We start from the raw sequence: 1153433 nt of genomic DNA, 5'->3' as shown, positions 1-1153433 counted from the left end.
CCCACAACATATCCCAATAAGTGGGTAAGATTGCACATGAGCTCAGAGGCGAGATCACACAGTTGGGGGAACGTACTGACGTTTTAGAAATGAAATTTGATGATCTTCTACAATATGTGCATGTGCCGGAGGAAGATAATGCAGCCCCAAAAACACACAGTTTCCCAGCTCCATACACAGCAGGAAGATTTGGAGAATAGGGAACGCAGACAAAATTTATGGATCAGAGGGGTGCCAGAATTGGCTGGGGATCAGGACATTCGTCCATATCTTCTGAGCCTGTTCAACGCCTTAGCTCCCCTCATTCCTGACATAGATTGGCGCTTGGATAGAGCACACAGATCTCTGGCATCAAAGCCCCCCCGCAGGAGCCAACCCCAGAGACATTATCGTTCGCTTCCATTACTACGACAGCAAGGAAGCTCCCACAGTGGCTACTCAAAACCGATCCAGGTTCGACTTCAAGGGGGCCAAGTGTCAGGGCTGGGTTCAGCCCTTCCTTCTCTGAGCTGGCCGCTCAGCTGTCGGCTAATTGCCAGCTCCCATCTGTCTCCACAGTTACTCAGCTGTTGATATCCTGCTCATCAGTCCTGCCTACTTAAGCTGTCCAGTTCAGAGGATCTCTGCCTTTGCCTTGGTCAACATCACAGAGACGATTTCCTGCGTTCCTGTTTAAAGACTTGCTTTACTGACATCCCTTCTGGCTCCAGATCCTGCTTGCTGTTTCGCTACATTGATCCCCGACTTCTGGCTTGGCTGACTATCCATTCCGGTTACTGAAATTTGGCTATGTTTTGACTACCTTTGTTCTTTTTACATTATTAAACAAGTGTGATTTAACTGTACTTCTGTCTCGGTCTAATTTCATGGTTTCTGAGAGTAGGCGAAGGCCATGAATTCAGAAGATGCAGTCAATCCACTTGGTAATATTTTTTCCAGATTGGATGAACTGGATCACCGCATGGATCAGTTCGCACCTGAGTCGCACGGCTCACCTAGAATCTCCCACTGTGGCCGCCCCGGTACAACCTGTGTTGCAGGCCGACCCTGCTGCTGCTGTTCTAAACTCTGTGCAGGCACCCACCTCGAGTATTACCTCTATAAGAGGTATGTCTGGTTCCACTCCGCTTCCCCAGCGATTTGGGGGCGATCCAGTCCAATGCAGAGGGTTTCTCAACCAGGTTGAGCTATACTTTGAGATGCTGCCCCAGGCGTTTCCCATGGACAGAATCAAAGTAGGTTTCGTGATATCTTTGCTTTCTGAGAGAGCCTTGGCTTGGGCAAACCCTCTATGGGAGACGCAAAAACCTGTTGTCTTGAGTTACCCTGAGTTTGTGGCCTCCTTTAAAAGGGTATTTGACATTCCCGCACGCTCTGCTTCTGCTGCCAAGTGCCTCATGTTCATCAGAGTATGAGTAATGTTGCCGACTACGCCATTGAATTCCGTACTCTGGCAGCAGAGGTTGCGTGGAACAATGAGGCCCTCGTGGCTGTTTTTTCTCATGGTCTCTCGGATACCATCAAGGATGAGATAGCAGCCCGAGATATACTCACTGAACTGGAGAAGCTGATCACGTTTGCCATCCTCATTGATTCCAGACTCAGAGAAAGACTCTCTCTTTTAAGGAGCACCTGCGGAAGCCTCCTGTACGTTTGTCGCCGAGCTTTGCAGTCTTACCCGTGCCTCTCTCACCTCCCATGCCTCCTGGTACCGAGTCGGTCAGCGAAGGTGAACCCATGCACTTGGGTTTCATGCGCCTCTCTACGGATGAGAGAACCTTTAGGAGGAGGGAGAGATTGTGCCTTTATTGTGGCCAGGCAGGTCACTTTTTGAAGTCTTGTCCTACCCATCCAGGGAACAACCAAACCTTGAGGTCCTGTCACGGACAGACCTTAGGTGGCGTTGTTTCATCCCCAGTTATCCAGAAGGATAAGCCCCTGGTTTCGGTCACCCTTTCTTGGGCTGAGTCGCCTGTTGAGATACAGGCTCTAATCAAGTCTGGGGCTGCAGGCCTGTTCATTGATGCTGCCTTTGTATTGAAGCACTCAATTCCACTGCAGCTGCACGACACTCCACTTGCCATTGAGGCTCTTGACGGGAGACCCCTACAGCCTGTCCATGTGACTCATGAGACGGTTCCATTGTCCATGGCCGTAGGGGCTCTTCACCATGAGATAATCCAATTCCAAGTTATTTCCTCACCTAAGTTTCCGCTGGTTATTGGTTATCCTTGGTTACAGAGGCACATCCCCTCTTTTGATTGGCTCCGTGCTGAGGTTCTCTCCTGGTCACCACAATGCAGTGAGACATGCTTCCAGAAGGTAGCCAAGGTTCTGTGCACCTCTTCACTCTCCTCCCTGCCGGAGGAGTACCACGATTTTAGCGATGTCTTTGACAAAGGTCAAGCTGGTAGTTTGCCTCCACACCAGCCGTATGATTGTGCAATTGACCTTCAACCTGGTGCCATACCCCCTCGTGGCTGGGTTTACCCTTTGTCGGTCTTGGAGGATAAGGCCATGGAGGAGTATGTTGCAGACACACTTTCTCGAGGTTTCACCCACAAATCCTCATCCCCTGCTGGTGCTGGTTTCTTCTTCGTGAAAGAGAAGAGTGGTGAACTGAGACCTTGTATTGATTATGGGGCTCTCAATCATTTCACGATTAAGAATGCCTGATTCTATTGATTACGGAGTTATTTGACCGCCTCAAGGTAGCAACGGTTTTCACAAAGCTTGATTTGAGAGGGGCATACAATCTTGTGAGGATTAAGGAGGGCGACGAGTGGAAAACTGCGTTTAATACCAGAACAGGCCATTATGAGTACCTCGTAATGCCTTTTGGCAGTTTTCCAGGAGTTCATTAACGATTTCCTCCAATATTTGTTGCAGTTATGTGTAGTGGTTTATCTCAATGACATCCTCATATTTTCCAAGTCCCTGGAGAGCCACCACACAGATGTCTGTCGTGTGCTTCAGAAACTAAGAGAGAACAATCTCTATTGTAAACTGGAGAAGTGCGAGTTCCATTGTGAACAGGTTAAATTCCTGGGTTATGTCGTTTCCACTGCTGGACCCAGAGAATCTTTCAGCAGTACTACAGTGGCCCCGACCTGTGGGTTTACGTCCTCTGCAGCGTTTACTGGGCTTTGCCAACTATTATCGGAAGTTTATTTGTAACTTCCCGTTTCTGGTCAAGCCCCTGACTGATATGACCAGAAAGGACGGTAAACCACAGAGTTGGTCTCCGGAGTCCATTAAGTCCTTTGAGAGTCTCAAGGCTGCCTTTGTTTCTGCTCCTGTGTTGGCAAATCCTGATCCTACGTTATCTTTTATCCTTGGATTTGACAGATTGAGTTGGCCCTTTATGTTTGCTACCCTCAACAGATACGGTTTCACAGGTCCTTTTATAGAAGCACTTTGCATTCTCAGCTTTCCTCTCGAGTGCAAATGTCATCCTTTCTGTCGCCATCATTCCCTGTGAGCAATGGTACGAGACAGAGTTGCCCCTTGTCTCCCTTGCTTTTTATATTGTGTTTGGAACCCCTTTCTGATAGAAAGAATACAAGCTTTTATATATATATATATATATATATATATATATATATATATATATATATATATATATAGCAACCAAGTGCCGCTTTTATTGAAATACAAAAAAAAAAAACTTTCTCTTTTTGCTGACAACATCCTTTTGACACTAACTAGCCCACATACATCTCTACCTAATCTTCACCACTAAGGCTCTGTTTCCACTAGTGCGACTTTTCATGCGACTTGGGACTGAAAAGTCGCATGACAAATTGTTTCCCATGATTTCCAATGAGTACCGTTCATATCTGTGCGACTTCAAAGTAGTCCTTGCACTACTTTGGTCCCACTTTGATGCGACTTGAGGTCTATAGATACAGGCATTGCTTCAAATCGCGGTAAAAAGTCGTGGTAAAATCGCGGTAAAAAATCGCGGCAAAATCGCGCGACTTTGGGGACGCACTAGTGGAAACCTAGCCTTACTGGTGTCTTTTGGCCTACTTTCAGGTTACAAAGTCAATACGACCAAAATGGAACCCTTACCATTAATACATATCCCACCTGCTATTCTTGCCACCCTGCAACAAAATTTTCCATATCATTGGTGCTCCACGTTCCTCAAATATCTAGGGGTTCGAGTGACCTTCTCATACCCCGCTCTCTATCAAGCTAACTATCCCCTTCTTTTTAAAGGATATTAATCGTCTCCTACACCAATGGGATAATTATCCTCTCTTGCTTCTAGGACGAATTTATGTTCTTAAGATGTCTATCTTGCCGATAGATCTGTCCATTTGAAACACTGCCCGTTGCTATCTCGATGAAACAACTGAAAGCTGTGCAGAGATCCTTAATTTAATTTGGCACAACAAATCTCACTGTATAACCAGGTCTGTGGTATTTGCTCCCCACTCTCGGAGAGGTCTAGGTGCCCCAGACGTCATTAAGTATTAGGACAGCAGTTCCATGGTCTTCTAGAATGGCATCTAGTAGGTGGTCAGAGATTGAAATGAGTGTCACCTGCCCAGTGCATCCCTGTGCTATGTTATGGTCATCCTTAGACACGTCTATAACCCAACTGCGAGGCATATGTCTGAATCCGATGTTGTTCACTCTCTCCATATGGAAACGATATTTATGGCTTTTTGCCCTCTCGTCTACATGCCCACCTCTGTTAAACATACTTTTTAATCCAGATATTCCTGATAGCCTCTCCTACAGCAGAATGTACCCCTGGTCGCAAGCTGGGATCTTTCATCTCTGACACATAGTTCATCCATAGTTCATCCATTAACACGCCGACTTTACACATTTGCAGAACTCCCACACAAACATCAACCCCCTAGACAACTTCTATATTCCTATCTGCAATTCAAACACTACTTTTCCTCACAATCCCCAGCCCTAACTTTACAGTAGCCCACTGCATTTGAACTCTTATGTGCTCAACGCCCTTACCAACTCCACCTCATATCATGCATCTACCAAATTCTACACGAGGCTAAACCGCTCGATAGCTCAAATCATCTCTATATGCAAAAATGGTCGACCCATCCCTCTCACACAATGGCAGAAAATTTTGGAGGGAGACAGCCTATAAAGTGATGGTTTTTTGATACAGAACTCCAGAGGTCCTTCACAAATATAATCCAGAGGTCTCTCGGTTGTGTTGGTGGTGCCACTAGGAGGTAGGTTCCCATTACCATATTTTCTTCAAGTGCCCCTTGATTCAACCTTTCTGGATCTCTGTTCGGTCCCTTCTACAGAGTCTTCTGGGGACTAGTGTCCCATTGGACCCGGTTCATTATCTTTTGGGTGCCTCCAAACACGCTAGGAGACTGGCTACATTTGTATTATCAGCTGCTAAATGGTTTATACCCTTAGGCTGGCTGTCCTCCTCTCCTCCTACCTTTTCTCAATCGGTACAAGATGTAGCCTATATATGCAGAATGGAGCATCTTACAGCGGTTGTACATGACTCCAAACCTCAGTTCTCAAATATTTGGGATTTGAGAGATGGCTCGGGATTCAACCCTGAAAGGTCTCACCCACCTTCAGATTGATACCACTATATTCTTAAGTTGCAGATATCATACCTTTTTTTATCCTAACCCCCCCCCCCCCTTTTGTTACTTTATCGAGCAGTTCTCTAGGAGATAACTCAAAGCTATATTAGGTTCTTTGTATTATTGAGTTTGTTGTTTCTACGCTCGCTCTACTGGCAGAAGTCTACTCACTATAAACAGTTATGTTCTACTCTCATGTTCTAATGCAATACTGTTTTGTACTACTGCATGTTATGATATACTTGAACCTTTCATATATACTTAAATGCTCCTAAATACTTTTCTGCATTGTTTTTGCTGAAAAATAATAAAAATACAATTATTAAAAAAAAAAGAAAGAAAAGATAAATCATTTCAGAACATTTCATTTATAAACTGTACAACTCTGTTGAACAACAAACTGAAATCTTTTAGGTGGAGGAACGTAAAAATAAAAAATAAAATAATATGGTTGCATAAGTGTGCACACCATTAAATACTTTGTTCTGTCCAAACAGATTGACACCCTGCTCCGAGAAATCTATAGGTTAGAGTGGATTCATAAAATCTCGCTTGCACAACCGGTGGAAGATAAACTCTCGGACTTGAGGGACAAGTTAAATTCAGTGCTTATGGATAAAGCTAAGGCACAGTTGGTACGCAGCAGGCGGGTGTTTTATGAGTATGGTGATAAACCCAGTAGGATCTTGGCAAATGCACGAAGGTCGACTAGGGCGCGCACCTATATATCGCAACTCAAAGCCAAAGATGACAAAATGGTTAGCACCTTGACCAATATCGCTAAGACATTTCAGTAATACTATACAGCTTTGTATAAAATGACACCACAAACATCACCTACAACGAGTAGAAATACCTGCGAGCGGATCCGATATTACTTAGCATCCTCGGGTATATCATCCCTTTCCGATGATATAGCAACAGACCTAGATCTACCCATTTTGACCGAAGAATTCCTTGCGGCACTAAAGTCAAGAGGAGGGCAAAGATCCGGCACATTGTGCAAGTTGTAGGCCAATTTTGCTTTCAAATGTAGACCTAAAAATATTTACCAAAATTATAGCGAATAGGTTGCTTCCTCATATTCCTTCCTTAGTGCACATGGATCAGTCAGAGTTTGTCCCAGGTAGGGAAGGGCAAAATAACACTCAAAGGGTTCTGAACGCAATTCATTACGCATAGTTTTCTCATTCACCATTAGTGCTCTTCTTAACGGACGCGGAGAAGGCATTTGATAGGGTGGATTGGAAATTTCTGAATGCCATGCTAGAACATATTGGACTTGGGTTGAGTATGCAAAATTGGGTAAATGCGTTGTATTCTACAACCTCTGCTAAGGTGAAAATTAACTAGGTCCTCTCAGATACCTTCCAAATATGCAATGGGACGTGTCAGGGCAGCCCTCTCTCCCCTTTAACCCCTTCCCGCACGCAGATGTGCATACTCGGCTTTCCGGGGTTATACCAGGATGATGCCCGCAGCTGCAGGCATCATCCCGGTACTGTTTTTTAGAGCGGGCGATCGGCTTTCCTGGTATAACAACCAATGACGTCCCCCCCTCCCACCGCTTCCCGCCGCTCTTACCAGGCCTCCCGTTCCATCGGGAGGCCCGGTGACCAATCGGCTGCCTCCGGCGGCTGGGGACGGGCTGGAACGAAGCCGTGGGTGGCTTCGTTCCAGCCTCCTAATCGTAAACACGAAAGCGACGTCATGACGTCACTTCTCGTTTACTCGGCTGCCAATGGCGCCAACTTTAAAAAAATACACAGTATTTAGAATCGCCATTTTTGGCGCTCTGAATACTTTGAAGTGCAAAGGATGGATCGGGGGTCTTTTAGACCCCCGATCCCTCCACAAAGAGTACCTGTCACCACCTATTACGGTCACAAGGGATGTTTACATTACTTGTGACAGCAATAAAAGTCATAAAATTTTTTTTTTTTTTTAAACACAATTTATAAATATAAAAATAAATAAGATTTTTTTTTTTTTAAAGCGCCCCCGTCCCCGCAAGCTCGCGCAGCAAAGAAAACGCATACGGAAGTCGCGCCCGCATATGTAAACGGTGTTCAAATCACACGTGTGAGGTATCGCCGCGATCGTTAGCGCGAGAGCAATAATTCTAGCACTAGACCTCCTCTGTAACTCTAAATTTAAATCGTCGCCTATGGAAATTCTTAGGTACCGCAGTTTGTCGCCATTCCACGAGTGCGTGCAATTATAAAGCGTGACATGTTTGGTATCTATTTACTCAGCGTAACATCATCTTTCACATTATACAAAAATTGGGGTAACTTTACTGTTTGTTTTTTTTTAAATTCATGAAAGTGTCCCTCTTCCCAAAAATTTGCGTTTAAAACACCGCTGCACAAATACCATGTACCATAAAATATTGCAACAATCACCATTTTATTCTCTAGATTCTCTGCTAAATATATATATATTATATATATATATATTTTTTATAAGTAATTTTCTAGCAAAAAATACGGATTTTAACTTGTAAACACCAAATTTCAAAAATAGGCTTAGTCATGAAAGGGTTAATATTCATACTCACTCTGGAACCATTATTGAGAACTGTTAGGGCTCATCCAGACATCAAGGGTATCAAGACTAGAGGCCATGAACATAAACTGGCAGCTTACGCAGATGATTTAATCTTCTTCGTTACATCTCCATCTGTGTCTCTTCCATCGCTCATGGCAGAGCTTGGTAAATACAGTCAGCTCACCAACTATAAAATCAATTACGCTAAGTCAGAAGCCATGGGGATTGAGCTGCCGGCCAACGCTCAACAGCAATTAAGTCAAGCGTTCAATTTTAAATGGACGGATTCCCATATTCCATATCTGGGAACAAATATTCCCCGCAAACTTAATAGAATTTTCAAACTCAACTTTGCACTTTTGCTCCATAAGCTTAAAATGGACCTTCAGCACTGGGATCCGGACACTTATCTAGTTTGGATGCTCGAATATTTTAAAAATGAATGTGATGCCAAGACTCCTGTACCTCTTTCAAACGCTGCCAGTTAAGTTCCCTCTGAACTTTTTGGCAGAATTACAGACAAGGTTCACCCAATTCGTTTGGGCAGGCAGACCTCCGAGGCTTCGGAGAGCTATACTATCCCTTCCAAAAGTGCAGGGGGGATGGAATTTCCAGATCCTGTAAGATACTATGAGGATTCCCACCTTACCAGAATAATAGAGTGGTGTGTAACGACCGACCCTAAACTGTGGGTAGACCTAGAACAAGCGACAGTGGATTCTGTATTAGCGGGCTTACCCTGGTCCCCTAGGCAAACTTGCCCTACAGCGATTACTACGCACCCTACAATTGGGGCGACTTTATGGGTAGCTAATCGTCTGTTTCAAACGCTGCCTTCTCTATGTCCATCCCTGAATCCCCTGTGAGCCCTGGTGTTGGGATCCCATGCATTCCTGCCAGGCCTGAAATTTACAATGCTACCTCGGCAGAATGTTTTGATACGTCTACATTTCGCGGTTGCTAATAAGCTTATGTCCAAGCGAGAACTGGAGGCCCACTTTCAAATAGATTTGGACTTCTTCAGGAGGGCACAATTGAGTGCGTACCTAGGTTCATTACTCGAGGGACATCGAAACCTACGTCAACTTACACCACTTGAACAGATCTGTTTAGATGGGTCCCAGCTTCCTCACTCTTTCCCACTTCTACACTCTCCTGACAAACCAAGGTGACATTGCCGACTTAACTTTTTTGCAACAATGGTAAAGGCGTACAGAATAGCAGATATTCAGATGATGGAAAATCTTACCATGACCTTAAAAGGAAAGGTACTGGAAGATCTGGACTCCCTATTTCTACTATAGGGATTAGACACCTTTAGCCTGACAGCCTAGTGGAGCACTGGAGGGGGATTAGGGGCGGTGGGCTGATCTCACTGCCCCTCCCCCTTTTTTTTTTTGCTTTCTCCTTTTCCTTCGTCTGACCTTTTCATTCTTCATCTATGTTTAAATTTTTTTGGTGTGGTCATGAAAACCGCAATCCTACTCCTTACTATCTTCCTATTGTGAAAATATAAAGATGTTTTGGAAATGTGCGGGGCGATTCAGAGTAACATCCTACACCAAGCTTTGATGCAAGCGGTCACCGATGTTCCATGAGACAGCTGACCTAGCAACCATTGCTGTACTAGCTTCGCTATGATGTACTGTTATACTTTTTGACAAGGTTTATTTCTGTTGTGAAATATATACACTGCCTTATGTTCATTTCCCAGACTACAAAATAAAGAATAAAAAAAAAAAAAAAAAAAAAAACACAAATACTTTGTTGAAGCACATTTTGAATTTATTACAGTCTTTTTGGGTATGAGTCTATTGGCATGGCACATCTATACTTGGCAATATTTGCCCACTCTTCTATGCAAAAACACTCCAAATCTGTCAGATTGCGAGGGCATCTCCTGTGCACAGCGCTCTTCAGATCACCCCACAGATTTTTATGTTCAATAAGTTTTTATTGTTTTAACACATATTTATACAGAAATCGAAAGAAGCAAGAACAGGGCCAGTTGCCTGACATCAGGCTTCCTGGTCTACAAATTTGAATTATACATATAACAAATATAGTGCATGCTATTGCTTGTACTTAGGTAACTTGAAATAAATCTTTGAGGTGATTTGTAGTGTGACCAAGAGTGGCCAAAAGGGACGGGTTAGGGAAAGTTGGAAGCGAGAGAAAGGAAAGGGGCTAAGGAGGGGAAAGACTGTGGGGTTATAAGATGGGGGGGAGTAGAAACAGCGAACCTCTACCTACAGCATGTTATACAAGCCAGGCGTAAGAACATAAGAAGGTATTTTCCCAAGATTCTATGCTTTAGTTTATCCGAAGTAGAGTAATGCCTCCAGATACTCCATATGAAGGAAAACGTTGCCCGTTTGTCTAACACTTTGGCTTGCATCTCTTCCATAAGCATTATATTATTTATTTCACTCACCCATTCTATGAGGGAGGAGGTGGTGGTAGTTTTCCAGTGTCTAGGGATTAATTGTCGCCCTGCACTGAGGAAAAATTTTAGGAGGTTATTTTTTTGTGATTTGACAGTACCAGGCAATATGGAGAGGAGGGCAATAGAAGGTGAGGGCGTGAGTGGTTTATCATATATCTCTGTATAAATCTGGAAGATTTGTGTCCAAAATGTGAGAAGCACATCGCACTCCCACCAGATGTGAATGTACGTACCCTTCATTGAGTTGCATCTCCAACAGGTGTCGGTGGTCGATGGAAACATGATCCTGAGGGTGGTGATAACACCTCGATATTAGTTTGTAATTTTTTTTCTGCGTGTAGCTCGAGATGGATGATTTGTGAATGAAGAGGAAGGCCCTACTCCACTCTGCCTCAGTTACTTCTCTCCCAAGTTCCGCTGACCAGGTTTTAGTTTATTTAGGTAGGGACCCATGAGTGTGATCTAGGATTAATTTATAGATCAATGATAAGGTGTGGCGGGGAGTTTCTGAAAGTGTGCATAATTGTTCAAACCCAGTCAGGGGCCTATGGATCTGTTTGGAATCGTGGAGTCTCTTACAGTAGGAAGTCAGGTGTATACGCGTAAGCCACGTTATCTTGGAAATGGTATCAGTTTGGTTAGTCACAAAGGTACCCAGTGTGCTGTGAACAAATTGTTGTGCTGTGGGCCAGGAGGCTCTGTTGTAGTCATATATAATATAGGTTGCATTGCCCTCCAGGAAGGCTGGCTTGTCGAATAGGGGGGTGAGGGGGCTCGGTTCGGAGGTTAGCAAATAGCTTTCATTTCTATGGTACCAGATTGCCAGAGCATCTCTAGTGAGGGGAGACAGCATTGAAAGTGATTTGTGAATCCGATCGTAGCCCCATAAAAGTGCTCGGAGATCGATTGAGGACAAGTCTTGTTCCACCAGGGTGGAGGCTTTGATCAGAGGGTGGGGGAACTACTCCAGGATACAGGAGACCACTGCTGATGTATGATAAAGCTCAAAATCAGGAAGGCCTATCCCGCCTTTATTGATAGGAGAGCATAAGAGTTTATGTTTCAGCCTTGGATGGTTCCCACTCCATACAAATCGAATGGCCATAGATCGGAGGGTGCGGAAGAAAGCCGAGGGAGAACAATCAGGAGGGCCTGAAATAGGTACAGTAGCTTGGGGAGTATGTCCATTTTTAATGCGTTCATGCGTCCAACCCAGGACACTGGTAGGTCCATTCGGTCTTCAGTAAGGCGTCTGAGTCTTGTGAGTAGTGGGCTAAAATTCAGGGCATATACAGTGGGGTTGGAAAGTATTCAGACCCCCTTAAATTTTTCACTCTGTTATATTGTAGCCATTTGATAAAATCATTTAAGTTCATTTTTTTCCTCATTAATGTACACACAGTACCCCATATTGACAGAAAAACACAGAATTGTTGACATTTTTGCAGATTTATTAAAAAAGAAAAAACTGAAATATCGCATGGTCCCAAGTATTCAGACCCTTTGCTCAGTGTTTAGTAGAAGCACCCTTTTGATCTTATACAGCCATGAGTGTTTTTGGGAAAGATGCAACAACGTTTTCACACCTGGATTTGGGGATCCTCTGCCATTCCACCTTGCAGATCCTCTCCAGTTCCGTCAGGTTGGATGGTAAACGTTGGTGGACAGCCATTTTTAGGTCTCGCCAGAGATGCTCAATTGGGTTTAAGTCAGGGCTCTGGCTGGGCCATTCAAGAACAGTCACGGAGTTGTTGTGAAGCCACTCCTTCGTTATTTTAGCTGTGTGCTTAGGGTCATTGTCTTGTTGGAAGGTAAACCTTCGGCCCAGTCTGAGGTCCTGAGCACTCTGGAAAGGTTTTCATCCAGGATATCCCTGTACTTGGCTGCATTCATCTTTCGCTCGATTGCAACCAGTCGTCCTGTCCCTGAAGCTGAAAAACACCCCCACAGCATGATGCTGCCACCACCATGCTTCACTGTTGGGACTGTATTGGACAGGTGATGAGCAGTGCCTGGATTTCTCCACACATACCACTTAGAATTAATGCCAAAAAGTTCTATCTTGGTCTCATCAGACCAGAGAATTTTATTTCTCACCATCTTGGAGTCCTTCAGGTGTTTTTTTTAGCAAACTCCATGCAGGCTTTCATGTGTTTTGCACTGAGGAGAGGCTTCCATCGGGCCACTCTGCCATAAAGCCCTGACTTGTGGAGGTCTGCAGTGATGGTTGACTTTCTACCATCTCTCGACTGCATCTCTGGAGTTCGGCCACAGTGATTTTTGGGTTCTTCTTTACCTCTCTCACCAAGGCTCTTCTCCCCCGATAGCTCAGTTTGGCCGGACAGCCAGCTCTAGGAAGGGTTCTGGTCCTCCCAAACCTCTTCCATTTAAGGATTATGGAGGCCACTGTGCTCTTAAGAACCTTAAGTGCAGCAGAAATTTTTTTGTAACCTTGGCCAGATCCGTGCCTTGCCACAATTCTGTCTGAGCTCTTCAGGTAGTTCCTTTGACCTCATGATTCTCATTTGCTCTGACATGCACTGTGAGCTGTAAGGTCTTATATAGATAGGTGTGTAGCTTTCCTAATCAAGTCCAATCAGTATAATCAAACACAGCTGGACTCAAATGAAGGTGTAGAACCATCTCAAGGATGATCAGAAGAAATGGACAGCACCTGAGTTAAATATATGAGGGTCACAGCAAAGGGTCTGAATACTTAGGACCATGTGATATTTCAGTTTTTCTTTTTGAATAAATCTGCAAAAATGTCAACAATTCTGTGTTTTTCTGTCAATATGGGGTGCTGTGTGTACATTGAGGAAAAAAAATGAACTTAAATGATTTTAGCAAATGGCTGCAATATAACAAAGAGTGAAAAATTTAAGGGAGTCTGAATACTTTCCGTCCCCACTGTATGTCTGAAGTTTGTTTTGGTATTTCTGTTCCCAGGTATGAAATAGAGTTAGTTTGTCATTGAAATGAAAAGTTGAAATATTATCTGATCTTATGTATCAAATACCCCCAGAAACCTTCTCCTAGATACACAAGAGCAAATAAGAGGCGCTCATATGTTCAATGGTGAAATAACTGTATATGTGTTAACATACCACCAAATAATAACTAAATAAACGTGCATAAATACCTAAATAAGCTGAATATTAAATCAATACACAAATTAATCCTAAGTGACAGTGAATTAAATTGTGCCAACCGAATAATTAATATACAAATCCAGTGAAAAAAATCATCACCAATTAATGTGACATACCAAAATAAGAAAATAAAAATGTGAAATAAATATGAAACATCAGTCCTTAAATCTTTTGTGACAAAAAATGCGTGATTTAATCTGTGACAAAAAAATCCACGTAGATCTTCTATAGTGCAGTGATCTTGTTAGTGTTGAACTCCAAACGTCTTTCACCTCACCAGCGTGAAACGTGAATACACCCCCAATAGAATCTCACTCACCAAATATTTTTGCCAGCACTTTCATGCACGGCAAAAAACGCTTATGAATCACACTCCAGAGTGATCAAATATGTAGTTATTCCACAGTGTTTAAGATTCATCCACATGTAAAGGAATATGAAGAACTCACATAGCGTAAATCAGCACGGCAAGTTTATTTTAAAACCACTACAATCTTCCATAAAAGCACTCACATTTTAAAAGATATATAACAGCAATAAAAACCAGTGAAGTTCACAGCAGCTTCAAATCCAGTGGATGCAATCAAAACAGTAACTGGTCACGGCGGACCCGAGGTGTGCTAATATCAGAACTCACGGTCTTTTTTCACCCCCCTTCGTGGTGCGCCGTATACCCAGATCTCTCTTTCCTCAAGTGCGGCTCTCAGCGTTGCTCGTCACACTTTACAGCCACGCCCCCGACATGTTTCGTCATAGATTAGACTTATTCATGGGATTGGCTGAATAGGCTGCCCATCATCCCTTAAATCTCCTCCTCACTAGCTTCCTATAGGCCAGTGAGTCCGCATGCGCACAACTCGTGTCCCCGATCCCATAATAGAACAGAGATCACGGCGCGCCACTGTATAGGGATGCAGCTTGCCTCTACTTAGTTAAGGACTAATTACAACATAAAAATCATACGGACCATTCAACTCAAATACAATCTCCCTAATACTCCAAGTGACCACAATCTAGCGGCTGCGATCACACCAGCAGTATATCCTTATTTCAGGTCGATGCCTCATATCAGACATACCGGCCTGAAATTCCCTAAGCTTAAAGTTTGCACTCCCATTACTGGAATAGCAAACTCCTGAATATTTATTATAACTAATGAGATTATGTACCAGAAGAATAAATGTCTGTCCTAAAACACATATTGAATAAGTTTTATGTTGAATGCACTGTAAATATACTGTAATATTAAAAAATGAATATAAAAACATCAATATAAAAATCCATCGCATGTCCTCTCATTCCCAGTTTACCTAGGACTTGATAGCACGGTGAGAATCTGTTTCATTAAATAACCCCCCACTAAAAACCCAAGCCTCTTCATGCACTGGTTACAAGACCATATCATCTCTGCATCTGAGCATGTATAATACAATATAGATATTCTTATCATGTTTACTCAGGGGGACCGGGAGTAAATAGGAGTAACATGAATGTCATTCCTTCATTACAGATGCTGTTTACTGAAATTAATTAAAACTAAGCCATCTCTCTCCCCCCACTATTTGGGACTAGTTCCCAGTCTGTAATCACCAAAAATTGAATCTAAATCCCAAAAACTCCAAATTCCTAAAGTATATACCAAAATGTGACAAATACATTGTCTCATATACTCTGGATTCCCTAAAATATCTATCAAATAATCGCAATGCACTAGCATATCTTTGAACCTCCTAATAAAATATGGAAACCAGCTAAACAATGGTAAATCACATTAACCCCTCTTACATACAAATTAAAAGTTATTTATAAAGCAATTTAGGTCCAACTCAATGTTTAACCCCCTAGGAGTTAAACTTTTCATTAAAAAGATCCAGCGAGTTTCCCTCTGCGATAGATCTCTAACCCGGTTGGAACCTCTCCAAGAAGAATGGACCACATCAATCCCACAAAACTGTAAGAGTGATGGATCCTTTTGGTGCTTTTCTTTGAAGTGCAGGGAGACACTATGGTACTTATAACCATTCTTAATGTTGGTTAAGTGTTCCGAGATTCTGACCCTTAGCTTTCTTTTTGTTCTGCCTACATAAAGTAGGCCACAAGGGCACCACATCAAGTATACAACATGAGTAGAGTTACAAGTGCTGAACTCCTTAATCTCGAAGGACTCACCTTCTCTATTCATTACACTTGTAACCCCCCTGTGATTCACTTTTACAGTCCTGCAGCATATACACCTTCTGCAACTGAAAAAGCCTTTCAAGTCAAGTTTCAAATCATTGTGTCCAGGTGGATCAAGAATTTTTCTTACTACATGATCCCCAAAGCTTGGAGCTCTTCTGTAAATGAATCTCGGTTGATTCGGTAAGATTTGCCCTAAGTGTCTATCCCTGCATAAAATATGCCAATGTTTTCTGAATATCCCCTCTATATCTTTATATTGGCAATGATATCCTGATACGAACCCAATCTGATGCTGGCCCTCAGCCATTTGGGGGACATTCTTTTTTTCAAAACATTCCTCCCTCGGAGTTTGTGCCACTTCCTGAATGACCTTATTTAATACATTGGTATCATAACCTTTTTGTGTGAACTTCTTTTTTAGGATTCCTGCCTGTTCATAGAAATCCTCCAACTGCGTACAGTTACGCCGAACCCGTAAAATCTGTCCCTTTGGAATATTTTTTATCCACGCGGGATGGTGGCCGCTTCTTATGGACAGATAACTGTTACGATCAGTCGGTTTAAAAAACACTTTTGTTCTTAATGTGTCCATATATCTTTCAATTGTCACATCTAGGAAGTTCACCGTATCCTTGCTGATCTGGTATTCCAATCTAATGTTATTAGTATTATTGTTGAGTTCCCGTAAGAACTCAACTACCGAATCCTCCGTACCTTCCCAGATAAACAGGAGGTCATCAATAAATCTTCGGTAAAATAGAAGTTGGGGCCTTCTCACACTAAATACTTTCCTGTCTTCCCACTCCGCCATAAACAGGTTGGCAAGGCTGGGAGCAAATTTAGCTCCCATTGCCACGCCAACCTGTTGAGAGTAAAAATCCCCATTGCACCAAAAATAATTGTGGGACATGCAAAAGTCTAATACATGCCCCAGAAAACGCTTTTGTATCCCTGGGATGTCATCCCTTTTACTTAATGCCCAGTTAAGGGCCAGGGATGCGTCTTCATGTTGTATAATAGTATACAGGGAGGCCACATCCGCAGTTACCAAGTATACTGAAGATGTGGCCTCCAACCTTACATTTTTGAGCGATGTCAGCAAATCGCCCGTATCTTTTAAGTATGCCCTTGTGGCCTTTACGCTCGACTGGAGGAATTTATCCAAATACTCCCCCAGTCTGGCTGTAACAGAGCCAATACCATTGACGATAGGGCGAGGCGGTGGGCATTGTGTACTCTTGTGTATTTTTGGCAGGGTGTAGATCACAGGGATTCTACACGCACTCGGGATTAAATATCTTTTCTCTTTATGATTTAATGCTTCCATTCTATACCCCCATTCCACCAAAATCGTCAACTGAGTCTTATATGCTTCCGTAGGATCAGAAGACAATTTTTTATAGGTGGATCTATCCCCGACAAGGTCTAAGAGTTGGTTAAGGTAAAAAGATTTATCTAACAGCACCACTCCTCCCCCCTTATCCGCGGGTCGCACTATCAAATCCTTCCTTTCTTCCAACGAACGTATCCCTTCCCTAATATAGTATGGGTTAACCCCTTTACGTGGGACAAGTTCCTCAATATCATTGAGCACCAAACTCTTGAACACTTCTATAAAGTGATTGCTCGGGTTCTGGGGGTTAAAAATGGATTTATTCCTAAGCCCCGTATCCATTTTATTGTCCGGCACTTTTGATTTAATAGTGGATTCCACTGGATGGCTCAAAAAATATTTTTTAATGTTCATTGACCTAATAAATTTATGAGTGTCTATGTAGACATCAAATTTATTCATTTCTTTCTTTGGGGCACATTTCAAACCTAAGTTCAAAATGTTGAGCTCTTTATGATTGAGCTCAACACTGCTCAGGTTAAATATTCCAGTATTCATACATCCCTCAGTCGCTTTCTTGGGTTGTTTTGATCGCCCTGCCCTACATCCCCTTCTTCTCTTCGGGGGGCCACATGATCGTAATTGTATCCCTGGGTCGGGGTGGATCTTCCTCCCCCTCTTTGGTATGACCCTCTGGGGTTCCTCCTCGGAGTTCCCCTCCCTCTCCCCCGCTGGCCTAAAAAAGGCACATTAGAAGGGGCATATCTTAATTGGTCTTCATATTCCAATGGAGCGAATCTGTTATGCAAAGGGACCTCAGAGGTACCCCTCATATCTTGATGGTATGGGGGATATTGTTGCCATTGCCTATACTCTGGCGGGGTATCATACCCATATGGGGCTTCCCTCCCATAGCCCCTTGGGGAAGAGTAATCATTCTGATACCTTATCAGGTGCCCACCTCTTCCTCGTGATATAGATCTCGGGGACTGGTAATAACCTCGTCCGTGGTGTGCATCCATCGTGCCTCTTCTGATCTCTGTTCTATTATGGGATCGGGGACACGAGTTGTGCGCATGCGGACTCACTGGCCTATAGGAAGCTAGTGAGGAGGAGATTTAAGGGATGATGGGCAGCCTATTCAGCCAATCCCATGAATAAGTCTAATCTATGACGAAACATGTCGGGGGCGTGGCTGTAAAGTGTGACGAGCAACGCTGAGAGCCGCACTTGAGGAAAGAGAGATCTGGGTATACGGCGCACCACGAAGGGGGGTGAAAAAAGACCGTGAGTCCTGATATTAGCACACCTCGGGTCCGCCGTGACCAGTTACTGTTTTGATTGCATCCACTGGATTTGAAGCTGCTGTGAACTTCACTGGTTTTTATTGCTGTTATATATCTTTTAAAATGTGAGTGCTTTTATGGAAGATTGTAGTGGTTTTAAAATAAACTTGCCGTGCTGATTTACGCTATGTGAGTTCTTCATATTCCTTTACATGTGGATGAATCTTAAACACTGTGGAATAACTACATATTTGATCACTCTGGAGTGTGATTCATAAGCGTTTTTTGCCGTGCATGAAAGTGCTGGCAAAAATATTTGGTGAGTGAGATTCTATTGGGGGTGTATTCACGTTTCACGCTGGTGAGGTGAAAGACGTTTGGAGTTCAACACTAACAAGATCACTGCACTATAGAAGATCTACGTGGATTTTTTTGTCACAGATTAAATCACGCATTTTTTGTCACAAAAGATTTAAGGACTGATGTTTCATATTTATTTCACATTTTTATTTTCTTATTTTGGTATGTCACATTAATTGGTGATGATTTTTTTCACTGGATTTGTATATTAATTATTCGGTTGGCACAATTTAATTCACTGTCACTTAGGATTAATTTGTGTATTGATTTAATATTCAGCTTATTTAGGTATTTATGCACGTTTATTTAGTTATTATTTGGTGGTATGGTAACACATATACAGTTATTTCACCATTGAACATATGAGCGCCTCTTATTTGCTCTTGTGTATCTAGGAGAAGGTTTCTGGGGGTATTTGATACATAAGATCAGATAATATTTTAATTTTGGAGTCATTTAAAGGGGCAGCTCGTCTTTTATATATATATATCTTTATATATATTTTTTATATATATATTTTTTCATATTTTTTCATTTCTTTTCATTAAGATTTGATTTCTTGTTGCACATTGAGCGAGCCATTCACTGGATCTCACTCTCTATTACTTTGCACTCCATCCATTAGCGCAGTGGGGGTGGTTTTGAATCAAGGGCGGTTCACTGATTCAGATTACCCACTTATAGAAATGAAAAGTTGGCCTGAAGGGAAGAGAGGGTTGACTGCGTTAAGGAAAGGTTCAGTGCTTCTGTTTTAGAAATGTTTAATTTGCAATTACTGAAACAACCAAACCGGTCGATCTCTGCAAGTATAGAAGGTATATTAATGTGGGGCTGAGTTACATAAAGGAGCAGGTCATCTGCATATAGGGAGAGTTTACATTGGGATGAGTGGGTTTGTATACCGTGTATGTTTGGGTTTGCTTGAATAGCTTGGGTCAGGTGTTCAATTACCAGGCAAACAAAAGTGGGGAGAGGGGACAGCCCTGCCTGCTGCCATTAGTGATGGTAATTTTTTCTGATTGGGTACTGTTCACTAAAATCGTGGCAGAGGGTTTGGAGTATAGGGACATGTTGCAAGCATTTTCTGGCCTAGTCCTAACTGGGAAAGGGTGGCATGGAGAAAGGGCCAACTGAACTTGTCAAAGGCCTTTTCTGCATCACAAGAGAGAAGGTGATTGCGTTGAGCATATGCTAAAAGGTGTATGGTTTTGGTGGTGTTGTCACTGGCTTCACGTCCAGAGACAAAGCCTACCTTGTCTTTATGTATTGTCTTAGGCAGTAAAGGGGCAGGGCGATTTGCGAGGATCTTTGTATATAGATTTTAAATATTTAGAAGGGATATCGGTCTGTAGTTAGGGCATAGGAAGGGGTCCTTACCCGGTTTCAGAATGACTTCTATTTGAGCTTGGAGTAAAGTTGGAGAAAGGAGTAAGGGTTTCATCAATGGCATTTAACACTTTTGCTAGCAAGGGTGAATATGGATTGTGAACGTTTTGTAAAAGCGTGAGGAAAACCCATCTGGGCCAGGCCTCTTACCATTTTTAAGATTTTTTGTATGGTAGTTTGAAATTGCGCTTCGGACAAAGAAGAATCTAGGTCTTCCATGTCGGATGCTGGAAATGGTGGGAGTGCCGTCTCCCGGATATATGAGGACAAGTCCTGCGGGTGAAGCGTGGGCGATAGAGCCTGTGGGGAAAGGTTATATAGAGTAGAGTAATATTGGCAGACACCCCACAGATTTTTAAATCAGATTCAGGTCTGGGCTTTGGCTGGGCCGTACCAAAACTCTAATCTTCTTCTGGTGAAGCAATTCCTTTGTTGATTTGTATGTATTAATTATGTTTTGAGTCATTGTCATGCTGAAAGATGAAGTTCCTCTTCATGTTCAGCTTTTTAGCAGAAGCCGGAAGGTTTTGTGCCAATATTGACTGTTCATAATTCCCTCTACCTTGACTAAGGCCCCTGTTCCAGCTAAAGAAAAACAGACTCAAAGCATGATGCTGCCACCACAATGCTTCACTGTGGGTATGGTGTTCTTTTGGTAAGGTGCAGTGTTTTTGCGCCCAACATATATTTTGGAATTATGGCCAAAAAGTTCAACCTTGGTCTTTATCAGACCAGAACACATTTTGCCCACATGCTTTTGGGAGACTTCAGATGTGTTTTTGCAAAATTTAGCTGGGCTTGGATGTTTTTCTTGGTAAGTTAAGGCTTCCATCTTGACACTCTACCCCATACGGGAGATTGTTGTCACATGTACCATACAGCCAGTACTTGCCAGATATTCCTGTGGCTCCTTTAATGTTGCTGTAGGCCTCTTGGCAGCCTCCCTGACCAGTTTTCTTCTCATCAATTTTAGAATAACCCCTCCCATACAGGAAGTGCATCAGTTTTGTAGCAACAACTGAATCCTCAAAAAAGAGGGGAGGGATATCTGTGTCCCATGATGTACTCAAAGAAAAGGATTTTACAGTTAAGTATGACAAAAAAAAAATCCTATTTTCTTTTTCATACATCATGGGGCGCAGTGTTGGGCTAATATTCATTACCTACTGGGATGTCCCAGAGCAATAGCCTTAAGGGGAGGGGAAACCCTGCCAAACAATAGCCATCAGACCTTATACGGCAGCCCGCAGTACACTGCGGCCAAAAGCCGAATCCTCGGCTGCTCGAACATCCACTTGATAAAATTTTGTGAACGTATGCACTGAACACCAAGTAGCAGCCTTACAAATCTGAGCCACAGATATCTGATGGCGAAAAGCCCAGGAGGTTCCTACACCCCTGGTAGAATGACCTCTCACCCTAAAAGGGAGGAGCTTTATGTGTCAGACCATAGGCCTGAATAACCAATTGATGGACCCAATTGGCAATGGAAACTTTGGAAGCTGCCTGCCCCTTCTGGGTTCATTTGGTAAAACAAAAGAATTTTTGTAAAAAGTGGGTACTCACAAAATGCAACTGACAAAAGACCATAAACACAGTGCATGGACATGCACAGAACATGGGGTACAACTAACGCGTTTCGGGGGCGTACCCCCTTCGTCAGAGCTAGGCTAGGCTCGTACACCATGGGCAAGTGCTTTTATAGGGAATGCTGGAATTGAAAATTGTGTGTCAAAAAGAGCCATGCCCTCAAAAGGGGCAGGAAAGAAAAAAGTTCATAAGAAATTAATTAAAAAAATGAATATATATAATGTTGCACTAATGTAAAAACGACAAAATCCATATCAAAAACCTATATTCAAAGCAAAAAAACTCCATCATAAATACATAAATAATAATTCATGCAAATCCATGATATATTGCACATTCATTTATATTTAGTCAGATGAATACAGGTGTAGGAACACATAAGAAAAAAAGGATGCAGGATCGATAAATGGGTCAATCCATGTCTCACCTCTAAATGCCTGAAGTAGCTGCGGGGGGGGGGTTGGGCATTCAGAGGTGTCCAAAAATCATACACTAGGATGACCTGACTGGAAGCTTCAGAATCGCCAGGAACGGGGGAAAAACCCCAACAGATGCCAGCAAGATCATCCCTGCTGTAGTGCGCTGATTAGTGAACACTCAATGTCACACAGGCACCTTACCAGAACCCAGCTCAGTGCCAGGGGAAATCCACTTCCTGAAAACTCAGGAAGACGCCTGACAAGTGACATTACTTCCGGGGTGGGAGCAGTACAACGGTGTCCCCATGGACATGAATGGGCAAAGATAGATGGAAAAAACAAGAAAAAACTTTTTTAAAAGAAACTTTTTTCAAAAATTTTATTAAAAAATTCCAAAAATCTGACAAAACTGGACCACTAGGAAATAGTAAATTAATAAAAAGTAAAAAAAAAAAAAAATGATGAATATTGCACAATGATAATAATGATTCCCCACTGTGTAACAATTAATGAAAAACGCTGAGCCCGGAGTATGAGAAAGCGAACCCTACAAAAAAATCTATAAAAGTTGGTTGCTATAGTAATCAATAGCGGCTAGTCAAGAACAATGGTAGATTCAAGTAGAAATTGTATTAACAACATAAATATGAATATGAAAACAAAGTAAAATTAAAATAAAGATAAAAATGTACACAAATACTTGGATGAAAACAGAATTAAAACAGAAGGGGGAAGAGGACTGGGGGTCTGAATATCCAACCCCACATTCAGGCCCCTAGGCAATAAGGCTCCTAAGCGATGTATCCAAAAGGTTTCTCTTCTTCAAAGTCTCCGAAAGCGCCTGCCAGCATCGGCATCCTCACCCGTAACTTCCAAGCCACGTAGCCTAAGACCAGATCGATTATGATCATGTTGATGCAAAAAATGTAATGGTAGTGAATGGTTGTCGACACTTTTAAGTATATTCCTTTTTATGCTCCCCAAACTGTGTGCGTAAAGCTCGGATGGTGTGGCCCATGTAAAAGAAGGCCACAGGGGCGATACCTCACGTGTGGTTGACCACAGTTTTCATATGTGGGCGCTACTCACGTATACGTTCGCTTCTGCGCGCAAGCTCGTTCGGACAGGGTGTTTTAAAAAAATTTTTTTTAATTTTTCTTATTTTACATGATTTTATTTATTTTTACACGGTTTAAAAAAAAAATAAAAATTGTGTCACTTTTATTCCTATTACAAGGAATGTAAACATCCCTTGTAACAGAAAAAAGCATGACAGGTCCTCTTAAACATGAGATCTGGGGTCAAAAAGACCTCAGATCTCATATTTACACTAAAATGCAATAAAAAAAAAAACAAAAAAAAAGTCATTGAAAAAATGTGCCTTTAAGACGTATTGGCGGAAGTGGTGTTTTGACGTCGCTTCCACCCTGCAGTGTCATGGAGAAAAGTGGGCGCCATCTTCCCCTCACTCGTCTCCATGCACAGCTATGCAACAGACACGATCGCCTCCGCGGCTGCCGACGGCTCCGGTAAGCAGTGGAGGGCACCGGATCGCGGCGGGAGGGGGGCCCCTCTCCCGCCAGTGATAAAAGTGATCTCGCTGTGAATCCGCCGCAGAGACCACTTTTATCTTGTAGCCGACCGCCGGCCGAAAATGGGGATATCTGGGTTATGCCAGCTAGCTGCTGCCATAACAACGATATCCATCCCCAAAAAAGGGACATACATCGGTGTGCGGCGGTCGGCAAGTGGTTAAAGGTACCCTTCTGGTCAAATAAACTGCTCCAACATTGGTTGGCCGCAGTTTTGGGTTTACGGACTCTGCTTGGAGCAATATGTCCCCTTAAGTTCTTGGGTCTACATAAAATTACATTCGGGCGTTCTGGAATAACACTGGTCAAACAAGGATCTCGGTGGAGAATACCCCAATATTTTTCTATGATCCGCTTAATAGGGAAGGCCTTGTTTGTGTACCAAGTGTTAAAAGTCACATCAGAATGGCTGCAAGTACCAGTACTTTCCTTGACTGAGCCATTCCCATCATATCTGGTACGCCTTACTTCATGCTGGGAATTCACCTTCCCAGCGAACTTAGGGTATTTCAGCCTATATTTGGTGTGTGCATCTTCAGTGGTGGCCAGATCATAGCCCTTTTCCAAAAATGTTTTACTCAGTACACTGCTCTGTTCATCATAATCTTTTAGACGAGAACAGGTCCTTTGGAGCCGGCAAAACTGACCAAGAGGTACGTTTTTGATCCATCGGGGGGTGGTGATTGCTGCGGGTATGAAGGTATGAATTACCTGCTGATGGTTTGAAATGGGTACGAGAAAAAATACATGATTCATTATCCACCATCAGTTCAAGGTCCAAAAATACCAACTTCTGGCTATCCAGCACATGGGTGAATTCAGTTCCAAAGGGATTATTCTGACAATGGGTCAAAAATGCTTCCAACTGGCTATCATCACCATCCAAGATGATCAGGATATCATCAATAGAGAGAGCATAAAGGACCAGGTTCGCCCCAAAGGGATTATTGGACCAGATGTGAAACTGCTCCCAATACCCCATAAAGAGATTGGCATAACTTGTGTGAACCTGGCCTCCATGGCTGTGCCCTTGGTTTGTCTGTAATACACATCCTGAAACACAAAGTAATTGTGTGAGGGTGTATTCGATGGAACGCACGATGAAGTCCAAATTGGTGCTGTATAGACGCGTACAAGGAGGCCACGTCCAGTGACAGCCAACCTGTTTGCCAAGGATAATGGGCCAAAATAGCCAACATATGCCCTGAATCACAAACACGATGGAAGCTGGACCACCAAATCTTGGAGAAAATGATCAATATAGCTTCCCACAGGGCTAGTGAGGCTGTCTATGCCCGAAATGATGGGCCGACCAGGGGGGTTGGTATTGTCCTTATGGATTTTCGGGATGTGATACAGAAATGGTGTAAGTGGGTATGGACGAAATAAGAAATGCCATTCAGACTTTGAAATGACCCCATCATTGTATGCTTCATCCACTAATAATTTCAGGGCTTCTTTATATGGACCAACTGGATCACCATCCAACTTCTCGTAGGTACTGGTGTCACCAAGGAGTCTGGATGCTTCATCCAAGTAGTCAAGTCTATCTTGTATGATAAGGCTACCCCCTTTTCTGCCTGTCTAATGATCACTTCATCATTGTTCTTTAAAGAGTACAAAACTCTTATCAGACAAAGACATGGAGGAAGAATAATCCTTTTTTGGCCCCATGACAAAGTTGTACCACTTCAAAGTAAACCACGTCATAAAAGGTAGGAATGTACTTGCCTTTGGCCCAGTGGGGATGGAAAACAGATCTTGGCCTGAAATGAGTATGAGCCATGGGAGCCAAACTGGCATAACTGCATGGAATTGTAACTGCCGACAAGTCAGTACACTGAGCCCCTTCCGACCACAACTCTAGCATTTGCAATTAAATATTTTTTTTTTTTTTTTTTTTACTTTTTATTAATTTACTATTTTCTAGTGGTCCAGTTGTGTCTGAGATTTTTTGTAATTTTGTATGTAACTTTTGAAAAAAAATTCTTTTAAAAAAAAAAAAGTTTTTTTTTTCCCCATCTATAGTGCCTTGCAAAAGTATTCACCCCCCTTGGCATTTTTCATGTTTTGTTCCCTCACAACCTGGAATTAACATGAATTGTTTGAGGATTTGCATCATTTAATTTACAGAACATGCTCACAACTTTGAAGATGTTTTTTTTATTGTGAAGCAAACTAATAGGACAAAATAACAGAAAAAGTAAATGTGCATAACTATTCACCCCTTAAAGTCAATACTTTGTAGAGCCACCTTTTGTGGCTATCACAGCTCCAAGTCGCTTTGGATAAGTATCTTTAAGTCTGACCACAGATGTTCTATTGGACTGAGGTCTGGGCTTTGACTAGACCATTCCAACACATTTACATGTTTCCACTTAAACAACTCAAATTTTGCTTTAGCAGTGTGTTTGGGGTCATTGTCCTGCTGGAAGGTGAACCTCCGTCCTAGCCTCAAATCACACACAGAGTGGTACAGGTTTTGCTCAAGAATATCCCTGTATTTAGCACCATCCATCTTTCCCTCAACCCTGACCAGTTTCCCAGTCCCGACTGCTGAAAAACATGTGTTCTTTGGGTAATGTGATGTGTTGGGTTGGCGTCAGACATAGCGTTTTCTTTGATGGCCAAAAAGTTCAATTTTAGTCTCATCAGACCAGAGCACCTTCTTCCATACATTGTGGGAGTCTCCCACATGCCTTTTCGCAAACTCAAAACGTGGCTTTTTTTTTTTTGTTTGCTGAAAGTAATGGCTTTCTTCTGACCACTCTGCCATAAAGCCCAACTCTATGGAGCGCACGGCTTGTCGTCCTATGTACAGATACTCCAGCCTCTGCTGTGGAACTCTGCAGCTCCTCCAGGGTTACCTTAGGTCTCTGTGCTGCCTCTCTGATTAATGCCCTCCTTGCCCGGTCTGTGAGTTTTTGTGTGCGGCCGTCACTTGGCAGGTTTGCTGTTGTGCCATGTTCTTTCCATTTGGTTATGATAGATTTGATGGTGCTCCTAGGGATCATCAAATATTTGTTTTTTTTTTATAACCTAGCCCTGACTTGTACTTCTCAACAACATTGCCCCTTACTTGTTTAGAGAGTTCCAGCTACTTCAGGCATGTAGAGGCGAGACATGGATTGACGATTTATCAATGGTTTTTACATAAGTGTATATATATATATATATATATATATATATATATATATATATATATATATATATATAGATAGATAGAGAGAGAGAGATTTGAGGGTTGTTTAGCTCAAGTGTAGCACCTGCTAGCGAGAACAGTCCACACAGATGATTCCTTTTCAGGGCTTTTTTGGCCCACTTTTATTAAAGAAAATCAAAAGTAGTTTCCCTCGCAGGGGGTTTTCATCATCAGCTTTAAATAAAAGAATATTTAGCCCCCTGGCTTATACATGCAGCATTGCAAACAAAAATACAGAGCCACCTGGCTCTCTTCAGCAGCAGACACACCACTGCTCAGGCTCCCACATGGAGCTCTCCTGACTACTGTCGGTGACCTCAGACTCATGTCTCTGGCTTATACCTTACAGCCTGCACTCTCTGGATACTTCAGTGCACCCCTGCACTCTCTGGGTTCTCCCTTGCAAGCCTGGACTCCTGGAGACCTCCTGTCTCTCTGGGTGGAGCCCAGAATCATGGTCCTGACTCTGCTATCAGGCCCACACACCTGAAAAGTTAGTGCGCCGATGAGTCCCAAAACCTGGACCCAGGACTGGGGATTTCATCCCACCCGGATCTCTAAGACATCCCCAGGCTCCAGGTCCCAAAATGGACCTTACTAAATAATGAGGAAACTGAAAAGCCAGTTTCCTCTCAAACAAGCAAATACCCTGGAGCCCCTCAACCTGCCTGGTTGAGAATCCTGGACCAATACACTGGTGGGGTACCACACTATCACAAAGATATTATATATATATATATATATATATATATATATATATATATATATATATATATATATATAAAATTATTTTTTATTAATTTCTTATGAACTATTTTTTTTTTCCTTTCCTGCCTCTTTGAGGGCGTGGCTCTTTTTGACACAATTTTCAATTCCACCATTCCATATAAATGAGCTTGCCCATGGTGTACGAGACTAGCCCAGCTCTGGTGCGCCTTAGGGGAAACGCTTTAGCTGTACCCTGTGTTCTGTGCATGTCAATGCACTGTGTTTGCATTTTGTGAGTACCTACTTTTATACAAAAATTTATCATTATTAAATTATCTCTAGTAATGCACCAGGTGTGCCGCCTTCCATTTCTGTTTTTCTTGTAGTTCCTTTCGGATTACCCCATCTGAGGAAGGCAGCATCCACCTAGTTTTGGGATACCATATATACCTTTCACACCACCATTTTATCTGACATCTGTTACTCCACACCTTGGAAGACCTATTAGCGCTAGAAGTGACTGTTTTTTGTAAAACAAAAAAAGGAGTCTGATCCTCGGATCTCTGCAGATCTAGACAAATAAACCTTGACTGCCCGGACAACGTCCAAGGAATGCAGTTGTCTCTCTTCCGCCGAACAAGGCTGAGAGAAAAAAGAAGGCAAAATAATGTCCTGATTCAAATGAAAGGCTTACACCACTTTGGCAAAAAGGATGGAACAGGTCGTAACAGGACCCTGTCATGAAAAAAAGAGAGAGGGGCAAGTGGGACTTTAAATGAAGCATGTCAATTGAAAGTATAATAATGAATACATGTGAGTAGGTAAAATGATTGGATTTAATTAATAGTCAAGTCCATGATTTTGATGCATACAGTACCAATAAAGTAGTATAAATACAGACATAATCGCATGAATTGATATAAACGCATATTTAGCAGTAACAATCGAGGAAACTCAGTAGTGTAAACAAATCAATGGACATACATATATGCAATTCATAACAGAAGTACATGAATTAAAATCGCCAATCAAAATCACAAAATCGCATGAAATGAGAAAACTCAATAAAAAATTGATAAATGTCAGGGATATGATTTAGGCTTGATAGGGCATCCTTAGTTTGCGAACCCGACGCGTTTCTTGGCTTCTTGCCAGTCATCAGGGGTGGGATGCATAATTTAACTGAGGAAAACACCTGTCATGGTGAAGGATCAAGTACGGTTCCCTGCATGAAAGGGCCGCCAACTACGACACCCTTCTAGCCGAGGTGATGGCCATCAGGAAGGCTAGCTTGCGTGACAGCAAGTCTAATGGAATTTCCTTGATAGGCTCAAATGGTTGTTTCTGTAGCACAGACAGCACCAAGTTCAAGTCCCAAGGACACATAGGTGACCTAATGGGGGGAAGCAAACGAGTTCCCCCTGCATAAAGGTTCGGACCAACGAATGGGAGGCTAAAGGCCTTTGGAAGAATACTAACAGAGCCGAAATCTGACCTCTGATTTTACTCAAAGCCAATCTGATTTCCACAGCTGACTGTAGAAAAGAGAGAATTCTCCCAATCACGTATTTCCGAGGATGCCTTTTTTTTGGCTTCACACCAAGCAATACAAGTCTTCCAGACCTTATGATAGCTCTTCCTAGTGACAGCTTTTCTAGCATTCACTAGGGTAGATACCACTGGTCCCGAGATGCCACGGTCCTTCAACCCCCTGGATTCAAAAACCATGCCGTCAAATTTAGAGAGCGTAAATTGGGGTGGAATATAGGACCTTGACAGTAGATCGAGGTAGCGTGGAAGCGTCCAAGGCCCGTCTATTGCCAATTTCACAATCTCTGGGAACCAGGGCCTCCTTGGCCAGGCCGGAATGACTGGAACCAGAATGACTGGAACCCCCTCTCTCCGAATCCTGCGCAACAAATGTGGAAGGAGAGGGATCGGGGAAAGCATAAACCAGGTACTGGCTCTGTGGAACTACCAGAGCATCTGCTCCGATTGCCAGAGGATCCCTTGTTCAGGACACAAACTGCTGTAGCTTGTTATTGAACCTGGATGCCAATAGGTCGACCTCTGGCCATCCCCAAAGCTGGCAAACTTCCTGGAACACCCCTGGGTATAGGGACCATTCCCCCGGACAGATCTGATGGCGGCTGAGATAATCTGCCTTCCAGTTCTCTACTCCCGGGATATGGCCTGCTGATAGAATCGGCACATGTCCCTCTGCCCAGGCTAGTATGTGGTTCACCTCTTTCAGAGCTGAACGACTCCTGGTATCGCCTTGGTGGTTTATTTAGGCCACTGTAGTGGCATTGTCGGACTGAACCCTCCACCATCCAGGACCGTCCAGGTACTGCCCGTAACTCCAGGACGTTGATGGGCAGGATCTGTTCTGTCCTTGACCATTGTGCCTGAGCTGTGCCTCCCTCTACGGTTGCTTCCCAGCCTGAGAGATTGCCATCTGTGGTCAGTACACTCCAAGTTACTAGGAGGAAGGATCTTTCCTTTCGCAGGTTCTGATCCTGCAACCACCAGTTTTGGCTTAAACGTGCCTGAGGAGATAAGAACATTGGATAATCCAGGGCTTGTCCTCTCCTGTTCCAAGCCAACAAGATATCTTGTTGTATAGGCCTGGAAGGAACTAGGCATAGGGCACTGCATAGAAGACTCATACAGAGCCGAATGGAGGGTTGTCTGGTGCCCCTTTGTCAGAAACCATGAAATCAGACCAGGACAGAAGTACAGTTAAATCACACTTGTTTAATAATAAAAGTAAAAAGAACAAATGTAGTCAAAACATAGCCAAAGTTCAGTAACCGGAACGGATAGTCAGCCAAGCAGAAGTCAGGGATCAAAGTAGTGGAACAGCAAGCAGGATCTGGAGCCAGAAGGGATGTCAGCAAAGCCAGTCTTTAAACAGGAACGCAGGAGAGTTTCTTGTGATGTGACCAAGGCAAAGGCAGAGCTCCTCGGCTTAAGTAGGCAGGACTGACGGGCAGGATCAACAGCTGGGTAACTGTGGAGAGAGATGGGAGCTGGCAATTAGCCGACAGCTGAGTGGCCAGCTCAGAGAAAGAAGGGCTGAGTCCAGCCCTGACACCCTTACTGACACACCTGATCCTTCAGGGCACAGATCCTTACGGGTGGCAAAAATATCCTTGCTTGGACCGTATCTAGGATCAGACCTAAATACTTCAGATTTTGAGCTGGTCTCAAGGCTGACTTTTTGGTATTTATGACCATGCTTAAACTTTCCAAATACCGCACTGTGCAGGTTATGCTCTGTTCTAGAGCCTGTAATGAGTGATCTCTGAGCAGGAGGTCGTCCAGATACCCGAGGACCAAGATCCCTTGGGCCCTTAAAAGACCTAGTACTGGTGCTAGGACCTTTGTGAACACCTGGGGAGCTGTGGCAAGCCCGAATGGTAGAGCTGAAAATGACGTTCCTCTGCTGCAATTGACAGGAACCTCTGATGAGGCTGAAAGATAGGTATGTGTAAATATGTGTCCTTTATATCGATGGAGGCTAGAAAGTCTCTCATCTGGAGCGAGGCTACAACTAAGCAGACAGACTCCCTCTGAAAGGACTGGATTAGTAGATACTGGTTCAGGGATCTTAGATCCAAAATGGACCTTGTGTCCCAGTTTGGTTTTCGAACCAAAATCATGTTAGAATAAAACCCTGCACCCCTTTCGGATACAGGAACCTGTACAATCACTCCTTGATGCAATAATGATGTTGTGCCTGAAACAGTAAGTTTCTTTTTGGAGGATCCGAGGGAACGCTGGATCTTAGAAACCTCTGAGGGGGAACCCCCTGTAACTCCAGCTTGTAACTGCGGGATATAGTTGAGGTGACCCACTTGTTCTGAACCACTGTTCTCCAAATGTCTGCAAAGTGTAACAGCCTTCCCCCACCCGATAGAGTGGTGGCTTCCCCTCAAAAGGAGGGCATGGTGCCGGGTTTAGAAGAGCTTTGGACCCAGGGCTTTTTCTGGCCCTGGCCTTGCCTCTGGCTCAACAGGGTCTTTCAAGCCCTGTGCATTATCCACCGGACAAATTAAGTTCTTGTTTAAGGAAGAGACTGCTACATCTACGGCTGGCATGCTCCACTTCTTGATGAACCTTTCATCCATGGGATATAAAAGGGAAAACCTCTTATGAGGAACAAAAATCCTGTCAGGAGGTTCCCAATCAGCATACACTGCCTGTTCCAACAGTGGGTGTAAGGGGAAAGCCTGTGCGGCCTGAAGAGGCCTCAGGAACCCCAATGAGGACCAGGGGGGCTCAGTAACCTCTGCAAGAGGTAACCTAAAGGCAGAACGAACCATCTCGGTAAGAGCCTGGATAAAAAGTCTCTGCAACTGAGAGGCAGACACCAACTGGATATCTTCTTGTCCAGAATGCTCAGAAGCAGACTCATCCGCCAGACCCTTCACAGAATCCTGAGCTTTTAGCTCTTCCTCAACCTATTTCTGCTCCAAACTAGAAGGCTCAGGGGAGGGGGATCAGTCGTGCTTCTTGGCACCCTGCGGGATGGAGGCAATCATGCCAGCAATCCTGTGCTCTAACCCGGCTAGGGCTGAGGACAGTTCATCCTTGGTGATAACCGGTGAAGCAGCAGCGTTGACTGTAGGCACCATACCAGATAGGCGCAGCGGCTCAGATTGCCCGGAAGCCTCTGGTCTTTCAGGGGACACAACACTAGGGATATGACTAGGTTCATCAGGAGCTACTGACGACATAGGTGTGCCCTTCCCTGTAGTGTTAGTCCTGCTCCTCTTTTTTGAAGACATTTACAAGCCAAAAAAGGGAGTACCTTGGTGTAGTATTAACACACCTCAGAAAGGAGACCCTTTAATAGGGCTCACCAAGCCCCTATGCAACAATCCTGCTAAGCACCTTAGCCTGCCAAGCAACACCTGGTGACTCACGTGAACTGGGTAAGGAGAAATGAACCGCTGCAAATGCCTGGTTCAGAGCCTGCTCTGTGTCCAACAGCTGCCTTCTGGAAGCACCGCATGCTTGGCATACACAGCTTAAATAAGCTGGCTGTGTGCCGGGACGTTCTGCACGCCCGGCACACAGCCAGCACACCGGCACACACGGCAAACGGGTGTGAGTGTATTCGCATATGACACAAATTTTGGCTCCGAGTGCGCCTAACGCCTATGGCGAAGCTGCGTGCGACATGGCCACCAAACAAACTGCTGAGCATAGCAGGATTGCCTTTTGCGAATGCACTGCGCCATGGTGAACTAAGAGGCAACATGGCGCACCATCGTGCGCCATCATTCAGGTTAAAAGACAGCCAGACACAAGCAAAAAAGGTACACAAAAAATACCCACAGCTAGCCCAAAACTCCCCCATGTAGTCACCGCACACAGGTGTCCAGACTCTAGCTAGCTTGACTGATTGTTACAATCACTGGGACACCCCACAATAAGTAAATAAGGGGGTTTCACTTACCTGTCCAGGCGCAGGTCAGTTTAGAAACTAAGAGCCTAATCTTCATCCATCACGGCAGGTTCCCGTCACTTGAGAAACTTCAAGGACTGGGTACCCTTTTCATGTTTAGGGTCCACTCCCTTGGACTTGTACTGCACCCTGCATGAATGCCTTAGCGCTGTGGTGTCCAGGATTCCACTTTGCAGGGTCCAGCTCCTGGAGGACGCATTACAGGCAAAACCTTGCAGGATCATGTGTCTTCTTTGTGAGGCTCGCGTACCATTTATCTAAGCATATAGAGCCTGTGTCAAATGGATCCGATCGGTCAATCCCTTGATTCATTTAAGAACTGTTTGTGGGACTAGAGTCCTGGAGCTCAGAGAGCTCAAACAAATGTGCCCATCCACCTTGCAGACACCGATAAAAAACTGATGTACTTCCTGTATGGGATGGGTTATAAAAGGGATCACTTCCTGTTTAAGACTGTCTACCAGTGTCCATTCACCTAGAGTTGGCTTATAACCCAGTAGGTAATGAATATTAGCCTAATATATCAGCCTAACTCTGGGTCCCATGATGTATTGGATTTTTTTTCTTTAATAACAAAGTAGAAAATTGTTTTTTTTTTTTTCAAAATGTGTTTTTTTTGGTTACATCGCAAAAAATAAAAAACCCAGTGGTGATCAAATACCACCAAAAGAAAGCTCTATTTCTGTGAAAGAATGGGAAAAAAATTGTACTCACCGTAAAACCCATTTCTCTTGAGTTCGACGGACACAGTGCCTCCTTAATCTTGACCACTGGGTTATATCGCCTCTGCAGGAGTAGGACTAGGCAGAACAAAAAAACATTTGGCTATGCTCATGGGCTGTCCTCAGTCAGTATACAACCCCATCCCTGCTCTAGTTATTCAGTTTAGTAGCAAGCAGTAATAGAAGTATCAAAAATTCCATAGAGGGGTAGGTGCTGTGTCCGTCAATGAACTCAGAGAAATGGATTTTACGGCGAATACAAAAATCTCATTTTCTCTTTCGTTTATCGACGGACACAGCGCCTCCTTAATCTTGACCACTGGGACGTCCAAAAGCAGTGCCAAATAAAAATGAGGTGTGGGCAAAATAACCCAAGGCTAACCACAAGAGCCCTAACCAGGACACAGGAGCCTTAACCGGGTCACAGGAGCCCCATCTGAAACAAAAAATGTTTAAAGAAAAAACACCCCTTATGAGGGAACTCCCCTCTTCAACAGCAGCCTGAAAAACCTTGCGGCCAAAAGAAGCATCCGCAGATGCCAAAATATCTACTTTATAGAATTCAGTGAAGGTATGCACTGAAGACCAAGTGGCCGCCTTGTAAACATGTGATACTGACACTTGATGACGGAAGGCCCAAGAAGTACTAAGCGCCCGAGTAGAATGCGCCGTGACAGGGAAAGGAGGAACCTGACCCTTAACTGCTTGCCGACCCCGCTATAGGCGAATGACGGCTATAGCGCGGCTCGATAACTCTGGGAGGGCGTACATTGACGTCCTCCCAGAATCACGCTCTCGCGTGCCTCCGGGATTATCCGTGACCGCCAGGTCCAGAGGACCCGGCGCATCATGGTAAATGGCCGCTGATAGCGGGCGTTTACCATGTGATCACTCCGTCAAATGATGGAGCGATCACTTGTAAACAAACCGGCGTCACGTCCGGTTCCTCTCTCCCCTCTCTGTACAGATCGGTACAGTGCGAGGGAAGAGGGGAGAGATCAGTGGCAGCAGCGCTGTGGGCTGGATGTGTAGTGCCCACATCGCTGATATGTGCCCATTCCAGCCATCCAGCCATACTCAGCATACCAATCCATGCTCAGCATACCCATCCATCCATCCTCAACAATCCATACTCATCCATCCATCCTCACCCATCCATACTCAGCATACTCATCCATTCATGCTCACCCATCCATACTCCTCTATACTCATCCATCCATGCTCAGCCATCCATACTCAGCATACTGATCCATCCATCCATGCTCAGCCGTCCCATCCACCCCCATCCATAATTAGCCGTACTCAGCCGTACCCAGCCTTACTCAGCCTTACTCAGCCGCACTCTGCCTTACCTAGCCGCACTCAGTCGTACCCAGCCATCCCATCTATATCCAGCCATACCCAGAAGTACCCATCTGTACTCAGCCGTACCCGGCCATACTCATTCATCCCATCCATATTCAGCCATCCCCATTCATGCTCATCCATACCACATCAGTTCTTATCCATGCCAGTGTAATAGGTAGTCAAATTAGATTTGAAACTTATGCCCCTAGAACACTTGACGGTGCTCCCTGCATGTTGGGCCTCTCTATGTGGCCACGGTGTGGAAAAGTCTCACACGTGGTATTGCCATACTCAGGAGGAGTAGGAGAATCTATTTTGGGGTGTAATTTTTGGTATGTACATGCTATGTGTTAGAAACATTGTGTAAAAAAAATGCGTTTTCATTTTCTTTACACATTTTCCAAAAACTTGTAGAAAAAAATGACGTTCAAAAGACTCATTATGCCTCAGATTATTCATTAGGGCGTTTTCTTTCCAAAATGGGGTCATTTTTGGGGCGTTTCCATTGTCCTGGTTCTCCAGGGCCTTCAAAAGTGCAAGAGGTAGTCAAGAAATTATATTTGTAATTTATGCTCCAAGAATGCCTGATGGCGCTCCCTGCATGTTGGGCCTCTATATGTGGCCATGCTGTGTAAAAGTCTCACACATGTAGTATCACCACACTCAGGAGGAATAGTAGAATGTGTTTTGGGGTGTAATTTGTGCTATGCATATGCTGTGTGTAAGAAATAACCTGCTAATATAACAATTTTGTGAAAAAAAAGAAAAAAAAATCTTGATTTTGCACAGAAATGTGGAAAAAACTTACAACTTCAAAAAACTCACCATGCCTCTAACTAAATACCTTGGAATGTCTACTTTCCAAAAAGGGGTCATTTGTGGGGCATTTGTACTTTCCTGGCTTGTTAGGGTCTCAAGAAATGAGATAGGCTGTCAGTGCATCAGGTGTGATCAATTTTCAGAGATTGGCACCATATCTTGTGGACTCTATAACTTTCACAAAGACCAAATAATATACACCGATTTGGGTTATTTTTCCAAAGATATGTAGCAGTATAAATTTTGGCCAAAATATATGAAGAAAAAATAAAAATTGGCAAAATTTTATAACAGAAACGAAGAAAAATGCATTTTTTTTTTTTTACAGAATTTTCGGTCTTTTTTCTTTTATAGCGCAAAAAATAAAAAAAAAAGCAGTGATCAAATACCACCAAAAGAAAGCTCTATTTGTGTGAAAAAAAGAACAAAAATTTCACATAGGTACAGTGTTGCATGACTGAGTAATTGTCATTCAAAATGTGAGCGCACCGAAAGCTGAAAATTGGTCTGGTTAGGAAGGGGGTTTAAGTGCCCAGTGGGTAAGAGGTTAATAGAATAGGCCTGAGTCACAGTCTGTCTGATCCATCTGGAGATTGTAGCCGAGGCTAGCCCTTTCCTTGGTCCTTGTGTAACCCAAAAAAGTGAGTCTGACCTCCGGAAGGACTCAGTGGATTCCAGATACACCCGAATCGCACGAACCACATCCAAGGTACGCAAAGCAAATTCCTTGGGATGAGCCAGGCTTGGGACACAATGTCCTCATTCAAATGGAAGTCAGAGACAACCTTGGGCAAAATTGACGGACAGGGACGAAGAACCACTTTATCCCTATGGAGTACTAAATAGGGACTACGGCAGGATAATGCCAACTCCGAAACCCTGCGGGCCGAGGTAATAGCCACCAGGAATGTCACCTTCTGGGACAACGCAGTTAACAGTTTAGGGAGTCTCCCGAATATTCTCGAATGGAGGTTTCTGGAGAACCGATAGCACCAAGTTTAAATCCCATGGCGGCAAAAGAGACCGTACAGGCGGAGCCACATGACGGACTCCTTGAATGAAGGTACGAACTAAAGAGTGAGTGGCTAGGGGTCGCTGAAAGAAGACTGCTAAGGCAGACACCTCCCCTTGATGGTGCTCAAAGCCAACTTCTGCTCAACGCCCTGTTGAAGAAAAGCTAAGATCAGAACCACAAAAAAGGATCGAGGATGAACGCCAATCGACTCACACCAAGAAATGTACGCTTTCCACGTACAATGGTATAGCTTACTAGAAGTCGACTTCCTCGCCTTCACCATAGTAGGGATCACTGATCCCGACAGACCTCTATCTCTCAGCACCTGGCTTTCAATGGCTAGGCCATTAAAACCAGTTACTGTAAAAGCAGGATGGAAGCTCAGCCCTCGGTACAACTGGTCCTCTTTTAGAGGTAGCTTCCAAGGGACGTTTACGGCCACCGGAAGACTTTTGCCCTCGGCCCTTCGCAGGAACCGCAGAAGAGGAAGGCGTTGGCCCTGCAGTGACACTAAGACGACCGCGGCGTCTACCAGAGGAACTCGTGAGATTGCCACGAGCTTCAATTACTTCCCGTTGAACTGAACCTGCTGAAGGGGCCAACATTTGAGAAGAAAAACTACTGACCTGGCCAGCATTCACCCCAGAGTCAGACCCAGGTAGCCCAACTTCCAGGACAGGGCTAGAGGGGATCTTGGGTAGTTCGGATGTCACCCGAAACTTTACAGGAATTATACCCACACAAGGAGACACAAGGCCCCCCGAAGTGGACAAATTCTGTCCCCCTTCTTTGGTACCCCCAAAAGGTTCAATTCCTGGACCCTCTTGACGATTACGAAGGAGGTCCATGAATCTGGAAACCAGCGAAGATGTCCCCCCACCCCAACAATGGGTGAGGGCAGACCTTCATGCTGAAGGAGTCTTGTCATTGATTCCGGAGAAGCCTGCTCTAGTCTTACCAGACCAAGATTGCTTGGAACTTCCCGGGGAAGACTTGAGAGATCCGTTTCCTTTATCTGCCATCCTGGGAGTCCGGAAGAATTTCTTATGGGCTAAGAAGGAAGGCCCCCATCTGCGACGAGGCTCCTTGTCTTTCCTAGATTGAGGCAGGAAGGTAATCTTTCCTCCTGTGACACCCTTAATGTCGTCATCTAGGGTAGCCCCAAACAGACGGTCGCCCTGAAAGGGCAGATCAATGAGAGCTTTTTTTAGAGGCTTGGTCTACCGACCAATCCTTAAGCCACAGCACACGTCTAATCACCACTGCTGAAACAGAAAGCTTGGACAGCACAGGAGCTGCATCCAAGGCTGCATCACAAATATACTGTAGCCCATGAACCATCTGGTCCGCTAAATCAACATAAGCAGCGGGAACCTGCTCACTACCCAGACCCAGGCGCAAAAGCTTGGCCCATTCAGTTAGGGTCTGCGACACCAGAGTCGAGGCCAAGACTGGACGCAATGCTGACCCAGCCATAGTAAACATGTTGCGTGCCACAGCCTCCGCTTTCCTGTCAGCCGGGTCCTTAAAGGACGGGGATTCCTCTACTGGGATCATGGTGGCTCTATTCAACCTGGAAACAGGAGGGTCCACCACTGGTGGGGTAGTCCACTTTTTTAAAAGTGATTCTTCAAAGGGGTAGCATATTATGAACGTTTTGGGGACCACAAAGGGTGATTTTGGTTGTTCCCATTCCATATAGGTAAACCTATCAAAATAAGGCAGATAAGGAAACACATGTGTGCGAGGTGACTTATGCGTGCCAAAGGACACAGCTACGTCTGTGGTCCTGTCAGCCACATCCCCCATCTTTAGAGTCTCCCGCACCGCAATAACAAGTGTGTCCACCAGCGCTTTTTCACTCGCTGCTTAGACCGCAGAGGACTCATCCTCACTATCGGACGGGTAAAAGGAACTTTGGCACCACTAAGGGACACCCCAATGGCCATGGTACCTATCAGCAGAGAGGGAGATACACAAGGACCCCCAAAGACTGACCCTACCAGAGGAGAGCTGCAATTCGGACCCAGCAACACCATTGTTGGCGTCCAGTTCATATATCCCAGGACAGGAAGAGGAGGAGCTCTGGCATCTCCACGATTTCCTGGCCGTCTCTATCGTCTAGACTAATAAAAAATGGCCGCCGTGACATCATCGGCTACACAAACATGGCCGCGAGCCGGAGACCAGCCAGACCAAGCCGTGATGTCAACAGACCACCCAAAGATGGCCGCCGGCCGTTGGACATGCTGAAGCTTGCTACCAGGATCCTCTCTGTGCTTTCAACATTGTTGCACCCTCTGCAGGGGGACCTCCTTCCAAAAAGGCACTGTACTCCACCAGGCAGGGTGAACATTTAAGGGGACATCGCACTCTGCACTGGGACCCCCAAACTGCACACTACTGCATACTGCACACACAGCAGGGCATGCACCTAAGGGTCTCCGCTGCACCCTCTACACTGGAACCCCCCCATACCGCCAGGACAGGACACACACCACCCAGAAGGGAAATGGCAGGCTCCGTCTGTTGAGGCTATGTCGTGGCCGGCCTAGCGTGTAGCTGCGGTCTGCACATGCTCGCTGGCTGGACTGGGGAGACCACTGGATTTTAAGGTTGAACTGGATGGACTCGTGTCTTTTTTCAACCTAACTATGTAACTGGATCTAGATTATCCAGCCCGTCGCCCAGCCCAGCAGTTGATTGCAGATCTCCCAGGAGTAAATGCATGGAAAAAAAAGACAAAAAGTAAAATTTGCTAGGACCAAAAGATCCCAGCAAGGAACTAGGTCCTTACTCCTGACTAGACAGAAAAAACTGAATACCTAGAGCAGGGAGAGGGTTATATACTGACTGAGGACAGCCCATGGGCATAGCCAGGTGTTTTTTTGTTCTGCCTAGTCCTACTCCTGCAGAGGCGATATAACCCAGTGGTCAAGATTAAGGAGGTGCTGTGTCCATTGAACGAAAGAGAAAAAGGGATATCAATTTAATTTGGGTACAGCGTTGCATGACCGCGCAATTACCAGTTAAAGTAGCTCAGTGCCGAATAGCAGAACTTGCCCTGGTCAGGAAGGGGGTAAAGCCTTCCAGAGGTCAAGTGGTTATGCTGCTCTTCAGCTTAAAGTCTTAGGCCCCTTTCACACTTGTACGACTTGTCCTACGACTTGGGACTGCAGTCGCATGACAAGTCCTTCCCCATGATTTCCAATGACAACCATTCATATTAGTGCAACTTCAAAGTAGCCCCTGCACTACTTTGATCCTACTTCAGCCCATCGAATATCACTGAAGTTGGATCAAAGTCGGATCACCGTCTTAACTGACATGACTTTGGCATGCGACTTGTGCTCTGATGATCTTGAAGGGGAATTCCATGCTCCCCCGGCCCAAAGCACCTTGTCCCCATGTTGAGACAAGGGCCTCTTCCCGACAACCCTGGCCGTAGGTTGTCGGGGTCTGCGGGCGGGAAGCTTATTGCAATCTGGAAGCGCCCTTTAACAAGGGGGCCCCCAAATCTCGACCCCCCACCCTATGTGAATGAGTATTGGGTACATAGTACCCCTACCAATTCATCTAAAAAAAAAGTGTAAAATAAAACACAGTACACAGGTTTTTAAAGTAATTTATTCAGCTCCGGCGTCACTTACAATTTCTTCTCCCCTCTCTGGGCCTTCTCCGCTGATGTCTTCTAGCCCTCCCCGGTTCTTCTCCCTCTGTCCGCTGTCTTCTGCCTCTGCTGGGTCTTCTCCGCTGTCTTCTCGCTCTTTTGCCGGGTGTTCTCCGCTGTCTTCTCCCTCTATTCTTCTTCTGATGTCGACTCAATGCTCTCTCCCGCTCGAATGCTGGGTGCGCGGTGTGCCATTACTTATATTAGCATGGTGCGGGGTCACCGGGTGACATCATATGGAGGCCCGCACTTATGACGTCACCGCCTGGGGCATGATGGGCAGTGACATAAGGAGCGGGCCTCCGGTGACCCCGCCCCACGCAAATATAAGTAGTGGCATATCGCGCACCCAGCATTAGAGCGGGAGAGAGCGTTGAGTCAACATCGGAAGAAGAACAGAGGGAGAAGACAGTGGACAAGACCCGGACCCGGCAGAGGCAGAAGATAGTGGACAGAGGGAGAAGAACCGGAGAGGGCTAAAAGACATCAGCGGAGGAGGCAGAAGAGCCGGAGAGAGGAGAAGTCGGAAGAGATGCTGGAGCAGCTTAATAAATGATTTAAAAAGCCTGTGTACTGCATTTTATTTTTGACACTTTATTTAGGTGAATGGGTAGGGGTACAATGTACCCCATACTCATTCACATAGGGTGGGGGTCGGGATCTGGGGGCCCCCTTGTCAAAGGGGGCTTCCAGATTCCGATAAGCTCCCCGCCCGCAGACCCCGACAACCAACGGCCAGGGTTGTCAGGAAGAGGCCCTTGTCCTCATCAACATGGGATAAGGTGCTTTGGGGTGGGGGGCGCAGGTCCCCCCCTGCCCCAAAGCACCCACCCCCCCATGTCAAGGGCATGCGCTCGCTTGTCCCCACCCCCTTTCCTGACCTGCCGGGCTGTGTGCTCAGGTAAGGGTCTGGTATGGATTTTGGGGGGACCCCCCTACGCTGTTTTTTCAGTGTGGGGGTTCCCCTTAAAATCCACACTAGACCGAATTGGCCTGGTATGCTCTTGGAGAGGGAACCTATGCTGTTTTTTTTTACCTTGTGTGTGGAGTTCCCCCTAAAGATTCATACCAGACAGTGCCTGGTATTGTCGGGAAACAGAGTCAGATCCCTGTTCATTAAAGTCGGACACATATCGGACTTCAAGTCGCAGGGCAAAGTCAGATCCACAGTCGTACGACTGTCGTGTCATACCAGTGTGAAAGGGGCCTTAGGGTTAAAACCACTTTAACAGAAATATGCTAAATCAATTATTTGATATTTACTAATATCTGAGTTTATTTTTGTATTAAGCAGACTTTGCCATAAAGCAAAACACACGTGTGTACAGTATGTTCTATTTAACCACCTCAACGCCAAAAGTTTTTACCCCCATCATGACTAGGCCATTTTTCTATTTTACGCTGCTCTACTTTAACTGGTAATTGCATGGTCATGCAACGCTGTACCCAAACAGAATTTGTCTGATTTTTTTCACAAATAGAGCTTTCTTTTGGTGGCATTTGATCACCACTGGGTTTTATATTTTTTGTTATATAAATGAAAAAAGACCAGAACATTTTGAAACTTTTTTTTCTTTTTTGCTATAAAACATCCCATAAAAAAATTTAAAACTATTTTCTTCATAAATTTTGGCTAAAATGTATTCTGCTAGATGTCTTTGGTAAAAAAAAATGCAATACGTGTATAATAATCGGTTTGCATGAAAGTTAGAGTCTAAAAAGTATGGTATATACACTGGAATATTGTTTTTATGCTACTAATGATGGTGATCAGCGACTTATAATAGGACTGTGATAGTGCTGCGGGCAATCTAACACTGACTGGGAACTGCCACTGACCTCACCAGTGACACTAATACAGCGATCAGTAATAGTACACACTATCACTGTACTAATGACATTGTCGGGGAAGGGGTTAACATCTCAGGTAATCAAGGGGTTAAATGTGTGTCATGCGTGCTGCTTTTTACTAAAGTTTTTTTTTTCTTATCGCTGCTTTGCCAAACAAGGTCACTGCTACCCAGAAGAGGGTGGGGAGACGATGCTGCCGAGGGACCTTGGAGACAGTGGAGCGTTGAAAATAAGTATTTTTGCCTTTAGTTCTGCTTTATTTGCTAATAATTTGTTGCAGGCAATTTTAGTGACATGATCACACTAACAAATTGCCTGTGTGTGTATGCCCACCCTAAGACTATGGAATCGATTTATAACAAATTTGCTTTGTGCACTCGCTTAGCAATTTTTTAAAATAGACCCCGAAAGCTGGGAATACACTAGTAGATTTTCAAATAAAAATGTTAATTTTAAGAACAGAAAGGTGCTACTAACAATATATTTTCACCACATGTTGGTAACAACCCATGCAATCCATGCATACAAAGAAACCAAAACAAATATTTTCAGAAATTAAGTGTGTTTTATGTGTAATAAAATGGAATGACACAGGGAAAATTTATTGAACACATGAAATAATGGAAGTGCAAAAAGGCATGGAAAGCCAAGACACCAGCTGAAATCTCAGTAATTAGAAAGCAATCTTGCCCCTAGTCAGTGCAAATTAATATCAGCTGATTCAGTCTCAACCAATGGCCTATAAAAAGGTGTCTCATTACCAAGGTGTCACACAAGAAACATCTCATGATGGGTATAAGCAAAGCGCTCTCTCAAGAACTTTGCAATCTTATTGTTGCGAAACATACTGATGGCATTGGTTACAGAAGGATTTCTAAACTTCTGAATGTTCCAGCGAGCACTGTTGGGGCCATATTTTGGAAGTGGAAAGATCATTTCACCATACACTGGCCATGACTAAGTGCTCCTCGCAAGATTTCTGACAGAGTGGTGAAAAGAATTATCAGAAGAGTTGTCCAAAAGCCAAGGACCACTTGTGGAGAGCTTCAAAAAGACCTGAAATTAGCAGGTACAATTGTTTGCACTCAACCGCCATGGCCTGTATGCATGCTCACCATGCAAGACTCCATTGCTGAAGAAAACGCATGTTGAAGCTCATTTAAAGTTTGCTGCACAACATTTAGACAAGCCTGCTGTGAAATACTGGTAGAGTATAGCCGAGTCATATGAGACCAAAATTGAACTCTTTGGATGGCATAATACACACCATTTTTGGAGGTCAAATGACACTGCACATCACCCCAAAAACACCATACAAACAGTGAAGTTAGGAGAATGGAACATCATGGGGTGGGGCTGTTTTTCAGCATACGGTACTGGCAAACGTCATGTGATGGAAGGATGGATAGAAAAATGTACCAAGACATTCTTGAGAATCTGCTGCCATCTACCAGGATGATGAAGCTGAAACGAGGGTGGACATTTCAGCAAGAGAATGATCCCAACCACAAAGCCAAGGAAACTCTCAACTGGTTTCAAAGAAAGAAAATAAAGCTGCTATAATGGCCCAACCAATCACCTGACTTGAATCCAAAAGAAAATCTATGGAAAGAACTAAAGATCAGAGTTCATAGAAGAGGCCCACTGAATCTTCAGGATTTGAAGACTGTGTGAAAGAATGGGCCAAAATCACAACTGAGCAATGAATGCTACTAGTTTCTTCATACAGGAGGCACCTTGAAGCTGTCATTACCAACAAAGGATTTTGTACGAAGTATTAAATACATTTCAGTTCAATACTTTTTCCCTGTGTCATTCCATTTTATTACACATCTAAACTTCCTGAAGGGGCTTCTGGATAACCAATATGATTTTGATTGGCTCTCAACATGGTGGACTTTTGTGGCACAGCATGGGCTGGTCTTATGACTCAAGCCAAGATATGTACCAAACTAATAAATTACCAGATATATAACAAGTCAGTGGGTAGAATTTGTACATTGCTGGTTAAAAAGGTCCGCACTTTCTGGCATATACAATATTTCGATAGATATATTCAGGAAAACATCCGTAAATGATGAAATTCATGATTGAGCATCACCGTAAAGCATGGGTGTTCAACCTGTGGCCCTCCAGCTGTTGCAGAACTACAAGTCCCATGAGGCATTGCAAGCCTCTCACAGTTACAAGCATGACTCTCAAAGGCAGAGGCATGATGGAATTGTAGTTCCGCAACAGCTGGAGGGCCACAGGTTGAGCACCTATGCCGTAAAGAATTAGAAGAAATTGACAGACAAATCATAGAAATTCTGGACCAACCAAGCAATGGACTCACTGAGCAATTTTGTATTGTATAAGAAAAAAACTTATGGAATATGTAAAAAGTGACAGCAAAAACGATAAATGCGAAAGAAAGGAAATTTGTTAGGGATTCAGTTGCCTTTAGTGAGGGTTCAGCTTATAAAAATGGAAAAATGAAATAACCACAGGAGGAGGGGTACCTAGGTTAAGAGATTACACTGATACCGAAATTGAAGCAGATTGTTCTTTGTCTTCTGTATCTTTAGCACGAATAGGATCCACAGTACGAAGTTCACCAAATCATTCGGACACTCAACATCACGCACATATCACAATACTGGTGATGGGTATAGCACGGGTAAGAGAGGTGGTGGAGCACAGAAACGACCATTCTCCCCAAAGTTGTCTTCCAATGGAGAAACACAAACAAAATTCTAACAAGGCTAACGCTACCCAAAGCTCACTAATAAAGTATGGCACACTGTCACAAACCACTGTAAGCACTAAAAATAAAGCAGAGTCCATATCTGGTTCAGAAGTATCCTTACCAGTGATCTCTGGAACCGTACCCAAACCTCAGGGAACCATTTAAATGTGGATATTTTAACCCAGAATCTAGGGAGAACCCCAATGATGGGAGGAGGACTATTAGATCAATTTATGGTCCATCAGAGTCTGGACTAGAATAACTGTGTCCTGAACTTGTCCTCCTATACCCTCACCAAGGAGGAGGAATAGATTCTAGACTTGGGTCTAAACTTCTGTCCGAATTAAATCATGGACAAATTCACTATAGTAAAAGATTTGTACCTGTCCACCAGAAAGTTAACATTCATGTATCTATATGATAAAGATCAGATCCAAAAAACTGAGAATAAAACAGAAGTAGATCAATATAAAGGCTATACTATGGCCGTTTTTAGAGCCCTACGGGATCTTGTAAAACTGTTAAATGAAAACCAGGAGGAAGGCATACAACTTCCCTGTCCCCTGATAAATTTGAAACTGATAAGGAAAAGTTTAGACCTAAATCTCAGAAATTTCCACCTCTAAAATCTTCCCCGTGCATCTGGGCCTTTTTAAGGTTACTAAGACGGTAGAACAATTGAAACTTTCTCCCATACACGGAGGAAACTTAAATCAGAAACAACTTCAGGCATTAAACAAATTGAGCAACAATCCATCGATAGTAATTAAATCAGCTGATAAGGGTGGAAAGGTGGTGGTGATGAGTGGAGACCGATAACTTGGAATGTGTAAAAAAAATTCTGAATGATAAAAGTTAGTATAAAACATTATTTGGGGATAGTTTTAATACCATCTAGTCCAAATTCACTAAATCAAATTGTACAAGCTTATAATTCTGAAGTCACTAACAAAGACTCACAAATTTTTTACAGTCAAACATCCCAGGATACCGGTCCTCTACCAATTATTAAAAATCCATAAACATGCCATTGATCCCCCAAAACAAGATGGACCTTCAGGGTTAAACAATGCGGTTCGTTTTGCAACCTTTTTTGTAAAGTGTATCCGGTTCTGTAATTACATTCTACATTCTTGTGTATATATAAAATGTGTTGCTTCATCATTTCATTACCATGTTGAGCCCTATACTGTGGTTCAATGTGGGGTACCCTGTTTTTTTTGGGGGGTGACATCGTTAGCAATTAAAATGCCGTATTGTCTATTGATTATTGCATTAGTTGTGCACTGCATGGTGGATCTCCCTTTGGGGTTGGGGCTGCCATCTGGTGGGTTCCAGGTGTGGCCAATGCCTTCCAGCATGATGCCTTATCGCATTGAGGACACAGGGCTTGGACAATCGGTTAGATTGTGCAGTCCTAGGTGCCCCCTTGCGCGCGCCAGCATGTTAGGGGTTAATTTTTCCATTGTGAGGGTTGGAGGAAGGGGGATCCCCTTCCTCCAACTCCCTTGTTCACCCTTGATTGCCTTGCAGCTACAATGTATTCTGGCTCCCTGAGCTTTAGCTGGAACCCATTTGGGGAAATCAGAGGTGCATATATTGCCCAGGTTGTCTCAGAGTCCCTCTCGTCCTCCTTCACAGTCCATGAACAGGTTGTTTGATCAGTCGGCAAGATAACGTTAATACAGGTACAAAAATATCTTTATAAGAGGTCTTTACCTTTTAAATATACCTTTAAAGAAAGATTTAATCATGGATGGCAAATACACCTTTTGATTCATTTTGCAGACTCTAATGCCCCGTACACACGGTCGGATTTTCCGATGGACAATGTCCGATCGGAGCATGTTGTCGGAAATTCCAACCGTGTGTGGGCGCCATCGGACATTTTCCATCGGATTTTCCGACACACAAAGTTGGACAGCAGGAGATAAAATTTTCCGACAACAAAATCCGATCGCGTCAATTCCGACCGTGTGTGGCCTGTTCCGACGCACAAAGTGCCACGCATGCTCAGAAGAAATTCCGACACGGGACAGCTCGTTCTGGTAAACTTAGCGTTCGCAATGGATACAGCACTTTCGTCACGCTGCAATGTAAAAAATGGTTTAATACAGCGCACTCTCTTCTTCTTTATAATGTGACAAGAATTAAGTAGTTTTGCTGCTCATATTCACACACACACTTCTCACAAAGTTTTATTTGTGTTTTTTTAGTGGGATTCCCTGACTATATTGTTATTAGTTGTCACATCTGACAGTTTTATATTTTTTATGTTTTTTTTTTTATTTTAAGCCTTTTTTTTTCTTTAATGTTTGGATTTTTTCCAAGGCTGATCTTTGTTCAATGTTATTTTTATTTTTACTCCAGAATATTTTTGTGTGTGTTTTGTGTGTCAAGTTACCCCAACACCATTGATATCTTTTATTATTTAATCTCAAGGAGATTGTTTGTTGTTGGTGACCCTTGTTCATTTCACATTGTATATTAGAAATGTACCTGAATCCTCACAAACCAACTGTCATTTTTAAAGTAAAACACATAGGAGAGTATAATTCAAAACAAAAATCCTTTATTAAGGGATCAGAACCAAACAAAGAGGAAGGCAACACTGGATCAACAGCAGAAATTAGTGAAGCCTGGGACCCCCACGGCAGACATCAATTCTTAAACATCAAAATTGGTGGCCTGAGGAGTCCATATGTAAGGGAGGGCAGTCTGGTCCGGGATTCACAGAGACTCGGATAGCAGCAGATGACATCTGTGTCCGCAGGCTGTGGTACCACAAGAGGCTGCATCTTTTGGCCGACCAGACTGGATCCAGGGCAATCACTCTCTGGTCTTCCTTTCACACTTCCTTCCGGGCTGTGGCTGTGCAGTTGGAGATGTGGCAGGAGGAGGAGTAAGACCTGGAGGAGGAGGAGGACGACGACTGGGAGGACCTGGAGGAGGACTGGGAGGACCTGGAGGAGAGGGAGGAGGAGGAGGAGGACCTGCAGGAGGAGGAGGAGGACCATCCCAAAGCTGTGTGTGAGGTGTAATTTGGCCCCTCACACCTTTCTCCAGAGCCTCTGATATGAGGGCCTGACACATGGCTTTTTGGCCCTCCTCCATCCTCTGCATTTTATAGGCAATGAATGCAGCAATGTTCTCCTGCCTGATGTGGGGTGCTCCCAGGACCTCTGTAGCCCTCCAAAAGAATCTGATAGCCGCCTCCTCTAGGGCACTCGTCCTACTGCCACTTTCTGTTTTCAGGGGGGGTGGAGGGACCTTGATATCAGCCAGCCGGCTCGGCCCGGCCACCTCCTGGCTGAGACTTCCCTGTGTATGAAAAAGGGACATGGTTTTAGTTTTTGCATCATCAATCACAATCCTAAATTAGTACTCCCAACTAACATCTAGGTAACATCATTGATTGGACAAGCAGAAATATTTAGAGGAATGCTATACCTGGCTCAATCTGGGCTCCTCCACATATGGCCTGGAAGGCCCAGGTTGGGCGTCAGAAGCCTCAGCCGGGGGGGAAGGAAGCGTGGAAGGAAGACTGGAGAGGGATGGCCTGGGTTCATTCTGGCCTGCCAGAAAGTGCAGCCTGTCGTAGTACAACATCCTGGGGACATAGATGTCATCTGCTGCTCCGGATCTCTGTGAATCCAGGACTTTCTTGCGCTCCCTTAGATATGTGCTCCTCAGGCCACCAATGAAAATCTTTAAATAAGTGATGTCTGCCATGGGGATCACCTGCTTCACAATTTCACACAATTGCTCCAGTGCTGCCTTCCTCTTTGCTTGGTTCTTGAAATGGGGGTGGTTAATCTCCCACAGACAGGGCAGCTCCCTTAGCATATCAATGAATAGTGACATGAAGTCAGTATCTCTCATTAAGATATCCATGTTCACTGCAAGACACAACACAAGACAAAGCCTAATGTCAGACCAAACTCTCCTAATCTTGTTACAATATAGGCCTCAATCTAGAAGCAGTATAGGCCCAAGTTTGTCTCTTACCTTCGTTCTTACGATCGGCGCGTCCAATGCTCCTTCCTCCGCTCACAGATCGTACGTAATACGCACGCGTGTTACGCTTTATACACACTGCGCATGCGTGTAACTCCGCCCGCCCCTGATGTTCTTTCTAGTCTATTCCCCGCCCCTTTTCGTTCGGCGCAGTGGGGGAAGAGCATGATGGCGGAGTTACAACAGGTGCGTGATAATTCTAACAACGAGGAGGAGGAGGAGGAAAGCCCGGATCCAGGCACGTCCCGATCCAGAAGGAGACGTTTTAAGGGCACAAATATGTAGTTTGGGGAGATGTTGGAGATGGTAGACATCATGAAGAAGTCCGACTATGACGGAAAATATGGGCCTTACCCCAACCCCAACATCAGAAAGGCCAAAATCATTGGTAAAGTGGTCCGGAGTCTGGAGAGGAATTTCGGGGTACGAAGATCTAAAGATCAGCTCAGGAAGCGGTGGTCGGACCTGAAGTTGAGAGAGCCAGAGCAGTACCGAAAGATCCGGAGAGTGCTGCAAAAAAGTAAGTAGTTGTGCTGTGTTCATATTCTTTCTGTCTTTATTCCGTTCGTTCTGCTCCATATGCTTTTAGTAATTGTAACGTTTAAAAAGGTCAACTTTAATGTTCATGGGCCCATTATTCGTTCGTATCAAACATTTTTCTTTCGGCCTCTAGAACACCATTGTTTAGGCCATATGCATTTTCCCACATTTTTTTTGGGCCTACTTGGATGCCAAATATTTGTTTGTGTAGATGGGTTTGTTACTAGAATGAAATGCCAACTAGATTGTGTGTAAGGAGAGGACACTGAGCAGCTGTTTTCACATCTGGACGCTGGAGCACTAGTGTGGGACACAAGAACACCATTTTTATTAGGAGGGGCACACAGGTGCTCCAGTGTATACTATAGGGGGGGCTACATCTGTGAAGCTTGTACCAAACAGGTAAAGTATTGCAGCTTGACAAAGGGCAATAAAAAATATACATCTTGGAACTCGGCTAAAATAGACAATTGTACCGCACTTCCAAGCAATGTTTCCTATTTCTAGTTCTGTCATCAAATATCTGTGTGCTAACTATACCATTTTTGTTTTACATAGGGGAGAAAAGACTCGGAGGACACCCCTCATCCCAGGAGACCAGAGCCCCCCCCCCCCTCTGGAAGAAGGGGAAATACCAACCCAAGAAGCTGAGCAGGAGGAAGAAGATGATGTAGTGGAGATTGGCACCACAACAGGTGAGTGTCTGCAACCACAGGCTCAGGTAAAAGAGATGGATGTTGGCAGATTTTTGAGACCTGTTTTTTTTGTTCTTTATCTCTTTTTAGGTGATCGGGATCCAGAACGCTTTACATCTGAAAGTGCCCAGATACTGATCGGGGAGATCATGGGGTGTAATCTCCAATTGCAAAACAAATCAGTGATGTTATTAAAAAAAATAATAACATCATTGATGTTTTGGGGCGAATTTAAACCCCACAAAATCACCTGTTTTATCTTACTAAAATTTTTACAATGTTTAGAAAAGGCAAATTTGGAGGATGCACACAGTGTGCCAACATGTGCTATCTGCCATCACGGGAGATCAATGGACGCGTTTTGGGGGTGCAACCCCTTACTCAATTATAAAGTAGCGTTGAGGAAGGGCTTGCTCCTCCAAAACACGTCCCTTGATCCCCCCTGATGGCAGATAGCACATGTTGACATTCGTAAATTGGTGTGCATCTTCCAAATTTGGCTTTTCCAGGGGTGATTTCCCCCCATCTGAACGCTATATCAAACCCAGTTCCTAAATACTCATGTCTGATATAGCCTTCAGGTTTGACCTAATGTGAACTTTGTAAGTTCAAGTTTTTTGGCTTTCTTGTTGGTTTTACACGGGCCTGTTTTATCTGAAATGGATATTTCGATTTTTGATAATGCCCCCCCCAAAAATTGTTATACAACAAACATGTTGTTTTGTTTTAAAAACCTTTGGGAAATGCACATGTGATTGTGCAGGTATAAAAAAGTGCCTTACTCAAGAATGTGTGGATTATTGTCTCAACACTACAACACTTTTGGGGTGATGTAATAGCTGTTTTATGCAAAAATGGGGGTTATTTCCTAAGGGCAAATACACTTTGCACTACAAGTGCAGGTTCAGTGCAGTTGCAAGTGCACTTGTAGTGAAATGTGTTTTTGCATTTAGGAAGTACCAGCCAACACTATTCTTTATAAGGTTACCCAATCACGACATTTTCTGCACTCAACACATTTCTGTCAGGGTCAGCTCAAACAAACACAAGCAGTAAATGTCCACCAAGAATTGCTTTTGGTTGTTTTTTATTTGAAAAAGGTGTCACAGATTGTCTGGCATATTGATAGCCCCCCTACCCGCAAAGAACTTCAGGTATCGTAACCGGACATCACGGGCACTCAGGGAGGGCAAGCCAGGACGGCCGCTTTCAAGCGCCGTCATTGTTGATGTATTTGGTATTCCGGCCTCAGGCCCAACTGAGCCAGCATAGTTGGCTGAATGTTTTCTTAAAAAATTATGGAGAACACAGCACGCCAGTATAATATGGTTCAGTTTATACTCCGCCATATGGATGGGTGTCAGAAATAGTCGGAACCGGCTGGCCAGGATTCCAAATGTGTTCTCCACCACTCTTCGGGCTCTGGCCAGCCGGTAATTAAAAACCCTCTGTTCCGGGGTGAGGGACCTTATCGGGAATGGCCGCATCAGGTGGTCCCCCAGCGCAAACGCTTCATCAGCAACGAACACAAATGGGAGACCTTCAACATTGTCCTCTGGAGGTGGCAAGTCCAAGCTGCCATTCTGGAGACGCCTGTTGAACTCCGTCTGGGCGATCACTCCACCATCGGACATCCGGCCATTCTTCCCCACGTCCACATACAAGAACTCGTAATTAGCCGACACCACCGCCAACATCACTATACTATTAAACCCCTTGTAATTATAATAGTACGACCCCGAGTTGGGTGGTGGGACGATGTGGACGTGTTTCCCATCAATTGCCCCTCCGCAGTTAGGAAAGTCCCACCGCTGGGCAAAGTGGGAGGCCACAGTCTGCCATTCCTGTGGCGTAGAAGGAAACTGTTGAGGAAAAAACAATAAACATTACTATTTTTTCACAGAAACATGGCAAGCAGATTAGACACAAACATTATGGGTCAACCTCCAGATAGCATTTATTAAGGGGAATTTTACAACAACAAAGTATAAGGTACAACTATCATATCCCCCCCCCCTCTCATGGGCCATTTCTAACATTATAGGGGGGGGGAACTCTTGGACAGGTAACCCTCTTCACTTCATTGAGAGATGAATGCCTAAATACAGGGTATTACTTGGAACAGCCCCTCCTTAGTTACACTATTGGCAGCCCACTGGACAGGTAAGAAGTGTCATAATACAAAGATATAAATACACACTGTACACATTTGAGCACATTTGGACATTCTGCTATTACCTATCAAGATCATAATAGGATACAAAAACTTTAAACAGTACCATTGGAAAGTATACAGGCAGGCCCTTGCACTACATGCTTTGGGGAATTCATCCATAAATCTGAGCACTAAAGAGGTGGGTATAGTGTGTATGGGTTTGGCAAAGTCAGCAGATAGATGATTGAGGATAGAGAATTGGGATCAGCTGACTTAGCAGTTGGGGGAGGGAGGGTTACAAAAAATTTGGGGACACCACAAAAAAAAGCCTCTGGCCCTCTGCCTGAATTTAAATCAAAAATATCATTTCCAAACATTTTAGGGGGTGTTTGGGGTAAAGCACTACTATGGAGCAGATAAAATACATTGTTAAGTGACTACATGAGGTGAATATAGGCCAGGAGACACCATGCTGGGGAGGTTATTGAAGGGCAAATATGTATGAAGGACCTAAAATAATAATTATATAAAAATCCAGCATGCATGAGGACAAAGGGGACATTCACAGCATATTACAATCATGGTAATTAGGGAATGAGGAAAGAAATACAATATATTATCAAACATTCAATACAATAAAATGTGATATAAAAGAATAAAAATCTTACCTTCATATACTCCTTCTGCAGGACCTGGATGATGGCAGAACAGGTCTCTGGGATAATGATCCCCAGAGCCTGGGGGGAGATGCCTGTCGAGAACTTCAAGTCCTGCAGACTTCTCCCTGTGGCCAAATACCGCAAGGTAGTGACCAACCTCTGCTCCGGAGTGATGGCTTGCCTCATGCAGGTATCCTGCCTGCTAATATAGGGGGTCAGCGAAGCCAACAAACGGTGAAACACGGGGTCCGTCATCCTGAGAAAGTTCCTGAAATCATCAGGATTATTCTCACGGATCTCACGGAGCAAAGGCATATGACAGAACTGGTCACGCTGAAGCAACCAATTCTTGGTCCATGAACTCCTCCCCACCCTGTTCATGGACTAGACTTGTGTCAAGGTCAGGACCCCAACACCAAGCCCCCGCACAGCACGAACTCTACGAGGAGTACGCATACGAAACATGGCTAGAAAACGGTCGGCTGCTCAGAACGAAGTAACAGAACGCACTGAAGAACAGCAAGGCCTGTGAAGAGCGACCTGAAAAACAGCAATGAGCAGGCAAGATCACACAGAAAACTCCGATACGAACTGACTGCACGCACTGAAGAGCAGATACAAACCCACAAGCACAAACTGAACGTCAGAAAACGATCTGAAAGCCACGAGTCTGAAAAAGCGCGAATCGTCTCTCACCAAACTTTTACTAACATGAGATTAGCAAAAGGAGCCCAAAGGGTGCCGCGCTTGGTTCTGAACCGGCCTTTTCTAGTTTCGTCGTACGTGGTGTACGTCACCGTGTTCTTGGCGATCGGAAATTCCGACAACTTTGTGCGACCGTGTGTAGGCAAAACAAGTTTGAGCCAACATCCGTCGGAAAAAATCCTAGGATTTTGTTGTCGGAATGTCCGAACAAAGTCCGACCGTGTGTACGGGGCATAATAGTTTTGCTTAAAAACAAAGCTATCCATTGCCACACTTGCTGATTTTTTTCCTCTATGTGGTATGTTTTAATTGGATTACAACAAATCCATTAACATTTCAAAATGGATTACACACAGGGAATTCCTTTGTTTTATTTAGTTCATCTATTACCCAGTATTTTTTGTAGACTCCTTCCTATTGGGGGAATTGAACCAGTTTTGTGAGGGAGCTTTTTCCGTTTATTATTTTTGGATCAATTATACCACAATAACAGCTATGATGTGAACTCGCCTTTTCAGATCGTATACTAGATTAAAGAAGGTAATCACTTGTCCTTATGTCTAACAACATTATCTGCCCTATATAATTAACTTTGCCTCTATAGTGTTTTATTGGGGGTTTCCTCACTAGAAATCAATATGTATTTTTCATATACAGGTGATACTCAAAAAATTTGAATATCGTGCAAAAGTTCATTTATTTCACTAATGCAACTTAAAAGGTGAAACTAATACATGAGATAGACTCATTACATGCAAAGCAAGATAGTTCAAGCCGTGATTTGTCATAATTGTGATGATTATGGCTTACAGCTCATGAAAACCCCAAATCCACAATCTCAGAAAATTTGAATATTACATGCAATCAATAAAACAAGGAGTGTACATAGAACAATATCGGACCTCTGAAAAGTATAAGCATGCATATGTACTCAGTACTTGGTTTGGGCCCCTTTTGCAGCAATTACTGCCTTAATGCGGCGTGGCATGGAAGCTATCAGCCTGTGGCACTGCTGAGGTGTTATGGAAGACCAGGATGCTTCAATAGAGGCCTTCAGCTCTTCTGCATTGTTCGGTCTTATGTCTCTCATCTTTCTCTTGGCATTGCCCCATAGATTCTCTAAGGGGTTCAAGTCAGGCGAGTTTGCTGGCCAATCAAGCACAGTAATCCCACGGTCATTGAACCAGGTTTTGGTGCTTTTGGCAGTGTGGGTAGGTGCCCAGTCCTGCTGGAAAATGAAGTCAGCATCCCTATAGAGCTGGTCTGTGGAAGGAAGCATGAAGTGCTCCAAAATCTCCTGGTTGACGGCTGCATTGACCCTGAACTTAATGAAGCACATTGGACCAACACCAGCAGATGACATGGCTCCCCAAATCAACACAGACTGTGGAAACTTCACACTGGACTTCAAGCATCTTGCAGTGTGTGCCTCTCCAATCTTCCTCCATACTCTGGGTCTTTGGTTTCCAAATGAGATGCAAAATTTGCTATCATCAGAAAAGAGGACTTTGGACCACTGAGTAACAGACCAGGTCTGTTTTTCTTTAGCCCAGGTAAGACGCTTCTGACATTGTTTGTTGTTCAGGAGTGGCTTGACAAGAGGAATGCGATACGTGATGTGGCCTAGAAAGACTGATTAGTCTAGTTTTCCACTTAGTGCTGGTTATTCAATTGTGTTACACTCTCTGGTGTATGTGTTGTTAGGTTAGAAAATTAATGTAATGATGCCCCAGCAGACATCCTATGACGAAACGCGTAGTGCGGGACTTATCCACGTCTTGCGTCACCTCCAGAGAGACGAGTACAAATTGATCACCGCGGACTGTGTTTTTCATATGCTTACCAGTATCTTTAAAAATGCGAGTACAATCTTAATATATGGCACAATAAAAGTTTTTAAACGGGTTCACGCTATGGACATTCCCTCTTTTCTATGGTGAACATATCCTAAGCCGGCATAGCAACACTCACAGTATGGACCAGAGACATCCAGGGCTGCTACACTGTGACTGCTTATACCCCTGCAGGGGTGTCTCTATTCGGTGAGTGCAAGCACAATAAGACCTCGGTTAAGGAGCACCATCACAAGACCAGCACTTGAATAAGGAATGGTTTCTAAACACCATCTTATAATGAGAATTTAACCCTCTCCAAACCATAATTCAAACAAAAACTTTCTGAACCACTCAAAAGACTTTTTCATCATATTTACGTACCTTTACAGCAAGTACTGGGCTTATGAAGCACAAATCACTCGGTTTACAGTATAAGCACCAGTCACTTTATGATCTAGTATAAATAGCACTTTTTTTGCATGTTTTTTTCACTTAAATTAAATGATATGTGACATAAGTATTCACATATGTGTAACTACCAAGTAGTTTTTATTTTTAATTCTAATTTTGGTTCATGCGACACCCATTTGTGTTTTTTTGTATTTTTATTTTCTGCATATTTTTGTATATTTCCGTATATTTCTATACATTTAATTATTCTTACCCACATTTTCACCCATTTTTAACCACAAATAATATTTAGAGGAGTGATTTACATTAATTTTATAACCTAACAACACATACACCAGAGGGTGTAACACAATTGAATAACCAGCACTAAGTGGAAAACAAGCACTAATCGGCCTTTCTAGGCCACATCACGTATCACTTAAAAAAATGTTGATTTTCAACAGTGTTATATGCTTCCTGTAAAGAAGTCATTTTATTTATGAAGTTTTCATTTTTGTATATTGCAACATATATAGCCAATCATTTTTAATTAAATCATCACGCAAGGTAACCACAAAAAAATCTCATCACAGCAGAGCAGCGCCACACCTACATCTCTATTTTTTCACATTGTAGTATTTTTCCACCTAGGTGGATTTATACCTGTAGGGGCAGAAGCTCCCCACCCAGAGAATACCTTTATCCTTAGCACGGATTTATTCCACATATTCTAAGAGGAATACGACATTTGAAGCCCATGTCCAGGATCCGTCTGTGTGTGGTGGCTCTTGATGCACTGACTACAGCCTCAGTCCACTCCTTGTCAAAGTCCCCAACACTTTTGAATGGCCTTTTCCTGACAATCCTCTCGAGGCAGCGTCATCCCTGCTGCTTGTGCACCTTTTTCTTCCACACCTTTCCCTGCCACATAACTTTCTATTAATGTGCTTTGATACAACACTTTGGGAACATCCAGCTTCTTTTGCAATTACCTTTTGAGGCTTTCCCTCCTTATGGTGGGTGTCAATGATGGTTTTTTGCACAACTGTCAGGTCAGTCTTTCCCATGATTGTGATTCCTACTGAACCAGACTGAAAGACCATTTAAAGGCTCAGGAACCCTTTGCAGGTGTTATGGCTTGATTAGCTGATTAGAGTGTGACACTTTGAGCCTAGAATATTGCACCTTTTCACAACATTATAATTTTCTGAGATTGTGGATGTGGGGTTTTCATGAGCTGTAAGCCATTATCATCACAATTATGACAAATCACGGCTTGAACTATCTTGCTTTGCATGTAATGAGTCTATCTCATATATTAGTTTCACCTTTTAAGTTGCATTAGTGAAATAAATTAACTTTTGCACGATATTCTAATTTTGAGAGTATCACCTGTAAATAATACGGGTCACTGAAACTGCCAGACTACAACTTAATCAACTTAGACAAAAGATATAGAACGATAATGGCACGCTAATCCCTTCACTTTGGGGGAAAAAAAAGGTAAATTGTCCTCCTATCTTCATTCATTTTTTAACCACTACAGCCCCGGAAGGTTTTACCCCCTTCCTGACCAGAGCACTTTTTACAATTTGGCACTGCGTCGCTTTAACTGCTAATTGCGCGGTCATGCAATGCTGTACCCAAACGAAATCTACGACCTTTTTTCCCACAAATAGAGCTTTCTTTTGATGGTATTTGATCACCTGTGCGTTTTTTATTTTTTGCGCTATAAACGGAAAAAGACCGAAAATTTTGAAAACAAAATTATATTTTCTACTTCTTGTTATAAAAAAAAAAATCCAATAAACTCAATTTTTTGGTAGAAAAAAAGTCAATAAGCGTATATTTATTGGTTTGCATAAAAGTTATAGCGCCTAAAAACTAGGGTACATTTTCTGTACAACCCCCCCTCCAAATGACCCCATTTTGGAAAGTAGACACCCCAAGGAAATTGCTGAGAGGCATGTTGAGCTCATTGAATATTTAATTTTTTTTGTCCCAAGTGACTGAATAATGACAAAAAAAAATATTTTACAAAAAGTTGTCACTAAATGATATATTGCTCACACATGCCATGGTTATATGTGGAATTGCACTCCAAAATACATTTTGCTGCTTCTCCTGAGTACGGGAATACCACATGTGTGGGACTTTTTGGGAGCCTAGCTGCATACGCGGCCCCCGAAAACCAATCACCGCCTTCAGGATTTCTAAGGGCGTAAATTTTTGATTTCACTCCTCACTACCTATCACAGTTTTGAAGGCCATAAAATGCCAAAATGGCACAAACCCCCCCCCCCCCCCCCCCCAAATGACCCCATTTTGGAAAGTAGACACCCCAAGCTATTTGCTGAGAGGCATGTTAAGTCCATGGAATATTTTATATTTTGCCACAAGTTGCGGAAAAATTACAAACTTTTTCTTTTGCACAAAGTTGTCACTAAATGATATATTGCTCAAACATGCCATGGGCATATGTGGAATTACACCCAAAAATACATTCTGCTGCTTATCCTGAGTACGGGGATACCACATGTGTGAGACTTTTGACCCCATTTTGGAAAGTAGACACCCTAAGCTATTTGCTGAGAGGCATGGTGAGTATTTTGCAGCTCTCATTTGTTTTTGAAAATGAAGAAAGAAAAGAAAAACATTTTTTTTTTTCTTTTTTCAAAACTTTGTGACAAAAAGCAAGGTCTGCAAAATACTCACCATACCTCTCAGCAAATAGCTTGGGGTGTCTACTTTCCAAAATAGGGTAATTTGAGGGGGGTTGTGCCATCTGGGCATTCCATAACCTCCGAAACTGTAATAGGCAGTGAGGAGTGAAATCAAAAATTTACACCCTTAGAAACCCTGAAGGGGGTGCTTGGTTTTCGGGGTCCCATACGTGGCTAGGCTCCCAAAAAGTCTCACACATGTGGTATCCCTGTACTCAGGAGAAGCAACAGAATGTATTTTAGGGTGTAATTTCACATATGCCCATGGCATGTTTGAGCAATATATCATTTAGTGACAACTTTGTGCAAAAAAAAAAAAAATTGTCTTTTTCCCGCAACTTTTGTCACAATATAAAATATTCCATGGACTCAACATGCCTCTCAGCAAATAGCTTGGGGTGTCTACTTTCCAAAATGGGGTCATTTGGGGGGGTGTTGAACTGTCCTGGCATTTTATGCACAACATTTAGAAGCTTATGTCACACATCACCCACTCTTCTAACCACTTGAAGACAAAGCCCTTTCTGACACTTTTTGTTTACATGAAAAAATATATATTTTTTTTTGCAAGAAAATTACTTTGAACCCCCAAACATTATTTAAAGCAAAGTGTTTTTCACACAGTATTTGCACAGCGATTTTTCAAACGCATTTTTTTGGGAAAAAACACACTTTTTTAAATTTTAATGCACTAAAACACACTATATTGCCCAAATGTTTGATGAAATAAAAAAGATGATCTTAGGCCGAGTACATGAATACCAAATACGACATGCTTTAAAATTGCGCACAAACGTGCAGTGGTGACAAACTACATACATTTTTAAAAGCCTTTACAGGTTACCACTTTAGATTTGAAGAGGAGGTCTACTGCTAAAATTACTGCCCTCGATCTGACCTTCGCGGTGATACCTGACATGCATGGTGCAATTGCTGTTTACATTTGATGCCAGACCGATGCTTGTGTTCGCCTTTGCGCGAGAGCAGGGGGGGGGGGGGGGGGACAGGGGTGCTTTTTTTTTTTTTCTTTATTATTTTTTTTGCTTTTTTATCTTATTTTTAAACTGTTCCTTTCAATTTTTTTTAATCATTTTTATTATCTCAGGGAATGTAAATATCCCCTATGATAGCAATAGGTAGTGACAGGTACTCTTTTTTGAAAAAATTGGGGTCTATTAGACCCTAGATCTCTCCTCTGTCCTCAAACCATCTGACCACACCAAGGTCGGTGTGATAAAATGCTTTCTCAATTTCCCAATGGCGCAGTTTACATCTGGCGAAAATCGAAGTCATGAAATGCTCGTAGCTTCTGGTTTAAGCCATAGAGATGATTGGAGCCATTCTGGTCTGTGACCAGCTCTATGGTCAGCTGGCCGAATCACCGGCTGCATTCTCGTGTTCCCTGTTGGGACAAAAGAGCCAGAGAAAAACATGGAAGATGGTGGGGGGTGGGGCACTCCCTCCCACTGCTTGTAAAAGCAGTCTAGAGGCTAATTAGCCGCTAGGATTGCTTTTACATGAAAGCTGACCGCTGGCTGAAAAGATTGCTACCAAGATGATACCTAAACCTGCAGGCATCATTCTGGTATAAGCACTCAAAGTCCAGCAACATACCAGTACGTTGCTGGTCCTTGTTGGGCATATATTGTAATTTTTTTTTCATGCAGCCTGTGGGCTGCAAGAAAAAAAAGAGATTGATCGGTAGGTATGCTTACCATTAGAATACCTCCCTTCATCCACCCACTTCTAATGATGGGCATACATGCACCATTTATATATGCCGAAGCATAGGGGCATCCGCCCCAAAAGTTAGGAGCAAATGCTGCCCCCATGCTTCAGCATATATGCTCTTTTTTTTTTTTAACCCTTTCATGACTGAGCCTATTTTTGAAATTTGGTGTTTACAAGTTAAAATCCATATTTTTTGCTAGAAAAGTACTAGTTACTTACCGGTAACTGTCTTTCTGGGAAATCTTCCAGGACGGCACACCTGAGAGATGAGAGGCTCCTCCCCACAGGAAACACAATCAATCAACAGCTGTTTTAAGTCCACACCCTTCCCCCTGATCCTCAGTTTGTAGAGAAGTAACTCCTGAACCTGGTTCACAAGGGAAATCATTCCTCATAGGCACTCACCTTCTAGTGTTCTAAAATTTTCCCTCCTCCAACGGGTGGGAAGTAGGCCTGCCGTCCTGGAAGATTTCCCAGAAAGACAGTTACCGGTAAGTAACTAGTACTTTTCTCAAGTCATCTTCCAGGACGGCACACCTGAGAGGATAATCAAGTACCTCAGGCCTACCTTAGGGTGGGACCACTGCAAGACTCTTGGCGAACCTCGGTTCTGCAGTAAGCTTTACCTTTACTCCATATGCTTGATGAAGGTATCTTAGCTGGATCATGCGGCTGATCTGCCGGTCTACTCCACCGGTGTCCCTGCCTTCTCTGTTTCGGATGCAGGATCTAGGTGGAGTGGGCTCTTAAAGATGGAATCAGAAAACATGTTAAACTTGTAGGTTATCAATGTTGCCTGTCACACATCTACCAACAATGGCCTATTCTGCCTATAGGTACTGTTTAAAACCACTAAAAAGATTAATCGGAGACCTGTGTTGTAAGACAAGGACACTACATTGATCCATAAGGGGGCCTGTCTTAACACAACCCTGTCCAGGGAAATAAAACTGCCAAAAAAGGGTGGCCCCTGACAGACAACCCCTTTTTGTTCATTTTTATCTTTATGTCAGCAAAGACTGAAGGGAAACCTACTTAAGGGAAATAGATTAACAAAAACTTAATCCCTGGGTTTAAGGCATGCCCAATCTATAGTTTTACTTACGCCTGAGAGCCTACTCAGGAGATTAACATCTATAGCAGGAGAAGAACACTCATATTGCTACATCTAGTTTTGCTAGAAGGGCAAAATGAAGGCCATGCACCGAGCTGTAACCTATTTGGTCGGGTATACATGTTTATACTTCATCTTCAGGCCATAAAAACTCCTCTGAACCGAACTTCCTAAGTTCTTATTAAACAGGGCGATTCATTATCGCCTTCCTCCAGTGACCCATAACTCTACTGGGCTTCAACCCTAGGAAAAGGCTCTGCCATCCCTGAATGTAAGGGGTCGAGGCTTTCTGACATGTGACATCTGCACCAGAACTCCTGGCCCTTTCACGGAAGAGAAGGCTGAAATACAAAAAGGTGATACATGTATTAATATCACAAATAAAAAAAAAAAATCATAGATTGTGGACATAGCACAATAGATTTAGACAGAAAGGACACAAGCATAGACATCAATGTTGTGTATCTGAGTGTGACTAGCTAAACCAAAATATCAAATATGGGAAGAGACCCAAATCTGAACCTCACAGTCTGGTTTTCTGATGTGCGGCCAATATGTAAGCATTAAGACACAAACACACCTTAAATGCTGCGCATTTCTGAAGTGCAGCTAGCTAGGTCATAACTGGTAAATACAGAAAGGACGGGAACCCCCTTTTACAGTGGTGTTTTACTGATGTACAGCAAAACAAGGCTATAAAGAGAAGACAGAAAGACCCAAACTTCTATGTTGCGTATTTATGACGAACCACCAAGTACAGTTATAAGACAATCCTTCCTGTTATGCAGTTCTGTAGTGCAGTTACATAGAACCAACAGAGAAAGAACACAAGCAACCTACAGCATTGTGTTTTTCTGAAGTGCCATAAGGTAAGGCAATATGAAACAGAAAGCACCAACAAGCTTCAATGTTGAGTACTTCTGCTGTGCAGCAACATAAAAACAAACAAACAACAGACAGCCTTTACAGCTGCGATCTTTCTGGTCTACTGCAAAATAAGGCAATAACTCCACAATGAGTATTCCTGCAGCATTGCAAAACCTGAACCAGAAGGGACAGATAAGCTTAGGGTTCCCACACCCGTGCGACCCAACCTGCCACTTGTGACTGCAAGACGCATGAGAAGTCATACTATGGCTTCCAAAGGGTATCATTCGTAACTGTGCGACTCCAGGTCGCAGCGTATCCAGCAGTCCCTGCTTACGGAACCACAGACCTCAAGATTACACAGGTCGCAGGAAAAGCAGTTTTCGGGTCGAACAAACAAGGGGTCCCCATGCTGTGGCTCCCTGGAGGAGTGCAGCCAACAACCCCCTACTGTGTATACCTAAGAAACAGCAAGGAAGATCAATGAGAAACACCACTTACTGCTCTGCCTTTCTGATATACGGACGATAAGTCAGTAAATATAGGACATACAGGACACAAACAATGTTCAATCTTTGTGTATGTCTGATGTGTAGCATATACCAATACTGAGCAGAGATGTCATTACCCTCAATGTGTCTCCCTGCTGAGCAGCAAAAACAAATCAGAAAAAGACAAACAACCTTCACTGTTGTGTCCTTTCTGATATGCAGCCAATAAGGCAGTAAACCTTCAAATTTATATGTGTCTGATGTGCAACAACAATCTTGAATAGAGATAGCACATCCATATTCAAGTGATTTGGCATGTGACTCAACATGTCAAATCGCATGCCTAAAATTGGCAGCCATTGCCGTTAATAGCACTGTCTGAATCAGCCCGGGCCACTTTGTGGTGCTGCACTGATTACCAATGGCAGTATGTGTACTACCCCTGGCACAGGTTCAATTTTGTATTTTCCAACAAAATCAGGACCATCTGTCATCACTGCTGCCTTTCTGATAAGCAACCAATAAGGCAGTAATACAGGACCCACAGACAGACCTCAATCTTGTATATCTCTGATGTGCAATAATATAACAGTTCTGAATAGAGATAGCACATCCATATTGAAGTGATTTGGCATGCAACTCAACATGTCAAAATCGCATGCCTAAAATCGTCAGCCATTGCTGTTAATAGCGCTGTCTGAATCAGCACGTCACTTTGTGGTGCTGCACCGATTACCAATGGCAGTATGTGTACTACCCATGGCACAGGTTCAATTTGTATTTTCCAACAAAATCAGGACCATCCATCTTTACTGCTACCTTTCTGATAAGCAACCAATAAGGCAGTAATACAGGACCCACAGACAAACTTCAATCGTGTATATCTCTAATGTGCAACAATCTAACAATTCTGAATAGAGATAGCACATCCATATTGAAGCGATTTGGCATGCGACTCACATGTCAAATCGCATGCCTAAAATCGGCAGCTATTGCCGTTAATAGCACTGTCTGAATCAGCACGACGCCACCTTGTGGTGCTGTACCGATTACCAAAGGCAGTATATGTACTACGCCTGCCATCAATCTTTCCTGCTGCCTTTCTGACAAGCAACCAATAAGGCAGTAATACAGGACACAAAAACCCCACAGACAGACCCCAATCTTGTGTAGGTCTGATGTGCAGCAATATAACAATTATGAGCAGAAATGTCATCACCAGACTCAATGATGTGCGTTTCTGGCGTGCGGCACAAAACCAGAAAGTACAGACCACCTTCCCTGTTGTATTTTCTGATCTGTAGCCAAACAAAGCAGTACCTTTAGGATATAAAGGACACCCAACAAGCTTCAGCAGAGATGTCACAAATCTCAATGTGTACTTTAGTTGTGCCACCAAACACCCCAGCAAGGACAAACCTTCACTACTGAGGTCTACTGGTGAGCAGCCAAGAAGAAGTCATGGTGTATCCCTTTATGAAATAACCAAACAGGAGCAAATTATTTCATAGGCATAGCCTGGGCTGTAGATACTAATCCTTCACCACCAGTGAAGGAACCAATCCTAAAATGGTTGGACACCTTACTATAGTAGCTGTTGTCCTACCTTACCTCCATAGATTGAGCAAACGCTAGCCAGCTCATACACGGGTGGGGCTGATCAGTAACTAAAGTCTCAGTGAGCCCAGCCCTAGAGACCAATATAAGACCTCTAAAAAGGGTGGTTACCAATTTAGCCTGGAGGTAAATAGCCACCTGCAGCCCTTAAAGAAGCAATCATATAGCCATCTAGCTCTTGCATATGTTTGCACAGAAAAATCCTTAATCAAAGGATATAGGAAAAACGATTTATGGTAAATCGCTTTTAGATCTGTCACTGAGTGGACTGTAGCCCAAACCAACAAAAAGGTTTTTCTTACCCCCTGCATTAAAATATAACCACAATGTAAGAGTGGAGTGGGAGGTTGGAGCTTATGAAAAGTTACCCATAGCAAGCAACCCCCAAAAGGAGGTTCTGTCACAAGGGAACCCCTACTGTGCCACACAGAAGCTTGGTCCCTGCCACATTGTTGAAAGCTAGGTCAGCTTTTAAGTATCTTGGAGCAACTTTAAGCAGATTCCTAGCAGCTGGGCTAATAGGGCCAGATAACCTAGTGCACCTGCTGAGCAAGGGAGTTTACTCCTGAATCCTTCAACCATTGCACCATTAATAACTTGTTCAGTGGTATACCTGGCCAGTAAGGAACTCTGTGTTCTACCAGGTCACCCTCTTTGCTGTATTCACCCCTACTAATGTACCACAACCGGTTATGTAGGGAGAGGCTGGCAACCTACTGTTGTGATAACCACAGTGTCTCTGCTATAAGAGGAAGCTGTGGCTGGTGGTTTTTAGCAGTAGCTTCTGGGCTATTTTGTTATGGAGACCCCAGGTCCTGCACTGCACCACTCAGTAAATACAGGTGGAAGGGGAAAAAATGCCTTACCTACCTCTTTCCCATCTGAGGTGGTTTAGGCACACTCGCTCCTCTGCACCACTTGTCCACCATACAGCATCTCTGATGTAGGAGGGAGCTGTGGCTGGTGTCTTTAGCAAAAGCTTCTGGGCTATTTGAATCCAGACCCCAGGGGAGATTATCTCAAATGCCCAGAAGCCATCTGGCTGGGATTGGGGATTTTTGACTCACCGTTGTCGTCTTCCCCTTTTGCCACAGCCACCGGGCTTGCTTTTCCATCCTTATGGTCCACACGCAAGGAGGATAGCCGCCAAAGTGCCCCCCCACAACTGCTGTCCCTTTTAGGGAGCTGCAAGGTTAGGTTGTGTCCTGCACTGTCCAGTCAGTATATACACATGGGGGGGGGGGCAATGCCGTACATTCCTCATTCCCATGAGGTGGTTTAGGCAGACATTCACCATAGTAAACTGGTATCTCCTCGAAAGGAGGATGTGGGCGCCTGCTCCTGCTGACTCTCAGCCTTTCCTTCTGGGTAAGAACGCGGGTCGTTCAGGCGGTGCCCTCCCTTGCAGCCCACGCGAGCTAACAGGGACCCAGGAGTCAGGGGATACGATCCCCCTGGAAAGAACCGACGGCCAGCACCCCCGTCTGAACGGACGTCCGGACAGGTAAGGGGGAGAGACAGGATAAAGGCCCCTGAAGTTCTGGGGACACCACTGTACCCAGGAGCCTTCAGCTCTCAGGGGGGCTTTCCTAGTTTCTGCTGCCCCCCCTGAGGAAAGGATAGGGGAACCCCCCAGGAAGGATAAATATATCCCGCCAGACCCAGAGGCTTCCCAGGCATTTGGTCCGGCTCCCAGGGGGAGACCACCAGCCCCAGGCTTCGGTCATTTGGAAAAAAACAAACAGTTTCGCCGTGTAGGGAGAAACACAATCAAAAACTGAGGATCAGGGGGAAGGGTGTGGACTTAAAACAGCTGTTGATTGATTGTGTTTCCTGTGGGGAGGAGCCTCTCATCTCTCAGGTGTGCCGTCCTGGAAGATGACTTGAGAAAATTACTTAGAGTTCCCAAACATTATATATATATTTTTTAGCAGAGAATCTAGAGAATACAATGGAGATTGTTGCAATATTTTATATCACACGGTATTTGTGCAGCGGTGTTTTAAACGCAACTTTTTGGAAAAGGGACACTTTCATGAATTTCAAAAAATCCAAACAGTAAAGTTACCCCAATTTTTTTGTATAATGTGAAAGATGATGTTACGTCGAGTAAATAGATACCAAACATGTCACCCTTTATAATTGCACGCACTCGTGGAATGGCGACAAACTACGGTACCTATGAATTTCCATAGGCGACGCTTTAAAATTTTTTACGGTTACCAGGTTTGAGTTACAGAGAAGGTCTAGGGCTAGAATGATTGCTCTCGTTCTGACGATCGCGGCGATATCTCACATGTGTGATTTGAACACCGTTTACATATGCGAGCGCGACTTCCGTATGCGTTTTCTTCGCTGCATGAGCTCGCGGGGACGGGGGGGCTTTAAAAAAAAATTTTTTTTTAATTTATTTTATTTTTATACTTATAAATTGTGTTTAAAAAAATTTTTTTTTTTTTACTTTTATTGCTGTCACAACATCCCTTGTGACAGTAATAGGTGGTGACAGGTACTCTTTATGGAGGGATTGGGGGTCTAAAAGACCCCCGATCCCTCCTTTGCACTTCAAAGTATTCAGATCGCCGAAAACGGCGATTCTGAACACTGTATATTTTTCTTAAAACCGGCGCCATTGGCAGCCGAGTAAACGGGAAGTGACATCATGACGTCGCTTCCGCGTTTACAATGAGAAGGCTGGAACGAAGCCGCCCACAGCTTCGTTCCAGCCCGCCCCCAGCCGCCGAAGGCAGCCGATTGGACACCGGGCCTCCCGATCGCACGGGAGGCCCGGTAAGAGCGGCAGGAGGGGGGATGTCCCCTCCCGCTCCTCCGGTATAACAGCCGAGTGGCTTTTAGCCGCAATCGGTTGTTATACTCGGGTAGCCGATCGCCAGCTCTAAACAATGGTACCGGGATGATGCCTGCAGCTGCAGGCATCATCCTGGTATAACCCCGGAAAGCCGAGTACGCACATCTGCGTACGGTCGGCGGAAAGGGGTTAACTGTGGTGGTGAAATCACCCCCTACAGCGCTGGAGTCACGGCTTTATGTATCGTGGGAGAAACCGCTGTTGCTGTCAAGATAAATAAATCCGCGCTGCAACTGAATGGCGTACCTGCTTAAAACAAAGTAACATTACAGTATAACAGTAAGACTTACCATACCTGCAAAGCAAATACAAAAAAAAAATAGTAAAAAATAAAACATTTTTTAACGCAACCTGTGCCTAAAATATATATATGCCGAAGCATGGGGGCATCCACTCGCAAAAGGTAGGAGCAAATCGCTCCTCCGCCCCTGCTGCCCCCATTCTTCGGCATATATGCTCTTTTTTTTAGTTGTGGTGGTGAAATCACCTACAACAGCGCTGGAGTCACGGCTTTATGTATCGTGGGAGCAAACGCTGTTGCTGTAAAGATAAATAAATCCGCGCTGCAAATGAATGGCGTACCTGCTAAGCAAATGATGGTTAACAATAAAACACAGTAAACAGTAAAGTATAAAAAAATTACATACCTGAAAAGCAAACATGATAAAACATAACAATAAAACATTGCAGAATAGAATACAGTAAAAAAGAGCAGAACAATAGAGAGAGAGAGAGAACAATAAAACGACAACTATTTTTGTTTTTTTTATTTAATTTTTTTGTGTATTTTTTTTTTACACTTTTTTTTGTAACTGTAACTTTTGTAACTGTAACCGGTTCCAGGTTCGGGTCTCTCAAAATGCGAAGGCATCTTGAGAGACCCTGTGAAAGTGTGCCTAGTCTGTGCAATGCTGTACCCTATGCTAAAACTAGTGTATGGTAGCGCTCAAAACATTCACCAATGCAAAGACCAGGATTGTCAGGACAGGAGGAACAATAGTAGCAGGTGTCACGCCTATATCCGCGCTTTCTACAGACACATTTTTTTGGGGGGGCTCAATGGGTAGGGGTACTCGGGAGGACATAAGCAAAATGCCTCTCATGCAGCTGGCTTACTGCATTTGGATTGGGAAGGTGAGGTGGAGCACCATCTGGAAACAGAAAGGCTCTGACGATCTCATCCTGGAATTTAAGGAAGGATCCAGTCCGTCCTGAAGCTCTGTATAGCACATGAGCGTTAAGCAAAGCCAATTGAAATAAGTATACAGACACTTTTTTATACCAGAGTCTGGCCTTACGGGCAACTAGGTATGGCACCAACAATTGGTCGTTGAGGTCCACCCCTCCCATATTTTGGTTATATCGGTGGACACAGAGGGGTTTCTCCACAACACCAGTCGCCGTAGTAATTTGGACAGTCGAGTCTGCATGAAGGGAGGTAAGAACGAAAACATTCTTATCCTCTACCCTCTACTTCATAGCGAGCAAGTTATTACACTTCAAGCAGGCTCTCTCCCCCAGCCTAAGACAGGAATCTACAAGCCGCTGGGGAAAGCCCCGGCGATTAGATCGCATAGTGCCACATGCTCCAATCCTGATGATCAAACAAGTAACTAAAAAGTCGCTCGTGTAATAATTGTCCAAGTACAAGTGGTACCCCTTTCCGAATAAGGGTGACACCAAGTCCCACACAATCATGCCAGTGCTTCCTATGTAGTCAGGGCAGTTTGTCGGCTCTACATGACTATCTCTTCCCTCGTAAACCATAAAACTACATGTATAGCCTGTGGCCCTGTCACGGAGCTTATACATCTTGACCCCGTATCTGGCACACTTGCTGGGAAGATACTGTTTGAATGACAAGCAGCCAGAAAACTTAATCAGGGACTCATCAACACAGACAACTTGATGGGGAGTAAACAAGTCTGCAAAACGTTGGTGGAAGTGGTTTACGAATTTTGTAGAGCCGATCCTATCCAGGGTCTCCACGAGGATGACAGAGTTCATTGTTGTTGGTTTCCAATCTCTGGCAAGGTTGGACTGGGGAATAGTGGCGATGTGTTGACCAGCGTACAAATTGGTTTGGTCCACAATAGATCTATAGAGATCTTTGCTGAAAAACAGCGAATAAAAATCAAGTGACGTAAAATCAACTGTTTCCACCTGAATGCCGGGTTGGCCAGTGAATGGGGGAAGTACGGGTGCTGCAGAAGTGGTGGGTTCCCAATTGGGATTGGCGAATACAGCAGGAAGGGCACTATGGGTACGACAGGCCTGTGTTTGTCTTCTTGGTGGCAGCAGGACAGTACTTGTGCTTGCCACCTTGAACTGCACTTATGGGACTCGCAACATCACCAAGTGTTACTGCAGTGCTGGATGTACGACCAGGGTGTACTAGGCCGCTGGTGCTTGCCAGTTCACCAGAAGGAATAGCGGCGCTAATACTTCTCTGCTCCATACGAGAGCCCTGCGGTTCTTGCACCTCAACAGCAGAAGAAGATTGGGGTCTGGTACGCCTGACCTTGGCAGGGACCACAACTCCGTCGTCAGAGCTATCTGTCATGGAACCGCTGCTGTCTACAGGTTCGTATTCTGAGCCTGAATCTAACAGATGAGCGACTTCCTCTTCACTATCTGTCATGCTCAGAAACGTGTAGGCCTCTTCACTACTGTACCTTCGATTTGCCATTTTGGGCTCTAAATTTAGTGGTACAGTAGTGAGACTCACAGTTAAAAAAGCTCCCGACTGTTAGCGACTGTATCAAAATGCTACTAAAAAAACTGTTAGCGATCGCAGGGATCAGGCCTGACTCTGCGAACGCTGCAGTTATGCGTTTAGTGTTTTGTAAGTGACAGTGATCGATCGATACTGCACTTGGGTGGGCTGGGCTGGGCGGAGGGGCAAAACGCAGGTGCTAGCAGGTATCTGGGCTGATCCCGCTAACACTGCGTTTTTGGGAACCCTAGAATGCTGGGGACGTTAGTATAGATCTGATCAGATCAGATATTGATCCGTTCAGATACTATACCACTAAGGGAGGTGTATGCTGCGTGCGTGGGTGTTGGCGGTACTGGCACTAACCTGACGCTGCCTGGGGCGACGCAGACCCTAAAACCTAACTTATATCACCTGGCGATCAGGGGGTTAAACATTTATTAGGTAATAAACGGCGGGTGCCCTGACACTATAAAAAACAAACTAACCAGCATCACCCGTAACAGTTATACGGTGATCACTGGTGAAAGGGTTAACTAGGGGGCAATCAGGGGGTTAAAACCTTTACTAGGTAGTATATGGGGGTACCTGACGCTATAAAAAGCTGACAGCGAACCTAAATACTTACTCTGCCTAACTAGCATCACCTGTGACACTAATATAGCGATCAGAAAAACGATCGCTTAGTGACACTGGTGACGGGGGGGTGATCAAGGGGTTAAACCTTTATTGGGGGGGTTAGGGGGGTACCCTAGACCTGAACACCAACACCAATGCAATAATCAGTAAAAAAAAACCTGCTATTGGTGTCACTGTGACAGGAGGTGCTGGGGGGGTGATTGGGGGGGGGGGTGAAAAATGTGCCTGCGTGTTTTACTGTAAGTGTAGTGTTGGTGCAAACTTACTTGATGTCTTCTCTCCTCGGAAGCTGGAACGAAAAAGGCTTCACGAGGAGCGATGACACCACTTCCTCTGCTTATGTTTACAGTTCAGATGCCGAGGAAGCTCCTCATTTGCCAGGAGCGATCGTGAGGGGGTGACCATGAATCAGTGGCCTCCCCCTTAGCATGGATCGCTCCTGGAGCTAATCCAACCGCCGCAGGCACTGGGGGGGGGACCGGACCCCCCGCAGGCAGGCAGGGATGTACAGGTATACCCTTATGCCTGCGCGTGCCATTGTGCCGGCGTGCGGCGGTCGGCAACTGGTTAAAGAGGTTCGTTCTGTGTCAAAATAGAAGATAGCCTTGGTAAATAAATGTAACATATGAAATTAAGTAACTAGGACTATATTGGAGGTTGGACGAGGAGGGGAAGGAGGAGAGTGCACTCTGGGACCCCTGTACATGTATGTATGCATGCTCTGGCCCCCCCATCTTTTTCACCCCCCATGGGGAGAAATTTTCATGTATAGTATTAATTAAATTGTATTTCATTGTATCATGATATGATTACTTAAAAGTTTGTTATTCTATCTAGATGGCATGTATAGAAAGTCTATATTGATATCTCCTGATGAAGAGAACTTTGTCCAAGAAATGCTTTGAGCTGTAAAGACTATCATGTGCATTTCTACAGTATCGAAATCGACTGGTTTTATACACAATTGTATTTTATTGCAACCTATTGCTATATGAAATGAACTTGTTTGAATCTTCTCAATTTTGAATAAATTTGATTTTACCAAAATATACCGTGCCTTAAAAGTCCCATACCCTTACTATATTGATAGTTTTGATGCATTCATTTCTGAACTTATTTGTTTTGGTTTCTTTGTATGTATGGATTTTGCATGGGTTGTTACCGACATGTGGTGAAATATTCAAGTCAATAGCACCTTTAGAAATATATTTACCTAGAAAAATGGTGATGTGTTCAATACTTATTTTACCCGCTGAATACTAATGTTGCCAGTTGCTACAAAGTGACCAAATTCCCCTAGCAAAGTCTCTCACAAACATTTCAGAAAATGTTCCAAAAGGCTATAAAGATGCTTGTGACATACTTATTACCAGTTCCTACCCAGATACCATGACCCCCTTGCCCCAAGTTTCTGAAAAACTACTTTCATGGCAGTGACCTACTGATTAGGTTTAGACTACCTAAGGACTATAGTGACAGCTCTATCAAAGCCTTAACATATCAGAGTTTTTTTTTTTGACAAATGCACTTCAGCCTAGGTTTAGACTAGTGCGATTTCAGACGTCGCATGTGATTCTCACCCGCATCGCAGGTGCCAATCACATGCGATGTCCGAGCAAGGTGAGTTCAGCCAGTTGGATACGCACAGAAAAAGGTGCAGGGACTTGTTTTCTGGAATCAGATCGCATGGGTGTTCTCACCTATGCGAACTGATTCCTGTACGAATCTACCGTTTGCACTGCAATCTGTGAACCGTTCTGGGGGTGTCATTAACAATGCATTGACACCCACAGCGGTTCGCAGAGGGCAGTGTGAACTGCCTGCGGGAGAGTAGCAATGCGGGAACCGGCGGTGTAATCGCACTGGTTCCCGCATCGCACTAGTCTGAACCTAGGCTTAAAGTGAAGTTGCCCATATACTCTGGATGGCAGTCAGAGATGCATGCACAATCCAACCACCCGCACAAATGCCTGTACTGTATATAAAACACTACAGCTTGGCATAGTGTCATGTTTGTTTCTATGATTTATAATTAGATTTATTTGTGAATAAAGGTAAGCTAAAAGACAGCACTTTACTTAAGCTCTGAATAATTTTTTAGTCTGTTAACTACTTTTTTAGCCTTGTTAATTACTTTCAGGAAACAGTCAGCAAGAGGTTAACACTTGCCAATAAGCGATTAAAATCTCATGTATTGACGATGTCCTACTTTACATAACTTCTCCCCACCCAACCTCATATGTGTGCTCCATATCTTCTCTGAGTTTTATTATGGTAATCTAAATGACACTTTTGTCCAAGCTACTATACTTATTTAGCTTGCTGACAGCAGCTGTTCCTGTGCATGGATGTTTTCTCTGTTATGTGTGGCAGACTACTAGGCCCAGATTGCCAAAAGCGACATCATTCTTGCCTAGATTGTAGAGGGCCCTGGGTCTACCACATCTAACATACTTTCATGCTGCACATTAGGCCCAGCTGGGTTAGAAGCAGTGGACTGCGACCCCCTCACTATCAATATTTTATAGTTTAAAACCACCAAGCAGACTACAATATCCAACCCTGTCTCACTTTACTCCGATAGTGGGATTGCGTTAAATGTCACTCTAAACTACTATCCCAGCACTGCCCGCTGCAGTCCTTTTTCTGTCACCCGTCCTTTTACCCAGGCAATCTGCTTATTAACCCATTGCGTGTGGGGTCCCAAAGGACTATGCTGAATGAGTCCTCCCACCGCCGCTGCATATCTATTTAGGTATCTCCAGCTCAGACATGCCTTCCAAACACAATTTGACGAACAGCCGGTTGCTCTTTATACCTCGGACCTTGAAAATTTACTTAGGGATGAGTCCATGACTAAGCCCCTATCCACCACCATTACCATTTGTATTGCAGGAAGACAGTTAACCTACCTTATCAGGGTCAATGGGGGTACATCTCAGAAACTCATATAAAAGAATAAAGATAGCACTAAATAAAGCTAAAACTAATCCATTACAGTGAGAGAAGAAGCCACAACCCCCAAACCTGATCAAACTTTAGGAGCGACCCACTATTCAAATATGCGGCTTTATAAAAAGGGTAGGGCTTTGTTCACCGAAACCTTTTAGGACTCTACAGATGGAGGATTAGAACTCTTCCAAGACAGAACTATATGCTTCCTAGCATTAAAAAATAAGGTAAGTAAGGTCTGTATAGCTGTGGAGGGGGCTAAATCATCCACCAAACCAAGAACACAATGTCTTATAGAAGGACTGGGGATGGTAGTCACCTCCTGTACACACATCAAAATATCCTTTCAATACCCCTGTATACCAGGATATTCCCAGAAAATATGCATAAGGTCAGCTACCCCTGCAGAACAACGCCAGCAAGAAGAAGTGACTGAACCAAAAATTTTAGCCATCTTCGCTGGGGTCATATATATACTGTGAAGAAATTTGTAATGAATCAGTTGGTCACAGGCTGAAATTAGTCTGGTAAAGGGTGCATCCCAGACATCCTCCCAATCTTCCGTGTCCAAATCAGGGACCACCGACACCCACTTAGACCTACACACACGAGCCAATCAGTCTCAGGGAAGAGGAACTTATAAATGGTAGAGGCTTGTGAAGATTATCCTCCCTTAACATGGATTTGAGGGCAGACGCTGAAAATGGAGCTCTAGTATTCATAATTGCACCTGGTATGTGTGTTTTAACTGTATATAATGAAAAAAAAATGCTTATTTGGTAGCTGGTAGAGATTTCAGTTTGTCAAAAAATTTCAGCTGCCCATTTGTAGCGATATCACTAAGCTTTTTAATCCCAAATTTTGTCCAGACAACTGGATCTTCAAAAGCAAAAAAGTGCGGCAGATTAGGGTTTCGCCACAGAGAAGCATGGGGCGAGAGTGGAAAGAGACCCCCCAAATTTCTCTTCATGAGCAATTACCCAAGCACGTAGAACTGACCTCATAAATGTAGTTAAGACATAGGGCGACTTGGACCCTCTATACACCAAGTGGGCCAATGCTTCATATGAACCCACTAGCGTCACCTCAAGGGCAACCGCAGCGTCATATGGACTAGTGAGCCACCTATTGACCATCACCAACTGTCCTGCCAAAAAATATTTATAAAAATTTGTCACAGCTAGGCTCCAATCCTTCCAAGGCTGTTGTAACACCCCAAATTTATGTCTGGTATCACTTTGCCATAGAAAATCTGATACCAGGCCATGTATGGATTTAAAAATGGCTTTGGGGATCCATACGGGAAAGTTCCTCAGTGTATATAGCAGTAGCAGGTAAAGTTAAATTTTGAGTAGGTTCACCCTTCCTATCAGTGAGAGGGGAAGATTCCACCAGGCACCAAGCTTTTGCTTAAAAATTGTTATGATAGAAGTTACATTCAACTGCATAAAATCTGAAACCGAATTAGTAAAGGTAAGCTCCAGATATTTGACCTTGGATACCCTAGCCGATTGTTGGACATCTAGATTTATACCAGTTGACACGCAGCCCGGAAAAGTTGGCAATATGGTCTAAAACGGACTAGGCCTGAGGCAGAAACGTGGCTGGGTCATCTAAGATCAGCATATCATCGGCATACAGAGCCGTCTTCTCTACCAAGGTACCCAACTCTTACACCCTTCACTAAGGAGGAGGCACGCAGGGCCACAGCAAATCGGCTCCATTATAAGGGCAAGCAGCCCGGGCGATAGGGGGCAGCCTTGTCTAGTCCTACGACCAACCAGGAAGGACTCTGATAGTCTATCATTTAATTTAATGGCGGTCATTGGATGATCTTAAATAAACAAATCCATTTTAAAAATACCTCACCAAAGCCCATGAGTTGTAAAACTGCCTGCATATACTGCCAATCACCGGAATCAAATGCTTTTTTCAGATCTAGGAAAACCAGCTGCATCATCTAGGCCCTCTGGACGTAATTCAACATGGGAAAAATCTCTCCGTAAGTTAATATCGGTGGCTTTCTGGGGCATGAAACCAATTTGATAGGGGGAGACTAGATAATGGAGTACTTTAGTGAGCCTGGAGGCCAACATTTTAGTAAGGATTTTTAAACCCATATTCAATAAAGCAATGGGCTTGTATGAAGCACATTGCAGAGGATTCTTGTCAGGCTTAGCCAACAGCACTATATTAGCATTGTAAAAGGATGAAGGAAAGGAATTTGGGCTGAGACATTCCTTATATAGGTTAAGCAGATGTGGCGAAAGTTGCTCCGCATAATAATGATAGCATTCCACAGGAAGTCTTTCTGGGCCAGGGGACTTGCCAATGGCATAGGAAACCTCCTCCTAAGTGAAAGGTGGATCAAGCAAAAGCCTAGCCTCATCAGGTAAGGTATGTTGATTTAGCCCTTTTAAAAAAACAACCAATACAGGTGGTATCATATGCCGGTATGGGAGAGTATAATGACCGATAAAAGTAAACAAAAGCCTGAAGCACTTCCCCTCCTGAGGACCAGAGAACCCCATCTGAACCATAAACACACGGCATAACAGTTAGCATATAGGTGTCGGCAGTCAGCATAGCAAGTCATTTGCCATTTTTGTCACCAGCAGCAAATACGTTTTCAGCCTGTTTATGGGCCCTACATTGAGTTCGGTTGCAATAATGAAGGTTCAACTCTCTTCTTGCCCATTTAAGGGACTGGCAAGGTTTCAGTGGCGCAAGCCATCTCCACATCCTGCAACCTTTAAGTGTCACTATTTTGAGATATTCTGGCAGCCTTTATGGCCGAAATATATTGTCCCGATAACTGCCTTAAATGAGTTCCACACCATTTGGGGGGGTGGAGGAGTCCACATTAACTGGGCAGAAAGTGGCAAATTGTGCCGTCACTATTGGTTCCACCGTGGCCCTGCTCTTTAATTAAAACATTACTGGGCGGAAGTATTTGGGATGCAGTCAACACTGTTTGAGACAGCCCTTTCTTCTGATCCTACTATAGCTCTCCTCCACAAAAACACAGCAAACCCTACAAGGTCGCAATTTAGATTACTCTTGCAGATTACCATGGCTGCTATGCAAACAGTCACACAGGCCTGGAAGACTCCAAAGCTCTGTCTAGCGGGGACAAAAAAAAAAATTAGGATAACACCAGCCATGATTCATGTGAGTGGCAACAATACAGGATTAGAATACCTAAATACACTAAGATATAGCGCTCATGGATAACCCGCTTTCTACCTCCAGGCTTTGGCAAGTCCCTCCTGGAACCCTTTTCTGTAAGGTTCCTAAATTGCGAATCTCCCTTGTAATACATAGCTGCTTCCCTGGGATTCCCCCCCCCCCCCCCCTTACTATCTTCCTTTCCCTAGTTTCACAAGATTGTTCTTTTGAGGTCATTGCCTGCCAATGGCTGTTAGTCCCAGCAACACAGACTCCTTTAGGTGTCATGAGCTACCTATACACATCAAGTTTCTGGTAAGCGGTGACTTATGTCTATATTTACTAAAATGTATTCATGCCTTATACATTTTCATTTTTCTGAAATCTCTCTTCTGTACCTAATAAGAGCCACTGAATGAGAAAGATCTTGATGCAGTATGATCTACAATTACATAGACAAGACATTTGATTATTCAATGGGTACAGTAATTCAGGGCTCTGAACAACTCAATAGGTTGCAAAATGAATACAATAGTGAATAAAATGTATCCAGTATATTAAAGAACAAAAAATAGAAGTGGGAACAAAGTATGTCTGGATGACAGTATTATACAAACAGATACTTTCAGTTCCTTTTAGAACTGGGGCAAGTATGCCAGATGCTGCAACTACAACTTTCCTACATCATGCTCTTGCAATATCCAACTAAATATATCAGAATTTCAAACATTTGAGAAAAATAAAACCAACATTATATAATTATACATATATATATATATATATATATATATATATATATATACACACACACACACACACACACACACACACACACACATACATACATACATATATATATATATATATATATATATATATATATATATATATATATATATATATAATATAAATAACAGTATAAGTAAGCATACACATGGTAATGTAAACTGTTCAAATGCTCAGCAATTTAATTTGAATGTATAGATGCATAGTAGCAAGGTTATGTAGATATACAGTATCTCACAGAAGTGAGTACACCCCTCACATTTGTAAATACTTTATTATATCTTTTCCTTGTCAAAAGAAGTTTGAGTATACAATATTATAAAGATACATAAAGTAAGTTTACAAGGATCTATAAAGTAAGCTCATTGTTTTACAGTAGGGATTATATAGGTAAATATCATGAAATTTCAAATATTAAACATTGGGTTCACGTAAATTAAAGATATATATCATTTCCTTAGTTACTTTTGTAGGTATTTAAATGATTTATACCTACTATATATATTGTTTACAGGTAGAGTGTATATAGGTCAAATAAATTCTGATAATGAGCTTTAATCGTAAGGTGGAGAAAAGGAAAGAGAAAGAAGAAAAAAGGGTAGAAAGGGAGGAGGTATGGTCCACAAGGTTGTCCCGCTCGTCAGTTTATTATTCTTTTTAGTTCTCTTTGAAGCCTTAGAATGGGTGTCTCTGTAAGTCTTTTAATCTGTTACCATGGCAACAGGACAGAGTCATTGAAATTTGAAAGGAACTGTTGTTTTATTATTATATGTTTTCATGTGACAACACTGAAGAAATTACACTTTACTACGATGTAAAGTAGTGAGTGTACAGCTTGTATTACCATGTCAATTTGCTGTCCCCTCAAAATAACACAGCCATTAAAGTCTAAACCGCTGGCAAAAAAGTGAGTATACCCCTAAGTGAAAATGTCCAAATTGGGCCCAAAGTGTCAATATTTTGTGTGGCCACCATTATTTCCAAGCACTGCCTTAACCCTCTTGGGCAAGGAGTTCACCAGAGCTTCACGTTGCCACTGGAGTTCTCTTCCACTCCTCAATGACGACTTCACGGAGATGGTGGATGTTAGAGACCTTGCACTCCTCCACCTATTGTTTGAGAATACCCCACAGATGCTCAATAGGGTTTACGTCTGGAGACATGCTTGGTCAGTCCATCACCTTTACCCTCAGCTTCTTTAGCAGGGCAGTGGTCATCTTGGAGATGTGTTTGGGGTCGTTATGTTGGAATACTGCCCTGCGGCCCAGTCTCCGAAGGGAGGAGATCATGCTCTGCTTCAGTATGTCACAGTACATGTTTGCAATCGTGGTTCCCTCAATGAACTGTAGCTCCCCAGTGCCAGCAGCACTCATGCAGCCCCAGACCATGACATTCCCACCACCATGCTTGACTGTAGGCAAGACACACTTGTCTTTGTACTCCTGATTTGGTTGAGACCACACACGCTTGACACCATCTGAACCAAATAAGTTTATCTTGGTTCTCATCAGACCACAGGACATGGTTCCAGTAAGCCATGTCCTTAGTCTGCTTGTCTTCAGCAAACTGCTTGTGGGCTTTCTTGTGCAACATCTTTAGTAGAGGCTTCCTTCTGGGACTACAGCCATGCAGACCAATTTGATGCAGTGTGCGGCGTATGATCTGAGCACTGACAGGCTGACCACCCACCCCTTCAACCTCTGCTGCAATGCTGGCAGCACTCATACGTCTATTTCTCAAAGACAACCTCTTAATATGACGCTGAGCACATGCACTCAACTTCTTTGGTCGACCATGGCGAGAACTGTTCTGAGTGGAACCTGTCCTGTTACACCGCTGTATGGTCTTGGCCACCGTGCTGGAGCTCAGTTTCAGGGTCCTGTCAATCTTCTTATAGCCTAGGCCATCTTCATGTAGAGCAACAATTCTTTTTTTCAGATCTTAAGAGAGTTCTTTGTTGTGAGGTGCCATGTTGAACTTCCAGTGACCAGTATGAGAGAGTGAGAGTGATTACACCAAATTTAACACCCCTGCTCCCCAATAACACCTGAGACTTTATAACACCAACAAGTCACATGACACCGGGGAGGGAAAATGGCTAATTTGCACATTTTCACTTAGGGGTGTAATCACTTTTGTGGATAAAAAAAATACAGCGCTCGCAACACACAATATAGCTTTGCAGTCCAGGGGTCACTTCAGGCATGTAAATGATATCCCACACACGTGGATTGGTGTCAGATGGTGGATCGGTGTAAGCATCAGATGATAGATTCCAATAGGAGGCTCTGAACAGGATATACAGGCACCCAGAAATGAAGAGGATGGACTGATAATGAAGTACTGTTATAAAAGTTGATTTAATGCGCATAGGGATCGGTACTTACAAAAAGACAGTTAAAAACAGGCATGGATATAGAGCTGTAGATACAGGAAGCAGCCGTTCATAGTGTGTGATCCACAGACCAGAAGTGGCGTCAAACCAGGAAATTAAGTTAATGCATTTCGCCCTCCCTCTGGGCGTAATCACTTCTGTTGCCAGCAGTGTAGACATTAACTGCATCCCACCCACCCAACATCATATAACGTTGCAGACTTTAAGCAGTGATATCTGAATTATGTCTGCAGTTACAGGCATCATTCAGATATCTTTTCAGCAGGCATTTCCCTTCACCCTGAGAACAATCATAGTGGCTGTTCAGACACTTGATCATTCTTACAAGTGGCAGAAGGGGGACATCCCTCCAGCCGCTTCTCCCAACTCGCTCCTGCGATCGGCGAACTGGAGAAGGAACCGACAGGTGCCAGATGATGACCATAGAGATTTCTGGTGGGCCAGATGGTCCCTGAAGTCTCTATGATCGTTCAGAGGCTGGGCGCGATGTTATGACGTCACGCCCAGCCTCTGCATTTGAAAAAATGCCGCCGCCTCGGGTGGGAAGCTGAGATCTATTTTTTTTTTTTTATTTCAGGCTTCCCTGCTGAGAGGTGAGATCTGGGGACTTATTGACCCCAGATCTCACTGTAAAGAGAACCTGTCACGCACTATTCCCATTACAAGGGATATTTACATTCCTTGTAATAGGAATAAAAGTGGTAAAAAAAAAAAAAAAAAAAAAAGTAAAAAGAAAGCAAACTAGAAAAGTAAACGTAGAATTATCAAAAAAATTTAAAAATGAACCCTTTCACTGCCAGGCCCTGTGCTTTATTTTTACACTCAGGTGGCCAGACCATTTTTTGCAATTTTTCCTTTGCTTTTTTATTTTTCACTTACAGCTTTCAGAATTTGTAAAAGACCCCCCAAACCATATATTTTCTGAAAGCACATGACCAGTAGAATAAAAAGAAGGTGCTACCGATTTTTAAGGTCCCACGATATTTGCGCAAATGTTTATCAGATCAATATTTTTGCTAAAAATCCACTAAAATCATGATTAGCAGATAAATACTCAGCAAATTTGACAAAATTCCTACTAAATATAAAAGCCTAACCTGTATCGAGTTAATGAACAAATATTTGTACTCTTAAATTGCGCCTTTTTGCGAAATGGTGAAAATTGAACAGGCGCAAAAGTGTAAATATCCAAATTTCTCTCAAAATCTGAAAGTTTTCATTATTCCTTTACAGCTTTCAGAATTTATGAAAGACCCCCAAACCATATATTTTCTGAAAGCATATGACTTCTAGAATAAGAAGATGCTACTGATTTTTTTTTTTTTTTTTAGACCTCGCGGTATTTGCGCAAATGTTTATCAAACCAATATATTCACAAAAAATACACTAAAACCATTATTAGCAGATAAAAACACAGCTAATTTTACAAAATTCCTGCTAAATCCCTACTAAATATAAAAGCTTAACCTGTATGGAGTTAATAACAAAAACATTTTTATTTTACATTGCGCCTTTTTGCAAAATGGTGAAAATCAAACGTACGCAAAAATGTAAATATCCAAATTTCTCTAAAAATCTGAAGGTTTTCATTTTTCCCTTTCAGAATTCATGAAAGACCCCCCAAATCATATATTTTCTGAAAGTATATGACCTCTACAATAAAAAGAAGGCGCTACTGATTTCTTAGGCCCCGCAGTATTTGCGCAAATGTTTATCAAGCAATATTGTCGCTAAAAATACACTAAAACCATTATTAGCAGATAAAAACACACAATTTTACAAAATATAAAAGCTTATCCTGTGTTGAGTTAATAAATAAAGATTTGTTAATTTTAAATTGCACCTTTTTGCAAAATGGTGAAAATCGAATGTACCCAAAAATTTCTCAAAAAATCTGGAGGTTTTCATTTTCCACTTACAGTTTTCAGAGTTTGTAAAAGGATCCCCCCCCCCCGACCAAACCATATATTTTCTGAAAGCATATGACCTCTGGAATAAAAAAAAAGAAAAAAAAATAGAAAAAAAAAAAAGGTGCTACTGATTTTTTAGGCCCCATGGTATTTGTGCAAATGTTTATCAAGACAATATTTTCGCTAAAAATACACAAAAAAATCATTAATAGTGGATGAATGTACAAAATTTCTGCTAAATTCTTAGTAAATATAAAAGTTAAAACTGTATTGAGTTAATAAGTATAACAAATATTTGTACGTTTTAAATTGCACCTTTTTGTGAAATGGTGAAAACTGAAGGTATGCAAAACTTAGAAAAAGAAAAAAAAAAAAAAAAAATTTACTCTAAAAATCCGGAGGTTACCTTTTTTTCCACTTACAGCTTTCAGAATTTGAAAAGATCCCTCAAACTAGACATTTTCTGAAAGCAAATGACCTGTAGAATAAAAAAAAAAAAAAGTGCTACTGATTTTTTGGGCCCCGCAATAGTTGCGCAAATGTTCATCATATCGCTATTTTCAATGTCAATTGGGATGCAACGGCTACACAGGCATAGCTGCTGTTCCCAATCTGACATCCCTGTGGGGGTGTGGGTACGGGTACATGACCCCAAACGCAATCAGTGTAACCTCATTGACATGCATGCAGACCTATATGGATGTAAAATTGGGAACTTTGGCTCTGTTCGTGCAGTTGCTACATCCCAAATGACATCAATGGGACTGCCTGCAGAGATGCATGGAGCGATCGATGCCTATATCCACTGTATTACAGGGGGGATTGGTAAACACATGTATACCAAGCCCCCCCCCCCCCCCCAAGGCCCAGCTTCGCTCCCCCCCGCTGCTCTGCCCAGCCTGACAGATCGCAGAGATCATTGCAGGGAGAAGCTGCAGGCGGCAGGAGGGAAAGGAAAGATGCCGCTCGGAGCGGCCATGGATCAGGGGCAGTATGGGGGGGTGATCTGACTGGCGGGAGGGGACACATCTGGATCCCCATGCAGAACCTGAAGCCAGCAGGAGCGGCAGAGGAGGGATGCCAGCTAATGGTGGCAGCTGCGGGGGATCGGGTTGGGGGGGAGGAATCAGATCTGGTGGAGGTAATCAGTGCTGGGGGGAAGAAGGGGGGTGAAGGGGATAGGAAAGGAGAGTGGGGGGGGGGGGGGGCAGTTTAAGATGAAAGTTAGCGGCGGGAGGTGGAGAAGCAGGGGGCAGGGAAGTGGCGGCATGGGTGGGAGGGGGGGGGCGGTCACATTAGAGGTTAATAACTGATCAGCGGGTTGTAATTAGCTGATCAGAGTTATAGAATTGTTCAGCAGAGTCTGCTTAACAATTCTGATATAAGCTTATGGTCATTGAAGAGACGCTGTCTTAGCATGCTAGCAGAAGCGAGCGCATACGTAAGTTGCGCCCACATATGAAAACGGCATTCAAACCACACGTGAGGTATCGCTGCAAATGTTAGGGCGAGAGCAATAATTCTAGCCCAAGACCACCTCTGTAACTCAAAACATGTAACCTGTAAAAAAATTTTAAAGCGTCGCCTATGGAGATTTTTAAGTACCGAAGTTTGGCGCAATTCCACGAGCGTGTGCAATTTTGAAGCGTGACATGTTAGGCATCTATTTACTTGGCGTAATATCTTTCACATTATGCAAAAAAATTGGGCTAACTTTACTGTTTTTTTTTATTATAATGTAAAAGAAAAACACGTTTGGAAAATTGCTGCGCAAATACCGCGTGAGATAAAAAGTTGCAACGACTGCCATTTTATGCTCTAAGACCTCTGCTAAAAAACAATATATAATAAATAGGAGAGAAATGTCAGAATTGGCCTGGTAGGCATGTGGTTAATGGCTGTGTTGAGGGGACAGCAAATTTACATTGTTATACAAGCTGTACACTCACTACTTTACATTGTAGCAAAGAGTCATTTCTTCAGTGTTGTCACATGAAAAAAGATATAGTAAAATATTTACAAAAATGTGAGGGGTGTACTCACTTTTGTGAGATACTGTATTTACTGTTTAATAACATACAAACCTGTCACAAAGGAATGTTCATTTCCATAAATGAACGCTTACTGGTAAATGTAAGACCTTACTTGTAAGACCTGTTTTGTCTATAGGACAAAGGTATGACCACGGTTAAAGCAGAAGTATGGTTTATTACAGTGTTTATGAAAATGGATATTAGTCTCAACAAACTCACTCTGTAAGCAATTAGTGTAATCAGACTCATGCACATTGATGAACACATTCAAAGTGGATTGCATGGTTACCTTGCAACTCTGGGGTCCTGGGTTCAATTCCCACCAAACACATCACCTGTACAATCAATTCTGCAAAAATTAAATGCCAGCAGATACAAAAACTGTTGCTGCTGACTTTTAATAAACAGACGCACCTGCCCAAGGATCCTGCTAAATCCTCACCAGAACCGGTTCTTCTGGTCCACGGAGTAAGCATGTTAATTGGGGGCAGCCAGCCAGCTGTATATCCTTGCAGCTTCACAGACAGCTGCCCGTTGTGCTTTGTGAATGGTCCTGCATCCTTTTGGGACCTGTGACATGTCCCAGCAGGTTGCAGGCAGGAAAGGGGAGGAAAAGAACTTCTGCTTGTTCTGCAACAGCGGGGGGCCACAGGTTGCCCTATGCCCTAGGGCAGGGGTGCCCAACCGCTGGCCCGAGGGCCACGCCCTCCGATGTGGCCCGCCATGTCTTGCTTTGAGATGGGTCAACAAGCCCAGATCGCGGGTTCCCAACCCGTCATCTCCGAGCATTGGTGCGAAGAACGGAGCCACCGCCAGAGGAAGCAGAGCCGATGCTTCCTGTATAGCGCCGGCTCCGTCACAGGCAGAGTGATACCAAATGTACTCCGCCTGTGACAGGAAGCATCGGCTCTGCTCTCTACTGCAGCTGCATGCTTCTGTCACAATTATGCTCGGGGATGGCGGGTCGGGGCACAGGAATCCACGATCTGGGACAGCAGCCACCAGTATCAGTACCAACCAGCAGTACCAGTACCAGCCAGCAGTACCAACCAACAGTACCAGCACCTGCCAGCAGTACCAGTACCCACCATCCGTACCAGCCAGCGGTATAAACCAGCAGTACCAGTCAGAAGTACTCACCAGCAGTACCAGTACCCACCATCCGTACCAGTCATCAGTACCAGCCAGCAGTATAAACCAGCAGTACCAGCCAGCAGTACCAGTACCCACCAGCAGTACCATTACCAGCCAGAAGCACCAGTACCAGCCAACAGTACCAGTACCAGCCAACAGTACCCACCAGCAGTACCATTACCAGCCAGAAGCACCAGTACCAGCCAACAGTACCAGTACCAGCACCTGTCAGCAGTACCCACCGGCAGTACCAGCCAGCAGTAACAGTCAGCTGCAGGAATCCTGAGGAAGAAGTGAAGATGGAGGTCAGTTGAGGAGCAGGTAAACCGCTGTGCATCAGTGTAAAAGCAGCCTTAGGCCCCTTTCACATGATCGGTTCGATCGGGTCCGCCTGTCTGTTTTTCAGGTGGACTCAAACGACCCGTGTCCGTTTACACCTGCCTATCTGAAATCCGATCTCCTTAAAAAAAAAAAAAAAAAAAACTGAAGGGGATCTGTCCCCTTTTGCCTGGGCGAATCGGAGGGCCCTTAGGGTAGTGCGGGTTGCATCCATGTCTGCTCTCCCCTTTACGCTCATTGTGGCCCGTGACCGGTTACCAAGTCGATAAAATGGCCCTCGCTCCTCAAAAGATGGGCACCTCTGCCCTAGGGAGATCCGAGCAGAAGTGGGTACCTGTCAAAACTAGGAACCTGCTTCTGCCCCCCCCCCCGAAAAAATATGTTCCAAATATGAACTTCCACTTTAGAGGGGATGTTACGCTTTAAGTGCCCTCCTCTCAGAATTAGAATCTCTTTGATATGCTTGTTTATGATAGACACAATTCGCAAAAACTTTTAGTAAAAATAAATGCATGTTGAGAAACATTTTTGTGAGCATATTTCAACCCTTCACCAGTATAGTGAACAGAGGCTGTAACATCAGCACCTCTGAATATCCCAATGGGCGCAAACTGCGGAGATACATCTCTATTTCATATAATCATCCTTTGTTTACTAGGTCCATTAAGAGAGGTTTCTTATTTTTTTGTTAGGTCCTTTGAAAAATGGTTGATGAGATTTTATGGTCAATCTGGCATACTCCTTTAATTTTGTACAATGTGTAAAATGGTTGGCTGGGGAAGACACAGACATCAGAAACTTGCAAGTTGACATTAACAGGAGCTTTGCTCTATTTATTGGCTCTCAAATACCAGTCTGAATCAACTGATTAGGCTATGAAAAAGCAAGAGCTGAAGGTGCAAGCAACACCCTCCAGGACACCTGCTCAAAGAAACTATTCAGGGAAAAAAAAGGCTGTAGTGTCAGAGACAGGATCCTGCATTCATTTCAGCTATCTGATTAAACACAGCTTCATATGCTTATCACAGCAAGCACCAGTCCCACCTAAGGTTGCCACCCTTTGTGGGAAATAATACTTGCCACTACATCTCTTTCATACTAATAACAGTGGTAACTGGTATTCCTAGTTACACCAATTACTACTTACAATTCTTACTATGGGCTCATATATACTTTCACAGATGAACCAAAATGGTGGCTTTGGGCCAGATCAGGTCAGACTTTTATTCTCATTTCCCACAGACTCCTGCCAGCTGCCTGCTTACTGGGGGAGTGATCTTCAGACAAGTGATAATTTTTCGCTGGGATAAAGTGTACCGCCAGCATTTGGCCATGTCCCCATATGCATAATTATAACTTTTGCCAAGCTGGATATTGCCTGAATGCCAGACCGTGTTCGTCTATATGAAGCGGTCATTGGCTTATCAATACATAATGACTGCCAAGAGGACAGGATCTAGCTTTTCAGAATTAACCAAATATTAGCAGGATTGGTGCCCCTTAAAAAAGTCCCCTTTAATAGGTTTTAAGTTCCTTCTTTCCCTCTTTTCAATAGAAGTACATCCTGTGCACACTATAGTCCCTTCCTGCCATCTGATAAAGGACAATACTAATTAAACAGTAAATGACTTTGATTATGACACCAAAGGCTTCCTCCACCTCTTCAAACACAAGCTTACAAAGGGAGGTATGGGGGTTGGGATGACAGATGTGCAAGATGCTTAAACCTGTAATATAAGGATACCAGATTGCAGGGTGTGAAATTCTGTGATGATTGCTTCAAAACAACTTCGTAAACCTGAGGTCACAGTAACGGAGATGTTACTAGTTATCAGTGGCGGCTGGTGCTCAAAATTTTTTGGGGGGCGCAAACAAACTGAAAAAATGTTGAAAAAAAACCCCATCAATTGCAGCCACTATGCCCATCAAACGCAGCAACTGTGCTCATCAAACGCAGCTACTGTGCAAAAAGCTGCCACTTTGCCCATCAAATGCTGCCAGTGTGCCCAACTGCCCATCATATGCTGCCAGTGTGCCCTACTGCCCATCATATGCTGCCAAGGTGTCCAAACACTGCCAATGTGCCCAACATATGCTGCCAAGGTGTCCAAACACTGCCAGTGTGCCCATCAAATGCTGCCAGTGTGCCCCCCGCCCTCTCGGCGTCTGCCCGGCACTTACCCTGTGGGGCAGCTGATGACGGTGATGAGCGGGGTCCTTCATGCGTCTCCTGCCTCCTGATAGGCCTCCAATAGCGGCGCCTGTCGTTTCAGCCAATCAGGTGACAGGTAACAGATCCGAGCACCTGACTGGCGGAGAGGCAGTTCAGTGTTAGGAAAGCGAATAGTCATTCGCTTTCCTAACACAGCTGAGTGGACTGCGAGCCATGGCACTCGCAGTTCACCTATTTTGCAGCCTTACTTACCAGCTCCGCTCGAGCCGTGCCTTCCACGGAGCTTCTGACGTCACTTACCGTTTCCCTCTGGCACAGGGAAACTGAAAGTAACGTCTTAACTCTAAGAACAAAGCACCTGCCCGTAGTGATACTATGGGCGGAAGTTGTTTGGCGCGATGTAATGCGCCACAAAGCAGGTAAAAATCCTGCAAATGAAGCGCCTCATTTGTAATCTCGTGATTGCATTAATGTGGCGCTTCCCATAGTGTATTGTGTCCGGCGCCCGATCGCTCCCTATGGACGGGCCGCCACTACTAGTTATTCGTAATAAAATTAATACACACGTGTGCAAAAAATACAGATCCAAAAACTTTAAAACAGAATCACAAGACAAGTAAAAGTATCCCTAAAAAAATAAAACAAATGTTCTTTAGGTCAATGTTTCTCAACCTTTTTCCAGTCAGGGCACCCTTGAAAAGTATTTTCAGTCTCGAGGCACGCCAGTTAAAGCCTGGTACACACAAGCCAAAAATCAGCAGGAATCGGCTGACTTTCAGTCTGTGTGTACAGCTGTCTATTCAATAAAAGCCAGTCTAACGACTGGCTTCTGTTGAACAGTCATTCCGGAAAACCAGAATTGGATCAGTGCTCGCAGCCAAATGGTGCATCCTGGTGATTGTTTCAGTGGGAATGCAATGTTGATGTGGGGATCTGTCAGTTTACTTTTCATTCAACCCACTCAAAAACAGTGTGGGGAACGTGTGCAAAATTGCACGTTCCCAGCATGCAATCGCCCTGCTGGTTAGGGGTGTCATTAATGCTTAATGGTATTCTCAAGCATTGGCAAACATGGTTATCTGTGCAGGTCTGGGACTTCTTTCTCTGCGTTTCTGCATGTAGGGCAGCCCATTAGTATGCAGCCGCACAGATGTGAACCAAAGGCTCATTCACATGTGAGGTTTGGGGAAATGGTAAAACCACAGAGTTGAGCTGAGTTTTTACCACCCCCCTTTAGATGTAGAGGCAGCAGTAAGGGTGGTACACATTCTATGGCTATGGCTGCAAACGCCTCACAACTGCATGCAATGCATGCGGTGATTCTGCATTAAAAGCAAAAGTTGAGGAGACAACAGTGCCTCTTCACAGCCTGTCAAATGCCTCTGAAAAGCTATCCGAGCATAGATTGCTTTTCAGGGGAGCAGCAGCCCTTGCCGCTATAATGAACAAGCCCTCAAAAAACAATTCTGAATGCACAGGAATAAAATAACATACACATACATATAAGCACACATGCATATACACACACCCTTTTTAAAAATTGCAGTACTGTACCTGCAATGGCACTGTAAACCTTAGAAAAAAAAAAATACCAATTACTTTCCCAGAGTTGTACAATGTTACTATGGTAACATTATATTGCTCTGGTCAAAGTGTGTTAATCGAAAAAAAATTTTATATATACACACACACAGTATCTCACAAAAGTGAGTACACCCCTCACATTTTTGTAAATATTTTATTATATCTTTTCATGTGACAACACTGAAGAAATGACACTGCTACAATGTAAAGTAGTGAGTGTACAGTTTGTATAACAGTATCAATTTTCTGTCCCCTCAAAATAACTCAACACATGGCCATTGATGTCTTAACCACTGGCAACAAAAGTGAGTACACCCTTAAGTGAAAATGTCCAAATTGGGCCCAATTAGCCATTTTCCCTCCCCGGTGTCATGTGACTCAATAGCGTTACAAGGTCTCAGGTGTCAATGAGGAGCAGGTGTGTTAAATTTGGTGTTATCGCTTTCACTCTCTCATACTAGTCATTGGAAGTTCAACATGGCACCTCATGGCAAAGAACTCTCCGAGGATCTGAAAAAAAAATAATTGTTGCCCTACATAAAGATGGCCTAGGCTATAAGAAGATTGCCAAGACCCTGAAACTGAGCTGCAGCATGGTGGCCAAGACCATACAGCGGTTTAACAGGACAGGTTCCACTCAGTACAGGCCTCACCATGGTCGACCAAAGAAGTTGAGTGCACGTCATGCTCAGCAGCATATCCAGAGGTTGTCTTTGGGAAATAGACGTATGAGTGCTGCCAGCATTGCTGCAGAGGTTGAAGGGGTGGGGAGTCAGCTTGTCAGTGCTCAAACCATACGCCGCACACTGCCTCAAATTGGTCTGCATGGCTGTCATCCCAGAAGGAAGCCTCTTCTAAAGATGGTGTACAAAAAAGCCCACAAACAGTTTGCTGAAGACAAGCAGACTAAGGACATGGATTACTGGAACCATGTCCTGTGGTCTGATGAGACCAAGATAAACTTATCTGGTTCAGATGGTGTCAAGCGTGTGTGGCTGCAACCAGGTGAGGAGTACAAAGACAACTGTGTTTTGCCTACAGTCAAGCATGGTGGTGGGAATGTCATGGTCTGGGGCTGCATGAGTGCTGCCGGTACTGGGGAGCTACAGTTCATTGAGGAACCATGAATGCCAAGATGTACTGTGACATACTTAAGCAGAGCATGACTCCTTCCCTTCGGAGACTGGGCCGCAGGGCAGTATTCCAACATAATAACGACCCCAAACACACCTCCAAGATAACCACTGCCTTGCTAAAGAAGCTGAGGGTAAAGGTGATGGACTGGCCAAGCATGTCTCCAGACCTAAACCCTATTGAGCATCTGTGGGGTGTTCTCAAATGAAAGTGGAGGGGCGCAAGGTCTCTAACATCCACCAGCTCCATGATGTCGTCATGGAGGAGTGGAAGAGGACTCCAGTGGCAACTTGTGAAGCTCTGGTGAACTCCATGCCCAAGAGGGTTAAGGCAGTGCTGTAAAATAATGATGGCTACACAAATATTGACACTTTGGGTCCAATTTCGACATTTTCACTTAGGGGTGTACTCACTTTTGTTGCCAGCAGTTTAGACATTAATGTCTGCGTGTTACAAGCTGTGTACTCACTACTTTACATTGTAGCAAAGTGTCATTTCTTTAGTGTTATCACATGAAAAGTTATAATAAAATATTCACAAAAATGTGAGGGGTGTACTCACTTTTGTGAGATAGTGTGTGTGTGTGTTTGTGTAATAAAATTAGGATTTTTTTCTACAGCTTACCTGTAAAATCCTTTTCTGGGAGTACATTACGGGACACAGAGCAACCATAATAACTAATAACTAACTGGGTTATTTGCCACCTACTGGTGAATGGACACTGGTAAATCAATCAAACAAGAAGTGCTCCCCTATATAATCTCTCCTACACAGGAAGTACCTCAGTTTTGTAGAAAGCAATAAACTTCCTAGACAAGAGGGGCAGGATCTCTATGTCCCGTGATGTACTCCAATAAAAGGATTTTACAGTGTAAGCTGTATAAAAAAAATCCAAATTTCTTTATCGTACATCACAGGATACAGAGCAGCCATAATGACTAACTGGGACATCCCCAAGCAATGCTTTTGAGGGGAGGGAACCCATTATGACCAAACAACAACAGGATCTATATTGCTGCCTACAGTACACTGCGTTCAAATGCAACATACTTCTGGGTCCTAACATTCACTTGATAAAACCTAGTGAATGTATGCACCGAAGACCAAGTAGCAGCCTTACAAATCTGAGCCATAGATGCTTGATGATGAACTGCCCATGAAGCACTCACTCTTCTGGTAGAGTGTGCCCTTACTGGAAAAGGCGGGACCTTAACGCTTAAACCATACGCCTGAACAATCACTTGTCAAATCCATTGGGAAACAGTCAACTTAGATGCTGCCTGTCCCTTCTTGGGTCCTTCTGGCAATACAAACAGAACGTCAGACTTCCGCATCTGATCCAACGTTCTCAGGCTGCCACCATTACTGTTTGTAGTACGCTGAGACCTAGGCAGTCTCCTCCATGTTCTTGATGTTCACCTGGTAAAAACCCAGTGGATGGCCTGGACGTGGCTGAGTGAGGACGCTTCTACTTTGAGCTCCCGACCTTCTCCCGGCTGACTGAGCCTATCATGCTCTAATATTCCCCCACTACACAAGGCTTGTACTCAAAGAAGAGGAGAACTAAAACGACGAGACCGAGTGATACTGGGGGAGCCATAGAACAGTTCTTAACACAATCCCAGCTCACCCCCTCCGCTCCCAAGATGGCGGAACCATGTGGAGAGACAAGCAAGGACCAAGCCCAGGGGACCCGGCCGGTATCCCCAGCTGCCTCAATGGCATCGGATTCATATTCGGACGTCTCTACCGCCCTGCAATCAGGATCCGAAATCCCAATACCCAGCTCTAACAGGGTCGGAGGAGATGCCGAAATGTGGGAACTTCTTAAGGCCCTTCTAACCAGGGCTGATATAGAGTTCCTCATCAGCCGGCAGGAGATAAAACATCGCAAGGACATCCAGGAGGTGAGAGGAGAGCTGGGCTCCTTGGCCACCAGACTGACTGCGGGGGAGACCTCAGTAACAGACCTGGAGTGGAGGGTGTCTGCATTGGAAAATCTACAAGATGCTCACATAGACGCTGCGACTATGCTGCAACTACACCTGGAGGAAATGGAGGACAGGAGCAAGTGGAATAACCTCCATCTGCGTGGTCTCCCAGGGGCGACAAGACCAGAGGACCTGGCTGCTACAGCCACAGCTATCTTCCACAGATGCTCAGGTGACCCGCTTCCCCAGAGACTGGAGTTCGATCGTATTCGCCGAGCACTGGGACCAAAATCTCAAGACCGCGGGATGTAATATGTCCCCTCCACTATTCCCACAAGGGATCGACCGTCCGCAAAGCCTGGGAATCAGGGGACATAGACTTTGATGGAGCGATCCTTAAGATCCTACTGGACGTCTACCGTGCTACTCTGCAAAGAAGAGCCATGCTCCGCCCGGTATTAGAACTGGCCAGTCGGCAAGCAGCCACCTACCGCTGGGGATACCCACTATCAGTGATCTTCAGAAGAGACCAGCGATCCTTCAACCTCCGCTCTCCGAGGGACCAACCGGCTTTATTTACATTCCTGGACTCGGCCCGTCAGGATCCGGAACTGGCTGAGGTTTCTCCTGCAGTCGGGAGGCCGGTCAGGCCCACAGACCTCGCAGATAAACCTCCAGCCTAGACCGTAGAGGCAGCGCCGATGTCATGGGTGCCTACACAGAAGGAACACATGAGTTATAAAGAGTTCTCCCCCTGCTAGAGACCTCCACTCTCATTGCCCAGCTCTGACCTGCGGATTCTCCCCCTAACCTTGCAGCCTCGCCCTGGACCCCGAGGAGATCTATTCCTGACTCTCCCTCAGGTGCCCCGCTACCTGGACAGTGGGGTAGCTGACCCCTTCCCTTGATGGGCGTCACAGAGACTTTAGAAGACTTTAGAGCTGTCCCCCACTCCCCCGCCCCCACCCGCAGGTGGAGCAGACTTCCAGGATGCCATATAGATAGTGCGGTACCTGTCTGTGACATTGGTGAAGTTCTGGCTGTGAGCGGAACACGGATCCCCCCTCCCTGAACTATACAAGGGCCACTGCAAAAGCAAAATATTCTGTGTATAATAGGCAAGGACGGGCTCTTCACCCCCTCTCCTGTTCACCCTGTGTTTTCTTCTTTATTTTTCTTATTACAGTTGATTCTGTTTGTGCACTGTTTTATTACCTCTGGGACTGCAAATATAACTTCATATAGCTGCCTAAAATGATTACGAAAGACCAACATGTCGATTGTTTGATTTTAGATGGCCCGCGGATGCCCATGGGAGCATGAGTAGATCTTAAGCCCAAGACGCCTGAGCACCGGCGGTTGCTGTGGCTAATGAGAAAGATGGGATCTCCTGGCTGGAGATGCCCGAGTGCAATGATCCATATGTGCGGGACCCCCCCTCCCCCGACGATCTATGGACATTGGGGGGGCTGTGCGGGTGCCCAGAGTTGTCGCTTCCCTCTCCCCACCCCCCCATGTGGGTTGGGGGGAGGTAGGCACAGGAACCCTGAAGGCAGGGTGAGATGGACCAAATGTTTGTAGCTCTCTTGGCTTAGGTTGGGTGGGATGGATCGGGAGCACCCCCCTCGCAGTCCACCCCCACATAGGCCAGCACATCCCTCGACCGGGTTCGGTTGAGTTGTGCTAATGCAAGCATATTGCTTGCCACTGGTAGTTTTTCCCTTCCCCCCTGACCCACTTCATATTGTTCCGATTTCCTTTCCCCCCCACCTGTATACCTATGCCAGTTCAGGCTGTACTCTTTCCAATAGGGAATTGATTGTACAACCCCACCGCAAAGACATCTTGTAACTCCCACACAGCTAAATCACTTCCCCTGGCCCGTCCCCCTCCCTTTTATCCCCTTTTTTTTTTTTTACCTATAACCTTGGTTGAGAATGGACGGTCTTAAAATATACTCAATAAATGCGAAGGGCCTTAACACGCCAGAGAAACGGCGCATGTTGATGATCACGGTAAATGGCCGCTGATAGCGGCCGTTTACCACGTGATCGCTCTGTCACTGATGGAGTGATCACATGTAAACAAACCGGCGTCACGTCCGGTTCCTCCCTCCCCTCTCTGTACAGATCTGTACAGTGCGAGGGGAGAGGGGGAGAGATTGAGTGCTGCAGCGCTGTGGGCTGGATGTGTAGTGCCCACAGCGCTGATATGTGCCCACTCCAGCCATTTAGCCAGCCATACCCAGCCATCCACCCATACTCGTCCATCCATCCGTACTCAGTCATACCCAGCAATACTCAGCTGTACCTAGCAATACTCAGTCGTACCCAGCCATACCAAACCGTACTCAGCACCCCGCCATACTCATTCATGTTCAGTCATCCCATCCATACTCAGCCATCCCCATCCACGGCTCATCCATCCCCATTCATGCCACATCAGTTCTCATCCATGCCACTACAGTGCCTCACAAAAGTGTAATAGGTAGTAAAGTTAGATTTGAAACTTATGCCCCTAGAACACCTGATGGTGCTCCCTGAATGTTGGGCCTCTCTATGTGGCCAGGCTGTGTAAAAGTCTTACACATGTGGTATCGCCATACTCAGGAGGAGTAGGAGAATCTATTTTGGGGTGTAATACTTGGTATGTACATGCTGTGTGTTAGAAATTTTGTATAAATGGACAACTGTGTAAAAAAAAAAAAAAAAAAAAAAAAAAATGCGTTTTCATTTTCTTTACATATTTTCCAAAAAACTTGTAGAAAAAAAAAATGACATATTCAAAAGACTCATTATGCCTCATAGATTATACATTGGGTTGTTTACTTTCCAAAATGGGGTCATTTTTGGGGCGTTTCCATTGTCCTAGTGCTCCAGGGACTTCAAAAATGTATGAAGTCAAGAAATTAGATAAGTGTAATTTATGCTCCTAGAACGCCTGGCGGTGCTCCCTGCATGTTGCGCCTCTATATGTGGCCACGCTGTGTAAAAGTCTCACACATGTGGTATCGCCAAACTCAGGAGGAGTAGAATGTGTTTTGGGGGTGTACTTTGTGCTATGCATATGCTGTGTGTGAGAAATAACCAGCTAATATAACAATTTTGTGAAAAAAAATAAAATCTTGATTTTGCAAAAATTGTGGGAAAAAATTACTTCAAAAAACCCACCATGCCTCTTACTAAATACCTTGGAATGTCTACTTTCCCAATAGGCTGTCAGTACATCAGGTGTGATCAATTTTCAGAGATTGGCACCATAGCTTGTGGACTCTATAACTTTCACAAAGACCAAATAATTTACACCAATTTGGGTTATTTTTACCAAAGATATGTAGTAGTATAAATTTTGCCCAAAATTTATGAAGAAAAATTACTAATTTGCAAAATTTTATAACAAAGAAAAATTCATTTTTTTACAGAATTTTCGGTCTTTTTTCTTTTATAGCGCAAAAAATAAAAACCCCAGTGGTGATTAAATACCACCAAAAGAAAGATCTATTTGTGTGAAAAAAAGGACAAAAATTTCATATAAGTACAATGTTGCATGACTGAGTAATTGTCATTCAAAATGTGAGAGCACCGAAAGCTATAAATTGGTCTGGTTAGGAAGGGGGTTTAAGTGCCCAGTGGTCAAGTGGTTAATGTAAATAAGCACATATGTATGCAGTTCAATGTAAATAAGCATATACGTAAGTAGTACAAATGTAACCATGACAGTATGTTTAAGCAATATACATTTATGGAAGCAAGTGCTTATGCAACTATGTGATTAGGCAAAACACGCACTTATGCAATACGTGCCCCTGGAAACATGCATTTACGCAATAAGCAAGCATGCGTTTATGCAACCTATATTGCGCAACACGTATCTATGCAAACATGTATAAACATACATCTTTATACCACCATGTATATTTATGCAAACATGAACATGTATCTTTGTGCAAGCGTGTATAACCATTTAATATGTCAAAACATGCATCTTTAGCAACCATGCGTTTCAGCGACCATGCGTTTCAGCCACCGTGCATTTTAGCTAGTTTGCAAGCATGCACCTACTTAACTGCAGTTGGCCCCATGCCCGTCTTCAGTCCAGCCTCTGCGGGGGGGGGCTGCATTCCAGGGCAGAGGGGGGCGCCGCCCGCCTCGTCGAGGCCTCGAGTGGTGGGCGAGCCTGGGGCCACCCATGCTCATGTTTTTCCAAACGTGTATATTTAAACATGCATTTAACCACTAGAGGTCCGCGCTATAGCCGAATGACGGCAACAGCGCGGATCTACAATGCCGGGACTACGTCTATTGACGTTGTCCCCTTTCCTTGCTCCCCGTGTGCTCTCGTGAGCGCGCAAAGGGGAAAATCTGTGTTGGCCGTGTCCCCTGGACACAGCCAATCACAGATCGCTGTAAATGGCCAATCAGGGCGGCCGTTTACAGCACGATCGCCGCCTCCAATGAGAGATGATCTCAAATGAAAACATATGAGAACATCTCTCATTGCTGGCTCTCTCTCCTCACACAGAGACAGCGTGTGAGGAGAGAGAGGATCTGTGACTCGTGAGTAATTATGTACAGTTCTACAGTTGAAAAAACAAAGTGTGCCCTAACAGTGCCCACAGTGACCCATTAGCATCAATAGCTAGTGCCATCTGTGCCCACCTGTGCGCATCAGTGCCCACTTGTGCCATCAGTGCCCCCTCTGTGCAATCAGTGCACATCTGTGCCACCTCATCAGTGCCCATCTGTGCCAATCAGTGCCCATCTGTACCGCCTCATCAGTGCACATCTGTGCCCATCTGTGCCACCTCAACAGTGCCCATCTGTGCCACCTCAACAGTGCACATCTGTGCCGACTCATCAGTGCTCATTCGTGACGCCTCAGCACTGAATCTGACAAATTATGAGCCAGTCCTCAGTAGTGAAACACTGAGTGACTCAGAGGAGGAAGATGTTCGGCCCACCAAACAAAGGCGTTCTAGTGAGGAGGCAGTGGCATCCACCAGCACCGCAGTACCATCTACCAGCACCGCAGTGCCATCCACCAGCACCGCAGTACCTCAAACAGAAAGACCAAGTACCAGTGGGGTGTCACCTCAGCCCCAAAGGGTTGGGACCCATGCCAGCCTTCCCTATGCCCTTCAGAACCCCTTGTGGCTTCCTTCTACTTCAGGAGAAGCTAACGTTCCCCCTTTCACTGCCCAGCCAGGAGTCCAGGTGGACACTGAGAACTTTACCCCAATACATTTTTTAAATTTAATTTTTACGGAGGAAATGTTGGCGTCAATTGTGGCCCAGTGCAACCTGTATGCACAGCAATTTATTTTGCAAAATCCAACATCCTATTATGCCCGTCCCTATGAGTGGAGAGACCTAACAGTGGAGGAGTTAAAGGTTTTTTTAGGCCTCACATTTAATATGGGACTCAACAAAAAAAAAAATCAATTGCGTTCCTATTGGTCAACCCACCCCCTCCACCACATGCCGCTCTTCTCTGCGGTAATGCCCAGAACTAGGTATATGATGATAATAAGGTTCCTACATTTCAGTGACAATACCCAGTGCCCTCCCCGAAATGACCCAAATTATGACAGACTTTACAAAATTCGGCCAATACTTAATTATTTTTCAGAAATATTCCCCCAATTGTTTACCCCGGACCAACACATATGTGTGGATGAGTCCCTTGTTAAATTTAGCGGCAGGCTTAAAATTAAGCAATTTATCCCCAGCAAAAGGGCCCGCTATGGAGTGAAGGTGTACAAATTATGTGACTGAGCCACAGAGTACACATATTCCTTCATAGTCTACGAAGGGAAGGACACCCAGCTGCAGCCCCCTAATTGCCCGGACTACTTGGGATCCAGCGGGAAAGTTGTTTGGGACCTCATATACCCCCTAATGGAGAAAGGCTACCACCTGTATGTAGACAACTTCTACACAACTCTTCCCCTGTTCCACAATCTTCACCGGAAGAAGACGCCAGCATGTGGCACCATAAAAAAAGAATTGTAAGGGCTTTCCTCAAAGTCTTGTCAATAAGAAATTGAGAAAAGGAGAAATGGCAAGTCTGCAAAACAACGAGATTCTGGCAATGAAGTGGAGGGACAGAAGGGATGTCTACATGTTGTCTTCTATCCACAATGATACGTTAGTGGAAAACCCCAGAAGGAATGGCCCCATACAAAAAACAAAATGCATCTATGAATATAATTTATTTATGGGGGGAGTCGACTTCAATGACCAAATGATGGAACCATACTTTGGCACAAGACGGACATACCATTGGTATAAAAAAGTCGCAATTTATTTTTTTCAATTGGCCATATACAATTCATATGTAATTTACCGCAACTCTACCCAAAACCCCAAACGCTTCTTTGGCTACCAGGAGGAAGTTTTCACTACCCTTATATTCCTGAATGGCCCACCAGAAAATATCCGAACAGATGTTATTAGACGACTCTCCGAGCGCCACTTTCCTGATAAAATCCCTCCCAAACCAACAGGCCAAAGACGTCAAAAAAGATGTAAGGTGTGTACCAGAGCAGGAGTCAGAAGAGACACATCCTATTATTGTGCACAATGTCCTTCCCAACCAGGCCTCTGCAGAGGTGACGGTTTTCGCCGTGAAGTATGGTAAACATAATCCTCAGTTCCTGCCTTCACACACCTTATGCCACTGCCTGCTCTGTAACTGACCCTGACTTGTTATTCGACCACGCTTCTGCCTGCCGATTCTGTACATACCGCTGCCTGATCTGGAACTGACCCTGGACTGTTATTAGACCATGCTTCTGCCTAACGATTCTGTACATACCTCTGCCTGATCTGGAACTGACCTTGGACTGTTTGACCATGATATTTGCCTGCCTCTTGGACTGATCTTGTACCCTGCAACTGGACTAGTGGGATTCAACACAGGGGTCTCACATATGTGAGGGGCTCCAGAATAGTTTTTCTGGATGAAGAAAACAATTTTCTTTGTTTTCTCATTCCTAGATTAGGGTCTGGAGACTCGGAGACTTCAAAGAGATTTGGGTGGGAGAAGCCTCTACCCCTGTCCCCATTCTGTCCTGCACGAGGCCCTACTTCTGCCTGCTGCCTGTAGGACTTACTGCCGTCATGCCTCTGTCTGTCGCACTGACCACACCACATGGACCTGCTTACTACCAGGACCAATATTTTTGGCACTGCTGACAATATCTCTGCACTGACCCTGGACTTTATAAGGACAGTATCCCTGCCGCCTAAAAAATTGTGTTCGCTGTTGCTGACCAAGTCCCTGCCTGCTGCCTGGACCAGTGCTATCCTCCTGTAGACAACTGTGCTACTAAAACCACAGGTAATCTTTTGTTTACCCTATTGCTCAGCATAATGTATTTTGGGGTGCAATTCTTGGTATGTGCATGCTATGTGTCCCTGGAACACCTGACGGTGTTCCTTGCATTTTGGGCCTCTTTATGTGGCCAGGCTGTGTAAAGGTCTCACACATGTGGTATTGCCATACTCAGGAGTAGCAGAATGTATTTTGTGGTGTTATTTTTGCTATGTAAATGCTATGTGTTGGAAATATCTTATAAACGGACAACTTTGTGTAAAAAAAAAAAATGCGTCTTCATTTTTTCTCCACATTTTCCAAAAACTTCTGGAAAAAAATGAACCGTTCAAAAGACTCATTATGTCTCATAGATTATACGTTGGAGTGTTAGCTTTTTTGTGGGCGTTTCCATTGTCCTGGTGCTCTAGGGCCTTCAAAAGTGTAATAGGTAGTCAACAAGCTAGATGGGTAATTTATGCTCCTTGAACACCTGATGGTGCTCCCTGCATGTTGTGCATGTTGGGCCTCTGTATGCGGCCAGGTAGTGAAAAAGTCCCACACATGTGGTATCGTAATACTCAGGTGGAGTAGCAGAATGTATTTTGGGGTTACATTTATGGTATGCACATTCCATGTGAGAGAAATAAGCTATTACAATGACAATTTTGTGAAAAAAAATTAATTAATATCTTAATTTTGCAAAGAATTGTGGGAAAAAATGACAACTTCAAATAACTCACCATGCCTCTTACTAAATACACTGGAATGTCTACTTTCAAAAAAAGGGTCATTTGTACTTTCCCAGCTTGTTAGGGTCTCAAGAATTGAGATAGGCCTCAGTACATTAGATATGATCATTTTTTTATGATTTGCACCATAGCTTGTAGACTCTATAAATTTCACACAGACCACATAATATCCACCAATTTGCTTTATTTTTACCAAAGATATGTAGCAGTATAAATTGTGGCCAACATTTATGAAGAAAAATTGCTAATTTGCAAAATTTTTTCACACAAACGAAGAAAAATGCAGTTTTTTCAAAAATTTTGGTCTTTTTTCATTTATAGCACAAAAAATAAAAAACCCAGAGGTGATCAAATACCACCAAAAGAAAGCTCTATTTGTATGAAAAAAAGGACAAAAAAAATCATTTGGTTACAGTGTTGCATGACTGAGTAATTGTCACTCAAAGTGTGAGAGCACTGAAAGCTGAAAATTGGTCTGGGCAGGAGGGGGGTTTAAGTGCCCAGTAAGCAAGTGGTTAAGCAACAAGTTTGCAAGCATGTATACTACGCTGCACCTGCCTTCAGAGCAGTCAACACTGTAAAGCGAACTACTTTCCATTCAGGGGTGTATCGACTTACAGTTGTACAGTTCCCTCAGATAAGCAGTAAATATGCAGCATATAATCATGACTTGTCTGCCACACAGTTTTCCCATAGTAAGTACTCACACTTTGTTAGTATCCATGGGCTGCTATGTCTCCAAAGTCCCTGCTAACCACATGGCCATGGCCGCCCTTCCACTTCCTGCATATATGAAAATAGGCCATACTGAGCAAGTCTGCGCCCTCTTGTGGCTGGAGGAGAAACAGCAGCCCACACGACTAAAAAGTACACAGCATGATTAAACAGCACACTGCCCCCAGTGGCCACCGGGAGGACAGTCAGTCCTCTATTTTTCTTCTTTTTTTTTTTTTTTTTTTTTTAAAGAGAAACTGCAAAAATGCAGACTTACCATTCCTGCTGCAGGATTCTGAACATAACAGGAGTCCAATCTTCACCCATCACGGCAAGCTTTGTCATAAAAGACCCTCAGAGACTGGGTCCCCCTTAATTTGGGGTCCACTCCCCTGGACCTGTATAGCACCCTGCTGGAAAGCACCTTGGTCAGAACAAACACTGCACAGGGTTCCATTACACAGGGTCCAGAGCCATAAGGCTGAATTACAGGCAAAACCTCGAGCAATCTTCTCTCCTTCCAATGAGGCTCGGGTACCATCCATTTTGGCTAATAGCTTTTTCGAATGGATCGGATTGAAGTCCATGATTCTTAATAGAACCGTCCAGATCTCCAAGTATGCTCCAAGAGCACTTGTCACAATGAGTGACTATCCACCTAACAGGCATTGGCGAAAAAACTGAGGTACTTCTTGTGTAGGAGGGGTTATATAGGGGAGGACTTCTTGTTTGATTGATTTACCAGGGTCCATTCGCCAGTAGGTGGCATATAACCCAGTTAGTTATAATGGCTGCTCTGTGTCCCATGATGTACGATAAAGAAAAGTTTTTTTTTTTTGTACTGTCACCAGTTAGTGTCCCTGATCACCGCCACACCAGTTATATGACAACGCTGTACTGCATCTGGTGTTTTTGGGTACAGACTGGATTGGCTGCAGGGCATGCAACTTACTACTGGCTGGAAGCTCATACATCGGGAAAAACCCGGAGCTGAATCAAGGCACAGGTAAGTGTGACAAGAGTGTAATGGGTGCAGCCCATTTCTCTGAAGCTGTTTCCTACAGTAATTTCTTTCCACCACTGAATGGTCCTTATTCTTACAGGCTGAATGACACCAAGTGTGCGGCATCTACATATTGTAAATGCAGGGTCTCACGCACTTACAGCATCAGTAAATACTGCCCGCCACAGGGAGAAGATCCGAAGAGGAAGGGAGCCCTAAATAGCATGTGACCAGCTTGAAGATACCTGGACTTGATTTTATAATATAGTTGTATTTACAATTGTATATAAAAATATCTATTATAATAAGCTATAAAAAAACTTTTTTTTTTTTAAACACCCCACAAAGCCATTACAAGATAATCTGTTCCCAATGTGTAAGGAATAATTTCTATGACTTTGGTGATTTCATTTTTATTTTTTAGATTTTGGATTTGTAATGAAAACTGATCACATTTAAATATGTTCTATTTTAGAACTATTTGCTGTACTATCTAGCTTTATTCAGAGTGAGCGGAAGGCTATGCACTAAAATCCAGTTAAACTATGTTGCATCACACAACATGCTAGCAACCCAATATGCCATCTGGCTGGAGGAGGAGGTATTTAGGCAACTTACAAAATAAAAAAAATGCAGAGGAAACTTCCACATTGTGATGATTCTCATCCAAGGCCTATTTAGCAGGCAAGTAAAAAAGGAAACCGCAATTGTAAACAGTGGTCTGGCTTGTAGTTTTTGCCAGCTGCACTGGTAAAGTGCCGGGAACAAGGTCATTTAGAGCCCAGGGCGAATGGGCCAAACTGCGCCTCCCCCAACCAAGATGTATGAGCACAAAAACTGAGCACTAATCTGCATATTTATATGCCCCCTCCTCCCAGTACAAATCTGATCCCCCTGCTAAAATCCCCCAAGCTCAGATGACCCCCCCAAAACAAAAATTCACCCCCCTAAGGCAAATCCTTTACCCCCAAAATTTCTCCTCCTAATACCCCCCTCCCACACTTAAAATCTCCCCCTCCCAGCACAAATTTCCCCCAATCCCCCCTCCCTACACAAATGTCCCTAAATCAACACTCTTAGCTCCCCTTCCTTCTAGAATAATACCCCCTGTTGCCCATCAAAACCCCCCTTCTAACACAGATCTGCTCCCCTCCCATCTCCTTGTGCCCCCCCACCTCATTACATGATACCAGTGCCCAGGGCAGCTGCCCCTCCTGCCCACCCTGTCTGACCCTGCCATCTAACATGGCACTGCCTCAAAACTGATGTGTCAGTAAAGTGCATATTCAAATTTTAAAATAGGACATTGTTCCACCTGACTGCTAGACAGAGCATCTCAGCTAAATATCTCAGTCCATTGTCCAAGACAATTCAGACGTTTATCCCTGCATGTCTCGGTATCAAAGTTTAAAAATATGGATTGCCAACACATTATATTGCGCCCTTCTCAAATCTTGTGGATAAGTTACAAGGATGCTGATTGACCGATTGGGTACCAAGGAAGCCTTTATAAAATGAGCTATAACATTAGATGGATAGTCCAACAAGATAGTTATTAGAAGTAGAAAGCTGTGGGGGCATGAATGAACTGCTAAGCAGTAGTCTTTTCTTTTTTTTTTTCATAAAACAGTTGTGTACATGTATCCAGTGGCAGATTACTTGATGAGTGGATGGGGCAGCCACCAGTGCCCAAATGTCCCCAGGGGTGCCCATGGCCACCTGACCATATCAGTGTCCCTGCAAAGCTAAAAGTCATGTTACCTATTGCTCTCTGCAGGTGTGGCAATTTATCAACTACGCAACTATGTTCCTGCAGTAGAATTACACAAATATCCATAGCTCCATTCAAGCCAGCTATGTTATACAATGTGTGCCCCAACCACTGGGTACTTGCTAGAGCCACGCTTCTCGACTCCTCTAAGTCGCAGTGCCACTGCCAGCACAGTTCTCTGCGCTCCTCTGAGTCCTCCCACCCACCTTCAGCCCTGAGTGACGTCACGCCACCGGACCTAATGAGGCTCCCCTGTAGGGGGAGTGCACAGTGAGGCACAGCGCGCTGACAGGGAAGGGAGGTGAATTCATTTTTGTGCTGGGTGCACTCGGCACACTTACAGACCGTTTTACAGGTACAGGCAGCGGCGCTGGCTAGTGTGTATAAAGTGAAACTTGCGAGTGCGCCCCCCCCCTTCCTCCAGCAAATTGTACCGCCCAGGGCATCTGCCCCTGCACTGGTAGATCAACCTTCAACATGTATTTACACTTTTGCAGTCAAATTTGAGAACCCCCCATATGTGTGTTCCCCTCCACAAAGCATTCCTAAATATTTCTTACCTTTTAGATGTTTTAGGAGGTGTCTGTCCCAGGAGAAAGGCTAAGGACAGGCTCAGCTAACCTCTCAGATTGGAGAAGCCTAGTTTTGATATTTTTAATCCTCTGTTAGGACAGACTGAGTAACAATTTAGAAATGACAGATCTTCCAGTACAGACAGAATAAATTATGGCAAACAGCTCCCAGCCCCCTCAGTGCTGGAGTTTCCAGGTATGAGAATCCAAAAAAAACTGCAACACTTCCTGTGTTCTCAAGAAGTTTAATTAGCCTACTTGCTCTTATCTTAGACCAACCTTTCTCAACCAAGGTGCTACAGCATCTTGGTAGAGAAAGGCACTCAGAGGAAACCAAGCTCCCACTCTTCAGCTGAGCTGTACATCGGCACTGCTTTTTTAAGACTTGTTCATAATAGTGGTAAGGACGGCCACTCCTCTGAAAGGCAATCCATGCTTGGATCACTTTTTAGAGGCATATGAAAGGCAGTGAAGAGGCAATTTGTCACCTGCTAAAGCCTGTTTTAAACCCCTAAATGCAGCATTATCAAGCCCCAAATGCATGCATTTGCAGGGTGGTTACAGCGTGGCCCCATTCACTTGAGGATATACTTCCAGCTGCAGCCACAGCATGCATATGACCTTGCCTACTGCCTCTGCAGCTAAAGGGAGAACAGCTGTGGGTGGTTTTACTGCCCCCCCCCAAACCTCAGAAGTGGATAAGCCCTTGGTTCACATCCATGCAGCTGTGTGCGGCATGCAGGGGAGCCTATTCATTTTAATGGACTGCCCTACCTGCTAAAACACAGGGAAAGAAGTCCCCGACCCCCCCCTTTTTTTTTTTTTAAATCCCACTGCAGAAAAGACGCACTGCGTTTGCCAATGCGTTGTGGTGCCAATAAAAATGGCACCCCTGTGGGTCTAGTAAAGAGCAGTGCATTTGTCTGCATGTCAGGAACACGCGTGATTTTGTGCACATTCTCCAACACACAGTAATGTGAACCAAGACAGACTGGGGTGCCTAGAGAGTAGAAAATACTTTTCAAAGGTGCCCTGACTGCAAAAAGGTTGAGAAACACGGTTTTAGACTAAAAAATTATTAGAGTCTATGTTGGGTGAGGGGCATAGGAGGGGTTGAGTAGCACATATCAACTTGACAGGGCTGACACTATTAAGTCCACAAAAGCGCTGTCTGTGGTCAGCCCACGACAAGACTTAGGAGGCTAAATGCATTTCTGAAAGATTAATAGGTATTTTCCTATTCTTGCAGGGTCATTCTTTACACCCTCTTCTCCCACATTTGGCACTTTTTGGGGTGATCTGAGCCGGAAGTTCGGCTTCCTCCTCCTTTCAACCCCCCACTATAGGACCAAATCACAAAAGGGCAGCTTGGCTCACGTATGCGGAGTAGGAAACTGGCTGTGAAGCCGGAAGGCTTCACTGCAGGACTCCCTTACCTAAGATGCTGACGCCTGCACCCAAAGCAGATTTAAGAATCACTGGATCCTTGGACAGATAAGTATCCTTATATTAAAGGTCAGTAGCTAGATTATTTGTAGCTGCTGACCTTAACATTTTTTTTTTTTGGGGGGGGGGGGGTGCTCCTCTTTAAAGGGATAAATGCGCATGTATTGCAGAGATGTACTGCATTCCCCCCCCCCATGTACACTAACAGGTTAATCACCCCTTGACTCACCCTTGCAGTTTAACAGCCAGTTGGGGCAGCTGTTATTCAAAAATAGGAGAAATTTTACATCATACTTACCTGTAAAATCCTTTTCTTTCAGTAAATCATGGGTCACAGAGTCAGGCTAATATTCATTACCTGCTGGGACGTCCCAGAGCAATAGCGTTGAGGGGAGGGAGACACACTGCCAAACAATAGCCATCAGAACTTACACGTCAGCCCGCCGTACACTGCAGCCGAAAGCCGAATCCTCAGGTGAACATTGTGAACATACGCACTGAAGACCAGGTAGCAGCCTTACAAATCTGAGCCACAGATACCCGATGGCGAAAAGCCCAGGAAGTTCCTACACCCCTGGTAGAAAGAGCTCTCACCCTAAAGGGAGGATCTTTATGTTTCAAACTGTAGGCCTGAATGACCTACTGACGGACCCAATTGGCAATGGAAGCTTTGGAGACTGCCTGCCCCTTCTTGGGTCCTTTTGGTAAAACAAAAAAAAAAAAAAAAAAAAGTCTGATCCTCGGGTCTCCACAGATCTAGACAAATAAACCTTGACTGCCCAGGCAAGGTCCAAAGAATGCAGTCTCTCTTCCGCCGAACGAGGCTGAAAGAAAAAGGAAGGCAAAATAATGTCCCGATTTAAATGACAGGCTGACACCACTTTTGGCAAACAGGATGGAACAGGTCATAACACGACTCTGTCCTGGTGAAGGATCAAGTACAATTCCCTGCATGAAAGGGCCGCCAACTGCGACACCCTTCTAGCCTTAGTGATAGCCATCAGGAAGGCTAGCTTGCATGACAGCAAGTCTAATGGAATTTCCTTAATAGGTTCAAAAGGTTGTTTCTGTAACACAGACAGCTTCAAGTTCAAGTCCCAAGGACAAATAGGTGACCTAATGGTGGGGGAGCAAGCGAGTTGCCCCTTAAAGGTTTGGTGAATGGGAGGCTAAAGGCCTTTGGAAGAATACTGATAGGGCCGAAACTTGACCTCTGATTGTACTCAAAGCCAATTTGATTTCCACAACTGACTGTAGGAGAGAGAGAATTCTCCCAATAGCATATTTCTGAGGATGCCATTTTCTGGCTTCACACCAAGCAAAATAAGTCTTCCAAACCTTATGATAAATCTTCCTAGTGACAGCTTTTCTAGCATTCACTAGAGTAGGCACCACTGGTCTTGAGATCTTTTAACACCCTGGCTTCAATAGCCATGCTGTCAAATTTAGAGACTGTAAATTGGTGTGGAATATAGGACCTTGAGACAATAGATCGGAGCGACATGAAAGCGCCCATGGCCCGTCTATTGTCAGTCTCATAATCTCCAGGTGCCACCAGAATGACTGGAACCCTCCTCTCTCCGAATTCTGCGTAACAAATGTGGAAGGAGAGGGAACGGAGGGAAAGCATAGACCAGGGAGTCCCGGCTCCGTGGAACTATCAGAGAATCTGCTCCAATTGCCAAAGGATCTCTTGTTCGAGACACAAACTGCTGTAGCTTGTTGTTGAACCTGGATGCCAGTAGGTCGATCCCTGGCCATCCCCAACGTTGGCAAACCTATGGGTGTAGGGACCATTACCCCGGGCAGATCTGCTGGGGGCTGAGATAATCTGCCTTCCAGTTCTCTACTCCCAGGATTTAGACTGCCGATATAATTGGCACATGTCCCTCTGCCCAGGCTAGCATGTAGTTCACCTCCTTCAGAGCTGAACGACTCCTGGTACCGGCTTAGTGGTTTATATAGGCCACTGCCATGGGATTGTCGGACTGAACCCTGATGGGGCAGTCCTGAAGCTCCACCGTCCAGGACCATAGGGCCAGACGTACTGCATGTAATTCTACAACCCCTGGCAAAAATTATGGAATCACCAGTCCCTGAGGATGTTCCTTCAGTTTATTGTTGTAGAAAAAAAGCAGATCACAGACATGGCCAAAAACTAAAGGCATTTCAAATGGCAACTTTCTGGCTTTAAGAAACACTAAAAGAAATCAAGAAAAATAATTGTGGTGGCCAGTAACAGTTAGATTTATAGAACAAGCACAGGGAATAAATTATGGAATCACTCAACTCTGAGGAAAAAATTATGGAATCATGAAAAACAAACAAAATAACACTCCAACACATCACTAGTACTTTGTTGCACCACCTCTGGCTTTTATAACTGCTTGCAGTCTCTGAGGCATTGACTTAATGAGTGATAAACAGTACTCTTCATCAATCTGGCTCCAGCCTTCTCTGATTGCTGTTGCCAAATCATCTTTGCAGGTTGGAGCCTTGTCATGGACCATTTTCTTTAACTTCCACCACAGATTTTCAATTGGATTGAGATCCGAACTGTTTGCAGGCCATGACATTGACCTTATGTGTCTTTCTTCAAGGAATTTTTTCACAGTTTTTGCTCTATGGCAAGATGCATTATCTTGATAAATGATTTCATCATCCCCAAACATCCTTTCAATAGATGGGATAAGAGAAGTGTCCAAAACTTCAATGTAAACCTGTGCATTTATTGAAGATTTAATGACAGCCATCTCCCCAGTGCCTTTACCTGACATGCAGCCCCATATCATAATTGTGGAAATTTACATGTTTTCTTCAGACAGTCGTCTGCATAAATCTCATTGCAGGTGTTAATGTTTGTAATGAAAATTTACAGGGTGATTCCATAATTTTTTACTCAGAATTGAGTGATTCCATAATTTATTCCCTGTGCTTGTTCTATAAACCTAACGGTTACTGGCCACCACAATTATGTTTCTTAAACAACTGAAGGAACATCCTCAGGGACTGGTGATTCCATAATTTTTGCCAGGGGTTGTAGGACGTTGATGGGCAGGGTCTGCTCTGTCCCTGACCATTTCACCTGAGCTGTGAGCCCGTCTAGGGTCACTCCCCAGCCTGAGAGTGGCATCTGTATTCAATACTCTCTAAGTTACCGGGAGAAAGTATTTTCCCTTTGGCAGGTTCTGATCCTGCGGTTGCAGTTTAGGCTTAAGCATGCCGGAGGAGATAAGCACATTGGATAATCCAAGGCTTTTCTTCCTTTTCAATTCAACAAGATGTCTTGTTATAAAGGTCCTGGAATGGAACTGGGCATAGGGCACTGCCTTGGAGGATACCTTCCTCCCTAAAAGACTCATACAGAGCCGAATGGAGGGTTGTATGGTGCCCCTTATCTGACGCACCTGATCTTTCAGGGCACAGATCCTTAAGGGTGGCAAGAATACTCTTGCTTGGAGTGTGTTTAGGATCAGACCTAAATACTTTAGACTTTGAGCTGGTCTCAAGGCTGACTTTTCGGTATTTATGATCCAGCCTAAGCTTTTCAAATAGCTCACTGTGTATATTATGCTCTGTTCTAGAGCCTGTACTGAGTGATCTCTGAGCAGGAGGTTGCCCAGATACCCGAGCACCAGAATCCCTTGGGCCCTTAAAGGATTGTTGTTTTCGAAATGTGCAGTAGCCTTCCCCTTACCCGATGGAAAGGGGGCGTCCCCTCAAAAGGAGGGCTTGGTGCTGGGTTTAGAAGAATTTTGGACCCAGGGCATTTTCTGGCCCTGGCCCTGTGGCTTGCCCCTGGCCCTAGCGCCCTGTTGGCGACGGAACCGCCCTGACGCTGAGACATTTGAGGAAGCAGTCCCTGGGTTTTCAAAGGAGGGACGTCTGGTGCTTTTCTTCACAGGAAGTAGAGAACTCTTCCCTCCGAAAATCTTTTGGATATATTTGTCCAAGTGATCACCGAATAAACGTTCCCCATGAAACGGGAAACCTGCCAATAACTTTTTACAAGGAAGCTCGGCTGACCAGTTCTTAAAAGAGGGAGTCCACCCAAAAAAAAAAATATTAAAAGCCAGCAGCTACAAATACTGCAGCTGCTGACTTTTAATACATGGCCACTTACCTGTCCCAGGGTCCAGCGATGTCGGCAGCCGGCGCTGATGAATCGCTCGACTCTCGGCAGCTGCCACCGCCATCCTAGGTGAGGGAATCAGGAAGTGAAGCGTTGCGGCTTCACTTCCCGGTTCCCTACTGCGCATGCGCGAGTCGCGCTGCGTGTCGTAACTGGTCCCCGCTATCTCATGGGACCTGTGTGTTTCCCAGAGACAGCGCGGAGGGAAGAGGCATAGACTCCCGTGGGAGTCTATGCCGGAAGAGGGTGCAAATAGACAGGTATCTGCACCCTCCTCCCCCCTGAAAGGTGCCAAATGTGACACTGGAGGTTGGGAGGGTTCCGAAAAGCGGAAGTTCCATTTTTGTGTGGAACTCCGCTTTAAGCCATAAAAGTCTGCGCATATGTACAGACAAGAGAGCCAGAAGAGAAACCTGCTGTATTGAATCCTTTAAAGCATCAACAGCAAAACACAGCGCTCAAGGAATATCTGTCTTACTTTAAAGCAGATCATCCTTTTAATTGCCACAAACAAAGAGTACTTGAGTTTAGTATTAACACCTCAGAAGGGAGACCCTTTAATAGGGCTCACCAAGCCCCTAGGCAACAATCCTGCTAAGCACCTTTAGCCTGCCAAGCAACACCTGGTGACTCGTGTGAGGGTAAGGAAAAATGAACCACTACAAGTGTCTGTTCAGAGCCTGCTCTGTGTCCCACAGCTGCCTTCTGGAAGCACCACATGCTTGGCCTGCACAGCTTAAATAAGCTGGGTGTGCGCTGGAACATTCTATGCGTGTGTGCGTTCTGTGCGTGGTCCCGGTGAACAGGCGTTACTGTATTCGCGTACGGCGCGAAGCCATGGGCGCCATGGCTGCCAAGCAAACAGCTGAGCCCACTGGCGCTCTTGCGCACGCACGTGCACTATGGCGAACCAAGGCGAAATGGCGTACCTTTGTGTGCCATCATGCAGGTAAAAGACAGCCAGACACAAACAAAAAAGGTACACTTTGCAAACACCCAGAGCTAGCCCAAAACTTCCCTGTATGGTCACCGCACACAGATGTCAAGATTTTAGCTAGCTTGACTGATTGTTACAATCACTGGAACACCCCACAATAATAATAATAATAATAATTTCACTTAGCCGTCCAGGCGCAGGGCCACTTAGAAACTAAGGGCACAATCTTCACCCTTCACGGCGGGTTCCTGTCACTTGGACCTTCAAGGACTGGGTAACTTTGTTTAGGGTGCACTCTACCTGTACAGCACCCTGCAGGAAATGCCTTAGCGCTGTAGTGTCCAGGATTTCCACTCCGCAGGGTCCAGTGTCCGGAGGCCACATTACAGGCAAAACCTCGCAGGATCTTGAGTCTTCTTTGCGAGGCTCAAGTACCATTTATCTAAGCATAAAAGCCTGCATCAAATTGATCTGATCGGTCCATCCCTTGATTCATTTTGCAACCATTTGTGGGACCAGAGACCTGGAGCTCAGAAAGCTCAAACAATCCGTGTCATCCACCTTGCAGACACTGGTAATAAACTAAAGTACTTCCTGTATGGGAGTGGTTATATAGGGGATCACTTCCTGTCTGAAGACCTTTGGTCTACCAGTGTCCATTCACCTAATGAAGTATAACCCAGCAGGTAATGAATATTAGCCCGACTCTGTGTCCCATGATGTATGAAAAAGAAATGGATGTTTAACCACTTACCGACCACCGCACGACTATATACGCCCTGACTTTGAAGAGGGATATCTCGGTAATGGCAGCAGTTGCTGCCACAACCGAGGTATCCATCTCTTCAGGCAGCGGTTCGGTTAACGACAATGGTGGTCTCTACGGCGGATTTGCAACAGTTATCGGTGGCGGGAGAGGGCACCCGCCACTCTCCCACGCCCTCCGCCACTTACTGGAGCCATCGGCAGCGGCGGAGGCGATCGGGACCTGTGCGTGGCTGGGTATGGAAACGAGTGAAGCTAAGATGGCCCCTACCCGTCTCCATACCATAGCAGGGCGGAAGTGAGGTCAAAACGTCACTTCCGCCCATACGTCTAAAAGGCACATTTTTTTTTTGTTGTCATTTTTTTCAAATGACAAATTTTTTTTTTCTTTTATTGCATTTAAGTCCGAATATGAGATCTGAGGAGTTTTTGACCCCAGATCTCATTTTTAAGAGGACCTGTCATGATTTTTTCTATTACAAGGGATATTTACATTCCTTGTAATAGGAATAAAAGTGACCCAATTTAAAAAAAAAAAAAGTGTAAAAATAAAATCAAATAAAAAATAGGGAAAAAAAAAACTTTTTTTTTTTAAAACGCCCCTACCTGATGAGCTTGCACGCAGGAGCGAATGCATACGTGAGTAGCGCCCGCATATGAAAACGGTGGTCAAACCACACATGTGAGCTATCGCCACGATCGTTAGAGCGAGAGCAATAATTCTAGTCCTAGACCTCCTCTGATACTCAAAAGATGCAACCTGTAGAATTTTTTAAACGTCGCCTATAGAGATTAAGGGTAAAAGTTTGACGCCATTCCACAAGCGGGCGCAATTTTGAATCGTGACATGTTTGGTATCAATTTACTCTGCGTAACATTATCTTTCAGAGTATTAAAAAAATTGGGCTAACTTTACTGTTGTCTTATTTTTTTATTCAAAAAAGTGAAGTTTTTCCAAAAAAAAGGTGCGTTTGTAAGACCGCTGCGTAAATACAGTGTGACAAAAAGTATTGCAATGACCGCCATTTTATTCTCTAGGGTGTTAGGAAAAAAATGTATAATGTTTGGGGGTTCTAAGTAATTTTCTAGCAAAAAAAAAAAAAAAAAAAAGAGTGTTTTTAACTTGTAAACACCAAGTCTGAAAAAGAGGTCCTTGGCTGTAGAGCATGTGCTTGTACACAATCTCCGATTGTGCTGTTATTAGACAGAGCAGATAACAGGTAAGAAAAGACCTAATCAGAGTGGCTTAGTACCGTGTGATCACTGTGTACCAATCACAGGCAGCCCCCCCCCCCCTTCCTCTAGAGAAGGATGGATGAAGGGAGATGAAGGAATACCCCTAGGTACAGTGAGAAAGGCAATAGCAGTGACCAAAGATAAAAGGTAGAAGATAATATTGAAAGGTCTATATTCACTTTGTTAGTATTTGTAATATTATAGGGAATTCGGTGCAACACAGCCAAACCCACCTTTGCCTGAACACCTCTGTTTAGATACAATGCCAACCTAAAGTTTTATGACAGGAGTCAACCCTAAGCTTCTCGTAGACATATAAATATAGAGGAAAATATATTAGAAATGAAATTTATGTAAGCAAAAAAAAGGAATTGTTGTAGGAAATGTGGAGGGGTATGTCTGTACATGAAGAATGATTTGTAAGCGAACGTGAGGGGCGACGTTACTAATAGAGCAAGAGAGAGAAGGTGGAATCCTTGTAGGTGGAGCTCCAAAGGGAGGAATAAAATGAAAAAGTAATAGTGGGAGTATGTGTACACATACTTTGCCTATAAACAAATCATAAAAACACACAATAATGCAACACAATATTTTAAAAGATTTTTTTTTTTAATATTTCATCAAGCTCAAGAGTTACAACTGTTTTTTCTTTAAATATTCTGAAGTTTAAATACAATCTGCATATGTTATAAAATGTAAACTTTCAGGATTTTTTTTTATACATTAGGCTATTTATAATCACAAGGCTTATACCTGTAGAATTAGAGGGGGAAATAATAAAAATAAAAAAAAAAACACCTGTGAAATATGTTTCCAGCAATGTGAGCAATTATACCCACAGAGTTTTGAGGTAGAGAAGTGACATTCCTGAGCTCAACTCCATTTACACCAGAAGGGCTTGCAGCACACATTGATTGACAAGGAGAAACAGGCCGCTCTAGTATAAACAGAGTCCATATAAATCATCTGCAATGTTTTGTTTTCACCACCAAATGCTATATAGCCCTGCTTTACCCACAAATTAAAGGGATACTGCCAATTTCTTCACCAATACCCCTCTTCACCATTTTTCTTTAGGCTCAGCATAAAAACCCACAGGGCTACAGGACAATGTGGTGAAATGGTATTGACCAGAGTAGAGAAAACAAAAAGTCCCATAAAAGCAAGAAACAAAATGATATTTCACAAACATTGCTAAATAATCTACTAACCCCTAAAATACAAACAGAAAGCCAAGACAGAAAGAAGAAATGTGTCCCATGCCATTTGACATTTCTGGGGTGTCCCACCGCCCCCAGGATTAAAAACTAAGCCACTGGACATTACCTCGGCACTTTAGCATGATGTAAATAGAAGGCATTTAGTGCACCTGGAAAAAATGATGAGGGCTGCATTATGAGCAAAGGCTTAAATAAAAATGTGTATTAAGGTGATGCAGAGGATCCCTGAGGAAGTTAGGGGCAATGCACTAGGTCAGCTCAGTGTAAGACTAACAATACTATCAGAACTACTGGAATAGTAGACTTTCAGACAAAGCAGACATTTGATTTTGTTAATGGATCCGAAAGACCATTACATATCAACAACATCTAGAGCAACCTTTAAAAATATACTGTGTGTAGGACCCATGTAAAATAATAAGTACTATGATTTATAAGGTTTGGCCTTCTACTGTGAAACCGAAAATATGTAGATGAGCAGTGTAGCTACTAGTTAATCTAATGTACCTGTATCGCACAATGCAGTATATCCACATGCAAAACACAACCTGTTCTCACATTCATACTTTCTCCAGTTTGTATCTGTAGGTAATGGGAATACCAAAATAAAATACATTTCTAGATGGAGCGAAGTCCCAGAATCCATATGGAATATCACACAAACACCCCCTACAGGTCTTTTTCCTGAGGCAGTCTACAATATAGTACAGCACTCTGCCTCCAAAACCATGTGTGGGGACAAAGGATAAAATGTCACAAAAAGAAAAAAAGTCAAAACTACCCGCTTAACCCCCAGGCATAGGAGACAGAGCCACAGAAAACAATATATCCCCTGAGTTTAAATCCAGCTCTGTCTCAGATTCACATGGAGCAACTCATGTAAATACACACACACACACACACACACTATATATATATATTTATATATATATATATATTAGAGAATATTTCATTAAACTATCTATCCCAGCCCAATTATTAGGGCATGAAGGGAAAAGCAGCGAGAGGATAAGAGGAGGTGGAGGAAAAACACACACCCTGAGTCTTACTATACCCTACCCAGCACACTCTCTATCCTTAAGAGTATTTTTTATTTTTTTTCCTAAATATTAATAAACTACTTTTAGACTGTATTTTCTGGTCATCATGACTCACGGGGATGACCAACCCCAAATAAGGCCGCTCTTTGACATCTCACACTACATTTATGTTTTCGGTGCAGTTAAAAAGGACTGCACTGAATGGTCTTTGGGAGTAAAAGGCTACAGGGAATGGGTAAGGGAATCTACCACAAGACACAGGCTCAAAATCAATATTACTATGAGGACCTTTATATGTAAAATAAAATTTTGCCAAAATTAATTGGCTGTGCATCATCTAGAATGTGCAGTATGCAAGGTTCTACAGGGAACTTTTAGACATACACAAACCAGGTCATATTAATGGGTCATTAGGACACAAACTGGCATTTTAGTTTTACCTAAACACTGGAAAGTTAGACCACCCAATGGCCCCTAAGGGACTTCAGTGATAATTTCACTGTGTTTGAGCTACTAATTCTGCCTGTTACTACCGTGAGCAATTGTGAGGGGCTCCATCTCTCCCTGACAGCTTTTGTTTTGTATGAAATTATAAAGAATGCAACAGGGGGAGGAAGAGCGAGACTCCAAGAATGGGGGGGACAATAGCTGGGTGACCTTTTTGTCCTCCAGAGAGCGATAAGAGGCCAGCAGGGTAAATATTTAGTCCAGCAGCCTTAACCCATATATGAAATATCACTCATCTGGGATGATGCTTTCTCTTGCAATATAACTTTTTCTCCCATTTATGGGGCCTTGCCATTTTCACTTGCCAGGAAATTAAGAGCAGCAGGACTTTCTGAAAGTACCTACAAATGCTTTAATTTCTGAATCTTGATATAACTTACTAATGCTGCATTTAAGCTTCTAGCAAGCAGAAAAGACTTACTGGTGGAACTTTACATACAACTTTGTATGTTTACGAGCATAATGATAGTTCAAAAGGGGACACAATCTTAAGCTAAAGTAATATTCAGAGAGATGGGAGGCAGCAGAATAAAGAAAGCTAAGTTGCACAGCATTATGCATACTAGGTCCCAGGTGTACTAGAAGATGCAGAAGCCCTATAGAAGCCACTTAGACCTATCTAGTTCAACAAAATATTTTATGTCTGTTGAGCCTGAAAAAGAAAAAAAAAACATGTCACTTCAATATGGAAGGTTGCTTTGGAACGTGCATAAATATAAAGGCAAAAGTGTCCATAATTTAACAGATGCGGTTTCTCCAATATACTGCTTACATCTTCTGGTCAGCCATCCAAATAGCCTCCTATTATCCATTTTAGACTACCATTTGAGCAATCAAGACAACAGTAGTTGGGCATGGTGTAAAACTTCAAAGAGCACTACTTATCGACACGCACAGGTTATTTGGTTGGGCATGGACAAATCAACCATTATCTGTTCTCAGTTAATGTTCCAGAAAAATCTGAACTCCATATATGGTTTCCTCAGTGTGCTTCACTTTCCATCCCAGCCACCTGTTTTCAAGTTGATAGAGCAATGTAATGCAATTTTTTAGCCAGCTGATTACAGAAAACACTTTAGATAATAGTCAAAAATGTTAAAACAGGAATAACCTGCTTTGTGGCAAATTACTTTTGCCAAATGATATGACCCGTATAAAAAAGTTGCATTGGGGAGGGAATCAATGGAATGGTGGAGGCTACTTGAGGTTTAGATGCTACCTGAACCCCAAAACTTCAGGCAACCACAGGAATATATATTTAAAAAAAGCCAAACATTCAGTGGTCTACATTCCCTGCTCCCCATGATTACATTCTAGAGTCTGTGAGGGCAGGAAAGGCCAGACCAACAAGCCTTTTGAACAGCAGCAGGCACATCTCATCATACAGATATTCTGTGCCCCTTAGAAGTCCAGCGCCGGGGATACAGCAATATTATATATTTTTTTTTCTCCTTCGTTTAAGAATAAAAGCCATTTACACAAAAATCTCTTAAAATCTCACTTCCTGTGTCGGTACTAAAAGTTTAAAATAAGAAATAAAATTGCATGTAGGTAGGATCCTGACAGCAAAGTTAGGGTGAGGAAGTGGGCAGTGTTTTTGTGTATGGAGGTATTACAATTAAAAAAAAAAAAAAAAATACACACACATTATATATATATATATATATATATATATATATATATATATATATATATATATATATATATATATATATATATATATATACACACATATATATATATGTGTGTGTGTATTTTTTTTGAGATTTATCATTTTTTTTTGCAGTGCAAGAAGTGAGGTATATGAGTTTTCACAAAGGACAGGGGCTGACACTTCAGACCCCATACTGGCTCAGCCCAAACTCCCTCGCAACCCTACTATGCATTCCAGGGGTTTCCCACTGACAAGAAGCAATAAACCTGAGTGTGAAACACAGAGCAATTTCCTGTTTTTGTGTTTTGTTTTAGTTTTCTCCTTTTGTTTTTGGCGTCAGCTGGATTGGGATTTGGCGGTACTGTCAGGGTGAAGAGCTGTTGGAAGAGGGAGCTGGGGGAGCAGAAGGTGGTGCCACTGATGTGCTACTGGCCCCTCCCATACTGGCAGTCCGGGTGACACTCCCTTTGCTGATTCCAGACGTTGAGGTAGGAGGTTGAGCAAACAACACACCTAAGGAAAAGACAGAGAATACATGGTTAAAATACAAAAAATGGGGCATGAGACATCTATAACAGACTAAACTGCTATTTATTTTAAACACAATTGGCGGAATTACAACATATAGTGCGGTTAATGGCACAGGAAACTGGCGTGAGTGATGGCCACCACATTCACAAAGCAGATAGCTGCTACCCACACCATTTCTATTTCAGAGTAAAATAGAGACTAGTGCAGGTTCTGCACCTTTCCCTGCCTATATGTTTGGCAGTTAACCAAGGCAAACTTTCTGCTTAGTTGGGTGTAGGTGGGAAGAGGTAATGAGGTTGGTCTAGGGGCAGTGGGAGCAAGAGCAAGTAAACAGCTCCAGCTCTCCTACTCTCTTATCTATGTCATGTCATTAGCAAAGGTATCTGTGCCCTCTATTATTTAGGAGCAGGATCTGCTTTGTTTTTTTCACTCTATTATCCATTGGGATAATGCTCTTCATAAAAAACAAAAAAACAAAACACAAGTGCTATTGTCATCTGAGTGCAATGAGATTTGAAAATTACAGTCACCTGTGTAGAATAAATAGTTTTGTTTTACACTATCAGGGATAATAATGTAAAAATAGTGTTGGTTTCTCATCCATTCAGCGTCACAGAAATTGTTAAACTTCGGGTCATACTGCTACCTACAGGAGGATTGGCCACAAACCGGAAACTGTAGGCCAGACAAAAAGAATCCCTCATACTACCAGCATCGGTTACATTTTTTTATAGTGTCTTAGGAAGATGGACTTTTTTTCAGTTCTACTGTTAAAAGATTAACTTATTTTTATTTTATTTTTTTACAGCTATCTGGCCCATCTTATCTTCAGGCTAGCTTTGGAGTGCAGCAACCAGATCCCGCTGAACAGCACAGCTCCTCTGGCCTTTCCAAGAAAGTTTATTTTTTTACTAATCATCCATGACTATTATGAGCCAAATCAACCAGTTACTTTCCAACCCCGAATACAGAGTCCACGAGCTCCTTCTCCTACAAATCCAGTATCTAATCTGCATGCGGCCTTAACCGGTTCCCGACCGGTGCACGACGATGTACGTCGGCAGAATGGCATGGCTGCGCAAATGGGCATACCTGTACATCCATTGGAATTCCCCGTCGTGCCATCGTGCGCGCGCCGGCCAGGAGCTCCGTGAGTCGGGTCGCGGGTCCGCGCGGACTCGATCGCCGCGGGGATACCCGCGATCGCCTCACGGAGAGGACGAACGGGGAGATGCTGATGTAAACAGCATCTCCCCATTCTGCCTAGTGACAAGTGTCACTGATCACTGCTCCCTGTAATCGGGAGCAGTGATCAGTCTAGTGACACATACAGCCCCTCCCCCCTACAGTTAGAAAACACTCCCCTAGTACTGATTAACCCCTTCACTGCCAGTGTCATTTACACAGTAATCAGTGCATTTTTAATCGCACTGATCGCTGTATAAATGACAATGGTCCCAAAAATGTGTCAAAAATGTCCGACGTGTCTGCCATAACATCGCAGTCACAATAAAAATCGCTGATCACCGCCATTACTAGTAAAAAAAAAAAAATTAATAAAAATGACATAAAACTATCCCCTATTTAGTAAACACTATAACTTTTGCGCAAACCAATCAATAAACGCTTATTGCAATTTTTTTTCACCAAAAATATGTAGAAGAATACATATCGGCCTAAACTGAGGAAAAAAAATGTTTTTTTATATATTTTTGGGGGATATTTATTATAGCAAAATGTAAAAAATAATGCGTTTTTTTCAAAATTGTCGCTCTTATTTTGTTTATAGCGCAAAAAGTAAAAATCGCAGAGGTGATTTAATACCACCAAAAGAAAGCTCTATTTGTGGGAAAAAAGGACATCAATTTTGTTTGGGAGCCGCGTCGCACGACCGCGCAATTGTCAGTTAAAGCGACGCCGCAGTGCCGAATCGCAAAAAAAAAAACGCTCTGGTCAGGAAAGGGGTAAATTTTTCCGGGGCTGAAGCGGTTAAAGGAGTTTTGAATGCAAACATTTTTTTTTATCCTAATACACACGCTTTAAAGATAAAAAGCCTTCTGTGTGCAGCAGTCCCCCTCAGCCCTCCCTAGGCCCCATACACACTATTTGATTATTTGCAGATTTTTGTCTTCAGATTTACCAAAACCATGTAGTGCAAGGGCCTACCTGATTGCATACAAATTGAAACTCTTAAGGTTTGACCTCATATATGGTTTTGGTAAATCTGGAGACAAAAATCTGCAGAAAATCTAATGGTGTGTATAGGGTCTGACACTTACCTGAGGTCCCTCTCTGTCCAGCGATGTTCACAAGTGTCTCAGTCATCCAGATTCTCCTTCCAGATTGGCTAACACACAGCAGCGGCACCACTGGCTCCCGCTGCTGTGTCAATCAAACTCAGCTTGCCAATCAGGGGAGAGAGGGGGCGGGTCGTGGCTCTGTGTCTGAATAGACACAGGGAACTCAGCTGGGGTGCCCCCATAGCAAGCCGATTGCTGTGGGGGCACTGAACAGGAGGGAGGGGCCAGGATCACAGAAGAGGGACCCGAGAAGAGGAGGATACAGGCTGCTCTGTGCAAATCCACTACAACAGAGCGGGTAAGTTTAACATGTTGGTTATTTTTATAGGGAAATTAAATGAGCCTTTTACAAATCACTTTAAGGGTCTTTAAACCTGCAGCTGCTGACAAGTCCACACGTGTCAACACAAGGCCCACTAAGCAATTTTATGTGGCCCTGGCACCTCTCCTGCAACTATGGCATCCCCCTCATCTCTGCTCCCACCTTGTCTCAGTAGATGAGAGGAGGACAGAACTCCTCCACCAGATCCTGGCATTACGTGTGCAGCTGCGGAAAGGCTTGTCTCTGCCAGGTCATTTCATGTGGCCCTCGCACCTCTCCTGCAAATGCAGCACCCCCCTTGTCTCCACTCCCCCCTCTCAGTAGTCAGCAGCAAAGAGTATGACAGAACTCCTCCTCCAGATCCTGCGCATCTCTGTGCAGTTGCAGCATCCCCTCGTCTGTTTCCCCTTTTCTCAGCATTCAGCAGCTGACTTCAGCCCTCCTCTGGTCCTCCTCCAGACCCTGCACTTTCTGCTTCCCAGCTCCCCATCTAGCTTCTTTCCAGCTGCAGCAAAAGGTAAGGGGGTGCACTGTGATGCAAGGGAGGGCGTGGGACTCTTGACAGCTGCTGTAAAGCGGGTGGGGTGCTCTGGACATCTGTTTTTAATATAAGAATGATACAATTTTATGCCAGTGGAAAGGGGGGGGGGTTTGCACATCACTGGTATTATCCTCAAGAAACTTTATTGGAGACTTCATAGACAGAACACCATGGCAGAACCATGTTCTGTCTGAGCAAGTTTCTTGTGGATGATATCAGCAGTGTGCGACCCTCCTTTTCAGACTTGCATCATCTGCTACAGGAGTGTGAGTGGGCTCCATGTTGGTCTGCACCTGCCAGTCACAGCTTAGTCTTAAAGTGGTCGTAAACACCAGACTTGAAATCTGAACAAATCCTACTATAGTGTGTAGTTGTTTCTCTATCAGCATGAATCACTTCTGACAAGGTTTCCTGACACTAAGAGAAAGAAAGTTAACAGGGGAGGAAGCTTCAGCTCTATTCCTGTGTGTCCCTTCCCTCCAATCAGCTGTCAGAGCTCACCTTGTTGGGCTCTGCAGAGTGCGATTTCAGCTCCCCTCTTGCTTTTTTTTTTTTTTTTTTTTGACAGGTCAGACAAGCTTTATAAATTCTAGGCTTTGAACAGATGTAGAGAAGAAAAGACAACAGATAAACAGGTACAACTTTTGTAGGAGGATTTGTTTCATCTTTGTGCATCTCCTGAGGCCAGTCTTTTCACTGGGTATATGTGAGGGTGTACGACCCAAATTATTACTAAAACCAGTAATACAGAGGCAATTATTTACTATGATAAAGTATATATACAGCTACGTTGGATATAAAAAGTCTACACACCCCTGCTAAAATGTCAGGTTTCTGTGATGTAAAAAAAAAAATAACAAAGAAATAATTTCAGAACTTTTTTCCACCTTTAATGTGATCTATAAACTGCGCAACTCAATTTAAAAACAAACTAAAATCTTTTGGGGGGTGGAGAGAAAAACTAAAATAAGGTTGCATAAGTGTGCACACCCTCTTATAACTGGGGATGTAGCTATGTTCATAATTAAGCAATCACATTCAAACTCATGTGAGGCTGGGTTCGCACCTATGCGAATTGGATGCAGTTTTCTCCGCATCCAATTCGCATAGCAGGAGAATGTGACCGGCTCTCTATGGAGCCGGTTTACATGTCTCCAGGGCGGCTGAGGAGCGCACTGCACAGAAACGCTGTGCGTCTTTGCCTCCGTTTCAGGGCCAGATTCAGGCAAAGATTATGCCCGATTCGTCCCTGAAACCGGCGATCCGCGGTCGGTTTAGGTGTTACCTGAGCCTTAAATTGGAGTCAGTACACACCAGCCATCATTTAAAGTGCCTCTGATTAACCCCAAATAAAGTTCAGCTGTTCTAGTAGGTCTTTCCTGACATTTTCGTCACATCCTACAACAAAAGCCATGGTCAGCAGAGAGCTGCCAAAGCACCAGAGGGATGGCATTGTTAAGATATCAGTCAGGAGAAGGATACAAAAGAATTTTCAAGCCATTAGATATACCATGGAACACAGAGAAGACAGTCATCAAGTAGAGAAAATATGGCACAACAGTGACATTACCAAGAACTGGATGTCCCTCCAAAATTGATGAAAAGACGAGAAGAAAAAACTGTTCAGGGAGGCTGCCAAGAGGCCTACGGCAACATTAAAGGAGCTTCAGGAATATTTGGCAAGTACTGGCTGTGTGGTACATGTGAAAAACAATCTCCCATATTCTTCATATGTCTGGACTATGGGGTAGAGTGGCAAGACTGAAGCCTTTTCTTACAAAGAAAAACATCCAAGTCCAGCTAAATTTTGCAAAAACACATCTGAAGTCTCACAAAAGCATGTGGGAAAACGTGTTATGTATGATGGAACCAAGGTTGAACTTTTTGGCCATAATTCCAAGATAAATTTGGTGCAAAAACAACACAGCACATCACCAGACCACCATACCCACAGTGAAGCATGGTGGAGGCAGATTCATGCTTTGGGGCTGTTTTTCTTCAGCTGGAACAGGGGCCTTAGACAGGGTAGAGGGAATTATGAACAGTTCCAAATAGCAGTCAACATTGGCACAAAACCAACTTCATCTTTCAGCATGACAATGACCTAAAGCATACAGTGAAACCTTCCTTGGATTACGAGCATAATCCGTTCCAGGAGAATGCTTGTAATCCAAAGCACTCGCATATCAAAGCGAGTTTCCCCATAGAAGTCAATGGAAACAAAGAAAATTCATTCCACATTGACTGCTGGCCACATGCGGTATTGCATGCCATAGAGGTGGGGGGGGATGGGCGCCGGAGAGACTCGGAAATACTCGGAGAACGCACGGCTGGAACGGAGTATTTCCAAGGGTTTCCGAGTATTTCTAAACGGCTCCGAGTGCCATCAGCTCCCCCGCACCTCTGGCCAAATGTGGTACTGCACACCGCAGAGGTTGAATCCTGCTCGTTTTGCGAGACAACACTCGCAAACCGAGTCAGAATTTAAAAAAAATAATTGCTCGTATTGCGAAACGCTCGTTAACCGCGTTACTTGCAATCCGAGGTTCCACTGTACATCCAAATCAACAAAGGAATGGCTTCACTAGAAGATGATTAAAGTTTTGGAATGGCCCAGCCAGAGCCCAGACCTGAATCCGAATCAGAAAGTGTTTTGCTCTCACTGTGGATCCAGTAGTAGCCCATCTTAACAAAAGTGATCACCATTCCAGTGGAAGATACACCTGTCTTAAAGGCGCATGCGCTTTGAAGGACCGGACGCCCGTTCCATTTCTTCAGGAGCGCGTGCCATGACCGGCTGCTCCGGCACACATGCAATGCACTGGAGTGATGTCACACAGCTCGGGCCAGTCATGCAGCCGGAATTCGCGGACTGTTTGCAGGTGTCACATAATGTGCTAGTATGCAATGCATACTAGCACATTATGCCTTTACTTTGCAGGGAAGAAGAAAGGAAGAAAAACCCACCTGGGTTTTAAGCATTTGGAGGCTCTCTTTAGAACTTGGTTCATTCTGGCAGATCCTGCTCCTCACCCTGTCTTAGCGGTGATCCTATTTTGCCAGACTGACTGACTAGTCAAAGACTATTAGAAGGAATCTGATCACTTTTGCGGTTGATCCCTTATTAACAGAGCATTTGGAACACATAGATGTAGCCTTGACCTACAGTTCCAATAGACTGCTGGGGTTTCCCATTTCTTTTCCTGCATGAGTCCCCCGTCAGTTCACAGGTGAGGAACATTCATTAGGACTCTGTACATGCGTGTAGAAATATACACAGGATCTTCCTGGCAGCCAAATTCTGCATAAAAATGGCCCGTAGTGCATCTAAAATCATAGGTGCATACACGTGTATGTCTATAGAAAGATGAGATATGTACTACGTGCATTCATTCAGAATGACTGAAGGCCAAGGTCATTCTGCAACTGCACTGAAGCCACCTACACTTTATGTTTATATCTGCCTGCTTGTGCTGCTGGCTAAACATTGTTGATGGTTTCCTTTCCTCTCTGGCCACGAATGAGCAATTCAGTAGACTCAGGTGTTGGCGCATATACCCATGTCCATTTACGCGCTACGCATTAAACATTTGAACAAAAGTTTACACGCGCATCATGTAGAATACGGTCCAAATCTGAGCACAAATGAAAAATTATTCTGCTTTGCTTTTAAGAAAAAAAATACTAAAACAAAACTCAGGGTCAATAGAATACAATACTGCTGTGTTCAGATCTGTACGCATTATGGATTAAAAAGCAGTATTTTTTTTACGTGCCTTAAAGCGGACCTTCAGTCATTTTCATTTCCTTCAATTAAACTTTCTGCCCTTGCTGTGTTATCATTGGAAATCAAAACTGTAATTTGGTGGCAGTAAATACCTTATTTTCTATACTTCCTCCTTGCTGGTAAATAGCCTAGACGAGTGATATGGTTTCCGTCAAGATATTCCAGGACTGCTGGTTTCTTTTCGCTCTCTTGTGAGTTTGCTGTCAGGGTGGGGGGCAGGGAGAGTGGAGCAGGACTAGGGGGAGTCAAAGCAGAGTCCAGGAGGGCTAGAGGGGGCCGGATGAGGGTGGAGATGTGCAGGGATGGAATGCGCAGGCGCGGCCAAGCCAAGCCCTTCATGCGCTTCCATGCCTTTGTGTACATGTTACTACAGCAGCCACATTGGAAGTTTGTTGCCACTGCCATAGTGACCTGTACACATCGAAACGGAAGCTCCGTTTCTACTGCACATGTGGCCTGGAGCCCCTTTACTGCACATGCGCAATATTTCACTGAGCTGGTGAGATGGAGCGATCGACACTATTCCCGGAATACTGTGGCCAGGGCTTCACTTGCTCTCTCTACAAATGGCTGCTCACAATAGCAGCACGGGAGATAGAAACAAATTATTTTGACACACAAAGAGCAAGCTGATATATTTACTAACATTTCCAAATTCTGCTGTACAATGTTTAAACTGCTCATTGATGTGTTGTTTTTTTTTTTTGATTCAGCAACTTGACTGCAGTTCCTCTTTAAGGTGATGGACTGCTGAACCTGTATCAAGGAGGAGCTTATGCTGCATGGCCTTTGAGAGAAAATGTCTCTGAGTCTATATGAAATGCCAACTATTCTAAGCCTAAGGCACAGTCTGAGAAAGCTCATCCCTCACTGGAAGTTAAAACTGAAGTTTAGGCATGACAATTTTTACATAACATTACATTGGCCCTGCTTCGACCAATGTAAGTATGTATGTGCCGTGTCTATGCATTGCTAGCGATTGCCCCTAGTTTCTGGGTCCCGTCCAAATTGATTGCCCTGCTGCTTACTGAACACAGTAGATCACCCACTTGACATGGGTGCCATTAGAGAACATTTTGCATTTCTTCAATGAATGCAAAGCAATCTCCGACTGGACGAGGCGGAGATTGCGACATCACTGCCCTGACTCTCCACCTCATCAGAGAATGCTAAGAACTCATTGCGAAAATGTCAAGTGTTCTCTAAATTTCGCCAATGCTGAGTGAGCGACCTCCTGTGATTACTAAGCAGTAGGACAGCCACTCAGCACAGTACCCAGAAGCTAGCGGAGATAACTGTAGTAGCAGTGATTTTCAGCTAATACAGGTATGGAATATACTTCCATTGGTTCAAAAATTGCCATGTCCGCTACTGTGGCTTTCAGATAGTCCGCCCCAAAGACCAAATTTACCACCAATCGGCATGGCTGTTGAAGCCTAGGTTGTGACACAGGGGCATCTCTGAATTGGTTACTCCTACAATTAAATTTGATTATCCAGTCAACCATTCAATTCCGCGATGCATCACGATTACTACCCATGGTTTTCATCAAAAAATTCAAGCATTCCATTTTTTTTTTACATTTTATCTGCTCTTAAATAAAAAAGCCACTCCCTGCATGTAGCAAAGTCTGAACACAGCAGACAACAGTATTTGTACTCAGAGTCTCTAGTAGACCGTATTTGGAAAGGTATGAAGGGAAAACAGGAAGTGACCTGGGGTGTGTTGTGGTCACGTGGTAAATGCCTAAAGGGGGCATTACCCAAGTATAAGTAAAAGAAAAGAAATAGAAAGAAAGGGGAAAAGGGTGGGTGGGACACAAGAGAAACATCGACAGGAAATGGAGGCTAGAGGGCGGGCTTAAATACAGCCCGGCGACTCCTACAAATTCAGGCTGACCTGCGGTCAGCCTTCCCACTTATACTCGGAGTCACTAGTAGACCGTATTAGGAAAGGTAGGAAGGGAAAACAGGAAGTGACCTGGGGTGTGCCGTAGTCAGCATGCCTAAAGGGGGCAAAAATAAAGACAGTAGGATGAGCTGGCAAAACAGATTTATTAAAAGTCACCGTATGCAGCATAAAAGCCAAATGCACGAATGTCCGTGACATCTCCACATGTGGAACCATTCATATGGAAAAGCATGCTGGATTCCACCTACTTAACTACGTGAACAAGGACCCCTTGGCGAGAAGCAGCAGAAATGGCCCCTACCCTGAAAAAATGGGCGGAATAAGCAGCTTTGGGGTCCAACCTGGGTTTGGCAGTAGGGTGCGGCAATGTTTCATAAACTGTGCCATGGAGAGGGGAGTACTAGGGAAAGGTAGAAATGGACCATCCCTGGGTTTATCCGCAGTGATCACCGTGAGCTGATCCGAAACTGTGACCGGGCCCAGGTATTGCTGGTCTTGAAAAATCTAACATCAGTACCGGCTCCTGACTGCTGCATCTTGCAAGCGACCAGATGCAACCAGAAATGATCGGGGTACCTAACTAACTGGTAGATCAAGAATATGTGGGATCTCGTTCCCATACGCATGAACTCACCTGGCCTGAGGAAACAAAAAAAAAAACTGATAAATGTCCGCCGTGAGGACCAAGCTGGGTAGGAGACCTGGAGAGTAAATCGGACATGCTCCAGAAAATATGCCCTGTAATGGAGAGTCTGCTAACCGTGGTAGGGGGGCTACTCTTCTGAATCTCTTTGAGAATGGCCTTGATGGGATGTGCTGCAAAAATGGATACCCCATTAGGGTCCCGAATGCTGGGTACCTGCCAGATATATCTTGATAGTGCTGTAGGACAGCTTGAGTTGTGAATGACAGAGATATAGAATGTTGTAGCAATCACTCCTAGGATACCTAGACTGGAAAGCCTGGACGGCATCCCAGGCTGTGTCATAAGCGTCAGCCCAGTGAGGATCTAGTCTATTGTTAGTAGCAAGAAAAGCGGGGACAGTGTGACACAGATGTCTGAGTCTGGGACCTGTCGGGAAAATAGCGGGTGGTTCAAAACGAGACCGAGCATCCGCTGCTGTATACTCAACACTACAGATGAACCTACAATGTATGTAGAAATGGAACTGATGGTACAGCCAAATCAGCCTATGTACAAAAGACATAATGAGTAAAAGACCCGGATCTACCTTGTTAAACAATTCTGAGGTAGCCCAATTGTCCATGGAGAACTATCCAAAAACGACCCCACGCCTGTGCTGCCAACACTATGGGGTGAATCTCAAACAAAATTGATATCTCTGCAAACCCTGGAATATACAAGATCTCGCCTGGCCATGGCCCAGCTGCCAGTGAGTGCCAGAAATAGCTGCCTAGCCCTTAGTGGCTGCTGCATCACTCAACCTTGAGGAGAAAACTGACTCTGCATGGATGAACATCATTTCAATGTTGAAGGAACTCGTCCCACATGCAAGTCAGATATTGCCGCAGAATCTAACTTGACCCGAGAGTCTGAGTCAGAGGCTAAGGGTAACAAGGCCAACAACGAGAAATGAACGATCTACCCTGGGGAATGATCACATGGCAAATTTAGAATGCCTAGCAGTGGCTGCAATTCTACTCTGGACCAGGCTTGCACTGGGTGTACCCGGTAGAATAGGAAGTTCCATATTCGGGCACCAGTACGTGGTATGAGAGGATGACAGGCATGTCACACAAACTGGCGACCTCAGCCCAGCAAAATGCTGGCAAAACAGCTCAGTGTCAAAATTGCTCCAGACTGTTACCACCTGGTGTTGAGCAAAATGGCAGCGGCTTTAGTGGAAAAACGATAAATCGTAAAACCAACCCCCCATACTTCTGACCTAACCCCACTACCTCATAAAGGTAAAGATTTAGCTCCTCCCTCTTCTGGGGGCTCACTGAACAAATAATGTCCCCAACAAATGAAAGTCAGGACAAACTCTGGGATAGAAAGCTTACGGTTGAGCCTGTGGTCTCTGGTCTTAAAAAATCATGGAAACATCACCGCAAGCGCACGTCTTGTTGTCGGCTACATCGTGGGTGGCAATTAAGAGGGATGCCAAATAAACGTCTTTGCCGTCTGAAATATCTTTTTTGATATTCCCAGGAATGAAGTGAGCACTTGCACTTTACCTAAAGCTCAAGGCCAGGGGCTTGGTACCAAGGGAGTCCTGGAACCTGTTGATGTCCCTGGAACGGCAGGATCCACCGGGACCGGACTTGGTTGGCTCTTCAAAGCCTCAACCCTGGCACGGGAGGTTGCCAGCGAGCTCAGGGTGGCGTGAATCTGACAGGCATGGGGTGACAGCCAGTAGGGTAACCTGCTCAGTATTAGGATCTGAAGTACAGGGGAATAATAATCTTAAAAGTTCCGCTTTGCGAGCAGAGGCTGGGTACGAAATTCCCCTGCGTCACAGTTCCGCCATGAGTCTTGGGTCCAGGTTCTTAAGGAGGGCGTGCTACCCTATTCAGAACCGCTGTCCGGAGAAGGAGAGATCGAGGCAAAGTCTTCGATATCCGCTGCCTATGACATGACCTATGCAACTGAAAACACCACTGTCATAAGCAACAGTTATAAGCAACAGTTATAATTATACTAATGTACCCCAAACTTACTCTAAGGAAAGGAAAATCTGTTTTTTTTTTTTTTTTTACAACCTCTTAACAGTGATCGTGGTTAATGACAAAGTATACATTGTGCAGGACTGAAAATGTGTCAGTCTCAAGAACCACCAAGGCCGAGTTACCTGAGGCGTATCAGGTAAATTAAAAAGGTAAACTCAGGCCTATGAAACCTGAAGACATGTCAGGCAAGCGATATGAGTAATGATATGTCATGATGTATGAAATCATAACGTGAGCCGTATAAAAACCGGATGAGGAGACTTGCAACCGTACGAGTCAATTAGAAACGATCATCTCAAGCCATTGGTACCCATAAACGTGATAGGTAAACCTGCAGTGGAGTGTTGCCATACAGAGGTGTAACGCCGTGATACCTACAGTGTGACAATATGATCATGTACCGAGTATGGGATAATGGACCCAGTGTTAGGGGAAAATGAAGTAAGCGTTATATAAAAGACTAAGAAAGTGTTCACCATATGAATTACAGAGGCCGAGTAACCTGAGGTGAACCAGGCCAATTAAAAACGTACACTCAGGCCTACGGAGCCTGAAGGCATATCAGGTCAAATGTAGCGAGTAGTGCAATGACAACAACGTATGAAAACAGTCTAACGTTTACTGTATTGCCCCGTACACACGGTCGGACTTTGTTCGGACATTCCGACAACAAAATCCTAGGATTTTTTCCGACGGATGTTGGCTCAACACGGTCAAACAAAGTTGTCGGAAAATCCGATCGTTCTGAATGCGGTGACGTAAAACACGTACGTTGGGACTATAAACGGGGCAGTGGCCAATAGCTTTCATCTCTTTATTTATTCTGAGCATGTGTCGGAAAATCCGATGGAAAATGTGTGATGGAGCCTACACACGGTCGGAATTTCCGACAACAAGGTCCTATCACGCATTTTCCGTTGGAAAATCCGACCGTGTGTACGGGGCATAAGAGAAACGGGTGAGGAGACTTGCCACCACACAAGCCAATTTAGAAATGAACATCTCACCCCGCTGTTACCTATAAACGTGATTGGTAATACTGCAGTGGTGATCGTCGTGACCTAAAACTTGAAGGCAGAACATGTACCAAGTATGGAAATTACTACGAGACACCGGTAAGCGGTGAATCAAAAGTACCGATATCTGCGCAAAAAAAAATACATTAAAAGCCAAGACTCTGTTCCTTCCACAGATCCTTTCTGCATTCCTAATTAGCATTAAATTCCACCCAGTCACACCTACAAGAAGAGTCCAAACCTCCCAAGTCCCACATCACAGATCACAGCATTAAACAAATAGGAAACACCTGTATACACAGCTTGCTCTGAAAGCTAGCTGTGCTGGACAGGATTGAATGGATTACAATTAGAATTCAATCCTGCTCAGTTAAATATTCCACCCTCAGAACGTGAAAAGGAAGGAAACAGGAATTCAGACAGGAAGAGGAGCGACTTCACCAACACAGAAACCTGCTGTATACAGCTAAAGGGGGTAAAAGTTGCACACAAACTGACAGTGGGGTTGTGATTTACTTACATGCACAATGCATCTGTTTTGGGAAGGAAAAGCTGGAATAGTTTTTTATGGTAAAAAAACTCTTCTGTGACAAGCTCCCATTGTATGCTTACCTGATCCCGATGTCGATTCAGCACTGTGCCCGGGAGCAGAAGCACTGCTCTCTCTACCTCCCTCCTCACAGGACTCAGATGCAGCAGTGGGTGCCATTGGCTCCTGCTGCTGTCAATCACAGCCTGTGAGGAGGGAGCGAGACCATGCCACACTGTCAACAGAAGCACACAGTGTGGCTGGGGATTGAGCCCACACTCAGAAGGCAGGAGAAGACAAAAGTGCTAGCAAGGGACCCCAGAAGAGGAGGATTGGGGCTGCTCTGTGCAAAACCACTGCATAGAGCAGGCAAGTATGACATGTTATTTAACCACTTAAGGACAACTGCGGCAGGTTGGCTCCCCTGGGCAAATCGCCATAGCTGTACGTTGGCCGGTTTAAGACCACTACGGGGCGCGTGCGCTGCCAGAGGCACAGTGACGGAGCAGATGCACGTGCCCCGCAGCTGTGATGTCCGCTGGGCACCTGTGATCGCTCCTGAAAGAAAATGGATATCTGTCAATGTAAACAGACAGATCGCTGTTCTGTCAGGAGAGAGGAGACAGATCTGCTGTTCATACTTGTTATGAACAGCAATATGTCTTCTTCTCCAGGCAGTCCCATCCCCCCCACCGTTAGAAACACTCCCTAGAACACACATTTAACCCCTTGCTCGCCCCCTAGTAGTAACCCCCTTCCCTGCCAATGACATTTATACAGTAAACGGTGGCTATTTTTAGCTCTGATCGCTGTATAAATGTCAATGGTCCCAAAAAAAAAATTGTCAAAAGAGTCCGATCTGTCCACCGTAATGTAAAAATCGCAGATCACCGCCATTACTAGTAAAAAAAATAAATAATAAAGATGCCATAAATATATCCCCTATTTTGTAGACGCTATAACTTGCGCAAACCAATGTATGCTTGATGCGATTTTTTTTACCAAAATTTGTAGATACATATCAGCCTAAACTGAGGGAGAACTTTTTTTTGGATATTACAGCAAAAAGTAAAAAATATTTTTTTTTTTTTTTTTTTTTTAAATAGTCTTTTTTTGTTTATAGTGCAAAAAAAAAAAAAAAAAAAACGTAGAGGTGATAAAATACCACCAAAAGAAAGCTCTATTTGTGGGAAAAAAAAACAGGACATAAACTTTGTTTGGTTACAGCGTTGCACGACCACACAATTGTCAGTTAAAGCGATGCAGTGCCGTATGGCAAAAAAAAAATAGGGTTTTTATAAGTTTACCTGTAAAATCGTTTTCTTTTGAAGTACATCATGGGACACAGAGCCATAGTAATTACTATGTGGGTTATAGTCCACCTTCAGGTGCTGGACACTGGCACACCCTAAACAGGAAGTTGCCTCCCTATATAACCCCTCCCATACCGGGAGCATCTCAGTTTTGTAGCAAAGCAATACACGTGTATACTAGAAAGAGGGGCGGGACCTTTGTGTCATATGATGTACTTCAAAAGAAAAGGATTCTACAGGTAAGCTGTTATATAACTCCTATTTTTTTTAATCGTTCATCACGGGACACAGAGCCATAGTAATTACTATGTGGGATGTCCCAGAGCATTGCCAACTGAGGGGAGGGAGACACAACAAAAGTAGGGTACCATGAGATCAGAGGACTTATACTGCTGCCTGCAGTACACTGCGCCCAAAGGCAACATCCTCATGTCTTTTTATATCCACCTGATAGAATCTGGTAAATGTATGGATTGAAGACAAAGTTGCGGCCTTGCAGATTTGAGCCATCCACCTGATAGAATCTGGTAAATGTATGGATTGAAGACAAAGTTGCGGCCTTGCAGATTTGAGCCATGGAGGCTTGGTGATGCACTGCCCAAGAAGCACTAACAGCCTTAGAGGAGTTCGTTTTGATTTGAGAAGGTAGAAACTACCTCTTTAAACCATAAGCTAGAATGATTACTTGTCGAATCCATTTAGAATAGTAAATTTCCATGCTGCATGTCCTCTTTTAGGACCTTTAGGCAATACGAACAAAACATCAGTTTTCCGAATCTGAGCAGTCGTCTTTAAGTAGACTGCTCTCACCACATCAAGAGAATGTAGTGATTTTTCTTCCATAGAACAGGGTTCTGGAAAAAAATGAAGATAGAACAATATCCTGGTTTAGATAAAAACCTGATACTACCTTTGGTAAAAAAAAGTTAGGGATGAGGACGCAATACTACCTTATCCTTGTGAACAAAAATAATATGGCTCTTTACAAGGAAAAGCAGCCAATTCTGATACCCTTCTTGCAGCAGATATGGTTACCAGAAAAAAAAAATAGTTTCCTTGTCAAAAAGGACCAAGGGAATATGTTGTATCGGTCCAAAAAAAGGCTGTTTTGTAACGCCGCCAAAACTAAATTCAAGTCCCAAGGGTTCAGGGGTGACCAAACCAGGGATTAAGCCATGTTACCCCTTGAATAAAGTTACGAACCAAAGAAAGCAAAGCAAGTGGTCATTGAAATAATACCGATAAGGCCGAGACCTGTCCTTAGAAAGCACCCAAGGCCAGCTTTATTTCTCACCCCATCTGCATTAAGTCAAGGATTCTACCTTTGACCGATTCCCTGGGGTGCAACCCCTGGTTTCACACCAGGAGACATATGCTTCCCAGACTCCATAATATATAGTTATGGAGGCCGGCTCCCTTGCATTAACCAAGATAGAAACCACTGAACCTGACAGCCCATGTTTCTTCAGAGTGTGGGTCTCAAAAGCCAAACCGTTAAATTCAGCGTTTGTAAAGTAGGATGGAATACCGCACCTTGCAAAAGAAGGTCTGGCCGTAGCGGTAGGGTCCATGGGTCCCCTACTGTTATCTTTACAATCTCTGCATACCAAGATTTCCTGGGCCCCACAAGAATCACCGACTTCCCTTCCGGCTTGATCCTGCGAAGAAGGCATGGACGCAGGCAGAATAGGAGGTAATGCATAAATCAGTGAGAACCGATTCCATGGGAATAGCAAGGCATCTGTTCCGCATGCTAGCGGATCCTTTGTTTTTGACACAAAGTTGTCGATTTCTTTGTTGAACCTGGACGTAAACAGATCTATGTCTGGGATCCCCCATCTTTGACATATTGACAGGAAGATATCGGGGTGAAGGAGCATTCTCCCGGGAACAACTGCTGGCGACTCAAGTAGTCCGCATTCCAATTTTCTATTCCTAGAATGAAGACCACCAATAGGCAAAGTACATTGTTTTCTGCCCAAGATAGGATATGATTCACCTTTCTCTGGGCCGCACAACTTCTTGTGCCCCCTTGATGATTAATATAGGCCATTGCTGTGGCATAGTCGGATTGAATCAAACTGTCAGCAGAGAGAGGGCTTGCTCAGCAAAACGTGAACCACATCCATAACCATCTACACGGGTATAGATTGGGAGTATGGACGACATATAGGTGATCCCATCCCAGGATAACGATCCAAGGCTTATTTTTCTCCATTTGGAGGTAAGGGCTCTGGGAGCATTACGTGACTAGTCACGAAGATTAATATCAATTTTACAAACGCAACTGTTTAATTTGAAGACTCACCAGGATTATGGACACTCATGATTATTGTCACTAATTTATCACTTTGATGGACTTTTTTGATGTATACACATTTTTTTCTTGGATTTCAGCTATTGTGTATTAATGTGTTAGAAGTTCGCGCAGCACAGTGGTGTAGTGGGTAGAAATCTCACCTAGTAGTAAAAAGGGTCGCTGGTCCGAATCCCAACCACGACACTACCTACCTGGAGTTTGCATGTTCTCCCTGTGCCTGCGTGGGTTTCCTCCGGGTACTCTGGTTTCCTCCCACACTCCAAAGACATGCTGGTAGGTTAATTGGCTTCTGTCCGAAATTGGCCCTAGTATATAAATGTGAGTTGGGGACCTTGGATTGTGGGCTCCTTGAGGGTAGGGACCGATGTGAGTGTGTGATGTTTGTGTGGAGTGCTTCGTAAATGGACGGCGCTGTATGGGTACCTTAAATAAAAAGAGGGATAATTGTGGACACTCAGGTTGAACTGGATGGACTGGTGTCTTTATTCAACCTTACTATGTAACTATGTAGATCATTATTATTTACTGTTTATTGTGTTTAGTGTACACTGCAGATCTTTTACATACTTCACATTATTAGTTTTCATTGTTTATTAATTTAAATAGTAGCGCGAAGGACCTCACTTTAAATTTCCTTAGTTGAATGTGGTGACCATACTTTGGTCTAAGCGGGCTACCGACTGGACTATCAAGAACAGATCGTCCAGGTAAACCATAATCGTTATACCTTGGGCCCTTAATCTGGCTAGAAGAGGGGCCAGAACCTTTGTAAACACTCAAGGTGCAGTAGCTAGACCAGAAAGCAGAGGTACACACTGAAAATTAAGATTTTCCACCTTGAAAAGTAGATGTTGCTAGTGAGCGAGGAAATAGGCATATGGAGGTATGCATCTTTGACGCCAGAAGTTCTCCTCCTTGTAGGATGGAGATAACTGATTGGATTGACTCCATGCGAAATAAGGAGTGGTTATATTTAGGAATTTAATTTAGATTTCTGAGATCCAGAATGTCCATTTGGATTTAACCAAACCCCAACCTCTGCTCTTACATGGGGGCCACCATGATCACTTTTTGCCAAAAGATGGTCCAATGCTTGAGAGAAAGACTTCTTTTTCTCTGGATCCTTAGGAACGTTTGATCTGAGAAAACAAGGCGACGGGAACTCTAGGAAATACAGTTTGTACCTTGGAGCTATTGAGGAAGTCCCCCATTCATCTTGACACTCTTCCTGCCAGATCCTTGAGAACTGCAGAAGAATTCCCCCTATTGAGCGAGCGGGGGGCGCCTCTTCATAAGGAAGCTTCAGTATCTTGTAGGTTTCCTCCCCCAAGACCTCTTTTGTCCCTGGGGTTAACTCTATGGATTACCTTTTGAACCTGACAGCGGAAGCCGTCGTGACTGCCTGGAGGCTGATGACCCTGGCACAGAAGAAAGAGCTTTAAAACGAAAATACATTTACTCCTTTTCTTAACCACTTGACCACTGTGCACTTAAACCTTCCTAACCAGACCAATTTTCAGCTTTTGGTGCTCTCACATTTTGAATGACAATTATTCAGTCATGCAACACTACCTATTTGAAATTTTTGTCCTTTTTTCACACAAATAGAGCTATCTTTTGGTGGTATTTAATCACTGCTGGGTTTTTTATTTTTTGCGCTAAGAAAGAAGACCGAAAATTCTGAAAAAAATGCATTATTCTTCGTTTGTTATAAAATTTTGCAAATTATTTTTCTTCATATATTTTTGGCCAAAATTTTATATGTTTAATGTTTTTATTGAAGTTTCAGAGAAAAACAAAACATCAGACATATATCACTAAAAGTGAGAACAACCGCATTATTGAGAATAGTTACAGCAAATATATATATACATTCAGTTGGAATCGGGTGCTGAACCAGTAATGGCTGATGTGTAGTAGGGAGTTCTGTGCGGGATAGGGAGGAAAAAGAAACCGCGTGATCAGGCACGTGTGATCCTAGGGGATGACAAAAGAGGTGTCGCTCCACCTGTCCACCCCTAATGGGAACATGCTGTGGACAGGAGTGGTCTCTTCCGGTCTTACCCAGGAAAGTAAGGTTAAGTGCAGGAGCTAGACCTCAGGGGTATGGATGCAATAGGCACAAGAGGTCCTATACTACATGAACGGTCAACATAAGTTCATGTCTTGCATAAATTGTGAGCAGACATGAGTGAGGGTTCACCCCGATCCGAACTTAAATATCAGGGGGTCTAACGTAAGATGTCTCAGAGATATCAACTCTAGCCTTGTGGGAGGCTTCAATGTGCTGATAGAGTAGAAGCAAAGGGAGAAAAGGAGAAAGAGAAAGAAAAAAAAAAAAAAGAAGAAGAGGGGAGGAGAGGAGAGGAATGAGGGGGGGGTGGGGGTTCCGTGGCACAGCAGGGTGGCCCCCAACCAGGGGATCCGCCAATTCGGTAAGAAAAAAATAAATAATAAGGAGTAAAAAAGTGAGTAATGCAGGAACAGGAAACAAGGCTTGCATATATAGACGAACTGTACTACCAAGGCATAAGTAAAGACTCAAAGTCAGGGGGCAGACGGTGTTTTACCCAAGGGTTCCATACTTTCTTGACTTTATTATTTTCGATAGCGGTCATTTTTGCAAAGATAAGGGCCTTATTCATTCTGTGTTTTGCTTCAGCTACAACCAATGTCTGGGTTTTCCATGCCTTAGCAATAGTTTGTTTGGCCGCAGTCGTGAGTTGGAGCAAAAGTCTGAATTGATTATGGGAGAGCTCTGCTGGTTTTAAATTTAAGAGGGCGGTAGCCGAGTCTATTATGACATTGGTCTCAAGAGCTTTAGAAGCCATTGTGAAAAATTTTCCCCAAAACTCCTGAAGTATTGGGCATTGCCACCAAATATGCATGTGGGTGCCTGGAGTTGCACAGCCTCGGAAACAATTTCCGGGATACGCCTGAACGTATTTTGCGATTCTGGCAGGCAAAAGGTACCAGCGAGCTAAGACCTTGAAATTTGTTTCTACCGCTGAGCAGTTAATGGAGGATGATTTGGTAGCAAGCCATATAACAGACCAATCAGCTGTTTCAAAAGTGCGAGCCAGATCTTGCGCCCATTTGGTAGTGTAGGCAGGAAGTGATTTGTCGGAGTTGTTGGTTAGATGTTGGTATAAGGTTGATATTAGACCTCTGATGTGTGGGTCACTCTTACAAATGTGCTCAAATTGAGTAAGCTGATTTAACATAGATCCCGTCTTAAGATGTGGGGTGTAGAAGTTTTTAATTTGTAGATATCGGAATAGTTCAGATCTGGGGAGACCGAAGGTCTCGCATAAGGTGGGGAAAGTCAAGAGTCTATCGTGGGAGGATAGTTGGTGTAGTCTAAGTAAATTTGCTTTGGACCATGCGTTGAATGCAGCCGGGGATTTACACGTTGGATAGAATGCGGGGTTTCTGAGAAAGGACAAGAGAGGATTATGGGGGACTGGAGTTTGAGTGTTTTAAAATCTATCCCATATGGATAGAGAGTGAGTAGTGACAGGATTTTTAATGAGCGTTCTATCGTCCGGTTTAAGCCAAAGCATGTTCGCTACCGAAATGGGGTCGCTTTCCAACGATTCAATAGCAACCCATAACGGAGATTCAGTGCTTGCGTGGTACTTGGGGAGTTGGGCTAGCTGCGCAGCATTATAATATGCGGAGAAATTGGGTATGCCTAGGCCCCCATGCAGTTTGTGTCGCTTTTGAGATGCGAGGCTTCGTGGGCCCCCAGATGTAAGACATTATTCTGCGCTGCGTTAGTCGTAGAAAGTAGGCCGGTAATGGGATGGGGAGGACTCTAAATAAAGAAATTTCGGTAAGATGGTCATTTTCGTGGCATTGATCCTACCCAACCAGGATAATGGTAAGGCAGGCCATTGTGACATTAGTGTGGTAGTGTGTCTAAGTAGGGGCAAGTAATTTGCAGAGAAGAGGTCGGTTGACGCCGTAAATTGTATCCCTAAGTAGGAAAGTTTGTGAGGTACCCGAGTAAATGGTAAGGAGGTTTTGGCTTGGTGGAGATCTGAATGCGATAAGGAGATGTTGAGTGCATTTGATTTCTGAGGATTGACCTGTAAGCCGGAGATTTGGGCAAACTTGTCTAGTATTGATAAAAGATTGGGGGCAGAGATGTGGGGATGTGTCATGAATATGAGGATGTCATCCGCGAAGAGACAGAGTTTATTGTGGTGGCCTCCTAGGTCTATACCCTTGACATCAGGATCCAACCTGATCAGTTGGGCCAGCGGTTCTATGAGTAAAGCAAATAGCAACGGGGAGAGAGGGCATCCCTGTCTGGTGCCTCTTTTGATGTCGAACATCGCAGATTTATAGCCTGCATATTTAATATATGCCTGGGGATCGTTATATAAAGAAGCAACCCAGGTTAGGAAATGGCCCCCGAAGCCCCACTTCTGTAGAGTGAATCTTAGGTATGGCCACGTCACTGTATCGAATGCTTTTCTGATGTCAAGGGATAGAAAGCAGGTAGGTATACGTCTAGTTTTAGCTGCATGGGCGAGTAAGATATCACGTCTTATGTTGTCACCGGCGTGTCGTGAGGGTATGAAACCTGTTTGGTCACGGTGGATCAGAAGTCCTATAATGGGGTTCAGTCGGGTCGCAATTATTTTGGCTAGCAGTTTTATGTCCAAGTTGAGGAGGGAGATGGGTCGATAGTTGGTCCAGGATGAGAGGTCAGATTTAGGTTTGGGCAGCATGGTGATTATGGAGGTCAAGGTTTCAGTTCTAAAAGAGTGTCCAAGCAGCAGGGCATTGAAGGCCTTAGTTAATAGGGGGGTCAAAATGGGTGAAAAGTTCTTATAATAGGCTGCCGAGAACCTGTCAAGTCCTGGTCGCTTGTTGGGTTTCAGCGCTTTAATGGCAGTTGAGACCTCAAGGTCTGTGATCGGGTTCTCTAATAGAGCGAGCTGCTCTTGTTGGAGAGATGGGAGGGTAATACGGGAGAAAAGGGTTTCCGCTTTTTTGAGGTTAAAGGTTCGTGAGGGAGAGTAGAGTTTTGCGAGGTTAGACCGGAATATCTCTAAAATTTGAACGGGATTGCTAGTATAGGCATGAATGGCCATTTTTAGACGTAAGGTCGATTTGGGGTGCTGAATTGCCCTCAGGGTGCGGGTCAAGGGAGTGTCTGGTTGTTTGCCTTGAGGTAGTTACGATGTTGGCTTTTGCAAAGGGTTTTCTCAGCGGAGTCAGTGAGAAACAGGTCAAAGTCCAATTTGGCTTTTTCTAGGCGTGCATTCGTAGTAGGATTGGGGGAGGTTTGAAACGCCGCATGGCATGCATTAAAGTTGGTTTCAAGTTGATGAAATAAGAGTCTACGTTCACGTTTGAGGACTGCGGCCTGCTGTATTAATTTGCCGCGGGTGACAGTTTTGTGGGCTTCCCATAGTGTCAGGGCCAATACGTCGTCTGTCGCGTTGGTGGCGATATAGTCTTTAAGGGCTATTTCAATATCCATACAATGAGAAGGATGCGTGAGGGTAGTGTTGTTAATGCACCAGGATGTATCATGGGTCCTAGGAATGAGGGAGGATATGGTGGTGCAGACTGCGGAAAGATCCGTCCATGTAAATGGAGTAATGACCGAGGAAATGACTTCTGGGAGCATGCTGTAGGACATGAATATGTGAACGATGCGTGAAAAAGATTTGTGCGGGTGTGAGTAATGGGTTAAACGTTTGCTGGTAGGGTTGAGTTCGCGCCAGGTGTCTGCAAGGTTGTGTTTGGAGATCAGGTGTTGGAAACTGCGTTTAAGTGGAGTAGAAGGTGAGGTAGGAGGAGATTTGTTAAGGAAAGGGAATATCGTTAGATTGGAATCTCCGCACAAAATTATAGTACCAAATTTGTGATTATCGAGCACCTGCATGAGGTGTGAAAGAAAGGCCAACGGGTTCCGATTGGGAGCATAATATGATATTATCGTAACTGCTGTGTCTGAAATATGGTCAGTGATCAGAAGGTATCTGCCTTCCGGATCTTTGATTTGTGAGGAAAGGGTAAATGGTAGAGAGCGGTAGTCCCTCTCGGTTTGGTTGTGGCTGAAGCAGTGTAGAATTGGGGGTAAGAGCTGCTGAGATATTTAGGGAAAGATGAATCTGTAAAGTGGGTCTCTTGTAGACAGAGTATGTGGGCCTTGGCGGCTGCAAAGGAACGTAGCGCCTTGGTGCGTTTTTGTGGGACATTGAATCCTTGAACGTTCAAGGAGAGAATGTTTATGGGGGCCATAGCATGTTCGGGGCTGGTAGGAATATGTAGAGGACGGGTCCCGCGGGGGGGAGCCACCACCACCGTGCCAGGAAGGAGAGAGGGGGAGGGGGGAAAAAAGAATGAATGAGACAGAAATAGAACAAAATAGGAGAGCAAAACCCAATGTGTTACAAACAAGAATAAAATATTAGGTTTCAAAAACAGGGTAGGAGAACATCCAAGGGGGGCGGTTAGCGACCCCGTGGAGGCTCTAAGGTTGCCGTTGTGTACCTGCATAATTGTAGCAGGGGTCCAAGGGCAATAACGGAGGAGCAAGTAGTTCCGAATGGGGAACAACACCGGAGAGAACAATGCAAACCTAAAAAGGAAGGACTTATAAGAAGAAAAAACAAGATAACAGCATAATTGAACAAAACGTTAACGAGCATAAATGAGCGGAGGGACTGCCAGGATTGAAAGGACTGGACAGTTTTGAACCTCGGCTGCAAAACCTGTTAGGGAGTGAAAATCCAGTTATGGGTTACAAACATGGCTAACATCACCTAACCTCCGAGTCACTAATAAGGTAAAGAATGTCAGGGGTACAAAGCAGTGGAGGGAGTGTACTTGGGACAGTACTCGGAACAGTTGGGAGCAAAGTTAGACTGCCAAGTTGAATTTAGTCCCACTGAGCCATTGGGATGAGCTATTGGTGCAGGTCATTGAGAAAAAGGCTCGGGGCCTAAAAGGTACAAAGGAGTGACCTTAAAGGATGGATCAGGTGGATTTGAGAAACCTGCTGTATATTCCAGGCCTTAAGATGTCCGTGGGTGGACTCGGTAGTAATGGCTGGATGCAGTACAGTAGCTCCAATGAGTTGGTGCCCGAGAGAGTCTCAGCCATTCAGGCAGGTCAAAGTAGGGACCCGGGTAGCAGTTTTTCGGATTAACATATAAAAAAAAAAAAAAAAAAAAAAAAAAAAAAAGAATATAAAAAAATAAAATCACGGTCAGTCCATCGGATCTTCAATGGAAGGTGTGGGGTTGTCGAACTGTCCTCTTTTGTAGAGATTCTGGCGTGTTGAATTTGGTTGCTAATGACCGCCTGATCTTTGTGGGGTGAAAAAGAAGCTGAGCGCCTGCGGGAGGAATCTCTATGCGAGGTTTCTTCAAGGAGGCCCAGTTCTGCTAGGGCTGATTGTAGCTCTGCGTCCGTGCGGCAGACATATTTGGTTTCCAAGTGGGTAAACCGAACAGAAAATGGAAACCCCCAGTGATAAGCAATTTGGTTGCGTTGAAGCACCTGCAGGTGTGGTTTGAGAGCCCGGCGTTTAGATATAGTGAGCTGGGATATGTCCGCAAACAGTTGATATGCATGGCCTTGAAATGATAGGGTGTCTCTGCCCCGTGCCGCTGCCAGCAGCTGTTCCTTAGTTCGGTAGCAGTGGAACTTAGCGATTATGTCTCTTGGCGGGCCATTAGGTTTGCGTGCGGATAGGGCCCTGTGTACCCTGTCCATCTCGAGCCTTTCCACTGGGATGCCTTGCTGCAGCTCTTGAAATAAAGCTAACATGGTGGCTTGCAAATCAAGTACTGTCTCTGGGATCCCTCTAATCCTTATATTCGATCTGCGGTCCCTGTTTTCCTGATCTTCAAGTCGTGACTGCAGAATCAGGTTTTCCTCTTTGAGGTTTTTAAATTCTGTCATGTAATGCTGGGTATGGGACTCTAGTGCATCCACTCTGACCTCCAGTTCTGCCATCCTCTGCCCCAGCTCCCGGATTCCGTGAGTCAGTTTATCGGTGATATGATCAGACGTTTGTTTTAGGGCCCTATGCAGCATTCTCTTAAACTGCTTAAACATGGAGGATTGTATTAATGATTGTGTGCTGCCTGTGTCTGAGTCAGACTCACCGTTGCCATACAGTGTTTGCAGACTGTGGAGCTGGGGCTGTGCTTTAGTTGAGCGCGGTGTGCATGGCTGTGACTGAGAGGAAGAGGCGGCCGGCGCCATCTTGGTGGTGTGCCTGGACAAAGCCTCTTTAATGTTTCCCGGTTTAAATTTCGATTTGGGGCCCCCTCCGACCATAGTTTTGTGCGTAGCGGTCTCTGGGAGGTCTGGGGAGCTCACGGGAATCGTTGTGCGGCTGCTATCGCGGGTAGAAGCTCAGGTGTGGTTCCCCTTGGAGTGGAGCACTAAGCGGGCATAATCGCTCGGTCAGGCTCCGCGGATGCCCCTGGGAGAGGGGGGTTCTTTGATGAGGCCTAAAGCTGTATGATGGCCGCTGCACGTGGATATAGGCACTAGGCCCTGGCCTCTACCCGTGTTCCTAAGTGTGCAGGCTCCCCTGCAATCCCCGACCCGGGTCTCACTCTGTATGGTCGGGATGTATTTGAAGTGCCGTGCGTCCAGGATTGGGCCCAGGATAGAGGAGGAGGCTGCAGGCATGTTGAAGGGTGTACAAAGATGGCCGTGGCTCACCTGTTAAGTGCAGCCTGGAAGGCTCAGGAGCAGTTTATGTAGAATCCGCCGGCCGTGAGTGTTAGGCTGAGCAGCCTCGGTCCGTTAGTGAGGAGGGAGATAAGGGCATGAGAGTCTGAGGTGCCTGGATTCGGCTTTGGTGTTGCCGCCGGGTGTATCAAGATGGCTGCCGCTCCCCGTGAGTAGGCCGGAGCCGCGGATCGTCCCTCGGATGGCCGGAGCAGCGATACGTTCGGTGCGGATGACAGCCGGTAGTCACCTGGCAGGCTGAGGAACACAGGGGGCCGCACAGAGATTCAGGTAAGGCTGTTTGAGGTTGTAACCTATTCTCTAGGCCTCTGGAAAGCTGGAGCTATTCTCTTGTACGTCTGCTCTGCACAGCGTCCGGCCACGCCCCCCTTTTGGCCAAAATTTTAAACCGCTACATATCTTTGGTAAAAATAACCCAAATCGGTGTATATTATTTGGTCCTTGTGAAAGTTATAGAGGCCACAAGCTATGGCGCCAATCTCTGAAAATTGATCACACCTGAAGTACTGATGGCCTATCTCATTTCTTGAGACCCTAACAAGCCAGGAAAGTACAAATAGCCCCTTTTTGGAAAGTAAACATTCCAAGGTATTTAGTAAGAGGCATGGTGAATTTTTTGAAGTTGTAATTTTTTCCCACAATTCTTTGCAAAATCAAGATTTTTTTTCTTTTTTTTTTTTTCACAAAATTGTTATATTAGCAGATTATTTCTCACAGACAGCATATGCATAGCACAAATTACACCCCAAAACACATTCTGCTACTCCTCCTGAGTATGGCGATACCACGTGTTTTCCACAGCCGGGCCACATGCAGAGGAACAACATGCAGGAAGCACCATCAGGTCTTCTAGGGACATAAGTTTCAAATCTAATTTGACTACCTATTTCACTTTTGTGAGGCACTGTAGTGGCATGGATGATAACTGATGTGGCATGGATGAGCATGAATGGGGATGGATGAGCCGTGGATGGGGATGGCTGAGCATGAATGAGTATGGATGGGTACGGCTGAGTATGGATGGGTACGGCTGAGTATGGATGGGTACGGCTGAGTATGGATGGGTACGGCTGAGTATGGATGGGTACGGCTGAGTATGGATGGGTACGGCTGAGTATGGATGGGTACGGCTGAGTATGGATGAGTACGGCTGGGTAAGGCCGAGTACGGCTGGGTAAGGCCGAGTACGGCTGGGTAAGGCCGAGTACGGCTGGGTAAGGCCGAGTACGGCTGGGTAAGGCCGAGTACGGCTGGGTAAGGCCGAGTACGGCTAATTATGTACGTAAGGTCCTTTGCGCTATCAAAGTGAATGTATAATATAGTACTCCCCTGAGGAAGTCACGTGGTGTGACGTAATGCATAGGAAGTGACCGGACCACACGAGAACCGGAAGTGATGTAAGAGGCACCTGTAACGCTGTCCAAATTACAGATCTGCTGTTTTTTCACTACTCTATTGTAAGTTTCCATTTGGCTTTAAATTAATCCATCAGTTTATACATTCTACACTGTGGGAGATTCTTCTTTATCCCCTGTACATATCTGTTGGGAACGAACGTCCGTATGGACTAAGCCGGAGCCACCATCTAATATACATAACTTGGAGAGGGCCATCTACCATCACATCATCTTGGAAAGGTCTCCAGCTACACCCATGTCCACTGCTTTTCACTATCAATATGGGAGGTAAGAGTCTAGTGAACACTGAGTGATACACACGAAGAGTGACACACCAGTGATTTTATTGAAGAGCACCTATTGCACTGTCTGCACTTTGTTTTATCATAGACTTTATTTTCACTTCATGAACTATTGCAGCACCACTATTCGTTGTGTCAACAGTGTGATAAAGAAAGATTATACGGATTATTGCTACATTCATCTATATAAATTACATGTGTCTCTTTGATATATTGCATATACATAGGAATTTTATTATTGATATTTATTTTTTTATTTTTAATTTTTTTTGCACTGAAATCATTTTATGTGCACAGATTCATATTTGTATTTTGCACAGCGCCATGAGCGTTCATTGATATTTGAACACAAGCTCATATTTGCACCTAGCAATTTTAAACAGCATCTTTAGCGTTTTTTTGCACAGTCGCATTTTTTAGCAATTTTTGCACAGATTATCGTACAGTTCTAAATTATCTATCATTAGGCCACCATTATTTGTTGTGTCAGCAGTGTGATAAAGAGAGATTATACAGATTATTGCTATATTCATCTATAATAATTACCGTATTTATCGGCGTATAACACGCACCCCAAGTTTAGGAGGGAATTTTAAGGAAAAAAACTTTTAGGAGGGAAGTTTAAGGAAAAAAAACTTACATTTAAATGCCCATCAATGCAGCCTCATCAGTGTTCATCTGCAGCCTTGTTAGTGCAGCCTTGCCCCAGTGTCCAGTGCAGCCTTGTCAGTGCAGCTTTGCCCCAGTGCAGCCTTGTCAGTGCAGCTTTGCCCCAGTGCAGCCTTGTCAGTGCAGCTTTGCCCCCAGTGCAGCCTTGCCCCCAGTGCAGCCTTGCCCCCAGTGGTCAGTGCAGCCTTGCCCCCAGTGGTCAGTGCAGCCTTGCACCCAGTGCCGCCGACATACACAAGTTTAGTGTGTATTTTTAAATATGGCGCTGCGGAGTTCGGAGGGACTCGGCGGCGCTCGTTCAGCTGAACGAGCACAGCCGAGAACACAGTGACTGGGCGGAGCCGAGATACACATAGCCGAGGGTTCTCTGCGCCGTTCACAGTCACGCCCAGTCCCTATGATGGACATAACAGAGGTCCAATGGCGGGACTGTGAACGGTGCCGAGAAGAGCCGAGAACCCTCGGCTATATGCATCTCGGCTCCGCCCAGTCACTGTGTTCTCGGCGGTGCTCGTTCAGCTGAACGAGCGCCGCCGAGTCCCTCCGAATTCCGCGGCGCCATATTTAAAAATACACACTAAACTTGTGTATGTCAGCGGCACTGGGGACAAGGCTGCACTGGCCACTGGGGACAAGGCTGCACTGAACACTGGGGACAAGGCTGCACTGGGACAAGGCTGCACTGGGGCAAAGCTGCACTGACAATTCTGCACTGAGGCAAAGCTGCACTGACAAGGCTGCACTGGGGCAAAGCTGCACTGACAAGGCTGCACTGGGGCAAAGCTGCACTGACAAGGCTGCACTGGGGCAAAGCTGCACTGACAAGGCTGCACTGGGGCAAAGCTGCACTGACAAGGCTGCACTAACAAGGCTGCAGATTAACACTGGTGAGGCTGCATTGATGGGCATTTAAATGTAAGTTTTTTTTCCTTAAAATTCCCTCCTAAACTTGGGGTGCGTGTTATACGCCGATAAATACTGTAATTATTATAGATGAATATATCAATAATCTGTATAATCTCTCTTTATCACACTGCTGACACAACAAATAATGGTGGCCTAATGATAGATAATTTAGAACTGTGCGATAATCTGTGCAAAAATTGCTAAAAAATGCGACTGTGCAAAAAAACGCTAAAGATGCTGTGCAAAATTGCTAGGTGCAAATATGAGCTTGTGTTCAAATATCAATGAACGCTCATGGCGCTGTGCAAAATACAAATATGAATCTGTGCACATAAAATGATTTCAGTGCAAAAAAAATTAAAAATAAAAAAATAAATATCAATAATAAAATTCCTATGTATATGCAATATATCAAAGAGACACATGTAATTTATATAGATGAATGTAGCAATAATCCGTATAATCTTTCTTTATCACACTGTTGACACAACAAATAGTGGTGCTGCAATAGTTCATGAAGTGAAAATAAAGTCTATGATAAAACAAAGTGCAGACAGTGCAATAGGTGCTCTTCAATAAAATCGCTGGTGTGTCACTCTTCGTGTGTATCGTGTGAGTCCCTCCGAACTCCACGGCGCCATATTTAAAAATACCCGCTATGTGAATGTCGGCGGCGATCGCTCCGATAGATCACAAAAATACCGGGGATCGGCGCATAACACGCACCCACGATTTTCCCCTGATTTTAAGAGGAAAAAAGTGCGTGTTATACGCCGATAAATACGGTACATGTGTCTCATTGATATATTGCATATGCATAGGAATTTATTATTGATATTTATATAATTTTTTTGCACTGAAATCATCTTATGTGCACAGATTCATATTTGTATTTTGCACAGCGCCATGAGCGTTCATTGGTATTGATTTATTTGAACAGAAGCTCATATTTGCACTTAGCAATTTTGCATAGCATCTTTAGCGTTTATTTTTTTTTGCAGTCGCAGTTTTTAGCAATTTTTGACAGATTATCGCACAGTGCTAAATCATCTACATATATTTATAGTATGAGCGTTCATTGGCAAGTTGCGCTGACCAATTATTTATTTTACATGGCTAATTATGGATGGGGGTGGATGGGATGGCTGAGCAGGGATGGATGAGTATTGCTGAGGATGGATGGATGGCTGAGCATGGATGGATGAGTATGCCGAGGATGGATGGATGAGTATGCCGAGTATGGATGGGTGAGCATGGATAGATGGATTAGTATGCTGAGTATGGATGGGTGAGCATGGATGGATGGATTCGTATGCAGGGTATGGATGGGTGAGCATGGATGGATGGATTAGTATGCTGAGTATGGATGGGTGAGCATGGATGGATGGATTTGTATGCAGAGTATGGATGGGTGAGCATGGATAGATGGATTAGTATGCAGAGTATGGATGGGTAAGCATGGCTCATTAGCGTTTGTTTACTCTACCCCCCCCCCCCCCCCAACGCCAGACTGCATTTGGACACAAGTTTACACATCTCCTGTGTTTGTCAACAGACAAGAAACGAAATAGGATTTGTGTGCTGATGGCAAAATCCTTTACATGGAGTCCGTACACAGACCCCACCACTCTTGTATTTATGATCATACCCTTGGTACTGCTTTGTTACAGCACCAGAGCATACTGGTAGTAGGAGGGGTTACCCTGGGTTGGCCTACAGCTTTTTTGCTTCACAGTGTCCAATTCACCTTTAGGCAGCAGTTTAAAACATCCTCTGTCCAACAACTGACTCCAAGAAAAGGATTTCAAGGCGAGTATAACAATCCTATCTAATATACTACTTGTGTTAAAGGTCATCAATACTTTCCAATACCCATAAAGTTAATCCCTTAATTTGCCAAATTTACAGATACCACTCCCAAATATTAAATATTCAGTGCAGTTCAAAATTGGTAAAAAGAACTTTTTTTCTAGTTGTTCCCAGAGACTTATTCTCCTTTCACGGTCATCTTGCCCCTCACATAACAGAGAAAGCAAAGTCAGTCTACACAAAGACATCTCTAGCATTTCTACGACAGTCATATGTCCCCGCTCTCTACAGAGGCCAGGTGAAGGGTGTGAGATGGAGATGAGGGCTTCACTTAGTTGTTCACTTGACAGACAGATTTTGCATTTCAATAGGGCAGGCCATAGATTGTGCGATTTTCTTTCATGCAACCACGGATGCTTTCCACAATCGATGGAAACAGAGCCACTTTGTCACTTCATGCAGCCAAGGCTTTTTAAAAGCACTGAATGGGATTTATGGCATGTTCTGTGGAAACTTGGCTTTAGTCCGGGCTTTATACGTTGGATCCAGCTTTTATACTCTGCTCCAGTAGTAGCTGGAGTCCAAGTTAACGGCATGTTTCGGACCCTTTTCCCGCTTCACTGTGGCACAAGGCAGGGATGTCTCCTTTCACCCCTGCTCTTTGCTTGGTGTTGGAGCCGTTGCCAGCTGCGATTAGTCAGTCAGTGGATATTGTAGGTTTCTCTAAAATGACAGGTGTCGATAAAGTCACGTTATGCGCGGATGACACCTTACTCTTTTTAGGTGAGACATCTACCTCTCTGGTTGCGGCCATGTCCCTTATTTCTACGTAGGGCTCTTTCTCCAGGTTTTCTGTAAATTGGTACAAGTCAGTCCTCCTTCCACTTGATCCATTACCAGGTTATCTACCCCCCGAAGCGGCATGAATTTCTGTAGTTTCCTCATTTAAATATTTGAGGCATTATTACCTCTAGGGTAGCTGATTACCTAGCTCATACCATACTGCACATGCTCCCTAAGCTATGTCAAATGGATAAAACTTGGTGCAAATTGCCACTTTCTGTAATAGGGAGAGCCAACTTGATCAAGATAGCCTGAATTGCGCAAATACCGGTACTTTACCTGTTAAATTTGCGCAATCTGGATCCCACAACGTATATTCTGTACTATTGACTCATTATTTAGGGACCTTGTTTGGAAACATGGCCACTCCTGAACTCCAACAGCCAAAAGATTAGGGTGGTTTAGTTGTCCCTATAGCCAAATTATATTAGTTTGCGTCACATTTATAGCACTTTTATAGATGGGATTTTATTACAGAGACGCGAATCAGCGAATAATTCTCTCACAATTTTTTAGAGGTTTCCCCAGTGGACCTACTGGTAGCAGGTAATTTTTACGTTAAACTTAGTTTTCCTACATTCTTACTATTCCATTGTGGGAATCTGTGAGGATACTGTTCTCACATGAGGAATATACTCAATTCATGCCTGTGTGGGATAATCAGATTTTACCCGAACTTGCCAAACTTCAGGGTTTTGATTCGTGGAAAAAAGTAGGGATAATGCATCTACATCAGCTATATGATAAGGATGTTCTGCTACCTTTCGCAACATTGGTGGGGAGATTTAATTTGTCACAGAAAATGTTCTATCAATACCTTCAACTCCGCCACGCATTACAAGGCTCTCCATTGAAATACAACCCCTCTACTTAATATAGTAGTATTCACTTCCTGCTCCAAAAAGGGACTGATTGGGGATGTATTTTCAGCATTGCAAATGGCTGCCTGTGCTCAAATCAATCTGCCATGTGGCAGTCAATGGGGTGAGGATGTTGGTCCTCTAGAGGATGAACAATGGCAGCAGTCCTTTGCAACAGTACAGCTAGTCCCGCTTTCTTCATCACAGAGGTTAACAGCTATTCATACTACATAGGGTACACTATACACCCCTACACCCCAGCGTTTATTTTCATGGGGTAGAGCAAACACACCTAACTATCCGTGCTGTTCCACAAATATGGACACCCTTGTCCACATGTTATGGCACTGCCCCAAACCATTCAGATACTGGTCTTCCATTTTTCAGGTCCTTAAAATTTGTTCTATTCAAGTTCCCCCTGACCCCAAATAGGCAATATTGGGTATTATCCCAGAGAATACTCTTCCAGATGATTTTAGCCTAGTGCATAAATTGATATTACAAAAGTGGCTCTCACTCTCTCCTCCTACAATGCAACAATGGAGGGACTCTGTTAACCTTCTCTTGAAAAGGAAAGAATTGACATAAGCATAGAGGTTGCCCTAAAAAAATTCAGAAAACCTGGGACAAATGGCTGTCCTCTACAGAAGCAACACACATTTCCCCACTGGACACTTTGTAATCTAGAGATTGAGAATCTGAGGTAGTATTGGGTACATAACCTATGTAATTGAGCTATTGAAAATGTTGTTGACCAGTGATATGGAAGTACTGGTATTGGATTTTAAAGCAACATCCGGAGAGTCTTATGACATCACTATAGTTGTGTTCAAAAAGGTACAATAGTGTCTGTTACTCTTTCTTTACCATTGTTATTGGCGGTGGTCCTTGTTACGGGCTACTGTTTTCTATGTCTTGTATAAATGACAAAAATAATGTCTTCAATAAAAAATTGCCCAATTCAAAAAAAAAAAAAGAAAAAAAAAAAAAGGGAAGCAATCCGCCATACTGGTATACTGGTTGTATTCAAGTTGATCGATGGATCGACTTGGGTACAAATGAGCCTGCCCATAGATGAATCAAATCTCCTGCTGAGATCAATATATCACTGTTTACATGCATACTTAGAGGCAGCTTTATAGAGTATAGAATCACCTGGTACTCTAACCCTGGAATATGATACTACCCATCCTACACCAGGATCTTCTTTCAGGGAACACATTCAACTTTGCATAAAATTATATTACAATCAGCCTTCCAAAAGCGAACCATAAAAATGCCAATTTTTGGCAGAATGCTCCTGAAAAACGAAGTAATTTATATTGGTTATCTCTAACACCATGCACGTGTTTTGCAAAAATTGAAGGACCTCATTTACCCAAGTGCCTCAATATTTTTTACTTATCTGACTGTGGGTAATACAGGCAAATCGTATTTATAACTTCTATCCTATAAAAGTGTAGACTGGATGCTATGGGGCAACATATTGTAAGAAACAAATCTACAACTATTATTGGGAAACAGCAATTGAATGTGAAAAGCGTGAATTTTAAATCTTCTGTTGCATCAACAAAAATCAGCTGCTCAGAGATTCTAAAACTTTTCTCCCCGACTGAGTCAAAATAAACAAATGACTCTGACTCCGAAGAGTATACATGCTTAAAATGAGTGATAGATAGGAAACACCTCCAGTGTGTTTAACACTCAGTAAAAAATATGCTTGGTGTCGCATTGTAATGAAAAACTTTCCTATATTCTGTCTATTTCTCTTTCAGAATTTGTTGTCCTGTACAGAATAGTCATAGCTTAGAACACCTTTCCGCTCTATTAAAAAAAAAAAAAAAAAAAAAAAATTAAATTTATATAATATACAGTGGGGACGGAAAGTATCCAGACCCCCTTACATTTTTCACTCTGTTATATTGCAGTCATTTGCTAAAATCATTTACGTTCATTTTTTTTCCTCATTAATGTACACACAGCATCCCATATTGACAACACAGAATTGTTGACATTTTTGCAGGTTTATTAAAAAAGAAAAACTGAAATATCACATGGTCCTAAGTATTCAGACCCTTTGATGTGACACCCATATATTTAACTCAGGTGCTGTCCATTTCTTCTGATCATCCTTGAGATGGTTCTACACCTTCATTTGAGTCCAGCTGTGTTTGATTAAATTGATTGGACTTAGGAAAGCCACACACCTGTCTATATAAGTCCTTACAGCTCACAGTGCATGTCAAAGCAAATAAGAATCATGAGGTCAAAGGAACTGCCTGAAGAGCTCAGAGACAGAATTGTGGCAAGGCATAGATCTGGCCAAGGTTACGAAAAAAATTTCTGCTGCACTTAAGGTTCCCAAGAGCACAGTGGCCTCCATAATCCTTAAATGGAAGACGTTTGGGATGACCAGAACCCTTCCTAGAGCTGGCCGTCCGGCCAAACTGAGCTATCAGGGGAGAAGAGCCTTGGTGAGAGAGGTAAAGAAGAACCCAAAGATCACTGTGGCTGAGCTCCAGAGATGCAGTCGGGAGATGGGAGAAAGTTGTATTAAGTCAACCATCACTGCAGCCCTCCACCAGTCGGGGCTTTATGGCAGAGTGGCCCGACAGAAGCCTCTCCCCAGTGCAAGACACATGAAAGCCCGAATGGAGTTTGCTAAAAAACACCCGAAGGACTCCAAGATGGTGAGAAATAAGATTCTCTGGTCTGATGAAACCAAGATAGAACTTTTCAGCCTTCATTCTAAGCGGTATGTGTGGAGAAAACCAGGCACTGCTCATCACCTGTCCAATACAGTCCCAACAGTGAAGCATGGTGGTGGCAGCATCATGCTGTGGGGGTGTTTTTCAGCTGCAGGGACAGGACGACTGGTTGCAATCAAGGGAAAGATGAATGCGGCCAAGTACAGGGATATCCTGGACGAAAACCTTCACCAGAGTGCTCAGGACCTCAGACTGGGCCGAAGGTTTACCGTCCAATAAGACAACGACCCTAAGGACACAGCTAAAATAACAAAGGAGTGGCTTCACAACTCCGTGACTGTTCTTGAATGGCCCAGCCAGAGCCCTGACTTAAACCCCATTGAGCATCTCTGGAGAGACCTAAAAATGGCTGTCCACCAACGTTTACCATCCAACCTGACAGAACTGGAGAGGATCTGCAAGGAGGAATGGCAGAGGATCCCCAAATCCAGGTGTGAAAAACTTGTTGCATCTTTCCCAAAAAGACTCATGGCTGTATTAGATCAAAAGGGTGCTTATACTAAATACTGAGCAAAGGGTCTGAATACTTAGGACTATGTGATATTTCAGTTTTCCTTTTTTAATAAATCTGCAAAAATGTCAACAATTCTGTGTTTTTCTGTCAATACGGGGTGCTGAGTGTACATTAATGAGGGAAAAAATGAACTTAAATGATTTTAGCAAATGGCTGCAATATAACAAAGAGTGAAAAATTTAAGGGGGTCTGAATACTTTCCGTCCCCACGGTATATATTATATTTATATATACATATACATATACATACACATACACACACACACACACACACACACACACACACACACACACACACACACACATATATATATATATATATATATATATATCACACATATGCATACATACACACATAGTTTGGGCAGGAATTGGATTCTTACGTATGCAAGTACAATACCCATGAAATTACACGGTGGGTCCTGGTCCAGCTTGCCAAGTATAGTCATTACAGTGAGCCACTTCCTCACAGAACTTCCCTTAATCAGGTAACAGATAAAAATCATTTGGATCCCTCAAGTTTAAATAATCTAGCTTTAAAGTGCTTGTTAACCACTTCTACTAAATACTCCCATAGTCTCTGTACCATTATAATAATGGTCCCTGTGTTCTGTAAAAAATCTGCCCGATTGTACCAATATGAGCTCCACTCTGGCGCTCAGCTGTCGGCTCTCTCTTCTCTCTCCAGCTCCCAGCTGCAGTGGATGGGGCTGAGCTCTCCCGCTGACGTCAGCCAGAGAGAGCTGACAATCAGCTTGAGCGCCAGGAGTCGCGCTCATAGGTACAATCTGGCAGATTTTTTACAGAACACAAGCACAATAATTAGGAGAAGGGGACAGGAGAGAGATAGCAGGCTGCAGATGACAAAATCACGCAAACTGACCACGGTGTCAGGGCTCAGCAGCCATGATTATCATGGTCAGTTTGCAGAGGGGAGGGTATACCCAGGCAGCATCAGCCAGGTATTTCAGGTGATACGGGGGTCCAAATGACACAGCACAAGCACTGTGCTGTATAACATGCTTTAAAGGAACAGGAGCTTTATTTTATTTTTTGGGGATAAACGCTTTAAGTAAAGTAAACCTGTGCTATTGTAGGAGGTTAAAAGAGACAAAATGTATATGCTTTCAATGATTTTCAGATATATGTATGGAAGTGTAAAATAGATCAGCATGATGTAAAAAATGTTTCTAGGTCTTTGATCATACATGGAAGGAAAGTCTCAAAGCAGTAATAGAGGGGACTCAGACAACGGCCTGCAAAACCTTGCGGCCAAACTAGCGTCACACGAAACCTGGATGAGATTTGTCTCCTGATAAGCTGCACAACTTCTTGTGCCTCCTTGGTGGTTTATGTAAGCTACTGCTGTGGTATTGTTGGATTGCGTTCTGAACAGGAAGATCCTGGAGAAGGTCTGTCTACCATAGAAAGGAAAAATAAATTGCTCCCAGCTCCAGGATATTGCTTAAAACTTGGGCCTCCCACCGAGACTAAAGCCTGGTACACACTGAGTTTTTCTCCGTTCAACCCAGAGGGTTGAACGAAAAAAAACAGACTGTTGGCACCAGTCGGAACCGCTGTACGAACATCTGATCGTTAGTACAGCGGCTCCGACCGGAGCTGACAGTTTGTTTTTTGTTTTTTTGATCTCCCCCACTGAGCATGCTCGTCTGTTTGGCCGGCTTCTGTCGGACCAGCTGACATACACATGAGCCGAATGCACCGTTTATTGAACTGCCCGATTTTGCCTGGAATTTGGCCAGTGTGTACAGGTCTTACATTTCCTGTGCCATAACTATCACCAGCACTCCTCTCCTGCCTGTCAGGCTGGCATCCCTTCATGTTCAGTTTCAGAGATTTGTCATCCACCACATCAGGGAATTCCTTGTCCTGTAGGACAGGAGCATAGGGTGATCCAGGGATAAGTTTGACCTGATCTAGGATAACAGAATTGGCTCCTGCTGCAGTCAATTGTTCAGATCGGAGCGGGGTCACGCTGCGTGCGTCTATGGACGCACACAGCTTGGCTCAGGTAGCGAGCCCACAGGTGTGTCACCATAGGAAGCTTCTTCCAATGGGGGCCCTGCGAAGAGGAGGGAACCTAGGAGCGCCGGCGGGGGACTCTAGAAGAGGAGTTTCAGAACTGCAGGTAAGAATAACATGTTATTTAAATGTATATAGCAATACCTTTACAACCACTTTAAGCAAAGTCTTATGCCGCGTACACACGAGCGGACTTTACGGCAGACTTTGCCCGGCGGACGGGATTTCGTCGGACAATTTGATCGTGTGTGGGCTCCAGCAGACTTTGTTTTCTCAAAAGTTGGACGGACTTAGATTTGAAACATGTTTCAAATCTATCCGACGGACTCGAGTTCGGTCGAAAAGTCCGCTCGTCTGTATGCTAGTTAGACGGACAAAAAGCCACGCTAGGGCAGCTACTGGCTATGAACTTCCTTATTTTAGTCCAGTCGTACGAATTCGAAGGACTTTGGTTGATTGTGTGTAGGCAAGTCCGTTCATTCAGAAAGTCCGTCGTAAAGTCCGTCGAAAAGTCCGCCGGGCAAAGTCTGCCGCAAAGTCCGCTCGTGTGTACGCGGCATTAGTGTTTTTTTCACAGAGTCCCTGAAAGTGGGTAACAACCTTACCCAGAACCTAATCCAGGCCAGCTTCATCGAGGCAAGAAATAGCTGGTTCTACCTCTAAAATGACCCAATTTTTGGAAAATTCCTCATACAAAGGGATATTGTTACGGCAAGCATAACAATAACAAACCTTCTCTGGTTGTTTCCAGTCCTCATACAAAACTTCCTTGACATGGCATGAACCAGAAAAGCATTAGGAGGTTTTTCGGTTTTCTAGATCTAATGCTTGTCACTTTGGAGCATTCAGGAACTCTGGGATCAAACATAATACATTTTCAGACCTCCTTAATAAGCACCAAAATTGTATAGTTACATTTTCGTGGAACCGTGGTAGAAGGACCTTCTTCTGCCTAAGAGGAAGACTCTGAAGAGGAGCTGCTGTCGTGGATGACACATCACCAGAGTAAGAAGTTAGGCAAAGACCTGACTGGTGGAATTGGGGAGGTGGGATAAGATTCCCAGGTCTCCTGTGGGGGGGGAGCAAAATGCTCGGGAAGTGAGAAAGCAACCAGATGTCGGTTAGACTACTTTACCCCCCCCCCGCCCAGAATCCTCCATGTCGCCCCTTTTGAGTAGTCCTGCTCTGCCGGAAGAAACTGAGCATTGCCTCGGTTTCTTCTCCTCCTCAAGGTTTGCCCACAGCTGAATAAGAGCCTTGTCTGATTCCTGTTTAAATCCTCATTTTGTCAGTAGCAGGAAGCAGCTACATTGCGTGCAAGTATTTGGATGCCTGCCTTTACAGGCACATAAACGTTAACAGCATCCCAGTCTTAGTCCATAGGGTTTAATATTGAGTTGGCCCACCCTTTGCAGCCATTCTTCCAGAAGTACATTTGTGAGATCAGGCACTGATGTGGACGAGAAAGGCCTGGCTCACAGTCTCCGCTCTAATTCATCCCAAAGATGTTCTATCGCATTGAGGTCAGGACTCTGTGCAGGCCAGTCAAGTTCTTCCACCGCAAACTCGCTCATCCATGTCTTTATGGATCTTTCTTTTTACACTGGTGTGCAGTCATGTTGGAACAGGAAGGGGACATCCCCAAACTGTTCTCACAAAGTTGGGAGCATGAAATTGTCCAAAATGTCTTGGTATGCCGGCGCCTTAGAAGTTCCCTTCACTGGAACGAAGGGGCCCAACCCCTGAAAAATAACCCATACCATAATCCCCCCTCCACCAAATGATATGGACCAGTGCACAAGCAAGGTCCTTAAAGACATGGATGAGCGAGTTTGGGGTGGAAGAACTTGAGTGGCCTGCACAGAGTCCTGGCCTCAACCCGATAGAACACCTTTGGGATGAATTAGAGTGCAGACTGTGAGCCGGGCCTTCTCATCCAACATCAGTGCCTGACCTCACAAATGCTTCTGGAAGAAGGGTCAAACATTCCCATAGACACACTCTAAACCTGGTGAGAGAAGAGCACACCAAGATGTTATCAGGGTTTAAACCTTCAGCGGTGATCTGGTTGTTGCAAAAGAGTAGGCAGCAGATGGATCAACCTTGACTGGATATTTACCTGGCATTTGGAGTCATCCTATTCAAAGGGATTTAACATGTGCCTTTGACCATACTATATGATGGTCGACAGCATGGGTGCTCAACCTGTGGACCTCCAGCTGTTATGAAACTACAAGTCCCATGAGGCATTGCAAGGCTAACAGTTACAAGCATGATGAACATACATTATAAGACTGGGATGCAATTAAAGTTCAAGTGCGTGTAAAAGCAGGCGTCCCAATACTTTTGGTAATATAGTGTGTGAGATATTTTTATATATATATATATATATATATATATATATATATATATATATATATATATACACACACACACACACACACACGCGTACTGTATATTTTCACACACACACACACACACACACACACACACACACACACACATATATATATATATGAGGAAAGCCTAAAGCTGGCAATACACAGCTTGAGCTATTTTCAGTGAAAACTAATGTGTGGCACAAAGCTATAAAAGTATTTGGACACAATAAGACCATAGTGCAGGTTTACATGCATTGCAGATCAAAATACGGTTTCCAAACTTGGAAAACTGTAGTACATATGCAGACCCTCTATGATGCTAAAAGTTGGGGTCAGAAGACCCTTTAGATAAACGGCAAGGCAAAAAACTGTTTAAGGGCCCTTTCACACGGGTGTGCTTTTGTTGCCCTTTTCCAGGGCGACAAAGTCCTGCATGCTGCATCTTTGGTGCAGTGTTTCACAGTAGTAACCAAACAGCACCTTCCATTGTAAGGCCATAGAAATGCATTAAAAGCACATTAGTGTGAAAGGGCCCTAAGCTATACAAAAGCACATCAGTGTGAAAGGGCTCTTAGTTAAGCTTTATTGACTCACCTGTGTATACAATACCGTTAAGCTCCACAGACATACTAATACTGTTTGTGCCATTGGTAGTGAGGTTAACAGCAGAATCCTGTCTGCCCTCAGCTGAAATAAAAGCACAGTGAGAATACAGCATCAGAAATAGGAAAGCGAGAGGTTTAATCACCCAGAAAGATTATTCAAATTGCATGCATTTTCATTATGTTAGTAATCAGAGACTTTAATTCAAAAAAGTATTTTATGTGTCTGCAATATGATTATTCTAACAAATTCTGTGTTATTTCTAATGCAAGGCAGCTTGTAGTTTATTTCCACTTTTGCAGCCAAATTAAGATAACACCTATGAGGGGCCATAATTTACATTGTTTGTACTGTGCTGGAAGGTCTCATTATCAGTTGTAAACTAAATTTGAGCACGGTCTATTCTAATGAGATTAAGTATTAAGCATTTCTAGGGACAAACTCACTCTGAACTTGAGGAATGCTTGCACCGTGATAATGCTTGTGCCGCCCATGACACCTTCTCCTAAGAGTGCATTTATTAGGAAAGATTATATGATAAATAAAGTTTATTTTAAAGCATGCTGTGTGACTAGGAACACATAACATGGTGGGGTTTTCTTAAATTTGACTGTAAAAGTGAAAATGCACATTGACCCCTCTTCTGAAGTAAACCATCTTGTTATAAGGTTGACAAGTTCAGTACATATTGGACCAAGTTCTACTGTTAAGGACATTTGTAGAAAGCTTATGAATCATCGGGTCATTATAGGGAAAACTCAAGTTAAGTAAACCAAAAAAAAAAGTTGCAAACACAGTTAATCTGTATCTAGAAATATACAGCTAATAGCAAGAGAGAATTTTTAAAAGGCACATATACACAACAATACACTGTACTCTAGTGTTTAGGTGTGCAATCTAATACAGCTGTGTAAAAATTATTACTGGTAAGTAAAACACTATTGCAGAAGCTTATTGAGCAGAAGTAGCATTTCATATGCCTTCTGGATACCAGTATTCTGTGCTGACCCCATGGGGTTTAATTTGAACTCTGTTAGCTGCGTGTAAGTTTATTTCATATGGTAACATGCAAAGAATACAGTAAAAACATCCTACCAAGTGATTTGGGTGCATAATGTAACCAGTGATTGCATTTAAGAACCAATAATGAAATAATAAATGCAGCTGCCATTGCTGACTTCTGCTATATAAAATGCTACCTGTCTGGCAGCAACGTACCAAAGCAAAAAATGCATTGATTAAATCAGACTTGAAACCAGTATTTGGGCATTTTTTTTTAAAGTTAAATGACCTGGCCAAAATGGTAGTTGCTTGTAAGTGCCTGCATTAGTCTTCAATTTCATGTCTGTGGAGCTCTCTTGCCCTCAAAACTCAGAATATATGGTCTAGACATCTCCCAAATTAAGATTTAGCCCTGCCCCTCCTAGCCCCTCCTATGTTATTTAACTGTCATAAAATCAGAATATTAGAAACTCTGGCATTAACAAGGCTTAATCTAAGCTTGGTTAGACCCCAATTATATAAAGCGGTCTTTGGATTCAAGCAGATTCCAAAGGGATCAATTTGAAGACTCACAGGTAATGGAAATTGAACATTTTAAGTTTGAGTCAGATTCACATAAAAGAACAGAAGAAACTGTTAAAAAAAAATAAAACAAACGAAAGAAAAGGGGAGTTTATTTTGGAAACACCTGGTGACCCAAGTGGATTGCAACAGATATGAAGTGAGGTGACTTTTTTTAATGATAATTACTGTGTTAAGAAAAATAAAGTGTCCCTCTGCCACTGATCACCCCCCCCCTCCACCACCACCACCATCCCTCTGCCTGATCCGATCCCCCACCACCATCCCTCTGTCACTATAACTATATTTTGTGCATTTAAGACAAAAATGCATTTCAGGTCTTTGTTAAAATAATCTACTGAGCAGCCCAGAACTAGTTTGTGAGAGTCAGTCTGTTCCACATTTTCATAGCTCTTACGGCAAAGAAGCCTTTCTGTTTTCCCTCTAGATGTAAAGAATGCCCCTTTGTTCCCTGCAATGAACTGAAGGTGAATAACAGGTAGCCCTCTTTTGGGATGGTTATGAGAATTAACCTCCCCAAATGGGATATTGCACTAAAAGCAGATGAAAATAAAGAAATGGCGTTCTTCTGACTGCTTGAATTTTTGGATAAAAAAAATGCAGAGTAATCGTAATGCATTGCGGAATCTAATCAGAATCGTGGACAGGATAATTGTAATTGAATTGTGAGACCAGTGAAGATGTGCAACCCTTAATAGTACCTGTAACAGGCATTCAAGGCAAGTCTGGAAGGTAACCATTTTGGGAACCAGTGGGTTTAACCGCACTTTAAAGTCGACCAGAGATCGAGCGGTTTTCTTTATGGCAACCACATCTTGCAGGAAAGAAAATTGCTTGATTCCTCCCATCAATACAGTCAGTGTGCATGGGGAAATCCCATCAGAGCGCATTGTGTTTTCCCAATAATAGCCACTAGCAATGATCGCATGTAAAATCCAAGAGGCTGGTTGTACCCAAGTTGTTCGATCGAGCAAGGTTCCTACTGACCTGACCGAGGTTCGAACCGTCTATGGACGGCTGAAGTTTTGGATCATTTAGCAATATATTCAGCTGCAATAGAATAAACTGTGCTCCCCTACCCCTGGAACTCTTTAATGGCAACTCTGATGCTATAGGTAACATCTATCACAGGCTTTGAACAGAACTCGGGTCCTGAAGAAATAACTCCTTTTGTAGACACTGCGTGGTTTTGTCAAAGGCTCTGATGTCTTCCTGCCTATGAGCCTTCTGGAAAGCGTAGAATGGAAGGCTCAAAACTCTGTATTTTTCAATTTCTTAATTCTTTTTTTACCTATTCTGAGGTGCTCGCTCTGTCTATGTAAACTTGCAAACCAACTGAAAAATAGGATTTTTTATAACAGCTTACGTGTAAAATCCTTTTCTTGGAGTACATAACAGGACACAGAGCCTCAGTATTCACTGATGGGTTATATAGCCACCACTAGGTGATGGACACTGGCACACCCTAGACAGGAAGTTTAGCCCCCTATATAACCCCTCCCCTAACTGGGAGTACTTCAGTTTTTGTAGCAAAGCAATACGTGTGTAATAGATATCCCCAAAAAAGAGGGGCGGGAGCTCTGTGTCCTGTGATGTAAAAGGATTTTACAGGTAAGCTGTTATAAAAAATCCTATTTTCTTTATCGTACATCACAGGACACAGAACCTCAGTATTCACTGATGGGATGTCCCAGAGCAATGCCACTTGAGGGGAGGGGACACAAACAAAAGTAGGGAGCAATCAGACCTGAGGACCCTGTACTGCGGCCTGCAGCACACTGCCCCCGAAGGCGATATCTTCATGCCTTTTCACATCCACCTGATAGAATCTGGTGAATGTATGGACTGAAGACCAAGTTGCGGCCTTACAGATCTGAGCCATGGAGGCCTGGTGATGCACTGCCCATGAAGCACTAACAGCCCTGGTGGAGTGCGCTTTGGTTTTGGAAAGGTGGAACTTTCCCCTTTAAACCATAAGCTTGAAAAATTACCTGCTGAATCCATTTAGCAATGGTGGATTTCAACGCTGCCTGTCCTATCCTAGGACCTTCAGGCAACACGAACAAAACGTCCGTTTTGCGAACCTGAGCGGTCGGTTCCAAATAGGCTTTGACAGCTCTCACTACATCCAGAGAATGTAGTGACTTTTATTCCTTAGAACAGGGATCTGGAAAGAATGAAGGCAGAACAATATTCTGGTTTAGGTGAAAATTTGAAACCACCTTCGGAAGAAAACTAGGATGAGGATGCAATACTACTCTATCCTTATGAACAATTAAATATGTTTTTTTTACAAGAAAGAGCCGCCAATTCTGATACCCTTCTCGCAGAAGAAATGGCTACCAGAAAAATTAGCTTCCTTGTCAAAAGGACCAAAAGGAATATGTCGTATCGGCTCAAAAGGCTGTTTCCGTAATGCCGACAGAACTAAATTCAAGTCCCAGGAGTTCAGGTGTGCTATAACCGGTGGATTAAGCTGTGTTACCCCCTCTATAAAGCTTCAGACCAAAGAATGTGAAGCAAGCGGATGTTGAAACAATACCGACAAGGCCGAGACCTGGCCCTTGATAGTACTCAAAGCCAGCTTCATCTCTAACCCCATTTGCAGAAAAGCAAGGATTCTCCCTATGACATACTTTCTGGGATGCCAACCCCTGGATTCACACCAGGAGACATATGCCTTCCAGATTCTATAATAAATGACTCTGGAAGCTGGCTTCCTTGCATTAATCAAGGTAGAAATTACTGGGCCTGAAAGCTCACGACTCTTCAGAATGTGGGTTTCAATAGCCAAACCGTTAAATTTAGCGTTTGTAAGGTAGGATGAACACTGGTCCCTGCAATAGCAAGTCTGGATGTGGTGGTAGGGTCCATGGGGACCCTATCGCCATCTTCACTATTTCTGCATACCAAGATCTTCTGGGCCACTAGAAGCACCGACTTCTTTTCCTGCTTGATCCTGTGAAGAAGTCGTGGTAGCAGCAGAATAGGAGGGAATGCATAAATCAGTGAGAACTGATGCCATGGAGTCACCAACGCATCCGTCCCGCATGCAAGTGGATCCCTTGTTCTTGACACAAAGTTGTCGATCTTATTGTTGAACCTGGACGCAAACAGATCTACATCTGGGATCCCCCATCTTTGACATATGGCCAGGAAGATGTCGGGCTGAAGAGACCATTTCCCTGGGAACAACCGCTGGCAACTTAAGTAGTCCGCCTGCCAGTTCTCTACCCCTGGAATGAAGATTGCCGATATACACGGCACATGCTTTTCTGCCCAGATTAGGATCTGGTTTACCGCTTTCTGGGCTGCACGACTCCTGGTGCCCCCTTGGTGATTGATATAAGCCACTGCTGTGCCATTGTCGGATTGGACCCTGACGGGACAACCCTGCAGCCTGAATGTCCAGGTTTTTAGGGCCAGGTACACCACACGAATCTTCAGAATATTGATGGGTAAGGTCTTCTCGATCCTGGACCATTTCCCTTGGACAGTCGACCTCCAGAACAGCTCCCCAACCTGAAAGGCTGGCATCTGTTACCACCTTCCAGGTTACTGGTAGAAAGGATTTCCCTTTCCGCAGAGTCTCGGGTACCAACCACCAAATGAGTCTCCGGCGCACTATTGGAGACAAGCGCATTGGAAAATCTAGCGCCAGGACCTTCTTGTTCCAGGCAGATAGGACACTGTTTTGCAACAGTCTTGAATGAAACTGAGCATAGGGAACCGCTTCGAACGAAGCCACCATCTTTCCCAACAATCTCAAATCACAAAGGCGAATAGAAGGACTCTTTGCACTGACTAGCTGAACCAGCTCCTTTATTGCACTGATCTTTGCCTGGGGTAAAAACACCCTTTTGTGGGTTGTATCTATGATTAGACCCAAGTACTCTAGTCTTCTTACTGGTTTTAAAGAAGACTTTTCTAGGTTGAGAACCCAACCTAGGTATTCCAGGTAGTTGACTGTGGTGACCAAGCCTTGGTCTAAACGGGCTACCGACCGGTCTATTAAGAGCAGGTCGTCTAGGTACGCTATAACCGTTATACCGTGGGCCCTTAATCTGGCCAGAGGAGGAGCCAGGACCTTTGTGAACACCCGAGGTGCAGTAAACCAAAAGGCAAAGCTACAAAACTGGAAATGACGTTTTTCCACTTCAAAACACAGATATTTCTGATGAGCGGGGAAAATAGGTACATGCAGGTAAGCATCTTTGATGTCTATTGATGCCAGAAGTTCTCCTCCTTGTAGGATGGAGACTACTGATCGGATTGATTCCATGCAAAAAGATTGAATCTTTAGGAACCGATTTAGATCCTTGAGATCCAGGATGGGTCTGACATCCCCATTTGGCTTTGGCACCGTGAAAAGGTTTGAATAAAAGCCCAACCCCTGCTCTTGCATGGGAACTGCCATGATTACTTTTTGCGACAGAAGTCGATCCAACGCTTGGAAGAGAGACTTCTTTTTCTCTAGGTCTTTGGGGACATTTGATCTGAGGAAACGAGGAGACGGAAATTCTCGGAACTCTAGTTTGTAACCGAGAGTTATTGTGGAGATCACCCATCTGTACTGAAAATCCTCCTGCCAGACTCTTGAGAATTGTAGCAGTCTTCCCCCCACTCGAACGAGCGGGGGCGCCCCTTTATAAAGAGGCTTTAGCGTTCTGTCTTGTAGATTTCCTCCCCCAGGATTTCTTTTGTCCTGGGGTTGACTGAGTTTTACCTCCTGAACCTGAAGGTGGAGGCCGTTGAGACTGCCTGGAGACTGATGCCCCAGGCACTGAAGAAAGAGTCCTTTTAAATGAAGGACGTTTACTCAGTTTCTTAACTGGCAAAAGGGTACTTTTCCCACTAGATATCTTTTGTATATATTTGTCCAAACAGCCTTTCCCCGCGAAAAGGGAACCCCGCCAGGAGCTTTTTGCATGGAGTTTCGGCTGACCAATTTTTCAGCAACAGGACTCTACGCATATGCACCAGCCCAAGCGTAAGACGAGAGGTCTGAAGGATAGAATCTCTGATTGCATCAACCGCAAAACACAAGGCTGCTGGCAGCTCGGCTAATTCTTGGGCCTGCTGTGAGCACCTGTTTCAAGTGATCTCTTAAGGATTGGCATACCCCAATTGCCGCCACTACAGGTTGAGCTACTGAACGTGCCAAGGCAAAACAGGAATTCCATCTTTTTATCAGTTGGATCCCTAAGCATTTGAGCGTTGTCAACCGGACAAATCAAATTTTTGTTCACAGAGTTGATAGCGGCATCAATTGACGGAAGACCCCACATCTTAGTGAACTTTTCCTCCATAGGATAAAGAGTTGAAAACTTTTTAGGAGGGAAAAAATGTTTATCTGGGTGATCCCACTCAGAACAAATAAGCTTTTCCAGCAGGAAAGGAACAGGAAAAGCATGTGCAGCTTGAGGAGGCTTAAGTGAACCCAAACTAGATGTGGGTTTTTCAATCGGCTCAGTTACAGGTAACTTAAATGTGGAGCGGACCCTTTCAGCAAGAGATTGCACCAGCAATTTCTCAGCCTCTAAAGCCGAAGAGTCATCCTCATCCCTATTTCCACAGGGGGAATCATCTCCCCTTTCCCAGAGTTCCTCTGGGTAGAAGGGGATCTAATGCGCTTTCTTCCCCCTAGTGAAGATGTAATCACGGCCATCAATCTTTCCTCTAATCCATTTTTGGTTGAGGAAAAAACTCCTGAGTAATGTATACAGGGGCTGAGATGCCAGCAGCAGATGTAGCCCCTGACCAGCCTCCCTAGGTCCTTCAGGGGGAGATGGTGCTGAAGAGGGGGGTCCTCAAAGCCTGAGGGAGATCCCCTTGAGCCCCTATTTCTCGGGGTACCTCTTCTGCCCATAGTGCCAAGAACAAATGCCGAGGTACAACCAGAAACGCACGTACTGCTGAGCAAATAGTCCAGCAACTACCGCTGCTATAAAGGCCCAGTCTGGTGCCAAGTAAATGCTGCCTGGGGATGCCTGTGTCAGCCACACTCACATGCCCTCCATCCGCTCTGTGTCCCTCCTTGAGCTGTGCACCTGCAAAAGAGTGCATCTTATAGCCTCGTTTAGCCCTCGTTGTGGGCGTCAACCCACATCCTACCTGGACATGGGCTCGGAGGAGCGTGCAGCATGATCACAGAGACGAAAATTAGAAGCATGGAAAGGTACGTGTTCTCGACAGCCCCCGGTGGCGACTTTAGGCATAGCAAAATTACTTAAAGGAAAAAAAAAACATAAGAAACTAGAAAAATTCCTTAGGAATCTCCCTTATTATTATTATACAGGATTTATATAGCGCCGACAGTTTACGCAGCGCTTTACAACATTAGGGCAGACAGTACAATACAATTCAATACAGGAGGAATCAGAGGGCCCTGCTCGTTAGAGCTTACAATCTAGGAGGGAGGGTCAAGTTATACAAAAGGGTAACAGCTGTGGGGGATGAGCTAATGGAGAAAATAGTGCAGTTGTTGGATGGAGGCAGGATAGGCTTGTCTGAAGAGGAAAGTTTTCAGGAATCGCCTAAAAGTGGATAAATTTGGAGACAGTCTGACAGATTGGGGTAGGGAATTCCAGAGGATGGGCGAGGCTCGGGAGAAGTCCTGGAGGCGGTTATGGGAGGAGGCGATGAGTGGGCTAGAGAGCAGGAGGTCTTGGGAGGAACAGAGATGGCGATTAGGTTGGCATTTTGAGACTAGGTTAGTGATGTAGCTGGGGGCAGAGTTGTGGATGGCTCTGTAACTTATTGTTAGTATTTTGAATTTAATTAGTTGGGTGAGTGGTAGCCAGTGGAGGGATTGGCAGAGAGGGGTAGCAGACACTGAGCGGTTTGTAAGGTGGATGAGTCTGGCAGCAGCATTCATGATGGACTGAAGGGGGGATAGTCTATTTAAAGGTAAGCCAATGAGGAGGGAGTTGCAGTAGTCGAGGCGAGAGATAACCAGGGAGTGAATCAGGAGCTTTGTGGTTTCATTGGTTAGAAAGGGACGTAGTTTAGAGATGTTTCGGAGGTTGAGGCGGCAAGCTTTGGAAAGTGATTGGATGTGGGGCCGAAAGGAGAGTTCAGAATCCAAGATAACACCTAGCACCCTGACATGTGGGGACGGGTGGATGGTTTTGCCATTGCTCTTGACAGAGAAGTCGGGAAGAGGCACGTGGGGGAGGAAATATTGCTCAGTTTTGGACAAGTTGAGTTTGAGGAAGTGGTGTGACATCCATACAGATATGTCAGTTAGTAAGTTAGTGATGCGTGAGGAGACTGATGGAGTGAGTTGAGGGGTGGAGAGATAGATTTGTGTGTCGTCAGCATAGAAATGATATTGAAAGCCATGAGAGGCTATCAGCTGACCCAGGGAAGAGGTGTAGATTGAAAATAAAAGAGGTCCAAGAACAGAACCTTGGGGGACCCCGACAGAGATGGGAAGAGGAGTGGAGGAAGTAGTATTGTAAGTGACACTGAAGGTGCGTTTGGATAGGTAGGATAAGAGCCACTGAAGAGCACAGTCACGGAGACTGAGGGAGTAAAGTTTTTTTTGAGGAGGGGGTGGTCATCCGTGTCAAAGGCAGCTGAAAGATCCAGAAGTAGGAGTACAGAATTGTGTCCGTTGGTTTTTGCAGTTAGTAGATCATTTGTGAGTTTAAAAGAGCAGTTTCTGTGGAGTGGTGAGGGCGAAATCCAGATTGAAGGGGATCAAGAAGGTTGTTTTTAATGAGGTGGTCACTCGGTTGTAAACCAAGCGCTCAAGTAGTTTAGAGGAAAAGGGGAGCAAGGAGATAGGGCGTAGGTTGTTAAGAATGGTAGCGTCCAAGGACGGCTTTTTAAGTATGGGAGTGACCAGTGCATGTTTTAGAGACTTACCTTACCCTTACCTTATCCAGCTGCAGGGGTCTGTGGTAACAGACCCAATCTTCACCTCTCACGATGGGCTCCATTTGAAAAAACCTTCAGGGACTAGGGACTCCTTAAAAAAGGGGGATCCTAGCTCTGGGCCTGTAAAGCACCCCGCCAGGGATATGGCTGAAAAAAACAAATACTGGATACCGGGGTCCAGCTTTCTAAAAAGAAAAACATTACAGGCAGAACCTCGTTTCTTCGGACATGAGGTCCGAGTACCATTCGATTCGGCCTAGAAAAGCACTTTGAATGGATCCAGTTGCGTGGCTTGCCCCAGAAGGATATGCCAGTGGAGCTCAGCACAGCACAACTTTACTCGTGACCAACGCCTAAGACACTGGCGAAAAAACTGAGGTACTCCTAGTCAGGGGAGGGGTTATATAGGGGGCTAAACTTCCTGTCTAGGGTGTGCCAGTGCCCATCACCTAGTGGTGCCTATATAACCCATCAGTGAATACTGAGGCTCTGTGTCCTGTGATGTACAATAAAGAAAGTCTACTTTAATACTTAACACATCATGGAATCCAAGCAGACAATAGAAGTTGTACATTCACCTTTTCACTAAAAGACAGAGGGGAACAAAAACATGGATATCACCGTGAGGTTTCAGTGAAGACAAATCAATATCCAGAAAGCATGAAAACACTTAATAGTCACAGTTTTAGTAAATTACACCTTGTGGTTTTTTTGTAATTTTCTAAACAAAATGTGGTTTACACTAGACATTTAAGCAGGTATGCTCAAACGGCCAATCACAACTAGATGACCTCAATTCTAACAGTATTATTCCTTTGTACCCATTCAGCTAGTTTCCATATGTCTCATCAGCAAGTAAATAATTTAAACAGGTTTTGCATGGCCCTGCAATTTCTGACAAGATTTTAGATGCTGAATTACCTTGGCTGTTAATGCGGATATTCATGGGAAACTGTGTGGTCATGGCCAGTAGGTTCTGCTGGATAGCCCGTTGCACCAAACGCTGCTGTTCCTCAGATCCCAGTGCCAACTTTTTTTCTGGAGGCTCACCAGACTCCAGTTTTTCACGAAGCTGCTCTAGGGCTGCTGCTTGGGCGGCCACCTGAGCTGCCACCATAGAGTGCCCAGTCAAGTTAACCGGGACCCTGGACGGCACTGTCAAGGACAATGGAGATTCCTCTTCTTAAAAAGAAAGAAAAGCATATTTAGATCTATGCACAATGCAGCCCTTTTTCAAACATTTTCTACGCTGCATTTTTGGTCTTTTTTTGCCATCCAAAAATGCTCACCAACTGACGAGATATCTATATACACTCACCCTTCTTGATCTTCTGCATTGGGTTAAGCGAGCTTCCATTTGTTGCAGCGCCCCCTAGTGTCATGGCAGAAACCTGCATTTTTGGGGAGGAAAGCATACTTGGAGCTCCACTTGGGGAGTATGTAAAAAGGGAACCTCCAAAGCTTTGTCTGCGTCCTTCCCGACGATTACTGTCAATAGCTGCCTGCAGTTCATTTGGATTACTAAGGCCTCTCTTCTCACATTCATAGGGGTATAAATACTTCATGTATCTGCAGAGGTGGGGAAGAGAGGTTGTGGATTTCTTTTAATCACAAGCTAAGATATACACAGACAAACGCATGTACAAAAAAAATTTGATGAAGCAAAAGTGCAGAACTAAACAATTATTCTTCTCCAGTGTAGAAGTAAAAAAAAAATTTATTACAAAAGAAACAGAAGATTTGTTAAGAGGGCAGAAGAAGAGAAGGAACAAGATCACGCTAGTTGCTAGTTTTGAGACACACCTGCAGCCATGACCACAAAAGCAGGGGAAAAATTAAAAAAAAAAGGGGGAACCAAGCTGTAAACAGCAAGGATCCATTTTTAGAAAGCAAAGTTGCTTATGAATGATAGTTTTCATTCCCACATACTTTTTACTGTCAGTATTTATGCTAGAAGTATACCAGCAGGATGGTCAGGAGGTTTGTACATATGTTATCGGATCACACTGTTACTGCACATCTCCATTTACATCAATGTCAATGTATCAGATTAACCACGTTAAAAGTACTTACTGTGTGCGCAGGGTAAAGGCTGCACTGGTGATTGAGGTTGGCAGGTTTAGGCCTTTGGTGATCTCTCGCCAGAGTTTCTTGTTGATAACTTCAACTAGCCCTCCCTTTTCAGTGACCAGCACATACAACATGTATAAATCTAAAACCTGCTTGGCCATTATGGGAATCCGGTTCACAGGGGTTCCTGGTGGAAGGATCAACCCAGAATATTGTCAGCACTTCATCAATAACATGTATGAAATGTGACACAAATTACTTTAGACCTAAGTGACTTAGATCCAAGCACACTGCATCGATCAATTAAAAAACAAAAATTGCAGGTAAATCCCAAGCTGTTTGCAGAACATTGTTATTACAAGTGGAAATCAGAAATAGGAACAAATAACTTATTTTTCTTAGAAAAGAAAGGTTTTTGGAGAATTAAACTATTCTATGTATGCACATTCTGACTCTGGCTCACAATATTTTTTGACCCTATGCTTAACAACACTAGCTGTCCTGTATAGGTAATAACACAGGGAGTGAGGTGGAGCATGTAGTCAGTCCCATCACCAGCTTATTTTAATATTTTATCTGCCTAGGTATTTTAACTCAAACATTGGTTTACTGCTTTCAAGGAATGCAACATGGACAACAGTTTACCACACATCCTGGCTGAAAAGGTTTTCTTTATATATAAAAGACTAGGAAAGGGTTCAAACCACTGCCAGTTTATTTTTTGTTTGTGCACCACTGGGGAAGTTCATCTTCATTTCCAGTTCCAGAGATACAACTGAAAATTTAAAGAAATTACACAAAGTAAAGGCTGTTACTTTTTTGTCTTAGACACTTGTTACTGAAACCGGTATCCCCACCAAACAGGTATTTCATCTTATCTGATTTTGCCTTTCCTTTTTTTTGTGACAATATTCACCAGTACAAATAGAAGCAAATCTTGCCAATAAGGACACAGACAGCAATAGAAACATAAAGCCAAGGTGCAGTCAAGCAAGAAAAAAACAAAACAAAACAAAAAATTCCCCAACAAAAAAGCACATAGGACATAAACTTTAATTCCGTAGAAGGGGTCCTTTGTGCCGATGTCTCTTCTGTTAAGTGAAATTCTCCTCCATTCAATGCCCCACTCCTTGATGCCATAATCTTCCGGTGCAATAGGGGTTAAAAGAACGGGGGGAGTGTTCACAGGCTCTCATCAAGAGTGCCCGACTGCCTACCCATTTCATCCAGCTTTCTCCTTTCGAAAAGGCTGGTACTACAGCTTTTATGGATGAAAAATGATATATGAATGGAGGATGGGTCGAGGATTGAAAAAAGTCTGCCACTACCATTTATAGATTACATTTATTGATAGAAGTGGTAGAATTCATAGAAGTGTAGCTGCAGGACAAGAATAGGTGGGCACTTTTGATGAGAAAAAGTGTAAAATGTGCGCTGTCAAACTCAAGTGCATAGGCCCATAATCTAAGTAACATATGTAAACAATTGATACAAAATGACAAAAAATGTAAATAAAAACAATGAAGCAAAGTCTGAAAAAGTCCTGGAATGACAAAATAACTGATGTGAAGAACCTTGTGTCAATGAGTTCAAAATTGTATTGAAAAACAACCTTTGTAACAAAAGACATTATAATATATATATATATATATATATATATATAATGAATTGGTCCATCCGTAAATCATCTACTGTGCCAGATAACATGATCTGTCAAAAGCAGTGCATAAGTGAAATTTCCATGCAAACTTCTCAAAAAAGTGCTTCGCCACTGTGTTAGAGATAGGATCTAGTAAGCTGCCATCTAATAACAGGATCATGCAGATCCAAAGATCCCAACAGGATCCATATGTGTGTCTCCACAAAAAGGTCATTTAAGCCGTTAGTGATCGCTCGCTGGGATTCAAGTTGGTCACCAACTTTATATGCTCAGATGACAGCGTGTTGGAGAGGCAGAAAAAAAAAGCTCATAGTGCATTAACATTTTAAACATCAATGAGTTTAATAAAAAAAGTTGCACTTACAAAAATAGGATAAAAACAGCAAACCATGTGAGCATGATCACCTGCAGTACGGTCCGTGCTCTAAAACGCCACACCGCTAGCTCCTTGCCTGATGCGATTCCCCTAAATAGGCGTCAACTGGGATTGGAGGCTAGCTTGCGGCGTTAATCCCTCTCCATTTAGAGAGAGGAAAGGCTGGAAGCTGTCAAGATTTGCACAAGAGCCCCCAGTCAAGGTAAAAAAACTCACTTTCGCTTGCCACTTGATGAATACAATAGGTCAAAAAGTAAATGGATAGAAACCAAGCTCAAAACAATTAATGTACTTAAAAAAAAAAAAGGATTAAAATACTCAAAGACTGCCCAATAAACTTATTAAAGCCATCAGACATAAAAATACATTTAATACCAAATCTATAAAAACACAGTGCCAGATATATGCCCCGATATCCTCACACCGTGAAATAGCAATGAAAAATCGAGGAGGAAAATGTAATGAATTATAAAAGATAAAAAAAGTGAATATGTTAAAAAATTTCTATAAACACCAGCAAGGGCTGGAATCTTAACTGCTATAAGTTGTGAATTAAATCACTACCAAGGCAACAAACGTATAGATAAACAACTAAAAAGTGGTTTTGTCATGCACGGTTCCTTGCAAAACCATTAGTCTGCTTCCAGCACCCTCTTAATATACTTAATATCTATACATCTCACATATATTTTTAACATAGTTACATAGTAGGCGAGGTTGAAAAAAGAGACACAAGTACATCAAGTCCAACCTAGTTGCTTTTCCTTCCAAAAAATAAAAAACATAATGAATGACATTCATATGTGGAAACAAAGAATAACTCCCTTCACAGAAGGAATTAGTCCATAACCACACAAATATCAAGGTAAAAAAAGTGCACATACATCATTGATACATACCCTTGTGATGGTGTATTAATCATAACACTACTAGCAAGGACTGTCAAATATAGTACTAACTAAATAAAAGTAAGATGCAGATAAATTAAACAGATATATCAAATGCAAAATGACAGCAGGAAGAATAAACGCGTGGAATAGCCTTACTAATAAGTCCTATATGAAATATACAGTATGTCACAAAAGTGAATACACCCCTCACATTTTTGTAAATATTTTATTATATATTTTCATGTGACAACACTGAAGAAATGACACTTTGTTATACAAGCTGTACACTCACTACTTTATATTGTAGCAGTGTAAATTTGCTGTCCCCTCAAAATAACTCAACACACAGCCATTAATGTCTAAACCGCTGGCAACAGAAGTGAGTACACCCCTAAGTGAAAATGTCCAAATTGGGCCCAAAGTGTCAATATTTTGTATGGTCACCATTATTTTCCAGCACTGCCTTTACCCTCTTGGGCATGGACTTCACCAGAGCTTCACAGGTTTCCACTGGAGTCCTCTTTCACTCCTTCATGACGACATCACAGAGCTGGTGATGTTAGGGACCTTGGGCTCCTGCACCTTCCATTTGAGGATGCCCCACAGATGCTCAATAGGGTTTAGGTCTGGAGACATGCTTGGCCAGTCCATCACCTTTACCCTCAGCTTCTTTAGTAGTGGTCCTCTTGGAGGCGTGTTTGCGGTCATTATGTTGGAATACTGCCCTGCGGCCCAGTCTCCGAAGGGAGGGGATCATGCTCTGTTTCAGTATGTCACAGTACATGTTGGCATTCATGGTTCCCTCAATGAACTGTAGCTCCCCATTGCCGGCAGCACTCATGCAGGCCCAGACCATGACACTCCCACCACCATGCCTGACTGTAGGCAAGACACACTTGACTTTGTACTCCTCACCTGGTTGCCGCCACACACGCTTGACCCCATCTAAACTAAATAAGTTTATTTTGGTCTCATCAAACCACAGGACATGGATCCAAAAAACCAAGTCCTTAGTTTGCTTGTCTTCAGCAAACTGTTTGCAGGCTTTCTTGTGCATCATCTTTAGAAGAGGCTTCCTTCTGGGATGACAGCCATGTAGACCAATTTGATGCAGCGTGTGGCATATAGTCTTAGCACTGACAAGCTGATCCCCCACCCCTTCAACCTCTCCAGCAATGCTGGCAGCACTCATACATCTATTTCCCAAACACAGCCTCTGGATATGACGTTGAGCACATGCACTCAACTTCCTTGGTCGACCATGGTGAGAACCGTTCGGAGTGGAACCTGCCCTGTTAAACCGCTGCATGGTCTTGGCCACCGTGCTGCAGCTCAGTTTCAGGGTCTTGGAAATCTTCTTATAGCCTAGGTCATCTTTATGTAGAGCAATAATATTTTTTTTTTTAGAGCCTCAGAGATTTTTTTTGCCATGAAGTGCCATGTTGAACTTCCAATGACCAGTATGAGAGAGTGAGAGGGACAACACCAAATTTAAACACACCTGTTCCCCATTCACACCTGAGACCTTGTAACACTTAGGGGTGTACTCACTTTTGTTGCCAGACATTAATGGCTGTGTTTTGAGTTGTTTTGAGGGGACAGCAAATTTCCACTGTTATACAAGCTGTACACTCACTACTTTACATTGTAGCAAAGTGTCATTTCTTCAGTGTTGTCACATGAAAAGATATGATAAAATATTTACAAAAATGTCAGGGGTGTACTCACTTTTGTGAGATACTGTATCTGAAGATCTAAAGGACCTCAATTTTGCTATACTAAAAAAAAAGTAGATAAATGCATTTACTAACAACAATTAATTTAAGTTAATATCCCATTCCACATTAAGTACGCACGGACGATCACAGTTGATATCAAAAATCCACTGCATTTCACGCCTTGAAATACCAATGGGGTATATCTTTCTATCGCCACAACCTCCAAAGTGGAGGGATTCCTATGATGGCAACGTAAGAAATGCTTAGATAAACTATGTCCCATGAAGCCTTTCCTAATGTTGGCCAAGTGTTCACCCACTCTGATCGTCAGCGTACGTGTGGTCCTCCCCACATACTGGGGTCCACACCTAGACCTGAGTAAATACACTACCCCCTTGGTGTGACAAGTAATAACGTTTTTAATTTTATACTCTTTGGAGGCAACAATTGAAGTAAAATTGGAAGTCCCAATGGTTCTCGAATTACAGCAAATTTTGCACCTTCGGCAGGTATAAAAACCTTTTAAATTGCCGAACACAATATGTTTCTCAGGTGTCGGTATTGGGTTGGGGGCTACCAAATCCTTCAGCGTGTGCGCGCTCCTAAATATCACCTTAGGGTTTTGTAAGAAGAGCGGGTCCCAGGACCCAATCGCCTTTCAATACCTTCCACTGTCTAGCGAGAATCTTGTTGATCCACCTATGCAGACTGGAAAATGTGGTTAAAATAGCCAACTTAAAATTAGATGTAGAACCCGAAGTGTTACTTTTGGGGATCAATAAATTTCCACAATCTGTGTAACTGAAGGCACCTCCTGTTCTAAAGTAATAGGGTCATACCCTTTTTGGATGCATCTTTCTTTGACAGTGGACACCTCTTCATGAAAATCCAAGGGGGTAGTGTATTTACTCAGGTATAGGTGTGGTCTCCGGTATGTGGGGAGGACCACACATACACTGGCGATCAGAGTGGGTGAACACTTGTCCAACATTAGGAAAGGCTTTGTGGGATATGATTTATCTAAACATTTCTCACGTTGCCATCATAGGAATCCCTCCACTTTGGAGGTTGTGGCAATAGAAAAATATACCCCCCATTGGCGAGGAAGTAATTTTTAAAAGGAGCATTTCAAGGCGTGAAATACAGTGGACTTTTGATATCAAATGTTATTGTCCGTGGGGACTTTATGTGGAATGGGAGATTAACGCATTTATTAAACAATGGATTCAAGTTATCAACTTCTTTTTATTATAGCAAAATTGAGGTCCTTTAGATTTCCAGATATATTTCATATAGGAATTATTAGTAAGGCTATTCCACACATTTATTCTTCCTGCTGTCATTTTGCATTTGATATATCTGTTTAATTTATCTACAGCTTACTTTTCTTTAGTTAGTACTAGTTAATAGTTAATACTATACCTGACAGTCCTTGCTATTAGAGTATTATGATTAATACACCATCAGAAGGGTATGTATCAATGATGTATGTGCACATTTTTACCTTGATATTTGTGTGGTTATGGACTAAACCCTTCTGTGAAGGGAGTTATTCTTGGTTTCCACATATGAATGTCATTCATTATATTTGTCCCCCCCCCAAAAAAAACATGTGAGATGTATAGATATTAGGTATATTAAGAGGGTGCTGGAAGCAGTATAATGGTTTTTCAAGGAACCGTGCATGACAAAACCTTTTTTTTTTTACTTGTTTATCTATAAATTGAACCTTGGTAGCTATTTAATTTGCAACTTATAGCAGTTAAGATTCCATCCTTTGCTGGTGTTTATTATAGAAATTGTTAAACATATTTTTTTTTTTATATTTTATAAATTGTTATGTTTTATAGTTCATTAATTTTTCCTCCTCAATTTTTCATTGCTATTTCACGGTGTGAGGATATCAGGACATATCTGGTACTGTGTTTTATAGATTTGATATTAAATGTATTGTTATGTCTAATAAGTTTATTGGGCAGTCTGAGTATTTTAATTTTTTTTTTTTTGATTTACATTACATTTTTGACACAGTTTTGTACATTAATTGTTTTGAGCTTGGTTGCTATCCATTTAGGAGATTATTGACCTATTGTATTCATCAAGTGGCAAAAGCAGTAGTGAGTTTTTTCCTTGACTGGGGGCTCTTATGCAAATTATGACAGTTTCCGGCCTTTCCTCTCTAAATGGAAAGGGATTAACACCACAAGCTAGCCTCCAATTACAGTTGACGCCTAATCAGGGGAAATGTGTTGGACAAGGAGCGAGCTGTGTGGTGTTTAGACCATACTACAGGCGGTCGTGCTCACATTGTCTGTGGTTTTCTATATTTGTAAGTGCAGCTTTTTATTAAACTCATTTACGTTTAACCGATTCAGCCCCGGAAGATTTGGCTGCTCAATGACCAGGCCATTTTTTTGCGATTCGGCACTGCGTCGCTTTAACTGACAATTGCGCGGCGTGCGACGCTGTACCCAAACAAAATTGACATCCTTTTTTTCCCACAAATAGAGCTTTCTTTTGGTGGTATTTGATCGCCTCTGCAGTTTGTATTTTTTTCGCTATAAACAAAAGAAAAGCGACAATTTTGAAACAAAACACAATCTTTTACTTTTTGCTATAATATCCCACATTTTTTATCAAAAAAAATATTTTCCCCTCAGTTTAGGCTGATATATATCTATATAAAAAAAAAAAAAAAAAAATATATCTCAATAAGCGTATACTGATTGGTTTGTAAAAGTTATAGATAGGGATAGATTTATGGCATTTTTATTATTATTATTTTTTTTTTTACTAGTAATGGAGGCGATCTGCGATTTTTATCGGGACTGCGACATTATGGCGGACACGACACATTTTTTAAACCATTGACAATTATACAGCGACCAGTGATATAAAAATGCACTGATTACTGTGTAAATGTCACTGGCAGGGAAGGGGTTAACACTAGGAGGCGATCAAGGGGTTAACTATGTTCCCTAGGTGTGTTTCTAACTGTGGGAGGATGGGACTGCCTAGGAGGAGAGAGAGAGATCTGTGTTCATACTTCGTATGAACACACGATCTGTCTCCTCTCCCCTGAAAGAGCCAGGGGATTATGTTTATGGGATTATGTTATCTGGCACAGTAGATGATTTATGGATGGACTAATTCATCATATATACACTTTTTTTTATTACAAAGGTTGTTTTTCAATACAATTTTGAACTCATTGACACGAGCTTCTTCACACCAGTTATTATGTCATTCCAGGACTTTGTTTTTTTCAGACTTTGCTTCATTGTTTTATTTACATTTTTTGTCATTTTGCATCAATTGTTTAGTCACAAATGGTACTTAGATATGCCTATGCACTTGAGTTTGACAGCGCACTTTTTACCCTTTTTTTTTTGCGGTTATTGCATCCCAACATCCGGGAATTTTTTAGTGCAGCAGTCTTTTTAGCACATTGGTCAAGCACACCCTTTTTAAGTTTATAACTTTTGACGAGAGCCTGTGACAACTCCTAGCACACCAGAAGATTATGGTGATGGCAGGAAAGGAAGGGGGTGGGGGGGGGGGGGGGGTGAGGCTGCCATTAATGGAGGAGGATCTCAGCTAACAAAAGAATCGGAACAAGGTACACATTCCACTGACCACAAGTTATCTCCCTTGTATTGATGTTTGTTTTTTTTATTTTGACTGCAGTTAGGCTTTAATGGGGTTGAGCCCTTCCTAACAATATCCACAACTGACAGATTATTCAATATTACTTCAAGATCACCCTAGATATTTGCAGACCTAAAATGCTTGAAAATATATTATACTCTATGTGCAAAATTTACATGGAGGCTGCTACATACATACATACATACATACACCTACATGGTACCCTCACAGCTGAATGAAACAATGTTTCAATCCTCCTGAGAAGCAATGAAATAAGGAATACTCTCTTTTATACCATAGAGCAGTGGTCTCCAAACTGCAGCCCGGGGGTCGGATGCAACCCTTTGCTTGCCCTTGAGGCACTTTTCTTCCCACTGACATCAATAATGGGCCACGATATCTCCCATTGACACCAACGATGGGACATTATTCCTCCCACTGACACCAGATTTGGAAAGTGTCAAAAGTGATCATTTCCCCATTTTAGCATTTTAATTATAGAAAAAAATAAAATAATGCACAGGGCATTTGAAGAGCTTGATGTGACAGAAATGTGCATTACCCATAGAGGTGTGTTGTGCGTTAAAAGAGGCTTTAAAATTCTGTTTAAACTTTGCCTTAGGGTCCCATCAATTTTGTGCACAATTTTACACACACAAATCCTCGTTTTAGCTCTCGTTCTCGCAATCGCGGGTGGCCACACGCATCAGGTCCCCCGCCGTGCTGCGGGCGCCTTTGTCGGCTCTTAAAGGGGAGGACATACCCGTACTGGGTTTTGCGGGAACGTGCCACTTCTCCGACTTATATCGGCGTGAGCTGGTCAGCAAGCAGTTAAAGTCTAAAGCTGGCCATACACAAATCGAAATTCATTCGGTTCAACAGGAACTAGCCAAATTTTGATCCATGTATGGGCTAGCTGGTTGTACCCAAGTCGATCTATGGATCAACTTGTGTACAACGGGCCTCATCAATGTGTTCTGATGGCAAGGAAGGCCCCCAGCTATCAGAAACAATACCACATTGGGAAGGATGCCCTCATCCACCTCGAATGTGTGGATGGGGAAATAGGGTCTTTTTTTAATGAATCATGTATGGCCAAGCCTTACTTTATCTTTTAGTGAACTTTATAAAAAACAAAATTTATAGTTACAAAACTTCCTCCGAAGCTGATGCAGAAATCTTATCTGCCTGCCTCTCCACTAACGCCAGTCAGAGGATGCCTTGTATTCATTCCAAAAATACAAAGCTTCTTGTGAATATCTGAGCAGCGCTCAGCCCCACTCGATTTTGGTTTTTCAGGAGTGGGACAGAAGTCCTCATTCGGCTGCCGATAACCACTGTGTAGCTGAGGCTGTATAGCAAACTTGCACATTTTTTTGCCCTGATAGACGCTAGTGAAGGAAATAGTTTCTTTGGACCAGCTTGGTCCAAATGATCTACAGTATTTAAAGTTCACTAAAGCATGAAGTTATGCCTAGTACACACGATGATAATATTGGTCGAATGATCACCATTTTTTTTTTTTGCATGCTAGTCTCATATAGAAAACCAATAGAATACTAAAGTTATGAAAATTCTTGTACGACAGAATACAATTTCAGAAGTGATGTAATGTACTGTGATGTATTCTCTCATTTTAAAGTATGCGGGGTCTTGATCACACAATTTTTTTCATACAAATACTATTCTAAATACACGAAAATTGCTTGTTCTGTTATCGTACAAGAAAAATCTTTGTGCTTGTCCATTCGGATAATTTTGCATGAATTGTCGTGAATGGCTCTCGAAAGCTGTGTACTAATGATCAGATTATTGGACAATGGCTCTGAAAGAGGTCATTTTCGTCTGATTTTCTCATCGTGTGTCCTGGGCATAGGGCTTTAAGCTGACTATAAACTGAGTTTCATCCATCCACACTATACATATAGCGCTGATGAAAGAATCTCCCTCTGTGCTTACTGCATTTTAACAACTGGCCCGGCTGGCTGTCAAAACACCCAAACCGCTGCATCTGATTGGATGCAGTTGCTTTTCAGGCGATCATTTTCCACTCAGACCCTAAGATTTTAAAATCAAGGGACGCTGAGCAGGAGGTGTCCCGACAGGACCACCCACGAGTGAATTTTAGCAGGTTCATCAGGAACTGGCTGAAATTCGTACAGTATATGGCCAGCTTTAACCCTCAAGCTTGTACACAGATGTGTAGGTCAGACAAATACCTGAAAAGCTGCAAAAAGAATAGGTTGTCCACTTTCCCACTATTGTAAGTGAAGGCATGTGCCAATACTAAGCTATCCAACTGATTTGCTTCCAAATGTCATTGCTTCTAAGGTAACCTGCTGCAATTATTTAGTTCCCTTTATTATACAGGAATTATAGGACTAAACACTGAAATTACTTTTATCACATTGTAGCAGCTATATTAGTACAACTCAGCGTGTGTATGCATGGTAATCTAAAAAGCATACTAAGCGGTAGATTGACTTATACATACATGCAAAATGCATACAAATTCTGTAATGTATGTGTTGTGCTAACAAGTCCTCCTACTGCTGCCAGTAGCCCAGCATATTCCTTTAATTGCTTTGATGATAAGGCCAAACCCCCAAGGCAGAAGTCATATGTGTTTGTGTGGGTGGTGGAGGGGTCTGGAATGCTGCATTCCCAGGTGGATGAGGCTAGTTCGATCAAACACCAGTTCACAGAAGGAATTTCTACAGCAGCCCACTCCGTAACTAGCACCCCTACTAATATACCATTGGCAGGAAGTGACACCAACTGCAGTACTTACCTCGCTTCTGCATAAAACTGAATAAGTCATCAAGAAACTCCTTCCTTTTTGGGTCCCCATCCAGTTCATAAAGCTACCAAAAAGACATGAACATAAATTACAGTTAGCTCGATTGACAGAACAAAAAAAGGAGCCTGAAAGCAATCAAATAAACAGCCAAATGACAAATCTGCACAAAATACAAACATGTCTGGAAAGCCAGCAAATAAAAAATAAATTAAAAAAAAAAACTTTATTTATAAGTACACACTTACATTTTGCAGTTTGCTTGTCAGAGCAAACTTTTCCATATGAAAAAGTGTCAGGAAACTTTGATCACTAGGTTTACAGCTTCATTTTTATACAGTGACGCACTATGGTGTCCTTTTATGAAAGTGCGGTAAAATACCGCTTTTCAGTTCTCAGGCATTCTCAGAGGAGGTCGCTCTCCTCTGAGTGCCTGTTTATGAAAGTGTGTAGATCGCTTCTCATGTTGAGTTGAGAAGCGATCTACAAACACCGGGAACTCCTGAGAACGGCTCCTCTCACTGTAATCTCGCATGATGTAGCAGGATTACAGTATGAGGAAGCGTAAAATACAAATTTTTAACACGAATCAGCACACATTATTCCCCAATAAAATAAAATAATAAAGTTAAATTCCCCCTACACAATATACATTAACCTAATTATAAAAAAAAACATTGTTTTTATCAATATTTAAAGATCATACATGTGCCTATTTAAATGTGAATGGTGTATAGTAAATGAATGTAATACACATATGTAATGCAGCTATACACCATTCATATAAATGCAAAATACATTTATAATCATTAAAAAATTATTTTAATAAAGTATACAAGTATAAATATTTATTAATAAATTAAAATAAAATGTATTTCATAATTGATAAACATAAAATTTGATAAACTGGTGCAATGCGAGAACACTGCGAATCCACTGCGGGGTTCCCGCATCGCACCGACTCACATGTCAGTTCACACTGCCATATGCGAATTGCTGGGGAGTGTCAATACATTGTTAACGACACCCCCAGTTCAGCTTGCATATCGCACTGCAAACTGACAGTTTGGACATGAATCGGATCGCATACGTGTGAACACACATGCGATCCGATTCCTGCACCATTACATATATAGTGCCGCTTTACCGTGGTTTTAGAGGCACGGTTTTAACCCCCTGCTATCAGCCAAAAAAGGGTTAAAACCGCCCACAAAGCGCAGCTGCAGTGGCGCTTTGTGGGTGGGTTCGCAGTGCTGCCCCATTGTTTTCAATGAGAAGGAGCACTTTAGAAGCGGTAAATACACCGCTCCTACAGCGCTCCGAAGATGCGGCTTGCAGGACTTTTTTGACCGCCCTGCAAGTGCACCGCTCCAGTGTGAAAGCCCTCAGGGCTTTCACACTGGAGTGCATTGAGTTGCTCTTTCAGGGCGCTTTGCAGGCGCTATTTTTAGCACTTTAGCGCCTGCAAAGCGCCTCAGTGTGAAAGGAGCCTTATTTGCAATAAAGAGATGGTTACAAAAACAGTCTACAATCTTCCTTATGTGTAAAACTAGTATAGTACAACCTTCAGGATTGCATAGTACCGTATATACTCGAGTATAAGTCGAATTTTTCAGCCCTTTTTTTGGGCTGAAAGTGTCCCTTCGACTTATACTCGAGTCACCGCCATCTGTCTGCATGATCAGCGTGTCATGCAGGCAGACGGCGGCCGGCGTGTGATGATAGTCTTCGGCGGCTATTCCAGCTTTCAAAAGCCGCGCCTCCTGCTCGTCTGTGATAGGCTGAACAGCTGTCAGTGTACAGCCTATCACGGACATTCTCTCATCCTCGTCCGTGGTATGAGAATGAGAGAATGTCCGTGATAGGCAGTCAGCGGTCAGCCTATCACAGACGAGGAGGAGGCGCGGCTTTTGAACTGTGGAATGGCCGCTGAACACTATCATCACACGCCGGCCGCCGCTTGAGGATGGAGATCGCCACAGGGAGGATGGAGATCGCTACAGGGAGGCTGCACAGGACACATGAACACAGGACACACATGGACAGGACACACATGGACAGGACACACATGGACAGGGTACAGGTAGGCTGCACAGGACACAGGGAGGCAGGCAGCTGCAGATGGGCATTGTTGACCCTCTGCATTTCTCACCCTCGTCTTATACTCGGGTCAATACATTTTTCCCAGTTTTTTGTGGTAAATTAGGGGCCTCGACTTATACTCGGAACGACTTATACTCGAGTATATACGGTAATACAAAATATATCTTAAGAGGTGAGCTTTAGGTGGAGAGGTTTGTAATCTATGACAATGTAATGTAAACCGTATAGTTCAACTTAAATAAACTGTACAAAGGGGAAAAGGAGCTCGGTTTGGGATATAAAGGGTATTAAATTAGCTTTTTCCAAGTGGTAATACATTCATTTATACATATGGAATCCACTACCAAATAAAAGATAGTGGCCGTAATTAATAAATGGTGCAAGTAGCTGAGTGCTGTAACCCATAGCAACCTACATAGAGACTTTATTGAAGCCAAACCTGAACAAAGTGAATTATAATGGAGAAAACCATCTGCAATCCCCCGTCATTTACTCCACTATCCCATTTCTTTAGACAAAGAAAACAAAAACAAAACATTTAGCCAAGTAAAATGTTCCTGCTCATGGACCTTCTCCTCAAAACTGATGCTTTTCCCCCCTTGCACTTTTTATAACAGCAGTAGCCCATTAAAACAAACGAGTGGCTACATTAATGCAGGGTTAAACTGAAAAACAAACATTATACTGCAGCTTACCAATTCTTCGATGTGGTGGCTGCACCAAGTTGTCTCATTCAGACAGGTGCTGGCCTCCATAATGCCTGCATGAGGCTTTCATTTTGGTGTCTGCATCCACCCCCACCTGCATGCTGGCAGCCTTCTGGAAGTGGATACAGACATATCCGCATGTCAAAATTGGACATGCCCCGAAAGCAGCCAGTGTTCATTAGGGGGGCGAGAACCTGTTTCTGCTTGCCTGTCAAATTTTGACAAGCAGCTGTATCTGTGCAGCCATTGTGCATCTGCCTGTTTGCACATGGGGGCAGTTGCAGACACCAAAACAAAAGTTTCATGAACGCAGCAGCACAAGTGCCAGCGCCCATTTCAATGAGGCCATTTAAAACTAACATGAGTGCTTACAATGGTCAGCTTTTATTCATTTATGTAAGATATTCATCTCAAAGGGGGGGGGGGGGGGACTGCTGCAAATAGATGGACTTTGGCTCTAATTTGTATTAGTCAAGTCCATCTAACACTACCTTCTTACCAGATTGACAATACTGCTGTACGTTGCTGCTCCATCCAATATGGAGACACCCTAAGACAAGAAGTGTGTTAATGGTCGGGTAAATTTCCAGGTGAAAATGGAGTTGAAAAAGCAAAAAGCAAACGCAGCCACCACATTTAAGGATTGGTGAGCTGCGATATATTACAATTTGTTTTTGGTTATAAATAGTGGTTCCTCGCATTAAGGTAAAATTGTTTAGGCATCAGTATTACCTCCTCACCCCTCTTTTACTTACCCGAGTTTATAGATGCAGTCAGGCTCGGGAGTAAGCCCGCACGAGTGTCCCCACAGAAACCTGAGAAGAGGAAGTTCATAACCGCTCTGTGCAATTCCACTGCACAGAGCAATAAGAGCCGATGTGGACTCTATAATAACCAGTAAATGTCTGTGTGGACTCTAAAAATGCCAGCAAGTGCTGGAACATACCTATAACTGCCTGAGCCCTGAATTCCCAGGTGTTCAACCACACAAAGACCACTTCAGTTACTAAAAGGAAAATCAGTCAAAAAAAATGTGGCCCACTATTTCTGTCCAGCTCTACTGAAAATGCTAGATGCCAGACTGCCAAGGTTATGCTTTCAGTCACTAAACTGAAACGAGTTTGAATTTTTTATTTCTAATTTTGTTTCTCAGAATTGCTGAAACCAGACATAGCCAGGCAATTAGCATTTTCATGAAACAGCCTCTCATAACGGATGTACTTCAAAGTGAGCAAGTGGTTTGTCACTTGTCATCGGGGTCACCACAACTAGTGTCTCCATTCAAAGATTTCCTCTCTAGTCCTGTTCTAGCAACAACCCAAAATTTGGGATTTTCCACTTTTACTCTTGGTGATAATGGGGGAAACAGACAGCAAAAAGAACCTCACAGATGTTCTAAGACCTCTTCACTGTATCCAAAAAACAAACAAAAAACAAACAAAAAAAAAAACAAAAAACAAAAACAAAAAAAAAACAAAAAAACTTTGCCTTTAGTTAAACTTTAACTTTCCCATGTTACACTGCTACCCAGATTCACCACCAGTGCAACAAAGAATATATGAGCACACGTGGGGCCTATTGTCTCCCCAGAAATCAGTATCCAAACTAACCTAAGTCAAACCTGAGTCCAAGTGGGCTGTGTGCAGGTTTAAACTTTCAGAAAGCAGAATCTTACCTGGGATTTCACAGGTTTTGGATTGGGGTGGCAAGGAAATACAGAAACATAAAAGCGATACAAAAGTGATAGCAGAAAAAAAAAAATCAAGTGGTCCATAATCTGCCCTTTTTATTTTTTTTACAGGTTTTTTTTTTTTTTGGGATGCTAATTTTTTGTCTAGATATAGAATAGATCTATGTTTGCCCCAAGAATGTTTGAAATACACTTAGGGCTCCTTCACATGGACGTGTCCGTGTACGGAGCCCGCTCTGCTCAGCAGGGGATCGCTCCGTGGATCCCCGCTGAGCAGGCAGATGACAGGTCCGTCGCTGCACAGTGTGCAGCGACGGACCTGTCAGAGCGCCGCTCTCCCCTATGGGGGATCGGATGACGACGGACCGTAGAGTCCGTCGTCACCCAATCCGATCTGAAAACGAATGGAAAAGTAAGTTTTTCCTCCGTTACACTTTTTCGGATTGGAGTGGGTCGGATCGGATCAGGTCGGATGTCAGCGGACATGTCACCGCTGACATCCGACGCTCCATAAAGATCTATGGAGGGTCCGTTCAGGTCCGCCTAAAAAACTGACAGGCGGACCTGAACGGATCGTCAGTGTGAAAGAGGCCTTAGGCTTTAGGACTCTTTCACACTGACGATCCGTTCAGGTCCGCCTGTCAGTTTTTTTAGGCGGACCTGAACGGACCCTCCATAGATCTCTATGGATCGTTGGATGTCAGCGGTGACATGTCCGCTGACATCCAACCCGCTCCGATCCGAAAAAGTGTAACGGAGGAAAAACCTACTTTTCCATCTGTTTTCGGATCGGATCGGGTGACGACGGACTCTACGGTCCGTTGTCATCCGATCCCCCATAGGGGAAAGCGGCGCTCTCACAGGTCCATCGCTGCACAGTGTGCGACGACGGACCTGTCATCTGCCTGCTCAGCGGGAATCGGCGGAGCGATCCCCCGCTGAGCAGAGCGGGCTCCGTACATCCGTGTGAAGGAGCCCTTAAGGTTGAATGACTCACTACCTCTGCTGGAAGTCTATTCCAAGTATTAACTACTCTTTTGGTAAAATATTACTTTTAAGATTAGTTTTGAGCTTTCCTTCTGACAGTTGGAAGAGAATGTATATAAAATGCACATTGTACTGCCTGTTGTGCAGTGAATTTTCACAACCAAAATAAGTCTTTTGTTACCGTACTGACATTTAGGCCCCTTTCACCTAGAGTGGCCACCTGATCCCTTTAAAACCGAACACATTAATTACACAGGTTCTGTGGCTGATTAAGGTGGTAATTAAACGCACTTGGTGCCTTATCTGCATTAAATTAGCCTCAGAACCTGTGTAATTCATATGTGTTCGGGTTTAAAGGAAGGGATGAGGTGGCAACCCTACTTTCACCTGGAGAAGTTCGATCTTTCAGAAGGACCTGATCACACCCTGCATTCTCCTCTATGGGCAGTGAGATGTAAATGGACTTGTGTCTGTTTACACCCAGCTACCTCTGGGTCCGATCCAATCTGGCAAAAACAAATGGACTGAGATCCATTACCCTCTGGCCAGATCGAAAGGCAGTCGGGTGTAAATGGACAGGCAGGCCTTTTACATCCAGCTGCCCATAGAGCAGAAGGGGCTGTGTCTGTGTTCGGTCTGCAGAGATCCGCTCAGCTAAGCAGGGGATCGGCAAATGGAGAAAAACTGAGAAACAGAGAATCGGGGGGGGGGGGGGTCCCCGAGAATAAAGGAGGAAACTACTAGGAGGGGGAGTGGGAGTAAGCGGGAGGGAAACCATAACCATGCCAGGGGAGACCTAGTCAAGTAGCATGTTCAATTCTATGGGTCCACCTCCGAGCTAGGTGGGGAAATCTCCATTTGCAAGGAGCCCCAAAAGTCTTTCCAGGATGACCAGATCTTATCAAATTTACTCGGGCAGTTCCCGTTAATGTACGTTATTCTATACAAAGGTAGGAAATTGTTCAGGGTATTTCTCCAGGAGACAACGGTGGATGGCAATGCAGCCTTCCATTGCAGCAAAATCTCTCTACGAGCATAGTATGTAGTGTATATCAGAGTAATTTGGTATATTTCTGCACAGCGGGGGTCTGCAATTATATTCAACAGTGTGACCTCAGGGGTCAGTGCAAGGGTAGTCCCTGCAGCCTGATTAATATCCGCTAGGGCCTTCTCCCAAAACTCCTTCAGGAAGAGACATGACCAAATCATATATATAAAAGAAGCCTCCAGGTTCCCACAATGTGAACATGACAAGGACCTATCAGGGTAGATAGCAGCTAGTGTCTGAGGTGTATAGTAAGCTCTATGCAGAAACTTCAACTGAATAAAGTGGTCCCGTGCAGAGATCAAATTTGTGACATAAGAACAGACACAGCCCTCCCAGTCCTCCTCAGTTAAGGAAGGAATATCATGTTGCCACTTCAAAAAACCTTGGTCAGTTTAGAGGATGGAGCCATCGTGAGGTGGAAGTACAGTGAGGACAAGGGAGCATGCAGAACCTTTTTTGTAATTTCTTTAAATGGCATTTAGTGTTAGGCTCGGTTCACACTACCGCGACTTGGGATCCGACTTGTAAGCCCTCAAGTCGCCCCAAGTCGCCCCAGAAAGAGATTCACATTACAGTGCATGGAAGCGTCTTAATAGACACTACTGAAGTCGCTCCGACTTCAGAGCGTACTCCCTGTACTACTTGGATCCGACTTTGATCCGACTTCAGCCTATTGACTATCATTGAAGTCGGATCGCCGTCTCGCATGATCCGACTTCGGCATGCGACTTGTGCTCAAATGATCTTGAGGGGAACTCCGCGCCAAATTTTAAATAAAAATCCGGCATGGGTTCCCCCTCCAGGGGCATACCAGGCCCTTGGGTCTGGTATGGACCTTGAGGAGAACCCCCTACGCCGAAAAAACAGCGTGGGGGGTCCCCCCCAATCCATACCAGACCCTTATCCGAGCACGCAGCCCGGCCGGACAGGAATGGGGGTGGGGACGAGCGAGCGCCCCCCCCCCCCCTCCTGAACCGTACCAGGCCGCATGCCCTCAACATGGGGGGTTTGGTGCCTTGGGGGAGGGGGGCGCGCTGCGGCCCCCCCACCCCAAAGCACCTTGTCCCCATGTTGATGAGGACAAGGGCCTCTTCCCGACAACCCTGGCCGTTGGTTGTCGGGGTCTGCGGGCGGGGGGCTTATCGGAATCTGGGAGCCCCCTTTAATAAGGGGGCCCCCAGATCCCGGCCCCCCACCCTATGTGAATAGGTATGGGGTACATGGTACCCCTACCCATTCACCTAGGGAAAAAAGCGTCAATAAAAAACACAGTACACAGGTATTTAAAATAATTTATTAGGCAGCTCCGGGATCTTCTTCCGACTCCGGGGGTCTCTCCGGCGTCTTCTCCCGGTGTCCGCATCTTCTGCCGGCTCCACCGCTATCTTCTGGCGCTCTTTTGCCAGCGGTGGTCCGGACCTCTGGATCATCTTCTTCCCTCTTCTCTTCCAGAGATGTTGACACGACGCTCTCCCCAGCCAGAATGGTTTCTGTGCGCTCTGCAAGGGACTTATATAGGCCGTGACCCCGCCCCCTTATGCCGTCACAGTCCCTGGGCATGCTGGGTCTGTGACGTTTTAGGAGGCGTGGTCACCGGGTGATGACCACGCCCCCTTATGACGGCACAGCCCCAGCATGCCCTGGGACAGTGACCTCATAAGGGGGCGGGGTCACCGCCTATATAAGTCCGTTGCGGAGCGTTCAGAGACCATTCCAGCTGGAGAGAGCGTCGTGTCAACATCTTTGGAAGAAAAGAAGAAGGCAGAAGTCCGGACCACCGCTAGCAATTGAGCTGCAGAAGATAGCGGAGGAGCCGGCAGAAGATGCGGACACCGGGAGGAGACGGCGGAGAGACCCCCGAAGTCGGAAGAGGACCCCCGAAGTCGGAAGAAGATCCCGGAGCTGCCTAATAAATTATTTTAAAAAACCTGTGTACTGTTTGTTTTATTGACGCTTTTTTCCCCTAGGTGAATGGGTAGGGGTACCATGTACCCCATACTCATTCACATAGGGTGGGGGGCCGGGATCTGGGGGCCCCCTTATTAAAGGGGGCTCCCAGATTCCGATAAGCCCCCCGCCCGCAGACCCCGACAACCAACGGCCAGGGTTGTCGGGAAGAGGCCCTTGTCCTCATCAACATGGGGACAAGGTGCTTTGGGGTGGGGGGGCCCGCAGCGCGCCCCCCTCCCCCAAGGCACCAACCCCCCCATGTTGAGGGCATGCGGCCTGGTACGGCTCAGGAGGGGGGGGGGGGGCGCTCGCTCGTCCCCACCCCCATTCCTGTCCGGCCGGGCTGCGTGCTCAGATAAGGGTCTGGTATGGATTGGGGGGACCCCCCACGCCGTCCTTTCGGCGTAGGGGGGTTCCCCTCAAGATCCATACCGGACCCAAGGGCCTGGTATGCCCCTGGGGGGGGGGGGAACCCATGCCGGATTTTTATTTAAAATTTGGCGCGGAGTTCCCCCTAAAGATTCATACCAAACACAGTGGCGGGGATCCAAGTCGGATCCCCGTTCATTGAAAGTCGGATCCACAAGTCGTGTTGAAGTCGGGTTAAAGTCGCGTTGCAAAGTCGCGTTGAAGTCGTGTTGCCCCTGTGTGAATCGAGCCTTAGCCTATGTGGCACACTGGGCGTTCGAGATTGACATTTTAAGTGTAGGCCTTAGGGCCGGTTCACACGGGGGCGACTTGTCAGGCGACCTAGCCGCCTGACAAGTCGCCTCCCGTTCTGTACAATGGAACCGTTCTAATCGGAGCGACGCAAGTCGCTCCGACTTAGAAGAAAGGTTCCTGTACTACTTTGGGGGCGACTTGCATAGACTTCTATACAGAAGTCGTCTTGCAAGTCGCCCCGGCAGTCGTGTGCAGGTCGCCTCGGTGAGGCGACCTGCAAGTCGTGCCGCGTCTAGTGTGAACCGGCACTTAGAGGCATTAAAAAATTCCCCAAAGCTGCGTTTGGAGAGGAGCTTATGAGAGTAATACATACATACATACATACATACATACATACATACATGTGTTCTTATGCATGTACATTTCTTCTAGTGGCTAAAATACATAATATTCCAGCCAATAGAACGTGATTATGTTAAAAAGCTTCTAAACGCTAAACTTCTTCAAACACGCACAAATACGACTGAAAACATCACAAGGATTAGAGGCATTTTCTCTGGCAACTACTGGCAGCAGGTTTAGGTGTATAAATTCATATGCCCATAGCTAGGGGAGTTGTAGTTAGGGAAGACATTAAAAAGCAGAGGGTGGAACAGAGCAGGAAAACACATGTGCTGCTCAATATTTGCATTTAAAAAATTAGCTTTTGGGATTTCAATGACAAAATCAAAACCAACAGCTTTTGGCCAAAACTGTGCATCAGTCTCATGTGTTTGCTATAGCTACTTGGCACTTTAAACCTTAGCATACAAGCTGTGCAATCTGTGAGGACTTACCTAAACTATCAATTTAAAATGTACCTAATCAGGCAGGCCAAAGCATTATCAGATTGTAATGTGTGTGGCAAGAATAAGGGAGAGAGGCTGGGTCTTACATGACTTCAGACCAGTGTTACTGTATATTCTTCATGGTGTTAAGAGACCAGTGAGGTGTGTTGAAGCAAATCAACTCTCGAACAAAACTTCTAAAAATATAGCAGGGTGAATTAAAAAAAAAAAAAGTCTCTCAGCTCCATATCTTGAGGGAGTAGGGGAAACAGAATGAATAAAAGTGAACACATCCTTAACATCTGCTGCTACTGTAAAGGAGGAAATGAAAGCGGCAGACAGAATGAATGAGTCAGAGATATACACAGCTCTTGGCACACATCCAGTATCTGTCAGTGGGGCAATAACCTGAAGGGTCTTACAGTTCCCAGGAAAATGTGCCGTGTCAAGATACCCTGACAATGCCACTATGATTCAGGAGATAGCATGACGACACACACCTGTGTAAGCCAATATTTACCTCCGTAGCAGGAGCATGTAGTTGTGTGTAATTGGCAAGCAGCCACTCTGAAGTGTGTAGATCTGCCAGAATCACAGTGTACTCATTTACATGAGAAGATTGCCAAGAACGATTAGCTTCTGAGTTTAACTCCTTCTCAACATCTGTTCCCATAAGTGTGCCTCAAGAGGCTCAGGCAGACAAAGAAGAGAGGCAACAGAACAGAACCATTGAGCAAGACAATCTAATTGATGGACAACAAACAATAGGAGTTCCCTCTCCTGCTACCAACCATTACACCAACTGTCACTAACTGCAGGCAATTCCCAGCCAGGTGGTAATTTGATATTTATTGCTGACAACATTTAGCACTAACTTAAAATGGCTTCTATTGAACATATCAGTGTAGACTGTTATCACTGTATGCTTCATCTATAAAGGACATTCTATGGAAATGTCATAGGTTTTAACTGCTGAGCAAATTAAATATCGACTACATTTTTAAAGCGCTTCATATGTGTCCTGTTTTACAGATATTTAACACATGGTTAAAAACCACAGAAGAAGCTCAACAACTAAAATCATGAATTGCAGTAGGCATTATCAATATATGCAAAATCGCAAACTTTAATAAAAAAAAAACCCTGCATATTGTAAACAATGTATGGGGGGAGGGTTAAAGTGTTTGTAACCTGCACTTCATAATCCTGATATGTGCCTGATGTACCACATACAAGAAGGTATCCCATTCTCTTTGTATTGCTTCCTTTATGTGAAATCCCTGGAGTTCCTGCTAGTCCCCTTGCTTTCCTATTAAAAACTGACCACACTAAGCAGGAGAGCACACTGTGGTCACTTCTCTAGCTGTGCTGGGAACTCCATGTACTCTCCAATGATCGGACTTGCCCACGCTGCACAACTATTCACTGGGAAGCTCAGTGTATTGCTGCTTCTTCTCCCTCAGCTCTTATGCAGCTGAGATAGGGAATGTGATCACTTATAAAAAAAAGTTTTTTTTTTTTTAACATCTATACAAAAAGGTTTTGCCTTTCATTTCAATTTTAAACTGAATGGGTTGTTTTACAAGCCAAATTGTTTACAATGACTTTAACCACTTAACGACCTCCCTATAGCAGTTTTACTGCTACAGGGCAGCGGCTGTGTGCAGGATCCCATAATATATATATATATATATATATATATATATATATACACATATACATACACACATACATATACACACACATATACACGGGCGCGCGCTGCAGGACGGCTCACTCCCGCTGTGATTACTCGATGTCCGCCGGCACCCGCTGATCACTTGGTACACAGGCAGAATGTGAACAAGGTAGATTGCAGTTCTGTCAGGAGGGAAGACATGTTTTTCCCTAGTACAAGGGCCTCCCCTACAAAAAGAAAAAAACAGCTAGGCACACATTTAACCATTTGATCGCCCCTGTCATTAGTACAGTGGCAGTGCATATTTTTAGCACCGATCACTGTATTAGTGTCACTGTTTCCCAGTGTCAGAATGTCCGCCACAATATTGCAGTCCTGCTATAAGTTGCTGATCACCGCCATTACTAGTATAAAAATAAATACAAATTCCAGTATATATACACCATAGTTTGTAGAACTTTTGCACAAACCAATCAAGTAGCAGCAATATGTAGCAGAATACATATTGGTCTAAATTTATGAAGAAGTTAGATTTTTTTCCTTTTTTCTTTTCCTTTTATTGAATGTGTTTTATAGCAGAAATAAAAAAAAGAATTATATATATATCTTCTTATTTTTTCCTCTTTCAAAATTGTCATTATTTGTTTATAGCCCCAACAATTCTAAAACACAGTGGTGATTAAATACAGCAAAAAGAAAGCTCTATTTGTGGGGGGAAAAAATATGACACATTTTATTTGGGTACAGCGTGCACGACCGCTTAATTGTTAAAGTAACAGTGCCGTATCTTCAAAAAATGGTCTGATCATATGGAGGGGGGGGGGGGGGGGGGGATGGGATCTGCGAGAGGTCAAATGTTTAAGGGGCTAGATTTAGTTAAAGTATGTATAAAAGATACATATAAAACAGCTCAATCATGGAAAGTGCAGGAGATGGCCCAGGGTAACGCAGAGGCAGGCAAGGCTCCTTCTCCAGCTGTAGTACCCCCTGCAGCACCGATACCTAATGAGGGTGTCTCTGATTATTTCTTGGTCCAGTCCTGCATCTCTCCATAGGCTTAGTAGCATATTTTTAGCACTGATCATTGTATTATTAGTGTCACTGGTTCCCCCCAAAAAAAGTGTCGGTGTCTGGATTGACACCGCAATATCGCAGTCCCACTATAAGTCGCTGATCGCCGCCATTACTAGTAAAAAAATAAATAAAAATTTCCCATAGTTTGTAGATGCAATAACTTTTGTGCAAACAAATCACTATACGCTTATTGGGATTTTTTAACCAAAAATATGTAGCAGAATACATATTGACCTAAATTTCTGACTTTTTTTATTGAATATATATGTTTTATAGCAGAAAGTAAAAAAATTTTTTTTTTTAAATTTTCCAAAATGGTCAGTCCTTTTTTACATAGTAGGTGAGGTTTAAAAAGAAACACAAGTCCATCTTATGTGTGTGATTATATGTCAGTATTACATTGTATATCCCTCTATGTTGTGGTCGTTCAGGTGCTTATCTAATAGTTTTTTGAAATTATCTATGACCACCACTTGTGGAAGTGAATTTCACATCCTTATCGCTCTTACAGTAAAGAACCCTCTACACAGTTTAAGGTTAAACCTCTTTTCTTCTAATTTTAATGAGTGGTCACGTGTCTTATTAAACTCCTTCGGCAAAAAAGTTTTATCCCCAAATATGGTAGTTGTAAATTGAAATCACATCCCCTCTCAAGCATCCCTTTTCCAGAGAGAATAAGTTCAGTGCTCGCAACCTTTTTCAGAACTGGACAGCATACTCCAGGTGCAGCCGGACCAGAGTCTTGTAGCCTGGGAGACTTATCGCTTTATCTCTGGAGTTAATCCCTTTTTAATGCATGCCGAAATTCTGTTTGCTTTGTTAGCATGCCATTGCTGAGCCTGTCATCTACCAGGACCCCCAGGTCCTTTTTCATCCTAGATTCCCGTAAATTGCATTCATATTTTTGCAACCCAAATGCATTATTTGACGTTAACCTCATTTGGCATGTAGTTGCCCACCCCATTAATTTGTTCAGATCTTCTTGAAAGGTTTCCACATCCTGCAGAGAAGGTATTTCCCTGCTTAGCTTAGTATCATCTGCAAATACAGAGAATGAGCCGTTTACTCCATCCTCCAGGTCGTTATTGAACAAATTAAATAGGATTGGTCCCAGCACAGAACCCTGGGAGACCCCACTACCCACCCCTGATCATTCTTAGTCCCCATTTATCACCACGCTCTGAACTCGCCCTTGTAGCCAGTTTCAATCCATGTACTCACCCTATGGTCCATGCCAAAGGACCTTACTTCTACAGTAAATGTTTATAATGAACGGTGTCAAATGCTTTGGCAAAATCCAGATACACCACGTCTACGGGCCTTCCTTTATCTAGATGGCAACTCCCCTCCTCATAGAAGGTTAATAGATTTTTTTTTGGCAAGAACGATTCTTCATGAATCCATGCTGATTACTGCTAATGATACCGTTTTCATTACTAAAATCTTGTATATAGTCCCTTATCATCCCCTCCAAGAGCTTGCATACTATTGATGTTAGGCTAACTGCTCTGTAATTCCCAGAGTAATCTTACTTAGAGCGCAAAAAATAAACGAAGCCATGATTAAATACCACCAAAAGACAGCTCTATTTGTGGGAATAAAAAGGGACATAAATTTTACTTGGGTACAGTGTCGCACAACTGTGCAATTGTCAGTTAAAATAACACAGTGCCGATCAAAAAAAAATTGGCTGGTCAGGAAGGGGGGTAAATCTTCCGGAGGTCAAGTGGCTAAGAACACAGATTTGGCCAACAAAAATAATTGTGCGAGAAAGGAATAGGTTTCAGCATGGGATGGTCTGCTACTCTTGCACTTCATGAAGGCTGCCTCAAAATGTGGTGCGACCATACACAGTGCAGGCCAGTTGCAGGATCAAGCCACCAAATTTCTGACATCACAAGATGCCTCGAACGCATGGTAGGGACAGGCTCCACAGGGCATGTGCAAGATCTCACCATCATATTGCCGACATTCTTACATAAGTGTGGCAGTCACAGGTCATTGGGAGTTGAAATATGGTGGGTGTAACTGCGCATGAAAGGGGCAAATATAAAATGGGAGATCCTGACAAGCACCAGGGGAAGATGGTGGATGCTGTGGGGCTGCTCTTCCTCCAAAAGCTGCAACTGACTAAGAATATGCCCTGCCCAGCTCCACTGAATGCTGAAATTCAGCAGGGTATATAAGCCCTGCTTCACACTGACTGCGGGAATGAAATCGTGCGAGTTCAGCTGAACTCGCACGTTTTCATTCCCACATTTCAGTCCCGAATTCGGGGGCGCCGCACCGATTCGGACACGTCAGATCACATCAATTTGAACCAGGGCTAAAAGACAACTTTCCACAAAGCCCCAGAATCAAGCTCTCACCAGCCGTACACCACACACTATAATACAAATTATATTTTATATATAAATTATATATATATATATATATATATATATATATATATATATTTATATTACACACACATACACACATTAGTGGATATAAAATTCTACACACGCACCCCTGTTAAAATGTCAGGTTTCTGTGATGTAAAAAAAAAAAGACTAAGATAAATCATTTCAGAACTTTTTTCACCTTTAATGTGACCTATAAACTGTACAACTCAGTTGAACAACAAACTGAAATCTTTTAGTGGGAGGGACATAAAAATAAAGAACACTAAAATATGGTTGCATAAATGTGCACATCCTTAAACTAATACTTTGTTGAAGCACCTTTTGATTTTATTACAGCACTCAGTCTTTGGGTATGAGTATCAGCATGGCACATCTTGACTTGGCAATATTTTCAAAAACACTCCAAATCTGTCAGATTGCGAGGGCATCGCCTGTGCACAGCCCTCTTCAGATCACCCCACAGATTTTCAATCTGATTCAGGTCTGGGCCACTCTAAAACCCTAATCTTCTGGTGAAGCCATTACTTTGTTGATTTGCATGTATGATTTTGGTCATTGTCATGCTGAAAGATGAAGTTCCTCTTCATGTTCAGCTTTCCAGCAGAAGCCTGAAGGTTTTGTGCCAATGTTGACTGGTATTTGGAACTGTTCATAATTCCCTCTACCTTGACTGAAGCCCCTGTTTCAGCTGAAGAAAAACAGCCCCAAAGCACGATGCTGCCACCACCATACTTCAGGAGTGGGTATGGTGTTCTTCTAGTGATGTGCAGTGTTTTTGCACCAAACATATCTTTTGGCATTATGGCCAAAAAGTACAACCTTGGTTTCATCAGACCACAATGCATTTTCCCACATGCTTTTGGGAGACTTCAGATGTGTTTTTGAAAAATTTAGCTGGGCTTGGATGTTTTTCTTGGTTAGAAAAGGCTTCTATCTTGCCACTCTACCCCATAGCCCAGACATATGAAGAACATGGGAGACTGTCGTCACATGTACCACACAGCCAGTACTTGCAAGATATTCCTGCGACTCCTTTAAATGTTGATGTAGGCCCCTTGGCAGCCTCCCTGACCAGTTTTCTTCTAGTATTTCATCAATTTTGGAGGGACGTCCAGTTGTTGGTAATGTCACTGTTGTGCCATATTTTCTTCACTTGATGATGACTGTCTTTCACTGTGTTCCATGGTATATCTAATGCCTTGGAAATTTGTTTGTACCTTTTTCCTGACTGATGATGCTTTGGAAGCTCTTTGTCAGGGGTCCTCAAACTACGGCCCGCGGGCCACATGCGGCCCGCCGAGGACATTTATCCGGCCCAATCCACCCAGGGCCGGATTCCCGACAATCCAGGCTCGGGCCGGGGCCAGGTCGGCTCGGCTTCGGCAGGGAGCATATCCGCTCCGCTCAAGCCGCTTCCCCCACCCCAGTAATGGAGGGCTCCGTGTGCCGCGCTGCATGCTGGGAAGTGTAGTTTCCAGCACAGTCCCGCACGGAGACAGGAGGCGCGAAGAGTGACAGCGAGAGCGGAGGCTTCAGGCAACAGCCTACTAACAAGTGAGGACCTCACTGTGCCACTGTCCCCCTGTCCACCCCTCTGTCCCCCTGTCCACCCCACTGTCCCCCTGTCCACCCCACTGTCCCCCTGTCCACCCCACTGTCCCCCTGTCCACCCCACTGTCCCCCTGTCCATCCCTCTGTCCCCCTATCCATCCCTCTGTCCCCCTATCCATCCCTCTGTCCACCCCACTGTCCCCCTGTCCATCCCTCTGTCCCCCTATCCATCCCTCTGTCCACCCCACTGTCCCCCTGTCCATCCCTCTGTCCCCCTGTCCACCCCTCTGTCCACCCCTCCGTCCCCCTGACCACCCCTCTGTCCCCCTGTCCACCCCACTGTCCCCCTGTCCACCCCCCTGTCCATCCCACTGTCCCCCTGTCCACCCCCCTGTCCATCCCACTGTCCCCCTGTCCATCCCACTGTCCCCCTGTCCATCCCACTGTCCATCCCACTGTCCCCCTGTCCATCCCACTGTCCCCCTGTCCATCCCACTGTCCCCCTGTCCATCCCACTGTCCCCCTGTCCATCCCACTGTCCCCCTGTCCACCCCACTGCCCCCCTGTCCACCCCACTGCCCCCCTGTCCACCCCACTGTCCCCCTGTCCACCCCACTGTCCCCCTGTCCACCCCACTGTCCCCCTGTCCACCCCACTGTCCCCCTGTCCATCCCACTGTCCCCCTGTCCATCCCACTGTCCCCCTGTCCATCCCTCTATCCCCCTGTCCATCCCCTCTGTCCCCCTGTCCACCCCTCTGTCCATCCCACTGTCCACCCCACTGTCCCCCTGTCTACCCCTCTGTCTCTGTCCATCCCACTGTCCCCCTGTCTACCCCTCTGTCCCCCTGTCCACCCCTCTGTCCATCCCACTGTCCCCCTGTCCACCCCACTGCCCCCCCCCCCCGTCCCCCTGTCCACCCCTCTGTCCATCCCACTGTCCCCCTGTCCATCCCTCTGTCGCCCTGTCCATCCCCTATATATATTATTATTTATTATTCATTCTTTTATTCTTTTGCACTACAAAAAAGATGTGTGCATAGGAATTAGTTCATATTTTTTTTTAAACTATAGTGCGGCCCCCCAACAGTCTGAGGGACCGTGAACTGGCCCCCTGTCTAAAAAGTTTGAGGACCCCTGCTCTTTGTGGACCATGGCTTTTGCTGTAGAATGCTGACTAAGAAAAGGTCAGTAAAGACCTACTAGAACAGCTTAACTTTATTTGGGCTTAAGCTGAGGCACTTAATAATTCTGACATAATTGATCTTTGTCTCATTTTTTTACAACACACACACCAGAACCAACAGCGCTGTCACCCTTTTACAGCAAGTAAACGCATCTACTGTCAGAAAACAAAGTGCTGGCAAGGTTGCATCATATATACCTTATTTTCCCCATAATTTCCACTACAGGCTCGAATAGAACTAAAGAATTTTCACAGGCAGTTTAGTAAATGATCATCTTTGAACACACAACTTTCCCTTACTCCATAAGGAGCACTGGGTTAAAGTGCTGTCGGAAGGCAATTGTGGGCATCTGACATGCTTGTGAAAATTAAAAAAGGTTTTCAAATGTAATAAACTGATCAAATAATAAAGTAGCACATTTGCACCCCTCTGCCCCTCAATTCATGCTTGGATAAGGGTCTGGTATGGCTATTGGTGGAACCCCACGCCATTTTGTTTTGCACTGACTTATCCTTTAAATCCATACCAGATCAAAGAGCCTGATATACTCTTTTGTATTTTTAGTATGGTGTCCTCTATAAAAAAAAACGTACCAAACCCAAAAAGACTGGTATGGGTTAAGAGGGGGCCTCCTTTTTTATTTTGTGTTGGCCATTTTTATTCTGCGGTTGGTGGGGAATTCCCGGCTGAAAGCAGGAATTCATTGTTAGAACACCGGCAAGTGCCAGCTCCTAACAAAACTAGGGCTGCAACTAACGATTTTTTTCAAAATCGATTAGCTGGCAGATTATTGTTTCGATTAATCCGTTAATAACCTTTAAAAAGAATGTGGTGCATAATTTAGTTAATATGTAAAGTTTAAAAAAAAAGGCAATTTATTCTTAACCACTTCAGCCCCAGAAGAATTTACCCCCTTCCTGACCAGAGCACTTTTTGCGATTCGGCACTGCGTCGCTTAAACTGACAATTGCACGGTCGTGCGACGTGGCTCCCAAACAAAATTGACGTCCTTTTTTTCCCACAAATAGCGCTTTCTTTTGGTGGTATTTGATCACCTCTGCGGTTTTTATTTTTTGCGCTATAAATAAAAAAAAAATAGCGACAATTTTGAAAAAAAAAAAACGCTTTTTTTTAACTTTTTGCTATAAAAAATATCCCCAAAAAATGTATATTAAAAAAAAAAAAGTTTTTTTCCTCAGTTTAGATACGTATTCTACATATTTTTGGTATAAAAAAAAAAAAAAAAAAAAAAAAATCGCAATAAGCGCAAAATTGGTTTGCGCAAAAATTATAGCGTCTACAAAATAGGGCATAGTTTTATGGCATTTTTATTGATAATTTTATTTTTTTAACTAGTAATGGCGGCGATCAGCGATTTTTATTGCGACTGCGACATTATGTCGGACACATCAGACAATTTTGATACATTTTTGGGACCATTGGCATTAATACAGCGATTAATGCTAAAAAATTGCATTGATTAGATTACTGTAAAAATGTCACTGGCAGTGAAGAGGTTAACCACTAGGTGGCACTGTAGGGGTTAAGTGTGTCCTAGGGAGTGATTCTAACTGTGGGGGGGAGGGGCTGTATGTGACACCACTGATCACCGCTCCCGATTACAGGGAGCGGTGTTCAATGACAGTGTCATTAGGCAGAACAGGGAGATGCTTGTTTACATTAGCATCTCCCCGTTCTTCCTCACCGTGAGACGATCGCGGGTATGCCCGCGGACATAGAGTCCGCGGGACCCGCGATCACAGTCACAGATCTCCCAGCGGGCGTGCGCGCCCGTGAGCCGCCTCTTGAGGGGCAACGTACAGGTACGTTAATCAGCCTGTACATGCCCTTCTGCCGCAGTATATCTGCGTGAGGCGGTCGGGAAGCGGTTAAATACATCTTTATGCAGTGGTAAATATGAATAGCCAACTATAAGGATAGGGAGTAAAATCTCTAATCCACTCTGAGAATAACAGACAGAAGAGATATATACTATTAGAGGTTGAATCTGGTAAATATTAGACTCAGATAAAAAAAATTTATTTAAAGAAAAAAAAAAAAAAAAAAAAGTTTGGGCTCTTTCACACGGACGTGTCCGTGTACAGAGCCCGCTCTGCTCAGTGGGGGATCGCTCCATCGATCCCCGCTGAGCAGGTAGAGGACAGGTCCGTCGCTGCACACTGCGCAGCGACGGACGTGTCAGAGCGCCGCTCTCCCTTATGGGGGATCGGATGCTGACGGACCATAGTCAGTCATCATTCGATCCGCAAACTGATGGAAAAGTAGGTTTTTCCTTTGTCACACTTTTTTGGATCGGAGCGAGTCGGATGTCAGCGGACATGTCACCGCTGACATTTGACGCTCCATAGACGTCTATGGAGTAGCCGTTCAGGTCCGCCGAAAAAACTGACAGGCGGACCTGAACAGATCGGCCGTGTGAAAGAGGCCTTAGACTGTTTTGCAGATTTTCAAACAGATTTTCAAATATATTATATGCTGGCCATACAAAAACAATGTCTTCTTTCAAACAAAACGTCATTTTAAGAACGTTCAGTCGATTTTCTAATCATTAGTGGAGTCAAATTGACGTTCGTTTTCAACCACAGTGACGGGAAAATTTAGAAATAGAAAACTTCTTGGTCCAAGGAATTTTCAGACAGTCTATGTGGTTTTCGTTCAGAAATTACATTTTAAAACAATGTTAAAAGCAAGTGAAAATTTAAAACATTCATTCAGCGAATGTACAAAGATTTTTAGTATGAATATTCTCGTCTGAAAATTGATCCATGTGGCTAGCATAATAAGGCTCGGTACACACCTATGCAGTTTGCTTTTGATCTGTTTCTGCAGTGCTTTTTGCTGTGCATTTTGATTTTTGCACACTTTATTTTGCTGCGATTTGTGTTTTTTCATTTTTTTTATGCTTTTTTTTGGCCAATTTGTTGTTGGGCAGATTAAAAAACACACATTGCTGCAAAACGCACTACATGCTTTTCTGCAGCTTCTCCACTGAAGTATATTGAACCAAAAAAGCACTGGTTTTGCTTTGAAAAAAGTCCTTGACCCTTTCCAAATACGCAGCAGCTGAAAAAAGCACAGATGAGAATGTGTCCCCATAGGAAACCACGTTAAATGAACTTTAGTGTGTTTCTGCAAAAAGCACCAAAAAACATATAGGTGTGAACCAGGCCTAAGACATTTAGTAACATATTGGGGTTTAAAAAAAATAAAAAAAATAAGCCCTTTATAGTACAAAAAGAGTAGATAATCGCTACTATAATGGGGTTCATTTTTTAATAATAATAACAACATTAATAATAATAATTTTAATAATAAATTATTTTATATATATATATATATATATATATATATATATATATATATATATATATATATATATATATATATACACACACACACACACATATTCACACACACCCAGAAGTAGGATAAATGGGCATTATAACTACCGTAGGAGTCAGACATGAAGCTATATGAAAGGGGGAAGGAAGATAGAAATATTTTATATTAAAGTAGTACTAAAAGCAGAGACCTTTTTTTTTTTTTTTTTTTATGGATATCATCATTTTAAATATAATGGACAATACCGGTAAAAGTTTACTTTAAATGTAATTGTAATCCGTTCTATTACCTCCAGTCTATCAGCCTCCACCTTCCCTGGATTCAGATGCTGATCTTCCCGAGTCTTAATCCGCTTGCCAACCAGTGCACGACGATATACGTCGGCACAATGGCGCGGCTGCACAAATGGGCGTACAGGTAAGTCCCCTTTAAGACGGGGCATTGTGGGCGTGCGCACGCCCGCTGCGTACTTCGTGACCGTGCCCGCGGGTTCCGCGGACTCTATGTCCACTGGTGTCCTGCGCTCGCTGTCATGTCAGTGGTAGCCCACCCCCCCAATGGTTAGAATCACTCTCTAGGACACACTTAACCCCTTGATCTCCGCCTAGTGTTTAACCCCTTCCCTGCCGGTGTCCTTTATACAGTAATCAGTGCATTTTTAGCACTGATCGCTGTATAAATGACAATGGTGTCAAAAGTGTCCTGTGTCCCCCATAATGTTGCAGTCACGATAAAAATTGCAGATTGCCGACATTACTAATAAAAAAAGTTAATAATAAAAATGCCATAAATCTATCCCCTATTTTGCAGACGCTATAACTTTTGCGCCAACCAATCAATATACGCTTATTGCGATTTTTTTTTTACCAAAAATATGTAGAAAGAATACATATCAGCCTAAACTGAGAACGAAATGGGTTTCTTTATATATTTGTTGGGGATATTTATTATAGCAAAAAGTAAAAAATATTGCTTTTTTTTCAAAATCGTGGCTCTTTTTTTTGTTTATAGCACAAAAAATAAAAACCGCAGAGGCGATCAAATACCACCAAAAGAAAGCTCTATTTGTGGGGGAAAAAAAAAAGGACGTCAATTTTTTTTTTGGGTACAACGTCGCACCACCGCGCAACTGTCAGTTAAAGCGACGCATTGCCAAACCGCAAAAAATGGCCTGGTCATTCAGCAGCCAAATGTTCCGGGGCTTAAATGGTTAAAGCCTGATCTGATACCAGCTTTGGGCATAATTTCCTTCAGACTTTGCTGCTGTTTGGGCTCATTAGCATGTGTTTACCCTAGGGGGTAAATTCTTCCGGGGCTGAAGTGGTTAAAGTCTTTTTTTTTTTTTTTTTAAGTTTAACCACTTCCAGCCCACGGACGTCATATGACGTCCTGGGCTTTGGGCGGGTATATCTGAATGATACCTGTAGTTACAGACATCATTCAGATATTGCCGGTTTCAGCCGGCGAATCTCTACACCACAGGAAAGGTCATAGCGGCCGTTCCGCTGCTTGATCGTTCCTATGGGAGGCGAGAGGGGACGTCCCCCCCTCCCGCCGCCCTCCGGTGCTTGCTCCAACTCACCGTTACGATCGGTGAGGCGGAGAGTGGATCCGCCAGTGCCGGATGTAGATCATAGAGATTTCCGGCGGACCAGATGGTCCCCGGAGTCTCTATGATCGTCGGAGGCCGGGCGCGATGTTATGACGTCACGCCCGGCCTCTCCATTCAAAAAAACGGCGCTGCTTCGGCTGGGAAGCGGCGATCGTTTTATTTTTTTTTTTTATTTCAGGCTTCCCAGCCTAGTGGTGAGATATGGGGTCTTATTGACCCCATATCTCACTATTAAGAGCACCTGACATGTCATATTGCTATTACAAGGGATGTTTACATTCCTTGTAATAGGAATAAAAGTGATCAATTTTTTTTTTTCTTTTCAAAAAAAGTGTCATAATAAAAAATATAAAATATAATTAACAATAAAAAAAAAAAAAAAAAAAAAATTTTAAAGCGCCGCTGTCCCCGTGTGCTCGGACGCAGAAGCGAACGCATACGTAAGTCCTGCCCACATATGAAAACGGTGTTCAAACCATACATGTGAGGTATCGCCGCGAACGTTGGAGCGAGAGCAATAATTTTGGCCCTAGACCTCCTCTGTAACTCAAAACATGTAACCAGTAAAAAAATTTCAAGCGTGTCGCCTATGGGGATTTTTAAGTACCGAACATTGGCACCATTCCACGAGCGTGTGCAATTTTGAAGCGTGACATGTTAGGTATCTATTTACTCGGCGTAACTTCATCTTTCACAAAATGCAAAAACATTGGGCTAACTTTACTGTTTTGTTTTTTTTTTTAAACACAAATCAGTTTTTTCCCCAAAAAAACGCGTTCGAAAACTTCCTGCGCAAATACTGTGTGAGATAAAAAGTTGCAACAACCGCCATTGTATTCTCTAGGGTCTTTGCTAAAAAAAACATATATAATGTTTGGGGGTTCGATGTAATTTTCTAGCAAAAAAATGATGATTTTTACATGTAGGAGCAAAGTGTCAGAATTGGCCCGGTATTGAAGTGGTTAAAACAAACAAAAGCCCTGATTCTCCTCTTCTAGGGTCCCCCACCGACACTTCTCGCTCCTCCTGCCTTCAGAGTGCCCCAATAGCAAGCTTCAAAGAGTGCCCCTATAGCAAGGTTAAAAAAAAAAAAAAAACTTCTGCCTTTAGAAAAACTCACTTCCTGCCCAGGACTACATGTCCCATGAGGCATTGCTTCTCTCATATTCACAAGTTCTCTGCACTTACTGACATGTATGGATGGTCTACTGAGCTGTATGTGTGCTGCACTGCAACACCTGATATCTAAACAAATAATGCATTCTGTATGAAGGCCAACCAATCGGCTGGCTTATTAATCGATTATGAAAATAGTAAGCGATTAATTTCATCATCGATTAGTTGTCGATCAATCGACTAGTTGTTTCAGCCCTAAACAAAACCAGAAAAAAATTGCACACAAAAACGCATGTAGACATGATACTGATGAAACACATCACATCATTATTTAAGTCTAAATGTTCCAAAAGGAACATGATCCTTCAAGATAAAAACCAGAGTTAGACTTACCGATAACTCGGTTTCTAGGAGTCGTCCAGGACAGCACTAGAGATAGGCTCCACCTCTGGAGGCAGGAAACACAAAATTTAAATCCATAAAGGACGGCTTCCGTCCCTCTTTCCCAGTCTTTATCTGAGAACTTCCCCGGAACGGCTTCTGAAACAATAAAAACACTCGTCCAAAGCTATAACAGGATATAGGGAGGGAATTCCTGCTGTCCTGGACGACTCCTAGAAACAGAGTTACCGGTAAGTCTAACTCTAGTTTTCTCTAGTCGTCTGTGCAGGACAGCACTGGAGAGGATCAATCAGAACTTACCAGATTGGGGGGGGGGGGACTAACACTTGGAGGACTTTTCTCCCAAATACTTGGTCTTGCGCTGGGGTAGGGTCCAATCCATAATGCTTAATGAAAGTAGAGTAGCTTGACCATGTTGCTGCTTGACAAATTTGCTCTGGTGTCGCTCCAGCTCGATCCGCCCAAGAAGTCAATAGCTCCCATGTGGAGTGAGCCATGGGGGAAAAAGGGCATTCCTTCTTTAAAATCTTGTAAGCTTCCACAATAGCTTGTTTAATACACCTTGCGATTGTGCCTTTCGAAGCCTGGAACCCCAATTTTTTTCCCGAATGCAAAATAAATAGAGCATTGGATTTTCTAATGCTTTCTGACAATTCCAGATACCGTAAGACACAGGCTCTCAAGTCCAGTTGGTGGAATTCTGTTTCTTTTGGATTGGTTGGGGACCCACAGAAAGAAGGCAGAACAATTTCCTGAGTCCTGTGGAATTTTGACACCACTTTAGGCAAAAACTCTGGGTCGATGCGCAATACCAGTCTGTCTTCGAATATTTGCAGGAAAGGCTCCTTAATGGAAAGTGCCTGCAGCTGGCTAATGCGTCTGGCTGTGGATATGGCCACTAAAAAGACAATTTTGAGCGTGACCCATTTTAAGGACAGCTCTTCCTTTTGCACCAATTTTATCAGACCTTGAGATACTGTCGACAGGTTCTGTTTTGGCAGAATTTTGAGCAGAATGGGTCTAATCCTGGCTAACTCCTTAAAGAACCTGCTAACTAGTGAGTCTAAAGCCAGGGATTTCTCCAAAAAAACAGGCAAGGCCGATACCTGCACTTTTAATGTACTAATAGCCAGTTCCTTGGTCCACACCATCTTGTAAAAACTCCAAGGTGACTGGAATACCTGCAGACACCTTCTTGGAATCCAACCATGAGCAGAAAACTTTAAACAAAATTTAATATAAATTGCTTGGGTTACCTTCTTTCTACTGGAAAGAATTGTGTTTACCACCCTGTCCGAGAGCCCCTTAGACTTCAGGAGGCTTTCCTCAGACACCAAGCTGACAATTTCAGGGTCTGTATTTTTGGTAATAGAACTGGGCCTGAGACAGCAGATCCTTCCTCTCAGTCAGCAAGAGGGGAGGCTCCTCTGCCAGGCATAACATGGAAAACCAAGTCTTCTTCAGCCAATACGGGACCACTAGGATCATTGTGGTGCGCTCTTGAACAAACTTCCTCAGGACCAGGGAAAGAAGTTTGAACGGAGGGAAGGCGTAGCATAGGCAAAATGTCCACTTCTGGGTCAAGGTGTCTATCCCCTGGGCCCCTACTTCTCTTTCCAGCGAGAAGTACACTGGAACCTTGGCATTTAATCTGTTGGCGAACAAATCCACCTCTAGAAGGCCCCATTTCTCTACCATTAGCTGGAAGATTAGATGGACTGCAGATATTGACTTCAGGTTCCTCTTGGCCCAAGAAAAGATGGTGCTCACTAGTCTGATTAAGGACGGACACCTTGTTCCCCCTTGTTTTTTTAAATAAGAGACTGCTACCACGCTGTCCGGGGGGGACTTGGTGAAGTGGTGACTTTTCAGCTCTCTGGCGAATGCCCTTAGCGCTTCCCAGATTGCTTGCAACTCCCTCCAGTTGGCTGAACTTTGGGACCGTTTTCTCCCAGCGCCCTTGGGCTGCACTTGACACCCAGTGGGCACCCCAGGAACTGGCATCCATGGTGATGCAGACGAACACCGGATGAGACCATAATAGACCCTGCATAAGGTTCTCTTCGCTCCTCCACCACCACAGAGACCTCTTGGTCTTTGGAGATGGGCAGAAGGTCGTGTCCAGCGATTCCTGAGCTTCGTCATAGCTGTTCAGCCCATGGTACTGCAGGGATTGATGCTGCCAGGAGACCCAGACCCGACAAAAGATGTAAACTGCCAGATTGTTCTGAAAAAAGACTGCTGTCGCCTTCACCTTTTCTACTTTCTCCTCTGTGAGATAGATCTTCTGCGTCACTGAGTTCACCAAAAACCCCAAGTACTGTAAGGCCTGTGTCGGGGTTAGGTTCAACTTCTTCCTGTTTATCAACCACTCCAGCTTTTCCAGAAAGGAAATGGCCACCCGCAGATCTCCTTGTATTTGGAGCACGGAGGGTGCAAAAAATAAAAAGGTCATCTTAAGTATGGGATGACCGATATTCCTTTCAGTCTCAGGGGGGCCAGTGCCTCTGCCAGGATTCTCGTAAAAATCCTGGGGGATGAGGACAGGCCGAATGGCAGGGCCCCGAATTGAAAATGTCGGACCTGCTTTCCCCACTTGATTGCCACCCTCAAAAATTTTTGTGATTCTCCATGGATCGGGAAGTGCAAATAAGCGTCCCTCAGATCGAGGGAGGCTTTGAGGCAATCCGGGGGAAGAATTGACTTCACCGTAAAGATTGTTTTCATCCAAAATTTCTTGTAGGTCACCCATTTGTTCAGTGACTTCAAGTTCAGTATTAGGCGGAATTTGCCCGATGGTTTTCTTACTACGAAAACGGTAGAGTAGAAACCGTGGTTTATTGCTTGCTGTGGCACTGGAATAAGAACCCGCTGGTCTATCAAGTCGCCAATTTGTGACAACAAAACTGTCGTCTTCTGAGGATCCCTGGGAGGCGCGGTTAAGAACGTCCTTGCGGGCGGAGTGCCCTTGAACTGAATTTGATAGCCTTCCCCGATTATCCTCAGTATAAATGCATTTGGGGTAGTCTCTCCCCACTGTGGGAGGAACTGCCCCAATCTCCCTCCCACGGGAACTAAGTCACTGGGATTTGGTGGTTTTCTTAGGAGAGGAAAACAGGACACCTTTCTGCTTCCCCCTTCCCCACTGTTTTAGAGGTTGACCCTTTAGGGGTCTGCCCCCGTGACGGTCCTCGTCTTTGGGGGCGAAAAAAATGTTTCTCGGGGGGCTTTTTTTTTTTATAATCTTTATTTTATAATTTTTTTTATACATTTTACACAACATATACAAAATCCACGATTACTCCTCGGATATATTGAAATTACAGTTTGAATTACACATTCCTATAACTTTACCACCTCTAATTCCATATTTAGATGTATTCTTTTCTTAATCACCTAGTCATACTGAGCCTTACATACCTATCACGCATTCATTCTAACAAACAAGTCAACAAAAGAAAAAAGGAGAAAAAAAAAAAAGGGGAGAGGGCCTGTTTTTATTACCCTATACGTAGTTTAATAAAGATGCTGAGGTTCTAAACACGTCACATTTTTGCCATGTTTCTAAAATCTGCTCCTTTAAGCCTATTTCAGTCACCATCCCTGCCTCCAGGGACTGCATCTCGCTCATCTCACACACCCATTCCTCAATAGAGGGATCTATCGTTTTCCTCCATTTGCGAGCTATGATGGTCCGTGCTGCTGTTAACATTTGTCTTAAAATATCTTTTCTTATATTTTTCAAAGAACCTGGGATCATTCACAGAACTGATATTAATACATCTGGTTGTAGATCCTGCCCTGTTATGGTTTGATATATTTTATACATTTTTGACCAAAATATCTGGACTCCCGGGCAAAAATACCAAATATGCGACATTGTGGCTCTTGCTTTTTAAAATCTCCAACACACCTCTTCATTATCTCTATTTTGTGCATGTTTACTGGGCATCTATACCATTTGCTAAAATTTTATAATTTCTTTCCTGATGTCAATTTGAGAAGGATAGTTTATGTGTTAATAAAATAGCTTTTTCCCATTTTGCTCTGGGGATGGTCATCCACAGTTCCTCTTCCCACCTCATTATGCAAGTTATTTTCTGGTCCTTATTTTTTGAGATCAGATACTTATATACTATAGATAAGACATGAGTTGGTTTTTGTTCTTGTGAAAGTAGTTCTTCCACTTCTGTCAACGGTTTATCCAATAAAGCTTTTTTTGTCAAAGATTGAATATACATGTGAAGTTGCTGATACTGCATCCATTTGGTCTTGCTTTCTAGACCCAAGGAGTCCAGTGGGGGGAGTCTATTCCCCACCATCGTCTGGACCACCCTCAAATCCTCATTTCTATGCTAATTTTAAAAATATCAATGCCTCCATTGCTGGTGAAAACTCAGGATTACTAAATAGAATTGGACCAATATATGTTATATGTAGACCATGTCCCTCTCTTCATTAATCCATCCCACACTTTCAATGTTGAAATGACCAGAGGGCATGTCCCCCCTAAGAGGTCGGTGTTCTCTAGTTATCCATAATAATGATTTCAATTTTATGGCTGTGACATCTTCCTCCAATTTCACCCATTGCTTACAATCTGCATTGTGGAACCAGTCCACAATCCTAGATACAAACGCTGACCTGAGATAGGTTGAGAAGTCTGGAAGGGCTAAGCCACCGTCCTTCAACCTACTTAGTACGTCTCTTCTAATTCGAGCGGATTTATGCGCCCATATAAAACTCCCTATGGCCTTGCGCAATTGGTTCAGAATATTTGTTGAAGGGAGTATTGGAATTGTCTGAAATATACATAACACTTTTGGTAATATATCCATTTTTACAATGTTTATCCTACCCATTCAGGAAAATACCGCCCTATCATATTGAAGTGGTTTTATTATTTTTTGCATTAAATCGGAAGATAATTAAGTTCTTGAAGTTTCCCCAAGTCTCTAGTAATATATATTCCAAGATATTTAATAGCAATTTTTTGCCACTTAAAAGAAATTTTTTTTTTTAAGAAGATCCAGTGTTTTACTTGGTAATGTAATATTTAAAGCCTCTGATTTATCATAAATTTACTTTAAAGTTGCTCAATATAGCAAAGCGGTTGAATTCCTGGATTAGATTTGGTATTGTCACCACTGGGTTTGTTATATACAACAATAAATCGTCAGCGTATACCAACATTTTATATTCTTTTTCTCCAATTTTTATCCCTTGTATATCTAAGTTTTTCCGAACAGCTGTAGTTAAGTGTTCCATAACTAATACGTACAACAGCGGGGATAGGGGACAGCCCTGTCGGGTTCCGTTTGAGATTATAACCTTATCGGATAAATTTCCGATCCATTTGCACATATTCTAGCTGTTGGACTATGATAGAGGGCCATTATCTTCTCCGAGAATAAAGGACCTATTGCCCACTGTTTGAGTGTCTCTTCAAAAAAGCACCATACCACCCTGTCAAATGCTTTCTCGGCATCTATCGCCAATAGGCAGGATGGGATGGTGTGTCTACGGGCATATTCTTCTAATTTCAGGGTCTTGAAAGTGTTACCCATGGCCTCCCGATTTATAAATCCAACTTGGTCTAAATGAATGTATGCTGGCAAAATTGGGGTCTATTAAGTCTATTAGCAATAATCTTAGAGTATAATCGAAGATCAATATTTGTTAAATAGATCGGCGGTAATTTCCACACAGTGTGTGACCTCTCTCAGGTTTAGGAATAAGCAAAATATACGCTTCCATACCTTGTGGAGCAAAAGGTTGAGAGATAGATACCGAATGAAAGGTCCGCTTCATTACTGAAATCAACAGGCAAGCATCTTAACAAACCATGGGGTAAAGCCATCCGGACCGGGACTCTTTCCTGGTACTAATGAATCCATTATGTTCTGTACTTCAACCTCCGAAAATTCTCTTTCCAATTGTTCTATTTCTATCATCATTAAAGTTGGTATGGCCGTTTCTTCTATATATTGACATATATTCCGCCGAAACATTTCAGGGTCTCTTCCTGCCAGTTGGTTTGGTATATTGTATAATTTAGAGAAAAAAAAAAAGGTATGGAATGTTTTTAAAATTCCCTTTGGATCGTGTGCCAAGTCGCCCGCTTCTGTTTTAACCTTTACAATAGATGCTGTAGATATACGTTGACGCAGTGCCCTTGCCAGGAGCTTGCCTGGTTTGTTTCCATGTTGATAATACAACGCGCGATTCTTATCTCTAACCCGTAACGTTTGTTCGTTTAATGTTTGTAGTTCCAATCGCTTATCCGTTACTTCTACCGAATTCTCAAAGGTTGGATTTTGCAGCTTTTCTAATTTTTCCATATCTTTTAAAAGTAGGGTTACTCTGTTCCCCTTTTCTTTTTTTAATAAATCGCCCCGTGTTTTATGACGAGACTTCGTAATACACATTTAAGTGTTTCCCATTGGATAGGTAGGGAATTAGTATACCTTGCATGATCCGTCACAAAATTCTTTATTGCTAGCCTGATCTCTGACATACAGGTCTCGTCATAGAGTTAGTTATTTAATTTCCATGTTCCTCTTGTTGTAATACCACTAGACATAGCCAATACCAGAAACACCAGAGCATGATCCAACCACACAAAGCTTCCCATCTCAGGAGGAAGATGCCGCAGCCAACCCTTTTCGATTTATTAGAAAGTAATCCAATCTATGGTACATTCCATGAACTTTTTAATGGAATGTATAATCCCGGCTCTATTGGGTGGAGGACCCTCCATTTGATATTTATCTAAAGTATCATTAAATTTCTTTCTATAATTAATAGCTTGAGATATTGAGGGTGCAGTGGTATCCAAATCCCGGTCAAGAACAAAATTAAAATCCCCTCCCACCAGAGTAGCCCTTCTGCTCTTTCCATAAGATCAACATTTGTGTACCCATCTTGATCTGATCTTGATTAGGTAAATATAGATTAATAAATGTATATTTTTTAACATATATAGACAGTTTTAGAAGCAATGCTCTTCCATCTCTGTTCCGCCAACATTCCAAAACCTGGTGGGGTAAAGTCTTATGAATTACTATAGAAACTCTCCTAGATTTCGAATAGGCAAAAGAATCATGATACCAGGTACAGTAATACATGCTCTGTATATTGGGTATATGGTCTGAGCGAAAATGTGTCTCCTGGAAGATGATGATGCCAACCTTTTGTTTATGAAAAGAATATAAAAATGTGTGATCTTTTTAAATGGAGAGTTTAGTCCTCTAGCATTAACGGAGGAAATTTTTACAGAGTCCATAAAAGAGGGACAAAAGAGGAAAAAAAAAAAAAAGGGGGGTCTCACTCACACTCCCTACGTGACTCCTTTGAGTCTAGTCTTACGATGTAAGTTCCCTAACTTAGGGGGTATAAAGAGACCTCCTTCAGCCCAGGCTTATTTATGATGTGGAACAAGAGAATAAAAAACAGAAGAATGAAAGAGAACAACCCCACCCCCCCTTTTAAACCTCCACCCCCGATTATAGTACTACTTAAGTCCATAATAAACACTTCTAATATATCAGTTTTCCCTATAATATACCCTGCATATCATTGTTTATACCTTTTCCTTTTTATAATTGCTTCGATTATACCCTTCATAACACATTATTATTCACATTTTCATACAATAAAAAAAAAAAAAAAAAAAAAAAAAAAACACCCCTTTTTTAAACCTCCACCCCTACCTAAAATGCTAATTGGGTCTGTATTAGACATTTCTAATAAATCAATTTTCCCTGGATACACCGTGCATATCAATATTTTTCTTATTATATGCGTTTCAATTATATCTTTAATAGGATGTTAATATATCGTAAAAAAAAAAAAAAGACCCCACTCACTCCTCCCCCTCCAACTGTGATATGTATAAATATTTAAAACACATCCTAAATACACCAATGTGAAATACCATAATATACCACTCAATACATAGTTGATACAATTACCTTTTTATACCTACCCCACCCCTCCCCCTTACCCATTAGTGTGATGATGTTCTACTAAGCACCTCTAGTAAATCACTTTTCAATACTATATACCAGGGATCTCCAAACTACGGCGCTCCAGCTATTGCGGAACTACACATCCCATGAGGCATTGTAAAACTGACATTCACAGACATGACTAGGCATGATGGGAATTGTAGTTCCTGAACTGGAGGGCCATAGTTTGGAGACCCCTGCTATATACCATGCCTGGCCTTTTTTTTACATTTTCCTTCTTATAAAAGTGTATCAGTGGTATATTTAGTAAGATGTTAATATATTCTTGTAAAAAAAAGAAAAGAAAAAAAAAAACACCTTTCCCCACCCTAATAATTATGTAACACCACAGTATCCCTTTGTAAAAAAAACAATGTACCATTCAAAACATAATTTTTACATTTTAGAAATGCTTCTTTAATTCAATGGGATCTTAACCACTTAAGGACCGGTCTCATTTTGGAATTTAGGTGTTTACAAGTTTAAAACATTTTTCTTTGCTAGAAAATTATTTAGAACCCCGAATCATTATATATTGTTTTTTTCTAACACACTACAGAATAAAATGGCGGTCATTGCAATACTTTTTTTCACACCGTATTTGCGCAGCGGTCTTACAAGCGCGCTTTTTTTGGAAAAAATTCACTTTTTTTAATAAAAAAATAAGACCACAGTAAAGTTAGCCCAATTTTTTTTATATTGTGAAAGATAATGTTACGCCGAGTAAATTGATGTCACGCTTAAAAATTGCGCCCACTCGTGGAATGGCGTCAAACTTTTACCCTCAAAAAAGGCGATGTTTAAAAAATTCTACAGGTTGCATGTTTTGCGTTAGAGGAGGTCTAGGGCTAGAACTATTGCTCTCGCTCTAATGATTGCAGCGATACCTCACATGAGTGGTTTGACCACCGTTTTCATATGCGGGCGCTACTCACGTATGCGTTCGCTTCTGCGCGCGAGCTCGTCCGGACGGGGGTTTTTTTTTTTTTTATTAAATGTATTATTTATTTTACATGATTTTATTTATTTTTACACCGTTTTAAAAAAAAATGTGTCACTTTTATTCCTATTACAAAAAATGTAAACATCTCTTGTAATAGAAAAAAGCATGACAGGACCGCTTAAATATGAGATCTGGGGTCAAAAAGACCTCAGATCTCATATTTACACTAAAATGCAATAAAAAAAAAAAAATAAAAAAAAAAAAAAAAAAAAAGAAGTCATTTAAAAAAATTACATTGAAAAAAATGTGCCTTTAAGATGTATAGGCGGAAGTGACATTTTGACGTCGCTTCCGCCCAGCAGTGTCATGGAGACGAGTGGGCGCCATCTTAGCCTCACTCGTCTCCAGGCACAGCAGGGAGACAGACGCGATAGCCTCCGCGGCTACCGACGGCTCAGGGCACCGGATCGCGGCGGGAGGGGGGGCCCTCTCCCGCCACCCATAAAAGTGATCTTGTGGCGAATCCGCTGCAGAGACCACTTTTATCTGAAAGCCGACCGCCGCACGAAGACGGGGATACCGGGGTTATGCCAGCTAGCTCCTCTCTTGTCGGTAGGACTGTATATATGCCTGCATATCCCAGGAGTCCCCTTCTGACCTTTCTACATCCGTTATAGGTTGTTGCATTTTAATAGAAGGGCTAGTACTTAATCTTCCTGGCTCTACTTCTCTTGTAGGAGAAGCTACTGCAGATGTGAGTGTTGAAAAAACTCCTTGATATCAGTCTTTTGTGCAGATTGGGGTTTAGGGTTTTTTTTGACTGTACCCCCTGTAGATCCTCTTAGCTGTCTGTGTGTGGGTTCCTTTAGGTGGCATATTACACTCCAGATATCCAATATAGGAAGTTATAACTCTCACCTTAGGTCTTTACTCCTCATAAAGCGCATATATACAGTCTTGTTATGTTTATGTTGTATAGTTGATTACACACCCTCCTGGTTACATCCAGTGGCTCAAGTAGGTCAGACTGCTCCAGACCTGGTACCTTTTCTTTTTGGGGTCAGATATCCGCCCTCCAGCCTTAGCATCTGTTCCTGGGGGGACGCAGTGTATCTACGAAGCGTTCGCCACCATCAACGGTTTCCAGCTCCGCTTGAGACCCAAGCCTCTTGACCGCCTAAGGCTCAGTGCACTGTATCAGGAGCCTCCCCGGGCTCCCAGGATCAAGGAAAAGCATCGATCGGCTTCTACGGTATTCAGCTCGTATACCGTCGCTGGAATCTCGCAGCCACCGCTGCAAGCCTCGCGATAGCCGCTGCTTTCTCCGTCCCCTACTGGTGCCAAACTCGCGCCAGTCACTCCGCTGTCTGATGCGGGAATCCTCTCCTCCTGCACCCGAAAGCTTCCCCGTACTTACAAGGGGAAATCAGTGGGATTCGCTGCAGCCGACTGCCTGGGCTAGGAGGAGCAACCTCATAGCACGACCATCTCGGTCAGTCTCTCCCCTATCATGTATGCTGGTAAAGTGTGTTTTAACAAGGTTCTACTGGTCTTGACTTTGTTTTTAATAGGAAAAGCCTTTTTCTTGTTAGCAGTATGGTTTAGAACTTTTTCTAGATCTTGCCCAAACAAGAAGTCTCCTTCAAATGGGATGCCACACAGCCTAACTTTTAAGGCCGGGTCCTCCAACCAGTATTTTAACCAAAAAGCCCTACGAGAGGAATTTACTAGGGCAGTGGTCTTTGCTGATAGCTTGATCGACTCAGATGCGTCTGCCATATAACCTGCCGCCTTGTGCAGCATGGGAAGGGAATCAAGAATTTCCTTCCTGGAGGTCCCACTTTCCAAATGGCCTTGTAACTGGTCTAGCCAGTCCTCCAAATCACAAGCTACTATTGTTGTAGCCATTGCTGGTTTTAAATTTGTCATGGCTCCCTCCCATGACCTTTTCAGCAGTACCTCTATCCTCTTGTCCATGGGTTCCCTAAGGACACCCATGTCCTCAAAGGCGAGGTCAGTTGATTTGGTGCACTGGGAAAAGGCTGCGTCAACTTTGGGCATTTTGTTCCAAATACAGGCGAAATTCTCCTCTTTTAGGCTTTTAGGGGAAAAAAAAAAATTTTCTCCGGTTCCACCCACTCCTTTTCGAGTGCACCAGTGCTCTGTGTATCAGAAATACCCTGTTTTGGTCTTCTTTCAGGGTCTGATACAGCTGGTCATGTAGGGATAAGAAGGCCTGCTCTTCTTTAATATTTAGCGTCTCGTAGATCACCCCCAATAAGGCATCCACCTTCTCGAGCGAGAGCCTGTATCTGGGTGAACTTGTCCCTTGGCTCGGAATATCTTTGGATGATGCTGTCTCACTTAGCTCATCCAAAGGATGCGATTCCTCCCCCCCCCAATGCGCCACCCTCCTCTGGGGCTGAAGCAGGGGGAACTGCGGCTGGTTGTTTTGGGGTTTCAAGGTTCAACAGCATCGACATTATAACCTTCATGTCTTTCTTAACGACAGAAATCAATTCTTTGCATGCCCCAGTTGCCTCCTTGTAAACCAATTTATCAATACAGGGTTTACAAAGGGGCTTGTTCCATCCTTCTTTAAATTTGTTCGTACATGATGGACACCTCTTCTTCCCCTCAACTTCTCCGATTCTTTGGGCTGAGCCTGGGACAAGAGAAGGAGAGAAGAGAAGGGAGGCAAAGGGGAAAAAAAAAAAAAAAACTAAACACAAGCTGCTGTCAGAAAACCTTAGCCAACCAGTGGGTGTATACCTTTACCAACACCCATGTGCACCCCCACCAGCCGCTGACGGGATTCACATGGCTCTTTAGCCTGGATCCCACCTCAAAAAGGGGTGGGGGGAATGGGTGCTAGCATTAAGTCCATCACCCCCCCCCCCCCACAGCAGGCCAAAGGTACCCCAGTGTCCACCTACCTGAGCTGGGCCGGCACCACTGACACCTGGTTCAGGAACTTAAGGTCTACGCCCTCCCCCTGCTGGACTAATGCTGGGATACCATAGTATCCGGCCAGCAGACCGCCGTGAGCCCTGGGCTTTCTTGGAGGAGGATGCCGGTACCAGTTCTCTATAGCCTGACCGGGGGATTCAGATGCCTGTCATCCCTGTTCAGGTACATGCAGACCTCCTTCCACCTCTCCCTTAGGCAGCCCTACCTAGGCTCCGGGCAAGGAGAGCTCCCATCTAGCCTCCTTCTCCGGTGGAGGAAACACAGACTGGGGAATAGGGATGAAAGCCGCTCTTTATGGATTTGAATTTTGTGTTTCCTGCCTCCGGAGGTGGAGCCTCTCTCTCTAGTGCTGTCCTGGACAGCACTAGAAATTGTTTAGGCATCAGTATTGCGCCCCCCCCCCTATTTACCTAAGCCCTCATTCGATCCAGTGCTGTGCCCATCTGCAGCTCTTCTCTCCCCTCACTTCTTGGTGAGGACCGAGTCCCTCTGTCTGTGTCTATAGAAGCAGACAGTAAGGCTCGGTAGCAAGCCAGCAGGAGCACCTCCAAAAAAGAGGCTTTCTATGGGGGTACTAACCAGGGAGGAGGAGGAGCCAGGAGCACCGGTGGGGGACCCAAGGACGAGGTTTGGGGCCGCTCTGTGCAATTCCTTACAAAGCAGGTAAGGATAAACTGGTTTGTTACTTAAAAAAAAAATAATGCATTTACAATCACTGTAGGCCCATTTAGTTATGCTTTGGCCACAGAAAGTTATAGAAGGGCATGTTTAAGAATGGTTTGGTTCCAATTAAAACATTTATCTTTAACATGTATGCATGTATAACCAATACTTTTACAAAAAGTGCAGTAACCAACACTAAAAGGAAAGCTCGGTTATCTACCTGTGATTCTGAAACAGAAATGCATAAAAATACACCTGCTGCCCTCCATTGTTACACTACTAACTGGTGCAGAGTCCCTTATAGGAACCAGCTTTACATGAACATGCCTGCGGCCAAATCAACCGAGCAACTGCTTCATGGCATGACAACATGGATAGTAAAAGCCAGCTAACTACAGTGATCTGAGTCCTTCCCTCTTCAAAAGCCAAGATAAATAAAAGATGAGAATGGCCATACACCACTTCCCAAGATTAAATTATTTAATGAGCCACTGCAGCATCAGCTAAACGAGAAGGCAGGGGTTAGAGATCATAATAAAGATATGGCGGGGGAGGTGGGCTAGGAAAAAGTTATTGCTTACTGAAACAGCGAAAGGTTAAGAAGAAAAAAAAAAAGAACTACAAACATTTTAGAAAGCTAGTAAATATAGGAAGGGGATATATAAAACAGTTACACAGGTGGCTTGTGGAAAGCATATATCTTTTAAGCCAACAGAAAGAGCAGGGTGGTTTTCTGGGGTCTTAACTGAAAATCTGCTTAAAACCTGAAAATACTCAACATGTACACAGTCCCACAAGTCAATCATTCATCCATTTAATGTACACACAACCCCCAACTTAAGCACACATCCGGCCTTTATTTCTCATAGTGAACCCACCTCCACTGCACAGACCAGTCTATCAACTTAAGCGAAGGCACAAGGTCTTAAAGTGGACATAAGCTGCTAAAACTTTCATGCTTACCAGAAATGTTAAAAAAAAAAAAATAAAACATTTCTGTTCCTTGCTTTTATTAAAACCAACTTTATCACACTTTACAAGTATTTATAAAAAAAAAAAAAAGTTTCAGAGTTAAAATTCTATGGATCTTTAGAGGCTTACACAAACAGCTAATGGATATATATTAAAAAATCCCAGTCACCTCCAATGGCACTCAGAGCGTGGCACGATTTTGCCTTCATTGTCGCCTGAGGAATCGCAGGAAAATCGCGCAGAATCACAGTACGCCTGTTGCCCAAAAGAAGTTCTAGTACTTTTGGGTAACAGGCGTAGCGTGATTCTATTTGCGCAATTTTACCGCGATTTGTAAGGTGACAATCGCAGAAAAATTGCGCCGCAATCGGGATGCCATTGGGAGTGACGGGGATCGCACGCGCTTCCTGCGATTTCCCATGATTCGGTATGCCAAGATGTGAACGGAGCCTTAGAAGATTTTTAGCCACCGATAATAAGAATACAAAGAAAATCTTTACATGTGTGCGCTACTGCCTCTTCTCTAAACTTCTAAAACTATACACTAGTAGAATTTCATTCAAACCTTTTCATGTTCAGAACAATTGTAGATTGTATTGGTGAGGTAAAATAGACATTCGCTTTCAACTGCAGTAATGAGAACATTTGGAGGATGTACAATTATTCTTGAACAAACTAATTTCTAACAATGTATGTGGTTTTCATTGAAGAAATTACATTCATTCTAAAATTGAATGTTAAAACCAAGTTAAATTTTGAAGTACTTTCGAATGACATTCGTCCAGCCATCAAGATCTACAAGTATATAGCCAGCTTAATTAGGTCCACCATAGATAATTTCTTAACAGTCTATAATAATCAACTGTACTATAAAGCCAAGAGTACAACAGTCATAGAAGTCAAAATATGTGGTGAGAACAGCACTAGGGGGAAAAAAAAAGCCAAATACTATACCTACTGTATGGGTTTTAAAAAAAATGGGTGGACTGCCAAAGCCAAGTAAAAATAGGTGCAAATAGGTCAAAACATCTCAGAACATAAATTCTGTATTTGCTGGCGTAGCCCTGCACTAACCTAAATTCTGCATGCAAATTTTGGGCCACATCATTGAGCTGACTTCAGTTGTTCTTTCCTGAAGTTAGATCACTGAAAAGATACTAGTTAGTTGCTATGTGTTACAGCCCTTTTAATTTCTGAATAAGCCTGAAAGTTCTATATACAGTAGAGAAGGATTTATAAAATAGATTTATTCTCAAACCATTATGAATTTAAGGCACTTCATGTACACGGGACGTTGTTCAACCTCTCCTGAGGAGAGTTCAAGGACAGCAGAAAAAAATGCCCAACTGCTCCTAAATGTCCGTTTACCAGCAGCAGTGTACATGAGGCCTTAGAGCAACACAGTCACTGCTTTCTCCTTCCATAATTCTTTTCTGCCATGCACGCAAGTGTTCACAGGAATATTAGGTTAGGAAATTTTAAGGCAGAAAAAAGAACAGAAAAAAGTACCACCAGCACGTTCAGGAGAGGAGCATTTGGGCAGAAAAAGTGCAGAGCGCACATAATCGCTAGTCGCGTTTATGCTAGACACGTTTAATGTATGTTAATGCATTCTAATGGTTAGAATAAAAGAATATTCTGGCCAATAGAATGGATTAGTGTGCATGCTCTAAACAAGCATACAATATGTGGCTTTTACCAAGTTTTTGTAAGCAGCTTTTCACCTGCCAGGAGAAAAGAAATTCAGAGAAACTGAGCAGACGCTCAGTTTGCATGCTGCCTTAAAGGCCGAGATGACCTGGCTGTAACTGCAGCTTATACACTAAAAGACCCACTGAAAGCAGATGCAATTGAAAGTTTACACAGTATTATAGCAGCCCTCAAAATTCCCACTCCCCTGCTCGCATTCGGCGAGTGGAAATGGCGAGTTGAGGGCGGGTGAAAAGCTGTAGCGGGAGGCTGAAGATGGCAGGCGGGGTTAAACTGGAGCAGATTCTGCAAACGGCCAGAAAACTGTGAGGAAGGGAGGAGAGGAAGAGTGGTGCCGCCGGATCACACAGATCTCCGCTGTCACCGGCTGGACTGGCTCCTATGATAAACAGCACACTGGTTCAATGCCGGGAATTAAAGTAGTGTGACGTCCATCATAGGAGTCGTCGGTCCAGGAGGCGGGACTTTGACAGCTGAGATCTGTGTGATCCAGTGGCGCTCCCTTCCCATGAGGCTACATTGATGGGCACTGATAAAATGGTTGTTAATATTTATTTTTGTAACTTAATTCTGCATAAAAAAATTTAACAGTGTCATTTCATGAGAATTTATGAGGGCGTGTTTAGGGGTGGAATTGGGGGCAGGGTAGGTGTTGGGTGGAGTAACTGGTGGCGAGTAGCTCAAATTATGAGCCCAGTTATAGTATGCGATTTACTATAGGTCTTCAAGCATTTTTTGATTTATTGCACAGCAGACTGAAGATATTCAATGTCCGATATGGTGTTACAAAAAGAGCTTCATACAATTTTTTGGGGCATTGAGGAGAGCTGGCCACCACGAAAGAACCTTAATAATGTACATTTAAAAGCTCTTCTGAACCTAAAAACATAAAAATTAACATATTGCAGCCTTTAAGTCCTTAGATGGTGGTAGCTGCATTAGCTTTTTTCCCTTAATTTTCATTTTGCAATATTGCAAATAACAGACTTTTGTCCCTGGGCTACACTGCATCTTAGCTTTAAAACAGAAGCGAATGAAACCACCATATCTGAGGCATGGTACCAGTCCTTAGATGTGGTGGTTGCATTCGTTTTTTTTAGACGGTCAGTATTGTCACTCTAGAACAAAGTAGTATTTTACAAACAGAATTAACAGATCAAAATAAATAAAACATTGTTCCACTTTAAACCATGTTGTGTTACTTGTTTTTTGGGGTTTTTTTCTGGATTTTTTTTTTTTCTTTCTTTATTTTTTATAATTTTGGGAAAGGGAGGTTATAAACTCCTCTGTGTCCCAGTTAGGAAGTGGGGGGAAATCACTTTCATCTCACAGCCAAGAGGCAGGACAACATCCCTTAGGGTCACCAGAATAAGTGTTCCCATTGGAAGATAATCCCACTGGTCATGTTCTGGAGACAACCCAAAATTTGTGATTTTCCTTTACTTTCACCGATAATCGTAAACAGGACAAAATAAAAAAGGGTGAATCCTACAGAAAACTATAAATAAAAAAAAAAATGTTTAGCCATACATACTTTTAGGCAGGGGTAGGCAACCTTATAGAGGTTGGAGATCTACCTGAACAACATGGGAGAAGTCAAAGATCACCGGTCACAGTGTCGCCTCCTCACAGCGGATTTAAACCTCTAATTGAAGTACTACCATGCCACAAACATGTGCACTGCATGGTAATCATGGGTTTAAATCAGGTGGTGAGAAGGCAACATATCGCCTCCTCACCACCTATCAACACACACTCGGATCGCTTTTCAAAGGAGCAGCACTTGAATGAGTCCTTAGTTGCATTCAGCAGCGGCACCTTAGGGCTTGTTCACACGTAAAAGTTGGGGGTGTTAAAACAGCAGGGTATAATAGAAGTCTATAGCTAAGCGCAGCAAACCCACAGGAAAGCTATAGGTACACTGCACACATCGGTGTGAAAGCTATTATGCCCCGTGTCATGCTTCACGCTGACCTGAAGATCTTTTCTTTCCTGCTGCTGGCACCACTCTGGAGAAAGCTACCTGACATAAGAGGTGTAGTGCAGTTGGTATCACTCCCCATAGGACAGGAGCAGGCACAACAGAGGAGGCATCGGATTATGTGGCTCTTGCTCCCTACTACAGCTCTAACTTTACAAGTCCCTTTGCATTTCACTCTGTTTGATGCTTTGGAATGGCAGGACAGCAAACCCAGATCGAGATCTACCAGTAGATCGCAATCTACAGGTTGCTGACCCCCCCTTTAACCTCTTCAAAACCAGGCACTTAGACACCTTCCCGCCCAGGCCAATTTTCAGCTTTCAGTGCTGTCGCAATTTGAATGACAAATTTATACAAACACTGTACCCAAACAAATTTTTTATCATTTTGTTCCCATAAATAGAGCTTTCTTTTGGTGGTATTTGATCACCTCTGCGTTTTTTATTTTTTGCGCAAATAAAAAAAGACCGAAAATTTTGAAAAAAAAAAGTTTTTGTTTCTGTTAAAAATTTTTGTAAATAAGTACGTTTTCTTCTTCAATGATTGGCACTGATATGGCTGCACTGATAAGCACTGATATGGCTGCACTGACAGGCACTGATAGGTGACACTGGTATGTGGCACTGATGGGCACTCATAGGTGGCACCGATGGGTACTTATGGGTGGCACGGATGGGCCACGGGGTACATACCTGGCCATCCACGTTGCCCCCTTCCCTGGGGGTCTAGTGTGGGCATTCGAGGGGGGGCTGCGCTGATAAACAATCAGCGCAGACCCCCCCCCCCCCCCGTCAGGAGAGCCGCCAATCGGCTCTCCTCTACTCACGTCTGTCAGACGTGAGTGAGGAAAAGCCGATCAACGGCTTTTCCTGCTGACATCATGATCAGCCGAGATTGGACAAGGATGATCACGTGGTAAAGATCCTCCGCCGGACACACCGCACCACCAATCGCTGTGATGCTCGCCCCCACGGGCGTGCGGCGGCTGTTATCCTGATGGACGTCATATGACGCCCAGTCAGGATAACTGAACCACCGACCGGCCATCATTTTGCTACGTAAAGTGCATTGCATGCGGTTGGTGGGCACTTGTGGAGCAGCCCCATTCACTTCAGCTGCAAAGGAAGCAAATCGGGTTGTACACCTGATGTGGCAAAAAAGCCCCCCCCCCCAAATTTGATGGGCACTACTGCCTGCAAGAGAATGGGGCTGCCCCACAGCTGCAGCTTCAGTCACTGTTTTCCCAATGCCTGTGATGAGCAATCCAACCAACACGTGTTTGGAGGCAATAAAAGGCGGCTTCACTTGTTTTTACCAACTCTCCCCTCCAATAAGTGCAAACGAGTCCTAAAATTGCCCCACAGTATATTGCACCTTCTTTTCTGTAACAAAAACTAGTGGAACTCCACATTATACAATATTATAGCAGGATTCATATCAGAGCATGAACTTTCACAGGCAAATTTTACAAGTTTTTCCAGGCATGTTTTAGCCAATGGAAAGCTAGTTACAAGGAGGAGATGGCTGTTTAAGCCTAAAGCAGTATTAAACCCATTAGACAAAAATGTAATATATTGCAGCTTACCAATCCACAGATGTGGCTGCATATGTTTTTTTAGGCCCCCCTCCCCCCTATATTTCACCTGGTGATTGAGCCAGTAACACACTTTTTGTCTTAAGGTGTCTGCATTTTGGATAAAGTAGTAAGGCAGAGGCCTCTGAACAGCAGCACTGTCAGTCTGGGGAGAGGATAGTGTAAAGCTAGGTATACATGCCTATTTTTTTTCCAAAAGGATTCCCCCATCCACTCAAGTGAGGTAAGATGGAGGAATCCTACCCAGGGAAAAACAGCATTCAATCAGCGCTTGCAGCCAAACCATATATTCTGTTGGGGGGGGGGGGGGGGGTCAGAATACAAAAACCCAGTGGGAGAGATCCTGGCTTCAAAAAATCGCTTGTGTTGATGTGGAGAACCAAGTTTTTTTGCTTTCAACCCGCTGGTTGAACAAAGATTTCGATTTTAGACTGATTTAGGATGGACTTGGCCATCACACTGAAGCTGAACTCCAGATAAAGCTTAACCTATTAGTGCCGGCGCCTCTTGGCCTTTAAGATTAAAGGACATGTGCCCCAACTGCATGCGTTTTATAAAAAAAGATGCTGATTTCTACCTGATTTTACAGTGCCTCCTGGCACTCACGCGACTCCTTGCCTCTCTCCTCTCCTGGGCTGACAACTGCAACAGGAGGGGCCCAAGAACTCCCGCTGACGTCGGAAAGAAAAATACACAGCACAAGCACTGTGCTGCATAACATGCTTCAAGGGAACAGGATCTTTTTTTTTTTTTAAAGGGCAAAACACTTTAACCCCTTAGAGTAGCGAGTGATACAAAAAGCATGCTGCTGTTACCGCTGCGTCTTACGCTGGCCAAACATTTATCAATTTTTGGATGAGATATTTAAAAATTCCACTTGCTTTTAACATTCAATTTTAAAATGAATGTAATTTCTTAAAGCGGGAGTCCGGCAACCAATCTTTTTTTTTTTTTTTTTAGGTCATTGAGACACTTTGCTAATCCCAAAATAATACTCACAGTTTGGGTGTAATATTTCCGCCTCTGTCTGTTTTCGTACTGAAGAATAACTTAAAAAATGTGATGCTGGCTGTTTCCATCTTGCTTGTGGGCATGTGAAGCCCACAAGTATTGATTTCTGGGATGTGGTGAATGCTGTTCATTCACAGCTTGTTCACGCTCATGATCATTGTTTCCGTACTGAATCTTGGGAAGCCTGACACTAAGCTCCCAGGAGACATTGCGGAGCCAGGGAAAGGCAATAAACACGCCTACTCCCATGGGAGGAGAGACAGGAAGTGCCACAATAAAGTACAATATAAAGGTAATTACAGCGATAAAAAAAATGTTCGTGCGGCATTTGAATATCTATGCAATTAACTGAAGGGGGTAAGATTAAGTTAAAATTTTGAGTGGAACCCTGCTTTAACGAAAACCACATACTATGTCCGAAAATTTGTTAGATCAGAAGATTTCTATTCTGCTCCTTCGAATATTCCTGTCACCGTGGTTGAAAATGAACATTGATTGGACCAGACTTACGATTAGAAAATTGAACAAATGTTCTAAAACAAAGATTTTCAAAAGGAAAAATTTGTGTATGGCTAACATACAGTCAGGTCCATAAATATTGGGACATCGACACAATTCTAATCTTTTTGGCTCTATACACCACCACAATGGATTTGAAATGAAACGAACAAGATGTGCTTTAACTGCAGACTTTCAGCTTTAATTTGAGGGTATTTACATCCAAACCAGGTGAACATTGTAGGAATTACAACAGTTTGTGTATGTGCCTCAAACTTTTTAAGGGACCAAAAGTAATGGACAGATTAACAATCATCCATCAAACTTTCACTTTTTAAATACTTGGTTGCAAATCCTTTGCAGTCAATTACAGACTGAAGTCTGGAACGCATAGACATCACCAGACGCTGGGTTTCATCCCTGGTGATGCTCTGCCAGGCCTCTACTGCAACTGTATTCAGTTCCTGCTTGTTCTTGGAGCATTTTCCCTTCAGTTTTGTCTTCAGCAAGTGAAATGCATGCTCAATCAGATTCAGGTCAGGTGATTGACCTGGCCATTGCATAACATTCCACTTCTTTCCCTTAAAAATCTCTTTGGTTGCTTTCGCAGTATGCTTCGGGTCGTTGTCCATCTGCTCTGTGAAGCGCCGTCCAATGAGTTCTGAAGCATTTTTCTGAATATGAGCAGATAATACTTCAGAATTCATCCTGCTGCTTTGGATCATTTCCTTCTCCATACTCTTCTCATCACTCTGGTACAAGTTGATCTTGGTCTCATCTGTCCATAGGATGTTGTTCCAGAACTGTGAAGGCTTTTTTACATGTTGTTTGGCAAACTCTAATCTGGCCTTCCTGTTTTTGAGGCTCAACAATGGTTTACATCTTGTGGTGAACCCTCCGTATTCACTCTGGTGAAGTCTTCTCTTGATTGTTGACTTTGACACACATACACCTACCTCCCGGAGAGTGTTCTTGATCTGGCCAACTGTTGTGAAGGGTGTTTTCTTCACCAGGGAAAGAATTCTTTGATAATTCACCACAATTGTTTTCCGTGGTCTTCCGGGTCTTTTGGTGTTGCTGAGCTCACCGGTGCGTTTTCTTTTTAAGGATGTTCCAAACATTTGACTTGGCCACACCTAATGTTTTTGCCATCTCTCTGATGGCTTTGTTTTCTTTTTCCAGCCTAATGATGGCTTGCTTCACTGACAGTGACAACTCTTGTTGGATCTCTTATTGAGAGTTGACAGCAACAGATTCCAAATGCAAATAGCACACGTGAAATGAACTCTGGATCTTTTATCTGCTCCTTGTAAATGGGATAATGAGGGAATAACACACACCTGGCAATGGGACAGCTGAGCAGCCAATTGTCCCATTACTTTTGGTCCCTTAAAAAGTGGGAGGCACATATTCAAACTGTTGTAATTCCTACACCATTCACCTGATTTGGATGTAAATACCCTCAAATTAAAGCTGAAAGTCTGGAAGGATATCTTGAATAAATTCAAAATATCCTTCCTCATTCTTTATGGAGCCAATATGGTCTGTCCTCACTTTTTTATTGTTTATATACTTAAAGAATTTCTTGGGATTTTTTTTTGCTACAGTGCCTTGCAAAACTATTCACCCCCTTGGCATTTTTCGTGTTTTGTTGCCTCACAACCTGGAATTAACATGGATTGTTTGAGGATTTGCATTATTTAATTTACAGAACATGCCCACAACTTTGAAGATGTTTTTCTTTTATTATTTATTTTTATTTAAAAAACAACAAATAGGACAAAATAACAGGAAAAGTCAATGTGCATAACTATTCACCCCCCTAAAGTCAATACTTTGTAGAGCCACCTTTTGCGGCTATCACAGCTCAAAGTAGCTTTGGATAAGTCTCTATGAGCTTGCCACATCTTACCACTGGGATTTTTGCCCATTTCTTCTTGCAAAACTGCTCCAGCGCCTTCAAGTTGGATGGTTTGCGCTTGTGAACAGTAATCTTTAAGTCTGACCACAGATTTTCTATTGGATTGAGGTCTGGGCTTTGACTGGGCTATTCAAACACATTTACATGTTTCCCCTTAAACCACTCAAGTGTTGCTTTAGCAGTGTCTTTGGGATCATTGTCCTGCTGGAAGGTGAACCTCCATCCTAGCCTCAAATGACACACAGAGTAGTACAGGTTTTGCTCAAGAATATCCCTGTATTTAGCACAATCTATCTTTCCCTCAACTCTGACCAGTTTCCCAGTCCCGACTGCTGAAAAACATCCCCACAGCATGATGCTGCCACCACCATGTTTCACTGTGGGGATGGTGTTCTTTGGGTGATGTGTTGGGTTGGCTTTGTGCCAGACATAGCGTTTTCTTTGATTGCCAAAAAGTTAAATTTTAGTCTCATCAGACCAGAGCACCTTCCTCCATACAATTTGGAAGTTTTCCAACATGCCTTTTCGCAAATTCAAAACGTGCCATTTTGTTTTTTGCTGAAAGTAATGGCTTTCTTTTAGCCACTTTTGCCATAATGCCGAACTCTATGGAGCATGCGGCTTATTGTCGTCCTATGTACAGATACTCCAGTCTCTGCTGTGGAACTCTGCAGCTCCTCCAGGGTTACCTTAGGTCTCTGTGCTGCCTCTCTGATTACTGCCCTCCTTGCCCGGTCCGTGAGTTTTTGGTGTGCAGCCGTCTCTTGGCAGGTTTGCTGTTGTGCCATGTTCTTTCCATTTGGTTATGATTGATGATCCCTAAGGAGTACCATCAAATCTAAGATTTAGATATTTTTTTTTATAACCTAAACCTGACTTGTACTTCTCAACAACATTGTCCCTTACTTGTTTGAAGAGTTCCCTTGTCTTCATTGCAGTGCTTGGTTAGTGGTGCCTCTTGCTTTGGTGTTGCAGCCTCTGGATCCTTTCAAAAAGGTGTGTATATGTAATGACAGATCATGTGACACTTAGAATGCACACAGGTGGTTATCATTTCACTAATTATGTGACTTCTGAAGGTAATTGGTTGCACCAGAGCTTTTTATGGGCTTGATAACAAAGGGGGTAAATACATACGCACATGCCAATTATCAGTTTTTTTTATTTCTGAAAAATAGTTTTATGTATATATTTTTCAAATTTTACTTCACCAACTTGGACTATTGTGTTCTAATCCATCACATACAATTCAGATTAAAAAAAACATTGAACTAAAGGCTGTAATGTAACAAAAAAGGTAAAAAGCCAAAAGGGGGATGAAAACTTCTGCAAGGCACTGTATGTGTCTTTCGTGTTCTATCTTAGCTGCCCTAATTGCACCCTTACATTTCTTGTTGCATTCTTTATAAAGTTTGAATGCTGATGATGATCCCTCAACCTTGTATTTTTTGAAGGCCACTTTTTTTTTTTTTTTATATATATGCATTTTTACATTGGCGTTAAGCCATACAGGACTTTTGTTCGTGTTTTTAAATGTATTACCCAATGGGATGCACTGGCTAATGCCCTTATTTAATATGCTCTTAAAGCGAACTCATCTCTACCCTGTGTTCTTTGTTCCTAAGATTTTATTCCAATTTATAGTAGCAAGGTTTGAAGTTTAGGAAGTTGGCGCTTTTGAAATTCAGTGTCTTTGTATTCCCCTTATGTTTCCTTTTTGTGCGATTTATACTGAAGCCAATTGACCTGTGGTCGCTGTTTCCTAAAATTCCCCGTATTTACACATCCGTGATCAGGTCTGTATTTCTAGTTGATGCGTCTACCATCTGACCCATGAAATTGTCCTGCAAGACATTTAGGAACGGGCGGGCCTTTGCCAAACGTGTGGTTCCCTCCACCCAGTCTATGTCTGGATAATTAAAATCCCCCATTATAACACTTCCCATCCTTGCTGCTAATCCAAATTGTGATAGGAGGTCCGCTTCCCCCTCCTCCCTCAAGTTAGGGTGGCCTATAGCATACTATAAACAAAAAAGTCAGTGCTGCTACCCATACATCACATAGAAAGCAGAGATCCCAGGTGCTCGATCCACAGTCGCTGGCTGAGTAGGTAAATGAGGAAAAGATGATCCGCACTCCGGTGATTGCTCTTAAGAATTATAATATTTATTGACAAGCCACAGTGACCAAACGCAAATAAGAACAGTTGACGCGTTTCAGCCTATAAGGCCTTAGTCATAACCACTATAGCATACTCCCAGTATTATTTTCCCCTTAGCTTCATCCCTTTGGAGCTCTACCCATAAGTATTCCACCTCCTCTCTAGCTCCCTTAGTGATGTCATCTCTCACATTCACTAGTACATTATTCTCGATATACAGGCATACCCCCTCCCCTTGTGACATGACACTACTTGTATATCAAGTCAAAATTTATTTTAAAAATGTTGTTGGTCTTGTAAAACGCTCTCAAACCAAGTTAGTTTTAAACCAAGGTTTTACTGTATACAGTGTATATCTTCTGTCTGCTATTCTCAGAGTGGTTTAGATATTTTGTTCCCCAACCATATACGTACTTATTTATATTTACCACCGCACATAGATATTCAAAAATAAATGTTTTTGTTTTTTTTTAAACTTTACAGATTAACTAAATGATGCACAAAACTATTTGGAGGTTTTTTAATCTATTTAATTTGAAACAATCAGCCAACTAATTGAATGTGAAAATAATCGTTAGTTGCAGCCCTACTTGCACTGCATAATAATCACTTAAAGAGACAATGCAAAAAAAAAAAAAGGGGGGATAAAGATGATGATATAGCATCATCATAGTTAAGGCTGCCTGTAAAATCCTACACAGCATATAGGTGGGTGCACTACTTCTTAAAATGATATCTGAACTAGAATTACTTTACTCATTTCAAAAATGAAGAGGTTACTAAAAGTTAAAAAAAAAAAAATTCTCGTATGGCACAACACAACTTCGGAAATTATGTAATGTGTTCTATTGTATTGTAATGTATCCTTTCATTTCTGAACATGCGTTTTTCTTGGTCTTTCAATTTTTTTGGATAAATACTGTACTAATTGAACAAAAATCATACATTTTATTAGTGTACGAGAAAAATTCTTATGTTTGGCTCTCAAAAGCTGTGTACTAATGATTATAGAACGATCGCTTCGAAAGCAGCATTCAAATTTTCTCATCAAGTGTACTAGGCATTAGTCAACCTTCCTCCACTCATTTGCCCTTGTTACACTATTGTTTAAACAAGGTACTATTCACATTCAAATCTGCAACTTTTAAACAAGGTATATCATTTGCTACATTTACATTACAATAATAATAAAACATGAGCCATGTTATTTTAACTATAGGTAGTAAATTGGCAAACTGGATAGACCTGTTTGTGGACCTATGCGAATACTTGAACCATTGGTCTATGTACATAAAGCTAGGTTTGGAAACATGCAATAATGCTTCAGCTTTCCCCTGTCCTGGCTAGTCATATTATTTACAGCTCAAACAATAGTCACAAAACCAGGTAATAGGTCTGTTTTTTCCCTGAAAAGTAAACTAGTGGACTCGCCTTTACTTTTGCAGCATATACAGTACAATCATGTTGAAAGCAAGTGTCTAACAGAGACCTCTGGTCAAAACAACAAAACTTTTTCCGACCATGGCTTCTACAATAGTAGTACCAGCTTTCATGTAAGACTGCACGAGATTAGTTGCTGTATACAGAATGAACAGAGACAGATGAGGCCACCTCAAAAATATCAACAAAACTATGCTTCTGGGCTTAGGCCTAATGTACACGAGATGCTGAGGCAACCTCTTCTGAACGATTTTTTTGACAGCTTGAAATCGGCATTTAAAAACGCCTGTTTAGCTGTGTTCGTGTCTATGAGCGTTTATTTAAGATAGCATCAAAGCACAAAAAACAGTATTATTTAACTATTTCAGCCATTCTGTGAGACCAGAGTGAGTAGCAGCAGCTGAGAGAGCAGCAGTGTACTTGTATCTACCTCAATTTCGGTGCTTTTACTATGGATCCCATAATGAGCATATGTGATGAAATGCCCCTGGCGTCGCTGTTGATGAGGCTGGAAAGACGTCGGAAATTGCATGCGAGGACCAGAGTTAGTCACTACTGGACTCATCCATTGATTGTGCAGGGCAGGTCTGTAGGATATTTTTCCAAATGTATGTACAGCTAGTGGTGTATTGGATCATGGGCTCATTAGGGGTATATAAATGGTCTATGAAGCATTGCTAGCAATTACAGTTTTTTTTTGTTTTTGTTTTTTAAATTAGTGTTTTTTCATAATTTGCTATCATTTTTAAGTTTTGTAATGTAAAAAAAAATTAAACAGGGCACCTTTAAAAACACTTCTTAACTAAAAACGCAGCTAAACACCGGTACCGCGTTTGGCGTCGGAAACTTCGGCGTCTGAACTCATTTTTTTGCCTTCAAAGAAAAGCCTCTAAACGCAACTGTTTAAAAACAACATTAAATGAACCTGTGTACATGTACACATATAACATTCAGGGGCAGCTGAAAAAGCATCCAACTGCCTCTGATGTTCGCTGCGATACGAGCCCTCGTAGTCTGCCTCTTTCAGCACCTGGGCTCTTGATGTCACTTCCCTGGGAGCAGGAAGGGAGATCAGCTCCCCCCCCCCCCTCTAGGCAGTCATCTGGGACATGTCACAGGTCCCAGATGACTGCGTGGCCAATCATCTGGGTCAAAAACAGGTACCTGTTCCCCCCTCCAAGGCCCCAAATGTGGCACCGGAGGGGTGGGGGGGTGGGGAGCATACAAGCAGAAGTTCCACTTTTGGATGGAACTTAGCTTTAAATAGTAAAACATTTCCTTTATAACAAACGCACCCGCTGTCAGCTACATACAGTAAATGGTGTCTTCCAACAGCAATACAGGAACTTCTGGTCTGTTGCCAAAACAAAATGGAGTAAGGCTAAGCACTGCTCAGCCATTCACAAGAAACCGTATATTTTATGAATACAAGGCTTCCTCAGAGGCAGAGAAGCAGACAGATTACATTACTATTATTATTATTATACAGGATTTATATAGCGCCAACAGCTTGCGCATCGCTTTACAACATGAGGGCAGACAGTACAGTTACAACACAATTCAATACAGGAGGAATCAGAGGGCCCTGCTCGTTAGAGCTTACAATCTAAGAGATCATGGTCTCCACCTCAGCCATACAGTATTGACAGCAGGTGCCATCTATTAGTAGAGGATGTACTTCACCTGGGCTAGCATGACCCAAGCAAACTATTTAAAGTGAAAGTAAACTTGGAGTTAGGCTTTAACCTGTAAATAAAATTATTAATGTGCTAAAAACAACACACATTTGGAGAAATTATTTTTTTTCTTTTTTTACTCACCTCTAAATGCCTGTTGCTAGGGGGTCCCCCGTAGTCTGCCTCCTTCAGCACCTGGGCTCCTGACATCACTTACCTCGACGCAGGAAGGGAGATCACCTCTCCCCTCCCTCTAGGCAATCATCTGGGACACGTGACTGGTTCCAGATGATTGCACGGCCAGTCACGGCGCGCGGCCCACGCACGCGCAGTGGGTGCCTGGTTGTGAAGTCACAGCCGGGCGCCCACGGTTAAAATGCCGGCGCCGCCGAGCAGAGGGGGAGACGAGCAGGACTTTGATCCTCCGCATCGCTGGACAGGCTAGTGTCCGATTATTAAAAGTCAGCAGCTGCAGTATTTGTAGCTGCTGACTTTTTTTTTTTGTGGGAACTCCACTTTAAATAAAGTAGGTTACAGGCAAGGCCACAGGTATGAGATGCATGGAAAAGATGAAAAAACGCAAAGAGACACATTTATTAAACAAATTAAGTAGAAAATTGGACTAAAATCAGGCTGCATCTCATATCAAAGTGTATGCAACATTAAATATAGAAGAGACTTGATAAGATTACATTTAGCATTACAGATATTATCCCAATTCAGTGTTTAATGGCATATGGACCATTAAACCATGATCTGACAAACCATCTGATGCAGGGTGCGGGGTCATCCCCTGTTGGAAGAACTGCACAGTTTGCTATAGCCACTAATTTTCAGAGATCATAGAGAATTGATTTACTCTCCTACAAGATCCAAAGTATTAGGTTTGGGGAGATGAGTTTTTGCTTCTGATAGTATGAGCCATGGGCTGCATGCGGATGCATAATAGTATGTGCTGGCCCTATAGAATGGCCTAATAAAAGGGCTTAACAGCTTTTGAAGTCTGCTTGTGGCAACAACGTTGTGTTTGGATATGCAGTGGACAGTATGATGCACCGGTGTCATAAATCTCAACTCGGACCCAGGCATCAGAACTGGCTGGTCCATATACCCGATCACCACTTCAAAAAGCAAGAACCTTCCTCACATCAGGCATGGCACCTCCTGCAAAGGTAGTTGGACAAAGAGGATATATGTCTGTCTCACAGATTTCCGCTATAAATTAAGTAGCGTGAAAACTAACAAACAATGTAATTTATCTGAAGCATGTTCGAAAACTTACTGGGATTTCCCCAGAGTGCTCCTCTCCAACAGGATAAAACAATACTGCCAAATTTGCCACATTTATTTCTGTTTTTCTTCTTTTATTTTAGAACAAAAAAAGCCAAAATTTCGGCATGCCATCTTTCCGTTTTGCAATTTTTACTTCTGTGTACTGACCACATATAGATAATAAATTATAAAAATGAATAGATGGGCTTTGATGTACAAAGCTCCTAGATAGATTGCTGCATTACTAGTGCCTGTAGTGCCCAGTTGTAAATTCACTACTAATCCATGTGAGACTGCTCTCTTGTGCTCTCTGCAATTGCAGCTGTTGGCTGACAGAGAACGAGATCGTCAATCTGACTGCATGAAGATTAGTGCCAGTGTGAAAGAGGTTGTATCTGGCATAGTCAGGACAGATCTCTTTGCAAACAACAGTGATATGTGTTTGTGTGAGTTGTCCAACAGACCAGTCAACTGGCAAACTGAAGGTGACCGTCTACTCTGTGTGGCATGAATATGGGCAATGGGACAGGTGAAAGCACATAAGGATTGCAGCTTACAGGATAGCTTTGAGAATCTCAGGCTCGGTTCACACTGGTGCAATGCGGGAAACCCTGCGAATCCAGTGCGGGTTCCGGCATTGCACCTGAATCGCCCGCGGTTCACACTGCCCTCTGCTGCGGGTGTCAATGCAAAGTTAATGACCCCCCAGATCGGTTCGCAGATTGCAGTGCAAACTGTGAACTCAAATGGGAATTTGATCGCATGGGTATGAACACCCATGCAATCCGATTCTGGTGCGAATAAAAAAAAAAAAAAAAAAAGTGTCCTGCACGATTTTGGTCAGAATGCAATGCGAACTCAACCAGTTTGTATGGCTGAATTCGTATCGCAGACATTGCATGTGATCTGCACAGCCTGGCATTGCACTAGTGTGAACCAGTCCATAGAGGTGTGTGGTATTAGCCTAGCTCCTACACAACAGCCTTAGGCTGGCCATACACAGATATTTAATTTAGCCTGCAGACTGTTTAAAAACAGATTCCTCTATCCACACTATACAGCACAGATAGAAGAATCCACCCGGGCTATGGTATTCTGACAGCTCAGGGAAAAACTTGCTTGTTTACACTAAGGTTCTAAAACATGGAGGCCCATTATACATGATCACTTTGCAATGCATGAGTACCAAACAGAAGCACACTGAGCATGTATTTATGAGCATTCATGAAAAAAAAAAAAAAAAAAAAAAAAAAAAAAGTACCAAGGATAAGAAATCAGACCCCATAGCATAATGCGGTTCTATAAAATAGTAGAGCACTGAAAAAAAAATGGATTTTTTACGTCATACTTGCCTGTAAAATCCTTTTGAGTACATCATGGGACACAGAGTCAGGCTAATATTCATTACCTGCTGGGTTATACATCAGGTGAATGGACACTGGAAGACCAAAAAGGTATTTAGACAGGAAGTGATCCCCTATATAACCCCTCCCATACAGGAAGTACTTCAGTTTTGTAGCAAGCACTGAATCCTCAAAAAAAAAAAAAAAAAAAAAAAAGGAGGGGAGGGATCTCTGTGTCCCATGATGTACTCAAAGAAAAGGATTTAACAGGCAAGTATGACGTAAAAATCCTATTTCTTTTTCATATATCATGGGACACATTCAGGCTAATATTAATTACCTGCTGGGACGTCCCAGAGCAATAGCCTTGAGGGGAGTGAGACACCCTGCCAAACAATAGCCATCGGACCTTATACGACAGCCTGCAGTACACTGTGTCCGAAAGCCGAATCCTCAGCTGCTTGAACATCCACTTCATAAAATTTTGTGAACCTATGCACTGAAGACCAGGTGGCAGCCTTACAAATCTAAGCCACATATACCTGATGGCGAAAAGCCCAGGAGGCTCCTACACCCCTGGTAGAATGACACCCTGCCAAACAATAGCCATCGAACCTTATACGACAGCCTGCAGTACACTGTGGCCGAAAGCCGAATCCTCAGCTGCTTGAACATCCACTTCATAAAATTTTGTGAACCTATGCACTGAAGACCAGGTGGCAGCCTTACAAATCTAAGCCACATATACCTGATGGCGAAAAGCCCAGGAGGCTCCTACACCCCTGGTAGAATGAGCTCTCACCCCAAAAGGGAGGTGTTTTAGGTTTTAGTTCCTAGGCCTGAATGATCAATTGACGGACTCAAATTGGCAATGGAAGCTGCCTGCCCCTTCTTGGGTCCTTTTGGTAAAGTAAAAAAAAAAAAAAAAAAAAAAAAAAAAAAAGGAAGGAGGGTCTGATCCTCGGATCTTCGCAGATCTAGACAAATAAACCTTGACTGCTCGGACAACGTCCAAAGAATGCAGTCATCTCTCTTGCGCCAAATAAGGCTGAGAGAAAAAAGGCAAAATAATGTCCCGATTTAAATAAAAAAAAGGATGGAACAGGTTGTAACATGGTCATGGTGACAGATCAAGTGTGGTTCCCTGCATGAAAGGGCCGCCAACTCCGGCACCCTTCTAGCCGAAGGGATAGCCATCAGGAAGGCTAGCTGTGCAACAGCAAGGCTAATGGAATTTCCTTAATAGATTCAAATGGTTGTTTCTCTAACACAGACAGCACCAAGTTCAACACATTGGTGACCTAATGGGGGGAAGCAAGCGAGTTACCCCTTGCATAAAGGTTTGGATCAGTGAATGGGAGGTTAAAGGCCTTTGGAAGAAAACTGATAGGGCCGAAACTTGACCTCTGGTTGTACTGAAAGCCAATTTGATTTCCACAGCTGACTGTAGACAAGAGAATTTTCCCAATCACATATTTTTGAGGATGCCATTTTCTGGCTTCACACCAAGCAATACAAGTCTTTCAGACCTTATGATAAATCTTCCTAGTGACAGCTTTTCTAGTATTTACTAGAGTAGACACCACAGGTCCCGAGATGCCACGGTCCTTTAACACCCTGGGTTCAATAACCATGTTGTCATATATAGAGACTGTAAATTGTGATAAAAAATAGGACCTTAATGCAACATACACACAAGCGGACTTTTCGACTGGACTGGTCCAACGGACAGAGTCCGGCGGACAATCCGATCACATGTGGGCTTCATCGGACCTTAAGCGGACTTTTCCAATTGAAAATCTGACGGACTTTAGATTTGAAACATGCTTCAAATCTTTCCGACGGACTCGAGTCTGGTCAAAAAATCTGCTCGTCTGTATGCCAGTCCGACGGACGAAAACCCACGCTAGGGCAGCTATTGCCTACTGGCTATCAACTTCCTTATTTCGGTCGTACGTCATCACGTACGAATCCGTCGGACTTTGGTGTGATCGCGTGTAGGCAAGTTCGTTCGTTCAAAAGTCCGACAAAAGTACGCCGGAATGGCCGTCTGACGTTTGTTGCCGAAAAGTCCGCTTGTGTGTACGCGGCCTGAGACAGTAGATCGGGGCATAGAAGCGTCCATGGCCTGTCTATTGTCAGTCTCACAATCTCCGGGAACCAGGGCCTTCTGGGCCAGGCTGGTGCCACCAGAATGACTGGAATCCCCTCTCTCCGAATCCTGCGCAACAAATGTGGAAGGAGAGGGATCGGAGGGAATGCATAAACCAGGAAGTACTGGCTCCATGGAACTATCAGAGCATCTGCTCCAATTGCTAGAGGATCTCTTGTTCGAGACACAAACTGCTGTAGCTTGTTGTTGAACCTTGATGCCAGTAGGTCGACCTCTGGCCATCCCCAACGTTGGCAAATTTCCTGGAACACCCCTGGGTGTAGGCACCATTCCCCCGAGCAGATCTGCTGGTGGCTGAGATAATCTGCCTTCCAGTTCTCTATTCCCGGGATATGGACTGCCAATATTATTGGCACATGTCCTTCTGCCCATGCTAGTATGTAGTTCACCTCTTTTAGAGCTGAACGACTCCTGGTACCGCCTTGGTGGTTTATTTAGGCCACTGCCGTGGCACTGTCGAACTGAACCCTGATGGGGCAGTCCTGAAGCTCCACCGTCCCGGATCAGAGGGCCAGATGTACTGCCCGTAATTCTAGGACGTTGATGGGCAGGGTCTGCTCTGTTCCTGACCATTTCCCCTGGGCTGTGAGCCCGTCTAGGGTCGCTTCCCAGCCTGAGAGACTGGCATCTATAGTCAGTACTCTCCAAGTTACCAGGAGAAAGGATTTTGACTTTCGCAGGTTCTGATCCTGCAAACACCATTTTAGGCTTAAGCATGCCTGAGGAGATAAGCACATTGGATAAATCCGAGCTTTTCTTCCTCTGTTCCAAGCCAACACGAGGCCTTGTTGTAAAGCCTTGGAATGGAATTGGGCATAGGGCACTGCCTCAAAGGAGGATTCCATCCTCCCTAGAAGACTCATACAGCCGAATGGAGGGTTGTCTGGTGCCCCTTATCTGACGCACCTGATCCTTCAGGGCACAGATCCTTATGGGTGGCAAGAATACTCGTTTGGACCATGTTTAGAATCAGACCTAAATAGCTTAGAGTTTGAGCTGGTCTCAAGGCTGACTTTTCGCTATTTATGATCCAGCCTAAGCTTTTCAAATACCTCACTGTTTATATTATGTTCTGTTCTAGAGCCTGTCCTGAGTGATCTCTGAGCAGGAGGTTGTCCAGATACCAGAGCACTAGGATCCCTTGGGCCCTTAAAAGACCCAGTACTGGTGCTAAGACCTTTGTGAACACCCGGGGAGCTGTAGCAAGCCCAAAGGGTAGAGCCACAAACTGAAAATGACTGCAAAACATAGGAACCTCTGATAAGGCTGAAAGATAGGTACGTGTAAGTACGTGTCCTTTATATCGATGGAGGCTAAAAAAAAAAAAGTCTCCCCTCTGGAGTGAGGTTACTACTGAGTGGACAGACTCCATCTGAAAGGATTGTATCAATAGATACTTGTTCAGGGACCTTTAGGTCCAGAATGGGCCTTGTGTCCCCGTATGGTTTCTGAACCGTAAAACAGGTTTGAGTAAAACCCGTGCCCCTTTCGGGTACCGGAACCTCTACAATCACTCCTTGATGCACTAGATGATGTAGTGCCTGAAGCAAGAAGTTTCTTTTTGGAGGATCCGGGGAACGCTGGATCTTAGAAACCTCTGAGGGGGCACCCCCCGTAACTCCAGCTTGTAACTGCGAGATATAAATTGAGGTGAGCCACTCGTTCCGGAATTGTTGTTTTCCAAATGTCTGCAAAGTGCAGCAGCCTTCTCCCCACCCAATGGAGTGGGGGCGTCCCCTCAAAAGGAGCTTGGTGCTGGGTTTAGAAGAATTTTGGACCCAGGGCTTTTTCGGGCCCTGGCCTGGTGGCTTGCCCCTGGCCCTAGCGCCCTGTTGGCGGTGGAACCGCCCTGACACAGACATTTGTGGAAGCAGTCCCTGGGTTTTTAAACGGACTGGTGCTTTTCTTCAGAGGAAGTAGAGAACTCTTCACTCCGGAAATCTTTTGGATAGATTTGTCCAAGTAATCATCAAATAAAACGTTCCCCATGAAATGGGAAACCTGCCAATAACTTTTTACAAGGAAGCTCGCCTGACCAGTTCTTAAGCCATAAAAGTCTGCGCATATGTACAGACAAGAGAGCCAGACGAGAAACCTGCTGTATTACATATTAAATCCTTTAAAGCAGGGGTCTCAAACTGGCGGCCCTCCAGATGTTGAAAAACTAAAGTTCCATGAGGCATTGCAAGGCTGACAGTTACAAGCATGACTGCCACAGGCAGAGGCATGATGATGGCACTTGTAGTTTTGCAACAGCTGGAGGGCCACCAGTTTGAGACCCCTGCTTTAAAGCATCAACAGCACAGGAATATCGGTCTTACTTTCAGGCAGAGCATCCTCCTGGTTAGGCCTATCAGGCTGTTTTACTCGATCCTTTACGGACTGGCAAATACCAATTTCTGCAACAGCTGGCTGAATAGCTGAACTGACCAAAGAAAAAGGAAGCTTTTAATAATAATTCCAATTTCTTGTCAACAGGGTCTTTCAAGCCCTGTGCGTTATCTACCGGACAAGTTAAGTTCTTGTTTAAGGAAGAAACTGCTGCATCTATGGCTGGCCTGATCCATTATTTAACAAACCTTTCATCCATGAGATATAAAAGGGAAAACCTTTTAGGAGGCAAAAAAGTCCTGTCAGGATGTTCCCAATCAGCATACACCGCCTGTTCCAACAGGGGGGGGTAGCGGGAAAGTCTGTGCGACCTGAAAAAAGTCTGCAAGAGGCAACTTGTAGGCAGAACAAACCATTGCGGTTAGTCAGGATCAAAAGCCTCTGCGAGTGAGAGGCAGACATCGACTGGATATCTTCTTGTCCGGATTGCTCGGAAGCAGACTCATCTGCCGCGCACTCCACCGAATCCTGAGCTTTGAGCTCTTCCCCATCCTCAACCCATTCCTGCTCCAGACTAGGAGACTCCGGGAAGGGGGATCTGTCATGCTTCCTGCCACCCTACAGGATGGAGGCAATCATGCCGGCAGTCCTGTGCTCTATCCCGGCTAGGGCTGAGGACAGTTCATCCTTAGTGATAAAGGGTGAAGCAGCAACGTTGACTGTAGGCACAATACTAGATAAGCGCCGCGGCTCAGAATGCCTGGGAGCCTCTGGTCTTTCAAGGGATACAACACTAGGGATACGACTAGGTTCATCAGGAACTACTGATGTCATAGGTGTGCCCTTCCCTATGGTGTTAGTCCCACTCCTCTTTTTGGAAGACATCCAATGCCTGCAAACAAAGTACTTGGGTGTAGTTAAAACACCTCAGAAGGGAGACCCTTTAATAGGGCTCACCAAGCCCCTATGCAACAATCATGCTAAGCACCTTTAGCCTGCCAAGCAACACCTGGTGACTCACGTGACCCGGGTAAGGAAAAATGAACCACTGCAAGTGTCTGTTCAGAGCCTGCTCTGTGTCCCATAGCTGCCTTCTGGAAGCACCACATGCTTGGCCTGCACAGCTTAAATAAGCTGGGTGTGCGCTGGAACATTCTATGCGTATGTGCGCACGCATGCGCATGGTCCTGGCGAGGGGGCGTGACTGTATTCGCGTCTCTTCATGCGCCCAGATAAAAGGCTACAGCGCATGTGTGGGTGAAGTCGTGTGCGCCATGGCCGTCAAACAAACTGCTAGGCCCAGCGGCGCTCTTGTGAACGCACGTGTGCCATGGCGAACCAAGGTGAAATGGCGCACAGTGGTGTGCCAGACAGGTAAAAAACAGCCAGACACAAGCAAAAAAACGGTACACTTTGCAAACACCCACAGCTAGCCCAGAACTTCCCCATATGGTCACCACACACAGGTGTTCAGCCATTAGCTAGCTTGACTGATTGTTACAATCACTGGGACACCCCACAATAATAAAATAAAGGGGTTTCAATTACCCGTCCAGGCGCAGGGCCACTTAGAAGCTAAGGGCCCAATCTTCACCTTTCACGGTGGGTTCCTGTCACTTGGACCTTCAAGGACTGGGTACCCTTTCATGTTTGGGGTCCACTCCCAGGGACCTGTACAGCACCCTGCAGGAAATGCCTTAGTGCTGTAGTGTCCAGGATTTCTACTCTGCAGGGTCCAGCGCCCGGAGGCCACGTTGCAGGCAAAACCCTGCAGGATCTTGAATCTTCTTTGCAAGGCTCAGGTACCATTTATCTAAGCATAAAAGCCTCGATCAAATGAATCGAATCGGTCAATCCCTTGATTCATTTTTGGAACCATTTTTGGGACTAGAGACCTAGAGCTCAAACAAACCGTGCCATCCACCTTGCAGACACTGGTAAAAAAAAACTGAAGTGCTTCCTGTATGGGAGGGGTCATATAGGGGATCACTTCCTGTCTGAAGACCTTTGGTCTACCAGTGTCCATTCACCTAATGATAAAGTATAACCCAGCAGGTAATGAATATTAGCCTGACTCTGTGTCCCATGATGTATGAAAAAGAAAAGTATATCTGGGACCTGCTGGTTATAGATTTACCAACTATAGACGACCCACCATCTAATTGCCTGTTACAAGCACAAAATTTCGATGACATGAGCACATACACAGAGCAGCTTCTCTGAGTTTACTGCACTGGTCTGTGCTGAGTGAGCAGGAGGTGCTATGTACATAGGAAATAGATATCCAGGGACACGCGACATTCATAATCTGAATTCCAGAGCTCACAGTCATCAGTGGGTGGGGGAAGGGTATACATTTGACACAATGCATATGAAACATACAAAAGCTAAAAACTGTTCTGGTAAGTCATTAAAATAGAAGTGGCTATGCAACTTTCCCACAGACTGTGTAAACAAAGATTGGGCTTTTTAAATGCAAAGAATGCATGAGCAGAGTTTAGACTTGAAGGGCAATTCATATGTCTTGCTTTCGATTTGTCATCACCATTAAAGAAGCTTTGTTAGTACTGTCCTGGTCTATCCTGTACTCTTACAACAAATGGACAGAGACTGGAAAAGCTATGGCTAGCCCCAATATATTGTAAACTCTTGAATGTAGGGATCCAAGGTTGCTCTATGGGGTTTGAATCTTTTACATACAATGTAGTTCACTAGAGGTATTTGGACCTCCCCTACAGCCAAATTTCATCTATCTTCTTAAGGTTTACAACTTTATCTCCTTCCTCTACAATCCAGCTCTAACAGCCATACGTATCGCCTGGTTCCCCCCTGGAAACTTATAGCTTTGATCCATGTTGGCAATATCTTTAGACACGTTAAAACATTCCTTCATGTCAGTCCAAATTTCATCTAGCTTCTTCAGCCTAGTCGCTTACCTCCTTCTATAATACTCTGATAGCCTTAGGCCCCTTTCACACTGGGGCGATGGGTGCGTCGGCGGTAAAGCAACCCTATTTTTAGCGGCGCTTTACCGTCAATTTCGTGGCGCTGTTCGGCCGCTTGGGGGCGCTTTTAACCCCCGCTAGCAGCCGAGAAAGATTTAAAACCAGCCGAGAAAGGGTTAAAACTACCCGCTAAGCGGCTTTGCCGGTGGTATAGCTGCGCTGCCCATTGATTTCAATGGGCAGGAGCGGTGGAGGAGCTGTATACACACACACCGCTCCTTCACTGCTCCAAAGTTGCTGCTAGCAGGACTTTTTTTTTAGCGTCCTGCCAGCGCACCGCTCCAGTGTGAAAGCCCTCAGGCATTCACATTGGAGAGATAGGAGCGGCTGTTTCAGGGCGCTTTGCAGGTGCCATTTTTAGAGCTGTAGCACCTGCAAAGCGCCCCAGTGTGAAAGGGGTCTTATGCACTGCATGGTTCCTCCCTGAAAACTTCAATTCTTCTTCCATATTGGCAATCTTGTAGACATACACATTAAAACATGCCTTCCTTTTGCTACTTTGACAGATATAACCTGCCGTCAATGCTCCGTTTGGCTACCTTCAAATTAAACATCGATTTTTCACTCTAACTTTTCCCTCCTCCATCCCTTTGAAGAACTTTGTGCTATGAGTGCAACTGGTCTGGTTTCAGGAAATTAATAACATTTTAAATGATGCAAGCACCAGATCCTTCACTAAAACATGCTTACATGGTGAAACGGGAGCAGACTTTGAACAGGGAATTTACAGCAGAGGAGTAGGGCAAGACCTCGAATAATGCACGTAGATCTGGACAATGACCCCAAATGTCCACTTTATGTCATTAAGAACTATCCTCTGAAAGATGAACAAGCAGTCCCGGAAGTGATAGTTTGGCCCCCACAGAGCCCTGATCTCAACATTAAGTCTGTCTGGGATTACATGAAGAGACAGGAGGATTTGAGACAGAAAATCTGTGGTTAGTTCTCCAAGATGTTTGGAACAACCTACCTGCTGAGTTCCTTCAAAAACTGTGTGCAAGTTTACCTAGAAGAACTGGTGCTATTTTGAAGGCAAAGGGTGGTCACACCAAATACTGATTTGATTTGGATCTCTTATTTTTACCAACAAATGGAAATTAAATTATTAACACTCCTGTATACAGAAAGTGGAAACTAATGAAGTAGGACTTTGGGGGGAAACAAGTAATGAAACTATGAAAAAGAGCATATAGAGAGCATTTAAAGTGGATCACTGTACCTGCAATTTAACCCAACTTCGTCCCCACATTCATTATTGTAACCTATCGGGGAAATTTTCTTTCCTTCTTCTAATTGAATGTTGGATCTTATGTATCGTTAGCAGGGTTTTAGATAATATATACAGGGGAGGATCCACTTGATATAGGCAATACGGATGTTATATGTATATTGCATTGTTTTTTAACAACCATTTCTACTTTTGTAATTTCAAGCTAATAAAATTCAAAAAATATTTTTACTTTTTCATAGTTTCATTACCTGTGTGCCCCCAAAGTCCTACTCCATTAGTTTCCACTTTCTGTATACAAATTATAGGGACGTTGGCACATTTTTTTGAGAGTACCTACAGAGTCACCCTGTTTTTTTAGGTACTAAATTAACTGGGATCTGTTTCTGATTAACACTCCTATTTCTGAAAGCATTCTTAAATTTACAGCATTTTTTCACACCTGCCTATATGCTCATAAGCATGCAGATCAATGCTCTATTGACTGTATACGCATGTATAACAGTATCTAAAACTATAGGCAGTAGTAATTACACATATGCTTATTATAAATGTAGTCATCTTGCAATAAAGTGTCGAAACCACTATTGTTTTACATTACAGCAAAAGTGCATTACACGCAAAAGGTGCATCTGAGGGTCCTCTGACCTGCAGCAATGTTTTAACCTAGTCAGTAACCTTATCCCACTGATTTAAGGGCCAGTTCACACCATAGAAACACAGTCTGGATGCGTTCCAGGTGCTTTTCTGCATGCGCATTTTTGATGCGTTCCAGTGCGTTTTCGATGCAGTCCAGTGCTTTTCCCCCCTCTTTTTTCTTAACCTTAAGTGCTAGTTCACTGACTGGAAACTGACTGCATTGTGTGAACTAGAGCCATTGGAATACATGGAAAACACTGTGCATGTATTTTTAGTGCAGAAAAAAAGCGCACGGTACTGCATCTGGTATGAACTGGCCCTAAATAAGGACAAGTGTGTTGCAGTGCGTTTTTGGTGCATTTAGGTGCCTTCCAGTGCGTTTTACAGCATTCCAGTACAGTCCAGAAAAAATGCAGCATGTTCTACTTTTTTTTTCTGGAACCGGAACGCACTGGAACTGCAAGCACTGGTGTGAACTATGCCATGGAAAACCATGATGCAGAAAAAAAAAAAAAACAAACGCACTGGATTGTATGTGGTGTGAACTGGCCCTAAGAGAAACTTATCTCTCTCTCCAGCTACACACATATAAAACAAACACATGCACACCTATACATACTTATTTTTATTTTACACACAAAGCATTCTACCTTTACATTTTTTTCTTCTGATATATATACTTGGCCATGCTGGTAGATCATAGTTTCATTGTCCAGCAATGCATTGAACAAGTCTAGAGGAACGCCTCCATTGTACAAAACAAAATACGTTAGTAAAAGGTCAGGCCCTGTCCCACGTGTTCTTTGTGTGAAAAGCCCAACACCAAAAGCATGGACCCCCTCCACCTCCAATTCATCCAGATGTTATCAATTTGTCACGCCCCTTAATGGCTTGTCCTCTTTTATTACCAAACCCTATGAAGACATCCTGAATATAACCCCTTATTGCCTGTCAGTCTTTAATAAACATTGACGAAAATGTCAAGCTGTACTGAATTAGAGGCCTTAAAATGGATGTGGAGAGAGTGCATGCAGTCTAGACAAATCTGTTTTGTAATAAGTATACTACCTGTGCTTCATTGTATTACATTTTTACAAATAAAATACACGGATCTGTTTAAAAGGTAGAGAGATAATCTAAGAGTTACACAGTAAATATGTCCCTGACAAGCAATGTGCTTGTTATGACAGCCAATAACAGGGAGGACACAAATCGATAAGAGTGCAAGTTACCGTTTAACCTCTGTAGCCCTCCACCCACACAATCCTCCACCCTCTGTAAAGGGGTGGGGAAGAAGAGAGTAAAAGCACAGTCTCAAGTTATCAAACAGTAGTACAATCTAATTGTGTGAAAAAAACAAATAAAAATAAAGCTGTAAATGGGTCACCTGAAATGAGGAAGGTCGAGTTTACAGCTATGTTAATTAAAAAAAAATAAAAAAGCAACAACCTTGCTATAGTTAACGTGTGGCTATTATCAGTATGAAATCTGCAGCAGATATGGAAGCACTGCCCACACCAACTGGACTCCTTTCCACGTTTGCAGATATGAGGGGGCAAAGGCAACCATTATTCTCTGTTACTCAATTAGAAACATGATGTATTATTACAGTTCCAGCTCATATATCGCTGTGGTTTTATATGTGTGGCTTCTAAACCTACAAAAGGAAGTTTGGTCTTTGGGCTGATTTAGGACTGTAGCACGCAATCTTCAATTACAGCAACTATATTATCTAAAAGAAACACTCTTAAGGCCAAGAGATAAAAAAAGCAGAACTGCAAGTCAAGGCTTATATTACTGAACAGCTCGTTGGTTAATTTGAGATTGCTTTTCAAAAAAATGGGTCCTGTAAATGCATGAACCTGAAATACGGCAGAGTGGCCTATCAAACTGCAATGTATATCAGAAGCACACAAATAAAGCAATTATACACCGAAAAAGAATCAGCAGATAGTAAATGAGCACCTTGGCCCGATTTACAGTATACCATTTTTTAGCTTAACCTTCAGGTGCAAAGATTTGTTAGAAGACACATGAAAGTCCAATTCTACCCTATTCTATTGTTTAATTTAAGCTTTGGAAAGCGTAAGGAAAGGGGCTAAAACCTGTCATCTTTTTTATTAGCGTCTGTGTTCTCACTGAAAAGATTTCTTCTCACTTCCTGTTGTGAAAGTGAGGAGAAACAAACAAACATTCTCAAGGGCATAGATGGCATTTAAAGTGGTTGTAAAGTCTGAGGCTGGGTTCATAGTGGTGCGAACACAGACATTGCATGTGATTCGCACCGCATTGGTGTACAGATCACATGCAATGTCTGTGTGATGCCAATTCAGCCAGTTTGTATGGCTTAATTTGCGTTGCATGCGGACCAAAATGGTACAGGACCCTTTTTTTGGTCTGCACTGGAACACAATACGATTCCTGTACCATTCCACAGTTCGCACTGTGATCCGATCTGAGAGTGTCATTAACTTTGCATTGAGACTCGCAGCTGTTCGCAGATGTCAGTGTGAACCGTCTGCGATTCAGGTACAATGCGGGAACCTGCACAGGAATGGCAGGGTTTCCCATATCACATTAGTGTGAACCCAGCCTCAAGGTTTTTCACCCTACTGCAGTCTATGCAGTAAGGTGAAAAACCTTCTGTGCTGCAGCTCCCCCCCAGACCCCTCCTTTTTTTTTCCCCTGAGCCTGATCCAATTCAGTGATGTGCACGAGTGCAGCAGCTCCAGCAGCTGTCGCTCTCCTCATTGGACAGATTGATAGCAGCGAGAGCCATGGGCTCCCACTGCTGTCAATCAAAAGCCGTGACACGGGAGCCCCGCTGTCTGTGTCAAAGGACACAGCAGCGGGACTTGGGAGCAGAATTCTATGGGGGCACCGCATGAAGAGGAGGAGCCTGTAGCACCTGCGAGGGCCCCCAAAAGAATAGGATCGGGGCTGCTCTGTGCAGATGTGTCAGCTGCACATCCATGATGTGATTCTCCCATTCAACCACATCCCAAAGGTGCTCTACTGGATTGAGATCTGGCGACTGTGGAGGCCATTGGAGTACAGCGACTTCATTGTCATGTTCAAGAAACCAGTTAGAGATGATTTGAGCTTTGTGACATGGTGCATTATCCTGCTGGAAGTAGCCATCAGAAGATGGGTACACTGTAGGCATTAAGAGATAGACATGGTCAGCAACAATACTCAGGTAGCCGTGGCATTTAAATAATGGTCAATTGGTACTAAGGGGTCCAAAGTGTGGCAAGAAAATATCCCCCACACCATTACACCACCACAATAAGCCGGGACAGTTCATACATGGCAGGATGGATCCATGCCTTCATGTTTTTGCTAAATTCTGACCCTACCATCTGAATGTCGCAGCTGAAAGAGAGACTCAACAGACCAGGAAAATTTTTCCAATCTTGGTGAGCCTCTGCGAATTGTAGCCTCAGTTTCCTGTTCTTTACTGACAGGAATGGCACCTGGTGTGGTCTTCTGCTGCTGTAACCCATCTTCAAGGTTCAATGTGTTGTGTGTTCAGAGATGGCATTCTGCATAACTTGGTTGTAAAGAGTGGTTATTTGGAGTTACTGTTGCCTATCTTCTTGAACCAGTCTGCCCATTCTCCTCTGACATCAACAAGGCATTTTCGTCCACACAACTGCTGCTCACTGGATATTTTCACTTTTTTTGGACCATCCTCTGTAAACGCTAGAGATGGTTGTGTGTGAAAATCTCAGTAGATCAGTAGTCTTTAAAATACTCAGACCAGCCCATCTGGCACCAACAACCATGCCACGTTCAAAATCACTTAAATCCCCTTTAAATCCCCTCCCACCACCATGTTTGACTGTAGGCAAGACACACTTGTCTTTGTATTTCTCACCTGGTTGCCGCCACACACACTTGACACCATCTGAACCAAATAAATTTATCTTGGTCTCATCAGACAAAGGACATGGTTCCAGTAATCCATGTCCTTAGTATGCTTGACTTCAGCAAATAGTTTGCGGGCTTTCTTGTGCATCATCTTTAGAAGAGGTTTCCTTCTGGGATGACAGCCATGCAGACCAATTTGATGCAGTGTGCGGCGTATGGTCTGAGCACCGACAGGCTGAACCCCCACCCCTTCAACCCTGCAGCAATGCTGGCAGCACTCATACGTCTATTTCCCAAAGACAACCTCTGGATATGATGCCAAGAACGTGCACTCAACATCTTTGGTCGACCATGGCGAGGCCTGTTCTGAGTAGAACCCGTCCTGTTAAACCGCTTGATGGTCTTGTTTGCCATGAGGTGCCATGTTGAACTTCCAGTGACCAGTATAAGAGATTGAGAGTGATAACACCAAACTTAACACACCTACTCCCCATCCACACCTGAGACCTTGTAACACTGAGTCATATGACACGGGGGAGGGAAAAAGGATAATTGGGCCCAATTTGGACATTTTCATTTAGGGGTGTACTCACTTTTGTTGCCAGCAGTTTAGACATTAATGGCTGTGTGTTGAGTTTTTTTTGAGGAGACAGCAAATTTACACTGTTATAGAATCTGTACACTCACTACTTTACATTGTAGCAAAGTGTCATTGTTGTCACATGAAAGAATATAATAAAATATTTAGAAAAAAGTGAGGGGTGTACAGTACTCACTTTTGTGAGAATATATTATACATACACACATATACATATATATACACACACACATATATACACATACACACACACATATATACATTTTGTACACCTTAACCCCTTCCAGTGTTTTTTTTACATTGTGCGAGGCAGACTTCCCAATCAAGTTTCGTTCACTGAAGGACACAGCTCTGCATTAGATAGAGGTATAGTTGAGGTGCAATGGGGTGATCATGGGGAAGAACAGTATATTGTTATTGGAAATAGGTCCATAATAGATGTAGTCCATCTAATAATAGCAAATATTTGGAAAATGTCAACGACCTAGGGCAAGCCTCCGGATGCGGCGCTACAGACCGACCCCACCGGCATTTGATCCTACTACATGCCTAAATTTTATTTACGGAAAAAAGACTAATCATGTCAAAAAGAAACTTTATGCCTCAAACTGGCATCAAACAATAGCTGCCAAATCATCTTGTACAACTTGGTGCTGTAACAGGAAACACTAGTTCATGGTGTTTAATAGCATACACTTGAACAATAGTTTGGGAGATCCAGCATGATGTAGTAGCAGTCAATTCTTCAAGGCCCTTGCATAGGCCCTCACATTTAAATACACTAACTGGCCTGACTACATCCAAAGAATGTAAAGGCAACTTCTTTAGGGTGCCCTGGCTTATAACAAAGGAAGCACAATACCCTAATTCAAGTGGAAAGCTGATAGATAGGATGACCTATCCTTTCGAAGAACCAGAAATGGATGCTTGCAAGATAACTCCACCAGTTTGGAAGTCCTATGTGCAGAAGTAATGGCCACAGAGATGCCAGTGGTAACAGCAGGATCTAGCGAATACCCTTGGAAGGCAGCTTTCGCAACACTGACAAATACAAAGTATGAGGGGTGAGAGACGCCGCACACCACTAGCTCAACAGGTGAAAAGAAAAAATTTGAATGGCCTCAGCCTTGAGCTCCTCCTGAGCTCCGTCTCTGATGCATTTCGCCTCGACCATCGGGGCTTAATCATAGAGAACTGACGCATACCAAGTTAAGGCCCTACAGCAACAATAGTGACTTGAATGGAGGGTGGATTAATGCTCTGAATAAAGTTGCGGACAAGCAGCAGCAGCAGCAATGTCAGATAACACTGAAACAAGACCACCATATGCAAGTCCTCTACAAGCTGAGGTGAGAGGCACAGGTTGGAGGCAAAATCTTCTGCAGGAGGGGGTTATGAATTGCGACTTTGTAACCCAAGGATACCAATTTTTGTACCCAGCCAATTGTCTGTGTGGGAATACTAGACGTTGTCCACCCACCTTCAATTGAACAGGTGGGTGCAAAACATCATGCAGGGGAGAAGGGGTTCCCCGTGGACTTGGACGACCAGGGACGTTTGTCACCTGCAGAAGTAGAGGGCTTAGAGGACTTAAGATAGGAATACACTACAAGTTTTTTTTTTTTTTACATTCAACCCAGCAGACTGAACAAAAAAAACCCTGTCAGAACACACTGATCAGCACTCGCAGCCATTGGCGAGTGCTTGAACGAATGCGGCTTGGATACTGGTTTGCCAGCATGCCCATTTGACAGAAGCCGGTCGTAACACTGGCTTCTGTAGCACAGTGCACACAGGCCGAAAGTAGTTTTCGGCCTGTGTGTATCCAGCTTTAGTCCCCTCATCTAAAATTCCGAGCAAACGAAAAATAAAAATTACAGGCAGAACCAGGTAGGAGCAGATTTGAGCCAGAAGTCTTTGGCCTTCCTGAGCTGAGTCAAAAAGGTACTCTCCTTCCTCTGGTGTGGTCTTGATGGTCTCTTTTAGAACCACACTGTAAATGCAAGATCCAAGAGTCTTCTTAAGAGGTTCAGCCAGCAGAGCATCACTTAAGTCAGAGTAACCTGTAAATGAAAACATAACCTGGCAGCCCAAAGGCAAATGATCTCAAGTCCAGCTCTGTATTGTAAATGTACTTCAAGCCGTGTACAAGCTGCTCCATCAAGTTCACTTAAAGCATTTAACCCCCCCCCAAAAAAATAAATAAATAAAATTATTAAGATCCTGTTCCTTTAAAGCATGTTATACAGCACGGTGCTTGTGTTGTGTCATTTTGACCCCCGTATCACCTGTATTACCTGGCTGATCCTGCCTGCCCAGTTATGCTCTCCCTTAGCTATGCAAACAGATAACGATAATCATGGCTGCTGAGCCATGACATTGTGGTCTGTTTGCGTGATTCAGTTAGCCGCAACCTAGCTATCTCCTGTGTCCTTCTCCCCTCTCCTCTCTGTCTGTCTCTGCTCTACTAGTGCGCCCCTCCAGGGCCTGCTGCTCTCATTTCACATATTACATGCTGTCATCCTCTCTGCAGCATTATACCAATTGTCCCTGTGCCTGTGTAATGTAAAAATAACTGCAGGATTGTACCCGAATGAGCTCCGCTCCCGCCGCTCAGCTGATTGTCGGCGGCTCGGAGCTCTGTAACTCCGCTCTCCTCCTCTCTCCCCCTGCTCCCCAGCTGATGTCAGCGGGAGGGCTCAGCCCCGCCCACTGCAGCTGTGAGTCGGGAGAGACAAGGCAGGAGAGAAATCAACTGAGCGCCGGGAACGGAGCTCATACAGGTACAATCCTGCAGTTTTTTTTTACAGAACACAGGCACTGGGACAATTAGTATAATGCTGCAGAGAGGATAGCAGCATGTAACAAAAGTGGGTTAACAACCACTTTAACATTGTGAAACTTGTTCCTCCACTAAAATCCCTGTATAATGCCTAGTATACATGATAAGACTATCGGATGAATGATCGTCAGTTTTTTCCACGTTCTAGTCTCATATTGAAAATCAATAGGTTACTAAAGTTGCAAATCTCATATTAGAGAATACAACTTTGGAAGTGATGTAATGCAATGTATTCTTTCGTTTTTGTGCATGTGTGGTCTTGGTCACATGATTTTTTTTCGTACAAAAACTATACTAAAATTACACGAAAATAGTTTGTTCGGTTAATGCACGGGAAAGATTTTCTTGCTAGTCTGTTCAGACATTTTCTGAAGGTGCTGCTGGCCTGGGAGGGTGGACACTGTGACCAGGCAGTCAGTTTGCCTGTCATATATGCCCCCTTGGCTGCCAAGGAAAGGGGAAAATACAGCCGAATCTTCACATAACAAGGAACTGCATGTGTTTAGTGGTCACCCAGCCAGCGCCTTGAAGTAAAACCAAGGAACACATGGCCATTATAGGTCCACGATACAAGGCTCCCTGCCCTGTTGCGTACATGCAGCTGGGGCATATGCCCCACACCCAGTTGATTGGCCCAGTACTGACAGCTCAACCTGGAGCAGAACCCAAGCTCATCTAATCCTAACTCCTAGATGGGGGAGGGCCAGTAATTGAACTGTTCCAGTGTTGAGGGGTGGGTGGTTGTGTTCGGCTACCTGCCACCTTGTTTTTTTTTTTTTTTTTATATACTTAGCATCCTACTCCTGCAGATGGAACCATCATCAGCTGGTTAAAACAGAGGTGTTCTCTAATGAGAAAAAAAAAAAAGGCACATTTAAAAAAGGTGTTGTAAAAGGCAGAAGGTTTTTTTTTATCCTAATGCATTCTATACATTAAGATAAAAAGCCATCAGCGTGCAGCAGCCTCCCTAGCACCCCCTAATATTTACCTGAGCCCCATCTCTGTCAAGAGATGTCCATGAGTCCCTCGGCCGTCCCCGACTCTTCCTCCTAATTGGCGGAGACACAGCAGAGGCGCCATTGGCTAACTGGCTTTGACAGCCACGGGAGCCAATCAGGAGAGAGAGAGGGGGCAGGGTTGAACAGCAGCTCAATGTCCGAATGGACACACTGAGCTGCAGCTTGGCTGCCCCCATAGCAAGCTGCTTGCTGTGGGGGCACTCGACAGGAGGGAGGGGCCAGGAGCAGCAAAGGAGGGACCCGGAAGAGGAGGATCTAGGCTGCCCTGTGTAAAAAAAAAAAAAAAAAAAAAAAAAAAACCACCACCACACAAAAGTCTTTACAATCACTTTAAAAGCGGTATTAAACCCAAAAGTAAAACATTTAATATGTTGCAGCTTACCAATTCTTACATGTGATGGCTGCATTAGTTTTATTTTTTAGGATTTTTCTATTTTCAACTGGTAATCTAGCCAGTAAGTCTGCCGTTTTTCAACGCAACAAGCTGTCCTGCAGATGAAGTAGTTACAGTGTTGAGATAAACCATTTACCACCGACAGGGGTGCTTACAATGATCAGCTCATATATATTGTGACAGTACGAGGATATTTTACTGTGAGAAGATAAGAAAATGTGACACAGGATTTGCATTTAGGGTAAATGCAAAGTTTGACGCACTCCGATACTGAGCACAATTAAAACGGTGTAACACATATGCATATACAGGTGTGCTGACTGACTACTGACCATCATTTGAAAGCCATTTGTGAGTACTTACAACGACTGTGCGTGCGACAGTCACCTCCTGACACAAAACAGCGATGCATGTGTGTGGCAGCACAGAATAAAGCCCGCCTTTAAGCAGCTACAAACAGTCCATCCATAAAGTATTCAGACTCCCTTTACTGTAGTATCAGGCTGCAACATAACAAAATTGAAAAAGTGAAGGAGGTCCGAATACTTTATGAAAGCACTGAATATGCATATGACAAATCAGAAGGCATTAGTACACTTCTTGTTATTTATTCAGAATACTTCTTTGGGACATTTCATGAGAAGCAAGAATTTTACAACAGACTAAAACCAGAGGAACAGGTATGTACTGTATAAGAAAGCTTTAGTATACACATCTTTGATACAGGTACTGCAGTACTGAAAATAACAAACGCTTGTGCTAGAAGCAGAGACAAGCACAAGGATTTACTTTTGTTCTCAGACACCTAGGAGTTGTTAACCATATCCATGCCACAATATAGAAGCCTCTTTGTAACCATGTTACATTCACACGCATAGATTTTAAACAGGAGAGCCACATCTAAAATGAAGGTTACTAAACTACAACTGCACTGTTCAGGTATTGACTTGATGAACTAAAGCTAGCCGTGTTTATCGGATAATGTGATACGAAACCAAAATCTGAGCGTCACCTAACGGGATATTTCTGAAACTAGAGCTAGCAGTCATGTCAGAGAATTAGGTATTTAAAACGATTAAGCTTTACAGAATATGGCTCAAGCCCAAACCAAAGACGGAAAACAATCACCACATTGACGGGCAACAGGCCAAACCATGATTCCTGGAGAGAACTAGTACACAACAATCAAGTGTTACACTGAGTGATAAGAGATTACTTGTGACTGCAGAAACTCTCACACTGTCTGCCGTAAACCCTGTACCCAATTTACTATGCTGTAAACTTTGCACCCCATTCACTAGTGTACTATTTACCAAAACATACATTTTTGCTAAAACTAAACTATCGATCGCAATTAGCAGAAAACTTGCTGAATTATATGCATGGAGCTCAAATAAGCTACAAGTCAAGTGCCTTGGTGCCTTTACAAGCCTTCCTCTCCAATTCTGGCAGCTGAATAAGAGACAGTGGAGCAAAGGGAAGGTATACATAAGCAGTTGATGAGGCTGCCAGTGAAATGAACATGTTGGTTTGCCCATATTCACTTTAGGACGAAAAAAACAGTTGTCTCTCAACTTTGCATACATTGGAAAAAACTTGCCTTACAGCTTTTTGTTTTCACACTTCTTATACCTGATATAAAGACTTTATAAAGCACGTATAACTGCAAGAATAGAAATATAGTAACTGTTACTGCTGACAAAGTGATATTAAAAGGCATATTTTTCTTTTTATAAAAATAACAAACATTATGTCATACTTACCTGCTCTGCGCAGTGGTTTTGAACAGAGCAGCCCTGATCTTCCTCTTTTTGGGCCCCCTGCCGGCATTCCTGGTCCCCCCCCCCTGCTGCAGAATGCCCCCAGAGTAAGCAGCTTGCCGTGTGGGGACCCAAGCAGGCTTGCTCCCGAGCCACTGCTCTGCATGTCCATTCACACACAGAGCTGTGGCTCGGCCCCGACCTCTCTACCCTCATTGGCCTCCTGGCTGTGATCCCGGCTGCTGTCTCAGCCAATGAGGAGGGAGAGATTGCTACACAGAGAAGGTAAGAAAACCATGAGCCTTTAGAACCACTTTAACATTTAAAGACAAAGGCTTTCTGTAAAACCCTAACATTGAACAAGTATGCAGGGAGGGAGTTACGACTTTTCAGATTTTACAGGCTGCATGCTTGCTACAAGTCCGTGCCCAAATGGTGAAGCCACCGCAAGGACTTCTGCAATGGCAGCTCCCAATATCTCAAGGGTTGAAAAAAAATATTTTTCCTTTCAGACAAATAATTGCAATTAGTGAAATATTTTTTAAATAATGCAAGCTTAAAGTTTTCTTGTTACTTGTTTCTATGCACACGATATTGTTCTGTATGCACATGGGAGATAACAATTTTAACTAGTCATTATTCAGATTTGCACCTGGCTTAAGCTGGCGTTACACTGATCTAAATTTTCCCGGTTCAGCAAGGACTGTGCAAATTTCAATCAGTGTGTGCTTTCCCTGATCAACACAAGTCGATCGTTTGATTTCTGTCGAAAGGACATGGTGCAAATTTCTCGATCAGTGGATGCAGCTGCTGATCACTGTATTGTGACAGCGGCAGGTGCAGCTGTCAGTATACAATGACCCAACTGGGGAGATTCCTCCATCCACCTAATGCGGGTCCAGCATTAGTAGCACAGTAGGACTATGGTGCTTTACACCTTTGCCATTTTAAGAAATCGGCCACAGATCGAAATTTGGACAGTTCAGCAGGGACTGTCTTCTGTTGAAGGGACATACTGGAAAACTTTTATATGATCTGCAGTTGCAGCCACTGATCAGTGTATGCTGGCAGCGGCGAGTCCTGCTGTCAGAATACAATGTCTCCGAGGGGGAAATATACTTCGATCCACCTCTATGGCAAGCTAAAAGCAGGGTATACATACCTTGGCTTTTCTTCCGCTCAACCAATGGGATGGAAAAAAAAACAAAAATCACAGATCTCTGTATCCACAGGGATCTCCCCCGCTGTGCTATTGTATTATGACGCCCCCCCTCACAAAAATACACAGATCAGAGCTGCAACCATTAGCAGCAGGACAATTCAACAAAAGGCAGTCGTTATTTGGCTGGTTCTTGCTGAACCAGTCTATTGTCAGCAGGGATCCTGACCACCCAGAAAGGACACTATGGCTCGGTTCACACTGGTGCGATGCAGGAAACCATGCGATTCATGTGCGCATCACAGGCGGTTCACACTAACATCAGCGAACCGCTGACGTTGGCAAGGTACAGTTAATGACACCCCCAAATCGATTCACAGTGCATCTCTGCATATTTTTTTTTTTTTTAAATGGTGGAGGACCCTTTTTTTGGTCCGCACTGAAATCTGATCGCATGGGTGTTAACACCCATGCGATCAGATTTCAGTGTTGACCAAAAAAAGGGTCCTCCACCATTTCGGGTTGAATGTGGCTGAATTTTGTATGGCTGAATTTGCATCACACAGACATCGCATGTGAAGTTCACGGCAATCGCACTAGTGTGAACCCAGCCTAAAAGATAATATCCATCCATTACTGAACAGAAAGTATCAAAGTTTAAAGTGGTTGTAAAGGCTGGGACATTTTTACCTTAATGCACTCCCTGCATGAAGAAAAAAATAAATAAAATTAAAAAAAAAAAAAAAAAAAAAAAAAAAAAAAGTCCCTGAATCTGTATCGTCCCCCTTATACTTTTGTAAGCCCTGTTTCGACGCAGTGCCCCTCTGCAGTAGCGCTCTCCTCTCTCTCTGCTTACAGATGCAGAAGCCATTGACTCCTGCTGCTGTTCGAGAGCAGAAAGCGGGGGGCCGGGCCAAACTGTCTTGGGACATATGTAAGCTCGCTCCCGTGCTGGAAGGGAGGGAGGAGGGCACCGGCAGGAGACCCGAGAAGAGTAGGTTCATGGCTGCTCTGTGCAAAACCCATTGCAAAGAGCAGGAAAACATAACAGGTTTGTTAAAGCTTTTAGTTTTTTTTTTTTTTTTTTTTTTGTTTCTTTTTTTAATATCAGGACCAATATTATTATAGTACTTACTGAAATCAAAACAGTTGACCTAAGAGTTCCAACTAGCATTAATCAAAGTTTAAACAACCTATCCCACGTCTAACACACAAAAAGTTTAGTGCATCCTTACTATGCAAAGGTAAAATACCCACTACTCTACAGGAAGCCAGCTCACAGTCTAAATACAACTTGCAGGAAACATTCTGAATGCCAATTCTCTAGAACCTTCTTTATAAAATTAAAATCAGCTACATCAATCAAATTTTCTCCTTTAAAACAAAACTTTGCATTACTTGGAAAAAAAAGAATCCATCTATCTTCTGAAAGATGCCTATAAAAGAACGGCCGACCAGCCATGCATGCCTGATCTCTGTAATGATCCGTGGTGGATCGCTCTTTTGGAGGGAACTTGATAGGTGATAAAGAGGCGTTACATTGCCTCCTCAAGGCCTGTTTTTTACCCGTAAAACCTGCACCAACTGTGTGGATTGCACGTGGTTGCGGGGCTGTAGCAATGCAGCCCGATTCAGGTATCTGTTGGCCGCATGTGAACATCCCCATCAGCTGCTTTTGCAGGTTAGTGTGGAGCGTTCAGGGGGCCAAAAAAAATTTAAAAAATTAAAAAACGCAGCTGAGCCACGTTTTTACCATCCTAATCGCAATTTAAATGAGGCCCAATAGCTTCCCTGAGCAGGCCCAGGATCGGCTTACAGACATTCATTCCTCGATCTGACAATCAATACTCAAATTGTTTAAAAATTCTCCTATGTTAAGAGGCACATTTTAATTGCAACAAATCTTCCGTACTGTTACGGTCAATTACCACGCTGCCAAAATTACTTCCAAAAGTAATTTAATATTTTTAAATATGCAGCTTTAATTAAAATAATATCTGGGGATCCTGCCATGGAGGTCCTTGTTCAGGTACTTCCTGTTATACCTGTAGATGACAACACGCCGTCACACAGGCTTCTACTTTAGATTCCATTCACACCTATGCATGTTGCTTTTGAGCATCTCTGCATTTTTTTTTAAATCACAATTGAGTTTTTTTTTTTGTTTTGTTTTTTTAAAAAGGCAAATTTGTTCTTGGGCAGATTTAAAAAACGCAAAATCGGGGGTAAAAATGTGCTGCTTTTCTGAAGTTTTTACAAGTCTATTTACGAAAAAAAAAGCAGCGTATAAAAAAGTCCCTGACCCAAAAACGCAGAGGCACAAAAATGCATTGATGTGAACATGTTCCATAGGAACCCACGTTAAAAATAAAAATTAAAAATAATGTTCTGCGTTTCTGCAAAAAGCATGAAAAAAAAAACACAAAAATAAAAACACACACATTGGTGTGAATGGAGCCTAAGACTACAAGTGGCTGTTTCAGGACACATTACATACAGGCACAGCCCACTGTTGTCATCAGGGAAACCTCCCCTTGGAAATGGCATGCAGTCATTGCTGGAGTGCATGCAGACGAGTAATGCCAGCACAGATATCGAACAAAGCTAATAAAGGGCCTGGAGGACATTAGTTATGAAGAGAGGTTGTCAGCATTGAACATCTGGAAGAGAGACACTTGAGAGGGGATAGGATTTCAATTTACAAATACCATACTGGTGACCCCACAATAGGGATAAAACTTTTTCACGGAAGGGAGTTTAACAAAACACGCGGTCACCTATTAAAATAAGAAAAGGGGTTTAACCTTAAACTACGTAGAGGGTTCTTTACTGTAAGAGTGGCAAGGATGTGGAATTCCCTTCACTTTCTCAGCAGGGGGCATCGATGGTTTAAAAAAAAACAAAACTATTAGATAAGCACCTGAACGACCGCAACATACAGGGATATACAATGTAATACTGACATATAATCACACACATAGGTTGGACTTGTGTCTTTTTTCAACCTCACCTACTATGTAACAAAGGATGATAAAAAAAAAAAAAAAAAAATTATTTCAGGCATTTTTTTTTTAGCAAACTGTCATCCTATACTTTGCCGAGTTTCGTTCCTTTATTGATTCTTTGTGCAATCGCTGAAGTGTAGAGCTTGACATTCACATCATTTGTATAAAGTGAACATACATAGCAAACTGCACTGAAAAGCACCAAACAGGCTGCAGCTGACCCTGTCTATTCAGCTCTACTTCCACTCTAACAACCCCTCTGGAGTTTCTTCCCCTTACTTCCTTGTTTTGGGCAAGGTTTTTTGGTCCAGCACGGATCGGATGTTTTCTCACCCCTATTTGAGGTGCCTCTGCATCCGACCAGTGTTTTTTGCATGCCATCTTTGATTCACCCGGTTCTTCCCGCCTTGACGATTTTTTTCATCAGGCTGTCATGCAGGTACCTCTGGTAGCTCCGCCCTTCGGATTGCGGAGCTCCCGTAGTTGGTTGCTACTTCTGGGTCTCTTTCGTTCCGCCCTACGCGATATGCGGCGGCATTCATTGTTGGCAATGATGCTCTCGCCTTCACGTCCTGGATTACACTGTCGGATCAGCCCCCGGGAGGGTGTGTCTACGTCAGCACGCCGCTCCCTGCTTGGGCTGGCAACCATTAGCTGGATGAATGTTTTTCCCGCTAATAAATCCCTGGTTGGAGCGGCTCACCAGGGTGATGATGTCATTGTTTGTGCGCTGTGTGACGCCGTCCCCTGACGCTCCACGAGGCTCATTAGGGTCAATTCTTGGGCTTTATAAGGAGGACGCTGGGAACCCTAGAGACGCCATCCCTTTTCCAAGTCATCTTACCTGGATGTCCAGTTAATCGTTTATCCCACAGGAGGAGGAGAGGGGTAACCTTTCTATCCCTCTTATTGAGTAGCCACCACGGTCTTTTGGCTATTCTAGGTGGGGATCCTTAATCATCCAATTTATTACTGGTAAGTACAGCTCTTCTGGATATTCTTTGATGGCTTGTACTTTGTTTATGATGTTTGATGCCTTGGGCTTTGTAGCCTCCTCCTGCGGAGGGGTGCTCTGCCCATTGAGCATGTTCACCTTTGTTTACTTTATTTGATGCATATTGATGATCATTATTAAAATTTTGGGTCTTTAAATGATTTATTGATAGATATTAAATTTCATTTTAGGCTGCTCCCCCCCCCCCGTTTTTTTCACCACTGAGGGCTGGGATCACAGTCTCCCTCCCCTTAGGTGGATTGGACCATCCCTATTGGAGTCACCCTACTTTCAGATCGTGGTTTGAATCCAACCTGTAAAATGTTATTTATGTTAATAAAAATTTTTTATCCTGTGCGTTGTTTTCTCTGAATTGCATTCAGCCACTCCTATACTTATGGCATCTAGGGTTATTAGCCTCCTCGGCCCCTCGGTTTTCTGAGGAGTGGATGGTGGTCTGCCCTTTGCTTTGCCTGAGCTTGGAACGTTGGCTTGCTCCTTGAAGATATGCATCCACTGTTTATTCCATGTCCGCTATAGGTTTCATTACACACTAATTTTTCTTATAGGTGTCCCCCTTTTCTTCTCTGGCTGTTGTTTTTGAAGGTGTTATCCTTCCTTTACTTTAAAGCCCCTATTGGATTACCATATCCTGGGGTTCTTTTGTGTGTGGAAAGTCCAATGCAAGTCTTGTGGACGATTGATGGTATAGAGGAATCTTTGCTCAAATCATTGTATTTCTGACATGTAAGTTTCTTGTATATTCTGACAGATGTTTTTCATACACTCTGTCAGTCTCATGTTATGCTGTTTTTTTCTATATATTCTATGTATTTATACTATATTTTACATTTCAGAAGTGGCAAATTGTCCCTGATGAAGATTGTATTTACATATTTTGAAACGCGTTGGACTCTCACTCATGGATGATGCTCATTTATGTAGTGGGATCTTTTTGCCACCACTGTTAATTTCGAATACAATATCTCTGTTATTTATGTGATTGTCTTCGTTAAAAGTCTGGTTTTAAAATCTTTTGTACTAATAAAATTTAATATTTTATCATAATTTCTTATCCATTCAATAATTGCCCTTAAAATCCCATTTTTAAGCTTTCTTTCTCTAGAATTGGGTATATTGGATTGTACGATATTTTTTAATTTTATTTATTTAATTTATAAAATGGGGGTATGGCTAGACAAGTTACATCAGATGCAGCACCTCATCCCCAAAAAACTTTATAAGTAATGGAGGGGGAGAATGGGGGATTATAACGGTGCCAAAAAGAAAATGTAGAGGTAAAATAATAGAGGTAAAATTTTGCCAGTGCACAGCCCCTAGATCCAAAAATTGCACCAATTTTTTTAGTCCAGGGCCCAGACTCTCTTCAGAGACCAATCCCAAATTCACAAACACAAACCCCAGCGACCAACGGGGATCACTTACCTTCGATGTAATAAATCTGTCATCCGTACCACTTAGTCATGACCAAATCCGTGTGTTGCAACTCGGTCTTACATTTTGTCCGTCTAATGATTTTGACAAATTTTCTCTCATTAAAGACATCCATCTCTTTGCACGCAAATTGCTCTTTAAAGGTAATTTATGATAAATCCTCCCCTCGTGCAACCCCCTCCGAACCTATCACTTCCATCCAAGAGGTCCCTACTTTGGCCGAGATACAGGCTTTGGAGGAGTTGATGTCATTGTGGGAGGAGGGTGACATTGACGGCGACAAATTCTCTGATCCTCCCGAGTCGGGCATTGTCGCCCTTGGCGTCTCCTTCAAGCCAAAATCCCGTAATTTTCCCAATTTATCTACAAACCCTAACCTTTGGGCCTTTGTGCAACAAGTCACCACAGCTATTGAGGGGATGAATTCCACTCCTTTGGTCTCCATGACTGTACTGAATGAGCTTGTTTTTCATCCACTGCACCCTTCAGTGTCACATTTCTACTCCTTCCCCCCCCCCCCAAGGTTCTGTTGTTTGACCTCTCCTATTCTCAATCTACACCTCCCCCCTGGCTTTCAATACCATTTCTACGTCGATGACTCTCACGTGCCTCTTCCCCCGATTTCTCCATCAAAAACAACAGCTCAACTATCAACCCGCCCCTGTACGCCAAGGTTTAAAGTATAATCTTTGACTCTCTACTATCCTTGCGGCCCCACATCCATTCACTGTCCAAAGCCTGCTGCCTCAAACACCGCAACATCTCCAAGATACGCCCCTTCCTAACCAATGGCACAACCAAATTTCTAATTCGTTACCTGGTCATCTCCCGCAATTCCCTCCTCATTGGAATATCCTTAAATATACTATCCCCCCTCCAGTCCGTCATGAATGCTGCTGCCAGGCTCATCCACCTTACAAACAGTTGAGTGTCTGCTACCCCTCTCTGCCGATCCATTCACTGGCTTCCGCTCATCCAACTAATTCGATTCAAGATACTAACAACTTGTTACAAAGTATATTTGGTGTTGGGGTAGATGGCGCTGCCCTCCAATTAGATTATAATGTGGTTAGAGATGTATTTATGTCTTACTATAGTTTAACTTGTGATACTGTGATTATTAGTTAGAATACACTCCCTATTGGGTGATTTTAAAATCCTCTCCCTATTGGGTAATTATATCCAAAGTGATAGTGAACCCTCCAAAGTGGTAAAATTGTATTTGATAATTGTGTCAGGTTGAACCAGTTGCTTTATGCCACCTATGAAGAGCGAATCACATTTGGGTCGCTCTTCCCAGGGGTCAGCAAACAGGGGATGTGTGTATAAGTAATTACTGCTTGGTCAAACCTCCCTATATAAGCTCTTATGAGGAGGATGATCCTTAGAGTAGGCAGAGTTGTTATAAATACCCTGAAAAGTGATCCTAACTTGTCACCCTTCTATGGGTGAGTTTGCAAATTTGTGATAAATAACCTAAAAAAGTGATCCAAAACTAGTGTCACCTTAAAATGAGTGATTTATATCCTAGGGGTAATTATACATCCTAAAGTGCACTTGAGGCCAGGTGTCACCTGCAATGGGTGCTATTAACCCTAAAGTGCATTAAATGGGATCCAATACTGCAACCCAATGGTTAAACATCATGTGCTAAACATCAAAATAACCATCAACCTGAAAGACATATAGTGTAGTAATATAAGTGCCCTACAGTCAGACACCTGTGAGCAAAATAATACAAAGTAAATAATTGTATAAATATATATAAAAATTGATACTGGGTAGATATGAGTTCAACAGCAGTATCCAATATTCATACAATAAATGGAAGTGGGAAAATGTAGTTTTCACTAGGTCATCCAAAAAAGTGACATATGTGATTATCCTTGATGTCCTATGTAGATTTTATCCTCAAGTGTACAGGTCAGGGTGACTTTTGTGCTCCCCAAAGCCATCTACAACTATGCCCCCAGCTACATCACTAACCTAGTTTCAAAATACCAAGAAAATTGTTCTTTGTTCCTCCCAAGACCTCCTGCTCTCTAGCTCCCTTGTCACCTCATCCCATGCTCACTTCCAGGACTTCTCCAGAGCCTCACTCATCCTCCGGAACTCCCTACCCCAATCTGTCCGACTATCTCCCTACTCTGTCCACTTTCAGACGATCCCTGAAAACTCATCTCTTCGGAGAAGCCTATTTGGCCCCCACCTAACTGTACAGTTACTTTTCTCCATCAGCCCATCCCGCAGAGTTTTGTATCTCTTGACCCTCCCTTTTAGATTGTAAGCTCTAACAAGCAGAGCTCTTGGATTCCTACTGTATTAAATGGTTTTGTAATTGTACAGCGCTGCGTAAACTATATAAATCCTGTACGATAATAATAATAATAATAATAAGATTTACATCTACTTTAGAAGGTCGGGTGATAAGTTCATTAGACCCTTCTACCCGTATGAGTTTTTGCATATTACTGCACGCGTCTATGAATCCCAGCCTCAATCCCCATTTTGAGCATGTATCTATGCATTTTGTTCATGCATTGTTCAAACTGAGGGAGAAACATTGACCATAGACATTAAAATCGTACATAATACATTTTGTACATTTACCAATTATTTCAACAAGTTTGTTTACAAGCAGAAATGTACAAAAATGTCCTATTTTTTTCTTTTTAAGTACCCTAAGCTGCAGTGTACAGAAGTAAACTGTTTTTCCACTTGAAATCAAGCAGTAAAATACATGTGCTTTACTACAGAAAACCTAAAAATACCAGCTTTGTATGGATGTTTTCTTCTCGATGCAAAATGATCCCACTGGAATAACGCAGGAACCATTGGCCCTGCAGGGGATTGCCATGCTGTCAGCCAAGTCCGAGTGGGATCAATCACAGGTTCAGACAACTGAAAATCTCAGTCCAGTTTTAGTGTTACAGCAGTGACATGAGTCCTTTAATAATAAGTTACTAATAGACAGAAAATGCAAAGCTAAAATGAGCAGAACACACAGGGCCTTATAACATCCAATCATTTAAAATACTGTCCAGGAATAAAAAAGGAAAATCTGATTAGTGGCGATGAGTCAGCAAAGACAGTTCTTATTTCAGACAAACTGATCAGTCCCCCAGATGGTATTTCCTGTCCAGCACAAAACGATACACACATTTAAACAGGGGAACTACTACAGTTCTCACTTGAGCAGTGACATGGCAGAGCTCTGTGACATCTATTTGCAGAACAGTCAACAATTATGTATTTTCAGAACGATTCAACAATATGCAGAATAAAACTGTTCATTAAACCCGATGAATACAGATTCAAGCTTCAAAAGAAAAAAAAAAAAATACACTCACTACCACTATGTGTCAGGTTTAAAGGGCTTGTACTCAGAAACAGATCTCAGAATAGTATTCATGCAGATCTGTCATACTAGTCTCAACAAAAAGCCCACTGCAAGTGTCTATACAAAGAGAGACTCTTCTGTCATTCATAGACAAACACACCTACAGTTTACCCCTTCTGTGCCCACCCAGCACACAGTCACACCCTACTCCCTCCCAGCATGTCTCCCTCCCCCATTACAGGAAGTGAGAGAGAAAAACCCACACAGAGAAGCATTATCAGGGGAGGAGAGGGGAAGCAGAGTGATATAAACAAGGATCTAGTCACGCAATACCTTGCTAGACAGAATGACAATGTGACAGCATACAGTTACAATGCAAGACAAAAATGCCACAACGTTAATAGCTGAACTACTGGTCTCCTTTATTAAACATCAATGATAAATACATGTTTAAAAGCAATATAGTGTAATAGACACAGGCTAAAAAAAGAAAGAGGCCCGCCAGATTTTAGCAGCTGGACTTGTATAAGCCATGGCTCTGTGCAGAAAAATGAATAAACTATCCGTAGGACTGTCCTATATATACTGTATGCACAGGATGATTTCCGTATACATGAACATGTACAACTCAAACACTGCACACAAAACACATTGATGGGAAAAGCACAGATTTAACTTTTCCCTCTCTATGGATTACTGAAAACAACTTCACTTTGTCTACTCAATTCCTTTTTTTTCCCCCAGTGGGTACCCACATCCAGTTCTAGTCCGAACCTTCATACACGTAAAATTAAAAACCTATAAAATATTTATTGGTTTTGATATACAAAGCTTCAGAAATACAAAGATATATTCTCCTCCTCCAGTATTTCAACAAATACATTGCACACTTTATTCAGTGGAATACTAGGGGGATGAGAGTGTCCACTGGAAGAACATTACTGGAAAATGGTAGCAAACGCCTACCAACATTTGATGTCCATATAAATAGGATCATCAGTACTAATAAGAACTGGATGAAATGTTTTAGAAGTCTGATATTTTCCTGTAGTTTGTATAACATTATTTATATATTATACAAACACATTTTATCATTCTTAGGCCTCTTTCACACGGATGATCCGTATGTCCGTTTTTCATCCATCCGTTTTCGGATGAAAAACGGACATACAGTCATCCCTATGGAGCGTCGGATGTCAGCGGTGACATGTCCGCTGACATCCGACCCCGCTCCGATCCGAAAAGTGTAACGGAGGAAAAACCTACTTTTCCCTCCGTTTTCGGATCGGATCGGATGACGACGGACACTACGGACCGTCATCATCCGATCCCCCCATAGGGGAGAGCGGCGCTCTGACAGGTCCGTCGCTGCACAGCGTGCAGCGATGCACCTGTCATCTTCCTGCTCAGCGGGGATCGGCGGAGCGATCCCCGCTGAGCCAGCGTGTGTTCACGGGGCGGATCATGACTGATCTGCCCCGTGTGAAAGAGGCCTTAGGCATCACGCCCACGGACGTTTTTAAAAACAAGCTGTAAAGCTAGTACCAACGCCTGGAAAAAGCGGCGTTAAAAATGGGATTTTTACAGTGTTTTCCATTAGCGTTTATGAAAAATTACCCACAGTGCTACAGAAACCAAAGAAAACGCCAGAGCTCAAAAACGGCAATTTTGCGTGTTTGGCGTTTTTACAGCTCTAGCGCCACAGAGCACCCTACCCTGGTCCTGGGTTTTTTTTGCAGCTTAAAAACGCCTATGCCATTTACAGCTCAAAATTGCCATAGTGGGCATGAGGCCAGAGGCTAACATGGAGAGGCATTTTTAAGCTGCAAAAAACGTCCGTGGGCATGAGGCCTTTGAGGTTTTAGGATGTGCAATGTGTAATTTTTGAAGATTAGATTTAGCAAGGTGTAAATCTTGATGCAGAACCTCAATATACATTTTCTGTTGAATTTTAAAAGTTAGTTTGTCTAAACAATCGTTAGTAAAAAAGTTTTTTCTGTTTTTTTTTTAAATGAAGATCACCAGAAAAATCAGTCTGCAGACTGTCCACACACATTTTCTGCCAAGCAATTCTCTAGTCCACCTTCAGGCACCAATGAGAATGTCAGTACTGAATATTCACTATATTACCAAAAGTATTGGGACACCTGCCTTTACATGAACTTTAATGGCATCCCAGTCTTCTGCCGTAGGGCTCAATATGGAGTTGACCCACCCTTTGCAGCTATAACAGCTTCAATTCTTCTGGGAAGGCTGTCCACAAGGTTTAGGAGTGTGTCTATGGGAATGTTTGACCATTCTTTCAGAAGCGCATTTGTGAGGTCAGGCACTGATGTTGGACGAGAAGGATTGGCTTGCAGTCTCCGCTCTAATTCATCCCAAAGGTGTACTATCAGGTTGAGGTCAGGGCTCTCTGCAGGCCAGTCAAGTTCCACCACCCCAAACACGCTCATCCATGTCTTTATGGACCTTGATTTGTGCGCAGTCATGTTGGGAACAGTTTGGGTATGGCCCCTTCCTCTCCACAAATTGGGAGCATGAAATTGTCCAAAATGTCTTGGTATGCTGACGTCTTAAGAGTTTCTTTCACTGGAACTAAGGGGCCAAGCTCAACCACTGAAAAACAACCCCACCCCATAATCCCCCCTCCACCAAATGAGTTGGACCAGTGCACAAAGCAAGGTCCATAAAAACATGTATTGAGCGAGTTTAGGGTGGAGGAACTTGGCTGGCCGCAGTCCTGACCTCAACCCGATAGAAAATCTTTGGGATAAATTAGAGCGGAGACTACGAGCCAGGCCTTCACTGCCTGATCTCACAAATGCGCTTCTGGAAGAATGGTCAAACATTCCCATAGACACACTCCTAAACCTTGTGGACAGCCTTCCCAGAAGAGTTATAGCTGCAAAGGGTGGGCCAACTCAATATTGAACCCTACGGACCAAGACTGGGATGCCATTAAAGTTCATGTGTGTGTGTAAAAGCAGGTGTCCCAATACTTTTGACAATATGGCAGTGTATACTGATCTTTCTTACCAAAGAATGTCAGGCCAAGGAGCCGGCCACAAGTCTGGGCAGCACTCTATGAATGGAAACGGACTCATCAATAAACATCTTTTCTCTTTAACCCACCACAGTCTAAAGAATGCCCACAGACACAAGAGAGTACTGAGATAAGCAGGCATGGCCCCACCTTCTGCTGGAATGTTGGTCTAGGATTGTGTACAAAGACACAAATTCTGATCTGGGCTAACTGTGCATGTAGATATCAGTGAAGAGAAAGCCAAGAGACGAGTGGCTGACTACAGACCCATCACACAGTGTTTTAGGTAACTTTAGCTACCTGCAATCATGTGTTGTGCAGTGTGGCATGCATGCTGCCTTATGCATGGACCCTGTATGCTGCTCACAAGTAGAAAACGCAGTAAACACAGCACTCATGTTGCACTGTTTAAAGGACAAGTTTGTAGACAGCCGGCAGCAATTTAAAAAGGAAAAAAGGTACAGCTACCCTTTAAGAGGAAGAGGAAAACATCCAAATCCGTTAACTATTCAACAAAACAAAAAAGAACACACCCCACAACGCGAATAGTTATTGAAACTATGCCATCAAACCTTTGGCAAAGTTTGATTAATATGCGTGGTTTATTTTACTAAAAAATATTAAGTCACCAACCTGCTTGAACTGTTCTTCGTATGTCCAGTCCCCATGGTCTTGAATTTGAGGATGTGTGTTATGTGGCTGACCTGGGCGCTCTGCTCCCATTGGGCGCTGTGCTGGTAAGGCTTGTTGGGCAGGGTGTTTTGGGGGAAGAGCTATAGCTTTAGATCTGCCAGCCTCACCAACATCTACACCCTCTTCCATGTCTTCATAGTCTTCCTCATCCTCAAAATCATCCTCATCCCATTTCCCCTTCCTAAAGTGAAAAGATAAAATAAAAGTTATATTAATGAAATCCAGGTTCAATAGTCAACCTGCAGTCCAGCTTTTCATTAATGTGTTACTAAACCCAGGACCCTGCAGTCACTATATACGGTCTCCCCACAGAACATATAGCAGTGGATAAAGCTTGTAGGGGGAGTTTTAATTCTCCTGCGACTGTCCTATGAGGCTACATCAACCCTGACTCTCTGGCCCTGTGCCGATCGCATGCATCCTCCCAAAAAAAAAAAACAAAAAAAAAAACCTTCTCTAGCCGTACACAGCAAACTGAGTATGTGCAGAGTACCCCCAAGGTTCTGTTCTATCAGGAGATTGATTGGGGACAGGGGAGGATCAGAGGGGACAGGATCAAACAACATTTTTACACAATGTGCAGGATTAACCCCTTAGATTCCACAGCAAGTATAACAAGCATGCTTTACTGTCTGATTTTACTGTTGTGGGTTTAGTAACACTTTAACTAAAAAATGCATGTTTGCACAATTAACATTATAATTACCAGAAAAAGAAAAAAAAAAAAATAAGGTAGTGGTTTATCAACAGCTGAAAGAACTGAGAAGATTGCAGTGCTAGGCTTCCTGAGGCACTGCAAAAAACAAACTTTTTTAAAACACAAAAAAAAAAATAATAATCTTTAGCTACTTTTAATCTTATAGTATCATGGTCTGTAATTATTCCCAAAGTTACATAAGAGCAATAATTATGACATTGATCCAGTAGGGGAACAAAAAATCCCTGCGTACACAGTAACTTGGCACAAACTGTGTAAACGGAGAGCTGCAACTTCAAAAACTTCCTATCTGTCTGAGGTTTCTAACCGCCTTTGACCAGCTGCCAACATTCTCAGGCTTGCTGGCAGCTTCTGGCACGCACTGCTTCACCAGGTCACATACAGGGCACCATGCATTACCACACCGCTACTTAACGGTTCAGCACATTGGACACCAGCAAAAGATATTTTTGTGATACAAATACACGTAATGATTAAAAACTAATAACTATACATTTGCCAGGTCATTATACATGGAGACATATCAGTCATTACATTCTAGACCCATCAAAGTAAAAGCCAGGTTAGGGGCCCAACAAGGCAGCTAGGAGTTTGACATTTTTGCTTAGCAGAGGTCCTAACTAAACACAGTAACTTTATAGGGTTATATTTTGTGTGGGAAACCTTTAGGTTACCCCCCACCACCATTTCCTCTCAATATCCAAAATGCTGCGAAAAGCATTATATTTGTTTGTTAATTGGCTCTGACCCAAAACTGACTCTATGGTATGCGTTCATTTGTATGACTGTGGCTAGTTTATCAGATTGTAAACAAGTTCCTGGAAAGAACGATGAAGGTTTTAATTTTCTCTATAAAAGTGCTTAGGAAATAGCATCAGCACCATATAAAAGAGTGAAACTAATAGTGTCGAACGAACAACATGATATGGCGAACTGCCTTAAAATGATCTTGGTAGGGGGTAAAACATGCAAAAGAACTTGTAAAAGAAACAGCTTTAAAGTTACCTGTCTGCTGGCCAAAATGTTACTGTGTATAACACAGCTCCTGGCCTCATGTTGGCTACACACGGACTGAATATCAGCCGTTACAGTAGAAACCGGCCAACTTTCAGCCTGTGTGTACAGCTGCTTGTGTGACAGAAGCCGATCTCAAAACTGGCTTCTGTTGAACAGGCATGCTTGAAAACCAGCAAGCGAACAGTGCTTGCAGCCAATGGCTGTGTTCTGGCAGGAGAGGTTGCTGTACTAACACTGCTTGTGTTAGTACAGCAATCTGTCAGTTTCTTTCGCTCAGCCCATTGGGTTGAACAAAAAAAAAAAACAAAAAAACAAAAAAAAAAAAAAACAAAAAAAACACACGGAGTAGAACAGGCTTCAGGCTAGTCAAATAGAAGCCCCACACTGGCTGCTGTGATTCCTTGTGCCAAGCTTTACTCACTACGGGACTAAACATTGATTTAGGGGATCAGCAGGAAAAACCACAGTGGGCAGCAGGGGATATGCTATGCTACACACTCATAAATGTGAAATAGCATCAGTGCTGGGAGCTCTGCCACACAGCAAAGTATAAGCAAACAAACCCCTGGGCTGGTAGGAATAATGCTACTTTCGATTAAGGTTAGTTCTTTTGGCATGGTTTACCCCCGACATGGTCACTTTAAATAAGAAGCATAGGCTAAAATAGAAGTCTTGTTAAAAATGTGGCCCTGACAGATTTCATTGCCCCTCTCTGTTATCAGCGCCTCCTGCTCACAGACACAAGTTAGCCACTACTTTTGGATCATGTGACTGAACCAGGGCAGATTAACCGCTTAAGGTCTGACCCTTTAGCAGTTTTACTGCTACAGGGCGGCAATATATATACACACACACACACACACACACACACACACGTGATCAGGTTCTTCCAGGTTAGGGGGCACGCATTTGCGTCGGCAGCAGCATGCTCCTGCTGTAATCACACATAGTGGGAGCAGAGCAGTGGGTACCGCGGACTCAATGTCCACAGGCACCTGCCGATCATCGAGCAGAGAGGCAGAACGACAAGTAAACAAAGCAGGGACTAGGATCCATATCTTCCCCTAGTAAACACACCTCCCACAGTGTAATAAAACACTGGTTAGAAACATAGTTAACCCTTTGATCGCCCCTGATCTTAATCCCTTCCCAGTCAGTGTCATTTCTTATAGTCACAGTGCATATTTTTTAGCCCAGTCAGTGTCATTATTACAGCGACAGTGGATATTTTGTAGCACTTATCACTTGATAAGGGCCGGTTCACACTGCCACGACTTGTCACATGACTAGTAGCGCCCCATTAATGGCAATGGAACCGTTCTAAACTGGCGCAACACAAGTCGCTGTGATTTAGAAAAAGGTCCCTGCACTACTTTTGGGCAACTTCATCAGGACTTGAATTTACTTCTTTACTTCTTAAAGAAGTCGTATGCAAGCCGTGAGGAAGTCATGCAGAAACGTTGGCTCCGAAGCCGTGCTGGCGTGAACCAGCACTTAGTGTCACTGGTCCCCAAAAAGCGTCAGCATGTCCGCCGCAATATTGCAGTCCCACTATAAGTCATTGTTCTCCAGCAGTTACTATTAAAATAAAAATTATCCCATAGTTTGTAGATGCTATAACTTTTGCGCAAACCAATCAACATGCACTTATTGGGATTTTATTTTGCCAAAAAGATATAGCAGAATACACATTGGACTAAATTTATGAAGAAATTTGATCTTTTTACTCGACAGGTTTTTTTTTTTGGTTTTTTTTAAGCAGAAAGTAACATTTTTTATTTTTTTCTTCAAATTTGTCAGCATTTTTTTGTTTATAGCACAAAAAAAAAATAAAAAAACAGAGGTAATCAAATACCACCAAAAGAAAGCTCTATTTGTGTGTGTGTGTGTGTGTGTGTGGGGGGGGGGGGGTTGGGGGAGACAATTTTATTTGGGTACAGAGTTGCATGACCGCACAATTGTCATTTAAAGTAATGCAGGGCCATATCGCAAAAAATGGCCTGGTTATGAAGGGGGGGGGGGGGTCTTCACATTTGACATATTAGATAAACAGACTGGGGAATAATCCAATCATTCTGTAACATAAAGAAAAGGTATATTCTTAGTAGACCCCTTTGCTTTGCCAAAGGTTTCAATCATCAGGTTTCCAGGTTTTTCTAAAGTGTGTGTAAAGGCAAAACTTTTTATTTCTGGATGGAGTATGGAAGGGCTATAAACCCTCCATTACCATTATTTGCCCCTTTATTTGTCTGAATAACCATGGTCAATAACCATTGTTACCTGGACAGGAAATGAGGGGAAGTCACCATGTTATAATTGTCATCCGAGCAAAAGGCGAGTGGAAATATTGGTGAGAGGACACCTGTTCTGGTTACAACTGTGTAAAAGAGGAATTCTATTCACTTCAGGTAAAATTTCTTCCCAGTTCCCATGTCTCTTGGACAGAAAGAGAAAGGAAATCTCCCCAACAGGTCACAGACAGGAAAAAATGTAATCAATTCAAAAGTTGTCTTCACATACACCTTTTACACTAGGTTTCTTATTCTAATAAGAATACTGACCCTTTTTGGAAAAAGTAAAAGATGTAATCAAAGTACAATAGAAAGGATACAAGGCAAGCAGAGACATTTAAAAAGGTACGTGGCTTCACAAACAAATTCTAAATACGTCAACAGGAAGGTGCAACTCCTTCCATTAAACACTCACAGTTCCTCATCCTCTGATCCCATCCCCTGGTAATGTTCATTTTCACCATCCCTTTCTCGCTCATCCTCAGATGGCATGCTCTCCCCTTCATCCTCCTCTTCTTCCTCCTCCTCCTCCTCCTCTTCTGAAGCAGCAGGGCTTGGCTGTTGGCTGAGTCCAGCAGCAGCAGCCCTCATAGCAGCTAATGCTGCGGCCTGTGCTCGCTGTATTTTCAAGGCCTCTGGTTCTGAGTCGTCCATGCCATTTGCAGGATAACCCCCATCAGAGGGAGCGCCCACTGAATCCTGTTGCAGCTGCCTTGCCTCCATTTCCTGCTGCAACCTCGCCCGCTGCTGGCGCTGTAGCGTCTCCATCACCGCCTGCAGCTTCATGGCGCGGTGAGGCGGGCCACGTGCTGCCTCCTCCACCTTCTGAGGAAATTGAAACTTGCCAACAGACCTGTGGGGTTCAGCACTCCAATATTCCAAGCAGGCAGGCAGAAGGGAGGACTCAGCTTGGGTAGACTGATGTTTTCCTCATGCTTTAGTATCTGCTCTCCTTCCAACTGCCAGAAAGGAGGTCCTACTTTAAAAATGGCCAATACCAGGACTCTGCAAAAAAGACACACAAAAAAAAATGGTTAGAAACAGATTGCCACAAAAACTCTAACAAAATCAGCTCAATGCTAATGGAAAAAATGCCCAGCATGATATAAATATGGAAGCTGAAATTGCTGAATTGTTTTTGAGGGTGTAAAAACATTTCATATGCACATGACTGCAATAGATCAGCGACTCACTAACCAATAAATGGAAATGTACAAATGACAGCCCTGAAGCCTGCAACTTGAGAGGTATTAAACCCAAAACCAAAAAGGTATTATATTGCAGCTTATCAATCATTAGATGTGGTGGCCCCATTCATTTTTTTTTTTTATGCCCCCCCCCCCCCCCCCCCCCGTGTTTATACCTGGTGATCTGGCCAGTATCACACCCTCCTGTATTAAAGTGCCCCCACTCTGGATAAAGAAGTACAAGGGCACCTTTGCACAGCAGCGTTATCATTCTGGTGTGTGTGTGTGTGTGTGTGTGTATGTGTATCACTTTATAAGCAAGTACAGCAAACTGTTTCTTTTTTTTTTTTTTTTTCCTCAAACAAAAGGTTTTATTGAAATTGAATAAGTGTATACAGTTCCATATTTGCATACAGCAATTTACAGAGTAGAAGTCACATCTTACATATGCAATAAGATAGAAAAAAATAAATAAATAAATAAAAAGCACAAAAAAGGGGGCATATAATCCATTACATCGAAAGCAAAGAAAAGAAAAAAGAAAAAAAAAAAAAAAAAAAAAAAAAGGAAAAAAAAACCTCTCATCAGATAGAGCCATCTGTGGGCAATCCACGCTCCTTCAATGGATATTTTACTTATCTCCTACCGTACTGGCTAGTTATGTAGTGCACATCATACATCCTATGTGTATTGAAGCTAAGAAGGACCATCTTTAGAATAAACGATCAAACACTAAATCCACTGGCGCTAGGCCTGATACATCCAACCATTGAGCCCATAGTCTCTCATATTTTTGTGAAGCTCCCCTATGCTGGTATATAATTTTTTCCATACGGATTGTGGCCCCCATTTGTGTAATCCATTCTTGCACCGTGGGAGGACTCGTGGATTTCCAGTGCCTGAGGATAAGCAGGCGGGCCTGAAACAAGGCCCTTCTAATAGCCCGTTTAAGGATATCCTCAGTCAGTAGATCATCCACAATCCCCAGCACACATGGTTTGGGGTCCAAAGGTATCACTATTTAAAAAACTCTATTAAGCAAACTGTTTCTTTTGGCATAAGGTTTACATAAGCAACAGCTGGTCATTGTACGCACCCCTGTCAGTGTTAAATGGTTTGTCTCATCCCTGTATCTGAAACAATCTGCAAGAGAGCTTGTTCTTTTGAAAAACAGAATGGGGCACAGAGACGCCTTTGGATAGCAGCATTATTAGTCTGGTGGAGGGGAGTGTTAGATGTACTAGCAGATTTAGATACCTTAACAAATTGAAGCCAAACTCCATCCAACACTGCAGTTACACCAGCAATTATAGCAACTGTTTTTTTTCCTTTTGGGATAAAGGTTTTAATAAAACAAAACGAAACTCTAAAAAAGCTGAATTTATAAAAAGTGCCACATAACACAAGATTAAAATAAAATCATAACTAATTCAGTCATTTGGTCTAAAAGCATGTAAACTCTGCCCAATTCCATAATTGTAATGCACAGTTGGTCAATCTATAACTCTTCTCTTTAACATGTGTCACCCTTTAAAGTATCTTTGACGATATATGAATAAACAAAATCTGATCATTGTAACTAAGAAATCCCTGGAGCATGTAAACCCTGGTGCCTGTGCAGCTCTGGGATGTGCTTACAAATGTCTGACACAGATCTGCCTCCTCTTACCTTGCCACTTGCAATAAAATTAGGCCTCATGCACACTGTTTTTTGCAGTTGCTCTGAGGGGCGTCTGGCATTTTTCTTTCCCTGCCTCTAAACTCCCCAGCATGTTAGCCTATGTGTCCACGCACACAGGCGTTTTGTGGCAGGCAAAAAAAAAAAAAAAAAAAAACACCTCTGCCAGTGTGTCCAGGAACTGCAGCGTTTGGCAAAAAATAATGCTTGGCGCCTGTAAACGCATCTAAATGCGCCTAAACGCAGTTTAACTCTAGGCACATTTAATGCTTAAGCATTAATTAATTTCAATGGCCAGAATAAATGTTTTATTCTGGCCAATGAAATGAATTAACACACAATCACTTGAAGCCTTTCAACGCGCTTAGACGCTTGTATAAGTGTTAGAGACTTTTACAAGCGTCAAATGTTTTTTCTGCAGAGTTAAAAAAAAGAATCCCAAACACAGCACTACCTTCCTGGAGTTTGTATGTTCTCCCTGTGCCTGCGTGGGTTTCCTCACACACTCAAAAAAATTGGCTAGTATATATGAATGTAAGTTAGGGACCTTAGATTGTAAGCTCCATTAGGGCACGGACTGATGTGAATGTACAATACATATGTAAGGCGCTGCGTAAATTGACGGCACTATACAAGTATGTATAATATGTAATAAATAAGTCCTGTGTGCATGAGGCCCTACAATGTTTATCTGCACTAATTAAAATTACAAAAAAAAAATAAAAAAAAAAAAAATGACATTTAACATTTTTGAGGCTTTTTCAGCACATAATAAAAACAAAGCAGGGATTTTTTTTTTAATCCTTTACTTCCTGTCTGGTAAAACCGTTGCGCATTCTTAGTTTTCCCTACACTATTCAAAACTAGAAAACATGTTTTTGCTTTGACATATACCTTAGGTACAGTAAAACTAGTATGCCTAAATGTTAACATCTTGAACAACACAAGGATGAGGTTGTGGAATGTCCCCTAAAGTGAAGTTTTGTGAATTGTTAGTCATACACAGCCTGCCTCGCAACTAGCCATACTACAAAAGGTGAACGATTCCTCAATGAGTAAATAGGAAGACAAAAAAGGTACAGCTCAAGCATCCCAGTTTAAATTTTGCACTTACAGGCTAAACCCTCACAGTAATTGATCAGCCTTGTATAAAAAAAACAAACAGGGTGGCATGCATTTTCAAAAGTAGCAAAATGTATGGAAAAAGAAAATAAAATGCCCTGCCTTTAAGGAAGTCTGTTTACATGATCGTGTTATATTGCAAAACATCATGAAAAAAAGTCCTGCAAAATGCCTTTTTTTGATGCAATGACCTGAATTTTGACATTCATGTTATTCAAAAGAAAATGCAGTCAAGTATACTTCAAAGTAAGGTGCCTTACATGCACATTGTTGCAAAAGTTGTCCTTAAACATGTCAGGTTAATATTTCAGAGACTATGGAGAGGGATTATTCTACATTTAAAATTGGTTTATGAAATTATTATTAGTTGTTAGGCTACTGGTATGGTCATTTGCAACTGAGGGGAAAAAAAAAAAAAAAAAAGTACTGTTCTAAAATAAAAATACTGCACAAAAAAAAAAAAAAAAAAAAACCTTGTGTGTGGCATGCAAGTAATGTTTTCTTTGCAGCCCAGGAGATCCTCATTAACGTTACATTAAATGAAAATATCTGCAGAATCTGAAAAGGGTAAAGTGCACTAAAACTGAAGGAAATTATAGGGAAACCATTTCCCCTCCCCCATCCTGTTGGGAGTGGGCTCCATGCATTTCCTACAAAAAGGACAGAAAAGCTGACATAACTAGACAGTTTAGCTTTAGCATATTAATCAACTCTTTCACTGCCAAAGATTGTTGCAACTTCACTATGTAATATGTAACACTTTCTGTGGTGGCAAAAAAAAAAAAAAAAAAAAAAGTTTAGAAATTGAGATTTAGCAGGTCACACAGAAAAGGCAGAAATTTGTAATATCTCCCCAAAGACTCCCTGCTTGTAGGAAAAAAATAGCAACAAACCTCCATTGTAAGATCACCCATAAAGCTCTTTACAATACTAGTGCGCACACACACACACACACACACACACACACACACGTCCCTTCCCTGAACCCCCTATTTGCTCCACTGACCAGCATAGTAGATCCAGGCACTCAAGCGTATGAGGAGTCAGTCGAGGGATCACACACTGGGTGTTCAGAGATTAAACAAATACACCAACTGGAGACTGGGTGGGAGGCCTGGGGGAGAATTAATGGAAGGAGGGGCTGGATACCCCCTCCCCCATGGACATTAGCTCTTAATTATCTAAGCAGATATGCTGGATTAACTGACTGTATGCCACAGCAGTCAACATGATAGTGCAAAGCAGCGGAGTGCTGCACATAGCTATGCATACATTTAATGTGACACCCACAGTTTCCAAGAACCTTACAGGAACATTCTGCAGAGCATACAGAAATAAGCCCAAAGTGGCCACATGTCGCGTGCCAGTGTGAAACTGCAGAAGGTAACATTTTAAGGAAGTGTGCAATATTCAAGATATTTGGTGCAGTTTTTATGGCGTGCGGATCTTGTACACATGGGTGATGAAGAGATAGTTAAATGGAGAGTTCCATTATTACCAGTTCTAAAATTATTTCAATATCACTAGCACTTGCCTTGAAGAAGGGGTCCTTATGTGGGGCAAAAATGTCTATTTTTAAACTCGTCTCAGCTTGCTGGTAAGAGAGAGCATATATATATATATATATATATATATATATATATATATATATATATATATATATATATATATATATAAATAATTTTTTTTTCCCCCCTTCACTCAGGGGAACACACAGGTTTAAACCAAGAATATTAAATCACCAACAAAATAAAGTGTAGTGTAGTTGAACACATTACTACTTAGTATTCTACACTGGAAACAAACTGTAGCTTGGAAGTAAGAAAAAGAAAGGTAACCATGGGAGACACTTTCTTAACGAAAGTTGTTTCCAGGAATAAATAGACCACATGGTGTATCTTGCCTGAGGCCAATTCAGTTACACGGTATTGTTTCTGTGTAACAAGTGGACTGTAGCTGGCCATTCAATGGGTTAATACTGCAGCTGGATCCCCCCCCCCCCCCCAATCCCTTCTAAAGCTACTGGATGCTTCCAGGGAGGAGGGGTCCCTCCCCAAAGTGTGCCTGTACATAGGGTCAGTGCTCCACTCTGGCACAAAGGGAGGTTTGTTTTGGACACGAGGCACAGTCAATGGATGATATTCGCATCTTGCCCAGAGACCAGGAAAGAAACACTTTGAAAGGACCCACTAGCATAATACCATACTCCAAGATCTGAAGAAGAAAAAAAAAAATACATACACATGAAAACGTAACAAAAATGTGCCAATTGACTGAACTATGGAGGACAGAAAGCAGACTAAAAGAAGTAGGCCTGAGCAACCTCAAATAAAACTACTGTTGGTGAACCAGTCTTTACTGAAACAAGAAGAGATGTTCCTTCCCCAGCACAAATTTGACAAACGTAAACTCCTTTCAGTCTTTAAACCAGGCAAATAATGATGAACATTATTGGGGCCAAAGTCCAAGAAAATGAAATGCCATCAGACCACATATTATAAAGCACACTCCACCTTGGATCCAACTGTTTATGACAAATATCAACTATGTTCCACATACACAATCACAAAATATGTGTTATAATACAAAGTATGTAGTTGTAGCCATTGGGAGAAACAGAAAGTAGTCTGCAGTAATGTAGATTTTACTCACAGACTACTGTCAGCACAGAACAATTGTATGCAGTTTTAGATGTTGGGGATGCATTAATAAAAAGGTTTTCTCAAATTGTGCCATTGCCCATAGCAACCAGTCAGCTTTAATTTTTTTCCACACAGCTCAGAATATTAAAATTTAAAAGCCGATTCCTTTTCATTAATTCCCCCTGTTGTCTCTTACTCCTGAGGCTGGCCATACATTATGCAATTTTATTTCCTTCAACCACAGCTAAAGGAATGAAAATTGCTCAATTCCCCCATCAACACAGTTAAGCCAGGTACACACCAACAGGTTTTTTTTTGTGCAACCAAAAAACCTGACAGCTCCTGTCAGAGCCGCTGTACTAACCATACAGGGTTAGTCCAACGATCTCCCCTGCTGAGCTGTTGTGTGTCCCCCCCCCCCCCCCCGCCCCGCCCCGCCCCGCCCCGCCAAAACACTCCAATCAGCGCTGCCATTGGCTGAGAGCGCTGATCTGGAGTCTGTCAGCTGCTGGTTTTCCAGCATGCACGTCCGATAGAAGCCGGCCGAGACCGACATACACAGGCAGAATGTCAGGTTTTTTTTAAACTGGCCGTTGTCTCCCGACATTTCGTCCGTATGTATGGGGCTTAAGTGTTGATGTGGAAATCCTTCCCACTATGCTATTGCATTCTAATAGTGGGAGGTTTCCGCACTGTCATAATACAATGATCACTGCTGGTGGCTGATCCTACAAAAGAACACAAACGGCTGGTTGTACTGAAGTCAATCAATACAACCAGCCTGCCCAAAGACTGATAGAAATTCGGCTGGTTCAGCATGATCTGTCTATGGTTAGCTTAAGGTAAAAAGTGTTCTCTGCTCTGTTACATAACGCAGTCCACCTTCTTGATTTAGGAATATACGTGTCATCCAGTTGCAAAAGATGCTTTTAATACACCATAAGTTTGTTACTGAGGGGTCTATGATACTACAGTACCAAAGTGACTGTGGAATATAGTTGATACTTGGCACAGTCGGTTTTGAGGTGTGCTTTAGGGCTCATTCGGCCAGCCACACGTGGTCAATAGAAGCATTTATTTTTGTGCAAAGCCACCTGTAGAAATCAATGACAGGCTGCAGGTATATGCATCCAGGGCCATTTATCTGTCCCTGTACGCATGTAAACACTCAGAAGTGTGGTTACCTGTCATACGCCTTTATGACAGGTCATTGATTTATCACTGTTATTAATATAAGCAGCTCTTTGCAAACACCTTTACTTCTAGGTGTAGAAATAAGGTTTTTGTTTTTTTGGGGTTTTTTTGGTGTACAACTGTATGAAAGAGCCCTGATATAGGTTTTATGAAATGTAAGTATGGCTGTACTGTATACACCTGATACTTGTAACACAATGTTGCTCCATATATACCAATAGTTCTTTGAAAAAAAAAAAAAAAAAAAAAATCTCAAAAAGGATTAAGGCTACATTCACACCTTAGCATACTGGAATGGCGAGCAGAATCATGGGGGAAAAAAAACGCGGTGCAGTGGGTATCACTGCAGTACACTTAGGTGTGAATGGAGCCTAATAGGCTTTCAAAAATGACTCCTATTCAGTGCAATAACATTACAATGTTACTATACTATTGTATTAGCAGTAAAAATAGTGACAATGGTAAAAGCACATACTATTACTGTATGTACAAAGGACATCTTTAGGCATAGTTCACACAGGTGGAAAGAACAAACAATAGTTATTGAAACCTTCCACACATTTTGAAAATCCAACAGGCTAAATTCACAAAGCTAACACACGAGGATAAGAATATTTCAAAAAAGAAGTTAAAAAAAAAAAAAAGTGACAGTTTTCAGATTTGAAAATTACAGTCACACAGTTATTTTAGAGAGCCTTACCCTTGTGTTAATATTTTGTAAATAAGACCGATCTGTTCCATAACCGCAAATGGTCTAGCACACACACCGAACGTTCAGCATGCGTATGTTTCACTTTGTTTTCCAGAAAAAGTTACCAGAAAATTTGGCAAGTGTGGGCAAAGTGCATCAATCCAAGTTGACAACAGTCTGTCCCAAATTTGCCTTAGGTGCTCCTAGCCCCTTTCAGCAGCGGATCCATGAACAGATCCCCTGCTGAATCAGAGCAGAATGGGGTGCATGTCACTTTAGTGACATATATGTCCGTTTAGTTCCACTTAAAAAAACGGAGCTTTCCAGACCCATGTAAGATTTATGGATGGCCAGATGTAAAACAGCTTAAAAAGGAAGTACACCCTCCTATCGTTTTCAGCCAAGGAAGCTGCCATCTTGGCCTGTTTAATGTTCAACTGCCATGATGCTGTACATGTGATCCATTATGACACCAACCATTGGATGGTTTGAAAGTTTAGTTGAGCGCACAACCATTCTTAGCATGTGCCAGGAATGTAACTTTTTGAAACTGTTAAATCGAGGGTTTACTTCCGCTTTCAAACCATTTACTTCCAATCACTTCCAATCTGTCATTTAAATCAGAAAAAAAAAAAAAAAGGGGGAGGTAAGGCTACTTTCACACTGCTCCACTGTAAAAAATGCAAATGTGTTTGACGCATTTTTCACCTGTGAATAAAGGACACGCGACTCAAAAACTGCACCAAAAACGCAACTGCGGGTGCGTTTTTTGGTGTGGTTTTTACTGCACCAAAAGTGCAGCAAGCAGGACTTTGAAATACACAAACGGACCCGCAATTGACCAATGTGAAGAGTTCCCTAGGATTTAGGGTTCACACCTATGCGAATTGTATGCGTTTTTCACCACATCCAATTCACACAGCAGGAGAATGTGACTGGCTCCCTATGGAGCCAGTTCACATATCTCAGTTGCGGCTGCGGAGCACACTGCACAGAATCGGCCCCGATCGTCCCTAAAACAGGGAATAGGGACGCACAGCGCTCCTGTGTGATCTGCAGCGGGTTACAGTGTGAACCCGACCTTAAAGATCAGGAGTTTTTCTTCTGCTTTTTTAACGCAAAAACAGAAGAAAAACTGATCAGTGTGAAAGCAGCCAAAAAAAAAAAAACAAAAAAAAAGTAGTCACAGACCTCCATTTTTTTCCTGTACCTTGACGAACTCAGAGGTAAACGGATGTAAGTGGACAGGTGTCCGTTTACATCCACCTGCCCAAAGACTTAGTCCCCATTCACACTTGAGTGAAGAGAAGGCAGGCAATTTTGAGGCATTTTATTGCACGTTATTAATGGTAACTATACACACTGAGTTTATTTTGATGTGCGATTCAATCAAAACAGTCAATCTACAAACAATCAAATAGCTTTAATAGCCCTGACAATCAATTTAGACTATTTAGATTGGATTCAATCAAACTGAGTTGAGCAGCCAAGGCAGAAAATTCTAGGTGATTTGTTCGTAAACGCAACTGTACCTTGCCCGAGATTACATGGTGGAAACCGAGATGTGATTGGTAATTTACAATAGTAAGTTATGACCAGCTCTAAAATTTTGGTCTACATCTTCTTCCCCATGTGCAGCACATCAAATGGGTTGTTGACTACTGTAATGATCGATTATTTTGGAAGAAATAGCTAGGAAAAGAAAATCAATCCTGTATTCAAGCATGTATGGCCACCATAAGGCCCCTTTCACACGATCGGCCCGCAAAGATCTGCCTGTCTGTTTTTCAGGCAGATCCGAGCGGGCCATCCATTGACCTGTATGGGCAGGCGGATGTCAGCAGAGATGTGTTCGCTGACACCCGCCTGCCATAAGATCCGACAAGATCAGCTGAAAATAGACGGATGGCGATCGGCTGGACGGATGATGAACGTATCGGATGAAAACGGACATGCTGTCCGTTTTCATCTGATCTTCCCATAGAGAACAATGGTGCTCTGACAGGTCCGTCACTGCACAGTGAGCGGAGACGGATCTGTCATCCACCTGCTCAGCGGGGATCAACGGAGCGATCCCCCGCTGAGCTAGTGGAGTCTGCTGAGCGGATCCGCCCCATGTGAAATGGGCCTAAGAGTTAAAGTGATTGTAAAGTAAATGAAAAATAAACAAACAAAAAAAAATAATTAAACACACACACGCAACACACTAGTTTTGCACAGCATAGCCCCAATCTTACTCTTCTTGGGTCTTGCTACCTAACAAGCTGCTTGCTATGGGGGCATCCGTGCGTTTTCGCTCCTGAGTCTTGCTCTCTGTGTCCATAAGCCCAGCCCCTTTGGCTGGCAACAGCTCCCGCATCTCAGCCAATCAGAGACCAAGGAAAGCCTCAGCTCTTGTCCACATCGCTGGATCAAGAATAGGCTTTGGGGAGGGGGGAGCTGCACACTGAAGGTCTTTTATCTTCATCCATAGAATGTATAAAGGTAAAAAAAAAAAAAAAAAACACCTTCAGCCTTTACACAACCACGTTAACAGACTTATCATGAAGAACTTGCATAACATGCCATTTGGCATCAAAGTCAACAGGGCCATTCTGCTTCAAAAAGTAGCTCCTGCACCCGCTCAAGCTTCAGGCATTGCACTCATATGTGAACTGAGACAACCAAAAAGTAAGGAATTTGGTACGTTGAGCGTTTTGGAGCTCCTTGCTGCACCCAGGTGCGAGTGGAGACTAAAATAACCCTTGTGATTGGGTCCTCCTCAAAAAAAAGTGTGAAAGAGGCCTGAAGCTTTTGCTTCTATTAAATCATCATCTTTAAAGAAGCTCCGAAAGCTTCACAAGCGCTTCCAAAACATGCAAAAAAAAAAAAAACCTTGAAAAACGTGCAATGTGTTTTAATGTGCATTATTTTATTTTTAATTTTTTTTTTACACTCGTGTGCTCTGAACTTTATAAGAAGTAAACATCTAGCCACCAGCAGCACCAAGCCATCACCACCAATGGGGCCTAGCGCCTCTACTGGAGCCAGGGTACCGTCCAACCACCGCTCCCTTCATACGAGTGGAACCAACAAACACATTGGAGATCACTGGAGGAAATTCAATACATTATTTTATATATGGATACAAAAAAAAAAAACCTTCCAGAACAAGCTTTCACAGTGATGGAGTCACCCATGGCACTGGTAATAGAAGAGAGGTGTCCCTCAGGGGTAGAGGACTACATGGAGGTCCCCTGTAGGATGCAATGGAGGCCTCTCAGTGGGGATATAGATACATACATTATATATATATATATATATATATATATATATATATACTCGTACCCCACTCTAACCAGCACGGCCACTTGTCCCCGCTCGGCCCACACACACACACATGCAGGCTCCCATTAACTTCCACAGCCGCTGGCACCCCCTAGCCCGCACCACCACCACGTCATCCTTCCCAGCACCCTCCCCGTACCAGCTGACCCCAGCAGCAGGCCCCTGTGTAGGACTCCCCTTCCTGTGGCACAGCGCCCACTCTTCACCCACCCACCCCACTGACCCCGACCCCCGCCCGAGTCTTACCCCCACAATCTCCGATGCTTTTTCTCACAGGAGAAACTTGGGATCTGAGCGAGAGGAGGGGCCGACATGCGAGGGGGTACCTTGATTGGCTGCAATCCAGGGAGAGTCGGCAAACTTCCAACCCCGTCCGTGCGAGAATGAGTGGCAGCACGGGGAGGACTAACCTTTAAAGGGAGCGTCTAGAAACACAGAAAGAAAGGGACTGTCTGCAAGTGAACGCACCCGGGAGCCGGCGGAGGAATGTGCAGACTGCTGTGAGGCTGAATGGGGAAGTGTGGACTGGACAGGAGACGTATGTGTGAGGGGAAGACACCACAGTGATAGTACCGGACTGTTACCTCCAGGGGGCTGGATGGTGACCAGCAATGGACACGTGCTGCTGGGGACATTACCAAAAATCAACACACCTTGGATTTAACAAGAAGGCTCAGTTACATGACTAAAAGGAAATAGTAAGTTGAGGAAGAACTAAAGGCATTTTTTTTCATTTTGGATAGAGTATTGGAGGGTTCTAACCAATGTCAGGTGTTTTTACCATTGGAGAGATTTCTCTTCACATCCAGTAACATAGCGACAACAGGAAGTGATCGGAAAGCCCCGGTTATCTCCAGAACTAATGTCCCCATTGGAAGATTTCCTTTCACTTCCTGTCCAATAGCTGCAACAAGAAGTCAGGGGAAATCCCTCCAAAGTGCAGGAATCTCTGGATCAGTGTCTCCATCCGAAGATTTCACTTCCTGTTCCATAGCCACAACAGAAAGTGAGAGGGAATCCTTGGTTGTCATCAGAACTAGTGTGCCTATTGGCAGATTTCCTTTCCTTTCCCTTCCTGTTCCATAGCCACAACAGTAAGTGAGGGAAAATCCCTCCAAAGTCAAGGGATCACTGGTTGTCATTAGAACCTGTGTCCCCATTGGCAGATTTCCTTTCTCTTCCTGTTCTGTAGCCACAACAGGAAGTGAGAGAAAATCCCTCCAAAGTGAGGGAATCCTTGGTTGTCACCAAAATCAATGTCCCAGTTAGAAGATTTCCCTTCGCTTCCTGTTCCATAGCCACAACAGGATGTGAGGGGAAATCCTTCCAAAGTGAGGGGATCCCTAGTTGCCACCAAAGCTAGTCTCTCCATTGGAAGATCCCCCTTCACTTCCTATTCCATAGTCACAACAGGAACTGAGGAATCTCTGGTTGTCACCAAAACTAGTGTCCCCATTGGAAAGTTTCCCTTCACTTCCTGTTCCATAGCCACAACAGGAAGCAAGAGGAAATCCCTTCAAAGTGGGGGAATTCCTGGTTGTCACCAGAACTAGTGTCCCCTTTAGAAGATTTCCTTTCACTTCCTGTCTCATAGACACAATGAAAGTGAGGGGATCCCTGGTTGTCCCCATTGCAAGATTTCCCTTAAATAAGACCCGTTTCACACTGGGGCGGTTTGCAGGCGTTATTGCGCTAAAAATAGCGCCTGCAAACCGCCCCTAAACAGCCTCCGCTGTTTGTTCAGTGTGAAAGCCTGAGGGCTTTCACACTGAAGCGACGCGCTGGCAGGAGAAGAAAAAATCTCCTGTCAGCCGCTTCTTTGGAGCGGTGAAGGAGCGGTGTATTCACCGCTCCTGCCCATTGAAATCAATGGGACAGCGCGGATATACCGCGGTAATACCGTGGCTATAGCCGCGCTATACGAGGGGTTTTAACCCTTTTTCGGCCGCCAGCGGGGGGGTTAAAACCGCACCGCTAGCGGCCGAATACCGCGGTAAAACAGCGCTAAATATAGCGCTGTTTTACCGCCGACGCCCCCTACCGTCCCAGTGTGAAAGGGGCCTTACTGTTATGGGGTCAACCCAACAATTGGGATTTTCTTTTACTTTCACTCTGGGTGATAACAGTAAACAGGACAAATAGAGAAAGGGAATTTCCCTAAGCCTAGGGTCTCACTAGTGCTGCATGATGATGTATTTTTCAGTGTTTTTGTAGTGTGACTTTGCGTGTTTTTGATTTGTTTTTCATGCTTCATGTGTTTTTTTTTTTTTATGTAGAAGGAGACACTAGAGAATGTTCCTGCGTTTTACGTGCGTTTTTGGTGCATTCCAGGCAAAAAACTCATGGCACTGCTACAAAAGAAGCACCGCCTTGATGTGAACGGGCACCGCAGAGAATAGTGATTTCGGTTGTTCTACAATGCAGCACAGCAGCAGATGGATGAGAGAATGCACTAGTGTGCACGGGAGCTTCCAGGAACACCGACCACAATAAAAAAACCTGGCAGGGGTTCTCATCCCTCTCCACTCTATCCAAAACTAAAAAAAAAGTTTTGCCTTTATTTCTGTTTTAACTCCTTTAAGCACTTTCCGATCAGCTGCCGTCATTTTACTGCGGCAAGGTGGCTTGTTCCTGCAATAACTGTACGTCGACGCAGGAACTCGCTTTTGTGGGCGCCCATTGGCCAGCAGGGGAGCCAATCAGCGGGTCTGGAGAACTGGATGTCCGCTTACCACCCGTGATCGTTCCCCGCAGTGACAGAACGGGGATCTGCCTGTGTAACAAGGCAAATCTCCATTCTGACAGGGGAGATCACACAGATCCTGTCTTAGTTCTAAGCAGGAAGATGGATCTGTGTGTTTCCCCTGTCACACAGTCCCCCATACAGTTAGAAAACACAAACAGGGAACACATTTAACCTCTTGATCGCCTCTGATGTTAACCCCTTCCCTGCCAGTGTCATTAGTACAATTACTGCATATTTTTTTAGCACTGATTACTGTAATAATGTTATTGGCCGTCAAAAATGTCAGTTAGGTGTCCGATCTGTCCGCCGCAATGTCGCAGTCCCATTAAAAATCACTGATTGCCACCATTACTAGTAAAAAAAATAATATAAATGCCATAAATATATCCCCTATTTTGTAGACGCGATAACTTTTGCGCAAACCAATCAATCTATGCTTATTGGGATTTTTTACCAAAAATATGTAGCAAAATGCATATCGGCCCAAACTGATGAATAAATGTTTTTTTACATTTTTTTGGAAATGTTTTATAGCAAAAAGTAAAACATTTTTTATTTTTTTTCAAAATTGTCCCTCTTTTTTTGTTTCTAGCGCAAAAAATAAAAACTGCAGAGGTGATCAAATACCACAAAAAAAAGCCCTATTTGTGGGGAAAAAAGGGCGTCAATTTTGTTTGGGTACAACATCCCGCGACCGCACAATTGTCAGTTAAAGTGTAACAGTGCCGTATCACAAAAAATGGCCTGGTCAGGAAGGGGGTAAATCCTTCTGGGGCTGAAGTGGTTAAAACCCCCAACACATCTGTGTCACTGCTGATCATGCTCACTGCGCGCTCTCAACACAGACTGAGCTGACACAGGCAGTTCTCGATCCAGATCAGTAGTCAGCGGGACCAGATTCTGATCATGTGACTGTGACAGCCAATCCTTCCTGATGTTCTATCAGAATACCACCCCCCATCAGAAAGTGCAACCAAAGTGACGTTCCATCGTGCCCATCTTGGTACACCCACACTCGTTCGCAGTAAAGGTGACAAACAGACATCTTTTTACACCCGCTGAAGTCTTGCATTTCACACTTATTGTTACCAGTAAACTGAGCTTATATAGTGAAATACAGGATTTTGAAATCCCTCCCACTGTTTTGATGTTGAATTTTTAAAGCAACGACAAGCCTGCTGATCTGAGAGGTTTGCTAATCTGACAGAACACTGCTGATTTTAAAATTCAAAATTCAACAGAACGTCACTTTGGTTGCACTTTCTGATGGGTAGCGGTATTCTGAAAGAACACTGCCCCCCCCCAGGTGTTTTGAAATGTTAAAAGGGAGAATAGGGTGAGACTGGAAGGAGTAGATTTGGCCATAGATAGTTCCTGAAAAACAGGCCAAATTTCAATCCATTTTGACCGTCCAATTCGAGAGAAGCGGATCTAATGATATTGAATGGCACTGCTAGTAACTTTTGTTTGATCACCTGCATCCAGTTAGTTGCAGCGTTGATCAGTGTATTCTGACAGCGGAGGAGTCTCACTGTCAGAATACAATAGTGCTGGCTATCAGAAAACTCATATGTAAACCATCAGTAATTTGCATCAATAAAAGTAAAGCCCCTGGTCTCTGGAGCTGCTGCTTGTCCCAATCCCCCTGCAGCCTGTGATCAGCAACTTCAGCAAGCTCTGAACAGCGTGATGACGTCAAGGTCACTCCCACCTGATTCTTTGTGTCCTGATTGGACTGCCGCAGTGGACCTCTGAGCGATACGCAATGTGTCAGGTGGGTGTGACCATGCTGTCACCGTGCTGTTCAGAGCTTGCTGAATGCCACAAGCATTTGTACAGGCTGCGGACATTTTCCTTGAACACTGTGATGTCCTGTTATTATCAGCTCCATCTAGTGGCCAAAATGCGGTATATTTTATGAAACGCCTGAATCAGAAACCATACTGCATTTTGGCCACTAGATGAGTCTGGCAATCATAGGATGTAGTATTAGGGAAAATATGTGCAGCCTGAGAGAACGCTTGTAATGTTCAAACAACCAATGTTTTCTAAATAGACCCTATTAGATTTTATTCAGTGTTTTCAGCAAGGGGAGAGGGGGCACACGTAAAGAAGAAAACCAAGCTTTAGGCTGGGTTCACACCTATGCAAATTGGATGTGGGTTTTCCAGTATCTAATTCACATAGCAGGAGAATGTGACTCTCTATGGAGCCAGTTCACATATTTCCGCAGCAGGTCCGGTGCGTTTTGCACAAAAACAGTGTACCTTTTTTGGTCCATTTCAGGTCCAAATTCAGCCCAAAATTCGTGCTGAAATCGGACCTAAAACGGTGAACCAGCACGCACCGGACCCCTGCTGTGCGACGAATGCGGCGATGGTGTGAACCCAGCCTTAGGCTCACAGCAAGGATCAGGTGCCTCCCTGTTCTGTTTCAGGGACGAATCAGGTCTGAATTTTTGGCTGGATTCAGACCTGAAACGGACCAAAAGACACACAGGACTCTTCTGCAAACCGCTCCGCAGCCACCCTGGAGATGTGTGAACTGGCTCCATTGAGAGCCGGTCACAGTCTCCTGACATGCAAATTGCATGCAGAGAAACCGCATCCAATTCGCACTAGTGTGAACTCAGCCTTAAATGCTGCCTGCTCGCTGCCTTTAGTAATACTGCATACCATCTGTGCAAAATACCAGTGTAAATACCTTTCTTTTCCTATTGTGCATGTGGCTGGTGGGAGCAGAGTCTGACAACATTTAGAGCTTTGGGGTGATGTCACTGCTGTAGGCTGCTGTCAGCTCTCATGAAGCCGCTCAGGACCTGGAGCTGTGCCGTCACGTGAGCACAGGCAGCCTTTTAGGCCCCTTTCACACTGGGGCGGTTTGCAGGCGTTATTGCGCTAAAAATACCGCCTGCAAACCGCCCCTAAACAGCCTCCGCTGTTTGTTCAGTGTGAAAGCCCGAGGGCTTTCACACTGAAGCAGTGCGCTGGCAGGACGGTAAAAAAAATCCTGTGAGCCGCATCTTTGGAGCGGTGAAGGAGCGGTGTATTCACCGCTCCTTCACCGCTCCTGCCCATTGCAATACCACGGCTATAGCCGCGCTGTACGAGTGGTTTTAACCCTTTTTCGGCTGCCAGCGGGGGGTTAAAACCGCACCGCTAGTGGCCGAATACCGCGGTAAAACAACCCTAAAAATAGCACTGTTTTACCACCGACGCCCCCTACCACCCCATTGTGAAAGGGGCCTAAAGCTTGATCAGTAAGTACACTTTTTTTTTTTTTTTTTTTTTTTTTTTTTATTCTTTAAAAGCAGACCTTGTTTTTCAGGTGCAAGGTCCAATGTAAGTTGAATTTATGACTATTCTGACAAGTAGTGTAGTTTCCTTTTTATTTATCCTGGATATTCTTTAGAAAGTTCCATTGAAATGAATTATTTAATTACAGGTAGAAGGTGAGACAATTCATAACATGTTGCCTGAATAATTCTATGCATATTAAAAATGCCTGTGTGATGTTGTTTTCCCCATATACCAGCCTTTCTTCAACTTATATCCATAATTCTTAAAGTTGTTGTAAACCTTTATATATACCCAGTGAAGTCACTATCCTCAGGTGATACACAGAGATGAAACAAATCCTCCTGTATAAGCACCTGTTTATCTGTAATCTTTTCTTCTCTACATCCGTTCAAAGTCCACAATTTATAAAGCTTGTTTGACCTGTCAAAAAAAAAAGAGGGGAGCTGATTGGAGGGAAGGGACACCCCCCCCCCCCTTTACACAGCACACAGGAACAGAGCTAAGGCTGCCAATCAGCTGGAGATTCCAGCTTCCTCCCTTGTCACCAATTTTTTTTCTTTTTGGTGTCAGAAAAACTTGTCAGAAGTGATTTATGCTGATAGCAGAGGAACCAAGAAGCAGACAGAAAAGACACTCGCTGCTTTTACTTGAGACAAGTACACAGAGGGATACACTTTATTTATATTTCATGCCTGAGCTTTGCAACTGCTTTAAAATAGATGTATCAAAAAAGTGGAGGTTGAGAATAGAAATCTGCTATCTGTCAGCCAACATCCCAATCTTAAATACGGTACAAAATTTCCCCTTAAGGGTGGGACTTTGAAGGCATAGATAGTGAGACACAGTGTAGTAAAAAAAATATAGAGTAGTTTTATTTACACAATATATCAAAATTGGTGACATAATATACATACAGACATGTATTTAAAAATATCTGTGCAGATAACTATCGAGTGCATAATATTTCTGAAGTGATACAGAAAACATATGCACTCAAAGTACAAGCTTGTAACAAAAGGTCATATGCATTTGATGTTTCCTACGCATTGCGGAGTATCATACACTCCTTCTTCAGGGGTGATCCGATATGCAATTTATCCTAAATGTAACAATCTAAAATACAAAAAGATACATATTTTCAACAACAACATAGCTCAATCAGTATTTGTATCCATCCAATGGCAACAGATGGATCAAGAAAAATATGCATGTGTTGCTCATATACTCACGTGTCCAATAAGCCACCAGAGCCACGGAGAAATGGCCAGATGAGCCAAGGAGGCACAGATATATATATATATAGCAGGGGTTAGAAAAAAGATCCCTTGGCCAACCTCTTATGGGAGGTCATTTGGCAATAAATGGGGGATCATAAAACTAAGTTTTGCTGCACACTGTGATAGCTTTTTCCTTTGTTCTATATTCTCAGCTTCCTGCTGATGCGGTCCTGGGTTGCCATCAGGTGTTCTCTGTGCCCACCTCCCCCATCTATCAGGAACTCTTTTTTCTAACCCCTGCTATATATATCTGTGCCTCCTTGGCTCATCTGCCCATTTCCATCATCTCATCAGTCTGCTTGTCTTCAGCAAACGGTGGGCTTTCTTGTGCATCATCTTTAGAAGATGCTTCCTTCTGGAATGACAGCCATGCAGACCAATTTGATGCATTGTGTGGTGTATGGTCTGAGCACTGACAGGCTGACCCCCTACAACTTCAACCTCTGCAGCAATGCTGGCAGCACTAATACGTCTGTTTTCCAAAGATAACCTCTGAATATGACGCTGAGCATGTGCACGCAACCTCTTTGGTCGACCATGGCGAGGCCTGTTCTGAGTGGAACCTGTGCCAGAAAAAAGTGCCAGAAATCTACAAAATAGTTTGGTCCGCTCGGAATTTCGAAGGACCCCCACCACCACTTGGTTGACCGAACTATCTATTAAACCTGGTATGTATACATGTGGGAAGTGCGGGATTTGTCCGTATGTTGACAAAACTGATACATTTACAAATGCAGAGAGCACCAAACAATTTAAGATCAAACAGTTCATAAATTGTTCTACCACAAGGGTGATCTATATGCTCACTTGTCAATGTGGAAATGCCTATATTGCTAAAACCAATAGGTCTTTAAAAATCCGGATAGGTGAGCATATCAACAGTATCAATAATATAAATAAAAAGGGTAATAAAAAAGAGGATGAACGCCCCCCTGGCGGCACATTTCAAACATTTCCATAATGGGAACCCAAGTGGTTTGAAAGTTAAAGGTATTTACGTCTTGAACCTCTCGCTGCGCGGGGGGGGGGGGGGATTTTGACACCATATTATTACAGAAGTATATGATGTGGATCTTTTTGTTGGCTTCTATTGTGCCAAAAGGATTAAACACAGAGTTCAATTTATCTGTGTTTCTAGAAGCGTAGACTCTGTTGGTGATCACCACTGGCCATTTTCTGTAATTTCTGTAATTTTTCTATTGTTTGCTCTCTCCTATGCCCGTTTGCTTTTCTTGGGCGTGCTCTCCTTGTTATTTCCTTTTATTGAGTGACATTTAATTTTAACTTTTTTTATTAACCTCCCTGGCGGTATTCCCGAGTGTGGCTCGGGGTTAAAATTCAGTCCCATTAGCGGTAACCCCGAGCCACACTCGGGATCGCATTGCAGGATCCTGGGGCGGCTTTACTTACCTTGTCCCCGGGATCCTGCGATGTCCCCCGCAGTGTCCGAGGGCTCCGTCCTCCTCCGAAGCCTCCCTGTGCCAGGCTCCGTTCCCTGCGAGCGGCGCGACGCACGGGGGCGGAGCCTGGCGGCAAATTAAAAAAAATGTAAAAAGCATAACACATACAGTACTGTAATCTTACAGATTACAGTACTGTATGACATCATTTCACATCCCATTTGTCCCCAGTGCTCTGGCCCATGCCCTGCATGCAGTTTTATATTGCATATACTGTTCTTTCTGCCTGGAAACTGGAGATTGTCCATAGCAACCAAAAAGTGTCCCTTTACGTCAAAAATGGCTTTAGACCAGCTAGAAAACAGCGATAGTAAATTAGAACACTTGCAGAATTGAGCGATAGTGAATCGTGTGGAAATTTATTTTATTACTATTTAGTTTTATTTTTTTTAATTATTTTTTTTTTTTTATTATATTATAATTTATGTTTTTGTGTTTCAAACTTTATCATACCCGGGATATCTACTAGACTCTTGTTTGGACAGATTTAAGTGTGTTATTGTTAAGAATTACAGGCCTACAATATAAAACGCCAAATTTCCATGCAAAATAATTGTACCGCTTTCAGCACCTAAAATCCGAAATAATCATACCGCCAGGGAGGTTAAGGCTTCTCAGATAGTCTAATTAGACTGGTAAAAGTCTCCCGTCCAATTTTTGTATTCATGTGTCTTTATAATTAAGTGAGATAGTGTGGATCGCTCTTCATATGCACTTTGTATTTAACCACTTCAGCCCCGAAATATTTGGCTGCTGACTGACCAGGCCATTTTTTGCGATTCGGCACTGTGTCGCTTTAACTGACAATTGCGCGGTCGTGCGACTTTGCCACCAAACAAAATTGACGTCTTTTTTTTTTTCCTACAAATAGAGCTTTCTTTTGGTGATATTTGCTCACCTCTGCTTTTTTTATTTTTGCGCCATAAACAAAAGAATAGCGTCAGTTTTGAAAAAAAAAATGATATTTTGTACTTTTTGCTATAATAAATATCCCCATTTTTTTTTTTTTTTTTTTAAAAAGCTAATTTTTTTTTTCAGTTTAGGCCGATATGTATTCTACATATTTTTGGTAAAAAAAAAAAAATCGCAATAAGCATATATTGATCAGTTTGAGCAAAAGTTATAGCATCTACAAAATAGGGAATAGATTTATAGCATTTTTATTATTATTTTTTTTTACTAGTAATGGCGGCGATCTGCAATTTTTTTTTTTTTTTTTTTTTTGGGGACTGCGACATTATGGCGGACACATCGGCCACTTTTGACACATTTTTGGGACCATTGGCATTTATACAGCGATCGGTGCTATAAAAATGCACTGATTACTGTAAACATGTTACTGGCAGGGAAGGGGTTAACACTAGGGGGCAATCAAGGGGTTAACTGTGTTCCCTGTGTGTGTTTCTAACTGTAGGGGGAGGAGACTGACCTAGAGGAAGTGACGGATCGTTGTTCCTAGCTAATAGAAACTCGCAAAATGTCATGCCTCTCCTCACAGAACAGGCATTTGTGTGTTTACACACACACTTCCCTGTTCTGCCTCTCGTGCCCGCAATCGCTCATGGCCGGCAGTGATTGCGACCGTCAGCCACGAGCATCGGCACGCCCGCTGTGCGCCATAAACAAAAGAATAGCGTTAGTTTTGAAAAAACGCAATATTTTGTACTTTTTGCTATAATAAATATCCCCTTTTTTTTTTTTTTTGGTAAAAAAAAAAAATCACAATAAGCATAATGTGCAGCGGGCGTGTGCGCGTGCCTGCTATCCCAATTCCGCGAGCTGACGTATAGCTACGACAGCTCGCGGGATCGTGCCGACCTGACTCAGTAAAATGACAGCGGCTGGTCGGCAAGGAGTTAATGTGAATGGTGGTAAGCATCTGTGAGGGAAGTGTTTACTGAGGACAACCGGTGGCTCTAAATGAATAGGTCAGTTCACGATGGGATATTTAAGACCCAACCCACTGGTCCCTCCTTGCTCTAAAGAAGATAGGTGACACCACGCAACTCGGGTGATCCTGCCTGACCTACCCTTCCACCCCGCCCAACTATTGGGAAGCAGGCTGGCTTCGCAGGACTTGAATCCTCCCTGGCTATTGGACTATGTAACTGGAACTGGCAAACATTGACTACACGCAGCATGAGGTTTTGCTACAACCCCCCCTTCTGTGAGTCAAGAGATGGTGACCATACTGATGAATAGCGGCTACATGATGTTCAGTGATTGCTATATGTGATTTATGTGCTGCATCCTCACCAGTCTGTTCACCCAGTGGCTGTGAATCTCCTGTTGGGGGGTTAACTTACACCAACTATTGTGACTGGTTCTGCTGTTTATTCATAGACCTCATTCAAGGTACAGCCAGCTACTCCCATTTCCATCCTGCCCCTATTTCCCCATCCAGCCTGCAATACCCTCATTGCGGTTCTAATGAACACTCAGTTTCAGCTGCATTCTATGTGGATTGTTATACCCTTTGACTGGAGTAATTCCAGGGTTGGTCTCTGTGGATAGAGTGATTTACCATTGGAATCATCTCATCCTTTTTATCCCACTGTCTGTGGAAGAGCCGTGTATCCCCATAGACTTATTGCAGTATGGACTGTGTGTGGTGGTGTATGAGGTGTGCTGCAGGCAGATATCTGAGTTACACAGTAGGTGAGGTTGAAAAAAAGACACAAGTCCATCAAGTCCAACCTATGTGTATGACTATATGTCAGTATCACATTGTATATCCCTGTATGTTGCGGTCGTTCAGGTGCTTATCTAATAGTTTTTTTGAAACTATCGATGCCCCCGCTGAAACCACCGCCTGTGGAAGGGAATTCCACATCCCTGCAGCTCTTACAGTAAAGAACCCTCTACGCAGTTTAAGGTTAAACCTCTTTTCTTCTTATTTTAATGAGTTGCCACGTGCCTTATTAAACTCCCTTCCGTGAAAAAGTTTTATCCCTATTGTGGGGTTACCAGTACGGTATTTCTAAATTGAAATCATATCCCCTCTCAAGCATCTCTTCTCCAGAGAGAATTAGTTCAGTGTTCGCAACCTTTCTTCATAACTAATATCCTCCAGACCCTTTATTAGCTTTGTTGCTCTTCTTTGTACTCGCTCCATTTCCAGCACATCCTTTCTGAGGACTGGTGCCCAGAACTGGACAGCATACTCCAGGTGAGGCCAGACCAGAGTCTTGTAGAGCGGGAGAATTATTGCTTTATACCTGGAGTTAATCCCCTTTTTTAATGCATGCCAATATTCTGTTTGCTTTGTTAGGCTCAGCAATGGCATGCAATGCCAAGCTGATGCTATCATCTACTAGGACCCCCAGGTCCTTTTCCATCCTAGATTCCCCCAGAGGTTCACCCCCTAATGAGTAGATTGCATTCATATTTTTGCCACCCAAATGCATTATTTTACATTTTTCTACATTAAACCTCATTTGCCATGAATTTGCCTATTCATTTGTTAAGATCTTCTTGCAAGGTTTCCACATCCTGCAGAGAAGTTATTGCCCTGCTTATCTTAGTGTCACCTCCAAAAACAGAGCTTAAACTGTTTACCCCATCCTCCAGGTCGTTTATGAACAAATTAAACAGGATTGGTCCCAGCACAGAACCCTGGGGGACCCCACAACCCAGCTCTGACCATTCCGAGTATTCCCCATTTATCACCACCCTCTAAACTCGCCCTTGTAGCCAGTTTTCAATCCATGTACTCGCCCTATGATCCATTCCAACAAACCTTACTTTGTACAGTAAACGTTTATGGGGAACTGTGTCAAATGCTTTTTCAAAATCCAGATACACCACGTCTACGAGCCTTCCTTTATCTAGATGGCAGCTCACCTCCTCATAGAAGGTTAATATATTGGTTTGGCAAGAACGATTCTTCATGAATCCATGCTGATTACTGCTAATGATACCGTTTTCATTACTAAAATCTTATATATAGTCCCTTATCATCCTCTCCAAGAGCTTGCATACTATTGATGTTAGGCTAACTGGTCTGTAATTCCCAGGGATGTATTTTGGCCCATTTTTAAATATTGGTGCTACATTGGCTTTTCTCCAATCAGTTGGTACCATGCCAGTCAGTAGACTGTCAGTAAAAATTAGGAACAATGGTCTGGCAATTACTTGACTGAGTTCCCTAAGTACTCTCGGGTGCAAGCCATCTAGTCCCGGTGATTAATTAATGTTAAGTTTCCCAAGTCTAATTCTAATTCTGTCCTCTGTTAGCCATGAGGGTGTTCCTGTGATGTGTCATGAACCGCTCCCAAAATGCTCTGCCCGTTGAAATGAATGAGCAGTGCTACAGAAGCGCCTGCAAAGCGCTTCGGCAGGCACTTTTAACCGTTTTTTCAGCCACTAGCAAGGGTTAAAAGTGCCCCACTAGCGGCCAAAAAGCACCACTAAAACGACTGTAAAAGGCCACTAAAACTAGTGGCGCTTTACCACTAACGCTCCCCGCACCAGTGTGAAAATAGCCTAAAAGTTCAGGTTTGAGGTTTATCATTTTAGATTGACCAAGAGCACTGTAGTTGTTCAATAATGAAATTAACCTTCAAAAATAAAACTTGCCTAATAATTGTGCACACAGTATGTAATGCGTGTGTGTGTATAATATATATATATTTGGGTATGGAAGCCTGCCGGTGGCTACTGATAAGGTCACAGTGCTCTAATGATAAACAAATTGATTTTCTGCTTGCATTGCTTAAAATTGTTCTTGAAGAGAACTATTTTTTATTTAAAGAGACCCATTATTTGCAGCTTAAAGGCGCAGCGATGGGTTCCAATGTCGCACCCACGTTCGCAAATATATTTATGAATATGATTGAGACTTTATAATAATAAAATGTTTACTGAGCACTGTAAGGGGTGGTTCATTTTATAAATGATATTTTGGAGGTTTGGGATGTTGACATTGGAACCCTTTTTTATTGTTTGATCAGTATATCAATTAATTAGTCCCATGTCTGAAATTTAATGTCTTGTATAGTAATAAGGAGATCTCATTTTTGGACAGATTACTGAAAATAAATGGTACGAACATAGAGAGTGATCTGTTTATAAAAAATACTGATCATAATAAATTATTACACTACAAGAGTTTTCAGCTCCATGGGGTGTTTAATTCGATACCTAGGAGCCAACTGTATAGGGTTAAAAGAATTGTTAGTGATCCACAACAATGTCAAAGACTAAATGAAATGGATACCAGGCTTGTCAAGCGGGTCATCCAGCTTCATTAGTTAAAAGGGAACGTACACATTTAGCAGATAATAGGCATCGCCATAGAAATGATAGGAAATATCCATTTGTGTCACAGTATCATCCATATTCACTTCGTATTCACAAACATTTATTTAGATAGAATTATCTGAATATTAGTAAATTCCAAGCCCCCCCCCCCCCCTTATCCTCATATAGAAAAGGTCGAACGTTAAGGGATCGATTGGTCAGCTCTGACCAATATATCCCTCCTAGCCCATTAGTAACTTTTTTGGGATCCCGTAACACAGGGTCATACCCATGTCTATTGTGTATACAGTGTAACTCCATGATAAAAGGCAAGAGTATATCCCATCCACATATGGGGTATGTTATTAAAATCAAAGGTTGCTACACTTGCCAATCGTCATATGTAATATATGCAATAAAATGTCCATGTGGGTTACTTTACATCGGAGAGACCATTCAGAAAGTTAAAGATAGGATAGCAAGGCATAAATATCCAATCAGAGACAAATTGGTACAGTTGTATTTAGCGAGACATTTTTTGGAGAAAGGACATTCAATTTCTCAATTAAAATTCATGGTGCTGGAGGGGGTTAATACAGACATCTCAAGTCTCCCGCAAATCGCCCGCATTTGGCTGCGGGCTCACGGACACCCGCCGGGCAATCTCCCGGCTGAGCCTGTCACTCAGAAAGACAGAGCAGCCCGAGCGGCCGGAACATTACTGATCTAGTGACACGCTGCAGCTTCCCTTCCCAGTGTTATAAAATAGACAGCACCCCTGGCTTCCCTCTAGACATGCACTTCTCCCTTCCTGCCACTGGGTGCTGATTGTAGATGCAGGTGAATTGGAATGTGATTATAGAGCATCCCCAGTTTGTTCTGCTGGAGGCTGATCATGTCCTACACCCCAAGGTATGACACTGTAATGTATATTGCAAATAGAAGTTTTCAGTACATTATGCCAAAAGTCTTTAATATTTGATGTTACAATGGCAGTCCTAGCAGATTCCTCTGTGAAGAGTGCTGGGGATATGGCAAGAGAACTTGCCATAATATGACATAATACATTTTATTGCAAATTTAACTAGAAGTTTCCATGTTCCAGCACTTAGACCCCTTTCACACTGAGGCGCTTTACAGGCGCTACAGAGCTAAAAATAGCGACTGTAAAGCGCCTCTCCTGTCTCTCCAGTGTGAAAGCCTGAGTGCTTTCACACTGGAGTGGTGCCCTTGCAGGACGGTAAAAACAGTCCTGCAAGCCGCATCTTTGCAGCACTGTAGGAGTGGTGTATTCATCGCTCCTAAAGCGCCCCTTCCCATTGAAAACAAATGCCGGCGGTTTTAACCTTAATTCGGCTGCTAGCAGGGGTTAAAACTGCCCCGATAGTGGCCGAATAGCGACGGTAAAGCGGCGCGAAAAGTAGCGGCGCTTTACCGCCGACGCCCGCACGCCCCAATGTGAAAGGGCCCTAACAGTTTTGCACTCTCCCTTCTCTCTGAAGCAGACAGTACTCATTCAAAAACCATTTACTAGTATGCCTAGGTATGTCAAAAACTGCCAACTTTAATTTCCACTGATCAGGATGCATTTAATTGGAGGGGGGGCGCCGGCGCGTCACCTCCCTGAAATGAGTTTTTGAAGGTTGGGATGTCTGTTAATAAGAATAGGAGTGGTGGTAACTGAGAATCTATTTTAGAAAAGCAAGAAGTATATTGGATTAATTTTCTTGATACGATTGCCCCCAAGGGGTTGAATACAGATCTGGATTTATATCTGTTCATTTAGGCGATAATTTATTCAATGTGATGTCTATATGGTGATACATTATGTACATGTTTCTTTTTGACAGATTAAACGTGTTGAAGGTTTCTGTTGAAATATGGGAGGGTTCTACATTTGGCTAACTATTTCCCCACCTGTGATATAAGGATGTATAAGAAAAGGATTTAGTTTGCATTCAATCGATTGCTAATCGCATAATTGATTCCAAAAGTGTAAAATGATGGTATTTAAGCCATGTGTGTTGCTCTGACTTTAGATATGTGTTTGATCTGAAGAAGGGAGTAAGCTTGTGAGTCCAGAATGTAATGAACTTGCACATTATGTAATGTCTGTTTTGAACTTTGGTTTAATAAGGAAATTTTAAGTGCAGCGATCCTCTGGACTTTTTCTTATATATTGGTCAGTGGGATGAAAAAAAAAAGTTAAAATATGAAGTTAATAATAAAAGTTAATATATACTTTGAAGATAATAATGATATAAGTTTAATATATAATCTGTAAACAAATGCAGATCCTATTTTTCTTCGAGAGTACAAAGCCATGGCAAAACTAACATTTAAAAGGAAATCACACACCGTGGAATCATTATTAATCTTTTTGAAATGATGCTAAGTCTGGGATATTAATCAAAACTGTCTTATTGTGTGCAGTTGCAAATCTGCCACTTTTGTTCATTTCTATCACATGTCGAGCTTCATTCCAACGGCCATAAAAACACATTTACAAGCATTTTTTATTTACAGATCTGAATGCAACTGCTTTATTTTCAGTAGAGACATTCACACAGATGCATAAACATGCACTGCGTTCAGATCTGTAATACATATAAAATTCTGCATCTGACATACATATACACCCATGCCAGATGCAGGTATTGGGGTAAAAAAAAAAAAAAAAACTGACAGTTTTTTGGAAGCTAAGATTGTTCATTCCCAAAGCGTGACTTGCTGCTTTGGCAACTGAGCCGGTGAATGCGGTCTTGATCCCAGTTGCACGTGGTGTCCCCCATTCTTGGATGGTGGAAGCAATACATGGACATTTCTGGAGTTAAAGGACTTTTTCAAATGTATGCATTTTTTTGTGTGTGATTTTTCACTTTCTCGTTTTTATGCACATGATTTATGGTGGATGTTTTAATTTATCATTTACTTGATTAATTTGCTATTGCTATAAAAAGAAGCTGCACCTTTATTATTATTAAAAATATGAATATCTGAATGAGTTTAAAAAGTGCTCCTACGTCTAACATTTGCATGCAAACTGCATGATAATTGATTGCAACTACTTTAATCAATGTCCCCCAATGTGTTTTCATAATACCTTTTCACTACATTTTGTATGGGCAAAACAGATGTATAGTGGTAAAGAGGTATAAAAAATAAGCTTTTTTTTCTTGGCCGTTTTAAAAAAGCAAAGTAATTTTAAACTTAATGCTGGCAACATATGTGGGCAAAACGGCAAAAAAGGAAGGAGTGCATGGTGCAGTTTCCTTCCTGCTTTTAGAGTAAAAAAAAGTTTAACATCACATGAAAGGCTGCAGAAAATAGTGCCCTGGTGCACAAAGCTTTCTTTTTATTTCTTTCAATCAGCAGTGTTTGTCAGACATCCAAGAAACAGTCTTTACCCCAATAGGATAAAAGATTTATTGTACACCCTAGGCACAGCAATAGTTTCCTGCCAACCTGGATATATTTTCATTGTGGTATTCTAGGGGGACTAAAGCCATCCATAGATGGATCAAATTTCATCCAGTTCATCAGGGACCATCCAAGATTAGGTCTAACTGGGTCATCGATCGACTTCAGTACAACCAGCATGTCTGATTTTTAGTATGAGATTATTGTCAGCAGTTCTAGCCGCTAGCAATAATCACTGTGTTCTCCTGGCAGGGACAAGTAATCGCTGGCTGCGCGGTCAGCCGAAAATTACTGCAGCCATCAGCGACCTGTCATTAAAGTGAATGGGGCCAGCGGCTGTACCTACCTGCTGAGAGCCGCAACAAAAATCAGAAGATCCCTGCCATTTCAATTCGCACCAGCCTAAATCGCCAGTGTTAAAGTGGAGCTCCACCTAAAAGGGGAAACTCCGTTTGTCGCAGCGCCCTTTGAGCATGTGCAAAAGGAAACTGGCTGTGAAGCCGCAAGGCTTCACTGCTGGTTTCCCTTAGTGAAGATGGCAGTGCCAGAGAAGGTTCCTATCTGATTATTTATTTTTTGTTTAGCTTTTTGCTTTGGCATCTTATTCAAATGCATGAGCTGCCTTAACACAATGCACATTGTGCTACATTCACATGAGCAGTTACAAAGGACAGCCAGATTCCAACAGCAGGACTCACAGATCTATGCGAACAACTGCAGGCAGGAAGCCTGTACAAAGCAATGACAGACTAACAGCAGACACAGCTGTTCATATGTAATTACACATGTGGTTAGGGACCAAAGATCAGATTGCATTGTACAGTCTTCACTGTGACAACTGTTTGCATACATCTATGATTCTTGGTGCAGGAATCTGCTTTTCATTTGTAATCGCTTGTGTGAATTTATCCTTAATGTGAGAAATAACATGTAGGCAGTGACACTGAAAAGGCTTGTGATATGGTCCTTATATTTTAGAAATGAAACAAGATCCCCAGGTGGCTGACTTTTAAGGCACAAAATGGTACAAAAGTATATTCTAATATGAAAAGTATTTATTGAAATATGAAAAATACACAACATTTAATAAAAAAACATGTTGAGAACAAACATTCCAGTGTTGTCATACAAATCAGAATACATATAACGGACTAGTGTTTCCTGTACCCAACGCGTTTTGGAGTGAAAATGTAATCCTCCTTCTTCAGGGGTATAGTTTAAACAAGAAACTCAGTATTCTACATTAAAATAGAGAAAATGATAGCATAAATATATAACATATTGTACATCCAAATATAAAGTGTCAGGCAGGATTCATGGAGGGATAATAAAGGGGAGAGCACTTGCATAGACTGGAAGTCACAATTGTTTAAAAACATAGAGGTGCCAAATTGCTTGAGCCACAGAGTTCAATATGCAGGCATACCTCAAGAACAGGAAAATGCCTGGCCCGTATGTGCTGGTCCAGCTCCCCCACGCCCACAAAACACCAACCCGGAGGAGGGGAAGCCAGAGGACCCACTGGGGCCAAAAAGCAGGAAAGGACCCTGAAAGCATGAAAAGAATTCATGAATGTAAGGTATTAAAAAATGTGTACAGGTTTTCTTTAAACAGTTTTTTCAAAAAAAATCTCAAAGTAGAGATAGACCATAGGGTACAAAGCTTTAATGCAATGAAGTATATTGGCCCATTATAAAAAATAGCTTGGTTCTAAAATATGGTATATAAATTGATGACAAAAAAATATATATAACAAATATACCTGCACAGTGGTGCTGTAAGAGAAGTCTGGCTAATAGACGGGCACACCAGTATAAAGAAGGACTTGTATGGGTGCATGTGCGGGCATGCACAGGTGCGCGCCAATGCCCATACACACGTGCATGTTTGGGCGCCAAGAAGCCTATTTAAACTGAGCACTGACACATGAACTTTGCTGAGTGGTCTTTCAGCTAGTGCCTGCTTACCTGATCCGTTCCAGTTACCTGTGTTTTTGACCCGTCTATACCTGAACCTTCTCCTTGACTTCCGCCTGCCTACCTGATCCCGGCTCGTGTTTGACTGCTTCTGCCTGATGTTCCTGTACCTTGCTGCCCATCTGTGTACCGAACCCGGCTTGTATCCCATCTCTGCCTTTCTTGGTACCTGCTCTGTCCGGCTGTTGATGACCTCCTGGCTTTCGTCCTGGCTACGCCTCCATCTGCTGACCCAGCGATTCAGAGCTCCAGTTCTCAGAGCCTGCCCAGCGATCTACAGCCACCTGGTTCCTGCCAAGGCCCAGCCAGCGCCAACAGCTACATCAGCCCTCGTGCCACTCTGTGTCCTAAAACTCCCTGTCATCACTACCAGGGGTGTCGGACAGGAGGTGCAAGAGAAGCTCCCTCTCCAGTTTGATCTCCACCAGGTACGTGACAGGTGCGTGGAAATGACTTGGCTGAGTTGCTATTTGTGTGGTAAGAAAAACGCAACAAGAGAAGAGGCTGTCTGCGAATGCCACAGCTAAAGGAGAGAATGAAAATGGATCAAAGAAAAAAAAAAAACATTTTTGAAAAAAAATTTTTTGTTGGAGAGTGAAAAATGTGAGGGAGTCAATAGACAAAAAGTGATGTATAGGGAGTTAAGGATCCAACAGACCAAATGCAGGAAAATGGTAGAATAAACGGGCCAGCCAAAAAACATACCTGTGGGAATAATGTGACCGTTCGCTCCAGCACCCAGCCCAGGACTGAACTGGATGCCAGAGAGAGCGGCCTTGATATGCAGAGAACACCCCCCTCCCTCCTCCCCCTCGCAATCAGCCGTATAAACCACAGCTGATCTAGCTGGAGAGGAGGCAGGGAAAGAGGACAGGGCCCGATCCCAGGACGGCCCCCTGAGCCGTGCGCGCGCATCCCTGTCCTCACCGCCCACTGACACGCAATGCCCCAACAGTGAACCGAGCATGTCCACTGGAGGAGCAAGATGGAGGCCGGGACGCCGAGAGAATAGCATCCCAGGCCCCACAAATAGCCACCACAGGCAGGGAATACCTGGGCGGCTTTGCATGCCGGGTGGCCCCTCAGCAAACCCACCCATCAGAGTGAGGAGAGGGAGGGGGGAAGGAGGTGAACAAGACAGCAAAGGGCAATGGTAAAAATAACAAGTGGGCATCAAGCAAAGAGGACAAACGGCATATTAAAACAATACATATACAGTATTGGTACAAAAATAAGCCAAACAGCACAACAAGAAAATCTTTTGACATGATTTAGACAATATGACCAATAGCAGGACATATTATAACTCTATTATGCATAGAAAAAAGAGGAGATTTTTTTGAAAAAACTGTTTAAACTAAACCTGTACACATTTTTTAATACCTTACATTCATTAATTCTTTTCATGCTTTCAGGGTCCTTTCCTGCTTTTCGGCCCCAGTGGGTCCTCTGGCTTCCCCTCCTCCGGGTTGGTGTTGTGTGGGTGTGGGGGAGCTGGACCAGCACATACGGGCCAGACATTTTACTGTTTTTGAGGTATGCCTGCATATTGAAATCTGTGGCTCAAGCAATTTGGAAACAACTCCTCTTGGCACCTCTATGTTTTTAAACAATTGTGACTTCCAGTCTATGTAAGTGCTCTCCCCTTTATTATCCCTCCATGAATCCTGCCTGACACTTTATTTTTGGATGTACAATATGTTATATATTTGTATATGCTATAATTTTCTCTATTTTAATGTAGGATACTGAGTTTCTTGTTTAAACTATACCCCTGAAGGAGAATTACATTTTCACTCTGAAAAGCGTTGGGTACAGGAAACACTAGTCCGTTATATGTATTCTGATTTGTATGACAAAACTGGAATGTTTATTCTCAACATGTTTTTTATTAAATGTTGTGTACTTTTCATATTCCAATAAATACTTTTCATATTAGAATATACCTTTTTACCATTTTGTGCCTTAAAAGTCAGCCACCTGGGGATCTTGTTTCATTTCTTGTAAACATTGGATGTGGCACAACTATATGCCCAATTGTAAACCGACTCACCCTTGCTTATTATATTTTAGATACTCCAACAAAGAAATCGCTCTACAGTGCTTTCTAACTCTGAAGTCCAGCTGAGAGGTTTGAATTTTCCCATCTACTTTGAGAAAAACAGGGAGAACAGAGACCCTTCATATAAGTCAGAGCAGGATCCAGGAATACATATGCAGTCACCTAGACATATATTTTTCAACTGGGTTATTAATTAAATTAATTAAAGGGTTAATTACCCTTTACCCTTATTTTTTGCATTGCTCAATCCTATTGTTTAACCAAACTGGTATTTTTTTTTTTTTACTTTTAATAATTTTTTTCTTTCAGGTTGCTCTCATCTTCCTCATTTTTCATCTAGGTCAGGGGTACCAAACATGTTGAAGAGCGAGGGCCACTTTAGCAACTTGGAAACCAGTCACTGGCCACAATGAGCGGAGCGGGCAGATGACAGCTCTGTGTCTGCTCTGCATATGCAGAGCAGACACAGACACAGCCCGTTCTACTCTATGGGCCCTCTAATCTGATATGCTCAGACAAAAGGGGACAGATTCCCTTCTGTTTTTTAAGCAGATCGGATTGGAGATAGGCGGGTGTAAACGGACACAAGTCTTTTTACATCTGCCGCTCTGTAGAGGTGAATGGAGAGTCTGGGTCCGCATGAAAAATGGATAGGCGGACCTGATCGGGGCCTAAGGCTGCTTTCACACTGTTGCACTGCAGGTGGCCTGCACCTCAACTGACCTCAATCTTCACTTCTTCCTCAGGATTCCTGCAGGTATCACTAGCTGCTGCGGTTCCCCTGGCTGGTATGGTTGGTGGCTGCTGCTGGCTGTTTTCCAGGGCAGGTACTGCTGGTGGGTACTGTTGGCTGGTACTGCCAGTATTTTACTAGAGCAACGCTATACAGAAAGCACTGGCTCTGATTCCTCTAGTGCCGACTCTGTTCTTCAAATTGATGCTCGGGGATGGCGGGTTGGGAACCTGCAATCTGGGCTTGCCGACCAGCCATCCCAGAGCAGGCTTGATCTAGGTGAAAATTACACTGGCTAGTACAAATTTTGAATATGCGCAGTATTTGCCCCACTTACAGTGCCAATACTATGGTGTCATGTAAATGAAATGATTCCCAACTAGATTATTGGGTGCGCATGCTAAGATTTATGGTGCACCCTAGCGGGTGCATTTGGTTTAAATGTTGCTATAGTAACAACATAAGAGTCTCAGGATTGTCGGTGCTTACATTATCTTTACTAGTGCACTGGGTTCACAGGGGCAGGATTGGTTTGGACGGATCATGATATGCCCCTACTCAAGTTGGCAGTGTGGAGGAGACAAGTTTACTAGAATGCAGCATAATGTAAGCATGCATGTCTTTTACAACTGACATTTATTGCATTGTTTACCTATGCCTTTTTTCACATTTTGGTGAAGTTCTTCTTTAACAGTATCAAACAGTGTCACTATATTGTTGTTAAAGCCCAACTCCAGGCAAAAAATTAAAAAAGTATTTCCATGGAGCGGTACTCTGTTCTCACTGCATGGGTCAACTGCTTGTTTGGTCTAGGAGTGAGGAGATAGCTTATACTCAAACGATGCTCCCCCACAGTCCAGTGGTGAACTGTTCCTGATATATGGAGCCTGCTCTGGGCTTGATGACATCAGGAACAGTCTGCAACTAAAGACTGCTGAAGCGCGAGTGTGCCAGACTGTGTGCACAATTCAGACGCTCAAAGTTCCACGCATGCTCAGAATCAAGTACGAGACGGAAACGCTCAGTCTGGTAAAACTAGCGTTCGTAATGGAGATAGCACATTCGTCACACTGGAATTTTTTAAGTCTTTTAATGCAGCACATTCTCTTCTTTAGCTAGAATAATGAAGTTGTTTTGCTGCTGATATTCATACAGTGTTATGAAAAAATTATTTCTTTATTATTTCTCATGATCTCCTGAATATTTTATTTTTTGGTTTTCGTTAAATCTCCATAATAATGTATTCAATTTTGGCTTATAGTGTTGTGTTTTTTTTTTTTATCAAGATCTCCTTGTTTAGTTTTCTAGTGCTCTCCATAATATAGTTTTTTTTCGTTGTGTGTCAAGTTACCATAACACCATAATTTTGTATTTTTTTTTAACCTCAAGGAGGTTTGTGTTGGTGTCCCTTGTTAATTTGACATTGTATTTTGGAAACCTGCCTACTCACAAACAAACTGTCCTTTTTTGAAGTAAAACACATAAGCAAGTATTTGTGAATACAAAATAGCCATTTATTATAGGTCATAATAAAATAAAGAGGAAGGCAATGCTGGAGAAACTGGTGAAATTGGCGAAGCCTTTGTACCCCAGGGCACACATCAACTATTTTACCCCCAAAATTGGTAGCCTGAGGAGTCCATATAATAGTGAGCACAATCTGGTCCCGGACTACAAGAGATCATGAACAGCAGCAGATGTCATATATGTCCCCAGGCTGTGGTCATACAACACCCTGCTTCTTTTGTCAAACCAGACTGAACCCAGGCCATCACTTTGTCTTACTTCCACTTCCACTCTTCCTTCCCCGCTTGCTTTCAGGCTGTGGCTATGGTGTTGGAGGTGTGGCAAGAGGTGGAGGAGGATGATCCAACGCACACAGGTGTGTTTTGATTGTGATTTGGCCCCTCAACCCCTTATTTATGGTCGTATACATAATTTCCTCACACAAGAGGCGTTGGCCCTCCACCATTTCCTGCATTTTGCTGGCAGTCGTGCAGGCAAAGGCCTCTTGAAGAGTGGGGGTGGCTCTGAGGGCCACCTTAGCCTCCCGAATCAGCCCAAGCGCTGCCTCCTGCACATTACTCCCCTTCCTGGGCCTTTTGGTTGGAAGGTGGAGGGGAGGGACCTGGGATTCTGTCAGGCTACTACTGGGCCCGGCCACCTCCTGGCTGCCACTTACCCCCGCCACCTCCTGGCTGCCACATTCCACAGCCTCCTCCTGGCTGCCACATTCCACACCCTCCTCCTGGCTGAGGCTTTCCTGTGTATGAAAAAAGAACATAGTTTTAGCATTTGGTTCATCAATCACACACAATTTTCAACTCATGACTGTTGGAAATTGAAATTTACCAAATAGAAAAGACTATCATTCTGACCCCTGCATTTTTCCTTCTTGTCCCAAACATTTTTGGCCACTACTGTCTATTGATATGTAAAACACTTTATTAAATCAGCAATTAGTGATCAATAATAACATCTAGTTAACATCATTAATTTTACGACCAGAAATATGTTGAACAATGCTATACCTAATTCAAGTCGGGCTTCTCCACTTCTTCCTGGCTGGAGGGCCCAGATTGGACAACGGAAGTCTCAGCTGGGGTGGAAGGGAGGGTTGAGAGGGATTGCCTGACTTCAGTCTGGTCTGACAGAAAACGCAGCCTGTCATAGTACCACAGCCTGGGGACATAAATGGCATCTGCTGCTGCTCCCGATGTCATGGATTCCTGGACCTTTTTACGCTCCCTATTATAAGTGCTCCTCAGTCCACCAATTTTGGCTTTTAAATAGGTGATGTTTGCTGTGGGGACCACCAGCTTCACCAACTCCAGCAATTTCTTCAGCGCTGCCTGCCTCTTTTGTTTATGATTGTAATGTGGATGTTTCACCTGCCACAGACAGGGCAGCTCCCTGTACTTGTCTAGGAATATGGGGAGGAAGTTGTGGTCATTGAAGCCACCCATTTTCTCTGCAAGACACAACACAAGACAAACCCTAATTGTCAGGCTAAACTCTCCTAATCTTGTCCCAATATAAGCCTCAATCTATAAGCAGTATAGACCACTGATGCCCCAAGTTCAGATACTCCTTCCTCCGCTCACAGATCGTACGTATGACACACGCGTGTTACGCTTTATATACACTGCGCATGCATGAAATTCGCCCGCCCCTGACCTTCTTTCTAGTCTATTCCCCGCCCCTTCTCTTTCTGCGCAGTGGGGAGAGCACATGACAGAGAAAGAGCAAGTGCATGCAGACAGCAGCAGTGACGACGAAAGCCCGGAGCCACGAATGTGCCAATCCCGGAGGGGATTTAAGGCCTCAAATATGTCCTTTGTAGAGATGGTGGAAATGGTGGACATCTTGAAGACGGCCAACTATGATGGGAAGCATGGACCTTACCCAAACCCAAATGTGAGAAAGGCCAAGATCATGTCTAAAGTTGTGAAGAGTCTGCGCCGGAATTTTGGGGTACGGCGTTCCAAGGATCAACTGAGGAAACGGTCAGACCTGAAATTGATGGAGCATGATCAGTACAGAAGGATCAAGAGAGTTCTTCAAAAAAGTAAGTTGTTGTCGCGTGTTCCTATTATTCTTATTACTTGCATGCTGTTCTAAGTGCTTTTCTTTACTGTTGTACAGTTTAAAATGGCAACTTTCAGGTTTGTGGGCACAGTAATCGTTCGTAGTAAACATTGTTCGTTCGCTCACTAATACAATGTTTTTGGCAGATGCAGGTTAACTACATTTGTTCAGGCCTACTTGTATTAAAATAAGTTTAGTACATTGTTGTCTAGATGGGTTTGTAACTAGAACGAAATGTAAACTTGATTCAGTGTAAGGAGAAGACACTCGGCAACTGTTTACACAACCGGACACAGGAGCACTAGTGTGGGACACCAGAACAAACTTTTTAGGGTGTCCCACACTGGTGCTACAGTGGATACTAGGGGTGTCTCCATGTGTGAAAAATTGTACAAAAAGGTAAGTATTCCAGCTTTAGAAAGGGAAGAAAACTGTCTTCAGCTTGGAACTCTGCCCAAAAAGACTATTGTACGACACTTCCAAGCAACGTTTCATATTGCTATATCTGGACTCAAATATCTGTGTGCTAAGTATACCTTTTTTTAATTCACATAGGGGAGAAAAAAACCGGGACATCTGAGGACATCAGGGCCCTGCAACCTCCTAAAGAAGGAAAAAAGTTTCACACATTATCTGGCATATCAATGGCCCCCCTACCCGCAAAGTAATCGAGATACTTCTGTTTAACTTCGCGGGCGCTTTGGGGGGGCAAACCAGGACGGCCAGGTTCAAGTGTGGTCAAGGTAGTTGGATTTGGAACACCGCCCCAACTGAGGCCACATAGTTTATAGCATTTTTCCATAGGAAATTGTGGAGAATGCAATAAGCAAGGACAATATGATTCAGTTTATATTCCGCCATATGGATCGCTGTCAGAAATAGGCAGAACCGGCTGGCAATTATACCAAAGGCATTTTCAACCACTCTTCTGGCTCTGGCCAGCCGGTAATTAAAAACCCTCTGGTCTGGGGTGAGGGTCCTCATCGGGAATGGCCACAGAAAATGGTCCTCCAGCGCAAAAGCTTCATCCACGACGAAGACACATTGTCTTCCAGAGGTGACAAGCCCAAGCTGCCATTCTGGAGCTGTCTGTAAAACTCCGTCTGGACGATGACTCCACCATCCGACATCCATTTTTCCCCACGTCCACATACAGAAACTCATAAGTCGCCAACACCACTGCCAACAACACTATACTATTAAACCCCTTGTAATTATAATAGTATGACCCCCAGTTGGAGGGGTGGTACGATGTGGACGTGTTTCCCATCTATTGCCTCTCCGCAGTTGGGAAAGTCCACCGCTGGGCAAACTGGGATGCCACAGTCTGCCATTCCTGTGGCGTTGAAGGAAACTGTGGAGTCAAACAAGAAAAAACAAATTAGTAATTTGCACATAAACATTGCAAGCAGATTAAACACAAACATTCTTGGCCAACATCAGTATAACATTTATTTGAAGGAGTATTTAAAGACAAATATATAAAGTACACTTATCAGATTCCCCACCCTCTCTGATGGCCCATTGTAAAAATTATGGGGGGGGGGGAGATGTTTTGGACAGGTAACCCTCTCCACTTCCATGAGAGCTGAATGCATAAATAATGTGTTTAACTTTGACCAGCCCCTCCTTACGTATACTATTGGAAGCCCACTGGACAGGTAAGAAGTGTCATAATAAAAAATATGAATACACGCTGTACAAATTGAAGCACATTTTTACATTCTACAATTACCTATCAAGATAATAAGAGAACAAAACTTTAAACAGTACCATTTGAAAGTATTCAGGCAGGCCCTTGGACTACATACATGCTTTGGTGAATTCATCCATAAATATGACCACAAAAGAGGTAGGTATAGTGTGTATTGGTTGGGCAAAGTCAGCAGATAGAGGATTGGTATCGGTTGACTTAGTGGTTGGGGGGAGGGAGGGTTCCCAATGAGTTTGGGACCCCCAAAAAAAGCCTCATGCACTCTGCATGAATTTAAGGACACAAATAACATTTGGACACATTTTAGGGGCTCTTTAGGGTAAAGCACTACAATGGAGCTGACAAAATACATTGATAAGTGACTAGGCTAGGTGTCTATGGGCCCAGGATAGCACGTTGGGGAAGTTAGTGAAGGCAAATATGCACGAAGGACAAAAAAGGAAGTTTAAAAAATTCCAGCATGCATGAGGACAAAGGGAACATTCACAGCATATTACAATGATGGTAATTAGAGAATGATGAAAGAAATACAATACATTAGCAAACATTTAAATACATAGAATGTGATGTTAAAGGAGAAATCTTACCTTAATATAGTCCTTCTGCAGGACCTGAATGATGGCAGAACAGGTCTCTGGAATAATGATCCCCAGAGCCTGGGGGGGAGATGCCTGTTGAGAACTTGATGATGTCCTGCAGACTTCTCCCTGTCGCCAAGTACCGCAACGTGGTGACTAGCCTCTGTTCGGGAGTGATGGCTTGCCGCATGCAGGTGTCCTGCTTGGTAATATAAGGGGACAGCAAAGACAACAGATGGTGAAAAACGGGGTCCGTTATCCGGAGATAGTTCCTGAATTCATCAGGATTATTCTCCTGGATCTCCCTCAACAAAGGCATGTGTGAGAATTGGTCACGCTGGAGCAACCAAATCTTGGTCCATGAACTCCTTCCCGCCCTATTCATGGACTGGGCTTGGGTCAAAATACTAAGAAACCCAACAAGGCCCTGCACAGCACGAACTCTACGACAAGTACGTACCCTCAACATGGCTTCAAAACGGTCGGCTGGTCAGAACGAACTAACAGAATGCACTGAAAAACAGAAAGGCCTGAGAAGAGCTAACTGAAAATCAGAAACGAGTGGACAAGAACGCACTGCAAAATCAAATACGTACTATAAAATAAGCCCAGATAAAACCAGATACTAACCCACAAGCACAAACTAAAGAGCAGTAATGATCTGAAAAGCACGAGGCTGAAAAGCGCAAATCGTCTCTCACCAAACTTTTACTAACACAAGATTAGCAGAAGGAGCCCAAAGGGTGGCGCAATGGCTATTGAACTTCCTCTTTATAGTGCCGTAGTACGTGTTGTACGTCACCACATTCTGGACGTTCGTAATTTTCTAACAAGATTTGTGTGACCGTGTGTTTGCAAGACAAGTTTGAGCCAACATCCGTTGCAAAAAATCCATGGATTTTGTTGTCAGAATGTCCGATCATGTGTACGCGGCATTACACTAATCTATACAAATTTTTCACATACAATTTACATCAGTGCATACATTAATAGGAAATAGAGAAATTGGTCAGAGTAACAGCAGTTACGGGGTGGCAATCAGTCGGGATACAGCTGCAAAAGTTTGTAACTTATATCTATGATGTGGAAAGTGCGCAACAGGTGGAAAGCTATGTTGTTCAAATGTATATTCCTGAGTAGAATATGTCCTGCCTATATAGAAAGCAACTATTATTTGTGTCTTTACGTAAAGTTGCATAAAGGATGAGTAAAATGATTGCATACTGTAAAAATTCAACAACCAACACCACAAAACAAAAAAAAAAATGTGTAAACCACAAAAACTTATATGGTATACCATGAATAGCACACTTCAAACAGAACAAAATTACACATTAAGTAAGCAATTAAAAGTTTAAAACCCAACTCCTGTTTTTTTTCCCACATTTTGAAAGTAGAAATTGCAGCTTTCCTGATAGGCTCCATACGTGTGGGTTAGGACCCCCCAGAATAACTACCCTATAGGACACCTCTCCCATAAAGCTTTGCTCTGGGCTACCAGCCATGTTCCTTTTTTGTCCTCCTCCGTAGGACCAAGTCGTTGGTTCTCCTACCTGAAGATGACTCCTCTACGATCAGGATCGGTCGAACGAAATGGTGTCTCATACCTCCGATAAGCATTGACTGTTAAGCAGGGTATGGAGTGTGTATGCAGGGTAGCGCTGAAGAGCTGGAAGCCTGTCACAGGCCCGATTGCCTAGCTGTGAGCAGACCGCCATTATCTGCCATAAGTCCGGTGTGTACATGGGAATCTTTCAGCTGAGCGTTCGTAGGTGGAGGGGTAAGATGGACGACGACTTCTATGGCAGCAGTGTTTTTGTTGTATTTGTTCCCTGATCCTTTGTCTGTTTTTTTTCTCTTTTTGCCAACCAGTGTCCCTGTGCATGGCGGCTGGTTTAGTTTGCGCTCCAGCCGCCGCTCTCTCTCTTCCGGGTCCTGGCGTGCGCTCTGCGCATGCGCAGTCCCAGAACGAAAACGAGACCTGGTTCGCACATGCGCGCAAGCGTCTCGTACCTAGCGCTGCTGTGACGTCATGCGGCACCACTTTTAAAAATCGGGGAAAGCCTGCAAAGCCTCGGGAATGATCATGTGCTTTTGCGGCGACTTCCCCAGGCATCTGTTCCAGCTACCCCAGGTAGGTTCATGTCCTTCAGGGGATTGTTTAAACCCTATCTGTGACTGATCCTTTATTTCCCACCTGCAGTGTTCTACCTGGAACTTCATGGATGCTTCACTGCCTCCTGGTGGCCAGCCCTCACGCAGCAGGTATGAATATGGGACTATTCCAGTGTTCTGTCTGCTGGGAGGAGGAGAGTGAGTTCAGGGTGTTAGCTTATATATTGTCTTTTTTTCTCTTACCTTTTCTTCCACTGATGTCATCCACCTGATGGCTCGGGTTATGCTGGCTCCGTCTGTGGTTGGCGGATCCGGCTTCCAAGCAAGTTTGGTGCTGAATTCCCTTTTCGGCAACAAAATTGACAGTGCCATAACCCAGGCCACTGGTGGTAAGTCGGGTTTTCTCCCTCAGGATCAGCGCTTACAGAGGCGCACTTTCCAGAGAAGACAGAATACCGATCGCGCAAGAGAAGCGTGCAGTTACAGGCCTGGCCGGGAGTTTACAAGATCCTGGAAAGCCAGGCAGTCTTCATTTAAGAAACCCACAAAAGGTGGTTCTTCCGGCAACCAGGATTCCACTAAGTCTTTTTGAGATTGGGCCCGCTCAGGCATGCCAGGTGGGGGCTCGTCTTCTCTGCCTTCGGCATGTCTGGGAGGCCTCAATCCAAGACTTCTAGACCGTCAAAGTCTCCTCAGGTCACACCTGGGTCTCAGCAGCACCTCCAGACTCAGATTCATTTCTAGGACTCTTCCACGTTCAGAAGAGAAAAAGCACATCCTGTTAGCTTACGTAAACTCTTTATTCGAACAAGGCGCAGCCATCCCTGTTCCAGATGGCGAACGAGGCAAGGGCATGTATTCTCCTTTGTTCATGGTACAGAAAAAGAATCGCACATGGAGACCAGTCATAGACTTGACCCATCTCAACCACCTCATCCGAAAAGAAAAATTCAAGATGGAGTCTTTACTTACAATCCAGCAGTCGGTCCATCTAGGAGACTGGTTGGTGTCAATTGATCTGAAAGACGTGGACTTCCAACAATTCCTCCGATTTGCAGTGGGCAATCAGCACTTGCCATTCACCTGTCTCCCCTTCGGTCTAACAACATCCCCTCGTGTCTTCTCCAAGGTTTTGTTAGCTGTTATGGCTCTGCTCTGAGTCAAAGGGGTTCGTCTTCATCACTACCTAGATGACTTCCCTCTCCTAGCTCAAGACAAAGGTCAACTTTTAGAGCACAGGAGCCTGGTCATGTCCACCTTCAAGAGTTTGGGTGGCTCCTGAATCTGGAGAAGAACCATCTGGAATCCACACAGTCCCTCGTGTTTCTCAGGGCTCACTTCAACATGGTGGAAGGCACTATCTCGCTGCCCAAGGAGAAGATTGTAGTAGTCCGAGACAGAGTCCGCTCAGCCCTCTCTTTGTCTCACCTCTCTGCTCTCCAGTGTCTGAAGGTGATTGGCACCATGACAGCTACTATTCCCATGGTGAAGTGGGCACAGTGGCACACATGGCCCTTCCAAAAAGGGTTCCTCCAACAATGGAGTTCCGTCAGCAAGAGCCAGCACATCCAACTTACTCCAGCTATGAGAGTGTGTCAGGTACCTGGGGGTATTTGAACCGGCATGTTCCTGGTCCCACAGCTGCAGTCTTGCTTGTGGTGCCACAGAGGAGCTCGGGAGTTATAGCTTTGTTCTCTTAATTTAATTTAATTTTGTTAAGGTGTACTAAAGCGCTGATATGCTAAGTGGATGATAGTGAACTGGTGTTATAGAAAATATTATGAATAACCCAATAATTAAAAGCTGCTCTTATGTAAAAAGTGCTTTGATTACCACTAAAAAGAAACTATTAATAGATATATAAGTGCGCTAATAATTAATTTCTTATTAAATAATGTTATAAATATAACCGTGAAATAAAAATACTACTAAAAATATAAATCCATAGCTGCCTTCATAAAAACCTCCAGGTAAAATTCAAAAGAAAAATACCAGCAAAAAAATGATATCTCTCAATCCTTAAGCATATCAAACAAATGTTCTCCGTATATTCAAAGAAAACCATCCATCATTTTTGCCGATTTCTTCAATCAAACAATCAAAGACGGGGCTGCAAGTCTCAGCCCTGTAGTTCTGAGGCTTATTAGATGATGATTTAGAATCCTCCCATTTCGTATTTATATTATTATATAATGCAAAGAAAAAAAGAAAAAGATATCATTGCGCAATGTAGCTACTTTATAAAACCATCTGCATCCGCAGCATATTCACTCACATTTCAAAGGCAAAAAGACAGCGCTTGTGAAACAATCAGGAACAGTTTCGTTTTCCTTCCTCTCACCGCTGACACTGTGTATCGGATGGGAGGAGCCAGTGACGTCATCCGATACAGTGTCAGCGGTGAGAGGAAGGAAAACGAAACTGTTCCTGATTGTTTCACAAGCGCTGTCTTTTTGCCTTTGAAATGTGAGTGAATATGATGCGGATGAATTTATAAAGTAGCTACATTGCGCAATGATATCTTTTTCTTTTTTTTCTTTGCATTATATAATAATATAAATACGAAATGGGAGGATTCTAATTCATCTAATAAGCCTCAGAACTACAGGGCTGAGACTTACAGCCCCGTCTTTGATTGTTTGAAGAAATTGGCAAAAATGATGGATGGTTTCCTTTGAATATACGGAGAACATTTGTTTGATATGCTTAAGGATTGAGATATATCATTTTTTTGCTGGTATTTTTCTTTTGAATTTTACCTGGAGGTTTTTATGAAGGCAGCTATGGATTTATATTTTTAGTAGTATTTTTATTTTTGATTGTGGATCAGATATCACATTTATTTCACGGTTATATTTATAACATTATTTAATAGGAAATTAATTATTAGCACACTTATATATTTATTAATCTACAATCAAAGAAGCCCATAAATAGCAGCACTTCCTATCTCTCAGTGGCCATTTCTTTGGACTAGCTTCCTGGGTGTTTTGACTGCTTTTTGATGCTGAATACTGTGTTTGAACTTCTGCTTGAACTCCTGACTACTCTCTAGCCTGCCGATTTTTGTACTTCACCGCCAGCTCATGTATGACCTTCGCTTGCCTGACCAATCTCTGGATTTCGATTGTGTACCGCTTTGCCTGATCTGTTGCCGTCCCGATCTGTCTAAGTTTTCACCTGAATCCTTAGCACACAAGCTCCACTTCAGACACTACCTATCACAGGTACCTTGCATTACAAACGGGCCACAATGGCAGTGGACCTTGCTGAGATTGCTAAGGCGATTTCACGTCAGGAACAATTGATTGGAGCTCATGAACAGCATCTTTCTTCCCTGGATGCCAAGTTAGATGAACTTTGTACTATGCTTAAATCTTGCTTGCCTGATCCTTCTGCAACGGTCCAGACTCCTGCTCCAATCTAACCGACCTGTTCTGTACCACCCAAGCTTCCCCTGCCTGAAAAATTTGGTGGCGATACTGAGGACTGCAGAGGCTTTTTAAATGTTTGCTGTTTGCGCTTCTGCAACAACCCTGGGACTTTTAACACTTTGTCTGCCAAAGTGACTTTTGTAATTACCTTGTTCAAGGGGAAGGCCCTGACCTGGGTCTCTCCTTACCTGGAACGCAATGATCCTGTGCTGCTAGACGCTGACAAATTTCTGGCTTCTCTCCAGACTGTATTTGGCAAGCCAGATAGAGCTTCTGCAGCTGAGTACTCACTTTTGGACATACAAAAAGGTACCAGGTCTGTGGCACAATATGCTATTGAGTTCCGTACCCTGGCTGCTGAGACTAATTGGGACTCTAGGGCATTACGTGCAGCCTTCCAAAAAGGTCTTACAGATCGCATCAAGGACAAATTAGTCGGTAAGGATTCCCCAGAAGACTGTGAGAAATGCATAGAGCTGTGTGTTTGTCTGGATGTCCGGTATCAGGAAAGGTGCCAGGAGAGACTTAGAACTGGCAAATTTGCTAGGCCAGTTTACCGTTTGGCCCTCAACTTCCAAGCACCACCTCAACCAGAACCTGAAATCTCAGTTGAACCCCAGACACCTGTGGAACCCATGGAAGTAAGCCGTCTCCACCTAACTGAATCGGAGAAACAAAGGAGGCGTGCATTGGGCCTATGCCTGTACTGTGGACTTAAAGGACATTTGTTATCTGTCTGCCCTTCCCGTCCAGTAAAAGGCAGGGTCTAACCAGTGTTGGTATATCCTCCAAGACCAAGATTACTGTTCCCGCAATTATCCATTTACCCTCTAAACGTGTCTCCTGTGAGGCTTTTGTGGATTGTGGAGCCGCTGGCATATTCTTGGACTACACTTTTGCTAAAGAAAACAAAATCCCATTTGTTCCAAAGTCTAGACCCCCTGAACATCACCACCCTGAATGGACAACCCTTTGGAGATGGCATTGTAAAATTTGAGACTACGACTATCACCCTTCAGGTAGGCGTACTCCACAAAGAGGAAGTTGTCTTGTCTCTTATTGATTCCCCACTTCTGCCCATTATCCTTGGTTACCCATGGTTACAGCAACATAACCCTTCTTTTGATTGGGAAAATGGAGAACTAGACTCTTGGGGATCGTTCTGTCATCTAAACTGTTTGTCTCAACCCAAAAAACTTTCTGGTTGTCTGTTGGCTTCCGTGGCCATCCCACCTACCTTGCCTCGTGAATACCATGAGTTTGCAGGTGTATTTTGCAAGCAAAAGGCAGAGGTTTTACCTCCACATCATTCTTTTGATTGCACAATTAATTTAATTCCTGGAGCACCTCTTCCCAAAGGAAGGACCTATCCCCTGTCTTTGCCTGAACAAAAATCCACGGAGGAATACGTGAAAGACAACTTGGAAAGAGGTTTTATCTGACCCTCTTCTTCTCCAGTAGGGGCAGGTGTTTTCTTTGTTGAAAAAAAAGATGGATTCTACGCAGCCCTAGCCTATCACCCTCAGATTTTTTTTTCTACTTCAGCCTCCTTCTGGTGTACCAGCAGCAGATCTGCGGGTGAAAAATATTCTGCTACATTGGAAAAAGATTTGCTTATTACTACGGAAGTCAGCAGGCAAGTATGCGCTTTTCTCCAACAAACGAAGATGCCATATACCTTCATATGTGATGGGGGACAGAGTTTGGCCATCAACCAGATAAGTGAGACTGAAACAACCTTCTACCAAATTGAGCCCTCAATTAATCGGTCCTTACAGAATTATTGCTCGAGTCGGGCCAGTCTCCTATCGGTTGAAATTGCCCTCCTCTCTCTGGATTCACCCCGTATTTCACGTTTCCCTCCTCAAAAAGGCAATTTTCAACTAGAGGGAGACATATATAAAAGAGACCGAAAAAGCTGCACACCCCGAAATTGATTTATCTAAAGGATTTTTGGATTCCCCAGTGGGGCTTTAAAACAGCAAAGTACAACATTACGAAAATCATTGATATTGGTATTGTGAAGACAGTTTTTATTGACAGAGTGTCCAATAAAGTCATATGCTTATATAGAATCTGATCCAATGATAAGTTCATATTCCATAAAACGGTAAAAATACAATTATAGTCCATAAAGCGGTAAAAATGCATTAACACATCATTACATTGCATAGTATAGTAAAATACCGAAGCCCTGACATGTTTCGACCTATATGCAGTCTCTTCAGGGGGCACATTTGAATCTATAAAATAGTACAAGTATTCAGAATTCTAAAGATTTTTTTAGGAAAATGTCACATTAAATAAATCATGGTGATAAATTTTACAGTTAAGGATGAAGTAGATGTTTCTAATAGGGGTATTAGGAGCCATTGAGGAGTCCGAGTGGTACACAGGCCATCCCCACCTCCCCAGACGGGGGGAGAGAGCCAGCCCCAAGGGGCTTACAAGGAGCCACACTAATCCACACCCCCCCCGGGGGTGAAGGAGTGCACACCTGCAACAGACATCCATTAATCGCCATTAATGAAGTAGTATACTAGTATTTAAGTCATCATTGTAGGTAATCATTTTTAATTGTATGTTAAGACTGAAAATGTGTACATATTTTAGGATATTAATTGCGTCGCATGGAATAAAAGTGTAAAAATGAAATTGAAGATATAAAACAAAAATAAGTGAATGATCCAAATAAATTGGTGTTACTACCAGACACAATATGGTACACAGAAAGTGCCCAGTGTGTGTGTGAAAATGTGTACAGTGGATGGAATTATGAAGTCCCTGAGAAAGTGCATGATGTGATGAAAGCACAGTGTAATCAACCAAGTGTTGGCAAAGGGTGAAAAGTAAAAAACAAAAACAAACACAAACAAAGATGTGAAAGGTAAAAACGTGAGATGAATGAAGAGCCAACCAAATATGACAGTGTATGAATAATGTGATGTCTAAAGTAAGATGATATGGTTCAAAGGAAGTGATAGTTTACCTTGTGCTGTAGCATAACCCATGTAGGTTGTATGAAGTGTATAGAGCTTGTTGGCTAACAGAAGCCAGGCTGCGGTTGTTTGGAAAAAAGTGCCGTCTGTCCTGGCCTGCATGGAGATTTTGTTTAATTTGTAAACATATGGTCTCTTATATAACTAGGCTGAGGCTAATGGGATAATCGTATGCAGGTGCAGAACTCCCCCACCCACCCAGGATCATGGCGTATGGGCCGCCGAGTGTGTGTTACGGGGTGCGCGAGGGCCCGGCGCGCGCACAGCGTCATGACGTCACGCGTTTTGCGACGGAGATGATGACGGTGGTCGGGACCTGTTGGCCTTCCGGGACGCCGAAGGAGCCACACGTGGGCTGCCGTTGGCGGCCCATACGCCATGATCCTGGGTGGGTGGGGGAGTTCTGCACCTGCATACGATTATGTTCTTTTAATTTGATGCATTACCTTGGACTAGCCCCACCTGCTGCCCATAAATAGCAGCACTTCCTATGTCTCAGTGCCAGTTTGTTTGGACTAGCTTCCTGGGTGTTTTGACTGCTTTTTGATGCTGAATACCGTGTTTGAACTTCTGCTTGAATTCCTGACTACTCTCTAGCCTGCCGATTTTGTACTTCACCGCCAGCTCATGTATGACCTTTGCTTGCCTGACCAGTCTCTGGATTTCGATTGTGTACCGCTTTGCCTGATCTGTTGTCGTCCTGATCTGCCTGACTAAGTTTTTGCCTAAATCCTCAGCACACAAGCTCCACTTCAGACACTACCTATCACAGGTACCTTACAGAGTGTCCCTCCTTTGGTGGCTCCAGGGGAGAAATCTTCGCAATTGTCACTCAATAATTCCCATCACATGGGTGACGATAACCTCAGATGCCAGCAGCTGGGGCGCTCATTGGAAGTTGCACAGGGCAGATGGAACTCCCCTTCTCTAGGGATTGTGTCCAACATCCTGGAACTGCGGGCCGCCTTTCAGGCGCTTCTATCATTCCATCATCTAACAAAGAACTCATCAGTGATGCTCAGGTTGGACAATACAATCGCGGTGGCCTACATAAGGAAGTAGGGTGGAACTCGCAGCTGGTCCCTGCTACAGGAGGTGGAGCCAATCATGAGCTGGGCTCAGAGGATTTTGTCTAACATCTCAGCGGTCTACATTCCTGGGATCCAGAATGCACAGGCGGACTTTTTTTCGTGTGTTCAGATGAACAACAATGAGTAGTCTCTCCACAAAGAGGTGTTCGAGTGGCTCCTGACCCTGGGGGTGTCTCCAGAAGTCGACCTCTTCGCATCCCCATGCAACTGCAAGTTGGCCAAATACTACTCCAGGTTCCGAGATCCTCAGGTGTATGGGATAGATGCTCTGACGGACCAATGTAGGTTCCACAAGGCTTACGCCTTTCCTCCAGTGCCTGTGAAACTCCAGTTTCTCCGGAGGCAGGGGCGGAATTACCGGGGTCGCAACAATCGAACTTGCGACGGGGCCCGGCATTCCGCCACTGTCGGGGGGGCCCAGCGAGGTTGCTATTTATGGCTCTGAGCGGAGATCGTGTCTGTCCTCTCTGGCAGGGGATAAGGGAGGACACACAGGCACAGCTGATCTTACGGCTCCCCCCTCCCTCTCCTGTGTGCTCCGTGGGCAGCCAAGTGTGATGCTAAAGAGCTCACATTTCCTGCGGAACACACAGGAGGAAGGAGGGGGGAGAAGGGGGAACCGTAAGATCAGCTGTGCCTGTGTGTCCTCCCTTATCCCCTGTCAGAGAGCAGGGCCGTCTTTAACGCGGGGCAAACAGGGCATCTACCCCGGGCCTAGTCTTTGCTGCCCTGTTTGCCCTGAACTGTCTGCAAATTGTGGCCCCGATGATGGCACCGCAGAGTGCATCAGGGACACGGGCAGCAGAGCTGTATTAGCGATCAGAGAGGGGGTGGGGCCAGGAGCTTCACTGACACGCTGCTCTGCCCTATGCAGCCTGTGTACTCGGGAGGGAGCGGGCCGTAGTAGGAGCTGAGAGCCCCACCCCCTGTATTCCCCAGCCAGCAGAGAGGGGCGGGGCCAGGAGCTCCACTAAAGCTCTGACCCCGCCCCATGCAGTCTGTGTACTCAGGAAGGAGATTTGAGTGGGAGTCCCGCCCCAGACCTCTAAAAGTGTATGAAGAGCCCAGCTGGCCAGGTATGTCCTTCCCCCATAGACTGCCTGAATGCTATCCTAAACCCTGAGCTGTTGAACAACTGCAAAGCTGTGCATTTCTGAAAGTTCTCTAACTGTCTCCTGTAGTATGTCCACCGTCTCCTGTAGTAAGTCTCTGCCGTCTCCTTTAATATGTCCGCCGTCTCCTGTAGTATGTCCGCCGTCTCCTGTAGTATGTCCGCCGTCTCCTGTAGTAATTCCGCGGTCTCCTGTAGTATGTCCGCCGTCTCCTGTAGTATGTCCGCCGTCTCCTTTAATATGTCCGCCGTCTCCTGTAGTAAGTCCGCCGTCTCCTGTAGTATGTCCGCCGTCTCCTGTAGTATGTCCGCCGTCTCCTTTAATATGTCCGCCGTCTCCTGTAGTAAGTCCGCCGTCTCCTGTAGTAAGTCTCTGCCGTCTCCTGTAGTATGTCCGCCGTCTCCTGTAGTATGTCCGCCGTCTCCTTTAATATGTCCGCCGTCTCCTGTAGTATGTCCGCCGTCTCCTGTAGTATGTCCGCCGTCTCCTGTAGTATGTCCGCCTTCTCCTGTAGTATGTCCGCCGTCTCCTGTAGTATGTCCGCCGTCTCCTGTAGTATGTCCGCCGTCTCCTGTAGTAAGTCCGCCATCTCCTGTAGTATGTCTGCAGTCTGACCGTCTCCTGTACTATATCTGCAGTCTCTGACCATCTCCTGTAGTATGTCTGCAGTCTCTGACCATCTCCTGTAGTATGTCTGCAGTCTCTGACCATCTCCTGTAGTATGTCTGCAGTCTCTGACCATCTCCTGTAGTATGTCTGCAGTCTCTGACCATCTCCTGTAGTACGTCTGCAGTCTCTGACCATCTCGTGCAGTATGTCTGCAGTCTCTGACGTCTCCTGCAGTATGTGTATTAATGTGCTGCTTTTCTTGCTCAATTATTTGAGATTGCTCAGTGAGTGGTAATGATGTGCAATAACCTGTAGCAACCAATCAGAGAACAATAGTGATTTGCTGTAATCTCTAGCAACCAGTTAGTAGTAATGATGTGCTGTGACCTTCTTTCAACCAATCAACAAGCAGAAATTATGTGTTGTAACCTCTAGCAACCAGTCAGTGAGCGGTAATGATAGGCTGTGTCCTCTGGCAACCAATTGCAATCACTGGGTGACCTGCTGCAGTAAACTGATTTTGCTCTGACCCCGCCCCATGCAGTCTGTGTACTCAGGAAGGAGATTTGAGTGTGGGAGGAAAGGGCTGCGGATAACCGGCAAGTCTGTTTACATGTGATCAGCTGATCACATGGTAAAAGGCCGCTGTGATTGTGCTGGATGTACGTCCCAGGAGTCATGCGGGAAGCACGGTTTTGGGAGGATGTCCATGGACACCCCCCCAAAATTGGAAGCCCGGGGCTCGGATGGAAGGGGGGCCCATCATGGTTTCTTGCCCTGGGGCCTTGAAGGTTCTAGTTACGCCTCTGTCTGGACGCTCAGAACAGAGAAGGTGGAAGTCATAGCGGTGATCCCTTTCAGGCCCAACAGGCCATGGTTTCCTCTCTTAACACACTTCAGTTATCGAGACTAGGTTCCCCTGCCTCTCAGGTCGGATCTACTGTCTCAAGGCACAACTCTGCACTCCTGTCCTTCTCACCTGCACCTTAGGGTTTGGTTCTTGAGAGGGGAAGGCTCGAGGCTCTAGGTTGTCCAGATGAGCCCATTCTGACCCTCCTTAATGCCAGAAGAAAAAGCACCAACAGGGTCTATGAATCCTTGTAGTACTCCAGCAGTCCAGGACATCCTTAACTTCCTACAAACAGACCTACACCTGTCCCCAGCAGTAAGCTCACTTTGGGTACAAGTATCGGTCATTTCGGCATTCACAGGAGTTTCATGGGCTAATTACTCCCTTGTTCGCCAGTTTTTCAAAGGTGCTATCAGGGTTAGACCTCAGAGGAAGCCAAGGTTCCCCAAGGGCCTCCCTCTTGTTCTGGATTTCCTTTCTAAGCTCGGATCAGATCCCGACAAGCCTCTCTCAGTGAAAGATCTCAAGACACACTCAAGACCACCTTCCTGGTAGCTGTCACTTCAGCCAAAAGCGAGAAATCAGAAACTTGGGTTCGAAGGAGCCTATTCTAACTCTTTTTTCCAGACAGAGCAGTGTTGATTCCCATGTTGGGGTCAAACCCTAAAGTGACCACAGTTTTCCATGAAAATCAAGAAATTATGCTTCCCACCTTTAGGTCAATGGAAAATCAGGATGTCCATCCTCTTGATGCGGGACGCACTCTGAAACAATACCTGGAAGTCACGGCTCCCTTTAGACAATCTGATATTTTTTGGAGTATCTCAACCTCTTGGGCAGCTTCTTGACATGTCGCTCCTGAAATAATCTGTAGAGCGGCTTCCTGGTCTTCTATCAACACATTTGTATCTCACTACTGTGTTGAGCCAGCTGCCTTGTCATCTGTTAATTTTGGTTTGCAAGTACTGTCAGTTGACGGTGTTAAATAGATTTGGTTCCTTTGCTCAGCATTTTGCCCACCCGGGTGTGTATGGCGAGTTATTTCCATCATGTATGCCATATGCTGCCATGGAGCCTGTCAGGAAACTGAAAATTTCCTATCAAATACTTACCATCATTTTCCTTTCCTGATAGGCGCCAATGCTTGGTGTAGGCTAGATACGGAACATGGCTGGTAGGCCAGAGCAAAGATTTATGTGAGGTGTCCTATAGGGTAATTATGGAGACAGGGCTGACCCATACGGATGCTGCCATGGAGCCAGGAAAGGAAAATTACAGTAAGTATTTGATAGGAAATTTTCAGTTTTTCACCACCATTCTCAGAAGCATTCAGAGCTGCCCTCTGCTGGAGGAAATGAGAAGCTGGAAGAAGAAAAAGAGAACCCTGCTCATCATGTTTTGGGCCAGGAGAGACCTGGAAATTAGGTATGTATTGGGAATTTTGTTTAATTACCGCTTGCCTACCAACTGCCGTCATTTTACTGCGGCAGGTCGGCACGATCCCGTAGCTATATGTTCGCTCGCAGGATCGGGATAGCAGGCGCGCGCGATGCTCGTCGCTATGACTGCCGGCCACGAGCGAGCACGAGAGACAGAACAGGGATGAGTGTGTGTAAACACACACTTCCCTGTTCTGTTCTGAGAGGGAACACAGTTAACCCTTGATTGCCCCCTAGTGTTAACCCCTTCCTTGCCAGTGACCTTTTTACAGTAATCAGTGCATTTTCATAGCACTGATCGCTGTATAAATGCCAGTGGTCCCAAAAATGCCAAAAATGTGTCAAAAGTGTCCGATGTGTCTGTCATAATGTCGCAGTCCTGATAAAAATGCAGATCGCCACCATTACTAGTAAAAAAAAAAAAAAAACAATGCTATAAATGTATCCCCTATTTTATAGACGCTCTAACTTTTGCGCAAACCAATACCCTTATTGCGATTTTTTTTTTTTTTTTTTTTTTCTATTAAAAATATGTATAAGAATACATATCCACCTAAACTGAGAAAAAAAATGGGGATATTTATTTTAGCAAAAAGTACAAAATATTGTGTTTTTGTTTTTTTTTTTCAAAATTGTCACTTTTTTTTGTTTATAGTGCAAAAAATAAAAACCGCAGAGGCGATCAAATACCACCAAAAGAAAGCTCTATTTATAAGAAAAAAAGGACGTCAATTTTGTTTGAGTGCAGCGTTGCACGACTGAACAATTGTCAGTTAAAGCGAGGCAGTGCCGAATCGCAAAAAATGGCCCGGTCATTCAGCAGCCAAACCTTCTGGGGCTGAAGTGGTTAAAATGTAAGGGTGAGGGCTTTAGGGAGGGGAGAAAAATCCTTGAACTAATAGCTACAGCATATAGCTCTGCTCATAGTGAAAACCTGACATCTATAATATACAAAAAGTAATTATATCAGCAAAACAGAAATTGTATGTTGGCAAATTATAGACCAGTAAATTATGTGTTAAATTAAGGAATATATTTCTCAAAATAACTTTGCTGTATCTAAAACATGCTTCTGTTTGCCCCAAAATTACACGTACTGTGGTCTCTAGGATTTTGATGGAGTTTTCATCTCTCCTGTGGGTCCTGAAGTTGATATGCAGTTTAGTTGTTTGTAGCTTCTGACTTTTAATAAACACACATTCACCTGTCCCACGATCCAGCGATGTTGCCACCCAAACCCTCGATCCTCTCCCTCTCCTTGCCCCGGCCCTGGCATTACAACTGTGGGCACCCAGCTGTGACAGCTTGCAGCTTCATAGCTGGTTGCGCACTGTACATGCGCAAGTCGCACTGCAGCTCCTTAATGGTCAGGCAATCTTCTGGGTTCTGTGATGTGTTCCAGAAGATTGCAGGGAGGGAAGGGGAAAGGAAAACTTCCGGTCAGATCTCCTAGGCGGTCTGACTGGAAGTGGGAGCGGGTACCCATCAAAACTACCCGCTCCCCCTCCCCCCCAAAAAAATGACATGCCAAATGTGGCATAGAAGGGGGGGAGGAATGCTCAAAGCGGCACTTACCCTTTTGGGTGGAGCTCTGTTTTTAATGTCTGAGGCAGCCTAGCTCACTCTGTTCGACACTGCTCAGGTAGCTCCAGCCAACCATGCGCTCAAACCACAATGTTGGCTCTCTCTCCCCTCCATCCAAGAGGTAGGCTCAAGTCCCAGGCTTTCAGCTGATTAGGGTCCTGTTCAGCACTTGCTCTTCTCCAAAATGGCCACTGCTCCTGTACTGGGGAAACTTTGCAGTTCAGTATGTTCAGGGAGTAGCAACCTGCAACCAGGGGAAATGGTCAGCAGATAAATTTAAAGAAGCAGCAGACCAGGTTACATATATACAGAAACATATTTGGGGGCACATCCTAAAATGTGTTTAGATTCAAGATGGTGCTGCTATAAGACCAACAAATAGTACAAAACATTACAGCGCACACATTCAAGAATGACATTTCCTGCAAGGCTAGTTAAAAACACCTGAACATATTCAAAAAAATACGGGGGTTTGGTCACACTTTATGGTCATATAGCGCTAAGCCCACTTACTGCGACAAAGTACCCCGAATTAGTGGGTCCTACCCTAGTAATAGAATGGAAGATCCCGTGTCTCAACCATGGGAGCTGAACTCCTCTATGTGGGAGAACTGAAGGGGATTCCTCCTATGCACTGGTGGCCACTAAATAAAAAGGTAATGAAGAGGATCTTCCATTCTATTACTAGGGTAGGACCCACTAATTGATAGGGTCAGGGATTTGATTTAGAGTTCTCACTTAATCTGAATGTCTACGTGTAAATCTGTTATAAAATATAATGCCTATGATTGCAGTCTCTTATGAAATTAACCTTTGTCTGCTGACACATTATTCTCGATGAAACTGCTTTTATTGTAACCTTTGACTGCTGATAAGAAATTATCTGTCGAAACTACTTTTATTAGCTGATATCTAAATTGTACTTTGATATTTGTGATTGTATAACCAAATATATAAAAGACCCAATAAAACAAGACAGTTAACTCACTGCGGGGCACTCACGGCTCGTGGAATGAGACACAGACACTCCTGGCTCCGTGTCTATTTCTTTAAGGGCTAAGATTTGACAAAACAATATAAACTTAAAGCAACTAAAAGTTAAAAGTTGAACCTAACAGTTTGGCACCCGAATAGCAGGGACCCACCGATGATACTACAAGAGGTGGCTGAGCTACGCTGACGGAACAAAAGGACAGGCATTCCGGGAACCACAGATCGAAAACCTGCGCAGGTAAGAAAAAGCTTTATTTTTCTTATATTCTGTGCTCCCCTGATTTGTGCCTATCCGTTCTGTCAGTTACGGTTCTCCTGGTTTTAAAACACCAGCCTCTGTAGTGGTGAGTCTAGAATTACTGCATATTTTGGTTTATATTGCTGGAATTATTTGTTGTTTGTTGTCTGTCTGTCTTGTTGAGAAAGTGAATGAGCCTTGCCTAGGTTGGTATGAATTGAAAGAATATCATCCCAATAAGCAACGGAATGCGCCTTACCTCACATGATTGGGAACTTGTGAGCTTGGGGGTCTGATGCTTAAGTTTGATATTCAATTTAGTTCATAAACCATAGACGGGTTGTGAGTGTAAGCCCTGTCTGCTCCAAAAAAGCAGGGATAAGAGTGTCTGAGGAGGGATCCCAGATACGGGGGGGGGGGGAATAAGGTCTCCATAAAGTCCGGAGATCTAGTCGGATACCTGGTCACTTCAAGGAATGCTTGTATATGTTGTAGTCGTCAGTCTGGTCATAATATTTGTCAGTTGACTAGCATATAAAGTAATTCGGTTTCAAGAATCTCATTCAGGAGAGGTTTTTAGTATTCTGGCATCCTAGGAGGAAAAGGCAACGAGGAACTAGTGTAACTCGGTTAAGTGTTTTATATTGTACACTAAGTGTCCCAAAACGCTACCACCGTCAGGGAATTGTGGCACATTACACAGTGCCACAGATAATTAAAAACATCTGTGGGGAAGATGAAGCGCGGGACTTAAAGGATGTCCTTCGTAAATTTAAGGTGAAAGGAGCAGCGGGTTTAGACCCGGATGTATGGAGTGAAATAAAAAGGGACAGACAAGGAGAGGTGTTAGAGAAGCAATGGATGCGTCAGGTTCAATGCTTAATTAAGGTTTCAAATAGAGCAAAAGAAGAGGGGTGAAAATATAATCCAGATTGTGATGGTTGGGATATGAAGGACAGAAGAACAAAAAATGTTGAAATTTTAAATAATCTTAGTTCAACCATCCCATCCCCATATACTGACATAGAACGTAAACCACACAAGATATATCCAGTACTTGAGGGGAGAATGGGTACCACCAGATTCCTGTGTATTGTTACAATATGTGGATGATTTATTGTTATGCTGCCCGGACAAGGAAACTTGTTTGGATACCACCCTTAATTTGTTGCGATTTCTAGCAGAAAAGGGTTGCAAGGTTAATAGGAACAAATTACAAATGTGTCAGGAAAAAGTTATCTTTCTGGGACATTGTATATCACAGGGTACAAGACATCTCACTGAGGAGAGGGTTCAAGTGATAAAGGGAATGTTACCCCCACGGAATTTCAAACAATTGCGTATGTTTTTAGGTATTGTGTCATATTGTAGACAATGGATACCACACGCTAGCTCAGGTACAGCCCAAACACATTTCCATAGCTAGGCAATTGAGGTTACAGTGTACTTTACTCTTACCTCCAAATGTCACTTTTTAGCGCTGTACAACCTTAAATTTGGCCACCTTTTTGCCTCTTCAGTCACCAGATTTGGCAAGGGGGAATAATAGTACTAGTGAGAAAGGAAATGAGGTACCTGACACTCTTTTGTTTAAAGAAGTAGATGAACATGATTGTTTTCAGCTCATGGAACAGGAGACAATGGGATTCCCACATGTTACAGATACACCAATTTTAAACGCTGAGCACACTTTGTACATAGATGGCAGCAGGTTTGCTGATGATAAGGGTAAATATCACACAGGGTATGCCGTAGTGACTGATACACAGGTGATTTAAGCATAGCCCTTACCAGCCCACATGTCAGCACAGGAAGCGGAATTAAAAGCTTTAGAACAATCTTCAAAAGGCTAAAGGAGTGGCCATTATGAAGATAGCGGCACACACGAGCGCAAAAACAATTGAGGCAAAAGGAAATGCATTTGCAGATTTGACTGCAAAACAGGCAGCTCTAGGGGAAGGAAGCCCTGAGACCTTAGCAGTGGTAGAGGTGAGTATCCCAGAACCAACATGGCAGTAGCTGAGTAAATTACAGGAGCAAGCAGGGGAGAGCGAGAAAGATAAGTGGGTCAGAATGGGAGCAGCACCAGACCTTGACAATGTATGGAGGGAAGGAGGCAAAGTATGCCTACCTGCCTCTCTGTACCCAGCAATGGCAGCGGCAGTTCACCTACCCACACATGTTAGTTCCAATTCCATGTATAGGATTGTGAACCAAGGATGGCTCGCCCCTGGATTCAGTAGTACTGCAAGAAACTACTGTGCAGCCTGCCAAATCTGTCTCCTGAATAACCCAGGACAGAGAGTAAAAACCTCACGAAAACACCAGGTCCGGGTCCAATACCCCTTCCAGAGACTGCAAATTGACTAAATACAAATGCCCAAGAGCGACCCCTTTGAGTTTGTCCTCGTGTGTGTCGATTTATTCTCAGGTTGGGCCGAAAGTTATCCAGTAAAATCAGCTACAGCAAAAGCCACAGCTAAGAAACTGATCACTGAGTTAATACCTAGGTTTGGTCATCCTGAAACCATAGAATCAGATAGGGGAACACACTTTACAGGAGAAATCATGCAGAATGTGATGACCATGTTAGGGGTTCAACAAAGTTTTCACACCCCTTACCACCCACAGAGTTCGGGATCGGTGGAGAGAGTAAATGGGACAATAAAGTTAAAAATACAAAAAGCCATGCAAGAGTTAAACAAGCCATGGCCTGAATGTCTGCCTTTGGCTTTATTCTCCATAAGATACACCCCTACAGGAAAAACAGGATTATCCCCATATGAAATACTTTTTGGTAGTGCACCTAGATTAGGTTTATACTTTCCACAGAGTATGCAATTGCAATGTGATAGTTTGACTGCATATGTGATACAATTACAACAACGTCTAACTAAGATCCACAAAAGTGGGTATTCTTCTCTTCCAGACCCTAATTCAATAACAGGTACACATACTCTGCTACCAGGGGATTATGTATATGTAAAGAAACACACCAGAAAGACATTGGAGCCAAGGTTTGAAGGTCCTTATCAAGTGCTTCTGACCACGGCCACTTCAGTAAAGCTGGAAGGAAAACCTACCTGGATACACGCATCACACTGCAAGAAACAACCCGAGAAAACAACATGATGAAATATCTACTTATATATTTTCTGTTGAAGATTGTTGTTTTACAAATACATGCATGGACTCCTGGTATTAATGTAATAGAGGTAGAGGAAACAGCAAATTTTCAATGGGTTATAGATGATCCTAAAGTAGCAAATGATTCAGGATATGAGATGAATAAGTATTATGATGTAGGTAATTACACTGTTAAAGGACACAGGCGACCACTTCATATAGATGTAGGTATAAGCGAGAATGGTATGATACTCTATTAGGATTAACAGGTACAGGAATGGGAATTTTAAACTCGGTCGAGATAGAAGAAATGAATAACAGATGGAAGCATGCAGGGGGACACATAGCTGACAGCTTGACTATTACAAGCAAATGGTTACCCACCGCTTTTGAAACCCAACTGCAAGAAATACCCCTATTACAATTTTTGGGAGGGTTAATAAATCACACTATAGGAGCAGAGCTCCAGCTGTGGAATCAAAGTCAACAGTTTGTAAATTTCACACAGTGCTCTTTTAACCTCTTATCCTATCACATACAAATAAATAGGGCCAGGACTGAACTACAGTTGGGAAATGATCATACCTGGATGAAATATTTTAAAGGTCTAACTGATGATGGTGTATGGTTCCAAGTAAAAGGGGATAAGGTAGAATGTGAGGATAAATGGTGTGTAGGAAGGTTTGAAGCATACCGGGTAGAAGATGTAATAGAAATGTGTAAAATAGTGGTCATGCCACTAGTAATTAAAGACGAGTTCTGGTATCCAGAAATATATGGGAAATATGTAGATAAAGGAAACAGAACCCATGATTTAAATCTATGTGAAGGAACTAATAAGGGAATGGTATGTGGCAGAAGCTCCCCAGTATATGAACCTTGCTTGTTAAAATACCAAACTAGTATATGCAAAATGCAAAGAACACCAATAAATGTGAACAATAGATTCATAGAAATAGAACCCCAGCATATTTGTATCATTACTAATGACAACCGCACCATGTTAGCGTTAAATAAATCGGCGCCGTTTGCGGGATGTATAAAAAAGATTAAAATATTACAATGGGCTAACCACACCTATCTTTTTGAACCAGACGACGATAAGGTATTCTCTTCTGTTTATGAGGTACATAATCTCACTGACACTACACCCTTTATAATTTCTTTAGACCCACTAAAACAGGTTTTGGAACAATCAGAGTTGTTAAGACGACACATAGAAACACTAGAACATACCCTACAGAATAACCTCGTATCTGCAATAATTGACAAAGGTACTGCACCACATTGGTGGGAAATATTTAGTGGAATGTCTTCTACAGCAACCAATACCTTTCACTGGTTGTTAAGTCCAATGGTTATTATTATTTTAATATTAATTTCACTTACAATCACAAATATATGTGTATACAGGAAAATAAATAGGAAAATTAGGAGAATAGACAGGGCATACTGATAAATGTGTATTGACATCACCCTACTCCTACAAAACTCCTCTTCTCGAATTTAAGATGTTGGTAATACCTAGGGGGATGGGTTTTGCCCCTCTGACAGCTCGCGATCAGGGAAAGGACTCTGGGGAAAAACTGACTAGAACTTATTCATGAGGACCCAGGGGGAAGGAGAGGATGATGTCAAAGGGGGAAATTGATAGGGTCAGGGATTTGATTTAGAGTTCTCACTTAATCTGAATGTCTACGTGTAAATCTTTTATAAAATATAATGCCTATGATTGCAGTCTCTTATGAAATTAACCTTTGTCTGCTGACACATTATTCTCGATGAAACTGCTTTTATTGTAACCTTTGACTGCTGACAAGAAATTATCTGTCAACTGCTTTTATTAGCTGATATCTATATTGTACTTTGATATTTGTGATTGTATAACCAAATATATAAAAGACCCAATAAAACAAGACAGTTAACTCACTGCGGGGCACTCACGGCTCGTGGAATGAGACACAGACACTCCTGGCTCCGTGTCTATTTCTTTAAGGGCTAAGATTTGACAAAGCAATATAAACTTAAAGCAACTTATTTAAAAGTTGAACCTAACAGCCCACTTACTGCGACAAAGTACCCTGAATTAGTGGGTCCTACCCTAGTAATAGAATGGAAGATCCCGTGTCTCAACCATGGGAGCTGAACTCCTCTATGTGGGAGAACTGAAGGGGATTCCTCCTATGCACTGGTGGCCACTAAATAAAAAGGTAATGAAGAGGATCTTCCATTCTATTACTAGGGTAGGACCCACTAATTCGGGGTACTTTGTTGCAGTAAGTGGACTTAGCACTATATGACCATATAGTGTGACCAAACCCCTGTATTTTTTTGAATATGTTCAGGTGTTTTTAACTAGTCTTGCAGGAAATGTCATTCTTGAATGTGTGCACTGTAATTTTGTTTTGTACATACAGTATATGCAGAAACACAAGATTTTTCAGTTTTTTTGACCTGACCCAAGGGCAATGATTTCACATTTCTAAAATGCCCTTACAACTGCTCACTTGTCATGACAAAAAGTAATTGAGTCTTCACTGAAAGCATACCTCCCAACCATCCCACGATTTGAAGCAAGTCCCGGGGTCCTGCGGAATTGGGCTGAAGTCTCGGAGCCCAGGGTTGGAACAAGTTCCAGCCCTGGGCTCCACTCAGTAGTGGTATCCTCAATGGGTGCAATGTGTGTTCTCACAAACAGCACCAATTGAGGATTCCTGGGAGAAGATCTGTCTGCAAACTGGAGGGGGGGGCATCAGTAAGAGAGGAGGGGGGGAATTGTTGAGAGAGCTTGGGGGCATTAGTAAGGGAGAAGGGTGGAATTGGAGAGAGAGCCGGGGGGGAGCCATTGCTAAGAAAGCTAGAGGCATTACTAAGAGAGGAGTGGGGCATTGGTGAGAGAGCTGGAGGGGGGCATTAGTAGGAGAGAAGGGGGTGCATTGGTGAGAGGGCTGGGGGGCATTGGTCAGAGAGCTGTGGGGGGGTGGAATTGCTAACAAAGCTAAGGTGGGGGCATTGGTGAGAGAGCTGGGGGGGGGGTGTGAGGTAAGAGGGCTGGGTTTTGTATAACTACACCCCTTAAGCCCCTCCCACTATTAAGACTTTGGTCAGACCCACATTTTGCTGTTACGTGCACCGCAGCTCACTTACTCCCTCATTTGTCCCTCATTCTGAAGTTCAAAAGTTGGGAGGTATGCTGAAAGTTTTTTGTTTTTTTTTTTTATATATACTAATCAATCTCATGGTCATTTTTTTTGCTTTTTGTTTTTCCCCCAAAAATCTGTAAACTCTTCCTAAAAGATATTGTAACAAAGCTATTATTAATATTTTTCTGTAAAATGTCTAGGTAGCATCTGCAACAGTTTATATAATATGGCCAGCTTCAAGGCTACAGGTTCCAGACAGTCATCTACAGTATGTGCTCTAGTATCAACATTAAAAACAATGACATGCTTAGCCAGATGGAGCAGAAGATTATTATTGTTGCACATTCCCTAAACTGTTGTTTCATGGGAGTGTTAGAATTTTACAGGCTTAAAACAATGCCCCCACAACATTTTTCTGTGATATCAATAATTCTAGTAAATGTTAAAGGCAAAATCCAACTGCTTTATTTCATGTTATGGTGGCCTAATTGTAAACACTCTCTTTTTTTTGCGGTGCTGGGGTCCTAGATTTAAAGTAGATGTAAACTCTAACTAAATGACATTTAGTTTGCTAAAGCACTGCGCACCATAAAAAATTCTATATTATTATTATAATTTTTTCTTTTAAATGTTTAGGTTTTTTGTATTTCAGTGCTGTGATCTCTTCCAGCTTTGATCAGCAATTTCCTGTTTACATGCACTAGCTCCAGCATCCAACTGTTCATCGTTGTCCAGATTTCTGATATTGTTTGTTGACCATACCTGCACAATGTTTTGGCACAGCAGCTTGTCGTTTCCACCAGAGGCGCATGTGACATGGTGGCAACGTACCTGCACAGTAGTGAAATTATTGTCACCCTGTAACAGAAAGTGAGTTGAATATGGGCTAGATGTTAGAGAGTTCTCTTTTGCTATATGCTCTAGCTGGGAGATTGCAACCTTATATGCATAGGCGTGCGCGCAGGGTGTGACGGGTGTTCCTGGGCACGCCCTAATCACCCTGTGCGGCTTCCCTCCTCTCCCAATGAATGCTGCAGGGTATCATTTCAGATTGGAGAGCAGGGAAGGGGCCAGTAAATATATCAGTTACCGACCCCTTCTTTTTCTAAATAAACAGAATGAGTGATCAATCACTCACTGTACCCATTCATAACTGAAGAATAGTAAACTCGGTTTACTAAGCTTCAGTGTGTGAATGACCAGGGAGCCGCTCAGCACAGAGCACTTAACATTCATTCACTGTATGGTGCAGCTAAACCTACATAGAAAGGGACTGGGGAATCTCTGTCCTCAGTCCCTTTCTCTGTCTCAAAAGTGAGAGGGTTTGAGCTTTGTAGTGCACACCCTAATGCAATAGGCTGCGCACACCTATGCTTATATCAAATCATTATTCTCCACCCCAGACTTGTTTTAGGGTTTCCCTTGCTTCCATTTTACCAGAATAAGAGGTTAAACTTGGTCCACAATGATTTTGGCAAGCACAGTGTCCACCACATTTACAATGAACAAATCCATCTATGAACTGCCAGTAAGACCTTGCTCATGCCAGAAATGCCCCTAAGAGCCGGTTCACACGGGGGCGACTTGTCAGGCGACCTAGCCGCCTGACAAGTCGCCTCCCGTTCTGTACAATGGAACCGTTCTAATCGGAGCGACGCAAGTCGCTCTGACTTAGAAGAAAGGTTCCTGTACTACTTTGGGGGCGACTTGCATAGACTTCTATACAGAAGTCGTCTTGCAAGTCGCCGCGGCAGTCGTGTGCAGGTCGCCTCGGTGAGGCAACCTGCAAGTCGTGACGCTTCTAGTGTGAACCGGCGCTAACTTTAATTTGGGTTCAGTCTGGCTTCTACTAATATTGTAACTAAATGCCAAAGGTATTCTGTGGAATTTTAAATAGACAGATTTAACAGATGGCATTTATGAGGTTTTAATTTTATTTAATTTTTTTGTACTATACTACCTAACAGCATCTCAAGGTGTTGGTGGCTGACAAAAGATCCACATTATCCATATTAACCACATGATGAACAGACTTTTTGTTTACAAGTTTAAATCAGTATTTTTTGCTATAAAATTAATCAGAACCCCTAAACATTATACTTTTTTTTTTTTTTTTTTTTTAGCAGAGATCCTAGCGAATAAATTGGCGATCGTTGCAGTTTTTTACGTCACACGGTATTTGTGCAGTGGTTTTGCAAACGCAATTTTTTAGAAATAAAAAAAAAAAAAACACAGTATTTACCCCAATTTTTTTGTAAAATATGAAAGATAATGTTACACCAAGTAAATAGATATCTAACATGTCACGCTTTAAAATTGCGCACACGTGGGTCATCTGTCTCAGGTGATGCTTTAAATGCCTTTTCAGGTTACCTGTTTGAAGTTACAGAGGAGGTCTAGCGCTAGAATTATTGCTCTTACTCTACACTCATGTATGTGTTCCCTTCTGTGCGTGAGCATGGAGGGTTAAGGGCGCTTAAAAAAAAAAAAAATAATAATGTTTCTTAATTATTTTATTTTTACACTGTCTCTTTTTAACCGCTTCAGCCCCGGAAGATTTTACCCCCTTCCTGACCAGAGCACTTTTTGCGATTTGGCGCTGCGTCGCTTTAACTGACAACTGACAATTTCACAGTCGTGTGACGTTGCACCCAAACAAAACTGACGTCCTTTTTTTCCCACAAGTAGAGCTTTCTTTTGGTGGTATTTGATCACCTCTGCGGTTTTTATTTTTTGCGCTATAAACAAAAAAAAGTGACAATTTTGAAAAAAACACAATTTTTTACTTTTTGCTATAATAAATACCCCCCCAAAAAAACTATTTTTTCCTCAGTTTAGGCCGATATGTATTATTCTACATATTTTTGGTAAAAATAAAAAAAAAAATAAAAAATCGCAATAAGCGTATATTGATGGTTTGCGCAAAAGTTATAGCGTCTACAGAAAAGGGCATAGTTTTATGGCATTTTTATTATTAATTTTTTTTTTTTACTAGTAATGGCGGTGATTTGCGTTTTTTATCGGGACTGCAACATGGCGGACATGTCGGACAATTTTGACACATTTTTGGGACCATTGGCATTTTTACAGCAATCAGTGCAATGAAAATGCATTGATTACTGTAAAAATGTCACTGGCAGTGAAGGGGTTAACCACTAGGGGGCAATCAAGGGGTTAATGTGTTCCCTGTTGTGTGTTCTAACTGAAGGGGGGAGGGGACTGTGCAGGGGAGATGAGAGATTACTGTCATGAACAGACGATCTGTCTGTTCTCTCCTCAGAGAACCAGAAAATGTCTGTTTACACACACAGATGCCGGTTCTCCATGTGCCCGGGGTGATCGCGGGAGCCCGGCGGTGATCGCGACCGCCGGGCACTCGCATCGACTCCGCACACGCCCCCTAGTGGCTGCAAGGGGAAGCGACGTTACATAACGTCATTTACCCAGCCGTGCCATTCTGCCGCAGTACAACTGTGGAGGATGGTCAGCAAGTGGTTAATTTTTTTTTTTTTTCACTTTTATTCCTATTATAAGGAATGTAAACATAACTTATATTAGAAATAAGGATGACAGGTCCTCTTTATGGAAAGATCTGGGCTCAAAAATCTCTTCTTTACCTTTAAAGCAGAACTCCGGCCAAAATTTTTTTTACATGCCCTTGTTGCTGATCTCCTACCTTCACCAAGTTTGCCATCCATGTTCTTCTGAGCTCTGTAGTTCCTCTGTAATTTGCTGCTGAACTTGCTGAAAAAACGCTATTGCCTGCTGACTTCCTGTTTGTAAGACTGCTGGCTACTATCCCTCTCCTCAGCTCAGCCAGCGGTCTGATACACCCAGTTGTAGTCCTCTGTAAAGCCGAGCAGGAAGGAAGCAGACATATGGTGGGCGGAGAGGGTCTCCAAGCCCCCAGCCTGTGCCTCCCATGGAGGAGGTGTCCTCCTTCTCCTTCTCCTCTCTACTCCCTCCTCCTCCCTGACACTCTACCCTCCCCCACTCCATCCCCGCCCCCTCGCCGCCTCCCACCTGCTATCTCCGTGCAGAGCGTGATTATCATCAGTAATTTACTTGTATGGCACAGCGGGGTTCTCCTGCAGTGTCAGGTATAGTATACGAGAATGCCGCTCGCTGATCTCCGGACCCCCACCATTATTATGATTGACAGCGCACTGTTCCTATAACGGCGGGGGGCAGGAGATCAGCGAGCGGCATTCTCGTATACTATCCCTGACATTGCGGGAGATCCCCGCTGTGTATATACAAGTAATTACTGGTGAAAATCCCGCTCTGCACTGGTGATCCCTGACATGGAGGTGACATTGGTGGACCCTGACAAGCGGCACTGGTGGTCCCTGACATGGTGGTCCCTGACATTCTTCACTGGTGGTCCATGACATTTGGCACTGGTGGTAGCTGACATTCGGCACTGGTGGTCCCTGACATGGTGGTCCTTCACAAGCAGCACTGGTGGTCCCGCACATGGTGGTCCCTGACATTCAGCATTGGTGGTCCCTGACATGGTGGTCCCTGACATGATGGTCCCTCACGAGCGGCACTGGTGGTCCTGCACATGGTGGTCCCTGACATTCGGCACTGGTGGTCCCTGACATTCGGCACTGGTGGTCCCTGACATGGTGGTCCCTGACAAATGACACTGGTGGTTCCAGACATGGTGGTCCCTCACAAGCGACACTGTTGGTCCCAGACATCGTGTTCCCAGGCAAGTGACACTGGTGGTCCCTCACAAGCGGCACTGGTGGTCCCTGACATGGTGGTCCCTGACATGCTGCACTGGTGGTCCCTGACATGGTGGTCCCTCACAAGCATCACTGGTGGTTCCTGACATTTGACACTGGTGCTCTCTGACATGGTAGTCCCTGATGCTGCACTGGTGGTCCCTGACATTCGGTACTGGTGGTCCCTGACATACAGCACTAGTGGTCCCTGACATGGTGGTCCCCGACATGCTGCACTGGTGGTCCCTGACATGGTGGTCCCTGACAAGCGCCACTGGTGTTCGCTGACATGGTGGTCACTCACAAGCAGCACTGGTGGTCCCTGACATGGTGGTTCCTGACAAGCGACACTGGTGGTCCCTGACACTCGGCACTGGTGGTCCCTGACAAGCAGGACTGGTGGTCCCTGACATTCGGCACTGGTGGTCCCTGACATGGTGGTCCCTGACATATGGCACTGGTGGTCTCCAACATGCGGCACTGGTGGTCCCCGACATGCTGCACTGGTGGTCCTGCACATGGTGGTCCCTGACATTCGGCACTGGTGGTCCCTGACATTCGGCACTGGTGGTCCCTGACATGGTGGTCCCTGACAAATGACACTGGTGGTTCCAGACATGGTGGTCCCTCACAAGCGACACTGTTGGTCCCAGACATCGTGTTCCCAGGCAAGTGACACTGGTGGTCCCTCACAAGCGGCACTGGTGGTCCCTGACATGGTGGTCCCTGACATGCTGCACTGGTGGTCCCTGACATGGTGGTCCCTCACAAGCATCACTGGTGGTTCCTGACATTTGACACTGGTGCTCTCTGACATGGTAGTCCCTGATGCTGCACTGGTGGTCCCTGACATTCGGTACTGGTGGTCCCTGACATACAGCACTAGTGGTCCCTGACATGGTGGTCCCCGACATGCTGCACTGGTGGTCCCTGACATGGTGGTCCCTGACAAGCGCCACTGGTGTTCGCTGACATGGTGGTCACTCACAAGCAGCACTGGTGGTCCCTGACATGGTGGTTCCTGACAAGCGACACTGGTGGTCCCTGACACTCAGCACTGGTGGTCCCTGACAAGCAGGACTGGTGGTCCCTGACATTCGGCACTGGTGGTCCCTGACATGGTGGTCCCTGACATATGGCACTGGTGGTCTCCAACATGCGGCACTGGTGGTCCCCGACATGCTGCACTGGTGGTCGCTGACATGCTGCACTGGGGGTCCCTGATATTCGGCACTGGTGGTCCCTGACAAGCGGCACTGGTGGTCCCTGACAAGGGGCACTGGTGGTCCCTGACATAGTGGTTCCTGACATTCGGCACTGGTAGTCCCTGCCATGGTGATCCCTGACAAGCGGCACTGATGGTCTCTGACATTCAGCACTGGTGGTCCCTGACATATTGGTTCTTGACATTGGGCACTGGTAGTCCCCGACAGGGTGGTCCCTGACATTCGGCACTCGTGGTCCCTGATATGGTCAGGGACAGGCGGCACTGGTGGTCCCTGACATTCGGCACTCGTGGTCCCTGATATGGTGGTCCCTGACATGCTGCACTAGTGGTCCCCGACATGCGGCACTGGTGGTCCCCGACATGGTGGTTCCTGACATTCGGCACTGGTGGTCCCTGACATGCGGCACTGGTGGCCACTGATAAGCCGCACTAGTTTGCATTTATATTAAATGTATTAATTTAAATGTATTTATTAAATGCATTAAATTAATATTATATTAATATGCATTTATATTAAAATGCTTTGTATTTATAAGGCTGTACCCTATCATACCATGTGTTATGTATGGCTGGCTGACTGCAGAATGAGGGGTATGATTTATGTTGAAGTGGGCGAGTTCACATTTACATGTACAAGCCTAACGTACCTCCCACATTCACTCCCATCCCAAGGATTCATGGGAAATGTAGTCTGATTACAGTTAGAGAGAGAGAAGAGGATATGATGCAATCACTGTTCTAACACCTTCTCCTTGCCAGAAAAGATGAAGCATTTTTTAAATCAGGAAAACTGACTTCCTGAAAATTCAGTCATATCTCTTAAACGGTAAGAAATTTCACAAATGTAATAACGGTTTAGTGTTTTGTATGGGGGGTGTGCTAATGGGGTCTTTTTTGAAAATCCCGGTGTTCTGCTTTATGTACTCTTTGATCGCCTATGGGAGCAAACGGTCGCTCTCCCCAATTCGTCTCTCGGGCGAAACGGCATAAACGGTGAGCCCGAGAAACACCGGCGGGATGGGACGTCCGCCCTGTCAGTTTAAAGCAAAATATAAAACTTTTTTTTTTTTTGATCTTTTGCTTTTAAAGGTAAAGAAGAGATTTGGAGTCTTTTTAACATCAGATTTCTTCATAAAAGGGGATCTGTAAACCTTATTGCTATTACAAGGGATGTTTACATTCTTTGTAATAGGAATAAAAGTGATCTTGGGCGTACCGGCGGAAATGGTAAGCCCTAGAAGCACCGGCCCACCACTTCGGAAAGTATTCCAGCGGTTCATGAGTCGATCGGAATGCTTTCATAAAAGCCAGCCGCCGGCTACACATAATGGTACCGGGGTTATGGCTGATATCTTCAAGCAGCCTATTTTGAAGTTTTCCAGCTTCTAGTTTAACTGACATTTCATTGGAACAGTTTCTGCGCAAGCAAAGGTATTGTCCATAGGGAATTAATTTTTTTAGGGGGATTGGGTGAAAACTATCTGCGTGTAACACTGTGTTTCCAGCAGTATTTTTTCTATACAAGGTGCTATTCAAATTTCCTGTCTGATTCCAGTCTATTCGAACATCTAAGAATGTGACCGACTTGGCATTATGTGTCATAGTAAATTTGAGGTTGTAGTTAACATAAATTCGGTGAAAAAAACTCAAAAAGGGTCTCTTCAGAGCCTTCCTATATGATGAAGATATTGTCAATGTACCTGAGCCATGTGGAGATATGGCCCAGGTACTCACAAGATCCTCACCACTGAAAAGGGACCACTCCCACTCCCCCAGTTAAGATTGGTGTAGGATGGGGCAAAACATGTCCCCATCGCTATGCCCTGCACCTGGAGGTAGTGGGAGTCGTCAAAAGAAAAATAACTGTGATTCAACATATAGTTCAGGCCATTCAAAATGAAGTCATTAAGTGCCTTATCATATCTGGAACCTTGTTGTAGTACCTTCTGTACAGCTAGTAATCCTTTACCATGTGGGATCGAGCTATGTAAAGCCTCAACATCAATAGTGACCAATATGGAATCTTCAAATAGTGTTAGTTGATTGATGGTGTGCCCCATCCTACGCCAATCTGTACCTGGGGGAGTGGGAGCGGTTCCTTTTCAGTGGTGAGGATCTTGTCGAGTACCTGGGCCATATCTTCACATGGCTCAGGTACATCGACGATATCTTCATCATATGGGAAGGCTCTGAAGAGACCCTTTTTGAGTTTTTTTTCACCAAATTAATGTTAACCACTTCCGGACCGCCCACCGTCGTTGTACAGTGGTACTTTGAAAAGGAATATTGTAGTTATGGCAACAGCTAGCTGCCATAACCCCAGTATCCTCTTGTTCAGTGAGCCGTCTGGTTTCAGAAAAAAGTGGTCTCTGCGGTGGATTAGCCACAAGATCACTTTTATCGGTGGCGGGAGAGGGGTACCCCCCTCTCGCTGCTTTCTGGTGCCCTCCGCCACTTACTGGGGCCGTCGGCAGCGGTGGAGGCATTCTGATCCTTCTTCTGGCCTGACATGGAGACAAGTGAGGGGAAGATGGCCCCCACCCATCTCCATATCATTGCAGGGCAGAAGTGATGTCAAAACGTCACTTCCGCCCATAACCTCTTACCGCCCGCTGCCTATCATATGATGGGCGTGCATCCCTGTTCCTTCGGTGACGGCTGTTCTGTCCACCAGATGTTTTATACTGGTTATTTGTACCTGTGTTGTTAAATTTACATGCAAAATGTATAATTTACTTAAGACAATCATATGTTGTGTGCAGGCTCCATCTAGCGTTCCGTTTTGGTATTGCTGCAGTTCTGTTTAATTGTTTATTGTATGTGTAGCTGAGGAAGCTGTCAGCAAGCAGGGAATTCTGGGTAGAATCTTAACATAAAGTGAGCCATCCACCATTCTTTTCAACACATTGCAGGAAGCAAGGCATGTGTTTCTCAATCTATCATCACCCCTTAGAGAACTTAAAAAGTACGCTTTTATTATCTCATCTTGTACTGTATATCGTTGTTTCTGCAATGTATGCTGTATTGTATGTGATATTGTACTTATTGAAGTCTATTTCTGTTATTTTGTAGTTTCACCTGGCTTGTTCTAATAAAACTGAGATCAAAGAAATATGGTATCTACAGTTATTGGGATAAGAATGTTTAGCTAGCTGTCCCAGAGACAGAACAGTGAAATTTTTAAACTGACCTCTGAAGGGAAGATAAACCGACTTCAGAAGTCTGTACAGCCTGGGGCTACGCAGTATCCATACAGTCAGAAGCCTTAAAGAAACAGGACTGCTGCAGGTGAAGCAAGCAGCTGCGCTACACAGAGACTTGCTCTGTCAAGCAGCATCGACACTAGAACGGTCTCTATACAGCAAGACAGCTTCTTCCCAGCAGCCATGTCTCACAGTGGGATATCTTCTTACAAAACATGTTAACGAGCAAGCTCATCTAAGTCATCCGTCGCAAATGCAGCAGCTATTACCCGTTCAAAAGCCGAAGCAGCAAAAGCCAGGGCCGCATTCGCAGACCAAGAGTTGCAGATGAAAAAAGAAAAGGCCCGCCTTGATGCAGAAAAGGTGAGACGGGAGCAAGAGAGAGAGAAGGAGAGAGTACGCTTGGAGCAAGAAAGAGTACGCCTGGAAGTAGAGCTAGCCCAGCAGGAAGCATCTCTGAAATTGCAGCAAGCTAACATGGAGAAGCTGGCAGTAGAAAGAGACGTTGCCGCCGCCATTGAAGAAGCAGAAGCTTTAGAAGAAGCCATCTACGATGAACCAAGACTAGGCAGCAGCATACCGGGTCTAGAAGAGGACCAACAAGATTCTTCGCAACGCACGTCAGATTATGTCTACCAGCACTGTGACCCAAGCAGCATCCCACAACAAGAAATTAAACATGACGTCGGTGAGTCATATCAAATAAAGCAGCAACAAGAGGACCTTGGACCCCAGTGCTACAAGCAAGAAAAATCTGACAGAGTTCCAGACTTTCCAGTTCCAACCAAACCTTCTACTCCACAAGGTACCCAGCCTTCATACAAGCATCAAACACCAGTCTTCACTCCAAAAGGTGTATGCAACAAGCTGGTACGAACTGCCTACTTTATGCATGTTTGAACCCAGCGCGCCAAAAGAAGAGACTTTTACCAGGTATGCCTTTACACCGCACCACAATACACCAGCAGCCTACCCCAATGCCAATCAGGCTACTGTAGACTTTGCCAAGTTCCTGGCCAAAAGAGAGTTAGTTACCCAAGGACTTGTCAAATTTAGTGATCGCCCAAAACACTACAGGGCATGGCGATCCGCTTTCCAGAGTGTCATTCAAGATCTAGATCTATCCTGCAGGGAACAGATAGAACTCCTCGTAAAGTGGCTTGGCAATGATTCTGCTGAACATGCCAAAAGAATCAGAGACATTAATATAAACCACCCTGAGATAGGCCTTACAAACATCTGGAACAGACTGGATAGATGTTATGGCTCACCAGAGGCTATAGAGAGTATACTGTTTAAAAGGCTAGAAGACTTCCCAAAAATACCTAGCAGAGGTTACCAAAGACTCAGAGAATTCAGTGACCTATGTATGGAGTTACAAGTTGCTAAAGCAGAAGGAGACTTACCTGGCCTTTCTTATCTTGACTCTACTAGAGGTATTAACTCCTTAGCACAAAAACTTCCTTATGAGTTACACGAAAGATGGATTACGCATGGCTGTAACTACAAACGAAAACACAATGTACCTTTTCCACCCTTTAGTGAGTTTGTGGACTTTGTAGACAGACAAGCAGGAATGAAAGATGACCCCAGCTTCATTTTTCCAGTGTCTTATACCACTTCTTCTGGCCCTAAACAACTCAGAGCTCCAGTAGCAGTGCACAAAACTAACATTTCTTCCGACAGATTTGCAGAGTCTCAGCCAGAGGATCAAGACAGCGACCCTACTAAGTTCTGCCCTCTACATAAGATGCCACATCCTCTTCTGGAATGCAGAGCCTTCAGGACAAAGACCATCCAGGATCGCAAAGCTTTCCTCAAAGAGAACAACATCTGTTACAAGTGCTGCTCTTCATACACACATTTCGCCAAGGACTGTAAGGTCAGTGTCAAATGTACAGAATGTGACAGCACAGAGCACAACACAGCTCTACACCCAAGGCCTACACCAAGAACTTTCCCATCTGTTCATATGGACAAGGAGCAAGGCGGGGAGACCAAAGACTCTAGTACAGACACCATAGCAATCACTTCACAGTGCACTGAAGTCTGCAAAGGAAGTGCAGGTGGCATATCCTGCTCTAAAATCTGTCTAGTGAGAGTTTACCCAAAAGGACGCAGAGACAAAGCAGTCAAGCTCTACGTCATCTTGGATGATCAGAGTAATAAGTCACTAGCCAGATCTATGTTTTTTGACATTCTAAACCTTAAAGGCCCCAGTAGTACAAATTGAATCTATGGATGGTAAGACATGCCTACCCTTACCGACCATAATAGAGTGCAACCAGATGCCAGACAACAGATCAGAGATTCCCACACCAGAAGCAGCAGCTCACCAGACTCACTTGAATCACATAGCACATCTCATACCGGAACTAGATGATCAGGCTCAGATAATCTTACTCCTAGGGAGAGATATCTTGCAAGTCCACAAAGAAAACTGATCAACAGCCCTCAAAACTCCCTATATGCCCTAAAACTGGACTTTGGGCGGGTCATTATAGGTGGTGTTTGCCTGGGAGATGCACACAAACCGCCATCTGTTAATAACCTGCTCACTAGTACCCTCGAGAATGGTCGTCCTTCTCTTTTCCAACCCTTTCAAAATCACATCCTCATAAAGGAGCTACCACACAACAACCCTGTACCTCTTCCCCTCCTAAGTCCCCTCTGTGACAGCAATACCTATGACAACGACCAAAGCGGCTTAGAAAGCACGTTGTTCCAGAGAACAAAGGAAGATAACCAGGTAGCAATGTCCATTGAGGATAGACTCTTCTTAGAAGTTATGGAAAGGAGTATGGAGAAAGACGGGACTAATAGCTGGGTTGCACCTCTACCCTTTAGACCACAAAGACGACGTTTGCCTAACAATAGAGAACTAGCATATAAACGTCTCACTTCCCTAAGACACAATCTTCAAAGGAAACCAGAGATAAAAGAACATTTCTTTTCCTTCATGGAGAAAATATTCCAGAATGGTCATGCTGAGATAGCCCCAAACCTCAAAAACTCAGAGGAATGCTGGTACTTACCCATATTTGCGGTCTATCACCCTAAGAAGCCAGGACAGATTAGAGTGGTGTTCGATTCCAGCGCCAAAAATGAGGGTGTCTCTCTAAATGATGTCCTTCTCTCTGGCCCTGACCTTAACAACAGACTATTAGGAGTACTTCTTTGCTTTCGCAAAGATTCAGTCGCATTCATGGCAGACATACAACAAATGTTCTATTGCTTTCTTGTTAAAGAACACCGAAACTTTCTGAGGTTTCTCTGGTTCAGGGACAACAACCCCTCTGGAGACATCACAGAATACCGCATGAGGGTGCACATATTTGGCAACAGTCCTTTCCCTGCAGTTGCTATATATGGCCTCAGACATTCTGCTAGAGTGGGAGAGTCAGATTATGGGTCAGATGTCAGACAGTTTGATTCCTATGTAGATGATTGCTTGAAATCACTACCCACCAATGAAGCCACAATCAGTCTCCTCAAAAGAACTCAGGCAATTCTTGTGTTTTCCAACTTAAGACTCCACAAGATTGCTTCCAACAGTAGAGAAGTTTTAGAAGCCTTTCCTGTCCAAGATCATTCTAACGAGTTAAAGGACTTAGATCTAGGCACAGACTCACTTCCCATGCAACGCAGTCTTGGCTAGAGTGGAAGGACTCACTAACAGCTCTATCCAACTTTAAAATTCCATGACCATATGCTCCTCTGTCATCTTGCAGACGTTCAGATGCAAAGACTTTGTGTGTTTTCGGATGCTTCTGTTAAAGCAATTGCTGCTGTAGCTTACCTAAAAACCATAGACACTAAAGGACAATGTCACATAGGGTTTGCAATGGGGAAACCAAAACTTGCACCACTTCCCGAACACACCATACCCAGGCTGGAACTTTGTGTTGCAGTATTAGCCACAGAACTAGCTGAACTCATTGTAATCAGAGGTCCAGTGAAACTCATTCGTTCTGACAGAGGGTCTAACTTTGTGGGAGCAGTAAAAGAACTGCAAATTCCGTCTAATTTAGACGTTCTCAGAGTAGAAAGATACTTGAGTAAACAAGACTGCACGTGGATCTTCAACCCACCTCATTCTTCTCACATGGGAGGTGTTTGGGAGAGGATGATAGGCATAGCCCACAGAATTCTTGACTCTATCTTCCTACAAGTAGGAACTGCAAGGCTTACTCACAAATGTTTGGTGACATTTATGGCAGAGGTTACAGCTATCATTAACGCCAGACCCTTGACTTCAATTTCAAGTGACTCTGAAGATCCAGTGCTCCTCACACCTGCCATGTTACTCACACAAAAGACTAGTCTTGTCGATGCTCCAGCTGGAGAGTTTTGTGAGAAGGACCTTTACAAACGTCAATGGAGACAAGTACAAACCCTTGCCAATACCTTCTGGAACCGGTGGAGGGAACAATACATATGTACTCTACAAGTAAGGAGAAAGTGGCACACTGAAAAGCCTAATCTTAAACCTGGTGATGTTGTACTCATGAAAGATTGCCAGGCACTAAGGAATATGTGGCCTTTAGGTTTGATCACCAAAGTACTGCCAAACAAGGATAAACGTGTCCGTAAGGTCGAGGTCAAGATCTTTCAATAGAATGAGGTTAAAGTATTCTTGAGACCAGTGACCGAACTTATTCTGTTTCTTTCTACGGAGGACTCTGTTAGTGACATCACTTGATGTCAGGCGGGGAGTGTTCTGTCCACCAGATGTTTTATACTGGTTATTTGTACCTGTGTTGTTAAATTTACATGCAAAATGTGTAATTTACTTAAGACAATCATATGTGGTGTGCAGGCTCCATCTAGCGTTCCTTTTTGGTATTGCTGCAGTTCTGTTTAATTGCTTATTGTATGTGTAGTTGAGGAAGCTGTCAGCAAGCAGGGAATTCTGGGTAGAATCTTAGCAGGAAGTGAACCATCCACCTTTCTTTTCAACACATTACAGGAAGCAAGTCATGTCTCTCTCAATCTATCGTCATCACCCCTTAGAGAACTTAAAGCGGGGTTCCACCCAAATTTTGAACATTATCTCTATGCATTCTCTTCCTTGCCTAGATGCTGACATGCTGTGTAAAAAAATTTAAATCGCCGTAATTACCTTTTTTTTCTAATCTTCTTAGCACTTCCTGGTTTTCCTCCCATGGGAGTAGGCGTGTTTCTAGCCTCTCCCAGTCCCCTGGGAGCTAGTCTCAGGCATCCCAGCATGCATTGTGCAACAGTGTCATCACAACATCTCAGTGAATGCTGGGAGCACAGCATTCACCGCATCCAGGAAATACATGCTTGTGGGCTTCAAATGCACACAATGAAGATGGAAACCGCCTTCAGTGAATTTTATAAATTATTCTTTACAACGAAATCGGACACAGGCGGACTTATTACACAGAACATGCGAGTAGATAATCATGAGAAGAAAAGTTTGTGAATGAACCCAAAAAAAAAAAAAAACGATAGATAGGTGGACCCCCGCTTTAAAAAGTAAGTTTTTATTATCTCATCTTGTACTGTATATCGTTTCTGCCATGTATGCTGTATTGTATGTGATATTGTACTTATTGAAGTCTATTTCTGTTATTTTGTAGTTTCACCTGGCTTGTTCTAATAAAACTGAGATCAAAGAAATATGGTATCTACAGTTATTGGGATAAGAAGGTTTAGCTAGCTGTCCCAGAGACAGAACAGCGGCGTGTCACGGAGACACCGCTCGCCACCGAGAGGGATGAACAGCCATTGGGCATGGCTGTTTATCTGTCAGGGATGGCTCAGCCCTTCCTTCTCTGAGCTGGCTGCTCAGCTGTCGGCTAATTGCCAGCTCTCATCTCTCTCCACAGTTAACCAGTTAACCAGCTGTTGTGGATCTGCTTGTCTCCAGCTCACTTCATTCCTGCCTTCGCCTTGGTCACATCACAAGAAACCATCTCCTGCGTTCCTGTTTAAAGACTGGCTTTGCTGACATTCCTTCTGGCTCCTTATCCTGCTTGCTGTTCCTCTACTTGGATCCCTGACTTCTGGCCTGGCTGATTACCCGATCTGGTTACTGAACTCTGGCCTGGCTGATTACCCAATCTGGTTTCTGAACTCTGGCTTGGCTGATTACCCGATCTGGTTACTGAACTTCAGCTTGGCTGACTACCCGATCCGGTTACTGGACTCTGGCTATGCTTTCACTACTCTTACTCTCTTACCTTTTTATTATTTATTAATAAACAAGTGTGATTTTACTGTACTTCTGTCTCGGTCTGGTTCATGGTTTCTGACAGTAGGCGAAGGCCATGAATTCAGAAGATACAGTCAATCCACTTGTTGGTAATATTTTTTCCAGATTAGATGAGCAAGATCACCGCATGGATCGGTTTGCCATGGCGTTACAAACACTCCTGAGTCACACGGCTCACCTGGAAGCCCCCTCTGTGGCTGCTCCGGTACAACCTGAGTTGCAGGCCGTTCCTGCTGCTGCGCCAGTCTGTGCAGGCACCCCCCTTGAGTATTACTTCTATAAGAGGTATGTCTGGTTCCGCCCTGCTTCCCAAACGATTTGATGGCGATCCAGTTTAATGCAGAGGGTTTCTCAACCAAGTTGAGATATACTTTGAGATGCTGCCCCAGGCGTTTCCCACAGAGAGAAGCAAAGTAGAGTTTGTGATATCTTTGCTTTCTGAGAGAGCCTTGGCCTGAGCTAGCCCTCTATGGGAGACGCAAAAACCTGTTGTCTTGAGTTACCTCGAGTTTGTGGCCGCTTTTTCTCATGGTCTCTCAGATTCCATCAAGGATGAGATAGCAGCCCGAGATATACCCACTGAGCTGGAGAGCCTGATCTCGTTTGCCATCCTCATTGACTCCAGACTCAGAGAAAGACTTTCTTTTAAGCAGCACTTGCGGAAGCCTCCTGTACGTTTGCCTCCGAGCTTTGCAGTCCCACCCGTGCCTCCCTCACCTCCCATGCCGCCTGGTACCGAGTCGGTCAGTAAAGATGAACCCATACACTTGGGCTTCACGCGTCTCTCTGCGGATGAGAGAGCCTTTAGGAGGAGGGAGAGATTGTGCCTTTATTGTGGCCAGACAGGTCACTTTTTGAAGTCTTGTCCTACCCGTCCTGGGAACACCCGAACCTTGAGGTCCTGTCATGGACAGACCTTAGGTGGTGTTGTGTCGTCCCCAGTTATCCAAAAGGATAAGCCCCTGGTTTCGGTCACCCTTTCTTGGGCTAAGTCATCTATTGAGATACAGGCTCTAATCGACTCTGGGGCTGCAGGCCAGTTCATTGATACTGCCTTTGTATTAAAGCACTCGATTCCACTGCAGCTGTGTGACACTCCACTTGCCATTGAGGCTCTTGATGGGAGACCTCTACAGCCTGCCCATGTGACTCATGAGATGGTTCTGTTGTCAATGGCCGTAGGGGCTCTTCACCATGAGATAATCCAATTCCAAGTGATTTCCTCTCCTAAGTTTCCGCTGGTTATTGGTTATCCTTGGTTACAGAGGCACAACCCCTCTTTTGATTGGCTCTGTGCTGAGGTTCTCTCCTGGTCATCACAATGCAGTGAAACATGCTTCCGGAAGGTAGCCTGTGAAGGTCCTGTGCACCTCTTCAATCACCTCCCTGCCAGAGGAGTACCATGATTTTAGTAATGTCTTTGACAAAGGTCAAGCTGGTAGTTTGCCTCCACACCGGACGTATGATTGTGCAATTGACCTTCAACCTGGTGCCACTCCCCCTCGTGGCCGGGTTTACCCTTTGTCGGTCTTGGAGGATAAAGCCATAGAGGAGTATGTTGCAGATGCTCTTTCTCGGGGTTTCATCCGCAAATCCTCGTCTCCTGCTGGTGCTGGTTTCTTCTTTGTGAAGAAGAGGAACGGTGAACTGAGACCTTGTATTGATTATAGGGGTCTCAATCGTTTCACGATTAAGAATGCCTACCCAATCCCGTTGATTACTGAGTTATTTGACCGCCTCAAGGGAGCAACGGTTTTCACTAAGCATGATCTGAGAGGGGCTTACAATCTTGTGAGGATTAAGGATAGCGACGAGTGGAAAACTGCGTTTAATACCAGTACAGGTCATTATGGGTATCTCGTAATGCCTTTTGGCCTTTGTAACGCCCCGGCAGTTTTCCAGGAATTTATTAATGATGTCCTCCGAGATTTGTTGCAGTTATGTGTGGTGGTTTATCTCGATGATATCCTCATATTTTCCAAGTCCCTGGAGAGCCACCACACAGATGTCTGTCGTGTGCTTCTGAAATTAAGAGAGAACAATCTCTATTGTAAACTGGAGAAGTGTGAGTTCCATCGGGAACAGGTTAAATTCCTGGGCTATGTCATTTCTACTGCTGGTTTTTCGATGGTCCCAGAGAAACTTTCAGCAGTCCTACAGTGGCCTTGACCCGTGGGGTTACGTCCTCTGCAGCGTTTCCTGGGTTTTGCCAACTATTATCGGAAGTTTATTCATAACTTCTCATCTCTGGTCAAGCCCCTGACCGATATGACCAGAAAGAACGGTAACCCACAGAGTTAGTCTCCGGAGTCCATTAAGGCCTTTAAAGTCTCAAGGCTGCCTTTTGTTTTTGCTCCTGTGTTGGCACATCCTGATCCTACGTTACCTTTTATCCTTGAGGTTGATGCTTCTGAGACTGGTGTTGGCGCCCTTCTGTCTCAACGTCCTACCTTTTGAGAGTGCTATGCATCCTTGTGGCTACCTTTCCAAGAAATTGTCACCTGCCGAGTGCAATTACGAGATTGGTGACAGAGAGCTGTTGGCAATCATTTTATCCTTGAAAAATTGGAGACATCTCCTCGAAGGTACCACTGTGCCGGTTCTCATTCTTAGGCCTCTTTCTCACGGGGCGGATCAGTGATGATCCGCCCCGTGAACATCCGCTGGCTCAGCGGGGATCGCTCCGCCGATCCCCGCTGAGCAGGAAGATGACAGGTGCATCGCTGCACACTGTGCAGCGACGGACCTGTCAGAGCGCCGCTCTCCCCTATGGGGGGATCGGATGACGACGGACCATAGTGTCCGTCGTCACCCGATCCGATCCGAAAACGGATGGAAAAGTAGGTTTTTCCTCCGTTACACTTTTCGGATCGGAGCGGGGTCGGATGTCAGCGGACATGTCACCGCTGACATCCGACGCTCCATAGGGATGAATGTATGTCCGTTTTTCATCCGAAAACGGAAGGATGAAAAACGGACATACGGATCGTCCATGTGAAAGAGGCCTTACTGACCATAAGAATCTCACATTCTTGCCTGAGGCTAAAAGCCTCTCTCCCAGAAGGGCGCAATGTTCTTTTTTCTTATCAAGTTTCAATTACATTGTCTCATTCTTACTTGTACTAAGAATGTAAGGGCTGACGCCTTGTCACGACAATTTTCCTCCACTTCCAAGTTGGAGTCGGTTCCGGTTCCTATGATACCTCCTGATTGTATTCTGGCTACGGTTCACACCAGTCTTACTTCTCCTTTGGGTGACAAAATTCTTGCTGCTCAGGTCGATGCTCCTCCTGAGAAACCTTGTGACTGCTGCTTTGTCCCAGAGTGTCTCCGTACTGCCGTGCTCCAGACTTACCATTCTTCCAAGGCAGCTGGCCACCCTGGTAAAAATCAACTCGTTTGGGCCATTTCCCAACAATTCTGGTGGCCTACGTGCTGATGTAACTGCCTTCATAGCTGCCTGTTCCGTGTGTGCTCAGAGTAAGACTCCATGACACCTTCCAGTGGGCCTCCTACAACCTATACCCAATGGAGAGAGGCCCTGGACCCACCTGTCTATTGATTTTATTGTGGAGTTGCCCAACTCCCAAGGCAACACAATTATCCTTATGATGGTTGACCGGTTCTCAAAGATGTGTCATTGTATTCCACTTAAAGTGGGAGTCCGGCGACCAATCCTTTTTTTTTTTTTTTTTTTTAGGTCATTGAGGCACTTTGCTAATCCCAAAATAATACTTACAGTTTGGATGTAATATTTCCACCTCTGTCTGTTTTCGTACTGAAGAATAACTTTAAAAATGTGATGCTGGCTGTTTCCATCTTGCTTGTGGGCATGTGAAGCTCACAAGCATTGATTTCCTGGATGCAGTGAATGCTGTTCATTCACAGCTTGTTCACAGGCATGATCATTGTTCCCGCACTGAATCTCGGGAAGCCTGACACTAAGCTCCCAGGAGACAGTGCGGTGCTGGGGAAAGGCAATAAACACGCCTACTCCCATGGGAGGAGAGACAGGAAGTGCCACAATAAAGTACAATATAAAGGTAATTACAGCGATAAAAAAATTTTTCGTGCGGCATTTGAACATCTATGCAATTAACTGAAGGGGGTAAGATTAAGTTAAAAATTTGAGTGGAACCCCACTTTAAGAAGTTGCCCACTTCTAAGGAACTGGCTTCCATTTTTGCTCAGGAGATCTTTCGCTTACATGGGCTACCCAAGTTGATTGTCTCGGACAGGGGTAGTCAGTTTGTGTCCCGGTTCTGGCGAGCCTTTTGTGCACAGCTGGGAATTCAGCTTTCTTTCTCCTCTGCGTATTACCCGCAGTCTAATGGGGCCACAGAACGAGCCAATCAGTCCTTGGAGCAATTCCTACGTTCCTATATTTCTGACCATCACAACAACTGGTCAGACCTATTACCATGGGCAGAGTTTGCTCACAACAGTGCCTTGAATTCTGCTTCCCGATTGTCTCCGTTTATGGCGAATTTTGGTTTCCAACCTTCCATGTTGCCTGACTCGTTTGTTCCGCAGAGTATTCCTGTGCTAGAGGAGCATCTCCATGGTTTTCGTTCCACTTGGGCACAAGTCCAGGAGGCTTTGTGTCATGCTAATGATAGTTACAGACTCCATGCTGACTGCAGACGCCTGCCTGCGCCTTCCTACCAGGTTGGGGACAGGGTCTGGCTGTCATCTGGCAACCTCCGACTTCGTGTTCCCTCACTGAAGTTCGCACCTTGGTTTATTAGGCCTTTCCGTATCCTTCGCAGGATTAACCCAGTGGCTTACGCGATGGACCTTCCTCCTAGTATGCGCATTTCAAATGTGTTTCATGTCTCCTGATTGAAAACTTTGGTCTGCAACCGTTTTACCACCTCGGTGCCACGTCCTCACCCTATACAGGTTGAGAACCATGAGGAGTATGAGGTACAATCCATTGTTGACTTCTGTAGGTTGCATGGGCGCATACAGTACCTGGTGCATTGGAAGGGGTACGGTCCAGAGGAACGCTCCTAGGTCTCATCCTCGGACGTACATGCTCCTGCTCTCCTCCGTGATTTCCATAGATGTTTTTCCCTCAAGCCCGGTGGTCCTCTGAGGGGGAGGGGTCATTGAGGAGGGTGGCTGTCAGGGCTGGCTCAGCCCTTCCTTCTCTGAGCTGGCCGCTCAGCTGTCGGCTAATTGCCAGCTCTCATCTCTCTCCACAGTTAACCAGCTGCTGTGGATCTGCTCGTCAGTCCCGCCTACTTAAAGATCTTCAGCTCACTTCATTCCTGCTTTCGCCTTGGTCACATCACTAGAAATCATCTCCTGCTTTCCTGTTTAAAGACTGGCTTTGCTGACATCCCTTCTGGCTCCTTATCCTGCTTGCTGTTCCTCTACTTGGATCAATGACTACTGGCCTGGCTGATTACCCGATCTGGTTACTGAACTCTGGCTTGACTGACGACCCGATCCGTTTACTGGACTCTGGCTATGCTTTGACTACGCTTACTCTATTTACCTTTTTATTTTTATTAACAAACAAGTGTGTTTTTACTGTGCTTCTGTCTCAGTCTGGTTCATGGTTTCTGACATTACCATGTGATCGGCCGTGATGAAGTCACAGCCGATCACAGGTGGTACCGCCCCACTTTGCACGGCGCATGCACGCGATCTCAAGCGCGCTGCGCATGCACGTCGGTGGCGGCGTGTTCCCGGGAACACTGCTCGTCACCGATGCTGGTAAAGAGCCATTGGCCTGCGGCTGTTTACCAGATGATTGGCTGTGATCCTTTCACAGCCAATCACTAAATGTCAACAAACCGCGGAAATGAGATGTTACCGGGTTCTCCTCACACAACGTTTGTGTGTGAGAAGGAGATTGCGGTAACATTTCTTTACCGCTTACAGTGTACACCAATCACACTGATTGCGACCCTCGCAATAAAGAGGACCTGTCACAGCCCTTCAGAGTACCCGAATACCAGTTACCAGCCCATCAGAGTACCTGGGTACCTATCTGTAGCCCATTAGAGTACCTGAGTACCTGTCACCAGGCCAGAGTACCTGTCACCAGGCCATCAGAGTAACCGAGTACCTGTCACTAGCCCAGAGTAACTGAGTACCTGTCACCAGCCCATCAAAGTACCCGAGTACCTGTCTGCAGCTCATCAAGTTACCCGAGTAACTGTCTCCAGTCCATCAGAGTACCCAAGTACCTATTTGCAGCCCATGCCTCATAGAATATACGTTGGGGTGTTTGCGTTCCAAAATGGGGTCATTTTGTGGGTAATTCCATTGTCCTGGTGCTCAAGGACCTTCAAAAGTGTAATAGGTAGGAATGAACTGAGATGTGTAATTTATGCTCATAGAACGCCTGAAGGTACTACTTCAATGTTGGGCCTCTGTGTGTGGCCAGGCTGTGTAAAAGTCTCACACATGTGGTATCGCCATACTCGGGAAGAGTAGCAGAATGTATTTTGGGGTGTAATTTTTGCTATATACATGCTATGTGTTAGAAATATCTTCTAAATTGACGACTTTGTGTAAAAAAAAAAATGTGTTTTCATTTTTTTCCCACATTTTCCAAAAACTTGTGGAAAAAAAATGTGTAAAAGTCCCACACATGTGGTATGGCCATAATTGGGAAGAGTAGCAGAATGTATTTTGGGGTGTAAATTGTATGCATATGCCGTGTGTGAGAAATAACCTAATAATATGACAATTTTGTAAAAAAAAAAAAAAAAAAATCTTGATTTTTCAAAGAATTGTGGGAAAAAAATTACAACTTAAAAAGCTCACCATGCTACTGACTTAATACCTTGGAATGTCTACTTTCTAAAAAGGGGTCATTTGGGCGGTATTTGTACTTTCCTGACTTGTTAGTGTCTCAAGAAATGAGATTCACCTGATGTACTGAAGGCCTGATCAGATGTAATCGATTTTCAGTGATTGGCACCATAGTTTGTAGACTCTATAACTTTCACAAAGACCAAATAATATACACTAATTTGGGTTATTTTTACCAAAGATATGTAGCAGTATAAATTTTGGCCAAAATTTATGAAGAAAAATTACTAATTGGCAAAATTTTATGACAGAAACAAAGAAAAGGGCATTTTTTGCACAAAATTTATGGTATTTTTTTATTTATAGCACAAAAAATAAAAAAACCCACTAGTGATTAAATACCACCAAAAGAAAGCTCTATTTGTGTGAAAAAAAGGACGCAAGTTTCATATGGGTATAATGTTGCATGACTGAGTAATTGTCATTCAAACTGTGAGTGCGCTGAAAATTGGTCTGGGCAGGAAGGGGGTGTAAGTGCACTGTATTGAGGTGGTTAAAGGGCCATTTTTATTTTTATTGCATTTTAGTGTAAATATGAGATCTGAGGTCTTTTTGATCCCAGATCTCATATTTATGAGGTCCTGTCATGATTTTTTTTCGATTAGAAGGGATGTTTACATTCCTTGTAATAAGAATAAAAGTGACACAATTAAAAAAAGAAAAAAAAACAAACAATGTAAAAATAAAAGGTAAAATAAATAAGAAAAAAAATTTTTTTAAACGCGCCCCGTCCTGACGAGCTCCATACATGAGTAGCGCCCGCATATGAAAACGGTGTTCAAACCACACATGTGAGGTATCGCCGCGATCAGTAGAGCATGAGCAATAATTCTAGCCCTAGACCTCCTCTGTAACTCAAAACATGCAACCTGTAGAAATTTTTTAAAATGTCACATATGGAGATTTTTAAGGGTTAAAGTTTGTCGCCATTCCACGAGCGGGTGTGACATGTTGGGTATCAATTTACTCGGCGTAACATTATCTTTCACAATATAAAAAAAAAAACTGGGCTAACTTTACTGTTGTCTTATTTTTTAACAAAAAAAGTGCATATTTTCCCAAAAAAAAGTGTGCTTGTAAGACCGCTGCGCAAATATGGTGTGACAGAAAGTATTGCAATGACCGCCATTTTATTCTCTAGGGTGTTAGAAAAAAATGTATAATGTTTGGGGTTCTAAGTCATTTTCTAGTAAAAAACTTTTAAAACAACAAGTCTCAGAAAGAGGCTCCTTAACCAGTTGCCGACCACCGCACGACGATGTACGTCGGCAGAATGGCACGGGCAGGCAAAAGGACTTACAGGTACGTCCTTGCCTGCCCGCGGTTGGGGGGGTCAGATCGGACCCCCCCCCGGTGCCTGCGGCGGTCGGATTCAGGTCAGGGGCGATCAAAGGTGAGGGGGAGGCCACTCATTCGTGGCTCCCCCCTCGCGATCGCTCCTGGCGAATGAGATGCTTCCTCGGCTTCTGTAATGTAAACAGAAGCGGAGGAAGTGATGTCATCTCTCCTCGAGCCGGTCTTTTCGTTCCGGCGCCGAGGAGAGAAGGCATCCAAGTAAGTTTGCACCAACACTACACTAACAGTAGAACACGCAGGCACACTTGTCACCCCCCCATCACCCCCCAGTCACCTCCTGATCACCCCCCTGTACCCCCTGTCACACTTACACCAAAAGCAGTTTTTTTTTTCCTGATTATTGCATTGGTGTCAGTTTGTGACAGTTATAAGTGTTAGGGCAGTTAGGGTTAGCCCCTTTTAGGTCTGGGGTACCCCCCTTTAGGTCTAGGGTACCCCCCTAACCCCCCCTAATAAAGTTTTAACCCCGTGATCACCCCCCGTCGCCAGTGTCACTAAGCGATCGTTTTTCTGATTGCTGTATTAGTAACACAGGTGACGCTAGTTAGGGAGGTAAGTATATAGGTTCGCCGTCAGTGTTTTATAGCGACAGGGACCCCTATATACTACCTACTAAAGGTTTTAACCCCCTGATTGCCCCCTAGTTAACCCTTTCACCAGTGATCACCATATAATTGTTACGGGTGACGCTGGTTGGTTAGTTGGTTTTTTATAGTTTATTATAGTTTATTATAGTTTTAGGACACCCTCCGTTTATTACCTTATAAAGGTTTAACCCCCTGATCGCCCGGCGGTGATATAAGTTAAGTTTTTAGGGTCAGATAAGGTCTGCGTCACCCCAGGCAGCGTCAGGTTAGCTCTAGTACCGCTAAAACCCACGTATGCAGCATACACCTCCCTTAGTGCTATAGTATCTGAACGGATCGATATCTGATCCGATCAGATCTATACTCCCCAGCAGTTTAGGGTCCCCCAAAAAAACGCAGTGTTAGCGGGATCAGCCCAGATACCTGCTAGCACCTGCGTTTGCCCCTCGGCCCAGCCCAGCCCAGCCCACCCAAGTGCAGTATCCATCGATCACTGACACTTACAAAACACTACACACATAACTGCAGCGTTCGCAGAGTCAGGCCTGATCCCTGCGATCGCTAACAGTTTTTTGGTAGCGTTTTGATACAGTCGCTGACAGTCAGGAGCTTTTTTGCCTGTGAGTCTCACTAGTGTACCCCTAAATTTAGAGCCCAAAATGGCAAATCGAAGGTATACTAGTGAAGAGGCCTACACGTTTCTGAGCATGACAGATAGTGAAGAGGAAGTCACTCTTCTGTCAGATTCAGGCTCAGAATACGATCCTGTAAAGGACAGCGGCTCCATGACAGATAGCTCTGACGACGGAGTTGTGGTCCCTGCTAAGGTCAGGCGTACCAGACCCCAAACTTCTTCTGTCCTTGAAGTGCAAGAACCGCAGGTCCCTCGTATGGAGCAGAGAAGTACTAACGCCGCTATTCCTTCTGGTGAACTGGCAAGCACCAGCGGCCTAATACACCCTGGTCGTACATCCAGCACTGCAGTATCACGTGGTGACGTGGCGAGTCCCATAAGTGCAGTTCAAGCTGGTGAGGTGGCAAGCACTAGTAGTGTCCCGCTGCCACCAAGAAGACAAACACAGGCCTGTCGTGCCCATAGTGCCCTTCCTGCTGCATTCGCCAATCCGAATTGGGAACCCACCACTTCTGCAGCACCCGTACTTCCCCCATTTACTGGCCAACCCGGAATTCAGGTGGAAACAGTTGATTTTACGCCACTGGATTTTTATTCACTGTTTTTCACCGAAGATCTCTATAGATCTATTGTGGACCAAAGCAATTTATACGCTGGTCAACACATCGCCGCTAATCCCCAGTCCTCCCTTGCCAGAGATTGGAGACCAATTACGGTCTCCGAATTTAACATCTTTCTGGGCTTTTCCCTCAACATGGGCATAAATAAAAAGAGTGAGTTGCGGTCATATTGGTCCACTGACCCAATTTACCATATGCCCGTGTTCTCTGCTTCCATGGCCAGGGCACGATACGAGCAGATTTTGCGGTTCATGCACTTCAATGACAATGAACTCTGTCGTCCTCGTGGAGACCCTGAATACGAATGGCTCTACAAAATTCGCCCCCCCGTAAACCACTTCAACCAGCGTTTTGCAGACTTGTTTACTCCCCATCAAGTTATCTGCGTTGATGAGTCCCTGATTAAATTTTCTGGCCGCTTGTCATTCAAACAGTACCTTCCCAGCAAGCGTGCCAGATACGGGGTCAAGATGTATAAGCTCTGTGACAGGGCCACAGGCTATACATGTAGATTTATGGTTTACGAGGGCAAAGATAGTCACGTAGAGCCGACAAACTGCCCTGACTACATAGGAAGCGCTGGCAAGTTAGTGTGGGACTTGGTGTCACCCTTATTCGGAAAGGGGTACCATTTATATGTGGACAATTATTACATGAGCGTGCCACTTTTTAGTCACCTTTTTGATCATCAAATTGGAGCATGTGGCACCTTGCGACCTAATCGCCGGGGCTTTCCCCAGAGGCTTGTACACAAAAAAAAAATAAAATAAAAAAAACAAAAATAGTTGTCGTTTTATTGTTCTCTCTCTCTCTCTATTTTCTCTCTATTGTTCTGCTCTTTTTTACTGTATTCTATTCTGCAATGTTTTACCATGTTTGCTTTTCAGGTATGTAATTTTTTTATAGTTTACTGCGTTTTAACCATTTTTTTGTTTTCAGGTACGCCATTCAGCTGCAGCGCGGATTTATTTATCTTGACAGCAACAGCGTTTGCTCCCACGATACATAAAGCCGTGACTCCAGCGCTGTCGGAGGTGATTTCACCACCACAGTTACATACTTCAGCATATATGCCGAAGCGTGGGAGCAGCAGTGGGTAGAGGAGCGATTTGCTCCTGCCTTTTGCGGGAGGATGCCCCCATGCTTCGGCATATATAAACAGTGCATGTATGCCCATCATTAGAAGTGGGTGGATGAAGGAAGGTATTTTAATGGTGGGCATACCCACCGATCAATATCTTTTTTCGTTCAGCCCAGAGGCTGCATGAAAAAAAAGTTTATAATATATGCCCAACAAGGACCAGCAACGTACTGGTATGTTGCTGGACTTTGAGTGGTTATACCAGAATGATGCCTGCAGGTTTAGGTATCATCTTGGTATCATTCTTTTCAGCCAGCGGTCGGCTTTCATGTAAAAGCAATCCTAGCAGCTAATTAGCCTCTAGACTGCTTTTACAAGCAGTGGGAGGGAATGTCCCCCCCCCCACCGTCTTCCATGTTTTTCTCTGGCTCTCCTGTCCCAACAGGGAACCTGAAAATGCAGCCGGTGATTCAGCCAGCTGACCAGAATGGCTCCAAACATCTCTATGGCCTAAGAAACCGGAAGCTACGAGCATTTCATGACTTAGATTTCACCGGATGTAAACAGCGCAATTGGGAAAGCATTTTATCAATCTTGGTGTGGTCAGATGCTTTGAGGGCAGAGGAGAGATCTAGGGTCTAAAAGACCCCAATTAAAAAAAAAAAAAAAAATGAAAGGAACAGTTTAGAAATAAGATAAAAAAGCAAAAGAATAATAAAGTAAAAAAAAAAAAAAAAAAAAAAAAAAGCACCCCTGTCCCCCCCTGCTCTCGCGCAAAGGCGAACGCAAGTGTCGGTCTGGCGTCAAATGTAAACAGCAATTGCACCATGCGAAGGTCAGATCGAGGGCAGTAATTTTAGCAATAGACCTCCTCTGTAAAGGCTTTTAAATGCTTTTAAAAATGTATTTAGTTTGTTGCCACTGCACGTTTGTGCGCAATTTTAAAGCATGTCATGTTTGGTATCCATGTACTCGGCCTAAGATCATCTTTTTTATTTCATCAAACATTTGGGCAATATAGTGTGTTTTAGTGCATTAAAATTTTAAAAAGTGTGTTTTTTCCCAAAAAAATGCGTTTGAAAAATCGCTGCGCAAATACTGTGTGAAAAAAAAAATGAAACACCCACCATTTTAATCTGTAGGGCATTTGCTTTAAAAAAATATATAATGTTTGGGGGTTCAAAGTAATTTTCTTGCAAAAAAAAATAATTTTTTCATGTAAACAAAAAGTGTCAGAAAGGGCTTTGTCTTCAAGTGGTTAGAAGAGTGGGTGATGTGTGACATAAGCTTCTAAATGTTGTGCATAAAATGCCAGGACAGTTCAAACCCCCCCAAATGACCCCAGTTTGGAAAGTAGACACCCCAAGCTATTTGCTGAGAGGCATGTCGAGTCCTTGGAATATTTTATATTGTGACACAAGTTGCAAAGGACAATTTTTTTTTTTTTGCACAAAGTTGTCACTTAATGATATATTGCTCAAACATGCCATGGGAATATGTGAAATTACACCCCAAAATACATTCTGTTGCTTCTCCTGAGTACGGGGATACCACATGTGTGAGACTTTTTGGGAGCCTAGCCACGTACTGGACCCCGAAAACCAAGCACCGCCTTCATGCTTTCTAAGGGCGTAAATTTTTGATTTCACTCTTCACTGCCTATCACAGTTTCGGAGGCCATGGAATGCCCAGATGGCACAACCCCCCCAAATGACCCCATTTTGGAAAATAGACACCCCAAGCTATTTGCTGAGAGGTATAGTGAGTATTTTGCAGACCTCACTTTTTGTCACAAACTTTTGAAAATTGAAAAAAGAAAAAAAAAATACATTTTTCTTGTCTTTCTTCATTTTCAAAAACAAATGAGACCTGCAAAATACTCACCATGCCTCTCAGCAAATAGCTTGGGGTGTCTACTTTCCAAAACGGGGTCATTTTGTGGGGTTTTGTGCTATCTTGGCATTTTATGGCCTTCGAAACTGTGATAGGTAGTGAGGAGTGAAATCAAAAATTTACGCCCTTAGAAATCCTGAAGGCGGTGCTTGGTTTTCGGGGCCCCGTACGCGGCTAGGCTCCCAAAAAGTCCTAAAAATATGGTATCCCCGTACTCAGGAGAAGCAGCAGAATGTATTTTGGGGTGCAATTCCACATATGCCCATGGCCTGTGTGAGCAATATATCATTTAGTGACAACTTTGTGCAAAAAAAAAAACAAATTGGTAACTTTCACGCAACTTGTGTCAAAAAATAAAACATTCCATGGCCTGTGTGATCTATATATCATTTAGTGACAACTTTTTGTAAATGTTTTTTTTTTTGTCATTATTCAATCACTTGGGACCAAAAAAAAAAAAAAAAATTCAATGGGCTCAACATGCCTCTCAGCAATTTCCTTGGGGTGTCTACTTTCCAAAATAGGGTCATTTTGGGGGGGGGGGGGTTGTACTGCCCTGCCATTTTAGCACCTCAAGAAATGACATAAGCAGTCATAAACTAAAAGCTGTGTAAATTCCAGAAAATGTACCCTAGTTTGTAGACGCTATAAAACTTTTGCGCAAACCAATAAATATACGCTTATTGACATTTTTTTTACCAAAGACATGTGGCCTAAATGTATGACTAAAATTGAGTTTATTGGATTTTTTTTATAGCAAAAAGTAGAAAATATTTTTTTTCAAAATTTTTGGTCTTTTTCCGTTTATAGCACAAAAAATAAAAACCGCAGAGGTGATCAAATACCATCAAAAGAAAGCTCTATTTGTGGGAAGAAAAGGACGCAAATTTCGTTTGGGTACAGCATTGCATGACCGCGCAATTAGCAGTTAAAGCGACGCAGTGCCAAATTGTAAAAAGTGCTCTGGTCAGGAAGGGGGTAAATCGTTCCGGGGCTGAAGTGGTTAAGTGGTTAACAGCTACAATCTCAATTTTTTTTTTTTTTTGTGTGCCACATTTGCTTTATTAAGCATATCAGAAAGCAAAAATCACATTCAACCACATCAACAACAGGTTACTTTGAAGTCCACATTAGCTCTAAGTGCTCTCAAGCAGGATCCAGTGCTTCATTTATAAGCCTTCATGTGCCACAATCCATCATTTAAATAGTGAATATTTTCAATGCCAATGCCTTTATTGACCTTTTCAATGTCGTCTGCAGACATCTTCATGACTCCAACAAAAAGAGCATGTTGCTTTCCCTCTGCCATTATTGCAACCACTTTTTCAGCTGCTGCTGGATAAAGCTTCGCTCCAGGGAGTGTTAAACAAGGGGCACATATTTGCACCACTTAAAACAAAATTTATAGCTCCTTTTGTCAATTTGTTGATGTGGAAGAATAAAAGAATATTTGTGAAGCAGCCTCAGTGTTGGATAGAAAGTACCCTCTCGCTGTCTAAAGAAAAGTAATGCCACGTACAGATGATCGTAATTTCCGACAACAAATGTTCGATGTGAGCTAGTTGCCGGAAATTCCGACCGTGTGTAGGCTCCATCGGACATTTTTTGTCGGACAAACAAAATTTGAGAGCTGGTTTCCCACAACAAAATCCGTTGTCGTAAATTCCGAGCGTGTGTACACAATTCCGACGCACAAAATTCCACGCGTGCTCTGAATCCGGTACGAGACGGAAGCGCTCGGTCTGGTAAAGCTCTTGTTCGTAATTGAGATAGCACATTTGTCACGCTGCAAAGTTTTTAATCTTTTAATGCAGCGCATTCTCTTTTTCTTTATTAGGCTGTGGCACTGGTGTTGGAGTTGTGGCAGGAGGTGGAGGAGGATGATGATCCAACTCACACAGGTGGGTTTTGCTTGTGAGTTCGCCCCTCAGCCCCTTATTTAGGGCCAGATACATCACTTCCTCACAAATGAGGCATTGGCCCACCTCCATTTCCTGCATTTTGCTGGCAGCCATGCAGGCATAGGCCTCTTGAATATTGGGAGTGGTTCTGAGGGCCGCAGTAGCCTCCCTGAATAAAAGAAAGCACTGACTCCTGCACATTCCTCCCCTTCCTGGTCCTTTTAGTTGGAAGGCGGAGGGGAGGAACCTGGGATTCTGTCAGGCTACGGGGCCCGGCCACCTCCTGGCTGCCACTTACCCCTGCCACCTCCTGGCTGCTACTTTCCCCCACCATCTCCTGGCTACCACTTTCCACAGCCTCCTCCTGGCTGAGGCTTTCCTGTGTATGAAAATGGGACATAGTTTTAGTTTATTGTTCATTAATAAAACACATTTTTGAGAAATATGTTAAAACAATGCTATACCGGACTCAAGCTGGACTCCTCCACATCTTCTTCCTGGGTGGAAGTCCCAGGTTGGACTTCTGAGGCCTCATCTGAGGTGGAAGGAAGAGTGGAAGGAATAGTGGAAGAAAGGGTTGAGCGTGATGGCCTGATTTCAGTCTGGTCTGACAGAAATCGCAGTCTGTCGTAGTACCAGAGCCTGGGGACATAAACGTCTTTTGCTGCTGCTCCTAATCTCATGGAATACTGGACCTTCTTGTGCTCCCTATTATATGTGCTCCTCAGGCCACCATTTTTGGCCTTCAAATAGTTTGCCGTGGGGATCTGCGGCTTCACCAATTCCAGCAATTGATCCAGCGCTGCCTGCCTCTTTCTTTTATTAGTATAAAAGAGGTATTTTACCTGCCACAGACAGGGCAGCTCTCTGTACATATCAATGAATTGGGAGAGGAAGCTGTGATCATCAAAATCGATCCATTTTATCTGCAAGACACAACACAAGACAAACCCTAATGTCAGGCTAAACTCTCAAAATTTTGTCCCAATATAGGCATCAATCTATAAGCAGTATAGACCACTGATGCCCCAAGTTCAAATTGTACCTTCATTATCACGATCGGCGCTTACGCTACTCCGTCCTCCTCTTACAGATCATACGTACGACACATGCGTGTTATGCTTTATATACACTGCGCATGCGTGAAACTCCGCCTGCCCCTGACCTTCTTTCTAGTCTATTCCCCGCCTCTTCTCTTTCGGCGCAGTGAGAGAGCACATAGCGAAGAAAGAGCAAGTGCATGCAGAGGAGAGCAGCAACAAGGAGGACGACAAAAGCCCCGAGCCACAAACGTCCCGATCTCGAAGGAGGTTTAACCACCTCAATACAGTGCACTTACACCCCCTTCCTGCCCAGACCAATTTTCAGCTTTCAGCGCTCTCACACTTTGAATGACAATTACTCAGTCGTGCAACACTGTACCCTTATGAAATTTGCGTCCTTTTTTTCACACAAATAGAGCTTTCTTTTGGTGGTATTTAATCACTAGTGGGTTTTTTATTTTTTGTGCTATAAATAAAAAAGACCGTAAATTTTGTGAAAAAAATGCCTTTTTCTTTGTTTCTGTCATAAATTTTGCAAATTAGTAATTTTTCTTCATAAATTTTGGCCAAAATTTATACTGCTACATAGCTTTGGTAAAAATAACCCAAATTAGTGTAAATTATTTGATATTTGTGAAAGTTATAGAGTCTACAAACTATGGTGCCAATCACTGAAAATTGATCACATCTGATCACACAGATGTAGTGATGGTCTATCTCATTTCTTGGTACACTAACAAGTCAGAAAAGTACAAATACCCCCTAAATGACCCCTTTTTAGAAAGTAGACATTCCAAGGTATTAAGTAAGTAGCATGGTGAATTTTTTTAAGTTGTAATTTTTTCCCACAATTCTTTGCAAAATGAAGATTTTTTTTTTTTTTTAATTTTTTTACAAAATTGTCATATTAACAGGTTATTTCTCTCTCAGAGCATATGCATACAACAAATTACACCCCAAAATACATTCTGCTACTCTTCCTGAGTATGGCGATACCACATGTGTGAGACTTTTACACAGCCTGGCCACATACAAAGGCCGAACATTGAAGTAGCATCTTCATGCGTTCTACGAGCCTAAATGACACATCTCATTTCTCAACCACCATTTACACTTTTGAAGGCCCTGGAGCACCAGGACAATAGAATTGCCCCCAAACTGACCCCATTTTGGAAAGCAAACACCCCAACGTATAATCTATGAGGCATAATGAGTCTTTTGAACGGTTCATTTTTTTCCAGAAGTTTTTGGAAAATGTGGAAAAAAATGAAAACACATTTTTTTTTACACAAAGTTGTCCATTTATCAGATATTTCCAACACATAGCATGTACGTAGCAAAGATGACACCCCAAAATACATTCTGCTACTCCTCCTGAGTATGGCGATACCACATGTGTGAGACTTTTACACAGCCTGGCCACATACAAAGGCCCAACATTGAAGTAGCATCTCCATGCGTTCTACGAGCATAAATGACACATCTCAGTTCTCAACCACCTATTACACTTTTGAAGGCCCTGGAGCACCAGGACAATGGAATTGCCCCCAAAATGACCCCATTTTGGAAAGCAAACACCCCAACGTATAATCTATGAGGCATAATGAGTCTTTTGAACGGTTCATTTTTTTCCAGAAGTTTTTGGAAAATGTGGAAAAAAATGAAAACACATTTTTTTTTACACAAAGTTGTCTATTTATCAGATATTTCCAACACATAGCATGTACGTAGCAAAGATGACACCCCAAAATACATTCTGCTACTCCTCCTGAGTATAGCGATACCACATGTGTGAGACTTTTACACAGCGTGGCCACATACAAAGGCCCAACATTGAAGTAGCACCATCAGGCGATCTACGAGCATAAATGACACATCTCATTTCTCAACCACCTATTGCATTTTTGAAGGCCCTGGAGCATCAGGACAATGGAATTGCACCCAAAATGACCCCACTTTGGAAAGCAAACACCCCAACGTATAATCTATGAGGCATAATGAGTCTTTTGAACGGTTCATTTTTTTCCAAAAGTTTTTGGAAAATGTGGAAAAAAATGAAAACGTATTTTTTTTTTTTTACACAAAGTTGTCTATTTATCAGATATTTCCAACACATAGCATGTACGTAGCAAAGATGACACCCCAAAATACATTCTGCTACTCCTCCTGAGTATGGCGATACCACATGTGTGAGACTTTTACACAGCCTGGCCACATACAGAGGCCCAACATCAAAGTAGCACCATCAGGCGCTCTAGGAGCATAAATGACATATATAATTTCCTGGCAACCTATCATTTTTGAAAACCCTTCATATTTCTAACACATAGCATGCACATACCAAGAATTACAATCCAAAATAAATTCTATTGCAGAAAGGGTAAAAAAAAAGCATTACCTGTGCTTTTAGTAGTATCCACAGAGGAGAGCACTGGTCCAGGCAGCAGGCAGGGAGGTGCTTAGCGACAGCAATATTAACTATCCAGGCAGCAGGCAGGAATATTGTCTATAGTCGGCACAGCACAGTCCATAGAAATTGTCCAGGCAGAGACAGCCAGCACAGCCATAATATTGGTCCTGGTACACTGTTAACTGCAGACACTCATTATTGTACCACGACAGGCATGGGCATGGTGGCAGTAAGTCAGCAGCAGGCTGAGGGCCACAATCAGGTAAGACCTGTGCACAGGGGCACAGGGGTAGAGGCTTCGACCCACCCAAATCTCTATGAAGCCTCCGGACTCCAGACCCTAATTCCGAAACCCGGAGAAAACAAAAATAATTGTTTTCTCCAACCGGAAAAACAATTCTGGAGCCCCTCACATATGTGAGACCCCTGTGTACTACAGTAGCAGGGCAACAGATCAGTCCAAGCGGTAGGCAAAAGCATAGTCCATAAAACAGGCCAGGGTCGGTTCACATGTAAGCAGTCCAAGCGGTAGGCAGTAGAGTAGTTGATAAAACAGGCCAGGGTCAGTTCACGTGGAGGCAGTCCAAACGGTAGGCAGAAGCATAGTCACAAAACAGGCCAGGGTCAGTTCACATGAAAGCAGTCCAAACGGTAGGCAGAGGCATAGTCAAAAAACAGGCCAGGGTCAGTTCACATGGAAGGCAGTGGCCTGGTTATTTGGGAAAGAATGGAAAATGGTCAGCACAGATGATGAAAATGGGGAAATGGTTAAAAATATGGGCTAATATTTTATGGATGTGTGATAAATTTGGAAGCATTCACCAATGCAAAGGCCAGGTTGGGAGGGACACTGGGGACAATGGTAGCTGGTATCTCTTCTAAATCCTCTTTTGGTGCACACGCAACATTTTTTTTGCCGTCTTCGGCCTGCTTCAGATGGTGGAATGCTGAAGAGGAAGTGGCGCTCATGGAGTCGGCAAACAGCTTCAGAGCGAAGGTCTTCTTGGGGGGGTCTTTGGTGATAGATGAGGGACGTGACAACTTCTTCTATGAATTTTAGGAAGGGGGCGGGGCTTTCAATGGATTTGGTGTAGACTACGTAGGAATTGTAAATGGCCAAATGGATGAGATAAATTGCTACCTTCTTATACCAGAATCGGGACCTCCTGATTGACAAATAGGGCTGAATCATTTGATCGTTAAAATCTACCCCCCCCATGTAGAGATTATAATCTTGGACACATGTTGGCTTTTCAATGGGACCTTGTCTTCTTTGTACCACAATTGCAGTGTCTTCATGGATGGTGGACATCATGTGCACGTCCCTCTTATCCTTCCACCTCAAGGCCAGCACTTCGTTGCATCTCAATGATGCTCTTTCCCCCCTTCGCAGCTTTTTGTTCACTAAAGATTGTGGGAAGCCCTTTCTATTTTTTCTGGAGGTTCCACAGGCCAGGGTTTTTGCGATGTATAAGTGTTTGAAAAGGGGCAGGCTGGTGTAAAAGTTGTCAACGTAAATGTGATATCCTTTGTTTAGAAGTGGGTATGCCAGGTCCCATACAATCTTTCCAGTTGTGCCCATGTAGGCCGGGCACTCAGGGGGCTGGAGCTGGGAATCTTTTCCTTCATATATGCAGAATGCATACAAATATCCTGTGGCTCTCTCACATAGCTTGTATAACTTTACTCCGTATCTGGCCCTTTTGCTAGGAATATACTGCTTTATTCCTAGCCGGCCTGAAAAGGGTACCAGGGACTCATCGACACAAATTTTCTGATCGGGGACATAGAGTTCTGCAAATTGTTGAGAAAAGAAATTTATCAGTGGGCGAATCTTGTATAACTTGTCGTAATTTGGATGATTGTGGGGAGGGCACTGGGTGTTGTCGCTGAAGTGAAGAAAGCGCATTATCATCTTGTATCGGGACCTGGACATTAGGGCAGAATAAATGGGCATATTGTGGATGGGGTGGGTGGACCAATAGGCATGTCCTTCATTTTTTTTTGTAATCCCCATGTTTAGGGTGAGGCCCATAAACATTTTGAACTCCTCCAAATTCAGATCTCTCCACTCAAAAGGACGGGCATAGGATGATTGGGGGTTGTTGGCAATATATTGCTGGGCATACAAATTTGTCTGGTCCACAATAAATTGCAGCATAGTGTCGGGCAAATACATATGAAAGAAATCAATCTCTGAGAAATTTTGGGTGTTGGTCTGCACACCTGGCAGTGCTGTGAACGGGGGAATAATTGGCGATGCCGAGTTGGAAGGCAGCCATATTGGGTTGGCAAGACCATCTGGCATGTATGTAGAGGCCCTGGCTCTTGGGGGGTGTGACACTCCAGTAGTTGGATTGGAATTTCCTGTGCTGGTACTCAGGCGTGATGTGGCAGGACTGGTACTGGTACTGGGCAATTGTTCCCGGGGCCTAACACTGGTGGCAGCGCTGGTACTGGGCCTGGGAATTTGTTCCTGGGGCCTATTGGTGGTGGCAGCGCTGGTACTGGGCATTTGTTCCCGGGGCCTAACGCTGGCGGCAGCGCTGGTACTGGGCCTGGGAATTTGTTCCTGGGGCCTATTGGTGGTGGCAGCGCTGGTACTGGGCCTGGGAATATAATCCTGGTTTCCAGAGTGCCGTGCCCTTTTGGGAGGGACCCATTCTTCCTCCGAATCATTTGTCGATTCACTATTTGGTTCAAATGCTGAACTTGAATCAGAATCCAAATTGGAATCTGATGAGAACTCCCCGTTGCTCTCATCGGTCATGGAGAGGATCTGGAACGCCTCCTCACTGCTAAATACGCTTTTCGACATGACGCGGTGTGACAGGTGGCAGGTGACGTCACTGATGGGCTGTGCGATAGGTGGCAGCTGACGTTCACTGATCGGTGATGACGGTGTGACAGGCGATGGTCACTGATGGGTGACAGGCCACGGACACTTTCTGGTGATGGGTGACGGTCACTAAAAGGTGACAGGTGATCGGTGATGGCTGACGGTCACTGATGGGTGACAGGTGATGGGTAACGGGTGATGGCTGGCGGTCACTGATGGGTGACGGGTGATGGCTGGCGGTCACTGATGGGTGACGGTCACTGATGGGTGACGGGTGATGGGTGACAGGTGCACCGCTGATGGTCACTGATTTGTGACGGGTGACAGGAGCACCGCTGGCGGTCACTGATGGGTGACGGGTGATGGCTGGCGGTCACTGATGGGTGACGGCTGGCGGTCACTGATGGGTGACGGCTGGCGGTCACTGATGGGTGACGGCTGGCGGTCACTGATGGGTGACGGCTGGCGGTCACTGATGGGTGACGGGTGACGGCTGGCGGTCACTGATGGGTGACGGGGGACGGCTGGCGGTCACTGACGGGTGACGGCTGGCGGTCACTGATGGGTGACGGGTGACGGCTGGCGGTCACTGATGGGTGACGGCTGGCGGTCACTGATGGGTGATGGGTGATGGCTGACGGGTGACAGGTGCACCGCTGATGGTCACTGATTTGTGACGGGTGACAGGTGCACCGCTGACGGTCACTGATGGCAGTCCCTTATGTGACAGGTGCACTTTATTGGGTGACACTGGTGACTGTTGGGTGACAGATGACAATGGGGGGGGGCGATGGGACAGGTGTGGTGTTGGTGCAGACACTACAGAACACAGATCGGTAACTCACTGCTTCTGGCTCTTCTCTCCTCACACTGGAAACGGTGTGTGAGGAGAGAAGAGCTGGTAACAGCTAGTTACCGCTCTGTGTTTACATTTATGATCGGCTGTGAATGGATCACAGCCGATCACGTGGGTAAACAGCCAGCCACTCCGTCACCGACGTGCACGCGCAGCGCGATCGCGCGCATGCGCCGTGCACAATGGGGTGGACCTATCTGTGATCGGCCGTGACTTCATCACGGCCGATCACGTGGTAAACAGCCATGTCCAATGGCTGTTCACCCCCCTCGGTGGCGAGCGGTGTCTCCGTGACACGCCGCCACCGAAGGAACAGGGATGCGCGCGCACGATCGCGCGCATTCCCTGTTTAAATGGGAGGACGTCATATGACGCCCTCCCGCAACGAGAGCCGCACCGCCTGGCCGTCAATTGATGGCCGGCGGTCGGCAGGCGGTTAAGGCCTCAAATATGTCCTTTGTAGAGATGACTATGATGGGAAGCATGGACCTTACCCAAACCCAAATGTGAGAAATGCCAAGATCATGGCTAAAGTTGTGAAAAGTCTGCAGAAGAATTTTGGGGTATGGCGATCCAAGGATCAGCTGAGGAAACGATGGTCAGACCTCAAACTGAGGGAGCAGGATCAGTACAGAAGAATCAAGAGAGTGGTGCAAAAAAGTATTTTGTCGTGTGTTCCTATTATTCTTTTTGTACTCCTCCATGTGCTTTTCTTTACTGTTGTACAGTTTAAAATGGCAAGTTTCAGGTTCGTGGGCACAGTAATCGTTCGTAGTAAACATCGTTAGTTCGCCCATCAATACGATGTTTTTGGCAGATGCAGGTTAACTACATTTGTTCATGCCTATATGTATTAAAAGACGTTTAGTACATTGTTGTCTAGATGGGTTTGTAACTAGAATGAAATGCAAACTTGATTCAGTGTAAGGAGAGGACACTCAGCAGCTGTTTACACATCTGGACGCAGGAGCACTAGTGTGGGACACCAGAACAAACTTTTTAGGGTGCCCCACACAGGTGATCCAGTGGATACTAGGGGTGTCTCCATGTGTGAAACTTGCACAAAACAGGTAAGTATTCTAGCTTTAGAAAGGGAAAAAACAGTTTTCAGCTTGGAACTCTGCCAAAACAGACAATAGTACATCACTTCCAAGCAATGTTTCATATTCCTATTTCTGGCCTCAAATATCTGTGTGCTAAGTATACCTTTTTTTAATTCACATAGAGGAGAAAAGACTCGGGACATCAGAGGACACCAGGGACCCCCAGCCTCATAAAGAAGGGGAACTCAGCACACCACAACCTCAGGATGTGGAGGAAGGAGAGGAATATGAAGTGGGCGAAATAGTGACCACAACAGGTGAGTGTCTGAGACCACAGCTTCGGGTAATAGATGTATGCCTGCATATTTTTTTTTTTTTATATAATCTTTATTGTATATTATTTTCAAATATAACAAATAATAATACAGGGGGTACAGAATAAGAAAGAAGGGAGGAAGAAAAAAAAAAGGGGGGGGGATCCAAAAAAAAAAATCACAGTGTAGTACCATGAAAGTATACATAACCACACATATTAAAAGGATGTGCTTTAAAGAGAGAGAAGAACATATGGTGCAAGCTGCATACGAAAACCTTGATGTATGTGTGTAATGAGACTCTTATGACTTCTTCAACCTGTGTCCACCATCATAGTAGAGACGGAATCTATATTTGAAACAACCAATACATCTAAACAGGTTAACGATAATCGTGTGAAGAAAACAGCATCCTGTTAGTGTCTTAGGGTTAGATCCTAGCCGGCAGGGGGGGGTAGAGAAAGGGGTTGAAAAAAGGGGGGGGGGAAGGTTGATGGGTATATCTAATAATCACTGACACATCTGTCTAATAGCCAGCACATCTGTGTGTATTAAAAGTGCAATAACATTATGTAGAACCTGGGGGATATATAAGCATGTCGTGGGTCTCATCCTCTATACTTGTTTAAAGAGCAACTCCAGCAACGTCTGACCTACAAGAAGCAGCCCCAGGGGAAGCCTGAGGAGGAGCCGCCGTTCCCTTAGACTTATAATGTGTCCATGTCGCCCAGATAGCATAGAATTTGTCAAACCTATCTTTACATTTTGCCATCCACTCCTCCGCTGCCATAACCGAGTCAATCAGGCCCATCCACTCACTTCGCCCCGGAATATGGGGTATGCCTGCATATTTATAATACATGGTGTGTTTTTTTTTATTTTAGGTGATATGGATGTTTTGGAAGAAGAATGCACATGGTGTGTCAACATGTGCAATCTGCCATCACTGGATATCAATGTACACGTTTTGTGGGTGCAACCCCTTCCTCGCAACTAAAGTAGATGAGAGGAAGGGGTTGCACCCCTGAAACACGTCCATTGATCCCCCATGATGGGAGCTAGCACATGTTGACATTAGGCATGGGATCAGGAGGGAAATTCCCATTTTGACTCCCAATTTGTGTGCATCTTCAAAATTTGGCTTTCACAGGGGTGACATCACCCCATCTGATGAAGGCAATATCAACACAATTTGGACATACTAATGTCTGATATTGCCTTCGCTTTTTCAAAGTTGAACTTTCTAAGTTTGAGTTGTGTATGTTTATGGTTTTAAACATGCCTGTTTAACCCAAAAAAGGCTACTTCTACTGTCAAACCTAAAAATGTTATACAACAAATATGTTGGTTTGTTCAAAAACCCTTTTCTAACGCACATGTGAATGTGCTTTGAGTAAAATGTTTTCTACTCAACAAAGGGTGGCTTCTTCTTTCAATACTCAATACCAGTTTTTGGAGTAATTTAGTGTTTCTAGTGACAATGGAGGTTAATTATAAAGGCAAATCCACTTGGCACTACACGTGCGGTTTCAGTGGATTTTCCTTTAGTAAATAACCCCCACAGTGCTCTAAAATTTGCCCCAATCAGGCCAGTTTTGGGACTCAAAACAATTAATTCATGGTGCTGAAAAGGATGTTTTTTTTTCTATCATTAATGCATTATATACATTAACAACAAAAACAAGGTCGATGTGTGTAGCAGACCCACAACGTAATAGTTAGCTGAAGAAGAGATTGTCACCTCATGTATCAAATAAATTATGTTTGCACTATTGAAGAAAATGGCCAAAAGGAAAAGCCCATTGGAGAACCTAGGAGACAGCTAAAAGAAACACAAGCAGTAAATCAAAATAAACATTTTTTCAGTTTAACAAAAAAAATGTATTCTAAAAATGTTTATCAAACATTTACTGGCATATCAATGCCCCCCCCCCACCCGCAAAGTATTCCATATATTTTTGACGGACCTCGCTTTGGGGGGGCAAGCCAGGACGGCCAGCTTCAACCGTCAGGGTTGCGTTTGTTCTGGAAATCCAGCCTCAGGCCCAACTGATGCCACATAGTTTGTAGCATTTCTCCTGAGAAAGTTGTGTAGAATGCAGCATGCATGTATTATATGGTTTAGTTTATATTCTAAAAATTGTGGAATCAACCTGCGCTAATGAGCAAAGTGTATGAATAAAACAAGTGCAGCTGCAAATAAAACTCCAAATATCTATGAAGTGACAAACATAAAAAATAAACTTAATTGCGCTAGCAAAAATGAAAAAATAAAGTGCTAAGAACACACCATACATATGATAACAGTGAGTGCATAAACATCTTATCCCAAAATGCGAGCATATATATATTCTGCCATGTTGATTGGCGTCGGGAATAGGCGGAACCGGCTGGCCATTATGCCAAAAGCATTCTCCACCACTCTAAGTTCTGGCTCTGGCCAGTCGGTAGTTAAAAACCCTCTGGTCCGGAGTGAGGTCTTCATGGGGAATGGCCGCATCAGGTGTTCACTAAGCCCAAACGCTTCATCAGCAACAAAGACGAATGGTAGACCAGCCACGTTGTCTTCCGGAGGTGGCAGTCCCAAGCCACCAGTCTGGAGCCCTCTGTAGAACTCGGTCTGGGCAATGACTCCACCATCTGACATCCAGCCATTCTTCCCCACGTCCACATAGAGAAACTCATATGTCGCTGACACCACCGCCAATATCACTATACTATTAAACCCCTTAGTTGTAATAGTATGACCCCGAGTTGGGGGGGTGGCACAATGTGGATGTGTTTCCCATCAACTGCCCCTCCGCAGTTGGGAAAGTCCCACCACTGGGCAAATTGGGTAGCCACAGTCTGCCATTCCTGTGGCGTTGAAGGAAACTGCGGAGTGAAACAAGAAAAGAAAATTAGTACTTTTGCACATAACATTGCAAGCAGATTAGACACAAACAGATTAGACACAAACATTCTTGGCCAACATAATTATAACACATTTATTTTAAGGAGTATTTAAAGACAAAAATATAAGGTCCACTTATCAGATTCCTCACCCACTCTGATGGCCCATTGTAACAAATTTTAGGGGGGGGGTTGTTTTGGACAGGTAACCCTCTCCACTTCATTGAGAGCTGAATGCATAAATAATGTGTGTTACTTTGGCCAGCCCCTCCTTACTTACACTATTGGAAGCCCACTGGACAGGTAAGAAGAGTCATAATACAAAAATATAAATACACACTGTACAAATTGAAGCACATTTTTACATTCTGCAATTACCTATCAAGATAATAGGAGAACAAAACTTTAAACAGCACTATTTGAAAGTATTCAGGCAGGCCCTTGCACTACATACTTTGGTGATTTCATCCATAAATATGACCACAAAAGAGGTAGGTATAGTGTGTATGGGTTTGACAAAGTCAGCAGATAGAGGATTGGTATCGGTTGACTTAGTGGTTGGGGGGAGGGAGGGTTCCAAATGAGTTTGGGCCCCCAAAAAAATCCTCTGGCACTATGCCTGAATTTAAGGACAAAAATGACGTTTGTACACATTTTAGGGGGTGTTTAGGGTAAAGCACTACTATGGAGCTGACAAAATACATCGTTAAGTGACTAGGCTGGGTGCGTATGGGACCAGGATAGCATGCTGGGGAGGTTAGTGAAGGAAAATATGCATGAAGGACAAAAAAAGAGCATTAAAAACTTCCAGCATGCATGAGGATAAAGAGGACATTCATAGTATATTATAATCATGGTAATTAGGGAATGATGAAAGAAATACATGTTAAAGGAGAAAACTTCCCTTAATATAGTCCTTCTGCAGGACCGGAATTATGGCAGAACAGGTCTCTGGAATATTGATCCCCAGAGCCTGGGGGGAGATGCCTGTCGAGAACTTGATGTCCTTCAGACTTTTCCCTGTCGCCAAGTACCGCAAGGTGGCGACTAGCCTCTGTTCAGGAGTGATGGCTTGCCGAATGCAGGTGTCCTGCTTCGTAATATAAGGAGACAACAAAGCCAACAGACTGTGAAAAGCGCGGTCCGTCATCCTGAGATAATTCCTGAAATCATCAGGATTATTCTCCTGGATCTCCCGCAACAAAAGCATGTGTGAGAATTGGTCACGCTGGAGCGACCAATTCTTCGTCCATGAACTCCTCCCCGCCCTCTTCATGGACTGGGCTTGGGTCAAAGTAATAACCCCAACACCAAGCCCCACATAGCACGAACTCTATGACGAGTACGTACCCGCAACATGGCTTCAAAACGGTCGGCTGGTCAGAATGAACTAACAGAACGCACTGAAAATCAGAAAGGCCTGAGAAGAGCGAGCTGAAAATCAGAAACGAGCGGACAAGAATGCACTGAAAATGAAATACATACTAGAAATAGCACGCACTGAAAACCAGATGCGAACTGACTACACGCACTGAAAACCAGATACGAACCCACAAGCACAAACTGAAGAGCAGTAACGATCGGAAAAGCACGAGGCTGAAAAGCGCAAATCGTCTCTCACCAAACTTCTACCAACATGAGATTAGCAGAAGGAGCCCAAAGGGTGGAGCACTGGCTGTTGAACTTCCTTTTTCTAGTCCTGTCGTACGTGTTGTATGTCAGCTCGTTCTTGCCGATCGGAATTTCCGAAAACATTTGTGGGACCGTGTGTATACAAGACAAGTTTCAGCCAACATCCGTCGTAAATAAATCCGTGGTTTGGTTGTCGGAAATTCTGATTGTCTGTATGCGCCATTACTCTCTATTTACAGTTAAAATTTAAAATTCCTCCGACCACGCTGCCTGCACAACCACACCGGTAATCGGTAGCTACAAATCCTGGCGGAAGTGACAACTACACCCTCAAATTTACTCTGACACATGATGCCAAGTCGGTCACATTCTTAGATGTTCGAACAGACCGGAATCAGACAGGAAATTTGAAGAACACCTTGTATAGAAAAAATATTGCTGGAAACAGTGTTATGCCGCATACACACGATCGCACGTTCCGACAACAAAATCCATGGTTTTTTTAGACGGATGTTGGCTCAAACTTGTCTTGCATACACACGGTCACACAAATCTTGTTGGAAATTTCGAATGTCAAGAACGTGGTGATGTACAACATGTACGACGAGCCGAGAAAAATGAAGTTCAATAGCCAGTGCGACTCTTCTGCTTGATTCCAAGCATGCGTGGAACTTTTTGCGTCGGAATTGTGTACACACGATCGGAATTTACGACAACGGATTTTGTTGTCGGAAAATTTGAAATCCAGACCTCAAATTTTGTTTGTCGGAAATTCCGACGGAAAATGTCCAATGGAGCCTACACACGGTCGAAATTTCCGACAACAAGCTCCCATCGAACATTTCCCGTTGGAGAATCCGACCATGTGTACGCGGTATTACATGCAGATAGTTTTCACCCAATCCCCCTCAAAAAAATCAATTCCCTATGGACAATACCTTCGCTTGTGAAGAAACGGTTCCAATTAAATATCATTTAAACTAGAAGCTAGAAATATTCGAAATAGGCTGCTTGAAAGAGGCTACAGCCGTTGCTGCCTTTGCAAAGCCTACAATAAGACGGTCCATCAACCACGGGAAGACCTTTTGTTTAAACACAAATCAAAGGGTGACAAGAACACTGACTCCATGTGCATAATTAAGCAAATCATACAACATATACAAATCAGAGAAATTGTCCAGAAGCACTGGTCCATACTTACAGACGACTATAAGATTCAACAATTTTTACCCGACATTCCTTCAATTACTTTTAGATGAGCTTTTTTCTCTAAAAGATAAGCTATTCAAAAGTGAAGATCAGAGAAAGCCTAAAAAACAACATTGTTCCCTTTTTGACACTTACCCATGTGGGCATTGTGCCTATTGTCCCTTTAATTAGAAAGAAAAAAACCCTTCTTCTTCCAAATGGCCAAACCTTAAATCCCAAGCATTTCGCCAACTGTCAAACACGTGGTGTTGTCTATATGATAGCTTGCGATTGCGGGGCCTTCTATGTAGGCAAGACCAAACAGAAATTTTGGTGTAGCATCTCGAAACATGTCTATAGTATGAAAGTCGGAATTAGGCATCTTCCCCTGGGCAGGCACGTAGTCCTACAGTTTCCTTCACTGTTCTTGATCGGATTCATATCCCAGATCAAGGCGGTGATTGGAATAAAACTCGAACAAAGATGGATATTTTGGACCAGGCTACTGTCTTTCCTGGCCTAAATGAGTCCATCTCCTATGCACCTTTTCTTAAAGGTTATGCATCAGCAAAAACTAGCTAGCATTCATGAGGGAAAATGAATTTAGAATTTTCATTAAATTCAATTACCTACCAATGTCCAGCCCAGGAAAGCTGTCCTTGGACTGAACAATTACATATATAAACACAATAACACATTTCTCCTAGATTTTTCCCTCTTTCGCACCACTTTGGATATATGCACCCTTTATATTGCTTGTTAAAAATTAAAAAAAACAAATGCTAGATATGATGAACAAAAGTGTATAAATTAAAGATTGTAATACTATGTAAAAGGTTTTATGCAGTTGTTACATAATTCATTTGTTTTTTTTTTCCATCAGATCCTCTGACAGGCCGTTTTGTCCTACTCTTGGTTCACCACAAGAGTGGGCCCCTGCCTTCGCACGACTTTCTGGCATGGTGGGGAGACCTGTATATCACGATTCTCCCTTGATGTGTCCCCGCAGTCAAGCCTTTGGCCATTGGGGGAGCCCACACTGTGCCAGCGGCGTCCCACGATTGCCTTCGGACGTGCCTGTGACACCGCAAGCGTGCGTGGCCTCATTCTGCGCATACGTGTGATGTACTGACTTCACGCAGTTTGCAGCGAGGATGACGGTGGATGCTGGGGCCCTTTGGCCTTCCGGAATGCCGAGGGGGTCACGCAGATGCCGCCATTAGGTGGCATGAACCACCATGGGGGGGTCGGGAGGAGGGGGAGTCCACACCCGCCACCCTCCAATCAATATTTATTGGAGGGTATTTCAAAGCTAAATAAAAATGGGAAAAAACCACGCTAGAAAACTTAAACATAAAAAAAAGGAACACAAAACTATAGCTGCACAAATAAACACCAATATCTGTGTAAAGTAAACGAAAAAATCTAAATAAGTGCGCTTACAGCCTGTATACAAAGACTAGTGACATTAATTGAATAAAAAATGGATTAATTGAACGTGCATGAATAAAAGTGCAATAAAATAAATGACATGAGAAGAGTGTGCACTTGTGTGCAAAAACACACATATCCACAATTCAAATATAACATATACTGAATGAGTGATCACTTCAAACTATCACTAAACAGAGTGAAATTCATCAGTGGTGAAAATACGTAAAAGTAGTGATTTTAGTCCATAAACTGAAGAGCAAAAAAGTTCCATGAGTGTGTATCAACTTCATAAAAGTAGGGAAACACATCCACATTCCATCCCGCCGTACCCCATATAGGTGAAGGGAGAAGAGAGGAGTATAAAGATGTGACTCTCTGTTGAAATAAATCCAAAGAAATGCTGAAGGTGGACCCTTACCCTGAATGGTGGACCTCCCTATTAGCAAGGTCTGACAAGCAAGCAGATTTTGCCCTCTGCAGGGACCGTGAAGTGGTGGCGTCCAACACAGCTGATGCATCCAACTCCTCCAACCCGCCGTTATCCAAATCGTCCACCTTTTTGTTGCTGTTCTGAACAAAACCCTTTCCTTATGTCCTGATTCCTGGCAGGGCTAGGTTTGGTTCATTAACCACCTTTTTTTTTATTTTTATTGGAGGGTATTTAACAGACACTTCCTCCTAGTGGATCTCCAGGTGATCCCTGGAGGATTGACAGCGCTCATACCATGAGAGGAAGATTGACTGGTAAGTGCTGGAAACTAGAAACCTCATATGGTTGGGATTTTTAAGGCAACAAACAATAGAAATATTTAAAAATTAAATAAATTTTATTATACAAAAAAAAAAAAATTTCCTTCTTTATTGCATACTGAAAATAATTTTTTCGCATTTGACGGCACACAAACCCGTATCTTCCATACAAGGTTGGTTTTGATGTTTGCTTTTTTTTTTTTTTTTTTTCTGGGATCCACAGATGCTATATCTCCCTTACAGATGATATATATGTTATTTTTTCAGATTCCACATCCCCCTTTTTTCCCCTAGCGTTTTCTTTTTGCTTGGGGCAACTTGGCGTCTCTCCTTGGATTTTAATATCTGGGGGCTCCTCTGCACGATAAAAGACCGTTTACTGACTGGATGGGGAGGTTTTTGGAGGGTCACGCTGAGAACTCGTTGGGTCAATCATGATCACTGTAAGCTTTTTTCATATCATTTTCTGTTGGTATTTTAAATTAAATATATATGCATGTATACTTATGTTACTTTTGTGCCTTTCAGACAATGGCAAAAATTTATCCCTGAAGAAGAAATTTAATTATTTTGAAACGCGTCGGATTATATGACCTTTTTGCCACCTCTGTAGTGTATTCTATTTATTCTCTTTCAATGTATATTTTTCTGTGTGTTTAATTATATTTTTTAATTATTTTTGTATAATAAAATTTATTTAATTTTTAAATATTTCTATTGTTTGTTGCCTTAAAAATCCCAACCACTATTATGGGATGATGGCAACCCTTTCACACTAATCTTGGAGAAGTCTATATTCATCTTTGACTGGTAAGTGCTACCTTTGATGCACTGGCTGAATAAATATACCAGTTACTTTTCACACCCCGCACTAACCTCTTTTATATAGATTGGCTGCCTAATATTTCAGGTTGAACCCTGTATATGAGTACCACCATTTCTGCCAGGTTTGGCATTTCATACTACACCCTTAAGATTAGGGATGAGCCGAACACCCCCCTGTTCAGTTCGCACCAGAACATGCGAACAGGCAAAAAATTTTTTCGAACACGCAAAAAACACCGTCAAAGTCTATGGGACACGAACATGAATAATCAAAAGTGCTAATTTTAAAGGCTTGTATGCAAGTTATTGTCATAAAAAGTGTTTGGGGACCTGGGCCCTGCCCCAGAGGACATGGATCAATGCAAAAAAAAGTTTAAAAAAATGTCTGTTTTTCCAGGAGCAGTGATTTTAATAATGCTTAAAGTGAAACAATAAAAGTGAAATATTCCTTTAAATTTGGTACCTGGGGGGGTGTCTATAGTATGCCTGTAAAGGGGCGCATGTTTCCCGTGTTTAGAACAGTCTGACAGCAAAATGACATTTCAAAGGAAAAAAAGTAATTTAAAACTTCTCGCGGCTATTAATGAATTGCCGGTCCGACAATACACATAAACCTTGCCCGGTGGTTGTGGGGGTCTGCGGGCGGGGGGCTTATCGGAGTCTGGAAGCCCCCTTTAACAAGGGGACCCCCAGATCCCAGACCCCTTTGTGAAATGGTAAGGGGGTACAAAAGTACCCCTACCATTTCACAAAAAAAGTGTCAAAAATGTTAAAAATGACAAGAGACAGTTTTTGACAATTCCTTTATTTAAATGCTTCTTCTTTCTTCTATCTTCTATCTTCCTTCGGTTTCTTCCTCCATCTTCTTCTTCTGGTTCTTCCTCCGGTGTTCTCGTCCAGCATCTTTCTCTGCGGCGCCGGCGTCTTCTTCCCTTCTTCTCGGGCCGCTCCGTATCCACCATGATGGGAGGCTCCCGCCGTGTGACGCCACCCCGTGACCCTGCCCCCCTCTGACGCACGGTGACTTCCCTGTCCGCCCCCTCTGACGTCACGGGGAATGCCACATGGAAGTCCCCGTCAAGTCTCCGTACATCATAGGGGAGCAGGGTCACCCCGCCTTCCGTTATTTAGGAACCGTCAGAAGAGGAGAAGCGTCACACAGCGGGAGCCTCCCATCATGGTGGATGCGGAGCGGCCCGAGAAGAAGAAGGGAAGAAGACGCTGGAGCTGCGGAGGAAGATGCCGGACGAGAACACCGGAGGAAGAACCAGAAGAAAGAAGATAGAAGAAAGAAGAAGCATTTAAATAAAGGAATTGTCAAAAACTGTCTCTTGTCATTTTTGACACTTTTTTGTGAAATGGTAGGGGTACTTTTGTACCCCCTTACCATTTCACACAGGGGAAGGGCCGGGATCTGGGGTCCCCTTGTTAAAGGGGGCTTCCAGATTCCAATAAGCCCCCTGCCCGCAGACCCCCACAACCACCGGGCAAGGGTTGTGGTGATGAGACCCTTGTCCCCATCAACATAGGGACAAGGTGTTTTGGGGGCTACCCCAAAGCACCCTCCCAATGTTGAGGGCATGTGGCCTGGTACAGTTCAGGAGGGGGGGCGCTCTCTCGTCTCCCCCCTCTTTTCCTGTGGCCTGCCAGGTTGCGTGCTCAGATAAGGGTCTGGTATGGATTTTTGGGGGGACCCCACGCCATTTTTAAAAAAAAATTTGGCGCAGGGTTCCCCTTAAAATCCATACCAGACCTGAAGGGTCTGGTATAGATTTTGAGGGGGACCCCGCGCCATTTTTTAAAAAATTTTGGCCGGGGTTCACCTTAATATCCATACCAGACCTGAAGGGCCTGGTATGGAATTTAGGGGGACCCCCAACGTCATTTTTTTTTTAAATTTTGGTTCGGGGTTCCCCTGTGGGGAATTCCCATGCCGTTTTTATCAATGAACTTTTATGTGTATTGTCGGACCGGCAATTGAATAATAGCCGCGAGTAGTTTTAAATGACTTTTTTTCCTTTGAAATGTCATTTTGCTGTCAGACTGTTCTAAACACGGGAAACATGCGCCCCTTTACAGGCATACTATAGACACCCCCCGGGTACGAAATTTAAAGGAATATTACACTTTTATTGTTTCACTTTAAGCATTATTAAAATCACTGCTCCCGAAAAAACTGCCTTTTTTTGCATTCATCCATGTCCCCTGGGGCAGGACCCAGGTCCCCAAACACTTTTTATGACAATAACTTGCATATAAGCCTTTAAAATTAGCACTTTTGATTTCTCCCATAGACTTTTAAAGGGTGTTCTGCGGCTTTCGAATTTGGCGCGAACACCCCAAATTGTTCGCTATTCAGCGAACTGGCGAACAGCCAATGTTCGAGTCAAACATGAGTTCGACTCGAACTCGAAGCTCATCCCTACTTAAGATCAAAGGTAATCATTATTCACACTTACACTATTTTGTTCATTCATTTCAGCATCATCACTGGCCCACATTTTTCTCTCACATTATGCTTCACTTCTTGTTAGTTTATATCACCTGTTGCACCCACACACTGCATCACACTCTCTAGCGCAGTGTTTCTCAACTCCAGCCCTCAAGGCGCCCCAACAGGTCATGTTTTCAGGATTTCCCTCAGATGAAACAGCTATGGTAATTACTAAAGCAGTGAAACTGATCAAATCACCTGTGCAAAATAATGGAAAGCCTGAAAACATGACCTGTTGGGGCGCCTTGAGGACTGGAGTGGAGAAACTCTGCTCTAGCACTCCACTTTCCAGCGAATGCACTTTTTCCTTTTCTCCCTTTTCTGTCATTTCTCACAACTCACACAGTTTCTCACTGGTTTACACACCTGTTTCCCACACATCATCACTTCAATCATGACAACACAATACATTATCCTTTTTTTTGGGACTCTTTATTAATCACAGGGGTAAACAAATAATTTCACCTTTTTTTTTAAAAACAGTAAGCACCTCATTAAGTATACAACACACTATAATAGAGAATCATCTTAACCACTTGCCAACCACCTAACGCAGATATACTGCAGCAGAATGGCACAGGCAGGCAAAATCACGTACCTGGTACGTGATCTGTCTCCTGCGGGGGGAGGGGGGGCGCATCGCTTCATTAGGGGAGCGATCCAGGCTGAGGGGGAGGCCACTCATTCGTGGCCACCCCCTCGCGATCGCTCCCAACGAATGACAATCTTCCTCTGCTGCTGTAATGTAAACAGCGGCAGAGGAAGTGATGTCATCTCTTCTCGAGCCGGTCTTTTCGTTCCGGCGCAGAGGAGAGAAGACATCGATGTGAGTTGCACAACACTACACTAACAGTAGAACACACTAGGCACACTTTTCACCCCCCCCCCCATCACCCCCAGATCACCCCCCTGTACCCCCTGTCACAGTGACACCAATAGCAGTTTTTTTTTTTTTTTGCATTGGTGTCAGTTTGTAACAGTTATAAGTGGTAGGGCAGTTAGTGGTAGCCCCCTTTAGGTCTAGGATACCCCCCAACCAAGTTTTAACCCCTTGATCACCCCCCCATCGCCAGTGTCACTAAGCAATCATTTTTCTGATCGCTGTATTAGTGTCACAGGTGACGCTAGTTAGAGAGGTAAGTATATAGGTTCGCCGTCAGTGTGTTTTATAGCGACAGGGACCCCCATATACTACCTAATAAAAGGTTTTAACCCCCTGATTGCCCCCTAGTTAACCCTTTCACCAGTGATCACCGTATAACTGTTATGGGTGACGCTGGTTAGTTTGTTTTTTTTATAGCTTCAGGGGACCCGCTGTTTATTACCTAGTAAATGTTTAACACCCTAATCGCCCGGCGGTGATATAAGTTAAGTTTTAGGGTCAGATAAGGTCTGTGTCGCCCCACGCAGCGTCAGGTTAGCGCCAGTACCGCTAACACCCACGCACGCACCATACACCTCCCTTAGTGGTATAGTATCTGAACGGATCAATATCTGATCCGATCAGATCTATACTAGCGTCCCCAGCAGTTTAGGGTTCTCAAAAACGCAGTGTTAGCGGGATCAGCCCAGATACCTGCTAGCACCTGCGTTTTGCCCCTCGGCCCAGCCCTGCACAGCCCACCCAAGTGCAGTATCGATCGATCATTGTCACTTACAAAACACTAAACACACATAACTGCAGCGTTCGCAGAGTCAGGCCTGATCCCTGCGATCGCTAACAGTTTTTGTTGGTAGCGTTTTGATACAGTCGCTAACAGTCAGGAGCTTTTTTGCCTGTGCGTCTCACTAGTGTACCACTAAATTTAGAGCCCAAAATGACAAATCGAAGGTACACTAGTGAAGAGACCTACACGTTTCTGAGCATGACAGATAGTGAAGAGGAAGTCACTCATCTGTCAGATTCAGGCTCAGAATACGATCCTGTAGAGGACAGCGGCTCCATGATAGATAGCTCTGATGACGGAGTTGTGGTCCCTGCCAAGGTCAGGCGTACCAGACCCCTTCTTCTGTTCTTGATGTGCAAGAACCACAGGTCCCTCGTATGGAGCAGAGAAGTACTAGCGCCGCTATTCCTTCTGGTGAACTGGCAAGCACCAGCGGCCTAGTACACCCTGGTTGTACATTCAGCACTGCAGTAACACTTGGTGACGTGGCGAGTTCTATAAGTGCAGTTCAAGCTGGCGGGGTGGCAAGCACAAGTAGTGTTGCGCTGCCACCAAGAAGACGAACACAGGCCCGTTGTGCCCATAGTGCCCTTCCTGCTGCATTCGCCAATCCTAATTGGGAACCCACCACTTCTGCAGTACCTGTACTTCCCCCATTCACTGGCCAACTCGGCATTCAGGTGGAAACAGTTGATTTTACGTCACTGGATTTTTATTCGCTGTTTTTCACTGAAGATCTCTATAGATCTATTGTGGACCAAAGCAATTTGTATGCTGGTCAACACATCGCCACTATTCCCCAGTCCTCCCTAGCCTGAGATTGGAAACCAATTACGGTTTCCGAATTTAAGATCTTTCTGGGCCTTTTCCTCCTCATGGGCCTAACCAAAAAGAGTGAGTTGTGGTCATATTGGTCCACTGACCCAATTCACCATATGCCCATGTTCTCTGCTTCCATGGCCAGGGCATGATATGAGCAGAATTTGCGGTTCATGCACTTCAATGACAATGAACTCGGTCGTCCTCGTGGAGACCCTGAATACGATCGGCTCTACAAAATTCGACCCCTCGTAAACCACTTCAACCAACGTTTTGCAGACTTGTTTACTCCCCATCAAGTTGTCTGTGTTGATGAGTCCCTGATTAAGTTTTCTGGCTGCTTGTCATTCAAACAGTACCTTCCCAGCAAGCGTGCCAGATACGGGATCAAGATGTATAAGCTCTGTGACAGGGCCACAGGCTATACATGTAGTTTTATGGTTTACGAATGAAAAGATAGTCACGTAGAGCCGACAAACTGCCCTGAGTACATAGGAAGCGCTGGCAAGATTGTGTGGGACTTGGTGTTGCCCTTATTCGGAAAGGGGTACCACTTGTACATGGACAATTATTACACGAGCGTGCCACTTTTTAGTCACCTTTTTGATCATCAGATTGGAGCATGTGGCACCATGCGACCTAATCGCCGGGGCTTTCCCCAGCGGCTTGTAGATTCCCGTCTTAGGCTGGGGGAGAGAGCCTGCTTGCAGTGTAATAATTTGCTCGCTATGAAGTGGAGGGACAATAAGAATGTTTTCGTTCTTACCTCCCTTCATGCAGACACGACGGTCCAAATTACTACGGCGACTGGTGTTGTGGAGAAACCCCTCTGTGTCCACGAATATAACCTTAACATGGGAGGGGTGGACCTCAACGACCAGTTGTTGGCGCCGTACCTAGTTGCCCGTAAGGCCAGACGCTGGTACAAAAAAGTGTCTGTTTATTTAAATTGGCTTTGCTGAACGCTCATGTGCTATACAGAGCTTCAGGATGGACTGGATCCTTCCTTAAATTCCAGGAAGAGATCGTCAGAGCCCTTCTGTTTCCAGACGGTGCTCCACCTCACCTTCCCCAACCAAATGCAGTAAGCCGGCTGCATGAGAGGCATTTTCTTTATGTCCTCCCGAGTACCACTACCCAACGAGCCCCCCAAAAAAGATGTCGTGTCTGCAGCAAGCGCGGATGTAGACGTGACACCCGCTATTATTGTCCCTCCTGTCCTGACAATCCTGGTCTTTGCATTGGTGAATGTTTTTTTTTTTTTTTTTTTCCCATTAAAGAATTTTTATTGAAATTTCAATACAAATAACAGAAAAAAATTACAGGCAGCTGGTTTTGGTATATAACAATCAGTTACAGCAGTAAAACATTTACATCCTAATCTCAAAGTAATGGACAATAGTCATACAAATGATCAATTAAAGCATACATAAACAGTATAGTAACACTTCTGTTTACCCCATTGGGTTCTAACTGTAAACAGGTGCTAACTAATATAATGACAACATTATCATGGACAATTCAAGAAATTAGAAAAAGAGAGAACTGTGAAGCCTTGATATTACTCATGGAATAATACTGAAATATGGTTTAAGAACTGCAGCTCATGTTTTTGAGTGAGGTAGAAGCTCTAGGGTGACTGATCCATATTTGCCACAATTTCTCAAACTTGACCGTGTTGTAATTTTTATATGCCAACATTAACTCATATTGAGCTTGTGTATTCAACCTTATAACAACATCAGATAAATTTGGTGCTTCGTTAGATTTCCATAGTTTTGTTATAGTCAGCCTTGCTGCTATTAATACATTTGCTACTACTGTTCTATATTCTACAGAGTAAAGATCCAGATTTATTCCTAAAAGGGCCATTGCGGGAGTAAGGGGAAGTAAATTACCAGTGAGGTTAGCAATAAATGTCGAAACTGATTTCCAAAAACTACTAAGATTTTTGCAATTCCATAAAATATGATAAAGGGAACCAGTTTGTTCATTGCATCGCCAACAAGTTGGGGAGAGTGATGGGTAGATTTTGGAAAGTTTGTATGGTGTAAGGTACCATCTGTTTAATATCTTTTGGGCATTATCCCAATGTTCAACGCAGGATGATGCCTTAGTGCTCAGAATTATGGCCTTATTCCACTGTTGCCAAGAAATAGATAAGGAAAGATCCTTTTCCCATTTCAGCATATTATTGGTTTTAACAGATTTAGGGAATTCTGAGAAAAGTTTGTAAAATAAGGATATTCCTTTCTTATCACAAGCGTGCTTGTTCAGTAGGAACTTCCAGATTATTGATGGGATATTCATGTTCGATTCTGGGTCAAGTTTCTTTAATCTTTCAAAATGTCTAAGTTTTTTTAACAACATCTCTTTATAGTCTAGGGGTAGGTTGACATAGTAATTAAACCCCTGTGAAATCCAGTTATTCAATGAGATACGGGCTCTACAGTATTCCAGCACTCTTAAGGGCACAGGGATTTTAATTAGTTCACCTAGTTCTTTTGATTTAGATAATATGTGTTTCCAAGCTATCAACGTGGATTTAACAGTGATGAGTTTTGGTATTACGACTTTAGGAAGCAAAGCATACGCTATAGCTAATGCACACATGTCATTGCCCTTGGTGACTTCTTTTTCAATATTTACCCAAAGTTTCTCATCTGAATTAGAAAACCAAAATTTCATTTGATCAAGGAGTGACGCATAGTAATAATGTCGAATATCTGGGAGACCCATTCCACCTTTATTCTTAGTAGTGGTAAGAATTGAGAAGGCTACTCTAGGTTTTTTATCATTCCAAATAAATTTTTTAAGCTTTAGATTCACCTGGTTGAAAAATTTATTGTTCACCTGGATGGGGAGCGAGCGGAAATAATATAGAATTTTAGGAAGGGTCTGCATTTTAAAAGCTGCTATTTTCCCTACCCAGGAGAGTTGTGTTTTATGGAAAGATTGGAGATCCTTATTTATATTTTCTAGTAGTATAGGGAAATTTACTTCATATAATTTAGCTGTTGGATAGGTAAGTTGGATCCCCAAATAAGGAATGGAGGGCTGGTCCCAATTGTAAGTCGTTTTATTTTTAAGGGTCATGTAGCTTTTTTGGGATATATTCATAGGCAGGACATGACATTTGTTGCTATTAATTTTGTAGTATGAGATTTTCCCAAAGGATTCTAATATATTTTGCACATTGGTGAGAGAGGTTTCAGGATTGGATAAGGAAAGTATTATATCATCGGCGAATAATCCTAATTTGTGTTCAATATTGCCCACTTTAATACCTGTAATTGATTCATTAGAACGGATTAGTTCTGCCAAAGGTTCTATTGCCAATGAAAATATTATAGGCGAAAGAGGGCAGCCCTGTCTTGTGCCATTAGAAAGATCAAAGCTTTTGGACAAGTTTCCTGAAGTGAATACTTTAGCAGAGGGCTTCGTATAGAGGGACATTATGGCTGAATGAATGAAACCTGTAAATCCGAATTTTATAAGTGTTGCCGATAGATAGCCCCAATGAACTCTATCAAATGCCTTCTCTGCATCTAAGGCAAGAAGCAGAGAAGGCACTCCACTATTCTCCACTTGTTGAATCAAATTAATCATACGCCTTGTTCCATCAGGGGCCTGCCGACCTTTAACAAAGCCCACTTGATCCAATCCAATAAGATAGGGAGTAATTTCCAACAGTCTACTAGCTAGTATTTTAGCATAAATTTTAATGTCGGAGTTTAACAATGATATTGGCCTATAACTGGCCGGTGAAGTAGTATCTTTCCCAGGTTTCGGTATTGTTACTATAATAGCTTCCAACATTTCCTTTGGGAAATTATTACTACTGGAGGCTGTAAAATTGTACAATTTAGTCAGGTGGGGTACTAAAGTAGTGGCAAATGTTTTATAATATTCCCCAGAGAGGCCGTCAACACCTGGTGCCTTATTAATTGGGATGTCTTTAATGGCCTTTGATATTTCCTGTTCTGTAATCGGCTTATTTAGATTACCAAGGGTAGCAGCATCAATCTTTGGAAGCTTGATATTATCTAGAAATTTTGTTATGTCCTCCGGTGAAGGTTGGGGAGTATTCTTATCCTCCTTTAGATTATAAAGGAGTCCATAATAATCTGAGAAATTGTCCGCTATATCTTGGGGATTGTAAATGACCCTTCCATTGTCATGATGGACCATTTTGTGAATTCTACCTTTGATTTGTTGTTTTCGAAGTTGGGAGGCTAATAACTTCCCTGCTCTGTTACCTTGTGAATAAAAGTTAAGTTTTAGTTTCTTAAAATATTTATCGTGGTTAGTTACTAGAGTATCTTTTAATTCGTTTCTACAGTTATTAAGTTGGTGTAACAACTGTGGGTCATTAGGTTGCTTTTTATGATCTTTTTCTAGGGTTTTAATATCCCTCATTAGTTTATCTATAGTGGTAGATTTCCTCTTTTTCTCCCTAGAGGCTAGTTGAATTAGCAAACCTCTAATGTAGGCTTTGTGGGCACACCAAAGAGTAGTGCTCGACACAGAATCATTATCATTTACCATAAAGAACTCCTGTAGCTTTTCTTTCATCACAGACATGTGCTTCTCTTGTGATAAAATATAAGTATTATTTCTCCATAGAAATGTGTTGTTGCATTGCTGGTCCACCTGTATTTCTAATGTAATTGGTGCATGGTCTGACCAGGTAATGTTATGAATTTTGGCGTCTATTGTTTTTTGTAAGAGAGTTTTGTCTGTGATGAAAAAATCTATTCTTGAGTAGGTTTTATGTGCATTGGAAAAGAATGTATAATCCCTTTCGGTGGAGTGAAGACACCTCCAGGGGTCATACAGGTCTTCTTGAAAAAAAAGATCGCTTAGTCCCAATCTGATGGTGTGGTTCTTCTTGGTCGTATCAATATTTGGTTCCATAGGGGCATTAAAGTCACCACAAATGAGAATGTTACCTTTTTGGATTTTACGTATTGTTTTCAATATTTTCCGCAAGAATCGGTGAGGATGTGTGTTGGGTGCGTAGACATTGGCAATTGTATATGTTATGTTGTCTATGGTTGCCACTAATATAATAAATCTTCCGTGGTCGTCTGTTTGTAAATCCAGCATCTTAAATGTTACGGTGTCTCTTACTGCAATAATTACTCCTTGTTTCTTTTTGTGATTGTCTGAGCGGAAAATATGTGGATATCTGTTGTGAGTGAACTTTGGTGATTTGTTTTTAGCAAAATGTGATTCCTGAACGCATACTATGTCACTTCCAAACTTTAAGGCGTCAGTCCATAGAGCTTTCCGTTTGTGGGGACTGTTGAGTCCTTTTGCGTTTAATGATAGTAGTTTAAGTCCCATTAATGCGAAACCAATAGATAGCGAAGTGTCGCGTTGCTATTCTTAGGATAAACTCGATTATTCCAGTGAGGTTATGCATTATATAGCAGAATGTTGGAGAGAGCCATATAGCTAAGTCCATGAAGGTAAAGCAAAACCAACTTCTTAACATAACTGAAGAAAAACTGTAGAAAAACTGTAAAAAAACAAAAAACTGTAAAAAAAAGGAGGAGTTGTGAACAACTCCTGTGTACTATTATGTTAGTACTTGCAGTTGGGGGAAAAGTAAACCTTTGAGATACAATTATAACAAGTTCCCTGAAGAAATGATATACCTGAGGACATAACGGTAATGTACTCCATATTGGCTATGAAGTTAGTCAGGTTAGGAGCAGGAGAGAATGCCAGTATAGGTGCCCTTTATCCATGGCTAGTTTGCCATTGTGGTGCTATTTTCCCCAGAGGGGGTTTCTCAAAATTAAGATCACCTTCTTTTGGTAATAATCCCCATGATTTGAGGTACTTCAGCCCGTCTTCTAGCGTGTAAATAGAGTAGGAGATGCTATCCCTCTCTATGAGCAATTTAGTGGGAAACCCCCATTTATACACAATGTTATGGTTGCGGAGGATTTTGGTTATTGGATTCAAATTTTTTCGGGCCAAAATGGTTGCTTGTGACAAATCTGAGTATAGCTGAATGCCTGCATAAGGATCTGGTAGTGGAGAACGTTGTCTCGCAAGTTGCATCAAATGGTCTTTCACATGGTAAAAATGTATTTTCGCAATTACATCCCTGGGCAACTTTTCTGGTATGTGAGAGGGCTTAGGCAGCCTGTGCGCTCTATCTATTACCAGCTCTTGAGGAGATATTGTAGGTATCAGATCAGACATCATTCGGCATAAAAATTGTTTCAAATCTGAATTTTTAATATTTTCAGGGATTCCTCTAAATTTTATATTGTTCCGTCTGGATCTGTCCTCTAAATCCGAAACCTTCAACTTTAGATGTTTAATTTCATCCTCCAGATCTACGTGTGAATCCACTAAGTCATTGTGGGCTTCAGTAAAATCATTCATTTTGTGCTCAATATAGTCTACCCTTTCTCCCAAAGCATCCATTTCCATCTTGGATTTTTGCATAAAGGATAGCATATCTTGCTGAAGAGCTCCCCTTAAGGATAGTAGCATTTCCTTAAGATCTGTGTCAACTATTGGCTGGCCAGAAGTGGGGAATGCATTAAGCTTTTCATTATAAGGGTTGTTTGTGAATGTAGCATTTACATTAGGGTGAGAGTCACTTATATAACTTTCAGCATCAGAAATTCTTCTTTTTTGTCTCAATGGGCTGTTGATATCTGCATTAGCTGGGTCAGAGCTGTTATGCTGCAGGTTAGAGTGTGCTCTCTCCCCCCTCCCTCCTCCTTCACACTGATCAGCCTGCATTCCTATGCTGTGCTGTGAATGGGAGGGGCTGGCACCATGCTGCTTCTCTGGAGTCCCAGCCAGGTTGTTAAATGTGCTTAACTTACGGGGCTTATCTTTGTTTTTTCTTTTCCCTGACATCACCAGCTGCTTCCTCGGTATCTCCCCTGCTCTGCTGTGTTATCAGGTAGGCTATAAATAGCGTTGGGCTGCTTCAGGGAGACTCGGTTCTCAGAGCTCTCCTATAGTGCGACCATCCACTTCCTATGCTGGCCACGCCCCGCATTGGTGAATGTTTTGAACGCTACCATACACTAGTTGAGTATTAGTGTAGGGTACAGCACTGCACAGACTAGGACACACTTTCACAAGGTCTCCCATCGCATTTTGAGAGACCCCAACCTGGAAACGGTTACAGTTACAAAAAAAAAAAAAAAAAAAAACACAAAATATAAAAAAAAAAAAAAAAAAAAGTTGTCGTTTTTATTGTTCTCTCTTCTGCTCTTTTTTACCGTATTCTATTCTGCATTGTTTTATTGTTATTATCATGTTTGCTTTATAGGTATGCAATTTTTTATTGTTAACCATTTTTTTGTTTTCAGGTACGCCATTCAGCTGCAGAGCGGATTTATTTATCTTGACAGCAACAGCGTTTGCTCCTACGATACATAAAGTCGTGACTCCAGCGCTGTCAGAGGTGATTTCACCACCACAGTTACATACTTCAGCATATATGCCGAAGCATGCGGGCAGCGGAGGAGCGATTTGCTCCTAACTTTTGCGGGAGGATGCCCCCATGCTTCGGCATATATATATATATTTTAGGCACAGGTTGCGTTAAATGTTTTATTTTTTACTATTTTTTTTTGTATTTGCTTTTTAGGTATGTTAAGTCTTATGCCCCGTACACACGGTCGGATTTTCCGATGGAAAATGTCCGATCGGAGCGTGTTGTCAGAAATTCCGACCGTGTGTGGGCTCCATCGGACATTTTCCATAGGATTTTCCGACACACAAAGTTTGAGAGCAGGATATAAAATTTTCCGACAACAAAATCCGATCGCGTCAATTCCGACCGTGTGTGGCCTGTTCCGACGCACAAAGTGCCACGCATGCTCAAAAGAAATTCCGACACGGAACAGCTCGGTCTGGTAAAATTAGCATTCGCAATGGATACAGCACTTTCGTCACGCTGCAACGTTAAAAATGGTTTAATACAGCGCACTCTCTTCTTCTTTATAATGTGACAAGAATTAAGTAGTTTTGCTGTTCATATTCACACACACTTCTCACAAACTTTTTTTTTTTTTTCTTGAGATTCCCTGAATATATTGTTATTTGTCACATCGTACAAAAATTTATTTATTTATTTTGTTTTGATTTAAAGCCATTTTTCTTTTCTATTTTATGTTTGTATTTTTTCAAAGGCTGATCTTTGTTTAATGTTATTTTTAGTTTTACTCCAGACTATTTTTGTGTGTGTTGTGTGTCAAGTTACCACAACACCATTATTAAATAATAAAAGATAATCTCAAGGACATTGTTTGTTGTTGGTGTCCCTTGTTAATTTCACATTGTATTTTTGAAATGTACCTGATTCCTCACAAACAAACTGTCCTTTTTGAAGTAAAACACACATAGGCAAGTATAATTCAAACCAAAAATCCTTTATTAAGGGCTCAGAACCAAACAAAGAGGGAAGCAATGCTGGATAAACAGGAGAAATTAGCGAAGCCTGGGACCCCCAGGGCAGACATCAATTCTTGAACATCAAAATTGGTGGCCTGAGGAGTCCATATGTAAGGGAGGGCAGTCTGGTCCAGAAGTCCCAGAGATACGGAAAGCAGCAGATGACATCTGTGTCCCCAGGCTGTGGTACCACAAGAGGCTGCATCTTTTGGCCGACCAGACTGAACCCAGGGTCCTCACTTTCTGGTCTTCCTTCCACGCTTCATTCCGGGCTGTGGCTCTGCTGTTGGAGATGTGGCAGGAGGAGGAGTAGGACCTGGAGGAGGAGGAGGACTAGGAGGACCTGGAAGAGAAGGAGGAGGAGGACCTGCAGGAGGAGGAGGAGGACCATGTGTGAGTTCACAAAGGTGTGTATCAGATGTAATTTGGGCCCTCATCCCCTTATTTAGAGCCTCCAATATTAACGACTCACACATGAGTTGTTGTCCCTCCTCCATGTTCTGCATTTTATAGGCAATGATGGCAGCGAAGTCATCCTCCACGGTGTGTGGTGCTCCCAGGGCCTCTGTAGCCCTCCAAAAGAGGCCTATGGCAGCCTCCTCTAGGGCACTCCTCCTCCTGCCACTTTCTCTTTCTAGGTGTTGGGGAGGGACCTGCAGATCAGGCAGCCTGCTCGGCCCGGCCACCTCCTGGCTGAGACTTCCCTGTGTATGAAAAAGGGACATGGTTTTAGTTTTTGCATCATCAATCACAATCAGAAATTAGTACTCCAAACTAACATCTAGTTAACAGCATTGATTGGACAACCAGCAATATTTAGAGGAATGCTATACCTGGCTCAATCTGGGCTCCTCCACATGTTGCTGCCTGGAAGGCCCAGGTTGGGCGTCAGAAGCCTCAGCTGGAGGGGAAGGAAGCGTGGAAGGAAGACTGGAGAGGGATGACCTTCCAGAAAATGTCCGACCTTCCAGAAAATGCAGCCTGTCATAGTACCACATCCTGGGGACATAGATGTCATCCGCTGCTCCGGATCTCTGCGAATCCTGGACTTTCTGGCGCTCCCTTACATATGTGCTCCTCAGGCCACCAATTAGGATCTTCAAATATGTGATGTCTGCCGTGGGGATCACCTGCTTCACAAATTCCAACAATTAATCCAGCGCTGCCTTTCTCTTTGTTTGGTTCCTGTAATGTGGGTGGTTGATCTCCCACAGACAAGGCAGCTCCCTGAACATGTCAATGAATATTGCCATGAAGTCATTATCTTGTAAGATATCCATTTTCACTGCAAGACACAACACAAGACAAACCCTAATGTCAGGCCAAACTCTATTAATCTTGTTACAATATAGGCCTCAATGTAGAAGCAATATAGGCACAAGTATGTCTCTTACCTTCTTTCTTACGATCGGCGCCTCCAATGCTCCTTCCTCCGCTCACAGATCGTACGTAATACGCACTTGTGGTACGCTTTATACACACTGCGCATGCGTGTAACTCCGCCCGCCCGACGTTCTTTCTAGTCTATTCCCCGCCCCTTTTCGTTCGGCGCAGTGGGTGAAGAGCACATGGTGGAGTCAGAGCAGGTGCGTGCTAATTACAGGAATGAAGAGGAGGGGGAGGAAAGCCCAGATCCGGACACGTCCCGATCCAGAAGGAGAAGATTTAAGGCCACAAATATGTCCTTTAGGGAGATGTTGGAGATGGTGGACATCCTGAAGAAGGCCGACTATGATGGAAAGTATGGACCTTACCCCAACCCCAATATTAGAAAGGCCAAGATCATTGCAAAAGTGGTCAAAAGTCTGCACAGGAATTTCGGGGTACGACGATAGAAAGATCAGCTCAGGAAGCGGTGGTCGGACCTGAAATTAAGAGAGCCCGAGCAGTACAGAAAGATCCGTAGAGTGCTGCAAAAAAGTAAGTAGTTGTGCTGTGTTCCTATTCTTTTTGTCTTTATTACGTTCGTGCTGCTCCATATGCTTTTCTTAAGTGTTGTACAGTTTAAAATGTCAATTTTAATGTTCATGGGCCCATTATTCGTTCGTATCAAACATTTTTTTTTCGGCCTCTAAAACACCATTGTTTAGGCCATTTGCATTTTCCTACATTTTTTAGGGCCTACTTGGATGCAAAATATTTGGTTGTGTAGATGGCTTTGTTACTAGAATGAAATGCAAACTAGATTCTGTGTAAGGAGAGGACACTCAGCAGCTGTTTTCACATCTGGACACTGGAGCACTAGTGTGGGACACAAGAACACCCTTTTTATTAGGGGGGCACACAGGTGCTCCAGTGTATACTATAGGGGGGGCTCCATCTGTGAAGCTTGTACAAAACAGGTAAAGTATTGCAGGTTGACAAAGGACACTAAAAAAGCTACATCTTGGAACTCTGCTAAAATTGACAATTGTACCCCACTTCCAAGCAATGTTTCCTATTTATAGTTCTGCCATCAAATATCTATGTGCTAATTATACCATTTTTGTTTTACATAGGGGAGAAAAGACTCGGAGGCCCCCCTTCAACCGAGGAGACCAGATACCCCCCACCTCTGGAAGAAGGTGAAATACCCCCAACACAAGCTGAGCAGAAGGAGGAAGAAGATGTGGTGGAAATTGGCACCACAACAGGTGAGTGTCTGTGACCACAGACTCAGGTAAGAGGTGGATGCTGGCAGTTTTTTGATACCTGTTTTTGTTTGGTTTCTCTCTTTTTAGGTGATCGTGATGTTATGGATCGAGATCCTTTCACATCAGAAAGTGCCCAGATCCTGATCGGGGAGATCATGGGGTGTAATTTAGAATTGGAAAACCTCAAGAAAAAAAATCAATGATGTGATTCAAAAAAATAATAACAGCATTGATGTTTTGGGACGAATTTAAAACCCCACAAAATCACTATCTTTTTTTGTGTGCTACAATCTTTTAAATTTTTAAGCGATGTTTCGAAAAGCCAAATTTGGAGGATGCACACAGTGTGCCAACATGTGCTATCTGCCATCACGGGAGATCAATGGACGTGTTTTGGGGGTGCAACCCCTTCCTCAATAATAAAGTAGCTGTGAGGAAGGGGTTGCTCCCCCAAAACACGTCCCTTGATCCCCCGTGATGGCAGCTAGCACATGTTGACATTCGTAAATTGGTGTGCATCTTCCAAATTTGAATCTGAACGTAATATCAAACACATTTCCTAAATACTCATGTCTGATATTGCCTTCAAGTTTTACCATATGTGAACTTTGCAAGTTCAAGTTTTTTGTGTCTCTTGTTGGTTTTACACAGGCCTATTTTATCATAAATGGACATTTCTATTTTTGATAATGCCACCCCAAAAATTGTTATACAACAAACATGTTGGTTTGTTTTAAAAACCGTTTCTAAATGCACATGTGATTGTGCAGGTATTAAAAAGTTTGTTAATCAAGAATATGTGCATTATTGTCTCAACGCTACAACACTTTTGTGGTGATGTAATTGCTGTTTTCTGAGAAAATGGTGGTTATTTCCTAAGGGCAAATCCTCTTTCCACTACAAAGTGCAGTTTCAGTGCAGTTTCAAGTGCACTTGTAGTATAAAAAGTGTATACGCCTTTAGTAAATAACAGCCAACAGTGCTTTGTATAAGGTTACACAATCATGCCATTTTCAGGACTCCACACATTGCTGTCAGCTAAAACAAACACAAGCAGTAAATGTCACCAAAGATTAATTTTTTTTTTTTATTTGATAAATGCTTCACAAATTGTCTGGCATACTGATGGCCCCCCTACCCGCAAAGAACTCAAGGTATCTTAACCGGACATCACGGGCACTCAGGGAGGGCAAGCCAGGACGGCCACTTTCAAGCGCCGTCAGGGTTGTATCATGTAGATTTCCGGCCTCAGGCCCAACTGAGCCAGCATAGTTGGCAGAATGTTGGCGTAAAAAGTTATGGAGAACACAGCATGCCAGGATTAGATGATTAAGTTTATACTCCGCCATATGGATGGGTGTCGGAAATAGGCGGAACCGGCTGGCCATGATTCCAAATATGTTCTCCACCACTCTTCTGGCTCTGGCCAGCCGGTAATTAAAAACCCTCTGTTCCGGGGTGAGGGTCCTCATCGGGAATGGCCGCATAAGATGGTCCCCCAGCGCAAATGCTTCATCCGCAACGAAGATGAATGGGAGTCCTTCCACATTGTCCTCTGGAGGTGGCAAGTCCAAGCTGCCATTCTGGAGACGCCTGTAGAACTCCGTCTGGGCGATGACTCCACCATCGGACATCCGGCCATTCTTCCCCACGTCCACATACAAGAAGTCGTAATTAGCCGACACCACCGCCAACATCACAATACTATTGAACCCCTTATAGTTGAAATAGTACGACCCCGAGTTGGGTGGTGGGACGATGTGGACGTGTTTCCCATCAATTGCCCCTCCGCAGTTAGGAAAGTCCCACCGCTGGGCAAAGTGGGAGGCCACAGTCTGCTATTCCTGTGGCGTGGAAGGAAACTGTTGAGGAAAACAAAAATAATTTACTATTTTTGGACATAAACATGGCAAGCAGATTAGGCACAAACATTCTTGGCCAACCTCCAGATAGCATTTATTAAGGGAAAATTAACACCAAAGTATAAGGTACACCTATCATATTCCCCCCCCCCCCATGGGCCATTTCTAACATTATAGGGGGGGGGGTGGAATCTTGGACAGGTAACCCTGTTCACTTCATTGAGAGATGAATGCCTAAATACAGGGTATTACTTGGAACAGCCCCTCCTTAGTTACACTATTGGCAGCCCACTGGACAGGTAATAAGTGTCATAATACAAAGATATAAATACACACTGTACACATTTGAGGACATTTGGACATTATGATATTACCTATCAAGATAATAATAGAATACAAAAACTTTAAACACTACCATTGGAAAGTATACAGGCAGGCCCTTGCACTACATGCTTTGGGGAATTCATCCATACATCTGACCAGTAAAGAGATGAGTGTAGTGTGTATGGGTTTGGCAAAGTCAGCAGATAGATGATTGAGGATAGATAGAGAATTGGGATCAGCTGACTTAGCAGTTGGGGGGAGGGAGGGTTACTAAAAATGATTTGGGGACACCACAAAAAAAAGCCTCTGGCACTCTGCCTAAATTTAAAGCAAAAATCACATTTCTAAATATTTTAGGGGGTGTTTGGGGTAAAGCACTACTATGGAGCTGATAAAATACATTGTTAAGTGACTACATGAGGTGACTATAGGGACAGGAGAGCATGTTGGGGAGGTAAGTGGAGGCAGATATGTATGAAGGAGTAAAAAAATAATTACCTAAAAAACCAGCATGAATGAGGACAAAGGGGACATTCACAGCATATTACAATCATGGAAATTAGGGAATGAGGAAAGATATACAATATCTTAGCAAACATTAAATACAATCAAATGTGATATTAAAGGATAAAAATCTTACCTTCATATACTCCTTCTGCAGGACCTGGATGATGGCAGAACAGGTCTCTGGGATAATGATCCCCAGAGCCTGGGGGGAGATGCCTGTCGAGAACTTGAGGTCCTGCAGTCTTCTCCCTGTCGCTAAGTACCGCAGGGTAGCGACGAGCCTCTGCTCCAGAGTGATGGCTTGCCTCATGCAGGTATCCTGCCTGCTGATATAGGGGGTCAGCAAAGCCAACAAACGGTGAAATACGGGGTCAGTCATCCAGAGAAAGTTCCTGAAATCATCAGGATTATTCTCACGGATCTTACGGAGCAAAGGCTTATGAGAGAACTGGTCACGCTGAAGCAACCAATTCTTGGTCCATGAACTCCTCCCCACCCTGTTCATGGACTGGACTTGTGTCAAGGTCAGGACCCCAACACCAAGCCCCCACACAGCACGAACTCTACGAGGAGTACGTATACGAAACATGGCTAGAAAACGGTCGGCTGCTCAGAGCGAAGTAACAGAATGCACTGAAGAACAGCAAGGCCTGTGAAGAGCGACCTGAAAAACAGTAACGAACGAACAAGAACACAATGACTACTTAAAGTCACGCGGAACTTGCTTGCACGCACTGAAGAGCAGATACAAACCCACAAGCACAAACTGAAATTTTAAAAAGTGTTTTTTCCAAAAAAAATGCGTTTGAAAAATCACTGCGCAAATACTGTGTGAAAAAAAACATGAAACACCCACCATTTTAATCTGTAGGGCATTTTCTTTAAAAAAAGTATATAATGATTGGGGGTTCAAAGTAATTTTTTTGCAAAAAAAAAAAAATGTTTCATGTAAACAAAAAGTGTCAGAAAGGGCTTGAAGAGTGGGGATGTGTGACATAAGCTTCTAAATGTTGTGCATAAAATACCAGGACAGTTCAACCCCCCCCTAAATGACCCCATTTTGGAAAGTAGACACCCTAAGCTATTTGCTGAGAGGCATGTCGTGTCCATGGAATATTTTATATTGCAACACAAGTTGCGGGAAAAAGACAATTTTTTTCTTTTTTTTTGCACAAAGATGTCACTAAATGATATATTGCTCAAACATATCATGGGAATATGTGAAATTACACCCCAAAATACATTCTGTTGCTTCTCCTGAGTACGAGGATACCACGTGTGAGACTTTTTGGGAGCCTAGCCGCGTACGGGACCCCAAAAACCAAGCACCGCCTTCAGGCTTTCTAAGGGCGTAAATTTTTTATTTCATTCTTCACTGCCTATCACAGTTTCAGAGGCCATGGAATGCCCAGGTGGCACAAAACGACAAATGACCCTATTTTGGAAAGTAGACACCCCAAGCAATTTGCTGAGAGGTATGGTGATTTTGCAGACCTCACTTTTTGTCACAAAGTTTTGAAAATTGAAAAAAAAAATTTTTTTCTTGTCTTTCTTCATTTTCAAAAACAAATGAGAGCTGCAAAATACTCACCATGCCTCTCAGCAAATAGCATGGGGTGTCTACTTTCCAAAATGGGGTCATTTGGGGAGGGTTTGTGCTATCTTGGCATTTTATGGCCTTCGAAACTGTGATAGGTAGTGAGGAGTGAATCAAAAATTTACGCCCTTAGAAATCCTGAAGGCGGTGATTGGTTTTTGGGGCCCCGTATGCAGCTAAGCTCCCAAAAAGTCCCACACATGTGGTATCCCCGTACTCAGGAGAAGCAGCAGAATGTATTTTGGGGTGTAATTCCACATATGCCCATGGCATGTTTGAGCAATGTATCATTTAGTGACAACTTTGTGCAAATTTTTTTTTTGTCATTATTCAATCACTTGGGACAAAAAAAAAAATGAATATTCAATGGGTTCAACATGCCTCTCAGCAATTTCCTTGGGGTGTCTATTTTCCAAAATGGTGTCATTTGGGGGGGGGGGGGTTGTACTGCCCTGCCATTTTAGCACCTCAAGAAATGACATAGACAGTCAAACTAAAAAGCTGTGTAAATTCCAGAAAATGTACCCTAGTTTGTAGACGCTATAACTTTTGCGCAAACCAATAAATATACGCTTATTGACATTTAGCAGTTAAAGCGACGCAGTGCCAAATTGTAAAAAGTGCTCTGGTCAGGAAGGGGGTAAATCCTTCCGGGGCTGAAGTGGTTAATAAAGTTGACTACTATTACATTCAGTGGGACCCTCAGCCAGGAGCCATTATTGGCACTTCTATAAAAAATTTTATTTGCTTATTGTGTTCTAATCCCTTAAATTATAAATTGCAGGTGCCAATCCTCACCCCCCCCCCCTTGGGGTCACAATACGTGACTCCTTGCAATCCCTGCAATTGGGGGCTCACCTGGGTGGACATTGAGAGGGCATGTGGAGGTCCTGGATCACTTGAATACAACCGTTTTTAAGTCTCTGGCTATACGAGGTACACCAATTGAGGGGTAAATATACCATCATAGATTTAGAGCAATGTATGTTTAATATATGATAATATAAATTAAGTCATTTTCTACTCTTGTTGTAAATGTCTAAATATAAAATGGTAAAAAACTTTTTTTGATGTATCTTGTAGAATGCTAACAACTCCCTGAAGAAGACCATAAATATAGGGGTCTACAGGGGCGTTGCTAGGTCTGCAAAAGATCTGGGGCTAGAGCCCATAGCAGCAGTCACCAACCTTTTTGCATGCTTTGGGGGGGGGGACCACCTTTCACTAGATGTGGATTGTCACTTGCCACCGTTGCCTGGCACCAGATGTGGATTGTCACTTGCCACTGTTGCCTGGCACAGATGTGGATTGTCACATCTCCTGCCACCAGATGCAGCTTGTCACTTGCCACTGTCACCAGATGTGGATTGTCACTTGCCACCGTCACCTGCCACCAGATGTGGATTGCCACCTGCAGTGGGACTGTGGTGGGTGGCTATTCCAGCACAGTCTCATCACATGACAAGACAAAATGCCTTGTCTCTGGTATGTCCAGTTCACATGATGTGTTGCAGTGGTGTGTGCTGCAAAAAAAGTACTGCATGCAGTACCATTTACATCACAGCACAGTGTGAGACAATCTACCACCTCATACTTCACAGTGCCAAATTATACACCCAGTTGCATTTGGTGGGCACTACCAAATGCAAACAAATTCAAGTAAAAGGGTCCATGCTGCAACCAAGTAGAATCCTGTCAGGGCTGGGCTCAGCCCTTCCTTCTCTGAGCTGGCCGCTCAGCTGTCGACTAATTGCCAGCTCCTATCTCTCCACAGGTACCCAGCTGTTGATGATATCCTGCTCGTCAGTCCTGCCTACTTAAGCTGTCCAGCCCAGAGGATCTCTGCCTTCGCCTTAGTCAACATCAGAGACGTTCTCCTGCATTCCTGTTAAAAGACTTGCTTGGCTGACATCCGTTCTGGTTCCAGATCCTACTTGCTGTTTTACTACGCTCATCTCCGGCTCCCTGACGTTTGGCTTGTCTGACTATCAATTCCGGTTCTTGAACGCTGGCTATGTTTTGACTACATTTGTTCTATTTACTTTTATTATTAAACAAGTGTGATTAAACTGTACTTCTGTCTCAGTCTGATTTCATGGTTTCTGACAAATCCACGTGGTTTTGGTGGGGTTAATACAGGTGGTGAAGAGGTGATATATTGCCTCCTCCCTATCTGTCAAATATCTCTGAAAATAAATTTCTTGTGATCTGTCCAATCCCTGCTGTGCGGCTGCTGAGGCAGCCATAGCAGGGATTGGATAGATCACAAGGTATCAGGGCAAAGTCATCGACCTCAAGCATATTAAGCTGTTCACTCCAAATCCTGTCTCTCGATCAGCATTTGTGAGTGAGATATTGAGTAACAGGATCAGCACAATGAAAGTGCAGTGTGTGCACCAGCTTCCAGCCACAGACTCAGCTGGGCGGTGGGTAGAGGCAGAGCCATGGCAGCCTCCGCTGACACAGATAATGATCAGTTTACAATTTGGAGGTCATGGCAGGCAGCAGATACTGGTGACCGCTGCTAACAAAACTACATCTAAAGTTACTTCTCAGCCAGCAAAAAACTTTCATAAAAGAAAAGAAGAAAAATTAAATAAGTTAAAAATGTTATTAAAAAAAAAATATATATAATATGATAAATTAAATCAAATTGATCTAAATTGAAAGTCCATGAATAACACCACTGAAATGTTACAGTTGGCAAATTCATGGGAGAAGGAGAAGGAGAAGAGCAGTCAAGCTGCAGAGAGGCCACGGCCCGCTGGTTAGGCAGGGATCCCTGAGGCAAGAGACTCAGGCTACGGGCCCCAGATTCAGGGCTATAGCCCCAATAGCCACCCCCTAGTGACGCCACTGGGGGTCGAAATGCATTGGAGTATTCTCATGCATCCCATGGTGTAATGTAATTTGTAACACATTGTTCCTATGTTGTATAATGTCACCATCAATTTTGGTGACCTCGCTTTATATGTATTAACCAGAGGTCATATTTTAACTTTCTGTACAATTGAATACTTTTCACACAATAAAACAACTAAGTTTTTTACAATAGATACTTGTCCATTTTTTGCTGCTAAAAAACCTGTGGGGAATTTTTCCATGTTTTCAGTCTTTTGGGGTGTGCAGCTTCCCTGACTCTCACATATGTGTTTCTTCTATGCCAGTCACATGATTCTCTTCCTCATTCACAATCATGTTACAAGCTGTGTAATCCGTGAAAAAAAAACGTTTCTCAAGCCATCTTCCAGGACAGCATTGAGAAAAGGCTCCTCAGACCTAGAAACAGGAAACACATCATCCACCATTACAAAAAAAGAGCAACATACCCCTGAACCTCTTTGTATTTCCTCCAGCCACATAGGCTCACTAGTTTGGTAATTTATCTATGATTAGGCCACCATGTTAGTGGCAGGTATATGGCTTAGTGGCTAGTATATGCTTCCCCATAATTACAGGGACAGTGAACTTGTGAGGGTTTGAAAATCTGGGATGTTTTGTAGGCTACTTTTGTTTGTATCCTAGTTAAGGGACCTTCCCTCCCCATCACCTTCTCTGTGTTTCCCAAGGTTCCTTCTCTACTGGAGAAGAAGCAACTATTTCCATCTTTGCAGAGGCTCTAGTAGAGCCCTCCCTTATTCACATTTGGTCAGGCTGTAAGTCCTACCCTGTGTAGAATCAGGTGGAAAATCCATGTTAATCTTTCACTCCCCTAAATTTCCTTTCCCCTTGTTTTTGCTCCTTTTCTCTCACAATCCTCGCCAGGTAATTATAAATTCCTATGAAGCCATTTTCCTTTTTATGCATCATATGGCTCTTAAAAGTCACTCAAAAACATTGAATCACCTGCTCGTGATTGAATTACTAAACATGATCGCTTTTTGGATAACTATCCCCTTAAAACTTAAACACACTTGGGCGGTGACAGAATGCAATTACAATGATATAAGGGAGCGTTGCCACCAGCCCAAGTATCGTCCAAGATGAAGCTACGCTATTGGTTCTAGCGAAACGCGTCGACATCAACGCAGGCCCGTCACAGACGCTGGAGTACGGGTGGAGAGGTGACAGCTGCGAGCGATGCACAGATGAGGTGAAACAGCCTGGTCGTCTTGAGCTGCCAGAGTCGTAAGAGGATCGAATACTTTTTCTTGTGTCTGCACCCCCTCGGGGACGCACGCTCAGTCGGGACACTCTTTCAGCTGGTCCGCGCCACGGCACCCGATCGGGAAGGAGGTGAAGGCATTGGAGCTTTGTATCTCCTGCCACCCCTGTAGCCAGTGACGCTATACACCGAGCTGGCTCATCACTGAGCAGAGGAACCTGCATGTATATCACGGCTCCCCCTTTACACACGAAGCGTCCATCGTGATGCTGCAACACATCTGATCCAGCCCATCAGACCACTTCCAACTGATTGAAAACAACAAACGGTAAAGTCTGCCAAATTCATTATAAGATGTTCTTTATAGGACTTTAATCCTTACTGACAGTATAACTTTCCCATACGGACCATTCTGGTTGGCATTCTAACCAAAATCTTGTCAGAAAAGAATCTCAAGTCAAAAGCAATAATTATTCCATTGGATTGACCATAACTTTCTGGACACTTATAACATCTAATCTATTAGCTAGTTCATTTATACTATCTCAGCTATAGTGATTGTGTCTACTTACATACAAGCAGCTCGCATTCCTTCTCCCTTCCCCCTCCACCCACCCCCATTTACCTCCATTGGATTTTTCTGGCTGTCATTTAGGTTTTTTCGTCAAACAGGGATAATTAACACCCTATTACTCACTAATCATCCACTACCGATTGAAAGCCCGCAAAGTCCAAAGCGTCCGGACGATGTCATACGTTGTCTTTGTTTTGTAATGTCTGTTTTGTCCAGTTTGTCCAATGATCATGAAAGTAATCATTAGGTCCCACCGGACCTAAATAGTAATCTTTTAGATACCATGTTTTAATTGATAGGTTTTTCACCAATTTTGATGTTTGTACCAAAATTAAATATTTAATAAAATTTGTACTTTTTTGGTAATACCGCCAGTCTTTTGACATGATTAAAACTTGTTGCTAAAGTAACCCCTTACTCGGTTTTCTAGAACCGGGTGCTCTTTCTCCTTAGGTGGAAAATCCAGCCTGCTTTCTCGCAGCCTACACCATGCAGTCTGAATCCGACATGAGACATCCGGCACATGGTTCCAAGGTAGGTTGGAGCTTTTTGTTTTATAGCTCTCCTTCCTATTATAACCATACTGTGGAGAGGCACAGTGTGGGGTACCCTTCGAAAGGAGGTCTTATCTTTGGGTGTTGGTTGCTATGAGTGTTTGCATGCCTCTTACAAGTGTAGGGTGAATGTGCTTTTTGTTTCTGTCCACCATTCGTGTAGCAAGTTGGAGGCAGAAGCTGCAGGGTGCCAGCAGCTGCAAGTTGAGCAGAACCTGCAACCTGTTAACTCTTTTCTACATTTATGTTACACTTGTGCAGTCGCAAAGCTTTGGGGTCTGCTTACTCCATTTTTACCATTGATTACACTCCCCTTTTTTTTTTTTTTTTGATCTCTTTTTTTTTTTGGCAGCAAGGCAAGGTGACGATCTAAGGGAGTCTGCTGGGGTTTAATCAGTTTTCTATGCTGGATTTTGGTCAATAGCCCACACCTAGGCTGACCTAAATTGTGGATCCTGACACATTTATTTGGCAGGCTCCTGGGCGAAATCCCTATGCAAGGGCTGCATAGACAAACCTGTGTTTTTAATAATTGCTCGTTAACACATTCAGGTGTTGAATTTCATATTGCTCTGGTTACACTTCCAGGCTCAGGGTGTCAGCAGCTTTAACGTTTTCCAAATCCTTTATCATAAGGTCCTTGAAAAAGCTAGGTTGGAGGGTAAAACTTCTGGGGAATTGAATAATGAAGCATTGGACAACCCAGTATGTACAATATTGTCCAAATTCCCAATGGAATAATTCGGTGTGGGATTACTCAATAAATGTCTCTTAATACTTAAATTTACAAACATGTTTATTAATGTCAATAAACTTTTGTCACATCTATGGACACCCTCCATTTACCACTGCGTAGCTTATAGGTTTTGTCTTTGTTACTTACATTTCTCCAGTGGATTTCCAGCAGAACGATAGTGTGGGGTTATAAATTGCACCTTTATCAGCCCATCAAGTGTTTAACGCAGGGTTTCTCAACTAGGGTTCCTACAAAGGTTTTACTAGGGGGTTCCTTGAGCAATGACCAATTTTTGCCTCAGATAAGTTCCCACTGACACCATTAATCTTTTTAGCCATCTTTAAGGGGGTAATTCTTCCCAATGTCCACAAGTGTAAGGAGCATTCTTCCCACTGACCATCCCACTAATGGATCATGAGTTGTAAATCTAGTAATTTTTAAACAGGGATTCCCTGAGATTGGAAAGTTATTTCAAGCCGTCCTCTGTGTTGAAAACGGTGAGAAAGTTTGGTTCAGCTCCTTTGTCTGGTTGTGGATTATTGCAAATGGTGCTGCAGGGGGATATTGATGCAAGAAAGACATACGCTGACTGCTTTTAAAGATCCTTTTGCAAAACTTTTTTTTTTTAAAGAATAAAGTTTTACCAAAGGATATGACACTAGACTTGTGCACAACAGAAAATTTAGTTTAGTTTTGGTTCGTTGTCATTCATAAAATACATAATTTCGTTCTGTTATATTCGTTATGTTACGTTAATACGTTCTCAGATAATTTGTTATTTCTGTAGAGTGTCGATATTCGTTATACTGAATCTCGAATCATGTCGAATTTTATTCATTCTATGCGCTATAATTTCGTTCGTATTCGTTGAAATTCGATATTTATGTATGTGTGTATATTCGTGATAACGATTCGTAGTTTGGAAAGTCGTTTGTTTATTGAATCTTAACACACACAATGACAATATCTCGTCTCCTCTGCTCAAATACAATAGAACACCCTTCTCACTCAGTTCTCAGGAATGCACTTTGCCAGTAATCCAACCTCCAGCACAAAATTAATCAGCTGATTGGACTGTAAGATTTACTTTGAGTTGACCTTTTGTTTCATTAGATCTTTACTTATTACCTAATCATGTTGAATTAATAGTTATATCCGCTATAACTTCTTTTGTATTAGTTGAAATTCGTTATTTTCTTACTCGGACATTCGGATGCATCCGAATGTCCGAAAGATGCAAAATTCGGTCGAATTTCGATTATTTACGAAACCAATTGCACAAGCCTATATGACACACTGACCGTAGCAAAAACAAAGCAAGACACTTAAACATGATACTGCAGTGGCGATGATACATTCAGTGACTAAAACTATCATCAACAGAAAGTAACAATCTGCACAAATGTGGCTCAGAGGAAAGAATAAAACAAACCCCAAGAACTTCCGACAGTTGTGAGCTCAAGTGTCCACTTGGGCAACTGTACCAATAAGATCTATTTAAGGGGACTTAAAAGGTCGATCAAGGTGCCTAAGCGGACATAACAGATACTAAGGAGAACTCAAATATGGCTTTCCAATAGGGTTTGATTTTAATGCAGGACCACCATAAATTGAGATGTGTACCACCTGGCTCTCCACATTTTCCACATTGGTCAGGTATGGATGGAATGGTCTTCTGTAACGTGGCCGAGCTGCGGTACCATCTAGTCAAAAGTTTAAAGTTCCTTTCCTGTGCCTGTGAGGCTAGAGTTATTTTGAACATGAGAAGAAAGGTTAATCCCAGTCCCCTGGGGGAGGGGTTGTGTCACAGTTCTCGCTCCCAGTCTTTTATGTAAATGGGTCAATGGGTGTAAGCATCAGATAATAAAAGCCGTAGAGTGTAGAAACTGCATTCTGACTAGGAGAGGCATAGCTTTTCAAATAGGGCCAGGTCTCTAAGGAGCTGTTGCTTATCAAGCCCATTATAAAAGTACCAGAGTTGAAAGTAATGTAGCCACTGGCCTTGCCATTAGTGGGATTGGGGCAATATATTTCATAAGGGCTTCCATCTGTTCTGGTCAATCACTTGTCGAATAGGAGATGGGTAAGATGGTTGCCAATGAAGAAAACCTTTGGTGTTCAGACCAAGCGGAAACCCCAGGTTGCCCAGTATTGGAGACAAGGGGCCAGGGCATGAGAAGACACCATATGTTCTAAGAGCATTATCCCAGATAGATAGGAGCGAAGATAGTAAGGGTGTCAGCATGAGTGGGGATGGGTGTTTGGTAGGATGGATCCAAGGGATGGAGGTTAAAGGAAATGGCGAAATGTCAGCTTCGAGGGAAACCCACTGTTTGGAGAAACCATGATGGAACCAGTCCAGAACCCTGCATAGCACTGACGCAGCATGGTATAATTCCAGGTCAGGTAGTCCCACCCCACCATCAATGCACTGCTTCACCAGGATTTTGCAGCACAGCTAGGCCATAGATCCAGGCCAGGGGATATTAAGTAAGGCAGAATGAACCAATTGAAAGAATAAACAATGAACTTGGATCGGAAATCATTTGAAAGACATAGCTAAATCTGGGGAGGATGCCCATTTTAAAGGAGGCACATCCATCCTAGCCACAAGTGTCTCAGATGACCAGCTCGAGTCATTGCTGCCTGGCAGACAGTAAAAGGAAGATAATTCAGCTTGTACAACTTATGAAGTTGTTGATGAGATCTGTATGTCAACATTTCTGATAGAGTTCTGTGCCCATTGAAACAAAAATGTGTAAGTAACAAATTCTCGGGTACCAGAAATATAAAGCAGTATGATTTTGAAGCATTCATTTTGAAATTACTAAGGGCACCAAAGCATTACAATTCCAGTAGGATTGAAGCAAAATAAATTTGTGGGTTGGTAATATGGAGTAATGCCGCGTACACACGATCGGAAATGCCACCAGCAAAACTCCGATGAGAGCTTTTTATCGGAAGAATCTGACCGTGTGTATGCTCCATCGGTCTTTTGCTGGCGGAATTCCAGCCAGCAAAAGATTGAGAGCATGTTCTCGGATATTTTTCGGTCGGAGAAAGTTCCTATCTGAAAATGCGATTGTCTGCAATTGGGACGCGCAAAAAATCACGCATGCTCAGAATCAAGTACGAGACAGAAGCGCTCGTTCTAGTAAAACGAGCGTTCGTAATGGAGATAGCACATTCGTCGCGCTGTCAATTTTTGGATCTTTTAATGCAGCGCATTCTTTTGTTCTTTATAATGCTAGAAGGATGAATTTGTTTTGCTGCTGATATTCACACAGAGTTCTCACAAACGTATTTCTTTATTATTTCTCGTGATCTCCTGAATAATCTTTTTTGTTTTTAAAGCCAGGTCTCCATAGTAATGTTTAGAATTATTTTTTAATCAAGATCTCCTGTTTTTTTTATTTTTTTTAAATTATCTTCTAATAATCTTTATTTTTTTTTTTTTTGTGTGTGTCAAGTTTCCAACAACATTATTATCTTGTATTTTTAAAGTTCAAGGAGGTTGGTTGTTGCCCTCTGTTAATTTGACATTGTATTTTTGAAATGTACCTGCCTACTCACAAACTGTCCTTTTTGAAGAAAAACACATAGGCAAGTATTTTCATATAAAAAAAATCTACATTTATTCTGGCTTATAACAAAATAAAGAGGAAGGCAACGCTGGAGAAACTGCTTGCATTAGCAAAGCCTTTGTACCCCAGGGCACACATCAACTCTTTGTAACTAAAAATTGGTAGCCTGAGAAGTCCATATAATAGGGAGCACAATCTGGTCCAGGACTCTCAGAGATCACGAACAGCAGCAGATGACATATATGTCCCCAGGCTGTGGTACTACAACAGCCTGCATCTTCTGTCAGACCAGACTGAATCCAGGCCATCACTTTCTTGTCTTCCCTGCAGCCTTCCCTCCACGCTTCCCTGCAGCCTTCCTTAGAGGCTGTGGCTCTGGAGGTGGACTTGTGGCAGGAGGAGGAGGAGGAGGAGGAGGAGGAGGAGGATGGGCGAGTGCACATAAGTGCATGTTCTCACTAATTTGGCCCCTCCACCCCTTCCGAAGGTACTGAAAAATAAGATTCTCACACATGAAGCGTTGGCCCTCCTTCATTTGCTGTAATTTTGCAGCTACATAGCAGCCATAGGCCTCTTCAGCATCAGGGGTGTTTTCAGGGCTGCATTAGCCTCCTTAATGAGGCCCAGTGCTGCCTCCTCCACGTTACTCCCCTTCCTGGCCCTTTTTGTTGTAAGATGGAGGCACCTGGGATTGGGTGAGGCTACTGGGCCTGGCCACCTCCTGGATGACACTTACCCCCGCCTCCTCCTTGCGGACACTTACCCCGCCTCCTCCTGGCTGACTCTTACCTCCACCTCCTCTTGGCCGCCACATTCCAGAGCCTCGTCCTGGCTGAGGTCTTCCGGTGTATGAAAAAGGGACATAGTTGTAGTTTTTGGTTCATCATTTACACACAATTTTCAGCTCAAGACTGTTGCAAATTGCATGTTAATAAATAGAAAAGACTATCATTCTGATCCCAGCATTTTTCATTCTTGTCCCAATCATTTTTGGCCCCTACTGTCTATTCATATGTCAAACACTTTTTGTTCAATCATTCATTTGTTAGCAATAATAACATCTAGTTAACACCAATAATTTTCGGACAATAAATATGTTCAAAAATACTATACCTGGCTCCAGCTGGGCTCCTCAACTTCTTCCAGGATGGAAGGGCCAGGTTGGTTCTCGGAAGCCTCAGCTGGGGTTGAGGGAAGGGTGGATGGAAGTGTAGAAAGTGATTCCCTGGCTTCAATCTGGTCTTCCAGTAACCGCATCCTGTTGTAGTACCACAGACTGGGTACATACACATCCTTGTAATAAGAAAATAAAGTCGCGCTGATAAAAAGGTGTGATGAAAAACTGCAAAGTTAAATGCCACAAATAATAATGAAAATAATGAATGACAAGATAATAATAAATACAAAAATGAAAATGATTATAATTAAACAACCGTGAAAATCTAGAAATATATAGTTAAAAATTGTCCATAATAAATGCACAGAAAGGTGAAGTTGAAGGTATAATTATTAATACATAGGAAAGTCCATATAGTGAAAAACAAATCCCAGAGTAATGAGTGGTGTGGATTCTCATTAAAGTGACAAGTGAATTGATGGGACCTCCACCTTAGGAAAACACTGGCACTTACTGGAAAGCGATGGTCCCTTATTACAGGGGACCACGCTGAGCAGACGTGCAGTGGTGACGTCAGGACGTGGCTCCTCCTCCCGGGAAGAGGGAGGAGGAGCCACGTCCTGATGTCACCACTGCACGTCCAGCAAACAGAAAGGGAAAGCCGGTCGGCTTCAGATCAGCCCGTAGCTTCCAGGACTGGACGTGCAGTGGTGATGTCAGGACGTGGCTCCTCCTCCCCCGTAGCTTCCGGGACTGGACGTGCAGTGGTGACGTCAGGACGTGGCTCCTCCTCCCTCTTCCCGGGAGGAGGAGCCACGTCCTGACGTCACCACTGCACGTCCAGTCCCGGAAGCTACGGGCTGATCTGAAGCCGGCCGGCTTTCCCTTTCTGTTTGCTGTTTTTATTTCTTTGATTTGTAAGTGTTCATTTGACTTTTATCTATCCATTAAATGTTAAAAGATTTACGCTATGTGGAGCACTTTGTGTTTTTTTCTGGTAAACCACATCACTCTGCTGTGATTCATGGCGAGGATCCCCACGGACGCTGTGGTATCTAATGCCTGCCTGTGAGATCCCGGGCTGGGGTTACAGCCATCTGCTCAGCGTGGTCCCCTGTAATAAGGGACCATCGCTTTCCGGTAAGCAACAGTGTTTTCCTAAGGTGGAGGTCCCATCAATTCACTTGTCACTTTAATGAGAATCCACACCACTCATCACTCTGGGATTTGTTTTTCACTATATGGACTTACCTATGTATTAATTATTATACCGTCAACTTCACCTTTCTGTGCATTTATTATGGACAATTTTTCAACTATATATTTCTAGATTTTCACGGTTGTTTGATTATAATCGTTTTCATTTTTGTATTTATTATTATCTTGTCATTCATTATTTTCATTATTATTTGTGGCATTTAACTTTGCAGTTTTTCATCACACCTTTTTTATCAGCGCGACTTTATTTTCTTATTACTTTGATTGGTGTCTTATAACACTTCTTAGTTGCAGCTTTACTTTTTCACTTTGATTGTTAGCGCAGTATTCTTTATACATCACATACACATCCTTTGCTGCTACTCCTGATCTCATGGAAGCCTGGACCCTATTAAGCTCCTTCCTATACGTGCTTCTCAAGCTACCAATTTTCTTATCCACAAACTCAGTGTCTGAGTCGGGGACCTGCATCTTCACAAATTTTAGCCGTTTCTCCAGCGATGCCTTCCTAGCTGGTTTATTTCGATATAGGGGTTTTTAACCTCTTACAAATTTCTCATATCCCTGTATCTGTCTATGAACTGGCCCATAAATTCAGGGCCTTTGAATTGTTACATATTTGCTGCAAGACAAAACACAACACAAAAACACTAATATCAGGCTAAACTCCTCTAATCTTATCCCAATTTAGGCCTCAATCTCGAATCAGTATAGGCCACTGATGTCCCAAGTTAAAATGTTACCTTTGTTATAACGTTCGGCGCTTCATCCACTCACAGATCGTACAAACGACGCACGCGTGTTAGCTTTATATACACTACGCATGTGTGAAACTCCGCCCGCCTCGCACGCCCTTGATGTTCTTTCTCGAATATTCCCGCCCCTTCTCTTTCGACGCAGTGGGAGAGGAACATGGCGGAGACACAGCAGGTGCGTAATAGCAGTAACAAGGAGGAGGAAAGCCCAGAGCCTGAAACGTCCTGATCCTGCAGGAGATTTAAGGCCTCAAATATTGCCTTTGTAGAGATGGTGGACATCTTGAAGAGGGACAACTATGAAGGGAAGTATGGACCGTACCTGAACCCAAATGTGTGAAAGGCCAAGATCATGACTAAAGTTGTAAAGAGTCTGCACAGGAATTTTGAGGTACGACAATCCAAGGAGAAATTAAGGAAACGCTGGTCAGACATGAAATTGAGGGAGCAGGATCAGTACAGAAGGATCAAGAAAGTGCTTCTAAAAGGTAAGTAGTTGTCGTGTGTTCCGATTATTATTATTATTACTTGCATGCTACTCCATGTGCTTTTCTTTACTGTTGTACAGTTTAAAATGGCTACTTTCATGTTCATGGGCACAGCAATCGGTCGTAGGAAACATTGTTTGTTTGCCAACTAAATACAATGCTTTGGGCAGATACAGGGTTAACTACATTTGGTCATGCTAATTTGTATTAAAAGAAGTTTAGGACATTGTTGTCTAGATGTGTTTGAAACTAGAAAGAATTGCAAACTTGATTCAGTGTAATGTAAGGAGAGAACACTCAGCAGCTGTTTACACATCTGGACTCTGGAGCACTAGTGTGGGACACAAGAACAAACTTTTTAGGGTGAACCACACAGGTACTCCAGTGGATACTTGGGGTGTCTCCATGTGTGAAACTTGTCCAAAAAAGGTAAGTATTCCAGCTTTGGTAAATGAAAAAATCATGTCTTCAGCTTGGAACTCTGCCAAAACAGACAATTGTACCCCACTGCCAAACAATGTTTCATATTCCTATTTCTGGCCTCAAATATCTGTGTGCTAAGTATACCTTTTGTTTCATTCTCATAGGGGAGAAAAGACTCCAGACGTCTGAGGACACCAGGAAACCCCCACCTCATGAAGAAGGGGAACAGAGGACACCACAACCTGAGGATGTGGAGGAAGGAGAGGTGGTTGAGATTGTTACCACAACAGGTGAGTGTCTGACACAGCAGATTCATTTAATAGATGTATGCCTGCATATTTAGAATACATGGTGTGTATTTTTTCTTTTAGGTGATGTGCATGTTGTGGAAGAATAATCTACTCATTTCATGACTGACAGTGCACAAAGGCTAATCCAGGACATAATGTTTTGTAGTCAGGATTTAGACCTCATCAAGCAAAAAACAAATGACATAGAACAAAAACTGAAGAACATGATTGATGTACTAGGAAGAATCTAAAGAACAACAAAATGTCACCATTTTCTAGTTTTGGGGACCAATTTTTTTGTATTTTTTTACGCATTTTAAAAGCCAAGAAGATGCACACAGTGTGTCAACAAGTGCTATCTGCCATCAGGGGATATCAATGTACGCATTTGTGGGTGCAACCCCTTCCTCGTAACTCAAGTAGGTGAGAGGAAGTGGTTGCACCCCCAAAACACATCCATTGATCCCCCATGATGGAAGATAGCACATGTTGACATTAGGCATGGGATCAGGAGGTAAATCCCCAGTTTGACTCCCAATTTGTGTGCATCTTCAAAATTTGGCTTTTACAGGGGGACATCACCCCATCTGATGAAGGCAATATCAACACATTTTTGACACTATAATGTCTGATAATGCCTTCACTTTTTCAATGTTGAACTTTGTAAGTTCCTGAGTTGTGTATGTTATGTTTTGAAACATGCCTGTTTATGTACTAAAAAAATATTTTCAAGGTAAAACTTAAAAAAAAAAAAAATTTTTACAACGCACATGTGAATGTGCACGGAGTAAAAGGTTTTATATTCAACAATGTGTGGCTTCTTCTTTCAATGCTCAATACCATTTTTTGTATTAAGTTGGTGTTTAGAGTGACAATGGGTGTTATTTAATAATGGAAAAACCACTTGGCACTACTAGTGCACTAGGAGAACCTAGGAGATAGCTAAAAGAAACACAAGCAGTAAATCAAAATCAAGATTTGATCAGATCAAATTTTTTTTTTTTATATCTAAAATATTTACAAATTTGCTGGCATAGCAATGCCCCCTCTACCCGTAAAATAATCTACATATTTCTGACGCACTTCACGGGCGCTTTGGGGGGGGTAAGTCAGGATGGCCAGTTGGTCAGTGGATTTTCTGGAAGTCCGGCCTCAGGCCCAACTGAGGCAACATCACTCAGAGCATTTCTCTTCAAAAAGTTGTGAAGTATGCAGCATGCTAGAACTATGTGGTTAAGTTTGTACTCCACCATATTTATTGCCGTAAGAAATAGGCGGAACCGGCTGGCTATTATCCCAAAGGCATTCTCCACGACTCTTCTGGCTCTGGCCAGCCGGTAATTAAAATCCCTCTTCTCCGGGGTGAGGGCCTTCTGGGGAAATAAATAAACTAGATTGGTGCGCTAATATCACTATGCTAGAGCACAGTGCCACTTTATGTTCGTGAAAAAAAACAATACCGTATATACTCGAGTATAGGTCGATGCGAGTATAAGTCGAGGCCCCTAATTTACTGGGAAAAACTTATTGACCCGAGTATAAGCCGAGGGTGAGAAATGCAGCAGCTACTGTAAGTGGAAAAAGAGGGTCAACAATGCCCATCTGCAGCTGTATACCTCCCTGTGTCCTGTGCATGTGTCCCTGTGTATGTGTGCATGTGTCCTGTGCATGTGTCACGTACCTGTGTCCTGTGCATGTGTCACCTACCTGTGTCCTGTGCATGTGTCACCTCCCTGTGCATGTGTGCATCCTACCTGTGTCCTGTGCATGCCTCCGTGTGGCGATCTCCATTCCCCGTGTGCTGCTCTACACCGATCAGCGTGTGATAATACCATTCGGCCATTCTACTGTTCAAAAGCCGTGCCTCCTCCTCGTCCTTGATAGGCAAAACACTCCATTTCCCAGCAGTCAGTCTATCACGGACATTGTCTCATCCTCATACCACGGACGAGGATGAGAGAATGTCCGTGATAGGCTGTACACTGACTGCTGGGAAATGGAGTTTTCTGCCTATCACAGACGAGGAGGAGGCGCGGCTTTTGAACAGTGAATGGCCGCCGAATGGTAATATCACACGCTGGCCGCCGTCTGTCTGCATGACATGCTGATCATGTAGGCAGATGGCGGTGACTCGAGTATAAGTCGAGGGGGGCACTTTCAGCCCAAAAAAAAGGGCTGAAAATCTCGACTTATACTCGCGTATATACGGTAAATATGAGAATAAAAATAAGTGTAAGCTGCTGTTCACACAAATGAATATAGTGTAATGTAAATATACAGTGCAATGCTATGGGAAACTTCTATAATAAAGACATAAACTGACAAAACTCTAAAGAGATCTTATAAATTGTCCTGTGTACTGCTGTTGCCACCTAACAACAGGAAATTGGGAACAAAAACGTAGCCATAAGATAGTAGTGATCTAGCATACATCCGCCGATCCAACTGGCTCCAATCTCTGCTGAGAAAACAATCGAGTTGATATAACCCCTTTTTCCTTATCTTTCCTTCTCACAAAACCAATCTCTTGACCATGGGTCCCGGTTCACAGAGAAAAAAAAAAAACAATAGAGGAAAGAAAGACGGGCTAAGTAAGCTAAATGAATGCACTAACATGCACCCGGAATATACAAGCGTTTGGTAACAGTCAGGCTCACTCCTCCTCACAGCCCCTCCGTGTAATCGTACACCTTTAGCTAACATCACTGGCTCCTCCCCCTGATGCGTTGCGTCACAGGTCACGTGACTTTTTCAAGGGAATGGCCTCATCAGGTGATCACCCAGACCAAATGCTTCATCAGACATAAAAACAAATGGGAGTCCTTCCACATTCTCTTCCGCAGGTGGCAATCCCAAGCCACCACTCTGTAGACGTCAGTAGAACTCGGTCTGGGCAAAGACTCCACCATCCGCCATTCTTCCCCACGTCCACATAGAGAAACTTGTATGTCGCTGACACCACTGCCTTCAACACAATACTATGAAACCCCTTATAATTAAAATAGTATGACCACGAGTGGGGTGGTGGGACGATGTAGACGTGCTTCCCATCGAGTCTGCCATTCTTGTGGCGTTGAAGGAAACTGTGGAGTCAAAAAAGAAAAAAGAAAAATTATTAGTACTTTTGCACATAACATTGCAAGCAGATTAGACACAAACATTATTGGCCAACATCAGTATAATATTTATTTTAAGAAGTATTTAAAGACAAAAATATAAGGTCGACTTATCAGATTCCTCAGCCCCTCTGATGGTCCATTGGAAATATTTTAGGGGGGGGGGGAGTTATAAATGACTTTTGGACCCCAAAAAAAAGCCTCTGGCACTCTGCCTGAATTTAAGGACAAAAATAACATTTGGACACGTTTTAGGGGGTGTTTAGGGTTAAGCACTACAATGGAGCTGACAAAATACATTGTTAAGTGACTAGGCTAAGTGTATATGGGCCCAGGATAGCATGCTGGGAAGGTTAGTGAAGGCAAATATGCATGAAGGACAAAAAAGGAGCATTAAAAGCTTATAGCATGCATGGAGGACAAAGGGGACATTCACAGCATATTACAATCATGGTAATTAGGGAATGATGAAAGAAATACAATACATTAGCATACTATAAATACATAGAATGTGATGTTAAAGGAGAAAACTTACCCTAAAATAGTCCTTCTTCAGGACCTGTATGATGGCAGAACAGGTCTCTGGGATAATGATCCCCAGAACCTGGGGGGAGATGCCTGTAGAGAACTTGAGGTCCTGTAGACTTCTCCCCGTCGCCAAGTACCGCAACGTGGCGACTAGCCTCTGCTCCGGAGTGATGGCTTGCCGCATGCAGGTGTCCTGCTTCGTAATATAAGGGGACAGCAAAGCCAACAGACGGTGAAAAAGGGGGTCCCTCATCCGGAGAAAATTCCTGAAATCATCAGGGTTATTCTCCTGGATCTCACGCAGCAAAGGCATATGAGAGAATTGGTCGCGCTGGAGCAACCAATTCCTGATCCATGAACTCCTCCCCACCCTGTTCATGGACTGGGCTTGGGTCAAAGCAAGAACCCCAACACCAAGCCCCCGCACAGCATGAACTCTACGACGAGCACGTACCCGCAACATGGCTTCAAAATGGTTGGCTGGTCAGAACTAACAGAACACACTGAAGAACAGAAAGGCCTGTGAAGAGCGAGCTGAAAATCAGAAACGAGTGGACAAGAACGCACTGAAAAACAAATACGAACTGGCTACACACACTGAAAACCAGATACAAACCCACAAGCACAAACTGAAGAGCAGTAATGGACTGAAAAGCACAAAAGCTGAAAAGCGCGAATCATCTCTCACCAAACTTTTACTAACATGAGATTAGTAGAGCCCAAAAGGGTGGTGCACTGGGTATTGAACTTTTCTAGTCCTGTCGTACGTGTTGTACGTCACCTCATTGACGGTTGGAATTTGGTGTGACCGTGTGTATGCAAGGCAAGCTTGAGCGGAATTCCGTCGGAAAAAACTATCCAAGTTTTTTTGGACGGAAGTTCCGATTGGGTGTACGCGGCATTAGAGATAACCTATGAATAGGCTTACCTTATATTGCTTGCTCGTGACCTATACCCCTTGTATCGAGTCATTGACCCTCAAAGCATTCACTAGGCACTCCATTGCTATTATGTAGAGGAGCAGAGAAAGGAGGCATCTCTGGCATGTTTCCTTGGGAGTATGGACCAGAGCTGATAGTAGGCCATTCACCCTAAAGCAAGCCGTTGGGCAGAAGTAAAGGGCGATGATTTTATGTATGAATCCGGATTTGCTCAAGGGCAGCATGCAAGAATGCCCAGTCAAGGTGATCTTCTGCATTTTCCGCATTTTTGGCATCTAAGGAAAGAAGGCATTGGGGGGTGATTGAGGTCAAAGTTGATAAGGGAAATTGGGCGATAGCTTGAGCATTGAGTTGGAACTTTCTGGTCTTTGGATATGAGGGTGATGTGAGCTTACTGCAATTGATGAGGAAAAGGAGCACGATTTAGAGATGGAGTTAAAAGTAGTATTCAAAATAGGAGTTGGAGCGTTGTGGAACTGCTTATAGAATGCATTTGAGAAGCCACCCGGGCCTGGACTTTTGCCTGATGGAAGTGCTTTAATCGTGTGCAGGATTTTTTTAGTGGTGAATGGATTGTTCGGAATAATCAGCAGTAGTTTGATCTATTCTGGGAAGGGCCTTTTCCAAAATGTATTGAGACAGTTGAGCGTGACTCTAAGTTTCAGTGGACCATAAGAGGATCAGAGATATTATAAAGAGGTGTGTGATAATCATAGGACGCCAAAGCGATAGCTTCAGGCATGTGCAGTTTCCGTTCCAACTGATGGAAAGAGTCCACATCAGAGGTATGTTTGTGACGGAGCTCCAGTGTGTGGATCTCCTGCAAGATTTTCCTAATGTCAGAGGAGCGCTCCTTTTTTTTTTTCAACCGGGAGCCCTTTTCTGTAAGGGTATCTCTAATAGCGCATTTCAGGGCCTCCCATTTAATGGTTTGCGATGTTGTGTCTGAAACATGATCAGATAGAAATTGAGAAACCATTCGTAGGCCTGCCATGCGAGTCTGCACATCTTTTAGTAGGGCTTCATTTAGGCTCCATGAGGCTGTCAGTTAAGAGGAGTGTGGCAAAGTGAGTGAGAAGAAAATTGGAAAGTGATCCGACCAGAGTTGAGAGCCAATGGATGCTTGGGGTCGCCAGCTGAGTAAACAATAGAAGACTAGGAACTAGTATATCCAACTATCTGTGGAGTGAGTTAAAGACTGCCAAGTGTAGTCCTGCTCAGTAGGGTATACGTTTACTAGTTGGAATTCATGTAGTCGGCGTTTGAGTCAACAAAGTTGGGCTAGGGAGAAACAAGGAGGAGACGTAGTGTGTAAAGATGGGTTGAGCAATATATTCATGTCTCCCCCATGGACTATTCTCCCCTTAAGTAGGTTCAGCAGTCTCAAAAGAGCTAGCAACATAGTGACCTGACCTTGATTGTGAGCTTATGCATTAATTAAAGTAAATGGTTTGTTGTATATTTTACATTTGAGCATTAGGAATCTACCTCCTGGGTCACTAATCTCCTGGACATCTGAGATTGGGAGAGAGGCATACAAACCTATGACCACACCTTTTGATTTGCTGGTTGTGTTATTGCAGAAGTGCCAATTGACCTAATGGCAAGTAGGCATGGTCGGGACAGAGGGAGCTTTAAAATGTGTCTCTTATAAGAAAAGAATGTGAACACATTATTTATGCATGCTATACAGGACCTGTACGGTGTTTTTGTGGGGTATTAAGTCCCCTAACCTTGAGGGACCCTAATTTGATTGAGGTCATGGCAGTATAAAATGCAACCATCAGTTGGACCACAGGTGTCCTTTCCTTTTGAAAAAATATGAAAAGATTGAGTACAAAATGTTTTAATTTTTTTCATCTAAATTTGCTCTGGCTGCCTTGGAGGTCTAACACCGTAATAATAACTGATCTCCTGGTTGAAATATAGTCAAATCATCAGTAAAAAAAATGTATATTTTGACAGCATTTTTTTTTTTTATTCCTTTCCTCATGCACCATTTACAGCTGAGGAAATGACAATGTGGTGATTATCTAGAGTACTCAACAGTTCTGTAAAAACTAGACTGCAGCTAGAAAAATAAATAAGCTTGTAGACAAATACAAGCAGTGTCGGTCACATTAGAATGCATCACTGGGAATGTATGTCTGACATGTTTCTTAATGCCATTGTGAAAATGAATGGACAAAAATAAGCATTTCTTTACATTAGACTAAAGACATATAATTGTGCGTGGGTGGGGTCGTATGTTTGTCCCAGGATCCAGGACTGGGTTCTGCCAGACTTAAAAAATTGGTATATCAATAGAACAACCACTTTATTAAAATAACAAAAAAAAAAAACAAACAAAATACTAATGAACTTTGTTAAATGTATGCCCTAAGAAGAAGAAATTTACTCGGGGGGGGGTCAGAACCCAGTGTAAAATGTATCTCTAACAAATTCTATGTAATATATTGAGTTTAGCACTTCTTGGATGTGGTAGCCGCATTAGTTAAAATTGTCAGGTTTTATTTTTCATGTTACATGACACAAGTCCATCCAGTTCAACCTTAAAAACAATAAAAAATATCGTACAATCAAATATACCGTATTTATCGGCGTATAATACGCACTTTTTTCCCCTTAAAATCAGGGGAAAATAGTGGGTGCGTGTTATACGCCGATCCCCGCTGATTGTAAGCGAGCGAGCGGAGCCGACATTCACAAAGCCGAGTGTATTTCGGCTGGACTCGGCTCCTCTCGCAGTCCCGCCTATCTCCACTGATTGCGAGAGGAGAGAAGCGAGCGCCGAAATACACAAAGCCGAGTGTACTTCGGCTAGGCTCGGCTCTGCTCACAGTCAGGGGTGGGACTGCGAGAGGAGAGAAGCGAGCGCCGGCATACACAAAGCCGAGTGTACTTCGGCTGGACTCGGCTCCTCTCGCCCCTGACTCTGAGCAGAGCCAAGTCTAGCCGAAGTATACTCGGCTTTGTGCGGCGCTCGTTCCTCTCCATCGATCGGTGCCAATTTAAAAAAAAAAAAAAAAAAAAAAGACACAAGGCTGCAAAGGCACAGACTGCTTTGACACAGGGAAGGCTGCAAAGACAGACTGCAGCCTTCCCTGTGTCATTGCAGTCTGTCTTTGCAGCCTTCCCTGTGTCATTGCAGTCTGTCTTTGCAGCCTTCCCTGTGTCATTGCAAAGACAGACTGCAATGACACAGGGAAGGCTGCAAAGAGACTGCAATGACACAGGGAAGGCTGCAAAGACAGACTGCAATGACACAGGGAAAGCTGCAAAGACAGACTGCAATGACACAGGGAAGGCTGCAATAATGACACAAGGCTGCAAAGACACTGGGGAAGGCTGCAGATGGACACTGATAAGGCTGCATTGATGGGCATTTAAATGTAAGTTTTTTTTTTTTTTTCCCTTAGACTTCCCTCCTAAAAGTTATTTTCCTTAAAATTCCCTCCTAAACTTGGGGTGCGTGTTATACGCCAGCGCGTGTTATATGCCGATAAATACGGTACCAAATTTTATACCCTCAGTTGACCCAGAGGAAGGCAAAAAACCCCAGCAGAGCATGCTCCAATTTGCTATAGCAGGGGAAAAAATTCCTTCCTGGTCCCCCAAGAGGCAATCGGATTTTCCCTGGATCAACTTTACTTATAAATGTTAGTACCCAGTTATATTATGTACATTTAGGAAAGTATCCAGGCCTTTCTTAAAGCAATCTACTGAGCTGGCCAGAACCACCTCTGGAGGGAGTCTGTTCCACATTTTCACAGCTCTTACTGTGAAGAAACCTTTGCGTATTTGGAGATGAAATCTCTTTTCCTCTAGATGTAAAGAGTGCCCCTGTGTCCTCTGGGTTGACCGTAAAGAGAATAACTCAACACCAAGTTCACTATATGGACCCCTTATATATTTGAACATGTTGATCATATACCCCCTTATTCTCCTTTTCTCAAGAGAAAATAAATTCAGTTCCTCTAATCTTTCCTCATAGCTAAGCTCCTCCATGCCTCTTATCAGTTTGGTTGCCCTTCTCTCCCCTTTCTCCAGTTCCCCGATATCCTTTTTGAGAACTGGTGCCCAAAACTGAACTGCATATTCCAGATGAGGTCTTACTAATGATTTGAACAGGGGCAAAATACAAGAAAGGACTTTGCTCGCTTTGGAAACCACAGCTTGGCATTGCATGTTATTATTGAGCTTATGATCTACCAAAACCCCCAGATCCTTCTCCATCACGGATTCCTCCAGTTGTACTTCCCCTAGTATGTATGATGCATGCATATTCTTTGCCCTCAAGTGCGTAACTTTACATTTCTCAACATTAAACCTCATCTGCCACATAGTCGCCCAATTAGACTATGGTCTAATTGAGGTCGGCTTGCAAATTGGAGACATCCTGTAAGGACGTTATTCCACTGCATAGCTTGGTGTCATCTGCAAAGACAGAAATGTTACTTTTGATCCCAGACCCAATATCATTTATAAGTAAGGGTCCCAGCACTGAACCTTGGGGTACACCACTGATAACCTTAGACCAGTGTTTCTCAACTCCAGTCCTCAAGGCGCCCCAACAGGTCATGTTTTTTAGGCTTCCCATTATTTTTCACAGATGATTTGATCAGTGTCTCTGCCTTAGTAATTACCACAGCTGTTTCATCTGAGGGAAATCCTGAAAACATGACCTGTTGGGGCGCCTTGAGGACTGGAGTTGAGAAACACTGCCTTAGACCATTCAGAGTAAGAATCATTAACCACTACTACTCTCTGAATTTTGGTCTTTTAGCCAGTTTTCTATCCATTAACAAACTGATAATTCCAGGCCTGTAGACTTTACCTTACACATGAGCCACGTGTGGGGAACTGTGTCGAACGCTTTTGCAAAATCCAAGTATACCACGTCCACAGCCACCCCTCTGTCCAAGGTTTTACTTACCTCTTCATAAAAAGAAAATCAGGTTTGTCTGACAACTTCTGTCTTTCATGAATCCATGCTGTCCGTTGCTTAAAATGTTTTTTTCCAGCAAGAACTCATCTATGTGGTCTTTTATTAAACGCTCCAGTATCTTCCCGACTATAGAAGTTAAACTAACAGGTCTATAGTTACTTGGTAAAGACTTTGATCCCTTTTTAAATATAGGCACCATGTTCGCCCTGCGCCAATCCAGTGGTACTATTTCCGTCATTAATGAGTCCCTAAAAATTAGATACAATGGCTTTGAAATCACAGAGCTCAATTCTTTTAGGATCCGTGGGTGGAAGCCATCAGGTCCAGATGCTTTATCCACCTTTATTCTGTCTAAATATTTCTGGACCATATCACTTTTGAGCCATTGTGGATCATTCGGAGTTGTGTCACTACCACCCCCATTATGGACATGAGCTTCCCCATGCTCTTTTGTATACACAGAGTTGAAGAAAGTATTTAATAAATTTGCCTTCTTTTTGTCCCCAGTCACCCACTCTACATTATTTTGTAAAGGGCTTACATGCTCAGACCTGACCTTTTTACTATTTATATATTTGAAGAATTTTTGGGGGTTTGTCCTACTATCTTTTGCAATCTGTCGTTCGTTTTGAATTTTTGCATCCTTGATTTCCTTTTTACATATTCCGTTAAATTCTTTGTAACATTTAAACAACAACAACTTCCTTAAGTTTCATGGGTGATTCTGCCAAAAACACACTTCCTGTTCTAAAGTGACAATATTCATTCACTGTATTGTATCAATAAAGAAGCAGTGTTGTCACAATCTGTTCTCCTGCTCTCTAGTACAAAATTCCTCCTGCTCTCCTCATCTTTGTTACACAGAGAGGTGTTGCTTTGTAGTTCACAAAATATAGCTGAGAGAGCTGATAACATTGTTTGAGATTTTTGTTCAGTCCACAAGACGTTACAAGAACACTGGATTTCTTACAAAAATACAGGTATTTTTCTGTACTTGCAAAAAATGTACTTCGCCTTAAAATTAAACATTAATACAACCACCACAACCAAGGACATGTAATGTAAGGTACAATATATTACAGTTTTGCTGTTGGGGTTAGATACACTTTAAAGAGGAGGTTTGCTGAAAAAAAAAAAAAAAAAAATTAAAATACTGCAGCTGCTGACTTTTAATATATGGACACTTACCTGTCCAGGGAGCCCGCGGTGTCGGCAGCCGAAGCCGATCCGTCCTTCGGCTCTCGGCTGCTGCCGTCACCGTCCTCGGTAAGGGAATAAGGAAGTGAAGCCGTGCGGCTTCACTTCCTGGTTCCCTACCGAGCATGCGCGAGTCGCGCTGCGTGTCCTCTCGGGTCCCTGCTGTGTTCTGTGTCTCACAGTACATAGCGGTGGAGGAGAGCATAGGCGCCAGAAGTGGCGTAGGTCACTGCAAGCTCTGCGGTGATCTGTGCCAGGAAGTGGGAGCAAATACCTGTATTAGACAGGTATCTGCTCCCTCCTCCCCCCCTGAAAGGTGCCAAATGTGACACCGGAGGGGGGAGGATTCCAAAAAGTGGAAGTTCCATTTTTGGGTGGAACTTCACTTTAATTTAGTTTGAACAGTATTCTGAATGATATACAAACTGATCATATGCTCTTTGGAGCATGTAAACAAAATGCACAAAATTTAATGGCTCTCAGCCTGGAGCAGTAATCGGATGATTATCTACAACTATACACACTCCTCTGCTCAGAATTTGGGTATTGTCTCTGGATATCCCACAATAGGATACAAAATGTCTTTCAGTTCCTCGACCCTATACCACAGCAATCCATGTCTCCCAGAGGCTACTGGCCTGTTACCCAACATGCAAGGCATATTCATTTCTTTACTGACACATTTATCAACTGCTGAGATCCTTGCATCCTGACAGAGCACACAGAACTCTAGGCCCTAAGAATTTGGATCCCTAAAACCCTATTTGCAGGGTTCAATATCTCCATGTCAAAGTGGCCTGAGATAAAAGTCATGCTGACTTCAGTGGTGCACGTCTCACACTTCTCAACAACTTCTCTGGACCTGGCTAAAAAAAGGACTGTGCACCGCTTACTCAATGCTCTTAAAGCCAAGGTGATGCTGGCTACTGCTTCAGCTCCATGTTCCTCATAACTGGCAAATGGTAGCCTTTAGATCTATCAAGAACCTACCTACATTTTTACAAAGGCTTGAGCAGGCTTCCCATGATTGATCCTCCACAATGGTCTTGTCTAATTATCATACCTCCAGTTCCCGCCAATAGCAATCTGGATCTGTCTAGGTGCTGATATGTTAATATCCATCCCCTGTCCTTAACTGGCACTGAGGCTCTTCGTTGTTTCTTTATTATTGCAAGCTGACTGGACTTCCCTATATTATAAGGATACCAAATCTACTACAGACAGCTGCTGCCATATGACATTAATTTTTATTTTCTTTATCGTACATCATAGGACACAGAGCCTCAAGTAATTACTTGGGGGGTTATGGGCCTACCTTCAGGTGTTGACACTGGTATAACCAATACAGGAAGTTGACTCCCCTATATAACCCCTCCTTCCAGGAGTCCTCAGTTTTTTCGCCAGTGTCTAAGGTGTTGGTCACGAGTGAAGATGTGCTCTGAGGAGCTCCAGGGAGGGATCCATGCTGGATTGAAAAAACCTCCACAACCGGATCCATCCCTCGCCACTGAGGCCATAGGATGGTACCTGGGCCTCGCATTGAAGAACAAGGTTTTGCCTGTAAGCTTCTCTTTGAGAGCTGGACCCTAGGAACCAGGACTCTTTTTGGTTTTTCATATTACCTAAAGTTGTTCCTGAGGGGTGCTATACAGGTCCAAAGGAGAGGAACCCCTTTAAAAAGGGCCCCAGTCTTTGAAGGTTTAACTACGCTGCCTGCCGTGATGGGTGAAGGTTGGATCTGTCTGTTAAATCAGCAGTATCCTGCAGCAAGGATAAGGTAAGGGGAGAAGCCTAGGAACTGTAAAAAGTCCACCTATGAAAAAAAAAAAAAAAAAAAAAAAAAAAAGGTATATATATATATATATATATATATATATATATATATATATATATATATATATAAAGTATTCGGCCCCCTTGAACTTTTCAACCTTTTGCCACATTTCAGGCTTCAAACATAAAGATATAAAATTTTTATTTTTTGTGAAGAATCACCAACAAGTGGGACACAATTGTGAAGTGGAACGAAATCTTTTGGATTTTTGAAACTTTAACTAATAAAAAAAATGAAAAAGTGGGGCGTGCAAAATTATTCGGCCCCCTTGCGTTAATACTTTGTAGAGCCACCTTTTGCTGCGATTACAGCTGCAAGTCGCTTGGGGTATGTCTCTATCAGTTTTGCACATCGAGAGACTGAAATCCTTGCCCATTCTTCCTTGCAAAACAGCTTGAGCTCAGTGAGGTTGGATGGAGAGCGTTTGTGAACAGCAGTTTTCAGCTCTTTCCACAGATTCTCGATTGGATTCAGGTCTGGACTTTGCACGCACCACTTTTCAGTTTTTTAATTGCTAAAAAAGTTTAAAATATCCAATAGATTTCGTTCCACTTCACAATTGTGTCCCACTTGTTGGTGGTTCTTCACAAAAAATTAAAATTTTATATCTTTATGTTTGAAGCCTGAAATGTGGCAAAAGGTTGAAAAGTTCAAGGGGGCCGAATACTTTCGCAAGCCACTATATATATATATATATATATATATATATATATATATATATATATATATATATATATATATATATATATATATACACATACATACATATACACCTTAAAATGTCTCCCCTAGAGGGAGTATATTACACTTGCCTAGTACGATGCCTTTTTCAGCAGCTCTGTGTCTGGCTATAGCAGCGGGTGTGGTCCCTGCAGCCAGAGGGGAGTTCTTCTTTCAAATATTTTATTGGAAAATTCACAAACAGCTGTTACATTAAGTTCCATACATAGTTTCAATTGAATATATGACAGTGAACATAGAAATAATGCATGAAATTTTGGCTTGATGGAAACTAAGTACTAGAATAACATGTATAATACTAAGTTGTGCGGCATGTTGGAACTGCGTACGTATATATTTGAGAGATGAAAGGGAGGTATGGTCCCTTTTTTAACACTATAAATCCGGGCCAATCCCCAACAACTGTGGTGGGGGGGCCCTAAAAAGTATTGCTAGTAACAGAGTATATTACTCTTTTTCAATTTTGGAGGGTAGGGTGGAATGGAGAGGTGAGATTATAAGAAAGGAGGGGAAGTAAAGAGGGGGTGTAAGCGGGAAAGTAGTAAATAGGAGAAGGGGGAAGAGGGGGGTGCCGGTCAGCCCGCGTGGGCACAGGTGCCAAAATAGAGTCTCGGGATGACATCCAGGTCTGCTTAAAGCGTTACCAGGTCCTCGTCGATATCTGTTGGCAAAAAGTGTTCCACCCAGGGTCGCCAGACTCTGTTGTGTTGGGTGGCCTTATCTAGGATTTTTGCCTCTGTTTTGCTATGTATCATTGCTTGGGTAATCCTATTCTTTGTTTCGGCTATGTTAAGAGTGGGGGTTTTCCAGGCCTTAGCTATCGTCTGCTTGGCTGCTGTGAATAAATGTAAGAGAAGTCGGAGTTGTGATCTGGTATAGTCTTGTGGAAAGAGGTTGAGGAGGGCAATTTTGGGGCTGGGAGATAAAGTGGTTTGGTGTAGGGTGGTTGCCATCTGAAATATTATCGCCCAGAAGCGTTGTACATGTGGACATGTCCACCATATATGTAGGTGCGTACCCCTTTCCCCACAACCTCTGAAACAGCTTGGGGAGGAGTCTGGTAGAAACTTAACAATTCTAGCTGGGACTAGGTACCAGCGCATTAGCACTTTATAGTTCGCTTCGGAGGCAATAACATTCTGGGATGAGTTTTTTGTGTTAGACCATATGGTCGACCAATCTTCTGGTTCGAGTGTAGTGTCGAGGTCTCTCAACCATCTTTGCGCATACGTGGGAAGATCTGGGGGTGGTAATGTAAGGTGGGAGTATAGGCGGGAGATAATACCCGGGGCATGCGGATCAGACTCGCACATACGCTCAAACTCGGTCAGAGTACCCAGACCAGAGTTGGTTTTTATAGTTTCTTGCACAAAGTGCTTAATTTGGAGGTAGCGGAAACATTCCCTATGGGGAAGTCAGAGGGGAGTTCTTAATTGAACAGATGATGTTCCTCTTCTGAGGGGTTGCAGCAGTTTATGAACATACAAAACCAGCCATTTGCATTTTTTTGTATAAAGTGAAGTCTTCCTTTAAAACTAGGAGCTTAACAAACACTGCTGATAAAAATTCCCCTCCCCCTCCCCTCTCCTCCTGGAGAGGTGCGGTAACAGCTGACACTTATGTGTAATCAGGTTCTCACCTGAGGCTTAACACAGACGCTCTCAGTTCATATGCTGAAGACAGAGGTCTGTCACACTAAGAGACACAGGAGGGCTGGGCATGTAAAGGTGTGTAAACAGGCATTTCCAGCACAGGAAATATTATGGTACTCAGCATTAAAGGCTGATCCTTATGGTGACATTGTTTTCTTTTGCCAAAACTATTGTTCATCAAAAACCATAATTTGTTAAAGTGCCTCTGCTGTTGTGCTTAGCACATTTGATTTCCAGTGTACCACAAAGGTACCACGGATTCCACCAGTCATACTCTGGAGATACCTGACATGGCAAGCAAGGGTGAGTCATTGGAAGCAATTGGTGGTGCAACTGCTTCTCACGCTTCAGCCCCTGTGTATGTGACTGAAGATGCATTCTCCTCTGCCCTGTTGGGCTTAGAAGGAAGATTAGCGGCTTTAATCGCATTCTCCCTCCAAGAGGATAGGAAGCATGCTAGATCCCCCTCCCCCACCTGAAACCCCTTTTTCCAAGGGAACAGTGGGCACAGGATGAGGTGTTATCCTCAGGTGATCACGGGGGAAAACAAGCCAAATTTTCCTCTGCGGAGGAAACAGTTGATGAACCTTATGCAACCTCACAATCTGACAGATTGATGGTACAAACTCTTACAGAGATGGTTCATTCCACTTTTTATACTACTCCTAACAGGGTAAGCTGAAAGTCCAGGTCCTTTTTTAAAAAAACAAAAAAAACAAAACAAAAACAAAAAGGCCTTTTACAGCACTTATTTATGCTGATTGGGATCATCTGGATAAGCATTTTTTCCCTCCAAAGAGTCTCAGTTCTCTATCATGGAGGAAAATTTCACAAAGGTTGGAAAGTACCAGCAGTAGATGCTGCGATTTCCAGCATCAAGATGCATAATTGCTTAAGCACCCAACAGATAAAGAGTTGGAATTTTTTTGTTAAAATCCTCCTACCAATGGCGCTATGTTTCGCCATAGATGCCATAAAAGACCCTATCCACCAGGTGTCTCGCCTTGCGTTTGTGCTAAAACACATGCTTAGGACCCTGTGGTTAAAAGGGTTGGTCAGCCGAAGCATCTTGCAAAAAAGGGTGTCTGACTAGTTTCCCTTTTCATTGGGGAAGGTTTGGTGAAATACATCCAAATGATTTCTAGCAGTAAAGCTCTTTTGTCCAGTAGAAGGTTTAAATGTCCTTTTATTTAAAGTGTAGCCACAACAGCTCACAGGTTAAGTACTCTGACGGCCAGTGCAGCCATGGGAGACTTCCTAATAGACATGGGTTCAGATCCACATGTCGGAGTTCACTAGTGAAGGAGCCACTCCTCACAGGTTAACTATTTTGATGGCCAGCGTAGCCATGGGAGGTTTCCTGAAAGACGTGGGACCTCGTCCTCACGTTGACTCCTTGTGGCCTTGGACAAGTCACTTAAACAGATTCCTTCCCCTGCGCAGGGGCAGCTGCCTCTAGACAGCGGTGACGGCCTCCACAGTCAGACTCTAGGGCACGATTTCCAAGAAATACTGTTCAGATCTGTGCAACTTCAAGGTAGTCCCTGCACTACTTTGGTACCACTTTGATGCGAATTGAGGTCCATAAGCCTCTAGAATACACAGGCATTGTTTCCTGTTGCATCAAAATTGCGCCCCGACGTATTCTTGGCGGCAAAGGATCACGGTAAAATCACGCAACTTTGGGGTTGCAATAGTGGAAACTGAGCCTAAGAGGAGAAAATATTCAGCCCCTGTATACATGATTGAAGATGCGTTTTTTCCCTGCCCTGCAGGGCCTAGAAGGAAAATGAGCGACTTTAATCACATCCGCTATCCAAGGATGGGAAGCGTGTTAGATCCCCTCCCCCACCTGAGATCCCTTATCAAGGGAACAGTGGGTAGAGGATGAAGGATTACCCTCAGGTAATCGGGAAGAAAGGCAAACAGAGTACTCCGCTGCAGAGGAGACAACTAGAGTTGAACTTTTTTTCAATCTGAGAAATTGCTGGTACAAACCTCTTACAGAGATGATTTGTGCCTCTTTCAAGCTACCTCTAGTAGAGTCAGCTGATAGTTCTGTTTTTTCTTAGGTTCCTTGGAACCTTCACTGCCTTTTTCATGCGTTTCCTGTACATGTACAGAGCCACGCAGAAATTCAACAGATCCATTCTAGATCTAAAAGAATATAAATCAGTTCCTGAAGATCCGCTCCTTTCTATGGAGTTGATCAAGTCAGTAGCTTCTATCCTGCAAGGAGAAAAACTTCTAGCGCCTATCGGCATCAGCGATGCATATCTGCATGTCCATATATTTCCCGCTCACCAAAGGTTTCTGCTGTTCGAAGTAGAACAGCAGCATTTCAGTTTAAAACCTTGCTCTTCGGGCTAGCTACAGCACCTCGAGTGTTCACAAAGGTGCTAGCCCCACTTGTAGCCAGGTCAAAGGCACAGGGCTTAAACAGTCTTGGCATACCTAGACGATCTATTGCTAATAGACCAATCGCTGTTCGGAGTAAGGTGTACGCATTACAACCAGTTACCTGGAAAGGTCTGGGTTGCATTCTCAACCTAGTAAAGTCTTCATTAAAAATCGCTAAAAAAAAAAAGAAAAAAAAAAAGAGGCTGCAGTATTTGGGTCTGACCATAGATACAGCCCAGAAAAAGGGTCTTCTTGCCCAGAAAAAAATGGTGGAATGGTCAGGTCAAAAGGAGGTCCCTCCATTCCCCTTTGCATGAGTTAGAAAGGATGGTGGCTTCATTCGAAGCAGTTCCCTTTGCCCAGTTCCATTCGAGACTGTTGCAAAACAGTATTCTATTTGCTTGGAACAAAACAATCCAAGCTTTGGACTTGCCAATGCGGCTGTCCCCAAGGGTGTCCCAAAGCCTCAATTGGTGGTTACTAAAGAATGTCCTAAAGGGTAAATCCTTCAGACCACTTATCTGGAAAGTGGTAATGACCGAGAAGACAACTGTCCAAGGACAGTGTTCAAGAACCGAAAGAGCCTTGCCCATCAACATCTTAGAGATTTGGTCAGTGCGTCTGGCTCTAAAAGCCTGGACTTCCAGGTTAAGGGATTGTCCCGACAGGATCCAATCCGTCAATGCCACGGCTGTGGCCTAGATCAATCACCAAAAGGGGCACCAAGAATCTCTCAGTGCAGAGAGAAGTGAACCATATTCTAACTTGGGCAGAAAGAAATTTTCCGTGCCCATCGGCAGTCTTCATTCCGGGAATAGAGAATTGGCACGCGCACTACATGTGCCGCCAGCGGATTATTCCCAGGGGAATGGTCTATTCACCCCGATATGTTTCGGGCTGTTTGTCAAGGATGGGGGACTCCGGATGTAGATCTTCTAGCATCCAGTGCAACATAAAGTTAGTCAACTTTGTGTCCACAACAAAGGATCCATTCGCATGCAGAACAGATGCGTTGATGATACTGTGGGATCAGCTTTTACTGATCTATGCATTTCCCCCTATTCAGTTGCTGCCTTGACTTCTTTGCAGGATCAAGTTGGAAAGAAAACCGGTAATTCTGGCAGCACCAGCGTGGCCCAGAAGGTCATGGTATGCAGAGGTCGTAAAGATGGCAGTGGAGGATCTGTGGTCCCTTCCACTAAGGCCAGACCTGCTCTCACAGGGGCCGATATTCCATCCTACTTTATGAATGCGAAATTTAAACGGCCTGGTTATTGAGACCCACATTCTGAAAAGACGTGGGCTTTCCAGGGCAGTTATTTCTACTTTAATGCTAGGAAGCCAGCTTCTAGAGCTATATATTATAGAGTCTGGAAAGCTTAATGTTTCCTGGTGTGAATCCAAGGGTTGGCACCCTCGGAGGTATATTATAGGCAGAATTCTTGCCTTTCTACAAGTAGGCGTAGAGATGAAGTTGGTCCTGAGTACTATTAAGGGCCAAGTCTCAGCCTTATCAATTTTATTTCAAAGACCACTTGCTACGCATTCTTTAGTCCGGTGTTTCATGCGAGGAGTGATACGGATTAATCCGCCAGTTAAATCACCCTTAAGCCCTTGGGACTTGAATTTAGTTTTGTCAGTGTTACAAAAACCGCCATTCGAACCATTACAGCATGTTCCCTTAGTCCTTCTGACTAGGAAGCTGATATTTTTGGTTGCTATATCCTCAGCAAGGAGGGTTTCAGAATTGGCTGCTCTTTCCTGTAAAGAGCCATATTTGGTTATTCATGAGGACAGAGTGGTGTTGGGCCCTCGTCCAGGTTTTTTATCGAAAGTGATCTCAGGTTTCCACCTGAACTAAGATATTGTCCTGCCGTTTTTTTTCCGAAACCATGTTGGTTATTCATGAGGACAGAGTGGTGTTACGCCCTCGTCCAGGCTTTTTGCCAAAAGTGGTTTCAGGCTTTCATCTAAATGAAGATATTGTCCCGACATAGTTTTTTCCAAAACCATGTTCCACAGAAGAAAAGTCACTACATTGTCTTGATGTGGTGAGAGCAGTGAAGATCTATTTAAAGAAAACTGCTCAGATTCGTAAGACTGATGTCTTATTTATTCTGCCAGAGGTTCCTAAAAAAAGGACAGGCAGCATCAAAATCCACTGTGGCTAAGTGGATTCGGCAGGTTATAATTCAAACTTATGATTTAAAAAAGGGAAAGATTCCCCCTTTTCAAGTTAAGGCGCACTCTACCAGAGCGGTTGGTGCTTCTTGGGCAGTGCGTCACCAGGCCTCCATGTCTCAGACCTGTAAGGCCGCGACTTGGTCTTCAGTGCATACATTTACAAAATTTTATCAAGTAGATGTAAGATGGAATGAGGATATCGCCTTCGGGCGCAGTGTGCTGCAGGCAGCAGTATAATTCCTCAAGGTCTGGGGGTGCCCTACAGGTTGTGCCTCCCTCCCCTCAAGTAGCATTGCTATGGGACATCCCACCAAGTAATTACTTGAGGCTCTGTGTGCTATGATGTACGATAAAGAAAATAGGATTTTTAAAACAGCTTACCTGTAAAATCCTTTTCTTGGAGTACATCATAGGACACAGAGCTCCCGCCCCTCTGTTTTATGGGGTGAGAGTATATTGCTTATATTGCTTGGCTACAAAAACTGAGGACTCCTGGAAGGAGGAGGGGTTATATAGGGGAGTCAACTTCCTGTATTGGTTATACCAGTGTCAACAACTGAAGGTAGGCCCATAACCCACCAAGTAATTACTTGAGGCGCTGTGTCCTATGATGTACTCCAAGAAAAGGATTTTACAGGTAAGCTGTTTTAAAAATCCTATTATTTGTGCTACTTATGTATTACTTGTGTTTTAGGGTCTGACACCCTCTACTGTTGAGTGTTAATGCACTCTGATGCCATCTCATATAATCTACATGGAAACAAGGCTTTCTAATCTTGGACATTTTTGCACACCTGTTGGGTGCATTCTCTGCTGCTTTCACACTGACCTGGACTTTTCATAGGGAAAATGTGCTGTTATATGCTCTTCTTAGATATTATACTCTCTCTTCTTTATCTTCTTCAAATGCTCTCAGTCAGAGCAGTAGCCTGTTATGATTTACTGTCTTCCACACTCCCACATAGACCCATTTTTATAAGCTCTATGACTAGTGGTTAGTCGAAACTAACTGTCCAATTGGAAGGTCAGTCTGTTGCCTTCCTATTTTATTTTTGTAGTTTCTCTATTGCCTATCTTTTCATCCCCTTTTTACCCTCCTCCATGACTTCTCTCGCCCTCTTGTTACCTCCTAACTTTCCAACTCTGGCCTCCCCCTTCCCTTCCTCATTTGTGTTCATTCCTCAGGATGCTTCACTGTCCCTTTTCATTGGTGACAATCAATGGCTTCAATCAAGCCTTGCTTGCTCAATACTCAAGGCCTGAATAAACCCTCCAAGACAACCCAAATTTAGTGTGATATTCACAAATCTAAAGTTAGAATCACATTTTTTTCAAGAAATACATTCCGCACTGACCACACACCCAGCCTAAAAACTAAAGAATTCCTCATGTGGTTTCATAGCACCTATGGCTGCTCAAGGTCCAGAGGGTTATCTATTGTCATCCATAAAGTCCTTTCTTATCAAATATTAGACACACAATCTGACCCTAAGAGCAGAATCTCATTTGTAAAAGTTCTCCTGGGGGGTGGGGGTTAAGAAATTAGCCCTATTTAATCTATATATCCCAGACCATCACCAATTTGGAGCCAGTATCCAATTCATTACATATCTCTCACACTCTTAATAATAATACTTAATTTCTTCTAGCAACTATTTGAAGATGTATGGCTACTTTCTCACTCAAATCTTAGGGACAGAGCGGGTACAAGGCAGGGGCGGAAGAGCAAGTGGCCTGGGCGGTAGCATTTGCTATAGGATGGAGGGCGCAGGTGAAGTTCTGCCATGGCCACCAATGTGTACAAGTACACCTGTGTCATAGCCAGTGGCACTGTACACATTGTGTGTGCCGGGTGCGCTCCTGCATCCGTCACCTCCCTTCCCTGTCAGCTTCACTATTTACTCCCCCTACGGAGGAGTCTTGTAGTCCCTGCCAGCGGCGTGGTGGGAGGACTCAGAGGAACGCAGGGAGCTGTGTTGGCGCTGTGACCTAGAGGAGCCGACGAGCCTGGCTTTAGCTAGAAGAGGTGGAAACTGGAAAGCATTGTGCGACAGACAGTGTGCTACAGACTGAACTTGTGTAAATTAAGCAGAATAGCAGATTAATACATGGCTGGATTGGGGGAGGGGAGGAGGCTGAGGCAAGGTTAATGACCACTGCTGTTTAATTTTTGTAATATGCAGCATGGACAGGGGTCGACAAGGTGTCCCCACAGTGATACTGGTCCGTGTGCGGTCCTTGCAATGTCCACTGCCACCACTGACTCTTTTTACATTTTTTATAAGGTTTCTTTCACACTGGGGTCGCGGGACCACTATTTAAAGTGGTTGTAAACCCTCTGGGACAACTTTCACCTACAGGTAAGCCTAGATTAAGGCTTACCTGTAGGGGCTTGCAATGTCTCCTTAACCTACACGGTTTAGGAGATATTTTCAAAAAAGACTGTACTGATGTCTACAGCGCATGTGCGCCGTAGACAACAGGTGCACTGAGCATGCCGTTAGTGAAGGCGAGCATGCCGTCACTGACGGCTCCCGCACGCATGCGCCGGAGTGCCATCATCGCTGCTACAGCCACTCACAGCGCCGGAGCAGCGATACCCGGAAGTCACTCCGGGTATCATGGCGCCGACGAAGGATGTGAACGAGGGTCGCTTCGATCTCAGGTAAGTAATTCATAATGAGCTAGTATGCTATGCATACTAGCTCATTATGCCTTTGTCTTGCAGGGTGCATGTTTTTTTTTGTTTTCTTCAGAGGCTTTACTTCCTCTTTAAGCTGTACTTTTCGGCTGCTAGCAGGGAACTTTTAACCCCCAAGAAGGGGTTAAAAGCACCCATGTTGCTAGCCAGAGGTGGCTGAGGGGAGGTTAATTACAATGGTATTTAATTTCTGTAATATGCAGCATGGACAGGGGTTAATGTGTTGCCACTCTGGTGACTGATGCATTAGTGACCAGTGGCAGTTAATTAATCCCTTTGTGCTGCATTGGTGGCACCAGTGTTAGTGTTAATGCATCTGTGACCAATAACAATACATTAACCCCTCTCCCTCCATGCTGTATATTGGGTCAAACACCAGCGATAAAAACAAAGTCCCAATGTGATAAAAAGGTTCTTTGGTAACATCCTCCACCTTCAATTGAGTGATCCTGTGAAAGTCACCTCCACCATCGATAAAGTGCTTGCTTACCAGATTGCATGGACCTTCTATCACATGTGATCACATTAGGATCAAAACAAGCCGGCTGTCTAATCGCAGCTACCTGTCGTTCCAGGATTCGAGAAGCGCAGTGACGTCAGGTGATGGAGCGACGTGCTGACCTCACTGCGCTTCTCAAATCCCGAAAGGACAGGTAGCTGCGATTAGCCAGCCGGCTTGTTTTGAACCTAAAGCGATTACATGTTTTTGCTGTAAGTGCAATATTTTATACCTTAAATAAAGTTTTTAAAGATTTTTACAGTATGGCTAGCAGGTCTTTTGTATTTTGGGGACTGTGATATTGTTTCCTGGATGGTGGGTCCACTTACCACAAGAGGTTCCTGGGACAGTTAAGTCCCTGGCTGGGTTTAGAGGCACAAGTGTCACTGACCTTCCTTGATAGGAGGTCTGTGCAATCTAGTAAGCAAGCACTTTATTTATGTTGGAGGTGACTTCACAGGATCACTCAATTTAAGGTGGTGGATGTTGCGGAGGAGGAGGATCTAGGATGCTCTGTGTAAAACCCTTGCAAAGAGCAGGTAAGTATAACATGTTTGTTATTTTTATTTGAAATATGTTTTTACAACCCCTTTATGGTTAGTTTGATAGCCCATCTTGTACTTAAAGTGGATCTTCATAAAAATACATGGCGCAGTTTGCCATCTTCGCCCTGGGCACCAAATGGCCTTGTCCCAGCACTGCTTAGGGATTATATTATTTTCTACTCTCCTGCTTACAATTTTTATACTCGGATTGAGGTTTGCTTATCGGTCAAAATGCCTTGATGCTTCAACCCACTAGCTCTATTATTCTATGGTCCAAATATGCTTCCACTTATTTGACTCTTACTTTACCTAAGTTTACTAACACTGGATCTGGAGACTGCAAGATAATCTTCTACAGCAGGTGTCTCCAAACTATGGCCCTCCAGTTGTTCAGGAACTACATCACCCATAATGCCTATTCATGTCTGTGAATGTCAGAGTTTTACAATGCCTCATGGGACATGTAGTTCCACAACAGCTAGAGGGCCGTGGTTTGGAGATTCCTGTTCTACAGTATACTACATGGAATGACAATACTACCCTTACCTAACACTGGGAAGCTCTGAAATTGGTCTTTTTAAAGCAGCGCATCAGCCTGGAAAAAAATCCTGCTTGACCCAAATCTATGACCTAAACTGCATTGCCCAGCTATAAAAGTCTCATAAGAAAAAAAACAAAACATCAGATACACTCCTTTTAACTGTCTGATGCTACATAGTTTCTCATTCTACTCTTAAACCAGGTCATGTACCTAAGAGCAGGGCCACTGGTAAGGCAGTACAGCCAGCCCTCCTGTACTGGGCCCGGGCCCCATCAGTTCAAAAGGGGGGCCCAGTCACCTGCTGAGCAGGAGGGCTGGCTGTACTCTTATTGCAGACATCAGTCCTCTTCTGCCTCCTCCTGCAATGCTGCCAGCTTCTCCCTCTGGCTGCACTGCAGGGGAGTGGTTCTAGCACATGAACCTCTTCCATCTGCTGTCTGGGCCCCCCGTGTGCCCCTTTCCTCCTCAGCACTGCCGGCTTCCCTCCTTTCGGAAGCTACTGCGGGCTCACAGGGGGATGTTTTAGGATGAAGAGCAGGGGAGAGCGGTTAAATAAATAATTTATTGGCCCCTTCCTTTCCTGAATGAACACAGTGAGTGACTGGAACCAATTACTCCAGTGTCCATTCATCAGTGAAGCACAGAAACTGTTTTCTATGCTTCAGTTTGTGAATGAGCAAGAAGCTTCAGAGTGCTTCCAATTTATCCATCTTTGCAACTGAGACTGTATAGAAAGGGACTGATAAATCTATGTCCTTGACAGGGGCGGGCTGGGCCGGGGGGCAGAGATGCAATTTCCCCCCAGGCCGCTCTTTGATTCCCCATAAAAAGGCTGATGTGCTGCCAGCTGGGAACTAAGCATGTGCAGTTGGTCAAGTGTTACTGCTTGGGTGACTCCGGAGGGAGGCTGGCAGGGCTGGATAACAGCCCAGAAGCATGCAGGAACGTTAGTGCTGTGAGCGGACATCTGTCCTGTCACTTTTCTGTTCCCTGCTTCTGAGCTGACAGTCTGTGTCCATTCAGAGCACAGCTGAATGGATGAGGGTGGATCCGCTCTTCCTCCTCCAGCCCTCTCTCTCACTGTGCCCGCCCACACTCTGGGAAGCCCGTGTGCTGCGTTCGTGACTAGGACGTGTGGGTGTGAAACTGAGATCCATCCGACAGTGTTCTGTATGGGACACTCTGGAATGCCTGCTGGGTCCTTCCTTCCTTCCAAGTGAGTGAGCTGTGACCGGCCTCTCCCCCTTCTCTCCCAAATCCCCCCCCCCCTGCAGATAGGAGGTTTCTTTCAGCAGCCTGTGCAGTACCTGGTCCTATGTACTATGTAGTGGGCTCACACTGGTTTTCTGCAGTTTGGCTGCAGTGTTGGTGATCTCACTGTCTTCCTACATGTTAACCCCCCCCCCCCCGTCCCATAGACTTCTATTAGTTTGCACATTTTTGCTGTATTTTCTGAAAGTGCACGAAAATGGCTGCATCTTTGGTGCGCTATGAAACTGCAGCAAAAACACACAACCTCAAAGAAGCCCATGGGACTGCGGCCAAGGAAAACTGTGTACATAAGCACTGCGGCCAAACCACAGCACACCAGTGTGCGCCCAAAGGCTTGTACACACTTGCAGCAGGCACTGCCACTCCGCTGAAAAGTAATCAATGCTCAGGTCACTTTTGCTCATGCTCAGCGGCTCCAACCAGAGCTGTCAGTTGTTTTTTTTTTTGTTCAATTCGCTGGATTGAAAAAAACAAAAACAAAAACAAAACAAAACTACAATTTGGAGCGATGTCTCTCTCTGTCAGTGGTGGCTGGTGCTCAAAATGTTTGGGGGGGGTGCAAACTAAAAAATACCGAGAAAAAACCCCCATCAATTGCAGCCTCGCTCTGCCATTAAATGCAGCCACTGTGCCATCCATTACAGCCACTGTGCCCATCATTTGCAGCCTCACTGTGCCCATCAAATGTAGCCAATGTTACCCCCCCCCCTTCGGCATTTAACCAGCAGCCCACCCCGCCCGCTCGCTGTCTGACCGGCACTTACCCCATTTTGGTGGCGGGTCAGGCAGCAGCTCCTGTGTTTTCTATGCTTCCTCCATGCTTTTCCTCCTGCTAGACATCCAAAAGGAGCACCTGTCCTGTCAGCCAATCAGGTGATGGGTATCAGACCCACTCTTCCTGATTGACAGGGAGGCGGTTCAGTGTTAGAAAAGCAAATATTCATTTGCTTTTCTAACACACCTGGGTGGGCTCTGAGCACAATGCTCTGCGCTCCGAGTCCACCCTATTTTGAAGCCTGTTAGAGCCTATGTTCAAGCTGCCTGAGGTGAGGTTGGGAGCAGTGAATTAATTAGAACATATGTGTGTCGTGGGAGCATGAGCCGGCAGCAGAGGAGGAGATCACATCCTTAAATCTCAGCCAGGGTTCATGCTGGGACTTTTAGTCCTTTACTTTTGGGGATGTGACACCCCGAAAGTGAAAGACTAAAAGGTCCCAGCATGAACCCCTCAGAGCTCAGGATGTGTCACACACCCCTGCCCCCCCAACTAGTGAAGGACTACAGGTCCCACTGTCCCAGCTTAAACCCCTCAGAGCTGAGGATGTGTCCCCCCGGCCCTTCAACTAGTGAAGGACTGCAGGGCACAGCATGAACCCGTGGGATCTAAGGGGACACATCCTTAGATCTCAGGGGTTAATGCTGGGACTTGTAGTTCGTCACTAGTTGCTGGGGGGGGGGTCAGGTCCTCAGCTCTGAGGGATTCATACAGGGACTTGCTTGCAGTTTAGTTCCTGGAGGCCATGGTAGGTCAAGTCCCCCACAGGCCCTGGAGGGCCACATTGTCCTCCCACCCCCCCACCTTTGTGATCATGAAAAACCTTAGAGACTGTTTTCCCGATCCATCACTTTGCCACCACCGGTTCTATGGGCCACTTGACTGGACTTGTCCCCCAGGCCTAAGGCTGCCAGCCCTCCCTGGTCCTCGGTCACTTCCAGCCGTGGGGGTGGGGGATTGTCAGGTAGGCTGTATGGGACCCGGTAATTTTAGCCTCTATCCCAATGTTAAAAGGTTGCGCCACATACCACCTGATGGATACTTTTTTTTTTTATGACAAATTGTACAAATTACCAAGACCTGAAAGGGATTCCACACCCTCATCTATTTCTTCTAAAATTACAGCTGATTGCCCTCCCAACAATTCTTCCTGGAGAATTAAATTGATACTATTTCCTCTTTCAAATTCTGTAAGAGCACCAGGATTGCTCCCTGGTGGGAAGTAAAGTTGTTAGCATTGCTCATTGTGAGGAATGCTAGAGCCTTGTCTGACCAGTGGACTGGGTATACAGCAAGAGAAAAAAGTATTTGAATCCCCTGCTGATTTTGTACATTTGTCCATGTTCACTGATTGATAGGGGATCAAATACTTATTTCACTCATTAAAATGCAAATCAATTTATAACTTTTGAAATGCGTTTTTCTTGATATTTTTGTTGTTATTCTGTCTCTCACTGTTAACACTAACCTACCATTAACATTTTAGACTGATCATTTCTTTGTCAGTGGGCAAATGTACAAAATCAGCAGGGAATCAAATACTTCTCTCACTGTATGCCCCCCCCAAACTCTTATTTCTCCAAAGACATTTGCAACTTTTTTACTAAACCTGTGCCTTCATCAACTTTTATGACTTCTTTTAGAGGAATCTGTGTTTATTCCACACCAATAGAGAATTACTCTTGGGCATGAACTTGTGTCTGGGGACAGAACACGGCACAATCTGCAAATTAAGTGGGCTCAGAGAAGGTGTCCTTGAGTTCCAGTCACGTCAGGCTGAAACTCTCCTAGGGATCCCAGGAAAAGTTTGTGCATTGTCACCCCTTTATTTTTGGAGTCCCAGGGGCAGCCCGTGCAAGGATCCCACAAGGGAAGCCCAGAACATATTTTAAAAACAGTTAATAGTCCTGTATGTGTTCCCACTACATAACAAGACCTCTCTCACTTCCCAAGTTGGTTCTAAGCTGAAAAGCGGGAGTAACAGGGCGACTTGCCTACAATACTGCAAATCTTGCCTTCCTGACGCAATCTGCATGTGGCCTGGCTGGAATACTCCCAATTATCTCACTACCTGCAGACCCTAGTATTGTCACATGACATGTTTTCAAGAACCCTGACAGACTTCATAAAGCTGCTTCTTCAATCTCTAATGCCGCGTACACACGGTCGGACTTTTCGTCTACAAAAGTCCGACAGCCTGTCCGACATACTTCCGACGTACCTTCGGCGGACTTGCGGCAGACTTTCTTACGAACGGACTTGCCTATACACGACCACACAAAAGTACGACAGCCTAGTACGCGGTGACGTACACCAAGTCCGACGAGACTATAAAACGGAAGTTCAATAGCCCGTACGACACCCTTTGGGCTCCTTCTGCTAATCTCGTGTTTATCTCGTGTTAGTAGAAGTTTGGTGAGAGACGATTCGCGCTTGTGAGACTCGTATTTTTCAGTTCGTTTTAACTGTTGTTCAGTCTGTGCTTGTGAGGTTTGTATCTGCTTTTCAGTGCGTTTGGTCAGTTGGCATTGAGAAATCTTTGTTTTATTGGCCGCTCGTTCCTGATTTTCAGGTCGTTCTTCACAGGCCTTGCTGTTCTTCAGTGCGTTCTGTTTAGTGCGTTCTGACCAGCCGACCGTTTTGAAGCCATGTTACCTGTACGTACTCGTCGTAGAGCTCGTGCATTGTATGTGCTTGGTGCTGTAGTTTATTCTTCAGCCCAAGACCAGTCCATGAACAGGGCGAGGAGGAGTTCATGGACCAAGAATTGGTTGCTTCAGCGTGACCAGTTCTGTCACATGCCTTTGCTCCGTGAGATCCGTGAGAATAATCCTGAGGATTTCAGGAACTTTCTCCGGATGACGGACCCCGTTTTTGACCGTTTGTTGGCTTTGCTGACCCCCTATATCAGCAGGCAGGATACCTGCATGAGGCAAGCCATCACTCCGGAGCAGAGGCTGGTCGCTACCTTGCGGTATTTGGCCACAGGGAGAAGCCTGCAGGACCTTAAGTTCTCGACAGGCATCTCCCCCCAGGCTCTGGGGATCATTATCCCAGAGACCTGTTCTGCCATCATACAGGTCCTGCAGAAGGACTATATTAAGGTAAGATATTTTTCTTTTATTAGCGTCACATGTTCTTTTATGTAATCTTTGATAATATAATGTATTTCTTGCTTCAAACACTACTTACCATCATTGCAATATAGTGTGAATGTCCCCTTTTTTATCCTCACACATGCTGGATTTTTTTCCTGTTATTTTTTGTCATGCATGTATATTTTCCTTCAATAACCTTCCCAGCATGAAGTGATGGGAACATATCCACCTAGTCTACTCATTTTGAATGTATTTTGTTTGAGTGTATTTAGTGTGCTTATAATTAGCAATTAGCTAGATTTCCCAACCCCCCCACCCACCCCCACCTAAACTCACTCCAAATAGTGTGCTGCTAATGAGCAATTATCTAGATTTCACAACCCCCCCACCCCCCCCACCTAAACTCACTCCAAATAGTGTGCTGCTAATGAGCAATTATCTAGATTTCACAACCCCCCCCCCCCACCTAAACTCACTCCAAATAGTGTGCTGCTAATGAGCAATTATCTAGATTTCACAACCCCCCCACCCCCACCCTCGTTAAAATTTGCTTGAATGTTCTGTGGTGTTGATTTGTCTAAAGCAAATATATGTTGCAGTTTGCAAAATGCATGTGCACTCTACAAGTGCATTTGTTCCAGTGCTTTAGTAAATGAGCAGAAGCTCTGCTGATTTCCATCATCAAATCATATGCAAGCCTCAAAGTGTTTTCATTAATTGCCCTTGCATGTGATTGTGTACTCCTTGCAACATGAATGCCTTTTTACATTACCTCATTTACTGTAAGCTGGTTAGCAACTGCACCTGCAGAGTGCGACAACTGCAGTCTTGTAGCCTTTTTAGTCCCTAAATTCCTGCGTGTCCTAAAAGTAATTTTTTTTTGGGATTTCACAACCCCCTAAAATGTAATCAATGTTCCATCAGAGGGGGTGAGCAATCTGATAAGTGTGCCTTTCCATATTAGTTATTCCAGAAGAATTAAATTATTGAATGTTATACTGATGCTGGGGAATAATGTTTTTAATTGTCTAATTTTCTTGCAATGTTAGCTTACAAATTAATTGATTTTGGTTTTCTTGTTTGATTCCCCAGTTTCCTTCAACGCCACAGGAATGGCAGACTGTGGCATCCCATTTTGACAGCCGTTGGGACTTTCCCAATTGTGGAGGGGCTATAGATGGGAAACATGTCCACATTGTGCCACCACCCCATTCGGGGTCATATTATTTTAATTATAAGGGGTTCCACAGTATTGTTTTAATGGCGGTGGTGTCGGCACACTATGATTTTTTATATGTGGACGTGGGGAAGAATGGCCGGATGTCGGATGGAGGAGTATTTGCCCAGACGGAGTTCTGCCAGCGTCTCCAGAGTGGTGGCCTGGGATTGCCACCTGATGAGGATAACGTGGAAGGACTCCCCTTTGTCTTCATTGCCGATGAAGCCTTCGCTCTCAGCAAGCACCTCATGAGGCCATTCCCCCAAAGAACCCTCACCCCGGAGAGGAGGGTTTTTAATTACCGGCTGGCCAGAGCTAGAAGAGTGGTTGAGAATGCGTTTGGAATTCTGGCCAGCCGGTTCCGCCTGTTTCAAACAGCCATTAATTTGGCGGAATACAAACTTAGTTTTATAATTTTATCGTGCTGCATTCTGCACAACTTTTTAAATAAGCATTCTCCCAATTATATAGGCACAGTTGGGCCTGAGGCCGGACAAATAGAAGCCAACCTTACAGGCCTGGATACTGTCCGTACTGGCTTGGCCCCCCAAAGTGCCTGTCAAGTTAGACAGCAATATGTTAATTATTTTATGGGTAGGGGGGCCATTGCAATGGGCCAGGATATATAATTTTTGACAATAAAAAAAATATTGATGAAATCTTGCATTATATTTATTGCTTGCCTTTCTTTTGGGCTGTCTCCTAGGTTATGGTCGAGCAGTTGTAGTGCCAACTGTATTTTAATTTTAAATGTCTAAATAAGCTACATTGCCACTGTAAACCACTTTTTTACAATTATAACCAAAATGATACTGAGCCTTGAAATAACAAACCACACATTTATTTAATTCCTATAAGGAGATGTTTTTATTAATGGTTGTTATGCATTCAGTTCTGCATTTAGTATAAAATGTTCATAGACAAAAATATAATGATATCTTAATAATGTAGCAAAATATAATTATATTTAAATATTTCTACCTAATCCACAAAAAAATATTTTTGGCTTTTTGATTTTCGCAAACAGGCTTATTTTTTGTTTTTGGAAAATCAAGTTTTGTTTTTTTTATTTTTTTTAAAAGCAATTTTTTTTTTAATGTTTTTTTTTTTTAATCAAGTTTTTTTTTTTTTTTTGGTTTTTTAAAATCAAGTTTTGTATATTTTTTTGGTTTTTAAAATCAATTTTTTGATTTTTTTGGTTTTTTAAAATCACTTTTAATTTTTTTTTTTTGTGTTTTTTAGAAAATCAAGTTTTATTTTTTTGTGGATTTTTGAGGTATTTACGAGAAACAGCCCTCCTTTTTTACATTAGGTTAAACAGCCATTTATGTTCTGCCAAAAAAAAAAAAGAGAAGGCCCAGAATGGGGTCAGCAAAACAGGAAATGAAGGACATGATTGATGTTTTGGGGTTTAAAAAAGGGGATTTAGATTCGACCCAAAACATCAATCATGTCCTTCATTTCCTGCTGCATACGATCCAGCCGATTCCGCATTTCATCCATGTCTTTATTCCAGGCCATTATTTGACCAATTAGCCGTTGGGCACTTTCAGAAGTGAAATAGTCACTTCTTGTTGTTGTACCTAAAGTGGAATGAAACCAAAAAATGTCTTTAGAAATATGCACACATACATAGTTTACCTTACCATAATAAAGCTGTTGTCTCAGACACTGACCTGGTGGGGTGCCCATGTAGCCTAATTCCTCCACATCCTCGGGGGTGGCACTGTTGCTTGAATCAAGCACAACAAGATCCCCTAAAATAGAGTAGACAAATTACATTAAACAAAAGGCAGCCATGCATAGATTAACGTAAGCTGGTGTGTCAGACACTCACCTGGTGGGGTGCCCATGTCGCCCACCTCTCCTTCCTCCACATCCTCAATGGGACTTGGGCTGATTTCCCAATCATGTTTTGCTTGGGGTGGACTGTCTTCTTGGTGTTGGCTGAGTGATTTTTCCCCTATGTGAAACAAAAAATTATTAATCTAATTAGCACACAGATATTTTAGTACATAGTAATTTTACAACATTTGTAATGAAGTGGTTTGTGTAGAGTTCCTATTTTACCTCAATATTTAAAATTATAAAGACATATCGGATAGATAGATATCAATATCTCAAAATATAGTTAATAATCTTTTGATCTCTCTCTATATCTGGAACAAAATCTCTAAATATCTAACTAAATGTAAAGCAAAAAAATTAAGATAACTTCAAATATTCAAAAAGAATGTTTTTCTCTCTCTCTCTCTCTCTCTCTCTCTCTCATATATATATATATATATATATATCTCTCTATATATATCGATCTATCTATAGATATGTAACGAGGTTTATTAAAAGATCGTTTAAAACGATGAACAAAAATCGTAGAGGAAGGAAAAGCACATGGAGCAGTATACAAGGTAATAAACACAAGAGAAAAACACGACAAGTACTTACTTTTTTTAAGAACTTTCCGGATACGTCGGTATTGATCCGGCTCCCTGAGTTTCAGGTCAGACCATCTTTTTCTCAATTGATCTTTGGAGCGCTGGACCCCAAAAGATGCCTTCAAAGTCTCCACGACCTTCGCCATTATTTTGGCCTTGCGCAAATTTGGCCGTGCGTACGGCCCATAATTGCCATCATAGTCGTCTTTGTGAAGAATGGCCACCATCTCCACCATCTCTTTAAAACTCATATTAGAGGCCTTAAATCTAGGCCTCATAGATTTTGTTGACGTTCCAGCCTCCGGGCTGTCTCCACTACCTGAGGTCGTCAACATTTCAGGTGTCTCCGCCATTCTTTAACTCCACTACGCGCCGTAACAAAAAATGGGCGGAGAACATGAGTTAAAATCGAACGTCAGGGGCGGGCGACGCAGGCGGAGTTTCACACATGCGTAGTGTATAAAGAGGGGCCTTGCGCACGTGTCGTACGTACGTTCTGTGCGTCGAATTAGGGGGCGGAGAACATGAGTTAATTTCGAACGTCAGGGGCGGGCGACGCAGGCGGAGTTTCACACATGCGTAGTGTATAAAGAGCCTTGCGCACGTGTCGTACGTACGTTCTGTGCGTTGAAATAGGGGGCGGAGAACATGAGTTAATTTCAAACGTCAGGGGCGGGCGACGCAGGCGGAGTTTCACACATGCGTAGTGTATAAAGAGGGGCCTTGCGCACGTGTCGTACGTACGTTCTGTGGTAGGTGATAGTGGACCAGGACGTTACAAAACGAAGGTAATTTTAGATATATATTTTTTTGGTTTTTATGGTCATGACTTTGTAGCAAGCGGCCTATATGGCTTGATAGATTGATGAGGCCTACATAGGGAGAAGATGATGAGGGGTTAGCAGAAACCTATAATAAAAGTGTTTTTTGTCTTGTGACTTCATCTTTTCCAGATATAATGAATCCCCTATTTAAGGATCCAGAGTTCCTTACATCTTTTATTTCCAAATATCGAGAGATGAGGAATTTGTGGGAGGTGAAACACCCTCAGTATTATGCTAAGCATGTGAGGAAGTCAACGCTGGAGAGACTTCTGGCCTTTGTCCAGGCGACCATCCCGGAAGCAACAATGGAGACATTGCTCAAGAAAATTGGGGTCTTGAGGAACATGTATAAGAGGGAGCATAAGAAGATCCAGGAATCAAGGAGATCAGGAGCATCAGCAGATGATGTTTATGTACCCAGGCTGTGGTACTACAATCAACTCCGTTTTCTGGATGACCAGAATGAAGCCAGGCCATCACTTTCAACCCTTCCCTCCACCCTTCCCTCCACCCCAGCAGAGGCTGATGAGGAGCAAGCTGGGTCTTCCATCCTGGATGAACCAGATATGACCATCTGGAGTCAGGTAAATTATTTTAACAAATATTTACTGTACTAATATTAATGATGTTAACTGGATGTTATAATTGTCTAAAATAATTTGTCACTCAAAATTGTGTATACATATCAATTGACAGTAGTGGCTAAATATGTTTGGCACCTGCTTGAAATAATTATGGTGTCTGATTAGACTCTTTTATTAAAGAGAAGTATTCACATTGAATTTGCTATTCATGAGAAGCAAACTGTGTGTCATTGATGAACCCAAAAAAATATACTCAAACTATTGTCCTTTTTTTATACACAGGATGAGTTCATCCAGGAGGAATGTGGGGAAAGTGGCAGGCAGGAGGAGACCAGGCCCATGGACAGCCTGGAGGAGGCCGGATTCACCATCATCCTGGAGGAGGCTGGGCCCAGTGTCAGGCAGGAGGTGGCTGCTCCCAGTGAGGTGGCTGCTCCCAGTGAGGTGGCTGGGCCAAGTGAGGTGGCTGGGCCCAGTAGGAGCCTGACCGAATCCCAAGTGCCTCCCCTCCACCTTCCCAAAAAAAGGGCCAGGAAGGGGATGGTCACACAGGACGCATCCCTGCGCCTCATGCAAGAGGCCACCCGTTTTTTAACGAGCCCCCCCGAAGCGGAAGAATCATATGGCTGCTACTTAGCCAGCAGGCTTCTTCAGATGGATTGGGAGCAGCGCCTCATTTGTGAGCGCCTATTTGGGGAAACAATCCATAAGGGGCTGCAGGGCACGCTAACACAAAACACCCAACTACATGAGGCAGCCCCCCCTCCTCCTCCTCCTCCTCCTCCTCCTCCTCCTGCCACAACTGAAACACCAGAGCCACAGCCTCAAAAGAAGGCTACAGGGAAGGCTGCAGGGCAGCGTGGAGGAAAGGCTGCAGGGAAGAGAAGAAAATGATGACCTGGGTTCAGTCTGGTCTGACAGAAGACGCAGGCTGTTGTAGGACCACAGTCTGGGGACATCTAGATCATCTGCTGGTGCTGTTGATCTCTGGGATTCTTGGACCAGATTGTGCTCCCTCTTATATGGACTCCGCAAGATCCCAATTTTCTTGTACACCGACTTTTTCCAGCGTTGACTTCCTCTTTATTTTATTTTGACCATGAATAAATGGATCTTTTTTGAGTTTAGCAAAAGACTTTATGTGTTTTCTTTGAAATCATTGATTTTACACACAATGTTAAATTAACAAGGGACAACAATCTCATTGAGTTTTGAAAAAACACACCAAAAATACATTACTAATGTTAATAATGTTCAAGTGGTAAGTCTTGAAAATCAAAAAATTTACATAACCAAAAACGGTGCTTTGGGTTAACTTTATCTAAAAACTAAAAAATAATCACTATTAAAAAAAAAAAGAATAATGGGTTCTTTGTGGTAACTTTACAAACCTAAAAAAAAAAAAAAAAAAGGGGAAAAAGTATTATTAGTATGGAAACCTTGTTTTTAAAATGCATACTATATCATTCATGAGATCAAAGAGAAAAAGAATCCAGAAATCAGTTTGGGAGAACTCTGATTATGAACAGCAAAACACCTTCGTTCTTTAGAGCATTCGTAAAGAAGAAATAAAATGCGCTGCATTCAACGATCACAGATTTTGCAGCGTGATGAATGTGCTACCTACAATACGAACACTAGTTTTACTAGACCGAGTGCTTCCGTTTAGTTTTTGCTTATGAGCATGCGTCGTTTTTTTGTCCGTCGGACTAGCATACAGACGAGCGGACTTCGGGGTCCGTCGTAGTTACGACGTAAAGATTTGAAGCATGCTTCAAATCTAAAGTCCGTCGGATTTGAGGCTAAAAAAGTCCGTTGAAAGTCCGGAGAAGCCCACACACGATCGGATTACCAGCCAGCTTTAGTCCGTCAGCGTCCGTTGGACTTTTGTAGACGAAAAGTCCGACCGTGTGTACGCGGCATTAGATCTGAATGTGTGATTTCTATTTTATACAGTACACCTACTTCTCCTTCCTGAAAATCTTCCAAAACCTCCTAGGTTTATGTCTCACTGAGATAGAGCACCTATTGTTGTTCCTGAAGAACTGGATTAGGGCAAGATATAATCTCATTCATAACTGATCCCTCTCATTTAGGGCACAAAGGCTTCATGTTCCTCCATAAGGCCAGCCATACATGGTTCGATTCAAGCTGTTAATAGGCAGACTGAATGTACCAAGTTGATCGATAGGCAAGTACTAAAGCCTCATTCACATGGCCATTAAGTTAAGAGCTCAGAACTTTGTGCAGCTTTCTGCTACGAGATCATATTTAAATAGAAGGTAACAAAACATTGAATATCCATTATTGTCTGATCAGCAATTGCAGTATAGATTTACAATAGAACTTTTTTCTGCCACTAGATTTCCTCAGTTTAATAGTTAGCATCATTCACCAGATTTCCTCTGGGCCCAGGTTCTCCTAAATCTGCTCCAGCCTGTGACTGGACAATCAATGCAGCACATCTTTGTCACTCTGCTGTGTCCTCCTTTCAGAATGCTTCTTGTTTGCACATAATCTGATTGGCTTCTTGTACTGTGTTTTTCTTTCCAACTCCAACCCTGTTATATAGGGCCTACAAAGTCTGATACCAGATCAAATTCAGGTACTTATACTGCTTGCATTTAAAAAATACATTTAACAAAATCTTAATAATCAGTGTTTTTTTTAAAGTGATTGTAAATGCTTTATTTTTTTTGTAGCACACCCCATGTAGGAGCCACTAGTGAATAGGAATCCCCCACTCTCACTCAGCACTCTCACCCAGCAGCAAAAAGGGTTGCCGGTTCAAATCCCAACCACAACACCACCTGTCTAGAGCCTGCATGCTCTCCCTGTGCCTGCGTTGGCCCCCCGAGCACTCCGGTCTCCTCCCACACCCCAAAGACTTGCCAGCAGGCCAACCGCCTTCCGTCCAAAATGGCCCTAGTATACGGATGCGAGTCAAGGACCCTAGACCGCAGGGCAGGGACCGATGTGAATGCACAATGCACATGCAAAGCGATGCGCAAACCGACAGCGCCACATGAGTACCCCAAACAATAAGTATATAAAGTATTGGTGTGAATAAGTATAAAGATAAAAAAAGCATAGAGGATATTAATAATAATAATAATAATAATAATAATATATAGTGTTAGAATGAAAGGCCAAACAATGTCAAATAGAATATCTAATACATTGGGTAATTTCATATGAGAGTACCTATTTCAAGTTCTTTGTTTAACCCTTCTGGTGCCATGCTATTTAGAGTGAAAATCCAATACAATTCACGTTTGCATAAATGAGCAAAACGTTCACCTTCTGGGATAGACATAGGTATGGATTCTATACCAAAAAGTTCCAACCCTGTAGTGCTGCCATCATGTTTATGCTTGAAGTGACGTGGCACACTATGCTTCTCAACCTTTTTTTCTATGAACCTACGATGTTCACCAAAGCGTGTCCTCATCACATGCACCGTTCTACCTACATAAAAAGGTACCTACATACATATTTAGTACTGTTCACATAAGTACTTTTTAAATAATTCTTGTCATATGTAATTAAAACTTCTTTTTATTTAGATTTACATTAAAGATGCTAATTCTCTGTGTTTATTTGTACTAAACACTTATTTTAGGATGCTGTTGCTATATAATCCCCCTCTGTCTTGTAGATACCTCTTGCTGTGTACTCCATGCTCCTGGTCTGTTATGATGCCATTGGTTCATAGATAGGAGGGGCAGAGGGTTTGACCATATATTATCACTAGAGGAGATGAGGGCGTTACCTGAAGGAGGCCACGCCTCCGAAACATGTTGTCCTAGCAATTGCATGAAGCTTACGAGCATAGTTGCCAACAGTCCCGATTTTCCCGGGACAATCCCGATTTTGGGACTCTCGTCCCGGATGGAGGCTGTCCCGAATTGGGATTTTCCATAAGGAAAATCGGGAATGTTTTTTTTTTTTTGTTTTGGAGCAGCTGGCTCCAGCAAAATGGCGGCCGGCGCCACCGCTCGATCTTCCCCCTAGTGACTGTGTGTTGTGTAGTGGAGAGAGGAAGGGGGCTCGATCCGTGCAGCCAATGAAGCGGCTGCACGGCCCCTCCCCTCTCCACTGAAGGAGAAGACAGCGGCGACGGCGACGTGTCTTGCCGAAACTAAGTTCCCCTGCCCCGTACTGCGCAAGCGTTGCGCCTGCGCAGTACAGGGGGTCCATACTTGCCGAGGGGAACTTTCGGCAGGCAGAACACCAGCCGGCCGCACCTGCACTGAGCGGGGGGTGAGGGGGGGCTGCACTAATAGAGGGGGGCTGCATTGAGGGGGGTCTGCACTGAGGGGGCTGCAGTAATTGAGGGGGGCTGCACTGATAGAGGGGGGGCTGCACTGATAGAGGGGGTCTGCACTGATGGAGGGGGTCTATACAGACTCTGCCGGGGGCACCTGATGCAAGGAAAGACTCTGCCGGGGGCACCTGATGCAAGGAAAGACTCTGCCGGGGGCACCTGATGCAAGGAAAGACTCTGCCGGGGGCACCTGATGCAAGGAAAGACTCTGCCGGGGGCACCTGATGCAAGGAAAGACTCTGCCGGGGGCACCTGATGCAAGGACAGACTCTGCCGGGGGCACCTGATGCAAGGACAGACTCTGCTGGTGGCAGGCGACGTGGCTAGTGACACGCTCAGGGATCCCACTGATTCGGCATTATGGTGAGTTGAATGATTTAATTTTATATTACAATGTAATAATAGAAATAATGCGCTTCAATCATCCTGACACCATAACAACCATGGTGCCGGGATGATTGAAGCGTTAACACCTGGTGTTTGGAGTATCTTTATCTGCTGATTGTTAAACTTTCTAGAATACACATTTCTATTGTGTAAGATCTGGGGCTGCTGTCCCATCATTCCCCTCTCCCCCTCTCCTTCTCCCCCTTTCCCTCTCCATCCCTCATTCATCTCAGACTCTAACCACACCCTCTTGAGCCACGCCCATTTAAAGCACTTTCACACGTAAGCCACGCCCATTTTTGCCACGACGCGCTTCGCGCGCCACACTTGTAATTTTTGCTAGGGCACGCCTACAAACGAATGCCCTGCCCCCTAATTATTGTACGGCTCCGCCTACAGCCAAAAGAGTGTCCCACATATTCTTTTTGCAATGTTGGCAACTATGCGAGGAGTCAAGGGGAGCCAGGAGCCCTGGGGCGCGCTGGCGCTGTGTCCTTATTCGTTCCAGGCTAATGCGGAAGCAGAGTCCCGAGGCTCCGACATTAGTTGCGCTTTAGGCTAATGCGGAAATCGGGCCTGGGTGATCTCAGAGTGAGGCTTATGTTTGTTATTTAAGGGAGGTGATGCGATGAGCAGCTTGTGCCCCTGGAAGACGCAATTTTCTTGCGAAACGCAGCGTAGGGCTGAGCGGCATCATCGCGCCACCTCCCACTGTCGCTGTATACCCAGCAGGACGGGCTATCTGTGGTCATCCGGCCGGTGCCACAGATTGTTCTTCTATTGATGATGATGATTTTTCATACCTACATGTGAGTGTTTGTTTTTTACTTCAATAAATTACCGTTTGATTTTACACTATGGGAGCCCTCCCTTTCTTTTTCCCCATGATGACAACATTATACTGAGGGCTGAGCCTCTGTGTGGACCCATCCATCCCCATCACAGTCCCTGACGTCCTTCCAGTCTCTACCCTCGCTCCTGGGAGTTCCAGACTAGCAGGACCTCAAAGCCCATTTAGACCCTCTGTAACGGGGGGGGGGTCATGGGGTTCTGGTAAGCGGCCAGGCTCTCTCTTTTGGTGGTGGACCCACACGTTTATGACCTTACACATTTGAATTACCTGGGATTGTCAATCACTTTTTTGGGTTTCCTCTCAGATGGACTCTAATGATCTATTTCCTGGTTTATATCCATCACATATGGACTTATTTTGAAATTTGTTTGCACCAATTGTGTTATATTATTGCACTGTTGCACATCCACTAAAGGGGCTTGTGCATCCCCCTGTATTTAGTGTGTTACAGTTTGCTACACCACTTTTATTCATGTATATATTGTATTTACTTTTCTTGGTGTGGCACCTCTCAGCCACACATTCACCAGTTTGCTAAGCGCGAGTCACCAATTTTTTCCTATGCGAGAGGAGTCACCTGCATCATTGTGCATCCCCTCCCTGGCCATGAGTGACGTCAGGCAGCGCCGGCTGGTCCGTGCGAGTGCTTTGGGCGGTGTGTGTTACAAGGAAGCAGGCGGTCTGTGCTTACTGAAATACTTTACCACGCTGCTAGTTGCTGTGAGCTAACTGATCTCTACAGCCCTGGAGAGGAGGCTATTATGGAGCTGTTTATGCCATTTAACGCTGGATGTTTGTGGGTGCAACCCTCGTTTTTATCTTCATCCAGTGAACAGTCTAGCACTTTCTTTTTGTGTTTTGTTGAGGGCATACAACTTGGATAGGGAATATGGTTATTATGGTGTAGTGATGTGATAATTTCTTTGCCCATTTACTAAGTGTATACTCTTGTTATACAAATATACAGTGTTTGTTTGCCCTTTTCCAATATGGTTGCTATGCTCTCTCTCTCACCAAGGATGAGGTCATCAAGAAGAGCAGAGGATGGCAAGGGGTTTTGTGGGTAAGTGGGTGGAGAGAGAGAGACATGTGGAGAGGAGAACAGTAGATTCCTGTTAAAGGGAGAAAGACTGAGTGCTACAGCTTCACCTCACTCACATAGAGTCTGTTAGGCTCCATTCACACTAGCGCGTTTTTTGATGCATTTTGCATTTTGCAGAAATGCATGGGAATTTTTTAACATGGGTTCCTATGGAACATGTTCACATCAATGCTTTTTTGTATCTCTGCGTTTTTGGAAAGGGTCGGGGACTTTTTTTCATGCAAAAAGCAGCGTTTTGCATGTAATGGATTTCAATGGACAAGCATCAAAAACGCAAGTGCACCGTTTTTGCAGTGTTTTTGGTGCGTTTTTGGTGCGTTTTTGCCGTTTTTTTTTTTTTTTTTTAATTTTTTTTTTTTTTTAATTTTTTTTTTTTTAATTTTTTTTTAAGACTGTAAAAAAAATGAAAAAAAAAAAAAAAAAAAAAAAAACGCAAATCGCGGCAAAAACGCCGCAAAAACGCTACAAAAACGCTGCTCAAAAACGTGCCAAGCATGAAAAAAAAACCTCCAAAAACGCTCAAAAGCAACATGCATAGGTGTGAATCGAGCCTTAATGATTTCATGTTCCTGTTTGGAAAATACTTTGTTGGATGGTTCACTGAATGTTATTTCTTCAATACATGGACTTTCAAATACAATGCTGTGTGGATTACTGTCTATGTGAATATATATTTCTCAATTGGGATTTCACTTTGCTATTCACAAGCCCCGACTGAGTGGAGACACTGTGCTTGTTAAAGATTCTGTCCTTATCACACAGATTATGAAGACTCTACTCCTAAATACTTTACAGGTGGTGCCATCATACCTCAGTAGCCGCAGAGAGAGAAAAATAGTGCTACAATGGGTTGCCCACTTGACTCCAGGGACAACTCTCCTATATACAGTCTTGTAGCACTAACCCCGCAGGAGCCGCTTGAATGCTTGAGGAAGACCTACAGTCCTTGTGCTCATCAAATATAAACACAGACAGCCAGCATGCATGCATGGGAGCATCTCCCATTCTAAATTGGCCAGGACTGAATGAATGGATATTAATGCTCTCATCTGCATGGTTTCCACCCACTGTCCACCACATTCCATAGCTGCTAGACCAGTGTGAAACCTCAAGACAGCATGAGTAGCACCAGAGCACACTAAGCAGCCTCTACTAGGGATGAGCTGAACACCCCCCTGTTCGGTTCGCACCAGAACATGCGAACAGGAAAAAAGTTCGTTCGAACACGCGAACACCGTTAAAGTCTATGGGACACGAACATGAATAATCAAAAGTGCTAATTTTAAAGGCTTATATGCAAGTTATTGTCATAAAAAAAGTGTTTGGGGACATGGGTCCTGCCCCAGGGGACATAGATCAATGCAAAAAAAAGTTTTTAAAAACGGCCGTTTTTTCAGGAGCAGTGATTTTAATAATGCTTAAAGTCAAACAATAAAAGTGTAATATCCCTTAAAATTTCGTACCTGGGGGGTGTCTATAGTATGCCTGTAAAGGGGCGCATGTTTCCCGTGTTTAGAACAGTCTGACAGCAAAATGACATTTCAAAGGAAAAAAGCCATTTAAAACTACTCGCGGCTATTGCATTGCCGGTCCGACAATACACATTGAAGTTCATTGATAAAAACGGCCTGGAAATTCCCCACAGGGGGAACCCCGAACCAAAATTAATAAAAAAAAAAACAAAACGACGTGGGGGTCCCCCCAAAAATCCATACCAGACCCTTATCCGAGCACGCAACCTGGCAGGCTGCAGGAAAAGTGGGGGGGAGGAGAGAGCGCCCCCCCCCCGAACCGTACCAGGCCACATGCCCTCAACATTGGGAGGGTGCTTTGGGGTAGCCCCCCAAAACACCTTGTCCCCATGTTGATGAGGACAAGGGCTTCATCCCCACAACCCTGGCCAGTGGTTGTGGGGGTCTGCGGGCGGGGGGCTTATCGGAATCTGGAAGCCCCCTTTAACGAGGGGACCCCCAGATCCCGGCCCTCCCCCCTGTGTGAAATGGTAAGGGGTACCATTTCACTAAAAAAAAAAAAAAAAAAAAAAAAAACTGTCAAAAATGACAAGAAACAGTTTTTGACAATTCCTTTATTTAAATGCTTCTTCTTTCTTCTATCTTCCTTCATCTTCTTCCTCTGGCTCTTCTGGTTCTTCCTCCGGCGTTCTCGTCCAGCATCTCCTCCGTGGCGTCTTCTATCTTCTTCTCCTCCTCGGGCCGCTCCGCACCCATGGCATGGGGGGAGGCTCCCGCTCTTCTCTTCATCATTTTCTTCTTTCCAGATTCCGATAAGCCCCCCGCCCGCAGACCCCCACAACCACCGGCCAGGGTTGTGGGGATGAGGCCCTTGTCCTCATCAACATGGGGACAAGGTGTTTTGGGGGGCTACCCCAAAGCACCCTCCCAATGTTGAGGGCATGTGGCCTGGTACGGTTCGGGGGGGGGGGCGCTCTCTCCTTCCCCCCTCTTTTCCTGCGGCCTGCCAGGTTGCGTGCTCGGATAAGGGTCTGGTATGGAATTTAGGGGGACCCCCACGTCATTTTTTTTTTTTTTTATTATTTTGGTTCGGGGTTCCCCTGTGGGGAATTCCCAGGCCGTTTTTATCAATGAACTTCTATGTGTATTGTCGGACTGGCAATGCAATAGCCGCGAGTAGTTTTAAATGGCTTTTTTCCTTTAAAATGTCATTTTGCTGTCAGACTGTTCTAAACAAGGGAAACATGCGCCCCTTTACAGGCATACTATAGACACCCCCAGTTACGAACTTTAAAGGGATATTACACTTTTATTGTTTGACTTTAAGCATTATTAAAATCACTGCTCCTGAAAAAACGGCCGTTTTTAAAACTTTTTTTTGCATTGATCCATGTCCCCTGGGACAGGACCCAGGTCCCCAAACACTTTTTATGGCAATAACTTGCATATAAGCCTTTAAAATTAGCACTTTTGATTTCTCCCATAGACTTTTAAAGGGTGTTCCGCGGCATTCGAATTTGCCGCAAACACCCCAAATTGTTCGCTGTTCGGCGAACAGCCAATGTTCGAGTCAAACATGAGTTTGACTCGCACTCGAAGCTCATCCCTAGCCTCTACTAAACAATCACAGCTCTCTGTTAGGCAGACAGCACATTTATTTTCCTACTGTCTCTTTTAACCAGTTGCCGACAGCCGCACGACGATGTACGTCGGCAGAATGGCACGGGCAGGCATAAGGACTTACCTGCCCGCGGGTGGGGGGTCCTATCGGACCCCCCCCAGTGCCTGCGGCAGTCGGATTATCGTCAGGGGAGATCAAAGGTGAGGGGGAGGCCACTCATTCGTGGCTCCCCCCTCACGATCGCTCCTGGCTAATGACAATCTTCCTCGGCTTCTGTAATGTAAACAGAAGCGGAGGAAGTGATGTCATCTCTCCTTGAGACGGTCTTTTCGTTCCGGCGCCGAGGAGAGAAGACATCAATGTGAGTTTGCACAACACTACACTTACAGTAGAACACGCAGGCACACTTTTCACCCCCCGATCACCCCCCTGTCACCCTCTGTCACAGTGACACCAATAGCAGTTTTTTTTTTTGCATTGGTGTCAGTTTGTGACAGTTATAAGTGGTAGGGTTAGCCCCCTTTAGGTCTAGGGTACCTCCCCTAATAAAGGTTAACCCCTTGATCACCCCCCATCGCCAGTGTCACTAAGCGATCGTTTTTCTGATCGCTGTATTAGTGTCACTGGTGACGCTAGTTAGGGAGGTAAGTATATAGGTTCGCCGTCAGTGTTTTATAGCGACAGGGACACCCATATACTACCTAATGAAGGTTTTAACCCCTTGATTGCCCCCTAGTTAACCCTTTCACCAGTGATCACCGTATAAGTGTTGCGGGTGACGCTGTTTAGTTTATTATAGTTTCAGGGCACACGCCGTTTATTACCTTATAAAGGTTTAACCCCGTAATTGCCCGGCGGTGATATAAGTTAAGTTTTAGGGTCAGATAAGGTCTGCGTCGCCCCAGGCAGCGTCAGGTTAGTGCCAGTACCGCTAACACCCACGCACGCAGCATACACCTCCCTTAGTTTTATAGTATCTGAATGGATCAATATCTGATCCGATCAGATCTATACTAGCGTCCCCAGCAGTTTAGGGTCCCCAAAAACAGTGTTAGCGGGATCAGCCCAGATACCTGCTAGCACCTGTGTTTTGCCCCTCGGCCCAGCCCACCCAAGTGCAGTATCGATTGATCACTGACACTTACAAAACACTAAGCACACATAACTGCAGCGTTCGCAGAGTCAGGCCTGATCCCTGCGATCGCTAACAGTTTTTTGGTAGCGTTTTGATACAGTCCCTGACAGTCAGGAGCTTTTTTGCCTGTGAGTCTCACTAGTGTACCCCTAAATTTAGAGCCCAAAATGGCAAATCGAAGGTACACTAGTGAAGAGGCCTACAAGTTTCTGAGCATGACAGATAGTGAAGAGGAAGTCACTCATCTGTCAGATTCAGGCTCAGAATACGATTCTGTAGACGACAGCGGCTCCATGACAGATAGCTCTGACGACGGAGTTGTGGTCCCTGCCAAGGTCAGGCGTACCAGACCCCAAACTTCTTCTTCTGTCCTTGAAGTGCAAGAACCGCAGGGCTCTCGTATGGAGCAGAGCAGTACTAGCGCCGCTATTCCTTCTGGTGAACTGGCAAGCACCAGCAGCCTAGTACACCCTGGTCGTACATCCAGCACTGCAGTATCACGTGGTGACGTGGAGAGTCCCATAAGTGCAGTTCGAGGTGGCAAGCACAAGTAGTGTCCTGCTGCCACCAAGAAGACGAACACAGGCCTGTCGTGCCCATAGTGCCCTTCCTGCTGCATTCCCCAATCCGAATTGGGAGCCCACCACTTCTGCAGCACCCATACTTCCCCCATTCACTGGCCAACCCGGAATTCAGGTGGAAACAGTTGATTTTACGCCACTGGATTTTTATTCGCTGTTTTTCCACCGAAGATCTCTATAGATCTATTGTGGACCAAAGCAATTTATACGCTTGTCAACAAATTGCCACTATTCCCCAGTCCTCCCTTGCCAGAGATTGGAGACCAATTACGGTCTCTGAATTTAAGATCTTTCTGGGCCTTTTCCTCAACATGGGCATAACTAAAAAAGAGTGAGTTGCGGTCATATTGGTCCACTGACCCAATTTACCATATGCCCTTGTTCTCTGCCTCCATGACCAGGGCACGATATGAGCAGATCTTGCAGTTCATGCACTTCAACAATGAACTGTCGTCCTTGGGGAGACCCTGAATACGATCGGCTCTACAAAATTCGGCCCCTCGTAAACCACTTCAACCAACGTTTTGCAGACTTGTTTACTCCCCATCAAGTTGTCTGCGTTGATGAGTCCCTGATTAAGTTTTCTGGCCGTTTGTCATTCAAACAGTACCTTCCCAGCAAGCGTGCCAGATACGGGGTGAAGATTTATAAGCTCTGTGACAGGGGCACAGGCTATACATGTAGTTTTATGGTTTACGAGGGCAAAGATAGTCACGTAGAGCCGACAAACTGTCCTGACTACATAAGAAGCGCTGGCAAGATTGTGTGGGACTTGGTGTCGCCCTTATTCGGAAAGGGGTACCATTTATATGTGGACAATTATTACACGAGCGTGCCACTTTTTAGTCACCTTTTTGATCAAATTGGAGCATGTGGCACCGTGCGACCTAATCGCCGGGGCTTTCCCCAGCGGCTTGTAGATTCCCGTCTTAGGCTGGGGGAGAGAGCCTGCTTGCGGTGTAATAATTTGCTCGCTATGAAGTGGAGGGACAATAAGAATGTTTTCGTTCTTACCTCTCTTCATGCAGACACGACGGTCCAAATTACAACGGTGACTGATGTTGGAGAAACCCCTCTGTGTCCACGAATATAACTAAAATATGGGAGGGGTGGACCTCAACGACCAGTTGTTGGTGCCGTACCAAGTTGCCCGTAAGGCCAGACGCTGGTATAAAAAAAAAAAAGTGTCTGTATACTTATTTCAATTGGCTTTGCTGAACGCTCATGTGCTATACAGAGCTTCAGGACAGACTGGATCCTTCCTTAAATTCCAGGAAGAGATCGTCAGAGCCCTTCTGTTTCCAGACGGTGCTCCACCTCACCTTCCCCAACCAAATGCAGTAAGCCGGCTGCATGAGAGGCATTTTCCTTATGTCCTCCCGAGTACCCCTACCCAACGAGCCCCCCAAAGAAAATGTCGTGTCTGCAGAAAGCGCAGATATAGGCGTGACACCCGGTATTATTGTCTCTCCTGTCCTGACAATCCTGGTCCATGCATTGGTGAGTTTTAGCATGGGGTACAGCATTGCACAGACTAGGACACACTTTCACAGGGGATATAGATAGTTTACTGTGTTTTATTGTTAACCATCATTTGCTTAGCAGGTACGCCATTCAGTTGCAGCACGGATTTATCTTGACAGCAACAGCGTTTGCTCCCACGATACATAAAGCCGTGACTCCAGCGCTATCGGAGGTGATTTCACCACCACAGTTACATACTTCAGCATATATGCTGAAGCGTGGGGGCAGCAGTGGGCGGAGGAACGATTTGCTCCTACCTTTTGCGGGAGGATGGCCCCCATGCTTCGGCATATATAAACGGTGCATATATGCCCATCATTAGAAGTGGCTGGGTGAAGGGAGGTATTCTAATGATGGGCATACCCACCGATCAATCTCTTTTTCGTTCAGCCCACAGGCTGCATGAAAAAAAAAAGTTTACAATATATGCCCAACAAGGACCAGCAACGTACAGGTATGTTGCTGGACTTTAAGTGGTTATACCAGAATGATGCCTGCAGGTTTAGGTATCATCTTGGTATCATTCTTTTCAGCCAGCGGTCAGCGTTCATGTAAAAGCAATCCTAGCAGCTAATTAGCCTCTAGACTGCTTTTACAAGCAGTGGGAGGGAATGCCCCCCCCCCACCGTCTTCCATGTTTTTCTCTGGCTCTCCTGTCCCAACAGGGAACCTGAGAATGCAGCCGTTGATTCGGCCAGCTGACCATAGAGCTGATCAGAGACCAGAATGGCTCCAATCATCTCTATGGCCTAAGAAACCTGAAGCTACGAGCATTTTATGACATAGATTTCACCGGATGTAAACAGCGCCATTGGGAAAGCATTTTATCACACCGACCTTGGTGTGGTCAGATGCTTTGAGGGCAGAGGAGAGATTTAAGGTCTAATAGACCCCAATTTAAAAAAAAAAAAAAGTGGTCAGATCGAGGGCAGTAATTTTAGCAGTAGACCTCCTCTGTAAATCTAAAGTGGTAACCTGTAAAGGCTTTTAAAAATGTATTTAGTTTGTCCCCACTGTACGTTTGTGCGCAATTTTAAAGCATGTCGTGTTTGGTATCCATGTTCTCGGCCTAAGATCATCTTTTTTATTTTATCAAACATTTGGGAAATATAGTGCGTTTTAGTGCATTAAAATTTAAAAAGTGTGTTTTCCCCCAAAAAAATGGGTTTGAAAAATCGCTGCGCAAATACTGTTTGAAAAAAAAAAAAAAAAAAAAAAAAGAAACACCCACCATTTTAATCTGTAGGGCCTTTGCTTTAAAAAAATAAATATATAATGTTTGGGGGTTCAAAGTAATTTTCTTGCAAAAAAATAACATTTTTCTTCATGTAAACAAAAAGCGTCAGAAAGGGCTTTGTCTTCAAGTGGTTAGAAGAGTGGGTGATGTGTGACATAAGCTTCTAAATGTTGTGCATAAAATGCCAGGACAGTTCAACCCCCCCCAAATGACCCCATTTTGGAAAGTAGACACCCCAAGCTATTTGCTGAGAGTCATGTCGAGTCCATGGAATATTTATATTGTGACAAGTTGCGGGAAAAAAAAAAAAAAAAAAACACACACACACACACACACACACACCATTTTTTTTTTTTTTTTTTTTGCACAAAGTTGTCACTAAATGATATATTGCTCAAACATGCATTGGGAATATGTGAAATTACACCCCAAAATACATTCTGTTGCTTCTCCTGAGTTCAGGGATACCACATGCATGAGACTTTTTGGGAGCCTAGCTGCGTACAGGACCCCGAAAACCAAGCACCGCCTTCAGGCTTTCTAAGGGTGTAAATTTTTGATTTCACTCTTCACTGCCTATCACAGTTTCGGAGGACATGGAATGCCCAGATGGCAAACCCCCCCCAAATGACCCCATTTTGTAAAGTAAACACCCCAAGCTATTTGCTGAGAGGTATGGCGAGTATTTTGCAGACCTCACTTTTGTCACAAAGTTTTGAAAATTGGAAAAAAAGAAAAAAAAAAAAAAAAAAAGTATATACATTTTTCTTGTCTTTCTTAATTTTCGAAAACAAATGAGAGCTGCAAAATACTCACCATGCCTCGCAAATAGCTTGGGGTGTCTACTTTCCAAAATGGGGTCATTTGGGGGGGGGGGGGTTGTGCTATCTGGGCATTTTATGGCCTTCAAAACTGATAGGTAGTGAGGAGTGAAATCAAAAATTTACGCCCTTCAAAATCCTGAAGGCGGTGCTTGGTTTTCGGGGCCCCGTACGCGGCTAGGCTCCTAAAAAGTCCCATGTGGTATCCCCATACTCAGGAGAAGCAGCTAAATGTATTTTGGGGCGCAATTCCACATATAACCATGGCATGTGAGCAATTTATCATTTAGTGACAACTTTTTGTAAAAAAATTTTAATTTTTATATCATTAATCACTTGGGACAAAAAAAAAAAAAAAAAAAGTAATATTCAATGGGCTTAACATGCCTCTCAGCAATTTCATTGGGGTGTCTACTTTCCAAAATGGGGTCATTTGGGGGGGGGGGGGGGGGGTGTACTGCCCTGCCATTTTAGCACCTCAAGAAAGGAGATGGCAGTCAAACTAAAAGCTGTGTAAAGTCCAGAAAATGTACCCTAGTTTGTAGATGCTATAACTTTTGCGCAAACCAATAAATATACACGTATTGACATTTTTTTTTTTTACCAAGACATGTGGCCGAATACATTTTGGCCTAAATGTATGACTAAAATTGAGTTTATTGGATTTTTTTTTTTTTTTATATAACAAAAAGTTGAATATTTTTTTTTCAAAATGTTCGGTCTTTTTCCATTTATAGCACAAAAAATAAAAACCGCAGAGGTGATCAAATACCATAAAAAGAAAGCTCTATTTTTGGGAAGAAAAGGACGCAAATTTTGTTTGGGTACAGCATGCCATGACCGTGCAATCAGCAATTAAAGCGACACAGTGCCAAATTGTAAAAAGTGCTCTGGTCAGGAAGGGGGTAAATCCTTCCGGGGCTGAAGTGGTTAAGCAGAGAAACCAAAAACTATGATACACTCACTCTAGCATCTACTGTACCTAGGAGGACGCTACGCTCACCCTCCCACCAAAAAATGATGTCCTCATTGGCTCATGCCCCTACAAAAATTGTTGTCAAAACAAAATCCAGCGGAGTATCCCACAAACTTGGAAAAGGGAAGTAACAGAGCACATTGAGCAGCTCTCTGTTAAGCAGACAGCACATAGAGAAACCAAAAACTATGATACACTCCCTCTAGCATTTACTGTACCTAGAAGGACACTCCAGTCTATATACAGCTCCTCTCTCTTCTTCCAGCACACTTGTTTGCAGAAATCCCAGCTGGCACACTGATAATTGATCTGGCAAAAAGGCAACAATCAGATCCTGTAGCAAAAGCCCTTTTACAGGCAGGGCCCCTGCGCCCCTTGGGTTGTGTATATCTACAGTGTCCATACTACATCCCTGTGGCTACTGATCCCAGCACCACCTCTTCAGGAACTGCCAGCCTGCCTGGCTGCAGCTGCCCCTTTCACTAGCCCACCTGGCTACTTCTCCACAGTTCTCCCAATCTGCACACTCACAAGCCACGTGGCTGTCTTCTCCTGGACGTTATGACTCTCTACCGCTGTCCTCACACCTGCTCCTGTGCATCCAGGACAGGGCTCCTCTGTGTGTTGTAAGAGGATACCTCCAGCACCCGAGCCCCAGACCAGTCTAGGGGGTTACCCTCAAGGGCCACCGACAGCCTCCTCAGCACTCCATTTCCAACTTCCCCTGACTGCCCCTTGCTGGCATGACCCAGAGTATTTAAGAGGTACCCAACCCTTGCCAGCCCATTGGCTTTGGATTGGCTGGGGCCCTCCTCAATACTCCAGGCAACTCCTCCTAACCTTCCTCCCATTCTTCTTACCTACACTAACACTATATACAACTAGCACGCTAAGCTAGAAGGTGCTACACTACTATATTAAAAAAAAGAGGTTATACTTTCCTGCTCTGTACAATGGTATTGCACAGAGCAGTCCCTTACCTCCTCTCTTGAATTCAATTGCAGGCGCTCCCCACTCCTTTTTGTGAGTGCCCCTTCAGTAAGCAGTATACGCACAGTCCTGAGCCAGACACACAGTGCATCTTGGCCATGCTCCTGCTCCCTTCTCACAGGATTTGACTGACACCAGCAGGAACCTATGGCTCCCGCTGCTGCTTGTGTTTCCTGTGAGACCAGGAAGAAAGGACAGCTGCACTGCAGCTAGCACAGAGCTGGATTGGTGAGGAGCCAGGTAAGTGTTTAGGGACACATATAGACTTTAGAACCACTTTATTTTGTACCTTTTTTTTTAAACTGTCTACAGTTCATCTTGACATAGCACTTACAGCAGTTCTCTTTTTCCCTATCAGCCCAAAACCCCATAAAACATAAAAACAAAGTAAAGCAATACATGACTATTGAAAAAAAACATAACTATGCGACACTACCCTACTGATACGTCCTTTGTCCTACCGACACCGTCCACTGCTCTACTGACTATCCTCTGCTCTACTGACATTGTCCACTGCCCTACTGACACAGTTCACACACCATCCACTGCTCTACTGACTGACACTCTCCACTTTTAAGGCAGGCCAAGTTTAAATTTTTACTGTGACATTTGTTTTATTATATTTTTCTAAACCCCGGTGACCTTTGATATTTTTCATGTTGTTCAGGTAGATCTCCACCTCTCACAGGTTACCTACGCCTGCTTTACACTGTGTTGCTGGGGAAAAGCGATTGCTGGGTCACCCTGCGTAGGCATTTCAGTAAACTCAAAGGGCCCAGGAAAGCGTGCTGTGGAAATGGCGGGTGGTAGTGTGTGTGTGTGTGTGTGTGGGGGGGGGGGGGGCAGGTCCTCTTTATACATGTATAGAGCCATGTTAGGTCCTCTTTATACATGTATTGAGCCATGACATGTCCTTTTACACACGTATAGAGCCATAACAGGTCCTCTTTATACATGTATACAGCCATGATCCTTTTATACTTCTGTATACATGTATAGAGCCATGGCACGTCCTCTTTATACTCCTATACATGTAAAACCACCATGACAGGTCCTCTTTATACATTTATAGTGTCATGACAGGTCCTCTTTATACTCCTATACATGTAGACCGCCATGACCGGTCCTCTTTATACGTGTATAGAGCCATAACAGGTTCTCTTTATACTCCTATATCCATGTATTGAGCCATGACATGTCCTTTTACGCTCCTATACACATGTATAGAGCCCTGGCAGGTCCTTTTATACACCTATATACATGTACAGAGCCATGACAGGTCCTCTTTATACTCCAACATACATGTATAGAGCGATGGCATGTCATCTTTATACTCCTATACATGTATAGAGCCATAACAGGTCCTCTTTATACATGCGTAGAGTCATGACAGGGCCTCTTTATATTCCTATACATGTAGACCAGTCCCCTTTAGTTATCATGATATAAAATAATGAATGTGGGGGCCTTTTAATGGGCGTGATTTTTTTTGGGGGGGGCAGGAGGTGACTGGCCAGGTAACCGATGCTCGGGTGTCCGTCTGTGCTAAGCACAAACCTGTGGACCAGAGCCCCAGGGCGTACTGGGGCGAGAAGCTGAAGTCTGGTACAGCCTAAGTAGAAATGTTGCATTCTGTAGTTCATGACTTATGCTCATCCTGCCAACGCTTGCACTTTCTACAAGTCCAATGTTTAGTGGCCTTGTCTGCGTAGGTGAAGGGTCGCCCTTTGAAAACAGAATGTTGTGCAAAGAAACATGCGACAGTAGCTAACGCCTGATGAGCAGCCCAAATCGTGTATGTGAAGTGAAGTGAACGTGGTGAAAAGGGTGCTGCAGAGTGATGTGAGGGTGGAACCCATGTACTACACACCTGTCTCAATGCCCTAGTTGCGAAGTCCTGGTTGAGGCTGAGAAACCTAAAATCGACCGAGAACCTGTAGAAAAGGTGACATAGGAGTCCAGATTTTAACCTGGCATGGAATTAATCCTGACCCACCCCCTCATATGTGACTGACCCCCCTGGGTGAAGATGCAGACCCTACACTTGTTGTGCGTGTTTTTTTTTTTTTTTTTGAGAAAATGACTTCCAACCTGGTGCAGGATGGAACGACCTGAACTCGACTGACCTAATGGAGAAACAACAGACAAGAAAAGCGTGGGTGGCCGAATTGTGTGCCACTGGAGATAAGTGGCCGTATGAGTGTCCATATACAGACACCATTGTTCCTATGCCACAGAACACACAAGAGGAGAGGGGGGAGAAGGAGGATTCTGGCAGTTTTGGAGGTATTGAAGCAGAGGAAGACATACGTCAAACAGTAAGAGAAGGTTTTCCATCCCCAGAACCCTTGGGAGTAGAACGTGGCTGGAAGGAGGCAGTTCCAGATACCAAAATCCTCAGTGACCACGAGGTGTCTGCTTCTCATGCCTCCACAAATTCGTGGTACATGGGCACCCTCATGCTTCAAAGTCTGCGAAAGACCCAAGAATCTGTGGCCAAAAGGAAAGGGATCACTATTGGCTGGCAACCCACCTTGACAAGGGGAAGTCTCAGAACTCATCCTGTCCCCACAGAGAGGGTAGAAGTTTAAATCTCGAGGACACCTTAGGCCCCTTTCACACTGGGGCGGTAGGGGGCGTCGGCGGTAAAACAGCGCTATCTTTAGCGCTGTTTTACCGCGGTATTCGGCCGCTAGCGGTGCGGTTTTAACCCCCCGCTGGCGGCCGAAAAAGGGTTAAAACCACTCGTACAGCACGGCTATAGCCGCGCTGTCCCATTGATTTCAATGGGCAGGAGCGGTGAAGAAGCGGTGAATACACCGCTCCAAAGATGCGGCTCGCAGGACTTTTTTTACCGTCCTGCCAGCGCACCGCTTCAGTGTGAAAGCCCTCGGGCTTTCACACTGAACAAACAGCGGAGGCTGTTTAGGGGCGGTTTGCAGGCGGTATTTTTAGCGCAATAACACCTGCAAACCGCCCCAGTGTGAAAGGGGCCTTAAAGAGGAGTTTAACGCTTTTCCCGACTGGTAGATTACAGTGTCATGGAAAATGTAGTATTGAGGCTTCTGTTGGTCAAGAGAGGAGCGGTGAAGGTGGTCACCTAAGTGACGCATTTCATAATTTTTTTAGCCCTCACCACACAGGGCTGTCAGCTTCCACATCCCATCGGTAGCGTCTGCATCACATGGTGGACGATTATCTAGGTGCGAAAACCGAGATGGTGAGCTTTCCAGTCGACGATCCACTGGCTTACTGGGTCATGAGAATAGACCACTGGCCAGAACTTACCCAGTATGAAATTGAGCTGCTGGGCTGCTCTGCATCAAGTGCTGCTGGAGGTTTTGTTATTTATAAAAAGGACCTGTCCACAGACTCCATAGACCGTCTGACATTTATCAAAATGAATTAGTCCTGGATTACCAGCAGCTATGAAGCCCCTGATGCTGATGTTGCTGATTAAGTGTTTTAGGGAAGTGAAATCTCTGCAGGACTTCTAGGCTGCCTAGCGTTGTGGGTGTTGATTTCATTTGGAAGATTTTTTTTTTTTAACACCCCAAGACCAGGATTTTCAACACCTGTTTGATAGGTAAATATCATTTCAATTTTTGACAGCAAGACCAATTCTTGCTTTCATGTAAAGTACCTCAATAGGGTTACCATGTGAAGGCGCCACCAACACCCAAAGGCCAATTTTTCCACACCTGTTTGACAGGTGCATATCATTGCAATTTGACAGCAAGAGCAATTCTTGCTTTCATTAAAAGTACCTCTATAGGGTTACGATGTGCCACCAACACTTAAAGACTAATTTTTCTGGCACCTGTTACTTCTATTCAAAGTCTGTGGAAGAGACGCCAGAATTTATCCAAATGTCCTTTTTTTGGCTTTATAAAAATGCAATTATTGCTGCAGCAGCTTCTATACACAGTGCAGATGTGCCACTTTACAGGTAGACTAAGGGGACCCCCAGGCACGATATTAAAAAAAGTTTAATTTTTATGCTTTCACTTTAAGCATAAATAAGCATCATTGAGAATATCTCCAAGGTAGTTTGTCGGCTGTCTCCCCATATAAATGATTTAAGTATTGTCTCCACAGATTTGAAGTGCCTAAGCACCAAATTCACCAGCGAGTGCCAGACCATGTATAAAATTTTGGGCAGGAGCACCATTTTCACTAGATTTATTCATCCCATTACTCCTATAGGTGGCCGGGCCCACAGTTGTGTTTTATGTTTAAGCATCTCAAAAAGGGGTGTTATATTTAGCGAAATGTAGTCAGCTGGGGCTCGAGTGATTTGTATTCCTAAGTATTTGATTTGATCTACTCTCTGAAGAGGTAAACCAGCCTGGTCTTGTGGTTTTGGGAAGCTGTCGAGGGGTAGTATTTGAGACTTGTCCCAATTAATGAGCCCTGAAAAAGTATCAAAGTAACAGAGCAGTGGGCAGAGATGTAGTTGAAGTGTCCAGGTAAAGTAGGGTGTCGTCTGCATAGGTACTAATATTCTCAGTTATGGGCCCTATTGCCAATGCCACTATTTCTGGATGTGAGCGTATTGCTATTGCCAGTGGTTCTGCTGCAAGTGCGTATAGCAATAGGGATAGGGGGCAGCCTTGTCTTGTGCCCCTAGTGAGAGGAAACTGTTTGGACGTCCACCCGTTTGCCAGCACTTTAGCCACTGGAGTCTGGTATAGTAGTTGCACCCTTTTTATAAATCTAGGTCCTAGGCCAAATTTTGATAGGTAAGCCCATAAATAGCACCATTCGACCAAGTTGAATGCCTTGGCTGTGTCCAATGCGACCACTACCCTAGAACCAGTATTTTCATGGGAAGCCTGGAGGTTGATAAATAATCTCCTAAGGTTGAATGAGGTGTTCCGTCTGGGCATAAAGCACGACTGATCCTTATGCATCAAGGATAGGATGACTTTATTAAGGTGAGTGGCAAGAATCTTTGCCAAAATTTTAACATCTACCTGGAACAGTGAAATAGGGCGGAACGATTCTGGGAGGTTTGGGTCCCTACCTGGTTTAGGGATTAGTACTATCAGTGCCTCTCTCATGGAGTCGGCAGAGTGGATGTTTAGAAAATATGGTTAAATAGCGAAAGGAGCTTGGGGACAAGGAATTCAGAGTATGTGGAATAGAGTTCTATAGGTAGGCTGTCTGAGCCTAGTGATTTAGAACGGGGGCATTTGGCTATGGCGTCAGCTATCTCTTATGTCGTTAGTGGAGCCTCTAATTTTGCAGCTCGTTCCTCAGTAAGTTGAGATATGTGTATCTCGGTGAGGAAGAAGTCCAATGAGGATACATTGTCAGAGATTGTGGGTTGTATATAATGTTGAAAAAAAATTCCCTAAAAATTGCTGTCACTTGACTAGGCTCAGTCACCAGTCCACCTCCAGGAGAGCAGAGCGAAAATCACTACCTGTGGTCTCTCCTGTACCAGGTAGGCTAAACGTTTCCCTGCTCTTTCCCCGTGCTCAAATAATTTTTGCTTATGAAAGAACAATTTGTACTTAGACTTTTCATACTGCATTTGCTCAACTACTCTAGAACATATTTGTAGGTTGTTTGCCCTGTCGGTCGTGGGCTCTTCTATGAATGCTCTCTCTGCAGATAGCATATCAGCTGTTGCCTGCGTCTGAACTGTCTCAGAGGACCTTTTCAGTCTGTTAATTCTAGTAATTAGGGTAGAGCAGATATGCATCTTAAAGGCATCCCATACTACAGGTGGCGAGGCGGTTCCGTCATTGTCCAAAAAATATTGTGCCCAATCTATCATCAGGTTATCTTCTTATGGAAGCAATGTCAGCCAGAAGGGGTTTACAAAAACATACTTGGGGTGCACACCCTAAAATGCTTTACATTCAAGATGGCGCTGCTATAAGCCCAAAAACAGATTACAGCGCACACATACAAAAATGACATTTATCCTGGAAGGCTAGTTAAAAAACACCTGAACATATTCAAAAATACGGGGGTTTGGTCACACTATATGGTCATATAGTGCTAAGCCCACTTACTGCGACAAAGTACCCCGAATTAGTGGGTCCTACTCTAGTAATAGGTACTTTCATTCTGTGTCTCGAAGGGGTTAAGGTCGCCATGTGGCTGGGGGGCGGTTATGTTGTAGTGTTAATATGGACTGTGATCAGAGAGCGACCTTGGGGAAAAGCCTGTGGCCTTCAATCTGGGTAGGAGTGATTGGGAAATGAGAATAAAGTCTATTCTGGACACTGAGTGATGCGAGGGGGAGAAGCAGGAAAATGCCTGGGTCATAGAGTTAGTAGATCTCCACGTATCAACATGATTAATGTCCACAATGAGCCTAGCAAATCGTGTGGTCCGAGGTGGGGGTTGTGGTGGAGGGGTCTTGTATAATTTATCTAAACTAGGGTTATGAGTGACGTTAAAGTCTCCCAGCCAAACAGCAGGTATTGAGGGGTATAGTGCCATAAAGCTAAAGCCCTCAGTCAGGATTGTGGAATTAAACGGTGCAGGTACATAGAATGCCAGTATCAGTATTGAGTCCCTATATATAACTGCATATAAAAACACATACCTGCTGTGAGGTTTGGGGGTTGTTTAGCTCAAGTGTAGCACCCGCTAGCGAGAACAGTCCACAAAGATAATTCTTTTTCAGGGCCTTTTGGCCCACTTTTATTAAAGAAAAACAAAAAGTTCCAGCAAAAGTTGTTTCCCTCGAGGGGGTTTTTACCGCCAGCAACAAATAAAAGGATATTCAGCCTCCTGGCTTACACATGCAGCATTGCAAACAAAAATACAGAGCCACCTGGCTCTCTTCAGCAGCAGACACACTACTGCTCAGGCTCCCACATGGAGCTCTCCTGACTACTGTCAGCGACCTCAGACTCAGGTCTCTGGCTTTTACCTTAAAGACTGCACATCAGTGCACAGCTGCACTCTCTGGGTACTTCCTTGCAAGCCTGGACTCCTGGAGACCTCCTGTCTCTCTGGGTGGAGCCCAGAACCATGGTCAGGTGCCTACAAATAGCCCAGCACACACCTGACCAGTCAGTATGCAGGTGGATCGCAAAACCCGGACCCAGGACTGGGGGATTTCATCCCACTCGGATCACTATGAAATCCCCGGGCTCCAGATCCCAAAATGGATATTAGTAAACAATGAGGAAACTGAAAAGCCAGTTTCCTCCCAAATAAGAAAATAAACTGGAGCCCCTCAACCTGCCTGGTTGAGAATCCTGTGTCTAAAACACTGGTGGGGTACCACACCACCACATATCCCCCCCCGGTTTCGAACCAGAGGGTGGAACACACAAGTTTCTTTTGGCACCTCTGTGCCAGCTACCATTTACAGGAGTCCAATCCTGTCCGACCTCACTTCTCCTAAAGGGGAACTCTACCCAATGCCTCCCTCTAAGCCTCACTGTCACTCTGCTATGAGCTTTGATGCGACCTTCCCAACTTTTCTTCCGAGTGCATTTCCATAAGCACTTCCTCTCCTGAAATTTTAACAGGGTACCCCTGGTCTTTTTACCAACCCTTCCGCCTCCACGCTTCAAGTTTCCTGGTTTCCCAAGACCTCTCAGCATTACTATTCTGAGACTGTAGGGGGCCTATTTCTATGGTGTTTATGACGGGACCCCTCCTCTTATTTCTGGTACCTGACTCAGCATTCACTAATTGTTTGCCAGGTTTACCTGTACCTTTGGATACCACATCATCATGTACCATTAACACATTACTTGGTTCATCACTGACAGACATATTCAAACCAACATTAGACCTCTCAATGTTGCACATGTCACCAATGCTTTTTTTTCCAGCATTTGCTGCCTGGTGCTGGACTCATACCCAACTTCTCAGGCTCAGCATCAGTGAACTGCTCCAGAAAATTAACAGTGACAACGTCACTTTGACACTTCATGTCAACCTCAGTTTTGTGCGTCACAATGTCTCTGCTGTGCGCTCGCCCTTATTTGGTTCATCCTGCTCACGAGGGTTAACCCCTGCAGCAGCCATTGTGCCCTCAGGTATAAGCTGTTCTGCAGTCCCTCCTGCTGGCACAGCAGAAACCGTGTCCACCTCATTTTTGTGCATAAAAGCCTTATCTATCAGGGAGATAAGATTTTTACCCCAACTATCCCAATCCATTGTAGCTGTGCTCCATTCACCGGCGCTCCTCAGCACTGGTCCATCCGCCCAAGGAGACACATTAGAATAGACAGGTTTAGTTGCAGATTCATTACCCAAATTACAAATCATGTCAGACTGTGGTAACACAGGTTTTAACACAGCAGGTTGCAATACACCTTGCTCGGCTGGTGCTTCATAAACCTCACACACCTTTGCATTTTTCACAGGTTAGGTTAACCCACTGTTTACTTGCACATTTTTAGTACCATCTGCTTGTACTAACACATTACCATTACATGGTACAATTCCACTCTGTCCCACCAGAGTGACATCGCAGTTGTCCAGGGCAACCTCTGACTCCAATACATTAAGTTCCCTGGAGACAACTGTGCTGTCTTACCAGTTGCTACAGGCAACAGCCCATTTGTGATAACTTTTGCTCTAAAAGAACCTGGGGTTTTCCCAACAGCAGCAAACTTTTCATTAACAGTAACATTTATAGCATTTTTAGCTCTTGCAGGCTGTCCTAGCCCACTGCCAACTTGACTGACAGTCATTAGACACAACACATTTAGTCATCAACACAGGTTTTGTTTGGACTTTAACACCTGCATTCCCGCTGGGTAGGGAAAAGTCATTTTCAAGCACACATTAAGTGGCCCCACTTACTGGGATCACTCTGACATCATGGACAGTCTCGTAACCAGTCCTTTTATACATGAAATTAGCAGTTCCAGCCATCATTTCATTAAAGACAGTCTTACCCACTGCAGTAGTTGGGGTCACCATCTTCATTTGAGTATGTTGTCTTATGAACCAATCCTCTGCTGCACTCTTACTGGCCAACTCCCCCTGGTGGCCACGGGATGAAACTACAGCAGGTATCTCCCACTGTTTAGCAGCCCCTGCAGGCACAACAGGAAACTCCTTGTTGCTAGGGGTGACTGAAAACATATTTGCACAGGAATCTGGGCCTGCAGGCAAAACCTTTTGCTCAGCAACATTATCTCCAGCCGTATTCCATAACCTAGGGCAAGAAAATATGCCATGCCCCAGCTGGCCACTTTCCAGGCATGGTACTGGACGATTTTTTTCCCCAAAGTGCTTCTCTCCTGGTGATTCCCAGCTGGCTGGAACACACAGGCCTCTTGGTGGGGACGCTGAGCAAAATCTCCACTGCAGCTCCTCCTTTCCGGCGCCGCTTTCACTCTCGTTGCCATGGGAGACCGCACTCTCCCATTAGAACTTTGTTGGCTCTGTCCAACATGCTGTATCAGCTCCTGCTTAAGCCACTTGCCACGATCCTTATTAGACATAGCCCATGGTACACAGACCACCCGACTGGCTTCCTCTGCATTGCTATGAGCAACCACTCTCGGTCTCAGCCTTTGATCAGCCTCTATTCTGGCACATAACACAGGCTTCCCTCCGCTGGACCCTGTCTCAAGCTGTGTCACTTTCACACTTTTCGCAACAGCTGCTGGTTTAACTGCAGCAGCATTGCCAGGGGCAACAACACCCATCTCCCAGGTATGGACATCCGGCAGCTCTTTGTATAGAATGTTGACTTGCCTTCCACTTTAGCTTGGTCCATTCCTGCCAGGTGCCGCTTGCACCAATCCACTGCAGATTCAAATGCTGGTGGACTCTCCATACCAGCAGTCACCTGTGCACTCATTGCACCAGTGTTGCCCTTTTTCTCCTTGGTAAACTCTGATCAGGCATGTATGGGGCTCATTTAGGCAGTAACAACCCCTCCAGCCACAGAGCTCTGTCTCTCATCTCTGCAAACCTTGCTTCTTTTAGGAGCTTTGATTGCCCCATACTTAGTCACTCCAGAACAACTTTGCACAGTCCAGGAAAAATAAAAAAAAAATAAAAATTTAAACACTGTCTCTAACCACTTGCCGACCGGGCCATAGCCGAAAGACGGCTGCAACGCGGTAGGCTAGTTCTGGGTGGACGACCATGGACGTCCTCCCAGAATACTGCTCTCGCGCGCCCCCTGGGGCGCGCACCCGAGAACTTCTGTGACCGCCGAGTCCAGAGGACCCGGCGCATCACGGTAAATGGCCGCTGATCGCGGCCGTTTACCATGTGATCGCTCCGTCAAATGACGGAGCGATCACATGTCAACAGACCGGCGTCATGTCATGACGTCGGTTCCTCCCTCCCCTCTCTGTACCGATTGGTACAGTGGGGGGGGAGAGGGGGAGGGATCGGATGGCAGCACCGCTGTGGGCTGCATGTGTAGTGCCCACAGCGGTGCTCAGTGACAATTGCAGTCACATCCATCCATCCCTCCATGCTCAGCCATCCCCGCAATACTCTGCATTATACCCCGCAATACTCTGCATTATACCCCGCAATACTCCGCAATTTTTAACCAGTTCCCGCCCACAGTCATATGACGTCCTTGACTTTGAGCGGGGATATCTGAATGATGCCTGCAGCTACAGGAATCATTCAGATATCAGCTTTTTCAGCCGGCGATTTCCTACACCATAAGAATGATCATAGCGGCTGTTCCACTGCTTGATCGTTCTTATGGGAGGCGAGAGGGGACGCCCCCTCCTTCCCGCCACCCTCCAGTGCTTCTACCGACTCACCGCTACGATCGAAGCCAAGATCGTTTTTTTTTTTTTTTTATTTCAGGTTTCCCAGCCTAGAGGTGAGATGTGGGGTCTTATTGACCCCATATCTCACTGTAAAGAGGACCGGTCATGCCATATTCCTATTACAAGGATGTTTACATTACTTGTAATAGAAATAAAAGTGATCAAAACATTTTTTTGGGAAGGGGAAAGTGTCAAACTAAAATAAAGTAAAATAAACAATAAAAAAAAAAAAATTTTTTAAAGCGCCCATGTCCGTGTGCTCGCATGCAGAAGCGAACACATACATAAGTCCCGCCCACATATGAAAACGGTGTTCAAACCACACATGTGAGGTATCACTGCGAACGTTGGAGCGAGAGCAATAATTTTGGCCCTAGACCTCCTCTAACTCAAAACATGTAACCAGTAAAAAATTTTAAAGCGTCACCTATGGAGATTTTTAACTAGCGACGTTTGGCACCATTCCACGAGAGTGTGCAATCTTGAAGGGTGACATGTTAGGTATCTATTTAATCGGCGTAACTTCATCTTTCACATTATGCAAAAACATTGGGCTAACTTTACTGTTTTGTTTTTTTTTAAAGCACAAAACTGTTTTTTTTTCCCAAAACAAACGCGTTCGAAAAATTGCTGCGCAAATACCGTGCGAGATAAAAAGTTGCAACAACCGCCATTGTATTCTCTAGGGTCTTTGCTAAAAAAAAATATATAATGTTTTGGGGTTCTATGTAATTTTCTAGCAAATAAATTATTTACATTTAGGAGAGAAATATAAGAATTGGCCTGGGTGCTCCAGAACGCCTGGAGGTGCTCTGTGCATGTTGGGCCTCTGTATGTGGCCAAGCTGTGTAAAAGTCTCACACGTGTGGTATCGCCATACTCGGGAGTAATAGCAGAATGTGTTTTGGGGTGTAATTTGTTGTATGCATATGCTGTGTGTGAGAAATAACCTTCTAATTTGACAATTTTGTGAAAAAAAAAAAAAAATCTTGATTTTGCAAAGAATTGTGGGAAAAGATGACAATTTCAAAAAAACTCACCATGCATCTTTCTTAATACCTTGGAATGTCTTCTTTCCAAATAGGGGTCATTTGGGGGGGTATTTGTACTTTTCTGGCATGTTAGGGTCTCAAGAAATTAGATAGGCCGTCAGTACTTCAGGTGTGATCAATTTTCAGATATTGGCACCATAGCATTTGGACTCTAACATTCACAAAGACCAAATAATATACACCAAGTTGTACTTATTTTTACCAAAGATATGTAGCAGTATAAATTTTGGCCAAAATTTACGAAGAAAAAATTACTAATTTGCTAAATTTTATAACAGAAACAAAGAAAAATTCATTTTTTTACCAAATTTTCAGTCTTTTTTCTTTTATAGCGCAAAAAATAAAAAACCCAACGGTGATTAAATACCACCAAAAGAAAGCTCTATTTGTGTGAAAAAAAAAAGGACAAAAATTCCATATGGGTAAAGTGTTGTATGACTGAGTAATTGTCATTCAAAGTGTGAGAGCACCGAAAGCTGAAAATTGGTCTGGTTAGGAAGGGGGTTTAAGTGCCCAGTGGTCAAGTGGTTAAAGCAAGTTGCTTTTCTCAGCTGCACACAGATTTTTGCTGTCTCATTCACACAAACACAGTTCATATAAAACAGATGAACTCACTTTTTTCAGGGATCTCCAGTTCTGCCCGCATTCAAACACCACTTGTGAGGTTTGGGGGGTTGTTTAGCTCAAGTGTAGCACCCGCTAGCGAGAACAGTCCACACAAATAATTCTTTTTCAGGGCTTTTTGGCCCACTTTTATTAAAGAAAAACAAAAAGTTCCAGCAAAAGTGGTTTCCCTCACAGGGGGTTTTTACTGCCAGCAACAAATAAAAGGATATTCAGCCTCCTGGCTTACACATGCAGCATTGCAAACAAAAATACCAAGCCACCTGGCTCTCTCTTTAGCAGCAGACACACTACTGCTTAGGCTCCCACATGGAGCTCTCCTGACTACTGTCAGCGACCTCAGACTCAGGTCTCTGTCTTTTACCTTAAAGCCTGCACTCTCTGGATAATTCCTTGCAAGCCTGGACTCCTGGAGACCTCCTGTCTCTCTGGGTGGAGCCCAGAACCATGGTCAGGTGCCTACAAATAGCCCAGCACACCCCTGACCAGTCAGTATGCTGGTGGATCGCAAAACCCGGACCCAGGACTGGGGATTTCATCCTACCAGGATCGCTATGAAATCCCCGGGCTCCAGATCCCAAAACGGATTTTAGTAAACAATGAGGAAACTGAAAAGCCAGTTTCCTCCCAAATAAGAAAATAAACTGGAGCCCCTCAACCTGCCTGGTTGAGAATCCTGTGTCTAAACACTGGTGGGGTACCACACCACCACACTGCCCAATGGGTCAACCTCAGAACCCCTGGAGTTCAAAAAGGGTGGTTTTAGCTATAAAGGCCAAAATGCCTTGTGAATCAGTGGTGTGAACAGAATGGTAAGCCCGACCAATCTAGGGGCGTTTGAGCGCCTTCTGCATTCAGCCCTCTGCATGTGTTTCTACTAGTACTATTCAGGGCCGTCTTTAATATTGACTGGACCCTGGGCAAACATTTTCTTGGGCCCCCTCTTCCATGCAATTTCGCTCTCCACATGCTTTGAGACATACAATAAATAACAGCAAGACTCAAAATCAAAGTTTACTGAATCAGATCAGGCAGCGATTGGTTGTCAGAGGTTATAGTGTATCATTATGGCTCACTGATTACGGCTTACTGACTGGCTGTAGAGGTTACAGCACACATTATGGCTCACTGTTTATTTTCTAGAGGTTACTGCACATGACTTCTGCTTGTTGATTGGTTGCCAGAGATTACTGTACATCATTACTGCTCACTGATTGATTGCTAGAGGTTACAGCACATCATCTCCTCACTGCCTGCACACCATGAACTGGGGAGGTGAGGGGACCCATCAATAGACAGAAAACTCCTAGGAATCCTAAGACTCCTGGGATCCGTGGCAATGCTGGGGGAGGGGTGGGGGTGTAATCAGTGGCAATGCTGGGGGGTTGATGGAATCAGTGGCAGTGGTGGGAGGATGGGATTAGTTAGGAGGCAGTACACTGTGACAAATTCTGAATCATCTAGAGCAAAGCTGGAAATCTTTGGCAAGTATATAGTGGGGGATTCTACCAATGTAATGGGGAATTTACAATGACCACCAATGTGAGGGGGGATTTACAATGACCACCATGTAACAGGGGATTTTACGCCACCCGCCGATAGAAAAGAGGGATTTCTACACTGACACTTATGTAATAAGAGCATTTACACCAACCACCAGTGTAAGGGGAAATATACAATGACCTCCATGTAAGGGGGAATTTACACTGACAACCATTGTTGAGGAGATTTGCGCTGACCACCAATGTAAGGTGACACTTCTACACCGATCACCAATGTTAGAGGGGATTTACACTGACCACCAATGTAAAGGGGGATTTACACTGACCACAAGTGTAAGGGCAATTCTGCACTTACCACCAATGTAAAGGGAAATGTACACTGATCATCAATGTGATGAAGAATTTACACTGACAACCAATGTAATGGGGGACTTCACATCAACAGCCAATAAAGGGGGATTTCTACACTGGCAAACCGTATATATCGCAAACCGCCAACAGCTATTCAACAATGGCCAACCTGTGAAAAAAAACCCATAGCATTGTTTCAATTAACAAGGGGCAGAAGGTAGTGCTTGTATGCCCAGGCAGTAGATGCTTATGAAAGATACAGGACAAAGCATGGTGGTAATCAGTATCCAACACAGGTTGCATATAATTTCAAGTGGGGTGAAACTTTGCTGTTTAACGTTACACATCATAGGACTGTGCCCACTTGATAAGGTGGGCCCTACGGTGGTTTGTTGTCTTCCGCTGGGAAGAGCTGGGACCTGGGTAAATGACTTGAATAGGATAGTGGAATCAGTTTGACCTTATTACTATAGGGAAATACAAGAGTTAACTAAAGATAGTCAGGCGTTTATGGATCATTGCAATTATTGTGCAGCAGTAAACACTGGTGGTAATTGTGCTGTATAGCAGTTAAATGTTTCCTGGGATTATGTCTGTAGGGCTAAAATTCACTTGAAAAGCGATCCCATGATCCAATTTTACTGGCACAGACGAATAGGTATGGCAGTTCATCAATTGGGAAGGTGAAGAGCTTCAAGGGTAATTCAACAGAAGGGAGAAGAGAAGGAGGAGGAAAAAGGGAGCTCATCCACAAATAGTCATAGCCCGGGTATTAATGAGAAAAAAACATAACAGAACTGTGAGACATGAGAACGTTACTTATCTAGGTCAGTGTTTCTCAACTCCAGTCCTCAAGGCGCACCTACAGGTCATGTTTTCAGGATTTCCCTCAGAAGAAATGGCTGTGGTAATTACTAAGGCAGTGAAAACTGATCAAATCACCTGTGCAAAATAGTGGAAATCCTGAAAACATGACCTGTTGGTGCGCCTTGAGGACTGAAGTTGAGAAACACTGATCTAGGTGCTTCTCTCTGCTCAAGCCAGGTAATAGCTGCTTCTGGATCTTCAAAGAAATGCACTCTATCCTCTCCTTCCACCCTGAGGCGTGCAGGGAACAGCCTAGCATACTCAATGTGTTTGATGCGGAGGCGCCGTTTGGCTTCTGTGAAGCTTTTGCATTGTTGTTGTACATCTGCTGAGAAGTCGGGGAATACAGCGATCATTTTATTTCCAAAGGGTATATTACCCTTCTCTCTGCTTAAACTCAGGACAGTGTCTCTGTCCCTGTAATTGAGGAACTTTGCAATAAACGCGCGCGGTGGTGCGCCAACCGGGGGGTGGTCTCGCCGATATGCGGTGGGCCCTCTCAACGACAAATGTGGGGATAAAAACCTTCTTTCTCCGCTTCCTCCACCGGTGTCTTCCCCCCTGGTTCCGCCACCGACGTCTTCTTTCTCCAGTTCCGCCACCAATGTCCTCGTAACCCCGTTCCACCACCGATGTCATCGTTCTCCGGTTCTGCCAAAAATAAAAAATGCTCCTTCTCCAATGCTGGCTGCTGCTGTTCTGTGAGCTCCGGTGTCAGCCAGTTCTTATATAGCTATGGGGCGTGGTAATGCGGTGATGTCACCCTGAGACCCCATCCTCTTGTGATGTCATAGACCCAGGCATGATGGGTCTGTGATATCACAAAGGGGTGGGGTCTCAGGGTGACATCACCGCATGGCCACGCCACATAGCTATATGAGAACTGACAGACTGACATGGATTTTGGGGGGGACCCCACGCGTTTTATTTTTTAGCGTGGGGTTTCCCCTCAAAATTCATACCAGACTATAGGGTCTGGTATGGTCTTGAGGGGAGGACTAAGATGATGATCCGACTTGGATGCGACTTCCATTCAAATCGATGGGCTGAAATCACGCCCAAGTTGTACCAAAGTAGTGCAGGAACCTTTTTCAAAGTCGGACCAGTTACAGTGCATCCGGAAAGCATTCACAGCTCTTCAACATTTTGTTATGTTACAGCCTTAATCCAAAATGGATTCAATTCATTATTTTCCTCAAAATTCTAGCAACAATACTCCATAATAACAACATGAAAGAAGTTTGTTTGAAATCTTTGTACATTTATTGAAAATAAAATATGAAAAAAATCACATGTACATAAGTAGTCACAGCCTTTGCCATGTTTCTACAACTTAATTGGAGTCCACCTGTGGTACATTCAATTGATTGGACATGATTTGAAAAGGCACCCACCTGTCTATATAAGGTCCCACAGTTATCAGTGCATGTCAGAGCACAAACCAGGCCATGAAGTCCAAGAAATTGTCTGTAGACCTCCGAGACAGGATAGTATCAAGGCACAGATCTGGGGAAGGGTACAGAAACATTTCTGCAGCATTGAAGGTTCCAATTAGCACAGTGGCCTCCATCATTCATAAATGGAAGAAGTTTGGAACCACCAGGACTCTTCCTAGAGTGGGCTGCCCGGCCAAACTTTGGTCACCTCCCTTAGACAGGGAGGTAACAAAAAATCGAATAGTCACTCTGACAGAGCTCCAGCTTTTTTCTGTGGAGAGAGGAGAACCTTCCAGAAGAACAACCATCTCTGCAGCACTCCACCAATCAGGCCTGTATGGTAGAGTGGCCTGACGGAAGCCACTCCTCAGTAAAAGGCACATGACAGCCCACCTGGAGTTTGCCAAAAGGCAGCTAAAGGACTCTTAAACTGTGAGAAACAAAATTCTCTGGTCTGATGAACCAAAGATTGAACTCTTTGGCCTGACTGGCAAGCATCTGGAGGAAATCAGGCACCACTCATCACCTGGCCAATACCATCCCTACAGTGAAGCATGGTGGTGGCAGCATCATGCTGTGGGGATGTTTTTCAGCGTCAGGAACTGGGAAACTAGTCAGGATCGAGGAAAAGATGAATGCAGCAATGTTCAGAAACATCCTCGATGAAAATCTGCTCCAGAGTGCTCTGGACCTCAGACATCTTCCAACAGGACAACAACCCTAAACACACAGCCAAGATAACAAAGGAGTGGCTAAGGGATAACTATGTGAATGTCCTTGAGTGCCCCAGCCAGAGCCCAGAGTTGAAACCGATTGAACATCTCTGGAGAGATCTGAAAATGGCTGTGCACCGACACTCCCCATCCGACCCTATGAAGCTTGAGAGGTCCTGCAAAGAAGAATGGGAGAAACTGTCCAAAAATAGGTGTGCCAAGCTTGTATCATCATACTCAAAAAGACTTGAGGCTGTAATTGGTGCAAAAGGTTCTGAATCTTCAACAAAGTATTGAGCAAACGCTGTGAAAACATATGTACATGTGATTTTTAATAAATTTGCAAAAATTTCAAACAAACTTCTTTCACATTGTCATAATTGGTTATTGTTTGCAGAATTTTGATGAAAATAATGTATTTAATCCATTTTGGAATAAGGCTGTAACATAACAAAATGTGGAAAAAATGAAGCACTGTGAATACTTGTCAGATGCACTGTAAGACGGTTCTCATGGGAAATCAATCAGTAATTTTGACGTGCAACTTGTGCTCTTGAGGGTCGGAGCGCATGTCGGACCAGTGTGAACCAGCCCTAAATCTTGTGTGAGGACATTTATAAATAGACTCCCTAATGTATTCCTAGAAAGAAATATTTTCATAAAAGTTGTTGTAAATGAATTAATAAAAAAAAATGTAAAAAGTATCTCTTAATTTTAAAGATTACAAAAAGATAAAGAAAAAAACTTTAACGTGGAAGTAAACCCTCCTAATGTTCTCAACTAAGGAAGCTGCCGTCTTCGCCTCTGTTTAATCTTCAACAGCCATGATGCTGTACATGTGATCAGTTGTGACACCAGACATTTTTCTACAACTTGTTTGGAGTCCACCTGTGGTATATTCAGTTGACTGGACATGATTTGGAAATTCCCTTCCACAGGTGGTGGTTTCAGCGGGGAGCATCGATAGTTTCAAAAAACTATTAGATAAGCACCTGAACGACCGCAACATACAGGGATATATACTGACATATAATCACACACATAGGTTAAACTTGATGGACTTGTGTCTTTTTTTCAACCTCACCTACTATGTAACATTGGATGGTTTGACAGTTTGGTTGAGAGCACAACCAATGTGACTGTTATATTTCCAGCATGTGTCGGAAATGTACGTTTTTTTAAAGTGTTAAATCTATGGATTTACTTCCGCTTTAAGGCAGGCCATAGATGGTGCAAATTTCTTTCTTGCAACTATGGGTTGCAGGAAAAGCCATCCACACCGGAAGAAGACAGTGATTATCGCTAGCGGCTACAGCAGGTGCTTGTGATAATCATGCTTTACAGGCTGGCATTCTTTGATAAATAACCCTGTGGTGACAGGGTCACTTTAATATTCTACATTGCTCAATTCTGCACACACTACTCCAAGTGCTATACACTAAAGTTCTATACACTTCCTCTCCTTTCTCTGCACAAGGTACATTGTATACACTTCCACACTTCTCTGCTGTACACACACTACTTGATAACATATCCTGCCATAGTCTGCTCTCACCACTGCATCACCAGACAACAGATTGTATTAACTGTTGCAGACCCTCCTGTGCTCAAATGATAGTATACAGTGCATTTGTGTGTAAGTGATGTGGAAATATTGAGGTTCATATTTATATCAAGGGGCTTCAAGGGAACCATTGTGAGGACTTTCTTATTAAATTACCATGCCCCGTTAGATGTATATGTGTGTATGTATGTATGTATGTATGTACAGTATCTCACAAAAGTGAGTACAGCCCTTACATTATTGTAAATATTTTATTATATCTTTTCATGTGACAACACTGAATAAATTACACTTTGCTACAATGTAAAGTCATGAGTGTACAGCTTGTATAACAGTGTAAATTTGCTGTCACCTCAAAATAACTCAACACACAGCCATTAATATCTAAACCGCTGGCAACAAAAGTGAGTACACCCCTAAGTGAAAATGTCCAAATTGGGCTCAAAGTGTCAATATTTTGTGTGGCCACCATCATTTTCCTGCACTGCCTTAACCCTCTTGGGCATGGAGTTCACCAGAGCTTCACAGGTTGCCACTGGAGTCCTCTTCCACTCCTCCATGACGACATCACGGAGCTGGTGGATGTTAGAGACCTTGCGCTCCTCCACCTTCCATTTGAGGATGCCCCACAGATGCTCAAAAGGGTTTAGGTCTGGAGACATGCTTGCCCAGTCCATCACCTTTACCCTCAGCTTCTTTAGCAAGGCAGTGGTTGTCTTGGAGGTATGTTTGGGGACGTTATCATGTTGGAATACTGCCCTGCAGCCCAGTCTCTGAAGGAAGGGGATCATGCTCTGCTTCATATGTCACAGTACATGTTGGCATTCATGTTTCCCTCAATGAACTGTAGCTCCCCAGTGCCAGCAGCACTCATGCAGCCCCAGACATGACACTCCCACCACCATGCTTGACTGTAGGCAAGACACGCTTATCTTTGTACTCCTCACCTGGTTGCCACCACACGCTTGACACATCTGAACCAAATAAGTTTATCTTGGTCTCATCAGACCACAGAACATGGTTCCAGTAATGCATGTCCTTAGTCTGCTTGTCTTCAGCAAACTGTTTGTGGGCTTTCTTGTGCATCAGTTTTAGAACAGGCTTCCTTCTGGGACAACATCCATGCAGACCAATTTGATGCAGTGTGCAGCGTATGGTCTGAGCACTGACAGGCTGACCCCCCACCCCTTCAACCTCTGCAGCAATGCTGGCAGCACTCATACATCTATTTCCCAAAGACAACCTCTGGATATGACGCTGAGCACGTGCACTCAACTTCTTTGGTCGGCCATGGCGAGGCCTGTTCTGAGTGGAACCTGTCCTGTTAAACCGCTGTATGGTCTAGGCCACTGTGCTGCAGCTCAGTTTCAGGGTCTTGGCAATCTTCTTGTAGCCTAAGCCATCTTTATGTAGAGCAACAATTATTTTTTTCAGATCCTCAGACAGTCCTTTGCCATGAGGTGCCATATTGAACTTCCAGTGGCCAGTATGAGAGAGTGAGAGCGACAAAACCAAATTTAACACACCTGTTACCCACTCACACCTGAGATCTTGTAACACTAACGAGTCACATGACACCGGGGAGGGAAAATGGCTAATTGGGCCCAATTTGAACATTTTCGCTTAGGGGTATACTCACTTTTGTTGCCAGCGGTTTAGATGTTAATGGCTGTGTGTTGAGTTATTTTGAGGGGACAGCAAATTTACACTGTTATACAAGCCATACACTCATTACTTTACATTGTAGTAAAGTGTCATTTCTTCATTGTTGTCATATGAAAAATTTTACAAAACTGTGAGGGGTGTACTCACTTTTGTGAGATACTGTATGTATGTGTGTATGTGTATATATATATATATATATATATATATATATATATATATATATATATATATATATATATATATATATATATATACAGTGGGGACGGAAAGTTCAGACCCCCTTAAATTTTTCACTCTTTGTTATATTGTAGCCATTTGCTAAAATCATTTAAGTTCATTTTTTCCTCATTAATGTACACACAGCACCCCATATTGACAGAAAAACACAGAATTGTTGACATTTTTGCAGATTTATTAAAAAAGAAAAACTGAAATATCAAATGGTCCTAAGTATTCAGACCCTTTGCTCAGTATTTAGTAGAAGCACCCTTTTGATCTAATACAGCCATGAGTCTTTTTGGGAAAGATGCAACAAGTTTTTCACACCTGGATTTGAAGATCCTCTGCCATTCCTCCTTGCAGATCCTCTCCTGTTCTGTCAGGTTGGATGGTAAACTTTGGTGGACAGCCATTTTTAGGTCTCTCCAGAGATGCCCAATTGGGTTTAAGTCAGGGCTCTGGCTGGGCCATTCAAGAACAATCACAGAGTTGTTGTGAAGCCATTCCTTCGTTATTTTAGCTGTATGCTTAGGGTCATTGTCTTGTTGGAAGGTAAACCTTCGGCCCAGTCTGAGGTCCTGAGCACTCTGGAGAAGGTTTTCGTCCAGGATATCCCTGTACTTGGCCACATTCATCTTTCCCTCGATTGCAACCAGTCGTCCTGTCCCTGCAGCTGAAAAACACCCCCACCGCATGATGCTGCCACCACCATGCTTCACTGTTGGGACTGTATTGGACAGGTGATGAGCAGTGCCTGGTTTTCTCCACACATACCACTTAGAATTAAGGCCAAAAAGTTCTATCTTGGTCTCATTAGACCAGAGAATCTTATTTCTCACCATCTTGGAGTCCTTCAGGTGGTTTTTTATAGCAAACTCCATGTGGGATTTCATGTGTCTTGCACTGAGGAGAGGCTTCCGTCAGGCCACTCTGCCATAAAGCCCCAACTAGTGGAGGGCTGCAGTGATGGTTGACTTTCTACAACTTTTTCCCATCTCCCGACTGCATCTCGAGCTCAGCCACAGTGATCTTTGGGTTCTTCTTTACCTCTCTCACCAAGGTTCTTCTCCCCCGACAACTCAGTTTGACGGGACGGCTAGCTCTAGGAAGGGTTCTGGTCGTCCCAAACGTCTTCCATTTAAGGATTATGGAGGCCACTGTGCTCTTAGGAACCTTAAGTGCAGCAGAAATGTTTTTGTAACCTTGGCCAGATCTGTGCCTTGCCACAATTCTGTCTCTGAGCTCTACAGGCAGTTCCTTTGACCTCATGATTCTCATTTGCTCTGACATGCACTGTGAGCTGTAAGGTCTTATATAGACAGGTGTGTGGCTTTCCTAATCAAGTCCAATCAGAATAATCAAACACAGCTGGACTCAAATGAAGGTGTAGAGCCATCTCAAGGATGATCAGAAGAAATGGACAGCACCTGAGTTAAATATATGTGTCACAGCAAAGGGTCTGAATACTTAGGACCATGTGATATTTCAGTTTTTCTTTTTTAATAAATCTGCAAAAATGTCAACAATTCTGTGTTTTTCTGTCAATATGGGGTGCTGTGTGTACATTAATGAGGAAAAAAAATGAACTTAAATGATTTTAGCAAATGGCTGCAATATAACAAAGAGTGAAAAATTTAAGGGGGTCTGAATACTTTTCATCCCCACTGTGTATATACATATATATATATATATACTGTATGTTTGTGTGTGTGTATATGTGTGTGTATATATATATATATATTTATATATATAATGTATATATATGTTTTTACAGGAAGATGATGTATGTTATGATGAGATATGGGCCGGCTTCTTATTCCTGTTTCTGAAAAGCTGTTTGATGTCTTCAATAGTCAGGTGATAACTAAGTTACCCTTTTGTTTGTAGAGATAGCCATATCAGACTTTGTGTCCCCACCTGGTCATGGGTCCTTGACATGCTCATTTTGGAACTGGTTATACTAGGATCAAAGAGGGTTGCTTACTTAACAACCATAAACATGTTAGACAGGAAGGCACCGGAAATTCTAATTCTTGTGTGATGAGCATGGTAGACCAGTAGGATTGAATTTCAGCCAGTCAGGATTCAAGGCCACTTCTGAAAAAATGAAAATATTCCATTTGGATGATTGGTGGAGAAGGAATATAAAAATTGGTGGGGAGCTCTAAGAAGCTCTGTTGAGCCCAGACCATCGGGAGATTAGGATGTCTGTGTAACTTATCTGTATTATTTTATTTCTCTTATCTAAGTTTTTCTGTCCTAGGTTTTGCCTTAATGCATTGAGAGAATTTGTATGTCTATCGTAACAATATTCTCTTTTTGTATTACTTTGTATAGCATTTGTAGCATCTCAGCGTTTAAGTTTTTTTTACCATCTACCTTATAGTTGGTAATATCTGATTAATACAAGTTTCTTTTCTGTACAATAGTAAGTTTAAATAAATTTGATTGTTATTCTTTTCGCACAGTTATCATTTGTTTTTAATTCTATCTGTAATAGCTGCAACCGCATTGGTTGTTTCTTGTATAGACGAAAGGTTTAAATCACTTATTTTATGTATCATTAATCATTTAAGTGAGGAACAAAAAGTAGCCATGTCAGATGGTGCCCTGTGTGAGGAAGTTTAACGTTTGGGTGATTGTGATTTCGCGTGTGGAAGACAGAGCTGAACCAGACAAATCTAACTCCAAAAACGGTAAGCTTTTTTATTACCTTGTTTCCCCTGTCTGAAAACCCAAACTAGCAAGCTTCTTCGAACATTGTTTTTTATATACCGGTATATAACCTTTTTTCTATACTAATACTTTGATGAGACTGATATGAACAGTATAAGTGAAATAAAATTGTACTGAGAGTGTATGAGAAGACATCCTGCTCGGTTGCGCCTGAATTGCAGAAGGATGTCAGCATGAATGATATGGGCTCTGATTGGACTCTTGAAGGCAGTGAAAAGAATTAAGATCTGGGCCTTTCTGCCAACAAGCGGTTCCAGTTGACCCTTGCATGAGACTAGGTCAAGACGCTTCCCAATCTTTGAGATTGAAACGCACCTGTGGGCCTAGGTCACACTGAATGATCTTGATTTGTATGAATCTTTCTTTGTAAGCTACTAACTGGGGATTGTAAGCTTTGTAATTAGACCTGTAAACACTGGCTATATTGTAAATGCTACAAATCATATTGCAATTAGGTGTGCCTCAGTTGACTGCCTCTTGTACTACAAGCACTCATAGGGTTCTGATCATCCAAGTTTGTGCTAAGCATTCTTGAGATAACATAAGTAATAGTCCTACTTTAAGCATTTCTTCTCGAATACTTCAGAAAAGTCCAGGGGGGGGGGGGGATTGAACTATTAATGAGTTTGGGAAATCTCCAGGCTAATTTTTTGAAGGACTATAGTCAGGACAGGGAAAAGTTAAAATATTGTTCTGACAAGTAGTGAAAAAAAAAAGCAATGGTGACAATCATTGGCCAGAGAGTAGCTACCTTTGGAAAAAGCAACCTATAAAAGGTTGGGAAATCAGTTCAGGGTCTATTATAAGTAAAGGATGGGTAATAAAATCGCTTCAAAGAGGGTGTCTAACCGTAGGGAACCCTACCACTTGACCCCGAAGGAAGAGATAATAGATAAATATGGGCCTTGGGTTGTGAAATATATTCAAGATTGGGATCGCTGGACTGGGAAGAAGTATTCTAAAAGAGGTACTTTTAAGCCAAAAGCTTGGGAAGCCCTGTGGTAGAGTCACCACAGGAAGATGATACCCACAAATGAAAGAAATGCTTGGAGTGCATGGATGGTAGAATCCATGAATAGGACTGATGATGTGAATATTTTTACAATGGGAGTTAAGGAAAAAACACACCAAATGATGCTGAGGAGTAGGGACAAGCAGGGACAGGCACTAGAGCCAAATCCCCACAGTAGTGACAGTGAAGAACAGGGGGATGATGAGAAATTGTCAGGATTGGGGCCTTATACAATCGGCCGGTCCTTGTTAGCAAAATACTCAAAAGCTGATATGAATTGTCATCTATCTGCATCTGAATCACAGAAAGAATCTTTCTTTGAAGCATTGAAACAAAAGGAGAGAGACAGTGCAGCAAGCCAGGGGAAGGGAATGCTGGAATCAAGGGAGAAAAGTCTCCCCAGCACAAGAGACCATATGCCATAAGAAGGGATACTTTCTTACCCTCTGACAGAAGAGCCTCCCAAATATAGTAACCCTCTATTTACTGGCTGCGAGACAGCATTCTCCCCTAGATGGCAGTTAACAAGCAATTCTGCTGCTGTAAACAATACTGGCAGTTCTGTTATGGAGTACACTGCCTATGTACCTTTATGTCCCCAAGTAACTAGCATCCCACAGCAAGGACCTGTGTGGTGTCACTCTAATGGGAAAAGGATATCACCCAATGTGGGCACACCTGTATACCATGGGACTGTTAATGCCACCCTTCAGGGCACTTTGCAGTTGGATAAAGTGCCCCCACCTGGCAGCAACAATCTTCCCCAGTCTTATTGGGATTCTGTGACAGAATCCCAAAAGACCAATCAACAACTGATATCTTTTTCAGATGACATATCTGTCTATCCTGGAAGAGAACAGGTGGTTTATGATAACAGTGGGAGATCTACTGGACAGATGACACATCGCATGCCGTGGACTCTCTCTGAGATGAAGGGATTTCTGTGTATTATCCCCATCCAAGGAAAGATCCCATTAAATTTGCCAAAGAGATGTTAAACATCCAGGCAAGCTACAATGCAAACTGGGGTGATATGCTTCAAATAATGAAAAGGGTTTGTGGAGATGGGGACTTTGATTTAAAACCTCAGTAAAACTAATATTCCACGGACCCTGTATGCTGACTCCAGCCATCAAGGAGGTATACTCACTGTTGATTAAAACAGTCTATCCTCCTCAGTCTTGGACCAAGGTGTCAGGAGTGATCCAAGGTCCAAAGGAAGATTGTATGACATACTACAATCACTTTAAACAAGCTGTGGAATCGGCTGGCGGGGACATTACTAACAGTGCCCTATTACTCGTATTGATACGCAGCTTCATTACCGGGTTGAGAGGAAACATCAGGGAAAAATTGTTGACTGCAAATCCAGACTGGAGAGATAAGCCCCTCTCCTCTTTGCTGTCTCTTGCAATTGCTATTGAAAGGAATATAGCGGATTGGGAGTCACAGAAATCTCAAAGGATCTACACTGTCACTGATCAGTTGAACAGTGCAGATCTCAGCCTAAAACCAAAAGGGAAACCGACTTGCTTCAACCGCAACAAACCCAGACACTTCAAAAGGGAGTGTAGAGCTCCTAGACAAAGTAGGCCACCATGACATGAGAGGGAATCTGAAAGAGACCTCAAGTGATAGGGAGAGCTCCCGGTGTTACCTGTAATCTCGACAAATGAGCAAGGTAGTGCTTATGTACAAATGCAATTAAATAATCAGACCCTAAATCTATTGGTAGACACCGGGGCAGCTCGCACCATTTTAAAATCCAGCGAGGTGAATCTTCCCATTAAAAATACCATTAGAGGAGTTGGGCTAGGGGGTATATCATATCCCCTATTGGAAACCACTCACACAAAAGTTCGAATCGGACCCTTTCAAATGGAAACCTCCCTGCTCTTGAGCAATTCAGTTCCTTGCAATTTGCTAGGAAAAGATTTGCTCTCCCAAATGAGAGCACAAATACAATTTACTGAGGACGGAGTGGAAGTAAACATCCCTTCTGATCCTGACCAACACCAAATGGTAGAAACCTGGGATAGCATCATTGCCTTGTGTAAATTGGAACTGGATGCAAGTTTTGCAAAGAGCTTGCCCACTGATTTATTCGAAAGCACCAATCCAGATGTTTGGGCTAAAGAGGAAAACACAGGACTTATGATCTGCTGCCCCCCTGTTAGGATCAAACTAAAACCAGATGCTATCATTCCTAGATTACCTCAGTATCCATTGAAATTGGCTCAACTGGTGGGTATTCTAATCAATATTTCACAGTTATGGATTTGAATGATGCCTTTTTCATGGTACCACTCCGCCCTGGCTGTCAATACCTTTTTGCCTTCAGTTTCGAAACAGTATGCCTGGAGTAGATTGCCCATGGGCATGGTATCTAGCCCAAATGAGTACAGCAAAACAATTAAAGAATGCCTGGACAGGTGGCACTGCCCAGAGGGTATCACTTTCCTTGAGTATGTGGATGACTTGCTGATTGGAGCTGACATGAGAGGCATGTAGAGATGCCACTATCTCCTTGTTGAATCACCTTTGAGAGGAGGGATGCAGCGTATCCCCCAAGTTACAATACAACATGGACCGAGTTTTGTTTTTGAGTCATTGCATATCCCAAGGAAAAAAACACCGAAAGACGGCTATTCTGAATAGCAAAATGCCACAAAATGCAAAACAATTGACGGAATTACTAGGGTTAGTTGGATATTGCCGACAATGGATACCAGAAATGTCCAATGTTTGTAAGCCACTCTATAACTCTGTAAACATACAGGGGAAACTGGAACTCAGTGAAGAAAAAATGCATGCTATTCAGACCTTGAAAGCTGCCATCAGTGAAGCCCCCGTTTTGGGCCTGCCAGATTATACCCAGGGATTCTGGCTTTACTGTCACAAGTCCAGAGGCCATGCTGCCGGAGTCCTAACACAGGACCATGGAGGACAGGACAAGCCCATTGGCTGCTACAGTTGTCAGATTGACACAGTTGTCAATGCAATGGCACCCTGTCTGAGGGCGGTAGCAGCAGCTGCTGAGATGCTGATCAAGACGGAAGACATTGTGCTAGGGAACCCATTGGAAGTTTATGTACTCCATGAAGTTCTCGTGGTCATGCAGAACCTGATCACAAAGCACATTTCATCAGCGAGATTGACCAGATATGAACTGGCACTTTTAACTCCCACAAATATTACCCTCAAAAGGTGTGCAAAATTAAATCCAGCTACATTGCTACCAGAGACATTGCAAGATGAAATAGAAAACCATGACTGCAATGCAGAAGTGGAGGATCATTATCTGGAAGCACAGAGAGTAAGAGACACCCCCATCCACAATGCTGATGTCACTGTTTTTGTAGATGGGTCCCCCTTCTATATTAAAGAAGGGCACCCTGTTACTGGGTAATCAGTAGTCACCAAGGATGAAATCCTTTTCCAAGGCAAACTACCCAGGCATCATTCCGCCATGGGCTCCCGCTGCTGTCAATCAAATCCAATGATGCGGGCGCTGGGGGGCGGGACAGAGTCCGACATTTGTGTTTGTGGACGCAAATGCTGGACCCGGGAGCAAGTATAGCAAATTATATCCAGTAGATCCCACAGGGGAGAACTATGAAGGGTGGTATATTGTTTACATCATCTTCAATCAGGAGGAAGAGAAAGAACATAAGAGGTACTATTATGATTTCCCAGAACTTGTTCAAGGGTCACTAGCGGACAAGTGTTTCCATCCCGCTGAGGAAACCCTTGAGATTCTGATCACTAAACATCCCACCTATGATAGGAAGACACATCCACTTAACTATCTGTCAAAGAAAAAGGTTGTATTGCAGTTGAATTGTAGTAACGCCCATCAGGCCATGTGGTACGAATGAGCAAATGTGACTCTCTGCCAAATAAATAAACACTGCAATCTTAAAAATTAGGACCGATGCTAAAAACAAACAGTATGAGGTCCTGGATTTACAACCAAGACTGTCCATACATGCCATTGTGTTGCAAGTAATGAGGGAGACGTATGTCCCCGAAATAGGGGGTCACTATTTTATTGACACAGCTTATTGGCCCCCAAATCAGTCCTTGGCTTTCAACAGTCCAAACCCATGGAAGTGGGATGTCTTATGCAATGGATCTGCCTAGCATTAATGAGTGGATGAATGGAAGGCCAATGAATGAAGAAATGAGAGGTGTGCATATGACCGTAGACTGGCAGGATCCTCAAGGATATCATCTGGATTTAGACTTGAATTTAGATGGCCCATTTGTGTGGCCATTCTGCAATGCATTTGATGATGGCTATTGGACTTTTATGCAAATGACAAAGTTTAAGAGTGATGACATGTTCCCTGGAATAAATTACTCAGTTATGGATCCTAAATGTTTGTATCCCTAGAAAGGCAGAGGAAAGATCTGTGTGACAGTTGTACAGGTACCCAATGAGTTGGATGTTCTTGAGCCGGCAAAAATTAGTTCAGACTCCTATAAGGCTCCTATAATGAAGGCAGCAGATCTAGTCATCCCTTTACTCTCCTCTCAATGGACAGTACTAACAGAAACACAATTTATGTTATATACATGGAGGATAACCTTATCTGATTTCCGGGTTGATAAATTTGGATCAAAGGAGTGCAGCCTTCATAAAGAATCAGGTATACATGTTAAAGGAGTGGCTGCAATCTGGATATCCAGAATATTCCCACACTAGAGCAAAGAGAGGCCTAATGCCTTAGGAGCGGGGGGTGTTGCCCTGGGTAGCCTAAACACAATGGATTTAGAGGTACTCCAAAACAAGCTAGGAGGGTTGGCACAACATGTTGGGGAAGAGGTTAAGGTGCAGCTAGATGTGAATCACAGCCTCGAAAATCTACAACATGCTCTTATTGATGCTACTGCTTCACTATCTGAGGTAATGAAACAAAAATTCACAGGATTGATAGCGGGATTATCTAAGGTACAGGAAGACATCCAACTTACTTTATCTTGCACCCAGGTACAATCAGAACTGTCACAGGACCTCACAGTAATGATTGCTGCTTTTTCAGCAGGACAATTTCCACTAAATTTGAGAAAACAAGCAGGTAGGGTAACATTTAAGTTTGCTATGAGTCATATGGATTGGTGGATGACTCAATTCCATGGCTGTCAAAACCTCACCTGCACTGTCTCATCCCTGATTCTGGTTGCAGCAACTGAACATCGTGCTTATACCACAGTCAGTTTGGGGACTATACTATCGGGCTCTACCGTGTTACACCCCATCGTGATCTGATGGTTTATGAGTCCAGACCTCAAATGATTGATACTGATGGGTGCTGGAGAAAGGTAAGGGTTGTGTAATGCCAGGGGAAACAGGACAGGATCATGAGACAGCAATGCTGGCACAAGGAAGGGTCATGTCTCATGGATGCCAAGGAATTGTCCCAACATTATTTAAAATACTTGGGGCAAGGGTATTGGTGCTGATATCAAATGTCCAGTGATGCCCTGTATTCTGCAAACGGGTTGAATGGTACCCAGCGTGGTACACTACCTCAGGGAGTCTACTGTACATCTTCCCCGTCCTTGGAATAGATATAGCAGGGACACAAGGACAGACCCTTATTACCTCAGAGAAAAAGCTTGATATCAAACCTGACACACCCCCATACACCTACAGAAACTTCTGGGATTTAGGGCTATGTTAAAAGCTTGGCTATTAGATTTTGGGCAACAGGATGACATTTTAAATGTGTTAAGAGATGCTGAGAAACAAGCCACCATACAACTCACTCATGATCAAAATAGATTGATCCAAGTATCCCACACTTTAGACGCAGACGCTAAGATTTCCTTGTGGGAAAGTTTATTTAGGTACAGCCCTAACCTTACAGCTTTCCTAAACATTTTACTCCACCCTGTTGTTGTCCTAATCTGTGTAGCCCTATTGCTTTTCCGGATGCAAGTAATAATGTGCATTAGTATCAGGAGAATGAACGCCAAAGCTATGAGAATGTGTACCTCAATGAGGTATCTCCTCTCGAGTAACAGAAAGGCCACTAACTCAGAAACAAATCTCAGAAGAAGCCAGATCCGATCCAGACTAGTACAAAGAATTTGTGCATTTAAGAGAGCACCCTAGAACTGTATTTTTCTTGTTTTTTGTTGTTTTAGGGATAAGCCTCTTAAATTTGAAATCATAAAGTGCAGTCAGGTTTACCTAAATTCTAAAAGTTTTAATCATTATTTTTCTATCTCTCTATTTAATATCTGTGTACCTGACCTGCAAAAATATTGCTAATTACTAGTATGAGAGAAGAGTTGCCCTTTTTGTTAAAGAGCTATATATTTTTTTCTCGCAGTCAACAATAGTTTTCAGGGCAACTAGGTATTAGTTTTTTGAATAGAGATTCAATGCTCTTTAACAGTCTAAACTGGAATGTAAATTTAAACTTTTGGTTGGAGCAGCATTAAGTATTATTATTTTTACTATTCTTCTTGTTCATTTTCATTACTCATCTCTCTTCCGTTCTTTTTCCTTCTTTAATATTATGCTCTCTAAGTTTTTCTTTTGGTTTCTATTGTATATCTCCTTAAGATAATGTAACTAAGACATCAGTCATATAATTTTTGTTTTTGCAAATTAGGAGGCCAGTACCATATTTTACACCCATTGAAACCAAAGTATCCCTGGACATCTAGGTCTTATGTCTTAATGTAATTCTACCTCCCAAATAATGTAATTCTACCTCCTCAGTCTGCCTACTGCTTGAACCTGAGCCCCGTGAGCAGGTATGGTGAACCCAGTGACCCAGCAATAGGCAGTGTTGACTATCCCTACCATCAAGGGCCATGGATGATACTTGCTGTTGCTCGGACTCTGTACCCTGTGGGGACCCCACTTTACTCGTCCACATTACACCCCTTATAAGTATTAATGGCCAACCCGTTGCTCCTGTCTGGCATTCCTCCAATAACACTACCCTTACTTTCTCCTTCTTTTTCTTTGTATTCATGCAGGACTGTCCGGAGGCCCGCCCGACCACCACCTGAAGAAGCAACAACAACCAAGTCATTTCTTGAGACAAATGTACAACGAATAAGACTCTCCTGAACTTTCCTTCACCATGCTGAAAAGTGCTGTCTCGCGGTCCGATCCAATAATTACAATCATTACACCATATTTCTAAGTTACAGGACTAGATATGCAAGGATCCCGCCAACGATGTTGGAGTTCCGCCCTTCCAAGCAGAGGCACCAGGATTTTTTTGCGGTCTCAAGTCTACCTTGATTGGTTCCAGTGTGTTCAAGAAAGGAAGAGGAGGCCGCAGTGGTGGTGGGGAAGGGTCAGGGCTTATGGGCTGTTGTGGGTGGGTACAAAATCATTGAGGGAGGGCATAAGTTCAGGAATGAACTTCAGGGGACCTAATGTGAAAATATTGAGCTACATCATATTTATATCAAGGTTCTTCAAGGGAACTATTGTGAGGACTTTCTAATTTAATTACCATGCCCCTTTAGATGTATATGTATGTGTGTGTGTGTATATATATATATATATATATATAGTTACATAGTTACATAGTAGGTGAGGTTGAAAAAAGACACAAGTCCGTCAAGTCCAACCTATGTGTGTGATTATGTGTCAGTATTACATTGTATATCCCTGTATGTTGCGGTCATTCAGGTGATTATCTAATAGTTTCTTGAAGCTATCAATGCTTCCCGCTGAGACCACCGCCTGTGGAAGGGAATTCCACATCCTTGCCGCTCTTACAGTAAAGAACCCTCTACGTAGTTTAAGGTTAAACCTCTTTTCTTCTAATTGTAATGAGTGGCCACGAGTCTTATTAAACTCTCTTCTGCGAAAAAGTTTTATCCCTATCGTGGGGTCACCAGTACAGTATTTGTAAATTGAAATCATATCCCCTCTCAAGCGTCTCTTCTCCAGAGAGAATAAGTTCAGTGCTTGCAACCTTTCCTCATAACTAAGATCCTCCAGACCCTTTATTAGCTTTGTTGCCCTTCGTTGTACTCGCTCCATTTCTAGTACATCCTTCCTGAGGACTGGTGCCCAGAACTGGACAGCATACTCCAGGTGTGGCTGGACCAGAGTCTTGTAGAGTGGGAGAATTATCGTTTTATCTCTGGAATGAATCCCCTTTTTAATGCATGCCAATATTCTGTTTGCTTTGTTAGCAGCAGTTTGGCATTGCATGCTATTGCTGAGCCTATCATCTACTAGGATCCCCGGCTCCTTTTCCATCCTAGATTCCCCCAGGGGTTCACCCCCTAGTGTATAGATTGCATTCATATTTTTGCCACCCAAATGCATTATTTTACATTTTTCTACATTGAACCTCATTTGCCATGTAGTTGCCCACCCCATTAATTTGTTCAGATTTTTTTGCAAGGTTTCCACATCCTGTGGAGAAGTTATTGCCCTGCTTAGCTTAGTATTGTCTGCAAATACAGAGATTGAACTGTTTACCCCATTATCCAGGTTGTTTATGAACAAATTAAACAGGATTGGTCCCAGCACAGAACCCTGGTGGACCCCACTACCCACCGTGTAAAGTGTAATGATACGCTGACTTTCTCATTATTTTTAACCTCAAAGATGTGGTGTTTTATGAAACCGACAAGAAAGGAGACATGCAGCCCTAATCCCAAATGGAAAACACAGTATTGTACATTAACTTCTTGCATTAAGTAAAAGAAAATAAACACTGATGTATTTATCAGCGTGGAATCCTATTTTTAAATTATTGTGCTCGTTTTACCTGTTATACTTACTTTACTTAGTCTTCATAATTGTCAGAACAAGACACAATACACAATAGCATTAACATAATGGCAGATAAACTTGTAAAAATTTCCCACTATGAGGATTGTGAAATTATTTTGAACATGAATTATTTTCCATACATGCTTTCCTGACACAGCATGACAGCATATACGTATGGGTAGACTCCGCCCCCTGCCCTATTCCAGGACAGATTATACTATATAAGCAAGTCTTCTCCCTGCAGGCCACATTCTCTTTTTTTCCTCACTGCTAGAGTCGGTTATGCTGCTGCTGAAAGCAGGATTTTTCTTTTCCATGACCTTGCTGGATTCATCTGGCCAAGCCGCACAGGTTCAAGCCTCTCCTGTGACGAAGCTCCCCGCTGTACAGGTTGAAACAAAGGCTTATATGGGGGAGACCTCCCCCCCTCAAGATCCAGGATAAGGGGGCGATGGTATCTGGTCTCTAGGGATTGCTCCTTCATCATGACTCAGTGGATAGACATTCATTGGACTTCCAGTTTGATCATGAAGCGTGCAGGTGGTAAAGCAACACTTGGTGCATAAATCCACAGTATTCGGTTACTGCTGCAAGCATATAATGTCACACATGCAAATTTTCTGGCTTGTCCATAGTTTCAGTCTGTTTACAATCGCCTCACTGGTTGTGGTTTGTGTCTGCAATACTGCTAATGCTGATAGCAGGTGTGCTGTGCTGGGCTAAAGCCTTCCTATTAACTCAGCAAGGCCTGGTCCTACAGGCTTGACTTATTGTCTGCAGGTATGCTGTTAGCTTGCACCACTGAAAGCGTATATCACACATGTGAATCTTACTGGCTGTCCACAGTGCCATTCTGTTTACTAATGCTTCATAGGTTGTGGTCTTTGTCTGCAGTATTACTAATCCTTAGGCTGATTTCAGGTGGTGCCGAGCCTTTCCTAGCCCTGCAGGCTGGGCTTACTGTGTATCAATGCTTGGTTGTGGTATGGAACTTTTTTGCGGTACGTGTGTCTAAGGTAAGTTTAAGCTAAGTTTAACATGCTAGTGCTAATTGTCTGATGACTATTAACCTGCGCTGTTGCCTGTAATTACATTGACTTGACAGTGCTATGACTGATATGCGTTTATCTCTATGCATTTACATGCTGACCTTGATGCTGAAATGAAAATCAGCATCTGCCTAGTTACTTTTCTTTAGTCCTTACCTGTTAGCAATGTGTAATTGCTTCTATTATTTGTGGTACACCACAGAGGGATATGTTGTTTGCTGTTTGTAGTGGTTACTACTGATGGATTTTTAAAAAAATACTCCCAGGCATGGCTCCAGTCTTTCAGCTCATCTGTGGACCAGTAGCAATCAGCCTTCCTAGAGACCAGCAACGTTCATTAAGGTGAGGGCAGGTAGGTATATTCCATATCCTAAAAGAGTGCACATTATGGGCATAATGGATTGCAAATCTCTCCAGCCCTTAACACCAACACCACTTCTCAGGAAGAGGAGAGTCAACCTGCTCCTGCAACAGAGACAGGTCCTCTTTAGCCTTGAAGGAACCACTATGTATTTAACTGCCAGAAGAGGCAGACCAAGGAAATCTCTAGAAATATCATAGTGAAATGGTGGTAACTGGTGTGTCAGCCAAAATGCAAATCCGAGTTGCAGGCCAGAGGCAGTGGCAAATGAGACTAAGAAGGCCTACAGTCACTAATGATTCCATGCCAAGCCTAAGGCAACCTCTACCTCAAAAGCAGTTGGCCAGGGAGTCTTTATCAGACTGGCCAGATGGGTCAGCCTTAGCTTGCTTCTAGGAAGTTGCTATGGCAAGCTGGCATATCAGAAGCAAAAAGTGGATGCTTTAACTCTGTCCAAACTGACTGTGTGGATCTCTATTGCAGTAATGCTCGGGTACTAAGCTAATCAACTAAGTCTTTAAAGGGTACCTCTGCCTCAGAAGCAGCCGGCCAAACAGGCTTCATCAGATCAATCAGGGGTGCCATTCTGCCAGAAGAAAAGCAATATCCTTCGCAGAGACCCTGGGACAGCGAATGGATCTGGAGATGAAGAAGGTTCACTACTATTAAGTAGTGTTTTGTGACCTGCGGTGGAGCTCACTTCGGTAGCCAGACTGTCAGGATCCTAGACCAGATGAAAGCAGGGCTCTGGTCAGTGATAAATTCTCTATGATGGCTGATCCTAGAGTGAAAATGAAGTAGCCAGTGATGCAGTTCAGCCACTGTGCATACAAGACTGTATGCTGTTTCTCTGGTAGTCCGTTGTGGTCAGTTAACCCTTATGGCTCAACCCACAAGTATCACATACCGCTTTTAAGTCAGAGTGGTGACTGTTCAAGTCTGATCTGGTGATATCTAGAAGGGGAATTAATTATTATTATTATTATTATTATCATTACTATACAGGATTTATATAGCGCCAACAGTTTACGTAGCGCTTTACAACTTGAGGGTAGACAGTACAAATACAATACACTTTGATACAGTAGGAATCAGAGGGCCCTGCTCTTTAGAGCTTATAATCTAAGAGGGAAGGTCAAGAGATACAAGAGGTAATAACTGTGGGTGATGTGCTGATTGAGAAGATAAATGTACAGTTGTTAGGTGGGGGCCAGATAGGCTTCTCTGAAGAGATGAGTTTTCAGGGATCGTCTGAAAGTGGATAAAGTAGGAGAAAATCGGACGGATTGGGGTAGAGCATTCCAGAGGATGGGGGAGGCTCTGGAGAAGTCCTGAAGGCAAGCATGGGATGAGGTGACAAGGGAGTTTGAGAGCAGGAGGTCTTGGGAGGAGCGAAGAGAACGATTAGGTTGGTATTTTGTGACTAGGTTAGAGATGTAGCTGGGGGCCAGGTTGTGGATGGCTTTGTAAGTTATAGTTAGTATCTTGAATTTAATTTGGTGACTGAGTGGCAGCCAATGGAGGGATTGGCAGAGGGGTGTAGCAGACGCTGAGTGGTTTGTGAGGTGGATGAGCCTGACAGCAGTGTTCATGACGGACTGAAGTGGGGATAGCCTATTTAGAGGTAAACCAATGAGGAGGGAGTCGCAGTAGTCGAGGCGGGAGATGACCAGGGAGTGGATTAGAAGCTTTGTGGTGACATTGGTTAGGAAGGGGCGTATCTTGGAGAAGTTGCGGAGATTGAGGCGGCAAGCTTTGGATAGTGATAGAATGTGGGGTCGAAAGGTTAGTTCAGAGTCCAGGATTACACCTAGGACCTTGGCGTGGGGACATGGGTTGATAGTTGAGCCGTTGATATTGACAGGGAAATCAGGGGAAGTGGCACCTGAGGGAGGAAATATCATGAGCTCGGTTTTGAATAGGTTTAGTGTGAGGAAGTGATGTTGGCTGATATGTCTGCTAGTAAGTTGGTAATGCGTGAGGAGACAGATAGAGAGAGGGGGGGTGGAGAGATAGATTTGGGTGTCATCAGCATAGAGATGATATTTAAAGCCGTGGGAGGCAATCAACTGACCCAAGGAGGTGGTGTAGATTGAGAAAAGGAGAGGTCCAAGAACAGAACCTTGGGGGACCCCAACGGAGAAAGGAAGAGGAGAGGAGGAAGTAGAGTTGTAAGTGACACTGAAGGAGCGGTGGGATAGGTAGAATGAGAACCAGTACAGTCACGGAGACCAAAGGAGTGGAGTTTTTTGAGTAGGAGGGGGTGGTCCACTGTGTCAAAGGCAGCAGAGAGATCCAGGAGAAGTAGTACAGAATAGTGTCCATTGGCTTTAGACATTTGTAGGTCATTTGAGAGTTTAAGGAAAGCAGTTTCCGTGGAGTGTTGAGGGCAAAAACTGGACTGAAGGGGATCAAGAAGTTTATTCATGGTCAGATGGTCGCTTAGTTGGTTGTAGACCAGTCTTTCAAGAAGTTTGGAGGAGAAGGAGAGTAAGGAGATGGGACGTAAGTTGTTGAGATTGGTGGGGTCCAGTGAGGGCTTTTTAAGTATGGGGGTGACTAGCGCATGTTTTAGAGAGTTTGGGAAGATGCCACAAGAGAGGAAGAGGTTGAAAATGTGAGTTAGAGAGTGTAGAATCGAGTCAGAGGGTGAGCGTAGCATTTGCGAGGGAACAGGATCCAGGGGGCAGATGGTTAGATGAGTGCTAGATAAAAGTTTAGCAACCTCAGTAATAGTAGCAGGGTTGAATGAGGGAAGTAATGATTGTATCTGTGGACATGGGGTGTTGCATGGGGGAGGTTTTTGCGCATTGGTGATCTCCTCATGAATTGTATCAATCTTAGTTTTGAAGTGATTGGCAATCTCCTGGGCAGTGAGTGAGTTGGTGGGTGGAGGCAGTGGAGGACAGAGTAGAGTGTTGAAGGTAGAGAAGAGTTGACGTGGACTGGATGAGAAGGTGTTAATGAGTGTGATAAAGTAGGTCTGTTTGGCAGTGTGAAGGCAGGAGTAGTATTTTAGGAGGGCAGATTTATATTGTGTGAAGTCTTCCTGGGTCTTAGTCTTATGCCACAGGCGCTCAAGAGCGCGGCTACGTTTTCTGAGACTTCTGGTGTCATCTGTTTGCCAGGGTTGTAGCAGTCGGGGCCTAATTCTGCGTGTAGTGAGGGGGGCAAGCTTGTCTAGGGAGGAAGACAGTGAGCTGTTGTAGATGAAAGTAGCTAGGTTGGGGCAGGACAGAGGTGAGATTTTGTCATAGAGGTGATCAGTAGCAGAGTAGAGAAGAGAAGGGTTGAGGTGGCGAAGGTTTCTACGTGTAACTGTTAGGCGGTTGGAGGGAGAAGAGGTGGAAGACAGGGAGAGAGCAAAACTAATAAGGTGGTGATCAGAGAGAGGGAGTGGATTGTTGGAAAGGTTGCACAGAGTGCACAGATAGGAGAAGACAAGGTCAAGGGTGTTGCCGTTGGAGTGGGTAGGAGCCTGTATCCATTGCTTCAGGTCAAGCGATGAGGTTAGACTGAGAAGTTTAGAAGTAATAGTAGTGTTAGTGTTAACAGGGATGTTGAAGTCCCCAAGAATAATTGTGGGGATTTCAGAAGAGAGAAAGTGGGGTAGCCAGGCAGAGAAGTCATCAAGAAAGGCTGATACTGGTCCAAGGGGCCGGTAGATGACAGTAATTCTTAGAGAAATGGGAGAGAATAGACGAATGCAATGTGCCTCAAAAGAGGAGAGTGTCAGAGAGCGAGGTGGGTGAAGTACCCGATAGGTGCTGCATGGGGCTAGAAGGATTCCCACTCCACCTCCCTTCCGTCCACTTGGTCTGGGGGAGTGAGTCCAGATAAGGCCCCCATGGGAGAGGGAAGCAGGAGAAATAGTATCTGATTCATGAAGCCAGGTTTCAGTAATGGCAAGTAGGTTAAAGGAATTTGTGATAAAGAGGTCGTGAAGGGCGGTGAGTTTGTTGCAGACAGAACGTGCATTCCACAGGGCACAGGAAAAGGGGGGGCTGGTTTTGGAAAGAGGAATAGAGACCAAGTTCTGTGGGTTGCGGCTCCTACCAGAGGGTGTAGGGGGATGGGAGCGTTGGGCAAAGAGAAATGATGGTGGCCCAGGGTTTGGGGATGTGTCACCAGAGATTAGGAGAAGCAGGAGGGTGAGGGAGGTAATGTGGGAATGTGATTTATGTGAAGGGGCATGTCTCAGAGTACTGGAGGTTTTATCAGTATATGGATGTAGCATGAGCAAGAGTTGGTAGGAGCAGTAGTAGGGAGAGGACATAAGGCAGGGTGATATGTATAAGCAGGCGGGTGGAGAGGGGGGGTGAAGGTAAGAGAGTTTGAGGAGAGAGGACAGGAGTATCAGAAGCAGTGGTAGGGAGTGCATGTTACAGAGTGGAAGGAGAGCTTATTAGAGAGACAGGGTCACCTGCAGTCTGTTAGGTGCTTTCCAGTGCAGATTGCTGTATTTGTTTACTTCGTGCAATCGCTGAAGTGCAGAGATTGAAGTGCATATCACTTGTAGAAAGAATCACTTAGAGATAGAAGCCATTGCAATGTGCTCGCCCAGCAACCCCTTAAGGATGCTCAAATTTATACTGTTATAAGGGTGGGGTTGAAGTTCATTAATTAATCATGAGTGACTATAAGAATGCCTAACAATCAAAGTGGACTTTTTGCTTCTAAAGTCAGAATAGCAAGAGGCCAGAGGCCAAGATAAGATCAACACATAAAACTTAGGTAAGACAGTCCAGAGCAACAAATAACAACGTCATGGTTATGCACACAGGGCAACAGATAGAGAAGGCCACATACCAAAGACACACACGCAGAGACAGCAAGCAAATCCCAATTTCATTTAACGGTGGAAGATGTGGTTGAGCTGACACATACCAAAGACACACACGCAGAGACAGCAAGCAAATCCCAATTTCATTTAACGGTGGAAGATGTGGTTGAGCTGACACATACCAAAGACACACACGCAGAGACAGCAAGCAAATCCCAATTTCATTTAACGGTGGAAGATGTGGTTGAGCTGACACATACCAAAGACACACACGCAGAGGCAGCAATTAATCCCTTGTGTTAATCACCAATGACCAGAGGATAGCCAAACGGCAAAGTAACAAAGATTGAATGACAGGTTAAACCTAGGAAAACTATAGAGGAGAATAAAGAATCAATAATAATCTTTATTTGTCTACCTACACCCAAGTAAATTCTGAGCTTTAGGATCCGTGGGTCCTGTGCATTAAGGAAGCCATTGGAATTTCATTCCTCTCCACCAACTCTTTGCATTCCCTCCATGACGCATTAGAGCACAAGGGTTGTGACTGCATGTTCAGTCAAAAGTAGGACTTGGTCAACAAGCAGAAGGATTAGGATCCAAAACCGCATATGGCATCAATCTCTCCAGCCATCAGTAAGGCTTGGCTTCCACAAATCATTCCCCATTATTTTCAAGGAGTACCGTTAAAAGTGGTGCAACTTCAAATCTCAGCAACTTCAAAGTAGTCCCTGCACTACTTTGATGGGACTTGGGGCCATGGACCTCAAGAATACACAGGCATCACTTTAAGTCTCATAGAGGTCGCATCAAAATTGCATGACTTCTTAGGTCGCAATAGTGAAACCTAGGCTAAGATTGTAGATGGTCTTTAGACCTAGCAAGTGTTTGTGTGTGTGTACTGTATACACACTTCGAGACACCCATGTTTCCGCAAGTACCTTCGCTTGGCCGTTCGAGAGTTCACTACGAGTTCATCTGGCAGACCGTGGCTTTTCCACAAACTCTGGGCATTTCCCAGCATTTCCCAGCCTGTCTCCTGTTTGGCTCCAGGCTGCCTGCCCTGTTGCTGCATCTACGTCCCTGCGATCTGCTGCGACTTTCTGCATTCCCAAAGTCGCATCATCTGCCTCAAGCTTCCAGGGCTACATCTGCAAGCAATCGTGTTCCTCCTATCCCTTGGGTCCTTCTGTCTCAATCCTCAGGTTGACCCGGGTTGGAGATACAAGGGAGGCCGACCTTGTCATTCAGACTCCGACAAGGTACGTGACAGTATCAGTCAGCCAGTATTGGAGTCTGAAAGGGAGGCCTCGCCTGTTATGGACATCTGCCGATCAATTTCTGCACTAGCCTAGATTGTACGGAACCTCCAAGAGGACCTGGGCCGGATGAAAGATCATCTACCGAACCTGCTTGACGTTCCACCTGCCTCTACCCACCTTGCTCTTGTGAGTTCTTCCATGCAAACAGATTTTTGCCTGCTCAGTGAAACCTCCCTTCCTCCTGAACCCAGAGTGCCCTTGCCTGAGTATTTTTCAGGGAATCACAAAATGTTCCGTACTTTTCAGAATGCCTGTGAACATTATTTTTCCTTGTTACCCCAAACTTTCTCACCTGAGGTTATTAAAGTGGGATTTATCATTACACGTCTACGAAATGAACCACTTTCCTGGGCTCATCGTCTTAGAGAACATCATGATCCGGTTTTGTCTACCACTGACTCCTCCTTCTTAGTCATGTCTCAGCTTTATGCTGATCTCTTCCTCCAACAGACTGCTGAATCCACACTTGGTAAACTCCAACAAGGCTTAAGATCTATAGAGGACTATGTAACTGATTTCCGTGTCTGGAGTTTAGGCACTCAGTGGAATAAAGCTGCTCTCTACCATCAATTTCGTCTTGGACTCTCTGACACATTAAAAGATGAACTTGCCCGAGTAGGAGTACCACCATCCCTGGAAGATCTGATCCATCCTGTCATCCAAATCGACCGTCGACTGTGTGAAAGGCAATCCGAGAAGGCTTTTAGGCCACCTACTTCTTTAAGAGTTTTTGCTTCTGTTTCTGCAGCCACGTCCAGGTTACCAAGGGGACCTCACAAGAATGAGCACCTTGAGTCTCCCTGCAGAAGTTTTCTAAGACCACCTCAGTCTTCTTCTGAATGCCTCAGATGCCTACATGACAGACTGTGCTTTTACTGCGGAGTGGCAGGCCATTTCATTCAGACTTGTCCCATAAGACCTGCCAAACCCGCTGCTACACCACCTCACATGATGCATCACCCTGGGAAGCACCTGCTACATCTCCCTCTTTCACTCCAGCTTCAGTTACCGGGGAGGACTATTCTTGTAACTGCAATTATAGACTCTGGAGCCTGCAGTTGTTTCGTAGACTCAGCCTTTGTCACCTTACATCAACTTCCCATATGCACCAAGAGGCAGGGATTTACTGTGCATCTTGCGGATGGCTCTGGTCTCAAGTCTGTGCCCGTTACACAAGAAACTGTACCCATTCTCTGCCAGACTTCCTCGGAACACCAGGAACTTCTTCGTTTGGATATCATAACTTCCCCCATGTTTCCTGTTATCCTGGGATTACCGTGGCTGAGGGCCCATAACCCTCATATTGACTGGCTCACTGGAGATATCTCCTTTTCCTCTAATTATTGTCAGAGATATTGTTACCCGGAAAAATCTGTTAATCCTGCTCCTCTCCTCAGCATCCACTCTGACCCCCATACTATGAAGTTAGTTCCCATAGTTTATCATGAATTCCTGGATGTGTTTAATAAAAAGAATGCAGAGACTCTTCCTCCCCACCGGAATTACAATTGTCCCATTGAACTTTTACCAGGGGCAGAGATTCCTTTCGGCCGGATTTACCCTCTCTCGGAACCCGAACTGGAGGCCTTACGCAAATACATAGATGAAAGCCTGGAAAAAGGTTTTATTCGGGCCTCTTCCTCTCCAGCAGGGGCCGGTATCTTCTTTGTGGAGAAAAGAGATCAGAGATTGCGTGGAGCATGAGTATTTTCCAAGCTTGATCTGAGAAGTGCCTACAATTTGGTTCGAATCAGGGAGTGAGATGGACGGAAGACAGCCTTCAGGGCACGTTTTGGGCATTTTGAATACCTAGTCATGCCCTTGGTCTCTGCAATGCCCCAGCCACCTTTCAGCACCTGGTAAATGACACTTTTTGGGACTTCCTTGACCTGTTCATCATTGTCTATCTCAATGACATTCTTATATTTTCTGACTCGATCAAAGTCCATCGCACCTATGTGAGGAAGGTTTTGAGTAGAATTCATCAACATCACCTCTATGCCAAGGCTGAAAAGTGCGACCTTGAAAAACAAACAATACAGTTTTTTGGACTTGTCCTCTCCGCTGATGGTATCTCCATGGATCCCCAGAAAGTCGCTGCAGTCTTGGTTTGGCCAGCTCCTACAGACCGGAAGGCAGTACAAAGGTTCATGGGATTTGCTAACTTTTATAGAAAATTCATCAAGAACTTTTCTGGCATTATCTCTGCTATTACCCTTTTGACTAAACAGCATGTTCCTTTCCGGTGGAGTACAGAAACACAAGCATCCTTTGAGCAATTAAAAGCCTTGTTCACCTCAGCCTCCATCCTAAGGCATCCTGATCCATCCTTGCCCTATGTTCTGGAGGTGGACACCTCTGAAAAGGCTGTGGGGGCCATATTATCACAGAGACAGGGTCCTAAGTCTTTACTCCATCCCGTGGCTATTTTCTCCAAGAAATTGAATCCATCTGAGAAAAATTATGATGTAGGGGATAGGGAATTGTTGGCCATTAAAGCTGCCCTCAAGGAGTGGTGTTACCTGTTAGAAGGTGCTCTGCACCCTATACTCATCTTCACTGACCACAAGAACCTTGAGTACTTGAGAACAATTAAAAGACTCAGACCTCGGCAGGCAAGATGGGCATTGTTCTTCTCCCGCTTCACATTCCACATAACTTTCTGCCCTGGTTCAAAGAATGGTAAACCAGATGCGCTGTCGCGCATGTCCATGATCCTGTTCGTCCCTCGGAATCAGACACCATTCTACCGGCCAAAAATGTTTTTCTTCTCCAAACAGATCTGATGTCCCAGATAAGAACTGAGTTGTTGGAACACCCCCCTTCTCAAGACTTATCCCTCCAGCTAAAGGACGGGCTCTATTACAATAAAGAACAGGTCTTTTTCCCCGGAGCAGTTTAGAGTTTCGGTCCTGAAGCATTGCCACGATCATCCCTTGGCAGTCCATTTTGGGATCCACAAGAGCACCGACCCGATTTCCCGTTCTTTTTGGTGGCCAAACTTGATTCAGGACTGTAAGAGATATGTCAAATCCTGTGTAACCTGTCAACACAACAAGACTGATCGAGCCAAGAATTTGGGTCTATTGGAATGTCTTCCTGTACCTAAGAAACCATGGAGCATAATATCCATGGATTTCATTGTTGAGCTCCCCTGAGAACTTTACCACCATATTTGTCGTGGTGGATCGTCTGACCAAGATGGCTCACTTTGTGCCCTTGCAAGGAACCCTTCTGCCGCAGAGACTGCTTCCACATTCATCTGAGAGATAGTGAGGCTACATGGTATCCCCGACAATATCACCTCTGATCGAGGGGTACAGTTCATTTCCAGGTTTTGGAGATCTCTCTGTGAAGCCCTGAACATCGAGCGCCGTCTGTCCACTGCTTACCATCCTCAAACTAATGGTCAGACGGAGAGAACCAACCAGACCTTGGAACAATACTTGCGTTGCTTCTCCTCTTTCTCACAGGATGATTGGTCATCTCTGCTTCCGCTAGCGGAATTTGCATACAATAATTCCATCCATTCTGCTACTAAACAAACACCATTTTTCGCCAACTGTGGATACCACCCTTCCTTTTTGCCTGAAATACCCGTGGAATCTTCTGTGCCTGCTGTCCAAGACAGATTGTGTTTGTTCAACGCCAACAACAAGTTGCTTCAGGACACCATCTCTAAGACTCAGGCTAACAGCAAAAGATTTTTTGACAGGAAGAGGAGGGGTAACTTGAACCTGAAACCAGGAGACAAGGTCTGGTTATCCACTGCTAATTTGAAACTTAAGTGTCCCTCCAAGAAACTTGGTCCAAAATACCTGGGGCCCTTTCCTGTAAAGAGAAAGATCAACTCTGTGGCTTTTGAACTAACCTTACCAAGGAACCTAAAAATTCACCCTGTTTTCCATATTTCTTTTTTGAAAACAACAGTGCCCAATCCCGTTCCCAACCGGGATCCGGAAAATCCTCCTCCACTGCCCGTTGAGGGCAATGAGGAGTTTGAAGTAGAAGCTTTTTCTTGACTGTAGAATGAGGAATGGCCAAACACAGTTCCCGATTAAATGGAAGGGCTATGGCCCTGAGGACAATTCATGGGAACCAGCTTCTAATGTACATGCCCCACAAAAGGTACAAGCATTTTTTCAACACCATCCAAAAAGGAAGCCCCTGAAGGGCATCCGGAGGCTGCCCGCAAGGAGGGGGCAATGTAAGAGAACTGTTGTCGCGCTCCGGGCACACTTGCGCACGCATGCACGCATAAGAGACTCCTCGGATCGCAGATGCGCCAATGCACATGCGCAAAGGAATGTGCGCGCCCATAGGAGTGCCTGCACGTGCCCCTTTGGCGCCAGACGGCCTATTCAAGGGGCGCACTGACTGTAACAGATGCTGACTGATCTTCAGCTGTTCCTGTACCCGTATCCTGTGATTCCTGCTTTTTGCCTGCCTGATATCCGTTGCTGAACCCTTGGCTTTCCTTGACCTTGCCTCTGGACTCTCCTACTTCTCTGATTATTGGTTCCTGACTCCGGCTTCCTATTTGACCCTGCTCATGCCTGATGATTTGGTACCTTGCTGCCCGCCTGCTTCTGAACCCAGCTATTCCTGTGACTTCGCTCCTGTCTCCTGTTTGGCTCCAGGCTGCCTGCCGTGTTGCTGCATCTACACCCCTGCAATCTGCTGCGACTTTCTGCATTCCCAAAGTCATCATCTGCCTCAAGCTTCCAGGGCTACATCTGCAAGCACTCGTGTTCCTCCTATCCCTTGGGTCCTTCTGTCTCCATCCTCAGCGGGACCCGGGTTGAAGATACAAGGGAGGCCGACCTCGTCACTTCAGACTCCGACAGAGTACGTGACAGTGTCCCATTAAATGCAGCCTGTGTCACATAAAATACAGCCTGTGTCCCATTAAATGCAGCCTGTGTCACATCAAACCCCCCTCCCCCCTTCTTCGTGGGAGGACAGCGGTACTTACCTTGCTGTGTTTTCCTATCCTGCGGTGTCTCCTTCCACTGGCAGCAGCGATGGTGAAGTCCGCTCCTCATACTTTTCTCTCTCTCGGGCGCAATGGGAGAGAGAAAACAGGAAGTGACATCTAACTCAGATGTCAATCAAACCGCCTGGCAGTAGTAATATATATTACGAGCGCCGGACGGAAGCTACTCAGCGCTTCGAAAAGCGCCGCAAGACGGGACAAAAGTCTGCAAATTAAGCGCTGCATCTGCAATCTTGTGATTGCATAGACGTGGCGCTTCCCATAGTGGACTGTGTCCGGCGTCCGAACACAATGCACTTAAGGACCTTTATTTGTATTTTTTTTTTTTTGGGACAGTTTTAAATTATTTTTACTTTTTTTTTTGTGACTGCCTGGAGGGGGGGCGACGTCCGTGCCCCCCCTATGGACGGGCTGCCACTGTCCAGGATCCTTATTAGGATACACAGTTGTTCAGTGGTGATGAGGGCAAAAATTGCCCCGTGGCCTGCAAGCCATCATATATGCAGGTACAGTCGTTGTAGAATCTCATATTAGCCAATGTATTTCATATTATTCATATTGATTTGCATATATTTTATTGATAATTATTATTATTATTATTCATATTATTATATAGTAGTGGTTTTATCAATATTATTATTCAATATGTAAAGCAACAATTATTAATCTTTAATAATGTATACTGTGTTTTCCAGATTTAGAAAGTCTTCATTTTTAAGTGTTGAACTTTAAATGACCTCTGCTTTATGACAAGTACTTGTACACAGGTGTTCTCGAAAATGTAATAGAGCCCTTTCACACTGGGGCGGTTTGCAGGCGCTATTGCGCTAATAATAGCGCCTGCAAACCGACCCGAAAGTGCCGCTACTTTCATTCCAGTGTGAAAGCCCCAAGGGCTTTCACATTGGAGCGATGCGCTGGCAGGACGGTAAAAAAAGTCCTGCCAGCAGCATCTTCGGAGCGGTGAAGGAGCGGTGTGTATACCGCTCCTTTACCGCTCCTGCCCATTGAAATCAATGGGACGGCGCGGCTATGCCGCCGGCAAAGCTCTTCTGCAGAGGCACTTTGCGGTGGTATTTAACCCTTTCTCGGCCGCTAGCGGGGGGTAAAACCGCCCCGCTAGCGGCCGCATACCGACGGTAAAACGCCGCTAATAATAGCGGCGTTTTACTGCCGATGGCGCCCCCACCCCAGTGTGAAAGGGCTCTTAAGATAGTCTTGAAAGTGAAAGTTCATTAGGATAGATTCAAGTTATATAGAATTCTCTCAAGTCCGAAATGCATATAAATCAGACAGATAAAGATAAGAAAACAGGTGGTTTAGAAATAATTAAAGTTATGTACAGCACATTAAATTAAGTTTGACAGGGTCAAACAAAGGTCTGCTTGTGCCCTCATGAAAACTGTTAAAATACATGCATATAGTGAAACATATAAAACATCTGGTGGGGTTATTGAAAGTTATTTTCCCAAAAGTCATAAATCTGTAAATCTTGAACTTAGTTAAATCTTATCAAGATGAGAAGAGTTTGATAACACAACTGGGTGCCAGACTGCCTCTACACAGGAATTTTGGGAATAATTAAGTTTATCTGGTTGTAGAACAGGTGTCAGATTTATGGTTAGTTACATTGACATAAATCTTTGCGACCAATCATATGTAAGAGAGATGGTTGAGATAAGACTTGTAAAAGGGTATATAAATGCAAGCTCTACAATTGTTAGACAGACAAGTCAGATAGGAGCTCATAAGGCTGAACTCTGTGTATGCTGCCCTATTGCACGGGTCATAGAGGTCAGAACCAATGGGCAAGTATCTGTCCGTAACTTGTCTCCTCGTACAAGTTAGAGAAGACTTCTTAACTTGTTCCAGAATGTGGTCTCAGGTGAAATTCTCTCACGAACTTGGTCGAGCTGGAACCCAGAACTCTGTGAGGGGACCAGACCACCGGGGCCGATCGACTGGTCCCTATCAGGTGACGGGTTCCCAAGAATTGGCAGAAAAGACCCATTCTGGTTCAAGGTGAGAACAATCCACAAATGTTTCAATTTGGTTAGAGTATAAGAATACCTATATCTAATATGCTTGCATTGTAAGAAACTGTATAAATTAGACCTGTATGTTGTAATTCTTTGTACATAAACCTGTATGTTATCAGCTGTTAATAAACCTGCATTGCTGAATTTCTGCCTGGTTCGATACTTTACTATTCTACTTCACAGTCTCAGATCCAAGAACCTCCTATTCTCCTTTCTGAGATCCAACACCACATACAGAATGGCCAACGGTATCTTCCAAAGTCAGACAAGTTATATCTAGATGCTGGAAGCCAAGAAGTGAAGGCTCACATGGAGGTCTCACATTTAGTGTTTGAAATCTTATCGAGGCCAGGGCACCTACTTCAAACTTCAAGTACATTAGTGCAGGGGAAACCCTGCAGAATCTACAGGATGGAATCTTCTGTTCCATACTGTAAGGATTGAATTGTATACAAGTAAGCCTAGAGACGGTATTAAAGGATAGATGAGGATTAGTCGTGTCCTCACTCTCTGGGACCAAGTAACTGTTGCATATCTTGGCAAACCAATTCCAAAAGACCTGGGCGGGTTGTTTGTTCTCCCCTGGGGTCTTCCAAATAGTGTGGGACACATTGTCTCACTCTCCATTCAGAGGGATAAGACATCCTCAATATGGCCAGTAACACTGAAGAAGTATTTTGTATGGCTAATAGGTCTAAAAGGATCTCAGATATCCAAGTATCAAGCCATAAACTACCTTGTTGATGAAATTATCAGGCAAAGTGGTTCTAGTCTCTTCCTCAGCACTATACAGAGGTCTGCATCTTTGCATCTGGGTTAGAACATCATCCTTCTTATTCCAAAAACTTTAGTTTGGATATGTACCACAAGCATTGAAAATAGATTCAAGGTTGAAGAGAGACATAGAATTGGCCCTTCTTCAAGGAGCAAACAATAGGCTCTTTAGGCCTAACGGCATCAGAAGACAATTACTGTCCAATTAAAGACAATCGCAGTGGTGCAGATCAAGTTAGTCAAGGGGCTTAGATGGCTAGGACAAATCCACCAATTGAGGGCAGAGACCGCTTTTTCAGACAGATTGCGCATCCATGGATCGAACACCAAAGGAGTCCCTCCAGAACTAATATGTAAACTACGATCTGGTCTACATTCAACACGTTGGGGGCCCATTTTAAAGTGGACCCAGTGGCCTTAGTTCCAATATATTTTAGTCGTTAGTGGGGATAGATCTAATCCTCGACTTCGCTACATCCCATACGTGTATGCTGTCATGCTGTGTCAGGAAAGAGGAAAATTTTATACTTACCTGACGGTAATTTTCCTTTTCTGATGCAAAGCATGACAGAATATAGGTTCCTCCCAAAAGGGCTTTGCAATGATACTAAGTTACGAGAATGTGGCCTGCAGGGAGGAAACTTAATTATATAGTATAACTGGTCCTGGAATAGGGCAGGGGGCTGAGCCTACCCATACGTATATGCTGTCGTTACGTTAGGTAAGTATAACATTTTCCTCTTTGTTGACATTCTGAAAATTAATTCTTTTTTTTTTCCAAAGAAATTTTATTGAAAATATATTGTATCAAAATGACAGTATCACCATGCAAATGTTTAGGAATCAAGGAACCGTGGTGGTTGTAGTTAAGACAAGTGTGTCAAAGATTTGACTATTACAAAAAATCTCATATGTAAACAATTCAATGTACATAAGTTGATTAAGGGCTATGTGTAGTAGAAGGAAAAAACAATAAATTAACTTAGAATAGATATTACTAGGTACCAAGGCATATTTTCCATCTTGTGGTATGACCCTTGAGGGAAGGTTCCGATTTGTAGAGTGATAGTGCGGGGGTTTGTATGATAATTCAATCCATATGGGGTGTGAAGTTGCTGGCTGGGAGCTCTGTTATGAGGACCCGAATAGCAACAGGTATTAAGACGGGGTCTTGATGGGTAGTGAAATACATAGGGAAGACGGGTAGGCAGGGTTCAAGGGGGCATGGAGGGTGAGAGGGATGAGGTGGGGATGAAGGAGGGAGGTCAAAGTGACTAGGGGGTTAGTGGTGTCTCCTCAGCCTCCACCACTTGTAGTGTGATTGCGGTGTGATATCGCTTTAGGGTGAAGAGGATTAGGTTTGTAGGACACCTAGTGTCAGAGAGCTATGGAGGGAAAATGTTGACATGTGGTCTCCGATACTTGTCCCTTGGTTAGGGGTGGGAGGTCCATGTCATCTGGGATAGGAGAGGAAATAAGAGGGAGGGGTCGTTGGGGGGACTATGCAGTGTAGTCAGTAGATGTTTGTCACAAGTGAGTAAGTCATGGTCAAAAATTAGTTCATCAATGTCAGATATCTGTCGGTTGTTCAAAAATGAATCCAGCATGCCCATGTCATCGAGAATTTGGCTGGGGAGTCTCGGGAGATGGAAATGAGTTCTTCCATTTCAGCTATTTTGTTAATTTGTTTGAATCATTCTGGGATGGTCGTTACTTGAGGAGAGCCCCAATGTCTTGGAATGCACATTTTTGCTGCATTGATTAGGGGTAAGATCAGTGTCTTACGGTAATAGTAAGCTGATAGATCTGAGTGGTGGAAGAGGCATTGGGCTGGGGTATGATCTAAGGTATAAGTGGATATTGATTCTGTGAGTTCTCGGACTTGCGTCCAAAATGGTTGGATTACCGGGCATGACCACATAATGTGTAACAATGTGCACGGTTCCCCGTCACATCTCCAGCATTTGTTGGGATGTGAAGGGTTGAGCTTGTTTAAAAAAGCTGGGGTTCTGTACCAGCGTGTTAGGGTCTTGTAGTTGTTTTCCTGAATGGATACGTTTAGAGAGCCTCTGTGGGCAATCATGAATATACGTTCCCATTGGTCTTTGGAGAACTCTGATTGTGTTTCTCTTTCCCATATCCTGAATGCTTTCCCTACTTTAGGGGAGATATCTGTAAATAGCACGGTATAGATACAGGAGATTAAATGTTGTTGGGGGTTAGATTGGGAGCATAGGTGTGCAAATGGAGTAAATGGTCATGTAATGGAGGAGTCGTAATTGATCTCCTTTAAGAAGTGGCGAATTTTAAAGTAGGTCCAGAATGGGAGAGGGTCGTTGGTGAAAGTGGGCGTTAGCGCAAGGCGATCTAGGAGAGAGCCATCGTGGAAAAATTGATGTGCTAATATGTCTGGGTGTTGCCATTGATGTGTTAGGACATACCAGGGAGGAAGGCAGGGTTGAGTCCTTTAGGAGTTAAGCGTCCCGGAGCGGACGAGATGTGTAGCTTTTGACAAGTTTCTCTGAAACAGCAGAGTGTTGGGTCAATAAGAGGGTGTTCTCTGAGAGTGGAGGGGATATGTTTAGGCGACAACCAGGGTGTTGATCGTAGTGGTGAGGAGGACAATGAGTTTTCCAGTCTAACCCAGTCTCTGCATTGGTTGTGTAATGACCAATCTACAATTCTGGTAAGATGGCAAGCCCAGTAGTATTTTTTGAGATCTGGAAAACCAATGCCCCCTCTTTTTGGTCGTAGAAGATCATATGCAATTTGGTCGTTAGAAGATCATATGCAATTCTCTGACGTTTTTGCTTCCATTAAAAAACCTGTACATATCCTCTTAGATAGAAGATAGGAAGAAGGATGGGGGAAGTTTAATGGGGATAGTTTGTAGGATGTATAGAATACGGGGAAGGATATTCATTTTAACAATTGCCGCGCGGCCGAACCAGGAGAACTGTGGTTTGTTCCATTTTTTGAGGTCATCGGACATGGTTTTGAGAGTGGGTAGATAATTATTGGCGAGAGATCTGAAAGGTTTGCTGTAAAGTAAATCCCTAGGTATTTAATTGCATCATGTCGCCATTGAAAGGGGAAGTTAGTTTTTGAGGGCATTGAGGGCATGAGATTTGGTGAAGTTAATTTTGAAATTAGAGAGGTGTTGGAAAAGTTTGAAGTCTTTCAGTAAATTTGGGATTGAAAGGGCTTGCTAAGGGAAAGTAAAATGTCATCAGCAAAAGCTGCTAGCTTATAGGTGCGGCCTTCTATGGGTATGCCTTTAATATTTTCCTTGTTCCTGAGGCAATTTAAGAGTGGTTCTAGGGTTAGTATAAAAAGGCGAGGGGAGAGTGGGCATCCTTGCCTCGTTCCATTGGTTATGGAGAAGGCGTTTGACAGATGTCCATTAATGCGAACTCTAGCAGTTGGAGACGTGTATAGGGACATGATTGAGTTGAACAAATGGTTTTGAAGTCCTATGCGTCTCAATACTGCTCCCATATAGTTCCAGGCCAATCTGTCAAATGCCTTCTCCGCATCCAATGACAAGAAGAAACCCTATGCTTGTTGGTTGTCATCCAGTGGTGGGGGTTTTTTGGCTTTGATAGTGTTATCTCTTGCTTCTCACCCTGGAATAAAGCCAACTTGGTCTTTTTCTATTAAAGATGGTAGAAGAGGAAGCAAGCGATTGGCAAGGATTCTGGCAAAAAGTTTTATGTCGACGTTTAGTAGGGAATTCGGCCTATAGTTAGTAAGGATGAGCTCCGGCGTGTTTGCACAGCCCACGTGCAGAGCCCGCCAGGAAGTCAACACTGTGCTGCGCTAATCACAGGCAGTGAGACATATACCCGATCTCTGCAGCCGCGCATCGGGTAAATGTCTCACTGCCTGTGATTAGCGCAGCGCAGTGCCGACTTCCTGGCGGTCTCTGCACGTGGGCTGTGCGAACACGCCGGAGCTCATCCTTAATAGTAACTAGTGTCGAGTCCTTCCCCTCCTTTGGTATAACTGTAATGTGTGCTTCAAGAAGTCTGTGGAAGGGGAGCGTGGAGGAAGAGAGGGAATTAAAGGCCTTGAGGAAGGGGCCAGTAAGTACCTCTGTGAAGGTTTTAAAATAAGCGACTGTGAATCTGTCTGGGCCAGGGCTTTTTCCTGTTTTTAGTTGTTTGATCGCATTTCTTAGTTCGTCTTCCGAAATGGGATTTTCTAATTGGCAGGCATCCTCTCTGTCGATGAGTTTAGGGCAGTGTTCTTTTAAAAAGTTCTTGATAAGGGAGTGTCTAGTGTTGTTTGTAGTGGGGCCGTCTGATTGCGTATTGAGGTTGTACAGAGTATGCCTCAAATTGGGAAGCTATATCTGGGGCCGTGACTTTAGACCTACCTTGGGAATCATTGATAATATGGATGTTGGTGCGAGCTTTGTTCGTTTGAATGGCTTTGGCTAGGTATTTACCGCTTTTGTTCCCAAATTCATAAAATAATTTCTGTTGTAGAATAAATTTACGTTTTGTTTTGTGGGATAACTTTTCAGGTAGGAGTTCTCTGGTTTGTGTGAGGTCCTGGTATGTCTGTTGAGCTTGAGTTTGTTTGTGAGCTGGCTTTAGAGTTTTAATCTTTTGAATCAGGTTTGTGATTCTGGTTTGGTGGGCCTTTTTCCGCAAAGTCTTTAGGGCAATGAATTTTCTCCTTAGGACGCATTTGTGGGCCTCCCATTGTGTCAGCGGGGCTGTTTCTCCATTGTTGTTGTCTAGAAAGAAATTGTGTATGGCTTGCCTAATGTCTTTGTTGTCCTCTTCCAAGGTTAATAGAGTTGAGTCTAAGCGCCAAATCTTCGAAACGGTATGATGGTCTGGGAAGGTTAACGTCATTGTGATTGGGTGATGGTCAGATAGGAGCATTGGTTCAACTGTCGCGTGGGAAAGGAAAGGAAGGTCCGTCTGGGAAATGAAGAGGTAGTCTGTTCTGGAATATTTGTTATGAGGGGCGGAAAAGAACGTATAGTCCTTTTCATTTGGATGGAGAGTGTGCCATGTGTCATGTAAGCGTAGCTCTTGAAATTGCAGCTTGATTTGGCGTAGGGCTCTATAGGGCAGCAATGTGGTGCCTGATGAGGTGGCTAATAGTGGGTATAGAGCAACATTAAAGTCCCCTCCGAGTATGGTTAGTCCAGCAGAAAAACCCATCAGGAGTTGGGAGATCTGTCTAAAGAAGCTAGATTGTGCAGAGTTAGGGCTGTAGATATTGGCCTGGGTTACAGGTCGCCATGAATCCTGCCTTTTAAAAAGATGTATCTGCCTTCCTTGTCAATAAGCGAGTCGGTGAGTTCCCATTTCAGGTTTTTAGAGTTTAGAATTGAAACTCCTTTAGTTTTGGCCTGTGGGTTAGTAGAATGATAGGAATTTGGGAACCAGTAGTTTGTAAGCTTGGGAATCTTGTCTGTGCGGAAATGAGTTTCCTGTAGGAAGACGATGTTGGTTTTTAGTTTGTGCATGTGAGAGAGAACTTGGCTGCGTTTCTCTGGGATATTGAGCCCTTTCGCATTTAGGGATGTCACTTTCAGCGTGGTATGTTTAGTGTTTAGTCTGAGGTTTTCATCTATGTACACACCTAAGTGTGGTAAATGGTGAAGATATTGGTATCCCGGGGGGAGAGGGCTGAGATATCGATATTAGGGTGGTGGAGACAGAGGAGGCTAGGGGTGGGGGTGGGGAAGGATATCAGGGGAAGAAGAGAAAAAGTAGGGAGAGTAAGGGTGGGTGAGAAAGAAGGAGGGAGAGGTGGTGGGTAGAGAGGGTGTGGAGGGAAAAAAAGGGGGGTGGGGGGAACTACTGACGGTGGAGAAGAGAAAAAAAAGGGGGGGAAGTTATCCTGAGGTAAGGAAGGGTACAAAGACCTCCCTTATGAGGTATTACGTGGTCCGTTAGGGGTCAACGGAAAAAAATGGGTTCCCGTTGTGTGGAGAGGTGAGAGGTGTCGGTATTAAAGGAGTTGGATGGTATGTAGAGTCCTCTGGTCCTCAGAGGTATGTGAATTTTAGAGGTAAGTGAGGGAGCCAGTGGAATATAACATTGAGTGTAAAGACTATGGTTCAACCGAGGGAGAACCTGATTTTAACATGGTGTAGAGTTGTAAAACCGAATACCAAATAAGGTCATTTGGGGGAATGAAATGCACCAGCCAATTTGTGGTGTGTCGACATTGGTGTTGTGAGTGTGGATAACAGTTTACTGCAGTTGCATCAGATATAAGTCTATCATAGAAATAGAGGTGTCTCAACTATAGGAATTACTTTGCTATATTAGCTAAACAATTGGCAATTAATTTGTGTACCTCGCTGTAGCCTCTGAACTCGTATAGATTGGATCTCTGGCGTGTGTGGCCAAACTCCAGGCGGCCTGTGAGTGGATATCCAAGAGTCGATCATAAAAATGGACCGGCTTTACTCACCTGAATGTATGCTCACCTAAAAAGCAATGAAATAGGAGACGTAGTGCAGGTGGGGTGTAGGGATCGGCCTCACACGCCAGGGGTCCAACAAGGTTCTTCTGTTTAGCGGCTTAAGAAAAATAACATTAATGTTAAGGAAATATGAAAAATAAAAGGAAACATTATAAGTAACAAAGAGAACACTCAAATGAGACCGGTTATTCAGGCGTTACCTATGTCTAACAAGGGGGGGGAGATGTGGCAGTCTCCAACAGAAATCATTAACAATGAACATTATGAAATAGTATCCCTTTTCAGGCATCTTTGCTTACCCGGGGGTTTCGTCTCAACTGGAGACCTTAGATTAACTTTGTGTGTCCTCAGGGTTAGAGAATAGGCGAATTCACACAGAATATACATCTACAGGAGCAACTAGTATTTAAATGGTAGCCATTGTATGGCAGCCTAATGGTTGTCATGGCCATAAGGCCCGTTCTCCTCTATTGGCTGACTTTGGGAGAGGGTGAGGGGGACTAGGTGCGTATAGAGATGATCTCTTTGTGAGAATGAGAAGTTGCCTGGGGTTGGGTAGTGAGGGAAGGGGTATTAATATGAGTTAATCTCAGGTTCTGTGTGAAGTCGCCCCTCTGGAGAGGGGTTCAGTCATACATTGTACAGCTCTAATGAGCAGTCCATTAGCAGAGGGCTGTCGACTAGCACAAGAGGGCCTTGTCCTACGCAAACCCATTTTGTGATCCATTGTAGAATTAGTATTCGTTCAAGGGGATTAAGTGGAGATTAGAAGGGATTTGGGTGAAGGGGTGGAAGGTTAAGGAGATGAAGAGGAATTTGGAAGGGGGGAGACTGATTGGAGGACTATGTATTAGTCTTAGAGATTGTTCACCCTATTGCAGGAGTGGATTATACTTGCATGACAATGTTCAGGTTGGCGGTAGTCATTCTGTGTTGTAAAGGTAATAGTTCGTTGCCTCCAATAAGGGGGATCGAGCATCTTGATGGGTTCATATTTCTTGGGTAGGCTCTGTATAGTGGAGAGATGGAAGGCTTGGCATCTGGATGTATGCAAGCCTTGGGGTCAAGATGAATGGCAACTGCCAAATTCAGGGTGAGGGGGAGACATTGGACTGGTCACTTGCAATGTGAAGCATTTCCTCTCTGATTTTGAGATTCTGTGTGCAGATAGCTTCTTTGTGGTAACCTTGAGTTTAGAGCAGCTTGATGGGCTATTTGCTAGGTTTAAGGGCTGCAGGTGAAAAATGAAAGAGGAGGAGATGTCTCATTATTCTGGGCCTCCATAGCGGGGTCTTCAGTGAGCAGGAGAAGCCGTAGGGCTATTGTTTACGGTGCTCCTGGGTCCTGTGGACGTGTTGGATCTGCGTCTTCTGATATGGAAATCATCGCGAACTGGGATGGCATCCATTGAATTAGAGCTTCTGAGATGAGGAAGTCTAAGAGATCTGTACCAGTCAGGTAGTTCAATTCGAGGCATGTTCAGTGACTCGCAGAATGTAGGGAGATCTTCTGGAACCCTCAGATTTGCCGTACGCCCTTGTGCTGAAGCTGAGAGGCAAAAGGGAAATTTCCAGCGGTACTGAATTCCGTTTGTGCGCAGTAGGTCAAGGAGGGGGCGCAGGTCCCTTCTATTTTGGAGAGTGATGGGCGATAGATCTTGAAATATTTTTATATCTGTGCCATGGTACATTAGGTTGCGGCGATCTCTGGCCCTGCGCAGGATTTCTTCTATTAGCTTAAAATTGACCAGGCAACAAACTACATCTCTGGGAGGATCAGTGTCTCTTCCCCTGGGTCTGAGAGGTCTATGTAGGCGTTCATATTCAATGGGGGTCTCGGGGGCCTGCCTAGGAGATTGTTGAATACGGCTATAGTAGCCTGGGCAAGTTGGGTGTGATCGATCGTTTCTGGCATGCCTCTTACCCGCAAGTTGTGTCGCCTGCCACGGTTGTCCAGGTCCTCCATGTATCTGTACAGGTCTCTGAGTTGGACATTTTGTGCCTGGGAGGATGTCTGGAGCTGATGGATGGCATTCTCATTGCGGGCTGTTGTTTCCTCAGTGTCATCCATGCGCACCGTCATGGACTGAATGTCCCTCCTTAGGTCTGTGATTGCTGTTGATAGTGTGGCTTTTATGTCTTCTGCCCCTGATCGCAGGTCCCTGATACTCAAGGGCTGCTTTGCCGCAGTGTTTGGTAGAGGCGAGTGCACCTGGTGTCTGCCAGAAGGACTGAGGTGGAGGAGCGTGCTGTGGATGAGTAGGCCCGAGATGAAGCCGGGGCCTCGCGTGGCTGTCTCAGGAATATCTCCGGTATGCTGCAGGTCGCTTGGGAGTTGGATCCCCTGGGGGATCTGAATCGGGTTGGGGATGAGTTCTCCTTTGGTTTCCCCATGTCTGCGGGGTAGATGGCTCCACTAGGCTGCTGAAAGAGCCTCTGAAGACCGGAGCAGGGGGATCAGGCGTCCATTAGAATCTGGCACCAAACCACGCCCCCCAAAATTAATTCTAATATTCACAATGACTAATTAGTGCCCTGATTATCAGTACAGCCCCAGCAGTGCCCAGCAGAGATGCCAGTCAATGCCTATCAGTGATGCCAGTCAGTGTCCAGCAGTGTTGCTAAACGGTGCCCATCAGTAATAACAATCAGTGACCATCAGTAATGACAATCAGTGCTGTCTTTTAGTGCTCATCAGTGCCTACTCATCAGTGCCCATCAGTGCCGCCTAGCCATGCAGCCTATCAGTGCCAATAAGTGCCGCCTATCAATGCCCATCAGTGCCACCTATCAGTGCCTATCAGTGCCACCTACAGTGCAGCCTATTATGCTCTTAAGTGCTTTATATCAGTGCCCATCAGTGCTACATATTAGTGCCTCCTCATCATTGCCACCTCATCAGTGCAGTCTCATCAGCGCATATCAGTTAAGGAGAAAAATGACTTATTTACAAAATTTTCTACCAGAAACGAAAATACTGTTTTTTATTTTTCAAAATTTTCGTTTTTTTCGTTTTTTTTTAGCAAAAAAATAAAAAACCCAGTGGCAATGAAAGCACTATTTGTCTAAAAAAAAGATAACATTTTGTGTGTATACAATGTTGCATGACCGCACAATTGTCACTGAAAGTGTGACAGCGCTGAAAGCTGAAAATTGGCCTGGGCAGGAAGAGGGTAAAAGTGCCCAGTATTGAAGCAGTTAAAAATAAGTGTCCCGCAAAGTGGATCCAACGCTCTGCACCCAACATAGGCTCCTACCGTCTGATAGTTCTTAAAGACCAGGACCCTGCATTTACTATATCTGGTCTCCCACAGTACACAGAACATGGAAATGCAATTAATTTAGTAAATATAAACTGCTAAATACCTTTTCTCATCAGTGGTATATAGCATACATAGTTACATAGTTACATAGTAGGTGAGGTTGAAAAAAGACACAAGTTCATCAAGTCCAACCTATGTGTGTGATTATGTGTCAGTATTACATTGTATATCCCTGTATGCTGCGGTCATTCAGGTGATTATCTAATAGTTTCTTGAAGCTATCAATACTCCCCGCTGAGACCACCGCCTGTGGAAGGGAATTCCACATCCTTGCCGCTCTTACAGTAAAGAACCCTCTACGTAGTTTAAGGTTAAACCTCTTTTCTTCTAATTGTAATGAGTGGCCACGAGTCTTGTTAAACTCTCTTCTGCAAAAAAGGTTTATCCCTATTGTGGGGTCAGCACAGTATTTGTAAATTGAAATCATATCCCCTCTCAAGCGTCTCTTCTCCAGAGAGAATAAGTTCAGTGCTCGCAACCTTTCCTCATAACTAAGATCCTCCAGACCCTTTATTAGCTTTGTTGCCCTTCTTTGTACTCGCTCCATTTCCAGTACATCCTTCCTGAGGACTGGTGCCCAGAACTGGACAGCATACTCCAGGTGCGGCCGGACCAGAGCCTTGTAGAGTGGGAGAATTATCGTTTTATCTCTGGAGTTGATCCCCCTTTTAATGCATGCCAATATTCTGTTTGCTTTGTTAGCAGCAGCTTGACATTGCATGCCATTGCTGAGCCTATCATCTACTAGGTCCCCCAGGTCCTTTTCCATCCTAGATTCCCCCAGAGGTTCTCCCCCCAGTGTATAGATTGCATTCATATTTTTGCCACCCAAATGCATTATTTTACATTTGAACCTCATTTGCCATGTAGTCGCCCACCCCATTAATTTGTTCAGGTCTTTTTGCAAGGTTTCCACATCCTGCGGAGAAGTTATTGCCCTGCTTAGCTTAGTATCGTCTGCAAATACAGAGATTGAACTGTTTATCCCATCCTCCAGGTCGTTTATAAACAAATTAAATAGGATTGGTCCCAGCACAGAACCCTGGGGAACCCCACTACCCACCCTTGACCATTCTGAGTACTCCCCATTTATCACCACCCTCTGAACTCGCCCTTGTAGCCAGTTTTCAATCCATGTACTCACCCTATGGTCCATGCCAATGGACCTTATTTTGTACAGTAAACGTTTATAGGGAACTGTGTCAAACGCTTTTGCAAAATCCAGATACACCACGTCTACGGGCCTTCCTTTATCTAGATGGCAACTCGCCTCCTCATAGAAGGTTAATAGATTGGTTTGGCAAGAACGATTCTTCATGAATCCATGCTGATTACTGCTAATGATACCGTTCTTATTTCTAAAATCTTGTATATAGTCCCTTATCCCCTCCAAGAGTTTACATACTATTGATGTTAGGCTAACTGGTCTGTAATTCCCAGGGATGTATTTTGGGCCTATTTTAAATATTGGTGCTACATTGGCTTTTCTCCAATCAACTGGTACCATTCCAGTCAGTAGACTATCTGTAAAAATGAGGAACAACGGTCTGGCAATCACTTGACTGAGTTCCCTAAGTACCCTCGGATGCAAGCCATCTGGTCCCGGTGATTTATTAATGTTAAGTTTCTCAAGTCTAATTTTAATTCTGTCCTCTGTTAACCATGGAGGTGCATCCTGTGTTGTGTCATGAGGATAAACACTGCAGTTTTGGTTACTGAAGCCCCCCGATTCACTCGTAAAGACTGAGGAGAAGAATAAATTCAATACCTTTGCCATCTCCCCATCCTTTGTAACCAGATGTCCTTCCTCATTCTTTATGGGGCCAATATGGTCTGTCCTCCCTTTTTACTGTTTACATATTTAAATAATTTCTTGGGATTTTTTTTTGCTCTCCTCCGCTATGTGTCTTTCATGTTCTATCTTAGCCATCCTAATTGCACCCTTACATTTCTTGTTGCATTCTTTATAAAGCCTGAATGCTGAGGATGATCCCTCAACCTTGTATTTTTTGAAGGCCTTCTCCTTTGCTTTTATATGCATTTTTACATTGGAGTTAAGCCATCCAGGATTTTTGTTCGCTCTTTTAAATTTATTATCCAATGGGATACATTGGCTAATGCCTTTATTTAATATGCTCTTAAAGCAAACCCATCTCTCCTCCGTATTCTTTGTTCCTAATATTTTATCCCAATGTATGCCTTTTAGCAAGGTTTGTAGTTTAGGGAAGTTGGCTCTTTTGAAATGAAGTGTCTTTGTATTCCCTTTATGTTTCCTATTTGTGTGATTTATACTGAAACTAATTGACCTGTGGTCGCTGTTACCTAAATTGCCCCGTATTTCCACATCCGTGATCAGGTCTGTATTGTTGGTAATCAGTAGATCCAGTAATGTTTTATTTCTAGTTGGTGCGTCTACCATCTGACCCATAAAATTGTCCTGCAAGACATTAAGGAACTGGCGAGCCTTAAATGAATGCGCGGTTCCCTCCACCCAGTCTATGTCTGGATAATTAAAATCCCCCATTATGATAACACTTCCCATCCTTGCTGCTAATCCAATTTGTGATAGGAGATCCGTCTCCACTTCCTCCCTCAGGTTAGGGGGCCTATAGCATACTTCCAGTATTATTCTCCCCTTAGCTTCATCCCTTTGGAGCTCTACCCATAAGGATTCCACCTCCTCTCTAGCTCCCTCAGTGATGTCATCTCTCACATTCATTTGTACATTATTCTTGATATATAGGCATACCCTCCCCCTTTTTTACCCTCTCTATCCTTGCGGTATAGGGTATACCCTTTAATGTTTGCCAGCCAATCATGAGAGCTGTTGAACCAGGTCTCTGAAATTCCCACAAAATCCAAATCCTCCTCGTACAACAGTATCTCTAGTTCACCCATCTTGTCCGCCATGCTCCTGGCATTGGTGAACATGCCACATAGTTTAGACCGGTCGCATATTGTCCTCGTATTGGGTGTTTTGAGATTGCAACTAGGACTTGCTACTATACTCACCTTGTGTTTTTGTGCTTTGGTTAACCTACCACTAATGCCCCCAATACTACCCTCTGGAATATCTTCCGCGCTAGCTATCTCTGTCTCTGGACCCTCCCCCCATCGCCTAGTTTAAAAACCCCTCTAACTTTTTGGCCATCTTCATTCCCAGCAGATCTGCACCCTCCTCATTTAGGTGCAGTCCATCCCTTCTATAGTACTGGTTACCGACTGAGTAGTCGGCCCAGTCCTCCAGGAACCCAAACCCCTCCTTACTACACCAGCTCTTCAGCCACTTCTTTATTTCCCTAATCTCCCTCTGCCTTTCTGGTGTGGCTTGATGTACTGGTAGTATTCCTGAGAATACTACCTTGGAGGTCCTTTTCCTCAATTTAGCTCCTAAGTCCCTAAAATCGTTCTTTAGGACACTCCATCTGCCTCTGACTTTGTCATTGGTGCCAACGTGCACCATGACAGCCGGGTCTTCCCCAGCTCCTCCCAGTAATCTTTCCACAAGATCCGTGATGTGCCGAACCAATGTCACTCAATGGATCGTACTTATTGGGATGCTCCAGTCCTGGATCGGCCTCCCTGGCACTTCCCCCTCTACCCCTCTTGACTGTCACCCATCTACTCTTTGCTAGTGCCTGCACCTCTTTGTCTCCACCCGCCTCTGTGCTGGCCCCTGCCGGCACCTGCCGTGTATGTTCCTGGCTCTCCTTTAGTATGGAGGGACTTCTCAGTGCTGACAGTTGCTTCCCCAGATTCAGAACCTGGGCTTCCAGGGAAACAATGTGCTTACATTTTGCACAGCAGTATTCGCCCTCGATCGGATGATCAAGGAACGCATACATGCAGCAAGATGTACAAAGAGTCGTCTCTCCACACCCGCCGGGCATCGTACCTATTAAATTTAGTGAGGATTTGGGGATTTTACCCTGTCCAAATTACCTAACAGCTAGCTTCCTGGCACTAATACTCAAGACAATACACAGGTACACAACAAGACAATACACAGGTACTCACAGACCTATGTGCAATCGCAGAACAGTCGCAGACCTACGTGCACTCGCAATACTCAAGTATACAGTACACAATACACAAGTACTAACGATCCACACACACTACTCAGAAAACACTCAGGTACTCACACTACACAGGTACTATGACCGCTGTTATAACCTCCTGTTTTAAACTCTGGTTTTTAACTCACCACTTAGACCAGTTCCACTTGGACTAAGTTCCACAGCTTCACACTAAGTAGGCTCAGGATGAGTCCTACACACAGTTATATAGGCACCTGTGAGCAATTAGCCACTCCCCTTAATTGATAGCCACTTAGACCAGTTCCACTTGGACTAAGTTCCACAGCCTCACACTGAGCAGGCTCAGGATGAGTCCTACACACAGTTATATAGGCACCTGTGAGCAATTAACCACTCCCCTTAATTGATAGCCACTTAGACCAGTTCCACTTGGACTAAGTTCCACAGCCTCACACTGAGCAGCAAGCAGTCTTAGCAATCTTGTGACTTCTATCAGTTTCTGGTTAAAGCTTGTAGGAGGAGTTTTCATTCTGTCCTATGAGCCTGTAGGAGCCCTGACCCTCTGTCTGGACAGTGCTGATTGGCCCTGTGATGATAACATGCTCCCTCCCCAAAAAACGCTCTAGTAATACAAACCAAATTGAGCATGCGCAGAGTGCAGAGTGACTCCAAAGGCTCTGTTCTATCAGGAGATGGACTAGGGACAGTGAAAGAAGGGGAGGATCAGAGAAGACCGGATCAAATGGCCTTTTTACACGATGCAGAGTATTAACCCCTTAGGATCCACAGTGAGTATAACAAGCATGCTTTACTGCATATACAGACTGAGTTTACTGTTGTGGGTTTAGTAACACTGTAAATAACTAAGGGGCAGGGTCACCCATTGATAGCCCCTTAGCTATTTAAGAGCTGTCAGACAGCGGGTCGGTGAAGAGGGAGGGGGCGTTGTCATTGACGATGGATCTACACCGGTTTATATATTTTTTTAATTTTGTTTTTTTAATAAAGGACTTGTCAAAAACTTGTTGTTTTTATTTACTTTTTAAACTTTTTATTTACCTTTTACACTTTCTGGGTGAATGAGTATGGGTACTATGTACCCCTGCTCATTCATATGGCAGGGGCCAGGATCTGGGGGCCCCTTTGTTCCAGATTCCATCAACATGAGGACAAGGTGCATGTGGCCTGGTATGGTTCACCCCCCCTTTCTTGGCCTGCTGGACTGCATGCTTAGAGTCTGGTATGGATTTTGAGTGGGGACCCCACGCCATTTTTTTCTTTTAATTTTGGCTTGGGGCTCTTCTTAAAAATTCATACCAGACCCAAAGGGCCTGATATGGATTGGGGGGGACCCCACACTGTTTTTTTTTTTTGGCATTTTTTATTATCGGCCTTCTTTTGTTTACATTAGTCTGTCAGCAGGGAAGCCTAAGTCATTGGTTGTTAAAGTGGAGTTCCACCCAAAAATGGAACTTCCACTTTTTGCATTCCTCCCCCCCTCCGGTGTCACATTTGGCACCTTTCAGAGGGGAGGAGGGAGCAGATACCTGTCTAATACAGGTATTTGCTCCCACTTCCAGGCATAGATCACCGCGGTGATTGCGGTGACCTACGCCACTTCCGCCACCTACTCTGTCCTCCTCCACCGCTGTATTCTGTGGGAAACAGAATACAGCAGGGACCTGAAAGGACGCGCAGCGCGACTTGCGCATGCGCAGTAGAGAACCAGGAAGTGAAGCCACACGGCTTCACTTCCTTATTCCCTTACCGAGGATGGCAGCAGCAGCAGCCGAGAGCCGAAGGACAGATCGGCTTCGGCTGTTGACACCGCGGGCTCCCTGGACAGGTAAGTGTCCATATATTAAAAGTCAGCAGCTGCAATATTTGTAGCTGCTGGCTTTTAATTTTTTTTTTTTGCAGCGAACCTCCGCTTTAAGGACTCAGTGGCCAGCTCCTTAACAACCAGCTATTCTTCACACAAAATTCGAATCTGTTAATCATTTTTCAAGCGATCCGAATTCAAATTGTTCTGAAAATTTGGAATTTGTTAGAAAAATGAACATACGAAATTAAATGAAACTAATTTCAATGAAACTCATTACTATTTAATTCGGAGATTCGGATACTTTTGAATCTCCGAATAACCAAAAATGTGTCCAAATTTGTATTCAGACTGAAACAAATTGCTCATGTCTAGTGATGAAATGAAGCTTGTCATTAAAGCTGAACTCCAGTCAAACAGTTAGATGTACCATTAAAAATACATAAGTAAAAGCTGTTATACGTGCTAAAAGATTTGTACAGTATTTCAGTCCTGAGATTTAATCATCTCTGCCACACACCACAGTCCTGCATGATAAGGGAAAGGACCAGATCTTTGCAGTTTCACTTTCACCTACAGGTCTCCTCCCCATCCCTACCCCGTGACTGAATAGTAAAGCACACTGCTTAGATCATCTCTCTGTCATCTAATCTCCCCTCCTATCAGCATGCTGTCTGCACTGTGACACACCAGATTGGCTCCTTACACTGTTTCTTCAACACCAGTCTGAGCTCTGTTGTGAGCTCTGGACTGCATGAAAGGCTCATGCCAAGCAAATTTGGGTATTTTTACTGCCTGTATTTAAGAGTACACTTGCAAATGTATTAATGAGCACAGATCTACATTCATTTGTGCTTTTTATATATATTTAAAATCTGATAAGTCTAATAAAAATGTTCCAGCTTACCCAATCAATGTTTCAAAAAAATTATGAATGCTATGGATCATATGTGAACCTTTCTGCACAATTCTATGTTCTGTAGATTGTACAATCAGAATTGCTAAGGTTAGACCTTGCCACAATTGCTAAGGTTAGACCTTAAAAATTACAAATTTAAATCCAAATGCTTATGCTAAATTAACTGCTCAAAGAACCCAAACTAATTTTCTGGTATTTACAATGACATATACATTTTCTGTGCTAGTGATATACATTTTTAGTTTGCTACAAGTTGTATTTTAATGAGTGCAGCCTACCCCACTAGGTGCAGCCCACATGGTCTGATGTTCACCTTTATGCCCTGTACACACGGTCAGACTTTCCGACGGAAAATGTGCGATCGGAGCTTGTTGTCGGAAATTCCGACCGTGTGTAGGCTCCATCTGACTTTTTCCATTGGAATTTCCAACACACAAAGTTTGAGAGCTGGCTCTAAAATTTTCCGACAACAAAATCCGTTCGTGTAAATTATGATCGTGTGTAGACAATTCCGACGAACAAAGTGCCACGCATGCTCAGAATCAAGCTGAAGAGCAGCGCTGGCTATAGAACTTCATTTATCTCGGCTCGTCGTACGTGTTGTATGTCACTGCGTTCTTGACGTTCAGAATTTCCAACCAACTTTGTGTGACCGTGTGTATGCAAGACAAGTTTGAGCCAACATTCGTCGGAAAAAATCCAATGGATTTTGTTGTCGGAATGTGCGACCATGTGTACAGGGTATTATTCTTGATCCAGCTCTCTATAGAGGATTATATGGAGCTGCAGCACACACGTGCAAGCCGAAAAGGACTCAGCAAGTCACTAGATCCAGGATGAAGGTGAGCATCAATGTTTTTCAGGTGCAGTTCTTGACAAAATGGAATGTGCAGGCCACATTATACACTTTTTTTTTTTTTTTTTTTTTAGTAGAACATCTCTGTTAGGTTAATCCAGATCAATTACACATGCACGAAACTGGTGGTAATTAAGACCAACTCAAAAACACAGGATCTAATAGAAAGTCTAGGGGAAACGATGGGTTAACTGCAGGAAAACTGTGAGTCCACACAAACCACAGCAAAGCAGTGTGAAATTGCTCTTAGTATTGATGATACTTTTAACTAAGGAAGTAAATGGGGAAAAAAAAAAGAAATAGCACCACATGACCACTAGATGGGGAAATAACACATATATAATATGACACTAACAGCTGCTATTAGATGTAAAAATATTGTAGAAATGAAGCAAATGTAGCAGAAATGTAACAAATATTGGGAAACATTTGAGAATAAAGAGTCCATTAACCACTTCAACACTGGGCACATTCACCCCCTTCCTGCCCAGGCCAATTTTTAACTTTCAGCGCTGTTGCTGTTAATGTTTCGTCAAAAATTTAGGCCAAAATGTATACTGCTACTTTTTTTGGTGAAAGTAACCCAAATCAGTGTATATTATTTAGTCTGTATGGAAGTTATAGAGTTCACAAACTATGGTATACATACAGTATCTGAAAATGGATCAATCCTGATGTACTGACAGCTTAATGCCGCGTACACATGGTCGGAATTTTCGACAACAAATGTTCGATGTGAGCTTGTTGTCGGAAATGTGTAGGCTCCATCGGACATTTGCTGTCGGAATTTCCGACAACAAAAATTCGAGAGCTGGATATAAAATTTTCCAACAACAAAATCCGTTGTTGTAAATTCCGAGCGTGTGTAGACAATTCCAAAGCACAAAATTCCACGCATGCTCGGAATCAAGCAGAAGAGCCGCACTGGCTATTGAACTTCATTTTTCTTGGCTCGTCGTACATGTTGTACGTCACCGCGTTCTTGACGTTCGGAATTTCCAACAACATTTGTGCGACCATGTGTATGCAAGACAAGTTTGAGCCAACATCCGTCGGAAATAAATCCACGGTTTGGTTATCGGACATTCCGATCGTCTGTACGCGGCATATCTCATTTCTTGGGGCCCAAAAATGGCAAGACAGTACAAATACCCCTCAAATGATCAGGGACACTGACTGGTGACAGTACGTATAAAAAAACACATTTACAATTAATTTTTTTCACATTTTAAAATATTTTTTAAAAAATGTCTTCCTTTTTTACAATTTTTTTAAAACTGCACTACTCCGGGAAGGTGACCAGGATTTTTTTTTCTTTAAACACTATGATTGCTCGGCAAGAGTAGTGGCCACCTGAAAGTCTGAGGCCTCAGTCTTGGGTGAGAACGGGTAGCGTAGAGCAGTTGGGTCATCCTGTGATCACCGGCATTTTCGGTGCCAGCTCGGTCATGACTTCAAGTTAGGCAGGACTTCTGGCAGGGTGTGAGAAGCCCCCTTTTCCGGCTGCCGGACTGCAGGGGAGCGGGGTGGGGTCTTCTACTGGCTGCCTTGTGCTTTCTGTCCTCGCAGTGGCAGGATAAACTGGGAGATTTAAATTGCATTTTGGCTGCATGCTCTGCTAGGATGGAGCAGAAAGAGCCAGCAGAAGTGGTGGGAGCAGGTGTCTCATGCACCAGCCAGGCCTTTATTCTTACCTTGGAGGGTCTTTTATCTATCCTCTCCACTGACTTTGTATGTTTAAGGGGAGGAGTGGCCTAACACTATGATCCTGAGGTGACGCTGCTCATGAGCGCAGTTTGGAGGATGCTCTGTTTTTTGCTTTTGTTTTGTTGGTCTCTCTTTCTTAGGGTTGCCACCTCATCCCTTTAAACCTGAACACATGGGGGTTGATTTACTAAAGGCCAATAGACTGTGCACCTTGGAAAGTGCAATTCCACTCTGCAAGTGCAGCTGCTCCAGAGCTTAGTAAATGAGGCAAAGCTTCACTTTGCAAAGAATACCCAATCACATACAAGGAAAATAAAAAAACAGCATTTTTGCTTGCACATGATTGGTTGATGAAAGTCAGCAGAGCTTCTGTTCATTTACTAAGCTCTGGAGCAACTGCTCTTGCAGTGTGCAACTGCACTTTCCAAAGTGCACAGTCTTTTTGCCTTTAGTAAATCAACCCCATGGAGTCCGGGCCATGAAGAATTACGTCACAGCTCAGCTCCCTCCCCCCCCCCCTCCTCCTTCCCTCACCGCCGGGCCAGTAGGAGAGCGCAGTGGTGCCTCGCACATGAGCAGTAGGGACCCAGCGTGAAGCCGTAATGCTACACTGCCGGGTTTCCCTTACCTCGCAATGGCGGTGGCAGCACCAGACAGCTGATGGAAACATCAGCTGCGGTTCCGTCATCGCTGGACTCCAGAACAGGTGAGTGTCCTATTATTAAAAGTCAGCAGCTGCAGTATGTGTAGCTGTTGGCTTTTAATTTTTGCAGGGGTGGGCGGACCTCCTCTTTAAGAGGAGATTCTCATTTGATTAGGATGAAACTCTTGTATGGAACATAAAGCCGAGATTGGATGCAGCTTTCTCTCTAGTTTCTAGATTTCTAGCCACAGATTTGGCTTTTGAGGATATGGGCATACTTAAAGATGCCATGGACAAGAAGGCAGATTCCCATTTCAAATAAATGTGGGGTTCCTCTCTATCTAATCTTAAAGCGGAGTTCCACCCAAAATTGGAACCTCCACTTATATGCTTCCGCCCCCCCCTCCTTTCACCCTCCTGGCACCTTTCAGGGGGGAGGGAGGAACTGGTACCTGTTTTTGACAGGTACAATTCCCCACTTCCAAGAGAAGGCGCCGCGGCGCCGTCCCTCTGAAGTCCAGCCCCCTCCTCCTTCCTCTGCCGCCAGGCCAGTTAGAAAGCACAGCGGCTTTGCACATGCACAGTAGGGAACAGGCCGTGATATCAGCGACAGCACCTGACAGCCGATCTGAAAATCGGATGTCAAGTAGGATGTCAGCCAGATCTTCAGCCCTGACTAATTAATTTCTGGTTGGTCCTGCTCTGGAGGCGGTCCTAGACAGACCCTCAGACACGAAGAAAAGCTTTTTTGGCAAAAAAGATGAGGCAACGTTAAGTGTAATTTTTGTTCTTTTCCACGGTCCCAGGTCACCTTGAGGCTAGGTGACAGATGCATTCTGTAGGAGTCAGAAGTGCACCACTAGGTAGTGGACCCTAGGACTGACTGCTGCGGATTGAACCCTGGGAGGTTCAGGAAGCAGGTCTACTGGATCACTGACACAGATCCCACTGGGAGCTAGAGCTTAGATTCCCCAGGGCGCGGAGTCTAAGAGCCAGCAGATGTTCACCAGAGCCTCTAGTGGTGAGGATGGACTGCGCTGCATTCTGGCTCCAGGTCGCGGCCCCCAGGGTCTCACAGCTCACGCTCACGGTAGACTAAAGGAGAAGAGGAAGGAGGCAGCAGGCTGGAGCAACAAGGAAAATAAGGGACAAGCCAAGGTCGGGGCCACAAGCAGACAAGGACAACAGAGTTCACGCCAAGGTTCAGGGTCACAGGCAAACAGGGATGGTCGGGGACACGCCAAAGGTCAGGGTCACGAGCAGACAGGAATAGTTAAGAACAGGCCAAAGTCGGTAACTGGAATCAGACGTAGGAAAGACAGCAAGTACACACGAACGCTAAGACACAATGGTTGATCAACACTGCTGGTTTGCAGTGCACAGGTTAATATAGGGTTCCCTGATAGGAGCTGGGGTGGAGCCATGCTAGAGGAGAGTTTACAAAAGCAGTCAGGTGAGGGTCAGCTGGTCTCTAGAGATGAACACATGGAGACAGGTAAGCTGACAAACTCTACTGCATAACCATGACAGTACCCCCCCTCTTATGAGGCCTCCCCCTCCCCCGCCTGTGCCCAGGCTTAAAGGGAAACTCCAGATGGAACCTCCTCAATAGACGAGGAGCAAAGACCTCAGATGCAGTGATCCAAGACCTCTCCTCAGGACCAAACCCTTTCCAATGTACGAGGTACTGAAGAATGCCTTTACGGAGCCGGGAATCCAAAACTTGACTAACCTCGTACTTTAGATTATCCTCAGAGACCGGAACTGAGGTAGGGAGAGGACGAAAGGACTTATTGAGGACTAAAGACTTTTTAGAAATGGGTAAGGGCACGAGAAGACCATCAGAAGTCTGAGCAGGGTCCCCCAGACCCTTAAAGATGAGCTGGACATCCAACACAGGACCATCAGACTGGGTAGAGGTCAGTGGATCCCTGAGGTCAGGTTGGTTAGAAGGTGACGTGTCACAAGAGTTAAGCTGGATAGCTGAAACACAAACAGAATGCAGAGAGCCCTGAACAAAAGATTGAAAACCCCACCTGGCCGAATGAGGCAGTTTATCCAAAGGATGGATTGAGCCTCTTAAACAGGTTTGAACGGACATAGTAGCAGTAGGGTGAGGCCAGGTTACAGAAGGTCCTGAACAAGAAGCAGGAAGCTCACTGGGCATAGGCTGGACTGGTGCAGAAGCAGACTGAACAGCATCACCAGGTGCAGCGACCACCAGAATTGGATCGCAGGGCGTAGCGACTGTGGAACTGGTGGATGAGTCAGCCTGGATGTATATCCAAGGGGGTCCAGGGACAGGCAAAGGGAAATGGCCATGCAAACTGGAGTGACTGATCGGCTCAGGTTCACAGGTGGGCTCCTCATCCAGAGTGCCACACGACCCAGAGAGTGCCTCAGGCGACTATTGCAGGAGACATTCCAGAAATTGCTATATGCAGCGGGAAGAGCAGAAGATACTGGGATGGTGGCAACAGGAAGTTTCTCTTTTGGGGTAACCTTGAGTAGGCAGGAGGAGGAACAGGAGGAACCCCAAGTCAAGATCTGTCCAGCAGTCCAGTCAACATGTGGAGAATGGAGCCGTAACCAAGGAAGACCTAATATGATAGGAGATGAAGCCTTAGGTAAGACAAGGAAGGATATCCACTCCTGGTGGAGTGTCCCTACCAACATCTTAACAGGGAGGGTCTGGAAGCAGATAGGGCCCCCTGGGAGAACAATGCCATCAATCGCCAAGACCACCAATGGCGTTGTAAGGGGCAAAGGGTAAGTCTCATGGAAGACGCAGTTCCCCAGTCCATGAAATTGCCAGCGGCTCCGGAATCCAGATATGCCGAGACCAAATGAGGGGAAGCGCCAACACGAAGGAACACAGAAAGGAGAAGACGAGAAGGTGAAGGTGATATTTCAGGGTCCAATACTCCAACTTCCAGATGTATTAGCCCCGGGCGTTGTTCCGGTTGAAGAGAACAAGTATCACGAAAGTGACCTTTGACGCCACAGTAGAGGCACATGCCCAGAGTTCTGCGCCTAGTGCGTTCTTCGGGAGATAACTCGGTCTGGCTCAGCTGCATAGGTTCCTCAGCAGGCAGGAGGTGCTCCTCGGAATGAAGAGAAGGGACATGGAGCTCAGGCTGCCTAAAGAACGGGGAGTGCTGGCGTCTTTTTTCCAGGGCCCTCTCCTGAAAGCGAATATCGATCTGGTTACACAAGGTGATGACACCATCCATATCAGCAGGGAGAGATCTTCCTGCTAATTCATCCTTCACTCTATCAGAGAGGCCATGTAAAAAGGTTGCAACTAGGGCCTCATTATTCCAACTCAGCTCAGCAGGCAAAGTACGAAAATGAAGAGCGTACTGTCCCACAGAAGCGGACTCTTGACGGAGACGTAAAAGGGCACTGGCTGCTGAGGAGACATGACCCGTTTCCTCGTAGATATTCCGAAAAAGTTTCAAGAAATCAGACAGGCTAGAAACCACTGGATCATTTAGTTCCCACAGAGGGGCAGCCCAGGCCAACGCCTCGCCGGACAGGAGGGATATAATATAGGCTACCTTTGCCCGATCGGACAGGAAGTTTTGGGGCAGAAGCACAAAATGAATTGTGCACTGGCTAAGGAACCCCCTGCAGGCCTTGGAGTCCCCAGAGAAACGGGCCAGAGCTTGCAGATGTAATGAGTGTGTTGCTGCGACCGGTGCAGCAGCAGATAGCGGTTGAGGTTGTTGACCCGGGGGTCCTAATGAGGCCTGAACCTGTTCAAAACGGGATGCCAAATCCTGAAGGAATCGCATCACCTGGGTCTGATGCGATTCCTTGGACTCAAGTCTAACTAAGCCCTGCAATGGATCATCTGTGGGTAGCAGCACACCAGCCAGGTCCATGGCTGATCAAACTGTCAGGTCACCTTGAGGCTAGGTGACAGATGCACTCTGTAGGAGTCATAAGTGCACCGCTAGGTAGTAGACCCTAGGACTGACTGCTGCGGATTGAACCCTGGGAGGTTCAGGAAGCAGGTCTACTGGATCACTGACACAGATCCCACTGGGAGCTAGAGCATAGATTCCCCAGGGCGCGGAGTCTAAAAGCCAGCAGGTGTTCACCAGAGCCTCTAGTGGTGAGGATGGACTGCTCTGCAGTCTGGCTCCAGGTTGCGGCCCCCAGAGTCTCACAGCTCATGCTCACGGTAGACTACAGGAGAAGAGGAAGGAGGCAGCAGGCTGGAACAGCAAGGAAAGTAGGGGTCAAGCCAAGGTCGGGGCCACAAGCAGACAAGGACAACAGTGTTCACGCCAAGGTTCAGGGTCACAGGCAAACAGGGATGGTCGGGAACACGCAGGAATAGTTAAGAACAGGCCAAAGTCGGTAACTGGAATCAGACGTAGGAAACACAGCAAGTACACATGAACGCTAACACACAATGGTTGAGCAGCACTGCTGGCTTGCAGTGCACAGGTTAATATAGGGTTCCCTGATAGGAGCTGGGGTGGAGCCATGCTAGAGGAGAGTTTACAAAAGCAGTCAGGTGAGGGTCAGCTGGTCTCTAGAGATGAACACATGGAGACAGGTAAGCTGACAGACAAACTCTATTGCATAACCATGACACCAGGGTTCTAAAGAGTCAGGCCAGAAAAAGACCTGGTGTTTTGTTCAGGCCTTATGAACAGTACTCTAAAAGGCAATGATAATCTCCTCCTGGAGGAAGGGAGGCTTCAGTCGTTTCTCCCACAGTGGGAAAAAACAACTTCAAGTATTTTTCACAAAAATACCATAGCTCACAGTTACAATCTGGAGTTTTCCGAGACTCCCCAAACAGGTTTTTATTTATCCAGCTTTGGAGAACTCAAGAGAAAGCCCTAGTAATGATGTCCCTATTACAGGAACTGATTCTATTCCCACATGCTCTTTGTAAAACAAAACCCATCTGGGAAGTGTCAGTTGATCCTAACCTTGAAAATCCTGAACAAGCCCATCCGTTCCAAAAGATTCTGAATTAACACAATTTTTTTGGTAATAAAGCTCCTGTCATGGCATAGATAGATCTTTGGGATGCATTCCTGCACATTCCGATTTGCTCTGCTTCTCAAAATTATCTTTGCCGGCTGTCAGTATGTGAGAGAAAGTGCTGGATCTGTAGTTTCAAGGCCTCCCCTTAGGATTATCCTTAACTCCTAGAGTGTTCACCATAGTTATGACAGAAGCTTTGAAGCCACTGAGGCTGAAGGGGATCTCAACTGTGCCTTACTTGGATAATCTGCCGATTCCAGGACTCAATTAATCCTGAACCTGCAGGTAAAGCAAAAGCATCTGAGGAGTCTGGGCTGGGTTCTAAATTTGGGGAAGTCGAATCTAGTTCCAGGCCAGATAATGAGATTCCTGAGTTACACCATTGACTCTGTTCCACCAGATGAGAAAATGGAAAAGTTTCAGCTGACATTGAGCCAGATTCAAACCAATTTTTCGATTTCGATTTGAGTAGCCATGTCTGCTTTGGACCTGCTCACATCCTCCATTCCGGTGGTGCAGTGGGCCCATTTCCACTCTAGGCCGCTGCAACAAAACATATTGCGGAATTGGAATCATCAGGAGTCCTTGGAGAAACCAGTCGAGATCTTCGTTCAGGTGAAGAGGGCTCTATGGTGGTGGTGGAATCGAGCCCATCTGTGAAGGGGCCAGTCTTGGTCCTTCACTCTGGCCAAGAGGCTAACTACAGATGCGAGTGCTTGGAGATGGGGAGCCCATCTTGAAGATCAAGTAGCACAGGGCTCTTGGTCCAAAGTAAAGGCAAAGAAGTATTCCAATTGGAGGGAGCTCAAAGTGGTTTAGTGGGGCCTTCTGTTTTTTCAACAGTGCATCAAGGGGCATCATATGCTGGCCCTGTTGAACAACATGACATCAGTGGCTTACATAACAAGGCAAGGGGGCACGAAAAGCAAAGTCCTCCTAGATTTAGCATTACAGATTCTATGGAACAGAACGTAGCCTATCTGGTAGCTGTCCACCTAAAAGGAAGTTGAAATCTGTTGGTGAACTTTTTAAGCAGAAAAAAAGTGATGGAATCAGAATGCCATCTAAATCAAGAAACATTCCAGATAATCACAAACTCTTGGGGAACGCCTCAGGTCAACTTATTCACAAATTTGGAGAACACATAGGCTCAAGCATATTTTTCCCTGTGCAGATAATATCAGGTGGCAGGTATAGATGTGCTAGCTTATGCCTGGGATTAGACTTTGTGCTATGGATTTCCCCCGTTTCAGCTAATTCATATCCCTGTTTTGGCCAAAGAGGCCTTGGATTTTAGCCCTTCTCAATCTGGAATCAAGAGCTCCTTGGAGGCTGCTGTACATAGATGAGAAGGAGAGGAGGGAGAAGGTTCTAGTTCAGGGGCACCTATGTTATCTGAATGTGGATCATCTATATTAACGGCCTGGTTTCTGAGGAAGACCTCCTGAACAGAAAAGGCTTGTCTTCCAAGCTTATTGATTGTTACCCTTCTTGCCAGCAGGAAAAACAGTAACTAGAGCAGTTTATTTCAAGACTTGGAGATGCTATAATTCTTGGTTCATCTAATAATTTTGTTCCTAAGGAAACAATTTCAGTTCTGGGATTGCTCCATGAAGGAATGGGGAAAGAGTTAGCAAATAGTACTCCAAAGCACAATTTGCAGCTCTGTCCTTTTTTGCTTGATAGAACATTATCTCAAGATCCATTGGTTATTAGACTTTTCAAGTCCCTGGCTGTCAGGGCTGGGCTCAGCCCTCCTTTCTTAGTGCTCAGCTGTCGGTTAATTACCAGCACCTCAGTGCCTCACCTGGTGATCATTTCCTGCTCGTCAGCCAGCCCCTTCTGGCTATTTAAACTTCCTGGTTCATATCTCCTATTCCTTCGCCTTAGTCAACATATCTGAAGATTTTCTGTTGTGTTCCTGTTCAAGACTTGCCTGGCTGACATCCCTTCTGGTTCCTGATCCTGTGTCTCTGTCCACACTGATCTCTGGCTTCCTGATTTACTGGCTTGCACTGTCTACTAGGGATGGGCGAACGGTTTGGTCTGAGCATAAGTTCTTCATTCAGCAAACATCCGAACAAATGGGTCCTTCGACCGTTTGTTCGCCCCCCCCCCCCCCCCGAACCGACCACAATGCATTGATTGCGGTGCTGAACAGTGCATTGCAAGCCCTGATTGGCTGAAGCAGTGAAAGCTTCAGCCAATCAGGGCACAGACCTTGACTTTGATAAAGTCACCATGACTTTATCCAATCATGGCTCATTTCCTCCCCACAGTATAAAAATATTCTTTCAATGGCAGCCATTTTCAGTGTGATTTTCGGCGTGGAGAGAGATAGAACAGGGCTCTGTTCAGTGCTATTAGTTAGTTAGTGTGCTATACTGTGCTATTTTACTTCGCTTGTCAGTGTAGAATAGCAGTTTAGTGTCAGTCTAGGGATAGTGTGAGTGTAGTAAGGAGGACTATCATTCAGCTTTGCATAGTGTGCAGCTAGAGTAAGGGACAGCTCAGATAGTTTCACTGTAGTGTAGTGAGACCGTGTCATTCATTCATACATACATTAATATAGAGTAGGGACAGCTCAGATAGTTTCAGTGTAGTGTAGTGAAATCGTGTCAGTAATCTTTACATTAGTGCATAGCTAGAGTAGGGAAAGTTCAGATAGCATCAGTTTAGTGACGGTTGAACACCATCTATTTGATTGCGTTACTGCCAGTTTAATGCCATTTACTTCTGTGTGCGCTACTGCCAGTTTAACGCCATTAACTTTTGTGTGCGTTACTGCCAGTTTAACGCCATATAGTTTTGTTTGTTACTGCAAGTTTAATGCCATTTACTTCTGTGTGCGTTACTGCCAGTTTAACGCCATATAGTTCTGTGTGTGTTACTGCCAGTTTAACGCCATATAGTTCTGTGTGTGTTACTGCCAGTTTAACGCCATATAGTTTTGTGTGCCTTATAGCCAGTTTAACGCCATATAGTTCTGTGTGCATTACTGCCAGTTTAACGCCATATAGTTCTGTGTGCGTTACTGCCAGTTTAACGCCATATAGTTCTGTGTGCGTTATAGCCAATTTAACGCCATATAGTTTTGTGCATTACTGCCAGTTTAACGCCATATAGTTCTGTGTGCGCTACTGCCAGTTTAACGCCATTAACTTTTGTGTGCGTTACTGCCAGTTTAACGCCATATAGTTTTGTTTGTTACTGCAAGTTTAATGCCATTTACTTCTGTGTGCGTTACTGCCAGTTTAACGCCATATAGTTCTGTGTGTGTTACTGCCAGTTTAACGCCATATAGTTCTGTGTGTGTTACTGCCAGTTTAACGCCATATAGTTTTGTGTGCGTTATAGCCAGTTTAACGCCATATAGTTCTGTGTGCATTACTGCCAGTTTAACGCCATATAGTTCTGTGTGCGTTACTGCCAGTTTAACGCCATATAGTTCTGTGTGCGTTATAGCCAATTTAACGCCATATAGTTTTGTGCATTACTGCCAGTTTAACGCCATATAGTTCTGTGTGCGTTACTGCCAGTTTAATGCATATAGTTTTGTGTGCGTTACTGCCAGTTTAACGCATATAGTTTTGTGCGTTACTGCAAGTTTAACGCCATTTACTTCTGTGTGCATTACTGCAAGTTTAATGCCATATAGTTCTGTGCGTCACTGTACATTTGGCGCATTATATTGCAGTATATTATAGTGTATCTGTGGAGTGTGTCTGTGTAGCGTGAGTACTCAAATTAAAGTGCACCAAACACCACTTTACATTGATTAGCCACCCTATTCCATCACATTCTGCAGATATTATCTCCCAGTCCACTCCCCAAAGCTCAGCTGTCTGGGCCTTTTTCAGCACATTTGCAGCAGATCGCACTGTTGCTATCTGCAAACTGTGTCCCAGGCACATCAAACATGGCAAAAACACCAGCCATTTGGGTACCACATGCTTAACAAGGCATTTAACATCCAACCACTGAGCCCGTTGGCAAGAGCACCTAAAAGCCACAGAAAAGGGGCACAAATCTCCTCCTCCTTACCCACTTCAGTCTGCCCCTGCTATACCGAGTCATTACCTCTCAGCAGCCTCCACTGACAGGGATGATGGTATAGCACAGAGTGTCCCAGGTGCTAGCAGCACATCTGCCAGCAGCACACCACCAGCTGTAGACTGTAGCCGGCAAATTTCTGTTTATGGTGGTTGACATTTTCGAGAACCGGTCAACCACCATAAGGATAACCGTGTTGCCCTGGGAATTACATAGTTACATAGTTAGTCAGGTTGAAAAAAGACACAAGTCCATCCATTTCAACCTTAAAAACAATAAATAAATAAAATAAAAAATATCGTACAATCCAATATACCCAATTTTATACCCTCAGTTGATCCAGAGGAAGGCAAAAAACCCCAGCAGAGCATGCTCTAATTTGCTACAGCAGGGGAAAAAATTCCTTCCTGATCCCCCAAGAGGCAATCGGATTTTCCCTGGATCAACTTTACTTATAAATGTTAGTACCCAGTTATATTATGTACATTTAGGAAAGTATCCAGGCCTTTCTTAAAGCAATCTACTGAGCTGGCCAGATCCACCTCTGGAGAGAGTCTATTCCACATTTTCACAGCTCTTACTGTGAAGAAACCTTTGCGTATTTGGAGATGAAATCTCTTTTCCTCTAGACGTAAAGAGTGCCCCCGTGTCCTCTGGGTTGACCGTAAAGAGAATAACTCAACACCAAGTTCACTATATGGACCCCTTATATATTTGATCAAGTTGATCATATCCCCCCTTATTCTCCTCTTCTCAAGAGTGAATAAATTCAGTTCCTCTAATCTTTCCTTATAGCTGAGCTCCTCCATGCCTCTTATCAGTTTGGTTGCCCTTCTCTGCACTTTCTCCAGTTCCCCGATATCCTTTTTGAGAACTGGTGCCCAAAACTGAACTGCATATTCCAGATGAGGTCTTACTAATGATTTGAACAGGGGCAAAATTATAACTCTCTCTCTCTCTGGAGTCCATACCTCTCTTAATACAAGAAAGGACTTTGCTTGCTTTGGAAACCGCAGCTTGGCATTGCATGCTATTATTGAGGTTATGATCTACCAAAACCCCCAGATCCTTCTCCACCATGGATTCCCCCAGTTGTACACCCCCTAGCATGTATGATGCATGCATATTCTTAGCTCCCAAGTGCATAACTTTACATTTCTCAACATTAAACCTCATCTGCCACATTGTTGCCCAATTAGACAGAGCATTGAGGTCGGCTTGTAAATTGGAGACATCCTGTAAGGACGTTATTCCACTGCATAGCTTGGTGTCATCTGCAAAGACAGAAATGTTACTTTCAATCCCAGACCCAATATCATTTATAAAGATATTAAAAATTAAGGGTCCCAGCACTGAACCTTGGGGTACACCACTGATAACCTTAGACCATTCAGAGTAGAATCATTAACCACTACTCTCTGAATTCTGTCTTTTAGCCAGTTTTCTATCCATTTACAAACTGATATTTCCAAGCCTGTAGACTTTACCTCACACATGAGACGCGTGTGGGGAACTGTGTTGAACGCTTTTGCAAAATCCAAGTATACCACGTCCACAGCCACCCCTCTGTCCATGGTTTTACTTGCCTCTTCATAAAAAGAAATCAGGTTTGTCTGACAACTTCTGTCTTTCATGAATCCATGCTGTCTGTTGCTTAAAATGTTTTTTTTCCAGCAAGAACTCGCCTATGTGGTCTTTTATTAAACGCTCCAGTATCTTCCCGATTATAGAAGTTAAACTAACAGGTCTATAGTTACTTGGTAAAGACTTTGATCCCTTTTTAAATATAGGCACCACATTCGCCCTGCGCCAATCCAGTGGTACTATTCCCTTCATTTAATGAGTCCCTAAAAATTAGATACAATGGCTTTGAAATTACAGAGCTCAATTCTTTTAGGATCCGTGGGTGGATGCCATCAGGTCCAGGTGCTTTATCCACCTTTATTCTGTCTAAATATTTCTGGACCATATCACTAGAGTTGGGTAACTCCACAATGAAATCCATAGACAGGTGGGTCCAGGGCCTCTCTACATTGGGTAGGGGTTGTAGGAGGCCTACTGAAAGGTGTCATGGAGTCTTACTCTGAGCACACATGGAACAGGCAGCTACGAAGGCAGTTACATTAGCAGGTAGACTAGGCCACCAGAATTGTTGGGAAATGGCCCAAACGAGTTGATTTTTCCCAGGGTGGCCAGCAGCCTTGGAAGAATGGTAAGTCTGGCTCTCCAGCGACTTGGAAAATATAAGGATATCGTCGAGATAAACCACCACACATAACTGCAACAAATCTAGGAGGACATCGTTATTAATTCCTGGAAAACTTCCGGGGCGTTACAAAGACCAAAAGGCATTACGAGGTACTCATAATGGCCTGTTCTGGTATTAAATGCAGTTTTCCACTCGTCGCTCTCCTTAATCCTCACAAGATTGTATGCCCCTCTCATATCAAGCTTCGTGAAAACTGTTGCTCCCTTGAGGATTGGCATTCTTAATCGTGAAACGATTGAGACCCCTATAATCAATACAAGGTCTCAGTTCACCACAAAGAAGAAACCAGCAGGAGATGAGGATTTGTGGATGAAACCACGAGAAAGTGAGTCTGCAACATACTCCTCCATGGCCTTATCCTCCAGGACTGACAAAGGGTAAACCCGGCCATGAAGGGGTATGGCACCAAGTTGAAGGTCAATTGCGCAACCATACGACTGGTGTGGAGCCAAACTACCGGCTTGACCTTTGTCAAAGACATCGCTAAAATCGCGGTACTCCTCCGGCAGAGAGGAGAGAGAAGAAGTGCACAGGACCTTGGCTACTTTCTGGAAGCATGTATTACTGCATTGTGGTGACCAGGAGAGAACCTCAGCACGTAGCCAATCAAAAGAGGGGTTGTGCCTCTGTAACCAAGGATAACCAATAATCAGCGGAAACGTAGATGAGGAAATAACTTGGAATTGGATTATCTCATGGTGAAGAGCCCCTACGGCCATGGACAACGAAACAGTTTCATGAGTCACATGGGCAGGCTGTAGAGGTCTCCCATTAAGAGCCTCAATGGCAAGTGGAGTGTCACGCAGCTGCAGCTGAATGGAGTGCTTTGATACAAAGGCAGCATCAATGAACAGGCCTGCAGCCCCAGAGTCAATTAGAGCCTGTATCTCGACGGACGACTCAGCCCAAGAAAGGGCAACCGAAACCAGGGGCTTATCCTTCTGGATAACTGGGGATGAAACAACGCCACCTAAGGTCTGTCCGTGACAGGACCTCAAGGTTTGGGCGTTCCCTGGACTGGTAGGACAAACTTCAAAAAGTGACCTGCCTGGCCCCAATCTCTCCCTCCTCCTAAGGGTTCTCTTATCTGCAGAGAGACGTGTGAAGCCCAAGTGCATGGGTTCATCTTCACTGACCGAGTCGGTAGCAGGAGGCATGGGAGGTGAGGGAGGCAAGGGTGGGACTGCAAAGCTTAGAGACAAATATACAGGAGTCTTCCGCAAGCGCTCCTTAAAAGAGAGTCTTTCTCTGAGCCTGGAGTCAATCAGGATGGCAAACGTGATCAACTTCTCCAGCTTAGTGAGTATATCCCGGGCTGCTATCTCATCCTTGATAGTATCTGAGAGACCATGAGAAAAAGTAGCCACGAGGGCCTCATTGTTTCAAGCAACCTCTGCTGCCAGAGTACGGAATTCAATAGCGTAATCGGCAACAGTTCTCGTACTCTGTTTGATGGACATGAGGCACTTGGCAGCAGAAGTGGAGCGTGCGGGGAATGTCAAATACCCTTTTAAAGGAAGCCACAAACTCAGGGTAACTCAAGACAACAGGTTTTAGGGTCTCCCATAGAGGGTTTGCCCGCGCCAAGGCTCTCTCAGAAAGGAAAGTTATCACGAAACCTGCTTTGCTTCTGTCCGTGGGGAAATGCCTGGGACAGCATCTCAAAGTATATCTCAACCTGGTTGAGAAACCCTCTGCATTGGACTGGATCGCCCCTAGATTGCTGGGTAAGCAGAACGGAACCAGACATAACTCTTATAGAGGTAATACTCGAGGCGGGTGCCTGCACAGAGACTGGAACAGCAACAAGGATGGCCTGCAACACAGGTTGTACCGGAGCAGCCACAGTGGGAGATTCTAGGTGAGTCGTGTGACTCAGGAGCGTTTTTAACATCATGGCAAACACATATGACACAGCCGAAGGGATACTGGGGATGCAGAAGTTTTCCCATTTCTGTGCCGTGCTGAATCTGAGGTCTGGTAAGTGGGGAGGCATCAATTTTCTGTTTTGGGAAGGAGGAAGTGAGCATTCCAGCCTGGGGGAGTTTCTTTTGGTGGGGGGTTAAGGAAAGGGGGGTGGGTTTGCTTTTGGAGAAGGGGGGAGTTTCTTGTAGAGAAGTTTACAGAAGGTGGTTAATGGCAGGGATTTGCTTATGGGAGGGAGTTTGATTGGATGAAAGGAGATTTTCTTCATAATTAGGAATCTTTGCTGGGGGAGAGGGTGTTGACTGAGGGAGATATTTTTGCTATGGGGGGGTCGGTTTAGAGACGGGGTTTAATTTTTGGGGGAATATTTGAAGGAGGGAGATATTTTACAGTGGGAATCTTTGCTTGGGGATGGAGGGTTCTTAGGAGGGAGAGGGTTTTTTTTCCCTTTAAAAGAGATTTTTTTTTAAATTATACTTATCTAGGTGGATGGAGCATCAATCCAATGTTGCATCTGTCCCCAGCTGCTTCTAAGACCAACAACAGAGCGATTAAAAACTGCTGATCACTCAGTTCTCTGCCTTCAGTGAGCAAAGAGTGGTGACTGTCAGTCCCTGGCTCTGCCCCCCCCCCCCAAGCTCACTGGAATGCCAGGCTGTGGAGTTGGCAGGAGCGGCTGTCTCAGGGTCTCTGTGGCTCACTGAAAGGCTGAGCGAGCTACTGGTCCAGGCATCTGGGTGAATCCTGACTTTAAAGTTAGGATCTTTCCACAGCCTGGACCCTCTGAGCGATGTCAGCTGACAGCGGGCTATAGCTGGCTGTCGGCTAAATATGGGTCACAAAAGTGCAGAACGAACTGCACTCCTCCCCAGGAGAAGTACAACCAAGCGGTATGCCGTTCCTTCAGAGCGCATGCACCGGTGACATCACCGGACGCTTTCCATGTGAATAGCTCCTAAACGCCACATGTTTAGGAGATATTCGCTGTATCTACAGGTAAGTGATATTATAGGCTTAGGCCTCATGCACATGAGACGCTGTTAAACGCGCGTTCAGAGGCAGTTGGACACTTTTTTCAACTGCCCCTGAACTCATTTAATGTTATCCTATGTGTCCATGTACACAGTCTCGTTTTTTGGCGTTTTTAGGCAGTTGTGTTTAACCTCGTTTTTCCAGAAGCAAAAAAATGGGTTCAGATGCAAAAGTTTTGCAAGTTTCAGACGCCAAACGCAAATGCGTTTGCATTTATAAGTGTTTTTAAAGGAACCCTATTTTTTGGACCAGAAAACACAGAAATATGATGGTAAACTGCAGCAGAGAATGACATTTTGTGACCCAAATTTGGGGCCCCATATATTCTGGCCACTTGGAGCTAGGAACCCCAAATCTGGTAGGCAAGCACAGTGGAACTAGCACTATAACATATCCAAATTAGGTGTTTCTAGCACCAAGTGGCCCTGAGATACGGAGCCCCAAATTCGGGTTTCAAAAAAGTCAAGCACTTTTATGCAGCAGAGAATGACATTTTGCAACCCGAATTTGGGGCCCCGTATCTCGGGGCCACTTGGTGCTAGGCAGGGCTTTTTTTTCTCAGAGAATAGGTGCAGGAACCCACCTTCCCCAGTCAACTCTCCGCCCCCTCACCCCCCCAACTCCACCCCTATTCCCGCCCCCAATACCGCCATTCCTTGGGAAAGAGAAGTAAAGTGTTCTTTACCTTCTCCCTCCCTGTCCACAGCTCACCTCCCCATCCACAGGTCACCCTCTCTTCTCTCGTCCACAGCTCACCCCACCCACACACACACACAGGTTACCTTTCCCTCCATGCACAGCTTACCTTCTCTTCTCAGTTTACCCCCTCCCCTCTCCACAGCTCACCCCCTCCTCCCTCTGGTTACCTTCTCTTCTCTCGTCCACAGTTCACTCCCCCACAGCTCACCTCCCTCCCCCCACAGCTCACCCTCTCCACAGTTCACCACCACCCCACAGCTCACCCTCTCCCCCTTCCTCTCCACAGTTCACCTCCCCCCACAGCTCACCCTCTCCCCCTTCCTCTCTACAGTTCACCACCCCCCACAGCTCACCCTCTCCCCCTTCCTCTCCACAGTTCACCACCCCCCCACAGCTCACCCTCTCCCCCTTCCTCTCCACAGTTCACCTCCCCCCACAGATCACCCTCTCCCCCTTCCTCTCCACAGTTCACCTCCCCCCACAGCTCACCCTCTCCCCCCTCTCCACAGTTCTCCCCCTTCTCCACAGTTAATCCCCCCACAGCTCACCCTCTCCCCCTTCGTCACCACAGTTAACCCCCCCCACAGCTCACCCTCTCCACTGTTCATCTCCCACCCACATCTCTCCCTCTCCACAGTTCACCCCCCCACATCTCATCCTCTCCACAGTTCACCCCCCATAGCTCATACTTTCCACATTTCACCCCCCCACAGCTCACCCTCTCCACAGTTCACCCCCCCCACATCTTACCCTCTCCACAGTTCACCTCCCCACCCCCTCACAGCTCACCCTCTCCACAGTTCACCCCCCCACATCTTACCCTCTCCACAGTTCACCTCCCCGCCCCCTCACAGCTCACCCTCTCCACAGTTCACCCCCCCCACATCTTACCCTCTCCACAGTTCACCTCCCCGCCCCCTCACAGCTCACCCTCTCCACAGTTCACCTCCCCCCCACAGCTCACCCTCTCCCCCCTCTCCACAGTTCACCTCCCCCCGCACAGCTCACCCTCTCCCCCCTCTCCACAGTTCACCTCCCCCCGCACAGCTCACCCTCTCCCCCCTCTCCATATTTCACCCCCCCACAGCTCACCCTCTCCCCCCTCTCCACAGTTCACCTCCCCCCACATCTCACCCTCTCCACAGTTCACCCCCCCACACCTCACCCTCTCCCCCCTCACCACAGTTCACCCCCCCTCCATCCATAGCCAGCTCACCCCCTCCACCCCCACATTTCACAATTCACATTACCATGCACAGTCCCCCCCCCATCCACAATTTCCCTTTTAACCTCTGTCAACATATCACCACTGCACACCCCCATCCACTGGTTACAACCCCCGTCCACAATCACCTCTGCACTCTCATCCACAGCCTATCTTCCCCCCTCCACATTACACTTCTGCGCCCCCATCTACAGCTCTAACTCTCTACCACCCCCCATCTTCCACCTCTGCACCCCAAGCCCCCCCCAGCACTCTTGACCCTGTATACATTTCCCCTGCTCACAACTCTCACTTTGCACAATCTAACCCCCCCAGCTCTGACCTCTGCAGAACATCCACAACTTCAGTCTCTACTCTCTGCACAACCAGCCCCCCTTCCTCCCCCTTTTCCCCCACAGCTATCTCACCTTCATTAGAGCCGTGCTGAGCAGACTTCCATTCTGTCAAATCAGACTCCCCCCCAGCTCACTGTGCAGTCTCCTCCATGCAGCTCCGCCTGTTAGATCAGTAGATCAGTGTAGCACAGAACCGAGGAGGAGTTTCAGAGAGCTCGGCTCCGTGCTACACTGATCTGACCAGGGGCGGATCCAGAGTCAAGTCTCGGGAGGGGCACTGCCAGAAAATACATTTTTTTTGCGGGCAGTTTATCTGGGAAATGGCTGGTGTTGGCGCTTCAATCATCATGGCACCATGGTTATTATGGTGTCAGGATGATTGAAGCGCATTATTTCCATTCTTACATTGTAATATACAATGAAATAGTTAAACTCACCATAACGCAGAATCAGTGGGAGTCACTTTCCACGTCGCCTGCCACCAAATGCGGATTGTCACTTGCAACACACTGCAAATTGTCACGACACCTGCTACACGTTGCGGATTGTCACTTGCCACGTCACCTGCCACATGCTGCGAATTGTCACTTGCCATGTCACTTGCCACCAAATGCGGATTGTCACTTGCCACGTCACCTGTCACCAGATGTGGATTGTCACTTGCCACGTCACCTGCCACACGTTGTGAATTGTCACTTGCCACGTCACTTGCCACATGTTGTGAATTGTCACTTGCCACGTCACCTGCCACACATTGTGAATTGTCACTTGCCACGTCACCTGCCACACGTTGTGAAATTTCACTTGCCACGTCATCTGCCACACGTTGCGAATTGTCACTTGACACGTCACCTGTCACCAGATGCGGATTGTCACCTGCCGTGTCACTTTCCTGCTAAGGTGGTCTCTTGCTATGTCCCAGAGTCAGGCAGCAGAGAGATGATGTAATCTCTCTGCTGCCCACAGCTGCCTTCACAGTGAGGGCGGAACTGCAGGGATGCAGGGCAGGCGCAGGGTGGTGAGAGATGTCATCTCTCTGCTCCCCTGCCTGCCGGCTCCCTGATTGGCCAGCAGCCCACTCAGTCACACACAGAGCTGCCCAGCTACCCCCCTCTCTCACCTGCCCACTTACCGAGTCGACCGAGCCGCCCGCACTGTCACTAGTGGTGCCGCCCACACTGTCACCTGGGGAGCTGCCCGCACTGTCATCCTCAGAGCCGCCCGCACTGTCATCCTCAGAGCCGCCCGCACTGTCATCCTCAGAGCCACCCGCACTGTCATCTCCAGAGCCGCCCGCACGGCGCACACACTGTCATCCTCAGAGCCGCCCGCACTGTCATCCTCAGAGCCGCCCGCACTGTCATCCTCAGAGCCACCTGCACTGTCATCCCCAGAGCCACCCGCACTGTCATCCCCAGAGGCGCCCGCCCGCACTGTCATCCTTAGAGCCACCCGCACTGTCATCCTCAGAGCCGCCCGCACTGTCATCCCCAGAGTCGCCCGCACTGTCATCCCCAGAGCCGCCCTCACTGTCACCCTCATTCTCGGAGGGGGCAATTGCCCCGTTGCCCCCCCCTGGATCCGCCCCTGGATCTGACAGACAGCAGGCGGGGAGAGCTGCCTCTGAAACCCGATCAGTCAGCTGTGGAGCACATTACCTGGATGCCTAACATATTACAGAAGCTGGTGGAGGAAGTGAATGGTATAGAAAACTCCCTCTATCGGCTTTTGTTCTATGTGACTGCAGAGGAGAGGGCTGCCTGAGGTGGCAGAACTGCGTTCCGGCAAGTTCCGGCAGAAAAAAAGCCCTGGTGCTAGGAACCCTAGCTTTGGATATGTTATAGTGTTAGTTTCACCGTGTTAGCACACCAAAGTTGGGGTTCCTAGCACCAAGTGACCCCGAGATACGGGGCCCCAAATTCAGAGAATGACATTTTGTGACCCAACTTTGGGGCCCCGTATCTCGGGGCCACGTGGCGCTAGGAACCCCAAATTTGGATATATTGTAGTGCTAGTTCCACTGTGTTTGCATAAGTTGGGTCACAAAATGTCATTCTCTGCTCTGCAGATGCTTCTAGACGCAAACACGGTAAAACGCGGCTAAACGGGTGTTTCTAAACACCGTTTTCAGCTTTTAAAAACATGTGTTCAGCAGAGTTTGCACCGGCGTCTCGTGTGCATGGAGCCTTACTTGTAGGTACAAGTTCAAAAGCTGGGCTTACTACATTAAGACTGAATAAAAGCCAACCATATTGACCAGGGCAAAGGGCACCATCCTGTAGTAGGCAATGCACAATATTTTTTTTCATCTCTTAAAACATTTCGTAAAATTTCTTAGGACACAGTTTTTAAGGTTTAAATAAATCACTGAATTTACTGCCTACCACAATATGTTGCCCCTTGTACCTGCTCAAATTGCTCAGCAAGGTTAGCTAAAATCCAGTCTTGGGTCTCATTCATACATCCTACATGGTGCAGCAAGTATACTGCAAATACCTGCACCCGGGATCTCAGATGTTCCAATCTCTGCTCAGCCTGTACACCTGAGTGATGGGCTGAAAAGAGCCAAGGCTGTCTGCTGCTGTAAATATGTATCCACATGTATCTGCACATCCAGTGGTGACCTGCAGGTAGGGATACATTTTTGCCCTTGGATAAAATCTCTCTGCATCCAGGGTCAGAAATTTGTCCCTAAGAGCAGGTAACCACTGTGACTCACGGTTTGTTAGTGTGTCGCACAGGCTTAATCGATGTGGAGAGTAATGTAGATGATACCGAATGTGCTACAGGAGTGCTGGCAAGGGGTGGAGCTCATCCCAGCTCCTGTAGTCACTGAAGAGAAGGGAGAAAAAAAATCCCTGGTGCCGCACAACCACGGAGTCCTATGGTAATGTAGTAGTGATGGGAGAGACTACCTCAGCCCAGGTTACCGCCAGTCCACACCCCAATGTGTTTTGCTTTGTCCCCCGGAGCTTAAACATGTGGACCCATATGGACTCTTTTCAGCCCATCGCTCAGGTGAACAGGCTGAGCAGCTGACAAAAATTGGAACATCTGGGATCCTGGCTGTAGGTATTCATGGTATATTTGCCATTCCATGGGCATTTAGAATATGAATGAGATCTAAAGCCTGGCTCATACGTTTTTTTTAGTTCAACCCAGCGGGCTGGGGATAATTTTTGCTGCGCTGCATTGCAAATCCTCATGGCCCCACTCTTCTGTCACATGTTTTTGCCATACCTCCCCCAACATAAAAGTGTAAATGATGCCTTTAAGTTTGAAAGACCTGAACCCCCCCCCCCCCCCCCAGGAAAAAAAATGATCTACGGCCCTGATGTGGTCTTGTGTAATGCTCTGGAAAACGAGATAGCCAGAGCTTAGATATCTGTCCTCCAGTTGTTTTAGTCACCACTTGTGTAATATATTTGCTTTGTGATGTGAGTAAAAGTCTGTATCTTTTTCAAAAACTATCTTAAAATTTTAGCTGATGTCTGGATCGTTGGAATAAACCTTATGTCCTGTACACACGGTCGGACATTGATCGGACATTCCGACAACAAAATCCATGGATTTTTTCCGACGGATGTTGGCTCAAACTTGTCTTGCATACACACGGTCACACAAAGTGGTCGGAATTTCCGAACATTAAGAACGCGGTGACGTACACCACATACGACGAGACTATAAAAGGGCAGTTCAATACCAAGCGCACCCTTTGGGCTCCTTTTGCTAATCTCATGTTAGTAAAAATTTGGTGAGAGACGATTTGCGCTTTTTCAGACTTTTGGTTTTCAGATCAAATTTCTGGTGTTCAGTTTGTGCTTGTGGGTTTGTATCTGGTCTTCAGTGCGTGCAGCGAGTTCCCATTGATTTGTCATTGTGTTCTTGTCCGTTCGTTACTGATTTTCAGGTCGCTCTTCACAGGCCTTGCTGTTCTTCAGTGTGTTCTGATACTACGTTCTGACCAGCCGACCGTTTTCTAGCCATGTTGCATGTACGTACTCATCGTAGAGTTCGTGATGTGCGGGGGCTTGGTGTTGGGATTCTTACTTTGACACAAGCCCAGTCCATGAACAGGGTGAGGAGGAGTTCATGGACCAAGAATTGGTTGCTCCAGCGTGACCAATTCTGTCACATGCCTTTGCATGTGAGATCCGTGAGAATAATCCTGATGATTTCAGGAACTTTCTCTGGATGACGGACCCCGTATTTCTCCGTTTGTTAGCTTTGCTGACCCCTTATATCAGCAGGCAGGATACCTGCATGAGGCAAGCCATCACTCCGGAGTAGAGGCTAGTCGTCACGTTGTGGTACTTGGCGACGGGGAGAAGTATGCAGGACCTCAAGTTCTCGACAGGCATCTCCCCCCAGGCTCTGGGGATCATTATCCCAGACACCTGTTCTGCCATCATCCAGGTCCTGCAGAAGGACTATATTAAGGTAACATTTATCCTTTAACATCACATTTTATTGTATTTAATGTTTGCTAATGTAATGTATTTCTTTCTTATGCTATGAATGTCCCCTTTGTCCTCATGCATGCTGGGTTTTTTTACATTTTTTTTGTCCTTCATGCATATTTGCCTTCACTTACCTCCCCAGCATGCTCTCCTGGGCCTATATCCACCTTGTCTAGTCACTTAACAATGTATTTAGTCAGCTCCATAGTAGTGCTTTACCCTAAACACCCCCTAAAATGTGTACAAATGTTTTTTGTGCTTTAAATTCTGGCAGAGTGCCAGAGGCTTTTTTTGGGTCCCAAAATAATTTGGAACCCTCCCTCCCCCCAACCGTTAAGTCAGCTGATACCAATCCTCTATCTGCTGACTTTGCCAAACCCATACACACTATACCTACCTCTTTTGTGGTCAGATTTATGGATGAATTCACCAAAGCATGTAGTGCAAGGGCCTGCATGAATACTTTCAAATGGTACTGTTTCAAGTTTTTGTATCCTATTATTATCTTGATAGGTAATAGCAGAATGTAAAAATGTGCTAAAATGTGTACAGTGTGTATTTATATCTTTGTATTATGACACTTCTTACCTGTCCAGTGGGCTGCCAATAGTGTAAGTAAGGAGGGGCTGGCCAAAATAATATACATTATTTAGGCATTCATCTCTCAATGAAGTGGAGAGGGTTACCTGTTCAAAACATCTCCCCCCTCTAAAATTTTTTAAATCGCCCATGAGAGGGGGGGGAGGAATCTAATAGGTGGACCTTATACCTTTGTCTTTAAATACTCCCTAAAATAAATGTTATACTGATGTTGGCCAAGAATGTTTGTGTCTAATCTGCTTTCAATGTTTATGTGCAAAATGATTAATTTTTGGTTCTTGTTTGACTCCACAGTTCCCTTCCAACCCACAGGAATGGCAGACTGTGGCCTCCCACTTTGCCCAGCGGTGGGACTTTCCAAACTGTGTAGGGGCAATTGATGGGAAACACGTCCACATAGTCCCACCACCCAACTTGGGGTCATACTATTATAACTACAAGGGGTTCAATAGTATTGTGATGTTGGCGATGGTGTCGGATACATACGAGTTCCTGTATGTGGACGTGGGGAAGAATGGCCGGATGTCAGATGGTGGAGTCATCGCCCACACGGAGTTCTACAGGCATCTCCAGAATGGCAGCTTGGGCTTGCCACCTCCAGAAGACAATGCGGAAGGACTCCCATTCGTCTTCGTTGCGGATGAAGCATTTGCGCTGGGAGTCCATCTTATGAGGACCCTCACCCCGGACCAAAGGGTTTTTAATTACTGGCTGGCCAGAGCCAGAAGAGTGGTGGAGAACACGTTTGGAATAATGGCCAGCTGGTTCCGCCTATTTCTTACACCCATACACATGGTGGAATATAAACTCAATCACATCACCCTGTGTTGCTGTGTTCTCCACAACTTTTTAAGGAGAAATTCTTGGAACTATGCTGCCTCAGTTGGGCCTGAGGCCGGAATTAATATTAATGAACCAACCCTGACTGTGCTTGAAGCTGGCCGTCCTGGCTTGCCCCCCCAGAGTGCCCACGAGGTCCGTATAAGATACATGGAATACTTTGCAGGTAGGGGGGCTATCGATATGACAGACAATGTCTGAGGCATTTTTTAAATAAAAATATATTTTAAACTGAACAAATATTTGCTTTGATTTCCTGCTTGGCTTTCTTTTAGCTGTCTCCTCGGTTATCTTTTATTAATGGTCTAATTTTTTGGCCTTTTTCTTCAACAGTGCAAACGAAATTTTGTTGACACATGAGGTGACAATCTGTTCTTCGGCTAACTATTAATTATTATGTTGTGGGTCTGCTACACACAAACCTTGTTTTTTTGTGAATGTATGTAATGCATTACTGACAAAAATAATAATAATTTTCAACACCATGCCCTAAATTTGTGGAGTGCCGGAAAATGGCGTGATTGTGTAAAATTAGAAAGCACTGTTGGGTGTTATTTACTAAAGGAAATAACACTTTGCACTACAAGTGCACTCGAGACTGCACTGAAACTGCACTTGTAGTGCAACGTGGATTTGCCTTTAGTAAATAACCCCCATTGTCACTGAAAACACCTTCAAACTTCAAACTTTGCTTCAAAAAATGCTTTTGAGCATTGAAAGAAGAAGCCACACATTGTTGATTATCAATCTTTTTAATCAAAGCACAATCACATGTGCATTTCTAAAAGGTTTTTTGAACAAACCAACATGTTTGTTGTATAACAATTATTTGGGTCACATTAAAATAAGTAGAAATTGCCTTTTAAGGTAAAACAGGCATGTTTAAAACCATAAAAATATACACAACTCTGGAACTTACAAAGTTCAACTTTTCTTTTCAAATAATTTTATTGGTAATTAACAAGCAACTGTTCCATAAAATTACAATAAAGGATATCATGTCAACATAAAACAGTGCATATCACAGTCAAACATTGTAACGCTGCTATAATGGAGAATAAGGAATAATACAGAAGATGGATACTCAGTCAGATAACATGTTGGTATGGTTTAGTTAGAATTACAAATAATAGTAGGGAGTAGAATCCCTTAATTAGGCATGTTGGGGTGCCAGCAGATCCCTTAGGAAACAGACAAGAGAGCCGCCGGGACCATCTTATAAGACAGAGTACACTACCAGTTGGTATTAGGAGAAGAAGAAAGGGGAAAGAAAAAATGGGAGAGGAAACGGCAGATAGAAAGGAGAGAGTTTGAGGAAAGGGAAAGGAGATAGCAGAAAGGAGGGGTGTTGGTCGGTCGGAGCGCATGGGCAAGGGTGCGGTGTCGAGATCTTAGGTTTAGGTCAGGACTAATTCAGAGTCTCAAGAGATGTTCGTCAATATCAGCGGGTAGAAAATGCTCAATCCATGGTTGCCAGGTTTTGGTATGATGGGGGACCTTATCTAGAATTTTCGCTTCGATCTTGCTGTGTATCATTGCTTGGGTGATCCTATTTTTCATTTCAGGTATACTAAGTGTGGGTGTTTTCCAGGCCTTAGCAATCGTTTGCTTGGCTGCAGTGAATAATTGAAGGAGGAGGCGATGCTGTGCTCTGGTGTAATCTTGTGGTATGAGATTGAGTAGAGCCACTGCCGGGTTAGGTTTTAGGGTGATTTGGTGGAGGGTAGATGCCATTTGGAATGTGGTTTCCCAGAAACGCTGCACCAGAGGGCACGTCCACCAGATGTGCAAGTGTGTACCTCTATCCCCGCATCCTCTAAAACAATTTGGGGAAAATTCGGGTAGAAATTTAGCGATTCTAGCTGGGACTAGATACCAGCGCATCAACACTTTGTAATTCGCCTCTGAGGCAACAACGTTTTGAGATTAGTTTTTTGTGTTGGTCCAAATGGTCACCCAGTCCTTCGCATCAATGTTAACATTTAAGTCGCTTAACCAGCGCTGCGCATAGGTGGGGGGGCTTGAAGGTGGCATAGTAAGGTGGGCGTAAAGGCGAGAGATAGCTCCTGGGGCATGCGGGTCTGAGTCGCACATAGTTTCATATTCTGTTAAAGTATCCAGTCCAGAGAGAGATTTTATTGTTGTTTGAACAAAATCTGAGCAATTTGGAGATAGCGGAAGCATTCTCTACTGGGGAGCTGTGTTTGTGCTTGGATATTTGGAAATGATTTTATAGTATCACCATTAACTATGTCACATATGCGAGTCAGATCCGCCCGTACCCAGGCCTGAAATGAAGCTGGTTCTGTGTAGGCTGGGTAAAATTTAGGGTGACCTAGAAAAGACAGAAGCGGGGAGTGCGGGGAGACCAACTTGACGGGGGTTTTCAATCTATCCCAGAGTTTAAGTGTATGTTGCGTTAATGGATTGGTTATAGGGCCTCGTGTTGTTGGGGGTAGCCAAAGCAAATTAGTTATAGTAATCGGGTGCAAGAAAGTTCAACTTTTCAAGAAAGTGAAGGCAATATCAGACATGAGTATGTACAAACTGTGTTTGATATTGCGTTCAGAAGATGGGGTGAAGTCACCCCTGGAAAAGCCAAATTTTGAAGATGCACACAAATTGCCTAGTGCCAACATGTGCTAGCTGCCATCATGGGGGATCAAGGGACGTGTTTTGTGGGTGCAACCCCTTCCTCTCAGCTACTTTATTGAGGATGAGGAAGGGGTTGCACCCACAAAACGCGTACATTGATCTCCTGTGATGGCAGATAGCACATGTTGACACACTGTGTGCATCTTCAAAATTTGGCTTTTCTATAATATGTCAAAAATTAGTCATAAAAATAACAATAATAAAGCTGCAATAAGTTAGGGATTTCTGGGTGTTTTAAATTCTCCCTAAAACATCAATGATGTTCTTCATTTTGTTTTGAACATCATTGATGTTTTGCTTGATGTTTTCTAAATCCCTATACACCCCATTATCTTCCCGATGAAGATCTGGGCACTTTCACTGGTGAAATTACATTCCTCTTCCACAACATCATGATCACCTAAAAAAGTTATGTAGCACTAACTCTCGGTGGAGCTGCTGGTTTAAGCGAGCTTGTTACCTTCACTCTCGACACCTCTGTTTCACCGGGACCAAGTCTAGGGTTCCGTTGAGTTTACCTCTGGACGATAAAAGCACCAACACTTGAGTACATTTTCAATGCTTTATTGAACCAAGTAACGAAGGAAGTAGCAGGAAAGAGGCAGGAGGGAAACTGCAGGGAAGCTCAAATACCTTTCTGTAGAATTCTTGAGAACGTCCTTTATAGTTGAATATTGTAATCAGATGCAATCCCCTTGTGGGACACAATCTTTGCTCGCCTGGATAGGCCTCTCTCACTTGCCTAGCAGCCAGTACATACGTCCTCCAACCGAGTCACCAGGCCCCTCTCCAGACCAGCACTCTGCATGATCTTTCCATGACGGGTCCTCCCCTGGGATCTTCTCGGTTGTCCAGCTTCTTCACTCTGGATAGACAGCTCAGGACCATTCCTCGGCTGCTGTGGTAGGCCCCAGACAGACTTCTGGGCCCATCCATGTGCCGCAGCGACACGGGCCTCCGGAACGGAGGACCGCGAGATAGCACTCTAATGCATACCTGTCGGCCAGGTGGGCCAGCAAGTGGCTGTAAAACGAACCCTAAAACATGGCGCCTGTCCCATAAATACCCTCTCCCAGAATGCAACTCGGAGGACCACCTCCACCGAGTTGTCTCCGGGACAGAGGAGCACCCATACGCTTCGACACGTTGCCCTTCCAACACCAGCCAATGGTAACAATGACACCCACTGGCTCAGTGCGGAACCACACGCACCATCAGCCAAGCTGGAACGGAGGCAAATATAACTCCCCCTAACGAGCAATTCACTAAATTTACCTATCAGCGCTACATACTCCCCCCACTACAATAGACGTTGTCCCCAACGTCTGTCCAAAAAAAACGGTAATAACTCCCAAGCCTGGGAGTAGGTATTTGAGCTTAAAACTGGGATTAGATAGAGAAGAAGGAAAGACAGTGGAAAGACATTATCAGATTAACATCTATAAAACAATATGTTCACGTCCGTAAACAAAACCATCCTACGACTGTATATAACCTCACTATCTATCTAGCTGAAAAGCCTCACAGCTTGATAGGAGATCAAATGGTTCCTGAAAAGGAAAACATATTAAACACACATATATCCTGTAAAACTTCAGGAGCAAAGCCTCATAAAAAAATGAGGAGACTCTCTTCCCATAATCTATTATCAAAAAAATAATCTTTAGGAGTCCATCCCTGTATAATTTTTTCACATGAAAGAAATCTGGCTAGCAAAAAGAAGTCCTTGGATTTAAAACACTGAGATGAATATCCAGACCTTGACCACGAAGATCTCTTTATACTGATACTAACTAACTAACTTACTTCAAAGTTTTTATGTCCATAGTTACCAATAAAACCGGGGATCTGGCAATGTCAGTGTCTTTCCCAATTTATTCACTGTGGTAATGAAATACACAGCGTCATCTTTTCCAGGCCTGCAGATGACCACTTTGTCAGCATAGATGTGACGACCGAAGTTCCAGTGAATAAAACATCCACTAAAACGTTCATCCACTTTAACAGAACATCCAGTCTTTCGGAAAGACTTAGGCACAGACAAATAGTCCCAAACAGCTTCACTGTACCAAAGTTCCCGATTAACTTCAATCACTTGCATTATGTCCTGAGGGACATAGGGGAACTCCAAGCCATACTCCACAGCTACACGCTTGTTTAACATCCTCTGCAAACGTGCAAGTTTGGGCAAGGATCTGTTCTTTCCCATGCCAGGAGGAACACAGGAATCCAAAGATTTGCTCACCATAGACCCAGCCGGTGTCTGCACTGAATTAACAACTTTTGACAAAGTCTCATTTACAGTGCTGTGTGGCTCCACACAGGGTGACGTCTTCCCAGAACTCAGAGCTGTCCATTTAGGGAAAGTCATAGCAGAGGCGACATCCTTGCCTTGTGCCCATAACAGCTCTTGTGACATAGTCTCAAATAGGTCATCATCACTGGAAAGATCGGACATGGATTCTATTTCCGAATCTCCCAACTCTTCCGCTGGCAGATACTTATTTACAGTCCCAGATACATTCCCCATCAGCTGCTTACCCGTTCCTGTTGTGGACTTTGTTGGATCTGGTTCGGGTAGCCTTGGGGGTAGGCCTCGGCCACGGCCGCGGGAAGCCTCCACATATGCCACCTTCCTCTGCACAGGTACAACAGAGGCAGACACGGTGGACTCAGAATTTAAAGCAATGTCCGCTGATGAGACGGCAACAGCAGTGTCTCTCTCTGGAACATTCTTGGCAACAACAGGCAAAGTGACGGCCTGCTGTTCTCTCATCGTAGTAGTAGCAGCTTCTACTGTGGCGATACCTGTTGCCCAATCCATTCAATAAGCACAGGGCGACATGGTAGGTTGCTCCACCACAAACAAATACTCTCCACATTGCCAAATAGACGGAGATCTGCATCTGCCAAATAGACGGAGATGTACGGCCAGTCCTTCACATCTGTGGCAGATCATGCCCAGTCCCTCAATATCTCCTGAGGTATACAGAACAAACCTCCCCTGCGGCTTCAGACGAACACCAGTATCTGTAAGCAGGGTTCCGGTCAGCACAGTATTCAACACGGTGCTCGCAGGGAACATTCTTGGTCCCATAATTGGCTGCATCGCTGAAAAAGACATGGCCACACTCTGATCCTCTCAGCACGATCACGAAGCCTCTCTTTTTCTCTGGCGCCAAACACATACACGCGTCCCACGCGGTGTCAAGTAGGGTAGGCTCCTCCCACTTGTTCTTCTGATCACGTAGCTCCTGGGTTTTTACTGGCGCCCGCCACCTACGCACTCAGAAATAAAGTCCTGCAACTTTTAACCTCTTCTCTTCCTGAAAAATTTAACAAAGTCCAGCTCTCACCTTAAACTCCCGGTAAAACACCTCTCTGGGTTGCGAGAATTGATGGTCAACAAATCCCGGACGATGCCCCCACATGTAGCACTAACTCTCGGTGGAGCTGCTGGTTTAAGCGGGCTTGTTACCTTCACTCTCGACACCTCTGTTTCACCGGCACCGGGTCTAGGGTTCCGTTGAGTTTACCTCTGATAAAAGCACCAACACTTGAGTACGTTTTCAATGCTTTATTGAACCAAGTAACGAAGGAAGTAGCAGGAAAGAGGCAAGAGGGAAACTGCAGGGAAGCTCAAATACCTTTCTGTAGGATTCTTGAGAATGTCCTTTATAGTTGAATATTGTAATCAGATGCAATCCCCTGTGGGACACAATCTTTGCTCACCTGGATAGGCCTCTCTCACTTGCCTAGCAGCCAGTACGTAGCACGAACAAAAGTCTCTGCCACAGACTTGATTGAAATAAACCCGTACGATCCTCTGCCACAGGATGTATTGGTTTAGCGGTGAACGTCAGACACAGTACTTGGACCTTTAAGCCAACCCGGCAGTACTATGCTGTAGAACTATTTTAGGATACGTCCTCCAACCGAGTCACCAGGCCCCTCTCCAGACCAGCACTCTGCATGATCCTTCCATGAAGGGCCCTCCCCTGGGATCTTCTCGGTTGTCCAGCTTCTTCACTCTGGATGGACAGCTCAGGACCATTCCTCGGCTGCTGTGGTAGGCCCCAGACAGACTTCTGGGCCCATCCATGCGCCGCAGCGACACGGGCCTCCGGAACGGAGGACCGCGAGATAGCACTCTAACGCATACCTGTCGGCCAGGAGGGCCAGCAGGTGGCTGTAAAACGAACCCTAAAACATGGCGTCTGTCCCATAAATACCCTCTCCCAGAATGCAACTCGGAGGACCACCTCCACCCAGTTGTCCCCGGGACAGAGGAGCACCCATACGCTTCGACACGTTGCCCTTCCAACACCAGCCAGTGGTAACAGCGACACCCACTGGCTCAGTGCGGAACCACACGCAACGTCAGCCAAGCTGCAACAGAGGCAAATCTAACTCCCCCTAATGAGCAATTCACTAAATTTATAATGAACAGTGCAGCGCTAAAATAATAAACAACTAAAATGATCAACGAATAAAAAGTCCATGGGTTCATATGCAGAAAAACACTCATGTAAATAGGAAACCAGAGACGTCAGCGGTGATAAAGGGTGCTTCATGCAAAGTCTGAAGTGCTCCTTAGTCCGTGCTCACACCATTAGTTAGCCAAACTGCTCACCTTGCGTAATGGACCCCTGAGCTAACAGGAAGGTCATAAGGGCATTCGCCACCACTGGTGGTTAAGGTAAACTTGTAGATGGAAGCCGGGCACCTCTTTACCTCCGCAGATAAAACTTGTATATCTCCCGTGACATAAAATGCAAAAAAGATATCTAGTGCTCTCTGTATAACTTGAAGCAGGTATCATTTATTATAGAAACAGGTACTCACATAAATAGCACTTAGTCCAAGTGCTAGGATGAAAAGCATAAAGTGACTGGTAACAGCAAAAATGATAAGGTGGCTGCAGTGACATCCAGGGAAGCTCGGGAGCTTCCCTGGATGTCACTGCAGCCACCTTATCATCTTTGCTGTTACCAGTCACTTTATGCTTTTCATCCTAGCACTTGGACTAAGTGCTATTTATGTACGGGAGCTTCCCTGGATGTCACTGCAGCCACCTTATCATCTTTGCTGTTTCTCCAGCGTTACCTCCCTCTTTCTTTGTTTATGACCCCTTAATAATTTTTTTTTTTTTTATTATACTCGCCTATGTGTGTTTTCCTTCAAAAAGGACAGTTTGTTTGTGAGGAGGCAGGTTCATTTCAAAAATACAATGTGAAATTAACAAGAGACACCAAACCAAGCAATCTCCTTGAGATTAAATAACACTAGATAATAATCGTGTTGTGGTAACTTGACACACAAAACACACCCAAAACTATTCTGGAGTTAAAAAAAAAATACAAAAAATAACACGAGATCAGGATTTAAAAAACAAAAAACAAAATCTAAAAACATCAAAAAATTAAATTCTTTTCAGGAGATGTGACAAATAAAAATATTATAGTCATGAAATCACAATAAATAATAAAGAAAGAAGTTTGTGAGAAGTCTGTGTGAATATGAGCAGCAAAACAACTTCATTCTTCTAGCATTATAAAGAAGAAGAGAGTGCGCTGCATTAAACAATTTAAAACATTGCAGCGTGACGAAAGTGCTATATCCATTACGAACGCTAATTTTATCAAACCGAGCAGTTCCGTCTCGGAATTTATTCTGAGCATGCGTGGCACTTTGTGTGTTGGAATTGTCCACACACGGTCGGAATTTACACGAACGGATTTTGTTGACGGAAAATTTTATAGCCTGCTCTCAAACTTTGTGTGTCGGAAATTCCAATGGAAAAAGTCCAATGGAGCCCACACACGGTCGGAATTTCCAACAACAAGCTAAGATCGCACATTTTCCGTCGGAAAATCCAACCGGATGTACAGGGCATTAGAGGTGAATGTTGTTTCTGTTTGCTACCTTTTTAAACTATTGCAACATATTTGTCCTTGAAGCGAAACTCCAGCCCCCCACCAAAAAATGTAAAGTCAGCAGCTACAAATACTGTAGCTGCTGACTTCTAATATTAGGATACTTACCTGTCCAGAATCTCACAATGTCGGCACCCCAGCCATTCCTTGTAAGGGGAACCGGGAGTGAAGCCTTGCGGCTCCCTACTGTGCATGCGCAAAGCACTCTGCGCCTTGTGATTGGCCCAGCAGCGGGAGAAGGAGGAGGGGGGTTGAACTTCCAGGGGACTTTGCCGCAGCGAAGTCCCCCAAGAGTGGGAGTGGGTACCTGTCAAAAACACCCGAAAGGTGCCAAATGTGGCAGCGGAGGGGGGGAGGAAGCAAACAAGCAGAGCTTCTCCTTTTGAGTGGATCTCCACTTTAAGTACAGTAGCTAATGGAAGGCAGATGATAACTCCCAAGTAATTTACAATTATTTATTTCTACTATAAATATCTACCGAGACTCACACTGACAATGGCGTTCATTTCTTCCTATAGAGAAAACATAAAAGTCCCCATTCTCAATTTGTGTCACCTCTATCCTTAAAATAATAATAAAAAGCCTTAAGAGCCCTTTCACTCTGGGCCGGGCGGGCGTCGGCGGTAAAGCGGTGGTATTTTTAGCGCCGCTTTAACGTTGTTTTAGCGGCGCTATTCAGCCGATAGCGGGGTGGTTTTAACCCCCGTTAGAGGCCAAAAAAGGGGTAAAACCGCCCGCAAAGCGCCGCTGCAGCCTCGGTTTGCCGGCGCTGCCCCACTGTTTTCAATGGGCCGTTGCCCTTTAGGAGTGGTGTATACAACCGCTCCTACAGTGCTGCAAAGATGCGGCTTGCAGGACTTTTTCTACCGTCCTGTAAGTGCACCGCTCCAGTGTGGAAGCCCTCGGGCTTTCACATGGGTGAAACAGGAAAGGCTCTTTACAGCAGGAAAAAATAGCAGGAGCTATTTTTAGCACTGTAGCGCCTTTAAAGTGCCTCAGTGTGAAAGGGGTCTAAGGGTAGCCTCCACACTATGTTTAAGGTAAATGCCCAGGTGCTCACCCACAAGGAAATCCATTCAAATCCAAAGGCACCCACAGGCAGTGTTAATTTCATCAACAAAAACGTTTTCGTCATAATTTTCGTCAGCAACATTTTTGCAGTGACGAAAACTAAACAAAAAGTACACCCCATTTTGTCCACTTACGAAAACTATGACGAAAATCAATTCCGTTTTCGTTAATGAACGAGAAAGAAACGGAAATGTCAGGCAGGGACATTCACCCTTGGAACTTCCTCTGGATGGAGCCTGGCATTTGTGGATAGGAGGTTGTCCGAGCAAATGGTAGACCATCAATGACTGTTATCTGCAGCCTGAAGGGGGATACTCTATTAGGATGGCGGCGACTTGGCTGTGTAGTTAACCCTCTCACACACTGTCTCTGTAGATACACACCTGCAGGGCTCATTGGATCTCTACTAGTCCAATGAGGTAAGGGCTGTGTGTCCCGGAAGATGGAGTGCAATGATCACACTAATCCTACAAGGACTGTGGGCTCCTTGCTGCCTGTGGACACACTTATGCCGCGTATACACGATCGCACATTCTGACAACAAAATCCTTTTTTTTTTTCAGACGGATGTTGTCTCAAACTTGTCTTGCATACACACGGTCACACAAATCTTGTCGGAACTTCCAAACGTCAAGAATGCGGTGACGTGCAACACGTACGACGGCACTAGAAAAGGGAAGTTCAATAGCCAGTGCGCCACCCTTGGGGCTCCTTCTGCTAATCTCGTGTTTATCTCGTGTTAATAGAAGTTTGGTGAGAGACGATTCGCGATTTTCAGCCTTGTGCTTTTCTGATCGTTACTGCTCTTCAGTTTGTGCTTGTGGGTTCGTATCTGGTTTTCAGTGCTTGCCCCCCCAAAGCGCACGCAAGGTCCATATAAAATATATGGAGTACTTTGCGGGTAGGGGGGCCATTGATATGGCATAATATGTTTAATAAACTTTTTAAAATTAAATTTTTTTTAAACTGAAATAATATTTCCTTTGATTTCCTGCTTGTGTTTCTTTTAGATGTCTCCTAGGTTCTCAGATGGGCTTTTTTTGGGGCATTTTCTTCAATGGTGCAAACGTAATTTATTTTATACATGAGGTGACCATCTCTTTTTCAGCGAACTATTATTATGTTGTGGGTCTGCTACACGCACGCCTTGTTTTTGTTGCTAATGTATGTAGTGCATTACTGTTAAAAATATACATCATTTTCAGCATGATGAATGAATTTTTCACGAAAATGGCATGATTGTGGCAAATTATAAAGCCCTGTGGGACTTATTTACTAAAGGAAAATCCTCTTTGCACTCCAAGTGCCCTGAAAAAATTCACTTGAAACTGCACTTGTAGTGCAAAGTGGATTTTCTCCATTTCAGTGTAAACACCGACTTAGTCCAAAAAATGATATTGAGCATTGAAAGAAGAAGCCACACATTGTTGGTTAGCAAACTTTTTACTCTGTGCACATTCACATGTGCATTAGAAAATGTTTTTTGAACAAACCAACATATTTTAGTAATATTTTTTTTTTTTTGGCAGTACAAATAGCTTTTTTGTGTTAAAACAGGCATGTTTAAAACCATAAAACACACAACTCAGGAACTTACAAAGTTCAACTTTGACAAAGTGAAGGCAATATCAGACATTAGTATGTCCAAATAGTGTTGATCTTGCCTTCATCAGATGGGGTGATGTCACCCCTGTGAAAGCCAAATTTTGAAGATGCACACAAATTGGGAGACAAAATGGGGATTTCCCTCCTGATCCCATGCCTAATGTCAACATGTGCTAGCTCCCATCATTGGGGATCAATGGACATGTTTCGGGGGTGCAACCCCTTCCTCTTATCTACTTTAGTTGCGAGGAAGGGGTTGCATCCCCAAAACACGTACCTTAATATCCCTTGATGGCAGATAGCACATGTTGACACACTGTGTGCATCTTCAAAAATTGGCTTTCTAAAAAATATTTAAAATGTGTGAAAATAATAAAAATACAAACAAACTAGAAGAATTTTGGGGTGTTTTAGATTATGCCTAAAACATCAATTATGTTTTTGAGTCTTTTTTCCACATCATTGATGTCTTCCTTGATCTTCTGTAATTCACGATTGCACACCATGATCTCCCCAATGAGGACGTGTGCACTTGCACTTGTGAAATGAGAATCTTCTTCCACAACATCCACATCACCTAAAATAAAAAAACACACCATGTATTATAAATATGCAGGCATCCATCTATTACCTGAAGCTGTGGTCTCAGACACTCACCTGTTGTCACTATTTCGCTCACTTCATAAACATCTCCTTCCTCCACATCTTCTGGTTGTGGTGTGGGGATTTGCTTTTCTTTAGGAGGTGGGGGGCCCCTGGTGTCCTTAGATGTCCCGAGTCTTTGCTGCCCTATGTGAATAAAAAAAAGGTATACTTAGCACACAGATATTTGAGGCCAGAAATAGTAATATGAAACATTGCTTGGAAGTGTCGTACAATTGTCTTTTTTGGCAGAGTTCCAAGCTGAAGACATTATTCTTTTCCCTTTATAAAGCTGGAATACTTACCTTTTTTGTACAATTTTCACACATGGAGACACCCCTAGTATCCACTGGAGCACCTGTGTGGGACGCCCTAAAAAGTTTGTTCTGGTGTCCCACACTAGTGCTCCTGTGTCCAGATATGTAAGCAGCTGCTGAGTGTCCTCTCCTTACACTGAATCAAGTTTGCATTCCATTCTTGTACAAACCCACTAGACAACAATGTCATAAACTTCTTTTAATACAAATATGCCTGAACAAATGTAGTTAACCTGGATCTGCCAAAAACATCGTATTAGTGGGCGAACGAACGATGTTTACTATGAACGATTACTGTGCCCACGAACCTGAAACTTCCCATTTTAAACTGTACAACAGTACAGAAAAGCACATGGAGCAGCATGCAAGTAATAATAATAATAATAGGAACACACGACAAATACCTACTTTTTTGAAGAACTCTCTTGATCTTTCTGTACTGATCCTGCTCCCGCAATTTCAGGCCTGACCAGCGTTTCCTCAATTGATCCTTGGATCGTCGTACCCCAAAATTCCTGTGCAGACTTCTCACAACTTTAGCCATGATCTTGGCCTTTTTGACATTTGGGTTTGGGTAAGGTCCATGCTTCCCAGCATAGTCGACCCCCTTCAAGATGTCCACCATCTCTATAAAGGACATATTTGAGGCCTTAAATCTCCTCCGGGATCGGGACGTTTGTGGCTTTGTCCTTTCGTCGTGGCTGCTGCTGTCTGCATGCACTTTCTCTTTCTCCGCCATGTGCCCTCCCACTGTGCCGAAAGACACGGGGCGGGGAATAGACTAGAAAGAACGTCAGGGGTGGGCAGAGTTTCACGCATGCGCAGTGTATATAAAGCTTAACACGCGTGCGTCGTACGTACAATCTGTGAACAGAGGAAGGAGAAGCGGAAGCGCCGATCATTCTAACGAAGGTACAAGTTTAACTTGGTGCATCAGTGGCCTATACTGCCTCTAGATTGAGGCCTATATTGGGACAAGATTAGGAGAGTTTAGCCTGACATTAGAGTTTGTCTTGTGTTGTGTCTTGCAGAGAAAATGGATGACTTTAATGAACACAACTTACTCCCCCTATTCATAAACAAGTACAGGGAGCTGCCACCTGTCTGTGGCAGGTGAAACATCCGCATTACAATCATAAACAAAAGAGGTAGGCAGCGCTTAAGAAACTGCTTGAGTTGGTGAAGCCACAGATCCCCACGGCAATCATCCCCTATTTGAAGGCAAAAATTGGTGGGATGAGCAGCACTTATAATAGGGAGCGCAATAAGGTCCAGGATTCCATGAGATCAGGAGCAGCAGCAGATGCCATTTATGTCCCCAGGCTGTGGTACTATGAGAGACTTAGTTTTCTGCCAGACCAGACTGAAGTCAGGCAATCACTCTCAACCCTACCTTCCACGCTTACTTCCACCCCAGCTGAGGCTTCTGACGTCCAACATGGGCCCTCCAGCCAGGAGGAAGTGGAGGAGCCCAGCTTGAGCCAGGTATAGCATTGTTCTACAGATTTCTTGTCGTAAAATGAATGATGTTAACTAGATGTTATTATTGATCACTAATTGCTGATTTAATAAAGTGTTTTACATATCAATAGACAGTATGGCCAAAAATGTTTGGGACAAGAGTGAAAAATGCTGGGGTCAGAAGGATAGTCTTTTCTATTTGTTAAAGTTCAATTTGCAACAGTCATGAGCTGAAACTGTGTGTGATTGATGAATAAAAAAATAAAACTTTGTCCCTTTTTCATACACAGGAAAGCCTCAGCCAGGAGGAGGGCATGGAATGTGTCTGCCAGGAGGAGGTTGTGGAATGTGGAAGCCAGGAGGTGGCGGGGGTAAGTGGCAGCCAGGAGGTGGCCTGGCCCAGTAGCCTGACCGAATCCCAGGTCCCTCCCCTCCGCCTTTTAACCAAAAGGCCCAGGAAGGGGAGTAACGTGGAGGAGGCAGCGCTTGGGCTGATTCAGGAGGCTAATGCTACCCTCAGAACCACTCCCACTCTTCAAGAGGCCTTTGTCTCCATGGCTGCATGCAAAATGCAGGAAATGGAGGAGGGCCAATGCCTAATCTGTGAGGAAATGATGTATCTGTCCCTAAATAAGGGGTTGAGGGGCCAACTCACAACCAAAACCCACCTGTGTGAGTTCGACCATCCTCCTCCTCCACCTCCTGCCACAACTCCAAAACCACAGCCTCGAAGCAAGCCTGGAAGGAATAGTGGAAGGAAGACAAGAGTGTGATGGCCTGGGTTCAGTCTGGTCTGACAAAAGATGCAGGCTGTTGTATGACCACAGCCTGGGGACATATATGTCATCTGCTGCTGTTCCTGATCTCTTGTAGTCCGGACCTGGATTGTGCTCACTATTATATGGACTCCTCATGCTACCAATTTTGGCTGTAAAATAATTGAAGTGTGCCCTGGGGTACAAAGGCTTCGCCATTTTCACAATTTTCTCCAGCGTTGCCCTCCACTTTAATAAATGGCTATTTTGGATTCACAAATACTTGCCTATGAGTTTTACTTAAAAAAGGTTTGTTTGTGAGTAGGCAGGTACATTTCCTAAATACAATGTCAAATTAACAAGGGACACCAACACCAACCAACCTCCTTGAGGTTAAAAAAATACAGGATAATAATGGTGTTGTGGTAACTTGACACAAAACGAAGAACAATATTATGGAGAGCAATAGAAAAAAAAAAAAGCAGGAGATCTTGATTAAAAAAAACAAAAAACACTATAAACAAAACATTATTATGGAGATCTGACAAAAAAAAAACATCTTCAGGAGATCATGAGAAATAATAAAGAAATCATTTTTTAAGAACTCTTTGTGAATATCAGCAGCAAAACAACTTCATTATTCTAGCATTATAAAGAAGAAGAGTGCGCTGCATTAAAAGATTTTAAAATTTGCAGCGTGACGAATGTGCTATCTCCATTACGAGCGCTAGTTTTACCAGACCAAGTGCTTTCGTCTCGTAATTGATTGAGTGCATATACGTGGAACTTTGTGCATCGGAATTGTGTGCACACGATCGGAATTTACGCGAACGGATTTTGTTGTCGGAAAATTTGAGATCCAGCCTACACACGGTTGGAATTTCCGACAACAGGCTCCCATGGAACATTTCCCATCGGAAAATCCAATCATGTGTACGCGGCATTACACTTCATACTAATATATATAGAGGCCCTCTGAAGGAGACTTGCTCCTTATCAATAGGCTTTGCAGCTTGTCCACTACAGGAGAGCAGCACACTGTTTGATCTGTGCAGGATTAACCCTTTTGCTGCTAGAGCTGTTTTTGCACCCATGCTTAAAAAATCTATTTTAGGCCTGAAGATTACATAACCCCCCCCCCCAAAAAAAAAAACATTATATATTATCTGAAAGCAAACAAGTTTATGTAAATGTGCACTGCATGGTGGCATCACGCAAAGAGTTTTTTTTATTTTTATTTTTATTTTAACGTTACGCTGTCAAAAAAGCAATATTCTTGTAACAAAACTTGGTTTACCTTAAAGACGTTAGTTATATAATGACTAAATCTGTGTCTGTAGTGCATGTTCAAAACTTAACATAACATATTTGATTTTTCACTCCAGGAGTATATAATGAGTTTGGAGATTGTACAGAAATGCTTAACTGCTTGCCGACCAGCCACTGCAGTTTTACTGTGTCAGAATGGCACGGCTGGGCGAAATGACGTTACCTTACGTCGCTTCATCTTTTGGCCACTAGGGGACACCTGCGCGCCGCCGGAGGCATGCGCCCGCAGCGTGTGCCCGGAGCCAATGCGAGTATGAACAGTATGAACACCAATCTCTCTCTCTTCCTAGACAGTCCCATCCCCCCTACAGTTAGAACACACCTAGGGAACACAGTTAACCCCTTGATCGCCCCCTAGTGTTAACCCCTTCCCTGCCAGTGACATTTATTCAGTAATCAGTGCATTTTTATAGCACTGATCGCTGTATAATTGTCAATGGTCCCAAAAATGTGTCAAAAGTGTCCAATTTGTCCGCCGCAATATCGCAATCTCAATAAAAATCGTAGATCGCCGCCATTACTAGTAAAAAAAAAAAAAAATAATAAAAATGCCATAAATCTATCCCCTATTTTTTAGATGCTATAACTTTTGCGCAAAACAATTAATATAGGCTTATTGCGGTTCTTTTTAACAAAAATATGTAGAAGAATACATATAGGCCTAAAGGGAGGAAAAAAAAATTTTTTTTTATAAAAAATGTGGGATATTTATTATAGCAAAAAGTAAAAGATATTATTTTTTTTCAAAATTGTCTCTTCTTTTGTTTATAGCAAAAACTAAAACCGCAGATGCAATCAAATACCACCAAAAGAAAGCTCTATTTGTGGGAAAAATAGGACGTCAATTTTGTTTGGGTACAGCGCCGCACGACCGCGCAATTGTCAGTTACAGCGACGCAGTGCCGTATCGCAAAAAATGGCCTGGTCATTGAGCAGCCAAATCTTCCCGGGGCTGAAGTGGTTAAATAATGCATTACAATTTAATTAAACCCATTTGATTTTAGCTGACTAAATTGATTTTAGTTGACTAAAATGTACTGTATATTTTAGTCGACTAAATACAACTAAAACAATTGCAGATGACTAAAATGGGACTAAAACTAAAATGGCATTTTAGTCAAAAGACTAATGCCCCATACACACGATTGGACTTTCCGACAACAAAACTGTGGATTTTTGTTCGAAGGATGTTGGCTCCAACTTGTCTTGCATACACACGGTCACACAAATGTTGGCCAAGAATTACAAATGTAGTGACGTACAAGACGTACGTGATTTCTCCATTATGAACGCTAGTTATATCTCCGGCTTGTACTTGATTCCGAGCATGCATGGACTTTTGTCCGACCGACTTGTGTATACATGATCGGAAAGTCCGACAACAAACATTTGTTGGGGGAAAATTTGAGAACCTGCTAGCCAACATTTGTTGGCAGAAAGTCAGACAACAAATGTTCGATGGAGCATACACACGGTCGGACTTTCCGCCAACAATCTCACATCCAATTTGTTGTGGGAAAATCCGATCGTGTGTACGGGGCATAAGACTAAGGCTCGATTCACACCTATGCATGTTGCTTTTGAGCGTTTTTGGAGGTTTTTTTTTCATGCTTGCCACGTTTTTGAGCAGCGTTTTTGTAGCGTTTTTGCGGCGTTTTTGCCGCGATTTGCGTTTTGCGTTTTTTTTTTTTTTAAAGTTTTTTTTTACAGTCTAAAAAAAAATTAAAAAAAAAAAAAAAAAAAAACGGCAAAAACGCATCAAAAACGCTGCAAAAACGCTGCAAAAACGGTGCACTTGCGTTTTTGATGCTTGTCCATTGAAATCCATTACATGCAAAACGCTGCTTTTTGCATGAAAAAAAGTCCCCGACCCTTTCCAAAAATGCAGAGAAACAAAAAGGCATTGATGTGAACATGTTCCATAGGAACCCATGTTAAAAAATTCCCGTGCATTTCTGCAAAATGCAAAATGCATCAAAAAACGCGCTAGTGTGAATGGAGCCTTAAACTGAATCGAAATTTGCTGCCAAAATTAAAACTGCTCTTGCGGAGGACACAGATCAAAACAGCAGCATTTTTATTGTCAATGTTTTCAAGCAATCTCAGTCCATCTTTCTCAAGATTTTTAAAATATCACACTGTAGTTTTCCAAAATCATTATCCAATTATTACATTAATTGAGACAGATTTCTGTTATACACACTCTTTCATAACCTGTCATCCATACTTCCAATGCATTAATGTGGTTTGGAAGACGTTTTGCATTTATTAACCATACATTTCATATCGTGACCAATACATTTTTTTATTCATTCCCATAGATATATAAAATGTTCTTGTTCTTGGTAACCCCATTACCACTGCATTTCAATTAAACTCTGCTATCTGCCATTCCATAAATTCACTGTTTTGTCTTCTACCTTGGCAAACATCATCGTTTTAGTAATCTTATTATATTTCTTGACCAATGTAAGCTAGTATAGTACAGTGCAGAGCGTATCAGTATTGGTTGAATACTCATCTGTCTAGCATGAAAAAGGAGACAACATGTATCAAAAAGGCAGTTTCAAACATAAAAACAACAACTTTTTTTTAGCTGTTATTAAAACAATAAAGCTATTTGACACAGAGAAGAAAATTAACACATCTAAAAGGGTTATTAGGTATAGTGTATTTGATGGTTTATTAATTTTTCAATTATGAATCTAAGCACTTTAACAATGTTTGTATAGTATCCTGTTTCAAAGTATGCCGATACCTTCTACTTCTAATTATACAATGAATTAAGGCTAACAAATAAATGTAACACAACAGAAAGTGCATGTAAAAATGAATCAGTAGCAATAAATACCCTGTTGCAGAGGCTGGTTATTTAGTACTACACATTTATATGTTCATTTTACCTTTTATTTATTTATTTATTTATTTATAGCATTATTGCATACAGGGTGAAATCATACATGTTGGCCTATGCCTTTTTACTGTTCAGCTGCCATTCTTTTGCTAGCAACGTCACTATGAAAAAGAGGTTTTGATATCCTGAAAGGTTTTTGGTTGGTTTGGCTCTCTGAAGAATTCAAAGAAGTTCTGTCCCTGGGTGGTAAACAGCAGTATATCAAAGTCTTAACTGCATGGTGCTCATCTTTAAAGTATAAAGGCTCCATTGGTGTAAAGCCCCATCCTTTTTATTTCACTGCATGAACAAAATATGTACTTTGACATTCCATGTCAAAATAAAACACATTTTGAAATGATCAGAACTGGAGAAAGTCATTCATGGGTCAAGGCAAAGTTTCTTTTTCTGTACCCTGACCTTCTCTTTTAAGCTAATTTTCACTTTTCTATGTTCCTGAAGAAACAAAATGCATTTCAGTGTTGGCATTAGGAGCAGCTACTCCAACACTGGCCACTCGCTTCTTAAAGAGGAAAGGAAAAACTTTATTAAAGGCTTTGCGAAAGTTGGCACCCATGAATGCATATACAATGGGATTGATGGACGAATTGGTGTAGGACATGCAGTGGGCCCATATCTTCACCTTATAAGTGTAGTAATCACGTTTGAAAGTGGGACTAAATGCCTGAAGAAGGATATAGAGCTGAATGGGACCCCAACAGATAGTGAAGAGAAGTACAATAACAGCCACCATGCGTGAAACCTTGGTCCGCATTAGCTCAGAACGCTCAGCCAGTAATTGCACCTTGAAGACAAACATAAGCAAAACATTGTTGGTTAGACAACAAGAGAACTGGGAATGCAGACAATATACAGAGTTGTTCATGTGCACAAGGACATACATTGAAATTCACCAACAGCATATCAACAGGCAAAAAAAAAAAAAACTAGAACATTAGATTTGAGTACTTTTTATTAACTAATGTCAGAGATTGGGGGCATGAAGACAACTATACCTATAGATATACAGTATATGAAAGAACCTAATTCAGGGGATCCTATTTACATATTAGAGTCATAGTGAGCTTTTGCCAGTTTGGATTGCTGTTGCAATTATGCTGATAATATAATGTTGAATATAGATGTGTCTGCTTGACAGGTTTATAATCAAAGAACTTGCATACCAAAACACTGACTGCTTCATACCATGATGATTCATATAAGTAAATAGTGTGAGAGTCATTTTGCAAAAATCATCAGCATGCATGATGATAAATGCTAACAATTAATTAAAAATACCTTTATTGTTAGATTTACAGCCACAATAAGAGATGAAAAACAAAATAATCACTTTTTTGAACAGTAATACAGCTTTTTTATACATTTCAAATATAGGTGCAGTCACCACATGAAAAAATGTTCAAACAGCAATCCAACTAACAGCTAACAGTTATCTTATTTAACAGTAATCTAATTAACAGCTAGGCACCTAGACAAGTCTTATCAGTTTTACTAGCAGTCACAGAAATTCCCCAACCCAGACAGTGTGGAAACAGTTCCCCAGCATTCAAGAAGACCCAGGGCTGTCCAAATCTTATTAACCAGCTTTCATTTCACATCCATCTTCTCACTAAGTTTCAAGTTGGCAGAGACCATCATGGCTTCCTTGACTGTTAAATGTGGCAATAACATGTCATCTTATATTATATAACAGGACATCTTCCTGAATGCTTGTAGTTCCCTCAATAGCCAGGGCCCATAGTCAATAGGCAAGAGGCTACCCTGCAGTCTCCTCTAAAAGCCCCTATCCCAGGTGGGTCTGTCACAGTGCCCCTATTCAAGAGTCTGTAGCATGTCCAGCAGGGTACAGTTGAACTGCTCACAAGCTCCATTGCCCTGTGGGAGCTATGATTTAGTACTGTTTGAAATGCGTCAGCTCTTCTGTCCTGTGTTCTGCTGTGGCATGTATTTTTGATATCCCCTTTTTTTATGAATAAAGGCTAATTTTTGGAGTGCGGCTGTCCAGAATCTTCTCTCATCCTAATTGCTATATGCATTGCCAGCACCTGTTGCTTTAACTCTGAGGAGAGGTTTATTTCCATTTGATCTACATGGAGTGGTGATCCCTCTTCTCGCCCTATGGGTGGCACGTTACTTCCTGATACCACTGAGGCAGCACATAATCACTGCCCTAAAGTTTGGGCCCTGGTTTGAGAGTATTTATGTGGGACATCTATAGGGTTGGACCCATGCTCCCAAAATAATTTAGCCATGGTAGGGGCTGTTTGGTCTTTATGGGGACTACCACCGTGAACTTGGTGAAGTGGTCGACAAAAACCAAGGCACAGACATATATAATCTCTTAAACTCCTATGATATGGTCTCTCAGGGGAAACATAGGTACATGCGCAGATGGGAGGAACATCTCGGAGAGGAATTATCCCTTGAACAATGGTCCACCATATGGTCTTGGGCGGCCAAGAGCTCTATGTGCACGCTCTATAAAGGGAACACATACAAGGTGCTCGTCTACTGGTACTTAACACCATCTTGCCTACATGCTATATATCCATGGGCCTCGGATCGCTGCTGGAGATGTCTCCAGGACTGGGGCACGTTATTCCACATCTACTGGAGTTGCCCAGCCCTCCAGCCTTACTGGTGTTCGGTCCAGGGACTGCTCCATTGGTTGTTTGAGGTGGATATCCCTCTCTCTCCTAAATTTTTTTTATTGGGCCTTCCCCCTCCTAAATTACACAGTTTAGCCAAAAAATTGGCCACACATCTATTAACGGCGGCTAGATGTCTAGTGCCCCTTCAATGGAAACAACCAAACCTCCCCCGACACTCTCTGATCTTTATGCCAGAATCAAGGACGTGGAGGTTATGAAGTTCATGTAGGCTAGAATTGACCGGGTGGACCGACACACAGAAACATGGGATCCTTGGCATCAACGGATGGATCCCCCTTGATTCCATAAGACCCCCACCCTGTATACCGTAAGCATTCGGAGCCCAGGAGAGACAAGCCTAACTAATTGGAGCTTTCCTATATCTTTTCCCCTCTCTTTTCTCCCCTTCACTCCCCCTTTCCTCCTTCTTTCTTTTTTTTTTCTCCAAGGAAAAGCAGGCCACGCAATTGTAAATTACTGAACATGCTAATGGAATGTCTGACAGGGAAGCTCTCACTGCTATTTCTCCAGCATTGTGTCCTCCTGTTCTATAGAGCTGTAACCTAGCTAACTATGCCATTAGGCTTTGTGTCAATCCTGATATAAGAAGGCCGCCTGTGCCCTCTCCAGAATTGTTTGTTATTACCACCTCTCTCTCTTTCCTCCCTCAACTGTGTTTTACACCTTCGTATTGAAAATACTAAAATCTAATAAAAATTGTCAATTAAAAAAAAAAAACAAGGCACAGTGATAACATGAGGGTAAGCTGGAGATTGTTAGGAAGTCCATGGTGACCAGCTCAAAGAGCTCTGAGCTGGTGATGGTCATGGATGTGGTCCTTTCAGCAGGGACTTTATGTACTGAGCAAGTCTCACACTCATGGACAAAAGAAATACCCCCTAACCAAGAACTCAGTTTTGTCAGCTCTGAAGTGTCCTTTTGCATTATGTAGCACTCAGCAGACTTGGAGGATATGCGACTGGGGGACCATAATTTGTAGAATGTCTGCTGCTCGGTGGGAATGCATGCATGGCAAAAAAGGACGTTGTCCCATTTCTCAAGTCAATCCCGCTGTCTCAGGATTGCTCTGGCTGTACTGGAACAGTCTCTAACACTCATGGGAGGATGGTTTGTGCAGTCAAGAGATGAAGCGTTGCACCTGCATGAGATCAGGATCCTTCTGTTGAATCAGCACCCACTCCTCTCAGTTTTTTATCTCGGAAGAGTCAGCCTGGGGGGCCACATATTGCTCTTTGAGAGAACACAAAATATTGGTCGTAGGCAGGACAGGCGCTTCTTTGATGTCCTCTTGGCTAGAATACACATCCTTCGCTGGGTGCTCCACCAGATTACGCACGGGTCATCCGTTAAGCTGGAAAGTAGTGGCTTGTGGCTTGTAGTGGATCTTATACATGAACCGGGCCAGGTGGGAAACCCATCTTGTTCTAATGCCCCAAGCTTTGCTGTATCCAGATAGGCAAGGGAGTTGTTGTCCATGAAGTCATTGGAGACCTCTATGTCTGCCCCTGTAAGTTACTCTGCAAACTTTTCAGTGATGGCCCACACTAGGGCCAGCAATTCCAGTTTGAAGGAGCTGTAAATTATGGGAGGGTTTCTCATTAGGCCACAGGCTGCAGCTTCCATAGGCATTCACCCATCTTGTACCTGAGCCAAAACAGCTCCTAGACCTTATAAACTCCCATCTGTATACACAGGGGCTCTGAGTAGTCCACATAGGCCAATAAAGTTGAGGAACTGCCTTTCTTCTAGGTGGTCTGGCCCCTCAGCAGCTGAGTAAGGGGGCAGCTATTTGGTGGATATTTGGGCAAACTTAGGAATGAAGCGATGGTAGTATCCAAAAAGTTGCAGGAAGGAGTGTAGCTCAGTGATAGTTTTTGGGGAATGTCAGTCCTGCACAGCTTGTACCTTAGCTGGGTCCGAAGACCACCCCCCCAGCCTCTACAATGTGTCCCAGATACTGGATCTTCTGTCTCATCAGGTGGCATTTGCTGGGCTTTCAAGCCATACTGTGCTATACACCTGGTCCAGATGCTTAACGTGGTCCTCAAAGGTCTTGGAGAAAATGATGATTGTCAGGGCTGGGCTCAGCCCTTCCTTCTCAGAGCTGGCCGCTCAGTTGTCGGCTAATTGCCAGATAACATCTCTCTCCACATTTACTCAGCTGTTGATGATCCTGCTCATCAGTCCTGCCTACTTAAGCCGTCCAGTCCAGAGGAGCCCTGCCTTCGCCTTGGTCACATCACAAGAAACTATCTCCTGCGTTCCTGTTTAAAGACGGGCTTTTCTGACATCCCTTCTGGCTCCAGATCCTTCTTGCTGTTTCACTACATTGATCCCTGACTTCTGGCTTGGCTGACTATCAGTTCTGGTTACTGAACTTTGGCTATGTTTTGACTATGTTTGTTCTTTTTACTTTTATTATTAAACAAGTGTGATTTAAGTGTACTTCTGTCTCGGTGTGATTTCATGGTTTCTTCTAGGTGGTCTGGCCCCTCAGCAGCTGAGTAAGGGGGCAGCTATTTGGTGGATATTTGGGCAAACTTAGGAATGAAGCTATGGTAGTATCCAAAAAGTTGCAGAAAGGAGTGTAGCTCAGTGATAGTTTTAGGGGAATGTCAGTCCTGCACAGCTTGTACCTTAGCTGGGTCCGAAGACCACCCCCCCAGCCTCTACAATGTGTCCCAGATACTGGATCTTCTGTCTCATCAGGTGGCATTTGCTGGGCTTTCCAGCCATACTGTGCTATACACCTGGTCCAGATGCTTAACGTGGTCCTCAAAGGTCTTGGAGAAAATGATGATTTTCAGGGCTGGGCTCAGCCCTTCCTTCTCAGAGCTGGCCGCTCAGTTGTCGGCTAATTGCCAGATCCCATCTCTCTCCACATTTACTCAGCTGTTGATGATCCTGCTCATCAGTCCTGCCTACTTAAGCCGTCCAGTCCAGAGGAGCCCTGCCTTCACCTTGGTCACATCACAAGAAACTATCTCCTGCGTTCCTGTTTAAAGACTGGCTTTTCTGACATCCCTTCTGGCTCCAGATCCTTCTTGCTGTTTCACTACATTGATCCCTGACTTCTGGCTTGGCTGACTATCAGTTCTGGTTACTGAACTTTGGCTATGTTTTGACTATGTTTGTTCTTTTTACTTTTATTATTAAACAAGTGTGATTTCAGTGTACTTCTGTCTCGGTGTGATTTCATGGTTTCTGACAGTAGGCGAAGGCCATGAATTCAGAAGATGCAGTCAATCCACTTGTTGGTAATATTTTTTCCAGATTGGATGAACTGGATCACTGCATGGATCAGTTTGCAATGGCGTTACAACACTCCTGAGTTGCACACTCACCTGGAATCTCCCACTGTGGCCGCCTCGATACAACCTATGTTGCAGGCTGACCTTGCTGCTGCTCCAGTCTCTGTGCAGGCACTTGCCTCGGGTATTACCTCTATAAGAGGTATGTCTGGTTCCGCTCCGCTTCCCCAGCGATTTGGGGGTGATCCAGTCCAATGCAGAGGATTTCTCAACCAGGTTGAGATATACTTTGAGATGCTGCCCCGGCCATTTCCCACGTACAGAAGCAAAGTAGGTTTCGTGATATCTTTGCTTTCTGAGATAGCCTTGGCCTGGGCAAACCCTCTATGGGAGATGCAAAAACCTGTTGTCTTGAGTTGCCCTGAGTTTGTGGCTTTGTTTAAAAGGGTATTTGACGTTCCCACATGCTCCGCTTCTGCTGCCATGTGCCTCATGTCCATCGAACAGAGTACGAGAACTGCTGCTGACTACGCCATTGAATTCCGTACTCTGGCAGCAGAGGTTGCGTGGAACAAGGAGGCCCTCGTGGCTGCTTTTTCTCATGGTCTCTCGGATACCATCAAGGATGAGATAGCAGCCCGAAATATACCTATTGAGCTGGAGAAGTTGATCACGTTTGCCATCCTCATTGACTCCAGATTCAGAGAAAGACTCTCTTTTAAGGAGCGCTTGCAGAAGCCTCCTGTTTGTTTGTCTCCGAGCTTTGCAGTCCCACCCGTGCCTCCCTCACCTCCCATGCCTCCTGGTACAGAGTCGGGCAGTGAAGGTGAACCCATGCACTTGGGTTTCATGCATCTCTCTGTGGATGAGAGAGCCTTTGGGAGGAGGGAGAGATTGTGCCCTTATTGTGGCCAGGCAGGTCACTTTTTGAAGTCCTGTCCTACCCGTCCAGTGAACGCCCGAACCTTGAGGTCCTATCATGGACAGACCTTAGGTGGCGTTGTTTCGTCTCCAGTTATCCAGAAGAATAAACCCCTGGTTTCGGTCACCCTTTCTTGGGCTGAGTCGTCTGTTGAGATACAGGCTCTAATCGACTCTGGGGCTGCAGGCCTCTTCATTGATGTTGCCTTTGTATCGAAGCACTCAATTCCGTTGCAGCTGCGTGACACTCCACTTGCCATTTAGGCTCTTGACGGGAGACCTCTACAGCCTGCCCATGTGACTCATGAGACGGTTCCGTTGTCCATGGCCATAGGGGCTCTTCACCATGAGATAATCCAATTTCAAGTTATTTCCTCACCTAAGTTTCGGCTGGTTATTGTGTTGTGGAAAATTTTATGAAGATGTATTTTAAAGTATTGTCATAAGTCTCCCAGTGTTCATTCTCTCGCAGCCCGCTCTAAAGAGCTGACTGGGGCAGACTGACACTGGTTGAGATCCGTTTGGTAGTGAAAAGCTCTTTGGGGATGTAGAGAAATGTTTGCGGAGTGGGGACATGTCCGCCAGCTAAGGGCCCCTGTGCGATGCACAGATCGATCGTCTGGTGGGGGTGTGTTCGCTCTGCAAAGACATTATTGGTTTAATGAGTGTGCGCTCATGTTGCCCCTGTGTGCCTGATCAACATATTTGTGGCCCAATGAGTGTACGCCTGCCAATAATCTCTCGTCCACAAAGACAGTAGATTAATCCTGGTATACACTGTTCTCTGGAACAATGTATAATAAGGATTTCTATCAACGGAAATACGGGAGTCTTTTGGGTTGTTCTGGTTGGAGACAGAGTCAATGTTTGAAAGCCATGTGGCTTCTAAAAACATGCATGCACCCTGTCTCTGCTCAGACACACCCAAAAGACTCCTGTAGTCATTGTTCATTGGTTGTTGCATTTTCCTGTGTTGTTAAATCCTTATATGGTCATATCCTGTGATGTCACTTGCCATGTCAGAAGTGATTGGCTGTTGGAACCATCACTTCCTGTTTGTGAAACCTTTTGTGTTAATAAAAGAGCCTGCCAGCTAGGGAGAGGTCAGAGATGCTGACGGAGGCTGAGCTGGTAACGTAAGGAATGATGGTGATGTCTGATTACTTGGATGCGTGAGATTTTAGGTAAGATGCATTTATATAATTAAGACGGAAATGGGTGCTTATTAGCACAGGAGATATGGCTGTATGCATAGCTTACAGCCATCTTTCTATGACAGATGGCGAGCCAGGTCCTTATGGAGCAGACAGAGCCCCCTCCACACCGGCAAGAAAGGGGGGAGAACAGTCCAGGACATCTCTTTCCGATGTGTTGGGGAGGCTCTGCTCTGCAAAAGAACTGATTTTTTGTCTTTTTGAGATAATGCTGGAAGTTTGATCGTATGTCTGGTGTGTGTGTGCCTGCATGTGTGTGTGGGTGATTTGTATTTGCTCGAGTGTTTGTGTAAGGAGACTGTGTGCTGTGTGTATGTGTAAGTAACTGTATGTTGTATAATAAGTATATGAGAAATAGAAATGTATGATATGGGATTATTTACAACATGGGATGTGTGTGTGTTCTGAGCAGTTTTGTAAGTAGCTGAATCTGTTTGTAAAGATGCCATGAGTTTTACTGGTGGAGGGGCAGGCATTGTTGTTTTTGTATTGAAAGGGCAACACCTTGTGGGAGGGGAGCTCTAATGTTCTGAGCAGACATGTAAGCATTCACTGTCTGTATCTCTCAATGTCCTGCTCCTGTGAAAGCTGATGCGAACTTTGTTTGAGAAAAGAGGCTATGTTTCATCCGTGTGATTGTGGTTTATGTGGCTTTGTTGTTTCATTGAATAGCATGTGTTCTAAGTGTGCATTCTCAATTGTGCCGTGAGATTACATGCTTTTCAGTAGAACTGTTCCTAAAGTGTTTGTATTATGGTTTAAGTGTTCAACAATTGCATTTCATGTGCATGTGTTTTAGTGTGGTCTTTTTGTCATCGGCCATCTTGCTGTGGTCCAGATTTCATCTACCATTTTGTTTTAAGTTGTGCTTTTTCGTAAATTCTAACACTTTAAATGTTTGTAAGTGTTCATTTAGTATCTCAAATGTGTAATTTTGTGGGAAAAAAATTTGGTTTTGGTGGGAAAATGCGACATTTTGTCGTGGCCTGGTTTTTGTCTGCCATTTCCTTTTGTTGTTGTCTGCCATGTGGCTACGTTTGGCCATTTTCAATTCCTTTGTGTGTAAAACCATGTGACATGAGCCACCATCTTGTTTCTAGGCATAATTTCTGTTTTCTTTTAAGCGAATGTAAGCTATAGTAGGTGAGCTGTGTTTGTACTTTTTGTTAACTTTGCAGTAGAAGAGTGGCCACCTTTGTATCGGATTTCAGGTTTGGCGGGAAAATGCGCCATTTTGTTGTGGTCTGGCTTTTGTTGTAGTCACCATGTGGATTAGCGGCCATTTTGAGGACCTGTGGGTCATCCTACAGGGGAAGCTGCTCCAATTCCTTTGTGTGTGTGTAGCCATGTGGTTTGGGCTGCCACCTTCTCTCTAGGCACCATTTCCTTTTAAGTAAATTCTATTTTTGTACTTTTTACATACTTTTAAGGGAATCTATTGCGTTTTCTGTATTGAATTTTGGTTTTGAGTGAAATCTCTACTTTGCACTGAATTTCAATGGGTAACAAGACTAGCTTTAACTGTGAGTTTTTGTACTTTTAGCGGTGTGTGTTTCATTTTTATTTGTTTTGTATTTTTGTCTCTTTAGCTGAGGGTTGTATTATATAGCCTACAGTATATGAAGCTAGGCTTACCCTCCCCACCCTTTTCCTGTACATTGATATGTAAATAAACCCATTTGAGGGGATTTTAGAGCTGGGCATGCAACAGGAAGTTCTTCTCAGCATTTTATGTATCCACAGGAAGTTGGTGGGAGGAGCTTGGGGTCCTATGACACAAGCAAATGAGATTTGTGCTTGGAAGGACAATGGGAAAATACTGGCGTTTGAAAGTGGTTTCATTTTAATTCCAGTTGTCTTTTTAGTTTTATACTGTAATACAGTTTTGGGTAGAGAGCAAACAGGAGGCATCCAAGTTATTGTTGTAATATTGAGGTACAGAGTGAAGCTGCAGTGTTTTGTAAAAGAAAGCGGGCATAAGTGCGCTGTGTAGTTTAGTCTGGCGACACAGTGTATGGGCGTATAACGGAAAACGCTTGTGTATGCATACACTGTGAGCAGTGGAGACCTGATTTGGGAGGTGATATTGCCTTGTTTTAGGGTTTCTAGTTAGAGGACTGGACCAGGTATAGTGGTTGTAGTCCGTCAATCTACCGTGAAAGAAGACACCGGGCGGTGCACCCCTAAATGGGTGCAAGGGTTTCCCTGGACGCAGGGGTAAGACGATAAGCCGATTGGAATCGCCATGGGCAATTGGAAGTCCATGCAAGGGAAGGAGTGAGGCTTCCCACAGTCGGACGGCTGCACAGTACATGAAATAGCTTTGGGGCAAAGGCCATTAAACTCCAGGAAGATTGACATAGGTGGTCCAAGGATACTATTTTGGGTATCCCTCTGGAGTTGATGTAACGGGATTACGGCTTCAGAAATCTGTAATGTTCACCGAGTTGATGGATGCGTAGAACACGTTTGTGTGATTAAAAATATACAGGCCTGTTTTTGAACTTTGTGTGGCTGGTCCATGCAAAGATTTTAAGATGCTCTCGTGCTTTTCAAATTGTATTCTTTTTCTATCACTAAAAGAGTGAAGGCAGCATTCCATCTGGTTGTTTTTTTTTCTTTCTTTCATTTTCGTTTTTGGGAACTATGAACTATCTCCCCCACATTTGTATCTAAATGATTGTCTCATGTTTGTATGTGGTAACAAGATGTTTGAACCTACCGTGACAGCCCTCTTACATGTCGCGTGTGTTGTATTTTAGTAAGAACGTGAAGAGTTACAGAGGGTTTAGTTATTATCGGTTTTGAGGAATGTCAATGACAATTTACCAATGTACACGAATGTTGTATTGTTTACCATTCTTTGAAGGATAGAGTAATGACCTTTGTTTATAAGTATCTTTTCAGGTCCAAGGAGTTTATGTACATAGAAAGCAGGTGTATAAGAAGGTAAAAGTGTCATAGGCTGTTTCAGGTTTTTTTTCTGCACCCTTCTAAACCCTGCATGTCTTCCTCCAGTTTGTAATGAGGAGGAAGAAAGAGTGGTGAGAATGAAAAATTTTTAAACCAATAATACTAACCGCTCTAATTCTAACCAAGTTTGTGCCAAGAGTGTCTTTCTTTGATGGAATTTGAATCAGCAAGCAGCAGTCTGGTGAAGTAGGCTCCCATCCCAGATGCTAAGAACCTTTTTGTCACTGGTTCCAGGTATTACACCCCAGATGGTAAGCCACACACAGGTTATGCAGTGACCACAGTCCCGATGTCTGGGTTATTGTCATATGAAGTTTGTTTGGAGGTCAACCAAAAAACAGAGTTGTGCTTTCCTCATTAGCTGTCACCTACATTCTCAGCTGATGGGGTAGGTGCAATCACTGTAACATGAACTTCAAAAGGTCCACCACAGGGTTCACGAGTCCCTCCTGGACCCTGACACAATAACCAGTTTACATTCTTTCCAACCAGGTGACTGGGTCGATGTAAAGAAGCTTGAGGGATGAGACCACGCCAGCCACTGCAAGAAGCGGCTCAACCACAAAGAATAGAGGAGTATCTTTGTTTATTTATATTTTTTTGTTTAGTAAATTTTAGCAAGGGTAACAACAAAAAGCATCCCAACTAGCTAAGAAAGCGAACAGGACACATGGTTGGGTCTACTAGTGCCCCAGAGATGACAGCGGTACATGATATATAGGATGTTCATATTGGTGTGAGGAGTTGTGACAAACTAGTAAAATCCAAACAGACACTTGTCAATGGAACTTAACAAAACATTTCTAGAGGGTAAAATTAGTTATAATTTAAACAATAGCTCTGGTTCTTGCCAGCTATGGTATCGGGATTACTAGGTAGCCCACAAGTGTGCTTCAACTGTAGTTTGGTATTAATGCGGATCTACAGCTTATAAGGAAATTCCCCTAAGGTAAGAGGTTCATGTGTGCTGGTGAAACTCGTCCCAGCATCTTATGTCGCGGCCGATCGTGAGGATCTGATGTCACGAGAGAAGGTAAGAATGGCAGGGACAGCTGGAAGGGAATTGCTTGTACACGGTGGGGGCTTGGGCTTATGAAATGATTGAACAATTTCTCATCCATTGAGGATGGAATGTTTTCATGTAACTGTTGAAGCTACAAGAAAGTTCCCATAGTCTAAGCAGGGTTTCTGGGAATTCATAAGTAAAGAGTGTTATACCTGGATCGGGGATAGTAGTGACAAAGTTCAGGCCCATATAGATAAGGCTTAGATCGCTACAAGGCAAAGCCAGAGCTATAGCTAGTGAAGGTTGGAATCCTTTTAAGTGTTTGGGAATTGTTGGGGATTTAATTTTTTTTATTTTGCATAGTTGAAGGAAGTAGGGGTATATATACTCATGTTGTTTTTGTTTCTATTCCTTCTATATGCCGTGACGAGCTGCTCCTGTTGCCTGATTGAATGCGTGACCAGAGCCTGAGCAGATGACCACATCTTCCCTGATGAGATGCCCCGAAGCCCAACCCACATACAAGACACAGAGGATCCCAAACTGACTGGAAACTACTACAGCTCACCATGTCGTCTCTCCTGAAGAACAGAGTACTAAGAAGAAGATCAGGATTCAGTGAGGGACACATGGGATCATATGACAAGAGGAGGGACTGTTGTGGAAAATGTTATGAAGATGTATTTTAAAGAATTGTCATAAGTCTCCCAGTGTTTGTTCTCTCGCAGCCAGCTCTAAAGAGCTGACTGGGGCAGACTGACACTGGTTGAGATCCGTTTGGTAGTGAAAAGCTCTTTGGGGATGTAGAGAAATGTTTGCGGAGTGGGGACATGTCCGCCAGCTAAGGGCCCCTGTGCGATGCACAGTACGATCGTCTGGTGGGGTTGTGTTTGCTCTGCAAAGACATTATCAGTTTAACGAGTGTGCGCTCATGTTGCCCCTGTGTGCCTGATCAACATATTTGTGGCCCAATGAGTGTACGCCTGCCGATAATATCTCGTCCACAAAGACAGTAGATTAATCCAGGTATACATTGTTCTCTGGAACAATGTATAATAAGGATTTCTATCTACGGAAATACGGGAGTCTTTTGGGTTGTTCTGGTTGGAGACAGAGTCAATGTTTGAAAGCCATGTGGCTTCTAAAAACATGCATGCACCCTGTCTCTGTTCAGACACACCCATAAGACTCCTGTAGTCATTGTTCATTGGTTGTTGCATTTTCCTGTGTTGTTAAATCCTTATATGGTCATATCCTGTGATGTCACTTGCCATGTAAGAAGTGATTGGGTGTTGGAACCATCACTTCCTGTTTGTGAAACCTTTTGTGTTAATAAAAGAGCCTGCCAGCTAGGGAGAGGTCAGAGATGCTGACGGAGGCTGAGCTGGTAACGTAAGGAATGATGGTGATGTATGATTACTTGGATGCGTGAGATTTTAGGTAAGATGCATTTATATCATTAAGATGGAAATGGGTGCTTATTAGCACAGGTGACATGGCTGTATGCATAACTTACAGCCATCTTTCTATGACAATTGGTTATCCTTGGTTACAGAGGCACAACTCCTCTTTTGATTGGCTCTGTGCTGAGGTGCTCTCCTGGTCACCACAATGCAGTGAGACATGCTTCCAGAAGGTAGCCAAGGTCCTGTGCACCTCTTCACTCTCCTGTCAGAGGAGTACCGTGATTTTAGCGATGTCTTTGACAAAGGTCAAGCCGGTAGTTTGCCTCCACACTGGCCGTATGATTACGCAATTGACCTTCAACCTGGTGCCATACCACCTCATGGCTGGGTTTACCCTTTGTTGGTCCTGGAGGATAAGGCTATAGAGGAATATGTTGCAGACGCACTCTCTCAAGGTTTCATCCGCAAATCCCCATCTCCTGTTGCTGCTGGTTTCTTCTTTGTGAAGAAGAAGAGTTGTGAACTGAGACCTTGTATTGATTATAGGGGGTCTCAATCGTTTCACGATTAAGAATGCTTATCCGATTCCATTGATTACGAAGTTATGTGACTGCCACAAGGGAGCAACGGTTTTCACGAAGCTTGATTTGAGAGGTGCATACAATCTCGTGAGGATTAAGGAGGGCGACGAGTGGAAAACTGCGTTTAATACCAGCACAGGCCATTATGAGTACCTCATAACGCCTTTTGGCCTTTGTAACGCCCCGGCAGTTTTCCAGGAAATTATTAACAATGTCCTCCGAGATTTGTTGCAGTTATGTGTGGTGGTTTATCTTGATGATATCCTCATATTTTTCAAGTCCCTGGAGAGCCACCATACAGATGTCTGTCGTGTGCTTCAGAAACTAAGAGAACAATCTCTATTGTAAACTGGAGACATGTGAGTTCCATTGTAAACAGGTTAAATTCCTGGACATTTCCACTGCTGGTTTTTCGATGGACCCAGAAAAACTTTCGGCAGTCCTACAGTGGTCCTCTCTGCAGCGTTCCCTGGGCTTTGCCAACTATTATCGGAAGATTATTCGTAACTTCTCATCTCTGGTCAAGCCCCTGGCTGATATGACCAGAAAGGACGGTAACCCACAGAGTTGGTCTCCGGAGTCCATTAAGGCCTTTGAGAGTCTCAAGGCTGCCTTTGTTTCTGCTCCTGCGTTGGCACATCCTGATCATACGTTACCTTTTATCCTTGAGGTTGATGCTTCTGGGACTGGTGTTGGCGCCCTTCTGTCTCAACGTCCTACCTCTGAGAGTGCTATGCATTCTTGTGGATACTTTTCCAAGAAATTGTCACCTGCGGAGTGCAATCACATTCTTGTCTGAGGCTAAACACCTCTCTCCCAGAAGGGCGCGATGGGCTCTTTTCTTGTCAAGTTTCAATTACATTGTCTCATTCTTACCCGATACTAAGAAAGTAAGGGCTGATGCCTTGTTACGACAATTTTCCTCCATTTCCAAGTTGGAGTCGGTTCCGGTTCCTGTGATTCCTTCTGATTGTATTCTGGCTATGGTTCGCACCAGTCTCACTTCTCCTTTGGGTGAAAAATTCTTGCTGCTCAGGTTCATGCTCCTCCTGAGAAACCTTGTGACCGCTGCTTTGTCCCAGACAGTCTCCGTACTGCCGTGCTCCAAACTTACCATTCTCCCAAGGCAGCTGGCCACCCTGGGAAGAATCAACTCGTTTGGGCCATTTCCCAACAATTCTGGTGGCCTAGTCTACGTGCTGATGTGACTGCCTTCGTAGCTGCCTGTTCCGTGTGTGCTCAGATTAAGACTCCATGACACCATCCAGTGGGCCTCCTACAACCCATACCCAATGGAGAGAGGCCCTGGACCCACCCGTCTATGGATTTCATTGTGGAGTTACCCAACTCCCAAGGCAAAACTGTTATCCTTATGGTGGTTGACTGGTTCTCAAAGATGTGTTATTGTATTCCACTTAAGAAGTTACCCACTGCTAAGGAACTGGCTTCCATTTTTGCTCGGGAGATCTTTCGCTTACATGGGCTACCCAAGGTGATTGTCTTGGACAGGGGTAATCAGTTTGTGAGAACCATGAGGAGTATGAAGTACATTCGATACTTGACTCCTGTAGGTTCCGTGGATGCAGACAGTACCTGGAGCATTGGAAAGGGTACGGTCTGGAGGAACGCTCTTTGGTCTCATCCTCGGACGTACATGCACCTGTCCTCCATGATTTCCATAGACGTTTTCCCCTCAAGCCTGGTGGTCCTCCGAGGGGGAGGGGTCGTTGAGGAGGGGGTACTGTCAGGGCTGGGCTCAGCCCTTCCTTCTCAGAGCTGGCCGCTCAACTGTCGGCCAATTGCCAGCTCCCATCTCTCTCCACATTTACTTAGCTGTTGATGATCCTGCTCGTCAGTCCTGCCTACTTAAGTCCAGAGGAGCCCTGCCTTCGCCTTGGTGACATCACAAGAAACTATCTCCTGCATTCCTGTTAAAAGACTGGCTTTGCTGACATCCCTTCTGGCTCCAGATCCTACTTGCTGTTTCACTACATTGATCCCTGACTTCTGGCTAGGCTGACTATCCATTCCGGTTCCTGAAATTTGGCTATGTTTTGACTACGTTTGTTCTTTTTACTTTTTTTATTAAACAAGTGTGATTTAACTGTACTTCTGTCTCGGTCTGATTTCATGGTTTCTGACAGATGATATTGTCCAAGTAGACTAGCACAGTCTTGACATTGAAGTCTCCATTAAGCATTGAAACATGCTAAGAGCATTATCTAGCTCAAAGGGCATGCAGTTAAATTCAAACAGTCCCAGGGGTGTAATGAAGCCAGTTTTTTTTGCAATCTTTTTTGCAATTGCCAGTAGCCACTCACCAAGTCAAGGGTGGAGAAGTATTTGGCTTGGCCCAGTGCCATAAGCGATTTTTCTACCTGGGGCCACAAGTAAGCATCCCTGTGGGTACATACATTTAGCTTACAGTAGTCCACACAGAACCACAGACTTCCACTCCTCTTATGCACCGGGACCATGGGATCAGTGCAAGGACTGCAGTTCTCCGGAATCTCCCGCTTTGTAACATATTGCGGAGCAGGTCCTCGACCTCCTGGCACAGAGCTAGGGGAATGTGATGGTACCATGCCTGGATGGGTGGAGCATCCCCTGTGTTGACTGGGTGGCCAGTGTACCCATAGTTCTCTGGGCTGGTGGCAAAGACCATTAGGTGCTTTTCCAGCAGTTGGTGAAGCAGGGTAGTCCCGGAAGAAGGGTAGTCCCGGAAAGGGAATGTTAAGCTGTTCTAGCAGTAGTTGGTATGGAGACTTATCCAACGAAGCCATGGCTGCCTAGAGTGGGGCACATATGACTTCTACCCTGGGCTGAGATACAGTGCCAGGGCACTATGTACAGATCTGCTAGGGTAGCATGGTTGAGGAGTGAAATGGGGGTTGTCCCCAGGTTGATGAGCTGAACCAGGACCTTTCCCTTGTGGACCTTGGATAAAGTGAAAACAACCAGCCACTCCTCAGGCGTCACTGAGTCTTTGCAGGGTTCCACTATCACGGTGACTCCTTGAAGTTTCCTGTGAGCTCAGATGGGAAGAGACAAGACTGCCTCTTGGAGGGGTGCCAGGAGTAACTTTTGCTTGGGCAGACAACCCCCACATGTTCGGGCTGTTTCCGTGCTGCTCTTTGTTGAGCCTCATGAGCCCATATCACATTGAGCCACACAGCTCACAGACCACAGCCCCTTGCACATTGGCTAGAATGCTCAAATTTAGGTTGAATATACTGTATTTTTATTACCAAAGATTTCAAGAATAATATAAAAAGAAATCCACAACTCGACAATATCTGCACAATATATTAGCCAGTCAATATCAACATCTTAATACAAATACATTGATCAATATCCTCTACAAATATGGAGATGTCTTCGGGTAGCCACCCAGGAAAAGGAACAAAAGTGTGGGTGACTTCCATATCGCCAGGACACTCACAAGAGTGGAAGATCAGAGCTGTGACAATTAAAACTTACCGCAATAAACATAATAATGCTCATAAGCAGAGGCAGACTGACAACTCATGGGGTCCCCGGGCAATAGGAGATTATGGGGCCCTCGGGTGTTTTGGGGCGGGGGGTCCAGGCAGCAAGATAAATCTGGATCAGTGCAGCGGGTGAGGGAAATAACTGGAGCTGATCTTTCATGGCTCTCCCTGCAGCAGCTGGAGCAGGAGATGTCCACTTTCAGCTGCTGCAGTAAGAGCCACAAAAGATCAGTTTCAGTCAGGGCTTTTTTTCTCAGAGAATATGGACAGTACTTACATATGGGTTATGACTAAGGCCTAATAGGATGAAACGTGTCAACTGACTTAATCTGCATTTGTTCACTGTGGCTATTCAATAAAATGAAGAAATTTTAAGAGCAACAATCAGAGTGAGGATAATTTTTTCTACATTACTCTACTCAGCCAGTGACTGTGGATCGAGCACCTGGGAGCTCTGCTATCTATGTGGTGTATGGGTAGTAGCACTGACTTTTCTGTTTATACTTACATATCCCCCTTCCCCCAAAGAAACCATCTATTGCTCACCTCTGCACACCTCTTTACTTACCTCTGTGCCTAGCCCTTCAATGCTCACCTTTGTACCCCCGGTACAAAGCTCACCTATGCCCCCCATCCACAGATCACCTTTTCTACACCAGTCCACAGCTCACCTCTTCACCCCCAGTCCACAGCCCCCTCTTGCCCACCAGTCCACAGCTCCCCTTTTCTCCTCCAGTCCACAGCTCCCCTTTTGACCCCCAGTCCACAGCTCCCCTTTTCTCCTCCAGTCCACAGCTCCCCTTTTGACCCCCAGTCCACAGCTCCCGTTTTCTCCTCCAGTCCACAGCTCCCCTCTTGTCCCACAGTCCACAGCTCCCCTTTTGTCCCCCAGTCCACAGCTCCCCTCTTGTCCCACAGTCCACAGTTCCCCTCTTTTCCCACAGTCCACAGCTCCCCTCTTGTCCCACAGGTCCACAGATCCCCTCTTGCCCCACTGGTCCACAGCTTCCCTTTTGTCCAACAATCCACAGCTCCCTTTTGACCCACAGTCCACAGCTCAACTCTCCACCCCTGTCCATTAGTGGGGAATTTTGTGGAGACATTAAAACCAATAAGGGTGAGAGAGAGGTAAGACAACACCTCTCATTCTAGAATGCTCAAATCTAGCCAGCAGGCAGGGTAAGTCCGAGTTCATTAAGACATGCGTTCCCAAGAAAATAGGCACTTCTGAACTTACTGGGCCACGAGTCACCATCACCCCTACTCGGTCCACCACCTGGTCTTCCATTTAGATCTTTATCCAGGTGACACCTTCTACTAAGATTGTTATTGGCTGTCTTGAGGGATAGCCATGATGGGTCCAGTTGGTCTAGTGTTCCGAACCACTGGGCATAGAAGTCATACTCTATGACAGTGACCTTGGAACCAGTGTCAATTAGGTATGTGATCTCTATTTACATTAAAGAGGGAGGTCACCACTGGACTAGGTGCGACCATGGACTTTGATTTGCTGGGACCTTGTGCTGACTTTTCTGGGAGTCTATCTCTGTCCTGGGAGCCACTAGTTTACCTTCAGACTGGGCGTGCTTTTGGATTAAAACTGGCCACAGTTCTTGTGTATATGTCCAAAGTGGCCAACAGCTCTTCTAGTCATCCTCTGGGTCTCTCCATAATGGATTCTCACCTTTAATGGGAGGGGCCGAATCCCATTTGATAGAGGACATTTCCTGTTTCAGGGAGGCCACATCTAGAGCGAGTTCCCTCAACGTTGTGTGAATGGCTGACAGAGGTAAAGGAGCCAAGGCCTTCTCTTTCAAGTGCAATGGGTCATACCTTTTTGTCACTGCCACAGTTGCCTCTGCATCTTCTTGTGCCTGCTCAACCATGTCCACCACAGCCTTCATTCCCACCAGAGGTATTATTGGCACAGCCGTGCACATCCCTCTTCTCCAGGAGTTTCCAGAGATTCTTAAGTGCTACTGCTTTGTGAGTGAGGCTCTCATCGTCCTACTGCCCCTGGAAAAAGAATCTCTTCCTCAACTCTGGGACTGTCACATTTTCTCCAAATAGATCCTCCAGGCATGCCACAATCCTCTTCAAGCAGTGGATATCAACGCTAGGCAGGTGTCATCTTTTAAGGAGTTGATAGCCATCTCAGCAATCAGCTGGGCAGGAAACTGATAAAGGCGCACAGCACCCTCTAGCCTCTCCTCCCACTCAGCCAGAGAAATATTGTAGCCAAGTGTGGGGAGGTGCAGCATGGTGCGGTGGCAGTAAATACTCAGAGTCCAGTTGCAGAAAACAGAACTTGTATTAAAGTTAAAATAAGGCGATTTCCAACAGAATGCCACAGCAATGTGTAGCAGCGCAGGTCTCGGATGTGCCAACAGCTTCTGTCTTAATGGGCAGAATGTGGCCTGGCCCGGGCCGTGCCCAAATGGGGAGGTCTGGAACCTCTCCCTGCCACTAATCACTGTCCCAGTCAGATGGGTGCCCTGTCTCTACACTACCCACCTACCACGTTCCTCTTAACTTCTCCTTAACTTAAAGAACTGCGATGCGGCTGTGGTTGAGCGCCACCTACAATGGAGAAAATAGGCTGCACCTGCCTACAGCTGCATTCGTTTTGCTGACAGTATTACACTTTCTGTTTTAGTGGGCCAGTGCTCACTTGCTGTATTTTATCTATGTAGCAGCAGCCTTGTCACCCTAGGACAGGAAGTATGTTAGATGTACAGAACATCTCCCCCTATCTCCATTTTTAAATCATATGTGTTCTGTAGTTCAAAAGCTGAACTAGACAGGGCTGAAACACTGTTTCAGATAACACTGCAGAGTGCACAGGACAGTACTGGGATTCTGGCTGGATCAACAGATATTTATAGCACTTATCAAACAAAACAGCATCAATTGTATATTTAACAGACCAAAAGCAAACAAGAGAAGTTAATCGTAATGCCCTGTACACACGATAGGATTTTCAGACAACAAATGTCGATGTTAGCTTGTTGTCGGAAATTCCGATCGTGTGTAGGCTCCATCGGACATTTTCTGTCGGAATTTCTGACAAACAAAATTTGAGATCTAGATCTCAAATTTTCCGACAGCAAAATCCATTGTCGGAAATTCAGGTTGTGTATACAAAATTCCACGCTTGCGTGGAATCAAGCAGAAGAGCCGTACTGGCTATTGAACTTCATTTTTCTCGGCTCATCATATGTGTTGTACGTCACCGGGTTCTTGACTTTCGGAATTTCCGACAACATTTGTGTGACCATGTGTGTGCAAGACAAGTTTGAGCCAACATCCGTCGGAAATAAATCCAGGATTTTGTTGTTGGAAAATCCTATCGTGTGTACGGGGCATTAGGGTTTACATGCACGTTTAGGTCATAGCAGACAATACTCTTACTATTAGGACTTGTACATATGCAGGCCCAGTAGTTTGTTACCTGGTAACTGTTATCAATAGGCTCCACAGAAGGCCTTCCCATCTGATAGACCATGGCAGAATAACAGATGCAGATAGTGAGCAATGGCAGCATGTATACCACAAGGAAGTTGTAAAGAATAAAAGCCTTCTCATGATAAACTGATGGGAACAATTCAATGCAGTACATTTGTGGTCCAAACCAATAGCCTTCTATGAGCTGGTTATAAATAGGGACTGGGATAGATACAATAAAAGAGCCTGTAAAGAAAAAAAACACAATAAACCGTAAAATAAGAAAATGTTTTTATTAATTAAATTCTAATGCACCATTCTATTAGAAAAAGAAATACATCTGTCCTAGTCTTTTTCATTTCTAAATCTACTATCTACTAGAGCTAAAGACAAAATGTACTTCCTTCCCATAAGTTGATTCTTCATTAACAGGTTTGAGCTGACCAACATGAAATCTCATACACATACATCAATGTATTGGCATTGTTGCTAATTTATTATTTTGGGATGCAAGACCTTCCATTGGCTAAACCTATTCAATGAAGATCCCAAAAGGTAAATTACTAGGTGAAAGTCGCAATTGGTTTCTAACCACCAAGTTAAACAAGTTAACCAAGCAACAAGTTAAACTGCATTTAGAATGATCTTTCTATACTTGGAAATCAAATTTCTCAACTTGAGATAATGAATTGGAGGAGTGCTTAGAGTCACCAGGCAGGTTCTTTCCATGCACTGAGGAGCTCCAAATGCACATTCTATAGTTGGTCAGGTTAGAACAAAAAAACACAAGTCCTTCTAGTGCAACAAACAGAGAAAAAAACTAATATAAAACTTGCATAAATGTAATCCTATATTCACAATTAATTCAGACGAAGGCAAAACCCCCAATAAAGCATGATCCAGCAGGGAAATTTTTTTTTCCTGATCCCCCAGGAGGCAAATAAATATTCCCTGAATCATCTACCCTTGGTGTTCATTACCTATAAATGTTAGCATCCAGTTGTATTTTGTGCATTTGGGAATGCATCCAGCTCTGTTTTAGTCAAATCAAAGTTTATTAGGAAAGGACAAGTAAAAAAAAAAATACACAAATGGATTTACATTACAGGCCAAGATTAATTTAAAAAAAGAAGATGTATATGCACAAAGGTTGACTGATCACCACTCACCACTATATGCACCAAGGTTGACTGATCGAGGGATGAGCTCGATGTTAGGGTCGAAAATAAGTTTGACACTAACATTGGGTGTTCGCCCGTTGGCCAAACAGCGAACATTATGGCCAATCACAGCGCGCTCTGCTAAGGGAGCCATAATTGGTCAAAGGCAGGGTGCCTTTGGCCAATCATGGCTCAGGGGACTAAGTCCACACCCCACACTATATAAGGCTGCTTACACGGTGACCGTGTGTAGTGTTGTTGGCGTGGACAGAGAGATAGCTTGATTTAGATTAAGGCAGGTTATTTAGTTAGTTAGTGGCAGTGTATTTGATATATATATATATATATATATACAGTCAGTTTAGTAAAATATATATATATCTATATCTATCTATCTATCTATCTATCTATCTATCTATCTATCTATCTATCTATCTATCTATCTATCTATCTATCTATCTATCTATATCTATATATATATAGTTATATATATATATCTATATATATATAGATCTATATATATAGATATATATATAGATATATATATATAGATATAGATATATAGACTCTGCATTTAGAATAGCCATTTGCTAAAATCATTTAAGTTAATTTTTTTCCTCATTAATGTACACACAGCACCCCATATTGACAGAAAAACACAGAATTGTTGACATTTTTAAAGATTTATTAAAAAAAGAAAAACTGAAATATCACATGGTCCTAAGTATTCAGACCCTTTGCTGTGACACTCATATATTTAACTCAGGTGCTGTCCATTTCTTCTGATCATCCTTGAGATGGTTCTACACCTTCATTTGAGTCCAGCTGTGCTTGATTATACTGATAGGACTTGATTAGGAAAGCCACACACCTGTCTATATAAGACCTTACAGCTCACAGTGCATGTCAGAGCAAATGAGAATCATGAGGTCAAAGGAACTGCCTGAAGAGCTCAGAGACAGAATTGTGGCAAGGCACAGATCTGGCCAAGGTTACAAAAAAATTTCTGCTGCACTTAAGGTTCCTAAGAGCACAGTGGCCTCCATAATCCTTAAATGGAAGACGTTTGGGACGACCAAAACCCTTCCTAGAGCTGACCGTCCGGCCAAACTGAGCTATCGGGGGAGAAGAGCCTTGGTGAGAGAGGTAAAGAAGAACCCAAAGATCACTGTGGCTGAGCTCCAGAGATGCAGTCGGGAGATGGGAGAAAGTTGTAGAAAATCAACCATCATGGCAGCCCTCCACCAGTCGGGGCTTTATGGTAGAGTGGCCCGACGGAAGCCTCTCCTCAGTGCAAGACACATGAAGGCCCGCATGGAGTTTGCTAAAAAAACACCTGAAGGACTCCAGGATGGTGAGAAATAAAATTCTCTGGTCTGATGAGACCAAGATAGAACTTTTTGGCCTTAATTCTAAGCGGTATGTGTGGAGAAAACCAGGCACTGCTCATCACCTGTCCAATACAGTCCCAACAGTGAAGCATGGTGGTGGTAGCATCATGCTGTGTGGGTTTTTTCAGCTGCAGGGACAGGACAACTGGTTGCAATCGAGGCAAGATGAATGCGGTCAAGTACAGGGATATCCTGGACGAAAACCTTCTCCAGAGTGCTCAGGACCTCAAACTGGGCTGAAGGTTTACCTTCCAACAAGACAATGACCCTAAGCACACAGCTAAAATAACGAAGGAGTGGCTTCACAACAACTCCATGACTGTTCTTGAATGGGCCAGCCAGAGCTTCTCTGGAGAGACCCAAAAATGGCTGTCCACCAATGTTTACCATCCAACCTGACAGAACTGGAGAGGATCTGCAAGGAGGAATGGCAGAGGATCCCCAAATCCAGGTGTGAAAAACTTGTTGCATCTTTCCCAAAAAGACTCATGGCTGTATTAGATCAAAAGGTTGCTTCTACTAAATACTGAGCAAAGGGTCTGACTACTTAGGACCATGTGATATTTCTTTTTTTAATCATATCTTTTTTTATTTGGTTTTTCAATTTATACAATATACGTCATAACCAGTGTAGAGTACAAAAGGCAAACAAAAAAACACATATTACAATAAATATTTCCCAGAATCACCATCAATTATAAATATATCTTACCCTACCTTTTTCCCCTTAAACCCTCCCCCCACCCCTGTTCACCCTCCCTCCTCCCCACCAGTTGCTAATTTTTAGAAATAGTTGAATCCTACGCTTGGTAATACTTCCTACCCCACTGAGAGTATTGTGCACATTACTTATTCCCTATTATCCATTTCCTCGTGCATAACTTCCTTTCCTCGATACGGTTTCAAATTTCCCTATTCTCTCCTTGACACCACCTACCCCAAATCCTAATAAACTTCTCATAGCTTCCCCTTCTAATATATATAGTCCTTTCTGTTCCCACTAGTACGTTCATGGTACTAATCCATTCTTCAGGGGTAGGGGGCATTGTTGACAGCCATGCTTTTGCGATCAGTTTCCTGGCCTGGTATAAGCATCGTATAATTGCTATTCTTATGTAGGCATCCCCCATATCCTCTTTGATTAGCCCCAGGACACAGACTTTAGCCTCGGACTCCAGCCTTATCCCGGTCCTAACCTCTATGATGTTTAGGATCTCGGTCCAGTACCTCACTAACTTCGGGCATCTCCACATAATGTGTATAAGATCGCCCGTATCTAGACATCTGGGGCATTTGTCGTCTGGTCTACGACCCATTCTATGCAGCCTCTTGGGAGTGTAGTAGGCTCTGTGCACAAGCAAGAGGTGCGAAGCCCGCTGCGACGGAGAGAGGGACACCAGCGGACCAAGCTCCAGTATTCTCCCCCACTGTTCTTCACTCAACTCCCCCACATCGGCCTCCCACCCCTCCCTTGCGCGCAAGAGTGGGGTCAGGCCAGTTGCCCTGTTCATTAGTTGGTCATAACTTACTGATATTAGCCCCTTCGGGCTATGTGCCCTTACCACCTTATTAAGAAGTGCTGCGCTACACCATTCCAGTGCATTGGTCTTAAATTGCTTGTCTAATGCGTGTCTAATCTGGAGATAACAGTAAAATGATTCCTTGGGGATAGGAAACTCCCTCCTTAGATCCACAAAAGATTTTAATATATTGCCAACATATAATTGTGCTAGCCTAGTTATTCCCGCCCTTTCCCAGATCCTATTTACTCCTATCGCCTGCATTTCTTGTAGCTGCCTATTCTGCCATATAGGTGTGAACTCCGTAGCCCCCTTATATCCCATTTCAGTCTTTACTAACCGCCAAACTTTTATGGCCAGTTTGTTTGTTGGGGATGGGCATCCTAATGCTCCGGCTTCCAATGCCCCTGCCAAGGATTTGTGCGGGCTCCCTGACAGCATGATTTTAACGCTGGAGTCCACTTCCCCCCCATGTTCACACCCACCCAGATGTTGCCGTTGTGACGCCAAAAAGTACCTGTATGGGTGGGGCACCGCCAATCCCCCCTCCCTGTTGGGTCGCTGCAAGGTCTGGAGACTGATCCTGGCCTGGCCCTTTCTCCATATTAACTCACGGAAATTAGCATTTATTTTTAAAAACCAATCCCTCCCTATCCAAATCGGTGAATTGTGTAATATATACAACAGTTGAGGCATCCAAATCATCTTAATCAGATTTATACGCCCCGCCATAGATAAAGGAAGCCGAGACCAAATGTCTTTCTTCCTTCTGAACTTTTCCAACAGCGGAGCTAAATTGTCTTTAGTATACTGCATTGGATTATTGGTCACCATTATACCCAAGTATTTAACCTTCTCCACCACCCTGAGACGCGAAACCACCTGCGGGAGAGAACCGTTGGTCGAGTCAATCGGGAGGAGTGAAGATTTCCCCCAATTGACTATTAACCCTGATACTCTCCCAAACCCTTCCACCAGCTGCATTGCATTTTCTAACGATGGCCCCATGTCCCCCAGGAATAACAATACATCGTCAGCATATAACGCTATTCTATCCTCGCCCTCTTTCCTTTTGTAGCCCTGTAGACCTGCTGATTTTCTTATTACCTCCGCGAAGGGCTCCATTGCCAGGGCAAATAGCAGGGGGGACAGGGGACACCCCTGCCTAGTCCCCCTCTCAAGAGAGATCCCTTCCGAATATGTATTATTTATTTTCAGTCTAGCACTGGGGTGTCGATATAGGGTCTTAAGCCACTTAATAAATAGGGGGCCAAACCCAAATTTTTCCAATGTCCACTATAAGTACTCCCATTCCAGGGTGTCAAATGCCTTGGCAATGTCCAAGGACAACATCACCCTGGAGCCTGGGTTCTCTACCGGGGTCTGGAGGTTCAAGTACGCCCTTCTTATATTTTTACTAGTAGACCTGTTCTGCACAAACCCTGACTGGTCCGGGTGAACCAAGGTAGATATACATCTATTCAACCTGGCAGCCAGGATTTTTGCCAGGATCTTGGCGTCTGTGCCCAGCAATGAAATTGGTCTGTATGACGAGGTATCTAACTGACTATTCTCTTCTTTCTGAATCAGTACAATAATGGCTTCAGACATTGACAACGGCAAGCTACCAGCTGCAGCCGACCAGTTCAATGTTTTCCACAGTTCCGGGGCCAGCACCTCCCCATATTGTTTATATACCTCAGATGGCAATCCATCCGGGCCTGGTGATTTTTGATTCGGCATGTTCTTTATTGCCTGCCAGACCTCTTCCAATGTTATCGGTGCTTCCAGACTATTCCTATCTGCGTCTGAGAGCACCGGCAACTCAGTACCTCCCAGAAACTCCTCCATCTCTGCTTGTTCAGGGCTATGACGCGATTTATATAGATCCCTATAAAATTCTACAAATGTTTTGTTAATTACCCTAGGATCTGAAGAGATATCCCCCTCCTTTGTTTTGATCATGGGGATTGTTGAAGAGGACGAATTAGTTTTGGCCAGCAAGGCCAACGTCCGGCCCACTCTTTCGCCCTCTTCAAAGCTCCTCTGCCTCTGAAAAACCTTCCTATTCTCTGCTCTTCTAATTTCTTCCTTTTTGTATTTTTGTTGTTTCAATACCCAGTCTTCCCGGTTTTCATTCGTTGGGTCTAGAACATACTTTCTTTCTGACTCCCGAACCTCTTCCCTAATAATCTCTCCCCTCGCCCTTGTTTGTTTCTTTATTTTGGATATCTGTTGAATCAAGAGCCCTCTGAGGTATGCTTTTAAGGCGTCCCAAATCACACCCTCCGAGGCAGTACCGGTGTTAAATTGAACAAATTCTCTCAGTTTTAAACTAATTTCCTCTCTATTCCCCAGTAAGTCCAGCCATGCTGGGTTAACTGTCCACAATCTCCGACCCCTATCCTCCTGCATGGTTATTATCATTGTCAGTGGCGAGTGATCGGACACCCCCCTTGGACGATATTCAATACTATTTATTAAGGGCTGGGCTTCCTGGTTACCAATGGCCATATCAATACGGGATAGGGTATGGTGGGTCGCTGAGAAGCAAGAATATTCCTGACTATTAGGATTGCGCGCTCTCCACATATCACACCACCCAACCTCCTCCAAAAACTGTGCCAACCTTCCCCCCGGCCCTCCACCTCCACTAAGCCCTGGGGGGAACCTATCTAATCTGCTATCAAGGACAGTGTTGAAGTCCCCTACTATAATAACTGGGACCTCTCTTTTATCTTCCAAAAACTCAAGCAGCAGGAGCAATATCTCCATTTTGAATGGTGGGGGAATATATAAATTTGCTATGACAAAAGATCTGCCCTCAATTAAACAATGCAAAAAAATAAAACAGCCCAATCTATCAATACTGACATCCCTGCAGGAAAACGTCAACCCCTTCCTAATCAGTATACTCACTCCCCTCGAGTAGGAGGAGTACACTGAATGATATTGTATCTGAAATTTATTATTTTTAATTAATAATTTAGTCTCGCTGGTCAAATGCGTTTCCTGCAAGCATATCACCTCAGCAGCACAAGCATCTAACTCCTGGAATACAGTGGCTTTTTTCACATAATCGCTCATCCCCCTGATATTCCATGAGCTTAAACCAAATGTTCTAGGCTTCATTCAACCTTGTACACAATAAATACCCGCTATGCAAATACCAGGGTATAGTTACCCTTTTCCTTATACAATGGACAGTCACGGCTGAAAATTGACACTGTTCCATACCAGTACTTTTTTGAAGAGATACCAAAGAAAGCATTTCCCACCTCATGTTCTGCTTTACCGCATGTGCCCACATACCCCTTTTGCTTTTGTGTTTCAAATCCTCAATAGTCCTACCTACCACCCTCAGTGCTATTATTATGGGAAGGGAAGCGAGCGACTCCGGGGGACCTATACCCCCACATCCCTCCCTCCCACCTCCATCCACAACAGTGTCATTAACCCACCTAAATTTTTTAAACTTTAAATATTTACACTTCATTTCATTTATCTTCAACACATTTTTTAACAGTGCTCTGTGCGATTTTACCTTAATTTTTGCAACTGTGGAGCCCCCTGCTTTAAATAATCCCTTCTCCTCCCCCCCCCTGTGCCTCACTTGGCATGCCCTAGGGGCCTTCCTTGTGACCTTACTACTCCCCTCACCCCACTTCATCCACCACCCCTCCCTCCACCCTCCCCACCCACCACCCCCCTCCCCCTTCCCCCCCAATAAACCCATCAACCCAAGGGTTAAAATAACCCTCTTCACCACACTAAACATTTCTTTCACTCTTCACTTCAACCACCCTACACTCTCCCTCCCAACCCCTAATGCTGCCGAGCAGCCCAGAAAGAGAGAAAAAAAAAAAAAAAACGCATTTATAAGTTCCTTTTGTTCTCTTCAAACCAGTCCGTGGCTCCTTTAACCGTTTCGAAAAAACGGGTAGTCCCTAACGCCTCAATACGCAATCGTGCTGGATACAATAGCGCATATGAAATATTGTGGCTCCGTAAAGTGCGCTTAATGTCCAGAAAACCTGCTCTTCTCCTTTGTAATTCCGGGGAGTAATCTGGATAGATCGAAACCTTTGCACCGTTGAAAAGGACATCTCCTTTTTCTCTGGATTTTTGCATTAAATTCAGCTTATCTTTGTAATTAAAAAATCTAATTATCATTGGTCTTGGGCGGTCTCCTGAATATACTGGTCTGGAAGGGACTCTGTGGGCTCGCTCAATAGAAAAAAAATGTGAAAAAGCCTCAACCCCAAAGACTTCTTTCAGCCAATTTTCCATAAATTCTTCAGGGCGGGGGCCCTCAACTTTCTCGGGGAGACCCATCACTCTTACGTTTTGTCTTCGTGACCTATTCTCCCATTCATCCATTTTGAGCTTGTTAGCCTCTAACTGAGCTTGCATTTTCTTAAACTCCTGTCGCAGTGGGGATACGGTGTCTTCTACTTGGCTAACCCTTTCCTCCACACATTTAATTCTCTCCACTGATTGCTGGATTTCTTGTTTAATATTGCCAACTTCCTCACTTAGAGTTTTCAGCTCTTCCCACATCCCACTTATCGAACTCCTACAGGCATTTATAGCGCATAGTATCTCTTTTAAAGTGGGATCCTGTTCACTGGCTACAGCTGCGATGGGGGTACTATCCCCTATTCCTCCCAGGGGCTCCCTCTCCGGGCTTTTTTTATTCGCTGTTCTCGTACTAACCACCGGGATATCGGGACCTTTCCCCAGGCTTTTTCTGTCCCCAGAGCCCCCCGCTGACATCTTCCCCGCAGGTGGCTGATTATTTTTGGCTGGGGACTGCGAGGTACTGTGGGCAAATTTTTCCAGCTTTGCCGCAGCCGCTGCTGCGGTTGCGTTTAGGGACCCCTTCTCCTTTTCTTTGGCTGAGCGGGTAGCTTGAACAGGCATATTATCATGGGGATGATGATGCTGATCTTCCCCTTTCTTCTTGGTCATAGCCACCCAGGACACTATTTTGGAAATTTGTATCCCTCCAGCCTAACCAGTCCAACAAACAGTCCCTTCACGCTTTAAAAGTCCAAGCCTCTAAGACAACAAGAGATGAGCTCCCGGTTCCCTCTTTTAACACAGATTCAATACACTTTGCTTTTATATATAGATCAGGTTTGTTACCTGTCTTTAGTTGGCTTCAAGGATGTCTGCCGGTCTTTTGCCTGGGACTCTGCAGGTAATCCATCCAGCTCCACCGTCCTCCATTCAATATAGCCGCCTTTTCCTCAGCAGTTCTCTAGCCACCATATCTCCACCGCTCTTTCCTGTATCTGTCTCTGGGTTAACTCACTCAACTTTCCTTATTCAGCCTCCCGCAGTGTCTGTGAGCTGTCACCAGGCAACATTCCACCGCCGTGCTCGTACACAGCGGAGGCACTGTGTCCAGGTTTCCCTTCGGCTCCCCCTCGGAGCTCTACTCAGCAAAATCACACAGCGGTCAGCTGACCACAGACAGCTGATCCTTCCCAGGCTCTCCTCCTCTCCTCTCTTATCTCCCCACAAGTCAGGATGCCGGTCGGGAAGCCGGTAAGACCGATGGTAACCTGTGAGATCCTTGGGGCATAAGCTAAGCAAGATTCAGGCAGCTTCACAGGGCACACACACAGCTGCCAAGGTCCCCACTTCACCGCGCTGGAGCAGCATCGGAGTCGGGGCCGGGAGAGAGCACACACACACCGCTCACACCTGCATCCGGTCACGCCCCCGTCCACCTCATCATCTCCACTGGGGACCATGTGATATTTCAGTTTTTCTTTTTTAATAAATCTGCAAAAATGTCAACAATTCTGGTTATTTCTGTCAATATGGGGTGCTGTGTGTACATTAATGCGGAAAAAAATGAACTTAAATGATTTTAGCAAATGGCTGCAATAAAACAAAGAGTGAAAAATGTAAGGGGGTCTGAATACTTTCCATCCCCGCTGTGTAGATATATATATATATATATATATATATATATATAGGAAACAACAAAAAGGGATTGCTGCACAAAAAATGTTTTAATGAAAAATATGATCAAAAGTATATAGGCCATCATCTTAACAGTTTCGGGCTAACACAGATCACGCCCTTCTTTAAAACATGGTGCCTATAAATATTGACATACAGTACATGGTACAATTTATATAGAGCAGATACATCTGCATACTATTAAGTAATCAACCAGCCTGTCTGGAATCAATTAATCACTGGATCTAAGACACATTATAATAAAAGTCCAAAATCTATTATACAAAAAGGATCCTGGAACAAAAAAAACAACAGGTATGACTGTTTTCCACACTTCACAGAATACATCAATCGATCAAACTCCTGAATAGAAAATAAGAAAAGAAAAAAAGAAAAAGAAAAAAGAAAATAACAATAAGTAATAATAAGTTGCGCTGACCCCAAAAATAAACAAATGTGAACAAGTGATAGATAGCTGCTAGCACACAAACAAACCAAGTCCCATTATTTATAAAAAGAATAAGTGCAGCGCTAAAAAGTGAGTGAATCAAACATAAGATTGGTGATTCAAACATAAGATTGGTGACAATAATAAGAATACTACATGTGTGTATACATATGTGAATGTGTGTGCCTAAAGATGCACGCACATGCACATATGTGATAAAGTGCAATTGCTCAAAATTACCCATATGATTTATGACCAAAAAATAACATAACATAAAACAAGAAAAATTATACAATAACCAAGAAAAGCAACATTAAAGAAATAAATACAGATTAAAATCTGAATTTAACCCCTTAGGTTGAAGGGTATCAAGCCGATGTATCCAATGGACTTAGTTACATATAGTAGTTACATAGTTAGTAAGGTTGAATAAAGACACCAGTCCATCCAGTTCAACCTGAGTAAGTACACACTCACATCAGTCCCTACCCTCAAGGACCCCAACTCACATTCATATACTAGGGCCAATTTTTGGACAGAAGCCAATTAACCTACCAGCATGTCTTTGGAGTGTGGGAGGAAACCGGAGTACCCAGAGGAAACCCACACAGCCACAGGAAGAACATGCAAACTCCAGGCAGGTAGTGTCGTGGTTGAGATTTGAACCAGCGACCCTTTTTACTGCTAGGGAGCATGCCCTAGCACCAGTTGGCGCCAGTGGGCCTATTTAAAGGAGGCCCCAGCAACTGATCGGTGCTGACTGGTCTTCAGCTGTGTCCCTGTTACTCTGAACCTGTGTTATTCTGCCTCATTCCTGTTGCTGACCTTGGCTCCCGTTTACCCGGCTCTGAACTCTGTTATACCTGATCTCTGGTTCCTGATCCTGGCTTCCCATCTGACCCCTCTCTGCCTGATGTTCCGGTACCCTGCTGCCCGCCTGTTGATGAACCCGGCTTCCCATCTGACCGGTCTTTGCCTGATGTTTCGGTACCCTGCTGCCCGCTTGTTGACGAACCCGGCTATCTCTGTGACCTGGTCCTGGTGCCCAGCTTGGCCCAGCACAACTACCCAAGTGTCTGCAACTACAGTCCTGCGACCAGCTGTGACTTCCTGCTTTGCATCTACAGTCCTGCGACCAGCTGCAACTTCCTGCAACAGGGTTCCTGGTCTCCACCTGAAGGCACTCGTGTGCCTCCAGTTCATTGGCTCCTTCTGTTTTACTCTCAGTGGGACCTGGACTGGAGATACAAGAGAGGCCGACCTTGTCAATTCAGTCTCCCTTCAGGTACGTGACAGTATTCCTGATTTACTGACATGTTGAATTTAAGGCCTGGAACCAATAGATTTAGGTACATGTTGAACAATGATAGCGGTTCAAAATCGCCCGTCCAAAAGGCAAAGGCGTCATCAATGAACCTGTATCATACTGTACAGTGATCATTGAAGAGAGAGCAATTATTAATAAATGCCTGCTCTATCATGTCCATAAATGCATTGGAATATGGAGGTGCCATATTTGAACCCATCGCTGCTCCAGCGAGCTGCAAATAATAGGTATCCTTAAATAGAAAAAAGTTCGCTTCCAAAACAATATTAAGTAAATCCATAAGGAATGAAATGTGTGCAGGTGTGTATGTTTTAGATCTATACAATAGACGTTTACATGCTTCTAAACCAAGGGAATGTGGAATGGCTGTGTATAAATTCGCTACATCCCATGTAACCAGTATCGAGCCAGGAGGTAATGCTATATCTTGAATTTTATTCAAAAAGTATTGAGTGTCCTGTATGTACGAGCGAGTGTGTACAATAAACGGGTTTAGACACTTATCTAAATATTTGGCCAACGGCATAGTAACTGAATCGGTACTGAAAACAATGGGACGTCCAGGAGGATTTTTAGAATCCTTATGGATCTTGGGTAACATATAAATGATCGGGGTGACTGGATGCTCCGAAATTAAATATGTCTGTGTGTTAACATCAATAATATTCTGTTTTACTGCCTGTGCTACAGTGGTTTTTATTCTGCTTAATACACGATATGTGGGATTAGTCTGCAGATGAGAATATACATTGAAATCTGCCAGTTGCCTGTAGATCTCCCTCTCATATTGATTGGTAATCGTTACCACTATCGAGCTCCCCTTATCAGCAGGCTTGATAGTTATTTCCCTGCGATCATATAAGGCAGCAAGAGCGTTAGTTTCCTCACGATTAAAATTGTTAGGTATATGGTCCCTTACTGAATGATTTTTTTAAATAAATCTATGTCTTCCTCTACCCTGCTAATAAACAACTTGGCTGCTGCACAAGAGGTAGGCGGCACAAAATTTCTTTTGTTTTTAAGCTGTAAGCTAGAGATATACAGCGGAGGAGAGTTGGTATCATTAATAGCAGGTCTAGAGGAAAAGAAAGACTTAAGACGAACTTGTCTAAAGAAATGATACAAATCCCGCTTCAATACAAATGTGTCCATTTTTGTTTTAGAACAAAAGTTCAGACCTTTGTTCAAAACTTGCAATTCTATGTCAGATAAAGAAGTAGATCAAATATTATGTACCATACATGTAGTTAGGTCCTCTGTTCCTGGTCCTGGTGGCAATGGATCTTGCTGTTGTGTTTTCGGTTTCTCTTGCCTCCTTCAAATGTGGCACCTCCCGTATGCCAATGCATTTATGGACATGATAGAGCAGGCATTTATTTATAATTGCTCTCTCTTCAATAATCACTGTACAGTATGATTGATAACGCCTTTGCAATTTGGACGGGCGATTTAGAATCACTATCATTTTTTAACATGTACCTAAATCTATTGGTTCCAGGCCTTAAATTCAACATGTCAGTAAATCAGGAATACACACCATTTTAGATACCTTATTATCAATTAAAGATGGACATATTATTAGTGACCTGTACAGGAAACCTACTGATCGTAATCAGTTATTAAAGTATTGTCATTTTCTTGGTCAAATTTGTTTATTGAAGTTTTATAAGACAGGGAACAGGTTCAAAAGCAATACAGGAATATACAATAGTAAGGTACAGTATAACATTATAATATGACAAAAGATAAAATTGTCTCTTACTTTAAACAAAAAATTGTCAACTCAGAGAGACATTTCCTATAGTGTTAAGAAAGCAAAAGTGTCTAAACATAGACTATGATAGAATAATGGAATCTCAATAAAACTATAATTTGAGTGTATCTAAAGTTTTAAATAAAAGAAGCGTTAAGGAATTGTCGCTCTCATATTTCAAGTAAGAGGAAGTTCCAATGGTTAATAACGTCATAGAAACATGAAATATAATTAAAAGTGACGCTATATGAACCTGATGAAGAGAAAGGAGTATAAGAAAGGAAAAAGAAAGGTAGGATAGCGAAAGGGTTAGAAAAGAAAGGAAAGAGGAGAGAGGAAAGGAAATGAAAGGGAAGGGATCTCCGAGGTAAGGCGCGTTTTCAACCATATATTAAATATGAGAAAATGAAAATGCATGGGAAATTTACCCAGGTATCAATAAGGTTGCATTGAAATTAGAAGGCAGGAAATGTGTCGTCCAAGGAAGCCATAAATTCTTGAATTTAGGAATTTTGTCATGCGTTATAGCCTCTGTTTTGGCATGAACCATGGTTTGATTAATTCTATAATTAGTTTCAGTTAATATCAGGGTACGAGTTTTCCAGGCTTTAGCAAATGTTTGTTTCACGGCTGTAGTAATCTGCAGCATTAGCTTGAACTGATTATTAGAGAGAATTGTCGGTTTTAAATTCAAAAGCGCAATCAAGGGATCAGGAAGGATGGACACAAATAATGTCAAGATCATGCGGAATATGTTTTCCCAAAATCTTTTGACAATTGGACAGGTCCACCAAATATGAAAATGTGATCCAGATTCAGTACAGCCTCGAAAGCAAGAGGAGGAGTAATTGGGGGCAAATTTTGCAATTCTGGTAGGAACTAAGTACCAACGTGTAAGTACTTTGTAGTTAGTTTCTAAAGCAGCTATATTTTGAGAGGAGGATTTTGTAGTAGTCCAAATTTTATCCCATTTTGTTGTTTCCAATGAGAATCCAAGACCAGATTCCCACTTAGCTACATATGTGGGCGGACTAGAATCCGATTTAGAAATGAGTTGGGCATAAGTGTTCTAAATAAGTCCTTTTGTATGGGGGTCATGTTTACATATGTTTTCAAAGTATGATAAGTTATCGAGTGCAAGTCTTCCTTAGTTATTAGGCATATAAAAATGTTTAATCTGAAGCGGAAAATTTCCGAGTTTGGAAGTTCATGACTATTACTTAAGTCTGTGAATGTTTTAAAGAAATTAGAGGAAGTAAGATCATGTAATTGGGTCAATTTAAAGGTGGTCCATGTTTTAAAGGTTTTAGGAAATTTCCAGGCAGGATAAAAAAAGAGGATTATTAAGAGGCGGATTATGAGGAGATCGTAAGCCACATAACAATTTAAATCTGTCCCATATTTCAAGGGATTGTTTAGTTATCGGATTTGTACGTTTTTTCTGGCAAGAGGGCTGTATCCATGGGAGATTGGATATTGATAATGGGTCACAATCTATAGACTTCAGAGCTACCCAAAGTGGTATTTCAGTTGTCGCATGGTATTTAGGTATTTGTGCCAAATGAGCCGCATGGTAATAAGTAGATAAATTAGGAAATCCGAGACCACCTTTAAGTTTTGGAAGATATAATGTATGTTTAGGTAAGCGGGGTTTTGAAGAGCCCCAAACAAAGGTTGTTATTTTACGTTGCATTATTCTTAAAAAATATGTTGGGACCGAAATAGGTAAAACCCTGAAAAGATAAAGAATTTTAGGTAATATAGCCATCTTAATAACATTGATTTTACCAATCCAAGATATAGGGAGAGAAGACCACTGAGTTAATAAGTTTGTAATCTGTCATAAGATAGGTGGAAAATTCATCCTAAATAGTTCAGAGAGATGAGGCGTAAGATTAATTCCTAAATATGGAAGACTGGTAGTAGACCATGTGAAAGGGAGAGATGTTTGTGCCTGTTGTACATCTGAGGGGGATAGGGAGATGTTTAGTGCCATAGATTTTTGAGGATTAATGACTAGACCAGAAATATGAGCAAATTGATCAAGTTGAGAATAGAAGATTAGGAGCAGAAATATCTGGAGAGGACATAAAAATTAAGATGTCGTCTGCAAAGAGACAGGTTTTGTGATGATGTCCAGCTAACTCAAGGTCTTTAATTGAGGGATCAGAGCGAATTGATTGGGCAAGGGGTTCAATGAGTAAGGCAAATATAAGTGGGGATAGTGGGCAACCCTGTCTCGTACCTCTGCAGATGTCGAATGTGGTTGATTTATACCCTGCATATTTGACATACGCCTTGGGTTTATCATATAAAGAAGAGATCCAACTAAGGAAATGAGGGCCAAATCCCCAGCATTGTAGGACATAGCATAGGTAGGGCCACAAAACTGTATCAAACACTTTTTTGATATCTAGAGATAAAAAACAAAGTGGGATTTTCCTTAATTTGGCAATATGCATCAATAGTGCCGCTCTACCTATATTATCCCCTGCATGACGCTTTGGGATGAAGCCTACTTGATCTCCATGTATTAAAGAGCCAACTATATTATTTAGGCGAGTTGCTAAAACTTTTGCTAAAAGTTTGATGTCTAAATTAAGCAGCGAGATGGGTCTGTAATTAGAGCAAGATGTCATCAGAGTGGGGTTTAGGTATCATTGAAATAATTGCAGTTAATGTTTCAGTTCTAAAGGTATGTCCTTTTAATAGGGAATTAAGGGATTTAATGGCCATCAGGAGTTCACTAGTGGATATTGGGTTTTCAAGGCACTCGCGATGAGCCGGGGGAATAGTTGGAAGAGTGAACTGTGAAAAGAAGGAGTCTGCTGAGGCTTGGTCTAGAGGATCTTCCCTGTTATATAGGGAGGCAAGAGGTTTTTGGAAGGCATTTAGGATTTTTATAGGGTTACTGGTATATGTACCTTGTGATAACTTCAACCGTATTGGTTTAGAGGGACGATTTATCTTATTAAGGGCCTGGGCAAGAAGTGTACTAGGCTTATTGGCTTTAAAATAAAATAAGTGTCTGGATTTACATATTGTTTTATCCGCTGAGTCCGAAAGGAAAAGGTCAAGATCAAGGCGTGTTTTATCTAATTTTAATTTTGTTGTAGGAGAGGGGTTAGATTGGAAGAGCACATGTGCAGAATTAAATTCTGCTTCTAGCTTTTACTGCTTTAAGCGCTTTTCTTTTTTGAGAAAAGAGGCCTGGCGAATACAAACACATCTAATCACCGGTTTATGTGCCTCCCAAAGTGTCATTGAGGAGATATCAGGAGTCGAGTTATTAACCAGATATTCTTTTAAAGCCTTTTCCAAATCTAAGGAATGAGATGGATGTGATAATATAGAATTATTGATAAGCCATGTGGGGTCATGTGCTTTAGGAATTAAAGAAGTGAATGTTGTTAGTACAGCACTATGGTCTGTCCACGCAAATGGTATAAGTGAAGAGGAAAGGAGTTCTGGGGTCATGCCAATTGCGATCAATATGTGATCTAATCGGGAGAATGACTTATGTGGATGGGAATAAAAAGTGAATTGTCGTTTTGTGGGATTATTTTCACGCCAAGAGTCTAATAAAGAGTACTGTTGGAGGAATTGTTGGAAGGTATGCTTTCGCAAATTAGAGGCAATAGGTATTGGGGATTTGTCTAAGAACGGATATAGGACTTGGTTCGAGTCACCACAGATTAACAGTGTGCCCATTTTGTGGGTATTGATCACATGTGGCAAGTGGGAAAGAAATGATGTTGAAGTTTTGTTCGGGGCATAATAAGATACCACTGTAATTGGGGAATCGGATAAAAACCCCATTAGTAGCAGGTATCTCCCTTCAGGGTCTTTAATTTCTTTTTGGAGAGAGAAAGGAATTGTGCGATGGAATGCTACCAATACTCCTCTTTGTTTGGTTTCAGCCGAAGCCGTAAAAACCTGTGGGTAAAAAGGGCTAAAATATTTGGGAGTTGCTGTAGTAGTAAAGCGCGTCTCCTGGAGACACACAACATGTGCCTTGGTTGATGACAATGAGCGAAACACTTTAGTTAGTTTCTGTGGTATATTTAAACCCTGTACATTTAAAGTAAGTACATTTAAAGGAGCCATAAGAAGGAGGGTATAAAAGACATATGGTCAAAATTAGTCTTTACAATTTGTGTTGCTACACTTACCTCGGAGAAGAGTAAGAACAACTAGAAGAGTATGAAGAAGTATGTAAGATAAAGGAGGGGGATAAGTTTTATATAGACAATCGACATTAAGTTTAATTATGCGGATAAGTAAGAAAGTGGCATACTGGGTATGCACAAATACGAACCCAGAGGCCTAATAGCTATCCAGGGAATTCCCCAAAATTAACAGGAAGGAAGAATACCCAAAGATACTGAGATGGGGAGAGCAGTGACATTCTCCCGAGACCACGACAGCCAAAACATATATGAATAAAATAAAGTGTACTAACACCCAAAATCGACTATAATAAGTGATAAGTAAGGGGATAGGGAAAAAAAGGGATGGGGAAAAAGGGGGCGGGAGAAAAAAAAAGGGGGGATGGGAAAGGAGGGTGAGAAGGAGTAGGAAAACATTGAGTTGAAGCATATTACACATCTATGTAGGGTATAAATGTAAGTACTAGGTTTGTTAACCATATATTTAACAAGGGAAGGAGGAAAGGGGCAAAAGAAAAAGAGAAAAGAAAAAAATAGGGGAAGGAAACTATACATTTGGTACACAAAAAGTTAAATATCTAGGAGAATTGAGGTTAGGGGTAAAAATGAGCTCTATGCACTCATAATGTTATCAATTAAGGATGAGTTGAGGGTAAAGATGTTAACATTCGCCAACACATCTAATGGCATAATGAAAAAAAAAAAAAAGAGAAAAAGCAGAATATGCTTGCAAAATAGAGTCCAAAAAAATAAATAAATATGGATCTATCAGTCCAGAGTATCTGCAAGGTCTTTATCAGGAGAATTATGGCGACTGCGTTTAGATGTATTTTGGCGACTTCTGTCATCTTTGGCATTAGAAGAATCTTGTGATGGATCAGGTGTAATATGACGGCGGGGACCACTTGAAGTAGAAGATCTATCTATGAGATGTAGACTTTGCAAGGTATTTTGCAACTCATCATAAGATCTGCAGGTGTATTTGGTACCTTAATAAGTAAAACATACCGAAAACGGGAATCCTCATTGATAAGCTGTTTGATTTTGTTGAAGGATTTGAAGAAGAGGTTTTAAGGCTCGCCGTTTAGCGACTGTAATTGGGGAAAGATCGGCGAATAGCTGGTAAGGGTGACCCTGAAAATTGAGGGAGTCTTTTTCTCTTGCTCCAGCCAAAATTTGCTCTTTGGGGTGAAAAAAAATGTAACTTTGCAATTATATCGCGAGGTGGACCTTCAGTTTTGCGTGGCTTTAAAGCCCTATGAATTCGATCAAATTCCAATCGATCAATTGGGATTGACGCCATTAATTCTTGTAATAAAGCAGTGATGGTCGATTGAAGATCAACAATTGGCTCAGGAATTCCATGGATGCGCAGATTAGAATGACAAGCTCTATTCTCAAAATCTTCCAGACGCATTTGCAAAGTGAGGTTTTCTTCTTTAAGATTTTCCAATTCACAAACATGGGACTGTACATTTGTTTCATCTTCTACTCTATTTTTGAGGTCTGATGTATGCTGGCCTAATTCTCTGATTTCTTTAGTCAGGCTGTCTGTGATATGCTTTGATGTCTGCTTTAGTGCCTTTTGTAGCATCTTTTCAAACTGCTTTATAATATTAGGATGTAAGGTGTCCATTACTGCAGTTTGTGAAGAAGCAGTATATTCAATATCAGATTCAACTGTGTCAGCTGTATCATCCTGTGGCTCCCTTAGCAGCATGAGAAGAGCTTGTGTGAGGTGAGGGGGGAGGTGCCATTTTAGACATAGCCCTATTATTATACTTTTGAGATGAGCCCCGTCAAACACCATAATGTGCTATCTTTACCTCAGTAAAGATATGTAGCTCTTTGTATACTTCACCCGAAGCCGTGCGGGTGCTTAATCTGGCCGTGAAGTCCCAGGAGATACAGAGCTTCAGCGGGACATGTCTGCCTCAGCTGGCTCCGCACATGCGCTCCTCCAAAATATTGTAATTTTCATCCTCCAGGTGTTTTTAAGTCCATTCCTCATACCCAATTTAAACGGGTAGCCAGGATTACGTGTGATCCTGATACATGAGAGATTCATTTGGGAGAGATGGAGGACAGGCTCTGACAACGGGGGTATCCTGCAGACGTTGTTCATAAAGAGCGCTTGTCTTTAATAGATGGTACTAAAATGATCAGACCCAGTCGCAGAATGCCTTTCATCACTCAATTCTATCCATTTTCCACCAAAATTAACAACATTATAAAAAAACATTGGTCTATCTTAAATAACAGCTATCCATCTGTGGCGGAGTTTTACCACCCCCCTGTCATCGTATCGCAGGGGTAAAAGCATTTATGACAGAGTGGTAAAATCAGATCAGTATTCAGCTCATATCCCCCGTGTGACTTTTTTGGGCTCTAAAAATCAGGGATCTTTTCCTTGCCTCTCGTGCATACAATGTTCTAGCATGATGAAAGGCAAATGTTTTTCTCATCCACAAAAGGGCTATGATATATCTATTATAGATTATTATACCTGTCAGTCCACCTATGTTATCTATATTATTAAATGTCCGTGTGGTCTCCTCTATGTGGGGGAAACCACACAGAAAATAAAGGATCGCATTGGGAGACATAAGTATTCCATCAGGAACAAATTAGAAAATTTGCCTTCATGGAGACATTTTGTAGATAAGAGTCATACAGTCTGCCAACTTAGATTCACGGTGATTGATGGGGTTTCAAGAAGTATACGGGGTGGTAAGAGAGAATTAAAGCTTAAAAAGAAAGAAGTCCATTGAATACATCGGCTTAATACCCTTCAACCTAAGGGGTTAAATTCAGATTTTAATCTGTATTTATCTCTTTAATGTTGCTTTTCTCGGTTATTGTATAATTTTTCTTGTTTTATGTTATGTTATTTTTTGGCCATAAATCATGTGGGTAATTTTGATCAATTGAACATTATCACATATGTGCATGTGCGTGCATCTTTAGGCACACACATTCACATATGTATACACACATGTAGTATTCTTATTATTACCAATAAAATTATTATTGTTATTTTCTTTTTTATTTTCTTATTTTTTATTCAGGAGTTCGATTGATTTATGTATTCTGTGAAGTGTGGAAAACAGTCATACCTGTTGTTTTTTTTGTTCCAGGATCCTTTTTGTATAATAGATTTTGAACTTTTATTATAATGTGTCTTAGATCCAGTGATTAATTGATTCCAGACAGGCTGGTTGATTACTTAATAGTATGCAGATGTATCTGCTCTATATAAATTGTATCATGTATGTAAATATTTATAGGCACCATGTTTTGAAGAAGGGCGTGATCTATATTAGCCCCAAACAGGAAAAAAGAAAGCAGCCCTGGGACTTTAAATGAGGTGAGAGAGATTGGGACACTTCCACAATAGGTGCAATAAAATGTTTTATTGATCACAGAATGCTGTGTAGAACACATGGGAACAGCAATAAATGTGCGTTACCCGGCATAGTGGCCTAGTTCCAAGCATACGTAAAAAACAACTACAATTCATAGCACTTGATATATACATCCATAAAAAACACTGTACATAAGTGCACATACATGATATAAATTGGTAAAGTACATAATACATAATACACATGCATAAAATGAAGCAGTGTGTGACCAGCTTCAGGTACCCAACAATATGGGCGTACACGTAGCATCGATGGTACCCTACGCGTTTCGTGAGTCTTTTCTCGCTCATCAGGGGCCGATGCATAATTCATGTGTCTATAACAAAAATGTTTGAAATAATGAAAATATATAAGTGACTAAATAAATCGGGGTAAGGGTGAGTTGGCAAGGGAGGTCAATGAAACAACGACCTCATACTTACCACTGGGCTGGAGCAGGTCACCAAAACGCTGGGTGTCACAAATGGCGGCATTAAACAATGCCGGTCCGGGGGCTGAGGTGACGTGGCAACCAGAAGCCGCAGCAGGGGAACTCAGGACGCATAGCACGGACTGCAGGAGGCATGTGGTTGGTGGTCAGAGTGTATCCATAACCATGTCTAGAAAAAATTTAGGGATGGAGGTGTTAGAGTGGTTTCTCCAGACCATTATCCCCTTTTCTCAATATTCGGGTGGAAGACACCCATTAAGCCCAAAAACTTGGTCTGCTCCTGCCACGGGTTCATTTCCACCTTCACATCCGATCAATATCGGGGCTTACTCCTGGGCTGGCTTGGTTCCCTCTCGCTGGTTCCTGTCTGATGGTGGCGTTGCACTTCCGGTATGGGGGGCTGCGACGTGAACAAGGGAGGTTTACTTGACCTCCTGCTGTCCTCACCTGTCCTCACGGGCGGGTGGGGCCACCTACACGTCGGCGTCATGTTTTCCACGCCCACTATGTGATGACCTCCCATCCTTGGAGCTGTGTGGAACATCCCAGATGGGCGATTGATGGCTGACACGCTCACCCGGTCTTCCGGGTTGGCGGTTCCCATGTCTGCCTATCGCCATCCGTACATGACGCTGGGGGCGGAGCTTCTGTGGCTGCTGTGGGTATATCTTGACGCTCGGTGCAGCCGCAGCTTGCATTTGTGTTCTGTTGGTCTGCGGTTATGGTCAGAGGTCTGTGCAGTGCATTTACATGCCTGGGACTCATCACTCTCACTCAGGTAATATCCTTCATTCAGTGGTTCCTCTCACTCAATACTTGTTGTGTATGTGGTACTATCTCACTACACACTATATTACTCACCTAGTATTGTTTGTTTACACGTTTACCCACATACATTTTGGGTTTAATTTCCATCATATATCAATAAGTGCTTGCACTTCTCCACAGCCCTGCCCTTAATTATCTGTCATCATGACGATCTTTACATCACCCACCATATTCCATACTAGATACCTATTTTATCTCATATATATATATATACATTTTTTATTTTCAACACAACCCTCCCTGGTTTTTTCTCAGGGCTAGAGAATATTTTTTGATGCTTAGTCTGGTTTCAGTATGTTTGCTGAGACTCATGCATCTTTTTATATATATTTTTTTTCTAGACATGGCTATGGATACACTCTGACCACCAACCACATGCCTCCTGCAGTCCGTGCTATGCGTCCTGAGTTCCCCTGCTGCGGCTTCTGGTTGCCACGTCCCCTCAGCCCCCGGACCGGCATTGTTTAATGCCGCCATTTGTGACACCCAACGTTTTGGTGACCTGCTCCAGCCCAGTGGTAAGTATGAGGTCGTTGTTTCATTGACCTCCCTTGCCAACTCACCCTTACCCCGATTTATTTAGTCACTTATATATTTTCATTATTTCCAACATTTTTGTTATAGACACATGAATTATGCATCGGCCCCTGATGAGCGAGAAAAGACTCACGAAACGCGTAGGGTACCATCGATGCTACGTGTACGCCCATATTGTTGGGTACCTGAAGCTGGTCACACACTGCTTCATTTTATGCATGTGTATTATGTATTATGTACTTTACCAATTTATATCATGTATGTGCACTTATGTACAGTGTTTTTTATGGATGTATATATCAAGTGCTATGAATTGTAGTTGTTTTTTACGTATGCTTGGAACTAGGCCACTATGCCGGGTAACGCACATTTATTGCTGTTCCCATGTGTTCTACACAGCATTCTGTGATCAATAAAACATTTTATTGCACCTATTGTGGAAGTGTCCCAATCTCTCTCACCTCATTTAAAGTCCCAGGGCTGCTTTCCTTTTTCTTGTTATATTAGCCCCAAACTGTTACGATGATGGCCTATATACTTTGGATGTCTTGATCATATTTTTCATTAAAACATTTTTTGTGCAGCAATCCCTTTTTGTCATTTCCTATAATATAAGCCTCTGGGAGGGCTTGATTGCTTGCACTTGTTACTTCATATATATATATATATATATATATATATATATATATATATATATATATATATATATATATATATATATATATATATGTGTATATATATATATATATATATATATTCTGCATCCAGTGTAGCCTATATATAAAGTGCATTCTGTGGTATACTGTTTCTAATACACTTCAGGTGGTGTACACAGCATCTAATACAGTGTGTAAAGTTTCTACTACACTTCTGGTGGTGTACACAGTATACAACACAGTGCAGCCTTAGTGCAGTTTCTACTACTTTTCTGGTGGTGTACACAGCATTTAATACAGTGTTAGAAAACACCTGAATCGCGCTAATGAATAATCATAAAGATTATTTAAGTGATCAGTGATGGATCTGATGTATGCCAAACTAAATTAATGGAGTGAATAAAAACAAATAAGTATATAACCTTATTAGTATATCTCTATAATCATTAGTAATAGACTTTAAAAAATTGAGTGCATATTTGAAAACCAAATGGTAAAAAGGAAAAAGTCTCTCAATAAATTGTAAAAAGTCCACCCGTGCAAAACAAAAATTGCAAAAGTCCACACATAGGAGGGCCTTCAACTGTTGTGTAGCGAAAACTGTGATCCACCACCAAGCCTCAAGTCTGTTGTGTCGGCCGAACACTCACGGACAAACCTGTCCTACTGGAAGAGAGCACACAGACTGGAGGTGACGTCAGTGTGTCGTCCGACTCCGCCCTACACGTTTCGTGATAGGTCACGTCATCCAGAGGCATGGGCGGCGCGCTGCGTCATCTCCCTAAATACCAGGAACACCGTGCCAAGCCTCGTTCTGAGCCGCGTACCACCAATGAGCATCCAAATTGCTCAACATGGACCACGGGACCAGACGAGGAAGACCGATGGATAGCAATACATAATGTCACTCCTAGCCAACATTATACTAAAATCGGACTAAGTCCACTATAATACACAAAAGCGTCTCATACCACACTGGTGTACCATATATCCCACAAAGCACAAATGGAGTTCTAAAGCACCTCTGCATATTTGTCTGATACGCATTCAGCAAAAGGCATCCAGTGTTAATGCTGTGCATAAAAAATTCCTAAGCCGTCAGTTAATACACATAAATAAAATTAATAAAAATGTTTTATAAAAAACTTGGTATTGACAAAAAGGGCCCCTGATAAATATAACAAAGACACATAGTAGAATTGCCAATCCAAAGTTAGTAAGAAATGCAAATCATTATTAATCACAACTGTAAACGAAAATGTGATTCACATGAGAACTGGAACAAATCATCTCACATGGGGTATCTAATTCATCTCAACATCATCTAATCTCTATCTAACAATTAACCCCTAAAAAAACCAACACTACTCACTGGTCTGATAATATAAAAATGTAATAAACACTTAGGTCCTATCAAATGAACTAAGCCCGGAAATCCAAAGATTTGGACAATTGGGACCACAACTACAATAAGAATCGCGCCATCTAGTGGTAAGAATACAGAATGCACAGCAAGAATGTCATTATGCTCAGGGTAAACCTTACCACTTCATTAATGTGACACTCTTAGAAGGTATTAAAACCACCAAAACTTTTGTATAGAGACCCCTGAACTGAACAAAAAGGAGTAAAAAACTGTGACTTGTGTCCCAAACATAAAAATGTATAGAATAAAAAAGTAGTAATAAAAAAAAAAATAAATAAAAAAAATAAATAAATAAAAATGTTAGTAGGAGTGACATTATGTATTGCTATCCATCGGTCTTCCTCATCTGGTCCCGCGGTCCATGTTGAGCAATTCGGATGCTCATTGGTGGTCCATGGCTCAGAACAAGGCTTGGCATGGTGTTCCTGGTATTTAGGGAGGTGACGCAGCGTGCCGCCCCTGCCCCTGGATGATGTGACCTATCACGAAACATGTAGGGTGGAGTCGGACGGCACGCTGACGTCACCTCCAGTCCGTGTGCTCTCTTCCAGTAGGACGGGTTTGTCCGTGTGTGTTCGGCCGACACAACGGACTTGAGGCTTGTTTACAGATGATATATGTAAGTGTGTTTTTGACATTTTATACAATAAAGTTAAAAGGTTTTACACGATCAGAGTTTTCTACTTTGTGTTACATGCCATTTTACCACTGCACCGATCGGGTCCCTATGACGATCTGAGGTACAGCCGCAGCAGTCTAACACGGGAGATACACTTATCAATACAGCTGACATGCCTACCATGATCCTCTGTAATGGGGGATCATCTATGTCTGGTAAGGAGTAACCCCTTCTATATTGGTGGTGGATCACAGTTTTCGCTACACAACAGTTGAAGGCTCTCCTATGTGTGGACTTTTGCAATTTGTGTTTTGCACTGGTGGACTTTTTACAATTTATTGAGAGACTTTTTCCTTGTTACCATTTGGTTTTCAAATAGGCACTCAATTTTTTAAAGTCTATTACTAATGATTATAGAGATATACTAATAAGGTTATATACTTATTTATTTTTATTCGCTCCATTAATTTAGTTTGGGATACATCAGATCCATCACTGATCACTTAAATAATCTTTATGATTATTCATTAGCGCGATTCAGGTGTTTTCTAATTTTGATTTGGTATATGTGTGTCATATATTTTGAATTGCTGCTTTTATGATTACTAGTTCACGGTATATTATTATATTATTTCTTTATTATTTCTTAGCGCAGTTTCATTTTTCTTTTTTCTAATACAGTGTGTACAGTTTCTACTACATTTCTGGTGGTGTGCACAGTACACAATACAGTGTAGCCATACTACAGTTTCTACAACTTTTCTAGTGGTGTACACAGTATCTAATACAGTGTGTACAGTTTCTACTACACTTCTGGTGGTGTACACAGTACACAATATAGTGCAGTCATAGTACAGTTTCTAATACAATGCCGTCGGTATACACAGTATCTAATATAGTGTGTACAGTTTCTACTACACTTCTGGTGGTGTACACAGTATATAACACAGTGCAGCCATAGTAAAGTTTCTAACACAGTGCAGGCGGTATACACAGTATCTAATACAGTGTGTACAGTTTCTAATATATTTCAGGCAGTGTACACAGTATCTAATACAGTGTAGTGTGGTGTTGCAAAACAAAAAATACATCAAGTCCGGAAGGCCACCAAGGAGAGGCAGACGCTCACAGGCCACTAAAAGAGGGCAAGCAGCCTCTGTATCTACAGTCAACAGTGGTGGTCGTGGACATGGTGCATCCTCTGCAGGTGGCCTTGGGCATGATTATCCTTTTTTTCTGCTACTGGCTGTGTTATTGAGCCAGAACATGCAGAAGAGTTGGAGTGGATAACAAAGCCGTCCTCATCCTCCTCATCCTCTGTCACCCAGGCTCAGAGTAGTTTACCTTCCAACGCAGTTGCCAAAGCAGCCTATTCCACCGACTCCTTGTCCACAGTCACTCCTTCCGTAGCCCCACCATCATGCACTGAGGAGTCTCCAGAATTATTCGACCACATGCTGCTGGAGGATGCGCAACGATTTGAAGGCTCCAATCTTGGTTCCCAGGTTGAGGAAGGGGTAACGTGAGCCTAGAGAGAGGGGGTGCCCAAGAAGGACAAGAAACTGGCAGTCATGTTCCCCCAGCTGCAGCATACTGCCAAGTTTGCTCCAGTGAGGAGGAGGGAGGGGATTATGAGGTCACTGACTGTACTTGGGTGCCTGAGAGAAGAGAGGAGGAGAAGGCACAACTCCAATGAGGCAGGATGTCCTCTAGGGGGCAGCTTAAGGGCAGCCACCCTATTGCATCATACCACAGAGCTCGGCAGGTGCAGGGCGCTGCTGACTCCCCTCTGACTTTTAAAAGTTCCTTAGTGTGGACCTTTTTTCGACACTTGTGCAGCAGATCGCACCGTTGCTGTTTGCAACCTATGTCTGAAGCGGATCAAGTGTGGCCAGAACAGCAGCCACTTGGGCACCACATGCTTATCCAGACATATAACGACCTGCCATGCAGTCCGTTGGCAACAGCACTTGAAAGACGAAAGGCGGACTTCTCCTTGCTCCTCATCTGGGATCTCCAACCCTACTATACCTCCAGTCCTCTCAAAAACCTGCACTGAGTGGAATGAAGGTATAGCAATAGGTGTCCCAAGTACTTGCAGCCAATCTGCTAGCAGTAAACTACCATCTGATTTTAGCAGTCAAATTTGCCTACCCCAGTTGCTGAACCATAAAAAGAAATTCAGCCCCAGCCATCCACATGCTCAGTGTGTAAATGTTAGCTTGGCCAAATTGCTAGCACTGTAACTGCTGCCTTTTCAGCTGGTAGACTCTGCACCCTTTGTGAATTTGTGGAATGTGCTGTACCTCAGTGGCAGGTTCCAAAACGTCATTTCTTTTCACGGAAGGCCATTCCAGCTCTCTACCGGCATGTGGAAGGCAATGTTTTGGCCTTGTTTGACAGGGCAGTCAGCAGTAAGGTTCATATTACCGCTGACTCATGGTCCAGCAGGCATGGGCAGGGACGTTACCTTTCCTTCATGGCGCACTGGGTAACTCTGCTGGCAGCTGGGAAGCATGCAGGACAGGGTTCAGTGTTGTTGGACCTTGTTCTGCCATCACTCCTCCAAAATGCTAGTGGCGATTCTGCCACAGCTCTCTCCTCCACCCCCTCCTCTTCTTCTTCCTCTATGGCCTCTTCTGCAGATTTGTCCTCTGAACCAGCGGTGCTCTGTAACAGTTCAATGGGCTACGCAAGCAGTCAGGCTAAAAGATGCCATCTGGTGCTTGAGTTGGTCTGCCTAGAGGACAGGAGCCACGCTGGGGTAGAGATTCTTTCACCTCTGCAGGGGAAGGCTCAGAGGTGGTTGACGCTATGCCAGATTCAGCCAGGAATGGTTGTATGCGACAATGGCACCAACCTTCTCTCCACCCTCCGACAGGGACACTTGACCCATGTTCCATGTTTGGCACATGTTCTGAATTTGGTGTGCAGTGGTTCTTCAGCAGGTACTCAGGCTTATAGGATCTCCTGAGGCAGGCCAGAAGTCTGTGGTCATTTCCGCTGGTCATACAATGAAAGTGCTCGGCTGGCTGACATTCAAAGGGAATGCAACCTGCCCACCAACCGCCTCATTTGTGACATGCCCACCAGGTGGAACTCAATGTTGTCAATGCTGCAGCAGCTGCACACACAGCAGAGGGTCATCAATGAGTACCTGTGCGAGTATGGCACCAGGACAGGGTCAGGGGAGCTTGGCTTCTTTTCACCATTTGAGGAGGCCACAAGGAGGGTGAGCAGCGACAATGCATGCATTAGTGATACTGTCCATCTAGACTTCCTGTTGGAGCACATGCTTTGTGGAATCATGGACAGGGCACTTGAGGCAGAACAGTGGGAGGAAGAGGAGGACTTCCTTACCTCTAAGGCCCCTTTTATCCAGATAGCATTAACACACAGGAAGAAGAGGGGGAGGAGGAGGAGGAGGGTTGTGTCAGCATGGATGTAGAGGATAAACACTCAGCAGCAGTCTTCAAGGGATGGTTTTCAGTCCCCAGAAACTCAAGGAGTTGTACGTGGCTGGGAGGAGGTAGTTACAGATCATGTGATCCTTAGTAACCCAGAGGACTCAGAATCGAATGCCTCTGCAAATGCTGCATGGCCTCCCTGATTCTGCAAAGCCTGCGAAAGGACCCTAGGATTCGTGGTATCAAGGAGAGGGATCATTACTGGCTGGCAACCCTTCTTGATTCACGTTACAAGGGTAAGGTTGCAGAACTCATCCTGCCTTCACAGAGGGAGCAGAGGATGAAACATCTTCAGGAGGCCTTGAAGAAAGGTTTGTGCAATGCATTTCCAGACCATGGGAGGTTACAATTTCCTGGTGCTGGACAACATGTTGCGGAGACTTCGTTCAGTCAGAGGAAGAGCGATGGAGAAGGTGGCAGGCTGACCGATGCCTTTAAACAATTTTTCAGTCCTCGGCCCCAAGGTCTGATCAGTTCAAGCAACCATCGCCAGTGTCTGTATTACATGGTGCAGGAATATCTAGGGGCAAGAGCAGACTTGGAGCCCTTTCCAACAGAGCATCCACTGGGTTACTGGGTCTTGAGGATGGGCCACTGGCCAGAACTTGCTCAATATGCGATTAAGCTACTGGCCTGTCCTGCATCCAGCGTGATTTCTGAATGCACATTCAGTGCTGCTGGAGGGTTTGTAATGGATCAAAGAGTGCGCCTGTCCATGGCTTACATTCATAAAAATAAATCAGTCTTGGATCAGCAGCTATCAAGCACCTGATGCTGATGTAACTGATTGAATTTGCTATGGATGTGGGATCCCTTGAAGATTGCCTATGCTGACTATCCTATTCCTCCTCAATCTTGATGATGCTAGCTTCCAACAATAATTTTGGTTTAGAGCACCACCACCCAAGGCCCAATTTTTCTGCCCCTGTTTAATATAATAACAATTTTTGATCTAATATTTCACAGCAGGGCCCATTTTTCCACCCAATAAGAGTATCTGTGAGGGGTTACAGTTTTGTGGCACCACCACCACCACCCAAGGCCCAATTTTTCTGCCCTTGTTTAACAGGGGCATGTAATTACAATTTTTGATATAATATTTCAACATAGGGCTCATTCCTGCACCCAACAAGAGTAACTGAGGGCTTACAGTGTTGTGGCACCACCACCACCCAAGGCCCAATTTTTCTTCCCCTGTTTAACAGGGGTATGTAATTACAATTTTTGATCTAACATTTCACAGCAGGGCCCGTTCCTGCGCCCAACAAGAGTATCTGTGAGGGGTTACAGTGTTGTGGCACCACCATCACCACCACCCAAGGCCCAATTTTTCTGCCCCTGTTTAACAGGGGCATGGAATTACAATGTTTGATATAATATTTCAACATAGGGCTCATTCCTGCACCCAACAAGCGTATCTATGAGGGCTTACAGTGTTGTGGCACCACCCAAGGCCCAATTTTTCTGCCCCTGTTTAACAGGGGCATGTAATTACAATTTCTGATATAATATTTCAATGTAGGGCTCGTTCCTGCACCCAACAAGTGTATCTATGAGGGCTTACAGTGTTGTGGCACCACCACCACCCAAGGCCCATTTTTTCTGCCCCTGTTTAACAAGGGCATGTAATTACAATTTTTGATACAATATTTCACAGCAGGACCCGTTCCTGCGCCCAACAAGAGTATCTGTGAGGGCTTACAGTGTTGTGGCACCACCACTGCCCAAGGCCCAATTTTTCGGCCCCTGTATAACAGGGGCATGTAATTACAAATCTTGATATAATATTTCACAGCAGGGCCTGTTCCTGGGCCCAACAAGAGTATCTGTGAAGGCTTACAGTGTTGTGGCACCACCACCGCCCAAGGCCCAATTTTTCTGCCCCTGTTTAACAGGGGCATGTAATTACAATTCTTGATATAATATTTCACAGCAGGGCCCATTTCTCCACCCAACAAGAGTATCTGTGAGGGGTTACAGTGTTGTGGCACCACCACTACCCAAGGCCCAATTTTTCTGCCCCTGTTTAACAAGGGCATGTAATTACAATTTTTGATATAATATTTCACAGCAGGGCCCGTTCCTGTGCCCAACAAGAGTATGTGTGAGGGCTTACAGTGTTGTGGCACCACCACCGCCCAAGGCCCAATTTTTCTGCCCCTGTTTAACAGGGGCATGGAATTACAATTCTTGATATAATGTTTATTATATTATTACACCGTTGATCTAATCTTATCTAATTATATTATATCATGATGAATTATTTACTGAAAATGCATTGTTCATTACAGTATTCAGTTCTGTGCTCCTGAAGAAGCGAATGTGGCGCGCAACATGTCGAGCCAATACAGAATCTGATTGTTACCACCGCATAGCTTCTGGTTCAACGCAATGTAACTATATTGATCAAGATTTTTTATTCTAAACACTGCTCAAACTATTTTATTTAACCATCTAGCTATGTATGGAGTGCATAATTTGTAAAACTGTGTAACCATGAACTGAATTCTATATGTTTCTTTGTTTTATTCTCTATTTTAATATTTTCTAAATAAACTAGAATTTTAATCATATATCTAGTAATTACTGTGCCTATAAAGTCTTGAGCCCATATCTGTCCAATTTTCTCTAATCCATTAAGATAAGACGTGGCACCTGTAACCCAGTTCGTATCCGCATGACCACTATGCGCTGATACGCTTAGAAAATTTAACACTAACCACTATACTACACTATACCGACCACCATACTACACTGTCCACTATACTACACTACACTGACCACCATACTACACTGAACACTATACTACACTACACTGACCACTATACTACACTGTCCACTATACTACACTACACTGACCACTATACTACACTATACTGACCACTATACTACACTATACTGACCACTATACTACACTGTCCACTATACTGACAACTATACTATACTGTCCACTATACTGACCACTACACTGACCACTATACTACACTGTCCACTATACTACACTACACTGACCACTATACTGACCACCATACTACACTGTCCACTATACTACACTATACTGACCACTATACTACACTGTCCACTATACTACACTGTCCACTATACTGACCACTACACTACACTAACCACTATACTACACTACACTGACCACTATACTACACTATACTGACCACCATACTACACTGTCCACTATACTACACTGACCACTAGGGATGAGCCGAACACCCCCCAGTTCGGTTCGCACCAGAACCTGCGAACGGACCGAAAATTCGCACGAACGTTAGAACCCCATTGACATCTATGGGACTCGAATGTTCAAAATCAAAAGTGCTCATTTTAAAGGCTAATTTGCATGGTATTGTCCTAAAAAGGATTTGGGGACCCGGGTCCTACCCCAGGGGACATGTATCAATGCAAAAAAAACTTTTAAAAACGGCCGTTTTTTCGGGAGCAGTGATTTTAATGATGGTTAAAGTAAAAAAAAAAAGTGAAATATTCCTTTAAATATCGTACCTGGGGGTTGTCTATAGTATGCCTGTAAAGTGGCGCGTGTTTCCCGTGTTTAGAACAGTCCCTGCACCAAATGTCATTTTTAAAGGAAAAAATCTCATTTAAAACTGCTTGCGGGTTTAATGTAATGTCGGGTCCTGGCAATATGGATGAAAATCAGTGAGACAAACGGCATGGGTACCCCCCAGTCCATTACCAGGCCCTTTGGGTCTTGTATGGATATTAAGGGGAACCCCGCACCCAAATTAAAATAAGGAAAGGTGTGGGGCCACAAGGCTCTATATACTCTGAACAGCAGTATACAGGCGGTGCAAACAAGACAGGGACTGTAGGTTTGTTGTTAAGTAGAATCTGTTTGTCATTTTGAACGGGTACATTTTTAACGTGTTTAGCTCCAGCCAAAAAATCTTTTTTAAGCTTTTTGGAAAACATAGGGAAGGGTTATCACCCCTGTGACATTTGTTTTGCTGTCTTTCCTCCTCTTTAGAAGATTTCACCTCACTTTTTGTCCCAATGACAAATGTTTTTTGAAAATTTGGGTTTTTTTGTGGAACAAGGATTGGAAAGCATCAGTGGAAAGGAGAAATGTTTTTCCCATATTAACTCTTACAGGAGTGAATTTCCCTTCCTAGGGGTAGATTTCATCTCACTTCCTGTTGTCTCCTTCCGTTTGCAAGTAGGAGTCGTTTGTAAGTTAGATGTTTGAAAGTAGGGGCCTGCCCTATATACTCAGCATAAATTTGGCCCTTAGGTGTTGTTGTGGCCACAACAACGTAAGCCCTCACAGGGCCCTGCTGTGAAATATTAGATCAAGAATTGTAATTACATGCCCCTGTTGAACAGGGGCAGAAAAACTGGGCCTTTGGTGGTGGTGGTGGTGGTGCTGGTGCCACAACACTGTAAGTCCTCACTCGCTCTTGGTGGGTGCAGAAATGGGCCCTGCTGTGAAATATTAGATCAAGAATTGTAATTACATGCCCCTGTTGAACAGGGGCAGAAAAATTGGGCCTTTGGTGGTGGTGGTGGTGGTGGTGGTGCTGGTGCCACAACACTGCAACCCCTCACAGACACTCTAGTTGGAACGCAGGAACGAGCCCTGCTGCAAAGTATTGCATCAAAAATTGTAATTACACGCCCCTGTTAAACAGGGGCAGAAAAATTGAGCCTTAGGCACTGGTGCTGGTGCTACAACACTGCAACCCCTCACAGACACTCTAGTTGGAAAGCAGGAACGAGCCCTGCTGCAAAGTATTGCATCAAAAATTGTAATTACACGCCCCTGTTAAACAGGGGCAGAAAAATTGGGCCTTAGGCACTGGTGCTGGTGCTACAACACTGCAACCCCTCACAGATTCTCTAGTTGGAACGCAGGAACGAGCCCTGCTGCAAAGTATTGCATCAAAAATTGTAATTACACGCCCCTGTTAAACAGGGGCAGAAAAATTGGGCCTTAGGCACTGGTGCTGGTGCCATAACACTGCAACCCCTCACAGACACTCTAGTTGGAACGCAGGAACGAGCCCTGCTGCAAAGTATTGCATCAAAAATTGTAATCACACGCCCCTGTTAAACAGGGGCTGAAAAATTGTGCCTTAGGCATTGGTGGTGACGCCCAGAACCAAAAATGTTCTTTCAAGCTATCAGCGTGATGATTGAGGAGGAAGAGGATAATTACTCAGGGATAGTCACTCAGCATCAGCATAGGCAGTCTTTGAAGGGATCTGAGATTTAAAAAAAAATTATTCAGTTACATCAGCATCAGGTGCTTGGTAGCTGGTGGTGATCCAAGACTGATTCATTTTTATGAAGGTCAGTCGATCGACCGAGTCGGTGGTCAGACGCACCCTGTGATCAGTTACAAAGCCTCCAGCAGCACTGAATGTGCGTTCCGAAAGAACGCTGGATGCAGGACAGGCCAGTAGCTCAATTGCATACTGTGCAAGCTCTGGCCAGTGATCCATCCTCAAGACCCAGTAACCCAGAGGATTTTCGGTGGGAAAGGTGTCCAAGTCTGATCTTGCCCCTAGGTATTCCTGCACCATGTAAAACAGACGCTGGCAATGGTTGCTGGAACCGATCATACCTTGGGGCTGCGGACCAAAAAATTGTCTGAACGCATCGGTCAGACGGCCACCTTCTCCACTGCTCCTTCTTTGAATGACCGAAGCCTCAGCAACACGTTGTCCAGAAACAGGAGTTTGTAACCTCCCAGTCTCTGGGAACGCGTTGCACAGACCTTTCTGCAAGGCCTCCCGAAGATGTTTCATCCTCTGCTCCCTCTGCGATGGCAAGATAAGGTCCGCAACCTTACCCTTGTAACGTGGATCAAGGAGGGTTGCCAGCCAGTATTGGTCCTTCTCCTTGATACCACGAATACGAGGATCCTTACGCAGGCTTTGCAGGATCAGGGAGGCCATGCAGCGTAGGTTTGCTGAGGCATTCGGTCCGGAGTCCTCTGGGTCACTAAGGACGACATGGTCCGCAGCCACCTCCTCCCAGCCACGTACAAGTCCATGTGTTTCTTGGGACTGATCCCTTAAAGACTGCTGCTGATGCTGAGTGCCAGGCTCCACCTCCATACTGACACAATCTTCCTCCTCCTCCTCCTCCTCCTCGTCCTCTTCCTGTGTGATTGGCGGGCATGCAGAAACACTGTCTGGATAAAGGGGGCCTTGAGAGCTAAGGAAGTTCTCCTCTTCCTGCCTCTGTTCTGCCTCAAGTGCCCTGTCCATTATTCCACGCAGCGTGTGCTCCAACAGGTGGACAAGGGGGACAGTGTCACTGATGCATGCACTGTCACTGCTCACCATCCTCGTGGCCTCCTCAAATGGTGACAGGACAGTGCATGCATCCCTGATCATGGCCCACTGGCGTGGGGAAAAAAAACAAGCTCCCCTGACCCTGTCCTGGTGCCATAGTCGCACAGGTACTCATTGATGGCCCTCTGCTGCGTGTGCAGCCGCTGCAGCATGGCTAACGTTGAGTTCCACCTGGTGGGCATGTCACAGATTAGGCGGTTCTTGGGCAGGTTAAACTCCTTTTGGAGGTCCGTCAGCCGAGCACTGGCATTATATGACCGGCGGAAATGCACACAGACTTTCCTGGCCTGCCTCAGGACATCCTGTAAGCCCGGGTACCTGCCCAAGAACTGCTGCACCACCAAGTTAAGGACGTGAGCCAAACAGGGCACATGGGTCATTTGTCCCTGTCGGAGGGCAGAGAGGAGGTTGGTGCCACTGTCGCAAACCACCATTCCTGCCTTAAGTTGGCGTGGCGTCAACCACCTCTGAACCTGCCCCTGCAGAGCTGACAGAACCTCTGCCCCAGTGTGGCTCCTGTCCCCCAAGCACACCAGCTCAAGCACCGCATGGCATCTTTTGGCCTGCGTATTTGCGTAGCCCCTTGAATGGCTACGGAGCACCACTGGTTCCGAGGACAAAGCACAGGAAGAGGCCATGGAGGAAGAAGAAGAGGAGGGGGTGGAGGAGAGAGGTGTGTCACAATCATTAGCATTTTGGAGGCGTGGTGGCGGAACAACCTCCAACACTACTGCACCTTGTCCTGCATCCTTCCCAGCTGCCAGCAGAGTCACCCAATGCGCCGTGAAACTTAAGTAACGTCCCTGTCCATGCCTGCTGGACCATAAGTCAGCGGTAATATGCACCTTACCGCTGACCGCCCTGTCCAGCGAGGCATGGACATTGCCTTCCACATGCCGGTAGAGAGCCGGAATCGCCTTCCGTGAGAAAAAGTGGCGTTTAGGTACCTGCCACTGAGGAACCGCACATTCCACAAACTCACGGAAGGGGGCAGAGTCTACCAACTGAAAAGGCAGCAGTTGAAGTGCTAGCAATTTTGCCAAGCTAGCATTCAACCGCTGCGCATGTGGATGGCTGGGAGCAAACTTCTTTCGGCGGTGCAGCAGCTGGGGCAGGGAAATTTGCCTGGTACAATCTGACGTCGGTGTACCAAAAGCAGATTGCCCACAAGTACTTGGCTGTGACACACCTAATTCTACACCTTCATTCCTCTCAGTGCAGGTCTCAGAGAGGACTGAAGGTATAGTGGGGTTGGAGATCTCAGCTGATGAGGAGCAAGGAGAGGTCCTCTTTGTTCTTTGGTGTGGGTCTTTTAGATACGCTTGCCAACGAACTGCATGGCAGGTCAACATATGTCTGGTCAAGCATGTGGTACCCAAGCGGGAGATGTTTTGGCCACGCGAGATACGCTTGAGACATATGTTGCAAATAGCAGCGGTGCGATCTGATGCACTCGTCTCAAAAAAGGCCCACACCAAAGAACTTTTTGAATAACGCGCAGAGACTGGAGGGCATCCTGCCTCGTTGGTGATGTGCCGCCTCCTCCTCCTCCTCCTCTCTCCTATCAGGCACCCACATTGAGTCAGTGACCTCATCATCCCCTCCCTCCTCATCACTGGAGCAAACCTGGCAGTATGCTGCAGCAGGGGGAGCATGACTGCCAGATTGCTGTCCTTCTTGGGCACCCCCTCTGTCTGCGCTCATGTTACTGCCTTCATCGAGCTCAGTATCATCATCAGAGCCTTCCAAACGCTGGGCATCCTCCTGGAGCATGTGCCCAACACTGTGGTCAAACAGTTCGAGGGACTCCTCAGGAGGACATGGTGGGGCTAGGGAAGGAGTCACTGATGACATTGAGCCGAGGGAAGAGGCCGCTGCTTTGCCAGACAAAGTACCCTGGGCATGGGTGAGAGAGGATGAGGAGGATGAGGACTGCTTGGTCATCCACTCGACCAAGTCTTCCGCATGTTGTGGCTCAACACGGCCAGCTGCCGAAAAAAAGCCCAAGCGTGTCCCACGGCCACATGCTGATGAGGATGCACCGTCTCCATGACCAGCACTAGACACAGAGCCTGCTTGCCCTCTCTTATTGGCTTGTGACTGTCTGCCTCTCCTTCTTGACCTTCCAGACATACTAATGGCCTGTAGCTGCACTAAGCTGGGATACATATATATATATATATATATATATGTACTGATACTGCAGCTAGCAAAATCAACTGCCTGCCTGTAGTATGAGAACACCACCAACCTTCTACAGGTAGCTTTAGCTGAACACTGTGAGGTGAACGCACCCCACTAACTTGTAGGTTTAGCTGAACACTGTGAGCAGGACGTACCCCACTAACTTGTAGGTTTAGCTGAACACTGTGAGGTGGACGCACCACACTAACTTGTAGGTTTAGCTGAACACTGTGAGGTGGACGCACCACACTAACTTGTAGGTTTAGCTGAACACTGTGAGCAGGACGCACCCCACTAACTTGTAGGTTTAGCTGAACACTGTGAGCAGGACGCACCCCACTAACTTGTAGGTTTAGCTGAACACTGTGAGCAGGACGCACTGCACTAACTGTAAATAGTCTAGCTGCCTGACTGTGGTACTAATAGGATCAAAAGAACACCATTAATTTTCTTCAGGTAGCTGTATATACTGTAACAAGACAAGCCTGCCTGTCAGTAAGAAGATAACAGGAACGGATCTATCTGAACACTGTGAGCAGGACGCACTGCACTAACTTGTAGGTTTAGCTGAACACTGTGAGGTGGACGCACCACACTAACTTGTAGGTTTAGCTGAACACTGTGAGCAGGACGCACCCCACTAACTTGTAGGTTTAGCTGAACACTGTAAGCAGGACGCACTGCACTAACTGTAAATAGTCTAGCTGCCTGACTGTGGTACTAATAGGATCAAAAGAACACCAGTAATTTTCTTCAGGTAGCTGTATATACTGTAACAAGACAAGCCTGCCTGTCAGTAGGAAGATAACAGGAACGGATCTAGCTGAACACTGTGAGCAGGACGCACTGCACTAACTTGTAGGTTTAGCTGAACACTGTGAGGTGGACGCACCACACTAACTTGTAGGTTTAGCTGAACACTGTGAGCAGGACGCACCCCACTAACTTGTAGGTTTAGCTGAACACTGTGAGCAGGACGCACTGCACTAACTGTAAATAGTCTAGCTGCCTGACTGTGGTACTAATAGGATCAAAAGAACACCAGTAATTTTCTTCAGGTAGCTGTATATACTGTAACAAGACAAGCCTGCCTGTCAGTAAGAAGATAACAGGAACGGATCTAGCTGAACACTGTGAGGTGGATGCACCACACTAACTTGTAGGTTTAGCTGAACACTGTGAGCAGGACGCACCCCACTAACTTGTAGGTTTAGCTGTACACTGTGAGCAGGATGCACTGCACTAACTGTAAATAGTCTAGCTGCCTGACTGTGGTACTAAGAAGATCAAAAGAACACCAGTAATTTTCTTCAGGTAGCTGTATATACTGTAACAAGACAAGCCTGCCTGTCAGTAAGAAGATAACAGGAACGGATCTAGCTGAACACTGTGAGCAGGACGCACTGCACTAACTTGTAGGTTTAGCTGAACACTGTGAGCAGGACGCACCGCATTAACTTGAAGGTTTAGCTGAACACTGAGCAGGACGCACCCCACTAACTTTTGTAGGTTTAGCTGAACACTGTGAGCAGGACGCACTGCACTAACTGTATATAGTCTAGCTGCCTGACTGTGGTACTAATAGGATCAAAAGAACACCAGTAATTTTCTTCAGGTAGCTGTATATACTGTAACAAGACAAGCCTGCCTGTCAGTAAGAAGATAACAGGAACGGATCTAGCTGAACACTGTGAGCAGGACGAACCGCACTAACTTAAAGGTTTAGCTGAACACTGAGCAGGACGCACCCCACTAACTTTTATAGGTTTAGCTGAACACTGTGAGCAGGACGCACTGCACTAACTGTAAATAGTCTAGCTGCCTGACTGTGGTACTAATAGGATCAAAAGAACACCAGTAATTTTCTTCAGGTAGCTGTATATACTGTAACAAGACAAGCCTGCCTGTCAGTAGGAAGATAACAGGAACGGATCTAGCTGAACACTGTGAGCAGGACGCACTGCACTAACTTGTAGGTTTAGCTGAACACTGTGAGGTGGATGCACCACACTAACTTGTAGGTTTAGCTGAACACTGTGAGCAGGACGCACCCCACTAACTTGTAGGTTTAGCTGAACACTGTGAGCAGGACGCACTGCACTAACTGTAAATAGTCTAGCTGCCTGACTGTGGTACTAATAGGATCAAAAGAACACCAGTAATTTTCTTCAGGTAGCTGTATATACTGTAACAAGACAAGCCTGCCTGTCAGTAAGAAGATAACAGGAACGGATCTAGCTGAACACTGTGAGGTGGACGCACCACACTAACTTGTAGGTTTAGCTGAACACTGTGAGCAGGACGCACTGCACTAACTGTAAATAGTCTAGCTGCCTGACTGTGGTACTAATAGGATCAAAAGAACACCAGTAATTTTCTTCAGGTATCTGTATATACTGTAACAAGACAAGCCTGCCTGTCAGTAAGAAGATAACAGGAACGGATCTAGCTGAACACTGTGAGCAGGACGCACTGCACTAACTGTAAATAGTCTAGCTGCCTGACTGTGGTACTAATAGGATCAAAGGAACACCAGTAATTTTCTTCAGGTAGCTGTAAATACTGTAACAAGACAAGCCTGCCTGTCAGTAGGAAGATAACAAGAACGGATCTAGCTAAACTGAATACAGTGTATATATATATATGCAACACCTGGGATGCATATATATACACAATACACTGTAAGTGCAGCTAACTGACTGACTGTTCTGCCTAATCTATCTAACTCAAATCAAATGTCACTGTCTGTCTCTCTCTCAATGAACGCCGGAACACACACTACACAGGGCCGCCGTGCAGGCGGCCTTATATAGTGTGGGGCGTGTACTAAATCCCCTGAGCCATAATTGGCCAAAGCCTCCTTGGCTTTGGCCAATTATGGCTCTCTGTTCAGGCGGCGCTGTGATTGGCCAAGCATGCGGGTCATAGTGCATGCTTGGCCAATCATCAGCCAGCAATGCACTGCGATGCCGCAGTGAATTATGGGCCGTGACGCGCCACACGAATTTGGCGCGAACGGCCCATATCGTTCGCAATTCGACGAACGATCGAACAGCCGATGTTCGAGTCGAACATGGGTTCGACTCGAACACGAAGCTCATCCCTACTGACCACTATACTACACTATACTGACCACTATACTACACTGTCCACTATACTACACTGTCCACTATACTGACCACTATGCTATCCACTATACTGTCCACAATACTACACTGTCCACTATACTACACTGTACTGACCACCATACTACACTGTCCACTATACTACACTATACTGACCACTATACTACACTATACTGACCACCATACTACACTGTCCACTATACTACACTATACTAACCACCATACTACACTGTCCACTACACTACACTACACTGTCCACCATACTACATTATACTGACCACCATACTACACTGTCCACTATACTACACTACACTGTCCACTATACTCACTATACTACACTAACCACTATACTACACTACACTGACCACGATACTACATTACACTGTCCACTATACTATACTGTCCACTACACTACACTGACCTCCATACTAAACTACACTATACTGACCACTATACTATACTACAATAACCACTATACTGACTCTATACTACACTGACCACTACACTGTCCACTATACTATACTGACCACTATGCTACACTACACTGTCCACTACACTATACTGACCACTATACTGTCCACTACACTAACCACCATACTACACTACACTGACCTCCATACTAAACTACACTACACTGACTACTATACTACACTATACTGACCACCATACTACACTGTCCACTATACTACACTGACCACTATACTACACTATACTGACCATTATACTACACTGTCCACTATACTACACTGTTCACTATACTGACCACTATGCTATCCACTATACTGACCACTATACTGTCCACTATACTACAATGGCCACTATACTACACTATACTGACCACCATACTACACTGTCCACTATACTACACTATACTGACCACCATACTACACTGTCCACTATACTACACTATACTGACCACCATACTACACTGTCCACTACACTACACTGTCCACCATACTACATTATACTGACCACAATACTACACTGTCCACTATACTACAATACACTCACTATACTACACTGACCACTATACTACACTACACTGACCACAATACTACATTACACTGTCCACTATACTACACTAACCACTATACTACACTATACTGACCACTATACTACACTGACCACTATACTACACTATACTGACCACTATACTACACTGTCCACTATACTACACTGTCCACTATACTGACCACTATACTGTCCACTATACTACACTGTCCACTATACTACACTATGCTGACCACCATACTACACTGTCCACTATACTACACTATACCACACTATACTGACCACCATACTACACTGTCCACTATACTACACTATACTGACCACCATACTACACTGTCCACTACACTACACTGTCCACTATACTACACTATACTACACTATACTGACCACCATACTACACTGTCCACTATACTACACTATACTGACAACCATACTACACTGTCCACTATACTACACTATACTGACCACCATGCTACACTGTCCACTACACTACACTGTCCACTATACTACACTACACTGTCCACCATACTACATTATACTGACCACCATACTACACTGTCCACTATACTACACTGTCCACTATACTCACTATACTACACTGACCACTATACTACACTACACTGACCACGGTACTACATTACACTGTCCACTATACTATACTACACTAACCACTATACTACACTATACTGACCACCATACTACACTGACCACTATACTACACTACACTGACCACTACACTATACTGCCCCCCATACTGACCACTACACTACACTGACCTCCATACTAAACTACACTATAATGACCACTATACTATACTATACTGTCCTGCCTACAGTCTCTCTCTCACCCACCCCCGCCCCCCCCGGCCAGTAACAAGACTCTCACTCACCTTCTTATCCTGGCCTGCATCGATCCGGATGAGGAGGAGAACACAGCGGCGGCTCACATTGTATCTTCTCTCCCCTGCGCTCTGCCTTCTGCCATGTTCAGTGTCCAGCGCCCTGTGATTGGGCGTATGGGGGGTCATGTGCGGAGGCGGGACTTCAGGAGCGATCGAGGACAGGCCAGCCCTACGCCTCACATGACCCTCATACGCCCAATCACAGGGCGCCGGACACTTAACATGGCGGCCGGAGCGCAGGGGACACAGGAATTTGAAATTAGGAGGAGGCAGCCAGTGACACATACTGGCGCCCCCCTAAATGTCGCGCCCGGGGCCACGGCACCCCCTGCACCCCCCACGCTACGCCACTGCATACGGCGGCAGGAAGTGCCCTCTGGAAGGCATTTCCGGCCCCATTTCCTGGTCCCTGTGGTTTGCGTGTGTTCCAGAACCACGCTTTTCTTCATGCTTTGCACCCCAGCGAACACCCCAAAAACTTTTACATCCTGATTTCACTGTCACCGAGTGCATCATACCACACCTTCTTGTCCTGCAAACAAGCACCCCTGTGGTAAGTTTGCCCAGCGGTACTTCACTTAGATTGCATTCCATCATCCATAGAGCTTGAAAGGATAGTGTAGTTGAAGGTTTACTATGTGTGAGGAGCTAGTATAATTATAAAATTGTGTTGGGGTGGTGTGGATTAAGTTTTCAAATGATGTTAATGGGTGATGTAAATTTCCTTTCAGAGTAAGGGATTTGTAAAAGCTAAGTAATCGTCTGTGAATAAACCAAGTACTGGTCCTGCAATGGACACTTTGAACATAGTTACCTATGAGTTACAATGCCTATGGGAAAGTATATGTCTTAATTGTGGCTACAAAGATCTGTCCCAAGACCCCTGACCTGGTAAGTAAAGACAATATGGAAGATGTGGATTATCGATGAGGGGTGTCATAGGGCCAGGAATTGAGGAGACGTTGAAAATATGAGCATTTAGCCAACAGCTTCAGTTAAAGGAGAGCAGAGTTTTAAGAAGGGGAATGATGGAAAAGGATGGAGAAAAATTATAGAAAAGGTAATGTAGTAGTAAATAAACAGAAAGCAAAAAGAAGATGAAAAAAGAAAGAGGAAACATACAACGAGCCACAAAAATCAAGAGGAAATAATATCATATAGTAGATGAGTTGCCCAGGTCTCCTTTGAATCTTAGATTGGAAAAGCCATCATCCATGAAACATTATGTAGCTTGAAAAGGCTTAAGGTAACACATCACATCACCACACCTGTCCTGCTCAGGGCCGATGCCAACATAAGGCTGCTTAGGCAGCCGCCTTAGGGTGCCAGGATAGGGGGGCAGTAAAGGGGATAGCATCTGTACCTTGCTCAGGCCAGTAAGGGGGGGGGCAGGCAGCAGAGGAATCAGAAGTGAGTAGGAGAGAAGTTGATCGGTGCAGCGGGAGGGCAAATACAGGAACTATCCCCTGTGTCTCTCCCTGCAACAGCTGATAGCTTGGTTCTCCTCTCCCTCCTGCCGGATTTCAGCTACTGCAGGGAGAGCAATACAAGGGGTCGGTTCCTGTAATCTCTCTTCACCATACTGATCACCCTCTCTCCCATTCACATCTCATTCCTCTGCTGCTTGGCCCCCCTGTGCATAGATAGATATGTAGATAGATATACAGATAGATACTGATATATAGCATGTCTTACAAATCCTGGTATATAGCATGTCTCACAAATCCTGGTAAATAGAATTTCTCAAAAATTCTGGTATATAGCATTTCTCACTTTTCTGGTATATAGCATTTCACACAAATCTGGGTATATAGCATTTTTCACAAATCCTAGGATATAGCATTTCTCACAAATCCTGGTATAAGCATGTCTCACAAATCCTGGTATATAGCATGTCTTACAAATCCTGGTATATAGCATTTCTCACAAAGCCTGCTATATAGCATTTCTCACAAATCCTGGTATTTAGCATGTCTTACAAAGCCTGGTATATAGCATTTCTCACAAAGCCTGGTATATAACATGTCTCACAAACCCTGGTATATAGCATTTCTTACAAATCCTGGTATATGGCATGTCTCACAAATCCTGGTATATAGCATTTCTCACAAATCCTGGTATATAGCATTTCTCACAAACCCTGGTTTATAGCATTTCTCATAAACCCTGGTATAGAGCATGTCTTACAAAGCCTGGTATATAGCATTTCTCACAAACCCTGGTATATAGCATGTCTTATGGAGCCTGGTATATAGCATGTCTCACAATCCTGGTATATAGCATTTCTCACAATCCTGGTATATAGCATTTCTCAGAATCCTGGTATATAGCATTTCTCACAAATCCTGGTAAATAGCATTTATCACAAATCCTGGTATATAGCATGTCTCACAAATCCTGGTATATAGCATGTCTAACAAATCCTGGTATATAGCATGTCTCACAAATCCTGGTATATAGCATGTTTCACAAATCCTGGTATATAGCATGTCTCACAAATCCTGGTATATAGTAGGGCTGCAACTAACGAGTATTTTCATAATCGATTAGTTGGCCGATTATTGTTTCGATTCATTGATTATTCGGTTAATAACCTTAAAAAAAAGTGTGCTGTATAATTTAGTCTAATATGTAAAGTTTTTTAAAAAAAAGAAATTTATTCTTAAATATCTCAATGCAGTGGTAAATATCAATTACCAACTTTATGGTTAGGGAGCAAAAGCTCTAATCCACTCTGAGAATAAGACAGAGGAGATATACTGTATATACTATTAGAAGAGATATACTGTGGGGGTCATTTATTAGCGCTAATTCGCGGTAATTAGCGCTAATTAGCGCTAAAACGGTATTCACTATAGTGCTGGTGAGAAAATACTCCCAAAATCGAATTTACTATAGTTCCCTGAACCCAAATAGCGCCCAAACCCTTACTCTGCTAAAACCTGGAGTAGTGCACATGGAAATAATGTTTAGAGCATGATATAATTGCCTGAATGGTACTGAAATATGCAGTATATTATTTAAAGATAATCTGCTTTTAAACTGTGTGAAAAAGTGATTTCTACACTGAAATATCTTTAAAAGTCTGGGAAGAAAAAAATTCCCCATTTTGGACAGCTAGGTGCCAACACAACTGAGCATGCTCAGACCTGAAAATAACTCTCATTTTAACTCAAGTGTCATTTTTTAGCCGGCGCTATAGTAAATACCAAAATGAGAGCTAATTAGAGAGCATTTTTTAAAAATTAAAATCTGCTCTATTTTAGTCCAAATGAAGTATCAGCCATTGATTCTAATGGAACAATTCTAACTTTCACAAAAAAAAACCTTTTAATGTTGAGATGAAATGTATCTTTCTGTGAACTAAATTTTCCTTTGCAACATTGTTGCTTCTACTTAAAGTATTTTGAATTTAAGAATGCTACAATGTGGAATGTTTTGATGTTTTGGTAAAATATATTTTTCTCTGTCACTTTCACTTGTTACTCTCAATCTCACAACAATCTTTACCCCAAACTCACACAGGTGTCTTTACAATCCACAAACAATACCATTGCTGATGAAAATTTAAAATGAATCACTATTTTTTGTGCTTTTTATTATTTCCAAATATTCATAATTTGAGCCCAAAAAATGTGATATGAGTACCAACATCAGAAATCAAAATGTAATTCCCCAAAATTTGAGGGTAATATTCTACTCTCACCCACAAAAAAACACCAAATATCACAGAATAAATCAAGAAGAATAACTCTTGAGTAATGTCTCACCCGTATGTCCAAAGAAATGCAGTATTTGTGTTTTTATGTGTATTTATGTGTAGGAGGTTCTCACATGTGGCAGCTCCGTGGCTTAGAGGTTAGCACTTCTGCTTAGTATCCCTGAGTGTCTGGGTTCAAATCCCAACCATGTTGCTTCATGTAGAGAAGTTGTCTAATCGCCCAGGTCCTATAACTATGTCTAAATGTAGTATTTATGTGTAGGAGGGTTCCACCGCCATTGTAAGTCTTTTCCGGATACACTATTTAGCCAAAAGTATTGGGACACCTGCCTTTACACACACATGAACAGCCCAGTCTTAGTCCGTAGGGTTAAAATTTAAATTGGCCCACCCTTTGCAGCTAGAACAGCTTCTGGGAAGGCTGTCCACAAGGTTTAGTGTGCCTATGGGAATGTTTGATCATTCTTCCAGAAGTGCATTTGTGAGGCCAGGCACGGATGTTGGATGAGAAGGCCTGGCTCACAGTCTCTACTCTAATTCAGCCAAAGGGTTTTCTATCGGGTTGAGGCCAGGACTCTGTGCAGGCCACTCAAGTTTCATCACCCCAAACTTGCTCATCCATGTCTTTATGGACCTTGCTTTGTGCGCTGGTGTGCAGTCATGTTGGAACAGGAAGGGATTTTCCCCAAACTGTTCCCACAAAGTTGGGAGCATAAAATTGTCCAAAATGTCTTGGTATGCTGACGCCTTAAGAGTTCCCTTAACTGGAACTAAGAGGCCAAGCCCAACCCCTGAAAAACAACCCCACATTATAATCCCCCCTCCACCAAACCATTTGGACCAGTGCACAAAGCAAGGTTCATAAAGACATGGATGAGGGAGTTTGGGGTGGAGGAACTTGACTGGCCTGGACAGAGTCCTGACTTCAACACAACAGAACACCTTGGGGATGAATTAGAGAGGAGACTCTAGGTCAGGCCTTCTCATCCAACATCAGTGCCTGACCTCACAAATGCACTTGGAAGAATGGTCAAACATTCCCACAGACACACTCCTAAACCTTGTGGACAAGAAGAGTTGAAGCTGTTATAGCTGCAAAGGGTGGGCCAAATGAGTTTTAAACCCAGTACTAATACTGGGATGCCATTATAGTTCATGTGCGTTTAAAGGCAGGCATCCCAATACTTAGGCCAATATATTGTATATTGCTTGTGACACTGAGCATGACTATGGACTCAGGGCTGAGATGCAGGGTACATATGTGGGGCTGCCTGGTGGCTAAGTGGGTAGCAGTTCTGTCTAGCAGCACCTGGGCTGCTGGTTCAATTCCCCAACATGCCAATCCTTGTGTTGAAGTTTATATGTTCTCCCTGTGTGGGTTTCTCACCACAATCCAAAGACATACTGGTATTTTATTTGTCTCCTGTTGAAATAGGTTCTAATGTAAGTAAGTTAATTTTGGACTTTAGATTGGAAGCTCATTGCAGCCAGGGACTGATGTTAATGTTTATTAGCACTAATCATGCCCAGGGACTTGGACATTTCAAATTTTAGGGTTTACACTGCATGGGTACATATGCTTAGAAAACTGTTGCTTTGTTTATGTGGATGCAAATGGACTTTGATCTTTGTCCTGTAGTTGGAGATTTGATGCACATAGCCAAGGGCTAACACAGTTGCGAATAGTATTATGTGTTCCTGCTCATCAGGTGCAATCACTTTAGACATACATAAAGAGATAGATTGAAAGATACTGGTGGGCGTGTACTTCTATTGGGTGTGTCAGTGTGCTAACAATACAACCTCTCTTATATAAAGGCCTGCAGTAGGGGGGTTCGTTTGGCCTGAGAAGGTCAGGTTTTTTGCTGTGATTTGTGGGGGAGAAGGAATGATATTGGGAGATTTAATGAAATTCTTGTGCATTTTTTCAAGCAAAAGTGGGTTTATGTGACCATGCTGTCAATGTTATGCGTGTATTGTTCCTGTCTGATCATGCAAACATCGTTTGGAAGCATCTGCTGTCCTACTTTTTTTGATCTTGTTTAATCGTGTACACCGAAATGCAGCTTCCAGCAGAACATGGTCACCAATGTGTGCATGTGTGGATTGTGGGCTGGTGGTGGGTGTTTTGAATAAGTCTTTTAATGTTGATTTGATTGTAGCCGTATTAGTGCAATTGTGACAGAGAAAATTGAGTACTGTCCGTGATACTTTTTTTATTTGCACTAACATACAATTTTTCAGGACAAGCTTTTGGGGTATGTCCCCTTCTTCAAGCAGTACTGATTCACAAATTTAAGCAGCATGTTAAAGAAAAAAAAAAAAGGGAAAGCCAAACACATACAAATCAATGGTAATAAAGATAGCAGTAGAGTTAGTGAGATAAGACAGAGGGAGAGAGAGCTATAGAATGCAGGGGGGGGGGGGGGGGGATACTAGTCACAGAGGGGTCGTAAAACTTTAGCATAATGTGTAAGGAAACCAATATCTAAATTCAGGCCGTTATTTTTCGTGTCAAACAGAAGTATCATTCTTAGTTCAAACGTTTTCCTTTCCTGGATAGTTCTGAAATTCCCTTTAAGAACTAAAACATTGAGGTCTTCTATAGTGTGGTCCGGCTGTGAGAAGTGATGTCCCACAGGTGTGCATAAACTGTCTTCTTTATGTTCTTTGATGGTATGTCTGTGCAAATTCATCCTCGCTTGCAACTTCTGTCCTGTTTCACCAACATAAGATCCTTTGCTGCACCTTTTGCATTCGATGAGGTACACAACATTACTGGAGGTACAGCAGTAAGATCCCATGATATTGAAGGTCCCATTTGTGTGTGTAACACTTTTGGATAGATTGATCTGGCTGCATAGTTTGCAGCGTTTTTTATTGCAGGGTTTGCTTCCATTATTTGTGACTTCATAATCAGAGTGAAGTTTCCTGCTGATTAGTTTGTGTCTGAGGTTGGGTGGTTGTCTAAAAGCCAATAATGGGGGTTGTTGGAATATTCCTTTTAGAGTTTCATCCTCCGTTATAAGGGAAACAATCCAGAAAAAAAGCAGTTGGTGTTTGAAACCTCAACACCATTGGACCCCACAAGCATCAACCAAATTAAGAATGAAATCGAAACCTTACAAAGACAACTGCAAAAACTTGCCATGAACAGGAAGCAAAAAAAACTCCAAAACCTACACCAAGAGCAGACCTTTTGGATACAACCTAAACAACACAAAACAAACACAACTTCTATAACTCCTGCTATCAGCAACTTGGAAGCCGATCCAGAATCCCAAGGTATCCCTTGTGTAAATGCTGACTTTACAGAAAATGTGGATATAAGAGAGGAACTCAGAATCATAAATTTGTCAAATCATCAACTTTCTACACCAGAAACAACAGTCCTCTCCAAAGGCCTCACATTCTGCCCAACCACCAAATTGGATAATTTACAGGTATGGTCAGATATGGAGGAATTCTTTAGGAGACTAAGGCTCAAAGAATATTTTCACAGTAAGGAAAGGAATCCTTTGACAATAGGAAGTGACAAAAAGAAAAAGAACAGCAACTTCACACCTCCACAAGGATGCAACCCCAAACTGGATACCTATATTGACAGCTTCAGGCTGCGAGTTACATCCCTGATATCCACCCAGCAAAAGAAAATATTATACAACCTTTCAACACTGGAGCAAAGAGCTGTACATGATCTGCGCAATAATCAGGCCATAAACATCAAACCAGCAGATAAAGGGGGAGCAGTCGTTGTGATGGATACAGACAAATATATACAAGAGGGCCAGAGGCAGCTTGCAAATACTACTTACTACAAAAAATTGGATTATGATCCGACCCAGGATTTTACTAAACAATTAAAAGGTCTCATTGCGACAATACCAAGCCACCTACATTCAGAACTCATCAATGCGATTCCGGATAATCCAGAAATTGGAGACTTCTACATGCTGCCCAAGATTCACAAGCCAGGAAATCCAGGCAGACCCTTTATAACAGGTATGAATACACTTACCGAACATATCTCAGGCCTCGTAGAAAACATGTTAAAACCTTTAGTCATGAACATTGCGAGTTTTCTGCAAGACACCACTGATTTTCTGAACAAGCTTAACAATATACAACAATTACCACCAAATACACTTCTAGTCACTATGGATGTAGAATCTCTGTACAGTAACATCCCTCACAAGGGTGGGTTGGCGGCATGTCATAGATTCTTATCATCCTCACCAAACCACAAATACACGGCTGAGGATGTGACACAGCTCATTGAATTCATTCTTACACACAACTACTTCACTTTCAATAATGACATCTATCTCCAGTGTATGGGTACTGCTATGGGAAGCAAAATGGCACCCCAATATGCAAACTTATTTATGGCTGACCTGGAGGACAAATTCCTGAACAGCATACAACAAAAGCCATACAGATATTATCGCTATATTGATGATATATTCATGATATGGACTGAAGGTGAAGAAAATCTAAACCAATTCTTCTCATTTATCAACACTTTTCACCCATCTATCAAACTAAAAATGGGCTATTCGAAAACACATGTCAACTTCCTGGACACTACAGTATACATCAGGGATGACAAGCTTCACACGTCGATATGCAGAAAACCTACTGACAGATGCAGCTATCTTCATAGTTCCAGTTTTCACCACCAACACACTAAACGGGCCATCATACACAGCCAGGCCATCAGATACCACCAAATTTGTTCTTGTTCTTTGATAATCAAAGATTTACAACCCATTATAACAGAGGATGAAACTCTAAAAGGAATATTCCAACAACCCCCATTATTGGCTTTCAGACAACCACCCAACCTCAGACACAAACTAATCAGCAGGAAACTTCACTCTGATTATGAAGTCACAAATAATGGAAGCAAACCCTGCAATAAAAAACGCTGCAAACTATGCAGCCAGATCAATCTATCCAAAAGTGTTACACACACAAATGGGACCTTCAATATCATTGGATCTTACTGCTGTACCTCCAGTCTCCAGTAATGTTGTGTACCTCATCGAATGCAAAAGGTGCAGCAAAGGATCTTATGTTGGTGAAACAGGACAGAAGTTGCAAGCGAGGATGAATTTGCACAGACATACCATCAAAGAACATAAAGAAGACAGTTTATGCACACCTGTGGGACATCACTTCTCACAGCCGGACCAAACTATAGAAGACCTCAATGTTTTAGTTTAAAGGGAATTTCAGAACTATCCAGGAAAGGAAAACGTTTGAACTAAGAATGATACTTCTGTTTGACACGAAAAATAACAGCCTGAATTTAGATATTGGTTTCCTTACACATTATGCTAAAGTTTTACAACCCCTCTGTGACTAGTATCCCCCCCTGCATTCTATAGCTCTCTCTCCCTCTGTCTTATCTCACTAACTCTGCTGCTATCTTTATTACCATTGATTTGTATGTGTTTGGCTTTCCCTTTTTTTTTTTTTCTTTAACATGCTGCTTAAAAATTTGTGAATCAGTACTGCTTGGACCTTGAAGAAGGGGACATACCCCGAAAGCTTGTCCTGAAAAATTGTATGTTAGTGCAAATAAAAAAAGTATCACGGACAGTACTTAATATTATGTTGGAATGCTTTGTAAGAATGACTGTTAAGTATGTTCCTATAATCTTCCAGATAACAATGTGATGTGTTGCCCGTTATACACTGAAATCAAAGCTGTGTCCGCTCTAAGGTTTTTGTCAAATTTTAGATTGTAAGCTCCTATGAGCAGGGCCCTTAAAATCCCATTGCTAAATTTAGCACCATATATCCTGTCCAAATTTTTTTAAAGCTAGTAAATGTAAATTTTTTTTCTGCTGGTAAAATAAAAGTACATTATTGAGCTTTGTTGTGGTGTGGGTTTTTTTTTTGGTTTTTTGTTTTTTTTTTGTTTTTTTCTACTTTTTTCTCTTTAGTTTTTGTGGGTGGTGGTTTTGGGAAAGTGCAGTATCTCTTATATTTTATTTCAATATGTATTTGTGCACCAAAAAACTAATCTCTTCGCCCTGGTTCATATTGATGCTACTTTGAAATCGCGCTACTTCACTTGAAGTAGCACGATTTCAAAGTAACAAGGTCAGCGTGATTTCAGGTGCTACTTGATAGACATCCGTGTGGCTTCATACACAAATGTCTATTGAAGTCGCACCTTAAATCGGCAAAAGTAGTGCAGCAACTACTTTAGCAAATTGATGCGGTGCCACAAAAAAAGTTGCATCGATTTGAAGTGCCATTGGTGCCAATAGTCAAGCGATTTGATCTCTCAAATCACATGACAAATCGCTCCAATGTAAACCTAGGCTTCAGCACACCTGTAAGTTAATGATAAAGGTGGAATCTTTATCTATAACAGCTGTGGAGAATTGCAGGTAATGAATTCAGCTGGTGGATAGGCAGTGTTGTATGTGTCAGCTTTAGTTCACATTGGTGCGATTTGACATGTCAAAGCGGTGACAATTGCACTGTTTTTTAATTGGTGCGACTTTGGGGTGCAATTTGTATTGATATCAGTGCAGAAACCTGCACAGATGCCTCTAAAATTCCCCCTGCAGTCGCGACTGACATGCGGGAATGAAAGCGTGTGATTTTAGCTGGACGATTTCCTCCTGCTGCTAACCCAGGGACACCATTTCTTATCGAACGCCTTTAAATATAAGTAGAAATACAAATTTGCATATCTGCAAATAAACAAAAATAATACAATTCTAATAATGGTTGTGATCAAATATTCGCAGCAGCGATCAAAAGAGTGTTCTGCCACTTGATCATTCTTACGGGAGGCGAGAGGGGATGTTCCCCCTCTAGTGCTTGTACCGTCTCACCGCTACAATCGGTGAGTCGGTCACAGGATCCGCCAGCCCTGGATGGTTGCCGAAGTCTCTATGATTGTTTGGAGGCCGGGCGTGATGTTTTGACGTCATGCCCGGCCTCTGTATTCAAAAAAATGGCGCCACTTCAGGCTTCTAAGCCTAGAGGTGAGACCTGTCATGCTTATTCCTATTACAAGGGATGTTTAAATTCCTTGTAATAGAAACAAAAGTGATCAAAAAAAATTTGGGGGGAAAAAAAAGTGTCAAGCTAAAATAAAAAAAGTAAAATTAACAATAAAAAAAAAAAAAAAATTAAAGCGCCCCTGGCCCCGTGAGCTCGCATGCAGAAGCGAACGCATACATAAGTCCTGCCCACATATGAACACGGTGTTCAAACCACACATGTGATGTGTCGCTGCGAACGTTAGAGCGAGAGCAATAATTTTGGTCCTAGACCTCCTCTGTAACTCAAAACATGTAACCAGTAAAAATTTTTAAAGCGTCGCCTAAGGGGATTTTTAAATAGCGAAGTTTGGCGCCATTCCACGAGCGTGTGCAATTTTGAACAGTGACATGTTGGGTATCTATTTACTCGGCGTAACTTCATCTTTCACATTATGCAAAAACATTGGGCTAACTTTCTTGTTTTTTTTTTTAAAGCCCAAAACTGTTTTTTTTCCTAAAAAAACGCATTCGAAAAATTGCTGCGCAAATACCGTGCTAGATAAAAAGTTGCAATGACCGCCATTGTGTTCTCTAGGGTCTCTCTGCTATAAGAACATCTATAATGTTTGGGGGTTCTATGTAATTTTCTAGCCAAAAAATTATGATTTTTTACATGTAGGAGAGAAAAGTCAGAACTGGCCTGGTAGGCAAGTGGTTAAAGTCTATGGGACACGAACATGAATAAACAAAAGTTCTAATTTTAAAGGTTAAGTTATTGTCATAAAAAGTGTTTGGGGACCTGGGTCATTCCCCAGGGGACATGTATCAATGCAAAAAAGTTTTAAAAACGGCCGTTTTTTGGGAGCAGTGATTTTAATAATGCTTAAAGTGAAACAATAGAAGTGTAATATTCCTTTAAATTTTGTACCTGGGGGGTGTCTATAGTATGCCTGTAAAGGGACGCATGTTTCCAGTGTTTAGAACAGTCTGACACCAAAATGACATTTCAAAGGAAAAAACGTCATTTAAAACTACTCGCGACTAATAATATATTGCCGGTCCAACAATATAAAAGTTCATTGATAAAAACGACATGGGAATTCCCCAAAGGGGAACCCCGAACCAAAATTTTTTTTAAAAATGGCGTGGGGGTCCCCCTAAATTCCATACCAGGCCCTTCAGGTCTGGTATGGATATTAAGGGGAACCCCGGCCAAAATTAAAAAAAAAAATGGCGTTGGGTCCCCCTCAAAATCTATACCAGACACTTCAGGTCTGGTATGGATTTTAAGGGGAACCCCGCACCAAAATTTTTTTAAAAAATGGCGTGGGGTCCCCCCAAAAATCCATACCAGACCTTTATCCGAGCACCCAACCTGGCAGGCCACAGGAAAAGAGGGGGGACGAGAGAGTGCCCCCCCTCCTGAACCATACCAGGCCACATGCCCTCAATATTGGGAGGGTGCTTTGGGGTAGCCCCCCAAAACACCTTGTCCCCATGTTGATGGGGACAAGGGCCTCATCCCCAAAACCCTTTCCCGGTGGTTGTGGGGGTCTGCGGGTGGGGAGCTTATAGGAATCTGGAAGCCCCCTTTAATAAGGGGACCCCCAGATCCCGGCCCTCCCCCCCTGTGTGAAATGGTAAGGGGGTAAAAAAGTACCCCTACCATTTCACAAAAAAACTGTCAAAAATGTTAAAAATGACAAGAGACAGTTTTTGACAATTCCTTTATTTAAATGCTTCTTCTTTCTTCTATCATCTATCTTCCTTCAGTTTCTTCCTCCATCTTCTTCTCGTTTTTCTAGTTCTTCTGGTTCTTCCTCCGGTGTTCTCCTCCGGCATCTCCTCCGCGGTGTCTTCTTCTCTTCATCTTCTTCTCTGGGCCGCTCCGCATCCATGATGGCATGGAGGGAGGCGCCCGCTGTGTGACGCTTCTCCTCTTCTGACAGTTCTTAAATAACGGGAGGGCGGGGCCACCCGGTGACCCTGCCACTCTCTGACACATGGGGACTTCCCTGTGACATTCCCCGTGATGTCAGAGGGGGCGGGGTCACCGGGTGGCCCCGCCCCCGTTTTTTAAGAACCGTCAGAAGAGGAGAAGCGTCACATGGCGGGAGCCTCCCTCCATGCCTACATGGATGCGGAGCAGCCCGAAAAGAAGAAGAAGACATGAAGAGAAGAAGATGAAGAGAAGAAGCGTCACACAGCAGGAGCCTCCTTCCATGCCATCATGGATGCGGAGCGGCCCGAGGAGAAGAAGGGAAGAAGACGCCGACGCCGCAGAGGAAGATGCCGGACGAGAACACCGGAGGAAGAACCAGAAGAACCAGAAGAAGAAGAATAAAAAGAGAATAATAATCCAGTGCCCAAAAAAATGTATATAGATATAAATACCCAGCAGCAGACCACGTTTCATAACCGTGCAAATACGTATAAAGAAAAAATGCGTTGCGCTGAAGTAGATCACACTAATACGTAAACTACCTAGACGTGAGTATAAATATAAATCAAAATTGTATCAGAAAAATATATATAATAGACTAATAAACCAGCACGTGATGCATTCACGAAATCGCATAAAAGTGCAATGTGCATACAAATATAAATATAAAAAATATATATAATATATACAATATATATAAATGTGACAAATTCATAAAAAAAGTGTGACAAATTCATCAAAACTACGCAAAGTGCGGCATGCATATACATTTTCAATAAATCACGAAGTGCATAAATTAGATAAAAATTAGATAAAAAGTGCCCAGTGAACAACATAAATATTAAATTATCATGTAGATTTCTTATAGAGTATATAAAGAAAATCGCCAAAAAAGTGCATATAGCAATGTCTAAAAAGTGCATATAAAAATGTCCAAATTAAGTGTCATCCAGCATGCTCATTCAATCTCAGGTGCTGCAAAAACATGCTCCAGTGTGCCTCGGTGACCCCCCAAAGTGGTTGTGCTCACCTCAGAGTGTGTGACACAGTGACTAGCTGTGTCAAAACACACTGTGGAGCCACCCCCGGGCTCTATACTGCTAGTTTGGTGCCGATCTCCAGCCTGGATCAATGCAGCTCCATGCCATAAACAAAAAGAGACTAGATAGTGTGATACCGTAAAAAAATATATTTTATTTATGCATAAACCCACTCCCCGCAAAAGGGTACTCACATTTCCCTGGTGCATAAGTGCACCGTTCTATACAGGCTTAAAAAAACACGCCGGTCAGCGTGTAGTATGGTATGCGCTTCTCCCGATCAGGTTCAGTGCTGCTAACTCCGTCCTGGCCCTTCCCCTACGCGTGTTCGACATGCTCTGAGGTGAGCGCAACCACTTTGGGGGGTCACCGAGGCACACTGGAGCATGTTTTTGCAGCACCTGACATTGAATGAGCATGCTGGATGACACTTAATTTGGACATTTTTATATACACTTTTTGGACATTGCTATATGCACTTTTTTGGCGATTTTCTTTATATACTCTATAAGAAATCTACATGATAATTTAATATTTATGTTGTTCACTGGGCACTTTTTATCTAATTTATGCACTTTGTGATTTATTGAAAATGTATATGCATGCCGCACTTTGTGTGGTTTTGATGAATTTGTCACACTTTTTTTATGAATTTGTCACATTTATATATATTGTATAGATTTTTTATATTTGTATGCACATTGCACTTTTATGCCATTTCGTGAATGCATCACGTGCTGGTTTATTAGTCTATTATATTTTTCTGATACAATTTTGATTTATATTTATACTCACGTCTAGGTAGTTTACGTATTAGTGTGATCTACTTCAGCGCAACGCATTTTTTCTTTATACAGAAGAAGAAGATGGAGGAAGAAACCAAAGGAAGAGACAAGATAGAAGAAAGAAGAATAAATAAATAAATAAATAAATAAAGGAATTGTCAAAAACTGTCTCTTGTCATTTTTAAAATTTTTGACACTTTTTTAGTGAAATGGTAGGCCCTTACCATTTCACACAGGGGGGAGGGCCGGGATCTGGGGGTCCCCTTGTTAAAGGGGGCTTCCAGATTCCAATAAGCCCCCCACCCACAGACCCCCACAACCACCGGGCAAGGGTTGTGGGGATGAGGCCCTTGTCCCCATCAACATGGGGACAAGGTGTTTTGGGGGGCTACCCCAAAGCACCCTCCTAATGATGAGGGTTGAGGGCCCCATATGGCCTGGTACAGTTCAGGAGGGGGGGGGGGCGCTCTTTCATCCCCCCCTCTTTTCCTGTGGCCTGCCAGGTTGTGTGCTCGGATAAGGGTCTGGTATGGATTTTTGGGGAGACCCCACACCATTTTTTTTTTTTTAATTTTGGCCGGGGTTCCCCTTAATATCCATACCAGACCTGAAGGGCCTGGTATGGAATTTAGGGGGACACCCACGTAATTTTTTTTTTAAATCTTGGTTCGGGGTTCCCCTGTGGGGAATTCCCATGCCGTTTTTATCAATGAACTTTTATTTGTATTGTCGGACCGGCAATTCATTAATAGCCGCGAGTAGTTTTAAATGACCTTTTTTTCCTTTGAAATGTCATTTTGCTGTCAGACTGTTCTAAACACAGGAAACATGTGCCGCTTTACAGGCATACTTACATTCCTGGTAAATAGCATTTCTCACAAATCCTGGTATATAGCATGTCTCACAAATCCTGGTATATAGCATTTCTCACAATCCTGGTATATAGCATTTCTCACAATCCTGGTATATAGCATTTCTCACAATCCTGGTATATAGCATTTCTCACATTCCTGGTATATAGCATTTCTCACAAATCCTGGTATATATCATTTCTCACAAATCCTGGTATATAGCATTTCTCACAATCTTGGTATATAGCATTTCTCACAATCCTGGTATATAGCATTTCTCACAAATCTTGGTATATAGCATTTCTCACAATTCTGGTATATAGCATTTCTCACAAATCTTGGTATATAGCATTTCTCCCAACCCTGGTATTTAGCATGTCTTACAAAGCCTGGTATATACCACTTCTCACAATACCGGTATATAGCATTTCTCACAATACTGGTATATAGCATTTCTCACAGTCCTGGTATATAGCATTTCTCATAAATCCTGGTATATAGCATTTCTCACAAACCCTGGTATATAGCATGTCTTACAAAGCCTGGTATATAGCATGTCTCACAATCCTGGTATATAGCATTTCTCGCAAACCCTGGTATAAAGCATGTCTTACAGAGCCTGGTATATAGCATTTCTCACAAGCCTGGTATATAGCATTTCTCACAAATCCTGGTATATAGCATTTCTCACAAATCCTGGGTTATAGCATTTCTCAAAAATCCTGGTATATATCATTTCTCACAAATCCTGGTATATAGCATTTCTTACATTCCTGGTAAATAGCATTTCTCACAAATCCTGGTATATAGCATGTCTCACAAATCCTGGTATATAGAATTTCTCACAATCCTGGTATATAGCATTTCTCACAAATCCTGGTATATAGCATTTCTCACATTCCTGGTAAATAGCATTTCTCACAACCCTAGTATTTAGCATGTCTTACAAAGCCTGGTATATACCACTTCTCACAATATTGGTATATAGCATTTCTCATAAATCCTGGTATATAGCATTTCTCATAAATCCTGGTATATAGCATTTCTCATAAATCCTGGTATATATCATGTCTTACAAAGCCTGGTATATAGCATTTCTCACAAATCCTAGGCTATAGAATTTCTCACAAATCCCGGTATATAGCATGTCTTACAAATCCTGGTATATAGCATTTCTCACAATCCTGGTATGTAGCATTTCTCACAATCCTGGTATATAGCATTTCCCACAAATCCTGGTATATAGCATTTCTCACAAAGCCTGGTATATAGCATTTCTCACAAAGCCTGGTATATAGCATTTCTCACAAATCCTGGTATATAGCATTTCTCACAAAGCCTGGTATATAGAATTTCTCACAGTCCTGGTATATAGCATTTCTCACAATCCTGGTATATAGCATTTCTCAGAAATCCTGGTATATAGCATTTCTTACATTCCTGGTAAATAGCATTTCTCACAAATCCTGGTATATAGCATGTCTCACAAATCCTGGTATATAGCATTTCTCACAATCCTGGTATATAGCATTTCTCACAATCCTGGTATATAGCATTTCTCACAACCCTGGTATTTAGCATGTCTTACAAAGCCTGGTATATACCACTTCTCACAATACTGGTATATAGCATTTCTCACAATACTGGTATATAGCATTTCTCACAATCCTGGTATATAGCATTTCTCATAAATCCTGGTATATAGCATTTCTCACAAACCCTGGTATATAGCATGTCTCACAATCCTGGTATATAGCATTTCTCACAAACCCTGGTATCTAGCATGTCTTACAAAGCCTGGTATATAGCATATCTCACAAATCCTGGGATATAGCATTTCTCACAAATCCTGGTATATAGCATTTCTCACAATCCCGGTATATAGCATTTCTCACAATCCTGGTATATAGCATTTCTCACAATCCTGGTATATAGGATTTCTCAGAAATCCTGGTATATATCATGTCTTACAAAGCCTGGTATATAGCATTTCTCACAAATCCTAGGTTATAGAATTTCTCACAAATCCCGGTATATAGCATGTCTTACAAATCCTGGTATATGGCATTTCTCACAATCCTAGTAAATAGTATTTCTCACAAATCCTGGTATATAGCATTTCTCACAAATCCTGGTATATAGCATTTCTCACAAAGCCTGGTATATAGCATTTCTCACAAAGCCTGGTATATAGCATTTCTCACAAATCCTGGTATATAGCATTTCTCACAAAGCCTGGTATATAGCATTTCTCACAGTCCTGGTATATAGCATTTCTCACAAGCCTGGTATATAGCATGTCTTACAAAGCCTGGTATATAGCATGTCTTACAAATCTTGGGATATAACATGTCTCACAAATCCTGGAATATAGCATTTCTCACAAATATTGGTATATAGCATTTCTCACAAATCCTGGTATATATCATGTCTTACAAAGCCTGGTATATAGCATTTCTCACAAATGCTGGTATATATCATGTCTTACAAAGCCTAGTATATAGCATTTCTCACAAATCCTGGGATATAGAATTTCTCACAAACCCTGGTATAAAGCATGTCTTACAGAGCCTGGTATATAGCATGTCTCACAATCCTGGTATATAGCATTTCTCACAAATCCTGGTATATAGTATTTTTCACAAATCCTGGTATATAGCATTTCTCACAGTCGTGGTATATAGCATTTCTCACAAATCCTGGTATATAGCATGTCTCACAATCCTGGTATAGAGCATTTCTCACAAATCCTGGTATATAGTATTTTTCACAAATCCTGGTATATAGCATTTCTCACAATCCTGGTATTTAGCATGTCTTACAAAGCCTGGTATATAGCATTTCTCACAAGCCTGATATATAGTTTATATAGCATTTCTCATAAATCCTGGTATATAGCATGTCTTACAAGGCCTGGTATATAGCATTTCTCACAATCGTGGTATTTAGCATTTCTCACAAATCCTGGTATATATCATGCCTTACAAAGCCTGGTATATAGCATTTCTCACAAATCCTGGTATACAGTATATCATGTCTTACAAAGCCTGGTATATAGCATTTCCCACAAATCCTGGGATATAGAAATTCTCACAAATGTTTGTATATAGAATTTCTCACAAACCCTTGTATAAAGCATGTCTTACAGAGCCTGGTATATAGCATTTCTCACAATCCTGGTATATATCATGTCTTACAAAGCCTGGTATATAGCATTTCTCACAAATCCTGAGATATAACATGTCTCACAATCCTGGTATATAGAATGTCTCACATTCCTGGTATATAGCATTTCTTACAAATCCTAGTATATATCATGTCTTACAAAGCCTGGTAATATAGCATTTCTCACAATCCTGGTATATAGCATTAGTATATGGCATTTTTCACAAATCCAGGTATATAGCATTTCTCATAATCCTGGTATTTAGCATGTCTTACAAAGCCTGGTATATAGCATTTCTCACAAACCCTGGTATAAAACATGCCTTACAAAGCCTGGTATATAGCATTTCTCACAAATCCTGGTATATAGCATTTCTCACAAATCCTGGTATATAGCATTTCTCACAAATCCTGGTATATAGCATTTCTTACATTCCTGGTAAATAGCATTTCTCACAAATCCTGGTATATAGCATTTCTCACAATCCTGGTATATAGCATTTCTCACAATCCTGGTATATAGCATTTCTCACAAATCCTGGTATATAGCATTTCTCACATTCCTGGTAAATAGCATTTCTCACAATCCTGGTATTTAGCATGTCTTACAAAGCCTGGTATATACCACTTCTCACAATACTGGTATATAGCATTTCTCACAATCCTGGTATATAGCATTTCTCATAAATCCTGGTATATAGCATGTCTTACAAAGCCTGGTATATAGCATGTCTCACAATCCTGGTATATAGCATTTCTCATAAATCCTGGTATATAGCATGTCTTACAAAGCCTGGTATATAGCATGTCTTACAAAGCCTGGTATATAGCATTTCTCACAATACTGGTATATAGCATTTCTCACAATCCTGGTATATAGCATTTCTCATAAATCCTGGTATATAGCATGTCTTACAAAGCCTGGTATATAGCATTTCTCACAAATCCTGGTAGATAGCATTTCTTACAAATCCTGGTATATAACATTTCTCACAATCCCGGTATGTAGCATTTCTCACAAATCCTAGTATATATCATGTCTTACAAAGCCTGGTATATAGCATTTCTCACAATCCTGGTATATAGCATTTCTCACAATCCTGGTATATAGCATTTCTCACAATCCCGGTATATAGCATTTCTCACAATCCTGGTATATAGCATTTCTCACAATCCTGGTATATAGCATGTCTTACAGAGCCTGGTATATAGCATTTCTCATTTCTCACAAACCCTGTTATATAGCATGTCTTACAGAGCCTGGTATATAGCTTTTTTCCTACAAACCCTGGTATATAGCATTTCTCACAAATCCTGGTATATATCATACCTTACAAAGCCTGGTATATAGCATTTCTCACAATACTGGTATATAGCATTTCTCACAATCCTGGTATATAGCATTTCTCACAAATTCTAGTATACATCATGTCTTACAAAGCCTGGTATATAGCATTTCTCACAAATCCTAAGATGTAGAATTTCTCAAAAATCCCGGTATATAGCATGTCTCACAAATCCTGGTATATAGCATTTCTCACAATCCTGGTATATAGCATTTCTCACAATCCTGGTATATAGCATTTCTCACAAATTCTGGTATATAGCATTTCTCACAATCCTGGTATATAGCATTTCTCACAAAGCCTGGTATATAGCATTTCACACAAAGCCTGGTATATAGCATTTCTCACAAAGCCTGGTATATAGCATTTCTCACAAAGCCTGGTATATATCATTTCTCGCAATCCTGGTATTTAGCATGTCTTACAAAGCCTGGTATATAGCATGTCTTACAAAGCCTGGTATATAGCATTTCTCACAAATCCTGGGATATAGCATTTCTCACAATCCTAGTATATAGCATGTCTCACAAATCCTAGTATATATCATGTCTTACAGAGCCTGGTATATAGCATTTCTCACAAATCCTAGGCTATAAAATTTCTCACAAATACCGGTATATAGCATTTCTCACAATCCTAGTAAATAGTATTTCTCACAAAACCTGGTATATAGCATTTCTCACAAATCCTGGTATATAGCATGTCTCAGAAATCCTGGTATATAGCATTTCTCACAAAGCCTGCTATATAGCATTTCTCACAGTCCTGGTATATAGCATTTCTCACAAATCCTGGTATATAGCATTTCTCACAAATCCTGGTATATAACATTTCTTACATTCCTGGTAAATAGCATTTCTCACAAATCCTGGTATATGGCATGTCTCACAAATCCTGGTATATAGCATTTCTCACAATCCTGGTATATAGCATTTCTCACAATCCTGGTATATAGCATTTCTCACAAGGTCTGGTATATAGCATTTCTCACAAATCCTGGGATATAGCATGTCTTACAAGGCCTGGTATATAGCATTTCTCACAATCGTGGTATTTAGCATTTCTCACAAATCCTGGTATATATCATGCCTTACAAAGCCTGGTATATAGCATTTCTCACAAATCCTGGTATACAGTATATCATCTCTTACAAAGCCTGGTATATAGCATTTCCCACAAATCCTGGGATATAGAAATTCTCACAAATGTTTGTATATAGAATTTCTCACAAACCCTTGTATAAAGCATGTCTTACAGAGCCTGGTATATAGCATTTCTCACAATCCTGGTATATATCATGTCTTACAAAGCCTGGTATATAGCATTTCTCACAAATCCTGAGATATAACATGTCTCACAATCCTGGTATATAGAATGTCTCACATTCCTGGTATATAGCATTTCTTACAAATCCTAGTATATATCATGTCTTACAAAGCCTGGTAATATAGCATTTCTCACAATCCTGGTATATAGCATTATTATATGGCATTTTTCACAAATCCAGGTATATAGCATTTCTCACAATCCTGGTATTTAGCATGTCTTACAAAGCCTGGTATATAGCATTTCTCACAAACCCTGGTATAAAACATGCCTTACAAAGCCTGGTATATAGCATTTCTCACAAATCCTGGTATATAGCATTTCTCACAAATCCTGGTATATAGCATTTCTCAGAAATCCTGGTATATAGCATTTCTTACATTCCTGGTAAATAGCATTTCTCACAAATCCTGGTATATAGCATTTCTCACAATCCTGGTATATAGCATTTCTCACAATCCTGGTATATAGCATTTCTCACAAAGTCTGGTATATAGCATTTCTCACAAATCCTGGTATATAGCATTTCTCACATTCCTGGTAAATAGCATTTCTCACAATCCTGGTATTTAGCATGTCTTACAAAGCCTGGTATATACCACTTCTCACAATACTGGTATATAGCATTTCTCACAATACTGGTATATAGCATTTCTCACAATACTGGTATATAGCATTTCTCATAAATCCTGGTATATAGCATGTCTTACAAAGCCTGGTATATAGCATGTCTCACAATCCTGGTATAAAGCATTTCTCATAAATCCTGGTATATAGCATGTCTTACAAAGCCTGGTATATAGCATGTCTTACAAAGCCTGGTATATAGCATTTCTCACAATACTGGTATATAGCATTTCTCACAATCCTGGTATATAGCATTTCTCATAAATCCTGGTATATAGCATGTCTTACAAAGCCTGGTATATAGCATTTCTCACAAATCCTGGTAGATAGCATTTCTTACAAATCCTGGTATATAACATTTCTCACAATCCCGGTATGTAGCATTTCTCACAAATCCTAGTATATATCATGTCTTACAAAGCCTGGTATATAGCATTTCTCACAATCCTGGTATATAGCATTTCTCACAATCCTGGTATATAGCATTTCTCACAATCCCGGTATATAGCATTTCTCACAATCCTGGTATATAGCATTTTTCACAATCCTGGTATATAGCATGTCTTACAGAGCCTGGTATATAGCATTTCTCACAAACCCTGTTATATAGCATGTCTTACAGAGCCTGGTATATAGCTTTTTTCCTACAAACCCTGGTATATAGCATTTCTCACAAATCCTGGTATATATCATACCTTACAAAGCCTGGTATATAGCATTTCTCACAATACTGGTATATAGCATTTCTCACAATCCTGGTATATAGCATTTCTCACAAATTCTAGTATACATCATGTCTTACAAAGCCTGGTATATAGCATTTCTCACAAATCCTAAGATGTAGAATTTCTCAAAAATCCCGGTATATAGCATGTCTCACAAATCCTGGTATATAGCATTTCTCACAATCCTGGTATATAGCATTTCTCACAATCCTGGTATATAGCATTTCTCACAAATTCTGGTATATAGCATTTCTCACAATCCTGGTATATAGCATTTCTCACAAAGCCTGGTATATAGCATTTCACACAAAGCCTGGTATATAGCATTTCTCACAAATCCTGGTATATAGCATGTCTCACAAATCCTAGGATATAGCATTTCTTCCAATCCTGGTATATAACATTTCTCACAAACCCTGGTATATAGCATATAAATAAAAGAGGGTATCCGCGCTCACGGACTATGATCTGCAGCCTCCCCTTAAAACACCCCCAAAGGGGTGAGGTATAATGGGATAGAGAAAATAGATAGGGGTGAGTGGCGCTACCTATGCCGGGGTACCTATTTTGGTATCTTAATCCGTGCTTGTGTGTGCAGAGCGGTGAAAACCACTCAACAAAAAATATTTTAAGTGTGTATAGCAACCTATTAAGATTTAATGTGTAGGCCAATAAAAATCTCTTATATATAGCTAAAGTTTAGCTGAACCATACACATTTACGTGAAGTAGAATACAATAGAATAGAATAGAAGACCCCACCTGTTGCATGGATAGGGATCTAATTAAAAAGATCACTCCTGCAAGTTATATAATGAGTAAACTGCAAGGCCAGTGTTAAATGGTATAAAAACATACGTGCAAAATAGTGTCCACCACACAAATAAAAGTAAATAAAATAGATATAGAATAAAGTATGTCAAATATATCACATAAATCAAAAGTCCGTGTTAGACCACACTCCCATCCATAATACAAATTTGAACGGATAGGGGATATAAATTTTTAAATCAGTTCATCATATGTTGTAAAAAATTGAAAAACAGAAAAAATGTGAAACTCTGAAAAAATGAAAATAACAAATAAAGTTCCAACATAAGCAAAGTTCTTGTGTATAGTGACTTTTGTGAGAAAAACAGCTGATATCCAGTGACTTGCGGTGCTCCCCCTCAAGGATCCCCACTCACCAGCTCCTTACACCCCTACAGGGGTAGTAGGCATGTAGTACCAGGCACTATAATGGCGTCTTGGGTTCCAGTAGAGCTGTCCTCGGGTGCTTCCGCTCCAGATATGCTGTACCCATCATTGGTCTAAGCCATCCTCATTGGAAAGAAACAGGGCTCCCATAGTGTGATACGTTTTTAAAATTTACTTTATTAAAAACTTGAACAACAAGTTAAAAACAATCCAGACTCCTTATAAAGGTGCCAGATAATTACACTGATTGTTGGAGATCGTGCACGGAGGGAGCGAGTGGAAGAGGCACCATCAGGCTGATGATGATCCCTATCCATGCAACAGGTGGGGTCTTCTATTCTATTCTATTGTATTCTACTTCACGTAAATGTGGATGGTTCAGCTACACTTTAGCTATATATAAGAGATTTTTATTGGCCTACACATTAACACGGTTTATCAATCTTAATAGGTTGCTATACACACTTAAAATATTTTTTGTTGAGTGGTTTTCACCGCTCTGCACACAAGCACGGATTAAGATATCCAAAATAGGTACCCCGGCATAGGTAGTGCCACTCACCCCTATCTATTTTCTCTATACCTGGTATATAGCATGTCTTACAAAGCCTGGTATATAGCATGTCTTACAAAGCCTGGTATAAAGCAATTCTCACAAATCCTGGTAAATAGCATTTCTCACAAAACCTGGGCTATAGCATTTCTCACAGGCCTAGTATATAGCATTTCTCACAATCCTGGTATTTAGCATGTCTTACAAAGCCTGGTATATAGCATTTCTCACAAATCCTGGTATATAGCATTTCTCACAATCCTGGTATTTAGCATGTCTTACAAAGCCTGGTATATAGCATTTCTCACAAATCCTGGTATATAGCATTTCTCACAATCCTAGTATATAGCATTTCTCACAAATCCTGGTATATAGCATTTCTCACAAATCCTAGGCTATAGAATTTCTCACAAATCCCGGTATATAGCACGTCTCACAAATCCTGGTATATAGCATTTCTCACAATCCTGGTATATAGCATTTCTCACAATCCTGGTATATAGCATTTCTCACAATCCTGGTATATAGCATTTCTCACAAATCCTGGTATATAGCATGTCTCACAAATCCTGGTATATAGCATTTCTCACAAAGCCTGGTATATAGCATTTCACACAAAGCCTGGTATATAGCATTTCTCACAAAGCCTGGTATATAGCATTTCTCACAAAGCCTGGTATATATCATTTCTCGCAATCCTGGTATTTAGCATGTCTTACAAAGCCTGGTATATAGCATGTCTTACAAAGCCTGGTATATAGCATTTCTCACAAATCCTGGGATATAGCATTTCTCACAATCCTAGTATATAGCATGTCTCACAAATCCTAGTATATATCATGTCTTACAGAGCCTGGTATATAGCATTTCTCACAAATCCTAGGCTATAAAATTTCTCACAAATACCGGTATATAGCATTTCTCACAATCCTAGTAAATAGTATTTCTCATAAATCCTGATATATAGCATTTCTCACAAATCCGGGTATATAGCATGTCTCAGAAATCCTGGTATATAGCATTTCTCACAGTCCTGGTATATAGCATTTCTCACAAATCCTGGTATATAGCATTTCTCACAAATCCTGGTATATAACATTTCTTACATTCCTGGTAAATAGCATTTCTCACAAATCCTGGTATATGGCATGTCTCACAAATCCTGGTATATAGCATTTCTCACAATCCTGGTATATAGCATTTCTCACAATCCTGGTATATAGCATTTCTCACAAGGTCTGGTATATAGCATTTCTCACAAATCCTGGGATATAGCATTTCTCACATTCCTGGTAAATAGCATTTCTCACAACCCTGGTATTTAGCATGTCTTACAAAGCCTGGTATATACCACTTCTCACAATACTGGTATATAGCATTTCTCACAATACTGGTATATAGCATTTCTCTTAAATCCTGGTATATAGCATTTCTCACAAACCCTGGTATATAGCATGTCTTACAAAGCCTGGTATATAGCATGTCTCACAAACCCTGGTATATAGCATTTCTCACAAATCCTGGGATATAGCATTTCTCACAAAGCCTGGTATATAGCATTTCTCACAATCCTGGTATATAGCATTTCTCACAATCCTGGTATATAGCATTTCTCACAAACCCTGCTATATAGCATGTTTTACAAAGCCTGGCATATAGCATTTCTCACAAATCCTGGTATATAGCATTTCTCACAAATCCTGGGATATAGCATTTCTCACAAATCCTGGTATATAGCATTTCTCACAATCCTGGTATATAGCATTTCTCACAATCCTGGTATATAGCATTTCTCACAAATTCTGGTATAGGGCATGTCTAACAAATCCTGGTATATAGCATTTCTCACAAATCCTGGTATATAGCATTTCTCACAAATCCTAAGATATAGAATTTCTCACAAATCCCAGTATATAGGATGTCTCACAAAACCTAGTATATAGCATTTCTCACAATCCAAGTAATTAGTATTTCTCACAAATCCTGGTATATAGCATTTCTCACAATCCTGGTATATAGCATTTCTCACAAAGCCTGGTATATAGCATTTCTCACAATCCTGGTATTTAGCATGTCTTACAAAGCTTGGTATATAGCATTTCTCACAAGCCTGATATATAGCATTTCTCACAAATCCTGGTATATAGCATGTCTTACAAACCTGGTATATAGCATTTCTCACAATCCCGGTATATAGCATTTCTCACAAATCCTGGTATATAGCATTTCTCACAAATCCTGGGATATAGAATTTCTTACAAGGCACAATGCGCGGGTCTCCCAATATGGCCGCGTAAGCCAGGAGCTCCGCTCTGCCCGAGCCAAAGAGTCGCAATAGCGCAGGAATCGGCCCCGAAGGAAGCCCGATCTGGACGGGGATAGCACGGGGAACAGCTATAGAACACCGGGATGTCCAGCAGCTCGGTCCGCCGAGACCTGGGGCCTCAATTTACGGCCGAAGGAAAGCAGGCCGCGACCAAGATGGCGGCCGCGTCTCAGCCACGAGACACACATGCAGGGGGACACACGGAGCACAGGCAAGTGATTAACCCAGCCACTCTATCCTTCACCCCCCAAACTAACCTGGGTAGCCACAACACTGCAACCCCCTCGCCAGCCTCAAAAGTTTCACTGCTTGAACGCACATTTGAAAACTATATGCTTTCTCCCATGAACAACACTCCAGGCCCAGGGAACACTAACGCTCCATTATGCAACCAGGAGCAGACCTTGGGACAGACACAGGACATTCCCTTAAACGTAGGGGACTTATTCATTAAATTCTCTGAAATGCTTGATCGAGGGCTTGCTAATACAGCCTGCAAGATCACTGCTGATATAAGAGCAGACTTCCAGAACCTTGGCTCTAGAATGGAAGCCATAGAACATAAGCTGGACATAACGGTCTCCAGGGCTAATCAGAATACAGACCATATACAAGTAATACAGGACCAACTGGAAGTGGCGTTAAACCGTATTGACGACCTCGAAAATCGCTCCAGAAGAGATAATTTTAGGGTGAGAGGTATTCCGGAATCAGTATCTGACGCACCTAAAGCCATACAAGATCTCATACAATTTCTAATCCCTGCAATACCACCACACAAACTGGAACTGGACAGAGCACATAGGTCACTGGGCCCCCCCAGGAGAGACGGGAACCCCAGGGATATAGTAGTAAAACCACACCATTACAGTGTGAAGGAAGAGATCATGAGGATATCTAGGAAACAGTCAAGCATATCATTCCAAAGTCAAGATATACAGATCTTTGCGGACATTTCCCCGATGACCATTCAAAGACGCAGAGCATTAAAACCATTACTGCTTGTTCTCTCCCAGAAAGAAATAAAATACTGGTGGGCCTTTCCTTTTGCCCTCAAGTTTACATTTAATGGAAAAACTCACTCTTTCTCCACCTTCACAGAAGGAGAGCAAGTCCTGTTGGCCCTAAAATTCATTACCCTGGAGTCTGGAGACATGGACACTTCCAACATGCAGGCAAGTTCCTCCAAAAGATCATCTCCAGCCAGCCCCCTTTCTCCACTATGGAAGGCAAACAAAACCAAGCGAGCGAAGGATCAAATGCCCACCTGAAGCTCAACGTTGCTGTTTATTCTTTTTTCTTTATTCTCCCCTCATGGCAGGATCATGAAGGGTAATAACCTTGCATACCCTCACGTCACCTTTAGTGGTTGGGTCCTTCCAACAGAACCCCATTATACCACCTATTCGGTTGGAAGCAAGGTCATGTAATCAAGACGGATACCGTCCATTCCCCACAATTTTCTATTATCACCTCTTTAACCCTTTTGGCCTAGGAAGGGACCGTTCCACAACGGGACACAGGAACTATTCCTATTGCAGGAAGCGAGACGGACTCCCCTAAACCAGGGCATCATGCTTGGGGATGCTCAGGGATTTCTTCACGGAAGATGCACATCATTATGGGTTTCTACACTTACATAATGAAGATCCACAGTCTACGATCCCCCACCAGGTGTCATACACTTGGGGATTTTCCCCCCGTCCCGATATTGCCAAAAGCCCTTTTTTGTTTTTCATATGTGGGGCTCCAAGTTTTTTGATGTTTTTAATAATACCCCGGCTCATTCCTTTATTTTTTTTATTTTTATATGTTGTTATTTTTTATGTTGTGATAAATCCCGACGGACTGATTCCTTTCACAGCTTTTCAATTACACTACTGGACTTTGATGCAAAGTCTACTTTTTATATAACAAAGGTTTTTTGAGTATCACAGTCCTCAGTCGACTGTGGCTCGGGCAGCAGTCATGCGTGCTCTCCCATCCCCCCAGTATGGCTATTCTGTATTTGGGCGATGGGATGCCAGTCCTCTTTGAGGGCTGCTCAATGTTGTTATCTACTAATGTAGGTGGGGGCTTTTCACCCTTCCTTCGTTACAAGCCCCTGTTTGGCCTTCTCTTTCTTCTTCTTTACTTTCTTTTTTCTTCTTTCACTAATCCTATCTTTTTGATTGCCAGCACTCAGAGAATTCTTGTATATCCGGAGACTCCAGGCCCCAGGTCTCAACACGCTACTATTTCAGGGCTGATCAAGTCAAGGCTCCATGGGGTAAGTGTGAAACTCAACGATACATCTATTTTCACACCTATTAATGCTTTCTAACACCGTAAACTCGTCATCGCTTAGAATTGTTTCCCACAACGTGCAGGGACTAAACTCAGCGATTAAAAGAAGGAAGGTTCTGCAGGAATACCGATCCAAAAAAATGGATGTGGTGTTCCTGCAGGAAACGCATTTTCCAGTGCAGTACAATCCCTCCTTCCTGCATGCACATTATCCCCTCTTCTATTTAGCAAACGCTCAGGACAAAACAAAGGGGGTAGCAATTCTGTTTGCTAGATCCTGCCAATTTAAGACAACTCAGGTTTATAAGGATACGGAGGGCAGATTTATCCTGGTGAAGGGATTGCTAAATAACCAAATGTACTCCCTGGTCTCGTACTACTCCCCTAACAGAGGCCAAGCTAAATTTTTTCACATTATGTTTCAAACGCTAGAACCACTGCTGGAGGGAATAATGATTTTGGGAGGGGACTCCAACATGGCATTTGACTTATCCCTGGATAAATCTAGACCTCCTTCAACCCAAATGATGCGCCCTAAAAAGATTAGCACTAAAATTGCTAAAATGATCTTTAATTATGGTCTTGCAGATATCTGGAGAGAAACCAACCCGACCTGTAGGGACTATACTCACTTTTCAAATCCCCACCAATCCTATTCTAGAATAGATCACATTTTCATCTCAACTCATCACATACCCCTAGTTAAGAAATCTTTCATCAAGGACTCCTCCCTGTCGGATCATTCGATGGTCATTCTAGTGATGCGAGAGCTGCAACATAAAACCCCCCCCTCAATGGAGAATTAAGGAATCCATCCTTAAAGACCCGATCCAAGTTACTATAATTGAGAAGGCTCTGAAGGAATTCTTTTTACTAAATGATGTAGAAGGAACCTCGGTGTAAACAGTCTGGGCTGCCCACAAGGCAACGATCAGAGGTAAATTGATCCAAATGACATCACAACTTAAAAAAGAGAAAGCCTCTGATGTTATTAAACTGGAAGATAACTTTGCAGCTTTATGTAAGCAACATAAATTAGACCCTTCTAAGGTCAATACAGTACAACTTGATGCCACGAGGGTGGCATTAAACTTGGCCCTGACAGTTAAAGCCGAGGTTTCCCTGCATTGGACAGGTGCGAAATTTTACCAGCATAGAGATAAAATGCACACAATTTTGGCCTCTAAGCTCTCCCCCAAAACACGCACATTCACCCTACCCAAGATCAGGCAACAAGACGGCACATTCTCCTTAAATCCTCAACGCATCCTACAAACATTTCAGGTTTTTTATACAAACTTATACAAAAAGGGAAATCATATCGGGGAGTCCAGATTTGATGAATTTATGGCAGATTTAAAACTTCCTCGCCTTCAGAAAAGTCATGTAGATCTGATGGACGCTTCTTTTTCTACTGAGGAAACCCTAGAAGTTATTAAGAATTTAAAAGTTAACTCCGCCCCAGGCCCAGATGGCTTCTCAAACATTTATTACAAAACATTCGCGGTTACCCTAGCTCCTCATCTTACCAAATTTTTTAATTCCAAAAGAAATGGTGAACCCATTGAAACCCATGCAAACTCAGCCTTCATTTCAGTTATTCCTAAACCTGATAAGGACCCTTCCCTTGTAGAAAACTTTAGACCCAGCTCCCTTATTAACAATGATTTGAAGATATTAACCAAAATATTAGCCAATAGACTAAGCTCATTCATTGGACAATACATTCATAGGGATCAGGTGGGTTTCATCCCAGGCAGACAGGGCCCGGACCAAGTTAGGAGGGCGACAGATATTGTCTCAATCCTTCAATCTGCCTGGGATGGAACCCCCCAGCAGGAAGGCCTGTTGTTATCGTTAGATTTAAGAAAGGCTTTTGATTCGCTTTTATGGTCTTACTTGTTCTCTACCCTTCGTAGTTGGGGTTTTGGGGAACATTTTATGGGGATCCTACAATGTCTTTATTCGAGTCCGGTGGCCAGGGTCAAACTTCAGGGATATGTTTCTAATCCCATTCCGATTTTTAGAGGGACCAGGCAGGGGTGTCCTCTCTCTCCAATAATCTTTGCCATTGCAATTGAATCATTGGCCATTGCAATCAGAACAAACAACAATATCCACGGGGTAAGGTGCGGACACTCAGTCCATAAATGCGCTCTTTTCGCAGACGATATTCTGCTCTTCGTCACCTCCCCAATCAGTTCTTTACCTAATATTAACAAGCTCCTGAACTCTTTCTGGGATTTATCGGGTCTACAAGTGAACATGGCTAAGTCACAAGCACTGAATGTTTCTCTTCCCACAGCCCTAGTAGACCAACTGAAACAGTCCTTCAAATTTAAGTGGAGCGACAATTCAATTCTTTATTTGGGGATAAATCTCACCTCAAAATTTGAACTCTTATATCAAGCAAATTTTCCTCCCATGTACCGTAAACTAGAGAGGGATCTCCTTGCCTGGTCCCATCACAATATTTCATGGATAGGTAAAATTAATTCCATTAAAATGACTTTATTACCCAGATTACTTTATCTTTTCCGTTCCCTCCCAATTCCTATCAAGAAAGATCACTTAAAATCACTTCAAGACAAAATAATCAAATACATTTGGGGTAAGAAGGGATATAGACTAGCGAGAACAGTCCTATACAGCCAAAAAACAAAAGGAGGTCTAGGTCTTCCAGACCTTTTCAAATATTACCAAGCTGCCAGATTAGCCCAACTATCAACGATCTACTTCAAACACGAAATCCCAGATTGGATTAATATAGAAAGACAGGCGGTACCTACATACACGTTAGATTTTCTCCTTTGGTCTCCTCACAAAAATAGACCCCCTATCTTGTCCCCCGCTCTTTCACATTCCATGAGATTATGGGATGTTATAAAACACTCGCCCTCCTTGACGTCCGCCATTCAACCACTGGCCCACATCTTCCATAACCCCCTCTTCAGACCGGGTATGGATATCAAAACATTTCAATGGTGGTTAGATAAGGGGATGTACAGGATTGGACACTACTTTACTCCTTCGGGCCCCATTTCCCTGAAATTCTGTATGGATAAGCTGGAGATCCCGGCCTCAGAAAAATTTAGATTTTATCAAATTTCCCACTTTCTTCATACAATTTGGAAAAACAAACCCGCCCCCCCCCCGACCTTTTCGGAGTATGAACGCTGGTGTGGCCAAGGTTCAGAGCATAAAGGGGGCATCTCCATAATATATACTTCCCTATTAGAACCCGCCACTAAACTCTCTTATATGGAGGCCTGGGAGAAGGACTTACAAGAAACCTGGGACCTGGAGACATGGCACAGAAGAGGAATCAGACCTCACAAAGGTATAATGAATATTTCTTTAACCACTTCAGCCCCGGAAGGATTTACCCCCTTCCTGACCAGAGCACTTTTTCCAATTTGGCACTGCGTCGCTTTAACTGCTAATTGCGCGGTCATGCAATGCTGTACCCAAACAAAATTTGCGTCCTTTTCTTCCCACAAATAGAGCTTTCTTTTGATGGTATTTGATCACCTCTGCCGTTTTTATTTTTTGCGCTATACACGGAAAAAGACCGAAAATTTTGAAAAAAAAATGATATTTTCTACTTTTTGTTCTAAAAAAAATCCAATAAACTCAATTTTAGTCATACATTTAGGCCAAAATGTATTTGGCCACATGTCTTTGGTAAAAAAAATGTCAATAAGTGTATATTTATTGGTTTGCGCAAAAGTTATAGCGCCTACAAACTAGGGTACATTTTCTGGAATTTACACAGCCTTTAATTTATGACTGCCTATGTCGTTTCTTGAGGTGCTAAAATGGCAGGGCAGTACAAAACCCCCCCAAATGACCCCATTTTGGAAAGTAGACACCCCAAGGAAATTGCTGAGAGGCATGTTGAGCCCATTGAATATTCATTTTTTTTGTTCCAAGTGATTGAATAATGACAAAAAAAAAAAAAAAATTACAAAAAGTTGTCACTAAATGATATATTGCTCACACAGGCCATGGGCATATGTGGAATTGCACCCCAAAATACATTTAGCTGCTTCTCCTGAGTATGGGGATACCACATGTGTGGGACTTTTTGGGAGCCTAGCCGCATACGGGGCCCCGAAAACCAATCACTGCCTTCAGGATTTCTAAGGGCGTACATTTTTGATTTTACTCCTCACTACCTATCACAGTTTTGAAGGCCATAAAATGCCCAGATGGCACAAACCCCCCCCCAAATGACCCCATTTTGGAAAGTAGACGCCCCAAGCTATTTGCTGAGAGGCATGTTGAGTCCATGGAAAATTTTATATTTTGACACAAGTTGCGGGAAAGTGACAATTTATTTATTTATTTATTTATTTATTTATTTATTTATTTGCACAAAGTTGTCACTAAATGATATATTGCTCACACAGGTCATGGGCATATGTGGAATTGCACCCCAAAATACATTCTGCTGCTTCTCTTGAGTACGGGGATACCACATGTGTGGGACTTTTTAGGAGCCTAGCCGCGTACGGGCCCCCGAAAACCAATCACCGCCTTCAGGATTTCTAAGGGTGTACATTTTTGATTTCACTCTTCACTGCCTATCACAGTTTCGGAGGTCATGGAATGCCCAGGTGGCACAAACCCCCCACAAATGACCGCATTTTGGAAAGTAGACACCCCAAGCTATTTGCTGAGAGGCATGGTGAGTATTTTGCAGCTCTCATTTGTTTTTGAAAATGAAGAAAGACAAAAAAAAAAATTTTTTTTTTCTTTTTTTAATTTTCAAAACTTTGTGACAAAAAGTGAGGTCTGTAAAATACTCACTATACCGCTCAGCAAATAGCTTTGGGTGTCTACTTTCCAAAATGGGGTCATTTGGGGGAGGTTTGTGCCACCTGGGCATTCCATGGCCTCCGAGACTGTGATAGGCAGTGAAGAGTGAAATCAAAAATTTACGCCCTTAGAAAGCCTGAAGGCGGTGCTTGGTTTTCGGGGTCCCATACGCGGCTAGGCTCCCAAAAAGTCTCACACATGTGGTATCCCCGTACTCAGGAGAAGCAACAGAATGTATTTTGGGGTGTAATTTCACATATTCCCATGGCATGTTTGAGCAATATATCATTTAGTGACAACTTTGTGCAAAAAAAAAAAAAAAAAATTTGTCTCTTTCCCGCAACTTGTGTTACAATATAAAATATTCCATGGACTCGACATGCCTCTCAGCAAATAGCTTGGGGTGTCTACTTTCCAAAATGGGGTCATTTGGGGGGGGTTTGAACTGTCCTGGCATTTTATGCACAACATTTAGAAGCTTATGTCACACATCACCCACTCTTCTAACCACTTGAAGACAAAGCCCTTTCTGACACTTTTTGATTACATGAAAAAATTATTTTTTTTTGCAAGAAAATTACTTTGAACCCCCACACATTATATATTTTTTTAAAGCAAATGCCTTACAGATTAAAATGGTGGGTGTTTCATTTTTTTTTTTCACACAGTATTTGCGCCGTGATTTTTCAAACGCATTTTTTGGGGAAAAAACACACTTTTTTACATTTTAATGCACTAAAACACACTATATTGCCCAAATGTTTGATGAAATAAAAAAGATGATCTTAGGCCGAGTACATGGATACCAAACATGACATGCTTTACAATTGCACACAAACGTGCAGTGGCAACAAAATAAATACATTTTTAAAAGCCTTTAAAAGCCTTTACAGGTTACCACTTTAGATTTACAGAGGAGGTCTACTGCTAAAATTACTGCCCTCGATCTGACCGTCGCGGTGATACCTCACATGCATGGTGCAATTGCTGTTTACATTTGACGCCAGACCGACGCTTGCGTTCGCCTTAGCGCGAGAGCAGGGGGGACAGGGGTACTTTTTTTTTTTTTTTTTTTTTTTTTTTTTTCTTTATTATTTTTTTGCTTTTTTATCTTATTTTAAAACTGTTCCTTTCATTTTTTTTTTTTTTTATCATTTTTATTGTTATCTCAGGGAATGTAAATATCCCCTATGATAGCAATAGGTGGTGACAGGTACTCTTTTTTGAAAAAATAGGGGTCTATTAGACCCTAGATTTCTCCTCTGCCCTCTAAGCATCTGACCACACCAAGATCGGTGTGATAAAATGCTTCCCCAATTTCCCAATGGCGCTATTTACATCCGGCGAAATCTAAGTCATAAAATGCTCGTAGCTTCCGGTTTCTTAGGCCATAGAGATGTTTGGAGCCACTCTGGTCTCTGATCAGCTCTATGGTCAGCTGGCTGAATCACCGACTGCATTCTCAGGTTCCCTGTTGAGACAGGAGAGCCAGAGAAAAACACAGAAGACGGTGGGGGGGGGGCATTCTCTCCCACTGCTTGTAAAAGCAGTCTAGAGGCTAATTAGCCGCTAGGATTGCTTTTACATGAAAGCCGACCACTGGCTGAAAAGAATGATACCAAGATGATACCTAAACCTGCAAGCATCATTCTGGTATAACCACTCAAAGTCGTGAATGGTGTACCTGAAGACAAAAAAATGGTTAACAATAAAGCACAGTAAACGGTAAAGTATAAAAAATTGCATACCTGAAAAGCAAACATGATAAAACATAACAACAATAAAACATTGCAGAATAGAATACAGTAAAAAAGAGCAGAACAATAGAGAGAATAGAGAGAGAGAGAGAATAGAGAGAGAACAATAAAACGACAACTATTATTTTTTATTTTATATTTTTGTTTGTGTTTTTTTTTTTTTTTTACACTTTTTTTGTAACTGTAACTTTTATAACTGTAACCGGTTCCAGGTTCGGGTCTCTCAAAATGCGATGGCATCTTGGGAGACCCTGTGAAAGTGTGTCCTAGTCTGTGCAATGCTGTACCCTACGCTAATACTCAACTAGTGAATGGTAGCGTTCAAAACATTCACCAATGCAAAGACCAGGATTGTCAGGACAGGAGGGACAATAATAGCGGGTGTCACGCCTATATCTCCGCGTTTGCTGCAGACACAACATCTTTTTTGGGGGGGTTCGTTGGGTAGGGGTACTCGGGAGGACATAAAAATGCCTCTCATGCAGCCGACTGCATTTGGTTGGGGATGTGAATGGGGGAAGTACGGGCGCTGCAGAAGTGGTGGGTTCCCAATTAGGATTGGCGAATGCAGCAGGAAGGGCATTATGGGCACGACGGGCCTGTGTTTGTCTTCTTGGTGGCAGCGGGACACTACTTGTGCTTGCCACCTCACCAGCTTGAACTACACTTATGGGACTCGCCACGTCACCAAGTGTTACTGCAGTGCTGGTTTGACTACGACCGGGGTGTACTAGGCCGCTGGCGCTTGCCAGTTCACCAAAACGCTACCAAAAAAACTGTTAACGATCGCAGGGATCAGGCCTGACTCTGCGAACGCTGCAGTTATGCGTTTAGTGTTTTGTAAGTGACAGTGATCGATCGATACTGCACTTGGGTGGGCTGGGCCGGGCGGAGGGGCAAAACGCAGGTGCTAGCAGGTATCTGGGCTGATCCCACTAACACTGCGTTTTTGGGAACCCTAAACTGCTGGGGACGCCAGTATAGATCTGATCGGATCAGATATTGATCAGTTCAGATACTATACCACTAAGGGAGGTGTACGGTGCGTGCGTGGGTGTTAGCGCGACCGGCGCTAACCTGACGCTGCCTGGGGCTGGTGCTTGCCAGTTCACCAAAATGCTACCAAAAAAACTGTTAGCGATCGCAGGGATCAGGCCTGACTCTGCGAACGCTGCAGTTATGCATTTAGTGTTTTGTAAGTGACAGTGATCGATCGATACTGCACTTGGGTGGGCTGGGCTGGGCTGGGCGGAGGGGCAAAACGCTGGTGCTAGCAGGTATCTGGGCTGATCCCGCTAACACTGCGTTTTTGGGAACCCTAAACTGCTGGGGACGCTAGTATAGATCTGAACGGATCAGATATTGATCCGATCAGATACTATACCACTAAGGGAGGATACGGTGCGTGCGTGGGTGTTAGCGCGACCGGCGCTAACCTGACGCTGCCTGGGGCTGGTGCTTGCCAGTTCACCAAAACGCTACCAAAAAAACTGTTAGCGATCGCAGGGATCAGGCCTGACTCTGCGAACGCTGCAGTTATGCGTTTAGTGTTTTGTAAGTGACAGTGATCGATCGATACTGCACTTGGGTGGGCTGGGCTGGGCCGGGCGGAGGGGCAAAACGCTGGTGCTAGCAGGTATCTGGGCTGATCCCGCTAACACTGCGTTTTTGGGAACCCTAAACTGCTGGGGACGCTAGTATAGATCTGATCGGATCAGATATTGATCCGTTCAGATACTATACCACTAAGGGAGGCGTATGCTGAGTGCGTGGGTGTTAGCGGTACTGGCGCTAATCTGACACTGCCTGGGGCGACGCATATCACCGCCGGGCGATCAGGGGGCTAAACCTTTATTCGGTAATAAACGGCGGGTGCCCTGACACTATAAAAAATAAACGAACTAACCAGCGTCACCCGTAACGGTTATACGGTGATCAGTGGTGAAAGGGTTAACTAGGGGGCAATCAAGGGGTTAAAACATTTATTAGGTAGTATATGGGGGTCCCTGACGCTATAAAATGCTGACGGCGAACCTAAATATTTACGTCCCTAATACAGCGATCAGAAAAATGATCGCTTAGCGACACTGGTGACGGGGGGGGGATTAAGGGGTTAAAACTTTATTAGGGGGGTTAGGGGGGTATCCTAGACCTAAAGGGGGCCTAACACTCACTGCCCTAACACTGTAACTGTCACAAACTGACACCAATCAGTAATCAGCAAAAAAAAAAAAAAAAAAAAAAAACCTGCTTGGTGTCAGTTTGTGACAGGGGGGGGTGATTGGGGGGGATCGGGGGGCGATCGGGGGGGGATCGGGGTGTTTTGTGTGCCTGGCATGTTCTACTGTGTGTGTAGTGTTGGTGCACTCACATACCTGTCTTCTCTCCTCGGGCCGGAACGGAAATTACCGAGCCGAGGAGAGATGACATCATTTCCTCTGCCTCTGTGTACACTACAGAGGCAGGGAAATGATCCCATTGGCTGGGGACGATCGCGAGGGGGGGGGCCACGAATGGATGGCCTCCCCCTCACCACCGATCGCCGGGGGAGATTTGCCGACCGCCGCAGGCACCGGGGGGAGGGGTCCGATCGGACCCCCCACCCGCGGGCAGGCAAGGACGTACCTGTAAGTCCTTTTGCCTGCCCGTGCCGCTCTGTCGACGTACATCGTCGTGCGGTGGTCGGCAACTGGTTAATAGAAGCTAATTGGAAAGTGATGACCAGATGGTATTTGGTACCGTTAAGATTGAACAGAATGTTTCCTTCCTCATCTCCTCTGTGTTTAAGGGATTGCCAAGCCCAGGGTTCCACGCTTCATATTTGGTGGGAATGCCCAAGAATTAGAGATTTTTGGAATAAGATTTTTAATCTTATCCGCAAAGTAACAAACCTACCAATACCTAAGACCCCACAAATTGCTCTACTGAATGAACAAATCCCAAAGGTTTCTAAGTTGTCCCATCGGCTGGTTACTTTCATGCTTTTAGGAGCGAAAGTTACTATCGCTAAAGCCTGGAAGACACCAAAAATTTCCCTAGCAGCGGCTAAACGCAAAATCTCTTGGATCATGACCCAGGAGAGGGTAGTAAGCAAAATTCAGGACAATTTCAAAACCTTTGTAGCAATCTGTGAGCCCTGGGCTGGGCATATAGGTCTCTCCCTTGTCCCTGGAACCTCCTCTTCAGGTTATACATGATCTGAGTGTTGGCCATCTCTCTCTCTATCCCTCTCTCCTTCTCTCTCTTCTTCTTTACCTTCTACCTATTTCATCTATTACCCAGATAATGCAAGGATAGATGACTATGGTTCTTTTAACAAATCAAGTTTATGTTGGCTAATCTTCTAATTCTGTACGAGATATTATAACTTGCTATGTTATAAGGAGCAGTGTTTCACCCTTGGGGATCGGTGCAGTCTCTCCGTTGCGAATCAGTGGCTCCGGGGGGGCGGCTCTTGATCTCTAATGGGTAGGGCATTTTCTACATAAGTATCAACCAGGTCTAGACCAGGACACAGTGTGATCCCGTCAGGGGTGTCTGGTCAGTCCATAGCTCTATGCGCCCTATGAGGCCTTAGATCCAATTTTGCTGACGTTAACAATATGTTTCATTTCTCGTTTTATGTGGAGCATACATAAAGTTTTGGATGTAAAGAGATATTAATGTAAACTGAACTTTGTCTTTTGAAGGATATATTCTGTACTGTGAGTTATCTCAATAAATATGTTAAAAACTTAAAAAAAAAAAAAAAGAATTTCTTACAAATGCTGGTATATAGAATTTCTCACAAACCCTGGTATATAGCATGTCTTACAAAGCCTGGTATATAGCATGTCTTACAGAGCCTGGTATATAGCATGTCTCACAATCCTGGTATATAGCATTTCTCACAAATCCTGGTATATAGCATTTCTCACAATCTTGGTATATAGCATTTCTCACAAATCCTGGTATATAGCATTTCTCACAAATCCTGGTATGTAGCATTCTCACAATCCTGGTATATAGCATTTCTCACAAATCTTAGGATATAGAATTTCTCACAAATCCCGGTATATAGCATGTCTCACAATTCCTGGTATATAGCATTTCTCACAATCCTAGTAAATAGTATTTCTCACAAATCCTGGTATATAGCATGTCTCACAAATCCTGGGATATAGCATGTCTTACAAATTCTGGAATATAGCATTTTCCACAAATCCTGGGATATAGCATGTCTTACAGAGCCTGGTATATAGCATTTCTCACAAATCCTGGGATATAGAATTTCTCACAAATCCTGGTATATAGCATTTCTCACAAATCCTAGTATATATCATGTCCTACAAAGCCTGGTATATAGCATTTCTCACAATCCTGGTATATAGCATTTCTCACAAATCCTGGGATATAGAATTTTTCACAAATCCTGGTATATAGCATGTTTCACAAATCCTGGTATATAGCATTTCTCACAAATCCTGGGATATAGCATTTCTCACAAATCCTGGTATATAGCATTTCTCACAATCCTGGTATATAGCATTTCTCACAATCCTGGTATATAGCATTTCTCACAAACCCTGGTATATAGCATGTCTTACAAAGCCTGGCATATAGCATTTCTCACAAATCCTGGGATATAGCATTTCTCACAAATCCTGGGATATAGCATTTCTCACAAATCCTGGTATATAACATTTCTCACAATCCGGTATATAGCATTTCTCACAATCCTGATATATAGAATTTCTCACAAATTCTGGTATAGGGCATGTCTAACAAATCCTGGTATATAGCATTTCTCACAAATCCTGGTATATAGCATTTCTCACAAATCCTAAGATATAGAATTTCTCACAAATCCCAGTATATAGCATGTCTCACAAAACCTAGTATATAGCATTTCTCACAATCCAAGTAATTAGTATTTCTCACAAATCCTGATATATAGCATTTCTCACAAATCTTGGGATATAGAATTTCTTACAAATGCTGGTATATAGAATTTCTCACAAACCCTGGTATATAGCATGTCTTACAGAGCCTGGTATATAGCATGTCTCACAATCCTGGTATATAGCATTTCTCACAAATCTTGGTATATAGCATTTCTCACAATCCTGGTATATAGCATTTCTCACAAATCCTGGTATATAGCATTTCTCACAAATCCTGGTATGTAGCATTCTCACAATCCTGGTATATAGCATTTCTCACAAATCCTAGGATATAGAATTTCTCACAAATCCTGGTATATAGCATGTCTCACAATCCTAGTAAATGGTATTTCTCACAAATTCTGGTATATAGCATGTCTCACAAATCCTGGGATATAGCATGTCTTACAAATTCTGGAATATAGCATTTTCCACAAATCCTGGTATATAGCATTTCTCACAATCCTGGTATATAGCATTTCTCACAAATCCTAGTATATATCATTTCTTACAAAGCCTGGTATATAGCATTTCTCACAATCCTGGTATATAGCATTTCTCACAAATCCTTGTATATAGCATTTCTCACAATCCTGGTATATGGCATTTTTAACAAATCCTGGTATATAGCATTTCTCACAATCCTGGTATTTAGCATGTCTTACAAAGCCTGGTATATAGCATTTCTCACAAGCCTGATATATAGCATTTCTCACAAATCCTAGTATATAGCATGTCTTACAAATCCTGGTTTATAGCATTTCTCACAAATCCTGGTATATTATCATGCCTTACAAAGGCTGGTATATAGCATTTCTCACAAATCCTGGTATATAGCATTTCTCACAATCCTAGTAAATAGTATTTCTCAGAAATCCTGGTATATAGCATTTCTCACAATCCTAGTAAATAGTATTTCTCACAAATCCTGGTATATAGCATTTCTCATAATCCTGGTATATAGCATTTCTCACAAAGCCTGGTATATAGCATTTCTCACAAATTCTGGTATATAGCATTTCTCACAATCCTGGTATATAGCATGTCTTACAAAGCCTGGTATATAGCATGTCTCACAAATCCTGGTATATAGCATTTCTCACAAATCCTGGTATATATCATGTCTTACAAAGCCTGATATATAGCATTTCTCCAAAATCCTGGGATATAGAAATTCTCACAAATGCTGGTATATAGAATTTCTCACAAACCCTGGTATATAGCATTTCTTACAGAGCTTGGTATATGGCATTTTTCACAAATCCTGGTATATAGCATTTCTCACAATCCTTTTATTTAGCATGTCTTACAAAGCTTGGTAAATAGCATTTCTCAAAAGCCTGATATATAGCATTTCTCACAAATCCTGGTATATAGCATGTCTTACAAAGCCTGGTATATAGCATTTTTCACCATCCCGGTATATAGCATTTCTCACAATCCCGGTATATAGCATTTCTCAAAAATCCTGGTATATATCATGCCTTACAAGGCCTGGTATATAACATTTCTCACAAATCCTGGTATATAGCATTTCTCACAAATCCTGGTATATAGCATCTCTCACAAATCCTGGTATATAGCATGTCTCACAAATCCTGGTAAATAGCATTTCTCACAATCCTGGTATATAGCATTTCTCACAAATCCTTGTATATAGCATTTCTCACAATCCTGGTATATGGCATTTTTAACAAATCCTGGTATATAGCATTTCTCACAATCCTGGTATTTAGCATGTCTTACAAAGCCTGGTATATAGCATTTCTCACAAGCCTGATATATAGCATTTCTCACAAATCCTAGTATATAGCATGTCTTACAAATCCTGGTTTATAGCATTTCTCACAAATCCTGGTATATTATCATGCCTTACAAAGGCTGGTATATAGCATTTCTCACAAATCCTGGTATATAGCATTTCTCACAATCCTAGTAAATAGTATTTCTCAGAAATCCTGGTATATAGCATTTCTCACAATCCTAGTAAATAGTATTTCTCACAAATCCTGGTATATAGCATTTCTCATAATCCTGGTATATAGCATTTCTCACAAAGCCTGGTATATAGCATTTCTCACAAATTCTGGTATATAGCATTTCTCACAATCCTGGTATATAGCATGTCTTACAAAGCCTGGTATATAGCATGTCTCACAAATCCTGGTATATAGCATTTCTCACAAATCCTGGTATATATCATGTCTTACAAAGCCTGATATATAGCATTTCTCCAAAATCCTGGGATATAGAAATTCTCACAAATGCTGGTATATAGAATTTCTCACAAACCCTGGTATATAGCATTTCTTACAGAGCTTGGTATATGGCATTTTTCACAAATCCTGGTATATAGCATTTCTCACAATCCTTTTATTTAGCATGTCTTACAAAGCTTGGTAAATAGCATTTCTCAAAAGCCTGATATATAGCATTTCTCACAAATCCTGGTATATAGCATGTCTTACAAAGCCTGGTATATAGCATTTTTCACCATCCCGGTATATAGCATTTCTCACAATCCCGGTATATAGCATTTCTCAAAAATCCTGGTATATATCATGCCTTACAAGGCCTGGTATATAACATTTCTCACAAATCCTGGTATATAGCATTTCTCACAAATCCTGGTATATAGCATCTCTCACAAATCCTGGTATATAGCATGTCTCACAAATCCTGGTAAATAGCATTTCTCACAATCCTGGTATATAGCATTTCTCACAAATCCTTGAATATAGCATTTCTCACAATCCTGGTATATGGCATTTTTAACAAATCCTGGTATATAGCATTTCTCACAATCCTGGTATTTAGCATGTCTTACAAAGCCTGGTATATAGCATTTCTCACAAGCCTGATATATAGCATTTCTCACAAATCCTAGTATATAGCATGTCTTACAAATCCTGGTTTATAGCATTTCTCACAAATCCTGGTATATTATCATGCCTTACAAAGGCTGGTATATAGCATTTCTCACAAATCCTGGTATATAGCATTTCTCACAATCCTAGTAAATAGTATTTCTCAGAAATCCTGGTATATAGCATTTCTCACAATCCTAGTAAATAGTATTTCTCACAAATCCTGGTATATAGCATTTCTCATAATCCTGGTATATAGCATTTCTCACAAAGCCTGGTATATAGCATTTCTCACAAATTCTGGTATATAGCATTTCTCACAATCCTGGTATATAGCATGTCTTACAAAGCCTGGTATATAGCATGTCTCACAAATCCTGGTATATAGCATTTCTCACAAATCCTGGTATATATCATGTCTTACAAAGCCTGATATATAGCATTTCTCCAAAATCCTGGGATATAGAAATTCTCACAAATGCTGGTATATAGAATTTCTCACAAACCCTGGTATATAGCATTTCTTACAGAGCTTGGTATATGGCATTTTTCACAAATCCTGGTATATAGCATTTCTCACAATCCTTTTATTTAGCATGTCTTACAAAGCTTGGTAAATAGCATTTCTCAAAAGCCTGATATATAGCATTTCTCACAAATCCTGGTATATAGCATGTCTTACAAAGCCTGGTATATAGCATTTTTCACCATCCCGGTATATAGCATTTCTCACAATCCCGGTATATAGCATTTCTCAAAAATCCTGGTATATATCATGCCTTACAAGGCCTGGTATATAACATTTCTCACAAATCCTGGTATATAGCATTTCTCACAAATCCTGGTATATAGCATCTCTCACAAATCCTGGTATATAGCATGTCTCACAAATCCTGGTAAATAGCATTTCTCACAATCCTGGTATATAGCAATTCTCACAAATCCTGGTATATAGCATTTCTCACAAATTCTGGTTAGGGATGAGCTTTGTGTTCGAGTCGAACCCATGTTCGACTCGAACATCAGCTGTTCGATCGTTCGCCGAATTGCGAACGTTATGGGCTGTTTGCGCCAAATTCGTGTGGCGCGTCACGGCCCATATTTCACTGCGGCATTGCAGTGCATTGCTGGCTGATGATTGGCCAAGCATGCACTATGACCTGTATGCTTGTCCAATCACAGCACCGTCGGTACAGAGAGCTGTAATTGGCCAAAGCCAGGGTGGCTATGGCCAATTATGGCTCAAGGGGTTTAGAACACGCCCCACACTATATAAGGCCGCCTGTACGGCGGCCCTATGTAGTGTGTTCCGGCGTGCTGAGAGATAGAGAGAGAGTGTCATTTCATTTGAGTTAGCTAGATTAGGCAGGACAGTCAGTGAGTTAATTGCACTTGTAGTGTATTGTTAATATATATGCATCCCAGGTGTTGCATATATATATATATATATACACTCTATTCAGTTTAGCTAGATCCGTTCCTGTTATCTTCCTACTGACAGGCAGGCTTGTCTTGTTACAGTATTTACAGCTACCTGAAGAAAATTGCTGGTGTTCTTTTGATCCTATTAGTACCACAGTCAGGCAGCTAGTCTATTTACAGTTAGTGTAGTGCGTCCTCCTCACAGTGTTCAGCTAAAACTACAAGTTAGTGTAGTGAGAACTCTGCACAGTGTTCAGCTAAAGCTACAAGTTAGTGTAGTGCGTCCTGCTCACAGTGTTCAGCTAAAACTACAAGTTAGTGTAGCGCGACCTCTGCACAGTGTTCAGCTAAAGCTTCAAGTTTGTGTAGTGCGTCCTCCTCACAGTGTTCAGCTAAAACTACAAGTTAGTGTAGTGAGACCTCTGCACAGTGTTCAGCTAAAGCTACAAGTTAGTGTAGTGCGTCCTGCTCACAGTGTTCAGCTAAAACTACAAGTTAGTGTAGTGAGACCTCTGCACAGTGTTCAGCTAAAGCTACAAGTTAGTGTAGTGCGTCCTGCTCATAGTGTTCAGCTAAAATTACAAGTTAGTGTAGTGCGACCTCTGCACAGTATTCAGCTAAAGCTACAAGTTAGTGTAGTGTGTCCTCCTCACAGTGTTCAGCTAAAACTACAAGTTAGTGTAGTGAGACCTCTGCACAGTGTTCAGCTAAAGCTACAAGTTAGTGTAGTGAGTCCTGCTCACAGTGTTCAGCTAAAACTACACGTTAGTGTAGTGAGACCTCTGCACAGTGTTCAGCTAAAGCTACAAGTCAGTGTAGTGCGTCCTCCTCACAGTGTTCAGCTAAAACTACACGTTAGTGTAGTGAGACCTCTGCACAGTGTTCAGCTAAAGCTACAAGTTAGTGTAGTGCGTCCTTCTCACAGTGTTCAGCTAAAACTACAAGTTAGTGTAGTGAGACCTCTGCACAGTGTTCAGCTAAAGCTACAAGTTAGTGTAGTGCGTCCTGCTCACAGTGTTCAGCTAAAGCTACACGTTAGTGTAGTGCATCCTCCTCACAGTGTTCAGCTAAAACTACAAGTTAGTGTAGTGCGACCTCTGCACAGTGTTCAGCTAAAGCTACCAGTTAGTGTAGTGCGTCCTCCTCACAGTGTTCAGCTAAAACTACAAGTTAGTGTAGTGAGACCTCTGCACAGTGTTCAGCTAAAGCTACAAGTTAGTGTAGTGCGTCCTGCTTACAGTGTTCAGCTAAAGCTACAAGTTAGGGTACTGTGTCCTCCTCACAGTGTTCAGCTAAAACTACAAGTTAGTGTAGTGCGACCTCTGCACAGTGTTCAGCTAAAGCTACAAGTTAGTGTAGTGTGTCCTCCTCACAGTGTTCAGCTAAAACTACAAGTTAGTGTAGTGAGACCTCTGCATAGTGTTCAGCTAAAGCTACAAGTTAGTGTAGTGCGTCCTCACAGTGTTCAGCTAAAACTACAAGTTAGTGTACTGAGACCTCTGCACAGTGTTCAGCTAAAGCTACAAGTTAGTGTAGTGCGTCCTGCTCACAGTGTTCAGCTAAAACTACACGTTAGTGTAGTGAGACCTCTGCACAGTGTTCAGCTAAAGCTACAAGTCAGTGTAGTGCGTCCTCCTCACAGTGTTCAGCTAAAACTACAAGTTAGTGTAGTGAGACCTCTGCACAGTGTTCAGCTAAAGCTACAAGTTAGTGTAGTGCGAACTTCTCACAGTGTTCAGCTAAAACTACAAGTTAGTGTAGTGAGACCTCTGCACAGTGTTCAGCTAAAGCTACAAGTTAGTGTAGTGCATCCTCCTCACAGTGTTCAGCTAAAACTACAAGTTAGTGTAGTGCGACCTCTGCACAGTGTTCAGCTAAAGCTACAAGTTAGTGTAGTGCGTCCTCCTCACAGTGTTCAGCTAAAACTACAAGTTAGTGTAGTGAGACCTCTGCACAGTGTTCAGCTAAAGCTACAAGTTAGTGTAGTGCGTCCTGCTTACAGTGTTCAGCTAAAGCTACAAGTTAGGGTACTGCGTCCTCCTCACAGTGTTCAGCTAAAACTACAAGTTAGTGTAGTGCGACCTCTGCACAGTGTTCAGCTAAAGCTACAAGTTAGTGTAGTGTGTCCTCCTCACAGTGTTCAGCTAAAACTACAAGTTAGTGTAGTGAGACCTCTGCACAGTGTTCAGCTAAAGCTACAAGTTAGTGTAGTGCGTCCTCCTCACAGTGTTCAGCTAAAACTACATGTTAGTGTAGTGAGACCTCTGCACAGTGTTCAGCTAAAGCTACAAGTTAGTGTAGTGCGTCCTGCTCACAGTGTTCAGCTAAAACTACACGTTAGTGTAGTGAGACCTCTGCACAGTGTTCAGCTAAAGCTACAAGTCAGTGTAGTGCGTCCTCCTCACAGTGTTCAGCTAAAACTACAAGTTAGTGTAGTGAAACCTCTGCACAGTGTTCAGCTAAAGCTACAAGTTAGTGTAGTGCGTCCTGCTCACAGTGTTCAGCTAAAACTACAAGTTAGTGTAGTGAGACCTCTGCACAGTGTTCAGCTAAAGCTACAAGTAAGTGTAGTGTGTCCTGCTCACAGTGTTCAGCTAAAACTACAAGTTAGTGTAGTGAGACCTCTGCACAGTGTTCAGCTAAAGCTACAAGTTAGTGTAGTGCGTCCTGCTCACAGTGTTCAGCTAAAGCTACAAGTTAGTGTAGTGAGACCTCTTCACAGTGTTCAGCTAAAACTACAAGTTAGTGTAGTGAGACCTCTCCACAGTGTTCAGCTAAAGCTACAAGTTAGTGTAGTGAGACCTCTGCACAGTGTTCAGCTAAAGCTACAAGTTAGTGTTTGTGCATCCTACTCACAGTGTTCAGCTAAAACTACAAGTTAGTGTAGTGCGATCTCTGCACAGTGTTCAGCTAAAGCTACAAGTTAGTGTAGTGTGTCCTCCTCACAGTGTTCAGCTAAAACTACAAGTTAGTGTAGTGAGACCTCTGCACAGTGTTCAGCTAAAGCTACAAGTTAGTGTAGTGCGTCCTCCTCACAGTGTTCAGCTAAAACTACATGTTAGTGTAGTGAGACCTCTGCACAGTGTTCAGCTAAAGCTACAAGTTAGTGTAGTGCGTCCTGCTCACAGTGTTCAGCTAAAACTACACGTTAGTGTAGTGAGACCTCTGCACAGTGTTCAGCTAAAGCTACAAGTCAGTGTAGTGCGTCCTCCTCACAGTGTTCAGCTAAAACTACAAGTTAGTGTAGTGAAACCTCTGCACAGTGTTCAGCTAAAGCTACAAGTTAGTGTAGTGCGTCCTGCTCACAGTGTTCAGCTAAAACTACAAGTTAGTGTAGTGAGACCTCTGCACAGTGTTCAGCTAAAGCTACAAGTTAGTGTAGTGCGAACTTCTCACAGTGTTCAGCTAAAACTACAAGTTAGTGTAGTGAGACCTCTGCACAGTGTTCAGCTAAAGCTACAAGTTAGTGTAGTGCATCCTCCTCACAGTGTTCAGCTAAAACTACAAGTTAGTGTAGTGCGACCTCTGCACAGTGTTCAGCTAAAGCTACAAGTTAGTGTAGTGCGTCCTCCTCACAGTGTTCAGCTAAAACTACAAGTTAGTGTAGTGAGACCTCTGCACAGTGTTCAGCTAAAGCTACAAGTTAGTGTAGTGCGTCCTGCTTACAGTGTTCAGCTAAAGCTACAAGTTAGGGTACTGCGTCCTCCTCACAGTGTTCAGCTAAAACTACAAGTTAGTGTAGTGCGACCTCTGCACAGTGTTCAGCTAAAGCTACAAGTTAGTGTAGTGTGTCCTCCTCACAGTGTTCAGCTAAAACTACAAGTTAGTGTAGTGAGACCTCTGCACAGTGTTCAGCTAAAGCTACAAGTTAGTGTAGTGCGTCCTCCTCACAGTGTTCAGCTAAAACTACATGTTAGTGTAGTGAGACCTCTGCACAGTGTTCAGCTAAAGCTACAAGTTAGTGTAGTGCGTCCTGCTCACAGTGTTCAGCTAAAACTACACGTTAGTGTAGTGAGACCTCTGCACAGTGTTCAGCTAAAGCTACAAGTCAGTGTAGTGCGTCCTCCTCACAGTGTTCAGCTAAAACTACAAGTTAGTGTAGTGAGACCTCTGCACAGTGTTCAGCTAAAGCTACAAGTTAGTGTAGTGCGTCCTGCTCACAGTGTTCAGCTAAAACTACAAGTTAGTGTAGTGAGACCTCTGCACAGTGTTCAGCTAAAGCTACAAGTTAGTGTAGTGCGTCCTGCTCATAGTGTTCAGCTAAAATTACAAGTTAGTGTAGTGCGACCTCTGCACAGTATTCAGCTAAAGCTACAAGTTAGTGTAGTGTGTCCTCCTCACAGTGTTCAGCTAAAACTACAAGTTAGTGTAGTGAGACCTCTGCACAGTGTTCAGCTAAAGCTACAAGTTAGTGTAGTGAGTCCTGCTCACAGTGTTCAGCTAAAACTACACGTTAGTGTAGTGAGACCTCTGCACAGTGTTCAGCTAAAGCTACAAGTCAGTGTAGTGCGTCCTCCTCACAGTGTTCAGCTAAAACTACACGTTAGTGTAGTGAGACCTCTGCACAGTGTTCAGCTAAAGCTACAAGTTAGTGTAGTGCGTCCTTCTCACAGTGTTCAGCTAAAACTACAAGTTAGTGTAGTGAGACCTCTGCACAGTGTTCAGCTAAAGCTACAAGTTAGTGTAGTGCGTCCTGCTCACAGTGTTCAGCTAAAGCTACACGTTAGTGTAGTGCATCCTCCTCACAGTGTTCAGCTAAAACTACAAGTTAGTGTAGTGCGACCTCTGCACAGTGTTCAGCTAAAGCTACCAGTTAGTGTAGTGCGTCCTCCTCACAGTGTTCAGCTAAAACTACAAGTTAGTGTAGTGAGACCTCTGCACAGTGTTCAGCTAAAGCTACAAGTTAGTGTAGTGCGTCCTGCTTACAGTGTTCAGCTAAAGCTACAAGTTAGGGTACTGTGTCCTCCTCACAGTGTTCAGCTAAAACTACAAGTTAGTGTAGTGCGACCTCTGCACAGTGTTCAGCTAAAGCTACAAGTTAGTGTAGTGTGTCCTCCTCACAGTGTTCAGCTAAAACTACAAGTTAGTGTAGTGAGACCTCTGCATAGTGTTCAGCTAAAGCTACAAGTTAGTGTAGTGCGTCCTCACAGTGTTCAGCTAAAACTACAAGTTAGTGTACTGAGACCTCTGCACAGTGTTCAGCTAAAGCTACAAGTTAGTGTAGTGCGTCCTGCTCACAGTGTTCAGCTAAAACTACACGTTAGTGTAGTGAGACCTCTGCACAGTGTTCAGCTAAAGCTACAAGTCAGTGTAGTGCGTCCTCCTCACAGTGTTCAGCTAAAACTACAAGTTAGTGTAGTGAGACCTCTGCACAGTGTTCAGCTAAAGCTACAAGTTAGTGTAGTGCGAACTTCTCACAGTGTTCAGCTAAAACTACAAGTTAGTGTAGTGAGACCTCTGCACAGTGTTCAGCTAAAGCTACAAGTTAGTGTAGTGCATCCTCCTCACAGTGTTCAGCTAAAACTACAAGTTAGTGTAGTGCGACCTCTGCACAGTGTTCAGCTAAAGCTACAAGTTAGTGTAGTGCGTCCTCCTCACAGTGTTCAGCTAAAACTACAAGTTAGTGTAGTGAGACCTCTGCACAGTGTTCAGCTAAAGCTACAAGTTAGTGTAGTGCGTCCTGCTTACAGTGTTCAGCTAAAGCTACAAGTTAGGGTACTGCGTCCTCCTCACAGTGTTCAGCTAAAACTACAAGTTAGTGTAGTGCGACCTCTGCACAGTGTTCAGCTAAAGCTACAAGTTAGTGTAGTGTGTCCTCCTCACAGTGTTCAGCTAAAACTACAAGTTAGTGTAGTGAGACCTCTGCACAGTGTTCAGCTAAAGCTACAAGTTAGTGTAGTGCGTCCTCCTCACAGTGTTCAGCTAAAACTACATGTTAGTGTAGTGAGACCTCTGCACAGTGTTCAGCTAAAGCTACAAGTTAGTGTAGTGCGTCCTGCTCACAGTGTTCAGCTAAAACTACACGTTAGTGTAGTGAGACCTCTGCACAGTGTTCAGCTAAAGCTACAAGTCAGTGTAGTGCGTCCTCCTCACAGTGTTCAGCTAAAACTACAAGTTAGTGTAGTGAAACCTCTGCACAGTGTTCAGCTAAAGCTACAAGTTAGTGTAGTGCGTCCTGCTCACAGTGTTCAGCTAAAACTACAAGTTAGTGTAGTGAGACCTCTGCACAGTGTTCAGCTAAAGCTACAAGTAAGTGTAGTGTGTCCTGCTCACAGTGTTCAGCTAAAACTACAAGTTAGTGTAGTGAGACCTCTGCACAGTGTTCAGCTAAAGCTACAAGTTAGTGTAGTGCGTCCTGCTCACAGTGTTCAGCTAAAGCTACAAGTTAGTGTAGTGAGACCTCTTCACAGTGTTCAGCTAAAACTACAAGTTAGTGTAGTGAGACCTCTCCACAGTGTTCAGCTAAAGCTACAAGTTAGTGTAGTGAGACCTCTGCACAGTGTTCAGCTAAAGCTACAAGTTAGTGTTTGTGCATCCTACTCACAGTGTTCAGCTAAAACTACAAGTTAGTGTAGTGCGATCTCTGCACAGTGTTCAGCTAAAGCTACAAGTTAGTGTAGTGTGTCCTCCTCACAGTGTTCAGCTAAAACTACAAGTTAGTGTAGTGAGACCTCTGCACAGTGTTCAGCTAAAGCTACAAGTTAGTGTAGTGCGTCCTCCTCACAGTGTTCAGCTAAAACTACATGTTAGTGTAGTGAGACCTCTGCACAGTGTTCAGCTAAAGCTACAAGTTAGTGTAGTGCGTCCTGCTCACAGTGTTCAGCTAAAACTACACGTTAGTGTAGTGAGACCTCTGCACAGTGTTCAGCTAAAGCTACAAGTCAGTGTAGTGCGTCCTCCTCACAGTGTTCAGCTAAAACTACAAGTTAGTGTAGTGAAACCTCTGCACAGTGTTCAGCTAAAGCTACAAGTTAGTGTAGTGCGTCCTGCTCACAGTGTTCAGCTAAAACTACAAGTTAGTGTAGTGAGACCTCTGCACAGTGTTCAGCTAAAGCTACAAGTTAGTGTAGTGCGAACTTCTCACAGTGTTCAGCTAAAACTACAAGTTAGTGTAGTGAGACCTCTGCACAGTGTTCAGCTAAAGCTACAAGTTAGTGTAGTGCATCCTCCTCACAGTGTTCAGCTAAAACTACAAGTTAGTGTAGTGCGACCTCTGCACAGTGTTCAGCTAAAGCTACAAGTTAGTGTAGTGCGTCCTCCTCACAGTGTTCAGCTAAAACTACAAGTTAGTGTAGTGAGACCTCTGCACAGTGTTCAGCTAAAGCTACAAGTTAGTGTAGTGCGTCCTGCTTACAGTGTTCAGCTAAAGCTACAAGTTAGGGTACTGCGTCCTCCTCACAGTGTTCAGCTAAAACTACAAGTTAGTGTAGTGCGACCTCTGCACAGTGTTCAGCTAAAGCTACAAGTTAGTGTAGTGTGTCCTCCTCACAGTGTTCAGCTAAAACTACAAGTTAGTGTAGTGAGACCTCTGCACAGTGTTCAGCTAAAGCTACAAGTTAGTGTAGTGCGTCCTCCTCACAGTGTTCAGCTAAAACTACATGTTAGTGTAGTGAGACCTCTGCACAGTGTTCAGCTAAAGCTACAAGTTAGTGTAGTGCGTCCTGCTCACAGTGTTCAGCTAAAACTACACGTTAGTGTAGTGAGACCTCTGCACAGTGTTCAGCTAAAGCTACAAGTCAGTGTAGTGCGTCCTCCTCACAGTGTTCAGCTAAAACTACAAGTTAGTGTAGTGAAACCTCTGCACAGTGTTCAGCTAAAGCTACAAGTTAGTGTAGTGCGTCCTGCTCACAGTGTTCAGCTAAAACTACAAGTTAGTGTAGTGAGACCTCTGCACAGTGTTCAGCTAAAGCTACAAGTAAGTGTAGTGTGTCCTGCTCACAGTGTTCAGCTAAAACTACAAGTTAGTGTAGTGAGACCTCTGCACAGTGTTCAGCTAAAGCTACAAGTTAGTGTAGTGCGTCCTGCTCACAGTGTTCAGCTAAAGCTACAAGTTAGTGTAGTGAGACCTCTTCACAGTGTTCAGCTAAAACTACAAGTTAGTGTAGTGAGACCTCTGCACAGTGTTCAGCTAAAGCTACAAGTTAGTGTAGTGAGACCTCTGCACAGTGTTCAGCTAAAGCTACAAGTTAGTGTTTGTGCATCCTACTCACAGTGTTCAGCTAAAACTACAAGTTAGTGTAGTGCGATCTCTGCACAGTGTTCAGCTAAAGCTACAAGTTAGTGTAGTGTGTCCTCCTCACAGTGTTCAGCTAAAACTACAAGTTAGTGTAGTGAGACCTCTGCACAGTGTTCAGCTAAAGCTACAAGTTAGTGTAGTGCGTCCTCCTCACAGTGTTCAGCTAAAACTACATGTTAGTGTAGTGAGACCTCTGCACAGTGTTCAGCTAAAGCTACAAGTTAGTGTAGTGCGTCCTGCTCACAGTGTTCAGCTAAAACTACACGTTAGTGTAGGGAGACCTCTGCACAGTGTTCAGCTAAAGCTACAAGTCAGTGTAGTGCGTCCTCCTCACAGTGTTCAGCTAAAACTACAAGTTAGTGTAGTGAAACCTCTGCACAGTGTTCAGCTAAAGCTACAAGTTAGTGTAGTGCGTCCTGCTCACAGTGTTCAGCTAAAACTACAAGTTAGTGTAGTGAGACCTCTGCACAGTGTTCAGCTAAAGCTACAAGTAAGTGTAGTGTGTCCTGCTCACAGTGTTCAGCTAAAACTACAAGTTAGTGTAGTGAGACCTCTGCACAGTGTTCAGCTAAAGCTACAAGTTAGTGTAGTGCGTCCTGCTCACAGTGTTCAGCTAAAGCTACAAGTTAGTGTAGTGAGACCTCTTCACAGTGTTCAGCTAAAACTACAAGTTAGTGTAGTGAGACCTCTGCACAGTGTTCAGCTAAAGCTACAAGTTAGTGTAGTGAGACCTCTGCACAGTGTTCAGCTAAAGCTACAAGTTAGTGTTTGTGCATCCTACTCACAGTGTTCAGCTAAAACTACAAGTTAGTGTAGTGCGATCTCTGCACAGTGTTTAGCTAAAGCTACAAGTTGGTGTAGTGTGTCCTCCTCACAGTGTTCAGCGAAAACTACAAGTTAGTGTAGTGAGATCTCTGCACAGTGTTCAGCTAAAGCTACAAGTTAGTGTAGTGCGTCCTGCTCACAGTGTTCAGCTAAAACTACAAGTTAGTGTAGTGCGATCTCTGCACAGTGTTCAGCTAAAGCTACAAGTTAGTGTAGTGCATCCTCCTCACAGTGTTCAGCTAAAACTACAAGTTAGTGCAGTGAGACCTCTGCACAGTGTTCAGCTAAAGCTACAAGTTAGTGTAGTGCGTCCTCCTCACAGTGTTCAGCTAAAGCTACAAGTTGGTGTAGTGTGTCCTCCTCACAGTGTTCAGCGAAAACTACAAGTTAGTGTAGTGCGACCTCTGCACAGTGTTCAGCTAAAGCTACAAGTTAGTGTAGTGCATCCTCCTCACAGTGTTCAGCTAAAACTACAAGTTAGTGTAGTGAGACCTCTGCACAGTGTTCAGCTAAAGCTACAAGTTAGTGTGGTGCGTCCTCCTCACAGTGTTCAGCTAAAACTACAAGTTAGTGTAGTGAGACCTCTGCACAGTGTTCAGCTAAAGCTACAAGTTAGTGTAGTGCATCCTCCTCACAGTGTTCAGCTAAAACTACAAGTTAGTGTAGTGCGACCTCTGCACAGTGTTCAGCTAAAGCTACAAGTTAGTGTAGTGCGTCCTCCTCACAGTGTTCAGCTAAAACTACAAGTTAGTGTAGTGAGACCTCTGCACAGTGTTCAGCTAAAGCTACAAATTAGTGTAGTGTGTCCTGCTTACAGTGTTCAGCTATATCTACAAGCTAGGGTACTGCGTCCTCCTCACAGTGTTCAGCTAAAACTACAAGTTAGTGTAGTGTGACCTCTGCACAGTGTTCAGCTAAAGCTACAAGTTAGTGTAGTGTGTCCTCCTCACAGTGTTCAGCTAAAACTACAAGTTAGTGTAGTGAGACCTCTGCACAGTGTTCAGCTAAAGCCACAAGTTAGTGTAGTGCGTCCTGCTCACAGTGTTCAGCTAAAACTACACGTTAGTGTAGTGAGACCTCTGCACAGTGTTCAGCTAAAGCTACAAGTCAGTGTAGTGCGTCCTCCTCACAGTGTTCAGCTAAAACTACAAGTTAGTGTAGTGAAACCTCTGCACAGTGTTCAGCTAAAGCTACAAGTTAGTGTAGTGCGTCCTGCTCACAGTGTTCAGCTAAAACTACAAGTTAGTGTAGTGAGACCTCTGCACAGTGTTCAGCTAAAGCTACAAGTAAGTGTAGTGTGTCCTGCTCACAGTGTTCAGCTAAAACTACAAGTTAGTGTAGTGAGACCTCTGCACAGCGTTCAGCTAAAGCTACAAATTAGTGTAGTGCGTCCTGCTCACAGTGTTCAGCTAAAGCTACAAGTTAGTGTAGTGAGACCTCTTCACAGTGTTCAGCTAAAACTACAAGTTAGTGTAGTGAGACCTCTGCACAGTGTTCAGCTAAAGCTACAAGTTAGTGTAGTGAGACCTCTGCACAGTGTTCAGCTAAAGCTACAAGTTAGTGTAGTGCGTCCTGCTCACAGTGCTCAGCTAAAACTACAAGTTAGTGTAGTGCATCCTCCTCACAGTGTTTAGCTAAAGCTACAAGTTGGTGTAGTGTGTCCTCCTCACAGTGTTCAGCGAAAACTACACGTTAGTGTAGTGAGACCTCTGCACAGTGTTCAGCTAAAGCCACAAGTTAGTGTAGTGCGTCCTGCTCACAGTGTTCAGCTAAAACTACACGTTAGTGTAGTGAGACCTCTGCACAGTGTTCAGCTAAAGCTACAAGTCAGTGTAGTGCGTCCTCCTCACAGTGTTCAGCTAAAACTACAAGTTAGTGTAGTGAAACCTCTGCACAGTGTTCAGCTAAAGCTACAAGTTAGTGTAGTGCGTCCTGCTCACAGTGTTCAGCTAAAACTACAAGTTAGTGTAGTGAGACCTCTGCACAGTGTTCAGCTAAAGCTACAAGTAAGTGTAGTGTGTCCTGCTCACAGTGTTCAGCTAAAACTACAAGTTAGTGTAGTGAGACCTCTGCACAGTGTTCAGCTAAAGCTACAAGTTAGTGTAGTGCGTCCTGCTCACAGTGTTCAGCTAAAGCTACAAGTTAGTGTAGTGAGACCTCTTCACAGTGTTCAGCTAAAACTACAAGTTAGTGTAGTGAGACCTCTGCACAGTGTTCAGCTAAAGCTACAAGTTAGTGTAGTGAGACCTCTGCACAGTGTTCAGCTAAAGCTACAAGTTAGTGTAGTGCGTCCTGCTCACAGTGCTCAGCTAAAACTACAAGTTAGTGTAGTGCATCCTCCTCACAGTGTTTAGCTAAAGCTACAAGTTGGTGTAGTGTGTCCTCCTCACAGTGTTCAGCCAAAACTACAAGTTAGTGTAGTGAGACCTCTGCACAGTGTTCAGCTAAAGCTACAAGTTAGTGTAGTGCGTCCTGCTCACAGTGTTCAGCTAAAACTACAAGTTAGTGTAGTGCGATCTCTGCACAGTGTTCAGCTAAAGCTACAAGTTAGTGTAGTGCATCCTCCTCACAGTGTTCAGCTAAAACTACAAGTTAGTGTAGTGCGACCTCTGCACAGTGTTCAGCTAAAGCTACAAGTTAGTGTAGTGCGTCCTCCTCACAGTGTTCAGCTAAAACTACAAGTTAGTGTAGTGAGACCTCTGCACAGTGTTCAGCTAAAGCTACAAATTAGTGTAGTGTGTCCTGCTTACAGTGTTCAGCTATATCTACAAGCTAGGGTACTGCGTCCTCCTCACAGTGTTCAGCTAAAACTACAAGTTAGTGTAGTGTGACCTCTGCACAGTGTTCAGCTAAAGCTACAAGTTAGTGTAGTGTGTCCTCCTCACAGTGTTCAGCTAAAACTACAAGTTAGTGTAGTGAGACCTCTGCACAGTGTTCAGCTAAAGCCACAAGTTAGTGTAGTGCGTCCTGCTCACAGTGTTCAGCTAAAACTACACGTTAGTGTAGTGAGACCTCTGCACAGTGTTCAGCTAAAGCTACAAGTCAGTGTAGTGCGTCCTCCTCACAGTGTTCAGCTAAAACTACAAGTTAGTGTAGTGAAACCTCTGCACAGTGTTCAGCTAAAGCTACAAGTTAGTGTAGTGCGTCCTGCTCACAGTGTTCAGCTAAAACTACAAGTTAGTGTAGTGAGACCTCTGCACAGTGTTCAGCTAAAGCTACAAGTAAGTGTAGTGTGTCCTGCTCACAGTGTTCAGCTAAAACTACAAGTTAGTGTAGTGAGACCTCTGCACAGCGTTCAGCTAAAGCTACAAATTAGTGTAGTGCGTCCTGCTCACAGTGTTCAGCTAAAGCTACAAGTTAGTGTAGTGAGACCTCTTCACAGTGTTCAGCTAAAACTACAAGTTAGTGTAGTGAGACCTCTGCACAGTGTTCAGCTAAAGCTACAAGTTAGTGTAGTGAGACCTCTGCACAGTGTTCAGCTAAAGCTACAAGTTAGTGTAGTGCGTCCTGCTCACAGTGCTCAGCTAAAACTACAAGTTAGTGTAGTGCATCCTCCTCACAGTGTTTAGCTAAAGCTACAAGTTGGTGTAGTGTGTCCTCCTCACAGTGTTCAGCGAAAACTATACGTTAGTGTAGTGAGACCTCTGCACAGTGTTCAGCTAAAGCCACAAGTTAGTGTAGTGCGTCCTGCTCACAGTGTTCAGCTAAAACTACACGTTAGTGTAGTGAGACCTCTGCACAGTGTTCAGCTAAAGCTACAAGTCAGTGTAGTGCGTCCTCCTCACAGTGTTCAGCTAAAACTACAAGTTAGTGTAGTGAAACCTCTGCACAGTGTTCAGCTAAAGCTACAAGTTAGTGTAGTGCGTCCTGCTCACAGTGTTCAGCTAAAACTACAAGTTAGTGTAGTGAGACCTCTGCACAGTGTTCAGCTAAAGCTACAAGTAAGTGTAGTGTGTCCTGCTCACAGTGTTCAGCTAAAACTACAAGTTAGTGTAGTGAGACCTCTGCACAGTGTTCAGCTAAAGCTACAAGTTAGTGTAGTGCGTCCTGCTCACAGTGTTCAGCTAAAGCTACAAGTTAGTGTAGTGAGACCTCTTCACAGTGTTCAGCTAAAACTACAAGTTAGTGTAGTGAGACCTCTGCACAGTGTTCAGCTAAAGCTACAAGTTAGTGTAGTGAGACCTCTGCACAGTGTTCAGCTAAAGCTACAAGTTAGTGTAGTGCGTCCTGCTCACAGTGCTCAGCTAAAACTACAAGTTAGTGTAGTGCATCCTCCTCACAGTGTTTAGCTAAAGCTACAAGTTGGTGTAGTGTGTCCTCCTCACAGTGTTCAGCCAAAACTACAAGTTAGTGTAGTGAGACCTCTGCACAGTGTTCAGCTAAAGCTACAAGTTAGTGTAGTGCGTCCTGCTCACAGTGTTCAGCTAAAACTACAAGTTAGTGTAGTGCGATCTCTGCACAGTGTTCAGCTAAAGCTACAAGTTAGTGTAGTGCATCCTCCTCACAGTGTTCAGCTAAAACTACAAGTTAGTGCAGTGAGACCTCTGTACAGTGTTCAGCTAAAGCTACAAGTTAGTGTAGTGCGTCCTCCTCACAGTGTTCAGCTAAAGCTACAAGTTGGTGTAGTGTGTCCTCCTCACAGTGTTCAGCGAAAACTACAAGTTAGTGTAGTGCGACCTCTGCACAGTGTTCAGCTAAAGCTACAAGTTAGTGTAGTGCATCCTCCTCACAGTGTTCAGCTAAAACTACAAGTTAGTGTAGTGAGACCTCTGCACAGTGTTCAGCTAAAGCTACAAGTTAGTGTAGTGTGTCCTCCTCACAGTGTTCAGCTAAAACTACAAGTTAGTGTAGTGCGACCTCTGCACAGTGTTCAGCTAAAGCTACAAGTTAGTGTAGTGTGTCCTCCTCACAGTGTTCAGCTAAAACTACAAGTTAGTGTAGTGAGACCTCTGCACAGTGTTCAGCTAAAGCTACAAGTTAGTGTAGTGCGTCCTCCTCACAGTGTTCAGCTAAAACTACAAGTTAGTGTAGTGAGACCTCTGCACAGTGTTCAGCTAAAGCTACAAGTTAGTGTAGTGCGTCCTGCTCACAGTGTTCAGCTAAAACTACAAGTTAGTGTAGTGAGACCTCTGCACAGTGTTCAGCTAAAGCTACAAGTTAGTGTAGTGCGTCCTGCTTACAGTGTTCAGCTATAGCTACAAGTTAGGGTACTGCGTCCTCCTCACAGTGTTCAGCTAAAACTACAAGTTAGTGTAGTGCGACCTCTGCACAGTGTTCAGCTAAAGCTACAAGTCAGTGTAGTGCGTCCTCCTCACAGTGTTCAGCTAAAACTACAAGTTAGTGTAGTGAAATCTCTGCACAGTGTTCAGCTAAAGCTACAAGTTAGTGTAGTGCGTCCTGCTCACAGTGTTCAGCTAAAACTACAAGTTAGTGTAGTGAGACCTCTGCACAGTGTTCAGCTAAAGCTACAAGTAAGTGTAGTGTGTCCTGCTCACAGTGTTCAGCTAAAACTACAAGTTAGTGTAGTGAGACCTCTGCACAGTGTTCAGCTAAAGCTACAAGTTAGTGTAGTGCGTCCTGCTCACAGTGTTCAGCTAAAGCTACAAGTTAGTGTAGTGAGACCTCTTCACAGTGTTCAGCTAAAACTACAAGTTAGTGTAGTGAGACCTCTGCACAGTGTTCAGCTAAAGCTACAAGTTAGTGTAGTGCGTCCTGCTCACAGTGTTCAGCTAAAACTACAACTTAGTGTAGTGCGATCTCTGCACAGTGTTCAGCTAAAGCTACAAGTTAGTGTAGTGCATCCTCCTCCCAGTGTTTAGCTAAAGCTACAAGTTGGTGTAGTGTGTCCTCCTCACAGTGTTCAGCGAAAACTACAAGTTAGTGTAGTGAGACCTCTGCACAGTGTTCAGCTAAAGCTACAAGTTAGTGTAGTGCGTCCTGCTCACAGTGTTCAGCTAAAACTACAAGTTAGTGTAGTGCATCCTCCTCACAGTGTTTAGCTAAAGCTAAAAGTTGGTGTAGTGTGTCCTCCTCACAGTGTTCAGTGAAAACTACAAGTTAGTGTAGTGAGACCTCTGCACAGTGTTCAGCTAAAGCTACAAGTTAGTGTAGTGCGTCCTGCTCACAGTGTTCAGCTAAAACTACAAGTTAGTGTAGTGCGATCTCTGCACAGTGTTCAGCTAAAGCTACAAGTTAGTGTAGTGCATCCTCCTCACAGTGTTCAGCTAAAACTACAAGTTAGTGCAGTGAGACCTCTGCACAGTGTTCAGCTAAAGCTACAAGTTAGTGTAGTGCGTCCTCCTCACAGTGTTCAGCTAAAGCTACAAGTTAGTGTAGTGCATCCTCCTCACAGTGTTCAGCTAAAACTACAAGTTAGTGTAGTGAGACCTCTGCACATTGTTCAGCTAAAGCTACAAGTTAGTGTAGTGCGTCCTCCTCACAGTGTTCAGCTAAAACTACAAGTTAGTGTAGTGCGACCTCTGCACAGTGTTCAGCTAAAGCTACAAGTTAGTGTAGTGTGTCCTCCTCACAGTGTTCAGCTAAAACTACAAGTTAGTGTAGTGAGACCTCTGCACAGTGTTCAGCTAAAGCTACAAGTTAGTGTAGTGCGTCCTCCTCACAGTGTTCAGCTAAAACTACAAGTTAGTGTAGTGAGACCTCTGCACAGTGTTCAGCTAAAGATACAAGTTAGTGTAGTGCGTCCTGCTCACAGTGTTCAGCTAAAACTACAAGTTAGTGTAGTGAGACCTCTGCACAGTGTTCAGCTAAAGCTACAAGTTAGTGTAGTGCATCCTCCTCACAGTGTTCAGCTAAAACTACAAGTTAGTGTAGTGCGACCTCTGCACAGTGTTCAGCTAAATCTACAAGTTAGTGTAGTGCGTCCTCCTCACAGCGTTCAGCTAAAACTACAAGTTAGTGTAGTGAGACCTCTGCACAGTGTTCAGCTAAAGCTACAAGTTAGTGTAGTGCGTCCTGCTTACAGTGTTCAGCTATAGCTACAAGTTAGGGTACTGCGTCCTCCTCACAGTGTTCAGCTAAAACTACAAGTTAGTGTAGTGCGACCTCTGCACAGTGTTCAGCTAAAGCTACAAGTTAGTGTAGTGTGTCCTCCTCACAGTGTTCAGCTAAAACTACAAGTTAGTGTAGTGAGACCTCTGCACAGTGTTCAGCTAAAGCTACAAGTTAGTGTAGTGCGTCCTGCTCACAGTGTTCAGCTAAAACTACACGTTAGTGTAGTGAGACCTCTGCACAGTGTTCAGCTAAAGCTACAAGTTAGTGTAGTGCGTCCTCCTTACAGTTTTCAGCTAAAACTACAAGTTAGTGTAGTGAGACCTCTGCACAGTGTTCAGCTAAAGCTACAAGTTAGTGTAGTGCGTCCTGCTCACAGTGTTCAGCTAAAACTACACGTTAGTGTAGTGAGACCTCTGCACAGTGTTCAGCTAAAGCTACAAGTCAGTGTAGTGCGTCCTCCTCACAGTGTTCAGCTAAAACTACAAGTTAGTGTAGTGAAACCTCTGCACAGTGTTCAGCTAAAGCTACAAGTTAGTGTAGTGCGTCCTGCTCACAGTGTTCAGCTAAAACTACAAGTTAGTGTAGTGAGACCTCTGCACAGTGTTCAGCTAAAGCTACAAGTAAGTGTAGTGTGTCCTGCTCACAGTGTTCAGCTAAAACTACAAGTTAGTGTAGTGAGACCTCTGCACAGTGTTCAGCTAAAGCTACAAGTTAGTGTAGTGCGTCCTGCTCACAGTGTTCAGCTAAAGCTACAAGTTAGTGTAGTGAGACCTCTTCACAGTGTTCAGCTAAAACTACAAGTTAGTGTAGTGAGACCTCTGCACAGTGTTCAGCTAAAGCTACAAGTTAGTGTAGTGAGACCTCTGCACAGTGTTCAGCTAAAGCTACAAGTTAGTGTAGTGCGTCCTGCTCACAGTGCTCAGCTAAAACTACAAGTTAGTGTAGTGCATCCTCCTCACAGTGTTTAGCTAAAGCTACAAGTTGGTGTAGTGTGTCCTCCTCACAGTGTTCAGCCAAAACTACAAGTTAGTGTAGTGAGACCTCTGCACAGTGTTCAGCTAAAGCTACAAGTTAGTGTAGTGCGTCCTGCTCACAGTGTTCAGCTAAAACTACAAGTTAGTGTAGTGCGATCTCTGCACAGTGTTCAGCTAAAGCTACAAGTTAGTGTAGTGCATCCTCCTCACAGTGTTCAGCTAAAACTACAAGTTAGTGCAGTGAGACCTCTGTACAGTGTTCAGCTAAAGCTACAAGTTAGTGTAGTGCGTCCTCCTCACAGTGTTCAGCTAAAGCTACAAGTTGGTGTAGTGTGTCCTCCTCACAGTGTTCAGCGAAAACTACAAGTTAGTGTAGTGCGACCTCTGCACAGTGTTCAGCTAAAGCTACAAGTTAGTGTAGTGCATCCTCCTCACAGTGTTCAGCTAAAACTACAAGTTAGTGTAGTGAGACCTCTGCACAGTGTTCAGCTAAAGCTACAAGTTAGTGTAGTGTGTCCTCCTCACAGTGTTCAGCTAAAACTACAAGTTAGTGTAGTGCGACCTCTGCACAGTGTTCAGCTAAAGCTACAAGTTAGTGTAGTGTGTCCTCCTCACAGTGTTCAGCTAAAACTACAAGTTAGTGTAGTGAGACCTCTGCACAGTGTTCAGCTAAAGCTACAAGTTAGTGTAGTGCGTCCTCCTCACAGTGTTCAGCTAAAACTACAAGTTAGTGTAGTGAGACCTCTGCACAGTGTTCAGCTAAAGCTACAAGTTAGTGTAGTGCGTCCTGCTCACAGTGTTCAGCTAAAACTACAAGTTAGTGTAGTGAGACCTCTGCACAGTGTTCAGCTAAAGCTACAAGTTAGTGTAGTGCGTCCTCCTCACAGTGTTCAGCTAAAACTACAAGTTAGTGTAGTGAGACCTCTGCACAGTGTTCAGCTAAAGCTACAAGTTAGTGTAGTGCGTCCTGCTCACAGTGTTCAGCTAAAACTACAAGTTAGTGTAGTGAGACCTCTGCACAGTGTTCAGCTAAAGCTACAAGTTAGTGTAGTGCGTCCTGCTTACAGTGTTCAGCTATAGCTACAAGTTAGGGTACTGCGTCCTCCTCACAGTGTTCAGCTAAAACTACAAGTTAGTGTAGTGCGACCTCTGCACAGTGTTCAGCTAAAGCTACAAGTCAGTGTAGTGCGTCCTCCTCACAGTGTTCAGCTAAAACTACAAGTTAGTGTAGTGAAATCTCTGCACAGTGTTCAGCTAAAGCTACAAGTTAGTGTAGTGCGTCCTGCTCACAGTGTTCAGCTAAAACTACAAGTTAGTGTAGTGAGACCTCTGCACAGTGTTCAGCTAAAGCTACAAGTAAGTGTAGTGTGTCCTGCTCACAGTGTTCAGCTAAAACTACAAGTTAGTGTAGTGAGACCTCTGCACAGTGTTCAGCTAAAGCTACAAGTTAGTGTAGTGCGTCCTGCTCACAGTGTTCAGCTAAAGCTACAAGTTAGTGTAGTGAGACCTCTTCACAGTGTTCAGCTAAAACTACAAGTTAGTGTAGTGAGACCTCTGCACAGTGTTCAGCTAAAGCTACAAGTTAGTGTAGTGAGACCTCTGCACAGTGTTCAGCTAAAGCTACAAGTTAGTGTAGTGCGTCCTGCTCACAGTGTTCAGCTAAAACTACAACTTAGTGTAGTGCGATCTCTGCACAGTGTTCAGCTAAAGCTACAAGTTAGTGTAGTGCATCCTCCTCCCAGTGTTTAGCTAAAGCTACAAGTTGGTGTAGTGTGTCCTCCTCACAGTGTTCAGCGAAAACTACAAGTTAGTGTAGTGAGACCTCTGCACAGTGTTCAGCTAAAGCTACAAGTTAGTGTAGTGCGTCCTGCTCACAGTGTTCAGCTAAAACTACAAGTTAGTGTAGTGCATCCTCCTCACAGTGTTTAGCTAAAGCTAAAAGTTGGTGTAGTGTGTCCTCCTCACAGTGTTCAGTGAAAACTACAAGTTAGTGTAGTGAGACCTCTGCACAGTGTTCAGCTAAAGCTACAAGTTAGTGTAGTGCGTCCTGCTCACAGTGTTCAGCTAAAACTACAAGTTAGTGTAGTGCGATCTCTGCACAGTGTTCAGCTAAAGCTACAAGTTAGTGTAGTGCATCCTCCTCACAGTGTTCAGCTAAAACTACAAGTTAGTGCAGTGAGACCTCTGCACAGTGTTCAGCTAAAGCTACAAGTTAGTGTAGTGCGTCCTCCTCACAGTGTTCAGCTAAAGCTACAAGTTAGTGTAGTGCATCCTCCTCACAGTGTTCAGCTAAAACTACAAGTTAGTGTAGTGAGACCTCTGCACATTGTTCAGCTAAAGCTACAAGTTAGTGTAGTGCGTCCTCCTCACAGTGTTCAGCTAAAACTACAAGTTAGTGTAGTGCGACCTCTGCACAGTGTTCAGCTAAAGCTACAAGTTAGTGTAGTGTGTCCTCCTCACAGTGTTCAGCTAAAACTACAAGTTAGTGTAGTGAGACCTCTGCACAGTGTTCAGCTAAAGCTACAAGTTAGTGTAGTGCGTCCTCCTCACAGTGTTCAGCTAAAACTACAAGTTAGTGTAGTGAGACCTCTGCACAGTGTTCAGCTAAAGATACAAGTTAGTGTAGTGCGTCCTGCTCACAGTGTTCAGCTAAAACTACAAGTTAGTGTAGTGAGACCTCTGCACAGTGTTCAGCTAAAGCTACAAGTTAGTGTAGTGCATCCTCCTCACAGTGTTCAGCTAAAACTACAAGTTAGTGTAGTGCGACCTCTGCACAGTGTTCAGCTAAATCTACAAGTTAGTGTAGTGCGTCCTCCTCACAGCGTTCAGCTAAAACTACAAGTTAGTGTAGTGAGACCTCTGCACAGTGTTCAGCTAAAGCTACAAGTTAGTGTAGTGCGTCCTGCTTACAGTGTTCAGCTATAGCTACAAGTTAGGGTACTGCGTCCTCCTCACAGTGTTCAGCTAAAACTACAAGTTAGTGTAGTGCGACCTCTGCACAGTGTTCAGCTAAAGCTACAAGTTAGTGTAGTGTGTCCTCCTCACAGTGTTCAGCTAAAACTACAAGTTAGTGTAGTGAGACCTCTGCACAGTGTTCAGCTAAAGCTACAAGTTAGTGTAGTGCGTCCTGCTCACAGTGTTCAGCTAAAACTACACGTTAGTGTAGTGAGACCTCTGCACAGTGTTCAGCTAAAGCTACAAGTTAGTGTAGTGCGTCCTCCTTACAGTTTTCAGCTAAAACTACAAGTTAGTGTAGTGAGACCTCTGCACAGTGTTCAGCTAAAGCTACAAGTTAGTGTAGTGCGTCCTGCTCACAGTGTTCAGCTAAAACTACAAGTTAGTGTAGTGAGACCTCTGCACAGTGTTCAGCTAAAGCTACAAGTTAGTGTAGTGCGTCCTGCTTACAGTGTTCAGCTATAGCTACAAGTTAGGGTACTGCGTCCTCCTCACAGTGTTCAGCTAAAACTACAAGTTAGTGTAGTGCGACCTCTGCACAGTGTTCAGCTAAAGCTACAAGTTAGTGTAGTGTGTCCTCCTCACAGTGTTCAGCTAAAACTACAAGTTAGTGTAGTGAGACCTCTGCACAGTGTTCAGCTAAAGCTACAAGTCAGTGTAGTGCGTCCTCCTCACAGTGTTCAGCTAAAACTACAAGTTAGTGTAGTGAAATCTCTGCACAGTGTTCAGCTAAAGCTACAAGTTAGTGTAGTGCGTCCTGCTCACAGTGTTCAGCTAAAACTACAAGTTAGTGTAGTGAGACCTCTGCACAGTGTTCAGCTAAAGCTACAAGTAAGTGTAGTGTGTCCTGCTCACAGTGTTCAGCTAAAACTACAAGTTAGTGTAGTGAGACCTCTGCACAGTGTTCAGCTAAAGCTACAAGTTAGTGTAGTGCGTCCTGCTCACAGTGTTCAGCTAAAGCTACAAGTTAGTGTAGTGAGACCTCTTCACAGTGTTCAGCTAAAACTACAAGTTAGTGTAGTGAGACCTCTGCACAGTGTTCAGCTAAAGCTACAAGTTAGTGTAGTGAGACCTCTGCACAGTGTTCAGCTAAAGCTACAAGTTAGTGTAGTGCGTCCTGCTCACAGTGTTCAGCTAAAACTACAAGTTAGTGTAGTGCGATCTCTGCACAGTGTTCAGCTAAAGCTACAAGTTAGTGTAGTGCATCCTCCTCACAGTGTTTAGCTAAAGCTACAAGTTGGTGTAGTGTGTCCTCCTCACAGTGTTCAGCGAAAACTACAAGTTAGTGTAGTGAGACCTCTGCACAGTGTTCAGCTAAAGCTACAAGTTAGTGTAGTGCGTCCTGCTCACAGTGTTCAGCTAAAACTACAAGTTAGTGTAGTGCATCCTCCTCACAGTGTTTAGCTAAAGCTACAAGTTGGTGTAGTGTGTCCTCCTCACAGTGTTCAGCGAAAACTACAAGTTAGTGTAGTGAGACCTCTGCACAGTGTTCAGCTAAAGCTACAAGTTAGTGTAGTGCGTCCTGCTCACAGTGTTCAGCTAAAACTACAAGTTAGTGTAGTGCGATCTCTGCACAGTGTTCAGCTAAAGCTACAAGTTAGTGTAGTGCATCCTCCTCACAGTGTTCAGCTAAAACTACAAGTTAGTGCAGTGAGACCTCTGCACAGTGTTCAGCTAAAGCTACAAGTTAGTGTAGTGCGTCCTCCTCACAGTGTTCAGCTAAAGCTACAAGTTAGTGTAGTGCATCCTCCTCACAGTGTTCAGCTAAAACTACAAGTTAGTGTAGTGAGACCTCTGCACATTGTTCAGCTAAAGCTACAAGTTAGTGTAGTGCGTCCTCCTCACAGTGTTCAGCTAAAACTACAAGTTAGTGTAGTGCGACCTCTGCACAGTGTTCAGCTAAAGCTACAAGTTAGTGTAGTGTGTCCTCCTCACAGTGTTCAGCTAAAACTACAAGTTAGTGTAGTGAGACCTCTGCACAGTGTTCAGCTAAAGCTACAAGTTAGTGTAGTGCGTCCTCCTCACAGTGTTCAGCTAAAACTACAAGTTAGTGTAGTGAGACCTCTGCACAGTGTTCAGCTAAAGATACAAGTTAGTGTAGTGCGTCCTGCTCACAGTGTTCAGCTAAAACTACAAGTTAGTGTAGTGAGACCTCTGCACAGTGTTCAGCTAAAGCTACAAGTTAGTGTAGTGCATCCTCCTCACAGTGTTCAGCTAAAACTACAAGTTAGTGTAGTGCGACCTCTGCACAGTGTTCAGCTAAATCTACAAGTTAGTGTAGTGCGTCCTCCTCACAGCGTTCAGCTAAAACTACAAGTTAGTGTAGTGAGACCTCTGCACAGTGTTCAGCTAAAGCTACAAGTTAGTGTAGTGCGTCCTGCTTACAGTGTTCAGCTATAGCTACAAGTTAGGGTACTGCGTCCTCCTCACAGTGTTCAGCTAAAACTACAAGTTAGTGTAGTGCGACCTCTGCACAGTGTTCAGCTAAAGCTACAAGTTAGTGTAGTGTGTCCTCCTCACAGTGTTCAGCTAAAACTACAAGTTAGTGTAGTGAGACCTCTGCACAGTGTTCAGCTAAAGCTACAAGTTAGTGTAGTGCGTCCTGATCACAGTGTTCAGCTAAAACTACACGTTAGTGTAGTGAGACCTCTGCACAGTGTTCAGCTAAAGCTACAAGTCAGTGTAGTGCGTCCTCCTCACAGTGTTCAGCGAAAACTACAAGTTAGTGTAGTGAAACCTCTGCACAGTGTTCAGCTAAAGCTACAAGTTAGTGTAGTGCGTCCTGCTCACAGTGTTCAGCTAAAACTACAAGTTAGTGTAGTGAGACCTCTGCACAGTGTTCAGCTAAAGCTACAAGTAAGTGTAGTGTGTCCTGCTCACAGTGTTCAGCTAAAACTACAAGTTAGTGTAGTGAGACCTCTTCACAGTGTTCAGCTAAAACTACAAGTTAGTGTAGTGAGACCTCTGCACAGTGTTCAGCTAAAGCTACAAGTTAGTGTAGTGCGTCCTGCTTACAGTGTTCAGCTATAGCTACAAGTTAGGGTACTGCGTCCTCCTCACAGTGTTCAGCTAAAACTACAAGTTAGTGTAGTGCGACATCTGCACAGTGTTCAGCTAAAGCTACAAGTTAGTGTAGTGTGTCCTCCTCACAGTGTTCAGCTAAAACTACAAGTTAGTGTAGTGAGACCTCTGCACAGTGTTCAGCTAAAGCTACAAGTTAGTGTAGTGCGTCCTGCTCACAGTGTTCAGCTAAAACTACACGTTAGTGTAGTGAGACCTCTGCACAGTGTTCAGCTAAAGCTACAAGTCAGTGTAGTGCGTCCTCCTCACAGTGTTCAGCGAAAACTACAAGTTAGTGTAGTGAAACCTCTGCACAGTGTTCAGCTAAAGCTACAAGTTAGTGTAGTGCGTCCTGCTCACAGTGTTCAGCTAAAACTACAAGTTAGTGTAGTGAGACCTCTGCACAGTCTTCAGCTAAAGCTACAAGTAAGTGTAGTGTGTCCTGCTCACAGTGTTCAGCTAAAACTACAAGTTAGTGTAGTGAGACCTCTTCACAGTGTTCAGCTAAAACTACAAGTTAGTGTAGTGAGACCTCTGCACAGTGTTCAGCTAAAGCTACAAGTTAGTGTAGTGCGTCCTGCTTACAGTGTTCAGCTATAGCTACAAGTTAGGGTACTGCGTCCTCCTCACAGTGTTCAGCTAAAACTACAAGTTAGTGTAGTGCGACATCTGCACAGTGTTCAGCTAAAGCTACAAGTTAGTGTAGTGTGTCCTCCTCACAGTGTTCAGCTAAAACTACAAGTTAGTGTAGTGAGACCTCTGCACAGTGTTCAGCTAAAGCTACAAGTTAGTGTAGTGCGTCCTGCTCACAGTGTTCAGCTAAAACTACAAGTTAGTGTAGTGAGACCTCTGCACAGTGTTCAGCTAAAGCTACAAGTAAGTGTAGTGTGTCCTGCTCACAGTGTTCAGCTAAAACTACAAGTTAGTGTAGTGAGACCTCTGCACAGTGTTCAGCTAAAGCTACAAGTTAGTGTAGTGCGTCCTGCTCACAGTGTTCAGCTAAAGCTACAAGTTAGTGTAGTGAGACCTCTTCACAGTGTTCAGCTAAAACTACAAGTTAGTGTAGTGAGACCTCTGCACAGTGTTCAGCTAAAGCTACAAGTTAGTGTAGTGAGACCTCTGCACAGTGTTCAGCTAAAGCTACAAGTTAGTGTTGTGCGTCCTGCTCACAGTGTTCAGCTAAAACTACAAGTTAGTGTAGTGCGATCTCTGCACAGTGTTCAGCTAAAGCTACAAGTTAGTGTAGTGTATCCTCCTCACAGTGTTTAGCTAAAGCTACAAGTTGGTGTAGTGTGTCCTCCTCACAGTGTTCAGCGAAAACTACAAGTTAGTGTAGTGAGACCTCTGCACAGTGTTCAGCTAAAGCTACAAGTTAGTGTAGTGCGTCCTCCTCACAGTGTTCAGCTAAAACTACAAGTTAGTGTAGTGAGACCTCTGCACAGTGTTCAGCTAAAGCTACAAGTTAGTGTAGTGCGTCCTGCTCACAGTGTTCAGCTAAAACTACACGTTAGTGTAGTGAGACCTCTGCACAGTGTTCAGCTAAAGCTGCAAGTTAGTGTAGTGCGTCCTCCTCACAGTGTTCAGCTAAAACTACAAGTTAGTGTAGTGAGACCTCTGCACAGTGTTTAGCTAAAGCTACAAGTCAGTGTAGTGCATCCTCCTCACAGTGTTCAGCTAAAACTACAAGTTAGTGTAGTGAGACCTCTGCACGGTGTTCAGCTAAAGCTACAAGTCAGTGTAGTGCGTTCTGCTCACAGTGTTCAGCTAAAACTACAAGTTAGTGTAGTGAGACCTCTGCACAGTGTTCAGCTAAAGCTACAAGTTAGTGTAGTGCGTCCTGCTCACAGTGTTCAGCTAAAACTACAAGTTAGTGTAGTGAGACGTCTGCACAGTGTTCAGCTAAAGCTACAAGTTAGTGTAGTGCGTCCTGCTCACAGTGTTCAGCTAAAGCTACAAGTTTGTGTAGTGCGTCCTCCTCACAGTGTTCAGCTAAAACTACAAGTTAGTGTAGTGTGACCTCTGCACAGTGTTCAGCTAAAGCTACAAGTTAGTGTAGTGAGACCTCTTCACAGTGTTCATTTAAAACTACAAGTTAGTGTAGTGAGACCTCTGCACAGTGTTCAGCTAAAGCTACAAGTTAGTGTAGTGAGACCTCTGCACAGTGTTCAGCTAAAGCTACAAGTTAGTGTAGTGCGTCCTGCTCACAGTGTTCAGCTAAAACTACAAGTTAGTGTAGTGCGATCTCTGCACAGTGTTCAGCTAAAGCTACAAGTTAGTGTAGTGCATCCTCCTCACAGTGTTTAGCTAAAGCTACAAGTTGGTGTAGTGTGTCCTCCTCACAGTGTTCAGCGAAAACTACAAGTTAGAGTAGTGAGACCTCTGCACAGTGTTCAGCTAAAGCTACAAGTTAGTGTAGTGAGACCTCTGCACAGTGTTCAGCTAAAGCTACAAGTTAGTGTAGTGTGTCCTGGTCACAGTGTTCAGCTAAAACTACAAGTTAGTGTAGTGCGATCTCTGCACAGTGTTCAGCTAAAGCTACAAGTAAGTGTAGTGCATCCTCCTCGCAGTGTTCAGCTAAAGCTACAAGTTGGTGTAGTGTTTCCTCCTCACAGTGTTCAGCGAAAACTACAAGTTAGTGTAGTGCAACCTCTGCACAGTGTTCAGCTAAAGCTACAAGTTAGTGTAGTGAGACCTCTGCACAGTGTTCAGCTAAAGCTACAAGTTAGTGTAGTGCGTCCTGCTCACAGTGTTCAGCTAAAACTACAAGTTAGTGTAGTGCGACCTCTGCACAGTGTTCAGCTAAAGCTACAAGTTATTGTAGTGAGACCTCTGCACAGTGTTCAGCTAAAGCTACAAGTTAGTGTAGTGAGACCTCTGCACAGTGTTCAGCTAAAGCTACAAGTTAGTGTAGTGCGTCTTCCTCACAGTGTTCAGCTAAAACTACAAGTTAGTGTAGTGCGACCTCTGCACAGTTTTCAGCTAAACCTACAAGTTATTTTTTTGCGAGCTCTGCACAGTGTTCACCTAAAGCTACCTGTAGAAGGTTGGTGGTGTTTTCCTGATCCTATCACTACCGCAGGCAGCTAAATAAGCTACAAGTTATTTTTTGGCGAGCTCTGCACAGTGTTCACCTAAAGCTACCTGTAGAAGGTTGGTGGTGTTCTCATACTACAAGCAGGCAGTCGATTTTGCTAGCTGCAGTATCAGTACATGTATATATATATATATATATATATATATATATATATATATATATATATATATATATATATATATATATCCCAGCTTAGTGCAGCTACAGGCCATTAGTATGTCTGGAAGGCCAACAAGGAGAGGCAGACAGTCACAAGCCAATAAAAGAGGGCAAGCAGGCTCTGTGTCTAGAAGCAACAGTGCTGGTTGTGGAGACGGTGCATCCTCATCAGCACGTAGCCGTGGGACACGCTTGTCCTTTTTTTCAGAAGCTGGCTGTGGTGAGCCATGGAAGACTTGGTCGAGTGGATGACCAAGCCGTCCTCATCATCCACATCCTCTCTTACCCATACTCAGGGTACTTTGTCTGGTAAAGCAGCGGCCTCTTCCCTCGGCTCAATGTCATCAGTGACTCCTTCCCTAGCCCCACCATGTCCTCCTGAGCAGTCCCTCAAACTGTTTGACCACAGGGTTGGGTACATGCTCCAGGAGGATGCCCAGCATTTGGAAGGCTCTGATGATGATACTGAGCTAGATGAAAGCAGTAACGTGAGCATGGACAGAGGGGTTGCCCAAGAAGGACAGCAATCTGGCAGTCATGCTCCTCCGTCTGCAGCATACTGCCAGGTTTGCTCCAGTGATGAGGAGGGAGGGGATGATGAGGTCACTGACTTAATGTGGGTGTCTGATAGGAGAGAGGAGGAGGCGGCACATCACCAATGAGGCAGATGCCCTCCAGGGGCCAGCCTAAGGGCAGCACACTGACTGCATCAAACCCCAAGCTCCGCATGTGCAGGGCGCTGCAGTCTCTGCGCGTTATTAAAAAGTTCTTTGGTGTGGGCCTTTTTTGAGACGAGTGCATCACATCGCACCGCTGCTATTTGCAACATATGTCTCAAGCGTATCTCGCGTGGCCAAAACATCTCCCACTTGGGCACCACATGCTTGACTAGACATATGTTGACCTGCCATGCAGTTCGTTGGCAAGCGTATCTAAAAGACCCACACCAAAGAACAAAGAGGACCTCTCCTTGCTCCTCATCTGCTGAGATCTCCAACCCCACTATACCTTCAGTCCTCTCTGAGACCTGCACTGAGAGGAATGAAGGTGTAGAATTAGGTGTGTCACAGCCAAGTACTTGTGGCCAATCTGCTTTCAGTACACCGACGTCAGATTGTACCAGGCAAATTTCCCTGCCCCAGCTGCTGCACCGCCGAAAGAAGTTTGCTCCTAGCCATCTGTCACAGACCTAGCCAGAACAGAGGCTGTTGGAGAGGACTGTATGCAAGCCTCTTGCCCACCGATTATGGGCCCTAGCATTTGGGGGAATGGTGCTCTCTGTGAGCTGTATGCCTGGGGACCCTGGGGTTGGTGTTACTTTGGATTCAGCTCCATGTCCCCCCAAAACACACAGACCCTGTGTCACGAAGATCCTGCCAGTAACCAGCGTCCCAGGCGCACGGGAACCCGGCCACGGGTCCCATTGCGCATGCGCGCGCGTTCACGGGTGCGGTCACGCACAGGCACGCGCGCGCGCACTCCCACTGGTGTCCGGCGGGCTATTTAAACCTGCCTGTCACACTCCATCCCCGCTGTCTGCTCTACAGCGTTCTGTGAGTGTTACCTGATCTAATCTGTGTTTCCTGTTATCTGACCCGGCTTCCTGTTTGACGATCCTGCTATCTGCCTGCACCAGACTCTCTTGGCTTGCCTGACCATCCCTCTGTATTACCCCTGGTACCTCTGCTGTCCGAACATTACTGACCACCGGCTTGTTGACCCTCCGCTGTGTTCATCAGCTTGCAGTCTGCTACCTGCTGTTGTTCCTGGTTCCAGTCCAGCTTCCAGTTTGCTATTACCTGCTGTTGTTCCTGGTTCCAGTCCAGCTTCCAGTTGCTATTACCTGCTGTTGTTCCTGGTTCCAGTCCAGCATTCCAGGCTACCTTCTGCTGTGTTCCAGTCCAGCATTCCAGGCTACCTTCTGCTGTGTTCCAGTCCAGCGTTCCAGTCTACTACCTGCTGTTGTTCCTGGTTCCAGTCCAGCGTTCCAGGCTACCTTCTGCTGTGTTCCAGTCCAGCGTTCCAGGCTACCTTCTGCTGTGTTCCAGTCCAGCGTTCCAGTCTGCTACCTGCTGTTGTTCCTGGTTCCGGTCCAGCGTTCCAGTCTGCTACCTGCTGTTGTTCCTGGTTCCAGTCCAGCGTTCCAGGCTACCTTCTGCTGTGTTTCAGTCCAGCATTCCAGTCTACTACCTGCTGTTGTTCCTGGTTCCAGTCCAGCGTTCCAGGCTATCTTCTGCTGTGTTCCAGTCCAGCGTTCCAGGCTATCTTCTGCTGTGTTCCAGTCCAGCTCCCAGTCTGCTATCACCTGCTGTTGTTCCTGGTTCCAGTCCTGCATTCCAGTCTCCGTCCTCAGTCTACTCCTCAGAGGGTGCCACCACTACTGGACTTTCAGCAACTGTTGATCCTGCCAGGCACCCATACCACTCTTCACTCCTGGCCCTCTGTCTCCATTCCAGGGGAACGGGAGTGGGAGCTGTAAGGGAGGTCTTTTCCTGCACTTCAGGCTCACAACCTACCAGGTACGTGACAGTAGCAGACAGCCATGTCTGAGCCTGAGCAGGGAACATCTCCCATGGAGGAACTCTGTGCACACCTGGCAGGATTGACTGAAGCAGTCAAAAGTCTGCAGCAAGGATACACCAGACTGGAGGAACGAGTGTTAACCCTGTCTAATCCCATTGGGGCCCAGGGAGCTTCCTCTGCTCCTGCTCCCTCAGTTGGGCCTTCCTCAACGGTGGTAATGCTTCCTCCGGAACCTAAGGTTCCCACACCTGAACGTTTCTTCGGAAATCGCCATAAGTTCAGAGCCTTCCGCAATTCTTGCGAACTATTTTTTGCTCTTCAGCCACGTACCTTTTCCCTGGAGGCTACAAAGGTGGGCTATGTGATTTCTCTGCTCTCTGGTGACCCCCAAACCTGGGCCCATCGCCTCCTAGAGCAAAAAGACATATCTCTGACCAACCTCTCCACTTTCTTTGCCGCACTAGGTCAGCTATATGATGACCCCCAGCTATCTGTAACTGCAGAAGCGGCTCTACACACCCTGCAACAAGGTCGCAGAGCAGCAGAGGATTATGTGGCTGAATTTAGGAAGTGGAGTGCGGATACTAACTGGAACGATGCGGCTCTCCGTTATCAATTTCGGTTGGGACTTTCTGATCCTCTGAAGGATGAACTGGCCAGGGTGGGTACACCACAGACTTTAAATGCTTTAATCGATCTAGCTATCCAGATCGATCGACGACTACGAGAACGCAGGTCGGAGAGAGCTATGGGGTCTCCTCGTCCAACTTGGGTTACCCCTAAGGTTCCACATCACCCATCATCAACACCACCTACCTCCACGTTTAACTTACCTGAGCCAATGCAACTGGGTGTCTTGCGACCTTCGCTCACCCCAGAGGAACGACAACGTCGTCGTGCAAATAACTTGTGCCTGTATTGTGGGGAACCCAGGCACTACGTCAGGAACTGTCCTCTCAAGATCCGTAAGTGTTTATCCCTATCTACTGACTATGTAACATCCCTGGTTAAAAATACCACTCACCTTGCTCTGCCTCTTCTGCTACAGCTTCCAGGGAAGGATCTACAAGTCACCGCCATTATTGATTCAGGAGCTTGCAGCTGTTTCATGGATTCTCGTTTTGCCATCCAACACCAAATACCTTTGTCACCTAAAGCTCATGGACTTTCTATCCATCTAGCTGATGGAACCGCTATCAAGTCTGGACCTGTCACCCATGAGACTATGCCAATACCTGTTCTCATTTCCAACATGCATCAGGAACAGCTGCGCCTGGACATCATCACTTCACCTCTGTTCCCCATAATACTTGGCATGCCATGGTTACAGGCCCACAATCCGGACATAAATTGGATCACGGGTGAGGTGACCTTTTCCTCTACTTACTGCCAACAGTTTTGCAGAACCCAGAACATCCAGGAGAACTCTACCCTGTTATGCCTAGATACAGATCCTGGTCTGCTTCAATCCATTCCTTCAGCCTATCATGATTTCCTGGACGTATTTAGTAAACAGAGGGCAGAGGTGTTACCCCCTCACCGGGCCTATGACTGTCCCATTGAGTTGCTTCCTGGTGCTGAAATTCCTTTTGGAAGAATATTCCCCCTGACTGAAGTGGAGCAAGGGGCATTGAAGGAATACATTGATGAAAACCTCAAAAGAGGCTTCATTCGTCCATCCACGTCCCCCGCAGGTGCAGGCATCTTCTTCGTGCAGAAAAAAGATAAGACTCTCAGGCCGTGCGTGGATTACCGCGAACTAAACAAGATTACTGTGAAGAATCGGTACCCTCTCCCCTTAGTACCCGAGTTGTTTCAGAGACTGGGAACGGCTACCATATTCACCAAACTTGACCTCCGTGGGGCCTACAATTTAGTTCGTATCAGGGATGGTGACGAATGGAAGACCGCTTTTCGTACCCGTTATGGGCATTTTGAATACCTAGTGATGCCTTTCGGCCTGTGTAATGCCCCTGCCACATTTCAATACTTTATTAATGATGTGCTACGTGACTTTTTAGACCTGTTTGTCATTGTCTATTTAGATGACATATTGATTTTCTCTTGTTCCCTTGAATCCCATCGTAGGCACGTCAGGAGTGTATTGGGCCGACTTCGACAACACGGTCTGTATGCAAAGGCTGAAAAATGTGAATTCGAACAGGAAAGTATCCCATTTTTAGGGTTGGTCATCTCCAGTAAGGGCATTAAAATGGACCCCCAGAAGGTCACGGCTGTTCTAGATTGGCCAGTCCCGACGGATAAGAAAGGAATCCAGCGATTCGTTGGATTCGCTAACTTTTACCGCAAATTTATTAAGGGGTTCTCAGCTATCATTGCACCCATCACACAGCTTACCAAACAGGGTACACGCTTCCATTGGTCGGCCGAGGCTCAAAAGGCTTTTGAGACTCTCAAGGGCCTTTTTACCTCCGCCTCTGTACTGAAACACCCAGATTCCTCTCTGCCATTTATTCTAGAAGTGGATGCATCTGAAATTGCTGTAGGAGCAGTATTATCCCAAAGACAGGGAACCAAGGCCCTGCTGCATCCTGTGGCTTTCTTTTCTCGTAAATTATCCACGGCAGAGAGAAATTATGATGTAGGTGACAGAGAGTTGTTGGCAATCAAGTCAGCATTGGAGGAGTGGCGCTATCTGTTGGAGGGTGCCGCTCATCCAGTTCTAATCTTTACAGATCATAAGAACCTGGAGTATTTGAGGTCTGCAAAGAGGTTGAAACCACGTCAGGCCAGGTGGGCTCTCTTTTTCTCCAGGTTCTCCTTCCATGTCACTTACCGTCCCGGCTCCAAGAACACCAAACCAGACGCCCTGTCTAGGATGTTCCACAAACCTCAAGAGATTTCCCCTCCAGACACCATTTTGTCTCCAGGGAACTTTCTTCTACTTCAGGGAAACCTGCTTTCCCGGATTAAACAGGCCTCCGCAGATATAGAATCTTCCATTAAGACAGAACTCCAGGTTAAGGATGGGTTATTGTGGCATGAGAATAGGATCTTTATACCTGAAACACTACGAGTTCCAGTACTAGAGCTCTGTCACGATCATGCGCTGGCTGGGCATTTTGGTGTGGCTAAGACCACTGATTTGGTTCAGCGCACCTTCTGGTGGCCTCAGCTGCGCAAAGATTGTAAGGAGTTTGTAGAGTCCTGTACCACCTGCCTTAGGAACAAAGGGCACAAAACAAGGGCATGGGGTCTACTAAAACCCTTGCCTGTCCCAGATAGACCCTGGAAAATGCTCTCGATAGATTTTATTGTAGAACTACCCCCGGCCGGGGGCTTCACTTCAATCTTTGTCATAGTGGACCGGTTGTCGAAGATGGCGCACTTTGTCCCAATGAAGGGTACCCCTTCAGCTACAGAAACAGCACAAGCATTCATTAAAGAGGTTGTCAGGCTCCATGGGGTACCAATTAACATCGTTTCAGATCGAGGGGTACAATTTACCTCTCGATTCTGGAGGGCTTTGTGTAAGACCTTGGACATTGAACTCTCGTTTTCATCGGCTTATCACCCCCAGACTAATGGGCAAACAGAAAGAACAAACCAGACTCTTGAACAATATTTGCGCTGTTTTTCTTCTTTTTCCCAAGATAATTGGATTGCTGTTTTACCATTGGCTGAATTCGCTTATAACAATTCTATTCACTCTGCTATCAAGCAAACTCCGTTTTTTGCGAATTATGGTTTCCATCCCTCATTTTTACCAAATTCTCTTCCAGAATGCACGGTACCCGCAGTCCAGGAGAAATTGGATTTCTTTACCTCTAACAACCAAGTTTTACAGGACACCATGACCAGAACCCAGGAGTACAACAAAGCGACCTTCGATAAAAAGAGGCGAGGTGAGCTCTTACTTGCACCTGGGGATCAGGTATGGTTGTCCACCATAAACCTTAGGTTGGCCTGCCCTTCCAAGAAGTTGGGTCCCAAATTTCTTGGACCATTCCCTGTTAAACGGAGAATTAATGAAGTTGCATATGAACTTGAACTTCCGGATTCACTAAAAGTACATCCAGTTTTTCACGTGTCCCTGCTTAAACCATCTATTACTAACCCATTTCCAGGTCGAAGTACGGATCCTCCTGATCCAATCCTGGTAGATGGGGAAGAGGAATTCGAGGTGGAGGCTATCATGGACCACAGGAAAAGAGGTAATCAAAACCAATTCTTAATAAAATGGAAGGGGTTTGGCCCAGAGGAGAATTCTTGGGAACCAGAGGATAATATTCATGCTGAAGACCTGTTACAAGCCTTTAAAACAGCTCATCCAGAGAGATTTTTTCAAAGGGGCATCCGGAGGCTGCCCCTTGGGGGGGGGCAATGTCACGAAGATCCTGCCAGTAACCAGCGTCCCAGGCGCACGGGAACCCGGCCACGGGTCCCATTGCGCATGCGCGCGCGTTCACGGGTGCGGTCACGCACAGGCACGCGCGCGCGCACTCCCGCTGGTGTCCGGCGGGCTATTTAAACCTGCCTGTCACACTCCATCCCCGCTGTCTGCTCTACAGCGTTCTGTGAGTGTTACCTGATCTAATCTGTGTTTCCTGTTATCTGACCCGGCTTCCTGTTTGACGATCCTGCTATCTGCCTGCACCAGACTCTCTTGGCTTGCCTGACCATCCCTCTGTATTACCCCTGGTACCTCTGCTGTCCGAACATTACTGACCACCGGCTTGTTGACCCTCCGCTGTGTTCATCAGCTTGCAGTCTGCTACCTGCTGTTGTTCCTGGTTCCAGTCCAGCTTCCAGTTTGCTATTACCTGCTGTTGTTCCTGGTTCCAGTCCAGCTTCCAGTTGCTATTACCTGCTGTTGTTCCTGGTTCCAGTCCAGCATTCCAGGCTACCTTCTGCTGTGTTCCAGTCCAGCATTCCAGGCTACCTTCTGCTGTGTTCCAGTCCAGCGTTCCAGTCTACTACCTGCTGTTGTTCCTGGTTCCAGTCCAGCGTTCCAGGCTACCTTCTGCTGTGTTCCAGTCCAGCGTTCCAGGCTACCTTCTGCTGTGTTCCAGTCCAGCGTTCCAGTCTGCTACCTGCTGTTGTTCCTGGTTCCGGTCCAGCGTTCCAGTCTGCTACCTGCTGTTGTTCCTGGTTCCAGTCCAGCGTTCCAGGCTACCTTCTGCTGTGTTTCAGTCCAGCATTCCAGTCTACTACCTGCTGTTGTTCCTGGTTCCAGTCCAGCGTTCCAGGCTATCTTCTGCTGTGTTCCAGTCCAGCGTTCCAGGCTATCTTCTGCTGTGTTCCAGTCCAGCTCCCAGTCTGCTATCACCTGCTGTTGTTCCTGGTTCCAGTCCTGCATTCCAGTCTCCGTCCTCAGTCTACTCCTCAGAGGGTGCCACCACTACTGGACTTTCAGCAACTGTTGATCCTGCCAGGCACCCATACCACTCTTCACTCCTGGCCCTCTGTCTCCATTCCAGGGGAACGGGAGTGGGAGCTGTAAGGGAGGTCTTTTCCTGCACTTCAGGCTCACAACCTACCAGGTACGTGACACCCTGGAATCCGTTATATGCCATATTAGAATGATAAGACTGAATTATACTGTTGGGACACATCCTGTGAGGAGATGCTAATGTCATCATCTCCACTCACCTGTCTGATGTCAGCTATAATGGGTTTAATGTAAATAAGTTTAGTCTAGGTATTCAACTCATTGTTGTTTGTTCTAATTAACCCTGTGTTGATGTTTATGGTAATGTGTGTTAATTGAATGAGCTGATCACATTGTTCTCTATACAATGTAGGAGACGGGACGACTCCTATTGGAGCTCATGTTAATTAGGTTAATTAGGTTATGTTTGTATTGTTAATTGTAATTAGCCCCAGCTATTGTGTTTATATTCCTGTGTGAAGCTCGGTGACCACAAGTCTGGGCGAAAGGTCATGTCTCAGCCACCTAGGCTGTATAAAGGATGAGATAATTAGCTCATGTTAATTAGGTTAGCTTTGAGTCAGCCTGGTGTATAAATGTGTGTGATATCTCAAATAAAAAACAGTTCTGATATACTCCAAGACTGGTGTTGTCTAGTTCTTGGGGTTCCTATAGCCAGATCCATTGGACTCGTGTTCCAGAACTTAGGAAGCGGTATATGACGGAAGCACTCAAGCGGAGTGTGGGACGTTCCGTGACACCATCCACATGCCCAGCGGTTGAATGCTAGCTTGGCAAAATTGCTAGCACTTCAACTGCTGCCTTTTCAGTTGGTAGACTCTATCCCCTTCCGTGAGTTTGTGGAATGTGTGGTTCCTCAGTGGCAGGTACCCAAACGTCACTTTTTCTCACGGAAGGCAATTTCGTCTCTCTACCGGCATGTGGAAGGCAATGTCTTGGCCTCGCTGGACAGGGCGGTCAGCGGTAAGGTGCATGGATGTTACCTAAGTTTCACCACGCATTGGGTGACTCTGCTGGCAGCTGGGAAGGATGCAGGACAAGGTGCAGTGGTGTTGGAGGTTGTTCTGCCACTACGGCTCTAAAATGCCACTACTATTGATTGTGACACACCTCTCTCCTCCACCCCCTTCTCTTCTTCTTCCTCCATGGCCTCTTCCTGTGCTTTGTCCTCGAATCAGCGGTGCTCCGTAGCCATTCAAGGGGCTACGCAAGTATGCAGGCCAAAAGATGCCATGCGGTGTTTGAGCTGGTGTGCTTGGGGGACAGGAGCCACACTGGGACAGAGGTTCTGTCAGCTCTGCAGGGGCAGGTTCAGAGGTGGTTGACGCCACGCCAACTTAAAGCAGGAATGGTGGTTTGCGACAATGGCACCAACCTCCTCTCTGCCCTCCAACAGGGACATATGACCCATGTGCCCTGTTTGGCTCATGTCCTTAACTTAGTGGTGCAGCGGTTCTTGGGCAGGTACCCGGGCTTACAGGATGTCCTGAAGCAGGCCAGGAAAGTCTGTGTGCATTTCCGCCGGTCATATAATGCCAGTGCTCGGCTGGCAGACCTCCAAAAGGAGTTTAACCTGCCCAAGAACCGCCTAATCTGTGACATGCCCACCAGGTGGAACTCAACGTTGCCCATGCTGCAGCGGCTGCACACGCAGCAGAGGGCCATCAATGAGTACCTGTGTGACTATGGCTCCAGGACAGGGTCAGGGGAGCTTGGTTTTTTTTCCCCACGCCAGTGGGCCATGATCAGGGATGCATGCACTGTCCTGTCACCATTTGAGGAGGCCACAAGGATGGTGAGCAGTGACAGTGCATGCATCAGTGACACTGTCCCCCTTGTCCACCTGATGGAGCACACGCTGCGTGGAATAATGGACAGGGCACTTGAGGCAGAACAGAGGCAGGAAGAGGAGGACTTCCTTAGCTCTCAAGGCCCCCTTTATCCAGACAGTGTTCCTGCGTGCCCGCTGATCACACAGGAAGAGGATGAGGATGAGGAGGAGGAGGAGGAGGATTGTTTCAGTATGGAGGTGGAGCCTGGCACTCAGCATCAGCAGCAGTCTTTAAGGGATCAGTCCCAAGAAACACATGGACTTGTACGTGGCTGGGAGGAGGTGGCTGTGGACCATGTCATCCTTAGTGACCCAGAGGACTCTGGACCGAATGCCTCAGCAAACCTACACTGCATGGCCTCCCTGATCTTCCGAAGCCTGCGTAAGGATCCTCGTATTCGTGGTATCAAGGAGAAGGACCAATACTGGCTGGCAACCCTCCTTGATCCATGTTACAAGGGTAAGGTTGCGGACCTTATCTTGCCATCGCAGAGGGAGCAGAGGATGAAACATCTTCGGGAGGCCTTGCAGAAAGGTCTGTGCAACGCGTTCCCAGAGACTGGGAGGTTACAAACTCCTGTTTCTAGACAACGTGTTGCTGAGGCTTCGGTCAGTCAAAGAAGGAGCGGTGGAGAAGGTGGCCGTCTGACCAATGCATTCAGACAATTTTTTGGTCCGCAGCCCCAAGCTATGATCGGTTCCAGCAACCATCGCCAGCGTCTGTTTTACATGGTGCAGGAATACCTAGGGGCAAGATCTGACTTGGACACCTTTCCCACCAAAAATCCTCTGGGTTACTGGGTCTTGAGGATGGATCACTGGCCAGAGCTTGCACAGTATGCAATTGAGCTACTGGCCTGTCCTGCATCCAGCGTTCTTTCGGAACGCACATTCAGTGCTGCTGGAGGCTTTGTAACCGATCACAGGGTGCGTCTGTCCACCGACTCGGTCGATCGACTGACCTTCATAAAAATGAATCAGTCTTGGATCATCACCAGCTACCAAGCACCTGATGCTGATGTAACCGAATAATTTTTTTTGAAATCTCAGATCCCTTCAAAGATTGCCTATGCTGATGCTGAGTGACTATCCTGAGTAATTATCCTCTTCCTCCTCAATGATGACGCTGATAGCTTGTAAGAACATTTTTGGTTCTGGGAGCCACTACCAGTGCCTAAGGCCCAATTTTTCAGCCCCTGTTTAACAGGGGCGTGTAATTACAATTTTTGATGCAATACTTTGCAGCAGGGCTCGTTTCTGCGTTCCAACTAGAGTATCTGTGAGGGGTTGCAGTGTTGTGGCACCAGCACCAGTGCCTAATGCCCAATTTTTCAGCCCCTGTTCAACAGGGGCATGTAATTACAATTCTTGATCTAATATTTCACAGCAGGGCCCATTTCTGCGCCCACCAAGAGTGAGTGAGGACTTACAGTGTTGTGGCACTAGCACCACCACCACCAAAGGCCCAATTTTTCTGCCCCTGTTCAACAACACCTAAGGCCCAAATTTCTACTGAGTATATAGGGCAGGCCCCTACTTTCAAACATCCAACTTACAAATGACTCCTACTTGCAAACGGAAGGAGACTTCTGTTCAGAGTATGTAGGGCCTGGTGGCCCCACGCCTTTCCTTTTTTTAATTTAGGTGCGGGGTTCCCCTTAATATCCATACAAGACCCAAAGGGCCTGGTAATGGACTGGGGGGTACCCATGCTGTTTGTCTCACTGATTTTCATCCATATTGCCAGAACCCGACATTACATTAAAGCCGCAAGCAGTTTTAAATGACTTTTTTCCTTTAAAATTGACATTTTGTGCAGGGACTGTTCTAAGCACGGGAAACACGCGCCACTTTACAGGCATACTATAGACACCCCCCCAGTACGATATTTAAAGGAATATTTCATTTTTTCTACGGCCGTGTTTAAAAGTTGTTTTTTCATTGATACATGTCCCCTGGGGCAGGACCCTGGTCCCCAAACCCTTTTTAGGACAATACCATGCAAATTAGCCTTTAAATTGAGCACTTTTGATTTCGAATGTTCGAGTCCCATAGACGTCAATGGGGTTCTAACATTCGCGCGAATTTTCGGTCCGTTCGCAAGTTCTGGTGCGAACCGAACCGGGGGCTGTTCGGCTCATCCCTAATCCTGGTATATATCATGCCTTACAAATCCTGGTATGTAGCATTTCTCACAATCCTGGTATATAGCATTTCTCACAAATTCTGGTATATGGCATGTCTCACAAATCCTGGTATTTAGCATTTCTCACAAAGCCTGGTAAACAGCATGTCTCACAAATCCTGGTATATAGCATTTCTCACAAAGCCTGGTATATAGCATTTCTCACAATCCTGGTATATAGCATGTCTTACAGAGCCTGGTATATAGCATGTCTTACAGAGCCTGGTATATAGCTTTTTTCCTACAAACCCTGGTATATAGCATGTCTTACAAAGCCCGGTATATAGCATTTCTCACAATCCTGGTATATAGCATGTCTCACAAATCCTAGGATATAGCATTTCTCACAATCCTGGTATATAGAATTTCTCACAATCCTGGTATATAGTATTTCTCACAAATTCTGGTATATAGCATGTCTCACAAATCCTGGTATATAGCATTTCTCACAAATTCTGGTATATAGCATTTCTCACAAAGCCTGGTATATAGCATTTCTCACAAAGCCTGGTATATAGCATGTCTCACAATCCTGGTATATAGCATTTCTCACAGTCCTGGTATATAGCATGTCTTACAGATCCTGGTATATAGCATGTCTTACAGATCCTGGTATATAGCATGTCTTACAGATCCTGGTATATAGCATTTCTAACAAACCCTGGTATATAGCATGTCTTACAGAGCCTGGTATATAGCATTTCTCACAAACCCTGGTATATAGCATGTCTTACAAAGCCTGGTATATAGCATTTCTCACAAATACTGGGATATAGAATTTCTCACAAATGCTGGTATATAGAATTTCTCACAAACCCTGGTATATAGCATTTCTCACAATCCTGGTATATTGCATTTTTCACAAATCCTGGTATATAGCATTTCACACAATCCTGGTATTTAGCATGTCTTACAAAGCCTGGTATATAGCATTTCTCACAGGCCTGGTATATAGCATTTCTCACAAATCCTGGTATATAGCATGTCTTAAAAAGCCTGGTATATAGCATTTCTCACAATCCCGGTATATAGCATTTCTCACAAATCCTGGTATATATCATGCCTTACAAAGCCTGGTATATAGCATTTCTCACAAATCCTGGTATATAGCATTTCTCACAAATCCTGGGATATAGAATTTCTCACAAATGCTGGTATATAGAATTTCTCACAAACCCTGGTATATAGCATTTCTCACAATCCTCGTATATAGCATTTCTCACAATCCTCGTATATGGCATTTTTCACAAATCCTGATATATAGCATTTCTCACAATCCTGGTATTTAGCATGTCTTACAAAGCCTGGTATATAGCATTTCTCACAGGCCTGGTATATAGCTTTTCTCACAAATCCTGGTATATAGCATGTGTTACAAAGCCTGGTATATAGCATTTCTCACAATCCCGGTATATAGCATTTCTCACAAATCCTGGTATATATCATACCTTACAAAGCCTGGTTTATAGCATTTCTCACAAATCCTGGTATATAGAATGTCTCACAAATCCTGGTATATAGCATTTCTCACAATCCTGGTATATAGCATTTCTCACAAATCCCGGTATATAGCATTTCTCACAAATCCTGGTATATATCATGCCTTACAAAGCCTGGTGTATAGCATTTCTCACAATCCCGGTATATAGCATTTCTCACAATCCTGATATATAGTTTTTCTCACAAATTCTGGTATATGGCATGTCTCACAAATCCTGGTATATAGCATTTCTCACAAAGCCTGGTATAATATAGCATGTCTCACAATCCTGGTATATAGCATTTCTCACAATCCTGATCTATAGCTTTTCTCACAAATTCTGGTATATGGCATGTCTCACAAATCCTGGTATATAGCATTTCTCACAATCCTGGTATATAGCATGTCTTACAGAGCCTGGTATATAGCATTTCTCACAAACCCTGGTATATAGCATGTCTTACAGAGCCTGGTATATAGCATTTCTCACAAACCCTGGTATATAGCATGTCTTACAAAGCCTGGTATATAGCATTTCTCACAAATTCTGGTATATAGCATGTCTCACAAATCCTGGTATATAGCATTTCTCACAATCCTGGTATATAGCACTTCTCACAATCCTGGTATATAGCATTTCTCACAAATCCTGGTATATAGCATTTCTCACAAATCCTGGTATATAGCATTTCTCACAATTTTGGTATATACCATTTCTCACAATCCTGGTATCTAGCATTTCTCACAATCCTGCTATATAGCATTTCTCACAAATCCTGGTATATAGCATTTCTCACAAATCCTGGTATATAGCATTTCTCACAAAGCCTGGCATATAGCATTTCTCACAAATCCTGGTATATAGCATTTCTCACAAATCCTGGAATATAGCATTTCTTACAAAGCCTGGTATATAGCATTTCTCACAACGCCTGGTATATAGCATGTCTCATAAATCCTGGTATATAGCATTTCTCACAATCCTGGTATATAGCATTTCTCACAATCCTGGTATATAGCATTTCCTGGCCATACCTCACATCAGCACACAATGGGTTAATGCCTCATCTGGTGCCCACATGACCACCTTTCCCTCGCTGAATAAAAGACAGCCCCTCTCCCACTGAGGTGTTTTTTTTTAGGTCTGCTCCAGGCCATCTGTGGATTTCAGTGGTAAGTACTTTGCTGTAAGGATATCCCCGGGTCCCCAAACCCTTTTTAGGACAATACCATGCAAATTAGCCTTTAAAATGAGCACTTTTGATTTCGAACGTTCGAGTCCCATAGATGTCAATGGGGTTCTAACGTTCGTGCGAATTTTCGGTCCGTTCTCAAGTTCTGGTGCGAACCGAACCGGGGGCTGTTCGGCTCATCCCTAATCCTGGTATATATCATGCCTTACAAATCCTGGTATTGTTGTAGAATCTCATATTAGCCAATGTATTTCATATTATATATATTGATTTGCATATATTTTATTGATAATTATTATTATTATTCATATTATTATATAGTAGTGGTTTTATCAATATTATTATTCAATGAGTAAAGCAACAATTATTAATCTTTAATAATGTATACTGTGTTTTCCAGATTTAGAAAGTCTTCATTTTTAAGTGTTGAACTTTAAATGACCTCTGCTTTATGAGAAGTACTTGTACACAGGTGTTCTCGAAAATGTATTAATATAGTCTACTGGGTGAAAGTTTATTAGAATAGATTCAAGTTATATAAAATTGTCTCAAGTCTGAAATGCATATAAATCAGACAGATAAAGATAAGAAAACAGGTGGTTTAGAAATAATTAAAGTTATGTACAGTACATTAAATTAAGTTTGACAGGGTCAAACAAAAGTCTGCTTGTGCTCTCATTAAAACTTTTAAAATACATACATATAGTGAAACATATAACACATCTGGTGGAGTTATTGAAAGTTAATTTTCCCAAATGTCATAAATCTGTAATTCTTGTACTTAGTTAAATCTTATCAAGATAAGGAGAGTTTGATAACACAGCTGGGTGCTAGACTGTCTCTATACAGGTGTTTTTAATTGGACAAAACCAGTTATAAATCACTTTAACCACTTGAGCCCCGGACCATTATGCTGCCTAAGGACCAGAGGTCTTTTTCCAATTTGGCACTGCGTCGCTTTAACTGCTAATTGCGCGGTCATGCAATGCTGTACCCAAACGAAATTTGCGTCCTTTTCTTCCCACAAATAGAGCTTTCTTTTGATGGTATTTGATCACCTCTGCAGTTTTTATTTTTTGCGCTATAAACGGAAAAAGACCGAAAATTTTGAAAAAAAATGATATTTTCTACTTTTTGTTATAAAAAAAAAATCCAATAAACTAAATTTTAGTCATACATTTAGGTCAAAATGTATTCGGCCACATATCTTTGGTAAAAAAAATGTCAATAAGCATATATTTATTGGTTTGCACAAAAGTTATAGCGTCTATAAACTAGGGTACATTTTCTGTAATTTACACAGCTTTTAGTTTATGACTGCCTATGTCATTTCTTGAGGTGCTAAAATGGCAGGGCAGTACAAAACCCCCCCAAATGACCCCATTTTGGAAAGTAGACACCCCAAGGAAATTGCTGAGAGGCATGTTGAACCCATTGAATATTTATTTTTTTTGTCCCAAGTGATTGAATAATGACAAAAAAAAAAAAAATATTTACAAAAAGTTGTCACTAAATGATATATTGCTCACACAGGCCATGGGCCTATGTGGAATTGCACCCCAAAATACATTCAGCTGATTCTCCTGAGTATGGGGATACCACATGTGTGGGACTTTTTGGGAGCTTAGCCGCGTACGGGGCCCCGAAAACCAAGCGCCACCTTCAGGATTTCTAAGGGTGTAAATTTTTGATTTCACTCTTTACTGCCTATCACAGTTTCGGAGGCCATGGAATGCCCAGGTGGCACAAAACCCCCCCAAATGACCCCATTTTGGAAAGTAGACACCCCAAGCTATTTGCTGAGAGGCATATTGAGTCCATGGAATATTTTATATTTTGACACAAGTTGCGGGAAAGTGACACTTTTTTTTTTTTTGCACAAAGTTGTCACTAAATGATATATTGCTCACACAGGCCATGGGCATATGTGGAATTGCACCTCAAAATACATTTAGCTGCTTCTCCTGAGTATGGGGATACCACATGTGTGGGACTTTTTGGGAGCCTAGCCGCGTACGGGGCCCCGAAAACCAAGCACCGCCTTCAGGATTTCTAAGGGTGAAAATTTTTGATTTCACTCTTCACTGCCTATCACAGTTTCGGAGGCCATGGAATGCCCAGGTGGCACAAAACCCCCCCAAATGACCCCATTTTGGAAAGTAGACACCCCAAGCTATTTGCTGAGAGGCATGGTGAGTATTTTGCAGCTCTCATTTGTTTTTGAAAATGAAGAAAGACAAGAAAAAACTTTTTTTTTTTCTTTTTTCAATTTTCAAAACTTTGTGACAAAAAGTGAGGTCTGCAAAATACTCACTATACCTCTCAGCAAATAGCTTTGGGTGTCTACTTTCCAAAATGGGGTCATTTGGGGGGGTTTTGTGCCACCTGGGCTTTCCATGGCCTCCGAAACTGTGATAGGCAGTGAAGAGTGAAATCAAAAATTCACGCCCTTAGAAAGCCTGAAGGCGGTGCTTGGTTTTCGGGGTCCCGTACGTGGCTAGGCTCCCTAAAAGTCTCACACATGTGGTATCCCCATACTCAGGAGAAGCAGCAGAATGTATTTTGGGGTGTAATTTCACATATTCCCTTGGCATGTTTGAGCAACATATCATTTAGTGACAACTTTGTGCAAAAAAAAAAAAAAAAAAAAAAAATTTGTCTCTTTCCCGCAACTTGTGTCGCAATATAAAATATTCCATGGACTCGACATGCCTCTCAGCAAATAGCTTGGGGTGTCTACTTTCCAAAATGGGGTCATTTGGGGGGGTTTTGAACTGTCCTGGCATTTTATGCACAACATTTAGAAGCTTATGTCACACATCACCAACTCTTCTAACCACTTGAAGACAAAGCCCTTTCTGACACTCATTGTTTACATGAAAAAGTTATTTTTTTTTTGCAAAAAAATTACTTTGAACCCCCAAACATTATATATTTTTTTAAAGCAAATGCCCTACAGATTAAAATGGTGGGTGTTTCATTTTTTTTTTTCACACAGTATTTGCGCAGCGATTTTTCAAACGTATTTTTTGGGGAAAAAACACACTTTTTTAAATTTTAATGCACTAAAACACACTATATTGCCCAAATGTTTGATGAAATAAAAAAGATGATCTTAGGCCGAGTACATGGATACCAAACATGACATGCTTTAAAATTGCGCACAAACGTGCAGTGGCAACAAAATAAATACATTTTTAAAAGCCTTTAAAAGCCTTTACAGGTTACCACTTTAGATTTACAGAGGAGGTCTACTGCAAAAATTACTGCCCTCGATCTGACCTTCGCGGCGATACCTCACATGCATGGTGCAATTGCTGTTTACATTTGACGACAGACCGCCGCTTGCGTTCGCCTTAGCGCGAGAGCAGGGGGCGACAGGGGTGCATTTTTTTTTTTTTTTCTTTATTATTTTTTTTTGCTTTTTTATCTTATTTTTAAACTGTTCCTTTCATTTTTTTTTTTTTTAATCATTTTTATTGTTATCTCGGGGAATGTAAATATCCCCTATGATAGCAATAGGTAGTGACAGGTACTCTTTTTTGAAAAAATTGGGGTCTATTAGACCCTAGATCTCTCCTCTGCCCTCAAAGCATCTGATGACACCAAGATCGGTGTGATAAAATGCTTCCCCAATTTCCCAATGGCGCTATTTACATCCGGCGAAATCTAAGTCATAAAATGCTCGTAGCTTCCGGTTTCTTAGGCCATAGAGATGTTTGGAGCCACTCTGGTCTCTGATCAGCTCTATGGTCAGCTGGCTGAATCACCGGCTGCATTCTCAGGTTCCCTGTTGAGACAGGAGAGCCAGAGAAAAACACGGAAGACGGTGGGGGGGGGCTTTCCCTCCCACGGCTTGTAAAAGCAGTCTAGAGGCTAATTAGCCACTAGGATTGCTTTTACATGAAAGCCGACCGCTGGCTGAAAAGAATGATACCAAGATGATACCTAAACCTGCAGGCATCATTCTGGTATAACCATTCAAAGTCGTGAATGGCATACCTGAAGACAAAAAAATGTTAACAATAAAGCACAGTAAACGGTAAAGTATAAAAAATTGCATACCTGAAAAGCAAACATGATAAAACATAATAACAATAAAACATTGCAGAATAGAATACAGTAAAAAAGAGCAGAACAAGAGAGAGAGAATAGAGAGAGAGAGAACAATAAAACGACAACTATTTTTTTTTATTTTATATATTTTTTTTTTTTTTTTACACTTTTTTTGTAACTAACTTTTATAACTGTAACCGGTTCCAGGTTCGGGTCTCTCAAAATGCGATGGCATCTTAGGAGACCCTGTGAAAGTGTGCCTAGTCTGTGCAATGCTGTACCCTACGCTAATACTCAACTAATGAATGGTAGCGTTCAAAACATTCACCAATGCAAAGACCAGGATTGTCAGGACAGGAGGGACAATAATAGAGGGTGTCACGCCTATATCCGCGCTTGCTGCAGACACGACATCTTTTTTGGGGGTTCGTTGGGTAGGGGTACTCGGGAGGACATAAAGAAAATGCCTCTCATGCAGCCGACTGCATTTGGTTGGGGATGTGAATGGGGGAAGTACGGGCGCTGCAGAAGCGGTGGGTTCCCAATTAGGATTGGCGAATGCAGCAGGAAGGGCACTATGGGCACGACGGGCCTGTGTTTGTCTTCTTGGTGGCAGCGAGACACTACTTGTGCTTGCCACCTCACCAGCTTGAACTGCACTTATGGGACTCGCCATGTCACCAAGTGTTACTGCAGTGCTGGTTTGACTACGACCGGGGTGTACTAGGCCGCTGGCGCTTGCCAGTTCAATAAAAAGCTACCAAAAAAACTGTTAGCGATCGCAGGGATCAGGCCTGACTCTGCGAACGCTGCAGTTATGCGTTAAGTGTTTTGTAAGTGACAGTGATCGATCGATACTGCACTTGGGTGGGCTGGGCCGGGCTGGGCCGGGCGGAGGGGCAAAATGCAGGTGCTAGCAGGTATCTGGGCTGATCCCGCTAACACTGCGTTTTTGGGAACCCTAAACTGCTGGGGACGCCAGTATAGATCTGATCGGATCAGATATTGATCCGTTCAGATACTATATCACTAAGGGAGGTGAACGGTGCGTGCGTGGGTGTTAGCGGTACTGGCGCTAATCTGACGCTGCTTGGGGCTGGTGCTTGCCAGTTCACCAAAATACTACCAAAAAAACTGTTAGCGATCGCAGGGATCAGGCCTGACTCTGCGAACGCTGCAGTTATGCATTTAGTGTTTTGTAAGTGTCAGTGATCAATCGATACTGCACTTGGGTGGGCTGGGCTGGGCCGGGCGGAGGGGCAAAACGCAGGTGCTAGCAGGTATCTGGGCTGATCCCGCTAACACTGCGTTTTTGGGAACCCTAAACTGCTGGGGACGCTAGTATAGATCTGATCGGATCAGATATTGATCCGATCAGATACTATACCACTAAGGGAGCTGTACGGTGCGTGCGTGGGTGTTAGCGCTACTGGCGCTAACCTGACGCTGCCTGGGGCTGGTGCTTGCCAGTTCACCAAAATACTACCAAAAAAACTGTTAGCGATCGCAGGGATCAGGCCTGACTCTGCGAACGCTGCAGTTATGCGTTTAGTGTTTTGTAAGTGACAGTGATCGATCGATACTGCACTTGGGCTGGGCCGGGCGGAGGGGCAAAACGCAGGTGCTAGCAGGTATCTGGGCTGATCCTGCTAACACTGTGTTTTTGGGAACCCTAAACTGCTGGGGACGCTAGTATAGATCTGATCGGATCAGATATTGATCCGATCAGATACTATACCACTAAGGGAGGCGTATGCTGCATGCGTGGGTGTTAGCGGTACTGGCGCTAATCTGACGCTGCCTGGGGCGACGCATATCACCGCCGGGCGATCAGGGGGCTAAACCTTTATTCGGTAATAAACGGCGGGTGCCCTGACACTATAAAAAATAAACAAACTAACCAGCGTCACCCGTAACAGTTATACGGTGATCAGTGGTGAAAGGGTTAACTAGGGGGCAATCAAGGGGTTAAAACATTTATTCGGTAGTATATGGGGGTCCCTGTCGCTATAAAATGCTGACGGCGAACCTAAATATTTAGGTCCCTAACTAGCGTCGCAAGCGACACTAATACAGCGATCAGAAAAATGATCGCTTAGCGACACTGGTGACAGGGGGTGATCAAGGGGTTAAAACTTTATTAGGGGGGGTTAGGGGGGTATCCTAGACCTACAGGGGGGTAATACTAACTGTCCCAACACTGTAACTGTCACAAACTGACACCAATGCAGTAATCAGAAAAAAAAAAACTGCTGGTGTCAGTTTGTGACAGGGGGGGGGGTGATTGGGGGGGATCGGGGGGGGCGATCGGGGGGGGGGATCGGGGTGTTTTGTGTGCCTGGCATGTTCTACTGTGTGTGTGTAGTGTTGTGCACTCACATACCTGTCTTCTCTCCTCGGGCCGGAACGGAAATTACCGAGCCGAGGAGAGATGACATCATTTCCTTTGCTGCTGTTTAGCATACAGCAGCAAAGGAATGATGTGATTGGCCGGCGGCGATCGCGAGGGGGGGGGCCACGAACGGATGGCCTCCCCCTCACCTCTGATCGCCGCTGGACAAAAGACGACCGCCTCGGGCACCGGGGGGGGTCCGATCGGACCCCCCACCCGCGGAAGGCAAATCACGTATATGTACATGATTTTGCCTGTCCGTGCCACCTTGCCGACGTAAATCGGCGTGAGGCGGTCGTCAAGTGGTTAATGAACATATAGGAATTTTGGGAATAATTAAGTTTATCTGGTTGTAGAACAGGTGTCAGATTTATGGTTAGTTACATTGATGTAGATCTTAGCGACCAATCATATGTAAGAGAGATGTTAAGATAAGTCTTGTAAAAGGGTATATAAATGCAAGCTCTACAATTGTTAGACAGACAAGTCAGATAGGAGTTCATAAGGCTGAACTCTGTGTATGCTGCCCTATTGCACGGGTCATAGAGGTCAGAACCAATGGGCAAGTATCTGTCCTAACTTGTCTCCTCGTACGAGTCAGAGAAGACTTCTTAACTTGTTCCAGAATGTGGTCTCAGGTGAATTTCCCTCACAAACTTGGTCGAGCTGGAGCCCAGAACTCTGTGAGAGGACCAGACCACTGGCCAATTGACTGGTCCCTATCAGGTGACAGGTTCCCAAGAATTGGCAGTAAAGACCCATTCTGGTTCAAGGTGAGAACAATTCACAATTGTTTCAATTTGGTTAGAGGATAAGAATACCTTTATCTAATATGCTTGCATTGTAAGAAACTGTATAAATTAGACCTGTATCTTGTAATACTTTGAACATAAACCTGTATGTTATCAGCTGTTAATAAACCTGCATTGCTGAAGTTCTGCCTGGTTCGATACTTTACTATTCTACTTCATTTGGTGGCCCATACGGGGGACAGCATAACCTCAACTCCGATCTTGCCTAACTCCATGCTGGTGAGGCACTGAGCTCAACACAATTTTGCGCAATTTATATCAGGTTAGCAGACACCTATTATTAGTTCTGCATTGTGTTGTGCCGTGTTTTGCTAGCGCTAGGAGAGGCGGGTGGTTGTTGTTGGGGTATCGCTGTCCACCAGGCAGATCTTTGTGATGGTAGGTTGGGTTTTCTCAACTGTGAATGCCTTAAAATGCATTGTGCAGGATGAGATACCCTGGGTAAAAAAAAAAAAAAAGAGAAAAATTTTTTCCAAAGGGGTACCCCTGTAGAAGGCTAGCTACTCTCTGGTGAACCTACCTTTAACATGCATCCTAGACTGAGTAAATCAGTCTAGAAGAGGTTATTTTGATTGGTATCCTAGACCTACAAGAGGTCTGGACGAGGTTTTGGGGTAAATGTTTTGACCCCTGGAGAACCTACCTTAAACATGCATGTTGGTATCCTAGACTGAGTAAATCAGTCTAGAAGAGGTTTATTTTGATTGGTATCCTAGCCCTACAAGAGTTCTGGAAGAATTGGTATCCTAGACTGGTAAGTCCAGTTTGGAAGAGGTTCTTGAGTTGCCTAAATTTACATGCATGTTGGTATCCTGGATTGGCAATCAATCTGGAGGAGGCTTTGGGGTTATCAGACCCCTGGAAAGCCTAAGTTAAAAACAAAAACAGTACTGATATGTAGCTACTAGTAGAAAAAGGTACCTTTGTTTTGTATATTATTGAACATAAAAATTGTGGTGTAAAATAATACTCATGAGTTTAGAAATGTCAGGAGAGGTAAGTCCTGACAGGTAAATGAGGTAAAGGTTTTGGAGCTCCATTTGTTAACAAAGTTAAAAGGTATGTATCGTCTTTGTGCTATAAGTGTATGTGTTTATATGTATCTGTTATAACGGTCTGTGTACTGAGTTAAGATCAGGTTGAGACATTCCTGATCACTGTGGCAAGCAGGGCTTGGCGGTTTTTCGTGTCTTGAGACAAGCGTTTTGGTAAGGAGACGTATGCGCATACGGTGCCTATTGGCTTTACTCTGAGCACTGCTGTCCATAAGTAATTACTAACTAACCTGTCAGTTTTAATAATTCTTTGAATGTTTGTATATTTATATATAGTCAGGAATTTGTGTTCATGTGTATGCATACTTTGCTAGGTGGAGTGACTGTGTATTGCTATATAGAAAACAGAAGATAATGACATTTTGTTAATGAATGTTCACAAATGTAAGTTAATTTCTTTGTAACCTTTGTAGACTGTTATGGAATATTGTATGTGTGAGGGAGACTGATCATCTCCCAAATTAGGTTAGAATAAGTCTGTAGTGGTTGTAAAAACGTTGGTGTGGAAGGACCTTGTGTGTTAGTTCTATGAGTGAATTGTAAGAAGTATGCAACTGATGCTGAATTCTGCATAGTGTATGATGAATGTGGAAATGTTATGTATCTTCCATACAAATACAATTAGAACTTTGTGTCATATCTTTGATTTCGTGACACTTGTTATTAGTATTTGATAGGAGGATTTATATTTATATGAGTTAAATGTGTGTGTGTGTGTTATTTTTTTTTTGTATGAGGTGTAAAATGAATCCTTATGTGAATGATTGTATGTGTCTTTCGTTGAGAGGCTAGGGATTGATACATCTATGGTGACTGATTGACTTTAGCGTCAAAGTTCTAAATGTTATTGGATTGGCAGTGAGTGAGTGTGTGTGTGGAAGGCACGATTCATTATTTTTTTTATATTCTTTTGAATATGTACCTCAGCTAGATAGCACCATGAATGAGCTGAGGGAATTAGAAGTTATTTAAACTGTAGAAAAAAGAAAGTTGTTCGTTTTATGTAATTTATGACACAAAGTTCACCCATATTTTTTTGTATCTAGCATACTGCTTCTGGAAGGAAAATATCTGTAGATAAATTCAATGTTGTTAATGTAATTAATGTCATGCTTAAAAAGATTTTACAGTTGTAGGTTTTACATGTTAGACAAGACAATGTATTTCTTTCAGTATGAGCGTAGAAAGTTTAGCCACCATTTTAGAATTAGCTATCTGCACATATGTGAAAAAACATGAAATCACTCTGTACTAAGATGAAAGAGGCACGTTTAGGGGAGTTATGTCTGGTGCCTTTAGACAGAAACTGGATGAGCTGACCATAAAAATAAATAAATAAATAAATAAATTAAATGAAATCTCAGAATACATTCTTATTCTTAAACATTTGTTGATTTTTTTTTATTAGAATATAAACTGTAGGTTATAATAGGTATTCTGTCTTTTATATTATGGACTGCAGTAGTGCAAGGTGCATTTTATTTTTAGTGTATCACTCTTGTAAGTAGGGTGCTTATTCTCCCTTGTAGCTTTTGTTTATTTTGTCATGTCTCTATCTTATTGTACAGTATTATGTATACTGTCATCTTTATATATTTGCCTATTTAGTAGTATTCACAAAGATAGCAATGGGATTTATTTATTTGGTAAAAGGGAACTCCAAATTTATATTTGTTTCTTATTTTCTAAAAAGAATAGTGAAGAGTGATGCATGGTAACAGTGCTACCATCTTATTATATGTGCTATATCTAGCACATACAGGGGGGTGAATTAGATAGTAATTAGAGTCTTAATTTGTAATCTTAGCTTGTAAGCTCTGGTGAGCAAGGTCCCTTATTGGTATTGGCTATAACTTATTTTGTCCTACCTGATTACAATATTTAAAAATCATCAGGCTGATTATTAGTTTGCCTAAAGAAATAATTTCTTTCTTTATTCCAGGAGCAGCCAGCACGTTTTCATATGTAAAGTTATACTTTGTAAAATTTCACTCCTTTTGATTTTTTATTATTAGTTCCTAAGTTATGCTACTACAGGTGGCAAAGTCAGTTTTTGGATTAGGGTCACTCTGCATTAATATGATCTAATTAACAATAAAATTTCTATATAATTATTCTTAAGGAAGGGACATAATAATGCACATTTTCTTAACCTCTTTAGATTTAACAGACTGTGCAAGTGACCATGTAATTTTGTTTTGATTTCTTTTTAATTATGAACAATCAAAATGTAGTTTCACAAAATGTAGTTCTACAAAGTCTATTTTGTGTGCCTGAATATAGACTATATCGCAATGAAAGAACAAAGCTGTAGATATAGATATACTTTAATAAAGGTCTGCTCCATTTTAAAGTAGATCAAAGTTTTTCAAATGGTCATGCAAATGTACGAGACAACAGCTAAGTATCTGATATGGGAAATTTTTCCCAGGATTGGAGTGTATACAGCACTGATATCAGATAATTGTACCCATTTTTATGAAAAATCAGTTCCATTCTGCTCTATGCTTGGCATAGACGATAGAACCTTGTGTCCACACTCATATCCATTGGTGGATAGGTTGTATGGGCTGTTGTAGACCAAATTAAATACAATTAACTGGGCCATATGAAACTTTGGATAGATTTGTCACTAAATATAGGAGTTCTAGAGGCAGATCATAGTTGCTTAGACTTCATGCTGTACAGTGGGAGATAAAATGTTCACGTGTTTAAAATAATTAACCAAATTGGTGTAGTTTTGTTTCTAAACAGATCCTTGTTTTAGATGTGATCTCTTGTTCCAGTCAAAGCCACTAAAGGAATGTATGTCAGTAACTCTAGATGACTGCAAGTACATTAAAGATCATAAAAGGAAGTGGAAGAATTCACAATTCAAGTGTCCATTTAAATCCACATTTGTGACAGTGACATTTTCAGTTTCTATAGTAGTCAAAGTCTGAGTGAGATTAGCAGGAGTGTTATTCACATAAGTGGAAGTGGAATACATACAAGAGACTGTTGCAGACAAAGACACTGGAAGTATTTCAGTAATGGACAATTCTAATTAATTATTTGTGATACTCTGTATGTAGAGACTAATGCCCCGTACACATGGTCGGATTTTCCGACGGAAAATGTGTGATAGGACCATGTTGTTGGAAATTCCGACCGTGTGTAGGCTCCATCACACATTTTCCATCGGATTTTCCGACACACAAAGTTTGAGAGCAGGCTATAAAATTTTCCGACAACAAAATCCATTGTCGGAAATTCCGATTGTGTGTACACAAATCCGAAGGACAAAGTGTCACGCATGCTCAGAATAAATAAAGAGATGAAAGCTATTGGCTACTGCCCCGTTTATAGTCCCGACGTACTTGTTTTATGTCACCGCGTTTAGAACAATCGGATTTTCCGACAACTTTGTGTGACCATGTGTATGCAAGACAAGTTTGAGCCAACATCCGTCGGAAAAAATCCTAGGATTTTGTTGTCGGAATGTCCGAACAAAGTCCGACTGTGTGTACAAGGCATTACTGTTGTTTTGTTTGTTATATATGTTATAAGTATTATTATTGTGAACACCTTGAAGTGGAACTTTGGTCAGAAAATTAATTCCTGCTGGGTTATTTGAGGCTGACCCCTTTTGCAGGTGTAGCTATGAAACACAGTAAAAAAGAAGTGCCTATACTGTTTAAAATCCACTGTTCCACCCTGCTCTACACAGGCTCAGTTGTGCTCTATTTTTTGCAATGAATAAAATCTAGAGGCCAGTCTGCTGACAGCCTGAAATTCTACTGCTGCTCAAAGGTTCTGGGCTTCAGTAAAATGGTAGCATAATAATTAATGTGGAATGTATTTTTCTTGCTAATGAACCTTATTTTATCACATTTTTGTGAGTAGAGTTCCACTTTGAGTAATTGTTCAATCATTATAAACAAATAGTTTTATCATTTTTTGAAAAAAAAAAAAGTGGGGAGGTGTAATGTAATGAGTATGACATTATCGCTAAAGACTGTATGCTATTGATGCTTTATGGGATATGTTATGATATTTGTCTTGATATTGTTTTATAATTCATGTTTTAAGATATAGGAGAGGTAGGCTACTGACTTAGACAGTATAGCAGTGACTGACAGAAGAGACCCATGCTGACTGTTATTGTATAATATTCTGCAGTATAGTATGTGCAGGGATGGACAAAAAGTGAAATGGTTTTGGGTTTAGCAAACTTTGTGGGAAGACTACAAAATTAAAACTAATGAAATATCTGGACTGACTATATTGATGGTATGACATGAACAGGGTAATAGTGACTGAAAGGTGGAGTCAAGGTTAAGAAATTATAAGAATTTTACAATTATTGTATGGGAAACAGTATAGATTGGGAAATGTAAAAGAATAGTTTATATAAAATACTTTGTACTGAAAACATGTACTTCAAGGGATTTAGGCAGATAATTATTATTAATATTCTAAGAGTATATAGTATATAGATACATGTATATTATTTTAGCGGATGTTGTAGAAGTAAAAGGAACACACTAAATTAAGTTATTAGATAAAATGAGAATGTAGGAGCCATTGCTTTGTAGGTTGCCCTGAAATGTTTGCCAGAGACCTATTGTACCCTGACACTGACTATTTTTTATTTTTTTACAACTATAATTTTGAAGTGTATTTTATATCCAGACAAATATCAGGTGATCACAGAAGACATGATGCAACTTGTTACAAATGTTAATTACTACAAAGGAAGGATTTCATGCAATAAAGGAGGAACTGAAACATCTGAGACATGTATCTTTGCAGAACAGGTATGCACTGAACTTGTGTCTTACAGCATCCAAAGCAGCTTGTGCTATGATACTGGACCAGCAACTGATGATGAAGAAGGAGATCTCTCCAAAAAAACATCAAGCACTTGGCTAAGCTGAAAAGACCTATGCAGTAAAAGGCAGAGCCTTATGGGACTGAGTTTGCTGAATGCTCCCTGGAACCACATACTTGGCTTTCATTCACTAGCTAAACGGATTGTTCCTCTTCCCTGTTATCCTTGATGTGATGTTGCTGAGTAACTATTGCCTGCTGTCCGTGCCACATATGGAGAAGGACTTTGCAGCTACAGAAGAAGATGCAGTGTTTTTGATTGGACTGATTTATTTATTTATTTTTATTTTTTGGACTGATTTGTTTTTATTTTTTGGACAATTTGTGATAAGTGTCGGGTGCATGGGGTCTCTGAAGGGCATGGTGGGTGATCTGTATTGTAATTGCTGTGAGGCTTGTGTAAAGCCTCAACAGGGGGGAAATGTTGTAGAATCTCATATTAGCCAATGTATTTCATATTATATATATTGATTTGCATATATTTTATTGATAATTATTATTATTATTATTATTATTATTATTATTATTATATAGTAGTGGTTTTATCAATATTATTATTCAATAAGTAAAGCAACAATTATTAATCTTTAATAATGTATACTGTGTTTTCCAGATTTAGAAAGTCTTCATTTTTAAGTGTTGAACTTTAAATGACCTCTGCTTTATGACAAGTACTTGTACACAGGTGTTCTCGAAAATGTATTAAGATAGTCTACTGGGTGAAAGTTCATTAGAATAGATTCAAGTTATATAGAATTGTCTCAAGTCTGAAATGCATATAAATCAGACAGATAAAGATAAGAAAACAGGTGGTTTAGAAATAATTAAAGTTATGTACAGTACATTAAATTAAGTTTGACAGGGTCAAACAAAGGTCTGCTTATGCCCTTATTAAAACTATTAAAATACATACATATAGTGAAACATATAACACATCTGGTGGGGTTATTGAAAGTTCATTTTCCCAAATGTCATAAATCTGTAATTCTTGAACTTAGTTAAATCTTATCAAGATAAGGAGAGTTTGATAACACAGCTGGGTGCCAGACTGTCTCTATACAGGTGTTTTTAATTGGACAAAACCAGTTATAAATCACTTTAATGAATTTTGGGAATAATTAAGTTTATCTGGTTGTAGAACAGGTGTCAGATTTATGGTTAGTTACACTGACGTAGATCTTAGCGACCAATCATATGTAAGAGAGATGTTAAGATAAGACTTGTAAAAGGGTATATAAATGCAAGCTCTACAATTGTTAGACAGACAAGTCAGATAGGAGCTCATAAGGCTGAACTCTGTGTATGCTGCCCTATTGCACGGGTCATAGAGGTCAGAACCAATGGGCAAGTATCTGTCCTAACTTGTCTCCTCGTACGAGTCAGAGAAGACTTCTTAACTTGTTCCAGAATGTGGTCTCAGGTGAATTTCCCTCACAAACTTGGTCGAGTTGGAGCCCAGAACTCTGTGAGGGGACCAGACCACTGGCTGATTGACTGGTCCCTATCAGGTGACAGGTTCCCAAGAATTGGCAGTAAAGACCCATTCTGGTTCAAGGTGAGAACAATTCACAATTGTTTCAATTTGATTAGAGGATAAGAATACCTTTATCTAATATGCTTGCATTGTAAGAAACTGTATAAATTAGACCTGTATCTTGTAATACTTTGAACATAAACCTGTATGTTATCAGCTGTTAATAAACATGCATTGCTGAAGTTCTGCCTGGTTCGATACTTTACTATTCTACTTCATTATATAGCATTTCTCACAATCCTGGTATATAGCATTTCTCACAATCCTGGTATATAGCATTTTTCACAATCCTGGTATATAGCATTTCTCACAAATTCTGGTATATGGCATGTCTCACAAATCCTGGTATATGGCATGTCTCACAAATCCTGGTATTTAGCATTTCTCACAAAGCCTGGTAAATAGTATGTCTCACAAATCCTGGTATATAGCATGTCTCACAAATCCTGGTATATAGCATTTCTCACAAATTCTGGTATATAGCATTTCTCACAAAGCCTGGTATATAGCATTTCTCACAAAGCCTGGTATATAGCATGTCTCACAATCCTGGTATATAGCATTTCTCACAATCCTGGTATATAGCATGTCTTACAGATCCTGGTATATAGCATTTCTAACAAACCCTGGTATATAGCATGTCTTACAGAGCCTGGTATATAGCATTTCTCACAAACCCTGGTATATAGCATGTCTTACAAAGCCTGGTATATAGCATTTCTCACAAATCCTGGGATATAGAATTTCTCACAAATGCTGGTATATAGCATGTCTCACAAATCCTGGTATATAGCGTCTCTCACAAATCCTGGTATATAGAATGTCTCACAAATCCTAGTATATAGCATTTCTCACAATCCTGGTATATAGCATTTCTCACAATCCTGATATATAGCTTTTCTCACAAATTCTGGTATATGGCATGTCTCACAAATCCTGGTATATAGCATTTCTCACAAAGCCTGGTATAATATAGCATGTCTCACAATCCTGGTATATAGCATGTCTTACAGAGCCTGGTATATAGCATTTCTCACAAACCCTGGTATATAGCATGTCTTACAGAGCCTGGTATATAGCATTTCTCACAAACCCTGGCATATAGCATGTCTTACAAAGCCTGGTATATAGCATTTCTCACAATCCTGGTATATAGCATGTCTCACAATCCTGGTATATAGTATTTCTAACAAATTCTGGTATATAGCATGTCTCACAAATCCTGGTATATAGCATTTCTCACAAAGCCTGGTATATAGCATTTCTCACAAAGCCTGGTGTATAGCATGTCTCACAATCCTGGTATATAGCATTTCTCACAAACCCTGGTATATAGCATGTCTCACAAACCCTGGTATATAGCATGTCTTACAAAGCCTGGTATAAAGCATTTCTCACAATCCTGGTATTTAGCGTGTCTTACAAATTCTGGTATATAGCATTTCTCACAAATCCTGGTAAATAGCATTTCTCACAAACCCTGGTATATAGCACGTCTTACAAAGCCTGGTATATAGCATTTCTCACAATCCTGGTATTTAGCATGTCTTACAAATTCTGGTATATAGCATTTCTCACAAATCCTGGTAAATAGCATTTCTCACAAATCCTGGTAAATAGCATTTCTCACAAATCATGGGATATAGCATTTCTCACAATCCTGGTATATAGCATTTCTAACAATCCTGGTATATAGCATTTCTCACAAATCCTAGTATATATCATGTCTTACAAAGCCTGGTGTATAGCATTTCTCACAAATCCTAGGATATAGACTTTCTCACAAATCCTGGTATATAGCATGTCTCACAATCCTAGTAAATAGCATTTCTCACAAATCCTGGTATATAGCATTTCTCACAATCCTGGTATATAGCATTTCTCACAAATCCTGGTATATAGCATGTCTCACAAATCCTGGTATATAGCATTCTCACAAATCCTGGTATATAGCATTTCTCACACATCCCGGTATATAGCATGTCTCACAATCCTGGTATATAGCATTTCTCACAATGCTGGTATATAGCATTTCTCACAATCCTGGTATATAGCATTTCTCACAAATCCTGGTATATAGCATTTATCACAAATCCTGGTATATAGCATTTCTCACAATCTTGGTATATACCATTTCTCACAATCCTGGTATATAGCATTTCTCACAAATCCTGGTATATAGCATTTATCACAATCCTGCTATATAGCATTTCTCACAATCCTGCTATATAGCATTTCTCACAAATCCTGGTATATAGCATTTCTCACAAAGCCTGGCATATAGCATTTCTCACAAATCCTGGTATATAGCATTTCTCACAAATCCTGGAATATACCATTTCTTACAAAGCCTGGTATATAGCATTTCTCACAAAACCTGGTATATAGCATGTCTCACAAATCCTGGTATATAGCATTTCTCACAATCCTGGTATATAGCATTTCTCACAATCCTGGTATATAGCATTTCCTGGCCATACCTCACATCAGCACACAATGGGTTAATGCCTCATCTGGTGCCCACATGGCCACCTTTCCCTCGCTGAATAAAAGACAGCCCCTCTCCCACTGATGTGTTTTTTTTTTTTAGGTCTGCTCCAGGCCATCTGTGGATTGCAGTGGTAAGTACTTTGCTGTAAGGATATCCCCCCTACCGCACCTCCCCTCCATGTTCAGCCTCTCATTGAGTTGGAAGACCCTGAATGTTGGACGGTAAAGCCTCCTGAAACTGGGTATCCCTTGTGCCGGGTCGCGGGCAAAGTTGCTTAGATAGCACAAATATTTTACAGGTGTGGTATTAGTAAGCTCTGTAATGTCACCATTGGGGTTTTCCTGTCTTGTATAGGCAGCGTGCCGCTCTCCTGGCTTTGTCTTCAGTCTGAGAGCGGCGGTGGATGATGTCACAGAGGGCAGGGAGACGGGCGGCGCGGGCTAACAACCGCCAGTCACCAAGCAGCAGCTTGAACAGTTTTAGGACAGTAGAGGTGTAAAGTTCTGACTTAATACTTGTATCTATAACTGGCCTCTGAGCGAAGTCAGTTCTAATCTATTATTTAACACCATGTTGTGTATCAGTTCGATGCAAAAAAAAAAAGAGAGCCGGCAGAGGAATTGGTTTCTCTCCTCTCTCTGCGGCCCTGCCAGTTTTCTCTTGTGTGGTAAAGACTTGTTGCTGTTTGCTCCCCTGCTGTGCTGTGTGTTCCTGGGGGTTAGACAGTCTGACTGGTTTTGTCTCAGATTCTGTGTCTCCTGTCTGCCTCTGGAAGGCTGTCTGACCTCACCTGCTGCTGCTTAAGTAAGTAGATAAAAGCAGATGGGTCTTAAAGAGACAAGGTACCGTTTTTTTTTTCTTGGTGACAGAATTATGGTTTTCTTTCATATTTTATTTTGCACATATCAGCTCACCACTCCTGTTCAGTTTCACAGAAGATTAGTGAAGGTACGAGGGGGCGGCATGGGACATATCTTCAAAAAAATGCTCAAGCAATGCAGTATGGTGTTTTGCATGATTTTAGGAGCAGAAGCCCTAAACGCAAACACTTTAGAAAATCTAAGACCCACCACTGGTCATCCCCTGACCACTACAATATGCATTCCTCACATTCCCACACAGGGTGGCTTTCATACTCCTTAAGCAGCTCCCGTGGCAATGGCTTACATGCGTCTACATTAGTGCAATAAAAAGTGCCCTGCCCAGCCCTGTAGTAAACATTGGCCATTAATCGGCATGGATTGCCTCAAATTCCAATGGATAAGGAACAGGCAAGATGCAGGCCCAACCATCGCAAACGCACGCAGATATTTTGAAATGTGAAAAAAGAAGAACTTCTTTTCCCATAATGACGGATTTAAAAATTCATTGATAAAGAATGGGAGAGATGTGATAAGAAGACCAATTTACATTAAAGGTCTCCAAGCTTTATCCAATGAAGCTGGCTGATGCATGTTTAAGCAATGCACTTCCAGGAGTGGATGGGGCCTGCCAGCATTAGGTGCGCAAGGGTCTTTGCCTTTTGATACCTTTCAGGAATCAGAAATGTACTTAAGGCTGGTTCACACTGGATGCAGTCCAATGCGTTTTTATTAGAGTCAAAAATGCATGAACAGTGTTTACCATGGATTCCAATGGCCTACATCACACCGGTGCTATGTGTTCCAGTACAGTCAACTAAAGGAGAACATGAGAATTTTTTCTCTATGGAACATATCTATAAAATGGCAAACGCATTGAAAAACCACCTGAACACCTCAAAAATGTGCATGCAGAAATGGAATCCAATCCAGAGCAGGCTGCTGGACATTTGGAAGGTCTTTTGAAGGTAGGCTCTGCTAGTGTCTTCCAGTGGGAGCCAGGATAGCCTCCTTTTTTGGAGGGTTTGGGCGACAAACATCAAAGACAGTTAGCTGGGAGTACAATCACCAAATCCTTTCATTCATGACCAACAGATCTCAAAAAGAAAGAATTACTGCAAGATTGCATATAAGAATTATACTGTAGCAAGTACATAGTGCTGGTAGTGCTGGTGCCACTAAAAGAACAAATCTGGGGGTTTCTCCCCATTCTTTCTATTACCCAAGGCTACAGGAGCTTTCCCTACTGTCTGGGTTTGAAGAAATCAAATGGGTACATACACAACAAAAGGTTCAAGATCGAGTCCGTGCAAACAGTCATGCATGTTCAGCATGAGGACCACTTAGAGTCAATTGGCCTGCCAGACGTATACTTCCATATACCAAACAGTATGTAACACCAGAGACATCTGAGATTTGCAGTGACTGGCTGTCACTTCCAGTTTAGGTGTTTGCCATTTTTAAAATTTGGCAAGGCACCAAGAAACTTTTTGAACATATTTTGAAGGCAGTAGTGGCAGTAATTCGTCTTTGAGGGTAAGGCCCTGCCATTACTTGGACAATGTTTTTATTGTCGCAGGTGTAAGCCAGGAGCTGGCAAAGCATCACAACCTTCTCCTAGAAATCCTTTTCCAAGTTCAGTCAACTAGTGAACAAACAGGAAAAGCAGTTAACCCCTTCTTAAGCTATGAAGGAACTTGGAGTAGTTTTTCATACCCAAATATGTCAAGAGGTTTTCCAAAACGGCAAATGAAAATCTCGTATGAAGAGTCATGGAGACAGCATTTATGTCAGCGAGGGATTGCATTGTCCCCATTGGGACATTTTACAGCAGCCATTCTAATTTGTGCAGAGAAAGTCTCTCTGCACAAATTAGCAAGAATTGGAGTTTTGGACACCAGTGTGCCTCTTTTGTGGTGTGCCTCTCAGCCCAGGAGATGGAATAATTCTGAAATCGGGTGCCAGTCTGCCTCCAGTCTGAAGAGACAAGTGCAAGACCATTGGAGCCTAGTGGAATGCAGATGCTCTGACTGACTTAAATGTAAGGCAGTTTTTTTTCTAGCATTGCAAGCCTTTCAGGATCTTTCTCCAAGGGGCCCAAGTAAAGTTGATGATTGACAACAAGACAGCAGTAGCTTACATTGCCCACCAAGGGGGCACCGAGTGTCTGTCTTTTCCTGTTACTTTTCATAATAAACTTTTCGCTGGACGGAGAGCCGCTTACAGGCAGTTAAAGGCAGTCTACTTACTGGGAAAGCAGGATCCACTAACGGATCAGTTAGGCAAAGTATTTTCCAACAATAAGTACCTCAACTAGTATTGGCTCTATGATACATTCCAGTGGTAGTTCTCATAGAGAGTCCTCTGAACACACAGCTTCCGGTATTTGTAACAATGTACAAAGGTGAAGTGATAGAAGGTGGATTTACAGCACCATAGTTTTTTTCCGTTGTGTTTGTCTGCCTCCAGTGTCTTTGATTATGAAGATTTGGACAGAACCTCCCAATGCCATACAGTTGCTTTACCTGCCGAAGAGGCCTTGGTTGCCATTCAGCACCACCAATCCTGTTTCCGGTCATACAAGATCTTTTATGCCAACATTAATGGCAGCAAAAAAAGGAAAGAAAGGAGGGCGCACCGACCTAGTGCATTACCACTGGTAACATTTATTAAAAAATTTAAAATAGCAAAGGAATACTCACAAACGAGCATGAAATATCAGGCATAGACAGTAGCTGCAGGTGAGCAGAATCAAACATCAAAGAACCCTGGGCCGGACATTGGGTAGATGGGGCAATGGCTGACGCGTTTCTGGGGAGAACCCCTTTCTTCAGAGCCTAGATGGGTAATGTCCTGTAGGTCCTGTTTCCGGTCATACAAGATCTTTTATGCCAACATTAATGGCAGCACCCCAATCCAGTGAGACTCTTAATAGCCTGGCTATTAAATCGACTGGACTAGGGGTGCAGGGAGGCTCAGCTGAGGTGGTTCAGACCTTGGAAAAGACTACAAGACCAGGAATACTACATATGAGGATATGAAGGAAGTTTGTTCTGTTTACTCAGCAAGTTTTTATCTCCTGTGTCCCTGCCTCTAGACGTTTTTACAATCGGTAAAGATTGGTCTGGCATACAACTCCATTGAATAAATGCTTCATACAGGCTGTAATCCATATAGGACCACCAAGTAAATTCTTGTTCCTTTCACGGGACATAGGCTTAGTTCTGAAAGCACTCATACAGGCATCCTTTGCTCCAATAGCTTAATTTTCATTGCGGTCCCTAGTGGTAGAACTAGTTCCTCTGACAGCAGTTGCTTCAGACAGAAGGAAGTTTGAGGTTGCAGCACTTTCCCGCAAACATCCCTTTTGTGTCTTTTTTAGTGATACTACGTCCATCTCCAAGTGGTATCCATTTTCCAGGAAAACCTGGGGGCAGTCCCTCCAAGCATTCACATGGAGTTACTGAGTATACAGCAGAAAGACTTCAGGTCCTTACACAAGTTGCTAACAGTGTACATCAAAGACATGAACTAAGTGGACAATCCTTTTCATTTTGCCGTCAGGTTCTTGAGTCATCTTTTATTGGTTCACCAGGGTGATTAGATTGGCGTGCAGGAAGTGGGCCTTTCTGCCAAGGAACAGGGGCAAGCTCCTTCGAACTGAGGGGTGGCATTTGGGGCAGTTATGCCAGGATGTCAGAGAAGAGTATATGAGAGATGGCTAGCCCTTCATTCAACTTTACAAGCTAGGCGTGCAGTCGACAAGTTCTGCAAACTTTGGGATGAGACATATAAATTATTTTTGTCTTTGGCAGCTTTTCTGCGATTGTCAATGTTTCTTTTCATGTGTTCTCTCCCACCCATTTATTCAGCTAGTTAAATCTCATTGTGTGCTGACGTGAGGTATGGCCAGGAATATGGAAAATTGTTATCAAATACTTACTGTAATTTTCCTTTCCTGGCCTATCCTCACGTCAGCACAGGACTCCCTCCCAAGTGGCCTGTTGCAGGCTAGATTATCGAACATGTCAGTGGGGGAGGGGCTGTCATTTATTCAGCTAGGAAAAGGTGGTCATGTGGGTGACAGATGAGGCGTTAACCCATTGTGTGCTGGCGTGAGGACAGGCCAGGAAAGGAAAATCACGGTAAGTATTTGATAACAATAGCCCTCCGTACAGCGTGGATCCAACCAAACACCAACCTGAATTAATCACATAGGGGCAAAGGAGAAGCAGCCATAGCGTGAATCCGATAGGAACTCCTTCTTCTTTTGTCCTCCCCCACTCTGCAGACATAGAAGTAGGATAAGCAGGCTGCTAATGCAGATAGGATACTGGGACCCATCCCACATGCCCATCATCCCTAGCGGTATCTGGAGTAGTGGTTACGTCAGGCTGCCTGACCAGGATACAGTTCTGAGATGAGCCTTATTGCGCTTCCCATCTGGTAAGCGCATATGTTTGATGGTGAAGGATCACTGTGCTGGGTGTGCCTTATTTCCACTTTCCTACTTGCTATTCACGGAGAACTATCAAGGGACTCTTCCTGATCTTTTTATGTCTATGGACTTTGCTATTATTAATATCTACTTATACAGTCATTATTAGTAATATTTCTTTGCAATCATTGAACTAATGATCTGATGTCATTGGATGTTTATGTATGTTTCTAGTACATACACTTACTTATTGCAATACTGATTTTTTTGCAATTTCACGTTATAGCGCAGTTTTTTTCTTTTTGTTTATCAGTGCCCATAAGTTCAGCCTCATCAGTGCAGCATATCAGTGCAGCCTCATCTGTGCCCATAAGTGCTGCCTGTGCCCGTCACTGCAGTCTCAGCTGTGCCCATCAGTGCAGCCTATCTGTGCCCACCAGTGCCATCTCATCTGTGCTCAGCAGTGCCATTTCATATACAGCTATATATAACCCACCTTCCTTCCTGTATATAGAGACCTTCCTCCATCATCACTGACTGCATATATACATCATTTGTCCTGTATACAGCTATAAATACAGTAAAAGGACAAATGATGTATATCTGCAGGGAAGGATGATGGAGCAAGGTCTCTATATACAGGAAGGAAGAAGGTGTGGGTATATATAGCTCAATACACTACTACACAGATAATATACACAAATTGTGAGTACATCTGTCCTGGGTAGGGTATACAGCTATATACACCCACCTTCTTCCTTCCTGTATACAGGAAGGAAGAAGGTGGGTGTATATAGCTGTATACCCTACCCAGGACAGATGTACTCACAATGTGTGTATATTGTGAAGTGTATACAGTTATATACACATGAGAACCAGGCACTTGGAAGAAGACAACAATAATCCCCAAAAAAGGCCCCTGATGTCCAGCTGCGCATCGCATCTGCCCTGCCCTGGTGTCTGAGCCTGACAGTCTGATTGTGGTTGTGGATAAATCAGGCACAGGCAGGCATCATGGCATTGGAACTAGGAACCTGGGACAGGGAGTCAGCGTGTGGCTGTGCGGAACTGAGGGGCGGGCAGCAAGGTCTCAGACACAGAGAGAAAAGAAGAGTGTCAGGGATCTTCAGCAGCAGGCCAGCACTTAGCTTCAATGGCGCCGCTCTTCTCTGAATCCACCGCATGCACACACCAGTAGACTCCACCCCCACTGTGGCCGAGAAACCGGAAGTGATGCTGCAGTGACAAAAATAGCACCGCCCACTGTTCTCTCCTCCAATCCCAGTCGACTCCACCCCCACAGTGACAAAAAAAGCACCACTCACTGTCCTCTCCTCCGGTCTCCACCTTGCCAATCCACAGCCAGTTATTATAGGAACAAACGTATCACAGTATTGTTTGCGGGTGCATCGCGTGTGCCCCGACCACACCCTAAACACAGGAAAATCAGCTTCCCAGCCTGCAATCAGCTGACACAGACGTATCACAGTAGAGTGGGGGTGTTTGCGGGTGCATCGCGTGTGCCCCGACCACACCCTAAACACGGGAAAATCAGCTTCCCAGCCTGCAATCAGCTTCCCATAGACTGCCGCCTGTCCGGCGCCTGGTCACTCTTAAAGTGACCATTTTTTTTGAACAGCTCAGGGGGTGGCACCCATGCCACCCCTATGAACGGGCTGCCACTGTATAACAGTGTAAATTTGCTGCCCTCTCAAAATAACTCAACACACAGACATTAACAGCTTGCCGACCAGCTCCGGTCATTTTACTGTGGCAGGTCGGCACGATCCCGCGAACCGTCGTACTATACGTTGGCTCGTGGAATCAGTATAGCAGGCGCACGCACGCGCACGCTGAACAGCGGGGGTGCCAATGCTCATGGCCAACAGTCGTGATGACCACCGTCCACAAGAGATTGCGAGCACAAGAGGCAGAACAGGGAAGTGTGTGTGTAAACACACAAATCTCTGTTCTGTTCTGAGAGGGGTAACAGATTGTGTGTTCCTATTAGCTAGGAACCACGATCCGTCACATCCTCTAGTCAGTCCCCTCCCCCTTCAGTTAGAAACACGTAGCAGGGAACATAGTTAACCCCTTGATCGCCCCCTAGTGTTAACCCCTTTCCTGCCAGTCAAATTTTTACAGTAATCAGTGCATTTTTATAGCACAGATCGCTGTATAAATGCCACTGATCCCAAAAATGTGTCAAAAGTGTCCGATGTGTCTGCCATAATGTCGCAGTCCCCAAAAAAATTCACAGATTTCAGCTATTACTAATAAAAAAAATAATAATAAAAATGCTACAAATCTATCCCCTATTTTGTAGATGCTATAACTTTTGCGCAAACCAATCAATATACGCTTTTTGCGATTTTTTTTTTTTTTTTACCAAAAATATGTAGAAGAATACATATCGGCCTAAACTGAGAAAAAATTTGCTTTTATTTAAAAAAAAAAAAAAAACGGGGATATTTATTATAGTGTCATGTGACTTGGTGGAAAGAGAATGAATAAACGCAGGTAGATCAGCATCAGGGAATTTTGATGCAGGAGAGGGCTGTCCTGGTTCCACAAATTGCGCAGCAGGAGAGTCTGGTAACACTGGGCTGTGTTGATCGAGTACGTTATTACCAATGGGGGTTCCATCAGGTGCCATGTCTGGACAAGCTGCTGGCAGCTGGGCCGAGGAGAAAAGGAAACAACCCTACAGGTGTTTTACTTGGCACCGGGAAGTCTTGTCAACATTCCTCAATACGTGCCTGTGCACATATTACACCATCAGACTAGATAGTGTATGACCATGTAACTTGTCAAAACTTCTTAATATGTGCCTGTGCACAGGTTCCACCATTTGGACCACCCGATGGGGAATAAGAACATTCCCCATCGGGTGGTCCAAATGGTGGAACCTGTGCACAGGCACATATTAAGAAGTTTTGACAAGTTACATGGTCATACACTATCTAGTCTGATGGTGTAATATGTGCACAGGCACGTATTGAGGAATGTTGACAAGTTACTTGGCCATACACTATTCAATCTGATGGTGGAAGCTGCGCATAGGCACACATTGAGGAGTGTTGACAAGTTACTTGGCCATACGCTGTCCAAATCTGATGGTGTAACCTGCGCACAGGCGCGTGTTAAGGAGTGTTGACAAGTTACTTGGCCATACACTATTCAATCTGATGACACAGGCACATGTTGAGGAGTGTTGACAGGTTACTTGGCCATACACTATACCATGTAATGGTGAAACCTGCACACAGGCACTTATTGAGGAGTGTTGACAAGTTAGTTGGCCATACACTATTCAATCTGATGGTGGAACCTGCACACAAGCACGTATTGATGAGTATTGACAAGTTACTTGGCTATATACTATCCAATATAATGGTGGAACTTGCGCACAGGCACGTTTTGAGGAGTGTTGACAAGTTACTTGGCCGTCTACTATCCAAACTGATGGTGTAACTTGCGCACAGGCACGTATTGAGGAGTGTTGATAAGTTACTTGACTATACACTATCCAATCTGATGGTGGAACCTGTGCACAGGCACATATTTAGGAGTGTTGAGAATTTATTGTACCATACACTATTCAATCTGATGGTGTAACCTGCGCATAGGAACGTATTGATGAGGGATTGGCGAACAGTTCGGCCCGAGCAATAATTTATTCACTATTTGCTATTAGGCACTTTTAGTTGTGTCCTTTAAAATATCCCACATCTTAAATTATTTTATGTTATTTTATTTCTCAGCTCTGATGAAGGTGGATTGTTTGAGCCTCCAAAAAGTGTTTGCTTTATTCTAATGTCAAGAACAATAAAAACCTACTGGACTCATATTAGTTCACTAGTGCACATATCCTTTTGACATTTCCCCTGTAAGGGGGACTTTGATGGAGACCCTGATATAAGGGGAGACTCTGATGAGAACCCTGATGTACAGTAAGTGGGACTCTGATATGAGGAGTACTCTGATGGGGACCCTGATGTAAGGGAGAACCTTGATAGGGACCCTATTGTAAGGGGGGCTCTGATGGAGTTTCTGATGTGTAGGGGTACTCTGTTTGGGACCCTGATGTAAAGGGGGACTTATTTATTTATAAATCAGATTTTTGTAAATGTAAGGGTGCAAATAGGATGGCTAAGATAGAACATGAAAGACACATAGCGGAGGAGAGCAAAAAAGATCCCAAGAAATTCTTTAAGTATGTAAACAGTAAAAAAGGGAGGACAGACTATATTGGCACCATAAAGAATGAGGAAGGACATCTGGTTACAAAGGATGTGGAGATGGTGAAGGTATTGAATGTATTCTTCTCCTCGGTCCTAACGAGGGAATAGGGGGAGCTTCAGTAACCAAAACTGCAGTGTTTATCCTCATGACACATCACAGGAAGCACCTCCATGGTTAAGAGAGGACAGAATTACAATTAGACTTGGGAAACTTAACATTAATAAATCACCGGGACCAGATGGCTTGCACCCGAGGGTACTTAGGGAACTCAGTCAAGTAATCGCCAGACCATTGTTCCTAATTTTTACTGACAGTCTACTGACTGGAATGGTACCAGCTGATTGGAGAAAAGCCAATGTAGCACCAATATTTAAAAAGGGCTCAAAATACATCCCTGGGAATTACAGACCAGTTAGCCTAACATTAATAGTATGTAAACTCTTGGAGGGGATGATAAGGGACTATATACAAGATTTTAGTAATGAGAACAATATAATTAGCAGTAATCAACATGGATTCATGAAGAATTGTTCTTGCCAAACCAATCTATTAACCTTCTATGAGGAGGAGAGTTGCCATCTAGATAAAGGAAGGCACATAGACATGGTGTATCTGGACTTTGCAAAAGCATTTGACACAGTTCCCCCGTAAACGTTTACTGTACAAAATAAGGTCCGTTGGCATGGACCATAGGGCGAGTACATGGATTGAAAACTGGCTACAAGGACGAGTTCAGAGGGTGGTGATAAATGGGGAGTACTCGGAATGGTCAGGGGAGGGTAGTGGGGTCCCCCAGGGTTCTGTGCTGGTACCTATTTAATTTGTTCATAAACAACCTAGAGGATGGGGTAAACAGTTCAATCTCTGTATTTGCGGATGATACTAAGCTAAGCAGGGCAATAACTTCTCCGCAGGATGTGGAAACCTTGCAAAAAAATCTGAACAAATTAATGGGGTGGGCAACTACATGGCAAATGAGGTTCAATGTAGAACAATTTAAAATAATGCATTTGGGTGGCAAAAATATGAATGCAATCTATACACTGGGGGGAGAACCTCTGGGGGAACCTAGGATGGAAAAGGACCTGGGGGTCCTAGTAGATGATGGGCTCAGCAATGGCATGCAATGCCAAGCTGCTGCTAACAAAGCAAACAGAATATTGGCATGCATTAAAAAGGGATCAACTCCAGAGATAAAATGATAATTCTCCCGCTCTACAAGACTCAGGTCCGGCAGCACCTAGAGTATGCTGTCCAGTTCCGGGCACCAGTCCTCAGGAAGGATGTACTGGAAATGGAGCGAGTACAAAGAAGGGCAACAAAGCTAATAAAGGGTCTGGAGGATATTAGTTATGAGGAAAGGTTACAAACACTGAACTTATTCTCTCTGGAGAAGAGATGCTTGAGAGGGGATATGATTTCAATATACAAATACCACTCTGGTGACCCCACAATAGGGATAAAACTTTTTCGCAGTGTGTGGGCTCCATCGGACTTTTTCCATCGGATTTTCCAACACACAATGTTTGAGAGCAGGCTATAAAATTTTCCGACAACAAAATCCGATCGCGTCAATTCCGACCGTGTGTGGACAATTCCGACGCACAAAGTGCCACGCATGCTCAGAAGAAATTCCGAGATGGAACAGCTCGGTCTGGTAAAATTAGCGTTCGGAATGGATAGGGCACTTTCGTCAGGCTGCAATGTTTAAAATTGTTTAATACAGCGCACTCTCTTCTTCTTTATAATGCTAGAAGAATGAAATAGTTTTGCTGCGGATATTTACACAGAGTTCTTACAAACTTCTTTCTTTATTATTTATCGTGATTCCCTCAATATATTATGATTTGTCACATCTGACCCAAAATCTATATCATTTTGTTTTGTTTTTTTTATTTTTTTCATGCCTGATGTGATTTTTAAAAATTTTTTTTGGTTTTATTTTCTTCAAGGCTGATCTTGTTATTTTTTATTTTTTTAGTTATTTAACATCCAGAATATTTTTGTGTGTGTTTTGTGTGTCAAGTTACCACAACACCATTATTATCTTGTATTATTTAATCTCAAGGAGGTTGCTTGGTGTTGGTGTCTCTTGTTAATTTCACATTGTACTTTAGAAATGTACCTGCCTCCTCACAAACAAACTGTCGTATTTGAAGGGAAACACACATAGGCGAGTATAATTGAAACAAAAAAACCTTTATTAAGGGCTCACAACCAAACAAAGAGGGAGGCAACGCTGGAAAAACAGCAGAAATTGGTAAAGCCTTTGGACCCAAGGGCACACATCAATTATTTTCCTGCAAAATTGGTGGCCTGAGGAGTCCTTATCTAAGGTAGTGCAGTCTGGTCCAGAAGTCCCAGAGATCATGAAAGCAGCAGATGACATCTGTGTCCCCAGTCTGTGGTCATACAAGAGACTGCATCTTTTGTCAGTCCAGAATGAACCCAGGGTCATCACTCTCTGGTCTTCCTTCCATGTTTCCTTCCATGCTGTGGCTGTGGTGGTGTAGTTGTGGCAGGGGGAGGAGGAGGAGGAGGAGGGGGAGGAGGAGGGGGAGGAGGAGGATGGTCCAACTCACTCAGGTGGGTATTGGGTGTGATTTCGCCCCTCACCCCCTTAGTTAAGATTTATAAAATAGGTCCTCACACAGCTGGCGTTGGCCCTCCTGCATGTCCTGCAGTTTCGTGGCTGCCACTAACCCCCGCCTCCTCCTGGCTGCCACATTCCACAGCCTCGTCCTGGCTGAGGTCTTCCTGTGTATGAAAAAGGGACATCGTTTTAGTTTTTTAGTCATCAATCACACACAATTTTCACCTCATGACTGTTGCAAATTGAATGTTAACAAATATAACAGATTATCAGTCTGAGTCCCAGCATTTTTCATTCTTGTCCCAATTATTTTTGCCCACTACTGTCTATTGATATGTAAAACACTTTATTAAATCAGCAATTAGTGATCAATAATAACATCTAGTAAACATCATTTATTTATTGACCAGAAATCTGTAGAAGAATGCTATACCTGGCTCAAGCTGGGCTCCTCCACTTCTTCCTGGCTGGAAGTCCCAGGTTGGACATCGGAAGCCTCAGCTGGGGTGGAAGGAAGAGTGGAAGGAAGAGTGGAGAGGGATTCCCTGACTTCAGTGTGGTCTGACAGAAATCGCAGTCTGTCATAGTACCACAGCCTGGGGACATAAATGTCATCTGCTGCAGCTCCAGATCTCTGGGAATCCATGACCTTCTTGCGCTCCCTAAGATAAGTGCTCCTCAGGCCACCAATTTTTGCTTTTAAATAGGGGATGGTTGCTGTGGGGACCACCGGCGTCACCAACTGCAGCAGTTTCTCCAGCGCTGCCTGCCTCTTTTGTTTATGATTATAATGAGGATGTTTCACCTGCCACAGACAGGGCAGCTCCCTGTATTTATCTATGAACAGGGGGAGGAAGTTGTGGTCATTGAAGCCATCCATTTTATCTGCAAGACACAACACAAGACAAAACCTAATGTCAGGAGAAACTCTCCTAATCTTGTTACAATATAGGCCTCAATCTAGAAGCAGTATAGGCCCAAGTTTAGATCTTACCTTCGTTATCACGATCGGCACTTCTGATACTCCTTCCTCCGCTCACAGACCGTAGTACTACGCACGCGTGTTACGCTTTATAGACACTGCGCATGCGTGAAACTCCGCCCGCCCCTGACGTTCTTTCTAGTCTATTCCCCGCCCCTTCTCGTTCGGCGCAGTGGGAGAAGAGCACATGGCGGAGACACAGCAGGTGCGTTCTAATTACAGCAACGAGGAGGAGGAGGAGAAGGAGGAAAGCCGGAGCCTGAAACGTCCTGATCCAGAAGGAGAAGATTTAAGGCATCAAATATGTCCTTTGGGGAGATGTTGGAGATGGTGGACATCCTGAAGAAGGCCGACTATGACGGGAAGTATGAACCTTACCCCAACCCCAATGTCCGAAAGGCCAAGATCATGGCGAAAGTGGTCAAAAGTCTGCACCGGAATTTCGGGGTACGACAATTGAAAGATCAGCTTAGGAATCGGTGGTCGGACCTCAAATTAAGAGAGCATGAGCAGTACAGAAGGATCCGGAGAGTGCTGCAAAAAAGTAAGTAGTTGTCCTGTGTTCCTATTCTTTATGTTTATTACGTTCGTGCTGCTCCATGTGCTTTTCTTAACTGTTGTCCAGTTTAAAATGTCAACTTTCATTTTCATGGACACATTATTCGTTCGTATAAAACATTGTTCGTTTGGCCTAGAAAACACCATTGTTTTGGCCATATGCATTTGCCAACATTTTTTATGGCCTACTTGTCAGAAAATAATTTGGTTGTGTAGATGGGTTTGTAACTAGAATGAAATGCAAACTAGATTCTGTGTAAGGAGAGGACACTCAGCAGTTTTCACATCTAGACGCTGGAGCACTAGTGTGGGACACAAGAACACACTTTTTATTAGGGGCCCCACACAGGTGCTCCAGTGTATACTATAGGGGTGTCTCCATCTGTGAAGCTTGTACTAAACAGTTAAAGTATTGTAGCTTGACAAAGGACAATAAAAATTCTACATCTTGGAACTCTGCCAAAACAGACAATTGTACCCCACTTCCAAGCAATGTTTCATATTCCTATTTCTGCCATCAAATATCTGTGTGCTAAGTATACCTATTTTTTTTTACATAGGGGATAAATGACTCGGAGGACACCCCTCATCCGAGCAGACCAGAGACCCCCCACCTCATGAAGAAGTGGAGACCCACCAAAGCCAACAGGAGGAGGAGGAGGGAGATGTGGTGGAACTAGTCACCACAACAGGTGAGTGTCTGTGACCAAAGGCTCAGGTAAGAGATGGATGCCGGCAGATTTCTAATACATGGTGTGTTTTTGTTTCTATCTTTTTAGGTGATCGTGATGTTGTGGATCCAGGGCATTTCACCTCAGAAAGTGCACAGATCCTGATCGGGGAGATCATGGGGTGTAATAGGGACTTGGAAAACATCCAGAAAAGCATCAATGATGTTAAAAAAAAAAAATGAAGAACATCATTGATGTTTTAGGGAACGTTTAAAACCCCTCCAAATCCCTTTTTTTTTTTTGCTTTTTGCGAGCTAAAAATTTTTACCATTTTTTGACATATTTGCGAAAAGCCAAATTTTGAAGATGCACACAGTGCTATCTGCCATCACGGGAGATCAATGGACGTGTTTTGGGGGTGCAACCCCTTCCTCAATAATAAAGTAGCTGTGAGGAAGGGGTTGCACCCACAAAACACGTCCCTTGATCCCCCATGATGGCAGCTAGCACATGTTGACATTCGGCAATTTGTGTGCATCTTCAAAATTTGGCTTTTCTAGGGGTGACTTCACCCCATCTGAACGCAATATCAAACACAGTTTATAAAAAATACTCATGTCTGATATTGCCTTCAAGTTCTACCAAATGTGAACTTTGTAAGTTCAAGATTTGTGTCTTTCTTGTTGGTTTTAAACATGCCTGTTTTATCTTAAATGGACATTTCTACTTTTTCTAATGTGACCCCAAAAATTGTTATACAACAAACATGTTGGTTTGTTTTAAAAACCTTTTCTAAATGCACATGTGATTGTGCTGGTATTAAAAAGATTGTTAATCTATAATGTGTGGATTATTGTTTCAACGCTCCATAACTTTTGTGGTGCTCAAATTGGTGTTTGCAGTGACAATGGGGGTTATTTCCTAAGGGAAAATCCACTTTGCACTACAAGTGCAGTTTTAACTGCACTTGTAGTGCAAAGTGTCTTTGCCTTTAGTAAATAACACCCAACAATGCTTTGTAATGTTACACAATCACGCCATTTTCAGGACTCACCACATTTCTGTCAGGGTCAGCTAAAAGAAACACAAGCAGTAAATGTCACCAAAGATTTTAGTAGTTAAATTTTGTTTTTTTATTTGGCCAACATCAAGATAACATTTATTTGAGGGAGTTTTTAACCACTTGCCACCCGCCATATAGCAGAATGATGGCAGCAAAGTGGTTTCAATATCCTGACTGGGCGTCATATGACGTCCTCAGGATATTGAGCCGCTGCGCGCCCCCGGGGGCGGCGATCGTTGTTGCGGGGTGTCACTCTGACACCCCGCAACACCGATCTAGGTAAAGAGTCTCTGACGGAGACTCTTTACCACGTGATCAGCCGTGTCCAATCACGGCTGATCACAATGTAAATAGGAGGAGCCGGTGATGGGCTTTTCCTCACTCGCGTCTGACAGACGCGAGTAGAGGAGAGCCGATCGGCTGCTCTCCTGACAGTAGGGGCCTGTGCTGATTGTTTATCAGCACAGCCCCCCCTCGGATCCTACCCAGGACCACCAGGGAAACCAGCCACACTGGACCACCAGGTATGCCCCCTAGATCCCCAGGGAAATACTAATCAGTGCAAAGGCAACTGCCAATCAATGCCCAGGCAGCTGCCAATCAGTGCCCACTCCAATGCCTACCACTGCCAGTGCCACCAGGGATGCATATCGGTGCCGCGTATCAGTGCCCATCAGTGCCACGTATCAGTGCCCATCAGTGCTGCCTATCAGTGCCCAGCAGTGCCGCCTATCAGTGCCCAGCAGTGCTACCCATAAGAACCCATCTTTGCAGCCTTTCAGTGCCCAGTGTCGCCCATCAGTGCCCACCAGTGCCACCCAGTGCCACCCATGAGTGCCCATCAGTGCCGCCTATCAATGCCCATCAGTGCTGCATATCAGTGCCACCCATCAGTGCCGCCTACCAGTGCCCATCAGTGCCACATATCAGTGCCCATCGTCAGTGTCCATCAGTGCCTGCTCATTGGTGCCACCTCATCGCTGCCGCCTTATCAGTGCCTGTCAGTGCCGCCTTATCAGTGCCCATCAGTGAAAGAGAAAATGTACTTATTTACAAAACTTTTAAACAGAAACAAATGCAAAACTTTTTTTTTTCAAAATTTTCGGTCTTTTTTTATTTGTTTCACAAAAAATAAAAACCCCAGAGGTGATCAAATACCACCAAAAGAAAGCTCTATTTGTGGGAACAAAATAATAAAAATTTAATTTGGGTACAGTGTAGCATGACCGCGCAATTGTCATTCAAACTGCGACAGCACTGAAAGCTGAAAATTGGTCTGGGCAGGAAGGTGTCTAAGTGCCCTGTATTGAAGTGGTTAAAGACCAACGTATAAGGTACACCTATCAGATTCCCCCTCCCCCTCTCATGGGCCATTTCTAACATTTTAGGGGGGGGTGGGCTCTTGGACAGGTAACCCTCTCCACTTCATTGAGAGATGAATGCCTAAATAATGGGTATTACTTTGGCCAGCACCTCCTTAGTTACACTATTGGCAGCCCACTGGACAGGTAAGAAGTGCCATAATACAAAGATATAAATACACACTGTACACATTTGAGCACATTTGGAAATTCTGCTATTACCTATCAAGATAATAATAGGATACAAAAACTTTAAACAGTACCATTTGAAAGTATTCAGGCAGGCCCTTGCACTACATGCTTTGGGGAATTCATCCATACATCTGACCACTAAAGAGATGGGTATAGTGTGTATGGGTTTGGCAAAGTCAGCAGATAGATGATTGAGGATAGATAGAGAATTGGTATCAGCTGACTTAGCAGTTGGGGGGAGGGTTCCAAATGATTTGGGGACCCCCAAAAAAAAGCCTCTGGCACTCTGCCTGAATTTAAAGCACAAATCACATTTAAAAACATTTTAGGGGGTGTTTGGGGTAAAGCACTACTATGGCGCTGATAAAATACACTGTTAAGTGACTACATGAGGTGAATATAGGGCCAGGAGACCATGCTGGGGAGGTAAGCGAAGGCAAATATGCATGAAGGAGAAAAAAAAATACATAAAAATCCAGCATGCATGAGAACAAAGGGGACATTCACAGCATATTACAATCATGGTAATTAGGGAATGGGGAAAGAAATACAATATATTATCAAACATTAAATACAATAAAATGTGATATTAAAGGATAAAAATCTTACCTTAATATACTCCCTCTGCAAGACCTGAATGATGGCAGAACAGGTCTCTGGAATAATGATCCCCAGAGCCTGGGGGAGATGCCTGTCGAAAACTTGAGGTCCTGCAGGCTTCTCCCCATCGTCAAGTACCGCAGGGTGGCGACTAGCCTCTGTTCTGGAGTGATGGCTTGCCTCATGCAGGTATCCTGCCTGCTAATATAAGGGGTCAGGAAAGCCAACAAATGGTGAAATACGAGGTCCGTCATCCGGAGAAAGTTCCTGAAATCATCAGGATTATTCTCACGGATCTCACGGATTAAAGGCATGTGACAGAACTGGTCACGCTGGAGCAACCAATTCTTGGTCCATGAACTCCTCCCCACCCTGTTAATGGACTGGACTTGTGTCAAGGTAAGGACCCCGTGTGTTATAAAGAGAAAAAAAAAATTGGGCTTTGGACTTTATTGGCACAATAAACACTGTAGTTGATAGATTTAAAATTCAATTTATTAAAGATTGTTTAAAAATATAAAAAGACAGAAACAAAAATCAGTTAAGTTTTTGGTTTTATTTTGTTTTTTTGACTGATTTTTGTTTAAATATATCAACTACAGTGTTTATTGTGCCAATAAAGTCCAAAGCCCCCCAAAAAAATTTTTCTCTTTATGACATACTATGTTAGGACGTGGCACCTAGTAATATCTATGTATCCACAGTACCACTATGTGTTGATACCTCATTAATCCAAAGGTAAGGACCCCAACACCAAGCCCCCGCACAGCATGAACTCTACGAGGAGTACGTATACGCAACATGGCTAGAAAACGGTCAGCTGCTCAGAACGAAGTAACAGAACGCACTGAAGAACAGCAAGGCCTGTGAAGAGCGACCTGAAAAACAGTAATGAACGAACAAGAACACAATGACAAGAGTCACGCGTACTGAAGACCAGATACAAACCCACAAGCACAAACTGAACAGCAGAAAACGATCTGAAACCACGAGTCTGAAAAAGCACGAATCGTCTCTCACCAAACTTTTACTAACACGAGATTAGCAAAAGGAGCCCAAAGGGTGCCGCGCTTGGTTCTGAACTGGCCTTTTCTAGTCTCATCGTACATGGTGTACGTCACCACGTTCTTGGCGATTGGAAATTCCGACAACTTTGTGCAGCCGTGTGTGCACAAAACAAGTTTGAGCCAACATCCGTCGGAAAAAATCCATGGATTTTGTTGTCGGAATGTCCGATCAATGTCCGATCGTGTGTACGGGGCATAAGAGTGGCAAGGATGTGGAATTCCCTTCCACAGGAGGTGGTCTCAGCAGGGAGCATCGATAGTTTCAAGAAACTATTAGATAAGCACCTGAACGACCACAACATGTCAGGGATATACAAGATAATACTGACATATAATCACACACATTGGTTGGACTTGATGGACTTGTGTCTTTTTTCAACCTCACCTACTATGTAACTATGTAACTGGGGTTGATTTACTAAAACTGGAGACTGAAAAATCTGGTGCAGCTCTGCATAGAAACCAATCAGTTTCCAGGTTTTGCTTGGCAAAACTTAATTGAACAAGCTGAAGTTAGAAGCTGATTGGTTACCATGCACAGCTGCACCAGATTTTTCACTTTCCAGTTTAAGTAAATCAACCCCACTATGTGGCCCTCATACTGAAAAGTTTGGACCCCCTATTCTAATGCCTGGATAACTATTCAGCAACAATAAAGGTTTAGCCTCACTTCACATCATGAAATGAATTCTGTAGAAAAAAGTAGTAGTAACTAAGATAGACATTCAAGTGATGGAGCTGTGCACAGATGGATTTATTATTAGGTCAGGATGAGCCCCCCCCCCCCGAGCATCCTGGCAAAATGCCCAGACAGTGTCCCTGCTGTTTAGCCTCAGCATCAGCACAGTAGGAGCAATCAGAATTTTGGAGTGCAACAGCCAGCCCCCCGTCTATTGTGCCCCATCCCCTCAATTTAATAAGGGGTCCCCCTGAAAAGCATGAAATGACAGTGCACAGTTGAGGGAACTCCTAGACTCCTCCTCGAGGTATCATATGACACAGCCGAAGGGAGACTGGGGATGCCGAAGTTTTCCTACTTCTGTGTCTTGCTAAATCTGAGGTCTGGTAAATGTGGAGGCATCAAGTTTTGGAAAGGAGAGGAACTGAGAATTCCTGCCTGGGGGAGTTTCTTTTGGTGGGGGGTTAAGGAAGGGGTTTGCTTTTGGAGAAGGGGGGGAGTTTCTTGTAGAGAAGTTTACAGAAGGTGGTTAATGGCAGGGATTTGCTTATGGGAGGGAGTTTGATTGGATGAAAGGAGATTTTCTTCATAATTAGGAATCTTTGCTGGGGGAGAGGGTGTTGACTGAGGGAGATAGTTTTGCTTTGGGGGGTCGGTTTAGAGACAGGGGTGTTTAATTTTTGGGGGGATCTTTGGGAGGAAGATATTTTACAGTGGAAATCTTTGCTTGGGGGTGGAGGGTTCTTAGGAGGGAGAGTTTTTTTATTCTTTCCCTTTTAAAAGAGATTTTTTAAAAATTTTACTTACCTAGGTGGATGGAGCATTAATCCAATGTTGCATCTGTCCCCAGCTGCTTCTAAGACCAACAACAGAGCGATTAAAAAACGCTGATCGCTCAGTTCTCTGCCTTCAGTGGGCAAGGAGTGGTGACTGTCAGTCCCTGGCTCTGCCCCCCCTCCCCCAAGCTCACTGGAATGCCAGGCTGTGGAGGGGGCAGGAACGGCTGGCTCAGAGTCTGCGGCTCACTGAAAGGCTGAGCGAACTACTGGTCCAAGCATCTGGGTAAATCTTGACTTTAAAGTTAGGATCTTTACACAGCCTGGACCCTCTCAGTGATATCAACTGACAGCGGGCTATAGCTGGCTATCGCCTAAAAATGGGTCACAAAAGTGCAGAACGAACTGCATTCCTCCCCAGGAGAAGTACAACCAAGCGGTATGCCATCCCTTCAGAGTGCATGCACCGGTGACATCACCAGACGTTTTCCATGTGAATATCTCTTAAACACCACATGTTTAGGAGATATTCACTGTATCTACAGGTAAGTGATATTATAGGCTTACTTGCAGGTACAAGTTAAAAATCTGGGTTTACTATATTAAGACTGAATAAAAGCCAACCATATTGACCAGGTGCAAAGGGCACCATCCTGTGGTAGGCAGTGCACAATATTTTTTTTTTCATCTCTTGAAACATTTCATAAAATTTCTTTGCCAGAAGGGGAAGGGGAAGGGGAAGGTACTGGCCCACTCCCTTATCCTTGCCATCCAGCATGCATGATAAGGGTCTGGCCAAATCTAGCCCTTAGTTCACCTGTGTGAATTGCAAACATATAGAGTTCAGTGCAAATCATGCATGGTCGTGAATCTCACCCCTAGTATCCAGCCACCCTGTTCCTGAGCTTAGGACTACATCTGATAAAAGAGTCAGAGCTATTGACAGAGCCAGAGGGCCAGGAGGTGTATTCAACAAGGTTGTCCTGATAAGGGACTAAACTGCAAGATGGAATGGCAAGACATACAAACATAAATCAGAAGAAACATCTAAAGACACTCAGGAAAATTGGAGATGTCTGGTTTGTGCTTCTATGCTTCTTGGTCTTCACTGTGTTTCAGTCTGCTCTGGGGAGGTCTGCAGTCCTGCTAACTGGTCTGATCTGCTGTTCACCCATTCACTCGTGTGCTGGGATCCACTTGTTGCCTTGTCTGATCCACTGTTCTAGCCAATATGCTCTTGTTCTGTATCCCAGCCTGCTTCTGTGTGCTCTGCACTACTTAGTCACTCTCCCTAGCATGGTTCCTGTCACCATTGCTGCCACTAGAATGCAATTTTGCTTAAATGCTTCTGCTAATGTGGGTTTGTATTCACACATTAGCGTATGTAAATCTAGGAATTGTAACCTGGGGTCAGTACGGGGGTAAGTACAACCTCTGTAAGGGATCCTAGTGTAGCACCCTCTTAGGTAGGTTGCTAGGATGTATATAGTTAATATAGTGTGGTCTCCTGCTTAACAGGAAACAAAGGTAAAATATAGTCGTTTTCCTGCTTAACAGGGAGACTGAATTGGTGTAGACAGGGAGTCCTGTGTGTTTAACAAGTGTTACTGCATCTTGCAGTGACTCATCTGTATCCAAGCAGTTTTGGAAACTGTTGGGTGGACAGGAGTGACTCATGCAGATCATAGGCATGAATATGGATGCCACCCCAGCCAATTGCAGGCAAAGGGGTCCTATGCATGTTGATCAGGGGTATATATATTCACTGAGGAGACACAGGAAGTGATCTTTGCTGGGAGAGAAGAGTCCAGTGAGGAGGGGGTGTCTTGCCCTCCTCAGCGCCTGCTGCCACGTGGCCTCAGGCTGGAGGCCTGGAGGCTGGAGAGCTGACCAATGTGTTCTGAAGAGCTGACTAAGGGAAGCCATGCCTGAGAGGATCTGTTTGTGACTCCTGTGAGTACAGACCAAACATCTAGGGGCCTGTTCTTTTGTGGGCTACCACCTTTGTGCTAGGAAAGTCAGCTACTGGGTGCAGCAGAAAGGGTATACTGGCTAGTGTCCTGAAGAGCAATAGTCTCATAGAAGAATTGCTCAAGAGTGCATGTTGCTGAAGATAGGAATTCCACAGAGAAGTTGAAGCAGTTGTCCTCCTTGTAATTAGTTGAATCTGGAGTATCCCACTATCTACCCTTCCCTATCCAAGTTCTCAAATAAACATCCAAAACCCACAAGACTGATTGTTCAAGAAACGAGCCTACATGTGCCTGGCTGTGGAAAATACTACATGCCTGGCTGAAGAGATAAAGCAAGAGCAAGAGTTTTCAAGCAGCTCCTACGGGGGCACCGCTACACTAGAAAAACACCAATTGGTCTACAGATTCTGCACCCAGGGGGATCCCACATGACTTGCTTACATGTAAGTTTATTTCATTAACCTTCCTGGCAGATTGTTGGGGCCATGAGCTTGTTGGAGGCCTTGCTTCTGGCTGATGATGCTATACAACTGATGGCTTAGGATTGAATCCTAGGAGGCAAACCAAGACCATATTATGCAGTTTCTGCAGGATCTTTGTTATGCCAGTCTGGACCATATACAAGTTGTTCTTTCATCTCCAGCTCCATCACTAGCAGCCACAGCATAACCTGTTGCAGCCGACACCTCCAGTCTTCTCCTCTCTGATGCCTTTATTCCTCTGGCAACTATAAGGCATGTCATGGGTTCACTAATCAGTGTTCTATTTACTTAGAACTTTCAACCAACAAATTCCAAACTGGTTGCTTCAAGGTTGCTTATGTAGCACCCCCTTAGCTGTGTTGCTAGAGAGCTAGGATTTTGTTTGTTTTGAAAGTGTAGGTAAATTGGTAAATTGTTCAGGCTTGGCTGACAGCCAAGCCTGTGTGTTTTTCTGGGTCAGGGTTTGAGTGACTCAGGGAGAGCTGGATGACTCACAGGCAGCATCACTAAGACCTCCCTCTACTTCTAGAAACTGGTAGAAGATTCTAGAAGAATGGAAGTAAAGGTGAGGAGAAGCTGACTTGATTTTTCTGAGGGCCTTGACCAATCCCCAACAGATGGGCCGGCAGGGGAAAGGCCTGTCAAATACTCAGGGTCAGCCCAGCTGGGGCAGTAGAGTTTGAGTGGAAGCTGGAGATGGAGTGTTAGGCTGTCAGTGGCCCTTGAGGGTTTGGGGGGGGGGGGGGTGAACTCAGGCCTGGGCTCAGGTGCGGAAGGGACATTCTTCATGACACACAGAGGTGTCCTGACCAAAGGCACAGGAGAAAAGTGGATGACAGCAGGAGAACAATGCTGGGCAAATCTCCAGGGAGCTAGACAGCCAGGTGGGCTGGTGAGTGTTACACTCAAGAGGACTGAGAGGCATACCTGAAAGAGCTGGGTGTAAACAGTCTGGGATGGATGCAGAGTCAGTTTGGAAGGACTGTGGAGTCTTAGCCAAGAGGGCTAGTGAAAGAGGCAGCTGCAGGCAGATGGGCTGGCAGTGCCTGCAGAGTTAGTGCTAAGATCAGTAGTCACAGGAGGAGGACAGCTGGACACTTGGACTTTTTGCGACACTACCAAAGGGGCCTGCGATCCCTGCCTGTAAAGGGGATTTGCTATGATCTGATTATTGCGCTCTTGTCAGACCATCCATACAGTGCCAGCTGGTTCTGGGAGTTGTTGTTCTACAAGCAAGATTGTGCTGGAGGTAGAGGAGAAGTGTATATACGGACTGTATATAGTTGTGTTCCTGAAGAATTCTACTTTTCTGATCAAGTGGGCATCCCATAATACCCTAAGCCCTATCCAAGTTCAATACCCCTAATAAAATACAAAAACAAAGCTGCAAGGACTGATTCTTGACTCCAGCCTGTTGTGGAAAATTCTGTGTGCCTGGCTGTGCAGGGTGAGAGATAATCCATTCATCAACGGTTCCTGTGGTGGTAGTGTGTCATGACTAATACTCACTGAGGCCAAGATGCCGAGAGCGGCTCGCCCTTACGACCACGCGCACCCAAGCCCCTGGAGATGAGACAGGGAGCAGGGGGCACGCGGAGGCACGGGCTTCCGGTAACTGAGGAATTCCAGGAAGGCCTGGTGGAAGTCTTTAGTTTCTGACCGGAGGTACACCGGCGGGTGCCGTTCAGGACTTGGGACCTAAGGAACAGGAAGTCCGTTAAGCAGGCAGAAGTCAGAACCAGGTTATCAGGCAGAGAAAAGCCCGTTATATTAGCAGAGGTCAGAACTGGGTGATCAGGCAGAGCAAGTCCGTTATCTAAGCAGAGGTCAGAAAGGTATCAAGCAAGCAGCGGTATCCGTAACACAAGCCAGGGGTTAGCACAGGTTTCCAGGAGCAGAAGGAGATACAGTGGTACAGGGAGACAGGAACAGCTAAAGACAAACTAGCAACCCGACTGGGTGCTGGAGCCGTCAGAAGTAGCTTCCCCGGCGCGCGCGTCAGCGTGACGCGCTACCGGGCACCCGCACGGGCGACAGCGCGCACACGGGGACTGCCGTGCATCCGCGCGCGCCGCACCATTGGGCCGCGAACGGGTGTACGTCGAAGTGCTAGTCCACCGCGCATGCGCCCCGGAGCCCGGCAAACGGAGGCGACCTGAGTCTCCTGACAGTGCCCCCCTCCTAAGGGTGGACACTGGACGGCCAGACTGGACATCAATTCCGGGTGATCTCAATGGAAGGCTTGAATTAAGCGTGGTGCATGCAGATTTTTCGCGGGCTCCCAAGAATTGTCCTCAGGTGAGTATCCCTTCCACTGGATCAGGTACTGCAGTTGCCTGCCCTTTTTTCTACAGTTAAGGATGGACTCCACCTTGAACTTGTTCTCCCCATCCACCCTAATTGGTGGGGGAGGAAGTTCTCCTCTTTCCGGAAAAGAGCTGGGCACCACAGGCTTCAACAAGGATACATGGAAAACAGGATGGATCCTGTACGTCTTTGGTAGTGCTAGCTCCATAGCCACAGGGTTGATGATTCTCTTGATAATAAAAGGACTGATGAACTTGGGTCCCAGTTTTCGAGATGGCACAGGTAATTTAAGATTAGTGGTGGATAACCAGACCTCCTCTCCTATATTAAACGTTGAATTTTCTTTCCTGCCCCGGTCATACTGTTCTTTGTAGTCCCCTTGTGCTTTCTGTAACACGTCTTGGATCCTCTGAAAATTGGATTGCAAAGAGGTTATCCTGTCATGAACTGCAGGAACTGCCATTTCAGGGATGTCGTTAGACAGAAACGTGGGGTGGAACCCGCAATTTGCCCAGAAGGGCGTTTGGTTGGTAGCTGCGTGAACGGAATTGTTATAAGCAAACTCCGCATATGGGAGAAGACTTGCCCAATCATCCTGGGATCCTGAGCAGAAACAACGGAGGTATTGTTCCAGGGTCTGGTTTGTCCTCTCCGTTTGACCGTTGCTCTGAGGATGGTAAGCTGATGAGAGGCAAACTTTGATATCCAGGGCTTTGCAGAGCTCCCTCCAGAATTTAGACGTAAATTGCACACCCCTGTCCGACACAATACTCTTTGGCACACCATGGAGCCTAATGATTTCTTTCAAAAATATATTGGCTGTGTTAACGGCAGAAGGGGTGCCCCTTGTCACGGAACGTCCCACACTCCGCTTGAGTGCTTCCGTCAGTATACCGCTTCCTAAGTTCTGGAACACGAGTCCAATGGATCTGGCTATAGGAACCCCCAAGAACTAGACAACACCAGTCTTGGAGTACATCAGGACTAACTCATTATTTGAGATATCACACACATTTATACAGCAGGCTGACTCAAAGCTAACCTAATTAACATGAGCTAATTTACTAAAACATTTACCCAGACCAGATGACAGATTTGTGGGCACCGAGCTTCACACAGTAGTATAAACACAATAGCTGGAGCTAATTACAATTGACAATACAAACAAAACCTAATTAACCTAATTAACATGAGCTCCAATAGGAGTCGTCCCGTCTCCTACATTGTATAGAGGACAATGTGATCAGCTCATTCAATTAACATAAACACAGGTAGTTGGAGTTGATAACACCAGCATCTCCTCACAGGATGTGTCCCAACAGTATAATTCAGTCTTATCATTCTAATATGGCATATAAAGGGTTCCAGAGTCTGTGTGTTTTGGGGGGACGTGGAGCTGAATCCAAAGTAACACCAACCCCAGGGTCCCCAGGCATACAGCTCACAGAGAGCACCATTCCCCCAAATGCTAGGGCCCATAATTGGTGGGCAAGAGGCTTGCGTTCAGTCCCCTCCAATAGCCTCTGTCCTGCGTGAGTCTGTCACACTCCTCATGAGCAGGAAATGAGCCATCTTGGAGAGACGGTCGACCACGACAAAAATGGTGGTAAAACCCTCCGAGGCCGGCAAGTCCACGATGAAATCCATGCACACGTCGGCCCATGGCCGTTCTGGAATGGGCAGGGGTTTGAGCAGACCCCAGGACTTAGCGTTTTGGCCCTTGTTCCGCTGGCATAGAGGACAGGAGGCCACATACTCTTTGCAATCCTGTCTCCACCCAGGCCACCAGAAGGAGCGAGAGATCAGCTCAGACGTTTTCCTCATTCCGAAGTGCCCCGCCAATTTATGGTCGTGGCACATCTTAAGGGTTAATGGCCGTTTCTCCCCAGGTACAAAAATTTTTCCCCGGATCCAAAAAAGATTCTCACATTTCTTCAAGGAATGTACCTCTGGTTCCGTACATAAGTTAGACGAGGACTTGATGGATGACATCAAGTCCGCCTGAGTCAGCCCGAAGAAGTTTTGTGGAGAGAGAATTGTGCTCGGTTCCGGTGTTCGGGGATCTGCCGAGAACATCCGAGAGAGTGCGTCTGCCTTCCCATTTTTTGCACCAGGTCTGTAGGATATGTGGAAATTGAAGCGAGAAAAGAAGAGGGCCCAACGGGCTTGCCTGGGTTTTAGTCGTTTTGCTGTTCGGAGGTATTCCAGATTCTTGTGATCTGTAAAGATCATCACTGGGTGTAGTGCGCCCTCTAGCAAATACCTCCATTCCTCTAGAGCGAATTTTATGGCCAGCAGCTCCCTGTCACCCACATCATAGTTTAATTCCGGCGGGCTGAGTCTCCGAGATGCAAACGCTACGGGATGTAGAATAGCTTTAGGTTCCTGTCTTTGGGAAAGAATTGCTCCTGTTGCGATTTCCGATGCGTCCACCTCTAGTACAAATGGCTGAGTAGGATCGGGGTGATGAAGAATTGGAGCGGAACTGAACAAGGTCTTCAATCTCAGAAAGGCTTCCTGTGCGGCTTGGGACCACCTGAAGGAACCGTGCTGGCGGGTTAACTGGGTTATAGGTGCCACGATGGCAGAGAATCCGACAATAAATTTCCAATAAAAGTTGGCAAACCCTATAAACCGCTGGACTCCTCTTTTATCAGATGGGGCCGGCCATTCCTGGATAGCTTGTATCTTTTGTGGATCCATTGCGACCCCATTAGCTGATATGATGAACCCCAAGAATTGTACAACCGATTTTTCGAATTCACATTTTTCAACTTTCAAATAAAGCTTGTGCTGTTTCAGTATGGTAAAAACCTTTTTAAAGTGCCCTTTGTGTAGCTCAGTAGTGGAGGAGAAAATGAGTATATCGTCCAGATAGACAACAAGGAAATCGTCCAGGTATTCTCGGAATATATCATTCACCAAGTGTTAAAATGTGGCTGGAGCATTACAGAGTCCGAATGGCATCACCAGGTACTCGAAATGTCCAAACCTGGACCTGAAAGCCTTCTTCCACTCGTCCCCAGCCCTGATCCTGACAAGGTTATAGGCACCCCGGAGGTCTAGTTTGGAGAAGACTTTGGCTGATCGGAACCGTTGGAACAGCTCCAGAATGAGCGGCAGTGGGTACCTGTTCTTGATGGTGATATTATGAAGCTGCCGGTAATCCACACATGGTCTAAGGGAACCGTCTTTTTTCCCAACAAAGAACATGCCAGCTCCGGCAGGTGAGGACGAGGGACGGATGAAACCCTTTTTGAGGTTCTCGTTGATATATTGTTTGAGGGTTTCCAGCTCAGTTTCCGAGAGAGGGAATATACGGCCAAACGGGACTTCCGATCCAGGCAGAAGGTCGATCGGACAGTCGTAAGGCTGGTGAGGTGGTAGGCGGTCAGCCATTTGTTTGCTGAAGACTTCTTGGAACTCAAGGTATTCATAGGGAACATGTTGGAGTTTATCTGGCGGAACAGTAATCATAGCACAGACTTTCGGAGCCAAGATGCAATGTTGAGAACAATATGGAGAGGAGAAAGATACCGCCTTAGTACTCCATTTGATCTGTGGATCATGAGCCTGTAACCAGGGCAGGCCCAGAATAACAGGAAAAATAGGAGAGTGAATGAGGTCTAGCCGTAGGAACTCTTGATGCCCGGAATCTGTGGTTACTAGAACAGGTTGGGTTTCCTGGGTGATAGGACCTGAACTAGGGAGAGACCCATCAGCCAGATGTATTCGTAGACCTTCAGCTTTGGTTTGCAAAGGGATATGCAGGCTGTGGGCCAATGCAGCATCTACGAAGCAACTGCATGCACCCGAATCAATGATGGCCGGTAAGCGGGTCTCCCCTTCCGGTAGCTGTAGAGAAACAAACAACATCACATAAGATTTTGGAGCATTGTTGTCTTGGCAATTCACTGAATTTGGCTGAAGGAACTTACTGGGTCTTATTGGGCAGTTGCGCAAGAAGTGTCCAGCTCCCCCGCAATAGAGGCACAAGTTGGAGAGTGTTGTAGTACCCGCTGCCGTAGGAGATGGTGACTGAACAGGCAGGGGTCTGGACGGCGTCCAAGCAGGGCATGGGCCTTGGAAACGCTCTGAGCGTCGCTCACGCAAGCGCCTGTCCAGTTTCGTGGCTGCTTGAATTAATTCTTCCAAGGAAGCGGGAGTCTCCATCCTGGCTAACTCGTCCTTGAGAAGTTCGGACAAGCCTTGACGGTACTGGTAGCGCAGAGCTGGCTCATTCCAGTTTGTGTTGGCCGCCCATTTACGGAATTCCACCGTGTAGTCCTCAATTGGTGTCCTTCCTTGGGACAGGTGGTGCAGGATGGCTTCGGCTGTAGCCATACGCTGTGGGTCGTCATAGAGCTGGGACATACTCTCAAAGAAGGCATCGATTGTGTTTAGCACGGGACTTCTCTGTTCCATCAAGCCGTGGGCCCAGGCTTGAGGTTCCTCAGACAGCAGTGAGATCGCAAATCCCACCTTAACAACTTCCGATGAGAAGGTTCTGGGCTGGAGGGCAAAGTAGAGGGAACATGTGTTTTTGAAGGCCCTAAATTTCTTACGGTCCCCTGAGAACCGTTCGGGTGTAGGAACCCTGGGTTCCGGGAGCACCATGACGACTGTGGGACTGGCGATAGCCTAAGGAAGCGGACCTCAACCACTGGGTGCGGGAGCTGCGGCGGCAGAAGGAAGTGACCCCGTAATCTGTTGGAGGCGGTTGTCAATCTGAGTATATCCCTCTTGTAGTTTTTGAACTGAGTCAGCCAGAGTGGAAACCTGCTGACACAGGATCTCCAAAGGAGAGCGCGCTCTGTCGGCCATGGACATCTGGCTGGTTTGTACTGTCACGACTAATACTCACCGAGGCCAAGATGCCGAGAGCGGCTCGCCCTTACGACCACGCGCACCCAAGCCCCTGGAGATGATACAGGGAGCAGGGGGCACGCGGAGGCACGGGCTTCCGGTAACTGAGGAATTCCAAGAAGGCCTGGTGGAAGTCTTTAGTTGCTGACCGGAGGAACACTGGCGGGTGCCGTTCAGGACTGGGGACCTAAGGAACAGGAAGTCCGTTAAGCAGGCAGAAGTCAGAACTGGGTTATCAGGCAGAGCAGAGTCCGTTACACTAGCAGAGGTCAGAACCGGGTTATCAGGCAGAGCAGAGTTTGTTATACTAGCAGAGGTCAGAACCGGGGGGATCAGGCAGAGGAAAGTCCCTTATATTAGCAGAGGTCAGAACCGGGTGATCAGGCAGAGCAAGTCCGTTTTCCCAAGCAGAGGTATCCGTAACACAAGCCAGGGGTTAGCACAGGTTTCCAGGAGCAGAAGGAGATACAGTGGTACAGGGAGACAGGAACAGCTGACGACAAACCAGCAACCCGACTGGGCGCTGGAGCCGTCAGAAGTAGCTTCCCCGGCACGCGCGTCAGCGTGACGCGCTACCGGGCACCCGCACGGGCGACGGCGCGCACACGGGGACCACCGTGCACCCGCGCGCGCCGCACCATTGGGCTGTGAACGGGTGTACGTCGAAGCACTAATCCACCGCGCATGCGCCCCGAAGCCCGGCGAACAGAGGCGACCTGAGTCTCCTGACATAGTGCTACACTTATATGATTTTTATTCTCTCCAGTAAAACCTTGGCATGAGCTTTTTCACTCTGGTAATGTCATGAACTTATGTCTTGCCCACTTTGTGAAAACCTCCTAGAAGACTTTTAATAATCAGGAAGAATTTCTTCTGCAGCTGGCACACTCCTTCAACTTCATCAGAAGGAGATGATCATTGGCCAGTATGTAGTACAATTTCATACATTGGCCTCAGAATTCTGATGAAACAATGAAGGCAGTACTTATCCAAATGCATTAAGGATGAATTGGCTGGAAAGTCCATCCCTACTACCCTGGAGGAATTGGTTGGTCCTTGCATGCAGATTGACGTTTGTTTCCAGGAGAAGGCCATCAAAAGGTCTACACTACGTTGGCATACTTCAGGACATTCTACCCCCAAATCACAATAGAGAAGTGCACTCAAAGTTGTAGTGTGCGACCATACCTCTACTGTGGCCAACTGTTGAAAACCTATCTTGTTTGTTCAGAAAACCCTTAGGTCTAGTTCAGCCAGAAGTAGGTGCCCTAGCTCTATTGCCTACAGCAGTAAGCTTCCCTCATTTTACCATACCCATTTTATCTGGTGGAGCCTGAACCCATATTAACTTTTTACATACATCGATTCTAGAGTGGCTGGAAAGTTCATGGAACAGTCTTTGGCTACTGAGTTGGGTGACAGCTCCATATTGCCCGTCAGGCCACATTTTATTGTGAACCCATCCTATGCCTTTGTAAATCTGAGTTTTGAATGACAAACTCTTTTTGTTATTACCTAAATCCACTTATACTTCCAGCATTAACAAAACAAGCTGTCAGCTAGTATAGCAGAATAGGAGGTGGGCGGCTCCCCTCTTCTCTGCATATTGTAAGAGTTTAACATGTACCCCCGCATTCGTTTCCCTGGGAGAGGGTGCATATCTGGGGGCTTCCTCATTTTAAAGGAAATTTCCAGGTGGGGATAGGGGCTTCAACAATGAGTTGAGGGACAAGATACCCACCCAATGTTAAATGGCACGTGGACTGGTATGGTAAAGGAAAGGGGAGATGCATGTTTGCTTTCTGGGCTGCTGCATGCCTGTATATTTTAAGGGAAATTCTGTGATGTTCAAGTTTTAAAGGATAAGTTCACTTTTTGCAAAAAAAGTTTTTTTTTTGCAGGTAAAAAAATGTGCATTTATTATTATTATTTTTTTTTTTGGTGCCTGTAAAGCATTGCACCAGCGATCAGCAGATCACTGGTGCCATGCAGATCTGCCAGTGTATCTGCTTGCCAGTACATCCCATATGGGTAAGCAGATACTATCTGACAGGAAGCATGAATAAACTACCACGGCACTCCACAGAGCCCAGTGCCCAGAGCCCTGTCAATTAGTGAAGTGGCCAGGTGGGTGGAGCCCTGCTCAACCACATTTTTTTAAAATTGTGAAAGCTAGCGGGGACGGAGAAGAACCCTGCTAGCCGTCACAGCGGGGATTGGGGTGGTGCGGGGGGGGTCCACTTGTAACATGTTACATGTTACACTCCTATTATGGGTGTAACATGTGACATGTTACAAATAGTGAACTTATCCTTTAGAGCCCTTTCACACTGACAGTGCGACCACGTTAGCGGTAAAGTGCCGCTAGTTTTAGAGCTGCGTTACCATCGTTTTAGAGGCGCTTTTCGGCTGCTAATGGGGAGCTTTTAACCCCCACTAGTGGCGGAATAAAGGGTTAAGGCAGATTTCAATGGGCAGGGGCGCTTTAGGAGCGATGTATACATCGCTCCTAAAGCTCGCCAAAGATGCTGCTTGCAGGACTTTTTTTAGACCCCTTTCACACTGAGGCGTTTTTCAGGCGCGAAAGGGCTAAAAATAATGCCTGTAAAGCGCCTGAAAAATGTCACCCCTGCCACACCAATGTGAAAGCTCGAGTGCTTTCTCACAGGGAGGCTGCTCTGGCAGGACATTAAAAAAAGTGGCGCGGGCGCTATTAACCCTTTCTTCAGCCACTAGCGGGAGTTAAAAGTGGCGCTAACGCGCCACACTTTTATGCCCCATACACACAGTCAGATTGGAAAATGTTCGATGGGAGCTTGTTGTCGGAAATTTCCTCCAGTGTGAAAGGGAAAAAAACTTACATTTAAATGCCCATCATTGCAGCCTTCTCAGTGCAGCCATGTCAGTGCAGCCATGTCAGTGCAGCCATGTCAGTGCAGCCTTCCCCAGTGCAGCCTTCCCCAGTGCAGCCTTCCCCAGTGCAGCCTTCCCCAGTGCAGCCTTCCCCAGTGCAGCCTTGTCAGTGCAGCCTTCCCCAGTGCAGCCTTGTCAGTGCAGCCTTGTCAGTGCAGCCTTGCCCCAGTGCAGCCTTGCCCCAGTGCAGCCTTCGATCCTCTGTCCCTGCCATCCTGGGCTTCAAAATCGCCGATCGCGATTTGAAAATGGCGCTGCCGGCGGCGAAATACACAGAGCCGGTCCTTGGCTCTTCCCGGCGGCTCTCGTTCACTTTCGGCTCCACTCGTAGTCCCGAGCGGAGCTATCCGAACCTAGCCGAGTAGGTTCGGATAGCTCCGCTCGGGACTACGAGTGGAGCCGAAAGTGAACGAGAGCTGCCGAGGACCGCCTCTGTGTATTTCGGCGCCGGCGGCGCCATTTTCAAATCGCGGTCGGCGATTTTGAAGTTGTGACAGCTCGGGATCGCAGGGGATCGGCGTATAACACGCACCTGCGATTTTCCCCTGATTTTAAGGGGAAAAAAGTGCGTGTTATACGCCGATAAATACGGTAACCACTTGACCTCTTGAAGATTTACACACCTTCGTGACCAGGCCATTTTTTGATAACGGGACTGCATTACTTTAACTGATAATTGCTCGGTTGTGCAACATTGTAGCCAAATAAAAATTATGTCATTTTTTCCCTCAAATAGAGCTTTCTTTTGGTGGTATTTGATCACCAATTTTGAAAAAAAACACAATTTTTTACTTTCTGCTATAAAACATATCCAATAAAAAAAATGTAAAAAATGTATGACAAATTTAGGCCAATATGTATTCTGCTACATATTTTTGGTAAAAAAAAAATCCCAATAAGTGTATATTAATTGGTTTGTGCAAAAGTTATAGTGTCTACAAACTATGTGATATATACTGGAATTTTTAATTTATTGAATTGTTTTTTTACTAGTAATGACGATGATTAGTGACTTATAGTGGGACTGCAATATTGCGGTGGACGCTAGGACACTAACTGACAATTTTGACACTTTTTGGGAACCAATGATACTAATACAATGATCAGTGCTAAAAATATACACTGTCACTGTAGTAATGACACTGGCTGGGAAGGGGTTAAACATCTAGGTCAATCAAAGGGTTAAATGTGTGCCTAGCCAGTGTTTTGCTGTACTGTGGGAGGTGCTTTTACTAAGGGAGGTAATCAATTTTATTCCTTGCTTTGTGGGGAAAGAAAATATACTACTTCCCCACTGACTGGACAGGGCTCTGCCTTGTTTACATAGGCAGAGCCCTGTCCTGTATAAATTCATAAGGATCGACACCTACTGTGTTTAATCACAGCATGGCCCGGATTGTGGGCGGTGCATGCACATCCCCTACCTGGAAGTGTCAGATTAAATAGGTATGTGATCTGGCGCAGCCGAACCACCTCGCCTCCGTATATTTAGGTTATACGGTCGGCAAGAGGTAAAATAAGAAACCCCAAAAGAAATGTAAACCCCAAAATACAACCCCTGAAACAAAAGCCAATTTTTTTAAAGGGACATTTAAAGGTGAAAAAAATGGTTTAACCTATAAACATGCAATAAATACCATTATACATCCAAAATAGATGAAAACCCCAAACTAATACCCCTGAAATATATAAAGAGAAGCTTTGCAGCCAAAAAGAAGTGTTTCATAGATGGGACACCATGATAAAATTGAATGCCAACATCAACTAAAGACAAAAAAAGAATAATAAGAACAAAAATTAAAGGCAGCAAAGGGGTTGGTTCCCCAAAGAGCTAGCAATCAAAGCACAGTTTCCTAATTGACTCTATTCTATCCCTATGTAGTTTAACAGCTTTCCCTACCTTCTCTTTACAACAACTTCCAATGCACTGACTTGATGGCTGCCCTGAGCACCCCCCTTCCTCATATAGAGGTGGCTGGTGCATATCAAAGCACCTATTATTGGTTCTTACCATGATGACCAAAGTTCAAAGGCAGTGCATTATCACTATAATGAATTTTGGAAGACAAATTGCCATTTTAGTTCAGCCAGTCTGCCACAGGAACCCAGCACTTTACCAACTGCAAATAACATCCCTATTGCCTATACAGCATTTGCTGGGGGGTAATTTATCTTGCATCACATGTTTATCCTTATAGCATTTTTAGGGAATGAAATATGAATGGAAGTATATAATTACCAATCCAGATTCCTATGCTGACAGTCGCAGCCACACGGGGAGTCCTCTGACGCAAAGATCGCAAGGGGTACACGGTCACATACCAACGATCCACACTCATAGCAGTTAAGGTCACACAGGTAGCTTGTACGGAGACCTAGAATAAAGCATCCAGAAGTGACAATAGAAATAAAAGTTCTTAAAATACAGAGGCAATTGGTATATATTCACTTTCAGCATACTGTACATTAGAATTCCTATACTTGAACATGTATTAGCTGTTATACTCTTCATATCACTCTTGACAAGAAAGTGAGCGTTACAGGAATGTGTTCCAGCAGAACTGTAGCTAGAACCCTGTTGTGGAGAGTGCCGAAAAGATACAATTTATACAGTATATCTCAACATTGCAAAGAAAAAATGTTAGACAGCACGTTAGACAGTATCATGATTGATACAATAGGAATACTCAGCTTATAATGTGTTTTTGTTTTGAGATAATAAGAAGAGAATTGTAATGACACCCCGAGTATGAAAGGGGTTAAAGCTGTTTAGAACATTCCATTTCCAAACACAAAGGCAGCTACCGAACACTCCAATCAACCGAGCAAGAAACCCATACGAATAATTCTTCCCCCCAAGTACGAGACGAGGCTCTGTACGGAGGGTCAAACAGGAATCAGACTCTTTATTAGAACCAAAAGTACAAGTCTTTATATACAGTTAAAGAGGAGGTTCCCCCCTCCTGCTCATATTACTCTAACAATACAACTGCAACCAGAAACCTAATTAACATGAGCTAGTTTACTAAATCATTTACCCAGACTAGGTGACTCAGAGACATGACCTTTAGGATAGACTTGTGGTCACCAAGCTTCACACATTAGTATAAACACAGGACACCTTCTCACAATAGCAGGAGCTAATTACAATTAACAATACAAACAGTGATCGCCCCCCTCTCCTCAGCCTAGTAGGTAACAAACTATAGTACGAGTTGACTGTCCTGCTCTTACCCAGTTCTAGAGGCCAATGTGATCAGCTCTCTCAACTAACATGTTGAGTTCAGAATCAAACAAACCAAGAATAGTCTTTACATATATCCTGGGAGATATTGTGGATAAATATTACTGTCCCATTTTAAGTAATCCAATCATATTCTCAGGGTTCATTCTTTTCTGGGTCACCCTGTGCCCAACAGTGACTCCCGTCACAAGAATTTACTATTTTTTCAATAGTATATATTATTTGGAAAATGATAGCTTATTAAAATGTCTCTAAAATCTTTGTTAGTGAAACAGGAATTACACATTTATTATGATTTACTGTGTATAAATATTAATCATTGAACTGGATGGACTGGTGTCTTTATTCAACCTTACTAACTATGTAACTATCATCATTTATAGTTGGAAAAATAACAAAAATCACCTACTAACCTCATTGCTTTTTAACAATCAGCTGCAGAAGTGGCCATATTTTATCAAAAATTGCACACCCAAAGAAATACCCCTCTAATAGAATCATTCTTTTTAAACTTGGCATTTTGTTGCTTTGTTGGTCAAACCTGGCTTAGAATTAGGGATGTTATTCAGGTTGCATGCCTTAATAATGGTCTGGTTGAAATATTAAAAGGAATCTCACACTGTGTTTTTTAAATAAAAATGTGTACTGTCCCGTATATCTGGGCTTCCTCTTCACAAACCCCCACTTTCTTTTGAATTATGCCAGGGCCCATGCTTCTGGCAAAGCACCTTGTCACCATGTTAATAAGGTCAAGTGCCTCTTCCCCGAAACCCTCTCCTGGTGGTTGTGTAGCAGAGGACTTTTAGGGGCACATTCATAAAAAAATGGTAAAACTAATTCCATACAGTTAAAAAGATCTGTTTATGGTGAATGGCTAAAAAAAAAAAAAAAAAAAAAAAAAAAACATACATATGATCATTATCAAAGGGTAACAGACAAAATTGCACATCTATTTTACAATGTACTTAGAAGTTAGAAGATGGAAAAATCCAAATGAATAACTCAACGCATTTCAGACCTTTTGTCTTCTTCTGGAGCGCATGTGGACAAAATCATCACGGTCAACTTCAATCCTTTAAAAAATTGTAGTCTATATGAACTATCATCCCTGCAGCATTAGGTATAGCATTCTAAGATCCATATATATCCAAAGGTGAACACAATGGATGCCAAAAAAAACACCATATGGGTTTGAATTATAAGTCCTAATGGGGGATACCATGTGTTGAAAAATAGGGCATGCATCAAAATATATGTGGATTTACCCAATGCATGGATGTCAGGCCCCTAAGGTATTGAATCATGGCAAACACATGTCATGCATACCCCAATAACTGACAGACAATTATATCATTGTCTGTTCACCTTTGGATAGATATGGATCTTGGGTTTCTATATTTCATGCTGCAGAGATGATGGTTTATATACAGTGCCTTGAAAAAGTATTCATACCCCTTGAAATTTTCCACATTTTGTCATGTTACAACCATAAACATAAATGTTGTTTATTGGGATTTTATGTGATAGACCAAAACAAAGTGGCACATAATTGTGGATTGGAAGGAAAATGATAAATGGGTTTCAACATTTTTTATAAATATATATGTGAAAAGTGTGGCATGCATTTGTATTCAGCCCCCCCGAATCAATACTTTGTAGAACCGCCTTTCGCTGCAATTACAGCTGCAAGTCTTTTTGGAGATGTCTCTACCAGCTTTGCACAGTTAGAGAGTGACATTTTTGCCCATTCTTCTTTGTAAAATAGCTCAAGCTCTGACAGATTGGATGGAGAGGGTCTGTGAACAGCAATTTTCAAGTCTTTCCACCGATTCTCAGTTGGATTTAGGTCTGGACTTTGACTGTGCCATTCTCACACATGAATATGCAGGGCTGTCTTTAATATTGATTGGACCCTGGGCAAACATTTTCTTGGGGGCCGCCCAGGTAATTTTGCCACCCCATTATTACACAGGACTCCCTCCCCCATACTACCCAAATCACTACATAGGACCCCCGTTCCCCATACTACCCCCATAATTACAGGACCCCCTCCCACATCATTACACAAGACCCCCTCCCCCATACTACGCCCATCACTACACAGGCACCCTCCCCCCATTATTACACAGGATCCCTCCCCCGTACTACCCCCATCATTACACAGCCCCCCATACTCCATTGCCACTCATTAACAATCAGCACACTGCTTTTTCTGCAAAAAGGAGGGTTATTGTTGAGGGTGGAGAAGCAGGGAGGGGGGTTATTGTTGAGGGTGGAGAAGCAGGGAGGGGGGGTTATTGTTGAGGAGGGAGAAGCAGGGAGGAGGGTTATTGTTGAGGGTGGAGAAGCAGGGAGGGGGGTTATTGTTGAGGGTGAAGAAGCAGGGAGGGGGGATTATTGTTGGGGGTGGAGAAGCAGGGAGGGAGGTTATTGTTGAGGGTGAAGAAGCAGGGAGGGGGGATTATTGTTGGGGGTGGAGAAGCAGGGAGGGAGGTTATTGTTGAGGGTGGAGAAGCAGGGAGGGGGGGTTATTGTTGAGGGTGGAGAAGCAGGGAGAGGGTTATTGTTGAGAGTGGAGAAGCAGGGAGGGGAGTTATTGTTGAGGGTGGAGAAGCAGGGAGGGGAGTTATTGTTGCGTGTGGAGAATAGGGATGAACCGAACACCCCCCATTTCGGTTAGCACCAGAACCTGCGAACGGACCGAATTTGCACAAACGTTAGAACCCCATTGACGTCTATGGGACTCGAACGTTCAAAATCAAAAGGTAATTTTAAAGGCTAATTTTAAAGGCTAATTTGCATGGTATTGTCCTAAAAAGGGTTTGGGGACCTGGGTCCTGCCCCAGGGGACATTTATCAATGCAAAAAAAAGTTTTAAAAACGGCTGTTTTTTCGGGAGCAGTGATTTTAATGATGCTTAAAGTAAAAAAAAAAAGTGAAATATTCCTTTAAATATCGTACCTGGGGGGTGTCTATATTATGCCAGTAAAGTGGCGCATGTTTCCTGTGCTTAGAACAGTCCCTGCACAAAATTACATTTTTAAAGGAATAAAAGTCATTTAAAACTGCTTGCGGCTTTAATGTAATGTCGGGTCCTGGCAATATGGATGAAAATCAGTGAGACAAATGGCATGGGTACCTCCCAGTCCATTACCAGGGCCTTTAGGTCTTGTATGGATATTAAGGGGAACCCTGCACCCAAATTAAAAAAAGGAAAGGCGTGGGGCCACCAGGCCCTATATACTCTGAACAGCAGTATACAGGCGGTGCAAACAAGACAGGGACTGTAGGTTTGTTGTTAAGTAGAATCTGTTTGTAATTTTGAACTGGTACTTTTTTTTTAATAAAAAAAGATATTTTTATTTTAGAAAATTATTCTCATTATATATATCATTCATGCATTTTGTTCAATAAAACGTTTCACATAGAGTATACATGCCTATTCCTACACTTGTGCACTATTCTGTGTCATTCTTGTATATTCACTTCTGTATCATATCACTCTATCTTCTCTTCCTTTTTCCCTCCCCTCCCCCCCCCTCCAATCTCATGGCTACATCCATCACCTGTGTTTCCTATTATTTATTCACCACATTCGATTTTCCCCTTTATTCCCTCACTGGTGCTCTCTCCTGTCTATATATTCAACCCTTATTCCTCCAAGCCATTCTTTTCCTCCCCTCTCTGCCTTTTTCTCTCCTACTCCTCCTCCCTGGCTCTACATCTGAAGTCTTTCCACTATCAGTTGATGTGGTGCTAAATCCGCATCCCCCAACCATGATTGCCATATAGTATCAAATTTACCCTTTTCTCTCTTATGGCTATACGTCAATCGCTCTATAGGAAGCAGAGAATTTACATAAGAGATCCACTGCTTCCCTGTGGGTACCGCTGGGGCCATCCAGTATTTTGCAATAAATTTTCTAGCTAGGTACATCAATCTAGTTAACATGTAGTACATTCCTTTTGGGAACATTTCTGTATCTATAGCTCCAAGCAAGTACACTACCGGGTTTAGGGGGACAGGAACTAGCGCTAGTCTAGTAATGCACTGGGAAACTTCTTCCCAGTACCTGTGTAGTTTTGGTCACCTCCAAATTAGGTGTATAAAGTCTCCTTCATATATTCTACATTTGGGACACAGAGGGGAGTCTCTTCCTCCCCATTTATATAGCTGCACTGGTGTTCTTTAAGCCCTATGCAAAATAAATAATTGTGACAATCTATGGGATGCGGATACCCATACCGCTGGAATAGATTCAAGTGCCATTTCCCACTGGTTTTCATCTATCTCCCCTATGTCTTCCACCCATTTATTTCGACATTTTAACGAGGCATGGTCCTGGATTGAAGACAGCAATTCCCTATAAATTTTTGATGTTAATCCTTTCCTAGTGTCTGCTACAAGGACTTCTCTCAGCAGGGATGATGTTGATACTATCAGAGGGTACGTTGTTTGTTGTGCCTGCAATGCATGACGGAGTTGGAGATATTGATAGAAGCTCCTGGGGTTTAACTGAAATTCCCTACATAGTTGTTCATATGTCTTTAACGCCTCCCCCTGGTATAGTTGCGCAAAGAACCAGATCCCTCTTTCTTTCTATAGGGTAAAACCTTGCAGTTCTTGTACCTCTGGGTATCTTTTATTGTGCCATATCGGTGTAAAGGGGAGTACACCCGTTATTTTCAGTGCTTTCCGGATCTCCCCCCATACCCTTTTAAGAAAAGTGCTTGTAGGTTCTGAACCATTCATGCTTGGCAAATCCATCTCCATATGGGAGGCCGCCTTTAGTGCAGGGTCTGATATGGTCACCAATTTACATATAGGGTCCTCATTTCCTTCCCACCCCCAACCTGCCATCTGCTGTAGCTGTGAGGCCAAAAAATAAATTTTAGAGTGGGGTACTGCCAATCCTCCTCTATCCTTTCCATATTGCAATGTGGCTAAACTGATCCTAGCTGTCTTTTTTTTCCATATTAGTTCCCTCATCAGTGTGTCGATTTGCTTGAACCATTTATTTGAAATCCACATTGGTGAATTGTGGAAGACATATAGTTGCTGTGGGGCCCATACCATTTTTATTAAATTTGCTCGTCCTATTACTGATAATGGAAGCCTGCACCAGCTGTTACATTTCACTTTCTGTCTAACCAACAGTGGACCCAGATTTAGCTGAAGATACTCAGCGGGATACTATAACTATTTGTTCCGCCCCCTCTGGTAACTATTTCTTCATCTGATCTATGGACATTAAAGTTGATTTTGACCAATTGATGATAAAACCTGAGAAGCCTCCAAAATCCCCTATTATCTCCATCACTGCTCGCAATGAGGCGGCTGTATCGCCTAAATATATAAGCGCATAAACTGCATATAAAGATATCTTTTCTTCCCTCTGGCCTCTACGGAACCCTACTACCTCTGGTAAATTGCGGATCAGTATGGCCAAAGGCTCCATCGCCAGGGCGAACAGCAATGGAGACAATGGGCATCCCTGTTGGGTACCTCTATGTAACTCAAATGGAGAGGAAAGGTTATTGTTGATACGCAGTCTGGCTCTAGGCTTAGAATAAAGCACCTTTATCCATGCTATAAATCTATTCCCCACTCCAAATCTCTCCAGTATTTCCAGGAGGTAGGGCCACTCCACACTATCAAACGTCTTTGCAGCGTCAAGTGACAGAATGGCCCTACCCCCCGGGTTATCCCTACCAACTACTTGGGATAGCCTCTTAGCCAGGACTCTAGCAATAAGCTTGACATCTGCGTTCAGTAAGGATACTGGGCGATAGGAGTCTACTAGAAGCCTATCTTTTCCTGGTTTTGGGAGTACTGTTATTATTGCCTCTTGCATACTATCTGGTAGGCTACCCACTTCCTCTGCCTCCGTTATAGCCTGCAGTAGGGGTGTTAGGAGGTCCTCTCTATAGTGGGAGTATACCTCTACCGGTATCCCATCTGGTCCTGGGGATTTATGGTGTATAGCCCCCTCTAATGCCTCTGTCAGTTCTGCTAATGTGATTGGGGAATTCAACATTTCCCTGTCTGCCTCAGATACCCGTGGAAACGGGCAGGCTTGTAAGAACAGTTCCAATTCAGATGGAGTATAGCCAGTTTTAGAGGAGTATAAATCTTTATAGAACCGCTGAAAGTTATTTAAAATATCCAGACTAAGGGTCTGCTTCTCCCCGGATTCTGCCCTCACAGCTGAGATATTAGTGGATTCCCTCTGTTCTCTAGCTATGAGAGCAAGAAGACGGCCAGTATTTTCCCCCTCTTCAAAATAGCTCGGTTGCTGGAAATATCTCCTCTTCTCCACTGCGGACAACAAAACCGAATTATACATTGTTTGTGCCTCCCTCCAGGAGTCATGATTAGATGGATGGAGATGGATCAGCTATTAGGGCCTGTTCTCTTTCTTTCAGTTCATCCCGTACCCTACTCTCCCATTCCCTGAACCGAGTTTTAATTCCCACAATCTCTCTGATAAGGCATCCCCTTAAGAATGCCTTAAGTGTATCCCATACTACTGCTGCACTGGAAGATCCCCCATTAAAGTGCAGAAATTCCCGCAGTGCCCCCCTCGTTTTGTCTACGGACGGGAGCAGGGATAACCAAAAGGGTTCACTTTCCACAATGGGTGGCTCGATGTTCCAGTAACATCCAGCCGTACCCAAAATGGCGAGTGATCAGATAGTATACGCGGCTCATAGGCCGAATCTACCACCCGCTGCATAAGTGCATCATTCCCTAAACCTAGGTCAATACGGGAGAGTCCGTCATGTGTTGCTGAATAGCAGGAATAACATTTGTCCTCTTCATGTCTCTCTCGCCAAACATCACGGAGTCCCAGTTCCAGAAGTAGGGAGGCAAAAGCTGTCTTACCAGCTGTCTGTCTCACCACTCTTGATATCAAGGACATTCTATCCTGGGAATTGTCCAGGGTATTATTATAGTCTCCCAGTGCTAATATCGGTACATCTGGGTGTTGGGCCATAAGTTGCGCTAAACTTCTAAGAGGGGCTGTTGAGAATGGCGGAGGAATATACACTGAGGCAATAATACATACTAGTCCATTGAGTTTGCAGTACAGGAAAACAAATTTTCCCTCCTTGTCCACCTTCTGTTGAATGCACTCAAAGGAGACATCCTTGGAGACCATTACACTAACTAACCTCGAATATGAGGTGTACATAGAATGGAACTGTATCGGATATTTCCATGAGTACAGAAGGTGGACAGAGTTGGGGCACATGGGTTTCCTGTATACAAATTATCTGGGGTTTCATTTTATCAAAATATTTGAACATTGCACTTTTCTTGTCCCTATCCCCCAATTCCCTCAATTCCTTCCATGTCATTAATTTTGTATCCCTTTTCTTCACATTACTCATTAAGAGAGACAAATCAGGGACTGTGCTAGGTAAAACCAAAAATAATAACAGAAAAGGCGAAACAAGACACATTTACCCTTCTGGGTATCGTCAATCCCTAGGACCCTTCCAGCATATATTACATATCTATATACATTCCCCATTTTTTCCCGCTTATCGGTGGTGAGGCATAAAAATCATATGTAATAACACTTGTGTTTGTGATATCTTCCACTATTCTTTTGTGGCATGCCTCCCCCTCCCTCCCTACCTCCCCCTTCTCCCTCCCCCCACCCCCCCCCTCCTCCCTGCTCCCCCCTTTTTTTCCCTCTATAGAGTATCACTCCCATTTCTCTAGCCTTCCGGGGCAGTGTCACTTTGTCTCTATAGTTAAACATTTTTATAAGTAAGGGCCTTGAATACTTGCTTCCTTGACGGGGTTTAACCACTTGACGACCGCCGCATGACGATATACGTCGGCAGAGCGGCACGGGCAGGCAAAAGGGCATACATTTACGTCCTTGCCTTCCCGCGGGTGGGGGGGTCCGATCGGACCCCCCCCCCAGTGCCAGCGGCGGTCACCTTCGGTCTGGCAGCGATCAGAGATGAGGGGGAGGCCATCCGATCGTGGCCCCCCCTCGCGATCGCTCCCAGCCAATGAGATTCTGCCTCTGTGTAGTACACAGAGGCAGGGGATGTGACGTCATCTCTCCTCGGCTCGGCAGTTTCCGTTCCGGCGCCGAGGAGAGAAGGCTGTAATGTGAGTGCACCAAACACACACACAGTAGAACATGCCAGGCACACATTACACCCCCCATTACCCCCCGATCCCCCCCCCGATCACCCCTCCCCCCCCCCGTCACACTGACACCAAGCAGTTTTTTGTTTTTTTTTTATTACTGCATGGTGACAGTTTGTGACAGTTACTGTGTTAAGGCAGTTAGTATTAGCCCCCTTTAGGTCTAGGGTACCCCCCTAACCCCCCCTAATAAAGTTTTAACCCCTTGATCACCCCCTGTCGCCAGTATTAGTGTCACTGGTGACACTAGTTAGGGACGTAAATATTTAGGTTCGCCGTCAGCGTTTTATAGCGACAGGGACCCCCATATACTATCTAATAAATGTTTTAACCCCTTGATTGCCCCCTAGTTAACCCTTTCACCACTGATCACCGTATAACGGTTACGGGTGACGCTGGTTAGTTCGTTTATTTTTTATAGTGTCAGGGAACCCGCTGTTTATTACCGAATAAAGGTTTAGCCCCCTGATCGCCCGGCGGTAATATGCGTCGCCCCAGGCAGCGTCAGATTAGCGCCAGTACCGCTAACACCCACGCACGCAGCATACGCCTCCCTTAGTGGTATAGTATTTGAACGGATCAATATCTGATCCGATCAGATCTATACTAGCGTCCCCAGCAGTTTAGGGTTCCCAAAAACGTAGTGTTAGCGGGATCAGCCCAGATACCTGCTAGCACCTGCGTTTTGCCCCCTCCACCCGGCCCAGCCCACTCAAGTGCAGTATCGATCGATCACTGTCACTTACAAAACACTAAACGCATAACTGAAGCGTTCGCAGAGTCAGGCCTGATCCCTGCGATCGCTAACAGTTTTTTTGGTAGCATTTTGGTGAACTGGTAAGCACCAGCCCCAAGCAGCGTCAGATTAGCGCCAGTACCGCTAACACCCACGCACGCAGCATACGCCTCCCTTAGTGGTATAGTATCTGAACGGATCAATATCTGATCCGATCAGATCTATACTAGTGTCCCCAGCAGTTTAGGGTTCCCAAAAACTCAGTGTTAGCGGGATCAGCCCAGATACCTGCTAGCACCTGCATTTTGCCCCTCCGCCCGGCCCAGCCCAGCCCACCCAAGTGCAGTATCGATCGATCACTGTCACTTACAAAACACTAAACGCATAACTGCAGCATTCGCAGAGTCAGGCCTGATCCCTGTGATCGCTAACAGTTTTTTTGGTAGCGTTTTGGTGAACTGGCAAGCACCAGCGGCCTAGTACACCCCGGTCGTAGTCAAACCAGCACTGCAGTAACACTTGGTGACGTGGCGAGTCCCATAAGTGCAGTTCAAGCTGGTGAGGTGGCAAGCACAAGTAGTGTCCCGCTGCCACCAAGAAGAAGACAAACACAGGCCCGTCGTGCCCATAGTGCCCTTCCTGCTGCATTCGCCAATCCTAATTGGGAACCCACCACTTCTGCAGCGCCCGTACTTCCCCCATTCACATCCCCAACCAAATGCAGTCGGCTGCATGAGAGGCATTTTCTTTATGTCCTCCCGAGTACCCCTACCCAACGAACCCCCCCAAAAAAGATGTCGTGTCTGCAGCAAGCGCGGATATAGGCATGACACCCACTATTATTGTCCCTCCTGTCCTGACAAACCTGGTCTTTGCATTGGTGAATGTTTTGAACGCTACCATTCGCTAGTTGAGTATTAGTGTAGGGTACAGCATTGCACAGACTAGGCACACTTTCACAGGGTCTCCTAAGATGCCATCGCATTTTGAGAGACCCGAACCTGGAACCGGTTACAGTTATATAAGTTAGTTACAAAAAAAGTGTAAAAAAAAAAAATACATATATATATAAAATTTAAAAAAAGTTGTCGTTTTATTGTTCTCTCTCTCTCTATTCTCTCTCTATTGTTCTGCTCTTTTTTACTGTATTCTATTCTGCAATGTTTTATTGTTATTATATTTTATCATGTTTGCTTTTCAGGTATGCAATTTTTTTATACTTTACCGTTTACTGTGTTTTATTGTTAACCATTTTTTTGTCTTCAGGTACGCCATTCACGACTTTGAGTGGTTATACCAGAATGATGCCTGCAGGTTTAGGTATCATCTTGGTATCATTCTTTTCAGCCAGTGGTCGGCTTTCATGTAAAAGCAATCCTAGCGGCTAATTAGCCTCTAGACTGCTTTTACAAGCAGTGGGAGGGAATGCCCCCCCCCACCATCTTCCGTGTTTTTCTCTGGCTCTCCTGTCTCAACAGGGAACCTGAGAATGCAGCCGGCGATTCAGCCAGCTGACCATAGAGCTGATCAGAGACCAGAGTGGCTCCAAACATCTCTATGGCCTAAGAAACCGGAAGCTACGAGCATTTCATGACTTAGATTTTGCCGGATGTAAACAGCGCCATTGGGAAATTGGGAAAGCATTTTATCACACCGATCTTGGTGTGGTCAGATGCTTTGAGGGCAGAGGAGAGATCTAGGGTCTAATAGACCCCAATTTTTTCAAAAAAGAGTACCTGTCACTACCTATTGCTATCATAGGGGATATTTACATTCCCTGAGATAACAATAAAAATGATTAAAAAAAAAAATGAAAGGAACAGTTTAAAAATAAGATAAAAAAGCAAAAAAATTATAAAAAAAAAAAAAAAAAAAAAAAAAAGAAAAAAAAGCACCCCTGTCACCCCCTGCTCTCGCGCAAAGGCGAATGCAAGCGTCGGTCTGGCGTCAAATGTAAACAGCAATTGCACCATGCATGTGAGGTGTCACCGCGAACGTCAGATCGAGGGCAGTAATTTTAGCAGTAGACCTCCTCTGTAAATCTAAAGTGGTAACCTGTAAAGGCTTTGAAAGGCTTTTAAAAATGTATTTATGTATTTAGTTTGTCGCCACTGCACGTTTGTGCGCAATTTTAAAGCATGTCATGTTTGGTATCCATGTACTCCGCCTAAGATCATCTTTTTTATGTCATCAAACATTTGGGCAATATAGTGTGTTTTAGTGCATTAAAATTTTAAAAAGTGTGTTTTTCCCCAAAAAATGTGTTTGAAAAATCGATGCGCAAATACTGCGTGAAAAAAAAAAATGAAACACCCACCATTTTAATCTGTAATCTGGCATTTGCTTTAAAAAAATATATAATGTTTGGGGGTTCAAAGTAATTTTCTTGCAAAAAAAAAAAATTTTTTTCATGTAAACAAAAAGTGTCAGAAAGGGCTTTGTCTTCAAGTGGTTAGAGGAGTGGGTGATGTGTGACATAAGCTTCTAAATGTTGTGCATAAAATGCCAGGACAGTTCAAAACCCCCCCAAATGACCCCATTTTGGAGAGTAGACACCCCAAGCTATTTGCTGAGAGTCATGTCGAGTCCATGGAATATTTTATATTGTGACACAAGTTGCGGGAAAGAGACAAATTTTTTTTTTTTTTTTGCGCTAAGTTGTCACTAAATGATATATTGCTCAAACATGCCATGGGAATATGTGAAATTACACCCCAAAATACATTCTGTTGCTTCTCCTGAGTACGGGGATACCACATGTGTGAGACTTTTTGGGAGCCTAGCCGCGTACGGGACCTCGAAAACCAAGCACCACCTTCAGGCTTTCTAAGGGCGTAAATTTTTGATTTCGCTATTCACTGCCTATCACAGTTTCGGAGGCCATGGAATGCCCAGGTGGCACAAAACCCCCCCAAATGACCCCATTTTGGAAAGTAGACACTCCAAGCTATTTGCTGAGAGGCATAGTGAGTATTTTGCAGACCTCACTTTTTGTCACAAAGTTTTGAAAATTGAAAAAAGAAAAAAAAAAAAATGTTTTTTCTTGTCTTTCTTCATTTTCAAAAAAAAATGAGAGCTGCAAAATACTCACCATGCCTCTCAGCAAATAGCTTGGGGTATCTTCTTTCCAAAATGGGGTCATTTGGGGGTTTTGTGCCACCTGGGCATTCCATGGCCTCCGAAACTGTGATAGGCAGTGAAGAGTGAAATCAAAAATTTACACCCTTAGAAATCCTGAAGGGGGCGTGACTGGAACCCGCTCTGCATGGACGCCTAACCTGATAGCTCTCCTTCAGCCCGCAGCTTAAAGGCCTGAAAAGGGGGATTTTTAGCTCCAATATATGGGAGGAAACAGAAGGACCAGATCCTCCAGGACCCGGGGTTCATCCCAGCCACCATCCGGCTCCGCTGCGACCATCCGGACATACTTTAATCGGCCCCCCATGTCGGAAGACGAGCGGGACAAGATGGCGCCGACAGCATCCTCCTCCGCCACGAGACCGCAACGACAGCAGCCCTCGGCGGCTCCATCCACACTCCACAACAATGAGGGACAGACTCAGGGGATGGATGGACTGATCGGCCAAGGGACCACAGCGGTGAGTCCCCCCCCACCTCTCCCTGTACATGAGACGCCCCGGAGCACACCGCGGGACACCTCACTAGGCCGCACTGCACCTCCCTACACACAGTGCTCAGAGGCCTTCCCGCAACTACTGCGCTCATTATCAGACCCCTACCATCCCCAGGGAGGTACGATCTCCCCCACTCCCTCACTCCAACCAAATGACTTTCCCCCACTGCCGGATCCGGAGGATGATTGGAGCAGCGGTCGGGGACAAGGAGCTCACCATGGGAGATTTACCCCCCAGCAAGCCCACGGCCCCCCCCCGAGCTCCCCCCAGCCACAGAGGCACGGACGCCAGGGTGCCTTCAGACCGATGGGACAGGGGATAGACCACACTAAATCATACGCCCAGGTGGCCTGCTCACCAAACGGGACCCCCTTAGACACTCCAGCGGGGGCCCACTCCTCCCCTCCTAAGCAGAGGCCTTCATGGGGAGACCCGCAAGCACCTAAGATACCACCTCAGCTGCAACCACAAGACCCATATGATCCCATGCTCCCCCCAGCTCTACACAGGGAGTCCTCCCCCCCAAGCTACCCCCAATCTCATATGGGCCACAGCTCACGCATGCAGCAGCCCACTTCCTGGCAGGACTATTTCCAAGCCATACCTACCAAAGAGGACTTCAAACTCCTCATCGAAGAGGTTAAATCCGCATGTCGGGCGGAAATCCAGATTATTCACACTAATCTCAAACATCTCTCTGAGAGGATGGAAATGGCGGAGGAGGAAATCCAAGAGACCAAACTGGCAGTCCACCGTACCCAAATACAAGGGGCAGACCACCACTTAATGCTTCGGAACATGCAACGTCACATCGAGGACCTTGACAATAGGGGGCGTCGAAATAATATCCGAATCAGAGGTCTACCTGAATCAGAGGATCCCGAAGACCTCCATGAAACCCTGCAGCTTCTATTTAACGACCTCCTTGGGGACCCCCCAGATAAACCTCTAGAAATGGACCGAGCACATCGGGCCCTGCGCCCTAAAGGACCGGCCTCCAGACCCCGAGATGTTATCTGCAGGGTCCATTCCTTCTCCTTAAAGGAGGACATCATGCGCAAAGCACGCAATGCAAAGAGAGTGGTCTATGAAAATACACAAATCCAGCTCTTCTCAGACCTCTCCTGGATCACCCTGCAGAAGAGAAGATTGCTCCAGCCCCTGCTTATCTTACTTCAAGAGAAAGACATTACATATCGATGGGGCTTTCCCTTCAGCCTTACAGCCCGCCGTCAGGGTAAATCTGCAACACTACGCTTTCCGGAGAACTTGGAGAACTTTTGCGACATCCTAGAGATCCCCATCCCCCGGATGCCCGATTGGGATCTCGTGGACTTGCCAACACCACCTCCAGTGGTGTGGCAGAAGATCCCCCCGACTAAACGCCCCAGAGACCGGGACTCACCTCGAGGATCTACTAAACCCAAGCCTAAAAAAGGCTGATTGGCGAGACGTTTACCTCTATCCTACCCATTTTTGCTACAACTGCTCCCCCTAAGGCCCTTTTTCAGTCATGGTACTTTCAATGTCGGGTTTTTTTTCTGTTATAGGAGACTAGTTAGTGTTAGTCCTGGTTGTTCCCGGCCCACTAGCCCCCCCTGGTGGTTTATCCTACTAAGGTTCCTCTCTAGTATTTAGTTCAGATAGCTTAATTTCAGTTGAACTTGTATTGAAGGGTTCTCTATGTCCCCCCGGACCGAGCCCTGGTTTGGGGTTCTAGCCGGGGAGACTTACTGGAACTTACTGGAGCTTGGGTGGTCTGCACTGCCCGGGCCCACAATAAATCGTTTATTCTCAATTGTGATGACAATAATCATTTTCTCTTTTTCTTCCCTCTTTCCCTCTCTATCTTTTCTTCTTCTCCCTCCCCCCATCCTTTCCCCCCCTCTGGTTTGTCGCGGATCTGGGACGGTCATCTGGTCGAGCCTCATCTATGGATCTCTCCGCCCTCCGACTCCCGTAGAAGCGTCCCAGCAGGAAAAGCTAAGTAAACATGCCCCCACATATACCAAGAAACATGGTTAGATTTATCTCACTCAATGTTCACGGGCTGAATTCAAATAAAAAAAGACATCTTACATTGAAAGAAATCAGGAGATCAGGGGCAGACATAGCGCTATTACAGGAAACACATTTTAATAAGGGGGGTGCCTTCGCCTTCGCATCCAGACATTACCCTCAGGCCTTTCAAGCATTCAACCCTCGCAAACGCGCAGGTGTAGCAATCTTATTTAAACACGGATCCCCGTTCAAATGCTTAGAGTCCTTCATTGACCCAAAGGGACATTATATAATCTTGCGTGGCCAATGGCAATCGCAGGCGATAACCATCTGCAATATTTACGCTCCTAATGTACGTCAGATACACTTCCTATCCAAGGTCCTTACACGCCTATTTAAGTCCCCCAACGAATGTCTGATCGTGGGAGGAGATTTCAACTTGGCGCATTCGGTGGGATTAGACCGTCATGTGATTAACCCCACAGCCCCCCAGGCTCGAGCTGCCCGTGATTCCAAGCTATTTAAACAATTAACCAGGCGTCATGCCTTATTTGATACATGGCGAGCACTCCACCCAGGAGACAGACAATATACCTTTTTTTCGGCCCCCCACCGTATGCACTCCCGTCTAGACTATTTTTTTGTTAATAACGCCACCTTACGGATCACAAAGACAGCCCAGATCCTCCCCATTTCCTGGTCAGATCATGCCCCAATCACCTTATCACTTGAGATGGGAGTCGCGGCGCGTAAACCCAGCAATTGGCAGTTAAACAACTTTCTTCTCCAACATGTCCCGTCTAGGTCGGAATTAGAGACGACTTTGAAAAACTACTTCTCAGATAACAATACTCCCGACGTCTCCCTCACCACCCTCTGGGAGGCTCACAAGGCAGTTCTCAGGGGACGATGCATCGCGATTTCTTCAGCCATGAAGAGAAACGCGATAGCATCCAAACTCCAGAATGAGAAAGAACTCAAAATCCTAGAACTTCGCCTACAGGCCTCACCATCTATATCTCTCCTTAAAAAAGTAGTGTGTCTTAGAAACAACCTTCGAGATCTGGCACTAGGCCAGGTGGAGAAAGCACTCCTGCGACTAAAGCAAACCTACTATGATAAAGGCAATAAAGCCCACTCCCTTCTAGCGCGCAAACTGTCTGAATGCTCCCATATGTCCACCCCTCACCAAATTAAAGATAGGTCGGACACTCTACGTACACACCCTCAAGACATAGCCCAGACCTTTGGGGAATTCTACACAACCCTGTATAACAACTCTGAGATCCCTCGTGACCCGTTACCTCCCGATCTTAGGGAACGAATGCGACACTATTTAGAAGACAGTGGCCTTCCCAGACTCCAAAGAACGGACCTTGAGTCACTCAACACCCCAATCACGGAGGAAGAAATAACAGCCACTATAAAAAATCTGCCCACACACAAATCCCCCGGTCCAGACGGGCTACCTTACGAGTACTATAAGACATTCCTCCCAATTCTTTTACCCTACATGTGTAAGCTATTTAACGCCTTTTTTCAGAACACTACCATCCCCGCAGACATGCAGAGGTCATTTCTCACGCTTATCCCCAAGCCTGACAAGGACCCCTCTGTATGCGCAAGTTACAGACCAATCGCACTTCTTAACTCCGATTTAAAAATCTTTACCAAGCTTCTCTCAATGCGATTGAACCTGATACTTCCTTCCTTAATACACAAGGACCAGGTGGGCTTTGTCCCCCTGCGTCAGGCGGGGGATAACACGAGACGAATTATCGACCTTATTGATGTGGCGAACAGGGAGGGACTGGATGCGTTGGTTTTGGGTCTCGACGCAGAAAAGGCTTTTGACCGCCTTAGTTGGCCTTTCCTGCTCGCCACACTGCACCATATAGGATTCCGGGGCCCTTTTCTGCAGGCTATTAGACACTTATACACTAATCCCTCATCCCAGGTTAAAACTCCCTTTGCGTTGTCGCCGACCTTTCCGATTGCTAATGGAACTCGCCAGGGGTGCCCGCTATCACCGCTACTATTTGCGCTCTGTGTGGAGCCCCTGGCGGCGACCATCCGGAAAAACACAAGCATACACGGGATCCCGGTGAGAGATAGGGAATTTAAGCTGGCACTGTTTGCCGACGATATTATACTTACCCTGACCCAACCCAGGATTTCACTTCCCAATCTACACGCTGAGCTCGACCTGTATAGATCCCTATCGGGCTATAAAATAAACGCAGCCAAATCTGAAGCCCTACCTATTAACATGCCGGTTCAGGAGATTCAACACTTACGACAATGCTTCCCTTACCATTGGAATGATTTATCCTTAAAATACCTGGGAATCCAGATTACCTCCTCCTACTCTACCCTGTATAGAGCCAACTATCCCCCCCTTCTAAAAAATATAAGGGACCTATTAAGAAAGTGGAAGGCGCATCATATCTCCCTCTTAGGGAGGATAGCCTCGGTTAAGATGGTTATTCTGCCAAAACTGCTCTACCTATTCCAAACACTCCCCATTCCAGTCCCAACAGCGGAACTGCGGAAACTACAGGCGGACATGATACGTTATATATGGAATTATAAGAGACACAGAATACCACGATCGGTCTTGCTGGCGACGCGAACAGACGGCGGGCTATCCTTTCCTGACATAACCAAATATTACCAGGCAGCCCAACTACGAGCCCTGGCCTCATGGTTTACCCAACGCTCCTATAACAAGTGGACAGAAATCGAAAAACTGTGGATGGCACCGGTCCACCCAAACAATATGTTATGGAATGCGAAGGCGAAGGTAGACTCCTCCCAGCTTCTGGGCCCCATACTTCACCTTAGCACACTCTGGCGCAGATTGTCACGAACCCACACACTATGCTCCGAGAGATCACTCCTTACGTCCTTTCTATACAACCCCAAAATGCCCGCAGGTCTCACACATCAGATGTCCTCCCCGTGGGCGACCAGAAACTTGTTCCACTTCGGCCACCTAGTTCACCCATGCACACGCAGGCTACTCTCCTTTGCGGAGCTTCAGAAAAAATTTGGCATCCCAAAGCAAGCATTCTATGGTTACCTGCAAATACGACACTATGCCCAATCTATCGCCCCAGATCTACAATTTTCAACCCCTACTACATTTGAGGGCCTGATAATAGAAGGCTCGACTAGACGTGGGCTAATTTCTGACATATACCGAATATTGAATTCCTACAGTCTCCCGGATCAGGGCAAGCACACATACATGCTCCGCTGGGAGAAGTATCTAGGCGAGGAGATACCAGAAAACACCTGGCAGGTGATCTGGTCCCAGGCAGCCAAAAGTTCACTCTGTACTTTATACAAGGAGAACGCATATAAAATTCTCTTTTTCTGGTACATGACGCCTGATGTACTCCGAGCCATATACCCCTCCAGTTCGGACAGATGTTGGCGATGTTGCAAAGATAGAGGGACCCTATACCATATTTATTGGTCATGCCCTAAAATAGCCCCGTTCTGGACGGAAGTTCAATCGCTATTAATTCGCTTGCTGGGGGTACAGGTGCCCTGGTCCCCGAAATTATTTCTCCTTGGGGTGTCCGGGTTGACCATACCTCGCCACTCTAGGAAATTGATGGGCCATGTAATCACGGCGGCAAGGTGCCTGGTCGCACTGCGTTGGAAAAAACAGACCCCTCCCACTCAAACGGATCTCTACACCAGAATAAAGGACATAGAGCTCATGGAAAAAATGACAGCCCGCTTACAAGATAGACTGGAAATACATGACAAGGTCTGGGAAGATTGGCATAGACAGGAGGACCCACCCTAGACTGGCGGCAGAACCTCCCTCCCCCCCTCCTCCCCCTCCTTTTTTTCTATATTCTCTCCTCTCCTCCTTTCTCTCTCTATTATCTCTTTCCCTATTCTTGGACTATGTCCAGTATAAAATAGATATCTGTTGGTTGACGAATTTTCCAGATGAAGAATGTACTATATCTTTACTTTATCTAGATGAAAATATCTTATTGCCTACTGAGTGTCAGGTTGAATGTCTACCAATGATACTCTGTACTGAGCAAACTACAACTCTTTTGTACTTTTATATATCTGTGACCAATAAAAACTGTTATTTGAAAAAAAAAAAAAAAAAGAAATCCTGAAGGCGGTGATTGGTTTTCGGGGCCCCGTACGCAGCTAGGCTCCCAAAAAGTCCCACACATGTGGTATCCCCATACTCAGGAGAAGCAGCTAAATGTATTTTGGGGTGCAATTCCATATATGCCCATGGCCTGTGTGAGCAATATATCATTTAGTGACAACTTTGTGCAAAAAAAAAAAAATTGTCACTTTCCCGCAAATTGTGTCAAAATATAAAATATTCCATGGACACAACATGCCTCTCAGCAAATAGCTTGGGGTGTCTACTTTCCAAAATAGGGTCATTTGGGGGGGTTTTGTGCCATCTGGGCATTTTATGGCCTTCAAAACTGTGATAGGTAGTGGAGTGAAATCAAAAATTTACGCCCTTAGAAATCCTGAAGGCGGTGATTGGATTTCGGGGCCCTGTACGCGGCTAGGCTCCCAAAAAGTCCCACACATGTGGTATCCCCGTACTCAGGAGAAGCAGCTGAATGTATTTTGGGGTGCAATTCCACATAGGCCCATGGCCTGTGTGAGCAATATATCATTTAGTGACAACTTTTTGTAATTTTTTTTTTTTTTTTGTCATTATTCAATCACTTGGGACAAAAAAAAATATTCAATGGGTTCAACATGCCTCTCAGCAATTTCCTTAGGGTGTCTACTTTCCAAAATGGGGTAATTTGGGGGGGTTTGTACTGCCCTGCCTGCCATTTTTGCACCTCAAGAAATGACATAGGCAGTCATAAACTAAAAGCTGTGTAAATTCCAGAAAATGTACCCTAGTTTGTAGACGCTATAACTTTTGCGCAAACCAATAAATATACGCTTATTGACATTTTTCTTACCAAAGACACCTAAATGTATGACTAAAATTGAGTTTATTGGATTTTTTTTATGACAAACAGTAGAAAATATCATTTTTTTTCTAAATTTTCGTTTTTTTCCGTTTATAGCGCAAAAAATAAAAATGGCAGAGGTGATCAAATACCATCAAAAAAAAGCTCTATTTGTGGGAAGAAAAGGACGCAAATTTTGTTTGGGTACAGCATTGCATGACCGCGCAATTAGCAGTTAAAGCGACGCAGTGCCAAATTGGAAAAAGTCCTCTGGTCCTTAAGCAGCATAATGGTCCGGTCCTTAAGTGGTTAAAGGGAACTCGATGGGCACGCTCTATACCAAAAAAGGGGGAAAAAGTTGCAACCCCAAATGTCTCCTTAAACCACCCCTCCAGGAATTCTATGGGATCCGATCCCTCGCTCCGTTCAGGCATGCCTATTACTCTTACGCTGCAAAACTGGTACATTTTTAACGTGTTTAGCTCCAGCCAAAAAATCTATTTTAAGCTTTTTGGAAAACATAGGGAAGGGTTATCACCCCTGTGACATTTGGTTTGCTGTCTGTGCTCCTCTTCTGAAGATTTCACCTCACTTTCTGTCCCAATGACAAATGTTTTTAGAAAATTTGGGGTTTTTAGTGAAACAAGGATTGGTGATAAAGCATCAGTGGAAAGGAGAAACATTTTTCCCATATTAACTCTTACAGGAGAGAATTTCCCTTCCTAGGGGTAGATTTCATCTCACTTCCTGTTCTCTCCTTCCGTTTGCAAGTAGGAGTCGTTTGTATGTTGGATGTTTGAAAGTAGGGGCCTGCCCTATATACTCAGCAGAAATTTGGGCCTTAGGTGTTGGTGTTGCCACAACACTGTAAGCCTTCACAGGGCCCTGCTGTGAAATATTAGATCAAGAATTGTAATTACATGCCCCTGTTGAACAGGGGCAGAAAAATTGGGCCTTTGGTGATGGTGGTGGTGCTGGTGCCACAACACTGTAAGTCCTCACAGTTACTCTTTATGGGCGCTGGAACGGGCCCTGCTGTGACATATTAGATCAAGAATTGTAATTACATGCACCTGTTGAACAGGGGCAGAAAAATTGGGCCTTTGGTGGTGGTGGTGGTGGTGCTGGTGCCACAACACTGTAAGTCCTCACAGTTACTCTTGTGGGTGCTGGAACGGGCCCTATCTCAATCTTTTGGCGAGAGACTTACTAGGTAAGTTGGGGATTAGAATAGAGATAACCAACCAGGGAGGTGTGATTGCTCATTCTAAAAAGATCCCCATATGGCACATAATGTTGAATACTGAAGTGCAAGAGACAGACACAGGTCTCCCCAGTGATTCTGACAAAGTATGGTCAGAGAGCGCTCTAGATGTAGGGCTCATCTCCTGTACCCCATACAAGGCTACCCTCGAAGAATGGGCACAACCCATTTATCACAAACAGTATCCATTGTCAAAAAAAAAAGAGGAAGGCATTGTCCCTATGGTAGAACACTGACATAGTTACATAGTTAGTCAGGTTGAAAAAGTCCATCCAGTTCAACCTTAAAAACAATAAATAAAATAAAAAGTATTATACAATCCAATATACCAAATTTTATACCCTCAGTTGATCCAGAGGAAGGCAAAAAAACCCAGCAGAGCATGCTCAAATTTGCAACAGCAGGGGAAAAAATTCCTTCCTGATCCCTGAGGCAATCGGATTTTCCCTGGATCAACTTTACCTATAAATGTTAGTACCCAGTTATATTATGTACATTTAGGAAAGTATCCAGGCCTTTCTTAAAGCAATCTACTGAACTGGCCAGAACCACCTCTGGCGGGAGTAGATTCCATATTTTCACAGCTCTTGCTGTGAAGAAACCTTTGCGTATTTGGAGATGAAATCTCTTTTCCTCTAGACGTAAAGAGTGCCCCCGTGTCCTCTGGGTTAGACCGTAAAGAGAATAACTCAACACCAAGTTCACTATATGGACCCCTTATATATTTGAACATGTTGATCATATCCCCCCTTATTCTCCTCTATTCAAGAGTGAATAAATTCAGTTCCTCTAATCTTTCCGCATAGCTGAGCTCCTCCATGCCTCTCATCAGTTTGGTTGCCCTTCTCTGCACTTTCTCCAGTTCCCCGATATCCTTTTTGAGAACTGGTGCTCAAAACTGAACTGCATATTCCAGATGAGGTCTTACTAATGATTTGAACAGGGGCAAAATTATATCTCTCTCTCTGGAGTCCATACCTCTCTTAATACAAGAAAGGACTTTGCTCGCTTTGGAAACTGCAGCTTGGCATTGCATGCTATTATTGAGCTTATGATCTACCAAAACCCCCAGATCCTTCTCCAACACAGATTCTCCCAGTTGTACACCCCTAGCATGTATGATGCATGCATATTCTTAGCCCCCCAAGTGCATAACTTTACATTTCTCAACATTAAACCTCATCTGCCACAGTCGCCCAATTAGACAGAGCATTGAGATCGGCTTGTAAATTGGAGACATCCTGTAAGGACATTATTCCACTGCATAGCTTAGTGTCATCTGCAAAGACAGAAATGTTACTTTCGATCCCAGACCCAATATCGTTTATAAAGATATTAAAAAGTAAGGGTCCCAGCACTGAACCTTGGGGTACACCACTGATCACCTTAGACCATTCAGAGTAAGAATCATTAACCACTACTCTCTGAATTCAGTCTTTTAGCCAGTTTTCTATCCATTTGCAAACTGATATTTCCAAGCCTGTAGACTTTACCTTACACATGAGCCGCGTGTGGGGAACTGTGGGGAACTGTGTCGAACGCTTTTGCAAAATCCAATTACACCACGTCCACCCCTCTGTCCAAGGTTTTACTTACCTCGTCATAAAAAGAAATCAGGTTTGTCTGACAACTTCTGTCTTTCATAAATCCATGTTGTCTGTTGCTTAAAATGTTTTTTTACAGCAAGAACTCATCTATGTGGTCTTTTATTAAACGCTCCAGTATCTTCCCGACTATAGAAGTTAAACTAACAGGTCTATAGTTACTTGGTAAAGACTTTGATCCTTTTTTAAATATAGGCACCACGTTCGCCCTGCACCAATCCAGTGGTACTATTCCCGTCATTAATGAGTCCCTAAAAATTAGATACAATGGCTTTGAAATTACAGAGCTCAATTCTTTTAGGATCCGTGGGTGGATGCCATCAGGTCCAGGTGCTTTATCCACCTTTATTCTGTCAAAATATTTCTGGACCATATCACTTTTGAGCCATTGTGGATCATTCAGGCCTGTGTCACTACCACCCCCATTATGGACATGAGCTCCCCCATGCTCTTTTGTATACACAGAGCTGAAGAAAGTATTTAATAAATTTGCCTTCTCTTTGTCCCCAGTCACCCACTCTAGATTATTTTGTAAAGGGCCTACATGCTCAGACCTGGCCTTTTTACTAATAATATATTTGAAGAATTTTTGGGGGTTTCTCCTACTATCTTTTGTAATCTGTCGTTCGTTTTGAATTTTTGCATCCTTGATTTCCTTTTTTACATATTCTGTTAAATTCTTTGTAACATTTAAACGACACTAGTGTTCCTTCATTTTTATATTTTTTAAAATCTCTTTTCTTATTGTTTATAGCTTCTTTAACTTTGGCAGTGAGCCACATAGGTTTTGTTTTTAGCCTTTTAAACTTATTGCCCATGGGAATATACTTTGCAGTGAGGTCCCAAACTGTCTTTTTGAAGAATTTCCATTTCTGTTCTGTGTTTATCAATGCAAATATTCCCTCCCAGTCTAAATCCTGGAGAGCAGCCCTCATCCTTGGAAAATTTGCTCTCTTGAAGTTAAGTGTTTTTATCTTTCCCGTATGTATTTCTTGTTTACAGCTAACATCAAATGAAATCATGTTATGATCACTGCTACCCAGGTGTTCCTTTATCATTAGTAATTAGTAAAGACATTAGTAATAAGCTCTGCATGGTTTGAGATTACCAGGTCCAACAGAGCTTCATTCCTAGTTGGAGCCTCAATAAACTGCACCATAAAATTGTCCTGTAATAGGTTTATAAATTTTTGCCCTTTAACTGTCCCAGTGGTGCCATTACTCCAGTCAATTTCTGGGTAGTTAAACCCCCCCATTATTATCACTTTACCAGCCCTTGCAGCCCTTTCCATCTGTGCAAGGAGTTGTGTCTCCACCTCCTCATTAACTTTGGGTGGTCTATAACAAACTCCAATGATTAACTTTGAACTACGCCCATCTATATGCAGTTCCACCCATAATGCTTCAGACTCATCACACTCTCCATCAACCAGGTCCTCTTTCACACTTGCTTTGAGACCACTTCTCACATAGAGACAGACACCGCCACCTTTCCTTTTTACCCTGTCTCTCCGAAAGAGTGCATAGCCCAGTCATGTGAGGATTGAAGCCAAGTTTCAGCAATATCAATTACATCATAGCTCTCCTCATGCACCAGAGCTTCCATCTCACCTATTTTCTTGGCAGACTTCTGGCATTGATGTACACACACTTTAATGCATTATTACATTTTGTTCTGGTGTTTTTCATATAATTTTTAGTCGTACAAATGACACTATAGTTTCCAATGGCTGTTTGCAACATGGGAAATTTCTTGTCACCTGCCATAACCCCCCCCCCCATCTATCCCCATTCCACCCTCCATTAATGTCTGACCCCTAACTGACCTGTCTGCCTGATGTAATTCTAGTTCACCCCCCCCATCCTAGTTTAAATACTCCTCCAGCCTTCCCATAAACCTCTCCCCCAGCACAGCAGACCCCCTTCCATTCAAGTGCAAACCGTCTTTAGCATATAGGTTGCACCCCAATGAAAAGTCAGCCCAGTGCTCTAGAAACACAAATCCCTCCTCCCTACACCAGGTCTTTAACCATGCATTCAGCTCTTTAATCACCCCCTTCCTTTCCTGTGTTGCGCATGGCACAGGCAATATTTCAGTGAATATCACCTTGGAGGTCCTTCCCTTCAACTTGCAGCCTAGTTCTTTAAATTGATTCTTAAGGAGCCTCCACCTTCCATGTATACTGTCATTGGTTCAAACGTGGACCAAGACAGCTGGGTCATGCCCAGCCCCTCCAAGTAATTTATCCACCTGGTCCACCACATGCCGAACCCTAGCACCAGGGAGACAGCAAACCATTCGGTTGAGGCAATCCTGGCAACAAATTATTCTATCAGTCCCTCTGATTATAGAATCCCCTATAACCACCAACTGTCTTGGCCTACCTGCACTCCCCTCACCACCTCTACTAGATGGGCTGCTCTCCCGGCTGTTAGGGGTAGCAGTGACATCTAGGGCTGCCACCTCTGTGTTTGCCACCTCCACATCTTCACCCCACTTGGCAAATTTGTTTTGATGCACAAATACAGGACTGGCCTTCCTTTTCTGCAAGCCCCTTCCACTCCCTCTAACTACATCAACCCATCTTCCTATCTGATAATCCTGACTTGCCCCTCCACCCTCCACATCAACCCTACTGACCACCTGCTCAGCGAGCAGAGGGCCCCTTTTAAGGTTGTCCTTTCTGCCCAGTGTTGCAACTTGCTCCTGCAGATCTCTAATGCGAGCTTCCAGAAGGGCAACCTGCTCACATCTGTCACAGCGGTATCCATCCTAGAGCAGATGCACCAATTTTGCATACACGTGGCACACTGTGCACTGAGCAAAACCTTCAACCCTGCTAGCACTCATTTCCCAGTTACAATACAATTACTTAAAGGAAATTTAAGATGTTACTTACAGGTTAGAAGACTCCTGTCTTAACTCCTGTTTTCAACTCCTGGTTGTTAACCCTCCACTTTAGTTCAAAATTCCACTTATGTGCACAAAATCCGCATGCAAGCTCCTAGGGGAGTTTGTAAAGATACTTTTATACACCTGTGAACAATTAACCACCCCCCTTAATTAGCAGGAAGAAAAAAAATGCTGTTTAAAAAGTGTCAGAAAAAAGGAGGGGAAAAAAGAATGAAAGGCATTCTAAAAGAAGTTGCATCCCCCTACAACACATCCATCAACCCAGTTAAAAAGCTGGATGGCAGTTATAGGTTTGTTCAAGACCTGTAAATAACCTGGTGGTGCCCATTATGCCTATAGTGCCTGATGTGCCATTACTCCTTACCTCCATACCATCCGATGCAGAGTATTTTTCTGTGATTGATATAATGAATACATTTTTTAGCATCCTTGTGGATAAAGAGACATAGCCAATCCTTACTTTTTGTTTTTTTTTTAAAAACTGCCAGATGACCTGGGGTAGAATGCCCCAGGGTTATGTAGATTCCCTTGTAGTCTACTCAGTGGTCCTTCAGGCAACCCTGCAGTCCTGGACCCCCCTTCATGGTTCTGTCCTACTATGATTTGTTGTGTAGTCCAAGCCAGGTTGCATACAAGGAGGATGGTTTATATCTGTTACATTGGTTAGCAGATAATGGTCACAAGGTTTCTAAGAAAAAGCTACAATGGTGTCAGGAAACTGTTGAATACCTTGGTTTTGTATTCTCCAAAGGAGAAAGGAAAATCAGTCACAAGAGAGCTGCGGCTCTCATGGGTCTGCCCTGCCCACTCACTAAGAAGGACATGCTATCCTTTCTTGGTATGATTGGTTACTGCCGCCAATGGATACCTGATTGTTCCTACTATGGTAATCTCCTGAGACAAGCCATAGGTACTGACATGCCAGATTGCGTGAAATGGAATGATGAAATGTACATTGCTTGTGTGTATCTTAAAAATGCAATGGTCACAGCTCCTGGACTTGGATTAAAGCCAGGGACAACTGTAAAACAATGGTGGGGGTCCAAGCGCAGGAGCATGGGGGCAAACTCTATCCTATTGCATTTTTTTCAAGGGTTGTGCCTATGCCAGTACAGGGCATGCTGACGTGCCTCAGAGCTCTGGCATCCTGTGCGATGGTGGTGGAAATGGCTACACCATTCACTCTAGGACATGCCACCACACTACACACCACTCACAATGGATCCATTCTACTAAAGAATATCCATACCCAGCACATGTCAGCCCAAAGGCTGAGCAGTTATGAAGTAATTTTACTTTCTAACCCAGAACTTCAGATAAAATTTGCCTCTCCCACTTCTGGCCCAGCTCCAATCCTGAATGCCTTGCTAGGCTTGAAAGGTGAGGAAGATGAGGTAGTGCCTCAACATGAATGCATTGACCTAATCCACCAAGACAGCTCCCCCAGACCAGACATGTCTTCAACTGCTCTCCCTGGAGCACAGAATGTCTTTGTGGATGGGTCTTGTTCAAGACCAAAATGATAACACATACCATGCAGGTATGAAAGGGAGGTCAGATCATATTCATAGATAGATATCATCATAGATCTTCAAGAATTATGAAGGGAATCTGGTTACTAAGGATGGAGAGATGGCGAAGGTATTGAATTTATTCTTCTCCTCAGTCTTAACGAGGGAATGTTTATTCTCATGACATGTCATAGGAATGACCCTTATGGCTAACAGAGGACAGAATTAGGAATAGACTTGGAAAACGTAACATTAATAAGTCACTGGGACCAGATGGCTTGCAAGACAAGAGATGCTTGAGAGGGGTTAGGATGTGGAATTCTCTTCCACAGACAGTGGTTTCAGCTGGGAGCATCGATAATTTCTAAAAGAAAAAAATATTAGACAGGCACCTGAACTACCACAACATACAGGAATATACAATGTAATAATGACATAAAATCACACACATAGGATGGACTTGATGGACTTGTGTCTTTTTTCAACCTACTATGTAACTATGTAACAAATTCACCTCTCCCTACTCTACCTTCTTACGCTTACAAATGGGCCTTAGAGTCAGGTAGCAATGCATGCATGCCATTGCTAAGCTTATCTACTAGGACCTGGGGGTCCTAGTAGACGATAGGTTCAGCAATGGCATGCAATGCCAAGCTGCTGCTAACAAAGCAATCAGAATATCGGCATGCATTAAAAAGGGGATTAACTCCAGGTATAAAGCACTAATTCTCCCACTCTACAAGACTTTGGTCTGGCCTCACCCAGAGTATGCTGTCCAGTTCTGGGCACCAGTCTTCAGGAAGGATGTACTGGAAATGGAGCGAGTACAAAGAAGGGCAACAAAGCTAATAAAGGGTCTGGGGGATATTAGTTCTGAAGAAAGGTTGCAAGCACTGAACTTATTCTCTCTAGAGAAGAGACGCTTGAGAGGGGATATGATTTAAATTTACAATTACCATACAGGTGACCCCACAATAGGCATAAAACTTTTTTGCAGAAGGGAGTTTAATAAGACACGTGGCCACTCATTAAAAGTAGAAGAAAAGAGGTTTAACCTTAAACTGCGTAGAGGATTTTTTACTGTAAGAACAGCAAGGATGTGGAATTCCCTTGCACAGGCGGTGGTTTCAGTGTGGGGGGGTGGCATCGATAGTTTCAAAAAACTATTAGATAAGCACCTGAATGACCGCAACACACAGGGATATACAATGTATTACTGACATATAATCACACACATAGGTTGGACTTGATGGACTTGTCTTTTTTCAACCTCACCTACTATGTAACTACTTTGTAACTATGGATAGGAGCCACTGGAACAGGAAAAGGTTTGACCACACTCACAGGTTTGAAGCAAAAGTGAAGACGTTATTGAAGATAAAAATCATCAGACAACATAGTAGACATCATGACATCAATGCAGACCTGGCAAGGATTAACACGCTTCACGAATTGGAATTCGCTTAGTCATAATCTGACAAACACTGGTAAGTATAACCCTTATATAGCATATACTCAGCTGAAATCAACCAGTGATTGATTATGCCAATTAACCCTTGTATCTGAGGTTTCTGTAACAAAACAGACAAAAAACACAAATACCACAAATAACTACAACCTATACAATAAAACCAGTACACATATAATAAAATAAAGGAAAGAAGCTTTAACCACTTAAGCCCCGGACCATTTGGCTGGCCAAAGACCAGAGCACTTTTTGCGATTCGGCACCTTGTCGCTTTAACTGACAATTGCGCAGTCGTGTGACGTGGCTCCCAAACGAAATTGACGTCCTTTTTTTCCCACAAATAGAGCTTTCTTTTGGTGGTATTTGATCACCTCTGCGGTTTTTATTTTTTGCGCTATAAACAAAAAATTTTGAAAAAAACGCATTATTTTTTACTTTTTGCTATAATAAATATCCCCAAAAAATATATAAAGAAAATTTTTTTTTCCCTCAGTTTAGGCCGATACATATTCTTCTACATATTTTTGGTAAAAAAAAAAAAAAAAATCGTAATAAGCGTTTATTGTTATAATAATAGTGTTTACAAAATAGGGGATAGTTTTATGGCATTTTTATTAATATATATTTTTTATTAGTAATGGCGGCAATCAGCGATTTTTATCATGACTGTGACATTATGGCGGACAGATTGGACACTTTTGGCGAGATTTTGGGACCATTCACATTTATACAGCAATCAGTGCATTTAAAAATGCATTGATTACTGTGTAAATGTGACTGGCATTGAAGGGGTTAACCACTAGGTGGCGCTGTAGGGGTTAAGTGTGTCCTAGGGAGGGATTCTAACTGTGGGGGGGAGGGGCTGTGTGTGACACAACACTGATCACCGCTCCCGATTACAGGGAGCTGTGATCCGTGACAGTGTCACTAGGCAGAACTGGGAAATGCTTGTTTACATTAGCATTTCCACGTTCTTCCTCTCCGTGAGAGGATCGCGGGTATCATCAAGTCCGCGGGACACGCGATCGCACTCACGAAGCTCCCGGCGCGCAGGCGCCCGCAAGCCGCCTCTTAAAGGGCAACATACAGGTACGTGATTCTGCCTGTACGTGCCCTGCTGCCGACGTATATCATCGTGAGGCGGTCGGGAAGCGGTTAAACAGAGTCCTCCTTTGTATAGAAAATTTTCTAGAAAAAATTATAGAAAAATGTCTCTCCCTGTTGCAGATAGCTGTTCCAACAGATAAGAGAAAATAGTAGATCAAAAATTGTAATTACACGCCCCTGTTAAACAGGAGCAGAAAAATTGGGACTTAGGCAGTGGTGGTGGTGCCACAACACTGCAACCCCTCACAGATACTCTTGTTGAGCGCAGGAACGAGCCCTCCTGTTAAATATTTAATCAAAAATTGTAATTACATGCCCCTGTTAAACAGGGGCAGAAAAATTGGGCCTTAGGCAGTGGTAGTGGTGCCACAACACTGCAACCCCTCACAGATACCCTTTTTGAGCGCAGGAACGAGCCCTGCTGCAAAATATTACAGCAAAAATTGTAATTACACGCCCCTGTTAAACAGGGGCAGAAAAATTGGGCCTTAGCCACTGGTGGTGGTGCCCAGAACCAAAAATGTTCTTAGAAGCTATCAACATGAATATTGAGGAGGAATAGGATAGTCACTCAGCGTAACAGGATAGTCACTCAGCATCAGCATAGGCAGTCTTCAAGGGATCTCACATTCTTAAAAAAATGATTTGGTTACATCAGCATCAGGTGCTTGTTAGCTGGTGATCCAACACTGATTCATTTTTATGAAGGTGAGCCGATCAACCGAGTCGGTGGACAGGCACACTCTGTGATCGGTTACAAAGCCTCCAGCGGCACTGAATGTGCGTTCCGAAAGAATGCTGGATGCAGGACAGGCCAGTAGCTCAATTGCATACTGTGCAAGCTCTGGCCAGTGATCCATCCTCAAGACCCAGTAACCCAGTGGATTTTTGGTTGGAAAGGTCTCCAAGTCTGATCTTGCCCCTAGGTATTCCTGCACCATGTACAACAGACGCTGGCGATGGTTGCTGAAACCGATCAGACCTTGGGGCTGCGGACTAATAAATTGTCTGAATGCATCGGTCAGACGGCCACCTTCTCCACCGCTCCTTCTGTGACTGATCGAAGCCTCAGCAACACGTTGTCCAGTAGGACCAGGAAATTGTAACCTCCCAGGCTCTGGAAACGCATTGCACAAACCTTTCTGCAAGGCCCCGAAGATGTTTCATCCTCTCCTCCTTCTGCGACGGCTGGATAAGTTCCGCCACCTTACTCTTGTAACGTGGATCAAGAAGGTTTGGCAGCCAGTACTGATCCCTCTCCTCGATACCACGAATCCGAGGGTCCTTTTGCAGGCTTTGCAGGATCAGGGAGGCCATGCAGCATAGGTTTGCTGAGGCATCCGAGTCCTCTGGGTTACTAAGTACGACCTGATCCGCAGCCACCACCTGCCAGCCACATACAAGTCCATGGGTTTCTGGAGCCTGAAAATGATCCATTGAAGACTGCTGCTGATGCTGAGTGCCAGGCTCCACCTCCATGCTGAAACAATCCTCCTCCTCCTCCTCCTCCTCTTCCTGTGTGACAGGCAGGCCTGCAGGAATACTGTCTGGATAAAGAGGGCCTTGAGAGGTAAGGAAGTCCTCCTCTTCCTCCCTCTGTTCTGCCTCAAGTGCCCTGTCCATTATTCCACGCAGCGTGTGCTCCAACAGGTAGACAAGAGGGACAGTATCACTGATGCATGCACTGTCACTGCTCACCATCCTCGTGGCCTCCTCAAATGGTGACAGGACAGTGCCGCAGTTGGAGTGCTAGCAATTTAGCCAAACTAGCATTCAGCCACTGAGCAAGTAGATGGCTGGGACCGAATTTCTTTCGCCGGTTTAGCAACTGGGGTAGGGAAATTTGCCTGCTACAATCGGATGTTGGTGTACCACTAGCAGATTGCCCGCAAGTGCTTGGGACACCTAATTCTACAGCTTCATTCCTCTCAGTGCAGGTCTCTGAGAGGACTGAAGTTATAGTGGGGTTGGAGATCCTAGCTGATGAGGAGCAAGGAGAGGTCCGCCTTGTTCTTTGGTGTGGGTCTTTTAAGTACTTTTGCCAACGGACTGCATGGAAGCTCGGCATATGTCTGGTCAAGCATGTAGTGCCCAAGCAGCTGCTGTTTTGGCCACGCTTGATACGCTTCAGACATATGTTGCAAACAGCAACGGTACGATCTGCTGTACACGTCTCAAAAAGGCCCACACCAACGTGTAGAGTCAGCAGTGCCCTGCATATGCGGAGCTCTGCGGTCTAATGCAGTCGGTTGCCTGCCCTTAGGCTGGCCCCTGGAGGGCATCCTGCCTCGTTGGAGATGTGCCTCCTTCTCTCTTCTATCTGGCACCCACGTAGAGTCAGTGACCTCATCATCCCCTCCCTCCTCTCCACTGGAGCAAACCTGGCAGTATGCTGCAGCTGGGGGAACATGACTGCCAGTTTCTTGTCCTTCTTGGGCACCCCCTCTCTCTGGGCTCACATTACTGCCTTCTTCCTCAACCTGGGTACCATCATCAGAGCGCATCCTCCTGCAGCATGTACCCTACACTGTGGTTGAACAGTTCGGGGGACTTCTCAGGGCATGATGGTGGGGCTAGGGAAGGAGTGACTGATGACATTGAGCCAATGGAAGAGGTCGCTTTGGCAGCTGCATTGGCAGACAAAGTACCCTGAGCCTGGGTGACAGAGGATGAGGAGGATGAGGACGGCTTGGTCATCCACTCTACCAATTCTTCTGTGTGTTGTGGCTCAACACGGCCAGCTGCCGAAAAAAAGGACAAGCGTGCCCCACGGCCATGTGCTGACGATGCACCGTGTCCACGACAAGTCACCAAGTCACCTGCCTGAAAGTGTCTTTGAACACGTACTCCAGGAATGGCCTACTGTCAGGTATAGGCTTGGCTGGACTACAATGCAGTGGATATATATTTTATGAACTGCACCTCACTGAGTCTCCTGCCTGAAAGTGTCTTTGAACACATACTCCAGGAATGCCCTACACTCAGGTATAGACTTGGCTGCACTACAATGCAGTGGATATATATTTTATGAACTGCACCTCATTGAGTCACCTGCCTAAAAGTGTCTTTGAACAAGTACTCCAGGAATGGCCTACTGTCAAGTATAGGCTTGGCTGGACTATAATGCAGTGGATATATATTTTATGAACTGCACCTCACTGAGTCACCTGCCTGAAATTGTCTTTGAACACGCACTCCAGGAATAGCCTACTGTCAGGTATAGGCTTGGCTAGACTATATATATACAAGCCTGTATCTATATATATATTAAATGAACTGCAGCTCACTGAGTCACCTGTCTGAAAGTGTCTTTGAACACGTACTCCAGGAATGGCCTACAGTCAGGTATAGGCTTGGCTGCACTACAATGCAGTGGATATATATTTTATGAACTGCACCTCACTGAGTCACCTGCCTGAAAGTGTCTTTGAACACCCACTCCAGGAATGGCCTACTGTCAGGTATAGGCTTGGCTAGACTATATTATGTGACAGTACAGTTCCCTGTCCTAGTAATTATCACCAGGGTTCTCAAATAGGCAGGTTGAGGGGCTGCAGTGGTATTTAATGTGGAGGAATCTGTTTTATCAGTTTCCTCCAAAGTTTGTAAAATCCAGTTGGGGACCTGGAGCCTGGAGATTCCATAGCGTTATGGGTGGGACAAAATCTCCAATCCTGGGACCGGGTTTTGGGAACAGCCAGGAGTCTGGCTGGTTGATTGAGCAGGTGGGTCCTGGGCTTATAGCAGAGTCAGGATTAGGGTTCTGGGCTCCACCCAGAGAGACAGGAGGTCTCCAGGAGTCCAGAGAGTGCAGGTGTGCACTAGTTAAAGCCAGAGAACCAAGTCTGAGGATCAGAGCAGTGAGGGGCTGCTTTCTAGATAGACGCTGTGTGCGTTGAAGCTGTGTGCATCTAAGGAGACAGATGAGAGCCTGAAGTGGAAGGCCTGAGCAGCAAGGAAGCTGAAAAGAGGTAATGTAGTTGCACGGGAACCCTGTTAAATGTCCAAGAGGCTGAAGCGTAAAGCCTAAGTGGCAGTGCTACTGAAGAGAGCCAGGTAGCTTGGCATTTTTCATTTGTGATTGTTTTTGGGAGAAGAACCCCTGTGTGGGCATCCAAGTGCATGCATGAATTTTCCTTTATTTTGTTCCTTTTAATAAGTGGGCTACCATGCCCTTAAACTAAAGTTCCTGTTCGCTGTGAACTTACTGAAAAGGCATCTACCACTGAGCTAGACATCCCCCAATGTCTATATATATATAATGAACTGCAGCTCACTGAGTCACCTGCCTGAAAGTGTCTTTGAACATGTACTCCAGGAATGGCCTACAATCAGGTATAGGCTTGACTAGACTCTCTCTCTCTCTTTCTCTCTTATGCCAGCAACACACTACACAGGGCCTACGTGCAGGTTGCCTTATATAGTGTGGGGCGTGTACGTAACCCCTTGAGCCATAATTGGCCAAAGGTACTCAATTATGGCTCTGTTTGCTTACGGCGCTGTAATTGGCCAATCATCAGCCAGCAAAGTACTGCAATGACGCAGTGCATTATGGGCCTGACGCGCCACTCGAATTTGGTCCATAATGTTCAGTCTTTATCGAACAGCAGATGCTCGAGTCAAACTCATGTTCGACTCGAACAGTCAGCCCATCCCTAAATACCAATAATGAAACATTCAAATATTTTTCAAAAAAATCCTCAAAATTAATTTCCTATATAGTGGTAATCAAAAAATGTTATAACAATCACACCTTTGTAACTGTCAATACATGTCACTATTGATTTAAAAAAAAAAAATCTCAAAATAGTGATGTACACAAGCCTAATGACTAGTATTAACAGTTGTGCTCATAAGTTTACATACCCTGGCAGAATTTATGATTACTTGGCCATTTTTCAGAGCATATGAATGATAACACAGAAACATTTTTCACTCATGGTTAGTGTTTCAATATGACTAAAATAGCTAGAAAAATGGACTTTAAAGGCACACGGGTATATTGACTATAAAAGATAAAAATAAATTTTATTGGATTACAGTCTACATAAATAGAAACAATTAATATAAATAACACAGTCCATAAAGGAGAATTATTTTTGTATGTACTTAGTATTTTCCACACTGCATACAACCGAGACGCCACTTATTGTAACACACACACACACATATATATATATATATATATATACACATATGAATAATCAAGCATTTATAGACAGAAGGGGAACAATTTCCCAAGTCAATGTTACGATTGTAGATGTAAGCTGATGGATTGTGGGTCGGGTTGTAGGTCCGGGTAGGTGTTTTTCTTAGTAGCTCAACATGTTGCGTGTATGGACAACGCTTCTTCAGGAGCTAGGAAATTTGCTGCTGGATATACATAAAGACACATCAATAGTGTAATACATGTATATATAAGAACATATCTCAAAATAGGGTGTAAAAAACATTTATACAAACAAAATATGATATACAATGTGCTCCAGCCAGATATGACGGCCGCATGGGGACCCCATAAAGGAATTGGTCACCTGGGGGCCGAACAGTAGAGCCAGGCAAATGGGGAACCTATATTGTCCCAATGTGTATATTAAAAGATGGATTTGTAACATTTACTATAAGGTTGATCTTAGATTTCTCCAATAATCACTAAGTAAAGAAGCCGATTTGCCCCCAAAGGGAGGAATTTCCAAGGGTAAATTCATAAGAAATACATGGGGAGATTTTTTGGTATAATGGGATGAAGACATAGTGGATATGAGGAGAAACAAAGGGGATTCAGTATATTCATAGATACAGCAAAAAAGTTCAAAAAACATATTAAAAAGGGACCAAAGAAACATCCACAGCTTACCATACAAAAGTCAGGTACGATGAAAATTGTATAAGTATAATATCTCAGCTCATGGGCTGGGTAGCTAATTGTTTAGAAAAGTAGCAGTGAAAACAAGATGCTGTTAAGCACCATCAAAACAGCCAGTTGTCCCCAGTGAAAGGCAGACCTGTGTTGGTGATGAAAAATCTTGTAGAAAGCACTAGATTGGTGATTTGAGGGAACCGTTATCTATAGGGTAACAAACAGACAAAAGAAAAAAGAAGAATGTATAGCCTTCTAATACTTAGGATCCAGCAATAATGATCAGAATCAATGGGGCAGCATGTGTTAATGTTAATAGCTTACCTTAGATTTGCTTTGGGATGACTGTAGAGTGGGGTGCATTTCCTGGTAGTAGGACAGCGTCTGCTGACAGTACAGCAAAGCCGTGTGTGCTTTAAATAGGTCCCCCCCACCGGAAATGAGCCAGGCCCATGGTAAGTGTTTAGCTGAAGCCATTTTTTTTGTTTGTTTTAATGTTTTTATTAACGTTTTCAGGTTTACAATCAATAAAAGAAAACCAAAAGCAATACAATATACTATAATCAATGTAGCGATTACAAGGAGACACAATAGTAAGGTACACATGTCAGCAAGATGATAGCAGTACACAGTAAGCTAACCAGTAAATATACTACTGTAGAGTGAACATAAACGATTTCTCAGGTGACTGAGCTATAAAGGATAGGGATGATGCTTTCGGAGGGTCCTATATGAGAAATAGAAGTAGATCACAAGTGCCCGCCCTGGCACCCAATCACCCCTAATGGGAGCTTTACTGTGAATGGGTGGGAGCACTGATTATTGTTTTTTTTCCCAACGGTCTGTGTTTACGAAAAAGGCGTGTGCGAGACCCTCTGCATTTCTAGATTGTAGGGTTCTATGCACAGTTGGTCCCTCCTAGGGGCGGGTCATTAGGGAGGCTCTCTTGGTTGGCTAAGGCAATATGACCATGTGTAGAAGGTCTCATAAGATTACTGAGTTTGTCTGTGAGGTGTTGCTCCTTGTTTTATGTGAGTGGGGGAGGAAAAAAAAGGGGGGTTGGTGGGGGAAGGGGTGTCTGCTCGCATGTGTAAAGAACAGGTAGGCACATTGTGTTTTGATAGTCTCCGTGGGTCGGATGATCATGAGTTATGGAAAAGATTTTGGAATTCCGTGGATTCCTTGAAGTGGAGCCAGCAGGCCCAGATTTTTTGGCATTTTGTTGGGGTCTCTTTAGCTTGGTGGATTAAGTTCTTAATTTTCATGATTCTCTCTATGCGGCGGAACCATTCAGTGATAGTGGGGGGTAAGGGATTTTTTGTAGGCCGAGTGTGGTATGGCTGTGTGATGAAGCAGGTATTGAGCCGGGGTGAAGTCTGGAGGGTAGGTTGTTATTTGGTAGGTCAATCGGTGGACTTCTTGCCAGGAAGGTTGTATGAGTGTGCAGTCCCCCCATATATGTACCAAGGAGCCTAGGGCTGAGTCGCATCTCCAGCATAGCGGAGAGACATGGGGGTGGTACTTGTGAATGCTTTTGGGCGTCCTATACCAACTGGAATAGATTTTGAAACCATTTTGTTATGCCGATACGTTAGTGGATCCCTTGGGGATGTGGTCGTATATTCATTCCCATTCTTCCTTGAGTAGGTCCAAGGCGAATTTTCTTTCCCATTGTTGGCTGAGTTTGTTTGCCTTAGGGTCGCAGCCACTGAACAGGAGTGAGTATACGGCCGATATAAAGTGTCTTTGGGGTTCTGTGCTGGTACATAATCCTTCAAAGGGAGTGTAGTCTCTATGCCATTTGGTGAGGGGTTTGGCACTATTAAGGAAGTGTCTGAATTGTAAATATTTGAAGGACGGAATGGTACATTCAGGAAATTGTGAGGAGAGGGCCTGAAATGTTAGCATGTTGCCATCATGAAAAAAATGTTCTTCTTTAATGGATGGTTCGCAACTTGGGTTGTTCGGGCTGTGATCCGAAAGGCCAGAAGGGAAATCGGGGTTCTGGTCTAGAGGGGTCAGAGGTCCAGGTGAAGGAGTCAAGAAAAGTTTCTTGCATGCTACCCTAAAGGTCAGTAAGGTAGGGCCCATTAACGGGTGAGTAATGTTTTCTTTAGGGATCAATTTTTGTTCGATCCATGGTATATGGGAGAGTGGTACCTGGGGAAAGAATCCTCGAGTTTAATCCAGTCCTTGGTGTTCGTGTGGACGTGCCAGTCTATGATTCTGGTTAGGTGGCAAGCCCAATGGTACTTGTATAAGTCTGGAAGTCCAATCCAACGCTTTATCTTGGGAAGGACCAGTCTATCCCAATTTAATCTGGGGGTGTTGGCGGACCATATGAAGTTTCTGCACAGCCTTTTGTTTGATGTGAAGAACGACAGGGGAAATTTGATTGGCAGGGTCTGAAATAGGTATAGGAGTCTGGGTAAGATATTCATTTTAATAATGGCTGCTCTCCCAAACCAGAAGATGCCCGAGGTCCATTTGTGGAGGTCCTGCTGTATGGGTAGGAAGTTTCAGGAGTATAGTTCGGACAGGTTTGTGGGGACTTGGATATCCAGGTATGTAATGGCATGGAGTTCCGAACTAAAGGGAAAGTTGGATTGGCATTGTGTCACAATGGTTGAGGGAAGGGATATGTTCAGTGCCTTGTATTTTGAAAAGTTAATTTGGAGATTGTTTTGAAGAGAGCAAAGTCTTTCAGTAAGTTGGTTATGGGGTCTGACCGGAATAGCAGAATGTCATCTGTGTATGCCGCAATTTTGTATTGTTTGTTTTTTATGTCAATTTCTTTGATGTCTGGGTTGGCTCTTAATCTGCATAGGAGGGGTTCCATGGTAAGTACAAAAATAAGGGGGGACAGGGGGTACCCCTGGCGTGTGCCATTCGATATGGAGCAGAGATTCAACAGGTGGCCATTGACTCGGATTCTGGCTGTGGGTGACGAGTAGAGAGCAAGTATCAGTTGAAGTAAGTGATCTGGAAATCCCATCCCTTGTATTGCTGCCATCATATAGTCACATGCCACTCTGTCGAATGCCTTCTCCGCACTGAGAGACAGCAGAAAACCTGGTTTGGCCAGTGATGTATGTTAATAGCTTTTATGGTGTTATCCCTGGCTTCGCGTCCAGGGATGAACCCGACCTGGTCTAATGAGATCAGTTTGGGGGGTAAGGGGAGTATGTAATTTGTGAGGACCTTGGCATAAAGCTTCACGTCCACATTTAAGAGCGAAATGGGCCGGTAATTGGATACCATAGTGGTTTCCTTGCCAGGCTTCGGTATCAACACAACGTGGGTCTCTAGGATGTCTTTGTAGGCTTGTGGTGATGAGGATAAAGAGTTAAACGCTTTTGTGAAGTGGGGGAGTAACATGGTGTGGTGGGTAAGTTATAGAGTAAAATACTGTGCAAATTGGTCAGCTATAGCTTCAGGTGTGGCAAGTGTGTTACCTGAAGGGTCTTTGATAGTGTGAATGGTCGATGCAGCTTTTCTGAGTTGTAGAGCTCTGGCCAGAAGCTTCCCTGACTTGTTCCCATATTCATAGAATACTTTTTATGTGAGTGCGTATTTGCGCTTCAGTGTTTTGTTTAACTCCTCCAAGAGCTCCTCCCTAGCTGTCAGTGAGAGCTTTGGTGGCCAGTGTTTGTTTGTGTGCTTGTTCGAGAGCGTGAATGCATATGGATAGTTCCTCAATATGTGCTCTTCTGGCTTTATTTCTTTTAGCGGCCAGAGAGATGATTTCACCCCTGATAACGCATTTATGTGCTGCCCACAGCGTAGCAGGCGTGGAATCCAAGGAAGCGTTCTCCTGGAAATATTGTGAGAGAAGCTTAGTGATTGTCTGGAACGTTTCGATATCAGTCAGTAACGAGTTATCTAGGAACCAGATCGTGAATGTAGTGCGTGTGGTCGGGAATGTCAAAGTCATGACGATGGGGTTGTGGTCTGAGAGAAGCATGGGGTCTATTGTTGCCTTGGTTAGGAGTGTCAAGTCGTTCTGTGATAGTAAGAAGTAGTCAATACTGGAATATTTGTTGTGTAGTGGGGAGAAGAACATGAAGTCCTTGTCGTTTGGGTGAAGCACGCGCCACGTGTCGTGTAGGGTCAGTTCACTACGTTGCGTTTTGATGGCTCGGAGGGCTCTGTAAGCCATAGAGGATATCCCTGCGGAGGCGTCTTGGGATGGGGAAAGGGCCACATTAAAGTCTCCTCCTACAATCAGGATACCAGTTTGGAAGGATGTGAGATGTTGTAAAGTCTTGCGAAAAAAGGGTACCTGATGTTTGTTAGGGGCGTATAGCATAGCTAATGTGAGAGGTCTGTTGTGTAGCGATCCCTTGAGAAACAAGTATCTTCCTTTGGCGTCGTGTTGGACATCTAGTACTTGGATGGGACAATGTTTGGAGATCAGAATCGATACTCTTTAAGTTTCAGAGTCCTCATTGGAGGCGTGCTAGGCTTGTGGAAAGAAATTGCTGTGGAGCTTGGGGACGTTGTCAGATCGAAAATGAGTTTCTTGGATAAAGACTGTGAGCTTTGGTCTTCTGCAAGGTATAGAGTAGTTGGGTCCTTTTTCTTCAGGGGTGTTAAGGCCACGTATGTTCAGCAAGCAGAATTTGACCTGTATTGGAGGTTGAGCTGGGTTGTGGTGTGCCATGTTGGGGGTACGGGGTTCTTTGAGTTTGGGGGGGAGGGGTGTGTTAGGGGTGGCACCTGGGTGTGCAGGGGAGTTATCCCAGGAGGGGTATAGGTAGGGTAGGATTGATTGTCCTAAAAAGAGAACCAAGGCCAGCCCACCCTACCCGAAAGTGGGTCATGTCGGTAGGGTACAGTGAGTAGCCCGTGTGTAGTAACTGGGAGGTTTTCTACACTGCACTATGTCACTGTGTGGGGGTTAGTAAAAACCAGGTAAAGAAGAGGCTCTTGGAGTTTGTGTCGACCCACCGCTACAGGGTATTGGAGCGTGTAGGTGGAGGTAAACCTTTTTGGGTTATGCTACTCAAGGTGGTTAGTTGAGGGTCATGGATTGGAATCTAGGGACTGGTAATAACCTGCCCAAGTCTGATTAGGAAGGGTAACGTCAGTGGCTCAGGGTAGTTAGTAGGGCCCTGTTTCTGTACCTTTGCTCCCCAACACCATGGGGTAGCTACTGTATCCTCTGGTGGCAAATCCATGTATCAAGCTGTGGTAGGGTACAGGTGAACACAAGCATGAGAAATATGACAACAGTGATGTACAAAGTAAATTAACTTTGGAACTTTAGGAACCTTATCCCGTTTCTATGATGTTTGCTATGTGTAGAAATGGCTCCGGATCTATAACTGCTGTGCCCGATCTATGAGTAATATGTCACTTGTCACTTATCAGGCCACGGGCATGAGTCTCATTTCTCAGTGACAATCATCATAAGGGGGTATGGACTCCCCACAGTCTGTATCGATGGGAAGGTTATTTGCCATCCTTCTCTAACCCCCACAAGCAGCAAACTACAGTCTGTAATAAGAGATCATTAGGTATGACTTGTTAGGTAGCCCTACATGGGGGTGAGGGAGCAGATTGCTCGGCGGAGGCTCTATCTATTGCATGGAGCTATCGGATTGTCATCGAGGTATCCGTCCACTGGGAAAGGATCTTACCCTTCGAACTGTGGGGAGTGTGAAATGAGGGGACACTGAGGTTTCGATCAGGGTCCACTGTGTGCAAATGAGGAACAAACTTTCGGCATTGTGGGTGGGAAAGCCCTTTATAGTAGAATTCCCCAGGGTCTATAGGGGTCATTGAGGGGCAGTTTGCAGAATATAGCTGTGAGGGATACCCCAGTGTCTACCCCTCTATAACCATACCTTGCATAAAAAAACTGCGGTATTTACCAAAAAGTCAGCTTGTGTAGCTATGAGCTGATTGTCAGCGTAGATGCAGGCGGGTGGAAGTGATTGTCCCTCTCGTGTTGATATTGTTCTTTCGGGTGGTACCATAATGTGTGCTGGGCATAGTGGTTGGTGGCAGGCTGTGGGGCGTAAGTGATGAAAATGGCGTCTGGTGTCCTCAGACCCAGCATGTGATGTGGGGATTCAAGACAATCAGATAGGTGCACCGTAAGCCATGGCCAAGTGGCACTATAATCAGGCTAATCATGAGGCAGTTTGTACATGGGTAAGTTCCGGTGGCAATAGCCGTAGGAGGACAGGGATTTAAGTGTAATAAAGTAACTCGTGAGTCATAGGAACGTGGTTAACATGCAACTGAGGTACCTAACTGTGCCATGCGTGGCTGGATGCAACATAGTACCGGGGGGTGCCTGAGGCGGTGTTAGCGGTCCTGCCGGGCTCTCCTTGGGGGGCCGGCATCTGCGGAACCGGGTGTCTTGTGCATCCATGGGCTCCTCCGGTTGTGTTTCCTTCCTTGCGACTGTACGGCGTAATTCTGCATACCAATTTGGGACGTCAATAACCGGGATGTCTAGGGTGTTGCAGAAATGCTGCATGTCCTCAGGTACCTTCAGCAGTGCAGTATGGCCTTGTGTGGTGGCAGAAAGACCGAAGGGCAACTTCCACCTGTAAGGTATCCCCTTGGTGCGTAGGGTGCCTAGCAAAGGTTTCAGTTCTCTGCGGTATTGTAGGGTGATGCTGGAGAGGTCTCTTCTTTTAATTTGTAATCCACTATGCAGCAGATGATATCCTGGGGGGGGGGGGGGTGTGTGCTTCCCTTCCTTTTGGTCTGAGGGCTCGATGGATCCTTTCCATTGCAATCACTGTCTGAGGCGGTCTGTTGAAGAGGTCATTGAACAGGCTTGTGACATTGGGGGACAGCTCCAGTTCAATGTATTCTGGCATGCCACGGATTCTCAGGTTGTGGCGTCTCCCCCTATTGTCTAAGTCCTCCATATGGCACTGAAGTTCCCTGAGTTGAAGGGTGTGAGTGTCCACCCTCCGGGTGGCTCGACGAAGGACCGCATCATGTTTCCTTGTGACTGTCTCTATCTCCTGTACCCTGTCAGCCAGCGTATGTATATCCAGCCTGAGTTCCGAAATGGCAGCTGACAGGGTGTCTTAGATGTGGTTGGGGCGGGATACCGGTGTCCCCTGGCCCCACAGTAACCAGTGTTGAGGGTGCGGGCAGCGTTCCCATCAGCTGAGAGGAAGCAGCCTGTGTGGACATGGCAGGAAGACGCCATGTTGCCTCTCTGGGTCCGGAACATCTCTGGTATGTTTTGGCTTAAACCCTCGCTCTGTTTGCGGGGGAAGCAGGAGCGTGATGCCGAGGAGGTGCAGGAAGCTGTCCCCATGCTTTGTTATCAGTCTGGAGTGAGTTTACCTCCGTAGTGCAGCTTGAACGACCTGTAGCGGCGGGAGCTCTGGAGTTACGCGGCCATCTTCCAGCGAGGTCAAACCACGCCCTGGCTGAAGCCATTTATTATCAATCAACTGTGTTTACGATTTTATAATCATAATGGCAATAGAAACTACCCAAATGACCCTGATCAAAAGTTTACATACCCCGATGATTCTGGCCTAATAACATGCACACGAGTTGACACAAAGGGGTTTGAATGGCTATTAAAGGTAACCATCCTCATCTGTGATCTGTTTGCTTGTAATTAGTGTGTGTGTGTGTGTGTGTGTGTGTGTATAAAAGATCAATGAGTTTCTGGACTCCTGACAGACCCTTGCATCTTTCATCCAGTGCTGCACTAGGTTTCTGGATTCTGAGTCATGGGGAAAGCAAAAGAATTGTCAAAGGATCTGTGGGAAAGGGTAGTTGAGCTGTATAAAACAGGAAAGGGATATAAAAGATATTGAAGGAGGGGGACGCATGCGCGGCACGAACCAGGAAGGAAGCAAGGGCTGAGAGCTCCGTGAGCCGTGGAGACAAACGGCACTTCCCCGGAGCTATATATACAGTTTTTTTTTCTCTGATTCCTCCCTGCACCCCTGGCGGAACATCCAGCACATTCCAGGACCGAAAACTCACCGCAGCAAACGGGCCCAAAAGTCCCTTACGACTTACTTGTTGAGAGTGAGGGAACAGAGCATGCTGTACCAAGATGGCGCCCAGATGAGGCAGACACAGGCACATCCACAAGCTGCAGCCTCCTCGTCGTCACACTCCCCAGGAGACTGAGTATTCTCTGCAACTTACCAAAGCTGACTTAGATGAGAGTCTCACCCTAATGTATGACAAAATTGCCCAGAAATTTCAATCTGAGCTGCACAAATCTACTAATACTTTATCCCTGGAGATTGCAGCCCTGGGTAGCAGAACTGATCTATTAGAGACTAAACATGATGAGCTGGCCCTGGTTTGCTCAGATCTCAGAAAAGAGCAAGAGTCCCTGTCAGAGACTGTCCTGCAGCTTCAAGCCCACATTGAGGACCTGGACAACAAGAACAGACATAATAACCTTAGGGTGTGGGGAGTCCCAGAGTCTGTGACTGATTTACTGCCTGCCTCTTTCAGCCTTTTCCTGCGACAGGATCCACAGGGCCCTGCGCCCACCCCCTCCTCCTAAGAAGCCCCCTAGAGATATAGTACTATGCCTCAAGGACTTCCTAATTAAAGAGGACATCCCCTGGGCCTCAAGGAACACTCCTAACATTCGCTTGGAGGGTACCCCCATTCAAATATACCAGGCTATTTCCCCCACCACCCTGGACAAGCACAGGAAGAAGATGAAGGAAGTTACAGTTAGATGCGGCGGCCCTTCCCAGGATGCCATCTACTCCTCGTCATTCAGCCATTTGGGCCACCCTACCTCCCAGAAGAGACACCGAGACTAACTGCTCTTTTCATTTTTTTTTTCCCTCTGTTTGATCTTTGTTATTTTTTCAAGGTTACAGACAATGGAGTACTCCCACCATGCTTTAAAGCAACTGGACTCTCCTGGCTCATCGCAGAATTCCAGTCGCCTCCAAGCTGGTGGACTCCCCGCAGGTATTTAAGCATAACAAATTATAGTATATGCTGAGTCTAAGGACCCACACGTTTAGAGTGATGAACCCCTTGGTCCGAATTGACATTGTTCTTTGGGTCATTGGGAAGTCTTCCCCCCCTGACCCCCCCAAGACTATGCATTGCCATTCTATGGCCCAGTTTCACTGTTACCGGTTCCTCTGTTTTTTTTTTGTTTTTTGCTTTTTTTTTTTTTCTCTGTTTTTTTTAAGCTACCAACCTCAGTTTTTTCCACAAATGTGCTACAAATATCGATATTGTACCAGATATGTCCACCAGATGTTGTGAAACCCCCTCACGGATTTTTTATACCTACTGTATGTACTCTCAAGGATATTTTGCACTGCTATATGGGCGCCCCTCTCGGCCTCTCGGCCTAGACTCTAAACATACCATGGATCTCAAAGTAATGTCCCACAACATTAAGGGGTTTAATTCCCTCCCAAAAGAGGAGAAAAGCATTTAAATGGTATAAATCACTAGGAGCTGATATCCTCTTACTGCAGGAGATGCATTTCTCCACCTATAACCATTCATCATATTTAGATAAAACATTCAGACAATGTTACTTCTCCACCTATGAGTCCAGGTCTAGAGGGGCAGCTATCCTTATTAAAAATTCTGTGATGTTCCAATTCCAACAGATTTATAAGGATCCGAATAATCGCTTTGTAATAGTCAGAGGCTTAATCCAGGACAAACAGATAACCTTGGCCTCGGTGTATGCGCCTAATGCATCACGGCCTACATTCTTTAAAAATTTCTTTCAGGTCCTAGACAGATTTCACTCACCCCACATACTAATCGGTGGGGATTTCAACCTAGTAGCCCAGTCCGTTATGGATAGAAGTCGTACAAGTCCCTCCTCTAATGCCTTCCCCAAATCCCTTCAACATTCCTTAAAGTCCCATCAACTGATAGATGCCTGGAGGGTTCACAACATAGGCTCTCGGGAATACACCTTTTATTCACACCCCCACGATAGCTACTCCCGCCTGGATTATATTTTCTGCACTCCCTTCCTGATTGCAAACTCCATCTCAGCAAACATACATGTTTGCCCGTGGTCAGACCACCATATAGTATCCAGCCACCTTTCTTGTACAGGTCTCCTATACGGTACCAGAACTTGGCGCCTCAATGACGCATTACTTACAGACCCTATAGTATTGACCCAACTGTCTGAGTGTCTCACAGAATACTTTATACACAATGACATGGAAGAAATATCCCCCACATCCCTTTGGGCAGCCCATAAAGATGTGATGAGGGGCCACCTAATAGAAATCTCTACCACTAGGAAACGCCAAAAACTACAGGAAACTCAAACTCACTTCCGACCTTGAGAAACTTTATCATAGACACACACAGACTCCTTCACAAGACTTACTTCTCCAAATTAACGAAAAAAGAAGAGCCCTAGACACCCTACTCTCAGAACACACCGAAAAATCCCTCAGATGGTCCATGGCCCGCTTCCTCCTTCATAGCAATTCAGCTTAAACTATTTTTGCACGTAAGCTCAAACAGACTACCCAACCGACTCACCTCTACAAGCTAAGGGACCATAATGGAAACCTTACCACTCATCCCAAACACGTCCTGGGCATCTTCTCCTTTTACCAGAAGCTATTTTCTGGCCCTGACCTCTCTCTTCCTCCCTCCCCACAAACCTGGTTAGACGCCCTCACACTTCCCCAGTTATCGGAGAAGCAACTGCAAATTCTTAATGCCCCATGTACATCAGAGGAAATTGACTCTATCATTTCCTCCCTTAAACCCTCTAAAACCCCAGATCCAGAAGGATTCTCAGCCACTTATTACAGAAAATTTGCTGAATCTTTAATCCCTAAACTGACTAAACTCTATAACTATATCCTAATAGGAAAACATTTCTCCGAAGAAATGCTACTGGCCAATATATCCCTAATACCTAAACCAGGAAAAGACCATACCCTCCCCCAAAATTTCCGTTCCATCTCCGTCATCAATAATGACTTAAAGATATTTGGACAGATCTTAGCAGACCGCCTAGCCTCGGTTATTACAACCTTGATATCCCCTGACCAAACTGGCTTTATACCATCCAGACAAATCACTGACAATATTTGTTTGGCCACAAATATTCTCCAAGATGCCGACATTCACTCCAAGAAGGTATTATTTCTGAGTTTGGACATAAGGCATTTGATAGTGTCCTCTGGCCCTATTTAGATACAGTCTTATCTAAATTCGGATTTAGTGGTGAATTCATACATGGATTTAAGGCCCTGTACCACCACCTCCATACACGTATCAAGCTCCCAGGGTGCAATTCTGATTACTTCCCTTTTAAACCATGGAACCAGACAGGGGTGCCCCCTTTCCCCTCTTTTATTTGCCCTCGCTATGGAACCCCTGACCTGATCCATCTCCAATAATCCTAACATTAAAGGATATAAAAACGGTGATCAAGAGTTCAAAATTAGTCTTTATGCTGATGATGTCCTCTTATTTATCTCTGACCCCCTGATCTCCCTCCCTAACCTCATGACCTCCCTAGATTCCTTACATCATCTCACGGGCCTAGGAGTGAACCCTTCCAAATGTACAGCATTACCTATCCACCTCCCCCAACTTTTAATGACTACTCTTAAAGATAAATATAAATTCTCCTGGAATCACAACTCACTGCAATATTTAGGAATAAAACTAGCCCCCTCACTCAGATGTATTCATTAAACTACCCACAAGCTTTTTCCAACGTTAAACGCCTTCTAAACCAATGGTCCTCATACCGTATATCATTTTTAGGGCGCATTCAAGCAGTCAAAATGTCTATCCTCCCGAAACTCTTATTCCTCTTTAGATCCCTGCCTCTATATGTCTCCCGCTCCACATTACTAACAATCCAATCAGATCTTCTCAAATTCATATGGCAAAATAAGAAGCCCCGACTGGGTCATCCATTGATGTACAGGACCCGTGTGAGGGGTGGCTTGGGATGCCCGGATCTATGGAAATACTTCCTGGCATCCCGCCTTATTCAACTGGCGCAATGGCATGCTTCCCCTACTTCCACACCATGGCTGCAATTTGAGCGGATCTCAGTGGCTCCATACTACCTCCCAGGTATTCTCTGGTCATGCTCAATATCCCAAAAAGACGTCACTCCACTTAATAATATTGTAGGTCAATATCTCTACATCTGGTTCCTCTACTGGAGGAAGTTTAGATAAAAATCCAACACACCTCTCCTGTCTTCCTTTATAGGAGAACCCTCATTCCCTTCAGCCTTTATCTCAGGCTCATCATTCCATAATTGGACTGAACACGGATTGGTTAACTTGGAATCTCTGTTACAGGGCACTTCCTTTTGCTTGTTTACACATTTACAGCAAAACTTTGTCCTTGGAAAATTAGATTTTTACTAATACTTGCAGATAAGACACTTTTACTCCGCTGCCCTGGTTGGCGGAGTAGAATTGACAAAAACACCATTTGAATACCTATGTGTAGAGGCCTCCAGAGATAGGGGGACTATCTTAACTCTATACCGATACCTTAATGACTACAATACCACTTAAAAATCTGTAGCAATGGTGGGTTGGGAGGCGGAGAGAGCTCAGGAATTCCCAGAGGACTGGCAAGACATGATTAACAACATGCACAAATGCACACGCTCTATATCTATTATGGAAACGGTCCTCAAACTACACACTTGCTGGTACTACACCCCAGATCGCCTACACAGGATATACCCACTGGTTCCTGACACATGCTTTAGAGGATGTCAGGACAGGGGTACGCTCCTGCATACGTTCTGGAGTTGTAAGGAATTAGGACCCATTTGGCAAAAAACTAGCTCGCTGATATTTCTTCTATCTGGAGTGTCTGTCACCCTGACTTATCAAATGTGTTTGTTGTTTGCAGAACTCCCAGGAGTCCCCCCCCCCACAACAGAAATTAGCCCACACTTTCTTTAGCGCCATTCAATGGGCAGTTGCACTGAATTGGAAACGCTCCTCTGTGTCATGGTCGCAGGTGCTTCTATGCATGGAGTCCATTCGGCTAATGAAAAGGATACACCATACTCTCCTGGACTCCATGCACATTTTTGACGGCAAATTGGGCATTTGGACAAGCCACCTGCTTAGCACTGGACTTGAGGATCCCTCGGTCCCTGCCCCTGATGCTCAGTTAAAAGTCATTGGATATACCTTGCTCAGTAGATATGTGAGAGTCTTACCTTCATACGCACATTATGCTGCTAAATCTGGTATTTTGGTCGAATGGTATTACATCCCCTGCATTTGTGTTGTATGCATATCACAGTCTCTAGTTTTCTTTGTTATTTTTTCATTTTTTCTTTTCCTTCCCAATTAATGGGTTTATTGCTTATTGCATTATTATGTCTCAAAGGCAACATGTGTGATGTATTTGTAAGCTGTCCTATTCTATCTCTTGAATGTACTTATCATCCTCACGGTGCCTGTACACCCTGTTTTTATGTTATACCCTAATAAAAACGTTTGTAAACCAATGATATTAAAAGGAAATGAGACTGCCAATCAGCAGTGTTCAAACTCTATTCAAGAAGTGGAAAATGAGGGGTTCTGTTGAAACCAAACCACGGTCAGGTAGACCAACTAAAATTTCAGCCAAAACTGCCAGCAAAATTGTTCGGGATGCAAAGAAAAGCTCACAAATAACTTCAGGTGAAATACAGGACTCTCTGAAAACATGTGGTGTGGCTGTTTAAAGATGCACAATAAGGAGGCACTTGAAGAAAGATGGGCTGCATGGTCGAGTCGCCAGAAGAAAGTTATTACTACGCAAATGCTACAATATCCTGCTTACAATGCGCCAAACAGCACAGAGACAAGTCTCAAACCTTTTGGCACAAAGTCATTTGGAGTGATGAGACCAAAATTGAGCTTTTTGGCCACAACCATAAACACTACATTTGGAGAGGAGTCAACAAGGCCTATGATGAAAGGTACACCATTCCTACTGTCAGACACGGAGGTGGATCGCTGATGTTTTGGGGATGTGTGAGCTACAAAGGCACAGGAAATTTGGTCAAAATTGAGGCAAGATGAATGCAGTATGTTATCAAAAAATACTGGTGGAATATTTGCATTCATCAGCCAGGAAGCTGCGCATGTGACGCACTTGGACATTCCAACATGACAATGATCCAAAACACAAGGCCAAGTCGACCTGTCATTGGCTACAGCAGAAAAAAGTGAAGGTTCTGGAGTGGCCATCTCAGTCTCCCGACCTCAAAATCATTGAGCCACTCTGGGGAGATCCAAGAATTTACAGGAACTGGAGGCTTTTTGCCAAGAGGAATGGGCAGCTTTACCATCTGAGAAGATAAAGAGCCTCATCCACAAATACCACAAAAGACTTCAAGCTGTCATTGATGCTAAAGGGGGCAATACATAAATTCTACCAGGGTATGTAAACTTATGAGCACAACTGTAAGTATATAGACTGCAACAGGATACCAAAAAAAAAAAACTATATGAAAGGGCACTGCCCTGAGGGGGAACTGATTTTAGAACCCAAAAATTAAACTTCATAAGAAACCAAAACAGAAACAAAAACAAAAATAAACTGTTTAAAGAAAAGAGCACTGCCCAGAGGGGGAACGGATTCTGGAATAAAAAGTCAGACTTCATAATATGTGACTCTTGGTTTAACCCCCTCGGTATCCTACTCTGAAATTTGAAGATCCAAAAGACCTCTCTTTTGCAGAGAAGCCGAAATACATAATCTCCTCTGAGGGGGATTTTCACCTTTTCGATCACCTGTACTTGTACAAGTGACCAATTTCCTCCATGTTTGGAGTTAAAATGATGGACTACATTAGTGGGCTTACATAATCTAATGTCTGCTAAATGCTCACGAAACCTGTCTCTGAGTCTGTGAGTGGTTCCCCCCAATTACTGCACGGAACGTGGTGCACAGGTAATGGCATACACCACATGAAAGGTGTTGCAATTGAAAAAATTGTCAATACTGTATGCCATCAACCGAAGAGCAGAAAGTGTCAACCTGCAACATGTGGGGACAACAAAGACACTCACGGGAACCACATTTAAAATTGCCCTTGCAGTGAAGCCAACTAAGGGATTTTGTGGGAATGGCTTTGGACTCAAAAAACTGGGTAATAAGTAATTAGCCAGGGTTTTTGCTTTTCTGGCCACTATGTTAACTCCCCCACATGTCTGATCATTATAAAGTATGGATAAATATTTGTTGACAATGTGTTTTAATTTGATTAAATTCTAAACTATAACCTAAAGCCAAAGAAGGACACTTATCCACCCAATTCTTCTTTAACTTTTTTGTACCTGATTTCTTTGGATAAGATCATAAATGTTTCTTTTTTCTGTTCAAGGCCATAGAATATGCTCTGTCTAATGACCATTTAGGGCAGTGATGGCGAACCTTGGCACCTCAGATGTTTTGGAACTACATTTCCCATGATGCTCATGCACTCTGCAGTGTAGTTGAGTATCATGAGAAATGTAGTTTCAAAACATCTGGGGTGCCAAGGTTCGCCATCACTGATCTATGGTATCCCCTGGCCAGAAAGCGATTGTACAGCTTTGAGGATTCTTCCTCAAAAGCCACTTGCTCGCTGCAGATGCGGTGCAATCTAAGAAATTGCCCCACTGGGATACTCTTGATGGTGTGGTGGGGATAACTGGAGCTGGCGCGAAGGAGACTATTGCCTGCTAAAGACTTTCTATATAAACTACAGGAGACTTTCCCATTTTTATTGCTCAACAAAACGTCCAGAAAGTAAATGGACTCCCCTATCACTGCAACCAGTAAAGCGGAGATTGTGCTGATTTTCATTCAAGAATTCCAGAAAACAGTCAAGTACAATCCCTCTACAATAAATAAACATCAAATTGTCTATATACCTATAGTATACAACAATTTGATCCTTAAAGGGGTTCCTATCTCCAAAGTTGTGGGACCTTTCCCACCAACCCATATAGAGGTTGGCTAGTGAGGGCGAAAGGGTGTGAAAGGGCTCTTAGTTAGATCTTTAATATGGATTTTTGTATTTTCAATATTCAGATTTTCGGGTTTTTGTTCCTTCGTTCTTTCGAATTTTCAGATTTTCTTTCGGATTTTTGAATTTTCAGATTTCTGAATTTCTTAATTTCCAAATGCTCAAATTTTTGGATTTCAAATTTCCTGAATTTCTGAAGTTTTGAATTTCCGAATTTATTCGAAATAACGAATTTTGATCATAATGAATGACCCGAAACACTGAATAAAAAAAAAAATGAAAGGAAAACAAACACATTTTTGTCTAGCAGCGACTAAATCCTTATCCCAAAATATGTTGGCAGTAGAGACTAACTATAAGGTCTTTCTACGATGATACTCGGTCACGGCAAGAATTTCTAAGTTTATACCTTTCCACCCCTCTGTGTGCTTTCGTGGCTGTGGAGAGTTGGGTACACATGTATATATCTGGTGGACATGCCTGATGCTGGGCAGTTCTGGGTTCCGATCTTTAAGATGGCCTCAACATTACTTGGAAGTTGACCCAGCAATCGCTCTATTAAACCATTGTGCTCTCAATTTCAATTTTTTTACAGCAACTTATGACAGCTTTCAAACAAACCATGGCAAGGGCCTGGAAGACCGCGACACTTTGTACACTCGAGACCAAAAATAGGATAACCCAAGCTAAGATTCATAGTAAAATAGAAGCCACCATACTAGATGTGATCCCTAAACACGGCAAAGTTTGCCAGCCCCAGGCAGACCACTTCATACCACCTGGCTTCGACTCCTCTCTCCTTGAGGGTCATGTCAAGGCTGTTAATTGTGACAGTGGCCCAGTTTGAGAGGATGGCCTCGCTTTTCTTCTACTTCTTTGCTCTTTTCTTTTTCTGTGCTCTTTGTTTCTTCTTCTTTTCTTTTCTATCACTTCTTAAATATGTTCTAATGCCCCGTACACACGATCAGAAATTCTGCCAGCAAAAGTCGGATGTGAGCTTTTGGTCAGAAATTCCGACTGTGTGTATGCTCTATCGGACTTTTGCTGGCATAATTCCAGCCAGCAAAAGACTGAGAGCAGGTTCTCTATTTTTTGGTCGGAAAAAGTTTCTATCCGAAAATGCGTTCGTCTGTATGCAATTCGGAAGTGCAAAAAATCATCTGTATGCTCGGAAACAATTTGAGGCATGCTCGGAAGCATTGAACTTAATTTTCTCAGCTCGTCGTAGTGTTGTACGTCACCGCGTTCTTGACGGTCGAAAGTTCAGAGAACTTTTGTGTGACTATGTGTATGCAAGGCAAGCTTGAGCGGAATAAAAAACATCCAAGTTTTTTGACGAAATTTCTGATCATGTGTATGGGGCATTAGGGGTTTTCTCCTTTTGATTATTCTATGTTTCTCATTTCCGGCTAACCCTTTGACATTATATCTCCAGTTGCATTAACTTATGTAACGTGTTTTTGGTGGCCTTGAGCCCCTGTTCCCTTTTTATTTAAGACAACCTCATCATGACAGCATTGTTTTGTTTTCATCTTATATTGCTGTGACAACATATGCGGACCTTGTATATCTTTCATGTTTACAAGCTCTTTAAGCCTAAGCACTGCAATCTTCTGCAAAAAAAAAAAATTATATTGATATTCTATATAAAAAATTATACTGATATTCTGTGCAAATTTCAGTGTCTTTTTATTTTTGACCCATTTTCACCCCCTTCCTGCCCAGGCCAATTTTCAGCTTTCAGTGCTGTCACACTTTGAATGCCCATATGAAATTTTTATAATTTTTTTTTGAGACAGATAGAGCTTTCGTTTGGTGGTATTTAATCATCACTGGGCTTCTTATTTTTTGCTAAACAAACAAAAAAAAAGAAAAATTTTGAAAAAAAAATGTTGTTTTAAAATTTTGCAAATAAGTAATTTTTCTTCTTCACTGATGTGCACTGACAAGACTGCACCGATGAGGCTGCACTGACAGGTCCTGATAGGCTGCACTGATGGGGCTGCACTGATGGGCACTGATGTGGATGCATTGATCATCAAGGGCACTGATGATCAGTGCCATAATTATCAGTGTAAAGAATGTACTGTCGGCTCTCCTTTCCTCACACAGACACAGAATGTGAGGAAAGGACTACCGATAACAGGCAAGTCTGTTTACATCAGGTGTGATTGGACACATATGATCAGCTGTGATTGACCCTTTATCGCAATCTGTGATCAGCTGTGTCCAAAGGGCACAGCAGTCAGAAAGCACGCTCAATGCGCACCCCAAGGGCGGTACAAGAGTGAGTAATCAATCGATTGATTTATAATGCAAGCCTCATATACAACCATTACTATACTGTGCAGTCTCTTTTACCGACATACGTATATACTCTCACCTCCAGTATTTGACCCAAAAATATTTTAGGTTTATTTAGGTCTATTTAAGGGGAAATCTTTTTTTTTTTTTTTTCTGTAGTGCACCACATGTGCACATTTTAATGTGAATGTGATTCTTCTATTAAATATTCTAGATTCTTCTAATTAATAAATATTGGCGGAAAACGGTAATACACTATGAAGGTCTATTTTTACTGAATTTTGCAGGAAAAATTTCCTTAAGGCTCATAAACATAGGCGTGCGCACAGGGTGTGCCGGGTGTGCCCAGGCACACCCTAATGACCCTGTGCACATTAGTGTTATCGCTCTGTGTAGGAGCAGAAACAGGGAAAAGATCTTTAGTAAGTATTTATGCTCTTCTCTTTCACTGTGTCGGCAGGGAAATCAATGTGCCAGGGTCATATATATGTAGACACCCGCACACGCATGTGTGTTTGAGCTTAAGGGTGCACACTCTAATGCAATAGGCTGCGCACACCTATGCACATAAGGATGGATATGGATTGAGTTCTAGTGAAGATCCTATGCTGGAGAGTGATCGTGACTATACTAACCCTGGTTAAAGGAGAAAAAGTGCATTTTGACCTAAAATGATTTTGGATCAAATACCGGAGCTGAGAGTATACAGTATACGCATGTTAGTGAAGGGGACAGAACAGTATTTGGTGGAATACGCACATGGATGGCCTAGAAACCATACCTCAGACTGTACATGTCTATTGTATGGAAAGCCAACATCTGTGTTCTACCCAGACATACCACCTCTTTCAGATGGATAACTGTATATTGAAGGACATATACATGTATGTGAAATTAATGGACAATGATGTAAAAAAAACTGTTTATAATGCATACTCACCTGCTGAATGTAGTTTACAAATTTGCACATGAATTCACCAAATATCCATCCAGGAAGGGGGTACAAGGCAGCCGTGAAGGGCACACAGCACACAAGAAATATTATATCTGTGGTGGCCAAGTTAGCTGTGGAGACAAAACAAAGCTTTTAACCAACAAACAGCAAAGTCTTACATAATTAATGATATATTGTTTGAGAATGAACCAAAATAATTTTATCAATATTAAAGGCCCAGTCAACTGAAAACTAACCAATCGCTTTTGCTCGATTCTGGAGGCCTAAGTTACTCAGTAGTTCTTTTGTCTTTCATGGACACTTATGGGGAGATATCTGCACTTCAGCTTCCAGATCCACACACCTACTGCAGAAAATTACCCATTGGAAAAAAACACCTCCCCAGCCTGTTAACTGGACAATTGAATAGCAGCAGTATATTGATAAGTCATCAATCTGCCTACGCTGCTTTCTTCTTGTCAGTATGTTTCCCATAAATTTATATGATCTATAGAATAAATTGATTGGCTTCTAGTAGTGGCCATGCCATGTCAGGCGTGTGTGCTGCTTATGAGTACATAGATACATTACTGTTTCTTCTATATATCTGCTTAGTTTTAGCCTTAAATATGTTTATAAAAGAGATGGCGCACTAGGTCTTATAAATCGATGAACATTTGTCTATTGAAATGCAACGTTACAGAAAATTTTGGCTCTGCACCATGTTAGAATATTATTCCAAATTCATAATTCGGCACTTATAGGTGTTATATTATATTCATGGCAAGCTTGCAAAACATATTTGGTTTTATGATTAATCATGATAAATAGAGTATGTGTGAATGACCTTGATCAATAGATTTGACATGATTCTTCTTCTAAAGCTGAGCATTGCTGGATTTTTCTGGTGTAGCCAATTTGAGTATGACATTTAAAGTTCTTTGGTATAGAATGTCATGAGAAGACAAAAATAGACACGTGTCCACATAGCTAAAGGAATATACATTGTGGATTATATACTGTTAAGTTAAGTTAGTTTGTAGTTCCAGTCATATTAATAAGTACTAGTATATAGTTACTTAATGTAAAGTTGATAATATGTGTTCATATTATATAGATGTTTGGTTATATGACATTACATGATCAGCATATTACTTCAAATATGGAGTGTTACATGTGGGCTTGTCAATCGTATGCCATATATGACTATGAGTGCATACTGAAGCTAGCAGAAATGAATATGTGCCATACAAGGTTCTAAGTTGGAGTGAGGTTATGACGTTCACACGTTCACATGTAACATATAAAGCCAATGCTTCCATATTGAAGGAGACTCAGGCACACAGAGACACAGACAGACACACACACACAGACACACACACAGCTACTAGGATAGATACTGACATGTTTACAAGACACTTTGATAAGTTGGGACAGCTGCCAATTCTGCCAGAAGACTGAGAACGTCATTTCCTGTTTCTTCTTGGAGGACACAAGACAGCATGGAGACAGGAGGGCAGCAGCCATGAAGCACACATGCTTTCATAAGCTAATACAGCTTTATAACTTTTTATTCTATTTCATATATTTTTACCTACATTGAACTGAACTATTATATTTTTACATTGTATTTATGATGCCAATTGTGTGACAATAAACTCACACTTTGTTTTAAGTCAGTTTGGCTATCAATGCTATTTCATCCGGAAGCGCCTCTGAGATACAAGAATATTAGATATTAATAATATTCTTCATTTTGGCGAGCCAGCCAGTTCCGTCATTTCTCAATTTTTACGGAAATCTCGATCCTTGCTGAGGGGGGAGAGATTAGCGCAGTTTTGCGAATATTCAAGTCTCGAGAAAAAAGACGGTTCAGAACCTATCAACCAAGAGGCGTTTGTGTGCATCAGATGTGGACAACAGTCCAGCAACAGACGGTTGAAGACGAGAAATTCTTCTAAATACGGTGAGTAAAAGTTATGGAATTTATTGATGAAATAGCGAGAGACAGCAAGCTAGAATTTAAAGATGTGTCTTTATATCCAAATGACAGTCACTTGTGGAGATATATGTACAATGAATGCTTAAATGCCAATACACAGATTGATAAATCCAGGTTCACTGTACATAAATTACGTAAGAAAATAAATAATGTATTAAGCTTAGTGAGAATATTTAACAAAATGATTCTTAATGTTGATTTACCTGCTAAAAATGTGTGTACATTACAGCAGACAGAATGTAACACTGTACAGAACACAGGGAAACATGAAAATGTGTCCCAAGATTCTCTAAGTTGTCCAAACTGTGAGATTTTTTGTAATTATATAGAGAATCTTGAGGAACAAATTGACTCCAAAACAAATCTTTTGGAAAAACTTCAGAATGACAGTAGATTGACACAGATTGCTGTAATAACTACAGATGACAAAAAGACTGAATCTAAATGTAAGCAACAATCCTCTTATATTCCGGAAAGTTCGGATATGGAGAATGTTGATGCTACTGATGAAAAAGAAATGAAACATAAAAACTTATTATGTAGAACTGCAAAACTAAAGTTGCAAATACATGACCAACTTATGAAAGTTTTAAAAGATTTTCCTATTTATGACACTGAGGCAACTGTATTTTCCAATTGGGATTTATTTGAAATGTTTGCGGATCGTTTTAATCTGTCAAATGATCAACGCAATTACATATTTCAGTTGTGGGTTCCTGTTAATTTCGCTAAACGAATTAACACACCTGTTATTGATGACGAAGGTCAGGAAAAACAAAATGACGCGACAGATAGACTGCGACAATTATTGCTATGTATGACCGGTGAGCAAATACCGACCATAGAAATGTTAGATCTTTTACAGACTACTGCAGAAGAAAGTCCAATTGACTTTAGAATTAAATTTTGCAAGGTTTATCAAATGATATTTGGAGTAGATGATGACAATGACCCAGGTTTAAAAATAGCTTTCATAAAAAAATTTAAATACCTTGACCCAACTTCAGTAGCCATAGCGCAGGAACGTCAAAATTTAAATGATGTAGTAAGTTTTATTGATAAAATTAGGAGACAATTGAATCAAAGCAATCTCACACATGAGATAGCTATAATTCAATGTGACAAAAATAGTCAGGCTGCAGACATGTCAGAAACGACAGGTCTTGGCAGGAATGACAAGGACAGCTGCAGACAAGTGAGGCAAGGAGAGCCTATCACGTGTCTTTACTGTCATAGATCTGGCCATATGAGAAAACATTGCTGTAAATTTAAGAGAGACTCACAAATGAAAACTAAAGATATAGAGAATGAAAAATCAGCTTTTGTACAACCTGTTTTTTCATGTCAAGATAACATTTTGACCGAATTGCCTTATGCCACTGAAGTCAAACAGATCAGTAATTTGACTGTTAACAGCAGTTCAGACAACACTGTCACTGAAAGAGAGGGTTTATTGCCATTGCCAAAAATAGAATCACATCGGGATTCAATTTCTCTGCCATTACAATATGTAGCACCAATTATTTTGGATGAGAATGGTAGGCCATATATACAATGTTTGCTGAATGGTAAAAATATTAATTGTCTCATTGACAGTGGATCTGAGATTAGCCTTACCAAAGAAAACATACCTGTGAAACCAAATTCTCCTATGTGTAATATAGTGGGTTTTAATAATACAGGTAATTCCACTGCTAGACAGGTATCTAATGTAACATTTGAAGTACCTGGAATAGTGAAAACTAACATTAACATTTGGGTATGTCCCAAAGCAGAGAATATACTCGGCATTGATGTAATCAATGAACAAAAATGGGTGATCGATTTGGCTAATAAAAGTATTTGGAAAGATCCATCTAGGCCCAAATCAGTGCTTATTGATCCCTCTGTATACAGTAAAGTTGGTTCCATTACCAATATGTTTACAGAACAAAAATGGCCTGATGTTGATGGTAATTGTGCTCTAAAGGAAGTGGTACAACGTTTTCCAAGTTTGTGGTCAAAGTTCAAAAATGACATTGGAAATACTGAATTGAATATTGAGGGAAAAGATCCAGAACCCCTTAATCAGTATGAGTTACCACTAGAATCAATTGGTCCACTTTCTGCCATTATTCAAGAGTTTGTACAACTTGGAATTGTAAAGAAAGCTAAATCAGTGGTAAATAACTGTATTTGGCCTATAAAAAATACTGATAATTCATATTCTTTATCAGTTGACTTAAGGACATTGAATAAACATATCACAAATAACCCAGTTCTTCCTGATAAATCTAACTTAAAGTTAAATTTGAATGCTGAGGACAAAGTGTTCACTGTATTAAAAATTATGAATAGTCATTTTTCCCTTCCGTTAACTACTAGCAGCCAGTACAAATTCGCATTCACATTCAGAAAAGAGACTTATACGTTTACTCGATTAATACCTGGCCTAGGTATTGGTGATGGTATAGTTCATGAAACTATAGCAAAAATACTTTCAAAATTTTCTAGGCCAGACTGTATTTGTCAGTATGTGGATACGATTCTGCTGAGTACTCAGAATATCGATGAACATATTGTTCTTTTGTCTGAGTTGTTTATGATGTTACAAGCTGAAGGTTTAAAATTAAACACGACAAAAGTCCAGCTGATGAAAAGTCAAGTGAAATACCTTCACATGCAAATTAGTCAAGGAAAGAGACAACTGTTGCAAGAAACAGTTAGAGATATCACTGCAATCCCAACTCCAACAACTCATAAGGCATTGCGTCAATTTTTGCATAAAATAAATCATTGCAAAGAGTTTGTACACTGTTTCGCAGAAAAAGTTAATCCACTATATAATCTTTTGAGGAATAAAGGTAATATAGTTGATCAATGGGGTCCAAATGAGAAAAATGCTTTTGAAATGTTGAAAAAAGATTTGCAGAATGCTCCAGCATTAAGTACAATAGAGGTTTGTTCTGAAGCATCTTTTGTTTTGAAAACTCATGTATCTGAGAATGCCATCTCAGTAACGTTGTCTCAATTACAAGAAGGTAAGGAGAAAATAATTGCCTATTTCTCCAGAGTTTTATCATTTTTGGAAAAAACTTTTGAGTCAGGTGTAAAGCAACTGCTAAGTGTTTACTATGGAATTAAAGCTACAGAGAGAATAGTGAAATCAAACAAAATCATTGTACAGACACCTGACTGCTCACTAAAAGGTATTTTTGAGGAAGATAGTTTTAAAGAATGTCGTAAAACATATCCTCTATGGTTCAGAGCTTTATCATCCAAACACATTCAGATAGATGTAAAAGGAAGACATCTTCAGGAATGTACACCAGCACATGTTTATACAGCTGCATCTCAGAAGTCTTTATCTCAGGTTTCCAGCATAAGAACAGAGAAGGACATAGAGCCAGTATTTGTTACTACAGAACAGTCTAACACTAGAATAAGAGCTTCAACACAGAATACAGTTACGCACATTTCTAATCTTTTAGAGATGAGAACAAAGGCATAGTCCATTGTCATCTCTGGGTGGTACAAAACTTTTATTTTGTTTGAGAAAACAGAGATTTGTATCATGACCAAAGGAGGTGTTGCGTCCTGTCATACCTAAACTTCACAGTACATATGATTTATAGTTTAGGCCATCTTAGACAGGATAAGGACAGTACATTGTCATACAGAAGTTATCTTTGAAGGAAAATATAAGATAGTGTTATTTTACATATAGTTTAACAAATTCATAAAGTTATTATCTCATAATGTTTTAACATTTGTTGGAAAAAAGTTACAAGAATTTAATGAAAATATTTTATGCCTGATTAATGATACTGCATTTCTTTTACAGAAATGGCATCTAAAATCACATAAATATGGAAGATAACAAGCTCATATGAAGAGCAAAGAGAATATCAGGAAAATTCAAAGTTAAAGAAGGAATCCTCTAGGGAAGAATATTGGACAAAAGATTTATACTTTAGATTTATGACTGTTTTATCTTATTCAACAAGAATTTTCTAATCTAACAGAACTTGAAGAAGAAACTTTAAAGACATTTCATGAAGAAAAAATTAATCAGAAGAAACTTTATCTATCTACTATAGATAAACAATTTGGGACTCAAACATTTGTCCACATATACATTTTTGATAATCCAATTATTCTGATATTAATGTTCATATTAAGTTAGGATTATCGTTATTATTTTTATTTTTCCTTATTCATATATTGAATATTTTTAGGTAACAACTGCACACTCATTCTAGTTTATAGAACATCTTTTGTTCATAACTTAAGAAACATATTACTCTTAATAGAACTATGGAAAGTTATGACAAGTTTTAGAGTGTAAAGTATATTTCCAAAAAGCTAAAATATTATTTGAGCACAAATATTGAAATATATTATTGCATAATTTATTTTAATAATAATAATAATTGTTATTATTATTATTAATAATAGTAATTATAAACATGAGTCATCATTATGTTATACATTTTTAAATTTTATTTTTTTTTGAATAGATAGATCTAAGAGAAGTTACAGTAAAGAGAAAAGCGATTAGAAGGAAAGTTATTTCTAGCTGCTTCAGTTCTGAGGAATATTGTGTTCAATCATTTGATACAAGGATGTGTAAATGTGACACGAATGATGTTATGAATGTATTAGAATATTTTGATATGATTAATCATAATTCAGGGGGGATTGTTAGAATATTATTCCAAATTCATAATTCGGCACTTATAGGTGTTATATTATATTCATGGCAAGCTTGCAAAACATATTTGGTTTTATGATTAATCATGATAAATAGAGTATGTGTGAATGACCTTGATCAATAGATTTGACATGATTCTTCTTCTAAAGCTGAGCATTGCTGGATTTTTCTGGTGTAGCCAATTTGAGTATGACATTTAAAGTTCTTTGGTATAGAATGTCATGAGAAGACAAAAATAGACACGTGTCCACATAGCTAAAGGAATATACATTGTGGATTATATACTGTTAAGTTAAGTTAGTTTGTAGTTCCAGTCATATTAATAAGTACTAGTATATAGTTACTTAATGTAAAGTTGATAATATGTGTTCATATTATATAGATGTTTGGTTATACGACATTACATGATCAGCATATTACTTCAAATATGGAGTGTTACATGTGGGCTTGTCAATCGTATGCCATATATGACTATGAGTGCATACTGAAGCTAGCAGAAATGAATATGTGCCATACAAGGTTCTAAGTTGGAGTGAGGTTATGACATTCACACGTTCACATGTAACATATAAAGCCAATGCTTCCATATTGAAGGAGACTCAGGCACACAGAGACACAGACAGACACACACACACAGACACACACACAGCTACTAGGATAGATACTGACATGTTTACAAGACACTTTGATAAGTTGGGACAGCTGCCAATTCTGCCAGAAGACTGAGAACGTCATTTCCTGTTTCTTCTTGGAGGACACAAGACAGCATGGAGACAGGAGGGCAGCAGCCATGAAGCACACATGCTTTCATAAGCTAATACAGCTTTATAACTTTTTATTCTATTTCATATATTTTTACCTACATTGAACTGAACTATTATATTTTTACATTGTATTTATGATGCCAATTGTGTGACAATAAACTCACACTTTGTTTTAAGTCAGTTTGGCTATCAATGCTATTTCATCCGGAAGCGCCTCTGAGATACAAGAATATTAGATATTAATAATATTCTTCACACCAGTTTGCTGAATTTCTCTCCACCTTAGTATATCTTTCTGAATAGACACTTCAGTGTTTACCTGAAAAATAGGTCCTATCCTGCTACGGGCCAAGTCTCTACTGAGTAACTTTATGCAAAAATATGTGGAAAATGCCAGGCTGGATATCACTGTGCCCAGAGCTGCTGGCATACAGCAGAGAAAGGCAATCCGACAGGTCTTACTTGGGCAGGACACCCAGGACATGTGCCCCAGATTCCCAGGATTAGTGATGCCAATATTATTGAATCCTGCAAGAATTGTTGATGGTGTATATAATATACTTTTGTAAATTTCCAGTCAGACAATTAAATGAGAAGTGTGGGTTTAGAAAAAAATAGACGTAAAAAATGACTATTGAAAAAAACGCTCGTCTGTATGCTGTTCCGACGCACCAAAAACAACGCATACTCTGAAACAAGTATGAGACGGAAGCGCTCGGTCTGGTAAAACTAGTGAGATAGCACATTCTTCACACTGCAAATTCAGTGATCTTTTAATGCAGCGCATTCCTTTGTGCTTTATAATGCTAGAATAATGAAGTTGTTTTGCTGCTGATATTCTGAAAAACTTATTTCTTATTATTTCTCATGATCTCATGAATAATCTTTTATTTTATTAAAGCCAGATCTCCATAATAATGTTTAGAGTTAATTTTTATAGTCATCTTATTTTTTTTATTTTTTTTTATTTCATCAAGATCTCGTTTTTTTTCTTTTTTTTTTTTTTTTGGTTTATTGAAAAATGATCATAAATTGAACAGCAGGGCGTGGCTTAGCAATGGCCGAGTGAAGACACACTCTAGAGGGGCTCCCGGCGTTACTCAGCCCAAAACGGCCACACTACTACCAAAATTAATCTGAGCACGACATGAGCATCCCCCGCAGGTACAGGACACGATCGGCGACCCGGGGACACAGAACCCAGAACTCCCATACCGGGATACAGCGCTATTTCAGAGACACACAGCACTCCTCACCTGGTGCCATTGTGACAGCACCACGAGTCAGCAACAAGGAGATGAACACGGGCGGACTGTCAGGCTCTGCAATGCCATCCACTCTGCATGGTGATCTCCCGGGGACACCAGCTGTATTTCGCTGGGATACGATGGAACCGACACAGAACCGGAGCCATCTGGATGAAGACCTCCGCTCCTTGCTGCAGGCCCTCCCCACACGAGTGGACATTGAGGCCTTGATCGTACGCATAGAGGAGGCACACAGCAGAGACATAACAGAGGTGAGAGCAGACTTGCACACACTTACAGATAGGGTGGCAAGTGGGGAGTCATCGGTCTCCTCGCTGGAGAACCGGGTGCAGGCACTAGAACAAACGCAGGACGCACATGACATAGACCCAGGAGATGCAGTTGCATTTAGAAGAAATGGAAGACCGCAGTCGCCGTAACAATCTGCGACTGCGGGGAATACCGGAAGCAACGGGCCCAGAAGACCTAGCAGAGTGGGTGACAGCTATTTTTCTCAGCCTTCTGGAAACACCTCCACCCTCTCTAGCAATCGATCGAGTACACCGCACGCTTGGTCCCAAATCAGCTGACCCAGATAGGCCTCGTGATGTACTCTGCCGCTTACATCGCTACTCACAAAAAGAAAACATCCTCTGCAAATCGTGGGAACGCGGCAATATTGAATTTGATGGCGTACAAATCCAGATCCTACCAGATCTTTCCAGAGCAACATTGCAGAGGAGAGCTCTACTAAAACCAGCGCTAGAAGTGGCGAGACGGCATGGCTGCACTTACAGATTGGGATATCCCTTAGCAGTGATATTCCGCAAGGCACAAAATTCCTTCACGCTGAGAACATCAGCAGACCTACCGGCGTTCTTCACATTCCTGGAGGCGGAACCAGTTCAAGTTCCAAATTGGCTACAGAAGATTCCAAAACCAACAGGCCGCTCGGGCCCCAGCAGAGGCAGACCTTACCAGCCTCCCCAAGAACGGAGACCCAGAGGGGGACCTCGAGCGCCTTCCATCACCAGGTCACGTGAGTCATAAGCACACACTATAGGCCTATTTTGTCTTCTGTTACACACGGACTGCTTGTTTACTCCATTGCCCGAGAGCTCACCCCACTGGACTGCCATATGACAGGGTCCTCATCAATACCCCCCTGAAGTTAACTCTCTAGCGAGAGACGGCAACCTGGCAGATTGTACATGCTGAACCGTCCTTACCCCCCCTTCCCCCCTGATGGGAACACGTGCTTATACCCTCAAAGAAGGTTTAAACTCGGCCCTCCCAGGTCACCCGCGGGTCCGATTGTTACATTAACTCTTCATACCTTATCCTCATGGAGACCCCTCGAAGAACATTCCCGGTCCTCTCCTGGAGCAGGGAGTGAGGGACTTGGGAGACGGACTGCCTGCAGGAGATCAGGCGGAAAAGGAAGTCTTTACAGACCCCTTCGGGTGCCCAGCTGCTGCCCCCGGAAAAGGGAGACATTTGGGGAAATACTTGGTGTAATACATACACTCACAGGAGTGAAGATGATCCCAGCCCACACGTTCTCTGCTAAAGCGGAGTGCTCACCTTTTGGAGGCTTAACAATGGACCACATACCCAGGAAGTTATGAATTCCACAGGCTGACGTGGACATTTTAAACATCATGGGGAGTCCAATATCCCGCCATATGAGGAGGTGAAAATAAAGAGGGGGGGGGCAGAGCTTTCGTTCTCCAGGGAGATAGTTTGTCAGGATGGTGTAGACATACACCCGTAAAGAGGGAGCACAACAGGATGCCGCACTTTTATTGTGACCGTAGGGGGGAGACAGCTTGATCGGGGCAAGTTTAAGAGCTTAAAGTTACTGGGCTTGTTTACCAGCCTGTGTGTACTATATTTTATGTTATTTTATTTTATTTTAGGACAGTTGTATTGTCATTACTGATTTCTTATAATGTTATTACATATAACGTGTTGTCTGATATCAGTGAACTGAATTCCCTGCCTATTCTTGATCTACTTACATATTACCCTGTTACCTTTTCGGAAAACACTAAGTGCTCAAAATGCAAGAAATAAACGTGATCGCGAGGGCTGGGGTTCCCGCAACTGGCTCTTGCTGAACAAACTCCCACATAGGCCCACGCTTATAGGTCCACGCTCATAGGCCCATGCTCATAGGTCAGTTATTTTTTTTTTTTTAACTGGAGAGCGTTATAGCAAATTTTTGCTAACACTTTAGCTGCATATTTGCCCAGGGGGTGCCCACTTAGGTCACCACCCTCGGCAACAATTTATTTCTTATCCCTAAGGGGCTGTTTTTTGTTTCTCTCTCTCTCTCCCCTCCTCATTACTTTTTTCTTTTTTTTTTTTTTTTCTTCTTCTTTCTTCCTCTGATCTTACCTACCTATCCTAACACCCGCACTCCCCCTTCCCACCCATCCCTCCCACGACAATGGAGGTACTAAACATCATCACTTTAAATGCTAAGGGACTCAACATCCCTGAAAAGAGAAGGATGCTGTTGCATGAGATGCGACGCATGAAAGCAGACATAACCCTACTGCAAGAGACACACTTTCGGGGTGATACCTTTCCAGTACTAAAGAATAGATATTACCCCACAGTGTACCACTCAACCTACTCAGAAACCAAATCTACAGGGGTCTCAATTTTAATCTCAGCCAGAATTCCTTGGACACTACTCGACATGAAAACGGATCCACTGGGTCGGTTTTTATTCCTCAAAGGCCGTATAGGCGACGTGACAGTAACCATTGCAAATTTATACACACCAAACAGTAACCAAGATATCTTCCTCAAAAAAACACCTTGAACAACTACAAAAATTCTCAGAGGGGCAGCTTATAGTGGGAGGAGACTTTAATATCCCTTTAGTCCCAGAAGAAGATACCTTGACAGGTAAGACGTCCATACCCCGAGACCCACAAAAAAAGATTCAAGCAACACTCCACAATACCCAATTGATTGACGCTTGGTGCCTGTTTCACCCAGGCGAGCGTGACTATACATTTTACTCCCGCCCCCACCACACTTAGGAATGGATTACTTCCTGATCCCCCACAGTCAATTACAAGCAATCAAAGACTCCAGACAGCGATATGGGAGTGGTTTGGGAAGCCCACAAGGCGGTAATACGAGGTATACTAATTAAACATGGATCAAGAATCAAAAAACAGAGAACGGCCCAACTTACCTCTTTACTCTCTAAGCTGCAACAATTAGAGACTGAACACAAACAGACTCAGACCAGACCATTAGAAAGTGAGTTAGACACCACACGCAAACAGATCACAGACCTTCTCCACTTTAAAGCAAAAGCCGCGCTCCAAATTTGCTGCAAAAAGGTCTATGAATCAGGGAATAAATGTGGCAGGTTATTGGCTCAGACACTGCGTACACAAAAGAGCGGCTTCATACATACCGCGGATATCATCCACTGCGGAACAGATTGCCACCCTGCCCAGACAAATTTCCCAAGCGTTTAAATCATACTATTCATCGCTATATAATCTGCCCAAGACGCAACCCCCGCTAGAGCGAATAATGGCATACATAACATCCTCCCTTATGCCCGCCTTACCGACCGAAGCACGCGAACAGTTAGAAGACCCCATCACACTCCTAGAAATACAGGCAGCAATAGGTAACACCAAACCTGGGAAAGCCCCCGGACCGGATGGCCTAACTACACAATACTACAAGACCCTACTTTCATCACTAGGTACACCAATGGTTAAACTCCTCAACTATCTCAGTAAGGGAGGTAAACTCCATGACTTTACTAGCCCATATATCAGTTATCCCCAAAGAGGGTAAAGACCCGACTCAATGTGGGAGCTATCGCCTAATATCTCTCCTCAACACCGATCTTAAAATATTCACGAAAATATTAGCCACCAGACTACAACAACACCTGACCCAACTGATACACCTGGACCAAGTGGGCTTTGTGCCCGTGACAATACCACTAAGGTACTAAATCTACTATACTTGGCCAACCTCCTGAAAACTCCAAGTGTCTTCATAGGCACGGACGCAGAAAAAGCGTTTGACCGGGTAAACTGGGATCTTATACTCGCTACACTAAAACATATAGGTTTGGGAGACAACATGACAAACTGGATCAAGGCGGTATACTCAAATCCAACCGCAAGGGTCAGAGCCAACGGTGTACTTTCAGACTCTTTCCAGATTAGAAATGGAACGAGACAAGGATGCCCACTCTCACCCTTACTTTTTGCCCTATCCCTAGAACCTTTTTTATGCCATATAAGATTGAATCCAGACATCACAGGCATTGAGATAGACGGTACCCCACATAAGGTTTCGGCATATGCCGATGATCTGATGTTCTCACTCACAAATCAAATTCTACCATATCCATACCAAATCTGCTACGAGAATTTTCAAATTATGGTGAACTTTCCAATCTAAAAATTAATCTTACAAAATCGGAGGCAATGGGTGTTGGGATACCTCAACCACAACTTAAACACCTCCAATCTAGTTTCAATCTAAACTGGACCAGTACAGCACTGAAATATTTAGGCACGTCAATTCCACAAACCTTCTCTAAACTATATGAACTTAACTTCCCTCCCCTCCTAAAAAACGTTAAAGCACTACTAAGTCAATAGCACACGGGTCTCCATTCGTGGCTGGGCCACTGTAATATCCTAAAAATGACCCTCCTACCCAAATTTCTGTATCTCATGCAGGCCCTACCTGTTCGGATACCTGCATTCTATTTTTTTTTTTTAATCTTTGTTTTATTTTATATATTAAAAGGAACATACAAACATATAGTCTATGGTCAGTCTTACCACAATACAGTGCAATTCTTACAGTGCAGACCTAGACGTTATAGACAAAAACTAATTATCGAACCAATCACAGAACAGATTATAAAATGGAGGGGTAAGGGAAGGAGGGGGAAGGGGATGAGGGATTAAATCATCTCCAAACTGTGTTACACTGTGAAACAGTCATAATGAATCCTAGAGGGGGTCCTGCTGTAGCAGCTTCTTGGCCGGACCCATCTTTTTTAGCCCTCCATTCTGGTACTGGAGGGGGGGTCTCGTCCCTGCTTTAAGGCCCTGAGATGCCAACTGGGCGGGTCCCCCGGGAGGGGGGCCACAGGCCTCCAACTAACCTCCACCAAGGGGGAGGCGCCCCACGGGCATCCCCTTGGGCCAATGCATTCGAAAGGTACCTGTATCGCCAGGCGGAGCCCCTATCTAATAAATCTGCACAAGCAACGACTTTGTAACATTCAATAGGGGAGATACAAAACTTGCCTTTAATCACTAAAGACGTATAGCATCTCATATGAGCCTTCTACTATAGACCTTATGAACCATGCATAAGGAAAGAAAAAGTTTACACCTTGTGCAACCAATAGGGCAGTGAGACATGCCATTCAGGTACGCACGTCACCATACACAGACCTCCTTAGCTTCAAGGAGGGCTCCGCTAACTCCAACAGCGCGACCTCCAGGCTAGAGGACACAGGATTAGTGTCGATGGTAAATCTTCGCCACTGGGCTCAGATACTATCAAAGCGCTCACTCCTATCCTTGCACCTCGCCACCCATTCCTCCGCCTCTCTGATATCCTCCACCTTCTGTAACCATTCTTTTAAGGTAGGAATCCGTGGACTCTTCCAGTGGAGAGGTACAAGCCTTTTAGCGGCATTTAATAGATGAGGAAGGGTGCTTTTTTTGTAATGGCTCTGAGGGAGGGTGGGGAGGTGCAGGAGAAAATGCTCTGGGGAGAACGGGATCTCAATCTGCAAAGCATTTTAATGGTAGTCTGTACTTCCGTCCAGAACGGCCTAATTACTGGGCATTCCCACCATACATGAAGGAGGGTGCCTTTCTGACCGCAATCTCGCCAGCAGCGGTCAGAAACCGAGGGGTAAATACGTGCTATGACAGCTGGTACACGGTACCAACGAGTTAGAAGCTTGTAATTAGTTTCCTGCGTTCTGGACTCTATGGAGCTAGAATGTGCTAATTTATACATGTGTAGACGCTGTTCTGGCGTGAACTCCATCCCTAGGTCCCGTTCCCATTCCCTTATGAAAGCCAGCGGCAGAAACTGAACCCAGTAGCCTATATAACTCAGAAATCAGATGGGGAGTTGGTTCTTCTTCTATGAAAAATCTTTCTAGTGTGGTAATGGTGTCTAGCCCTCTCATCGAGGCCCCCTCTGTCACAATGAAGTGTTGGAGTTGCTGGTGTCTCCACCAATCCATGGGGAATCTGCCATGACTATTCCGCGAGGCGTCTAGGGGTATCAGACAACCCTTATCTACAAATTTGTCGCAGCTATAATTGCCGTCTGTAACCCAAGTACCAAAAAAGGTCCTTTGCTCCCCAGGAGGGAACCACATAAACCCCCCCAGCGGTGCAAGTGGGGAGCCCGGGGGCACCAAAGCATGCAGAGCATTCGTGCGGCCCCAGACCCGCAGGATGTGAGTGGTTAGCGGGGAGGACGTTTGTGAGAGTCCTCTGTATTCACGAGGTAGCCAAGGTGCATATGACAAGTCGCGGCCTGCCAAGCTCTTCTCCAAGGAGACCCACATTTTTGAGCCCCCATGAAGACGCCAGTTAAGGATATGTTGGATCACAATGGCTCTGTAGTATCGTCTTATATCCGGGAGGCCCAGGCCTCCCATTTCCTTGGCCTTCTGTGGTAAAGACGCAGCCAGTCTTGGCCTTTTACCATGCCAAATGAAATTAATCATTAGGCTTTGAAGCTGTGTAAAGAAGCTCCTGGGGAGGGGGACTGGCAGCATTTGTAAATAAAAGAGCACCCTAGGAAGGATGTTCATCTTGAGTATGCTAAGTTTGCCCAGCCATGTAAAGGAGGTCTTGGCCCAGTTCTGTAAGTCTCTACGCACCATGCTCAAAAGGGTGGGGAAATTAGCCGAGTAAATAATATCAAATCGATTGGTAAGTTGGATACTCAAATACTTAATAGATGTTTTAGCCCAACTAAATGGGAAAGCTTGTTGTAAGTCATTAGCCATCTTTACAGGGATGGTGATGGGCAGGATTTCGGATTTCAAAAAATTTATTTTAAAGTTGGACACCTGACCAAAAGTTTTTAGTTCCCTCATAAGGTTTGGCAGTGACACCAAGGGCTGGGTCAAATGGAAGAGCACGTCGTCGGCATAGGCCGACAGTTTGTGTTCCGTTGACCCCACCGTCACCCCTCTGATATCAGCGTTTGCCCGTATTGTTCGAAGCAGCGGCTCCATAGCCAGAGCGAACAGGAGGGGGGAGAGGGGGCACCCCTGCCTCGTGCCATTCCGTATGGGGAACCCTAGGGATAGGAGGCCATTTACCTTGACCTTCGCACTGGGGGTCATGTAAAGTGCCATGATCCATCTAAGCATATGAGGGCCTAGTCCCCAAGCCTCCAGAACCGCCTTAAGGTATGACCAATCTATTCTGTCAAAAGCCTTTTCAGCATCCGTGGACAGAATAAGGTAGGGGGTGGAATTCCTATGGGAACATGCCCATTGTATGAGCTGCATGGCCCGGATGGAATTATCCCTAGCTTCTCTACCTGGAATAAATCCCGTTTGATCGGGGTGAATAAAGGAGGGCAAGACAGATTTAAGTCGATTTGCCTTGATCTCAGCAAAGATTTTTATATCGACGTTAAGAAGTGATATTGGTCGATAGCTTTGTGGGAGAGTGGGGTCCTTGCCCTCCTTCGGGAGTACAGTGATGTGGGCCAATAATGCCTCAGGGGGAATCTGGTGATTTGTGGCTAAAGAATTAAAATACCTACACATATGATTTTGTAGCAAAGGAAGAAATTTTACATAATACGCTTTGGAATATCCATCCGGGCCAGGGCTCTTCCCATTAGGTAGGGCCTTCACTGTCGAGATGATCTCCTGAGGGGAGACGGGGGCTTCAAGGTCTAGCTGCTGTTCGGGTGTCAGGGAGGGGAGTCCGGCTGAGGTGAGGTAGTCGCCAATAGCTTTCATTTTTGCTGTCCGCCCTGTGTGGGAGATATCCTTATCTAGGTGATATAAGTCTGCATAATAATCTCTAAAGATGGAGGCAATCCCGGAGGAGTGTAATGTAGCCGTACCGTCAGGGGACCAGAGCGAGTGCACGTGAGCTGTCAGTCTTCTCTTCCGAAGTGCTCTAGCGAGCATTCTGCCGCATTTATTTCCCTGTTCGTAGTATTTATGTGAAAGGTAGCATAGTTGTCTGCGCGCGCAGCGGTCAAGGAGGCGTGAAAACAGTTCCCTCAGTTCAATCAACCGATCGCGGGCTTGAACATCTCCCTGACGTTTATGTTTAAGTTCTTCTTCCTGCAAAGCTGCCAGTACCCTCTTGAAGTCTATCTGTCTTTCCCTTTTAAGTTTAGAACCTAGGGATATCAGTTCACTCCTGAGTACCGCCTTATGGCTTTCCCACACCACTCCGTCTGCCATATCCTCAGACACATTCTCTGTAAAATAATGTGTAATGGTCTCAGAGACCCTAGCCACTACCGAGGCATCATCCAGGAGGTTTTCATTAAGCCTCCAAGACCAGGCCCTCTGTGTTTCATCTGGGATTCGCAACACGGCCCACACTGGAGCATGATCTGAAATAGTGATATTGCCCATTTCAACTGACTGCAACAGCTCAAGGGTGTCGTGGCCCACACACATAAAATCTATGCACCTATACACGTCATGCACCCCTGAGTAGTAGCTGTAGCCCCTCTCCGACGCATGAAGAGCTCTCCACGTGTCTATAAGGAAGCTGTTCTGCAGTGACTTGCGAAAATGCTTGAGGAAGGCTTGGGAGTGAGTGGGGCGGCCTGGGGATGTGTCAACGAGCGGGTCTGGGCTCACGTTAAAGTCCCCTCCAAGAATTAGGTGTCTCTCCCTGAATTCGTTCAGCTTATCTATCACAGAGTCAATAAAAGAGAGTTGTTGGGCATTGGGTGCGTAGAGAGTCGCAAATGTAAATTTTGCGTTGGCCAAGACCCCCTTCACAAAGACGTATCTACCCTGCGGGTCAACTCGGCTCTCTGGGAGTTGGAATGGGCAAGACTTATGTAATGCAATTGCTGTACCTCGTGATTTGGCCACCGGAGAGTTGCTAAAGAACCATTGGGTGTATAAGTGTGTGGGTATCTTTGGGAGGGACTGTTCCCTAAAGTGAGTCTCCTGTAGGAAAACCACCTGGGCCCCCAGCCTCTTTAGTTTCTGCCAAAGCCTGTTGCGCTTGTGTGGAGAGCAGAGCCCCCTGACATTATAGGACAGTACTTTTAGTGACGGTGTACCTGACCTGGATGATAGCTGATCGGTCACGCCCCCTCTGGGTCCTCTGTGCATGGTTCAGTCAGTGAAAAGGCAACCTGAAGATCAAAGCAATAAACGTTAGCTCTGGAAAGTAATATAAGGCACAAAGTGATATAAAGGGGGGAGATGGGGGGGAGGGAGATGGAGAAGGTTAGGGGGGAGGTAGGAAGGGAGAAGGGGGGGATTTAGAGGGGGTTAGGTGAGAAAGTAGGAAGGGTAGGGAGGAAAAGGCAGGTAAGGGATACGTATGAGAAAAAGAAAACAACAATAAACTATAGAGCTCACCCGGGAGGGGGGTACCAACCCAAAAACCACCCGGGTGAAAACTCGGAGTCCCACAGGGGACTGTCACCTAGTAAGGTGAGGCCTAGGTGAGGTACGTGGGTGACCACCAAGGGGACGGTTAGCCCATCCTTCCGTCCAGTCCATTATGACACATAAACAGGGTGGGAAAAAAAATGTGCAAAAAAGGGGAAAAAAAGGGGAAAAACAATACATATACATATCACCAAAAGGAGAAAGGAGATTATGTAACTCGAACTCCCAAAAAGTGCAAAAGAGAGAAAAAAAAAAAGGGGGGGGGGGGGGTGGGAAGAAAATCAGACAGCCAGGCGAGGAGCTGGACCGCGGACCCCCCAGTCCATCATGGTGCTTAATGGTACTCAGAGTTGAGAAGTAGTGCAAAGGGCCTCGTGTGCAACGTCCTGCAGGAGGAAGTAGAATATGACAGCAATGCGTCCGTTGGGCCCAGTGTCCTGGTTGAGACACCAATGATGAAGGGGGGGTTATGTCCAAAAAAAATTAGGAAAAGCGACAAGGGTGTCAGTAGCTTGTTCAGTCACTGGTTGTAGAAGTACCCGGACGTGGGCCCTCTGTTTGCCTGTTACGACCACGGGAGCGCCTGTTTCCTGCCGCCTGGATCTATGGCTGAGGTAGCTGGGGTATCTGGATGTCCGGAGTGGTGCGCCAGTCCGGGAAGTCCACTGGGTTAAGCTCCAAGGTATGTAAGAAGCGGGGGAGGTCATCCTTTGTGCGTAGTATAGCCCAACGGCCATTTTTGGAAGCCTGGAGGCTGAATGGGAAGCCCCAGTGGTATGTGAGGCCTGCCGCTTGAATTTCCATTAGGAGTGGGCGTAGAGCCCGTCGCTGCATTAGGGTACGCCATGAGAGGTCCTGGTAAAAGGACAGTTGAGCTCCATCAAAGTCAAAGACTGGTCTGTTACGCATCTTTTGCATTATGCGGTCCTTTAGTGTAAATTTGTGCAGCTTGCAGATCACATCTCTGGGGCTGTCGGGGTCTTCTGATGGGAGCCGAAGTGCCCTGTGAGCTCTGTCTATCTCAATCGGCACCGATGGAGGCAAACTCAGGATTTCAGGGAACACTCCCTGCAAGGTGGGGACAATGTCCTTAGGTGCAGTGGCTTCAGGAAGGCCTCGTATGCGAATATTCGCTCGCCTGCTGCGGTTCTCCATGTCATCTAACTGACACAAAAGCGCCTCAATTTGGTGACTATGGGTGACGGTCTGTTATCTGAGCTGGGAGATGGCGGGTATAGTATCATCAAATTTCTGCTCCAAAGTCTCTACCCTGTGACCCAGTTCAGTGGTGTCTGTTTGCAATTGTTCAATATCTTGCCTGAAGGCCCTCCCAATCCTGCTGGTAAAGCGCTCTAAGTTCTCTTTAGTAGGGAGAGACCATAAGTGCTGCCTGATGTCTCTGTCCTCTGTCAAATCTGCCAGGATTGTGCCCCTGTCCTGTGACGATGTGGAGTGGGGGGATGCAGGGGGGATGGAGTCGCTTACCAGCCTGGGAGAAGAGATAGGAGACAGTGCTGGAGGCGCTGGCTGAATCTCCTGCTGCAGCGTGGCCGTTCGTTCCGGTGCCATCTTGGATTTCCCCCTCTGCTGACGGGGGGTGTCGGAAAAGAAGGAATCCAGCGATCCTTGGCCGTTGGGGTGAGCTCTTTTCGGCTGGGAAGAAGCCCGCCACCGCTGTGACATGCCCTATGCGGAAATCGGGGGGTAATCACCCCTGTAGCTGCTGATTTAGCTGCGGACCAGACGGAGCTCGGGCTCAGCACGTCCTCACTCCTCCATAGCCAGGCCACGCCCCCTCACCTGCATTCTATTTTAAGCAAGTGCAATCAGTCTTCACAGAATTTGTTTTGGCCCGAAAACGACCTAGACTTGCTAAAAAACTTCTCATCCTGCCTAAACCTTACAGTGGCCTGGCACTACCAGACATCCGCACCTATTACTACGCAATTCACCTGGGCAGACTTGTGGACTGGTGCCGACACCACAAAACTAAACTGTGGACACAGCTAGAACAAGCCCAAAGCAAGATCCCCCTGGGTAGAGCTCCATGGTGTTACACTGCATTACCAGGGGATGTTAAACGACATCCTCTGGTTGGCACCACTGCCAAAATCAGTGCTCTCCTCATAACTCAGGCATCTCTTGCTACCCAAAAATCCCCACTACGCCCCATACTGGGTAACCCTCAATTTGCCCCTGGCTTAAGTGACGTGGTCTTTCGAGGTTTGAGTGGAGCGGGTCTACACCAGGCATCGCATTTCAGCTCCGGTGGACAATGGAAGTCGATCACGGAGTTCTCTGACCCCATGGGGCCGTTCCGTTTGGACTTCCTAAGATCACTTCAGTTGACCCACTTTCTCAATACTATGGAACCTCCAGTCGAAAATGACCAACCACTTATGACACTGGAAGAACTCTGCACTGACAATGGAGTACTCCCACATACTCTCTCATTGACATACAAACTCCTAATTACACCCCCCGCAGATTTTGCCCCTCCGGGACTTCTTAGGTGGGAAAATGACCTGGACCGCCAGCTTGACATAACCACAAGAAACCGCATACTCAGATTCACACATAAATCCTCCATCTGTGCTAAAACTCAAGAAACCAATTACAAAATCATTTCTCGTTGGTACAGGACCCCAGTAGTCCTACATAAGTTATTTCCGACAACATCTGACCTATGCTGGCGATGTCAATCAGATAAGGGAACCCTAATACACATCTTCTGGACATGTCCCAAACTAACTCATTTCTGGCGAACAATTCGAGAGACGGTCCAAAGGTTTACTGAACGTACAATACCAGATGACCCAGCATTTTTCCTTCTACATGTGTCAAACATATCAGAACGAACATACAAAAAATCTGTGATCCGACACTTATTGGATGCAGCCAAAGCCTGCATTCCACTAAACTGGAAATCCCCACATCCTCCCTCGATTGAACTATGGTTCACAAAAGTGGAGGAAATCAGAAAGATGGAGGATCTCACCCTCACGGCTCAAAATAGACAGGAGACATTCTGCAAAACATGGCAACTGTGGAATATGTTCTTATACTCAGATGAAGGCCAATCACTGAGAGGAAACATTCCTTCATCTCAACCAAGTGTAACCACGGACTGACTTGACGAGCCACCTACTGGAAATTCAAACACAAGCTAGATGAGAACTAGTATCACTCCATACAAGTGGGGATCCTCCCTTCCCCATTCTCTACTCCCTTCCTACCCCTTTCCCCCCTCCCCCCCGTCTTACTCCCCCTTTCTCTTCTTCTAACACCTTTATGTCTTTTATCTCTTTCAATTTTCAAAAAATAAAAAAGAGGTGGAATTGGTCCCAAAAGGCTACATGACATCACCACAACTATGCCCTGAATGATTACATGTAACTCTTCCTTCACAAAGTTGGAACAGAGAAAGCAAGATAAGCACTACATAACAATGCTCTATAAGTTACAACAGGAAATAAAGAACCCACCTTCCAAGCACGACATAACTGGTAGGTCAAAATGTTTGTTCGTAGGCATGTTACATGATACATACCTATTGATACATGTTATTTTCTGTGTGAAATTGTTCATTTGTGATCCATGTGGACCTTTTTCGCTATATAAATAAACAATTTAAAAAAAAATAAAAATAAAAATAAATAAATAAATAAATTGAACAGCAGTAAAACGATCTGAAAAGCACGAGTCTGAAAAGCGTGAATCGTCTCTCACCAAACTTCTACTAACACGAGATAAACACGAGATTAGCAGAAGGAGCCCAAAGGGTGGCGCAGTGGCTATTGAACTTGCTTTTTATAGAGCCGCCGTATGTGTTGTACGTTACCGCATTCTTGACGGTCAGAATTTGGTGTGACCGTGTGTATGCAAGGCAGCTTAAGCGGAATTCCGTCGGAAAAACCTTCAGAGTTTATTCCGATGGGAAAACTGGTCGTGTGTACAGGGCAGTTCTCTATTCAAATCTGTCTGAATTTTCAACGGAAAAAGTCCGATGTGGCATACACACGGTCGGAATATATGATGAAAAGCTTTTTCTGATGGAAATTCCGACCGTGTGTATGCGGCATAAGAGTTCATGAATCTTCATAAATAACTCAAAAAGAGACATGAATTCATCAACAATATACAATATCACAAAAACAGATGTTCTCCTCCATTAAAACTCGCAGCTCAAACCATAAAAATTCATATAGCTCAATTCATAGTGAAACAGTGTAAAATATACAACCCATAATCAGTAATTCATATGAATGAAATAAAATTCATAAAGTGCTATTTCTTAAAAATAATACATAAATTCAATTCATGATACATAAATAGACATACAATATATCTACAGTTTTTCGTGTAATTCATGCTGATAATGTGAAGATAAAGTGCAATAAATAGATAAATGGTACAAAAATTAATCATATAAATAGTCCAGAATCAGGAAAAAATCCCCAAAGATAATCAACTTTTGGGTGAAATAGATATGAATGTAGTGCAATGGGAAACAAGATGGCAAAGGACCATTCCACCAAAACAGTTTGGTAGACCCCTTAAAATCAAATCAGATCCCACAAAGAGATCATAAAGCACCAAGCTCCTGAATCCTAGACGGATGTAATCAGCAAAAAAAGATTAAAAGCTAAGAAGGGACCACCATAATGCAGTAATCTTTAAAACTTCTCTTTAATAGAGCAATAGTGCTTACAAGATGTATAAAAACAACAGCATAGTACAGTGACATGCATTGCCTAATCTCCTGCAGGCATGTTTGATAATGTCACATGTTCAACCCTTCCCAATGCATATCACTGCAACCAGAATCTTCAGGGGATAGAGGCAAAACATGCCCTCCCGCCCTCAAGAAAGACAAGAAACATACAATTAAAAAATTCCCTTTCAATCCTATGGGACACTTCACACCACTGCGCTGCATTTTAAAAAGTCCTGCACACTGCATCTTGGGTGCACTTTTCAAAACCGCACCAAAAATGCAGTTGCCCATTTAAATTAATAGAACACATGTCAAAAAATGGTTTCACTTGAACAAGAAGCCTCGGCTTTACTTTTAGAGCTACTTCTTTGGTCCCCCAAATTGCCCACATTGGAACTGCATAAGCATCCTACATTAGTAGCCACCTGGAAAGCATGCCATATAGCTTTCGACCATGACGGGATAACTCCATTGCTCTTGCCCCTGCTCCCTATTTTAGACCATCCCGTCTTCCCTCCAGGTACAGTACACAATACAAATGGATCAAACAAATGCAAAATTGGTGCGTGAAAGAATTTTTATGTCAAGCAAGCTGGTGGTCCCCCACTCAACTTGCAATCTCTGAGGCATTCATCTCTCTAGGCACTCTACAGATATTGCAGCTTACACACTTTTTACGCTCTCTGTCGAATCCTGAGCAATTTTTCTGCAAATTGATACAATTTGAGCAGGAAACCTGGCTGAGGGTCAGATTAGTCAAGCCCTCTCTATGCCTTTTTAAATGGCTCCTTTTGGAGACTTTTAACTCCTCACCACACTTTCTAGACCACTGGGAGCAGATTGCCCTGTCGCCAGAAGCCGATACAAAGATTTGAACCATATACATGGACCCTCTGTCCAGTTGTTAGTGCTTCAGCTGCAGAAGTTTCTGGTGACGCCACAGATGCTGCTGGCAGAAAATCCCATGTCTCTGTCAGTATTGTGGGAGAAAGGCCAACTGCCTCTTCTCTCCGGGAGGCTGAAGCTCCTGTTGGTGTTGGGCAGAGGCTAGCAGAGCTCTGCCCTGTTGTCAACACTTCAGCTTTGGAGACGGCAATCTCTGGAGTTTCAACTGCCAATTCTCTGGAATGCTGCTGAACGCATTCTAGCAGTTTCCTGTATGCCCTTTCCAGATGCTGTTCCTTCCTCAGCATACAGTCTAGGTCAGGTTTAAGCTCTGAGACCCCTGCAAGACTGAGCATAGCCTCTCTGTATTCTCGCAGGGGTGACCGAAATCTGCTATCCTGATCTTGGATCCAGGTGGAGGTTTGGATGTCCCAGACTGCAGGAAGCACCCACTGCTTGCCACCAATTTCACGGAGCGTCCCAAACTCCACTTGAGTGCTTCCATCAGTATACCACTTCCTCCCAGTCTGGATATAGATATCAGATATTCCAACCGCTTATAAGCACAAAACAAGACAAGACTTGCTTAGCTGCTAACATGGACTCATTTATTATTATACGGACACAACAGATAAAATAACTCAGAGACTCTTTCCCCCCCACCCTTGGAAAAGAGGGCGGGTTAAACTGTCCAAAGACAATGGACACACAGGTCAGGTGTGTTCAAACTTCTCCTCAGTAAACAGTCTTATCAGCAGGGGGGCTGCTGGAGGAATCCCCCCATCCCTCCATAGAGATACACATCTCAAATGATCACAGCAAAGAGTCCACAACAGAATGAGACAACATACAATATATACATGATTGAGTCTGATTAGTACAGATCAGACTGGATTTCTCATTCACCTTGCAAAGAGTACTGTTCCCTTAAAATCCAGGGCCCATAATGAAAAGGCAAGAGGCTTGCATTCAGTCCTCTCCAAAAGCTCGATCTCCATCAGGTACTGTACATGACAGCAGCGGTCAGGAGCATGTAATGTATATTCCAGCACGCAGGGTACAGGGGCCAAGAGTATGCAACAATAGTAATGGGTATGTCGGTAAAAATTATGTAATGTACATGGTACCTTACATAATCCTGACGACCACATTCAGTATGCCGTATTATACTTTACATACCTCTGACCACTAGACTTGGTATGCTTTGTATTACTTTGCTTGATAGAAGTCAATATTATTCTCAGTCAGCCAGCTTCATTTAATCAGCTGCAGCTGAACAGTGTATTCTGGCAGCAGAGAAGTCCTGCTTCAGAATACAAGGGTATGGTGGGGAGCAATGTAGCCCTATATTAGAAAGTGTCTGAATCTTTATTGTAGTATTATTGCAGGTATTATTTGAATAAGATTTAATAAAGATTAAAAAAAAATTAATACGTTTTAAAACGACATTGACATGTTAAAGAGTATATGAGATGTTAGTAGCTGTATTAAAAAATACCTTAATTTAAACACATTTCAGAGGTTACATTTGTCAAAACCTTTATAAAAACACCTGTTGCAAATAACTGTTTTCCTAGCCATACCCATATTAAAAATTTTGCTGAAATGTATGTTTTTATTAAATTGTTCAACAAATTTTTAACAAAGTTATTTTGATATGGGTCAGCTGTTAAAATGTAGTGTTGTGATTACTAGAATTTTAGAATTTAAAAATGACTTGAAATGTCAGGGATTATATCTGTAACCTAGACAAATGTCAGAAAATGTATCTGCAGAATATACTCCCGACTTGCTTACTCATTCTAAGCAATAAGGAGAAAGAGGGGACAAAGTCCATGTACTAGTATAATCTGCATGTACCGTTTCCATGGAGAATCCTCAAAAGCAATTAATTGCAAGCATAGTTGGCTTTACATTGGTTTACATGTTCTGTCAAGGTCACTGAAAGAGAACAAAATGATAAAAAAATACTCTATTTCAGGCCAATTATACCTGTCAGTTTTTATTAAAGAATATGATAAAAGGAGTTCTTATTAAAGCTATGGGCTGCTTACTCATCATATGAAATTAATTGTATAGACAAAGACTATTGGATTCCTACTATTACAAATGAACTTGTCTTTATGTCCCTGGGGGCTGAAAGCACAGACGTAATTTATGATGTAAAAAAAAACACTTTGCCCATATTTTTCAGTGTTGTACAAAACCAGTAAATGTTTGAAAAGGTTACTATGTTTTCTACCCCTGCTTCCACACCAGCATATTTTTGTGTTATGATGCATGAAACCTTGTAATTCTATAACCACTAAATGCTACCTTACTATACATACCTTTTGGGATGTTTTGGCTGTCTTAATTTGATCATATTACCTTTTTATACTACATGCAAAATTTTTCATGTTTCTTGGATGGCATAGCATTATAGTAAGTCAGAAGATGGCAATGTGAGTACATATTTATATGTTAGACCTCATCGGTCACAATATAAGCGTACTTGAATATGTCTGAAAATATAATCTGTCACTCTGTTAGGGTTTTTTAATAAACTTAGCAATTAGAAACTTGGCAAAGAGTGTCCAATTTGCTCAGCATGTTCCTGGTAGAGAATCTTTATTTCTTAGCATACTTTAGAAACAATATCTACTGTAGTCAGCAAGACCCTTGAAGAGACCCTGTTGCTAGACTAATCATTTCCCGTGAGATGTTCCCATGGGATTATAATGTATGTGCATTTAATGTATTTTAGGCATATTGTTTAACTGTCAGTCTTCCATGTGTAGAGATCCAAAAGCCCTGGCATCGCTGCTCTGCCGTCTTTGTGCTCAGAGCTGTCATTCAAGTGACCCTCCTCCCCCAGCTGTTACATAAGTTTTGAAATGCATAATCGATTGAGGTAATTCATAAATATTTAACCTTTAGATGCATTGTTATGTTTCATGAAAGTTTATGGTAACATCATCTTTATACCCCCCTTTTGTGTGGACCCTACCTTGTTAAAGTTCCTTAGGTAAGATTGGTGGTTTGGCCAGGTCTGAGTTTTATGCTGTTTCCCTAATAGTTTATATTCTTCATTGCTGGAGGTTTTGGATGTCAGGTGTGTTTTTTTTGCCTCTATCCTCTGGATACACAATAACCATTCCTTTTGGGTATTTTTTATATGTATACAGTGGTTTATATTATTTTGTAAGATGTATTTTGAAGTTACAGTCACTTCAGAAACAGAGAGACAGTCCAGAACTTTGTTTTTATGGTTTATTGAGGGTTAATAAACTTGGTTGGGTATGGGAAGTTATGGGATGCCCACTTGACTTCAAACAACTTCAGGGAGAACTTCCAAGTATATACAGTGGGTATAGAAAAGAATCACCCCCCTTTAAAATAATCACGTTTTGTTGCTTCACAGCCTGAAATGAAGACCAGCACAGTTTTTGTTTTATCCAGTTATATTCACTAGTGCAACTTATAACATCCAAGTGAAAGATCTAACACCAACATGTCAGATTAAAAAAAAAAAAAATCCAAAAACAGAATCACTGAGTTGGAAAAAGGATCACTCCGCTTATGTAAGTATTTTGTTGGACCACTTTTTGCTTTAATTACAGCCTTTAATCTGTTGGGATAGATCTTTACTAGGGATGAGCTTCGAGTTAGAGTCGAACTCATGTTCGACTCGAACATCGGCTGTTCGCCAGTTCGCCAAACAGCAAACAATTTGGGGTGTTCGCGGCAAATTCGAAAGCCGCGAAACACCCTTTAAAAGTCAATGGGAGAAATCAAAAGTGCTAATTTTAAAGGCTTATATGCATGTTATTGTCATAAAAAGTGTCCTGCCTCATGTGTATTGTGTATGTGTATTGTTGGACCGGCAATTCATTAATAGCCGCGAGTAGTTTTAAATGACTTTTTCCTTTGAAATGTCATTTTGCTGTCAGACTGTTCTAAACACGGGAAACATGCGCCCCTTTACAGGCATACTATAGACACCCCCCAGGTACAAAATTTAAAGGAATATTACCATTTTATTGTTTCGCTTTAAGCATTATTAAAATCACTGCTCCCGAAAAAACGGCCGTTTTTAAAACTTTTTTTTGCATTGATCCATGTCCCCTGGGGCAGGACCCAGGTCCCCAAGCACTTTTTATGACAATAACTTGCAAATAAGCCTTTAAAGTTAGCACTTTTGATTATTCATGTTCGTGTCCCATAGACTTTAACGGTGTTCGCGTGTTCGAACAAATTTTTTGCCAATTTCGCAAGTTCTGGTGCGAACCGAACAGGGGGGTGTTTGGCTCATCCCTAATCTCTACCAACTTTGCACAGCTAAACTTTTCAATATTTGCCAATTCTTTTATACAGAACTGCTCAAGTTCAGTTACATTTGATAGTGACTGCAGACAGTCTTCAAGTCATTCCACAGATTTTCAATGGGGTTAAAGTCTGGGCTCTGACAAGAATTTGATGGTATTTTTCCCCATCCATTTTTCTTCTATCCTGACAAGTGCTTCAGTCCTTGCTACAGAGATACACCCCCAACACAGTACATTACCCACTCCATGTTTTACTATGGGAATGGTATTTGGATGGTGAGCTGCATTGGATTTCCGCCAGACATATCGTTTAATTTAATTTTAGTCTCATCTGACCATAACACCTTTTTCTATGTGGCCACAGAATCTACAAGGTGCTTTTCAGGTGGTTAGATGAGACTAAAATTGAATTATTTGGCCTCAACACCAAATAATATGGCTGGTGGAAATCCAATACAGCTCATCATCCAAATAACACCATTCCTACAGTAAAGCATGGAGGTGGTAATATCCTGTTACGGGGGGTGGTAATATCCTGTTATGGGGGTGTTTTTCTGCAGCAGGGAGGACCAGAGCACTTGTCAGGATAGAAGGAAAAATGGATGGGGCAAAATATCATCAAATTCTTGAGGAAAATCTGCTGCCCTCTGCCAGAAAATTGTCAATGGATCAGAAAGTTTACCCTCAAACATGACAATGACCCAAAGCACACAGCAAAAATTACCACACAGTGGTTGAAGGAGAAAAAGGTGAATGTCCCTGCATGGCCTAGACAGAGCCCAGAATTAAACCCCATTGAAAATATGTGGAATGGCATAGAGACTGCAGTCCACAAATGGTCACCATCAAATTTAACTGAACCTGAGCAGTTCTGCAAAGAAGAGTGGGCAAATATTGCAAAATCTAGATGTGCAATATAAGTATCGACAAATCCCAACAGACTAAAGGCTGTAATTAAAGCAAAAGGGGGTCCAACAAAATACTGACATAAGGGCGTGATCCTTTTTCCAACTCAGTGATTCTGTTTTTAAATTATTATTTTTTTGACATGTTGGTGTTATATCCTTCACTTGGAAGTTATTAGTTGCACTAGTAAATACAGCTGGATAAAACAAAAACTGTATCTGTCTTCATTTCAGGCTGCAAAGCAACGAAATTTGATTATTTCAAAGGGGGGGATTTCCTATACTTACTGTACAGTCTATATACAGCCTCTATGTACACTCCACTTCTTCCTCCAGCACTTTATTTGCTTGCAGGACTCTATGCCACCCAGCAGTAATTTTGTGTAGCAAAGGCCGATTACAGGCAGGGACCCTGGGCCCCCATACTTGTAGGACAGATAGGGTGACACAGTTTACACTTTCCCAGCACTTGCTCCCGTGGTCACTGATCCCAGCACCACCTCTTTAGGCCCTGACAGCCCTCCTAGCTGCAGAAGCTCCTTTCACTAGCCCTCTGGAGATCTCCAGGATGTGCTGGCATGCTCCCGCTGTCCTCTTCTTGCTCCGTGCCTCCAGGAAGGTTGTCCTCTGTGTGTTGTAGAGGGTCCCTCCAGCACCCAAGCCCCAGGTCCAAGGTCGCCGCCCCAGACTAGGGGCTCCCTCAAGGGCCTTCGACAGCCTCCTCAGCACTCCATCTCCAATCTTCCACCCGACAAACACTGCCCCTTGTTGGCCTGACCCATGAGTATTTATGAGGTACCTGCCCGTGGCAGCCCATTTACTGGGTATTGGCTGGGGCCCTCATCAATACTCCAGGCAGTTCCTCCTAAACTCCACCCTCTACTTCTGGAAGCTTCTCCAAGGTTCCAGAGAGCAGGTGAAGTTACCAGAGATGCTACCTGCTGAGTCATCCAGCCTTCCTGAGTCACTTAGCCGTGACCCAGATTCAATCCATGCTTGATTGCCAGCCAAGCCAAATTTACCTACTCTAACAACTATGAACACTTAGCACACTAGCTAGAGGGTACAAAAATTATGGTGTATTTATTATTGTTATTTATTTGTTGTTATTAATTTTGTAGAACCATATCATTTATTAGCACAAGGCCATGGATCCCAAAGAAGCAAGATCATTGTGAACTGCCTCAATCCACTATGCCAACTGGGAACAACAAAATATGCACTAGACATACACACAACTAGATATGGCATTTGTATTTTTCTATGATTTTAATTATTTTTTTTAATTGTAAAAGAAAGTTGTTGTTTTTATATATGGATATAAACTGTATGTCTTCTCTATGTCACATTTAAAATGGTTCCAAAGGCAGAAGTTTTTTTTTATCTTAATGCATTCTATGCATTAAGGTAAAAAATCTTCTGAGTACAGCTCACCCCCAGTCCCCCCTATACTTACCTAAGCCCTATTTTGAGCCATCGATGTACATGAAAGCAACGGCTCACCCAGGCCTCTCTTTGCTCATTAACTCACACAGCAGCGGGAGCCATTGGCTCCCGCTGCTGTCAATCACAGCCAGTGAGCTAATAAGGAGAGAGCAGGGGGCGGTGCTGAGCTGCGTTCTGTGTGTGAATGGACAATTTCCATTCACAGGAGCATGACTCAGCATTAAGCCCGCTCGAGTGTCCTACTAGCAAGAGGCTTGCTATTTGGGGCACTAAGCGGGGGGGGGGAGGCAGGACTACCGGTGGGGGATCCAAAAAGAAGAGGACTGGGGCTGCTCTGTGCAAAACCATTGCACAGAGCAGGTAAGTATCTTTGTTACTTAATAAAAAAACACAACCTTTAGAATCACTTTAAATTTCCGAAATTATCTTCTCCACCACAAGTACTAGTGGGTCAAGTGAGGATATTGCATAATACTGAGTATTTATGTAGCTGACAGGGAAATTAAAAGAATATTTTGTAGGTTGTCTGGTCACTTACCATCTGTCAGACAGCCAACCTTCCATTCCCAGTTTACTTTTCATAGCAAGGAATACTTAGCTACCTGTAAGATTAGCAGATATTGGTATTTAAGGACTTGACTTGTGCCTGTGCTATAATAAAATAAATACGGCCAGTTAATTATTCAGTGAGGTCATTTTATGTTTGGCTGGGACAGCATATCTCAATTGGAGATATCTATAGATACAGTGGGGACGGAAAGTATTCAGACCCCCTTAAATGTTCCACTCTTTGTTATATTGCAGCCATTTGCTAAAATCATTTAAGTTTTTTTTTTTTCCTCATTAATGTACACACAGCACCCCATATTGACAGAAAAACACAGAATGGTTGACATTTTTGCAGATTTATTAAAAAAGAAAAACTGAAATATCACATGGTCCTAAGTATTCGGACCCTTTGCTCAGTATTTAGTAGAAGCACCCTTTTGATCGAATACAGCCATGAGTCTTTTTGGGAAAGATGCAACAAGTTTTTCACACCTGGATTTAGGGATCCTCTGCCATTCTTCTTTGCAGATCCTCTTCAGTTCTGTCAAGATGGATGGTAAACGTTGGTGGACGGCCATTTTTAGGTCTCTCCAGAGATGCTCAATTGGGTTTAAGTCAGGGCTCTGGCTGGGCATTTCAAAAGGTCATGGAGTTGTTGTGAAGCCACTCTTTCACTATTTTAGCTGTGTGCTTAGGGTCATTGTCTTGTTGGAAGGTAAACCTTCGGCCCAGTCTGAGGTCCTGAGCACTCTGGAGAAGGTTTTCGTCCAGAATATCCCTGTACTTGGCCGCATTCATCTTTCCCTCCATTGCAATCAGTTGTCCAGTCCCTGCAGCTGAAAAACACCCCCACAGCATGATGCTGCCACCACCATGCTTCACTGTTGGGACTGTATTGGACAGGTGATGAGCAGTGCCTGGTTTTCTCCACACATACCGCTTAGAATTAAGGCCAAAAAGTTCTATCTTGGTCTCATCAGACCAGAGAATCTTATGTCTCACCATCTTGGAGTCCTTCAGGTGTTTTTTAGCAAACTCCATGCGGGCTTTCGTTTGTCTTGCACTGAGGAGAGGCTTCCGTCGGGCTACTCTGCCATAAAGCCCCGACTGGTGGAGGGCTGCAGTGATGGTTGACTTTCTACAACTTTCTCTCATCTCCAGACTGCATCTCTGGAGCTCAGCCACAGTGATCTTTGGGTTCTTCTTTATCTCTCTCACCAAGGCTCTTCTCCCCCGATAGCTCAGTTTGGCTGGACGGCCAGCTCTAGGAAGGGTTTTGGTCGTCCCAAATGTCTTCCATTTAAGGATTATGGAGGCCACTGTGCTCTTAGGATCCTTAAGTGTAGCAGAAATTTTTTGTAACCTTGGCCAGATCTGTGCCTTGCCACAATTCTGTCTCTGAGCTCTTCAGGCAGTTCATTTGACCTCATGATTCTCATTTGCTCTGACATGCACTGTGAGCTGTAAGGTCTTATATAGACAGGTTGTGGCTTTCCTAATCAAGTTCAATCAGTATAATCAAACACAGCTGGACTCAAATGAAGGTGTAGAACCATCTCAAGGTTAGATTGATATTTGCAGTGCTAACATAAGGCCCCATATAATGCACAGCAAACTTCCTGGATGGAACTTGGAGACAAATGCTTTTGGTGGCAAGCCAAACTGTAACCAGGGGTTGGAGAAGCTGGAGCCCATTCTATTCCTGGGACCACATTTGGTTAAAGTCTTTGTGCATAGCATAAAATGTGGGAATATCTGGAGAACAAGATATTGTCTAAGGAAGATGTGGATGCTTGTTATAGACAGTACATGATTTAGCTTAGTGTTGAACCAGTCCAAAGGACTGACTGCCACATCCCTAATGTGTATATATATGCACAAAGAGGAGAGACCTCCAATGGGACTTTAGAGGCAGTATATAATAAGGTGACTGGAGTAAAAAAATGTATCAAATGTTAGTACAAAAAAGTTAAAAATGGTAATCAAATTGTACAATCAACAATAAAAACAAAGAGAGAATCACCATACAGAAAATGTTGTTCAGTACTCTGAACTCAAAACAGGGAACACTAGGTTAGTCTCATATAGGTATGGACCCAGTTGCACAGAGGTTCACCCATCGATTCCCAACATGTTTTGGAGATACAGAGTAAATTTCTTCATCAGGGGAGGATAGCGACAGAGTACAATCGTCTAAAGGTTTAAGTAACAAATGTGTAAATATACAAGCATGGTACAATATCATATGATGTACTTGCAACTTCATCATGTTATTCTACCTTGCTTGTATATTTACACATTTGTTACTTATACCTTTAGACGATTGTACTCTGTCTCTATCCTCCCCTGATGAAGGAATTTACCCTGCATCTCCGAAACATGTTGGGAATCGATGGGTAAACCTCTGTGCAACCTGGTCCTTGTCATGTCTTTGGTGCTGAGATTATGATGATGATTATTATGAGCAAATTCTGCTCAAGGCAGAAGGAAAACTCAATCATCTTGGTGGGATGACACCAGAGCTCGTAAATATGATTCTTGGAATTGGTAGATCCTCTCAGTGCATCTGTTAGGTTGTGAATTGTTGGCCAAAGGAAACTGCAAGGTGACATCTGATGACCTACAGTGTTGGTGACCGGATGGAGAAGGATGTGAGTGAGAGCACAAGTGCCTTACCTCCGCTCTCCGTCTGTGCTTGTGTTGTTTGTCCTGACACTTCTGGAGGCTCCATCATCCTTGGTCGGGAGCCGATAGCGGGTGGTCCTGGAGCCGCTCTCCCTGTGTCCCTGGTCTTCCCTGGGCTGAGCGCTGGTGTTCCCTGCTGGGGCCATGCAGAGTGCAGTGTCCGAGGCTGGAGCCGAGAGCCGAGTGCAGCCGCCTGTGTTCCCGCCCGTCATATTGCGGGAGAGTGCGGGATCTTCCAATCTCACAGCAATCTGCTCAGATAACACGGAGTTAGAGGGGGGTACGAGCGCCGTCGGGTGAGCGGGGGAGGAAAATCAGGGGCTATAACAACAAGGTCTACAGGAATTGGGGCAGCTTCTGCAGCCGGCCCTATACTGGAGAACAAGGAGTCTACTTTAAGGGATGTACTCTATGCCGTTAATGCCGTTAATGCCTGTAAAGACTCAATTTCTAGCCTTGATAGCCAGTTCAAAAGTATCAAGGAGGAATTACTCTCAATGATTTAGGCACTGGGTAGTACCGTGGAAAGGACTACAGCATTAGAAGAAAGACTAAGTACTGTTGAGGATGATTTATATCCACTAAAGCAAGAAATTAAGGGGTTGCAGAAACAAATGGCTATGCAGACTGCTAAACTCGATGAAATGGAAAATAGAAGCCGTAGAAACAATGTGCGATTGATAGGCCTACCGGAGAGGAGTGAGGGTCTCAATCCCATAGCCTTCCTTGAGGGGTGGTTTAGGAAAATATTTGGGGCCTCCACTTTTACATCACTATTTGCGATTGAAAGAGCCCACCGAGTTCCTTTTAGGACCCGCCAGTCGGGGGAATATACTAGGCCACTACTCTTGAAACTCGTTAATTATAATGACAAGGTGATTCTATTACAGAAGGCCAGAGAAATGGGGGACATTATGTATAACGGGGATAGGGTTTCATTTTACCCAAAATTTTCGATAGATCTCCAGAAACGTAGAGCAGAATTTATACCAATTAAGCAAACGCTACAGAACTACAAGATTGTATACGCTTTGCTGTACCCAGCCCGACTGTGGGTGGCGGCATTGGGTGGAACTCTATTCTTTAACTCACCGTCTGAAGTGGAAAAATGGCTGGAGGAAAATAGGAAGGATCTATAGAAAATTCTGAGCATGAAACTGTCTTGTTTGAGTAGGGTGGGGGGGTGGGGGGGCGGGGGAGGGGGAGAGGGGGGGTTTGATCATATATAATTTTTTTTTGCTTGAAGATTTGAATATTACAATGTTACAATCACTGTAATGACACTGAAGTATCACGTAAATAAGATTGTTTGGATAATATGATTATATTGGAGAGAGCGGAGGGGGGAGGCACTTTTTTCTTTTTTTTTTTTGGTTTGAATGCATAATAGTAGAGGAGAAGTAGTGAATGGTCTGGTCACAGGTGTAGTCCTTAGGGAAGGCCCTGACGGGCATGGGGGGGATTGGGGAGGGTGGCCTTGGGAGGTGGGCTCAGGGAAAGGGTGAGGGTTAAGAACCACACATCACAAATATTAACACCTTGGAAGGCACAAATAGTGAGAGGGGGAAGATACGGAGGGAGGGTGGAATATATAGCTTGGAGAAATCACTTGGGATGGAGTGGTGTGAGCAAGTTCATTAAGTTGATTATTCTTTTTCTAGTTGCTTCTAGGTTTTTTGTCTTGTTTAATTTTTTTGTTATTCTACAATGCAAGTAAGGAATTTTAGCATAACCTCATAGAATGTCCAGGGCCTGGGGGATCCAATTAAGAGAGCTACGGTTCTCTCGACATTGGAGGAGAGTGGGCCCGGATTACTCTGCTTGCAAGAAACACATTTAACTATTGATACTGCGAGTCAACTCCCTAACCGGAAGTTCCAAGCTCAAAATCACTCAGTCTATTCCTTCTATTCAAAGGGGGTGAGTATTTTGGTTGGGAGAGGAGTAGCGTTTTCCTGCAAAGAGAGTTGCACTGACTAACAGGGCCGGTATGTATTTCTGCTCTGCTTAATTGAATATAAATCCTTTGTGGTGGCAAATATTTATATACCCCCTCCTTTCAAGTTAGAGGTTTTTCACAAACTATTTGAGTTTGTATTGGATAAAGCAGGAACCCTGATATTAGCAGTGGGTGATTTTAACGAAGTACTGGATAGGAATCTAGACAGATTCCCGCTGAGTGATAGATCCAACATAACAGGCGAGGGTCGGCTATCTCGATTCTTGGTAGAAATGGGTCTGGCGAATGCGCTATCCGCAAGAAAGGCAGTATTCTTGCTTTTCAATCTCTTACCTCACTCTTTCTAGAATCAATATGGCCTTGGGCAACAGGGAAGTAATACCGTTATTAAGTAATATTGAGTATGGTCCAAGAGAGGTCTCCGACCACTCCCCGCTGGTGTTGACAATAAATGTTGGGGGTAAAGCCTATCCTAGAGAATGAAAAATCAGCCCTTGTTGGCTGGAATTGATTGGCAACCCTGGAGAATTGTTGTCTAGATTAAATGAATTTATACAAATGAATACTGATAAGGCACCACCTGGGGTGGTTTGGGACTCCTTGAAGGCCTATCTTGGAGGCCTCTTAATTCAACAAGTGGCAAGAACTAAGAGAAAATCGAGTGAGTGGGAAAGAGTAATTAGGAATGAAGCCGTATGTTGAAGACCCAACCCCCGACAGACATAGGGAATGGCTAGACAAGCAATAAGTCTATAAAATGGCAATTACTAGTAGGACAGAGAATAGACGATAATTCCAGCGGCAATGTTATTTTGGCGAAGAGGAAAGGGTCGGACGTACCCTGTCCCTTTTGATTAAATCTAACACTTCCCCTTCTACTGTCTTGGCGATTAGGACATCAAGTGGAGACATTACTACTGATGCATTAGAGATAATGCATGTATTTAGTGATTATTATAAGTCTCTGTATAAATCTACCAGGGGAGTGGGGGATATATAATATGGATGATTTCGTTAAGCGAATATCAATCCCGACCTTGTCAGAGAAGCATAGAATAGATATAGAGGCTCCAGTTACCCTAGCAGAGTTAAAACGGGCAGTGGCAGGGGTGCCTAATCAAAAATCACCAGGCCCAGATGGGCTTCCGGTAGAAATATATAAATGTTATGGTGAGGTACTACTTCCTGAACTGTTGAAAACATTGGGATGGGCGTTGGACAGTGGTAGACTCCCTATCCCAATGTCGGAGGCCATCGTTACGCACAAGGAGGGGAAAGATCAACAGGAGGTCTCTTCTTATCGCCCAATTTCATTATTATGCACTGATGTTAAAATCTTGGCCAAAGTCTTAGCAACCCGCCTAAAAAAATGTATTCATGAGTTTATACATCCCGACCAGTCGGGTTTTATACCCGGCAGATCAACTAGCACCAACATTAGAAGAGTTTTCTTAAATGTGCAGATTCCAACTGATGACTTAGGCCCCAAGGCCATTTTGGCCTTGGATGCCGCTAAGGCCTTTGATAGTCTAGAATGGGACTATCTATGGAAGGTGCTAGAGCGATTTGGGTTTGGCCCCTCCTTTATTAGATGAGTGAAGTTACTCTATAATGAACCTAGAGCAAGAATTAAGATTGGTAATGAATATTCAGAGATGTTCCAGCTGGAGAGAGGGACGAGACAGGGCTGTCCCCTATCTCCCCTATTGTTTGCTCTTGCAATGAAACCCCTAGCAATTATGACTAGATCACGACTAGATATTCAGGGGTTCCGGCACCAGCTTGAAGATGATAGAATCGTGCTGTTTGCAGATGATGTCTTGTTTTTTCTTGGAGATGTTAAATCTTCGTTAAATACAGTAATACAAATGATTGGCGAGTTTGGCCAACTTTCTGGTCTGGTCATTAATTGGGACAAGTTGGCTCTGTTAACAGTCGACCCACTCGGTGACCAGTTACTGCCGGGAATTCCCCTCCTGAAAGTAGTGACCAAGCTAAAATACTTGGGTGTTTGGATTACTAATGATATAAACCAATATGTTAATGATAATTTAGCCCCACTGCTATTGAAATTAAAGCAAAAGGGAGACATTTGGTGCCGCCTCCCTCTATCTGTCATAGGGCGTTGTAATCTAATTAAGATGATATGGCTCCCGCAGATATTGTATATACTCCATAATTCTCCAATCTGGATTGGTCAGAAGTCGTTTAAGAAGCTCGAATCCCTGTATAGAGATTTAATTTGGAAGAAGGGCCAATCTAGGATTGGCCTGCAAACCATGCAATTACCGATCAAAGAAGGAGGTATGGTGATCCCGCATCCAAGATTATATTTCTTGGCATCTCAGCTCCAACATCTAGTGGGCTGTGGAGCCCTAGGGGGTGGGAACTCCAGCAATAAAATGATGTTAATGGGAACCCCACATAACACACTAGTGGAGGCATTAGAAGCAGACTTTTATTCACGGTTGCCCATCGATAACACTTGTTAGGAAAGTATGACAGGTAACAAAGGCATTAATGGGGTATAATGGGGTAACTGAATATACCCCTCTATGGCATAATAAAAATCTGGTTGAAACAAGAGGTATAGAGAGACCCCGGGAATGGGAAAGATAGGGCATTAGCCGGTTAATCCAATTATATGAGGGCAACCTCATGAAGACATTCCTAGATTTAAGACGGGAATTTAACATTTCAGACAAGTCATTTTATAAATATCTCCAGATTAGGCACGCTACTCAAGCTCAGTTTGGTTCTCAAACCATTTAATGGATCCAAATTTCGGTACTCTTAAAAATAATTAAACCCGTTTCAACTAAAGGCTTAATTTCCACGTTATACGCCAACTTGGGGGAAAGAATTATGAGTGGAGTGGGACCACTGAAGAGCAGAGCAGGGTGGGAGAGAGACGTAGGGACAATAACTACGGAACAATGGGATAAGATCTTAGCACAAGGAGCCCTGGTCTCGATTTCCCCCTCACAGAAAGTCTTTCACCTGTTCCTAATCCATAAATCTACTATACCCCCCAAAAAATGTTTAAATTTGGATGGAAACCAAATGATGAATGTCCCAGATAAGGCGACAGGTGATCTTCTCCACATGGTGTGGAAGTCTCCAAAATTATTTAGATACTGGGTAGAGATAGTTGACAAGATAAATAAAATCTTCAGGACTACATTAGAACCTGTGACCAAGACATGTCTATTAGGGAGCTTGGAGGAAGGTAGAGTTCCATCTGGTACTGCTGTACCAGTGCTGAAATGTCCGTTCTAAGTGAGGAGACTCATAGCACAGAAATGGCAAGCACAGGCTCCCCCTACTGTGAAGCTTTGGATTGAGACTATTAATTCAATGATTTGGAGTGAGCGAGTGATGTACATCAGACAAAACAACCTCAGGAAGTTTGCGAAATTATGGACCTTGGTTAGAGGAAATGGGTTGCCCCTTATGAGGGGAAGGGGGGGAGCGGGGGGGACCCCGCTCCCCACCATATTACCGGCTCCTCCATCTATTTCCCCACAATGGTCATTTTTCTATTTCATTTCTTTCCCTTTAGAGCGACTCTCTTTTCTCCTTTCGCCTGTTTTTGTTGTATAATAGATAACTCGGTTTGTATAACCAAAGGCTAGTTGGTGTGTGGTGAAGAGGCAGGAATAGTAGAGGGGGGAGGGAGGGGCAATATGAAATAATAATATTTTTTTCCTCTTTTTTGTACCAAGCGATAATTCATGTCAATTTATGCTCTTGTATGTTTTTAAATTTTGCAATATGAAAATGAATAAAAGAGTATTTAAACGAAAATGACCTACAGTGTTTTTTCCAAAAGCGAGAGGTAAACTGAACCCAAAAATAAGATACAAAATGGTAGGCATGTCATGAAGCTCAAAAATTTCCAAGGACAGGTAACAGGGAAGCAGTCAAAAGCAATAAGGTAAAGGGTATGAAATATGCCATCTCTGAAAGTGCTCTACCACTACCCAAATAACTGTATACCCATTGGATGGTGGAAGTAAAGTCCATCAATATTTGATGCCAAGGTTCTATGAGAATGAGTAGTTAAAAAGGTACTAAAGATGCATGGGTGGAATGTTTGGGCACAAATCACTCCAGTTCCTACATAGTACACTTTTAGAGGTTTTGCCACTAGTACAGGTGAGATAGAAACATGAGGGTTCTATGGATACAAGGATGTCCTGGAGTCGGAACCTAATGCAGGAGTTTTATTCTTGGCTCTGGGGAAGCAAGTCACAGAGAAGATGCGAGTAGAGAAAACAATTAATTTTTGCTTAGCTGGAGCTTTGGAATCCTAAGAATCAAAGAAGCTGAAGAGTGCATCAGCTCCAGTTAGCTTTCTGGCGTTAATCACAAGCATAAACTAAGAGAAGAACAGGACCAATGAGCTTGCCTGGGATTTAGGCTATGGGTAGTTTAAGTATTGGAGGTTTCTTTGAAGTATGGTAATACAATGAGGTGATTCTTCCAAGAGGTATCGCCATTCCAGTTCCAAAGCCAGATTAAGAGTGTGCAGTTCTTGATCTCTGATGGAATAATTCTTCTCTGCTGGGGAGAACTGCTGGAGGACTGGAAATGAATGACACTGACTCACAAAGATGAGGTATCAATCTCAATGGAGAATGAATTAGTGTTTGAACTCATTAGGGTGGGACAAAAAAGCATGGAGGATTTCAACTGCATGAGGAGATCCGTGTTTAGGCCAGGCATCTTTCTAGGTAAGAGCGGTAATGGGAACAACAAGAACTTAGCTGAACTGTTGGTAGTAGAGTTGCTAAACTGTTGGCAGAATAGTAAATCCTAGAAAGCAATGAGTAGGACCACTGGACAGAGGCCAGTTAGAGAAAGCAGAAACTTTCTCAAGATCCATAGAAAGACCATCTTTAGAGACAATATAGCCAAAAAAAGCACCGCAGGAGTTCCAAGAGACAGTTTTCGTCTTTAGTTCTTTTTTTTTAGACATTGCCAGATTGTGCAGGTATTACATTACTGGGGAGTTACAGAAGCCAAAGGGCATCACTATGTATTCTTACTAACTAACTTTGGGCAGCACAGTGGTGTAGTGGTTAGCACTCTCGGCTCGCAGCAATATTTTCGAATCCCAACAACGACACTACCTGCCTGGAGTTTGCATGTTCTCCCTGTGCCTGCGTGGGTTTACTCCGGTTTCCTCCCAAACTCCAAAGACATGCTGTTAGGTTTATTGGCTTCTGTCAAAAAAATGGCCCTGGTGTATGGGTGTGAGTTGGGGACCTTGGACTGCAGACCCCTTGGGGGTGGGGACTGGTGTGGGTGTGTGTGGAGCGCTACATAGATTGATGGTGCTACATGGGTACCCTAAATATATATATGAAAAAAATAATAATATAGTGGGATGGGAGGGGATGCAATGTGCGGGGATAGGGAGAATTGTGGGTGCTCACTCAGGATGGACTGGTGTCTTTATTCAACCTTACTAACTATGTAACTGGTAATGAAAGCAGTCTTCCAGTCATCTCCTCTTTGATGCAAATCAAGTTGTCAAGTTGTATGCACTTTGCAGGTCCAGTCTTATAAATGTTTAGGCTTCATTGAATGAATTAAAATGTAAAGGCAAAACTTGTTTGTTTTTTTTAGTTCTGGCTAGAGTGGAGAGGGATTAGAACACCTGTCAGTTTTTTTTCCTGCTGTTTGTACCCCCCTTTGGAAGATTCACCCTCTCTATTTGTCCTGTTAACTGTTATCATTGAAAGTGGAAGTAAAATAAAAATTTGGGTCAACACCAAAACGGTAATAGAGGGGAATTCTTCCAATGGGAATACTAGTTCTGATATCCCTGGTGACACACCGGGAATCCCTCACTTTAGTGGGATTTCCTCTTACTTCCTATGTTGCCTATGGGACAGAAAGTGAAGGGAAATATCCCCAATGCCAACACATGGCAAAAAAAACAAACAAACTGAAAGCGGTTATAACCCTCCCCTACTTTATCAAAATAAAAAAAGTGGTCAGTGATGGCATTTAAGTGATTGTAAATGAAAATACAAAAAACAAAAAAACAAACAGGTTTATATTTACATGTTCTGTGTAATGGAATTGTACAGAGTGGCCCCAACTTCCTCTTCTTTGGTCCCAGGCCAGAACTCCTGGCTCCTCCTCCCCAGCGAGTGCTCCCGAGTTCTGCTGTCTGCGTCTATTGACAGTGGGACTTGGCCCTGCCCCCCCCTCACTCATCACTGGCTTTGATTGAAGCGATGCCAATGTGATCAGGAAGTGAGGGGAAAGAAGAGCTGCAACCGGGCACAGTGCTGGATCGAAAAAGGGCTTAGGTAAATAAAAGGGGGCAATGAGGGTGGGATACTTATGCCTAAACATTTTTTACCTTTATGCTAAGATTGCATTAAGGTAAAAAAATGTTTAGACTTTAGAACCACTTTAAGTCCAAGATAATCAATACACAGATGGAGAGTGCCATTCTTCTTTCTTACAAAGAAGAACCCTATATTAGCAGGAGAAAAGGATAATGCTGTCTACTGTAGAGATTCAAAAGGATTGGACAAGTGGCTTGGGATGCCAGGAAAACTTTTGATGAGGTATATAGTAACAAAGTTGCCAGCTACTCCCAAATCTAGAAAGGCTTTCAAGGAATCGGTATCCTTTTTGAGATGCAGCACAGGAATTGTGGGATGTTGGGAAAAAAGGGATGAAAAATGTGATCCAGTATACACCACCTCCAGGTAAACGTGCCACTGGGGATTCTTGGCTGCTGTAGACATGCAACGGCCTTGGGACCGACATCAGGTTATTTCTTTGTGGTATAGCCATTGTGCTATTGCTGGGTGTTTGGTGTGCTCCTGTACCTTTAAGGAGGGGTGGGCTCCCTTCAGTCCACCTGCTCTCATTTATCCATTAAAATGCATGTGCATCCACTGTGGAGACACTCATAGTTTAGTGTTAGGACCACAGATACAAGGGTGCCGTGACGTGGCTCTGTGGCTCATGCATGCATTTGCAAATGCGTGCGGACTAAACCCCTTTTTTAACGCTTACTGTTAGATAGGTCAATTTGGTTGTCTGCAAGCTGGTGGTAAGTAGACTTTGGCTTTTTCCTGGGCATTCCCCAGACTTTATTGGTACCTATTTCTTTGTGGTATAGTCATGAACAACCAAGTTGCATAATCTCCTCTTGGTGAGGTGAAGGTTCGGGTGGCTCTGAGTGGTGCTGTAAATTTTGGTACCAGAAGGCAGGAAAAAATCATCTTCAAACACGACCTCTGAGGAGGGGTGTTACAAGCGAATGTATACTTTTATGGCAAGGGTAACTAGATCATCAAGCATTATGGAGATTTCACATCCAACCAATTTGTCTTTACTATGCTTGGACAAACCCTGCTAGAAGGTGGCTGTGAAGGCCTCATTATTTCAGGTGAGTTCAGCCGTGAGAATTTGAAACTGGATACTGCCGTAATGTAAGCAAAACTTTGCAGAGATGTCAGAGGGCATTTGCTGTAGAGGAGGCTTAATGAAGATTCTACAGAAGAGAGCCAGAAGTGCAGCCATGTTGTTGGTGGGGACAAAAGGTAAAGGCTTTACCAGAAAGCAGGGAAAGGCCAAAGGCAGCTTACTGCAGTTTGAAGGGAAGTTCTATGGTTAAAGTGATTGTAAACGATCACCTTGTAAAACAACCCATTCAGTTTAAAACTGAAATGAAAAGCAAACAATTGTGTGAAGATATAAAAAAAATACCCTTTTGTATAAGTGATTACATTCCCTCTGTTCTCAGCTGCATAAGAGCTAGGGGGAGGAGAAGCAACAGCACACAAATCTTCCCAGTGAAAAGCTGTGGGGGGAAGGGGGGGTGTCAGGACAAGTCTGATCATTGGAGGATCTAGAGAACCGCTAGAGTGGGGGTCAGCAACCAGTAGATTGTGGACAAGTGACTGGTAGATCGCAGTTGGGGCTTGGTGACCCACCATCCCAGAGCATCAAACAGAGTGCATTGTAGAGGGACTACTTGTAGAGTTGGAGCTGTAGTAGGGAGCAAGAGCCACACAAGCCAATGCCTACTCTGTAGTGCCTGCTTCTGTCCCATGTGGAGTGATACCAACTGCACTCCACCTCTTATCCCAGATAGCGGTCTCCAGAGTGGTGCCAGCAGCAGGAAAGAAGAGATCTTCAGGTCAGTGTGAAGCAATACACTGGGCATATTAGTATAGGGCTGCTTTCACACTGATATGCTGCGGTTTAGCCACACCGTGGGGTGCAGTGCACTGTACCCGCAGCTTTCTGCGGGTTTGCTGCCCTTAACTATATACTTCTATTATATCCTGCGAGTTTGGTGCACTTTCTGCATGCAGGAGTTTAGGTGCGCTTTCAGAAAGTGCACCACACCTGCTGGATATAATAGAAGTCTATGGCAAAGTGCAGCTAATCCAGGAGATTTGCAGATGCACTGCGCTGCACCTATGGTAAAGGTAAACCGAAGCACATCAGTGTGAAAGCAACCTTATAAAACAGTAAGGGTTTATTTACATTTGCAGTTTGGGGGGATGGTAAAACCCCATAGTTAAGACGTGTTTTATCACCCCCACCGCAACCGCACCTCCTTTTACCTGCAGGTGCCAGGGGCGTACAGATGTTGCAGCCACAGCAGTAGTTATGCTGTCATGGTTGGTGGGTGTAGTAACTGCCAAGTAGGGATGAGCCCTATGTTGAAGCCGAACAGCAAACATTATGCGGTGTTTGCTGCAAATTTGAAAGCCGCGGAACACTGTTAAAGTCTATGGGACACTAACATGAAAAACCAAAAGTGCTCATTTTAAAAGGCTTATATGCAAGTTATTGTCATAAAAAGTGTATGGGGACCCGGGTCCTGCCCCAGGGGACATGTATCAATGCAAAAAAAGTTTTAAAACTTACATTTTTTTCAGGAGAAGTGATTTTAATAATACTTAAAGTGAAACAATAAAAATGAAATATTCCTTTAAATATTGTGCCTGGGGGGTTTCCTTAGTATTCTTGTAAAGCAGAGCATTTTTCCCGTGTTTAGAACAATACCACAGCAAAATTACATTTCTAAAGGAAAAAAAGTAATTTAAAACTGCTTGCAGCTGTAATGTATTGTCGGATTCCAGAATACAGATAAAAATCATTGAAAAAAATGGCATGGGTCACCCCCCAGTCCATTACCAGGCCCTTTGGGTCTGGTATGAATATTAAGAGGAAGCCTGCGCCATTTTTTTTTTTTAATGGCGTAGGGGTCCCCCCAAAATCAATACCAGGCCCTTCAGGTCTGGTATGGATTTTAAGGGGAACCCTGCGCAAAATGCAAAAATGAAAAAAAAAAATGGCGTAGGGGCCCCCCCAAAATCCATACTAGACCCTTATCCGAGCATGCGACCTGGCAGGCCCCCCTCCTGAACTGTACCAGGCCACATGCCCTCAACATGGGGAGGATGCTTTGGGGTCGCCCTTAAAGCACCTTGTCCCCATGTTGATGGGGACAAGGGCCTCGTCCCCACAACTCTTGCCCAGTGGTTGTGGGGGTCTGCGGGTGGGAGGCTTTGGTTGCGTGTTTGCATAAGGGCCTGGTATAGATTTTGGGGGGACCCCTACGTCATTTAAAAAGAAAAAATGGGCAAGGGTTCCTCTTAATATCCATACCAGACCTGAATGGCCTGGTATGGAATTTTGGGGGGACCCCCATGCATTTTTTAAAAATTTTGGTGAGGGGTTCCCCTTAATATTCATACCAGACCCAAAGGGCTTGGTAATGGCCTGGGGGGGAACCCATGCTGTTTTTTCAATGATTTCTATGTGTATTGCCGGGATCTGACAAATCATTACAGCCGTGAACAGTTTTAAATTACTTTTTTTCCTTTAGAAATGTCATTTTGCTGTGGTATTGTTCTAAACACAGGAATAATGCCCTACTTTACAGGCATACCAAGGACACCCCCAGGCATGATATTTAAAGGAATTTTTCATTTTATTGTTTCACTTTAAGCATTATTAAAATCACTGCTCCTGAAAAAACGTTTTTAAAACTTTTTTTTGCATTGATACATGTCCCCTGGGGCAGGACCTGGGTCCCCATACACTTTTTATGGCAATAACTTGCATATAAGCCTTTAAAATGAGCACTTTGGATTTTTCATGTTCGTGTCCCATAGACTTTAGCGGTGTTCGCTTGTTCATATAAATGTTTTGCCTGTTCGCATGTTCTGCTGCAAACTGAACCGGGGGGGTGCCAAGCATGACCCATTCAAGTAAATGAGGCCATTCTCCAAGTGCCCTGCAACCTTGTGCAGTACAGCAAACAAGGGGTTAAAGCAGGCAGCACTGTGTTGCTTTCTCACCACCTAACCCCTTGGACCCCACAGAAGCATGCAGTTGCGGAACACTTGCAGAGTGGCCCCATTTACTTAAATAAGTCGTAAATGGCAGGCAATAGCACCCATGAAAAGCAACAGGGGGCTTAATTCCTGCTGCATCATATGTACACCTTTAGCTGCTGCCTCAACAGCTAAAGGGGGGTAGGGATTGGGGCAGTAAAACAGTGACTCAACCGCAGGGTTTTACCACCCACTAACTTTACATGTGCAGGATTCCTAAAGGTGCAGCTGCTGAAAGCAACTAAGGGCTCATTCACAAGTGCAGCAGGCACTGCTGCTCCCCAGAAAAATTATTCAAGTGCGTTTGACAGGTGGTGAGGAGGCGATATGCCTCCATACCACCTGATTTAAACCCATGATGAGCGTGCAATGCATGCAATTGCGCCACGGTAGTATAGCAATTAAAGGTTTAAATCAGGTGTGAGGAGGCAACACTGTACCAGGTGATCTTTGACTTCTTCTAGTTGTTCAGGTAGATCTCCACCTCTTTAAGATTGTTTTCCCCTGCGCTAGAGAACTGACCACAATGAGCTTTCCTGCTTAGTGTGGTCAGTTTTTAACAGGAAATCAGAGGGACTGGCAGGAACACCAGGGATTTCAAACAAAGAAAGCAAAAAAAGAGATTGGGATACTTTTTTATACAAGTACATGGCACGGCAGGAATATATCAGGAATTTGAAATGCTGGGGTAACAAACACTTTAAGTAAATATTATATTGGTTTACAAACCTTTGTCAGCCCTTGGGGTCCCAGGAGAAGAATGGAAGAGGAAACAAGTGAAGCTAGAAGATCACAAATGAGAAATATGGATGCACTGGAGAAGCCTGTGGCAGGGCTATAGATTGGTAGCTTGAGCAAAGGTGGCCTGTAATTTGTCAAAGTGCGTCAAATTGTGGAGATGTTGAATCCCTGGACCTGACTAGCTTTCTGGGCACTGAGTCTTTGAGAGAAATGCTCATTAGGGTCAGCTGGTGACTGGAGTTAATTAGATTCATGGTTCACATGTTCTGCTGTCAAACTGTCACAGGTAAGAGTCTGTATTCAGAAGGAGAGAGACAGTTCAGAAAATAGAGGAGCGTACCTGAGGCTGCATAAAGACACAGAGGTGCACATGCTGCAGTGGCACAGGATGCTCTGCAGGGCCAGTGCTACTACTAGGCAAACCAGGCAACCACTTAGGGCGTACTGCTGCCTAGAGTGTAGCCACAGCATGTCCTAACGAGATAGCGACATATAGAGAAAACGATCTCCTGCAGCTGCAGGAAGGAAATGGAGGGGATTGGTTTCTCTATATGCTGCCCCTCCTAACCAGATCCTGCTGCCCTGCCGTGATCCACTCTCCCTGGGTCCCACTTTGATCCCTCTTGGCCCCACTGTTGCCTCTCTCCCAGCCCCGCGGTAATCTCTCCTGGCCCTGCTGTTTCTTCCCTCTTGGCCGCACTTTGATCTCTGTCGGCCCAACTTTGGTCTCTCCCAGACCTGCTGTTTCTTCTGTCCCAGTTCTGCTGTGCTCTCTCCCGGCCCCCCTCATCCCCCCTGCAGCTCTGCCCCTCCTCTCTCGCCGGCTGCGGCGGGGAAATCTGTCAGGATGGAGAGCGAGGAAGGGGCCAGTAAATGTTATTTACCAGCCCCTTCCTTGTCTGAAATGAGTCAGTGATCGGTACCTACTATGTTTACTATGCCTCAGTTTATGAATTAATGGGAAGCTCTGTACAGAGTTATTCTTGTTCATTCATTCTGTGCTGCTGAGGCTCCAGAGATGGAGATTGAGGGCTGTTCAGTCTAAAATGCCCAGGCCTGTTTTGTGTTCCAGTCCAGGCCTGCTTCCCACTATTGCCAACAGTCCCCACACCATGCGACATTCTTAATTCTGCTGCGCATTGCAGGATTGGATGATGTTAGCTAGAGAAATTTAGCAGTTTCATGATTTGTTTTAATATTTTCTTTTGAAAATGTTGAAGTTTTATTTTATTTTTGGGGAGTGCAAGTAGCTGGTCTTGCCTAGGGTGCAAAATAGTCTAGCACCGGCCCTGATGCTCTGGAGTCACTGAGTGAGACTCTCACTAAGGTAATGGGAAGCACAAAGGGTGATACAGGAGCATAAGGGTTGTTGGAGATATGTGGTTAACTGGAGCCACTAACGACAGAGGAGTAAACTGGAGACACAGGAGTTACTGGAGACATCAAAGCACAGGAGTCACTGGAGATGCTTGGATCACAGGAGACAAAGTGGTCTTTGAGGACACAAGGGTCACTGGAGTACAGGGGGTCACTGAAGGCACAGAAGTGCTGGGATCATTAGAGACATTGGGGTCACAGGAGGCATGGAAGGAGCGCAGAGGTCACTGGATGCACAGGAGTGCAGGGGTCACTGAAGGCGTGGTAGTGCAAGGATCGATCTCTGCAGACCCAGAAGTGCAGAAGTCACTGAAAGCACAAGGGTCACAGTTATTGGAAGCATTGGAACACAGGAGACAAAGGCAGATGCTGGAGGCACTGTGGGGCTCTACTTAGGCGCAGCAACATGTTGCTTGAACACTTAGCAGTGTGCAATCTGCAATCAGCAATCTGACTGCACTCCAGAAGAAACCCAGAACAGCCAGAGGCTGCACTCTGAAGGGGAGAATTGGCACTGGATTCAAGGAACAGCTATTATGACAGCATAGTATGCATTTAATGCGATTTTGTCTTCACAGTTCTATTAATCTGATAATTACTGCTAAAGTCTATACAGCCAGAGTGAACAACTGGGTTGACAATAGGCGACCTTACATAGTTACATAGTAGGTGAGGTTGAAAAAAAGACACAAGCCTGTCAAGTCCAACCTATGTGTGTGATTATATGTCAGTATTACCTTCTATATCCCTGTATGTTGTGGTCATTCAGGTGCTTATCTAATAGTTTCTTGAAACTATGAATGCCCCCCGCTGAGACCACCGCCTGTGGAAGGGATTTCCACATCCTTGCCGCTCTTACAGTAAAAAACCCTCTACATGGTTTAAGGTTAAACCTCTTTTCTTCTAATTTTAATGAGTGCCCACAAGTCTTGTTAAACTCCCTTCCACAAAAAAGTTTTATCCCTATTGTGGGGTTACCAGTACAGTATTTGTAAATTGAAATAATATGCCCTCTCAAGTGTCTCTTCTCCAGAGAGAATAAGTTCAGTGCTTGCAGACCCTTTATTAGCTTTGTTGCCCTTCTTTGTACTCGCTCCATTTCCAGTACATCCTTCCTGAGGACTGGTGCCCAGAACTGAACAGCATACTCTAGGTGCGGCCAGACCAGAGTCTTGTAGAGCGGGAGAATTATCGTTTTATCTCTGGAATGAATCCCCTTTTTAATGCATGCCAATATTCTGTTTGCTTTGTTAGCAGCAGATTGGCATTGCATGCCATTGCTGAGCCTATCATCTACTAGTACCCTTGGGTCCTTTTCCATCCTAGATTCCCCCAGAGGTTCCCCCCCCCCCCCAGTGTATGGATTGCATTCATATTTTTGCCACCCAAATGCATTATTTTACATTTTTCTACATTGAACCTCTTTTGCCATGTAGTTGCCCACCCCATTAATTTGTTCAGATCTTTTTGCAAGGTTTCCACATTCTGCGGAGAAGTTATTGCCCTGCTTAGCTTAGTATCATCCGCAAATACAGAGATTGAACTGCCCCCTGGAGGACCACACTACCCAACCCTGACCATTCCGAGGTACTCCCCATTTATTACCACCCTCTGAACTTGCCCTTGTAGCCAGCTTTCAATCCATGTACTCACCCTATGGTCCAACGGACCTTATTTTGTACAGTAAACGTTTATGGGGAACCGTGTCAAATGCTTTTGCAAAATTCAGATACACCACGTCTATGGGCCTTCCTTTATCTAGATGGCAACTCATCTCCTCATAGAAGGTTAATAGATTGGTTTGGCAAGAACGATTCTTCATGAATCCTGCTGATTACTGCTAACGATATCGTTCTCATTACTAAAATCTTGTATATAGTCCCTTATCATCCCCTCCAAGAGTTTACATACTATTGATGTTAGGCTAACTGGTCTGTAATTCCCAGGGATGTATTTTGGGCCCTTTTTAAATATTGGTGCTACATTGGCTTTTCTCCAATCAGCTGGTACAATTCCAGTCAGTAGACTGTCGGTAAAAATTAGGAACAATGGTCTGGCAATTACTTGACTGAGTTGCCAAATGTCAGGGCTGGGCTCAGCCCTTCCTTCTCTGAGCTGGCTGCTCAGTTGTCGGCTAATTGCCAGCTCCCATCTCTCTCCACAGTTACCCAGCTGTTGTTGATTCTGCGCGTCAGTCCTGCCTACTTTAAGCCGTCCAGCTCACTTGATCTCTGCCTTCGCCTTTGTCAACATAACAGTGACTTTCTCCTGCGTTCCTGTTGAAGACCTGCTCGGATGACGTTCCTTCTGGCTCCTGATCCTGCTAGCTGTACTACTACGTTTATCTCTGGCTCTCTGACATTTTCTTGGCTGACTACCCAATCCGGTTACTGAACTATGGCTTGTTTTGACTACACTTACTCTGTTTACCTTATTATTAGTATTATTATTAAACAAGTGTGATTTAACTTTACTTCTGTCTCAGTCTGATTCATGGTTCCTGATACCCAAGTACTCTCGGGTGCAAGCCATCTGGTCCCGGTGATTTATTAATGTTAAGTTTCCCAAGTCTAATTTTAATTCTGTCCTCTGTTAACCATGGAGGTGCTTCCTGTGATGTGTCACCAGGATAAACACTGCAGTTTTGGTTACTGAAGCCCCCCGACTGAGGAGAAGAATAAATTCAATACCTTCGCCATCTCCCCATCCTTTTGTAACCAGATGTCCTTCCTCATTCTTTATGGAGCCAATATGGTCTGTCCTCCCTGTTTACATACTTAAAGAATTTCTTGGGATTTTTTTTGCTCTCCTCCGCTATGGGTCTTTCATGTTCTATCTTAGCCTTCCTTATTGCACCCTTACATTTTTTGTTGCATTCTTTATAAAGTCTGAATGCTGATGATCATCTCCTTTGCTTTTATATGCATTTTTACATTGGAGTTAAGCCATCCAGGACTTTTGTTCGCCCTTTTAAATTTGCAATGGGATGCATTGGCTAATGCCCTTATTTAATATGCTCTTAAAGCAAACACATCTCTCCTCCGTGTTCTTTGTTCTTGGATTTTATCCCAATTTATGCCTTCTAGCAAGGTTCGTAGTTTAGGGAAGTTGGCTCTTTTGAAATTCAGTGTCTTTGTATTCCCCTTATGTTTCCTATTGTGTGATTTATACTGAAGCCAATTGACCTGTGATCGCTGTTGCCTAAATTGCCCCATATTTCCACATCCGTGATCAGGTCTGTATTGTTGGTAATCAGTAGATCCAGTAACGCTTTATTTCTAGTTGGTGCGTCTACCATCTGACCCATAAAAGTGTCCTGAGAGATATTTAGGAGCTGGTGAGCCTTAGATGAATGCGTGATTCCCACCACCCAGTCTATGTCTGGATAATTAAAATCTCCCATTATGATAACACTTCCCATCCTTGCTGCTAATCCAAATTGTGATAGGAGATCTGTCTCCCCTTCCTCCCTCAGGTTAGGGGGCCTATAGCATACTCCCAGTATTATTTTCCCCTTAGCTTCATCCCTTTGGAGCTCTAACCATAACGAATCCACCTCCTCCCTAGCTCTCTTAGTGATGTAATCTCTCACATTCACTTGTACATTATTCTTGATATATAGGCATACCCCTCACCCTTTTTCACCCTCTCTATCCTTGCGATAAACGGTATACCCTAGAACGGTTGCCAGCCAATCATGAGAGCTGTTGAACCAGGTCTCTGAAATTCCCACAAAATCCAAATCCTCCTCGTACAACAGTATCTCTAGTTCACCCATCTTGTCCGCCAGGCTCCTGGCATTGGTGAACATGCCACCTAGTTTAGACCGGTCGCATATTATCCTCTTATTGGGTGCTTTTTCCAAAAGCCACTTTCTTAACTGCTTTTAGAGTGCCAAAAAAAGACCTTGTCTTGAACATATCAATCAGAACAACATTTTTGTATATTTATCCTGTAATGTCCCTCCCCAGCATCTCCCTAAAGGCACACCTGCCAGACCCACACTGCAGCTTGTTCTTTTCCCAGGTAGTCCCTAGTGCTTTCTGCACATGAGTAGAAAAATCCTATTCATTAACCACTTTACCCCCCGTCCAATTCTGACATTTCTCACATACATGTAAAACTCAGCATTTTTTTGCTAGAAAATTACTTAGAACCCCAAAACATTATTTTTTGAATGCAGAGAATAAAATAGTGGTTGAATTTTAGTGAACACAAACACAATAAAATACCCAGTTTTTTGGTAAACTATAAAAGATGATATTATGCTGAGTAAATAGATACCCAACATGTCACGCTTTAAAATTGCGTACGCCCGTGGAACACCAAAAAACTATGGTATCCAAAAATCTCCATAGGCAAGGATTTGAAAGCCTTTACATGGTACCAGTTTTGAGCTACACAGGAGGTCTGGTAAAATAATTATTGCTCTCACTCTGATGTTCGCAGTGATAATTCACGGGTGGTGCAACCGTTTACATATGTGTTCACGTGAGCATGTGGGGACAGGGGCGCTTTTAAAAATTGTTATTTGTTTTTAATTGTTTCATTTATTTTATTAAAAACTTTTATTACACTGTGCCTTTATTTTTTTTGGATAAACTTTATTGCTATCACAAAGACTGAACAATATCTCTTGTGATAGCAATAAGCATGACAGGTCTTCTTTATGAAGAGATCTATGGTCTATTAGACTCCAGATCTCTCCTCTGCTCTGAAAGCATTTGATTAAACTGAGATTGGTTTGCCGGTTATGGCTTGTAAACTGAAACCGGATATGACAAAATCTTTAACGCTACTGGTTTCTTACATCACAGAGCGGAGGCAGGAATCTTGCTTCCCTCTCAGAAGACAAACACAATAAAGTGGTTATAAAGGCAGAAGGTTTTTTATCAGCCCCCTAATACTTACCTGAGCCCATCTCTATCCAGGGATGTTGCAGAAGAGACTCAGCTGCCTGGGGCTCTCCCTCCTCATTGGCTGAATTAGCAGCGCAGCGCCATTGGCTCGCGCTGTTGTCAAAGTCAGTGAGCCAATTAGGAGAGAAAGGGGATGAGGCTGGGCTGCAGCTCCATGTCTGAATGGACACAGGAAGCTGCAGCTCAGCTCGGGTGCCCCTATAGCAAGCTGCTTGCTGTGGGGGCACTCAACAGGAGGGAGGGACCAGGAGCACCGAAGAGGGACCTCAGAAGAGGAGGATCTGGGCTGCTTTGTACAAAACCACTGCACAGAGCAGGTAGGTATAACATGTTTCTTATTTTTATTAAAAAAACAAAAAACAAAAACGAGACTTTAGTATCACTTTAAGTGGCGAAGGCGGTTGGTGGCAATGGCCCTTCCGCAACCTGTAGAAGTGATAGAAGCTGCTGGGATTACTTCTACATTAAAGCCCATTGCTGCCTGAAAATGTTGATACCGGAAGGATGTCTGCAGGTGCAGTCATTATCCAGGTATGACCGTTTCAACCTGAAGACATAGGGGTACATCCTAAGGAGTTGAAGTGATTAATACAGAGTGACAGTCTGTTGTTGGGATGTATATTAGAAGTCCTAATGGCAGATCCCAGCATTTACCTTCTCACTTTATCCCCTTCTTTTTCTGAAACAGCCTTCTCACATTTTGCTAGCACATTCTGACAGTGCCTGGTAGGAGTGCAAAGTTCCTTCTTTTACCAAAAGCTACTTTCTTAACTGCTTTTAGAGTAGCCAAAATTGTGCCAATGCTTACTCCTGTACATGCAGTTGGTATATTTGGTTTTCAGTGTTTGGTTGCCAAGCAGCCAAACCTGCTAGTCTGGCAAATCTTACCTGGGAAGCCAATAGAATCCTTTCTGTGTCAGCATTAGGAATGAGTAAATGTATCTAGGCTTGGTTTTTTTTTTTTTTTTTTTTTTTTTCAAAAGTGAGCACACCCCTGAGTGAAAATGCCCAAACCGGGCCCAATCAGCCATTTTCCCTCTCCGGTGTCATGTGACTCGTTAGTATTACAAGGTCTCAGGTGTGAATGGGGAGCAGGTGTGTTAAATTTGGTGTTATCGCTCTCACTCTCTTATACTGGTCACTGGAAGTTCAAAATGGCACCTCATGGCAAAGAACTCTCTGAGGATCTGAAAAAAATAATTGTTGCTCTACATAAAGATGGCCTAGGCTATAATAAGATTGCCAAGACCCTGAAACTGAGCTGCAGCACGGTGGTCAAGACCATACAGCGGTTTAACAGGACAGGTTCCACTCAGAACAGGCCTTATCATGGTCTACCACAGAAGTTGAATGCACATGCTCAGTGTCATATCCAGAGGTTGCCTTTGGGAAATAGACGTATGAATGTTGCCAGCACTGCTGCAGAGGTTGAAGGGGTGGGGTGTCAGCCTGTCAGTGCTCAGACCATACGCCGCACACTGTATCAAATTGGTCTGCATGGCTGTCGCCCCAGAAGGAAGCCTCTTCTAAAGATGATGCACAAGAAAGCCCGCAAACAGTTTCCTGAAGACAAGCAGACTAAGAACATGGATTACTGGAACCATGTCCTGTGGTCTGATGAGACCAAGATAAACTTATTTGATTCAGATGGTGTCAAGCGTGTGTGGCAGCAACCAAGTGTGTCTTGTCTATAGTCAAGCATGGTGCTGGGAATGTCATGGACTGGGGCTGCATGAGTGCTGCAGGAACTGGGGAGCTACAGTTCATTGAGGGAACTATGAATGCCAACATGTACTGTGACATACTGAAGCAGAGCATGATCCCCTCCCTTCGGAGACTGGGCCGCAGGGCAGTATTCCAACATGATAACGACATCAAACACACGTCCAAGATGACCACTGCCTTGCTAAAGAAGCTGAGGGTAAAGGCGATGGATTGGCCAAGCATGTCTCCAGACCTAAACCCTATTGAGCATCTGTGGGGCATCCTCAAATGGATTAGCGCAAGGTCTCTAACATCCACCAGCTCCATGATGTCGTCATAGAGGAGTGGAAGGACTCCAGTGGCAACCTGTGAAGCTCTGGTGAACTCCATGTCCAAGAGGGTTAAGGCAGTGCTGGAAAATAATGATGGCCGCATAAAATATTGACACTTTGGGCCCAATCTGGACATCTTCACCCAGGGGTGCACAAACATCCGCCGCCAGCAGTTTATTTATTTATTTTTTTTTTCCACTTCAGCGAAAATTTTTCTGAGAGACATTATTTCAACTTTATATGTCAAACTTTATCTCTTCTCATTTTTCACATCATTGTGGATTGTTTCCGTCACATCTTTATTGTTTTTCCCTTCTAGGATATTATTTAATAATTTTAAAAATCGACGACAAAACGCCTCCTATAAATATGAACCCACTATTATCTTATTCTCTCTCAGTCCCTCTTATTTCCCCCCACCCCCCTCCCCCTCCCCTGTGTTTGGTCCGTTCCTTTATGTTATTTAATTATCCACTTGGCTCTGCACCTATTCTTTCTTTTATCTTATCTAAATAAATGTCTGAGACTTTGTATTTTTTCCAACTTTCCCATCTACTATTATCCCTTTTCTCTCCTCCTTCCATTTTGTAGTGATAATCTATTTCCTTTAGCCAGTTTCTAATGTCTGGTTTTCCACTTTTTAGCCAATTCTTGGAAATTAAGGCCTTGGCCGCATTCAGGAGGTTAGGTACTATTGATTTTCTATATTGTTTCTTTATTATAGATATGGAAGAGGCAAGTCCAGATGTTTTGTTCTATTTCTTCTTCAGTTATTTCTTTTATGTTATTTAACACTTCCTTCCAGTACTCCATTATTATTGGGCATTCCCACCATATGTGTATGATCGTTGCTATTTGGCCACATTTTCTCCAACACAAAGAGGTTTTGTCTTGATGAAATCTGTGTATTCTTACTGGGGTCATATACCATCTTGATACTAGTTTATAATTCATTTCAATAGTCTTCATGTCCCAGGCCTTATTATATCCCATTTCTATCATTTTTTCCACTTTTTGGTTATCTATTTTTATATTCATTTCTTTTTCCCATTGATTTATGTATTCTGGTCTTTCTTGTGCTTCCAAATCTGTCAGTGTACTATAAATTTTTGATGTTCCGTTTTTCAATGGTATTTCATGGCTACATAGCTTTTCCAGTGCGGTTAATTTCGTTTCGTCTCTCAGTGGGTGTGGTATTGTGCTTACTAAGTGCCTTAGTTGATTATAATTCCATTCATTCATCTTCCATCCATTCCTTTCCTCTATTTCTACTCGTGTTCTTATTTTGCCATTTCTAGTGATATCTTTCAATTGTGGGTTACGTATTCCTTGAATTCCAAATATTTCCTTCCCAGGGGTGAAGAAATTCGATCCTGTGAGTGCTAATAGTGGTGAATTATATTTCCATTCATTCTTTAAGTGAATGGTGTCCCAAATTTTAAATACATTTTTTGTTATTTCGTGTGTGTCAGTGTCCAATGTTCTATATTTCCGTGGAATCCAAATATTCTTATGTAATGTGACTCCGCTTATTATGTTTTCCATTTCCACCCATTTTTTTTCATTTTTCTCATTTGTCCACTCTAACATTCGTGTTAAAACTATGGCTTTATAGTATCTACTTATATCTGGAGCGGCCAGACCTCCGTGCTCCTTTTTCCTTGTAATCAGCGTGTATTTGATTCTTGTTTTTTTATTAAACCATATGTATTTTAACAAAATTGTTTTAATTATTTTAAAAAAGCTCTGCGGGATCTTTACTGGTAACATCTGTAATCTGTAATTTATTTTGGGTAGTATCATCATCTTGAACATATTTATTCTTCCAATCCATGAAAGTGGCTGTATTCTTAACTTTTTCATTTCTTCTTTGACCTCATTGATCAATGGGATAAAATTTGCCTGGTAAATTTTTTCCACTCTAGGAGTTATTTTAATTCCAAGGTAATTTAGTTCTTTTACCCACGTAAATGGGAATTCTTTTTGTAAAAACTGAACTTCCTTTTTCTCTAGTCCTATGTTTAATATTTTCGTTTTTATTGGATTAATTTTGAAGTTTGACAGTTCTCCGTATTTTTTTATTTCTTTCAATATGTTTGGGAGTGACACTCTTGGGTTGGATACGTACATCAAGATGTCGTCCGCGTAAGCTGCGATCTTATGCTCTTTTCCTCCTAGTCTCGCTCCTTCTACCTCTTTGTTATTGCGGAGTGTTGCTAATAATGGTTCTAAAGCCAATACGTATAATAGTGGAGACAGTGGACAGCCTTGCCGTGTTCCGTTCTGCATCTTAATTTTTGGAGAGAGTCTACCGTTTACTTTTACGACTGCTGTCGGGCCATTATACAAATTTGTTATCCACTTCATCATTTTTGTCCCGATACCCAAGTGCCGCAATGTATCCATCATGAAACCCCAGTCTACCCTGTCGAATGCTTTTTCTGCATCCAATGACAGGAATAGAACTGGGGTCTCATTCTGCACCTTCTTGTGCAACATCAGTAATGATTTTAGGCTGTTGTCCCGCCCCTCTCTCCCCGGGACAAAACCAGTCTGGTCCGGGTTGATCCACTGTGGGATTAGTTTTTTTATCCTAGTGGCCAGGATCTTGGAGTACAGCTTCGTATCAGCGTTCAATAGGGCTATTGGCCTGTAGCTTGAGCAGTTAACTTTGTCTTTCCCTTCTTTTGGTAGTATTGTAATATGAGCTAGTAGCGATTCACTTCTTATTTCTTCATCTTCCCCTAAGGAATTCATATATTCTAATAGTTTTGGAGTCAGCTGTTCTTCAAATTTTTTATAGTATTTGACCGTGAACCCGTCTGGTCCTGGACTTTTTCCTACGGGAGTTTCCTTTAATGCCAGTTTTACCTCTTCTTGCGTAATATTTTTTTCCAATTCTTCTAGTTGGTCTATTTTTACTTTTGGTAAATTTGCTTTTTTTAGATATTCTTGTATCCTCTTTGTTCTTGTATTCGCTTCTTTCCAACTTTCCTGTCCTTTTATTGCATATAGGGAGCTGAAGTATTTTTGAAATGTTATCGCTATATCTGTAGTTTTATTTACCACTTCTCCTTTTTCATTTTTGATCTTCTCAATGTAATTCAAAGACTTCTTTTTTTTTACCAAATTTGCTAGGTATTTTCCTGGTTTGTTACCCCATTTGTATTTTTCTTGTACTACTCTGTTGTACTCCTTCCTTTCTTCTTGTTCCATCCAGTCTTTTAATTGCTCTCTCTTTTGAGATAATAGGCCGAAGATTTTGTTGTTTACTTGATTTTTGTGTTTTCGTTCCAATTCATAAATTTCTTTAATTATTTGTTGCATGTTTGTTTTCCTTTCCTGTTTTTTTCTTGCCCCTATGGCTATTAATTTGCCGCTAATAACAGATTTATGCGCCTCCCATATAGTTGCTTTCGATACCTCTGGTGTATCGTTTTCCTCAAAATATCTTTTAATTTCTTCTATGATACTTTTTTCGGTCTCGCTGTCTTCTAATAAAGTTTTGTTGATTCTCCATGGACCCCTTTCAAAGACTTCTCCTTTTATTTTCATTCTCAACGTTACTGGGCTGTGATCTGAGGCGGTTATTATACCTATTTTTGTTTCTTCTATTTCTTCCAAGTTTCTATGTTCGACCATGATGTAATCCAATCTGGAGTAACTTTTGTGTACTGTTGAGTAGAATGTGTAGTCCTTTGTGCTGGGGTGCTGAATTCTCCAAGGATCTATTAGTTGCTGTTCATATAGTGTTCTTTTTAATTTCTTTAGTTGTTTTACCTCTTTGTCCCTTACTATTGAGGTGCTGTCCATTTTGTTATCCATGCTGAAGTTGAAGTCTCCGGCTAGTATTAATTTTCCTTGTTTGAATTCCATTAGTATTTTAATGATATCTATCAAATATTTTTTAGGGTTCTTATTAGGACAATAGACATTAGCCAATGTATATTTTACCCCTTGTATAGTTCCTGTAATAAAAAGATATCGACCCTCCGGATCTATTTTCCTTTGATCTATTAGAAAACGTACATTTTTCCCTAAACCGATGGCTACTCCTTTGGCCCTTCTTATTGGCGAGTCTCCTTGATACCATGTTGGTATATTTCTTGAATAAATTTTGGTATCTGAGTTTTGGGTTATATGCGTCTCCTGTAGGAAAATTATTTCTGCTTTACTTTTTTCTAGTTCTCGGAGAATGATGTTTCTCTTCCCTGGGGAATTTAGTCCTCGGACATTATAGGAGATTATTTTTATGCTGTTTACGTTTTCCATTCTTGTGCCTTTTCTTCCCCGCCCGTCCTCCGGCCCTCCCCCCCACCCGGTCCTCTTAGAAGGCCGGGCGGAGGGGACACCCAGCGGACGCACGGGGTCTCCTCATCTCTTGTCTCAAAATAGGTGCGCCTATGTAACCACTCATGTGGATCAGACCTTTCCCTCCCCTCCCTCCTTCCCTCCCCTTTCCCTCCTCCCACCCTCCCCCTCCCTTTTTTCTGATATGGGTTTTTTACCCCCATATTCTCTAGAGCTGAGAGCATTTTACTTTGTTTTGTGGGGCACACCCTGCCCCCTCTGCTCTATTTATTGTGAGGCGGAGCTCTGTGAGACACCCTATTCCCCCCTCGCCTAAACACTAATAGGGCGACCCCCTGTCCACTCCGTGAGTCCCTGTCTTCCTCTCCCTGCATTTTTGTTGTGTTTTACCAATCCTTTCACTTTCCTTTTTTCCCATCCCATCAACCCCAGCCCCCCCCCCCCCTTTCCACTCTAAGGCCCCTTGCACTAATGTGTGGTATTTTCTCAGTTATTAATTTCCTCGAGATTCCACATCTTGATGTCTGTTCCTTGAATTTAATTGCCATTGCAGGTCATCTCCTGCCGTTATTCACTCCTGTCTATTTGCATATTTTTCCAGTTCTGGGGAGGGGATTTCTAGTTTGTTGCAAAAGTCCGGAATCTCCTCCACATATCTTAGCCTCGCACTTATTCCGTTTTTCCTTGCTATTAGACATGCTGGAAAACCCCAGTTGTATTGAATTTCTTGCTCCCGGAGGATTCCTAATAGTGGTTTTAATGTCCGTCGTCTTTTCAACGTTTCTTGAGACAAATCTTGAAATATTTGTAATTTACCTTCCGCAAACTCTATTTGTGTTTTCCTCTTTAGGTTTATCCAGATCTGTTTTTTTTCTTCCCATTTTTCGAAGCGTACTATTACATCTCTAGGTGTTTCCCTTGAGAACCTTTGAGGTTTTTTTACTCGAAAGACACTTTCTATTCCTATTATGTTGGTTGCATCCTTTCCCAAGATTTGGTTGAAGAGATTGTTCATTTTTTCTATTAGGTTTTCTGCTTGTTCTGTTTCCGGTAACCCGCGTATTCTCAAGTTTTTCTTTTTATCTCTATTTTCTTGCTCTTCTATTTTATATGATTGTTCCTGTTGTTCCCGTTTTCTAGGCTTGGTTTATGGGCCTTTAGTTGAGCCTATCATGATGGTAATAAATTGCAAACTTATTTGCAAACTGCACTGAAGTTTATTGGAGGTGAATATTGAAAATCAATTCAGACACTTTTCAAGGCTAATAGGCAAGAGGTTGTCAAACAAATGGCATGGGAAACTAGGAATTGCCGTGGAGGACACATGCCAATGCAATTTATTTATTTTTTAAATGCCATACAGTAAGGATTAGTTCCACCTATTAATATGACTTTGGGGCCAACATTGGAGAAAACATCAATCCTTTAAATGACATGCTTGGGAGATGCTCTTAAGCTGTATGTGGTGTTATGGAACAGTACAATTCTCATAAACAATTCTCATTAGTAACACCATATTCTGACGTTGCATATTGTGCATGTTTCATTTATTTTTTTTCAATTTTTAAATAATTTGCTTGCAACGTCAGATTTTTTTTATCCAGGCAGCTACAAAAAAAAAAAAATCTAAAGGTTTTCTTTTCCTCCCTTTTTCATTTATTTTCTTTTATTTTTTTGTTCTTAATATTTTAGATTCTTTTTTTCCTCAACCAGTAATTACAGATAATTCAAATCACCTTATCCACCTTCATTGCCCAAGGACTTAATTAACTGAGCAAAAGATTTCAAATCCTAAATGTTCTTCATAAACATAAAGTTGGTGTTGTCTTCCTATAGAAGATTAATTTTCATCTTAATCACATTCCCATTGTTCATAATAGAACCTTTCCTACATACTGTGTAGACCAATAGCATGTACGTTCTTTCCAAAATGTGTTGGTGTTCTATTGCCCTTGATCAGAGGCACATAACAGCTCCTTTCTTCTAGATCTTGCTAGTATGCCATTGCCCACCTCCTCCTGAAGGGCACTGTTACTGTATATACCTGGTGGAGATTAAGCTGGACAGGGGGATTGTCTTGCACCTCTTGTCCAACACCGCTGGTAGTGGTGACAGTAAAGGTGAACAGTAGCAGGGGGTCCAAAGTAGCAGACAGTGCCAGCCTGTTGGTTGCAGGATACAGGTGACCTTGGATCATTAGATAGGGACCAGAGACCGGAACACGAAACTCAATTAGGAGACCGGAGCAATTCTAGGACACAAGCCAAAAGGCTGACAACAGCTGGGCAGTAAGGTACAATCACATCAGGCAGAGGGAGAGGTAGGATACAAACTGGGATCAGTTCACACCTGGGCAGTGAGGTACAGGAATCTAGGGCAGGAGAGGATCCAGGGTATGAGCCAAGGTTACAACAGGGAGGCAGGAATCCCAAGACATGTCAAAGGCAAGCCAGGTCATGCACAAGAAGACAAATATAGCAGGTCAGGGCACAGGTAAAGCAGTAATTACCTGAAGAGCGCTCAGCTCTGTTCGTTTCACAATCCAGGTTAAATAGGCATCAAATAAAAATACAGTAAGTGCTTCAGAGGTGAAGCCACTGGCACAAAGGTGACCAACCCTATGATTAAACTCCATCATAAAAAAAGAGGTAAGTGTTGTAGCGTCAGCATGCTCATGCACGAAACGTGTAGGAAGGAGCCTCGCATGCTGATGCCACGCCGCCATATCCTAGATTGCCCATTGCTGTGAGTTTGGCCAGTTATGTTTTTATACTTGATGTGCATCCTTTATTTTAATTGTATGCTACCAATTTTATAATAAATTACTACACTATATACCTTATCTCGGGCTCTGTGTGGTGAGCACCCTTCTGATCAGGTCCCAGTAGGAGAGGCCATTTTACCCATGAAGGAGTCACTGGATAGTTGCTGGGAAATGTTAAAGGGTATTTTAACGTTATGCCATATACCAATTGCATTCTGGTGAGTGCATATTGAAAACAGCACTGATGTCACTTTATGCGGAGAAGCTCCTTTCTCACCTTTTTCTGTTATCGCTTGGGGACATACCTTCATTGGATGATCTCTACACATTTTTGACACATTTTGCACTTTATGGACTTTTTATCATATGTTAGGGTTTTATGTGATAACCACATGTTTAATATATGATGTTTTTGCTTACACATGGTATTTTAGGTTAAATAGGCCATTTGGCACCAGTGCCAGTGCCAAGCATGCATGTGTGCATGTGCATACACTGCTTAGTTTGCATGTGCCCTTTTCCTTCTTCTCCTACTTGAAGAAGCATAGCAGACATTTTTTTATCTGACCATTTTTTTCCATATAATCTAAAGGAAAGTTCTTGGCCCTTTTCTTACACCCCAAAAATGCATAACAGTCATATTTTAGGGCCTACTAGTGTGTCTGTGACTGTGTGTTCTTTATGTTGTTACCCCCCCCTCCTGTTATTGTAGTGCTTACCCCTGTGGGAGTCGCTAGTTGAATAGTGTCCCCTGTTCCTGTGTCCATGACTCTGAAAAGAGCACCACACACACTGACACATATGGCTGAGTGGGATATTGCTGATATCTGGATACACGCCCAAAGGCCTTAGGGTGTATAGACACCCGGAATAACAAAGTAAATGATTAGGCAATAGTGAGAAGTAAATTACAACCACATAAGCAACAGAGGAAAAGAATGGCAAGCAAGTTCTACCGCAAAGATTAAACATTTGAAGAAACACACTGTAATGATTAAACAAGTTCAACACTGTCCTACAATCACAGTAATAGATATAAAACACGACCCCTTCTGCACTCTATTTTGAGTAACCCTAACTTAGAGGAAGAAATAATACACTATTCCTTCAGCATTCAGTGTTAGTCTACTCTACTTCTTCTGGCCAGCTCATTGGGGCCTAAAACATTATATTGGCACACCTGGGGTAGTGTTCCTTTAAGAACTGGTACAGGCAAAAATACAGTGTTCATTTGCAGACAACTATGTCCCTCTGTTACCCAGATATAGTGCAAGGATAGTCAGCAGCCTCTCACCAGTTCCCTGTCAGCACCAGGCAAAGTGTTTTTTCTTTCAATGTCTCAGTGTCCAGCTCATTAGCTAGACAGCAGGCACCCCCCCAGCATCCAGGGTTCACTCCACTGCTCCAAAACGGTGGCCATTTTGTCTCTACCACTCTCGGGCAACTCATTCACTTACTAACTCTTCAGCAAGATGTCACCTCTCCTCTCCTCTCTTAAAAACACTCCCCTTCCTCAACGCCACAGTTTAACTAGGAGTTAAAGTCCAATAAAAAACTATAATACAGTCTCTTTTATTGCATTGCATTTCCCACAGTCATTCACACCTCTCCTCAGAGTCTCTAGCAATCCAGGTTTTCATTAAGCTCCCTAGTGGCCATGTGTCTTATTAAACTCCCTTCCGCAGAAAAGTTTTATCCCTATTGTGGGGTCACCAGTATGGTATTTGTAAATTGAAATCATATCCCCTCTAAAGCGTCTCTTCTCCAGAGAGAAAAGGGAGCCCGGGGTCATCTCAGAAGTGCCCCTGGAAAGAAGGAGAAAAGTCAGTACCTCAAGGACATAAACAATAGTATATATTTAAAAAAAATCAGACTTAATAATATATAAAGAATAAAAACATTGTGGAAAGAACCACATTGCCAACAATTGTTAAATACAGTCAATAGTTACAGCCATGTGTACTGCCTAAACATTGTAGAAGAGATGGAGATGACCCCCAGTGTTGAAATGGGGTATTAGATATGATGCGCCTTGGCGATCGTCCTTTACTAGTTTTGCAGCGATTGCTGCTTCTTGAGAAGGAGCCAGTCATAAGCATCTATTGAAATAATTCATGATCGCAATTTCTTATTTAAACCATTGTTTTATAATATTGGTACATATTTAGAAACAAAGAGATTATTTTCTTTAATATCGTGCAAAGTTGATATTGGTTCTGAGAAAAGGATATATATGCATTTCTTACCCAAAACAGCCACGGCAGTGGGGCAGCACAAATAGAGGCACCCAAAGGCGTTCCCCCCCCCCCCCCCCCCCCACGGCGGACACAGGAGGCACTAGGGACCACCGAGTTCTAAATTTATAGAATTTATAAATAGTATGGTATAAATAGTATATCATCCATCAATTATTTACTAGGAAATGTATAATACAAAAAAATATGGAGGATCTCTTCCCCTGGCAGCTAGGGGAGTCTCTCAGCTCCAGCTTTTTTACTTTCTCTATCCCTGCGATAAAGCGATTACCCTTGAATGGTTGCCAGACAATCATGAACCAAGTCTCTGAAATTCTCACAAAATCTAAATTCTCCTCCTACAACAGTATCTCTAGTTCTCCCATCTAATCCGCCAGGCTCCTGGCATTGGTGAACATGCCACGTAGTTTAGACCGGTCACCTACTGTCTTTTTATTGGGTGTTCCAAGGTTGCAAATAGGACTTGTTACTATACTTACCTCGGGTTTATGTTATGTGCTTTAGTCAACCTAACACTAATGCCTCCAATACTACCCTCTGGAATATGTTCCGCACTGACTATCTCTACCTCTGGACCCTCCCCCCATCGCCTAGTTTAAAAGCCCCTCTAACATTTTCAACCATCTTCACTCCCAGCAGATCTGCACCCTTCTCATTTAGGTGCAGCCCGTCCCTTCTATAGAACTGATGACCGACTGATAAGTCGGCCCAGTTTTCCAGTAACCCAAACCCCTCCTTTCTACATCAGCTCCTCAGCCACTTGTTTACTTCCCTAATCTCCCTTTGCCTTTCTGGCGTGGCTCGAGGTACCAGTAGTATTTCTGAAAATACTACCTTGGAGGTCCTTTTCCTCAGTTTAGCTCCTAAGTCCCTAAAATTGTTCTTTAGGACACTCCATCTGCCTCTGACTTTGTCATTGGTGCCAACGTGCACCATGACAGCCGGGTCTCGCTCAGCCCCTCCCAGTAATCTGTCCACCAGATCCGCAATGTGCCTAACCTGAGCACCCGGTAGACAGCATACAGTTCGGCATTTCAGGTCTTTGTCACAGATTTACCTCTCTGTCCTTCTAAGAATTGAGTCCCCTACCAGTAGAATCTGTCTTTCCTTTCCTTTTGCTTCCCCTCTACTCTCACTGGAGGAGTTCTTAACCTGGCAGCTAGGGCAGTCCCTCAGCTCCAGCAATGCTGGTCCCTGACTGGTTTCACCAATGTCACTCAACGGGGCGTACTTATTGGGATGTTCCATCCCAGGATCGGCCTCCCTGGCACTTTCCCCTCTACCCTTCCTGTCACCCATCTACTCTTTACTAGTGCCTGCACCTCTTTGCCTCCACCCACCTCTGTGCTGGCCCCTGCCGGCACCTGCCCGGTATGTTCTCAGCTCTCCTTTAGTATGGAGGGTCTTCTCAGTGCTTTTAGTTGCTTCCCTGGATTCAGAACCTGGGCTTCCAGTGAAACAATGTGCCTACATTTTGCACAGCAGTATTCGCCCTCAATCGGATGATCAAGGAATGCATACATGCCGCAAGATGTACACTGACTCGCATCTCCACACCCGCCGGACATCTTACCTACTAATTTAATTAGGATTGGGGATTATACCCTGTCCAAATTAACTAACAACTAGCTTCCTGACACTAATATTCAACAATACAATACACAGATACTCACAGTCCATGTGCACACACAGCCCACGTGCACTCGCAGCCCACGTGCACTCATAGTCCACGTGCACCCTCAGCCCACGTGCACTTGCAGCTCACGTGCCCTCACAGCCCACATGTACTCAGTCCACGTGCACTCGCAGCACTCTTGTACTCACTACCCACATGCGCTCACAATACACAGGTGCTCACAATACACAGGCACACACAATACTCAGGTACTAACAATACACACGCACTACTAAGATACACTCAGGTACTTACAATATACATGTACTCCCAACACTCACAATACTCACAATACTCAGGTACTCACAATACACAGATACTCACAATACACAGACAATACTCAGGTACTCACAATACACATACAATCCTCATGTATTCACAATACACACAACACTCAGGTACTCCAAATACACACAATATTCAGGTACTCACAATACTCAGGTCACTCACAAAACTCTGTTACTCACAATACCCAGGTACTCAGTTACTCCACGATACACCGGTACTCATAATACTTATTCCACAATACACACGCCCCTACTAGATACGGTCAGTCAGTTTTTTTTGTTTTTGTTTTTTTGTTTTTAATTGTTTATGACCGTTCAGCTTCTGTTCAAACGCCCTTGCAATCTGACACTTGCCGGGCTTGTCAGTGTCTATGGTCTCCCCTGGTCAGTCAGCCTGTTACCGCTCCCACCGCTCCCCTGACTGCCTGTCACTCACCCCCTCCGGTCTGTGGTTCACTTACATGCCACTTCTCCTGGTCAGATCTGTCCCTCACAGTCCCCTCTGTGTCTCTCCTGGTCCCATCAATGGGGGGGTGTCCTCCGTCACTCCCGATGGTCGCTCTCAGTCCCCCCCGGGTCACCCGCCTCGCTTCTCCCGGGCTCGGTCTTGAGGGGGGGTTGATCCAGTCCGCAGCTCCCTCACTCCCTCCCATACACACACACCTTCCAGACACCACACTGCTCTGTGGATTTGAGCCAAACAGAGCCAGAAGAGTGCCTCCTCTTCCTCAAAGACGCAAGGTAGCCCACTTGCTTTTGCAGATCTTCTTCTATGCTATTTTCCTTCTCTTCTCCTATCCTCTTTAGCTAATCCTGCCATTGACGCACCATCTGGCTATGGGAAGTTTGGTAGAATTTTTTTGCTGCTATCCCCAGGGTTGATCCACAAACCTCTGCAGTGCAGCTGTAGAACCACCTTCTTGCCATCTTTTCATGTTGCATTTTTATGGCCTGTGATGATGCCAGCCATCATGACTTTTCATGGAAAGCCATCCCAGCATGCAAAATATCAAGAGATAGCAGGGAGCAGAGGAGCAATATGAGAAGGAGGGGGGTTGGGGAGCTGGCATTTAGAAAGGGTTAGGGTGCTTTCAATGTGAAGGAGGGTTGGGGTGCTGGCAGTGAGGAGGAGGGTTGGGGTGCTGGTGGTGAGGAGGAGAAAATTGGTGGCGGGCTTTATAGTGGATGTTTTACCCCTTCCTGATATGAGGGGAAAAGCTAAAGAGGATCTACTTCTATCATCTAAGACAGAGTTCAAGATGCTCCACTCTAAAGAGACCATGCAAAGACACTTTTGCTTTATTTCCTGATGGTGTCTAGATCCTCTAGACTGGAAGCATAGCTTTAGGGGGAAATCCTACAGCCATAGGCTGCCACATTTCCACATTAGGGCTTTGGCAGCAAACACTAGCTGCTGAAACAGGTAAAGCTGTCCTTTAACATCATTGCATACCTGTGAGTATGTGGCAGTGGGCATAAGACCCCTTTTACACCAAGGCGCTTCAAAAATGCCCTAAAACGCCTTAGCATTATTACCGCGTTTTTACCGCGTTTTAGGGTCACTAGCGGTAAAATTAACGCAACGCTGCAGGCGTTTTAACAGTGTTTTTCAAGCGTTATTGAAGCATGTGTTATTGATGCTATCTTTCTGCTTGCATGTTTATCTTTTGTGAGATTATGTAAAACAAGCAGTGTCTTGTAAAGTAACAAGCAGTGTCTTGTAAAGTAACAAGCAGTGTCTTGTTTTACTTCAAATCTTAATGTTTCTGGGATTTATTCTTTTTTTGGCACTTTAATGTTGTTTTTTTGGCACTTTGATGGTCTGTTTAATCATTCTGACCTTCCCACAATTTCAGTCCTGTTGTTGTTGTAGATGCTCTCTTTTCTGCTTGCATGTTTACCTTTTTGTGAGATCATGTGACTTTTCTACAGCTCAGGGTGGATTATAGGCACTATTCAGGCGTTTTTACAGCGTTTTCAATTCATTTAAATGGAGAGGGGCGTTTCTGAAACGCCCAAAAGCTGCTCCAAAGATGCTGCTTACAGGACTTTTCTCAACGCCCCACCAGCTCAATGCCTCAGTGTGAAAGGGTCCATTGAGATGCATGGGGAGCGTTTTATGAGCGTTTTAATAGCATTATTTTTAGCGCTAAAATGCTGCAAAAACGGCTTGGTGTGAAAGGGGTCTTAAAGCACCACCTATTTTTCCCAAACTATTGCTATAAATGTGAAATGTTGGATTTTCTAATGGTTAGTACTGTACATTCAAATCAATGTATGTGTTTGACTGCAGTGACAAGAAAATTCAAAGTGGCAGGATGGAATATTCTTCCCAATTGAAACATGAAACAAACGAACAGTGTCCATCATTTTCATGTTGGAATATGTATTTATTTTAAAATCTAATGTTAAAAGCAAATCAAATTTTTAAATACTTTCAAACAACATTTGTCAAGTCTGTGTTTGACATTATCAAATGTTCTGATGAGAGTTTTCAAATGAATGTGCAAAAATCTACTAGTGTATTGTCAACTTAAGGCCATCCCCAAACACAGGCAGGGAAAACAATGCAATCTTGCTGAGAGTCTTTTTCATGAGCTCAACCCCAAAGCTCATCCCTAGCCAAAAACATCAGTAAACTGAGCCAAAAACATCAGTAAACTGACATTTTTTTTGCAACTTCATAATAACGAAACAGTAAGGTTGTGAAATATCATAATTTCAAGGGAATAGGCTCTACAAGGCCCCCATTAACACACCGCAGGTCCTGATTTGTATAGTTGCTTTATTCTTTTTTGTATATTTATTTTATTCTAATCAATTGACAAATACTTTTCTTCCTGTATGTGTTCAAAGCGAGTCCTTGTGTCAGGGCACTGACAGCAGAAGAAGGTCTTTAGGACCCAGCATCTGTCAGGGCACCAACAACAGGAGAAGGGCTCTAGGACCCAGCGTCCCCAGCAGCACATCACATGGGCCTATATAAGGAAGTGTATCAGTGCTTGAAGTTGCTGACTGATCTCAGCTTGTTACCTGCGTTCCTGTGATTCCTGGCTCCTGTGCTCCCTAGTTTCTGACTCGGCTTGTTCCCGACCTGTCTGCCTATCTCCAGTCCCTGACCCCGGCTCGTCTCACGGATACCCTCTGCCTGCTTCTTGTGTTTGACCCAGCTTCCACCTGACTTTGTCTGCTCTGCTTTAAACCTGGTTCTGATCTCGGCTTGTGTTTACTCCATTATCTCAATGACTTTACAGACCTGTCTCACCTCACAGATGCCACCTGCCTGCAGACTCTGTTCATCACAACAGCAGCATTCCTGAGCTTTCTGCAAGCAACTTCACAGACGACCTGTGCTACTTTGTACGTGACTCCTCCTGTCTCACCTTCAGGAGAGTCCGGAACTTAGCCGCAAAGGAAGCCCTCTCTCCAATGGCCTCCAGCACCTGGTACATGAGTATCAGTCAGCCGAGAGAGGTACTTGAAAAGAGGGATGAGGTGGTAAACTCAGTCACCACATTTTTTGAAGCCACGGCAGTGTTATACGACGACCCGCAGAAAACCGCCACTGCCGAATCAGCTCTTCATTCCCTTCACTAGCAGTGGAAGACTACGTTGGAGAGTTCCTTAGGTGGACAACTGATACAGGTTGGAATGATGCAGCCATAAGATTCCAATTCCGCCTAGGTCTGTCCGAAACCCTCAAGGATGAGCTAGTCAGGTCTGAGGCTCCCGCTACACTTGAGGCTCTCTTTCAAGTTTCTGTTCAGTTGGATAGGTGCCTGCAGGAACAGCGCTCCGTGCGATCCCAGAACTTTAGGCCAATTCGGGTACTACCCAAAGTCCTGGCCCCAGTAGTCCCTGGTTCCATTCCTCCAGCCTCCAATACATCCGATGTAGAGCCTATGCAGATAGGTCTACTCTGACCCTCTTTGAGCCCTGAAGAAAGGGAACGTAGGCACCTAAACAACCTATTGTGGAGCTGCAGGCCACTTCCTACGTAACTGTCTCATCTGGCCATGTAGGTCCAGGCACCTATATCCCTCATACCTTCAGCTATCCGGGACTGTCTACTCACATAATTTTTCCTATTTCTTTGCAGGTGACTGGAAAGGAGGTCAAATTACGGGGAATAGTTGACTCGGGAGCACGCAGCTACTTCTTAGATATTAACCTTGCAAAAGACTTACATATTCCTCTCCTTTTCAAGAAAAAAATACTGGACATACACCTCTCTGATGGCACTCCACCTAGCTCAGGGCCTATTACTCAAGAGACTGTCCCCATTCTTGCAACCTCAGACACTGGTCATCAGGAACTCCTCCACTTTGATATTATCAGATCTCCAATTTTCCCAGTCATCCTGAGGATACCTTGGCTGCAGGCCCACAAGCCATCAATCAACTGGTCCAAAGGGGAGGTCACCTTTTCCTCCAGCTACTGTCGCCAGCACTGTGGCATTCCCATACAAGTCGACCCCCCTACGTGCCTAATCATTCAACCTTCAGATACCAGTCAACTCATTCCCTCAGCTTACCATGACTTCCTTGATGTCTTTGACAAAAAGAAAGCCGATACCCTGTCTCCGCACCGGGCCCTACAACTGCCCCATCGAGTTGCTTCCTGGAGAAGAGATTCCTTTTGGGTGCATCTTCCCATTATCAGAGGTTGAGTTGGAAGCTCTCAGGCAATACATTGATGAAAACCTGGCCAAGGGTTTCATTCTTCTCTCCTCCTCACTGGCAGGAGCAGGCATTTCTTCGTTGAGAAGAAGGACTACTCCCCCTGGCCATGTATTGACTACAGGGAGCTCAACAAGATCACTGTTAAGAACAGGTACCCTCTTCCCCTCATTCCAGAGTTGTTAGAGGTTCAGAGCAGCCTGAGTGTTCACTAAGCTGGACTTGAGAGGGGCCTACAACCTGGTCCGCATTAGAGAGGGGGACGAATGGAAGACGGCTTTCAGAACCCACTTTGGTCATTTGGAGTACCTCGTGATGCCCTTTGGGCTATGCAACGCCCCTGCAATGTTTCAACACCTCGTGAATGATATCTTCAGAGAGTAGGATTCAATGTGACAGCGCTATAAATAAAAAAATGAAAAAAACATAAAAGTCCCAGCAATAAAGATGAGTGAACTAACACCACAAAATAACCTCTCTAAAACAGTGCACCTCCACCACATAGAATGCACGCTAACCAAAAGGCAAGCTTTAGTAAGCCTGCGGCTAATTACCCAACCAGGGCCTCTATCCGGGGAGATGCTGGAAATCCACAGGGAGGGTAACTGGAATAGGACACCAAAAACGACTGGGGGGACTTGAGCATCAAACACCAGGACGGTGGATCAGACGTTTCCCAGAAAAGCAAGAATACTCTCCATAGTGTAAATTGTAACAAAGGTTTATTTAAAACTAATAAAATTGCACTTACAGGAAAGTGGAAATAACGATCATAGAAAAACAGCCAGCCAGCTTGCGAACACCTGTCCACCAGATAGGCGCTATGACGTCAGCACGTCAACCTCCCCACGCGCCTGGGAGGTGGGAAACCAGTCCTCCAAGAGGAAGCAAAAGAGCAGTACATTGAGAGTAAAAAACTTTATTAGAAAAAACAAGACACATTATGTCTCGAGGTTTAGAAGGCACAGAGAAGTTGAAAAAGTAAATATATATACATATATATATAAAAAAGGGGCATAACCAAATTGTTGCCAAAATTGATCGAGCTATAAAAAAACAAAAAAATAACATAAAATAAAAATAGAGATTAATTCTCCCGGAAATGGACAACAATTCGTACCTTGAGGGATACAAGAAATGGTCCATCCATGCTTCTAGTGGTAAAGACATGGAACATATTATAATGTATTATAAGCATAATGACCAAACCACCTAAAATGGCGAACTATACTTATTATATACATATACTGTATATGCATAAAAAATCAAATCCATACATATACGTATGTGTGAAAATCATATTAGTGGATATACATATTACCGAAATTTAGATAATATACATAAAAATAAAAATAAATAACAGATAAAAAATAATAAAGTGTGTGTGTGTGTGTATATATGTATGTAAGGGCCACCCAGGACTCACATAGTGTTCACAACCATAGTTATAGGGAAATATGATCATACAATAGTTGGGTGACACACCATTATGAATTGTCAATAAAGGTGCTCACATCCACATCGATGTTAAGCCCAAAAGGCACATAGCACTTAATTCTATGTATCCATGAAATTTCAAGCCTAGAGATACCTTGCACCAAAGAGCTCCCTCTCCTTTCACCACCACTCTGCTTCGCTCCGGGACGGCGGCTGTGTATGTCTCCGTCCAAGTGGGGGGGTTGGCGATAGTGTCCCACACCACCGCCGCGACCCCATGCTGCTCTGCCTGCTTGCGTCTGGCTGATCCCGTCACTCTCACTGATGGCCAGCCGCACAGCCTGTCGTGCTCTCGGTCTCCCTCGGTCTCCTCAGCAAGCAGGCAGCGATACACCTCACAGGATTGATAGGAGATAGGAGGTGAGAGGACGCTACACTCGTACTCACATCCTCATCCGGTCACACCCCCTATGTGGTGGAGGTGCACTGTTTTTGAGAGGTGCATTTCACAAGAACCTACATTGATGTTATTTATGGACTGTTGACCAATTTTTCACATGTTATTTGGTGGTGTTAGTTCACACATCTTTATTACTGGGACTTTTTTGTTTTTTTCATTTATTTAGCGCACTGTCACATTGAATCCTATTATCTGTATTTGTGTGTATCTCACAATTTTGATAGCTGCTTCAATACTTTTTATTTAGGTTTTTTGGTTTTGTTTAGCGCGGTAATTTTCATTTTTCTTATCTTCAGAGAGTACCTTGACCTGTTTCTGATCGTTTACCTGGATGACATTTTGATCTTCTCAGCCTCACTTGAACTCCACCGGGACCATGTCAAGAAAGTACTAAACACCCTGCGAAGTCATAACTTGTATGCTAAAGCAGAAAAGTGTGAATTCAAGAAGCAGTCCATCCAGTTCTTAGGGCTCAATCTCCACTGAGGGGATTTCAATGGACCCCCAGAAGGTCTCAGCAATCCTTGAATGGCCTGCACCCTCTGATAGAAAGGAAGTCCAAAAATTTGTTGGTTTCGCCAACTTCTGCCAACTTCTACCAGGGTTTATCAAAGGCTTCTCGACCATTATCTCCCCAATAACTCAGCTTTCTTGCCTTCATCTCCATTTCCTCTGGAACCAGGAAGCCCAGGCAGCCTTTGAATGTCTGAAGATCTTGTTTAGCTCCGCTCCAGTATTGCAACACCCGGACCCAGCACTTCTCTTCGTTCTTGAAGTTGATGCTTACAAAATAGCTACAGGAGCTGTCCTCTACCAGCATCTGGGCCCAAAGGTCTTGTTGCACCCAGTAGCCTTCTGCTCCAAACAGATAAGCCAAGCTGAAAAGAATTATGATGTAGGTGACAGAGAACTCCTGGCGATTAAAGTAGCATTTGAAGAGTGGAGGTATCTGTTGGAGGGTGCTACTCACCCAGTCATGATCTTTACTGACCATAAGAACTTAGAATATTTGAGATCCACTAAGCGCCTAAGGCCCCGGCAGGCCAGATGGGCCTTATTTTTCTCAAGATTTAACTTCCATTTGACATATAGACCCGGATCCAAGAATGGGAAGGCAGACGCCCTATCTCAGCTGTTGCCTGAATCTGCTGAACCAGCTCCCCCGAGCACCATTCTCTCTGCCCAGAACTTTTTGTTCTGCCTAGATTGAGATTGACTATTGAACAGGCCTCTGCATCTTGCCATGAAACAGGGCATGCTTCTCTAAGGAGACAGGATGGATTACTCTGGCATCAAGATAAGGTCTTCATACCCCAGGAAGCAAGGCTTCCAGTTCTCAAGACATTCCATGACAACCAATTAGCTGGCCACTTTGGAGCCCGTAAAACTAGTGAGCTCATCCAACGGTCCTTCTGGTGGCCCAACCTTGATCGAGACTGCAGAGCCTGTGTTGGAACCTGCACTGTGTGCCTTCGCAGTAAAGGTGACAAGACTAAGATCTGGGGATTATTGAGATCCTTAAATGTCCTTAACTGTCCATGAGAGATGATCTCCATGGACTTTATCGTTGATCTTCTGCCCTCTGAAGGATTCACTACCATCCTGGTTGTGGCGGATCGCCTGTCAAAGATGGCCCATTTCTTACCCATGGTAGGCACACGTTCAGCTACAGAGACAGGTCGCATGTTCATCAGAGAGATCGTGAGACTCCATGGTCTGCCCAACAACATTGTCTCGGATCGAGGAGTACAGTTTACCTCCAGATTCTGGAGGGCACTTTGTAAAGCCCTGAGTGTGGAACTCTGCCTTTCTTCGGCCTACCACTCCCAGAGTAACGGGCAAACCGAGCTTACAAATCAAACCTTGGAGCAGTACATACGTTGCTTTTCAGCCTTTTCCCAAGACAATTGGGCTTCCCTGCTTCCACTGGCGGAGTTCGCCTATAACAACTAGCTACACTCTGCTACCAACCAGTCCCCATTCTGGGCCAACTATGGATTCCACCCTTCCGCTATACCAGAGACTATACCCAAATCAGCGGTGCCTGCTGTACAGCAGGGTTTCTCAACTCCAGTCCTCAAGGCGCCTCAACAGGTCATGTTTTCAGGCTTTCCATTAGTTTGCACAGGTGATTTGATCAGTTTCACTGCCTTAGTAATTACCACAGCTGTTTCATCTGAAGGAAATCCTGAAAACATGACCTGTTGGGGCGCCTTGAGGACTGGAGTTGAGAAACACTGCTGTACAGGACAGACTTGCCTTCATACAACGGAATTACCAATCCCTCCAAGAATGTATACAAAAGGCTCAGTCCAACTATAAAAGGCTCTTTGACAGGAAACAAAAAGGGAATCTCTCCCTCAAAGTCGGTGATAGAGTCGATCTATCAACAGCCAACCTGAAGTTACCGTGCCCTTCAAAGAAGTTGGGGCCGAGATATACTGGCCCTTTTCCCATTAAGCGTGTAATAAACCCAGTGGTCTTTGAGTTCTCTGCCCGATTTATACAAAATTCACCCAATCTTTTACACCTCTCTCCTCAAGCCAGCCATTCCGGATCCTTTTCCGGGTAGAGTGGAACCACTTCCACCATCGGTAACTGTTGAAGGGGAAACAGAATACAAGGTGGAATCTATTCTAGATTGCAGAAAACGAGGTAGGCAGATCCAATACTTAATCAAGTGGGAAGGATATCCACCCGAAGAAAGCTCCTGGGAACCTGAAGCCAATGTACATGCCCCCAGATTCCGTCGAGCGTTTCGGGCCAAATACCCAGAGAAAAATTGCCCAAATGGGCATCCTGAGGCTGCCCGTCAGGGGAGGGGGCGCACTGTCAGGGCGCGCTGACAGCAGGAGAAGGTATTTAGGGCCCAGCATCTGTCAGGGCACCAACAACAGGAGAAGGGCTCTAGGACCCAGTGTCCTAGGCAGTACATCACATGGGCCTTTATAAGGAAGTGTATCAGTGCTTGAAGTTGCTGACTGATCTCAGCTTGTTACCTGTGTTCCTGTGATTCCTGGCTCCTGTGTTCCCTAGTTTCTGACCCGGCTTGTTCCCGACCTGTCTGCCCATCTCCAGTCCCTGACCCTGGCTCGTCTCATGGATACCCTCTGCCTGCTTCTTGTGTTTGACCCGGCTTCCACCTGACTTTGTCTGCTCTGCTTTAAACCTGGTTCTGATCTCGGCTTGTGTTTACTCCATTATCTCAGTGACTTTACAGACCTGTCTCACCTCACAGGTGCCACCTGCCTGCAGACTCTGTTCATCACAACAGCAGCATTCCTGAGCTTTCTGCAAGCAACTTCACACGTGACCTGTGCTACTTTGTGCCCGACTCCTCCTGTCTCACCTTCAGGCGAGTCTGGAACTTAGCCACAAAGGAAGCCCTCTCTCCATTGGCCTCCAGTACCTGGTACGTGACACCTTGCTGTTGAACTCCATCGCATTTGAATAGGCTGATTTGGTTAAAATTCCCTCTTGAGTGAGCAAGCCAAAAAGAATATAGGGTACAGAACATATGGAAAAAAGGTGATCTTTTCCCAAAGGCCTGAAGTAAAGGAATGAAGACGATGGCATGCAACTGTGTACAAAGTAAGGATATACAGAGACAACAACTATATAATTATAACACTCAACGTACAAATATCTCTATACTCTCTGCAATACACGGTACTTCAACATAGCAAAGGTTTAGAAAACTCTATATTCGGATATGCAAAGATGGGTAGGCTTAACTGATCAGTTTAAGAATTGTATATAAGAAAATAGGGATAGAAAAGTTAGTTATAATTATTGTAAATTATATATATGGGTTCTTGGATAGCTAAGCTAAAGTTGGAGACGTAAATTAAATAACAGTGAACCACTATGAATGTAAATTTAATTTAGGAAATTATAAATTGTAAAGATCATGAGGAAGCCGTGAAGGAAGAATATGAGATGAAAACCATCTAAAACTTGTTATTATTCAGCAAGCTGAGTATTTTATGAAGAAAGAGTAATTAGAGCCATTCAAGAAGAAAATATACACATTTATTATTATTCAAAATGAAATGGCAATGAAAAACACCTAATTCAATAAAGTTATTATTATAAGAAATGGAGCTAATTAACCACAATGTTATTTTGCATAACTACAGTACATACCAAGACATGTAATCAGGGCTCTGCATTATTCAGACAAAATGTGACACTGACTAAAAACTAACAAATTATTTATTAAAAATAAAGTTCACATTGGTATTAAAGCTTTATGAATTCTGGTAAACTTTTATAAGTGTGAATTCTGTAAAATAGTTTAGAATGTATATCCTGCCAGTATAAAGTTTGGTTTATACAGATATGGTAGGAGCACATCGCAGGGACATGCTTGGGCTAACAGTGTGTAGCATCTTCTAAGACAAGTATGGTTGTGACTATAGGTTTACATAACACATTGGCAGAATTTATAAGATGGAAGCCATTTTTGAAAAGACATTAGTGTTTAGACTAAAAACACTTTTCTTTTACGTTTATTATGATTCAAATTAAACAGAATAGCACAATCATTAAAAAACAATAGAGATTTTTCAAAAGTTTGATCACTTTTAGTTCTTAATGTGACCATGGGTCACTTAAAAAGTGGCAGCCCTGTAAAAAAGATCCATCTATAATTGCCCTTCCGGCGGTACTTGTCTTAAAACTCTGCTGCTTCACTGATCTCTAGCTACTGCAGGTAGTCTACCCACCTGGAATGGGACATGCAATTTTTTATTTTTTTTTGTTTCCCCCCCTTTTCAATATTTTATTGATTTTTAAGTATATAAAAATACAGGTTACATTCAAAAATAGATACGGTCATCCAGGTGAGAGAACCGTGGAGATACAGGTATACATCAAACACACCTAGAAAAACTTGAACAAAACATAGCAGAGGTACAAGACAGACTGGCCCCGTGAAGATATTACTTGAGGTCCAGGCGTGACCAAGGAGACTAGTTCGCTTGGGCCCGCTGACCAGTTGCAGCGGTAAAACATTCCAGATCAACGAACAAAGGTTAAATCAGTGCTTGAAAAAGGTTGCTTGACCAGGTCAGGACGTCTCTCCACCCCAAGGGGAACTCATTGTGGAGAGGATGGACCCGGACAAATCCTCTAGATAATAAAATGGTTGCTAGTATGGGAGAATCATGTCTGCCCTGTTCTGTCTCTTAGGTTTCATAGTCGAGACTATGGTGATACATGTAGTCATATACTAAGCAATCAGGTCAGAATGTTATTGGGCTATCGTCACTGGGATCCTTACATTCTGGCTTTAGCCTCTGCAGGCAACAATGCAATTGAAAAATATAGGCCATCTTGCACCTATAATCAAGGAAACAGTGGAGATGCTTCATCTCCATGTTAGGAAGGAGAGGGAATGAAAGAGAAAGGGGAAAAGAAAAGTGAGCATCAGTAAGACGAATAGTATCAACGAGAGGAAAGGAAAGGAAGGTCACCTAGAGCATGTTGAATTATTCAGGGTCATCCGATAGTCTAGAAGTATTGGTATCCCTACATATTTAGCCCAGGGCTCCCAAATAAGGTCAAATTTGTAAGTTTTGTCTAGCAGCTTGCTAACAATCTTCTCCTGGGCCATGATCCAGGAGATTTTACGTTTCATCGCAATTAATGGCACCAAGTGCCTTTTCCAGTGCCTGGCAATGGTGATTTTGGCATCTAAGAGCATGTAAAAGATCAAAGATTGTGTGTGTTTGGAGATTTCATCTACTTGGATGTTGAGAAGTGCTATTTCCGGAACCTGTGGGACAGCGACTCCTGTGATTTTCCGTAGTATGTGGAAAAAGCTGTTCCAGAAGTTCCGGAGTCGTGGGCACCTCCGCCATACATGGAAAAGAGACCCCTCATGGCCACATCCCCTGAAACACAGTGGGGATGCATCTGTAAATATTTTGGCCAGGATGGCAGGCACTCGGAACCATCGTGCGATAATTTTAATGCTAGCTTCCATAAGGGAGATGTTCATGATGCCCTTGAAGGATCTGTGAAAGCATCGATACCAGTTATTCAAGTCCCATTCAACTGCCAGGTCTTGTTCCCACATTCGAGCATGGGGAAGTTTGCTATCACTATTGGCAAGCGAGGTGTAGATAATGGAGACACCCCCCCCTCTGATCCTTTATTTTGGAGCACCATGTCTCGTATGCAGTTAGATTAGGGTGTTTAGAGTTATTGGACTATTTGACATGAAGGAAATGAGTAATTTGTAACAATCTATATCTTTCCGAGTCAATCCGGTAGAGGCCTTTATCAAGCCACCATTTGAATGCATGTATGTTTTGGCCTGGGGGAAATTCTGGGTTGTTAAATAAGTGAGCAAGTGGGCGAATGTACGAAGTTAGGGAGGCGTGTTTTTGCAGCCTATCCCACAAGGACATCGAGTGGGAGAGTGTTGGGGCTAATATCACCGGTCTAAGGCAGAGATGAGCCCAAAGCAAGTAATCTATTGTGTGTTGCGGCGTCGCTTGCCTTTCCATCCGTAGCCAGTCTGGTTTAGGGCCCCTAGAATATGCTATGGAGATCTGAGCGATTTGCGCTGCTTGGTAATACAAGCAAATGTTAGGGAGTGCAAGTCCTCCTTGGGTTTTTAGTCTATAAAGCGTTTCCTTGGAGCATCGTCTACCCTTGGATCCCCAGATGAATCTCAGGATGGAAGATTGAAATCACAGGAGTTGCGCTTTCTTAACCACTTAAGGACCGCCTAACGCCGATTTACGTCGGCAAAGCGGCACGGGCAGGCAAAATCACGTACATGTACGTGATTTGCCTTCCGCGGGTGGGGGGCCCGAGGCGGTCCCGTTCTGTTCCCCGGCGATCCGAGATGAGGGGGAGGCCATCCGTTCGTGGCCCCCCCCCTCGCGATCGCCGCCGGCCAATGGGAACATTCCTTTGCTGCTGTATGCTAAACAGCAGCAAAGGAAATGATGTCATCTCCCCTCGGCTCGGTATTCCGTTCCAGCGCCGAGGGGAGAAGACATCAATGTAAGTGCACAACACACTACACACACAGTAGAACATGCCAGGCACACAAAACACCCCGATCCCCCCCCCGATCGCCCCCCGATCCCCCCCCAATCACCCCCCCCCTGTCACAAACTGACACCAGCAGGTTTTTTTTTTTTTTTTTTTTTTTTTTTCTGATTACTGCATAGTGTCAGTTTGTGACAGTTACAGTGTTGGGACAGTTAGTATTACCCCCCTTTAGGTCTAGGGTACCCCCCTAACCCCCCCTAATAAAGTTTTAACCCCTTGATCACCCCCTGTCACCAGTGTTGCTAAGCGATCATTTTTCTGATCGCTGTATTAGTGTCACTGGTGACGCTAGTTAGTGAGGTAAATATTTAGGTTCGCCGTCAGCGTTTTATAGTGTCAGGGACCCCCATATACTATCTAATAAATGTTTTAACCCCTTGATTGCCCCCTAGTTAACCCTTTCACCACTGATCACCGTATAAACGTTACGGTTGACGCTGGTTAGTTCGTTTATTTTTTATAGTGTCAGGGCACCCGCCGTTTATTACCGAATAAAGGTTTAGCCCCCTGATCGCCCGGCGGTGATATGCGTCGCCCCAGGCAGCGTCAGATTAGCGCCAGTACCGCTAACACCCACGCACGCAGCATACGCCTCCCTTAGTGGTATAGTATCTGTACGGATCAATATCTGATCCGATCAGATCTATACTAGCGTCCCCAGCAGTTTAGGGTTCCCAAAAACGCAGTGTTAGCGGGATCAGCCCAGATACCCGCTAGCACCTGCGTTTTGCCCCTCCGCCCGGCCCACCCAAGTGCAGTATCGATCGATCGCTGTCACTTACAAAACACTAAACGCATAACTGCAGCGTTCGCAGAGTCAGGCCTGATCCCTGCGATCGCTAACAGTTTTTTTGGTAGCATTTTGGTGAACTGGCAAGCAAGCACCAGGCAGCGTCAGGTTAGCGCCAGTAGCGCTAACACCCACGCACGCACCGTACACCTCCCTTAGTGGTATAGTATCTGATCGGATCAATATCTGATCCGATCAGATCTATACTAGCGTCCCCAGCAGTTTAGGGTTCCCAAAAACACAGTGTTAGCGGGATCAGCCCAGATACCTGCTAGCACCTGCGTTTTGCCCCTCCGCCCGGCCCGGCCCACCCAAGTGCAGTATCGATCGATCACTGACACTTACAAAACACTAAACGCATAACTGCAGCGTTCGCAGAGTCAGGCCTTGATCCCTGCGATCGCTAACAGTTTTTTTGGTAGCGTTTTGGTGAACTGGCAAGCACCAGCGGCCTAGTACACCCTGGTCGTAGTCAAACCAGCACTGCAGCAACACTTGGTGACGTGGCGAGTCCCATAAGTGCAGTTCAAGCTGGTGAGGTGGCAAGCACAAGTAGTGTCCCGCTGCCACCAAAAAGACAAACACAGGCCCGTCGTGTCCATAGTGCCCTTCCTGCTGCATTCGCCAATCCTAATTGGGAACCCACCGCTTCTGCAGCGCCCGTACTTCCCCCATTCACATCCCCAATCAAATGCAGTCGGCTGCATGAGAGGCATTTTCTTTATGTCCTCCTGAGTACCCCTACCCAGCGAACCCCCAAAAAAGATGTTGTGTCTGCAGGAAGCGCGGATATAGGCGTGACACCCGCTATTATTGTCCCTCCTGTCCTGACAATCCTGGTCTTTGCATTGGTGAATGTTTTGAACGCTACCATGCACTAGTTGAGTATTAGCGTAGGGTACAGCATTGCACAGACTAGGCACACTTTCACAGGGTCTCCCAAGATGCCATCGCACTTTGTGAGACCCGAACCTGGAACCGGTTACAGTTACAAAAGTTAGTTACAAAAAAAGTGTCAAAAAAAATATATATATAAAATAAAAAAAAAATAGTTGTCGTTTTATTGTTCTCTCTCCCTCTATTCTCTCTCTATTGTTCTGCTCTTTTTTACTGTATTCTATTCTGCAATGTTTTATTGTTATTATGTTTTATCATGTTTGCTTTTTCAGGTATGCAATTTTTTATACTTTACCGTTTACTGTGCTTTATTGTTAACCATTTTTTTGTCTTCAGGTACGCCATTCACGACTTTGAGTGGTTATACCAGAATGATGCCTGCAGATTTAGGTATCATCTTGGTATCATTATTTTCAGCCAGCGGTCGGCTTTCATGTAAAAGCAATCCTAGCGGCTAATTAGCCTCTAGACTGCTTTTACAAGCCGTGGGAGGGAATGCCCCCCCCCACCGTCTTCCGTGTTTTTCTCTGGCTCTCCTGTCTCAACAGGGAACCTGAGAATGCAGCCGGTGATTCAGCCAGCTGACCATAGAGCTGATCAGAGACCAGAGTGGCTCCAAACATCTCTATGGCCTAAGAAACCGGAAGCTACGAGCATTTTATGACTTAGATTTCGCCGGATGTAAATAGCGCCATTGGGAAATTGGGGAAGCATTTTATCACACCGATCTTGGTGTGGTCAGATGCTTTGAGGGCAGAGGAGAGATCTAGGGTCTAATAGACCCCAATTTTTTCAAAAAAGAGTACCTGTCACTACCTATTGCTATCATAGGGGATATTTACATTCCCCGAGATAACAATAAAAATGATTAAAAAAAAAAAATATGAAAGGAACAGTTTAAAAATAAGATAAAAAAAGCAGAAAAATAATAAAGAAAAAAAAAAAAAAAAAAAAAAAAAAAGCACCCCTGTCGCCCCCTGCTCTCGCGCTAAGGCGAACGCAATCGGCGGTCTGTCGTCAAACGTAAACAGCAATTGCACCATGCATGTGAGGTATCACCGCGAAGGTCAGATCGAGGGCAGTAATTTTTGCAGTAGACCTCCTCTGTAGATCTAAAGTGGTAACCTGTAAAGGCTTTTAAAGGCTTTTAAAAATGTATTTATTTTGTTGCCACTGCACGTTTGTGCGCAATTTTAAAGCATGTCATGTTTGGTATCCATGTACTCGGCCTAAGATCATCTTTTTTATTTCATCAAACATTTGGGCAATATAGTGTGTTTTAGTGCATTAAAATTTAAAAAAGTGTGTTTTTTCCCCAAAAAATGCGTTTGAAAAATCGCTGCGCAAATACTGTGTGAAAAAAAAAAATGAAACACCCACCATTTTAATCTGTAGGGCATTTGCTTTAAAAAAATATATAATGTTTGGGGGTTCAAAGTAATTTTTTTGCAAAAAAAAAATAACTTTTTCATGTAAACAATAAGTGTCAGAAAGGGCTTTGTCTTCAAGTGGTTAGAAGAGTGGGTGATGTGTGACATAAGCTTCTAAATGTTGTGCATAAAATGCCAGGACAGTTCAAAACCCCCCCAAATGACCCCATTTTGGAAAGTAGACACCCCAAGCTATTTGCTGAGAGGCATGTCGAGTCCATGGAATATTTTATATTGCGACACAAGTTACGGGAAAGAGACACATTTTTTTTTTTTTTTTTTTTTTTTGCACAAAGTTGTCACTAAATGATATATTGCTCAAACATGCCATGGGAATATGTGAAATTACACCCCAAAATACATTCTGCTGCTTCTCCTGAGTACGGGGATACCACATGTGTGAGACTTTTTGGGAGCCTAGCCACGTACGGGACCCCGAAAACCAAGCACCGCCTTCAGGCTTTCTAAGGGCGTGAATTTTTGATTTCACTCTTCACTGCCTATCACAGTTTCGGAGGCCATGGAAAGCCCAGGTGGCACAAACCCCCCCCAAATGACCCCATTTTGGAAAGTAGACACCCTAAGCTATTTGCTGAGAGGTATAGTGAGTATTTTGCAGACCTCACTTTTTGTCACAAAGTTTTGAAAATTGAAAAAAGAAAAAAAAAAATGTTTTTTCTTGTCTTTCTTCATTTTCAAAAACAAATGAGAGCTGCAAAATACTCACCATGCCTCTCAGCAAATAGCTTGGGGTGTCTACTTTCCAAAATGGGGTCATTTGGGGGGGTTTTGTGCCACCTGGGCATTCCATGGCCTCCGAAACTGTGATAGGCAGTGAAGAGTGAAATCAAAAATTTTCACCCTTAGAAATCCTGAAGGCGGTGATTGGATTTTGGGGCCCCGTACGCGGCTAGGCTCCCAAAAAGTCCCACACATGTGGTATCCCCGTACTCAAGAGAAGCAGCTAAATGTATTTTGGGGTGCAATTCCACATATGCCCATGGCCTGTGTGAGCAATATATCATTTAGTGACAACTTTATGCAAAAAAAAAAAAAAAAAGTGTCACTTTCCCACAACTTGTGTCAAAATATAAAATATTCCATGGACTCAATATGCCTCTCAGCAAATAGCTTGGGGTGTCTACTTTCCAAAATGGGGTCATTTTGGGGGGTTTTGTGCCACCTGGGCATTCCATGGCCTCCGAAACTGTGATAGGTAGTGAGGAGTAAAATCAAAAATTTACACCCTTAGAAATCCTGAAGGTGGTGATTGGTTTTCGGGGCCCCGTACGCGGCTAGGCTCCCAAAAAGTCCCACACATGTGGTATCCCCATACTCAGGAGAAGCAGCTGAATGTTTTTTGGGGTGCAATTCCACATAGGCCCATGGCCTGTGTGAGCAATATATCATTTAGTGACAACTTTTTGTAAATATTTTTTTTTTTTTTTTTTTTTTGTCATTATTCAATCACTTGGGACAAAAAAAATAAATATTCAATGGGTTCAACATGCCTCTCAGCAATTTCCTTGGGGTGTCTACTTTCCAAAATGGGGTCACTTGGGGGGGTTTTGTACTGCCCTGCCATTTTAGCACCTCAAGAAATGACATAGGCAGTCATAAACTAAAAGCTGTGTAAATTACAGAAAATGTACCCTAGTTTGTAGACGCTATAACTTTTGCGTAAACCAATAAATATACGCTTATTGACATTTTTTTTACCAAAGACATGTGGCCGAATACATTTTGGCCTAAATGTATGACTAAAATTTAGTTTATTGGATTTTTTTTATAACAAAAAGTAGAAAATATCATTTTTTTTCAAAATTTTCGGTATTTTTCCGTTTATAGCGCAAAAAATAAAAACCGCAGAGGTGATCAAATACCATCAAAAGAAAGCTCTATTTGTGGGAAGAAAAGGACGCAAATTTCGTTTGGGTACAGCATTGCATGACCGCGCAATTAGCAGTTAAAGCGACGCAGTGCCAAATTGGAAAAAGACCTCTGGTCCTTAGGCAGCATAATGGTCCAGGGCTCAAGTGGTTAATTGGGATAGGAAGGGAACGGAAGAGGTACAGGAGACAAGGAAGTAGGGTCATTTTTATGGAGTTCACTCTGCCCAGCCAGGAAAGATCATGTTTGGACCACGCAGACATGTCTGTTTCAAGTTTTTTGAACATCAGGGGGGTAATTGGCAACGAATAGCGTGTCATATCTAGGAGTCAGGTTGATGCCTAAATAGGGAATATGTGTAGAGCACCAGGTGAAAGGGAAATGTGTCTGTAGGCGTTTAAGAAGGTCTGGGGATATTGAGATGTTTAGGGCTGCGGATTTTGAAACGTTGACACGGAGGCCCGAGGCCTTCCCAAACTGCTTGAGGAGCTTAATAATGTTAGGGGTGGAGATGAGGGGTGATGTGACAAAAAGGAGTAGGTCATCAGCGAAAAGGGCACATTTATGTTCTTGCAGGCCGCAAGAGACTTCTTTGATATCTGGGTGGGTACGTATGGCGATTGCAAGGGATTCTATGGTGATTGCAAAAATCAAGGGCGATAAGGGGCAACCCTGTCTTGTGCCTTTTTCTATTAGAAATGTGTCAGAGTATCTGCCCTGCAATTTTAACTGAGCACTTGGATTAGAGTAGAGGGAGTGTAGAATGCCTAGGAAATTAGGGCCTAAACCCCATCTTTCCAGGACTTTAACCACTTAACAACCGGCCCATAGCCGAATGACGGCTGCAGGGCGGTTGCTTAACTCTGGGAGGACGTACTATGACGTCCTCCCGGAATTCCCCTCTCGCGCGCACCCGAGCACATCCGTGACCGCCGGGTCCAGAGGACCCGGCGCATCACGGATCCCGGTAAATGGCCGCTGATCGCGGCCGTTTACCATGTGATCGCGCCGTCAAATGACGGCGCAATCACATGTAAACAGACCGGCGTCATCTGATGACGCCGGTTCCTCTCCTCCCCTCCTGTGTACCGATCGGTACACTGTGGAGGAGAGGGAGATGGATGGATGGCTGCAGCGCTGTGGGCTGGATGTGTAGTGCCCACAGCGCTGCACAGAGACATCCAGCCATCCATCCATCCATGCTCAGTCATCCCTTCTGCTGTGCAATACTCTGCAAAGCCCACATTACTCTGCAATACCCCCATAATACTCTGCAAAGCCCACATTACTCTGCAATACCCCCATAATACTCTGCAAAGCCCACATTACTCTGCAATACTCCCATAATACTCTGCAATACCCCCATAATACTCTGCAATACCCCCATAATACTCTGCAATACCCCCACAATACTCTGCAATACCCCCACATTACTCTGCAATACCCCCACATTACTCTGCAGTACCCCCACATTACTCTGCAGTACCCCCACATTACTCTGCAGTACCCCCACATTACTCTGCAGTACCCATACATTACTCTGCAATACCCCTACAATACTCTGCAATACCCCCACAATACTCTGCAAAGCCCCGCCATACCCCGCCATACTCCGCCATACTCCACAATACCCCGCCATACTCCACAATACCCCGCCATACTCCACAATACCCCGCCATACCCCGCCATACTCCGCCATACTCCACAATACCCCGCCATACTCCACAATACCCCGCCATACTCCACAATACCCCACCATACTCCACAATACCCCGCCATACTCCACAATACCCCGCCATACTCCACAATACCCCGCCATACCCAGCCATACCCTGCCATGCTGAGCCATGCTCGGCTGTACTCGGCCTCTATACGTGGCCAGGCTGTGGAAGTCTCACACATGTGGTATCGCCGTACTCAGGAGGAGCAGGAGAATCTATTTTGGGGTGTCATTTTTGGTATGTACATGCTATGTGTTAGAAATATTGTATAAATGGACAACTTTGTGTTAAAAAAAAAAATGCGTTTTAACCACTTCCCGCCCGCCGGCCGTCATACAACGTCCTTGACTTTGTGCGGGGATATCTGAATGATGCCTGCAGCTACAGGCATCATTCAGATATCAGCTTTTTCAGCCGGCGATTCCCTACACCATAAGAACGATCATAGCGGCTGTTCCACTGCTTGATCATTCTTACGGGAGGCGAGAGGGGATGTCCCCCCCTCCCGCGCTTCTACCGACTCACAGCTACGATCGAAGCCAGGATCGTTTTTTTTTTTTTTTTTTTTTTTTTTAATTTCAGGCTTCCCAGTCTAGAGGTGAGATGTGGGGTCTTATTGACCCCTTATCTCACTGTAAAGAGGACCTGTCATGCCATATTCCTATTACAAGGATGTTTACATTCCTTGTAATAGGAATAAAAGTGGTCAAAATTTTTTTTTTTTTGAAAAAGCATCAAACTAAAATAAATAAAGTAAAATGAACAATAAAAAAAAAAATAAAAATTTTAAAGCGCCCCTGTCCCTGTGTGCTCGCATGCAGAAGTGAACGCATACTTAAGTCCCGCCCACATATGAAAACGGTGTTCAAACCACACATGTGAGGTATCGCTGCCATCGGTAGAGCGAGAGCAATAATTTTGGCCCTAGACCTCCTCTGTAACTCAAAACATGTAACCAGTAAAAAATTTTAAAACGTCGCCTATGGGGATTTTTGAGTAGCAAAGTTTGGTGCCATTCCACAAGCGCATGCAATTTTGAAGGGTGACATGTTGGGTATCTATTTACTCGGCGTAACTTCATCTTTCACAATATGCAAAAACATTGGGCTAACTTTACTGTTTTGGTTTTTGTAAAGCACAAAACTGTTTTTTTTCCAAAAAAAAGCGTTAAAAAAATTGCTGCGCAAATACCATGCGAGATAAAAAGTTGCAACGACCGCCATTGTATTCTCTAGGGTCTTTGCTAAAAAAAATATATATATATAATGTTTTGGGGTTCTATGTAATTTTCTAGCTAATAAATGATGATTTTTACATGTAGGAGAGAAATGTCAGAATTGGCCTGGGTGCTCTAGAACGCCTGAAGGTGCTCCCCTGCATGTTGGGCCTCTGTATGTGGCCACGCTGTGTAAAAGTCTCACACATGTGGTATCGCCGTACTCGGGAGTAATAGCAGAATGTGTTTTGGGGTGTAATTTGTGGTATGCATATGCGGTCTGTGAGAAATACCCTGCTAATATGACAATTTTGTGGAAAAAAAAAAAAAAGAGTAAAAAAAAAAACCTTGATTTTGCAAAGACTTGTGGGAAAAAATGACAACTTCAAAAAACTCACCATGCATCTTTCTAAATACCTTGGAATGTCTTCTTTCCAAAAAGGGGTCATTTGGGGGGTATTTGTACTTTTCTGGCATGTTAGGGTCTCAAGAAATGAGATAGGCCGTCAGTACTTCAGGTGTGATCAATTTTCAGATATTCGCACCATAGCTTTTGGACTCTCAAAACTCATAACTCATCAAAAAGACCAAATAATATCCACCGATTTGGGTTATTTTTACCAAAGATATGTAGCGGTATAAATTTTGGCCAAAATATATGAAGAAGAATTACTAATTTGCAAAATATTATAACAGAAATGAAGAAAAATGTATTTTTTTACAGATTTTTCGGTCTTTTTTCTTTTACGGCGCAAAAAATAAAGAACCCAGCGGTGATTAAATACCACCAAAAGAAAGCTCTATTTGTGTGAAAAAAAGGACAAAAATTTCATATAGATACAGTGTTGCATGACTGAGTAATTGTCATTCAAAATGTGAGAGCACCAAAAGCTGAAAATTGGTCTGGTTAGGAAGGGGGTTTAAGTGCCCAGTTGTCAAGTGGTTAAAAATATATGGCCATGTAACTGTGTTGAATGCTTTTTGAAGATCAATGGAAAGCAAAAAACCCTCTTGATCCCCTTGCCTCATTGCAATCCCAAAAGGGACACTACATCAATAGCCCTTCTCACCTGGTCAGGGCCCTGTCTCCCCGGGATAAATCCCACTTGGTCTTGGTGGACATACTGGGCTATGAAAGAGGAAAGACGGTTTGCTAAAATTTTTGTTAGTAGTTTGAGATCGTTGTTGATCAGAGAGATCGGGCGATAGTTGTCAGTTAGTGTGGGGTCTTTTGCTGGTTTGGGAAGAACTGAAACGTATGCTAGGTTCAGGGATTTATCCAGGGGAGAACCTTTTTGAAGGAAGTTAAAAAATCTGGCCAGGTAAGGAGACCGGGTATCAGAGAATTTTTTGTAGTAGCCCACAGAGAAACCATCCGGGCAGATCCATGTTTAAGAGATTTGATGGTATCACTGATTTCTATGGGAGTAATGGGTCATTCCAATAGATCAATGTGATCCTTTGAAAGTTTGGGAAGTGAGATGGAGTCAAGAAACTCCTCAAGGTGGGAGTTGGGGGCTGATTTGTTTTTTCTATAAAGGGAAGCATAGAAGTCATGGAAACATTCCATGATACTTTGTGGATTTTGTGTGAGTGCACCTAACGGTAATCGGATTTTGGGGAATGCCAACTGACGAGGTTTGGGGGGAAGCTTGGTGGCTAATTTGGACCCAATCTTATGTTTTTGAGAGTAAAACCTTGCTCCCGACCAACGGAGGTGCTTCTCAGCTTCCGTAGTGAGGGCCAGGTTGAGCCTCAGCCTGTCTGCTTCTAGTTTTTGTTGAGAGGACTGAGTGTGGTCACGTTTGTTACGCTTACAAGATTCTTGGTATTCTTTAGTAAGGCTCTCAATTTTGACTCAGTGTTTTTTTTAATACGGGATGAAAGCTGGATGATTTTGCCCCTCATCACCGCTTTGTGGGCCGCCCATAGAGTAGCTGGGGAGATTGTCTCTGTGTCATTCGTGTGAAAGTATTCTTTGAGTTCCTTCGCTAGCAGTGTGCAGTGGACCAGATTACTTAGTAACGATTTGTTAAGTCGCCATTTAAATTCTTTTTGGGTGTTATTGGTGTGGCGTAGAGCGAGAGTGTCCAAGGAGTGATCTGAGCGATTCCTTGATAGATGATTTTACTGCAAGGGATATGTGTGTCGCTTGGAGGAAAACATGATCTATCCTGGCATAAGTCTGGTGCGGGGCAGAGTAATGAGTATGATCTTTGGTACGGGGGTTGAGTTCCCTCCAAATGTCAACTAGTTCTGAATCAAAGAGGAGATTGGCAATTTTTATACTATGTTCGGGGGGACGTTTGGAACGAGGCTGGCCTTATCCTGATTTGTCTAGAGCCAGATCAAACGCTAGGTTGAAGTCTCCTCCGAGAATGATGATTCCCTCCAGTTGAGGTGTGAGAGACTGCATCATTGAGGCAAAAAATTTGTCTTGCGCCTCATTCGTGGAATAGTATGAGACAAAAGAATATAGCATTCCATCAATGGTGCCTTTTACTAGAATGTATCTGCCTGATGGGTCCCTGAAGACATGTGACAGTGAAATTTAAATGTTTGGAAAAAGAAATGGCCACCCCTTTTTGTTTTATTCTCTGCATCGGATAGATAAAATTGAGGGAAGTGTTGGTGAAGAGCAGAAGGATATCAGATTTTTGGGATTGATAAAGTTTGAAAAGTTTTCTCCTTTTTGCGGGAGAGTTAATGCCTTGAACATTATGTGATACTATGCGTATTTGTGACGGTTTCTTACCATTTACATGCATGGATCAGAGGAGGGGATATCTACCAAGACTGAGTGGGACTTACCTTGTGCAAAGCATCTGATAACCTCCGATTTGGAAGGGAGTGGACTTCTAGGTGACCTTCGAGGGAGGAGAGAAGAAGGAACGAAGGAAGAAGAGAGAAAATGAGGACCGTCTAGGAGGAAGCATGAGACAGATAACATGTTAATATCCAATAACGAGTGGAAAATAAATGCCCAAATCCCAGTGGTGTGTGAGAACACATTCTCACACACCAACATCCCTTTCCCCAAAAACAAAGAAGAACAAGCCCCCCCAAGGTCTGGGGGGGTCAACAGTCACTGGCTGAGAAGAGAAAGGAAACTTCTTCCCAGTCAGAGACATGCGGAGGCGCAGGGCATCCACTCCGGCTGCCTCCCAGCACCTTAACATTTTAGTGTATGCGGGCAGGGCCCCTAACAGTATAAAGATTACCCCGAGGGGAGAGGTCCTCCCAAACTGCCGAGCCGGCCAAGGTCCCTGTAGTGGAGGCCAAACTGGAAAGACTCAGGAGAAAAAGTGTTCCTCAGAGGATCCGGATGGATCGAATACGTAGAAAAATGTGTCCAGGAGGTACCCGGGCCTTAAGCTTTGGTTAGGGGGGCCTGGATTCCTTGGATTTTTTGGATAGGTGCTTCTGCCACATAGGAGCGATGGGGCTAGATGGGGGTGGTCTCTTGGAGGACGAGTTGGGACCCCTGCCGGAAAGCGTAGATTCCTGGGAGATGAGGCCCAGCTGAAACAGAAGTTTTTCCCCCTCCAAAAACGATGAGAAGCCATACTGTTTGTTGTTGAAGAAGAATGTTAGGCGAAAGGGGGAAGGACCATCTGTAGGTGACTGCTTTCTGGTTAAGCACCAACAGGAGCGGTTTCAGCGATCTTCTTTTCTGTATAGTAAGTGGGGATAAGTCCGCGAAGACTTGTATGGGATGGCCTTGGAACGTTACATCACCTCTTTTACTTTGTAGAAGTGAGGTTTAACTATGATGTCCTTCAGGAGGCTATCTTGGCAGGGAAGTTGTAGTGCTCTGTGAGCGCGGTCCAATTCAAGGCGGTGGTCTGGGATGCCGGGGATGAGTTCCTTAATAAATGATCTCACAATGTGATCGATGTCTTTGAGGGATTCAGGGACTCCTCTGATACGGAAATTGTATCTCCTCGAACGGTTTTTGAGATCGTCAATTTTGGATAATGCGTTCTCAAGCGGGTCTTGTAAATCTTGGATTCTGGCTGTGTTCTGGTTTACCCTAGTTACAGTTTGGTCTGCTTTGATTTCTATCGTTTCAATTCTTGCCCCTAATTGCTGTAAGTCAGCGTGGATGGCAGTAGTGATTTGGTTGGCAGTCTGTGAATGACCCCTGGAGAGCATTGTAGCAAACATTGTCATCATAGCAGAAAAGTCCTGAGGCGTGGAAGGTAGGCCCTGTGTGTATGCTTTGCCAGCCTCTGGGGTGGCCAGGTGGTCTTCCATGGGGGAGAGGGGCATATCATTCAGGGTCCTGCTGATCAAGGACTCAGTGGAGGTAGGAGATAAGTATCCATGAGAGTGGGTACTCACTGTGAGGCCTGCCGGCCCTGCTGAGCTGTCCTCCATGTCTACAAAGATGTCCTCCCCTTCCAGCTCTGTCTCCTGTTTTCCTCCTCGTGTGACGGCGGTTGGCGCCATCTTGGCTGAGGCCGCGGGTCCCGGTCCGGAGGATAAGGTCTCTCCTGGCCGAACCCCCTGCCATCCTGGGGTTCCTGGATGTGTCCCCTATCCGCTGGGATTGATATTGGCCGGGGCTCTGCGCTGTGAGCAGCGCCGGAGGGTGTATTGTGGACGAAGCTCTCGGATTAGGCATCCATCCGACGAGCTGCCACGCATGCGCCTCCGGGACATGCAATTGTTTTTCAAAGTGACTCTTGTAATGATGTGGTGATATCAAACAGCTTTTTTACACACCCTGAAATGTGTAATCAGAAGAAAAATAGAATCGCGCTAAACCTATAGGCAGTCAGTAGTTAGTAATTGCATAAATTCAAAATCAGCAAAAAAGTCCACCAGTGCTCAAATAATATAGTTCGTCTATATGTGCAATGGCGTCTCCAAATACTGTCAAATCATGTGCTGAATCCACCACCAGATAGAAGAAATCACTTCTTACCAGCTTACCACAATCCCCCAGTTTCAGCACACAGTAAGCACATTCAGTTATCCTCAAGCCGCCTCTCATAGGCTCAGACCGGTGGATGGATGGACGTAGTACATAAAAGATAAAGGCTCCAAATAGTGTGAAACCTTTTACATTTATTAAAACTTTAAAATACAAAGTATTGCACTTACAAAGTTAGCATCAATATAAGTCTGATGTGGCGGCCAGCGCATAAACAGACAAACCCGAGATGTAAACACGAGGTGAGTCAGCGCGACGCTCCGCCCTACAAGTTTCGTCAGAGATGACGTCGTCCAGGGGCACGTCACCTTCCTTTATACAAGATATAACTAACCAAGCCTCGTTCTGAGCCGCGATTCACCAAACGGACATGCGCAGTAGCATGAACTTGATCTCTTGTGAAAATATTTATCACGCTATCGAGCCTGGTAACAATAATTACTGCAGTATAAAACAATCATGCATGTGAAGTACATGAGGGGCCACTACTTATCCTAACTTCCCAAGTGTTTATTTTGTGACCTGTGTGGAACACAAAAAGGAGATAAATAAATGGGATGATCATCCTTCCAGCAAAAATAAACCGGAAGTAGATCTAATGCTTATGCTGGTGTCATGATCAAAACTTCATAGTGATATCTAGTGGACAAAGCCTAAACTACCACTAATTTGCAAAATTAATCAAAAAGTTCCTATTATAAAAAGATTAAGAAGTTCCATGAAACTATGCAGATCAACTTAATGACAATAGAAGGGGTATCAAGCTCAACTTTGAGTCTAGTTTGGAGGAAATTAATTTCCTTGATCTTAACATCTCAGTGAAAGAGTGTCAGAGGAATAATCCTTCCAGTCACACCAGCCGTGTCCCTGTGCGCATGCGCATCTGCGGCCTGGCGCACGCACATGCACACTGGCACACGCCCAACGTGACCCTTGGGGCTGGCCTATAAAAGTTGCTCTTGTGCTCAGACAAATTGTTGGTTCGTCTTCAGCTTCCTGTTAAAACTTGATCCTGTTTCCTGTGCCTGATTACCTGTTGTGACCCGGATTGCTACTGACTCCTCTGCTCTTCTCCTGGACCTGACCCTTGGCTTGTTTAACGGATTCCGCCTATCTCCTGTGACTGACCCTCTGCCTGTGACCCGGATTTGCCTCCTGTCTCCTTGCCTTGATCCTCTGCTTGTGACCTGGACTTGCCTTGTGTCTTCCAGACACCATCCCTTAGCCTGTGGTTGGATTTACTGATCTTTGTGTTTGACCCTCAGCCTGGTTCTGGACTTTGTTTGTTCTCCTCCAGCAAGGCATCCTGTTTGCCAGTCTCTGCACAGCGGCTCATCCCTACAAGGACCACCAAGCAAGTCCACTCCTGTCCACTGGGTAGCCTGTGCCTCTTTGTGCCATTCACTCCCTGTACCACCTCCGGGGGGCGAACTGCACTTAGTTGCAAGGGTGAACCGCTCTCGGCATCTCGGCCTCGGTAAGTACTTCCCTGACAGTACAAACCAGCCATGTCAGAGGCCGACAGAGCGCATTCCCCACTTGATATCCTGTGTCAGCAAGTCTCGGCACTCACCGATGCAGCTCAGAAGTTGCAAGAGGGCTACACTCAAATAGACAGTCGCCTCCAGCAACTCTCCGGGGCACCCACATCAGCAACCGCAGCCCCTGCACCTCCCAGCGGGGCCTCCTGTTCTCAAATTTCATCTAACCCTACAGTGATTATGGCTTTTAGGGATGAGCCGAACACCCCCACCAGAACATGCGAACAGGCAAAAAATTCGTTCGAACACGTGAACACCGTTAAAGTCTATGGGACACGAACATGAATAATCAAAAGTGCTAATTTTAAAGGCTTATATGCAAGTTATTGTCATAAAAAGTGTTTGGGGACCTGGGTCCTGCCCCAGGGGACATGGATCAATGCAAAAAAAAGTTTTAAAAACGGACGTTTTTTCAGGAGCAGTGATTTTAATAATGCTTAAAGTGAAACAATAAAAGTGTAATATCCCTTTAAATTTCATAGCTGGGGGGTGTCTATAGTATGCCTGTAAAGGGGCGCATTTTTCCTGTGTTTAGAACAGTCTGACAGCAAAATGACATTTCAAAAGGAAAAAAAGTCATTTAAAACTACTCGCAGCTATTAATGCATTGCCGGTCCGACAATACACATAGAAGTTCATTGATAAAAACAGCATGGGAATTCCCCACAGGGGAACCCCGAACCAAAATTTAAAAAAAAATATGACGTGGGGGGTCCCCCTAAATTCCATACCAGGCCCTTCAGGTCTGGTATGGATATTAAGGGGAACCCCGTGCCAATATTTTTTTTTAAAAACGTCGTGGGGTCCCCCCAAGGATCCATACCAGACCCTTATCCGAGCACGCAACCTGGCAGGCTGCAGGAAAAGAGGGGGGGACAAGAGAGCGGCCCCCCTCCTGAACCGTACCAGGCCACATGCCCTCAACATTGGGGGGGTGCTTTGGGGTAGCCCCCCAAAACACCTTGTCCCCATTTTGATGAGGACAAGGGCCTCATCCCCTCAACCCTGGCCGGTGGTTGTGGGGGTCTGCGGGCCGGGGGCTTATCGGAATCTGGAAGCCCTCTTTAACAAGGGGACCCCCAGATCCCGGCCCTCCCCCCTGTGTGAAATGGTAAGGGGGTACAAAAGTACCCCTACCATTTCACTAAAAAACTGTCAAAAATGTTAAAAATGACAAGAGACAGTTTTTGACAATTCCTTTATTTAAATGCTTCTTCTTTCTTCTATCTTCTATCTTCCTTCATCTTCTTCTGGTTCTTCTCGTCCAGCATCTCCTCCGCGGCGTCTTCTTCCCTTCTTCTCCTCGGGCCGCTCCGCATCTATGGCATGGAGGGAGGCTCCCGCTCTTCTCTTGATCTTCTTGTCTTCATCTTCTTTTTGGGCCACTCCACATCCATGCTGGCATGGAGGGAGGCTCCCGCTGTGTGACGCTTCTCCTCTTCTGACGGTTCTTAAATAACGGGGGGGGGGGCACCCGGTGACCCCGCCCCCCTCTGACGCACGGTGACTTGACGGGACTTCCCTGTGGCGTCACGGGGAATGCCACAGGGAAGTCCCGTCATACAGCGGGAGCCTCCCTCCCTGCCAGCATGGATGTGGAGCGGCCCGAAAAGAAGATGAAGACAAGAAGATGAAGAGAAGAAGATGAAGAAGAGCAGGATCCTCCCTCCATGCCATGGATGCGGAGCGGCCTGAGGAGAAGAAGGGAAGAACATGCTTTGGAGGAGATGCTGGAAGAGAACACCAGAGGAAGAACCAGAAGAAGAAGAAGATGAAGGAAGATAGAAGATAGAAGAAGCATTTAAATAAAGGAATTGTCAAAAACTGTCTTTTGTCATTTTTAAACATATTTGACAGTTTTTTTGTGAAATTGTAGGGGTACTTTTGTACCCCCTTACCATTTCACACAGTGGGGAGGGCCGGGATCTAGGGGTCCCCTTGTCAAAGGGGGCTTCCAGATTCCGATAAGCCCGCAGACCCCCACAACCACCGGCCAGGGTTGTGGGGATGAGGCCCTTGTCCTCATCAACATGGGGACAAGGTGTTTTGGGGGCTACCCCAAAGCACCCTCCCAATGTTGAGGGCATGTGGCCTGGTACGGTTCAGGAGGGGGGGCGCTCTCTCGTCCCCCCTCTTTTCCTGCGGCCTGCCAGGTTGCGTGCTCGGATAAGGGTCTGGTATGGACCCCACGCCGTTTTAAAAAAAAATTCTGGCGCGGGGTTCCCCTTAATATCCATACCAGACCTGAAGGGCCTGGTATTTAATTTAGGGGGACCCCCCACGTCGTTTTTTTAAAATTTTGGCCGGGGTTCCCCTTAATATCCATACCAGACCTGAAGGGCCTAGTATGTAAATTAGGGGGGACCCCCCACGGCATTTTTTTTTTTAAATTTGGGTTCGGGGGTTCCCCTGTGGGGAATTCCCATGCCGTTTTTATAAATGAACTTCTATGTGTATTGTCGGACCGGCAATGCATTAATAGCTGCGAGTAGTTTTAAATGACTTTTTTTCCTTTTGAAATGTCATTTTGCTGTCAGACTATTCTAAACACAGGAAACATGCGCCCCTTTACAGGCATACTATAGACAACTACCAGCTATGAAATTTAAAGGGATATTACACTTTTATTGTTTCACTTTAAGCATTATTAAAATCACTGCTCCCGAAAAAACTTCAGTTTTTAAAACTTTTTCTTGCATTGATACATGTCCCCTGGGGCAGGACCCGGATCCCCAAACACTTTTTATGACAATACCATGCATATAAGCCTTTAAAATTAGCACTTTTGATTTCTCCCATAGACTTTCAAAGGGTGTTCCGCGGCATTCGAATTTGCCGCGAACACCCCAAATTGTTTGCTGTTCGGCGAACTGGCGAACAGCCGATGTTCGAGTCGAACATGAGTTCGACTCGAACTCAAAGCTCATCCCTAATGGCTTCCCCTGAACCCAGGGTCCCCCCACCGGAACAATTCTCTGGCAATCGCAAAAAATTCAGAGCCTTCAAAAATGCCTGCTCTTTGTACTTAGCTCTGCAACCCAGGACTTTCTCCTCCGAAGTAGTAAAAGTCGGCTTTTTTTATCTCTCTCCTAGCCGATGAACCACAAGCTTGGGCCCACAGCCTGATGGAACAGAGGAGACCTGTGCTGATTTCATTGGATACCTTTTTCGAAAGTATGGCACAACTGTACGATGACCCCCAACGCATGGCTACAGCTGAGGCAATTTTACACAACTTATCTCAAGGGCGAAGGTCGCTAGATGACTATACTGTTGAGTTTCAAAAGTGGTCGGCTGATACCGGCTGGAACGAACCTGCCCTCAAGTACCAGTTCCGTCAGGGGATGTCCGAAGCTCTAAAAGATGAGCTGGCCAGGATGGAGACCCCTGCTACTCTGGAGGACTTGATCCAAGCAGCTACCAAATTGGACAGGCATATGCGGGAGTGACGCTCCGAGTGCTTCCAGGTTCTTCATCCCAGCTGAATGCTCCCCAAGCCGACTCCCATCCATCCATCCTACTCGGCTCCTCCAGTCTCCAACACTCCTGAGGTCAAGCCTATGCAGTTAGGACTGGTCCGTGCTCCTCTTACCCTGGAGGAAAGATTACATGGGCGTCAGTCCAACCTGTGCCTTTGCTGTGGGGGTTCAGGACATTTTCTTCGCACCTGCCCTCTGTCATGAACTATCAAGTCTCCGGTATTATGTTACCCTCCTTGTCTCCTTACAGTTAACGGCAAAGGAAACTCGCCTGCCAGCCATAGTTGATTCCAGAGCGTGCAGCTGCTTTCTGGATGCTTCACTAGCTGCAAAACTACACATCCCCCTGTTGAATATAAACCAAAGCCTCCAGGTACACCTGGCTGATGGGTCTCTTCCCCCGCTCTGGACTTATCACTCAGGAAACCAGACCCATCCTTACCACCATGGACTCCGGTCATCAGGAGTTTCTACGCTTCAACATCATCCCTTCTCCTATGTTCCCCATCATCTTGGGGCTCCCCTGGCTACAGGCTCATGAACCACAGATCAATTGTAATAAGAAAGAAGTCTCCTTCTCTTCCCAATACGGTTTCCAACACTGCCTCCTTCCAGCTCCAGCCTCCTGCTCAACCATAGTACCAGTACCTGACAGTCTCCAACATGTACCTCCAGTCTTCCTAGAGTTTAAGGATGTTTTTGATAAACAGGCCGACCGCCTACCACCTCATCGGTCTTACGACTGCCCTATAGACCTTGTGCCCGGCTCTGAAATCCCTTTTGGCCGCATCTTCCCCTTGTCTGAGACTGAATTAAAGGCCCTCAAGTCTTACTTTGACGAAAATCTTGACATAGGATTTATCTGTCCCTCCCCATCGCCGGCTGGAGCTGGTATCTTCTTCGTAGAGAAAAAAAGACGGCTCTCTCAGACCCTGCATTGATCTCCAAGTTAGACCTTTGTGGTGCCTACAATCTTATTTGAATTCGGGCTGGCGATGAATGGAAAACTGCCTTCAGGTCCAGGTTTGGGCACTATGAGTACTTGGTGATGCCGTTTAGGCTCTGCAACACCCCGGCCACCTTCCAGCACCTGGTAAAAGACATTTTCCTGGAATACCTTGATAATTTTCTAGTCATTTACCTGGACGACATCCTCATTTTTTCTGCCACCATTGAACTACACCAGGCACATGTCAAACAGGTCCTTGCAATCCTCAGGAGACACAAATTATATCTCAAAGCAGAAAAATGCGAATTTGAAAAGACAATGGTGCAGTTCTTGGGATTCATCACGCTCAGAAGGTCAAGGCAATCCAGGAGTTGCCGGCTCCTGTGGATCAAAAAGGGGTACAATGAGTCCAGTGGCGGCCCATCCATAGGGGGCGCCTGGGCGCCGCCCCCCCCCCTCCTGTAGTCAAAAAAAATTAAAAGAAAAATTTTTTTAAACAGCCCCTTTAAGAACAACAACAAAAAAAGTCCTTTAACAAAGTGCACTGTGGTGCCGGACGCAGTGCACTATGGGAAGCGCCACGTCAATGCAATCACGAGATTGCAGACGTGGCGCTTCATTTGCGGGTTTCTAACCCGCCTTGCGGCGCAATCAAACGCTGATTAGCTTCTGCCCGTAGAATCAGTGTGATTCTAAGGGGCGGGAGCATTGCTTTTCAAATCTTGAGGTCACTTCCGGCTTTCGTCTGTTGCATGTCTGTGACGTTGGCAGCTCCGTTCTTCGGCCCGAGCGGAGCTGCAGGAGGAAGGTAAGAGAGCAGCATGAGGGACGGGTTCCAGTCTGGTCTATGTAGCAGCCGCAAGGAGGGTGAGCTCCAGCACAGCACAGCTGCATCTGTCCCTCTCTTCCCCATTCCCCCCCCTCCTGTCTAACACTAACACACGGACTGAAGACACCTCCGAGTGTCTTCCTATACACAGACAGGGACAGAGGGGGAGGAGAATGGACACGGCATCAACAGGACATGCTGATCTGAGGTGAGGTGTGAATATGACACTTGCAGAGGAAGGGGGGCACGTTATCAAAGAAACATACTCACAGTAATTTGGGGGGCTGGGAGAGGATGCTGTATGTGCTAGGGGCCACTTTGGGAGCAGAGAGGATTTGTGCTAGAAGGGGGGTTGAATATAAAAATAGACCCCCCTTTTAGCACAAATCCTCTCTGCTCCCAAAGTGGCCCCTAGCACATACAGCCTCCTCTCCCAGCCCCCCAAATCACCCTGAGTATCCTTCTTTGATAACTTTCCCCCCTTCCCCCTATGTTCAAAGAGATGCTGGCTGCTATTAAGGAGACAATCATGGTGTCTGGGATCAGTGGACACAGTGGATGCGTTTTGATGACACAGTGGATGCGTTTTGATAACACCGTGGCTGCGTTTTGATGACACAGTGGCTGCGTTTTGATGACACAGTGGCTGCGATTGATGTTTTTTTTTCAGTTTGTTTGCGCCCCCAAAAAATTTTGAGCACCAGCCGCCACTGAACGAGTCATGGGTTTCTCAAATTTCTACCGGAGATTTATCGCTGGCTTCTCAGCTATTGTAGCTCCCATCACCCAACTTACACACCAACATAATCGTTTTCAGTGATCCTCAGAAGCCCAGGAAGCTTATATTAAACTAAAAGCCCTATTTTCATCCACACCAATCTTACGACATCCAGGTCCAGCCCTGCCATTTGTACTGGAAGTAGATGCTTCAGAAACAGCCACTGGGGCCATCCTCTCTCAAAGACAGGGCCTCAAGGCCGTCCTGCACCTGTAGCCTTCGCATCCCGGAAATTAAGTTCACCTGAGAAGAATTATGATGTAGGCGATAGGGAGTTGTTGACCATCAAGTTTGCTCTGGAAGAGTGGAGCTACTAGAGGGGGCATCCCACCCTGTCATGATCTTCACCGACCATAAAAATCTGGAGTATCTCAGGACAGCAAAACGTTTAAAACCCAGACAGGACCGGTGGGCTCTCTTCTTTTCCAGATTTAATTTTCATATTTCATACAGATCCGGTTCAAAAAATGGAAAAGCAGACGCACTCTCCTGGTTGTTCTACGAAACTTCTCAGGTAGTTGAAACCAGTACCATTTTGTCTCCACAAAATTTTTTTCTGGTCACCCAAGCTGACCTAATGACCACCATTAAAGCAGCATCCAGTCATTGTTACGATCCTGACATGTCCTCTTTGAAGAAACACAATGATCTACTCTGGGCCCGCGGAAAAATTTTTGTCCCACTGGAGGTAAGACCCCTAACTTTAAGGACCTTCCACGACCACAAACTGGCAGGCCACTTCGGGACACAAAAAAACACTGAATTGATTTCCTTTTGGTGGCCGGTTTGGAGACAGGACTGTAAGGATTATGTTTCCTCCTGCATCCCATGCCAGCGCAGCAAGGGGCCATAATATTAAATCTTGGGGTCTACTAAAACCCTTGTCCATCCCTGAACGGCCATGGGCAGAAATTTCCATGGATTTTGTGGACCTACCTCCCTCGGGGGGGGGGGGGGGGGTTCACCGCCATCCTTGTTATCATTGATCGGCTTTCAAAGATGGCACATTTCCTGCCCATGCTGGGTACTCCCTCTGCTTCTGCTACAGCCATAGGCGTGCGCACAGGGTGTGCCAGGTGTACCCAGGAACACCCTAATCACACTGTGCAGCACAGATCCCCCCTACTGCCCTGGCTCCCCCCATCCTTTCCCTCGCAGTGCTGCCGGCTTCCCAACTCTCCTCTCCCTCTGGCTGTTGCTGTGGGGATGTTTTAGGATGAGTAGGGGAAGGGGCCGGTAAATATGTAACTTACCAGCCCCTTCCATTTCATCGTGAGTGATTGGTAGTATGTGTTTGAGCTTTGGGGTGCACACCCTAATGCAATAGGCTGCGCACACCTATGCCTCCTCTCCTATGTCCCCGGTTAATGCAGGGTATGTTTCAGGATGGAGAGCGGGGGGAAGGAGCTAGTAAATATGTAGTTTACCAGCCCCTTCCATTTCTAAACACAGTGAACACACTCGCTCAATGTGTCCATTCATAACTGAAGCACAATAAACTGTTTATTATGCTTACGTTTTGAATAAACAGGAAGCCATTCAGCACAGAGCACTTCCCATTCGTTCACTGTCCATTGCAGCTGAGGCTGTAGAGAAAGGCATGTGTGTTTGGGCTTTGGGGTGCACACCTTAATGCAATAGGCTGTGCACACCTATGGCTACAGCCAACATTTTCTTCAAAGAAATTATTAGACTTCATGGTGTACCTGAGAGCATTACCTCGGATAGAGGTGTCCAATTCACTTCTAAGTTTTGGAGAGAGCTCTGTAAGTCCCTGGAAATAAAGATCTGTCTCTCCTCTGCATACCATCCCCAGAGCAACGGCCAGACGGAGAGCACGAATCAAACTCTGGAGCAGTATCTCCGCTGTTTTTGTTCTGATTCCCAAGATGACTGGTCCACTATCCTGCCGTACGCTGAATTTGCGTATAACAACTCCATCCATACTGCCACCAATCAAACACCTTTTTGGTCAAACTTCGGTTTTCATCCCTTTTTTCTTCCAAATTCTATTCCTGAGTTGTCTGTCTCTGCAGTACAAGACTGGGTAGCTTCCATTCAGCTGAACTTCCGGAGAATTCAGGAAGCTATGCAAAAAGCCCAGGAGGACTACCAAAAGCACTATAACAAAAGGAAGGAAGGAGAACCCAACCTTTAAGGTAGGCGAAGAAGTATGGTTATCAGCCATCAACCTCAGATTGCCAATTCCCTCACGGAAATTAGGGCCAAAGTTCATAGGTCCCTTCAAAATCAAGAGGATGATCAACCCTGTGGACTTTTAACTGGCCTTACCTAACTCTTATAAAATACATCCAGTATTTCACGCATCTCTTCTGAAACCTGTTGTTCCCAGCCCTTTTCCTGGCAGGAAAGAACCACCTCCTCCACCAGTCATGATAGACGGAGAAAGTGAATTTGTAGTGGAGAAAATACTGAGTTGCAGAAAAAAGGGTAGACAGCTCCAGTACTTAATTAGGTGAAAAGGGTATCCCTCTGAGGACAACTCCTGGGAACCCTCTAGAAATTTACACGCCCCACGCTTGATCCAGATCTTTCACCAGGAACATCCAGAATTGATGTCCAGTTTGGGTGTCCAGAGGCCACCCCTTGGGGGGGGGGGCACTGTCAGAGGAATAATCCTTCCAGTCACACGAGCCGTGTCCCTGCGCGCATACGCGGCAGAACAGCGCTCCGGCGCATGCGTATCCATGGCCCGGTGCTACGGCGCACGCACATGCGCACTGGCACACGCCCAACGTGACCCTTGGGGCTGGCCTATAAAAGTTGCTCTTGTGCTCAGACAAATTGCTGGTTCGTCTACAGCTTCCTGTTAAAACTTGATCCTGTTTCCTGTGCCTGATTACCTGTTGTGACCGGATTGCTACTGACTGCTCTGCTCTTCTCCTGGACCTGACCCTTGGCTTGTTTAATGGATTCCGCCTATCTCCTGTGATTGACCCTCTGCCTGTGACCCGGATTTGCCTCCTGTCTCCGTGCCTTGATCCTCTGCTTGTGACCTGGACTTGCCTTGTGTTTTCCAGACACCATCCCTCAGCCTGTGGTTGGATTTACTGATCTTTGTGTTTGACCCTCAGCCTGGTTCTGGACTGTTTGTTCTCCTTCAGCAAGGCATCCTGTTTGCCAGTCTCTGCGCAGTGGCTCATCCCTACAAGGACCACCAAGCAAGTCCACTCCTGTCCACTGGGTAGCCTGTGCCTCTTTGTGCCATTCACTCCCTGTACCACCTCCAGGGGGCGGACTACGCTTAGTTGCAAGGGTGAACCACTCTCGGCATCTCGGCCTCGGTAAGTACTTCCCTGACAAAGAGGAGAGGTTTATCACATCTACTTTCTTCAAGCCTACTGACAGAAACTCATACATCCTTCTAGACAGCTGCCATTACGAACCTTGGGAAAGAGCTGTCCCCCAGGGTCAATTGATGCCCCTTAGGTGCAATTGTACTGGAGTGGATGTTTTTGACAATCAGGCTGCTGTCGTTTCCAGCAGCTTTGTGGAAAAGGGATATGATCCAGGACTATAAAATCTACACGTGAGGTGGATAGAATGTCACTATTAGGAGAGAAACAGCGCAACACAGGAAACACGAAAATGTCTCTACCTTTTATCACAACGTTTTCTGTGCAGCATTGAAGCATTAAAAAATTAATTCAAAAACACTGGCATCTGCTCAGTAGTGATCAGGTATTAAGTACCATCTTACCCAATAGACCACAAGTAGTATTCAAAGGAGCATCCTCATTGTGGGATAGGATTGCCCCCAATATCCAGGATCCTCCGAAGGAGAACAGATGTTTCTTTCAGAATCTCACATGCTACTATCACTGCAAAAAATACCAGGTCTGTTCCCTTAATAAATGCAAGGATAGAAAAATCTGTAGTTTTGTGTCTACAAGTACATTCCGGGCTTTTGAGATTGAGCCATTCATTACTTGTTCATCAGAGGGCATGGTCTACCTTATCCAGTGCCCTTGTGGGCTACAGTATGTAAGTAGAACTAAAAGGGCTCTTCAAGTAAGATTGAATGAGAACATTAGCAACATCAGAAAGGGTTTTAGAAACCACTCACTGTCCAGGTATTATGACTTGGCGCACAATAGAAACCCTTCAAACACACTCTTTGTGGAGATTGACAAATACAGGCCCCACTGGAGAGGGAGCTCCCTGGTTAGAGAGATTTATAATTTCTCATTTAGTTAGATGTAGTATATTGAATATTCAGGATGACTTTGGTATTGCCTCTATGGTCCATGTATGGATATCTAACATCACCAATAATTCATTGCTGTAATGCGTTATTTTTTTTTGCACACCTATTTTTTAGATGTGCCAAACACATGATTGGATAGTGAACGAAATAAGATGGGGAGTGGTAGTGTAATATCGGTCAGATTTGTTGTTTTTGAAGATGAATCTAGACTTTTAATATTTTCTATCAATTTTTATTATTATTTTTATGTATCAATAGTAATTTGAGTAGGATATTGTTGGTACCTGGTTTTGAGCCTCCATTTGCCCAGGACTAATAATTTGTAGTTATAAATGTTATGCTTTTTTGTAATAGTGTCAGACGGTAATGCTGGGAAGATTGGGATCACTTCCCGTTTTTCCCAAGTTGATACTATAGCTTTTTATAATAGGAACTTTTAAATTAATTTTGCTAATTAGTGGTAATTTATGCTTTGTCCACTAGATGTCACTATGCTGAAGTTTTTTGATCATGACACCAGCATAAGCATCTATTTCCAGTTTATTTTTACTGGAAGGATGATCATCCCTTTTATTGATCTCCTTTTTGTGTTCCAGTTATTGTAGACAGGTCACAAAATAAACACTTGGGAGGTTAGGATTAGTAGTGGTCCCTCATGTACCTCACATGCATGATTGTTTTATACTGCAGTAATTATTGTTATCAGGCTCGATAGCGTGATAAATATTTTCACAAGAGATCAAGTACATGCTACTGCGCATGTCCGTTTGGTGAATCGCGGCTCAGAACGAGGCTTGGTTAGTTATATCTTGTATAAAGGGAGGTGACTGTCAGGGCTGGCTCAGCTCTTCCTTCTCTGAGCTGGCCGCTCAGCTGTCGGCTGATTGCCAGCTCTCATCTCTCTCCACAGTTAACCAGCTGTTGTGGATCTGCTCGTCAGTCCCACCTACTTAAAGATCTCCAGTCCACTTCATTCCTGCCTTCGCCTTGGTCACATCACAAGAAACCATCTCTTGCGTTCCTGTTTAAACACTGTTCCTCTACTTGGACCCCTGACTTCAGGCCTGGCTGATTACCCGATTTGGTTACTGAACTCTGGCTTGGCTAATTACCCGATCTGGTTACTGAACTCTGGCTTGGCTGACTACCCAATCCGGTTACTAGACTCTGGCTATGCTTTGACTAACTCTATTTACCTTTTTATTAATAAGCAAGTGTGATTTTACTGTACTTCTGTCTCGGTCTGGTTCATGGTTTCTTACAGTAGGCGAAGGCCATGAATTCAGAAGATACAGTCAATCCACTTGATGGTAATATTTTTTCCAGATTGGATGAGCAAGATCACCTTATGGATCAGTTTGCCATGGCGTTACAAATGCTCCTGAGTCGCACGGCTCACCTGGAATCCCCCACTGTGGCTGCTCCGGTACAACCTGAGTTGCAGGCAATCCCTGCTGCTGCACCAGTCTCTGTGCAGGCACCCGCCTTGAGTATTACCTCTATAAGAGGTATGTCTGCTTCCGCCAAGCTTCCCCAGCGATTTGGAGGCGATCCAGTTCAGTGCAGATGGTTTCTCAACCAAGTCGAGATATACTTTGAGATGCTGCCCCAGACGTTTCCCACGGACAGAAGCAAAGTAGGGTTAGTGATATCTTTGCTTTCTGAGTCTTGGCCTGGGCTAACCCTCTATGGGAGAAGCAAAAACCTGTTGTCTTGAGTTACCCTGAGTTTGTGGCCTCCTTTAAAAAAGGGTATTTGACGTTCCTGCACGCTCCGCTTTTGCTGCCAAGTGCCTCATGTCCATCAGAGTACGAGAACTGTTGCCGACTACGCTATTGGAGTTCCATACTCTGGCAGCAGAGGTTGCTTGGAACAATGAGGCCCTCGTGGCTGCTTTTTCTCATGGTCTCTCAGATTCCATCAAGGATGAGATAGCAGCCCAAGATATACCCACTGAGCTGGACAGCTTGATCTTTTTTGCCATCCTCACTGACTGCAGACTCAGAGAAAGACTTTTTAAGGAGCGCTTGCAGAAGCCTCCTGTATGTTTGCCTCTGAGCTTTGCAGTCCCACCCATGCCTCCCTCACCTCCCATGCCTCCTGGTACCGAGTGGGTCAGTGAAGATGAACCCATGCACTTGGGCTTCACGCGTCTCTCTGCGGATGAAAGAGCCTTTAGGAGGAGGGAGAGATTGTGCCTTTATTGTGGCCAGGCAGGTCACGTTTTGAAGTCTTATCCTACCCGTCCTGGGAACACCCGAACCTTGAGGTCCTGTCATGGTCGTCCCCAGTTATCCAGAAGGATAAGCCCCTGGTTTCGGTCACCCTTTCTTGGGCTAAGTCATCTATCGAGATACAGGCTCTAATCGACTCTGGGGCTGCAGGCCTGTTCATTGATGCTACCTTTGTATCAAAGCACTCGATTCCACTGCAGCTGCGTGACACTCCACTTGCCATTGAGGCTCTTGACGGGAGACCTCTACAGCCTGCCCATGTGACTCATGAGACGGTTCCGTTGTCCATGGCAGTAGGGGCTCTTCACCATGAGATAATCCAATTCCAAGTGATTTCCTCTCCTAAGTTTCCGCTGGTTATTGGTTATCCTTGGTTACAGAGGCACAACCCCTCTTTTGATTGGCTCCCTGCTGAGGTTCTCTTCTGGTCACCACAATGCAGTGAAACATGCTTCCGGAAGGTAGCCAAGGTCCTGTGTACCTCTTCACTCTCCTCCCTGCCAGAGGAGTACCGTGATTTTAGCAATGTCTTTGACAAAGGTCAAGCCGGTAGTTTGCCTCCACACCGGCCGTATGATTATGCAGTTGACCTTCAACCTGGTGCCACTCCCCCTCGTGGCCGGGTTTACCCTTTGGCGGTCTTGGAGGATGAAGCCATGGAGAAGTATGTTGCAGACGCACTTTCTCAGGGTTTCATCCACAAATCCTCGTCTCCTGCTGGTGCTGGTTTCTTCTTTGTGAAGAAGAGGAGCAGTGAACTGGGACCTTGTATTGATTATAGGGGTCTCAATCATTTCACGATTAAGAATGCCTACCCGATCCCATTGATTACAGAGTTATTTGACTGCCTCAAGGGAGCAACGGTTTTCACTAAGCTTGATCTGAGAGGGGCTTACAATCTCATGAAGATTAAGGAGGGCGACTATTGGAAAAATGCGTTTAATACAAGAACAGGCCATTATGAGTAGCTTGTAATGCCTTTTGGCCTTTGTAACGCCCCGCTAGTTTTCCAGGAATTTATTAACGATGTCCTCCGAGATTAGTTGCAGTTATGTGTGGTAGTTTATCTCGATGATATCCTCATATTTTCCAAGTGCCTGGAGAGCCACCACACAGATGTCTGTTGTGTGCTTCAGAAATTAAGAGAGAACAATCTCTAATGTAAACTGGAGAAGTGTGAGTTCCATCGGGAACAGGTTAAATTCCTGGGCTATGTCATTTCCACTGCTGGTTTTTCGATGGACCCAGAGAAACTTTCGACAGTCCTACAGTGGCCTTGACCCGTGGGGTTACATCCTCTGCGGCGTTTCCTGGGTTTTGCCAACTATTATCGGAAGTTTATTCGTAACTTCTCATCTCTGGTCAAGCCCCTGACTGATATGACCAGAAAGAACGGTAACCCACAGAGTTGGTCTTTGGAGTCCTTTAAGGCCTTTGAAAGTCTCAAGGCTGCCTTTGTTTCTGCTCCTGTGTTGGCACATCCTGATCCTATGTTACCTTTTATCCTTGAGGTTGATGCTTCTGAGACTGGTGTTGGTGCCCTTCTGTCTCAACGTCCTACCTCTGAGAGTGCTATGCATCCTTGTGGCTACTTTTCCAAGAAATTGTCACCTGCCGAGTGCAATTACGAGATTGGTGACAAAGAGCTATTGGCTATCATTTTAGCTCTGAAAGAATGGAGACATCTCCTCGAAGGTACCACTGTGCTAGTTCTCAGTGGGCCTCCTACAAACCATACCCAATGGAGAGAGGCCCTGGACCCACCTGTCTATGGATTTCATTGTGGAGTTGCCCAACTCCCAAGGCAACACAGTTATCCTTATGGTGGTTGACCAGTTCTCAAAGATGTGTCATTGTATTCCACGTAAGAAGTTGCCCACTTCTAAGGAACTGGCTTCCATTTTTGCTCGGGAGATCTTTTGCTTACATGGGCTACCCAAGGTGATTGTCTCGTACAGGGGTAGTCAGTTTGTGTCCCGATTCCGGCGAGCCTTTTGTGCACAGCTGGGAATTCAGTTTGCTTTCTCCTCTGCGTACCACCCGCAGTCTAATGGCGCTGCAGAACGAGCCAATCAGTCCTTGGAGCAATTCCTACGTTGCTATATTTCTAACCATCACAGCAACTGGTCAGACCTATTACCATGGGCAGAGTTTGCTTACAACAGTGCCTTGAATTCTGCTTCCCGATTGTCTCAGTTTGTTAGGTCGCCTCTAATTTCTCCTTTGAACCCGGGTTGCACTTATGGGTGTATGGATAGAACTCTCTGTAATCAAGACTCCATACACACAGGGATGGTGAATCAAGATTACTCAAAGTAGAAGTAAAGTTACAAGAAGTAGAGTCTGTGGGTCAGATAATCATTCGTTCTGCAAACAAAGAGAAGGAACCCTCTAAGGCCCTTCCTTTGATCATGCTAGGTAATACTCTGGTTCAGATCCCCCTCCCCATCGGCATGATTAAAGATATAAGGGACACCTGCCCTAAACTTAGAAAGGATCCCAGAGCTGCTGAAGCTTTTCTAAAAAGGTATTGTACAGGAGCTAGGATGAGTTCAGAAGATCTCCAAATCATTATTCAAGCAGTATACCCTGAAACCACGGTTAAATTTGATGTAGCGGCAGCTTTTATCGCAGCAGATCCCTATGACAACCCTGAAGGGTGGGATATTTTTTGGGACCAACTAGGACTAGCTTGGTAGAAAGCATACAAAGGAGACACAAGTGTACACACTATGTTGTCTTGCAAACAAAATCCCGGGGAAGATTTTTATTCATTTTTGGTTCGTCTACATAAAATACATCATTCACTGATCGTAGGTTTATCACTCCAGAATGCATAGAGGGTTGCTCAATGGGTATTAATGAAACTGACGTTCAACATAAAGTGACTCCTCCATTACAAGTTAGTATATTACAAGACGAACCTCTTATAATACATGTGTTTTGCTGTTTTGACTGATTGTCCCCTTTCCTTAATAGGAAGAGACTTAGGGGCTGATTTACGAAGCATGTGCGCCATGACTTGCGGTGCACGCCGATGCGCAAATGACATTTTCATATTTACAAAGCATTTGTGCCGGTAACACAGCGCAATCCCCCCCCACCATTTACTATTCTCTTCTCTTCGCATGGGAAGAGGTGATCAGTACGCCACTATAGACCTGGTGCACGGCATGTTTAACTTCAAATTTAAACAAGCTGGAAGTGCCAATATTATGGGGGTAATGTGGGGAAGTGTAGAACTAACTGTCCAAGTAACAAATATGGCCAAAATAGAATGAGAAAGTGTCTTTTTCTGACAACCCGGCAGTGCAAATACATTTAAAGCTGCGGGAGGTGAATTTATACACGGCGCATGCTCAAACGGCATTTGCGCTTGTTCAAATGCTTTGGTTCAGTGCACCGGCAAAATCTTAGTAAATGTCAAGCAACGTAAATGCATTTGCATAGGTTGAACGGGCGCACCTCTAGATTTTTTTTTTTTTTACGCTGGTTCACTTCGCGGTTATAATGAAATGTCGGTCTGGCAAAACACATAAAAGTTAATTGATAAAAACAGCATTAAGAAAAAAAACAAAATTCAGAAAAAAAAAAAAAAAAAAGCGTGGGGTTCCCCCGAAAAATCCATACCAGGCCCTTCAGGTCTGGTATGGATTTTAAGGGGAACCTCGCACCAAAAAAAAAAAAAAAAAATGGTGTGGGGCCCCCCTTAAAATCCATACCAGACCCTTATCCAAGCACGCAACCTGGTAGGCTGCAGGAAAAGAGGGGGGGAGGAGAGAATGCCCCCCCTCCTGAACCATACCAGGCCACATGCCCTCAACATTGGGAGGGTGCTTTGGGGTCCCCCGCAAAGCACCTTGTCCCCATGTTGATGAGGACAAGGGCCTCATCCCCACAACCCTTGCCCGGTGGTTGTGGGGGTCTGCAGGCGGGGAGCTTATCGGAATCTGGAAGCCCCCTTTAACAAGGGGACCCCCAGATCCCGGCTCTCCCCCCTGTGTGAAATGGTAAGAGGGTACAAAAGTACCCCTACCATTTCACAAAAAAAGTGTCAATGTTAAAAATGACAAGACACAGTTTTTGACAATTCCTTTATTTAAAGTCTTCTTCTTTCCATCTTCTATCTTCCTTCGGTTTCTTCCTTCATCTTCATCTTCTTCTTCTGGTTCTTCTGTTCTTCCTCCGGTGTTCTCGGCCGACATCTTCCTCCACGGCGCCGGCGTCTTCTTCCCTTCTTCTTCTCGGGCCGCTCCGCATCCATGGGAGGCTCCCACTGTGTGGCGCTTCTCGTATTCTGACGGTTCTTAAATAACGGAGGGCGGGGCCACCCGGTGACCCGCCCCCTCTGATGCACGGGAACTTCCCTATCCGCCCCCTCTGATGTCACGGGGAAAGCCTCAGGGAAGTCCCAGTAGAACATGCTGCATTTTTTATGCACGGGACTGTACTGGAACGCTGTAAAATGCATCAAATACGCACTGGAACGCATCAATGCATGCAGAAAAGCACCTGGAATACATCCGGACTGCGCTTCTATAGTGTGATCTTGCCCTTAGGGCTAGTTCACACCATAGAAATGCAGTCCGGACGCGTTCCAGGTGCTTTTCTGCATGCACGTTTTTGATGCGTTCCAGTGCATTTTTGGTGCATTTTTGATGCAGTCCAGTGCTTTTTTTCCATAACCTTAAAAAAGGACAAGTGCGTTCTTGATGTGTTTTACAGCTTTCCAGTATAGTCCAGTGCAGAAAAAAAATGCAGCATGTTCTAATTTTTTTTCTGGAACTGGAACGCGCTGGAACTGCAAGCACTGGTGTGAACTATGCCATTGAATACCATATAACCGAATTTCCATGCATTTTTGATGCATAAAATATGCACTGGACTGCATTGGTGTGAACTGGCCCTTAAGCAATTTGGCATATTTAAAGGCATTTCTCCTTCTTTCGTTTTTGGGGTTGTCCAATTGGTGACATTGATATATGTCCCTTAGGGTGGGACCTGTGCCCCATACCCATTTTAAGGCCAATAACTAGAAGATAAGCCAGCCAAGTGGGGACTAGTAAAATTGCCAAGTCAGTTCCCTTAGACTGCAATGGTATTTGTTGTATAATTATTGCACATGTTAGGCTCTTTAGTTGCCCCCTGAACTGGGGGGGTGTTTTGTCCCATCTGTAAATTTTGGTGCATGCTGGATGATGTGCTTAATTTTGGACAGGGGGGTGGCTTGTTTTGTGCTATTTGGGTTGTTCTGAGCATGCTCAGGGACTTTGTTTTTTTCCTGTGCCTTTTGGTGTGTGAAATGCATTTGGGTTGGTCTGTGCATGCTCAGGGACTTTGTTTTTTTTTGGTGGTGCTTTTTGTGTGTGAACATTACTTGGATGTTTCTGGGCATGCTCAGAGTGTGTTTTTTGGGTTAGTAATTTAAGGACATTCTTAACAGGTGTACCCACTTTTAAGTTCTCTCTACATTCGGTGAACTTGCATTTTGTGTGTTTCATGGACTGTCCATGTGTTTGCAATTGCCTCATTAGCACACAAACCTATGTTATATAAAGCTTGCAGATAGCATTCTTTACTTTGCCTTGAAAAGAGCCAAGATTGTGTGTGGGGCCGGCAAGAGAGTACATTTGGGTGTCCTTATCGAGTTTCTAACACATGTATTTTCTATTCGTATTTTGTTTATTATGTTGTTGCAAAACAGATGTGTTTTTATGCAATTTGTTACTTTGGTTTGTTGTTTTTTTGGGTGGTGGTTATTTTACCATGAAATCTTTTTTTATGTTGGCAGTTTTTGTTGTTTTTACGTTGTTCACTTTGATTTAACTGTCTGTGCTGCCTTGTTTTTAAAATTCTCTCAAGATGTTGTGCCTAATGTTGTTTTAATCCTTAATAGATGTCGATTTATGGGTGCACTCCTTTTAACTCCTGTTAATTTACACTGCAAAAGGGTCGAACCTCAAACATATTCTGTTAGTGTCTCAAATTAACATACATGTGTGTATTTTGCTTTACTTGCTTCTTTTCCAAGTCCTGTGTTTTTTTTTTTTTTTTTGGACCAATAAAATTGGTTCAAATTTTTTATGTTTTATGTGTATTCTTTTCATGCAACGGATTTCCCAGCTGCAGCTTAACTAGGCTGATTGGCATGTCTTAGACAAATCCCCTTTTTTATTTTTATTTTTTATTTTTAAGTTACTTTCCTGGTACCTTCATGGTAGCACATGCATGGATTATGCGTATGCTGCCATGGATAGTGACCAGGAAAGTAACATGTCCCACAGGACATGTTTAGGAAATGTTATCTTATCTAAAATAGCTGTCCAAAACACAAAACCATTGACTTTGATTTAAAGCACCTGTGCAAGATGAAGGATACTTGAGGACAGGGTTGAGAAGCACTGATTTAGAGCACTGAACTAAAATCAAGCTGAAGACAATCCTATTCTAATTGTGGACATTTGTGGGAAAGCGAGATTTTTTCTTTTTTTTTTTTTTTTTTTTTTTTTTTTTAAGGTTGGGCTTTGTGTCCCTTTTCTTAAAATTGGCTTTGCTTCCTGTCACATAGCCAAACAGGAAGTGAGAGTAAAACCCTAACAATATTTTTCCTTGGGGACACACAGGTCAATCTAACTAGTGCCCCCACTATGTAAATTGCACTCTAGCACTTTGTTGTGTACACCCCAAATTATTAGGATTTTGGGGTTTATTAAAGGCAGATCCTTTCTGCAATACAAGTGTAGTTGATGAAAATCTGAGGGGAAGCACTGATGACTTTATCATCCAATCATGTAGAGGCAAAGATGCTGTTTTTTTTCTTTTCCTTGCTTGTCCCCCTCGGATCTCCAGCAACTGCACTTCTAAGTGCACTTGTAGTGCAAAGTGGATTTACCTATTAGTAAATAAACCCCAAGACACATAATAATTTGGGATGTACATGGCAAAATGCTAGAGTGCAATTTCCCGAATGGGGAAACTATTTAGATTGACCTGTGTGTCCCCAAGGACATACATTGGTAGGGTTTTACCCTCACTTCCTGTTTGGCTATGTGGCAGGAAGTGAATAATTTTGAATTAGAAATTAGCAAAATTTGGGAGGTGTCTTCACCCTATCAGGGGTATAGATATCTGACAAAACTTCTAATCCCTCTGCAGTCTATCCTCAAGCAAAAATAAGAAAGGATTTTAATTAGTTTAACTTTGCAAAGACACATTCCTAAGTTCAAATGTGATGCATGTTAATGGCCCATTTAGACCTTTAATAGAAAGTCATCAGTTGCCTTTGACTCTAAACATGATTTTTGGCCAGACCTAGAAATCTGCATCTATTTTTCTATTAACCACTTGGTGTCTGTGCTATAGCCAAACGATGGCCACAGTGTGGACCTGAATTTCTGGGAGACTGTCATAGGATGGGCTCTCCGTGTGCTCCCTGCAGGGCGCGCAGCGAATCATTGAGACTCGGGTAATCACAGAACGAAGTAATGGCCGATCCCGGCCCCTTACCACGCGATTAGCTGTCAGCCAATGACAGCTGATCCCATGATGTAAACTAAAGCTTGGTAATTGTTTATTTTTTCTCCTCACGCTGACAGCATGAGGATAAAAATAAAAGATGATCACCGGCTTAGGTGCAAGGGACATTGGTCCCGAAGAGGCAATTCTGCCTCATCTGTGCCCACCAGTGGTCCCAAGCAGTGCTGCCTATCAGTGTAACCAATCAGTGCCCATAAGTGCCGCCTCATCAGCGTACATCAATGAAGGAGACAAATTACTGGTTTGCAAAATTTAATATCAAAATATCCAAAAATATACAAAATTTTAAAAATCTGCCTTTTCTTTTTTTTTGGAACAAAAGAAAAAAACCACAGGGGTGATCAAATACCACCACAAGAATGCTCTATTTGTGGGAACTTTAAAAAAAAACAAAAAAAAAACATTTGGCTAAGTATGACCGCGCAATTGTCATTCAAAGTGCATCAGGGCTGAAAATTGGTCTGCACAGCAGGGGGGTTTAAGTGCCCAGTAAGCAAGTTGTTAATTTCCATGCCAAATATGGATTTCTGTAATAAAGATGTGTGCCCGCTGTGTATACGGCATGGGCGTAAGCAAGTTGCACACATATGAACGGTACTCATTGTAAATCATGGGGTAGAACTTGTGAAGCAACTTTTCAGTCCCAAGTGACCTTAGGCTGTCTTTTCACTACTGCGAGTTGTTGTGCAACTTGTCACGTCAACTTGTGAAGTCGCAGGATAAGTCAAAACACATGTATTTCAATGTTCCCCCTGTTCTAATTGGTGCAACTCCAAAAAAAGTTATTGCACTACTTTGTTCCAACTTCAGTTCTTCTTCTGATCCTATTAATACCACAGGCAGGCAGCTTGAAGTATTTACAGTTAGTGTACTGTGTACCCTGCACAGTGTGCACCTATAGCTACCTGAAGACAAGTTCTGGTGTTCTTCTGATTCTATTAATACCACAGGCAGGCAGCTTGAAGTATTTGCAGTTAGTGTACTGTGTACCCTGCACAGTTGCACCTATAGCTACCTGATGACAAGTGCTGGTGTGCTTCTTCTGATCCTATTAATACCACAGGCAGGCATTCTGCTAGCTGCAGTATAATTAGTATATATATACATCCCGGTTTTGTGCAGCTACATTTCACTGCAAGCCATTAGTATGTCTGGAAGGCCAACAAGGAGAGGCAGACAGTCACAAGCCAATAAAAGAGGGCAAGCAGGCTCTGTGTCTAGAGGCAACAGTGCTGGTCGTGGACACAGTGCATCCCCATCAGCACGTGGCCGTTGGACACGCTTGTCCTTTTTTCAGCAGCTGGCCATGTTGAGCCGCAATATGCGGAAGACTTGGTAGAGTGGATGACCAAGCCGTCCTCATCCTCCTCATCCTCTCTCACCCAGGTTCAGGGTACTTTGTCTGGCAAAGCAGTTGCCAACGCGGCCTCTTCCCTCTGCTCAATGGCATTAGTCACTCCTTGCTTAGCCCCACCATGTCCTCCTGAAGAGTCCCCCGAACTGTTTGACCACAGTTTGGGTACATGCTCCAGGAGGATGCCCAGCATTTTGAAGGCTCCGATGATGGTACTCAGCTAGAGGAAGGCAGTAACGTGAGCCCAGACAGAGGGGGTGCCCAAGAAGGATAGCAATCTGGCAGTCATGTTCCCCCAGCTGCAGCATACTGCCAGGTTTGCTCCATTGATGAGGAGGGAGGGGATGATGAAGTCATTGACTCCACGTGGGTGCCTGATAGGAGAGAGGAGGAGGAGGCACATCAACGAGGCAGGATGCCCTCCAGGGGCCAGCTTAAGGGCAGCACACCGACTGCATCACACCGCAGAGCTCCGCATGTGCAGGGCACTGTCGTCTCTGCGCGTTATTCCAAAAGTTCTTTGGTGTGGGCCTTTTTTGAGACGAGTGCATCAGATCCCACCACTGCTATTTGCAACATATGTCTCAAGCGTATCCCACGTGGCCAAAACATCACCCGCTTGGGCACCACATGCTTGACCAGACATATGTTTACCTGCCATGCAGTTCGTTGGCAAGCGTACCTAAAAGACCCACACCAAAGAACAAAGAGGACCTCTCCTTGCTCCTCATCAGATGGGATCTCCAACCCCACTATACCTTCAGTCCTCTCGAAGACCTGCACTGAGAGGAATGAAGGTGTAGCATTAGGTGTGTCACAGCCAAGTACTTGTGGGCAATCTGCTATCGAACGTCAGATTGTACCAGGCAAATTTCCCTGCCCCAGCTGCTGCACCACCAAAAGAAGTTCACTCCCAGCCATCCACATGCCCAGCGGTTGAATGCTAGCGTGGCTAAATTGCTAGCACTTCAACTGCTGCCTTTTCAGTTGGTAGACTCTGCCCCCTTCCATGAGTTTGTGGAATGTGCGGTTCCTCAGTGGCAGGTTCCCAAACGCCACTTTTTCTCACGGAAGGCGATTCCGGCTCTCTACCGGCATGTGCAAGGCAATGTCTTGGCCTCGCTGGACAGGGCGGTCAGTGGTAAGGTGCATATTACCACTGACTCATGCTCCAGCAGGCATGGACAGGGACGTTACTTATTTTTCACGGCGCATTGGGTGACTCTGCTGGCAGCTGGGAAGGATGCAGGACAAGGTGCAGTAGTGTTGGAGATTGTTTCGCCACCACGCCTCCAAAATGCTACTACTGGTGATTCTGACACACCTCTCTCCTCCACCCCCTCCTCTTCTTCTTCCTCCATGGCCTCTTCCCGTGCTTTGTCCTTGGAACCAGCGGTGCTCCGTAGGCGTTCAAGGGGCTACGCAAGTACTCAGGCCAAAAGATGCCATGCGGTGCTTGAGCTGATGTGCTTGGGGGACAGGAACCACGCTGGGGCAGAGATTCTGCAGGGGCAGACTCAGAGGTGGTTGACGCTACACCAGCTTAAGGCAGGAATGGTGGTTTGCGACAATGGCACCAACCTCCTCTCCGCCCGACAGGGACAACTGACCCATGTGCCCTGTTTGGTTCACGTCCTTAACTTGGTGGTGCAGCGGTTCTTGGGCAGGTACCCGGGCTTACAGGATGTCCTGAGGCAGGCCAGGAAAGTCTGTGTGCATTTCCATCGGTCATATAATGCCAGTGCTCAGCTGGCTGACCTCCTTCTGGTGTGAACCGAACCGGGGGGTGTTCGGCTCATCCCTAATCCTCAAGTTCTTATGGAGACTCCAAGTGGAAGTGGTCGAGGTGGCAGTAATTGCACCTTACTGGCTGAACAGGCCATGGTTTCCCCTTCTGAACAAATTCAGTTTCCGGGACCCGTCGCCTCTCCCTCTCACGCTAGACCTTCTTTCTCAAACTGATAGTCTGTTTCTTGAGAGGGAGAGGCTGGAATCTCTCAGGTGTGCCTCAAGAGTGATTTCTACCTTCATGAGCTCAAGAAAGCTGAGCACGAAAAAAAAAAAATATATAAGAGAATATGGGCCAAGTTTCTCTTAGAGTCCTTTCTCTTAAAGTCCAAGTCTCAGCTTTAATCGGCCTTCTACGAAACATCATGGGTGTTCACCCACTAATCCGACAGTTCTTTCTTGGGGCATCAAGACTCAGGCCCCAAAGAAGACCAAGATTCCCCAAGTAGGATCTTCCTCTTATTCTTGACTCATTGCCTGGACTCAGTAGCATGGGGTCTACCCCTCTTTCTATCAAAGACCCCTTTTTTTTTACTTTTTGCTATAATACATATCCAAAAAATATATATATAAAAAAATATATATATTCATCAGTTTAGGGAAATATATATTCTTCTACATATTCTTGGTAAAAAAAAAAAAAAATCAGCGTAAACTGATTGGTTTGCGCAAAACTTATCGCACCTAAAAACTATGGGGTGGATTTAGGGATTTTTTTTTATTGTTTTTACTGGTAATGGTGGCGATCTGTGATTTTTAGCGGGACTGCAACATTGTGGTGGACATATCTGACCCCAAGTGACACTTTTTGGGAACCAGTGACATTATTAAACTGACCAGTGCTATAAAAATGCAGTGATCAATGTAAAAATTACACTGGCAGGGAATGGGTTAACAGTAGGGGCGATCAAGGGGATAACTGTGTTCTCTGGGTGTGTTCTAACTGTATGGGGGGGTGGGCTGGCAAGGACATGACAGAGATCATTGTTCCCGATCTACCTCTGTACTAGGCGATCGCAGGTCGCCGGTGGACATTGAGTCCACCCAACCCACTATCACACCTGCGTGAGCCAACGTACAACTACAGCGATTTGAGCAGGAGAGCCAACCTGCCACCGTATAATGACGGCGCCTGGTCGGCTAGTGGTTAAAAAAAAAAACCTTTTACACTGATGCAGTCTCTCCCTGGTTATTACTTGCATGTACCTGGAGGTGTAGAGGAGTCAAAGAAGGAACCACATTGGAGAAAGTAAAAGTGTGTAAATGTGTTGCTGATCTATATTCAGAGTTATGGTTGCGCAGGACATTAGATTGATTCAGATTCAGAACTGGATTGGAAGGAGAAAGGGCAACATACAAAAAGGTATAGAGGCTTTAGAAAAGAGGAAAACTATAGCCATTAGAATGGGTAAAGGGATAAAGGGGGGGGGGGGATTGTTGTTTTAAAAAAAGAAGAATACAACAAGGAATTAAATAGATTGATTGGAGACACCAACACTTACAAAAAGCTTAAGAGCAACCCCACTAATAAACTCAGATCCCTACTTAAAAGATCAGTTAAGCAAGCTCAGGAGAAGGGCATCCTTACAAAAAAGGAAGCTAGGTAACTTGTCCCAGATGCTACCAGGCTGCCTGTAATATATCAACTGCCCAAGATTCATAAAAACAAAGATTGTCCGCTGGGGAGACCCATTATAAGTGGTACAAATTCAGTTTTTTCTCGTATAGGTGAATATGTGGATTATTTTCTACAACCCTTTGTACAAACTTATCCGGCTCTAAGGGATGGCAAACATCTAATGAATATTTTAAAAGAAACACCTATTAATGACCATACGTTTAGTGTCACCATAGACGTTGAGTCATTATATATGAATTTGAAACAGAATGATGTGATTGTTACCACCAAAGTGGCATTGGATAATAAGTCTAATCTGAAAAGGGAACAAAAGGACTTCCTATTAGAAGCTGTGAATTTGGCCATGTCAAATAATTATTTTTGGCATGAAGGCACCCATTATAATCAAAAAAAGGGGTGTAGCTATGGGAGCTAAATATGCCCCAAGTGTGGCCAACATATTGATGAGTTAATGGGAAGAGACCCATATCTTTGGCAGTGACATACCGGAAATATCACTGTACAAAAGAGATATAGATTATATAATAATATTATGGGATGGCACAGAGGAAAGTCTCAAATCTTTCCTATTCAATATCAATAACAATCGCTATGGACTAAAATTTACCAGAATTGGGATTTGTATGAGCAGAGTTTCCTGGATTTGGTTTTAATGAAAGGTGAAGGTTTGATCACCACTAAAACCTTTTTTCAAGGAGACGGACAGGAACAGTTACATACCCACGGCGAGTTGCCACCACCCCAAATGGCTGGGAGGGATCCCTAAAGGCCAGCTGATGTGGGTACAACGCAACTGTGACAGTTTGGGTGACTATATAACAGACAGATGTGGTTATTAAAAAGTTTAAAGAAAAAAGATATCATGAGCAGAATTTAGTACCACTGCAGAGACAAATAATGGAAATGGACAGAGCAACACTCCAGATGGATAAACCCTAAAAGAGTAGAATAAGTGAACAGATACCTTTAACCAATTTTAGTAGAGACTATAAAGAGCTAGAATGTATAGTTAAGAAACACTGGCCAATATTGCTGGGGGACAAAATGTTAGTTGGTCTAATCCCCAAGCACCCACAATTTATTTACCGCAGAGCACCAAATCTGAGAAATAAATTAGCTCTTAAAATCCATGACCCTCCTAAAAATAAAGCCACTTTTCTGGATCAAACAGGCTTTTTTTATTGTCATAGGTGTAAAGCTTGCAACACCACAAGGAAAAAAACTTTAGAAAAATAGATTTAAATCCTTCAGTAATGGTAGAGAATTCAAAATTAAAAAGTTCATCACTTGCAAATCCACACATGTTACATATGTTGTAACATGTCCTTGCGGGTTACAGTATATTGGACGGACTACTAGTTCTTTAAATATTAGAATCAATGAGCACCTTAATAATATTAAAAAAGGATTCCCCTAACACAGTCTTTCAAATCATTTTAGAATTTATCATAATAGGGACCCAAGTTTAGCAACCTTTTTTGGAGAGGAGGGAATATGACCCAGAGGATTTAAAAAAAAAAGAAACTGAGTGGATTTTTAGAATGAACACACTTAATCCAGTGGGTATTAATGTCGATATAGATTTTAATTGTTTTCTATCAAATTATTAGTGAGGTTGTTTTCATCTATTTCATTTATTGTAAAGGGTGTCTAAACTTCCCATTTAATGCAAAATAATTTGTGAAGAGTTGTCTTCTTTTTCAGCCACATGATGGTGACACTCTTGAGTTTAATATGTAGAGTTCCCCAATAATAGAGGTAGAGGGACTAGAGGTAAAAGTAGGGGTAAAAAAAAAGACAGCTCTCAACACCATGAATATTATAGATAGGACCAATCACCACATGAAAGAAAAGTCACAATGATTATTATCATGATCAGTATCACTCACAGAGAACACCTGTACATACTTACAATAGATGCAAATATGAATACAGAAGAAAACCAATATAATAGATCTCCCTTCAACTAAAACCAAAGTCACCCTAGACCCTCACATATGGGGTGTTTTCCCAGGAAACAAGAAGGGTACAACCGAGGTCCAGAACCAAACACAGCTCCAAACACGGCTCCAGAGGGGGGCGGCGTGCCAGGAAAAAGAAAGTGAGTATAAGAGATAATGGTATTTTTAATCTAAGTAAGTAGAGTTACATTTACAGAGGCTGAATAACTAGTTTTGGATAAAGGACTGAAGTTTGTCCCCCCTAAGAAATGAAACAAATTTGCCACATTTATAGATGTGCAAAAATATGTACGGAAATTGAATATTCAGAGATATTTCATTACTAATCCAACCAGACCATCCCTTCCTGAAATCACCTCTCACATTGTACATCCAGGTTTTTCAAACCCATCCCTTTTTAACCCCCTATGTCCAACTGCACCATCCATTAAAGTTTTTTGGGACCTAGTCCTGAAGGATTTGGACGCACTTCCAAGAAAGAGAATATACAATGACCCCAACATCAAAACAGGTCTTAAATCACTTTGTGAGCGGAAGGATCTCACCATCCGTCCGGCAGACAAGGGTGGCGGCATTGTTATTTTAGATAAAAAAAAGATTATCACTTAGAGATGACTAATATTTTGAGTGATACTGAAACTTATGTCCATTTGTCCAAAAATCCCATGTCGGATTTTAAAAAAGCTCTTGTCGACCTTATTGACACAGAGGCACAGTTGGGTATCCTAGATAAAAGGGAAAAAAGTTATCTTTTACCAGTTGCGTCACGTATCCCTATAATTTATTACCTGCCCAAGGTACATAAGGATGCCAACCACTCTCCGGGACGTCCTATAATTAGCGATATAGACTCTGTCACCTCACGCATAGGGCGCTACATATATTTTCATTTGCAACCTATAGTTAAATCTATTCCATCTTACCTTAAGGTGGGAGGAGGATGTCGTCTATGCTTTGAAATGACCCGAGATCGTTCTCTGGGCTCGATACATTGACGACATGCTCCTCCTATGGAGAGGAGATCAGGCCTCTCTCGATGCTTTTATGTTGATTCTCAATAACAACAGCATTGGGATTAAATTGTCATATGAAGCAAGTTATTCCAGTATACACTTTCTGGACTTGGAAATCTCTGCATCTAACCAACAATTGGTTACTAAAACCTTCTTCAAAGCCACCGACCGGAATGGTTACATTCCAGTCGACATTTGCCACCACTCAGTATGATTAAAGTCGGTACCACGCAGTCAACTGCTGCGGATTAGATGCAATTGTAAAAATCTTTCTGACTTTTTCCAACAGGCTGATATTCTCAAGTCCAGATTCATAGATAAGGGTTACCAGGCCTCCCTTGTTGAAGAAATCAATAAAATATCACTGCTGAATAGAAATTCATTGACATTAGAACAACCCAAATGAGTACAAGATTCAAAACAGATGGTCTTTCCTTACCACATTTTCTGTACAACATAAGCAAATTAAGGACATTATCCATAAGCATTGGAAGGTTCTTAAAAGCGATCAATTAGGTCCAGCACTTCCCAAAAATGCAGGTGTGATCTATAAGGGAGCCCTCCTCTTGAGTGGACAGATCACACCTAATGTGATAGACCCTCTGGTTGCTCCAGTCTTTTTCATAATTTAAAAGGGTACTATCCGTGTCATAGATGTGGGGTATGTGCACATAACATTTGTGGACGTAAGAAAACCAAAACGTTCACATCAACCACTACTTCATTGGAATATCATATGGAACATTTCACAACGTGTGCCACTCGTTATGTCGTATATTTGATTACCTGCCCTTGTGGGAAACAGTACGTGGGTCATACAATACGTGCTTTTTCCACAAGGGTAAATGAACACATAGCCAGCATCAAAAAGGGGTGCATAAACCATAGCATCCTCAGACATTACTTTCATTTCCATTAAAAGAACCCTGCAGGTACGAGTTTCCAGGTTATAGATAAATTCGTTCCACACTGGAGGAGCGAATCATGCCTCAGAGGTGTCTCCAAGTTAGAAACATTCTGGATATACCAGTTAAAGTGCTGTACACCCTATGGGTTAAACATAGATTGGGATATCAATGCTTTTATTAACCAGGCTTGAATATATAATCACATATCTGTGTGGTACTTCAAATTCATAATTTTTAAAATAGTGATTCTCATTTATAAATGTATAATATTTTTGCATATATGTTATGTTTTTTCTTTCAATACAATATATATATGCATCTTTCTATATACTAACTAGGATACATACATTTTTGCTTTCTCCTCTATTCCCTTGGTTATTCTTCTCTTGTCCCTTGATGGGGTGGTACAATACAATCCATTGACACAAGATTTATGTCCTGTGCTGTCTACCATGATGGATAACTGGATCTTGATAAACTGGGATGATGTAGCCGAGCTCTGCAGCCTGTTCTTTGGCTGTGTGTGCTCGAGTTCAAGATACTATGTATTTAGGGAACACACGTAAACGGACCATTTGTCCATTCAAAACATATGGTTTATGTGCAATGCCCATGTTTATACTGATAGGGAAATCCCAGAATTTAGGGGTTTCCAATAACATTTTGACTGCTGAACCACATTCAAAAAGATGTATTTAATATTCCTTGTCAAAAGAAGTTTATTGAGTATACAATGTTATAAAGATACATAAAGTAAGTTTACAAGGATCTATAAAGTAAGCTCATTGTTTTACAGTAGGGTTTATATAGGTAAATATCATGAAATTTCAAATATTAAACATTGGGTTCACGTAAACCTAAATTAAAGATATATATATCATTTCCTTAGTTACTTTTGTAGGTATTTAAATGATTTATACCTATTATACATATTGTTTACAAGTAGAGTGTATATAGGTCAAATAAATTCTGATAATGAGCTTTAATCGTAAGGTGGAGAAAAGGAAAGAGAAAGAAGAAAAAGGGTTGAAAGGTAGAGGTATGGTCCACAAGGTTGTCCCGCTCGTCAGTTTATTATTCTTTTTAGTTCTCTTTGAAGCCTTAGAATGGGTGTCTCTGTAAGTCATTTAATCTGTTACCATGGCAACAGGACAGAGTCATTGGAGTTTGACAGGAACTGTTGTTTTATCCAAGGATGCCAAAGTTTTTCAAATCTTGGAATTTGATTTTGATCGATGGCTACCATCTTAGCATGGGACATTGTAATATTCATTCTGTGAATTGTTTCTGCTAGTACCAATGTAGGAGATTTCCATGCCTTGGCCACGGTTTGTTTTGCAGCCGTTATTAGTTGGATCATAAGTTTGAATTGAGAGAGTGTTAACCATTCCGGTTTTAGATTAAGTAAAGTTAAATATGGATCTGGTTGTATTATTTTTTTAAATATTTTAGATGCAATCACGAAGACTTCCTTCCAGAAGGTTTGGATTACTGGGCACGTCCACCATATGTGTAAATATGTGCCTATTTCTGGGCATCCTCGAAAACAAAGAGCTGAGGTATTAGGTGAATATTTTGCCACTCTAGCTGGTACAAGGTACCAGCGAGTTAGGACTTTATAATTTGTCTCCAGTGCTAAGATGTTGGGTGAAGATGACTTAGATGTGAGCCATATGTTAGACCAGTCCGTGTCTTCTAAAGTTCGTCCCAGGTCCTCCTCCCACCTCTGAACGTAAGAGGGTCTATTAAGATTTGCTACTCCATATAATTGATTATAAAGTGATGAAATTGTACCTTTAGCAAATGGATCTTTTGTACAGATTGATTCAAAAATGGATAATTGGGATAATGGTGTATCCCCCTTTAGGAATGGTGTATAGAAATTTTTGATTTGGAGATATCTAAATATCTCAGAGTTTGGAAGATCATATTTTTCTCTAAGCGATGGGAATGAAAGGAATGATTTAGATGCTATGAAGTCATTTAGTGTCTGAATGCCTGATGTTGTCCAAGCTTTAAAAGAGTTTGGGTAGATCCATGCCGGATAAAAGGCCGGATTTCTGATAAAAGAGAGGAGAGGATTGTGTGGAGATTGTAACTGATATTTGGTTTTTAGTTTATCCCAGAGAGATAAGAAGTGTTTAGTTATGGGATTATGAATTTTAAAGCGGTCTTTAGGATCAAGCCATAATAAATTTGATATTAATAGAGGGTCATTTTCTGAAGCCTCTATAAATACCCATAATGGGATTTCCTGTTTTGCATGGTATTTGGACAGACTGGCCAAATGTGCTGCTCTGTAGTAGTTAGTAAAATTAGGGTATCCCAGGCCTCCTTTATTTTTGGGAAGATGTAGTGTGTGTATATAGGTATACGTGGTTTAGAAGAGCCCCATATAAACGAAGTTGCTCTTTTTTGTACTATTCTCAAAAAATAGGAAGGAATTGGAATAGGGAGGACTCTGAATAGATAAAGCAATTTGGGTAGAATAGTCATTTTGATAGCATTAATCTTCCCTATCCAGGATAAAGGAAGTTGCGACCATTGTTTTATTAGATTTGTGATCTGTCTTAATACAGGAGGATAATTGGTTGAGAATAAGTCAGAATGAGATGCTGTTAAATGAATTCTAAGATATGGGATTGATTTTTCTGCCCATGTGAATGGGAGTGCAGCCCTAGCCGGGATCAATTCCATGTTTGTGAGTGAAATATTAAGCACTAGGCATTTCTTAGGATTAATCATAAGGCCGGATAGGGCTGCAAATCCATCAAGAGCTGGTATTAAGTTAGGACCAGAGACCTGTGGTGATGATAGAAAAAGTAATATATCGTCTGCAAATATACATAATTTGTGTGTAATACCTCCTACTTCAATGCCAGTTATAGTTTGGTTTGTTCTGATGTATTGGGCCATGGGTTCGAGTATAAGGGCAAATAATAAGGGAGCTAATAGGCAACCCTGTCGGGTACCTCTTTCAATATTAAAGGCTTCAGATTTGTATCCAGCATATTTTATATAGGCTTTGGGTTTATTATATAATGCTTTGATCCATGTTAAAAAGTGGGGTCCAAAACCCCATTTTTGTAATGAATATTGCATATATTGCCAGGATACTGTGTCAAATGCCCTCTTAATATCGAGAGATAGAAAACATAAAAGGGATTTTCCGTTTTTTAGCAATATGTGCCAATAACACTGCCCTGCGTATATTATCGCCTGCCTGTCTATTTGGCATGAAGCATACTTGATCTCTATGTATTAATTTTCCTATAATGCTATTGAGGCGTTTTGCTATTATTTTTGCTAATAATTTAATATCGAGGTTTAACAGAGAGATAGGCCGATAATTCACACAGGAAGTATCATCAGAAAGGGGTTTTGGGATCATACAAACAATTGCCATTAGTGTTTCTTGCCGAAAAGAATGTCCATCTAGAAGTTTGTTAAAAGTTTCAGTGAGAATGGGAGAGAGTATCTCTGAGAATGTTTTATAGTATAAAGCCGAGTAGCCGTCTGGGCCTGGTCTTTTGTTAAGTTTTAGGTCTTTTATGGCGTTAGCAACTTCATCTATAGTTATAGGCTCATCCAAACTGCTTTTTTGATTCTGAGATAACTCAGGTAAGGTTATTTTTGAGAAGAAGGATTCAGCCTCTGTAGGATTAAATTCATTGTTTGTCTTGTATAAAGTTGCGAGATGTGAGTGAAATTTATGGACTATTTTAACTGGATTACAAGTGTAAACATTTTTTGATAATTTCAAGCGTATTGGTTTGAAAGATTTGTTAGTTGAATTTAATGCCCGAGCCAAATATGTACCTGGTTTGTTTGTATTCATGTAGAAATTGTGTTTGGAGCGTTTGAGGGATTTATCAACTGACTCAGTGAGAAATAGATCGTATTCCAATCTAGATTTTTCCAGATGAGATTTTGTACTCTGAGATGGATTATCTTGAAATGATATGTAGGCTGCATTAAAATTGAGTTCTAGTTTTTTTGCTAGATTTTTGCGTTCCCGTTTAAATAGTGCCATTTGTCTTTGTATTGTACCACGCAAGACAGGCTTATGAGCTTCCCACAGTGTTATTGGGGAGATGTCTGTTGTATTATTAATTGATATGTATTCCTTTAAAGCTTGTTCAATGGCCATCTGATGTAGTGGGTGTTTGAGCATTATGTCCGGTAAGTACCACGTTGGGTCATGCGCTTTTGGTATGGCTGAGGCTATAGTAGTGTATACTGCATTATGGTCAGACCACGGAATCGGAATTATATCTGATGCAATAATTTCTGGTATCATTCCTATTGTTAGAAAAATATGATCTATTCTGTTGAAGGTTTGATGAGGGTGCGAGAAATAAGTGAATTTCTTTTTCATTGGGTTACTTTCTCTCCATGAATCTACCAGATTGTATTTGGAAAGAAGTTGAGAAAAAGGTAATCTAGAGGTTATTTTGGATGGTGTAAAAGGTGATTTATCTAGAAATGGGAGGAGGACCTGGTTCGAATCCCCACACATTATCACTGTTCCTATTTTGTGTGTATTAATCACTTGTAATATATGTGAGAGGAATGGTGTAGGTTGTTTGTTAGGAGCGTAGTAGGAAATCACCGTGATTGCTGTATCCATTATATAACCCATGAGTATCAGGTATCTACCTTCTGGGTCTTTAATTTCTGATGATAAGGTGAATGGTGTGGATCGGTGAAATGCAATTAGAGTTCCCCTTTGCTTGGTACAGGCAGAAGCCGTGTAAATTTGTTGATAAAAAGGAGAAATATATTTTGGAGTAGAATCTTTGGTGAAGTGTGTTTCTTGGAGGCATACTATGTGAGCCTTCTTGTTATGGAAAGTACGGAAGGCTTTGGTCCTTTTTTGAGGGACATTTATTCCCTGAACATTCAGGGAAAGTATATTCAGTGGTGCCATGGCAATAGATCAAATAGTTTTGACTTACTTTTTGTTATGCAGAGCTGACTGCGCAGATCAACCTGTGTGGACTGAAGAGATGAATAGATAGAAAAGAAACCAGTGAATTCTGGAGTAAAGAGTAAACAAAAAACATATGAGATTAGATGATACATTGTATAAATTATTTTTTGCAAGTAATCACAATTTACCCGTGAAAGAGAATAAATATCTCTCTCAGGGGAATAAGTGCCTTCGTCACACTCCCACATAATATGGTTGGGAGAATGAGGAGGGCTAATGGGGGTACACGGATCTTCCGCTTACAGGAGAGAAGTGCTATGTCAAAAGACATCAAAATGATGTTTCATTAATTGGAGTGCAGAATATAGTTTTTGTTGAAATTATTTATTCCAGGGTGGTTGTATATGGTTAGTCTTGCCCTAGGCTAAATAATTCAGTTAGAAAGGTACTGTTAATAACTTTGCTATTGATGAAGATAGTTTGAATTATTTTGGGATTTTAACCCTTTTAGAGTAAACAATTACATATTTTATTCATATGTAACTGTTTAGATATGTTAACTCATAAAATTGAGGTTGTATTGCTTCAGATTAGAATAAACAAAAACATAATTCTAGGAACTAGTTAGGTAATAATATATTTGTTTTAAGAAAAGAAAGAAAAAGCTTCCATTACTTCTGGATTATTGAACATATTTGTCCTAAAAAGTAATAAATCTATTGTTATTACCTGATAATATATAACTGAACAAGTATTTCCTTATTTCACTTATATATTCTAAGGCTATATGAATCAGAAGTAATAAGAAATATAACTGGAATGTAACATGATCCCACACAGTGTGTGACTATCAGAATGCAGTTACATTCAGTTATAAATACAGGTTTTTTATAGAGAACCATCTCTTAGTATAATAAATGAAGAGATATCAGGAATTAGGATGTCAGTCCATTGAATCTTCTTGGTCCATGGATGATGTGGCATAACGGCCTCTTTTGTGAGAATGATGATTCCCATTTTGTTCTGAAATTTTCTGGGTGCTGCCTGAAGGTGAAGATGATGCCATTCTTCTGCGTGTGGGAGAGTTGCTGCTTGTGGGTTCTGTCAGATTTAATTTTAAAAGGGTTTGTTGTAGTTCATCTGCTGATCTGCTTCTGTAAATTGTACCTTGGTAGTTAAATCTGACTGAAAAGGGGAAGCCCCATTGATACATAATGTTGTGGCGTTGCAGTTCCATTAGTTGGGGTTTCATGGATCGTCTTTTAGTAATAGTAAGTTGGGATAGGTCAGCAAAAATTTGATAATTGTGTCCTTGAAAATTAAGTTCCTTTTTTTCTCTTGCAGCAATTAGTATTTGTTCTTTCGTTCTGTAATAATGAAATTTTGTGATTATATCACGTGGGGGTCCATCTTTCTTTTTGGCTGTGAGGGCTCTGTGTACTCTGTCCAGTTCTAAACGTTCAATAGGGATATCTGGCTTTAGTTCTTGTAATAGAGCAGTAATAGTAGATTGCAGGTCTGTCACAGTTTCAGGTATTCCCCTTATGCGCAAGTTTGAACGTCTGGCTCTATTTTCGTAATCTTCGAGCTTAGTTTGAAGTATTAAATTCTCTTTTTTTAATTGTTCCAATTCTGTTATATTTTCTTGGGTTGTAATTTCAATTTCATCCATTTTTATTTCTAAGGCTGCGGTGCGGTTTCCCAGCTCTCTTATTTCTTTGGTTAGGCTTTTTGTTATTTGGTCTGAGGTTTGTTTTAAAGCCTTATGAAGCATCTTTTCAAATTGTAATAATATTACTGGGGATACTGAGGAGGCTTGTGGAGAAGTTTGTGAGAGGATTTGTTCTGTATCTGACTCAAATGGAGAGTCTTGCTGTGACATTTTCTGTCTGTGAGAGCGCCCTGATGCTGTATCTTGTGAGGTCACTGGAGCTGCTTCAGCTGCAGTGAGTGCCTGTGAGCTCTTTGTGAGGTGATTTTTGTTTCTGCCACGGTTTCCTCCCAGTACCATATTTCCTGCCCAAACTTTCACAGTTTGTTCCCTGGGGCAAAAAGGTTCAAATGGATACCTCTTGAGCCTGCAGGCTCCGCTTTGTCCTTCTCTTCTCTCCTCAGCGGTGTGGAGCTCTAACAATGCATGTCTGCTCCGTTAGGCTCCGCCTCCTGCCCCCAAGATGTATTTAATATTCAAGCCTATGGTTTTAGCTATAGGCAGGGAGAACAATACAGTAAGTACATGGTGACATTCAATATGATTGTTGTGACTGAGGCTGGGTGCCTATGTACATTTTATACTCTATACAAAGGTGGGGGCTACCTTGTAAGTCTCTTTGAAGTCCTGATTAACTTGTTGGTCAATTACATTGCTAAACAGATGGTCAATTAACATATACATGTCACTTCCCAATCTCTGTGGGAAATCAGAGATAAACCTTTTGAAGCTGAAGGTGTGAATGGCATTTGACCACAGCCAAAAACAGCTGTTATACATCCTAACTAAACATTTATAAAAAAGTACCTCTGCTTAATCAGAATACATGTTTTGATAATCATAACTGAATGTTGGATAAATAAATAGTTATTCAATTTACCCTATCAATACCATGCCAATTATCATCCATTATACCTATAAAAGACTAATATAATATTATGTCATTATACACATTTATATATTTTATATATATATATTTTTTCCCTGTATAGGTCTTTGTTTTTTTCTTTGTATACGTGTATTATATAATCACGTTTGTAAGGGTCTGTCTGGCCATGTGAAATTTCATTATCTGAATGCCCTTATATACACAGGATTCCTACCACTTAATTGATGTTTCGCATTAGCATCCTTTTGAGATGTTTTTGTAGCGCATATTTAGTTTTATCTTCTAGTGAATCATATTTACTATGAGGTTTGGAACGCAGTGCGTTCCATTAATTATCCCTTTTTTCTTCCGCATCACGATGTGCTGCGTGTGTGCACACGTGTCGGACGTCACTACGCTGCATTGGCCAAGCAAGGGTTTTGAGCCGTAAGGTATATCCCCGTGCTGGCCCTTGATATATGCGCTGTGAGCATGACGCCTGGTTGAGACGCATTCCTGCACGTGTGTGTAGTGCGCACTCTAAGGTGTCTGACGTCACCTAGGCTGCACTAGCTGAGTGAGGGATTTGAGCCATATGGCATATCCCTTGGCTGGTCCATCTCGCATGCCGTATGAGTGACGTTGTGGCCAAGTGCATGACACGCTTAGCGCTGATTGGCAACTCAGATCAAGGCCTGGTTGCGGCAACGCATTCTAATATTTCCATTCACAACATGTTTAGAGTTGCGTCGTGACATCATGTTGCGTTACGTCACAACGTTTGAAACGCACGTTTGACACCAGAAATCAAATTCCATGATAGCCACACAGGCTCACAATTTAGCAATCACTATCTGTATATATAAGCGCAGTTGGTGGTTGGCATGCGTACACCCCAGTTGAAGTCTTTGCAGACGAAACGCGTAGGATTATTACACTGGCCCAAGCCACCTTTTACTGCGCACTTTACTTGTTCAATTGAACTGTTTACTATAATATTCATTCATTTGGATGTTGGACGTTTTTATTATAATAAATTCCACCATTTGGATTTACGCAATGTGGAGGTTTTCTCTCCTTTTTATACTTTGAAACCAATACTACTTTCTGGAGGAAATGTAGCCAGTGAGTTGTGCCTACGATTTTCCACTGGTCAGCACATGAGAAGACGGAGTGTTCTGCCCATGGAGTTCCATCCATCTTTATGGTGATTGGCGTCTTGGATTCCCTACTGACCTATAGAGGAGGTGGCCAAATACTTTGTTCTTGGAGTCCGATTCCACGTTTCCGGTTTATGCCTGGTTGATTCACCGCCGTACAGCGAGTGGGTCCACCAGTTCCAGTAAGAGTACCCCTTCCCCCCATCCTTAGAAGTTGGAGGCACTCCCGGGTGTAGCTACTAATTGCTGATCATATCTATTTGAGAGACTGTCAGATATTTATAGGAAACAGCGTTTTTTTCGGATTATTTTGCACGATGTTATAATCTCATGGACTCATGTTCACACAATGTATTGATATTTCTGTCCCTTATCCTCAGTAGCAGAATTGCAACAACCACTGTATTGATATATTTGATCTTCTTCCTTAAATAGCACAATTGTCATCACAATTGTATCTGTTGTTTTACATCATATTTTTATGGTTATATATAGGTTTGTTTTTTCACTAATTTGACAATATATTGTACCTATACTAACCACATATCAATATTAGACCACTCATATTAATATACATTTTTTAGTTCCAGTCCATGCGACTTATTTGCGACTCATCGCATTTGAACTTTTTATACACTCACTGTGTTTAGTATATTTTTATGTGTTTTTCCTATATGAGAAAACGCATTTGTGTATTTTTGGATCACATTAACTCTAAGCGCTTGTTTGGATAATTTTTTATGACCAAAATACATCATTAGTGCTACACATTTAACTCACAAATATGTAGAGTTGTTATTTCCCTCTACGCCACTATATGTGTTCTTTTGACGCTATCTAAGTTTATATATCCTCACATAATTGTCTACCACTTGATTTCGACAGTATTATTATTTGTAGGACCGATATTTGCCTCTTCACTACTAGATGTTGTTATCAAGTCAGTCATTTTCATATAAAAGTCGTAGTTTCCAATTCTTAATATTTTAAGGCAATTTAATTTTTTAACAATCTGTTAATATGTATACTTACTATTGTATAGTCTAAATTCTATAAATTTGTTACCATTTGGAAGGATTGGATTGGATACTTCTAAATGGGCAGCAGTATAAAATCATGGAGGTGATGTATCCAGTCATGTGACCACTGATGACGTCAGACGCACTCACGAAATGCGTAGGGTGTGGTCGAGCATGACACACCACTTCCGCCCATAGTGGGATTCAGGTGAAGCGCAAACAGCATCCCCGCGTCCATTTACATGTTTTTAGACCTTACCGCATGTTTTTACGGCTTTTAGAGCCATTTTTATTGAATAAATGCACTTTTTTCATGATTTACTTCACAATGGGAGATTGTTCCTTATTTCTATGTCCAAACCTGGATATGGGTACTTTCCATATTTGACTGTTTGATTGGAGACACCGTTGGATCTGCTGAGACCGACTTCTGGATCCATTCCAATATTCCAAAGGCTCTTATGATCTCTGTAGTAGGGATCATCTCCATCTGGTGAGTAGGCTCTTTGCTTGGTGTGGTGGAGGATTTCTACAATCACCTAAACATTGGATTAAGCACCTTCTTACTGGAAGTTTTGGATGAACCTTTTTTGGACTCATTGTTTGTTTAACACTTTGGACACTAATGATTTGTGATTCACTGAGTTCATGATATATGTTTGATCACAGTTTCATGCACTTTTATAATCAACGTACTGAGCATTTCCGATTGGAGTGAATTCAGTGGTTGCATACATTTGATTTGTACTGTTTATTTGCACGGTTATCAATTCTATCAAGGTATTTACTTGTAATAAGCGCAGTTCAACACACATATATTTTACTATATTTAGACTGGCACTGGACATTTAGGACTTTTATTACAGAACAACTACTGAACGTATTCTCTCTGGAGAGGAGACGCTTGAGAGGGTATATGATTTCAATTTACAAATACCATACACGTGGCCACTCACTAAAATTAGAAGAAAAGAGGTTTAACCATAAACTACGTAGAGGGTTCTTTACTGTAATGCCCCGTACACACAGTCGGATTTTCCGACGGAAAGTGTTTGATGGGAGCTTTTTGTCGGAAATTCTGACCGTATGTAGGCTCCATTGGACATTTTCCATCGGAATTTCCATCACAAAATTTGAGATCTGGATCTCAAATTTTCCGACAAAATCCATTGTCGGAAATTCCGATCGTGTGTACACAATTCCAACGCACAAAGTTCCACGCATGCTTGGAATCAAGCAGAAGAGCCGCACTGGCTATTGAACTTCATTTTTCTCATACGTGTTGTACGTCACCACGTCCTTGATGTTCGGAATTTCCGACAAGCTTTGTGTGACCATGTGTATGCAAGACAAGTTTGAGCCAACATCCGTTGGAAAAAATCCATGGATTTTGTTGTCGGAATGTCCAATCAATGTGCGATCGTGTGTACGCAGCATTAGAGTGGCAAGGATGTGGAATTCCCTTCCACAGGCGGTGGTTTCAGCAGGGGGCATCGATAGTTTCAAAAAACTATTAGATGAGCACCTGAATGGCCACAACATACAGGGATATACAATGTAATACTGACATAATAACACACATAGGTTGAACTTGATGGACTTGTGTCTTTTTTCAACCTCACCTACTATGCAACTATGTAACAGCACTTTAAATCAAGGATTGGTGGAATCTAATTTGTAGTATGATGTATTAATGCAATGTACATTCACACAGTATATATTGCTATTTCAAATTAATATGTAAAATTATGCCATATTTTTGCAAAATTCGTTTTGCAAAAGGTAATAGCTGTTAACCAATTGTATGACCGTAGCTCATGCATGAATTTTTTTTTTCTTAGATGTTAAGATATCTACTGTAGTGTTGTTTACTGAAGAGAACATTAATGGTAAATTTTGCAACATAGGTAACCACTCATATAGAGAAAGCATATACACGGATATTTATTTTAATTTAGTTTTTCTTTTGGTTCTGTTTAGAGTGCTGCACCAATTTTAGTATTCACTTGTTTGTTTATATACTTTGTATTTTTTTTTTTGCAAATGAGTAACCAGGGTACTATTTACCCCTTACTCCCTCACGTATCAGGGATAGATCTTATTTTAAAGGGCGAATTCCAGATTCCTATTCATTTTTTTTTTTTTCCAAAATCTTTTTATTGGTTTTTAAAAAGAGAAACAAAAACAGATAAAGAGAACAAACAGTTAAACATACATTGGTCTAATAGGATGTCTATGTGATCCTTGCAGGAATCACGCTGTCACCTTATTCATGAAAAATATATTATGAAATCAGTCATAGTGGTACAGTTTACTGGGTCATGAGGTGGTGCTATGTGCAGTTGTACATGGTAAAATAGCATATTGTAGATTATGGTGTACACCTGGCACCCGCTTGGGAGCTACTTTGTGATTGGGGTCTACTGAGAGGCCTCTGAAGCGGTGGAGGGATCTGCCAGCCACTTAGACCAGACTTTGCTATATTTGTTGGGGCAGCCTCTGTTGTCATATGTGTCTTTATACAGAGGTAAGCTATTGTTAATTAATTGTTTCCACAGGGAGAGAGGAGGGGGGGGTTGGTTTGCGCCAACTAAGGGCTATAGCTTTACGGGCATAGAACAGGAGCAATCCCACCAGTGTGCGTCCCGCCACCGTAGGAATTAGTTGTTCTACCAGGCCTAGTATGCAGATTGACATTGATGGTTGTAGTGGCACAGAGGTGATTTGTGTGATAAAGTCCAATATCTCCCTCCAGTATCCAACAATTGCTGGACAGGTCCAGAAGATGTGGGTGAAGTCCCCAGGAGTCCCACCACATCTCCAACATCCGGGAGGGGAGTCGGGGTTCATTCTGTGTAGTCTGTGAGGGGTAAAATATGCCCGATGGACTATCTTGAATTGGATCAGGCGATCTCTCAGAGAGACCAGGGAGCTAAATGGGAAATCCCATATGTCATCCCAGTCATCGTTGTCAAAATTGGGGATGTCATGGATTATGTCAACGATTATGGATCATTAGATCTTAGCTTTTCCATAGTCGGGAGGGAGGTGACAGTCAGGTGTGAATATAATTGAGAAGTGGGTTTTTTCGCACAATCTGATCTAAGAAGGTCCTCCAGTGAAGATTGGACTAGTTGAGGAGGGGAGTTGGAGAATTGGTGACTAAAGGCATGGGAGAGTTGAAGGAATCGGAAAAAATAGGACTGTGGTATATTAAAATCGGAGTTTAGTTTGGAGAGCGGGACTAGGGATTGATTGGAGATAATCTGTGCCACCGTTTTAATGTTAAATTTGGTCCAGGCATGAGGCCCAGGTAGTTTATAGATGTGCTCCAGGGTTGGGTTTATCCAAAGGGGAGCATTGGGTGAGATTGCCTGTTGAGGGTATTTTTCTAATTTGAGACCTGCCCCCCATGCACGCAGTGTGGTGTGCATGGAGGGTGTCAGTGGATAAGGGGCTCGAGGGCCTAGAAAAAGCAAAAATTTGAGCGCCTCTAGGGATCCCAGCACTGCCGTCTCGACCTGGGTAGCTGGGTTGGAGGTGTCCGGATTGAGCCACCAAGCAGCTGTTACTAGCTGAGCAGCCAGATAGTACTTGTATAGATCTGGACACGCCAAGCCACCTTGGGAGTGTTGACCAGCTGTATCTGGGGGATTGGGACCCCCATAGGAAAGAGGCGAGGAGGCGATGTAGTCGTATGAAAAAGGATTTAGGAATCCACTGTGGAGAGTGGCGAAATAAGTATGTAAATTTGGGGAGTATTTTCATTTTAAACAAATTAATGCGTCCCAACAGTGAAAGAGGCAACGATTCCCACGCCTTCAGCCGCTGCCGAGTCTCCTGAACCACCGGGGACAAGTTGAGGGGTAAGAACTCAGAAGCCTGCCTGGAGACCACCACCCCCAAGTATTTAAAATTCTCGACCCATTGTAGAGGGATGTCCGTGGGAGCTGTGTCACGGGCTGCAGGATCCACGGGGAACAGGAGAGATTTTGTCCAGTTAACCCTGAGGCCCGTGACAGAGGAGAAGGAGTTGAGGACCTGTAGGGCTCCCTCGAGTGATGGACCCGTGTCATTGAGGAAGAGTAGGAGGTTATCCGCATACGGCGACCCTCTCCTCCAGCCAGCCAACCCGCAGTCCCCTAATGTGAGGAGAGGTGCTATTCATTTTGATGAGTTCCCCTCCCATAGAACCTCACATCCATGTGGGGAAGATTAAAAATAGAAAAACCTTGCGCTAAATATAGGCAAGACTGCTGCACTTTTACTACTCCTTGAATATGAGGAGGTGAAGATACGGTGCTCAAAATATAAAAGATATGCACTGTCTTATGTGAATCAATAAAGTGAAGTATTGTGAACAAACACAAAAATTACCACCATGTGATTAAATGAACATAACATAATATAAAACCAAAGTCATCAGAAAATTATTCATCAAAAATCTTTTTTTAAAATAAAAATTATATTTTTCCATCAAAAAAACATACATATAAAATGTTCTGGTGATTTAATTTCAATCCATGTTGAAATCTTTTTATAAAATCAAGTGAACCACTTCAAATTAAAGAATATTTTCAATCCGTTTTTCCAAATATAATTAAATAGGCTGCTTACCAGATCCCAATGATCTCCAATTTATAAGAGATCATATATCACATGAGGTGAACAGATATGTGGATTCCTCCTGTATGTAACCCGACTTTCTCGATGGATAAATCCAGCAGCCTCCTAATTAGCTTCCCCACCCTGCACACTCCAGCCTGGACTCACTTGATGCTCTCCACTTGGTTCTCCAAAGGTTTTTAATAAAGGAGACATGAAATACATTCGAAATATGCATGTTAGAAGGAAGGTCTAATGCATAAGCCACTGGATTAATCCTGTTAAGAATACGGAAAGGCCCAATAAACTGAGGTGCGAACTTCAGTGAGGGAACACGAAGTCGGAGGTTGCAAGATGACAGCCAGACCCTGTCCCCAACCTGGTAGGAAGGTGTGGGCAGGCGTCTGCGGTCAGCATGGAGTCTGTACCTATCATTAGCATGTCGCAAAGCCTCCTGGACTTGTGCCCAATGGAACGAAGACCACGGAGATGCTCCTCTAATGCAGGAATACTCTGCGGAACAAATGAGTCAGGCAACATGGAAGGTTGGAAACCATAAACAGGGACAATTGGGAAGCAGAATTCAAGGCACTATTGTGAGCAAACTCTGCCCACGGTAATAGGTCTGACCAGTGGTTATGATGGTCAGAAATATATCAACGTAGGACTGATTGGCTCGTTCTGCGGCCCCATTAGACTGCGGGTGATACGCAGAGGAAAAAGCAAGCTGAATTCCCAACTGTGCACAAAAGGCTCGCCAGAACCGGGACACAAACTGACTACACCTGTCCGAGACAATCACCTTGGGTAGCCCATGTAAGTGAAAGATCTCCCAAGCAAAAATGGAAGCCAGTTCCTTAGAAGTGGGCAACTTCTTAAGTGGAATACAATGACACATCTTTGAGAACCGGTCAACCACCATAAGGATAACTGTATAAAAAAGAAAGCTGCGCTGTATGATTATAGTGATCAAACAAAATATTGTGACATATAGGTGATATAGCTAACTAATACATAAATAATTGTACGCAATCACAAATGAAATGTGCAATAAATAAAATAAAAGAAATAAATATTTTTGCAAAAGTTCTCCAAAAAGATCTACTCCACTCTGATGGGCTGTTTAAAAAGAAGTTCCACTGAATATACAGTTCTTAATAGTATTCCAGGTGATAATTCCTCAACTCTCTATTCAGTAGTGACATGCGACCACAGCACCAATGAATATGTGATAGAGTGCGACAGGAAAGTTCCTCCACCAATAATAATACTGCCGCTTACCAGCTTATTAGATCTCTTGTTTAAGGAGATCGCAAGTGCCTGTGGCTTTTATCCCCAGCCTGGGTCTTTGTGCTTGGATAGCTAGATGTTCCCGGACTCTCTGCTCAGGGTATCCTCTGTACAAATGATGTTCACTCACACGCCGAGCGCTTCTCATACTTGCTTTAGACCATGCGCAGTTTTTGGTCCATCGGAACAGCATACAGACGAGCGGTTTTCCCGATGGGAACTGATTCTAGTCCATGGCAGCTTTGAATCTGCACCTATATTAGGATAGCTGTGTTGCCCCGGGAGTTGGGTAACTCCACAATGAAATCCATAGACAGGTGGGTCCAGGGCCTCTCTCCATTGGGTATGGGTTGTACGAGGCCCACTGGAAGATGTCGTGGAGTCTTACTCTGAGCACACACGGAACAGGCAGCTATGAAGGCGGTCATCAGCACATAGACTAGGCCACCAGAATTGATGGGAAATGGCCCAAAAGAGTTGATTCTTCCCAGGGTGGCCAGCAGCCTTGGGAGAATGGCAAGTCTGGAGCATGGCAGTACGGAGACTCTCTGGGACAAAGCAACGGTCACAAGGTTTCTCAGGAGAAGCATGGACCTGAGCAGCAAGAATTTTGTCACCCAAAGACCCAAAGGAGAAGTGAGACTGGTGCGAACCGTAGCCAGAATACAATCAGGAGGAATCACAGGAACCATAACTCCAACTTGGAAGTGGAGGAATATTGTCGTGACAAGGAGTCAGCCCTTACATTCTTAGTAAAAAAAAAGGAGCCCATCGTGCCCTTCTGGAAGAGGTGTTTAGCCTCAGGGAAGAATGTGAGATTCTTATGGTCCGTAAGAATGAGAACCATCACAGTGGTACCTTCGAGGAGATGTCTCCATTCTTTCAGAGCTAAAATGATCACCAACAGCTCTCTGTCACCAATCTCGTAATTGCACTCCGGCAGGTGACAATTTCTAGGAAAAGTAGCCACACTCTCAGGAGGTAGGAGGATGAGACAGAAGGGTGCCAACTCCAGTCTCAGAAGCATCAACCTCAAGAATAAAAGGTAATATAGAATCAGGATGTGCCAACACAGGAGCAGAAAAAAAGGCAGCCTTGAGACTCTCAAAGGCCTTAACGGACTCCGGGGACCAACTCTGTGGGTTACCGTCCTTTCTTGCCATATCAGTCAGGGGCTTGACCAGAGATGAGAAGTTACAAATAAACTTCCGCAGCGTTTCTGCAGGAAACGCTGCAGAGGACATGAACCCATGGGTCAGGGCCACTGTAGGACTGTTGAAAGTTTCTCTGGGTCCATCGAAAAACCAGCAGTGGAAATGACACAATCAAGGAATTTAACCTGTTCACGATGGAACTTGCACTTCTCCAATTTACAATAGAGATTGTTCTCTCTTAGTTTCTGAAGCACACAACAGACATCTGTGTGGTGGCTCTCCAGGGGCTTGGAAAACATGAGGATATCATCGAGATAAACCACCACACATAACTGCAACAAATCTTGGAGGACATCGTTAATGAAATCCTGGAAAACTGCCAGGGCGTTACAAAGGCCAAAAGGCATTACGAGGTACTCATAATGGTCTGTTCTGGTATTAAATGCAGTTTTCCACTCGTCGCCCACCTTAATCCTCACAAGATTGTATGCCCCTCTCAAATCAAGCTTTGTGAAAACTGTTGCTCTCTTGAGGTGGTGAAATAACTCCATAATCAACAGAATCGGATAGGCATTCCTTATGAAATGATTGAGACCCCTATAAATCAATACAAAGTCTCAGTTCACCACTCTTCTTCACGAAGAAGAAACCAGCACCAGCAGGGGATGAGGATTTGCGGATGAAACCTTGAGAAAGTGCGTCTGCAACATACTCCTCCATGACCTTATCCTCCAAGCCCGACAAAGGGTAAACCCAGCAACGAGGGGATATGGCACCAGGTTGAAGGTCAATTGCACAATCATACGGTCGGTGTTGGAGGCAAACTACCGGCTTGACCTTTGTCAAAGACATTGCTAAAATTGTGGTACGCCTCCTGCAGCTAGGAGAGTGAAGAGGTGCACAGGACCTTGGCTACCTTCTGGAAGCATTTCTTAGTGCATTGTGGCGACCAGGAGAGAACCTCAGCACGGAGCCAATCAAAAGAGGGGTTGTCCCTCTGTAACCAAGGATAACCAATAACCAGCGGAAACTTAGGTGAGGAAATGACTTGGATTATCTCATGGTGAAGAGCCCCTACGGCCATGGACAACAAAACCGTCTCATGAGTCACATGGGAAGGCTGTAGGGGTCTCCCGTCAAGAGCCTCAATGGCAAGTGGAGTGTCATGCAGCTGCAGAGGAATCGAGTGCTTCGATACAAAGGCAGCATCAATGAACAGGCCTGCAGCCCCAGAGTCAATTAGAGCCTGTATCTCGATGGACAACTCAGCCCAAGAAAGGGTGACCGAAACCAGGGGCTTATCCTTCTGGATAACTGGGGACGAAACGACACCACCTAAGAGCTGTCCGTGACAGGACCTCAAGGTTTGGGCGTTCCCTGGATGGGTAGCACAAGAAATCAAAAAGTGACCTGCCTGGCCACAATGAAAGCACAATCTCTCCCTACTCCTAAAAGGTTCTCTCATTCGCAGAGAGACGCATGAAGCCCAAGTGCATGGGTTCATCTTCACTGACCAACTCGGTACCAGGAGGCATGGGAGGTGAGGGAGGCACGGGTGGGACTGCAAAGCTCGGGGGCAAACAGAGGAGGCTTCCACAAGAGAAGAGAGTCTAAAAGAGAGTCTCTTAGTCTGGAGTCAATGAGGATGGTAAACGTGATCAACTTTTCCAGCTCAGTGGGTATATTCGGGCTTCTTGATGGAATCCGAGAGACCATGAGAAAATGCAGCCACGAGGACCTCATTGTTCCAAGCAACCTCTGCTGCCAGAGCACGTAATTCAATGGCACAGTTGACAACAGTTCTCGTACTCTGTTTAATGAACATGAGGCACTTGGCAGCAAAAGTGAAGCATGTGGGAATGTCAAATACCCTTTTAAAGGAGGCCACAAACTCAGGGTAACTCAAGACAACAGGTTTTTGCATCTCGCATAGAGGGTTTGCCCAGGCCAAGGCTCTCTCAGAAAGCAAAGATATCACAAAACCTACTTTGCTTTTGTCCGTGGGAAACGCCTGGGGCAGCATTTCAAAGTATATCTCAACCTGGTTGAAAAACCCTCTGCATTGAACTGGATCGCCCCCAAATCGCTGGGGAAGCGGAGCGGAACCAGACATACGGTAATACTCGAGGCGGGTGCCTCCACAGAGATTGGCACAGCAGGGATGGCCTGCAACTCAGGTTGTACCGGAGCAGCCACAGTGGGAGATTCCAGGTGACCCACATTGGACACAGTGGACCCTCTCTGTGTAGTTTCTAGTTTTGACAAGAGGTATTGTTGAACTGCAGGCAACTGTGTTTCTTTTTACAGTAACAGGGTGGTGGTAGGAAGCTATCTATAAGTGAAATTGAAACTGTAGCAGACAGACAACAGGTCTCCTTTCATGCAAGAAAGGGCTATGCTGTGTGGCAGAGCTGGGTAAATCTCAGGACTGGAGATCCAAATCCTTTGTCTAGCTTTCCTATATATATTTTATTTGTGTATTTAGCGGTTTTCCTGTAGGTTAGCTTTAAGTTTCTTTTATATATTTATTGGATTTATACAGTATAAAATTTGTATTTTCAGATGCTAAATCTAAGTGCAGTATCCCATAGTTAATAATAATAATATGATTTCCAGCTATACGTGTATGTACTCCCTCATTTATTAAAGAGAATGTTTTAAAGCCACCTTTGTAGCACAATATAAAAAATACTGGTTGGTTGACCATAAAAATAAAATGAAGGTGTTAGGCGTGTGTGTTTGTAAATATATATGTATGATAATTTATGCTAAGGTTCATGCATGTCAATTTTTTTTGGGGGGGGGGGGGTTAATTGTGGCTTGATTGAACTTATTAGTATGGTGCTAGGGTTAAATACATTGACCTTGTACTAGTTTCTTGTATGTCTTTGTATGGCTTTTGGGGTAGTATAATGCCCAGCCAGCACTTATGGAAAAGACATGCTTTTTGGATGTGTTCAAATGTGCTCACACTATACCTTTGACCAACACAAAGTTATGTTTGCAGTGTTGTAATGCTATTAATCCAAACCCCATTGAAGTCAATGGGAGACAAATGTTAAAAAAGTAATGGCCATTTTCAAGGCTAATAAGCTAGTGATTGGCAAACCAATGGCACAGGGGCTAACCACTGCCTGGGGAACATACCAAAGTACCAAAGCAAAAAAAAAAAAAAACTTCTATTTGGAGAGAAGCAGTGATTTTAGTAATGAATGAAAGTGAAACATTAAAAATGCTAAATTGAATCAAATAACATACCTGGGAGATACCCTGACCCTGCCTATGAAGTGATTCACCTGTAATGATGTATACAACCTACAGTACTACAGCACGAAATACATTTACAAAGAACAAATTGTGTTTACATTTTCAGCCAAATTACAACTCCCAGACACTTCATTCTGTTTGTAAACATAGTGGCCTGGAATTCCTTTAATCTCTACCAGCTCTACCAGGCCCTTACCCTAGATCAGGGTCTGATATAGATTTAATGGGGGACTCCCACAAAAACAGCCCCCCAATCATAAATTTGAATTGTGAATTTTATGGGGAGTGCAGTGCAAAAAGCGTGAAGTTTCCCTTAAATTCTTTTTTAAACCCTTTGGACCTGGTATAGATATTAAGTGGGAGCTCTATGCAAAAAAAAGAAAATGTGTGAGTTCCCCCCCAAACTCCACACCAGACCCTTTTCTGAGCATGCAGCCTGGCAGACCAGAAAAGCGGGGGATGAACCTGTGGTCCCATTCTCGGAACCATGCTAGGCAACATGTCACATAGGCCACCCCTATATGAATGAGTAAGGGGTACTAAATGCGAAATTACAAAAAAGTGAATCCACCATCAGTCACATTGTCCAGGGATATAGATCCACATCAGTCATGCCAGATGTCGGCCAAACCCACCAAAAAGATAAAAAGCCCACTGAGTGCCAACACACATATTTTGGCAGTCAGTAGACTTTTATCATTTGGTGGGTCTGGTCGTCACATCTGTTGAGGGTATTGCTTCACTTCTGCCAAATCACAGATCCAATGGATAACAGCTGTTATAAGCAAAAAGGGCAACATCACTGGCATCTCGTAACATCATTGACCGCAGATTGTCCTGTGGCATCACCTGGGAGACCCTGCCCCTTCATTTTATAAATGTCATCCACTGGACCTGTCATTCGGAAGGAGTGAAGTGACAGGAACAGAAGTGTGTTGGCGTTTCTTTTTATAAGTCTGTGGGTGTCAGGCATCATACTTGACATGGATCTATATTACTGGATGACATGAATGATGGTGGACTTACATTGTGGGACTGTTTGACTTTTTTTTGTTAATTAAAGGACTTATTTACACTTTTGCATTTTTATGTGAATGAATAGGGGTAGAGAGCCCTGTGAATGAATGTGCAACGTACTGTCGGCCACTGTGAATAACGACTTGTAGTTTTAAGTTAACTGCAAGGGTACCGATAAGCTCTCTCATAGTCCATTTATTCTTCCAGCAATTCAATAACTGCCTGCCCATATCCGAGGTACGGGCAGACAGTATACTGAGGGTCTGCAGGATCCTGGCATTGCCCCTATGATCTGCTGATCATGGGGGCAATACTTTACAGGCTCCAGTGTAAAAAAATAAATAAATGCACTTTTACCTGCCAAAGGATGTGCGTTTATTATTTTTTTTTAAAAGGCGAACTTTTTACTTAGGGGTTAGCAACCTACGCCCGTGGGCCGCCCCTGGATTGCCGATGCTAAATGTCTGGCCCGTCGGTGCACGTGATGAATTCACAAAAAGTGTCAGCGGTGCACCTGTCCCGCGGACATTTTTTGTAGAGCTGGAGGCTGGATTTCTTGGGATAACAACTGATGCGGCTAAGAAGCCGCTCGGCTGTTATCCCCAAGCAGCAGGAGGGGACATCCCCCCCCGCCCACCACCTTCTATGGCTTGCCCGGGCCCTCCCGTCCCATCGGGAGGCTGGAGCAACCAGCCGGCATGTCCGCCGGCTGGCCAGAGACCCGAAGGAAGCCAGAATCTGCTTTGATCTGGGTCTCGGATCTAGTAACCGGGAAGCGATGTCATGACATCACATTCGGTTTACAGAAGACTTAAAGGCGCCAGATTTTTAAAAATGACAGTATTCAAAACAGCTAAACTTGGTGTTTTGAATGCTTTTAAGTGCAAAGGAGGGATTTGGGGTCTTATAGACCCCAGATCCTTCCATAAAGTGTACCTGTCACTGCCTATTAGTGTCACAAGGGATGTTTACATTCCTTGTGACAGCAATAAAAGTGATTAAAAAAAAAATTAAAGGAATAGTGTAAAAATAAATAAAGAATTTTTTTTTTTTTTTAAATGCCTATCCCTCCGTGCTTGTGCGCAGAAGCGAGCGCATATGTAAGTCGCACCCACAAATTTAAACAGTGTTTAAACCACACGTGAGGTATCGCCGCGATCGTTAGAGCAAGAGCAATAATTCTAATACTAGAACTCCTCTGTAACTACAAACTGGTAACCTGTAGAAATGTTTAAAGCGTTGCCTATGGAGATTTTTAAGTACCATATTTTTGTCGCCATTCCACGAGTGTGCGCAATTTTAAAGCGAAACATGTTAGGTATCTTCGACAACAATAGAACCCGCTCCAGGTGTCTGAGCCTGGATATCTTCTCCCGCTTCAGGTACGGGTGCCGTCCAGGGCCATCTTTTCGCATGGGTAAGCTGGGAAGTTGCCTGGGGGACCCACTTGCCTGGTGGGCCCCACCTGCCCAGCGACCCCAGCCAAGAATTGATCATACCTCCCAACAGTCCCGGATTGACCTGCAGCAGTGTGCACATCCAGTACAGCCAGGGATTGGCTAGCAAGTCAGCTGGGTGTGCACTGTACAGCCCCAATGAGAGACTTCACCTGTCAAAATGAGAGTGTAATGTCGGGTAGGGGCGGGACTGCTACCCAGACCTGCCCCTCTGTCAAACCAGTGCATAGCGAAAGTGTCGGTGACACGACACCGCCATTCATACATTGCTGGCCAGGACAGAGTTGCAGAGGGTCAAGATCAGCTGTCTATTCCTCTCCTCCAGGGTTTTTTCAGCCTCCATTAGCCCTGCACTCACAGGCAGCTCCCCACTTTCACTTAAACACAGAAGCCTGGCTTCTGTAGTTGAAAGTGAAAGTAACAGCTCAGCTCCTTCAACAACCTTTTTGCTCTGCACTAGAGTTGGGACAAGTGAAAGGCTGACTGCAACATGTTCGAGGAGGGGGGTGAGCTGCCCCCTAATCCTCATCTCCTTCCTGCTCCAGGAATCCAGGAGCCAAAAATACCCAGTGCAGTGAAAGGAGAAGGAAGCTGTGGCTGCACTGGATAGAAGACATCTACAGAAAGGTGCTACTTTTACAAAAAAGTGTGTGGTGTGTGTGTTATGTATGTGTGTGTGGTGTGTGTGTGTGTGTTATGTATGGTATGTGTGTTATATGTGTGGTGTGTGGTATGTGTGTGTTATGTATGTGTGGGTGTGTGTAGGGAGGGGGTGTTCAGAGGTTATAGTTGAGGAGAAGGTCAATAGTGAGATGTGGAATGATGACTGCACTTTGTACCTAGTGCTCTTGAACCCTTGCACTCTGTACGTAACGCACTCCAGAACAATGCACCGTGCCGAACACTCTCCTGCACTCTGTACATAACATACGCCAAAACCCTGCACTCTATATGTAACTCCAGGACCCTGCACCATGTGCATAACACACTCCAGAACCCTGCACTCTGTATCTAGCACAGTCCTGAGCCCTGCACTCTGTATATAATGCACTCCTGAATCCTTCCACACTTTGTGTAGAGCACACTCCCATAGTTTATGCAAAATCATTTGTAAATGGAAGCTTTTTATTCGTATTTTTTTTTTAAATGACTGTGCTGGGGTTTTTGTATGCATCAGTGAGAATCTTTTTGCCGCAGTGCGTAGTGTGCTGTTGGTCGCTTCCTCCCATAAGTGTCCCTCATTCTGAAGTTAAAAAGTTGGGAGGTATGGATCATCATTCAGATGTCACAAAGTTTGCTGCCACATTGTGCTAGTGCTGTGCGGTGCGACTCCCTCACAGAGACACAGCGATCAGTCCCGATATCAGTCAGCGACTCATCGGCGGACAGTGTACAGTGTGAGTCACTGTGAAGAACGGAGCAATGCTTTCTGTGTAGTTCCAGCTCTTTACAGGCGGAGTGATATGAAATGCACTCTGCCTGTGAAAGATACAGGAAGCATCGACTCTACTGCAGCCGCATGCTGCAGCTTCCTGTCACACTTCCGCATCTCAGAGGAGCCAGGCAGCAGTACACACGCCAGTATTAATACCCACCCGCACCAGCAGTATCCACGCCAGCATTAATACCCACCAGGCAGCACCAGCAGCACTAGAGCGTGAGTGTGTACATTTATATACTGTATTTATTGGCGTATAACACTCACTTTTTCGCCATGAAAATCGGGTGCAAATAGCATGTGCGTGTTATACGCCAATACTTAAATTTTAGCTGCCTCTGAGGGGACAGGGAGGGGGCGGGATGAGCGCCGTCAGATTAAATACAGTGAGAATCTCCTGTTTACTTGGCGGCCTCTGTAATAGAAAGTCCCGTCTCCTGGGCCACCATTGGACCACTGTTCTGTCTATCATAGGAGATTCTCACTATGTAATCTGTCGGCGCTTGTCCCGCCCCCCCCCCCCCCTGTCCCCTCGAGGCTGCATTGATGGCAGTGGTGAGGCTGCTGCATTAATGGCAAGGCTGCTACATTGATGGCAATGGTGAGGCTGCATTGATGTAGACTAATGAGGCTGCATTGATGGCACTTGTGAGGCTGCAGATGGGCATTGATCAGGCTGCATTGATGGCAATGGTGAGGCTGCAGATGGGCACTGACGCTTATTTTGCTTCAAAGTTCCTTATTAAAAATTTAAGTTTTTTTCCTGAAACTTCTCTCTTAAAATGCCTGTGCGTGTTATACGCCGATAAATACGGGTATGTTTATTTAGTTTTTTTTAGTTGTATGATTTAGTGGTGAAAGTTATTAGTGCCCGCCCCCAAGTTTTGACTGTAATGTCTTATGTGTCCCCCATATATATCAATCTTAGAGTTGCCACAAGTTCGAGGAAGTAATTAGTGCTTTTGTACGGTCCCATTTCAATCTGTAATTTTTTGTTTTTCAATTTCTTGCTTTTCAAGCTCGTGTTATATTGTCCAAATGTTGTGTTAATGTTTAAACACTGATTTTGTTGTAAGTACCAATACATATAGCCTTACTGATCATTTGCATTTTTATTTTCATGCATGATTGTGTAGACAGGGCCCAAGTGCACTGTATTGCACTGTATTAACATGTGTAAAAGAAAAAAAAGATCTAGGCAGCCGCACTCCAATGAAATATATTTTAATAGTGTCAGTTCATACAGCAAAGAATAAAAAAGATCGCTGATACGCTTCACACCGTGGTTACAGGTGCTTACTCATAGCTTGATCTTAAAACTGTGCACACCCACTGCAAGTGGTAGACTCATTCTGATTGATACTGAGATTATAGGTGTGTGCACAGGGTGTGCCCGGGCACACCCTAATCACCCTGTGCAGCATAGATTCCCCCTACTGCCCTAGCCCCCCCCGCACCGCTGCTGGCTTCCCTCCTCTCCTGGAAGCTGTTGCTGCGGGGAAATTTTAGGATGAATGGGGGAAGGGGCCGGTAAAAATGTAATTTACTGACCCCTTCTCTCTCTGAATGAACACAGTGAACGATCGGTAGTGTGTGTTTGAGCTTTGGGGTGCACACCCTAATGCAATAGGCTGCGCACACCTATGACTAAGATGAAACAGTTGAAGTCTTCTGGAGGCGGGACATTGTTACAGTGGCTGCACGGTGATTCAGATCTCTGACACACAGCACACCTGGCACATCCTGTGCACACACCAATGATCTCAGTATCAGAGCGAGTCTACCACTTGCAGTGGATGTGCACAGTTTTTAATTAAGCCTGTTTCCGTTTTTTTACACATATATGTCATTATTATCGGTTTTAAGATCAAGCTATGAGTAAGCACCTGTAACCACGGTGTGAAACGCGTCAGTTTTCTTTTTTATTCTTTGCTGCATGGACTGACACTATTAAAATATTATTTCATTGGAGTGCAGCCGTCCGGATCTCTTTTTTCCTTTGCTCATGTTAAGTATCTCATTATTATCTCCATTAGCAGGTGATTGCAGCCCTCCATGCATTCACATAAATTGATTCTGGCCCTTAAGTGGAAAAAGGTTGCTGACCCCTGCTTTAACTTATGAACTGAACACAAGAAAATATCATTGTGAAATAATAGTTGAATGGAGAAGGGGAATAATAAGTCTCATAATCCGCTCCTGTTAGAATAAACTTTCTTTAGATTTATCCTCAACTATGTATTGCAAGGGCCTGCCTGATTGCATACAAATTGAAAGTGTTTAGGTTTGTATATTTTTATACTTTATATTTTATATATTTTTTTATTATATTGTATGGTGTTGGTAAATCTAATGAAAAGTTGTACAAGAAAATTGCCAGCCTAACGGTCAATAAGGAGTTAAACAAAGAAACATTTTATTAAAAACAAAAAAGTAAACTTTTTATTTAATTAATCCATATGATTTGCAAATGAATGAAACAGACTAGATGCAAAAAATAATGTTACTTTATATCTTTCTAATCCTGTCTGAACATGTTGTCGTTTAATGGCTTCTTTAAACTGCCAGAACTGCTGTGTGTGTACACAGCAACTCCAGAAGGGATTAATGAAAGCCAAGAATAGCTGGAGAGTGTGGAGTAGGTGTGTGTGTGTGTCAGGCAGGGGTGGATCCGGGGGGGGGGGGGGGGGCGCAACGGGGCAATTCAATTGCCCCCTCCTTGAAATTAGTGATGGGCTGGCGGGTGAGTGGGCAAGCCAGGCCAGTTAGCGGATGAGTGGATATGCGGGCGGGTTAACGAGCGGGAGGGCCAGTCAGAGGGGTTTGGCAGGTGAGTAAGCACCTAAGCAGGCAGGTCTGAGGGTGGGTGAGGGGTCGGCAGGTGAGTGTGCTGGTGGGCAGGACAGTCATTGGGTGCCGGTCGCTAGGTGAGCGGAGATGCTGGCCAGTCAGTGAGCCGGCGGGCGGGGAGGAGAGAGATGACATCACTGTAGTTCCGCCCTCACTGTGCACCAGAGAGATTACATCATCTCTCTGCTGCCTGCATTCACTCTGGCAAGTGATAATCTGCACCTTAGCAGGCCAATGACAATCAGCAATGTGTGGCAGGTGACATGGCAAGTGACAATCCGAAACTTGTGGCCGAGACCTGTCAAGTGACAATGCACATCTGAAGGCAGGTCGACATGGAAAGTGACACACTCAGGGCTCCCACTGATTCTGCATTATGGTGAGTTGAACCATTTCAATTTATATTAAAATGTAATAATAGAAATAATGCGCTTCAATCATCCTGACACCATAACAACCATGGTGCAGTGATGATGAAAGCGCTAACACCAGCCATTGCCCCGATAAATTGCCAGCAAAAAAAACATATTTTCTGGCAGTGCCCCTCCTGAGACTAGACTCTGGATCTGCCCCTGGTGGTGGGTTGCTGGAAGCAGAGCAGAAGCACTGCTGTGTACTACGATTACTTATTTGGGCATGTTTAGCACATCATAGCACATCATAATTAGCACAACAATATCTTGAACTAGTTAAAAAGGGAAAAATACAGCAGGGGGACTTTTCAATGAATCTGCATCCTTTAAAAAAAAGAAGCCACTGGTACATGTTCCCTAGGGTAGTGCTCACCCCCATTTTATTACTATCATTTGTCTAACAAATGGGAAATTTTGATTTGACGGATTTGTCTCTCGTTCACAGTAATGGGGTTCGGGTTCAGCATCCAAACTCCTCTGAAGTTCACTGAAAACGGCTCAACTCAAACGCAGCACAGTCTGGCTCATCCCTAATCGGCATAGCCCCATGCTGACCTCCTCCCTGCTTAATGTCCCATAAGAGAAGATTCTCAAACCCTTTGTCAGACATTTCCCCTTTTCCTTGAGGATGCTAATGGAGAATTTTGTGGAATGGGGTAATGGGGTGGTGATGAAAATTAAGGAATAAGGAGGAATGCAGGCCTTTTTATGTCGACTGATATCATTAAGATGGTGCTCTCAACCAGCTTTCTGGTGCAGGGTATTGTTTTTAGTAAAGAATGGACAGAGCTAAACTTGGTGAATCAGCTAAAAGGGAAATCTTTTGCAGGCTTTCTTATTTGCATTAAATCACAGTTGAACCAAGCTGTGACTAACTTCAAAATCATACTTCTTCCACGAGTCATTTAGTACAAGCAGCAATATGAAGTAGATATTATGTGAAAGAAGGAGCACTAGCGACGAATAAACTAAAATAAATATTAAATCACTGCTGTAATAAAGTATTAATACTTAAAAAATAAAAAACAAAGGAATACAGCGCTGATAAAATAAACTACACCATGACAAAACTAAATAAAGTGCTGCGTGCTAGCAATAAATGTGAATGATGATGATAAGTGCAATATACAAATCAACTCAATAATTGCCAAAATACTATATATCTAGTGCAGTTTAGAAATAATGATATACGCAATTATTAATTGCTAAAACACAAATACCATAATTGGTGAATAATAATAAGTGGTGGGTGCAATACACAAAACAGCTACTAATCACCAAAATATTATATAAATGAAATACAAATTGCAAGAAAAAATAAATAAATGTAGCCGTTGGTACTACCCAATTGGTGAAAGATAAAATAAACAAACTGCCTCAATAGATGAAAATAATAGGAGGAGTCCTTTGATGACGCCCTGGGGGAGGGGCGAAACGCGTTGACGTAACATCCGGTGTAGTGATATAATGTATATAGCGTATAGTGGTATCGTGGGTATGATAATTAGTAAGTACTCTTCCGCAGCAACCCAATTCTTCCAGAGAGATGCACTTTGACTTCCAACACAGAACAAAGTCCACAGATGACAAAGAAATCCGACAGAGTATATAATTCAGAGACCCATTTTCTAGGTCTGTGTCTTAGTCAGTCATACACAGACAGACGATAATTACTATAGACTGAACACCCTGTTATATTCACTAGACATTGAATGGCTGAGCAATTTGATTGGCCATCTCCATTCAGGTCTTTTATATACTTTAGCCTTTCAGACAGACAACAACTCCCAGCCGTGAACAGCTGTAGTCATAAACCGCCCCAATTTGCACTCCTGCATATCAACATCAACAAGTCCCCTTAGATATGTGTAATTAGATTAGATTAACAGATACCACCTGAACACCCTTTGAAATGTTCAAATAGACTTGCATAAGATTAACACATCAAAGGGTCTTTCAGCTGTCCCCTTGCTATGTTAAAATTCAGTTGGACAAATCAACCATTGTCAATTGAATTCTGGCCTAGTCAATATTGACTGTATGTGTACATATAATATATTGTCCCACATAAAAATCTGTGAACATATTACAACATCTGGGTGACGCCTAAACCAAGTGACATTCTCTTCCTGGCTCCGTGGAACGCACGATACCAGCGGCGATCGCGGAAGCTCTCCGACATGCCTGATTGCAACCGAGGATTTGTGAGTAGCGCTTTGTAGCGCAAGTGATTCTATAGCTCCGCAATACTTCACCATATTACCTTTTTCTTTATTTTTGGGTGGATATCTGCAAGCCTAATTTGAACACCAGCAATTTCATCTACTTATCCACGCTAGAGGTACCGCTTTGTAAATACCTATGGGGATTGACTGACAGTACAGGTTGAAGAGTCGCTGTCTGTTCTGGTAAAGCTGCCTATCCAAGAGCTTTGGGATCAGCCCAGCTGGTGGTATTTATTTTGGGACTATTTGCAAGCAGCTACTATTTCAACTGTGCAAGCCCAGTTGATGGTATATTTTTTTGGGATTATCTAGAAGTATATATTATTTTCATCTATTGAGGCAGTATTTTTATTTCATCTTTCACCTTTCTAGCAATTGGGTAGTACCAAATGGCTACATTTATTTATTTTTTCTTGCAATTTGTATTTCATTTATATAATATTTTGGTGATTAGTAGCCGTTTTGTGTATTGCACCCACCACTTATTATTATTCACCAATTATGGTATTTGTGTTTTAGCAATAATTGCGTATATCATTATTTCTAAACTGCACTAGATATGTAGTATTTTGGCAATTATTGAGTTGATTTGTATATTGCACTTATCATCATCATTCACATTTATTGCTAGCACGCAGCACTTTATTTAGTTTTGTCATGGTGTAGTTTATTTTATCAGCGCTGTATTCGTTTGTTTTTTATTAGCAAAACGAAGTAAGCAGTGTAAATGTCATATGAATGCAATTTAATTGATATAGACCTTGCTAATATTTAACTCCTGGCAAGTAGATAAATACAGTTTATTTGGTAACTATATGCTGACTATTTTACCTATCACAGGATTTCTAAGTCTGTGCAGCTATTCTTATTGTAAGAATTTACCCTGGCCAGTAGGAAATTTATATATACACAGTAGATATACTGTATATAGGGATTATATGTGGGAATATATCAAGAGATTGCTAGAAATATAACTAGTCAAATATGTATGTATATGACCCAGAGTGAGATTGGGCTATTTATTTACAAAATTATCAAGAGAACTGGTCTTCCCTGTTGTCGCTTTCTATCACATACCTGGTTAGTGAGCCTGACATGAAGAGGAAGGCCCCTCGTACAGCTCCAAATTAGAGGCTACTGGTAGTGAGACAGCAGCCACGGGAGCACAGTGAGGAATGAGTGCCTGTGATCAGTCCAGTAGTCTGCATGGGCAGCAGCAGTTAGCAGGTAGATGTGGCAGCAGAACAGGCTGGTGGCAGATGAGCTGACATGGAGCTTGGCTGGCAGAAGACTGTGGATATGCAGCAGGAACCAGTTGTGAGCTCGCTGGACTGAAGGGCTGTATGAGCGTCAGGGTCAGACAAGCCAGGTTGGTAACGGTTGGGCAGATCAGGCATAGATGGCAGGCAGCAGAATAGAAGGGTCACAAGCCAAGTCAGCAACGGGAGATAGATCAGGCAAGAACAAGAGGCAGAAGCAAAATGCAGAAACGAGCCAAAGCCAGGGCAGGTAGGGGAGAAATAAAGGGGAGGAGCAAGCCGGATCAGGATCAGAGGTCAAAACACAGAAATCAGGAATGAGCACACATAAGCTGTAGACCAAACAGCAGTGAGTCAATACTGCAGCCTGTTTAAATAATCTGTTTGGCACCAGTATTGGTGACAGGCGCGTGCCTGCCTGCACGAGTGTGCATTCACGCGCAAGTTTGCACGCCTATGCACATGCACATCTGCCTGGCCAGTTGCTGGCCTGCGCATGTGCATATGTGTGTTCCGGGAAACTTAATTTGCGCTATTAGCTGAAGTATGCTGAAACCAAATTTAAGCATTGTAATAAAGATTGCTCCTTTGTCTTCCAGGTGTGATGACAACCTAATGAACTTGCAGGAGACTTCACATCTCCAAAAAGCAAAGAGACATTTTAATTAGAATATATTGTGTAGTTATTGCATCAAGGGGGGCTTGAATCAAGTTCCATCCAATCACATTCATAAGAAAGATATGATCGCACAATTCAGACCAATGAAAGAGTACTCAAAGATAGTGAACAGAATGAAGTAGAATAGTAATGGGAAAGACAGATATAATGGAGGGACCTGACTAGGAGAGACTTTACAGAAACAGATTGGTAATATTAGATAAGCTTGTTGGTTAAGCTAGGTACACACACAGTTTTTTTTATCATTCAACAGCACATTAACTACTTCAATACAGGGACTTTCACCTCCTTCCTGCCCAGGCCAATTTTCAGCTTTCAGCACTGTCGCACTTTGAATGACAATTGCGCGGTCTGGCAGCACTGTACCCAAATTCATTTTTTATCATTTTCTTCACACAAATAGAGCTTTCTTTTGGTGGTATTTAATCACTGGGGTACTTTTTTTTTTGTAAAAAATTAAGAATAAAGACTGAAAATTTTGAAAAAAAGTTTTTCGTAGTTTTTGTCAGAAAATTTTGTAAATAAGTAATTTTTCTCCTTCACTGATGGGCGCTGATGAGGTGGCACTAATATGCCACACTGATAGGCAGCACTGGTGGGTACTGATGGGCACTGGTAGGAGGCACGGATAGGGGGCACTGATAGACATTGAAAGGCAGCAGTGACTAGCATCACTGATGGTCACAGATTGGTGCCACTGGGGGGGGGGGGGGCTTTACTGTAATCAGGGCACTGATTATCAGAGCCCCGATTCCATGTGTTCCCTGTGAGGAGATGCCGCTGATCGTCTCTCCTCACCACACTCGGTCAGTGTGAGGAGATGAGAGCCGATCACCGGCACTTCCGTATTTGCATGTGACCGGCTGTGATTGGACACAGCCGATCACATGGTTAAAAAAAAAAAAAAAAAAAAAAAAAAAACACACGATCAGCTCTTTACAGAGATCGGGGTCACGCCGTGTCCATCCAGAAAGAGCCGCACCGTCCTGCTATCATTTGACAGTGGGCGGGCGGCAAGCGGTAAAAGAAAAACACCTGACAGATCCCTGCATCAACACAAGCAATGCTGCAAGTGCTGATCAAATGCTGGTTTTCTAGCAGAACTGTTTGACAGAAAATGATCATTTGACTGGCTTCTGTTGAACAGAGGAAAGTAAAGTACACACATACTGAAAGTAGTGGGCCAGTTTCTACTGACTTTCAGTACGTGTATACCTGGCTTTACTTATCTATACAATTTAGGATTTCTTGAATTTATTGTCCCTGGTTTTATAGTTATTTGTCTATGGTGCAGAGGTTTTTTTTTCCATTTAAATAGTAGCAGGTCTTGCTATTAATCTTTGTCTGTGATTTTTATTCCTCTAAAGGATTGTTTCTATGTAATATTTCCTTACTAGGAACTAATCCTAAACTAAAGCCCAATTAATTCTGTATATAAAATATACAATTTTTTTCACCTACAGTTTGTGATGTGTGTTTCATTGCTGACCTACAGTGCCTTACAAGCAAAAATGTATTTTAGAGGGATTTTATGTGATAGACCAACACAAAGTGGCACATAATTGTGAAGTGGAAAGAAAATGATAAATGGTTTTCAAAATGTTCTACAAATAAATATCTGAAAAGTGTGGCGTGCATTTGTATTCAGCCCCCTGTAGCAATAACTCTTGGTGGAGCTGCTGGTTTAAAGCGGGCCTTTCCTCTGGTCTCTTTACCCCTCTTAAATTGTTCAATCCCCTTGACACAACTGTAGTGTAGTGTTGTAATGATATGAGTATTGACTTTAACCCACAATATACACTTATGTTTATATTTACCTCTACCTGGGTGTTTGTAGCTCCACCTGCAGGAGAAATAACACTGCACAAAAACTTCAGTAATAACCAAAAATAACTTCTTTCTTTGAGTAAAGAGTATATTTATATAAAAGTAAAATCAATTGTGCTCGCGCTAAAAATGTGAATTGAAAAAAAATATGAATATATATAAACTGAGTATAAAATATAAACTAATTGTGCAAAAATGTTAAACCATAATTAGTATGCTAATAAAAACATACATATATATATATATATATATATATATATATATATATATATATAAAAATAATGTGCAATCCTTATATATAAAATTCACAAAGTGCATCCACATAAAAGTGCAATCCTTATATAAAATGCTGAAAGTGCATCATGCATGAATATAGACCTAATTAATAAGTGCAAATCCTGTGACAAACAAGTGTCCAAACAAAATACGATCAGTAGATTCAAACTGAAACAAAGAAGTGCAAGAAAACAGTGTCCATGAATGAAGTGTTCATCAAGCTTCTCCTGAAAAGTGTCCAAATCACAAGCTGGATGTGCTCTCCCGTGATCCCCCACTTGTGCTTGCGCTCACCTCTATTCGTGTGACACGGTAGTTAAACAGTGTCAAAACACGCATTGGGGCCACTCCTGGGCTCACTCAGGATGCAATGATGTATGTCCAATCCTCACAGGTAAAACATCATTCATAAAAGAGAAAAAGAAAGCTCCATGGTGTAATATAGTAAGGGGTTTATTTAAAGTAAAAGAAGTTCCTCCAGGTTGGTACTCACAGTATGCAGGTGCTACAGTGCACCAAACTATACAGGTGTATTTCGTTTAGCAGCGGCTCGTATGGCGTGCGGTGTGGGGTATATTCCTCTCCTTCCCTGCTGACAGCTCCGTCAGAGGCCTACCGCAAGGATACTAAGCATACGTTACAACTATTGAGTGAATGTAATGCACGGGATAATATTATTATGGCCACGGGCGATGTGGCCTCACTTTACACAAACATAGAGCATGAGGGGGCCTTGAGAGCAGTGGAATGGGCTCTTATGAAAGAGGAACATGTGGATAGAGATTTTATCATATTTATCCTTAAGTGTTTAGATTTTTGTTTACGACAAAATTTTTTTTGGTATGGGAATAAGTTTTATTTGCAGACAAAAGGTGTCGCTATGGGCGCTAAATTTGCCCCCAGCGTGGCGAACTTATATATGGCCAAATGGGAAGAGGAGGGAATTTTAAATGGAGTGCGCGATAATATTTTATTATACAAGAGATTCATCGATGATCTGTTGATCATTTGGAAAGGGAGTATGGAAACACTAAGGGATTTATTGGATTCCATGAACAACAATGATCTCAACATCTCCCTAACTTGGGATGTTAATAGAGAAAACATCAATTTTTTAGATCTAGAAATTTTTAACACCAATGAAGGTATTATTACTAGATCGTATTTTCAAGCGACAGATCGCAACTCTTATATACCCACCACCAGCTGTCATTACAAACCCTGGCTGGAAAACATACCCAGAGGCCAATATATGAGGATGAGAAGAAACTGCACGAAAATTGAGGACTATGAGCTGCAGTCTAACAAACTAAGTAGCATGTTTTTAGACAAGGGATATCATAATGACTTCTTACAGAAGGAAAAGTTGGAGGTTGCACATCTCGATAGGGATAGCTTATTAAGAGATAATATTGAAACCACGGGAAGTGTTACCAGTGACAATATCAGTATCGTTTTGAACTACTCTTTACAAAACAATGAAGTACAAAGAATTATACGCAAGTACTGGAATATCCTAAAGCAGGACATTCACCTCAAAGGAGTGCTCCCGGATAAACTTAAAATTGTTTTCAAAAAAGCGCCTAAATTTACGGGATAAATTGGTACACAATGTTGTTGAACCTCCCCCCCCCCCCCCCCCAATCCTAAGATGTTCTGGGACCTCAAGGGCTTCTACGGGTGTGGTAGATGCTATAGTTGTGTGAGGGTTCCGGGGAATGACAAAAGAGTAAAGGAGTTCTCGGATCCTATAAATCATCAGTCTTATACCATCAGGGACTTTATATCATGCGACACTATAGGTGTCGTATACGCATTAAAGTGCCCATGCAATCTTATCTATGTGGGCCGCACCATTAGAGCCTTGAAAGACAGATTAGAGGAACACGTACGAAACATCCGCAAAGGGTCAGACAAGCACCATTTATATATCCATTTTGAGAAAATGCACAATAAAAGCACGGTAGGGATGAAATTTTGGGGGATAGAGGCTCCCAAACGCCACTGGAGGGGTTCCAATTTCACGAGAGAAATTAGTAAACGAGAATCTTGGTGGATACACCAGTTGGGCTCTCTGTCCCCTGGGGGGCTCAATAGGGACTTTGATTTAACATGTTTCCTCAGTAATTTTTAATTAGTTTCTATGTATTTAACGGTATCGAGTTTCCCACTCTAGATAAAGACCCACTGTGGACTATGGTCGGTTTGACAGATGGTCAGGTCGACCATGGGGCTTTATATTAAGATGACTTCACATGAGGATGCCAGGGTAGCGACGAACTTAATATAAATAATTTCTTTTATTTCTCTGTATGTTTATTCCGATATATTATCCAGGTTGGTTTTTGGGTTAATCCTGGATTTATGTGTTGGATTCCCTGTTAACACCTGTTAATGTTGGTAATATTACCATTTTTTGTAGGTTCTTATCATTGTTATGGTGGTTTTTTAAATATCATTATAACATTAAAAAAAAAAAAAAAAAATTTTTAATACTTTTAATAATTTTATATTATATATCATAAATATTTACTGATATGATATTGGGTTTAGGGGTGTATATTGATTTTAACATATTATATTAAAATTTATTTTATTCTTCAATAGGGGCCAGAGATACGGATCTTCTTTGATAGGGGGGTTTTCTAAATACTCCGTTTAGGAGAAATATAAGGTCATCCGAGTAGATTTCTCATTTTAGTTATGGAATTTATGTTTTAAACTTTTTGCATGTGTTTTTAAAGGCAATTCAGATTTATTTTAATTTGGTCAGGCTCTTTCATATTGTATATGAGGTGCGGTGTGGTGACTCCTGGATGCACAGCTCTTTCCTTGATTATCAAACACAATATAACTGTATAGGATCACTTTCATATACCATCACTGTCCGCTATGGTATTCATGGCCGTTTATTTTTGTGATGGATCTAATTTTATAGCGCTGTCAGTTGCTGTTTTATTTTATTTTATTTAATTAACTGCTTATTAATGTAGCCCATCACTAGAGCTGTCTGCGGACCTAGGCAATATGGCCGCCGACATAACTCTATTGGATGATGGGTGATGTGAAACAAGGCTCTCCATTGCAATATTATACACAGCTGAAGACTATTACAACATAGATGGTTGGTCCTAGGCAAAATGGCCACTGGCCGCTCATTTCAGCTGCAGTTCCACACTAGTGCTGTCTGTGGTCCTCGGCAAAATGGCCACCAGCAGCATATAAAATTCACATTGAGGGTCTGTCCAATGATATCCCCCAGAGGAAGGCACGTGATCCCTGTGCCGAATACACGTCGGGGAGGGGTAGGACGGAGCTGTCAGCAGGGAAGGAGAGGAATATACCCCACACCGCACGCCATACGAGCCGCTGCTAAACTAAATACACCTGTATAGTTTGGTGCACTGTAGCACCTGCATACTGTGAGTACCCTCCTGGAGGAACTTCTTTTACTTTAAATAAACCCCTTACTATATTACACCATGGAGCTTTCTTTTTCTCTTTTATGAATGTTTTACCTGTGAGGATTGGACATACATCATTGCATCCTGAGTGAGCCCAGGAGTGGCCCCAATGCGTGTTTTGACACTGTTTAACTACCGTGTCACACGAATAGAGGTGAGCGCAAGCACAAGTGGGGGATCACAGGAGAGCACATCCAGCTTGTTGCGATTTGGACACTTTTCAGGAGAAGCTTGATGAACACTTCATTCATGGACACTGTTTTCTTGCACTTCTTTGTTTCAGTTTGAATCTACTGATCGTATTTTGTTTGGACACTTGTTTGTCACAGGATTTGCACTTATTAATTAGGTCTATATTCATGCATGATGCACTTTCAGCATTTTATATAAGGATTGCACTTTTATGTGGATGCACTTTGTGAATTTTATATATAAGGATTGCACTATATATATATATATATATATATATATATATATATATATATATATATATATATATATATATATATTTTTTTTTTACATGTATGTTTTTATTCGCATACTATTTATGGTTTAACATTTTTGCACAATTAGTTTATATTTTATACTCAGTTTATATATATTCATATTTTTTTTCAATTCACATTTTTAGCGCGAGCACAATTGATTTTATGTATATTCAAATACACGGAATGAAAACGTGGTGAAGTGTTTGCTGCTTTAAATATAGTTGTTTTACTCCTTAGAGGCATTGGTCCACTTGTGGCTCGCAAGAACCCCACCTGTTTGTTTATTTATATAAAAGGTTATTACAATAACTACACTATCACACCAACGTAGTGCCACAGTAAACAGTTATAACAGTCTGAGTAACATACACAAATATACTTAAGTATATGTATACATCTATATTTATACCAGGGAGCTCCCCCTGCTCTAGACTGTAAAGTCACTATCATCTGTAACTAAGTGCAGGGCCCTGCAGTAAAAGATAGTCTTGGCGTCTTCGGTCTTCGCTAGCCTATGAGTTTGTAATTGTAATCCACAAAAATGGGTTCCTCTTGGGTATTGCGCAGTGTAAGGCAATACACTAAAGCAGTTATAATCCAAAAGACTGGTTAAGTGTTCTTATACGAAGGAGATAAAACATCCAATGTCAACTCTTGAATACTGAAGTCTATGCAGATGTAATGTTCTCCAACTTAACTTGTTCCGTGGGACTATCAGTCCCAGCAACACTCTGTAACAGTTCTAAGCGTGTGTAGTATTTAAACAAACTTCTGGGTGTTAACCCTCTCACCACACAGGATCCAGGCAGGTATATGCCTCTGTTTCAACAGTTCTCAGTCCGTACGGAACCACCGCCACACTGCTCCATTCAGCAACGACCAGGAGTCCTCGGTTACCTCCTCCATGGGTCTCCGTAACAATCACTTCTGCTCCTCCAGCACACTGTGATATGACAGGATCCCTGCTGCTGCTCCGCTCCCTCAAAAAGTAGGCCACAACCCTGTGGGACTGGGACACACACACCCACCCACAGAGCTCTGCAGGCAGCCCACTCGTTCCAGGAACAAGAGACCTAAGATGGCTGCTCCCAGCCCTTTTATATCCTCCCACAATGCAGTTCAGTTCTTCTCTTGTCCAGGAGCATTGTGGGTAGGTCATAGTTAATGTTCAGAAGTAAACAATCACTCACTTCCATGTCACTTCTCTTATGAAACAAAAGTGTTGTACCTTTTCAATTGTCCACAAGATGGCACTATAACAACTTATGTCCTGTATAACACACATATGGCTAAAAACAAAAGTTATCAGCGCCACACCCCTTTACTCTGATACCCCTAACTAAAAATCTAGTCTAGTGGAACCAATTGCCTTCAGAAGTCATCTAATTAGTAAATAGAGTCCACCTGTGTGTAATTTAATCTCAGTATAAATACAACTGTTCTGTGAAGCCCTCAGAATGTCTGTCAGAGAACTTTAGGCCCCTTTCATAAGGGCAGATAGAATTGTGATTTTAGCTGCGGACAGATGAAGTTATCTACCGCAGCTAAACGCACACAATGCTTTCCTATGGCCCCATTCACACACCACATGTAACGAAACCGTCGCTAAATGCAGTTTTGTGCAGATAGAAAAAATTAAAGTTGACTGCATCCAGGAACGATTTAGTGCAGCTATCTGCACATAACTGCAGGTAAGCGCAGTGTACTAGTGCAACAGGAAAGAAAAACAGGAAGCACATCTCAGAATTACAAGGTATACCTGGGCATGACACAGGAAGTTGAGGAGAGTGTACTCTAGGAGAGAGGAGCATGGCAATGGCGGAGTGATATAGCACATGAGGCCATTACATCCTTGGTGCAAGACCGACCAGAGATATGGGACCCTGAATGCCCAGGATACTTGGACAGAGTCATGAAGAGGTTGAAATGGGAGGAAATGTATCGATTCGTGACATCAAACTGGGAGATTATGTCTGCAAGTGAACAGGACAACCAAGGTGAGTGCAACGATCGATGTGTGGGTAGCAGGGTACACATACATCATAGCTGTTGCCCATAGCAACCATACTTTAACCACTCACAGATTTTCCCCCTAAATGACCAGACCATTTTTTGAGATACAGCACTGCGTCGCTTCAAATGACAATTGTGCTGTTGTGCAAAGCTGTAAAACCAAACAAAATTGTTGTCCTTTTTTCCCCACAAATATAGCTTTTTGTTGGTGGTATGTGATCACCTCTGCGGTTTTTATTTTTTGCACTAAGTAGGCCAATATGTATTCTGCTACATATTTCAAAGAAAAAAAAAAAAAAAAAGTTCGCAATAAATCGTATATTGATTGGTTTTCACAAAAGTTACAGCATCTACAAAATAGAGGATAGATTTATGGCATTTGTATTATTTATTTTTTGTACTAGTAATGGTGGTGATCTGCGATTTTTTTTTTTTTTTTTTTTTTTGCGGGACTGCAACATTTTTTAAATATTCACCCAGCTACAGCTAGAGGGCTATCCTGTTGTGTATTTTATTTTTACTTCTATTCTTACCTAGAACTGTCTCAAGTGTTCCTGCAAGAGCGAGGCGTGCAAGTATGTCACCAGAAAATGAATTAGATGCTGACGCAAATCAAGGAACAAATGCAGAGCCACTTTCACCCGATGCTAGTCAATCGCTCACTGAATCTGTGATATGTGTGTTTTCAAAATGTCAAAATTGTCAGGTCACAACCTCCATCTACAAACCACTTATTGCTGACATATTCAACAATGCCAGCTGGTGTTGGTACAATAATGTATTTGTAGAGAAACATAATCTGGATTTTCAATCTATTTGCAGGCAAATCTTGATAGATGAGTCCAGTTTAATTCCACCACCCGTCGAACACCCATTCTCTGCAAGAGCCCTTTTTTGAAGAATATTTTGATCGTTTAATTGAAGAGATGAAAAACCATTCACAAACTGCCTCAAAAGATGATGAATTCCTCAACATCTCGGACCCTGATGTGATGTTTTTGAGAATGTTCCTGTCTAATAAGGGAGGTCCCTCTTGATAAGCGTATGTAGAACCCTTTACCACAGGCAGACTTCCCAAGTCTCCCGAAGTGCGGGAGAAGTGCGGCTCCCGCACACCCAAGAGTGCCGGTGATCTCAGGGCGCAGGGCCAATCCTGGACAGCAGTGGGGTATCATCCCCACCCTGCACACATGGAATGCTCCCCAGCCGTGGATAATCGATGTGGCACAGGACAGCTGTGAGCACCGATCTCCTTGTATAGCTTTTCAGCTGACAGCATCATCATCTCCTCTCCCTCCCGCGGCTACACAGGGAAATCGGTGCTCAAAGCTGTCCCTTCTGATCATTCCCAGCTGTTTCTTGTCCTTCTCTGGCCCCCGTGTCCTCCTCCTCCTCCGGCTCCATGTCCTCTACCCCCATTTCTCCTCCGGCTCCATGAACTCCACCCCCCCTCCTCCCCCGCATCCAGCTCCCTCCTCTCCTCTCCCGCCGGCTGTTGTGGGGGATGTCAGGATGGAGAGCGGAGGAAGGGACCAGTAGATAAGTCATTTACTGGTCCCTTCCTTTTCTGAATGGGACACAGTAAGCGAGATCGCTCTTGTGTCCTGTGAAAACTGAGCAGAGTAACCTGTGTTTACTCTGTTCAATTTATGAATTCATCTTCAGTGCTGAAAGGGACTGGGGAATATGTGTCCTCAGTCCCTTTCTCTGTCTCAAATGGGAGATGTCGGGGGTCTATTTAGTAAAACAAATTAAAAAAAAAATAAAGACACTACTGATACCATCCACTGCTGTATTGACAGCATCCGCTACCCCCACCAGCAAAAATAAAATTGTAAAAAAAAAATAAATAAAATTCTGACACTGTACACTGCCCCACTGACCATCCACTGGCCCCTAAAATGCATTTTGAAAAAATGAAAAATATAAAATTGTAAAAAAAAAAAAAAAAAAAATAATAAAAAGAAACTGACACTTTCCACTGCCCTACTGAAACCATCCTGCACATACTACCCACCGCTGTACACTCCACACTTCTCAACTGCACATTATACCCACTTACATACACTCTGCACTCATCTCCTGCACATACTACCCACCTCCATACACCTCTCCTACACATACTACTCACTGCTGTACACTCCGCACCATACATTCCCTATGTAACATTACTGCATTGTAAGTCACCTCAGACTATTAAACCACCCCCCCTTTAAGCCATGCCCAATATGTAGTGCAATTTAAGCCATGCCCACATTTTTGCCACGGGGGGGCCACCTCCCTGAGTTTTGCAGGTTGGGATGTCTGCATGGGTAGGTGCTAGCATAGGATTTTTGCTAGGGAAACTGTCAGCACAGGTAAATTTAGGCAGGCCTATGCTTTTGGCTAGGCCTGTTTGTTTTGATCTGGGGGCAGGGAGTGGTTAGTGTAGCACTGGTTGTGACCACCTGTACTTTAGTTCTGAGGCACCTCCCCTGCTATCAGGGAGAATGTTCTGGAAGAGGGGCAAGGCCACTGGGAAGAGCTGTCGGCCGGGAGAAGTGGATAATGGAGTACTAGACAGCAGCAGGAGAGCACCCCCATCTGGGGGGGTGGGCCAATTGCGGGAGGAGGCCTGGGAGAGCTGTGAGGGAACTTCACCCTTACACGGTCATGACGAGGAATTCCTGGAGCAGAGGGGAAGGAGAAGCTGTCGGACTGTACGATCCAGTTAAGTTCTTTACCATGGACTCGGGGCAGAAGAAGGTCGGTGAGTGTACCACAGTGGAGGGTTGGCTGTGGAGACATGCCAGGAAGTCTGTGAGGGAACGTCCCCTTTACACGGTCATTGGTGAAGTCCTCGATGAGGAGTCCTGGATCAGAAGAGACTGTGGGGAATAGTGTCAAATCAATGTGGCCTGAGGGCACAGGATTTGCAAGCTGGGCTATTTGGGAACAGTAGTCCACCATTCAGCACATGCTATTAAACTACTAGGCCTCCGGGGAGAGGTACTGCAGACCTTTGGCCTAGTAGCAGCAACCAGAGTCAGCATTAGTGACTATTCAGAGTGGGATCTTTTGCATATAGATGATGTGACAAGAAATGAATGTGCTACAGTATAAGTTTGTGCAGGAGGGAAGGATTCTTGGGAGCTTCACTCTTACACGGTCATGTGAGAAGTCCTCATCTTTACATTGTCATTGATGAGGAGTTCCTGGGAGCAATAGTCTACAGGAGTTACGCAGAGGAGGAGCAATAATCTGCACGGTGATGCAGGGAGAAGACTGTAGATGTTATATATGCGCATCATTTCTTCAGGCTCAAATGAAGTTATAAGCTATAAATATGATGGCAAAGTAATCTGATCTATGGGCATCCCATATACCCAAAGTTATATCCCCCCCCCCCCATAAACAAAACAAAGCAAATGACTGTTCATTGTCTCAGAGGTGATATATGAAGGTCTGGCAGCAGGGTGACATGGTGGATGTTAGTAACTAGTGGCAACACACCGCTACACGTACTGAAGTCAGGGATGATATATATGCATATCTTATGTACATTGTTCCTGCTTGCAAAGAGCAATGCCCATTTCCTAGATTTCAGCCATGGGGTTTGGATTTTAATACACCTAGTGGCTTTTACTAAATCGCTGCCCAGTCATCAGTACCATGACACTACACCTGCCATGAACCCATACTCAGGACCCCCACCAATGTACACACCTTTCCCATCTTAGCACGGTTTTCAAAGGATGCATGCGCAGCCACACCCATATAGTTCACCCTCATCTTCCCAATCTGGATCACCCATAGATGTTGGCAGTGAACCAAGACATTCTTCCCTGCGTTCCCCTTACCCAGTTTATGAAAACTTGTAGTTTTCTTTAATTCCTATAATTTGTTATTTATATGCCTGTTTTATTTTGATGTTGTGGTATAATCCTATGCTCGCAGTTATCTTGTCTGCACACAGCCTGCAAAACCAGAATTCAGAAAGAAGTAAAGTAAGAAAATTACACATATTCTAAAGAGTTAAAGCGGAGTTCCGCCTGGGAAAAAAAAAAAAAAAATTAAAAGTCAGCAGCTAAGATGACTGTAGCTGCTGACTTTTAATACTGTCCTTGGAGCCTGCAAGGTCGGCATCCGAAGCCGACCCGTCCCTCACCTCCAGGTGCAGGCACCGGCATCCTTACTGAGGGAAACAGGAAGTGAACCCTTGTGGCTTCACAGCCTGTTTCCTACTACGCTGCACATTCTGAATGGTCCTTGCTGTCTTCTGGGACCTGTGTGTCTCCCAGAAGGCAGCGGGGGGGTTGGACATTGTGTAGTTCACCGCACAAGATTGTGGTGATCTTTCCCTGGTAGTGGGAGCAGATACCTGGATTTGACAGCTCCACTTAGAGGTTTAGATAGAAAACAAATCTGCTTAAATACTATGCTGTTTCACTCAAACACACATGCGTGTGCGGGTATCTACATATATATGACCCTGGCACATTGATCTCCCTGTTTCTGCTGCTAAACAGAGCAATAACACTAATGTGTACGGGGTGATTAGGGTGTTCACATCCGGCACACCCTGTGCGCATGCCTATGGCTCTACCTCACCTCACACCCCACTCCCTGGCCACCTTCCTTATCCAAGGATTTTGGCAGGGTTTCATACCAGCCTCATCTCTGCCCCACACAACTTATGAATGTAGGAACCTCTGCTCAGCGGCCACCGACGAACAGGCCATAGACCAGCTGTCACAGGCCGAACTGGAACATGGCTTCATCATGTTCATCAGGCCCCTTCACTCAGCCCCCTTTCAGTACCTGGAGAGTTAGCACTATTGGGATTGTCAAGGGCAAGTTCTCAAATGAAGTCCATTTGGTGTACGACCTGTCTGCGCCTCATTCTTCCCACATTCAGAGCCGAAATCCCCTCAGGTCATTCCATAAAATCAATATCGGCTGAAGGAGTCTATTTAGGAATGGTGACAACGGAAGAAAAACGTCAAAAAAAAAAAAAAATGATATGATAGGGTAGAAACCAACTCCTCAGCTGCAACAAAACACAAGTAGAGATAACGCTTTTAATAATAGATGTAGATCAACTTACATTTTGTAGGAATAAACAGGCATGGTATGAATAATACAGTGATGCATCCATGAGTTCTAGGCAGTATGGAATCCTTGCTGACAACTGCGAGATCTTCCGGCAGATGGAGGACACCGGCTCCGGAGAGCATCCTTAGAGAGAGGCGTGGAACGCACAGGACAGCTTGCTGCAGACGGATGACATCAAAGCTGGACGTGTTTCGAGAGCGTGCGCACTTGGCGATGTAAACAAGTCACGCTCCTTTGTCAGATTAAAATACCATGACTAGACTTTATAGAGGGCTGACATGGGAACGTGGGCGGGGTCATGTAACGAGCAAGATATAAGGGGCGTGTATACAGAACAAACACCACAATGAAGCTAAATTTAAGATTATAAAAAAAAAAAAAAATCAAATCATATAAGCGGTTTTGGACAAAAGGTCATATGTAATAAAATGTTACCATTGGAATGGCATAAAAAAATAAACAAACAAAAAAAAAAAAAAGTGAACACATGGCAGGGGTGACGGGCATAAAAAACAATACAAAACCAAAACAAAACAACACAAAAAACAAAAAGAGATAGAATATCTAAAAAATAAATCATTTAAAAACAATGGGACTAGGTGTAGTAAATACTAAAAAAATAACCAATAGAAGCTAGAGATAATGCCAAAAAAGTAAAAACTAGTACAAAGGAATATAATACATTTTATATTCTTATAAAATGGTGGAAATTTTGATTCCTTTGTTAATTGTCAGGCGATAGAATGTCTAAATTATAAATCCAGAACGTTTCTCTCGCACACAGCTTTTTAAAACGTTCTGCTGCTGAGAGAGAGTTATGCTGGCCATACACTATACAGAAAATCGGCCGAACCCATTTTCGAAAAAAGAACGTTCGGTAATGACCGCAAACGATCACGCCATCAGGTAAGTAAAGATTTTCGATCGTTAAATCGTTTATGAACAGCAATGTATCGTTTTTTCGTTCGTTGTTTTCATTTATAAAAGGAAGTGTCAAAATGTGTTTGACCTCTGCACTGTGGCTTCCTGTGTTTGACGAGGAGCAACATACGTTCGTGCGTACGTCGGAACGAACCCTCTACCTACAATATGGATGTGGATGAAAGGACCATTGGCATAGTCATGCTTGGAGTGATGGCTATACAACAAGCAGAGGAACCCATAATCAAAAGGCGAAGGTTATGGAGTAAAGAGTGGCTGAAGAACCGGGATGACTTCTCTCATATGAGATTGGTTCGAGAGCTCAAGGAAAACAATCCAGATGACTATCGGAACTATCTGAGGATGCCTGATGAGTCCTTTCAGCTCTTATTGAGTAAAGTGTCACCCCTTATTACCAAAAAAGACACAGTCTTAAGACCAAGCATCCCAGCAGAGCAGAGACTGGTAGCAACACTTCGCTTTCTGGCAACTGGCCGAAGTTATGAAGATTTAAAGTTCACTACCGGAATCTCTGCCCAGTCACTTGGCCGCATCATACCAGAGACCTGCCAAGCCATTATAAAGATCATGCAAGAGGAATACCTAAAGGTAATGACACACTGCTTTTATTTTGAACTCTCAAACACTGTACAGCTTGCTTTGTTTAACTTTGATTTTAGAAGCTCTAAACATATCAGTAAACTCAAACTGACAAACATAACATATTTAAACCCAAATGTATGTTATTCACAAAGATGTGTACTGAGAATCATGTCCCCAGTTGCTTTGTTGACAATCCTGCTGTGGGAATGGTACGTGCCACTGATGCATTTGTTGAGGTACTTGCAATGATTGTGGGTGTGTGGTTTGCAATGATTGTGGGTGTGTGGCTTTGTGCTCAGCTAAGTGTGTATTTGTGGTCAGCTCCCCCCTTAACCCTTTATTAAGAAGTTGAATGAGTAAAGGTTCCAGTAATTGTTTTTGGTCTTCTGACATCCTGCGCATTTTCTTTGCTGCAAATGCACCCAGGTCATCACATTCATCCTTCTGATTTAACGCTGCAGATGCTTGTAGTAGAAAGTTGCCTGTTGCATCTTGCTTTGTCTTTCTCTTTTTGGTAATGCTTACTGGTGGTGATGTGACAGTTTGTGTTTCACTGCCAAATAGATCCTGTATAATAAAGCCAATTATTATAATTTTTGGACAATTAAGCCTTAAATTTTTTTGTAACATATATTTTTATCTTTGCACAGCTGCCATCATCTGTGGAGGAATGGAAATCAACTGCCAAACAATTTGAAGACTATTGGAATTTTCCCAAACTGTGGTGGTGCCATAGACGGCAAACATGTTCGGATAATACCCCCAGCAAACTCTGGCTCAATCTTCTACAATTATAAAGGCTACTTTAGCATTGTCCTAATGGCAATTGTCAATGCCAAGTATGAATTTATTTTTGTTGACATAGGGAAAAATGGCAGAAATTCGGATGGCGGAATAATAGAGAAGACCTCTTTTTTCCCAGCACTTAAAAAATGGACTTCTACATCTCCCATCCCAAGAGGACACAGTTGAAGGTCTCAACCTCTCATTTGTTGCCGATGACGCGTTTGCGTTATCTGAGCATATTTTAAAACCTTTTGCCCTCAAAAACCTGACACCTGAGCAAAAAATTTTTAATTATAGGTTATCTCGTGCTAGACGAGTTGTTGAAAACGCATTCGGTATTATGGCCAACCGTTTTAGAATATTTCACACAGCAATAAATGTAGCCCCCCCAAAAATTGACACAATAGTCCATAGTTGCTGTGTGTTACACAATTTCTTACGGCGTACTAGCTCCACCTACATGCCCCAATCCCAGTTGGACCGGGAAGATACTTTGTCTGGGGATGTCACGCCTGGTGAGTGGCGTAATGACACCGAAGGCTTATTAAACCTAGGCCGTGCCCCACCACGTCTCTCCAGTCAAGTCGCTCGCCAGAGTCGCATTGATTATATGCACTATTTTCTGGGTCCTGGAGCAGTAGATTGGCAAAACAATGTCTAAATGCTATGTAAATTTGAGTGGCTGCATTTATATATTATTTCATTACTAAATACAGATGTCATGTAAGATTTTTCTTTAAATAAAAAAAAATTACCAAGTTACATGTGCTTTGATTTTTGGATGTATTCTCTTCAATTTTTAGTTTCAGATGTGTAACATAATATTATGACTTTACCTGACTGTCTGCCATTTCGTCAAATGTTCCATCTTCTTCATCTCCTGAAATATTCTCACTGATACTGTCTAAACTTGACACAGAGGGTCATGCTTCCTCCTGGTCAGTCAGAAAACGTAGACTCTCAAAATACCACAGGCGTGGCACATATACTTCATCTGCACCTGCAGCAGATCTTTTGGATTCATTAATTTTATTTAATTCTTTTTTGAAGATCGTACGCAGATTGGCTATTTTTTTGGTCACATAGGATATATCTGCTTTTGCATACACAACAGTGCATAGTTCCACTAATTTAGTATACGCTTCTTTACGTTTTTGACGATCTGAGTAGTCTTTGGAGCGCACTTTCCATAGACATGTAAGGTCTCGGTACATTTCAATGAATTGTGGCAGGAAATGTGGTGATGTAAATTTGTCCACCATTGCTCCTGTAATAATCAAAAATGCAGCATTGTTCAGTTGCCAAACTACACCTAACAATTAATACCCTATAACTATTGTACTGGTCTGCTTACCTTCAGTTCTTCAAAATCTTCTGTGTATTGGCCTGTGTAATCCTTTTGTCTGGTCAGTGGCAAGACAACGTTCTGTTCGGTGTGTGTTAAGCACTATACACACGATCGGACCTTGTACAAACTTTCCCGTTGTTTTTTTTGGAAAAAGGGCCTTGTCTCTCTGAACTTGTATTGCATGCAGACGGTCTGACGTTTAGGCAACAAACATGAACGTAGTGACGTTACAACGTACGGATGACACTTCCAAAGAAGACGTTAAATTCTTCGGCGTCACGCTTCGGGCTCCCACTGCTAATTTCTAATTATTATACGTTTGGTCAGTGCAGATTCATGCGTTACTTTGCGTTTACGACCGTTTGTAAAATTGTATGACAACCAGCCATGTTACACAATCCTAGGAGAGCGTGTGTTGTTTATGGGCTTGCAGTTCTTGCTGTGACTCTAGCCCGGTCCAGGAATAGTCAGAGTAGTAGGATGAGGATTATTTGGGCCAAAACTTGGCTACTTAATCGTGACCACTTTAGCCATATGCCCTTGCTGCGTGATCTGCAGGAGAATAATCCAAATGATTCTCTGAATTATCTCCGGATGACGGACTCCTGCTTTCAGCAACTATTGTCCTTGCTGTCCCCCTATATCATGAAGCAGGACACCTGCATGAGGGCTGCTATTCCAGCAGAGCAAAAGCTCATAGCTACCTTACGTTATTTGGCGACAGGGAGGGGTCCCCAGGATATCAAGTTTACCACTTGGATCTCTCACAAGGCTCTGGGAGAGATTATTCCTGAGACATGTAGTGCTATTATCCAAGTCCTGCAGAAGGACTATATTCGTGTAATTTTTTGGATTTAATATCACCTTCGTGTTTTTCTAAAGTATTTTATAAATTTATTATTCCATCCTTCCCATTTTTTTAATATGCTGTGAATGAATGCCCTCTTTGTCCTCATGCATGCTGTAACTTTTTGGTGGCCTACATGCATATTTTCCTTCACTAACCTCCCCAGCATGCTACCCAGGCCCACACACACCTAGCCTAGTAACTTAAAAAACTGTATTTTTTTCGGCTTCATTTTTAGGTTTACCACAAACACCCCCTAAAATGTGTCCCAATCTTATTCCTGTCCTTTAAATTCATGCAGAGTGCAAGATTCCCTTTTTGGTTGTGCAAATACTTATCCCCCTCCCCCCCCCCTAAAAAAACACCCAACCGATATAACTACTCTATCTGCTGATTTTGCAAAACACATACATAGTATACCTTATTTTTTTTTTTTTGGTAAGATTGCTGCCTAAATTCTCCAAAGCATGTAGTGCAAGGGCCTGCAAGATTACCTTCAAAAAGGTCAAAATGATACGTTTGTTATGATGAATTTAGCATTATGAGGGGCTCACACCATCCCTGTGCTGTGCTGACTTCCTGTGTTTATAACTTTATCATAACGAATAATCCTAATTAACGAACATTGTTATTATTTTGTCCGATGTATGTCAAAATGTGTATAGATTTGAACAATGTGCCTTCTGATTTACGGATTTGCCCACTTCAAAACCAGCTACCAATTCAACTCCCCCCCCCCCCCTTAAAGTTTAGGAATGTGCCACCAGAGGGGATGAGGGAGCATATAATTAGAATTTAGCCTTTTTTGGATGTTGGGATGAATGGACGCCACTCTGACGGAGATGTGATGATATGTACTGAATTTTAGGATCGTATACAAAAAGGGACCTTAATTTTTCAAAATGCTCTGGACAATATTGAGGTACTAAATTTTGTCTTTGGGGCAGATGAGGCTACATTGCCTCAGAGAAAAGTGATGAGCCTTTTTCCCGACCAGCTCAATAGGCTGTGATGCCAGCTATGGCAAGTGCATGTGCTGGTTTGGGCTCCCAGAATGCCCGTCTTGTCAGTGAACAATATATGGACTACTTTTTTACTTGCCGATTAATTATTTTACTTCTTAATAAAATGAGATTTTCAAGGAAATACTGTTGTCTGTTTACTAGCTTTGCAAATAGCCTTGATCTTTTTAATTTTTGCCACTAGTGCAAACCAACCTGATGTGCAACATGAGGTGACAATCTCACTTTGAGCTAACTATTATATTGTGCTGTGTCTCAGCTACACACATTTTAGAGTACACTGTCAATGTAACCACAGCAACTTAACAAATATACTGGTATTGAGCATTGAAATAAAAAAAAACACACATTGTTTTTTTTCAAAAATGTTTTTATATGTGCACATTCCTGTGCGTTTTTTTCTTTGTACAAACAGGCATATTATAAAACTGAACTTGTATGACAACCACGAACTTACAAAGTTCAACATTAACAAAATATGTTAATTTCTTTATTTATTATAAACAATTGTTTTACAAAATTTTTTCATAAAAATCTTGATGTAAATTTTTTTTGGATTTTTTTTAATATTTTGATATTTTGTGTGTAATTATTTTTTGATAATATTTTTTTTTTTTTTTAATTTTTATATAATTTTTTTTTACAAAACTGTTTATAAATATTTAGATAAAATTTAGGTTTTTTTTTTTTTTTTTTTTTTACATTTTTTTATCATTTTTTTTTTCTTTTTTTGGTCATTATTTTTTATGGAAAATTGTGTTGATTATTTTTGAAAATTTTTTTTAAATTTTTTTTTAATTAACAAACAGAAACAATAATTTGGACATAATCATGCAGCAGGAAATGAAGAACATGATAGATGTTTATGGACGTCAAAAGTGTTTAGATTCTACCCAAAACATCTATCATGTCCTTCATTTCCTGCTGCATTGTGTTGAGACGAGCTCTCATGGCATCTATTTCGCCATTCCATAACATGATCTGAGCTATGAGCCCTTGGGCGCTGTCTGCTGTAAAGTGGTCAGGTGGCTCTTCCACAACCAGAACATCACCTAAAAAAGTGAGAAAAAACATGTATTTAGAAATATGCAGGCATACATAGATTACCTGAAGCTGGGGTGTCAGACACTCACCTGGTGAGGTACAGGCTTCCACTTCCCCCACCTCTCTTTCATCATGTGTGATGCTGGTGCTGGGTTCAGGTTGGGGGTCCCGGCGATGTTGTGGCTCCCGGCGATGTTGGGGGTCCCGGCGATGTTGGGGGTCCTGTTGACCCTGTTGTCTGCGTCTTTGATTCCCTATGAACAATTAAAAAAAAGGTATACTTAGCACACAGATATTTATGGCCCGAAATAGGAATATGAAACATTGCTTTCAAGTGGTGTACAATTGTCTGTTTAGGAAGAGAACCAAGTTGAAGACATGAAACCGAGCCCTTTCTTTGATGGCCTTCTCCATCCAGCCTACCCTACCGCATTTGGGTCGCACGCAATATCTATGCTTGTTGGTTGTTAACCATTTTATTGCTCTCTATGTATTTAATATTGTGAAATAAAAAGGTTTTTAATTTTACATTCTTTTCTCTTATTCACCTGGAATACTTTAGCACCGCTATAATCCCCTGTCCCTTTACTCATTGGTTATGATTAAAAAGACCTTTGACCCCAAATTCAATACTCACCTTTTTGTGCCAAGTTTTTATGGTGTCCCACACTAGTGCTCCTGAGTCCAGATGTGTAACCAGCTGCTGTGTCCTCTCCTTACATTCCACTGAATCTACTTATCAATTAATTAAAATTTCAAAGACATCTAGACAACAATGTCTTTTAAATTTGTTCAATCACATAAATGATCATGACCAAAACAGTCATAAGCCTATATCAGTTTAAAAAAGTCGTATTCATTGGCAAACAATCACTGTTGGTCCTTACGAACGTTATTTCCTACCCGCGAACGTTATTTAACACCTACGAACATTCAGTATAACAGTCAAGAAAAGCAGGCAAGTTAAGAATCATAAATGGGACACACAAGTACTTACTTTTTCGAAGTTCCTTCCTTATTTTGAGGTACTGATCTGGCTCCCTGTTTTTCAGGTCAGACCAGCGCTTCCTCAGTTGGTCCTTCTTTCTATGGACCCCAAACTTCTGCTCCAAGGCCTTCACCACATCAGTGAGTATTTTGTCCTTTACCAAATTGGGATGGGCATATGGGCCATGTTTCCCATCGTAATCTTGCTTTTTCAAGATTGAAACCATCTCCACCATCTCCTCAAATGACATGTTGGTGGCCTTCCTGGATCTGTATTCTGACACATGTGTCTCCGCCATGTTGCTCCTCACTACGCACCGAAGAGTAAAGGGGCGGGCAATATTCAAGAAAAAGAATGTCAGGGGCGGAGTTTCAGGCATGCGCCGTCTATGTCAAGTTAACCCGCGGTACGAACGAATGCGTGATACCGTTCGGGTAGCGGAGTTTTCACGCATAGATAGTGTATATCAATCGAACGAGCGTGTGATGTAAGATTACGTTCTGTTTGTGTGCGAGACAAAGGCAATCCGAGAGTCCCCGCGAAAAGAAGCTGGTTCTAAATTGTGTCGCTACCGTTCGTAATTTTTAATGACATTTAATTTGAAATGTAATTTTGCTCTCTGACTGTTTTAAACAGGGGAAACATGCGCCCCTTTACAGGCATACTATAGACACCCCCCTAGGTAATAAATTTAAAGGAATATTACACTTATTGTTTGACTTTATTCATTATTAAAATCACTGTTCATGAAAAAATGGGTGTTTTGTAAACTTTTCTGTCCATTCATACATGTCTCCTGGGGCAGGACCCAGGTCACCAAACACTTTTTATGGCAATACCATGAATATAAGCCTTTAAAATTACCACTTATAATTATTCATGTTCAACTCCCTTAGACTTTAACGGTGTTCACGTGTTAAAATCAATTTTTGGCCTGTTCAAATGTTCTGTTGCAAAACTAACAGGGGGGTGTTGGTCTCATCCCTAATGGCAATTAGCTTGCATATTATCTCTTAAAATTATCACTTTGGAATTCTACCATAGACTTTTATAGGTTGTCAAATTAGAAAATGTTGTATGGGGCACACTGCAAACAGCCCCCCCCCTCCCCCCCACAGCTGCCCTACTGTCAATGCAGCGTGACCTGTGCCACATACAGCATGACCTGTGCCCAATACAGCCTGGTCTGCCTGTGCACCATACAGCCCCACCTATGCTGAGGAAGAGGCAAGCTACTAGGATCAGCAGAGAGCGGGATTGGCCACTGTACTAGCTTTCATTAGAATTTTCCCGTCTTCCCGGGGCTCATCACATAGCCCCACCTCTTGGCCCGACGCCTTTGATGACGTCACATGTCCCGCATTGGATCGGCGTTCTATCAAATGCACTGGCCCAAAAGGTGGAGCTATGTGACGTGAGCCCCGGGAACATTGGAAGTCATAATGAAAGCTCTTACATCGGGCAATTCAGCTCTGCTGATACGGACAGCTCGCCTCTTCCTCTCCTCTCTCTTCCCCTGGCTGGGAGACTGTGCCGGCAGTGCTCTTATCCTCACTGGGCCCCACTTGGCTGCGGGCCCCATAGCGCCCGCATGGGTCAATATGGTGGTAGTTACGACCCTGAATGCATAGTAATTTTTTGGGGTTCAAAAAGTGAGTCCCATATCAATAGACAGCAGTGGCTAAAAAGGATTAGGACAAGAATGAGAAATGCTGGAGTCAGAATGATCTTCTTTCCTATTTGGACACATTACAAATTAAAAAGTCATGACATGAAAATTGTTGATGAATGATGTCCAAAAATTAAAATGATGTTGGTTTTACACACACAGGAACTTTAGAGCCAAGAAGAGCCTGGGCCCAGCAGCCAGACAACAACTGAGTGCAGGATCCCTCCCCTGCGTCCTCCCAAAAAAAGGGCCAGGAAGAGCCAACATCTGGATGAGGCCACAGCTGAGTTCTTAACTAGGGCTACCTCTCTGATAAACACAGCACCCGATAGTGCTGAAGGGTTTGGCGGTTTTAATGCTAGTAAGCTCCGTGAGCTTGACGCAGATCAAAGGGAGCTATGTGAGGCTCTAATCATCCAGCTCTTCAGCAAGGCCAGGAAACAAGAGCTAACCACTAAATCTCATGTGTGTCATTTGAACAACACTCCTCCACAACAAACCTACCCACCCCAGCAAGCCCACCCACCTGAGCAGCATGGTGGTCAGTGGCAAAAGCAGCCCCAAGGATCCACAACAAGGCCACTGGTGTGGGGAGTTTAGGGGCTAATAATTTAGCAGGTTGAATTTCAGTATGATTTAATAAGCTATATTTTTTCTTTTGATGTGTATCGTTTGCTCTTTTTCTTTTGAAATTATAATTTTTAATTGTGGAGGACAGAGAACATGTCTAATAATTTTGTAAGTTTATTTATGTTGTGAATGCACAATAAGCAAAATGGCCTTAAAAAAAAAAAAAAAAAAAAAAAAAAAAGGGGATTGATATCACTAGAACACAAATCCTAACTAAAATATGTTTGTACTCTGTCAGTATAACCAGCAAAGCAGATTTATTCTTAAGCCATTAAAAATTCGTGATGGTCCTTGCTTCCGACCATGCGTGTTTGTACTTTGGACTAAAGTCCGATGGTATTTTGTGCACACACGATCGGAGTTTTGTTGACAGAAAGTTTGTCCGTTCGTAGCCAACAAAAGTTCGAATTAAAAAATAATTTGTCCGATGGAGCCTACACACGGTCAGATGTTGCTCCAGAACTGCTAATTTGCATGTTTGTTGTCAAAAAGTCCGATCGTGTGTGCGGGCCTTTATATAGTTGGTGTTGACGATTGGTCATGACGTTTGGACGAGAACGTATTTGACACGAATATTTCCCTTCCGGGTTAAAATTATTTTCAACCATGCGCAGTAGCAACCATTCGTTTTTTCACGGACGAAGAACGCATTAAACTTGCAATTTATCGTACGTTCAGCAGAAAATTTCCAAACTTGTTCGGTTTTTCGTTTTTTTTTTCACAAAAACGTCAAACGATTATCGATTTGTGCCCATTAACTTGCCGAAAAACGAACGAAGTGTCTATATGAACGATTTTTCGGCCGATTTTCTGTATAGTGTATGGCCAGCATTAGACTTGCTCAATCACCCAGACCTGCAGGCCAACCGTAGACTGTTGCTGAGCTTGGGAAAAAAAAAAAAAAAAAGAGGTGGTGTCTAGGGACACTATGCAGGTCAGTACCACCTTCAATCGCTCTCCTATGTTCTCCGAATCTAACCCTGAGGGCTTGAATAGTCCAGCCTATGTAAACTAGGCCACATGGACAGCTGAGCCCATAAACAACATCTGGAGGAGCAATTGTAAAAGTCCTTCAATTCATACATTTTCCCTTTTGTGGTAAAGGACTTTTGACCATGCTGAATGTATTTACACGTTTTGCATAGGGGCTTACGGCACTGAAACATCCCGACCAGTGGGATGAGAACAGGCTTATCAGAGGGGTTGCATCTAGATTTAAATTTTACTAGGAGCTATATTTGTTTTCAGATTAGGCACCCTAAGGTATGCGACCCTCAGTCTCTCTGGAATAAACAGTTTCAATAATGGGTCCTGCAATATGATGCGCTAATGTCTGGTGAAAATGTTTTCCATTTTTTTTAAGTTACAATGAAAGGTAGTGATAAAACCGTGCAGTACAATTGTTTGGTTCATGGGACACCTTAGGGAGGTTTTCCTTATAGAGATAGTATTGGAAGGCTTGATCAACGTGAGCTTCAGGTTAATCTTTAGCTTTAAACTTTTTTCAGTAACAAACTCTGATCAACATAGTCGCTCTCTCTCGTATAGTTCTGTCGCAACCGACAGAACTGACCCTTCAGAATATTGTTGATCCACTTAGGATAATGACAACTGTTGTAATGCAGGTAAGAATTACCTGCAGTAAGTTTTATATAATTTTTTTGAGACTATGGTGGAAGTGACCTCATCGTGACCCAATTCGAGGTCAAGAAATGGTAGCGTATTGGAATTAGTGACAAACGTGAAAGACACCCCGCATTGGTTCTTATTACAGTATTCCACAAAAAGATCAATCGCATCGACAGAACCATCCCAGATTATGATATTGTCGCTGTAGCGACCGAAAAAAAATATTTTGTGCGAAAGGGTTATTTTGGAAAATATATAGATTCTCCTAATAACTCATGGATAGATTTGCGTAAGAGGGCGCAAAATTTTAGCACCCATGGCAGTGCCTTGTATCTGCAAAAAAAAAAAAAAAAAAAAAAAAAAAAAAAACCCCCATCAAAATTGAAATAATTATGTGTCAAACAAAAAGACGTAGCATCCAAAATGAAGGATGACTGGCGGGGGTTAATACAAGGATCTTTGGCTAGGAATTGTTCCAAAGCCAATAGTGCGAAGGAGTGAGGAATGGATGTATATAATGAATTTACATCAAGTGAGAGCCAAACATAGTTTGGCTCCCACTTGTATGCAGAAAGGAGTACAAGTAAATGGGTTCCGTCCCTAATATAAGATTGCAACTGATGGACAATGGGTTGAAGAAAGTGATCGATATACAAACTTAAACCTGAGGTGACACTATCCATGGCAGCTACAATTGGTCTGCCTGGAGGATTGTCAAGGTTTTTATGCACTTTGGGAAGATGGTAAAAATAAGGAATTTGATAGAAGTCCTTAAGGAGAAAAGGACTTCCAAAATATTTTGAATAAATCTGAGAAGGCCGTAGAGACCAAAATATTGATTTCTTTGGCAAATTCCAAAGTAGGGTCCTTACTGATTTTTTTGTATATGGTAACATCAGAAAGTAACCTCCTAGCCTCTTCAATGTAATCATTTTTATTTTGTATAACAATCCCCCCCCCCATATCAGCTGATTTCATAACAAGGTCGTCTGCTTCCATCAGAGATTTGAGAGCACCAATCTCCTGGAGTGACAGATTACTGGTTTTAATGGTGCTGGATAACTGACAGTTGTTAGAAGTCAGCAAACACGACCCTATAAAAACGCTCTATATAGGGGCCTTTAGCATGGGAAGGGCTACAAATAGACTTGGGCTTAAAGGAGGTATGAATAACTGGAGGGGAAGTGGCAGCATGTTGTGTGAGGAGATGGATCAAATCAGCATCAAACAAAGTCATCTACATCTTCAGCAGAACTGGTATCAAATGAAAATAAATCTGAAGGATAAGGGGGGGGGGGGGTGAAGCGGAAGAGAAGGTATTAGTCAACAGGTTCTTTTCTTTGATATTATAGTACCTCTTCAAGATAAGGTTCCTTACATATCTGTTTAATTCCTTAAACAGAAGGAAGGGATTCGGTTTGTTAAGAGGAGCAAACTTTAGGCCTCTGCTAAGGAGTGAAATGTCAGCATCAGAGAGGGAATATGAAGACAGATTAAATATTTTTACAGTTTTCAAAGTAGGCACAGGCGCCTGGCTCTCCAAGTCATTTCGGACGCTTCTAAGCTTCTGCCTATCCACCCGTCCCTCTGGTGCTGGCACTGCATTAAGTGGAAAGAGTCATACTACTTTTCTACCAAACTAACCTTTGGCTCTAAGAGTAGCCCCTGGCTCTTTGACAAATTTGCACATTCCCTTGCCTGGATACTCTTGCACCAAGCTCAGTGTCAAAAAGTCATCCACTACTTGGACAACTCCTTATTAGTTGAACAGCCCGGTGTGCTCCCAGGAGACCGACAAATTAAGAGTCGTCTTTGGGAATCTCAATGTTCCCATTGCGGAACACAAAGTAGACGGCCCAGCGCACACCATCACCTTCCTTGGAGTTAACCTAGACACTTGCTCCATGCAGGCCAGCCTCCCCCTCGAAAAGCTGACCCGTCAGTCCTCCAAGACTTCACCCATGCACAGGGGTGTACTAAGAAGCAGCTTCAATATCTCTTGGGAATGCTCAATTTTGCAATGAGGATCATTCCCCAGGGTTGATCTTTTGTGTCACGCCTCCTGGTTTTCCTCTCCCAGACACAGGACCCTGATCAGATCCTCAACTTAGATACTGCAGCAGTATCAGACCTATCAATGTGGGAGGAGTTCCTACGTGGAACGGCATATCAATGTTTATACCATCGATATCACCCCTATCACTGCAGGTAGTGGCAGATGCTGCAGCCTCCACAGGCTTCACTGCAATTTTTGGCCACCATTGGTTTGCAGGACCATGGCCTCCAGAGATACTCCTAATCCCAGTGTTTACCTGGACTTCCTCCCTGTTCGAACTATACTCGATGATGGCAGCTGCTCAACTCTGGGGTCATATCTGGACAGGACAAACCGTGGCCTTCACCACTGACAACCAGGCCACGGCCGATATTAATAAAGGCAGGTCCAAGTCGCTCTCAATTATGTCCTTCCTACGCAGGCTGGTACAATTATCTCTACAGCACCAGTTTAATGTCCACTGTATGTTCATTTCGGGCAAGTGCAACCTCACAGCAGACACTGTCCCGTTTTAATTACACTCTTTCCAGCAGAAACCTGGAGCTGACCCAATACCAGCCCTTATCCCTCCTTGGTCTCAGCTGACTCTGGACTAGAACAGCATCTGCACAGAGGGACCCAGCTCATCAACCAGTCCCACAACACGCTCAAAGCCACCACACAGCTTGGAACGTGCTCAGCAAATTCCTAGCATCCTTTTCTGGGGAAACAGACACACTGGCTTTTATCTCATATTGCCATAATCAGTTGGCCCTATCCCATAACACTATCCATCTATACTTAGCCAGCATCCAGCACTTTCTAGCCTTACGAGATCCCACAAACCATCTTTATTCGCATCCCATGCGATCCGAGCCATCCTACGCAGCATCCAAAAACGACAACCCATGATCAATGCCAAAACGTCTGCCTATAACAAGTGCCATCTTCCAGGATATGACTATTATCTTTGCTAGTTCTCCATTTGGCCTTCTCCCCAGCCTGGTCATACAAGCTGCCATTTACTTAGCCTACTACGGGTTCTTGCGGCCTAGCGAGTTCACCTGCAGCAACCCTGCAGGCCAAGTTCTGCGTAGACGTCACTTGGCTTGCCACCAAGACCAGTTCATCCCCCACCTTGCAGTGTCTAAAACCCAGTAATTAGGCCCTGGGGTAGACATCCATCTCTATAAAAACAACGCCTGTGTCCAGTAACTATACTCGACCACCTGCTGTCACTCCTACCAGAACAGTCAAACTCTAGTCCCCTACTACCTTTTCCGGTCAAACCCTTGAGTGCCTGCCAGTTCATCAAACATGTGAGGATTCTTCTAGGCAATCTACATCTCAACCACAGTCAGTACTCTGGTCCCTCTTTCCATATTGGAGCAGCCTCCTGACATGGGGTCCCAGATCAGGTCATTAAGAGACTAGGCAGGTGGAAGTCTGCCTGCTTCGCCCAGTACATCCCCAATCCTCAGGTGGAAATGGTGCACAAGCATTCACCAAACTCGCTTAATGAACAAAGCTAAAACTAATAAAACTACATCCCTTCCTGAATGTTTTTGCCCCCTATTTTGGTATACCAACCATCAGACCAGGGCACACTTCAGGTCTATTTCATGTTGTAAGTCTTATGATAAATCTATTTTGTTCACATCGGCCATAGGGCTTTGACCAGAAGTAGGAAGGCCAGTATGGTGGCCTGAATTTTTGGGAGGAGCCCAGGGGGGTATTTAAAGCAGCCCGCTCGCCTGTGGTCTTTGTCGGTTTCCTGTGCACGATACCCACCCTCCCATCCTCTTTTCAGGGCATTTCTCAAACTCATTTCTCTACACAAAATATTTATTACTAATCTTGGGTATGTCCCCTCTATTTTGGTATACCGACCATCAGACCAGGGCACACTTCAGGTCCATTTCATGTTGTAAGTCTTATGGTATGTCTGTCTATTTTGTTCATATCTGTATCGGCCGTAGGGCTTCGACCATAAATGAGAACATACACATATATACAGTATCTCACAAAAGTGAGTACACCCCTCACATTTTTTTTTAAAGATTTTATTATATCTTTTCATGTGACAACACTGAAGAAATGACACTTTGCTACAATGTAAAGTAGTGAGTGTATAGCTTGCATAACAGTGTACATTTTCTGTTCCCTCAAAATAACTAATAAGAATGGGGGGGCAGCAAAGGGAAAGGAATGACAGATTCTGGTGGTAGGGGACTCAATTATTAGAAGGACAGAGAGGGCAATCTGTAACCAAGACCTGAAGCGCCGAACAGTATGTTGTCTACCGGGCGCTCGGGTTCGGCACATCACTTGTGGACAGATTACTGGGAGGGGCTGGGGAAGACCCGGCTGTCATGGTGCACGTTGGCACCAATGACAAAGTCAGAGGCAGATGGAGTGTCCTAAAGAACAATTTTAGGGACTTAGGTGCTAAATTGAGGAAAAGGACCTCCAAGGTAGTGTTCTCAGGAATGCTACCGGTACATCGAGCCACACCAGAAAGGCAGAGGGAGATTAGGGAAGTAAACAAGTGGCTGAAGAGCTGGTGTAGTAAGGAGGGGTTTGGGTTCCTGGAGGACTGGGCCGACTTCTCAGTCGGTAACCGGTACTATAGAAGGGACGGACTGCACCTAAATGAGGAGGGTGCAGATCTGCTGGGAATGAAGATGGTCAAAAAGTTAGAGGGGTTTTTAAACTAGGCGATGGGGGGGGGGGGGGGGGTCCAGAGACAGTGATAGCCAGCAGGGAAGATATTCCAGAGGGTAGTATTGGGGGCATTAGTGGTAGGTTAACCAAAGCACAAAAACACAAGGTGAGTATAGTAGCAAGTCCTAGTTGCAATCTTGAAACACCCAATACGAGGACAATATGCGACCGGTCTAAACTATGTGGCATGTTCACCAATGCCAGGAGCATGGCGGACAAGATGGGTGAACTAGAGATACTGTTGTACAAGGAGGATTTGGATTTTGTGGGAATTTCAGAGACCTGGTTCAACAGCTCTCATGATTGGCTGGCAAACATTCAAGGGTATACCCTATACCGCAAGGATAGAGAGGGTAAAAAAGGGGGAGGGGTATGCCTATATATCAAGAATAATGTACAAGTGAATGTGAGAGCTGACATCACTGGAGGGAGCTAGTGAGGAGGTGGAATCCTTATGGGTAGAGCTCCAAAGGGATGAAGCTAAGGGGAAAATACTGGGAGTATGCTATAGGCCCCCTAACCTGAGGGAGGAAGTGGAGACGGATCTCCTATCACAAATTGGATTAGCAGCAAGCATGGAAGTGTTATCATAATGGGGGATTTTAATTATCCAGACATAGACTGGGCGGAGGGAACCGTGCATTCATTTAAGGCTCGCCAGTTCCTTAATGTCTTGCAGGACAATTTTATGGGTCAGATGGTAGACGCACCAACTAGAAATAAAACATTACTGGATCTACTGATTACCAACATTACAGACCTGATCACAGATGTGGAAATACGGGGCAATTTAGGTAACAGCGATCACAGGCCAATTAGTTTCAGTATAAATCACACAAATAGGAAACATGAAGGGAACACAAAGACACTGAATTTCAAAAGAGCCAACTTCCCTAAACTACAAACCTTGCTAAAAGGCATAAATTGGGATAAAATATTAGGAACAAAGAATACGGAGGAGAGATGGGTTTGCTTTAAGAGCATATTAAATAAGGGCATTAGCCAATGTATCCCATTGGGTAATAAATTTAAAAGATCAAACAAAAATCCTGGATGGCTTAACTCCAATGTAAAAATGCATATAAAAAGCAAAGGAGAAGGCCTTCAAAAAATACAAGGTTGAGGGATCATCCTCAGCATTCAGACTTTATAAAGAATGCAATAAGAAATGTTAGGATGGCTAAGATAGAACATGAAAGACACATAGCGGAGGAGAGCAAAAAAAATCCCAAGAAATTCTTTAAGTATGTAAACAGTAAAAAAAGAGGACAGACCATATTGGCCCCATAAAGAATGAGGAAGGACATCTGGTTACAAAGGATGGGGAGAAGGTATTGAATTTATTCTTCTCCTCAGTCTTCACGAGGGAATCGGGGGTCTTCAATAACCAAAACTGTGTTTATCCTCATGACACAACACAGGAAGCACCTACATGGTTAACAGAGGACGAAATTAAAATTAGACTTGAGAAACTTAACATTAATAAATCACCGGGACCAGATGGCTTGCATACGAGGGTACTTAGGGAACTCAGTCAGGTGATTGCCAGACCGTTGTTCCTAATTTTTACAGACAGTCTATTGACTGGAATGGTACCAGCTGATTGGAGAAAAGCCAATGTAGAACCAATATTTAAAAAGGGCCCAAAAAACATCCCTGGGAATTACAGACCAGTTAGCCTAACATCAATAGTATGTAAACTCTTGGAGGGGATGATAAGGGACTATATACAAGATTTTAGTAATAAGAATGATATCATTAGCAGTAATCAGCATGGATTCATGAAGAATCGTTCTTGCCAAACCAATCTATTAACCTTCTATGAGGAGGTGAGTTGCCATCTAGATAAAGGAAGGCCCGTAGACGTGATGTATCTGGATTTTGCAAAAGCATTTGACACAGTTCCCCATAAACGTTTACTGTACAAAATAAGGTCCGTTGGCATGGACCATAGGGTGAGTACATGGATTAAAAACTGGCTACAAGGGCGTGTTCAGAGGGTGGTGATAAATGGGGAGTACTCAGAATGGTCAGGGGTGGGTAGTGGGGTTCCCCAGGGTTCTGTGCTGGGACCAATCCTATTTAATTTGTTTATAAACGACCCGGAGGATGGGATAAACAGTTCAATCTCTGTATTTGCAGACGATACTAAGCTAAGCAGGGCAATAACTTCTCCGCAGGATGTGGAAAACTTGCAAAAAGACCTGAACAAATTAATGGGGTGGGCGACTACATGGCAAATGAGGTTCAAATGTAGAAAAATGTAAAATAATGCATTTGGGTGGTAAAAATATGAACGCAATCTATACACTGGGGGGAGAACCTCTGGGGGAATCTAGGATGGAAAAGGACCTGGGGGTCCTAGTAGATGATAGGCTCAGCAATGGCATGCAATGCCAAGCTGCTGCTAATAAAGCAAACAGAATATTGGCATGCATTAAAAGGGGGATCAACTCCAGAGATAAAACGATAATTCTCCCGCTCTACAAGACTCTGGTCCGGCCGCACCTGGAGTATGCTGTCCAGTTCTGGGCACCAGTCCTCAGGAGGGATGTACTGGAAATGGAGCGAGTACAAAGAAGGGCAACAAAGCTAATAAAAGGGTCTGGAGGATCTTAGTTATGAGGAAAGGTTGCAAGCACTGAACTTATTCTCTCTGGAGAAGAGACGCTTGAGAGGGGATAGGATTTCAATTTACAAATACTGTACTGGTGACCCCACAATAGGGATAAAACTTTTTCGCAGAAGAGAGTTTAATAAGACTCGTGGCCACTCATTACAATTAGAAGAAAAGAGGTTTAACCTTAAACTACGTAGAGGGTTCTTTACTGTAAGAGCGGCAAGGATGTGGAATTCCCTTCCACAGGCAGTGGTCTCAGCGGGGAGCATTGATAGCTTCAAGAAACTATTAGATAATCACCTGAATGACCGCAACATACAGGGATATGTAATGAAATACTGACACATAATCACACACATAGGTTGGACTTGATGGACTTTTGTCTTTTTTCAACCTCACCTACTATGTAACTCACACAGCAATTAATGTCTAAACCACTGGCAACAAAAGTGAGTACACCCCCCAAGTCAAAATGTCCAAATTGGGCCCAAAGTGTCAATATTTTGTGTGGCCACCATTATTTTTCCAGCACTGCCTTAACCCTCTTGGGCATGGAGTTCACCAGAGCTTCACAGGTTGCCACTGAAGTCCTCTTCCACTCCATGACAATATCACGGAGCTGGTGGATGTTAGAGACCTTGCATTGCTCCACCTTCCACTGGAGGATGCCCCACAGATGCGCAATAGGGTTTAGGTCAGGAGACATGCCTGGCCAGTCCATCACCTTTACTCTCAGCGTTAGCAAGGCAGTGGTCATCTTGGAGATGTGTTTGGGGTCGTTATGTTGGAATACTGCCCTGTGGCCCAGTCCCCGAAGGGAGGGGGATCATGCTCTGCTTCAGTATGTCACAGTACATGTTGGCATTCATGGTTCCCTCAATGAACTGTAGCTCCCCAGTGCCCACAGCACTCATGCAGCCTCAGACCATGACACTCCCACCACCATGCTTGACTGTAGACAAGACACACTTGTCTTTGTACTCCTCAGCTGGTTGCCGCCACACACGCTTGACACCATCTGAACCAAATAAGTTTATCTTGGTCTCATCAGACCACAGGACATGGTTCCAGTAATCCGTGTCCTTAGTCTGCTTGTTTTCAGCAAACTGTTTGCAGGCTTTCTTGTGCATCATCTTTAGAAGAGACTTCCTTCAGGGACAACAGCCATGCAGACTAATTTTATGTAGTGTGTGGCGTATGGTCTGAGCACTGACAGGCCGACCCCCCCCTCCCCCCACCACCCCTTCAACCTCTGCAGCAATGCTGGCAGCACTCATACGTCTTTTTCCCAAAGACCACCTCTGGATATGATGCTGAGCATGTGCACTCAACTTCTTTGGTTGACCATGGCTAGGCCTGTTCTGAGTGGAACCTGTCCTGTTAAACCGCTGTATGGTCTTGGCCACCGTGCTGCAGCTCAGTTTTAGGATCTTGGCAATCTTCTTATATTCTAGGCCATCCTTGTGTAGAGTAACTATTTTTTTTCAAATCCTCAGAGTTCTTTGCCATGAGGTGCCATGTTGAACTTCAGCTGACCAGTATGAGAGAGTAAGAGCGATAACACCAAATTTACCTGCTCCCCATTCACACCTGAGACCTTGTAACACTAACAAGTCACATGACACCAGGGAGGGAAAATGGTTAATTGGGCCCAATTTGGACATTTTTACTTAGGTGTGTACTCGCTTTTATTGCCAGCAGTTTAGACATTAATGGCTGTGTGTTGAGTTATTTTGAGGGGACAGCAAATTTACACTGTTGTATAAGCTGTACCCTCACTACTTTGCTACAATGTAAAGTGTCATTTCTTCAGTGTTGTCACATGAAAAGATATAATAAAACATTTACAAAAATGTAAGGGGTGTACTCACTTTTGTGAGATACTGTACACACACTATATTGTCACTAGTATTGGGACACCTGCATGCACATGAACTTTATTTTTAAGCATCTGTTCTACAGATGGAAAACCAACCTTAAGGTCACTAACAGACGTTCTTCCACACTAATGCTTCATCTCATGTTGGTCCTGCTTCGGCTCAGACGTTCTCTTACAAGTTCTAATAGCTCAGCAAAGCTTGCCACCAACATCCTTGTACAATTCAAGAACTTGTCTTGGTGAGACTGCAGTTCTCCAAACATAAGGGCAAAGCAGCCAATAGATAGATCCTGGGAGGTCAAGGGATGCACCTAGTAACGATGATGTCTCCTCCGCTGGATTAGATCCATCTGTCTTCTCCTTTTCATCCTCATGAGCAGCAAAATTAGCACTGCAATCAGATCGCCAACATAAGAACTCATATTCAATGATCACAGGTCGATCTCCTCTCACTGAACACAGACACTGGCACTGAACAAAGACACAGGAAATAGATGGTTTTTAAATGCAGTCGACTGAAATACATCATGGGAAGTCAAGGGACAAAAAAAAAAAAAAAAAAAAAAAAGGGGAAAGAAAAAAAAGTTGCTATGGGAATGACAAAAATGTTCAACCGCAGACGCATATAAAAACGCAGCTAATCGCTGTGCCTGGAGTCTTGAATGTCAAAAGAACGAAACATGCTTTTAACTGTGGCAGTTGCCCGTGTGAAAGGGGCCTTAGAGAACAAACAGCATCATAAAGGCCAGGGAACAGACAGGTCAGGGATAAAGTTGTGGAGAAGATTAAAGCAGGGTTAGGTTATATTAAAAAAAAAAAAAAAAAAAAAAAAAAAAATCCCAAGCTTTGAATATCTCACGGAGTGCTGTTCAATCCATCATCCAAAAATGGAAAGAGTATGAGACAATTGCAAACCTACCAAGACATTGCCATCCACCTAAACTGACAGGCTGGGCAAGAACATTAATCATAGAAGCAGCCAAGGGGCCCATGTTGACTCTGGAGGAGCTACAGAGCCACACCTCGGGTGCGAAAATCTGTCCACAGGCCCACTATTAGTCATGCACTCTACAAATCTGGCCTTTATGGAAGAGTGGCAAGAAGAAAGCCATTGTTGAAAGAAAGCCATAAGAAGTCCCTTTTGCAATTTGAGAGAAGCCATGTGGGGGACACAGCAAATATATGGAAGAAGGTGCCTTGGTCAGATGAGACCAAAATTGAGCTTTTTGGCCTAAAAGCAAAACGCTATTTGTGGTGGAAAGCTAACACTGCACATCACCCTGAACACACCATTCCCACCGGGAAACATGTTGGTGGCAGCATCATGTTGTAGGGATTATTTATTTATTTTTATTTTTTGGGACAGGGAACCTGGTCAGAGTTGATGGGAAGATGGATGGAGCCAAATATAGGGAAAGCTTAGAAGAAAAAGGAAAGGGATGGTCAGCACTCGGGACAACATCTAAAATAGTATATCTTTATTAAGTACATGTACAAAGCTGTTAATAGCCTATGCGTTTCAGACGTTAGTCCTTAGTCATGACTAAGGATTAATGTCTGAAACGCATAGGTTGTTTTACAGCTTTGTACATGTACTTAAGACATACTATTTTGGATGTCATCCTGAGTGCCGACCATCCCTTTCCTTATTCTGCTACCTTGGAGGTGTCAGCAGCCTCAAGGTCTGAGCATCGGGCCAAGCTTTTATGCGAGAAGGTTGCAGTGCCTATATACCTGTCAATCTTAGAAAAAAACCTGTTAGAGCCTGCAAAAAAACTTGGGACTGGGGCGGAGGTTCACCTTCCAGCAGGACAACGACCCTAAACATACAGCCAGAGCTACAATGGAATGTTTTAGATCAAAACATATTCAAGTGTTAGAATGGCCCAGTCAAAGTCCAGACCTAAATCCAATTGAGAATATGTGGCAAGACTTGAAAATTTCTGTTCACAGATGCTCTCCATCCAATCTGACAGGGCTTGAGCTATTTTGCAAAGAATGGGCACAAATTTCACTCTAGATGTGCAAAGCTGGTAGAGACATCCCCAAAAAGACAGCTGTAATTGCAGCGGAAGGAGGTTCTACAAAGTATTGACTCAGGGGGGCTGAATATAAATGCACGCCACACTTTTCACATATTTGTAAAAACCATTGATAATTTTCCTTCCACTTCACAATTATGTGCCACTGTGTTGGTCTATCACATAAAATCCCAATATAATACAAAACGTCAAAAATGTCAAGTGGTATGATCATTGGACCATTTTTGGGTCCATATTTGATACCCTACACCAGGCTTTGCACCTTCGGAGTGAGATGTGGAATGCACGCTACCCCCAGGGATCAGCTCACACATGCTGTTTACACCTAGTGCCAGTACCACTATCACATGTGAGTATAACTGCTATCATTGCTGCTGTTTTTACTTTATTAAAAATGACTACACTGAGACTTTCATACATGTCTCCTGTGGAGTCATTTTTTACATTCTAGCTCCTTCCCGAGTGGCCATTGGAGTGGATTCATGCCATTAGTGGAACCAATCTGGTGTTCCCAAAGTGTTTTCTGACCATCCTGTAAAAAGGGGTAAAACAGCTCTGGTGAGTGGCCATCTTCATACTGAGCACTCGTGGTGGAAGATGTAAAAGTTTTATCTGAGAATATTCTGTTTTGGTGTTGGGATTTATTCACTTATGGACTTAATGCTTGCCTATTTTCTCATTAATGTGCACATTTGAGTTTGATGCAGTGTTTTCTTTGTGCCAGTTTTTTTTATATGAACATGTATAGCGCCTTATTCTTTATTTTATCATTTCGCATTGTAATATTAATGTGATACCTACATAACCATGTGTATAAAAAGCTTCAATTGCGTTAAAATAAAACAGAACAGTTATTTGGAAAGATGCAAAGTAACTTTTGTGTCTGTTCCCTACTGCAGTAGTTACTACTCATTTGGAACCACTGATCAATATGGGGATATGAGTTGCCCCATCTATAAAATATTCAGAACATTAATATTGATACTATTTTTATTTAGGGTCCATGTCCAGGCTTAAAACATGCCAGTTCCTGTGGCAGAAAAAAATGCTCATATAGAGAGTTTTTGTACAGGAGTTTAGGATAGTTTAGAAGTTTTTAGGAGAGCTTAGCCAAATTCAGCATTTTTTCTGCCAGAAAACTGCTCTCAAAAAATGCAAAAACAGAGGTTTTCTCTTCTGCCTCTAAACACGGAGCTTAAAATATGTCTCTAAACAAGCAATATTGACGGCACCCAGTACAGGCCCTTTTCCAAACTGAGATCTGTTCTACAGTGAACTACAAGGCGCTAATATGACAATAGACAAAATACTCATTAAGAGACCCACTTCATCTCTTCTCTGTGGGTTTTATCTGACCCTACCATGCGCCTCTGACCCAGGTCGCCCACAAGGAGTCAACGCAGGGAACTGCAGAGGATTCTCCCTATCCACACAGTCCAACCGGTGAAGGGCGACACAAACACATGTTACCTAACCAGAAAGGTCTGAGAGTGGTCTGGTTTCCTTGAGAATTGACAGAGAGGATACATAGGAAAGGCAGAAATATAGCAAGCTTAAAAACAGCTTACCTAGCCGGCATGTAGAGGTCTGCATTCCCGATGATCCCGATCAAAGCACGGTTCCTTCTGGAGACTCTGCCAAACTCCTGATATGACTCGCCAACTGTTATGGGAACTATTTCTGATTGGGACTCTAAAAACAGAAGTTAAAACTGCAGCTGCAGGAACAGATTCACAGGACGCAATCACTGTGTTTAACCCTTTCATGACTAAGCCTATTTTTGAAATTTGGTGTTTACAAGTTAAAATCCGTATTTTTTGCTAGAAAATTACTTAGAACCCCCAAACATTATGTATATTTTTTTTAGCAGAGAATCTAGAGAATAAAATGGGAGATTGTTGCAATATTTTATATCACACGGTATTTGTGCAGCGGTGTTTTAAACACAAATTTTTGGAAAAGGGACACTTTCATGAATTTTAAAAAATCCAAACAGTAAAATTACCCCAATTTTTTTGTATAATGTGAAAGATGATGTTACGCCGAGTAACTAGATACCAAACATGTCACGCTTTATAATTGCACACACTCGTGGAATGGCGACAAACTACGGTACCTAAGAATTTCCATATGCGACGCTTTAAATTTTTTTACGGTTACCAGGTTAGAGTTACAGAGGAGGTCTAGTGCTAGAATTATTGCTCTCGCTCTGACGATCACGGCAATATGTCACATGTGTGATTTGAACACCGTTTACATATGCGTGCGGGACTTCCGTATGCGCTTTCTTCGCTGTGCGAGCTCGCGGGGGCGCTTTAAAAACTTTTTTTTTCTTATTTAATTTTATTTATTTTTAAATTCATAAATTGTGTTTAAAAAAAAAAAAAAAAATAATAATATGTTTTGATGACTTTTATTGCTGTCACAAGGAATGTAAACATCCCTTGTGACAGTAATAGGTGGTGACAGGTACTCTTTATGGAGAGATCAGGGGGTCCAAAAGACCCCCCATCCCTCCTTTACACGTCAAAGCATTCAGATCGCCGAAAATGGCGATTCTGAATACTGTGTACTTTTTAAAAACCGTCTTTTTCGCTTTCGCGTTTACAATTTGAAGGCTGGAACGAAGCCACCCACAGCTTCGTTCCAGCCCGCCCAGAGCTGCGGAGGCATCGGATTGGTCACTGAGCCTCCGGATCGGGGTAAAACAGCGGTACCAGGATGATGCCTGCAGCTGCAGGCATCATCCCGGTATAACCCCTGAAAGCCGAGTACGCATATCTGCGTACGGTCGGCGGGAAGGGGTTAAAATGTCTGTTCAGTGAAAAAAAAAAAAAAAATACTACATGTTATTTTACACATAGATAAGAAAGGGGTGGTGTGAGATGTTATTAAAAAACTAAAATAGAAATAGGTTATTAAAAGCTAGCGAATAGAACAATTACAAAAAGGAAAAAAGGAAAACCTTGAGGGGGGGGGGGGGGGGGGGGGAATAGAGACAGAGAGCTTCTAGAGAAGATGCGCATGTGTGTTAGGTGGAGGTTATTATATTATTATTATTATTATTATTATAATAATACAGGATTTATATAGCGCCAACAGTTTGCGCAGCGCTTTACAACATGAGGGCAGACCGTACACTTACAATACAAAATCAATACATGAGGGATCAGAGGGCCCTGCTCGTTAGAGCTTACAATCTAGAATAGGTTACAGAACACATCACAACAGCGTGAACAAAATGGAGTCTCTTGTGCTTAAATGAACAATACAGTGAAAGTCCATGTCTGGTACTCATACTGCTTGCAATAAACTGTATTTAATGATGCTTTAATGAATAGATGACTTCAAGCATTGCACTTTGTTGTGTGATCAGTGATGGCGGGTCATCCTGAAGAAGCTGCAGTTGTGACTGCTACTACCACTGTTCCTAAGTCACTGAGCATACCCTCCCCAAAGCGGATTATAAACCTTTTTACATCTCGTTAAATGATCTTTAGCCTGCACTGTATGAACTTCTGAGTGTCTTAATTTGAAAAAGAGGGAATCATTTAGTGCAATTGAACCATGATATTATACTGATTATGCATATTTTATGTATGTTTTGACCTTACTGATGTTCTCCTGTAAAGTATTAAAGACAAAACTTTTTTGGATTTTGCCTAGAGTGGGGGAGAGCAAAAAAAAGCTGTCAGATTTTTGCCACCTATGTCTCACTTCCTGTCCTGTAGGCTTAAAGGGTTAACCACCCCCCCCAAAAAAACAGATCCTGTTCCTTTAAAATGTGTTATACAGCACAGTGCCTGTGCCGTGTCATTTTGCACCCTGTAACACCTGAAATACCTGGCTGATCCTGCCTAGCTATACCCTCCCCTCTGCAAACTGACCACGATAATCACGTCTGCTGAGCCCTGACATAGTGGTCCATTTGCGGGCTTCCGTCATCTGCAGCTCTGTGTCTGTCTCCTCCTGTCCTCCTGCTTCTCTCATATCTGCTAATAAATTGTATTATCCACTCTGTATCATAACATGTGTCCCTGTGCCTCTAATGTAAAAACTCTGCCAATCTACCTGTATAAGCACGGCTCCCGCCGCTCAGCTGATTGTCAGCACCCTCCCTCTTTTCTCCCCCTCCTCCCTGGCTGATGTCATCGGGAGTGTTCGGCCCTGCCCACTGCAGCTGTGAGCTGGAGAAACAATGGAGCTGACAACTCAGCTGAGCGCAGCTTATACAGGTACAGATCAGCAGATTTTTACATTACACAGGCACAGGGACACTTGTTATGTTACAGAGTAGATAATACAATTTATTAGAAGTGGGGTTAACCACTTTAACCAGAAGTGAGAGGATATCTTTTCAATCTAAGCAAAATCCCCAGACAGTTATCACAAGAGCTAGCAACCCTAATAGATTTTTCCTCTATACCTGTTCTGTTGGTAACTCAGTATTTTGTATTTGCCTGCACTTTCAATTCCTTTGAAACTGGTGATCAGACCAATTAGAGATAAGAAATCTCCCTAGATGGCACACAGGCAGCATTACTGTAAGTAAGTGTCTCTAACCTCTCATTACTATATCCAATTCTAAAAAAAAAAAAAAAAAAAGTTTCACCTTTAGGTACTTTAAGCTTCCATGATCCTTATATAAATACACACAAATGCATCACCACATTTCTAGATAAAGCTGGAGTTTAGCCAAAAAAAACCCCAAACATGCTCTATAGCTTTAGGAACCTAACTTACCTGTAACGAAGTATATTTCACAATGTGCAGATAGCTGGATCCTAGATAAATTTTCTGTGCAGGGTGCTTGGTCCTCTTTCTGTCCCTGAACTTGTGGCGCTGTGGGGGTTAATAGCTTTCTTCAAGTCTTCTGTGAAGCTGCAGTGAACGAGCTCTCGATGGGACTCCCTCCTCCACTAAGGAAAGTTGTTTTGTATTATATACTGAACATAACACAATCTGTAAATAGAGGAGAGAATCCTGTGACTCATCACTCTCCTATTTAGAGATTGTGTTACATGGAGTGTAACAATACAACAATTTTTGCCAATGGAGGAGGAGAGAATGTGTTTACTCCAGCTTCACAGAAGACCAAAATCTATTAACTTCCTCAGCACTGGACAGCCAGCAGCAGGAAGAGTACTGGGCATCCTGCATAGAAGATTTCTCCAGGACCAACGCACATTGTGGGACATACTTCACTAGGGTAAGTACGCTTTTTTCTTCTAAATGCAAGCTTCCTCATGTACCAATATACAATAAATGTACCTCTGTTGCAGAAAAGAAAACCTCTTTATATTCTAGGCCAGGCTTTACTCAGACACCAGTGCATCCTATTTAAAAAAAAAAAAAAAAAAAAAAAAAAAGGAAGGACACACACACACACACACACACACCTCTCCATTGCTCCCTGCTTTGGAATGTGAAAACTGTTAGAAGGAAAAACTTCAGCATATAACTTAATTAACACAAACCCTACACCTGCCACCTCTACGGTTACAGTCATTGTCGATGAGTACCATTCTCCCCAAATACAAAGCCAGTGCCCTCTTCTGTTCAATCATTTTGTACCCCACCTTTACATTGTATATCCCTGTATGTTGCGGTCAATAGTTACATAGTAGGTGAGGTTGAAAAAAAAAAAAAGACACAAGTCCAACCTATGTGTGTGATTAGATGTCAGTATTACATTGTATATCCCTGTACCTTCTTTGTGCAAAAAACATTAATTTGGAAAAGTGTGCAGGTGCTGAGCAATCACTTAACAGCCTATGTGGAGCAGAGCTGTAGCATTGAAAACAGAAGAAGTGTGTCCCTGAAAGTCTGTAAAGCCCACCATAAACTATACAATCTGATTGTACAATCATTTAGATCTACCATCAACTATGTAGTGTAAGGGCTTGCTGAATTAGAGTGACTGAGTGATTGAATAGATGTATCTTCCCATTATATAGTTTTGGTAAATCTAAAAAGGAGATTATACAGAGATTGTATAGTGTTATACACTTAAAATGAACTACTTGCTCTTTCTGTATTGTTAATGGCACCCCAAACACAGAAGCAAACAAGCATTTTTGCCACGTGAAAAAAAAAAAAAAAAAAAAAAAAAAAAGTGCCACAAATGTGGCAAAACTAACAAAACGTACAAGCCGCAACATTCCAACTTGTCCCATGAGCTACTTTGACACGCGTAGGGCAGCCCATTGAAATTTGAACAAGCAGATTGTACAGTGTATGGCCACCTTTAAGGAAGTAGTAAGAAAGTGGAGAGAAACAAAAAAAAAAAAAAATATGTGTGTGTGTGTATATATATATATATATATATATATATATATATATATATATATATATATATATATATATATATATAATTTATTATGAGGGAGGCATGATCCAGAATGGTAAACATGCCCTCTTCTGTGATGTAGTAAGGTGAACACATTCTTCAAGTTGCTAAAATTGTAGAGAAGGTTTATTATTAGCTAAACTTTAGCTTTCAAAGTAAACCTCTGGAGAGAATTTGTAATTCAAATTAAGCACATGAAAAAAACCCCATAATTTTGGTTAAAAAGGCAATCACATTAAAGTGGATGTAAAACCGATTCATGAAATTGGACCTAGGCAAATATATCTGTAGTGTTTACTTATCTCTCTCCAAAGCCCCAAGTCCGTGTCTTTCTGCTGCTCCCTTTTGTTATCAGCATGATTACTTCTTACAAGTTCTCCAACACGGGAGATAAAAGCAGCTAGAAATTTGTGTCGGGGGTGGGTGCTATAAATAGATTAGCAGAGAGCTGGTCTATTCACAGCACAGTTCTCCAAGTATCTTTGTTCCTCTGCCTGTGGAGAGGGTGTGTGTTTCCTCCAATCAGCTGTCTCACGGTGTATGCCAAGACTCCCCTCCCCCTGCTGGAACAGGAAGAAAAATTCCTAACACAACATGCACTTACTAAAAAATATAGCAAGCTGAATACAGTGGATATACTGTACATGAAAAACTTATGTAGGGAGATTGGTTTCATCTTTGTGTATCATATGAGGCTGTTCACTTTACTGGGTATATGTGAGGGTTTACATACACATACTTTCTAACTGGAAAGATAGCACAGAATTTGAAAAGGGAAGGGCTAAACCTAACTTATACATGAAAAGTCAAGGTTTCTACGGTTGCCTTTGTTTTTCTCTCTTTGCCTTTTTCATCACACACTCATTGTGAATTGCCCAGCCAGGTCTATGGTTTATTTTAAAAAGCAAGACATTTTTTTTGTCTGGCTCTTATAGAAGTATGAAAGTATACTGAAATTTTCATTTTCACACCAAAAGCATATACTTAAGTAAAGGCACTATTCTTAGTTCTCTGTTGTATCGCAAGCTGCTTCAAAATTACACCATTTGGCAAAATATATTTACCTTGACCAATATTTTTAAGGTTTTAGTTCTATTTTAAGCTGTCAGCTCTCTGAAAACATGGCTCCTTGCAGAAAGTGATTGCTAAATAAACTTTGTATGCAGCAATTATGGGGATTTTATTGACTCCAGGAGTTTAACAAGTTGGTCACTTTAATGCTAAATATTTCATAAATAATAATCATTCCTGTAACTCCCTGAGGCCCTGTGGGAAATTAGCTTACTTAAGATATAAAGTGGCAGGGGAGCAAAGATCTCACTGTAAATACACCAGTCCTATACTACTTTACTACTATACTCTATACTACTTTGTGGCATAGATGTAAAGCACTTACAGCACGTAAATGGATACCATCCTATTTTATAGAGGTAGAATTGATGTCACTATGATGTCACTTCCCAAATCCTATAGAGAAATGCATCCTGGAGGAAGTGTGAAATCGTGGGTTTAAAATGTGGAGATCAAACTTGGACCAAAGGATCCTGAAGAGCTGGCCATAGGTCTCTGGCATACCTCCCAACCATCCCTGATTCACCAGGACCGTCCCGGAAAAAAAAAAAAAAATAAATAAAATCGCTCTGTCCTGGAGTCCCAGTGAATCAGGGCTGAGTCCCCGAATGCCCATGGCGTGTGTGTGGGGCGTCTTGGTTCCCGCACGCAACACCTAGTATCGCAGCTGGTACACGGCATGGCAGGACCCCCGAAAGTGTGCATTGTGGGCTCAGGGACCTGGTGAGAGGTGCTGGGGGCAGGGGGAGAAGGCACACGGCAGGGTGGGGAGTATGGAGTATGTTGTGTCCTCTGTGCAGTCTATTACAGGGTTGTGTCCTGGTCAGTTCACTTTTAGCAGTGTGCAGTCATTACATTGACATCTACTTCTACTTCCACTTGCAGCAGTCTGCACAATCCCTACATACATCCAGTGATCCCAGGAGGTATTTGGATCTTCCTTCCTCATTTCCTACCCACATGTGTCACCCCTCCCCCACTAGTGCTGAGAGCAACACGTCATCACTATGTTCAGGTGTACATTGTTATTACAAGTATTGACATCATGACAACCATCTATGCAGTATCCTGCACATCAGTCCCATGTGCAACACCAACACCTGCGCCAACTTCTATAAAAATTTCCTCCTCCCCTGCTGGCTCCTCAGTTCTTTAAAGAGCACCTCCAGTCCGCTGGGGAGACACAAGAACATATGATAAACATAATTCAATATATCACATTTCCTGTAAGGAAATCTGTCTTAATACACAATTGGGTGGGTACCCGGCTGTCCTGAAAGACTCCGGGAGAGAACGTTACCAGTAAGTAACTTAGTTTTTCCCCTAAATCGTCTTTCAGGACAGGCACCTGAGAGGATAAACAAGCACTTACCCCTAGGGCGGGACCACAGCTTGTAAGACCTTGCGTCCAAAGGTCTGATCTTTAGCCGCCCAAAGATCCACTCTATAGTGTCTTACAAAAGGTGGCAAAGCTGGACCAGGTTGCCGCTTTACAAATCTGTTCCGGCGTTGCTCCAGCTCTCTGCGACGCTGCCATTGCCCTTGTGGAGTGTGCCCTGATACCCTCTGGGACCTGCATACCTCCTAACCTACAAGCCCATTCAATGGCTTCTTTTAGCCATCTGGCTACGGTGCCTCTTGAGGCCCTATGCCCTTTCCTTGCTCCAGAAATCAAAATAAGGAATCAGTCTTCCTACTATGTTTTGTTGTTTCTAAATAATGCAAGACGCATCTCCTGACGTCTAGACTATGGAACCTGACTTCTTGTTCTTTAGAAGGATTTGGGCAAAACGATGGTAACACAATCTCTTGGCCTCTGTGGAATTGTGAGGCCACCTTAGGCAGAAATCCCGGATCCATCTTAAATATTATGCAATCCGGAAAAATCTGAAAAAAAAAAAAAAAAAAAAAAAGAAGAAGGGGGGCCTGATGGATAGGGCCTCTATCTCACAGACCCTTTTGGCTGTAGTAATTGCCACCAGGAAGACTGCTTTAAGCGTCAGCATCTTCAGGCTGCAACTATCCAATGGTTCAAAAGGGAAGGGGTCTGCTGTCATAGTTTGCAGCACTAATGACAGATCCCACTTTGGAAAGACTGTACTTTGTTTCGGTCTTTGCTCAGTGATCTAAAGAGTCTGATTACCCACAGATCAGATGCTAATCTCTTTTACTGGTAAACCGAAAGCACTGACACTTGACTCTTAAGCGTGCTAAGACTTAGTCCTTGGTCTATCCCACTCTGTAGATTCTAGGACTGACACTGAGCTCTGTGTATTGAAGTTATTGTCTGTGCACCATCTGTTAAAACACCTCCATACTTTCTGGTAGATGTTTCGGGTCTCTATCTTTCTGCTTTTCAGCAGTGTCTGTTAGACACTTTTGCTTCCAGCAACTGCTCCTCAGACACCATGCGGCCAAGTTCCATCTTTCCACTTGGAGACAGTGTACTGGATCCTGGGAGAGTAGATCTTCCTGGATCGGTAATGACAAGGGGGGGTTCCACCACGAGTTCTCCGAGCATAGAGAACTACGGTCTCCTTGGCCTGTAAGGCGCTATGAGAATTAGTGTTGTATTCTCCGTGCGCAATTTCCTTATTACCGCTGGTAATAGTACTGGTGGGGGAGCATATGTTGAATGCCCACCTCTGTGCTAAAAGCATCTACCATGAGCACTCCGTCCTCTTTTTAGGGAGAAAAACGCTCTGACTTTCCTCGTTTTCCTTTGAGGCAAACAATTCCACCTGAGGTATTCCCCATCTCTGCGCAATCTGCTCGAATACCTCCTGCTTTAGCACCCAATCGCCTTCTCTCACTTTTTCCTGCTGAGGAAATCCGCCACTTTGTTTAGATCCCCCTTTAAAGTGGACTGCTGACATTGAGTGTATGTTCTCTTCTCCCAATTTCAAGATTTCCTCTGCTAAGGTCCACAGGGTTCCACTTCTTGTTCCTCCCCGTTTGTTTATATAGGCGATCACTGATGAATTGTTGGACCTGACCTGCAAATGATGGCCTCTCAACTCTTTCTGGAAGGTTTGAAGTGCATACCATACTGCTCTCAATTCCTTCCAGTTGGATGATCTCATCCTCTCCCCCTTTTCCCCCCCAAGTCCCTTGTGTTATCTGAGCGCCTAGATGCGCTCCCCACCCTACACTGCTCGCGTCTGTGGTTACTATTCGGGAAATGGGTAGGCTCCATAGCCGTCCCTCGCTTATGTTCTCTGTTCTCCTCCACCACCATAAGGTTCTTTTTACCCTTGATGGTAATAGACCCTTGTTGTCTAAGGATTCCTGCCTGTGATCCCATATTTTTAACATGAACATCTGCAGTGGCCTGACATGTTGTAGTATGCTTACTTCCCTCCGAATTTTTCCTATTTTCTCTTTGGGTAGAAATACTCTTTGTTGTGCTGAGTCTATGACATACCCTAGGTATATTATCTGCTGAGTGGGTTGTAGATTGGATTTTTGCAAATTCACCAGCCAACCTAGACTCTCTAGGAAGGTCTGCGATTCTTGAGGTCCTTTAGTAACTTCCCGGGCGATTCTGCAAATAGGAGAAGATCATCCAAATAGGCAATGATAGATATGCCTTTGACCCGTAATGTTGCCAGAGCTTAGGCCAGAATTTTGGTAAAAATTCTGGGCGATGAGGAGAGGCTGAAGGGTAGAGCCTGAAATTGAAAGTGCATGATTCCTTCTTCCGTATCTATTGCTAATCTTAGGAATCTGACACTCCGGGTGTATCGGGATGTGGAGGTACGCGTCCTTTAGGTCTAGGGAAACCATATAACAGTTTGGGGGCAATAGCGCCCTTACTGAATATATGGAATCCATTCTGAACCTCTTGTAGGTTACAGACAAGTTTAGAGGTTTGAGATTGAGGATTGGTCTGACCTTTCCTGAAGGTTTCTGCACTCCGAACGTGTGGGAGTAGAAACCCTGCCCTCTCTCTTCTTTTGGTACCTTGATGATCACCCTTTGCTCTTTGAGTTCCTTTAAGGATCTCATTAACCCTCTGGCCTTCTTTTTTGGGAGTGACCTTGAGAACTCTAGACGATAACCTTCCTTTATTGTTCTCAGAATAAATTGGTTGGAAGATCTCTTCCCATTGCGGGAGAAGGGCCCCCAGTCTTCCTCCCACTGTGACTACCTTGTCATTTTTTGTGGGTCTGCTCAGGAGGATTAAAAAAAAAAAAAAAAAAAAAAAAAAAAAAAAAAAAAAAAAAAAAAAAAAAAAAAAATTTATAATAATCACTTCTCCCTTGCTTTTCCCTCTCTGAACCCAAGGTTTCCTCTGGGTCTCCATCTTGGGAGTTGCAAAGCGGGATCTTGTATTCCCTCTTATTTTGTTGTGGCTGATTCCAATTTGCTTTACGCTTTAATGGGAATGCCTTTTTCCTATCTGCACCGTGTGCCTTGACACCTGCGAGAAGGCTGCATCTAATTTTGGAGTCTTGTTCCATAATGATGCTGGATCCTCTGTGAAGGGAAATTTTTTTTTAAGGCTTTAGAAAAGAATGGTTTTCTTTCAGGTTCCTGCCACTCTTAATAGCCTCTATTAGGACTTCATGAACAGGAAAATTCCTCTTTTCCTGTTCCCCTAAGCCCTCATACATCTGATCGTGCAACGATAATGGTTTCTTTTCTGTTGAAATACCTAGTGAGGTATAAATGGCCCCCCAAAAGATGATCTACCTCCTCTAAAGAGAGTTTATATCGGGATGGCTTTCTGGAATCCCCATCCAGGGCTTCCCTCAAATACTCTTGGGAGCCGGATGTTGCACTGTCAGGTTCATCTTCTGCCTCCTCTCTAGGGGCTACCGAAGGACCTGCACTAGTGGAGGGTATTGCCTGCATTTTTGGTAACATTGTCTGTGTCGGAGGAGCAGTCTGCAGCTGTGGCATTTGAAACCCCTCAAAAAAGGTTTTAAAAGGATTCGAACGTATTAGACAATTCCTTAACAGATGCCGCTAGCTCACCCTGCTCTGAAGAATGTTCCTGTACTAGCTTGGTAATACAATCCTTACATAACGCTTTCTCCCAGGAATCCCTAAGGGTAACTTTAAAGGAAGAGCATCCTCCTCTTTGAAACATGAGGGCCCCTGTTTTTTTTCCCCATTTTCTGAAAAGACATAAGAAAAAACCCCACTATAATTAATACACAGTGCCCTCCCCTGCAAAATTGCAGGAGTGCAACATCTTCATTAAGGCTTGCCTCACCAGGGGCCTTCTGAATCCACCCTCTGACACCTGAGGGTCCTTTACCTACTTAATCCCCCCCCCCCCCCCTGCAAATGAGCCACTAAAAGGGGGAGGGGGTGGTTCAGGCCAGGGGAGCTCCACCCTAGGTTCCCCTTACCTTTACATGGCTGGAGCTGGTTTCTGCTGGAGGATGTCCCCATGTTGATGGGGCCAAAGGCCTCATACCCACAACCTTTGCCTGGTGGTTGTGGGGGTCTGCTTGGAATCTGGAAGCCCTTTTTAACAAAGGGGACACCCAGATCCTGCCCCACCATGTGAATTAGTAAAGGGTATCATTTCACAAAAAAAAAAAAAAGAGTAGGATTTCAGCAATGTAATCCAACTCTCGATCTCCAGCGATGGATGATCTCCAGCGATGAACACGCACAGGATCCTGCCTTCACCGGAGGCACCCAGCCAATGACGCGGCACTAGCTTGACAGCTCTTATGTAGCTGAGGGCGGGGCCACCGGTCACGTGACCCCATCCCCCTCTGACAAGGGGAAACGCTGGGGTTTCCCAGTGACGTGTACGGGTGACCCCGCCCCCTCTGATGCAACTGGAATCCTGCGTTGCATCAGAGGGGGGCAGGGTCACCCGTACACGTCACTGGGAAACCCCAGCATTTCCCCTTGTCAGAGGGGGACGGGTCACGTGACGGGTGGCCCCGCCCTCAGCTACATAAGAGCTGTCAAGCTAGCGCCGCATCATTGGGATCCTGTGCATGCCTGCCAGGTTGCGTGCTCGGATAAGGGTCTGGTGTGGATTTTTGGGGGACACCCCCCCGGGACTTCCCTGTGGCATCCCCATGATGTCAGAAGGGGTGGGGTTACACAACGGGTGACCCCGCCCGCTCTGACCTCACGGGGAATGCCACAGGGAAATCCCTATGTGTCAGAGGGGGGTGGGGTCACCGGGTGGCCCCGCCCCCCTGTTATTTAAGAACCATCAGAAGAGGAGAAGCGTCACACAGCAGGAGCCTCACTCCATGCCATCATGGATGTGGAGTGGCCCAAGGAGAAGAAGGGAAGAAGATGCCAAGGGAGGAAAATGCCGGACGAGAACACCAGAGGAAGAAACCGAAGGAAGATAGAAACATTTAATTAAAGGAATTGTCAAAAACTGTCTGTCATATTTTTGACAGTTTTTTGTGAAATGGTAGGGGTACTTTTGTACCCACTTGCCATTTCACACAGGGGGGGGGGGGGCGGGGGAGGAGGGCTGGGATCTGGCGGTCCCTTTGTTAAAGGGGGCTTCCAGATTCCGATAAGCCCCCCGCAGACCCCCACAACCACAGGCCAAGGGTTGTGGGGATGAGGCCCTTGTCCTCCTCAACATGGGGACAAGGTGTTTTGGGGGCTACCCCAAAGCACCCTCCCAATGTTGAGGGCATGTGGCCTGGTATGGTTCAGGAGGGGGGGGGGTGCTCTCGTTCCCCCCCCCCCCCCCCCTTTTCCTGCGTCCTGCCAGGTTGCGTGCTCGGATAAGGGCCTGGTATGGATTTTGAGGGGGACCCCCACGCCATTTTTTTATTTTCGTGCAGGGTTCCCTTTAATATCCATACCAGACCTGAAGGGCCTGGTATGGAATTTCGGGGGAACCACACACTTTTCTTAATTTTGTTTTTAGCAATGAACTTATGTGTATTGCCGGACTGACATTTCATTATAGCCGCGAGTAGTTTTAAATAACTTTTATTCCTTAAGGGCCAGTTCACACCAGATGCAGTCCAGTGCGTTTTTTTCCAGCATCAAAAATGCACGGAAGGTAGGTTATATGGTTTTCAATCGCACTGGAACGCACCTACATGCACTGCAACACACTGGTCCTTAGTTAAGGTAAGGGGGGGGGGGGGGGGAAGAGCACTGGACTGCACCAAAAACGTGCATGCAGAAAAGCACCTGGAACGCGTCCGGACTGCGTTTCTATGGTGTGATCTGGCCCTTAGGCGTTCCAGGTGCTTTTCTGCATGCACTTCTTGATGCGTTCCAGTGCTTCCCCCCCCCCCTCTTTTTTCTTAACCTTAAATAAGGACAAGTGCATTCCAGTGCAGAAAAAAAATGCAGCATGTTCTACTTTTTTCTCTGGAACTGGAATGCACTGGAACGGCAAGCACTGGTGTGAACTATGCCATTGCACACCATATAACCGAATTTCCATGCATTTTTGATGCATAAAATATGCACTGTACTGCATTGGTGTGAACTGGCCCTTAAGCAATTTGGCACATTTAAAGGCATTTCTCCTTGTTTCGTTTTTGGGGTTGTCCAATTGGTGACATTGATACATGTCCCTTAGGGTGGGACCAGGGCCCCATACTCATTTTAAGGCCAATAACTAGAAGATAAGCCAGCCAAGTGGGGACTAGTAAAATTGCCAAGTCAGTTCCCTTAGACTGCAATGGTATTTGTTGTATAAGTTTTGCACATGTTAGGCTCTTTAGTTGCCCCCCCTGGACTGGGGGGTGTTTTGTCCCATCTGTAATTTTGGTGCATGCTGGATGATGTGCTTAAATTTTGGACAGTGGGGTGGCTTATTTTGTGCTAGCTGCATTTGGGTTGTTCTGGGCATGCCCAGGTGGTGCTTTTTATGTGTGAACATTACTTGGATGTTTCTGGGCATGCTCAGAGTGTGTTTTTTGGGTTAGTAATTTAAGGATGTCCTTAACAGGTGTACCCACTTTGAAGTTCAGTCTCTACATTGGGTGAACTTGCATTTTGTGTGTTTAATGGATCTCAAGATCTTGTGCCTAATGTTGTTTTAATCCTTAATATATGTCCATTTGTGGGTGCACTCCTTTTAATTTACACTGCAAAAGGGTCAAACCTATTCTGTTAGTGTCTCAAATTAACTTACATGTGTGCATTTTGCTTTCCTTGCTTTTCCAAGTCCTTTTTTTTGGACCAATAAAATTGTTTCAAAATTCTTTGTTTTATGTGTGTTCTTTTCATGCAACGGATTTCCCAGCTGCAGCTTAACTAGGCTGATTGGCATGTCTTGGACAAATCCTTTTTTTATTTTTAAGTTACTGGCTCCTTCATGGTAGCACATGCATGGATTGTGCGTATGCTGCCATGGATAGTGACCAGGAAAGTAACATTTCAGAGTGGTAAGTATTCAATTTTCTCTTTGAGCAGTGGTTTTCAGCCTCAGTCCTCAAGTACCCCCTGACAGGACATGTTTAGGAAATTTTATCTTATCTAAAATAGCTGTCCAAAATACAAAGCCATCGACTTTGATTTAAAGCAACTGTGCAAGATAAAGGAAAACCTGCCAACATGGCCTGTTGGGGGGGTACTTGAGGACAGGGTTGAGAAGCACTGATTTAGAGCACTGAACTAAAATCAAGCTGAAGACAATCCTATTCTAATTGTGGACATTTGCGGGAAATCAAGATATTTTTTTTTTTTTAAAGGTTGGGCTTTGTGTCCCTTTTCTTAAAACTGGCTATGTGACAGGAAGTGAAGCTAAAACGGGAAGTGAGAGTAAAACCTGAATATTTTTCCTTGGGGACACAGAGGTCAATCTAACTAGTGCCCCCATTATGCAAATTGCACTCTAGCACTTTGTTGTGTACACCCCAAATTATTAGGTATTTTGGGGTTTATTAAAGGCAAATCCTTTCTGCAATACAAGTGTAGTTCATGAAAATCAGAGGGGTAGCACTGGTGATTTTCTCATCCAATCATGTAGAGGCAAAGATGCTTTTTTTTGAAAAAAGGACACACAAGAAGGGGAAGGAATGCTGCTCACCCCTGGTACTAGAAAAAAAAAAAAAAATCCCAAGATGGGGTTTTCTGGCAGCAAAGTAAAAATATCGAGTCAAAGTATGTATAAAATAGAAAGTTTATTTTACAAAAAAAAAAAAAAAAAAAAAAAAAAAAAAAAAAAAAAATCAGATATCATGAAAGTTAAGAAATGAGCTCCAGTAGGAAGTATTTGAACCTTTTTTTAAAAGCGACACACACTATACAGACATATTTCCATAATAGCATCAGACAAAAATGTCAGCAATATGAGAAACTGATGCGTTTCAACCCATATACTAGGGGTCTTCAGAGGGTCATTCTGTTGAGAGATATGTGATATAAGTACACATATAACAGGGCACTTGCATACGATAACAGTAATATATAAACGTATACACCTGATATAATTACCCAACAGCGTATGTCCAGTAGGGGAAAAGGAAACTTCCTAAATAGGAGGTCCCTTTAAAAGCTGCTCACTCTCACCCCCAGAGGGTCCCAAGGCACCTCCACCGGCACCGCAACCAGGAAAAAGGGGCAGTAGTCCGAGGTGTCTTACGAGAAGTCACACTAAAAAAAAAGTCACCCCCCATCGGGCCAGGTGATCGGTCGAGGGGAAAAGCCACACCTGCAGCGGAAATCCAAGAATAGACTAAACAGTATGTCCCTATATATAAAAGATTATTTGATAAGGTATATATAGTTGGCCAGAAAGGTGTACAATTGACTGGCTACCAGGCACCATTCTAACTGCATTCCATATATGCAGCTAGCTGCCTCTGGGTACTTGGCAACTATATTTTTACTAAGCAGTAATAAATAAAAATAAAAGAATGAATTAAAAGAAAAAAAAGTAGGTAAGTAAGTTTGGTGGTTAAACAAAGTAATGGATTAGAGGATCAGAGTAATATATGTCAGCCCAATTAGAATACAGGAATTGTGAGAAGGTGAAAAGGATATGGTAGAATATGAAGTGTATAAAGAAATACTTGTTTATACATAGTATAAGAAGAGTGACCCAAGAGAGTGAAGAGTGATACATACAGAGTGTGCAAGACCACAGTGAGAAGCTAGTGGAGCACAAAGGTCCAAAAAGTGAACAGTGTGTGACTGAAGGGGAAGAAAAAGAAGTCACCACTAGGGCCTAATACAGAAAAAAACAGCAGGATGAACCCAAATATATCTTAATAAGTGTTGAAGCAGATATGAGGCTGCGCCAAATCGCCCTATATAAACTATAGTTTGTGACCTGGCCCAGGATTGGCCACAAGTTGTGTCAGGCTCAGTGTCCAAACCGAGTCAACAAGTCTGAAATACATTTAAAAAAAAAAAAAAAAAAAAAGGAGAAGAGTACCATGAGTATCTGCACAGGGGTACATAATGTCTTTGTTTTAAAGTATAAAGGCAAAGGCAAATATAGCACAAGAACATACTGCTCAAGTGTATACTTACAGTGCAGGAGCTGCATAGACTTCTGACCCACCAAGTAGAGACGACCACAGATCCAGAAGCATTTGCATGTATATATACTTACTACGGGCTTATCCCAATCAAAATGGATCCACTGCAGGTGTGCATCCCCCCCCCCCCAGAATACAACCCCCAACGGGGGGGGGGGGGGTTGATCAGATAGACAGCCATGGCCGCCATTCAGGCAGCCTCATGTGGCTTCCCCGGCGTTCGGGATGGGCGTGCGGCTCCGAAATGACATCATTCCCATCGTAACCACGTCACACACGCGGGGCCCCGTGCATGCGCAGTGATGCGAACGTCTGGGAATGGTCCGGAATGCCGCCGGCAAGGAAGAAAAATCCCCAATGCGGCAGCCGGTACCAGCCTGGGTGCCTGATGGGGGAAAAGGGGGGGCGGAGGGAGGAGAGGAGCCGCTAGGTGATAACTGGGCCCCCCCTTGCCGGGAAGGCACATAGGAGGAAAAAAAAAAACCCCAATCTGGAGGTAGCAAGTGTGTCAGATCCCCAAGGGGAGAGCGAGGGAGCCAAAACAGGAAACATCACAACCATTTACATTTGCCTATAAACAGAAGAGATATGTAGAAACAAATACATGACATGTGTAGGTATGTTCTCCCAAACTCATTTCAATTGACATGATGGTATAAACCAGACATCATATATAATATACATATACATGAGACATAAGTAAGGGACAATAATCACATTAATTGATAACTCTGCAAGGAAACAAAAATAAAATGAGAAAAAGGGACAAAATAAAAATAAAAAACAAAACCGAAAAACAGATCATCCACAAGGGGGAGGGGAAATATGACAACCATTTATTGGGTTTTCCCTGAAACAAAGCCCTTTAAAAATGGGGCAAATGAGATAGCCTCATTTAATCCTGGAAAGGAGGTGGCATCTAAATTTGAATATCCACCTCTGTTCATGTTGCAACAAAGTTTTATTCCAATCACTGCCTCGATCTGGTATATGAATCCGATCGAATGCGGTGAAGGATACTTTGGGCATCCTGTAGTTGTGTATTGTCACCACATGTCGGCCAAGTGGTTACCAATTTGCATGTGATAGATATGTTTTGAGATACGATGGAATTCTTGTTTTGTCTTCCCGACATAGTATGCCCCGCATTCGCATGACATGAGCTACACCGCTCCTCTTGTCTGGCAGTTGGTGAAGTGCGCGGGCTTAAACAGTACTCCATTCGGGAGGCAGAATGTTTTTTCCCCCCCGTCTTATGTATTGGCAAAAGGAGCAATGCCCACATGGGAACGATCCAAAGATTGAACAGTGTTTTAGTCGTGCTGTACGGGCACTCCTACAGTGGAGCCAGAAATACGATGAAGCATTGAATGATTTTATCATTGATGGTCTTGACTACATCACAACTTAAACAACTTCCATCGTCGTATCTCAAAACATATCTATCACATGCAAATCGGTAACCACTATGTGCCACTTGGCCATGTGGTGACAGTACACAACTACAGGATGCCCAAAGTATCCTTCACCGCACTCGATCGGATTCATATAGCAGATCGAGGCGGTGATTGGAATAAAAAAAAAAAAAAAAAAAAAAAAAAAAAAAAAAACTTTGTTGCAACATGAACAGAGGTGGATATTCAAATTAGATGCCACCTCTCATTTGCCCCATTTTTAAAGGGCTTTGTTTCAGGGAAAACCCAATAAATGGTTGTCATATTTCCCCTCCCCCTTGTGGATGATCTGTTTTTCGGTTTTGTTTTTTATTTTTATTTTGTCCCTTTTTCTCTCATTTTATTAATTGTTTCCTTGCAGAGTTATCAATTAATGTGATTATTGTCCCTTACTTATAAATGATGTCATATGTATATGTATATTATATATATGATGTCTGGTCATCGTGTCAATTGAAATGAGTTTGGGAGAACATACCTACGCATGTCATGTATTTGTTTCTACACATCTCTTCTGTTTATAGGCAAATGTAAATGGTTGTGATGTTTCCTGTTTTGGCTCCCTTGCTCTCCCCTTGGGGATCTGACACGTGCTGCCACTACTTCCGGATTGGGTTTTTGCCCTCCTATGAGCCTTCCCGGCAAAGGGAGGGGGGGGTGGACCAGTTACCATCTAGCGGCTCCCCAACCATAACCACCACCACCCCCCCCCCCCCCCCCCCATCAGGCACCCGGCTGGTACCGGCTGCCGCCTTGGGGATTTTTCTTCCTTGCCGGCTGCGTCCTGGACCATTCCCAGACGTTCGCGTCACTGCGCATGCGCGGGGCCCCGCACGTGTGACGTAGGTACATCATGTGGTTACGTCGTCATTTCGGGGCCACACGCCCGTCCCAAACGCCGGGGAAGCCACACGAGGCTGCCTGAATGGCGGCCATGACGGTCTGATCTGATCGGCCCCCGGTTGGGGGTTGTATTCTGGGGGGGGGAGATGCACACCTGCAGTGGATCCATTTTGATACGCCCCTAGTAAGTATATATACACATGCAAATGCTTCTGGATCTGTACTTGGTGGGTCAGAAGTCTATGCAGCTCCTGCACTGTAAGTATACACTTGAGCAGTATGTTCTTGCTCCATCTTTGCCTTTATACTTAATAACAAAGACATTATGTACCCCTGTGCGGATACTCATGGTACTCTTTTTATGTATATGTATTTCAGACTTGTCGACTCGGTTTGGACATTGATCCACTGAGCCTGACAACTTGTTGCCAATCCCGGGCCAGGTCACAAACTATAGTTTATATAGGGCGATTTGGCGCAGCCTCATATCTGCTTCAACACTTATTAAGGTATATTTGGGTTCATCCTGCTGTTTTTTTCTGTATTAGGCCCTAGTGGTGACTTCTTTTTCTTCCCCTTCAGTCATACACTGTTCACTTTTTGGACCTTTGTGCTCCACTAGCTTTTCACTGTGGTCTTGCACACCCTGTATGTATCACTCTTCACTCTCTTGGGTCACTCTTATACTATGTATACACAAGCATTTCTTTATACACTCCATATTCTACCATATCCTTTTCACAATTCCTGTATTCTAATTGGGCTGACATATATTACTCTGACCCTCCAATCCATTAATTCGTTTAACCAAACTTACTTACCTTTTTCTTTTAATTCATTCTTTTATCTTTATTACTGCTTAGTAAAAATATAGTTGCCAAGTACCCAGAGGCTGCTAGCTGCATATATGGAATGCAGTTAGAATAGTGCCTGGTAACCGGTCAATTGACCACCTCTCTGGCCGCCAACTATATACACACACACACACACACACACACACATTCTCTTGCACTGAATCTAATTTATGGAATTATGGAAGATCTAACTGAATGGCCAGTGTATGGTGACCTTTAAAGATATGAAAACTTGAATTTCTGGTGTTTAAGCCCCATACACACGATGGGACTTTGTACCCCGTGTACGGAGCCTGCTCTACTCAGCGGGGGATCATTCAGTCAATCCCCGCTGGGTAGGCAGATGACATGTCTGTCTCTGCACACTGTGCAGGAACAGACCTGTTAGAGCGCCGCTCTCCTCTATGGGGGAATCGGATGATGACGGACCGTAGAGTCCGTCGTCACCGATCCGATGATGGAAAATTAGGTTTTTCCTCTGTTACACTTTTTAGGATTGGAGTGGGTCGGATGTCAGCGGACATGTCACCACTGACATCCGACCCTCCATAGAGGTCTATGGAGTGTCCGTTCAGGTCCGAGGTGGACCTGAAAGGTCAACCATGTGAGGGGAGCCTTAGGCCCCTTTCACACTGGGGCGGTGCAGGTGGCATCATTAAAAAGTGCGCTATTTTTTGCACTGCTTTACTGGCGGTATTCGGCCGCTAGCAGTTTTAACCTCCGCTAGCAGCCGAAAAGGGGTTAAATCCACCCGCAAAACGCCACGTGGGGTTCCTCCCGAAATCCATACCAGACCCTTATCCGAGCACGCAGCCCAGCCGGTCAGGAAAAGGGGTGGGGACAAGCGAGCGTCCCCCCCTCCTGAACCATGCCAGGCCAAATGCCTTCAACATGGGGGATGGGTGCTTTGGGGAAGGGGAACGCGCTGCGGCCCCCCACCCCAAAGCACCTTGTCCCCATGTTGATGAGGACAAGGGCCTCTTCCCGACAACCCTGGCAGTTGGTTGTCGGGGTCTGCGGGGGGGGGCTTATCGGAATCCGGGAGCTCGGGGTGGGGGGGTGGTTTCTTCGGTTCTTCTCCACTGTCTCCGGCCTTTTCTCCCGTTGTTCGACCTGTTCTCCACGCTCTCCGGGTCTTCTGCCAAGCTCCTCCGCTATCTTCTGCTAGCGGAGGAGCCCAGTCTGCTGCCTTCTGCCCTCTTTTCTTCCGATGTTGACACTACGCTCTCTCTGGCTGGAATGCTCTCTGTGCGCTCTGCTATGGCTTATATAAGCGGTGACCCCGTCCCCTTATGCCGTCACAGTCCCTGGGCATGCTGGGACTGACGGCATAAGGGGGCGTGGACACCAGGTGATGTTGACTACACCCCCTAAAACGTCACAGTCCCAGCATGCCCAGGGACTGTGACGGCATAAGTGGGCGGGGTCACCACCTATATAAGTCAGAGCGGAGCGCACAGAGCGTCGTGTCAATATCGGAAGAAGAGAAGAGGGAAGAAGGCAGCAGACCGGGCTCCTCCGCTAGCAAAAGAGCAGAAGATAGCGGAGGAGCCCGGCAGAAGACCTGGAGAACAGGTCAAATGGGAGAAAAGGCCGGAGACAGTGGAGAAGAACTGGAGTGACCCCTGAAGTCAGAAGAAGGCCCCGAAGCCGGAAGATGACCCCCCGAGCTGTCTAATAAAAATTACTTTAAAAACCTGTGTAGTGTTTTTTTTTTGACACTTAGGTACCATATACCCCATACTCATTCACATAGGGTGGGGGGCCGGGATCTGGGGGCCCCCTTATTAAAGGGGGCTCCCGGATTCCGATAAGCCCCGCCCGCAGACCCCGACAACCAATGGCCAGGGTTGTTGGAAGAGGCCCTTGTCTTCATCAACATGGGGACAAGGTGCTTTGGGGTGGGGGGGCTGCAGCACGCCCCCCCTTCCCCAAAGCACCCATTCCCCATGCTGAGGGCATATGGCCTGGCACAGTTCAGGAGGGGGGGGGGGGGGCGCTCGCTCGTCCCCACCCCCTTTCCTGACCAGCTGGGCTGTGTGCTCGGATAAGGGTCTGGTATGGATTTGGGGGGGGGGGGATCCCGTTTTTCGGCGTAGGGGGTTCCCTTTAATATTCATACCAGACTGAAGGGCCTGGCATGCACCCAAAGGGGAACCCATGCCAGTTTTTCTCGCGCTGCTTTGATAGGAAGGTGTTATTTAAAAAAAAAAAAAAAAAAAAAACCACCAACAACAAACATATCATACTTACCTCCACTGTGCAGCTTGTTTTGCACAGAGTGGCCCCGAACCTCATCATCTGAGGTCCCCTGGCAGCTCTTACAGCTCCTCCCCACATCAGATAGCCCCCCTAGAAGAAGAAGCGCTCTCCCGAGTTCAGCATTTGCATCTATAGACACAGAATGCCGGATTCGGCCCCGCCCCCCACGTCATTGGATTTGATTGACAGCAGCGGCAGCCAATGGCTGCGTTGCTATCAAGAAAACGCTAGCCCACCTGGCTCTCTTTAGCAGTACCTCTGCCCTTTATCCTGGTCACACAGACCACAGGCTTCCTCAATGTGGATGGCTTCACTTTAGCGCCCACAGCTCTGCTCTGGCCTTAGTCCTCAAGCCGTTGCACTGCCTCTTGCAGTCATATGTTCTGGCTGCCTCCTGCAGCCCCTCTGACTCCTGGAGACCACCTGTCTCTCTGGGTGTGGAGCAGTTGCCAACGGGGAGCCATGAGGTCTTCCCATACCCTCATAAGTGCTGTGCTCACCTGAGCACACACCCTGCTGGTAATCTACAAAGTCTGGACACACGGTTGGAGATCCCGTCCCACCCAAGACACTATGGAATCTCCAAACTACAGAGCCCCATGACCGAATACCAAAACCTGCGAAAGCAGTTTTCTCCAGTCCACATTTATGCTCTGTAGCCTTGCACCAAGCAAATGTGCATACCCTGTTCGCTGTGTAGGCCCAATCTTTTTTTCGGTGCCGTTTCCATGCTCGCCCTACCCTGGATCACCACGGGGTCCTACAGTTCTGTACCCTCAGCCTACTCACTCTGTCCTTGGGGTTCCTGAGCTCACATTTCTTTTCTGGTGGCCCCCTGCCTTTCCTGCTACTTCCTTCCAACTCAGTTTCCGAATTCTGTAGGGAACCTGCACCAGACACTACGCCTGATGAGGAACCACCTTCCCCCCCCCTCCATCCACGATAGGTCTCTTGGGTTTACCAACTCTTTTGCCTTTATCTTTGACTACCAACTCCCCAGAGCTCAATATCTGTTTATCATGCTCATTTTCCAAGAAAAAAAAAAAAATTATTTTCATATCCAGACCACTATTTACATTAACATTCAGCAATAAGTCACCATTTCTCCAATTACCAATACCGTCAGTTCTTTCTTGCTCTGGGTTTGTTAGGACCAGGCCCAAGGAGGGACAACACACAGGTGAGCAGCTATCCCCTATGGGAGCTTCACAAGGCTTTATTTCACCTGTTGTCCAAATCTCTGGGCAGTTGTCCTAACAACTGACATTGAACAACGCATGAAGCATTTCTAGCAGTACCAATCTTTGCGAGCTCACACTTATTCCACGTCACAATTTTTTGCTCCTCTCCATACTATATTTGAAAGCGTCTCCGGGTTCTCCAACTTGTACTTCTCTGCAGGTGACAGAATCTCTGCTTTTGCCACGTCCATATCTGGCCCTTCCTTCTTAGGTGGTCTAGTGGGTGAGGCAGTATCCGTGCCATTTACTAAACCCTGCTCAGCCGCCTTCTGTACTGATCCGTATCCGGAAGCACCCTCACAGGGAACTGTGAGATCACTTGCCAGACTATTAATAAGCACTGTACCACCCAGTTTCACTGGTGATTAATGTTACCCAGCACAGCTTGTATTACCTGGCTCCACCCTTTGGTACCATGTGCTTTCACCAGTTCCGCTAGCAAATCTAATTTCTACACACTCCACATCAATATGCAAAACATTTTTGGGGGACCTTTCCCTTATTAGAGACATGGAGGGGCTCATTCACTGCAGCTTGAGGGGCCACAACCTCACTGGAAGTACCGATCACAGCCTGACGTGCCTCTGAACCACTGTCAGACACATGTCTCACACTCATGCCCTCTAACTCACCAATAAGCCTCTGCAAGTCAACATTCGTTACATTGTCACCGCGACACTTGACATTCAGCTGCTGGGCTGTGAATACCACATCTGCCATGCATGCGCCCTGATCTAGTCCTTCCGACTGGAGGAAAACATCCCTTGCAGGGACCAATGCACCCTCAACCATCGGTCGCTCTGCAATTTCCCTGTCTAGCGTAGCAGTTGTATTCACACCCCTGTCACTCAACATAGCCTTGTCTAACATGGCTAGTAATTGTTTGGCCCAACTGTCCCAATCCATTGTGCTTCCATTATGAGGGCTCAGCAGTACCTCATCATCTGCTCTAGGAGGCACCTGGGATTCTGCAGCACAAACAGTACCTTTGTCAGTTCTATATAAATCACATTTTGACAACATGCTTTTACTCTTTGCTAATGTTTCAAACAAGGCAGGCTGCAATACACCATCACCACCTTGATCCTGGGGCGCCAACACACTCAGCTGTGTACCTTCAGCTTTGGCCAGATGACTTAACCCCTTACCAACTGTGTTACACAGATGGTAAACGGACTGCTCACACAAACTCTCACTGCATGGTGTAGACCCAGTCTGTTCCACCAGAAAAAATTCAGTGCTGGCCTGGAAAATCTCTGGCTCAAACACATGGAGAGCCCCTGAGACTTCCATGGACAACCCTGTGGCTCTGCATCTAGTTGCCAAGGGAGACATCCCTCTTTCCTCATTACTTTTGAACACATCACAATTACGTGCATGTATCATCAGCAATACCTTTACCATCAGTATTCATGCAGAAAATAAACACAAAAGAAAATGCTAGCCCACCTGGCTCTCTTTAGCAGTACCTCTGCCCTTTATAGGGCTCCTGTGTCTCTGGGTATGGAGCAGTCTCCAACTAGGAGCCATTAGGTCTTCTCATACCCTCATTATAAGTGCTGTGCTCACCTGAGCACACACCCTGTTGGTAATCTACAAAGTCTGGACACAGGGGTGGAGATCCTGTTATGCTGGGAAAATGTTGATTGTATAAGGTGGGAGACAAGCCCACCCTTCCCACAAAAGAAAAAGAAAAGCCGTGTTGACAGCAGATTGCTGTACTAATTTTCCTGTGTTCTGTCTCCTCTCCACTGAAATAAACACTTCTTCTGGCTCTCTTTGCCAAGCTCAGTGCTTTTGCTTATCTGTGGGCTGCTAAACCTAGGTCATTAAAGGCAGGTAGATGTTGTCTCAAAGGCCAGGTGGTGTAGAGGTCTATCATGCTCTGCTAATTAGCTATTGGGATAGCCATCAGTAAAGCTGGCCACACACCTATAGATTATCTGCAGATTTTCTATGGTTAGATGGAAAAAGTGGAAGATTCCTCCATCCACACAGTTTAGTGAACATGGAGAAATCTGTTGCACTTTTTCCAACTAACCATAGAAAATCTGCAGATAATCTATAGGTGTATGGCCAGCTTAATGCTGGCCATACACTATACAGAAAATCGGCCGAACCCATTTTCGAAAAACGAACGTTCGACCGTGACCGCAAACGATCGTGCCATCATATAATGTCCGATAATCTGTTCAGTGGACATGAATAAATAATTTTGTGTTCGTTTTTTTACATATACCTAGTGCAGGCAGTTCGGACGGGAAACACATTAACCTTGCAATTTATCGTACGTTCGGCAGAAATTTTCCAAACATGCCGTTCGTTTTTTTTCCACAAAAACGTCATAAACGATTATCGATTTGTACCCACTAACTTGCCGAAAAACGAACGAAGTGTCCATACGAACGATTTTTCGGCCGATTTTTCGTATAGTGTATGGCCAGCATTAGACAGCATGCCTTTGGGTACAATCAGACAATTCTATACACTGTGGTTTCCTTACTAGCAGAGCTCCCAGCTCTTGTACCCTGGAGCGATTCACAAAAACATGAATGAGGCTGTACCTCCTTATAGAACTATAGAGGAGAATAATCAACTTCCAAAATCCGTCTGATTACTACATGCTATGCTGCAGCAGTTCACCAGAGGGAATAAACAGCATGATTTTTTACTAACAGTGTGTTAAAATACTGTGTCCCTATCCTTCAATTGAACATAATTTAATCAAAATAAGAACTTTTGGAATATTTACATTTAGACTAAGAAAATCTCAATATATCAGAAAAGTCACTGTATTTACTGTGTATGCCATCTGAATTTGCTGTCAATAGGTGCATGAGCATAGGTTCTGCTATTAAACATTTGACAACTTTATTTTAAAAGATTGACTCTTTTCCCTAGCTGCTCTTCAGCTGACCAAATGCTATACAATCTGATTGTACAATCATCTTCAGATCTACCAACAACTACGTAATGAAAGTGCCTGCACAATTGGATACACATTGAATGGATTGTTTAGGTTTGTCCTCATATTACAAAGTTTTGATAAATTTAAAGGAGATTGTACAGGGATTGTACAATCAAATTGTATAGTGTATAGCCATATTTACTGAACTCTAGACATGGGCCGAACACCCCCCTGTTCGGTTTGAAGCAGTACTCCTGAACAGGGGAAAAATTCTGAACGGAAAACCCCATTGAAGTCTATGGGAGCTGGACAGGAAAAATCAAAAGTGCCCATTTTAAAGGCTTAGATGCAAGTAATTGGCCATAACAGGGGTATGGGGGTCTGGGTACTGCCCTGGGGGACATGTATCAATGCAAACATTTTTTTTTTTAAAGACAATCGTTTGTTTTCAGAAGCATTGATTTTAATTATGCTTAACGTGCAACAGTAAAAATGAAAACTTCCTTTAAAAATAGTGCCTGGGGGGTCTCCTTAGTCTGCCTGTAAAGTGGCGCATCTGTAGCATATACAGAACATGCTGCAACAAAACTGACATTTCTAAAGAAAAAAAAATAATGAGTCAAATAACATTTAAAATGACTCGCGATTGCAATTGCCGACACCCGGCTATTGAAATAAAAAAGCAAAAAATGGCATGCCCCCCCTCCAGTTCATTCCAGGTCCTTTGGGTCTGGTATTGATTTTAAGGAAAACCACATGCCAACACACCACAAAAAAATAAAAAAAGAAGACATTTTTGACCAATCCTTTATTAAAAAATAAAAAAACAGTGTCCCTCAATGTAAATCCATCGTCAATCACACCGCCTGCCAATCTGAAAAAAAAAAATCAAAAATAAATGCTTCCCTTCCTCTGTGCTTTGACAGTTGTTATATAGGTAAGCGCAGGGCCACATGGCAATGTCACGTGGTGGCTCCGCCCCCTTGTAACATCATGGATGTCACAAAGGGGCAGGGCCCCGCCCTTACCTATAGAAGAGCTGTCAACGCCCAGAGGAGGCATCCCAGAAGGTAGAGAGTTTATTTAAAGAAAAAAAATTTGGGTCGGCGGTGTGGCGGCGTGCAGCGTAATTGATGATGGATTTACATCGAGGGACACTTTTTCTTTATTTTGTCAAAAATTTGTCAAAAAGGATTTGTCAAAAATTTGTCTTCTGTTTTTACTATCTACCCAATACTCATTCACATGGGGGGGGCGGAATCTGTGGGCACCGCTGTTAAAGGGGGCTTCTAGATTCTGATAAGCCCCCCGCCTTCAGACCCCCACAACCACCGGCCCCCCATGTTGAGGGCATGTGGCCTGGTATGGTCCAGGGTGGGCGCTCACTCATTCCCCTGACCTGCCAGGCTGCATGCCTGGATAAGGGTCTGGGGGGGGACCCAGATATGAATTTGGGGGACCATGTCATTTAAATTAAATGGGATTCTTCTTAAACTCCATAAATGACCCAAAAAACCTGGTATAGACTGAAAAGGGGGACCCCACGCCATTTTTTTTTTTAACCGCTTTTTTTTTATTTACCTGTCAGCGGGGAAACCCATTGACAGCTGATGACTCATCACTTGTTAGGGACGCTGCGGCTGGCTTCCCAGCCCTGTTCCTTAACAACCAGCTTACACTGTGCCCTGATTGGGCAAAGCTTTGCCCAATCAGGGCGCAGAATGCACTGTGCAGCGCTTAGTGCATTGCAGGGTGTTCGATGGGGCGAACACCCAGTGAACACCCTGCAAATTTAGATGTTCATCAGAACAGGTAAATGTTTGGCCCAAACTCATGCTGGAACAGTTCGCCCAACACTACTGAACTCCTGCTAAGAGCTGAAGAGACTGTAGCAACAAATGGTAACACTCATGGTAAAATAGGTTAATATAAAGTTTACAGCTGACCTATATATGGATCAATACCTTTAAACATTTAATAGTTTAAACTCCATACTTGTAGCAGATATAATAGACATTATGCTGATCTGTAGTAGATAAAATAGAAGCTCATATGTTTTTACCAAAGTCATATAAAATACATTCACAATTTTATGTCTAAATCAAATTTGCATACAGAATACACACTGAAACTTTCCACATATTTTATCTATAGATCATGTGTAGGGATGAGCCCGATGTTTAAGTTGAACGTAAGAACGACTCGAACATCGGGTATTCACCCGTTCGCCGAACAGCGAGCAATATGTGGCGTTCGCAGAAAATTTGAAAAAGCCACGGAATGCTGTTAAAGTCTATGGGACACTAACATGAAAAACCAAAAGTGCTAATATTAAAGGCTTATATGCAAGTTATTGCCATAAAAAGTGTTTGGGGATCCGGGTCCTGTCCCAAGGGACATGTATCAATGCAAAAAAAGTTTTTAAAACGGCTGTTTTTTTGGGAGCAGTAATTTTAATAATGCTTAAAGTGAAACAATAAAAATGAAATATTCCTTTAAATATCATGCCTGGGGGGTGTCCTTAGTATGCCTGTAAAGTAGAGCATTTTTCCTGTATTTAGAACAATACCACAGCAAAATGTCATTTGTAAAGGAAAAAATGTCATTTAAAACTACTTGCGGCTGTAATGTATTGTTGGTCCCGGCAATAAAGAGAAAAATCATTGAAAAAAATGGCATGGGTTCCCCCCCAGTCCATTACCAGGCCCTTTGGTTCTGGTATGGATATTAAGAGGAAACCCGCACCCAAATAAAAAAAAATTGCATGGAGCCCCCCCAAAATCTATTCCAGGCCCTTCAGGTCTGGTATGGATATTAAGGGGAACCGTGCGCCAAAATTAAAAAAAAATGGCATAGGGGTCAGCCCCCAAAATCCATGCCATGCCCTTCAGGTCTGATATGGATTTTACGGGGAACCCCAAGGCAAAATTTTTAAAAAAAATGGTGTAGGGGCCCCCCAAAATCCATACCAGACCCTTATCCGAGCACACAATCTGGCAGGCCGCAGGAAATGGGGGGGCTCCCTCGCCCCCCCTCCTGAACCGTACCAGGGCACATGCCCTCAACACGGGCTGTGTGGACCATTACCGGGGAACCAGGGACACTGCACCTGCGCAGCCCCTATGGCGGCGAACGTCTCCTGCGCTCGCACGCCTTGTTCACCCGTACATGATGCTGAGGACAGAGCATTGGTTCCCCCCCGTGGGTATAAGCTGGAGCCCAGTATGGCGGCATCTCTCATTCACAGTCCTGTTTGCAACCACAGCTGCACCCCCACGAGGGGCAGATTCTAACCTTCTCAGAACTGTATATTTAACTTTTGGCATTATTTAACTTAGGTTTCACTTCAGCATACATTACCCCACATGTTCTATCCCCAGTGCCCTCCACACTTCATACACTTTTTGTCAATTTATCCTCTTACACTTTTAATGATAATGTTTATTGCCCCTTCTTGTTTCCCTGTCCATACCGGCATTAAATTCATGCTGGTTTATGAATATTTACATACATACTATTTTACTGCATTCAGCTCATCTGCATTTGCAGGGTCACTTGACAAATAATTATACTTCTCTTTTATTCATTATTTTTAGTTGACATCCATTATGGATGAGGTGATACTCCTAGGGGACACTTTCACACACCATAGCCGTGTTGTTTCTCCAGCTGTAACCTTTCTGAGGTTGTTTGCTGCTCCCCCTTCTCGGCTCCTGAGCTGGATGTCTGGTACTGCCACCACCTTTTGAGTCAGTGATTGATGGCCGGGTCCAGCCTATTGGTGAGTATGGGATCTAACTCAGACCCCTACGATCACTCACCTTCCTGTCTAACTCTGTTAGTATATAATTACTTGCAGATACAGTTAAGCATCTACCCCTGAAGAGCGAGCATGGTCTCGTGAAACGCGTTGGGTACTACCGATGCTTGTATATAATTTTGATGTTTGAACATTGCTGCTATATGCGATTATATACCTGTCAGGGTACTCACCAGGGCCGAGATGCTGAGAGCGGCTCCCCTTGCAGCTGAGTGCGCTATACCCCTGGAGGTGGCACAGAGGGTATCGGGCACAGAGAGGCATGGGTCGCCAGGCACTAGTAGGAGCCTGCGTGTTGAACTTCTGTCTGGTAGTAGTCCGTGCAGGGTACACCCGGACGGTGATCAGCAGAGGAATCAGACTGGGGCTCCAACACCTTGGTCCTGAAGTAGATAACTGGAACAAAGTATGTAGAGAAGCCAGGGGGCCAAACACAGCAAGCAGGTAGGAAGGAAGTCCGTTTAAACAAGCCAAGGTCATACACAGGAATCAATCAATAGGAGAGTCCAAGACAGGCCGGGGGTCAAACACTGGAGCAGGCAGTAGCGAAGTCTTTAAAGAGAAGCCGGGGGTCAAACACTGGAGCAGACTGAAGAGGAATCCGTTAAGCAAGCCGAGGTCAAGGTGCAGGAGAAGTTCAAGAGTGGTCAAGGCAATCCGGGTCACAACAGGCAGGAGTCAATAGCAGAACAAGGAACAGGAACACAGAAGCTGAAATGACAAACCAGCAATAAGCCAGAGAGCTGGGCTGCTTTTTATTGGGCCGCCAGGGGAACTCACGTGTGCGGCTAAGATGCGTACGTGCGTACGTGCTTACGCCGTTTCGCCGTCCGCTGACTTGCACGTATATGTGTGCCGTTGCGCCGTGACGCGGTCCGCTAAATCGCGTACCCGCATGCGCCTATAGCCATTCTGCCACGCAGGCGTACAGGGAAATGCTGGTATTGGCAAACAAAGTTTCTGTTATTCCTCTGACAATACCTTTGTATGTGGATTGTTTCCTTTTTTATATTGTATGTATACTCTACTGGCCTGTTTACTAACGCTGTTGTGCTTTATACGCACGACAGCTTGCAATAAATCCATTTTGCATATACTGTTGGTAAATATTGGCTAACCATACTCACCTCATTTAAAGTCCCAGGGCGACTCCTCTTGTATCCATGCCCTCAACATGGGGAGGATGCTTTGGGGCCCCCCCAAAACACCTTGTCCCCATGTTGATGAACAAGGGCCTCATCCTCACAACCCTTCCCGGTGGTGTGGGGGTCTGCAGGCGGGGGCTTATTAGAATCTGGAAGCCCCCTTTAACAATGGGACCCCCAGATCCTGCCCCCCCTATGTGAATGGGTATCGGGTACATTGTAACCTTACTCATTCACCCAAAAAAGTGTCAAAATGCTAAAAATGACAGACAATTTGGGACAAGTCCTTTATTAAAAAAAAACCTGTCCTGTAATGTCCATTCATCTTCAATCACAGCGTCCGACGACCCGATAAAAAAATAAACTGAAAGAACTCTGCCTCCCTCAGCTATATAACAGCTGTCATCGCGAAGAGGCCTCAGTCAGCGATGACAGCTGACTCAGTTTTTTTTTAATTGGGTCATCAGATGTGATTGAAGATGAATGGACATCACAGACAGTTTTTTTTTTAAGTAAAGGACTTGCCTCAAATTGTCTACTGTCATTTTTAACGTTTTGACACTTTTATTGGTGAATGGGTAGGGGTACAATGTACCCGATACTCATTCACATAGGGGGGTCGGGATCTGGGGGTCCCCTTGTTAAAGGGGGCTTCCAGATTCCAATAAACCCCCCACCCGCAGACCCCACAACCACCTGGCAAGGGATGTGGGGATGAGGCCCTTGTCCCCATCAACATGGGGGGAAAAGGTGTTTTGGGGGGACCCCAAAGCATCTTCCCCATGTTGAGGGCATGTGGCCTGGTATGGTTCAGGAGGGGGGCGCTCTCTCGTCCCTCCTTTTCCTTTTTATTGCTTCACTTTAAGCATTATTAAAATCACTGCTCCCCAAAAAACTGCAGTTTTTTCAATTTTTTTTGGCATTGATACATGTCCCCTGGGGCAGGACCCGGGTCCCTAAACACTTTTTACGGCAATAACTTGCATATAAGCCTATAAAATTAGCACTTTTGATTTTTCATGTTCGTGTCCCATAGACTTTAATGGTGTTCGCACAAATTTTTTGCCTGTTCGCAAGTTCTGGTGCGAACCGAACCGGGGGTGTTCGGCTCATCCCTAATTGTGTGTAAGCAGCTAGCTATACCTTTGCGTCTACCATCTGAAAAATACAGTATACAGTAGAGCCTCCAATGTAATCAGGTTCAGTTTATCCACTAATATAATCTACAGGTCTGCACCACAGAAATAATAATGAAACCTATAACTGTGTAGCTACTATCATTACAGTATAACAAATATTCTTTAATAAATTAAAATGTAAAATAAATTTGTGACAGTGCTATTATCTCTGTGTCATGAATCAAAAATTGTGTGCACTCTATTTATTGGATGTGGATCATTCAACGCAGTCACTGCCTTGCTCGCAGCCTTTGGATTATGGCTGGAGCTGGCATGGCTTAAAGTTATATTGTATAGTATATTGAGTTATTCTTCCTGAGTGTCTTGTTTGACACTCATACTATGTAAGTGCAATATTTTATGATTTTTTTTTTAATAAAAAGAGGGTTTTATGCAATGCAGCTTCTCTTTGTTTTTATTCTGGTTCTCCATTGAGGATTAACTTATAGCTGAGTAAATTGGCATAAGTGTGTGAAAGCTAGAAGCTTGGAAGCTAGAGGCGAGCTGATCCTGAGATGATATAGTAATAAAGATTGATTCAATCGTTTCAATCGCTCCCTCTCGTGAGTTGCTAGATTGAAAAGCTAGTGTGACACAAGGGTGTGAACACTGTGGATGAAGATGTGGTATTGTTGAACAGATGGAGATATATGCACTTTTTTGGAGCACAAGACACATTATATGATGCACTTTATTTGATGTATGGTGGAGCACGGAATACTTTATAATGATTTATGAACTTTGAGATCACATGATTTTTATAGAAATATATATTGTAATATATAGTTGGATATATGGCCATTTGTTTGTGACAAATATGAATCCATGACACAATAGTTTATTAGAGTGTGAACATTTTTTTTTAATTCATGACAGAGATAGTAGCACTTTTCATATATATATATATATATATATATATATATATATATATATATATATATATATATATATATATATATATATATATATATATATATATATATATATATATATATATATATATATATATTATTATTATTTTTAATTTTAGTTTTAATTCAGTTTATCCACTAGAGAGCTATGTGGCATAAGCTGGCCATACACTATATACAATATCCTTTAGAATTGCCAAAGCTAATTAATTTGAGGACAAACCTAAACAAACAATTCAACTAATATTTAATCAGACAGGCCTTTGTACTACAAAGTTGATAGTAGCCTTAAATTAGATTGTACAATCACACAGCATTGTGTATGGTCATCCTTACAACGCTTCTATGAGAGGAACGGACATTTTATTTTTATGATAATTTATTACACAGAGAACACAACACTTTTTTTACAGAGTTTGTTAGGTGCTTTGCACATATACAGATTTGTGATTTATTGTTGTTCATCAGTTTAGGATCCAGGACAATTTTCTAATTTTGCACGATGGACCTCTAATCTCTCACACATAGCGTCTCTGTTTTAACACATACTCATTTAGCATTTCTTACCTATGTAGAAATTGGTGACCGTCCTCATCTGCTTGTGTTTGGAGATAACATAGATAACCAGAGTGTTCCCGGCAAGACCAATGAGCATCAGTATGGCAAAAAAGAGAGGTACAAGCCAGGCATCCACTAATTTCGGTGGTTTAGGGGGGTCGCCTATGTCCTCAGAGATGTTGATGCATGGGTACAGCATCAGCCCCATACAGGAGTCATTATAGAAGAGGGCAGAATAGTTCTCCATGGTAAGACGGAGAAATCCTGCATCTCCCCTCTCAGGGCACCTGTGACAGCTCACCTGAGGGCTGCACCCACATGCAATGCAAAGGTTCTGGAGCTCTTTCGACTTTCAAAGGCTCTTTTTAATTCCGTTTTCAAAGAATTAAACTATAGGAAGATTTAAAATCCAGTGCTCATACCAATGAATGAAAACGATAGTACAGCATTGACAGGCTTCATGCAACCGATTCGTTTTACAAAAGAAAGCTGAGCTATACACACAGAAGCAATAGATGTTTTTGGAGTGTCAACCATTGCCAGGTTAATAAAAGTAAAGTTTATGTGTGGCAGCAGAGGGGTGCAGTTGGGATTTAGCGTTTCTGGTCCGGAGCTGTCCATTCAGCACCACGAAATCCTGCCCGTATTAGTCCGGAGCTGTCCCTTCAGCACCACACAATGCGTCCTCTTCAGCCAGAATTGGCAGAACAGTCTGAAGCCAGCAAAAGAGCTTTCTAAAGACATATGTAGGGACGTCAGCAACTGCTGCCAATACCAGAGATGCTACAGAACATACAATATCATGACTGCACAATTACAACATATATTTCAAGCACTTTGCAGTAGGTTTTCACACCTACATCATTTTTCTTTCAAATCTTCTAATTAAAAAAAAAATATATCATACTGTGCTTTAGGGATATGTAGTTCTCAGCTTGATTCTGCTCCGGATGCCCTTTCAATACCGGAAGGGACTCTCAGGAGCTGAATTTTCTGAATTAATAAGAAATACATGTGATATTTTGAAAGAAATATTTTATCAATGATGAATGATGGTTGCTGAGGAAACGTATCAACTCTAAAGCAGTGTCTAGGGTATTTGTGAATAGAATACACCTAAATAAAATGGAACATGCATAGGCGTGCACAGGGAGTGTGCCAGGTGTGTGGGTACACTAGGGTTGCCATATCATCCCTTTAATCCAGGACACATATTAATTACCCAGGTTCTGAGGCTGATTTAATGCAGATAAGGCACCAAGTGAGTTGATTACCACCTTAATCAGTCACAGAACCTGTGTAATTAATATGTGTCCTGGATTAAACGGATGATGTGGCAACCCTAGGGTACACCCTAATCACTACGTGTGGTGCAGATTCCCCCTACTGCCCAGGCCCCCCCCCCCCCTTGTTGGCCCCTCACCGCTCTGTGCTGATGGCTTCCCTCCTCTCTGAAAAATGTACTTCTTATTAATTCAGAAAATGAATTCAGAAAATTCAGCTCCTCGGCTGCTTATTATTTCTTATTAATTCAGAAAATTAATTCAGAAAATTCAGCTCCTCAGTTGCTGTGGGGTATGTTTCAGGATAGAGAGTGGGGGAAAGGGCTAGTAAGTAAGTCAATTACCGGCCCCTTTCTTTTCCAAATGAACACACTTGCTCACTGTGTTCATTCATAACTGAAGCATAGTAAATGGTGCTTACTATGCTTAAGTTTGTGCATGAACATCAGCACACAGCACTTCCCATTCATTCACTGCCCCGTGCAGCTGAGGCTGAAGAGAACAGCATGTGTTTTTGAGGTTTGGAGTGCACACCCTAATGCAATAGGCTGCTCACACCTAAGGGAACATGCCCAAGCAGTGTCTAGAGTATTTAAGAATAGAACACACATTAGTGAAAAGAATATGCCCAAGTAGTGTCTAGGGTATTTGTGAATAGAATACACCTAAATTAATGGAATATGCTTAAGCAATGTCTTGTGAATAGGATATGGCTAAATGGGAGAATCATTTTCTCAATAATTTTTAATCAGAAATATGGAAAAGTCAGGAAAACAAGGGAACCTAGCACAAAGAGTTTTATATTTATGGTTGTTCCTTTGTTTTGCATAGAATAGGGAAGCAATAGAACCACTGCTGTGTCACTGAGACAGGAAGTGAGAAGAATTTTTTCAATGAGGTCACTGAAACAATAAAAGCCCCAGGCAGCAGGGAAGGGATTAAAATACTTGTCTAGTTTTTAGTGCTTTCCTTTTCCAATTTCCCAATTGGTCATATAGGGGTTGATTTACTAAATGCAAATACTGTTTTTCTTTCTGTAAGGAAAGTTGCACTTTGCTCCAGAGCCTGGTGAATGTGGTGAAATTACACTATGCAGAGGATTCCGAATTACGTGCAAAGAAAGCAGGGAAACAAACTAGCATTTTTGCCTGCACATGATTTGATGATTAATAGAAGCAGCAGAGCCTCATTAACTAAGCTCTGGGGAAAATTCACTTGCCACTTCCCTGGCAAAGTGAATAGTCTATTATCCTTTAGTAAATCAAGCCCATAGCCTCTTATTATGTCACTAGGACAAGAAAAAAGTTGAAGGCTGATTCACTCTTACGCAATCAGTTGTGGTGCATTAACACATGTTATTTTGTGCATTAACCTGCATTACAAGCAGTCCCTTCACAATTTCTACAATGCACCACAACTAATCAGAATACTCACATGAGTCTTTTTAAGCAATGCATTGCTCTACAGTGCACCTCAAAGCACTGAATCACAAGAAATGGCACCACAAGGCACTGCAAAAAAAGCAAGTGGGTTGCTGTGCATTGTGGGAATGTGTGTTTTAGTGAGTTACCACAATGGAAAAGAGTGAATTGGTCCAAAAAGTAAAAAATAAAGATAAATAATTGCTTCATTTCTTATTAGTGGAGATGTACAGAGATGAGTCACTTGCAATTATACAGTAGAACCTATTTTAGGATATTAGAGTTTATGAACATGTACATTGTTTCTATCAGTGGATCAGTCAATTTTGTCTAAAAAAGAAGGCTTTTGGACACGGGTTCCATAATCTATATTGCCTGACAATGATTGCTTTCATTGAAACAATGAAGAATCAAAAAGTTATTGTATTTGCATAGAAAAGAGATCACATGAAAGAAATATGAGGGTTTGAATAGATGAAAAACCCAAGGAGGGACATCACCTCCTTTTTAATATAAAATTTTTCAGCAAAAAAAAAATGCACATGCATGAGATCTGGCGCAGACATCAGGTCTGGCACAGGGCTGGTTTACATGCATTTTTGGGCATTCCTGTGTACTTAATTCTTGACAGCCTATTCATTCAATGGGCTGCCAAAAACATGGGAATGTGCAAAAAAATAGAACAGGTGTGACTAAAAATTACACTCTACCAAACCAAATGCGGCACCATATGGCTTGGTGGCAGCAAATGCACTGAATTTCCTAGATGTGTTTGAGGTGCTATCAACAATTAATGGCACCTACACACAGTAGAGAAGTAGTGAGGAGGGCAAGCGCATCCAGGGAGGATGATAGTGAACTGTTGTAGACAGAAGTGGCTAGGTTAGGGCAGGACAGGGATGATATTTTGTCATAGAGGTAGATGAATAGAAAAGAAAAAGGTTAGAGTGGCAAAGGTTTCTATGGGTAACTGTTAGGCGATTGGAGGGAGGGGAGATGGAATATAGGGAGAGAATGTGAAATGATAAGCTAGTAATCAGAGAGAGGAAAAGGATTGTTGGAGAGGTTGCAACAAGTGCATAGATTGGAGAATACAAGGGTGAGTAGAAGCATGTATTCATTGCTTCAGGTCAAAAGAGGAGGTTAGGCTGAGAAGTTTAGAAGCAGCAGGAGTTTTAGTATTAACAGAGATGAAAGAGTCACAGAGACCGAATGTGGGAATCATCAGTAGACTTAATCATGGGATTGGATCCCATGATTAAGTCTACTGATGACGAAACATGTCGGGGGCGTGGCTGTGAGACATGACACACAGCGCGGTTTACTACACAGGAGTCAGGAAGTTTGAGTGCACGGAGGAGTGGAGGATAGCCGAAGGGAGGGGTGAGATTGCAGTGAGACTGCAGCCCAGAGAAAGCACACCTCGGGTCCGCCGTGACCAACAGTTGTTTTGTTGTTTTATGTTCCACTTGTTTGAAGATTGCTTGAAGATTGATGTCATCCACACATGATTTCTGCTGTTTTATCTTTGGTAAAATGTGAGTGCATCAGTTGAAGATTGCAATGGTTTTAATAAATGTTATTTGCTGGTTTACACTGTTGGAGCACTTTATTTTCTTTCATGTGGATCTATGTAACAACTATCCTCCTGGACACCGATTATTCCATTTACCCCTGGGTGTGGTAAAACTAGCGTTTTTTGCCTTGCATGAAAGTGCTGGCATTGTAATTCGGTGAGTGCATTTCTGGAGGGTGTGATTCACTGAACACAGGGGTGAGGTGGAAGACACACGAAGACACTTGAATGTATGCAGCTGATATTACACTAGATGTGGTCACAAGCAGTTCCTCTTGGATGGATCTGATATATATGGACTGTGATGCAATGGTTTGATATGTCACAGCATGGAGTGCAGTGATTTCACATAGTGTTTCACTTGTATGTCACAGATAAATACAATTAACAGATTGTGTTACTTGGATTTCTAGATTAATAACACTACTTATTTGTCACGTGTTAAACACAAACACAAACAGGAGGGTCTCACCACTATTGTGTTAACACAGAATTTTACTAATTAACCTTTAAAAAAAAAATCAACATTATTAAAATATGTTGAACAAAATTGTGTTCTTTGGTTCTTTGTGGCACCACGGTATTAAAAACACTTGTGCAGACAGAATAAGGCAATAGTTGTAAGATCGCATTGTAACATTCAATGTTACAGAAATACAATAAGTATTTATTTTTAAAAAATATTACAAAAAATTACTTTGTTCACTGCTTCCATTAAATAAGCTTACATTTGATGACAAATGGAGTGTGCTGGTCCAGTTTGTTCACGGTTAGTAAATGACAGATTTAGCATGCAGGAGCTAGTGTAACATAAACAATGGAAATAAAAGATCAAAATAAATAAATAATAGTGCTTGATGCTTTCGCATATGGATTGAATATAAAATTACTGTGTTAAAATTCTTTCACTGGGTCCATAAACAGCAAACCAGTTTTTGCAAACTTGTGAGCTAACACATAAGCTAGAACTAACTGCTCTTCAGTGACCTCTTGTGGCTGCCTTGCTTATTCTGTTTTCCTTTTCGTATTAAACTTGAAGCCCAACTCCAGCTTCAATAAAAGTTATTCTATGTGAGCCAAACAGGAAAAGTCAAAAGTCCCCAATCAAGTGAATAAAGTGAATCAATAAAAACAAACAATTCATTTATATAGTGCCTGGGGGGGGGGGTCCCTTTAGTCTGCCTGTAAAGTGGTACATCTATACTGTGTATAGACCTGCTGCAGCAAAACTGACATTTATAAAGAAAAAAAATGACATTTAAATAGATTTTCTCCCACATGCTTTATTTATTTAGTAAACAACGGCTTGGGGCCACAATTTAGTGCACTCAGAACAAGATTAGAGATTTTAAGGATACATTCTGGTGTCTCTTTGGCAGACTTTGGATGTAAATAACACATTTTTGTACCACAGTGAGCAAGCCTTATGTGAAGAAGCCAAATTATCAGATGGCATAGGGTGGCTGCTCTCTACTCTTCCATGATACCTGCCTATGGAGGACATCCTACCTCATTGAGGTTGTTTCTCCCCCTCACTTTTTTCTCTGCTTTATCCGACACCCAAGGCATGTCAGCATCCCCTCCATCCTCACCATCACTGGGGCCAACTTGGCAAAACACTGTGGCTGGGGGAACATAACTGCCTTGTGTTGTTTATCAGTGTTCTCCCCTCTCTGTTGGCTTACGTTAGTCCCTTCCTCTACCGCAGAACCAACATCTGAATCAAGTAATGTCTGTGCATCCTTAACCACTTCCCGCCCGGCCTATAGCAGAATGACAGCTGGGCGGTGGTTCAGTTCATCCTGATTGGGTGTCATATGACGTCCAGCAGGATAACATGCCGGCCCTCACCTGCGGGGGCGTGCAGCGCAGCGATCGGAGGTGCTGTGTGTCAGTCTGACACACTGCATCTCTGATCGCGGTATGGAGCCTCTGACGGAGGCTCCTTACCACGTGATAAGCTGTGACCAATCACAACTGATCATCGCATGAACCAGGAAGTGCTGGTAAATAGCATTCTTTGGTTTGCACTGACAGGGAGAGCCGATCGGCGGCTCTCCCTGTCAGCGGGGGTGTCTGTGCTAATAATCAGCACATTGATTATCAGCACAGCCCCATCAGATGTGCCACCACAACTGCCAAAAAGGTGCCCATCAGCTGCCAGTCAGTGCCCCATCAGAAATGGCTGTAGGTGCCCATCACAGTGCCAATAAGTGCCCATATCAGTGCCAATCAGTGCCCACCACAGTGCCAATCAGTGCCCATCACAGTGCCCTACAGTAACACCTGTCAGTACCTCATCAGTGCTGCCCATCAGTGCCACCTGTCAGTGCCACCTATCAGTGCCAATCAGTACTGCCTATCAGTGCCCATCACAGCCACCTGTCAGTGCCCATCACAGCCGTCTGTCAGTGGCGCCTGTCAGTGCCCATCAGTGCCACCTATCAGTGTCTATCAGTGCCCATCAGTGCTGCATATCAGTGCCGCCTATTGGTGCCCATCAGTGCTGCATATCAGTGCCACCTATCAGTGCCCATCAATTCTAAATATCAGTGCCCATCAGTGCCACCTTATTAGTGCCAACTCATCAGTGCCTATCAGTGCCCGTCAGTGAAGGAGAAAACTAAATTTTATAACCGAAACTAAGTAAAACTAAATATTTTCAAAAATGTCGGTCTTTTTTAGTTTGTTTAGCAAAAAATAAAAACCCCAGTGGTGATCAAATACCACCAAAATAAAGCTCTATTTGTGGGAAGAAAATCATAAAAATGTCGTTTGGGTGCAGTGTTGCATGACTGCGCAATTGTCATTCAAAATGCGACAGCACTGAAAGCTGAAAATTGTCCTGGGCGGGAAGGGGGTGAAAGTGCCTGGTATTGAAGTGGTTAAGCAGCAAGTGGCTGATACTGCATTCAAATAATTCAGCTGACTCCTCCATGCATGTTGCTGGGGCTATGGCAGGAGTAGCTGCAGACAAGGAGGCAGAATAAGCCACTCTGGCAGCTGCGGTGGACTACGCACTAGTGCCAGCTTGAAGGGTCATAGAGGATGAAGACTATGAGGATGGTTTAGTAAGCCAGTCCACCGCCTCCTCTACATTCTGTGGGTGGATAGCATGGGCAACATCACTAAAAAAGGACAAACGTGCCCCACCTGAGGACAGCCAATGTCCACCTTTGCCTGTGGCCTGTGGACACAAATGTTGCTGGCCCCCTCATAGTTGCATAGGAACATCTGCCTTTCCTTAGGGCTTATTACACAAATTTTATAGATACTGGGAAATGTGTAATTGGATGCACTTTATTCACTGAAAAGTGGTGTTTGGTGCATTTTAAATTGAGGACTGACAAATATATATAAAAAAAGGGGGGAATGCCACGTCGCAGTCAGAACAACTGCGGCTGATAATTTAAGAAAAAGGGGGCAGGCAGGGAACAAAAAAAAGACACAAAAAAAAAAAAAACATGCAGCAACCAAAAAAGAAAGTATTCAGCAGCACTGTACACTGCACCAAATGTAATGTAATGCTGTGTTAAACACTGTACTACACTAACACTATTCTCACACACTCTATTAACAATACACTAACACTCTACACTGACTAAACTAACACACTACACTGACACACTATTCACATACACTGTACTAACAGTAAACTAACACTCTACACTCAGTCGGATGTAAAGCTGTGTTAAACACTGCACTACATTAACACACTACACTGACACACTAGTCTCACATACTATACTAATAATAAACTAACACTTTGCACTCAAGAGTTACAATAAGTGAACACACTAACTGCTAGTAGCAAAATGAGCCCTGCTCCATCTATCTCCACTCCAACACACTTTAAGAGCTGGCTATGGGAAGTTAGCTTTTATAGTGTGGGGTGGGACTATGATTACTGAGCCTTGATTGGAAAAAGTAATCATCACTTTGTCCAATCAGGGCTCTGATGGTGCTAATTGCCAAAGCCTTGCACCTGACCAGCGGTCAGATGCAAGGCTTCATCCAATTAGGGCCCTAGAATGCACTGTGAAGCATGAAGTGCATTGTTAGGCACTTGGCAGGCGAACATCTTGTTGAGCTAAAAGCAAATTCGGATGATCGACGAGCAGTCGAACAGGTGAAGTTCGTACCGAACTTATGCACGGCTAGAACTGTTCACCCATCTCTACTCAATAGCAATAGCAGTCCACATATTTCTCTCATCATGGCTAACCATTAAAGAAAATTCAGCTCTTGCCACAGGTCCCACACAAACCATTTTACGAACATTTCTTTATTGAAATTACATTTTACAATACAATTGGCAGCCAGCTATGATTTTCTAAGACTGTCAGAAAATGAAAATGTCACTTTTTTTTAACAACTGTAGTAACATTGGGGATGTACACAGCATAAGGAATGCCCCAAGAATATATTTTTTTCTGCTTGCGTTTGACTTAATTGGACCCACCAATAGTTTCAGATTTGTTGCAATAAATTTAATTTAGATATTTGAGGGCTTTTTATAGCTATCTGTAGGGATGGGGCTCACATTTGGGTCGAGCATGGGTTTAAGGTGAACCCAAACAGTTTATATTTTATGGACTCAGAAAACTTGCACAGTTTTACCACCACAGCGACCAACTACCAATAATGTACATCTTTGCCTTTGAACTTAAGTAGGATGGCTTAGAAGGGCCAACAAGGGGGTATTTGGATAAACCAATACCCTCAATACAAAGAGATAGGTTCCTAACAGCCTCATAATGACAATGTGCTTTACTGTGATAGGGAAAACATAGGAGTGCTGTTAATAAAATACATAGGGACAGATTAGCGAAGGGCTTGTGGTCATTGGTCTCTTAAAGTAGATATAAACCCTTACTGAATGTCCTGTAGATATATATATATATATATATATATATATATATATAGATATACACCATATTGTATGGGAATTTTAGGGTGGGATGAAATTATTACATCTTATTGGTTCTGATGTCCTGCGCCTTCATTAAAGCCTCTCCACATGCACTACAGTCGTTACAAGCTGCAACACATTTGTTTGTATATAGTCTCTTAAAACTTCCAGTTTTGTTTTTGAAAGGGAGTACAGAGCCTGGAAAAAGTATTCATACCCCATTCAATTTTCCACATTTTGTCATGTTACAACCAAAAAATATATATATTTTATTGGGATTTTATGTGATAGACCAACGCAAAGTGGCACATAATTGTGAAGTGGAAGGAAAATGATAAATGGTTTCCCAAATTTTTTACAAATAAGTATATGAAAAGAGTGAAGTGCATTTGCATTTACTCCGATACCCCTAACTAAAATCTAGTGGAACCAATTGCCTTCAGAAGTCACGTAATTAGTAAATAGAGTCCACCTGTGTGTAATTTAATCTCAGTATAAATACAGCTGTTCTGTGAAGCCCTGAGAGGTTTCTTTGAGAACCTTAGTAAACAAACAACATCTTGAAGGCCAAGGAACACACCAGACAGATCAGGGATACAGTTGTGGAGACGTTTAAAGCAGGGTTAGGTTATAAAAAATATCTCAAGCTTTGAACAGCTCATGAAGCACAGTTTAATCCATCATTAGAAAATGGAAAGAGTATGGCACAACTGCAAACCTACCAAGACATGGCCATCCACTTAAACTGACAGGCCGGGTAAGGATAGTATTAATCAGAGAAGCAGCCAAGAGGATCATGGTAACTCTGGAGGACCTGCAGAGATCCACAGCTCAGGTGGGCGAATTTATTAGTTGTGCACTCCACAAAGTTGTGTAGATCCACAGCTCAGGTGGGCAAATGTATTAGTTGTGTATATATTTATATACAGTATTTACAGCTACCTGAAGAAAATTACTGGTGTTCTTTTGATCCTATTAGTCCTATTAGCTACAGTATTTACAGTTAGTGTAGTGCGTCCTCTGCACAGTGTGCACCTAAAGCTACCTGAAGAAAATTAGTGGTGTTCTTCTGATCCTATTAGTACATTACCGCAGGCAGCTGCAGTATTTACAAGTTAGTGTAGTGCGTCCTCTGCACAGTGTGCACCTAAAGTTACCTGAAGAAAATTAGTGGTGTTCCTCTGATCCTATTAGTACAGTACCACAGGCAGCTGTAGTATTTACAAGCTAGTGTAGTTCGTCCTCTGCACAGTGTGCACCTAAAGCTACCTGAAGAAAATTAGTGGTGTTCTTCTGATCCTATTAGTACAGTACCGCAGGCAGCTGCAGTATTTACAAGTTAGTTTAGTGTGTCCTCTGCACAGTGTGCACCTAAAGCTACCTAAACAAAATTAGTGGTGTTTTTCTGATCCTATTAATAAAGTACCGCAGGCAGCTGCAGTATTTACAAGTTAGTTTAGTGCGTCCTCTGCACAGTGTGCACCTAAAGCTACCTAAACAAAATTAGTGGTGTTCTTCTAATCCTATTAGTACAGTACCGCAGGCAGCTGCAGTATTTACAAGGTAGTGTAGTGCGTCCTCTGCACAGTGTGCACCTAAAGTTACCTGAAGAAAATTAGTGGTGTTCTTCTGATCCTATATTAATACAACAGGCAGGCAGCTACAGTATTTACAGTTAGTGTACTGTGTCCTCTGCATAGTGTGCACCTAAAGCTACCTGAATAAAATTGGTGTTGTTCTTCTGATCCTATTAATACCACAGGCAGGCAGCTACAGTATTTACAGTTAGTGTACTGTGTCCTCTGCACAGTGTGCACCTAAAGTTACCTGAAGACAATTGCTGTTGTTCTGCTCCTATTAATACCACAGGCAGGCAGTTACAGTATTTACAGTTAGTGCACTGCGTCCTTTGCACAGTGTGCACCTAAAGCTACCTGAAGACAATTGCTGGTGTTCTCATACTAATAATACTACAGGCAGGCAGTTGATTCTGCTAGCTGCAGTATCAGTATATATATACATCCCAGCTTTGTGCAGCTACATCTCACTGCAGGCCATTATTATGTCTGGAAGGCCAACAAGGAGAGGCAGACAGTCACAAGCCAATAAAAGAGGGCAAGCAGGCTCTGTGTCTAGAGGCAACAGTGCTGGTTGTGGAGACAGTGCATCCTCATCAGCACGTGGCTGTGGGACACGCTTGTCCTTTTTTTCAGCAGCTGGCCGCGTTGAGCTGCAACATGCGGAAGACTTGGTAGAGTGGATGACCAAGCCATCCTCATCCTCCTCATCCTCTCTCACCCAGGCTCAGGGTACTCTGTCTGGCAAAGAAGTTACTAATAATACTACAGGCAGGCAGTTGATTCTGCTAGCTGCAGTATCAGTATATATATACATCCCAGCTTTGTGCAGCTACATCTCACTCCAGGCCATTAGTATGTCTGGAAGGCCAACAAGGAGAGGCAGACAGTCACAAGCCAATAAAAGAGGGCAAGCAGGCTCTGTGTCTAGAGGCAACAGTGCTGGTCGTGGAGACGGTGCATCCTCATCAGCACATGGCCGAGGGACACACTTGTCCTGTTTTTCGGCAGCTGGCCACGTTGAGCCGCAACATGCGGAAGACTTGGTAGAGTGGATGACCAAGCTGTCCTCATCCTCCTCATCCTCTCTCACTCAGGCTCAGGGTACTTTGTCTTGCAAAGAAGCTGCCAACGCGGCCTCTTCCCTTGGCTCAATGGCATCAGTCACTCCTTCCCTAGCCCCACCATGTCCTCTTGAGGAGTCCCCCGAACTGTTTGACCACAGATTTGGGTACATGCTCCAGGAGGATGCCCAGCGTTTTGAAGGCTCCGATGATGGTACCCAGCTAGAGGAAGGCAGTAACGTGAGCCCAGAGAGAGGGGGTGCCCAAGAAGGACAGAGGGGTGCCCAAGAAGGACAGCAATCTGGCAGTCATGTTCCCCCAGCTGCAGCATACTGCCAGCTTTGCACCAGTGATGAGGAGGGAGGGGATGATGAGGTCACTGACTACACATGGGTGCCTGATAGGAGAGAGGAAGAGGAGGAGGAGGCACATCACCAACGAGGCAGGATGCCCTCCAGGGGCCAGCTTAAGGGCAGCACACGACTGCATCACACCGCAGAGCTCCGCATGTGCAGGGCGCATTCCAAAAGTTCTTTGGTGTGGGCCTTTTTTGAGACGAGTGCATCAGATCCCACCGCTGCTATTTGCAAGATATGTCTCAAGCGTATCTCTCGTGGCCAAAACATGTCCCGCTTGGGCACCACATGCTTGACCAGACATATGTTGACCTGCCATGCAGTTCGTTGGCAAGCATACCTAAAAGATCCACACCAAAGAACAAAGAGGACCTCTCCTTGCTCCTCATCATCTGGGATCTCCAATCCCACTATACCTTCAGTCCTCTCTGAGACCTGCACTGAAGGGAATGAAGGTGTAGAATTAGGTGTGTCACAGCCAAGTACTTGGGGGCAATCTGCTATCGGTACACCAATGTCAAATTGTACCAGGTAAATTTCCCTGCCCCAGCTGCTGCACCGCCAAAAGAAGTTCGTTCCCAGCCATCCACATGCCCAGCGGTTGAATGCTAGCTTGGCTAAATTGCTAGCACTTCAACTGCTGCCTTTTCAGTTGGTAGACTCTGCCCCCTTCCGTGAGTTTCTGGAATGTGAGGTTCCTCAGTGGCAGGTTCCCAAACGCCACTTTTTCTCACAGAAGGCGATTCCGGCTCTCTATCGGCATGTGGAAGGCAATGTCTTGGCCTCGCTGGATAGGGCGGTCAGTGGTAAGGTGCACATTACCGCTGACTCATAGTCCAGCAGACATGGACAGGGACATTACCTATCTTTCACTGTGCACTGGGTGACTCTTCTGGCAGCTGGGACGGATGCAGGACAGGGTGCAGTAGTGTTGGAGGTTGTTCTGCCACCACACCTCCAAAATGCTACTAGTGTTGATTCTGCCACACCTCTCTCCTCCACCCCCTCCTCTTCTTCTTCCTCCATGGCCTCTTCCTGTGCTGATTTGACTTTGGAACCAGCGGTGCTCCGTAGGCGTTCAAGGGGCTATGCAAGCACGCAGGCCAAAAGATGCCATGCGGTGCTTGAGCTGGTGTGCTTGGAGGACAGGAGCCACACTGGGGCAGAGATTCTGTCAGCTCTGCAGGGGCAGGTTCAGAGGTGGTTGACGCCACGCCAGCTTAAGGCGGGTATGGTGGTTTGCGACAATGGCACCAACCTCCTCTCCGCCCTCCGACAGGGACAACTGACCCATGTGCCCTGTTTGGCTCACATCCTTAACTTGGTGGTGCAGCTGTTCTTGGGCAGGTATCAGGCTTACAGGATGTCCTGAGGCAGGCCAGGAAAGTCTGTGTGCATTTCCGCAGGTCATATAATGCCAGTGCTCAGCTGGCTGACCTCCAAAAGGAATTTAACCTGCCCAAGAACCGCCTAATCTGTGACATGCCCACCAGGTGGAACTCAACGTTGGCCATGCTGCAGTGGCTGCACACACAGCAGAGGGCCATCAATGAGTACCTGTGTGACTATGGCACCAGGACAGGGTCAGGGGAGCTTGTTTTTTTTTCCCCACGCCAATGGGCCATAATCAGGGATGCATGCACTGTCCTGTCACCATTTGAGGAGGCCACAAGGATGGTGAGCAGTGACAGTGCATACATCAGTGACACTGTCCCCCTTGTCCACCTGTTGGAGCACACGTGTGGAATAATGGACAGAGCACTTGAGGCAGAACAGAGGCAGGAAGAGGAGGACTTCCTTAGCTCTCAAGGCCCCCTTTATCCAGATAGTGTTCCTGCGTGCCCTCCGATCACACAGGAAGAGGATGAGGAGGAGGAGGAAGAGGAGGATTGTGTCAGCATGGAGGTGGAGCCTGGCACTCAGCATCAGCAGCAGTCTTTAAGGGATCATTTACAGTCCCAAGAAATCCATGGACTTGTACGTGGCTGGGAGGAGGTGGCTGCGGATCTTGTCGTCCTTAGTGACCCAGAGGACTCCGGACCGAATGCCTCAGCAAACCTACGCTGCATGGCAACGCGTTCCCAGAGACTGGGAGGTTACAAACTCCCGTTCCTGGACAACGTGTTGCTGAGGCTTCGGTCAGTCAAAGAAGGAGTGGTGGAGAAGGTGGCCATCTGACCGATGCGTTCAGACAATTTTTTAGTCCGCAGCCCCAAGGTATGATCGGTTCCAGCAACCATCGCCAGCATCTGTTTTACATGGTGCAGGAATACCTAGGGGCAAGATCTGACTTGGACACCTTTCCCATCGAAAATCCTCTGGGTTACTGGGTCTTGAGGATGGATCACTGGCCAGAGCTTGCACAGTATGCAATTGACCTACTGGCCTGTCCAGCATCCAGCGTTCTTTTGGAACGCAAATTCAGTGCTGCTGGAGGTTTTGTAACCGATCACAGGGTGCGCCTGTCCACCGACTCGGTCGATCGACTAACCTTCATAAAAATGAATCAGTCTTGGATCACCACCAACTACCAAGCACCTGATGCCGAATATTTTTTTTTGAAATGTCAGATCCCTTGCTGATGCTGAGTGACTATCCTGTTATGCTGAGTGACTATCTTCTTCCTCCTCAATGATCATGCTAATATCTTGTAAGAGTATTTTTGCTTCTGGGCTCCATCAGCAGTGGCTAAGGCCCAATTTTTCAGCCCCTGTTTAACAATTTTTCATGCAATATTTTGCAAGGAGGGTTTGTTGCTGCACTCAACTAGAGTATTTGTGAGGGGTTGCAGTGCTGTGGCACCAGCACCAGTGCCTAAGGCCCAATTTTTCAGCCCCTGTTTAACAAGGGCGTGTAATTACAATTTTTGATGCAATACTTTTCAGCAGGGCTTGTTCCTGCGCTCCAACTGGAGTATCTGTGAGGGGTTGCAGTGTTGTGGCACCAGCACCAGTGCCTAAGGCCCAATTTTTCAGCCCCTGTTTAACAGGGGCGTGTAATTACAATTTTTGATGCAATATTTTGCAGGAGGGCTCATTCCTGTGCTCCAACTAGAGTATCTGTGAGGGGTTGCAGTGTTCTGGCAGCTAAGCCCCTGTTTAACAGGGACATGTAATTACAATTCTTGATCTAATATGTTACAGCAGGGCCCGTTTCTGCGCCCACCAAGAGTAACTGTGAGGACTTACAGGGTTGTGGCACCAGCACCACCACCACCAAAGGCCCAATTTTTCTGCCCCTGTTCAACAGGTGCATGTAATTACAATTCTTGATGTAATATTTCACAGCAGGGCCCGTTCAAGCTCCCACTAAGAGTAACTGTGAGGACTTACAGTGTTGTGGCACCAGCACCAGCACCACCAAAGGCCCAATTTTTCTGCCCCTGTTTAACAGATGCATGTAATTACAATTCTAATATTTCACAGCAGGGCCTGCTTCTGCGCCCACCAAGAGTAACTGTGAGGACTTACAGTGTTGTGGCACCAGCACCACCACCAACAAAGGCCCAATTTTTCTGACCCTGTTCAACAGGGGTTATGTAATTACAATTCTTGATCTAATATTTTGCAGCAGAGCCCGTTCCTGTGCCCACCAAGAGTAACTGTGAGGGCTTACAGTGTTGTGGCAACACCAACACCTAAGGCCCCAATTTCTGCAGAGTATATAGAGCAGGCCCCTACTTTCAAACATCCAACTTACAAACGACTCCTACTTGAAACGAAAGGAGACAACAGGAAGTGAGATGAAATCTATCCCTAGGAAGGGAAATTCTCTCCTGTAAGAGTTAATAATGGGAAAAATGTGTCTCCTCTCCACTGATGCTTTATCACCAATCCTTGTTTCACTAAAAACCCCAAATTGTCAAAAAACATTTGTCATTGGAACAGAAAGTGAGGTAAAATCTTCTGAAGAGGTGCACAGACAGCAAAACAAATGTCACAGGGGTGATAACCCTTCCCTATGTTTTCCAAAAAGCTTAAAAATATATTTTTTGGCTGGAGCTACACTTTAAAAATGTACCAGTTCAAAATTACAAACAGATTCTACTTAACAACAAACCTACAGTCCCTGTTTTGTTTGCACCGCCTGTATACTGCTGTTCAGAGGGCCTGGGGCCCCACTCCTTTCCTTTTTTAATTTGGGTGTGGGATTCCCCTTAATATCCATACAAGACCCAAAGGGCCTGGTAATGGACTGGGGGGGTACCCATGCCGTTTGTCTCACTGATTTTCTTTTTTTTTTTTTTTTTTAATTGTTAATTTATATGTAGAACCTGGCCCAAATGGACCAACAAGATACACAGTATCACATTTATAACATGTTTAGTACAGAGTGACAAGAAAAGATGTACATTGTGCATTGCGATTACTCATTTCCATGAAACCTTCTAACAATACCAAGTATAACGTGTTAGAGACCGCTATCCTAAAGAATATGCACTCTTCTTTTTAAACTCAATTTGTGTTATGATGAATTATTGTCCACGGGTTTGGTCCTCTTTTCTTTAATAAAAGGATTAAGAAGAAGTATATATTAAAAGAATAAGATAATAGCAGAGAAAGGAAGCTAAGAAAGGGGGAATAGATAGGGGAGAGAGATAAGGGATTAGAGGGAAGAGGGTTAGAGGATTGGAGGGGGTTTGAAACCCACGAACATGGAGCAACATACGATCTGAGTTTGTCAGAGAACTGGCTTTTCAGTTTGGGAGGTATCGATTGTGCGTTGTGAGTTTGCGGTCATGGGACGTCGTCAGTCCTTCTTAGTGCTTGGCCCGCTGACGAGTATATGAACATGGTCCATAGTTGCCAGGTCTTAGAGAATGTTTCTTCTCTGTGTTGTGCCGTCAGGATGAGGTCTTCCATTTTCCTTATTTCTTCTACTTTCTCCAGCCACATATCAATAGTCGGCAGGAGAGGAGATTTCCAACAAAGCGGAATGCAAGCCTTGGCTGCATCCAGTAGGTGGCGTATCACGGACTTCTTGTAAATTCTGTCTGGGGTGCCTGTAGCGTGTAGCAAAAAGAATGCAGGGTCGTCGGTTATTGTCCTGTCAGTAAAATTTTGTACTGTTTCTCGTACTACTTTCCAGAAGTGTGCCAATTTGGGACAAGTCCAGAAGATGTGCAAGAGGGTTCCCTTTTCTCTCTGACAACGCCAGCACATTTCTGATGTCGTAGGGAAAAATGTATGCAATAGTACTGGAGTTCTATACCATCGGGAAAGTATTTTATAATTTGTTTCTTGGATCTTGGCGCAAATAGATGATTTATGCGTGAATCCAAGAATACGTTGTCTCTTTATGGTGTTAAACCTACAATCTATTTCCAACTCCCATTTCAATAGTCCCGGGGGAACAAAGTCTGTAGGGGGAGTATTTATGAGACTGTAAGCCAACGATAACGTGTGTGGTAAAGCTCCCGTCTCTGTAAGGAGTGTCTCCAGGGTCGTAGGAGTTCGATTGATTTCCGCAGGTGGGGGCGGGATAGAGTTGAGGAAGTGTCGCAACTGAAGTGTTCGCATAAAGTCCAAACGGAATAAACCATTTGGATCAGAGAATTCTCTATGTGTTCTCCAACGTCCCCCATTGCTATAGTGGGATGCTAAGTGTAGTCCCGCCTCCCCAAGTTTCCGGAAGATTCCATCTTCTAATCCCGGTTTGAACAAAGGGTTGCCTATTACTGGATATAGAGGTGAATTTTGGGATGTGAGAGTCGTCTGGGAAATTAGTTGTGAGCATTTTCTTGCCGTGTTACCAATCAGCGGGTGGCGTCTAAGCTCTGTAGGTATGCCCTGATAACACCATGGAGTGCCCCCTAGTGGGATACTGGTGTGGGATTGTTCAATATGAGTCCACAACTTGGTCTCTTGATGGCGACGCCAGTCTATGAGCCTTCCTAAATGTACCGCGTGATAATATGCACGGATGTTTGGTAATGCAAGACCCCCGTTTTTTTTGGCGAGTACTAGTAGTTTGTTAGAGAATCTGGGTCTTTTTTTTGCCCAAACAAAGTCTGTAAAGGCTGATTGTACCCGCTTAAAAAAGATAGAGGGGATGCGTATGGGGAGGGACTGCATTAAATATAGGATTTTTGGTAGTATGGACATCTTCAAAATGTTGCATCGGCCTAGCCAGGAATGGAGACCAGTTTGCCAGTTGGTCAGGAGCGTTTTGATTTTTGCTAACAATGGGGGGAAGTTTAGTTCATATAATTGGGATAATGATGGAGGAATATATGTACCCAAATATTTTAGGGCTCTATTCGTCCACTTCAGCTTGAAGCTGGATTGGAGATGTGTAAGTTGTGTAGGTGAGATCCCCACCCCCATCGCTTCTGATTTCGCAAAATTGATTTTTAGGTGAGATAGGGCGCCATATACAGTAAATTCTTTTAATAGATTTGGAAGTGAGATTATCGGGTTTGATAGTGAAAACATCAGATAAGCATAAGCGGAGACTTTATGTTGGGTTTGGTTGATGGATACCCCAGTTATGTCTGAATTTAGTCTTATGTGGCACAAGAAGGGTTCCAGTGAGAATGCAAAGAGTAGGGGTGAAAGTGGGCATCCCTGACGCGTACCATTCGTGATTGCGAAGGTGTTTGAAGTTACTCCAGTAACCCTGACCTTTGCTGACGGTGTGGTATAAATTGCAGAGATCCAATTCAGCATAGTACTTCCCAGGCCTATATGTCTTAGAGTGGCAAACATGAACGACCAGTTTACCCGGTCGAATGCCTTCTTGGCGTCTGTACTAAGGAAGACCATCGGTGTGTTAGTAGTGATGGCTTTATGGAGTAAGTTCAAGACTTTGGTAGTGTTGTCTCGGGCTTCCCTAGATGGGACAAAGCCTACTTGGTCAAGATGTATTAAACTAGGTATCTGTTGTTGTATTCTGGTGGCCAAAATTTTAGTAAACAGTTTTAGGTCTGTGTTCAAGAGGGATATTGGGCAGTAACTCCCACACTGTGTCGGATCTTTACCTTTGGGGATCACTGCTATTTGGGCCTGTAATGTGTCATGGTGTAGTGTATTACCTTTGCCTAAGTCATTGAAAAGTTTGAGCAAGTGTTGTCCTAATGACGGGAGAAGGGTCCTGTAGTATTGAATGGTCAGTCCGTCCGGTCCTGGAGATTTTCCTTTTTTAGCATTTTTTATCGCCAGTTGTATTTCTGATAATGTTATGGGTTCGTCGAGAAGGTCTCGCGTCGGGGTCGGTAGAGTAGGCATATGAGAATTTGTTATATAGTCCGCTATGCGTTCAGTGGAGGGTGTGGTCACTTGTAGATTGTATAATGTCTTATAATAAGACATAAATTCTTGTGTAATCTGCTGGGGTATAGTCTACTTCTGTCCGGTAGAGCTGTATATGTGTGGGATATATGTCGCCGCTTTCTGCGCTTTTAGCGATTGTGCGAGTAATCTACTGCATTTATTGCCCGATTCGTAAATTCTCTTTCGGGAGATTTGGAGTGCCGCCTTCGCTTTATACTGTAGGAGGTCTGTAATCTGTGTGCGTACTATGTCTAGTTCACTTCCCCGTACTCTGGTCGGTGTCTGTTTATGGTCTTTTTCCAAACTGCGTAGCTTGGCTAGGAGTGTTGTTAATTGTGCAGTTCTTTGTTTTTTCAACCGTGCACCATGCTTTATAAGCACCCCACGGATCACCGCCTTATGTGCTTCCCAAATCAAACCCCCGTCTACATCAGCTGAAGTGTTAGTTTGGAAGTACTGTGTGATTTCTTTAGTCACGTCCGCAACTACATCTGGATTTTGTAAGAGGCTTTCATTAAGTCTCCACGGGTTTCTTTGTCCCCTAAAGTAGTCAGCTAGAGCGTATTGCAATGAGACTGGAGCGTGGTCTGACCATGTGATAGACCCAATTGCCGAACCTTTGACCGCATGCAATTGATTTTGAGGGATTAGGAAAAGGTCAATGCGTGAGTACGCTTGATGGGGGCGACAGAAAAAGGTGTAATCTCTTTCACCCGGGTGAAAAAGACGCCAGACATCTACCAGTTATGATGCATGGAGTGCAGCGTGTACCTTCTTACGTGTACCTCTGGTAACTGATGAGGACCCTATAGAGGTGTCTTCTGCGGGAAGTAGGGGGATGTTAAAGTCACCTCCAATGATGAGTTGGCCTTCAGTAAATTTTTGGAGCGCTTCTAATTGTCTCTGCACAAAAGAGTCTTGTTGGACGTTTGGGGCATAGAAATTAGCGATGGTCACCTTAGTGCTACCTATGAGGCCCTTTAAGAACAGGAACCTCCCCATCGTGTCTGTCTTTATGTCTGTCAAGGTCCACGGAACTTTTGCTGAAATCTGAACAGAGACCCCCTAGATTTGGCTGCTAAGTGGGTGGAATGGTATACTGTTGGGTAGTGTCTGTTTTTAAGTATCGGTAGTTTGTTGTCCTTAAAGTGTGTAGCAGCACAATGTCTGCTTTCACTCACTTCATATCATTTAATAGCATATGTCTCTTCTCAGGGACATTGAGTCCTTTCACATTAAGAGTGATCACATTTAGTACCTCCATGTCCGCGGGTGGATTAAGGGTGGAGAGGAGGGAGGATGGAATTGAGAGGGGTAAGAGAAAGTGTAGTTAATAGAGAGAGAATAGTTAAAAAGATAGAGATTTTAAGTGATTTGGTGTGTCCTAAGGGTAGCGTCCTCAGTCGACTCCTGTCCACAAAGTTAGGACTAAAAGTTTTAACAAGTTAATGCTTCAATGCCCACCAGGGGTACCCAGGTTGAAGCGTTTACCTATGTGGAGGTGAGTCCAGCAAGAGCCAAGCGTGGAGGTCCCTGCCGTCCCCCAACTCCCACAAACCTAAAGTTGCATATGAATATGTGAACAAACATAGTAAACTTGTATAAACCAGGTGGTATTGTGGAAATATAATAAAACAAAATTTTTTTAGTACCCCTTGCTTATGTCTGACATGAACCACAATGACAACGTATGAACATCATAGTAATTATTTCAACCAATTATTCTTGCATTTACATCAACTAAATCTGTCTGCTCTTCTTGAAACCGACAGCTCCACCACTCTCCGTCCTTCTAAGAATGACGTGACCACAGGTATGGCTGAAGGTTTCTTAACCCTGAAATAGTTCCTAAGGTCCCAGGAGCAACACTAAGGGAGATCGCTTATTGAGGAGGCGCAACGCCACCCAACCGTTTATCGCTTCTGCATGCTCCCCGCTACTACCCCTCAGTTCCCCATGGCCACATGCTCTAAATAATACTGCAAAGTAAAGTAAAGCAACCCCCCCGGCTCCCCTCCCCCCCGCAGCATAAAACACATCTCAGTTATTTGCCCGATTGCCGTCAATCCCTGCATCATACTCCATCATCCTCCTCCTCCCACCCATCACATATAATCATCCAGTGATCCGAGCAGCTCTCCAATAAGGCCCCGCGTTCACCCCAGATATAAAGTCAGGGAAACGGCACTCACGGTCCCAGCTTTAACCTCAGATGAGCAGTTTGTGGTGATCCATAATCCGGTCGGTGGTTCGATCTCCAACACTCACTCTCATTACCATTGAAAGTCTCTGGAAGTTATTGTTCGTGGGTTGAAGCACAAGGGGGAGCAGAACCTCCCTCAGAACTCCGGCGGATATGGTTTCGAGCAGGCGTGGGAGGGGGAGAACCATCAGGGGGAAGGACAGTCACAAGTTCCCCGCCGATCACTGCCGTCTGATATGCACTCCACCGCACATTAGTAGCACTAGATCCAAAACATGGCAGAGTGGTGTCAAGACCCGGTGTGTTGCTGGCAGAGCAAGGGCATAAAAATATACACACGCTGCAGGGACAGGGAGAGGGGGGGGGGGCACATCTCAAGCGGCTCGGCGTGGACGGGATGAGCCAGATAGATCGATTAGGGCTGTCCTTAATGCAATGTAAGTGTTCGCCAATAAAAGTAAAAGGAGCAAAAAACTTTAAACAAGGAATAAAGAAACTAAAGAGAGCGACAGCTTAGATCCCAACTTTGTTGTTAAGACTCACGGGTATTGTTTCCGGCCCTGATGCGGGAGCGGCCCCTGGATCGTTGAGTGCGTGCAGGTGGATTAGATCTACCTGTATCTGGGCCAAGGCGTCCTGTAGGTCGAGGGATCCTCTGTAGCCAGTTCGGTACCAGGATTGGTTCTGCCTCCATAAAGTCAAAAAGAGCAGGGAGGTCTGCTGGAGTGCGCAGCATGAAAGATGCCCGCTCCGTCCGGAAGGTGACCGCCAACGGGTAACCCCACCGGTATGTACATCCTCTCCTTCTCGCCACCTCCAGCACTGGTTTCAACATGGCGCGACGCTGTAGCGTGGCTCTGGAGAGGTCCGGAAGAATTTGAATGTGGGCACCGTCAAATTCGATTTCTCCCTGATCCCAGGCATTCCGCAGGAGGGTTTCTTTCTGAGCGTATCTGTGTAGCCTGCACAATAATTCTCGGGGTCTAGCAGGATCTGTAGATTTGTGCCCCAGAGTATGATGTATCCTATCGATTTCCAGGTTAGGAGGTGGGTCTGCCCATAAGCATGTGGAAGATCGCTGTCGCCGTTTCCGCCAAGTCTTTAGGACCAGTGGCCTCCGGGATCCCCCGTAACCGTAAGTTATTTCGGCGGCTGCGATCCTCCATTTCCTCTAAATGTAGTTGCATCTCCTGGGTCTCTAGTGAGTGGGCATGTTGTGATTGTTCCAGAGCTTGCACTTTATCGTCCAAGGCAGTAAGTCTGCTTTCTCCTGAGGTAACACGATTTTCCACATTGTGCAGATCTGCTTTTACCTCCTGAATGTCTTTACTATGTGCCTCCTCTATTCTCAGGATGAGGGCCTCTATGTCCACTCTTGTAGGGAGGGCTCTGAGCATGCTGCGGAGATCTTCCTCTATAGGGGGCTGTGTCGATGAGGTGCCCTCCATATTTGAGCAAAATATTGCCGGTGATCCTGTAAGGGACATATGCGCTTGTGTGTAAGCGGGAGGTAGACTCTGCGATCCCACAGAGGTAGCAGCCATGGAGGTTACACGTGGTGCGGCTACTATGGCGCCCAGGGATAGGACTGTTTTACCGTTAAAAAAAGTGCAGTATCCCTGGTTGTATAGTCCGGTGGTTAGATCCCCGTGTAGATGATCGTGTCCTGTATCGTTTGGCGCTGTTCATGCCTTGTTCACATGAATTGAAAGATGCTTTCGGCCGTGTGAGCAGGTTCTGGCAGGGAGCTCCAGCCATGCACGTCTTCACTCGGCCATCGCTAAGGCACGCTGTCTCACTGATTTTCATCCATATTACCAGGACCGGATTTTACATTAAAGCCGTAAACAGTTTTAAATGACTTTTATTACTTTAAAAATGTCATTTTGTGCAGGGACGGTTCTAAGCACGGTAAACACGCGCCACTTTACAGGCATACTATAGACACCCCCCAGGTATGAAATTTAAAGGAATATTTCACTTTTTTTTCACTTTAAGCATCATTAAAATCACTGCTCCCGAAAAAACGGCCGTTTTTAAAACTTTTATTTGCATGGATGTCCCCTGGGGCAGGACCCGGGTCCCCAAATCCTTTTTAGGACAATACCATGCAAATTAGCCTTTAAAATTAGCACCTTTGATTTTGAACGTTCGAGTTCCATAGACTTCAATGGGGTTCTAACGTTTGTGCGAATTTTCGGTCCGTTCGCAGTTTCTAGTGCGAACCAAACCGGGGGGTGTTCGGCTCATCCCTAGTCAGAAGTGACTCATGCTGGTAGCAGAGGAATGAGGTAGCTGACAGAAATGGCACTTAGTGCACTGGATTGAGACAATTACACACTATGGAGGGATATGCTCTTTGTTCATATTTCATGTCAGAGGTTTACAACCATTTTACGGAAGCAAGGGTTGTGTAATGGCTCCCGCTCTTTCCCTAGATGACTGGCAGCTGCAATTGTTCCTGTCCTAACTGACCACAGTATAAACAAATCAATACACATCTAAATTTCTTTTGGGCAGAAAAAGGAGATCCCAAAATGGCACTAAACTGCACTGGTTCAAGTTCTAGCTCAGAGCTGATAAATGCTTTAGCTGTGTATTGAGACTTAGGAAAGAAACTTGTCTTTGCCTTTCTAGTCATCTTTCAGTTAATCATCTGTTGATCCTAATACTCAGTTTAGGCAGCTCACTTTATTGTTTAACCACTTCAGCCCCAGAAGGTTTCACCCCCTTCATGAGGCCATTTTTTTGTGATACGACACTGCATTGCTTTAACTGACAATTGCGCGGTAGCACAATGCTGTACCCAAAGAAAACTTATGTCCTTTTTTTAATTTTTTGGGCTATAAACAAAAAAAGACCGACAATTTTGAAAAAAAATAAATGTTTTACTTTCTGCCATCAAAAATATCCAATAAAAAATGTAGAAAATCAAATTTCTACAAACAATGGAATATTTTTATGGCATTTTTATTTTTACTGGTAATGGCGGTGATCAGCAATTTTTAGCGGGACTGCGACATTGCAGCGGACAAATCAGACACTAAGTGACACATTTTGGGGACCAGTGACACAAATACAGTGATCAGTGCTAAAAAAAATGCACTCTCACTGTACTAATGACACTGGCAGGGAAAGGGTTAACATCAAGGGCGATAAAATGGTTAAGTGTTCTCCTAGGGAGTGATTTCTAATTTTGGGAGAGTGCTTAACTGGAGGAAAACAGAGATCTGCATTTCTGCTTAGCAGAAACAAGATCTCCATTTTTCTCTCTGACAAAACTGTGGTCTGCCTTGTTTACATAGGAAGACCGTCATTCTGCCTCTCCTGTCAACGAATGGGGGGTCCCGGTGGACATTGCATCCGCCGGACCTGCTGATTGGCATCCCAGACCCGGAAGAAGAGACAACACTCAGGTAAAAAAAAAAGGTTGGATGCATTCTTAAATAAACTGAACATAACTGGCTATTAACATAATTAATAACACCCGATTTTGTTGTTTCAAGGAATATCCGATTGCCCTAGTGGATCAGGAAGGATTTTTTTCCCCTGTTGGAGGAAATTAGGTCATGCATTCTAAAGCTTTTTTGCCTTCATCCGGATCTGGGGGTATAAAGTTACATAAATAGAGTTTTAAATGTATACATCGCACGGTGTACTGTACAGTATATAATGATGTACAAAAAAATCCCCATCATGTCCAGAAGGCCACCAAGGAGAGGCAGACACTCACAGGCCACTAAAAGAGGGCAAGCAGCCTCTGTGTCTGCAGTGAAAACGGACGCAGACATGGTGCATCCTCTGCAGGCGGGGCACACTTATCCTTTTTTTCTGCTTCTGGCTGTGTTATTGAGCCACAACATGCAGAAGAGTTGGTGGAGTGGATAAGTAAGCCGTCCTCATCCTCCTCATCCACTGTCACCTAAGGCTCATACTAATTTGCCTTCCAACGCAGCTGCCAAATCGGACTATTCCAGCAGCTCCTTGTCCACAATTACTCCTTCCATAGCCTCACAATCATGCATGAAGGAGTCACCAGAATTATTTGATCATAGTGTTGGTTACATGCTGCTGGAGGATGTGCAGCAATTTGAATGCTCCCATGTGGGTTTCCAGGTTAAGGAAGGGAGTAACTTGAGCTTAGAAAGAGGGGTGCCAGAGAAGGACAAGAAACTAGCAGTAATGTTCCCCCAGCTGCAGCAAACTGACAAGTTTGCTCCAGTGACCAGGAGGGAGGGGATGGTGAGGTCACTGACTGTTCTTGGGTGCCTGAGAGGAGAGAGGAGGAAAGTGAGGAGGAGGCACAACTCCAACGAGGCAGGATGTCCTCCAGGAGTCAGCGTAAGGGCAGCCACCCTATTGCATCACACCACAGAGCTCCACAGGTGCAGGGCACCGCAGACTCCCCGCTGACTTCCAAAAGTTCATTGGGGTGGGCTTTTTTCAACACATGTGCAGTAGATCACACCGTTGCTGTTTACAATCTTTGTCTGGAGCGGATCAAGCATAGCCAGAACACCACCTGCTTGGGCACCACATGCTTGACAAGACATATAATGACCTGCCATGCAGTCCATTAACAACAGCACCTGAAAGACCCACATCATAAAAAAAGAGGACTTCTTCTTGCTCCTCATCTGGGATCTCAACCCTTACTATACCTCAAGTCCTCTCAAAAACCTGCACTGAGAGAAATAAATGTATAGCAATAGGTGCCACAAGTACTTGCAGCCAATCTGCTAGCAGTACACCACATGTTGATTTTAGCAGGCAAATTTAGCTACCCCAGTTGCTGAACCATAAAAAAAAAATTCTGTTCCAGGCAGCCACATGCTCAGCATCTAAATGCTAGCTTGGCCAAATTGCTATCACTACAACTGCTGCCTTTTCATCTGGTAGACTCTGCCCCTTTTCAATTTTTTTGTGGAATGTGCTGTACCACAGTGGCAGATTCCAAAAAGAAATTTCTTTTCATGTAAGGTCATTCCAGCTCTCTACCGTCACGTGGAAGGCAATGTTTTGGCATAGTTGAACAGGGTGGTCAGCAGCAAGGTTCACATTACCGCTGACTCATGGTCCAGCAGGCATGATCAGCGACGATTTCCTTCATTGCGCACTGGGTAACTCACCTGGCAGCTGGGAAGGATGCAGGACAAGGTTCAGTGTTGGAGCTTGTACCGCCACCACGCCTCCAAAAATCTGGTGGTGATTCTGCCACATCGGTCTGCTCCACCCCCTCCTCTTCTTCCTCTATGGCCTCTTCTGCTGAATTGTCTCTGAACCAGCAGTGCTCCCTGAGCGTTCGAGGGGCTACGCAAGCAGTCAGGCTAAAAGATGCCATGCGGTGCTTCAGTTGGTCTGTCTAGGGGACAGGAGCCACACCGGGGCAGAGATTCTGTCAGCTCTGCAGGGGCAGGTTCAGAGGTGGTTGACGCCACAGAAGCTTGAGCCAACACATGTTCAATGCTTGGCACACATCGTGAATTTGGTGGTGCAGTCTTTCTTGACCAGGTACCCAGGCTTACAAGACCTGCTGAGGCAGGCCAGAAAAGTCTGTGGGAATTTCTGGCGGTCATACAATGCCAGTGCTCGGCTGGCCAACATTCAACGGGCATTCAACCTGCCCACCAACCGCCTCATTTGAGACATGCCCACCAGGTGGAACTCAACATTGGCAATGCCGCAGCGGCTGCACACACATCAGAGGGTCATCAATGAGTATGGCACCAGGACAGGCTCAGGGGAGCTTGGCTTTTTTTCGCCACGCCAGTGACTGCTGATAAAGAATGCATGCACTGTCCTGTCACCATTTGAGGAGGCAACAAGGATGGTGAGCAGCGACAATGCATGCATCAATGACACTGTCCCTCTAGTCTTCCTGCTGGAGCACACACTTCGTGGAATCATGGACAAGACACTTGAGGCAGAACAGCGCCAGGAAGAGGAATTCCTTTCCTCTTAGGTGCCCTTTACGCAGATTCCATTCCTGAGGGGCCACCAAACACACAGGAGGAAGAGGAGGAGGAGGATTGTGTTACAAGGGTAAAGTTGCAGAGCTCATCATTGCCTTTGCAGAGGATGAAACATATTCAGGATGCATTGAAGAAAATGTAGTGTAACGCCTTTTCAGACCCTGAGAGATTACCATTTCCTGGTCCTGGACAATGTGTTTCTGAGGCTTTGTTCGGTCAGAGGAAGAGCGGTGGAGAAGGTGGATGGCTGACCAATGCCTTTAAACAATTCTTTAGTCCTCAGTGCCTAGGGCATTTAGGTTTAAGCTACCATCGGCAACATCTGCATTATATGGTGCAGGAATTTTGAGGGGCAAGAGCAGACTGGGTTAGTGGGTCTTGAGGATGGACCACTGGACAGAAATTGCTCAATATACAATCGAGCTACTGGCCTGTCATGCATCCAGCGTGCTTTCTGAATGGACATTCAGTGCTGCTGGATGGTTTGTAATGGATCAAAGAGTGTGCCTGTTCACAGACTCCGTTGATAGGCTTACATTTATCAAAATGAATCAGTCCTGGATCAGCAACTATCAAGCCCCTGATGCTAATGTAACTGATTGAATTTGCTAGGGATCTGGGATCCCTTGAAGACTGCCAATGCTGCCTGTACTCCAGCGCCTCCTGTTCACTCTATCAGGGGCCACAAGTCAGGGGCATAAGAGAGGGCTTCCTCTGCATATCGGGCTCATCTACTAGGTACCTGACAGTATCAGGCAGCCATGTCTGAGCCCGAGCAAGGAACCTCTCCTATGAATGAACTTTGTTTACATCTGGCAGGCCTGACACAGGCTGTCAAGAGCCTACAAGAGGGCTATACCTGTTTGGAGGTACGTGTTCAAGCACTTTCATCTTCTGCTGCAATCCAGTGGTCTCCACATCCCTCAGCCGCCACAGCCAGTGCACCTGCTCCAATTGCAGTAGTGATGCTACCCCCTGAACCTCGTGTACCTATACCTGAAAGGTTCTCAGGAAAACTCAGCAAATTCAGGGCCTTCCGCAACTCCTGTGAACTTTATTTTGCTCTGCAGCCACATTTCTTCTCTTTATGGGCTACCAAAGTGGGCTTTGTGATTTCCCTGCTACAGAATGAGCCTCAGTCTTGGACAAACTGCCTTCTTGAACAAAAAGCAGCAGAACTGACTAACCTGACCATGTTCTTTGATGCCACGGCTCAACTTTTGCAAAGATCCGCAGCTATCTGCAACTGCGGAAGCCGCACTTCATACTTTACAGCAAGGTCGCAGAGCAGCAGAGGACTATGTTGTAGAATTTAGATGTTGGAGTGCTGACACCAACTGGAATGATGCTGCCCTCATATTTCGTATGGAACTGTCAGACCCACTAAAGGACGAACTAGCCCGGGTTGGGGTGCCCAAACTCTGGATGCACGCATTAATCTGGCTACACAGATTGACCGATATCTGCGAGAACACAGATCAGAAAGGGCCACGGGTCAACCTCATCCTACCTGGATGTTGCCAAGAGTTCCCAGCTTCTCCAATATGGCTCCACCGGTGCAGTCAGCACCCACTCCTGACACATCCAAACCTATGCAGTTAAGTGTGCTACATCCCTCACTCATTGGGGGAAGAACGCCAACATCGTTGTCTGAACAACCTGTACATGTACTGTGGAGAACCTGGGCACTATATGAGATCCTGTCTGGCAAAGCTCTGTAAGCACCTCTCAATTTCTGTTGACCGCACTCTTGCTGTAACCAACACGTCATCCTACTTTGCTCTCCCCATTTTGTTCCTCAGAGGGAACATCCAGGTATCCGCTATCATTGATTCAGGAGCATGTAGCTGCTTCATGGACTCAACCTTCACAGCTAAACATCTGATCCCTTTATTGCCTAAGGCTCAAGGACTTTTAGTACATCTAGCTGATGGATCTGTCATCAAGTTAGGTCCTGTCACGCAGGAGACGACCCCTTTACCAGCCACCATTGCCAATCTCTACTGAGAGCAGCTATGTCTAGATATCATCACTTCACCACCGTTCCCAGTCATTCTTGGCATGAAAGGCCCACAACCCTCACATCAATTGGGCTACCAGAGAAGTCACCTTCCCTTCATCTTACTGCCATCAACACTGCCTTCAAGAAGTTGCCAGTAACTCTTCCTCCTTGATGTGTCTGGACTCTGAAGTACGCCAATCAGTCCCAGTGGCGTACCACGACTACTTGGACGTTTTCAGTAAAAAAGGGTGCAGAGACTCTTCCTCCCCACCAAGTCTATGACTGTCCAATAGAACTCCTTCCAGGGGCCGAGGTGCCTTTTGGAAGAATTTTCCCTCTAACAAAACTAGAGCTGGGTACACTAAAGGAGTACATTGATGACAATCTGAAAAAGGGGTTCATTCGCCCGTCCACATCTCCGGCAGGAGCTGGCACCTTCTTTGTGGAATAGAAAGACCATACCCTGCGGCCTTGTATTGATTATCGCAAAAACTTAATAAAATCAACTTTTTTTTAATTGGTTATTTATAACATTTTTCAAAAAATATACATTGCAATACAAGGAGATAGCATTTCAACTTTTGATAATACCGAGTGTTGTGTATATAAACTTGTGGAACTGAACGTGGATACAGGTATGTTCATATTTATGAGTCTTCCAACAATGGGTCCTTCAAACATAGTTATCATACCGTATCATATGGTACACAAAATGAGAAAGGATTGTATAGTTCTGAATCATAACAATACAAAGGAGAAAGGGAAGCAAAGTACAACATAATCAGGATATGGCACCAGGAAGATCAGGGGGCTGGAAGGTTATCAGATTCAAGGGGGTATACAAAGTCGTCCCATGTATTCCATATTTTATAAAAGAAGGGTAGTGTGTCCTCGATTTTAGCACTCAAGTGTTCCATCCTACGTATATCCGCCATTATGGAAAGAAAGTGATGGAATGTGGGGGGGAGAGGTGGAGAGCCAATGTCTAGGGATAGCTCACTTTGCGGCCAAAAGGATAAAGGACATCAGTTTCCTTGACGCTTTCGATATTCCCGGGAGAGGGAGGCCTAGAAGGAGATGTATGGGTTTCAAAGGTATGGGTGTAGATAATAAAGTTTGTAGAAGATCCTGAATCTTAGTCCAAAAAGGGCCAATGACAGGGCATTCCCAAAATATATGAAAATGAGAACCTATGGACTCACTGCATCTGCAGCAAACATTGGAGGTGGCTGGGTTGCTGGCATGCAACAAGTCCGGGGTCCTGTACCAGAACATCAAGATCTTAATGGCAGTTTCCCTCTGTACTACACACCGTGAAATTCTTGACATAGATTCCCAAATTTTCCCCCAATCTAATAGAGATTGGTCGTTGCAGTGTGTGAGACCATTTTTTAATGTAATTATGTGCGAGTTCTGTTAAAGCTGGGGTTTCATGCATAATTTTGTATATAGAAGAGATTTGTTTGTTTTCATAGGGGCCGTTGGCACACAGGATTTCAAATTCGGTAGGTTTCTCTAATGAGAGTGAGGTGGAGTTAGAATGGAAGACATTTTTAAATTGTATGTAGGAGTATAGAAGGGAAGCAGGGAGTTTATATTTTCCCTTGCAAGTCTGAAAAGGACATAAGTTTACGTGTGACCATATGTACAAGATGTCGCAATTGAAAAATTCCCGCCCGAGTCCAAAGGAGCATCCTCATATAGGACAGTCCATCAGGTATGTCCGGGTTGAAAAGTACATTCAGAAATGGAGAGCATTTGGAAGATAGGGAGAACTGCTCTGCGCATCTCTTCTAAATAGTTAGGGTAAATAGCAGAGGGATCTCAGTTGAGGCATACATTTAGTTGAGAAAGGCCATAGCATATAGCACGGATGTACTGGAACAGTAATCCCCATTTCAATCTCGGCCCACCTATTTGGAGCTTTCCTAGAAGTCCAGGAAGGTAATACCCGAGGGTGAGAAGTATAATAATATTTGACGATATCTGGTGCCGCCAGTCCTCCTCTGTTTTTTAAAGAGTAAATTACTGATCGTACAATCCTATGAGATGCGTTTTTCCATATGAACTTGAGGCATTTTCTCTGGAGAAGTTTCAATTGCGACATTGGAACAGGGATTGGAAGTGTTTCAAATAGGTACAGTAATTTAGGAAGTATCGACAACTTAAGGATATTAATTCTACCGAGGAGAGAGATAGGAAGAGGAGTCCAGAGATTAAGAGATGGGTTATTTCTGTAAACATAGGAGGAAAGTTGGCCTGATAGAGGGAAGCATACGAGGAAGTGAGATGAACGCCCAAGTACTTCAATGAAGAAGGGCACCAACGGTATTTGAAGGTATGCTGGTGATAGTTAAGCAGAGCTGGTGAAATGTTAATGGGTAGGGCCTCCATTTTTGACTGATTAATTTTAAACCCCGATAGAGATCCAAAGGTGGATAGAGTATCATGTAAAGAAGGTAAAGATGTGAGGGGGTGGGTGAGCGTCAACAAAATATGATCCGTGAAAAGTGATAGCTTATAGTTTTGTTGTCGCAGCGGGATCCCCCGGATATCCAGATGGGACCTAACGGCTAACGCCAGAGGTTCTAGGCTCAGAATGAACAGCAGGGGTGACAAAGGACACCCCTGCCTGGTACCATTTCTTAGGGGGAATCGCTGTGACATGTTTGAGCACAACTGAACCTGAGATGAGGGTTTAGAGCCTGCAAGGCTTGTATAAAAGGGCCAGAGAATCCGTATCTTGAAGGAACCTCGAACATAACCTTAGGACAGTATGTAGGAGTACCATCTGTTTGCACCAAATAGTCAGGTATTGAAAGGAAGGGACGTGGTTTCAATCTATTTACAAGCATTCTATGTGGTTTGTTAGCAAATTCGTAGAACTTTTGCCTGGCCCATAACATTGATTTAGCTATCCTATTCATGTCCAATGATTTGATGCGGTTCCGAATTGAGGTAACTACTTTCAGTCGTTCCACCATGAGGGATTCAAGTAGGTGCATCTCTGCGACTTCCAATTGAGTGAGGAGATCAGCTTTTAATTTGTTGGAGTCCTGCTTAAGGCGAGATCCCACAGACATGCATTCACCCCTGAAAAAAGCCTTATGGGCTTCCCACAAGGTGGAAATTTCAGGAAAAGATCCATCATGTAGTTGAAAAAATTCAGATCATTTTTGTGGCAATTGGGTTTGAATCACTGGATCAGGGATTCATTAGGACGCCAATGACAAGTTTTGGGGGTAGAAGCAGTCAAGACAATATTAAGTTCAATGGGCGCATGATCTGACCAAGTAATGGGATTTATCGCAGAAGCAACTATATACGGGAGAAGGGGGGCAGTTACAAAGAAATGGTCCAATCTGGATTATAACTTGTGAGAGGGAGAGTAAAATGTATAACTTTTTTGAGTAGGATGTTTCACTCTCCATGTGTCAAAGAGGTTATGTGATCTGGTCAGTTTACGGAAAAAGGCGGAAAGCTTCTGGGTAGCTATTCGTGGGGTATCTTGAAATAGGGCCTGTCTATCCTTGTTCGGGGACATGCACACATTGAAATCTCCTCCTATGATCATAAAAGGTTGAGAAAATGATTGTAATTTCTCTAAACTTTCATGATAAAATGAATCTGTCCTACGTTTGGGGCATAAATATTAGCCAGAATGAGTTGAGTGTTCAGGTGACTACAGCTTGGGAGCACAAAACGACCACAGGGGCCCTGATAGGAAGAAAGGACATGTATCGGGCAAGAACGTTTAATGAGAATTGCCACACTTGCCTTCCCAGAGGAATCAGAAGCTATATAGGCCGTGGGAAAGTGTTTAGAAGCAAATTTAAAGGATCCACCCGGTCTGAAGTGGGTCTCCTGAACCATTATCATCTCCATATTGGAGGACCTGAACTCCTTCAAAGCTTGCCATCTCTTCCTGATGGAATTCAGGCCCTTTACATTACAGGAGTATATCTTAAGAGCCTTACTGAATCAAATGTGTATATAGCTAATGTAACATAAACTTTAAACGAACAACAATATGAACATGGTGCAACATACATAGAAACATGTAAGCAAATTAAGTTGAAATGGTGCCAAAAAAAGTAACCAAAACAGAGTAAAAAAATAGACCCAGAAAATTAGAATGAGATACCAAAAAACAAGAAAAAGAAAAGAAAAAGGAAACATAATTGAAAAAATTATTTGAAAATATTTTTGAGAGCCCCTGAAGATAAAAAAAAACTTCAGGGAACCCAGGCAACAGCCTGGGGTTTTTGTGAGGGGCATGGCAGACTGCAAGATCTGACGGTGGGTTCCCGTCTCTTCAAAGAAAGCAGTCAACACCATTTAGTGAAGGGCAGTCAATATATCAGAAAGGAAGTAAACAACTGTAAGATTAGCAAGGTTGGTAATTGCTCCAAAACAGGATTTAAAAGAGTAACACTGTTGACAAAAAAGTGGCCCGGTTCCATAGAGCCACCTGCACAACCAGATGAAACATCATGAGACATCATCCAGCCATGGCAAAGGAGAGGGAGTACATTGAAGAGGGGGCCATTTGGTGGGGTTAGCTCATTGAGGCGTAGAGAAGGTCTTCTGCGATTTCCGTTGAATGGGGGTCCAGATCTTGGCTGGTGTCGTGAGAGGCTTGGGGTTTTGGGCAGGAAGCTGAAGATCCTCCTCAGGGATGGGTGGGAGATCTACGTTGCGGATAAAGGCTTCACTTTCAGAAAGGTCTCTTAGCAAAAATTGGACGCCATCCTTAGAAACAGACAGACAAAAGGGGAATCCCCAGCGATAAGGCACTTGATGGTTCTGTAAGTGGGTGGTCACCGGGCGGAAGCTGCGTCTTTTCGCCAAAGTGATAGGGGAGAGATCACTGAAAATTTGGATCTTGGCTTGTTTAAAATCAATGCGAGATTTATTGCGAGTTGCTACGGTGAGGGCTTCTTTACTTTAATTGCTTTAATAATAATGAAAACGGACAATAATGTCTCTGGGGTTAGAGCCAGTAGGAGGTTTAGGAGCCAGAGATCTGTGAACCCCGTCAAGGCACCAATTAATGTCCGGAATGTGGGGGGCTAGAGTGACAAATAGGAGATATGGGCGCAGCTCCTTGTCACTGATAAATTCAGGTACCCCTCGGATTTTCAGGTTCTGGCATTTTTCCCTGTTCTCTAAATCTTCCTGTTTTAACTGGAGTTGTGAGACTGTGTGCCTCATAGCAGCATTATCTTCTTCCAGGACATGTACATATTGGGTCAACTTGTCAAATCTGTTCTCCAAGGTGTCCGTACGTTCCCCAAGTTGATCTATTTGCCCTTGGAGTTCATGTGCGATTTTACTCACCTCTCTAGCAATGTTGTGGGTCAGGTCCTGGAGCAGCAATTGCAGTTTAAGGTCCAACACGGCTACTGTTAACACATCTGTAGTGTCGGATGCTTGGGATTGCTGGGATCCGTAGTCCGTGGGAGGCATTTTTTTGACGGTCAGGCGAGGTTCGGCGGGGTCCGGAGGGCCGACCGCCATATTCGAAGCTGGAGATTGTGGCCTATACAGGTAGCTCTCCATGGCGTGGTTAGGCCCCAGTGGTGGCGGTGGGACAAATCCGCAATAGATTGCTTTCTGTGAGCCAATCTTTCCCATAAGAAGCCCTGGACTAGCTGGCAAACGTTGTTGTCGCTCCTGGATCTGATGAAGCTGTGGGTGCCATGCAGGAGCTGCAACTATGGAGACGGGGACTGGAGCTCTGCTCTCACATTTCCTCCATCTTACATGCCATGCATGTATTCCGCAGTTCTAGAGTCTTTGCGGGGGGATCCAGGCTCAGGGGGATTAGGAAGGCCCTAAAAATCCTGCTGTCGGGTGGAGCAAGATGGCCGCTGCATGTGGTTATGGAGAAAGGGCCTCAACCTCCACCTGTGCTGCTAGAGGAGAAGGCACCACTGTAATCCCCAACCAGGGTCCTGTTTTATATGGTCAGGGTGTCCTTATTGTTTGGTACAGCGTGGATCGGGCCCAGGGGACAGGAGGAGGCTGCTGACATATGCCGGGGTGTAGCAAGATGGGTGCTCACCAGTATCTTTAGTGCCTTCTCCGGAGGGCTCAGGACCAGGTCTTGCGGAGTCTACCGGCCGCGGATGCTGTGCTGAACAGCCCGGTCCGTTTGTGAGGAGGGGAGCAGGCTGGGAGGGTCCGGAGTGTCTGAATGCGGCGATGGTGTTGCCGCTGGGTGTAGCAAGATGGCCACTCCACATGAGTAGACCAGAGCCGCGGATTGTCCTCCACATGGCCGGAGCAGAGAAGCGCTCAGCACCGGTGGCACCCGGCGATCCCCTGACAGGCCGAGGGACACAGGGGACTAAGCAGAGAGATACAGGCAGGGCTGCAGGGGGTTATAGCCCTGTCTCAAAGGTCTCTGTGCAGGTGGAGCTCCTCTCGTGCACATCTGCTCAGCTCGGCACTAGGCCACGCCCCCCAAAATCACTGTTAAGAATCGCTATCCTCTCCCTTTATTGCCCAAATTATTCCAGAGACTTGGGGCTGCAGTCATCTTCACCAAACTTGACCTTTGGGGGCCTATAACTTGGTCCACGTCAGGGAAGGTGACGAATGGAAGACAAATTTTCGCACCCGATTCGGACACTTCGAATACCTGGTGATGCTATTCGGACTATGCAATGCTCCTGACACTTTCCAACACTTTGTCAATGACATTTTCTGAGACTACCTAGAACTGTTTTGCATATAAGGCAATAATGAATAAATTAAATAATAAAGTTCCTTCAGTATTGCAGCAGCGCTGTATGCCCCAAATTAATAGGGTCTCCTTCTCAATCAAGTTCATTGAGTTCAAACATGGAACAGATGGTAAGAGTCCCACTAATAAATATTGCTGTATTCTGTGAGGGTAGTTATTTCTTTCACCAAGCGATACACCACGTGCTGGGGCCCCCAATAAAAAACACACTCACCAGAAATCCAAGCAATATGAGCCTTGATTAATAACAGTAGGTCTGCACCACTTTCCAAACGACCACCAGATGTCAGTATTACTCTCGGTAGCTCCAATGAGATATGTGGGAGAAATTTGGAATCTCTGAATGAATTTATATCTGGTCTTAATGACAATGACTGAGTTATTGCTTATTGGGTTGTAACGCCCACCACCCCAAAGATTTTATTTTTATGATAACCATCATGATAAAGGTAATGCATTTTCTTTTTCCTTCTTCTGTAAACCATTAAACAACAATCTTAGGCTAGTTTAACCCGTGCAAAGCAAAACCAACACTGAATCTTGGCAATAAAGGGTTAAAGTTGACATAGAACTGTTTGTCATTGTCTACCTGATGACATTCTGTTCTTCTCTTTCTCCATTGACAGTCATCGCAAACATGTCAAGTGTGTGTTGGGTCGGCTCCGGCAGCACGGCCTATAAGCCAAACCTGAAAAATGCAAATTTGAACAGCAAAGTATACAAATTCTGGGACTGATTATCTCAATCGAGGGCATTAAGATAGCTCCCTAAAAGATTTCCGCCATCTTAGAATGGCCAGGCCCTGCAGACAAGAAGGGGATTCAACGGTTCATGGGGTTTGCAAACCTTTACAGGAAGTTCATTAAAGGGTTCTCAGCCATCATCTCCCCCATTACGCAGTTGACCAAGCAGGAGATCCAGTTCCACTGGACTCCTGAAGCTCAAGTTTCCTTTGACGCCCTCAAAAGACTATTCACCTCTGCTTCCATGTTAAAACAACTGGACTCTACCTTACCATTTGTTCTGGAAGTTGATGCTTCTGAAGTTACAGTGCTTTCTCAAAGACAGGGATCCAAGGATCTTTTATTCCCCATTGCCTTATTCTCTCATAAGCTATCTGCTGCAGAGAAGAACTATGACCTTGGGGACAGAGAACTGTTGGCGATAAAGGCCGCATTGGAGGAGTGGCGATATCATTTAGAAGCGACAGCTCACCCGATTCAGATTTATACTGACCATAAGAATCTGGAATACCTGAGAACTGCAAAGAGATTAAGGCCACATCAAGCCAGGTGGGCATTATTCTTTTCCAGTAGGGATGAGCCCGATGTTTGAGTCGAACGTAAGTTCGACTCGAACATTGGGTGTTCGTCTGTTTGCTAAAATTTTCAAATTCGAAAACCGTGGAACACCGTTAAAGTCTATGGGACATTAACATGAAAAACCAAAAGTGCTCATTCTAAAGGCTTATATGCAATTTATTGCCATAAAAAAGTGTTTGGGGACCTGGGTCCTGCCCCAGGGGACATGTATCAATGCAAAAAAAAGTTTTAAAAACGGCAGTTTTTTCAGGAGCAGTGGTTTTAATAATGCTTAAAGTGAAACAAAAAAAATGAATTATTCCTTTAAATAAGGTGTTTGGGGGGTGTCTATAGTATGCCTGTAAAGTGGCGCAGTTTTCCCGTGTTTAGAACAGTACCACAGCAAATTGACATTTCTAAAGGAAAAAAGTCATTTGAAACTGATCTCGGCTGTAATGAATTGTTGGGTCTCGACAATATAGATAAAACTCATTGAAAAAAAACGGCATGGGTTCTCCCCCAGTCCATTACCAGGCCCTTTTGAGTCTAGTTTGAATATTAAGGGGAACCCCGAACCACAAATAAAATAAAAATTGCGTGGGAGTCCGTGCCTGCCTGTTACCTACCCGGCTTGTCCAGTGACTCTGCTCCTGTCTCCTACATCTGTTCCAGCACTGTCTGTCTGTGTATGACCCGCCGAGTGATGCTTCTTCTCTGTGACAGCTGTTATATAGCTGAGGGCGGGGCCACCCGGTTATGTAAATGGGTGACCCCGCCCCCTCTGACGCCACATGACATCAGAGGAAGGTGGGGTTGCCTGTTTACGTCACCAAGTGGCCCTGCCCTCAGCTATATAACAGCTGTCACTGAGAAGAAGCGTCACTCGGCGGGAGCTGTTGCAGCTTTTTTTTTCTTTTTTCGGCTCGTCGGCGGCGTGAGATGGATTTACATCGTTGGACATTTTTATTTTTTTATCTTTTAATAAAGGACTTGTCCTTTTTTACAATTTTTGACACTTTTTTTGTGACATGGTAGGGGTACAATGTACCCATTACCAATTCACATGGGGGGGGTGGGATCTGGGGGTCCTCTTGTTAAAGGGGGCTTACAGATTCCGATAAGCCCCCCGCCCACAGATCCCCACAACCACCGGGCAAGAGTTGTGGGGACGAGGCCGTTTTTAAAATGCTTTTTTGCATTGATACATATCCCCTGGGGCAGGACCCAGGTCCCCAAACACTTTTTATGACAATAACTTGCATATTAGCCTTTAAAATTAGCACTTTTGATTGTTCATGTTCGTGTCTCATAGACTAACGGTGTTCGCCCAAATTTTTTGTCTGTTCGCATGTTCTGGTGCGAACCGAACTGGGGGTGTTGGGCTCATCCTTATTTTCCAGATTCTCCTTCCATGTCACCTACCAGCCCGACTCGAAGAACACGAAACCAGGCGCCTTGTCTCACATGTTCAATGACTCTAAAGCAACTGTATCCACGGATCCCATTCTGCCCGCAGAAAATTTTCTTCTAATACTGGAAGATCAACTATCCCGGGTCAAACAGGCTTCCGTTGAAGTTTCTCCTCCCCTGAAGCAAAGTTGCTGGCAGAAGATGGCCTGTTTTGGCACGATGACAAGTTCTTCATACTTGAGAGTCTCCAGGTCACCATACTTAAACTCTGTCATGACCAAAATGTGTCCACCTAAAGGAAAGAACTTTTTTTTTTGGGGGGTGTGACCGGATGTAAGTGTGTGAAGTGAGTTGAGCAGTGAGTGAGAGGACGTGAGGACGCTGTGTGATCTCCCTCCACCTCCCCTGCAAGACAGGATCATGCCTGGCGGTATTTGTGGCGGCAGAGAGAGCTGAGGACCTGGATGCTGTGCAGATCATCTCATCCCCCTAAGCAGTGCAGAGGAAAAGGGACGAGCGTCTATGCCGGTGACATCCTGGAGACATACGAGAGACCTTGAGATTCTGAAGCCTCCCGAACCATCCTGAGCGGCACCGAGAGCATCCGGGAGTGATGTCACACGCCGCATGCTGCCTGAGAGGTTTCCTGTGTGCGGCGGGTGGGAGGCAGGTACTTTTTGCTGCCCGATCGTTTCGGAAAAGGCACCGGAGGTTTCCTAAAGGGGCAGTGAATGCGAGTCTGGCTCCCAGCACACTGTGTAAACACTGAGTTTCTGGGAGGAGCAAGCTGACCAGTGGAATCCTCCTTGTGACAGGTGTATAAAAAGACTTCAAGAGCCTTCAAGACTTCAAAGCTTCTGACATCCTCTAACAGATAAAAGGGATGCGTGAGTAAAGGAGAGATGTAATGTCTCATGATCTGTCATATGCTGCTAAATGCTAATCCAGTAATTTATGTATGGACAAGGCCATATTGGTAAATGCCGACCCAGAATATGTGCATACTAGGGATGAGCCGAACACCCCCCTGTTCGGTTCGCACCAGAACATGCGAACAGGAAAAAAGTTTGTTCGAACATGCGAACACCGTTAAAGTCTATGGGACACGAACATGAATAATCAAAAGTGCTAATTTTAAAGGCTTATATGAAAGTTATTGTCATAAAAAGTGTTTGGGGACCTGGGTCCTGCCCCAGGGGACATGGATCAATGCAAAAAAAAGTTTTAAAAACGGCCGTTTTTTCAGGAGCAGTGATTTTAATAATGTTTAAAGTCAAACAATAAAAGTGTAATATCCCTTTAAATTTCGTACCTGGGGGGTGTCTATAGTATGCCTGTAAAGGGGCGCATGTTTCCCGTGTTTAGAACAGTCTGACAGCAAAATGACATTTTGAAGGAAAAAACTCATTTAAAACTACTCGCGGCTATTGCATTGCCGACAATACACATAGAAGTTCATTGGTAAAAACGGCATGGGAATTCCCCAAAGGGGAACCCTGAACCAAAATTAAAAAAAAAAAATGACGTGGGAGTCCTCCTAAATTCCATACCAGGCCCTTCAGGTCTGGTATGGATATTAAGGGGAACCCCGGCCAAAATAAAAAAAAAAAATGACGTGGGGTTCCCCCTAAATTCCATACCAGACCCTTCAGGTCTGGTATGGATTTTAAGGGGAACCCCGCGCCAAAAAAAAAAAAAACGGCGTGGGGTCCCCCCAAAAATCCATACCAGACCCTTATCCGAGCACGCAACCTGGCAGGCCGCAGGAAAAGAGGGGGGGACGAGAGTGCGGCCCCCCCTCCCTCCTGAACCGTACCAGGCCACATGCCCTCAACATTGGGAGGGTGCTTTGGGGTAGCCCCCCAAAACACCTTGTCCCCATGTTGATGAGGACAAGGGCCTCATCCCCACAACCCTGGCCGGTGGTTGTGGGGGTCTGCGGGCGGGGGGCTTATCGGAATCTGGAAGCCCCCTTTAACAAGGTGACCCCCAGATCCCGGCCCCCCCCCTGTGTGAAATGGTAAGGGGGTACATAAGTACCCCTACCATTTCACGAAGAAAGTGTCAAAAATGTTAAAAATGACAAGAGACAGTTTTTGACAATTCCTTTATTTAAATGCTTCTTCTTTCTTCTATCTTCCTTCATCTTCTGGTTCTTCTGGTTCTTCTGGCTCTTCTGGTTCTTCCTCCGGCGTTCTCGTCCAGCATCTCCTCCGCGGCGTCTTCTGTCTTCTTCTCCTCGGGCCGCTCCGCACCCATGGCATGGGGGGGAGGCTCCCGCTCTTCTTCTTTTCTTCTCTTCTTCTCTTCTTCTTTTCTTCTTTTCTTCTTTTCTTCTCCGGGCCGCTCCGCAATCCATGCTGGCATGGAGGGAGGCTCCCGCTGTGTGACGGCGCTCCTCGTCTGACAGTTCTTAAATAACGGGGGGCGGGGCCACCCGGTGACCCCGCCCCCCTCTGACGCACGGTGACTTGACGGGACTTCCCTGTGGCATTCCCCGTGACGTCACAGGGAAGTCCCGTCAAGTCACCGTGCGTCAGAGGGGGGCGGGGTCACCGGGTGGCCCCGCCCCCCCCGTTATTTAAGAACTGTCAGACGAGGAGCGCCGTCACACAGCGGGAGCCTCCCTCCATGCCAGCATGGATTGCGGAGCGGCCCGGAGAAGAAAAGAAGAAAAGAAGAAGAGAAGAAGAGAAGAAAAGAAGAAGAGAAGAGCGGGAGCCTCCCCCCCATGCCATGGGTGCGGAGCGGCCCGAGGAGAAGAAGATAGAAGACGCCGCGGAGGAGATGCTGGACGAGAACGCCGGAGGAAGAACCAGAAGAGCCAGAAGAACCAGAAGAACCAGAAGATGAAGGAAGATAGAAGAAAGAAGAAGCATTTAAATAAAGGAATTGTCAAAAACTGTCTCTTGTAATTTTTAACATTTTTGACACTTTCTTCGTGAAATGGTAGGGGTACTTATGTACCCCCTTACCATTTCACACAGGGGGGGGGCCGGGATCTGGGGGTCACCTTGTTAAAGGGGGCTTCCAGATTCCGATAAGCCCCCCGCCCGCAGACCCCCACAACCACCGGCCAGGGTTGTGGGGATGAGGCCCTTGTCCTCATCAACATGGGGACAAGGTGTTTTGGGGGGCTACCCCAAAGCACCCTCCCAATGTTGAGGGCATGTGGCCTGGTACGGTTCAGGAGGGAGGGGGGGCCGCACTCTCGTCCCCCCCTCTTTTCCTGCGGCCTGCCAGGTTGCGTGCTCGGATAAGGGTCTGGTATGGATTTTTGGGGGGACCCCACGCCGTTTTTTTTTTTTTTTTTGGCGCGGGGTTCCCCTTAAAATCCATACCAGACCTGAAGGGTCTGGTATGGAATTTAGGGGGAACCCCACGTCATTTTTTTTTTTAAATTTTGGCCGGGGTTCCCCTTAATATCCATACCAGACCTGAAGGGCCTGGTATGGAATTTAGGGGGATTCCCACGTCATTTTTTTTTTTTAATTTTGGTTCGGGGTTCCCCTTTGGGGAATTCCCATGCCGTTTTCATCAATGAACTTCTATGTGTATTGTCGGCAATGCAATAGCCGCGAGTAGTTTTAAATGAGTTTTTTCCTTCAAAATGTCATTTTGCTGTCAGACTGTTCTAAACACAGGAAACATGCGCCCCTTTACAGGCACACTATAGACACCCCCCAGGTACGAAATTTAAAGGGATATTACACTTTTATTGATTGACTTTAAGCATTATTAAAATCACTGCTCCTGAAAAAACGGCCGTTTTTAAAACTTTTTTTTGCATTGATCCATGTCCCCTGGGGCAGGACCCAGGTCCCCAAACACTTTTTATGACAATAACTTGCATATTAGCCTTTAAAATTAGCACTTTTGATTTCTCCCATAGACTTTTAAAGGGTGTTCTGCGGCATTCGAATTTGCCGCGAACACCCCAAATTGTTCGCTGTTCGGTGAACTTGCGAACAGCCAATGTTCGAGTCGAACATGAGTTCGACTCGAACTCGAAGCTCATCCCTAGTGCATACTGAGAAGCTCGGCGATTAGGCACTACTTACTGATGAATCAGCAAAGGTGCATATGCTAGAGACTGTGTATATAGCTATAGGATGCTGGTTATTGATCTAATTATGGTCCTAGAGACTGAGTATATTGTGTAGATAAGTGAGCAGTACGGTGATTGTGTGCATCCTAGTGCTGGAAAAATTGCAGCTGTATTTTTTTTATACTGGAATATTGGCATAGGACGGCCTCCTGCTAATTGGAGAACACAGGCTGCAGCACCTATGCTCCTCCAGAGAGAAACACTCTCAGCAAACGGCAGCAGCCGCAGCAGCAGCAAACTTGGAGCAATATGCACACACCCCCGTTCAGACCCCACCAAAGAAGGGGTCACAGTCCAAAACACAACAGGGGGGTGTATCGGATAGAAAAAGCCTGGGCCAGAGCAAGAATCGGTTAACTGTCACAGCACCGCTGGCTCAATCAACAAAAACACGTCGTAATAAAAGTTTGGGGCCAAGTGAACAAAATATAAATACAGATGTAACAGCCGAGTCTACCTTACCCTTAGAGAAAGCCAACTTTAACGGATGTATTTATGGCAGTGAACGCATGTAATGGTTCGCTTAAAGATCTCTGCGAGCAAATGAAGGGAGTAAAAGAGGATCTGATACTGGTCAGACAGGACTTACAAAAAACAGTGGAGAGAACAACAGTTTTGGAAGGAAGGGTCAGCCAGTTAGAAGATGATATATCCCCATTAATAAAAGAAATGAAAAGTATGAAGGACCAGATATCCAAGCAGGCATCCAAAATGGAGGAGATGGAGAATCGGAGCTGAAGGGACAATGCGAGGTTGGTGGGTCTGCCCAAAAAAAGTGAGGGCTCCAACCCAATAGAGTTTCTAGAAAAGTTGTTGGTTGAACTTTTTGGAAAAGAATAATTTTCAACAACATTCTCGATTGAAAGAGCACATACAGTGCCCTTTAGGGCCCCCCCAGCAGGAGGTTTCCCTAAGCCACTACTGATGAAGTTTCTTAATTATAAGGATAAAGTGTCGCTGCTGCGGAAAACAAGGGAGGCGGGAAATATTTTTTTCAACGGTACCAAAATATAATTTTATTCTGACTTTTTGCCGGATTTTCAGAGACATAGAACAGAGTTTATACAGTCCAAGCGTACTTTACAAAAATTTAAGTTGACTTTTGCCCTTCTCTACCCAGCAAGGCTACATATAACTGCACTGGGGGGAACCCAGATTTTTGAATCTCCGGTCGGGACGGAGAAGTGGTTGGAAGAAAATAAGGAGAAACTTTAGATATTCTGAAGGGGGGTGGGAGTGGTGAAATAAGTATAGGATGTATTAAGATGTATTATTCAATGTGTTTTTGTTGTTTTTTTTTTTGAGGGGGGGAGGGGAGGGTAGTCACAGATAGTTGTTGTATGGGGGATGAGGGATGGGAATGAATGTGGGAGTAAATATGAGGAACAGGAGGTGTGGGAAATGGTCACTCAAAAGCCCCTCGGGGGTCACCTAGTTAGGTGGTGGGGGGGGTTGGAGGGGGGAGGTAACATAGGAACTGTTCAAGAATTAACACTGGGGAAGTGTGGATTAAATGCAGTCACAACACGAAGGAACATTATAGGAAATCGTATTTGTTGGATGCAAGATAATAGACAAAGACTAGAGACTAGGTTACGGGGATCATAACCCAAAATAATGAGTATTAGAGGGTGCGGAATCCGCGAGTTCAGCAACATTCTTGCTTTTCGGTCTCGTATTCCACGCTCTCCAGGATAGATATGGCCTGAATGACAGAGCGCTACAGATTATGGAAAAAATCATATATTGGCCAAGAGGGATATTGGACCATTCCCCAAAAGGAAACTAGGAGGGAAAAAACCCAGGAGGAGTGGAAAATAAACCCATATTGGTTTGAATTAATTAAAAAAACGGATGGGGTCCTTCCCACAGTGAGAGAATTTGTAGAATTTAATGAAGGTACGGTGTCAGCTGGGATACTATGGGACACCCTAAAGGCCTTTTTTAGGGGTGTCCTAATACAACAGGTAGCCAAATATAATAAAGATGCTAGGGTCTAGGAGGAAAAAATCCGAAGGGAGGTGCTTGAGGCCAAAAACAACTGTATAATAAATCCAACACCCGGGAGGGAAACAATATGGTTAGACAAACAACAAGAGTATAAGATAGCAATTATGCAGAAGGTTGAGATTAAGCGACTCCTTCAGTGGCAGTCCCCCTTTGTAGAGGGCGAAAGCATAGGAAAAATGCTGGCTCAGCTGGTAAAGTCCAACTCCCCTCCATCCACTATTCTTACAATTAGAGAGAGAGATAGGAGATTATAGGAGAGATAATATCAAATACTACAAAGATAGTGCAAATATTTAGGGATTATTATGAAAATCTTTATACTGCTCAGAAAAAGGGAGTGGAGGGCGTAATGGAGGATTTCCTGGGGAACCTGGAAATTCCGGCCATTACGCAAGAGGAAAGAGATGAACTAGAAACCCCAATAACCCTTGCAGAACTCCAACAGGCAGTAGTTAGTATGGCAAATCAAAAATCCCCTGGTCCAGATGGGCTCCAAATTGAGGTGTACAAATATTATGGTGGTATATTAATCCCAGAGTTGCTAAAGGCATTGGAGGGGGCGGCTAGGGAGGGACATTTGCCTGCTTCAATGTTAGAGGCAACTATCAGTTCTACTGAAAGAAGGGAAGGACCCCCCTGGATGTAGCTGCTTATAGGCCAATCTCTCTTCTATGTTCTGATGCCAAGATCCTGGCCAAAGTCCTGGCAGCCAGGTTAAACAGATTTATCCCCAAACTGATCCATTCAGATCAGGCGGGATTTATAGCTAATAGATCTACAAGTACGAATATCAGAAGTGCATTTTTAAATTTACAAACCCCAATGGAGAACGAGGGATCAAGAGCCATATTGTCACTGGACGTGACTAAAGCTATTGATAGTGTGGAGTGAGGATATATTTGGCAGGTGTTGGGAAAATTTGGATTTGGCCCCTCTTTCACCGGCTGGATTAAAATGCTTTATGACAGGCCCAATGCAAGAATAAAAATTAATAACAAATTTTCTGACAGGAAAGAACTAGAGAGGGGGACAAGACAGGGGTGCCGTTGTCTCCCTTGCTCTTTGCTTTGGCAATGGTGCCCTTGGCTATCTCTATAAGAATGAGCTCTGAGTTAACAGGTTTCCAGAGAAAGACAGGTGAAGAAAGAATTGTGTTGTACGCAGATGATATTCTGCTTTTCCTGGGAGATACGGGTCAGCCATTGACAAAGGCAATGAGCATAGTGGAGGTATTTAGTAAACTAGCAAGTGGGTGTGGTGCTGCGCTAATCCAAATAAATGAACAAATGCATAAGTGCAAATGTACTACAATGTTGATGAGTCAAAAACTAGTCACCTAATGTGAGCGTGGAGTGTGTATCATAATCAAACACCATATATAAAGTATTGCGAGAACTAAATAATAATATAATATGCCCAGTCTAAAAAAGTAAATAAACTGAGTCAAAATATCCGGACTACGAGAAATTGCAATAATATCAGCATAAACAGTTGCAATTTCTCGCAGCCAGATAGTGGGAAAAACAAGGTATTAAAAGGCTGAGACAACTTTATATGGGTAATACTCTTAAAAGATTTTCGGAGTTGAAACGTGAATTCAATATACCGCAGAGCACATTTTAAACTTATTTACAGCTAGGACATGCCCTTGAAGCCCAATTTAGGAATCATCCCTTAGTATGGAAAGAAACACCCCTCTTTCAAAGTATACTTCAGGTGGGCCCCACTAAGGGTCTAATATCAGAAATATATGGGCAAATAAGTAAAGAAGTTAATAATGGGGGGAAGCTCCACTCTGAAAGAATAAGATAGGAGGAGGACATAGGGGCAATAACACAGGAGCAGTGGAGGAGAATTTTAGAGATGGGCCCAATGGTATTGGTCTCTCCCCCAGAGAAGATATCGCACCTGATGCTATTAAATAGAGCCTACTACACCCCCAAGTGGCTTTTTAAGTTTGGTAGAAGACCTGCTGATAGATGCCCCAGATGTCGGGGGACCGGGGATCTCATACACATGTTGTGGAGATGCCCCAAGCTGTTCCGATATTGGGAGGGGGTGATCAATAGCATGAGAGATATATTTGGAATTACATTGGAGAGGGAGGCCATAATAAGTATACTTGGGTAGAGGCGGGAACGAGGGAAAAGGAAGAGTACCACAGTAGTAATCCTGAGATGCTTGTTCAAAGCTACGAAAATGATCACACTAAGATGGCAATCAAAGGCATCCCCCACAGTAAGAGACTGGACTGGCACAATAAATGAAACCCTCTGTAGAGAAGTGTATACAAAGAGAGGTAATTTCAAGGAATTTGACAGGATGTGGAAGCTTTGGCTGGAAAAAATGGGTCACCCCGTATCGAGTGTAAAGAGTATAATAGAGCTGGAAAAACAATTAGTATAGTTGATCTGTTAGGGAAAGGAAATACTAGACAAAATGGGAATAAAGAGTTAGCCAATTTCAATATGGTAATTCATAGGTAATATAAGAATAATCTGATAAACTTATTTGAATTTAAACACAAGTATATTTGTAAAGGAGGGGGAGGGTGGGCAAAAAGGGGAGGAATTAAGGTGTTAACAATAATCTTATAATATTGGAAATGGGGGTAGAAGGGGGGTTTGGGGTGGCTCCTACCCCTGTGGTTTTCTGATTTTTTTTTTGTTTTTTTTCTTGTCTCATTTTAGTATTTTGAACTCCCATCCCTGCTTAATTATGAATCTTACTATGTAAATAAGATAATGTTCATTTGATCTGTACTAATGGAATTTGTTAAAGTTTTAAAAATTGAATACAGAATAAAGTTAAAAAAAAAACTCTCTCATGGCCATGGAGGTCATTTACTAAGATGAATTAATTGCGCTTGTTCAGACCTTAATTGGTGCGCTGGATAGATCCTTAATTCAGCGTGTGAACCGGCGCACACACAGGAGTACCTACACATGAGAATGTTTCCAGCACGATGGGATCTCACTGGTTCTCGACGAGGTACATCTCGCACTCGCTGCAATAGGAAAAACACATCTTCCTATTAAAGCAGCGCGAGAAAAACCGGCATGGGTTCCCCCTCCAGGTGCATGCCACGTCTCTTATGGATTGTAAGGGGAACCCCCTATGCCGAAAAAACGGGTGAGGGTCCCCCAAAATCCATACCAGACCCTTATCCGAATACGCAGCCCGGCCGGTCAGGAAAGGGGGTGGGGACGAGCGAGCGCCCCCCCTCCTGAACCGTACCAGGCCGCATGCCCTCAACATGGGGGATGGGTCCTTTGGGGAACACCCCCCCAAGCACCTTGTCCCCATGTTGATGAGGACAAGGGCCTCTTCCCGACAACCCTGGCCGTTGGTTGTCGGGGTCTGCAGGCGGGGGGCTTATCAGAATCCGGGAGCCCCTTTTAATAAAGGGGCCCCCAGATCCCGGCCCCCCACCCTATGTGAATGAGTATGGGGTACATGGAGAAGTGTCAAGAAAAAAACACACTACACAGGTTTTTAAATTAATTTATTAGGCAGCTCCGGGGGTCTTCTTCTGACTTCGGGGGTCTTCTTCCGACTTCGGGGGTCTTCTTCCATGCTCTCCGCATCTTCTCCCGGTGTCCGGTACTTCTCTGCGCTGTCCGCTTTCTTCTCCCAGTGTCCGGTATCTTCTGCCGGCCTCCTCCGCTATCTTCTTCCAGCTCTTTTGCTAGCGGGGGCCCGGTCTTCTGCCGCTGTCCGGTTCTTCCCCGGTATCTTCTGCCGGCCTCCTCCGCTTTCTTCTTCCAGCTCTTTTGCTAGAGGGGGCCCAGTCTTCTGCCGCTGTCCGGTTCTTGACCAATATCTTCTGCCGGCCTTCCCCACTATCTTCTTCCAGCTCTTTTGCTAGCGGGGGCCCGGTCTTCTGCTGCTGTCCGGATCTTCTGTCTGGTTCTTCTCCGGTATCCTCTTCCAGATCCCCCGCTATCTTCTTCCAGCCCTTTTGCTAGCGGGGGCCCGATCTTCTTCTTCTACGTCGTCGTCTTCTCCCCTCTTCTCTTCTTCCGATGTTGATACGACGCTCTCTCCCACTGTAATGCCGTCTGCGAGGTGTGCGGCGACTTATATAGGCATGGGGCGTGGTCACCGTGTGATGTCACCGGGTGACCCCTCCTCTTATGATGGCATAGTCCCATCATGCACACTCTGACGGACTGGGAGGACACCTGGGGGTGGAAAAAACAGAGGTAAGGATAACTGACCGGTTTTATTGGCCAGGGGTGAAGGCAGAGGTTAAAAAGATATTGTGCATCTTGTCCCACTTGCCAGTTAACTGCCCCAGTGTCCCATTACAGAAACCCCCTGGTACCCTTGCCAATTATTGAGGTGCCATTTAAAGCGGATTGCTATGGATCTCATAGGACCCCTGGTAAAGTCAGCAAGGGGGCACCAATATATATTAGTCATCCTAGACTACGCAACTAGGTATCCAGAAGCATTCCCTTTAAGAAAAACTTCCTCTAAGGCCATTTCTCAGGAATTATTTCAAATGTTTTCATGAACTGGGTTCCCCAGAGAGCTACTGACGAACCAGGGCACCCTTTTTATGTCAAAGTTGATGGCGGACTTGTGCAAACTGTTTCAGATTAAGCAGTTGCGGACGTCCATCTATCACCCGCAGACCGATGGCCTAATTGAGAGGTTTAATAAAACTCTAAAATCAATGTTAAAAAGAGTGCTCCAGAAAGACGGGAAGGATTGGGATATGTTACTCCCTGCCCTGTTGTTTGCCAACTGGGAGGTTCCACAAGTGTCCATTGGCTTCTCACCATTTGAGCTAGTGTATGGGCAAAGGCCTGGGGGTTGCTCAATCTAGTAAAGGAAACATGGGAAAGTGAGTCCTCACCACACAAAACCGTGGTAGAGCATAGCTCTCAAATGCGAGAGAGGGTGGCTAAGGTGATGCCGTTAGTGAGGGAGCATCTGCAGAAGGCTCAGGGCGCCCAAAGAAGGGTGTACAACTGGTCGGCTAAAGTCAGTTTCAAATAGGTGGCTGTTCTAATACCCACGGTGGAGAGTAAGTTCTTGGCCAAGTGGCAAGGTCCGTTTGATGTAGTAGAAAATGTGGGTGAGGTGAACTACAAGGTACACCAGCCAGGGAAAAGAAAGCCATACCAGATCTATCACGTAAATTTGTTAAAACCCTGGAGAGACAGAGAACAGGTATCCGCAGGTGGTAGGTGTCCAGTCAGGGGACCCTGCAGGGATTGACCAGGTGCAGGTTGCTGAACCCTGTCTAGGCCCAACAAGCAAAAGAGTCTCTGCAAAGAAATAGGGACGTGTTTTCAGGATTGCCTGGTCTAACCAACATCATCGAGCATGACATTGTAACCAAGTCCAATGTAAAAATCCTGTTAAAGCTTTATCGTATCCCAGAAGCTCATAGGGTGGCAGTGTCTGAAGAGGTGTAAAGAATACTTGAGCTTGAATTCATTTGTCAGAAACCATGAATCAGACTGAGACAGAAGTACAGTTAAATCACACTTGTTTAATAATAATAATAAAAAGGTAAACAGAGTAAAAGTAGTCAAAACATAGCCAGAGTTCAGGAACCGGAACGGATAGTCAGACAAGCCAAAACGCCAGGGAAACAGAGATGAGCATAGTAGAATAGCAATCAGGATCTGGAGCCAGAAGGAATGTCAGCCAAGTAAGTCTTTAACAGGAACACAGGAGAGCGTCTCTAGAGATGTGACTAAGGCGAAGGCAGAGATCATCTGGGCTGGATGGCTTAAGTAGGCAGGACTGACAAGCAGGATATCATCAACAGGTGAGTCACTGTGGAGAGAAAGGAGCTGGCAATTAGCTGACAGCTGAGCAGTCAGCTTTGAGAAGGAAGTGCTAAGCCCAGCCCTGACAATAGTTAGGTTGTTGATTTGGTTTTGCTTCACTGTCACGTTTATTTTTCACCTTTGCTTTGTTTATGGTGTGTTAGTACTGGGTTGGTGTTGTGTGCATTAATAAAATCTATTCTAACCATACTCAGTCTAATTCCAGTTTTTTAAATAATGCTCCACTGAACTGGTCATCCCTGGTGCTTGATACCTGCATTTGGTATCCCTTACACATTTGTGACAAGCAGCAGTTTTTCTTTTGCCCATTATAAATAGGCAAGTAGGGGTAAAATAAGCTTCATTAAAATATCCTAATTGATAAGCTTATCTCTCACAGACATAACAGTGCTGAAATATGAGCCAGAGAATTCCTGCCATCCATGTTAGAAATGTCTCTTTTCCATTGTTTCCTAAGGTTAGTGAGCCTGGAGGGTTTCCCCTACATGCAAACACTATACAGCCTGATGATTAATTGGCAATGTATGGGTTAAAAAAAAAACACTCTCCAGTGGGGGAGGTTGAAAACACATGGTATTTAGTCCCAATTGGGCCTCAAGCACATGTCTACATTGGGAGTACGTAAAGTGTCAGGGACTCCCAAATCTTGTTCCAACATGAAGAAGAATTTAAGTGATTCTTGAGAGTATACCTGATGCACATATTTCTAACCCATTTGAGCTTACTGATGGCTATTGGGAACATTCAATGTGGAAGTTCCAGTTTGTACTAATTGGTATGATTGGGGGCATGTGTTGATAGAAACCTAAGACCAGATAGAGGCACTGTTTGCAAATCTTTATTAATGCAGAAAGAATAGAAGGAGCATCTTTAGTAGGGAGAGTTGGTCTATGAGTAAGGTTCATTAGCGTTTTGTGGGATGACGCCCTGCAGCATTTAGCATGACCAATAAGACTCTATGCTGTGGAAGGAAGAAACCAGAGCTCTGAATAGGAGCTGGAACTGCTGAGGACCCAAAATGACAACAACTGCATGAATGCACACTAAAAATACCATAGAAATCCATCTAAGTGATCACATCTATTTTTAAAGAAAAGAAACATAATTGCCTTCAAGGTTACTTAATGAGAGTATTTGAACAGGCAATAAAAGCTTCTATGTGAATAGTATCTAGTAAGTGAATCTCAAATGTCCATCAATGTCCATTCATTGTATGATGTGAAAATAAAGTAAGTGCATCTCAAATGTCCATCAATGTCCATTCATTGTATGATGTGAAAATAAAGCAAATAAAGCAGCCACTTTTGAAGGTGTGAGAAGTAATGCTTCTACAGACATGAATATAATAGCAGCCATTAAGGGCAGTATTTTTTTTTTAGTAATTACTGGTCAGTGACACAAAGACGTGTTTCCTCTAGATGTTCCACAAATTTTAAGGCTCTCTACAACAACTTACAGCTATATGTGTACTATATTGTGTACAAGGTATACATGAATACTTGCAATGAAGCAAAAAAAAAAAAATAATAAAGAAAAGTTACAATGTTTTAGATGTGAAGTTGAACAGTGGCGGCTGGTGCTCAAAATTTTTTGGGGGCGTAAACAAACTGAAAAATACTGAACCCCCCCATCAATTGCAGCCTCACTGTGCCCATCAAATGCAGCCACTGTGCCCATCAAATGAAGCCACTGTGCCCTTCAAATGAAGCCATTGTGCCCATCATATGCAGCCACTGTGCCCCATAATATGCAGCCACTTGTGCCACTCAAATGCTGCCATTTGTGCCCGTCAAATGCAGCCACTTGTGCCAATCAAATAAAGCCACTCGTGCCAATCAAATGCAGCCACTTGTGCCCATCATATGCATCCACTTGTGCCAATCAAATTCAGCCACTTGTGCCCCATCATATGCAGCCACTTGTGCCCATCATATGCAGCCACTTGTGCCCATCAAATGCAACCACTTGTGCCCGTCATATGCAGCCATTTGTGCCCATCAAATGCAGCCACTTGTGTCAATCAAATGCAGCCACTTGTGCCCATCATATGCAGCCACTTGTGCCCATCATATACAGCCACTGTGCCCCATCATATTCAGCCACTGTGGCCATCATATGCAGCCACTGTGCCCCATCATATTCAGCCACTGTGCCCTATCATATGCAGTCACTTGTGCCAATCAAATGCAGCCACTTGTGCCTGTCATATGCAGCCATTTGTGCCCGTCAAATGCAGCCACTTGTGCCAATCAAATGCAAAAACTTGTGCCAATCAAATGCAGTCACTTGTGCCCTTCATATGCAGCCATTTGTGCCCGTCATATGCAGCCACTGTACCCCATCATATGCAGCCACTGTGCCCCATCATATGCAGCCACTTGTGTCAATCAAATGCAGCCACTTGTGCCCATCATATGCAGCCATTTGTGCCTGTCAAATGCAGCCACTTGTGCCAATCAAATGCAGCCACTTGTGTCAAACAAATGCAGTCACTTGTGCCCGTCATATGCAGCCATTTGTGCCCATCAAATGCAGCCACTTGTGCCCGTCAAATGCAGTCACCCGTGCCCATCAAATGCAGCCACTTGTGCCCATCAAATGCAGCCAGGCTCGGCTGTCACTTCACTTACCCCCCCGCGCCACTTACCGCTCCTCTCCTGGAGTGACGTGGCTCTCTTCCTTGGCGGCTTTCCTCCTAGGTGGGAAGCGGCTTCTCCTCCTCAGCGGGAAGTGGCATCTCTCCTCCTTGGTGGCTCTCTTCCTTGGTGGCTCTCTTCCTTGGTGGGAAGCGGCGGTTCTCCTCCTCAACGGCTTTCCTCCTCGGCGGCTCTCCTCCTTGGCGGGAAGCAGTGGCTGCGGGTCCTGTGTCCACTCAGCTAGCTCTGTGCCCCGAGCCCACCCTATTTTGAAGCCTATTAGAGCCTCTGTCTCTAATCAAGTGCTTCAAAATACACACCCCCCGCCTATCCCCGCCATAGTATTTCATGTGTCCGGCATCCTGAAAGGGGCCGGGCACATAAATAGGGAGGGCGGCGCCAGTGCGCCCACAATGCACAGGCCACCACTGAAGTTGAATGGTTATGTTTTACCAATTAAAAAAAGGAAAAAAAAAATCATAATAATTTTTACATTCATTGTTAGTAAAAAAAAGATAATTAAAGAGCCACTGGAACATTGTTTAATCAAGTGTTATTTTAGCTTGTTAGCAATGCTATAGAGGACCATCTTTTAAGGGTGCATTTGAACTTGCGAATGCACCCTGTGTGCGATCAGGTGTGAGAACCCCAGCAGGGGTTTCATGATAGGCTAAGACAACAGACAGGCAGCCAGCAATGTGAGGCTGTCGGCTCTCGCAGCTAATCATGCTCACTCACATTATAAATCACCCACGTGTGCTCGCTGCTTAACCACTTCAGCCCCGGAGGATTTGGCTGCTCAATGACTGGAGCACTTTTTACAATTTGGCACTGCGCTGCTTTAACTGGTAATTGCGCGGTCATGCAATGCTGTACCCAAACTAAATGTGCGTCCTTTTTTTCCAACAAATAGAGCTTTCTTTTGATTGTATTTGATTGCCTCTGTGATTTTTATTTTTTGTGATATAAACGGAAAAAGACCGAAAATTTTGAAAAAAAATTATATTTTATACTTTTTGTTATAAAAAAAAAAATTAATAAACTCAATTTTAGTCATGCATTTAGGCCAACATTTATTCAGCCATGTCTTTGGTAAAAAAAAGTCAAAAAGCGTATATTTATTGGTTGGCGCAAAAGTTATAGTGTCTACAAACTAGGGTACATTTTCTGGAATTAACACAGCTTTTAGTTTATGACTACCTATCTCATTTCTTGAGGTGCTAAAATGGCAGGGCAGTACAAATCCCCCACCCACCAAATGACCCCATTTTGGAAAGTAGACATCCCAAGGAAATTGCTGAAAAGCATGTTAAGCCCATTGAATATTTTATTTTTTGTCACAAGTGATTGAAAAATGACAAAAAAACATTTACACAAAGTTGTCACTAAATGATATATTGCTCACACATGCCATGGTTATATGTGGAATTACACCCCAAAATACAAGGCCATAAAATACCAAGATAGCACAAAACCCTCACAAATGACCCCATTTTGGAAAGTAGACACCCCAAGCTATTTGCTGATAGGCATGTTGAGTCCATGGAATATTTTATATTTTGCCACAAGTTGCGGGAAAATTATTATTATTTTTTTTTGCACAAAGTTGTCACTAAATTATATATTGTTCAAACATGGCATGGTTATATTATTATTATTATTATACAGGATTTATATAGCGCTGACAGTTTACGCAGCGCTTTACAACATTAGGGCAGACAGTACAAGTACAATACAATTCAATACAGGAGGAATCAGAGGGCCCTGCTCGTTAGAGCTTACAATCTAGGAGGGAGGGTCAAGTGATACAAAAGGGTAATAGCTGTGGGGGATGAGCTAATGGAGAAAATAGTGCAGTTGTTAGATGGAGGCAGGATAGGCTTCTCTGAAGAGGAAAGTTTTCAGGGATCGCCTAAAAGTGGATAAAGTTGGAGACAGTCTGACAGATTGGGGTAGGGAATTCCAGAGGATGGGCGAGGCTCGGGAGAAGTCCCGGAGGCGGATATGGGAGGAGGTGATGAGGGAGCTAGAGAGCAGGAGGTCTTGGGAGGAACGGAGATGGCGATTAGGTTGGTATTTTGAGACTAGGTTAGTGATGTAGCTGGGGGCAGAGTTGTGGATGGCTTTGTAACTTATTGTTAGTATTTTGAATTTAATTCGTTGGGCGAGTGGTAGCCAATGGAGGGATTGGCAGAGAGGGGTAGCAGACACTGAGCGGTTTGTAAGGTGGATGAGTCTGGCAGCAGCATTCATGATGGACTGAAGGGGGGATAGTCTGTTTAAAGGTAAGCCAATGAGGAGTGAGTTGCAGTAGTCAAGGCGAGAGATAACCAGGGAGTGAATCAGGAGCTTAGTGGTTTCATTGGTTAGAAAGGGACGTAGTTTAGAGATGTTGCGGAGGTTGAGGCGGCAAGCTTTGGAAAGTGATTGGATGTGGGGCTGAAAGGAGAGTTCAGAATCCAGGATAACACCTAGTACCCTGACATGTGGGGACGGGTGGATGGTTTTGCCATTGCTCTTGACAGAGAAGTCGGGGGAAGAGGAACGTGGGGGAGGAAATATTATAAGCTCGGTTTTGGACAAGTTGAGTTTGAGGAAGTGGTGTGACATCCATACAGATATGTCGGTTAGTAAGTTAGTGATGCGTGAGGAGACTGATGGAGTGAGTTGAGGGGTGGAGAGATAGATTTGTGTGTCATCAGCATAGAAATGATATTGAAAGCCGTGAGAGGCTATCAGCTGACCCAGGGAAGAGGTGTAGATTGAAAATAAAAGAGGTCCAAGAACAGAACCTTGGGGGACCCCGACAGAGAAGGGAAGAGGAGTGGAGGAAGTAGAATTGTAAGTGACACTGAAGGTGCGTTGGGATAGGTAGGATGAGAGCCACTGAAGAGCACAGTCACGGAGACCGAGGGAGTAAAGTTTTTTGAGGAGGAGGGGGTGGTCAACCGTGTCAAAGGCAGCTGAAAGATCCAGAAGTAGGAGTACAGAATAGTGTCCATTGGTTTTTGCAGTTAGTAGGTCATTTGTGGGTTTTAAAACAGCAGTTTCTGTGGAGTGTTATATGTGAAAATACACCCCAAAGTACATTCTGCTGCTTCTCCTGAGTATGGGGATACCACATGTGTGGAAATTTTTGGCAGTCTAACCGTGTACAGGACCCCGAAAACCAATCACTGCCTTCAGGCTTTCTAAGGGCGTACATTTTTTATTTCACTCCTCACTGGCTATCACAGTTTCGGAGGCCATGAAATGCCCAGACAGCACAACCCCCCCCCCCCCCCCCCAATGACCCCATTTTGGAAAGTAGACATCCCAAGCTATTTGCTGAGAGGCAAAAGTATTTTGCAGATTTCGCTTTTTGTCACAAAGTTTTGAAGATTGAAAAATTTCAAAATTAAATGAGATCTGCAAAATACCATGCCTCTTAGCAAATACCTTTGGGTGTCTACTTTCCAAAATGGGGTCATTTGTGGTGGGGTTTGTGCTATCTGGACATTTCAGGGCCTCCGTAACTGTGATTGATAGTGAGGACTAAAATCACAATTTTACGCCTTTAGAAAGCCTGAAGGCGGTGCTTGGTTTTTGAGGTCCTGTACGTGGCTAGTGTTTGTTTGCTGCCATGTTTGAGTAGATAGAACATTTAGTTAAATAGATCATTTAGTGACAACTTAATGCAAAAAAAAAAATTAATTTTCCCGAAATTTGTGGCAAAATATAAAATATTCCATGGACCCAGCATGCCACTCATCAAATAGCTTGGGGTGTCTACTTTCCAAAATGGGGTCATTTGGGTGGGGGGGGGGGGGTTGTGCTATCTTAACATTTTATGGCCTTCAAAACTGTGATAGGTAGTGAGGAGTGAAATCAAAAATTTACACCCTTAGAAATCCTGAAGGCGGTGCAAAAAGTCTCACACATGAGGTATCCCCATACTCAGGAGAAGCACCAGAATGGATTTTGGGGTGTAATTCCACATATAACCATGCCATGTTTGGACAATATATCATTTAGACAACTTTGTGCAAAAAAAAAAAAGTGTAATTTTCCCGAAACTTGTGGCAAATTATAAAATATTCCATGGACTCAACATGCCTATTAGCAAATAGCTTGGGGTGTCTACTTTCCAAAAATGGTTCATTGGGGGGGGGGGCTTGAACTGTCCTGGCATTTTATGCACAACATTTAGAAGCTTATGTCACTCATCACCCACTCTTCTAACCACTTGAAGACAAAGCCCTTTCTGACATTTTTTGTTTACATGAAAAAATATTATTATTATTATTATTTTTTGCAAGAAAATTACTTTGAACCCCCAAACTTTATATATTTTTTAAAGCAAAGGCCCTACAGATTAAAATGGTGGGTGTTGCAATTTATTTTCACACAGTATTTGCGCAGCGATTTTACAAATGCATTTGTTTTGGAATAAACACACTTTTTAAAATTTGAATGCACTAAAACACACTATATTGCCCAAATGTTTGATGAGATAAAAAAGATGATCTTATGCCGAGTACATGGATACGAAACATGACATGCTTTAAAATTGCGCACAAACGTGCAGCGGCGACAAACTACATACATTTTTAAAAACCTTTAAAAGCCTTTACAGGTTACCATTTTAGATTTACAGAGGAGGTCTACTGCTAAAATTATTGCCCACGATCTGACATTCGCACATGCATGGTGCAATTGCTGTTTACATATGACACCAGACCGACGCTTTCGTACGTCTTTGCGCGTGAGCACAGGGGGAAAGGGGTGCTTTTTTTTAATTATTATTTATTTTACTTTTTTATTATATGTTTAACACTGTTCCTTTCATTTTTTTTATCATTTTTATTGTTATCTCAGGGAATGTAAATATTCCCTATGATAGCAAAAGTAGTGACGGGTACTCTTTTTTGAAAAAATTGGGGACTATTAGACCCTAGATCTCTCTTCTGCCCCCAAAGCATCTGACCACACCAAGATCGGTGTGATAAAATGTTTTGCCAATTTCCCAATGGCGCTGTTTATATCCAACAAAACTTAAGTCATGAAATGCTCATAGCGTCCGGTTTCTTAGGCCATAGAGATGATTGGAGCCGTTCTGGTCTCTGATCAGCTCTATGGTCAGTTGGCATTCTCGGGTTCCCTGTTGGGATAGGAGAGCCCGAGAAAACCATGGAAGACGATGGGGGGAGAGTTTCCTCCCACTGCTTATAAAAGCAGTCTAATTAGCCGCTAGGATTGCTTTTACATGAAAGCCGACCACTGGCTGAAAAGAATGATACCAAGATGATACCTAAACCTGCAGGCATCATTCTGGTATAACCACTCAAACTCCAGCAACATACCAGTACCTTGCTGGTCCTTGTTGGGCATACATTGTAATGTTCTTTTTTTCATGCAGCCTGTGGGCTGAACGAAAAAAGAGATTGATCGGTGGGTATGCCCACCATTAGAATACCGCCCTTCATTTACCCACTTCTAATGATGGGCGTACATGCTCCATTTTATTTTTAACTGTGGTGGTGAAATCACCTCCTACAGCGCTGGAATCGCTGATTTACATATTGTGGGAGCAAATGCTGTCAAGATAAAAAACCCGTGCTGCAGCTGAATGGCATACCTGCTAAGCAAATGATGGTTAACAATACAACAAAGTAACATTACAGTATAACAGTAAGACTTACCATACCTGCAAAGCAAATACAAAAAAACATAGTAAAAATAAAACATTGCAATCTGAGCCTAAAAAATATATGCCAAAGCATGGGGGCAATTCGCCCCTAATATTAGGAGCAAATCGCTCCTCCACCCCTGCTGCCCCCATGCTTCCGCATATATGCTCTTTTTTTTTAACTGTGGTGGTGAAATCACCTCTGACAGCGCTGGAGTCATGGCTTTATGTATCGTGGGAGCAAACGTTGTTGCTGTCAAGATAAAAAAAATACATGCTGCAGCTGAATGGCGTACCTGCTAAGAAAATGATGGTTAACAATAAAACAAACATTACAGTATAACATACCATACCTGCAAAGCAAATACAATAAAACATAGTAGAAATAAAACAGAGAGAGAACAATAGATATAGAACAATAGTGAGTGAACAGTAGAGCAGACAGTGGAGAGCGAACATAAGAGAGAGAACAATAGAGAGAGAGAAGAAAAATAAAACCACTATTTTTGGCTTTTTTATTTTATTTATTTTTTGTGTTTTAATGTGTTTTTTTTTTTTTTTTTTTACTTTTTTCACTTTTATAAAAACTGTATACTGAACGTTGGAGATTAGGGGCTCTCAAAATGTGATGGCCATCACATCTTTCGAGACCCTGTGTACGTGTGCCTAGGACTGTGTAGTGCTGTACACTATGCTAATACACAACTAGTGTGTGGTAGCATTTGAAACAGTCACCGATACAGAGACCAGGTTGGTCAGGATAGGAGAGACAATAAAAGCGGGTGTCACGCCTAAATCCACGTTTTCTGCAGGCACAACATCTCACACCCGAGTATGAATGGGGTAAAGTTGTTTAGGACATTCCATTTCTGAACACAAAGGCAGCTACCGAACACTCTAAGGGTCAAGCAGGATTTAGACTCTTTATTGAAATGAATGCAGGCTCTTTTTATACACTTGAGCATACTGCAGGCGCCACATGAACAATGACCCGGATCCACCCACAACATCACACAATGGTTACATAACAAGCCCACCAATAAACATTATTCTGAATGTCAATATCTCCCCTAGCAGACAACAGGTGAGTTCATTAGCACACTTAATAATAGGTAAAGGGAAAACTGCATAAGACAAGATTAACACGATTTACTTATCCAGACAGAAGCAACATCGTTGAGCAATAGACGGTCGGTCTTTTACATTGAACTTCGTGGAATGCCTATATTAGGAATTATACTTCCTGGCCATAGACCTCACAGTGTACAGGGGATAAAATCTTCATATTTCTTGAGAGATATTGTTAATGAATATTACAGTCCCATTTGAAGTAATCCAATCATATTCTCAGGGTTCATTCTTTTCTTGGTCACCCTGCGCCCAACAGTGACTCCCGTCACATGGCTCCCTCCTTGTGGGACACTCTGGCAGACCCGGCTTGATCATTATCGGGCCAACTTAGGGATGTCCGGAACTAGGAGGAGTGACGTCTGTTTGCCGGGACAACCTATCAGCATTGCCATTTTGCTTACCGGGTCGATAGCTGATGGTGAAATTGTAAGGTTGCAGGGCTAAGCTCCACCGTAGCAACCTGCCATTGTCTCCTGAGATCCGGTTAAGCCAGACCAATGGGTTGTGGTCAGTGACTAATGAAAATTCCTGTCCGTACAAATAAGGGTTCAACTTTTTAAGGGCCCAGACCAGGGCCAAACACTCCTTCTCCACTGCCGCATAGCTCACTTCCTGGGGTAATAGCTTTCTGCTCAGGTATGCGACAGGGTGTTCTCCTCCATCCAGTCCAAACATGGAAGCGTCTGTGTGGACATGGAAACATTTGTTAGGTACTGGGGCAGCCAAGACAGGGGCATTTACAAGTGCTTGCTTGAGGGCTAGAAATGCACCTTCACAAGCTGGAGACCACAGGACCTGTCTAGGTAAATTCTTTTTCGTCAGGTCAGTCAGGGGGTTGGTGATAGCACTATAAACAGGGACAAAACGTCTGTAGTACCCTGCAGTCTTCAAAAAGGCTAATACCTGGGTCTTAGTATGGGGTGTGGGCCAGTTAGCTACTGCCTCTACCTTGGCTGGCTCTAGTCTCTGGTTCCCACACCCTACTCGCTTTTCCCTGGTACTGCACCTCCGCCATACCTAGATGGCACTTGTCTGGTTTCAAGGCCCAAATCTTGTTCAGAACCACCCCTACGTGAACCAGGTAATCCTACCAAGACCCACTGTAGATCGCAATGTCATCCAGGTATGCACATGCAAAATCCTGAAAGCCATCGAGGAGCCTATCCACCATACGTTGGAAGGTAACCGGGGCATTTTTCATCCCGAATGACATGACCTTAGACTGGTACAGGCCAAACGGGGTAACAAATGCCGACTTGGGGATAGCATCCTCGGCCAGGGGAATCTGCCAATAGCCCTTACACAGGTCTATTGTAGTTAAATAACGTCCCCTGGCTATATGATCTAGCAGTTCATCTACCCGGGGCATTGGGTAGGCGACAGTGGTGGTCTTTTCATTGAGTCGCCTGTAGTAAACGCAGTAGTTCCGTCTTTCTTAGGCACCAGGATTACAGGCAAGGCCCAAGGGCTGTCAGAGGGCTCAATGACCCGTAACAGAGTCATCTCCTGTATCTCCTTCTGCATTCCTTCTCGGACTGCTTCAGGGATACGGTAGGGGGGCTGTTGAAGGGGTGCTTGTCCAGGGGTCTCTACCTTATGCACAGCCATGGTCGTGTAGCCCGGTTTATGAGAGAAAGTCACCTGTTTCTCCCACAGAAGCCACTTAGCCTGTTCCTTCTTTGTGGGGCTTTACCTGGTCCCCTAGCTGTACGAGGCTAATGAGGTCAGTCTGGGGGTCTCTCTCTAGTAAGTCAGGGAGGTGTAAACTTTTGGAGTTGTTCGCAGCATACTGCAGCAACATCCTCCTGCCGTTCCTGATGCTCCTTCAGCATGTTCACATGAAAGTTTCGCTGGATTCTTTCGTCTGCACAGCTGGAAATAACATAGGTAGTATCACATACTCTACTACTTTATACGGGCCCTGCCAAGATGCCTGCATCTTGTCGGTCTTCACAGGCTTGAGCACTAAGACCTTTTGCCCAACCTGGAAGATACGCTGTCGGGCCCCCCCGATCGTACCATCTCTTCTGTCTCCCCTGGGCCACCTAGAGATTCTCCCTTACAATCAGAGACAGTTGCTCCATATGGTCCCTGAGTTCCAGAGCATAGGGCACTATGGGGGTCCCCTCCTGCTCTGTCTCTCCCTCCCAGTGTCCTCTAATGAGATCAAGGGGTCCAGGGACCCTTCTCCCATAGAGTAGCTCGAAGGGAGAGAACGCAGTAGATTTCTGGGGTACCTCTCTGTACGCAAATAACAGGTGAGGCAGGAATCTCTCCCAGTCTCTGCAAGCGTCCGAAGAGGTCCTCAGCATTTGCTTGAGGGTCCTGTTAAAGTGCTCGCAGAGACCATTAGTCTGGGGGTGGTAAGGTGAGCTCAGCGAGGGCTTAATATTGCACACCTTCCACAACTGTTGGGTGAGCACAGCGGTAAACTGGGTTCCCTGGTCAGAGAGAATCTCCTTAGGGAACCCCACTCTAGTAAATATCTTAACCAGGGTATCAGCTACTGTCTCTGCTTCAGTGTTGGACATAGCTACTGCCTCTGGGTAACGGGTGGTGTAGTCCACCAAGGTGAGAATGTACTTCTTCCCGGATGGACTAGGCATGGCCAAGGGACCCACAATGTCAACGGCTATGCGGTAAAAGGGCTCCCCAATAATAGGCATGGACATAAGTCTGGCCTTAGGGTGGTCCCCCATCTTACCTACCCGTTGACATGTGTCACACATTTTGCAGTACTGTCGCACATCCTGGTTAACATTGGGCCAGAAGAAATTCTGTGTAATTCTATGGGTTGTGCGATGGGACCCTAGATGTCCTGATAGTGGTACATCATGCCCGATTCGCAGAATCTCCAGCTGGTATTTCTAAGGTACCACCAGCTGTCGTTTCTGCGAAGGGGCTTTACTTCTGGGGGATGGCTTAGGGATCCTATACAGTCTATCCCACACCCATTCATAAAGCTCCCCATCTATTCCCCTTTCCTGAGTATCTGCCTTAGCCCTATACTTGTGTAAGGCCGGGTCTGAGCACAGGTAGTCACTGGGTTGGCTTCAGCAGGGCCCATCGGGGCGTAAGCAGAAACGAGGGGGCCAAATCATTCCCTAGTAGTACATCAACTGGCAAACCCTTCATCACCCCCACATTCACGTGTCCCGAACCAACCCCCCAATCCAGGTGAACACGGATAGCCGGAAAACGGTGCCTCCTGCTACCCTTATGGCTACAGTGTCTCTGGTGTGTTGGCTTTCTGGGATGAGATTCTTCTGTAGTAGGGTCATGGTGACGCCAGTATCACGTAGGCCATTGGCTACCTTTCCATTAACCCGGACAGTCTGCCTGTGTTGCTGCCTGTTGCCCCAGTTAGCTGCTTGTACTGGATCAGCTTCATGCAGGATGCCCCAATGTTCTTCCTCTTCAACGTAGTGAGCCGCAGGCATAGATGTGCGGGGATTCCCCCCTGCTGGCTTTCTCCACGACTGGGACTGCCTGGCTGGATTTAATGGACAGTCTGACTTTTTGTGCCCTAGCTGTTTACACCCGAAACACCTGATGGGTTATGAGTAGTACTGGGAGTTGACAAAATAAGGTGCAGCGCTAAAAAATAAAAAATAATATAAAATTATGAATAAACTTCAAGGGATAAAATGCGGAGGTATCAATGGAACAAATAGTCCTTCAGAGGGACATAACAAACAGTCCTATAATTAATAAATAAATGTCCAAGAATATTCAGTGAGTATCCATCACACGTGACAGCATGCCAGATAGAGTGAATGATGAATGTGCCCAACACCGATACACAGAATGGCCTCTCACCTGATGACCAGGACCCCTAAGTTATAAAGGGTCAATAAGGCTTTCCCATAAGGGTCAATCAACAAGAAATCCTTTTTCAGATGAAGATAATCCGTCAGGGAACACTGGGGCTGTGGGTCAAGATGGCTCCTTCTAAAGGAGAGGAGAGGGAGGCGGGGACACAGCCTGCAGTGTGGGATGGAATTCAGGCTGATGCAAGCTATGTGAGAGCCATCCTCACCTACAGCCCAGCCCAGAGCCATCTTGACCCACAGCCCCAGTGTTCCCTGATGGATTATCTTCATCTGAAAAAGGATTTCTTGTTGATTGACCCTTATGGGAAAGCCTTATTGACCCTTTATAACTTAGGGGTCCTGGTCATCAGGCGAGAGGCCATTCTGTGTATCGATGTTGGGCACATTCATCATTCACTCTATTTGGCATGCTGTCACGTGTGATGGATACTCACTGAATATTCTTGGACATTTATTTATTAATTATAGGACTGTTTGTTATGTCCCTCTGAAGGACTATTTGTTCCATTGATACCTCCGCATTTTATCCCTTGAAGTTTATTCATAATTTTATATTATTTTTTATTTTTTAGCGCCGCACCTTATTTTGTAAATTTTGGATTAAGGGATTTGATTGTGTTGACCCTGGTGTACAGCTGCTTTGTAGTTTTTTGCATATATATGCGCTGATTTATTCATCTCATTGTACTGGGAGTTGAACCTGGGCTGCAGAGAATAAGTGGCCACTGGAGGTGGTGCTGTAGGGCCGTACGACTGTGGTTGGTAGGCACCAACTGGAGGGGAGGCCGCTGATCGATAATCCATCCGAGCTGTTGTCTTGACCGCAGGGTTATCCAGTTTGCAGGCGTCTGCATTCGTCCGCCAGGCGAGCTGCTTCAGGCAAGGTGAAAGGTTTTCAGTCCCTGACCCACTCTCTGACTCCTGGGGACAGCTTGTCAAAGAAGTGCCCCAGCAGGAACAGCTGCAGCACCTCTTCCCCGGATACTGCTTGGCATCCAGTGTTCCAGTGGGATGCCGTGCAGTGTGTAGGCGGTATGCCCACTCGGTATATGAGTCTCCAGTCTGCTTGCTCGCCTCTCGGAACCCCCTCCGGTATGCCTCCGGTGTGATGGCACACATGGTCAAAAGTGCTTCTTTTACCAACCCATAGTTCATAATTTCCTCGTCTGGGATGGTCCTGAACGCTTCACTGGCCCGGCCGGACAAATTCCCAGACAGGATGGTAACCCATTCCTCTGAGGGCACTAGGGATGAGCTTCGTGTTCGAGTCGAACCCATGTTCGTCTCGAACATCGTTCGAATTACGAACGATATGGGCCGTTCGCGCCAAATTCGAGTGGCGCGTCACGGCCCATAGTTCACTGCGGCATTGCAGTGCATTGCTGGCTGATGATTGGCCAAGCATGCACTATGACCCGCATGCTTGGCCAATCACAGCGCCGTCTGTACAGAGAGCCGTAATTGGCCAAAACCAGGGTGGGTTTTGCCAATTATGGCTCAGGGGGTTTAGTACATGCCCCACACTATATAAGGTCGCCTGCACGGTGGCCCAGAGTAGTATGTTCTGGCGTTGAGAGAGAGATAGATAGACAGAGAGACAGTGTCATTTGATTTAAGTTAGATAGAGTAGGCAGGTGAGTCAGTTAGCTGCACTTACAGCGTATTGTGTATATATACACATACATCCTAGGTGTTGTGTATATATATATATATATATATATATATATATATATATATATATATATATATATATATATAAAATATATAGTGGGGACAGAAAGTATTCAGACCCCCTTACATTTTTCACTCTTTGTTATATTGCAGCCATTTGCTAAAATCATTTAAGTTCTTTTTTTTCCTCATTAATGTACACACAGCACTCCATATTGACAGAAAAACACAGAATTGTTGACATTTTTGCAGATTTATTAAAAAAGAAAAACTGAAATATCACATGGTCCTAAGTATTCAGACCCTTTGCTGTGACACTCATATATTTAACTCAGGTGCTGTCCATTTCTTCTGATAATCCTTGAGATGGTACTACACCTTTATTTGAGTCCAGCTGTGTTAGATTATACTGATTGGACTTGATTAGGAAAGCCACACACTTACCTGTCTATATAAGACCTTACAGCTCACAGTGCATGTCAGAGCAAATGAGAATCATGAGGTCAAAGGAACTGCCTGAAGAGCTCAGAGACAGAATTGTGGCAAGGCGCAGATCTGGCCAAGGTTACAAAAAAATTTCTGCTGCACTTAAGGTTCCTAAAAGCACAGTGGCCTCCATAATCCTTAAATGGAAGACGTTTGGGACAACCAGAATCCTTCCTAGAGCTGGTCGTCCGGCCAAACTGAGCTATTGGGGGAGAAGAGTCTTGGCGAGAGAGGTAAAGATGAACCCAAAGATCACTGTGGCTGAGCTCCAGAGATGCAGTCGGGAGATGGGAGAAAGTTGTAGAAAGTCAACCATCATTACAGCCCTCCACCAGTCGGGGCTTCATGGCAGAGTGGCCCGTCAGAAGCCTCTCCTCAGTGCAAGACACATGAAAGCCCACATGGAGTTTGCTAAAAAAACACCTGAAGGACTCCAAGATGGTGAGAAATAAGATTCTCTGGTCTGATGAGACCAAGATAGAACTTTTTGGCCTTAATTCTAAGCGGTATGTGTGGAGAAAACCAGGCACTGCTCATCACCTGTCCAATACAGTCCCAACAGTGAAGCATGGCGGTGGCAGCATCATGCTGTGGGGGTGTTTTTGTGCTGCAGGGACAGGAAGACTGGTTGCAATTGAGGGAAAGATGAATGCGGCCAAGTACAGGAATATCCTGGACGAAAACCTTCTCCAGAGTGCTCAGGACCTCAGACTGGGCCGAAGATTTACCTTCCAACAAGACAATAACCCTAAGCACACAGCTAAAATAATGAAGGAGTGACTTCACAACAGCTCCGTGACTGTTCTTGAATAGCCCAGCCAGAGTCCTGACTTAAACCCAATTGAGCATCTCTGGAGAGACCTAAAAATGGCTGTCTACGAATGTTTACCATCCAACCTGAAGGAACTGGGGAGGATCTGCAAGGAGGAATGGCTGAGGATCCTCAAATCCAGGTGTGAAAAACTTGTTGCATCTTTCCCAAAAAGACTCATGGCTGTATCAGATCAAAAGGGTTCTTCTACTAAATACTGAGCAAAGGGTCTGAATACTTAGGACCATATGATATTTCAGTTTTTCTTTTTTTAATAAATCTGCAAAAATGTCAACAATTCTGTGTTTTTCTGTCAATATGGGGTGCTGTGTGTACATTAATGAGGAAAAAAATGAACTTAAATGATTTTAGCAAATGGCTGCAATATAACAAAGAGTGAAAAATTTAAGGGGGTCTGAATACTTTCCGTCCCCACTGTATATATATATATATATATATATATATATATATATATATATATATATACATACACTGTATTCAGTTTAGCTAGATCCGTTCCTGTTATTCTCTTCCTACTACTGACAGGCAGGCAGGTGTTTTTACAGTATTTACAGCTACCTGAACAAAATTGCGGGTGTTCTTCTGATCCTATTAGTCCTATTAGCTACAGTATTTACAGTTAGTGTAGTGCGTCCTCGGCACAGTGTGCACCTAAAGCTACCTGAACAAAATTAGTGGTGTTCTTCTGATCCTATTAGTACAGTACCGCAGGCAGCTACAGTATTTACAAGTTAGTGTAGTGCGTCCTCTGCACAGTGTGCACCTAAAGCTACCTGAAGAAAATTAGTGGTGTTCTTCTGATCCTATTAGTACAGTACCGCAGGCAGCTGTAGTATTTACAAGTTAGTGTAGAGCGTCCTCTGCACAGTGTGCACCTAAAGCTACCTGAAGAAAATTACTGGTGTTCTTCTGATCCTATTAGTACAGTACCGCAGGCAGCTGTAGTACTTACAAGTTAGTGTAGTGCATCCTCTGCACAGTGTGCACCTAAAGCTGCCTGAAGAAAATTAGTGGTGTTCTTCTGATCCTATTAGTACAGTACCGCAGGCAGCTGTAGTATTTACAAGTTAGTGTAGAGCGTCTTCTGCACAGTGTGCGCCTAAAGCTACTTGAAGAAAATTACTGGTGTTCTTCTGATCCTATTAGTACAGTACCGCAGGCAGCTGTAGTACTTACAAGTTAGTGTAGTGCATCCTCTGCACAGTGTGCACCTAAAGCTACCTGAAGAAAATTAGTGGTGTTCTTCTGATCCTATTAGTACAGTACTGAAGGCAGCTGTAGTATTTACAAGTTAGTGTAGTGCGTCCTCTGCACAGTGTGCGCCTAAAGCTACCTGAATAAAATTGGTGGTGTTCTTCTGATCCTATTAATACAACAGGCAGGCAGCTACAGTATTTACAGTTAGTGTAGTGTGTCCTCTGCACAGTGTGTACCTAAAGCTACCTGGAGACAATTGCTGTTGTTCTGCTCCTATTACTACCACAAGCAGGCAGCTACAGTATTTACAGTTAGTGTACTGTGTCCTCTGCACAGTGTGCTCCTAAAGCTACCTGAAGAAAATTGGTGGTGTTCTTCTGATCCTATATTAATACCACAGGCAGGCAGCTACAGTATTTACAGTTAGTGTAGTGCTTCCTCTGCACAGTGTGCACCTAAAGCTACCTGGAGACAATTGCTGTTGTTCTGCTCCTATTAATACCACAGGCAGGCAGCTACAGTATTTACAGTTAGTTTACTGTGTCCTCTGCACAGTGTGCACCTAAAGCTACCTGGAGACAATTGCTGTTGTTCTGCTCCTATTAATACCACAGGCAGGCAGCTACAGTATTTACAGTTAGTGTACTGTGTCCTCTGCACAGTGTGCACCTAAAGTTACCTGAATTAAATTTGTGGTGTTCTTCTGATCCTATTAATACCACAGGCAGGCAGCTACAGTATTTACAGTTAGTGTACTGCGTCCTCTGCACAGTGTGCACCTAAAGCTACCTGAAGAAAATTGCTGTTGTTCTGCTCCTATTAATACCACAGGCAGGCAGCTACAGTATTTACAGTTGGTGTACTGTGTCCTCTGCGCAGTGTGCACCTAAAGCTACCTGAATAAAATTTGTGGTGTTCTTCTGATCCTATTAATACCACAGGCAGGCAGCTACAGTATTGACAGTGTACTGCGTCCTCTGCACAGTGTGCACCTAAAGCTACCTGAAGAAAATTGCTGTTGTTCTGCTCCTATTAATACCACAGGCAGGCAGCTACAGTATTTACAGTTAGTGTACTGCGTCCTCTGCACAGTGTGCACCTAAAGCTACCTCAAGACAATTGCTGGTGTTCTCATACTAATAATACTACAGGCAGGCAGTTGATTCTGCTAGCTGCAGTATCAGTATATATATATATTTACATCCCAGCTTTGTGCGGCTACATCTCACTGCAGGCCATTAGTATGTCTGGAAGGCCAAGGAGAGGCAGACAGTCACAAGCCAATAAAAGAGGGCAAGCAGGCTCTGTGTCTAGAGGCAACAGTGCTGGTCATGAAGACGGTGCATCCTCATCAGCACGTGGCTGGGACACGCTTGTCCTTTTTTTCGGCAGCTGGCCGTGTTTAGCCGCAACATGCGGAAGACTTGGTAGAGTGGATGACCAAGCCATCCAAATCCTCCTCATCCTCTCTCACCCAGGCTCAGGGTACTTTGTCTGGCAAAACAGCTGCCAACGCGGCCTCTTCCCTCGGCTCAATAGCATCAGTCACTCATTCCGTAGCCCCACCATGTCCTTCTGAGGAGTCCCCCGAACTGTTTGACCACAGTGTTGGGTACATGCTCCAGGAGGATGCCCAGCGTTTTGAAGGCTCCGATGATGGTACCCAGCTAGAGGAAGGCAGTAACGTGAGCCCAGAGAGAGGGGGTGCCCAAGAAGTACAGCAATCTGGCAGTCGTGTTCCCCCAGCTGCAGCATACTGCCAGCTTTGCTCCAGTGATGAGGAGGGAGGGGATGATGAGGTCACTGACTCCACATGGGTGCCTGATAGGAGAGAGGAGGGGGAGGAGGAGGAGGCACATCACCAACGAGGCAGGATGCCCTCCAGGGGCCAGCTTAAGGGCAGCACGCCAACTGCATCACACCGTAGAGCTCCGCATGTGCAGGGCGCTGCTGTCTCTGCAAGTTATTCCAAAAGTTCTTTGGTGTGGCGCCTTTTTTGAGACGACTGCATCAGATCCCACCGCTGCTATTTGCAACATATGTCTCAAGCGTATCTCGCGTGGCCAAAACATCTCCCACTTGGGAACCACATGTTTGACCAGACATATGTTGACCTGCCATGCAGTTCGTTGGCAAGCGTACCTACAAGACCCACACCAAAGAACAAAGAGGACCTCTCCTTGCTCCTCATCAGCTGGGGTCTCAAACCCCACTATACCTTCAGTCCTCTCTGAGACCTGCACTGAGAGGAATGAAGGTGTAGAATTAGGTGTGTCACAGCCAAGTACTTGGGGGCAATCTGCTATTGGTACACCAACGTCAGATTGTACCAGGCAAATTTCCCTGCTCCAGCTGCTGCACCGCCGAAAGAAGTTCACTCCCAGCCATCCACATGCCCAGCGGTTGAATGCTAGCTTGTCTAAATTTCTAGCACTTCAACTGCTGCCTTTTCAGTTGGTAGACTCTGCCCCCTTCCATGAGTTTGTGGAATGTGCGGTTCCTCAGTGGCAGGTTCCCAAACGCCACTTTTTCTCACGGAAGGCGATTCCGGCTCTCTACCGGCATGTGGAAGGCAATGTCTTGGCCTCGCTGGACAGGGCGGTCAGCGGTAAGGTGCATATTACCGCTAACTCATGGTCCAGCAGGCATGGACAGGGATGTTACCTATCTTTCACTGCGCACTGGGTGACTCTTCTAGCAGCTGGGAAGGATGCAGGACAGGGTGCAGTAATGTTGGAGGTTGTTCCGCCACCACGCCTCCAAAATACTACTAGTGGCAATTCTGCCACACCTCTCTCCTCCACCCCTCCTCTTCTTCTTCCTCCATGGCCTTTTCCTGTGCTGAGTCGTCTTTGGAACCAGCGGTGCTCTGTAGGCGTTCAAGGGTCTACGCAAGCACGCAAGCCGAAAGATGCCATGCGGTGCTTGAGCTGGTGTGCTTGGGGGACAGGAGCCACACTGGGCCAGAGATTCTGTCAGCTCTGCAGGTGGTTGATGCCATGCCAACTTAAGACAGGTATGGTGGTTTGCGACAATGGCAACAACCTCCTCTCTGCCCTCTGACAGGGACAAATGACCCATGTGCCCTGTTTGGCTCACGTCCTTAACTTGGTGGTGCAGCGGTTCTCAGGCAGGTACCGGGGCTTACAGGATGTCCTGAGGCAGGCCAGGAAAGTCTGTGTGCATTTCCGCAGGTCATTTAATGCCAGTGCTCGGCTGGCTGACCTCCAAAAGGAATTTAACCTGCCCAAGAACCGCCTAATCTGTGACATGCCCACCAGGTGGAACTCAACGTTGGCCATGCTGCAGCGGCTGCACACGCAGCAGAGGCCCATCAATGAGTACCTGTGCAACTATGGCACCAGGACAGGGTCAGGGGAGCTTGTTTTTTTTTTCCCCACACCAGTGGGCCATGATCAGGGATGCATGCACTGTCCTGTCACCATTTAAGGAGGCTACGAGGATGGTGAGCAGTGACAGTGCATGCATCAGTGACACTGTCCCCCTTGTCCACCTGTTGGAGCACACGCTGCGTGGAATAATGGACAGAGCACTTGAGGCAGAACAGAGGCAGGAAGAGGAGGACTTCCTTAGCTCTCAAGGCCCCCTTTATCCAGACAGTGTTCCTGCGTGCCCGCCGATCACACAGGAAGAGGACGAGGAGGAGGAGGAAGAGACTGATTGTGTCAGCATGGAGGTGGAGCCTGGCACTTAGCATCAGCAGCAGTCTTTAAGGGATCATTTATGGTCCCAAGAAACCCATGGACTTGTACGTGGCTGGGAGGAGGTGGCTACAGATCATGTCGTCCTTAGTGACCCAGAGGACTCCGGACCAAATGCCTCAGCAAACCTACGCTGCATGGCCTCCCTGATCCTGCGAAGCCTGTGGAAGGATCCTCGTATTTGTGGTATCAAGGAGAGGGATCAATACTGGCTGGCCCTGCAGAAAGGTTTGTGCAACGCGTTCCCAGAGACTGGGAGGTTACAAACTCCTGTTCCTGGACAACCTGTTGCTGAGGCTTCGGTCAGTCAAAGAAGGAGCAGTGGAGAAGGTGGCCGTCTGACCGATGCGTTCAGACAATTTTTTATCAATGAACATAAAAGTTCATTGATAAAAATGGCATGGGATTCCCCCACAGGGGAACCCTGAACCAAAATTAAAAAAAAAAACAGGCCCTTCAGGTCTGGTATGGATTTTAAGGGGAACCCCGCGCCAAGATATAAAAAAAAAATGGCATGGGGTCCCCCCAAAAATCCAGACCCTTATCTGAGCACGCAACCTGGCAGGCCACAGGAAAAGAGGGGGGATGAGAGAGTGCCCCCCTTCCTGAACCGTACCAGGCCACATGCCCTCAACATTGGGAGGGTGCTTTGGGGCCCCCCAAAGCACCCTGTCCCCATGTTGATGGGGAGAAGGGCCTAATCCCCACAACCCTTGCCCGGTGGTTGTGGGGGTCTGCGGGCGGGGGGCTTATCAGAATCTGGAAGCCACCTTTAACAAGGGGACCCCCAGTTCCCGCCCCCCTGTGTGAATTGGTAATAAGGTACAAATGTACCCCTACCATTTCACAAAAAAAGTGTCAAAAAGGTTAAAAAAACACAAGAGGACGGTTTTTGACAAGTCCTTTATTAATTTCTTTTTCTTCCATCTTCTTTCTTCTGGTCTTCCTTCAGTGTTCTTCTTCTTCCTCATCTTCTTCTTCTCCATCTTCCTCTTCTCCATCTTTTTCTACCTCCACTCTTTTAAGATATGTAAGTGGCAGCGTGATTGGAAGCATTTGCATTTTATACGTTATTTTTGGCAATAAAACCATTTTAAAAATATTTATTCTTCCCGCCCAAGATAGTTGTCCCTGTTGTATTCTATTTAATTCTGACTTTACCTCATTCAGGAGCGGCATGAAGTTCTCTTGGTATAACATTTCCATAGATGTAATTTTAACTCCTAAATAATTCAGAACTTTTTTTCCCCACACAAAGGGGAAGTGTTTTTTGATATGAGTGATCCCTCGCCTTGTTGGGGTTTATATCTAGCACCTCCGATTTAGTTGGATTTACTTTAAAGTTAGATAGTTTCCCATACTCTGTTAGGGTGGCCATAATATTCGGAAGGGAGATTCTTGGGTGTGTTATATAAAGCAGGATGTCGTCTGCAAAGGCAGCGAGTTTATATTCAACGCCACCTATCGTTACTCCTCTGATATCCATATTCTGCCTAATCTTTAAGAGGAGGGGTTCCAATGACAGCAAGAAAAGCATAGGAGAGATTGGACATCCCTGTCTTGTTCCATTATACATATTGAAGGGCTCAGATAGGGTCCCGTTTATCTTTACTCTCGCTGAGGGTCTTGAATACAAAGCCCCTATCCATTTACAGATCTTCACCCCATAGCCTACTTCTTCGAGTGTACCCATCATGAAGTCCCAGTCTACTCTGTCAAACGCTTTTTCAGCGTCTATTGACAGAAGTAGTCCTGGGACTCCGCTCTTTTTAATTTCCTGGGCTATCAGGAGGGTTTTGATACTATTATCTCGTCCCTGCCTGCCTGATATAAACTCGACTTGATCCGGATGAATGATCCTTTCTTGCAAATAGCTTTGTATCCACATTTAATAGGGAGATGGGCCTAAAGCTAGAGCATAACGTGGCATCTTTACCTTCTTTATAAATAATCGCTATGTTAGCTGCCAGTGCTTCTCTACTCATTTCCCCTTTCTCTCCTATCTCATTCATGTAGGAGCACAGTTTTGATGCTAAGAGGTCTTGATATTTTTTGTAATATAGTGCTGTCAGCCCATCCAGACCTGGGCTCTCACCTACTTGTGTTTCCCTGATAGCCTTTGTCACTTCAGACTTCGTAATGGGGGCCTCCAAAGAGATTCGCTCTTCTTCGGTTATTTTGGCCAATCCAACTTCTTTTAGGTAATTTTTTATTTTCTCTTGTTTTTGTTCCTTCTCTTTACTCGTATCGTTTATATTCATAGAGTATAACTCCCCGCAGAATTCTTGAAACGTTTTTGCTATATCCGAATCTTTGTAGCTAATTTCATTTGTTCTAGTCCTTATCTTGTCGACATATTTGTTGCTTTTCTTTTTACTTAATGCCCTTGCCAGGAGTCTACCAGGTCTGTTACTACCTATATTTCTTTCTTTTTTGACTAAATTGTACTTCTTTCGATTTTCTAGTTCAATTAGTTGTCTCATGGCCTCCCTACATCTATATAATTTTTCCAAGATCTCTCCATCCCCCGATTTCTTATGTTGTTGCTCTAATTTTATAGTTTCCTCTTGTAGCACGCGAAGGTTCTTTACCTGCCTTCTCTCTTTCTCTACGCCTGCCTTAATTATAATCCCTCTGATGTACTCTTTACCTCCACTCTTCTCGTCCCGCTTCTTCTCCGCTCCATCTGCACGATCCGCCTCAGTGGGAGTCTTCCGCCACGTGACGCTTCGGTACTTCTGACACTTCTTATATAACGGACAATCCTCTGACGCATGGGGACTTCACAGGGACTTCCCTGTAGCTCTCCCCGTGTTGTCAGAGGGGGCGGGGTCACCTGTTTACATAACCGGGTGACCCCGCCCCCCTCTGACAACACAGGGAAAGCCACAGGGAAATCCCCATGAAGGCCCGTGCGTCAGAGGAGGGCGGGGTCACCGGGTGGCCCCGCCATCCGTTATATAAGAAGTGTCAGAAGAACTGAATCGTCACATGGCGGAAGACTCCCACTGAGGCGGATCGTGTGGACGGAGTGGAGAAGAAGCTGGAGGAAGATGCGGGACGAGAAGAGCGGAGGAAGAAGACGATGGAGAAGTAGAAGATGGAGAAGAAGAAGATGGAGGAAGAAGAAGAACACTGAAGGAAGACCAGAAGAAAGAAGATGGAAGAAGAAGAAGCGGAAAAAAGAAGAAACCAAGGACTTGTCAAAAACCATCTCTTGTGTTTTTTAACCCTTTTGACACTTTTTTGTGAAATGGTAGGGGTAAATTTGGTACCCCATTACCAATTCACACAGGGGGGGCGCTACCCCAAAGCACCCTCCCAATGTTGAGGGCATGTGGCCTGGTACAGTTCAGGAGGGGGGGCGCTCTCTTGTCCCCCCTCTTTTCCTGCAGCCTGCAAGGTTGCGTGCTCGGATAAGGGTCTGGTATGGATTTTTGGGGGGACCCCACGCCATTTTTTTTTTACATTTTGGCACGGGGTTCCCCTTAAAATCCATACCAGACCTTCAGGTCTGGTATGGATTTTGAGGGGGACCCCCACGCCATTTTTAAAAAAAAATTGGCATGGGGTTCCCCTTAATATCCATACCAGACCTGAAGGGCCTGGCATGAAATTTAGGGGGACCCCCACGCATTTTTTTTTTTAAGTTTTGGTTCGGGGTTCCCCTGTGGGGGAATCCCATGCCGTTTTTATTAATGAACTTTTATGTGTATTGCCGGACCGACAATTCATTATAGCCGGCGCTAGCGATAGTAGTTTTACACTAGTTAGTAGTGATAGTAGCGATAGTAGTTTTACATTACTTTTTTTCCTTTAGAAATTACATTTTGCTGTCAGACTGTTCTCGACCTGAACATAAAGCCCATCCCTAATTAGGAGTTATACTTCCTGGCCATAGACCTCACAGTGTACAGGGGATAAAATCTTCATATTTCTTGAGAGATATTGTTAATGAATATTACTGTCCCATTTGAAGTAATCCAATCATATTCACAGGGTTCATTCTTTTCTAGGTCACCCTGCGCCCAAACGTGACTCCCGTCACACCCATCAATGCAGCCTCACAAGTGCCCATCAATGCAGCCTCACAAGTGTCCATCTATGCAGCCTCAACAGTTCCCATCAATGCAGGCTCACCTGTGCCCATCAGTGTCCCCTCACCGGTGACCACCAATGCAGCTGCACCTATGCCCAATGCCCATGAAGGCAGCCTCAAAAGGGGGCATAAATGCAGCCTCACCAGTGTAAATCAATGCAGCCTCACCAGTGTCCATCAATGCAGCCTCACCAGTGTCTATCAATGCAGCCTCACCAGTGCCCATCAATGCAGCCTCACCAGTGCACATCAATACAGCCTTACCAGTGCCCATCAATGCAGCCTCACCTGTGCCCATAAATGCAGCCTCACCAGTGCCCATCAATGCAGCCTCACCAGTGCACATCAATACAGCCTTACCAGTGCCCATCAATGCAGCCTGATCAGTGCCCATCGATGCAGCCTCACCAGTGTGCATAAATGCAGCCTCACCAATGCGCATCAATGCAGCCTCACCAGTGCCCATCAATGCAGCCTCACTAGTGTCCATCAATGCAGCCTCAAAAGTGTCCATCAATGCAGCCTGATCAGTGTCAATCAATGCAGCCTCACCAGTGCCCATCAGTGCAGCCTCATCAGTGCCCACCAATGCAGCCTCACCAGTGCCCACCAATGCAGCCTCACCCATGCCCAATGCCCATCAATGCAGCCTAAATAGGGGGCATAAATGCATCCTCACCAGTGCCCATCAATGTATCCTCACCAGTGTCCATCAATGCAGCCTCAAAAGTGTCAATCAATGCAGCCTCGCCAGTGCCCATCAATGCAGACTCACCAGTGTTCATCAATGCAGCCTCACCAGTTTTCATCAGTGCAGCCTCATCTGTGCTCATGAGTGCAGCGTCACCTGTGGCCATCAATGCAGCCTCACCGGTGCCCATCAATGCAGCTTCACCAGTGGCCATCAATGCAGCCTCACCACTGCCCATCAATGCAGCCTCACCTGTGCCCATTGTGAAAGACCTAGCCGAGACAGAGGCTTTTGGAGGGGACTGAATGCTAGCCTCTTGCCTACCGATTATGGGCCCTGACATTTAGATTACTTTAGATTCGGGTCCATATCCCCCCAAGAGACACAGACTCTGGGGACCATGTATTTGCAATATTACAAATAGTGACTGATTCATACTGTTGGGACACATACTGTGAGGAGAAACTGATGTCAATTCCAGCCACCTGTCTCTGTCTGTGTCTGCTAAATGTAAATTAGTCTAGTATGACTTGTCATAGCTTCTAAACAGTCTTTTCATCCAGTGTGCTAATTAACCCTACAATTGTATTGAGATGTATGATAATGTGTATTGTAAAGCCGGTGAGCTAGGAGACATGACGTCTGCCCTAAAGGTCATGTCTCTGAGTCACCTAGGCTGTTTAAAGGATTAGTTAATTAGTTCATGTTTGTAACGATACCCCGAGTATGAAAGGGGTTAAAGCCGTTTAAGACATTCCATACCCAAACACAAAGGCAGCTACCGAACGCTTCAATCAGATAAAGGTAATAATAACTGTAAGCGCAAGTACAATAATGCATACAATACTTGGGATGTATGGGCTAGCTAGGCATTTAGTCCATAGCTATAGTACTGGCAGTCCAGGGGTTAAGTTGGTATCTGACAGTTCAGAGTATATAAGAAACTGGTATAGTGGATAGTTGATCTGAAAGACGCTGTTGTCCTCAGAGAGCTGGCTCTGTGGTAGGCAAGAAGGGGGTAAAGAAGGGAAGCACCATCTGAGTGCAGTACCCCTTACCCACTTGTCCGTTTGTGTTCTCCGTATATGCATGTCCTAATTCACTTTTTAATTATTAGTTTAATACTATTAGTCTGAATTACCATTATACAGAATGTACACTTGTCTTTACTCATAATATTTATATATTTTATATTTTATATAGTTCATATATATATACAGTGGGGACGGAAAGTATTCAGACCCCCTTAAATGTTTCACTCTTTGTTATATTGCAGCCATTTGCTAAAATCATTTAAGTTCAATTTTTTTCCTCATTAATGTACACACAGCACTCCATATTGACATAAAAACACAGAATTGTTGACATTTTTGCAGATTTATTAAAAAAGAAAAACTGAAATATCACATGGTCCTAAGTATTCAGACCCTTTGCTGTGACACTCATATATTTAACTCGGGTGCTGTCCATTTCTTCTGATCATCCTTGAGATGGTTCTACACCTTCATTTGAGTCCAGCTGTGTTTGATTATACTGATTGGACTTGATTAGGAAAGCCACACACCTGTCTATATAAGACCTTACAGCTCATAGTGCATGTCAGAGCAAATGAGAATCATGAGGTCAAAGGAACTGCCTGAAGAGCTCAGAGACAGAATTGTGGCAAGGCACAGATCTGACCAAGGTTACAAAAAAAATTCTGCTGCACTTAAGGTTCCTAAGAGCACAGTGGCCTCCATAATCCTTAAATGGAAGATGTTTGGGACGACCAGAACCCTTCCTAGAGCTGGCCATCCGGCCAAACTGAGCTATCGGAGGAGAAGAGCCTTGGTGAGAGAGGTAAAGAAGAACCCAAAGATCACTGTGGCTGAGCTTCAGAGATGCAGTCGGGAGATGGGAGAAAGTTGTAGAAAGTCAACCATCACTGCAGCCCTCCACCAGTCAGGGCTTTATGGCCCGATGGAAGCTTCTCCTCAGTGCAAGACACATGAAAGCCCGCATGGAGTTTGCTAAAAAACACCTCAAGGACTCCAAGATGGTGAGAAATAAGATTCTCTGGTCTGATGAGACCAAGATAGAACTTTTTGGCCTTAATTCTAAGTGTTATGAGTGGAGATAACAGGCACTGCTCATCACCTGTCCAATACAGTCCCAACAGTGAAGCATGGTGGTGGTAGCATCATGCTGTGGGGGTGTTTTTCAGCTGCAGGGACAGGACGACTGGTTGCAATCAAGGGAAAGATGAATGCGGCCAAGTACAGGGATATCCTGGACGAAAACCTTCTCCAGAGTGCTCAGGACCTCAGACTGGGCCAAAGGTTTACCTTCCAACAAGACAATGACCCTAAGCACACAGCTAAAATAACGAAGGAGTGGCTTCACAACAACTCCGTGACTGTTCTTGAATGTCCCAACCAGAGCCCTGACTTAAACCCAATTGAGCATCTCTGGAGAGACCTAAAAATGGCTGTCCACCAACGTTTACCACCCAACCTGACAGAACTGGAGAGGATCTGCAAGGAGGAATGGCAGAGGATCCCCAAATCCAGGTGTGAAAAACTTGTTGCATCTTTCCCAAAAAGACTCATGGCTGTATTAGATCAAAAGGGTGCTTCTACTAAGTACTGAGCAAAGGGTCTGAATACTTAGGACCATGTGATATTTCAGTTTTTCTTTTTTAATAAATCTGCAAAAATGTCAACAATTCTGTGTTTTTCTGTCAATATGGGGTGCTGTGTGTACATTAACCAGTTGCCGACCGCCGCACGACGATGTACGTTGGCAGAATGGCATGGGCAGGCAAAAGGACTTACAGGTACGTCCTTGCCTGCCCGCAGTGGGGGGTCCAATCGGACCCCCCCCCGGTGCCTGCGGCGGTCGGCAAATCCTCCCCGATCGGTGGTGAGGGGGAGGCCATCCATTCGTGGCCCCCCCCTCGCGATCGCTCCTGGCCAATCAAATCATTTCCCTGCCTCTGTATTGTACACAGAGGCAGAGGAAATTATGTCATCTCTCCTCGGCTCGGAATTTTCCGTTCTGGCGCCGAGGAGAGAAGACTGTAATGTGAGTGCACAACACACACACATACAGTAGAACACGCCAGGCATACATTACACCCCCGATCCCCCCCCCGATTACCCCCCGATCCCCCCCCGATCACCCCTCCCCCCCTGTCACACTGACACCAAGCAGTTTTTTTTTTTTTTCTCTGATTACTGCATTGGTGTCAGTTTATGACAGTTAGTGTGTTAGGGCAGTTAGGGTTAGCCTCTTTTAGGTCTAGGGTACCTCCCTAACCCCCCCAATAAAGTTTTAACCCCTTGATCACCCCCCATCGCCAGTGTCGCTAAGCGATCATTTTTCTGATCGCTGTATTAGTGTCGCTGGTGACGCTAGTTAGGGAGGTAAATATTTAGGTTCGCCGTCAGCGTTTTATAGCGACAGGGACCCCCATATACTTCCTAATAAATGTTTTAACCCCTTGATTGCCCCCTAGTTAACCCTTTCACCACTGATCACCGTATAACTGTTACGGGTGACGCTGGTTAGTTTGTTTATTTTTTTATAGTGTCAGGGCACCCGCCGTTTATTACCGAATAAAGGTTTAGCCCCCTGATCGCCCGGCGGTGATATGCGTCACCCCAGGCAGCGTCAGGTTAGCGCCAGTACCGCTAACACCCACTCACGCAGCATACGCCTCCCTTACAGGTATAGTATCTGATCGGATCAATATCTGATCCGATCAGATCTATACTAGCGTCCCCAGCAGTTTAGGGTTCCCAAAAACGCAGTGTTAGCGGGATCAGCCCAGATACCTGCTAGCACCTGCGTTTTGCCTCTCTGCCCGGCCCAGCCCAGCCCACCCAAGTGCAGTATCGATCGATCACTGTCACTTACAAAACACTAAACACATAACTGCAGCGTTCGCAGAGTCAGGCCTGATCCCTGCGATCACTAACAGTTTTTTTGGTAGAATTTTGGTGAACTGGCAAGCACCAGCGGCCTAGTACACCCCGGTCGTAGTCAAACCAGCACTGCAGTAACACTTGGTGACGTGGCGAGTCCCATAAGTGCAGTTCAAGCTGGTGAGGTGGCAAGCACAAGTAGTTTCCCGCTGCCACCAAGAAGACAAACACAGGCTCGTCGTGCCCATACTGCCCTTCCTGCAGCATTCGCCAATCCTAATTGGGAACCCACCACTTCTGCAGCGCCCGTACTTCCCCCATTCACATCCCCAACCAAATGCAGTTGGCTGCATGAGAGGCATTTTCTTTATGTCCTCCCGAGTACCCCTACCCAAGGAACCCCCCCAAAAAAGATGTGTCTACAGCAAGCGCGGATATAGGCGTGACACCCGCTATTATTGTCCCTCCTGTCCTGACAATCCTTGTCTTTGCATTGGTGAATGTTTTGAACGCTACCATGCACTAGTTGAGTATTAGCGTAGGGTACAGCATTGCACAGACTAGGCACACTTTCACAGGGTCTCCCAAGATGCCATCGCATTTTGAGAGACCTGAACCTGGAACCGGTTACAGTTATAAAAGTTAGTTACAAAAAAAAGTGTAAAAAAAAAAAAATATATAAAATAAAAAAAAATAGTTGTCGTTTTATTGTTCTCTCTCTCTCTATTCTCTCTCTATTGTTCTGCTCTTTTTTACTGTATTCTATTCTGCAATGTTTTATTGTTATTATGTTTTATCATGTTTGCTTTTCAGGTATGCAATTTTTTATACTTTACCGTTTACTGTGTTTTATTGTTAACCATTTGTATGTCTTCAGGTACGCCATTCACGACTTTGAGTGGTTATACCAGAATGATGCCTGCAGGTTTAGGTATCATCTTGGTATCATTCTTTTCAGCCAGCGGTCGGCTTTCATGTAAAAGCAATCCTAGCGGCTAATTAGCCTCTAGACTGCTTTTACAAGCAGTGGGAGAGAATGCCCCCCCCCCCCCACCGTCTTCTGTGTTTTTCTCTGGCTCTCCTGTCTCAACAGGATGTAAACAGCGCCATTGGGAAATTGGGAAAGCATTTTATCACACCGATCTTGGTGTGGTCAGATGCTTTGAGGGCAGAGGAGAGATCTAAGGTCTAACAGACCCCAATTTTTTCAAAAAAGAGTACCTGTCACTACCTATTGTTATCATAGGGGATATTTACATTCCCTGAGATAACAATAAAAATGATTAAAAAAAAAAAAAATGAAAGGAACAGTTTAAAAATAAGATAAAAAAGAAAAAAAAAAAAAGAAAAAAAAAAAACAAGCACCCCTGTCCCCCCCCGCTCTTGCGCTAAGGCGAACGCAAGCGTTGGTTTGGCGTCAAATGTAAAAAGCAATTGCATCATGCATGTGAGGTATCACCACGAAGGTCAGATCGAGGGCAGTAATTTTAGCAGTAGACCTCCTCTGTAAATCTAAAGTGGTAACCTGTAAAGGCTTTTAAAGGCTTTTAAAAATGTATTTATTTTGTTGCCACTGCACGTTTGTGCGCAATTTTAAACCATGTCATGTTTGGTATCCATGTACTCGGCCTAAGATCATCTTTTTTATTTCATCAAACATTTGGGCAATATAGTGTGTTTTAGTGCATTAAAATTTAAAAAAGTGTGTTTTTTCCCAAAAAAATGCGTTTGAAAAATCGCTGCGCAAATACTGTGTGAATAAAAAAAATGAAACACCCACCATTTTAATCTGTAGGGCATTTGCTTTAAAAAAATATATAATGTTTGGGGGTTCAAAGTAATTTTCTTGCAAAAAAAAATAATTTTTTCATGTAAACAAAAAGTGTCAGAAAGGGCTTTGTCTTCAAGTGGTTAGAAGAGTGGGTGATATGTGACATAAGCTTCTAAATGTTGTGCATAAAATGCCAGGACAGTTCAAAACCCCCCCCAAATGACCCCATTTTGGAAAGTAGACACCCCAAGCTATTTGCTGAGAGGCATGTCGAGTCCATGGAATATTTTATATTGTGACACAAGTTGTCACTAAATGATATATTGCTCAAACATGCCATGGGAATATGTGAAATTACACCCCAAAATACATTCTGTTGCTTCTCCTGAGTACGGGGATACCACATGTGTGAGACTTTTTGGGAGCCTAGCCGCGTATGGGACCCCGAAAACCAAGCACCGCCTTCAGGCTTTCTAAGGGTGTAAATTTTTAATTTCACTCTTCACTGCCTATCACAGTTTCGGAGGCAATGGAATGCCCAGGTGGCACAAACCCCCCCCCCCAATTACCCTATTTTGAAAAGAGGACACCCCAAGCTATTTGCTGAGAGGTATAGTGAGTATTTTGCAAACCTCACTTTTTGTCACAAAGTTTTGAAAATTGAAAAAAGAAAAAAAAAATGTTTTTTCTTGTCTTTCTTCATTTTCAAAAACAAATGAGAGCTGCAAAATACTCACCATGCCTCTCAGCAAATAGCTTGGGGTGTCTACTTTCCAAAATGGGGTCATTTGGGGGGGGTTGTGCCACCTGGGCATTCCATGGCCTCTGAAACTGTGATAGGCAGTGAAGAGTGAAATCAAAAATTTACACCCTTAGAAATCCTGAAGGCAGAGATTGGTTTTCGGGGCCCCGTACGTGGCTGGGCTCCCAAAAAGTCCCACACATGTGGTATCCCCATACTCAGGAGAAGCAGCTAAATGTATTTTGGGGTGCAATTCCACATATGTCCATGGCCTGTGTGAGCAATATATCATTTAGTGACAACTTTGTGCAAAAAAAAAAAAAAATTGTCACTTTCCCGCAACTTATGTCAAAATATAAAATATTCCATGGACTCAACATGCCTCTCAGCAAATAGCTTGGGGTTTCTACTTTCCAAAATGGGGTCATTTGGGGGGGGGGGGGGCTGTGCCATCTGGGCACAAATGTGGTATCCCCGTACTCAGGAGAAGCAGCTGAATGGATTTTGGGGTGCAATTCCACATATGCCCATGGCCTGTGTGAGCAATATATCATTTAGTGACAACTTTTTGTAATTTTTTTTTTTGTCATTATTCAATCACTTCGGACAAAAAAAATTAATATTCAATGAGCTCAACATGCCTCTCAGCAATTTCCTTGGGGTGTCTACTTTCCAAAATGGGGTCATTTGGGAGGGTTTTGTACTGCCCTGCCATTTTAGCACTTCAAGAAATGACATAGGCAGTCATAAACTAAAGGCTGTGTAAATTCCAGAAAATGTACCCTAGCTTGTAGACGCTATAACTTTTGCGCAAACCAATAAATATACACTTATTGACATTTTTTTTACCAAAGACATGTGGCTGAATACATTTTGGCCTAAATGTATGACTAAAATTGAGTTTATTGGATTTTTTTTATAACAAAAAGTAGAAAATATCATTTTTTTTCAAAATTTTCGGTTTTTCTCCCTTTATAGCGCAAAAAATAAAAACGGCAGAGGTGATCAAATACCATCAAAAGAAAGCTCTATTTGTGGGAAGAAAAGGACGCAAATTTTGTTTGGGTACAGCATTGCATGACCACGCAATTAGCAGTTAAAGCGACGCAGTGCCAAATTGTAAAAAGTGCTCTGGTCAGGAAGGGGGTAAATCCTTCCGGGGCTGAAGTGGTTAATGAGGAAAAAAAATTAACTTAAATGATTTTAGCAAATGGCTGCAATATAACAAAGAGTGAAAAATTTAAGGGGGTCTGAATACTTTCCGTCCCCACTGTGTGTATATATATATATATATATATATATATATATATATATATATATATAGGAAGGCCAGTATGGTGGCCTGAATTTATGGGAGGAGCCCGGGGGGTATTTAACCAGCCCACTCGCCTGTGGTACTTGTCGGTTTCCTGTGCGCGATATACGTCACTAGGCCGACTATTCCGAAACCAACGTCCATGAGTTCTTATCTCGCAGATTCCCGCATTCGCAAATTTCCGTGCTCGAGAGTTTCAAGGTCCTCGTACTGATTCGTATTTTCGTACTACGCGTCTGGCTTGGCTGTCGCAGGTAGGATTCCGACTGATGTTTTGTTTTCACGCATTGTTAGATATCATGTCACTAAACCGTGATATCAAACTTACGAATCACTCGCAATTTCACAACGTAACAGCAACGCATACTACTCGCATTATCGTTATGTTAACTATTTTCGTTATTTGTAAACCACCACCACGTAGTCGTCGCTTCATTTAGGCATGTCTAAACAATTGTTACCATGCTTCATTAGACAAACCGTTGTGATTTGCAAGTTCGCAATTTTCTATCGACTCGTGTCAGTTCGATACTAAGTCATTTCTCATTTCAGATACATTTCTAAGCATTTCTAACATTTCAAACCATTTCAAATCATTTCGTTCATTTCAGTCACGTACCGTGCTCCGATTCGAATCCAGTCGCATCTAAAAGATGTGCCGATTCGCTCTGGTGTGCCCCAGTTGCTTACGGCCTCATTTCAGTACATGCTCCAGAGTCAGATTCGTTGTCAGTCGCTCGTCGCGACTCACCGAGTCGTATCTCTGTCATGGCCAGCATTCACTGTCACATATCACGCTCCGATACGAATCCAGTCGTATCAAAAAACGCACCGATTCTTGGCGTGCCCCAGGTATTTGCCACATTTCGGTACATGCTCCAGAGTCCGACTCGTAGTCAGTCGCAACAGCGGCATGATCGATTCGTGGCTCTGTCATGGCAAACAAACTACTCCACTGTCACTTACTGCGCTCCGGTTCTAATCCAGTTGCATCTATGATGCACCGATTCGTTACGGTGTGCCCCAGGGCTCGGCCTCATTTCAGTACATGCTCCAGAGTCCGGATCGCGGTTAGTCGCAGATGCCGGGCGACCGATCTGCATCTCTGTCATGGGAATTAAATACCATTCATTTCACTCCCACATATCGCACCACCGTTGCGAATCTAGTTGCATCCGAGATGCACCGATTCGTTACGGCATGCCCCTGTTGTTTCGGCTTATCCTATACCTGTACCAGAGCTCGGTTCATTGTTAGTCGCAGTGGCAGCACAATCGATTCGTGCCTCGGTCAGGGTAAAACATTTCAGTCATTTCATTGTTACGTACTGCGCTCCGATTCAAATCCAGTCGCATCTAAAGATGCACCGATTCGTTCCGGTGTGCACCAATGTTTTCTGTTGCCTCATTTCAGTACATGCTCCAGAGTCCAGTTCGTTGTCAGTCGCAGTCGCGGCATGACCGAGCCAGACCTCTGTCATGGCAAGATATTTCATTCATTTCATGATCAAGGCACACATTTCATTCATTTCGTTGTTGCTACACCGCACTTAAGATTCGAATCTTAAGCATTCGTAAGGTATCGATTCAATCCACAACAGTCCGGGCTTCGTTTCATGCCAGACCCCACAGTTCGACTCGTAGCTTGTCGCAGTTGCAGCATATCGATTCGTGCCACCATCAGGGCATTTACATTTCACTTAGTTGTTTCATTCCATGCACCTGTCGTTTAAATCACCATACAAGTACTACTTTAAGTTTAGTTAGCAAACCCTTCTCGAGAGTCACCTTTCATTTTCCTCCAGGTCAGTCAAAGTTCAGTAGGTCCACCCTGCACCAGGTTGGATGATATCTCCCCAGGTAAAAAAAAAAAAAAAAAAAAAAGGAGCATAAGCTGGGTAAGTATGGCTTTAGGGAAAAGAAGCAAACTTAAAATTCATGTCACCCCCAACAGGTTCCAGTCAACCAAAACACGATCTCAAGGACAGGATATCTTATCTAGATCAACCATGTTCCTTCTCCAGTCTCAGAGAGCGGCAGTGTGCAGTCCCTCAGAGGATGGACTATTCCCAAATTGACGGCAGAGCTGAGACGCAGAGGCGTGCCCTTACCCGCTACAGCCAGGAAAGGAGAGCTCTTCAAGCTCCTCTTCCCCCCACCAACCGCAGCAGGACCCAGCACCCAGCAGGCGTCTCTCCAGTCAATATCCTCTGCCATCTCACAACTCCACACTATGGTAGCGTCCCTGTCTTCCTCGGTCACGGACGTACAAACCAGAGTGGCTCTCCTGGAGGCTCGGCCGGCCACGGCTATTCCTGACCCGACCGCAACCCAAGTTTTGACACCACTTCCTGCAGGTACCACAGGGTGGAGCCCCATTGTCTACCCCTCCCATTTGGTTCCGGCCACTATCAGGAAGGACATTCTGGACGGCAGGGACGTCAACCTTGCCTCTCTCCTCATTTCTGTCCATGATCTGGCGGAAAATAAGGCCTACACCTGGGGTGACGTGTCGGTGGTCCTTAAGGCCAAAGACCCCAGGCTCAATCGGAAATTATCTGTCCCAGAATTCACATTGGCCTTTGGCATGCTGAGGGATGTTCTATGTTCAGCCGCCCCCAGCAGGAGGGAAGAGCTGGACTTATACCTCCATACCGTAGTAGATCTGGGCTACAAGTATGGAGGATTTCCATTTTATGACTATCATCGTTCTTTTTCCGCAAAGGCAGCAGCCAGACTCACACAGTTTCAAACTACCACAAATTGGAGCCTCATGGACACAGAGCTGTTCTGTCGCCACTTTGCCAGCTTGTGCTCACCACCGTGTGCGATTTGCCAGTCCTCCACTCACACCGCCACTTGGTGCGCCAATGCGACAATCAGACGCCCCTTTGAATTTCCCTCCACCTCCGGTGCAACTTCAGGGTTAGTCGGCCCCTGCACAAACGCCTCAGGTGGGCAAATTCGGACGCCCAGTCCGAACCGTGGGAGAGGCAGCCATCTGCAACAATTATAACTACGGGTTCTGCAACTTCAGTCAGTACCGCCTGCTCCACATCTGCACCTTGTGCCAAAGAGCTCATCCAAGAAACCTGTGCGAAGTCAAGCAACAGAAGAGGGCATGACTAAGCCGAGTCAATGTCTCGTGGCTAGGGCTCTACCTCACCTCACACCCCACCCCCTCCCTTGCCACCTACCTTATCCAGGGTTTCTCAGAAGGGTTTCACACTGGCCTCATTTCACTGCCCCATACTACCTACGAATGTAGGAATCTCTGCTCAGCGGCCACTGACAAGCAGGCCATAGACCAGCTCTTACAAACAGAAATGGATCGAGAGTTCATTATAGGCCCCTTCACTCAGCCCCCTTTCAGTATTTGGAGAGTCAGCCCTATTGGGCTTGTCAAGGGCAAGTTCTCAAATAAACTCTGTTTGGTGTACGACCTGTCTGCGCCTCATTCTTCCCACATCCCCAGTCTCAATTCCCTAATCCCCTCTGAAGAGTTCTCCCTAAAATATTCCTCCGTGGAGATGGCAATCCAAGCAATCATCAAAGCAGGTAGAGGTGCCTGGCTCTCCAAAGCCGACATCTCGGACGCCTTCAAGCTCCTGCCTATCCACCCATCCCTTTGGTGCTGGCATGGCATCAAGTGAAAGGAGGCATACTATTTTGCCACGAAATTGACTTTCGGTTCAAAGAGTAGCCCTTGGCTCTTGGACACATTCGCTCAGTCCCTCGCCTGGATACTCTTGCACAAAGCTCAGTGTCAAGAGGTCATCCATTACTTGGACGACTTCTTACTAATAGAACCACCCAGTATGCCCCCAGGAGATCTCGACAAACTCAGAGTCGTATTCGGAAATCTCAATGTTTCCATCACTGAGCATAAAGTCCACGGTCCAGCACACAACATCACCTTTCTTGGGGTCAACTTAGACACCGGCACCATGCAGGCTAGTCTCCCCCTCGACAAACTAACCCGCATTAGGGCGGTCCTCCAAGAGTTTACCCACACTAGGGGGTGTACTAAAAAGCAGCTGCAATCTCTCCTGGGAATGCTTATTTTCACCATGCAAATTATTCCACAAGGTCGCACCTTTGTGTCACGTCTGCTGGTATTTCTGTCACAAACTCAAGACCCCGATCAGATTCTAAATCTAGATACCACAGCAATAGCGGACCTATCTATGTGGGAGGAATTCCTTTCCGCCTGGAATGGTATATCCCTACTTATACCTACGGTTTCATCCCATTCACCACAGGTGGTTACAGATGCTGCAGCTTCTACAGGCTTCAAGGCAATTTTTGGCCACCAATGGTTTTCAGGACCCTGGCCTCCGCAGATACTGTTGATACCATAGTGGCAGCCGCACAGCTCTGGGGTCATCATTGGACAGGGCAAATTGTGGTCTTCACCACGGACAATCAGGCCACGGCAGACATTATCAACAAAGACAGGTCCAAGTCCCTAGCAGTCATGTCCTTCCTGCGCAGATTGGTACAACTGTCTTTGCAACATCAATTTAATATCCACTGCTCATTTATTCCAGGCAAATACAACCTAGCTGCAGACGCATTGTCACGTTTTAATTACGCTTCTTTTTTCAAACAGGTTCCCAGAGCCGATCCAGTGTCGGCCCCTATCCCCGTTTGGTCTCAGCTGACCCTGGATTAGTTCAACATTTACAAGGAGCAACGCAGCTCATCAATCACTCACTGTCCCATAACACACTCAAAGCCTACCAGACAGCTTGGAGGGCGTTCAATAAATTTCTGGCACCCTGCTTCGAGGGAACAACAGATGTCAAGCAAGTACTGGCCTTCATTTCATATTGCCACACTCAGCTGGCCTTATCCCATAATACTATTCGGCTATACCTAGCCGGCATACAACATTTCTTGACTCTTCAAGACCCTGAAAAGTCTTCACTGTTTTCGTCCCACGCTATCCGAGCCATCCTACGTGGCACTCAGAAACACCAACCGGTGGTCAGTACCAAACGTTTACCCATTACGGGGCCCATCTTTAGGGATATGTCGACCATCCTGAATACCTCTCCATTCGGTCTTCTCTCCAGTACGGTCCTACAAGCAGCCATATACTTGGCCTACTACGGGTTCTTGCGACCTGGCGAGTTTACCTGTAACAACCCCGCAGGCCAAGTACTACGCAGACGGCACTTGGTTCGCTACCAAGACCACTTCGTCCTCCACCTCGAGGTTTCTAAAACCCAGCAGTCGGGCTCTGGAGTGGACATTCACCTTTACAAAACCAATAATGACTGGTGTCCAGTCACCGTACTTAATCATCTTCTGTCACTCCTGCCTGAACAACCGGACTCCAGTCCCCTTCTACCGTTTCTAGTCAAACCCTTAAGTGCCTGTCAGTTTGTGATACACATAAGGATACTTCTCCGCAACCTTCACCTTAACCCTAGTAAGTACTCCGGTCACTCCTTTCGTATTGGAGCGGCCAGAGCAGCATCCCGCCACGGGGTCCCAGACCATGTCATTAAAAGACTAGGCAGGTGGAAGTCAGCCTGCTTCGCCCGGTATATCCCTAATCCTCAAGTGGAGATGGCACAGGCATTTTCAAAATTGGCTCAATGAATTACTTAATACCAATAAAATACTATACCCCTACCTGAATGTTTTTGCCCCCCTATTTTGGCATACCATCCATCAGACCAAGGCATACTTTCAGGTCCATTTCATATGGTAAGTACACACTTCCAGGTTCATTTTGTATGGTAAGTCTTATATTAACTATAAAGGTTATCCATGTCCGTATCGGCCATAGGGCTTCAACCATAAGTAGGAAGGCCAGTATGGTGGCCTGAATTTATGGGAGGAGCCCGGGGGGTATTTAACCAGCCCACTCGCCTGTGGTACTTGTCGGTTTCCTGTGCGCGATACCCACCCTCCCATACCCCTTTTCAGGGCATTTCTCAATTATTCATTTCTCTTACAATATAATCATTTCTTAAACTAGGGTATGCCCCCTTATTTTGGCATACCGTCCATCAGACCAAGGCACACTTTCAGGTCCATTTCATATGGTAAGTCCACACTTCCAGGTTCATTTCATATGGTAAGTCTTATCTTAACTATAAAGGTTATCCATGTCCGTATCGGTCATAGGGCTTCAACCATAAATATATATATTTTGTACATTTTTTATTATTTTTTTATATATATTTTATATTTTATATATTCTTATGTGCCTTTTCCCCATATGTCAGTCAACCATATGCCTTTTAGTGTTCATTGTATTTCTTTAGTGGGGCCATAATATTATTACTGATGGAACAATAGTAATCTATCACCTGTATACTATAGTATCTTGTTTTACACTCTCTTCCACTTGTGCTTCCCCGCTCATAGCATTCCTGTTCATAGTTTCTGGCCAAATTCAGTGCTGTGTGGTTTTAGCCAGGGCTGGGTCTTGTTGTCCCATGGCGCCGGCATATAAATAGCACACTACTGACACTCCCCCCTCAGGTCTATTGAAGGAGCAGCTGCTCCGAGCGCGTAGCCTATCCACTGCCAAGAACTCTCCCTCGGTGGAAGCCCTCCCCCTGAAGTGTACCCAGAAGCCGTTGGATGACCCGTGGCGTCACGCACGTCCTCTGTGCGCTCCATGCTGGCCCCAGCTTCTCCCTGATGTCCACAGGAAGAACCCCTGGCCAAAAAACCATCCATCCGCAGCTCTACATCTCTGTAACACCATCCGGATTGGGACTCGAGGAATCCATCACGGACCGCCCACCCACAGATGAGCTTTTTTATCGATGTCTTTCCTGTAAGTGTTTATCATACGATGTGTCATTAAAAGTACATACTAATACTGCACTCAGGTGGCGCTTTCCTTCTTTATCCCCTTCGAACACTTCAATCGGCTGAACAAGGAATCCATACAAATAATTCTCCCCCAAGTACGAGACGAGGCTCTGTCTTGAGGTTCAAACAGGACTGAATCTTTATTCAAACAAATGTTATACAGATCCCACTTCAAAACACTTCCCCTCACCCTTGTAAAACAGGGCGGGTTAAACTGTCCAATGACAATGGACACACAGGTCAGGTGTGTTTAACTTCTCATCAGTAAACAGTCTTAACAGGGGGCTGCTGGAGGAATCCCCCCTCCCTCTTTCCTCACAGCAAGACACTTAGACAACCCATAATAGTTGAGGCAGACAGCCATAATGGACAATAGAATACAGTCACACCCCAACCATCACAGCAAATAGTACACAACATAATGAGACAGCACACATTATACATACATACATACAGTATTGAGTCTGACTAGCACAGATCATAGTGGGGTTCTCATTCACCATGTACCCCTATTAGTGACTCCCATCACAATGGCATATCCAGGGTCCCCAGAGTCTGTGTGTCTTTGGGGACATGGACCTGAATCTAAAGTAACGCCACCTCAAGGGTTCCCAGGCATACAGCTCACAACGAGCACCGTTCCCCCAAATGCCAGGGCCCATAATCGGTAGGCAAGAGGCTGGCATTCAGTCCCCTCCAAAAAAGCCTCTGTCCCGGCTAGGTCTATCACATTTCTCCCCTTTCGGCAGGAGGCTAACACAGGAGGAGACCCCAGACGGGTTGACTCCGAAGTTAGTCAGTAGTTCCAGTCCTCTAATGCTGCTATCCACACAGTACCCCAAACAAATTGTTCC

General features: G+C 43.8%; 2 protein-coding genes across 4 annotated transcripts; both read right to left on the bottom strand.

Moving 5' to 3' along the window:
• Positions 1–117875: 117875 nt before the first annotated feature.
• On the bottom strand, positions 117876–285880 carry ARID3A (AT-rich interaction domain 3A). Of its 3 annotated transcripts, none has more exons than XM_073594058.1 (9): positions 285704–285878; positions 274032–274621; positions 269531–269771; positions 181509–181581; positions 170429–170612; positions 169674–169924; positions 169277–169537; positions 158879–158971; positions 117876–118308 (listed from the first exon to the last, which is right to left on the bottom strand). In XM_073594058.1, exons 2-9 carry the CDS (start codon positions 274400–274402, stop codon positions 118160–118162), a joined length of 1623 nt encoding a protein of 540 aa, XP_073450159.1. In that variant the 5' UTR covers positions 274403–274621; positions 285704–285878; the 3' UTR covers positions 117876–118159. The 3 variants fall into 3 exon arrangements, with proteins under 3 accessions (XP_073450159.1, XP_073450163.1, XP_073450172.1); XM_073594062.1 differs by lacking the exon at positions 285704–285878 and adding an exon at positions 278610–278726; XM_073594071.1 differs by lacking the exon at positions 158879–158971 and having other exon boundaries at positions 285704–285880.
• A 292450-nt stretch (positions 285881–578330) lies between these two features.
• KISS1R (KISS1 receptor) lies at positions 578331–1061722 on the bottom strand. Its single transcript, XM_073593503.1, has 5 exons — positions 1061024–1061722; positions 835338–835462; positions 779877–780012; positions 599498–599736; positions 578331–579315 (listed from the first exon to the last, which is right to left on the bottom strand). The coding sequence occupies exons 1-5, from the start codon at positions 1061259–1061261 to the stop codon at positions 578959–578961; spliced, it is 1095 nt and encodes a 364-aa protein (XP_073449604.1). The 5' UTR covers positions 1061262–1061722; the 3' UTR covers positions 578331–578958.
• Positions 1061723–1153433: the final 91711 nt, after the last annotated feature.

This window comes from Aquarana catesbeiana, linkage group LG01, assembly GCF_042186555.1.
Source record: "Aquarana catesbeiana isolate 2022-GZ linkage group LG01, ASM4218655v1, whole genome shotgun sequence".
Classification (NCBI taxonomy): domain Eukaryota; kingdom Metazoa; phylum Chordata; class Amphibia; order Anura; family Ranidae; genus Aquarana; species Aquarana catesbeiana.
The sequence above is the reverse complement of the archived record's forward strand: the minus strand, read 5'-3'. Positions and strand labels throughout refer to the sequence as shown.

What these genes read in the sequence shown, in the direction of transcription:
- ARID3A (XM_073594058.1), bottom strand. Translation starts at nt 274,402, where the DNA reads ATGAAGCTGCAGGCGGTGATGGAGACGCTACAGCGCCAGCAGCGGGCG. An exon ending in ACGAAGAACAGTTCAAGCAG is followed by an intron (nt 181,582 to 269,530) that starts GTTGGTGACTTA and finishes TCTTTTTGGTAG; the next exon opens with CTTTATGAACTGGATGGGGA. An exon ending in AATGCAGAAGATCAAGAAGG is followed by an intron (nt 169,538 to 169,673) that starts GTGAGTGTATAT and finishes TTTCTTTTTAAG; the next exon opens with AAGAGGAATCTCCATTGTCC.
- KISS1R (XM_073593503.1), bottom strand. Translation starts at nt 1,061,261, where the DNA reads ATGGAGAACTATTCTGCCCTCTTCTATAATGACTCCTGTATGGGGCTG. An exon ending in GGTCACCAATTTCTACATAG is followed by an intron (nt 835,463 to 1,061,023) that starts GTAAGAAATGCT and finishes TTGTCTCCACAG; the next exon opens with CTAACTTGGCCACCACAGAT. An exon ending in TTGTAAACTACATTCAGCAG is followed by an intron (nt 780,013 to 835,337) that starts GTGAGTATGCAT and finishes GCTTTATTCTAG; the next exon opens with GTCTCCGTACAAGCTACCTG.